Genomic DNA, 1,098,663 nt, shown 5'->3' on the forward strand with positions numbered 1-1,098,663 from the left:
CCCGCGTACGCGAAATCGTGATATTTTCATATTTCGGCTCGGTTCATATACCGCAACGCTCATTGCGTTTCATAAATCACCCAACTTAACGGTTCTTGCAAATGGAGAAGTTTTATCACGCAACGCAGAACTTGCAAGCTCGAGAGAAAATCTCCGTTCTGAAAGTGACGTGAATTTCTGTTTTCTTATTACGTCTGCAATTAGACGCGTTTACTTGATTTCGCAATGACAAGTCTCTGCCGGGGATTCGTTGAAGCGCGGCGTTCTAGGTGCGAATGTGTAGTTTGAATGGGAAATCAGGAGATTAGCGAGCCATTCCTAGAGGGCGGTAGACCGGCGGCGGCAAACAGTTGGCGTTGAAAATAGTTGGCATTCCGCACTTAGTAATTAGTTAACTTGAAGTGTAATTGCCCCGACACGTCGACCCCGCCTCTTTACTTTACTCGCATCGTCGACTCTGCAGTTGGTTTGTCAAGTTGGAAACTCCTTCCGGTTTGTACCCGAAGTTATAACCTGCACCGTGTTACATTCTGCTGCACTGCTGTAGATGTATTATATCTATATTAGGTTGCTCCTTAATAGGGATGTTTTTGAATTTCTATGCTGACAGGGACTTGAACGCTTTTAAATTATTAGAAAAAAAAGTTCCCTGAAAAATTGACCACGCTATGTCAACTCTGAGATAGTCCGCTTTGTAGTCGAAGTATTTTATGGAAATAAAATGGGAAAAAATTTTGTTACTCTTTGAAATTTTACAAGACGTTGACGAATATATCGACAGTAATGGAAAATACGTACTCTAGTAAAAAATTGATCGCTCTACGATCAAGCTCTGATGCATAAAACGATGCGTAAATGAAACCGTTCGTATGTTGATTAACGTTCAAAGTTTAACTTGTATGAAATTTACATTCCGGCAAGTGTAGCTGCGAAATAAATAACTGTAACGTAAAATGTATTGCATTGTATTTTCCAATAATTGTCGGTATATTCGTCAACGACTTACCAAATTTCAAAGATCAAAGAAAGTATTTCTCTAGTCATTTCCATAAGATATACTTCGATCGCAAAGCGGACTGTCTTGGAGTTCACGTAAAGAGCTCATATTTCCGGGTAATTTTTTTTTATATCAATTAACAAGCAATTGAGCCCCTGGGGGTATGAAAATTCAAAAACAACCCTATTAAATATCACCCTAATGTTATAATTTTTCTCTCATGTAAAATCCACCGACCGCCTATAAATTTTCACCACAGTTTCCGTCGCTGATTATTTTCCTTCACCCGCTGACCGATCAACAATCCATTCACGCGTTAATTGCTTTCGCTGTGAAGCCATCTGGACCGCGTTACGTTTGGTATTTGCTGCTGGATTCAACCTGGTTCGAGCGAATGCTGGTTTTGGTTACAGCTAGTTCCGGTTATATCGAACCCGACAGGAACGTAGATACGCCGACTTGGTAAGTGGATTCTGGTCAGGCATTTCATAAAGGAAATACCGTTGTGGTTCTGGAACCCGGCGCGTCCCGCTTAACGAATTCTGCTGCAGCGATCACGTGGATTAAATTTTACGGACGGTGAAGAAAAATTGACAAGCAGATCAAGGCGAGTGCAGGAATTTTGTGGCGAAATCTCCGATTTTCTGTGAAACGTGTGTAATTGACTGATCGTGAGAGCAATTCGCGAAAGAAGGGAAGAAGACCCGAAAACGACGAGGTTAGAAACACTCGACGGCATCTTTGGAGTGGAGATCAACTTTTCATCCCAGACATTCCTGCAAGCTGCTCAACTTCCCCTTAAAGTTTGTCGATTTAATTACGAACCCTATACGGCTGCATAATTTACCGTGTGATTGAAAGTTCTGCAAAAGAAACACAAGTATGCACATGTGACGCTGCACGTGGAACGAGAGTCTCTATTCTTTGGTAAAGGGAGAGTAAATTTCTAATACGAAAAGTTTTAACGATCTCCTAAAAAGTTGGTCAACTCTTCCGAAGCAGGATGAATTCGCGGAGGGGTTGAAAAAATTGGAACGTGTAACGCGAACGGTGATTCGCGTTTTTGAACTTATTTCTCGGCAGCCCCGGAAGTACGATACCTGTACCTAAAGCTTACGGTGCTTTTCGCTGTATGGTGGAAACAGAAACGGAGGAAGGTATTCCATAACTTTCGAGCACGTGCCGAGAGTCTCGCGGTTGTAATTCTGGTCCGGTACTTCGGGCAGCTGGATTATTATACACGCGGTTTCGCATACTTCAAATCCGCCAATTTCATTCGAAGAACATCGAGTTTGGTCTCAAGGATTAAAAAAAAGTAAGCCCGTTTCCATGTTTCCGAATCAATTTCGATCCCGAGACTCGAGGGGTTGTAATTGGAAAACGCTTCGGGCGTTTCGTGGCGAGTGAACCGCATTCTTGAAAATCCTGTCGTGCGAAATTGGAGGAAAAAATCGAAAGACGAAGAAAGTTTCCGGATACAGCTGCCTCGATCACACTCGTCCTGCGTGTGATGAATGTACGAATGTACGAATGCTTACCGCTGGATTCGTAGTTCGTTATATTTCGCTCGTAAAGAGACGCGCGATTGGCGATGCTGGGATGTTCGGGGGTTTACGTTATGACTGGCAGTAAAATTGGTAGGTGGTCGTAGGGCACCCCGGTAATCGTGGGAAAACTTTGGGCATCCAGATAGGACGAGCTATCAGTTGCAAGATGGGAGGATCAGGCTGGAAGTCGTCTACCGTCGACCCTGGTCGAGGGTTTTCCGACTTGCCTGGAATTGCAAGTGGACGAGATATGATCGGCAAACTCAGGCATAACGAGCCGAATCGGAGACTTTTACGCGACGAAAGAGTTTCGCGCTGAGGAGGATTTTTACACATCCGGTTACAATTATATCGGTGAATCGACGATCGGCTGGATGAATTAAGAGAGAAAATATGGTACGTTGTAATTAATGCGAAAATTTTGGAATTGAAAAAATTTTATTCGCCGCATTGGCTGTCACGTAATATTTTAATATATTGTAGGAATGTGAAATTCGTGATTTGATTTGATGTATCTATATAATAACATTTTTTTTCTCGTTTTTTAAATCGAATACATTACGCTGTAAAGATGTTAATTTTAATGCGTCTTTGTGTAAAAAATCTACACACGTACGATGTCTTTATTGATCGGAAATATGAGAAGGTGCAGATTTTTACTTATAGACAATTAATTAACGCGTATACAAACTGCGGCTGGTTTTGCAACATAGACACGTATTATATATATATACATATATATTGCAATTATGTGTGAAAACGTGACGCAGGAAATCAGGTAATAAACTTCGCTGAAACAATTTGACATTTTAATTTGCGTATATTTTAAGTAATTTTACATGAAAGATATTTTTGTTAGGTTATACATTTATTATTATATATTAGCGTTTATAATTGTTATGTTATTGAAAATTTCATTAACATATTTACGGTTAGTTCATTTATATATTTAATGTGCAAGCGAGCCTACAACATTAAAGACGTAATTTTAAACATCAGCTTGCCAGTGCGCGGCGCCCAACTGCAATTTGCAATCTCGATGAAGTTTTGCTCGTTAATCGAGAACGGAGACAAGAAAATATTTTCCTTTTCGCAGTGAGAGAACAAAGTGAATAGTTTTCATCGAAATATCGGTAACACTCGATGTAAAAAAATTGCAACTCGAAGGCTTCAACATTCACTACAAGAATCAATTTCCGTCTTGCATTTTTTTGAAAATTTTCAGCCTCATCGTCGATTACCGATGATCCGGAATTTCGCTACTCGACTTAATCATCGCCTGCAGAATAACGCGCACACAGTAACAAGCAGGATGAAATTTTATGAATAAGAATTTTAAAGATTACAAATTTTTCCTAGGCCACCTCAAATTTTCATTTCAATATCAGATTAATTCTTCTTACCAATCTGCTGAATAGTAGAAAATTTGAAACGGCCAATATGTCATATTTATTAATATAATATTATATTTCTAGCGTTTTAGAAAACGGATCTTTTTCTTTATGTTGTTGTTGTTGTTGTTATTATATGAATAAATTTTCTATTTTAATTTTGTATATAATGTATATATATATATATAATATTCTATTTATTAAGGAATCAGAAAAATTCACGAATAACAGACACAGCACGTTGTTTCTTTTTCTTCATTAAATTATTCTTTCTGTATAATATATATATAAATATAATATATATATATATATATATATATATATATATATATATATAATGATTATTTATAACACGGTGTTTTTCATTTTTATTCACGTTTCCGTTTCTTTTTTATTTCCGTTTCTTTCTCCCTAAGCGCTGGTGTAATATAATCTCATGAGATACATTCAACGATAGATTATATAATATAATATGTAACTACATAGTAAGTTGTCTAAAAACTTTTCTTTTTTTTCTTTTTCATATTAATCTTTATTTTGTCTAACAGTTAATTAGTAATCGGTTAATTTCATGCCAGCAGCGCGGCTTATTCCTCGCGTTCGCCATACGTTTTAATTAATCAATACGTACCACAATTGTCTAAAATTCTTTATTTCTCACTATTTAAATGGTAACATACAATATGCCAAACTCGATAATTTTATCCGACTAAAGGACAACGAATCAATAGACTTTACATCGATACGTGTAAAAGAATAGAACACTTAGAAAATTCGTTGCTCCTTCGGACTACGTTCCTGCATTCATTACAGCGATAAAAACAACGGTTAAAATTCCCGATTATTTTTTATACCACAGCTGAGTGGTAAAATCGATACTTCCTATAATTATGAACGCAGAATTCGTCAACTTGCCCCTTCAAATATTCAAATTTCCCTTAATTATCAACCGCCCGCCGTTAACTCCGAGGACGCTTGACGTAACCGCGATTGAGACTACTAATCAATATTTAATAAATTAAATGCAATATTCCAAAGCGAAGTAAGCGAATACCGTACAACAAGCTGCCTGGTGGCACAAATTCAACTTGAAACACCGACTTTATTTTCTAATAGTTACTTCGATATGTACGTGCAGTGTGAGATGTGTTGGTGTTTTTTTTTTTCTTTTTTTCTTCTTCTTCCCCTTCTATTCTCTCTAATGGTGAAACCGAAACGAACAACTCACGTATTTCTAGTTACTGAATCGCGCGACTGATTGTGAAATTCTGACGATGAGTAACGCGAATTACGTCGTATAATGTCACTACGTATTTGTATATATTACGTATAAAAAGCGCCAAAATTGAGAGCGAAAAAAAAAATTGTAATAAACTATTTATAAGTAAATGAAATGAGAAACCGACAAAACATTCGTTTTTCTTTCTTTCCTCGTTTTTTTCGTTTTTTTTTTTTTTTCTTACTGCGAAAACGGAATAAGGGCACATTTATTGTACACAGAGCGAAACAATGTTCAGAATTGTACTTTTTCTAATATCGTCATGTAATTGTGTGTATATTATATTATGCATATAATTCTATGTAGTATCACTAATTAGTAATTACATTAGGTAACGATTTCTTCGTCTTTTCTCATTTTTTTTTTTTAATTCTTTTTTTTTTATGTTCATTTACCTTCTCACGTTCTCTTTTCGTCCGACCCTTCTTATACGAATCTTAAATTTATACTGAATCTAATTTGTGAACCGAACGCTATACGTGTAGGTGAGAAATAAAATATATAATTTATCTATGTACAGGGAGTTTGTTCGTAATTATTTTTAAAATTTGAATAACACCGCGGGCTGATTTTGACCGAGAAATTTTAAAATATTAAAATTTATTACGGATAGTCCGGAGGACAAACAATATTTTTGTAAATACCTGATTTCACTAACCATTTTTCTACGACACCTTACCTATCTATTTCAACTGATATCACGGGATATCAAACTAGATTTCTCTCGACTAGAACAATGTTGATAAGATTCTAAACAGTTGGAGAAACGAAGTTTGCGTTATTTGTCAAAAGCATCAAATTTCATGTTATACCTTGAGCGTACATGTCGAATTTTCAAAATTCACGTTATGTGGATTTTCACATTATGAGCACCACGTGAATCTGAAAGCTGTTTTGTCTCTCGGTATAATGGTATTTGACTTTGTTTTTTAACAAGCGTTGTATAAGTTATACACGTAAGACGTACAGGGTATATCCATCAATGGTGCCCGTGTTGCACATCGATTAGTAATATTATCGGTACATAATATAAATTTTATAATAACAAGTTACAAAGCCCTGATCGATTCGTACATAATGTAAGAACAATAATATATAATATAACAATTCAGAATAATAACTAATACAAGAGGATCGATGGATTGCGAATGCAATTATAATACATGCCTATGCATATATATGTTTAGGTACATGTTTGCCAAGTATGCTTTTTGATAGTATACGTTGCATATTCGTAGAACGTATTTTTTTTTTTTTTTTAAGCTGAATATCGCTTGTTTTAAGAAATTCAAATTTACTTATTATACACAAATAGTTAGTTATTTTTACGATTAGATTTATCCATTCGAGTTTACGTTTGCTATTAATTATGAACGACAAACTTGGCATATTTAAGTGAGAAAAAGATGGTGGTGAGCTGCAGTCGTTTGGATGAAAATCGATAACAGCTGTGAGAGGAATTATGAGACGTGAGAGCAGGTGAAAAATGGAACGGAGAAATAAATCATCTTATAATACATGGTAATAAAAGTGAAATAAATGGGAGAGGAGTATCTACATCCTTAGCAAAAGAGGGTGCTGATTGGTCCGTGCGAAATGCGCCGTGTTTTGTTTTGTCTTCAATATATTATATATATATATATGTATATGTGTGTGTGTGTATATAATAATTATAAGCGATCCCTTTACACTTATAAACTTTGCTTCAATTTCTTTTATACATATTACAACACACGGCACTAGGTATTTAGTGTGTATATGACAATTTATCCTTTTAGTAACGTTGTGTGCAATTAATTTGATTCCAAAAGCATTAATTTGCATCAATATGAATATAGGTATAATCATATTGTTTGTGGTAGCGGAAAACGTAGACAGAGATAGATATAGGTAGGTGTTATTAGGTATGATCGCTTACCTACGTAATCGCTTAAAACGTAGTTTTTCAATTTATTATAATAGTACTTATATTTGACTCGATAATAATTAATGCGTTGTTATTTTTCCTCTTATTACCCTTCTTCCTATTCCTCAATTCCGTTTTCTTCTTCTTCTTCTTCTTCTTCTTCATATTCTTACTTTTTGGCATTGGCGTACGGTCACTTCGCCGCTGAACTCTGCGGGCCAAGTAATTATACTATTCGGAAATTTTGGACCTGGTGAAAACAGTAGCTTAAACGAGGTTGACTCCCGCCATGAAATCCTCCCGCAGGATGGGAACCACCGTCGCCCCAGCGGCGGCCCTCCTGAAACAGTGGTTTAGAAGAAAAACCTCCTGGTTATTATACATCGGAAACAACACTTGTTACAACATCACGTATCATTACGCTGTACGCGTGGCCAATGACACGTCAGCAATTAAAAGATCACCGTAAAGGACAGTTGTTACATACACTTTTATCTCGACAAAATTCCTCTCTTGCAGGACAGTGTAATATTCATGTACAAAAGCAGAAAAGTTCCAGGAATTTTACGCTCGAACTGCCAACTGCGATGATGCGTATTAAATAAGTGAAAATAGGTTCAACTACAGGATGACAAAAAATGAGAACCCTCGCGTCATTTCAGGTGTAGGTTTCAACTGTCTAGCCGATTTAACCAAACCGCACAATGTCACTACGTATGGTCCGAGAGGAGCCGTAAGAGCATTTTTTGTACTGACAACCCGCGTACTTTTTTTCTCCGATATTTCATTTTCATTTTTTTCGCACCGCGGTAACTGGACACCCTCTCGCATACCGACAGTGAGCCAAGTTGTACCGAAACTAAAAGCGAAGCTCGAACGGACAGCGTCTGGGCTTTGATAATTTGCGGTAACCTCACGTCATCAAAGGCACGCTCGTATAACTAATGATTTATTTCACCAAACAGACCCTCGGAGCTTCGTGCCCTTGAATTTTCACTCGGTGTCACTAAAAAGTTGTCTGAAGTAGTCGAGGAGAAGTTCGCCAACTTTCAAGGCACGAGCTTTTTCACCGGCGACACGTATTTAGCAATGGTAATCGCTTCCAGCGATCGTTGCAAAAAAGGACCGGTTATTTGGTTTTTAAGAAGGATTCGACCGTGTGTGAAGACGGTGAAAGTGCACGGCGTTGTAAAAAATTTTCGTTTTGCCTAAACGAATTAAATAAAAAAATATCCCGAGTAGGACCCACGTCACGAAAGGTCGAAAGGTTGACACACAAAAATCGACGGTTGTATTTTTTCTTTTTTCTTTTACAAAGACCTACGTATCCAAGATTCTTCCGCATACAAAGTTGAGCTCAAGATCATTTCTACATACGTGCGTGAAGATCTCCGTGGTTCTCCACCACCGTGCAGTCCAGGCACAAGGACGTCGAGTTTGCGGGAATGATTAACGTTTCAGCGTGACGCGCACTGTTCGCCATCATCGCTCCGAGCGTGAGTTGGCGACATCCGATGTCACGTCGGCCAATTTCGAATGTGGTGCCGGTGAATATCCGAGAGCGTTGAGGGACACTCAATTGACCATTCTATCGGATAATTCGAATGAGCTACAGGTATGGTCTGAATACGCGAAGCGTAGCTCCAGCGGCGCAAGCTGCGGGTGTAAAATTACACCCAGATATCGTCACCCTTGGAACAAACACGAATGCACGAATCATCGTACCTACGTGCAGTTCGCGTCGGTACTCACTTGTTGAGCCATGAATATTCATGTTTTGTAGGGACTCCGGTTCAGGTCACCAAGGCAATTCCCCGCGGGCAAGTAATTGGTGAGGACCTATTCCACATGTGTCTCCACCCGTGCCAAAGAACCTGCATTACAGAGACGCGGGTGCTGATTGCCCGAAAAATAATTCGCGAGTTTCGCGGGCTTGCACAGCTTTTGTGGGTTCTGATTGAATCGGGATTTCACACCGTTTCAATCCGCACGGCGGCGCTACGGGAGTTGGTAACGATCCAATCGAGATGCTCGCGTCTAGGTGCTAATCTAGCCCGATTAGCGCCGGTAATCGAATTTAAGGATTTTCGAATGATGTAAGAACGGCATTAGGAATCCCACTTTCCGGAATTAACCTTGCGTGTCCCTTCCACCTTGGATTCGCGGCCTTTTGGAAAGGCGGCCGTGCCTCGAAACGCCTGAAAGTTCTGTGCCTTGAGCCGTAAAACCGATTTTATCACCTCGTGAAGAAACGGTCATTTCTCGACACCGGGTCATCAATTTCCTTCGTAGCGGTCAGGCGGGGTCAATGCCAGGGTAAGCCTACAATCAAATCCGCCAATTTCGTAAGGTCTAACTATTCAAGTGCAAATAGCTTTCGATCTGGTAAGGCTGTACGGTCGTCTAGACCGGTTATTGCATCGAAAGACCCCCAGGTCGATCCTTTCGATAGACCGGCAATGGCATCGCGCGTATATTTCTATTTTCATGCACTTAGATATACTTTTGTGCGATTTGAGAGGCTGGAAAGGTTCGCGTCGAAGGCGGTGAATTATTTATTATAGAACTCGGGCGCTCGAAGGACGTTATTTTTACAACATCGGATTCCTAAGCCAGCCGTTTCGATGTATACTTTGATATAGAATTGATTTCAATTAAAAAGTGAATCGTGGGTGCGATGAAACTGCTAGAGCAAAACGGTTCTTCTTTCACCGTTATTGGCAACGATTCAAGTGGAAAAAAAAAATCGTCAACGTGATCATAACTGGCGTCGTAAATGTTCCTCTCGAAGATTTTCCCATGATTCAATCGACTAATATAGTCCAAGATAGTAAACGTCGAGCGTCTACTACTGTTTGACGTCTGTTCTTTTTTCACATCGTCCAAAGTCGAAACTAGAGGGAGAGACGGATGGGCAGCTGCGTATAATCCAATTTTAAAGTTCCCTTGTATTTTCAGATGCTGCAAGCTTCTTACAACCATTGTTCCAATTATTATCATTGGAATTACGGTCTCGCCCTCTGAAATATTAATTATTCAAATCTGTTTCAAACTTCTTACCCAAAGAAGTATCTGCAGAGTGGGTGGTGTAAGGTTGTACCAACACGGATCAATTCTTCGAGAATACTTTACGTGGAATACCTGACACCAGATGTTGCGGGAGGTTGAATAAGAGCTCAAACTTGAAGGAATTATCTGTAGAAAGTTTTCGTGCTTATGCCAAGGTTGTAAGAACTTGAATCTGAATCTGACCCCCTCCCATCTCTGTACATATCCGAATAAATGTCAAACGAACGATTCTCTTGATTTCGGGATGAAATGTTTCGAATTAGAGAGAAACAAAACTTCAACTCACGTATCCAACAACACGAATTTGTAAAGCCTACGAAGTCTGGCTTCATCCCTATCACAAATGCTTTTCAGGAGTTTCGTCAATAACCGATTTCGGTTCTACGGTGAAGGTTTTCACATTTTTCTTTTGGTCTAAAGAATGGAAGAAAAGTGACCCTAAATTTCCACATCGATTGCTGCTACAGGTCACTCGAATTCCCAATATCTGTCCTGAGAAACGTGAGTTCCTCTGCACACTTCGATCACTTTTGAAATTTGTTTTGCACTCTGATAGAAATTTTGTAACAGGATTTGATTTCTTGCTACGAATCTGATCACTTCAATAACCAACCTGTAGCTCACAAAGACGTCGAAACATGTGCAAAAAAGATAAAACCTCCCGGATAGAAAAGGTGATAAAGTGCGGTTGAAAGGGTCATGGAGCAATTTGGAAGGTCTCAGATTGCCGGAGGATCAACGAGGTGCTTGCGTTAATTCTTCGAGTACCTACACGAAAAGCCGAGAGTTTCACATATTGCGGCTATGCGCTTCTTACAAAGGGAATAGACGAGCTAACAATAAGCTGCTTGTACTTTTTTGCGGACCGAGTGTCGAGCTGCCAGGCCACGCCGCGTTAATAAAAGAGCACAGTAGCCGGAACGAGAAGGGAGAATAAAAGGGGAAGGAGGAAGAGTGTGTTGTGTGAGGAAATAAAAGGGCGAAGAAATTCTCCCGGAGTTACTGGCGCCGTCTGTCAGCGTGCGGAAATGAATTATTGCACACAGCTCGGGTCGTCGCCGATGAAGAGGAGCCGGTGTTATTCATTTTATAGACGAAGGCAGGGCGAGAGGTGAGAAGACTCCCTGTTTTGTGCATTTATAGCTCGCTTTACGAGACACCCGGTCATCCATACGTGTTGGATCGGGGAAGGCGATGCCAGGCGGTAACATATCGATGACGCAAATATCTACGCTCATATGTGTAACTCCGATCGTAAAACCACTGGATTAGGTGCAGAAGACTCCGAAACGATCCTCTAAGTTTCGTATTATGTACCCCGTGGAGTTCCGGAAGAGAATTTCTGACATCTGTGATTGGGACTCGTTTCATCGATATTTTACGACTCGCGTCGTGCGGCGAATTCGGGGCGTTAAACTATCCGTAAAGATCGGCGAAGGGCAAAATTACGTGATTCTCGATCACTCCGAATCGCGCACTCAGTACAGCAGAAACATGCTTTTAACGTTAACGCGTACTTTGAACGGGTCGGAAAAATTCTTCCCTTCTTTTCGAAGCGTTACTTTGCCCTGAAAGAGTAGTTTAAAAAATGGAGGGCGGTTTCGACTTCGCTGATAACTTCCACGCGGTGCGTATAAATTAGGACGTAGAAACTGCGAGTTTTGAACTAGCTTCTCGATTCTCTGGGCAGTCTGGCCAAAACTACGGCTGGAAATATCCCGCAACGATTACTGGGCAGCTATTATTGCCATTATCAATGGAAGTTTACGGTCAGTTTCAGCGGCTCAACTGCGAACCGAAATTTCAATTACAAATGGTCGAACAACACCGCCTGAGTTTGCTCGATAAAGGAGATAAATGGGGTATTTAATTGACTCGAAATTCAGCCGCTCTACTTTCTTTTTTTTTGTTCTTGCACTCCTCTCGCATTCGCGGCTACGATTAGGATTTAGGAGATTCCAGTTGACAGATAGCGAACCCCTTTCGCCAATTTATTCTCACCTTCGGGAAAACCAATATCTTGCTTATTGTCGTAGATTTCGCCATTTCGCGTCGCTGTTATTAATCACGTTTCGTCGCCCCAGGCTAGATTCGATCATCAATTTCTACTCCCCATCAGCCCTCACGCAGTCATTTTCCCACAATCACGAATGACTAATTCGAGATGGAATATTCGAAAGATTGCGGCTCGCGCGTCGTTCCGCGTCTGCAAATTACGACTTTACAATAATAAAATCCGCCAAGCTTCCGATCTCGTTAATAATTCATGTGCGCAATAGTTCGGGTGAATTTTTACGTGGAAGGTGAGTTTGAATTTTTTCCTGGAACAGATTTGTTCCGCGGGTAAATTACGGCTGGGACGCTCGGTTGGCGCGGTGCGGATCTTTATTCGTCGATTGACCCCGTGGACAAAAAATGCGAAATACGTGAAACGGAATGATTTCTGCGGCTATATCTACTCCGGCTGTAATCCACGGTCGCAGGTGGAGGAACGGAGAGCAATTTCAATTTGATCTCGGCGCTCTTCGCGCGTGGCTCGGCTCTCGAAGCCTCTTAAGTAGAATCAAGTAGGTACCTACTTGGCTTTACAGCGCCAATTTTACAGGTTTTACAGACTGATAGACCTGCAGTTTTACTACCTCAACGGGATTCACGTTCCCCGGAGGTAATCACTCTGCGTACCCGATCAATGATTGAAAGTTCCCATCGAACCCGATCCGCTTCTTTAGCTCGTTTCAATCGATCAATCCGTCTTCTCGAATTGTTTATATTTTTATTTATTTTTTCATCCCGGCACGGACGGTGATGTACAATGAAAGAATTTTCATTATTTTCCCGAGTCACCGTATTTTCAACGCGGAGCTTCCGGTCTTCTGACATTTCGTTTTATGATAATAAGCAAAAGTCAATTTGCTTCCCTGTCGTTACGGACTTGCAGCGACGGGGTGAGATTGGAGTATATATACATATATAGGTGTATTGTGCATAATTTAAAAAATTATTACCGAGAACAGATGAGAGAAGAACGAGTGTATCGCGTAAGGAAAAAATATGATTCCTCGAGGGTCGTTGAGACGCGGGGGAGACTTTGACGTTCTAAAATCTGCCTCTCTGGTTATTTTGCAATTTATTTGAATCATTTCGTGCTTCATTTATCCGCTCGTTCGCCTTCCACGTTCATTTAGTAGGAATTAACTGCCGCACAGGTGCTTCAATTCCGCAGGGCAACAAAGAGTGGAAGAAAAGTAGACACCAATTAACGTGGGTGGAGATCTCATTCTCTTTGTCTCTCTCCCTCTCTTTCTCGTTAGGTATTTCAAATTTCTCGTTTCGCTAATTAGTGCGCACGTAGATTACAGAAGAGAATTTTTCAACTAGATTAACGTCGTAATTACTCGACAATTTTGACCCTCTCTATTGATTTTATTCTCACCCTTTAAACCGGTTCAACTTCTGTCGCTGGTTTCACTTCGTTTCGGACCCAGCTGGGCTAACGAGCTGAAAAAGTTTCTCGTGTTATTATTATATATACACTACGAGCAGTGTATGCGAGAGTCGAGTTTCGGGCTTGTGTCAGAAAAGCGTAAAAAAATCTGAAAAAAAGAAAACGAATGAAAAAAAAACCGGAATCGCACTCAACTTTGCGGAAAAGTTTGCCAAGTTGTAAAGAAAAAGATGTGCGCGTTCACCGGTAACGGCGCCCCTCGTTTCTGAAGCAGCTTTTATTTGCGAAAAGGAATGTAGGCGACTTGCATAAGTACGGGGCTTCGGGGGCGTGGCGGTTAACTATAATTTAATTAAAATTCTGTCTACTGAGATTACTAATTAAACTTGAGATTGTTTCGTTGAAACCTTTCTTTCCTTATTTTTTATTACACTCACCGTGAATAAGTGGGCACTGCAAGTTTTAAGAACCAAAAAAAAAAAAACAAAAAAAAGAACAAAAGGAATAATCTCGGGTAACAAAACGAAACACGCACCGGAGTGAATTCAACTTTTCAGTACGGCACGTATACATATATAAGTTATAAGTTCTCTTTCTCCCTTTGAATTTCACCTTTTAAACTAGTTCTATGAAATGCTCGTCATGCAGACGACGCAGAGCTTTGCCGTACTTTTGAGAGCATTGCTACCCGTTCCGCGAATCCATTTATTGCTATCGCATTTCTTCTTTCTTTTTGCAATGAACAGATTCGAAACACTTTATACTGCAAGTGACGAACCTTGAAAGTCCGCGTTTTTATTCCTTCGCTCTTTTGTGCCACCGAAAGTTGAAGGGGAGGTTCAAAAATTGTCGAAAAGTTTGCGCGAATCACCGTTTACGACGAACCGCGCGAACTTTCTCTCCGTACAACATTTCCACCAGACTGAATTGTGGATACGTTGAAATTGCGCGAGCGTACGTACAACTTTTAATTAAGTATGCGTAGATCCGAAGCTGGCCGTAATTCGACCTTATACCACGCCGTCTGTTAAAATCTAATAAAAACTTGGAGTTATTCAAAATGAGATGTATCTGTGATTGGGGAACTAACGAAACTTTGACTCACCGTGCGTTAATGTACAGAGTGTGCAAAGATATCGTTGAAAATTTTATTGAATCAATTATTCTTCGCGTTACTTTGAAAGTTGAAAATGCACCGTATAAAATTTAAGAATGTACATAAACGTCGTTACTGAGGAGTCATTCTTGTTCATAATTCCTGTGCAAGAGAAATCAACAAACAAATAAGAAGAAAATCGAGTGGAATTATTACTTTCAATTATTTTCAACATGAAAACTGATTCCGAGCAGTGCGAGCACAGAAAAAGTAAAAACGACTTGGAGTCTGACCACACTGTGTCTTTACTACTTGAGGGCCATGTTCATTGAAAAATTTACGTTGCGTTGGCCCCTAGTTTCCATTGGACTAAACCATAATAACGTAAGAAAAAAAAATGTAACGAATGACAAAAGGTAGATTCCCATTAATGGATTTTCAATCCACTACTTCGAAAAAAAGTAACCCAGTGGTTGAAAATTTTTGGCACTCTTTGTGGACGGTTGGAATACAATTTATTGGGTGTTTGTCGGGCTTTGTGTTAATTGAACGGTAAGCCTTGTTGGATCCGACCGTATTGATCGTTGATAAATCTGCAGGGGAACGGTATGTTCTCGCTCAGTACAGAACAGATACATATTTGTTAAACAATTGATTGGTTTGCCCACGTGTACAGTATTCCACGCATACAGTATTCCACGCATATTACGACTGGGTCCGCAATATTCGTAGCCGCCCGATGATCAGTGCTGGTAGCCAGTCGCTAGCTGGTCCGAATCAGGAACCTAGCATCCTACCTTGGGTTTAAACAAGTCCCGGAAAATTGGTAACGAGGGGGCGAAACGAACTACCCTCGCAATTAAAAGAGTACGCCCTCGGTGAAGAATGCACCCCAATTATAATTGACTAGAGATAATATACGGGTGTCGGGTATTTTCGCAAATTTTTTTCATTCCATTCGATCGGCAAGAATTTCGGCGTCGTTCCGAGGCGGTGATAAATTTTCGACGGAGGAAAGCACTAATTATCGAAAATGCTGGCCTCGCACGCGTCGTCGGCTCATCGTCAGTCGCTCGATGCACGTCGAGTACTGTTGCTGTGGCTTTTGCCGCGGAGTTTGTAGCGGCGTGGTTCCTGCGGCGCGACGCAATTAACATGACGTAATTAATAATTAATCTGCAGCTGGGCGATGCCGCGTTCCTCGGGCTTGCATGGAAGGGAGGGAGAGAGAGAGAGAGAGAGAGAGAGAGAGAGCGAGGTAGAGAGCGGAAGAGAAGGCTGGAAGGTATATTCCGCACGGTGGAAGGTTGCAGGCTGCAGCCGCGCTGCGATATTACAGCTTCGCTTTGCCACTTTGCAGGAGGGCAAAATTATCCGACGAAACGAAACGCGGCTCTGTGCGGTTCGTTCGCGAGGGACTCGAAAGCTTATCGAATTAAATGACGCCCCTGAACTTCCGCCATCGCACAACACTGCACACTGAATATCGCACGCATGCGACAAATAGCTCGACCACTTCCCGCTGGATTGGAAATATTCGGTCAGAGGTCATCGATTGATGGATTGATCGCTGTGCAGGCGCGTGTATACCGTTAAGTTAATTCTCTGGCCGATGCGGTATAGATTAAACGTAGATCGTCAAAGCTGCACCTTCGTTGAGAAGAGCAATCAGCGCGATGACGCGAGTATAGACTTCGTTCTCACGAATTGTCTGGCGATCGAGTAGACGAGAAAAGAAGAAAGGGAAAAACTGACCCGCCTCTGAAAAAAAAATTCACCGCAGCGACGAAACACCAAAAAAATAAAAAAAATAAAAAAAAACAAAACGACCGTATTATAGATAACGCGGAGATCTATCCCCGTCCCGTGAAGAGGAAATGGCTGAGCTTTTTTGGCGCGAAGAAATAAATTCAAACGTTTGTGCGTAGCCTGATCCCTCGGAAAAGTGCTCGTTTGAAATATACGTGTGTTCGCCGTTTTTCTGACTGCACTCATTTGTCGGTTCCTGTTTTGAACCCCGCGTAGCTCTTAAGCTTCTGCAATTTGTCAAAGCTTCATAGGAAATATACCGTTGAAGAGTTTCGCTGGATGCACACATTTTGGAAGAATTTTCTTTCAGTATTTTATTATTCTTTCAGTCGCTTAGCTTCGAGAATAGAAACGAGATGGAGTCCCTGCAGTTGGATCTTCAATTTCCCGGTATATGATTGTTCGGGATATTAATTTCCTATTCCTTTCACAGCGGATGGTACGGAAAGAAGTCTCTGAAAGGTATAACGTCCAGTCCCATTGTCAGGCTAAATATATGTTACATATATATATATATATATATATATATAAAAACATAGAGAAATGATGAATTTAAGTTTGTGTAAGTTTGATAATCCAATCTGAATTTCATAAAAGGAAGGAAAATTGAAGGAAATTATACTAATGCGGATATCTGATTAATCCTTCCATCAACTGGCCGACTGCTTTCGATAACGGTGTATCGTGTGGTTACACACGATTCGATTTCCATCAAATTAAATAAGAGATAAATATCGACCTTGTAAGATGTGAATTTTTGTGACAAGGAAAGCGGAAACGCAGTTTTAAACCGCAAGACGGGGTTCGTCGACGATAGGCGAAATTCTCTTCTGCACACTTGATGCAAATTAAATCGGTCGAGAATGGGTGTGATTTGTGTGGCGACAGTTGAAACGCCGATGCTAGTCCGCAGGGGTCGGAAGTGAGAATGAAAGCCCTTGAGGGAAATTCACGGTCGTGTTTACCGTCTTGGTCGTTTGAAAAATGCTTAAAAGTTTTGTCGGAGCGGGTCGTTCGCCGAGTTTGAATTCTCAAAGTTTCCGAAACGTCGAGGGTTATAGGTGTTTGTTCACGCTTAGCAACGACTTCGTCAGCGCGAGTAAAGCATTCCGTCATTTTATGTGCGCGGCGAGGGAGCAGAAACGAGAAATTCTTCGTGCTGAAAATTCGAAAAAAAATAAGCGTGTATATTACGGTTCAGCGTAAGAGGGAAAAGTGGTGTTTTTTCAATATGGCGAAAATAAAGATGTCACTTTTGGGAAAAACATTTTTTTCGGAGGATGTCGTGTAAGGAATTTAACGGGGAATAACAAATGGCTCCAATTCCCACGGGCTGCTTAGCACCGTCGGCGTTTCCAACATCGAACCTTAGGATACACACTCGATTGAACGCCAAAGGGAAAGATTGATTTATCGGTCACGCGGCTCCGGTAACCATTGGTATTTACAACATTGGCCAATTCCAAGGCGGCTCGATTCAACGGGCACAATAGCAGAAGCCACGCCACGGTTGTACTAAATCGACGAAATTCGAGGCATCGATTTCCTTGAAATTCCCTCGGTATGTCTACTACCGTTTCCCTTCCCTCCCAGCTTCCTCTTCGCGAATGATTTCCTGCTCAGAACTCCTAAACAAATTATTTCACCGATAGATTTGAATATTGGCTCAAATCCATGGCTTTGCAAACGCTCGCGGCACACAATGACGATGAACGATGAATAACCACGTCGTACGTTCACGAAGAATCAAAGATTTATACACTGAGACCGGTAGTTAGAAACAATAGTTTCAGAGTGAGAAGATACTATCAGTTATACAAGCTCCGAAACATGGTGAGAATAAAAGAGTTCGGTCATCAAAAAACGCTTATTTGTTTATTAATTCGTTGCAGTGAATCATGATAATCAATAAACTAAAATCAATCTGAGAAAGCCAGAATCTTTGGTAATACATATCTCGGTGTGAAAAGTGGAGTATCTCATATTAAATAGTTGAACCTCAATATACAGGAGTCTTTACAATTTTTATTATTAAGAGCTTATTCGGAAAATTTGACGTTGTGAGGGGTGATAAGAAATATTGTTAACGGGTAGCAATCGACATAATGAAGTAAGCTCACGATAATATATAGATAAAAAGGTTTCGTTACTGTTAAAAAATTGAGGGCTCGAATACTGATATTATGCCTCCAGAATCCAGTCAGCGGATGGCTTGATTTATAACATCTCCGATGCGCGTTTTTCAATCGAACAAAAGGGTTAACGGAGTCGATGTTGGATTCTGAAATTCAATTTTACATTCCGAATTTTCGTTTGTGTAGACAGAATAATTTATGACCCGAAGCCCTGGATTTTCGGGCTGTATGATAATTAAAAAAATAATCTACTGCCACGTACTGGGATGGAGAACCACGCTCATGGCTGCGAGGAAGAATTAGTGCGTTCACAAATCACTGACTGCAGCTCCGATCATTTATTATTTTAGCCGTAGAATTACTTCGGGCTTTCCTGCGAGCTTCTGGCGCTGATCCAAAGGCAGGTGGTCAAGGGGATCTGCGTCAAAGTCATCGGCTCGTCTCGTCGATGATTTAAGACTTGTCTGAATCCAAGGCCGGCGGCAGATGCCGGAACGTCGTCTCATGTGATGTTTTATTCTCCGTTATTCCGTAGGTACGGAATTGAAACCCTTTCGGGGTGATCGCTGTGTGCGATGCGCCCTCTCCCAGGCTTCAGGTTCTAGACTCATCTCTGGAGAAGCTGTACACTCTTTCATCTTATCTTCATCAAGACGAGCTGCTCTGAGTCAACGCTTATTAGCTTACCCCTTGAAATGTAGAATAAGCGCGCATAAATTGCGATCCTTATTCTATGCAGCTTGCGTCGCTTCGCAGCGAGCACTCGAAGATTCATATCCCGATATTGCAGAGCTCAGACTCAAGCGAATTCAGCCGTTTATTTTATACACTTAGATATCAGGGGATTTGTTTTGTCAAGATTATTTTACAGAAATAGCATCGAATTCATGGGCGCCAAACGTGGCGGGATTTGTGTTCCGAATTTGAAAAGTTGTGAAAACGCCGGATTTCAAATTATTTCGTGGCAAGGCTTGAAGTGAAGAAGTCGAACCTTTACAAAACAACAAAGTTTCGAATGGTCGGAAATCAGAAGGTTCGACATCTACAAGGATCTATGTTGAATAGGAAATAATTATACCTACGTGGTGAAAACTAACAAGTTTTCACGTGGCTCAGGTGAAGGTGAGACCATAAGCTTCCAGCTATCGATTTTCAATGTTTCAATCGGAAGCTGTACGAGAGAAAGAGAAAGACAGCAAAGGAGCTGCAAGCTCAACTTGATAAGTCGGGAAATTCTAACAGGATTCTTTTGAATTACGTACAATTATCCTTTGCAGAAGCTTGCAGAGTTTCAATCAATATCAACGAGGTAAATTTTTGTCTCCTCCTTTTTACTCGTTTCGAAAAAAATAAGAATTCAATCACAAGGAAGGTATCAAAAGTCTACCTCGCCGATTTTCTTCATTCTGTGGTGCATATTGTAGTAATGGAAGAAAATTACCCCCAAAGTTCCAGCCCCCAAATAATCCTTTTTCTCAAGTTAAATTTCACAGCTAATATTTTTCCCGTGAAAGGATGAATTGGTATGCGAATAGAATTCAGGTACAACATTTTTCTTCATACACTGCAACATATCGCAGAACTGTGAAAATCGGTGAGGTAACCTCAGTGCACTTGAAAAAAAAAGAAAAAGAAAAAAATACCATTGCTACGACTATCACAAGAAGTGCTTTGACTTCACTGGACTTCTCGAAGACACCAGGGCAGCTTATAATAATTTTTGTGAAATCGGTATGAACGAACAAGTTTGGTCTCTTTGTACGTCGAATTCTTCAAACCATAACATTGCAGTGAATGCCAGATGGATCGATTATCGTGCTTCAACCCTCCGCGCACAATCCCAGGGGCGTGGATCCGACTCTGCAACAATGGACTGAAATATCGAGGGCGTTGAAGAACACGCGAATCTATCCAGTGATCGATGTGCCTCACCTTGGCTTGACAAATGATAGTTAAGGCTGATAGACACTCGAGGAAAGACGCGAAAACCTCGAGTCAACTGACACTGTTTCTGCTTCACAGGTGCCATAGAACAGGACTCTGCTTCCATAAGGATATTCGACCACAATGGCCACCAGTTTACAATAATACAGACCTGTTCCAAGAGCCTGGGACTTTACGGTGAGGAAACAACAGAATATAACTAGCATCATGTTACCTAGTAGTTTTTTACGATTCAGGGGAACGCGATGATTCTTTGGCGTTCATCACGGTTAGTGCAGAGGAAGCGACCCGAGTAAGATCCTAGCTGAAGATTGTCATCCCCCTGTGAATGGCGTTCGTATTGAGATCAGTAATTTGCGAAACGTGATAAGATAACAGAATGTTCCATACCTTATACTCGTGTATATCGGTCTGCGGAGGAAAAAATTGTACGAGTTCCTCTCGTTGTCAAAGTTAATCGATCGCAAGCCATAACTAACTCGTTTAAATGTTAAAAGCCGTTTATGGCATTGCAGCTGTAGCGGGTGTCAGAAGCACGCGTATCTCCGAGAATTATAGAAATGGTTTCGGGGAGGATTAAAGGCACGCAGGCAGAGCAGCCTGCGCGTAACTCCCGATGCAAACTCGCTTTGTGTGTGTTATACCTGTGGTACAGGGGGACAGGGTGAAATATCCCGGCACACAACCCACGATGTCGAACAACGGGATCCCTCCGCCCACCAACTCTGCGTGTGTGTATTATAAGTGTACATCTCGAACCAACCACGTCCCGAAATGACCGACGTAGTTTACGAGGGTTAACTACGCCCTTCGTGGACAGTTAAATTTCCCTCGAATCCCTCCGACGGGGTAATTCAATCGCGTTTGGTTCCAATTACAACGGTTATTGTACGAGCCTGCAGTCTTCCGATTGTGCTTTGATTTCCCAGAAAGGTTGAGCTTCCGCCAGCTCTTTGTCGCGCGTGTTAAACGCGGTATGATACCGTTACCTTGTTTCAGAACCAACCCGAATGTTCAATACCTTTATTACTGTCTCCAGGGTCTGTGAACGAATTGTACCCGGATGAGATGGTCTCGCTCATTTGTTTCGACATTCGAGGCTTACTCGAGCTTGCGGCTTATTAGCCAGAGAAGCTAAGGTGTGCCCTTCGCCTCCGCGGTCGGTTCGAAGTGCATTTGAGCACTCGGTCGCGAAACCTGAACGTCACATGAATTTCATGACACGGAGTGGCGCATAAGACCCGAGATCCCGAGGGCTCTTGAACCACTTCGGTAACGGTGCTGCAAAGATGAGCCGTTCGGATCGGTCAAGTGCCCGCGGGGACAACAGCCCGTTTACCACCCCGTTTACCGGACATATTTATTCATCTTTGAATGGGAACGCGGCTACCGATAGCTTCCGACTTTACGCTCTGCGAGATCCGGCGACGTGTTGACTAAATTGCGGTTTCGTTCACACGGCCGTCCCTTTTTCGTACCTTTTATCGTCCTTGGGTCGTTCCCGATCTGTCCGAGAGGGTCGTCGAGTATAAGCTCTCCGCGACGAATGTCTGAAGGATTTTTTGTCCAATACATACCCCTAAGACATTTCGGGATAACGCAATGTCTGCGGATTATGGTCAGAGCCCGGTTTCACTCTAGTCGAGATCGGTCGCAGTTGGAAGAAGAATAAACAGCTCGACGAGTCATCGCACGTGAGGGACTTTATCGCCGCGCCACTGAGATTTGATATTGTATGGATGTTCGATTCGTTATCGACGGTTACTCTGACACATCTTTCTTGACTCGTACCAGCATTTTGCAGATTCTTCTTACGGCACTCAAAAGTTGAAAGTTACGTTCAAGTATCTAGGTAGCGAAGCTTCTGGCGTTTGACTGTCGGCAAAAGCTCGATTATACGCGGCCTGTTCGATGTTCTTATCACTCGAGGGTACCTTGTGGAATTATAGAATTGAGGATGGCGCGAAAGCTCGAGATTTTCCGTGAAGCGATTAAGACCGTATTCTCATTCGAGTGGGTTTCTTATATCTAGTGGAAACCATTCGGCGAATCAGCAGCGTAGCGTCTTCTTTGCTGGCTCTGCAAAAGCGCGGATGGTTTACATGGAGCCTGGAGGCTGTAGAAGGCGGTGGATAAAACCGTAGATGAAATTGAAGGAACCGTGGTTTTGATCACCGGACTCAATTCCGTGGAGGCTACCTTTTTTCAGATTAAAGCGACAGGGATGTGCACGGATGGGAAAGAGGGGAAAACGCGAGAAACGAGAGAGTGCAAAAGTGGCAAAGAGAGAGGCGAGGGGGCGGAACATGTTTCCGAACATTGATAGATGGTATAAGGTATGAGCATTGGGAATGGCGTAGGCAGATGGAAAAGAGAAACATTAGGATGCGTAAGATTGATCGGAGAAATGTGTAAGTTGAAATATTAGCCAAAAGTATGATGCGAGATGTGGGCTTTAAGCGAATAATCGCACCCTTATTTTTCACCTTTCAATACACGCGTGCACGTACAATCTGTTTTGGAACTGAGCCTATCAATCTCAAGCATCGAAAGTTCGGGGTGAAGGTTTCTGTCATTCCGGTGGCAGCGGGACTCGAATCAATAACTCGACGAAACGGCGTGCAGAGTGAAAGGAAAAATCTGACTTTTCGTTCGGTTCGTTTCTTTTCCACCAAAGTTTTAATCGTTTTTTCTGCCTCGCTGAAGAGTTTCACAATTTTTCAGCACTTCGGTAGGTATATTATACCGAACGAGTCGAGCGGTGCGTGAGAAAACGAAGAAAGCAGTCAACGTTGAAGATTTCGTCACAGGACAGTCTCGAGGGGTTGCCGTGACTTGGCCAGAAACAAGTTTCGGAATTGGTTTATTTATCATTTCGTAAATATTTCTTGCGAGTAGCACATCGCACCGATCAAATGTAACAGCTTGACTCTCTTGAAGAATTCCGCAATGCTGTCGCGAGAATCAATAGTCGGATATATCCAACGGTATAAAGTTTGGCTGCAGATTTTTCCAATTTTCTCATCCTATCACCTCCCGATAAAATCCACCACATTATCGATGTAGTCACAGCCAGGCGATCATTGTTCGTCCTGACACATATTGCGCTACCCTCCTTCAAGCTATCTTTCGCTTCGACAACACCAATCGAAACTGTGGTCAGGTTTATAAGCCTCTGCTGACATTCTTGTGCACGAGGGGTTTCGCCGTCACGGTTCGAGCAGTCAATTCTCCAAATAGTGCAAAGTTCAAGCGGCCCAAAACTTGTCACTTGGCAACTTGTATCCCCGTCCAAATGCCGCGGTCGTCTTGTAAAGTATACAACAATACGGGTAAAATCGACGGAATTCTCGGACCTTCGAATCTTGTTTCCCAGCCTGCTGCTTGTTTATTGAGACAAGAGACGTTCGAATACAATCGATCAATTCGAAACCCTCGGAAGCGAATGCAAATTTTGATAAAATCATTACGTCCGACACCCAGATCTCAATTCGGTTGCTAATTTTTTTCTCTTGCTTTAAAGACTTTCCTCATTTTCGTCTTTCGAGTTTTCATATTAAAAGCACGAAAGGAACGTTCTGGGGTAACTATCCGTCAGCATTGAGATGCTAGTTTGAAACTAAAAGAAGCTCTTTAATCCGGCGCTTGGTAACGAGTCTTTTCACAGATATGCGAGTGCACCTCATTAACAAATAACGTTAATTAAAAAAGTCTCCATCCCCCTCGTCTCCTTGAGCCTCGCGAAATTCCCTTTGCCCGTATGATATACAAATTTAATGTATAAAACTCGTGCCAGAATAATTCCGAGGAATTGTTTACCCGTACCGAAATACGTTCCGCGTTGAATGAACGAGATTTTCCTCCGGCTTTGATGATTCTCAATACCGCGCGAAGTGACGAATGAGAAGGATGAAAAAAAGGTCGATTGAATTTTCGAAACTAAAGTCCCACGTGCAGGGGAAAAAGCGAAGAACTCTGGGGGAATAATTTCTCCGCTCGGAATGCGAGCTGGAAGGCCAAATTGGAAACGTATATCTTGACCTACGCGCCATCAGGTTTCTGTGAGTATGGCAGCCAATCCTCGCATGACGTCGGGATAAAAGCAAACTCTCGAGTTCACATGACCCCAAGATTTTTGCAGAAAAAGGCCCGGAAACCCCTTCGGTCGCTTCCATTCTTCTCCGAACGTTATATTGATCCTCGCTCTAACAATTAAACCCGCCAGACTCACGGATGTCCACCTAAATCTGAATTTGTCGAGGGATTTTACCGACTGGGGGTGAAAAGAAGGCCGGAATTTTCATTCAAATCGGACGGTTTTCGTCCCCCCCCGTCCATAAATCCTTCCCCGATATACATATATACGTATATATATATAACAGCGGCTCCCTTTGAATTTGTGCCGCAAAACAATGACGCTAAAATCGAATCTGTAATTGTTATTCAAGCTCCGCCGGATGACTGCGTAGAATTTCAGTCCAGGTATGTTTAAATCTATAAGCGGGTCTGGAACCGAGGAGATGTTCCTCTTGTCGAATATGCAGCGCTCACGCTGACGTGACGAGAATTTTCGAGCACCCTGCATATATAATATCCGTGCCGAAATGTAAACGCTGTGGTTTGCGCTCCGGGTCAAAGGGAAGCACAAGCTCTCGTCCTGAATGGTGCTCGAAATGTCAGGGTACCCGAGTGTTGAAGTCGATCATTATTTTCCTCGGCTTTATCGCTGGTCACCGAGGCTGTCAACGAATTAGATCTGCGAAAAAACATCATGCGATTTCGGAGGAGCTCGTCTTCGTTCCTCGCTTTCTCAACAAAGCTAAATAAAAGCTGTTTACGAACAGAACGGTGTCTATTTGGGATTTTCGGAAAAACATCTAAGCTCGAAGAAGAAGAAGAAACCCTCCCTTTTCTTCGGCTTTTATTCGCGGCTTTGCAGGCGACTACGGAGATGACTAGGACCTTGAATCACCCGAGCAAAAACCGAGAGCCGAGGGACGCGAGGACGACACTTGGACGAAGCTGCAAGCTCGTTACCGCCTCGCGTTTTGCAGCCACCGGCTGGGGTGACCGAACCTCGAACTTTGTCATAATTAAGCCTCCCTGCCAACTGGAGTGACGTATTGTTCATACTCCGTCCCCGCAACTGAGACACTACGTACTTCTCACCGCTTTCTACTTCACGCGTCAGGCACGCTATACTTCCAGGCTCCACGCACGCGCAAGGGCTCGCGTTTCAATAATCACGGAAACTACGTACGCGGGCTTATGAATTCTAATTAGCTGCATAGAAATGAAAGATGAAAAACACGTCGGTTTTCGAGGGTTGGTATGAAGCTCACAATCATTGCAGTGCGAGTTGCGTCACTTGAGCTGTGCTACGTTGATCTAACGATTTATAAAGAATCGGGCCGCTGAGTTTGTGACGTTAATGGTAACGATGCATTTTTATAGCAGTACTGACAAGGAAGTTATCCCGTTGTTCGATCTCGCCGATTTGATTCCTTTTATAATGTTTTATAGTAGAATAAAAACTAAGAGACACGTATTTTTTTTTATCCGCCATTAAATGCTTTAAAGGGGTGAAGCCACCCTTCAAAGTAAGGCATGTCAAAAGGCGATTTAACAGTTTTTATGTCGTTATGAGAAAACTTTTCCATTTGGATTGGTTAAAAATTAGTATGTTCTTCCGGGTGAATATTCCGAATTACATTAGAGGGTGGCTTCACCCCTTCAAAGTATTTAATGGCAGATGAAAAGAAAACAAAAAAAAAAAATGCGTGTCTCTTGGTTTTTAGTCTACTATAACATATTATAAAATGAATGAAATCGGCGAGATCGATCTTGGATACCTTCCTTGCGAGTAAGTACACCAATATTTTTTCCAGTCCGCGTTAAAATTGCCAACTTCAGCATCGTCCCAAAGAAGTCTTCCAACACTCGCGTGTCATGGCCAACGACATACCAGGCGGCAAAAAGTGTGGTGGAATAAAGCATTGGTACTCACTGCGCGTGAAGCAGGCCATGTATCGCCGGTGGTATGACTTGGTGCTGGGTATGTGGCGGCAGGATTGACTGTCGCTGGGAAGCCGTGGTGTGAGGAGAGGCCGCTTGGGCCGCCGCCAACTGAAGCTGGGACACTTGGGGCCCAACCGGGGCCTGAGTCCCGGGCTGCAAAGCTCCGGCTGGAAGCTGGAGCGCGGCTTGAATGAGTGGTGCCGGAGGCTGAGGGTGCGTTGGGTGCGCAGGGTGTGCCGCTCCCACAATTGAGGGTGGCGGCGGAAGCGGCTCTTTGTTTTGGGCCGCACGAGCCCGAGCCAGGAGCGACATCACGGTCCGCTTCGTCGGCGACATTGTTGGACGACCTCCAGGTAGTAGCGGTCGCTTCCGGCCCCCTGCCAACACATGGATTCGTACTATAATATACTGGACACGTTGATAGATCACGGTGTACATGCGAGGGGGGTGTTGGGATGTCGTGAAAAGGAGCGCGAACGCTGGTCTATCAACGCTGTTCGAGCGACAAGCATGCCTGCCACGGCTCCATGGGAACGAATCGATGAGGAGTAGTTAAGTGTGGGTGGTTCACCATGGCAGCCGTAACTCGAATTATATTCAAACTGAGAGGGCATGCAGGTGTGTCGTTTGAAGTGCAACCAGCGAAGGACGAGGAGCGCTTCTGCAAAGTGCATCGTGGTTATGGTGGTCACACGGACCTTTTCATACTCCCGGCTTTCACTCGCTCATTAATATTCGTTTCGCATGATAATTCTTGTTGCCATTATTGCAAGCAGTATTGCAAGTATACACTGCTTGTTGGCTGAGTTCTTTACACTTAGCGATCCGAGTTACGAGTTGTAGCAGTTTGCAAGAAGCGAGGAACGAAATGGAGAATTCAGGAAATTTTTAAAGCAGCTAGACGAAACATCGTTTGGAATTCCAGTTCTTTGAAGGAGTCGATTATCCGAGAGAGATGCTGGAAATTTATTCGCACGAGAAACGCGATATGACCGGGAAGATAGTCGCTGCTCTTCAAGTGGTCGTCGAACCGGTTAATTATCGTTTCGTTACAACCCGAAGAACGAATACGTTCCCAAACAAATTTTATTTTCTGACGATTCCCGTAAGCCAGATCGACGTATTCCTCGTCAGATTTTATTTCTGGTTGGTTGTAGGTGAGCGCTTGAGTTTTCAAGACTGAAGTATTTCAGTTTCAAAAATATCTAACTCGAATAGTTGGTGAAATAAAATGAGACGCAAGAAGCAACGACTGACAGGTTCCTATAATAAGCCGCCACTTGTCTCGTTACGGAATGCCGAGTCGTGTTCGGATAACGAACAAGTCCGACGACCGTCTAACCATAGGTTCGAAGGATTTCCTTCCTCGTTTCTTAATCTTCAAGGCATTTCATTCGCTGAACCTTTCATCCGAGAGATTCCGTGAAGCAAAACTGACTTTCTATTATTCACGAGAAATCCACCGATCTGGCTTTTGAGGTCATTCTGTGTTAGAATTTCGTTCCAATTTCACGAAGAGTTTGGAGATTCGTTGAAACTGAAACGTGGCGACGACGGCGATAAACCGAACCCGTTTTCAACTTATTTCAGCATCCGATATAATCGACTCGCGAGTAATTCTCGGGATCAGAACTCGCGTTGGTGTTCACCTAGCGTTGATGTTACGGTCTGAAGAACGGTACCCTGTGTTTTGAGGGTCGCTGGATTCGGCGGCGACGGTGTTGGTCTTGGAGTCGAGTCTTGGCCTTCGATGGACGCCGCCGTGGTCGCAGCGGTTGGAGAATTCGCCGCGTCCGAGCTGAGTTCAGGACTGGAGGGCGCCTCCGCAGCTTGCGAGCCTTCGCGTCCCTGTGTGCTTAGGATCTGCATTTCCCACATTTGTTCCTGCCTGATGTCGTCGTTGTAATCCTAAAACCCAAAGACACACGAAGAGCTTAACAACTATCTTTGTCAGTTTAACCCGATTCTCTCCTTTTCTTCCTCTACTTATTCTTCTTATTCTCAACAGCTTTACCCGCCGAACTGGTGCAGAACCTCACAAACGAGTAGGGAGTTAAGCCGCTTATAGAAAAGAGTTTTTTTTTCTTCTTCTTTTCGACCCTATATTACCGCACCTGTCTCCCGCCGACGCAGAAGACGAACTTCTCTTCTCCTCTCCGATTCTATTTTTCTTTTTGCTTTTGGATCAACATTTTTTCCACCCTACCGCTGTAGACTTTTATGGTGGGCCGAAACTTTACACTGTTAAATCATTGTTGTTACCATGGGCATAAATGAGGTAAGCAAAATTATTGTTTTACCGCAAACTTCGCTTGTGAATTTCGCTGGTCGATTATATTAGAGAATAAAGAGTGAATTTTACCATCGGTGGCTCTTAAGAGATCGAGCAATGGTACGAAATAAATTTTGATACCTCCGAGGCCGGCGAGGGATTCAATCAGTTACAGCGAGCCGTTAATTAATTAATGAATTCTCTTTTACACGGCCGTTCAACCAGGGGTGAAGATGAATTACGTTAATTTCGTTAGCTGATAGTAAAACGAGTGGCAAAAAAGCGGGAGTGCGGCGTATTTCATTATCCCTTATGAATCTTCGTTCAGGAATTCTTACGCATCAGGAACCTCGAGGTCTTTTCCTTTTCACGAAATTAAACGCCTTCACGTCCACAAAAGAGTTCCAGAATTCTTTCCATCTTAAGATCAACGATCTGTAGGAATAGATATCACACGAGCGTTATATCGAGAATGAAATCGGCGAGAGAACCTCGAAGAATACAAAAGCTCGTGAAACAAAAGTCGGATTTTTTCTTTAGTAAAGGTTAAAATACGAGGACCATTTTTTACGTATGAAAGAAAATGAGGTAAAAAAAAAAAAAAAACGAAAAAACAAAAACAAACACACGTACACGTATCGCTGGCGCAGAAAATACTTGGAATCCCCGCATTATCCACGATTCGTAGAATCCGGTACGGAAGCCCAGTTGAGCGAAAAAATCCGTTCGCTTACAGGTAAATCCCTCGATTGGTAAATTTACCCTTTTCAACGGAAGCCCGACTTTCGTTTCTCGTTCGGATAAAAAACATGTTGGCATTGAAAATATATCGTTGAATGCCAGCAGCTGGTATCCGATAGGTCGGAGCTAGTTAGCAAAAGAAAAAATTTCAAATTTGATACCGAGAAATGATTATTAACTCACAATCAATGTATCGCTAATAAGGTATACATATATAAGTATGGGTAAAATTGCCGTTGTAGGAAATTTAACGTTTATTTAAAAAACGAACTTGTACAGTATTAGCCGAGACAAAAAAGTTAAACAAAATTTTTCTCAAACGCAGCTCAAGTAACACAATGAAATTACTTCGTGGTTATTAAACGTATCAAAAATTCGCTTTCAAAATACCGTATCGAAAAAGGTTTAATTTTGTATAATTAGCTAACAGATTGGAGGATTTGGATTTTGGAAGAAAGTTTCTCTCTCTCTCTCTCCCTTGTACTTTCACTTTAGGTCTATTTACTTTTATCTATTTTTATCTCTTTCTCTAGTCATTCTTTTTCATCCTTAATTTTAACGTATGTTAATTTGTCGTTGGTTTCATTGTATTTTATGCCTATGCACACGATTTGATTGCATGCGCTTTTCGTACGCCGCCTCTATCGTAAACACTCACTCACTCTCTCTGCAGTTTTCTCGCCATTCTCCCGCAGACGGTCCTCCGGTCTCCGGGGAGGATGCAGACCGCGCATCAAGAGGGAGGCTGAACAATTTTCAGACAATGAAATCAAGAGCCGTGCCTCCGATAAAGGCTGGGCGGGGTGATCGAACGATGTCGCACAGCCCTGTGGTGATGCGGGGCGAGGGTGGGCCGGGGTATGATTACCGCCATCTCGCCGCGACGCGGACGGGGAAGCCCCGGGGCTTTTGCCGGCACGGATACGATCAGTGATTATAAATCGACCGGATGGCCAAGGTGTTCCTTTCGCAATCGGATCTTAGATATGACGTCGCCGTCGCGGAAGTCTCTAACCTTGCGTTAAACGAGCTGGCGAGCTTTCGTGAAATCGTTTTCGTCGAAGAAATAACAAGTTATTTTCAATAGCTATGCTTCCTGAAATTTTATCATTTCAGTCAGGTCTTGTTCGAGTATATAACCTCGTAATCTGAAATCTTTTCTTATTACCAAGCGGAGAAAAAAATTACTTTAACGAAGTGAGAACATTTTCGTTTGATGATAGAAATGAATTAATTGCCATCTGTCAGCGGGATTTTATACAGAAATAAAATTGTCCGTCAAGAGGAAGCTGAAGATATTATAAGCGTTCTAAAGGAATAATATTTATTTAAAACCAGTCAACATCCGTCAGAGACAAGTGAATATTTTGTGACTTCAACGTATACTACAATGTGAAATTGAATAAGTATTTAATTGACGTCCCGTAAATGCATTTAATTCATGAGATCAAACGAAATTTTCTCATTACAACCCGATAAGATTCTGAAGGATAAGAACCGAAGCTCAGAATCAATTGGAGGTTAAGAAGGTCCGTATACAAGGATTTTGCTCGGCAATTTTTTATTTTGTATCTCATTGGATGATTTTTGTTTTTCGTTTCAGGATCGTCGTTTCAGTTTCATCCTTTGAACTTTCAAAGTATTTCGAGCCGACAGCGATTTCAATTTTGCCAAACCACAACGTCAACCTTACGCTCGATACAAAATACTAAAATTTATTATTCACAAGTGTTTTGACGGAATAGACGATAAGCTATTATACGAAATTGTTTTACACTCGAACTGTAAGCTTGGGTTATTTTACGAGCGTAGGTAATTTTGGTTCAAAGGTACAAATGTATCGTCACACGATATGCCCGCATTAAATACGCGCGCATCAAACTCACTCGTGTAATGCGAGAATTTAACAATGGCACGTCGTTGTTCGCCTGAGCGAAATGTTTGTGCGCCGGCTCCATACCGAAACTTCCCTCGGTTCACCATAGAAACGCGAATTTCGAATAACTTGGCTATTTTAATGGGCCCCAACGCACATTGTACGTACATACATACATCGCGCAGTGCCGAGCGTACTGCGAAGTAAGGGTTAAAAACCGATAACTTAACCGACGAAGAACTAACCCGGCTAGGAATGCAAATTTGAAATTTTTGCAAACCCGCGGCGTGGCTACGATTTTGAAGTTTAGTGTAAAAAGATGCGGATCTTTTTATTACAAATTTACTAATTTTCGAACCTGTAGGAATCGCGACTCGGTCAATGATCATGAAAGCTCAAGAATTTCAAGACTCCGGTTTGAGTCTGGCTGATTTCATTGATTTCAGATCCCTTTCGGTACCCATCGCGCAGCGGGTGGCTCATTAATTCGATATCACCTTTTCAAGCGTCATACAGAAGACGTCAAAGTCAGAAACACACAAGCGATGAGAATAACTTTATACCCCACGTCTGTACGCGACAATTCGGCCAAATGTCAGCTCGCAGGCCGTTACTTTTCACCCGTCAATACAGCGACAGCAAAAGGATCGGCGTATCCTTTCTCGGCCAGGGCTCATTAGTGCTGCGGATGGTATAATCGAACGTGAGGACCAGGAGGAAGTATCGATCCGGTGCTAATTAAACCGAGGAGCTTGCGTCAGTGCGTCTTTCAAAATTCTCGAACAGCTTACTTTTTTGCTTCTCCATTCTTTCAACCACACTGTAACCGTTCCGAATTGCACCCCTAAATTTGCCTCTCCACCTGCTCTGTACGTATAATTGGCTGGATTACCTCACAAGCGAAAATAATGCAAGGAATTGTTGCGTTCCCAGGTGTAGCCCTCTCCAATTTCTGGGTCGCGAAGAAAAGGCGGGAAAGAAAAATTAGGGGGTTGAAACGACGATTCGTACCGCTTAGACTTGCGGGAAAAATCCTTCCGCGGGCTTCCGTCGTACAAGCTCAGCTGGTAATAGCCGCGTCGGGTATAGCGAGAGTTTGAAGCGAGATTATTTTCAGGAGGCGAACCCCCGCCGTCCCGGGACAATTAACTCTCATTTCTCATCTCGAGGCGGCCCACCCCCAACCACTCGACCTCCCGTCGGCCCGAAGGGAGCTAAGCGCTCTTCCAGACTTCCCTGCAAGGCTGCAGAGATCCTGCAGGTTATAACCAGAGCGATCTTTTGGATCTTCTTGATTGCGCTATAATTGAATCTGACTCACTCGCTCTGCTCCTATACATTTATATCTCCTTCGTCACCGACGTTTTTTACGCCGTCGTATCATCTATTCGCACTAGTCTGCAGGTATTCCAGAAACGGCGCATGATTACGACGGATTCATGCATGGGTTACGTGACGGAGGTGTGACGTAATCATTTCGTGTTTTCTGGGTTGTTTTTTTTTCCATACCGAGAGGATGGGGGCGGGTTTTTTCTTTCTCAGCAAATCTCGCCTCGTGATCTCACGATTTTACATTTCAGTGCGAGTTTCAACGAGAGTCTAGAGATTCGCTCGCTTGACAAATAGGTACCTGATAAAATCTTTGCTAAGTCGACTATATTTGTAAACTGGTGCGAGATAAACAGCCTGACAAATTTATATGGTTGAAAAAACAGTCCAAGTTCGGGTAATATTGTTCGTTTCATGTTTTTTTTTTTTTCACAATTCACAATCAACGCCGTACACCAACGTCTCTCTGTAAAACGCGCCTTTGAAAAACGTATACGCTTTTATTTTCAATGTAAATCCATTATCTTTCACGGATAAGGATTATTTATTTGATTTTTTTAAACACACGCAAACTCCCGAACTGCCCAATGGCAGTAACTTGTTAACTTATAACTAACGATCCGCGTTGAGAGCATGGCGGGCAAAAGTTTCATTTTAAAGCTATTTCCAATATAAAATTGAAACATTAGTTATCAAACAACGTGCATTGAAGAATTTTGATATTTCAGAACTCTAAGAAATAATAATATTATCGTTTATTTTCAGCCTCGGGGTTACCATCAAGAATCCAGAACATTCATCCGAACCACAATGTACAAGCATAAATTTAATCGCAATATTTTTCTTGACTCTAAAATGTAAAAGTTCTACAACTTTTCCAAGATTGTTAAAATTCCAAATTTGGTTATTAATGGTTAGACTAATTAAACCGTGAACCGTAAAATAATTCACCGGACATTCGCTCAAGACATAAATTGGTAATGGAAGAACCGACTCGTTTTTTCTACGCCAAGTTTATTTCACTAGGCGAGTTTTGCTACATGGCTGAAGGTTTACTTTTTCATCACGTATACGAAATATTTCAAACAGACGGATGGGCATAATAATTGGTCAATATTGAGGTACCGCGAGGATTTTACAAAAAAATTTTCCCCTATATATTCTATCGCACGTTTCATTTGGCTTGTTTGCAAAACACTGACCAAAAAGGAGACCCGAGGTCACCTCAAGTCGGGTCATTTGCAGTACGAATCCTCGGTTAATTAACGACCGTGCTCTGTGGATAAAACGTTGGCTTAGGACGGCAGGCTGTGTATACGTGTTTGATTTGTCTCTCACAATCAAAATATACTCCGCTTTGAGCTCCAAGCCGAAGTAAGTCCGCAAACATTACATGCGCGATCGATATTCTAACGCTTCGGTGTATTATAATCACCGCTGACAGAGTCTGTCGATTTAAATAAACGGCTTCAATCGGTCGTCGTGGAGTGAGTGCAATAATCAGTAGTCAAAAAACGGTTGTTCAGTTAGGAGAATAATACTCATCAGCCAAAAGTATCGAAGATCGATTTTAAAATGTTGAACTGTAACCGATGAAATACGAGGAAAAAGGAAAATGGAGTATTTTCAGCTGATCGTGAGGTGTTCATCGGATCGAAGCGTACATTGACCCGGCTACGTTGCGTATATTACACGGGAACATACGTATATGTGTATAATCGACGCGTCGCGAACGGCGGCGAGTAATTTTGTGCCTTCGGTATCGGAATGCCGGCAATTTTTTTTTTTTTTTTACTTTTTTTTTATTTTCTGCTGACAATAGTTTTCCTCGAATAAGCGCGAGAGGCCTTTGTTGTGTCGAGGAAAAACTGCAGAGTCGCGTGTCGCGTGGAAAAATTCACCCGAATCGACCTGCCAAACGCAGAATGAGCGAAATGAATCGCGAAACCGTGACTGCATTCGGATTCCTGCAGATATCGGCCTTCGCATGGTGAAAAACGCGGAGATGCGGGGGTGAATTTCAGTGGCAGTAAAAATGAATAAATCGGAATAATAACGGCGCGCATATATTCTTGGCAACTGTTGGAACGAAGCTATAATCGCATGAGACGGCTCGCCGAATCGTCGACGGTGAAAATGTCATCGGCAGTGCCTTTAAATTCTGCGTCGTCATGTCGAAATAACGTGACGCATCCGAGCGAAGTGCCTGATAATTGTAGTTGTGTTCAGGTCAATGAATAACAATTTTTTTTTTCATTCGTAATTATCATCAATGACGCGGACTTGTAGGCGTAAATTTTGCAGCGAGTCTAAAACGCGAATCATTGCTTGAAGTGATTCGATTGTCGATCGAATAATCCGTCATTATCGCAATCTGATCAACGTAACTGACGTGAAGTCTCGCCCGGTGATTGAAATCGAATAATTTCGTAACGGTTTGATAATTCGTTTCTATGTCGCGCGTTCGGAAATATGTGTGACGATATTTGACGGATCATTGGAACTCACGGGTGATTGGAAAATTAATGAAAAACGAACGTATCGGTGGTGCAATTAAGCGATTTCGCGTAGGATATTTTCGCCACTTCCGTACACCGAAAATTCGTTTCAAAAGCATTTGATCGTTGTAACACTGGCACTCGATTCGGTGGCTGTATTCTCCTCACGTATGGGTGTGTACGAGCCTTTTATTTCAACAATTTGAAAAGGGTGTGTGACACAGAGGCAGGAATACACTTCCCTTCCGAAAAACGCGTCGGGTGTTAAAAATTTACGGAAATGTGGAAACACCATGGGTCTCTAGCAACGCGGCACATATTACGAACAAATAAACCGTAACAATGAAATAACGGATTCACGTCTCCCGAAGGGCTGAAAGAATGTGAAATCCATCAATAACTGTGAAAACCACGTATAACGACGCTGCTGGCCACTGACGAAAAAACATGGTTTTTTTTCACAACAATTATTCACGCCGACCGGATGATTCGTGATGAAAAAGTAGTAGCAATTACAGGGATTGGGATAATACCGGAAGGTGGCAATTAATTCCGGCATAATGATAATACATTACCTGCATTCGTTATGTACTACTCTACAGTCGTGTAATATTCATTTCGTTAATTAGAAAATATGCGCCAAGCATCAGCCTTAGAAATTCAATTAAGAGGAAATGTGATTGCAGGTTCTTTCTCGATATACCTTCGTTATGGAACAAACTGGAATTTAATTAAAGTCCTCAAGACCTTCATCAATGTCATAATTGCCGTGGAATTATCATTATTGTGACAATAATGATTACACTCATATCAGCAGCAGCCATTATTCGATATCCAAAATCTTGTCAATGTTTAGACAGATGTATAGCACAGATATAATTATCCCAACGAGTTGAAATCAAAGTCAATTCTTCTCGCAGTTTAATCCTCATATTCGTATAATTTCTACAGCGACAAAGCATGCGATCGTTTGAATCGCAACCGAGGCTCGAGGATATAATGACATTAAATTTCGCATGAAATCCGTGTGAACGCAAAGTCGAGGCTAATGAATTATCCCGTTTCATGCTTACGAAGAATAGAAAAGTGGAGGGAAAAAAAAAAAAATCTCTCTCTCGTCCCGCCGCGGGTGTTTCCCCCAGGAACCCCTTTGGAGTCGTGCGACTTTCAATTGTTTCCCGGTTCTTTGGAAAACATCTGCTGCAGTCCTTTCCCGCGGCGGTATAACAAACTCGATAATTCCCCAACGGTATGCTGGAAAAAAGCGCAGGAAACGAGACGAACTCGGGGAAGCCGGAATTCGCGAATCCCTGTTTCAATCTTAACTTCTCAACCCAGTTGAATGTACACTCTCGACTCGGAAAACACTACAGTTAAGGCTGAGCGTTGAAACATGAACGGATTATAAATTAAAACGCAACCGCGGACGGTGTGCGCAAGTCGATTCAACCCGCTTCACGGGTCATAAGAATCCCCGCGGGGTGTGAAAAATTTAAAAACACGGATTTGTGCACCTGTAACACATTGGAACCGTTGTTGCTTTTGTTGAAACTCAGCCCCGGTTTGTTGCAAATTACGCCCTTACCTTTCAAACTTTCCAAAACAATAGAAATCTTTGTTTCTCAGAGCTTTCAATACCCGCCTTTGTCAAAAACTGACGTATAATTCCAACCTTGAAGAGTTTGCAGTGGGATATGAATACTTTTGGAACTTGACAAGATCGACGGATTCCAGCTCAGGTTGTTCGCTACTTTGTTTAATTGGGATTGAATATTTTTTTAAGGATATCGAGACATTTTTTTTTTCTCTTTTAAGCAGAGTGCATGAAACGAGGTCAAATTTGAGGTCAAGAGTTTAATTATAGTAGGCTGTAATAATTAGTTTCTCAAACATTTTCGTTCAGAAGTGTGCCAATTTAGTTTCGAAAGGTTCCTTCGCAAAGATCGGTATCTGTAGAGTCATTGAGAAGATAATGGAAAAAGTCGTGACACAGTGAAGTTTCTCCGAATCGTCGTAAAAAGTACCTACCAAGTTTGATAACTCGGTAACTACTGTTGGAGTTTCTTAAAATTGCGACTTCTACAGGCAAACTATACATGTATAATACAGTCAAGACAAGAGAGAAAACACGGAAATATAATAAGCGCAAAGAATTCAACGAAGGAACCGAAAACCGTAGAAACGAGGTATGGACTTATGGCGGAATGAAAGTATCCCCATGACTCGTCAATTCGGCGTGAAAATGAAAATCGGAGAGACGATTTCAAAAATTAGTCGGTAATGAACTGGTTGATAACATGTCTCCAATTTCGTCAGTATCGAACGGTTTCGAAAAAGCGTTTTGCGCGAATTCGACAAGTTTTTCAACCAATTACGTGACGCCCAGTTATTCAATTTTTCTTACCCTCAACTTGTGTCTGAGAAATTTATTCTGCTGGCACCGAAACTCGTTCCCAGCGATCCTGGAAGCGTACACAAAATTCAGATGTTGAAAAGAAAATGGTAACATCTGCCAAAATGGGGTATAAAACCGTTTTTCATAAACAACCAAAAATATTTAAGGCCCAATTTGAAGACGCGCAAAGAATGTAAGGAGCAATATTCTAACCTCGAAGAACTTCTGAACTCGTTGGGAACTAATTCAAGTGAATCGTCACGCAGAAGCGATATTATCGTGTGAAAATCACCCTCGTGGGACATCGGCTACTCTTCTGAGCAAACACACACCTTTGAAGACCACTTTGAACTCGACCTGCAGGACGAGCTTTAACCGAGAGGTGAAAAGAGCCAATTGCAGCGGCGAGCAGCGTAGCGGCAGCTTTCCTTGAAAATGATTAAACGGTGAATGTACGCAGATATCACTTACGCATTCCGTCTCAGCATCTTTCCGTTTCAACCCAACCTTTGATATCCATTACAATCCTCGAGCAAACGACGGGCCATAAAGCTCCGACTGTACTTTTACCGCCTTTATACGCGTTATGTCATGCGGGACGGGGTGTACTTACTGGAGCGCATATCGTATTATACCAGGGTAAAAGCGCAGAGTAGGTACTGGTATAAAAGAAGCATCGGAAAGGTATGTCACGTAAGCACTTCGATCCGACTTACGTTATGTCGCAATCATTCGGACGCTAGTATCAAACCTCATAACGATATATAGGCAGCTGGAAAGATTCTATAATAACAAATATTCCTCATTTTTGTGGCGTAAGAGTGAAGAGATCGTGCTTGCAGAGCACGAGTGTAATAAGCTCACTTCAATCCGTATTCACTTGTCTGTGTCTCTGTCGAAAAAAAGTAAAAAAAAAAAAAATATAAATAAAAATGGAGTTAGAAGATTTCTTTTTTCCATTTTACACAAAACCACGATTTAATTAATCCTGCGATGCCTCGTGATGTTACATAATTGCAGGAAATTTGTCTGCACACATCTGCAGGGAAATTAAATCGGAAAAAATTACGACGATAAAGTTCAGATGCACCGGTTGTCAGACGAGAGCTTTTTTCGCGGCGCAGATGCGGGCGGTGAAGTTGAGGCTTCGGGCTGCTGCGTGTGGTGAACTTTGGAACAAATCGCGCTTACCGCGATATCGCGTCCGCAGTTTTCCCAGTTTGACGTTAGAAAAATAAGACCGTGAGTTACGAGTCCTCCGTGCCATGCTAAGAAATCTCCACGGGGGCCTTTAAAGTATAAGTTACCCGAGTAAAAATTTAGCGTCTACATTTGACCTTACCAAGGTTCGTACAAACCTACTTTGATGCAAACTGAACCTAGAAATCCTAAATTGATCTTTTAACTCTTAAAAATTTAAGAACAAACCCTACATTGAAGCTTCAACTCCTAAAAATCAAAGTTCCAAACCGTACTTTGACGCTCTCTGTAGACGATTGAACCTATTCTGACGATATGTTTGACAAGAATGGACCTGTAAACTCCTCTACAGAAATATTATTACAGCGATATTGAAGTGTTCACATTGAATAATTCAAGGGCTATTTCGACATAATTTTGATAAGTTTCAATAACGTTGGAAAGTTAAGTATTGCATTTCAACTGTATTTATTCCACGTACTTACGAATACAAAAACCCCTTTAACCGATTTAATATACAGAAAATACGATTGAACTCACGTGTGAGCCAATTCTCATTTATTGGATCTTAATTTGATTCCATACGTTTTAATCATATTTTTCATATTTAAATCACAATCGATCAGAAACGATGAACTCGCTTTGTCATCGAAGTAGGATTTTGAGCGTTGAAGGAGGGTTTCAAGCAAGCAGATTCAACCCACCTACCTCTCGAGGGTTAAAGAAGGTTCTAAAAAGACCTTGCTTTGAGCCTAAGCTTGGTAAATCAGGAAATTTCGGACATTTTTAGCGCCAAAGTAGGATCTGATATCGCATTGAAATAAAACCTAGTTTACTATCTTCGGACCTTACGTAGGTTTTAAAATAGGCGGTAAATTTCGACTCGAGTAAACGGTGCAAGTAACGAGCGGAATGCTGCAGTCAGCGGGATGCTGCGACGAAGATAAGACGCAACCGTCGAAGTCTGCGGTCCGGAGCTTCGGGTTGTTTCCGCCACGCGAACGGACGGCCCCGATTAAATTAGCCGGGGAATTAAGCTTCGGGGGAACGCGGAGTAATCGACAGCCTTTGATCTTTTCACCTGCGGCAGGCATTTCTCCAGCCAGGCGATTGGATTTACGTGTTTGGGGTGCGTATAATTATCCAAGGCGTAATTCACGGTCCCGTATTCCTCCGCGAGGATATATGTATACGTATGTAATATGTAACGTATACGAAGTGCCTCAAAAGCTATTACAAGTTCGGTGAGCTTTTGAACCGCAAAACCGAGCCGAATCTCTCGCAGATTCCGCTCGGAAGTTTGGGGCGAATCGTTCGTGATCTCTGGTAAACACACGTGCATATATTAGAATCGGAAACACGGTTTGCTCGCCTTATTAAGGTTTCATCTGCACTTTAACCCTTCTCGGCAAGTTGGGGCTGCTTTAATCACAATGGATTTACGGCCTCCCTCTCGAACCACATTTTCATGCTCAAAACACCCCGCCGAAGACAAAAATTACAGGAAATACGGGGCTGGAAGAAAAAGTTATAAAAATATTTTCAGCTATTTATTTATCGTGTTACTTATACATATAATACACGTACTCTCAGAGAATATTCAGGCCGAGTTGTACCGTGTAATTCTTTTCCCAGCGCAATAGCGAATGTAACACAAAATGGAACGGCGAGTGTTTTTCCATTGAAATAAATGTGGGACGTAACAACCCCGTTGGGATAGCGTGTATAAATAATTCCTCCGTTTCGGATTAATATTGTAATTAAAGCGATCCGGCGGTACCTATAGGTGATACAGCGGGGGTTGAAATCTGGGATGAAAATAGAGGGTGTCGAATTTTTTTCAGTCACTTTTTCGCGTCGGATATACACGCGGGGTATATACTCCTTGACTTTTGACGGTACGGGAATAGGAGATAAGATCCCGCGGCAGCCTCGAGTTATCATTGCTTCTATAAACACGGCATCTCGGAAGCGGTCCGGATAGCGATGCGAATTCATTTTCCCGGGTCCCTCGGCACGGGGCTCGTAATTATATGAAACTCGTCGCAGCCTAGCCGGCAGGTTATAATGTTGACAGTGCAAATATGAACCGCTCACCGCTAACTGTAAACCGGTCTTTGTTCCGATTCCTCATTCCGCGAGGGTCTCAACCACCCTCTGCATCCCCTTGCAATTAGTCAGAGGTGAAGACCTACCGGAGAATAAAGGGAAGGGAGACGAGGGTGGAGGAGAATTGGGTAAAAGTACGTACACCCTGCGGAAATGACCGCTGTCAACACCCAGAATGCCATAAACCCACGCCTAAGCCGTCAACGATAGCCTCGCCTGCGGCTAAACCGCGAACAAATTCGCCTTAATTCGCTTCTCGAGTCTGAAATAAACCGGCAATTTGCATACACCTAAACACCCCCAGGTCGAATCTCGGTGTCTCAATTGCTGAAGAAGACCGATACTGGTGGTGGAAAATTAACGAGATTTTGACTGAAAGGGAATAACCAAATAAGAATAACGAAACTGTCACCAGCGAGTTTTTGAATTACACTCGGCCTGTTGTATGCTTACTGAACAAAAAAGAATTTTGCTCTTTAATCCAATTATCTTACGAGTAATCGAACAATATGTCATATTACAACTTTTCATTTGGTTTGAATATTCGTGATGGACTCTTGTTGATTTTTTTTTTTTTTCCCAAAATACTAATCGACGAAAAACATCGAACAAATGTAGCTCTCCAAATATTTTAGAGCTAAAGTATAGATTTATAAGAAAGAAAAGAAAATTAAAAATAAACGTTTCAATGTGTTCCCTTCGAGAGACAATTATACAACGTTCGCAAAATACTGGTTTTCTATGTCAATTTGTTCTTCATTTTATTTAGTTTTTTTATTTTTGTCATTTCGATCGATTTGGTGTACCATTTGAAACAAAAAAGGAAAAGTCATTAAAAAAAATTGGATTCTTATAGATTTAAGCTGTTATTGATGCCCATTTTCTGATACGTAGTTACGAACTGTTGCAAGCTTTCAGGTTACGAATTCAATATGACGGATCTGACGGTAGAAAGAACTCTGTTCCGTACGATTATCGTCACTCGTACTATATTTTGTTACAACCGTCAGGACAATTTGATGTCGGTGTAAGATTATTAAACTGACGTTAAGGATATTTATTTATTTATTGATTTTTTTTTTTTTTGAATAAATGTACAAGTTGACTGTATTTCAAACTGTAGATTCAATGTGACATAAATTGCCGAAAAATGTAAACGTGGTATATATTCTTAACTGTAACGACGCCAAATAGTTTATACTCGTGGCAAATCGATATCCAAATCGTTGTGAAAACTTTTTATCCATCGACCGTAGTAAATGGAATTTTTCTCAGTGCGCGTATGTTAATAATATCGAGTCGCGTTACAGCGGTTCGGTGAACCGGCACGAGGGCTCCGATCGAACGGGGGTAGGTGTTAACTGGCTGAATATCCTGCTCTGTGGAAGTCGAGGGGTGATTCGAAATTGTCGAGGCAAGAACCCGAGATACTTCGTCCTTTATATCGGAACCGAGGTAGGTACGCGGTTTACGGGCGTACGAATTTCCTCCCGGCGTCGTTAAAGTAACGCATAAGGCAAGCCGAGTCAAGTAAAGTCAAGGCAAGTCAAGGCAAGTCAAGGCAACGCCCAGCGAAGGGCAAGGCTTTACGCCGCGCAATCTTCACCCTCGCGACACGGCTACACGTCTGCGAACCAACCCCGCATCGAGTCGTTTCACTCAGGGAGATATCTAGGCGCGTTGGGTTTCAAACGACTCTATAGCGAGAGAGATACGCGCGGTCGGATCTCCGTTTCGGTGGGTACCTACAAGATTTATGTACATATGTATCTGCACCCTTCCGCATCGGCACAATTTGCTGTGCGAAGTTGGAGACACGCGGGAGAATCGCGCCCTCGGCTCCTCGATGTTTCGTCGCAAAATTCAACGCGTTCGAAACACGCGTGTAATCACTCTGTGAATGCTAATTGATACCACGAGAGATTACGATGTACCGTAGGCGAAGAGATTCCGTCATACCGTCGCAAAGGGTGAAATCACCTCTTTTCCATCCAGTAGTCGTCGTAGATGAAAGACGCGTCAAAGCTTTCACGCGTTAAAAGATGGGTAAGGCTAACGCCTCGACCGATACTGTTGTGAAAACAGTCTTGTTTCCGACTTTTAACTACAAACACGTAACACATCGGCAACGAAATCATTTTCGTTTCTCAATTTATTTGTGCCTGTCACTTCTCTCCGCTCAACGAACTCTGTCAGGTATTTTCACAGTAACTTCCAAGAGAATTGCAATACCACGCATACCGTATTTGCAAACCACCATAGTCATCACGTAACAAGTGACGCGTCGTTAAAACAATGATTATACAACAACAACTTCATGGTCTTTAATGACGATGCGAAAGGTATGAAAATCAAATTCACAGTATAATAAACTGGATCAAATATCATCCCCTTCATACTTATCAGCTCGTACGATTCTTTCACCGTTTAACCCGTTGAGGACACATGGGGTCCAACGGACCCCAGACAAATTTCAATGCAATTTTAAATCTACAAAGACCCTTAGGAATTAGATATATAGCACCATCTGTTGTTGTTTGAAGTCTCCACAACAAGTTTTGACACGTTACGAAGGTTTCTTTGGCATTAGTCATCCTGCAGAGACATATTAGTGCGCACGTGTTTTTTTTTTGGGGTTCTGTAGACCCCGTGTGGCCGTACTGTGGCAAAATCTTAAAAAAATTCAATTTTTTTTTTATCGTTGATTGATGTTATATTGTTTCTGTAAACGTAAGTATTTATGCATGAATTGACTTTTTTTTTTCAGCAATAAATAATGGTTATTAATTAAATATATATGTGTGTATATATACAGATGTCTTATAATCTTCGACCTCGAACTATCGCCAGCCGTCTAATGGAATAAAATTAAAGTTTCGCACCGGTTTTAAGTCGATACATAGCGTGAAACACAAATGAGAACTGTTTTTCTGCGTGGGGTGCGCTGGACCCCGTGTGTCCTCAACGTTATTTTTTCGATGTGTGTCCTCAACGGGTTAACGGTCAACTTCGAACCATTTTTATATCCATGTTCGTACATTTTAGAGAACCTTTCAATAAGAGAACATCGCGAATTGAGCACGATAAGATAAAAGTCAAACATAAGTCTACAATAAATTCTTAATCGGAAAAATATAAGCGAGTGCAAACGCAACGAGTCAGATTCGTCACGGCAACGGAAAAGTTGGGAGGTTAATATACCGCAAACATGATGTGAGTTCAATACACGCTCAGTGGACAAACGGTATACGAAATATCGGAAAAACGTCGTACAAAAGCAGCGTTGTGGGTGCGTAGCGATATGTCGGAACGGCGGCCACAAAATTTGACAGTGACAAATACCTCATAAACTAGTGTTCAAAGCGACGCGCGAAACGACCGGTAGGTGTACTGTCCATACTCCATGCAGACGGCCTGTCGTTTATTGCAAATTTAGCAGGTGCGTGAGTGATGTGTACAAATGCCAGCGACAGAATTAATCGTCCAGGTTTTCGGAACCCGGTGCGGTTTTCCCTGATTCCTACGAGGCTGAAGTCAGTAACATCATTGCAATGATTCGTGCTTCGTAAAAGTCGTTGTCTCCTAATTTTAGTAATCTCTGAGATGCGATAAATTATAACGAGGCAAAAGTACTTTTGCATGTTTGTAAAACTTGGCCACTTCAAAGTCATTACAAAATTGCAAAGTAGTGATTCTTTTCCTCCAAAGTCTCGTTACGCTAACGTTACTAACTTCAGCCTCGTCGTTCCTGCGGTAAGAACAATCGGGAACATCCGGTATTCAAGATCAAAGTTCGATTCGGTCGATCTAGAGCCTCGACTCGTTTGTTGTCTGCCTTTCGCGAAATTTTCCTCCCGAATTTAGCAGGTCTTCGCCTAATAGAAGCTTGCGTTGCGCACCTGGAACCAAACTTAGACGCCGCAGATGATAAATAATCATCCTACTTCATATTTTAGCCGGTTCCGTTCCGTTCCGTTCTCCTCCTAAAATGTATATTATACATATTTGTGTATACATCACCCTGCAAGACCAAGCATCAGCCGTGATGCTGACGCGGCATAGAATTTCTCTCTCTCTCTCTCTCTCTCTCTTCTATCCTTCTCCCTTTGTCAAGCGTTTCTAGAAAGAGAGGATCCGCGCACGTGCGTAATGGATTACTGTGCGGAAGTTGCGCAAACCATATGCGAACCGCAAGAATATCCAACTGAAAATTCGGGAGAACCGGAACCAGCTCGAAGGGAAATCAACCCCTGGCTTTTCGGCTCACCGACAGCAGCTGGTACAACGCTTCTCTCCCACTAAAATTTCACCCCCCATTTCCAAAGGCTCGCTAAGATTAGATTTCACTCCGCTTCGCGGTTTTTTTTTATTTTTTTTTTTTTTTTTTTCATTTTTGCCTCATACTCATTTTTGACTCGAAATATTATCGCGATTGCCGAATAAAGGAATTGCCAATCTGCGCAGCAGACATCAAATGCCGTCGAAAGAAATGATAATTTCTGTTAATGTCATACCTCGTGCATAAATACATAATGTATGTCCATACATATATATATATATATATATCTATAAAACGTACAATTGCAGCGAAATACGAATTAGTCCCACGGGATTACGTATCGCGTGCCGGACGCATAGCGAGCTGTGTAAACGTATGTAAATTGAGCCAGAACGGCAACACTCGGCACGGTAGCTGTATAATAAAACATCAGTCTGCATGAGTCCCCAGGTTTAACTGCAGATTAAAAATGAATATTCAAAAAAAGATTTTATTTATCGTCTGCCGGACGTTTTCAGGTACGTCTGCAGGGCACTGTAGGCATTACAGGTATTGCAAGTATTGTATGTTCATGTTTTTTTGTGGGTGTTGGAAGAGTGTCGAAAAAGTCCGCAAAGTTGTTCGTGCGAGTAGAGGGTGCGATATAAAGCATGGTTGAACCCCTCGGCTATTCGAAATTGCGACGGGAGAAGTGTGACCATAATTCCGTAATGCAAGATTCTTCGATAAATTTTTTTGCGATGGTCAATAAATTACGCCGACGTGTACAGAGGGTGTTAGGCGTACCCTGAATGAGAAAATTTCAACCCTTCGGAATTTCATAAATTTTTTCATGTTGATTACACGTTGCGCGATTGAAGGTTTTGTTCCGGCATCGACTCCGGGCGTCACAGAGTCAAATCGAACACCATCAATCGTCGGATGTCCGGCGAATTCGCGACGCGAGTTAGCTGTAGATATTATTTCGCAACGTGGCGATCCCCATGGCGACGCCGTTCGATTTAATTATATGGCTGGAGGTGTGATTTTGTGTGTGTGTGTGTGCGTGTGTGTGTGTGGGATCCGCTGCCATTGCAGCGTTACATTCTTTCCGCAGTTGCGCGATTTCGTGAAAACATGATATTATACCTAGGCTCGTCGGGTTGAAACTTATGGAGTGCCGGTGAACATGGAGGAAATTAATAGGAATATTTTTACGCTTCCGTTTCCGCTACGGTCGTATTTCTTTCGCAAATTGTACCTCGTACACGTCCCACGTGACATCCCTGGTAGTACGTCTAGATTTTTCACATTTCCCGTTACCACCTTGCAGTCCTCCAGGAATTCTTTGCAAAAGCCACAAAGCAGACCCCTCGGGGTCGGGAAAAACCTCCGATATTTCAAGGTTTTCACCTTTTCACGGGATGAGTGTAAAAGGTGTTCGTATTTTGTTGCCCTAATTAGCCCTGAAAGCTGTTTCATCTGTTGTAGGTACGAGTTACGTAGAATCCCTAGAGGGCGGATGGTCAACTTTCCGGGTGAATCGACTCGTGCTTCTAAACTCATTGACGGCAAATCGTGACTCAGATTTAAGGGTTCAGGGGTAACATTTTGTCTCTCGTTTAGGTTGGAGAGGGACTCTCGACGAGACTTTTGAATATCGCGAGAAGCATTCAACGACATTATTGCCGTCGGTAAATCGAGGTGCCTCATCCAGATTTTAAGGAAATTGGTATTCATGCCGTCAATCCCGAAGGGGAAAAAAATATCACGTACCTAATGGATGAGAAATAGCGGGTGGAAAATGCAGCCGAAACGTGGATAAGATCCGAGTGGCTATGAAATTTACGAACCTCCCAAAGTGGTGATTACATACGTCGGCTGAAATACGACGTACGATTGCCTCCCGTATGCTCCTGCAATTTTCGTGTGCAGGTAATATAATAAAACCGGGCTGGTCGTATAATGAAACTGCCGGCTTGGCGGTTTTGAGAAACGACGCGTGGATAACCGGCTCATCGTCGGAGTGCCGGAAGCGGCGGCGGAGAAATTCAAGTATTATCGGGCTAAAACAGGAAGTATAAGAGGCCGAATGGCAATGTAACGTCGGAGAACTCACCGGAACCAAAAATCGGCGAACTTCAGCCAGCGCGTAGGCGATCCTCGCGTGAGCTTCGGCCGGTGTTGCGTACGCCGATATCTCGACGTGGAGGTCCTCCATTAGGTGTGAGAATTTAGCGTCGCCGCTGAGTCTCAGCTCCTCCTCCTGGAATAATACGAACAGGAATCGTGTACACGATACACACACACTACCAAGTTTCATCAAAGTTTCAAGAAACGCCGAGTATAAATGCCCGTGAGCGAAGAAGTTCTTCCCGGTGTAGAATATATATTATACGTGTACACGTACATGCGCATATTGTATATATAAAAGATGGATCCGTTATAAGACGGATTGAAAAGTTGCCGCAGGATGTCCGCGGATATATTGCAAAACTTTGCCGCGCATTGACGGAAGTTGTTTGCGGTGACCGGCTGATATTCGTAAATTTAAAACGCGCTGCACCCGCGTCATTGCATCGGGATTCGCCCCGTATCCCGTGGGAATTTGGCGACCTCTCTACCCTCGCAAAAATACATCTCTCTTCCGGTTTGCGAAATTCTTGCACAGGTTCAGGCTGCACAGCGAGTTTGCACAACGCGTGGAAATCGTGTCGTGTACTGTTACATCTTTCATGCGTTATTCAACGGTACGGAAGACCGTTCCTTAAGGACCGACGGATTTACGACTGTAGTTTAAATGTCTTTTTTCTTGCAGTATGAGAATATATTTTGCCGAGCCCTAAATTCTCGGTTACACGTGCACCGCGACTAGGATTTTCATACGTTATATTCGCACTCGTCGTTGCCGCTGAAACCGACGAGGGAAAGTCGGCAGAATTGGAGTGGAAAAAAATGTCTGGCCGTCCGATTGCTCGAAGAAAAATACGTTCTATGATGCATAAACGGCAACGGCCGACTGCTGGTCAACAAAACTGTTCGTAGAAGTGAGAACGTTTTCCGGGTGAAAGAAATTTATGGAGCAAGGGCTGATCCGAGGGTTTCGAGACCGTTTCGGAGTCAAGTTTTTCTTTCGATATCTCGGGACGTCAAGTTGACGCGACAGTTTTGCGTTACGGATGGCAAGGAGTGGATGCCTCGAATCAGTTAACGACTTGGCAGAGATGCTGTGTGTATGCGGGTAACAGCGTTTTATTCTCCATGGTTTTAGGACCCCTAACGATAAGTTTTGTTTACAACTTTTATCTGAATCTATAAAACCGGACCTTCATCATGAGGTTGTATTTTCTTTCTTTCTGTTTTCTTATACCTATAGTTTTATTTTTTTTTATCCTCCTTACAAACACATCCTCCGCGCGGCTATTTTCGGTCTCTACGCTCAGTCGGTTGGCCTCTAAATCTTCACGTCTGCAGGCCGATTGCTGGGTGCACGTACCTTTTTTCGTACCATTTCGCACGATATTATTACTCATTTGTAAAAATGGGTATCGCGATACAAGGAATGAGGGGGAAGGAGAAAGAAAGAGAGAAAAAGCGCTCGACCAGTCACCGGCGAGGGGTGAATAACAGGGTGACATTTCTCACTCCGTTTATCAAGCGAGCTAACAATTTGCGCGAACGCTTTCCGGCTAATCTTCTTCGCGGGTGAAAAATTTAGAATTCCATTTCGCGAATGTTATTTTCTTCTCGGGTGAAATAGAAGAAAAATAATCTTTCCGCAAATGCACGCCACAGCAGCTGTATAACTTTAGTTGCGAAACTATGATTTGCAATTGTTTTCCCAGTGGAAATCAGGATCATATTGTTCTTCTTATTCTTTATTTCCCACCATGTTTTTCAACCGTAGTCACGCAAATTGCTCGCCACATTTCGCGTAAATCCGTTGAATTGTTAACGCGTTACTGTATTTTTTTTATTTTTTTTTTTTTGTTCCAAAAACGTGTACGAATAACGAGAGAGTGAGCTGATTTAATCCGGTAGAAGTTACGTGTATGTTGCGATGAAAATTCACAACGAGCCGAAATCAGGAATGAGGAAAGCGCGCTCGCCTTTGATTCGCGTTCCGACGAGGAGGGAAAAAGAAAGGAGAAGAAAAAAGTTTGGCGTATTTTCGAGCCGATTCACACCGAACGCGGAGAGAGCGTAACTTCACTTAACGTGTCGTGCACCTTTACAATTACTGCTCGGTATATCCCGAAAATGCATCAGTCCTGCCTTGCGGGGCGTTCAGAGAGGCTGGTCATTTATAAAGCTGACGTGCTTTTGCGGACTGCAGGAGCCGAGCCATCAATTCGGCACGTTTAGCTTGTCGCGAAGCTCGCTGCAGTTATAGTCTCGTTCTTTCGCGATCGATTCGAATCTGCAGCAGCATCGACGCGCGTTTCGATAGTCGTTAAAGCGTCGAACCAGTGCATGCAGCATCCGTGATCTATGGATCCCGGAGGCAGAGTCAGGACTCAAAACGCGATCAATTCCTGTTATCGGTTGGTTCGGAGCGACGTTCATCCATCGTTCGACGTCGACGTTACTTCACCCGTGGCTTTCGGCGTCACCTAAGTCGCTGTTGAGTCGGTACGTTTCTCAGGCCTTCGTTTTATAGACGATCGCGTTCTCGCCTTCAACAATGGTTTAACAATGAGGCATTGTCGTCAGCCTCGCCGGCGACAAAGCGTCAAAGTGACTGTGAAATAAAATTTTCACCTTTGCGCCTAGCGAGTGTTCTGATGGGTTTCCTCGTTTATACGAAACTCCGCGATCCCTTTGTTTAAACTCACCGACTTTGTCGTCAATCCAAACCTGCAATTCACCGCTCATTACGCATTTTCTTCACCACGTGAAAATCGCTTCCCCTGGTCTCCCACCTCTTTCTGGTTTCCCGCAAATCCCAACTATGCAGATCAGCGCGAAAATTCAACGCCCCTTCGGTCGTCCAGAGATATTCGCCCCGGGCGTCGCGACGCCTCGACGCGCGAATCTTCCTAAGCGAAAACCGTTCGGAACTTAAACGTTCGCTAATTTCCACCTAGGATTGTGCATCTAATCGCGTTTTGATTATTAAACCTGTTATACACAAAGCCCGCCGATTATATAATCAGACCTACGACTATTTCCACTTCCCGTCGTTTCGTTTCGAATGAATAATCAATCGTATCAGAGGCCTATTTTCATTCCTGCGCCGATGTTTCGAGTCCAAATTGAGAGTTGTACTGTACTATATCCAACCCGTGATTTGATCAAGGTGAAAATTATTACAAATAATCAAGCGAAGCCCTGAGTTTTAAGAAAACAAGTTCTGAATTACTCGCGTGTTAGTCAAAAACGTCGTAAGCGAGTATTGGTCCAAAAAAAAAGAAAAAAATACATTTTCAATTTCGGAAGAGATTTAAGTGTCAGATCGTACGCTCAAACTGCTCTTATTACAGATCGCAACTGCCAAGAATCCAGCTTCGTTGACAATGCGGCAACGGCACCAATCGCACGATCGTCGCATGGGCTGCATACCTGATAGTTAACTGTGATCCATTCCTCGCGGTAATAACCGTACACGATCCGGACACTATGGGTTTGCCGGCGTGTTAACTGCCACAGACACAGTTAATTCCGCAAGACTGCGTTGCCACAATTGTAAGGTAGCTGCAATCAGCTATACCAGTTGTCCGTTAATTTGCCACAGCTATTGTTATTGATCCTGATTAAGGGAAATTGCAGCTATCGGAGCCTCGTCTCAACAGCTGAACAAACTGTTGATTATATTTTCAAATAGACCGGCACGAAGAGTACGCTGTAGCAATATGCCAATGTGGCTTCTCTCTCTCCCCGATTTCGGTTTACAGTGATTGATCACGTTATATCTCGCTTCAATTGATTCGGATCATTTCCACATTACTCACTGTTGTAATTAAGCAAAGATTTTCGTTCGAAACAAATATCGAAGCTACGTGTGGATATTGAATCGCGTGCGTCGCGTTCTATTCGTAAAGCCCGACAGAAAGAAATACGAAGTCGTGTAATGTTTCTGTATAAAGAGAAAATTATCACGCTTCCAGCTGTAGGAGTGATCGGCTTTCGTTGCAGCTTCCGGACCTCGAGTTTCGCGGTTGAATTCATTTGCGCAAGGGGAAACTAAAGCTAATGGTTACATAAATTAGGCGACACATGCAGCGGCGGCGAGACGACGACCTTTATGGGGGTGTAGAGGACGAGTTTGCTCGTTGCGAAATGACACGATAATCTCGACTTAATCTCCCGACGACGTGAGCCAGCGGGCGCATGGATGCAGCTGGGAAGATTTCGGATAACGGAGAGACGAGCGGTTAAAGTAACGGAGAAAATTGCCGCGCTCCGCACGATCGGCGAGGGAAGTATTTGCCGCGATTACATTTGAATAATCAGAAGCAGGTGAGACGCGATGCGGCGGGGCTTGGAAAAACGATACTAATTAAAGGTAAACCTGGAAGCACGAGTGCGCGAATTATCCTCGCTTAGATAACTGCCGGCGGTTCCTGCTGGATACGGGATGTATCCGGGTTTCATTGCTTACCCGCACCGAAGCCTTAATTCCAAGAGGGAAAATCTCCAGGGATCGTATCGAGTCTTCCTGCGAAATGCGGTGTGATTAACCGTCTGCAGGGTGTGTAATGTACTTGCAGGGTGAATTGTTTGAGGTAATACAGAACAGATTGCTCTAGTCTCACGAGCGCGTAGAAAGCCAGTTAATAAAGAACGAACGTTTCCGGTTTTTACCGATGGATAATTTGTTCGCTCTGCGGACAACGTCTCGCCGTAAAGAAAAGTACAAGCTTTTTGTTTGCTGTAACATATTTCGAATTCCGTATTTATCACACCAAGCTTAAATCTCTGTGACGGAAATTCCCATGGGTCTTTACGACTTCGAGTACCTATTCGGAAAATTTATTAGTCTTTTATGGACTGTGATCCAACGTTTGCGAATGTATATAAAAGAGAATTCGGGGTTCGAATTCCTTTTTGCCGCAGCCAAATGCGGTTTGGCATAATTAATGGTCACAAAAAAAAAAAAAAGTAAAAACACACATTCTGGATAATATACAAACCAGAAATTTTTTCACCGACTCAACGAAATACTGTTGAATCGAAAAAATTTTCACGAACGTTTCATTTTATCCATTAAATGACGATGTTTGGTCGAAATAACAGCACTGGAAGTAGAACATTTTTTCAATGAAATACTAACAATCCACTTTGCTGTGGAGTGAGTAATTTTTTCCATTGAATACAGACACGAATATCGAACGTATTTCAGGAATAATTGTTTGTTTATCGCAGAATTGGAAAAAAAAAATATCCCGCGCAATACTTATACATAATTGAGAGTTATGAGTGAAACTAAATGTGTTAAGAGGTGAAACGAGGTTTTTATACACCCACACCGAGGGAAAGGATTATTTTTATTGTCAAATGCGGCCGACGCAATATTTTGTTAATTCAACAAAATACTTTTGTTGGACAAAATACTTGTGACAACTTATAATATAAATTGAATCAAGCCTTTGAACGATCATGCCGATTATCAATTTATTCAATTTTGTATCAAGAAAATATGTGATTGAAATTATTAAAAATTTAATCCAACGTTCCTTAATCATTTGTTTCACAAATACGAAATTGTCGTATCAAAACAAATTGAGCAAACGGGTATTGAATTTTGCTGTTATAAAAATCTTTTGCATTTACTGAAACATCAGCGTTATTCAAGCGCGCAAAACGTATTCTCCGAATTATTTTATTTATACTTCTGTCGACTCAAAATGTTGATTCACCCGATATTTAATGGTTCAAACCCGAAAACTTATTGTTGCGTGTGTAGAAGTATAAATTCAACATCTGTTAATGGTTCTTGTTACATAAACTCCAAGTAAAACGATATTTAGCTGACTCAATTTTGAAAACACATCAAAACGTTCACTCTGATCAATATTTCAATCGATGGCGACAAGAAAGGGTATAAAAATCTATTTTGTTGTTTCAAGAATTCCTTTCCCTCCGTGTACAGTAACGGGGGAATCTAAAAAATGACCGCGAACGAGAAAGTGAGAAAAAATGCAAAGACTAAGGACCAGGAGGCAATGAATCGGGAGAATCAATTCTCTTCAGACTCGTTACTTCCAGGCTCATTGCCTTCGTAGTGAGACAGCAGCCGACTGAGTAGTCTCTGCTTGATCCCGAATCACTGTTAGATTGGTTATATATGCCGATTTCTAAGGCGGTTTTATTTTCCGGATCGCTTGTTTGAAAGGTTGATACAAAAGACTTGGTGCCATCGGTGGGTGAGGAGAAATAACATATCCCGAGTCTTACGAATGACCATAAACCGGAAATTACGAGAGTGTTTCTGTACGTGTAATATTTTTTATTCCGACCCGAACTCATCGCCTGCAGACCGTATTTACACTCATATGCGAATGGCATTTGCACAGGTGTAATTCGTTAATGTTTTCCCGAGTTTCCCGTGGGAAATTCAAAGTCTTGCAGGCTTATTTTGAATATATGCATGTTCGTACGTTCGGCGTACAGTATTGCAATTATTGTATAACGTTGAATTCGTTAATGAAAGGGGGAATGGAATGGAAATCTGGATTGAAACATCCCTGTCAGTGTCGCATCGCGATGCATATTCCCAATACTATATTTTCATCATCGATGCACCGCGCATCGGCTGTAATCAATCTGAGTGCAACGTATCGTACGCCGTTAAAACTGTTACTATAATCACGTTTTTTGCCTCTCACAAATTTCATTAACAGAGTATAACCGCCATGCCGGACTCGTTCGAATCATAAAATACGTATAACAATCCGCGGTATAATAATGACGTGGTATATTTGTACGAATATGAGGAAAAGGACGTAAAATACAAGCGTGTTCATTATCAGGCCAGCGAAACTTTTCTAGCCTGAATTTTTTCGCGTGCGGGTATAAAAATAACTCAATTTTCAAACACCTCGCGAATTGGATTGAAATAAAAGTGGCTAGAGTAAGCAGATGTTTCGCAAGGCAATTCCGGCTCGGTTGGATGCAGCAAAGTATAAAGACGATGCCAAAGGTGCGGTCTGGTATATCATGCATCTGCTGCAGCGGGTCTTATTCAAGTATTCCTTCGCGATGATGAAATAAACGCGATACGGATAGCGGTGTGCATATTATTCAAGGGAGGCATTAAAAGTGTAGAATATAAAGGAAACGAAGGAGATATATCTGCGTGTAAAACCGGCGTCTTGACGGGGCTCGTCGAGACGAGAAAACGCAGAGAGACGCCTTCGCGGCGGGTTTTTAGTTATTCCAGTGAAACTGGCGGTGCAAGTGGGGAATAAATTTTCTAGGAGAAAATTGTGACTCGATTTGAAATGTATCATATGTACGACTTACACGTATCACGTGGCTTGTCGAACCGCACGCCCGCCTTTTATAATTTTATACAAGCGTTTTCAAATCCTGCAACGGCGCGATCGTTTATAACGACGAATTTCCCTGCATAACTCGCGCTTTGCAGGGTCGATTATTTTTGCTCGGTCAAATATCATCACGTGTTTGCTGAGAAGGGAGTAAATTCACGGCCGGATTCAGGGCGGGGTATATGAAAGGAGGGTGAAAATTGAGCACTGTGCCTACGCCGTTAAGAAATTTGCATGCATAAATTTGGTGAAAAAAATCTACTCCTCTCATAATGGCTATTAATTGCGAAAGCGTAAGGCAAGGCTTCTACGAATTTATTAAAGAACCCCCGGGTCCAAGGTCGTCCGGTGACCCGAGTGCTCGACTCTTCCATCCACGAGCCGAGTATTTAACCCAAAATGAGGTGGGATCAAATTACCGGAATACATATATTTTGGGAAGGTAAGGCTGCAGCGGAGCGTGACTGCGAGGATTTCATCGGAGGAATGAGGAAGCGACTGTGGGAGGAAGAAGTTTATAAGAAATAAAAATTAACAAGGCTGCGGGCAAGAGTATGAGAAATATTTCCCAATTCCTTCGAAGGCCGAACCGCGCTCGGAGCTTTTTCATTACGGGGTTAATTGAAATTTAACGACTTTGATACCTGCAGCGAAATTTTCAAGAGAATTAATACAGCGCTCGCCGGGATTTCCCGATCCCCGAAAATCGCCGACGAATTCGTTTGCGTAACGGCTCTTTCGTTCCGGATTCGGGAGATCTTTAATTATCAATAAATCGGCCTGGACGAGGGTATGAATAATTGTCCGAGACTCGATTGCGAACCCGACTGCCAGCCGGACATTCTTGTTCTGTCGCACAGTTGCGCCCCGTAACTCTTTGAGCTAAACGGTTTTAGCCACAACGTGATTAATATTCGCCCAGCGAGGCTGCTGCTGCTGCTGCTGCTATCAAGGACTTCGCAAAGGGTCTGGTTCAAGGCATACGTATGCGGTACGGTCGAGGGACTGACCGACCTAGGATAATCGGCAAATTCGCATACAAGTCCCGAAATCGCAGGTAAAAAAGTAAGAGAGAGAGAGAGAGAGAGAGCGAGAGAAAGAGAGGGAGAGGGAGATAAGGGGAGAGAGAGGCGGGGAACCGGGCATTGAAGATAACAATGACTTTTTACACGGTGCTAAAAAGATCCCGGTTTTCAAGCGACCCGTTTTAGCGTCACTTCACCTCTCTTTGTTTCACTTTTTAAGCCCTCTTGATGCCCCCCGTGGGTCGGCGGTTCCTTCAAATTTGCAATCGACAATGCCCTCGGAAAATTTCTCACCTTTCACCCCCAAATTCAACCCCGGAGGAAGCGGCAACCGATTCCCGACGGTTGAAAATTGTCTGCGCTAGTTGTTCGCTTTGCTCCGGTTTCTGCACAGCTACCAGATAGGGAATAAATGCTTCTGTGACAATATGCTGCGACACACACACAAACACAAGCGTACAAGAGTGCGTGAGAACGTTGGTCTGTATCACCGGACAATTCGAAATCCCATGACAAATGCAACCCGCCGGTTTCACCGGATTCGCCGGGCAAACAGCATATCTAATTTATAAACCATAGCCACGGACGTAGAGCCTGCCTATCTTTGGGCTGGCTGCTTGTTCGATCGGCGGAGTTTCAGAACAGTGCAAACTTTGATACGTTGTGGTGATGCAGGTCTAAATTAACTAAGTTTAGTTCGATTTCAGAATATTCATTCCACGGAACACGGCGGATATTATATTATAAGTGAGTATGTCTGCCTGCTTCGGACCGTTGGACTTGAAAATTTATTCCAACACGTTTTCAATTTATATGCAGTAGGAAAACAGAGAAATCTTGTCGCATTTCCTCAAAGTTCTGGTTATGCGATAACGGAGACAGGGAAATTCTTCGCTCAGATCACAGCGACATTCATAATCCCGTTCGAAGCTGCGAAAGGCGAATGACGAAATTGAGACAGGTGATAAATTGTTCGGAATGAACGGTTCGATGACTCCGAATGTAAATTATGTTACGTACTAGTGAAATTTTCATTCAGCAGATCCGTGTCAAAGCATGCTTTCTATATTCTTATTTTTCGCGACCCTGAAGATAAAGATTTCCAATTTTTTTTTCTCACATACTCTTCGAGTAGAATTTAACCGTGATTCTAAATTGGTCCAGGTCCGTCAACCTTACCGGTTCGGATCTTCAACGACTCGAGAGTCCGCGGTCTCGGCTGCCTTCAGGCTGGTCTTACGAGTCGCGTTTTAACGAACCGCGAGATAATATCAAAAGCATAAACCGACAGGTGCTGTCCGTCGCAATTGCGTTCGGGTATGAATAATTTATCATCTTGACCGCGTTACGTTTCCACTTTTAGAATTATTTACGATAGTGGGTGCAGCGTTAACTTATCGCGAGCTCAAAATCGCTCTCTTCATTATTCGTAATTTAACCATTATGTATCGTATTGAAACTAAGAAAAAATTACGAACGAACAGTGTCCAACAATTCCGCAGTGTCGATATTTTTCAGCTGCCTGCTTTTCGTCGCTCTTGTAAGTTCGCGATCATGTATTCCGTAAGTGATTTTTGTAAAAAATCCGGGGTGAATGGACGCGAAGATTGCACCGACCAAGAATGGTTAATATTCCCGGGAAACATCGTGGCCTCTGAACCGCGGACTTGGGAAATCAATAAAAGAGTCACGCTTTCTGGTAACGAGTCGAGCCAATAACGAGAGAAGCACCGTAACTTCCGGTTTCCCCCTCCGAACTAAGTGAAAATCTATGAGAAATAAGATCCAGGCTTTGGTATTGAAAGATATAACGCGTGCTTTGTCAACATGAAGTGAGGAAACGGTGAAAAGAATCTGGGATTGGATCAGCTTGCGAAATGACCAGAAAGGCAAATCGTTTGAGAGAGAATTTCAGACTCTGTGTTATGTAGAACTTGTAAAAGCAAACGAAGCCGCTTTGGTTCAGAGCTGGGGAAAGTAAAGGAAAAGAGAAATAAAAAATTTAAGAAAAAAACGAAAAGAAAAACGAACTTGGAATCACCCTTCCGGTGCTTTTTACCCTCAATTTCGACTGACGTCTCGCTGTATTACTTTTGCAATTTCCTCGATGTCACCGCGCGTATCGACAGAGGAATCAATATCAATGGCCGCGTTTCTATTTGATTGCTGGACTCCTCGCACGTGTCGGCCGCAGCCACCGTCTGGGGCTACGGTGATAATGGCGACGAAAAATCTATTAGCCATGACCGAGGTGACCGTGCATTCGGCAAACAACGGAGCTGCGAGAACACAGACGAGGATCGAGGGGCTGATCGCCAACCTGAACCGCAATTCCACCGACGCTTTTCGCCGAATCGATCATGCCATTAACTACTCTTTGACCGCCGTAAGTCCGCAGAATCAATTGGTTTTTACCCCGGAGTCCGTCATGCGCAGCCGGCGATTCGAATGGTCCATTTATATATATAGTGTCCAAAATTTTACTGGTGAATAATTTTGCAGAGTGGTCGGTCAGGAATGAACACTTTTTCGCTTGTTTCGTCAGACGGTAGTCGCATATTTAGGATACATCAAGTTCGTACACTCGAAAGCTCTACGAAGATTTTCGTGAAAATGCAAGAGAAGAAAAGACCGAAATTATAAACTACAGACAAGATTTCGAATTTTCATTTCAAATTACTTTCAAGTAGGTAAGTGAAATTCTAGCAGATATGTTCTACTCAATCCCATGAATTATTCCGTTGCGAAGACTTTTCTCCGTCATTCCACCAGCGATGATATATTATTTTTCGATCATGTTAGTACCGATTTTGATAAGAACATCGCAATTTTCAATTTTCTATCGAAAAAAAAATCGATTCCAGTGAAAAATAGCTTTTACTCGCCAAGGCGAATATATATTCCGTCGTGATATCGAACGAATTGACTGGAATTCTAACCATTTCAAAGATATTTCGAAACGAAAACTCGATTCCTGAGCTACTGTTCACAATTTTGGTATTTTTATCTCTTGAATTTTCAATATGGATGAATTCTCAATGTTCGACCATTTCGTAATGTCGTCAACAACAAGGCATTGAATTTTGGTTTCGGGGAAAAAATATTTCGACGTCAAATTGATTCCAGACTTTCCTCACGACTTTCAGCCAATTTCATATCGCGTTCGAATTCACTGGCACCTTCACGCGTTAAAATTCTCCAGATCGAGGCGAGGATCGATCGCCTCGACGTCAGCAGCAGCGATTTGATTATAAACGAGTGCAGATCGCGGAGCACTTCGGTGGAGTCGATCGCAGCCGACATCCTGGTGAAGGCCAATTCCTGCGTCAGCGACACGGTCGAGTCAATCGGAAGACAATTGGACGAGACGTATTCCTTGATTGAATCAATACTGGCCAGGATTAACTCTGATCAGAACCTGGCAAGGACGCGCGTCGCTGAATACGAGAAGACCGAAATGGCGCTGCGGAACGCGATCGTAACGATTTGGCCGACAATGAGCGAAATCGCGAGGAAAAATTGGAGACAATGTTTGTTGCTTCGGGTGAAATATTTATTTTGGCAGCACGCTGATTGGACGTGCTGCAAATATTTTCCAAAGAGGAAACGACACTTTTGCAACATATCGCACAATTGTATGTATGGTCTACGTTGATTTACATCCGACAATAGTGCCTGATTAAACATTCAGCGCTAATGATAATTCGGTTGAATAATCGTAACGAGTTTATTAATAATAAATTGATTATCCAGAATATGCAATCAGCATTAATCCAATATCGATAACCAATCGTTTGCTTTTATATTATCGAATAGAACCGATGTTTCCAAACGGTGTTTTGCAGGCCAAGGAGCGAATCCTATCCACCATTAAAGAGGAACTTTTAACGATTTGCAAAACGACGCTCTGAATCAGCTGTCGAGTTGCGACATCAATTGAACCGCTTCATAGTTCGCAACAGGGACTGAAGTTGTCTACGATGAAACAAAGGCCTGCGTTTTCAACTCACTGCAATCGATCTCAAGCGTACGTTGAAAAATTTGTAACTCAGTCGATGCAGACGTTGTTAATCCTTCGATGTCACAATTTCATACATACATTATTACGGTAATTAAAGAGATGACTGATGAAAGGGTGAAGATCTTATCCCAATTCTACACGCCAGTGAATAAGCTGTAGGGCAACCGGATTACGATACCACGTTTTTCATATCTACACCCTTCCGCATGTCAAGAAGAAACGCGGGCTGCATGGTTTTTGCACAAAAAGGTCAGGGCGCGTTGTTGGGGATAAAGCGGTTCGTCGAGCTTAACCTTGGATTGATGATGACGATGATGATGATGATGGCGACGGTGGTGTCAGAGATCGCCGGGTCGCACTATGCGCCAAGATTTCGAATTTGGTGTGGTGGTTTGTTTTTTCTTTTGTTCTTTTACAACGCAAAAAGACCTCAATGGACTCGAAGAGCTTACAACAAGCGTCGTTTGTTCGCAGTTTTCAATCGACAAACTCGCCGCGACTACCGAGCATGCAATTTCCTGTGAGAAATTTTGAAATACACGTTCTGTCTCCAGGGGCGAGTTTTCCTAGCCGTTCAAGTAACGCTGCACCATATCTCGGAAGAGGAATTGAATTTGTCGAGAAAGGAGGGTTGGCCGCGAAATGGCAGATACCGTTTGAAACGTCAATTTCGTCGAACTTTTGCGGCGAGACGTATCGTTTCTCAATTTTTATAATCGGTATATGAATTCCTTTCCCATGCAATTTGATTGAACCGAGTTCGCCCGGCTGCTCGCGAAATATGAGAATATACATTTTTCCCGTCAAAGTAAAACAAAATAGTATATGAGGAAAAAAAATACAAAAATATCGAAATTCTAAGAGGTTGTTCCTCACGCATGGATACGCGTGCCTTTTACCGAGGAAAACGATACGAGGGATATGAATGGATGGAAAATAAGGGGCCTTCGAAGACACGAGCACAAAGAAGTACACTTCTCCACTTTGTTGAATTCAATCGAACCCGGGACACTGACCCGTGTATCGATAAAATTTTAGAGAGAAAAAATGACAGTGGAAAAAATTACGCCTGCTGTGAGAGCTTTTTCACCGAAATCCAATTGTTTTCTCGTACGCGTAGAGCGCGAGAACTGTCGAGGGGATTGACCTGGATCCAAAGTTGTGTGAATAACGTTACGTTCAATTTAGTAGATTACGAGCTGCTGCTGCTTGCGGTGTTTCAAATTATAGCTAACTCAAGGGGTTAGATAATTGGATCTTGCTGCTCTCGCACTTCGGAAGGCAATATCGCATATGTTTGCATCGATGCACGAATGATAAACCATCACGCGTTTCTGTGCTTCTCGTGTTATACTTTAAAAGGCGATAAATTTGAGCCAAGGGAACACTTGGCTTGAGAAATTAGTTTCCAACCTCGTCGAGAATTATCGTAGAAAAAAGGAAGAGTGATGGAAAGGGAAGGAAAATATTGTGCGGCAATATTGTCGAGAAAGTTTGTAAGGTTTACCGAAGAAACGATTAGTTTCTACCTACGTACCTAGGAAAGTTCGCGAGAACACGCGAGTGCGATATTTTAATTAAAATCAAGGATCTTAACGACCGTGTTCTATCTATGCCGCGGCAATTCACTAGCGACGTCAAAGTGAATCGTGAATACACCTCGCATAATTATGTAAGCCGACTTCCGTCTCGCTTTTTTTGTCGCTCTGCGCGCGTTTGAAGTTCGAAAAGTTCTGCTGGTGCTTAGATGTAATTTTTCCCGATTGCTCAACTATCCTTTTCCCGGTTCATTGTTGTAATCGTATTTTACATTCTCGAACTTTTTCTTTCCTGCACAGGCCAACTCCAAATGGTCTGAAATATCGTACGCTTCAGATAACTTAAATGGATGATTTTTCGAACAAAGCTGAGCTCAGAGTTACGAGCTTGCGACTTCAGCACAGCTTGATATTGCTAAGACTGGAATATGCTACGATACTCGACATGAGAAAAGCTTTCGCTGGGACGTATTAAGTTTTTGTTTTGCCGTAATCCGACTTTGAAAAGTAACGCGACGGCTGAAATGAAGCCTGAATAATTATACCGGATATTTTCCGTGCAAGTAAGACCTACCGAAAATGATTTCGATCGCCAGTTGACTGACAACGAAGGTAATCCGGAATTTAAGTTGTAATAAGATTACAACTTTTCGCCAAAAAATTCGATATCCAAATGTTTTATTTTTCGAAAAGTGTAATGGTCGTATAATTGACGAACCGTAAAATTACTTACGTCAATTCAAGTTCTCAGTTCTCAGTTTCAGTAAAATGTCGACGTAGTGAAAGAATAATGTCGTTGAATAAAAGTAGTTCGACGGTGAAACGGGCAGGGTAAGTTTTTACGATACGGGATTAATTTTGTTTCCTTTAGTTTCCAAGTAATCGTGAATATATAGGGGAAGGTAGCTTTTCCCCAATTAATCCTCCGCGAACAGGCAGATTGGCGAAAGCTTTTACCTATCGCTAAATTCGCTAGATAACGAGAGCAAAAACAAAAAAACAAAAAAATAAAAAAGAAAGAAAATGCAGGGAAAAAAGATGAAAGAAGATAAAAGAAGAGGGAAAAAGCCAAGTGATCCGAGAGAGATATCTCCCTCCAAAAAGCCCGTCAGTCCAAACATGATGGATGAAAAAAATAAACAAAAAAAAAAAGACACACGTTTGAACGTTAATTCTGCAAGCAGATTTGACTGCACGTGGTAAAGGCTGAAGAAAAATTTGTACAACTCTACGTCAAATGGGCACAATTTAAGACCGGATCGTATGCATGAATAATGAGCGTGTGTACCAAGTATCAGAGATATAAGTCAACGGTGCTCGTTCCGAATATCTCGCTATTTTTCACCCTGCTTTTTCCTCCTCCCACCGATATTCTCCTTCGGGTCTTCCACCACGGTTCGATGATCCGATGATGAGGTGCTAGAGCACAATGCACAAGTTCGTTGCAAGGATTGCACAATGCGGACCTGGAGGCGTTCGCACAATACAAGGGAATCTAAACTGACGTAACGTACAACGTTGCTCGCGACAATAACGCATTATTAGTTCGTCGTCACGGAAACAGGAGCGACTCCTGCTAATTAAATGCCGATTCCATCGGTTGAATTAAAAAGTATCGACCCGGAATGCGAGCGTATTTCCAGCGCCGGCACTTCCGCTTTTCGCATCGAGTGCCGGGTGGGTTACAACCAATGAATGGTGAAATCGACCAACGACGTGTAGCGTGTACATCGCAACCAACCAGTCCCGAGTCCAACCCCGTCAGTCAATTTTCTTGATAAACCGGGAAACTGCCGAACCAAACTTTCTTTACCTCCTCAAAGAATACATTTCCCAAAAAGCCCCGTGATAAATATCCTTTCTTATATACTCCACGGCGTTCATTGGAACGTGGTTTATCCGCAAATTGAATGGTTTCGCTATATCTTTCGGTCCGCGCGATAAAGGACCGGCCACTTTTGAATCCGGAACTCTCGTTCACTCTTAAACTTTTCAAATTTCCCTTGTGAAAACGTTGGAAACGCGGCGCGGCTTCGCCGTGTCGGACCACGTGCCTGGTGGGAAAATTTTTCACAGGCATCAAAGCGAGTTACGAAGTTACCAAAATCACATTACATCCAGGAAAATTTTCCACAATTCATTACGCCCGAGGATCGCGATGCCTGAGTTATCGAGCCAGAGGGTGCAGTAATCCACTCCTCTCTCGTGAATCATGAATTATCGCAAGATCCGTAACGACCGTCGATCAGGATTATCGTTAATTCAGATCAGGCTCTCCTGCACCTTGTGCACGGCTTTACGTGAATACCCCGCACCAACGGAGGAGTGAATTTGCAGGCGCATTATTTAAATTCAGGAACCGTCGTTGTTCGACGCCTTCGAATTGCCGCGCCGGTGGAAGCTTGAAATCAAGCTGAGTGAAAGCATTGATCTAAATCGACGACACCCAGTTCCCGCGCAATTTCACCGACGGTTCGCAACAATCTCGCTTAGTCAGCGATTAACTGCAGTGTGATTCGGTTCCCAGGATTCGCAGACACGAAACAGCGTCTCCGTTGCAGCCAAAGCAATGCGCGTAGTATCGGCGATGCTTGTTCGCAGCGATGTCGCGATACGCCGGAACGATTGCTTCGCCTGGCTACAGCCTGCGGGACATCGGTCGGTTATTTATTAGCTCCGAGGGAAGATGGGCTGTTACCGCAGAGCAGGTACATCTCGCGCCCCGGGAATCGGCCCGTCCGCTTTGTAACTCCCAATCCCAGATTGCTAATTGCAGTTTCTGGCGAACATGTTACGCAGGTTGGTACCGGGGTTGGGTTGTTATGCTAACAATGTTCAAAGGTTCAACGTTCACCAGCGATTCGCTTCTCACCGAATACGTGATTCGATAGTTCAAAGGTTCAATGTTCACCAGCGATTCGCTTCGCACCGAATACGTGTTTCGATAAATTTTTCTTTCACGCCTGACGTACCAATAACGCACACGACGTATCGCGCCGTTTTTCATCGGAGTTAAAAAACTGTACGCAGGTTACGCGGTAATGGATCTGTCAACACGGCCAGAGAAAAATTGGCAGTTATTAAGAAGCTTTGGTTCACGCTAGCTTTCTGCCATTGAGAATATTTAGCAGTAGAAAAAGCTGCTTTTATTGTCATGCGGTCACGTTTTTTGTCTTTTTTTCACGCTCGAACAGAAGCGAAATATAAACCTGCGCGAGTTCCCGCTGACAAATGCAAAGTGTCTAGTCTACTGCTTGGGGATGTACTTTTGAAAATGAATGGCTCTCACCTTTTGTCTGTCCTTCATGGAACCGCGTCCCAAAACAGCCATTTTACACATCGTGTCTTCCTGTAGTCGCTTCAGAGAATTGCCCTTAGGTCCCAGGAGTTTTCCAACGAAGTTGAACTGCAACAGACGTAATCATAAGAATTATGGCGTAACTTGATTTTTTTTTTTTTTTTTTTACTTTTCCTCGTATACTGTACGGCACAATTTCTAGTCATGTAACTGTAAACTAACCCGTTTTCCCTTGAACACAATGCGGCACAGTTATAATTTAAAAACCTCGTTCGCTCACGGGTTCGATTAAAAGTTATGATTGAGCAAGGTAACCGCAATTATTCCCAGATCCGTTCGCCACTTTTCGCTGAATTGATGTCAAGCCCATAAAAGTATAGTTAGCTGACATCAAAACATAGTAGCTTAATTATACTAGAAACAAGCCAGAAGAACAGTTTTTCCGTGATAGTTTTCATCACTATGTAAAATCCCAAAACAAAATCATCATGCAAAGGTCAAATGAAAACTCCGAAACTGATAAGACTTGATAGCCAAACGCAAAGAATCGAGAGAAAAGGGGAATAAAAAAAAAAGCATTCTGAAAACCAAAAAATTTATAATATCTGTTTAAAATAAGCATTATCGTTTATTTAGAAAAAGCAACGAAGAGGTAAAAGTATTGAAGTTCAAATTAAACGGGACATGGCAGTTTTTCATGCTCATCATTTGGTTGTGAAAATATCAAGTTTCGGACAAAACAAAAAACCGATAGACCAACATTTTTCTAAAAACCTGTTTTTCAGTTTCCATAGGTTCGAAAACGTAAAGATTCATTGTAAATTATCTTAAAACGTGGCCAGGGTTTTGCAACGAGACACGCACCGCTGATTAGAGAACTGACCCAGTTCCAAAATTCCGCGTCTTCGCATCCACAGAGCAAATGTAACCCAAGGAGTTAATCATTCCTCTTCAAACAATGTTTCGACACAAAAGTCAAGCTCGTATTAATTAAGGGAGTTTTTCAATTACGATCCTCAGATTTCCCTTAACTCGCATAAACCCTGACACTATAAATTCCTGAAAGATGCACGAGCAGCTTCAATATTTTCCTTAGAATTCTGTTCTGGAAGAGCATACAGTGTACGCAGGTGTAATATAATAATACTCGCGCCCTTCGCGTAACATACGAGTATCTAGTTATACACGTGAGTAAAATCCTGCAGGCAAACTTTCCCAAGAGTAACTTGAGCCACAAATCAGCAGCGGCGCTGCCAAGGCGTTTCTGTATGACACATCGCGTAATGCTTAAAGCACAGTACCTGCCACGGGGCAGCTCTAATTAAACGGATCTGCGCTTCCGTTCCGGTCTCTCGGTGCCCTGCATCTCGGCTTCTAACACTCGTACATGTAGCTGCAATGGCATAACGGCCGGTGCCGCCAGACGGTGGCCTCTGCATCTGAGGTGGAGTAATACGATATACTTAAAGCCCTTTCCGCAGTAGGCATGCCGGCCGTAAAGGTCGGGCGATATAGGCAAGATGGTGCAGACTATCGCGAACTTTGTTTTAATCAAGGTGTAATATTATATTTTCATTGTCCAAGGGGTTCGATCGCCGGAGGTTTCTGCCGACCCTTCCTCCCAAAGTTTGTCCAATTGCCGAAGAGGGTGGAACCAACAACCCGACTCGGTTTACGAGATCACGGTTATCTAAACTCCGCGCCGATTTCGAGGATCCACGTCGAAGTCGTGATTTTGGTTCGACGATTCGGGTAATTAGCCGGGTGTAATAAGCTGGTATTTTCTTAATGTCGAATTAAAACGCTAAAAGTGCGGAATTACGTTGCACAATCAGGATCCTTTGATCGAGCTTAAATTTCATCCCGAGCCGTGGAAATTGGGTCGTTCGCCCACGCGGCGCAATCATTTGCATATTCCGTCTCTGAGGTTAATCGAGCTCGAAGCTTGCGCTGCCCGTTCACGCGACAGTTGATCGACCACGAGCATGAGTTTCGCCGGAATAGATCAAATTAGGCCAAATCCAGTCGCCTGAAAACTTTTCTCCGCAAGACGGGTAGGTTTTCGAACCCTGGGACACAAAATCACGACTTTTTCAGTGATTCCGGCTTCAGATCGAAAAAGACCGCCTTCGGGGAAGGTGAAAAATTGTTTTCTCGCGCAGGGTGTATAACCTTGTTCTGATCGTGATTTTATACACCGTCGCGTTAAATATCCGCGGATAGCGCCAGGCAATCTTCTCCGTCGTAGAAACCCAGCCTAGGATGAAGTGACGTTCAGGCTCATCTTTACGAGAGGAGATTGCATAATGGGCTCGCTAATAAGCAGCTGATACACAGCGGCGGTTCTGCCACGTCAGCTTTTACTCCTGGCTATGCAAATAATCGATGAAAGACGAGGAAAAACTGGCACCCTCGCAGAAGAAGTTATTATTTGTTTTCTTTCTTCTTAAAAAACCGGGCTTTGGTAGGAAGGTACATTTTACTTTTTTTCTCTACGTTTTCAAAGTTGCAGAATTTCTACGGTCTCCATTTTCGCACTTTACTTATTGTAACCGGTTAAACAAAAAATTAACTTCCAGAAATTAACATTTATGGTTAGTTACATGATTTATACATAAATATGTATCAGATTTCACTTCTCACATCACATGCATCGCTCTAATTATATTATCTTCATGAAATATACAGTCAATTATTAACAACACCCCAGCATTTGTCTATTTACTCCTTCAAGTTTTGAGTACGACAAACTATCCGAGTCACCGTCGGCATCTGCCTCGGATGAAATTAAGTCTGTGAATTATTGTTTTCGGTCTGTGACTTAACAACCTGTTCATTTTTGTTTTATGACCACACTACAACGGAAGTCCATCTAAGCCAGGCTATTATGATCGGGCGATTAGGCATGTTAACACCTGCTTTTTCGAATAACCTCAAAGAAACTAATCGTCTTGTTCCAACCTCTCACAGTATAGCGTAGGAGCGACAAGATCGTTCAAATAAAATCATCCCACATGCATAGAATCAAGTAATGCAATCAACCAAATTACCCTGCAAAATAATAAAATTAAAAAACACGAGTATAAATTAGCCAGAGATGTGTATCGGACATCGCCATTGCTTTATTCGGTGATTGACACCTTGAAGAATCCCTCAGCGCACGATTTATGCGAACGAAACTCCCAAATCAGTTTGATATGCCATTGAATTTAACATAACACTCAGTGTTCGATTTTGGTTGGACGAACTGAAATGTTTCGACCGTATCAACAGTTGTGGATATCAGATAACGTTTGCGTCAAATAAACATCGAGTAGGTAACTAGGCCAGAATACACGACCATTTGTTCGTTTATTATACAATATAATATATATTTAAGCATGTATTTATTTGGATCAACATGAATTTCCTCCCGGTTGAATAAACCGTATCGGTTACGCTACTCAATGCAAATTACGCCAACTATTAATGTACGTTGTTATAAATACGACTAGATAAATACCTTTGACGTAATCCGTTATTCAGGACTCGAACGATCGTTTGAATATTAATCAGTTTGTTAGAATGGCAGGTACGTTATAATTTAAAGGGAACCGATTCGGTTCGCACGATGACCGCGGAATGATGCGAGATACAAACGTTGATTATTGAGGGATGCAGCTGTTTGTCGTCTGGGGGATATTCGGTAATAAGTCATGGTCCGTACAACATCTGGTATAACTGTTTCACTACATCTACTACAATTTATTATTCGCGCGTACGAACGGGTGAAAAGAGCTGAGCTATCGGATTCGTCCGCTACACGGTGTAACAAACTGAACAACCTTTCGTTCCTCTTTCAAAGAGGGTAAAACAGATACGCGGTAGGTTGAATTCCGAAGAGTATATATCTCCCTCCGAGACTGATAACGGAATTTGTTTCCTCTCTGCAGCTCGGTCCTTTTTCAACCATCGACCCGCATGAAATCATCTCTGTGAGTTCCGCTCGCCCCAAAGGCCGCACCAATTTCTAGATTTTAGCACCTATCTCTGGGTCGACCATGACTGCGCGACACCAGAAGTAGCTAAACGTGTCTCCGGACGTGACTCGATCAGGATATTTTACCTTCACGGTAAATCGGAGGCAGAGAGTCGCCCGGCTGGGCGAGGTTCCATAGGCAACTAAGTAAAACATGCAGGGTGTGAGAAGGCAGTTCCTGGAGGAAGGCGTTAATGGGTGGAAGGTGTATGGTAGTTGGTACCTATAACGCTGGGCTTTCCAGGAATTCTCAGTGTCGCAGAAGCGTGCCGATAGGTCTCTTTACCGTAAAACTTTACGCTGCATGTATGTACTTTGTCTGGAAATAACGATGGACACGGGCTGCAGTCAGGGCTTATGGCACACATTCGATAAAGTGTAATGCCTGTGAACAGAACGAACCCGTTAAAGAACCCTCGTTAAGCTCTGCTAAATTACTATTCGCCTGTAACGGTCACGGAGTCCAAGTTTTTTGCAAACATCTTTCACATCTCAAATTGTACGAGCCTTCCACTAAGCTCACCCCTTGTTACATCAAATTTTGTTTTCCAAATACACAACAAGGTGAAGTTTGAAGGTGGTTCTCAATTTTGACAGGCTGCACATGCACAAACTTCAAATCTTCTGCGGGTACTTGGCCGAGGGTCGTTAATGAAAACCAGGTGCTCACTTCGCCGAACTGGAGCATAGCTCACGTGCTGTTTATACTACATGGCGTAGGCCGTTACACTGCAAATTATTTTCTCCGCAGTACCGTCTACTCGCTGATACATTCAAGCTCGTTAATCACCTCTCCGTATGCTTCCGCAACAATTAGCCGACGATTTTTACTGGTGGATACTCATCGAGGTCTGCTTGAATCGTTGTTGTATATTTCGTGTTGGACATTCAAACGGAGATAATCCAGGGAGCCTGACACTGTCCGTGAACCAGCATCATGGCCTCGTAAAGGGATCTTCCCAACAGCAACTTCAGAGCGACTGTAATACTAGCAATAATTCACAGCCTCAGCGGTAGTAACAGCACATTTGACATTTAGCCTTTCTAAAGCGGTGGCAAGACTAGTCCACTACAGGATACTCGAAATATATTTAGAGTTTTAGTTTTTCAAGGTTCTTACAATCGTTTATCCGGCCTTGAATCACAAGCGCACTGACCTTGAAGTCGCTTTTAAGAATTTAGTTTAAAATAACAAGAAACTAATCACGTTCTCTGCTAGTATTCAATAAAATCCAAACCGAATGAATGAGAAAAGGAACGTACGTGCATGGAATGACTGGTGCGAATAATGGCGAGTGTAGGAAGTTGAGTTACGACGTACACGAGTATTTTTTCCGTAAGTACTACATTGAAATTGCTTGAAGTGTACAGTACACGTAACAGTTTGAGATGCAGAAATGTGCAGTGTTTCCGGGAGACTTTTAATTGCTTTAACTTCAGGCAGCGTAGTTAGAGTGTAGGACCATAACTAAGCAGCTTCAACCCCTCTCCATGCATGATTAACGGCTCAGAAGTGCAAGAAGACTCGCTGTTGGCACTCGGTAGTTTCGAGGTAAACGCGTTGCTGCATAGCGATTCTTGTTCTTATTCTCGCGTGCCAGTGTATAGCCAGTTCGGAAGTGCATTTCCTTTAACCCTCCAACGCTGGTTTATGGGGTTTAGATCCACCTTCCATCACACCCTGCACATTCTTTCGTCAGGGTGATACCGCACCGCTGCAAACGGCAAGGATAGGGAATGCCATGCTTCGATGAGCACCTTTTCTTGAGATCGCCATAAAAGCCTGGCACTCGAACCCACTGAATTATTCCTCTGGGTTTCCGAATGTCAATTTTCTTGTAAAATCCACGATATTGAACAACGCCAGGAACTCCGAGGATAATCCGCGTATCTTGGTTGGCCGTGAGTTCAAGTTTTCATTCGTCGAATCGTCAAATACAACTTTCACAATTCCATGGTGCACGGGCACTTCTACAAGATACCTGGCATACGGTGGCATGGCTGTGGTGTACATTCGTCTTTGGCGTATTTGGAAACATTCTGATGCGGAAAGGATCTCTGCTGCTTCGAAGAATAGAATTTGCGGTCTGCTTCTTGGAGCGAGAAAAGTGATAACAAAGTGCCGACAGACGGTTACTCAGGAAATTTAAATTCAAACCACCGAAAATTGGGTAAGCAGCAGGCGCGCCTTCAACAAACTGACACAGCCCTCGTTGCTTCTTGTTTCAACTGACGAGACGTACTACATGACGTTCCAATTCACTTTGCCTTCTCGACCGTTAATCTGTAACAACCAACTTCGAGAACCGTAACTGATAGACAACGCTATAGTCATAGATTTGATAATTCGACGATGGTACGGTTTCTAAACCCACAAATTCTCGTCTTTGTACACTTTGAATTGTGATGTATGAAAACGGGGTTCACTCATATTTACCGTTCCCAAACACGACAAGAAGGAAATCAAAATGGCTACGCTGCACTTTGTCAAGCCTCCCTCTCGCTCTCCCACCCTTTAGGAATGGAATCGCGAAAACAAACGAAGAATAAATGGCACCCATGTATTTTGCTTTCGCGCAAACAATGCAATATCTCTACGAAAGTACGGTTGACTCGGAATTCGCTTCGAAAATGACCTCGTGTGCAGCCAGGTCCAGTTATCGCGGGTGCATCGTGACCGAGTGGCACACTTTTGGCGATAATATATCCCGCGATATCCGTAGAAGCAAATGATTTCTCCCTTTACCGTGGCTACGAGGGCGGGGGAGTCGCACGGCGAACGGATCCCCCAGGACTTGTGCCGCCAGAAGCAAACGGAATGGGTTGGTGTATCTGAATTTTGAATGCAAGCGATCCATCCCCGTCGAACCCATATCAGTTGCTTCCTCAAAGGGTCGATATATTCGCGGAGTAACACCGCGGTGCCACCCCTTCCTCCCCCTCAAGCATACATCCTTTTGCTTCTATTGCCTCAGTTGTAGTCCCCCGGAGACTCGGGTAAATTTTCACTCTCGAAATGCATAAGTATCGCACGACGAAGAGGGTTGTTGCCCAATCACAAGCCTCGTCGAAGCCGTCGCTAACCTTACATTGGGATCTGACGATCCTGAAATGAGATAATTTATGCGGCAAGTCGGAATGAGGCTGAAGAATGAGACTCTAATGGAATTGCCTCCAACTCTTGACTCTCAGTACCGATAGGAATGCTGAGTTTTCTACGGCTCGAGTCTGATCAAAGAGAACGAAGGCGAGTGGCCTCTGATCTTCGGCACTCCCGGAATGTGGTATGAACAAAGACTCGCCGTGGTGCGAGTCGATTACGGAGTGATTCAAAAAGTTTTATTTGCCACGGCACGTTTGCCATGCGAAAGTGAAAACGTGAATCGGAATGCATCAAGTTGAGTTCAGCTAAATATCTCGTTACTATCGGCTCCGAGACATCTTAGACACCAACTCTTTGAAATCAGAGGAATTTCTTCAAGTTGACGCGTTTTATTTCTGAAAGGGGAACTAACGGACAACCTGAATCCCTCAGAGCCCGACAATGGAGATACCTATTAAGGATAGTGATAGAACTGTTTGAACACCCGGACATTTGAACAAGCTGCATTCGAGCATTAAACTGTTCCTGATGAACGTAAGAAGTTTTCACTGGACACGGGTGAGATTAACTGTATATTGTATATGTATAAGTGTATCGAGAGAGCGCGAGAGAATGGAATAGAATACACATATATATATAGATCTAATAATGTCCAGGTAGGTTGGACAGCAGGTGGAGCAGATACACGTAGAACGAAGAGTAAAATGCGCAGAGGAAAAAAGAAATGATGATAGAGAAAACAAGTACAATATAAGTAGTAACAAAGAAATTGTCTTATGCATAAAATAAAAATAAAATAAATAGAGAGAGAGAGAAAGAGAGAGAGGGAGGGAGGGAGGGAGAAAGATTCGAATCAGCAAACAACTCGTGCCAAGTTTACCAGAAGTTCCATGACCCTCTGATATTGTTGTGCCGTAACTGAATTGAGCATTTTGAGAAAATTTGATTTATCGACAGTGCGAAGTTAGGCGATTGGATTTATGTGTTCTTCAATCTCTCGAAATTCAATTTAACCGTTCAAAATTTCGTCGCCAAAGTGACGCTCCTCGTCCTGTCGTATCCGGAAACAAGGATGATTCGAGCTCTCTTAATCTTGACGGAACCATGGCCCTCCTCCCTTGAGACCAGCAGCCTTCGACCCCCGTTAGACTCGGCGCGGAGTCTGAGTGTCGCGCTAAGGAACCGCGGCTCTATCGCCACTTAACGAGCCGGATAATGCGTCGCCCTGTTTAACGGAGGCGTCAAACGACCCCGCAAATTCCCTGGGAAATCTAAGTGATATTCGGTTAAGGAGAGACCGTATAAACGGACCAATCTGTCTCGGTACCTTACACGCTTCCGGTGAGAGCCGCCGGCACTCTTTGCCTTCGGTAAATTGCCGCCTCATCGCTGCTTCGAGAAAATCGCAGGTACTGAAATGCAGAGACAGGGAGAAGGTCTGGTTGTCGTGGAGTTGAAAATCGTGCGACTGGAACTAAGTCGGCGATGTGTTTCCTTGCCGATTACACAGAGGTGAATCAACTTTCAACGACCATAAAGACGTGGGCCGAGCATCACGCCGATTTCTAGCTCAGCTCGTTCCTCCTCTACACCATCCATCCGACAGTGGGCATTACTATTCGCCCAATTTTCCTCGCCGTAGTGTTTTCCCGAGACCAGGCGAAGCTATTACCACCGAAGGTCTGACCATGATGCCCGCGAGGTTGGAGAAGACGGATTGATCCATCCCCTCGTTGTCTGGTTCTCTCTCTGTCTCTCTCTCTCGCACTCCCGTTCCGACTATCCGCACTCTCTACCCTTCCGTACCGGTAGTTGCGCTCATTCCTCTCAGTCTACTTCGGGAATGCCTCCCAGACCAAGTTGCTCGACGCCAAGGGGCTGACCCGGCAACTCGCATCTTAATTAACTCATTCTTATTTGTTGCACAGTGCGGGAAGCGACCCACTCCGGCTCTTTACCTCCTGCCATGAGCTGGTTTCATCTCAAAGCCTGACTCCGCGTCCTATCCAACTGGTTTCTTTTTTTTTCTCTTCTTTTGCTTCACTCCACGACCTTAATCAACTACGCTCCCGTTATGACCGCGTTAACAAACAAACTAACAGAGATAATTGAATTCAGAATAACTCAAAGGGAAACCGTGGAACATCGCTCGAGCCATTTTATTGCGACAACTGCATTACGAAACTTTCAAATTATTCAAGAACTTCACTTTTTCAACTTTTTCAACGACCTGCGTCTTTTCTATTCTTTCAGAGTCACGCGTTTCAAGAGTGAAACTTTGACCATCGGCAAACGTGGGGCTTATAATTTACTTACAATTTACTTTCCAATGACAAGAAACAAAGATAATACAAAATTATAATACGAAATTAAGTTCAACCGAACTTCACTTCTCATCCATTCGCGTTCTTGTAGCGCATACTTGTTCTTCAACGTGGGAAAAGATATTCCAAACTCGTAACCTTATACCTAACCATTTACCAGGTTGAAAGTTGGCGCCTTTGGTAAAAGGTCCGGAGTAACGGGTTGTCTTATCCAAAAGTGGTCACAACCTAGTTATCCTCTGTCTTTAGTTCAGCTGGCTTCCGGCGATACCGTTTAGTATGCAAATAATATTAGCAGAACCATGTCGAAAAACCAAGCATGATCTTTAACCTACCGACGTATTATTCAAGAGCTAAAGGGGTGCAGCACTTATTGGAAATTATGTTACTCGACTTCTTTCAGACATCGATACTTCGATAACTTGGCCCCGTTTATGAAGTTCCTGAGTTTACAATTATCGGAAACGGGTCTCCAGAAATTACTTTTAATCGTAAGACAAAAGTTCGTGGTTCTCAAAAATAGCAAAAAGATAACGAACGCTAATTCCATTAACGAGTATAAAACCTACGAAGATTTGAACTCAGCAAAAAACGATTTGAAAGAAAATTGGAAAGGTTCAAAGGTAGTTCATTGAAAGAGAAAAAGATTAACCAAACAATTCGAAAAGGAATTCAAGGGGATCGCAAACGTACCAAGACTCCAATGAACCGTCTTAATAATTCAACTCGTGAGTACGGCGTACTTAACGAATCGATGAAATGTCTTAAAAATCGATCAGTAGTATCCCCGTCGACGTAGAAAACTAAAGCAATATAATAGGTGTACAGCTGCGCTTGTGGTTAGTCGAGCCGGATAATAAGTAGCCTTAGCTCTGCTCATCACGTTGTATACAAATGGCCTACATGCTTATAAGCACGTGAACGCTTATGTCTGCCGAAGCGAAAGAGCCGGCATCGAAATACCGAGCCGTTGACGCCAGTTTATACCGTATCTCTGCTCTCCGCGTTGGAATTGATTGATCGTAGAGAGTGGTTTGCCCGACCGCGTGGTGTAGGATCCGCATATGTTTCGAGAAATAACCCGGAGTAGAATTCATGAGATCCATTTCATTAGAAGATTGCTTTCGGGGAGCGTAGTTTGGTTCGTTTAACACGTGCGCCATTCCTACACCGCTCTTCGACGCTGCGAGGGACCGATTTTCCCTTCCTCAAGTACGCCGGGAGAGTATTCGAAGCAAATTACATAGTTAACGACAGCGGCAGCGATTCGGAGTGATTTTGGTTCGACGAATTCTCGTGTAATAAATATTTACAGATCAAATGAAGCAAATGAAACAGCCAGGCGCGGAACCGCCGTAAGATGAGAATTGGGACGAGGAACGAAACTCACCTTTGGATGATCCCTGACGGGGACTTGAACTCTGACTGAAACTTTAATTGGCTTGTCCCTTGTGATGTCCACCATCCTTCTCTCGCCCCCTTCACCGCCACCGCCGCCCCCGCCGCGAACGCCGCCCCTGCCGCCTCCGTTGGAGTCTGTAACAAAGTGAAAAAGAAATCAATCGATGCTTAATAAATCGAGGAACGGGCGTCGTAGGAGGGCAATCGGAGGTTTCGTATTGCGAAACCTTCGGTGAAGTAACAATTATGAGGATTTACCGATGAAGTTGCCGAGCCAAAGTATCGTTACGAAAATCTGTGAACTTTGGATATCTGCCAAAATCAGTCAACGCTACGCCCATATTTAACCCGACAATAACACGCCTTGGTAGAAGTTTTTCCCCGCGCAATCTTTCAATCAGCACCAATTGTGTAAATATATATACGGTACCTACTTATTATATACGAAGTTACGGAAATTTTCACTTTCTTGAATAACCCCCAGCGGCACAATATTGGGTGAAAGAAACGAACAAATCACGCAACTTTCTTCGAGTCTTGAATATTGAATCGAAAAAGTTTTTAATCGTTAACCTTTCTGCGCAACAACAAAATCCACTCGAGAGATTCATCGCCCCGAGTTTACAAATTCTGCGTATAATTGCAGCAGTCACGGTCGGTTTCCTTGCATGGTATTTCAGTCTTGCCGCTTCAAAAGGGCAAATTCGTTGTAACACGCAAGCCGCAAGCTCCGATCCACGGTCGAGAGTTTTACACGACGGAAAAAGTTTCGCCTCTTCAAGAGGAGGTTGTGCATCTTCGAGAGATCGGCTTAATTAGATATCTAATCAATTTCCAGAGCGGTAAAGCGATTTGAATGAACCAGTATTTCACGGATAATTTATTACCATGTCAAAATGAGCTTTTTTTTGTATTCACAATGACGCACTTCCTATTTTCCGTGCCAGTAGCTACTTGCCTTAAAGGTCTCTCGTGCTCGGTAGAAGCCTATACTTTCTCACCTTTCCTTGACATTTCACGACTCAAGGAGAACAAGATGCGAGTATACTATACGAATATTCGTGAGCTTGCATCAATTCAAGCCCTCTTCCGACGAACTGCATAAGCAGAGCAGGTAGGCGATTTTTTGTGTCCGCAAGCTGCGGTACGCGGTGCAAGGTACTCTCGAGTGAAATGCCAACTTCGCTGAAGATTCATGGCATGTTGAGTACTTTGGAAAAGTTAAAACGGCAAAGTTTCAAACGAGCACGATAAACATGCAGCTCTCCCACCTTCCAGCGCCAGCTTGTATCGAAGCACTTAATATGCATATAACATTCTGCTCTGGTTTAAAACGTATACGAACAAAAGACAATGTTAAATATGAAGTAAAAAATGAGCTTGAGGAAGTAAACAAAACAGAAATATAAAACAGTATATACATGTGTGTGTGTGTGTGTGTGTGTGAAACGTGGAATAAAATAAACGAGATAATAAACCCAGGATATTCTCTGAATTATATTGTCATGCGATGAAAGCAGAGAACTTCTGGTTATTACTCGTGGACGGTCCATATAATAACACGTCGTTATATCACCGTTGAAAAAAATAAATCGCCACCATTTACAACCCTCAGAATTTTTCACGTCTGGAGTTCGTTAAAATACGTCGTTACGAAACTTATTTGCACGTCAGCGTAAAACTTATTGTGCATTGAAATTCCTCGTAATGACGACGGAACCCGAATGAAAATGTTGACGCCTTACATCGGTAGCAAAGTGCAGTATTTTAAATGCGAACAAGAGGAATATCCCTTGCTGTGAAATATGACTCGTAGACATTCACACGAGAATTCTCCCTCGCTCAGGCAGGAAGTGAAGATTGCCCGTGAGTTTCTCAGCCTCCTACGTCTTATCAACGATTTTTCGGCTCTTCCGGCTCGTCAAAAGGACTCGACGTCGGCGCGGACATTTATTGGACAGAATAAGACGAATGCGTTTGGCCACCGGATACGTTGTGCGGAGTGGATATATTTATATGTTAACTATACGTTAACGCGGGGTGATTTATGAGTTTCATGGCGAAGCAGCAACACCCTACTAAATTCGCGCTTGTTGCCCTAGCAGCGGTGAATTATTCGGCGTTGAAGTAGAAAAAGTAAAGTACGGAAAAAGGAGAGAAAGACAAAAAAAAAAAAAATTGAAAAAAATTCTTTTGGATATTTGGTATCTGGAAGCAAAAACTTTATCGCAAAAAATGCTACCCAATCCGCCCGAATGTGCCAAAGAAAAAGACGGCTAACATGCAAAATGGGTTCTGAAATACGCCGGAGGTTTGAATATCAGGATTATGTTTATCCCACTCGGAAAGATCCAATCGTGACTCTCGTTTATAAAACAGAGTTGCCGCGCCTCAGAGCTTCGTTCGTTCGGTTCGGTGCGAGGCGGAACAACGTAAAAGGCTTTCCAGACGTCACCGCTAAAAACCAGAGCGCGCCTCGATCTTAGATCTGATTTAGTGCTTCTGAAATCTAGAATCCAGACCTAGGCACGTAACAGACAAAGACGGAGAGCCTTAGCTGAATCAATGTCACTCGGGAAGATGTTTCGTCCTATTTCTTGCTCCCGCACCACCGACAAACAGAATTACCGGGTCGTGATAGATCCTGCAGCCTTTGAACCGAGGTCAAAGAGCCTTCACAATCAGTCATGGGTCGTTAAAGCTCGAAGATTTGCCTTGTCATGTCATTGAAATCCCAAAATGTATGGAAACGAGATCACGGAGATTACTGAGAAACAGAAATAATAATTGAATCGAGAGTTGGCTTGGTTCCAGAAATAACGGAGTATTTTTAAGTGAAACAAAAAATGAATGAAAATACTGAAATTACTAGACAAGCTCGCGGAGTGGAATAACCGCACAGCGGCCGAATTGTGCTCCAAATCATGACGAGTATAACTGGATCCGTAAATTACTACCGCTTATACCGTTGGTTGAATTCGGAGAGGGAAGACTATGACGATATTTGATCGTTAATTTATGCCGGGTACAACGCGCATTGTTTCCAATAAGTGTCAGTGGCGTGCATCGCCTCTCGATTTCAGCACGTCGCGTCGATCAAAGCATATACGTTGCCCCCCTGTTCGATCCTGATCGAGCCTTTATCCTCGTACGTTCAAATTTTCATTCCCGGCGTATTTACGTGTACAAGTCCGATAGCAAAGAGACGCATTCATTCGTCTCTGGGGAACTAATGAGCGCGTGGACTATTGATGTAGGAATAGATGGAAGTGCGGAGGCAGATGGATGGAAAACGACGAAGAGCTAAGAACGTAACTTTGATTGGAGCGAAGAGAGAGAGAGAGAGAGAGAGAGAGAGAGAGAGAGAGAGAGAGAGAGAAAGAGGGAGAGAGTGACTTTGGAATCAGAACACGTCGATAATGTAGAATATCATGAATTATGCATGAGAGCGTGATACTCTATGGAAATCCCATGTATTTCATGATATTATACATACACTCATACAACCAGAGCGCTGTAGCAGGTCGCGAGTTACAGCCAGAGTTTATACACGGTACAAAATGCCGAAATTTTTTTCTGTATTTCAGGATTAAATTTCCTTATCATTCGAACAGCCAGCTTCCGTGTTTCCGGGTAGACAAAAAAGTTGTCAGGCCTTCGATCAAGGCTGCACGTGCCGGATTTCGTTGCCCATTTTTACCGTGTCATTCCGTTCAAAGAGTTCTCTACACCTGATCCAACGCAAAAGTGAAAAACCGTCAGTGTCAAGAACAGCTCTGCCAATCCGTATTCGCCGGAAACTCTAGACACCGAAGCGATCTCATTTCCTGTCGAGCAAGCGAGGATCCTCCGCGAAATCAACATTCAAAGCCACCACGAATCTACCGGGCTAATAAATTTAGATCTCAAGGAGGCTTTCCGCGCCCAGACTTCGAGCGGTTAAAGTGTTTCGCTTCGGGGTTAATTACCATAAACTCTAGGTCACCGCCCACCTTCTTCCCTACTCGAAACCGCTGCCGCTTTTCCCGCATCCTCCAGCCGCTGGATCCTCCTCGGCTCAAATACCGGGGTGTACATGTCGAGGGTGACGATCGCGCAAATACACCGTATTAGGCTCCACGGGGACGAAGGGATGCGAACTCCGAGACACAGACAGCGTGTCGGATAGTTCTGCAGGAGGAAAGCCTGGCGAGGACCCAACGACGAGAAAACAAACGGGTTCGCGAAGGAACGGGGGTTTAGTTTCGGATTTAGTGTCTGTCGGATAAAAATTGGCGAAACTGCCGAAACGACAGTTGGCAACAAATAATTGTGTTTACTCCGCGAACGAGCAGCTAGCGATATACATTCGTAAAATATCCAGTTGCGCATAGACGACGTCATTTGCGAAAGAAACACCGCCCTTACAGAATACGTAGAACATCTTCCAAATTCAAAAAATTATCGTTTTCAATTATAACGCGGAGACTGCCAACGAGACCATAATTATTTGTTTTCTTAATCCCCTCTGCATTCCGCAAAATGTCAATGTGGGATTTCACACCCCTTCGAATCACAACCCTTTGTATCGTGACAGAACGGTGGGCCTCCTCTTGGATGTGGAATTTTTTTTTAGAAATCCGCATTGTATTTGTCAAAGAGCAAGTTGAATGGGTTACATAAATTCCGGGACCCTCTCCTGCAGGCTCTGCTTTCTATCTCGTGCCTGGGTTGGTGGAACAAGCCGTAATTTTGAGATAACTTAACTGCACGGAGGGTGAAGCACGCGGCGTGTTGTCGGCCTGCGGTTCGACGGATCAAAGCGCCGAACTTTATTGGAAAGATCTGACGTGGTCTTTGGTTGATGCTGACGAGCAGAAGCCGGATTGGAGAAAGATCCGTGTCAAGTTTGTCCGAGAGTCGGAAGCTTACGACCGGAATTAGTGTTTCGGTGCCGGTATCGATGGGCCAGCAAAGTTTGCAAGAGCATTAATCGCGGAACAAGGTATTCCAGTTTTTGAGTATACATTTGCGTTTGCAGCGGATCAGAAGAATCTACGGCGTGCTGCAGCGAATACACACGGGGCTGAGCGAGCTTTTGAGTGTGTATTTTTCCCGCCGGAAGCAGATTTGGAACTGCGAAGAAGAGGTGAGGTACATTATACGATGTTCACGAGAAGTCGCAGGATGTCGCTACGGATAGGCAGGATTGATATTGGATGTTTCAGCGTTGCGCCGAATGTGGCTGAGGACGGGATATCTTAGCTCTGCATCGTATCGCGAATCTGCGCCGTTAGGATCACCTTATCGAAACGCGTGCCCGACGTATAAAATTTTCAATATGCCAAACACCGCTCCGGGTTATCCTCCTCTACTTGGTCCCAGCTCAAACTGAGTTTGACGTTGGTATGATTTGCGAGCTTGAAGATTTATCGTGCCTCAATTTTTCCCTCATGCAGTCCGTCCCTTGTCTAGCCAAAATCACTGGATTACAATCCCCCAAAGAACAAAGCGGCGCATGGATGCCTGTTCGGGAGGATTACGCGTGTGTGTAATACATATAGGTATAAGAGCGCGTGCATGAAGAATACGGGGTAAATAAACCAGGACCATTCGCGATGTTCGTAAGAATTGTGACACGCACAGGTTGTACGTGACAACGGTCCCTGTTCGATCCGGGTCGAGGCTGTAACAAATTCAGGACCTTTTCCGCACGAAACTCTTGAATTTAGTACGAATATACACTTGCACAAGCTACAATAAAGATACATATTGCGTATGGATACCCTACAGGTGTGTATACTTGGGGTGCAACAGCGACAACAAAAGCTCCCCTAAATTGGCGCGACAAGCGTGGGTATAAGCGGAAAAGCACGCAAGCACTCAAAGGTGGGAGTTTGCGTTAACTTAACGACAATAACGTAATAAACATACTACACACTTATGGGTGGTTAGTTGTTTGCTGTGAAAATTTTAGCGCTTCGAAGCACCGAAAGACATTAGTGATCTGCAATGATAAAAGGAATTTTACGATTCCGCGGATAAAGTTTCGAATTTTCCACAATATAAGAATAATTAATTTTCAGGTAGGTCGAAGTTCGTACAAGTTCGATTAGAATTGAAACCAAGCACGGACGCGCGTGTATAAATTATAAACAAGCGTATTAAAGGGGAGTTCCGAAGTACTTAAACCCATGCGTGACTGTTCGAGCCGAGCTCGATCATTAAAAGTTGAAGCCAATTACAGAGAGGTTTTTAACGGTACGAGCGCAGGAGCTCGATTGTTGATGCGACGGTAGAAAACGTGGAAGAACGATGATCGTCGTAACGCCCGGCCAGGATGTACGAGCAGGAATATTACTCGTCGGTTCATATATGGGATGGTGTTGCCCTGGGAACCGTTGTCTGACGCTTCGTAGTTCCTCGCTCACAGCGAAGCCCTTAGCTTTACGCTCTCGAGTTTTGTCGCCCCAGTGAGTACGCCGAGTTTTGCATCGCACCGAGAGGAAAGCTTAGAAACGATACCGTCGTTTTGCACTCAGGAAATCCTCTCTCCGGTGCTCCGTTCTTCCGTCAACTTCTGACTGCTCGACGCTCCCGGAGATGACGCTTAACGCCCGAAGTGGACATCGGTCACATCATGTTCAACGATTATCTTACGAAGACATCGCTCGTAAGAGCACCCTGCACGATGTATTCACACCATTGTGCATTGCAAACAGAGTTTCTATCTTTAGTCGTATCTTGGGAGTGTGGCGATGATTAACCCAAACAGACCGCAACGGGTCTGATACTCGTGTTACATGAAAATTGATGAGTGAGAATCTCTCTAGCAAAATTACTCGGCTTTCACTGGATCCGAGTTGTCTGGTATTCGGTCTGCACAACTGCTCTGACTCTCAATTCTGCTGAAAAGAAACCTCTGCTATTTCATCACAAGATTTGACAAGTTTTTCAGGAGGATTTCCCTCGCTGGATATTTTGTCAAGATTTTCTCGGTTCGGTCAACCGAGACTTCAGCACTACGTGAAGAGTTGAATACGTAGGATACCCAGTCTGTCAGCATTTGTATTTTATTCACTTTTTCAAAATAAAATCATACGGCAGGTTCTCTCGAGAACGTTATACATCTATGAATCGATTTCTCTCTGAGCCACTATCTCCAAACTCGTTATCTCCGTTATTCAATTGTGTGCACATTCTACTCAAACAACATTTTACCCAGAGACAAATACGTGTCGATTGAATAATGCAGTGGTTGACTAATCCGTTCATCCCCTTTCGATTAGTATTTGTCACGAGTTTCGTGTTGCCGTTAGAAATTCATGCCTCCCTCCCATCAGACATTTCGCATCTCTCCCGGTTTCATAATTATCACAAAATCAATTTCTATCGTAACACGAATGCTTCGCTTCGTACAAATGAATAATTTCGATGAAAATGAGCATTTAATTCATAGTTACAAAGATTTGCCAAAATATTCACATCCGGTAGGAAAAATTCTCAATGGAACGAAATTCGTTCATGCTGATTGACGATAAAACCATACACGAGGAACTCGAAGAATCTACACGGAAAAAAGATTCTCGTAAAAAAATCGTGCGCTGATTGCGAGTGAAACACCGAAAGCCTAGAAAGTTAGCAAAGCGGTAAGAAGTGCCAATCATACTGGCCATCGCTATAACCTTCAACGATACAGATACTGGGGCTCATGACGGATTATGGTCTGTAATATCTTCTAACACAGATCTCCAAACACATTTACGTAATCAAATCATAATAGGTTGCTGTAGCACGTGATGTGCGATGATTTGCCAGAGTGAGTAGCTTTCACTGAATTTCATTGGAGGCATTTATTTTTCTCCGCGTAGCCCGAACTAACGCATCAAATACCTCGTTCAAAGAACGAATCGAAACGTCATAAAGTTCAAATGAACGTTTGAAATTTTTTGTGGAATTTACCTTTAAATGAAATTAACGACCAGTCCGTACATACTTGTGTCACATTCAAAGGTGGCACTGGCACTCGTACCAATCGATATTCGATGGAGTGCCAAGGGTGAAAATGTTTTTCATCGCAGAGTGGAGACGTGGGCGTATCGCGTGTTGGCGGCACAATTTTCTTCCACTCGAAAAATCAACCATTGCAAAGTTAGGCCGGCTTGAAACGCCGTGTAGGAACAGAATTTATGGGAAGATAAGTCGGAAAATTCGTGCTCGTTCCTTGCTCGCAAGTATAAGATACAAACCAGACGTCTGCATTTACCTCGAAGTGCTTTCGAATCTCAATTTATTTATTTATTAATTTTTTTCTTGCTGCATCTCTAGCTGTAGCGAATGAAACTATCAGACACGACATGCGTGCAAAGAATCCGAACGATAGCGTTTTTCGTATCAGATATAAGCGGCGCAGCTGCATCGAGTATCCCCGAGATTTATTTCGAAATGGAAAAATCGCGAGTGTTGACTCGACAAGGCGGCAGCTTTTCTGCATCTCGAGGATCGAGGACGCGGGTTGAATTTTCTTTATGCATCTCGAGAATCCGTCGCTGCAAGGAAGTCGAACCAGCTCTGCGACTTAAGTTCGAAGAAAACTGCTGCTGCTAAATACCAACCAGTTACGTAGCCGGGACTTAAGACTGCGTGGAAAGGCTTATCCTGCATTTCTATGCTGCTTGAAGCGAGTCGCGGATTAGGCAAATACTTGAATTTCTCGGTACAATACCGTCGAACCAGAGAACGAGCTAGGAAACATTTTCAGGAGGGTGCAAGGCCTCCGAGATTTGCTGACACGCCTTTGAATCCACCCATTAAGGATTTGCGAGGGTTTCTGTTGCTGTCACGGAATTAACACAGATGAAGGTGAATTCGGAGTACGTACAACGCCGTTGCGTGCGTCGCGAAATTCTACGAGGTTGAAGTTCGTTACGTCAATATAACGAAGCATATTCAAGAAAAAAAAACGTTACTTCGCAACTTCAGGATTATTTGAAATTCAGTAATTCATAATTCAACCAAAACGTACTCATTGTGTCTATAGACTAAACTTTTTCAAAATCAATCCAAAACTGCAAATTAACGAGTTTTGTTTCGATGCTTTATCACGTTAATGTTACCAACTTCAATACTGTGAAATTCTTTGGTTAATTCTATGTCAGGAAAAATGGCGGTAAAAATTGAGACGTCGTACACAACGAGCAATCCGCAATTTATCACTGCTCGCAGCTACCGTCCGTAAGGAGAAATTAGCTCAGACCTGCATTGCGCAGAAGTTTCTGAATTACGTTTTTTTTTCTTATTTATTCCCACACACGTGTCCTTATCATCTCTGAAAAACAGTGCAGAGATGTTAGTAGCCGGGCAAAAAGTAGATACTTAGCAAGAACGAAGGTGTAAACACAAGCCACAAAAGTTTTGCGTATACATTTAGCCAGCCATCCGAGTTTGCAAATCCTTTATATCCGTGCGGAAACTTCGGACATGTGTATACCGCAAACAATTCTCCACTCTGCCAACTTTCGTTTCAGCCTTTGCCGATCCTGTCATATCCTTCAGGGCCCGGCGTCGACCCGTCAACCGTTTTCAAGACGGCCATAGATCCTCGAAGATTATTCACCTGAGTTAGTTTAACCGCTGGGGAGAAGTCTGCGCATTTGACCGAGTCAAGACTAAACTGTGTCTTCCACTTCCGGTGTGGACCACTAACTCACGTCACGAAGCGATGGCGTGCAGCTGTACAGTTTCTCCGATTGCGAAAAGCGGCTTCAAAGTTATTTTTTGACTCAAACTATCGCTGCTCTGGCGTAATTATTGACACCAGATATATCTCGCAATTATCAGAACCAAGTCCCGACGATTTATGCCGAGGCAATTTTCAGATTAGATCGAGCCATGTGGTGACTTCGGATGATCGGTGATAGGCGGACAGGTAAGGCTATAAATGAACGGAATCGTAAGCCTCAGGCTGTAGTCACGGGCTGTCTTACAGGCGAGAAGACTTTATCGAAAGCCTGATGGATGATTCGCTCGGTGCTGCTTGTTTGGCGAACAGTGTAGGCTATAAACTTTCGAGGACTATGATCATCAGTCACCCCACATCACGTACTACGTGAAAATCTAGAACGATGTTGAATTATACATATATGAATAAAACAATTCTCGCTAGGTTGATACCTCAGATCGTGCAGTGATTTAATCAAGTTCACGTGCAAGCATCGCGAGTACTCGAACTAAGGATACGATTGACTTTGAAAAATATCGCATTCCTAATACCGTACGTATCTCAGGTATCGGATGACTTTTACCGCGAAATGAAAGCCTGTGACGGGAAACGATCGTGTTACAAAATTTTGCATCAGCCAATCCCTGCCGACGCGTGGTACTTGTATTTCACGGTTTATGATCTCGGAGGCCCTTATTTTTCGCAAAGAAACCCGGTGGGAAACACTTCTCTCAAATGTAACATTTTCCATTTCATTGGAAATGAAACTGTGCTCGCGAGTTCATAACCAGTTGATCTCGAGGAAGAGACGCGCAATACAATCTTTTATTTGAATAATAATCATCGCGCAGTCGCGTTTTCGGAAAATTATTTAATGATAAAACACCGTGTCAGCGTAACGAGAATCGGACTATTTAGACATACAAGCTTTATGGAAGTTCTCGTGCTGATTAAACGTACCAAGAGGGAAACATCATGGCGGATACGTGTGAGGACCCTTTTAACATCCTGGGGATGATTCCCACGCAACATTTGTAGAAAATTGCACGAAAGTTAGACGGCGGTGACGTGGCAGGGGTACGAGGGCCGGAAATGCGAGGAGTTTCTCCCTGTAATCTCGATCTTATTTTAGTATAATCCAGGATCTTGTCGTAATATCATTGGAGCCTCGAGTGCTCTTCGCTTGCGATATTAAGCACGTCGTTACCAGAGCTTTGGGCCAAAAATTTACGCGTTGTGGAAATTGCGGTGTCAAAATTAACGCCGCTCGAAATCGACGTTCTTCGGTGTTGTTGACGACACCAGGAAATGATGTGTTCCTTTCGGTAAGATAACACTGGACAGCGTTGGATCCGTTACTAAATTACGTCGACCACCGGGTAAATTGAAATTCGACGCTGAAATTCTTTCACGGCGTCACTGTGACTGGACGCGAACACGTATTAACTCTTTGAAATTGAATTTAACCATAGGCTGGTGGTTGGCGCGTCAATTTTCCGTCGAAAAGTCAAATGAGGCTTCGAAAGTTCCCGGCAAATGTTTCGGCCGGCCAAATTTGCCCGCGTTTCAGAGTCCGTACAGGAAAAGTTTTTCTTTACCATTTGAAAACTCGAATTCCGAGTTTTATTTTCCAACGTGACACTGATCGGATTACTTTTGACATGCGAGTATACGGACTATAAACCGCTTTCCAAAAGGTTCCGAACTTTTCTGACCGTTTTCACCGTTCGGGCGTAATCACTTTACGACGCATCGTGTAAACTCCCTCCGATACATCGAGTCAAACAGCTACCTCGAATAGAAACGATCGGATAACTGGTACATGGATAGAAATTCACTCCAACTCTCGCGCGATGAAAATATATCTCGCTTGGGCACTGAAAGGGTTGATCCATGCGGGATGAAATACTTTAACAATCAACCGAAAACATTTCAGTTTGGTTTTCCTCAATTCTTCCTCAGCCCGATTAAGTCCAGATTTTTCAGATCACTTTCTGACAATCAGGTCTAAGCAGCAATGACGCAATCCTTACCGTCATTCAATTGGCGGCTAAGTTTGTTACGACGATTCCGCTGACGATTTGACGTTTCTAGAGCCCATTATCAGAATTACTGGTGTTGCGGATAGTGTCGTCGGGGTGTGACTGAAATATGAATTCTGAACAAGCCACGTCGTCGACTGAATCGATATTAGAGTTCACGAATCTGCAAGCAGCTTCCATAGTTCCATCCCTTCGCATACCTGTATATATATATATATACATATATATGCCTTCGAGTCCCAAAGGCTGAAAAGTTTCACAACGCGTGATATATGCTATGTATATATAGATATTGTGTATACTTGGACCATCTTTTCTGCGAAAGCGAGTTTTGATTAGGGTGAAACCATAAATAGATCGAGAAACTTGAACCAAATCCAAGTCGAACGCGTTGACTCATGCCGCATGAAAATTGCTTTAAGGTAAATTGAAATAAAGACCTGTGACTAATAAATAGGAATTTAATTCTGAAAAGGTCTGAAAATTTGCTTTCGGCGGAATTTTTCGTTTTTTCAGCTGAATGTTAAAAAATAATCGTGACCTAATAACTTGAAAATCAAAAATGAATTTGAGTAATCGAAGTATAATAGTGCGGACGTAACGCGTTGTTTATATGCGGTAAGTCAAGAATAAATAGCGTCGGGGACGATCTGTCTTTTACAAAGTAAACCAACACAATTCTTGGCTGGCGCTTATCTCAGACATCTGTTGGCTCGATTTTCGTCCACCACAGACGGTACAGCGAGCCGCGATTTGTTCCCATTGCTATTTACGTCCCGTCCGTGTAACCCCTTGACCGTGCCGATTCCGGAATTAAAACAAACGGTTTAAAATCGGTGAATAAAATCCGAAGAAACCCGGCCGAAGACTCGAACGCCTCGAGCTTTCGACATAAATCTGCGTATATATACTCGTAAATTCAACTTTGAAGTGTACGTAAATTTCGAAAATCTTACAATAATAGTTTCTCCGAGATGTGGTGCAGTTTGAATTTCACTAGGATTTGTCGCAGCACACAGCGTACCTACCGCGATAAGTTCACAAAACACTGCCGCAGCTGGGCTTCTAAATTTGTGAAAGCCTGTGCGGGGGATTCGTAAACTTCATCCTGAAAAGATGCATTTAATCATCTTCCCATTCCCCAGCTACCGACCTGGATCCACGGCCGTCGTCTTAACCCGGGAAACCTCGAACTGTCGGCACTGCGCCTTTGCCTCGATACGGGAAAAGCTGTCTAGTCACGGAGTGTGTGCTGAGCCTCATGCCGGTGACATACACCGAGGCATGATCACGAAATGGCGCACTTCGTCCCCGACTCTCCGTAACTTCCTTCCCTTCTGCTCACTCTGACAATGAACCGGAACAGCAATAATCCGCAACAATTCTGCGTATTCTCCTTCGCCCGGTAAGCTTGCACGTTACACACGCATCACGAACTAGATTAATAAACTTCTATGCCAGATTAGATAAGTCCATATCATCCCGCGGATTCCGTGTCAAAGTGATTTCAACTTGGTGTATTATAAGTGGATGTTGTTGTTGTTTTTTCGTATCTCTTTTTCTACCGAGCTTGGTTATCAAGTTGAGGGTGAAATAAGCTGCGGACCATATACAGTTTAGGGTGGTTCTTATTTTGGTCATGTCGTAATTTCTTTGCTCTCACCCCCCAAAAGTAATCAACACGTATAGAAGAAAATCTGGCTAAATTTCGACATTTTTCCGATACCTCAAACAAGCCCCGCCAAGCAGACAAATTTTTTTCACGAAAACTGTTGATTATTTTAAAACCGATATATTGTGAATAAATTTCTTATGGATTTTTCGTAGGAAATTTAATGCTCTACAAAAAAGATCTGTGATATAATTTTTGTAATATATATCTATTCTGCATAAAAATGTCTTCATTTTTCGTCAACAACGTGATAAATATTAGATTTACGAAAATGTTATAACACATTTTTCGTAACATATAGTTTCAAAGTAATTAACAATTTCTTAAAAAAATTTCAAACGCATGCATTTTTCCATATAAAAATTCAATTGCTTGGCGAAGCGTGTTAGAATTATCGGAAAAATTTGTGGTTTCAGCCAAACTTTTTTCTATACATGTTCATTACTTTTGGGAGTTGAGCGTCAAGAAATTCCACCATGACCAAAATAAGAACCACCCTAATACAGCTAGACCGATAAATCGTCATCGTTCTCACGCGATCGTGAGATTTAATCATCTCACGGTGTTAAGCATTTTTCTTGGCGTAAGATAAAAATTTTGCAACAGCTGCAGCCTGCCCACGTAGCCGTATATTAGCGAATCAGCTACTCGCACGCATGTATGGTGTAAATAAATGTACGAGATTGATGAGAAGACGCGGTCAGATTAGGAGCCGGGCAGTTTCACTGGCATATCTCTCGTTCTACGTACCTAATACTATTACCGGCAGATCGATACCGTCGGAAAGAGGGTCATTTGTTTCGATAAGCTCCCACGATCTCGAACCACCACCCAAAAAGAACGCCGGGATCAGGATTCATTCGATCGGGCAGATGCACCACGGCCACTCCTGAACTCCGAACTAGACGCACGTAGTTTCGTAATCTGGAATTTCGACGAGGTAACTCGATACTATCTTACCGATTTCCCGCTTCGTTGCAGCTTCATCGAATCTTTATATGATCTTTTGAGTGGATTGAAACTCCGCAGTTGAAAAAGACTTTTATTCTCGTATTTTATGATATATCAGAGCGGCACGCTCGACTTCAGATACGAATTTTCGATAGAATAGAATGAAAGTTGTTCATTTTCAGTTGAATATTGACAAATTGTGTCGCAGAAGAGCGGAAGAATCTAGTCGCTCAATACGGAGAATATAATTGTCTCGATATTTGTTCCGAAATCCAGAAGAATTTTCGAATCTTTAGTCTTTTTGAAATCGGATCGTATTAATATCGAAATCTAGTTCCGGTCGCGAGTAAATCTCCTTGAATTCTCAAAGTTTTGTTTACTCAGGATAGCGGATACATGCGGATAAAATTTAATGGTATAAGTCGTAAAACGTAAAGGAGGGTATCGGCCGCGTTTCTTGAATCAATATTGTTCAAAAATAACATGATATTCGTGTCGGCGAAAAACTCTTGACAAGTGCTAGTCAATCACTCGATCATTCGGTCCAACATCCGTCTGTGCCAGACAGTATAAATATTCTTTCAAACACAATATAAAAACAGAAATTTGTCCCTCGTGTCTTAAAGATATTCGCGCGTGTTAGACTGTGAAGATCAAAGTGAAAAATTTTCAACCACCGTAACACCGGATACGCTGATGAAAAATGAAAAGCAATTTAACTTGCCGTGGAAATACGTAACCAAAATAAAGTTTACTTTGAAAAAGCAAGGAAGAAAAAAATGAAAGAACTCTTTTCTCTGAAACTTTTAGCACGGTCACGAATCGGTGTACGTAGTCTACGTCAAGTTGAGGTTAGTAACGCATTCGTAATGATTCATGCTGAGGAAAAATCGTTACTTCGCAATTTTGGAACTGTTTGAAATTCAGTAAACCGTAATAAAACAATACATACGCATCATTGTTACTAATTTTAACCTCGTTATCCTACCGCATTATTCGGAACAGCTCAGAGGTATTCAATCATCGTGAAAGTTTCTTTTTCTTTGCTCCGAACCCCTGATTCTAGTTAGTCGAGATTCTGGATCAACTTTGACGTTATATACGTGCACGTACGTAATCGCGTGCGTTACCGGATGTCAAGTAATCCCTCTAATGATCACAGGGGAACGTCGACTGCGAACGTACCGTGAATTGTCAACTCAAGTTAAACAATCATGCTCGGCTTCTTTCACGCTTCAAGTGCAATCACGGATTGATTTGAGTGAATCGGATGGCTGAACAAACAGCTGCTTCCCCAGCCTGCAAATCCATTTCGGCATCAACGTTCTTTCCACGATTACGCTTCGCACAATCCTCTTCCAAAATGGCTACGGCAATGATTAACGTCGGAGGTGTAAGATAGGTTGTTACGCGTCAGCCTAACAATGCAGGCTGTTAGTCTAATTAGTCCAACACGTCCATTGCAGTCGAAGCGTCCGGTTACGGCGGCGATTCAATTGGTCATTTGTTAGAGACGGACGTAACATCGCGCAAATCCGACGCAGTGTGCTTGCACGTGATGATTTGGAACAAGTTGAAAACAAAAAAAAATAAATAAAAAAATCTTTCATTCATTCAACAGTCTTGAGGCAGGAAGAAGATCGCGAATCCAATTCGCCTGATTGTTGCTTAATTCGAGTTGGCACGGCTGGCGAGTTCTTGACCGTGAAAACTCAACGCTGCCGGGAAATGATTGGAAGAGGTGCAGCTGTCTAATGATATTGGCGAGCCGTTGATCCTCCCCGAAATTTTTCTTAACAAAGAGCCTTGAATATTTCTCTGGATCAGTGTGGATCACTGTGGTTCACTGTGTCTAATGGGCCCGTCAGACCCGTCAAGATTCGCTATTAGTAAAAAAAGAAATTCGAATACCTCTCGCAAGCTCGAATCGTCGAATCAAGTCACGTCGTGCCAGGTCGATACTGTTGGTATACTCCATCGAATCCGTAAGGAAATAGATGTTCTATACGTCTGGCATGTGGCTGCCGTACGGTAAGGAGATCAAGACGTAGAGAAATAGACATATGTATATATAGATTAGAAGAGAGAGAGAGAGGGGGAAAGGGATAGAAGGAGAGAGAGAGAGAGAGAGGGTGGTCGGATGATGAGATAAATTAAGCGCACATATCCAGACTTCGTATAATACCTTGAATCTCAAGCAGTCGCTTTGAATATCAAAGACCCGGTGCACGTGATTAAATCAATTTTAATTGGTCCGGCTTCTCGCGAAACGGGCACAACGCGCAGCTTTGACGAGGCTACATGCAAACCACGTCCGTGAGATTCGATGCTAAGATTTCTTAACCATGCAGGTAAAAAACCGGTAGGATCCCCCGAAATTTATCTCTAGACAGGTGCACGTTGTGTTTTACGTTTATTCTCACACCTCCATGTGAGACATATGTATGTGTATACATATATTATGTATACATCGTACATGATTTCCATGGAGCACGAGAAGAGAAAAATGGTGAGGGGTCGCAGGTGGCTGTGATCACTTATTGGATGGCTGCCATTTAACTACTTGCCGAAGTGGTGACGGAGGCTTGGAATTTTTACGGCCTGTTAACAAGATGTTGCGGCAATAATAATTATTTTCTCGCTGCTGGAAATTCTGGAATGTTTAATATTGATAGACGGTGTTTAACCAGTTCCACGGGAATCACGCCTCATGAACTCGTCGTCAAGTTAGACCGCAGTTATCACTGTCACAGCTTACTTTGGCCCTTCTCATCGTTTCTTTAAGAACCTATCCAGGCTTCTGGTAATACTTCAAATATACGGTATATTTCTGTTAAGAGCTTATACTCGAGATAAGTCTTATACGATGTCCATTTCACTTTGTCCCGTTGCAATATTGCTCACGGATATATAATGGTAACGGATTACTGTCGAGACCATTATATGAGGCAAAAAGATAGAAGGAGAAACGAATCCAGAGTTCTTCTCAGACAAGTTTGCAGTCTGCATTCAATTATCCGGTGATCGATTCCGTCGTCTTTCACCAAACTGCCAAACTTATTGTCCTCTCATTGAATGATACTTACAGCGTCCTCTGCACACTTTTTCTACATTAAAAACGCTCGTCGAAATTTTTTTCGTATTTCATTTCATTCTCCTTGATTTTAGTCAGACATCGAGAAACGAGACTCACTGCGAATTGGAATATTGGACACTTTCTTATTCCTTCGAATCGATTACACTTGGCTCAGCTTTCGCGTAGGTTTCTATACGTACAAATTACACAGTTGCTTAGCGATTCCCGTCATTCATCGCCACCGTACATGCCTTGGTGTACATATACTGTACTTTTCTTTCTCGTACAAACTGTCAATCATTTATTAACCCTTAGTAGCTCGAATACTATCTCGGGGCGGAGCTTTATCGACACTTGGCTGCTGGTAGATGGGAAGAAGATATTAAGGTACGACGAACTTCTTCGACTTGGATGAGACTACGAGGTCACCCGCCTGCCTCTCTCGGCGTGGGGTCGAGTGATTTTATACCCCTGAGGTCGTTGGATGATTTAACAAACCACGGAATTACGTGTGCCTACGCTGCGTTACGTCACGTTGCGCAATTATGCATATATAGTGCTCGCAGCAGGCGTGTTTTTGCAAATTTCAAATTACTTTCACTTCCTTCACTATTTTTTTTCGTACACGTATACCTTCTCGTGATTTACATAATCGCAACCGCGTGTCTTAAAGCTGCAGTGCAAAAATAACACCGCGATGAGGGCGAAGAAAATTGCCGCTCGTATAAACGTCAAAGATCGAGAGGATGGAAAAAAGAACCTTTCCAGGAAGAACATTCAACGGTGATTCGATTACACCCACCCTCATATCCGATACATTTATACGATATTCAAGCCCCCTCATTCCTCGCTTCGATGACCTCGGTAACACGTCAGACGCTACGAAAGGGGATAGAAAGCCTTCCTGCAGGGTCAGTAACGAACGAATGCGTATTTTTGCGTCGATAAAGGCGTAGGAGGAAAGTAGAAAGGGGAACATGAATAGGGCATGAACACGGATTTCGCGCGGCGAAAAAGCAACGGGCTAGTTTTAATTAGCAGGGTAAAAAAAGAAAAAAAAATAACAGTCAGGGGAGAGACTTAACGGGCTTGTTTTCTCCGAGACGGTTCGTTCGGAACCCGGACGGCGCATGCAGGGTAGAGCTGGCTCGGAAAAATATGGAGGAAAAACTGGCGCGTCCTAATTATATAAAGAACGGAAGAAGCGAGGTGGAAAATTTTATGAAAGTGCCCAACGACGAAGCCCAAGACCAACGCCGCAACGGGCAGCTTCCGCAGCCGCAACCGGCTGGCTTAAAACATTTCGTTTCGTAAATACGTACCTGTATCGCCCGCGAGGCGTTGCCCTTAAATTTGCATTTACATTTCCGCGTTAACCGTTGACTTTTGGGCGAAAAGCGCGGGATGAATTAAAGGTAAGGTAAGGAAGAGGGGGAGGAATAAGGAGGGAAAAGCCGAGCGACGTCGTGCCAAGGAGCAACCCTCTCAGCGGCGTACATCTTTTATACCATCTATCCCATTCCTCCATCTGCATAAAGGGAAAGCTTTCTCTCCCTCCCTTTCTCGTGATAGATCACATTCTCTTTACAGACTTCTTCTCTACACGTGCGACAGCATCCCGCTACCACGGATTGGTACATTCGCATTCCATCCTGCCATTAGCTCACCTCTCCTCTTCTCTTCGCCGGCTGGAAGCATTCCTCCAACCGAGTTTACGTAGGTACCGTAAGAAGTGATATGTTCTGTACAAGATCTTAACTCGCACTCGCACTCGTCTGTTTCCTTTTCACCTTGTATATGTATATACGGAGTGTGTGTATACAGGCTTCACTCTGCGGATCGTCATAATTGATGGAGTTAGCGGAGAGGAAAATCAGATGAACCAAACACGACGGGGTAGATTTACGACTCAAGGTTAATGATATCCTGCCGGTGTATTTATTTTTCATGCAAGGGCTGTGCCGAGGGTACCGAACGAGGCTAATTTCATTTCGCTTTCTTGAACCTGGCTCGCCAAGATACCGCACGCCGAGCTTTCGAATTAGTTTTTCTTGTCTGGTAATCGAGTATGCTGTCAACTTTCCGAATCGAGTCGTTAGAAAATCCGCCGATTCTCTAGCTTGGCTCACAGATTTTCGGGGAAAAAGAAATTATTCCGAATACACAGTCATTCAAGTGACGGACGTAAGTGTCGAGTACGGTCGAAAATGTAATTGGAAACTGCCCTCGTAGGTGCTACAACAAATAGGAGTTTAATATTTGCCTGAGATTGACACGAGTTGAGAAAAGAAGAGGGGTAGAAAAAGCGAATGAGGTGAAATGCGTCCGAAAAAACGTGAATGGCCGATCAGCGCAGTCCCGGCCGTTTGCAACAGACACAAATCGTCCCCGCAGCCTCATCTGTGTTGGACAGCTGCCACTCACATGTCCCATTAACACGCTGTTCTCTCACATCTTTTTTCCTGTTTCACGTGAGTCAGTGCCATTATTTAAATTTGTGTTTGTTAGAAAGTTTGCACGACCTTACCAATCGCTACTCTCACTCTGGCTCTCACCGATCAGCATTTTTTGAAACGGTAGGGTTCCTAATTCATCGATATTGTGCTAAAGCCTCGAAAAATCGTGAAATCTATCCAGAGATGTTATTTAAAATTTAAAAGGCAGTGCCACTTTTTGAAGGATTATTATTACTATGCAATATACATATATATATACAAGTCTCTCAAGCAATGCAAATTGGAACAGCCGGCAATGGATTCATTATGCACGTGACCGGTGTGCTGAATATCCAATTATTGCGATCCTCCGGCGGGTGAAAACTGAGAGCTGCGGTACTCTAAATGTAAAGTTTGACTGCATAATTATATTCTTCAGCGAAGCAGCCATTTTTGTCCTCTAGCCGGAAAACGTGGCTCGAACATCTCAATCCAAGAAAATTATAACAATCGGCGATTTTCGAGTAGAGAATTGCTTCGACATAACGTGACACCGGCAGCACTATGAATAATGTGCTTGGTTTTGGCCAACGAATCAATTCTGCAGAATTAAGGTGCGATCCTGATTCCCTCAATATACGAAGCGACTGATTTTGAACCGCCATGTTGCGGATTCTGGGGCACGAGCGGACGGGGAAAATGTAGCAGCTGGACGGCGATCATTGTCAAAGTACATCCCACCCTCATCTCGAACCCAACCAAAGGTGACCTTGGAGACAAGCCCGGGCTCACTAAGCCACAGCTTCCACCAACAACTAACAGGGATTGACAGTTGTGTCCATTGTTCACTCGGATGTGACTTCAATGTACCGGGTGTGACTTGGACGTGGACTCGGAAAATTTATGCATCGAAAAGTTGGCGCGGACCTTCTGCAATGATTGACGTTGCCATTGAGAGTAATTCACGTTACCGTAAGACATTGATTACGTCGAGCTGGACAATGGCGTTTTTCATTTTGCTGAAATCTTGACGTCCCATGATTTAAACTAGCCTTTTTCCTACTGTAATCTAATCGTCGTCGTGCGGATTAAGCGCAAAAATACAGTTGGTATGCGCGTATAGAATCAGCGATCACCGAATTTCAGTTTTTGCGACAAGATAATGATTCTTGAGCGTTGAAATGGTCGCGTTACGTTTCAATATCACGTTGAAATCAGGTCGGGATACCCGCTGAGCGACTATAGCGTTGGCTATCAAAATAATTATCACACTGCGGGTAGAAGGTCGCCTGGAGGACCAGTTTCGCGTCTAGGAAAGCTCGGTGAAACCTTGCCCGAGGCGACCCCAATCTCACCTACCCGTCCAAACCCGACCTTCAAGGGTTACTCGAAAAAGCCTTTAGCTCGAATTTCGCACCTCACCGGATACGCGGTACTTTGACGACTAGGTAGGTACACAAAAACGGTGCCATTAATTATAAAGATAAAACCTGCAAAGCGCGCCCAGAGCGACACACAACAGGAGAATAAAAGAAAACTAGCGCAGGTTGGCGAGCCGGCGGTGCGGAAAAACCGTGCTGATTTGGCAGTCGAGTAGTTTGCCATGAAGAGTGTGAATAATTGCACCGAGTCGTTGACGACGGGACGTGGAAACGGGAAAAAATAGGAGAAGTGAAAGAGACCGGCGAGGGAGAGAGAAATGCAAAGAAAGAATTCAACTCCGCGGTATAAAATCTCTTCATTGTACTCGCAGTTTACCGGTTTGCCTGCATAGCTTCTGCATGCGGTGCCAGATGACCGAGTCGGAAAAGAAAAAGTCCGCCGTTTCAAAGCCGCGGTAAGTGCTTCCAACGTTGCGAGGAAATCTGTGTATACGGAACGATCCATCAGGCTCTTCCGAATCTTCACGTAGATATGCGTATATTTACACCTTTTGGCTTTTCCAGGCGCAGCTTCTCTCGGAATTCGTGCATGCTGTACCTCCAGGAAACTTTTCTTTACGATCTCCGCACGACCCCCAAAGACTTTGCGACACTCGTATCTTATAATGTACAGGTATGCGTATAAAGCTCGTACTTATCTACCCCGTAGATGCAGATGTGTAAGCTCTCGTAAAAATCGGATGACTTCTTCGAGTCGGGAGTCTCTTTCATTGCCAATATACCGTGCGGAAAGATAATAGTATTATGCATGTATGAGCACAGCTTTACTGACATGAGCTCTGAAATAATTCAATTCCAGCTAAAACGCTAAAGCTGAACCGCGAGGCGATACATTTTTAGGTATATCGCTTTTAAGTCTTGAGAAATCGATCAGGCACAAACGCCTTTCGCTTATATTAGTTAGGGATTCGGTGGAAGGGGTTTCAGACGTGTTTTCGGTCTCTGCGTTTTCACACCCGACCTTCTAATTACCCCCGACTCATCGAGTCGTAGAAATTCACCGTGAAAATCGGTCGAATCTCCAGAAGCGGTAAGGCGATAGCCGCGAGTTTCAATCTTGGTTTCAACCGTACGCGGTTCTCAGTTAGCAAATGTTCTCGCCGCACGAGATCCTGCGGTCTATCCGAGGCAACGAGGGTACATTCGGGGCTTCAAAACTCGGGGAGATCCCGCAGGATTAATTGATGATTCTCGAGAGATGTAAGGAGTTCGCCGAGACCTTTCGTCGCACTGTGAATAGGAGAAACCAAATCGCGATGAAAGCTCTTCGCTCTCTCGTTAATTCTCCTTTTCGCTCTCCTTTTTACCAAGAAAAAGCAATACCCTTGCAACGGAGAACTCGGCGACGTTGAAGTTAGCTAGACCGATTAGTAATCAAATTAAATTTTGCAATTATTAAACATTCAAGACCGTTTCGTCGTTTGTCATTAGTACAAATTTGTAAGTCAAATCCAGCATCCCTAACGTGAAACAAAACGGTTGGAGGAATACAGCAAATGACAATTCCTTGCATACGGATAATGGAAGAAGAATTAAGAAGCTGCAGGAAAATAACGGCGAAAAAACAAGTTGGCAAAGGAAGTCAATTCCCTTTCGTTGTGAATCAAAGCAGCTGAACGAGATTCGGACAAAGCTCTATTTCGGGGGATTTCGGGGTAAAAATTAGTTCGGCAACTTTCACTATTTTCCGGCTTCGTTGACGACTAGCTGCGCTAACCACCCGGGGGCTTCGGGAAGTCGGCGTGATCTCGACGACGAGCTCCAATTTCCTAACGCCAGGCTGGCCGCCGGATTGAGACCCTCACGGATATTGAGCATTCAGAGTCGAGGAGGAGCCGGGACACCTACGTCTAAGGTCTTAAGGTGCTGCCAGTCTTAAAGGCAACGTGTTGCATGCTCCGCTCTCCGACCTTCGATATGCTGCACAGGTTCTCGGCCGATACTCCGAACGTTTGCAGAACCCGTAGAACTGGCGATAAAGAATTCCTGTTCCCTCACGAATAACGAAGGTCGACAATCCCCGCTCCTTTTTCTCTGGCTTCCGGTGTACAAGTTACCGCATCGTTAAATTACACAACGATTCGCTCCAGCGTCGACCTGCCGTTGTATATTTTTTGCTCCAACTTTTTCCCCTCTTTCAATTCTCCCGCTAGTGAAAAAGCATATTTGCCGTGTCACCTACGCGACTGCGAACCGCGTGAGAGCGACTTTCGCGTTTACAAACACAAAGTAAAGCCGGGCAGGAAAAACACACCGAGAAGACGGATTGTTCCGATGTTCGCAGACTTTGTACAAGCTCTGTACGACAAGTTGGTCGGACTTCGAATTCATCTGAAGTCTGGCGATACTTCGGTGAAATTTTTAAAACTTGTTCAACTCGCAGACTAGCCTTTCCGATTTTCGTTCGTTCAGCTGTCGGTTTGACCGGTTGAAGACAAAGCGAACGTATCCCATCGGGAATATTTTCTTATACCGCGGGATCGTACGTAAAAGAAAGGATGCCGTGGAAATAGACGCGCGGAAATCCAAAAAATGGTCCACGTCGGATCCCTTGTCCCGTGTCACATTCATCTTCGACATGGATTGGCCCGAGTCGTCTTCGCGTACGTGTCGAAGGTCCCGAGGAAAAGTACACGCCAATAATATATATCTCAATACGGGGTCTCTGTAAGTGAATGGAACGAACTTGGAACTAACACAGAAGGGACTGGGAGTAACTTTGATCAACGGAACACGCAGTCTTAGGGCATCGAAACTAATTGTTGGATGACCAAGGGTGGTGCTTATAACTTTGGGGTCCGAACCCGTCCTCCCTCCATTCCCGAGGGAAAGTTATTACAACAGTTTCTGCATTACAGCGCATCAAAAGCCCTTCGGTCTTTATGTTTTGCTCTCTCGCTCTTCGATCCACCTCGCTAAAATATTCTCATCCTTCTTTTTTTCGTCACCCTGTACATCGGACCGCAAGGTGTGAGCTGCGTATACCCGAATTGCGTTCTACCTCGTTCGCGAGGAAATTACATTTCTGAAAAGTTAAAAACGCCTCGTGAACATTTATACACATTACATACGCATCCACAATCCATATACAGACGCGGTAAATTCCGTTTCAAAGTTTTTCGCTTGTATATTGTAAATGTTATTTCGCTGATGTTTTCTCGTTGTCTTTTCAGCCGAGAAATTTTCGTTTTTCCACATAATTTGTCAACTCCGCTTCCGCTGCCACGCTGAAAAAAAAAAAAAAAACAAAAAGTCGTCTGACGGTGCCTTTCGCGTTTTTGAACACGTCCACCGAGTCTCTCTAGTCGGTGAAAAATGCCACGACGTAATCCACGACCCTTAGATTCGCATTGCCGGTAAAACAGAAATGTAATCTACAGGATAATGGTTTTACAACTGGCGTACAGGGCGATTGAACCCCGCGAAATTCTCCCTCGAGAGTTGTTCCATAGACGGGTTGCATAGGTATGTCCATAATCGGAAGGACACCCCCTCCCGTCGCATTAATTATAGCAATAATAATTATCCGCGGGAGAAAAAAAATTTCTGCGCGAATTCGTATCTTACACCTACTGTCGCTACTCTGATGAATGTGACATTTTGATGGAGAGCCTGAAACGAAACTCAGACGTAACCCTTATAACGCAACGTAGACGACTCCGCGTATTTTATTCCTGATGGATCGCTCGATTACGGGAGCGATTTTTTTTAGTAATTCCCGAATTCCGCGGTCTTGCGTAATGCGAAGTAACGCGCGCGGTTTTCCGAGCTCGGTTTAATCGAGCACTTGAGCCGTGTGCGATGAAGTTGCCTCGCGATACCGATTTGCGAATAAATGGTCCAAGCGCGAAAAGCGAGCGTACTTTGTTTTTTTATTTTTATTTTTATTTTTATTTTTATTTTTATTGTTATTGTTATTTTTTTTTTCACTCTCACTTTAATTCCCCTCCGTTTTATCCCGCCAAATGAAACGAGCCGAAAGACAGATGCGGATGTAAACGGGCCGCGTCGAGACGCGACACACATAGGTAAATGCCGCGGTAATCGGGGCGAGAAATGCAAGGGTAGTTAATTATAGAAAGCCGGGTAATTTTCGCTTGAGCAATCGCGCGCAATGAGTTTATGACTCCGAAGTACGTACGTCGGCCGTTTTGGCGGACGGCCAAGCTCGGCGTTCTCGGTCAAAAACGGTTGACCGGCCGAATTATATCGAGCACGAGGATCGCGTTTGTGAGAGGTGTTTTTTTTCAGAATTAACCCGCTAAATATTCGCGGTTGATCCCCCGCGACCCCGCAATTATCGGCATTGACGCTGCGGGCGATAGCGCACATCGATCGGAAGCTCGATATTTTTTTCTTTCGTCACGAGCCGTTGAACGAATTTACAAGGACACAAAGGGACGCGAATGTCGAATAAAATATATTCCCCGAAAAAAACACAAAGGGTAAATTCCGCTGTGCCTCCATGTTTACTCGGGCTTTCGATGGGCTTTTCGGGGTTTCCGCACGCAAAATTCATCGCGAATTAGTTGCAACCCTCCCTTTCGTTTGTTCTTGAAATTTTTTTCGACCGATCAATAAAGCCCATCGGCACCGTTCAGGGTTTCAAAATTTTTGTACCAGTGCAGACGTGAGAAAAGTCGTTGACGAGCTGAACGAAAATTTTCAACTGATACCAGGGCGAAATACGAACCATTGAATTTCACACGTGCTTTCAAAGTTTGAATCATTGAAAATCTTTCGGACTCAGGCAGCTAGCTTCGACACGTAAAAAATCAATTAGCGTGTCACGGTTTAGTGAAAACTTGATTAAGGTGAGTGTATTGAAATTCTACACATAAAGATTTTTTCATCACGCGCTCGCAGAATCACGGTACGAATTTCGTGGTGTGAAAATCCGACGCGAGTTGCGATCAGAAAAATAATTGACCTTACATATAAACCAGATAAAATCATTTTCAGTCGTTGATATATTATACAAGATTTATATTTTTAAATAAATACACATTAAAACTTACATATTTGATTTAAATGTGTTTATACTCACGATGAATAAGAATTTATCTACATAACGTGAAATTTTTCTGACTGAATCTTGTATTGATTAAAAACCTTATTCTTCTGGATGTAATCGAAAAACATTTCATTTACTGACAAGACGTCTTGTTATACCCGCTTCTGAATGCATCGAATATTTTCAAATTTGAATTGCAAATGCGTAATACAAACAGCGCAAAAATCCTGGAATAGAAAAAATTATCGACAGGTGGTGTTGGTGTTGGTGTTAAAAAAATTATTTCTACGAGTTTCTACGTTCACGAGTGAAACAACGGCGCCGAGTCACTAAGTAGAAAAAAATTCTTTACAATTCACGAATTATGTAAAATAGTATTACAACTAGCGTGATAATTCAACGAGGCAAATACGATGAAAAGAAATATAAAACTAAAATCCTGTATGAAATAAAACTGCGGAGATAGTAGAGAATTCAGAGGGCGAGCCGAGGCAATTTCGGTGTGCTCTGAGGAGGACCGGGATAAACTAAATTCTGGTCCACATTCGCAATGCAGCCCTGTGCTTCAGCGATTTGCTCAAGTCTGCTTGTATGCGGCTACGTGCACATTGGACGCGTAAATATAGACAAGGTGAGTAAACAGCCGGTTAGAAACAGGTTCGAATCCTACTCGCGCCGAGATAAATCGTTAAACGGACACAAACGGGGAACGAGTGCAAGTGAGGTGAGCATAATCCGCGTTTCTAGCGTAAAGTTTGCACTTGTGCTGGATTTAGAGAGATATCGGATCTCGAACCAGCCAATGAAATGAGCGATACGTGACCGAGGAACCAGGGTGTCTTCCTCGCCCTTCGACGAGGCAAACACATTTCTGCAAGTGCACCATTGGCAGTACCTACTTTACAGTGCAATAGTAAAAAACGACGATGAATTTACGCCACGTAGGTATTTGGAGCAAGTTTTATCGCAGGAAGCACAGATTCTGTCGTTCCGATGCAATGAGCAGAAAGTATTTTCACATCTTCGATGGAGTTCGGAGTATGGTTGTGAGTGAATTTTTTTACAGTTTTGCCAAAATTCAATGTGTGAGAGATGCATTGAAGCGATTTTCCAGTTCCATCGTTTCTGAATAACACTTTATTTTCGTATTGTTTGAAACTGTCGACACGTGTGAACGTCGATTCAAAACCTACGTGAGAGGTTATTTTTCATCATTTTTGTTTCACCACCGTTTCGACGACAGCTACTTTTCGCACTCAATAACTGCAATTACACAGCGAATGTCACTTACACACTTTCGCCAATGAACCAAAAGCACGCTCGACTTTTGAATGAATATATATTTGCGGGGTTTTTTTGTTGGCTGAAACGATCGATTTTTCGCTAATTGCCGCAGGATTTTTCAGGTATAATATTTGTTCGCTTACCACGTCGTTAATAATGCTTCGGTTTAGTTTTCAAGTGCAGTTTCACGTTCGTATAAAAATTCGGGAAAAAATGTATTCGGAATCGTGATAAACTTTCACGAACTCTGAACCACTCGACTCAACTTCACATGCAACACAGCACATTCGCACGTTTAATTCGATTGTGCTCAAGGAATTTTAACGAAAAAAAGGACAATATTATACAAGCTTGAAAATATTAAAAAAACTTTGTTCACGCACGTTAGCCAAATTTTTTCATACATCACGACTTTTCAATATTGTCAGCACGAATGGGTGATCGGTTCGCTAAAGCATGCAAGCGTCGATAGAATCCTAAATTTTCTCACCGCTGAAGTGATAACATAAAGAACCGACGCAGGCACCCTGAGCAGTATCCAACAACGTGAATTCACGAGGATCGTTGTTTTCCCTTCTTTCGCAGCCTTGACTATAATAAAGGTTGAAGAAATTCGGAAGAGAATAAAGAACGGAGGAAAGAAAGATAAAACAAAAGAAAAAAAAAACAGGGAAAACGAAAAAAAACCTTTACGTATCTACCGACGTGACTAAGAGCGTTTGTCATTGGGTCTGTGGCGACAAATTTCTGGCTTCGCAGGGTTAAAACCACAGAGAAAGTAAATTTACTTTAGCAAAGTGCTGCGTGTGTCCGCGTATATGAAATGCAAACGTCGGTTGGAAAAGAATTATCTAATTGCCTGACAACTCCAAATGACGACGGTGCGTTTCACATTTGGAAGCGACTAGTAATAAAAGGTTGAAGGAACAGAGTTGTAAAATCAAAAATCGTCGAAGGGTCTTGATCGAGATTCATATCAACATTTTTCTCTAGTACTGTAAATTCTGGAAGCTTTGACAAACTCATGGTTGATGATCACCGTTCGAACCTCGATCCCTTAAATCATCTAATCCTGCTGAAAAATGGTGCTGTGCAGCCAACAGTGTATTGTGGAGTTTTGTTTTTTAAGATAATGAAAACACTTGGAGCAATTTGAGTTTGAGGGTCTTATTATTTATAGTCTCAAGTACATTTAGAATTTTTTTGTTTACATTAATAACAAAATGGCGGCATCCCCTCCTTGAACAGCAAACATGAACCACGAATTTTTTGGAAACCGTTAGAATTAACATTGGCTCGAGAAAAAAAAATTGGCGTTTCGAGGAATCGCGGGAAGGAGTAAAAACAATGTTCAAAAATGCGATAAGCTTTAGAGCGCACGAGGCGTGACATATCTATCGGCGCGTCGCCGGAATAGCAAAGAAAGGCACAGGTAACGCAAAACTTTTCCTCTACCGATGTCAGGACGGTTATTTACGTAGTTGCCGAACAGTTTGAAGCCAGTAAATCTTTCTAGGTGCTTGCAAGTTCCACCGCTCTCTGATACCACGACCCCGCGAGTGAATTGAATCCGTCGAAGACGCTGGCGTCGCGGCGTCGGCCGTCTCCAAAACTCCCGGGTTTTCGAGAGTGTCATTTTATCTCGTTTCGTTACGTTTTATTTTTACACCCTCCCCCCACTCCTGCTTTTTCGGCCAGCGTGCCTCCCTCGAATCCCTTTCTTTCTCTCCGCAGCTTTCGCCTCGTCTTCATGCACCGTTTCCCTTTATTTGGTCCGTGATAATTTAACAACAGGGTTGCATACGCTTTTGCCGAAACAAAACGAGGACGGAAAGAAGTGCCTGAAATTCTCCGACGATTTCAAGCCCGGATATTTTCTCTCAGTTCCGGCTGGTGGTTCACGTAAAAAAATTCCAAATAATTTCAACCTCTTTTTGCGTCATGGGCTAGCAGCTTTTCAAAAATTGATCCCAGCTGATCCGATCTCAAGACATATTCGGCTAGGATCCTTGATACTTCTTATTGCTCAGAGTCTCGCCAACTTCTCGTCAGTAATCGCATTTCGCAGATGCTGTACAATTATTCTCGTCATTTAAATTAACGCGATATATAATTGTAATATCACATCCTGTTCTCAAGTTTTGAATGTACGTAAGTACATATTACAGCTGCGATACCGTCTTCTCGATGTAATTATAACAGGGTACAAAAGCAATTTTCAGAGGTCGTTAATATCTGTACACCGTTTCCCGTTTCGCGAATGATATAACTTTTTGGGAATGCATAAGACTTTCGTGAGATAAGATTTAAAATTAGGCTGAAGTTAGCAGAGTTATTGTAATGACTAACGTTTCGGAAAAATCGTTATTTCCACAATTGCGGGATTGTCTGAAATCCCGTAAATCAAACTCAGGCAAAACGTATTTATATTACGATAACATAACTACTTCAAAGTCACTATGAATTTACAAAATAGTGATTTCTCCTCCCAATATTTCCTTACGTTAAGATAACATTCTTCCACCGACAATTTTCTATGCAACGCTTGCAAAAGCAAAGTTTGAAAAAATTGAAAACTAAATGGACAATCAATTAGAATGAAAAGGGTGGAAAACGGCTTACCTAGATTTCATTATCACTTCAATTCGTCACGGAATTTCTGAATTCAATAAAGATATAGAAGACAAACAAATTAACCAAACAGGGAAGCATGGCAATTAAAGGTTGCGAACTACAATATATATAGGAATCGAATTCAATTAATAATTTCTGAGATAAACGATCCTCGGAGCCACGATATTCGATCGATCAATGTAATATATCGGCCAGCTCTATGGCGGATAGCAGCATTTATTATTCAGCAAAGTTTTTCGAACTGGTCCGATCCATTCCCAAGAGAAATACATCGGTATTTCTTCGGGTCAATTTTCGTGATCGCCGGAGAGTTGTTATTTACGTTGGTGCGTGTAAGGTTTATATACCTAAGCGTATCTCTAGGTGATATATTTGTATATATTGTTACAAAGGGTGAAATCACCCGTTTTGCCCCCTTTTAATGATCTAGTAGTCATCATAGATAAAAGACGTTTATAATATATTATATATATATATATATATATATATATAAGCGCATATACAGTGTGTTTGTTGTTTGGGAAGAAGTTTTTCTCTTAATTACAGATTCTGGCCGCACAGTTTGCCAACTATCTCTCAGATTCCCGGATTCTTCGGTGATGAAGTACACGGGTACCAGCTTATATAACTTATCCACCTTCCAACCAGCTCACGCCAATTTTTTTATTTTTCTTTTTATTATTTTTTTTTTTTTTATACTTCTTCTGACTTTTCTCAGAAGAACAAACTTTGCTCTCAGTTTTTATACTCTTAGTACCTTGTCCTGGAGTTGCGGAAAAATTTATTGCGACAAGTGCTCGGTGACTCAAAACCCCAATTTCATCCCCTTCTCCCTTGACCTCAGCATCAGTTTTTTCATCAAGTCGGACAGACAGACCTTTTACACCCAAACATCCGCCGCTCTTTCGTCGAACTCGACGAATCAAACTTAAAAATTTCGAATTCTTTGGTGCGTTTGATTCAATTCCGATAAAACGGGTGTCCCAGATTTTCCGCCAAAGTTTTTTGCGCCGATTCGCTGGGACCGAATGCCCGATACGGTGAGGTGCAAAATTGTGTCACAATTTGCAGGAAGGTCGAACGAGAATACAAACATGCACTTGGAACGTAGCTATAACGTTACTTTTGCGCGAATGCACAGGCTTGTGAGATTGCTTTTGGAATTCGCTTGAAAATTGGCTCGCTATAACGGGTCAAGGATTCGAGGGTGGAAGATAATTATTTTTCGAAGCTTACGCGCACGTCCCGATAGTCGCAGATTCGTCGTTAACAAGCCTGAAGAAAGTTTGACAACATTTTCTACATTCGGCTTTTCTATCCGCAGCACGAATCGCGCTTCTGCCATTTTTCGCGTGGCGACGTCGTCACGTACCTACGTCTTGGAATTCGATATTTTTGATTGGCGCATTTCCTCGCTCAGCTGCCGCAGCTTGTCACAGTGAAATGATTGGGATTTAGCCGAGACACGCGCGTGCATGCTGAATTTTCATTATTCACTGACACTTTATTCCCGTGGTTGACGACGTTCAACTGTATTTGCAACAGGTTCTTAACACGGATAATCCCTGCTCTTTTCCGCGAATTTCCTCAATCACATCGCAAGCCCGACGAATCGTTAAAACGCGGATACGCAAGGCGTTGATTTCGACCGGACGAAATCCGAGTTCTGGGACGACTGTGCATGCAAGGAGCTCGAATAGGATTAGCAAGATTTGGCGAGAAAAAGTTCTCCGCCGATAAAAGAAGTGGCTCAATTTTATCCTGCATTAGTATTCCGCAAGCCAGCCACCCTCGAAACTCTCTCCTTAATTCCGTGCAATATTCCTACGAATTCCAATCTTCACCGAACAAACCGAAAGAATTTGCATCACCCGGTTTCATCGGCGAACTTTTTTTCATGATATACCTACCTGGGTACCTCCGACCGTTCCGTGTTCCATCTCTGTCTATTCTCTATTTCTCGCTGAGAAGAATTCATTTCCCCGCAATTTCCTCAGCACTATCCTCTTATATACTCATATACCAACGCTGCAGAGTATTTACGGAATAGAGAAGTTTTCTCGTTTGACATTATATTGGAATACAAAAAGATCGCGGTTGAATTCACCGAGCTGCTGACTTTCAAGCGGTGCGGGGGAGAGAAAAAAAAAAAACACGGTTTCCTTAATAATCTCCCCGTTTCGTTCGCGCTTTTGAAAAAAAGAGTGAAACGTCGTGAAAATATAACGGAGAAAAAAAAAAATCCGTCGAGTGTTTTAACGGGGCTTTGATGTCGGGGAGGTGGTAAAACTTTTTTAATCCGAGTTGAAATTGCGGAATGAAAACCGAGTGATTCGATTTCTCCGTTGTTTTTCAAATACAGAATTTTTCACATTGGAAAATAATTCAATGCTGTCTCCGTCAGGCTTATTTTTCTTCGGGGTTTCCTCCCACGAAACGCGGTCTTATATCTCGCGCTTTTCTTCTCGTTGATTTATTCATATTTTAATTCAATGTGAATTCGATCCTCCTTCGAACTGCAGGCTCGCAACATCTCTCGATGAATTCACCCTCCATTGTACACCGCGTATTGTATTCTAAATGGAGATTAAGCCCCGCACGTTTACGGCCCTGGGAGAATAAAGCCGGAGATCTTCTCGTCGGTATACATTGACAAAAATTACATTGAAATTCCCGAGGAAAATTTGCTCCAATAATTTTTCTTTTTTTTTTCCTCTCCAAATAAATTTGAACAGACGGTTATTATATATTTCCACGTAGTCGACGTTGGCGCATGTTTGTAGAATCGGTTATGCTTGCTTTCTCGTCTCCTCAAGATATGACGGAAAAATATTTTATGCCCGAGCCGTGTCTGCCGAATATAATTCCGCATCCTTCGATATTATCCCCCCCCCCCGCCCCAGATTTCGGTAATTTTTCAATGACAACCGAAGAGATTCTCGCTGAGATAAAACTGTTTTTTTTCTCTACCAACCTTCGCGAAGCGATAAATTAAAATAAACCGAAACTGCCGCCGCCTAACGGAACCAATCAATTACCACGGATACTGACTATTGGAATGTTTTCAAAAGAGTATAATTAGTGATTGCACAACACGCACGCAGACGGACTAAGATAATTGAAATTGAACGTTTTAAAATAAATATCTGAAAAAGTTATTTTTATACCTTCGACATCCAGCTCGATCGATGCTTTACATTTGTTACATGGTTGAGTGTATGAGGTGTGAAATTTTATTCCACGTGCAAAACCAGTCGCAATTTCTGATCCGTTACAGAGACTTGGAGTGTATCGGTAATGCATATAACACCCGGGGCAAGAGTCGTTTGAATAAATCAAATGGTCAACGGTGTATCAAAATTGTAAATCGCGTTGACCGTAACTTTTGTAGATCAAAGGCAAACACATGACGATTGAACTTAATTTTTCACACGGTGAAAGAGAAGAAAAAGTATAATAAAGGAAATTGGTACAAACAAATATAACACGTATATATACATGCAGACAGGTGTGTATAGACTCTCGTATCAAAGAGCTAGCGGGTATTTTATTCCTCGAAATATTGCATGGGCGTCGGTTCGAAATCGAATCGCTATGGGAACAAGGTACATGTATACGCAAAGCTCACGGATACAATGAATAACGAAAAAAGTGAAATGGTGAAAAAGAAGAGAAAGAAAAATTGAAAAAAGAGGGAAAAATAGCGAATCCCGTGTGACAAAGCTCTCAGTGTAGGCGTCGACCGCCTTTTACGGGCTCGCAATTTCTGTTACCAGAGGCATAAGAAGTCCTCATTTATCTGGCGCCGGCATCTCTTCGATTCTGAATACCCACGCCGAGAGATACGCAGAAATAATGTACGGATGAATAGGCGATCGTATTTCGTCTTCGGAGATTGGACGCCTGATGGAGAAATAATCAATTCGAGCTCGGAGAATCTTCAACGCTGATTTTCCTCTGCCTTGGTTCACACTTCAAATAAAATACGATTTCATGAGTTGCTCGAGAGCATATCTTACAAATTTTAATCGATACAAAAAAATTCAACCGATTTACTTTTTCACTGTATAATCGTGCAGTAATACTCGTTAGCAAGCCGAAAACACTTTCGTTTGAGTTTGCACTTTATACTCGATGACTCGATGAAATGAAAACATATTTATAAGTTTGTACTCGTACACCGCTGTTCAGGGACATAAATTCCCATTGTTCAAGTCTCTGGAACCGTAGCGTCATTCAAACTTCAAAAATAACAATTCGTTGATATTACATTCGGCAAATTAAAAAAACGCAGTAGAAATGTCTTCTATAAATTGACAGAAATTGATGAAATTATTTCTGCAGTTCCACCACTTTGAAAACGGAATAGTAAATTCTACCACGACGGCAAAAAAATTGACGAAACACTTTCGAAGGGTGTAGTTAAAGTCTGGAAATTGCGAGTACCCGTTGCAAGCAATTTCCTTGTCGCCGCAAATGGTCATTTCCGGTACATGCGCTTCCAACGGCGCAGTTACAAAACTTTATTTCCAAGTAATTAGAAAGCAGCTAGTACAAAGTTAGCCGGTGGGCTTTACAGCGTGGGCATAGAGTCCCGGTCGATGCGTTACTCGTAAACAGTCTTGGAAACCTAAACAAAAATAGGGCCTGCAGGGATCGAGGGAGGCAGCCTGGGTCCAGATTACATTTTCCATCCTCTCCATTCCGGCGTAACGAGGTTTAGTTGGCTTGAGTGATGCCCAAAAGCTTCTTGCGCATATCCTATTCCATGTAATCAATACGATTACCTATATCTATTATATATTATGTATAAGGATATAAATATATTGTATGTATGTATGTTCGAAGCCATGTAGAACCTTTCGAGCACGTATAGAACGCGCAACCTTGCCTACATGGCGTGTATCCTTTCAGGCGACGCACTGATTGCAAGCTTGTTCGCCACCGAATGAAATTCAGATGAAAGTTCACCAATTTTCCGTACATATCTGCATGCGTAAGCAGCCTCGCGATGAGCTTTGCGAATCTCTCAGCCCTTGCTGAGAAACGTCGGAAAATCCAGCCTGCCGCCTTTGGGTTTGCAGCGATGCGAAAAAAACTCGATAGGAATGATATAGTCTTGACGAGTTTGTAATTAAAAATATCGAGGAAATACCAGGTCGAGAAGGTTGTGGGTTCATTATGACGAGGGAGGAAAAACTTGAACGAGTCAATACCGGAGATTAATATTGATCGCTACATTATGGGTATCTTGCTGCGCGGACTGTACCAAGAAAGATGGAATGATGTCGGAAATAAGGATAAAGGAAGCGCTGAATTAACCTTCAGCTGCTAATGAAAATGCATATAAAACGTATCGACAACGTATCGTGTACAAACTACAGGTATAGGAATTATTAGGAATCGCTGATTGTGAGTTCAACAGATGCGAATTAATAAATCAATCCTGCAAACGCGGAACGATTTGCACTCTCCAGTTGAACTCGAAGCGCGGAAATACTGATTCAACGGCAAAATGCAAGATCCAAATCGAACTGAAACGAAAGGTTTAACGATTGCAAATACAGAATCGACTCCAGAGACGAGCTATTTCGCATTTGGTTGGAGAATTCATCAGGGAAGCGGGGTAAGAAGCAATGAAATAATTACCATAGCTAGGAATTGATTGTGCAGAGCCATTGCGGCCGGAACTGGAATAGAAAAGCGTTATGAAAGTGAAGAAAAAAGAGCACCGCGCTGCTCTGATTCCCTGACCTTTGACCTGCAGACCAAGTTTCGTACATCAATTAAGCATATTAGTTATATTTTCACCAGTAAAAATGGAGATGAAACTTTTTGTTATAACTGGGTTATGCCTCTGGAGAATTTTATAATAACGCGTTATTTCACTACTCCAGCTTACGACCACTCTTTCAAATAACAGCATTTTAATCCCAGATTTTTTCTACATTCATTTTCAACGGTGAATTTACTGAGAGGGATCAACGAACGAGAAAACATCATCAGCTGGGATTATTTATCTCGCCCGGATCAGACCGGCACCCGATCATCCGCGCGTTAAATTTAGACAAAAAACGGCCGCGGTGAAGGGTGCGAGCCATGAAAGAAAGCAGAGCGGAAATTCCTCGATTCCCGCAGGTGAAAGAACGAGGAGCTCAGTAAAGCGTCAAGGGTCGAATCAAGATGAATGTTTCAAACTCGGCGATGGAGATTCGTCCGAGACGTTACTAATGCTCCTTGGACCTGCCTTCGGGGAGTGAGAAGGGCTGGACTAGGTTCGGAGCGGCGACACTAAAGTTGCCCCAGGACTGGGTGTAATAAATCCCTCGAGATATTATGGTGGAAACCCAGATACCCAAATATGAATTCCCCCCCCCCCCCCCCCAAAAAAAAAAAAAAAAAATGAATGCCCAAATATCGGAAGCAGCGGACACTTCTCACCACGATTATTGACGATTTTCTTCCGCGATTGTTTTCACCGCAGTGAAAACACGATAATCGAATGATCGACACGTAAGGATAATTCTGTTGCGTCCGAAATTCAGAAGAGAATTAATAACGAGGCATGATAAACGATCAACGGTTGAGTGAAGTGTTTTTTTTTTTGTTTTGTTTTACTACTTATAAACTAATGAAAAAGATCTGCAAAGCGAACGGAAAATTCTTCACGTCCTCGATGCCAAATCCCAAAAGCTCGAGGATGAAGGCGAAATTCCAATTCCATCCGGCGAAGCTGAAGTCTAGGAATTGGAATTGCGAAGTTGTCTCAGCGGGTCTGACTGACCAAATCTGAGAACAGAGTGGCAGAAAGTTTATTCGAGTGGCCTGCCGGAACAGAATGGGATTCTTATAAGGATGACGCGATGGGGGAAATCGTCTGGCATGCCTCTCGAATCTATCGGAGCGCGATGATAAAGGGTGTGTTTCCTTTTACCGGAGAAGGTACAATTCAGACTTTGATCGGAAACACTTCATTCCACCGGACGTTTGACCTCGAGAGGAGAAATTTTCTCGCCTCCGTCTCCGTTGCTGGACCAGCAGAACCCGTTCGCCTATTGCAAATTGATAAGAAAGGTTGTCGAAGATTCTTTTCCCTATCGCTCTTGCATCGCGGGGCAAAGCCAACCGTTTTCACGGTGCGTAAAAAATATGCACGTACGTGTCTTTTCGAAATATAGCCCAATCAAAAATCCAATACTCGACGTTATAATTAATAGTTACCCTGGAACAAATTTTCCTCGGTCAAAATTACTTCGCCGTAATTCAGCGCAGTTGTTAACAGTTCAGTAGCAAATTTGATGCAGCGCGGTGATCGTATAGCTTTCTCCGGGATGAGCCAAGCGTTCACCGCGGTACCACTTAATTTACGACCATGCAATTTTGCACGTGCGCAATAAACATCCTTCAATGAACTCGTTACACGATTTTGCGGAGATCCTGCGGTAGCATCAATAAATCTTTGTATTTCACGTTTTCCTTTTACGACTGTCACTACCAAAGTTTATGCCAGGCAAGATCATCTTTTTTTTTTTTATTTAATTTTTTTTTCTACTCTTCTAATCAAAACAACAGTCGAGCCTTGAATTCGTAATCTGATTGTATATTCGAAGGCGCTATCCAACGATCTGAAAAGATGACGACTCGGCAGCTGTCGTATTTAATTGTAAAAATTGATTTTCGAATAATGACATCGAAATTGACCAGTCTTTGCAAAGTATTCAATTAAGTCAAAAGGATCAGCCGCTTGATTTTCCGTACGCGATGTTGGTCAGCCATTCCATCATATATAGAATGCCGTCACGAAGGCACTCGTAACTCATTCTACAAAGCAGGGTCAAGTCCGTACAGGAAATAAAAACAGTCGACCGTAAAATAAATCAGTCGTTCGTGTCCAACCTGAATATCGTAGGTTAGAAATAAAAGCACAGCTGAATAAGTAAGATACGATCGGAAAGAAACAGCACCTCGAGTTTCGCGCGGTCTCGCTGGATATAAATGGACATGCAAATAGGAGGCATCTTCTCGGTAAATCGTGAGACATCAGGCGTGGAAACTCGGGTGACAGGATCGCTGCATAAAGCATAGAGATATGGAGTTACACTGGCAAGCACGTGTTTGATCACGATAGCCGCGAGTCAGGCGAAGGGTTGATAAAAACTGTGAAGGGGTTGATGGAATGAATTTTGCGGTACCAATCAAGGGCTGACTATTGACGATTTCACAAACTTGCCTCAGGATGTTGAAACAACGCATTTTACTGTCTTGGACTTATGGCAAAACTAGGATCGACACGAAGTTGTCGGCTTGTGAAAGGGAATCTCAACTCGCGAAGGGTTGAGGATGGAACATCAGCGTCCGCGATTCGCGTCGGGGGAAAATTGGTATTTTATCGATCACAAGCCGGTCGACTCGAATCTCATAATTGATTGCGCGTTGTAATCAAGTCAACAGTGATACGTCATGCGAGACAGGCTGGGGGTAAATCATGACAGAGAAAAAGAGATTCGTCAACGATTCGTGTACCGCGGGGTTGTCCTTAGCAACGCGGTTGTCAGGGTAAACAACAGGAAGCACCGACCGCAGGGAATCCTGGGAGAAAATTCAACCTGATGCTCGGCCCTCGCCGCGGGAAGAACCACATATACATTATTTATTTAACCGTACGTGCAATTTGGTATTCAAATTTTTTACTGATAAACTATCTTCTGTTTCAATATCACATCGACGAAAAAAGCAAACACATCTTACTTCTGAAAGAGAATATCACAGAGTTCAGCTTTACAATCGTCGCTTGCTAATTACGCGAAGCTTTTTACTTTCACGCAGATCGAACAAAGTCATCATCGAAATGGCGATGGCTTTAAAAGACCGAGATGTCGTTGTCACAATTCCCCCATCCTGACTTCCGCCCGAGGGACAAAACGTACTTACGTCGCCTTGGAATTTTTACGATCGACATAAAACATTCTATTTTCGGGGTGAATTTAAATTGCGCATTCCTAATAAATCACGGCACTAATTTCGCAGGAAAATTAGAAACACCGCGTATATATCGCGTCGTAAATCTGATATCATTGATCATCGGCGGTGGTTGTTTCAATAATTTTCACTGATCAACTTCCGGCCCCAAGTCCGAAGCCTTTGCCTCAGGAGGTTCGACGTCCGTGATGAACGGCTTAGTTAGATGAGGGTTAATTATACTGGTGATTACGTTACGCCGGGACAGAATTAATTAATGATTAAATGCTCCCAGTGCTGACCGCGTCAATGCTTCGAATACATACCCGTGGTATATGCACTGTACATACAGGGGGGGAAATATTAGTTGACCGTTTGTGTTTGCAATCAGGATTCCTGGGGAGAGAGAGATGATGTTTAGAGTTCTAATCACTCAATTTCATCGCCGGAATTATTGCAACAGAGTATAACAATGTGATTACCTGTATTAAACGGCTGCGCGTTACATCGGCGATACGATTGCTCCACAAATCTGGCCTCCAGTTTACCTCGTTAAAATTGGCGATCGAACAGAGATTCGATTCGATTTCAAAACAGGAGGCTGGGAAAACGCAGCCGTTGCGTCTCTGCGCGTATTTTGGAAGCCTCGAGCGATGAGGCGGCGGGTTTGGTACAGAAACACTAACCGAGGGGTGGCAAAGATAACAAGAGCAGCGGTGGTGAAAAAGGGGCTTTCGATGCTGCAACCATAGTCGGCGGACTAAAATTAGCCAACCAATTTTGGTGATTCCATCTAGCGGGTACAGGCGAGCCGTTTCGAATCCTGGAAACAGGGAGCAGTCCGCCGCTCGGGGAAAAAGCCGGCATCCCGTTTCCGGTATGAGGGACGTCGCAAACACTCCGGCAGTCCGCCATCGCGACCTGTAACCGAGCGCCATTCGCCGTTCCGAAACTGAGTTTATCTCGTACTGCGGTTTGGATCCAATCACTGCTCTCTGGCTCACGCATCTGCAAATGTCACAAAACCGCAACCGCGAATGCCGACGAGAACGCTGGCGAACCGATTGCGGTGAGCTGGAGACCATTAGCGCAAATAAGTTGGACGGTTTTCGCCCTGCAGCCGCTTTTTGCCTTCCGGTCTATACTCGCGATGTTTATCGCAGCCCCCGTAATACGGAAACTTTTTCAGCTCCGATTTTCTACCTCCGATCACTGCCCAAAGGTAGGACATGTGTCTGGGTGTGCGTGTTAAGTAACAAGCACGTTTCACCGACCAAACGTTTTTCATCTCAAACGAGATACGAAACAAACTTTTGATCAGACGTCGCTTTTAGTTTTTTTTTTGAAAAAATCACGAGAAATTTTATACTCTCAGTCTTAAATCTACATCCTTATGTTACGTGGATGATTTCCGTCTTACTCGAGTACTTAAAGCTGATTGCCTCGAGGCCATTAGCCCAGCCGGTTCCTGACTATTTAGCTTCACGTCGAGAAAGCTTTTATTCTACGTCATTAATCTTCCCGCGGATTAATGCTGTGAACACCATAGGGTCTCCGGAGTTTTCAAGACGCTGCTCGAATCATTATTTACTTGTTTGCCGAGGTGTCTAGTTTTGAGAAAGAACTACACAGAAACCGATCAACTCCATCAGCATCTTTCGATCACGGTTTAAAAGCGACGGTCCGGTTTCACTCGACTTATACTTGACCCTCTTTCGCGCAAAGATTCGATTCCGAAAGGGAGAAGCGGGCAGAAATTCGCGAATAAGCGTCAATTTGATTACAGGTATTTCACAGAACCGGAGCCTCAATACGAAGAATCCCGAAGTTGAGTTGAGACCCAGGCGGATATTGAGCTTAGCTGCTTGAGTATCAGACTGTTCACAGCTGGTGAACAATCACTAATGCTCATAAATATTCTGGTCTTCAGTGCGGAACAAATCGAGTCCCTTTTCATTTAATTTTGCACAGAATTCAGGAAGATATCGTCGTGGAGGATTTTCAGGTGACTGAGACCGAGAGAAATCCGTTGAACCAATTTCCAAGGAACCTCTTTTTCGGAGACTTTCTTATTCCGTCTTGGGAAACGGTGAACAATGCATCGGGTTCCAAAGCCCCGCGTATCGCAGACTTCAAAAACTAATATTTCACTTTTATTTAGCCTCTCCCAAGTTCTCGAGAGCAGGCGCAGACGTGTGTGTCATCATCTTCAAACTTTCTTCGATATTCTCCTAATATTTTTCAAGGAGCTTCTGTTTGTCGTTGGTGCGACAGTGAAAGGCGTGCACACATCCACTATATCTCAGGGATAACGTTATTCTTCATTTTTCGTCTACACTTTCCTGTTCACACTAAATTCGATCACATTCCTATCCCTGCATCCGTATCGCACACATGTACGAAGAATTCGGTTTTTTAGTGAAACTTTTTAAGCTTCGAGCGTAATCTTCGGTCACTAAATGGATTGCAACAGCCCTGACGTAGATATTTTCTAATCGATTGAACCAGCCAGCCATTCAGCTGGTTAAACATCCCGGTTTCGTCGTGCAGGCAGCTGAAGCTCAATTGACAGAAATGTCGATAATATTCAAAGACAACTTTCCCCGCCCCTTCCATTCAGTTGGGAGATAACTCTCCCTCCCTCTTTCTCTCTCTATTTCTCTCTCGCTCGGACACGTTGGGCAAACATCAACGCGAGTATGACACACCTCGAATCTAACCACACGCCTGTTTTTCCTCCCACGCCCAGACAAATATTCGCGGTAATCCCTGTGATGCAGAAATTATGCATTAATTTATTGACACCGAACTGCCAGGCAACTACTCAAAACAAACCGGATCGCCAATATCGTTTTAGGCAGAATGATTCCATCAGTCGCAGCGCTGTTGTAACATCTACAGTACACGTCAGCTCGAATTCAAACACCGCGTCGACTGTGAGGAAATGGGAATAAAATTATCGTTTCATTTTCACCGAGAAATAATTCGCCCAGAGGTGGTGCAAAAACATTGCAGAAAAAATTATTTTTACTTATTTTGCACCAGGGACCGCTGAAAGATCGACGTCTATGGACCTTGATTTCACCCCCAACTTCGTTTCCGGGTATAGCCATGAACTCGCGTCAATCATTTTCAAATTTTCTGGGTCAGAGATTTTACTCGCATCAGTGCGACTGGCCGATTTCACGATGGGGGTGTCGAGCTAAAAGACTCTACGTGTGAAAATAGATACGTGAAGTGCTCACGCTGGTTTGTTGATACATTTTAGGCTACAATTTGTACTCAGTAGTTTCTAAAATTGACAAATATTTTACTACTTATACAAGCGCGATGGATTCTTAATAATCTGATGTTTAATGATTATTTGAATTCAGTGGAAAAATCAATGAAAAAAATATATCAAATGCATAACTCGTGATGTGTTTGCTGCGGATAATTGATGTTAACTAGATTTCACTTTGGTTCTAACTGGTTCTAGATTTTTTTTTTTTTTTTCATAAGTGGCACGCAGGCCTTGCTTACATATACAAAGAGGCACAAGAGCGGATAGTTCTGAATTCTATTGGTTCGTCCCTTTCTAGGGGAGAGACACTTGTCTTCGTTCACACGAAGAGTCTTTGGCCTTCGACTTAACGTTCGCGGCATTGACTCGGATAGCTTACAATTAGCGAAGACTGCGGAGGCTTCTTTCTCTAAACGTCGTAACTTGACAATACATGGTTCGATGCTCTTTCTCAATTTCCTCGTTGCCTATGCCACTCAGGACTTCGAAACCTGAAGCCCTCGGACCCTCCAGGGATAAGCGTGTTTCACCGAAAGCTTCGCGATGGCGTCAGTTTCGGATTGTCTGTCCTTCAACGCTGCTTCGGGAGACGCAGAGGTTTTACCGAGAAAATTTCGTCGAAGAGTTTGTTCCGTAGTTATAACTGTGCGAACGGCGTAGAGACGTCAGCGACAGTTTATCCCTCGGATATTCGAGCCTCAAAGTTTCTCTTGCTAAAGTTCTTGGTGCACTGTAAATTTTCAACCCGCCATCTCTCTGCACGGTGTCAATATTTACCCGCCATCAAGCCGTGGGCAGCTATTAATTAGTTGTTAACTATTGATTATCAGAAAATTTGCAGAGTATAAACTCGCACCTGCTGCTACAGTCATTATTGTACGTGAAGAAAAGCGGGTGAAAAGTTAGAAAATTCCAAAGCAAAAACTTGACGAACAGACATTTCATCAAGTATGCTCTTTGTCACAGGGATTCTCTGATCCACGGACAAACTTCCAAGAGTACGAGCGGGAAGAAAAGATTGTCCGGAAAGTAAAAAGGGTGTCCAATAAATGTGGGGAGAAATTTTTAACGAAGCAGAAAATGAAAACTGGAGATTTATTTCCGAACGGTAGGACAGATTCTGCTGATTGTGAACCGTGTTAAATTTCAAACCAAACTCGTGAAGAGAGTGAGCTTTGTGCTTTTGCGGTGTCACGGAAAATTTTCGGTTGGTCAAGGAATTATCATTCACCTGCAGGGCAACCGCGTACCTATATTTTCGGTATAATCCGGGTTCAAATCCGAATAAATTTATCGCGTACCTTCCTCCTTTTTCCACGGTATGATTAAGGACGACGCAAGCTTAATTCGTAACAATTTATAAGAGAAGTAGCGGTAATCCCTCCTGGTAACAGAAGCTACTAATTACGTGTGCCTGTCGCATATATATTGGATGAGGTTCGGTTGGTGCGGCCACAAAACACATGCTGTGTATGGTAGCGGTGTTTGCTCATTGTTAGGGTGACCACATGTAATGCGAAAGCTGTATTTACCAGATGTCGCAATACAGAGCGTCGTAGCTTTGTGCCGTCATTGGAGGTGCCGGCGATGCTTGCCAACGCGAGTGACTAGTCCTGCACTCTGCGGAGGTGCGCTGTGCAAGCTCGGAGCTTTCGGTGCGACAAACAGACCAAACAGAGCGATTCGCAAGCCTCGGGATTATCATTTGTTAACGAAACTCATACCTGCCGTCCTCGGAAGTCAAACTGTTACATCAAAAGCGGTTGGCGGAGTTCCAGGTGACTCGAGGAACTCGTGGTAAAGTCTACCGCCCCTTTGACTCAAGCCTTCTCCCGGCTCCGCACCACCTCTTGTTGTGTCTCATAAATAAATTATCCTCGCCCACCCACCGATTTCCACGACACACTCGTTCTCCGTGTTTATATCGCAGGGTATTCTCAACTCGGTCTCAGACGGTCGTTTCGCGGGAGAAAAATAATTCTCCTCCTGCTCTCGTATGAATTGAACAGTACGACGGGTCTCATTACCTACCAGTCACTCCAGCCCCGCGAGCAGAACCAGTTCGATGCATGTAATGGAAATATCGAGCCTGATCCATTGATGGATACGTTTTTTATTCAAGGACTGGCACTCGAGCTTCGAAATCTTGAGAATCGAACCACTACAAGAATGTAAATAACGCAATATTGCCTGCTCGTTTTTCAATTCTTGAGAAATGAGCAATCCGTCAAGCTCCCGTCTTGGAGTCGAGATTCTTGAGATATTGGGCAAAATAGGATCACGATGAAAGTCGCCAATTCCATATTACCGAAGACTCTTCTAGCAGATTCGAGCATTCCTAGTTTTCAAAGTTTATCAAGAAATCGCTTAAGAACCAATCGACTGACATACCGTATTCGCAAAGAGTTGGTGAAAGGCCACCTTCGGAAATACAATCTTACCGCACAAGCAGACTCGCTCTAAAGCTCGGACATTGTGAAAATGTCATATAAACTTATTTCTATGTGAAATTAAATACTGCCTGATTACAGATTACCGAGAAATTGCGATCGTTGTTTGAGGAATAATAAGATCGTTTCTTCAACACATCGTATAACCTAATCCAACCAGATCTAATTCGACCCCGTATTGTTTGCGCAAAGATTGAATTCGTGGTATAGATCCACCCCAGCATTTTCCCATGTGTTAAGGAATTTAATTTCCTTCGAGGGTATAATGTCACTGGGGCTTTAGGAAGACTAATGTTTTGAGTAACTGTAAGTCCGTGATTTCGAAACGAAGCGTTATCCAAAGAGTCGTCGCTGCCCTGGGCATTGAACGGCATTGAAAAGCTCTGGAACGAGGCTTGCGAGTCTATTTTACTCTGGGATGAAGAGACTTTGAGACTGGCGTTCTCGCCTTTGATGCCAAACCAGAGAGGTCCGGCCACCCACTTGATCACTTCCGGCTGAGTCTGTACGGACCGGTGGTTTTTTCCCTTTATATATACGAATCTGCGAGAGTCGATATAAAAAAAAACTAATAAAGACGTCCCGCCGACGTATCGAACGTGCTTTTCAATCAAACCAGCGCATCTAGCGCTTCGATTTCGCTATTTTTCACCCTCAAATATACCGAGAGAAAGAGAACGGAAGACAGAGAAACACCTGCTGCTGCCTCCCACACGTACGACTCCCGGCTTTGCCTTATTCTAATTTTATCCCCTCGACTTTTCGTTCAGATCGAACGGACGACGAACGCGACTTTCAATTTAACTCCGCGATTATACGCCGAAATTTCTCCTTTCGCTTTGCTATAGATTCTTCGCACAATAAAGTTTTTCGTTCAGATTATAAGTAACAGCTTGATTTGTCGGTTTTGGACTCGATGCTTAATCCCTGCAGCGATAATTAGGGCAGCTTTTTGCTACGCTGTTGCTCTCCTCTCACTTTCGTTAATGGGAATTCCACTCACCGGCTCGCTCTTTTACCGCAGATAGTAAATTCAGACTCCCTTCTACAGGTTTGTGTGCTCACGGCAAATAAGCAGAGAAAAATTGGATACCCTCAGCCAGCCGAGCCCGCAGCTTTTCGTTTGTATGAAAATATTTGGTGAATGTGTTTTTCGTATCAATTTACGGTGATAAATTTACCCGAAGAACTGTCGAAATACTTGGTTGATCTTCAGGTCGATCCCAGCTCTATATCGCTCGGCATTTCGAGCATACGCGAGTTGATTACGTCCTACACGCATGGCTTCGCGCTGTTAAATTCAGGGTCACAACGAAATTTCGCATTTGAATTCCTCAAAATTCTAAGGTTTCTCGGAGCAGATCTCAATTTTCTCTACACGTGGTACCTGTTTCAGCCCACGGTAATTTGATCAAAAGTCTAGATGCAGACATTTTTTATTCAGCCGTTATTACCGTGAAATACTTTCGGTAAAAAGACTTGGAGTATGCTCCTAAATAACAAATACTTAATATCAATCACACGGTACTCGAGCAGAGAAATTAGCATCAATTAACCGAGTTCAGCAGCGGAATTTTCACAATGGAAAGATAATAATGAGTGAAAACAATTGAACAAATCAAATCTAATAAATGAGTGAAAGCTGGCTGGAGAATCTGAATAAAACTGCCAGAAATGAACCTCGCCTTCTCTCTGCCTCGATTTTTATTTTCTCTCTTCTTTATATTTAGGATAAATTGACTCATTTGCAATTATGAATAAGAGTTCAATCATCCGGAACGTTCGAGGCTCGCGAGAAAAAAAAAAATTGCCTCGTGAAAAATCGATTTTGCGAGAAAAAGGAAATGACAATAATAACGATACCAATTATTTTCCAGAGAGCTTTGAACGTCGGATATAAGCAACGAATCCCGCATCTTCTTCAGACATACGTTCCGTATATCTCGCGGAACAGACCAGCGCATACGTTCACGGTTCCATGTTTAGAGTATCGGATACGGCTTGACACGGAAAATCGATCGATGACGTCAAGAAACCCCGCCGCGAATATATGAAGCGAATATTCGCTGTATGTACCGTGCGTCTTTCTTCCTTTAAACTTTCCTCCCTCAAACAAAACCGTGAGACCCGGCTGTATCTTTCTCTCCGTCCTCCTCGTCCCTCTCCTAAAATCTCACCTCTTCTTTCTTTACAACCCGAAGTCTGGATTCCGTAACTCCTAAGGTTTAGGTAGACGCCTCTCTCAGGCATGGAACGACTCCAAAGAATACATTCGACCCTTCACTCAACAGCCGGATTCTTCTTCGCTAAGGCTTGAAAAGACCCGTGGAATATTTCCCTCCGCGAACTTCCTCTCTGCATGTGCGTATTGATGGAAGACGTGGAAGGGGCGGCGTCTCTTCCTCTTCAAACAAATTCGCAAAATCAGATTTCATAACATTTATTCTCTCTCCCTGCGCGCCACGTTTCTCATTTCCCTCGTGCGCTCACATTTTCCAAATCAACCAAACACTGATTTCGAGATCAACGAAATTGGTATTACACATCATCATGCCAAGAGGATCTTCTTGAACTTGTACACTCGGTGCAAAAATCCTTGACGACGGTTCAGAAAAGCGTGCAGTTTTATTTCCAACGTACAAGTTTCACGGGTCAACGAGAAGGACGATTTTTGCAAAAAGTATCTACGATCCTGAAAACGTGTACCCGAAATGTCAGTTAACTTTTGCCAATTGCTTGTGAATTTTTCCATGCGATTTGATTATGCACTCGGCACTGTTATCGCTGACAATAAGAGACTCACACTCTCCGATATAACCAGATCAAACGTTGACGGTAGCGGCGTGAAATTTTATGTTTATAATACGGGTATAAAACGTGACCGAATTGTCGAGTTCATCTGCTTGCAGCACAAAGTGAGACTGCAGAGTTATCCACGGATACTTTGACAGAATTCAGCGTCCACGATGCGTGCAATCTCATTTGCAGAATGCATATCAGCGGATAGCCCGGACGAATGAGCACAAATTTCAAACGTGTCGAAATTAATCGAAATGCATACCGCGGGCGATAGAGGAACGCAACGAGTCGAGATATGCGATTCGACGTGGTCCGGGATGCTCGCATCGGCGGAAGTGACAACGCTGTTCCCGAATCCCGTAGGACGAGTCGGGTTGTTCCCAGTTAGCCACGGAGAGAGTTCCCTTTGGTGTTGGCTAGTTGGAAACTGGATTACTCCGGTGGTCGGAGTTGAAAATGTATTTTAGGAAAGTTTCTATACAGTCGCATTGCACAATTGAAAAGCACCTGCGGGCCTCGAGCGGCGGGACAGTCGAGCTTTCGAGTCGACTTCTTATATAATCGCGGTCTGAAACTCGAGCGTCCGGCTCCGGTGGTATCGTCTCATTGAATAATTGCTTTCCAAAGAGAAGAAGCCTCGAGTTTTGCACTCGAAAGAAAGAAAGAGGAATTTAAATATTGAAAGGATTATTCGAATTCGCGGTAAAACGTTATGCCTGTAATAAGAAGCACTCGGTTGGAGAGCTTTCACCTCCCGAAGTGGTTCGCCAACAAGTTTTAATTTAGCCGATGGTCGATTACAGGACACCCTTAAATCCTCACTGATTCGTATACGGATAACCGTGCAATCTGTGCGGGTTCTTTGAGCGAAGCTTGAAACGCAATCAAATTGACTGACTGAACGTGCGAAGAAGGAATCAATAAAGCTTAATTATATAAACAATACCGCGGGTATTTCATTTGCGAAAAATATTGCTATTGCTGGCTCAGTTTTGTAGCGAAAGCCTTTTGTTACCTTCACTTCTCTTTAAACTATAAATTTCATTCAAATTACATGCAAATTTTTCTGGACTAGCGAAATAAGACGACTACTAGTTTCGACGAGAGGCGGTTTTTGCAATTTAAATTTAATACTTGAAATATACCTCGTGAATTTAATATCTAGAAAAATAGAATGATGACACGCAGTGCATGGAAATGCATTTGGATTAGTCGATGACTCATCATTTTTAAATCCGATTACACGTCTTTTCTGCTACTTTCGTTCAACGTTTATCTCAATTCCGACATTCTCCGATTAACTGTGAGCAATGATTTTGGAAAACGGACGTAAAGTGTAGAGCTTAAAAACGGATCAAGGCGTTTGTTTGCTCTTCCGGTCTTTGAAAAACAATCCGGCAAAGCCAGTTTTGTGATTTGGTAATTTACGAAGGTGGGTTTCGGGAGATGAGGAGCGGAGATTATACGTGCTGTCGAAAGACGGGCGAGCGATTACGTATAGAAAACAAAAACACACGATTCTCGTCTGGCACGTTTCCGTCGTCTTTTTAGTAAGACGAATTGATGACACGTGTGCAACGGGAGACGCTTTCACTTGTACGAGTCGTTTCGGAAGAGCTTTCGAGGCCTGGCCGGCAATAACAGCCTTACTTTTTCAGTCCCGCGTGGAGGAGCGAACGTGTCGGGCATGTGGGCCGTGGGTAGAAATAGACCTAACCTACTCGAATTTCGATTCAATTTCAACTACGTGCCCCGCTCCAAAATCCACGAATCGTATATTTTTCATTCAAGAGGAGAATTCAAGCAACGCTGCATCAGCGACAGTCTTTATGATCGCGACACGCAAACGCAAAGTGCTGGTTCAAATTGTACGCGATTTACACAAGTGTGTAAAGAGACTCGCTCAAAGAGACGACTGACTGCGGATTTGCTTCAGCGAACGAGCTGCCGCCGCTGCTGTTGCTTGAGAAATAAAATACGGCCAAATTTTATGCAACATATTTTAATTGCGAGCGTATAATAACTCAAAGCTTCATGACTGCAAGGCTCGTGAATGTTAGAGGTGAAATTCTTGTTACCGGGGAAAATTTTACCCTGATTTATAACTCGTTCGGCGAGAAATGTTACACGCAAATGGTAAACGGAATCATCGACCCGGTAGCGTGCAGGTACATATCGAAATTAACGGCGGTGTGCACTCGCCGCCTGTAATTAAGGCCTGCCTTAATTAGCAAGGAAGCTCCTGAAACGCGTGGGTACGAGTCACCCTGTCACATCATCGGCAATGATCCCCATTCCGCGGATTCGGTGTAGATACTCGTAATATTTATGTAAGCTAACAGCTAGAACTGACAACGAGCTTTCAAGTTCGATCAACTTCTTCGGGCGTAGACCCTCTTCAATTATCTCCGCATTTGAATGAGCATTTTCGCACTTATCACTGTCAATTTCAGTCGTTATTTATTCATCTTTTAGCCGCTTGTTATATGCGTATATATATATTATTATATATATATACGCTGCGCACCCTGAGCGTAGAAACACCGACAGAATTTTTCAAATATCTCTCTCGCCGTACGGCAGCGCTGCGACTCTTGGCAACAAAAAAAAAAGCAAAAACAGAAGAAGAAATTCACGCCGAAATCCAGAAATAAAACGTGCCGGCACACGCGGACTTTAGTCAAATCAAGTTCTGGAGACGGTTTCAAGTCAAATTCGTGGTCATGATTTATTCCCGGGCTTCAAGTCGTATACTTTACGCTTCATCTCAGGACAAAAAATCGTCAGGTTTTAAAATGATTTAATAGAAAACGCTGGATTTACATCATAATTAAACTTCTATTCTTCGTAAATCCAATAGCACTGATCTCATTACAGTTTTGAGCTATGAAAAGCTTTCACGAGATAATATATTGACTGCAGTAATTGATCGTCGATTGCAGGGCGTTAACTTGCAGCAAATGAACTGCAAATTTATGACACATGCAAAAATGTCTGAAAACAATAATCGCAATTTAAGTCCTTGAAATTGTAAGGGCCTTGCAAGATTCCCTCAACGGAATAATTAAAATGACATTTGCAAAAGAAGAACGAGAAGAGATACAGATGTTATAAAAGTTAGAAGGACCTGAGACTGACGTGAGGGAATCCAAGTTGAAGAAAAGTAAAAAGGAATACGATAAAAATTCATCATATACAAGGAAAATATTTTTGAGTAAACTTATTACGAGAACGGAGCGTCTCCCTCTCCGAGTATGATTTAAAAGTACCGCGTGTATAAGAGGGTGAATATAGGTATATAATCTAATGGACTGTGCGATCCAATCTCTTCTTCGTAACCACGGCTGATTGAATTTTTCCAGTTAATCGGGGGCAATTTAAAAAGGTCAAGTGTATGCGATTTTAAAGCAGTCGCTTTGTCCGACTGACTGGCACTCGGACAAATCGATCCTAGGACATATCTAGAGGCTAAGAATCGCCCTTAATTCCGACGTTTCATCGTCTGCGTGTGTAATTCCTGACGGAGAAAGATAATTTGTGCGATGATCGCGTAATAACAACGTGTTGCGTACTCCGCTTTCATATTACAACATTCTTTTCCTTTCAATTAATTCTTTTTTCTTATCGATCGCAGCGTATTGAAAATAATCCGATAAAGTTTCTCAATTATCGAGAGGGACGAGGAGGCGGCGACGTCTTCGTTTCGACGGTTTCGACTCAACGAGTGCAGCACAAACCGATAATAAACGAGAGGTGGTTGGAAGGAGGGAGGTATAAGGACGAAGGACCGAGAGGATTGCGGGTCGAGAGTCAAAAGACCCGTCAAGTTCTCCCGGAACCCTTCCGAGAGACTGCCTTAATTTAACTTCTTCTCATCCTTCCTTCGGCGTCCTCCGACCGTCATCGTATACGCTCAATATTAAATTTGGCTTAAAACGAGGATCCCCGCAAACGTCTCACCGTCAACGAACAGACCGGAATTTCCCTTCGACGGATATAATGGAGAGAGTCGAGGACGAGAGGACTTGGCACCGACGCTTTTTCGGTTGAAGATGACACGGGTATTCGCTTGGAATAAATCCAATTGACGTGATTGATATAAAACTACTTAGGTACCTACCGTTTTATCCATCACCCTGGGTTCAATTTTCGCGTCAGCTCCGATTGCCGATAAAATGGTTACCCTGACCTAGTCGTTCCTCGGTCCGGACCGAAACTCACCCCTTTTCTTCACCCTCGCAGCTTGGAGAGCGTTATTTTTTATTTTCTGCTTCTCGCGATAAAACTTGACATTTATTTACACAAGTCCGTTCCAACATCATGACGATTCGCTGCTCTTTACCATTTATCACCAAAGCGTCGTGAGTTTATTTCGAACTGTATTTTCTACCGATTATTCCCCTTTTCTCTCTGATATCTCTGAACAAGGTACGATATCGCTCTCCGTAGTAACGAGTGGAAGAGATGCTTGACTGCAAGAAAAAAACCTGCTCTTTAATCTTAAATTATAACTCTAGTTTAACCCTAATCGGGAAATCCGGCTGTTCTTTGACAGGAATCGACAACCGACTCTCTTCGGGTACATTTAGGTGAGAATAAATCGCAACGGGTTTATGAAACGGGGGCTTGGAAGCTGTGCGAAAGTTGCACGTGTGTGTGTTTAGAGTGCGAGGCGGGTAGATAAAGTAATTTTCCCAGTTTTCATTTGCCTTTCGTTGATTCGGCCGCATTTTAAATCGGAGTTACAGCTAACGAGATGTGTGTATATATTTTTTTTACGCTACCTGAAAGCTTCGTTAGACCGACGGAAGCTCGGCCGGTTTACGCGTTGACCTGAATTAATATTTCACCGGAAACAACAACGCGGCCTTAATAATTTTCAGGACTCTCACCAGGCTCGGTTATATTTGTGCTTCGCGTTGCTTTTTCAGAAATATACTTTTACACTTCGCATCCCTGACACGTCAGTGATTGTTAGAAAAAGCTCTTTCGTGAAAATGTCACCGGCACTGTACAATTTCACTCAAGACAGCTTTTGATGCAGTTTATAACTTATCGGTTTTCGCGGGAATTCAACTTACTTAAGAGAAAAATCAACGAATTAGTTATAATTAAACATCATTCCGGAGATATCGTAACTTCCGTTTGATCCTCCGACTTTCACAGTATAAGGTTAAGAACTTCGAGAGCTGTGATTGAAACTTACTGATTTGCTCAGTGACAATTTGAACAAAGAAATAAATGAACAAAATTTTAGTTGTAGAATCCTAAAGATATTTCGTTGCAGGATTATTCATAAAACTACTTGCTTAATGAATAATTACCGAATGAAATCAGTTTCGCATCGTGGAAAATGCGTCGCGTTAAAACGATCGCGTAACCGGCGATAAAAAAACCGATCGATTTTAAATCAAGTTGGGACAGAAAGTATCCCCGAATTCATTCCATATCGGGTATGAATAACGTTCCGAAACTTCGTTGGAAACTCGGTTACACGTCCATCGATAAATGATTTTCCGGGCTTTGGGTGCTTACAAAGATTTTCCGGGAGGATTCGCGGCAGATGCCCATCAATCACGCCTCACTCCGCAAGCTTCGATGCCTGCAAGCTCAGCTGAGAATTCGGAACGAAGCCGTCCAAATTCTATGTCAATTGGCCCCTGCATGACCGGCGAAATATTTATCGCCTCTGCACAGAGACAGCCGGCGATAAAATCCCGGCCTGCTTCGGAGGAAGCTTTAATCATTGGGCCAATTGAGCCTCGCCTCGGGACGAGACGGGAACGACCGAATTCTCCTGTTATACGCAGGCAAAGTCAACGAGCTTACCGTGCTTCGCGTAAGTCGTGTAGTGCGGATGATGCCCGTGCTGGGTTCCCCCAATTTCCGTTTCCTCCTCGCCGAGGTCCATCTTCATGCGGCTACGGGATACGATCACTGGACAATTCCCTGGGGAGGAACCTGCTGCCGCCTTTCGGGATGCGTGTCTCTGCTTTTAAAGCACACTTCTTTTTCGCCGGCAATTAATTTCGGCGCACACTCAACTCGTTATGCAGCAAAACCACTCCTTGCACTGTGAAAACTCTTTGAAGCTCTCTTTTTCTTTTTATTTTATCTAACCGGTAAAATTCACCGAAGTTTCAAGAAATCCTTGCGGTACTCGACGCTTTGTCATTTAGAATAAAAATTTCAATTCCCGCACGTTTTACATAAGCTTTATATTATTTTATTGTTACTTAGGCTCGATCCATGGGCAACGAATTTTGCTTTCAATTATTTCTTCCATCCACTCGGTTTACAGACGATTTTTTCAAATATTTCTTACGTATAATATCTTTTCCTTCTCTTTCACCGTGTGATTAATTATTATATTTTCAATAAATACTGGATTGTCATCGCGTGCAGCACACGGCGTTAATTATAACGATAGTTACAACCGGCCGGTATTATAGGCAACAGATATTTTATATTATACTTCGATTTATTACATCGATATATTATAACAAGTTGTAAAAATTTTAAGTCTTTATTTTTTTAATATCTCTCCCCTCGCAATGGTGCGATTTTATTTTTTTAATTTTTTATCTTTCTCGGGTGTATTTGGTTTTCTTTTTATCTCCTGTGCGATTGAAAAAATAAAAAAAAAAACACACACACAAACACCCTCCGTTTTATCGGACGCACTTACGGTTATCGGACCGTTGAAAAGTTATTGCGGCGGTGGCGAGAAGAGGGGCGAAGGTGAGAGGGGATGAAAACTTTCTCGTCACAATTGTACAAGCTCGCTGCCGAGAAGCGGATAGTTAAAAAAACGAGACGTTTTTGGTGAACGTGTGTAACGAACGAGCTTGACGGATCAGATACAGAAAAAATGTAGAAATTGTCGCTTGTTTTAAAGAAAAGGAAAACTTTCGTCGTATATTATTGCTCGTTAAATAAATGCCGGCAATGTCAATAACGCAGGTACAGCAGTGGAGGATAAATTTCCGTCAACATGCGTCGCGACGCCTGTACGTCGTCGCAGGCGTCGGAGGGACAGAGCGCTGATTCGGCGCAACGATTTAACGGCGTCGTGTCCGACGTTGAACCAAGAGCGCCGAGCTTTCGGTCGAGACTGAAGCGTCGCGGCGCCCGGCGTCCCCTGCTCGAATCAACGGCGCCACTATCGTCTCTTTGACGACGGTGAACACACGCACACGCAGTCTCGCCGTCAAGGGTGTAACGGCAGGAGGCGTTGATGACCGCAGGTGAGAAGCGGAATTCTCCTCCGATGCGCGAGAGGAATTTCGCTCTTTTTCTCCTCACCCATAATCTGCATTCGCGAATTCCGCGGCTGCCGGCCGAGCTTTATTTTCCACGGACCGTAATTTGTCAGGTATCACAGGCGCGGTTTTCCCCAGGCCGCGCTTCGGAGGTGTTTATTATCGTTCGAAAGCTCGAGCCCTGCTGCAGCCTTGAATTCGTCGTTTTTCTTCCGACGCCTATTACCGTGCAGCAATGTTATTCCCCGATATCCGGTAATTCCGAGCTCTTCAAACATCGTAAATTCTCCGGACCCCTTGCAATGTTCGGGTTATTTCTGACTGTGAAATCGCACTCATTGTCAAACAATAGATCGACGATGAGCAATCCGGATCCCTGATTTTTCCATTTTCAATGGAACTTGCCGTCCAATCGCTTTGTTCACAGATATACGTATAATACCGTCCGGACTGAATTCATAGCCGTTTCTAATTACCCACAGACAATACACCTTCGTTTCGACGATCGGCCAACGCTTCGTTTCAACGTGCTTATGACGTCAGCTCTCAGCGAGAGTGACGTGGACTGTAATTGTTATTGAAAGCCTGCTGCAGCGGGTATCGAAGATTTTTCAACGGGTTTAGATTGAGGAATTATTTCCAATCACCAATCAACGCGCCAAATTGAATCGAGCGACGATTCGAAGCTCGGGATTTCCAATATCACGTTTCGCGAAAATTTCATAAACAATCTGAATACCAGCTTCCTCCTCGTCCTGTAAAACCGTTTCTTCATTCGTTCGCCTTTGAAACTTACGAAAAGCCCGCAAGCTGCCGTATTATCACAGTGCCGAGCATCGCCACCTCCTTACTCGTGCTAAAAGTTGGAAACTTGCAGGACGTGCGGAAATCAAGTCGGTACCTTTTTATTCTACATTCTGCTGTACTCGAACTATTCAGAGTGTCCTTACAGCGACAGTTTAAACCGTTTCAAGCAGTTTTATGTAAACGGCACGCCTCAACGCTCCTTAAAAAATGGAGTTCAGACGTCTTTGCCTATCTTGGTGAAAAATAATGACGAGACAACGCAGACCGATCAAATTGGGCGACGATATTGGTATAAAATTTATAGAAATTGGGTATATATCGCCAAGGATTGGTAAAACATGTCGAGTATACATATTCAAATTTGAGTGTGAAATGAAATCTGACAGAGCGAAACAGGATGGAATCAGATTTGGAATTTTGCTGAGACGACCAATAAGATTGCTGCGGGGAAATTGCAGCGTTGTGAAAATCGGATAAAAAATGATGGAATTCCATTTTCCAACATTTCCGCCCCCTCGGTTTGAACATAAAGCAATTGCGAGGTTTGAACGAATGGCGACATATTTGGAACGAAAAGCTCGGGCTCTTCATTCACGCGCGGTTATAAAATTTATCTTTTTTTGTTATTGGTTTTGGGTTTACAAACGCGACAATGCTATCGGGAATGATTTTGCTTGATCGCGGATGAAAGAGCTGGTACAAAGTACATTGGCCCCGAGGATTTTCCGTAACTGAAAATACCGGGTAGGGGGGAGGGGGGGGCCACTTTATTATAGTCCAAGGCGTTAAAAGGGCGCTAATGAGCGTTAAAATGGAAAGGAAAGTTACGGGAAGGAATTCGTGTCTTCGTCGTCGTTTCGCATTTAATTTTCCTCGTTTTTTCCTCCCCCGCGCGTTCTTGTCCGTAATCGCCTAATGGAGCTGAAAACATCCAGGAACCGCAAGACGGTAATTAACCGATGATTTCTGGCGAAAGTATTCCGCTTGGAACGCATTGTTGCCTGCCGTTTATTGCTACCCGGTTGATAAATATTTATCAAACGAATATAACGAAACTGCGGGGAGATAATTTTGCGGCAGCTTTAAGCTTCCGCGCGAACGCTTTCGTTTGTAACAATGGCAAAAAATAAAAGCTCCGACGCAACGAGCGACCGCGACGCGACGACTCGCTCGTTACTCGCAACACGTAGCCGTAGTCGTATAAAGCGTCCATGCCGCGGTAATACCGCGAGGTATTTCAGCCCTCCGCTATCGTATTTCGAACAATGGAGAGGAGCGAACAACTTGTAAGTCCCTTAATACTGAAAGGCTTTTAAAGTGAGCCGGTGGTGGAAAGTTTTGAATAATCAGCATCGCTGAACTTAACATCTGCGCGAGATTCGTCATATTACGCCGACTGCGACGAAGATTAACTTCCGTCGAATGACGTTTAATTGAATTTCAAATCGACCTCTGTCATCCGCGGGATTTATACGTCGCGAAATTTGACGTTTTTGATATTTCAAACCGCCGTCGAGAATTTCGGAAATTTGCAAACATTTTCCCGCGTTTGTCGTGCTTAGGTATGTCTTATTTTTATGACGCTTGACAAAATCTCGGTGCGAACCGTGTAAATTCGCGAAACGTCAGGTCAACTTCGGAAATCCGATTTTCATGAAACTTCGGACCACATCGTCGAAAACATTGAAATTTTCAATAATTTTAGACACCTGTCGACAAAATGGGTCTGGCATCTACCGCATGCCGTAAACTTACAAAGCGTGATATAAGCTTTGGAAACTTATTATCCGTGAAAAATAAAACAAATTAAAAAAGCACACACACACACACACACATATACACACGTTACACCCGCGGGAGAGGAATAAAAAAGGGATGAAATTCCGCAGGGGCTGATTTAAATCTAAACAACGAATCTTTCCCGTGTTTCGAGGTGGGACAGAAAATATCCCCGAAATACCTCGAGGGAGCTGCATCTTAATCATTACGAGGTTTGTTCTGATTTTCGTTCCGCTTTCATCCCCGTACCCGCGGCTCATTTATAATCCTGATTAGATTCCGCCTCTCATTTCTTTCGCGTACAAAGTCCCTGAGCAGTGACTCGCCGTACCTTATTCCGGATCCCCTCGGTGTTTTTCGCCACATTAATCGGGGAAGCTGGTCGAACCCTGGCCCTTATTTTGACGGGGATTCAGCGCGTGACGCGGGTCAAAGGAGAAAAATGTCACGGTCGGGGGTTTCGAGGGTCGGAAGAAGAAAAGAATACCAAGCCGCAGGCTGCGCCGTGAAAGAAGGCCGAGGGTTCCGAATCAAAAATTAGGGCGAAGAATCGGACCGCCGATGAAATATTTCAGGGCTGACGATCGCGTGTGTAACGAGACCCGGACCCACGAAAGATTTTCGAACCCTCGATAATTTCTGACGAAAGCAAACCTTTTTCCGCGGAGGTGAAAGTCGGAAAATAATCGGCCATCGGCTATCGCGCCTGTTTTCGGCCGTGTTGGATGTCATAATTTCGGTAAACAGCCGAACCGCTCTAACCGCCAAATATCCACACTGCACGCCACCAGTTGAGTGCCATAATCATGGCAGAAGGAGCAATATGACGCGCGACATGAAACGCTATATGAACGTCCGCCTGGGGCAGGGTAGGATAAGAGCCGGGTTATTAAATGCGGCGAAGCTAATGCGCGTCGTTTTACTCCCTCGCCTCTCTCCTCCCCCTCATCCGCCTCCATTTTCACCCTGCACGAGAGATGATCGTCGACCTCAAGGTGCCCTCAAGGTGCGGCGATTGCAGCCGACGGAATGAAACGATCGACGAGTGAACCGCTTTGCAAAATCTCACCCCTGCTTTCCTCGATTTAATTCCCTTCGTTCTTCGCATATAATTATTATAATTATTCTGGTTTCGAGAGGGGCGAACAATTTCGGATTCGAAACGCCGCCGGAATCGGATGTTCTTTACCTTTTTACCAAGGGCTTTGGAAAAAATCTTGGAGGAGTGAATTTTTCAACGCTGCCGTATTTCAAGAGTATTTTTTAATAACGCGCTGGTTTACTATCGACGTTTCAGGTTCAATTCGGGTCTGTTGAATCTCCGGTCTCGCGACTGGATGCAGCTGGAATGAGCCGGGTTCTCTTTTTCCGAGCCGCGGATGACGACTTTCGTAAAAAGCGGCCGTGAGCTACACCGGAAATACGATAATCACTTGCCGCAATTTCCTTAACGCGACGAAATTGCAGCGTAAGCGATTTTTGTCCACCGATTAGCGATGCAAATCCGATCTAATTCACGAATCCGAAATTACCTGCAGGAAAGTCAGTTCCGAGAGTGTAGAAATTTCGCAAAAGACAAAAAAACCGCCGAGCTCCGATCCGAAACCCGCGGCTTAAGTGAATCAAAAAACGCAGACGCAATCCTTTCGCCCTGAGGATAAATTGGCATCGATTCAAATCGTCGCTCCAGACCGCGTCGTGTCCTTCTCCTCTTTAATTCTCTCTCCTTATCCTCTTTGCGAAGGACGGAGCCCTCAGCGGCCGAAAGTAAATCCTGTTTATCGAGGAGTCTGAGCTTTTTCTTCTCCTCTCCTCCCTCCTTTCCTCCACGGCGTCGAGGTCGCTGTTTGAAAAAAATGTATATTCTCTTCTCGAACCTTCTGTCGGATAATATTTTTCCACGCCAAAAAATTCTTACGTCCTACAAGCGTGTACCTTTTCCCCGCAGGAGAATTTCCCGCCTCCATCGGCCGGCTCTGAATTATCTCGCCTTCAGCCTGCCATGCAAGTCCTCTGAGGAATCTTTATCCATCCGTCTGTTCGTTCATACGCGCGGACTCTCAGCGGCGAGAGTTATCCCTAATTTGTAGCGGAAAACTCCGAGACTCCTTGGAGCCTTCTCACTTTTTAACAGGATTTCTCCCCCTTTTTCACCTCATTCAACTTCCTCTCCGACCGTCGTTTGTTCCAGTCGACTTTATTCAAACAACCGGATCCGGACCTTTTTCTTTCCTGCTTAAAAACTAAACCGTTCCCTCAGACTCCCCGTCCTGCAGGATAATCGTACTCGGATTAAATATACCTTAGGGTGAAAAAATTAATCATTGCATCTCGCGCGAGGCTCGGAGCGACGCAAAACCGTTCTCAAATTAATTTCAACCCGGAATTTAATTTCAATAATTTAAATCCTTGGACGATACCAGTTCTCAACCATTATCCGAGCATCTTTAACGATGCTCAGCTTTTAGCCGTTTCACAAAAATTCATCCAGATTTCCACCATAGTTTGTCGTAAATATATAACATTACCGGAGTTTTTTTTATTTTTTAAGCAGTCTTTTCTCTCGTCAGACGATCCTACATTCCATTCATTCCAAACAAATGGCAGGAAAATATGATAAAGCGTGAATTTCCGGAGCATCAAGTCAGAATACGAGGTTACGTCGTAGTTCGGTGGTGGCTGCAACGGAGTCAAAGTGCCTACCCTGCACCTTCGGCCAGAACAAAGCAGTTAGTTTCCCCGAGTACAACGCGGTTGTTACCGACGAGGTTACTTAGCAACAGGAGTTTTCCCTTTTGGTCTTCCCCAACAATTGTCTTCTGCACTGTTGACGACTACGTCGTTAGGCGAGTAGACACAGAAAGAGAAGAATGGCGCAGAGTCAAAGCTTCACTCCGTTTCCAAGCCGGACTTTCAGTCCTGTTCTCGCAATTCACAACATCTGCAGCGGCGAAGAGAACTTTGCCGAGGTTTCTCATTCACTCTGAAATCGGATTGAGCTGCGAGGTTGCGGAACTGCCGGCGGAACGCGGTATTGTGAAATTTTTACACCAGAACCAGGAATGCGGTTCTTACCTAGGAAATTGCCGTCTGACGAATCCTTCCGACGACCGCGGCCTTCCTACTCGAGGATACGTCCATACTTCGTCCCGACGCTTCGCGGTCTTATTTTCTGTCGCTTATTGTTTTCCGCGTCGTTGGATCTTCGGCGCTGCAGACAGTATTCGCGAATTCGCATTCAACGACGACGTCCAGTAGTTCGGAATGTCGAGGCGTGAAGATCTTATCAGCCACGGATGTTCCTCGCGACCTGACGTAATGCTCCCCAGTTTAATCACGACGCTCTCTTTCCCCCATTACAGACTGAAATATGTGACGTTGCTCATAATTGCAGTTTACCCGCAGCTTAAGAGCACTTTAAACAAACTTCCTTGCTGCACGCCGTCCGATATTATTACCGCCTGCAGTTTCTGAGCACACCTTGTAAATGTTTAACGGAACCTGCACGGAGATGCGAAATTTCCGCACTTGAGGTAAAAATGACCAGAGTTAACGAATGATTCTTTCATCGATCGGTAACCCGATTCGACGTCGAATCGGAACGTTGAATTTCTCGAAAATGTTGTCCGGAGCGTTGTAATAATTGTTATTCCACTAATTATTCATCGATTTGAAACCGAGAACGAACCTCTCAAGTTCGCATGTAATTGAAGATTTTACTCCAAGATTCACAAGGTTCTGGTTTCAACAAGCACTCGAGATGTGCGATTAAAGATTTATTCCCGACTCCTCCCGACGGATGAACCGAGCTAAACGCGATTCTCCGGTTTCGACTGTCTGATTGGGGGCTGGAAGTGAAATAAATGCCGGATACGTGTGTCCATCGAACGACTGCGCCTTACAATCGGGGATTTATGATTCCAGCGCGTGACCGATCGGCAACTCCATCGATAATGTCACCCTCTTGTAATTTCGCGAGGGTTAGGCGCGGTGCAAACCGTCTTTGCAGACTCGACCTGGTTATTCATCACCCGAAATGGGGACCGGATACGTGATCTATTTCAAAACGCCATTAATTCCGCCACCTGCAGACCTTCGCACCGAAGTTGGCGCATTAATTAAGACACGAGATGTCGTTAAGCTGCGAATTCGTTAACAATTCTCAAGTTGAGAATTAACGCTTGACGTGAGAAGGACTTCTGGCGTGATCAGGAGTTGTTCCTCGGTTGTGATAACTTGGACGACTATTGTCGTTTCGCATTATCGCTGAAGGAGCGACGAATTTTTGCCGGATGACGGGGTTCGACGCTTTCCGATTGTTTCGACAGAAACGAGAAATGGAAGTTCGGAAAGCGAACGAAAACACGAAGTCGAGTTCCGAGTATAAGTACCGTGAGATTCGGTATTTTTCTACCCTTACAGCTATCCGCGTAGCAAACCTGCCGTGACAAAAACCTCGGACGAAGATATTGGACCCACAGTCAGAAAAACGTCTGACCGCAGTTGCAGGTATGTTGTGATATTCACTGCGCGGCTAATAAATTCTCGGAACCTATTTTTCATCAGAGTATGAAGTTAATACGAGGATCTGCGTGTATTTTATTGCGTGACAGATTTGCATGTTTCGGATTACGGTACGAAAATCGTCGTCTGATCGACTGCGAACAATCTTGTATTTTCTACAGCATGTTCTTCTCGCGCGTCGCAAAGGTGTCGATTAAATTTAACAATCTTGGCACACCGAGATTAGCCTTTGCGTGTGTTTCAGCTCACTAGTGGAGTAATTAATCTCCGAAAGCTGCTGGCTTTGCTCGTCGCTCGTATGACAGACGTGTCACTGTGTCCGCTCCTGATTACACCTAATTCATATATAAAACGTGTCGTGTGGGAGATTTTAAAAATCACAATTTCTCAGTTTGTTGTTGTTTTTCTTTTCTACCGTCTTCAGAAACAAAAAAATAAACGGTATACAAACAAGAGTCAATTGTACTCATTAATTACTTAATATTTTGCTTCATTTGGAATAGAATTTAAAAGTATCGCACTCGCAAGGCGGTCGAATATCCTTAGTCCTTCAAAGCTCTCGTATAAATATTGAGAAATAATACGACTTGAAAAATTTACTTGAAATTGGGTATAAAATGTGGTAAGTAAATTGAGATTAAATCCTTAACGATAATCCTATACATCTAACCTTGAAAAACCCAAAGTAGTAACTCCAGTGATGAATTTCGTAACTTTTAGGGGCAAATTAATCGGATCAAAACGAAACTAGACACCGGAGTTTTCGCTGCCCTTCTAGCCTGGCAAAGAGCAAAAAGAAAAGCCTGGTTCTCGGAGTACTCGTGTGTATCAGGGAGGTATTTAATGTTTAACGGTGAAGTTTCAGTTCCCACTCCAAGCTGAACCAACGCAAGCTCTGCCGACATCCGTTACGGGAATAAATGCGTACGTGTGCACGCGTGTGAGTGGCGGGGGAAAAAGCTGCTGTTCATAAACCAGTTTTAGCACATAATTAGCGAATCCCATTCGGTGCCGGGGAGAGACTTTCGAGATAGGGGATAATTAGAGAGCGGGCAATGACGGTTGCGTGGTTATCGCGTTATTCGCTGGGCGAGGTTCGGATGGAAGGCGATAGATAACGAGGCGGGGGAAACGGAGGGAAAAGGCGGGCCGATTGACGGCATTTTTCAAACTTTCCGAGGACCGCGTCCCCCAGCTTATGCGATGTAAAACAGTCGGTTAAACCCCGGAAGTCGATCGATCAACGCGTCTTTAATCTTCAGGCGAGCGTGCTTTTAGCTTGTATCCGCGGAGTCGCGACGCTGTGCATTTTTTTATACCTAAAACCGATCGCGATACGCGTTGCGAAACTTTTCATAACTAATAGCGCGAGACGCGTTTTGAATTTCGCTCAAAATTAACATCGACAAAGTTTTTACCCCCTTGTCTTTTTTTTTCTACCTTATACCGCACAAAAAATTACGCCTTCCAAAAGGGTATCGACAGCCTGAGTGAAAAATTACTCGAACATCCTGCGGGAAATCACGTTCCTACGAAAGTTGTAAAAAAAAGAAAAAAACAACGCGTAGCAATATGCAAACCCGAATGAACTATGTAAACTTTGCTCGCGCACGTATAATATTCATCATGAGCTGCAGCCTCCTGATCGAATTCTCATGCGAAACATTTTACCATTTTCATGATCACCTGTATATTTTACGAATTTGTCACATGCTTCACGGTTCAGTTGGAATTGTTTTAAATTCTTTTTCATTTCTTTGCTCCCCCTCCCCCCCCCCCCCCCCCCCCCGCCCCATATTAATTATTTTCGTCAACGTAATCTGCACACACGCCATGTTTTACATTCGTTTAGAAACGAGGGCAAAAGTTTACTAAAATATTCACGAATTCGCTATGTTCCAAATTTCATAAATTCAGTTTCATAATTTCAACATAATTAATTTTACACGAACATATCGTTGGTCATCTCGTGATTCGTATTGCGAATACTTTCAGTGATCTCTTTCACGTACGTTTTAAAGAATGAAAAAGCAGAAACGGACTTAGAAAAATGGGTGTCGATTAATCAAACTGTGTGTAATATAAGCACAGGTGAATTATTATTGTAAACTGAATTCGAAACGGTTAAATTTGCCAGGTATCGAATATTTCCATGCGAAATTTCGAACCCACAGTTCAGTCGCATCTAATGTATTTAGTAAGTTTCCAGTCAAATCTTATTCTGCTTATGTAAATTACCCTCGTGCAAAACTTGATTGTAGAAATCTGTTCCGTTTTCTTCTTGCGTGAAAAGTGTAAGCCACGAGATGTGAAAAAAATGCAGCGTGTCTTGAAAGCCCTGATGGATAAATGGGAGGTTTGTGCGGAGTTGAATTAGGTTTTTATAAGCTCGTTTCAAAACTGTCCAAAAGTTGCCCTGCTAATTCTCCCGGAGCCGAAGCTCTCAAGTGCAGAGACGCCGCGTCGCAAAACATTGAAAATATCAGTATCGCCGAGAATTTCCTCGTAGTTGGAAAAATCGGAGGAGTTATTTCACCTCGACAAACAAGCCCGCGGATTTCCGTGCAGAATATGACATTATATAGCCGTTGTATACCTGCGGTACTTTATACACGTACCGGATTATGAGGTAATTGATTTATGTCACCCGGAGTTATACACGCAAGTCACACAAAACTCGCTGCCAAAGCTAAATCTAATTTGTCGTCTGAGAAAGCCTCTATATGCCGACTTTTAACTTCGCGAGTAAATCTTTGCTCGGTAAACCGCGCAAGTTTCCGGACTTTCTTGGTTAATTCTTTATAGCTCAAAGGCAAAAATTCGACCGCAATCAGGTGTACATACACCTCTCCCATAGTCGTTGGCAAACAGAATTACACTCCGTACCGTTTACCCAGAAATTGACGCAATTTTCTTTTCCCCGATTCTCTCAAGCGGCATCTGCGTCATTTCGCACTCTAATACTTATTCGATTCGCACGAACATGCATTATGCACACTCCGTGAACGTTCGCCGGCTTTTTTTCTCCTCTGCCCTCGTAAAACTGACACGATTGATTTTACTCGCTCTCTCCTATTTTCATTTCAATTTCTTTTCGTCATTCTGCAGCGCAGATATTTCGCTAGGGTAGAAAAATTCCCCGGGTGACTCGAAAATTCGCTCAAGGATTACACCGGGCTTCTCTTTCGCTTCGAGGACAAACGATGTGATTCATGTGTCGGGTGGATTTTGGCGTCGGTAATACCGGGTAACAGATGTACTCTCGGGTTGAGTATCACGCGGGTAGAGAGAAGGAAGGAGAAAATGCCCGATACAGCGCCATCAGCTTTGCCAAAATGATAATCATTATTACCTAGTGTAAAGGAAACGCTTCTTTCGTCGGGCGATGTCGCACAATTATATACAACAAAGGCAACGTTTTCATGCTCGCCGAATTTATAAACTCTGGTCGCGTGCCTAGCCGCTGATATTATCCCGGTTCCAGCTGCGGCGAAATCTCGTATTGAAAGAGAATTGCATTTTTCTATTCGCCTATGAAAACGTGACGTGAATTGAAAACGCTTCTAAGCTACGTCGGAACCGGAAAAGAATTGAAAATTAAAAATCCGCGCATTCGCAAATTGTGAAGATTTATCGTGTACGTATTTTTTTGTTTTTTTTACTACCTACGCTTCTTTCCGGTGATCGTGCAGATAGAGCGCACAAATTTTACAATGCTTTAGGTTGAGACTCTCCACTTTGTAAAAGCCGAAGATAACGACCACGATGTGATACGCGAATGACAATTGGAACGCTCTTATTGTTCAGCGGAAGACGGAAATCAGCTTTTAGTACCCTTACTGCGCGCGTATAATAAAATTCGTAACGAGATGGAAGATAAAACAACGAGCATAAAAATCCAAGAATTTCCTTACGTTTCAGCTACTTTAACTATGAGTACGAGAGCACTTTCATCCTGCGGGACTTTCAGCGAAACTTTCATAGTGGGTTCAAAGCGCACGACGCGACGTGGAATGACTTATAGGCTTCCGCTGATCCACGTGTCTTGCTTTTAAAATTACTGAAGTTTTTTGTCGTGTAAAAGAAAAAAGAAATGTGCCGCCTATCTCTGCGAGCTGTGAAACAGTTATTTAAAATCCAGGATTTTTGAAGAAGAATTGATCGCAAAGGTCATAGACGTATTATACCAAGGTTGAGAGATGTGCGTTGAAATTTTCAAGACTTTAAATGGTTCGGTATGTTATATATAACCTTTATGATCGAAAAGAATCGCGGGGATTTTCACTACTCTAAACCTTTTGTACGAAAAAATAGGTTCCGCTAAAACCTCCAAGCACGGAATTGGATTTCTTTATTCCACCACGACTAGCCGGACCAACTAATCAAAAACTTTGCAACCGTTACATCGAACCTCGTCAAGTAATCCCAGTAAAAATAAACCACACCTACATCAATGGTGAAAAGGAGCGGAATTTCCCTTCCGCTCTAGGAAATACACTCTTTATTTTCTTCTACATTCCGCACTCTTGTTTATCGAGAGATCAACATCACCTTCCACCGCGATCCACGCCCTGGGAGATTCTTTAACACACCTTTGCAGGTGAATAGTTCGGACGCAGGTATTCGGCGCTCCGCGAAAGCTGCCGAGAAAGTAAGCAAGGGTGTGTTCCGGTGATGGAACGCCGTTTGATTACGAGTTTCGCGTCGGAGGGTGGTAAAGATTTCGGCGTGAGGGTTGCGGCAGGATCAGGATTCCCGTCGAACGAATATTCCCTGGTGATATAACGGAATACGGCCATCGGGATATCCAATGACCAAATATTTGCGGGTCCACCACGAATTGTTCCGTAGTCCGCGTGGATGTCGACCCTAATTGCGTACCGCGAACTACGTGAGGGTATTTCTTGATCGAGTAACCCTCCCCTCCCGCGAAATATCAGACGCGATATGATGGGCGTCCAGCTACGCGTCACGGCGCCCTTTATTCGATATGCCCGCTTCCACGCCGAACGGATTAAGTCCACCGTTTTATGACCCCCTCCCCCCCGCCCCCTTGCACCCCGTACTTTACGTCGCGCGTATTACGTTACCGGCATGCTAACGCGCCTCGAGGCTGCACTTGGAGAATACGCGAAATGGAGCATATTCCTGGACGAATGGATATGGGCACTGTTTCACTGCAGCATTTTACCGTGGCGGCTGTGGCCGTATTAAATCTAGAAGGTACGATTTTCGATAAACTTTTAGAGCCACTTCGCCTCTCGACATGGCATCGATACTCTACCTACCTGCCGTGTGAATCAATTTATACCTACGTATTTTGTCTCGAAGAGAGCTTTACCACCGCCACCTGGAAGAGTGTTGAGGAGACCGTATTTTTGGAACACCGGCAATTTTCCGGAACTCTCTTAACGAGATTCGAAATCACGAAATCGACCGGAAGCGAATTTTAAGATGAAATAAAAAATTTATGCCGCAGAAACAACGCTCTCAAGGCGGTGAAAACCCGCGGTGTAGAAACGAGCCCGTGGTGACAGTTAATTTTAACGCTTCATTCAAGCGAGCTTGCGTGACTCACATAAAATTGTAATTGTTTTTGGATTTTTATCACTTTTGGTATTACTCGGGGCTGCGGGCAATTGCCAACGCATCGGTATACTTGAATTCGTTCAACTTATGGCGGAAAATGAATTTCAACCAAGGTTCGTTTACGCGCAATTTATGGTAGAACTGATTTAACATTTGTCGTTAATTTCTTCCGGCTTAATGCGTCCGTGTACAAAAAAGTAGGGAGTTATATTTAAGCCTGAACCGAACTCGCGGAATCTCGAGGGCATAAAGGAGCCGTCCTCCATTTCCTAAATCACTCGTTATTGTATATAACCTGCATTCACGTCACAAGCACGGTACCATTAATCAAAATTGACCATCGTCGAGGACAAGGGTGAAGAGGGCTTTGTCAAGCGGCGCTCGTGATGGCTCCGAGAGCGTTGTTTACAGCACACACACAGTCACACACACACACACTCGCAAACACGCTTGCGCGCCTATGCGCGAGCCCTAAAAGCGGGGTAAACAAGCTGTACACACAGTTTTATGTCCCAGCATCCAAACATAACTTGTTCAACAAATCCGGGATGGACCCAAACCCCGAAAAATCGTTGGCGACATCTGGCACGGGGATTAAAAGAGTAGGGCGGCAAAAATTTTCCACCCTTCTCCGTTGCTGGAAGCAAATTATCGCGTTCCTTACGCGAATGCTTTGCTTCGTTCGGGTAGCATCCAAACGGTATCATTAGCCAGCCGGACCTGTAGCTCGTTTCATCTGCAGCGCGGGGGGAGGGGGGAGAAAAGCAGCCCGGTGAAGGAAAAGACTCGTGCGTTTCAGCAATAGCAGCTATAGGTGGTGTGGGAGAGTTTGCTAACGGTAATGAGAACGAACCCGGTTTAATCCGGCCAAGGTTTAATCCGGACTTCAGTAAATTAATCCTTCCGGAATAAAATCACGTCGAAGAAACTTGTACCGTGGTCGGAACGAATCGAGTAGAACGATTTTTTAGGACTTGAAAAGCCCCCCCTCGGTAGGCATTTCGCTGACTGCAGTCTCGTTTCATCAAACCTGGCAAAACCGTGGATCCGTGTCACAAATGATAATGATTGAAACGTAGGGATTCGGTTGGAACTCTAAAAGACAGTTTACGGCTCAATTCACGGCTGAGTTGACGGAGTCAACCCCGTTTTATATCCTTCACCCGAGGGGTGAGGGGAGGTGATCAAATAAATATACATCAATTAGGCCTTCCAGATGCTTCTGCGATTGAAAAAGAGGGCAAGGTTGACTCGTTCCTGCAGCAGTAGAAACTTTTCACGACTTCCATCCAGAACTGTTGCAAGCTTAATGCGCCTTTCTCTGGTCTCGTAAAGTCAGGAGAGAAATTGCCAGGCTCGTCCACCGTGAAGGCGAGTTGTTCCGTAGGCACACTGTCCCTCCAAACTTAGACGCAGTAGGTAAAACCCTCGCCAGTGTTTGCCAGGGACAAGTACTGCACGTGTGCACAATGTACACCTATGTCCACACAGGCACGCTCCACGCACGCACCCTTGACGAGAAAACTTGACCCTCTTAACTTCAGCCACGCGAAATTCTCTCCCTCTCTCTCTCCTCCACTCTGAATCTGAACCGTTTTGTCCCAAGCAGCAAAGCTGCAGGCTTACGTGCAGCTGCGAGCTTCTGCAGTAATCTGATACTCGGCGTGAAATCTTGAATAAACTATCGATCACCCGAATTGTAGGGTGAAGATATTAACTAGCACCTAAAAGCGAGTAAATCCTGCGCCGAGCAAAGAGTGCTTCGAATGAAATGACAATTCGCGATCTCGGAGAGTCGAGGGTGGAAACTTCCCAGGACTGAACGTGTATGACGGTACAAACTAGCTATTGGAAGACTATAGAGACCTATGATAAATGTTTAGCTTGGTTGATGTGAAACGATTTATCCAACGAAGGCGAACAACGACTCGTCGACCTTAAACCTTTGAGAATTATGCGAGGGATCCTGGGGGGATGAAAAGGAGTGAAACCCGAGTCTGATCCAAATGTCGCCCAAAGTCTCGCTAACGATAATTCGTAACGACGTTTTGTTCCTCGTCCCAAACCGTGGCAGCGATGTTTCCTCGCACGAGCGAGCAGACGTACATCTGGCGAGGTTCGCGGCGTCACTGAAAGCCCGGAATCATCCGAAATCCGATGTCCATCGGGGTGTGGACCTCCGATTTCTTCATAATTTGTAAAGTGCGAGAACTCTGCTAAACGGTAAAATAACGAAGGAAGCTGTCAACTTTCACCGTTTCCAAGTTGCTTCGAACGTCATCCGGACCTTTGAATCCCGGATCAACCTCTTCGACTGTACACCCCCAAACAAAAGACGGCGGCCTCTGTCCTTATCAGATATTCGTTACTGCTGGGCATTCCGCGGTTACAAATGCGTCCGTCAACAAATATATCAGGACACAATAGCGGGTCGCGGTCTTCGTGCTGTATAAAATTCCCACGCGCGGACAGACACACGTGCAGAATTATCGCAGAGACCGGTAGGTGATACGTGTAGATTGAACTGATTTTCAAAAATGGCATGGAGTTTTGTGGGAATGTTTTAAAGGGGGATAAAGCTTGGCCGATCTAAAATCATACCTGTTGTTAGGATTTTTTTTTTTTATTCTTAAGAAAATGATAACACTTGGAGCAATTTGAGATTGAGGGCTTTATTAGTTGTAGTTTGAAAAACATTTGGGAATTTTTTCATCAAAATTGATAACAAAATGGCGGCATGGCGCACATAAGTAACGAACGACCACCTTTTCAATCCGGTCGCGCAGATTCCTCGGTCAATTTTTAACCTATCAACTTAAAATTCCGACACAATCTTTGAAACTTGTTTATCGATTCGAGCTTGTTGCTAGATTTTTGAATTTCAATCCCAAAATTCTTTTCTACAAATTTTTGTAACAATTTTTTGGTCGGAAAATGACACTTGTTGTTGATGACTTTTTTTTTATCTATTGCAAGTTGGACAGTGACGTCAGGAGATGCGCCACCGCAAGAGCCCTCGAGTCCGAGAGCCATTCGCTACTTATACGCGCCATGCCGCCATTTTCTTATTAATTGAAATGAAATTTTTTTAAAATATTCTTGAAATTATATATAACAAAGCCCTCAAACTGAAATTACCTTGAGTGTTTTCATTTTCTTTAACCCCCCCCCCCTCACAAGTGAGGCGTCCATACCAACGAGCCGAGATGAAGATACTCACCCCGAGGGCCGAGGGACTCTTTGCGCCTTAAGCCTGCAGCTCCGGTGAGCGAAACCCGTTGCGATAACGGGGGTCACCGTTCACATTCCCATGCATTATTCATTCCGACGCGGCTGAGGAAAAACAATCCATCTGCGTCCGTTTGCCTGATCCCGCTAGCGCTGATGCTCGTCGAGCCCTTAAAAAGTCGGATGAAGCGAGCCTTGGGAAAGAAGTTCCAAGAATCCGCGCTGGAAGTATCCTGTTTTTCGGGAATTAATTCTTATCAAACGGGACGGAAACAGAAATGCCTACATCTGGACTTCGCGTGGGTTGAAATGCCGAAGAAAATTTTCACGAACAAGAGGATAACGTTTCTCTCTCTGCTCATTCATTCTTCCACTCGCATACTTGACGATTCGCGTCTTTCTCTCTCGGTTGAGTGGACCGATTTTGCTGTCACCTGCACGACATCTTCGTCATCTGTCAGCCACTGAAATTAACGCGCCGCAATTTCTTAGACTGCGTAAGAAGAATCAATACGGTTCGACACTACGAAACGTAGGTTTATGCTTTACTCGAAATTTTGATGATTTTCAGTCCCGATGGGTAAATTTATAATTCATCACGTCGATACGAAGTCATAAGCCTTTTTTCAAACAAATATATTTTCATTTCTCATAATACATTTGGATTCCATTGAATTACGTGTATAATCGTAACAAATGTTCGCACGGCAAGCATCGAATTGTACCGGTTTGATCGAATTGCGTGATGAACGCCGATAAACAAATCATCAAATCCTGCGATTAACCTATTACTTTTATTTTCTTCTTTAATTGTAAGACACTGGAAAGCTTGCATGTACTTGACAACTCAGGTCTGAAGCTTGTTCCTGACATAACACGAACAAATCGGGGCTCTGATTTGCAAAAAGTTTACGCCGATAGACGTACGTAACCCAACGATAACAGAATTTGGAACGATACGAGCGTCCCTGACGGCTTTGGAGTTCCCGGCCTGTTATCATCATCATCATCGTTATCTCGACATTATTTTCATTATCTCTCGCGTGCGTGTAATCGGGGAAAAAGTTGGGATAACAGAGGAGAGACGGGAGAGTGCGTAAAATGCGGAGTAAAAACAGTCGTTAACATCGGCTAGAGGTCGGCCGTCCCGTTTTATCCTCTTCCGTGGGGTCGGTCAGAGTCGACGAAGTCTTCTCACGCCCTGTATATCGATATACTCGGTATTTTGAATGAAAATTGATTTTCACGAGCCGCTGCACACATCGATGCGTGATTGATCGAGAGGGAAAAACATGGGATAAAATATACCGACATAAATTTGATCCAGGAGAAGCTGTTGTTCGGCTGTATCTGCAGCATGTGGCCTCCGTGTGTAAATATGCATACGTTTCGAGCCTCGCTACGCGAACCCGAAGCTCGACTTCGACGCCTATCAAACACCTGCCGCCATTGAGATGTCGTCGAAAGCGAAACAAAAAGGTACAATGACCTCTCGATATAATACCGCTTAAAAATTGAAACTCCGTGATAAGATACGCAGAATTATGGCAGGGTGGGATTGACATTAACCCGGATGTAATCTCCGATTTGAATCGACCGTTGCAGGTTCGAATATTAACAGAGGAAAAACATTTTGGCGAGAGAAGGTGGAACGACTTTGAAGGTTTAATCGTAATTTTTGTTTGCTTTTCATTCTCTTATCAAACCGTTTACTTTTTTTCTTCCAACCTCGTTAGTCCCACTTTGTATTAGAACTTTGTGTATTAGGGGATGACCGGGATTACCGTTAGAGTAACCTTGACTGTTAACGAGTGAGATAAAAACAGGGACAAGGGTGGTAGGATAAGGACGTAACTTTGGAAAAGTTTTTACCCGCTTTAATTAAGGGCAGACAAGTTCAGAGGTATCACCCTGCGCCCGAATTAAACTATGACAATATCTCCGACGACGCCGAGATGAAGGAGAGAGAGAAGTAAAAAAAAAAAAAAGAAAAGAAACAAGAGCAGGAACGAAACGTCAGGAATGATAGCTCGCGCTGCCAGAATTGTCGAGCGTCAAATTTATTCCGAGCTCTCCTCTTCTCTCGCTGTATAATATCAATGTATATATTACATATATATATATACACACACCTCAATTCCGAAAGTTCTAATTCGAGTTTAAACGAGCACTGAATAATTAGGGACGGCTTCCAGAGTCGTAAATAACGAACTCAATCCATGCCGTGTCCTCGTCAATTACCTAATTAATTAGCCATCGACGAGATTTAATCCCATATTCAATTACCCGGAATTCGTGTAGCGGCAAACTGATGAAAAACACAACAGGTAGACGGTGTGTACCTATATTACTTTATCAAAGTTTCGACGAGACTCGACGAATCCGCGAAGCCAAATGATCTCCCGCAACAGTTTAAAGGATGAGCTCATCTCCGAACACCTTCTTGTGTGTATAACAATATAATCATATCTGAAGTTTGAACGGGTGTTGAATATAATTAGAAACAACTTCTTGAGCGATGACTCGGTAAATTGATCGGATGTTTTTTCCCCTTCTTCTTCACTCGCTGATTATAAGTACATACATAGTTAGCGCGAAGCTGATGAGAATTGATCGGAATTTAAATTGACGTGTCTTAGAATTAATCCGAAAACTTGATCGGATGAGGAGGAAAATTTTCATCAACCGCTTTCGAGGATCGCCGGTGTGAATGTGAATTATTTTCAACGAGAAGGTTTCCTCCGTTGCAATTGTTGGGTCAAGTCCGAGCTGCAGAACTATCCGCGAAATGCGAACGGAAGCATCCGGACAACTCGGCCGCGAGTTCCATGAAAGTTTTGTAAAATGACCCGGACGCGAAATCGTTACCGATAGAAGGTTCCTTCGCTTCTTTACGGACACGGAGAAGAACTAAAAGGAACTGGTAGATTAGCAGATCGTGTTTTCTATGGACAAGAGAAGAAGAAAAGGGTAAGAGACAAGAATGTACCCCGGGTAATCCAGCGAAGTAGGTTTTCGCGAAGGTGTTCAAGGCACTCCAAAGTAGGTACGGATAGAAGATGCGCTCCGGTCTATTGTTAGCAGGGAGTAGAACCGTCTTTCGTTTGCAATTTTAACGTCACCGTACGTCTGAGATTCTCGCGTCAGTTCGCAGAAAGATTCACTCCGGGAAAACGTTACCGCAATCTTTTATCACGCCACTATCTGATTCGCGATACCTGCTGTGTGTAAAATCGACTTATCTCATTGATTATTCGGAGGTTGGATCCGGAGAATTGGCTTTCAAGAAACCGACGAGGTTCGGTTTGAGAGAATAGATTCTATACCGCAGATCGGACGAAAGAAGCCTCTCTAAATTTTCGAAGATGTAACGGCAAAGATTTTTCCAAAATCCAGCGATGAAAACAACGAGAGATGCACTTGATAAGCCTTCCTTATTTCAAGATTATAAAAAAAGGATAATTAGCGTCGAAGTATGAAACAGTGTTCTGCAGTTTCCGGTACAAGATCGGGAAAATGGCGTGCCAAGCGTGTATATATCGGCTCTTTGACCTTCTCGATACATCGCTCGGTTCACCTTGGTCCAAGATAAGGCCGCTCCGCAGAATATCGAAGCCGCGAGTTTCCACCGACCTAATTCTAAGCTATATTTAACCCTTCCAAGAGGGAGCGAGAGAGAGAGAGAATTGAGCCTATTGCCGCTAACAATGGATTCGGTCAATACGCGAAGATCAGCAATTCGGCGATCAAGGGCTTACTAAAACGTCGGATAATCACATCAACGGAGAGAATACGGGGAGCGCAATTAAGCCGTTGGCGTCAACAACGCTGCAGAATTAACCGTGCGAATTCTGGCGCAGAAGCGCCGGGAAAATCCTCGTTTCATTTTTCAATTCTCCGGATTGGTTTTTATTCAAATTCCGTTTCATGTCGATCCTCGCCGCTGATTATGCGCATAACGATACATGCTCGACGGGATTTTCATTATTTCCTAGGAGAATAATTATTAACTACGGCGGATAATTATTAATCTCGTGACTATGCTGTGAGCTGCTTCCACCCTTAATTTTTCCTCCCCCTCTCCGTATCATGCTTAATTTTTATTCGCAAATAACAGCTTCATTAACCCGCAACCTGCTCACGACGCGCAGCGTAGGTTAATTCCTTTTTAATTCCTCCCAACTAGACCGTGAAAGCACAACTTTTTATAGCCGATAAACAGATGTTGAACGTGCATCGCGATTATCCGTTACGATAATTGCCGAGATAATTCAACCGCCGTTCACGCCGCCGAGTTTCGATCCTGCAAATTTTGGCACTTCCACTCACACTCATCGGTTATACACTTGCGTTGAAGTAATATAAATAAAACGGTCGTTCGGTACTGAATTAAGCCCAAATATACAGACACCGCGGAAACGAGCGCTTAATTCCCGTTACGTTGCATTTGCCCCGTATGCATGGTCGAGCTTTCTCTCGGGGTGGAGGCCGGAGGATCGATAACAACCCCAAACGTTCCGATTTCGTATTCCATGTTGTGCAGCGAAAACCGCGTAGGCGGCGGTTGCGTGCACATACTTACGTGTATTCAAGTTGAACGCTTTCTGGTCGCAAGCTCTCTTCGAATTTCGACTCCATCGGCCGCTCCTTTGCTTCGGCTACTTTTCCCGGTTTTTTTTTTTCATTTTTTAATCACTTTAATGCACCGTTCGTTCTTCTTGGCAATTTTTCATTGTTACTCGACTGTTCCGCGGAGTCCCCATCAATATTCCGCGCAACACCCTACCCGCCTCCATCGCGGTCTTCCACCACCCCGTAATCATCATTGTGTCGACTGTTTCTTCTCGTTAAGGGACGTGTTCACCCTGAAAGACGTTATTTTTTCAACAACCGGGGTGTCTTAATGGAATTTTCTGGTAGTCAGGATCTGCAAGAAACAAGGTCAGCCAGGCCGCGGTTTAAGGGAAAATCTATCGATTGGCGGGGTGACTAAGGCTGAGTACGTGATTTTCTGGGGAGGGGGAAATTCCCTCGTCAAGAAAATAATAATTAGCAAACTTGAGACGCGCAAGTGCAGAGCAACGATTGATCGTGAGGACCGAACATCCGAAAATATATCTCGACATTTGTATACATACGTATACGATCTATAAATCTTTCGGAGTTCTGCAAACGTGTCATGTCACTTTGCAACCGGTTGACGTGATGCCGATACTAACAAGTTCGGCAAATGGGCTACCGCTGCACATTCGACAGCCCCCGTCATACTTTCATCCGTGCAGTGGTGGGATGCATTGCGATTATACTCGACTCTAAAATCGAAGTGCTTCCAATTTGTTTCGCACTGAAAACTGAAACGGTCCCGAGTGACTCACGTGTCGAATCGACGGACATGCGGTCTGCGGTGAAAACGGTCGTTGCTGTGAAACGAGGCCACCGATCATTCCCTGCAGTTTCGAAGGAAAAGGAGTCTCGGAGGACGAGGAAAAACTAATTTACTCGAGGCTAGCTGGCGTTTAACTTGAGGCAACGACTCTGTCGGAGAGAAAATGTTTTTAACCGTAAACCAGTGATGTCTCCCGACCCCCTGTTTTTAGCGGAGCGAATTCTGCAGTAATAGGTGAGACGGAAACGGCGAATGACATTTCGCGAAAACGTGTGTGTGGCTTTATTTCTCCAAACGCTTGAAATGCTGCTGGGCGACAAAAGCGTCGGGCTGTTTGGACAGAGGACAGGTGACAAAGGACCAACGAAGAACGACAGTATATGTATAACAAAAAGCTGAGAGAGCTTACCTTTTGTCCTTTCTCAAGTGACACGTATGCTCAGTGGAGCAAAAAGCCCGCCTTATCACATCGAGCCTTACAGATAAACGCCCAGAGACGTACTACGTGGTACTAAATAAAACAATTTCATCTTGCGGAATTTCTCAAGACCACGTGTATAACATGACCGCTCGGTATTCATCTCGAGGGTGAATTCTGGAACTCTTACGATGTGGAATTCTCGTTGGGATTAGACGAAAAGTGCGGAGAAACTTTCAAGAAGAGTCCCAATTGCCTATGGAAAACTTCAAAAACGCTTGTAACGTCGGACAATCTGCATAAAGAGGATTTGACGAGGGACTGCAATGAACAGAACGACTATGCCTCGGCATTGAGCCGATTGTACGACACGCGAAGGACGGTCGTGGGAGAACGGGCTCGTTTCCGAGGCACGTCTAAGTCATATAATTAGTCGGTAGACAGTTGCAGTGTCACCTGTCCGCATTCACCCGCTGGCTAAGTGTTTTACGGTGCAGGCGTGTTCCGAGTTGGGAAAAACGGACGAACTAATTAAGCGAGTCGAGCAAATTGCGGTGGCTGCGCAACTTTCCTCGAGAGTGTGCATAAGGATGTTCAGTAAACGATAGTCTACGAGCACTTTTGCCGAGTAGCTGGAGGCTATCGGGGCATGCACTACGTGTCCGTTATAACCAGTGTGTCTGTTCAATAATTGATCTCCGTCTGGATAGATTCGAAGCGGCGGTAAAAGCAAGGGAACATATGGAACTCGGGAGGAACGGACGTTCGCTGAAACTCTGCGGGGAGGATCGAACCGACTTCGAGCTTTCTCGTTGCCCGATCCGAAAATATAACCTCGCGTCAAACTCTCCTGCACCGGAACATTTGACCCGGGTAAAAACAGCGCCCGACTATGATTATAGCCACACGTGAAGCAGCGATCCTTGCATGGAGAGGGAGCTTCGAAAGCTCCTGCTCTGTTCGCGTCGAGGAAACCCGCGGTATTTCCATTTTAATCGACAGATTTTTCCGGAAAGCTGTTCGGGAAGTTTTCATTCCAGACTGGAATAACAACCCTGATGCCGTTAGAAGTAAAAGCAGCTCGGCGGCTGGGGTGTATTACGTACGGATAGAGAACTCGGTGTTTGCATAAAAATGAGCATAACCTGGCATCACCGCGACTTTAGGGCTCGGTTCGCGGAAATATAACCTCTTCAGCCGAGAAAAGCTGTTGCTAGAGACTCACGGCTTACTATAAATCAGCCGGGGAGAAAAAAACTCACGGCATATTTTCCTAATAACCTTGGAGAATATACTTCTCGACTTCACTTTATATTCAACGCTCTTTCATCGTTCAAAAAGTTTGCTCATCGGTAGCTCATCTTCATTTTCTTTCACAAAAGCTCGCGGAGTTCAAACGTGTGACAGTTGCCGACTTGTTCACGGTGCGGGAATTGTTCGAATTTGTCAGGACGGAGAAGACATAAAGAGCGGAGAAGAGGACCCGGAGTAAACCCGTTCAATTGCTCGCCGCGATTTGAAAGTTCGTAATTGCTTGGCGGAATGTTCAAAGAGTTCCGTTCACGGTTGTGCCTCTGTACCGAATCAGCGAAGGTGGCGTTGGTCACATTTGAGTGTACGAGGCCAGCTCGTGGCGCCAGATGAACCGCATCGTTGAATTCTCTTTGATTCCGTGGCTGCAAGTGCTTATCGCATCGAGTCAAGCGGACGGTTAAACGTGTTTTAAATTCTTAAAGGTCTGCACTCGGCACTGGGACGGTCCTTCTTCAGCTGACCTTGTCCGTGCGCCAAGAGAATCTCTCCGATTTATAGCCCTGGGACTGTTTTGGGTCCTAGCCAAGTGGATCTGCCCGAAGTATGGACCAGACTAGGACACGGATCGGGTCGAACAGGATTATCGATACCCGGAGGTAACAAATTCTCAGTAATTGAAAGTTGAAACCTCCGAGAGTAAAGTACACCTGGAAAACGGTTCTGATCGGATCTCGCGCGTGCCCGTGGCTTACTTCATGCCGCACCGTCCAATACCGCAGGCTTAAGCGGAGCGGTGATCCTTCGAAAGCCGAGTTCCAGAGCAAGCAACACTCTCGGATGAGTCTCAGAACTTCGTCGAATGGATTCGCGGATTTTCATCGGGGTTGGACGACGTTGATGATCGGTGAAAAAACGGGCGCGGTGACGCGAATGACGCGAATGTCATTCGTAGCAGAGGGAGAGGCACCGCATGTTCACCTGGTGGATGAATTTTACATGGTCTAAGACGGTTACATACCGTGCAGGTCGTTCGTCAGAGGAGGCCTACTCTCGCGGGACGGTCGTGAACGCCGCTGCGACAAGACACGAATGTAATTTTTAAGCTCACCAAGGAGTGAAATTTACAACAGCTGCCGCATGGCGTAACGGAGGAGTGGAGTGGCGAGGGTGGCGTGCCTTTCACGAATCATCATCATCGTCTGGGAGGGGAAAGATGACTGCCTTCCTTCCTCGGTTGCGTCCGGCATCCGTCCTCTCACGTGAACCGTCGGTGTCTCGAATCCGCGGCTCTTTGTTCCCGCGACCCCTGCCGTTCGCGCGGATCAACTTCCGGGTAAATAATTGACGCAATCACGCCGGCGGGCCGTTCTTGCACCGACTCAAGATGAATAGAGAGAAAATACCATCTATTGTTATTTTTCCGCCTTCTCCGTCCTTCGTTTGTTGCCCTTTTTCCGCCGCTCCCATTACTCTCGTCTATCCGATTTCCTCCCCCTCTTCCGCAATCTTCATGAATTCCGGGACGAAAGTAAATTGAGGTTAGCTGTTTCCGGGAGTCGGATAAACTCGTGACGGGCCGATAAATATCTCGATCACTTTTTTTACCTTCAAATTATCGCTCAGCTGTCTTTGGTTTCCCGGTCCGGAGCTCGGCTACTTTATCGATTCTTACGAGCAAGGTAATAAGCGCATTGACGGGCTTGTTGCACTATCACTGGATATCGAAGACCCAAAAGGTGGACGATCCGTTTGTGGGATTATCCCTCGGCAGCTTCGGTAGCATGGATCAAACAAGTACCGTCCTTTGACTCTCGATGATACACGCTGAATAATACAGCCGCAGAGCTTTACACGGGAAGCTTGAAAAATCACTGCCTCCGTCCTCTTCCGCTCTTGAAGCCACCCCTGTTGAATCCGGCTTCTGGATCACGGAGTGATCGCCCATTGACCTCCATATATTCCTACCATGGCTCTCGGACTGATTGTGAGGCTGCTAGTTCAACAGTTCTCTATAGCTGCAGTAGAGAATCAATGGGGCGAATTCTCGTCCACAGCCAAACCACTCTGCACCATCCGACATATGTTGAACAGTTTCCTTCTTTATTTTGGTCTCGCGTATCGACGAGATTCGGTCGTCTTTAAAGCTAGAAAACAGCTCAAAACGCTCTGCTCGGGACTAACAAGTAACACATCCCAGGACCATCTCTCCGATTTGATTTCTTTTGCAGCATGATATATAGTTTTGTAATTTTTTATCAACAAACAGAAACGTTGCAGCGTTGGTTTCGTTCAAATTCATCAAACGCATCAAGAATTCAGTCCATTGGGTGCCCATATTTGGGGGTCGTTTTCACCCACTTAAAGTGTTTAATGGTAAATATTTAGTAGTCTACTATACATATTGCAAAAGAAATGAAATCGGAGAGATCGACCAATGGGATACCTTCCTTGCGAGAGTGAAGTACACGTATACGTACCTTCACCCTGAGCTCTATAAACGTTGTACACATGTCATTCTCGTACTTCCGGCTTATAGAATCATACAACCGAACGTGACGAAAATCCGTGATGCGTGCTGTTTTTCCTCGCGGAGCACGACGTAAGTATATGATAAAAATGTAGAATGCATGAACGAAAAAAAAAAAAACGCGTCGTATCAAGTGATTGAAGAACTCGTCGGATGACCTCGAGAAGCACTATCGAATTGTTCACGTCCACCTTCGGATACCGTGTGACACGACAACCGCTTCTGAAAATGCCTGGATGACTTTCGCAACGACAAATGCCATCTGCACACGACTGACCGAATGACTGGCATTCGTCGAAGGGTTCGTCAGCTACGATTTCTTGGAGGATTTCGTCCCCGTTTCGATGGCATTCTGCTGCTCCGATCTCCCTTCCAGCCGTGGAGGGCGAGTATCCAGGAAGAGCATAGCTTGTTCGAGAACTTGCCAGATATCGTGAACCATCCACCGCAGCGAATTGCACCGAAGTTCCTTACCGGCCGCAACTGGGTCCGTCTGCATACGAGGGATGCTGAATTTTTCATACCGCAACCGTAGATCCTCTAGGAACCGAGAATGTGCAGCAGGTTTCCAGTGGCTACAACATTTAGAAGGACAACCCGCCAGACGCCTTGTTGCTCACCCGCATGGCGAGGATCGATGAAATATTGAACATAATATACGAGCCTTCGTGCAGCGCATGGATATTATCAAACGACGCTAAATTCCTCGGCTGTTTCTTCGTCTACGTGCACCGAGTTATCGTGCACAGTTTTGTCAAATTGGTTGTCAGATTTCAGGCCTGGATGTTTAGGTACAACGCGGATTACGAACGTCGTGGATCTCCAGTCGAGAACGAATCTTCGCAAAGGCAGGGGAACTGAGAAACTTGTTCTCATAGGCGAGGCGGAGAAGAATTCATTCACTTTAATTGCATATTGGAAAGTTGAGTTTTTAAGTACAGCTTCTTGGACCTTGCAGCGTAATTTTTTCACGACTTCACAGAGCTCCCTTTAAGATATATAATTACTCATAACTTTTCAGCACCTGGCGAACGAGGAGTTTTTACATATGAAATTGAAAGTATAACTGAATCAAACAGCACGTTTTATTATACCTATCTGCAATGATTCTAATTCCTCAAACAGTACATTCATTGATCACTTTTTCTCTACTTACACCCTGATCGAATTATCGAACAATTATTGAATCGTAGTGGGACATGGATTTCTAGTCTACGTGGCTTCGGATGCTCCAATTAAGTTTAAAAATCTTGCTTATCGGTTCAATAATCAATGGACAACAACAGGAAATGTTTTCGATCAAAGATCCCAAGTTTGCAGCTTTAACGGGATAAATTTTCGTCCCGACGACGTTCACCGGGGTATAATAAGAGGCCGGTGTATAGCCGGATGAGGTGGTTCGAAAAGATTGAAAATCGAAACGGGCATATCGACGGGGGTGGATGGCGGACGTAACCCCGTACAGGCGTGCAAAAAATCGAGGCCTGCAGGCCTTCCGTAAAAACGGAAACAACTCCGGCGAACCGTGTCCTAAAGCGCTAAGGGTTCCTTTGTCCTCGTAAACAGTCCGAGGGAGTCCGATCCCGTTCACGTATGTACGCAGCATGCACGTACACACATGTGAAATTGTATTTGTATATACAAAGCCGAGTATGAATGTATGCACGAATGCAACGCGGAAGTGTGTACTTACCCTATGCGAGAGAACGGTGAAGGAAGAAGGTGGATGGCGGAGTTCGTTTGGACCCATAAAACGGTAACGGGTTCGAGTCGAGTCGAGTTCAAATCTGCAGGTCGAGGCTTCGAAACATGCCGCGAGGGAAAAATTCACCGCTGATACCCTTGCCGATTGGGTTTAAATATTGATCGGAGAAATCCACGGTGATTAACGAGCGAGCTACCTTCTTTTTCCATTCTAAAAACCGATGTACGGTTGGATCGAGTGTCGGATTTCAGGATCCTCGGGCGATGGGTGCGAGGAACTCTGCAGGGTGCGCCTGCATTCCGTCGTCATGGGTTAGTCAACGCGTATGTATTATGTCGTGAATATTGCAGCAGAGCTTGTCTGGTAACCCGGTGCTTGGCCGAAAGCTCGCAGCGGTCAACGCGATCAAACTTTTAGGGGAGGCTGGCTCGGTTTTCCATTTCCGTGTTTATCTTCCCCGCAGAACGAGAGCTGCCTGCTCCTTTGGGACACCTGCCCAGGTTAGTGGGTCGCACGTTTTTTGTCATCCCTGTGATTGCAAACCCTGAATGTATCACTGTTTTGAAGAATGTCGAAACCATCGGTCTTTTCGCTGAATTTAAGGTTCGCCCTGACACGTAACTTTACGCTGCTCGTACGGTATGGTGAAAGTTGAGGCCGGGTTGAAGATCCGAATTTGAAAAGTTCCCAAAGAGCCTAAATCCGAATTATTTCATCGCGAAACTTGAAGAAGAGAAACCAAACTGTTACCAGACAACAAAGTTTCGAATGGTCGGAAACCCGACGGCTCAAAATTCCGAAATGCAACATTTGGAAAAATAAAGTTTCGGTAGAGTAAAATTCCGAAAGTTGAAATATACTCACACAGCGTGGTTTACGCAACGAGTGGATGTGAAAAATCAGAAAAACCGAAAATCAGAACGACCGGGATTCCGAATAAAAAATATCGAAAATTCAAAACAAAGTGGTGAAATTTCACCAAGCCAGAAAATTCGCAAAGCAGAAAATCTTCGATCATACAGAATTTCGATGTGTCAGAATTTTAAATCCTCTCATTTTCGCAATTCCGGAAATTTGACTTGTCGGAATTATGCCCTTTCGGAACTTTGAACGTCGGGTTTCGGATCATTCGAAACTTTGATGTTTCGTCAAAGTTTCATTTCTTTACTTCAACTTTCGCCACAAAAAAATTTGGAATTTGGCGCTTTCGAAACTTTTCAAATTCGAAATTTCAACCTCGCCCCTGAAAGTTTATTTTCTGAAGAACTTACAGATCGTTGACATTTTACCACAATCAAATATCAAAGTTTTATCGTTATTTTTCTCTGGCGATCGTCGCAAGTAAACTAAAAAAGGCATCAATACAGTTGATGTTTACGCATTCGGTCTGAAAAGTAGAGTATTTTGAAAAATAATCAGAATCTTACTTGACTCGTCAGATTAAAATCATTTCTCTATCCCTCAAAGATTTTCTGTAAAGTCCTGATAGAATGTGAAAATCGGTAACTCTCTGCACTTGAGCGTTAGATCCGGTAACATTGACATGCGAGTATTATTTACGTCAAGCATCGTCAAAGACTTTGATCGATCATCTAACAATAATGCTAAAATTGCGGACAAATTTATAAACATCAATGACCAATACAGGATTTTCGAAGCTATACCCCTACAGATATTCAAGCACTCGAATAGATTACCGGAACATGATCGGACGTTCGAATGAAGCTCGAGGTAACTTTGTGTGTACCCGTTAGAATCGGAAGCTTGACATTTTTACGCTCCCTAGGATTAATTTCCCTGATGTAAAACGGGCTCTTGACGCGGCGTCCTTTTAATTTTATATCTTCCTCGTGCCAGCGAGGAGGAAAATTTTTTCCCAGTACTTCCCTCTCGACGTTGGTTGAGGTAGATGTTATATATTCTATGTACATATAGGATTCCTGAAGAAGGTGAGACGTGACACAAATTCTTCGTTAGACTAAATAAACGCTCTTAATTTAACCGCGAGGTTAATTTTTTCCCGACCAAAATTCACGAATTTTACTAACCACGCCTTGTCTTTGCAATCTTCGGCTCCATCGACGTTCCAACTATCGCGTAAAAATACGCCATCGAATCCCGCCATCCTTACGAACACTCTTCAAATCGTTTTATTCGCGAAAATATCCTGCCAGCTATGAGATATGAGTGATTCCGCGTCTGGTGATCACTCTTTGTCATTTTTTTGTTTCTCAGCTCTTCTCGGAGGAATGGAAAAGGCGGAGGAAACTAGTCGATCCCTGCCAGGAGGGAACATCTTTTAATTCAACAACGCGATGCTCGCCGTTTTTCGCACAATCTCACTCGCAATCAGGGTAATGCGATAAAAATCAAGACCGAACTGATCACGAGTCAGAAACAACCTGCTATAGAATTATTCTCTCCTGCATCCGTGAATCCGTTCATATTACTCGTATTATAATTGTAATATATGTATATTAGAGTGTGCCAAAAAAAGACTTTTATTTTTTTCAAACGCGCACCAAAATTTTTGCAGAGCATCGTAGACTGTATATCTCATTCAAATATGAGCTCTTAATATTGATGTTTAAAGGTGCCTATTTTGTTTTTTCCATTTTCCATTTAAGTAACGAAAAAACTTTGATTTTTTTTTCTCGTTAACGGCTTGACTTATAAACGATCCGAATGCAGATTCTTATAGGAATTTTCACGCTCCACAAACAAAGTACCGAGTTAAAATTTTCCCAACTTTTATCGACTACGAGATATTCGCCTATAAAAATTGAGTCACATGTGCGAATATCTCTGAATCGGTTAGAGTTAGGAAAATTTTATCTCAGTACTTTTTTATAGACCGTGGAATTTCATATGAGAATCTGTATCTAGATAGTTTATATGTCAAGCCGTGTACGTGAAAAAAAAATTCATAAATTTTCCGATTTCCTTTACGTGTAATTTAAATGGAATATGGAAAAAAACAGGAGCGTCACACTGCGTGAAATATAATGTTCGTTAGAGTGAGCTAATTAGGTTCGGTTAATTAGATTACGAGGAAAACCGAAAATTTGTTGGGTTCAATTTTTTATACTCAGCTTTCCCAGATCACCGAAACTTGCGGTCGATTTTCCGCAAAGTGGGCTAAACACACACTCGACGTAAAATGACGGTTGGTCAATGAATAAACAAAAAACAAAAAACTAAATGCAATAATTCGAAGTCGGCGCAAATACGCGAACGACAATTTGAATCTGCAGAAGCTTAGGGAAAATTATTTGGGGCCATAAATTTAATGCTATTTTGCGACGAGAGATGCCGGCAAGCTTGCGTAACTTCGTAAGAGAAACGCCGGTTTTTATCACCGCTGTAAACGCGACAAAGACCTTCGAAATGCCCGGAGAGCCTCTCTGGAAGGCACTTAGCCGGAATAATTATTGTAATTAATTTAAGTCGTCTACAATTTGTGCGATATATGTTCTCGTTGTACAATTTAACGGGCGATGCATATTGCTTGTACCAATTCATTCGTGCAGCTAGATCGAGTAATTAGTCGACGCAACAAGCGCGAAGCTCGGATCCCGCGGCACAGATAACAAATTTTTATTCTTACACGCCTTTTTTTCGTTCCCTCGTATTCGCGATTTCTTCGTCACGCGGGAAACAGCGAAAGAGTTCGGAATTTCGAGGCTCGGCGCGTTTGCGGTTTTGCAGTTTGTCGACGGCCGCGAATCGCGGGGAAAACAGCGGGAAGCCCGAGGCGAGCAATCCTTGCCCCGCAGGGTAATTCCATGTTCCGAGCTTTCGTAGGCGGCGCTGGGCGGTCCGCAACCCCGGATGATACACGTCAGAACCCGCGTCCCGTTTGGCTTCGCATCACTGCGGAAAACCCTGTATTTTACTCCTACACGTGATGCCTGAGTCTTCCTTTCCGCGGCAAGTTAGATAAAGCGGAAGACTCGAAACCGGAGAAGCGACCCAAAAAATTATGCTGGCTCGTTGCTCAGGGTATCGTTCCGCTGGATTGTTGTTCTTTATTTTTTGTTTATGTTTTGTTTTTTTTTTTTTTGTTCTCGTGGTATCTGATATTCATTTCCGTTACCAGTCCAGGTACGAATTTTCTACAATATTCACTGTACGCTCGTACACGTGTAATAGGTATAGAGTCAGAAAGCGAAATTAGGAGAAGCGCTTTCATCCGACGTGAATTATTTGAATTTGGCACCGAATTAGAAACGCAAGTACTGTAACAAAGAGGATTAGTTTAAATTATTTTGTGGTCGACTTTGAATGGCATAGTCTTCGCAGATATTAGAATTATTTATTTCCGAATTAGATTCTGTGATTTATGAATTAAAGGTTTGCTCTAAGATTCGATAAATTCAGTAGGTCCGTTTTTTCATAGTTTTATCAAATTCCAACATGATTTTAATTTATAACGAGCATGGTGTGGTTTTGTCGCGAATAATTCTAGGTTCCCCGAAGACTACTCGTCCCGATAGAACGTGTACCAAATTTCATAAAAATCACGTGCGAATAAGCGTTGAAAATGTAATTCCGAGTAAAACGAGTGCAGCGCTCAATTATGAGCTCCGCTGCAAATTCCAAATCCAGCCGTACAAACAGTCGTTGATTATTTCATACATACCTTCCTGTATGAGCATCGGTCACTCAAAATCGACTTGAAAGTCAAGGGTGGCCGACCCCCTTAATACAGATATTATAATACGTATAATAATTTACCGATCGATCCAGAATGAAATGTCAGGTGTGTTTTATCGGCGTTTACGGCAATTGTGTCGGAGCGTTGTTGGGTAGGTCGTTAAAAGTAGGTAGGGGAAAAAAAAAAATAAAATAAAAAACGAGCTGCGCGTTATATTTCAAGAGCCCTCACATTTTCTATTACGACGAGCGTTATTGGTGATTGAAGCATTTTTGATGCGGGGTATACGACGGGGGGGGGCGGGGGCGGGGGAGTCGCGGATGCCGCGACGTGCAGAAATATCTCATATCCACTCATTTTTCAACATCCTTATGCCGCTACGGCAGTGAAGAGATGGATATATTTCCCCGGAAGAAATAACCCGGGAGGCTCTAGTCCGCAGCTGCTTCCAGCGTTTACTCCTAATCCTCTATTTTATCCGGGAGAAGAGGTATAAGGTATATATCCTTTACAGAGACGTGTGTGTACGTGCAGCTCGCTGTCCCCGTGAAGCCGAGATTGCTGTACGAATTTTCTCAAGAAATATATGTATATATATATATGTATGCGTACCTACGTATGGAAAAGTTTACCCAACTTAATCCCGATGCGAATCCTGATAAAGGATTTGCAAACGTCATCCTCTACCAGGTGCAATTCCGGTAAAATCCCTGTAATCTTCTACGAACAAATCGAAGGCAAGAAATTGAATTTAAAATAAAGAAAAGAGAGATCATTCAAGACGAGATAGGAAAAATGCGGTCCACCAAAACGTGCAGATATAATAACTCAGAGAATTTGACGCACGAGAGGAAGAGAGAGATAAAAAATAAGAGACGAAGAAGAAGATCTTTGCGCAACTCTGACATGTCCTCGGGAATACCGCATGTGGTAACAAATCTCGGTAAGATTTGTTCGAGGTAAGGCGGGGGATATGGATTTAATTTAAAAGTGAAAATGGGATGCCCAAGGATCGGATTTACTGCGGCATCCGGTCCAATTTATAACTAACTACCTTCTAGAAAAGGCGATATGTAGGTGTAAGAAAGAGCGCCGGTTATTTTACGGGAAATTTCACCCTGCGGAACGAAAGGCACGACTGCAGCCTGACGCTTCCATGATTCAGTATCGGCATCGGCGATCAGTCTTTAACCAGCACAGCCTGCCGAATCATTCCCTCTTCCTCGGTCCAATTGCAGATTCGAACTTGAGCAAGATTTTACACTCCCAAGGGCTGCTGCTGCTGCTCTTACCTGCGAAGACACTGAAACTTTGCCACACATTGACGTTTACTGCAGCTGCAGGTGTTGATGCACTAAAAACCTCACGTAAGTACCTACCGAAGGTTTATATTTAATTAAGCTTTCGTGCCCCGTGGATTAGTCGAGAGTTGACTCTGCAGCTGTTAACCGATACCGAGAAACGGGATAAAATTAAACACTACCAATTAACCGACGATACTAATTGGACGGGAGGGAGAATTGTCGAATATTTTTCAATAATAAGCCATGCGTTTTTTCACGGATTGTTCGTGCAACGTATTCCACGCACATGCTGCGATATCGCAGTCATGATTTGTGTTTTACATCCCATCGAACCGCAACGTTTGAGTAATTGTTATTCACGACCGTCATTGGATTGCCTGAAATACTGCGTGTTTTTTTCTCTCTTCGCACATTTTGATTTAATACAGATGAAAAGAAAAAAAAATATACATTGATGTCCGATATACGGTTATTCACTCTGCAATTATCAGAATCAACGGGGTTTTGGCTGGGATTCTCGAAAAAAAGTTTCTCACGAAGTATAGTTGACCGACCAATTTACTGGAATTTAAAATATCATCGACATTTGGTACCGGTGAAATATTATTATCTTTCAAATTTCGCAAAATAAATAATAACTCCGCTTCAGTGTTTGACAGAGTTTGACTGGAACTGGTAGGTGAAAAGACGTTATTTCTGTTCGGTGTTTCGTTGACATTCCATCCCGTTCCAACGAATACACATTTTGCATTGATCTGTCATTCCGAGTCGAATTACGACGAAACCTTTCAACGTAATCGAAACTCGTAATTTCCATGAAGTACATTTCGTGGATCTGGGCGTTCGTTACACCTCTGCAGGTAGAATATGTATCAACATGGCGGACGAGGCGGACACTCATTCGCCGAAGTAATTAGCCAGATAAGCTATGAGAGAAGGGAGACTGCACGTCGCGGCGCAGGCGAAGGTTTGTCATGACGAAACCTGAACCTAGAAGCTAACAATAAGTTTGCAACTTAAACCATCCCCACTCTACTTCTCGACGATAAACCAGAGATAACCGAGACACGATACGCGACATTTTTTTCCAAGCTCTCACTCGTCGTTTACTTTGAACATCGTACTTCACAGGCGAATGAATGCGCGGATGAATTAGCACAACTCTACTCTAGAAACGTTGGTACAGCAGTGTTCATCGATGCTTTGGGCCTCCGGCTAGTTTACTTTTGGTACGAAAAAAGAGTCCGTTCACTTTCACGCCTGGGTGATGATTGAAAAGGGACCAGAAATTTGTATGCCTAAGTTACTCATCCACCGAGTCGGTACGATAATGAGGGATATTTTCCTGAAACGATAGCCGAGAGAAGTGCCGAATGAAAAGAGCAAAACGAAGGGTCAGGAATTTCGAAGTGCCGAAGTGTCTGACAGAGCATTGCCATCTCGATCAGATAAGCGTTGAGAAAACAATGGAGCTTGCGAGACAAGACATTTTTTACGACTATTCTGGGTTGTGATAATAAACGAATAGACGAGTGGGTGGTGTATTTAGTCTTAAACATGTCATTACGTGCTTTTGGGAAGCACGTAAAGTCAAATTTACTTTTCGGGACTTTGAGCTTTCGATCGAGCTTCCGCAATTCCTCTTACTCGCTACTCTAAGGGCATTAGTATCGGGGGTCACGTGCCCAAAAATGGCTTTCTCCGAAGCGGTCCTGCAAGCTTGTTGAAAGTCGCTCGATATCCGAGCCGTCAAATTATCAAGAACCCGGCGGTACTTCGACGAGGTTGGTAGTCACGTGCATAAGTAAGCCCACCTACGCGCAGTTGCCGTGCTACACAAACTCGAAAGCTCTGAGGCACGACTGAGTCTGTTTATCAGTCTGCGGGCAAGATGATTGAGAGCTTTGTAATTTATGCCTGTCGGCACACTCGTTGTCATGTTTTTCATCGACGTGATCAGTTCACTTCTCCGCGGACACTGCGATTCCGCTATACTCGTATATTACTGTGGTTACAGTGTAAATACGCGTGATTTGTGTTACCGAGACATTTGCTGTACAGCTTTGCACTGGATTTATACTGAGATATAATACAAGAAAATCAATTCATGAGCTTGTTTTGTGGAAAATTTTTAGAGCTGACATGGGATTTCGTTGCGAATGTCAAAACCGATCGAAGAATTAATTCTTTTGAGATCGCAAAGAATTATAACTGAATGAGATATAAATTTATTTACGAAACATCGATATTGATCTGGCGAACTTAATCCAATAATACTTGTTTCATGGCATTATCAAAATAACGAAGCGGTCTCCGGTTAAAGATTTACATACATGATTTTCAAAATCTTAAGCGTCGTTGATTGGCCATCGCAATGAAACGATATGATTATGTTAAACATCGCATTGTCCTTTGTCGATGTTTGGTTTTGCATTTAATTCGTGTAACATGAATGACTTTTTAAAAATAATTTCTTTCATTAGCTAAAATATTGTGTAAAATCATTTCGCAAACTTCACATAATGATTCCACTTTGTAGATTTGATTTTGCAATCGCAACCAAACTTTTTCCCACAGACAAACTGAAAAGTATTTTCATTTACGTTGGAAACATTTCTATTAATTTTCGTGGTTGCATTGGTACGATTTTTTTGTCACTTGTACCGACTTATACTGACCCCAAAATTAACTTACGGTAACATAATGTTGATTCTCAAAATTGAATCTTTTTTCGGAGTGTATAATAATATCGTCTCCACGTACGACTCGCAGGGCTATTTTTTTTTCATTTCGTAACCACGTTATTTCAATTAAATCTAAGTGCGTGTGTACGGATGGGCCGGGCACGAGGTATTCCATCGCAGTTCGATTCACCCCTGCAGACTTAAATAAACCTACAGTCTTTGATTTTTATTCAAATTTTAGCACCCTTACATCCCCTTTATCTTAATTTTCCGAATTTCTCCCCTATTACGCAAGTAAACAATAAGAGTCGCAGCTGATTGGTAAGTTTAAAAAAACATTCGCTTCTATATTCACCATATTTTATTCTTTAATAAAAATTCTTAAAAAATCTATCGACACGCATATCATGCATAAAAATAACTCTCGACGTGCTGTAAAAATACCAGCGCTGTATTTCAATTCGACGTAACCAAAAATACCTAAAGGAAAAAAACAAACGCGTACTATCTCAAGCGAAAATAAAAAGTTGCATCTCACGGGCCTCCGCTTTTATCAGCACTCGACGCGTGCTTGAAACACATCGAGAGGATCGAGAGTCAGACGTCGCGGCGTGGCGTCCGTGTTGGGGGGGGAGGCCGAGTATCGGACAGCCGTTGTTGCTCTCGGCATCGGCGTGCGTCGATTGTGGCGCCCCGAGCGGCGGCGTGACAAAGCTCGATTCGTGCCGTTGCGCATCGCGTTCGGCGCTGTCCGCCATTGTGCCGTCCACACAGTTCGTCACCCGAATCACCGCGCCGTGCGTCCCTGGCAATATCGCCGTATTATCGCGTTTAAACTGTCCCGAAAAGCCGACAAAATAAGTAAAATATCTGTAATAATGGCCGACAGATCGAGCAATGGTGAATATAAGTATCAGCGGGAGGACAGCAGCGAGAGCAAGCCGAGGATACCGCTCGAGAAGGAGCGCGAGGAGAAGGACCATCAGGCCGACAAGGCCGGGGAATACGTCAGGGAGCTGCTGCAGGAGAAGTTGGAGCTCGATGGATCCAAGTGGCCCAACGCCCATCGACTCATCGATCAAGGTCAGTCTCGAAACACCCTCTGCGATTTTTACGAACCCTCGGACCTCGCGCCTGCCGGGCATTGTCGAATCGATGTTTTTCGCACGGTTGATACATCCGCCGCTGCCGCCATCTTGTCAGCCGAATGTATGCACGCCTATGTGTGTATGTACACAAATCCTGGCCTTATTCGCGTCACTGCGAGAATTCGTTCATTCGCCCTTTTTGTCCTGTTGTTTGAATCCTCGTCGAGGGTAAGGACGGACCCTGGCTTACCATCGGAGGGATACGTCCCAGGTCCGTTTCGTTCCCTTTAATTATTATTCGCATTTTTAATCCGCGAAGAAGTTTGATGTTAAAAATTTGCTTACAGTTTTTTCTGATCGTCGGTTGATTTCAGGAAAGTTAGTCACTTGACGAAACGTTTGTACAAAATTCATTCCGTATGTTTTTATTGGATAGAATAAACTCTCCGGGGTTTCGTTAGGAGAGTTTATGAAATTATACGGTTTAATTTGTAATCATTGGGGGGTCGATCAATTTCACTCCCTCCTGAAAGTACGACCAAATAATAAAGGATTTGACTGGAAATGCGTCGCGTTGCGTTAAATTTATTGATTTAAACCTCGTGGCGAAGTAATTCATCGACGGACAGACTCCATTTAGTGATATAATACGAAAACGTCGTCTCTGAAGTTGTGCTTTCATCCATGAACAAAAATCTTTCCATCTCTGAAAAATTCGTGCACATTGTGCGTAAAACTTACAGAGATTTATTTATCTTTACTACAAAAAGAATTAATTGCTGTTCCAAATTCTACGATACAAACAATTTTACGTGCTTGCAGGCGCAGTATAAAATATTCAAGAATATATTCTTGTAGCCTCATATATTATAACAGACCTGTTTGTCTATTTCCACGATGCCATCGAGTCAATGAAGTAGTTCAATGATTCAGAGAGTAGATTAATTAATTATCAACGCAGTATAGTCGTAAGTAGAAAATTAATGTTTCTCAGCGATACCATGAAATTGAAAAAACCCCGGAGGCCCTTCGTATAATGTTTACTTATTTATTTATTTATTTATTAAATTTACACACGGGCGAGGCCGACATACAGGTAGAAAAGTACATATCTACCAGCAGACTAGGTAGTTGAAAGAGTCGGAGAAAGAAATATAGAAAAAATAATAATAATAATGTTAAATACATCCGTGTCGTTGTCGGGTGTATTTAATTTCCAATTTCGGAGCTAGCTGCTTAATGATCCAAAAATCGTCACGACCCGTATTATAATACACGGTAATTACATTCACGTAATCGGTAAACGTGACAATTACAGTTACGTGTTATTCTCACAGTTTTTGGCTATTTTGCAAACTGTGCAATGAATTTCAGACAACCCTGAGGGTGCGAACTAATGATTTTCCTAAACATGCATCGTTAAAGTAACGTTTCTAACTTCAACCTCATGAAAATAAAGTTGCATTAGGGTTAAAAATATGCAAATATGCGACTTTGCTCCATACGTTTTTCTTTTTTACACATCTACCCAAAGTTTTATCGTTATCGTTATTATATTAGGTATCTTTTTTCTACCACGATTTTTTCCCATTGAATTCGGTTCAATTTCTACGCCCTACGCGTATACATGTATATACGTATTATGTACAGGGCCAATGTTTTAGTCATGAGTTTGTTTCGCCGAGCACGCAAACGACGAGAAGGAGGAGGAGAGGCGCAACTTCTTCGTGTGATTAAACATTTTTCTTCTCTCTCTTTTGCCATACTTTATAGCTAAGAAAATTTAGTCAAATTAATGCAGCCCGTAAAAAATGGGTGAGACAAAAAAATTTCAATTTCAAAATAGGCCCATCGAAATGCCGCGACTCGTATACTTTTTACAGTAACACACTTCATGCACATACATACAGCTTATTATATAATATTATATCAAATCCATGTCTTGAATCCTAAAAATTTTTATTTCCATCGTTGCAAATAGGTATCGCGTAATAATGAATCAATGAAAAACAAATTTTTTTTTTTTTATTTGTATTCGTAAAATAACGTCAGGTTTGACAAAAACTTGGTAATTGCATCCGTAATCTAGTGATACATAGTAACGGGTAAATTTTTCTCTGCGAATTTCCGTATTTCCTTTCACCTTTGCAGTATAATTCTCTGACTTCCGCCCAATTCGCCAAAGTTCAAGAAGCACGCGAGAATTCAAGAGCCGCCGCTGTGCACACGCTGCCTTTTTTTTAAATATACGAAGCAAGCAAGTCATGGGAAAGCCTTATGCTTAGATATGAGTACATACGCAACACGTAACGTACGTGAATTGTGCTTATACGTCCGAATTATAACGCTGAATTAAGTGTATTTAAAAGGGCTTATACTGCACGAGGACGTCGAGACGAGGCCGGAGAATGACACTGTTTATATGGTAAATTCTGTCGTGTCTTCCTCCTCTTGCCTTCGTTTGCACGAGCAAGCAGAAGAATAAACTCTCTTCTTGCTACTTTTATTATTACACGTATGTATATATATAGTAACACATATACATAAATGTATATACGTATGTAAGGTGTATGTGCATTACTTTTACATAACATTATCACGTACATACACACACACACACACAAACACGCATTATCCCGGCGACGGTTGTGTTATTCTCTGAAATTACGAAACTGAGAGATGAGATGTGGGTGACACGTATTTGTTTTTTCCCCCTTTCTCTTATATACTTATACGGATTAGACTGCGTGAAAAGCGAAAAAATAAAAAAAAATAAAAAATTGAAAAAAAGGAACAATATGTAACGGAAAAATGTGATATCCTTGCGAAAGAATATTCTTTATGTCACAATTTTGAACTCTGGCGGCGGAAATCCGTCCCGCGATGGAACGCCAGAAACAGTATCGTAATATCTTTGGGCTTTTCACTTGTTCGATATCATCCAATAATTGTATTTGTTTATATCTATTTTATATTTATTTTTTTTTCATCCTTTTCGCTCCAATCTAACTGCCCGCACGCAGTCGTGTCGTAAATTTCTATAGCTTCTTATTACCGTGGAGCCAACAGTCATCATCATCATCACCATCACCATCATCATCACCATTATCATCATCGGTACCTGCAAAAAGTTTCCATTATAATCCGCGCGGCGCGGCGCAGCCTCGTTTAGGGGAGGCCGAACCCTTTGATAATTGTTACGAGAATTACTCTTCGCTAATGAAGGAAAACAATTGTTAATGTGTTAATTCTGAAAATACTACCCCACCAACTGTAATAATTCTGGAAATGGCCGCCATAGGAAAATTCAACGGGCTTTTTTACGCCTGACGCTGGACGAGATACACTCTAAGTAACTGGGTTTTGTTATTTTTATTTGTTTCGCTTGTTTTTACTTTCCCTTTTTTTTTTTTCATACAGACCCACACACACACCGGTTACTTTATATTTTCATTTCCAAAATTGGCGACATTGTATCGTTAACGCATTTCGTCTCAATTCTTTCCCAAAAGCTTACTTTGTAACTGGTCCAAGTAATAAAATACTGGAATAGATATTATATCATATATTATGCATTTTTTTTCACTCTTCTACTTCGAGATTCGATACGTATCGAATTAATGCGTGATGTGACAGCAGGTTCAACATTTTACATTCCTTTATATGTATACATATATGTCGATGCTTTTACGATGATCGAAGAGGAAATTATATATTATGATATCAATATTGAATGTGAAACAAAGTGGTGATTTTATGACCCAAATGATTAGCGGAGTGAATTTCTGTCATTTGAATTTCCGGTAGGCTTTGGTGAATATGAATTTATCGGTAGTAAAACAAGTACCTCCTATCAATCAGAGTACATATTTCAATTTGACAACGTTACTCACTTATTGTTGATACGGTCAATTTTACCCATCGATTAATGCTGCACGGGTTGCTAAGATCTCGCAGATTATAGTCAAGATCACGGCCAGCTGATTTTGACTTTTTCGCATCCTCCTTGGAAGTATTTGAATTATTGATTAAAACACGGTTCACCGCGCTTTCGTCGTATATTAAATCGACACATCGAATCGGACGGCTGCGGCATCCTGATAATAATAGTTATATATATATATATAAGCTTTAACGCAACGTGTAAATGTCACATTGAATCTGAGGATTTCACCGCAACCGAGTCCTCGCTGCCCAAAGCTTTTGCACGTAAGCTTGTATAAGCCCAGGTCTAATTGTCAATATGACAAGGGGTGGAGGGGGATGAACCCATGCGGTTTGCTTGCAAATACCACGGACGCAATCTAAGTTTCTTGGAGAAGATCTTGCGAATAATTAACCAACCGATTATTAGGTACACATGAGTTATGAAAATTCACATCATGTCTGTACTCTAGAAATGTGGTTGTATATATATGCATATGGGACTTTCCACGCCAACTCAGTAAACGGTTGACTATGACATTTTTTAATTTCACCAAGGATTTCTTCTACGTTAGTACGGCGCCTGAAAAGTTTTCAAAATTTTTTTCAAATTCTTTGAATCAGTCGTTTTAACCATGTGATGTTTTGAAAACTCGTGTCAAAAATACCCAAATTCATTTTTATGAAACAAGAGAAAAAAACATTTGGTTTCCGAAATGAAACATTTTCATCCAAGATTCAGAGTGAGTCCTCGTTTTTCTATATTATTTTTAAAATCCCTTTTCTATTTTATCAATAGTTTTTTTTTTTTTTTCTGTTTTCATACCTGTTGAAGATCCGTTATGATACATACCGTATCTCCGATTTGATTACTAATTGTTTTTATTTGCTTCTCTGGTTGTAAAATACACTCACAATTTGTTTAAAATTTTTCAAATAGATTTTCAATAGGCATGATAATAAAAAAAATGATAAGGAAAATAAAAAAAATAGATAAAAAAATTAGTTCCCATTCTGAAATCTTGGGTGAAAATGTTTCATCATAGAGTAAAGACAAGTGATTCAAAAAATTTGAAGAAAATTCTTGGAAGCTCTTCAAGGGTCGTAAATTAAAAAATATCGTGATCGACCGTTTACTAAGTTGACGTGGAAAGTCCCATGTATATCTTATAAAGATTGCAGTGATAAATCAATTAGTAAAAAAACCTGTTTTTCATTCCAAATATTCGCACGTTGTGCGTTGGATTTCCCGTACAATAGAAGAGAACCTGAGAACAAATGTTGGTACGACTGTTATTTGATTCGAGTATCGGAACGGGTTCTATGATTATTTTTTTTTTTTTTTTTTTTCTTCTCTCGATGTTCTTTTAAGGAGGATTCTTGTAGATAATTCTGTAAAATCAGTCAGGCGCGAAGAGGGGCGAAAGAGACTCGTTAATCTGGAGTCGAAGACTGTACATTGTGAGTAGACGGGCCAAAAGCGACTATGAATCCCCCCCAAGGGAAAAGGGTTTCTTGATTCGGAGACACGGACGATCAGCGACTCGCGACCTTCTCCTTTGGGGGGCAAACGAAGACGAAGATGTGATCCTGCAATGGTCCGTGCGAACGAAACGTTCCTCCATTCGTCAGGTTTAACGGCAAGGTTATTCATCCCTTCCTTATCCTGATCAAGTAGGTTACACGGGTACTCCAGCCCTACTTTAATACAAACGCAATCGTTATAGGCGGCCAATAATTCGCCCGACGAAATACGCGGCAGCTGAGTTGGACATGCAGGTCTCTTCTTTATGTGATACATGTACATTTGCCTTTGGTGTGCGTACGTGAGAAAAGTAGCAAAGCAACCGAGTATAGAAGACGAATAAGACGAGGAATAAGAATAAGATGAAAAGACGATTGTAGACCATTCCGAGGAAATGGGGAATCGGTTCAACAAAGATACTCGAAAGACCGAGGAATAAAAGACTGCAGGCAGGGTTTTGGACGTATAATCTCTGTACGGGCGTACATATGGATGTATTTATCGATCTGTTTCACTTTTTTTCTTTTTCTTCCTTTTTCCTCCTCCGCCGCTTCTGCTTCTTCTTCTTCTTCTCCTTCTACTTAACAGACCGCTATCTCGTCTCCCGCAATCTGCGATCTTTGCCGGATACGACGCGGTGCAATGTAGATACATCTTGTACCTACACGGCCCTTCCTTTTCCTGTTTACAGAACTTTATCAAGATGTGCAGGAAATTAAATTTTCTCTCCTTCGAACGACTGCAGGTGTATCCATTTCCGCTTCGTGATCTGTTTTTGTTTTTTATTTATTTATTTTTTTAAATCTATACCATCGCTTTTTTACCGCACACGATTTTCACACCGCATTTTCTAACTTCCCGTTCATCGGAGCGGTGTCTTCCTTAATCTTCATCAATTTTCTACCACCAGGCAATTTTATATTCATCGCAGATTTTTCAACGCGTCGTCATGATTGCGATAAAATTGGAATTTTGGAACACCGTTGTAAAAACGGTTCCTCTTTGTTGTTCTGTTCGCGATCTTCTTTCGTCATCTTTTTCTCTTTTCCACTTCCAGTTATTACTGCGTACTCCACTAATTACTGCTTTCAAGTTGAGGTACTTGAGTAGGTACTTACATTCTGCTCTTTCATGTTTGGACGCGTAACGTGTTTCGGAATATGTGATGCGGTTTTATTGAACGCTTTTATACTTCCAGTAAATGACATTAATCGAGTTTAAATCACGCGTATATGTGGTAATCAATTTTACTACCGGTGTAATATACAAACCTACCCTACGCTTGAAGAAGTAGTAGAAAAAAGATGCGTAGAAATTACGTGAAACTAAATAACGGAACATTCGAATTTCTCCCGAAGAAAGTAATCAGGTTAAAAAAATAAAACGGACGTATAAAACGTAGAAGAACGAGAATTACAAGTCGCGTATAAACGAATTTGACCGAGACGATCTATTTTTTTAATCGAAATTGAGGAATAAAATAATATCATAGATTCTGTAATAAGTATAACACTTTCTTTGTGCGAAGCGAATCAATGAATTTTATTTAGCGTATATTTGTGTTGCACTTTGTGGTACATATACATAATATATATATACAAGTTTTTACGAGCAAGGTTTCTTACACTCTAGTACTGTAATAATTATCGAGAAAATGGGTAATTTCACCTCTCAAACCGCTCCAGGCTCGACTCATGTTTCAAAATCCATTTTAATTTTCCGGGGTTGCACGAGTAGTGCTGCATAAATGCATCTACGGCAGTCGCGTATTTATAATGCAAGCGAGCGTATACATATACGTACATGTATATTTACGTATACATATAATAATTATAATTTGCACTTTGATCTACGCTGCATGAATTTCTCGGTTCGCCGACTGCTTCGTGATACGCGCTAGTATATCGTAAGAAAAAGAGCCTAGTACACCTGGAATAACATTTAAGTGGTAAAATGTAGTTTGCGAAATAAAATAAAGTCGTTGCAAGTGCAAAAAGTTGGCCAACAAGTAAATAGAAAAGAGGGAACTGCAGTGTTGTGTAAATTGATAATAGGGTTGGATTACGATGACAATTACGTAAACTTAACCGATCGATAGATTTACACAGAGATTCTCCGCACTTACAGAGAAATTTGGTGATCTGCACTTGCGTAATTCGCAATAATTGCGACGGACGTGCGAAATATATATGTGTGTGTGTATAAATGACGGACAATATTTGTTTATGTAACGATGTACGTGTTTGCATTCGGTAACAAATTAACAATCGTTTCGCTGATGTCACACGATTATGAAGTGTAAATTATCAACTGACGTTGTACCCTTCGCAAAACACTCGCGTAACAGCTACTGTAGGGATGGTGGTTCGGTAACGAAATTATCAAAAGGTATAAGAGGAGAAGCATTGCGTAGACCTATTTTCCTGCGAATTGATAAATATTTCGTACTTGGGTACAAGGATTACGCAATCTGCTTTTGCGACGAAACCTGAGTTTAGACGCGGCATTATATACGCACCGAGAAAGTCTGGTGTGTATGAGCCATTCCGACCCAAATTGACCTAGCTCTGACTTTCACCATCGGCAATTTTTTATTTTAATTCTAAGGATCATATATTTAAAAAAAAAAAAACGTTTTTTACCGAGATGTAAATTTTTTGCCCCAGGGGTTTGATTTTATTCCTCAATAATTTGATAGACTCGATAGATCGGCGCTAAATTTTTTCTCACACATTCTTTGGTTTAGAAACTAAAAGCGACACAAACAATTGAAAAGTCTTGTGAAAAATGTCATTAAATATGAATTTGTATTTTTTCAAATTACAATCAATTCGGGTTTTTTCACTTCTCGTGTTATTTTTCATTATGGCTACTCGTAGTTTATTTATTTATTTTTTTTCTGTTTCTATAGCGACATAGGTAATTATTTTAACAGTGATTGATCAATCTCAACGCCTTATTTTTTAACTGATAAAATTCAGTTAACCGAACGAACAAATTTAACGTTACAATAACTAGAAAATTTAGTATCGACAACTGTGATCACATTGAATAGTTACTCGTAACCACATTTTCTTATATAACTTCAATAATCTTCGAACCGTTATTTCAACGACGCTCATTTTACTAGAATTTTCTAGTAACCATGAGAAATGAAATTTTTCACAGTGTGTGCATTCGGTTCCCGTGTACACTGGTGATAGAACTGTGATAATCTGCATCAGGGGAAATTATGTTTGAGTATAAGGTACACGACGTGTTCATCATTTTCGTATCGTTAGGTCACCTCGTAGTGCACCAAAGGTTGCGTAGTAATCCTACCCTAGCCGACCGAGCAAACTCACTCTTTTTCTTCCCATATTACATAAACAAACGAACGGAAATGTGAGAATAGTTAACAAACCACATATTTTTGTTTCACGATTTTTGGGATGTGAGTATTTTTTCTGACTTTCGCTTTTACAAAAGAGCGATGCACAGTCGAAATTTGAAACCTTTCCGCTCGTTTGTTTATGTAACACAGGACGAAAAAAAAGGTGAGTTTTCTCGGTCGGTAAGGGTAGGAGTACTGCATTACTTTAAACGGGTCCATTCGAATAGTCGTGCAGCCACCTCGGATATCCTCTATTCTCTCAGATATGTGTCACTGCACGTTCAGTAATGTAATATTTTTATTTTATTACATACCGTTATCGTAGCGTGGCTACAAAAATATTACCCACTCGATGCCCCGAGGTATTTACATTTTTTTTTTTTTTTTCCCCATCGATATAACGTACGAGCGCAATTTTTATTTACTTTTTTTTTTGTCTTTCAAACAAAAATTCCTCACGTTTTACGTGAAAATATACAATTATTTTATGTATTTTCAATTTTATTGAGACAATGAGAAAACACGAGTAATACTGTATCATGTAAATTAAACATTTTTATATTGAGCCTGAAGTTGAGCATTTTGTGCTTTTGAATAGCTTGACTTAAATTTCATTTACTGTAAATTACATTATTGTTAAAGATCGATCGGTCGAAATTCCGAGTCGATAAAATAACGTGGAAGCCATATTTTTCTAGAGCGTTATAACCGTCGAGAAATATTGATTATTCAAAGTAACGTTCCAACACTGCGCTTCCATTGAACCAAAGTTAATCAACCATTGGTCTGTTTGAAACGATAATTCAACTGCACGACTTCAGTGATTATGACGTACCTACAGTCCTTTTGAATTTTAACAATACAATCAATTTTTTCTTCAATTAAATTTACTTCTATTCTTTTTTTGTTTTATTAACTGCCGGATCTACATTCATATTATTAATGATTAACGTCGTTGCGTTAATTTTTCTGATTCCGTGTAATCGATAAGCGGGAATCTCGCACTCATGTATATCCATGACACGTTATTACAGACCTCGCTCGCTTATTATACGTTCATGGCAGCGAGTTTCGTACAGTTTAATGCTTTAATGCAGTGCTGGCCCTATTCGGGCCAGTTATCGCCTCTTCGTAGCTATGCTAGGAGGGTGTTCGTTGCACAAGTACGAGTGACGTAAACCGGACCCTTTCGGACTAATTTTCAAGTTTCAGTACTATCAAACCAATATGCATGCTTGAGATGACATTTTGAATCGGAAAAAAAAACCAAACGACATGAAATTGCTGTGCGTAGTGTTTCAAATCTGTCAGCACTTAGCCGATTGTTCTGTGGTATTTTTTGACGAAATTTATCGTCATAAAGTCACAATACGTTATACTTACGTGCATGTGTAAACGTGATTTGTAGCATTATATGGAAAAAATTTTACGGGCAGATTCGGTTTTCGTCACATGCACAGAGACAGTGTTTATTCTGTATATTGTGGAGCAAATTTTAGCAGACGACGGATCGTGCAGTCGATAGCAATTCACTCTGTATAGTATTAAATAAACTGCTGCATAAATTTCTTCAAATCAACACTTACAACCAACTTATCACGTCCTTAAAAATTGATAAGAGAATCAAATTATTGTCCTGGAATTTGTCGGTTAATCGTTTCTGAAACTCTTGGATCAATAGTCCTGGAATCTAAATTCTCAATTGCAGCAGACGCCCTGTAAATTCCTCGTTTGTTACATACGTTACATAAATGTATACGTGTATGGGATTTAACGGCGTATAAACATTGTTCATATTTTATAATTTTCCACATGCTTCTCTATTCTCTATATTGCTAGAATGCCTCGTAGGGTCGGTACGAGCCCGAATATCCCCCGGCAACATTACAAGGGGACGAGTAATTTAGTTTATTTATTATATACCTTGCCTAGTTGCGTGTCTGAGGTAATTGCAACGTCACGCGAATGATGATACTGACAATGAATTCGTCGCCGCACACATCCAACGTAAGTTATTAGTAATAATAACACGAGTTACGTTATTACACATGTAACAGTTGGAGACAATTTAATTGCCGTAAGGAAAAACGATTCGTATAAACGTCACCGCGTCGCTGCGATTACGATATGAAAGTAATAATAATAACAAGAACAAGAGTAATTGCCAGACAACTTTTGAGCAATTTTTCTTCTTCTTTTTCATCTCCTATAATCCTACACTCTTTACGCCTGGGATGTTTCGCGATTCGCGAATTAAAATTGTTTTTTTCTCTTTTCTTCGTCTCTTCATCTTTCTTTCTTTCTTTCTTTTTGTTGCTAAGTTGGCACGTATATACATACACACTAGGCACTCGTGATTACACGTACACAAAATACTAGCCTCCGGCGGTGCTTTTGCCGCAGAAACGGTTGGCGTGTAATAACACAGAGCATAAACGCGAGATGAAATGTGAATTACATTTTACGTTTCGCGTATTATTGTTTTTGTTAGACAAAATTGATAATTGAGGCACGTGTGCGATGACAGTGTGGGGATTGTTGTACATGTAACTCGAGTCGCGTTGTATTAGATGCGTATGGGAGATTACATGGAAAATTAGCAGCCCAAGTACCTCACCTCCCACTTCGATTCTGATCATATTTTAGTATAATGTTCTTACCAACCTAAAAGGGTCTCGGGAATTTCTTTAAATTTTCTCTTCAGCCACTGGTGAAATTTATACAAAATTGAAAAACCAATTACGGAAACGCTATTTTTTTTTTAAATCTCAATAAGTTTACACCGATTTTATGATTCAAAATGTGATTTTTGAACAACATACGATAATCAAATCTCAATATTTACGGTTTTTCCATGTCGGAATTGTTTTTGTTTTTTTATTTTTTATATGCCTCGATCTAAATAAATTGCAGAATCACATTATTTTCATGATTCCATGATCTATTTTGATCCAGGAATATTAAAAAATAAGGTAACAAAAAGAAAACAATTCACGAGATATTTTCGCAGCAGTGCGAACATGATACTGAAAAATGATTGAAATCAAAGAGAATGAGGTACATGAGCTACTAATTTGACGTGGAATGCTCCATATATAGTATAGTGTTATTTGTAAGTTGTAACTAAGTAGACACGTCGTTGGATTCGTGGGGATTATTTGACACCTTGATAAAACGGATAGAAAAAGTGGACGAAAGAAGCATGCATGTATAATTGCATATTTTAATTTCGGTTGTGCAATTGTTGAAATTTCATTATTGTTGATTAATTCCCAGTCGAATATTAAAGTTTCATAGATAAATAAATAAACCAAACGAATTCGTGTAATATAGAACGTTTATCTCGTCTCGTGACGCGCATAATTTTCATTTTGTTTTTCTCCATTCTTTTTTTGGCGAGGCGATTCTTATCGTCGAAGAGAATTGCGCTAGAGATACTCGAGAGAGGTTTGCGAATGGGCTCGTCGTCGTTCTACGCACGCGAAGAAGTGCTGACCGAGTGTCCGTACCCTCCATAATCGTATATCATAGAACAAAGGTACCTGAAAACGGCTTTACGTAATGGAGAAATTCTTTCGCTTAGGACCGTGATGCACGGCCACTCGGTGAAAAAGAAATTTGATTTTGTTTCTAAAACTATTCGTGATACGATGGGATACGAAAATCCATGAAAATATCTGTAAATTTAACAATATTACATTGTTTTTTGTTTGTTTTTTTGACAAATTTTATAATCGAAATTATTTTTACTTGAGAATCCATTAAAAACAACGATTAAACAACGATTAATTCGTTACAATTATATTATACTTTACAACATGAATTCCGTAATTTTACGTAACAACTTTCTCTACGTTCTTATTATCGGTTAAAAAATTAAAAATAAATCAGCAACGGCACTGAAATATAATAAAATTGTAAATAATTGGTCTCTTCCTGTGTTCTGCTTCGTGTGCGTTTATTTATTTATTTTTTTCGGAACGACTTCTGACCGCAATCGCAAAACGATATAAGAGACAATATTTACTGTCCCTCGGTATAAAAGTTGCAGGGTTAAATCTTGAACGCTATTCGAGCTCGACGATAGAAGAGACACGCTTCTCGTTACCTCGGCTGCTTGGAAGTTTTCCTTTTAAATATTTAAAAGTCTCCGTGCCGTTGTTCTTATACTATTCGCCTGATCGTCTAAGATACCGTAATATTGTCGGTTCACAGATTTTCTTGAAAAATTGATCAAAACGCGTGCCTTGCGGGTTTCTCATGATATTCCCATGCATTCCTCGTACATTATTCAATCGTTATTATGTATTTGGTCTATACATATATATACATCTATATATATATGTGTGTGCATAGAGGGAAATTGTTTATTGCATTCGTCGCTGCTGCTTTTATGATACCCACCAGACCTATTATCTATACGCGTATATAATACACCTGTACGTTCGTATGTGCGGGATTATATAGCCGACGATCCGGCTGCGCTTCTCAAGAATTCTCATACACGATCTGCAATCGACATGATGAAAAATACCGTCGCGTTTATACGGTTATTTGGTTTAACTGTAAATGGCGCAAGTGAAATAGCAGAATTAGAAAATAAATTTAACCAAAGGTGGCGTATTAATGTAAATACATAAAAAAATCGACTTTTATAACCGATCGAGCAATTATCTCACTGTTTGTATTGCATTGTACGTTTACACGGTTCGATGAGAAACGTGAAAATTATTCTTTTTCCCTGTGTGAAATGCGCTGATTATGGTTTTTTAGCGTTGAATTATAACTACGAAAATTAAGCAACGTGTAAAGTTGAAATTTATTACCATGCAGAAAAAAGATCTGTTCAAATTTTTGGATACATGAAACTTATATTAGAATACTAACATGTACAGCTTACTAAAATGATAGAAAATTATCTACCCGGTGGAATAATATTCGAATATAAAATCCACACTTTCTTTTCAAATGTCAATTATTAATTCATGCATTTTTCTTTCTAAATTCTATATTTTTGCATTATCGAGAACGTGCGATGACGAATATTCCTACATAGTATTTACGCATTGCAAATCGCTTATCGTCGCCATTTTTCACAAGTATCCGAGAAGTCGAGAAAGTCGCACGAATTGCATTCGAGCAAATACGCTTCCTCACCCTCGTCGTTGTCCCCGTGTTCTTGCCGCTGTCTCTCGGATATTACAACGTACGCGTCGTGTACAAGCAGACAGGCTTGAGGACGATGATACGTCCCTTCAGGAAGTGCGTTAATGCGACGCGGCATCGTTAGCCGATGGATTGATTGATTGATCGATCTATCGACGGGGGTCTAGTGCTAATAATTATTCCTCGATCAACTATGCGAAGCTCGAACTATTATCGTATAGACGAACAGAAATTGAGATTGTCGCTTAATGTAATAACGCGCTTTTACTTACTGCGTTACAATTGTACTTAATTTTTTACACTTCGAAAGTCTAGTTCTGATTACTACCTGTACATCATACACGGGTAAACGAGCTTTTGTATCGTAGCTTCTTCTTCTTTTTCCTCTATTTCTTTTTTTTTTTTCACTTTTCTCAGTTATCATGGAAAATTAGATTCCGAGAGGAGCGCAGAAACTAACTTGGTCGTGCTGCTCTTTGTCATCCGAAACGCGTAAGCTTGGTAGTGAAAATAGGGTAGAAAAAAACGCTTAATTCGATTGAACATAAAAATTCTTTCTACCGTGTTTCGGTATACAATACGAAAAAGAAACAGAGAAAAACAAAACCGTTGGTGAAAAACTTTGCGACACGATTGGCTTGGCATGAAAAGTTCTTCCAAACTATATTTTTCCATGTATACCAGCTGCGTAGTATCAAAACGCGGCAAACACACAAACATAAGTACGGAAATGAGATTAGAAGGAATCCCGCCTATAAGCAAATTATTCGACGAGTAAACTTTACAATTACGTGTTGTATTATCAAATCAAATGAAATACAATAAGCATCTTTTACCTCGATAACTGTAGATAATTATTTTATTGGAGATATCGTAGCATAATTTTTGTTCGGGGAAGCGCAAATTTTATCAAAGAGGTAAAACGGCGAAAAAATCGGATGAAAGGCAAAATCTCGTAAAAAACTCTCAACGAAAGTTCGCATTCGGGACTGGGAGGAAAATAAGTTCTGTCAATCAGGAAATTTAGCCGTAACGTCTTTCTTTTTTTTTTTTCCTCCTCCTTACGAGCTTAATTTTATCACTGTATTATACGGATTTGAGCGAGTATTTTATTACTGCTAACAGTTTTACGACGTGCCAAAAGATGATCGTAATTCTTATAAGGATTGCAATTAGTAATTTATCGCGTGTAAAAGAATTTCTGCCGATAATCGGCCGTATGTTATTTTACTACTGTGAGTTTCGCCCTCCGATGTCTAACTTTCTTAGTACACCCTCTCTGATGTATCGTAGAAAGATAAAATCTTTACATCCCCGTTATTTATGTATACAGGTAAATATATCGATGGTTCTTACATTTGTTCCGATTTTTCATACTAAGCTCACATACACAAGCTAAGTAAGCTTTTATCATCATTTACTTTTGTAACAGTCCCTGTCTTTTTGAACTAAGTCAAACATCGAGACTTAATTCATAATGTTGTCGCAAACTGACCATCTTGAATCCAATAAGCGTCAAGATCTTACAGAAATTTTGAAGAAGACAATTTTTAATTAAAAAAAAAACAAAAAAAAACGTACATTTCGTAACCGAAGATTTTCACTTCATTTCTTTTCCGTTTGTTTCACAGGTCTTGAAAAGTTTTGCTCTTTCTCTCGCAATTCTAGAAATACGTGCCTTTCGTACAGAAAGTTCGATGGATTCTTGCGTCTGTCTCATAGGTTTTCACACTTGACGTGTTCGGTGTTTCATGTTTCCCTCTCTTTCAACTACACGCACAAATCTATTGTACACGGTTGGCAGGCAATCCAATCCGTATCGCTCTTGTAAAGTCGTTTTCTCAAGTTTAGCAATTCATCTAGTTTCCGAGTAAATCAATTCTCTCAATTTCCCTGCAAGGATTCCCTTCTATATTGCACATTGTTTTATATAATTATGCCGGTAATATCTCGAAAGTTATTTCTATTCAATACGTATAACGAATTGCTTTCAAGCCTTGCCGAAGCGTGAAAGAAGAAAAAACGAAACATCAACGTGAACTTTTTTTTTATCAATATATGTTTCCGAGAAGAAGTGAAAAACAATTACAGCGACTTGTCGAATATTTAAAAAAAAAAAAAAGAAATAACTCTCCGTCTCGGTAACCGATATTTTCTTACTAATTTCCGAACCAGTTTCTTCCCCATCTCACTTCATTTTTCCATCTCATTGCGTTCGTGGTTAAGGATGCGGATGAATTTGAATAGCGGTTGCAAGAGATATTCTCCCGTAGATTTTTCTAAAGTGTATAACATCGAAGAAGGATCACGCAGCCTGGCAGGCTGAACGAGAAAAGGAGAAAGGAGACGAGGTATGAAAATCAAAAAAAATAAAAAAATAAAAAAAATGAAAAAAGGGGGGAAAAAGACGGGTCGTGGATAACCCGGTTGTTATTAACTCGTGATGCAAGGAATCAAGCTCGGCCCCTAGGCTTTCGAAAGCTCGAGGGCCTCCATCGATCGGCATCCTCGCCTCGCACAGCAGTCTCTCATGATTATTCGCTTCATTTAAAGCTCGTTAATCATCCGCGGCCAAGTGCCGCGCGTTAATCTGTAAACCAGGCTCGAAAATTATTTGTCCCATTATAGGCTTGTATGACAGGTCGATGTATGTATAGTTATATACAAATATTTATGCAACGTAATATAATGCAGAGGCGCGTCTTGCGTATATCGGTCAATTCAATTCCGATATCCTCACCGCTTTTGCCGATGGAGCAAGCAACTTTTCCGGAAGAAACTCCGCGACGCTGAACCTTCGAAAGTTTGTTGCTAACTGGTTTTACTACGTAATGCTGTGGATATATCGACACTTTTTCGATCAAACTTCGAACTTTATTTATATTGCTAACGATCTCGCGATCTTTCGTTTAACTTTGAATAATACGTGTGATAAATTAGGCGTCGAGTGATGTTGGGTGAGAAAATTAAGGGTTATCCTTCTTGAGGTTAAACTGTTCAACCTATCCTTCTTCCTACGTATATTCAGCGCAAAGGCTTTTCGTGTCCCCTTAACCAAAGCTTATGGCAACGTCTCGTTACAAAGATGACTGATTTATAGGGATTATGTGTCTCTGCGTGTGCGCGCGAATTTACGCCCAAGAGTTCTGTTGCTCGCCTAACTTCAGACGTTGATGTCGGATGGTATCCGATCCTTGATTTTGACAAGAACGCGCCCATAATTATTCTGCACGAAGTCAAGGAGATTAAATTTCCTTTGAAATTCAATACAACGTCGTAATTGTATTGATGTAGACTTCACCGCATGTTACAGAGCTTTTGTGCAAATTAATAGATCAAATTTTGACACGGCTTTGCGATTATAAATCTGGATATTTAATACGTGTATCGTACTTGATTTTTTTTTTTTTTATTTTTTTTATTTTTATTTTTTTTTATTTTGCTTCTAATTATATTAATAGAAAATGATATTTCGACGCTCGCGTTTCGTGGCATTAAATTCCGCATTATTCACGGTTACTTTGTAGCCAGAGAGATTTGTGCAGCGGATAGAAATGACGCGTGTAAGTATGTTTTATTGTTAGTTCAAAGTACCCTGCACGCTACTGTCACGAATTATACCGCACACGCTGCACCCGAGCAGTTGAAAACAGAAACGCGATATCGCGTAGCGAATAATTTTCACTTTGCGTTGCTACCGGTGACAAGTACAAATGTTAATTCAACTAAATCGCACTCTCGTTTAATCCAAACACCCCCTAAGGCTACGCCGCGTATCGCTATTTCGACGCAATTTATCGTTGTTTGGGTTATCTCGACATTTTACGGTCGTTCATCTTGAAATGTGACGCTGAATTATTTGTTTATCGGTATTAAGAGAAGAAAAAAATTGATTGTTACAAGCAAATTGATCGATCGATTCTAATTGATTTCTCAAGCATCCGTATGTACACACCTTACAATTATATTCAAATTTGCTCATCAATTTTATTCAATTTGACGTTTACCGTTCAATAGAAATAAAAAAAGAAAAAGAAAAATGTTTGCCCAGTTATTGAAATAATTTTTTCTCACGTGTCGTGTTACAAGTGTTAACAAACTATTCAAAGATTATCATATTTCCAAAACAGCTGTTTAATATTGCACTTTATTGATTAATGTTATACCTACTTATTGGTAAATTTTTTCTATCTACTCGAAATGGAAATTTACGAAAATCATTTATGATTACACCTTGAATTGTCTAAACTATTCGAGATCGTTTCAAGGCTCGAAGCACATTCGGTTCGCATATCGTAGTAATTTATCCCGTTTAATAGCTCGGTATGTTATGCGAGGAGGTTTTAGTTTGTTCCTTCTTGGAAGGTTCACTTGGTTAAATTAATCGTCAGCGCCGTGGCGGTCAAAAGTGAACGCCAAAGCAGAAGATTTTAACCCATGTTTATCTCGCCAAGTTTCGATTATCGATAATTAACTAAGTACCGGGCTGCTGCAGATGAGAAACCGATCGTCGGATAAACAAGGCGAGGAGCTGACTGGTAGAGTTACTCGGGCGTTAAGATGAAGATGATTAAGACTGAATTTTAAATACCTGAACCGTCATTTCGATGTGTTGAAAAATTTTCGAAGGGTATCCGTAGGTACTGAGATGAAATTCTTTCGTGAAATTAACCCACAACAATAATAATGGTAATAATAATAATAATAATAATAACAATAATAATAATAATAATAATAATAATAATAATAATAATAATAATCGTCTTACGATGGAAAGTTCTTTGAGAAAAGTTCTGGAATTCTATGTAAGGTTATTCCCTGAAAATTCTTATACAACAGCAACAATCTTTCTCAATGATAGGTTTCTTCCGAATATTTATTGGCTCGAAAAACATGTTTGGTAAAAAACGTGAAAAAGATGAATACGTATTATATGCCGACAGGTAAGAAAAAAAGACACAAATACGCGTGTAGAATTTTATGTCACTTCCTTGATTGTTTGTAGAAAAAACATATTCTGAAAAGGTGCGCATATTATATATATGCTGAAATTTCATACCTACGTAATCGATGGACACTGGACACCTTTAACTTATACCTACAATCCTTTTTTAACGAGGACGCGAATTTTTCCTTTCAAAATCGCGAAAGGGTTCCGATTGTCGGGACAACGAAGGGAAAGCGGGTTCAACTACTAAAAAATCATCTAATGTTGTTTTTTCTTCTTTTTTTTTCCATCTTCTCCGTTGCTTTTTGTTGCGCCCGACGCCAGAGAGCCCAGCGGCTTGTTTCCAACTTTAATATGTAGCTACCGTAGGAATATTCTATATTTACCTGTTCAGATGTAAGCTCGAAGAATATAAAGCCGGGGTTTCGAGGAATGATAAATCTATCTAAGGCCGCGACGAGAAAGCACGAAATGCATATTCACGTGGCTACTGATGAAGAAAGCACCGTTTCTCTCTTTTTCTCTCCATCTCGTTTCCCTTTTGATAACCTTTACAGGCATACATATCGCTGTGTCTTGTTCCAAAAGTTCGTTATACGTATTATGTATGTGATGGCAATAAAAATTAGACGCTTTTGGTAATATATGTATAGATTTTGTGTGTGTGTGTGTGTGTGTGTAAATTAGAATTGATAAAAATTTTATGAATCTATTTAATAACGAAATAAATTTCTGGATTCATGGACAATTAGAACGATATTACAAATGACTGGCACTTGTTAGAATTGCTCTGAATATCTACTCCAAACATATTGATCCGTTTTTCATTATCTGTATATACGTAACACACTGTGCCTGACATTATCTCTGAAATTTCACACCGATGTCAAATACCTTAGTACATAATTATAAATCACAAGCTCACGCAGGAAATATTGAATCGATGCGATTTTAGGGTATCCCTTGCGACTATATCAACCACAAATATGTGTAACGACGTGAAATGTACGTATCGGCTCTCGGAAATACAAAATAGTCTTCACCTTCAATTATTACGGGTATAATAAATACGTAACGTGTATTTAAGTAGTTACGCAGGAGTATTTTTTTCAGTACAAGTATATAATTTTTTAAACTATATATACTCTGGCATTGGATCAACAGCTGCGAATTTCGCTGATATACATATAACGCATAATACGTGAAATCGCACACGCACGTGAGAAAAAACCGCATGGCAGACGCCGTTTAAAGCTGAGAGAAAAGTCGCTGGTATTGCGATGCAGGATTATTTTTGTCAGATGGCGGATTTTGACGGCTGCGTGAGAAGAGAGGAGGGAGAGGAGAGGAGACGAGAGGTGGAAAGAGGCATCGAGACGTCGGGCGTCATTAGAACGTCAATTAATAATACTCAGGACGCGAGGGGATATCGTTAATTTCATCCTCATCTCGCACCCTCTAATTCTTTTTTCCCCTGATTCATTTCCCAGCCGAATCGTGTCGGCTCTTGATCCAAGTTCCTGTTACGTTATTCCCTATTTTTTTTTTTTTTCTTTTCTCCCCGATTCTCTTTCTTCGGTCAGTTTACTCTCTCATTCTCTCATCTCGAAACGTTGCAGGCATAACAACAGGAATCATTGTACCAATAATATAAAGCCGAGTTGTTTCGCGTGTATAGTGAAATAATACCTAATACCGTGTTAAAAGTTTCTATGGTAAAAACTTGTTCTGTGGTATAACAAGAAATTGAATTAAATTAAGTTCATTTCATTGTTTTTCGCGGTAACTTTAACACGCGAGGCGTCGGGACGGAAACTTTATTGTTCTTAACGAAGAGATAAAATTGACTTGACGTGACGTCGGCTTTCCACTTGCCCACACATCGTCGCAAGGAATCTATTTTCAAAACTTTAAAGAAAATCTTACCCGCCGCCTCGTTTCTTCGACTTGCTATTTTCCCAGTCTGTTCATCGCGAGAAACGGTTAGATATCACGGAATATCGACCGACGGACAACGTCGCCGACGATTGGACACTTCACAGTATAAATATCTTTGTTATAATTAGTCACATTCAATTTGAGATTTTTTGAATTCCTTTCAAAATTTAACAAGATGTGTAATATAGTTATTTTTACTGTATAATAGTAGATTTAAGTCAAATGTTCAAAATATTTATTATCGTTATAAATTTAAAAGTATTCGAAAGCCACGTGCCATTTGGGGGGGGGGGGGGGGGGGGGGGGGTGATTAAAACACAGTGAAAATAGAACACGTAGAGTTTCTCAACGTTCCCTAACTATGCGTGTGTAACCTCGGCTCTGGGTATCTATCAACTTTAATTTCGGCGATTGATCAGCTTGTTTATACAGTCGTGTCACAGTATTTTCAAATTTCACAAACGTACAACGTATGTCGACGTTGCTCCACCATTTTTTGTTTTTTTTTCTGCACTTGCTTTCGCTCATAAATCATTAATTATATATCGAAATGTTAATTTGGATCGAGAATTCACAGTACAAGGAATAATAATATTTTACAGATATTTTATGCTGCCTACTTCTTTTCGTCGTATAAGTTTATTGTATTCGCAATAGTTGGCGAAACGTTGATGCGTGTTGTAACTTGATGCGCAGGCCAGCTACACTGCAGTTAAAAATCATCAAAACTCAATTTATAACGAAATATTTCTCTGTTGTGGAATTTTGAAACCATAAAAATTCTAATCTTGTTTAAATATGAAAAATAATATCTGCCAAAGCGTCTTATTTCATTATTCTTATCAACTCAATCTACAACAATGAATCTAAATCTTATAATCATTCATTTATTCCGCGAGCTTGAATTTAGATTAGAAATTCTTTTCGACATATATATATATATATATATATACATATATATATATACATAGACTCAGATTCTGTTACTGTATAAGGAGAAAAAAAAGCACCGTATAAGCTGTTGGCTTCAGGCTTGGGTTTTTTTTTTCTTTTTTCTTCTTTCTTTTTCCTGTTTCTACCCATAAAAATCATCCGCGATTGACGGGGAGAGCGATATGTTATCTCAAAACAATGGACGCCTTTTATTACGTATGCCGCAAGTTTCGTCGGATAGCTATTTCGATTTCTATCAACTTCATTCTTAGTGCAGATTATTTTCTTGCTGCAGAGTTCGGACCCGTTTATTGGAAACGGTCCAGCAATAATTGTTTACAGTGGATCTCTTGCTGTCAGCCTGCGTTAAAGAATTCCCTGTTTATTGTTTTTCTCTACTCTATCTCGGTGTCTCCTCGTATTTTCCCTCTTTCTCTCTACACCCACACTGTATATATATATATATATACACCGTGGGTGGGTGTAGAGAGAAAGAGGGAAAATACGAGGAGACACCGAGATAGAGTAGAGAAAATGTACAAAATATAATATATATATATATATATGTACACTATCTACGTTCTTCTCTTCTTATCTCACCCTGTTCTCTTTTTCTCCCTCCCTCTCCCTCCCTCTCCCTCTATATATTTATATGTGTGTACACACGTGTCTATCTTGTTATATCTCCGCGGTTGTACACAAGTACACCTATACTGTATACATATACGTACATATGTATGTATTTACTCGGGGGCGGAACATTCATTTTTATAGAACAGATCCCATGCGTCGGTTCTTTCCCCACCCGCCCATCTTATTATATCCGAAAGCTTAAGTTAGGGTTGTTTTGGCCGATCTCGCGAAGCCCGTATAACCAGTGTGCGGATGAAGATACAGTTATATAGTAACGTGAAAAAATCTCTACCTTTCATTGCTTTTTTCTTCTTTTACAAGCTTCGGCTTTATACACCGTTTTATTTAATTTTTCATTTTTTTTTTCTTTTTTTCCTGCTTCGCGTATTCCTTTCCAAGCACTATAGTAACATCCTGAGGGATTTGTGAAATTTTTTCTTATCTTTCCTCCGACCACTTGCGAATACAAGAAAATGAAGGAAAATCATCTAAATTTAGATGTGGAAACGCGTTATCTGCAACACTGGCTAGATATGTAAACTTAACTTTACTAGCGTTTGCATAACACCGAACTTGCCGACTAAAATGTGATCGACTCTAAGACTACGAGCACAGTATTAACGTATAACTCAATTGCGAATCGGTCTCGTTAATCAATAAACCAATTAGCAAATCGTCGTTGCTACGCCGCTGCCGTTAGGATTATTATAACTGAATATAATCTGCACGTTTATGTATAATATATTTCTACTTAAACAAGCGTCGAAGAGAGGATGAAAATTTATATAGATATATTTTTTATCCCAACTACGAACAGGCGAGAATAAACGGGAAAATAAATTTTCAGCGAATGATCTCGGTCAATGAATAATATAATAGTTGGTAATACTATAACAACAATCTTGTGGTAAAAAATACATATGAGAAAAAAAATAAAAAAATTAGAAGCAGGAGGTTAGAATGAATTGATGATTAGAAAAATGTCTTGTTTGTTTGTTTAATTTACTTATATAACTACTTTTTTATTCCCAGGCATATATTTATGGTAGTCTATATTAATGGGAGATAAATTTATACGTATATGTATTGGAGGGAAACAAACGCGATGTTAGTGTCGCTTACACACGTGCCACTATTTGGCAAGTAATAGTATACCTATATAACAGACTATAGAGCGTTGGGATTTTGGTTAATGGGAACTGGCCTGATTCCTTAGCGACGCGTCGCGACGCCGTCCGTCTCTCACGAATGTCGCCTGTAATATACACAAACCTATATTTGTCGCCGGCTGAGATTCACTGCCTGCATCCATCAAACGAATCCGACCATCCCGATCTCCGCTCACAATTAGTGTCTCGTAAAATCTAAAATCGTATCCCATCCTCTTCCTCCTCCCCCCATTCGTCTAATATTCGTTAGTTACAGACGTTATTGTGCTAGTTTTAAAAACTCTGACCGTAAAATGAAGGAGTTCGGAAGAAGGTAAAAAATAAATAAAATAAAAAATATGTATCAGTGCCGATGTACACGGACATTTTACATTCGTCGAACATCCGGTTTAACATGAAATATCAGCTACGTAAGAGAAAATGAGATCTTACGACGGACAACCTCGGGGGAAAAAAATTAGAGACTGAAATAATGTCTTCTCTCGTTACAAAGCCGCTCGATTTAATAACCGGGATTCCCGCGTTGGGATCGATGACCTCTGAAATTTATTAATCGAAAAATCAGCTGGATTTTGAGCGTAATCTCTCGTTCCAAAGTCGATTGAACACATATAAAGTAGATAGTGAAATTTTTCATAAACTGTGTATTGTTAAAACTCTGAACAGGTAATGAACACAGTTTTTCTTTTCTTTTCTTTTGAAATTTGAACAATATCGAACGATGTTGAGGCTAAACTTGGAATACGAAGAAACGGACTCTGATTTACCTACTTTTCGACTCTATTTCGTTACGCGTATCCTGTGTCGGCGGTGTCTTTTCTTAAAGTTTGATTTACATCCCACGTACGCGACGTCGTTCGTCTTTTTCACGCAGAGAGAGAGATAAAAAAAAAAAAAATGAAGAAATCGCAAGTGAACAAGTTCTAATGGCAATGTAGACATTTAGATGGGAATGATGGCGGTTATCACGCATGTAAGATCGGTGAGTTATGACCGTGGGGTTGTAATATATGAGAGAATGATTTTCGAAAGAAAGGGAAAAAAAGGAAAAAAAAAAAAAAGAAAACCAAGGAAGGAAAGAAGAAGCCAAGATACCAAAGCGTCTCGTCTAGTACAAATTGTCGGTGTCAGGTGTCGTACCCAAGCTTCTGTTTCTTCCAACTTCGATGTCTGAATATTTTTACCACCAATTTTTCATAGGATACGAAAAAGAGATCGCGGTGTCCTCCCAAAGTTCGTTGCGCGTTAAAAGCTTCGGGCTATAGATTAAAGGATTACTTAGCTCCTCTTAACTTGTCCATTTCTGACAGTGGAGAGAATTTTCATCAATAAGATAGAACGGAACAACAATAGTAAATACCTACCTGAAACAATTGGTGAAACGTTGAGAAATGGCGAGATGTTGGGACGATAGTGAAAAAGTATATCGTGTCAGGCTTTGGATGTAAAAATATTTAACTTCGGGGGAAAGTCAAGCTTTTTACGGTTGCGGTAAATTTAAAAATGATGACGGGAACGGGTTCGCAAAGCTCCCTGGCACTCCTCGTCGTCGTCGTCGTCGTCGTCGTCGACGAACGGCGGACGTGAAGTACGGACGCGGTGCTATTTTCAAGTTACTAAAAATATCGGAGACACTCTGCCCCCTGCAGTGTATATGCGAGTGTATTTTTCTTATTCTCTTTTTATTCTTATTCTTATTCTTATTATTATTTCTCTCCTCTTCCTTCCTCTGTATTTTCAATTTTTTCTGTCATCTTTCTTGCGACGTACGAGCAGTATATCGTACACGTATTACGTATTATACTTTATTTATCTTTCGTCAAAAAAATGACTCGCTGCGACGACCAGATAACAGAATATTTGTATATTATGTAAAACGTACGTATTTACGTTGTGCTCATTAATAGTATCGGAAAAAATTTTTCTTCGTCCTTCCTGTAACACATCATCGCAGAGATGATACATTCGATGCTGTGAACAGTTTTGTGATCTCAAAAGAAACGGGGAACATCGTAAAATTCTTCGATTCGCATAATTTTATCATATGTAGGAACTGTACGCGTATTCGAAAGAAAGAAACAGTTTCTAGGCAGGACATTTCTCTGTCTGCGAAAAACTATTTACATGTGACACGCGACTATGTTGTTTACATTGATAATTTGTCCATCCTCAAACATGCTTTATTGCACGTACTTCATTCATCATTTTATACACCGACTCGTTGAACATAAATCTGTCACCAGACGTTTCCTGATTCTTTTTTAAATTGCTGAAATAAAATTTTCACCGTGTACAGTTTCGTTCCATTAATTTGTATAAAACGAAAATAATTCCTGTTCCATTTAATAAGACTGCAACTTGTACAATATCAAAGCTTAACGAAGTAACTTTGATCAGCAATCCCCCTACCAATAAAACGCCATCAGCCATTAGTAGTTTAACGTTCTTTTTAACAGCTTCTTTCTTGGTGTAAGCTTATAATAACCTCCCCCGAATGAATTCGGCGGGAGCACCTTGGGTCGTAAAGATGGTCGTGAAACTTGCGGGAAGGTAAATTTTATGCACTTATTTAACGCGTACATCGGTTTTCGGTCTGGAATATATGGGTTGTTTTTCGTCAGTCACGTTTCAACCGACCTTTTCGTACGTCGCAATCACATCTTTGCCAAAACATTAAACAAAAACTGCGCCCCCGATCTTTGTGGGTCATTATGTATCATTGTACGGCCTTAGTTTGAGGGGATGTTTTGTGCGGCTGCAGGCTGGTGGCTTATTACTTTTATTTTTTTTTTTTTTTTCCACCAACTAGAATGGAATAAAAAATCAATTTGATTTTTGAGATCAATGTTTATTCTCCCAATTTAACGCGGGTACAAAAAAAAAATACATTGAATCTCAACACTCTGTTATATATGTACATGTACATCACAAAACCATGATTTTTACGGTTCAATCGAGTGTCGTTATCTACGAAACACGTGCGCTCATCGCAAATTATTTTCTTTCTACATTTAGTTGAAAATATAAACATCGTTCTCAAGCATCAAATTGATTTTTGCAGTCCTTTTTAGTTTATAAGAAACAAACGATTTTTAAAAAAATCGAAAATTTCAATGTATTTTCGAAATTTCAACGAACCCTCCGGCACGTGTTAATAATATTCGAAATTTTTCATACCCACAGAGGTTTCTTTTTCTATAATATGAACATATTGCTGGGGTGCATTTGAAAAAGTTTCAAAACCACCAAAGTAACGTTCACCCTAGCGTGTACCTAATTTTGCACTATTCGGTATCAGTGCTGTGAGAAAATATTGAAATCCTAATATCCCCTTATTCTTTGAAGCCTGTTATTTTAACACAGCGAGAATGTAGATCGCAAGGTAAACCGTCACGGTTTGAGGAAGATTAAACGAGCCACTGTACGGCTGATATACCTGCACCCAACCCTAACTTTGAGAATTTTCCGAAAGAGAGAAGGATAGAGATTAGAAGGAAATTTTCGTCGTTCTTCACCTTCTGCGAGGAGATAATATTATTATTCTCTCCGTATTATCGGCTTCGACAAGTTTCATTCAAAAGTTTGCTTTCAAGCTTATACCGTCTTATCTCTTCTTTTGCTCACAGGCGCATATAAAGTAGAGCGGAGAGGAGGACGATGATCGTTCCGATGCGACCGCGTATCGAAAGTACAACCCTTTGATAATGATGAAACGACGGTTCTGCAGTCAGAGTGTTTGGTTCAATTTATGGACTGGAAATAATAGTTTGGGATTGGTTGTTTCGTCGGTCTGCAGGTTGCGAAGTATGTAATTCAGGCTAGCCAAACACCTGAAATAACTGAAAAACCTGGAATTTTCAGGGGATTTTTAATTTAGTCGTGGAAAAAATTGGAAATATCAATTTTCTATCATGGAAATTAGAAATGATTTTTTAAGGTAAATAGTTTCCTTTTTTTCGTCGAGAAAACAAAATTTGCTTAAACTGAATTTTTTTTGTACATTATATTTTTCTTTAATTCGAATTGAATTTGAACCGAATGTATAGAATTAATAAGCTAAACGATTTAGGTCTTAGTAACTTACTAGAACTGGGAAAAGGTCGTGGAAAATTATGGAAAATCTATAAATGTCATGGAATTTTATTTTTACAAAAATTTGTGCCCACCCTGGTAATTTCCTTGGTAATTCAACCCACAAGCTTGTACACACCAGTTACGCAGAGGTGCAAGGTATTATTGTACATTTCATGTTATTACCACTCATTGCATTTATAGAGTTGTGACGTGACGCAAAGTACCGGTGATCTCTTCACAGCAAACGGGTTCGCTCGTGAATCATATTTCAAACGCGCGCTTGCAGAGCTTTCATTTCGCGGTTGAAAATTGATGCTAGCAAAATGGTGATTACATTTGTCACTATACGACCGCTATCCATCTTCTACGGCCTGCGTAATATTCAATGAAACGTTCAGAGCAGCGCGGTGAACCAGCTTCTCCGCAAGCTGGCCAGTTGCTTTGCACGGGAGCTTTCTAACTTATATCCTACAGCCTCATCTCATCCACAACCCGGGTTAATATAGGTACCTGCACACACGCCGTGCTCCACAGCTGCGAAGAAGAAGGAGAAGAAGAAAACGACGTTGGCATTATGCAACAATGTTCCTTGGCATCGTTCCCTAGCAACTTTAAAATACCTATTATTATATATTTACGTACACGAATAACGTTACGCGAGTTCGTTACGAAGCTGATACCTTTTTGGATAGCGTTTCGTTGGATCGTTGATCTCTCGTCTTTTTTATTCCAATTCGTTCATTTGCCCCGGTTTCAACAGATTTCAAAGAGCAGTCATCGTATCATTGACTTCTGTTGCGGTGGAACGGATTTCCCGAGAATCGAGTCAGCCAAATTGTAGCTACAACAAACAAACAAACGAACGAGGATCGTTCTACGGTTCGTGGTGTCTGCTAAACTTGTGCCAAGAAAGAGCCAAGGGCTCTTATTCTCAAGGGGAAGAAATCGGACGGACAAGTGCGCGTCTCTTGTCTCGGAAATTCCTGCAGCAGCTGCCGCTTGCTCTAATGTCACAGAGCAAAGACCGAACGACAAGGCGCTGTTGCTGCTGCTGCTACTGCTGCTACTGCATCTAGTTACCCTCGTTCTATTTCAGATTCGAGTTGACCGTGACACTAGACGTTAATCGATCTAACCGGTTATCCGTTCCTTTTGCTTTTTCAGATAGTCGGGCGATCATTGGACTTCAATGATTACTAGTGAATTGTTTGATCGTTACTGTAGGCGTGCATCACGCAGCGTATCTACCGTCTTACCATCGAACGATACTGACAAGTTTATTCCTCACGTAAATATCGTTTGGTTCTTTCGAAACTTCGTCATCACTTCACTGCTTCGTATATTATACCGCAGAATTTACGAAATGTTTCAGAGTTGAGAAAGACGTATAAATCGGAATAATTACGAGGCGAAAATTATCTTCAGTACCACCAACGTGTTTTGACGTAAATGTGGGAACCACCATGAATTGCCTGCGTATTAAGTCGAAGTAAACAGGGACGAAAGTCAAACAACGTATCAAACCCAATTAATTGGGTGGAGTTGGGTCTTTTTCAACTCTGGCATCAACGTGGAGATCATTAGGTACCAGCTACCGAGTGTTATTAAATATGGTCGCGATAAATTGGTATTATTACGCGACTAGTCGGCAGAAAACTTCTTACGGTTCTAAATATAACACCGAACTGGAATAGCTGCGGTATAAGTTCGCAGACCCAACATCGACTTACCGCGTCTGTTTCATTCGCCTGGCAAGAAGCCTCAATGCCTCACCTATCGTATCAGGGCGGCCACTTGACTCGCAGATTTTCTTTACTCCCGTCAATGCGCTCTTCTTTATTCACCTCGGTATTGCGGACGATATGCGTACACATTTTTTCGGTCTTTCGGCACCGCTTTTATCCACCCTCTTCTTTTGGCCCGTTCTCTTCTCTTCTCTCAATTTTCAAGCCGAACACTCTCGTCTTACGGTCTCTAAACGTAAACTCGCAATCAGTCGTTCTTTTTCCTCTTGAGGGGGGATTGAGAAAAGGGCTGCTGCTGCCGCTTCTTCTTCTTCTTCGTCTTCTTCTTCTTCTTCTTCGTCTTCTTCTGCTTGCCACCTCACTACGCCCCCTCTCACATGCCTATATTTTTGCCCGATTGGTCGATGTTCGCGCAGCGGGGGCTCTCCGGCTCACTTTAGAAGGTAAGGTTGTTCACTCTGCTCCGACGTAAGTGTGCCAACAAATAACACCCTTAAGGCTTATGTCTTCGTTGGTATATATACAACGACGGTTATGTTGCATGAAATACCTTTCCCCAAAGTTACGCTTATACGCCATCCTCGGTTATGTACCGAAAATTAATTCAAGATATACGGTATGCCTGTGTTGAGATATGGATTGGAGAGGATATCGATTTCGCGATATTGGATGTTTAAATAACAATCTTCCGAGTACGTTATACCGTGTCCGCCTTTCCTTTCAAACTTTCGGAAATCTGATGAAATATGTATCTCGTTGAAATTTTTCCCCAAGTTTGAAGTATTTTGAAACTTGTGTATCGGACGGCTGGATACGAGAATTCAATTTACGAATCTTTTTTGAACCGCTCACACTTTTTTTGCAACGATCACGCGACGCGATACAGAGAACGAGCAAAGAGAACGATTAGTTGTCTGTACTCGTAATCAACTAATTAACCATCAAAAAACGAAAAACTGAAAACAAAAAAAATGTCTTCTCCGTAAGACGGGGAGCATAAGTGAAGATATCGGCAATTTCTCGAGCGTGGGTGGAGTAATATAACATGTAAGACGGCTGCTAGAATTATACCGTGTAGCATGAAGCTCTGTAGCGGTTTCGTTGCCAGATATAAAAGTCGTTTAACAAACGTTCTGGGAATGATTAAGAGCGCGTTCTCGAATAATTTATACACTGCACATTGGTTGAAATATATACGGTGCGTATTTGAATGACAAACCGTTCTAGTTAAACGTCCGGTAACTAGATTCACCCTAGCCCCGTTTTCTCGTAACGCGCGGGCTGCTGCGGTAACTATTCTTGACTCTGTGTTTAGGATCTTTTAATAGTTAACCTAGATACGAGAAAGCCCGATCTAATTATTACATCCGGAAACATCTGGGTGCTCTCAAGTCCCAGCAACACCAGCAGCCAAACAATTCGGACTCGGTTTCTCCTTCGCAATCGCCCGATGCACTTTCCTCTCGTCCTGCATCCTGCAGATGCGTTGCAATTTATTGCAACCATAAGAGACGATTTAAGAATCGGCACCTGTTCGCCTTACTTTCAAACGAAATCGAGCGTGGAGCGAAAATAAACCCAGAACGAACCTCTCTTTACTATATTTCTCTCCTCGTACGTGCGCCGTTGCGATCTGGACAATGTCCAAATCGATTAACAACACTGATCAATGGACATGGTAATTGTACCGAACAGTTACGGATCGGAGATATCTTTGAAGAGTTCGTTTCTGCCGATATCAAGGATAATTAGTTTGGCCTCGATATTTATCGATGATTTTTTGCGGTTGTCTTTTGATTTTTCAATTCAACTTGCCATTTACTCTACGGAAAGGATCTGTGATCTCTTTACATATACCTTACATCGGCCAGGCGCGTATCAAAGTTTTACAACTCTGGCGCTACCGAGTACTTGCAGTTTACGTATAGCAGAGCAGGGAAAACTGAAAAAAAAACTTGCATGCACTTTTTCACATGATCATTTAGTCTGCGCTCACCGCGATCTAATTTTCCGCATTACGGTACAAGTATTTTCATCTGTTTGTCTCCGGATACTTTTCGTCACGTTCCGTTGCAGTGGCGATATGTTATGATCTTCATGCACAAGTACAATAAGCGTGTCTTGTCAAATTTTGAATAAATTAACGGAATAGTAGAAATTCCGCTTTGTCTGCACAGCCAAGATTGATAGCCATTGTGTTTGATACGTTTGTTCGTTTACACGTAATATTTGCTGGCGCGAGTATGTGTTTATAATAAAATGGGCCGATGCAGGCTGTTGGATGCCGTTGGATGCTCCAACGGTTTTTGACGTACGTGTACACGGTTGTATCCACGCTAAGTTGGAATGCGGTTATGCATCTCGCGAGAGACAAGAACCACGAAACTAGAGTCCCCTCTTGAAAGAGGCGACGGACACGGAATTAATTACGAAGCTCGTACGTCAACTCGTGCATAGAGGAAAGCTCCTGTCAACCGTAAAGACCCGCCGAGTTTATTCGAAATTCCTGCAACACGAACTGCCAGCAGCCCGCGAATCTATGCTAACTTATTATTATTGTTTTTTTATATTTGAAAAAAAAATAAAAAAAATTTTTTTTTCCTTACATCTACACAATATCTACGCGCACGTCGCTGTTCCTGCCTACCAATCCAAATTTCTCGGCACGAATACATCTTTTTTTTTTTTTTATCGAAAATTGAAAACTGATTTTAATCCAGCAAAACCGTTTCATTTTGAAGCGCTCGGCTCGAGAGCTACTCGACAATCGGTTAGGTTTCACCACCGAAAACATTGTCGACGATGCGATACTACAAGTACGGTGAATCCACGGTGAATCGTCCAGACCCGAAGATTTTATCAATCTTGTCGCTTGTTAGATTCTCGTCTTGTTCTCCGACAAACAAGCGCAAGTAGTTTTGCCCGTCCGTATAATCGCGTGACATGGCGGGACAGCGAGCCTGACTACAGCGTTACACCCTGACACCCATACCCGTAAACCACCGTAGAGTTATAAGATGCACAGGGAAAGTGCTGGGCGTTAATCACTTTTGACGAACGTTTCATCAACGTCGGCAACGGTCCTCCGGCGTCTGTATTCCAACAAAGCTAAACGTTGCGCGTAACAAACATTGTCGAAAATTTATCGCAATTTTGCGACAGCTTGGTATTTTCCATGGAGTATCCGCAAGGAAAAAGTAAATATATCGTACAAGCACAGTATATGCATTGTGGGGAGGAGAGCCGAGGAGAGTTTAACACGAAACGTTTAACGTTTTGCCCAAAGGGAAAAAGGAAAAGGGATTACCCTTCGGTGAATATATCCATCCTTCTTTCCCTCCGTAAGTAGGCAGAGTGTTTTCATTACTCGAAATTTGTAATTTAAATTCTAACTCGTCATTGTCCCGCGATGCTCGGATGATCCTTTCCAATTTATTCTCTGACTTTTGCCGGAGTCTTTGTTTCGAGACTCTTTCCCGATCGATGTTTCTACAGCTCCATCCAATTGCCGAAAGGTTAATCACTCTCGAAGCAAGGCACTGGGTTTTTCTTGTTTATATATACGAATTGGACAAAGCGTCGCGTAATTACTTGTAATCGTTAGCCAATTCGTGCAGAAAACGAGAACGAGAAACTTGATACAGCCTGGGAAACAACGTTCTACCCAGGCTTGTTCGTATCTCTACACTACGTACTTTATTGACTGGCATAAAATCGCGCGTCTTCCCAGAAAACCATTGAATACGAACCCCTGGTAATTAGGAGTTCTCTCTACCCCGAATCTCACCTAGAACGAATTACTTACCCGCGCTTCTACTTCTCCTGCTTTAACTAGAGGAGAAGAAGAATCGTCCAATTACCAAAGAGACTTGGTAAATTACTTTGTCTGATCAGCTGGCGATCATTTTTCTTTTATCGCTATTGTTTTACAGCAATATCAGCGAAGGACGAATTTTGACAGGTTTTGTTATTACTCTGAATGCACAATAGATGATTTTTTTCAGGCTCTTTCTCTTTTGAGACAAAAATGTCGAAAGTGTCGAAGCGAATGACGAGTCTATTTTTGATCGAGATTGCCGTTCCGTCTACTAGAGGTATTCGGAACCTCGTGTCAGTTTTTTTTTTTTTTTCCATCGTTTCTTTTTCTTTCATCTCGGAGAAAAATGAACTCCGAGAGAAGACGCGCAGCGTCGAGAAAGCTGTCGCGTTTTTTGAACCAACGAAATTCCTCGCGAGTCTTAAAAATAACTCGTATGCAGTCCCGGTGTGATTCTTATTCGACGTGTCGTTTTAAGAATATTGCCAAAAATTCCACAAGCCACACACCGCATCCCGACAGACTCGTTTTTTAACCATTTTATTTTATCTACCCCGTACAAAGAACGTCGGCCGGCAGTAAATTGGCCCTTTCGACGGGCGCCGAGACGACGTATCTCTTAACTTGACGGTACCGCGTATCTTTGCCTTTTCGGGGGGTTGAATTCAACGATACATTTATGGCAGCACGGTATGGTGAAAAGAGTCTTCAGTTCCACAGGTTGTTCTTCTCCCTATTTCGCGCGGTATCATCCGCGTTATATACAACGCTAATCTTTGTTACCCGAGGCTTTTTAGCCACCGTGAAAGCCCCGGGTCATGAGGGATTACGCGCAGAGCTGGAATAGAGGGAAGATCTGTGTCCTGTGTCGCGGAATATATGACTCGCAGATAGCGCGGTTGCTGCCCTATTCTGTTGAGTTCGGTGAAAAGAAGAGGAGGCGGCGAGAAGAGTAAGCGAGGAGATGGGAGGAGAGGAGAGGAGGAGAGGAGGAGAGGAGGAGATATACACACCCAGGGCCCTCGGACCCTCGTATTTCAAATTCGGGAGCCAATAAAACACTCGAGCAACTATCATTATTCTCGATTTCCAGCTTTCCAGCTTTCCCCGATCTCGTGGCGACCCCAGACACCCGGTAACGCCGATATCTTCCGTGCCCCCTGTGGCCCCGACGTCCACGTCTCGCCGACCTCTGGGAAACGCGAAACGCGGAACATATTTATCAATAATTGAGTAGACAATACAGACCGCGTATATCTCGGCATCACCTTCCTATCGGGCCCATCGACTTCGGATGCCCACCGGAAGTCCGATACTCGCCGCCGTTCGTCGACCGGCGCGCCGGCTCATGAGAATCTATAGTCCGTGTGAAAATCTACCCTGAAATCTCTCGGCGAGCTTGGGGTTGAGGTAGGTTCACCTACAACCTTTCGAGCCAGCCCTTCTTCATGCCGCTGTCTCAACCTTACGACCCAATATCGCACGGTTTGAAGCACTCTGAGAAAAATGATAGCGTTCCAAGTACCTTTCTTATGCGGAATCGGTGGATACATAGATATTTTATAACGATGTTTACAGTACGTCAAGCATATTTGAGCAACTCGTGATGCAGACCAGAAAAAGGTGAAACACTGTGTTCTGTTTCGGATTGAACATTCCGATTGAGTTCGTTGTATAGTATTGATTTTGGCTTTTCGGAGCAGTTATTATTCAGTTACGTGTTGGGCGTAAAAGCGGTTACGCATATCGTTCAATTAGCTGCAAAGCTTTTTATACGGCTGTTAATGGTTTCCCGTAACTACTTTACGATGTATAGTTCGTTTGAATAATTGGCTAATTAATTATTGTATACGTGTGGTATAGCTTTAAGGTTAAATTTGTTTTTTTTTTCTTTCTTCAAACAATTTCCGAAATCTACATAATCTTTTTCTGAATCTTTTCGTAAAAACTAATATCGCATACGGATGCCTTTGGGCGTCGTGAAAAAGTTTGACTCGAGATTTTACATTTATATTATTTTGAACCGTCGTATGCGTGACAAATTGCTTCTTCAGCAGGTACCTGTATAACTATACAAGGAAAACCTCTGAGAGATAACAAGATATGAAATAAAAAAGAGACGAATTGTTTCGGTCTAAACTCGTGTTCGAGAAAAAGGTTCGAAACATCGTTTTGAGGGAAAGAGAAACTTTGTTTTTTTCGGGGATTTTCTTTTGATATGTGTGTGCGTGCGTGTGTCTATATATATATTCATTACATCCGCGAATAAATATATATATATATATATATATATATATATATATATTTACACCTTGTTAGGTACATTTTGTTTAGCGCGAACCTCGAACGAGTTTCGGTATTTTGTTGTCCCATGCCTGAAGAGAATTTTACATCCTACGACATTCGCGCGATCGAGAGGCGTTCGCTGATATGATCAAAAGAATGTTAAACTTTTTCACCCTTATTTAACTTTTTTAACAAAATTTCACTGCTCGAAATTTGATGACTTCGCCGAAATTCTTCGGTTACAGCCTCGCTGAAATTGTGAATTGGCTCGTTTCCTTTCTTTTCTTGCTGCTCCTTCTTTTTCTCTGCAAAACGAGACAATTATAAGTTGACGACGTGCTGGCCGCTCGAATGATTTAATTAAACGGTATAATTCATGATATTGTAACTGAAAAAAGCGATAACGTGAAAGCCTGTCGAATCACGTACGTGAAGCATTCTACTTTTATACTTAACGTCAGAATTTATATCATCGAGAAAAAGTAAAGAAGAAGAACATCAGCTGCTGATAAGATTTATTTCATAAGCCTGACATTTTTCGGTAAGTCGATCAGACGTTTAGAAGTCGGGGCGTTTTTTCTTTCTTCTTCTGCTTCTTCTTATTCCGATCGGGTTATCTCGTTACCCGTAATGATCCCCCGATTTCTGATCGGTTAACAGCATGGCGAGCGGTAAATCGATTAATGAGAATTCCGGAGTCTTTTCACCCATGATGATATAAGTATAATACAAAATAATCGACGCCACGTACGCTCCGTCATGTTCGACGTTGCGTCGTTGAAGGGTCACATTAACGCCGAGTTCAGAAGAAATAGTTGAATCAAAACGTGACGAGGAAAAACTATAAATCGATGTATCGGAGGACGGTGAAAAAGTTTTTCTTCCGCAATTTCGTGCATCGAATTACATGCGATCTTATATCACAATGCGATCTCGACTTTTTCCAACTTTCGATCATGCCGTAAGCTACCTGGCCCTTCTATTTATTTCGAACCGTTTGCCTTGGCCAGCCAAAGTCGAGGATGAGAAGGCGGCGGCGAACGAAACGACGGGATGCGAAGCGGGTGGCGTCGGATGCTTGATAATACGGCAAAGATATATCAGGAACACAATGCTATACCATGGTGTGGCGGGGGAGGAAAGAAGGGGGAAGAGAAGCGAGTCGAATCTTGGCTCGGCCTCACGTTCACTGCAAAACATGAGCCTTTCACAAAGTTTTATCGAGGATGCTACCAACGGGAGCGAACCTCCGTCACCATCACCATCACCACCACCTAGATATCCTGACGTACGTCTGCAGGGGTATCCTCTTCGCTAAAGCGAACCTTTTGTGCCTGATCAACCATTGTCGTGTTGCATGGATAGTATTCGAGGCTGTTGGTTGGTCACTTTTTAGCCTTCCATCCCTGATCCCCCGGCGGAATGTGCCGTGCAGTATCACCGAATACACTCCATACCGATGCCCACTATCCGCCGGTGGGTAAGAATCTCGCGATTCGGTTTTTGATACTCTGAAACGATCCAGGGAAACCTCCTCGCTTCGTACGTAACGTGGTTTTGAATTCCATACTTCTATATTTTCGGTCACGTGAACGTCGTGAGGATTTTTCAATCTTCAAGTCAGTTTCAAAAACGTTACTCAGGCCTCGGCGGGAGTTTATCCTGATCGTATTACGACCGCGCATGATTTTCTTTCTGATCTTCGTGATTTGGATTGAATTTATCGCAGAGATTATAGAAAACCACGCTGCAGGTAATCTCGTTTTCCGGATCACCATTGCCGTCCATGGATTGAAATTACATTCGTGGTGTAACAATTCGATTCGACAATATTTTTCCGGTTGCCGGTGATGGTATATATCACGCATGAAAAGTTGTATTCAGAGTTCGATTACGTGCCTCATACTGCGTGTTTTCGTGAGAAATCTTTTTAATTGCTATTACGGAGGAATTCTGGTGCGAAATGTAGAAAATTAATTAAATTATATATACACACGGTTTCTGGGCACACTGTACGGCGGAGAAAAAGCGAGAAAAGAGAGCGAGAGAGAAGGAGATATTCGGTGTCGTCCGGTTACCCGACTATAAATCTACCTCGAAGGAAACAAACGACCAGCCAAGGTAACAAACTCGAAAGATAAACAGGTAAACCGCACGAACGGGACGCGGGAAAATTGTCGACATTTTATATCTACTAGAGCTGCCTGTAAGGTATTCGTATGGTACACACGTAAGGTAAACCGGATTCGCACCGAGAAAGGTAGCGAACCGTGCAAGAGAATCGCGTATCGATAGCCGGGCACGGATCTCTTGGGAATAAATAATATTTGTTTGCCCCTCTTTGTTCCAGAAATTCAAAAGACACAAGCTATTGGGAAACCGTTGAGAGACCCGAAGTACGTTGACATTTATCGAGAAAAACCGATAAGGGTAGCGGTCAAGGTCCTGGTGCCTGTTCGTGAGCATCCAAAGGTAAGAATATTCTATTAATCCTCTATCGCAATCAGCTCGAATCCCTCATCGCTTTTCCAGCTTTCATTATGTTCCGTGTGCATAGGTATAATGGTAATAAGGTACCTTTAATCGTCCGTTTTACGAGATATGCGCGAATTGACGATTTATAATACCCGAGCCCGAATAATCCTGTACTTGAAGTTTGTCTGTAGGCATGTGTAATTTGTACAATGTTGTATATCGTACGTAAGCATGAAAATCGCAGTCTTCGGAAACAGCGACTTAATTGTCAGTGAAGACTCGCGCTAGCGCTATCGGAATATTTTTCTTTTTTTTTTCTTTTTCTTTTTTTTTCCCCTTGTCTTCTCATCTTCATCTCTGCAGGATTTTTGCCAACTCGGTGACATTCGTCCGCGTTGAAATTAAGGATTAACTCGTCTCGAAGAGTTCGTTAAACGTCTCGTCGGTAACGAGATTGGCTGAGAAGGAAATATTACCCGGGGATTTTTGTATGCTCGTAAGAAAATTGCTACTTTATGCACAGGCAGTAACAAGGTACGCTGAAAAAGTCTTGAATATCACAGTATCCTTTTATTATTTCACATTATTATTATTGTTATTATCGTAACGTCGTTTCGCGTCGTCGAATGGAATGAAAAAATGTTTGTCGAATTGAAGGTGAAATTTTTTATTTTTTTTCTTTCAATTTTTGTGTCCGTTCCGAATGGTTTCAAATCATTGAGCGACGATGGAACTGCGTTAAAAATATTATATCATTCCGTGAACGGGATTGAATCGAAATAAAAAAAAAAAATACCCTTACCAACCGTAAAAAGGTGGAATGATTACAATTCATCGATCGATCGATCTTTTCATATGAATTATTCCTATTCGCACGTAAATTATTGTATTGATCGAATTCTATCCACCTCTGGATTCTCTGCGGTTATTTTCTTCTTTTCTTCTTCTGCCTTCGATCGCTCCAAGCCGTTACTGTACCTCTCGCATGACTGATTCGCTTCGCCCTTGCCGAGCTTTTAGACGTTAATAATATCTTACGGTATACAATATATCTGATTTGACCGATCGACACACGTGTGAAATTGTTGTCTGCTGTTGCCGGGCAACTTTCTGGATACGTGCTCAAAAATTCTTCGCAAAGTTTTACCCCTTTTCATACATGAGCGTTTACCGCTCTTTTTTTCTGCTATAGAGATTACGAGCTTCTTTGTGTATGGAGAAGTTATCAAATTTTTGAGAGATCGTTTTACTTTGTGAAGATATCGAATTGTCGACGATAAATAGACTTTTGTAAAACTACGTCATCGTAATGTTATGATCGAAACACTCGTCATGATTTATTATCTTTGCTACGTTTGATATAATTTTTTTAAAAGTATATAATCTATATCTAATGGCTACCCGAAAGTTTTCATTCGCTATTCTGCTCGTTAGCTGCGATGCAGACTTCGTTCATTTATTTTTGTCTCTTTTGTGTATGAAAGTTGATTCGTCGTTTGGTTTCAATATCTCGTGCAACCGTTATAGTCAAGAATTATTATTAAGTAAATTTCTACACGCAGACGTGGATCGAGACGAGCGGATATTCCCATCCAATTATATTTTTCGTTATGATAATACCTGATACTACAATGGGATGAAAGCTGCAGGAGCTTACAAGTTATATATCGTAAAAATTTCTTGCACCTACGTTTTGAGCAATCGATTTGTTTCAAGCTTGTATTAATATTACGTTATTGAATGTAGTATGTTACTTATAGCGATGTCTTTGTCATTGTGAAAAATCTCTCCCGCTGATATCTATTTTTCTCTCGAGCACAGGTATATATGCACTACTCCGTGTCTAACAAGAGATAAAATTAATTGAGAGAGGGAGAGATAGAAAGTGGGAAGAGAACGAGAACGAACGCAAAAAAAGACGTATTTCACGATTTGCTCAAGTCTGAAATTTATGATACATATAACTACTTCGAAACTCGAACGAATTTCCCTCGACATTCTTATTTCTATAGGGATCTCATTGTTTGTCTTCTTTTTATTATCTTTTCATATTTCTTCTTTACCTGCATACAAACCTGATAAATAGAAAATGCAGACGCTAGATTTGCAAATACTTCATTTTATTCGGCGAATGAGAATATGTATATAAACGGAACGTCTATTCCCTAGGGATACCTGAAAAACACCTGGAGTAGATACTCTGATAAATAAGGTTAGTAAACGCGTTTTCAACTTGCCAACTAATCGCTTCCGCTCTAATTGAAGGCAACCGAAGCTCTTTAATTTAACTGTCACTTTGGCAATATTGCACATCCCGTTTCCAGAATTTTGCACTCTGCAGGTCTCCGTAGATTCGACGGTGGTAATTAGTCGCACGTTATCGTTATCTGGTGTTAGCTGCACACCGTTTGCAGTAGTGCAGAATGGATATCATATGTAGCAAGAGAATTGCGCGTTTCGATTCACTCTAATTGGTGACACTTCAATAGAATCGCATAACTTGTAAAGTTTTACATATTATAGCAATCTACATCCCGCCTGATTTACATGCCTCTATCCTCTCTGACTTCCTTGACTGTCTCTCGTCCCTAGATGTAATGGGCACTGGATCACTGTTACTGGTTGGAGACTTCAATTCACCTCTTTTCCAGGCACACTATCACAACCATAATAACAGCCGGAAGTCCGAACTCTTACTTGAATTTAGTGCATTTAATAACTTTAAACAGTATAACCAAGTACTGAATACTCATGGGCGAACCCTAGACTTAGTATTCTCTACGACGGACTGTACTGTTGAACAAAACAAATATCCTATAGTTAAGCTCGACCATTACCACCCTGCACTAACTATCATGATTGAACATATAACTGAGAGATATCCCAGACCCTTCAAGAAACCTGTTAGTACCTTTAATTTTCATAAATACGATAAGAATAAACTCATTTCAGAACTCAATAAAGTTAACTGGGATATACTTCTTGATTATGAACAGTCTAACGTTAGATGTGACAAATTTTATGAACTATTGAATCAAGCGTTTGGAAAGGCCATACCAAAAGTTAAATCAAATACTTATCGCGTGTCAACCTATCCAACCTGGTTCACAGCTGATATTATAAGTGATTGTAAATTAAAAGAAAAAATTAGGAAAAAAATACGCAAACATCCTCATCAGGAAACACAACATCAGTTCAAAGTACTACGCGCCTCGCTTAAAAATAGAATAAAATCAGCCTTTGATAAATATCAGCAAGAAGCGGAAAATAACTTGATAAAAAAATCCTAAGGGTTTCTGGAATTATATCAGTAGTAAGAAAAAACAAGAACAGTACCCATCAAATTTTAAAATTAATAACAGTGACTGCTCTGACCCACAAAAGATTGCGAATTCTTTTGCTAAATTTTTCAGTAGTGTGTTTAATTGCATGTGTGATGCACCAAATAAGTTTTCAAATAATCTTAACTCAGTGTTACTTAGTATTAATCGCAAATATTTTGTAAAATCTCTTTATTTACTATATACTAAAAATGTAACAATCAGTGACCCTGTTATTGGCCAATAGGCTGTTGGGTCTATATATGAAAAATAAAAAGAAAAAAAAAAAATAACTCACACTGGGTGAAATTCACTCTAGCTCCAAAAAAATGATATCTTGCTTTAACAATGAATTCTAAAGTTATAAAAAAAATATCTACGTATCGTTTAAAGACGTATGAAAAAACTCTCTCAGTTTTCCTAACCAAAATTGATTGTTTAAATATTTTAAAACATCGGCAAAGTTGAGGCAAAACGGAAAAAAAATGTCGCGGAATTTTTTTTTTTTTTACAGAATTGATTTTGAGCGAAAAAAAAAACACGTGAAACTCTATTCCTGAACTCTACGAAGAGTTTGAATGAAAAATCTTTGGGGTTAAATTCACCCAGAGTGACCACACTGAGAAAAATTTCGTTATAGTACCTAGAAAAATTGAGCAAAACAGGTATCGTTGAAAAAACTGTTTGAATATTGTTGGAATTACAAAAAACAAGGTACGCGTAACCATTTTGCGCTATGATCGATCCTCTTTTGGTAATTGCACGCAAAATCAGTTTGTTCGGTTTACTCTACTTTTTTAGTTAAACAAGGATTTAACGTCAATTTATCGTTGCACAAGCGTTAAATTTTCGCAACAGTTGCAAGAAAATATAGTAACAGTGATCGTAATGAGAAAGAATAGTAACGGATACCAGACTTTCCCGTAACAGCTAGAAAATTAATGTTCATTTTGTACCAAGAACTATATTTTTCGATTGTGGTAAAAAATGAAAATAGTTAAGGACTGAGCGGTAACCGGAACTAAAAATTTCTCTCAGTGCAATTAGGGTTAATCGCTGTGAACTGCGCTTCAAATTTTACACTCAATGCTTATTTTTTGTATTGACATTTCACTCGTAGATATAATTAAAAACAGACCATATAAAAAGTACAGTGTTTTTATATACATCAATATCGTTATACATACAAACTTGTAACGTTTAAATTAGACTCAAGCAACGACGAGGAGCAACTGTTCTGATTTTTCATAATATAATACAAAGTTAATTTTCTTGTCAATCCGATCTTTTATATCATTTCATTCATACGTACACAGGGATAGATAGAAATAGAGAAAGGGAAGGAGAAAACGTGTTTTATTCCGCGCCTTCGGATGCATCAGATTCGATCACACGCTTCGCTTCGTCCACTCGTTCGCAATTCACATTATATTATTCGGTTCGTAAATTGAAAATCTCTCCTCTCATATGCATAAATCTACATCGCATTTCACCGCGGAGAGAGACTTGTATGTACCTGCATAACTACCTATATAAATTGTGCTCCGGTGTACGTCGAAATTTTAATTATACCGTCCACCGCGCGTATGACGTTCAAGGTGCTTGTATCGTGCGGGTACAGGGGTCAGTTTAACAAGTATAAAGTACGAAGGTTAAAACGGGAATTCTATAATCTCCTGGATCCCGCTCAACTGTCTTCAATTTGGATATCCACACAGAGAGAAATTTTTAGTTCCGGTTACCGCTCAGTCCTTAACTATTTTCATTGTTTACCACAATCGAAAAATATAGTGAGAGGTAGAAAATTAAAATTACTTTTCTAGCTGTTACCGGAAAGTCTGGTATCCGTTACTATTCATTCTCATTACGATCACTGTTGCTATATTTTCTTTCAACTGTTGCGAAAATTTAACGCTTGTGCAAGAATAAATTGACGTTAAAGCCTTGTTTAACTAAAAAAGCAGAGTAAGCCTCAGAAACTGATTTTGCGTTGCGGTTACCAAAAAAGGATCGACAATAGCGCAAGATGGTTAGGCGTACCTCGTTTTTCGTAATTCCAACAATATTCAAACACCTTTTTCAAGGATATCTGTTTTATTGAATTTTTCTAGTTACTGTAAACAAATGAAATATTTCTAAGTGCATTAATTTTTGGATTTAATATGCTGTTTGGGGGACAGTTTGCACACTTTTCTCTCTTCGATCGATTCTATCGGCGATAGACTTCAGATCTAACGGAACGACGAATACCCTTGATTGATCTCTGAAACGTGAATTTTATTCCCGATCTTATCTTTTCGCGCCACCGAATCCAGAGACGGAGAAGAGTTGATACGTAAGCTCGTATTCCGATCACGTGATCAATCCAATAATTATTTCTACGTGACTCTCTTGCCTCTCTTACTACTCGGCTTATTGTTAGATTGGTTGGTTTGGTGATGATAGTACGGCGTGTGTGTGTGTGTGTGTATTTTTATCTATATCTATATATATCTATATATATTTTATCTATACATATATATATTTATACTCGTACATTGTCTGTCGGTTCGCGTAGCGTTTAGGTAGTAATATACCGGTTTTCTCCCTGATCCCAGACAATCAGTGGGTGCCTATCGATGCCGCTATACTAGACTTTCCACGTATTCGCTCGTGGGAAATGAATCTTTGGTAAATAAAACTAGAGGGAATATAGATAGCAAATAATATGGTTATGATTGTCCCGATAATAACGGAGATATTTCTAATAGTTTTTATCGCCTGTGACCAGTAAAAATGACGTGCATCTTCACTCGTGGATCTGATCAGTGCAGCGAACCATCGCGAACGAAATTTTAGGTAACGTGAAATTGGTTCACCGGGAACTTATCGCGGAATCTAAAAACAACACAATTAGTCTTCATCCGAGGTTGCTGCTCTCACTAATTGCAAGTTACGCCCGAATCGTGAAAGATCTTGGCGTCCGATCTCGAGAAGAAAAAACTTGTTGTACTAGAAATGAAATCGAAAGATGCCAAGCTTTCGTCTCAATCATACTTTGTAGCAGTAGCAGCAGCAGCAACAGCAGCGGCGGCGAATTGCTTGAGGAAAGATTTTGATCCGGTATTATAGTGTCGAATGTTCTCTCGAACAGAGAGCTGTATAAGCGATGATGGATAGCCGGTCAGAAAGCAGCGTATATAGTATATGGTAACAGGTATACATGTGTATAGCAATATGAGAATAAACGAACGAAAGCTTTTCCTAAATTCCTTCAAATACCGCAATCAGCAATAAATCAAAAACGTTTTTGCCGAAGTGGCAAGGGTCTTTATATGTCCGCAGGTATCTGTCTATCTATTTATCCACGTGTGTAGGTATGTCTGTATAAAGATGTGTCGGGTAACAACGCTGAGATAGAACCCTGCAAGCCTTGCGCGATGTAATCTGCCCGATACAGCCGGATATAGCTGGGCGAGCGCGGCGAAGGCAACCCTCTATCTTCTCCTCGAAAATTTATGATTAACGCTATTCTTATCGTTCTCGTCATACTGCGGCGAGTCTACCGTAAGATACAAATTTCATTCCACGTAGCACAACTTGCTGTAATATTGAAAGTCTCCCGTGTTTCAGATTTTATTATACTTACACGCGCCTTGACTAATTTAGCACTGTTTTTATGACATTTTATCGCAACTCGAATCGTGAATAACGAATGATTCGTCGAATCAAGCCCTATATTATCAAACTTCTGAATATTTTTATCAGTATTCTAGGCGCTATTTCCTTGATTTTTATTTTTTTTTTTTTAAATCATCACTTCCATGCTTGTGAATAATAAAAGATCCTGTTTTTTAATAACGTAATATTTTTATTACTGCACAATTAGATTTTATTCTTCGTTAGGTGTGTGTTATAGTCACACATTGGCTGAGTATGATAAAAAATTCTGAAACACCTTTTCATTTCACTCTCGTACTGATCTTGTAACCTCGAGAAGGGGAGAAATAATTAAAGCTATAAAGTATTTATAAAATTTGATTTTACAATCTGCAAGGTACACAAGGTACACGCGTTTGTTAAATTTAACCTGGGCGCGAGGATTGGGAATAATATGTGCGAAGGAATACCGCACTCTGCGGCGTGTATCAAATTCTCTTTTGGAACGGAGGATTCCATTCGAATCGTCGTTGTCTTCGCTCGTCGTACGAGGATGCATGTACACCTGTACGGCTCGGGCATATGTGTATATTTTATACGTTTGTACAGATGGGGAAGTAAGTAAATATTTCAACGGAGCACTCTGCAAAGAGTCGTCGTCGTCTTCTCATCGCGGTTTCTTAGAGCGTCAACTTCTATTTTCACACGGTTTTGCGTAATGGATGCAGGCTGCCTGCCTGCGAATATATACCTATGCATATACGATGGTGAGATTTCCTTTCCCCTTTCTTCACATAGAGATATACCTAAGGAATAACGCTGCGCGGTAATTTAATACACCCATGGTGAAATAAATCCACCTTTGCGAGTTACGCGAAACCGTCGTTTCACTCGAGTCAATTTATTTTCAACCCCCGACGCGTCTCTAGACCTCGATGTAACAATATCGTTATAATAAAGGCCGACTATTTCATCCGCCCCGGGTAATGCTCGAAAGTGGTTTCTCGATGCTCTTCGCGCGTAGCATAAGTCAGGGGGAAGGAAATATTATGGCATCGTCTCGACGGTGCCGAGGAGGTGATGCCGATATCATTGATGTAATATAGAAGCTTCACTCTTGTGGAGAAGTATGTAAAAACGCTTTGGAGACCGTCAAACCTTGCTAATAGCAGATGTGAAAAATTTGTTTACAATTAGCTGAATGGCTATTAAATACTAATTTATTACAGTTCTGGACAGACTTTGTACCGAAATTTCCGTAGAATAAAAAAATCACTCGTATTTAAATGATGGAATTTCCCAAATTCATGTAACAGCATATTTGAAAGAATTCGTACGTTACTGTAAATTTTTCAGTATTGAATTTTAAACGCAGTTTTACAACCAGTGATTTACTAAAAATAAAATTATGACTTTTTAAAAATAATAATAATTATCATTATTATATCCCATTATATATATCAAATTTACACCTTGAGACAAATGATTGATACGCAGTCAATTGAACCGTAAAGGTGATGATAAACATATACTGTAGGGTAAATTAATATTAATGATGCCATAGTCTCGGAAACATCGTTTTCTGGTATTTAGTCCTGAAAATTTTCATTTTCCCAGCTCATTATCGTAACAATAATTCCATCTGTAGGTATCGAAACTTAACGCAGAATTACTCAATTGTATGTCGATTATATGCGTAACCATGCAGTTATTTAAGGTGTTATGCGTACCCAAAAATCTGTTGTGAAATAATGGAATACTATGTATAAAATTACTCGTTATCAATGTTTTACCAGATGACACAGGTGTAGGGGAGACTGAGGCACGATGGACTCCCCAAAACATTCTGGCATTTGCTTTGTATTTGTGCATGTGACGCAAACCGAAACTGCCCGTAAGATTGTTTCCATATAATGCTACAAATCACGTTTACACATGCACGTAAGTATAACGTATTGTGATTTTATGACAATAAATTTCGTCAAAAAATACCACGGAACAATCGGCTAAGTGCTGACAGATTTGAAACACTACGCACAGCAAATTTAGCTGTAATTGAACGATGTATGATATTTATGGAAGAAACACCGTGTCCGTATATTATAAGCATCAGCGTAAAAGTTATGACCGTTATTATAGACGTGTAAACAGATTTGCAGTTGATGTTCTCTTTCCCAAGTGGAAGAAGGGTAAGGATATCATTAAAGCGAATACGTATTAAGACCGTGGTGTAGGTATAATACACATTATGTATGCCTATAAACGTGAGGCACGGGCTATAAAGAAAATAAACCACACTGTAATTAAACCCGTTGGAAACTTGATCGGAACCGCAAAAAGTACCCAAATGCTAAAGAAGAAGAAGAAGAAGAAGAAACGGAAGAAACGGAAGAAACATGACGTGAGCTGTGAATGGTACAGGATGATATATACTCAAACGTTCATTTAGTTTAAAATGAAAATTTAATAACAGAAACGGAGGAATTCATTTTCGCGTCATTATTTGACTTATATATAAATTGTTGGATAATGAAAGACTACACGAATTCCTGCGAAGTATTTAGGTGTACGAATTTAATTGTAAGCTTTATAGATAAATTTCTTGAATATATATACCTGATCCGCGTAGTCGACGCAGAACTGAATACGAACAATGAAACAAGACGCGCCTAATAAGATTTCAAAGACGTTTTATTAAAACGAAGTAATTATAGGTAGAAGGAAAACGGGAAAGGCGAAATAATTGAAACAACTAATGGCGTATTTTACTTCGAGCGGTTTCCTCCGCGTTGGATGGACGAACGAGGGTGAAATCACAGCCCGAGTCGGGTAGTAGTCGTGAATTTACGCCTTTAAATAATCGTGTATATATACGAATATTGTACATATCTACAATGCAGGCTCCGACAGAGAGCCGGTTTTCTTGACAAAAGATCTTGATTACCGCGAAAGATAATTCCGTATCGCTGTCGAGCTGACGGCATTAATTAGCAGGCGAGATGAATTCAATCTTCCTCGAAAATCTTGATTAATTATAACTTTTACTCCGACGACTGTGAGAATCGCCGCTGTAGGTATGCGTGTGTATATGCGTGTGCATTCTAAAGCGGGCACTGCAGGATTCTGCAAACCGTTTCATATCGTTTTAATTATTATACCACGAAATATATGTACGTTGTATAACGTTATAAAATACGTAAGCGTTGTAATCTTGTATCAAAAAGCAGCCATGCCGGTTACCCTCAACCAACCCTCTGTAATATGAATATTTTAATACTAATTCGACTGGATGAAGAATCATTTCACGTCTTTGAAGAAGACGCCGCTGCTTTTACAGCTCTGTCTTAAACTTTGAAGCGCCACAACTTTTCCTTGTCTTCCTTTATAATTAATCATTGTTATACACGTATACGTAGTAGCTTTCTTTCGCGCGAAAATCTCTGATACATATATATATTATATATACCCGATCTCCACGTGATCGAGAACATAAGTCGTACAATTTCAGTGAACCAAGCACCGAATAATTTCACATCGTTATTCTTGACGATCAAAATACAATTTTATCAGAGGAATTACAGAGGAAATTATTGTTAAACTTGTGGTAGAATTTATACAGGTATTATTATGTTAACTCGAATAACGCAGAGACTGCACTCGATTCGTTCTTTTTTTTTTTTTATCACGTTAGCGATGATTATTTCGGATAAATCAATAACCAATTTTTTATATCGCGACTGTGGTAGTTTTTGTGCTTCCGGCTTTTTGAAAAAAAAAAAGAAGAGTGAAAAAAGATACTATCCAATTTAACCAGATCACGAGAATTTACGAGCGTTTGTTCAAAATTCCTCCACTCTAGACTTTTTAACCTATAAATCAACTCTGGTGTACTAAATCGTATTTCAAATAAACGAGTTCGCGTTTTCGAATTACGTTTGAAACTGTGACAAAAATTTCGTATTATTCCTATGCTAAATGGAATTTTGGAACGCCGTTTTATCGATTTTTCTGATTTTTAAATAGTTATTATTAAATTTTAATATCATGTAGCTAGCTCATCGTCATTACCCTTACAATTTCTACACTACGTGCTTATCAACGATGAATATCAACGCAAATCAAATATGTTATCACAAAATTATTGCAAATAACCTACAGTACAGGAGCTCGTTTCAGAGGTCATTGTGAGTGAGTTAACCTCTTTTATGGAAACTTTTACGGATGATCGTGACTTTTTGAAATCGCATACATGTAACAATAATGGCCGAAATAAAACCAGTCTTCTAATATATCGTCTATAATATAAATATTAGCTAATTGATTTGACGAGAAAGCGTAATAATAGATTACCTTTGCATCTGCAGTAATAATTGAAATAACGAGAACTAAAAATTATTCCCAAAATCTAATTCGTGTCTTGTGAACAGAATTAGAACTGCGGTGATCAATTGCTGTCCCGAAAGAACACAGACAATTCTTTGTTTCATCGCCAAAGTGCGGAGCAACGATGAATCACATGTCAAAGATCATTTGTTCGGGAAACATTTTTCCAATAAACGTATATCGCAACCCCGCGTTTACATCCTGACAGGAAAACTGAAGGCGAAAAATACGTCAGCCTCCAACTCGCCCGGTCAGCTTAAGTGAAACAAGCAACGCTGTGGTCAGCCAGTCGTTACCAATTCCTCTTCGCTTTTCCTACCAAGCAACTTGTTCCTGAGTGCAGAATTATTACACAGTCGCTTTTCACGTTTCAAGCATCGACGCAGTCACTCAGATTGCGAATTTCTACACCTTCGTCATTATTCTACATTTTTCGATATAAAATTACTAACGATTCGTTAACTGATGAAAACGAGAGTTATATAACAGCTGTGTGCAGGAGAGTGGAAATGGAATAAGCGACAAAACTGGCAAAAAAAAAAAGAAAAAAAAACTCTAATCGCATTAATAATAATACTGCGCAGAGGCGACTGCAAGAGAGGGACGAAAAAGGAACGGGGAGAATAATTTCCAAAAAAAAACAGAAATCCAAGCCGTGAACAACATAATTAAAAAATTCCAGAACTGACGAACGGACCGACGGATTGCACGCGGATAACCGAGAGACAAAGAAATAAATATGAGAGTGAACCGGAATTTTAATGAAGTTTGCCCCCATCAGTTATACATTTCTCTCTCTCTCTCTCTCGGTTTCGCGTTCACTTCCGCTTGTGCAGCTCGCCTTCCTCCACCCTCCTCACGACTGATCACTTAACCCTGTACTAACTCACTCGCACCCTTCGCGCGCAGTTTCCTCTCTTCTATTCGTATTTCGCCGTATATGCGACCCGTCAAATTTTCCCTATTCTTAAACTCCCTTCATCGCACTCTTCCTCGCATTGATTTTTCTCACTCACAATCAGCGAGCCTCGAATTTTCCACGTCAAATCGAATTGCAGGGATTCGCCTGCGCCGATTTCGTGCTACCGACGCACTCGAGTAATTTATATTATAGTCTGATGGAATTTGTCACCCCTTCGTTTTGTTTCGCGACCGAAAAAAAAAATAAAATAAAATAAAAAAAAAAAAACGAGATTGCTTTTCTCCCATTCGTGGGATTTCGGGGGGACAACGCACTCTGATTTAGTTTCGGAAAAAAGAATATAGAAGAGAGAAAAAAAAATTACATTCGCGTTTGAGGAAAGGTACGGAAATTATTACGAGATCCGATTATAAGCGTACCTATTCCTCGCATCAAGTTGCTCTTGTTGTTTCGGGCGCCGCGCAAAAGGGGTGAAATTCCGAAAGACAGACGAAAAACGAACGAATTGTTGTCCCTTGACTTGTATCACGTATGTTGTAGAATTATACATATGTATAAACGCAGATGAGTAGCGGTTAAATCTGCGTACGGTTGTTGGAAGGAGGAGGATTCCAGGTATGATCAAATGCGAAACCCTAAAGTTGGAACTTTCTAATCTGTAGCTACGAATTTATAGGGAGGATCGTGTTATTAGTTAATCTACCCCGAGTGAGCTTGACTGTAGGGATTTGGGTAAATTTAACTGTGTGTAGAAACTCTCCGAGGGCCGAAAGATCTGTTTAGAGATAATAATATACTCATCGTCGGTCTCTCGTATTACATCTAATGACACGCAAACTCGTGCATCACGTGATTTCATAATATGAGATTGCGAAACATAGAAGGTGATCGAAGAATTTACGTAAAGTTTTTTCGGTAAGGTGCTATGATCAAGTATATAAAAAAATATTTCAAAAATTTAGCATTGAAAAGGTGACGCCGAATATGTTGTAGAACGTAGACCCAAGTTGTAAAAATCTGTACCGCGAGTATATCAACGACGTCGCACCAAATAACACGATACGGGAGATAGAGCGAACGCGCTCTTGTCCAGAGGTTTGTCAACATCGGTTGTCACGTCACGTCCGTACAATATATAATAAAATTATTATTACACGTCGAACGAAAATTCCTTCAGAGATGGGATTTTTAAATTGAGGTCCGTTGCCGCTAATATAAACCCCGAGCAGCGCGAAAAACGCGCCTTCCTGAAAATCAGTCGCGCGTGCCTGTGACTCTTTTTTTTTCCCGAGTTCATATTTTTCTCCTTTTTCTCCGCTCTTAACTTTACATTATGCATTCACTTGCTTGACATTTCATTTTTCATACCCTCTCTCTTCTTTATCCGATATAAAATCGTAAAATGGTAAGAAGATTACACTTACCCCACTGCACTGCACCTTGTACGATATACAACCCCCCCCCCCATTCACCTCCATCTAACATAAAATACATTTTGGGCGACAGTTCGCGGTGCGTTATCCGTTCGTGATAAAACTTTTGGAGATTTATGCAGCTGCTTATAAATTCACCTTGCTTCCCTTTTGTAATGTGTGCTTGTATATTTAAACTTTTCACTGTGCAAATAGATGTTATACACATTAGATTTTTATATATATATATATTTTTTTTTCACCTGTTACGGAATGTTCGTAAAGTTTCAAGAAAAAAAAAACAATTACAGGCTGTAATTTTCGAGGATTCGTATATGAAGATTTTTAAATTGTGGTGCAAAAATTTTTATTCGTTTTTGAGAAATGATTTTTTCAGTTTAATTATATATTAGTTATTTATTAGATATGCAAATACTGTTGCCTGGTAGTTCTTCAGTAATAGTAGTAGTAATATCGAGATTTATTTATTAAAGCTTCTGTGCGTAGGCCGTGGCATTTCAAACAACATTGCGTACTGTTTAGAATATTCAATGAACCCATTGCATTGTTAATTAACGGATTGTTGGGCCGAGTTGTATCGTTGAATAAATGGTGAGTCGAGCTTCCAACCTGCTACCGTCGCAAATGTCCGCGTATAACTCTCTCTATTTCCTTTGTTTCATTCACTCCTGACTAATTTGCTCGTGATCCATTTTCTTTTTCCTTACCCAGCGTGCAATTCTCTCGAGAAAACATGAAACGTCGCTGTACATCTTATTTATAACTTATCCTACTCTTAACTGTATATATAATTATACGGGTCGCAATCGTATCTAAGGATGTAATCTTTTTTCGACTCTCGTAGCTTTTACAGGCAGACTTTGACAACTAATGCGAATGATTATACATATAGAACTTTTTGTTTTGGATTCAATCTCATTTTTTTCGTTAGCCATTTCGTCAATTTGAAAACGCATTTTCTCAGATTTTCCGGATCTTTCCTTTATACGGTCATTCATTTCTGAAATGACAGATATATATATTTTTTTTTTTTTTTAGAGAGAGATAATGTTTAATTTCCAAAAGACGGAGTAACAACTTTTCAATAAAAATTCATAGGGTTAGGGTCGAGTAGCAGCTTGAAGTAAGAGAATAATTTAAAAATAAAAAATGTAGATTATTATAACGTCTGAGATGGGTCAGGGATGAACGATAATCGAGCTGGCATGGAATGCCCTGTATAAATATTCCTGGAATATTTAAATATATGTATATCCTACCGGAGGCAAGCGCCATAGGAGAAAGAAGAGAAACGTAGTCGTATTTTAGCTGAAATCTCTTTTTGATGCATTATTTATTTACCTCACAATGAGGCTTCTCTTCCCTTTCCTCCCTTTGCCATTGCTTCGCTACTCCGTCGTCTTCAACTTTCTTCCACTTCCACGGGGGGGGGGGGATTTCCCTTTGTTTCCTTTTCCCTTCCTTTCTCGTTTCTCCTTTTCCTTTTATCTCTCTCCCCCCCGTTTTACTCGTCCAGCTTTTCCTTTCCTCCTTTCTTCGCCGCTCTCACTGTTGACCCACAAAACAATAAACCCGAGATCTGGAAAAACGCGGCGGACGCGACGTGCGGTAACCGGTTACTGTTTCTTCCTTCCCTGAGGGTAGGTTATACGCGAATGTCAAGAGACCTGAAGGGGGAATAAAAGCTCACGTACACTCTCTCAGAAACTGCTTACCCACCTACGAATTATTTACTTACACTTTCCGCTTTCCTTTGCTCTCATTACCCTTATAATTTCCTTCCTTTCTTTTCTCATATTTGTTTTTACTCAATGTTCGTTATGTTTTGTGCTGCTCGATGTTTCTTCTGCAATTCTGCAATCTTCTGCAAGTTGGATACCTTACAAACACACGACTCGACGTTGTTATATCCGAAATAAGAGAGAGAAATTCGAAGAGTCGGAGGTCTAATTTTTATTTTTCTGTAATAATATTTTATTCCGAAATTGTTTTTAAACTTTATTTGTATATAATACTCAAGTAATATATCGTAGATCTAAAACGTTAATCAGTTTCTTGTGCTTTATTGCAGTTCAACTTTGTCGGGAAATTGCTGGGCCCCAAAGGAAACTCGATGAAACGTCTACAGGAAGAAACAATGTGCAAGATGGCAGTTTTGGGACGCGGCTCAATGAAGGACAGACAAAAGGTAAGCGACTTTTAATTAGCGCGTATAATTATTATACACATTCAAATTTTTTAATATACAATCAAATTCCAATGTCATATCGAAGATGCCATTCTGAAAATTGATCTTGAACAGGTGACGCGTGTTTTTTCCCCTCACTCTTTCGACTTTTCACGATATCGACACAAGTAGCAACCGGATGACAGTTTTATTGGCCCGCGTATAATCCCAGCGTTTTGCGAAGGACTTTTCTTGTACCCGCCACAGCGGTGCGGCTCCTTTGGTGCAGGATACTTAAACCCTGAGAGATGAATTACGAGCTTGAAGGACTTTAATTTCACGGCTACGACTCCGAATGTCGGCAAGAATTGCTCGGGAGAGAGACGGATAACAGTATAATGGGTGGAAAGAGGAGGAGGTGGATAGAAGTAAGGTGTAATATTCCGTGTGTAACCAGAGTCTGACGGAGACGATGGCGCGTAACTTTCGTCACCGAAACTAACGTTTCTGCACTGTCTTGTTTTGGAACTTTGATCACTGCAGCTTGTAGCTCTAGTCTTATATACGGGCATCGTATAACTTCGCAAATTATACCCAAAAGACTCATTTATCCGGAATCGAGGAGGTTGGTGAGTCAAAAATTAATAATTTTTTGCTCGTTTTATCACGAAATGGTCGCACTGCAGTCAGCGAGTTATATCAAATTCAGACATATTCGTGTGCTACGCGAAGATTTTGCCTCAAGTACGAGGAAAAAACAATACCAAAATTATGAATTATATTTGCGATGTGGAAAATTTATTTTACATTACTTTAAAATTGTTGAAAATCTAATAGATTCGTTCGATTTTACACCGTGATGGGTTGTTTTATTGAAAATACTATTCTTTATCGTCCTATTAAGGTATTACCTATTATTCTATCTTTCAAAATTGCAGTAGTATTGATTTTGATTATAAAAAACACCGATATTGAATTTACTATTGACAAAAAAAAGAAATCAGATTCGTCAATTTCTGAAAAATTGTTTTCCTAACAAAACAAGCTCGTAGCGTGAGATTTCAAAGCCATTGGAGGTGAAAGATCGCAATATTTAGACTCTTGTTTATGAATTTGTTGTTAGTTTTTTGCTTTCAATTTGTGAGGAAATCGACACATGGCACAGGAATATATAGATTTCATAAATTCTTAATCTTTGCTCGTCTCGTAACCGAATTAACGAAAAGTTATTGAATTTCTACTCACCAATCCCCTTAAACAAAAGTATTCAAGCAAGGAACTACAGAATGTTGCACGAGGAGGGCACAAAGCATAAAAATAATCTGTGTACACCATTTCGTATGCGGGAATATTTTTCAATCAATTTTTCTTTTGACGACGGTCACGAAAATCTGATCGCGTTGGCAATTCAATTTAAGAACAGAATTAGCAATCATTCTCACCTTCGAAAATTTAAATGTTTTATATTTTCATAAGCTTTCAACCGCGTCTTGAAAATTGATAAAATTAAATTGTCGTTGTTAGATAGGCAATCATTTTTCACTTTCAATTAAACGGATTCTGCACAACGCCATACAAAAGAAACAAACTTGATTTCAATTATTATCAGCTGTGTTTTAAAATACTCATCGTTCAAGATCAACAGCATCACTTTTGTACGAGTGAAATCGATTCTTGCACATTCATGTGCTCATGTTACGTCGGAGTATATTCTCTTACGAAATAATTCACCTGAAACGGTTTGTTTGAATCTGATTCAATATATAAAAAAAAAAAAATGTATGTATATTAATCAACAGGTCTCGAATCAAATATTAAGAACGAAAAAGAAACAAACGAATCGAAGGAAAATAGACAGTGGTTAGGTATTAAAAATGAGCTGGTAATCTATCATATTTCTCTCGATATTTCTCATCTGTTTGAAACGCTCGTAAATCTTATAACTTATATACGTTCCGTACACGTGTGCAAAGTTTATATACATATATATACATTCGTTTCCATTTTTGATGAAACATTTTTCCTAATTCTAATTCCAATGCCCTTTACTTATTGCAGACATTTGAATCTGTCCCTTCAGAGTTCTGACCCTTTTTCAACCGATTTCCAAATACCCGAATATACCCTTCTCTCAATCCGATAACCGAACAACCCAGCCCCAATTTATTTTCCTTTTTTTCATCATTGGCGGATCGAACCACACCCTTATCGCTATCCGGCGAACCTACCCTGAGCCAACGTGTACTGAATACATTGAATCCCGAAAATAATCGCAAAGGAATGGAGAGAAGTTCGAGAAAATGTAGAAACGAAATTTGCAGAGAACCGGTAAAAGTCAGAAAATTCGGCTGAAAGTTTGAAATTTTTTACGGTAGTATTTTTTTCATTTTTGCCTCATGGAGTCTGCGTAGACGTTTTTAAATTCTCGTGTTGTAGTCGAAAAAATCAGCCGTCGCTGTGAAAACATGAAAAAGTCTGTTGAAAAAATTGAGAATTTCGAAAATAAACGTCCTCAACGAAACTCTGCAAACATATCACCAGGAATTATATATATGTATATATATATGTATATATGTATATTAGTTGATGCTCTAAATTTGTAGACTTGTAATTTTACCTTTTCCCTTCAGACGTGCAAATTGTATAATGCTAACGCTCACAGCGAAACGGGGGGAAAAGCAGCGCAATGAGTTTCAGTCCGTCACGGCGAATAATAAAACGTAATAACAGTTCTTTCCCTGAATATTCATGCAATCGTAAGTTTGATCAAGGAATCGATACAGAGTCAGCAATTGTCAAATCAAAGATTGCAAAAATATGAAATTTATGCAAATATATTGGAATAACGAGGGAGAACTGGAATTGAATCGAGTAATATTATAAATGGAAGAGTGAAGATAAAATTAAAGGGTTTGTGAAGTCGACTTTCTGCATTTGCCAATTTATTTGCTTAGGTTCATAATTGCCAATATCGCAGCGATAACATTATAACTTAATATCAGTGAAATCTGTGTGGGTGTGAGTGAAAATATTGTCTTATCGCTTCATGAAAATGAATATCATTTATTTATATTTCACCCGAATAACCTACTATTTTTTTCTTTCTTTCTTCTATTAGCTTTTAGGTTTCTATTTACACGAAACGCTTTAATTTTTGTCACGCAACGAGCGTAATATTTTCAATCTCTATTAGCGATAATTAGTAGGAACAAAGAGTGACTTATTCAGATACCAGAATTTTGTTTTTTATTTTCTTGTTTCATGAAAATTATTATAATTGAATGATTCAACGACAGATGCCGAGCAACGAACCGCGTCATGTCTCCTGATATTTGAAACTCATTTAACATTCTTTGAGTAAGTTTGAATGTAATTTTCTTGATGAATTTACCATTATCAAATTGCGTGATATGAATTTAATTATACTGTTAATACATATGTGTATGTGTATATATATATATATATATATATATATATATATATATATATATATATATATATATTGTTCAGAGGACAGCGACTGAGATTCTCAGAAAACACTTATAAACTTTTGCGCATCATACAAATCTGGCTGTTGAAATGCTAGGTTTTTTATTTATTTTTTTTTATTTTTTTCAAGTTTAATTGAATCACACCCTCTTGTCATCCCGTTGTCACCAAGTTTATCCTGCAAACTTCTCACATATATCCTAGCCCGCAAATCTAACGCGACTCTCTCTTCTCTCTCCATCTCTCCCCTAATATTTGTCTGTAACAAACTTTGAGAATTTAATAAGCCTAGAAACCCAAGAGCGAAGGTTCCCTCCGTGCTTCTCTGCCCATGCGCATGTAAACGTATACTATAGCCATTACATACATATACCATTTCACTCCTTGGAAACGCGTGATGTATAACTATATTACACGGGTCTATGGCAATGTACTTTCCCCTAATATCGGGTAGAACCTATTCGAAAATAATTATCGGAAACTCAAACTCGAAACTCCTAAAACCCTGGCTTCTGACAAGGAAGCACCCTTGTGCCGATCCCTTAATTAATAATTAGTCAAATACACGCGTGCGGTGTGATATAACTTTGTTTTCGAAACAGCGACAAAAATAATCTGCAAAAAAGAACAATACGAAAATTGAGTAAACTTTTCACACAATTATTATTATTGTTATACATTGTCAGAGCCAGACGTCGAGTTTGATGGAAATCCGCGGGGTCCTGACCGTTCAATCACTTACGGGAACCCTTCGTAATTTTTTTTTTTTGTTTTTTCCTGTTTTTGTTTTTCGATTCGTCTCTTTCATTTAGTATTACTAACCTCAATTTAAGGTACGAGCTATCCTACCTCCGGTGAAGGAAAGACCTTTAATATCTCTCTGTCAATATTTGAACTCGAAATACGACTGGAATGAAACAGTTTACTCATAGCAGATATAACGCTACTTGACATAGATCGGCAAAGCTATCTTGAAATCTTTGAAGAATTTGCACATAGCTTTCCGTTTTTATGCGTAACGTTCGTCATCATTTTTCTCAATTAAACAATATGTGTTACGTACGTTACGTTGGCACGTCAATATTTAAATACACGATTACAAATATTTCAGTAAGGTACATAATTATGTTTTATCCTTTCAAATTAGCTTTAAGGAAATTTGCAAGTATTTGCACAGATTTATTGGGCCGGTTTCGATGTTATTAATACGGATATTGAAAAAAAAAAGGTGATTTAAAATTTCAATGGAACTGATTGTAGGTATAGAAATCGCTGCCATTGATTTTTGGAGATAAAATGTCGTGGAATAAATGCATTTTCGATATTAAAAGGCTGTGAAATTCGCAAAAAATTTAATTTTAAGCCTCGAGTTGAATAGATTTCAGAAATTTTTTTTAAAATTCGCGGTAACGATAAAAATTTTAGTACGTATTTACCGTCGTCGGTAGAGGAGTAACATGTTGTAAAAACTGCCTTTCAAATTTTATGTTTCGATAGAATGTACGGAGAGCAATATTCGTCTCGTATTTTCTCCTTGAATCATATACACGCTATGTGTACATAATGCCTAGCTTTGCGTACGGATTATATGGTTTATCGGCTTTCCAACAACTCATATTCGTACGCGCAACGTGTATGTATGTGTAGAAAAGTTATGGGTACGAATAGTGATAAAAACCTATTGTAGCGTAGGGTGTAAATGAAAATACGTTTTCAGAACTCTTTCCCGGGGAAATTTTCATCCCCCAATAAGCATATTTTCGCCGCGGTATATTAAATACAGCATATAATTCCTTTGCAACGTTTTATCTGTGCATTTTTGATCTCGTTGTTTCCCCTTTTTGTTACGTAACCCCACTACCTAATGGTTATTGAACCACGTTTCATTCAAAATTTGAAAAAATCCCCTAGCCCAATAACCGATCAATGTCTACTTCCATTTCGAGGAATTATATAGTATTCATATATGTATTACTAATTTCGGATTATTCTAATATTTACGCTCAATTTCGATTTTTCTTCTATATTTCCTTTCATTTCTCCTAATTTCTTTTTATATGTACAGGTATGTCAACTTTCAGGAACATCAGTTTGATGAATAAATCGATCCTCTCGATGTATATGAATAATATACAGATTCCATATGTGTATACTTCCTTCTGTTTAATTCAAATTCTTAAATATCGCCCAATTATCTACAATACTTGAGGTTTTTTTTTCTAATAGTATATTTTCCTCCTGTTTTAAATGTGATTGCAGTTAGCAAAGGTAGTCTTACAGGAAAATCTCTTTCCCATTTTTTTCCCCACCTTGCACTCTCTTTTTTGTTTTTTTTTTTTTATCTGTTCTGTTACACGTGTTCGTACCGTATTTTAAATTCTTCCCGCGACTTTGTGAAAGGTTTTTGATCAGGGACGTCGGTGGTAACGATTTGCTGCAGCGGGTAGGATGCTGTGTAATAAGATTGATGAAATTTCTCTGCACGCTGTATATGTACCTGTTTGAAAGCGATCCGGAAATTGTCGGAGATGAACCTGTTACCGAGCAAAATATAAATTGTGTAATAAGAGGATGCGAAAATCACGTGGTGTACATAAGAAGGGGTAAATGAAAATCGTTAAACGCGATTCTGACGCTCTGATTATGATATTATCACACCTGTAAAACTTTCTCGCTTTCGCTTTCTTCTTTTGCTTCTTCTTTTAAACTCCTCAATCTTCACGTTGCGTAGGTATATTCTAATCTCTGCGAATCGTTGGTACTCGGTTAATCTACATTTTATCTCCGTCGTGCCCCGTAGCACCGAATTCTAATATTTTACGGTCTTTATCTAACACCCCCACCTTTGACTTTTACTTTATTTCCAGTTTACGAAATTCTTGCGAACTTTGAATTTTCCCTGTTTTATCACCGATGTAACGCCTTTTACCTAATTCAAGGTGTTGAGTAATTTTTACACTGCGTCAATTTCACGCCGTTAACCATTAAAAGAAGCACAAGTATCACAAATCAAGCATGGCACGTGTCGCCAGTAACAGAGATGTCGGATAAAATTTTATTCCTGTTTCTTCTACCATCCGTAAGTGAAATATTAGTATGTTTTTCACGGGTGACTGTGGGCCAAATTTCAGTTCGATTTACAGCCAAGTTTTAGCTGCTCTTGTCTGTTTTCCCATTGCTTTTAGCTGAAAATTCTCCTCTTCCCTTCGAATTTGGCTGCTGGGTGCTTTTAACCGCGCGTATTCGAAATTCACGCTCCTCGCGATGAATCATCCGTGAATTGGAACCGTGCAGAACTATTTGATATACAGAATGTGAATGACAAAAAATAAAACTGAATAAATACAAAGAAGCGGATAAATGAAAATGAGTAGAATTATAGCTTTGGCACCAGTTCAACGATTCCGTAGGAAAAATAAGTGTCGCCACACGCGGGCAGTGACTCATCAGTATTAATTATCGTCTTGCCTACTTCAAAATCTCTATAATTAACTCGGAAGCTATGCTAAAATTTTTACAATTTATTCAACACTGTTTTTAACAATTTTTGGATCCCTAATTATTTCGCAATTTTTCTATTCTTTCAAATTTTGTTGTTTTTTTTCCGACATTTGCCAGTAATTTTGTGTTGATTTTTTCTCGGTACGTTTTTCCCTCCTTTTTTCTGATTCCCAAAATTATTATCCTTGGGCATTTCGATGAGGATGAAGTTACTGTAACGATGCAAGTTTAGAAAAGCTCATTACTTTACCACCTTTAGCAATGTCCGAAATTTAGTGAATTACGATAAAAAATAAATGTACTCTTATTTTAAAAAGACATCTCCTTCAAAGCCATTATAAAATTGCGCAATAATGATTCTTCCCTGATGTTTAGTTACTAATCTCGGCCTCATAAATTTTGCGTCTATGTAGACGGCGTGAATTTTCTAACGTCTATTGTATGTAATATATTGTAGGCGATGATCGTTTCTTAAAATGCCGAATCGTTCTCCTCTCGGGACTTTAAAATTTCTCGAAATCACCAAGCTATGAGAGAATTCGCATAATTACTTCAGAAATTTGGATAAACCATCGTCAAAATTCATTTTAACAAGTTCGACCGATGACTCGTTGATTGATTAATTGATACACGTATACGTAAATAGTGCACCTACTTTGTGGACACTCCTAATTCCCTGATATAATCCTGCACTGTGTAATTACCGCTGCTCCTTGCGAATTCCTCCGAGTTTCCTCAATCTAAACGCAAATTGATCCGTATCTACCTTCAGCCCATTCTATTCCTCTAAAACTCGGTATATTCCGCAGGCTACTCCGTCTTCTAATCTTCCTAAGCTCAAGCCAAGTTCATGCCGCGTCGTGATTACTCTGTAAAGGGAAGTACCAACTCCTTCGATCAACGGAGAGATAAATAAACGTTGGCTACGTTCAAATTCTCTCCAGCTCGATATTCAGAGGGATACCAGAAGCCCTCCAAATTTTCAAACCAAATTTCTCTTCAATCGCAATTCAAACAATCTTTTTCTCTTAGTTGAAGAAAATTCGTCGGAAAAATCATGCTCTTGAAATTAGATATTTGTCAGCGCCATTGACAGAGATTGAATAAAATTTATAGACACGTCTAATAATTTTTGGTTTTCCACAAACAGGAGGAGGAATGTCGCCAATCGCTGGACCCGAAATACGCCCATCTCTCGGACGATCTTCACGTTGAAATTGCGGCTCTCGCACCCCCGGCGGAAGCTCATGCTCGGATCGCCTTCGCCCTGGCCGAAGTCCGGAAGTATCTTATCCCGGACAACAACGACAACATCCGACAGGAACAGATGCGCGAAATGGAGTTAACCATGGCCGACGATCCGTCTGCTGGCGAAGAAAGGCGACCTTCGGCGAGGGGTGGTGGAATCCTGAGACCCAGCAGCCGGCCGACGGTTCCAAGGTCATCCAGGGGTTAGTTCGAATTCTCTCCTATCCGGATATTTTGCGAGTTTGGAAACTGACCGAAACTACATTTCCACGTGTCAGGTGCGGGGGTAAAAATGGAAAGAGATCGGAAAGTTGTAGGGTTGGAGTATCTAATTTTTATAAACGCGAAAATCTACTTTGTATCGAAATATCAAAGACCAAAGTATGGAAAATTAAAATGTAGAATCGTCGGAATGAATAAGAATATAAATATACCGAGGCAAAATATAGAATTTTAAACGATATTTAAATTCTTATATAGTAAAATAGATTCTCCTGACTTTGAATATTCGATATCGTAATCCGTCTTCATTTTCTGTGATATTTCTACATTTTTAGCCCTCGCTCCGCCATTTGCCCTACAGTGTTTCGCGGTATCTTTTTCCAACTAGTTCGTAGCTGTCGTACATTGCATCGATATATCGTGCACTGTGTCTCGACGCTGTATGAAGTGAATTCCGAGATACCGCACGTGTGATCCTTTTTCCTTAAGCACACTCCGAAGGCTTTCAAGTAGCGTCTTCTAATCTTGAATATTACCCGTGAAGTATTCACGATCGTTTTGAGACTGCACGCTCGTCACACACTCTGCTGCTGCTGCTGCTGCTGTTGTTGCTTCCGTTGCTTCTATACTCTAATATCGTACGTGCAGCAAGCTCGTTCCTGAAGGAGTTTACACAAGATGATACGCTTAATACGAAAGTGAAGCATATAATTTTTAAACGATGCAATTTTCATTCGCACGTATTATACGTATATATGTATTATAACGACAGATGAAAAATCAGGGGACATTATTTTTCGTTTCGAAAAGAAGATTGATCGTTCCATAAATCTAAAATAATTTTAACATTTATTCAATCAAATGGTTCAACCGTCGATTAATATTGCAGCAGCCATTCTGCCGCCGCCGTCGAGCCGGGGGCCGATAACGCGTCCAGTGCCGGCGAAGACCAAAGTCTTCTCGATACTGGATCGTGCCAGAGTTGCGATGGACCAGAGTTACGGGTAAATATCGAACATTATCTCGCCTCGATTTCTCCTTACTTCATTTTAATGATAATTATGTTACTCAAAGTATAAGGAAGAACCTCTTCCCGTAGGTACGAGGCGCCCACTCCACCGCCTAGCAGCCGGGTCGCGTCTCATCACGATTACGACTATCATCCGTCTTCTTCATCGAGCAGCCGTTACGCCGATCGCCATTACACCTCGTCCTCCGCGTAAGTTGCTCATTCAAGTATTTTATTACAGTTCGCATTAAATTTTCTCTTCATACACTTTCAGCTTATTGTTAGTGGCTCGATGATTATAACCCGTCTAATTTCGAGAGCTACGAAATACACCCTAAAAGAGAAAATACAGAAAGAAAATTCCGATCAACGGAGATTTTTTTTTTTTTTATCTGATTAACGGAAATGTTTTTGATTTGGATTGTATTTTCGTTCAAACTATCGCCCAATTATCACAGATTTGTTACATATTGTATATGGATGTGAATTCCTTTTTGATCTCAGGGATGATCTGTATCCTTCATCGAGATATACAACGTATGAATACGAGGATGACGCTGTGCCTCATTCATCGCATGATTATTACGAATCATCGGAGTATCCAGGTACGTGAGATTCGCTACAAATATCATTTAACCTGATTTTTTTTTTATTTTTTTTTTTTATTTTTTTATTGCTCCATATTTTCAAACAACCTTTTGACTCAATTAATGGACGCATAGGGAAATTTTTTTTTTTTTTTTTTTTTTTCATTTTATTTTTCAGTCATGTAACACATTAAAACTACCGTCAAATAGTCCAGAGTTTGTACATAAATACTTGTTCTGACGAAATTTCATTTCAAGTATACGATTTTTATATGACGTGATTATGTTTAAAAATGTAAATATTAAATCTTTTGGTAATAAAAGTTTAACTAGATATTCTAAAATCTAGGTGTGATACGCTATCGATAAAATTAAAAAAAAAAAAAAAAATCAACAGAAAACATGAAAAAATAACGAAAGAATCAAATTCTATAATCAAATCTTCAGATTTTAATTGCCATTCGTTGAAATGTGTGACGATATGAAAATAATTGATTGAAATATCATATCGTCGCCGTATTACGTGACGATTCTCGTAAATATATTAACGATTCACGCAATAAGTGTGGCAGAATAAAGAAATATTTGAATTCCTAGTGAAAATATCTGACGGTAATAAAATAAATCTTCAATTCAATAATAAATTCTCCCCGCAATTTACAGAATATACTTAAAAAAATAATCTAATGTTTAAACCAAAAAAAAAAAAAAGAAACAATTGTATGTCAATTCTGTTTCCGAAGGCTTTGCATTATTAGCATGAGGTCGTACGTTCATTTTGTCTTATTTTTAACTATTGACAAATTCAAATTTGTATTCCATCGCTTTTCAATGACGTTATTAGTTTTTAACGGCACAAAAGTTGGCAGAAATGGCTATTCTTCTAATGCTTGAAATTATTTGCTCAAGATTGATTATTGCCGTTCTTACAGCAGAGTAAAGGCTCGTTTGATTTTTACCACATTGCTTTTGACAATACGATGAACTTTTAAGAAATTGCAACATAACTAAAAGGGAATCCAGAATTTAAGAATAACAAAAATAGAAAAATTAGAAATCGTTACAAGTGACTTCAATAAAAATGGCATTCTAAAGTTGTAATATTTGATTCTTTTTACTTTCTTAACAATTTAATATTGAGTATAAAGATTTAAAAAAAAAAAAACGAAAAAACGAAAAAAATACTAAACATCACAGGAATCATCGTCAAAATCGTCAGATAAACTTGATGAATGATGACTGATGAATATAAAATTAATTGCCCAGAAACGTTGGATATTTGAGGCTTAAATCGAATGTTAATAATATAAATTGATTAACTAGTTGTTTCTTAGACAAACAACTTACTCCATCGTAGTTTGTTGTATACTTTCCTCTTAAATATTAATATCGTCGTTGTGTGAAGTAAAAAAATTTCTCCTAATAATGAAAATCCATCACTGAATGACGTTCGCAGAGGAGTCATCGAGCCGCGCGTGGAAATCGTACAAGACCACCACCACATCGAGCTCAAGCTCGCGCTACCGCACTGCTCCGTATTCCCGTCCGTCCAAGTAAAAGTCTTGATAATAATTATTATTTCCCCCTCCTTTATACGATCATTACACGCATACCTGCCTTCCTCCTCCCCACCTTTCCTTAACCGTTACACTGCAAGTGTATAAAGATTACCAACCTTAGCTTTATCATTCTTACGATTGAAAGTAAAAAACATAAAAGAAACTGGGTTTAAAGAACATATGAATGAAACAGCTACGATTAAGAAGGTCAAAATGGCATAAGAAATAAAAATGTTAATTTAAATAACGAACAAGAACGTTAGGACAAAGACGGGCGTATTTTAAAAATACACGAAAAAAAGAAATATAAAACCTACGACATTAGTACGTTTGTATTTAATTAAAACTTTTGATTCGTCGAGAGTGTACGTCTAACAATACAAGCAAGAAATATTTAATAATAAATATTGACGCACGGAGTATTGACAACTACTCTCCCAAAATATCTCGTGAAGTATTGTTCTGAAATAATTCTGTCTCGATTTGTTTTCTGTTGCGTTTTTTTTTCGCAATATACTTTCAGCCCAAAAATAGAATACGTCAGCAAGAGTTTGTTACTCTATAAATATACATATATATATATATATATAAAAAGATATAATGAACAGAAAAAAATCAGGCTTAAACCGGTAACTCGATTCGTGATCATCTCCATAATGTATTGTTTTCCTTAATTATTTTCATATGGACGTTAAAAAGTTAAAAGTAAAGGGAGAAGGGGGGGGGGGGGTGTATTTAATTTCTCTGAAAGTATGTCACCCAATCCTATAATCCTCTCCCGAAATAAGACGACGTGGCTGCGGAAGCTAACTAATGACGATGGGTTAAGGATGAAGAGGATCCAATACATGTGGGGCGTAAAATAAGTAAACACTTAGATAAGAAAGTTAAGGTCCTTTATTTGTAATGATGATGATAATAATAATCGTAATCTTTGTAAGGGTAAGATGATAATTATTGGTCAATATTATAATACCATTTCAACAAATAAAAAAATTTGGTCATTTTTTTAATCGAAAGTGAGCACATAACTTGATATACTAAACTGACAATTGGCTGAAATAAAGAAGGAAAACAAAAGTAATTAAAAATTATCGAACGGTACCCAAGTCAGTCAACAATTGTGTAAACAGTAATTAATAATGAAATGAGCATAGATATATATACAAATAAATTTGCAATTGAAAATAAAAATATATTCAACGCTAATAAGGCTCTTTAGAATTAAATCGAACAATTATTATATTCGATTGTGGGAATAGAAGCTACAGTCAGTAATTAATGTCCGTAATACATATATGTTTAAGTATATAGATACTTTAAATATCTTTAAAAAAAAAAAATATGTTTAAAAAGAAAAATCTGTGTGTTTAACTATCGATGACATCTAATAGTTGCTTTAGTGAAACAAGATGAAAAACAAGAAAACAATGGAACTATTATGAACAAGATTTGTACACGTAAATAACATTTTATCAAACACCTTACATAGGAAAAATTAAATATCCAAATTAAAAAAGAAACAAAAAAAAAAATTGAAATATGAAAAATGAAAAAAGCACACACCCAAACACACACCTACATATTCTACAATGTAATTGTCGATAAAAATAAAAATACGAATAAAATAATAAAACCTGATATTCTGTTTTTGTATAAAAATGTTAATAACGTATTCCGATTAATATTATGATGTTAAACTAAAACGTGTTCATCACCGACTACGATTCTACCCGAATATGGAATTCGAGTCGTAACGCAAAGTATATTTAACAAAAATACAACATCCGCGCGATCGAAAAGTTAAAAACTTAATATATGTCCTTATAGTAATATATTTTCTATACCACGCACGCTCGATTTGCGTGATATTCAAATAGTAAGCAACGCTTTTCGTACTTTTCGACTATCGATAAGAGTTTGTACTTGTTTTTCACAATTTTGCCTTTGATTTCATATAATTAATTTTTTGCGTATAAGGTTTCTCTACAAAAGTGACATAATCTTAATCGGAAGATAAACGAATAGTTGTTGAAGTGTAAATTATATACTTTGATTTTTGTAGTCTTATTCAAGGTAATAATTAACGTTTCTACGTCCTTCATTTTTCTTCTTAATATCTGCTTCTTTATTTTTCGGGTGAGAGATCAAGCAACGATTCAGAGATTAACTCGTCATCTGTCAAAACTGGGTTTTCGTTTTGAAGGACATGTATAAAATCTAATAAGAGAAAATCGTAAATATGGTAAAACGAATTGGTACAGGACTGTATCTCGTTCATGTGTAAAATGAAGACAACGGCGCTGTTTGTTATCTCTCTTCTAATGCTATATTCTCACTTTATTCTTGTCAGGTGTATAGAAGATCCTTGATCGCGTGGGAACGCGTACTTGCCGAAAAAAAAACTTCAAAAGTTTTTGGTCTCTGAGGCGTCGGACCATGAAGTGCCTTAATGTAAGTATACTGCCATGATTTCAGCTCAATGATATCAACCAAGCAATTTATCTAACTACTCGAAAAATTGCTGAATTACATTTTGACTATGCTTCGCTCTGTGTCAAGTTGAAGTGAATAACTGCCAATTTTCTCTTCATCACCTGCACGCGTTGAACCTTTCTTCGTTTCTATCTTTTTGTGGTATCTCTTTACCTTGGTACAATCTGGCAAATTAGATTCAGGGTCACGCGGTGAACATAAATAATTCAACTGTCTTTCCATCTTCTCGTTAACTTATTCAGTATTTGAAGATCAAAATAAATATTAGTCTTGAATTTCAAGAGACTTCCATCCCACAGTAGCACGGATTTGTTCACGCGTTTTTACGGCCTCTCTAAAGCTGGCTTCGTTTTGATCTTTTAGCCAATTCTTGTTAGAAGCTTTTCGAACGATCATGTCACATGCAGCACCGTTGCTGTTTATCTAATTTGTCTAAACTATTAGCCACTTTTTCACATCGATCGCTGTGAATACATTATGAGCTGCTTTTCCGCTGTAGCTGCAGTCACACGAACCTTCTTTTCTCAAATGTTTTATTCCAGCTTATAACTTGTGTGACATTTTTTGTAATTTAAAAGCTTGCTGGTTTGAGTTTATGGTAATTTTTAAATTTTAAGCGTGGCTTGAAACGTTGCTACTGGATTAACAAGCAAGGAAAATCTATGTTTGGACATGGTTTTATTTTAAACTAAAGAAAACTTGGTTTCAACGGTATCATTGAGCAACATGGCAAAGCTATAAGTAACATTGAAGTAATCTACCACTTTTTAATATTCGAGGAGATTATCATTCGATTCCTTGTCATTCTCGTTTACCATTATTTTACAAGACTGATATTTATGAGATAGAATAGTGTATTTCCAGGTCGAAGATTCATGGGGAACCAACACACATGGACACGTCTCGCGCGGACGTGTGATGTTTTACATTATAAGCAAAAACGGTGCAGACGCTACTGCAACGTTAATATATATGTGATGACTTATTTAATGATAATATATTTAAAAAAAAATTAATAAATCGTTGTGACATTATATTTATACGAATATACCAAACATCTCGTTTATTTGTCACCACCTTCACCTCAACGTTCACTGAAGAACATAAAGACCGATACCCCTGGATAAATTTTTGTGAGTAGTTTTCGGCGGGCAAGTGGGCCCAGGTGGGCCTGAGAGCGTAGGTTTCTGCTCTATCGACTCTACTTAACGGGCTCGCACCGACAGCACCGACATTCGTAGCAGCCAAAGTAGTGTCAGCATGAAAGCTTGACATTAAGTCGGTACAAAGTGAGTACGTAAGACTATTAGTCGACTGCGATTTAGAAATGTCGATCAGCTCGATCATCCCCGTGAGAAGACGCGTAACCGCGTCCACCGCCAACCACCCCAACTACCTTCGAGCACCTCCAACCACCGTCAACCACCTCCTCCCACCTCCGACCACCTTAATCCTCCACGACCACTTCGTGCCCGTCCTCCTCTTCCTCGCGCCCCTCGTCATACTCGTCCTCCTCGTCGTCCTCGACCACCGCCGATCACCACCAACCACCACCAAACACCTCCAATGTTGACTGAAGAATATAAAGACAGTTGCCCTAATGGGCTTTGGTGTGACAACCGAAAATCGTCGTGCTCTTGCGCTCCCTGAGATGTTCCAACGATAGAATTGAAAACATATTGCAGAACATCAAAGAGTTACCGATTTCGACATGATGCTGGCTGCATTCACCTTCCGAGTAACACAGTCTTCGCAACGATAAGCCCTAGTAGTCGAGGAAATAAAGCAATGGACTGTCGATTTTTTGAGCAGTAAGACGGATTTTAATGCGGTTTTTTGCATTCGCTTCGTAAGAGCGCCTACAAACTTTGTGAACTAAATTGATTAATTAATTTTTTGAAAATGCTTTATGGCATTAATAATATGCATTTTGCAAGTGCACTTCCAAGAGACACTAAATAAAAAATTTGCAACTCGGTAAATATTAATGGAAATGAGTCCAGTTTTGCTACTCGGGGGTTTTTGTGCACTCATACTGTGCACAAAATAATTGTACATACATATTGTTTGTATACAAATATTTTCAGCTGGTGCTTTTTCGCTCGCCGTTTCTCTCCTGTTGGTCCTACGCTCTTTTCACTGCGTTTTCCGAGTTCCTAAGGGTCCAATTAGTCAGGTAAGGCTCATTCAAGTCGAATCTGGGACCAAAAACTTTTGGCTCCAAAAATGGAAAAAAAGTAAGGCTAATCCCTTTGCATTTTTGGCGAAAATTTTCGCGATTTTGAAAAGTGCCGGAATAAATTCTTTCATGCAGAATTCCGACGTAATTTTGCGACTGAAATCGATTGGGTGCAGTCAGAGTACGCTGCGATCAACGCATCAAAAGTTACAGCCAAAAAACGAGACCTGAGTTTTCGACATTTTTCAGCAGGTACTTTTTGCTTCATAATTTCTCTCCTCTTGATCCCACGCTCTTTTCGCTGCGTTTTCTGAGTTCCTAGGGGTCTAATTAGTCAGATAAGGGTCATTCAAATCGAATCTGAGATCGAAAAATTTCGGCTCCAAAATCGAAGAAAAGTAAGGCTAACCCCTCTGCATTTTTGGCGAAAATTTTCGCGATTTTGAAAAGTGCCGGAATAAATTCTTTCATGCAGAATTCCGACGTAATCTTGCGAGAGAAATCGATTGGGTGCAGTCACAGTACGCTGCGATCAACGCATCAAAAGTTACAGCCAAAAAACGAGACCTGAGTTTTCGACATTTTTCAGCAGGTGCTTTTTGCTTCATAATTTCTCTCCTCTTGATTCCACGCTCTTTTCGCTGCGTTTTCTGAGTTCCTAGGGGTCTAATTAGTCAGATAAGGGTCATTCAAATCGAATCTGAGATCGAAAAATTTCGGCTCCAAAATCGAAGAAAAGTAAGGCTAACCCCTCTGCATTTTTGGCGAAAATTTTCGCGATTTTGAAAAGTGCCGGAATAAATTCTTTCATGCAGAATTCCGACGTAATCTTGCGAGAGAAATCGATTGGGTGCAGTCACAGTACGCTGCGATCAACGCATCAAAAGTGACAGCCAAAAAACAAGACCTGAGTTTTCGACATTTTTCAGCAGGTGCTTTTTGCTTCATAATTTCTCTCCTCTTGATCCCACGCTCTTTTCGCTGCGTTTTTTGAGTTCCTAGGGGTCTAATTAGTCAGATAAGGGTCATTCAAATCGAATCTGAAACCGAAAAATTTCGGCTCCAAAATCGAAGAAAAGTAAGGCTAACCCCTCTGCATTTTTGGCGAAAATTTTCGCGATTTTGAAAAGTGCCGGAATAAATTCTTTCATGCAGAATTCCGACGTAATCTTGCGAGAGAAATCGATTGGGTGCAGTCACAGTACGCTGCGATCAACGCATCAAAAGTTACAGCCAAAAAACGAGACCTGAGTTTTCGACATTTTTCAGCAGGTGCTTTTTGCTTCATAATTTCTCTCCTCTTGATCCCACGCTCTTTTCGCTGCGTTTTCTGAGTTCCTAGGGGTCTAATTAGTCAGATAAGGGTCATTCAAATCGAATCTGAGATCGAAAAATTTCGGCTCCAAAATCGAAGAAAAGTAAGGCTAACCCCTCTGCATTTTTGGCGAAAATTTTCGCGATTTTGAAAAGTGCCGGAATAAATTCTTTCATGCAGAATTCCGACGTAATTTTGCGACTGAAATCGATTGGGTGCAGTCACAGTACGCTGCGATCAACGCATCAAAAGTTACAGCCAAAAAACGAGACCTGAGTTTTCGACATTTTTCAGCAGGTGCTTTTTGCTTCATAATTTCTCTCCTCTTGATCCCACGCTCTTTTCGCTGCGTTTTCTGAGTTCCTAGGGGTCTAATTAGTCAGATAAGGGTCATTCAAATCGAATCTGAGATCGAAAAATTTCGGCTCCAAAATCGAAGAAAAGTAAGGCTAACCCCTCTGCATTTTTGGCGAAAATTTTCGCGATTTTGAAAAGTGCCGGAATAAATTCTTTCATGCAGAATTCCGACGTAATCTTGCGAGAGAAATCGATTGGGTGCAGTCACAGTACGCTGCGATCAACGCATCAAAAGTTACAGCCAAAAAACGAGACCTGAGTTTTCGACATTTTGCAGCAGGTGCTTTTTGCTTCATAATTTCTCTCCTCTTGATCCCACGCTCTTTTCGCTGCGTTTTCTGAGTTCCTAGGGGTCTAATTAGTCAGATAAGGGTCATTCAAATCGAATCTGAGATCGAAAAATTTCGGCTCCAAAATCGAAGAAAAGTAAGGCTAACCCCTCTGCATTTTTGGCGAAAATTTTCGCGATTTTGAAAAGTGCCGGAATAAATTCTTTCATGCAGAATTCCGACGTAATTTTGCGACTGAAATCGATTGGGTGCAGTCACAGTACGCTGCGATCAACGCATCAAAAGTTACAGCCAAAAAACGAGACCTGAGTTTTCGACATTTTTCAGCAGGTGCTTCTTGCTTCATAATTTCTCTCCTCTTGATCCCACGCTCTTTTCGCTGCGTTTTTTGAGTTCCTAGGGGTCTAATTAGTCAGATAAGGGTCATTCAAATCGAATCTAAAACCGAAAAATTTCGGCTCCAAAATCGACGAAAAGTAAGGCTAACCCCTTTGCATTTTTGGCGAAAATTCTCGCGATTTTGAAAAGTGCCGGAATAAATTCTTTCATGCAGAATTCCGACGTAATTTTGCGACTGAAATCGATTGGGTGCAGTCACAGTACGCTGCGATCAACGCATCAAAAGTTACAGCCAAAAAACGAGACCTGAGTTTTCGACATTTTTCAGCAGGTGCTTTTTGCTTCATAATTTCTCTCCTCTTGACCCCACGCTCTTTTCGCTGCGTTTTCTGAGTTCCTAGGGGTCTAATTAGTCAGATAAGGGTCATTCAAATCGAATCTGAGATCGAAAAATTTCGGCTCCAAAATCGAAGAAAAGTAAGGCTAACCCCTCTGCATTTTTGGCGAAAATTTTCGCGATTTTGAAAAGTGCCGGAATAAATTCTTTCATGCAGAATTCCGACGTAATCTTGCGAGAGAAATCGATTGGGTGCAGTCACAGTACGCTGCGATCAACGCATCAAAAGTTACAGCCAAAAAACGAGACCTGAGTTTTCGACATTTTTCAGCAGGTGCTTTTTGCTTCATAATTTCTCTCCTCTTGATTCCACGCTCTTTTCGCTGCGTTTTCTGAGTTCCTAGGGGTCTAATTAGTCAGATAAGGGTCATTCAAATCGAATCTGAGATCGAAAAATTTCGGCTCCAAAATCGAAGAAAAGTAAGGCTAACCCCTCTGCATTTTTGGCGAAAATTTTCGCGATTTTGAAAAGTGCCGGAATAAATTCTTTCATGCAGAATTCCGACGTAATCTTGCGAGAGAAATCGATTGGGTGCAGTCACAGTACGCTGCGATCAACGCATCAAAAGTGACAGCCAAAAAACAAGACCTGAGTTTTCGACATTTTTCAGCAGGTGCTTTTTGCTTCATAATTTCTCTCCTCTTGATCCCACGCTCTTTTCGCTGCGTTTTTTGAGTTCCTAGGGGTCTAATTAGTCAGATAAGGGTCATTCAAATCGAATCTAAAACCGAAAAATTTCGGCTCCAAAATCGACGAAAAGTAAGGCTAACCCCTTTGCATTTTTGGCGAAAATTCTCGCGATTTTGAAAAGTGCCGGAATAAATTCTTTCATGCAGAATTCCGACGTAATTTTGCGACTGAAATCGATTGGGTGCAGTCACAGTACGCTGCGATCAACGCATCAAAAGTTACAGCCAAAAAACGAGACCTGAGTTTTCGACATTTTTCAGCAGGTGCTTTTTGCTTCATAATTTCTCTCCTCTTGACCCCACGCTCTTTTCGCTGCGTTTTCTGAGTTCCTAGGGGTCTAATTAGTCAGATAAGGGTCATTCAAATCGAATCTGAGATCGAAAAATTTCGGCTCCAAAATCGAAGAAAAGTAAGGCTAACCCCTCTGCATTTTTGGCGAAAATTTTCGCGATTTTGAAAAGTGCCGGAATAAATTCTTTCATGCAGAATTCCGACGTAATCTTGCGAGAGAAATCGATTGGGTGCAGTCACAGTACGCTGCGATCAACGCATCAAAAGTTACAGCCAAAAAACGAGACCTGAGTTTTCGACATTTTTCAGCAGGTGCTTTTTGCTTCATAATTTCTCTCCTCTTGATTCCACGCTCTTTTCGCTGCGTTTTCTGAGTTCCTAGGGGTCTAATTAGTCAGATAAGGGTCATTCAAATCGAATCTGAGATCGAAAAATTTCGGCTCCAAAATCGAAGAAAAGTAAGGCTAACCCCTCTGCATTTTTGGCGAAAATTTTCGCGATTTTGAAAAGTGCCGGAATAAATTCTTTCATGCAGAATTCCGACGTAATCTTGCGAGAGAAATCGATTGGGTGCAGTCACAGTACGCTGCGATCAACGCATCAAAAGTGACAGCCAAAAAACAAGACCTGAGTTTTCGACATTTTTCAGCAGGTGCTTTTTGCTTCATAATTTCTCTCCTCTTGATCCCACGCTCTTTTCGCTGCGTTTTTTGAGTTCCTAGGGGTCTAATTAGTCAGATAAGGGTCATTCAAATCGAATCTGAAACCGAAAAATTTCGGCTCCAAAATCGAAGAAAAGTAAGGCTAACCCCTCTGCATTTTTGGCGAAAATTTTCGCGATTTTGAAAAGTGCCGGAATAAATTCTTTCATGCAGAATTCCGACGTAATCTTGCGAGAGAAATCGATTGGGTGCAGTCACAGTACGCTGCGATCAACGCATCAAAAGTTACAGCCAAAAAACGAGACCTGAGTTTTCGACATTTTTCAGCAGGTGCTTTTTGCTTCATAATTTCTCTCCTCTTGATCCCACGCTCTTTTCGCTGCGTTTTCTGAGTTCCTAGGGGTCTAATTAGTCAGATAAGGGTCATTCAAATCGAATCTGAGATCGAAAAATTTCGGCTCCAAAATCGAAGAAAAGTAAGGCTAACCCCTCTGCATTTTTGGCGAAAATTTTCGCGATTTTGAAAAGTGCCGGAATAAATTCTTTCATGCAGAATTCCGACGTAATCTTGCGAGAGAAATCGATTGGGTGCAGTCACAGTACGCTGCGATCAACGCATCAAAAGTTACAGCCAAAAAACGAGACCTGAGTTTTCGACATTTTTCAGCAGGTGCTTTTTGCTTCATAATTTCTCTCCTCTTGATCCCACGCTCTTTTCGCTGCGTTTTCTGAGTTCCTAGGGGTCTAATTAGTCAGATAAGGGTCATTCAAATCGAATCTGAGATCGAAAAATTTCGGCTCCAAAATCGAAGAAAAGTAAGGCTAACCCCTCTGCATTTTTGGCGAAAATTTTCGCGATTTTGAAAAGTGCCGGAATAAATTCTTTCATGCAGAATTCCGACGTAATCTTGCGAGAGAAATCGATTGGGTGCAGTCACAGTACGCTGCGATCAACGCATCAAAAGTTACAGCCAAAAAACGAGACCTGAGTTTTCGACATTTTTCAGCAGGTGCTTCTTGCTTCATAATTTCTCTCCTCTTGATCCCACGCTCTTTTCGCTGCGTTTTTTGAGTTCCTAGGGGTCTAATTAGTCAGATAAGGGTCATTCAAATCGAATCTGAAACCGAAAAATTTCGGCTCCAAAATCGAAGAAAAGTAAGGCTAACCCCTCTGCATTTTTGGCGAAAATTTTCGCGATTTTGAAAAGTGCCGGAATAAATTCTTTCATGCAGAATTCCGACGTAATCTTGCGAGAGAAATCGATTGGGTGCAGTCACAGTACGCTGCGATCACCGCATCAAAAGTTACAGCCAAAAAACGAGACCTGAGTTTTCGACATTTTTCAGCAGGTGCTTTTTGCTTCATAATTTCTCTCCTCTTGATCCCACGCTCTTTTCGCTGCGTTTTCTGAGTTCCTAGGGGTCTAATTAGTCAGATAAGGGTCATTCAAATCGAATCTGAGACCAAAAAATTTCCAATATGTTTTCAATTCTATCGTTGGAACACCTCAGGGAGCGCAAGAGCACGACGATTTTCGGTTGTCACACCAAAGCCCATTAGGGCAACTGTCTTTATATTTTTCGGCCAACGACCTCAAATAGAATCCAAAAAAAAATCGGCATAATATCACAAGTTCTAGAACCGTGAATGATAGTGATAAATATGGAATACCGGAAACCAGAGGTAAATCAACGTTTCCATAACAGTCAAGCAAAGTTAGGATCAAACTAGTCATTGAAGTGAACAGTAAATTTTTCATTTATTATAAAACAATATCGGCAAATACTGAAATTACATTGCTTTCAATTTACGTCGTTTAGGTGATAAATTATACATTATATAATATGATAACTGAAAGTAATTTGGATCTATTTACATGGAAATGAAATAATAATAATAATAATAATACAAAATGAGCATTAATAATAATAATATTAATATTACAAAGTATAAGTGATCGTGTGGATTTGGTACACAACAATATCTAAATCGATTTGCACTAAACGTCTATTTCTTTTTATTGGAAGCATGTAATGATGTGTAGGATGGCTGATCAGTAAAAAAATTCAACAACATGACACATGACAAGATCGATAATTTTTCTTACCCATGTTTTCTGTTCTGTATTTTGCCAAGTCATAGTGCACAAGAGTGAAACTGTTTACTTTCGACTTTCGTAATTTCATGCAACGAAGAATAGGAGTTTGAAAATGAAGTTGTCAGAGCTGCGCGGTAAAAAAAAACATGAAATAAAAATGGAAGATATTGACGTAAATTAATGGTGTAGTCATGATTTTGTGAAAAGTTAATTGTAGAAATGTAAGGGCCCCTCAAGTGAAATTTGTTAATCATCAGCAATAATGTTATATTACTTAGAAACAATATTCTTATTTATTTATCACACACCAATATACAAAAATGAACCGTATTAATATCAGAATATAATATACTACTAAATTCAAATATTCATTTAATAATAGATAATATCCGAGTATCTTACAAAAAGATTAAGAACGATGCTTGATTGCGGGAAAAAAATAACAAAAATAATAAATCATCGACAACATTCTTTACAAGGTTGGCACAGAAATTCTGGTAGAAAATTCGCTCTTCTACACATGGTCTATGTTTATATTTATATTTATATTTATATATACATATATATATATATATATATATATATATATATATATATGTATATATATAATAGGCGGTTATAAATAATTATTCGTCTTTAATTTACGGACCTTAAAGCTAAGGAGTTTTCTAATTATATTAATATAATTAATTATAATTGCGAGTGAAAATAAATGTCAGAGTTTGTTTCACCTATATTTATCCAACTATACGCACCATGCTTGCCCGATGCTTATATATTAGGTATGTATTTATTACAATAATCAGGCTAATCGAGTTTTATAAACTTTTACCGTTATTTAAAGTCTAAATACTGATTGCGACGATTCCGACGGAAAAAAATTAGAATGAAAGACGGATCAATAATTATCCAAAAAATTTCAAGCCGAGAATGTTATAAAGTTACCTCAAACGATCAGAATTCAAATGACAAAATAGCTTCTCTAATTTTATTCAACTGCATTCTCGCTTTTCATTTGTTACATACTTTAATATCTTTTTTCATTTCAATCTAATAATATTATACAAGTCTACCTTATCGCACACATTTGTTTTCGAAGTATTTTGTTCAACATGTTTATAATAATAATTCTGTGTCGGTGAGCACAAACGACTGCGTACGTAAATATGCCGGGCTTAAACATGGCTTCTTGATATTTTAATAAAGTAATCTCAAGTTGTACACTTCTCTCTAATATCATTCCTAATAAAAACATGGAATGTAGGTATATCATTTATTTATTTATTTTATTTTTTATTATTATATATATATATATATATATATATGTATGTATGTATATGTATATGTATATATACATATATATGTGCATATATATGTATATATATGTATATATACATACATATGTGCATATATATGTATGTATATATATAAAATTATCTTATTATAATGTATATATATGATTATATCACAAGAAAGATTCAAATGCTCTGTACACATTTTGGGAACATCAAATGCTCTCAAGTTTTTTAATTATAATTTTTTTTTTTTTCACTAACTTAATATTTAATTTCTAATATTTAGTTACAAAGTTAGATATGTCTTAGGATCTCCTGATCACGTTGTACTTGATACGATTTCATTATATATTTCTCGTTTTCAACTCTCGCGTGTATTCTTAATATCAGTGTTACAAATACAATATTCGTAGTGTATTTATTGTATACACGTTCATACACTTCAAACGAAGACAGAGTTTTTATACGCGATCGTCTCTCACGCCTTGTCTTTAGACTTTTCGTTTATGTTTGTTTTAAATGCTTTCTACAGCAAGTTCGCAAGATTGAGCATGTCAGTTTCATTTTTTTTTTGAATTACATTGATTTTGCGAACTATACCTTTATACAGACAATTGGCACGTTTTAAATGGCAACTAGTTTTTTTTTTTTTTTTTATCTTTCACGTTGGCACAATTCTCCTAGAGAATAATAATAATAGTAAATTAAAATTGGTATTTTCGTAATCAAAATATAAACTGCAGCTAGCATCTAAATTCACGACTGAGAAAGGTTTCAACGAGAAACAGCTTATCGCTTTTTAAACATTTTTTTCTGCTCGTTAATATCCCGCCACCAAGGTCGTCCATTTCAATGTGACTTTTCATCAAATGGATTACGTCATAGACAACCGTTCGTAACTTCTGTTACATAGCCGTAGCCTCGGATGGCTCTTTTCGTATTACGTACTTCCTCATTACAAATTTTCTTTCACTTCCGATTTCGCGAGCTCGATTCGAACTCGAAAAACCCAGAAAATGATCCGATATTCTTTTCGTCCTCCGTTGTAAAGATTGCTCGATACTCGACGACTACATTCTTTGAATTTCTAGATTGAAAACGAAAGATGGAACATTTTTCTTCTACCTTTCCTATAGTCGTATGAACAACTAGCGATACAGATATAGCTCGAGTTTGTGAATGCTTTCCTGCTGGACATGTTGCAGAGCATTCTATAAAGCATTCAATGGATCCATTCGGTACTTACGAGATGTCTGCAGGAGAGAAAGTGAAAAAAGGAGAGAAAAAACTGTGTTTTAGTTACGTAGTTTTTCTTTTCATTACTTGTTTGTTCTTTTGTCAGACCTGCCAACCCCCTTTTTGACCATTGATCGAGTTACCCACTCCTTGTACCCCGTTACATTACGTTGTTTACATTTATTATACGATTGCTGTTACCGACAACAACAAAAAAAAAAAAAACGGTGATATTCAGTATCAGCGTTTCTTTTGTTGTATTATAATATTTTCTACCGTAGAGAATCAACAAGTCTCTCTGTGTGTGTGTTTGTATTGTGAATTACTTTTCTCTCTGATAGTTTTCGCTATTTAGTTGTAGGGCCAGGAGTGTCTGATCGATGTAACCACGTTCGAGGTTGGCGGGTCTTCCGGGCGTCACTTTTTCATGTCGTTCATCAGGGATCCGTCCTTGTTGTTCTTATTACCTTCGTGATTCGGCTGCTGGCTGCTCGTCACGCCGCTTCCGTTTGCCGGGTACATTTTTTCCATATGCTGAAGCGACTCCCCGAGAAAATTCTGCAGGAGTATAAAAAATTGCAACGTGAAACGGTGGCTCTTCTACAAAGTAGCCCAAATTCTATATATATAACGCTAAATCTAACTACTCTAATTCTGAACATCGTTGATGAATGCCATTTTTTTTTTTCCTTACCTGTACCGCGGTGAGAGCTGCGACCATCGCTGGACTTCCAAAGCCGTGCGTTATCAGCGAAAAGTGCGTCAAGTGTCGCTGTATACTCGGGTCTAGGATGTGCGATGGCCGTGTATTGCACAAAGGCGACCTGTCCTGGTTTAGAAGGTCCATCAGCTCTTTGGTGATTTGTCTGTAAAGAAAAGGAGAGAAAAAAGGCGAACGCCTCGGTTAGCCGACATCTGGCGAAACATTTGTTACACGAGTACGCTGCATGTTACCGGTACACGTTTCTCTGACTTACGCGTTATGTTAATGTTAATTTTAGGAAGAGATACATGCCGAGACCGGGGAAAGATTGCGTGATCACAGGCTCCATGCGTTATTCGAGGGGTTCCGCGTTTATTTTTTTTTTCTTTATTTCTTTTTTGTAAATTAATGCATACGCGTGGATAACAAATTGATACAGGGAAAGATGCAAACTAATTTCAAACAACCGTCAGTACGGTACCCCACTATTTTTCATTCACACTTTTGGAAATATAGCAATTATTTTATTCAACCTACGGCTCTGCGGCTAATCAATATGAAGCCGCCACGTTTTACAGCTGGTTATTTTCGGTAAATCATGCGCCGATAACGAGGTATAGAGAATCTCATGCAAGCTGTTAAGACTTCGTTTAGCTGCTTCAAGTTGATTCTGATCACAAAAATGTAATAAAAAAAAAAAAACTACTTTTCAGAGGCAACTACAATTGACTTGGAAATTGTATGTTTTCCGTCACTTACAAGTGCGGTCTTCAGATAATGTTTGAATTGCGAAAGTTGCGTTTTGTGATATAAAAATTGGCTCATTGTCAGAATAATCGGGATTTCACCGCTTCGTTGATGCACAGAAAATTTACAACCATATGTGACATTACTTTTTATTTCCTAAGCCGATTGCGCTAGTTTTTATATTCCTTTGTATCTCTATCACCTAGAGAGGCGACGGACGTTCAGAAGTCAAAATCGCCAATTTCTACTCGTATCATTTATAATCGATGTCAAAAACAAACGGTATATTTTCGAAATTATCGACACCGCTGTATTTCACGGGCCTTTGTTCGTGTACTTACTTCGCGGCATGGAGCCGTTCTTTCCGCCTGTACGAGTCCTGGGGTTCGCAGTGCTGCCGGCTAAGATACTCGGCAATTTGTCTTGCGGGAAATTCAGCCTCGCAGACGTAGCCGAAGTCTCTGGCAAGGTGTATAGCCTCTCCTGAAACAATTTAACAAAAATCCGTTCAGTCCCCACGGTACGTTCCTGCACTGAGCCTATGAATTTAAATCCGTTCGCAAGATCGGCAAACTCTCAGTTTTTCCACCAGGATTCAAGACAATCGTACGATATCAGTTTTATCGGTGAAATACACCAGAGATTACCCGATAACGAGCAACTATCGAACCGTTCGCACCGTATGGGTCATTTATCGGCCCCAGGGCAAAACGTTGCCCCGTTCCGGAAGGCGGTTGAAGAAAATTTGCAATCCTTAATCACTTGGGAGGTAGCGAGGTCAGTGACCCCCTCGGTGCCACGGTATGTAGTCCAGTAAGAGCCGCGGCGTGCCGGATGACTTCATAGGCCGATGTTGGTGGTTCCTTCTCAGCCCGGTTTGTAATTACAAATCTCGACCGTTTCGGAGCCGTTCTTACAAGCCCGCTGGGCTCTATTAACCGTCAACTATCAACGCCACACCCCGTCCCCTTTCCCTTGCCCACATGCCGCACGGACGCGGTTCTCCAACCTATGATCCGTTGGTACGAAACGCGGCGGAGAGCACACGTGCCACGTGCTCTTGCGCGAATTACTGTTTTATTTTTATTTCTTGCCGATTTTCTTTGCCTACCCCGAATACCAGACTAACAATAAACCGATTAAGCCGCGAGAAATTAAACGCCGGAGGTATCGAGAACTTTGGTTTTGTACGGAACTATCTTTTGTAAGGATGTAGTCATAGTCAATTATAAATAGATTTCACAGAACTTGTAGATATTTTTCATTCTCATTGAGTTTAACTCAACGTTCTCTTAATTAACAGGTGAACAAATTTTCTGGTAGCTTTGTTAAATACAACCGAAATTCAGTTGCCTTCGAAAGCATTGCGTAGGTTGAACATGAGAAGGTTGATTTGTCGTTCGAAACCAGAAGCCAATTACGAACTGTTCGGGAATCCCTTGCTGTTGCGGTCTTCGATTATTACCTCGGTCGTCTATGAAGTACGTAACTATATAATACCTACATTTTTTACGACAGAGGAAGCTGAGAGGTGGCTCGTGACTGTAAATTTTCAACTCGTACAACTCATAAGGTGGAAGGAAGGTAAGGAATGATCGAGGGTCTCGTCGATCGGGCTAAATGTCGGTATCAGTAGAGAAAATATAACCCGAGTTTAGAGTTATCAATTATTTCCACCTCAAATACTTCTCAATTAAAGAATAGTCTTCGGAGAATTATCACAGTATTATCAGAGAAAAACAGGAGAAGCGAAAAGAGAGAATGAAAAAAATTTGGAATAAAGAGGCGAAAGAGAGTGGGGCGAATGAGTCGTGATTTATCCATTCAGCGGCGATCACACGCGGTTTTCGGTTATTAATTTAACCTCCAGTGTTTTCCAATCAGACACTCACCTCGGGGAGCAACCAGCGTGATCGGCGCCGCGTCAAGCTGGGTTCTAAGTAATGTTCAATTCGATTAGATTCGAGAAGGGGGGGGGGGGGGGCCGCGGTGGTAGAAGCTTTTTAACGACTGTACTTTATTATGCGGCTTGTAGGTAGGTAGGTAGAGGCGAAGCAGCGAGTACATAACGCATCGCGATATTAGAATCGGCGTATTAATTAAGCCGTTGTTTACAACTTTTATATTCATAGCCAAGTTTATATTATCTATCGGCAATCATCGCATCGTTCACGAATGACATGCAACTCTCGGACAGGCCGCGGTGCAGTAAACGCCAGTTGTACACACTTGTAAGTACACGTCTCGTTCTACCTCCATCTCTCTCACCGTCGTTCGTTCGTTCTACGACTCTCGTAGTCTTGTACACCCGGGGTAGAGTCATGGGCGCGTTTTTCCCCCTCGGCGTACACGTACCGCATGCAACATTGCCAGGCAAGGTAAGGCACCCATGCCACTCTCATACCTACGCGCCGTTTACACCGCAGAGATATATAAATAAGCTACGTGATGCATTTGCCTCTCCACGCAATATCTGTCTATATCTAAACGCGCATATCGCCTGGATCATATTTTTATCGTCCCAACAGCTTTGATACCACCGGTATCCGTATATGTACTAATGTCTACACGAACGATTGCGGATGCGAGGTCAAGGGTCGACGTAGCACGCAACACACGCCTCTTGCACGTTCGCCTCGTGTGCCTGCATGTGACACAGATTTCATGCGATGATAAATCTCGGAGCGAACGGTAATTGCAGTGTGCAATATTCGGCGCAAAATCCGGAAGTGTCATTACTTGCACGTACGAACGTCGGGAAAAAATTGAAAGTTCGATTAAACTTTGAAGCCGTGAAATCGAGAGTGTAACGTACCTACGTTTGCTACCGAAAGGATGATATTTGTATAAGAATTTTAGTTTGCTTGGGGAGAAAACGAAAGTCGACAAATTTGGAGAATAAAAAAAAAAAAAAAAAAAACAACAGCTGCTCACTCTGCACCATTCTTACCGGATTAAGATACATTAGACATGCGCAAACTGTCGAACGGAATTAATTCTAGATGTTAGAATGCGTTTTGCTCGGTTTCACTTGGCTTTTTTTAGTAATTTCTATCCCTATAGCCTGAACAGCGCGCTTTCTTCGCCCAAAAGCATGTACGGTTTACGTTTTTTCACGCAAAATGAGGTTAATGATTTACCGAGAAGGCGTTAAGCCGCGTTTATTTGTCGTGCACGAGACTGACTTATTCATTCGCTATTGAAAACAAGGAATCTACTCACTAACTCCGCCCGAGTAGATTGCCCGGCAACCCAAAACGTTTATATACCTTATACCGAGTGAGATCAGATCGTCCAGCTTAAGCGGCTGTGTTCGGAGAATGGTGCACGATCTTCGATCCTTAACCGCAAATGATCTTCCCATTACGAAGATAATGATCGTACGAAGAGATTTCGGGAATTTCTTCCGCATCCCGAAAGAACGGGGCTGTGTGAACCCCTCTGTATTCCGCTCCCCTCGTCGATCGACCCGTTCCGTTGTGGTTTCTTCAAATATGTACGCGAATGGAAAAAAACAAAAAAAAAAAAAGAAATTTTGGACGGTACAAATAAGGGGAGAGAAATGAATGCGTAAAAAAAGGAACTCGTTGTTTTTCCCTCCTTAATAAAAGAAAAAACACCGTGTATATATGCGAGAACGGATAATTTCCTACGTAAGAATCGATCTCCCCTTGGCGAGGGAGAATGCGTGTGGGTATAAGTATATTATAAGAGAGATATAAGGCACACTGGCGTCCCGGATCGACGCGATACGGAATCAGGGCGGCTCGAGAAAAGATGGACCCACAACTGCGGAGGCAATTTAAATCCGGAACAAACTCGCGGCGTATATATTCGTATGGAAATCGATTGAAAGTCTATAGAGTCCTCCTTTAAATGTGCGCTTTTTCGTTACCACCATTGTCTCAACTCCGCGGCTACTGCACGATTTATATCGCGACGGGATAAAGACTGACGACTTGCCGGCTCAATACACTTCGTATATACAAGACTATGGCTCGCCGCGCGCCGATTTACCTCTGCAAAGTGGCAAATTTATCGTCCCTTCCACGCTCCGCGTGTTGCCGTAAATTCCGAAAAGAAAGAATCGAACGGACGCATATGCCTATGCATATATGTATACGTACAGCCTCGATACACCGAGAAGCGAAGAAAGTTGAAAAAGGTGAAGAAAATTTCTGTTCTCAATTATGCGGAACGGAATCGGCAGATCCGTGATAGCGACACAAGCCGATGCTGTATGTACACAATAACGAGGATTACGTCATCGGTTAATATTGTAAGTTACTATCGTAAGCTCTCTGGATAACCGCGATCGAGAAGAAACAAATCATTGCGAACTATTATTACATGTCTTTTTTCCCTTCCTTTTCAATCTCCTCTCCTACCAATATTCCAGCGCAGTTTCGCGCCGGGCGAATCATTTGCATGTATAATATGCGGCGAGTTGTCAGTGATAATGGTATATCGACACTTGTTGCGTAAACGGGTCCTGCTGGGCTGTACGAAGAAGGCGATAGAAAAGAGTGAACGGTGTGAGTGTGGATACACGAAGAAACTGGAACGTAGCGTGTAACGATAATCTCCTTGCGACGAGCTCATATTTATTACGATGCAGATGGCGATACGCCGGATGAGATTATGAACGTTAACGCGCAAGCCACCTGTCGGGAGGATAAACCTCTCACCCGCGCTTCGGGCTAACCGCAGGTATCATCTCCAGGTTGCGGAAACGGCGCGCGAAATGTTATTAAATTAAAAACATTTTTTTACTCTCGGAATTATTTTTACTGAGATTGTGTTCGTGAAACAGCGTACTCTACGTTGTTAAAAAATCTGTTTCATAGCCTCGTGCATGGAACGTACCTCTGTTTAGAAGGATCTCGCGGTTTACGCGTCTCGTACCAGACTCTCATCTGAACAGTGATAAATACGTAAAATATGCAAAATTATCTCGAGGATATTTTCGGCCGAAAAATGAGCACACAAAACGTAAAAAACGGTACTCGGATGAGGAGGATGAAATTTATTTCACGCAACCGCAAGCGCAAGACAATGAAAAAAGCGCCACACTTCGAAGGAGATGACGCGCCGATTGTGAGCTTCGTGCATTGCGAAAGTGTGGGAACCACTGCGTAAATTCAGGCACTTAACGATCACTCTGTGCATCTCTGTACCGACGCCCACGTCGTGTCCAATACGTCGTAGCATAATCGTCGCTAATGCCTACCTCTACTCAACTCAACTCTAACTCATGCCAAAGGATCCGAGAGCACGTGACGGCCGCCACTGTCTTATATTGTCATGAGGATGGTCGACCGGTTGACGGCATTGCGAGGCTCTGTCAAAGCCACGTTATGCCTTTCAGTGTTGTGTGATTAACCGCTTGGAAAATCAGCACAAGCCTATATTTCCCAACGTCTCCTCCCATTCCATTTGATACCCTTCGTACGGCCCTCACGACTCCGTCTCGAGCATTCGTGAGAAAGTGGTGTTGAGGGCACATTTCGAACGTCAATCGCTGTCTCGAATTCGGCGAGAATTTATCGCGCAAGGAGTATCAGCCGCTGGCCGAGTGACTGTGGAATCGCCCGTGTGAGATAAAAGCCTTGGACAGTACAGTGCTCGACGGTAAAATGCTCGAAACGATCTAATTACCGTTCAAGTCGTCAGATGCTAGCCTCGATATAGTGGACGGCTTGAATGGGCCGGTAATACATGCGTCGAGACGCGATCAGATAGGCGACGAAGAGGTGGGAAGGCTTCCCGGTCCTGGTCCTGTAGTTCTCTTCCCAAGACGGAACCGGGCAAGGAAGGGAGCGCGAAGAAAGAGGAGAGCAGAGGATGAGAAAAGAGAGCGCGACTTGGTCCAGGGCACTAAGCAAGCGCAGTCCAAGACATTCCCACGAGCCTGGCAAGACCACGCCTGAGTCGTCGATCCTCCGTAAGTCGTCCTACACCGATTGCCCGGTGCCAGTTTGAATTACCGAGTGTGCACAGTGCGACGGGTCGATTGACCACGATCACGATCGAGGAGAATTTGATGAATTTTCAAATCGCGTCTCTCGCCGCACGTCACTTTCCATATTGTTCATCAACGGGACGGAGGCATCCCCACGGTTTATACCGTCTCGGAGATTAATTCGAGCTCCGTGGATCCTTGTACGATCTATTTCACGTTTTCCCGGAATTTTTATCGCCAGATGATTATGAAAGATAGATAGCCGTTGATCTTTGGAAGAACACGCTGATGCCATGAGTTCCGGGTACCGGCTTTACAACTGCATACATCGTTCGAGTAACTTCGAGTAATATTGCATCGAGTGCAATAATTGTAGCATCGAAAGTACCGCGATCCATGGTGATAGGTGGAAACCGGTGAAAAAAGAGAAAGGAGGGGATGAAATGAAAGAGATAAGAGTATGAAGAAAGTAGCGAATCTCACCTGTGTTTTATGGAAGGCAACCGATCGTAAATTATAATCAGCGTTCGCACAAACACTCCGCCAATCCTCGCGCTGGTCGTTAAGCCATTAAACCGTTACTAACTAATAGAAGAGCCCGGATAGTTCGCGAATTCTGCACACCGGCTAAAGGTGCACTTCGTCCATTCTTGGCGGCGTGTTATCCAGTCTTACTCATTAACACCTCTTGATCCACGAAGGATCCGCGCTTTGGTGCAAGCAGGAAATCCTGTCTTACAGTTTCATTCGCCCCGGGGCATCGAAATCACTGGGAAATAGAAAGAATCATACTCTCGCCATTTCACTGGATATACAATACATGTATATTGCTCAGAAGTCAGGCGATCGTCGATGTTTGTCGTATAACCGGAATAGTCCGCAAAAGGCAAATCCCAGATCAGCTCTTGCACTGACATGAATGATTGTTTCCAGTACGATCAAAGAGTCACTGAATATTTCACGATCGGCGAAGTTCAGGCGTTTCTTGCCACTTTCTTGAACGCGAGTTTTATGGAATAGCGTCGAATCAATGATTTTTGAAATCAGGACAGCGATCGCGGCTTATTTCCGAATCGACTGAGTGGCTGAGAATCTAGATTCGTTTGGAATCTCTTACGAAGGTACCCGTTGAAATCGACGAACTTACCTTCAACCAGGGAAGTTAGAAGCGTAACGTTGGCCGCCTTCCTTCTGCCAGCCGGAAGATTGAGGCCGATTTTATCCAGCCTTTCCCTCAAGAGTCTGCCGCCATTTTTAGACTTTGCTCTGTAACAACGAAAAGGGAAATTGAAAATACGGTTGGAGGTTGTGGCACGATAGAGCCGCTGGGCAACGCCGCGGTCTGTCTGCTCTCTGACAAGTGATCGGACGAATTGAAAGGAAGGAAAATGCGATAATATAAGCAAGATAAACGGACGGTTGTCACTCTGATAATAATGTTATTAATCATAATAACGATAATAACGGCACGCAGGCGCTATCGCGATCCGTTGAGTGACGTCACGCCCGGTGAACGGTGGAGCAATCTGGTGCGTAACTTCGCCGCGTTTTAAAACGAATTTTCACCTCGTATCGCGGTTCGGGTCGACACAGAGACGTGGTCTTTCAGTCTTTCCAAACGCTCCATCATCCATCACTGCATCGTGCACGCGTTGGTAACGGGTCCTCCCGCGTATCTTAACAACCTATTTCTACTCCACGGCTACTCCGCTCCCTCGCCAGGTTTACGACATCTTTTATCCTCGTCCCGTTGGAAAGTCGGTAATTAATTCATTCGGCTGTCAGTACGTACACGCATGACGTACTCGTCTTTGTTCGATCAATCCTGCAGGGCTAGCCAATGAGAAAACGACCGACCACTGCCCCTCCGATAAGCCACTCGTCAATGAAACCACGCACGATCCCGACTTTCCAACGAACGATTTATAGATGAAAGTGAATGAAAATTAGGTGGAAACTTTTCCTGATTCAATACAGAATCTTAGTCTGATATAAATAACACGTAGACGTATAACGCTGATTAGCAATTGCCATTGAATGATCCAGCGAAACCTGCGTCTGATACACGGGCTTATTTTTGAAAACACACGTATCTCTGGCATGTGACAGCATTTTTCATGCTCATTAATCAACCGGGGAAAGTAGAATAATGCTCGAAAACCAAAGGTTATATCGACGTCAGATATAATTGTTAACTGTACGAGTAATTCGATGACTGTTACGAAAGCTTCGAAGTGATGCAGCTATATTTTCAGGAAGTTGTTGAACTTTGGATGACGGGTAAAAGAAAAACAACCTACGACCGCGACGTCGGAACGAGACGCGTTTGGTGTAAAAGTCAATGAATTCATGCTGAGCAACGACCATTAGCAGCCGGATACAAGCGAGGAGTCGAAAAGAAGGATATTCAAAATTTGAAAGGCCACATCTCATCGTCTTCGGTACGTATATGCTACGAGTAAACAAACAATTCGAAAGTGCAAATCTCGCAAAGCGTCTAAGCGTTTGTACAGCCAGGCGTTCCAAGATACATCTCGATTTGATCGAAGAGAGGAAAGGATAGAACAAGGTTGAAGGGTGCTCGAACGTGACAAGGAGCGTTCTTCACTCATTACGACGTCTTGTCTTGCAAACGATTCTCCGTCTTGGTCCAAGTCGCGTAATTTTCTATCTCCCGTTATCCACTCCTCCTCCTCCTCCTCCTCCTCCTCTGCTCGCTTCAGACGAGTACCACGAACTCTCTGATTACGAGAGCCCTTCGCTACTAGCATTGTTAGTTGTTAACAGGTCCTCTAAATCTTCACAGCATTGCGGCGATCCATTCGTCTCTGTCATATTCCCTGTCCGCTGTGAAACCCACGACTTTGAAAAATAATCAAACAAAATATATAGGTAAAGGAAAAACCCGTGAAACTCGGCAATCGTTCCCCTCCTTTCCACCCTCGACATTCGTCATTAATGAACAGTGAGTATGATCTCAGAGGCTGAACGCCTTCCACGCACGCAGGTGAGAAATTAACATTTTTATCGGCATGACGAGCCGTTGCTGGATCACGTGTGAGAAAATATCCAACGCTGGCATCATAATCGTTACGAGTATATAAACTACCCACTCTAATGCCCAGAAGACACAAGTTCTGGTGGCAGCAGTGAGCAGCACTTGTAATTATCAGTCAGATTGTTATCCGATAAGATGAATTACGAGCCGTAGAAGTTATTTGCGGTACATGGCCAACCATGGCTGCAATGACCGATTGCCAACTGGTTTCATTGACACGTGAACCCGCGGGTAACAACTCGACGCAATAAGTGCCACGGCCGTGCACCGATATTCGGTGTTAGTATTTCTCCGCCGGTGCAGTTATCGATATACATAAGTTTCGAACCCCGGTGGCGTTGCGGCAGGCTGCCCCGACAAGGATGATTTATTCTTTCTTAGCCGCGGAATGATAAAGCCTTGCGCAATGAACGGACGGACGAGCGGGGGCCGCATTTCGCTGCAAGCTAGAAAGATGAATCTCTGATAGAGAGAATAGCGTTCTCAAAGAAAGTCATAATTCACGGTGGAGATGCGCCGAGGAAAATGCGATGGAGGAGAAACCCGGGTACGAGGTATCGGCGCGATGCGAATACGACCTTCGACGACGAAACACTTTTTGCGTATTGCGTTGAAGAGTCTTCGTAAATAATTATATACTCGTACTTCGGTGTATCGGCGGGATAAATGAAGACGCGGCGCCTTGCCTTTTCACACACGCGCGATTCAAGGTACCTTTTTTTATGTAACTATTTATCGATTCTGTCATCACTCTAGATGGTTACGTTGTTATACCGACTACGCGGGAACAAAGTTTATAATAATTTGTGCAACAATTTTCAGGTAAATTGACTACTGTAGTGAGTCGAAACGGGCATTTTGTCCCGATTACAACATGATCCAGGCTCAAGACTTTGATAAAGCGAATGATTGTATAAGTTGTATCACATTTTCTCGTTACTCGCAATTTTAACTAATTTGGACGAATCAAGAATGAAACCTCAAAAAACAGGCAAGAACGTGGATGAATTTTCTTAATATATGTTAATATTATTTGCTTAATAAATATCTGTTTTGTCATTGTCATTGATATATTGCAAACTGTTTATTGATAACAGGTGTAAAAAAATCACATACAAGTAAAGTGTGAAAAAATGAACTTCAGTTTCCTCTAAGGGGTAATCCTTCCGATTCTTGGAGTTGAAAAACTTTTTGTGCTAGAATTAATTCGCAGGACCATTTTCCCGCTAACTCAACCATCAGGAACGCAAAATAGATAACATCAACATCGTAAAAGCAAGAGCTGAGAAAATACGGAGAAACCTTTCGTTTTTTGGTTGTAATATCTTTTAAATCGCTGTTCGCAACGAGTTCAGACTTGGGGCGATCTTTTCTTCCATCTTATTCATTCTTGTATTCTTTAGTCTCCACCCAGGAAACGCATCGTCTAATCTCGATTTCTCAATTCTCAGTTATGACACATTTACCCACCCGATACAAAGGATTCTACGTCCGAGTTAAAAGTCGTGTTGTTTTGACCAATATCCCATTGAATAATATTAAATTCTCAAGATCAGTAAAGGTCTTGGTGTCACGTTAAGTACCTACCTACCGTAAAACATTCCGAAATGAATAATAGCAATAGCAAAAAAAAATAAATAAATGAATGATAAAAAATCTGACATGGCTTCCACTTGTGGCTGTTAATTAGGCAGCATGAGCTAGCAGAGCTCCGTTTTGTAGGTTTTACTTTCTATTTATAAACTCATTCGTAAATGTTTTCAACTGGATATACTAATGGCTGCTGTCCGGTTATTTCGACTCGGAGTTGATTCGTTAATTCGACAATCGTTCAGTTAGAAGATTTGATTTTCAACCGATGAACCAACCAAAGTCATTGCTGCATTTAAACATACCTAACCCACAAAGCAGCTGACAAAGCTAATTCTCATTTTGACAATCGTTTTGATCCTCTCGTTACTTGAAGCAACTTCATTCCACACTTGTAGGTAATTACACTGCGTTGAAATTGAAAATCAAAAATAGCAATTATAACAATTTGCTACTCCGAAAGCTCTTAATACAAGTGTGTTGCAAATATTATTCATTTCACACGACTCGAACAGAAAATTCTCAAATAAACCCACTTTGAATAAAGTAAAAATGAAACGACCGCTGCAAATTGTTTTTAAACTGTTTACGAGTCGCAAAGACCGACAATTTCCACTGATTTTACGGCTCGTTAGCAAACCGATTGCACATTATTACTAGTCTTTGGGTTTTTAGGCTTAAACAATAATTATTTCAAGTCATTCTGAAGATGTGCAGTCGGAACTAGGGGATTTCGTAATAAATTTCTGCCTCATCTCGCGAGTGCGACATAAAATCTAGAAACAAGCAACAGCCGGGAGAAGAGCAGCTGCTTGAAACGACGGTACGAAACGCATGAATGGGATTTACTCTCGAGAGCCACCCGTGAGAATGATGGTCGTGAATGGGAATACCGTGGACGGGAACGCAACGACCGAACGTAGTAAAACCATTTCAAGCCGGTGTTTTCTTACTCATTGTCAGCCTAGCGGGAGTTTTGCCGCTTTTTTCAAACGTCAAAAATCTCTCCCACAGTTTCATCCTTTTTGTCCCGTTGAGTGCCAATGGTCAAATGACTCGAAGCAAAATCCCTGAGGCAATATCGCAAGTTCTTATAATATACATGTATTGGTTGCGTGACGAACCGACGATACGACAGTAAAAATTATGAAACATAGGTGAGAAATACAGTCATCGAAAATTACGCTCGCGGGGAAGTGAAGAGATGTTGGAGCGACATTAACTTACCTCCTCAGAACGCCGCCCAAAAGACTAGCGTTGAGGCACTCCGGGGGTGACAACCGTCTTTGGACTTCTGCCACCGTCACTTTGTACTTGCTGGTGCTACTCAATAGAGAAAGTCGGCCGGGTACCGAGCAGAAGACGTCTGCAGGCTGAGCGTTCCCAGAAAGCATCCCTTTTTCGCCTCTCTCCGACGTCTTCATGCCTGGAATAAACGAGAGGAAAAACGGAGTTAATATCTTACTTTGCTTCAATGGGGCTCAATTTTTCGTGTTCTTTTTGTTTCTTTTTTTTTTGTCCCTTTTTCTGTCTGTCGAGAAATTCAGCTGGAATCGATTCCTCTTTGAGTCTGTTCACAGTTCATAGCTTACTCGCGATCAATATTATTTTATTCTCAAAGCATGCGTAAACTTGTTTCACCTCCTGTAATTAAATTGGCCAAGTTTTTTTTTCGCCATTTTTTACATCGGCAGAATTCGAATTATAGAGAATTTGTACAGAGCAAAAGAAGTAATCGAACAAAACCTAACATCTGGTTGGTTATTGATCGAAACAAGGCACATTCGAAAATTGGACTACTATGTTTCTGGCCTATAATCACCGCTAATAAGAGACTTCCAAACATTTAACGGTATTTAACATTATACAAAATCGAATTCATATTCGGCACACATCTCGTTTCAGTTCGGCCCATTAATATATGGCCGTGATAATCACTCAGATCGAACGACCGGTTTCGCCATAAAATTTCAGTGTTACACTGTAAGCCGCAGATGTAAAGTAAAATTTTAGTGTATCGGCAATTCTGTGACGAAACAAACCCCATTCGTCAAATTTCATTTTGCGTTACGTATGTGTTACATGCACGCCAATTATATAAATTTCTATGCAGGGTTAGTTGGCATGATTGACAGAATTGAAAACTGTCAACTAATTCCGATGTTTCGTTGAAATAGAATCTCAAAAATTAGATGACTCGTGATACGGCCATCGAAGGGTTTAATCAACAGGCAAATTTCTCTTTCTTACTTCTACCTTGGCCAGGCTGCGAAGCACGGCTAACTTAACACACCTGAGATATGAGTATGGGGGAAGAAATAAAACGATCGATCGACACACCGTGCGACCTGATTACTGCAATTACATTGGACAATTAGCGATCTTCTGTGCTCGATGGTTGTTAATAGCTCATCGTTAAGTGCCTGCGCGCGATTAGCCGCGTCCAGGATACATTATAAGTGAACACAGGAGATTCGAATGAGTTTTATTTTACTCTGCAGCGACTGCCGTATAAGCTACGGCCAGCTCCGCTACACAGCAGCCTTTTAATTCTCTAAAATTAAATGATTAGTTTCCGTTGCGTCATTTTTATTCAGGGTTATTAATACCGAACGAGAGGTTGTAAAACGGATAGAACGATAGACTTGTAGCAAGGATAAGTTCGAGAGGATATCGCGATCGCTTAGACGAAATAAATATCATATGCCTACATCTTACGTTCCGTAGATGAAATTACAACCTATGCAGGTATTATATATTCAGTTTGATGAAACGTTAATTTATGGAGCAAATAAATAGGCGTCATGTTTACGCCCGGATTTTCACTAGCAACGTTGATTAGAAATTATTATCACTTACGTACAGGAGCGAATGGAACAAATTAAAAGAGAGAAAAAAAAAAAATTAAAAGAAAAAGAAAAAAAAAAACAGTTTTTAATTTATTTTTCATCGTCTGCAGCCGTTCCAAGGATTTTGCTCGATGTGGATAGCACGAGAAAAAAAGTAACCACGATCGCTTCCTGTGGTTAATCATATTTCGAAGGAGGCAACTGCGCTTTAAATGCGACTTCGTTCGCTTAATTGATCGACGAGTGTTACTCGCGACGTGAATTCTCTCACTAGGTAACTCTCACTCGTCTTATATCATATTTTTTTCTCATATCCCTCGAAAAAAGCTTGAAACTATCCTTTCACGCACGCATGTAACGAAGCAATGATATATAACGTCTGGTAAAGTGGATAAAGAAGAAGAGAGCGAGAAGGGTGACGGTAGGTGAGAGAAAATAAATGTTAATAACTCACCGTGTATAGATGGATTCACGTATACACGTTGTTTTACAACCTTATTAATTGCAGATCATTACTTTATTTTGCAGTTCGCAATTTTATCCAGAAGAGTATATAACATATTCTCAAGCTACTTAATTCGGACACTATTTAATTTCTCCGCTTTTTTTTTCTCTAAAATTAAATTATTACTTTCTTTACCACGTGGTCACACTTGTCATTGCTGTTTTGCAAAACTAACTTTGGTCTGAAAATGTACATAATAGTCCAGGCAGAAAAAAGAATGAATATAATTAATTGGTTAAAAAATAAGAGTATTAATTCGATGAAAGTAATTGTACAGATTGATAAAAAATACCTGGCTTCGCGTGTTTCTTGACATTTGACACGTTGTTTACTACGAAATCGCGAACGGGCATTTATACAATGTATGCACATACTTATATAGTTGTTAGATTTATTCGCGATTTAATCGTCATCTCCTTTCAATAGGGCACCCAACTTGTATCATATAATCGCGGTAACTCCTACAGCTGGTATTAAAAGAGCAGCGAGTCATGATCGATAGATCATCCTTCCTTTTCATCATCTATCAGTAAACGGTAAAGGTAGAAAAGCGTGCCCTCTTCACCGCGCGATGGGATTTACACGTTAAATTGCTCCACGTATACATACTTATAGTTATAGATATATAAATTCTGAAATAGTCCTGCCCTTAAGATTCTCCCGTAAAGGAGTAATCATTTTTCAGAAACGTTTACTGCCATTTATATGTTATAACTCCTGTAGTACAGCTTACGGACAATTAGCCATTACCGTTGGCAAATTGTTTAGGTTAATTAGGCGTGCCAAGGTTTCCTGATTCTTATATGCCGCAGTTTCTTCGTCTCACTCTCCACGCGCTATATAATGCATGTATGAAACGATGGTTCGCAGTATAAACAAACAGGTACGTACCAATTGCAATCGCGATCACGGCACGCTGCGGAACAGAATGCACCAATTACGCTCCTAGAAATGTGCATGAAAATAAGCATAAAATAATGAATAACAATTCACACTTTCATCCTACTGTTGAATGTTTCATTGACAGACGATCCGTTCGCATTTAGTTATTTTTATATTCTTTTTACGTGGCAAATCGTTTCGAACCCGTTCCCTCTACCAATTAATGACCACATAATAAAACTGATCATTGTCCGATCTATGACCCACAGACAGAGAATCGATAATAGATAATTTTTCAGAGAATCGCACAGTGTACGAACCCGTAACAACAGGCCACGGTTCGCATGCACACGCAACTTAAGATGTTTGATGGCTTTATGGAGATCTTTGATGCTAAGTCGTACGAACGCGTGTTGGAAACTTCGGTAGCTGAAAGGATAGAGTAATTATGCTTCGTAATTAAGTAGAAACTCTTGGCAATATCTGTGTAGCTACTTGTGCGAATTGCGGAACTTATTGATCTTCCTTGGCATACGTGCACTTCCAGACTTCCCGCAACTTCCATACGCGGTGGATAAAATGACGCCAGGCAATTTGGATTGTGTAAAAACTTACTAGATAAGTTGAAATTACGAGTGTAGATCACGTTAATTGAGAGCAAAGTCGCTCTTATGCGTTATCAAAATATTTTGCAAATATCAGTTTCGTATGCAGAAAAAAGTCAGCGCGGACTGATTTGCGGAGAAACAAGGAGCTAATAAAACCAGCAACAGCTGTCCGGGATCCTACATTAACTTGGAAATTTACTGTACTGCAGCGGCCATATGATCTTAAGAATCGTATTTTTTATCGGCCATCGTAATTATCGCTATTTACGGTACAAGCGTTTTCGACCATCCAATAAAACGATCGTACGTAACGATTTTGTCAAAATAAATTCATCTTACCGAGCTACCTAAGAAGTTGTAATTATGCTCATTTCCTATGCAGTTATACGAATTGACTATAAAAATGTTACAGCTTCCTAACTCTGTATAGCCGAAGTAAGCTTAAACCATTTTACTGCCTATGATCCATGTTATAACGATTTTCCATCACGGCTCAGATTAAGTTTCTGTATTTAAGAATTGGAACCTTAACTTTAATCGTCTTTTTCGCCTAGGCGGTGATCTTTATTACTCCTCCGTTGAACTCTCAGCTTCTCACGATTTAGCGACGACACGTGCCGTTCGTCAGTCAATAAACTATAATAAACGCGTCCATTTTTTCACGTCTCCCATTTTTTTCTTTCTACTTCTTCTCACACTCGAAGCTAACTAGGCCATGATTTACCATGGGCAAGCAAATAGGCCACACCGTTTATCCAATTATACACCAAATAGATCGAGGCCCGCGAGCGTGTAACCATAAATCATTTTCTATTCCTCCCTCACATGGGGCCGAAACAGTCGGGTAACGGTGTAACCTGAACGATTCACATGTAAACAAGACGTGATGATTGACGTCGGACACAGTTCTGAGCCATCATCACTCCCATTGAATATCTGATTGATCTAATCTTGCGGAGAAATTTCGGATTAGTCTGAATTATTACACCGTATTCATCCAAGATATACTTAAATTATTATACACGCTTCGATTCCATTGATTTTTTTTCTTTTTGCTCGACTTTCTAACCAAACATGTGATTTAGTGATCGAAAAGTAACTCCTCCCAGGGTTCGATCGATTCACTCATTCGCGCGGGAATTAAGTACGGCGAAAGTGTTACTATCAAACGTGTATAGTCGAACTGGAAGGAATTTTCGCTCCGTTTCCACGCCGATGAAGATATGCTACTCAATACACATTGAAATGCGATTCCGTTGTGAACTTGACCTCTTCTTTCATTCAACACTGGACATCTTTTTGGATAGTACTAGAATCATCGTCGAGTGTACGCTGCAGTCGTGAGTTCTCGCCGTTGCTTGCAATACTTTTCAACACTCCTGAAAACACTCAGCGCCGTTTATTCATCGTCTGCACTGCATGCTCAAAACTGCAGTATACCGACTTCGTGAAGAGGCCTGTACTACTTCACATGCAATCGTAGGTAGGTACACGAGTTCCGCAGGACTTTCTGGACAGACATCTCAAACAGACTCACAACGTCTTCGCAGAAGCCTCCAAGGCTCTTGAGAAACTGTCCTCACTCGGATCGACTCAGTTTGCTTAGTTGAAGTGGCTTTGCGTGTTACGAGTCCTCAATATTCCGGGATCGTACCTGCAGTAATGATTTGGTATCTGTAGAATTCGTTGACCATCACTGATCAATTTACCGGGAAATTTACCTTCTGCCGAAAAAGTCGCGTGATTCGATAGAGTACAAACGATGAATTAATTTGGCCATCCGTGTTTAAACGAGCACGCGTAGTAATTTTCAAAACCTCTGATTTGACGGGTGTGTAATTTCAGAAATGAAAGCCAAAAGAAACTACGCATCATCGCTCCATGAATAAGTCGTGTATCTTTGAAGAGAACGCGGATCTCAACCACGAGGCAAAGATCAGTGCCAGTTGACTTTTAATGGTAGTAACTAATAACTTAATAGGCCGTCCACGTCTTGACCAGGATCCGTTATCATCGGGGACACCAGGACACGGACCGTTCCTCGACTGTGGTTCTCACCTGCTCGTGTAAGCGTACATATATATGTGTATGGGCGTATGCACATGCACAACTTGTTGCAAGCCTCGGCTTTGCGTAACCTTTTCCGAACGTGAAACCGTCACGTAAATCGACTCCGGGTAAAGGCGTTATACCACGATCACCCGCAGGGTCTGACTGCATAAACGACACAGGTGCAGGTATGCACGCGATAAAACAACGACCCGCGATTAATAAATCCGGCTCGTGCAGGGTGCAGGTGTAATTAAGTCTTGACGGTCGCTGACAGCCACGAATATCCCGTATAATCCTCGCAGGAGGAAAAAGGTAGAAGTGTTGCGGCCAAGGCGCCGGCAGTTGGTGCACAACGCTGTATAAAACCACGTGTAGGCGACGTGTGTAACCACATAATTTTCATCTTTCACTGCAGTAATCAGTTATTACAGAATCAGCAATACCGCGCTACAACTTCCGCGCATATATTGCAAACTTGTAATCCAGTATCGTCGAGCGGTAGATGTCAGCACAGGATGATGTAATGTTCTTATCGGCGTACGCTCGAATTTGTCGATTCATAAGTTGAGCTTGAAAGCAGGCTCGCTCGTTTGCCCGCAGATATGTGACGATGAGAATGATAAATTGCGTCGCGGTACGTGCGCGAACGATGTTAATTACACTGTTCTAATTAACCGTTCAGGTTAAATAATCAACCAGATGATTATCGCGTTATTTTATTACCGACACTTTGCAGCCCTTTTTAATTAGTCTGCGAGCCCGCGGCCCCCCTGGAAGTTCACCTTCTCCAACGTTCGAATTTATTTATTTTTCAGGCTATACTTCACTGCTATGCATATGTGAGCAGGCAAATTATCCTCTTCGTAATTCAGACTATTATACATGCGCGACCTGAAGTTCGAAGGATCGGTTGAACCCGCTCCGTGGAATTTACTTCAGTTTCTAACGAAACGAGATAACGTTGACTCAATTTCCGACATGCTGATTCTGCTTTCGGTTTCGTATCGTTCCGATAAGTGTTTATGATATACTTACGACATTGTCTGCTGCGCACATATCGCAGCTACCGCGCATAAATCATTGACTTACAAGGTCACCTGAAAAAGTCAGAATTCCCAATGACTTCCACGTAAAGCGCGTACCTGCATTATATGTACAACGCCACGTTCGGACACGCGATTGGATGCCAACTTTCATTGATGCGGTGGTCGGCTTGCTCTTGTTGCCATCCTGCAGTGCTCAGGCTCGTTTCCGTTGGAATGAAAATTACACCGTAGTTCGCTCGGTAGTTTTGCTATTAACCGGCACTTGTAACGCCCACTAGCCACGCCGCATCCCGTCGATGAGCCGAGTTCATTCAGAAGACCATCGTGCCTTATCTTTTCGCCGGGCGTAAATGAAGGTTACAAGCATCTTGTTGAAGTGAAAAAAAAACTCCTTCTATCGCTGTACTTCTTTGAGTCGAAGTTAACAAAAATTTGGTTTTATCACGAAATAACGAGGCGCGATGAGTTCTCATGGAATATCAGGCATGTACCCGGTAAGGAACTTGCGCTGTGCGGAGCGATAACAGTTAATCTCTCGTGGAAGTCGAATGAGAGGCGGAGACACTGTGTCCTGGAAGTCGTGACTAACCTTTTAGCACCTAGGCTGGCTCGTTACCGTGTTATATCCACGACGCCAGGTGACAAATTGTACCTACTAACCGACTGCATATGGTGTAGGTATGTTGGTATACGTATATATGCATATACTTGTGTGTACACTATGACGGGGACAGGTACGCGACACGATCCCAGGTATATCAGGTGCCGAACGGGGAAGCCGTACACGCGACTTGTCCTAGACACCATCTACCAGAAGATGGTGTAGAGATTGAAAATACATACATCACAAGCTAAGCCTTGATCTGTGATTCCTCGAAACCTTGTTACACGCTGTGATTTTTAGAATAAGAAGAGATCGGGTCATCTGAGGTACTTAGTTCCTACAAAATTGAGAATGGATCGATTTTTTATCCAGACTTATCGAAGACTCCTGACCTTGAGAGAATTGTTGAGTTCATTCGGGGCGAATGTGTTGTTAAAATTGAAGAAGGTATCAATCATTTCGTATGTCATTTCGTAAACCAGTCATGACCGTCCACTCTTGCACCGAAGCAAATCAGTTTTACACTAGGAAATACAATTTGCATACTGCACGAGATGATGGGGTTTCGCCTCGATAAGACCAGACACGCGTGATGGAGCAAACACGCGAATGCACAAGTGTTAGTACCAAAGTACACGGCTACGGTAGGAATGAATAATAATTAATGAGAGACGACGAGATGCAAAAGCTACTGAAGTAGCATACGAGTGGAGTTTCCCGCGGTCGCTAAGGTGTCGGTTATACAAGCTTAGTGGGCAGTGAGCACTCGCCACGGGTGTTGGTAATCACACCCGGAATGGTTTGATTTACAGATATTCCTTCGATATTAGACGCTGCACATTCCAACGTGCCGTTTTACATCCTACTTTGTAACCAACTCCTCACTTACCAGCTACAAGTAGGAAGCGCCTGTAGTGCAGGTATAAGCCAGACGAATGGTGATTACCGTGGATTTTAGAAGAAGAAAATAAAGTTGAAAAGGACTGGCTTGACAGATTTTCATGGACGTAAATCGATGTTTGTGTGTATACGAGTAAGCTTCCGTCGATGATCCTCGATTTTTCAACCTTCACGGAGAAACTCCGATAAATCTCCGACCGTCGGATAACGAAGCCATCGCAAATGGGAGTCAGTCTGTATACTCGATAATCTACATTACAGTCCGAGCTCGGCTACCGCAATGCTGCTGGGTTTTCTTAATAACAGTGGTAAGGCCTTTCGGTCGTTTCTCGGTGTTACCGTCATTCCAAGCACGGTGTTGCGCGCAAGGTCGCTCCGGTATCCTCGGAAGGCAGAGTGAAGCTCTGCACAATTAGCACCGCCAACTGCACGCGACTGAGGAGAGAGAAGGAACAATTGCGACTTGCTCTGCCACTGGTACGTTATAAGACGGAGAAAGACCAGACTTGGGACACGCTGCGAAGAGCTTCGGGAAGAAACGAGATCGGAAAAAGGGCCCGACGATTCGAGCCATGCTTATTTCAAGGCAAGAAGTTTTTCTCAGCTGAGGAAAGAGTCCGGTGAGGCATTATAGACTTGTAGTTTTCGGTTTACAGCTAAGTTGCCCACATTTTCGAAATAAAAACTCAAGTAATACTGCAAAACATTTTATCATTGTTTGGATCTATGGTCTCTGAATATTATATACGCATGCAATTAATGTACCCACATGATTGAACCATTTTCCGATAATATCGGAGAAGTTTATGGCAGCATACGCCAAATGTAATTGCAGAAATTTGTGACCGAGAGTTTGCTACGAGCCTGCATTTCGAACTGCATCAACGACACGATATTTGCATCAAGTTAAAAATTAAATTTCATAGGACCGTCAAGAAAGCAGTACGGCGATTCGATCAAGACACACTGTATAACGTAATGTTGGGCTTGGCGTGTCGGTGTGCAAGGCCTGTGTTCTGTCCACGCTTCGTGTCTTAGTCGAACGTGTAATTTAGCACGAAGGAATAAGCTGCAGGTGTGGAGTAATGGTGGAAATAAAAATACGACCGCGGTGTACAAACGAAGAAGGATAAGAAGAAAATAAAGGAGGGTAAAAAGAGTCTAAGATGAATGCGGGAACGGTGGCGTCCGCAGGTTCAACTCGCAAGAATAACTAAGGATAATTGACACTCGTTAAATGAATACACCCATGTCGGTGGTTTTCAATGCTCTCCCGCGGCTGAATCAAGCCTACGCCCGGTCCGATTCCAGCTAAGACAGTGGACAAAGGCCCACAATGGCTTGTTACACTTTGCTCAAAACCATCGGGCAAATGTTATGTAAATAAATTTCATTAGAGCGAGCCACACGGCTATTAAGTGTCGTTGGTCATTATGCGATATTTGGCCGTTGCGCAACGCGTGGTTATGCCTTGGAATAATCTCGATGCCATAGAGGAGCATATACGTACAGGAGAATCAGGAGTGAGGAAAGACCCTCTGCTGCGGTCATACCTTTTCAGAGAACCAAGGTTTCCTAGATAAATAATCGCTACCTCACTCGAGATTCACAATTATTAATAACACGGCCATATAGAGAATAGAATCTAGATTTTAGATCCCCATACATGGTCGGAGTCGGTGAAGATAATCACGTCTCTCTTTTCGGTCCGCGTCGAGGAGCCACCAATTCACAACGGCGACAACTCGTTGTTTATTTTTCAGTACGTGATTTTCACAACCCCGCGTTATCGGTTATGCGATTTGATCGGCTGCTCTGTCAATCGGAATGACAACGGCTCCTGTTACTGCACGCTGCATGGCCGTCAAGTTCGTATAACCGTTCAAGTGATTTGACAATGGACCGGTTTTGCCGCACATATATACATACATATATATATATATATATATATACGTGGGAATACCTGCAGCTATAATCCTACAGTCGCATTGCCGGCGGCGAAAGTCATTACCGGGATAATGAATTGAGGGTGATTAAAACTGCACTGTTAAATTACATTATGAAAATACACAAAGTGATTAAAAATAGTCGATAGTCGATACCCGACAAGTGAAATCGGCAGCGATGACGTTGGCGATGCGATTGTCAATCCAAACGTCGACGTCCTCCGTGTTATTATATTAATTCGCAATACAGTCGCGATCACGCCTCTTGTCTCTGCCAGAGTTTCTCCATTCCGAGACAGTTCGTGAACTGTGACGTAAAATAACAGTAACAATAATACTAGTAGTAATAAAGGTGAGGAAAAAATATATAAATGGATGCGGTTTGAACGTGACAAAACGAATTATTAATCACAGATTCTTCATTGGGATGAAAAGTGGGAGTATCGCCGAGGGATTGGTAGACGATTATTTTTATATATTTGGAGATTGATGAATTACGCGTCAATAATACGGAGAGATATACGGTAACCTGATTTCAATGATTCAAAGAGTCAATGGGACCATGTGAAAATATTCATTTTTTTTCGCTCGTTCAAACGGGAACCGAATTAACATTTAGCCAGCGTACCTAATCTGATATACTAGCCTGCATGCCTAATTAATCACGTCGCTTAGGCTGCTTCGTCAAAATATCACGCCGGCGTTGAATCTGACTCACGAAAGTATATGGTGACAGCGATATATAGAAACAAATTGTAACGTCCGGTCGACTAGCATGGGAAAACACCGAAATGTCTCAACCGATGTTCTCCTCGAGCATTTGATTAGTCCGAGTTTACCGGTTCAGGTGCCAATCAAACGTCAACCTTTCTACATTCAACCTGAATTAAACCCGTGAAACGTAGTTTAATATCGAATCAAATTTCTTTTTTTCTTTTTCACCCCGACGACTTGAGAAAACAGAACCGTCGCCTGCGCGACTTAACGCGCTGACGACGAGGATGAAGAATTTTCAAATTTTAATCTTCGAACAAGTGGTCACGGTGTTGTTTGGGACCTTGATTCTATTTCAACAAAGCCGGAACGAAGTGCGATTTAACGAGTAGTTAACGACTCACTTATTGTTGCTCGATTATCAACGCGAAGAAACCAGCATGACGTTTCTATCCGTATAAGTTTCCCAACCAAACCTTGGTCATATACTAATGCCTTGTATATCTGTATCTAATCATTCACATTCTATTACTTTGCTGTGTACAAAAACAGGGATGAGAATCACTTGCCGTTGAGAAGAGTTTTGGCCCTTCGAAAATAGGATAAATCAAATTTAATCGGGATGATTTTTATACAGGATATTCGCTTCCATTATGTCGACCAGCATTTGATCAATTGCAACGGATGCTTGCGAAGAGTGGCGTTGAATAGGAAGAAAACATGTATTCATTTTTGATTATCCCGAAGAGGTTCATAAATCACGATCCAACCGGCCTACGTCCGAGAAAGGAAGGAGAAAAAAAAAAAATGTAAAACACGTGGTTATGCGGTCAGTCCGAACAGATTTGGCAATGACGAGAAGCAAAAAATGATGATCTCTGAACTTGTGTAAAGTTTTAAAGCTTTGTAAATGACGATGCGCGAAATATGAAACCATATACCGATGATCAATGAGCAAACGATAACATTAGCCTAACGATTTTTCAGTACTAATTGAACTCTGTACACGACTACGACTGTGGATAAGTCTATAGTATTCGCAGAAATTACGCGCAACGGGTCGATGTATTTACCAGATCAGTGATACCGAGTTCAATAAATTACCCGATACTTTTGACGAATATATAAAATGTACGGTGTAGGAACAAGTGCAGTGAAGTGAGGATTAATGATACCCTAGACGGGCGAGTATCGCCAGACTATAACATAGTGGTTTTATTAATTTTAACCCCCGTTCGATTACGCGCAAATATTTCACTTGAGCGGTATTTAACGGTACATTTCATAACCCCGGCATTAACCTCGGTGCAATTTGCAATAAAAATGATCGAAAACAGTTAGCGTCGATCGATTAACGCGAGTCACGGCTATTATAACTAGAAACCATTAAGGATGAAATATTCGGCCAATTCTTAACGCGTCTACGCGTCCGAACGGTTTTCGAAACATGTTTTGACCGACAAATAAATGAGACAGGCTTACGAAATGAGGTGAAACAAGGCAAAAGACGAAACGAACGTTAGAAAATAACTAACATCTCCGTTCTAGTTTCGAATCGGAAACCCATCGGATAAGTTTCAAGTTCCAAGTGTCACAGTTCGCGGCTCTCTAGGATATCCCGACTCACTGCCCAGCTTGGAAGAGCTTCAACCGATGTGCCCCGCGTTCCATTTCGCCGTGGCGGATCTGTCGTTGAAGTTTTATCTCTGTATCATCTATCCGGCTCGTTCACGCTTCGCATGAAACGCTGTCTCAATCTTGTCACATCGGTACACGCGTGTTACGAAATGTTCTAAGAGGCGAAACACGCCGCTTGTAGGCACGCTACACAGCGATCGCATTTGTGAGAAGAGCGGGCCTAAGGCCCAAGATAGAGGTGAGCCTGGGACCGGGTTTCGCGTTTGAAATTTCACGGGACGCGTAATAGGCGGGAACCTTTTCCTCGCAGAGTCGGAGATATCGCGGAGTGAATTGAACATCGTTGATTCCCAACAAATTACAGCAAAAGTATACTCAGTAAATCTTAATCGAGGGTATCCGACGCGAATCAAAGTTCGCCGACGTCGAGAATTTCATTCGGCCCAACTCGCGGAGAGCCTTGCGTATACTCAGAGACACGACCCACGCAGCGAGTCGCGACCCACGCTTGCATTATGGGTATACATACACGACATACATGATATTATATATCTGGGCACACCTGCCCACGCTTTCGGTTCCTCTGAATTGTTTCACCGTTAGAGCTGTCGTTCGCTCGATTTGGCATTAATTAAAAAATGCAAAACAGAGGTTGGATTGCTCGATTTTAACCGCGTTAAACAACATCGAATTAGCATTTTTTTCCACAGGTTAACTTATACACAGGTATACGAGGGTTATTTTCCACGCCGTTGCTGCGAAAGGCTCGACGCGATTCGTCGAGTCCTCCGATCCAGTGATTAAACCGTAGTATCAACGACTTCGGCCGCACGGATGGATGCCATTGCAGAGATTTCATAAACGGTCTGATCTTCTACCCAAACCAGTCGGCAATAATTGCGATAGACCGCCGAAAGCCAATTCCGAACCATTGCCAAGATCGGAACGCATTGCTGTTGAAAAAGGCGAACGCGTGTCACCGATTTGTTTCGTTCACAAAAAATTACCGAACAGTCTACTCGCGGTCGAGGCGTAACGGTATACCTACAAGACCCTAGCAGCTGTTTCACTTTAATTCTCGTTATCGTGATGCCGGACCGTCGTTAACATGTCTACACTCAATGTCCATTAAAAAAACATCGATTAAGCGGGATAGGTTGATTTATTTCCAATCGCAGACAACCGCGCGTGCGTGTGTGTGTGTGGCGGTACGTATATTCGTATTATACGTGTATCGTGTTATATATCGAAACAGTAAGGTTAATTACAATTACTTAATTGACAAAATTATTCAAATCAACCGGAGATAATATGATTGTCCGAGTGGCGGGTACTGTAACCTACGCAGGAACATCGTGACGTGCTTCAACGCTACGATACAAGACTTCACGAAACGTTCTAATGACTGGTAGCGAGCTGAGCCGTAATGAGCATATGTATATGGATTATGATTTATGATAATGTTATATGACACGGTTGTTGGAGAGATGGTAAAAAGATTGATAAATTAATATTCCCCCGATGGTATATAACGTGACGGTGAACCGACACCTCGCGCTCTGCGTGTCGCAAGGTGTTTCATCGGCCCCGCGTGATCCGATCGACCCCGGGTCACCGTTCCAGGATGCACGAGATACGTCTCGTCCTTCGCACCTCGCAATAAAATTGCGACAAAAAAAGTGTTCTCCCCCAACGCGCGGTGCACGAAGGAATTAGGAAAGTTGTAAGATGGGATCGACAAATTTCCGATATCCTGTATCAATTTATCGAATCTCGCACTACGCGGGTTCTTCGCACGCACAATTTTCCGGGCAATCAACGCGCCGGAAGCGGGCCAATCGGCACGTAGAACGCCTTTTCTTTATGACCGGGTGCCCGATTGGTCGGTAGCCGGTGGCCCCGAGCAGCTGGGGTGTGACTTCTCACCCCTTAGGAGCGTAGCCACGGGGGATGACGCCCGAGGGCATGCGGGCATTGGCGTTCCCTAATCCTATTAAGATTTCATTTTAGAAAGGTGTAGCCGCTACGCGATGCACTCGGGTGCGAGAACAGCGCCGGCGACACGCTGAGTCGAAACGCAGAGCTCGCTTTGCGTTTTCCAAATGTCGTTTCTCGCTGATTCGTTACTGCAGTTTATTGTACAGTCGCGAGGCGTACCCACGATTAGAAATATTTTAACGTGTAATTTCACCGAGGGGTTCGCCGATACTTTTCACGGAATATCCAACGTTGGCTAATCGATTGATTTCAAGGTTAACGCACCTCTCGCACAGCTGTTTCGCACGCGAAACGACAGCCGATAAATAAAGACTTACGGTAGATTCTGCCAAGGGACGCACAACCGATTATACATTTTGATCTGACGATCAAGATTATCCCTTTATACCGATGTGGAGATTCCGGCCTGAACCGAATCGAGTCACAGATATTTGCAACGATAATTGAAAAAACTTACCGGACAGGTACTGAAAACTAGCTGAATAAAGTTTGTTCGTTTAATTAACGATCGTTTCGAATCTGAGAACATTCACGAATCAAATGTTCGCTAAAATAGATTTTGATCAATGGTATGACAGAGAAAGAGGACAGAAGGATCTGGAAGGTACGTTAACTTGTTACGCGATCGAATCGCCTTAATGGGAAAGAAATGATTTTCTAGATCACGCATTCGAAAGAAAGACGAAGCCTCAAGTCGGTAGGCCAACTTTGCCTGACGAAGTAACACACATTCGGCACGTGATATCGAGTTCGAAAACAATTTGTTCAGAGACATACACATACATGCGTAAGGTCATATAACAGGCAGATACGTGCATACATGTACGGTTATGACTTGATCGTGATTAAATCTGGGATGAGATTGTGAGTATCATTAAATGGTGATAAAAAGACGATTAACATAATGGGAGGGACTATGTCTGTGCGGGCTCGTTCCAATGATTAATTATTCTTAATGCTGACCACACGTCACTAATCATCAACGACTGAGGTAATTACCGTGCGCAACCGCTGATTGGCTGCAAAAACTCGTCCGATTTCTTCCGCTATTTGTGTAAACTCCCGCGGTACAACATATCGGGTATAATTTCATACGCGGAAGACCGTCTATGTACGGCCGAGATGGCAACCGAGCTGCGTTACATACGTATGTACGCAGCACTTCGCGACCTTGTGAATCATCTGAGAATACTAAGAATATTACCCGCTATACGCATACCTAATCATTCTCAGCCGTGGCGGAAGGAAATAAAGAGAAAAAAAATCTGAATGGTGGGAAATTAATTCGTTTGTGATTTAGACTCCCGGTATTGAATATTATTCGAAACGATACGCAAAGCTTATTTTCAAAATCGAGCTAAACTAATGGCGTGTTCGGTTACGCAAGTCGGTTTCGGCTCGTTGACATAATTACGTAAGTGTGCAAAAGACACTTATGTATACACCTACGTATTATCGCGCCGTTAATTAAGACGCGAGAAAAGTTGATTAATCAAAGTACCGTCGTCGTGTCTGCAGCTGCAATTTCCTAGATACAGAAGCGAATTCCTCGATTTCGATCGGGAGTATTCTACGAAAGGCCACACAGAATGAGTATCTGGAATGGTACTCGGATCAGGTACGCGGGCACTCGTCGTCGTCTTTCCTTGCAATTCCGTATAAGCGAACCCGATCGCTCTGTACATGTATGTATGTACGTATAAACGCGAATCGCTCGTTCACTTAGCGCAAGCGCGCGCGCGCCGCTTTATCCCGGATTATAAGACCGATACAGGAAATATTTACCGAGGGATTAGGAGAATATCGAGTTGCTCCAGAGCGGATTAAATTGGGTACCATCAAGCCGAGCGATACATGCACAATCCAGCCACGCGTGTATCCTACATACAAATGAGCCCGGGACGTCGATACTCGATCAATTCCACCCGGAGGAAGAAAGTTGCAGAACGTTGCAGAACTTGACCGACCGCATCGACTCGATCCATAGACAAACGCTGAGCGCAATTTTTTGGCTAAAAAATGTCCAACTCATTACTGCGGAACCGTACAAAGAGCCGTGCGAAATAGGAATAAAATTTCTTTTTCATCTTTACGCCACTATCCGCTTCCTCATTATGATGATAATTGTTTCTCTATAATGAGTAATGAGTTAGAATGTAGGTAGCTCTCTCTGAAACTCTCAAGTGCAATAAATACATCGAATGAAATTTCGCCCGTCGTAATCCGGGTGGCTTTGACTCTCGACCGAATTATCGACCAATCGGAAATCGACGATCAGTTCTCGTATTAACGAGGTTCCGAATGCGCAGCCGGTGTTCCAACATCTTGGAGGAACGGTTATATTATAAGCATACAATAATTGCGAAACTCGTAGGTGTTAAAGATGGTCGTAAATTATCGTCGTAATTGAAATGTCCACGCCGTATATTACGGAACGCGTGTAAAGTGGCTCGGTGCCGACTGTGAAAGCTCGCTATATGCAAGATTTCTGAGCTGCAGACTATTTCCCGCGGATGAAAAAGTAACTCCAATCATAGTCGGCTATTTGCCGGCCATAATCGTTCCTTCGAAAGAGGATCGATCGAGGAGGAGGGGAAAGTCGAAAAAAATAAATAGAATTAGAAGCTGGTGCAGGCAGGTTAGAAAAGTGGGATAACGAAACCGTGGTTGCATATATACCGTGATAATAATCCGGGCATACGATCGGTCGAGACCTTTTTTGAATACTCATTGAGCCATGCGTGTTACACGAGGCGTCTACCGTGCCGAGAGATCCCCTGATGGATAAGCGGTGGATAAGCGGGGTATAAACGGATGGATAAAGGCACCCGGTACGCGGTTCGCCTGTGTAAAATATACAGGCAAGCAAGTAGGGTCCGAGATAAGATCTGCTACTGTCTCCGGACATTATCATTCGACTTTTGATTCCTCCGTCGTGATTTTCGTCTCACTCTCTCTTTCTCTCGCTCTCTGCTTCTTCAATTTCTGTTTCATTGTGCCCTGATCCCTGCCGCATATTGCCAGGCGGCTGTTTCTTTCTCATTTCTCACAAGCAAGGAGAACGGTAACGGGTGTAGGCGGCGGCCCCATCCCTCGATACGCATGCGCGTGTGCGTATTGCGTACGTTCGAGCGAACGCGGAGAGTGACTTCCGATCGATACGGGATCGAAACTGTGAGCGCAACCGGCGGCCAGGAGTTCTCTGTAGCCCCTGTATGTCTGACCGGCTCTTCGGGTCCATCACACGGCCGCGGAACTACCGTCAAGATTTCACGATTGCGCCGCTTGGCGCAGGACGAGTCTCTCCGTCATTGTGATCCTGCGAAGCCGCGGCGCTCGATTGGCGCTGCCGGTCAGTCCGGCCTTCCGATTCGTCGGATCGGCCGGCGGCCGCGGAACGTCGCGCGAGGAAGGCGATCCGAGGCGAGGCGATTTCGTATACCGTGGTATGACGAAAGAATGAAGATAAAATTAATTGTACCTTGGCTTCCGAGAAGCGTAATGCCTCCCGAAGCCGGCTAGAGCTCGATCACCAAACCCGGGCGTTCGTTCCATCGTTCGTTTGCTACCGGTACCTCACTCGGCGATCTATTTGAACCGATAAGATTTCTCTCCTCTCGTTCATTTGTCAGTCAGCTTGGGTCACAGACGCGCGTATAGCCGATACATCGGCGGCCACAGGATGTAGAAAGCCGCGGCGGTACTGGAAATTAATTGGCATTACCTAATCGAATGTCCCGCGCATTGTTTTCCTATCTACATTTTCATTTCTCGATTTCTTAACTCCCGATCCTCCGAATCGTTGTACAAGTACTCGCGGGGATCTGTCCCATCTTGAGCTCTGATCGTATTTAGCCGTCAAATATCGCTCCAACGATCTGTCGAGCTCGACGCGAGAAATAACGAGTCCCCTACCTGCCCAAGTCTAGCTAGATACGCCCCGGTATCTACATCTACCTTTTGTACCCATATAACGCATGTGCCGAGCGCGTAAAATGAAACGTAGAAAGTCGACCACATATGGCGGTAGATTACCTGCTTATTAGACCACAATGGCAACCGTAACAACGGGCACTCGAAGATCCGAACCACCCCTCGTCCCTGCGGATCGTCTACAATGTACCCCCGCGTTAAATATTAAGCTAATAAGCCAGGCTGCGCGCGCTTTGTGCGTCGTTGGTATTTAGGCAAAGGTTGCTTTTTGGTGTAGGCCAACCAATCGCCTCTCCCCCCCCTTCCTCAAAAACGTATAACGCATTTTAAAAGACCCGCAGGAGCGAACCGGAGACGAGTGAGTCGTTGGCAGGCGCTAACGGTGGCATGGCGGGAAGAACAATATAATAGACTGTTCGGAATACACAATAGTAGAAAGGTACAAATGCTATAGAATTACCAGTATATTGTGAGAGAGGTGCGAAGCGGAGACTGGAAGGAAAAAAGGAACAAGGATAAAGAGAGAGAGAGAGAGAGAGAGAGAGAGAGAGAAGAGAAAAAAAAACGAAATAAGTAAGAGCGAAGCTGACTACGGGGGAAAAGGCGGGGAGAGAGACCCTAAATGCTCCCTTGGCGAGGGATCCGATTTCGTATTGTCATTGTAATTTGTCTGCGGGGCGCAGTTTTGAGGCGGGAACTCTCCTAAGTACTCGTCGTCACGGGGACCCCGACGTGCTTCAACAAACCCATATACAGATGGTTGTTTGTCCGAATGTCACCCGAGGTTATTATATGCCTCATTACGCGACCCGCGCAGGCTACCCTCGACTGTTTTCACGCTCTTTGCCTTCCGATTTCGCGACATTTTCCCAATATTAGTGCTTACTCGAAGATTACCTGATTACGATCATTCGAAATCTAGGTCTGTATTACGAGAAATTGCGCGTTACACCAGGGTACGGGAATATGTCGAGTATGGATGTATTCAAAGGCTGGACACGGTACGTCGGATTCCATATCCGGAGCGAAACATCCGGACAAGCTCGAAATTAGAGCCAATAAAGTTGGGAGCAGAGTCGAGAATGGTAGGTTTTAGAATCGTTTTAAAATCTGACGTCTGTCCGGACCGCATTTGCCAGAGACGTCCAATTTACCGTCGAGGATACGTCCGGCGTCGAAGCATGAGTATGTATCCTGTTCCAAGTCCGCAGCGCGGTGCGCAAGTTTCCTTATGGTCGGTCAGCTCGCGAATAACGATCTGTAACACATCCTTCGGGAGGTAAATGGATAAGTGGATAAGCGTTGCGTAACCCGCTGGACCGCCTGGTGCACCTAACTGCCCTCGGTCTACATGTGACATCAGAGTGAAAATGCCGATCATTTCCGCTAACTATCTCTGCCTATATCGAACCTGTCTCGGATTCTCCTCCGTACTGCGGCTACGTTCAAGTCTGTACAACGAGACTCTTGTCGGGGATCTAGCCGAGACGACGTCCTCCTGCAGTTTTCTCCGATGAAACCCGTCATGGTAACCACGGGTGAAACGCGATCCCCCGGATTATTACTATTTTGGAAATATAAAGTGAACCAGAGATCTGGGACGAGGTTTCGAAGAAATTTTAGGACTATATTTTAGGACTATAGGAAATCAAAGAATTTGTTGTCTACTTACTCTTTAGGATAGGCAGATCGTTCATGAAACCACCGTCGTCGACGTTCGTGTTCTGAAAATGGAAAAAATGGAAGGAATTAGATGCGTGAATATGAAAATTGCGTCGACTTTGAAAACTCACACAGTGCTGAATTACGAAATTCCATTCCAATTCGATGTGAATAATATCGATTTTAATCCAACGAATGAATGTAGCTAATTACGTAGTATCGACCATCGTATCGTACAACAATACGATGAACTCTATTGAAAAGCCTTAAAGAAACATCAAAATTTGGGACATTCAACGCTGTGCGCACAAATGCGTGCAGACTGCAGATTATATTCATGTAAGAGAAATAGCCTGCGGCTTTTTCGTCAGCAAATATCTGGCAGATGGAAGAATTTCGACGGGATGCCTGATCGAAGTTGATTAAAAGTAAATTACAACATATCGTACATAGGTTTTACTCGCGAAAACTTGGGGTGTGCGTGAGTGGTTAAACGTATGTAATAAAATCCGTGAGTATATCCGGTACCGAAAACACTGAACGGCCAGTGGGTCGTTCCAATGAATATCATCAGACAGAGTATAATACGTATCCGAAAATATTTAAATTAAATTCTTCCTGATATTACAATATCATGAAACGTTACTCGAGGTAATAACAATATCCGAGATAGGTCAGAAGACTTCGCCCTCCCACTTCCATTTTTAATATAAAATGCGCCTCTCGACCGTTCGGTCAAAGACTCGATGTATCGGACTTTTCGATAAGGTTATTCCGCCGTGTTATGCACGCGAGATTGAAGGAAAAAAAATTCGAGATTCTTTCCTGGAATATCTTCGCATTTTTTCGCGGATATCTGCGAACGTTTGCCGCACGAGGAGCTCTGACCCTGACGGCTTTGCCATCTCCGTTTTCACGAGCGGCGACTCAACTTGTTACACTTAATTATTTCTGCAAGAGCATCCCGTAACGTGATTAGCTGTCGTCTCGCGTCTCAACGCCTCGGTGGCAAAGTCCGCCTAATTATTATTAATTAACCTATCTCTGGCCAACGAGTATAACGTTGTAGAAATAAACGGGTTCTTCGTTCGATGCTCACGTGTAATATATTACGGTAACACATTTGTAAGCCCGGACGAAGCCACCTGCATCGCGTCAAATCTGTTGTGAACGGCTTTAATGTTTCTGCGTACAATAATAATTATCGACCGGGGCTTCCGTTTTCTTCCATCTCGTCGCCTGTAATCGGACAGTCGAGAAAGTGCATGGAATTTGTTTGTCATTTTTTTTCTCCGTTATAATTTGGACATTCTTATTTTATGCAATATTTTTGCGATGCTGTGAGAAAGGTAATTTTCATTTGATTTTATTTGATTTTATTTTTTGCAAAAAATTATCTCCGAGCTTGGCAATTCTTTCCTATATGTATCTACATTTCGCATCTCGGACCGCGCTTTCGAATTGTTTCGTCTCTGCAGTCGCGCCCGCGAAAAATTCCACCTCGGATTCCGGAACACGGGTCAACTATGCGCAATTATGGAATTACCGAGAAGGGGGAGAAGGAGGAGGAATAAAAAGTTTCTACGTATTCGAGATAGCGGTGAGCTCGCCTCGTTTTGGCGTTGTTCGACTGCCGAGCTTGTATCTTTGCACCTTCGCAGGAATATCAAACGACCTCCACGTATCCCAGTTGTGACGATTTGTTCAAAATAGAAGAAGAAAATTAAGAATATGAAAGAAATGAGGAGCAGCAATCTGAGGAGGTTCAACGTATTTTTTTTAACCGCCGTCACGCACTGCGTACCTCAAATAAAAGCGAATCAAATTATCCACGGTATTTATAACGGAAAGTATATCGAAGCGTACAGAGGAATGTGAACCTTTGTCCAAGAAGACTTGAATTCACTGTCCATCGACCTAACACGAAATCATATAACACGTCTGAACTCGAATTATCACGCTGAGAGGTGACGAGGATTAGAAAGAAGCAGAGAATAAAAAGGTCGAACAAAATAATCTTAGCACCTGTAGCAGGCTTGTTTCATTAGGCGACCGTATAACCAGCTTATATTAACAGCTAACTAAGCCTCTGTAGAACAGGACAGCGACGAAAAAGAGTCCAATCTTACATGTACATATCGTAGCGTATGTGATCCACGTCTACCGTATATTGGACAGAAAATAAAGTTTGAACACCGAGCAAAAATTGATGGACTAATTATTGTTGTCGATTGAAAATTGGCAAACTTTTTTATCAATTATGAAAATTAAAACTTTTCTGGTCTTGTAAACGCGGCACGGCATCTAGGCTGCCGAATACCTTCAAACGCGTTTTATTCGCATCGAAAATCACGCGGGCACGTGTGTTTACTTTTAGTATAAATCTTGCGTAAAGTTAGCTCGGAGCGCAAAAACTGAAACACAAAAATGAAAAAAATAAGCAAAACGAGTGCCGTTAGCGGTGCGGAACTTTGTCCTATTATTTCGCGGTTTATTTGTGAGTTTTTTTCAGTGTAGGTACACACTACAGATGTCTCCTAATAAGCGCGCTTTCGACGATATTGCATAATTCGCAAGCGTGTACATATCTGCGAATTTTACCCCATCACTTCAGAGGTGTGTGATTTCACGCGTTGACTCGAACGCGCGAGTTACAGGTACACGGATTACGCAGGGTATGTATGCACATGTATAGATACGTGTGTACTATACATATGTACGTACATACATACCGCATACGCTCGAAGCGATCACCGCGCACGTGAATAAATACCCCGTGAAACGTATAATTTTCAATAATAATCACGATAATAATCGCGCGCAAATATTTACATATCCCAGGAGAGCCCGGACAGATGAGGAATGATGTCGGAACGGACGCGTGATGTCTTATGGGATACGCGTGTTGCGAAGCAAGAGGTAGGCAGAGATACGTGCAGCATCGTGCTGCTGCATGCCTGCGTGTGGGCCACGTTTGCGGGTATTGCTACACCCGCGGATATATCATATGTAAGGCACCCACACGTCCCTGATTATGAGTTTCTACCGCATTCGCCTTCGAGCATATCGCGCGATTGTGCATCGCCGCGTTATTACTCCGTTCTCTCCTCGGATCCCGACGTTTCGAGTCAACTTATCACGGCAAGGGTGATAAACGAGCGACATTATCCAGCCGTACAGAGGTTATTGTGTGTCTCTGTGGCAATTGAGCCGAGGACCTGCGATATCCAGGATACGATCCTTTCCTAATACGTTATTCCTTATTTTCATTTTTACAACCGTCGTACGGTGTACGAAGGGAAGAGAGAAATAATGGAAGGTGTAAGAGAGTGCATTTATGATGTGGTAGCTGCTCGATCGCCCGATTCACCAGTGACATTAGCTCGAGGTGATCCATGCACCGGCCGGTGGAAGAGCCGGGCGGCCATTTTCTCCAATACGAAGTGTTGTTCATCATAATTTAAAATAGATTAAGAAGTTAATTATTATTCGTGAATGACGCCGCCGAAAATCAGGCCTCGATTGTAATTATGCCGAGCTCGAGTGATGCAGGGGCTTCGGTATACCCCCTTCTCCTAATTGTCTCTCTCCCTCTATTTTCTCTCTCTCTCTCTCTCTCTCTCTCTCTCTCTCTCTCTCTCTCTCTCTCTCTCTCTCGCGCGCATTATTCCGGCGACGACGTTTCGCCGGACCCGAAAATAGGACCCATATAATTTTCGAACTCGTGGTTAGACACCGCGCCTAGAAATAATGCCGATGCCCCGCGTTAGATGTATAATACTGATCCCCTTGCCGGTGTAATTTTCGTCCGTTCGTTCATTCCCTGCGTTCACGTGCGTCTAATTTACCGCGGATGAACGCGACCCGAGAGAGGTATTCACTCTTAACCTCATAATGTTCCACAACGCTCTTTGGCGCACATTGTTCCGTTATGTTGTACAGTGACGAGTATAAAGCGCGAACGTAATTGTCAATGAACAATTGTTTTACCGTAGATAATTGTACAAATTTATTTTTATTTGCTTTGGGAAGGTAACTATTTATAAAAAAAAAAAAGTTTCGAGAACTCCAGAGTTTGAGCATTTTGAACGTTCTAATTATAAAACCATTTCCATTAAAACCATTAAAACCACCTAAAAATAGTGATATCTCAGTTCGCTGTTATTCGAATTTGGTAAGATTCATTTCTTTAACATAGTACGGTCGTTTTGTCATTCGTTTTCACTATCATTGAAGCAAGTCACGTCGATGGAGGTTTTTAAAACATTTTTTTCTCGTTCCCTAGCTTTCGATTTAGACGACCCGGTCAATTTGTACTAACAAATATCACCGTTTACATTTTTTATGATTTTTCATCTACTCCTTCGCCAAATCACGGAACCACGTCACGGGTGTAGAAAACAGCGAAACGTACGACGGCCTGCAACATTGCGAAAGCGGACCAGGCCTGTTCATTTCGGTGTACAAAGATCCGATAACGATTTAAGACCTTAGCTAACGAGATTTATAATATTGCAAAACTGGCTCGCCGTTCGGCGAATGTCCACCTTGAGTATTTGAATTTCCCCTCGCGACTGTAGAGTCACGTATGCTTTGATATTCGCTGGGTGTAACCGAGACGTTGTGGATGTATGTATTTTAAAAAATGCAAAGGCGTTGCAGGAGCGAGCGGAAAGCGCCGAGGCATGAGACTCTTTAACCCTCTGGAATAATAATTGTCACCGATCAAGGTATAATTATATTAATAACTTTTTACGAGGACATCGAGACCGATCGTACAGGGATCGATCGATCGATACATCGATCGACGCAGGACCAGAGATATTGGCAAAAGCCAATTACCAAGCAATGCGGCTTCGACGATCGTACAACGGGACTTTCCCGATGACAGCGTAAGAAACGAGATAAAAAAAAAGTCTACCGAGATCGGATCAAACGAAACTCGCCGAAGGTTTGTGATCGTCGAAATTGCGTCGTCAAAAAGGGCCGAGCTTCTCGTATGCGTGCAGGAATCTTACTTATTTACCGATTCATTTGTTGCTCGCGCGTGGATTATCAACACAAGATTGGACGATCTTACAACTTTCTTAAATTTACCTGACGGACAATTGTCCCGCGCACCTCTTACAGCCGAACGAATAATAATATTAAAATAATATAAATAATAAGAAAATTGTTCGATTACGTACATCATCGCTCACCTGGGGGTCGTCAACGAGGCTTGTGTGTAGTACTAGGTCGGTTTGGTCGAGTCCCGGGGGTGGCAGCAGGGCGTCGGGACGTCTGACGCCGCCGTACTCGACGCCTCGACCTCCGCCTCCGCCGCCACCTCCTCCGCTGCCTCGACCACCATCGTAGGGAAACGAGGCATGCATGTTCGTCTGAAACAATACGAGAAAAATTTACATTTTAATCAAGCTGCTTCGTACTGGCGAGATAAATTATTGCTATTCCTATTCTTCTGATTCATATTTTTTCGGGCTTGCGTTGTACAAATTTTAAATTCGCTCTTTTTTGGACCCGAGGACACGTTATGACACGGTGTTCGTAATCTCACGAGACAACCGGACGGTTGTAATCTGTGGTGATTGGAGAACGAGGTTCCAAAGCTCGCGACGCCACGGTAAGCGTGAGTTAATATGATGATTAAAATGCCAATGATCGGTACGGTTAATCTTCGTCCGTCTTTGCGCCGCGTTGTGTAATATACATAATATGTTGAAAACACAAAATGGAGATCGAAATTCCATGAATCATTTGCCTGCGCGTAATATTTATATAGACTTGTAATAAACTGGTTGCTGCGCAACTTTGATGGGAACAAGGACGACCGATAGATTTACTCGTGTCATCGATATTTCTTTTTGAATACGCGTAGGGAATATACGACTCGCCTCAGTGCCCAGAGCTACTCGTTATACGGCCGAAGCGTGTGCCAACATCGATTAAATCACGTTAACGTCAGTTTGCAGCAAAACTTATTAGGGCGAGCAAATCTTTTCTCATGCGTTATGTACCCACGATCATCGAGTCAAGCGTACGCGTTCAGGTGGAGCTGCGTGTATAATTTCGAAGCGATTTCGTCTTGTGCAATCTTCAATTGGAAGGATATAACAAAGTTGTTAATTTTCGAAACGGCAGGTTGGACGAGATATTTCCATCCACGGACGTATAATGAAGACAACGTGTTATAAACATATACATCACTGAACAGCGGGAGGAAATTTACGACTGGAAAGGAATATGCGTGCAGCGGATATTATCATATCCTACCTACCTACATACCCGTGGTGTTAAACGAGCGAAGAGAATAGTTGGCAATGATTGTAGTAAATATGCCAATCGTCGATGGAATTGATCCTTCTGGTGTTACAGTTCCCAGGCAATTATCGTCCTGGAAGTGGTATAATACAGGTATATCTGGCGTTGCATTGTCGGATTCTACTTTTTATGCATATCAGCGCTTGGTGGAGGTGAAGCGGGCCGGCTGCACGCCAACAGCGGACTATAAAGCGATCACAAGCCGCGTGCAAGCCAATTTGACTGAAGTGCATCAAGCGCCTACCTACCTACCTACCTGCCTGCCTGCCCACGTGTCTTGTCTGTTCTATCCTATGGCGAAGAGTGAATGTGTCACTTGCAAAGCGAATGGAAGACGTATTATGCCCGACGATATATCTGCCCGATGCACCAGCGGAGCTAAGACGCTCGCGCTCCTTCCTAAGTAATCGCAAATCGTCTGTATACCTCTGGCCAGATATAACGAGACAAAAGCCAGCACCGGCTGACTAACGACGATTGATTATCCACGCTGTCTGTTTAACCGTCACTCAATCGCTTATACGCCATTTATTCGCATCTAACTCAAGACCCACGTGTAACCCATCTTATTCAACCGCAGCTTGACCGTCGAATTACCCACGCCAAGGGTATCGATACACAACAAATACTCACGGGGTTGAGGTGAGCTGAGGTGAGGTGAGATGAGGTGGGACGGAATTATTCACCTGTTCTACTGCAGATTTAACACCAGTCCATTTCTGTCCAGATTGCTTACTTTCTGGTTGGATTAGGAAGGTAATCAAATTCATTGATTCATCTCTACGTCATCGCATGACACTTGTTCAACTACTTAGAACCGTATCGCGTATATATAAGTTTTTTGGGTCGATCTAGGAAATCTGTTGGAAATTTGGTGCTACTATACGGTGAACCTCCTTACGGTGACATCTAATATTGTCGATTTGGTTCACTGGCAATCCGGCCTCTGTCGCACGCAGCTCTAAACGCCAATTGAACGATTCTGCGGTTTTAAAAAGCTTAATTTAGGCCAGCCTGCGGACGGTACGAGGATATCATGTAGTATGCAATCGGCCTGTAGACTAGCGGTACCATACGGCAAAGCGAATCCCATCAGCGCCAGGTCATCCAAGATATGACACTGGAGTTTCTATCGTGGAGTATCTTCTCGGACGGTCCGAGAAGGAGGCGGGGGGAGGCGATCGTTGATCGTGGAGAGACCGCTCGCACAGGCAGGCAGACACGCAAGACGCTAAGCGAGGGAATTGTCTGCTCGAGGAAGATGAGCACGGAGACCAGCGAAGGCCGAGCTGACGGGTCAAAGTGCAGCGGCGACGTGTAAGATGATCTGACCTGTTTGCCAGACGGTAAAGACGCGCGAGAATCACTCACTACCGGGTTTCTTGGATGCGGCTGGTGAGGCTTCCAAGTCCATGGGTATAATTAACGACCCGACTCTGCCTTTCGTCCCAACCTTTTGATAATAATTGCTCGGCGAATCGCTGCTTGCCAACGAACTCTACGGGAATCCGATCAACGTACCCGCACTTTATCATTCGACGTGCCCGTTACCGCGTTCGCGCGTTGTGCGTGCACCTATCATCATCGATACAGCGGTCTTGTGCTGTCGGGTGAACTGCAGGAACGGGTAACAGGGAATGCATACTTGAGGAAAGATCACGTGGCTAGGCTCACGCACGGATTGACCGTTTCACTTACGATTAGCCAAGATTCTTTCCCGTGATTCCTGATATAGTCATTAAAGTCGTGTCGGATCATGCACGGTGATCATTCCCGGCGTAGCGTTTAAATGTTAGATCGACAGTGACGGATGGGCGACTAATTTTCCAAACAACCTTACCGTTTTTCGAACCTCATCGGAAGCCGCGCCAACAATCTTTGAATGCGGATACCATCCGGATATTCTCACGTATCGTCGGTACGATGATCGCTCGGAAGCCAGCGTCAACTTTTCGCGTATATCGTTGTGAAAAGAATTTCTCATCGCAGGTCCGCAGACTGACCTGCCGCAGCATTCGGGAGGTGTGAAGATGGTGCTTTTCAGAGAACAATTAGACGCCGACAGTGCGGGGATGCGGTGAGATAATGTTAAGTACTGCGGTGATAGCGTGTCGATTTACACCGAGATCTCTCGTACTCTCGACCGATTAAACGGGGCGGAGGCATAGAGATCGAGTCGGCGGCAGCTCATCGGGCTAAACCGGTGAGACCGACTCCGCAGCTACCGCCTAAGCGAATCATTTACGAAGGATAGAGAACGGCCGCGTATACACGGACACATATCCAGACCTACGCAATCACGAGGAGAAACAAGTTCCGTCAGCAAGAGATCACGTCGCGTCGGCGGTGGCTGTGGCAGTTGCTGTTGCTGCCGTTGCTGCTGCTGCTGCTGCTGCATCTCGTGCCAGGCATACGTCGTCGAAATGTAGAGGTGGGTACCACTCGAGCTGGAGGGACTCCGATACGAGACGAGACAAGACTGAGAAGAGAGACCCAATTCCCACAGTGGAGTACGTCTTACGACGATGACTGGACGATAGGGTTATAATGCAAGCCGGGAATTTCGTACTTTGCACAGGTTTATGTCGGTTTTAGCGGTTATTCCTCATACTACGTGACTTTTAACCTCTGGCGTATCGTATTTCTGGAATTGACCGATGCTCAGCAGGCTGAACTGTCTTTCCAACTGTCCGGAAGTCACGTCATCGCCCGGCAGGATCTTTTCGTCGGAGATTGTATACTTTCAACATGATAATTCGTCCAGAATCCAACAGCTATCGGAATATAATGAATGGATTATTTTTCATTTTCTTGCAGAAACTTGAGAAAATACGCAGTGAACATATCGCAAGTAATTTTCATCTGTGATAAAACGAATGAAAGTATTATCGTTTTTTATTCCTTTTTCTGACATCGTAACACCGATGCTCCGGTGCATGGGAAAAAAAGAATGCTCCTGACGATTCTTCGCAATAGTACCTATTTTTTTTTTTTCTGATTCATTACGAAACTCCACCTCCGGGTCAAGAGCTATAATGTTCATTTTCATCGGTTAATTCCCGTACGCAATCCACCTCGCACGTCGTTGACTTGGGTGAATGGATCCGAGGGTTAAAGTTCAGGCGATACGAGTTGCGTCAGGTTGAATTCGAAGAAATAATAACAACGTTTTCGTTTTCTTTTCTTTTGGTTTGTTATAAAACTCATCTTAAAAACGCGCAGATTTGTTACAGCGATATAATAAAGTTGCGGCGTGCAGCGGAAGCGTAGGAAATACTGAGATAGCGGTGTAATTGAGCTGGTAGGAGGTAAAAGACTTTAACTTGAGCTGAGAAAGTTTTCTAAGAACTAAAACGCAAGCCGTATACGTACAGAATTTTAATCGCATCCCACGACAAGTGGATGGAAGGAAAAGCAGAGATTTGGGCCAAGCTGTGGTCGCGCAGTTGCGACAATGCGAATACGGCAGCTATAAGGTAGGTTTACAGCTGCCGGTTGACCGTTGGCAAATTGTTTGTTCGTCCATGAGTCGACGATGCGACGTCGCCGCTCTTTCATTTCCGCAAAGAAGACAGGTGAAATTTCAACGATGCCTTGTCCAGATAATGCATTCTACTTTATTGCTCGTTGTTACGCTGCCGTTTCCATACTTTTATCAACAAGTCCTCCTCCTCCCCCTCCGCCTCCATCTTCCTCTTCTTCTCGCAGGCAGACATGCCGAGGGCCAGAATGCCGCGGGTGGACGACAAAATTGCCTGCCCGAAACGTCGCGCGTCGCAAGGTTCACAAAGTTCAGATTGATAAGCCAGCTTCGCGCTAGACTTTTTTCACACCGTCGTCCGTACCCTGCACGGATCATCCGAAGAATCTGACCATGGCGAGTTTTTTTCTCTCTGCCCTCTCTTACACACGAGATGATCTCTGACTGCGGTGATCGCGATGTGATTTCCTGGGAATTACGTCTTCGTCAACCGAGGTGAAATGCTCCGAACCGGCGCTGCAGTGTAATGAGCAACTCAATTAACCAGGGAGAGAACTAAGAAAACCCGTGCTTTCGAACGCTCGTCGATCACCGAACGAAAAAATATTCGCGGATCAATGCGTAGTCATTTTTTTGCGTAAATTGAGACCCCCGTTTGAAGTGTTCGGTTCGTGAAAATATTCAGCGTCGTCAAGGTCGAGACCAGGGATAAGAGAAACTCTTGTTCGAACCGAGGTACCATTTTGTCCATACGAAGCTCGTCCGGCTAGAACACATCTGGCGTATCTAGTTAAACGAATAAATATGGTTACACTAACCTCGCGACAGTCGGGCTGAAGTTTGATTAGGTTTTATTCTCCGAGTGGCACTTTCACGCGGTAAAAAAGTACGCGATAGTCTCGTGCTAATGAACGGTACAGATATAAACGACATACACACGAAAGGAGGATCGGATGATCGAGCGAATTATATCGCTCCCGTACATCGCGATGGTTATAAATTGGTACACATGGTGTACGGAGCCGGTATAATACACCGAGCGATACTAATGAGATGAAATGTGATCGCCTTTCTCTTGTTAAACGCGCTCACCTCTGCGGCGGACGGGATGAAGTTGCGTTTATGACCGTTGCAATTTTTTTCCAGTACCTACCTACCGCGAACCAGCAACCATGTTGGCAAAACGAATCGACTTGTAAACACCCGCAGATAGGCACGAGACAGCTGCAGTATAAGTTTTCCTTATCTTGATCGAACTAATTTCATCGATCGCGCCGCAGCTTCCGTCATCCTGAAACTGGTTGTAGATCAGACCGATCATCCGAATGATTTTTACCCGCCCGAGCCAGGCTTGAGTCCGTATCGTTTTTCTCTTACAAACTTGAACGCGATTATCCTGCATCACCGCATCCGTACGAGGAGGCTGCGGAACAATAAGGAAGGAGTTCCTCGTCCTGATGAAATCAGTGATATATTACGTCCATATCCCGCGGCCGGGTTATCTCTGCAAGCGACATCCTGCACGCGAGTAAACGTCTTCATCCCGGGACTTCTTCTTCGGCCTGTACGAACGTACGAAGTGGATATCCGCTATCCGCACGCTACACGCCCGCGAAAAGCAGCTAGACCGACTTTCTACCGTCCATTTAATTCGTTTCTCTGCCCACAACGCGTGAAAAAACGCTAATTCGTGACGCTGACGATGAGCAATCGGTGCGCTCGCCATTGTTGCGTATATAAGGGTACAAATAAAGGATACAAATCGGTCTCGTACGGGTGAAAGAAACCGCGCAAAACCAGCTAAGTCGACCGCAACAGATCGGGAAACGGATCCTGCAAGACTTTGGACCTGAAAAGGATCATCCCTGCAGTTTACAAACGTGGACCGAGCCCGTCCAACTTAACTCCGAAGGGGGTGCGGCACAATAACCCAAAATTCCCCGCTCTAAATACCCTCGTGTAAAAATGCTCCGAGCAATGCGAGGCGTTTGAGCATTGCATGCTTGTGCAGCTCGTTCTAAGAGCGGATCAACTGGGGCGAATGATAGAGGCATGGGGTTCGCTCGGGGATCGCGCTAGCTAGGGGCTGAAAGAGGGATCGACAGATGAATCCGCGGGACAGGGTGCAGGGTAAGCCCGTTTGCTGGGTGGTCCGGAAAGCCACTCAGCTGATTATTAGCATTGTCATCTCGGCTCCGAGCCCCTGGTTCTGGAGTATTTTTTATTCGTCAATGAGTGGAGTGCCGTTTACTGCACGCGGATAACAGTATTTTTCGAACACACATATATGTATATCTGACGTTGCGTTCGAAGGCCGCGGTGGGCGAATTATCAGTCCTCGCATCTGCAGATCGATGAACGGTGATCCGAAGAGGGGAAAAACGGGGCGAAGAACTAATTTTATAGATTGTTAAAGGCCGTACGGACAAGCAGCCGCATCTTCCGTCTCATCGTTGGATGGTTGAGTGCTAACGGATCGGCGTGAGGACCCTTCGGCCTGTCTTGAGTCTTGGGCTCGGTAATTCTTGGCATATTTGCCTCAAAGCTAACCCGCGAGGCATCTGCCTCTAGGGAATGTCGAAGGTCTAACCAGAACTTAATAAGTAAATTACTCTGCACCCTGGCCGACGTGCACCTTGTATAAGCGAAACAAAACTTAAACTCTTGGACTAAGGTAAGTCCGTCGACGGAGGCTTTTCGCTGCACGCGATTACGGCTCGCTTTTATTGGAAATCAAATTAACAACATTCTTCCTTCGATCCAAAGGATCCGATTCAGTGATTAAAACTCGCTTTTGGGTATGGTCGAAAATTTCCCCATCCCCCTACGATAATCGCAGTCCAACCTACGCTCAGCGTTTTCTGCAATTTGCTGCAGGAGGAACAGCCATTAATTCGCTCATACCGACACTGAACGTGAGTATTTATTTTCACCGCAAGCTTTAAACCAACGATTGAATCAGCCGAGGTCATTCGGTTTACCGGTCCAGAAACGGAAATGGCGAAGAAGATGGTTCGGCATCGGAAGGAAGGTAAGACGACGTTGCATAGTTTGTCAACTATATACGCGTTCAACTATTCACAAGACTGAAACGCTCCTGACTTAACCGCCCAAGTTCACGGCGGTTTTCGAAATATTTCGTTTCGAAGGATTCCTCGAAGGCCATCCCAACCTAGCTCACCTGACGCCGTCCTTAGGTCCGCTCGAATTTCGTTGTAAAGTTGCAAAAAAAAAAAAAAAAGAAAGAAAGGGAAATAAAATCAGGGCAGTCCCCATTTTCGCACATCGACCCGAGTACGCGACACCTCCGGCATATTTCGCACAACGCGAAACTGTCCTACGGTGATAATTAGGGTGATTTTTTCTCCTCTCCTATTACTTTCTTTTCTCTCTGTTCTTCTTTTCCAGCATCACTTGTGAAAGCAAAGCGCTGCTCGGGCGAGTCTCTATTATTATCGGGCACAGAGGCCGAGAGAACGACAGAACGAAAACCGTAAAAGGGAGAGAGGAAGAGAGGAAGAGAGACTCGCTGTTCTGCAACACGTGAAAGTTTCAGACCTTCCTTCTCGGGTATTTGGACGGACAATAGGTTAGGTAGAGCGAACCTCACTGCAAAGATTTTTCACTCGGTGGCTCATAACACCTTTTTGATTGTCTCTCTTCCTGTAGCTGGAACCAATTAATGACGATAGGTGCTGGGCGTTGAACGCGACGAGGAGAACACGAAAGACACATGTGTCCCGGTCATTGTATAAAACCCGTTACGGAAACGTACCATCACATTCGATTTCGAGTATTCAATCCTACGAATGTATCCTATCTAATAAAATCATTGTCCCGGCATTGATCTGCAGACATACTGTAGGTAGGTACGTGACTTCGAGCTCTCAAGTATTGCTGAAGGCGGTTTTGCGGTATCATTTCGCCAATTGCAGATATTCCCCCTATCTATTATTTGTACCAAGTTTCGAAGCTTTCCTCTGTCGAGCGGTCGCAACAACTAGTGCCTCTCATCACGAAATATCCTCCAAGCGTCTACGGGATGAAGATTTCCATGCAAATGAACAAGGTGCAATTAAAAGACGCTGAAAAAATTCACGAGCGGGATATTTGACGAATCATGAAATACGATCGTTCGTTTTCTCTCAAGATCAGTAATCGTGTACACAGGATGAAAAACAAATATCGTATTGTAATAAGTGTGAAAAAGTTGACTGAACTCACCGGGAAATAAACTATTGGGTAGGTACGTGGTGTAAAACTTGTCATGCGTATAGAAATTATTATAAGTGTATACCGAAAGATGTACAACCTGCCGACATAAGAATATATTCCTGGAGAAGTACAGAATAGGCGGTGAGTAAGGCTTTGCGAACAACGGTAAACCCGCTACATAGTCGTCACAATAAAATATGGAAATGTGACATTTGGCCCCCTCGAGTATCTTGTGACTCGTGTCTCAGGCCTCCTCCCACCTCGTCACGGGGCGAATCACGTATGCTAATAAATCTCTGGCGCAAGGAGCGTAGGCCAAATAGAGACAAAAATGTGCCTTTTTTTTTATAGAGAACCGAAAGAACCGTGGACGCCTCGTCGCAGAGTTCCTTACAGCCAGGTTTCGTTACATCTCCACGTTCCTTCCGAGATAACCTGACCTTACCTAATCTGACCTAATCTAGCCAGGCCCAGGCCACGTCATTTTCACGGTGCTGTATGAGTTTACATGTACCGAAAAGATACGATTCGTCCAATTTTTACTTTGTAGAGATTGAAGATCATTTATCCTGACCATCGAATCGTTTCACTGGTACCGACCTCGGCGATCGAGATAAGAAAAAAACTGACTTGAAACATGATTGATGCGGCGATTGATGGATTCAACATTTTTGAAAAACATTTTCAACATTTTCGGGAAACGAAAAGCAGAATACAAAATCAACCAGAGTTTTATGAAGCCGTTTAGGACCGCTCTGAGCCCTGTAAATCTAGGAGCGAACGAACCGACAGGTCTGGGTGAAGAAGTGGGTTCAAGAGGTGTGTAAATATCACGACAGGGGTTCAAAGTCACCTTCTCGGGGAGCATCGCGATTGGGATCAATGATGTCACGGTGAAACGTATTGGGTTCGATCTGTCTGATCGATCGATACCATCGGCTATTACCCGCCACTCCTCGACGGGTCGATCGCCTAAGTAGGGATAATGCTCCGTAGATAATGTACGTGGCCATGGCTACACCATTGTAATGAGGTAGCACGCTGTGCACGTGACCGGATCTGAGTACCGAGCCTGGACTTCGTTGGTATACATCGAACGGACGATATAGGTGCCTACCCGGATTGGCAATGATGTAAATTTGTGCTACACCGGCTACGGTTGAACCACAGCGGGTAAAAAAATACCCATTATCCACATGATCGGAAAAATTAGACTTGCAAATAATGGGACGGTAGGATCTATTTGCCTTGGAACAGGTTTCGGCGCATCGGTTCTGGCACCCGTGATGACAGTTGTAAGAAACTGATGGGAAATTGTACTCACCACATGAATGCTCTCGGCGTCCCTCCTGAGGTCGCCGCTTCTTTGGCCAGCCGTAACCGCGGCGGATAGTTGGTTATAGTGGTGCTGATGTAGCGTGTTCAATTGGGCGTACGGATCGCTGACAAGGTAGTCGAGGTGCTGAGGTTGTCCCAGACCGGGGTGCTGAGGACTGGCGGGCGCGTGATGGTGCGAAGGAAAAGGCGGCGGAAAATACGGTGGCTGGAAATCTGAGGCGGTTGGAAGCGAGGCGCCACCGTGGTGCGGCATGCCACCTCCGTTTCCATTTCCTCTGTGACCGTGGTGGTGCGCCCCCGAATACGGTGACGAGTTTCCACCGCCCAGCGAGGATATGCCCCCATGTCCCGTCAAACGGTCCTGAAAGTTGCAAGGAAACATGGACATTAGGTATTTTTACAGTGGAAAATTCGAGGTCTGCAAGTGAATTGAACAAAGCTAGGATTTCAGGATGTATAGTTATAAATCGTCGATGCAACTTGTAACACTGTCAATTATGCCGTCATCCTTCTATCGAGGCTCTGAACGACGTCGAACACAACGGCCGTGAGCAATTTATCAGGATAATAGCTATCCCAGCAAGTGTTGATCCGGTGTGGCACACATCGGGGTTGAAAGTTTAACGTTTTGATACCGAGTTCGTTAGCGGCAGGTGAGGCACGTTTGTTTAGCCGCGAATCGTACGAACGAATACATTGTTAATGCGAACGCGTACCGAAGAATGATTAGTAAAAATATCATGTGATGACCCTTGCGGGAAAAAAAATCCGTCTTTTGATAACGATCTTTTTGATTTCATTCTCGTGCTTTTTTCACACGTGGACATTGAGAGAGCGACGTAGATGACAATGTTCGTATGTAACGTTATATCCTTCATCTTTGTTAAACGACGCGAGGTGTATCCCATAAGAAGACGTACACATAAAACTCTGCAATTATTAATCACGAATCGGATTGTGCTCATTGAAAAATAGTCACGGCCTCATCGCTTGGTACCCGAAGCGGCTGTCGCGTGACAATACCTTCTCGAACCCTGTCAATAGGCAGGTTAGGCTTGTCCTCACTTTCTCGGACACCAATATGCAGGCTTCGAAGTCGACGAAACACTGTGTCAGAAATTCACCGAGAAGACAGCGTTGAGAATATTGTTCGAGAGAGAAAAAAAAGAAGCACCTACATCCATACACAGAGAGAAAGAGCGGCGAAAAGGTGCGACTTATGGACTCGAACACGGTAGCTGCGGAATCACAGCCGAGTCGACGATGAATTTGCAGTCGGAATTGGCCAATCCGATCGCGGGTTAACAGACGCCGTTAGAATAGTAATTATATTATGACAGGTTCCGTACATGCCCGGCGAGCGGAGGAAGAGAATTAATGTTGCCGTGATTGCCAAAGGCCAAATGCGTGCAGGCGGGTGTTTGACAGTGCGTGTATGTAGACGGGGGGCGGAGGTGTGTGTGTGTGTGTGTGCGAAAGAGGCGAAGGAGGCGGCAAGAGCGGATCGTGCGTGTGCACTAACGCAGAGACACGACACGAATCGGCCTACTACTACAGGCACACCTCTGAGCATCGGTTGGGTACATGCGTCGATTGGATCTTTGCGTGTCGATGCTGAACGTACTTGCGTTGCGTAAGTCCGGACACCACGCCGCGTGCGTAAAACTCTATGCAGGACTTGAGGAGTATGAGAAATCAATCACCAAAGCCTGGTTGCCTCTCGCTCCTGTCGACTGACAGATAGTCGGATCACCTCAGAGGTGGAATTTATCCTGTGGCCGACCGGCTCCGATCCGATCTCAACCCGCTGCAGCAGAGCGCGCTACTCTCTCGTTCGAATTTTCATCTATCTATGACTGTCAGAAACGAAACAATCACTCTTCATGATTATCATGCGTGATTCGTGTGGATTGCGCACTTGGCACGTGCGTGCCGTGCCACGCCTCGTTGGACGTCGCGTTATCAGCTGCTCCGAAGTACGGGATTCTTCCAGCTCTTTCCAGTGAATATTCCATGATTTTACCGCAGTCTGAGCTGTCGATGGATTGGGTTCCGAAGGGGTTTGACGATGAGACGCTGGAGTTTAGTTTTCCAATCGAAATCCACTGACTAAAAATTTGCATTTGATGGTGCTTAAGAACAACCCAATGATGTTTGATGAATAATAGAATCAATGGCCTGCCATTAAAAATCAAGAAGTTTGTAGCCCAAAGATTCGTCAATATTTCAACCTGAGAAGCTCGCGCGACGAGTTTAGGCCGGCACAAAATCACACCAGACACCATGAAGTGAAAATTATGCGCAGTTATGCTTGACTGACAAATGTCTATAAAGTTTAACACTCCATTCGGATGTGGTAATCGCAGGGTTCGAGCTGAGAATGCATTATTTATGCACACTAAATGCATATAATTACGGACACCGAGGTCGAGCGCGCACGATATGTATACGTCAGAGTGGAAGGGACACCCTAGGGCATTGAAATCTCGAGGATAGCCCGGGGGTCGGTCGAGCGCTGCCTGGGAGTGAAGTATGAACTATGCAAATATCGATTTACCGTATCAGCTGTAAGGGAGCCATTGCAGCCGACTCTGGTGTGACCCCTAAGACGGTGCACCGATCGTGAGATTGCAGCCTGGCGTAGAGACACACAGAGAATCCTTCCGCTCGAGATAAGACTGTATAAGATGTTATTACGAGTGATGAAGTGATGCAGGAAGGCGGCCGAGTGGCTCGGGGACTCCAGGGCAGGCAGGCAGGCAGGACCCGATATCGAATCATTCATAAATCGCGCGCTTCGGGCCTGCGGCGAGATCGCGGGAACGCGGTGCCCCGGTGATTAGCGAAAAACCAGTGGAATTCCCGTCCGTTCGTTAATTCGCGGGTTTCACGTGTCTCCCCGGAGAAAGTCGGCGAGCGCGGCCGAGTCGAGAGAGGAGGATGAAAGACGAACTACTCGGACAGGAAGAGGCCAGGAACCTGCGAGGAAGAAAAAGACCCCGCCGATCTAAACTGTCGACGAAATCTTTTAATTGGTCTTCAGTCAAGTACCGCTAGTCGAACCGGTCGGCTCCAACCGACGGAATCGTATATATATACACGCCACGGCTCGAACGCTCGATGATTCTGACTGTTTTGAGTCCGATGTGCACCTACCTACATTGTTCCTCGGACAAGTGCGCGTCATTTTTTGAAAGTTATGCCGGTGAGTTCTTGGCTTGGACAGAGAGACGGAGAACTTTTCATATTTCACAGAACGGTGGAATATATTTTACCGTGAGATAACTTTTCGAAGAAATTCTACCTTTATTATTTGAAATTTATTAGTTTTCAAACTTGTGTTCGGAATAGATTAATGAATATTATACTGGCCGCTTGAACGATCTAATGGACGTAAAATCAATCAAAGGATGACGTGAACTCTCGTCTATGCTAAACTTATTCAAATGCCTCGTTATAAAACGATTTTCATTCCTTTTTCAGCACCACACTGGCAGCACTCCGGTCGTAAAACGTAACTGAATTATGTAGATAATTCAAGAACTGATAACGTTACCATTCTAGCTAACAATAAATCATTGCTGTTGTCGTTTGATAAAATCGTTGTTAGCCTGAAGTTATCCACCAATAGCCAGTCACAAGGAAATTTTCGGCATCGTGAGGAAGAATTTGTAGTGCGATCATCAAATGGATTCAATACGTTTGTGATCGCGACGAAGCAATGAGATGAATTCAAATTCATAAAAATATTTCAATTTCTCATTCGTCGTCCGTATGCGACAGAGTTTTGTAACGAATAAAGTGTTTCATATAATTTCGAGAACCGATTGAGTACCGAGTTTGTTTGAATCTCCAATATCTTGCTGTCAGGACCCCCCGGGTCAGGTTTTGAGCTGTCTCCAATCATTTTTCGTCGTTTCTCGTGCAACTTACAAACAAAGCTGACCTGTTTTTCTCGACCGTGCCACGTGGACGTTATGCATACTTGATATGCAGAGTATTATAATATTCAAGCGGTACTGAGAAAAATGATAATTTTACGAGGGCTTCGTACGAGAATATGATTCGCGCCGTGGAATGAATTCCAGAGAATATTACCCGGTTTGAGAATTAATCAACCCGTTACGTAATCCACATCATACATGCGGTGTTGTGTACACACCCAGCGTTGCATTCAAAAGACAAGGGTGCGGCGTCGTGGTGACAACTGTGTTGCAACGTTACAGGTATCAAACTCAAACTTCAAACGCGTAAGCTTGTCAAGATGATCCAAACCCCAAAGTAGCATTCTACGGTACATGATCGGAATTCAAGTGGGTAAATGATTGCAGCAGCATCTCTTTGGAAGATGAAGTCAAAGAAACTAGATAAGTGGACGGTAAAACGACGTATGGGAAACAATTTATACCTCCCTGGAGCGAGATCGCCGATCGGCGAGAAGAAGACAATGGACTTGTCTAAGATAACCGGAGCTTCTAATCTGCGAATCTGACCATCTCGGGTGTTTGTTAGATGGATGTATAGCTGATAAGCTCGCGGAGTACAGAGCACTGCAGGCTGCAGGTATCGAAAGAGACGTCTCGGTCCTGCTTAACCCAGAGGCGATAATGCAGCCGAGCGTGCATTCGAGGCTCTACGAAGCCACTTCATCGACGCCGTGCGTATGCAGGGTACCTTACACCCGGCCATGCGTTAAGCCGTTACTGAACCGTGATAAAATCTGACGACGTTTACGCCGCCGCCACGGACTCCCGACATGCGACAACCCCTGAACGGCTATCCGTCGATTCCATCTTTCGGCGACCCGACTCGAATCCAACGTCGCAAGCCACGCATGCAGGCTTCTTTTAACCCCTTCGTACAGTTCTCATGTGTAAGTTTTAACCTGCAGAGCGAGCTTTATACTGACGTTAAGGTACTTTACGCGTGTCTCGCCGGATAACTCGCGATATCTTATTCCGAGTCTCGCAACTCCCGAGAAGCAAACGATCGCTTTGTCTCCGACTGCCTCGTTTCATGGTTCGCTAATGTCACGACTGAAACGTCTCGGAGAGATACGTGAATCCGGGCATGACTTTTGCCCCATTTTACGGAACCGTGCGCCGTGTAATGCCTAAGGAAATTCGTGCCGAAGTTAATGCTGTTGCGGTTGTTAATTAATCGATAACGAATACCTAGGTCGCGGAGACAACTTCTACAAAAGTTGCGCAAGCATTTCTACAGCATGGAAAAGGCAGACGTAGGGCTTGCGTTCGGTCATGTCGCAATTATTTCGAGAATGATTGTGAATTCTTGATTTCTGATAACCAATTAAATGGAGAGTGGTTTTCAAAAGTACCATCAATATCGAGTGTCCTCGAAAAACAATCACCTCCGGTGTGACTGACTATGCGGTTTTTCCCATTTGTCGAAGAATTACCTTGCACTGTCATTCCTGAACTATTTCTATTTTCCTAATTCTTTCGATTCTATCCGGTCGTAAAGTTTCCGAGAGACGGTTCTGCGTTATTGAAAAATACATGAAAACACGCAGCGCCTGACATAAAAAAATATGTTGACGATATGAAATAATGTCAAAAATTTTGAAAAATACATTTGTTTACTCTGCAGGCGTAGATGGATACGGTTCTTTTCACAAGTTCCTTATCTGATTTTCTTTCTTTTTTTTTTCCCTGCGTCAACCTTTCATAAATTCATTCTGAAACTTTTCATTTCCTTTGACGTGACCACAATGCTCGCGACACCGAATGAACAGTGAAATTTTCACCAGTTACAGAATGCAGTTGACTATATACTTGGAGAGATAGGATTAGATTGCTGGCTATTATGGAATGCGTCGTTCAATTAGCAGGGTGGTTTTCAGCGTTAAGGCGACTAGTGGACTTACGGGTTACATCGTGACAAAATTTTCCGTTTCGAAAGTTTGGAAATCGCTGCTATAGATATATGGACGCACTTTTGCTATTGTGAAATCACGGAATATACTCACGTATACGTAAACCTATATGTATATACAAAGCACTTGAACCGAAAGTAAACGACGACTCGAATCACTGTTTATCCGAAGGTAACGATACATGAATCTGATGAACGGTGCGAGCGGATTACCCAACTTTTTCGTTCTTTTCTGTTTTTTCTAGGTTCTGTATTTTTTCTTCTCCGATATCAGCTCCTCCTCTTTTTTCTCTACAAATATTTTTACACCTGTACGAATAGACACTCCTGCCTTTAAAATACGTAACGGCAATAAATTGTTCGGTTAGATACAGAGAAAGTAAGATACCTCGATAGGTTCCAAGTTCCGAAACTATAGTCTCGTTCTAATGTACTGGTGTTTGTCATAACGATTTTCACTTAATGGCAGGATTCTCATCTATACTCAAGTTTTCAATTTACTACCTATCGAATTACCAAGGTAATAAACTACTCTGATCAAAAATTGCCTTGTAATCTGATGTTTCGTACTTCCTTGAATTCTTGCATATTTTTCCAATTCCACTAAATACGTAATAGCCAGTTTTGCTTTGTTATTTTCTCTCTCAAGTTGATAAAATACGTTACGTGAAAAAACTGTACGAAAATTGAGATCTGAAAAATTATCATCCAGTGAAAAAGAGAACCGACCGTAAATCTCCACTGGTCCTGTACGTATCCGTAATTCTAACAGATGATAAAATACGCCTACGCAAGGAAAAATTGCGAGAAAAAACTGAAAATAAAAGCGACTTCCTCGTCAGGATTTCATCGTTGACTTGACCACAGCTTTTCAGAATGCAACATACTGCATATAATCCTTCGAATAGATCAGCGATTTTATTAGACAGGCCTTAAAGTTTGTTTGGTCGACAATGTCCCTGTATAGCATGGACACAGAGACGACAGCCTCCGCTTCGAGTTCCTTAAGCTATTTACGATTTTCTTCTTCAATCGCGTACAGGTATAAGGTGCTGCACGTACAGGGAGAGGCCGCAGATACTGTCGCTGCCCTACACTAAGACGATAGAATATTGAACATTTTCTTGGAACTCGATTCTCCATTCAAGGTTCAGAGCGCGGTTCGGTTACCCCGTGGGTTACACGGCGTCAATTCCACGCTGACAAGTATCCTAAACGGGGGAAACTGTAAGCTATACCTACTGTAGAAAAACGGACCATGGGGTATTTGGTGTCTGGCGGTTTAATAAGTTTCATACTATTTTTCTTTCATTTTTAATACGAAAAAGCACATACGAATCGAATTTTTTGTTATAATTCATCTGTTTGACATGATACAGAATTGAAGTTACACATCAGAATATTTACCGATTCAAGTATCACATTGAAACACACGGAGAAACGTAACGAGCACGAATAATAGCCCACGAGCTGGTTTTGTACGGCCACCTTTGGAGTTTAGTCTCAAAATAATTGTATTCGTCGTCACAGGAACCATCAAATTACGCTTACAGAGATGACGGATTGTATTGCATCACGACTAGATAATGAATATTTTCAGAAGCTCGAAGCAAGAATGTAACAGTTTCGTGTTATCTGAGAAGTGGAATAAAGAAAATGACTCTGTGAAAGATTCGTGTATAGTTTTGTACCTCAACCTCGATGACGGTGGTCATGTCGACATGAGGGGCGTAACAGAGGGCCAGTTTGTCGGCGATCGGCGCCTCTGACCGCGGCGGAAATACCCCAAGGACCTCCAGTTTGCCGGTTTGAATCGAGGAGGCCTCTCTGGCCACCTCCTCGAAGAACACGACACTCTGATCACCCTCCAACTTTGTCACAAAAACTCTCACCAAACACACTTCGGAGACACGCACATCACAAAATCTTCAATTAACGATTACTATCGCTTGGTTAAAACCCGAAAGCACCATAAAGGACTGAATATTTCTACTCAAAACGGTTCGAGTAACGTCCTCGAAGGAGCTTTTGTTTACGGATAATCCTCCACCTGGTAGATCACTCAAACGCGAGCTTCCAATTATCGCTGTCGACTCCTGTCATCCGTTGCGTTTTCGGCGATTACGTCAGTGCCGTAGCTTGGCAAAATTGAACGTGCATATTTTGGCGACAACAAGAAAGCTTTGTCTCGTGAGAAAACGAGGAGGTATCCAGCATCTGTACGTCGCAGGCCGTAGTAGACTTCCAAATCAGTCTCAGTCCCGAAAAGATCGACTAGAAGAATAATCACGTGCGAAATGTTGCGATATCATGATATAAAGAGAGAAAAAAAATTTGCCGATAAAAAATGCATCGGGTATAAAGCAACCGGAAGACTAGAGACGGAGCGCAGTTTCAGGCGGAAGACAGGCGACGGTCAGAGCCGTATCGTTTATCTCTTTTCGTCGTTCTTTTTTTGTTTTTTTTTTTCTTCTTTTATCCTCCTCTTTTTTGTTCCTCCGAATCCCCGAACCGTCGGCGGCTCGAGGTGTGCGTGCCTCCGTCTTCTACCCTGCAGGGCCGGTTTCGGCGATCGTAACCGATCGAACAGCTGATCGCTCCAGGGTGGTCTCTCTTCGCCCGACTGCGAATGAACCGAGCGCGACCTCGGTCGGCGGATGGAAAACGACAAACGGAGGACGACGGCGACGACGACGACGACGACGACGACGGCGACGTGTTGCCAGGTGCTCTTGCTAGGAGCTACTACTACTGACTATAGAACACCGATGCGCGCCGTTCTCGTACGGTATATGCGGCGTAAACTCGAACGGGCCGAAATCCTGCCCGAGGGTACTCTCCACCACGTGGCCGCCAGCCCCACCACCGACTTTGTCGCCACTTCCAACGACGAGGGGACGCCCCTTCGGCCACGCGATACCCCGTCGGCGCGCGAACCTCCGGACAAACGGGGGTGGGGGAGGAGGAAACTGATGGGGGCAGAAGGAGGGGGGCTCGCAAGTATTTATCCTATGCCCCGATGAATATGGGTTCAAATCTCTACACGCACACGCGGGATTCCTCCTCCGATCTTCGGAATCGTCGATTCGTATTTTTCCTCACATTCTATTCAGCTCAGGAGCTGCGGAAGCTCCCGATGCCGAAAGTCGATCTCTGAGATTCGCCGCAGTGGCACTGTTTTTTTACACCCACGCTTATCAGACGTTTCAAAATTGTTTCTGACTGCTGTAAATCTGTGCGACTATCCGGATAGTCGTCGAAGTTGTATGTGTCCTACAACGACAAACATTTGACACAACTGTTTAGTAGATAGGTACGTCTCGGTTATAGTTGCGGAATCAAATTTTACACAAATTGTAATCGTCGGAAATTTTTGTACCATTTGTAACCTGTTCACTTTCACTTATATGTGTAATCAGTTGTATGGCTGCAAATGTACTTAAGTGGCCAAAAACGGTATATCCAACCTATTTCACGTTGCTTTCGTCACTTCGTTTCAATGTAAACCCCAGCCCCACAAACTGGTGAAGTTTTCGTTGAAATTGGTAAAACCGCACGTTAATTGTTCCATGAAACACTTTCACACTCGCATGAATTGTTATTCTACGACTGTTTGGGTTCCATTATCTTTCCATTGTTCCTTCCGTACAAATTCACACAACAACACCTCCCTCCCATATCAGATTTATCTATAGGAAGATATGCAATGCACGAATCTGTTTTTTTTTTTTCTTTTTTTCTTCTTTTAAGGGACGAAGATCGCTTATGTTCTTGAGTTCGAATTTTCATTCTGCGACTAATCGATGATCTCGATTCTAGACAATAATATGCACGACGACCAGGTCATGGTCCGGCAGAAACGCCGACCAGGACGACTCGATTGCAATTCTTCGAAGGCCTTGTAGTTCCAACAATTCTTTACAATTGTGTCACTGACTCATGCAGTACGCACTTCTTGATTTACATAAACCCAGCTTGTACAGATATACTTGTGAAAAAACAGGACTTTATTACTTTCTCTTCATTCTCTCTATTCTTTTTCCATTCTTCACTACAATTAGCTTATTTCACGATATATCTAAGTATAGGCTAAGTTTTATGCGCGGTACTTCGTTTACAGTAATATTGTAGTCGAATATGAGACCACCTTTTTGTGGAGTAGCATTAAACCCTTATAAATCTTTATACCAACAACGATAGAATATTTCAACAGATTTTCCCGTTCAAAAGTCCGTAGCTTCAGAACTGTTCTTCTAATAAATTCCCCTTTCCGTTTAGCTTCTTCGCGGTGATTCTTTTCCTAAAAAGTTTATCGAAGAATTTTCTCCAATGTGAAAATAGCTGCAGCGGTTTAATAACGCATAACTTGACCGAACATTTTCATCTCAGCTCAGGCTACGCTCACCGGACTTGCGGATTGGGAGGTCAAAGAAGCAATATCGATTTTTTTTTTCCAGGCCCTGTTAGATGTGATACGAATACATGCCCACGTGTGGCGATGAGAGGATCCCGTTACGCGGGGCGAGCGTCATAATTGGAGTAGCTATTCGGAAAAATAAAAATAAAAAAACATCCGTTTCGATTTTATCTTAAGAAACCGTTAGATTATACATCTAGAGGTAAAAAAAAAGAAGATATTTGATTCGAATACATTTTTATTTGCATAGATAATGCGAACCCACTATTATATTTTATAGATATAGAATGTTTATCTAATCAGAGCGCGCGGTTTCTTTTCACACGCCGTCCACTTCGACGTGCTTCTATTCGTCACATCATGAATCAAAATTCCTCATCGATCTTACGTTAGACTTCTAATACAAGGATTCAGATTTGAGGAGACGATAATTATCGGATTCTTCCCTTCTTTCCGATCAATGAACAAAAGCTTTTGCTTATCGGCACTCTGTGGCCAACGACGATGAAAACACCGAAATTCAATATCGATCAGAAAACGAATTCCGAGTACGGAAGTAGACGTAAGATTATACAACGCGTGTTTATTCGATGTAAATTAGGCGCTGATCGTTTCACTCGTAATTCTGGACCGCGGGCTAAGAGCTGCGGGGCTGACTGAACAACGCTTATACTACTGTTAACGTGTCGATTCAGTTCAAGTGTATATTTACAACCGCTATACGCGTGACGCGTTTGCTCATTGTTAACTAGAGGAATGACCTCCCATTGACTGCCGAAATATAACCAGAGCAGTTAGATACGCGAGCCAAATCGAAGCATTGACAAAGACCTCAGTAGTACAAGCCTAGTGTGTAGTCAGCCACAGGCGATGGCGAAATCAAGTGCGCTTCTCGTTTTAAAAGCGCAGCTAACGTTGCACCGCGCTGTTGATCGATAATTCAGGTATCGCCTTCCGCATAATTTTGCGATGAACTTAACGAATCGCTGTAGTAACGCGGTGCTCAAGTATAATTGATTTCTCGGGAATCATCATTCGTCAGAGATCACGAGCAAATATTTTTATGGAAGAACAAAAGTCGGTTTGAATTAAAAAGCGTTTCTCTTGCGCAGTTTCTTTTTCGAAAAAATTTACATTCGGTTAATGTTCTACGAGCAGTTATCGAAAATTTCTTTCACGTGCGATTTGACGCTGCTGGAACTTGGTCAGGATTGATGAATTACCACACATGTAACGCATACATTGAAAATGGGTATTTTTCAATCAACGTTGGATATCTTTCGCAGATGGACTTCAGCTGGTTTTAATTATATTCGAGGAGAGTTGTTTTTGACTTTTGTGTGCACTGCAATAAATCACCGAGACACCGATTCTCCTGCAGACTTTCTACAATCGAGTAATTACAATAACGAAAAGAAGAGAGTAAGTGCGAAGTATCGTTTGCTTTGCGGGCCAGGATCGTCCAGAATTCTTTCCGCGAAATTGTCCAAATAGCGAGAAGTCCTAAAAGCAAAGGTGTTAGAAAATGATAATTAAGAATACAGCGTTGCACCCGCGACGGTTGGGCTAATGGAGCGGGCGTGAATGCATATGCTGACGTGTAAATTTTAGAAATTTATGATTCCGCGGCCGAGAAATCGTTAGGAAAGAAAGGCGACATCGAAGACTTAAGTCTTTACTTTAATTTATTCCCAGATTTGTTTATACGCCGTTCCGGGCTCTCCTTGCTTACACCTCGTCACGCGGTTCGTCACGCAGTGTCTCCGCCGCCTTGGGATCGAACGATTCGAACCAACATCGAGTGATATTACAATACGGCTCGCGCATAATTTTTATACACGGTGAATGTACGTGGGAAAACCGAGGATGCTGCGCGGTGTTAAATAACGTTAATGTAAGCTAACAGACGAGCACACAAAACTCCCCGGATATGTGTTTGGATAAAATATAAGAACAACGGACGAGCTGCTCGCGCTGGGCGTACGTCGCTTGCCCACAAAACGAATGGATTATAAAATTAGTCGGGCGTGCAGCGCGTAGAGCTGGGTGAGCACAGGTGGGCAAACGCACCTTAATTCTTCCGCTCTCCCTCGCGCCTATGCAGCTTCGTGCATTTTCACTTCTGACAAAAATCATTATAGTCACGTGCAAACTGAAAACGGTTGAAATATGCAAATGCGCGGTTCCTACGCCGGGAAATAAATATGCATACGTATACACACGCGCGTACAACTCGCTCGTGTAAATCCACATTTACATACATGGGCGGTCGTAATATATTTTACGCCAATCTCGAGGGCCACGCCTACAACGGAGTCTCTGGTCCACTGTGTGGTTTTGCAACGCGTTCTAAGCTCGCTCTAAGTGGCTGACAACTGCCGGGAAAGAGATTAGAAACGGGAGCAAATCGTCGTCACCGCGCTGCTGATGACCAAATAAACGAAGCGATTTCCCCCCCAGCCTCTCTAAATCGGTTCAATCTACTTGTCAACCCGCAGGCATTTGTGCACCACATTGCAGTCGACACGATCGGTCATCAACTTGTCGGATTCCTGATCCACCCGACGATTGCACTTCATCGAACCAATCGGCAGACACGTAATCGCAAAAGGCGACGGTTCGAGGAGATTCTTCGCAAGACATTCTCATATACTTCAAAACTTTACACTAACCGATTCGAACGGCAAAAATGTCCAATTGCGCGGATTGGCGGGCCACTTTTGAAACGTAGAAGTACACGGCGTTTGGATAATTACGTCCGCGTGTCATTTTTCGATATTGAAAGGTGAACGGAGATCGATAAGATACACGGCCGGTATTTAACTTTTTTTTTTCCAATACCACTAACGACTGTGTAATCTGGCTGGATTGATGTTCGTGAGGAAACTTTGGGCGGATCGATATACGACCGGGCTGCAGCGTTTAGTTTCTGTCCGTTAGCTGGTTGTTTCAAGTTATGAAGGTATAACTCAAAATTCAGACACGGCGATGGGAAAGCCGGATGCCGCGCGATGCAACGTGGAGTTACATTGTACGCATGTGGATGCCTCGCGTATCTTGAGATACAAACGGGAGTAAACGCGCAAGCGTGTCTGAACCTTATAACGCGGTAGGCAGACTGCACGTGTGTGCGGAACGATATTATATTTTGATCCGACGAAACTGGAACGATTAGAAAGTCGAGCTCGAATGACTGTCAAATTTTCTACGTACCATGTAAGCCGCGATTCGCGTCCATTATGCGCGTTATTGCTGGGATTGAATCATCATCCGAAGCGATAATTTGCGTCTATCTAATATAGGTATATCTACTGTGGATGAATTAGCGATGGAATTCGCGCGAGGGATAATCGGAAGGATATCGAAGGATGAGGGCGGGATCGTGCCAGGTGGAGTCCTGACGCGAAACGGACGGCGTGCTGCCGGCTAATTCGATATTCAAATCGAATTTGGTAACGGGTTATAGCCGGCCAAAAATGGTAATCGCTGGTACGAAAATCAAACCTATTATGCCACGCCTTGGATGATTGGCCCGCGGAGCGGTGCGGCCCAGTCATTACCAATCACTGATAGACGTCCGATTTGGAGATGTCAGAGCAATCGATGCCTCGAATCTTAATGAGTAATTAACGGAGTTTCGTTGTATGTAGGTACGAATAAAGACGGATGGCCGTTTCGTGACCAACGAGGATAAATCATTCGTTTCTAATTCGTTCGCGGTCCGTTTTGTGATTCGATGTATCACCCGGTCCGAAGTCCGCCTGAAGGGCGAACGGAGATCTCAATCGTCTCTTGATTGTCTCGTAATTAATACAACCTTAATTACACTCGATTCACTTCGTCTCGTTACGCATATACACATATATGTATACCAAACGCCGCGAAAGGTGAAACGTAATTTCACGAATTCTTTCTTCTTTTTTTCTCTTCCACGGTATTCATAATCGTTATTCGACCGTCTACTTTACCCCATTCGATCTAACTATATGAAGAAAAGCGGTGAAAAAATAAACTAAGCATCATTTTTGGCGCGCGGTATCTAATTTTCGATTCAATATCGTCAATTTTTATCTTCCTTTCCCATGCCGGGATAATAACAACACTTGTGTATTCCTACGCCCGATGCATACGCAATGTTAAACCTATGACAGGGTTATTATATTACAGCCGTGAGAAACTTGCGTTTGCAAATCACTCAGCGCTGGCGAGAGAATTGAAGAGGAGCCAGCTCGCGGTCCTCGGTGAGTTCCTATACACGAAATGGGCACACGCCCATTGAATCGGTCATATACACAACCGCCGATGGTGTTTCGTCAAAGATATAGAGTCCCCCGTGAAGCGTATAAACTACGTGCCATTAAAATCCCTTGTTCGAAAATGTTAGTATTAACATACAAGCCCAACAACGGATCGTCCGCGTGGTCATAACTGAAATGATGCTTCGCAAAGCGCACGATAATTTATAAACGAATTTCGATAAAAATTTATTGTTTTCTAGAGATGACGTTGCACCGTCGATTTACAATATATGAAAAATGGGTTTACAATTCTCCCCCCGTGATAATAATTATCGCGGGCACTTTCCAACCAAAACTGAACTTGTTTGCATCAGCTATTCCGAGATGACACAATTTTCGAAGATCTTGTAGAAAAATGTCGAGAATTATTACGAGTTCCAATCGCGATATCGAAACGACGCGTGGCACAAGAGCGCGGTTCACAACGGGTCAAACGTACGTACGTGCAGCATGTTATACGCTCTTATACGTAACATGATACATCGGTGCAAGGTGGCATCTATGGCAGTACGAATGACGATCTCACAATCGGTATAATGGACGATATCCGGAGAGCATCGTTCTTGAATGAAACGGCGTCATCTTCGGAATGACAAATGTCCGACGGGGCCCAACGCGGTTGACCCCTAAGGCCACGACTGAACCCGACCTACGAGATATCCAAAGGGCCCCATGCACACGTTCCGAACGAGAGGCGAGCTACCGTCTGGCAACTCGACGGTGAGGAAGCTCCTTACGTCCTGAGATTTAAAGGGGGCGTTGCGGAGCGTCGGGCAGCTTCCGTGAAACTTGCCAGCTTGCGGCTGGTTCCCTCAGGGATTATCAACTCCTGAAATTAATCTGCTGTAGTTTTCGAGCTACCGATTAACCGCCTCTTCCTCCGACTGGCTCGCTTTATTAAATACGACGCGTGCTTGGATCGATTTTAGCTAAAGCAGAAAGGTCTCGAAAAATTGATAGTCGAAATTTGTTGATAAATCAATTGGAAAGTCAATGACGCTCATTTTATTTCGGAGAGACGGTTTGAAACTCGTGTTTCCAAAAGTCACCTGCATCACTACTCGATGACGATTCGTGGCAGAGAAACAGCGTGCGTGCGTGTAGTTTCGGGTGTATATATGTATGTGTAATAACAGATGACCGGGGGTTACGGCGACATCGGACCGAATAAATATCACCGTGGTTCTATTTCTTACGAAAATTATTTCGATATGCAAATATACGGCCAGGACAGGTGAGATTTATCGTCTCGCATTACCGGCGGTGTATTAAAAATAGCCGTAGTTCGTCCGCTCCGCTGAGCCGTGTTTCGCTTGACCCGCGAGTGTACAAGCAGAGCGGACCGCGAGCAAAAATCTAGAAGTCGATTTGTCATTTCAACGGAAGTGGTTACAAGCTGTAGGCGCGATGAATCACAATCGTAATTATCCACCGAGACAGCGGTGATCGTTACACGCAAGCCTGGCGTATAAACCTCGTTTAGAAATCAGGTGAAACAAACTAAGTGCGGAGTATCTTCGGAGAGTGTTTGAGAATTGGTTCGATTTATTCCAACTAATTTCATCGTGGAATTACTTACCGTGCGGTGAAAATAAAAATTTACTAACCAATCACTAATAATCGGATTCATTATTCATTTGTTTCTTATTACCGTGAAAGTATCATACAATTCCTATCCCCAGACGAATCAACCACTGACCACTGTGTATAATCTTATGCTAATCCTTCGAGTAATCTGTGTTTATATTAAGATTCGTATAGTAATATTTTATACCCCCGTTCGGAATGATTAATCAATCGAAGCTTTACCGGGATCTCTAAGCAGACCCAACTCACCGAGTTTCTCAAGTTAGTCAAAATATTTTAGAAAAAGTATCCACTGGTTTTGAATCACTCGTCAGTTTTTGGTTCTTCGACAATATTTCAGTTCCGATGTATCAGCCTGTATTTCGTTACGTATCTACGACGTTAATTGGATTTCAAAAACTGAAGCAACAATCGTAAAACAGGGTGATGTTTCTCTAACGATTGAAAAGTGAATATTCCCGGATAAACGGTACCTCCGCTGATTCTCGAAAGCGAGAAGTCGCGGATAAGGACGAAAAGGAATAAGCGAACGACGAAGAGCGGGGGGCGACCTCTCGGACCTGCGGCTAGTTGCCCGGGCTGAAAAGACGCCGGCGTCTGTCAAAAACCTGTTAGGTACGACCTGTTGAGTCGACTCGCGTGACGACGCCCGGAGTCGCAGCTTCCGCTTGACGCCGCTTCTGGAATCCCGGGTTCCCGGCTCTACCCCCTTCGCCTTCGGGGTCGCTTTGTTATTAACATATGGGGGCGAGAGGCGTGGCGGCGAGCAATTATTGAGGAATTCAGTTCAGCGGTGCCGGCTATCGATGCTCGCTCCCGGGGTTAATACGCCCTGAAACTCGACGAGATAGCCGCGGGGAATTTTTCCTACTTTGCATTTAATTTTCTTTTCTTTATTTTTCTTTATTTATTGGTTTTTTGTTTTTTTAACCGAATGAGAAATCGACTCTTCGTAAAATTAACGCAACCTCGATCCCATCAGAAATTTTGGATACGCTGTGAAGGAGTGTTATAAAGACACCGCTGGAGACACTCGTTCATAGATCTTGCGCGTACGAATAGATTGGATTAATATACGTTTCGGAGGATCATCGGGAATTACGTCATGCGGAAATTCCTTAGTAGCGAGATTCTTTTCCTTGTCTGTGAGGCTGATTATTTATGTCATTAATATGCATCGATGCGAGTGTCATTAGTTTTCATCACGCCGATACGTGATTTTTCTACCAAAAAAATAATACTCAAAATAGAAAGACCCAGTCGTTATACCGTCTTTGGTATTATACGGGATTATTTACGCGCGTTATACACGGTTCATCATAATTCCGATACACTCGCCTCGCAGCGGCGATGAATTTTTGCATAAGCAAATCGATAAATAGATATGCATAATAGGGAATCGATGGGATTTCATATATCACTATATCAAACGATTTGAATATTCGTCGTAGAGGTTAATGCAGCGCCGTAGTATTCGGGAAGAAATAAGAATTCCAGTCATAGTTTGAAATTCAAATATACGCTTCCTCAAAGCGCCGCGCATACCTTTCAGGCGGGTGGATAATTTTTACAATTAATAAAACCGACGGTTCAGGAATAGATAATTTTCTTCGCGTGTCGAGCTGCGGCACGTTTTTTTCTTTTATATTTTATTATATTTTATATTTCTCTACTTCAAACTTCCGTTTGTCGGTTATAAAAATTTACATTCGAAGCCGTAACTCTCTCACGAATTACCACGTGAGTTTTTATGATTATGGATTCCGCGGTGAGTCACGCTTTTACAAGTGTCATTCGGTCTATGGTGGAAAAATTGCCAAGATATTCTCGAACTTTATAAGGAATGGAAGAGAATCAGGAGAGCCGGCGACGTATTACCGGAGTAAAAATCAGCCCCGTGAGTCACTGTACCAACGTACGTTTCCACGCACGCGTGATCGATTGAACGGGTAATTTGAGAGACGGCACGAAAGTATAGTAAAGACAGTGTTAGACGGTAAAACATTCAAGACACGATCGCGCGAATGTTTGAAGATGGAGGAGAAGAAGAAAAAGAAGAAGAAACGAAAGAGGGATAGAAAAAAATACCGGGAGAGGCTTGAATGACGCGATGATGATCGTTATCTCTGGCGGCCCGTTCAAATCACAGAAGATCTATGCACCTTTCTCTAGTTGATGCGAAGGCAAAGAAATATGAAAAAAAGTTGAATAAATAAATAACCATTCAACGTATTCCTGAGGGCAGTTATCGACTCGGACGCACGTGGCGCGGTTAACATCGAGACGGAGAAAACAAGATGAAAAGCAATTAAATCCCTGGTCTAGTTTCCTCGTGCGTCAAACTCCGGCGCTAGTACGAATCCTCAGAATCGCGCAGCTTCCTTTCATCCGAGTCTGACACATATTTTATCGGTAAGAGATAAAAAGGACGTCCGATGCACGTGCACCGCCTCGCAGATCGGCTTTGATTCACGTAGGAAGTTAAAAACGTGGATCGATGACGACGGCCCGCGACTCGAGTGACTGATAGGGCTGGAGAGGAGAATGCGCGGCTTCTATTGGCGCGACAAAAATGGCGGCAATTAGATGCGGGGCTAAAAAATAATTGAGATTTCTCCCCGCGAGAAAGTTGCGCGAAGGATGGATAAAATGTGCGCACCTAAAGTATGACAATAATAGAATGGAAGAGAGGAAAAGAAGTGCGGATGATCGGCAGGCGAGCTGAATCGGATCGAAGAACGATTTGAACGTCTGCTTGCTTGCCCGTAACTCCGTACATTCTGCACCTATCGGGTGTATCGCGGATGGCAAAAACTGAACTTGCAGCCAGAGTCGCCGGTGAAGTGGCCAACTTTTAAAACCTGTTTCTTCATCTCGTTGCTCGAATATCGGTGCTCACGCTGCTCCGCCGCCGATTCTACGACTGCTGCTTCGGGATGAGCGAAACACTTTTGCTCTTTTTCGCAAACGGGAGGTCTGCGAATCGTGCCGTTAGCACATATCTATTCGGAGCGACAATCCGCGGCGCCTGTTTCCCTCTTGCAATTAGTAATATCGGAACGCGAGTCAAAATTTATCGACTCACAGGCCCCCCGATCCTTCGTTGAGAAATCGCCGCTCCGGCTCTTCGGCGATCGGCCGAGTTCCTCACGCGCAGATCGAAATCTTTGGTAAACGCGGGACACCGATCCTTATCGATCTAATCCACCGGACTGGAACCTGTCAAACGGAGTTACACGTCGTCACCTCAATAAGTCAGAGCTTGATTAACTCGATTTTAGACTAGTTCTCGATAGTTGGTCACACGCGATTCGTTCGCTACTCTCTCAATTTCTAAATCAATCTCTGATCTGGGGGGACAGAAATTTCACGAATTATAATCTCACCCGCTAATTATTACCTCCAACGCACTTTTCGCCGCAGCCGAGAAACTTAAAAAATCTTCGTAAATCCGAAGGCATATTTTGGTGTATATATTTCGGTGATTTCAATTTCGATTCTCGTCGTCAAATCTACACTTTAGGTTATTTTACACGACCGTCGCAGTGTCGACAAATGATTTCACAGAACTTTGATGCAATTTCTCGTGAATATTGATCGGTAAGAACGTCTAAACTGACGTGAAATACAAAAAGCTCGTCAATGAACGCCATAAATACCGAAGACTTTAATTTTCGCGTGTACAACAATATGCAAAAGTTTCTATAAATCACGACTAATCGAAAACTCAAATTCCCCCTCATTCTGCGTTTCTATAATAAACGAATATGAGTCAGTATTACATTCAGTCTCAAGTTCGCAATATAATTAATTCGTGCTTTCAAACAGTTTATCCCAACCAAGGTTCATTTACTGTTCAAAATCTCATTATCACAGACTTTTCGACCAATCTTCACGTATCAAAATTTCAGGGACATAAATTTTGGCGAGGCTTGCGGCGCAAATCGCAACTGCAAGGGGCGCGCGAGTGTATAGATATAGGCAGAGGCATGCGTTGAGATCGAATAAGTTTCACAAGGAGGAAGAAAGAGGGAGAAAGAGGATAAAGTTTGGTCGGGACGCTGAGGGGGAGCGAGATGAGAATATATAGAGGGAGACGAAGGGAAGAACCGAGGAGAGGATGCGGATGGTGGGAGCGGGAAGTAGCTAAACGACATTCCAGCCGACCGTCCACCGGGCACATCGAGCACCACCCAACGGTAACCAACGCAATGCGACGCAACGCAACGTAACGCAACGCAGCACCCTTGTCGTTTTACACCTGTAGGGGAGAATATTTGCTGGTCAACGATCCTCGTTGTTTCATCTTTCCTTCCGGATTTTTGTTTCAAGTCGTACTGCTGTATACTTGTTCGCTTTCCTCGACACCTTTCGCCCTTGATTGTTGCAGCTATATACACGTACACGCATCCTGTGGGTGCGTCTGCGGTTGCATTTTCAACGGCGTCTCGACTTGTCGCTGTAAGTACGCCGTGAAAGTGCTAAAGCTTGTCTACGAGCTTCATAGACGTCGCTGGCTCGTAAATGGGTCAATGTGGTGTCGTGTAATTTTTTTTTTTTCATCAATTTCGGCCATGAAAGATAAATTTATCCGCAAGTGGAAGTGATCACCGAGTAATTAAAGCTTGGACCACGCTGCGTGGAGGAGGAAAAAATTTGGCCGTTGCTGTGCAGACAAATTGGTGAAGAAAAATTTCTGGAATTCACATAATTGTACAATATCTACCAAAGAAGAAGAAAAATAAAATAAAATAAGTCACAGGCGTCCCTGACTTTATATAAAAGTAATTGGCTATAGATCGTTCAAGTAGTACAATGTCATCATTTCTCAAAACAAAACGTAACGGATATACTGTTTTACAGCACAATATTGAAAAACATAAAGATTTGTCGCAACATTTTAAGAAATTGGCGACAGCTTCGGGATCCGAATAATTTTCAAATAGGTCTTTTTCAAGTCCGAAAATCGTTCCGAAGAGTCGCTATAATTATTGTACACTGAATTGTTAAGGTGTTAACTCTTAGGATTGTTGTTGAGATGTTATTCGTCGAATAAAGATCGCATGTTCCGAAATACGGAACAACAGGGTCCGCTCGATAACTCGAAGGTGCCGCTGGTTACGCATGCCGGAATATCTGCAAGCCGAAGAAGCTGAGGAGGAAAAATAAAGTACAAAGAGAAGCCGGGGAGAGACGGACAGCTTTACGACGCAGACATACGGGACTGAGCCATCGGGACCGCAGTCATTCAAGACGAAGTTTTCTCCTCGATAACGGGGCCCTATATCAGCTGTCTCTCCTCTCGTTTCCTGGGCGGCAGCCCTCCTCGTAACCGCGAGAATCGAATCCCTGGGGAGAAAATTTTGTCCACCTTGGCGGATGGAAAAAGGCGGGTCCGAGTGAAGAATTTTGAATTTAAAAACTCGGGCCCACCGCCGATCGCTCCGGGGCCCGAGGGGCGTCGAGCCTTTGCCGGAACGTCTCGATGTAACGGGACTCGCGGCGTGTGGTTGATCAACGGCCCGCCGCGGTCCACACACGAAGAATTGGAGAGAAGCTGGAGGAGCCCTGGAGACGTGTGGAAACGGGACAAGAGGGGCGGCGGTGGTGGGAGGGGGATGGGGGGGGGAAAGGCCGGCGTTGTGGGTTTTGTTAACCCGGCATCCCGGCGTTATGCAATATTCCGCCGGCGTGCATCGGCGGCCGACGAAGCAAACGTCGGGGGTAAACTTTGCGGGGTGCGAGTCGAAAACCCCGCGAAACGGTGAACAGGTTTCGCGTGAACGGTGAACGGAGAACGGAGAACGATCAACGCGTACCGACACAATAAAGCCAATGAATTAATTACTAACGGTACACACACGTGATTACAGACGTCGTGGTGGCGCGAGATGTATCGAAGTAACATGATCAATAATACATTAGACGTACAGGTATAACATGCAACATGGGATATTATATCCCGTGTGTTACAGCGGCGCGTATATGGTTTAACTTTGAGGTTATTTATTAGGAGGATCGGAGGAGATATCTCTTATTCTGTGTAACGTATACAAGAGATACCAATTTATTATCCAAAGCCTAGCGTTTACGCTAGTATAATAACCATTAGACGTGAATAAAATTCTTTCGTTTCGAGACAAGTTACAACCGATTTATATCGCGTAACATACAACGCATTACAGCGAGAATGGTCGAAATTTACGTTGTACGTATACGGACGTCGTTTATTCGCTGGTATGAATGTGTTTTGTACACTTACGGTTAAACGTTATTGCTGAATTACGTGCAGAGACGGACGCACGACGCGTTGTAGGTACATGTATAATGAAAAGTCTTCTTGCATCGAGTATCGCCCGGAGATTCGCGAGAACTGACGAGCAAATTATCCCGCCTTATAGCAAGAAAAACGTTTCTCTTTCTTTTTCTTATTTCCTCTTTCTTATACACATCTCGTACGATTATCAAGCCGACTCTTGCACAGGTCGTTACAGTCTCTCGTGAGAAGCTGATCGAGGTGCGCATGATCTTTAACGGTTACCAGCAACGGGATAACATGCCAATGATGGAGTAAAAAAGATATACAAAAAAAAAAACCGCCGCAAAAAGAGACGAAAAAAGTCTCGGTATAATGCTTGTATAATATTATCGATATACCTACACGGGTTTCAAATATCGCCATTGTCTGATGAGGAGGACGAATGACGACGACGCTGTGATGAGCTTGATATTCGTATTATTATTATCATTATAGATGTGTACGGAATTTGTAATTGCATCGCGCGTGCGCGATCGGCGAGTCGAAACCAAAGGGTAGACGATAATTATCGAAATAAAAGCGGTGGTGGAAGATATGAGGAGATATAAAAATAGCGACGGTTTTATGATTTGAAAGATTAAGTGCTGAACAACCATGAACTTTTGCTCGCAGGCCGCGATATTCCTCTTCGATATTTATCCTTAAGAATAGCAGGCACAGAGACCTTTCTCATAAATTCAGATGCAATAGATAACAACTTCGGATGCGAGTACAACCCTCGGTCATACATCATACTCGGTCGTACGCCTCACTTGCATACGGAGTGCATGAACTCCGTGCAGCCGCGTTGCATGCACTTTGGTTGCACGTAATGTGCGGTCGCAAGGAGATTTACACGTCGCTCAATATTCCCCGGTAATTGTCCGTTAAAATCATCGCTGGAGGAGGAAATTGTCCTGGATGACAACCGTCGAGCCGAGACTACTCGTCGAGATGATATCGAAAATAATGAACCAATATCTGCGATGGGCGATATTCACTCAACGGAGTCGTAAATTTGCCAGTTGATAATCGAGTTGTAAATCAAGGGAACCTTAAAGAACAAGATGAAATAACAAGTGATCGTTTAAAATTACACACTACGGAAAAGATGAAAGCCGTTGTGAATGTCGCGGCAGACGACAAATGATTTGAACTCGTTCAAGTTTTATTGAATTCTGTCTTATCGTGTAAACACTCGTTGACTCCCAATTCATCGGGTGATTCTCATTGATTTCCAGTAATTTTTCATTCCTCCGGATGATTTTCGCTCATTTACATTGATTTCTAGCAATTTCCCGTGCTGCTATTGAACCCACAAGTCGCTTAAACTCGCCTAGCACGTTGGAAAATTATTGGAAATTGTTTTATTTCCAAGCGAATGGGGATTAATCTCTGATTGCACACGGGCTGATCACCGAATGAATGAACGAGTGCGAATACATGCGACACGTGGTAGCGATTGATCAACGCAACGAGAGTACAGCGGACTTTCTACATATTGGTATCGAATTATTCGGCCGAGTCCGTCGTCGATTGGCAAGGAAAGGTGTGCGATAATACCTACGCACTGACGGAGATCAAGATGAGCGGCAAAACCGCAGACGACGCGCATACAAGGCTGCACGGTATCGGTACATTCGTCCAAAGTTCGAGGCGGAGCTTTTTGACGGTGAAAATGCGCCGGCAGAACCGCAGCTGGATATAATAACGTCGGTGTGTAGGTGAAGTGCCTGGGTAATAACAAGGTATCTTTTGGGTCCTACCGCGGACCCACGGCGAAGCGAAACAATGCCCTCCTTCACGAACGAGTTTACCTTAATAAGGCCTGCGGGCGGGGGGTCGCCTCTCTGCTTATAAAACCTCTCCTTACTTCTATCATTTATAATACCGGTGCATATATATATATGTGTGTGTGTGTGCGTGTATAAATCACATATATAACGCTGATGTCGAAGAACATTGATGTGTTGAGGATTGTAGATAGATCGGGAGATACATCGAGTGCTGCCTGGCAGGCTCAGCATCAGGTTCAATTGCTGCACTCTTCGCGCAAAGATCACTCCACAGCTGTACCCGTTTCCAAGTATTTTTCATCAGAATTACTTTGACGCCGCTTTTGAATTTCAGTGATTTGAGTTGCGAATAATTATGATTGACGATGAGATTCAAAAGCCAGGGTTCATAAGATTCCGATCGACGGAGTTTTCATCGAAGATTCGACATTTTGACCATCACCGTTAGCATCGACGATTCCTGCCAACGAGATAAAAGTCTGACGTGAATATCGCGCGGCTATATAATCCGCTATGCAGGTTCTTACAATAATGTTAAATGCAACGTAGAGCGCATGTTGCGGTATGATTTGTGCACTACTCGGTGTTGTCTATAATATTATATATACATATGAGGGGTGGGGGGCGTGTGCGTTGTGTCGGAACCATACGTTAGTTGGATAAGAGAATTTTCTTTTTTTTTATCGTCAAACACGTGTATACGATCTCCGGAGGTCGATGCGACGGCGCAGCTATACGGATACACGCTTTGATATAGATCGATGTACAGATCGATACAATTCTCGGTACATATCGGAATATATCACAAAAGGTATGCGTGCCGAGCTCGGGGTTCGAGCGACGCCGTGTCGAGGTATTCGTACTCGTACGTGCAGCATGCATGAATATGCGGAGATACCTATGCTTTATCGGAGTATATTGCAAACCGATATTTACGCCGTTGCATCAGGGGATTTTTTATTTCTACGTCGGACACGCGGCCAGCTAATGCCGGACAATGCGGGAAATATGGAACCGGGGTTGACATAAACCAAAAGCGTCGTCTGTATCGGGATCTAACGATCTCTCTGCCTCTCCCTCTCCCTCTCCCTCTCCCCCTCTCTCTCTCTCTCTCTCTCCCCAAGTGTTTACCGCCGCCGCACGCACGCACAAGGATATTGTCCGATCTTAGATTGAGAATGGAGGCCGTTGTCCCCGCCGATCCTACCGATCGCGGATGAATGTCTCCCGACGCGACGTCGCGCTCTCTTCGGCTCTTTCCATCCGCCGACTACGAGCCCTGGACGCCAACCTGACATCCATAACGACGTGTCTTAGGCGCGTTTACACCGGTTCCTGGACGATTGGTTATCGGCGATATCGCGCCCCGGGAAAACCGGATTCTCTATTTGCCTGCGATCGAGTCGGACGTCGCATTCGAATCTCTGGACGTTGGCCTCAAGGGATGAAGAGTGCTTGTACTTCGATATCGGAGACGCCGTGGGGTACGAAATTCTAAGAATTCTCGGAATCGACGGTTTTGTTTCCGATAAACGAGATGATCGATCCTCGCGAAACTCTTACGCAGAGATTCCGAACCGAAACAAGGTTAAGGCAATTGAGATGATCTGGCATGTTTCTTTTCGTGAAATAAATCCATGGCAATCGGGAATTCTGGAAATTTGAAACTACACGTAACTCAAATCGTGTCGATTGCACCCCAATTATCCAGTTCTATTATCAGCGCAAGGGCTCATTGGACCAGCGAAGCTTGTGCACGACGCAGCAGCTGACGGACAAAATAGCACGATGATCATTGTGTAAAACCGAAGATCGATGATCGAGTATACAGTTAGGCAGTGGGATCGGTAGATCGCTGATCGGTCTACATGCTTGTAATCATTCTCGCTAGCGGTAAATCGATGATTTCATAAAGTCACGATCATTCCGCTCTCTCGGACGAACAACAAGAGTGTTTAGATGTATAACATTATTGCTGTTTCAGATCACATAGTTGTGAGTCGAACAAAGGTGAAGAAGAAGCTCGGCAACGAATCTTGATTAAAATAACACAATCGAGTGTTGCCGATTGGGACAAGTTTTTCCCGCGATCACCGACAACTTCGTTATTTTTCCACGTAAAGGGGACCTGATAAAAAGATGTTCGACCCAAATAAAAGCACGATACTCCGTTTCGAAGTGTATTAACGTACGTACATTCGTACGTGCAGTTAGATCGGCCGATTTTTCGATCACGCGATGTTGAAAAACCGTCTCCACCCGACCGTTCACGACGACCTAAAATCTTCGTAGAATTTCCGTGTGTGCAAGATAACACAGATCTGCGACATTATAGTCCCAGGGCGGGCAGCCGTAGGTATATCGGAATCGGTAACGGAGGCCCACGCCCTCACGGACACAGGCGTCCGACGACCGGCAGTCTCATGCATAAATACATGGAAAGCTAAATGTACATAAGTGCCGGGGGGTATAGGCCGACATCTGCAGGTGCCTCGGAGGCTTGCACGAACGCATAAATTTGCCAGCAACCGCGGGTTGGAGAGAATGCAGCAGCGGCAGCGGGACTCGGGAGAAATAAAATTAAAACTAATAAGAAGCGAAAGAGTAGAGGAATATAAATATGGCGGAGCAAAACGAAAAGAGTTTACCTTTTTTTTTTTTTTTTTTTTCTTATACTTTGGGTGGTAACTTCCGGTCGGAGAATTCTTGCAAAAAAAAAAAAAAAAAAGGCACGGCAGCGAAGGGAATGCGAACCCGCAGTCAAAATTCTTCGACGTTTATCTTCGCGTCGAACGAATTTTGTACGTAAACGTACGCAACACATGTTAATGTATACGCACATGAATATTGAGCGTTAGAACGACATGTTTAAATAAATCATCGGCCGTGCGTTGATCTCCGCTCAACGCTGTTTAATTTATGAGCGATTCCTCGTTTTTGTTTCTTCATTTTCCTTTTCTTGTTTTTTTTTTTTTATCTTTTTTTTTTCTTCTTCTTTTATTCTACTCCTCCAAGAGTTGGGTATAGACATAACGTACGCGCCGAGCGAGGTAAACAAATATTTTCTTGACGAATTTCTACAAGCACTAGAGTTCACGACTCTTGTTAAACGAGCAATTTACCGGTTCGTCGTTACCTAGCGCGTTTATACGAGGCGATGATGATAACATCGGGTTTTCGGTTATTGTGCACTTGAGGCCGCTCACCGGGAGGGATTTGAGGAAAGAAAAACCTTCTTTTTTTTCCTCTCCGAATCGGGCATTAAAAAAAAAACAGTTATAATATAACGACTATACGCGCGATGATGCATGATTCATAAAAATTGTACGCGTTATTACACCGCGGCGTATGATTGCATATAATACATAATATAAATGTAGACGTAATATTAATACGTTGAAAAGTAAGATTTGTCGCTTAATCGCGTTGCGTTTTTACACGCGAGCTGTATAATATAAGCGTACAAGCACACGTACACCTATACTCGGCGTGACTGCAGCCATAGAACCGCGGAGAATAGCCGCGGTGTCGAAATACTTTCCCAGAATAAACTTGTTAGAAATTCACCTGAGTTTCGAAAATATATTTTCGTATTTTCCAATATCCCGACACATCGTACATGCGAGGAATATAATTAACCGTCGGTTATCCAGCCTAATGAGTTTTTGATAGTTTTCACCGAGATAAGGGATCAAGCCTGCGCGTACGAACGACGATGTCTACCTGTCAGGTTTCTATACAAAAATTTTCATAAGCTCGCGGAAAGATTCAATGGAAAATTGACGCGTAAATTTCATTTATTTCATTACAACCGACTGCGCGTGTGCGTGAATAGAGGAGGAATTTCATGTGTAAGGGCATGGCAGCCGGCATATGACGTACGTTACGTCGAGTGTATACCTGTAACTTGTTTATAGGTATAGGTATGCCGTACGCCTGCGCATTCATCAGCGCTCACTTTCTACAAGCAACAAAGTAACAATAATAGATGATTTTCACAGAGTCGCTTATTACCGGTTATTACCTGTACATATGGCTTCGGAAATACACGCGCACTACACAGCAACAGTTTCTCTATTGCATTACCTGCACATTTTATTGCATGCAATTAGCCATAAGTTAGGAGCGTTATTTAAATTCTGTTGTAAATACACGTTTCGTCTGCTTGTCTTGCTTGAAACAATTACAACGTACATCGACTCGCAGCTGATTGATTGACAGTTGCAGGAAGAAATCTTATGGTGTTGACTAACCTAGATCGTGTTTTTGAGTCAAATTGGGATTGGAATTCCGTATTCTCTACATTCCGCGAGGTGATACTGTTTTGACACATTTTCTTGTCCTAAATTTTCGTTTTTTTTTTTTTTCACCCGTTTTGTATTCTCCATGTTCGTGTTAATTGTTTTTCAACTCCCCGGTATCCATTACGAGAAAACGTCCGACTCTTGACGGGGAGGGGGGGGGGGGGGGGTTAAAAAGTAATTTAGACCCCACGAAATTTTCTAATTACCATGTAAATTGACCTCGGCGTAAGGCTGTCGCGTTAGAAATCCGTCTTCATAATTTTGCCCGTGAACGATCGTTTCCATACACTGTAAGAGTTCAAAAACCGCGCTGCTACTAGCAGTATAAATCCATAACTCGACTGTATATAATACCGATGAAATACAATTCTATACCACAGGTGAGTAAAAATGTGGGGAAAAATGATTTCGCGCAAAAAGCCAATAGTACGTTTAATGGGTATTGTAATTGTGTATAGTTCTGGCGTTGCGGCTGCAGGCTGCAAGCTGCAAGCAGCAGCAGCGGCAGCGCTTTATGTTCCTTTGCTTGTGGCAAGATGCTGGGGCCTCAGCGTATATTGGCAATAGGAGAATACGAGCGGATTGCAGGAGGGAATAAAATCTAATCGGTATGAGAGTTCGACTTCCGGTTATTTTATGGGGTAAAAACGTCAAGCTCGTAAATATACTTTAAAAGGCACAAGAGCCATGCCATTTGCCCGTATATTATAGACTCACTCATACATTTGTATATTTCAACCTCTGCAAGTGCGCAATATTATACCTATATGGCATATGTATTGTATGTGTATATAAATATATATATAAATATATATAAATAGATATATATAAATATATATATATATATATATTGCGGGCCTAATTTAACGTTCGGTAAATACCCGGTTGCAGTTCCGTGCCCCGAGCTTTTTGCTTTCCACATTGTGTACAGAAACGGTGTGCTATTACGAGAATTATTAGTGTAGCTGTAACAATAATTACAATGCGATGCGTTACGACTGTCGGGGAAAAGGGTAACGAAAAAATGAAAAAAAAAAGACGAAGAAGTAGAAGAAAAACATCAGAAGCTATTCAATAACAGTTGCGGGATTTAAGACCATGCACTAAAATTTTCGCTGAGCGCGAAATCGCCGCGCATAGATCAGCGTCGAGCACCTGCAGTTTTTCGCACTGACACATTTCTAGTTATGTTTACACATAATACATAAATGTATGTATATACATATCGCAAATACGTAAATTCCGGTATAACGTGTATGGACGTAATTAATGACACGCGTCTAGAAGGATTTATCTCAATGCGTAAAATCGGTTTATGACGTATGTAAAAAGCGCAATTTCACAGAGTCTTTGGTCTGGCCGCCGCCTTTATACCAGAAAACCGTTAAGCGCGTCACGTACGTGTAACGTAACTAATTTTAATCCTGACAAGTGTCATGCGCGTTTCCCGGGTCACTTCAATACCACCGTAGACAAGCCTCGCCACTTTTTCTATGGGGATGCAGTCTTCGATAAGTGTGTGTATAATTTGTTTCGACTCTTGTCGACAAGCGTTAGTCATCGTGGCTGGGTGTTTTTCCGTTGATTCGCCAGAAACAAACAGAAATTTATTATTAACTAGAACTCGGTTGATGATTTTTCATCTCGAATCGATTTATAACGGTGAAAAATCTGGTATTGATAAAATCATTCGATTTCACTGATCTGCTATGAGTCATTATTTGTTCAGAAGATAATTCTTCAAAATCCGACAAAGACGATATTTTTTTTTATCACTTTGGTATCATTGAATATTCAATTTTTCATCAAGAAATACAGAAATATTGAATTGGCTACTGAGAGAAAAAGAAAAAAATCTCGATTGGTGATTTTGTAAGAAGCAGTGTTTCCAACTGTCCGTTAAATTGGCCCCGGTTTTGCAATACGAATTCAAATTCTATTGTAAAAATTCATCACTAAACGATCTCGTAAAAGAATAATCAAAAAAGTATAGATATTCAAGCGTACAACCTCCTGAATACGCTTGCAGCGAGGTGTTTCCTTGAAATTGTGTGAATTAATTTTTCCGCAAACAACTGTGCGCATATTCTCGGGTCTTTGACCGCTGGCTGTAGCTGCGCTAGCAATAATCGCAGCAGAAAAAACACCCGGATATATTATATTATCATAATGTGGGTGCATAAAGCCGCGAGATATCCGCTCACTGGCACGTTTATCCAAATTTCAAGAGTCATGGAGCCGCCTAATCTCCGTATAAATAAATAAATAAATAAATAAATAAAGAAATCTATAAATATATAAAGGCATACATGTAAATGTATACGTACATGGATAAGAGGAAGTGCAGCTCGAGGGTGAGAGAAGGCGATGGTATCGTTGAGGCGAACTTTGCGTTGGATTCCGGAGGCAGATACGAACGCGGGGATACGTAAGAGGGGATCCCTTGCAACACCTGATACATGCAATTATTCGTATACGTGCCCGTGATTCGAACACGAAAGGATAACTGCGCGGGATCGCCTACAGGATGAAACAACGCCCCGAGGAGACGTGGCGTGAAAAAGCAGCGCACAGCCATGGATCGTGTCATGCAGTTAGAAAAGCATCGTAGAAAGCGGAAAGTGCACGGTGCAGTTGCTGATTTTAATGCCACGCTCGTACAATCTCGTGGGTGTGACGTCCTGGCGAAACGCCCACTATTCCTATCGATCCGAGCATGTGTTGCCATAATCGCGGAATGCACCGTATAACGACGCGCTTCTGATTGTCGGTCGGAAATGGGAAAGAAATTCTTTGATGTTACTTTTCTGGAAATCTGCAGGAGCGTTATAGCCTTATTTTCTTCAATATTCAATCGGGAACCATTTTTTTATTTTCCCACCAGAATAACCGATGTTCACTAATCGTTGCAGCGGATAAGAGGCTAAACGACTCAACCTTACAATTAGATTCTATTTGCAGGTCGACACTGCCGACGGTGAAATATCAAGCAATCGCCAAAATCACGTCAATTCTTTTACAAAATTCTTGATGCTGAAACGATCTTTCGAAGTACTATAATAAAAAAATTTAGGGGAAGATAAAAATTACGTGTTTCAAATCCGCAGAATCGTTGGAAATACCGTGAAATTATTTCCAACTCCTGTGAACCGTTTTCACAAATTCTAATATTCGGTTTGAACCGAAGACGTGAAATCAGGCGATCTATTACCGCACGGTGTAACTATTTATTTACAGAAATTTTTATGCCCGTAATATGCAGTGTGAACCGGCCCCGATGTAGAAGCGCGAAAAAAAAAAAGAAGAAGAAAACACTGAAAAAATAACGCGAAGGATCATTCAATTAGGAGCAGGGAGAAAAAGGAATCAAGGCACGATTTAGCACCAGCCAAATCGAATACTCCGATCTTTTTTCCCGATTTTCAGCTTCTCTCAGGTTAAGCCGATCCTTCACTTTCCGCTAATTCGTTCGTTCTTCCCTATAATTTGGTACTCTCCTGTGCTTTTTGGCGTTGTTTTTTATACATATACACACGTACATAATTAGAGCTCATGTAACAACGTGGGATAATGCGCGCAAGAATAATCGGACAGAAGCCGAGGCACGCTCCATTTTAATTACCGTAATTAGAGGCGAAGATGCAGGCTTATTACGCGCTCGAAAGTATAAGCATTGTCTTCAATTACCACCGCGATCGTAATAAGGCGGCTCGATTCTCATCGATCGCAAAAATTGAGCGTGTATAACACAGGTCACGGGTGCCAAGCAGGTGTGTGTATATACAATATATATATATATATATATATATACGTACATAACATATAAGGTGGTACGTATAAAATCTTCAGGTAAAATTCATAACGAGGTAAATCGCAAGATAGGCGCAGCGATATGCGGATCAGTTACTTAGCAATGCGATATGATTTGTAGCACGAATACCCGTTAATAGAGACGCGATTAAAAGCTTCGTTACGACGAATGAGTCGGTGGTTTTCCTCCTGCAGGTTTATTGCAGTACACAACATAGTAACATCGTTTATCTATTTCATTACTGACAGGGAATTGAAAATTATTTTATAGATTGAAAAACGATTGAGAAAGTTCACGTGCCCGTTCGACGTTCTCCAATGCATCTGCAGCTTCCCGGGTTTGAACCGGCGTAAGAGTTAGAAAAAAAGAAATAAAAAAAAAAATAGCGAAAAGAAAACCACTCGTCCGATAGAAAAGCTCCGACTTCATTAGCCGTAAATCGTACGTATTAACGACACGTACCTACGGCTCTTTGATATTTGAAACCGACTGAAAGTTTATACATATACTCGGTAGGCAATTAACGTTTGATAAAGAGATATTATTCGTCCTTTAAGATAACGTCGCGTTGATTATTGTTTTATAATATATGTACCTATGATCGATCCTGAATCCTTCGCGCTACGGAATCCAATTCTTTGAACTGAAAGCTTGCCACGGAAATCCATCGATCCAGCGGCCGTCCGACAAATTGTTATACTAAATCCTGCTGCTCTTCCAGCAATTGTTGGCCATTAAACTTTCCTTACTGCACCGGAATGGTTCGTCTGCTATACTTTGCCGAGATTCTATCGAATGCACGAAGAAGAAGGCGTAATTCCCTCTCCGCCCGAACCCGGGATGCATTATCGGTGCACGCCGCATTAGCATTGCATGATCCCGACGATAATATCTCACCGTATTGGTTTCATGCAGGCGCACGCGCAAACCGCATCCCCTCGAATCGCTGCTGATATATTCAGACGGTGAAATTATCGCAACAATTTTCACTCACGTTATTCACACCCGTTCGGCCGACTCTGCGTTGATGGTCGGATTTCGATCCCGAATTTTTCCTTTCGATGAGGCTCGTTTTAAAAATTTTAAGATACGTAAAGAACAGGCTTAAATCATACACTTGATTTTCACAATTGAAAAATGAAATTTCATAATCTCGCAGCGACCGATTTTTTGCACAAACTTTAATGACCGTTATTTATTTCATATTTTTCGTCGACGGTATTGGATTCATGATTAAAAAAATCGATTAAATTGATCCTTGAATAATTTATTTAACATCACATTATTGTTTGGATTGTACCTGTACTTTTCTATCGCTAAGCTTCTCTTGTTCCTTCTTCGGCGTGGTTAAATCGATAATTCAATCAATGGATCGTAATATCGAGCTCAAGAGACGTGGGCTTCTCGTGGGCGTGGTAATATTTGGTACAGAACGCGAAACGGCGTGACATTTACAAGACACGTTTTTACTCGTCGCACATACCCATAATACATAGCGAATATTCGAAGGGAGAGAAGGATCGAACGCGCGATACGTTAAACACTGAATCATCAAATCGGCTGCAGAGATAATCATAATTAAGCAGGGCGACCGGTCGTTGCATAATTTCGGTACTTCGATCTGTGCTTGATACAAGTCGCTCAATTCACACCGAAACATGATAGTTCTTGAATATATTCTATACACTATCCGTTTGTAAAATAACGGAAAATTTGGCTCGATACCAGATGTCGAAAGCTTAATTAGCCGCATGGTAAAAAAAGATGTTTTCAAATATTCGAGCTTATATCACAATCCTCGAATAAATAAATGTGGTAAATCAGTTTTTTTTTTTTCTTTTACTTTCCCTTTGTTTCTTTTACGAATTATACGACCGTATTGAAGAAAAACTGTGTAATTCCTCTTCTTTGAAAGACGCCGATTAATTTCGCCGACTCGCAAAGGTGCACGAGGTATACGTACAACCGCTCGAATAATCCGGCGAATCGTCTCGTGACGAAAGTTAATCTTCCCGGTTCTTTTATGCCGGCATATACATGCATAAACGCGTACACACAGAAGCTGTATTTGCAATTACAGGTATGCACGCGAGTTTACCGGCCTCGCTCATATATCCGCTCGACACGATTGGCTCTGATGCTGTACAATTACAATACGGATTTTAAATTAAAAAATTTCCGACGCTAGTATACGTTATGTGTGATGTAGAAGTCGTTTTGCACTCCACGGATTTAATTCCTCTTTTTGGCGAGACGAGAACTGCAATTCATTATTTACTCGGAACACTTGATTTTGCCGAGCAAAGCGAAGCGCGAGTCGGAGCCGAAGAAGGTAATTGCTCCTTCTGAACGAGCCGCATGCAAGCGTACAATATAAGACGAGATTCTTGTTAATTTGCGGAGAATAAAAGGATACCCGAAATCAGCGTCACCAGCTGCGATGTTTGAAACTGGAAAAAAATTTGAATCAAAATGGAAAAAATAAAAAATAACAAGAGACAGAGAACAATAAAACAGGAATCCCGAAGGCCTCATCCTTCGGATAATTGATAGATCCTCCCGAATCTGCAGAGAGCGAAAGTTGCGCCCGCGTCAAAAACGACGATCCGAACGAGTCGTATAACGAATAATTATACGGCGGTATAAGAATAATTGTTTCGTGCCGGGCGGATGAAATTATTGCTCGTCGATGTCCGAGGTATTTGTATGGATTCGAAGAGCCGAATACCAACGGTGTTTGCAGCCGGATGTTCGCGAATGATTTGCGTCTTGCGCCGAAGCGAATTACGCCTTCTGCAGCCGATGTTACGTCAATACTGCGTCAAGAACAACGGGACGGTAAAATTAATTTCGCGAAGACGCGAAGTGCGCAACAAAGTAGGTGGGTAAGTGCACGTATGTACGTACACGCAGCATCGACTCGCTCGTCCAGAGCCAGCATCTGCATCGTTTCTCCGCGGCAGATCGTGAACGCGGCTATAGACGCGCTTCACTGGGTCAGTTCGAGCGAATCATCGGAGAGGTATGCGCTAACTGCTTGGGCTGGCTCATGATGGCTGCAGCACAAGCCAAGGTGCCATGAGCTTGGACCAACAAGCGGCAATACATCACTTCGTAACACGTACGAATTTCGCACCGCCTGTATCATTATCTAAAACGCCGCGAAATGGTGATTAATCTTGACCCTTTCAATCTCACCTCACAACGTGTACCTATAATATATATTATATTATATTATAATGCGTGAAAGCTACCGCTGCACGGTATACCAAATTTTACAATTCAGCCAAAACCGAAAAAATTAAATTTTTTTTTCGGGAAAGTTACGTCTAAAAATCTACAAGGTGACTTAAATTATGGGAAGAATCGACGCGTGTTTCGTCGTACAGATTACAGGAATTTGTCGGGTTATACCAACGAATTCCGTCATATATTTTATCGCCTACAAGGCAATAGAAACTATGTTAATGACTGTGCAGTTACAAATTCGTCGTTGGTTACATATACATATAATTATACACTTTCACCCGGGCGTATATTTCTGTATCTATAAACTATAACCTAGGCATATATTTCTAACGCAACGACTCTCCACCTCTCGGCATCAAGTTCGAGAAATTGACTTTTAAATTAAACCAAACACCAATAGGATCCAACAACGGCATAAATTTCGTCCTGCCGAACAGTGTCCGCAATCACTCGACGCGTGGATCCAAGTGTGCGATAACTGTACGTACATATGCCTACCCATAAATACATATGTACACGTATACAACCTGCGTGTGTACATAGGAACGCGTGAGCACACGTTTGTGACGTCACACCGCCGATGCAGATAGAAACGTAATGCACGAAGTTCGAGCGCGTGCGTGCCTTGAGAACTTGTGTAAGTCCCGACGCCCATAAGCACCTGCGTACACACTCCTTATTATTACGGTGGTGGGCATAAGCACCTTCCACGGCCCTTGTGCCACCTCCTCTGTGTACCCGCAATTCACACAAACTTGACCTTGCCAGGTTACCGATGACACTGCAACGGTGCACTCGGCCGCAGGATAGAAGAACCGCCCTGCAAGGATAACACCTGATCCTTGCAGTAGCGGCGAACCGACTGATACTTGAATACGTTCGCGATAGCGATATTTCACAGCCGGGTTAGAAATAAAAAAAAAATGAATAAAAAATAAATCACGAAGATTCGGTATTTTGCCAGCTCTTCGCGTTCGTTGGTGCAAATCCGTAGTGTGAGCAGAATTGTAATTAAAAATCATAGCTGCACGCGCTTTTAATCCTATGAAATATTTCTTTTGGGAATTTTATTGGAATTGAACGTATAGGCGCGAAGCTGTTAGAGAATATTGAAAAATATACGTACACGCTATACAAGATGTATCTGTTGAGAAGAATTATTGTGGGATTCTTGATTTGAAAGATGTGCATACTTTAAACCCGGGATTATATTATCACGCGGTGCAATAATTTAGCGTGACATAAGAAGCGTTTGACGTTTTAACGATTTAATAACGTGTGTATAATTCAAGTGTAGACGACGAGATATCGAAGAGATTTTAATGCGAATAAGAATGAATGTGTATATATTTAATAACGTGTATATAATTCAAGTATGGAGGACTATCTCGAAGAGATTTTAATGCGAATTAGAATATATGCGTACGTGCAACGTATTATGCATAAAAATGGGAAAAAAAATAATTAGTAAAGTTGGGAGAGAAAAAACTAACTTAAAAAAAAAAAAATATGTATATAAAGAATTGAGAGAACCTGTTAACCGACGTTAGAACATGTGTGTAAATGAAATGGAAATAAATATAAAATAAAGAAGCGCGATGCCGGCGGATAGTAAACACGTTGCCGTAACGCCCGAAGGTGCTCTGCAGCAGCAGCAGCAGCAGCAGCAGTGAGTCAAACCCCGAGGGTTACTGGGAAACCCTCTGTGTGCCGAGAGAGACGGAGGCGAAAAGATATCGAGTAGAGGGAGAGAACGAGGCGGAGGTAAGAAGAAGGATGTAAAACAAAGAAAAAGGAAAAAAACAAACATACAGAAAGAAAGGAGGAGATAAAAAAGGGAAAGAGAGAGAAAAGAAAAAGACAGAGACGGAGACTCGCGCGCTGCAAGATCAGCTAGCCCAAGGCGAGATGTGTCTCCTCCTCATCTTCTCAAAGCCGCTGCTGAAAGCGAAGGTTCGAAACGGGTTTCCAATATTCTAAGAAGCTTAGAAACAACGATTCAAAAGTCATTGCCACCGCGCGAACGAGTTATCATCGTCGTCATCCTCCTTCCGTGGTCCCATTAAACTGACGTGTATGTACACGTATATACGTACACAGATGTATAACGTATATGTACGTATAGCACACCTGACCATCCACATCCAGCATTGAGAGAATCGGAAGGTCTCGTTTCGAATTTTCATCCTCGCGATACCCCGGAGGCGAAGAGGATCTTCCGCGTCGTAAAGAGCATGGCAGCGGCAGCTGCGTTCAAGATAATATATAAGCATGATCGTATAAAATACATAAGAAAAAAAAAAAAAAAAAAAAAAAAAAAACAAGAATGTCAATGCCCTGCGATAAAAATACCTGAGAGATTTCGTATGAAGATGACGACGCCGTGCGACAGCTCTGCGCGAACATCATCGGCGTAAGGTATACCATACATAGATATATATATATATATATATATACGTACGGTACGCGTACACGATAATACGAGGAGGATATCGCGTGGGAGAAAATACCTGTTTTTTCATCGTTTTCTTCCTATTTTACAACAGGCCGGTAACTCGAAACTGTACATACGTATACACACGTAGGTAGAAACAGAATGCGCCTGTTTACACGAGCGTGGTAACAGGCTTCTTCGAGGTGTGCGCAAGTTCGAAATTACGTAACTTACGTATCCGAGGCCCGCGAACAACCCGCGAATCAGGTTGTTCGCTGGATAATCAAAAGTCATCGTCGAGCTTCCCGCGGACTGGAGGAAGGATAAATGCGGATACGGATTGAAATTTCGTTTCTCAATTTTGTACAGGTATAAGAGACTCGTTGGTCTGGGACTTACGTCATCGGCCTCGGTCTGCAATTCGTCCTCGGTATTGTCGCCCAAAACGAAACCGACGTCGTTGTTGTTGCTGGTCAGGGACGGCAGCTTCCGTGGACTGAGTTCATCCCCGTCGGTGTCCCGCTTCCGTTTTACGTCCCGGGTGTCGTTCAGCCTCGACTCGTGCTCCTCGAGCATGTCGGTGGTGACCATCAGCTCCGACCCGACGCTCGTCGGCGAGGCGACCTCCTCGAGAGAAGAAGCCGTCGTCCCGTTGTCGGCCTCGCCGCCCTCCAGGCTCGACATCCCGAGCCGAAGATTTCCCCGCGGGATTCGAATTTTGGCGGTGTTTCCCGATTTCGGTAGAAGAGGCCCGTTTTTCCCCCCTGGACACTCTGTGTCCGGATGCTCGACGGAGCGACGATCTTACCTTGCGCCGCTCTCGCGATATCGATCGGCCGGTATTTCAGCAAGCATGATCACAATCGGCGAATAGAGAGACGATATCTCATCAGCTCCGTGGAGGTTCGAACGAAAACCGGTAATTAGACGCCTCGTACGGACGCCTTTGAAAGGTCATATTTATTTTTACACCGTGTACAAGGATAAGAAGAACCACGTACACGGAGTAAGATTCTTTCCTCCGGGCTCTCCCTCCCTTCTTCCGGCGTCGATCGCCCCCCCCCCCCCCTCCCCGCCCCACCCCCCCTTCCTTGCCGCTGGGACCAGCCTAGACTCCGCGATTAAAAGAATCCTGATTGTAAGTGCGTGTAGCGGGCAGCCGGCATGGACGACAGTGTGACCGATATCGATGCCGAGCAAACCTGTCTAATCAGTCACGTGTCTACCTGGTGCAGGGGTATATGTATATCGAGGGATATCGGCTACCGTGTGTTCTCCGCGACGGTGCAGCAGATCTGGACCGATTTCACTGCGCCGGTGCCTGAATAGTCTCCGTTGAATATCTCGACGTCATTTTCATGCATCGTACGTGTCGTTTATTATTATTACCGTACGTATTAATAACCACTGTTCACTCTTCTCGTTTTTTCATAGTTTTTTTTATTCTCTCTTTATGCGGATAACGTGCTTTTGACACCGGCTTACCGATCTTCGAAACAACGAGAACGCGACGGAGTATCGCGATTCACAGAAAACACACCAGGAGTAACTTGAAAATTGTCGGCACTTCAAATCGAACGCGAGGTCATCCCGAATTAAGGTACGATCGGAGTTGAAGTTCGAAAGTGATCGGTAGACAGGCGACGGAGATCGTGTCACGATTGTTTGAGAAATCCGTCAATCGTACCGATCGCGATGTTCTATCGTTACAGGCCGAATCAATTTTCACGTTACAGTTTCAAATCGTAAAACGTACCTGAATCCTCGTTACCTTCGTCCATCGCATCGCGGTTGCACGGCCAATAATCCAATGACACATAAATCATCCGTCGACATCGGAATCAATGCTCAGGATTCACACAACAAGAACATCACCTGCTGTACATAGTCCGTAACCGAGATCGATGAATTTCGTTGAGATTGGCGATGAATTTTCGCTAAATCTGACGTCCAGTCACTTTTTGATTCCAGTAATCCGGAAACCATGAGTTGTGCAAAAAAATGGTCCACCGCAAGGCGGCACCGACTGTCAATCCGTAAGCGCGAGACGCGGCGATCAGGTTGAAAACAACACGAAACTGGGGGTGGGCGACTTCCGGGTGCCGGCGGCGCTCGACGAGCACGTGGCGCGATAGGGGGGGTTTCGGAAAACTCCCGGGAAATCCCCCGGGGGGTCGGCGCACGCGTCTTGGCGAGAGACTCGACGTTGCCGATGGCGATGACGATGGCGGCGGTTCTCAGGCGGTGGGTGCGACGGTGACGGTGACGGTCGTCAGGACACGTTCGTGGCGCGGGCGCCCTCGAGAATATGGCTAGAGGCTAAAAGACGCGAAGAAACAAGTGGCGCCGCCCGCGGCAGGAGGGGGGAGCCGATCGGCCGAGGAGCAAGTGGTGGACCTCCCCCCGCGGCACCTGCCGATCCCCCTCTCTCCTCTTTCCCTTCCTCTTCGAATCCCTCCCGACGCCCGCTCTTCCTCTGGACCACGGCTCGAACATCATCACCTGGACGTCGTCTCCTCTCCTCTCCGCTCCTCTCCTCTCCTCTCCTCTCCTCTCATCTCCTCTGCCGCCCCGATTCTCCCGTTTCCTCCTCGTCTCTCGCCCGTCGCTTCCATACGCCCCGTCTTTTTCCTCTCTTCTTGGAGAACATGTCTTTCTCGTTCTGGCTCACGCCGAGTTCTTATAACCAGAGAACGTGTGGTTCACCTACACGAGCGTCTCTCTCTCTCTCTCTCTCTCTCTCGTTGTCGCTGCACGTACAAGCTTCGGTTCTTGGTCATGACGTACACCTGGATTCGTGTGTGTGTGCGCGAGCGCTTGTGCGTGCTCAGGTACCGCCGTGCGGGTTCCCTACCTTGGTGTTTGACTAGACAGCGCCTTGCCGTCTTCTGTCTCATTCTAATTGCCTTTGCTCGGTATCGCGTGTGTCTCTTGTAAGTATGTATATACGCATATACACAGCCTTCGGAGATCACGGTACGTATATACGATTGACTTTATCCATTAATTCACCGTCCTTTTCTGGCTAAGGCTTATATACGGCTTGCGTACACACCTACACAAGCTTGGCAACAGACAGATGTTATTTCTTCTATACCTTTACAGATCCACGGAGCGAACACAATTTCCAATCATTACCATTCTATGCTCAACGTCATTCGCGTATCCCGTCAATGTATCTGATATCGACGATGATGCCCCGGTCGTTATAACTTCGCTTATCTCAAACAAGACGCGTTTCTTCATCTCCTCTATAACCAATCGTCCGCAATTCCACTCTCGTGGATCAATTCACAATCAAAAACTCAATCTTCGATTTCTGACGTTTCTCTTGTTTTTTTCTTTGCCATACTCCCCGACGCACGTCGAACTAAGTGCAGAATGTTTTACGGCCGAAGGTACGTCATCGGTCTCGTACGCTCGAGTTTAGGCAAGTTCGCCATCTCTGTAACGCATGAAACGACCAGATAATCAAACTCTTGGAAGCTCCATCGGGCACAAGGTACACCGGAGTGAAATGGACTCGGTCGAAATTGTTCCGCGTAAAAAGTACGAGACCATTAAAACCCCGAGTGTAGCGAGGTATAGGTGAACGCTTTGCATTCCATAAAAGCCAACGGCGTAAGAATTGTTCTCCCGAGTCCGCGAGGGCCGTTAAATAACGCGGTACTTTGCCATTATCGAGCAAAGTTTCATCCTCCGAAGTGAAGCCTGCTCGTTTGGAAAAGGAGTAGAGCACCGCGTTACGAACTCTGTTTACTCCTATTAAGCGATGCAAATGACCATTGTTGAAGCGAGCGAGCTTATATTTTCAATTAGGAGGTAGGAAGCTACCGTGTACCATCTTGCAATGCGTAAACCCTACACGCACCGGCTTAACTGTTCCCCGGACTCCCTAATATGGGTCGGGTGTTGTTATATGGGTCTCGGAAGCTGGAGCTGGTTTATCATACGCTGCCAACCGCGTGGTTCGAATCAAGGAGGGTAAAGCGATCGCCTCGTAAATAAGAAGATGAAGAGGAAGGGTCCTCCAAACCTCCAAGTTCAAGTATAACTGCGTTCGCGGCGAGCTGGAGACAAAAATTGGAGGAACGGCGTGGATGGCTTGCGATATCTCAGGCAGCTTAATCAATTCAACACCATTCTGTTAACGCGTGAAGTTTCATCCGAATGAGGAGAATTTTCATTGAACCGTCCAACGAACGCGCAACCTTATCTCGTTAGGATCTCTCAGACACTGCACGGCGAGATCGTGGAGCCGAGTGAGAGTAGTCTCGAGCCGAGTATCTTATACCCGTGTTGCAGGGACCAGTCGATAACCGCGTGCCGTTTATAAGAGTTAACAAATTATTCTAAGCTGTAAGAGAGGATAAATCTCGAAGAGGCAAATGCGAGATGCAAATTGGCTCTCCATATTCCGATCGGATTCACTTACTCGGCATCGCCGTTCAGCGATGCGCACTCCGGCAGCGAGGAACTCGACGTGGACGTGAAGGACAAACGGTCCCGAGGACTCGGATAGTGGTCAATAATCCTGAGCAGGAACGGCGATCGAACGAGCATTCGTCTAGCGTGGAATTAGCTGTCATGCTGTTACATTCCTACATTCGTTAACCCAAATACGACCAGTTACGAGCAGAGCTACAACGACTCCGTGGCTACAGCCTGAGCCGAGCGCTTGCACCGAGCAGAGCTTGTTAAGAAAGAATGCGATTCGCGCGTAAAAAGAAAACAGCGCGATATACTCACCTGGAAAAGAAATGTCTCGTGCGCTTGGTTTATTATGTTCCGTTGTACGGGCAGGTACGCTCTGACGTTTCGAATTCGGAACAAATCTCCCGAGAGGGTGAGGCGGCTTATCCTCGTTTCCTTCGTTCTCCTATGCTGAGAAATTTCACTCCCGTAGGATGTAATTTGATAGAAACCGGACCCCGACGCCTTCCAGAGCTATTAATAAACAGTGGCCAGTGTGAATTTGAACAGTAGTGATCATCTAGAGAGACTCTTGATCCACACTAGGACAAGATAATACCGGACCTTGAGCCTCGTGGAAGCCCGAGGCTTTCACCGAAGCCGAATCCCTACGGCATACCGTAGACTTTTCTCTCGTTCTCCTTTCTTCTTTTTCTTTTTTTTTTTCTCCACTCTATTTCATTTTACACTTCTTTTTGTTTCCTCCCTCCCGTGCTCTGATCACCATTGCAGGGCACACCTGCCCTGGTGGATATGGTGTTTTGATCCGAAACTTCACGAGGAAGGAATCGGTGAGATTAACGCACTCCACACGATCCGTGGGTGTGCTAGGCTGCTGCGAACGAACGAAAGTATAAGCAGACACGTGAGATTCGACGCTTTGAGAGTGTTCCAAGGAGGCGCGAAGAGGCGCAGCAGCCTCGACCAGTCGGTCCACGGGAGGTGGATAAAAAGCATTTATCTTCAGGGGACAAGAGGAAGAAGAACGGTTTGAAGAAGAGAAAAAAAAGAAAAGAAAAAGAAAGTATAACACGGAGTAATAAAAAGAGAAAATAAGAGCGAAGAACCGCGGGACGACGGTGGCATGGTCCATTTTTGAGATTAACGGCCCTTTGATAATGCTCGGTTTACAGGGAGCAAAACGCCGCATTGACACTCCCTGGAGAAATCTTTTGGCATATTTTCACATCTATTCTGGGGAGGCGGGCTGCCGGATGCAGATAGCGCCTCCTCAGCGCTATTGAATATATGGGCACAAACCAGCCCCACAATATCCCTGATGGCCCGGGCCATCTAGTCTAGGAATATAGGAATACCGAGGAATACGCGGGAATATTGTTAAGGCTCGGGACGCGATGCGAACCGATAACGTATGCGGCGTCGGAACCTTAGTATACCTCATACTACTGCAGTTTACGAGAAATGCACGCGATTCGCGTTCGTACCTATAATACGCGCGTCTCGTACGCCGGCCCTGGTCATTTAAACCACGGAATGCGGTTGACGTTAGTCAGATGTGATTATCAGGATACTAATGGACGGTGTCGAATGACGTCGGAAGATGACACTGCACAACAGGCGTTAATTAAAATTAGTATTCATTGAATGTATTTTTGGCCGATTCCGACCTATTATCACGACGACCGGGCTATAAAACCATTCGTCAAGATGAATTCTTGATCATCGATTCGCAACGCCAAAAACGCTTGGGCAATAGCTGGTAATAATTATTTCGAAATACATTCATACTTCGTTTTTCGTCTTGACCGCGAAATACCGGTTCGCTTTATTTCACGAGTGAATAAAATTACCGAGATTGGATCTGTCGGACGATCACCGATCGCGAGTTCAATTTGTCATTTCAATGCAGACGTCAGATACGTACAAAATCGGAAAAAATGCGCCTTTGTCAACGTTCGTTATCCGTAGGTCGATCGTGAATCTGGGGGATGGGACGGAAAGCGGGGGGGGGGGGATTTCGTCTTGACGGTAATTCCCGTCAAGAGTCGGCCGGCGTAGAACGGCAGCGGAGCGAAAACGTGAAACATTAGCGTTTTACCAGGCAATTAAGTGTTCCGGTCACGTGGGCAAGCCTCCGACCATTAGCCTTCGATTTTTCTAAGCGATCCGACCAATGAACGCGAGGCGTGGGTGTGGTCTCGTCCAAGTTTGTTATTACTCGAGTCGGATTGCGGTGTACGGTTGATTATACAGCCATGCGCCGTCGACGACAGGCGGCGAAAGACGATCAGGGCACCAGCTTTGCTGCGATATCGAATGCAAAATCGATCGGAGGATGTGACGGAGTAATTTGCAGAGCGCCTCGGTTTGGCCGAGCGATCGTTTCGTACTTACGCCAAAGCGTGTCGTCCAAGCTTTGCTTCGTAGATTTCGTCGAAACCGTACACCAATCCTACCTACTACGCGTTGCGGCATTACGTAATCCGCGAAAATTAACGACCTTAGAAGCGTATGACCACGTCAGTTGGTTAGAGGATTTAGATGAATGCGGGAACTCTGACTTATGTGGCATGTGTCTCTGTTCTCCGACCTGTTGTCTGGAGGAAAGAACGGCGCGGGTTCGCGATTCCTTTGAATTCAAACCACCGCCGACCGTTCACGTATACTTCTAATAAACGTCAATCAACAAGAATTCGCAACGGTGAACCGTAAATTAATTCTTTGGCGAACGTTAGCTGGACCTAAGGTCGTAACATAAAGTGCTGGATAACTATACACGCTTGTATTCATTCGAGTAAGGTCCGTGTGTTCAAACTGCCTTCTATTCCGGAGGAGGAAATCTTTCACACGCCCAACGGGAGGCATTTTATCTATTCAACGGATGGACTGGCTTCAATGGATGTATGTATGCACACACGGTTTTTCCCATACAATTACACACGCGTGTTAAAATCCTTATCCATACTCCCGTGCGGCGCAACGGGTCAACATTTTGAATACAAACATACGAACATACTCGCTCGTATTATTTGTTGGGACATTTGCCTAAACCGGGTTCAGAGAACTTCATCTTCTCAAACCTTCATTTCGAGAATCAAACTGACCCGAAGAACCGGAAACCTTTACATCTTGCTTCGGGCGTATACTCTGTTGATTGATGCTGAGTACCTAGCATAAATATTTTTCAAGCATTGTAGTTACTGAGTATATTGTGACATTAAAGTCACATTGCTACGCCTTAAATTACAGTTTTCGAAATTGCAGGAAAGAAATCTATGTCTCCGATATGTGTTTCGAAATTTTAAAAAGAGCTACATCATGTTTCAACGATTTACGAGTATACAGGCAGCTCGTAAATACAAAGGGTACGAAATACCTATTCTTGAAAACAATTATGACGCAAGTGCGCAAAGTTACTGTAATTTTCACGGAACCAGCTTCTGTTCCGTCGACTCTCAAATCTCACATTTATTTCCGATGCCTGAGAGAGAAAAAAAAATGATGTTACTCCTTAGTTAACCTGTCAGGATATTTGTGGATTCTTTGATGATCATTTCATTGGCGAGGACCAAACGGGTATTTGTTAAATTATCGAAGCACCTACTGTCAAAACCTTTTGATGGCCCAACATATAAAGCGTTTTTTTAACGAACAAATAATTTCAAGCGCTCATACCGGTCGTAACGTGAAAAGAAGCCAGCGATGATTTAAAAAGCGATTGAATGCGGCAGCGCAATGCCGAGATGACGAAAAAAATTAGACATCTGTACGGTAAATGACAGTTTAACGAGTTTGAAGAACAAAGCGTACTTTCCCCGCATTCGAGTTTCTGAGTATCTTATTCATAGATTCCACGATTCTAATGGACGTGAATTGTCCGACTCCTGCACCGATCACCCGGCACAAAAACGAAGATACACGGACGAAGTGTGTACAAACAGTATAAAACGCCGCAGCGTATTGGTGTTAAGTTTACGCAAACACCTACGTGACGTTGTGCTACTTTTACACGCGTGTCAAGTGAGATTTCAATAATTCTCAAGCGTCGCGGCACGGGCACCGAAAATATATCTACCCACGCGGGTACAAGTGCTCGTCAGACTTGAAGGGTGAGTGGAGAAGTACGCGTTACACTGTCTGCCTGCTGCCTGCCGGGGTCAAACGCGTATAGCGTTCAACACGTGGATACACGGCGATGGCACCTGACGTCAGACACGTCAATTACCCGGGTTGCAATTATTCGGATAGAATCAAAGCTCGGCGAGAAGGATCGGTTCGTTCTCACCTGCCACCTCGATCCTCTGCCTTTCACCCCGTCGTCGTCCTTCCATTCTCTCGAACTTGGCGACACGCAGCCACGAAATTTAGGACTCGGCCATTAAGGCTCGCCAAGAGCTGCGGTCGACCCTCTATGGCTCACGAATACCGAATTTAAGACGATAGTGCGGTTTCGGGTTTCCCTTCATCGACGCATGATCGAAATTCAACGTACGCAAATAACGATCTCGCCAATCGTCACGCCTCCTCGACTTTCTTCCTGTACGTAGGTATTCGCCTTTCGATGCGTTCCTTGAGCCGGGTGGATATTTCGTTTCAAAGTATTGTTTGCTGTTGGTTCGATTGAAACCGTTGTCACCGATCTACGCGGACTGCGGCGTACCGTGCGACGCTGTGTTATTCGACATATCCGGTTCCTTATTTTCACCAAATTTCATTTTTCTCGACAAATCATTCAGCTTATAAATTTTCACTGAACAATATAGAGAAACAAGTGGTTCTCAAAAATTGCTTCCAGTAGCCGAGGTTTTCCGAATCTCAATTTCCGGTCCAGGGGCTTTGCAAATGAGGCTGGAATTTCGGCATCCGATCCGACGCGTGCGATCGAACGATTCGCGGATGCGATATTACGCGCAATGTCGAGAGTAATGCGCGACGATGCGTAAATAGAGGCGGGCGAAGAAATAAACTAGGATGCAGCGCGAGTTTCGCCATGCTCCAATTCGCTTTGACATCGAAAGTGAATAGTTTGAGGTAACACAAGTCACCTGCCTTGCACAACTCGCTCGATATTACACCGCGAAGTCTGCTGCCTACGTGAACGCATGTGGTGTTTACACCTGTAGCAAGTCACGCACACACTTCCAACTGTCGGATGTATGTATGTACGCACGTACTTACGTACAGCCGAGGTATAACCACCGCGGTGGACGACGCTTAAACTTGTAACGCAAACAACGAGAACGACAACGACGACGGCGAAAACACTTTCATTTTTATTACGGCAACCTTCATAATTTTATTCTAGGATATAATCACCTCAAGCTTGTAACGCGGTCTCGTGCAACGCGCGAATAATTGCCAAATTTTGCCCGCGTGATTACACTGCGAAACCTTTTCACTCGTGACATTTGAGAAGTGTCGTGAATCTAACGCTTTGACCTATCGACACAGTTTTCGCTCCCAAAACTCTTTGCAAATCCTTCAATTTCACGAACTCGTAATTGAATATCGGTTCGAAGTTCACCTGTTGGGATAAAAAGTCTGAGCGAAAAGTTCCCCTCGATTTTTTCCTGCTTACACAAAATCTAAAACAACAGTTGAAGACCATTGATCGTTTTTATTACTCATTATCATTTTTTCCAATAAAATACGATTTCGGTATTACGCATCGAGGCTTTGGGTCAAGGTTGCGTTGCGCCAAAGGTGGATGCGAGTCTTGGAAAAATACTTGCAACCTCAGTTTTTTTTTTTGTTTTTATTTTATATCGGATGACGAATTCGGTAAGAATTACGGTCATACGCATGCCGTGACATTGCGGGTAAAGAATTTTCTCGCAATTACATATACATTATTTTTCTATCATTCTTTTGAAATCCCGAAGAATTCATTTGCCTGCGAGCGCAGCGCCGTGAATATGTTCAAGATCCGAGTCTAATCACCATCTATGGAAAATCGATACGCGTTCGACAAATTCCTGGTATACTGCTATAGATAATATAGGTATATAGGTGAACACGCGAATCGAACACCGTGAATAAATAATTCTTTCGCCGGCTTGTAAAGTAAGACGCGGTGAATAGTTTAAATAGGACAGAGCAATTATGTACCGCGCACCGTGAAATCGGAAATCTTAATTGCTTACACATCGATTAAGACGTTTCGGCCTGTGTACGGTGGGTAATTAATTGCCCGATATATCGGTAGGCACGAATTTTGATCGAAACGACCGGATGCCAAGACCTACGACACGGCAGGCAGAGCTGCAGACTGAATCTGTGTCAGTCGCATAAACACACACTCGGTCATTTTTTACCTGCAGGCGGTGCAACGCGTTCTTCAAATCAAGTTATCGAATGCGATTTGTTTGGGCGGAAAAAATTTGACATTGCAATTGAAATTTAAAATTACAAGATCCTGAATTGTTTTAGATCTTTTTACCGATCGCTTATATACGGACGTAATAAAATATGCTTCCAACATAAATTTCGTGAAAAACGTAAAGTACGGTTTTAGGGTTCAATATATTCAATCCGAACGGACCGAAGAAAGCTCCAGACTTTGTTTCGACTGCCGTGAAAATAAATTGTATTCTGAAAATCGAAATTAAAAATCCTTCAAAGGTCGCGGTGAGAAATATTGAAATTCGGTTCCTGAAAAAATCTAGGAGAAGGATTTAACAAAAATAATACTAATATTGAGTAGAAAAAAAAAAAAATCAATTGAAAAACAGCGCCGCTTCTCTTACAATTATTTGCGCACTGATCCGAATTTCTTTTACACGCGTTCGGACAGCCGTTTCAGCGTCGTACATTGTTTTTCCTTCTCGTGAATTAAATGAAAAAAATGAGAGAGAGAAATTGTTGAAATTCAGGAAGGACTGAATGAAAATTCGTCATTTCGACAGAGGAATTTCGGATTCTTCCTCTCGCTCGCGACGCCTCCTTCTCGCTCCCTCGGCGTACGTTTGGTCCAGGTACCAGCATCAGGTCAACGCCCCAGTGACCAGCGCACCGTCGGTCCATTCGTCGGTCGGTGTGCCCGAGTCGGTTGGTTCCCCGCGCGTGTGAGCACGGGACTTATTCAGCCTACACGCGTGTCGCCGCTTAGGGCATTCGGTCATCTCGCACGACTCTCACAGACTCGGAACCAGGTGGGTAAGCGAATGCGTGTGGATGGTCCCGGCGACCATTACGAATAACCAAAAATTCTATGCTCGAGTCAGCTGAGAGCCGGGGGCCGCGGGGCCTGCGTGGTGCTTGAATTCGGGGCCCGCTGCTGGGACTCACGGAGAGAAGCGGGAGTGTTGGTGAACAGGTGGATGCTGCGCGTGGTGCCTCCAATTCTCTCGACGACCGATACGCCAAAGAAGTACGAGAAATTCTATAAGGCGAGGTATTACTCAAATTCGTGATCCGATACTCGCCGTCCGAGATAGCTGCCTCGCCATAAACCATCGGTTGCACAGGCCTCTTGTATACGTTCTGGGTTCTCGGTACACAAATCAGTTCTCCTCCTTTCCCTTGGGCCTCGATAACTTTTTCTAATTGACTAATGATTGGTCGGAGGAATGAAACCTAGGAGACGAGGAGGGACTCGCTTCGTTCCGGGCCCGTTTTACCGACCAATTCCACACAGTGAAGAAGCAACTTTGAGGTAATCGAAACTGGGATTGAATCGAGAATCGGGGATCCTCTTTTAATATCTTGACAAGACTTAAAAAATCACTCTTATCATCCGCACGCGCGTGTATCGTACAGTGCGCCGGTATAAAGTATAGCTAAGAATAGCACGTACGTGTATGAAACGTTTGGTAACAGGGTTCGCGTGTGCAAAATGACTGGCAAAAAGAGATCGCGAAATAATTGATCCTTTCTCATTTTCTCCAACTTATTTTGCACGTATTATTATTGTTCTCTTTTTTTTCCTTATTTCTTTTTTCTTTCTTTTCGCAATCAACGATACAGGTGTGTTTCTTTTTTCTAATATATCTCCTTCTTGTTCCAATTACAAGTTCCTTTGTCGATGCTGCGTGGAGTCGCGGACTGTTATGATTGAAAACGACGATACTTTTTGCCTCCGCAAGTTTGAATGTAGGTACGCGTACGTATAGCTAAATGTAAAAAAAAAGAAACGATCAGAGCGCGCGTGTGATTGTACGATGGGTGAGCATGAGAATTAGCGATTCCCGTTAGCGGAAGGCACATCAGCGGTAATACACCACCGGGCGAAGAGGCGGCGCGCAATTTGTGTTAGAATTTTTCCCAAGAGCGAGAGGCGTAAGTGCGAGTAGGTAGGTAAAGTCGGTATGGATGCGCGAGGAGATACCGCAGGATATTTTATTTACACAATTATTATACGCGCGTATACACGCACATGCAGCCCGGTCTTATAATACTTTTCGAGAAGGCAGAATCGTAAAAAAATAATTCCCGGGCTGTTAGAGGTCGTAAATTGCGGCTATACGCGAGCCTCTCGCCGAGACGAGAGGGTACGTGTAACATATAATGATAAAATTAAAAGGAGAAAAACCGCGCGGCGTCGTTTCATTCCGCACGATCGCTCGGGCCCCATTACCGATTTTCCATTTTTCCCCCCCTTCCCCACATTTGTTCCTCTCCCCGATTCCCCGATCTTTTCGCGTCGATTTTCCAGCTCTCCTTACCTCTTTCTCCCCGATCGGCCACGGGGCAATTTTCTCCCGGAGGAACATCGGACGCGACGCCCTTCGAGGATCGGGAAGAAGCGGTGTCATTCGGCGGAGGAGGCCTAGAAGAAGGACGTGCCTCCTTCGATCCGCATTGTCTTAGGCTTGTCTCCAGGTGGTCACGTAGACGGTCAGCATTTACCGGACATTACTGACCGCGGCGGTTCCTCAGCCGCGACGTCGAAGCCCAATAATTACTTCGCCCGTGGTGGAAAAGACGGGTCGCCTCCTCGAGACCCAGACGCGACGCTTCGCAATACGTCGCAAAGGGTTTAATTTCGACCCTGTAAGCCGACCCTTTGTGTCCGAGGTTGGTACGGGATACCGGAACTCCGTGCTTTTCATTTCAAATCATTTCACATTGGACGTAAAATAGGCCGCTGAATTTGATGGCCCCGAAAGCTGACGCGCTCTGTTGTCTGTGGTTTGCGAATTTAAAATGGCTAGTGACAAAATAATTGTGACTAATTGGTACGTGGGATTTTTTTATTCTTAAGGCTACTGCTAGATTCAGAAACGATACTTCGAAACATACCCAAGACGTTGGGCAGTAGTCAGATTGTTATAAAAAAGAATTAAGCTGATGGAACTAGAGTGAAATACATTACAATTAATATGAACGTTTCGTACATTTTTCGGCCATGTCAGATTTCTTGAATCTCTTAGTTTTACGAAATTTGTTTAACTATTCAAAGTTATCCTAGGATTACAACTTTTATTACTTGATTATTGAGAAACGATCATTTACGAGAGTGAACGGCTTGCCGCTAATTAATCGTCGTCGAACATCCAAGAAATCAAGATTAGTACTGGTTTCATTCGAGCAGAAAGCAGCAGTCGAATGAGATTTGCCAGACTGTCAAAGGAGGTAAAAAAAAATTTCAGAAATTTCTAGATTTTAACTGATAATAAACGACTAGTTCAGAACGATAATTTTTCTTCCCGTTAATATTACTCGTGTATAAATTTATGGATGAGTTGCCGTAAGATTGACGCGCTCCGAGATCGGAATAAATAATTATTCTGATTTTGATGTGCGGACGAAATTGAAATGGGTGCGTTAATAATTTAGCGCGGTTCGACGGTCGGCCAGAGTTTGTTACCTGTACGTATAATTCAGTGGTGTGTAATTTTGACGTGATAAAAATCTAGAGATAGCGAAGCGTAATGCAGATGAGATATACGCGCCGAGCCGAGCGGTTAACGTAAGTGAGCAATGTAATTCACTTAGGTCCCGGGACTTTTTAACCGGTGATGAAAATCGGTACTCATTATTTTGCAATTCAAAACTATCACCCGAATGTAAAACTGACCTAAAAATATCGCCTAATTCATACATCTATATTCGGCAAGTTACCGATTAAACCGTGAACGACATTTTGTAACAAGTTTATGCAGACGCGTATCTTAAACACGTAATCGTGACCAATGGTTGATGAATGTTCGACAATAAGAAATATTAATAACAACGCAAGATTCGACTTTTGATTATTATTAAAATTCGTCGGTGCGCAGAGAAATTCGAGACTAGAGATGCCTGTTTATACTATAATTTTTCACCGCACATACTTATTTGTCAGTGTCAGAAGTTTACTCGACGCTCAATCTCGCCTGGGCAACAATTATTTCAATTAGTATTGTTAGCGGTCCAGCTGCCACACCTTCGTCGTTTCCCTTGAATTTCATTCGCCCGTTTTCAGAGGTTCGATTCTCTTCCGCCTATCGATCCGAAATTTCCCCGCTCCGCAAAGTCCGATGAAATCCGTCTTCCGTTCGCAACGATCAGCAGCGTTCATCTCGCGAAATAAATCCCGGGATGCTGTATCTCTTCGCCCTATCTTTCTTCCCGCAGCGCAAACGTTCAGCTGTGTTGAAGGAAAGGCAACTTCGTGTGACACACCTGCCTCACTTCGCGTTCAACGAGGAGCACTCACCTTTAAATTATTCCCTACATCGGAGAGATCTTCCCGATCTTATCCGTCCCGCGTTGAACGGCCTTGTCGATCTTGAACCGATTTGAGATGAGACGAACGAACGAACGATCGATCGATCGATCGATCTCTCGATCAGCCAGAGACGGGTTTCCACGATCTATCGCCGGGTCCAAGGAATTCATCGGGGCTGCGAGTTTGGAGCGGCAACTTGATGTGCGGATTGAAAAAATTTAGAACTTGGATTATTCAACGCGTATAATAATTATTGAGACAATGATCTCGATCTGAAATAGACCGCAATTTTAGATAAGCGATTTTAATAACACGATATGAGCGACTTTCATATTTCGTATGGAGGATATTATTGAGTAGAAAGAGCTGCTTGATTGATTGGAAATTTTCGAATCACGAGCTCGCCGTATTAGGTAGCGTATGACGATTTTGTCTTTTCTTTCTTCTTTCCTTTTTGCGGAAGCTAAAAAAAAAAAAAATTGACTACATTCACGAGGAACATACACTCGTACGATTGCGGCTGACGATGTTTTTCAATTTTCTATATCAGCTGGATATCTGCGAAGTGAATTTTCTTAATATTAATTTTCTATCACCGATTTAGGCGGCGTATTCCTGTGATACTAATCAGAATCTCGTTTGACGGTTTGTAGAGTTACAGCAGCGAGTTGGTATAACGGCCTCATCGTCGAGTGACCCAAGTATTTTATGCAGCCTATATATATATACACATATATATATACATGTATACATACGCTTACACATATACCGCGGACTTGGAGGCTCGCGTGAGTTAAGGATTGTATGATTAATGCATGAGAGATATTTTCGATCGCGTAGTACGAACTGATAGAGGAGGACTTTCTACCGATCTGAGACGTACAAGTTTATATTTGATTGAAGACCCGCCGCCGCCGCCGCCGCCGTGCAGCTCGATCGCCAGCTTTTGAATCGATGATTGATTGGGGAATGTTGAAAGCAGCGCGGCTGAGACGTGATCTTATTCCCTGAATTGATTGAAAAATTGTCAATACTTCCAGGAAATATCTCAATCTTGATTCCGTGCATGCATGCATGCATGATCGATAAAGGAGTGAATCGGGCTTGATTGATTATATTTTAAACTATTTCGCGTTTTATGTATAAAAAGAACGAGCGAAATGTTGAAAGAAAATTTTCTCGCGCGTTGCGATATTTTAATTCCACATGTCTCTTGACGTTTCTCGTTCTCTTTATAATTTTTCGAGGCACACTGACCGTTCCGACCTCATTTTTTTGCTGCTCTTGGTGCAGAGGAGGATTCTGCAGGACGGGACCACCTGACACGCCACAAGTAAGAAATTCACAAGTCATTATCAGTCTTGTTTTTACGCAAGACGAACTCAAGTCCATATGTTAAAGCGAAGCAGCAGGAAACGGCGTGTTTATGTATCTTCTTCTTTTTATAATGGTCCTCTCTTCTCCGACTTCTCCTTAATATTTCTTCATCTTTTTTCACTTCAAGCGCTATTTAAATCCTCCGTTCGTATATAAACGTTGCGTAAGAGCCGAACGAGTGAATAAGCGCGAGCGGCGTACGTGAACATTTCACGAAGTGTAAAATAAAAAAAGGACGAAAAGGAACGGAAGCAAAATTAAGAAACGGCGAGGAAAAAAAAAATCACGTAATACCTGACAAAAATAAATCAAATAACAGCCATTCACCACTCCGGCGGCTTTCAACGATGCGCTCAGCTTCGTTAGCTTCTCGCAACAGCCATTCAATCTCCATTTGCGCCAAACAACGGGCGAACAAATTAACACCAAATAATCACAGCTGATCCTAATCCTCCTCACCAATATCCCAACTCCGTTCCAAGATTCTCCGCTGTAGGTACGCTGCCCGCGTATTAAACGTCAAAGGCATGGGCGAAATCGTTCCAGGAAGCGTTCAAACGCTAATTCAAACGATTTTTCTCTTTCACCCTGCCGTTATAACTCTCTATACGCACGATCGCGGCTGATTACCTTGCACGAGGAGAAAAAAAAGGAGCGAGAGAAGAAGAGGATTGATAAAAAAAAAAAAAAAAAAAGAAGCAGAAAAAAAAATTAGTCTAATGAAAAAATATCATCGGCAGTTTCTCAAAGAGATCAACAGGCAACGCTCATAATTGTAACTATAATATTGAATTCTTTCCCAAGTGATAATCACACCTCAATACATTTGCGGGATAACCAAAGCTGGGAAATGATAGGTTGGGCAGATTTTGGAGAAAGTTGACACAGAACCGCACAAAATCGCTGCGCAAGCTTTTCTTCGACCCGAATCGTAGATTTATAAAAGAGAACAAAAAATAAAAAATAAACACCTGGAGTAAAAATGACTTGACACGGTTAGACAGTGACTCGCATGTCTGTGAGTTGTGATCCGAGCAGAGCTTTCGCGCCTAGGGTAAAAGCTGGACATTAGAAAGCAGTTACTGGGCAGGGCCGTGTCGTGATAATAACCGGGTACGAGGCGATCTGCGGTGACAAGGTAACAACTGCCGGAAAGTCGCGGGATGTTGTAAAAAATGGAAGACGAGAAGAAAAAATAGAAAACAAGGTGAGTGGTCTGGACGTTCAAAATGCTGAGATCACCGCTGCCTACTCTCACTCCGCCTCCCTCTGGGTAATACCTATCATTATTCGGAATAGAGTTCGCTCAAAACGCAGACTGAGAAAAATTTCATCAATTATCACAGTTGGTAGAAAATTTAAATGAAATGGGTATCGTTACTGTAAAGTTTTCAATAATGTTGGAATGAAAATAAAATTTGGTACAAGTAGTAACTATTCGGTGTAATTATACCTGACAGCGCTAGATCTTTTGGTTTTTGCAACATTACGTGTATTTGTTTAAGTAATTTTTTTTCAATCGAATCAGGCCTCAACGTCAATTTCGAAGAGAATAATAACGCGTACTAGATTTTCTGTTTAGACCAGTTACAAAACTAATTTTCATATTGCATACAGGAATATATTTTTGGGTTATGGCAAAAAATTAAAATAGGTAAGGACTGTATAGCGAGGGCAACTAAAAATTTCTCTCGGTGAATCGATAACCTCGAGCCATGATTACGCTTCCCATCCCGGTGCAATTTCGACTTATATTTACATGCGAATCTGGCGATCAAATCTAGCCGAAGAATCTCGGCTGCGGTGCAGAGACTTTCGGAGTATCGAGTATTGGTCTCGAAATAATCGTCTGCGGCTAAGAGCCAAAGCCTATAAATCTTAAATCATCGTTTTGGACGTATCAATCATCTCAACGGATTAACCGACACAGCAAGGGTCCCTGAGAAGCGATTAAACGGAAATCAACACTTATTCACAACCCCGCGATAATACTGAAAACAAAAAATATAACTCAGTAAAAGTTGCACAAAAAATAGACCCAACCATTCCATAGGCTTTTAAACGGTGCATAATGTACTGAAAATTCGAAAACCAGTGTAATACCAATTCATATAATCAATTATTACAAGTTGACGACATTACTTGAAAATTTGTTTAATTTATTTTTAAATTTGACTGAACAGGTTTGATCGCAGTACAGCGAATTCCAGTCATTAATCACCCCGCGTTGTTAAGTTGGTTGAAAATTGATGACATGGGGTATACGGAGTAAGACCGCAACCCTGAAATAACGTGGGTAGGTAATTTCCCAGTGTTTCTCTCCGTGTTAGGTATTCGAGAGCTGCAGCACGAGCACTGAGCAACGGAATGAGAAAAAAATGTGGGCAATTTTCGAATATGTTTAACCGCGCAACTGCAGGTCGCCGGTCGTTTCAATTATATCTTAGCGATCGTTTACTCAGTGCACGCCGGCTCGATTTATTACCGATGATTTATCGCCGCGGTCGGTATATGCGAAATCAATTTCCACGGAGGTTTTTACGACAACAACGACGCATTAAAAGCTGTATGAGTCGCGATTGTAATCGGCTGAAAGTTGCAGATTCTCTCGGTTCACCGAGGATCTTTGCAAAGTGCACGCAGGGCGGCGGATCTTTGCTTACGTAACCGCAATTACACCGGTCAGGTAGAAAGGTAATATACGAAAGTTGGCAACAAATTAGCACGATTTCCTCGACGGTGATTTTCTTCTTTCTCTTCTCGCCTTTGCTTCTTTATTTCTTTCACCGGGCAAAACCTGACCCGTACCGATTTTTCTCTTGGGTATAACGCGCATATCAATCTATATCCACGGCTATTCGGTTTGTTAGTTGAGTCGGTTGAGTCGCGTAAGGGGCAACGGCGTGCACCGAACAAATCAACCTGCGGGCAATTTATAGCCCTTACAATGTGCAAGCTCACCTCGGCGCAACGGTAAGACATTTATACGTACAACACAAGCTCGCAGATGTGCGGCAGACCCGCACCTGTAGCCCCGCGGTCTGCGTTACCCTTATATAAACGCGGTTCGACGTGGCGAAAAAAGGACTTATTGTGCATATTTATTTCCCCCGTGAAATGCGATGTGAAATATTGATAATAAATGTAATTCCAATTCACGTGTACCTCGCGTCGTTTACATCTTGTCTTATACGCGTGCCTCAGGGAATCGTAGGAGAAGTGGGCAGGTATATTACAGGTGAAAAGCAAAAGCGAAGTTCGCGTGGCAAAAGTTTTCGCCAAAACTTTTACCCCAATTATAATAGAACAATATGCAAAGTATAATAATGAAGTATTTATCTGCTGACGAAAGAATTTGTAAGAATTGTAACTTGAAATGTTGCGATGAACGGTGTCGTAATTTGTTGGATTATTCGTGTAACAATCCCCGTCGACTTTGTTAATGAAGATAATAATTACAGTAAAGTAAAATGAGTTCCGGTAAGCCTCAGGCTTAGATCCACACGCATCACAAACTTTCCTTATTATATACCTAGTCGGAAGAACTAATTGAACGTCATTAAAAGAAGCGATGCGTTATGTTCCGAAGCATTAAAAATTTTCCAACGATTTTCTTAATCCCTAATACCGCTTCTGGAATTCCTGCCCATGTTCGATAAGAGCTTCCGCCGGATTTTTACCGTCCGAAGCAGTCACAGAGCGGAGATAAATTCTCCCGTTATTTCGATACGATCTTCTCTTATTGATAGAGGTAGAGAGGACGCGACGAGTTGCAGGACCAGCAGCAGGAGCATCAGGAGCAGGAGCAAAGCGAAGAGGGAGTTGATCGGTCGGTCGGTCGGTTGAGTGGGGAATTTTTAATTAGCCTGGAGCAGTTCGATTAAATTCTGTCGAGTAATTACGACCGGCGTCGAAGCAACGTTACGCAGCAGAACTCGCCTGGCCGGGCGCTTTAAAGAGACAATAAAAAGCGGGAGACGCGGGGAGGAAGAGGGGGTGGTAAAAAAAAAAAAAAAAAAAAAAAAAGATTAAATGGAGCAAAAATGACGGCGATAAAAAATAAAGAGAGAAAAAAGGTGGAAAAGGAAAAATAAAAGAAAACGCCCCGGTTCATTGTGGATGGTGCAGAGCCCCGTGCAGCTTTGTAACAGTAACAGGACTCTCTCCTAATATGGCTTACACCCATTGTAAGCTTTACACCGGCAATTACACGAACCGTGCTGCGGGTGCAGGTTACTTGTATGCAAATTTTTCGGTAACCTCATTCAGAGGTTACACCTACCTTCCAGCCCCAAGAAACGATACCTATGCACATCTAATTAACGGAGAAAGGCGTAGTTATCCGCGAAACGCGGAACGCGATGCGATGCGGTAGGAATGCATCTTTTCAGGGAGGAAAAAAAACAACATATATGTATATATAATATATCATATATATGTATATATATAAATATATATATTTACTCCCCAGGGTTGTGGTTCCCTTGCGGAGTCACGGGTACAGCGGTGTCTGCAAAACGGACGGAAATAAATTCGATGCAGATTAATCGGCGCTAATCTCAAAGATGCTGCTGCTGCTGGTGCTGCTGCTGGTGGTGGTGCAGTTGCCGTGTAATCGAGAGCGCTAGAAGATAAATGATACCGAGATTAATGATAAGCTCACGCTAGTACTCGACCTACCGTTTGCCCCTGCAGCCGAGGAAAATTTATCTTCGGGCTAGCCGTTTCAGGCGTAGTCCTTCCTGCAGCTCTCACGTCTTACGGCTGTTACAGAAACGGTTCAGCCGCAAGTTTGCGCCAGATTCAGATCCCACGAATTTATTTGTGCAACAGGTACTTAGGAAATGGTAGATGCTTCATTCGTTATGTTTATATATTGAAAATAATATGGAATAAACCTGTCATATGAAACTTGAACAAAAACACATGTTGTTAGGTCAAAATAAACTGAATAAGTTATTGCGACATTCTATTTCTATGGATCTTTACGCATATGCACGACTTTTTTCAAAATCTTCGAAGAAAATATATTTAGCATCGTGTCCTACGGGGGCCCAGGAACATAAAAATTAGCATCTTGACCGTTTTTTCCGTCTGTTGTAAAGGAGGTAAAACGACAATATCAAGGTTAAAAATTTGTCGGGCGGTAAGAATGTTGATCTTCATTGCAAACGCTATGAAATTTCCTAAATTTAGGCAGACATTGACTGCGAAGTTTGATGGAGTGTTTGCTTGGATGAAAAACATAAACTAAGACGTAGGTTCTTGCTGACGTACGTCAATTTCAGTACCAAGTGTTTAGACATTTTACTGGTCAATTAACGCCTCTACATTACGAACGCAACCAAACATGTGTAATCTCATACCCACGAATATCCTTACAGTCTCGTTTTTTACACCTGTAGTCAAACAATAACCGAACAAGTATAATCGTGCGTACGAGCCTACGTACGCTTTACACGCTCGACTGACTTGCTATAGCGCTTCTTCGACTTGAAAATAAGATTGGATTGTAAAAATGTAAAATTTTACACACGTCAAATATGCAAATTTATCGAGACTCGGGTTTCGAGTGTTGTTGAATCACGCGCGAGTTGAAGCCGGAGCTTAAAATAATGATAAAACAACGCTTTCCTCGTTCTCTTTTCGACTCTTAATTTCGCGAATTTCAACTTTTCAATCGAAACACACGATTCTTTCGATTGCACGTCTTTTTCCCAGTCAGATCCAAATTTTCGTCGCCGTCAAAAAATTTCTATCCTCAAAATTTGACTCGCAATTGCTCGCTGCGTTGCCCTGGGCCCCGAGCTCTCTTCGTACGCCCCTGCTTCTCGGGTTCACGAGACGCTGAGAGGACCATCTATCGGATCATCCCGATAATTCTCGGTTCAAGTACCCCGCGGGACGTTAGCACCGTCGCACAATTGTTGCCGACATCGGCTTCCCTTCATTACCGACATGCTTACCGACTCACGAGTTACAGGATTCCTTTTTTACCCGTCGCGGTACGCGGTTGAGAGTCGCAGGAACTTCGGGGCGACACCGCAAGCTGCCGGTAGCGCAATTTCAAAATTAGATTAATGCCGACACTTGCGTATTGTCAGTTAACGCGTTCGCGAAATCAGTTTTCCACCGAATCAAATTCGTTTCAGTAATTTCATCCACTCTGAAACGACAGCTGTATTTTTTTCGGTCAACTTTTAATGAGCGGTGAATGACTGACTCAGCACTCTTTCACTGTGATTAAAAAAAAGGGGATCGAAGATGGAAATTTTACGATACAGCGAACAAGATCCGTACATTCGCTTGCCTGTCTCGTGTGAGCTTAATGTCTTTCCCCGAAGTTGTCAAACGAGGTAGTAAGACGTGTTAAAAGAAAGGATTCTTTTTTAGTCCCCGAAGCCATGGTGCGTAATGCGTGATCAAGATCGTGGAGAAATTACGAAAATTCGATGCCAGGGGTGAAATTTGTCCGCATAATCGTTAAATCGTTCATTATTTGTTATGTTAAATTCACGCCCGGCAAATTTCATCGCGTAAATATCGCGCGCATAAGTAAGTTCGGGAGGATAATATTTACTGGGCGTAATGGTGGTGCATAAAACATGTGCAACAAAAATTTCACCGCGTTTATGAAACTTTACATCACGCATTATATACGTCCGAAAGACGATCACCTGAATACATTCGCAAACCCGCGTGTAATAATGGTGCGTATAAGTATATATATAGAGGCACGTATTCACAATACCCGGTAATTTATGAGCATTAAGCATAACAGGGTTAAGAAAAAAAATCTCTCCCTCTCTCTCTCTCTCTCTCTCTCTCTCTCTCTCTCATGAATAAAGTATTTTAGGTCATTTTTGTTTCGCGCTTACGTACGAACCACCATTATTCGCACAAAAGTAAATTAGAACTGTTTGTGCTACATAAGATTCCTTTATAGTTGCTTTTTTTTTTCTTTTATTTGAGTTCGTCGTTCTTCAACCTGCACCTGGCCTCTCATTAAACCGGTACCTTACGGTTATTGCAACGCAATCACTGATTCACACAAGTTTTGCCCAGAGCTTTGATGCTGGCGTTCGGAAAATGAGGAACAAAATTTTAACCATCTTATCATAAGCAGACCTGCGGTATAATCGAAAGGATTCCTCGAATTCTGCTATAACCGCGAGTCAAAATTTCGTCTGCCACTGTTCATATCCCAAGTCCGCGGTAAGTAGGTGCAATATTTTGGGTCAGCTCCTTAATACGAAGATCCTGAAAAGGGGGCCAGGGTGAGTCAAAACAGCGAATGTAACGACGCGTCGCGTTTCACCGCGGTGCCATTTATCAGCTTTCGCTTGTAGAGCTTGTTATTCGGTTATACATATTATAATGTAACGGAATTACCGTCACTAATGACACGCGCCGGTGTACTAATTGCTTCGGCCCACCGGCTGCCACCTCGTCGGCCGAAATAATCTGAATGAAACTCTTTCTTATTCTTATTCCCTTCTTCTGTGCCCCAAAAATCTAGCCCGAGTTCATCCCCGCGGGTTCAACTTCCGCGCACGCATTCTTCCGATGACCTGAGCGAGTACTGCAGGTGTAAACTTCTATAATGCCGTATATTCGAGACGCCAATTCACCTGTCTTCCATACACCCACGCTCGATTTTACGCCTTGCTTGAATTATTACCGTTAAAGGGGGACCGGATCGCGAAGCAAAAGCGTTTCTCTCATTTTCGCGTAGCGAATCGCGGTATTCGACATAACGTGTTGGCTCACCGTTATGGCGTGAATGACGGTCTAGTTAGTATTTAAAATTTCGTTGCCTCAGATTTTACTTAAAAAATAACCATTTATTCTAATGTCAACCGATTTATATTGAATCATTCATATTTCTGAGAAGAGAGAACAGTGCTAAGATTTGTCAGTGACGATAAAATCCAACCACACGACGATCGGTCGAAGAATGATATTTGAATCAGATAATAAAAAAATGATTGAGCGATTCGCATCCTTTGTTAAAAAAAGGTGGAATAATGAACCGGTTGAATAGCGATGGCCGCTAACCTGCATGATTAATCGAGTCCAAAAAAATCATCGGACACGACTCGATTGAATCGGTGAAATTCAATCGATTAATCGGTTATTTCGTACTTTTTGGAAAAGATCGATTTCAAACGAAAATATCGTAAATGTAATCGTACGTAGTCTTAATAGCGGAAAAGTTTCTTGATAATTAACAGTTTCATTCGAAATATTCATTTACTTAGTAAGTAAGAGAATGGTAATAATTGACACTCTAATCACATAAATTGATGTTCCATTGCGTCGTTCGTGAGAGTAATAAACAAAAACCGATTGTGAGGAACAATGTAATCGTGTCCGTTGATTATTCGAGTTTGAATAATAATCAATTCAATTGAAGATCGATTACTTTTGGTCATCCTTAGTTGAGAGCCACGGTGGCTCGTGCTTGGTGGTGACCTATGACCGTGAAGACCGAGGCGAGGCCTGTTCTCGGACACGCGATGCTCTGCAGACCGCCCCGAGGCACGCGCAAGATCCCGAACGACGGTCAGCGATTGGCTGTTCGAACGAGGACCGACTGACGTTGCTCCTAGCTTGCATCACTGGCATTACCGGCGCACACGCGTATAACACGTCCACGCATCCTGAGACGCGGTTTAAGCAGGCGCATGTATATGGGAGCGGCACGCGAGGCATGCAAATTGCGATCCCGAGTAGAAATTAGACATTGGGACCGAAGTCGAGGCGGTTTTCGGGAATCGCGGACCACGCGACCTCGGCCCCAAATCCAATCCACATGCGATTCAACCTGCCGCTCAATTACGAATTTTTATGTTGCTGAATTTTGCACGGTTCTATTAGAAAGTTACATTCTGTCCGGCTGTTTCGTTATAAGATCATAAATCGAAGGTCCAAACTATTGAGTTAGGATTAGTGAGTAATGGACAGGGAAAATAAAATTGAAAATTTCATGATTTGGTATCTAACGTGATCCACAAAATCCACGTGGCACCTGTCATAACCTAAGACTCGGTAAAATAATTGAACTTCTGAAAGAAATTTTGGCGTACAACACGTATACGGGACTCCTACAAGTGACTTGTAGCGCAGGATGAGATCGTTAGCGATTGACTTGAACGAGATCGTCGCGTTTCAGAACCGAAATGCGTTGCAACGCTATGCAAAACCGAGTGAAATCCGACATTTGAGTAACGAGCGACCCAAAATGTTCGTATTCGAATAAATCAAATTGGTTCTGGCAATTGGTAAGGTTGATGTGTGGGAGGGATCGAGATTGTGCGAAGAAGACGCGGATGAAAGCCGGGCGAACGGAGGGAGTGAACCATAAAAGTACCTCAAACGGCGCCGGTCGCTGGAACGGAACCCGGCACTTATATTATAGCTGTTCTCCGGTTCCCTTGGTTGGAGTCCGATTCACCAGAAAGAAAACCTCCACAATTCAAAACCCACAATTAATGTTGAAAATAATAACAGAGTCACCCGCGCAGCCCTGAAAACGCGGGCCTCCCCGTATCCTGGGCCGCAAAAATTGTTATATTAAATGTAGGCCGCCGTGTGCAGCACCACGAAGGGATCACGGATAGAGTCTAGCGGTACGTTACACGGATTGCGATGCGACGGATACCCCGATGTGTGCCGTGGTTTTAGTGGGCGGTCAGGGAGGCGTCGCCCACTAATTATAATTATACTATGGCAGCATTAGCCGTGTTAATTGCCACGTAAGTCTGGTCAAATACTCGCCGCCCCCGAGAGACGAGGGTCTCTTTTATACCCCCTAGCAAGTCGAAAAGTCCGATAGTACGATGCAGGAACTCGTTCCGAGGATCCAAGATAAGGTGCCCGCATCCCTTAGAAATCACAGTGTAAATGGATTCGGAATTACACGCGTTGCAGAGTGGCTTCCGCGTGTATAATCGATGCTTCGGTTAATGAACTCGTTAATTTTTGAACAACGAATCAATCGAGGTTGCATAATCGACCGAATGAAAACGATGTACAAGAAGCGATCGCTTCAAACGGTCGAGTGATATTTCCTGTCCCTAATCGCGACGATCGGGATCAGACGAGGTTTCTTTTCACTCTTCAAATCCTGTAGCTAACCACAGCCATTAGCAGCACGTCGTTCAGCGAATGATGTAACGTAGCGTGGCGACGCGTCAACACGTGATACGTGTAAAGGTGTGTAAGCTGGTACTTGTGACACCCAATTTATGCGTTAAAATCTACAGAGATCCCCGATCGACTCTCAGTTACAGAACAAATTAGTCACGGTGCTGATATCACACACGTGTGAACCTACAGCGGCTACGGCAGCGAGTATGTAAGGATGTACCGAAAAAATGAGAAGGAGATAAAGCAAGGAGAAATTACGTGTGGTTGAAGCTGGTGTTCCTGTACGAGGAACTGCACCTGTTCGTCGATTTAACAACCAGCCATCCGCATGCGCGTATAATACGTGACTTCGACGGTTGATAGATAGTCATTCCGCGATCAGCAACAAGTAGTAGGCACAGTCTAAGGCATGAGCACCGGCGTAGGCACACATCCGATCCGTTAAATGATAACAGTAATTACGCCCATGTGTCACTTGGGCCCAGCTGACAAAAGGGTGGCGCCGTAGGCTTGAGGCGAGCCGGACAGCGATTCGGCATTTATCACTGCTCGGCTTACTTAGAGCGTGTAGCCGAGTAATTCTCTCGGTGTTTTGCCCCTCGGCCCCGAATCCAGGCGGTTTCTTCTAATGCGCTAATAACATAGTAGCGACCCGGTAATTAATAACGAACAGTGGGTCGGACGGACCTGCAACCTCGTGCTTTTTGATATACTTCAAACATCGCGGGCCGTGTGGGTGGAACCTGGTAATTGCAGAGTAAACGCTTCGCTTTCGGTAGGTATAATGTGTGAGGCGTCGTGAGTGTCGGACTTTGGATTAAAGATAACGATCGACACACGAGCTCTTTCCACGTGCGGCGTGGATTTTTATTTCAGGCAACGTTCAACGGAGTCACGAAACGCGCCTGTCTTTCACAACATCACTCGGCATCCGATGATATTCTTTTTATCGCGATTTATCTTCTTCCATTCGCATGGCATGTAATAATTTCATTACGAGAGACTGTCGTTCGACGAGTTTATGTTTCCTGTACCCTCTGCAACTCCCACGAAATATTTTCTCTTCCGCTATTCGGCTTGCAGCAAATTCATTCGTATTATTTAACTTGTAACGAAACCGTTGACAACTCTGTTCCAAAAAATGTAGGTCACGTAGTCGTTGAAATCGATCAGAGTGACCGATCAGTCATATTTTGATACGTATTGGAATTACGCTGCAAAGTTTTTTCTTTATGCAATGTTCAGCGTGAGTTTAAAAATTCCAAATTTTAAGGCTGTTGCCTACCGGAAATTTGCATATCATTTGTCAGAATAGAAAAGAAGAAAAATCGTTGAAACGTTACTCGGGAGTTGAGAATTTGAGAAAACCGGGTGACGATGTCTCTCGTTCTGTTTTTGCGCTCCGCCGATTCGTTTATTTTACTTTTGCCATTTTTTATTTCAATTCCCCCTTTCTCGTCTCTCCTGCATTTCCTCTCCTCCGTGAAATAGCGCAATGGGATAGGCTGTATAACGCGGTCTCCTCGCAGGTTTCAACACAAATAAGATAATCTCCATTATAAACTGAGGAACAGGGTAAGTAAACGGCAAGGAGTTATTTACTCGCTCGGCTGGGAAGGGGAAGAGAGCAAAGGAACAAAGTAATAACCTCGGAATAAGAATGAAAATTAGAATGAGACTTGAAAGGGGGGAACGGGAAGGAAGCCACCATCAGCCTTGCAGACGGTAATGCTCCCCCATCATCAAAGCGCAGGCGTGCCTTCGAGGTCGCCATATTATAATATTATAGTCACGGCACGTCTCCGCGTCTAATTTCACTCGCAAATGTCATATTTTTTTCCCTTCCACTCATTAGGAATCAAGAGTAATTAACATCGCGGTTGAAGCACGTGTAAAACAGAGCGCTTGAAATGCGCGATGGGATGATGCGGTGGAAAAGTGAACAAAAAAGGAAAAAAAAATTTTTTTAAATCTGCATGAAATAATATTTACTTACCCAGGGTGCGCTACAGTCGCTACCGCCTAGAGACTGAAAGGCAGGTACGCATCTGAACGTCATCTCGACGCAGCTGAGAGTCTGTGTCTCGTTATACGATTATTTTTTCAAATAATTCGTTTTTCCTATGTACAAGTTTGCAAAAGCAGCTTGGTTCTCCGGTCACAACTTACCTAGAACAAAACGAAACACCTAGTTAGCGATCGGCTATAATATGCCTTGCGGTATGTTTTATAGGGTTCTTCGCATGTAATTAACACGGAATAATGAAACGGGCGAGCTTGCGATAAGAAACGAAGGAAAAACATTTTCTTGCAATAATATCCTGCATCCTCGATGAGAATCGTATTTCCGCATCGAAGAATTTTATGCAGCACAAGTTTCTCATATTCATCCGAAATTTAACACCATGCAGTCAAGAACTTGGTGGATGAAAAATTTTCAAACCAGTGAAATGCACCTGTAAGAGTCGAAAAAATATAGAAAACCGTGACAGAAGATGACAAAAAGAAACAGGCCTTTTCGAATTTTAACTCGACATACGTAGTTGACTTGTGCTGTAATTGAATCCAAGCCACCGAAGCTAGTTCAATTATTCATACAACCGTCTTTAATTAAACAATCATACAGCCACGCCAGAAGCTGATGGAAGAAATCGCATAACGATGATCGGAGGATCGACTTTCGGAATCAGGGGTCAAAATCCTTCAAAACCCGTACAGAAAGAAAAAGAAACGTGGATAAAAAAAACCAGCAAGTCATTCGGGCAGTAATTTTGTGCAAACTATTCGGTTAATTATGATGTTCAAGCTGTTATTGGCGCGTGCAAAATAGAACCTGACTTAATACGGCGGTGCGAGCAACAATGATCGTGATATGTACGCGTGTGGAACAGTTATACAACAAACAGGCGATTGTAGTAGCCCGTGGAGAATAGGAAAAACAAAAAAATCACGGACGATAATCTACAGCCAAGGTTTATAGCTGTGAGGAATCCCGCGGCGTGATCCGTCGGCTAAGAGTTGGTCGATTGTGTTTCACGCTGGAATATCGGGAGTGCAAAAATTTGATGTAACAGGGTTCACGGTTGCAGAAATGATCAGGTGTTTGAGTAGTAAAAAACTGCAAGACGTTATGCAATGATTCTCAGTTCAACAGGAACGAAATCTCGTCGTCATTGCCGTCATTGATACAGAGGATATTCAAGTTCCAGTTCAAGCTGAGAGAATTTTGAGAAACGGAGTCGGATGATGAAGCCCGGTAAAACGAAGGATTGGAATACTTCAATGAAATTACCTAGTATACATATAACACCTCGGTGAACAGAAAAGGCTTTTCGTAATGAAATCTTGTACCACGCGGTGATAATTGGCACGAGAATTGAATTCATTTAATGACCGTACCTCCGCTGGGCTGCAGAGGCGATTCGACCGGACAGCGAGGAAGACGTTGGTTGCATGCCTGCCGCGTATCTTGGGACCTAAGATGCATTTGCAGTCGGCATAACGACAGCTACCAACGACTATTATCACCTCAGCATCCTCGAGTCAAGCCCTCCGTGAAGCGGTGATCAGAATCTCCCTCCTCCTCCCCCCCTTTCGCCAGACACACAGCTAATGCAATTACAATTAATTTTCTCGGCACATGTCCGCGAGGATCGGGACTTGTACTTGGCCTTTTTTCTTCACTTTCGTTTAATTACGAATGACGCCGAGGATTTTTGTACGCGAAGAAATATCGAACTGTCTCGGTAATTCGGGATCAATTTTTGAAATCGAAAAAAAAAAACAACTGAAGTTTCTTCGCGAGTAAAAAGGATGAATAGTATAAATATAGCAGGGTACAATGAGAGAAATTGTGAGTGGAATAAGACGAGGGAGAGAGGAGAGGAGAGGGGAATGGGATAAATCGTAGAATAAAGGGAGATGCCGGGTTTGATGGTGGGAGATAATTGATTGAGTTCATTTTAGATAAAACGCGGTATAAGAAAAATTTGGTCCGGTTTGAATATAATGACGCAATTGTAGCGATAATCATATATTCAATGGCGTAACGGTCGATTACGGAAGATCACAGTAAGCAGCACCCCCCTAGGAGACGGGGATCCATGGGGGGTTAATAATTCATTATTCTTATCTTCGTCTAGGCGCTCGGTTATAAGCTGCAACACGCATGGTATAATTATTCCTGTAAGTATATCTACGACATCGCACAGATGCCGTTCTGCGTATCAGGTATTGTACGTAATATACCCATACCTACATTCATATACGTGTATGCGCAGAGGCATAGACACGCCCGATCGTATTCACAGATTCGAGATCGAGCGATAAATGAAAGATTAGTGCTCGCGTTGCGGGACGTGATACTCATTCAACTCTCATCAGACCAACTCCGGAGTACCTCGTGCCTTCGATTCTCTACCGAAAGTCCGTTTCTTGGCGAATTTCGTGTGATTTCGCAAGCATGATTCAACTCCACGAGCCAATTCGAAGTGCCCTTTATCACGTTTCATCAAATCACTTCGCAAAAATTTTTATGACAAAAATTTGCTCGATACTGAGATCAATATATTGTGTTATATTATATAAGGAATCGCTTATTACATCTAGACGATCTAATTAAACGTGGCAGAAGATCTGCAAAGCTCTCGTCACTCAATTTAAATTCTAAAATTGTAACCCTTTGAAATTTTGCAAAAACAATAATTTTGGTTGATCGATGGGGGTGCAGTTGTTTTTTTATTTTTTTTTTTTTTTTTATTATTTCTTTACTTCGTAACACTACGATTGCAAAATATTTTTTGAAGTATTGAGACCGGGATACGATTTTGGAGGCATTGGAAGAGTCGAGGGGTTGCGAGAGGAGTCGATAAGACGAAACGAGGGCTGTAAAGCGAGGCGAGTGAATTCTTGTTCGAAGTAATAACAGTGTCCTGGACAGTATCGAGTTGCCGCGGCGGACGAAAGCGTCGTGACGTCGTTTCCCTGAAGCCCAACCGGGACAAAAGATTACGTTTGGAAAATGATACGGTTCTTGTTCACATGCTTAAGCAAAGCCTACAATCTGTGCGCAGTTTGGGTTAATCTAGTACAGGAATCTGAAAAATCCCGAAGGAGGCGGCTTATTACGTAACCCCTCCTCCCCGTCCGCGGAGCGACTCTTTCCTCTCCTCTCCTCTCCTCTCCTCTCCTCGCCACGCCGCCCCGTTAAAGCGGTTATTAGACCGAACTGAACGCATTCTTCTGCCCCCGAATAAAAGGAAGAAGTCGTCGCGGCGGCGCAACCGAAACGCAACATGCGAAGCTGAAGCTCTCGGCGCTCCGCAGCGCGCTCGGATGGGGCCAGGATGAATAATGCATCCGAACGCAGCCATGCCAGAATTCCCGCTTGAATATTCATAGTGTATACTGTGCTCCGAGTTGCGCGCGCTCAGTTCCTATCCCAAGTTACCTTGCACTCGCACACAGACTCCCTACATTCGATCTCTTCGCGTATCACGCGCACTCCGCTCTCTCATCTCGCCTGCATGGCCATCCCATATAATGCGTCATATATGCATATCGCATGCACGCGTGTGTGTGTGTGTGCGTGGAAGCGCGAGCTACCCGCTTGAATATGGAGCACCCGGTGGAATTAGCTGCTCCAATGAGTAATTCAGAATATTCAGTGTACGACATAACCCGTGCGTTATATTACACACAATACGGAGTAAGTTCTGTATATGCGCCATGATCGCGGAATTGCTTTTCGTTTTCAAATTCCGATAATATTTTAGTTTTTTTTTTTTTTTTTTGCTTAAAAAAAAAAAAAAAAACTTTTCTTTCATGATTATAACCGTTCAAATATTTTATTGCGTCTACATTGCGTCTACATGTGCGAGAAACGGTTGATAAGTTATGCTCGTTTTTGCTGGATATTATCATTTGATTGTGACACAGTTGTGCACAATGTGTGTGTGTCGCAGATGTTTACGACGCGATTTATTGCCGGTTATTTACTGAGAGTTTCACCACCTTCCGGCAAAGTGAAATTCACGGCTCATCGAAAATACAAACTGAGCGATGTTCCAAAGTTCTTCAAGTACTGGCGGAAAGTCGTAATTCGCCAAACATTCACTATTCGTATAGGTAGAATGGATTCTTTACCATTCATGTGAACCCACGCATATTTTCGGCAATTTCTCAGAAAATTCGACGAATTGTAAAACATATGAAATAGATGGGTGTGTGTAATATATGCCCGATGGTTCTTCACGACACCTGTTTAGCTGGTCAGACTCGTTGACTCTGACCACTCGATACCTGCGGCTCTTTGGGCCTAGGATTACGACTTTGCCACACGCTCTTTTTTCGACCGTGAGCTCGGGCGTTTAAGAACGAAGAGAAGTACCGATGTAATAAGGACATAAAAATGAGTAGAAAAATAAACAAAACGATTTCAAGGATGATACGGTCTTCCATTTTATTGTCGAATATATATGTCGTGCATGGAACGAAATTCACGCGAGCATGTATACGACTTCTAATGACTCCAATAACAATCGCGTCTCGAAGAGATCAAGGCGCGGTCTCTAATTATTCGCCCTGCTGCAAATGTGAAATTCGTATTTCTTTGCCGAAATCACACCACCGCGGTTCGGATAAAAATCCACGTTCAAAACAGTTGTAACAACGGCGTCGTGACAAAGGGCAATATAACGCGTGTCGAGTTTGAAAAATTCATGGAGCCAAGTCCCTCAGCGATAGTCTACACTGCTCGTATCCCGAGGCTTGATTTATGCGTCACCGATGTTTCATTCTATCGGAGCAACATTCCAATATGATTGCCTTTAATTACTGAAACGATTTGTTACCGGTCGCGTAGCTGGCAGCAGTCAACCGGGGTTGGTCAGCCTGACGCCGCGTGTAATACGCTTCATGTTTCTCCGCAGTCGCCATCGTTATACCACCAGGTACGCTAGGAATGAATGGTCGACGCAATATTATCACCTTCGTACCGAATTCACTGTATGATCTATCACCGCAATTCTCGCGCCGCATGTATATCGTCCCCATGACAGTTGAATCTATCGCTGCAGCCTTCGTGCAAACGTCCCGACGTTTATCCCCAAGCAAACTCGAAATATTGTGACGTCCGTTTTTGTACTTCCAAATGTTAATCTCGTCTGGCCATCTTTGGTAATGCTCGTCGGTCCGTTTGTACGAAGAATCGTTCGAACGATTTGCGGAATTATTCAAGTCAAGATCACAGATTTCTCTCGATTCTCACAATCAGACTCATTTTTCGTCTAACCTGTGAAATCGGGAAATTCCTCGAGCAACGTCTCCGAGCCGGCGTAGCTGCGTTTCGCTAACCGAGCGAGGTAATAATCAGCTGCAATTACGAAGTTTCATCCAAGTCATTTATATACGAGATGATTATAGACGGTATATAGCCGATTCTGAGCGCACACTGCACGATCAATCGGGAACGAAGCACGAAGTCCTGTTCGATTCAGTTCAGGGTATCGAGCCCGATGCGCAACATTCCTGGGCCTATTACCATTACCAAATAATTTCAATGGTGGCCAACATTGAAGCAAAGGAACCTGAAATTAAGTTGATTAGAGGCTACCGTTCGTAAGGATGGCTACTACCGGAATTTGACCAGTTATTATACAGGTAGTTTCTGGTAGCCCTCCGTACGTGTTGGGGCTGTACGTGCGTCCCGGAACCGGGTTCTCAACTTTCGGCCTCCTCGAGTCAAGTCAAGTCCGCGTAAGTCCGCGTGCGAGACACATCGCCGATAGTTTTCACCGACAGACGAATCATCGGGAGCGATTGAACGTCGACGAGAAATGAAAAATAATCGCTACGAAACACCGTCCAGCGATGTTGATATTGAGGAAAAATACCGTATGATGTACGATTGAGACCGCAGTCTGTATGGACCGGTACATGGTTATCTATGTATAGGGGAAACTTCCACATATCCACGTCAGAGGTCTAAAACTCCGTTTGGATTACTACACACGAATCAAGATGGGTGTATAATTGCTCATTTCAAGGCTTTTAAATCACTTGCGAGGTGACTCAATCACTCGAGCGGAGCTTTCGCCGCTGCGGCAAGCCGACGCAAAGCGTATGCCTGGACATCAACGCCGTTTCACGACTGTTGGCAACACGTTAGGAAATATTAACAGGCGGCAACACGGCTGCTTTGACGGCATGTGCAGTGTTCCAGGGAAATGACTTGCCATCACATACTGGTTTACATATAAACTGCAGTGTTTATTATCATCTTATCCACGATACAATGCGTTCCATGTCTACGGAGTTACCGCTGGCTCTTGTCCTCTTGGACTTACAATTAGACTGGTTCTTCCATTCTTTCATGGGCTCTATTCTTACACTCGGGTGATCATACACCACAGTATGCTCAATCTTTGACATATCTTCGATTAATTTAGAATTCTAGATCCACACATACTATACTTTTAACCACCGAAATTGATGCGCGGATAACGCTGTGGCGCAAACTTGCAGCCAGTGTAGAAAGCACTTCGAACCCAACGGTCGAAGACAGAAAATTCACGGTGTGCAAGCCGGAAATTGACTCGTCAGACCACGGACATGATTCATGTGAAGTGAGGCCTACTGCGAGTATTAAGTGGAATATTGTGAAGATTTTTTTACCAGGAGTATAATACAGAAACACCGAGAAAACGAATTATGGACAAGTCTTTCATCTTAATTATAGATAAATTGACTGCTTAACGACTCTGTTATCTCCCTGCAATCAGGAAATCAAGCAACGATAACCAAAATAAGTGCAGAATTCATGAAATCTCTCGAACGAAATTTTTCAAAAAAGTTCAGCACAACATCTACAATACAACAAAATTGCAAGGAGAAAGGATGCTAAAAGAAACCTTTACGGCCATGATTTTTTGGATCCTAAATGAGTTGTTACCGAATGTTTTGGAGTCAAGAAGAAACTGACGGAGATCGAAAAGCTACGTATTTCGTTTTAACGTCATTCAACAAACGTGCACCGTCTGAAGATACGCGGAAAGTCGTCGATGTCAGATATTCGCGGTGTATGCAATATTCGCCACTCTGCAAATGTGGTTTTTACGCGCTATTGACGGATAAAATACACGTGCAACGAATGGTTGTACACAGGTAAAAATAACAAACGCGGTTATAAACGAGGGGCGATAGCCGCGCGGCGTTGCATACGGACACATTACGTAGGGATTCGTGTCTGCACGATATGGTTGCGTACATACAAAATGTGAAAGAACGATTGGCCGAGCGCGCGTTTGTGGCCGAAGTATATTAGCTATTAAAGAGTTAAACGATTTATCACCGCCGTAGTCTGCAGCAGCTCCTCTAGGATAAGAGAGAGAGAGAGAGAGAGAGAGAGAGAGGGTGAGAGAGAAAGAAGCGGAGCAAAAACCGTAGAATTTCTCGCGGTCAAACAATTCAGCCGGATAAATTAATCAAAGTTGGGATTTTAATGATGGGGCTATCGAGATAATTGACACGATTCCGGGGTAGTGAGGGGGGGAGGGGAAAATTTTCATTTAATCGCCCGGACGACTCGTAATATAAAATCACTTTTATTTTTGCTACATTTTATTTATCTTTTTCTCTTTCCGCCCCCCCTATTTCATTCGATCTTACGGCTCACGGCTCGTCGTCCTTTATCCTTGTCACGAGATGGATATTCGCATGCGAGAAACCGCGTGGAACAAGCGAGGCTGCCCGTGTACGAATACCTCCGACAGTTTATAATTCCCCTCGTTTCGTTCGCGGCCTGAAGGAGCAAATTAAAATTCCAAAAAATAGGCACACCAAGTCGCAGCGACCTTCGACGTCAGGATAGATCGAGATTGGTCATCGATGCTTCGCCCGCCGAAATTTCCCGGCAAACACGCGACTATAAGGCATTCGATCCGAAATCTATTCTCCATTGAACGGCCCCGTGACAAACGATCAAGAGCGAGTTTTCCCGAGGTGGTTGAAATGTTTAACGCTGTTTCAAAGGGCTCGACTGTTTCGCTGAAAGGTTAACCAGGGTCTTTCAGGGTTGTCTGGCGGGCCGGTTGGACTGAACGGCTAGTTAGCGCGAAGATTGGCTCCTCTCGGCCTCACCTCGGCTGCGCGGGTTGCTCGACGTAAAAGGGTGGAGGTAAAGTCCTCTCTTCGCTATTGCTATGCCTCGGATTGGCACTCCGCGGAACCAGCAACCGACGATATTGGGACGACGACCGAAACGTTCAGGCAGTAAAATCGACTAAGCTGGCGGTTATTTATTGCTAGTTGTGCTGAACGCAGGTGAGAAAATAAGGCAAGCCTCCGTAGGCTCGTCTCTCGACTCGGAGCGTAGCTCGAACCGCGCCAACGCGTAAGGGGGATAATTTTAGAGGCCAATTCTCGATATTACTTTCCTTCGCTCCTTTTGTTCCTGCGTTACAATCATGTGTCAACTATTAAAACTGTCGTGAAATGAATTTTCAGACGCGATTAGGGAGAAACTTGAAACTTTTTGCTCGTACACATGTTTATACATTCTTATGAATGTCAGGAAAAGTTTTGGCCTGCACGGTAAACGCTTCGGATAAAATTTGCAAAATGTATTCAACGAATACGCACACACACACACACACCTACGCATGCTTAGAAAGCGATAGAAATTTCAATTCCAATTTGACGCTCCGTAAACTAATTTATTTACGCACACATTATACGTATATTATATGCGTGTATATTTAGTTAACTTAATAAGACGAAAGATACATATTTGTCGTAATAGATGCCGAGTAAGCGGGGCTCCGGAAAGTTCTAAGTCAAGCAACAAGTTGCAAAGTTCAAGAGATCCGTTCCGGTGTAAACATGCAACGCCCAACAATCGTTAATCATAGGAAAGCAGCCCGGGCGTTACTAACGAGGTTTGTAACCCCTTTGACGTGTACAATGGTGACAAAATGAAAATAAAACATTCCCTCAACAAATTCTAGTCGCATGAAGAGTTCGCTCTTCAAATATTACTAAATTTACCGGCAGCAAACTATCTTTCAAGATAGTTCTTGAAAAAAAAAAAACACTGAACGCTCCTCGTTGTTTCTCATTTCCTCATCGGCCGGAGTACGTTCGGATTGTTTCACGATGGTTAATAACTTCAAAAGTTTCCACGGCAAAAGCACAGAGGGGTTAAGGAGAGCACCTGATCGAAATTTCATTAGGGTGATATGTCTTCGGTGGATTACCGGGGTCACAAGCGCTCTAGTCGTTATCCGTTACGTCAACGTGACGTACATATAATTCCCCAACAAAAGGGGAAACGGTATTACATCCGACCGGAGTGGGCGTAAGCTGCAGCGTCCATAGGCGGCGAGATATCTTCCCGTTGATTGAAACGTCAGCCCGGAGGAGTTATGTGTCGGTGTGGGTCAGCAAAGCGGAGTTTATGCACCTACCGACGCGTATCCCATCCCCGATATACCCAAGGGCTCTCTCCGTATCTACGTACCCAGGTAGGTCCGGTGGATCCACGAGGTGTATCGGTAACAAGGCGCATCCCGATACTCGGCTGTTGAACTATCACAATATCCGCACAATATCTCGACGAAAGCTGGCACTACCACCACCCTTTACTCTGTGCAGCGTAGGATGCCGTGGGTTATGGTCATGCGGAGGTGCAAGAATGGTGTAATTGGTGATCGTAAAGTTCGGAGAGATGCCAGTACTAACAACAAAATTGTTGCGTCTCTCTGTCAGCCGGATGGCACGTAATATGGAGCTCGACTATCAACGAGGAAGAACGATGTGCCGGATTGGTTTGCCTCACAGCGATGAAGTTGGAAGGGGTGAGGAACGAAGACGTCTCTCTTCCGTGCGACGGTGCGTCGAACGATCGTGTAAAAAGAAACCCCTGGGCACGGGGTCCGAGTGACGAGGAATTGAAAGATTAAGCTTACGGACAAGACGCAAGTGCACGTAAGCTAAAGACGCGCTACGTGCGGCAGTTTTTTTTTTTTAGCCCGAAGGAGCGCGGAACGCGAGCAACTGAGAATGAATATGATTTCATTGTGTCAGGATTTTACGAGTCGTACCCTTAAAGTCTATCATTAAGGCGTCTGCGGTTGCCGGGCTCGCGTTCTCCGGGGCACGTGAGCAGCACGGGCAATAACAAATCACCGCTGATTTATAACCTAATATTAACAATTTATATTCCATTCGTAACTCATAATTTACGCAGTTTCTACATTGCATTCCCCTCCAGGGCCCGCAAGCCCTTTCCACCTTCTCCTCTCCCTCCTCCCCCCCCATCCGCGCTTTCTTCCTTGCCCTCCTTCCCCCCGACCGCATTGGGAAACAAACTTTACCCGGGCTGTTTGCAAACCCGTGCGAGTTTGTCTCGTGATGCTCGGAGTTTAATTACGGACCCCGTACAATTAACTCAACCGGTCTTCCACATTCTCATCGTACGAGTAGTCGGTACGCTCGCATACGAAAATTCGCCTATGAATTTTGAAAAGAGTTTACCATTTGGTGCATCCTGGCGGTGTTGTAGTAGTCTAGGTTCGGCATTCGGCTAAGTTGAATAAACTACAGGTCGTTCACAAATTTTATTCAATCGACGCAGCTTGTCTCTTTACGAAGAACTGTTGATTCGCCAGTCGATATGAACCCGCATTCACTGTTCCATGACGAATGGTAGTAAACGTACTCATACGACCGTCGACACGTGGTTCGATCAGGACTTGTCACAGATTTTTTACTCTTGTTTTTCGTACGAACAGAAGGCTTTCGTTGCAGTCCTTCGACCTTAACTCAAGCGTCCAAGAAGCAGGTTTTCTTCCTCTTCTATTTTATGTTGAATTCGCGTTGCACTTTCGAAAATTTTTCGTAATAGGTAGTACAGTAGTAATTATCACAGTCTCGTTTTGATCACTCGAAGCACACACTGCGTGGTGCGGGGGGAGGAGGGTTGAAGGGGGAGGGGCGGGCGGGGGGTCCTCGAAGGAGGACGAAGAAAAAATACGCGTATAATATTCGAACCGTCGAAAAAGAAGCAAACGAAATAAACGGAGAACTGAAAAACCGGTCGAACTACGCGGTACTGATCGGGTGTTCAGTGGACGATCATTCGGTCCGCAAACATTATGCTAATTTCGAATGCTTGACAGATGACCGCGGGTTGGTTTGCATCCCTCGGGGATACGGCTCGCGATGTCAGCCCGAGATATATCGGGTTACCGGCGCTGGATATTGTTTCCGATATCTCGACCTTCGTGGGTATATAGGATCGCCCTAACCGTCGTACAAGAGGACTGGAGGGTTACTGCGCCCGCGGGGCCTTCTCTACCGGACAAACGGGGCCCCGGACCCAGAGTGGGAGGTCGGGCTGGACGTGGCCTATGGGCCCGACGATTCCCTCACCCCGTCATTGGGCGCCGTGGATCGGTCCGCGCCCAATGGGGCCTTGGGCCCGGCGTTCCATCAGGCCCACGCCGCGCCCTCGGCTGCCGATTGGACCACCGAGCCCAACGATCAAGATCGCGAGTCACGATCCTCCGATAACGCCGCAGAGGGAAGATGCACGCCGGTTGAACTGACCAGATATCGAGAGCCGAACGTGGCCCAGGTCTTAGCCCGGCTTCTTGCCACCTGAAATTTACTTTTCGTTCGCTTCCAGAGTCGTCGGAAGAAACTGGGACTCGATCGTGTGCACAGGTGACAGCTGCGGGGCTCGGAAGGATTTCGACAAGCCTTGATCGCACCGCCAATCATCCGACGATCGATAGAATTAACGGCTGTTACATGGTCGTGAGGAAGAACGAGGCGACAGTTCCTTTGACGGGTAATTTGAGCCGTGCAACTTTACGCCACACACGCCTGCGCGGCGACGAAACCGTGAAAAAACGCTGGCGTACCCCATTTCGCTTTATTATTCCGTATGCGGGTAATTACACCCTATGTCCTCCGGGAGCAATCTCGTATCTCGGCGAACTTCGATTTGCTCTTATTGCTCGTGAAACTGCTAAGTATCAACCAATGAAGCACGTGAACGATAATTACTCTGGCTACGCTGTTTTCCATTCGCCATTACTTCTCTGAGATTCCAGGCAGTTCCGAACGGATTCTTCAATTTCTGATCCGTTTCCAATTGGAAACTGCTTTTTCGGATGTAAATAAAATTGAACACCACTGTTGGCGAGGTCAAGGAACGTTTACGCTCGGGGTGTGTTTTGACGTTTGGAACGGCGTCTACCTGATTTTTGCCCAAAGCAAATCGGAGCCATTGCCCGGCAGTTTATCAATGGCGTCCTGAGTCCCCGCGTCCGGGTCGCCTTGAGGGACAACGAAAACCCGAAACCTTCCGGAACCCCCGTCCAGAGTCTCAGGACCCTTTGGAATTCACTCAAGGATTGCCCTCTGGTTGGTTAGCCGAGCCAATGGACGAGTGAATGAAATTCTTCTGACCGTTTGCCAGCAGCAAGCCACACCTTTCGAGACCATACAGCTCCGCTTTATAGCGCAATTCTGATATACCTTCACCGCTAAATTTAACCTCCAGTAGTCTTTCAACGTCGATAAACCGCGTTACGGTTAGTCGGAAGTGAGTGAGTGAGTATCGATCGGGTCTCCGTAACGTTCCACAAATCGCGTACGCTATAGTTCCACAAATGACGAACTAAATGAGCAACTGTCGTCATCGGATCAATTATAGCGACAATCGCGTAGTGTCAGCTTCTCGAGCCTTGGAGAAAAGTGAGTTAAAAAAATCCGAGATACATTGTAAGCCATGCGTTCCGAAACCGGCCATACTTTTAATGTCAAGTAATTATGCTTTGATAATAATATGTGGTGAAAAATTTCACGCGCGTCGCGTATAAGGACAGGTTCTTTCGGGTAGGAGGACAACCGGCAGCTGAAGCAGTTCCATCGGTCGGTAATCGATCTTTATGCACTGGTGAATTCAGAGAAACTGTTCATTATCCCAACGGAATGCTCCGAGCAATATTCGTCACAGCTAATCGGAACAGCACGAGTCTCGACTGCGTGATCGTGAAGTCTCAGGGCAATCATCTCGTGCACATGGCTCACGCAACCATCGGGGTGTTTTGAAAGTAACCCTCACACTCCGCGGAAAGGCACCGCGATACCTTAAATTCGAGTTGGAGGTGGCGTTGAATGCATATCGTGAGGAACTCTTTTTTTTCACTTTGCAGGACACCTGAATTGAACAAAGTCTTTTCGTGCCAGAGTTTCAAGATTTTACAATTCACCGTGGAATATGATTATTATGTACGACGAAAAAGCTCAACTTTACCGTGACTTGAATCATACGATCCATCATACGACGCTGTATAGGAAACTATCCTTCGTCGCACTGATTTAATTAACATAACAATGGCTTAAACAACTCGTGAATAAGTGTCGTAACTGATATAATATTCGCATGCTCGTGAACAGAAAGACTCTCTCATAGTTTCCTCTTTGCGATTGACTTCAAGTCAACGTTTAGCTGGTATCAGATTCACGTGGTATAACATTGCTGGTTATACCTTGGGGTCGTGCACCGAAGCATGTTGATATTCTCACTTGAATTTTTTTTTTTGACATTCATTTAAGTATCTTTTACAAGATAAGGTCGTAAGAATAATTTTTAATACAAAGGTAGTATGAAATTTTACAAAAAGGCAGAAGCTTTCAAGTTACGATAATCTCGATTTAAAATCCCCAAGGTGCTAAAGGTTAACCACTTCCACACTAGGAACTTTAGTCGAGAATTTAGTCCGGTCGAAGAAGAACGTTAAGATCCTGACGAGGTATATAATTTCCATTAAAGGACTCTTGGACGATTTTCGTGAAATCAACAATCCAATACTGCTGATCAGTACGAGTGATTTTGCGATTTATGGGAAACCGAAAGATGCAGTAGCGGTCTGTCGTAATTCGTTTCCGTGAAATGGATAAAGTTCAAAAGGAAGTTTGCGCGGAGACTGTGGCGGGATTGGAAACAGTGTTAACGGTTCGTGACGCTCGGCATCGAATCCTGGCGAAAGCCGTGAAGCGTGTGCGTGCGGAATACCTCCCCTCACACCAGCGCCAACACGGACACGAGAGAGTGGAAGTAGGTACGGAGCCAGAGATGGACCGCAGACGTCTTGCTCCCGTGACCTGGGGCGTAACCGAAGAGGTATCTTATTGATCTGGTTGCCTGGGGCGTGTCGTCCTGGAAATCTCGCCGCAGGGAGGACCGCGTCGAGTCGGGAACCCTTAAAGCGACGTGGTAGCGAGGGGAGTGCGCCTGCGCGCGTGTCTCTCGCCCGGAGGGTAAGCTTCCAATCACCGGGAGCTAGCGGAGCCCGGTGGTGCCAGAGGGGTTGTCAAATCTTGGGAGGAAAAAAATATTTTCGCGCTTGCGCCCGGGTGCATCCTCGATCTTGGGCCACTTCGGAGCGCCTCCTTCTTGCGATAACAAACCCCCGGCGAAGAGGGAGGTCAGGGCCAGATGCGAGCGGGACGTGGAAGAATTGAATCGAATTAACGGAGAATGGAGAATCACTTGGAACAAAGGGAGACGAGATTTGTTCTCTGCGTCCAGAGTGCAGCCGCGTGGATGTTGTACGTACGACGTGTAACCGACCGGTTAAAGAGCAAGTATCGCAAGACGGCGGGAAGCTCGTGAGGGGTTAACTGTTAAACAAAAGACCCTTGGATTTATCGTTAATCTCGCGGCTACACTGGGTACACAAACGACCCGTTTATGGGCCTTCGTGCAAGCCACGGTCTCTGCTGCCTTGCGTAGTAACGAGTGTACGTGTCGCACGTCTGAAAGAAATTCTGAAACGAAATTGGGAGAAAATGAAAATCATAGTTTTTCATCGCCGCGTTGAATATAAACCGGTCGTATCGATTTTGTTCAACGTTTGACTGCACCATAGATTTTCAAATACGTTGAAATCGACAGAGAAATAATTTTTACGATTTCGAAATTAATGACATTCAGAAGCGTTAAATGATGAGCCTTGCTAGTCAAGAAAACAAAGGAAAAGTATGCATAAACAACGCCATGGTGGAAGGGTGGGCTTTATAACATTTTGCGATTAGCATCTGTTTCTACAAACCTAGTTACAGATAAGCTTTTAACGGTTTCCAGGAATCGTTATGCCGGCTGTAGTTATACGTTCAATTTTGTAGGAACGTTGAGAAGGGAACAAGCAATTCCAAAACGTGATGTAAGTGTACGAGATGGAAAGATATTTGCGAGCGTAGACACAAAACGCAATCTCCTCGAGGGGTTCCACGAAAATTATTTTCCAATACATTCCGACTCACTTTGTTACAGACGTGTAAAAATGAGTAAATGGATAAACGCGTACTGCCTGCAGGAGAATAAACCTGAATAGTTACTTGCACGTACTACGGCTTTATTATCACTGGATGCGAGTACAGATAACTGACCAAACAAGGGGATAAAACGGAGTATAACTGCTCACTGCAATAAAGTCGGTGAACATTTTAACAACGAATGTTTGCTTTAAAATTTACCTATAATTGTAAGAGGTTGAGGTTTATTCTCTCTTGTTACAGGCGCTTACATTTCTCTGCTTTTTATTTGCAACATACTTTCAGATGCCTACAAAAGCGTGGATAATTAATTGCGTTGCCATTGTCCGGCTGTTTAGAAACATGCGATACACTTCGCAGTCACATAATACATAGGCGTGTAGAATGTTTGTTCTGTTCTTTCATTCTTTTTGTTTCTTAGCGCTTATCTAATTAATCTATGGTATTTGCAAATGGCAGGTATGATACATAATGTATAACAGGTAATACAAGGCATGCGGTAAAAGCGGGGTCCGAAAAATATACAAAAGAAAAAAATATTATTCACGCGTTAGCGCAGAAATCAAGATTGTCCAAGGAGATATACGGCCAGCTCTGCGGCCAAGGCACACCCCGCATGTAAAAAACATTCGCGGTGTCCCAAAGCGAACTAAAGGAAAAAAATGTTTCTCATAAAAATTTGCCACGGTTTATTTCAGACACCCTCATCAGGTCGCTGGGCAAAACTTTCGACGTTTCACCGTGAAACGGTTAAAAAGTTTAAATTCAAACTCGTATGTACGGAAGGGCGACTGATTTTCCCGTAAACGACTGTGTCAAGATCTAAAAAAAAAATAGGACTTTTCACCGCTATTTCGAGCTGCAAGAATTATCATCTTGGGAAATGAACGGGGAAAACTTTTATAAATGCAAGAATATTCCCGATCGATACGACGAGAAAAAAGATCGGCGCGCATTAAAGACGGCGATAATAATTCGTCCGGCCGCGATACCGAAGCGTAAATGAGTGGGTAATGATTTTGGCGTACATAGAATCAATGAGGGCTGTTACCATAAATCGAGTAGGTACGTACGCTGGTACCCAGAGTCAGGTACACGTCCCGAGACGAAGTCCCGACGTCGTTCGCCCCGAGGCCGAAGATTATCTCCTGTAATCCCGGCTGCTACCCTGCACATGTACCCTGCCTACCTATCCTGTGCCGCGTGTATCGCGCACGCACCTACCAACCAACACACGTCGGCGAGAATCCGCACTCAGCGAAAATAGCTAATTATAATAATGTGCCCAGATGCTCGTAGGTGTCTGTGACGACGGCGACACGCATACGGCTATCAGACGCGAATACAGAATGTGCGGTGCACGCATGATCCGCAGATCTCTCGCCGAGGCTGGGGAATGTACACCGTGCCTACCTACCTTCGGCGCTTCACCGACCGCGATCCAACGGGGATTGTAAGATTACGATTTATCACATGACGTGTCAAAGCGGATGCCACGGGATGTCGCTTAACTTTATTACTTCAACGAAAATAACCCTCATTCCTGTATAATCACGATGACACGCCAGGCGTCGCGAATCCCGAGACCAACGCGAGCGCGCGGTCTGCGGACTTTGTTTTTCTTTTCTTTTCTTTTTTCTTTTATTACTACAATTATCGATGAGACGATCTCGCTAGGATCGATCGATCGTGATAAAATTTCTGGGTGGGATTCTGTGCAACATTGAAAAGTGGCACCATCCACTAATGTCTGAAAGCATGTTATCGCATCAAATTCCAAATTCATGTCCAAGATTGTATTTTACGAACTTTAGTACACAACTGCTGAAAACCACTGAAGCTCATTTCTACCTCAAAGATGAAAATTCATGTACACGCATTGGATCGGAATGACTGTAATTTTTGAAGAATTCCTACACGTAGGGTGTCACCATTTTTCAAATCATCAGTGGTAAAACAATGCACGAACGCTTTGCTTCAGCGAGTTTGGTACGGAACATTGTTCGCGACTGGTAAAAATAACGACTGTCGAATTGATTCGAGGTTGTCTCATCCCACCGAAAACGGCAGACTCGCAGTCTTCCGGGTGAAATAATAATTGGATCGGTGAAGTTCTTTTGAGCGGCTTGTCGCGCAGATTTAAAACATAACGACTTGGCATGCGGACTTCTTCAATTTGCGTCATCGGGAAATGAGGCGATAAGCCGAAGCATTCTTATTTCATGAAAACGAGGAGAAGGAAAGAAGGATGATAAAGGAACGTCCTAGAGCGAAAATACCGGCGAACCTTCCGATTTGTCGAGCCAATGGCTATTCGCCCGCCGTTTTGCGCCGGGGGCGTGAAACCGACTCACGCCGTATCACCTACAGCTACCCGTGTGCCGGAGCCGATATAGACGGTGCAGGAGACGCCGCGGGCGTCTCGGTGAAAGACGGATATAAGTCTAAAAGCGTATGTATTCGCACACACGGGCAGATTCTGCGGTATTATGTACTGGGCACATCGGCACGGCTGTGTGCTTTGGAAGAACGAGTATGGCACAACGTCGGCAGAATTTTTTATAACACCTTAACGTCAAGTCTCAACTCCACACGTATGCGTAATAATTTTCTATGAACTCCGGTCTCGCATGCAACTGACCAAAACTACAATGGGACAAATTTTCGTCCAAATATATCGGATCGTCCCATGGCAGCGGACTATAACAAAAACCAGATGATTCCAACCGATATCGTATCTCCAGATACCTGCAAGCCCCTGAAAAATAAAACTAGGAACTCTTGTTCTGAAACCAAGTGACGTTCGGTTTTCATAGAAATACGTACACGCTTGTTCGTTGGCGTAGAACGGGGTATCACATCGAAGGTGCATTTACCGATATGAGGATAGAGGCGGAGGGGCGACGGAGAGGAGGAGGACACATTCAGCCCGACACCCTGCGTATAACCAAAGATGGAATTGATCGGAGAATCGGAGGGTTGAGTTCGTCGGAGGGCTGCTGCCGGTGGCGCTTGCGCCCCTGCGGCAACGTCACATCGATTCCTCGAGCAAGGGCCTACAAAATGGCCGCCGGCATTTCGAACCGTTCCTTCCCCGCTGTATCTCTACATAGGTGGTAGGTAGGTAGGTAGGTAGGTAGGTAGGTAGGTAGGTTTTCTCCTATGTGCGGAGCGAGCAGAGAGAGTCTATCTAGGTCTCTTTGTTTGAGATGTATGCGCGAGTAGGGTGGACCCAGAGAGAAGAAGGAGGATGGGATGGGGAGGGATGCTGGAGGACGAAGAAGCGAGACGGAGGTGGAGGTCTGGAAAGACGGGAGCTGAAGGGGTATGAGAAAATCGATTCACCTTAGGAAACCTCCGCGCGAACCTGCACCCGGCCTCCAAACGCGGAAGGAATTCAATTATTTACAGTGGCAGAAGCTCGAGACCCGCGCAAAGCTTTACCTGCAACATCGGGCATCGAGCAGCAGCCCCGGATATATTTCGCCGTTGCAACGCCGGTACCCACACAATTCCCGCGATACCATTCGACGTGAGTCTTTGCCGAATTCGGAAGGTGAAGAGGAAATCTAGGGATGGCAATATCCTGCACACGTATCGCCGAATCTCGGAACAGATTTCACCCCACGTACCTCGGTAATTGCGGCTACCTGACCGTTTCGCCTATCGATGGATCCTCCCGGAGTGAAAACAACGACAAACGAACTTACGAACAAAGTCGGGAGACGGTTCAAATCAAAATGCGTAAAACCTTACTGTTTCGAGAGTCGATGAACCCTCAGCTTCCGAGTGCCTTGCGCCGTAGTCTCGGAGTTTCATCGTGTTGACAAGTGTCTGAAGTTTGATTCGAACGATAGAGCGACGTACAGTTCAACGAGATTCAAGCTGACGCTACGAAGTTACTTGCAGTATAGTTTCGAAGCAGCTAAAAACTGATAAACAGTCCGATCGCCGCTGGGTAAAAACGGATTGCTCGATTACAATTGGCAGTGACGAGCATGAGTAATTTTTGGTAAAATGAGAAAAGGAGAAAAAAGAAACAAGCACTGGTCGATATCTCACAGGTATCAAGAATTACGATTTCATATCACGATGCACTCCAAGCATCAAATAACACCGCGGTGTAATCGACGATAAAGAATGAACCCACCACCCCAACTGCCGCCCCGTTGCAGCGAGTAAAGGGTTACTTAAATTTGAACCAGCGTATAAATGCCCATTAGACATGCCCCCAGCCTGCGTTTAGCAGTGATCAACCCCACGCGTTCATTCCGCGTCTCTCTCTCTCGTTGCACCGCCGCAACAACGGGGCTCTTCGTATCAAATGCAGTACTTCGTTCTGCAGTGACCATGAAATGACGGTTCAATATGCACGCTGTCGCCTTCCTCCCTCGGGGGCAATACAGCCCCGTCTCTCTCGCCCTCCACGGATCCACCTATCTCCACCTCTTCGTTCTCTCTCTCCCTCTTCGTCACGTCTCTTCTATCCGCAAAACTGTACACGGGGAGGCCGCGCGTGAGAACAAGCAGATGTACCTACCGAGAAATGCGCACCGAAATACAGACATCTGCATACGTGGACTGGCGGCGCCACCCCGAATACTCTCTTCGGTACCGGGAAACGGGGCCTGTTGGCCCCCCCGGCCTCAGCTGCGTCGACACCAGGGACGAGAATTGTTTGACCGAACATTTTCGCGAATTTTCAAAAAAATCGATGTTCAAATGATCATGAAATTGAATAGTCAATGAAGAGGCAAAGGGAAAGGAGTAACAGAAAAATTCTGAATTCGATGGGAAAAGTACAGTGTCGATCATTCAGAAATTTCGGGCCAGAGAAAAAAAAATATTATCACGTTTCTTTAAAGCACGAAAATTAATAATATCGATTCAATCAACCCCCGCCGATAGAAAAGAAGAATAAAATACGTTAGACACGATTATATATTTCATCAGCAGTTGAAAATTGAATAAACGTATCGGGGGTAACGAGTTTTACGCGGCAGTTTTCTAATAACAGAAATACCGCTCTATTTTTATAAGCGTAACGTTATAATAACAGTTGGTACGAAAGTTTAATTCGCTACATCTCGTATGCCGGATATAGCAAATATTTTATGGCATCACTGTTCCTTTGATTTTCGTTTTGCATTAGATAATATCGTATTCGAACAGTACAGGTTGTATAAAAACAACTGAATCCAATCCAGCCCCACACTATTTAGAATTTGTTAACTCTCTTTTCTCGCTTTTTCACAGGATTATAATTACGCGTATTAATCGGTTCGAATGAAAAGAAACTTCTTCCCTAACTCGAGTCCGTTAAGTTTCCTTCTACGAAATAAAATGAAGAGTTTCTCTCTTTCCCGGCACTCTAAAACGTGCCTCTTTCACCCGCCATCCTGAAAAGCTAACGACGCCTTAGCGTCGATCTTCCTTCGAGAGAAGGGGGGGCAGGTGGTGAACGATGTGATCTATAAGCGGCCGCCTTTCGATCTCTGGATCGCGGTGTAAAAGTACTGTAGCTATCCATACTCAAAAGGGCCCGCGAGTCGAAAGGATTAGAATCGCTCCGGGTTCTCTTCGGGACGAGGCAGCGGGGCGTAAAAAGCGTGGGCAGGGGTGCTGGGGGAGGAGGGGAGGGGGGGGGGGGGCGACGGAAGAGGGGAGGGTGTCCCCGGGCGATATTCGCGGCAGCACCATCTGTTTTCGGGTAAACAGACGCGATCCAGGTTCCATCCCGGTTCCATTCCCGTTCTCGCCTCGGGACAAAATTTCATTTAGCGGAATAGAGCGTAAACACTTCTCTCGACGAAAAGTGCAGCGCTCGACTTACAAGCGGTATAAAATTTACCTCTAATTTTTCCCACACGTGTACGTCAGGATGTTCCTGAAAAATATGCGAACACTTTCAAGATTTCTCACTGTTTCTCACTCTGAGCAATTTAGTCCTGGCTATCGTATGTGCCTGAAAGAAGAAAGAGCTGTAAAACATGAATTTCAAAATTTGATCTTCTATTAGTTGAGGACAAAAATTTTCTAATAAACTCGTAACGCGAGTTCCGTCGTGATTTAATAGAACATATTTAAATCAACAATACTCTGAACCAACCGAATAATGCATAATTTCACCAATAATTTTAACATCAATATTTTCATTGTTCCGGACTCTGTATTGTACTCCAGCAGGGAAAATGTTTCAAAAATCCAAACGAAAACCCATGGCTACTTTGCATATTTCATCTAATAAAAATCACGTTCCCGAACGAATGTGAATGCGAATTGTACGTACTGCACCAGCATATGTATATTGATTCATAGCGGACGGGGGGCGAGGCTGTCGATATCTGATTTCACGGAACCAGTGGGATGCTCACCGTAAATCGTATGCCGAGATTCTCGAGAGATTCGCTTTGCGAGTGAAGTGAAAAACGTTGAGCAATGCGAATGAAACAAGCTGAAAACAAGTAATATTTAACGAAAACGCAACCGAAAAAAACTCATCTAGTCCAATCCTATTAAAACAAGTAACGCAACACCTGCACATGTAAGTTAAAATTTCATACAAAATGCTCGAGGTTGAAATTATTCAAAAAAGCGTCGTGAGAAATGGAACCTGCTAGCTGTCCATACGCTGTGATAATGTGTTTTCTTTTCCCAATTTTAATCACCTATCGTTGCGGCATCGATCGAGCGTATAATGCAGGACATCGTGTCCGATAATTGCGTCCCGCAGCACGGATAACGATGGAAAACAAGCGATGAATACGAAGCAAATTGGAAGAGGTAAAAAAGTAGGATAAAAAAAAAATTTCCGTAAAATCAAAATCGACGGTTATAATCACAGCGAAAGGTAAAATTACAACGGCGTGAAAACAATTTGGGAACGTCGAGCTGCGTACGAATTTCGTGCAACAAAAAAAAAAAAAAAAAAAATAACACGAGCCTATACCTGGGCGATATAAAATTGTTGCGATAACAGAAGGTTCACTTAACGAGTAAAAAGCGAAACAGTTGCCACAAAAAAAAAAAAAAAGAATCGAATCCAAGAACCGTTGAAATTCCAACGATTGTATATTTCGGTTTTCTACACATTCAACCGTTCCGCATACTTTCCGATCTTTGCGCACCTTTACACCCGCCGATCTCTCCGCCTCCTCGTCAGTTTCCCGCCTTCTCTTTCTATCCGTGATCGAGCTTCTCTCTCGCCGGCGAAGTTCGCGCCAAGATTGATGCGCCCGATGTCAGCGTGATAATTGAATGAGTGCCGTTCGTGTGTCGGCAAGAAGCCGCCCCTGTCCTCGCGAAGACACTCTCCAGGGCCTTTGCGCTTGCCGACGCCGGGACGAGGGGGGCATAGGCTTTCGATTAATTATCGCCCGCATCTCCGCGCACCTGGAACGGAAGAAATCTGCGGTAGACGAACAGGAACCGTCCCGAAGCCCGGCCGGGCATTGTTTCACCTTCATTAGCGCGGTCGCGGGAATCATCGTTGGAATCATTACCGGGAAAACGGATTGCAAGCCCTCCCGTAATTATCGATAATTGGACGCCCCTCGTTCGCCACTCGCCGTTTCGACACATCGCCTCTTAATCCTCCCTTCTTCCGTCGGCAAATTTAGCGCAACAATACACCGCCAAGCACGTCGGATCCTTAATACTTCTCGGCCGTCTCAAAGCTCTTGATTAAACGAGCTTTCAGTATCCCGCTGATGAAAGGCCTCCGAGCCTTCTCTTTCAGGTGTCCACCCAGTGACCCAGAATCTTACGCCCGTACACATCTCGCAAAGCTATCTCCGGAGGAGCTTTTTTTTTTTTTGCTCGACGAATGAAGAGACGCGACGCGCTGCGGACGTTTCTCCCATTATTTCGATAGAGACGAATAGATCGACCGCTGTCCGGGTGGCAGGCGGACGGAGAAGAAGATCGATGGGCGATCCTCGATCGGTAAATAATCAATTGATAATCAATCGGCGAGAGAACCGAGAGGCGGGGGTAAGTCCCCGTTAAAGAGACAAGAGCCGAGAGTGTGGGAATATCACGTGCGCGATGTTGTAGCCGGAGGAATGCTTGGAATGAAACCGCGGCTGGCCGACCGGGGTGGTGGGGCACGCGAGGGCTAACCACCCATTAAGGAGAACCCTAATCTCTAATTATTTAATAAAAATATGTTTACGACGTGGCGCTCCGTACGCCCTCGACGCACCACTTTTATATCCTTTTTCTTTCGCTCGATCTTTTTCTTGCTTTCCAAGAGCCCGGGCCCCGGCCCTCCGCGTGCGGCGAGTGAGTTTAGCGGGTCAAAGGTTGGCAGTACGGGTTAGTCTGACCGTCGGCCTGCATGGACCTACTAATATAGTCGTGCGCCCGGCGCATTCCTCTCGAAATCCTCGACTCCGACTTCCACAACCTCACCGACTAGACAACGGATCCTATTTCAAGTCCGGCTTTCCCTTATTCCAAGTATCGGAAGCTCGCGTTAGATAAACTAGAGCAAAACCTTTTTTCGCTTTTTCGTCCACTTCTCGCCAATGTCTTTATTGCTATCTGGAAGAACCGTTTTTCGGTTTTGTTTTTTTCTTTTCAAGAAATCCACCCTTCTTCGAGCTAATTGTAAGTCATTAAATATCCTCTTCAGGAATGACATGGATTTAGATTTATCGGTAACAGTGCCGAACGTGTGAAACTTGCCCAAGCTTCAAATTTTCAATCAGAATTTTCGTTTGATCAAAATTTTGGCTATCGACTCGTGTGAAAAGTTAACAACTCGTAAAAAGTGAACGATTTTGAAGATTTCGACTTTCACCGCAATCCGGTAAAAGAAAGACTTGCATCGAAATTAAGATTTTTACCTAGGTACAAAGTGCAGGATTGGTGTGACGATCCGAAGCGCATATCATTTATTGTCAACACGAATCCCAATACCGTGAAAAACGGGAATCGATCGTTTTCAGAGGCGGGTTTCGTAAGACGAACCCTACTAAGGAACTCCCTGCTGTCCAAACACGACGAAGTGAAGAAGGTCCACGTACCTCGGGTGTTGACCGGATTGACCAGCGGCGGTCGGCAATATCCACGGCGCAACCTTTGTCCGAATCTGTTTGCGTTCGGGGATTCCCGCGCGAGAATTCACCCCATTCAATTTGCGAAGCATAAGGTAGGTATGTACACGGTGTTTCATCAGAATCAGACTGCCCGTATGAATTTGCAGAGTTTCGCAATTTTGTCAAATTGTGACGGTATGATTTTCACCGGGGGAAAGAAATTGCACCACGAGCCAAAAATGCCTTTGGATTCGTTATAAGTATAATGGACGGATAACACAAGGATTAAACACGGCTGTAAAGTTTTTTGACGCGACATGAAAAGTGACGCGTGTTCGGGATCCTAAAGCAACAATCCGGGGGATTTCAAGTGACCCGGTGAAACGTTCGGAATAGTATTTTACCGAAGGTTGAAAAAAACCTGGACCGCCGAAAGAGCGAAGGTATACAAGCAGCGCAGACACAACGGTCGAGTCTACCTGGCAAAACCATTGATTACCCAAACGCTTCCCACACTATCTGCGGGCCCCGAATAGTTCCGAGTCGAAAACGCAAGAGCGCAACCGAACCACCGAAAAGGTAGTATATAAGTATAAAAGTATAACCTCCCAGCCCGCAGGATCGAAGACCCAAAAGACCTCGCGAGAAACCCCGGAGAAGACTTCGCTGGAAAGAAGACCACTGTAATTTCCATTAGCGAGTTGGTAATTGCTCCGAGAAAACCTAATACCGATATTAAAAAAATTTCAGACACGCACACGACATGAGAAAGTCTTCTCGGTACCCTCGACGGGACACTTCCAACGCTTTCGATCCTCCTTCGGGCTGAGCTGCCTCACTTTTCTCACACGCTTGCATGCCTCCTTTTTTACCCACGAACCCCAAAACTAACAAGACAAATTGATGAACTTGGTGAAAGTGTTGAAACGGATACAACCGAACAAATACCGAACACCAATTACGAAAAGTTTCGTATCTCGACGTGAACGAGAACAAAAAAACCGAAAAAAAAAAATAGATTGATAATTGAATGCAAATGGTCGCTTATAATTCGAATGGGAGGAGAACGAAACGAAGAGCAGCGGGTGAAGGGGTCTGTAATGAAAAGGCCTTATTGCATATGATTATTGAATATCAAAAGAGAAGACATTAGGGACGGTTGAAATAGTTGGCCTTGATTCACCTCTGCCAGGTCCGAACGAATCTCTGTCAGAAGAGGCGCCAGGGCGTTCTGTCGGGGTCAACTAACCTTTTCATTAGCTAACCCCGGCCCTATAAAACCCTAAACATTGACGCAAGGAAGAGTAAGGATCCCTTACAAGACCGAACCTACAAAGTATATAATTATTGGTGTTCCGAGCAGGGGACGCGGGTAGGCTTGTAATTTTGAGTGGCGCCATGGAACAGTTACAAAACCAGACTACGAAGAGACACGCGAATGGGAATTTTCACCCTCGCTTACGTGTCATCCCGTCCAATTTACTCAATTTTCTCATATCTCGATTTTAACCTCGGCTCGAAATTCTCGCGACGATTACACCGATAGAGGTTGGTAGTGTGCGTAAAACGGAAGAAGCTCGACGTCGATTTCACTCCGCAGAATTTACCGACTCCTCTTCTATTTCTTCGAAGTGAGTGGCGAGTGGCGTCCGAAGCACGGCTGAATAACGAACGCATGACAAAACGGTTACATGTTATGGCTACGATCCGCGAAGCGAGGGAGAAGACCTGGCGGCGATACGAGGCGAAGTGGATTATCCACTAGATCCACGCCACGCGGTCTGTCCGCAACGTTGGTAAGGATTCGAATTGAAATCAGATTTGAATTTCAAATCAGAATTACTCTTCAGCACGGATGTATATGTGTATCTCGGTGAGCTTCGTCTGCTCCTGCTTTTCGACGCTATACGCGACAAGACGCACGGTACGGTTGACGCTCGGTTAATTTCTACGTTTCGATTCAGTCCCACGTCGAAGATCGACGGTGAAGCTGAACTGCCCCCTCCGATTAGAGCGAGCGCGAGCTTATAAACCCTTTCGGTTCCTTTTTGCCCGAATTCTTCGTATAAGAGCACACCGTTCTTCTTGGCACAGAAATTGAAGGGGTTTTTTGTAAAAAGTTTAAGCAACTTGCGAAAGTATGGGGGAGGCGGAGGACTCTCATTTACTCGAGATGAGGATCGGCCCCCAACTTTGGCGAAATGGTCGAAAACACCGGGCCTTTTGCGCACTCGAGCCCTAAGGACATGCAACCTGCGTCGTGGCTCTCGCGGCTCTTGCACTCAAGTTGCGCCTCGGACCGACGGACCGACGGACTGACGGACGGACGGACGGACGGACGGACGGAGAATGTCTGCGTGGGCAGGACCTCGGCTCACCATGCTGCACCGGACCCTCGGGTCCTTATGCAAGAAGGCTTGAAGTGGCTTCGCAGCTTACTGGCTCTGTAGGAGCCATATCGCTCAAGGCTTATACAAAACGTCTCTCGATCATACGCACTACTAATTTCCTCGTTCCTCCTTCGGCGTTTCGTGTTTACCAACCACCCGGTACATTTATTCCTCCACATAGCGACTCTCGCACAAGTTGATTGATCTAAGCTCTCCTTCTACTCCGCCAACTTATACTGCCGGAACGTCCCAGCTGCCTTCATCTCTTTGCATCTAAATGATGATGATGACGATGACGACGATGATGATCGCATCTATTCTCATACCGAGGTGCTTCGAATCCAGCGAATAGTTTATTCTAGAGATTCGAATAGTAAGTCCAACAGTCCAAACGATAATACAGATACCGGCAAGTGTCTTGACCTTACGACGTTCAACCAATCATGCAAGAATCTACATTCACTCCAGACAAAGGTTGATCCAGGGTAATGGAAAGACTGAACCATCAAAACACTGGAGTACACAAAAATCGACGTCAAGTTTTATAAATCTGGGGAGCATCCAGAGTTCGAAATGCCGGGAAGTTTCAGGGTGTCATAATTTACGCGTAGTGTTGTTTTTTCATTTCTTACACCACTTTTCCTCCTCTATTGTTCTTTTCCTTTTTATCTAAACTTTCTACGCTGTACCAAGGTTGATTTATGATCGCTAAGAGATTTATACGGCATTCGGCAAGGGAGGGAGGTAATGCCCAACGAAAGAGCAAAGTGGAAGATTAGAGGCGATTATCGTGGATCAGGTGCGCATCGAACGTCCCGTCACGGCCGTAACTCACGAGAGCCGACGCGTGGGTGGTTCCAGACCGAAAAATTGCAACAGCCTGAAACTCGACGTATACATGTATACATATAAGTTCGATACCTTTGTCTCCGAGTCATCTTCGTCGCCTAGCAAACGTGGCCAAGACCGACCGATCGACACACAGTGAAACGGACGCGATAACGAAAGTTTGAAAATTCTCTTTACTCCAAGCTGTTCATGATCATTTTTACGCGAGCAGTTTGTATTCCTCCGCGGTTTACGGAGGCGAAGGCTAATCGATGATACTTCCGAACTAACTACATCGGCTCGGATATACGAATGCCTCCGAAATGCTGATCCACCTCCTCAGAGAAGGCACAGAGCTATACGGCATTCCGCGAGTTTCGGTGGACTATCATTTCGAGGATTAGCATAATGACGGGGATTCATATTATACTTTATGCTTTTGTATTCGTTTGATGGGATGGGGCGAGGGGGAGGGAGGGAAGGGAGGAGCAGCCTCGGCGATTCGACGGTTGGTAGCAAACGCACTGATCGAAATAATGAATAGGATAGTTTCTGGTATTCAAAGATTATTATACGCATCCCGGCGGCAAATTATAGATTTGTGGTTTTGGTGCTTCGTTGTACCAAGAACTTGTGGGCGGGTGCAGGATTGCCGCATACCCGGCTATATACGACCGCCGGTAAATGCGTGTCTCTCTTCTCTCTCGATCCTTCGCTCCTCCAGCTCTCATCCAGCGTAATCAAACACACCGGACCTACGATTTTTGAATTATTAGACATCGTGACGAAATCCGACAACGAGGCGCGAACGTCGGGTCACCCAAATTTCGCTAATGGAGATGTGAAATTACGCCGAGTTTTCGTTCTAATTGCGATTCTTTGATTTTAACTGTGATTAGGGTTCGCGAGAAAGTAGCCATTCCGAGACGCGACGACTCGCCGGCAATTTGGACGGCGATTTTTTGCCGATTAATTGGATGTAACGCAAAAAGCTAAAGGTTTGGCTAACGACAGTTGAGTATGTACCTGAGATTGCCTCAGCTTTACGCCCGGTTGTTACAACGAGCGAATCATGCCAATCTTAGTCGTAGGATGCGGCGTACGAACCGCGAACCGCAGGAGGGATGAAGGAGGGAAAAAGGAAGAGGTTTGAGGTATAAACGTGCTGGTATATCACGCAGGCATACGTAAAAGTAGAGGTAGAAATGACAAAATGAGGCTGCCAAGATCCGAGAAAACGAGTGTTTATGGCGGTTCTGCATCAATTATTATCAAATAAAGAGTCGTTTATAAAGCTTGCTGGTAAATGACACACATTTTTACAACCTCTAATTCCACAGCCGCTGATTCTCATCCCCGAATCAAGGGTATACACGTATAATGATCGGCTAGTTTTTACTTCGTCTTCGCTTACAATAAACACTGGACACCGTCAAAGCGAATCTCTCGTGTCTTTTTTGCGCGCGTGTATGCTTTGACCGCACTGTACGGCAGACACCCCCCAGGATAATGGCAAGCTTGCGTTGTTGTACAAGTAGGTATACGTGTTAATACGCAACGTACACGCAGACGATCTCTTTCCGAGGTAAAGTAAAAATCATTTCAAGCCCCTCGTCAAGGTCCTCGGCAAACGGTCTCCGGTCCTTTTCGTACACACAGGCGCGGGTACAACGTATACGTGGAAACACACAGGCTGGTCTAATTTGACCTTTAATTCCTGGCGAAGGATCCGGCGTCGAAGAGAGCGCATCACCTCTGTCTCTCCTCTCCTCTCCGTCGGATCTCGGCTCACCTGACAGCCAAAGACGAGGGTGGAACTATTAGGAAATTATCGACGGAGGAATCGAATTGGGGAATTATCTGCACGAGATATGGGACATTATTTCCTTGAATGGCGTCTGGGATATATTTTATATAATAGTCCCGGGATGAGGAACGGGACTTTCTTTGAAATTGCACCGAAATCGGGCCGCGAGATTTCAATTCATGTAAGCCTTGCACCGGGTGCAGCTTTTATAATTTGAGCCCATCACGACAGATCCTCGGTTCACCTGCTGCTCCAGAGGCAAAGACGCGCGTCGATCTCTCCGCCTGAGTATAAAGACGACAATAACCACACCGTCCGTCTTGGCAAAACGAGCGAACGTCTCGCTCGTTACTCGGACTCGTGATTACGCCTCGAGAATTATGCGGATAAAATTCCGCAATTTCTGTCAGTCGTAACGACGCGCTATTCTCGACCAACGTCTGGACGGATCTTTATTCCTTACCGTTTTTCACTCTCCTGCTGCGGTTTGTGAGTCGACGCGTATCCGCTAAAGGATTGCAGTTCGAGCGTGAAATATATCGGTGCTCGTTGCGCAGGGGATGCCGCGGAGCTTGCAGGTAGATGCACGCCTTCAAGACCGCTCGGTTTAATAACTCTATTACTACGACTTCCGTTCTTAAATTATCCGCTCAACGCACAAGTACATAATGGGCTTATCTGCGGATGTCTGAGTCACGGTGTGCATTCGAGTAAATTCGCACGGCTATCGGACGCCCTGAGAGCCAAGACCGGAGACAAACTATCGCGCCGCGCTCTCCGCGTTTCATTGACTTCATTTTGCAAGGCACGTTTCGCGTACGCAAACTGTGAGCCATTTTCTCCGTAACCTCGGAAGAGCCGCGCCAGTTTTACTGCTTTGCTTTTATTATACGGCGTGTAGACAGATGCGGATGGAAAAACCGACTCTACTTAACCCCTCAAGGGCTCGTGTTTCTCTAACACGACCTCTGTCTCTCTCTCTCTCTCTTTCTCGGTCTATAATCTATTTTGTTCTATTTTAACCTGATTTATTTTTCACTATTGTGTTAATTTTATTTGTACCTTTATACCGCTCGTTTTATTGATATTTTGTTTTAATCTTTCGATGTATGTCTCATCTATTTATTTCTCGTCTTTCGTTTTGTTATTTCATTCAATTTTATTTTACCACTTTTATGCCTTCATTTCTACTTATTTATATTTTTATTTTATGTTCTTTTTCTTTTTATTTATACATTTTATATGTGTTCCTATTCATTTTTACATTTCTGCATTCTATATCTGTTTATTTTCATCTATCTTCTCGTTTATCTATAGTTCTGTTCTCTTTCCTCCTACTTTCTTAGTTCAGTGCTAATTTTAACTTCGTGCTTCTTTACGATTCACAATCAGCTTATAAATTATTCATCTTTTTCTGTTTTGTCTATGTACCGTTCATATTTCCGGCGGAGGAGACTTGTCCTAGGGCAAATAAACGCTTCTCTCTCTCTCTCTCTCTCTCAGTTGCGCGTAATGTTACTGTTACTATTCTGGTCAGTTTGCAAAAAAGTCGCGGAAAGGCAACGTAATTTATTACGGTACAGAGCTTTTCAGATTCAAGGAAGAAATAATTGTGGGAGTTTCTTCAATCAGAATCTTTAGCATCCACAAATTTTGTTGAATTGATTTTCAAGCTGAGCGTTGCTTATCTAAACCTGGATTACGTTCGTAGAACGATACCCTAAGTGCAACGAATCTCAAGTCTGTTTTTTCTGTAGAATTCTCCGTTTGTTTTCCGACGTGCTTCAGTTTCTGTATCGAATTCCGTAATTACTCGAAAGAGAACAGAAAAAATATCCTACTCTCTTTTCATCGTTATTTCATTACTTCTCAAACCTCGATACGGTAAAGTAAGTACACTGTAGTACTTTTACACAAAATAACAGAAAAAAAAATGGCAAATTCGATGAACCAATTCATAAAATTTCTCAAGTTTAGTACATTAGCGAAAAGAATAGCAATCGACTTGACCTTTCCAAATGATATCAAACACTATGTACATGTCAATGTTTCTTGTCGCACATGTATATAAACATTCCAACTTGACACGAAAGTGACTCTTATTGTAAAAAATGAAAAAAAAAATGAATAAACCACCCAGGTAATTTCTTACTGCACCAATAAATTCGCAACAGAAATCTTATATCATAATCGACGATATCGGGCGTTTCAACATAGGCTAACGGCCATTTTCCGCGCAAACTCGTTCTCCTACAAGCTAGAACCTAAATGGTGCGCTACTTGCAGTATACACAGATAACGATAAACACACCAGTAGTAGTAGACGGCCGTCCGGCGCTCATACCTTGGTATCGTCGATGGAAGAAGAGGCCGGGAAACAAGAATCCGCCAAGGCGAAGATGATCCCGCGAAAGGGGGCGGTTATAGGTATATAACATCACACAGGCACGGTGAACTATCTGATAATCCAGCCGAGACAACCGCTCCTAGAGCACGGTATCCCGGGTGTAAGTACATCGAGTCGCACTTGCAACGTGTTACGTGAAACCCACATCGACGATACAACATCGGCACAAACACACGCGCGCATCGCTTTGCAGCGTAAGGGCTGGCCCGTAGTTACGTGTGCACACACCGGGATGTCGACGAGGTTAGGTGAGGCCCTTACTATCCGTACTCCGTGAGTACATATGTGGCATGTAACCACCCGCGGGTTGTGCGAGTACATGGGCAATGGGCATATACCGGCCGGTCGTAAGCCCCGAAGAGCGAGCCGGGGCCCGTGCAGCACAAGTCCCGGAGTGCCGCGGAGGGCGTAGAAGCGTAAGAGGGGCCTGACACGCGATGCCTCTGCCTCGGGGGTGTAATCTCCTCGGTCGGACGGCGGGGGCGGCGGGTTTGACGGGGTTAGCGGGGGCGGAGGCGGAGGTGAATGTGGGCTCGACCCCTCGCCCCTGCACCCCGGTGCCTCCCCCGCACCCCGGCGACTCCGGACCCCCGCCCTACCGTTCGAGAAGAATCGAGCCCCCCACAACGCCAGGGGGCACTGTGATTACGCGGTGAGTATAGAGCCGACAAAACGAGATGGTCGACCGCGTACCGGTCGATGTATTATCTATGTTCCTGCGAGTCCGTGCTTGCGTCAGAGTGTGCGTTATACACTGTTCTGGGTTAGGTTACCTCCCCCGCGCTTCGACGGGTAGTCCTTACTTTGAAACATGCGCTCCTTCCATATTTTCTCCGAGAAGATCACGTCGGGGAAAATAAGAGGAGAGAGTGAAACCTGAGCCGACTACGTGCCCGTAATATACGTTTGACGTTTGGTCTCACTTTTTCAGGACGCGAGTAAAAATTTGACTCCGTAGAACGACCTAGGTCGCGGAATTTTTACCAATATGCGCAGTTTACTGGTGTGCAGGCACGGGAGGATTGATTCGAATGAAAATCCGACTTCTTCCGGTACTTGCGCGTGCCGTATGGAGTAAAAATTAGCCTGCCTTCCGGCAGCGAGAACCTACTCAAACCAACCTCGCATCACAAAATGAGAAAATAGATGTATCGTTGAAACTTTCAGTCACTCGGCGTATCAAGAATAACTAGGCATATTTTGAACGCTCATAACTCAGCTGTGGCTGTATATTCGAGAGGCTTCGGATCGATAATTGGTGCTCGGTTCAACTTGTTACAAAAGCGTTATTGTGAAACGCTGATGAAACTGCGGAACGTGAATAAGGGAAAAAATTGTTACCAATACGAACCGTCAATAACATTGTCAGTAATAAGCAAGGATCTCGCAAAATACACCTCTCGACTTTTTACCATCGGTATACACAATCGGCAACGTGGGATTCGAAAGTATGCATAGTGCAAAAATAAAAACCGATTCTCAGATTTTCTTCTTCTTTCTCTGGGCTATTGAGACTGTTTTGTCCGTTTACACCCATGCCGTAGTCCAAGCCAGTTCGAGTTCACACTTTTCCCACAAGCAGCTAGTGATTGAAAATACGACGATATTCGACGCACGAGCAAAAAATTTTTAACAAGTCTGCAAATATTCCGGTCAAATTATAAGTGAGAAAAAGACGGCGATGCGATGTCGCCTGAGTTCGGTTTGGGAAAAGGCCGGTCCGCGGCTTCTCGGTGCATGGCTGCGGGTCGAGAAATATGGAAATTAGCAGGTATATAGGAGAGATCGCCTCAGTTCAATAGACCTTCGACCTAAGGTCCGGATAATTTGTTTACAGGTAACACACGCGGCTCCTCGATCTCTGGGTCTCGAGATACGCCGGTCGGAGCAGACGGGGATGCCGCGGGGAAGACTAACCGTCCTCGTCTCGGTCTCCGCGGAGCTTAACACTCGCGCCGTTGGTACGACAGGATAAAAAAATCCTGGACGCGATTTACATACGATTATCAGCCGAACCGGCGGCACGCACACCCACGCCGCTAGCCGAGGATGAGAGGACGAGAGGGCGAGAGGGCGAGAGGAGAGGCGGGGAGGGAGAGCGGCGACGGGGAGAAAGGGCCACGCGGCGATCCGGGTTCTGGGCCTCACGAGTCCCGCGGCTGTCGGGACGTCGATGAGCAGCAGCAGTCGGCGTGGGCCGCTCGGTAGGACGCCGGCACCCTGAAGAAGCCCGCACCCTTGAGGCGAACGGGAGAAAACAATGCCCACCACCTCGCGGTCCCCGAGATACCTCCGACTACACCCCGCTTCTTCGAATGTCTTTATATACCATACCGCACGCTATTTTATATCGTACGTACAGCTTAACACCCTCCCACGCGGATTTCGTGACCCGGGACGAATTGCAACCGTGTCTCGTCTTGGCCTTTTCACGCCGTTGCGTCGAATCTGTCCCAGGAGCTTTCCTATCGGGTACCACGTTCACCTTGGTCAAGCAAAAACGCGTTTACGAACAGTAAGTGTCGAAATAGTAACTACAACTGCAGTCTTGCAATCTTGATTCAAACTTAGCGAGAAAAAATATCCCTTGACGGAGGGATAGCTCACGGAAGAGTGAAAAATTATTCACAGTTCATACTCGAAGCTCGTTTTCAAACGTTTCTAAGATTCAACTCCACCACCAATCCACGCTTGGGAATTTTATTTCCCATCGTGTAGCACCAAGTCCCATAATATGTGAAATCCTATCACGACCCCGCACTATATTTCCTCCGATGATACGACACGGGGCGGAGGCATGAGGGAGGAGATTTTTAGGTCGTGACAGTTTCGGGTGACAAAGTAGGTGATAAAATGAAAGAGTGCTGAGACAGGTCTCCCGAGATGTGCGGCTAACGCGGATAAAAAAACGTCCGATACCCCGCTTCGCTGAGTAGATTGGAAAAAGAGCTTTTTCTGCATTCTTCTCCCTCACCCTCGTATCGATCTACCCCTCAAGACGTCTCGCGTCGTTCGGTTTCTGGCACCGCATGAGTCCGCGTGATCTAGCTGTTGGGGATTTTGCGTTCCACGGGAAAGGTCAAAAGCGCGATTGTTAAAAACGACCAAGCAAACCAGGGTAGAAAGAGGCTGCCTCTCGCCATTGTGCCTTGCGTTGTGAATTATGGAAGACCCTAGACACCCCGGAGCACGAACCGAGTCTGACGCCATGTACGCGCCGCCACCATCTTGTAATTAGAGGATCACGGAGGCATCGGGTTGATGAGCCTCGGGGTACGCGAGTAGCATGAGCGGATCGCTTCCCGCGTGCGGAGGAGGTCCTCGCAAGAGTGCGGCGTGAACCGCGTCGGATGGAAGAGGAGAAAGACGCAGCTTACAGGTGTCGGAAAGCACTTGAAAGCGGAAGGAGGATAAGGAAAGGTGCGAGCTATGCGGGAGAACAAGGCGGTGGCGGCGTTCTCTTCGTAAGCCGGAAAGCCGAAAGCCCTGCGAGACTGGCGGAGTTTGCGCGTCGACGAGACAACCTACGGATAGCTGGAGTTACTCCTCCGCGGAGTAACCGGCGTCAAGACAGGCTGCAGCGGCAACGACGATGGGGGATTCAATCGCAATAAAAGCATCAGGAGCGCGTAATCGCGGTGGGAGAGAGAGGGTCCTGAAGAGCTGGTAGGTCGAGCCACGGCACGGGTTGCGTATCGGGCATCCGCGACGGGCGTGGCCATCTTCCTTGGCTAAGACGGCGATGCCGTCCGGCGAGAAGCCTTTCTTCGAATCCGAGGTGCGGTACCGATCCGCTTCCAATAACGGCGGCCGCGGAGCCTTGATAAAAAACGGAATCGACGTTAATTGCAGCAGCTACAGCGTCTAATATCGACAGGTACCCGTGGTTCGCCCTTATTGGTCTCGAGCTTCTTCGCCCTTCGAACACCCTCGAGTCGCTGCGGGAGAGGAAAAAGAACTCGGAGGCGATCGCCGAGGAACGGTGCACGGAATCTCGGCCGAGTTTATTGCCGCTCGTCGTATAAGACTCATCGACCCGGGCAATGGCGAATTTTTTGCAATTTAGTACGAGTATTTTTCGCGAAGAGGTTTCCGAACGTCTGCACGGCGCGGAATGAAAACTCGGGCACCGCGCCGCGCAAGAACCTGCAGCTTGAACAGTACCTACCTTCCTTCTCGTGAATCAGATATATCTGCAGCACAATATATTACACAAGACGTTCGGCTGCTCGGGCCCCCGGGACATGCGGGTGTATAATCTTTGCCGGTCGAGCCGAGTCAAGAGTTTGGGCCCAATTACAGGGCCAGTACCACCGAACGCCTCCATCCTTCGAAACTTTCAAACATCGAGATCGTCGTACGTGTGCCCCGCTACAGGATATACATAGAAACGCTCGACCGATCCTCCGACGGAGTATGTGCAAGGTCAGAATGATCGTTTGGAGGTCAGAATTTGCGCAGAAACTTTTGCTAATTCGTGGACAACGTCTAAGAACGAGAAGACGGTTTCGACAGCCACGCAAAGACCGACGGCTATTCCTTGGAAAATCGTAAAACTGATTGCGTACGAGCAATTTTTTTTTTTTTTTTTTTGGCTTTTCTCTTTCAGCAATTGCCGCGATACCAACGCAGCGTCCAAGTCTCTCCAGACCCGCACGACAAGAGCAGCACTTCTCGCGTTCAAGCTCACGATCGGTTCAACTGACAGAAACCTTCGTAGATCAACTACCCATCGGTCGCCGAAGGGTAAATTGGCGAACCATAGATGCAGTTGCGCGTTAAACTATGCTGCCCGGTAACTATAGATTCAAAGATCGCTGAAGGCTGTACGGATAGGTAGAGAAGCGGTCATTGTCGGCTCTTGAACACCTGCCAATAGATTTCAGAACGAGACTAGAGCTCGGTGCTTGTAGACGTGGCGGTGCTCCTATTCTCAACGTTTCCCGCATTATTTCCTGGTACAGTGAAGAGTGAGTGATGGCGAAGCTCGAGGTGCATTGGAAGCCAGAAAAATACGAACAATTACGTTGTCGCGGACTGATTGACGATGGCCCTCAGAACTGAAAATGGATCAAGTACCAATGAAAATGATCTCGCAGTTTTCGACAAGCTAATGATTGAAGCCTCGGAAAATTCCAGTACCCCCGAGGAGAGAAAGTGATATGCAGAATTTCGTCTCTGGAGTGGAATCGGAGCCTTCGCCGATCTGTATCGTTCGTAACCTGGGGGATAATCAGTAATGAACAGTCTGAGAAGCTTGCCGATAGACTTGCGCGTGACATTGCTATTGGGGCATTCACTATAGTTGTTGCCATAGCTGGCAACGAGGACGAAAATAGAGACGCAATATTGTTGCTGGAGTAATTACTCCCTCGAAGTACCACCGGTACAACGAAACTTGAGCCGTTGCAAAACAATTGGATAAAACAACGCCGGATGTAATCAATCCAAATTTTACGGATCGAGTATAGTGACACACGAAACGGGCGTTGTCGGGACAAACGGAGGGCGAATCGCGCGTTGCCTGGGAGTTGAAGTCAGCAGCTTGCTCGACCGTCGCTGAAGGCTAGACTTTATACGTAAGAAGGCTGACCGTACTGCCACTTGAATAATTGACTATGCCAATATAAAACACAAACAACAGCGTCCCGGCGTCAGGCGGCACCAGATCACGGACCAGTTCCTCCTCCGCGTACCAGACGGTTCGCTCCGACTCTCTTACTCCTCCTCCACCTCTTCTCTTTCTCCTTCTTCTTCTTCTTCTTCTGGTTCTGGTTTCTCCCTCGGCTCCTCGCGGACCTGCCGGCGCAGTGCAGCTCGTGGCGTGCATACCTTTACCTTGACTTTGCGAAGTCATCCGACGCTTGTTGCATGCATATACACGCAGCGACTCTCAACCCATCGTCCGGATCAGCATGAGCTCGTTTCATCTGACGATGTTCGAGCAAATCCCCTTTTCCAATTCCTCGCGCAAGTTTCTTTCTTCGCTCCATTCTCGTCCCCTTCGCTGTATTCAATCTCGTTGTATCATCACTGGTTGGGTGGATTGAACCCGAGTAAGAAGACACATGGGCTGAAGATGTACAGAATTTGAGTGCCAATGGGTGGTCGTGAGCGATATGGCTGAGGGCGAGGCAGGTAAGGAAGGACTGTAAGGACTCTTCCTGGGCAGTCGAGGCCAGGACTACCCGACCACATAATTAGCCAACATCTATCAGCCCGAAGCTCTCTCCAACCGGGTTCAACTCACCCTCGCGTCGATACTATCGCTGCATCGCGGTGCATAAAGGGTGCAAGCTTACGAGTACTAGGTTTCATGTTCCATTCCATTTTCGTATTTTTGAACGATCGGGGGTTTCAGCTCCGATTACGAGCGTATCGATGGGAGCGAGATACTATTCAATTACAATAAAAGAACTTTCTCCGTGACGATTCACGTATTCGTTAGGTTGGGCTAAAAAGAGATGGAACATTGTTCCTGCACTGGTTTTGAAAACTGTACGATCTGTCGAAAGGTGGGATGAGATATTCACCGCGAGAGATATCAATTAAGTATTAGCATAATATTTCATAAGAAGCGTCTCTTCTTCGGGTACGAAGCCTCCGGGATATATCAGACCCCAAGTTTATCTGAATAAAATAACGATCCAACCGGCTCGATTATCGATCCAAACGATTTCAGCCTCACTTCCGGAAATGGACTGCGCCGGATTCGGCGTTGTGAAAGAACCGAAACGTGTCCAACTTTTCGATAAAGATCCTATCTTCACGTAATTTTTCACCCTGTGAGAAGAATCCAGATAACAACGAGTGATATTGAAACCGATTGTAATCGGCACGTGACTAATTGAGACGACGCGTCGCTTAAATCATCGTCAAACGCGTTCGTCGAACTGCGATGAAGATCGACGCGACGAACGCGTCAAAATGCCGCAAACATACGGACATGGCAAGATTGGTGCATGCGGGGAATGCAGAATGCGGTCGAAACGCATAACGATGCAAATTGGCGGTATAGGAGTATGCGAAATTCCGCACAATACCCGTGCGAAGAATGAAAGAAGCAAGGAGGAAAAATCTCAATAGTTAGCCAAAAAAAAAAATGGAATCCAAAATCTTACTCTTAGCCTCTGGCGTCGCGGGCTGGACTGATCGACAGACTGGTTATACGGGGTTATATGGCGGTTTGAAATCTCTTAGCATACTTTAGCGAGCTAACGGCGAAGGAGCCGAGCGTTCGGTTCGAGACTGGGCAGCAGTCGAAGAATATACGCGGGATCCGCACGCGCGCAGCTGTCTTTTACACAAATTCACATCTCGTGATTGCATTTGGCTCCGGGATAAAAATTTCGTATACCTTCCGCTCTGTACTTATTTTATACTGACCTGATATTACCGGCGTAGAAGCCAACGAGGACTCTGCGCCGGAGTTATTCCGGAGTCACGAATCTGCAGTCGAGCAACAGCAACAACAACAACAAGACCGCGACGCTGCAGCAGCAGCGGAGAATTTACGCGACGAGTAGAAAGAAGAGTCGAGGGACCACCTTTTAACCGTAGGTCTTAGTATCGGAGCTTTTATCCCCGCCGACAATATCGGCTCGCGATCGGCTCGGACACTTGCTCGATTGAATGATCTCACCGGCGTTTTCCAGCAGTTGTTTAATTGGAGCGGATCGAAAAGGGAAGCACGTTTACTCCTTCGACTCTCGAGTGCATCGGCCTAACAATCGGCGGTCGTAAGAGCGCTCGTTTTCTCTTGTACGAAAAGTAAGACCGAAGAGTGCGACGGACTTGCAGGAGGGGCCCACGTGGCGGCGCGTGCCCTGGACTAAAAAAGACCCTCGCGGCAAACTCTGCAGCGCGTCCGGTTCCTTGCCCTGTACCACGGCTCGAGATCAGTTACCCAGGGCGAGTATAATTAACCATCAGTTTTCGGTTTCTCTAGGTGGAAATAATACCCTGTGTCAGGGGAGAGTTAGCTGGATGATTACACGGGGACGAAAAACATCGAGACGCACCCAAACAGGCGTTATAATGAGATACTCACTCCCTGATCTTCGCTATCGTCGAACAACGCGGACCGGCCAGACGACAATATGGCTTAAATCGACCCTTCAAGTACCAGAAATAGGATTCCCCGTACGAGCATGACAGCCTAGTGTCTCGTTCGCTGCACTTGTCTAGCCGAGGAATCAGTCTCTGGATTGACTGATTTCGATGCAATTATCAAGGACCAGCGCCGGATGAACTGCGGTGAGAACGTATTATTGATTTAATTAATGCAGTAATTGCAGGGCTGAATTTTCCCGCTCGTAGCTCAAGGCGACGTTGATAGGAGGTTGATTGAAACGTAGCTCGTAAAAATAATCCAATTTGACCTGGGCCAGTGATTATGGTGTTAATTGCGGATCGTTTTTAACCCCAAAGCTATATTCTGCCCCCCCTAATATAAACACCTGCGGGCCGGTTGTAGTTCGGTCAACATCGTCAGGATGATTTGTTCCTCAGGTCCGATGGGTCGTCACTCAGGAAGCGCTCCCGTATTTTACGACGTCTACGTTCGTTCGAATACCACAAATTTCAGTCATCACACAGCAGTTGGAATGGCACTTTTCACGGTCGCATCGCGAGCCGCCAATCGCGCCATGGAAATCAACCTCGAGCGTTTTTCACCGTCCAACGAGTCTAATGGGACCAACGATGCCCAAAGTGGTATATATCGAGAGCTCTTCACTTACTAAACAAAACAGCGTCGCTTGGCACGTGCCGGTATAAAATCATGATACTGTACCACTGTAGACTTTGGTTTTGTTAGGAGGCACCCGCCCGGGATTTCGAGTATCACTAGACTCGAGTGGTTCGAAACAGTGAGCGAAATAGACAGGGGGGTTCACCTTACACGAGAGGGCGGGAGCTCGGGGTAAACGAAACACAATCTCCACACCCTCGCCGAGCTTTTTCTATGCCGCAATTAATCGGCTGAGAGTTGAACGAATGTTGGGGAACGATTTGTCGATGAATAATTCAACATTTTCTGAAAAACGTTGTACAAGGCACGACACGCATGCGGAAGCGATTTTTCACAAGGAGAAGTCACGCTGTACGACAATAAAAATTTGACACATTCATAGACCAAGTTAAAAAAAAAAGTCACTCAAAATCTTTTCACGACACACCGATAATTTTTCATGTACGAGGTAGATATTGTTTTTAGAACACATGAAAAACCTGTTTTTAATATCTATCTTTGTCTACAAATGCCCATTCGATAAAACGCCGAAACACGGCTTTCTTTGTTTAGCTCCAAGAGTGTGTAAATTTTATTTTATTTATTTTTTTGTCAAAATCAGCCGGCTATATCGCAGCGTGACCTATTCTTGTCGGACAAAACCGAGAATAAGAAGAAAAAAAGCAGCGTTCGAGTGGATATTGTATCGAAACGCGTCGAAGCAGGGATTACGAGAGAGTCCGAGGGAGTTGTCAAACACGCTCATCGGTACTGGGATACCTTCAACTGGCACTTCCGTTTTCCGGAAGGCTCGAGGGGCCGGCGCGCGCTGGAGGCGCCGAGGGCCAAAAATAACCAATAAGCGGCCAATAAAAGCAGAGCGTTAAACGTTCGCTGCTCTACGGTGTAGGTATCGGCGTCCCTCTCGCTCATGAGTAAAAGAGCTACCGGTTAATTACAGGGCTAACCCTGCAACAGGGCCAAGAGCGAAGAGCCGAAAGCGGGACGAGAGCCGTGAGCCAAAGCCCTAATAGATCCGTCTTCCGAATCCTCTTCCACGCGCTGCTGCGGCCGAGGAATTACATCCGTCCCGGGGAACAATTATAAAACATCGTGCGGTGTAGTGAAAAAGATTGCACGTAGTTAAGCTGGGAAGCATGATTCTTTCGGAGCTTCACAGCGCCGCGGTGTATACTTAATTCGATCGTTTCAAACGCTCGGTCCGAGCTACCACACACGCGATTCTCATCGGTTTATCCTGACGTGAAGACGAGTAAAAAATTACCAAATACCCATTTAGCTAATTTCATTTCGTGCCGAATAATCGCTTACGATAGATATTGGAAATTACAGGGCCAATTCCGGGGGCGCCTCCAGCTCGATTATAGGCTTGTTACAATTCTTACAACCCATCGAATCGTGTAAGAAAAATAAATAAACATTTATCGTTTCAAAGCGAATTTGTAACCCTATACAAATATACAATTCAACGCTTCGCGGATTGTAACAAGCTGATTTTGCTCGCGGTACGATTATTGTTGTGGAAATTTCACGTTCAATCGAATCCGATTTATCCTCGTGTAACGAAATCGTCCAAATGAGATTAAAAAAAAAAAAAAAAAAAAAAAGAAGTTTCTGTTCGGCGGTTTTGCTTTTTTTTCATCGTTGTGCACGGATAAGTCCGCGATTAAAATTGTGCGTTTCTCGAAATGCTTCGAAAAAAAAACAACGCCTCTCGTCAGGCGGTTCGTGATGGGACGAAGGATGTTCCGGCACGCGGTTGTCCGTAGCGGAAGTGCCGCGGCCCCTGGAAGCGCGCGATCGTCGAACGGAGGCTCCAGGAGTCATCCGCACACCGCGGGGGTCGTCGCCTCCCGCGGAGTCTCACCCGCGAGGTGTTCCGAGACCACGGAAGCGAGGACCGATCGTTTCACCGATCGAGAATCCCCGAGGGTTAAGGGCTACTTAACCTCTCGCCTACCGCACAAATTCTCCCTCAAGCCCGCTCGGGATTTGTTACATTATTATTTTTTATTTATTTATTACTATCTCCTTTTCATTTTGTCGCCAATTTTCTCCCTCGTATTATTCCTTGTTGGTATCAATCAAACGTGCTTGATGCGTTTCGATTTTTAAACCGGGAGCTCCGTTTTCGAAAGGAAAAGGAAGCGGCAACAACCTTGCGAGCACGATCGATTGGTAATGATATTTTAAACCGCGCGGATTCATTCATTTATATGTTATTATCGTCTTCGTCGATGGCGAGGGGCTTACGAAACGATACGGCCGACCGAAGGAGAGTGAAAAGAAGGCCGGGGAGCAGTGTTAATGAATTGATTAAAAATCAGAATGAATCACTAATACGAGTGGTGAAAACTGGCCACTAAAAACTCATTAGGCGAAAGATACCGGGTTTGATTTATCGTCGATTACCGTAGTCCTTTATATATTATACATATAGCATTATAATGTAGATATATGCATATAGAGAGAGCGAGAGAGAGAAAAACAATTTTGAGAAGTGGACATAAATTTCGAGCGTGGCTAGGAAAGGGTTCGAAAACGTATTAAAAGTGTGATTTATACTATAATTAATTTACCCTCCGCATCATCGCGAGTCTAAACACTGAGTGAACGGCACATTTTTTTTTCTCCAATCCGTGTAACAGGGGGTGAGAAGTCGGAAAAATCGACATTTCCACCAACGAGACTTACCTGCAAGACACATGCGTGAGCATCCGCGTAGGTTTAACCCAGGCATAGACTTGGGGGAAAAACGCGTAAGATACGGTTCGAAAATCGTGACGTCGGTATCAACTCCTGAGATAGTGACCCCGGGAACCCGTAAACGACTTGTTAATTGTATTTTTAGGGGCTTCCTATGAGGATCCCAGCTCCTAATTTACGAACTGGCCCGCTTGGTTTATAGGGCCCCCAATATACCGCCGGTAACCGACACCATACCTCGTTAAATCAAGGAACCAGAATGCCCTTGCCTTGCTGTACGTGTATATGTTACGTACGTGTATATGACGCGGGTACGCAAAGGTATGCATGTGGGTTATACACACAACGACTCACCCGCCGCGCAAGAATTCATCCACGTATGCTCACCTCCATGCCGCGGCATTTCGTACAGGTGCCGAAAGCGTTTCTTTTTTACATTATTCAGGCCGTGAAGATACGAAATTTTATTGCGAGAGAAAAAATGGTGACGAACTTTTCGGCAATGATTTGATACCGGTTGCAAATTCGTCCGGGTAACCGGGTAATGAACGAATAATCAACAAGCTCGGAAATTAAAAGCATTCTACGAACTAATATACACACAGACGAAGTGGTTACAATCGTTTCTGGTTCTCTAACCTTAGGATTACTTTTGTAACTGCAGCGTAGAGTAACGTGAGATGAAAATTCAGAGATCCAATTTATACAAATTGGGTAAAAAAGAGCGATCGCGGATTTGATAAACATTTTGTAAAACTTTGAGAAGACGGTTGCCGGAATGGGCAAGAATCTTGTTACGCGTGGATAAATTTTATCAAAAAATCATCCACGTATAAGAGTAAACGCGTGCGGTATTCAACAATTTCAGCGTATCTCCCCAGAGAGAGCAGAAACTGCAGAGGTCTGGCCGAGGATCGTCTTTGTTATTCGGATCAGGTCGCCTGATAGAAGCGCTGCAGAAGTTACAAAAGCAAAAGAAATAGGTAAAAAAAAAAAAAAGAAGAGGTACAAGGAATAAGAAGAAGCGAAAAGCGAAGGGGGTGGGAGGGAGAGGAAAAAACAGTAGGATGAAATGAAAAAAGAATAATCGAGATAAAAGAGATGGGAGAAAAATAAGTCGAAGAAGAGCATCGTGGAGGAGAAGAAGAGGAACGCGGCTGGCCATATGGACTTATCCGAGAACGGTGCAGCCAGCAGTCCGAAAATAATAAATCTCTGAGCATCGTGCGGGATTATTAAAAGAGTCCCTAGCGCTCGTTCCCCTTCGAAGGAGCGAAGGGAACGAACCTCGAGACAGGAGACGCGAAGGAGAAACAAAACGCATTACCGTTTCTTAATGAAGCTGAGGGTTACGGACGGACAGTCGAGCTAGCGAGCGAAAGAACGACCGTTCAGAACTAATTGGAGGCACAAGATATTAAGGAATGGGTCCTTATGCGCGCGTCCTTTGGGCCCGGGATCCTGCGAGTCCCGGAGGTTGGGCCCCGCGTGACCACCGACCACCGTCTGTCCCGGTGGGTGTGTAGGGGAGGATCGGATGCGTTAACGGCTAGTTTATAGACGTCGGGTAGGCTTTTTTATAAATGTACTTAACAAAATACCCGACCCCTCCCTTGATCACTCTCTTTGCACTCGACCTCGACACTTTATAACTTCCCGCTCGGGTCCGGGAGGGGATCTTGGTACAATCGTCCCGGAAATTAAAAGGGCGGATATCGTTTCGAAGCCTACAGTGAGCGCGTGTAATCAATTCCTTAACCGACGATATCTAGGAGTCGGATGGGGGTCGCAACTTGGAAGGATCAATGTTTCGAATGACCGATGCGAACATAAAATAACGAAAATCAAGATCTTGTTCGATAATCAGGATTTCAAACAGTTCATCTTTCGTTATTTCATGTTCGCATGTTTGAAATTTCGATACATCAGCTTGGATCACTTTAAATGAAATTTGGTCCATTGGTTCGCCTTCATTTGACAGTTGAAATCTTGCTGTGACGATATTGGCTGCTTCAGTGAATTATTTTATCACCCGTGATTATATCATATATGCTGTTTTAAGGAGTTCAAGAAGGGGAAAAGAGCCCGAAACCCTTATTCCCGTGTCACGCTCGTGCGTAAATGCGATTTTCTAGCATATATTTTCACCCGGACGAATATCGATCCCCTCCCAAAATCAACTGGCCCTTCACAGGCAAGCGTATAAATGTATAAATTGAGTTTTAACACCCGTCGAAGTCTGCTTTCATACTGCATAGAATTTTTTTCAAAATCGTAAGGGAAAAAGGGCGGGTTTTCGTGTACATAATAAACATGCTCACTTCTGATCAGGGGCAATATTTAGTGTTGCCCCGTCTGCGCCCGTAACGAATCACCACATTTTCATCTTGATCCTTAATATACAGCGATCTTAAAAAACTATATCGATTTTTCTTCTCCTAATATCCCCTGTAACGACGTTTTTCCTGCAATATTTCGAGAAAAAACGACAAACAATTCAACGAAATTGAACCGTCCAATCAGAATTGCACGATCCTCATTTTTTCTCCATATTTTCCGCTCCTTTCCATTTTCGCTGAATAATAAAAGGCAGCGAAACTTTCACTCGGAAAGGCCTGACTGCATCGGGTTGAGGCTTGTTTGGGGGAGCCGCGCAGTTGGGGTACAGAAATCGTCCCCCAGCCCAGGCGAAGCCTACCCTGCGCCCACTTTAGTGGTCCTGGTGGTCCGGGGTGGCAAAATCAGGTTAGCCAAATTAACCATGAAATAGACTCTCTCCGCCCCAGTGTCTATCTCGTCACTGCGTTTACCCGCGGACTGCCTCGCCAAATGGCGTATATTATTTGCACCGAGCAATGTTTATGTTTCGCAGTATATATTCAACGTTCAACTAAGTTTTGTCTGCTTTATTGTATACCAACGAGCCGTGTTTTACACGTCGTTAATTCATTTATTGCAGGATTCCGCCTCAATATGATGTAAAGTTGAACGGATATATTGTGTTTTGAAAATTTCTTGGGGAATATCAGGTGATCGTCTCTTCGATAAAATCAGCACGAAACGTTACAAGCGGTTGAATATTGTTCCATAATTAGCTGTGAATTCCGGCCGCTTCGGAATCCTTTTTCCTCTTCGGGCTTGCTTGTTTTTTAATTTTATGAAAACAAGAACGCACAAACATCATTATTTATAGGACCCGCGATCCCATTGACAAATAGCTCGACAAGGGCCCACCTTTTTCTCATTAGCGGCACTTTGAACTCTCCGCCCCCGTTATGACAAACTAGATTAATTTCCACCGTAAAAGAAGACCGCCTCTTCCCCCTCCGACTCCACCACCTTCTTTTTCTCCATCCCGATCGTTTCCTCACAAAACTTCACGGGCAACTAAATCCTCGCTGCTGAGGGAAAACGATGGAAAACAAAAGAAAATTCAAACAATCTTCGAGCGGATCTGTAATTCCTCATATAGACGTGCTCGACGAGGAGAGATCAAAGATTTTAAAATACGCATTTCAGTCTCCTTGGTAATTGAAAATTCACGGGTTCGCAGAAATGTGGCGAAAAATCTAAATACCATAATTGAAACGCGACCCTCTTCGATGTACGAAAAAATCGAGGTATGCGACTGTGCGTCGCTTTTCCGATTAAAAGAATATCGAACCGCACCAGGGTTGTGGAATATATGTAACGGTGGTTTTATAACTCACGTCAAACAGGTAATTAGTCGGTCTTCCCCAGCTGTAATGGACCTGCTAAGGTAGAGGCCGTTAACTTATTTAAATGAACCAGTAACCCATGTCCAGCGCGGCAGACACAAGGCAATATAGGAAAACCATTATAAGACATTATTGGGGGATGGGAAGATGAGGGAGGGGAGGAGCTGAGGAGACGAGAAAAGGGAACGGGGCCTTATTTTATTCCACTAATTTTTCCCTCCCCCTCGTATTATTGTTTCGGATTGCGGGAGGACGAATTAATGTTCGAACCAAAAGCTGCCGAGCTGGCGACTTCACGAAGATGTGAAATTAATTAAGAGATTTCATTTTTTGAAAAAGAAGGAAAGAATCGCAGCAAGTAAGCAAGCAGAGAAGAAATTTAGACGTTAACGGCGAAGCGAAAATAAGAAATAAAAAAAGGGACGGTTGACAAAACGCTTTTATCGCCTCTAATGGGCGAAAGTACCACCGAAAGTTGGTCGCGTTTACCTGGAAATCGTCTGTGATGATTTTTTAATGCCCATGCCTGGGACTCACTCTTCGGCTGAGATTATAGTGATCTCAGGTTACGACTTTAGCGTGAGATTAGCATCTTTTTATAATAAAATTTGTGTATTCGTATCATTATCGAATTATGCTACGTAAAAAGATTATAATCTTATAATATCTCGAGTCTTGCTTTTGACTACGAAATACGCCTACGCTAATATTTTGATTTTGTTTTGTACCTTCAGCTCGAATTCCTTTTTTCTTATATGCTCGTTCTTCTCCTCCTCCCTCGTCCTCTCTACTCGCGTTCGGACCGTTTTTTCACCGTTCGCCCCTTTTCCTCGTCCCGTGAAGGCGACGCGCGAGGGATTTTCACGTTGTGCACTTTGCGGCATTGTCCGACGGCCAGTTCCGAGTCCGGGTCTTCAAAACCGTTTATTCTTTTAATTTTCTAGTCGAGTAAGCGAATGTTCGAAGGACCCTTGACTGCCTGGCAAAGCGTGCACTATCCCGTTACGGCATCTCTGCAGTTGGCAATCAAAATTCAAATCACACAATTCGCCTCTCCGCGTTCAGGAGCCTCAACAGAAAATCAATATATACGGATGTCCTCCTCGACGATTCGGCGTTACCGACAAAAAGTAAAAGAACATTATCGCCCTGCATCTCTCGCAATGCACGCGACTCGAATCTGCATAATGTACCGCCTCGTATGGAACTAAGTTACATCTTAGGCGTTTGAAAATATTTTCACAACCATTCTCCCAGTGAAGGTTCAAAAATTCCCGGACAGGGTAATCATATAACAATCAAGGCACGGATCGGGCAGGTGTGCCGTGCTTGCTTCCTACGGTATATGAGCTATATTACAGGTAGAATATACCGCGTGCTTGTGTTATATTATATATAGACACGTGAAACCCGTATTATAACCTAATAGAAATATGTAAAACGGGTGTATTAGCATAATATAATCATAATAACGGTAACGATCTCCGTCAGTTCGCCAATTCTGATGGGAATTTTATACTCGACCAAGTTATTATACGGTAAAAAAAACACATACGCGCAACTACAATATATCGCGTACCTTTATTCTAACATGTCGGGGATACTACTACGGACAGGTGAAAAGTATTATACAAATACTTGTCTTTTATCAATTTTCGCTCTCGGGGATGACGTTTTTTTTTTTTTTCATACTCATTTAAATCTGACCTCAGACCCCCAGGAAACTGGGGCCGAGAAAAAATGTATTTGGACCTCACTCAAGAGGCTTGAAAACCTCAAATTTCCATTTTGTTCTACAGGCTTGATTTTAGTAGAAAAAAAAATTAGATGACCTATGCCAGTCGTGATGAAGTGGATATTTTTTTATATGATTCCTGATTCACCGATTACTTAATTTCGTCTCTAATAACGCTTAATTAAATCCCTTTGAACTCTAAACTATTTCAAACACCATCTAAAATTTGTCAAAATTTTTAGCCGACTTCGTGGAATAGATAAAAGATGTATGTAAGAATTAGTCCTGAAGGATTTAACGTAACATATAACGTAGACTTTAAATATTGTTCAGCCCTCCTTCCGAGTTGTTATAAAATGATATTTCAAGTGAATGAAACGACAAAAAGTTTCAGACAAGAGCCGAGATTAAAAAATCAAACCAAAAGCAATCCCAACCTGATAATACCGGAAGATTACTAATCAGTTTCGAGTTCATTTTATTTGGAATAAAATTGTACCCAGGTTAGAACTTTTCATCTAAGCTGGCCTAGCCTTTGATAAGGCGACAAAAAAACGAAGCGTTATATTCTACGGCGAGTGAGGATAAAAGAAAGATAACTAGCTTGCGAAAATAAGACAAGTACGCAGCTTACACCCTTATACGCGTACGTATTCGCATTAAAGAGAGCAAGTTTTTCGCGCATCCTCAAGACAACGGCTGCAAGCCGTCGACAAGTCTTATACGCGAGCGTTAACAAAGGCAATCTTAAAAAGGAAGCTAGATATTTTTAAAGAAATCTCGGAGGTAAGGCTGCGAGCAAATATTAGTTGAACACTGGACGCAGTACACGCTCATTATTTTTCTTTGTACCGGACAAATGGTTCGCTGCGCAGAGGCTGCAGGTACAAGCTGCATGCATGTGTGTATGTGTAGTGAGTACAAAGTTTTCACGTAGGTATATGCACAGCGAGTACGGAACAAAAGATAATATCGCCTCTCGTTCCCTCTCTCGTTATCTCTGTCCCTCTCTCTCGCTCTCTCTCTCTCACTCTCGAGACTCCGCTGTATAATACTCGAGTCTTAATTACGCAACGGAGAGGGTAAGATAAAGACAAAAATACCAAGCTGACATCTCGTGACTGATCAGGAAGCGCTGCCCGGCTGACGGTTGCGAATAATGAAAAAGAAACGATAATATACATTTTAGAGAAAGGCTCTCGTTTCACCGGATGGCGTCGCGACGCCCCCTATCGCAATTTTACAACTTGTCGGGATTCGTTACCGCAAACGAAGAATGGAACCAGCTCGAAATCCGACAAAAGAAAACTTCACTCACAAGTGTCGGTAGAAATTTAACAAGCTAAAACTTCGGTCGAAGCTTTTCGGTCATGCAAATCCTGCGATAGGCGAAAGAGAAAACAGGGACCAGGAGAAAAAGCATCCCTGGATTGTCAAATTCGAGTAGCGAGTGTATCACGTTAGTCGTTATTAAACGTCGAGTGAGCCTATCACGCCCATGGTATTCACGTCCAACCATGAAACCCATTATGGTCGAAGCTCTGCATTCATTTTGAGCTGAAGAACAGGGTACACACAACCTGTCGCATTGTCACAACGGGGTGAACAACTCTCCCGTCGCACAATGTAAACCTGCCTGTGTCGTTGGAGAGAGAAAGAGAGAAAGGGAGAAAGAGAGAAGGAGAGAAAGAGAGAGCCGCACACGGAGAGCATGTACGAACTCGATCGCATGATGCATAAGTTATTCACTTCGGTAGGTACTCGAGTTTGCGAGGTCTTACCGCACAGACACGAAGGTGTAGGTGACGCCGGTTCGGCGAAGCGCCGAGCTCGCAGAGACCCTCGCCGAGAAACCAAAATGAAATTAAAATGCAATTCGAATCACCCCCATGATTTTCTACGAGGGTTATGGGAGAGGCGGGGACCAGTGTCGGAGTTTCGGGCTCGTTTGACGTTCCCGCTCTCCACGGGTTGCAATTTTCATACTGTCACGCGATTATAGTTACCTAGTGGTAATCCAGAGCTATCATTTATTCTTACTTCACCCTTCCTCTGATACTCGTGCCCACCGCCTCCCCTGCAGCTTGCATTCCCGATCCGCGATGCTGAGTGAAACGGACCACCGACACCCTAAGCCCCTCCCTTCTCTACTATACTTTATGATCGACCCCGACTTTGAAGTGCGATGGGGTTTTTGATGTTCCCACCAACTGTTCTCCGCGCTATGCAAACTAGTGAATCACCTATTAGGTGATACCTAAGCGACAAATTACCTACACGATTTACTACGTCAGCCGATCAAAGGGCGGATATGTATGATGTACCAGGAAATAAATCCTATCGTTTCAATAACAATATGCATGTTCGTAGCTTTTCACGAATTACCCGAGTATAAAAGGATTCAAAAATGGTTTTCCATCAAGCCGTTATCAGTACACCGTAAACCATGGTGGTATTAAAATTAACCAGCATTAGCCATATCTGCGGAACAACTCTAGTGATCGATTCGGAAATTCGGCCAGAGATAGTGTCAAATTGACATCAAATAATACAGAATCCATAAACGTCATGACCGACGTTTTTCTTACGGTGTATCCATTACCCTGTCGGTGAAAACTTCCGCAACCAAGCACCGACGAAAGCACAATCTCGAGGAGGATTCCGAAGAAAGTGACGTCGAGGAAAAGGTACATCGTGGGTCCTTGCAAGGCGAGACTCGACACGCGCGAACATAAAAGAATCCCAAAGAGAGCGGCGTTCGGTATTTGCACACTATCCAATAAAGCATTATGCATCAATGGTCTGACACGTGCCGGCAGCGAGTGCGACGCGGCGTCTTTGGTTGAAACAACAAGGGAAGACCGCCGCAAAATTAATACATGGCAGAGAGCTCGGTGACACTCACATTGTTCAACCGGTGTGCACACAAAGTATCGTGTGAATGCCGTCAGCCAGCTCTCGACGTATTTGATTTTCCTGGGTACGTTACGTATCCGTACGAGAACGAGTACCACTTGACTAACGTCACGTACGTACCGGATCAACTAATACACGAAAGTGTCCGTAACACGGGATCAAATAAGTGGCGACGAGTGGCGCTCGGTTAATATATCAAACCCGGACCACTGCACGGCGGACGTGCTGAATAATTTTTGGTTGCTCGCCCGTTATTTGCCGGAGAATTTTTCCCTGCTTCGAACGGATAATAACTAGCCTCGCACTGTTTGCGTTGCGGCTTTTCCGGACATTGTGCCAACGGTATACCGTCGTTATTTTACGCGCGCGGAAGGGTTCGGGAAAAAGGGAACGGGCTTGATTTTCCCGGCGAAAAGGTTATTCGGGAAAAACTTCGACGCCCCGATCAGAATCAGTTGTGGCTTCCACAATACCGGTTCCCTTTTACCACCTGATCAAGGACTAATCAGGAATTTATTGGAATTTCCTGAAATGATCAGATTCTGGATGGTATTGATTTTTGAAATTATTCCCAGCTAAGAATCGTTCGCTTTAAAATGACCTCCATGGTTTTCCGTTTTGTAACGTAAAATATTAAACTTTGTTCGGAAAGAAGGTGCTTCGGAAAGGGAAACCCGTCTACAATTGCGAGTAAACCGCGATAACCTAACGTCATTTCCGTGCCCTGTTACCGGTGGCTGACCCACTTCCGTTTATTATATGAGATTTCCCGAATAAGGAAGGGAGAATTTATGGGATCAGGAGCGCGTAGTTACACTCAAACCACGCTTCCATTTCATCCTGAAGAAACGATCAAAGTTTTTTTTATTATTTTCCAAGGTAATTTGAGCCGGGCCTCGGAAAGGTACAAGGTATAAGAATACCCATAACGAAAGTTTGAATTAAAAGAAAGTCTACGGTATATACACGTATATATATATATATATATATACGGATCTTAATGTTTATGGTGCGGCTAATTCGTATAGCGGAAGTTTGTAAACTATATTAAACTAAAGTTTTGCAAGCGAACGTTGGCCTGTCCTGGACTCCTTCCTCGCAGCGCTCGCTCAGTACTGTATAATACGGTAAATTCAAGTTAGTTAGAAACTCGGAGACCGGGCGAATCTGGAAACAGTAACGGAGTGATAAACTTAGCTTCCTCCATTCTTCGCGTCCGGATCTACTCGCGCTCGGATCGCAGTTCCGTTCCGTTTCGCAAGCTCGCTTTGCCTCGCCACCCTGCGCCCGTCTCAGTTTCTCAAGTTTAACAAGTTTTAATGATTAATAAACCGTACCAGGCGAATCCCGAAACCGGAACGGGGTCCTGAGTTGAACCCCAAAATTTTCCTATCTGCGCTCTTATCTGCACGTACGAAAATTGTTACAGCCTTTCGCGTTACTGCAGCTACATAACTCTGCAGTAAAACTAGACTTTTCGTAAAGAGGGGAAAAAATATTATTCGGAATAAGACTACCAGCTTTCACGGCGTGGCATCAAAGGAAAAAATTCAAGTTAAACGCGACGGATTTTTTTTTTCAACGATTAATTCCTTCGCGTGTTTGAAGTAATTGTGCGTGACACGAAGCGCGGGTGGCTGGATGTATAAACTGTAGCTAATTTCCGTTGATAATTACTAAAACCAAAGGGAATTAGTTGAGCCTGGTTAGACTCGTATCGCCGCATGTGTTTCGGACCAAGTATACGTTTTACCTCAGCCACTGTTTGTCCCAACAGACATTTCTCTCAGCGTATTTAATACCCCGTACGAAATGACAGACATTAACAAAAACGCGTCTTAATCAACTTGAAAAGTCTCGAGCATCTAGAAATTCGTTATACTTTCACCGACGTTCAATGGAAACCAATTGCGTCCAACGTGTTTCCCAATGAGTCGTATAAAAAAATTGCAGAGACTCGGTGATTGCAGAGTTGCTAATTTACATCGCCATTAATCGGATCTACAGCGATGTTTGACAGGTGAACACGTAATACTGTCGGCCGGTCGAAAATCGCCCGTTACTGGAAGCGCCGAGATGTTTTGGCATTCGTTTTGCCACGGAGCTGTAACAGGAACGCGCCTGCTACGTGCGGATAAACTGGCATTAATTACATTCGAAACCACGCGGTAGCCGGGAGCGCGAAATGACTTCTCTTTACTCATTACCTCTGTGGGGGGGAAAAACTCCCAAGAGTAATTACAGGCATCAAGGTCGATCCTGGTGAGTTCGCCAAAGGTGCCTCACCCGGCCGCGTACCCTCAACGGTGGATAAATGGCAGTATTCGCCGAGGGTAACGCGTTTAGCGAGGTATTAGGCCCGCTACCTTGACATATTAATCGCATAAGCCTCACCTAGAGCCAACCGCTGCAGTTGTCTACGAACAGGTATCTAGTCATGTGCCTGCTGTAATTACTTGTGGTTTTAAATACATTACGCGGTTATATTTTTCACTCCGTGAACAATCGCGTTCGATCGATCAACGACACTTGCATCAATCACGCTCCATCCTGCAACGGATGAAAAAGTGTCAAGGATCCATTCGCGATTTCGCTAAACATTTTTTATCTCCCCTTTACATCGTCGAGATTGAGAAACCGATCGATTTGTCACTGACAACGTTTTTTTATGCCGTATACGGAGAGAAGAGAAAAGAACTCGAGATTCGATTGAACAATTCGGTGAAACGATCGAATTAAATTTTCTTGGTAATAGGAACGGAATTAATTTGTTTTTCGTCGTGTATAATTTATCATTAATACCGTTCGTGAAGTTTTTCGGCCTCACATCAAAAATGCAACAAAAAATGAGATGAGTGTGTAAAGCGTGTTTGGATTAAAAACTTACCTGCCAGGCGTTGGAATCCAAGGCAAGGTACGACATGTTGTTGTTAGCGTCCTCCGTTTTCGATGATTTTTTTATCTTCTCAAAACCGTGAAAAGTAATAATCACTTTATATACTATTCGCGGCACTTGATTACAATTAACAAAAAAAAACTTCTATCGTTCACATCGCGATTCAAACGACAGCCATGTTTTCTTCGACAACGACTTTCGGCTATTTTCCTTGTTTAGATCTGTAACAAGAAATAAAAAAAACATTCCGTCACGAAACCGTCAAGTGCTCGAAAATTCGGTAAAGAAAAATCGTCGGGTTTAAAAACAATCAGAGGGAGATTCTTCACTGTGATATTTTTAGTATTTAAGGAAAAATTCTCCTCAATTGATAACGCAAATTACAGTGCCGACGGGCGGGTGTAATTCCCCCGGGAAGGACGTCAACAATCCCGGCAAAGTTCGTTAGGCAAAGTTAAGGCATGACTCCCAGTGGTGCGATATCTTTTTCTCTCATTTTTAATCAGAAGTATACAAATGTTTACGCGAGTTGTATAACCGAATCAGACGTAGCACGACTTGCAAATAACCGTATTGTCGGCAGAGAGATAAAACTTTCCCCTTTTATTTCGAACGGAGAATTTCTTCGGGAACCCTCGTTAAAAAATTCGATAGTTATTAGAATTTTAATAAAATCAGTGCTCCTTATATATATTTCAACACAGCGACTCACCCTGCACTGCGAACGAACTGACTGACAAAACTAGTCTAACAACGCGAAAGTGAATTCATCGTGAAACTTAACGACAACAAGAAGAGGACCAAGAACGGTAACATCGACGCACAGAGAGAGAGAGAGAGAGTTAAAAAATGGAGAACAAGAGTGAGAGCTGTACTGTGTCAAAGATCGTAGAAGGAGGGTGAAAATTTGACGATCCGTTCGAGAATCGAGTAGGACGCGAATCAATCGTGGCTAATATAATCGGTGTAACGCCTCGGCGCAAACTGCCCCGAGGTGGTGTCCAACCGCTGTCACCGAAATCCACGGACCGCGGCACTGCAGCCGTGGTGGGGCTAGGATTCGGGTATATACTAGCGACTCCGGTATTTGGAATACGGTGAAAACAGGAAGGAAGTGGTTTCGGATTGAGCACTGCACGTGGCGCGTCGCGACGTCGCACTGCGCTCGAGGCGAGAGGCGCCGCGTCGCCCCCGAATCACCCCGCGACGCCTCCGCCGCCGGGGGTGTGGTACCGCCTCCAGCCACCAATACTACCACCACCATCCCTCCGCGGCAAACCCCCGCGATGATAGCGGGACCCGTCGCGGTGCCGACGACGCGCGCATGTCCAATCGATGCCCCCCTTTTCCTCTTCGTCCCATGCCGAAACGGGATGACGGACCGCGACTCTGCCGTGACGAGAAACGAACGTCGGCTTTATTGGCGGTAAAAGTACGTCGCGCGATGCTTATATCGGAGTATTTCGCACCCCGACGCGGATCACGTATCGCGAAAAATATAATATGTCGGTCCTCCGAGTTATGCCGCTAAAACTTCCAGCCGATAGAACAGAGCGTCTGATAGGATTTTTGGGACTTGGAGATTCGGTTTTTATACCCACCGTGAACACGTGCTCGTGAAGGAATCTAAAACTTGGTAAACTTGTTACTTGTCATCGGAGGTGTTTGATCGATATTTTTAAGATTTCAGGAGGAAAAATTTCACCGTCGAGTGGGAAAATACGAAGGCGTTAGAATTCAAATATAAGCCTGAGGTTTTTGCTTACTTGTTGCGTTCCGTTCAATTTGATTACGATTCGTTTTATTTATTTTTTTCTTTTTTTTATCCTTCCATATATCGACATGCAACTTTCTCCAACGCATCTTTTACTTCTGCTGCACACTAAAATGTTATAATCATGATGAAGAAAACCCGTTTGGAAAAAAAAAGTTACTCGTTTACTTGATAAAACTGGTCAAGCTATACCTTTTTTGATCGAAGTAAGATTTGTTTAGTTTGAATCAGCTTGACTTGAATTTAACGAATTCATTCGACTCTATGTATTATTTTTAGATTTTTTTTTCATCAAATAGTTTACACGACGCACTAACCGACAACTAACGACTTCGCTATATTTTATTAACGATTGTATTGTGTAATGTAAATTTTTTTCCTCACCTCAGTCACCTGAACATTTGACGTACAATTAATATATAATATGTTTATGTACCTAGAAAAAACATTTGCGAGCATAACTGAAACACAAATTGTTTAGATGTATGATTAGTAGTGATTTAGCCACTTTAAAGTTACATCGCAATTCAAGTTAGACACGCATTGATCGAAATAAATTTTTTCTCCAAAATGTTCGTGGACCTTGTTCAATAAAAGTTTAAAGATGTTCAAATAGACTTGATATTTTTATTTCATACGGTGATATATTCTCCGATAGACAGTGACCGAGGCAACTCCGTTTCTCGTAAAATTTACATACCAATAACCGTTCAAGATTATAATTTAGTATACGATTATATGCGTATTTAGACACGTATGGCATACACTGAAGTACCTATTTAAATGGCGTAGGTAATTTCAGCGTAATGAGTCTCGCACTTATTCTGCAAAAACAAAAATTTTGCGACCATGTGAGCCGACGTAGATAGTAAATCAAATCTACTCACTATTGCTGCGGCAAAAAATCAGATTGCCGATGTTTTTCTTCTTTTTTCGCAGTTCAAATGTAACATCGTAAGGGTGGAAATTCATGTCAACATTAAAGCGAGACGAGAATGTTATTTGGAACAGATGCAATCGGCATGCTCGAGGCGAACTGATACCGTCAACTAACGAGTATAAAATTCGTTGATATTTGATGAAAAAATAAAAAATTGTATAATAAGTAAACAAATAAATAAATAAAGGGGTCGGTGATTTTTTCAACTCAGTTTAATCTCTAGAGTAAATTGAGCAAACTCAATCTCCCCTGACGGAATAATACATGAAGGTTAAAGAAGCGTTCCGTCAGAGTTTGAGATCTTTGACTACCTTGTATTATACTTTCCCTCGACTTATATTTAGCTACTTCGCGGGAAATATGTACGCTTCAAACTCACAAAGCGTGATATTATAAGAGTGTAAAGTCTGCCTCGCTTCGATCTGTGGAATCGAATTTGCACCCCTACGGTACTGAAAGAAGAAAAAGAAAAAAAAGAAAAAATTGGCCGACGTGTAAAAAAGGGGAGTGAAAAAAAAAAAAATAAAAATCGTATCCAGGCGTGCGGGAAAACAAGATGGTCGTCAGTCTAAAGGCACGTTTCGCTTCAGCGTCGGCCTCTTACAGCCGGTTCTCGTTTAGATAAAGCCAATTCGAAATAGACCGAGCGCCGGGCGACAAGCCCTACAGGGTTATCTGAGTCGTATAAGGGAGACAATGCTCGTATCCATATGCAGTAAAACGAGGAGATGCTTTTACGAAGCACACCGTCATTCGTGGCAAGCGTTTTGTAACTCGGCGCGCGATAACTTTGCCAATTCCGCGAGAGGGTATTATAGGTTAGAAGCTGTAACGACAAGGAGAGAAATAAACGTGAGAGATGTAAAACGAAGAAGGAAAGGAAGAAGAGTATGAAAGGGGGGGGGGGGGGTGGAAGGAAAAATACGAAGACGACGGAGAAGAAGAAGAAGAAGAAAAGGAGGAGCGAAACCAGCACCAATTTCACTCTCCGTAGCCTGGCACTGATCGCTCTCAGCGTCTATCTCCTATTAAATATCGCCGATAATGCATGCCCCGGGGGAATCGACACCGATAACATCTCCCAAGGTTTTTACCCTCCCGTGAAAATCCGACGAGGCAAACTATGTTGCATACTTACCAAGCCTTCCTCGACTTTACTTCGACGATCGTCGATCTCGTAAACAAATTTATGGGACAGAAAAGGCGTCGATCCGAGACATCAAAAGAAAAAAAAAAGGAACACCGCGTAATTTCATACGCGAAAAGTTTCGAGCGGACGTTTTAACGAGTCGTCAAAGTTCTGCTCTGCGGCAATAATACTACTTCCTGTCTCATTTTATAATATTTTGGGCCAGTATAAATATTGATAAATTGTACGGTGGTTGAAAAAATTACTTGATACACAGATTTGGCCAACTTTACTCGTGCATTGATCGCGACGATTATTTACCGCGCTTTCAATTCGACGGTATCTCAAAAGCTTCGCTGATTTTCGGCGGTTGGTCTTATTTTTTCCGATACGTCGTTAAAGACGGTGAAGAAAAAATCTTGATGAAATGTAAATATCCTGGTCAGACGACAAGTTTCAAGATAAAAAAAGCTCACCTCAACTCTGGCCAAAACTTGGTTTTCATCATTTGGATACCGTTCCAAATTTTTGTGACATGGTAATATTGAAAGACCGCAAATCTGAACACGGAAATTTCTATTTTCATGGAACAATGGCTGGAGTTGCGTTGCATTCGGTAAAGAGTCGGGGTAAAATTAATCGCAAGTCGCACGCATGGCGGTGGAGCCATTTTGTGATGGCGAAGAATCGGCGCGGAGGATCGAGGATCTCGTCGTAAATAAGCCAGGCAAGGTATCGCGGCGTGCAGAGAGTGAGATTCTCTCTGTGCAAAGCAAAGGCTAGGGGAGGTCAACCCGTTCATCTACCAGCAACCGTTCGGCTAGAAAGTACGGAACCACGCCTTGGCCGGGTCGTGACTTTGCCTCGGACACCGACTGGGAAAGCAATTCAGTAAATATAAAGACAAACGAGTCGAGCTGCCGGTGCAAAGGGCCTCCTCGACTCCTCGTTAACGTTTTAGTGCGTCGTCCTCGGCATCGGGATGCTCGCTCTTCCTTCCCTTAACGAAGGTGCGAGGAGGAGAAACTTTAAGGCACACACCTCTGGTGAGAAATCGCGTCGATGACCGTATCGATGTAACTTTCATCGCACTGTCATTGGTGCGAATAAAATTGGTGGTGATTTTTGAACGGTGTTTTTTTTTTTTTTCTGTTTTTCGCAACTTTCAGTTCAGGCCGTTCTATTCATCCTAAAAATAATTCAAATTTGGAAAGTTTCGCGAGCGCCAAATTCCGAATTTTTTGGTGAAGAAACTTACAAGTAAAGAAGTATAACTTGGACGAAATATCAAAGTTTAAAATGGTCCGAATCCCGACGCTCAAAGTTTCGGAAGTGCAAAAATGAGGTGCCGAAAAAGCATAACTCCGACAAGTTAAAGTTCTGAAAGTGCGAAAATGAGGAAATTTCAAAATCTGAAACATTGAAATTTCGAATGATCTATTTTACTTTCGGAATTCTGCTCACTCTGATTTTTTACACCCATTCGTTGAGCAAACTACGCTGTGTGAGTATATTTTAATTTTCAAAAGTTTGCTCTATCGTAACTCGAGTTTTGGAAACTTTGAGCCGCCGTGTTTCCGATCCTTCGAAACTTTATTGTTCCTTAAAAGTTTGATTTCTTTACTTCAAGTTTCGCCGGCACATAATACGGAATTAGGCATTTTCAGAAGTTTTCAAATTCGAAACTTCAATCCCGCCGCGAATGGAAACGATGACGAGCGATCGGTGAAAAATAGAATACCTCGAAATTTGCGGAAATTTGCGGAAAAATTTGCTCATCCCACTGGCGCAGCTCTTCTCGTAACTTCTCGAGCATCGTTCGCGAAACGGGGAATAAAAGTTTGAGCGGGTCAGCGGGAAGCGAGAGATAGATCCGCTGCGCGGATTCCCCCATAAGAATAGGATTTCTTCAACAGTTTGATAGAAAGCGCGGTAGAGAAAATGATGACCCGAAGCTCTCGGCGTCGGTGGGGAGCCGAGATCCGCTCATCGTGTGAACAGCCGCGGGACTCTTGAAAGACGTGCAATGATAGAGATTAGAAACGTCCTATTTTGCGAGATTCCGTGTGCACTCGCAACGGATTCGTCCCGGCTTCTAGGAAATCACTACTTAGCCTTTCTGACCGTCGCGTTTTGCCGCGTTTTGCTTCCGCAGCTTGGGTTCGCAACTCGTGAAAATTAAGAGTCCGGTAATCGATCGTCGATCGGCAGCTGGCGGAATAAAGTCTCTCGGCAATCGCTGGGTTATTGAATCAAGCGGTCCGTTTCGGAGACGGAATAAAACCAGTAGAGGTGGAATAAAAAAGGGAAAAATTTCCCGAGTCATCCAATTGCGTTTCGGATCATCCCCGGCGATATGAGACGCGAGTCGAGGGGCGAGTAATCAAACGTCGCCGTACCGACGTGTGTTCTTGTTCGTGTTTTTAATTCCCCGAGAATCTCGCAAGAACGACAGTCGACGATCTTCAATATTGTTTCAAGAAATTTAAATGTAAAAACGACGACGGATGGGGGTTACGGTACGCTCTACGTATATAATACACCAAGTTTAATCCAAGTTTTCCGCTGCACGAAGCTGCGGAGGAAACTTGTGTGTTTCTGACGTCCCGGGCGCGTCTTACAACAACGCTGAAAGGATAGACAATTTACTTTCGCCCCGAAGGAAGATCACGCAATGATACGGTAGCTGCGGCATGGATATACGTATATACACGTAAGGCGTATAGACGCGTTATATTTTCAATACCAACACAGATTCACGGGGGGTGGGAACAACTTTCGAAGAACACTTCTTCAATTCGTGTTACACGGTCACGTAATAACCAGCCAGCCAACGATTGGGGATGAATTTACACGCGTCCTCGACTCGGACGTTTTATCCTTTTGTCAAACGATACCCTCCGCGACCAAAAATAGGAAATAATTGTTTCGATTGATACAACGCACCTTCGGCCGCAGACGCGGCGACGTCCCGACGCCCCGACGACGCCTCGACGCCCTGCAGACGCCGCGATATCCTATAAATATTTGCTCCCTCCTGTCACGAGATGTTTTCATAACCGTTCCGATTCCATCTAACGAGGGGCAACTTTACCGATAAGATGATGATACCGCCGACTGATTCATCAACCTTTGGCCACCTTTTTTTCAACGATAGGTATACACGTATAATTGAATCAAAGTCAACGATGCCTTTTCCTTGCTTCCGGTCTGTCTTGACAGGGTGAAAGGAAATAGGGACACCGTTTTTAAACTAAACAAAAAAAAAAAAAAAAAACTCTGCTCATCCGGCGCGGTTTAACAACTCTGAAAACTTGCGGAACTTTTGTGAGTATATCGCTAAATGTAATGGTCAGGAATATTTCTCCTCGATTCTTGCGATTACTTTCAATCGTAGACCAATTTTTCAGCCGTAATTATTTCGCGTACCCCTCTTGCAATCAGCACAGACTCAATTAACTTATGTATACACGAACACGCGCCATGTACTTTGTTTTATCAAATAGCAAGATTTTCTCGTTTATTTGAATCGGGTAAATAGACGGATTTCTGACGTATCTGCAGGAACAATCCGCAATTTAATCGAAATTAATAAGATCAATTATTCGTATATAATAACAAAAGGACGAAACGCTGAGGGGCGTTCTGTATTCCTCAAAATTAGGATGTATAAATTCCGGAGCGGAGGAAAGTTATCAGACAAACAGAAATCATTCCATAAGATTTTTTCGCCACGTATCTTGACTTGTCAGATGAATACAGAAATTTTTCTCGGAATAATGAGCCATACCAATTTGGATCTAATTTTGATGGAATCGCAACTTTTGTGCCTATGACAATAAACGTAGATAATTATTATTTCTCGCCTAGATAAAAACGTTCCACCGATAATATCCCAACGCATACCTATCGTATAATTTTTCAAACAAACGAAACTTCGATCGACGGCGTCGTGCTGCCGAGGAATATTTGAAAAATAAAACGAAAAACGAAAAAACGAAACAAGCGAAATAAAACTTGAAAAAGTATTAGGAGAAAAAAAAAATAAACGAAAGGGCAGAGAAAAAATTATATATTAAAAAAAAAAAAAAAATGAAAATAATAATAACAATAAAAGAAACGTACAACCAGCGGCTTGTTTCGCGTAGATCAAAGGGAGGCAGTTCTGACGCTAAAGAGAAACCGGTGGAAAAAAGAGGCCCAGACGAGAGATGAGAGAAATGAGAGAAAAAGAGAGGGAGGAAGAGCGAGACAGGAAAAATATCCTCTCCTCGTGTTTTGTACCGTAATGGAAAAGTGATACGTTGTTTACCATTCCATGCCATCACCCTGCATGCCGTAACCGTCATGCATGCTTTATACGCCTACCGAAATACCTCCCAACGTCGAGTTAAGATAAAAAAAAAAAAACAAATAAATAAATAAAGAAAACAAGAGGAAAACGAGAAGCGGAGAAAAAAAAAATCCAAATTGTACCTGCGTAAATTTTGAATCGAGATGCGAAGCTACGTAAATTCCCGTCATCGAATTTCCCTGCTTTCGCAAATTTTCCCATCCACAGGTAGGTATATTTAAATACACCAGGTTTTACCTCGTTTCGATGCTAGCCCGAAGGAATCCAGGAGAAATTATCCGCCGCCGAGGCTGAACTTGCGTAATTTCATCGGGCTTGCAGTTGTTTAACAGGATTTATCCACCACGTGGGATATTGGCCGCAAACTTTAGCCCGCCATGTAAGTTGTAAATTGGCAGTTAAGCTCGTGTCCTAGAGCTAGGCCCAGAGTGGCCCACACGTGCATTCGATCGCCGTTGCGGATTTCGAGACCTCCTCGTCCGCCGACCTGAGACCGTCGACGCGCACCTCGGTGCAGAACGTTGGCACACACACACACACACCTGTGTATCCGTACCTCGGCCCGCACACGCTATCGCGATAACGGTGGAGAGAGACCATCTTACCCTAATTACCTAATTATCCAAAGTAATTACCTCACTACTGCATAATCTCTAACGCCACCCTCCGGGGTACTGACGGATCGCTGGATGTACGCGTGCATGTGTTAACGTACCTACGTATGTGCGTTATCTCCGCATCTGTACCACGTAACACTGCGCGTACGTCCGAGACTTAGAATGCGGAGGATCGGATGCAGTTATTATTGGAATATTTTTTAATATAATTAATTCTAACCTAAACGTCGGACAATTCGATCGGTGAAACCGTTTGAATTCGCTCGAAATCTTACATACATCGCATACGATCTCGTAATATCCCGGGAAAATGTTTCGTTAAATCTGTGTGAAACCTTTCAAATTCTTGACATTGCGTGAAAACTGTGTGTTCTTGCTATATTGAACATCAAGGAAGAAAAAACTTTGAGCATTGTTGTACTCCGTGCGGCAATTGGACCGCGAAAACTTGAAAATCTGTTTTTCATTAACTCTGTGTCAGAATGTACGTTAGACCACGGCAGTCACTTCACCATGCACGAATCGCAACGTCTAATCACTTCTGTTCCATGTCATTAATGAGAGAATAGAGATATTATTTTTTGACCGCGTGAAGCAATTCGAGTAGAAAATCACAGCCGTTGATTGCTAGTCTGCTGTAGAGTATATCTAGCTACTTTGCAAGAAGATACTGACTCGTCTTGCTAATAGTGAAAAGACTTGGTGTAAAGGTGAAATTATCCTACGATTTGGCAGGCCGAGTAAATTGTCTGAGAGAGCCCGTTTCGGTGTCTAATTGGTTTACTACCGCGTGTTTCGAAGAATACATAAGGAAGAAAAAGAGGACAGAAGGAAACCATCAGCTGCCTGTAATTCTTGTATACGAAAATTAGAAATGAATTATAATTTTTCAACGGTTGCACACAAAACTGGAAACAATTCTTTTAATGTGTGGTATTATATGATAGTTCTTCGAAGAAAAAACAAATCAGAAAGCTCCACAAAATTTCATTCCCACGCGGTTACGCGGGAATTCACACTGTTATAATCGCACGTAGCGAAAATTCTAGGCCGTGACTGAAAATGTGCAAAGTACGCGTGTAGCAAAATGAAGTATTCGCCAAGAGTTTTCGAACCTGCCAAAAATAGCCAAGTGTCAGAAATTTGTTATTCTTTTCAGGAATTACTCGCGGAATCGTTTTCAACGATCTTTCGCCGCTTCATATTTTGGGAATCCTCTTTCCACGCTACTCCATCGATAATTGTCTCACGTCTAGTGGTGGTTTCATATCACGCAAGAGGAGGGTCTATATGGGAGAAGCGGATAATCCGAAAGAAGAGAAAAAATCACACAGTGAAGGATAAATAAGGGATCAATACCGGAGTACCGTTGATCCACTTTGATCCCCATTGATTCGAAGGGCCACCTCTTCAAAATCCGTTCGGTTTTCAAAAAGCCTCGAGGCAGTCAGGTGTCTGAGTTTCCCCGGTCCTTTCAGTCCTTGTGGTCTCCTTTGCAGATAGTTTTTTCCCCAAAACGATGCGGTACATTCGGCCGAATTTGTGTGAGAAACGAAGAAAAGTGGAATGAAATAGAAGAGAAAAAATACACACTTACCGCAGACGAAAATCACTCTATCCTAAGCGCGATCGTGAAAGGCTGCAACACAAAACTCGGCTCATTCTTTACTCTTCGATTCTTTCTATACCGGCGATCGAAAATCGATGGAACAAAAAAGGGGAGCGATGAAGAAAAAAGTTGTTGACTTAAGCGCGTGGCGAATTCGGCTTTCTAAACATTTGCTACGACGGATTTTCCCGGATACTTCTCTGTGCAGACACACACACACACACACACACACACACCGAAGCATATTGCACATTATGTGGAAGCGTATACACGAGTGAAATATTGGCCCGAGGATCGATTGTTCGACGAGAAAATCGAACGACAGATACTTGGTAAAGTTTTTTTTTTTTTTTTTTTTTTTCCTTTCACATTTTCAACCTCATTTTTTATTCCCGCGCGGCGTCGCAATTTCGGCCAAGAAATCTCCGGCGTTATTCGATCATCAAAGTTGTTTGGACTTTCGCTTTAAGCATATAATACACCCGACCAAAGTTAGGATAATGCTTCAGGCTAGGAATGGTTGGTATGATGTAAGGAATCGTCCTTACCGCGATACAATGCGAAAGCATACAACAACCCTGCAAGTCGATCAAGGAAGGAGCTGATAGTTGGAAAGTCCCTCTTCCAAAATCCTAATGAATTCGGAGAATCCCGTCACCCGTATACTCTGCATACATACGTACATACGTACATGTGAAAAATAAAAAAAAATAAATAAATAAAGAAGAATCCGTTGTACGTACAAACGACGCGTGTATATGCCACTGGTTATGCCCTTGCACAAATCCATTCGCGGAATCGCCCAGGGCGGGTTAATTTTCTCGAATAAGAGCTGAATTTTTTCATCATATAAAAGACGCTGTCGTGAAATTTATTTTTTCACGTCATGTCGTTCATTTTTGTATTTTTTTTTTTTTTTTTTTTCATTTTTATCGTAACCGTGTGCGTGCCCCTTGTTTTTTTCTTTTTTTTTTCACACGATTATGTACAATATACGAAACCGAGAAGTTGAAACAATGCAGAAATTTGAAAGCGTACGCGCCGTCTGCAGCAGGAACCGCGTTGTAAACTGTATTTGCATAACTGATTTACGTTTTCAGACACGAGTCGTGCCAAATTTCTCACGAAATATCAAAACTCGTGCATTTACGTATACCTGTACGTGTATAATACATATATATATGCGATACATATGTACTCTTTTCATATCTGATCTCTGCATTCTGAATCTGACACATGTACGTATGTACAACGTGTAAAATTCGCCGAAATCTTGCCAAAGGTTCCACGAATATCCTCGAGTCTTTGAAGTTGACGAAAGGAACTTTCCAAGAGGGTGGAGAAAAAAATACTTTTTACCCTGATATGCGAAACGGGCGTATCGATTCCCCAGATTTCTGTACATCGAGACCCTCGTCGCGTATTTCGGAATCCGGGGTAATTCTGCTGGTGCGGTGTCTCGATCGAGAATCGACGAGTAAATCGACTCGGGGACTGTAATATTCCACACGGAGATGACGCGCAAGTGAGGAATAATTTTTAAAAGAAATTGCGAAGCGAGTCTACGCTAACGAGCGTATAAGATGAACCTTGAGTCGCAGCAGGTTGGCGTGAATAAACCCAAGGCCTGGGTCAGCATCAGCAGCAGCAACGGCAGCCGCAGCGGCGACGTAGCGTGTTAATCGAGCATTTGAACGGGCATAAAGCAGCGTAAAACCATGTATTCCTCCCATAAAAATACCACTCTAAGAAAAAAAAACGGCCGCATGACCGCTCTCGGACGTCGGGGATATATTATCTCTGTAATACAGCTCTTAATTCGTTCGTTTCGTGATAAAACATTAGTTTCAAACTTGTCGAGCAGCCCCGGCGGACACCCACAGCGGGAACAAGCTCGGAAATCGGCGTTCAAAATTTATGCCTAAGTACCTAACCATGCGCCGCCGCAAGAAACATGCCTTACGATATTATTGCTATACGCTGCACTATATTACCTTTCCTCGATTCTAAACCTCCGCGTTCCTGCCCTACGCTCGTATCGTTATACCTCTACACGCATCTTCTCGTTTATCGTTTCGATATCGTTTGAATCGCCCGTGCTGCACGCTCCCTTTTGCTGAAAATAATATAACCTTTCCGCGATTTCGTATTACTTGAATCCGTACAGCCGAGAATCCGAACAACGACGGCGAAACCAATGAATACAGAACCGTCAACATCCTTTTTTTCTGGTAATTTCATCGGTTCACTATTGAATTGCGATTTTTTACACGTTTTCTTTACTTTTAAGCGAATTCTTCTGAATTGCCGTTACGTGCATTAAAATTAGAGTGTAAAACACGAAATAAAAATAAAAAAATGATTCAAAATTGTGACCATTGTATGATTTATAGCGAATGAGACATTATTTTTCATGTTTTAGGGCGATAAGAACACTTTGAGTGGATGAAGTCGTTCTGGATATGGATATGAAAAAGTTCTCTGTGAATTGCAAAATTATTCAAGTATGTAGGAAAAATATGATTTTCAAGGGTAGGCACCATCTTCGATTATTTCAACAGGTTAATGGACAAGAAACCAAGTGTACGTTGTATGTAGTTTTTATTCTTCGGATTTCTGGCATTGTTGACACCGCCTAACCGCAAAACAATGAAACGAATATGAGAACCGAAATTTAATTTGCCAAAAAATGGGGACGGGTAAAAATGAAGAAAGATCAAGAAATCCAAGTGCCGATATAATATCGAATTCTTACAGAAGCGGAGACTTAATTTATAGAATTTTGAAACGTTCGAAGTCGAAATATAGAGAAGTAAAAGCATATAAAGGTGAAAACATAGAACGCCGAATTCTAGAACCATCATAATCCCTCTCGATAATATAGAATCCTGTGCAGAGATACTCGATTCAGCCGTTCTACGTTTTCACCTTTCGATATTCCGTCTTTCCGTATTTCTGCTTTCAATATTTTCAATTTTCAACACTTGTACTTTCCACATGTTTAAATTCTACAAATAAGATTTTCACGTCTATTAAAAATTCGATATTCCGGTTCTTCCAAAAATGATTTTGACAAATCGACAAAGACTGGCTTCCCTGCATCGACAAAGAGACAAAGATAATTACCGAAAAGTTTAACAATGCGCAACCGTCGTTGTCCCCGCCTCCCGTGTACGAAATGTGCGTAAAATCGTAGCACGTAGTTCAGGATATACATATTAATCCACACATGTACGCTCTAACAGGATTCTATCCGTATAGTGGTTTTAGTTTATCATCGAGGAGAGGCTCGCGTCTCTCATTAGTTGGTACGACGCCGCAGGCTGTGCGTGAGTTTAATTTGTGGCGAGTGTGCTCGTGCGTGTGCCCGGTGCGTGTGCGGCGTGGGCGGCACGCACGCTACATTCCAAAGTCCGAGAGGTCGAACCCGGGCGCCCATCGTACCCTGCACCATTGCCCGCCAAACTATCAGATAATGTGAAATACGCGCTTGTATATTACGCACTCGACAGAATTTTAATTTAAAGAAACAAAAAATTTTACGCCATTTTTCACGGAATGTACGAAAGCAGCTTGCCGCGGAAAACGAGTTTTTCTTTTTCTTCTTTATTTCTTTTCGCTTATGTCTCCGTCACGTTCCAAGGTACGCGAACTTACATCAATTGACGAACGTTGTTATATTTTTAGCCTGCATGGCAGCCCGGTTGCGATAAAACAGTTCGTGACGAGGCGTCCGCGAGCCGCGACCTGCCACCCTGCAGCATTTTACATACGGGGAGGATCGAGGAGGGCCTGTAAAGACCCCACTGAAAAATTTTCCTCCTATCTCAAACAATGCCAATATGTCGGTTTCGTGGGTCACTGCTCGTTCATGGATCTGGTCTACAGACAAAGACCCGCACACGCACGTGTTACACACGCAGGGCCAAGAAGGGTCTCGGAAATTCGAGGGGCACGCCTATGCGGTGGATACGCAGGGTGAAATTTAGTGGAGAATAGGGCGTATCTCCCCCTCTCCCTCTCTCTCTCTCTCTCCCGACATCGTCCCTCCTTTACTACCGAACTCTTAGCCCAAGGCGAGGTTTACAACCCTCCTTGTGAATCGGGACGTGTGCGCATACATTTTCGAAATTCGCTTCGATCTCGTGTGCAGGGTGTGTGTATAGGTAGGTGGGTATAGGAAGGCGGTAGGTACCCACCACCCTGCACTACGCCGCTTTGGACAAGGCCTACGAGCCGGGTTGGCACAGAAACCGACCCCCTCCCTCCTCTCGGCCCCTTCGCAACTCGCTACTGTAGGTCCCGGATAGCGCCGGATCCCGGTTACAAAGGAGATTAGTAGGTGCAGGGCAACGGTCTATGCGATATCCACCAATCCGTGGCCTTTCGTGCCGTATTGTTGCGAACCAAGACGTCCGTTTGACGCACTCGTCGCTTGTACAACCTTTCGGACAAACTTGATCAAATAATTTATCCCGGTTCGAGATCTTGAGACAAGTTTTCAAAAAAGGGTCAACTACTTGAACGGTTCGTTGTCCATTTTCGGCACAAGGACTATTTCGAAGGACGACATACGCACAAGGCACTCGATTTCGAACAAAAATGTAGAATCGAATTGAGAAACGTGTCAATTTCGTTGTAATTTGTAGACGAATTGTTCCAGCGGCCGGTAATGCCGAAAATTTTTGCTTTTCACACCGTCCGAGTGAACCGAAAGACGCTTCAACGCGAGAGAGCAAAAAGAGGATATGATCGAGAGAGGTGAAGTACGATTAAAGGTTAAGGGGGACGTCGAGGACGCGATGAAACAAATTGAACCAGAATAATATTCACCAGTATTTCATCCTCGTTTTAACCCTTAAACATGGACCGCTCAGCAGGACATCCGGTCCACGCGTCCTCGTGGTCCCTAAACGTCTTCATGAGCGAGTGAGTCGGTTATATCCGAAAGGCGAGAGGGGCGAGGGAGAATAGGCGTCCGGTACACGGTCGGAGATATGCGGTTTTACCAAACGGTTGGCTAATTTATGTGAAGCTTGCGCTAGTCGCGGAGCTTAACCGCACCATCCTGCATCAGCTGGGGGTCCCTCAAGTTTGCGGACCTGCGAAGATCACACGGGACATAAATTGAAAGTAATGGTCAACTCGTTGCTCGACGCGTCTTGTATTGCCAACGCTCGCGCTTTATAATCGCGTGTGCAAAGAATGTTACTCAAACACGCAGGCGAATAATTCCTCGGTACTTCGTGAAGATATCCAGATGCGCCGATGCGTTTCAATTTATATTTTAGTAATTTTTATCCCGTATGGCGATACAGGATAAGCATTGGCTTCGGTCGTTGATGAATTTTCCTAACTTCGATCAACCTCGACATTTTCACATATCTTTTATTCGAAAAAAATAGGTCTTTCGAAAAATGTCGATCTGTTCTTCGCGAAAAACTGTCACGATGGTCTCGGCAATGGCTCGACGAAAAGTGTCAAATTTACACGATTAACTTACGTTCAAATGATGAGCGTGAAATAAATTGCAGTGTCCCATTTTTTTCCAACGTATGCTTCAAACGAAAACGATGAAAATTAGAAGAAGTCGAAATAATCTTGACACATTTTTCTCGACGTTGACAAAAAATATTACCTACACAGATTGTACTGCAAATTTAAGTCCAAGCTTACGAGCTTGCAGGACAATCTTGCGTAAGATATATAATGGAATATGTCCGCAGGTTAATCACGTTGCACAAAATTGAACACATGAACTAAAAAACGAGGAACATGCGAGCCCACGTGCATGATGGGAGAGGATCGAGATGAAATCTCGAAATGGAGAGTGGTAAGGAGAGAGAGATATCCGTCGGTGGTGTGGCGTGAGGTGTTGACGATCCTTCGAGACCGCGGGAGGTAGCCACCACCTACTGCGAGCTAAGAACTCTAAATTACGTGTGGACAAGGCTTTTTATGTCTTTATTGGTTATAGATGACGTACCTTAATTCTCAAAGAAAGTTTCACCGAACATTCCGACTACCAGTTAAACCAACGGTTTTTCAAATCGAGCTTGATCCTCGATTCTTACGGTATATAATGTACGGGAAAAAATTCTTTGTTTTTTGAATTTGTTCCCGAGAATCGAGGGAACGTGATCCCGACACCCTGCTGACGGAGAAAAGCGCTTCGGCGCGGCAGAATTTCGGGGCGAAACGAGGGTTGGTTTGTCTTTCTTGGGAGAGGGAAAACGACGCGACGATAACGCGATATCCTAACGTAGTTGAGTCATTTCCTGGTGACCGCGTAGTGGATCATGCCGGTCCCTGAAGGTCCCACAGGACGATTTTGTCAAAGGATCTCTATTCCGCGAGAAAGTATATTATACTATTTGGCCCGAGGCTAGGCGGGAATTGTGACGGCAGGGGTTCCATACCGCACAGTTTTCGGCTACGAGCGAGTCTTCTCATTTTTCTTGCACTCTCGCTAGCTTTTTTCTTTTCTTCTCACTTCCTCCTCGTTCCTTTTCTATTTCCTCTTCTTCCGGGGTGATCATGAACCTTGCCACTGTGTAGTTATCCTTTATGGTTTCGCTTTTTATAGACCGGTCCGTGTATACTCAACAGAATTGAGTACGGGTTTATACTCGCGCGGGGAAAATAGAAAACTAAATATATCCTACGGTCCGAGTTACATTTGCCGAATTGTAAACGGTTTTACTATACTAATTTTGCCATAAAACGCGCGTTACGATGAGAAAGAAACGGTGAGCATTGTTTCGCTCTCGAATGCAACCTCATCGTTGCAACTGCGCTTGTTATTATCCTACGGAAAATTTTATCACTGTACTTTAGATATTAAGTGCCAGTTATCGTTGCATGAATTAATTTCGAACGACTTTGGTATTTATTTCTCGTGATTCTTTCTCCCGTGAAACTACAGTTCTTCCGAGTGTAGCCATTATTCACGTTTTATAGAAATTCTTCGTCTTTCCGAGCACCGCATAAACCTCGCATCATTTTTGCTCCAACTCCTTTTCTTTTCATTCTCGATATTTCATCTTCATCCTCGAGCACACTTCGTCGAGTTTTATACAATACGGTTTATATCGAGGGTTGAAAATATTCAGGTTTTAGATTTGAAATATTGAAAACGTCAGGCCTTTGAAATGATGGGCAGGCTTGCGCTGCAACGGACAGGAAAACTCCACCTCTAACGATCTGTTCCGCGTGTTCCCGGATATTCGCATATTTTTCATCGCGGTTAAAAATCCATGCGGAGTGAAGAGAGAGACGACGCTGATCGAACCGCACCCAACTGCCCATCATCGGAATACCTTGTTTGTATGTGCAATCGAGTGTGACTCGTGTGACGAATTTCGATGCCGTTGTCCTTAAGCTAAAATTTGGCAAAAAAAAAAAAAAAACTGTCATTTTATACGTACTCGACTTGGGAAAACAGCTTTCGAATATTCTGCACGAGTGTGCAAACAAAATTGCACCTCCCATACAAGAAACAGAATTTTCAAATTATATTTCGACTCGCCTCACTTTTAAAAATTCAAAAAGTGTTATTATTGTACAAAAAAAAAAAAAATAATAAATAAATAATAATTTTGCAAGTGTCAAGTTGTTGCACCGAATTTATCGGTCAGGATACACACCCCCGATATGGGGGTAGAAAAACGAAGAAAAAATTCGTTACAACAACGATCACGTGACACGGCGTAAGATCGAATGTACCTATACAATAGATAAGATGACAAACGTGATGCGGAGGTAAAAACGAAGCGGCCGATTTGGCCCTGAAGGATCTCTCGGCTGTTCGAAAAAATAATAATAACGAGAGGCAAAAACAATGGTTCCAATCACGCTGAGTAACAATGCGAATGGGGAAAGGAGGGAACAAAACGCAATTGCGTCTAAGGGCCCCCCATGACGACGGCGGGTCGCGTTGGCAAGGTTGGTAATTGGACGCGGGAGGCGAGTCCCTACGTGCCAAGTGCCCGACGCCCTTACTTTCTGGATATATACCGTCATTGTTTACACCCCCCGCTTCGAGTCGGGGATGCGGCCGATCTAACGCGGATTTCGCCCGGTTAACCACCTGTGGTTACAAGGCGGAGTTTCGTTTGACTTGATCGGGATCCGCGGGTTTGCTCGACCGCGAAGTGCATCCGAGGATCACCTCGAGACACGTAAGGTTGGTGCATAAGGTAGATACGTGGAGGGCTTGTAAGGTTACCGTGGCGTAGGTATATTCGTTGGAAGAAAAACGGACTTAAAGTCGCCCGATGTAATTTACAATCTCTTAGTCGGCAATAAAGCCGGGGCACTGTCCATAAATTAATCGCATGTTGCTCGCGCCGTTGTGTGGATGTACGTACGTGCACGAGAAGCCTCTACCACCTGCTTACGGAAATCCTCGACTTTGCACGCGTCCGTTATACGGTGTAGATTCGCCTTTGGTAATGCTGAAATATGTACATGTACCCTTACACCGAGTTTATATACGCTCTTAGCGCGCACTTCACGTGCCATTGCGAACGCTCGTAAACGTTCCTTACGTCTGTGTTACCCTCCGCCTTTCTAAAAGACTCACTTTTATTCGCTGATCGCTCGCGTCGTTGGATACTCGATACTATCGACACTCGGTCAAAGTATTTTTTCAATTTTTACAATCAAAATTAAATCCAATCCAACGAGTGTTCCGACGGTACGAACGAAGAGGAAATTGGTCAAATTACCTTACACGTGGAACGAAAATGTTTTTCGATATTTCCTTTCTATCAAAATGTCTGCTGTATCACAGTACGAAAAGTATCGTTACGATTTTCACATCATATTTGGGCAGTGAAATTATTTTGTAAAAATTGCTACACGATTTTTCAATTATTGTATTCCAAGAAATTATTTCTTCAATGTAATTTAGGTTACGTTAAACGCAACTGTGAACCATTTGACAAAAGTTGGGGGCATGAGACTGATGAAAAATATAATCTTCGAGTTACAGAGGCTTCGATTAGTCACAAAATAGGCTCCCAACATCGAAACCTAGGCAAGAGTTTTTGACCCAAAAAATTTGAGAAAAAAGGGAAAGGAACCAAGGCTACGAAATTTTATATACACTGTACTTCTGCGAATTGATTTTTTTCAAAGAGCAAGAATCTTTCTCCGAAAGCCTCGCGCGTGACAAATTTCATATTTACTATTTTTCGCATTTTATTTTTTGTTTTAATTTTCTCAGAGTTAATAAAAGATGTCGCTGAAGATGGAGAAAAACGAAGGAACCTCGCGAAATTGCAACGTATATTACACGTACAGGATTTGCTTCCGTCGAAAGAAAAGTGCCACCTGCATTTTAGTGAGCGGAGGATTCACATGCCTCGTGGAGAACCGAATGTTCTAAAATCCAAAATCTAAGCCACGAATAGAAGCGTGGAGCCTCCGGTCCAGCTAATCTCAGGTATATACTTGAAATTCCAGGCATAACATCACGATCGCAATTCGGCTGGATACGTTTAAGAGCACGCGATCCTGAACGCGGAGCGTAGTACCGAATTGACGCGCTTTCCGACATTCCCGGAGCCCCGGGCACCGTTGACCTTTCAACCTCCGCCTCCGCTTCTCCTTCGTCTCCTTCTTCTGCTCCCTTTCCTTCGTCTCCGCCGTTGCCCCAGAGTCGACGAAAGCGTTGCAATTTCAAAGCGGTCGAAACCCAAAGCGACCCACGTATTTAGACGGTTCTTTTTTACGCAAATTCTCTTGAATTATACGGATACATAGTCGGCCGAATACGTCTTGGGAAAACGAAAATTAGCATTCGGAGATTCTTTTGCAAGCCGAAATTCCCATGTATGTTTTCACACTAGGTAATATAGCCAGAAAACGCGCGGAATTCCCCATTGTGTCAATTGATTTCAATTTATTCATTAATTTTCATCCAAGTTGGAAGAAAAATCAGATTTCATTTCCCACACTCCGCATATAACACGACGCGAAAATATACTATGCGATTAAAACGAATCCCGGCACACCTCGGCCGCAAAAAAAAAATTCTTTCGGCTGTGGTGAACGCAGCGCAAGAGAACAGGGCGAGCGAAATCTCTCTCCGATTCCCTCGGGCGAATTTCGCGACTTTATCCACTCGGAGAATCTTCAACGCCCAAGAGGAGATAGCCGATGGCGTTACCAGCGGCGCGTCTTTTTTACAGTCCAACTATACGACCCTCGGTCATTTTATTTTATTTCATTTCGTTAGCTTTTTTTCATCGCCGGTATGAATTCCGTCTTATTCGCGTAATCGGATCACCATGGAGCACACGAAGAGTTTTCTCCGGTGGTAATCATAATATAATATATATCAAAATAACATAAAAATAACATAATCAAAATAACATCATACGTAACTCGTTCGTTGTGAAAAACATGCTAATTCCGTTTTCGAATATTACCTGTACCGTGGTGATCGATCGCATAGTGGAGGGACGTGTATATATTATATCGACGCCGACACAAGGTTCTTGGTCTTTTGCCTGACGGCGAGTAAAAGACTATTTGTACGGTAATTGAAAAAATATAACGAACAACTGCCGCAATTAAAGAATCAAGGGAAAATCCAATTACAGATTAGATATATGTCTTACAGGTTCATTACTTCCCGGGGAAAGAATAAAGGAAGAGATCTTTTCCCCTCTCTCGTCGACCCTATACAAACCACCACCCACCACTAATTAAAATAAAACATTTTTCTTACCCTGCTCGGCGTGGTTTAAAACTTATTCCCTTCTTTTCTTCTTCCATCGGTCGCGCGCTGGTCACGGACTGAAAAAAATAACAAGTACGATGGAAAAAGAAGAAGAGAAAATTATGGAAAAAAAAAAAAACTGGCGGGGAGCTCAGAATAAGACGAGATAACCAGCTTTGAAGTGGATAGTATATATACGTACGTATATATGGTACCTATGTATAACAAGTACCTAGCTAAACTCTCCCCGTTCAGACATTAAATAAAAATGTCCCCCACAACTCCATTTTATTTTCCTCTCTCTATCTCATTTTTTGTTTTCACCTTCTACCTGTATTTATTTCTTTTTCGTCAACTCTTGTAATTAATTCACAAGTATAAACTTTTTATTTATCCTCATTTTACAGCTTTTATCCCCAGCAAAACTACGTTAACCTCCCTGGTTACAATATTAAGCAAGAAAAAACGTCAAGTGCACCGCGCGGATACTTTAAATTGAGCTTCCCTGACACGGTACGTAACTTTTATGTTGTTTAAAAGACAAATCCAACGCTCGATATTTTCACATATACGTCAGACGTGCAAGTGTCGAAGAATGAATAAGACCGCGATATGAATAAAATGAAAATAAATAAAAATCGGAATCGAAACTATACGTAAATCTTAATTTCACCGTGCCATATGTGGCAACTCGCGTTCACTATTTTTACGCTTTATTACAGTGATTTACTATGGTTACGCGAGGTATAGCTTATACGCGATCGGAGAGGGTCTCACCTTGCCTTCCGGGCAAACTTGTAAAAAATACATGGGGTGCACCAGCATCAGGCTCTCGGCTTGGGGATCTCCTGCCTGCCTGCCTGCCGCCCCAATCTCGGCGCATGAGACGTATTCGATTTCAAAAACATTCACCATTCCGGTCCGTTCGATCCGTATTTATATGTATATGAATACTGTACGTGTCTCTCCCCGGAAATTTTACTTGCAAAGGATCAATTCAAGATTTCGAGAATCAAATATTATATCGACATAAAACATACATTACGGGGAACCAGAACGATTTTATTCCGATTTTGTGTAACGATATATATCTATAAAAGAACATTTCAAGTATTCCCCATCGCTTCTGCAGCTGTATCACGTATGATATTTCTATTTCTTTTCCTATTTCGCGTTCGACTCGACGATCTCGGGATATAATTTTAGTGATGAAATTGATTACCGCAGGAATATATCCTTCAGCTTATGAATAGCAAGTTCGGATTCGGAGTGCTATTCCGTACGATATCTCAAGAGATGTAACAGAATCTTTGGAAAGTTGGAAGACGACGAAGAGAAGGAGGACATACCCCCCTCATGCGGTGTAAGTAGCTACGAGCTAGAATTTGCGATAATTTTGGCAGATAGTGGATGCCTGCACGTATATATGTATACATATATACATATACATAATATAACTAGGCAGTGTAAGGTAGAGTTTGAGCCGGTGTATAATAATCACCGACATCTTGTGAATATTCATGCGCGCGGAGAGCCGAAAATGATCTGTGGTTCTCTAAAGTATTAACATACTTGAATACTATTACTCCGGTGGCTATGTACGGTACGTATACATGCATACATCCATAGATACACCGACGGGTACGTATATATACAATCCCGAGCCTCGGAGGCGCCGCACTGTATTCACGTCTCTAGACGACGGCGTCATCCTCGCACAAACACGCGGATAGGAGCCCTGCCACGGCCGAAGGAATCGGTAACGAACGCGTCATTTTTCACGCAATCAATGAATCCGTTCCTAAGATAACTTATTGAAAACCAAACGAAACAAATATCAGCGCATATATCACGGGGGGATTTTTAATGCCCCGCCTTGCCAGCATGGCATAACGACCATGTTAATCACCACAGAGGCCAGACCGGCCCATCTCCTAATGAGCTCGGTGCAAAGCAAACACGTCTATAGGTATACGGGTACTCGGTCATATGTGCGTGTGCACACACGCCTTTACACGCCGGCATGTACGTACGTATGTGCAGCTCACGCATGTTGCCGCGTATTAATACCTGTACAAACATCTGCGTTTACACCACCAGTGCGATATAGACTCGCTGGCTGTGCCGATACCATCCATGGTCATGCCCTCCTAGCACTGTGGCGAGGATGAAGAGAACTTGGAGCGAAAGGATCGACTCGGAGAGTAATTTTGAATAAGAGAGAAATACACGCGAGATGAGAACACAAGGCGGAATGAGAGAAATATGCTTACGGTATTTACGACTGTGACCTCCTGCACTTGCGACGATCATCAACCCTTTGCATCCTCGACGCCCGTTAGTGTTATATAAACATATAGATTCCCGAGCCGACGCGCGAAACGACGTGACTGTTGGAATTGCCGTTTATGCTGTTGCAGTAAAGACGAGGGAACGCGATAATTGTAAGGAAAAATCGCGGCGCGTTATGGTGGTGCAATTTTGCAACTTACATCTTTCAGGGCCTCGTCAAGCGGTTATTGCTATCCATTTTTTGTAGTTTCCAATGAGGTATTATCGCAGTGGAAAGGCTAGAGTGATAAGAACGTTCCTTAAACGATCTTGAATCCATTGGCGAAACTATATACTAAACTCGCATCAATTTTTTTGAATAGCGACGCCGGCAGTATTGAATGGAATAATAATTAAATTGCGAGTCAATAAAATCAAGATCTATCGATCAACCTCACGTGAGTTCAAAATCTGCGAAACACGCTTGGAATGCTTCAACGAAGCCAATCCAAGTCAGTATATCAAAACTCACGGACTTCCGTGTTGAAAAATGTACCAAGTAGGAAAAACTTTTCCGCATACGACTGCTTCGCGACAAAATCCTGATGGTTGCAGACGTGCTAAGTCTACGCTTGTAGTGCTATAGCCAACGAGGCCTACACCGGAGCATGGATCCACTAAGCAAGGCCCCGAAGTAATTAGCTGGTTATTAACTCGTCGAGTTTGACCGTGGCAGGATGAGATAGGGCATAGGTCGCAAAGCGATACGTCAACCTGTAGGATAGTCGGAAAGTCGAGAATTGACGGAAGTTTAGCATACGTTGACTTACTTGAACCAATTTGTTGGTGGGAGTTAACCACCGTGCATAATATACGTAATAATTATACTCGGCAGGACGAACGAGGCGTGGAGACGAGATGTGTATACCTAGTTTTGAGAAGGACCGGAGGAGACCTTCGGCGACTACGACGAAGATTGATGCTCGCTCAGGAATGAGACTACAAGGACGTCGTTCAGCTTCGAACATCCACGCATGGATTCTACGCTCGCTATGAACATTGTTATACCGAATTCCATGGTGGTTCACACTGTTTGTAACGTCGAATTTAGCCTCTCTTCCTGTTGATCTCCGTCAATCAACACTGAGCGAAGTAAACCGTTACAGGGACACGTAGATTCCAGCGTAACTGTTCAATCCGACGGTGAATATCCGCCACTGTAAACGAAGAGCAGGATCAATTCCGAGCGACTCTGAGCAACGAATGACAATCGTATTTCGTGTGTACCTACGTCTAACACGAATGCAGAGTTAGTCAAGGACTGGGACTGGAAAAAGCAGCAAGCAAGCTTTCGACAGCTGGTTCGAATCTCAGACCCGGGGCCGTCAGCAAGTAGCTCGTCAACGAGGAGCACCCCAGCATTCGAGCGAATAGTGAAACCCCAACTCTTCTCGCCGGATTTTTAGCCTCTGGGCAAAAGTCCGATGGAAAAGTTGCACTCGGGAGTGCTTCGCCCTGTTTTTTGGCCTGGATATAAACCCGTTGTATCTCCGAAAATTTTAAAACCTTTCCAACGGTCGTTCTTTCGCTAGTTACTCTCTTACTCTCTTTCTCCGGCTTCGCAACGCCGATAAATCGAAGGCAAAGAAAGGCGATTCGAAAGTTCAAGAAACGGTCGATGTGGCACGACGTCAACTTCCCTCAAAGTCGAAACTCCGCACTATTATCGTGCAACGCTTAAATATAGGTACATACGTAGGTATAAAGCCATCCGCGCTATTGCTTTGAGACCGCGGTGCAATTTATTCTGTAACTTCGTGATTATAACACAAAGGCTCTGGCAATCGCGTCTGTTTATGAGAGATCCATTACCGGAGTTAAGCTTGATCCTGACTCCGGGAGCCCGGAGTCTGCGCCGATTCTACGGTCTACCCAGGGCTCGGTACTGACTCCGGTGGTGCTTGGGAAAGTCCCGAACGTGCAACAACTTTGGCTTTGCTTGGTGAAGCGAACGCAGCCTCGCGAAAGGACCATGAGCGCACTGAGCAGAGTTTAGTAATCACACGGGTCGCTGCACCACAAAGCAAGACGCGACGGGCTGCGTATATATACGTTTACAAGTCCGTGTGTTGGTACGGGTGAGCAGCAGAAACCACCAGAGGACGAGCGGCAGGCAGCATAAGCGCGATCTTCAAACCCTGTGAGATGTTATTATTACCCTCAGATTCCAAGATCAAGAAACTTGGATTAATAAGATGGAGACCGCGCCTCTCGCGTGGGCCGTCCGACATTCAACGTCGTCTTTCCATTGGTCCTCTTAATCGTGCCTGCAGAACCAAGTTTGTCAGCGTTTCACGAACCCGTGATCTTTTATATTCGCACACTACGCGTAAAGGTGGAGTATGTACTTGAACTTTGCGCAGGTGATTTGCGTGATTGATCACTACTTATGCACCGCTCGATATGCGGACTGCTTTCGCATTCACCGGCTTTGATCTGGCGCAGGGTACAATTGCAATCATCGTGAGACGTCTCGTCACATTTCCGACAGTCGGAAAAAACATCGCCAGCTAGCGTTTCGTATTGGAAAAATTGGTAACGGGTCGATACCGTGAACTAGTAGGTTTTGACTCCCCGTGCCTTGAGACCATTGTACTTTTATAAAACGCATCAAGCCGGGTCGTAACTTGATGATGTCGGTCACAATTGAGACCCTTTGATTTAGACCACAGTCTCAGGTCGACCCTCGTGAAATCCACATTGTATGAATTCACCGTGAAACAATCAGACATTGGCCCCTTTGTAACCGAGCTACAAATGACGTGAGTAAATGTATACTTACATAGGCGCGTGTACGCTGGGACAACTGGATCCTCGGCAGAGAACGTATGAAAACGGTAAGTGGGAAGGACATCCTGACTGATTGTGGTCGCAGCAATCTTGACGTTCAGCGAAAACTTCGCTTGTACCCCTAGAGGTCGTCGTTTCTTTCTCCGTTACACGATACCCTCGTGGCCTTCGGAGCTTCAACAAAATTCAGAGCGTAAGACGGTGAGTATCGATGTTTGGTCGAGGAAGGAGAATCATTTATAAGACATGAACGATTTAAGGGAAAAGAAGGTTTCTCGTGGGTAATTTGATATCCCAGTTACACAGTCCGGCCCGAGTCCACCTGCTGGTATGTTTTGCATAAAGTATACAGGCGTTCCCACCCATGCACACCTCACATCTACAGAGTATGAATGCGGATACGTTGAACGTATAGAGTATTATATCCTTTTGACGGTCTGGTAATGAGTCATTAACATAAATCACAAACAGATACATAACGCTGGCGCTTGGTATTCGAAACAAGGTAATTCAGAGCAAGCGGGCAGGCTGCCAGGGAAGCATGGAGGCAGGCAACAGCTGCCCTGGGCAAAGCTTTGCCTTTGTACCGAGACTCGGCAGAGTCCGATGCAGTGACATTATACGTCGTTATACGAACGTGGTACGTACGCGATCCTGGGTAAGTTTCAACGCATGCAACGTGTACAACGTGACAAGACAAAGCTGACCACTGGACTGAACCCCAGCAAAGAATTCGAGAATTCAAGTAGCAGTTTCGAGTCGCGTATGACCAAAGAAGACGATAAAACTGATGGAAGAAAATTCTAGGTCCGAAGAATCAGGTGCAGGTTGTGGAGTCCGACATTTAGCTGGTTCGTATAGTCCAGCTCGGTGAACCGCCGGTTGCCGGTCCACCCTCGCATCCAACAATCTCTGCCGCGTCGTTCAAAACCTAGAATTTTATACGCAATAGATCTATAGAGTCTAGTCGCTAACGTTTAGCGATAATTCTAGGGTTCCTCGTCGGATGCTGGGACCCTTGGGGAGTTCCTGGGTGACTTATGTCCAGGCCCTCGGGCCCCATACGATGCACTCAACGAAATGATCATTATTATTACGTATAGCAGACCGCAACAGCTGATGACGAATCTATGGGCACATGTATGGGACCATGTTGGGTGAAATGCCCACGTGTCTGAACACCGGAGCCACGGCGCACCTTACACATGGTCGGTTTTATTCCAGGGCGTTCGAAACATCCGACGTTTCGGGATAATCACTGTCATCGACACCCAAAAACACACCTCTCGTTCTCTCCCTCGTTTTCTCGATCTCGGTACCGAGATTCCTGGCATTCGTTGGCTGCCGAAAAGTCAATCGGGGAGGAAGAGGGGACGTTGGAAAAACGCTCATTGCACTCGGAAGGCAGGATTCTATCGTTAATTAGGTGAGCTCGTTAATGCTTCGGCTTTTACAGCCATTTCGGAGTTACGTAATTGGGCAACGAGAGTCTTAGAGGGGAATCGGAGCCTCGGGGTGATCAGACCTCACGAATGACAGTACGTTGAAAAGGTTAATGCCTCCGGTACCGATAATTAACCTGTTACAATAATCGACAACCCAGGGGACGACGGGTACGCAAGTAAGTGGAAATATGTATGAAATAACGAGTCGCGAGTCATCCTCGGTCGTCATTCGACGCGATCATTCATCTCCACTCGATACCGGGCTCGATACCGTCGAAGAGATACGCGTCGGAGCGTGTACCCGGATTTATAAAATTGTAATGAGAGTTGGTATATACCAATCAACAGGCAAACCCTCTGCACGAGTAGCGTCTACTTAGAGTAACCAAGTATTACAGGCGATAGGCACTCCGGCGGGCAGATAATACCCGTAGGTACACGACGTATAATTCCCGTGTATAAGCTACCAGCCTTGAACAACTGCTTGTAATTTCAAATCACTTCGAGGTATGCGGAGCTAATTGGAAATACTAAGTCATTTGGTGTGTACAACTACTTTCCCTAATTGAATCGTCCCGCAGCTTCTCGAGAGCAGCTCGTCCGGAGGTTTTGCTCGGAGCCTAAACGCGGAGCCGCGTTCGTTGGACATCTAATGAAATGACAGCGAGCTATAAATCCCCCTGTGCGCTTGATCGCCGACCTGGCCGTTGACAACGGGGTTTGAGGGTGGCAGGGGTTTGGCGAAGGTGGGACAGGTGCAAGTGACGCCTTTGATCTCCGATGAGATGACGCTTGCGGCCGGCGTTGGCGGGACGAGTAATTATCGAAACATGGAAATTTCGAACGATTGTTACATCGCGCGGTGGTTAAAAGTTAATTGAAAAACAAAAAGAACTATCCCATTGATCAAAGAGGATTCCACGCATTTTTCTACTCCTCCCACCGCACAACCGCTAGTTGCGTATAGACGAGAGGCTGCGGCCATGATGACGTGACGGACAAACCCGGGACGCGGATGAACCCACAAAAAATTCCCAATGGGTTCGGAATCGCGTGCTAGCTGTTGACGACAAATTGAGGGTTAAAATACAGTCGGTAAATAGTCGGACGGACAGAGCGAAGGGTGATTTCTATCTAGGCGGTCAGGGATTATGACCCTAATTTGAACTAGGTATCTCTGTATGTACCGATGCGCGCTAGGGCGAACGAATCAACGAATTAATCTATGCATTGTGTGAGAGACGGATTTATACTTTCGATGTGGATAACAGACCTATATAGTCAAATGGCGGGCTCAAAGAGCCAGGGCTAAGTGACATGTGCCGATTCGTTCGACAATGAGATGAATCGTGAAGCGATGAGCGGAATTTTTCTTTTACAACGATGAGGTGAGCTGCGCGATTTTCTTATCTTTTTTTCTCAAATTGAAGAACATCGTCGGACAAACGACGCGTGTATACGTGCTATAAATCATTCTCACTCTCGTATCTTTTTGGACGCCGATAAATCAAGCCTCGTAGACGTCTTAAACTCCTTTTAATTTTCCTGACGCAGTTTCGGAGCGATTTCAAGCGGTTTCTATACTCCAAAACCCTTCTTTTCGTCTTTCTTTTACCGCTCTCTTCTCTTCTTCTCGCTTTGAGCTCGGAGAGATTCCTAAATTGCCGCGCGATATTTCATCGTTGGAGGAAAATAATTTCATAATTTTGTTTTATGCCCATATACCTCTATATATATATATGTATATATGTGTGTGTATATACACATTCAGAATGCTCCGTCGACCATCACGGACAATTATCCTTGATTGATTGACGTAAGAGATTCCCAAATTCCAGCTGCGTATCCTCCTCGTAAACTCCTTCAACGCTACACTTAATACACGTAAATGTAATACAGTATCCCTGCACATGTGGATAGTTCGAAAATGAAATTTTCTTTCTCTTTCGCATTCTCCCACACCTCAAACCTATTATAGTTCCCGATCTGCGATCGAACCTCTCACATAACTCTACATTTCGGTAAAAAGAAATACGGGTTCGTTATTTTGTCACCCAATAATAGATATGAGATACCGCCTGAAAAATGGTTTATCCCCTAATATCAACTCAAATCATTCTAACAACAATTGACACAGTATATCAAAAATTCGGCGGATAAAAATTCATGCAGTTTCAAAATGCATTAAGTAGATCAAAAAATTCTCTAAAAAAGTTTACTTCATTACATTGCTCAATATGTAAAATAGGTAATTAGTCTATCCAGATGGCTCTCGACTCCAGATTGACAAGAGTTCAACCATAAACAGGATGCAAAAACTCTACGTGTAAAATATGATAATACTGACTGTTTTTAGACACTAGACGCGTCGTATTATGTAACCGCATGCAAACCATTCGTCATAATTCACTAGCGAACGTACATTCATGTCGTAACTGATATCAATAAAATGATGATAAATTAGTACTTGAGGACGGTGAAAGGTGTTGCATACGAGTCGGAGAGTCGTGAACAACCGCATTCGTAACAGGCCGAGTACGCTCTTTACATCTGCACATTCTTTATAACTGTGTAAAACGCGTGTCAAGGCGCGGAGAGACGTGAGAGAAGAGACGAAAAGAGGACCAGATCATACGACTCCGACCTACAACCCTAAACGTTCCAAGTGCTCGGGCAAGAATGTGTAATTAGGGGGCATAAAAATAACCACCGCCTACTCAGGGCACTTGCTGTTGTGTTCCAAGCGGGCACATCGAAATGCCTGGGTCATCGCACCCGCAACTTTGGTTCCCATCAATCTCTTCCGAGGTCTCGTCGGCTTTGGGTGCTTTTTTCCATGGACCGATTATACGAAACACGAAGAACACTTTGTTTTCAACGTTGTAAAAATATAATTGTTGGGTGGGTGGTTAGCCCGTGCTATATAGTTGCGGTTCGTGTAGAAGGCTGCGGGACCCAAAAGAACCTAAAACGAGCCGGAGAAAAGGAGCCGAGGTAGAATGATTCCCGGAATGGAAGAGTTCGCGGCTAGCGCCGCTGCACCGGGGTTCAGGATTTCGTATTCGCGTGAAACCCAGCGTTTCGTTGCTACTGGCTGCTCATTCCCAGTTCCATAGTTCCACGATATTCGTGCACACACTAGCGTGTCGGTACGTGCAAGAGCTGATTGCAGACATGTGGGTAAACACGACCTGATCCAATAACTGGCGAATTAAAGTAGAACTCTTTCCAGCAATAATTCTTTCCAGACGCACTGGGCCCAGCTCCCTAAGGACAACGGCGACGTGTGGCTGTCAATAACAAAGACTCGACGTGGAGACCCTCGGCCCGAGAAGAGGTCTGATCCTGTTAACAGGATCATCCCGGTGCCACTAATATGCCGGTCGTGAGAAAGATCACAAACAGTGGTAAAGAGAATTGCTACGACCTGCAGCGAGGACGAACGTAACGCGAGAAAAGTTTCGCTCTCTCTCTCTCTGTAAAGGTATATAGACGTATAGTGCACTTGAGCTAGTCGACAATCGTTGTAATAATGTTAATTACTGGGATCTCATAAATAAATAGAACAGTTGGCATTTATATTTCCGCGGCATAGTTGTACAAGTGGTTTCAATTACGACTGCACCTAAACCGATTAACCGAAATATGGATTTTGCCGGATCATCAAGACTTTAGACATCAATGTTAATTACAGTTAACGCAATATTATAGAGAAATAAGAATCCCTATGATGGAGAGAATTTCCACAGAAAATTGCACAGGGCATAAGATTGAAAATTTAATGTAGTTAAAGTGGTGATCATTTTGATTTTAACATCCAGTGATGTCGGGAAGATCGCGGGCGAAAGGTTGACGGGAAATCGCAATGGCATACGTATATACTAGAATTCGAAACGGCCCGTCACAATATTTGCATACGGGTATTATTTATGGAGGTTCCCAAGGGAAGGGCTGTTATGTCATGGTTATCCCGGAGGACTCTGGACGATCAAATCGCATTACGTGGCGTTGCCCGATTAGCTATGCGCGTGCAAACTAAATTAACGTTGCCGCATCTTGACGGTTAGCGGTGAGTCAGTAATCGGGATGAGAAACTTATACAATAAGCGGGGTGAAACGGCTCTAAAAGAAATGATCTTCCGTCCACCTTCTCCGTCTTCTTACTTCCATCCTTACAGCAAAGCAAAGGAAGTAATTTCAGTTTCCGAGAAGCTTCAACCGCAACGTCGCGAAACCTTCGTCCACGCTGGTTAGAGCGAGTATTGCCGTCTTTGCCGCTTGACTTAACCTCATTTCCCGGATTTTTCTTACGTCTTTATTCCCTGTCTGCTCCTCCGGCCGCCTACTGTAGGTACGCTTTCTGAAGAACCTCAAATTACAGTAATTCCTCTTGCGTGTAATTTCACCAAGTAAAATCTTTGTTTTCTTTGTTTCCAGAGGGCGAAGGTACCGAATAGACCGTTGTCTATACTACTGCGCTGGTACCTCCAGATCACCATTGCAGGCAATTCGTCAGAGGATTTAAAGCTCTTGTAAAACCCACCCCGTCCTCAATGAGTTGGTGTTTAAATTTCTGCTTTTATGTAATGCAAAATTCAAAATCTCGCTCCAGACATGTGATTTTCGTAAAAACGGAAACCGCCTTCACCCTAGTAAATTTGTAATCCCAATGGCGGATATCTTTCGTGATGGATTCAGACATCTTAAGCCTGACTTACAGATGCGAAGCGATCTACGTAACAATTTTCAACGTTCGTTAGAAAGTCTTCGTAACGAGTTAATTTTTTCTTATTTTTTTGCTACCTCTGCAAAGGCTCATTTGCAGAGGGTCTTTTCACACTCCGTGTAATTCCGGAATCCTGGGAAAGGTGCAGTAACGCCTCCGAGCAAAACCACAAACGACAAATTGTATTTGTTTCTTGGTGAATCTTTTTCCTTACAGCTCGTAAGCGTTATTTTTTGTTTGTTCTTTTCCTCTCTTTCACAGCGAACACCTCAGCCGCACGGTGTTTACGACGTCTTCGAACATTTTCAAATAGCTGTACCAAGAACCGAGAGCTGAACGCTACCGTCATGGAGGCTGAATTTTCATAGAACATCTATAACTCTTCTTCACGGAAGCGAATAATCCTACGGTACGTAGGCAAACAAGACGTCAGTGGTCCTCGTGCTGCTTCGACTTCAACCCTCCTCGTTCGTCCTCCTCACTCACACAACCCTCTTCATTCATGTTCGTAGGGCTTCCTTCCCCTTAACTTGGGAGGCGCTTTCGACGGCAGACTAATGATTTGCAAACATCACCCCTTAGCTTGGCTCGTTTCGCTCATTACGAAGTTTTTGCTGGGCGCGTTAGGCGCAAGCGAGGCGCAGACATCTTGAGGAAGCTTGAGAGGGGTTGGTAGCTTTCGTTCAACTTTTTAGGTTCATTTTATACCCACACCTTGGTCGCTTTACGCGAAATATTACCAAATGCACTGCGTGGCTGTGACCAATTTTCATGCTTCCATCGTTATGACACATGCCAACCATCGTTTTATTTCAATGTTTTCCCCGTCTTTTTCACCATATTCGCATTTACAAACGAAAGAAAACTCACTAATAAATACAAATCACAATCTTGACAGTTAAACCCATCTCGAAAATTGTCATATTCTTACGTAAAGTCCATGGGTAAGCTTCAAGATTGTTTTTTAATTATTTATCATACAAATTAGATCATAATAAACCAGCATGGATATTCTATACTTTAGCGTAACCGCATTGGAGAGAGAAACTACACTTGAAATGTTCTGGAGCTTAAATTTTTATAAAGAAAAAATCTAACTAAGGCGGCATAGAATAAGTAGCTATGTATTCCAGTGGTTAGTCCAAAAGCAAAGATTGCCGTCATTTCTACAGAGAATTTGCGTGACGAGCTTAGCCAAAAAACCGAACCCGCGGAATAATTTTTACTCGCGTATCTGCAGCAAATTATTCATCACATACCAACAATTCATCGATTGTTGCATAGCGAATCATGTACTTTTTTGTGCGTCTTTATTCCACTTAATCAATAACCTCAGCAAAATTTTACGAGTGAATTTCGCAAATTAAAATTGTGTCGGTGCTAACCACGAGGTTGAAGTCAATAAGGCTAATGTAATGGAAAATGTAAGAAAAATATCACTTTTTTTGCTTTTTTTGAATTACTGTAAACGAATTGAATTTCCAAAATATGTTTGTATTTTCCTGAATTATATCAATAGTTTACTAAATTTCCAACAAATCTCAAGTTGCGAAATAACGATACTTCGCAAAAATGAATCGTTAAATTTAGGGTTCTTGGAAAACTCGCAGAATTCACAGTAACCTTAACTGTGCAACCCGTCCGATTGCATCTGAGCGCTGTTAATAACTGTCAGTGATGGTCAGTGATCTCAAGTGTGAAACTATGGTGTTCATTCATTTACATAGATTTGAATCGTCTTAGCAACACCGGGTATGAGAAGAAACAAACCAGTGATGACGGTGTTGTCATCTGTTTAACCATCATTGACAGATGATATTATCAGTAGTCGGTAAAATAGGACATCACTGTAGCGATGCATGCTACACTACCAATAAATCAGGCAGTACGTAAGGTAGCAAATCGTTTTACCAATACGCTATGTTTACTGATTGTGAGTGAAACTATGTTAGTAAAACGCTAAGAGCGGTCTGTCAATTAAATTGCCTGTTATTAGGCACGGTCTGTAACAAATTTGCGTGTCCAGATATTACATTTTTTTTCCCGCACACAAATAACTTAATTGTTCGATAAACGAAACAGCATCAGCGCAACGCACTTTTTTACAGGTACAGGACGCAGTCATGATTAAATTAGAAGAATCTTAAAGCGACTTACCTATCACACCATCGGCAGAATGTCCGCGACCGATGATACCTAAAATTTTCGTAGTTCGAGTTGATTGTACCGTCGAGCTTCTTTCACTCTTCTTGACGTTTGGAATAATTGAAATCTCAATCGACGTCAGACATTTTTTCTAAGCCTCCAAAAACGAAGCATTTACACTGTTTTACTGTAGCAAATGAAAATTACAACAAGTTAAATAACACGCACTTGAAAAAACTTCACATCGCTCAATTAAAAATTGTTAAGATCAAGAGAAACACATGTATTATTTCGCGGTACGCGGTTAAAAGCAAATGATGCATGCAAGCGGCAACGAAATCACGAAAGTAACGTGTTGAGATGTCGGATAAATGCACAGGATCCTGCATCATCGCGATGTTTCTGAGAGTAAGAATATTCGCTGTGTTTACATTGTTTACACTTGAAGCCGTCTAGGGCAACGGAGCGAATCGTCTCTCGCCTGTCGCGACCGTGGCTCGTAAGAGAATAAACATAGCTCCGTCCGAATCCGAAAACCAGAAACTGTTCGTCATATCTTACTGTTTACAAAGTGTTCTTCATGCGAGTACCGCCCTTATTTGATAATTATGATACCGTTGTCTTTGTAGCAATCTAGACCGGTAATCGTTACTCGTATAAGTAACCTCACTCGATTCTTCGTGTGGAGATATGATTAGATATATTGTGTACAAGATGTTTGACGTACTTCTCATACTATTTACCAAGTTATTCGGAAATAATTTCGACCGTCGAACGGGTTCGAAAAAGATTATCGAATAATTAGCATTCTGGTCGTATGATTACGTGATTACATGCGACATGGCGGAGCATTAATCGCGATGCTCGGAAGTCGTCGTGCATTTTGTATTTCGAATGTAAATAAAACGTACGTACAATGCACAGATTCTGAAATTGGCAGTCTTGTGTTTTTGGAGATTGTAGATTATCGAAGTTGCATACTTTAAGATATACGATTGTTCTGAGAGCAGGGCCATACAATACATGAGCAGACAGAGATGACTGATTTTTATTTATAATTTACCGGCTTAGTACTAATAAACGAACTGATCAACAATAAAAGTCCTTTACACAATTCACTGAACGATATTAAATAATAACAATTATTCGTACCGTTGCATTATCCAATGATTAAATTTACAGCGCTTTTTGCGTAGGTGTTGTTTCTATCACGAGCTGGCGAGTGCTGTAGAGATTCCCGATCGTCACTTGTCTTCTGATCATATCCAAATTCGTCAGTCCGTAGTTGTAACTTTCTTTTATTTTCTCTGCGTCCTGGAGCAATTTGTTTTCTCTGAATTCATGACGGATTTTCCTAAGTGCGTACATTCTGAAATACAAGATTAAATACGCGATTATTAAAATCACCTTGTCTGTCGGCAGAGGCGATGCTATGTCACGTGACGATAACAATCGAAAAACCGTACGCGAGAACATTCTATTAATTGTAAGAGTTAAGTCATTTCAAACAAAATTGATTTAGCTCTCGAACAAGGTTTATTTGGCGCGTTGACACTGTAACAAATTTATAAGAATTGTTTTAACAAGTTTCTCAAGCAGTGCCGGATGCACGTGGTTGTCAAGTAGAAAGTCACTCGACCTACTACGTTGCGTAAGCCGAACCATGCGTGCCGACATTGATCGAGGCTCTTAGCGGACGAAAGAGAATGAATATCAAGCCCTACCACCTCTACGTATTTAGATAGATATTTTGTACTTGCCTGTAATTGTATGAATCCCATTTCTTGCTTTCTCTGATCAAATTTCGGTAGAGGTTGACGATCATTTCACGGGCGACAGCCATGATTCCTGGCAGCTAAACAAACCACTCGATAGCCAGTTCTGCCAACATGGTAAGAAATTATACAAAGTCGAAAATTGACACAATGATCTCTGGAAAATTATGCAGACCAAAGACTCTCAATAATAATATATTATCTTAAACGGATATAAAGCCAACAATGCTACACCTGGTGGTAGAGAGAGCTTGAAGACATTGAATGGAAGTTGTAGGTGAAAAACGTAACTCTTCCCACTCTTTCTCTCGATCTAGTGAAAACTCAGGTGTGTACGATGGCAGGCCATCTAGAGGGGCCTTTAAAAAGTAACAACAATTAACCTAACCCTAATTTCACATTGTAAAAGAATTTTTATATTAATTGTGTGAAATATTCACCGTAGTAAATTTCAATTGGAATTTTCTTAGATATTATGTGAGAAGACTGTGAGACGCATACCTGATGCACTCGTTGGTTTATATAATCTAACCTTATTTTAGTTTTAAATACGTACTTGTAAATATTACCGGTGACTCTCGGTGTTGTCTCAGTAATTGATTAAAGATGATTTCTCATACACAGTTGTTAAGGTACTCATTCAGAGAAAATTTCCGAAACCGATTGCTCTATGTGATTATAGAATTGAATGACAGTGGATACACGTGTTCTTTGTAACTTTTTTTTTAGAAAAATTAAACATTTTTTGCCCAAGTATTCATCGCATATTTCGTAGAACGATAAAGTAACATAATTTTTATAATAAACTACAGATACAGCATGCTGAAAACCATACGTCATGCCTGCGTGTGGATATCGCCTGCTAGAAAATACTCCCTTGCATCGAAACTGGTGAAAAAGGGAAAGAAACTTGAACTTCTCGATCAGAAATACCCAATAGACGAATGGACAAATGTGACAAAAAGGATATCCCAATATCCTGGAAAAAACTTACATCTAAAACCTGATCATCCGTTGTCACTCATAAGACAACGGATCGCAGATTATTTTTACAAAGCCTATCCAAATAAAGTGGGCAATCCATTATTCAGTGTCCATGATAATCTGAGACCAATTGTCACGGTCGAACAAAATTTTGACTCGCTGCTTGTACCAAAAGATCATCCCAGTCGAAGTAAAACTGATTGCTATTATGTCAACTCTGAAACTTTACTCAGAGCTCATACAACGGCCCATCAAGCAGAACTAATTTTGATGGGTCTGAACAACTTCTTAATCATCGGTGACGTTTATCGAAGAGATGATATTAACTCGACACATTATCCTGTATTTCATCAAGTGGATGGTGTGAGACTTCGGACACAAGATGAGATATTTCAGAATGTAGAGGACTCTAAAAACTTGAGGATATTTGAGCACAGGGAATCGGACAGTCCTGATAAACAAGGGTGCCATACTTTGGAAGCAACAAAAATTATGGAACATGAATTAAAAACCGTTCTAGTCGGATTAGTAAAGAGTTTCTTCGGTCAAGGTGCATCTAAATTGTAGTAATTTTTTGTCTGCTCCTTCGTACTGGAATAGTTTGAAAATTACCACTTCATCCATATGTTATAACGTGTCATTCATTTTCATAGATGTTGAATATCGATGGGTTGACGAATACTTTCCATTCACTCACCCATCTTGGGAGTTGGAAATTTTGAAGCATGATGAATGGCTAGAGGTCCTAGGATGTGGTATAGTACGGCAAGAAATTTTGCAGAAATCTGGAGCTGCAGATCGTATAGGATGGGCATTTGGTGCTGGCTTGGAACGTCTTGCTATGTTGTTCTACTCTATACCAGACATCAGGCTGTTTTGGAGTGAAGATCCTGGTTTTTTGAACCAATTTAAAGTCGAGGATTACCACTCACGAATTGTATACAAGGTAATGTACAGAAGTTTGATTTAGTCTTGAATGAATTTAAATATTAATCTGTTTCTTCTATTTGTTTGGTTGCTAAGGGTTGAGATATAACTAATAAATGATATTTTTCAGCGAGTCAGTATCTATCCACCATCCTCAAGTGATATAAGTTTCTGGCTGCCAAACGAAACTGAGTTCACGCCAAACGATTTTTTCGAAATAGTCAGGGATATTGGAGGGGATATTATCGAGCAAGTCGCATTGATAGATGATTTTGTTCATCCGAAAAATAACCGCAGGTCACATTGTTATAAAATTACATATAGACACATGGAACGCACTTTGACAAAATTCGAAGTTAATACTATTCACCGGAAAATCGGAAGAGCTGTTCAGGATAAATTCAATGTTGAGATTAGGTAATTTGAAATATTAATAAATCATGTTTACTTACAGAACGCTGTGTTAAAACTGTACCCTGTCAACCATTCTTAGTACTTTGATAAGGATATTAAAGTAATTAATATATTATTTTATTTCGCATAAATTAACTAAAAACAGATTATATAATAACATATGTATGCATGTATACATGTATATTTATAATTAGTTATCAATCTTATTTTAGTCATCGTTTCTGTGTATACTTTTAAATGTCTCTATAACATGATCACAAAAATTTTTCTCAGGAAAAAATATATGTTTATATCTCACGACTCTAATGGTATGCAGAGCAATTAAAATTTAATTTTTGAGTCTAGTATGCGACGTTTAATAAACTATTTGTCTCGTTTGAAGATTAAATTATCAGAAATATAAGCAAAGCAGGCCTATTAGGCAAACCTTGCAATGAATCACAAAGCTTTTTAAAATATACCTATTAACTAATGCAGAATATTTCAAAATCCTCTTGACTGCCTTGATTAATATTCATAGGGCAATGCCAATAACTGTCTGAATTACAACGTTTTTTTGGTCAGGTAACTTATAAAACGGCAGCATAAAAAAATGTGTTAGCATTGTATTATTAGAAAATAAACCACTACAGTTTCAAAGCAGCTTTCAAGTTTTGCTGTTTGCATTCTTCATTCAGAGTATATTGACATACACAAGAGATCTGTCCAACTGGAAAAGTTTTACCTCGTCTGTAGTAAAAGACCATTTATGCTTGGATGTAATAAAAATCTAGTGTTTCCACGGAAATCATTAATTACAGTGTCCCGGTTTGAATGATTGAGACAAGGCCCATAAATTTGTGTCGAGTGAGTTTGCCTAGACCTCGTTTTTAATTTACGTGAGTGCCGTAAAATGCGTTGATGATTAATATATCATGTGTATAATATTTTAGGTAATCAGTAATTTTTTGTGACAATTTATTATTAGATAATTGATCCTTCGGGGTATAGTTTATCTTGATTACGCATATCCTCTGGTCAAATTTTATCACATTAAACTTTAAGTCAACTTTGTATAACTCGGTGGTGAAAACTTTTTTCTCAAAAATTTCAAAATGTACAACGGCATACACGAGACCAACGTTATCACTAGTACTTTCCAAAGGAAATCTGTGGTTTTTATGAATTCGGCATCTGTACAAAAGTAAATTTTTGTCATTATTATAGCACACGTGAAAAGAAATATTGTGCTAGTATTAAGAATTTAGTAAGCATAGTGATGAAATGGGGTGTGATCGCAACTACAATACTAACTACTATATGACAAATATATTTGTGTGCCAAGACATTAGTGTGCAAGACTATTGACAAAATTACAAAAATAACTATTGTCTTTGATGAAAACTGTCAAAATGATTAATTTTTACTTACCGAAATAATCCTTCAACACGACCAAGGATAACAAATATAACCCCAAAGATAAAATTTCGGCAAGAACCATAATTTTGTGCCAGGTTCGAACAGTCAAGGCCACCATGATCAATTCTGTTAATACCAACGCCGAAAAGCTAATAGCCACAATGTGGATGAATTCATCTTCGAACATGATGAGGGCACCATACATTATCACTCCCCCTAAAATTTTATTGAAAAAATAGTCACATACTTAAATCAGTAGCAGCAGTGTACAGCGTGAAAAGGATTATAAACAGTATTTTACCTTGATATATACTGATCAAAATCCACGTAAAGAATGTTTTATAAGACAGACAACGTCCTTTGCTAAGATCTTTATAAAGCTCTGGATAGGTAAGTGCAATTTTTTCGGATACGTCCTTATCCAATACCAATGAAAACACTGGGAACATCGTGTAAATCGTTGCGTAGCTGAAAACAAGACCAAATTGAATGTTTCTCTGCCACCGTAATCAATCAATAATTTTGGGGTATTGATTTTGAATACTTACCCAACCATTAAGAATCCCTGATACAACGCCACAGACGACAAATAAAAAACCGCTGAAAACACAGCCTGCATTGTAGAAATGATCAAGCCACGATGGATGACGAATTGACTCAGAGCAGCAGATCGCTTGTAACTTCGTCTGCCATGAACGAGTAACAATGTAGAGAGATGACTAAATTGAGGAATCGAAAAATCAGCAGCTAAAGATGCCTGACGTCCTTCTAAACCCTCCAAGCCGATGCCTGCAAAAAATGAAAATATCAATTAGTCCAAGCTTGTCATAAGCTAAAAATATATTAACGATTTACAAAGTAACATCCTCACCAGCATCCGCTGCTTGTATCATTGAAACGTCGTTTCCACCGTCACCAACTGCTGCAGTTCTTTTGCCAGTGTGCTGTTGTATGAGCGTAACAACTTCGGCTTTTTGCGTTGGTGAACATCGACAGCAGACGACGGCTGGCGAGCCACATGCCAATTCCAGAAATTCATTCTCATAGTACTGAAGACACACTTCGAGAGAATCTCCGCTGATAACAAGCGCGCAATCTTGCTTTTTCCTAAAAGTATTCAGTTCTAAATGTGCGTCTGTTCTTGTCACAACGGACTTGAATACGTGAAGTCCTTGAGTTCGCGAAACTAGTCGGGAAGACTTTGCTATGCACGTTGCTGTTTCCAATTTATCCCCTGTCAACATCCATATCTGAAAAGTTGAAAGAGTGTGACCCTCCATTTTGTTTCACTCATCACAGTTTAAACAATGTCGTTAGAATTTTTTCTGGCACAATCAGAATGGCAATACACTTGTACCTTGATTCCTGCATTTCTTAGCAGCTCCAAAGTAGGCCTTACTCGATCTTGGAGCTTATCTTCAACGCCTGTTACACACAAAAGTTCCATTTCCCTTTCGAGACTTTCTATAACTGCGGTAACTCTGGAAGCTCTGTCACTGACGCACATTCGTGCTGCATTGTACCTGGAAAACGTTAATGTTCAGAGTGATGCGGACACTCCCTACATGACTGGTCCATAGAATAACGAAAGCCCATGTTTTATATAATTGCAAGTAGATTGGAATTGAATACCTAGCTTCAAAATCGAGATATTGTTCTTCTGTGAGAGTCTTTTTAGCGACAACCAAAGTTCTCAGTCCCTCTCTGGCCATGTTTCCACATTCTTCCTCGAGCCAATCATTGTATTGTACTATTCCCGACATAACAACATCAGCGCCTTTCAAATAAAACACCGTTTCGCCACTGGCTTCCTCTCTGACAATGATACCCATCCTTTTCGTCTCAGATGTGAAAGGAAAAGATTGCAAAATTTGGTAATTCAAAACCTGTCCATTTGGTGCCTTCAACTGCATAGATACTAAGTCACGTTTTACAAGACCCAAACCAACTTCTTCGGTCCATTTCACCAATGCGACTTCATCTGGACTCGAGGCTTGGTAACTCGGTTTTTGCTCCGCCGGATAATAGTGTTGATCAGCTTCCGTTTGGCTGTGAATAAAAAGTGATTCGTTATCACCTCGGCACTTTCAGAACTAGAAACATAACAAAACAATAATGTGTCTATACTCATACCTTTGAATAGATCCTGTATCTCCAGTTTCTACGCTTACTGTATCCAAATTGTTAGTAACAGTTGAATCGTCGTAAACTGGCGTAACATTGTGGCAAAGTGCTAGGGCGTGGACAGCTTCGTAAATTCTTGTGCTTTCAGATCTTCTGACTTTACCACCATAAGACATAGTGGATACTCTTATTGGAGAATTTTCAGAGCTTGGTGTCGAATAGTAAGCTTTCAATACAGAAGTAACTTCGTCGAACGTTTCTTGACCATACGATACTGTTCCCAAATGCAATTTTTTGAAAACCATTATATTTTGTGTTAATGTTCCCGTCTTGTCGCTAAGCAAATACGATATTCTGCCCAGTTCTTCAGGGATCGTTGTCGTTCTGACAACTGTGCCTGCTATTTCTCTATCTCTTTGAATACACCAAGCGTAAAATGTCTTGCCCATGTCCAAGTTTACTCGCAAACTTATAGGGATTATGTATGAGAACAGCAATACGAAACGGAACATGTAGCGGTACCAAGGGCCGTTGAAACCCTTCAAACACATCATTACCAAAGCAAGACCGATCACCGCACAAAATAAGACCTGTGAGTAATTTAAGGCTGATGTAGGTCTTTGTAATATTCCAGGTTACATGATCTCTGAACTCAGTAGAAGAAAAGATTAAATTACCTTGGTTAGCTGATTGATCTCTTGGTCAAGTAAACCGACTTTGGATCTTGGAGCGGAATGATTCATCAATGATCGGGTTTCTTGGCCAGTATAGACAACTATTCCTAACGCAGAACCTGAGGCTATTGCAGTATTTGCCCACAGGGTGTTGTCCACACCAAGGCTTTCTTCACTACTGTATCCATCATACTAGAAAAATATGTAACAAATAACTGAATAAGAAATCACCTTCATCAATCATCTATTAGCTTGAAGCTGAATTTTCTATGAAAACCCATGTAAACATCTCTTTAACATCACATATGTTCCGTTGCCTTTAACATGAGCAAACAAGATTTACAAGCAACAAACTCAGTTTAAGGATTTCACAAAAATTACATAAAGACAATATATGTTTAGTAATACTGCAAATAGTAAATTTTAAAGTAACAGGTAGCTGATTACTGTCAAAGAATTTTTATCCCTTCACTTTCAGGTACCATTAATTAAACAATTTTTTGGATATTTCAATTGTTTCCAACTGCTTCACATACTTACTCTAGTAAAGGTTCCGATAAAGCTATGTATATCTTTCTGTGGCTTTTCGACATAGAGGCTTGCTTTGATATCAAATAACTGAGCATCGTTATCCAATTTTTGAGTAGCAGGAACAGCTAACCGTAACTTCCAGTCTGTTTCTCCGTCCAGTTGATCCGTTCTGACGAAACATGCTCCGGACTTTTCAGTAGTCCGTAACAGCACTAAATCAGCTGGAACTCTCTGGCCTTTTTCAACAATTACCTATTCATACAAGTGAGGCAAGTGTAAATACAATTTAAAAACCCAACGAGATACATATGTAAGATTCTTAGGTTGATGTTACTTTTTTTTGATATCAAGGCTAGACAAAATTGTTAAGTTAGTTAAGAATCTTGTTGATACAACAAAAGGTCTGAAGAGTTGATTGAACGTACAACATCACAGTCTTGCTGACGTCATGACTCACGAGTACTAATGTAAATATTTGGATACTCCAAAAACTCCGAAAACTATGGGTAAACTGAATAAAATTCTTTAATATTAAAATTTCGTATTAAAAGGAGTAGATCATCTATATATCATACTTTATAAATTGTTTCAGATTTTCCATAAACATAGTGGAGTTGCTTTCAAAGAAATATTGTCTAAAGCTGTGATTCACTTGGGTTGCGCCCATAGATAAGCTTATCACGCCATGAATGCCCATACCAGTGAACTTTATTGATTCTTACTAGGCCACGGGCATGAATAAAGTAACAATAAAAACCTATTGCTGTTGAACCAGAATGAAATGAAACTCAATGTGACAAGGCCACTATTTAATTACTACTTTGATTAAAAAAAGAAAACAATTGCTCGTTTGGTCTACCTACCAAGTCACCGACTCGTAATTTTGAACTTGGAACAAGCTCTGGTGTGTCACTTCCTCGAACTATTCTGTAATATTTTTGCGCATTGACTTCCTTGTCCCTTTTATAACGCCTGAAGTCATCAACGGCTTCACGGCAAATTGTCACTGTTAAAACGAAGCCTAAAGGTCCCCAGTATGTGTACAAATATCCGATTCTTATGTCAGGTAAAAACTGAGACATGGCCATTATGAGGAAGTACAGGTTCAAGAAAAATTTGAACTGCTGAAATAGAACCTAGAGAAAAGAAAGATATATTTTCAAAGTATAACGCACAGAAACACTTTTTACCTAAATACTTTATTGTTATTACTTGTTGAAATTGTATTGTGTCAAACCAGTAAAAGAAAGTTTTCTATACCTAAAACCGATAGATTGATAAGATCATTAGGTCAGATCAATAAATAGCCCACTACTACGCGAAAAGAAGTAAGGTATATTGTATCTTGTAGACGTGTATATGTTTCCATAAATCTATAAGACAAACTCTCATGCTGATGCTCTATTGATTTTTTAGTGTTATACTTTGAGCTGAACTTGGACTCACCACCTTCCATTATTAGTCTCAACACTATTGAATTCTGTACTTTCAGAACTTTTAAGGTCATGTGTAAGCTCTTCCCTGATTTCTGATTATTATTCTCCATGCATTGCAGTTTGTATTTTAATATGATTTACAGCAATAAAGAAATTCAATTGCAGAATTATGTTTTCCTACCAAATGCACTTACCATGGTTGATGCAATAATTATTTAAATTTAGATAAGAAAAATTGTTGTGATTTTTTCATGAAAATAGGTTCAAAACCCAAATTATTGGCATATCAGAAATACAGCTGACACATTGATACTACCATAGTATTGTTCAAATTAGAGTATACCGTTAATTACAAATGTGATAAAATATCATCCAAAATATTTACTTTTATCTTCATCAACGAATTTACTTTACTGCATCTGACGTTCTGAAACTATTAATTATAACAGAATATTGACAAACCAATTTTTCATTGCATTGACAAGACCACATAGTGTGAAAGTGTTTACACAAAAACTTACAAGCCAATCAATAATTAGGTAACACATCTATCAGTACAGTTACTATCATATTTAAATTACCTTACATGACAATCTATTGGTAATGGAGAAGGAACTTCTGTGACCTTGAATTTAATATCTCAAGCGACACATGCTTATGACTACGATGTTAGAATTTCAAATAATTAGATATGGCGAATAATTAATACCTCACTAATTATTCACTAACTCACCAGAGGTAGAAATGTGATAACATTGTATTTTTGGTTCCTGATGACATTTGTTGGAAACTTTTCGTACAGCGGTTGCCCAATGTGAATTGTCCTGGCTCGGAGTTCCCTTTCTCTGCAACATCGTCGCCACATCCATGTGCAACATCTGTAACGAAACGTTGCGATCAAGTAAGCGATAACTGCTTAACCATGATAAACGAAAATTTGTAAAACTTTAAGCAATTTAATCTATTGGTTGTACATGCTAGTACTGCAAATGTGAAGATTCAATGCTGTTTCAGTGCTTTTTTGAAAACATATGAAAACAAACAAGCTCGTTTGTTCCAATTGACATTTAAATGAATTTATGCTATCCTCAGGTTATTTATCTTTTTCAGTGTTTGGACAATTGGGCACAATGTTAAGAATGACGTCATGTTCAAGTGTAAAGGCGAAGACTATTTTGTGTTGGAAACGTAAAGAAGCAAGCTTTTTCCACAACGCAATTAAAACGAAGTGAAAGATAAGCTCACAATTAGCAGAAAGACAGAAAATATATTTGCAGGAGATTTCCATTGCGGTAAAAAAAAGAGAAAACTAGTAGAATAAAAAAAAAAAAGACAAAACAAAAAAAAACGCAGTCAGTATGTAAAAATACCAAAAGTCAAGATTTTAATTTTAATAATAAGCACGACACACTTAGGATCGTGAAATAAATTAAGTAACAAATGGACCGCTGACATATACACTGTGGCATTGCTTGCAGCACACTAGTTGATAATTAGATTTCGCAACAACATAAACTGTGTTATTAAATGTGTACAACGAACGTTCGAAACCGAGAGTTAAGCTCATGCGTCGTGCGGCAACAAGGAGGGCTACACATTTCTTTTTTGGGGGAAGTGCAGCTGGTGGCAACTGAATTTTATCACGATCGTTAAACAATTTATTGACGCTTGCATAGGTACGACGTATATGCAGCGACGCAACCGCGATTTTGACGAGACGAATTCGCTCGTTAAATAAACTTAGCGAACTGCCGGATGTAACGAACTGCGGTGGCGTAAAGCGTTCGTCGCGTTCATAGCCAGCCGCTGGGTATACTTGGGTAGCTACGTTCCGCCGATAGAAATCGGTCGAAAAATCGAGGTATACGCAGTTTTCCGGGTTCAGTCGTATAACAGAAGTGCGTCACCTTGTCCACGACCTGTCATTCCTGGGCCTCGATATCAGCGGAATGTCCTCCTTCGAAAGTCTTATTACGTTACTGTGGGTCTCCATTTGGTCGGTGTATCGTTTAGAAAACGGCACTTAACATGACGCGGCTCGCAGTCTTTCAATTATTACCATAGAGTAATAGCCTGAATTAGGACGAGACAAATTCGAATTCACCGTTTAGCGAGATAACAAAAACGCTTCAGCTTCCAATGACATCATCCAGCGAGGCACGCCTCCGTTCAGGACGACAAAAGAAACAAGAACGGCAAGGCTTTCGGTTAAAATTTCCGCGTTTAACACTTGTAGTACAATAGAGGTAAATAAGCACGTCGTGTTGTGTTCTATTTTATGCCGATATACATCATTGTTTTTGTTCAATTTATACGCTATGAAAATGGACGTCTTCCAGGTTTTCACCCCAAAGATATACTAGCGACACCTATGTGAGCGAACATGAATTAACTACGCATCAGACAGAGGTCAATAAGCGATCAATTCGGTCAATCGGAACATGGTCCGTACGATCGGTAATCGAGATTACAGCTCTATTTTTTACACATTATGCTTTTATTGAAATTAATTAAAGGCAAAAATAGCTGAGCAATCCACATGGAATAAAAATCGTCAAATTTATGAATGAAATCTCATTCAATTTTTAAGAAGATATGTAGGAACATGAGCTAGAGTAATGTCAGCCGGTCGGGAAGAATTGTACCATTGATCGAAACCGGTCAATGCAATCATCGAGTATTACCAAACTGAAATAATCATTCAAAGCAGGAATTTCAATGCTTCGCGGACGTATCGCGCCATGCTTGGTAAAAGCGTGAGATGATATTACAATCGCGAATATTTTTGGAAATAACTTTGTATTGATCGCGGGATTCCCGCTATTTCTTGTCGTTCATCGCGTTTAACTGTCGCATTCCCGCTGAAAGTCATAAATGCGGACATGGTTGCGGCGGTAGATAGATAAAACTCTTCAGCATTATTAATTACTTTTCAAGACCAATGGTTTTCTGTGTTCATGAATGGGATCGTTGGCGAAAGAATTTAGAGACGGTTATCTCTGGGCAAATTTCCGCGTCGAGTACTCCGCAGGTAAGTGAGCCTGGGCTGGCTTGGGACAATGAGCTGCGGTGTTAGCGGTCCGGTAACTTCTTTATCGATGGAAGTCGTTCAAACCGCAATCCCACAAGGACACACAAACCCGGATTAGGATAACCGTCTTTCAAATTCTTCGGTCAACGATAAGATTTTCCACGCGATCATCAATTGTACAAAGTTTCCCTGATTGAGAATCATCATTCAGTCAGTTGCTGCTACCTGGCGGCAATACTGAAAACCGTCAAATATCGATTTCACTCATTTCGATATCGAGGCGGGAAATTTGTTCGAACCATTTTTGTGGTGAATAATTCTGGCAATAAATTAATTTGATGCAGATTATGTTTAACTTACCCGCACAAAATGTTTGTGCAGAATCGTGAGCAGGTGTTGAAACGTCGATTTCTTGACGCCAACAACCGAATGCTATCTTCCGAAGGTTGCAAAAGGTAGTCAGTTTCTTCATCCATTTCGAAGTCTCGTTCGTCCGAGCTAAGACGCAATGGCAACTCCTCCAGCCTCATAGCTGAATGTTATATTTATACATGTAGTATTTTAGGACATGAAGTAAGACCGTTGAGAAATTTTTTAGAATATTTCTTTACGTGTAATTAATTCGTGTTAGTTTCGACGATGTCTGACTAGTTTCAATAATTCGGACTCTAGCGTAAAAAGATTATCTCGAAGCACAGCGAAATACGCAAATAATAAATACGTCTACAAAGTTTTGTTTACATGTCAAACAAATATCTTATCATTATTATAGTTACGTATAGTCGAAGGGAGTGATCATTCCTATTCGTTTTTATGTTTTAAAACAAGAATTATATTAGTATTATCCGGTACTGTCGCATATTTAGCATGTTGATTAATATTAGTAAGGTTAAATTTTCACGAGCCACGGTAAATCCTGCCGGTATTTTTTCTTTGGCTTTAACAAGTATCGACAATGGTATTCAAGACGTTTGGTAAATTTTAGGATGTCGTTGAACTAAGTAAAATATGTAAAAAAAACTACGGTACTAAACTAATCCTCAAAATTCACAACATTTGAAAAATAGTCGTATGTTGTCAACCGCCATGTTGAAGACCGTATGACAATAGATGTCACGTGACCTTCCCATCGCGCATGCTCTAAGGCGCCTGTATTTGAAAGACTCGACAACGCGATAACGTTATTTAATTATAGATATTTTACATAAGAAAGACACAACACACATCACTGAAGATATTTTGTTGCAGAAAACAAGTTTCGGATTACGAGTTGCGTTCTGGTAAACACGCCACGTTGAGAGCAATAAATTTTATTGTACGACAAATGTCACGGAAAATTCTTGCATGCGCATATCGTTACATATTCGAGACACATTTCCACACTTCATATCTTGAATACAGACGAAGCCTACAATTATTCTTCACAATGCAGACGGTACTTCACGCACTAGGCTTACATGTAAGTCACAGATTCAGTCAAATTTGATTTGATACCGTTTCCGCAACATATCGACGGTAACTTCTGCCGCCCCATCCCCGGCCTTTCCCCTGGCAAGCAATCTTCGAAATAATTGTTTCGAAACATCTTTTTCCTCTTGCGTCATGAAGTTAACGCTCAACTGAAACCTGTTGCAATGACTGAGAGCTGTCAGGACATCAATCACCGTATCTACATCGTCACCCTCTGGTAAATTCCTCAGGCATGCCTCCATGATCTCTCCCAGAACGCCAAGAGGGACCTCAGGTCGAAATATTTCGATAAAAACGACGGGCCTGAAACACCGTATGAAAAATGTAATTTCAGAGAGTGTTTCAAAACTCGCCGGCTTCGGTAATTGATATTCAAAATCTTAAATGACTCAATTATGTTACTTTATGGTCAATAAATATTCAAATCTCTTCTTGTGATCAGTTATTTTTTTCCACGTCTGTAAGAATTCCTCAGTTGATTTCGGAGCCTGCACATTTTGAATAATTGTGGTATCCTCCGCTTTTTCCTTATTGGTATAAAACGAGTCTGCAGGCTTCTGGGACATCGACTTTGTCAACGTGTAAAAGCAGTGGGGAAGTTGAGTTTTTGAAGTCGTGCATGATGCTACGCTGTTCCACCGAACTCCTAACTTGGGCTGCGTGTCCGAACGCTCCACAGGTTTCAAGTGAGCTGCACTTACCTTGAAAGGATGTAAAATATTATTGAACGACGAAAAAACTGTCACTTGTATTTACCCCAAATATGAAATTATTACAAAATTCTCATCACACCATATCTCTGAATTGATCGTACGTAGGAACTCGCTGTTCGACCGCACGAATTTTCGCATCATTTTGGAGCTTGTATAAAGCGTCGGCTTTTACGGCATCGTGCAACTCAACTTCAAGAGCTTCGTAATCGATAGGTTGTTCCAAAATGCTCATTTTCGCTGAGAAAGTTTTTGACTAGTAATTTGTTGTATATTTATGTTTATTTATACTATATTATTCAAATCTGTGAATCAGCTGATATTTACTGCACTAACTACGTTATATTTTAGTGACAAGTAAAACCGAGGTATCCAGGAAACTGTTTGTTGCCATGGTTACTTACCTGTCCGTCTCCGTACTTTGTAGGAAATATCATTAATTAAATTTGGTTATGTTACCCCTGACCGTTTTGTTTAATATCTTCATAACGCCATGAGGGTTTAAATTTTACTCTAGTGGCTAAAAAAATATTAAAATGTAAAAAAAAGGCATTCCTAAACTTCCACCAACATTTATACTGAAAATTATAGTCGATATGAAGGTGCAGCATGACACAGGCTGGTATTCTTTGAGTAGGTTCGAATTTCCTTTCAAAAATTCGTTGCAAAAAATCAAGAAACTAGCAACAACTATTTCCGAAAAATTAAAAAAAAATTATTCACTTTAGTTAACAAGACCTTGGGAAAAAAGCCCGTCGACAAGCTCGAAGAAGCCAATCAGGAATTGTCCGAAATTTCGTCTGTGTCAACCCTGACTAATGTCTGGCCAACGAATCGTTTATGGCAAAAGAAAAATCGACTGCAAAAACCGCAGAGAGGATATTATCGACTCCCGCCATCATTGCTCAGCTCAAAAGCTGCCGATATTTGGAATACTTTGATGCCTTTGCGGGCAAATTGTTCCTGCTCGTCGGTTTCCGTTGGAGTCGAGTGCTCCAGGTTAATACACAATTCAGATTCTAACTTGATATAAGCCGTGGATGTAAAAAGCAATTTTCTAGATTATTTTCTACTTCTCAAGATCGTCTTTTGGGTCCTCCTTTTCCGTCGTGACCGTCACTTCTTCCCAGAGCTCCGTCCCTTCTCTCAGAGATACAGTCGTTCCACAAAGTCTTGGTAATACTTTGGAACACGCTCACTTGGCTTTTGAATTGTTGATAGCTCGTATGCTTAGGTGAGGATCAATTGCAGCGATACTGTGCAAATATAATAATGAATGTTAATTTACTTTCAGGTTGATGAATATATTGAATGCCGGATCGTCATCGTCGTCTAATCTTTTTTCCGGTTCGGATTTGAAAGTATCACCGGCGCTAAATCAAGGCTCAAAACGAAGTGGAGAATTTATTGTTGGGGATAGTTGTTGCGGAATATCAACGGTCACATGTCTGTCAACTGACTTTAACGGCCATCCTTACGAGCGTTGGCTGACTGAAAAAACAGAGAAAAAATCGCAAAGTTCGTCGAAATTCGAAATAGCTGAGCAGAGAGAAAAATACTTGAGGTTTCATAATGAATTCAAATTATTAATAAATCAATTGCGGATATTAATTAACAAAACTACTTCTGTAGTTTTCAAATTTATGTTAAATTTACGTTATCATCACAGACTCGTTGTCCTTGCTTGACATTTCCAGCTCTGTGAAGAACTTCTTCCCGTCGAAATCATTCACACCGAAAGCCTTGAGAGAGTCTAATTGCGTACTAACCAAAGAGGAACTGAGTTACCTCTTGCAAAACAAGAAATCCATACTGCCGGAATATTTTAAACGTAAAATAGCGTCAATAAATTTTAAAAAGTCCATTGATCTATCAAAGAGAAAAGCTTTGATCTGGGCAACACAAAGTGATTCCAGGTATTATTCTGATCAAGGACTACATCATATCCTGGTGGTATTCAAAATTAGCATTGATCTTCTAGGCTGCAGGGTCGTGGCCTACTTGAATTTGTCGAGTTCATCAAAACGCGGAAAAGGGAGGATCTCGAAAAGGTAGTGAACGAAGTTCATTTATCTGAACAGTCCCTGGAATCAAAAACTGAGCTCGAGCCTTTGAACAAGGAAATCAGTGGTCACCTATTGATTCCCAAGCGACGAGTCACTTTCAGTGATCCAGTAGTAGAAAATTCAACGACCCTTTCAAACTGTTGCCTCTTCAAAAATGAGGATGAAATCTCACCAGTACAAAGCTTTGTAACTGCGAACACCCACGACGTTGATGACCCATGTTTCGGAATTGTCAATTCAAAGATCGATTTGCCTTCAGACTCGTCTGTAACTTCGAAAACGTGCACTGATATTCTCAGTTTAAGTGATTTGGATTTCGAGAGTAACGTACACGAAGAAGAGACTGAAGTCATTGAGTTGGATATTACCCAGTCAAAACTTATGACTAAAAAAGTGTCGGAAGAAGAGGTTGAAATGGTTTCAGTGACGTCCGAGGATGATTTTAACGAACCCACGACCTCTATTCTTACGAATACTTTGACATTTGGGAATTCGATGAAGAAGGCTGTGGAAATGATAGGAAAAAAAAGGCCAAAGCGACTCAAGTTTTTGGTACGGGAAACCTTGGATTTCGGTACCACTCATGTTCCGACACCAGATGAAGAGGAACTAACCAACGGCACACGGGAAGCTGAATTTGATCAATGTTTCAAGCAACAACACGTCGAAAGACATTTGAAACGCAATACGTGGCAGGTGCTGATTCCTGCAACCTCTGATCCCACGGGTAACAAGGATTTCACTTCGAATCACGAAGTGAAAGACAATTTGGTCAGAAAAAAGGTGGCCCAATTAAAGACCAACCAGAAGTCAAAGATCCCGATTAAAACACATCGGCAAAGCTCGACCTTTAGTTGCTCCGGAGAGAAAGAAACTTCCAAAATCGAATTGAACGATCATCCGCTCTCATTGCCAGGGAAAATGGTGACATTTCAGGATGTCTGCCAAACCATAAGCGATCGATCAATCATCTCTGATCGCGCAGAATTAGAACTTTCGTTGTCGCCTGACGATGAGTTTGTCCCCTTATCAGACACGACAGGCAGATTTGAATTGGCATGGAAAGGATGCTGGGAACAGCGAAGTACCACAAACTTTGCACAGAGCGAAGATCAAGTGAGGATTAAATTCGACGAGGAAGAAAGTAATTCCCTAGAATTAAATCCAATTCGTAATCTAAATTCGTACCACACGATAACGGAGAATCAAATCGAATTGGCAAACGATTATGGTATTGGGAACATAAACAAGGGCTTCCAATTCAGATCTACACTGAACAGTCCAAGTCTTACAGCTGCTCCAACTTGTCCAGATAACAGTCGAACGATTCCCTGGATTGCGAAACCCAACGAATATCTTTCAGAGCCGTGTAAGCTGGGGTCAAAATTCAATTATACGGGATTTGAGCCGCGCCCGAAAGAGATAAATTTAACCAACTTTACCGATCTCCAAAAAGGATTAGGCAATCTTTGCAAAGGTATCAGGAACCCTGAAATTTGGAGAACAGACGTTCCAGCCTTATCTCAAAGCAACTGGTACAAGGCGTGCGATTGTGATAACTCTTCGTGGAAAAAAGCGAAAATACAAAATGATTGTTTGATCCGAAAATTGGAGGAGCTTCATTCGAGTCCGGACGCAGACTATGACTCAGATTATTACATTGAATCGGACGTTGAATCTGATTTCGAATTGAAGGAAAATTTATCTAGGATAAAAGGGTCGTTCTCGAATATTAATGCCGATTCTGAAAATCGTATGAATTTAAAAATGAGAAAGAACAGATTCGGAGGTAATTTATTCCTGGACAAAGTTTGGTCGGCAAAAAACATCTTTGTAAGAGGATGTCGATGTCGTAAAAATTCCTGGAGTCCCAGGCACGATTTAGAGCCTAGAAAACGCGATCTCAGGCACAGATCTCTCGGGGATTATGATCAACGATCGAGCCAAAATTTCTACTCGCCTTTAAGAGCCCGGTTAATTATCGACTCGGAAACAGACGATTCGGACTTAACTCCATCGATTCAATCCGATTATACGTACAATTACAAACGCAAGGGTGAAGAACACGTGAACAAAATAAAATGTCGACGATTCGTCAAGTCTCTGAGAAATGCTGGCAGCAGCTTCGAAGTCACTCCGAAAATAGCTGATAGGTGAGTCCTTTGAGAAATCGACTAATTTTTTGGCACGACAGTTACTGCAAATCCATTTTTACGTCTTGCAGACTGTTTTCGTCGACCGAGGCTTTGAACGTTGCTTTCGAAAGGTCCTTCAGTCCGGCAAGCGTGCAAACGGTTCTCTCAACCCGAAGCATAGGCACAACTGTTTCTGCAAGACAGAACAGCTGCTCTATGACGGATGTCTGTACAGACACGTATGACCTCTCTTCGAACGAATCAATCGGGACGATAACTCTAGTCTCTGATTTGTTTTTATCTAACAACGAGAGCGGCTGTCAGACGCTGGAGTCATTTCTAGTTGCTTTAAAATTATTACAATCCACCGACAGAGTGTCTCAGCCAGCTGAACTCCTGGAAACAAAAACTGATACGCAATCAGGATCGAGTCTGAAAATCAAGGATAGCGGGCAACGGAAAATTTCTAATGTTATGGCGAATTTATCAGCTGAAATATGCGATGCAAGTAATAATCTTGGTGAGGCTTTCATTTGCGAATAGTTTCTGGTTACATAGCTTATAAATTCATCTCGATTTTACGGTTGAAATAGTCTCGATGTAATCCTGATATTTTATTCCAGCAAAATTAAGGTTCGCGGAGATAAATACAGCGAATAAACGAGACAATTTGAACGGCACTCAGTACGTTTCATGTCCTCAAAAATTATTCCCACAATCAGGAGGTGTCAGCGAATCGCGCGAATCATTCGAGAGCGGTTCCAAATTGCTTCCATCGCACGACATGCCAACTAAAGAGGAAACGGTTCAAAATTTCGAGAAAAAACAAAGCAGTCTTCCAATCGATTTCAATTCGAATTGTCCAATTTGTAGTTCTCAGAAAAAATCGTCGACAAGGTAGGTGATGACGTCACGGTCGTATGTTTAACTGTAAATATTTCCTCGATCATCTGGCTTCAGGTATGCGGTGCCAACATGTATCGTGATGGGGACTGGCCCTGATCCGAAAGAAAACGAAAAAGATCCGTGGAACCGGGTCATGGAACGCGCCAAGGTTCAGCGCCGGTTCGAAGAATGGAATGCCTCGACATTATCGGAGATGAAGGCATCTCCTCCGAATGTTTACTTGAAATCCTTCCAGAACAAGCAGAGCTCGACTTCGATTGACCGAGCAACAGAAGCCAAAGAGTCTGCGGCTGAAGGGTGTCGGGTGCAATGTAAAAGCAATTCGTCTCAATCCACCTGCACCCTCCAAAATTCTACAGCGATACGTAACAAGGTATGTTTATGATTCATTGGAAACTCTTGCACTGGTCGCATAACTGCACGTGCACCATCGGACATTGTCGACTGCATGTATCACCAGCCGAGTTGCGCAATCTGTTAATCATTTACCGTATCAAGGTGATGTAATTGTAGGGTATATATATATGTATATAATTATATGTGCAGGTACCTGCAGAACGGTTATTCATAGATATTTATAGGTGTGTGCTATATTTCATCCATCGAAGGCCTTGCATTCGTTCTTAACCGTGATTATGAGTGTTAATTTCGATGCCTGCGCGCAATCTTGTTATTCTTTATTCTCGGCTCCCTTCTGTTTTTCAACTCGAAGCTCGGTGCGATTGCTGAAGTCAACACGCTCGTTAATCTCCGGGATTAAGTGAGAATCAACGACGGTAGTATGTAATGTTCGGAGAAAATATCGAGGAAAGCATTGCAAAAAACTGTTGGATTTCCCCTTAATTACAAGCTTGCCGCTTTAATTTTCAAATCGTTTGATTGGCTCTCATTTATCTGTCTATGGTTGCATATCGACTCGAGTCAATCACCGCTATACCGATGTTAAATGCAGCTTTGCCGTTTAGTTTTCACTTCTAACAATAAGTTAAGAAATTTCACCTCCAACAAAGACGCTGCGTCGCGACGCCAGATGCTTGCACGCCTCGTGACGTCACCGACAACCGTACGGCTGAATTGCAAGGAGCCATAAAATTTGTGCCATTCGGTATGTATTCACTTTTGAAAATCCTCACGTCAAGATCTTTGTTTGAAAGCTCCGCCCTCGTTTCTCGGTGATTGTTTTGAAAACTCTGGGAAATTCCTTCGGTGATGAGTGCGATGTGTCCGATGTGATAAATGCTCGCTGCACGCATCAATTTGCGCGCCATTTAATTTCTATATTTAGTTACTACGCTTTCGACGACTGCATCTCGGAATTTTTTATGCTCCAGACTCCTTCTCTCTCGATCCAATATGAATCACCACGCGGCCCACTGTTTTCCTCTGCAGTCTTGCGCTCTACGAACCTTTCGGATTTTCCTTCGCTGAACATACCGAGATCGCGATCGTCGAGAAGAACTCGAAAATCGCTCGCCACCTCGAACATGTCGAATCGTTTGTTGTACATTATCTCTGAAAAAGCCGAGCTGAGGCACCAAATGCCCGTCAAAGTACCAGCCGCGAATTTCTTCACTTGACAACGGAAAGACCAACCGAAATATGTGTTCCTACTAATAATTTTCTAGACAAAATAAAGTTTAAAAATAGTATAAGGTAAACGATGTAGAAGAACCTGTCATTACTGTATAATGTATATTTTTTGAAAGTAATTTGAGTAAACGCATGAACGTTGAACAAGGTGTGCAATGTCTGTTAAACATTCGAAAAATTCGAAGTTGTATTACGTGCGTGTCATTTTATTGTCACACTTCCTACGTCTGAAATAAAAGAAAAAGTCAAGTTCAAAATGCGCTACAAATTTTTTGATGCAACGAGTTGTTCCAGTTTCGTTTAAACTCTTTTATTACACTCACTGTGCCAAATTCAGTCGCCAGTGCATGACTAACGAACTATGTCACGCCACACTGTCGTTCATGTGCAAGTCTTTTCCAAGCACAGAATTCGCTTGAGTAGAAGATTTTTTCATTTCGTTCTGGTGGATCTGTTCCTTGCGTTTCTTTACCAACCTGTCGTGTACCCTCTTCATCTCCAATATTTCCTTCATCTCTTCCTTGTCTGCCTCCTGTAACAACAATATGTATTTCATTTCATTTTTGCGATGTTTGTGTTTTGGTAGATATTATACACAGCGAAAAGAAAATGGCTTACGGATTGGTTCAATCTGAGAACCAGAGCTCTTCGTCCATCGGACATCGGTTGGGAATAGTCCATTAATTTTTTCAGTCTTTCGGTGGGACTCACGCCTCTCTCAACGACCAAAACTATTCTGGCCCACTGCGGGATCGATTAATACAAATTTAATGAAAATACAGTCTAGTATGTAAATTCGTTGGATCAGGACTAAAGACATTAATTAAATAAATCAAAGTGTCAAGTTACGCTGGCGCCTCGTTAACGACGTACGATTATATTATCTAACCCACGAGGATACAGTTACTGGCTAGACGTACATGTGTTTTATGGTTAAATTAGCAGTTAGTCAATATTTAAGATTCGCTTGGGGAATTATATCGCACCAACGAATTACTAACTTAGGCTAATTCGACTATGTCATCAATTGAATCAAGACTGTTTGTCATAATAAATTCACGGAAACACATCTCTCTGGTCGCTCTTAGCAACCGTTTTAAAGCTCGTGTATCCAGTTACATAAAATAACGCATCGAAACGGACAAATCCACCATCGCGTACCTGCCTTTGCCACTCATTCCGGGTCTCAGCGATTTTTTGGTAAGTGTTGCCCATCATGGCGATTAACATGTTGACCAATAAGATCGCTACAATGGCCATGTACACGACGAAAAGACACTGAAATGAAACGAAACTGTTCACGAATCTCAAAGATCACTTGAATATCGTACGTGGGAAGTGAAAGACGATACCTTAGCTTCTGTTTTATGGTGAGTGTTCTCAAAAGCACCGTAATAATCTCCGAAATTGGTCATGCTCATCAAAAACATGGCCATTATACTTTCCATCGGAGAAGGTACAGGATTGTCAGGTTCCGTACCGTTTTTGTTGAAGGAAAGAAAGATTATATAATAAGCTGAAAAACGTCAAGTTTTATTCAGAGTTTTTCTACGACACAGTGTCAAAATTACGCCCAAAAATTCTCAGGCTCTACTGTTCATCAATTTTGATATGGTAGAAGCTTTTCCTGTTAGATTGAATTGCACGAAGAAAGATGCGAATTTGAGCAACAGGTGGTGATATTCAAGCTTTGTTACGTGACAACACCGGCCGCGCGGTCTTTCGCTGACATCATCGCGTGCCTCATAATCAACATTAGGACCAAATGAGTTCTGACCAGAGTCAGGAACAGTGGCATTGTCCCTGCAAATACAGCGTGGGCAAGAAAGTCGACATGTCAACATTAGAGCGTGGGAAGTTGTCAATGTTAAGGACACAAACCAACGTAATTTATTTCACTACGAACAATCCCAGATGCGGTATATAAAAGGAAAAGAGATTGTGAACCCGACTCGACGGCAGACGCGAGTTGATCCGAACGAAAAATCAAGGTGGGATATTCTACCTTGCGAAAATCCCATAACGAAGACCATGTATATCGATACGAATCGCAAAAGGTCACCCATGATCATTCTGTATATCATGACGACGAAGGGACCGACGGTCTTGAAGCCTCTGCAGAAGAACAAGAAGTACGGTGCGAGGGTCAGCATCACGACAACAGCCAGCATGTCTTCAACCTCGTCGGCACAAGTCAGCCTCAAAATTGGAAAAGAGAGCAGAATGGCGCACGCGAATAGGAACATGACCCGGGACGGTGCGGTCATCTGTTAAACAAAAGTTTTCGATCCGACTTCACCATACTTGTGACTCGTAAATCTCGCCAACCGCGATGAAAACAACGTTTCTCTTACGGCCCGCCGTCATTTCTCCAGCGAACTGACCAGGTTTTCTATAAACATATTAAGCCCGAGAAATCTCGCCTCTCGTAGCGCTGCCGCTATGTATAAAATCGCCCCAAGCTCCATCAGAATTTCGGCAACCAGTCGGACCTTCGCAGTACTTCCCGTCACGTCCATCAGTCTGCATTCGGTCGTCAATACGTTCCACCTACGACCGTGCACTCAGATTACTACCTATTTATATTTCTGATTTTGGCAGTATTCGTAATTATGCATTACCAGCTGCCTTCGTTCTCAACGTCCGAAGCTGAGATCGTCCAGTTTAAACCGAAGAAAGTCGTGTTCTCACTCAAAATGCTGTAGACGGCTGTAGACAGGTAGTCAAATCCAGTGGTCACATTTTCGCCAACAGTTGTGAAATTTTCATCCGAACGGGAACTGATCTCGGTCACGGTTGATTCCGTTGATGAAAGTCCTCTGAGCAGCAATGCGACGAGAATCTCTTCCAGTGACGAGGTGATGTTCAATGCTATTTGAGAACTCAGCCAGTTCACTGCGCCCGGTGATATGCTCACTAGCGATGTTATGTTCGAGGCAAGAGATGTCGTCAAATTTTTAGCCAGCTTCGAAATTTCCTCAACCGTTGACAGTGACAGCGGACTCGACGTGGGCGTCGCTTTGGTCACTGGTCCTGGTCTGAGGGTGAAGCTCACCAAGGAAATTAAAAAGTAGAAACAGAACAAGAAGTACTGCCGATAGAACCTGTAAATATCATTCAGTTGAATACATTAGGGTCAGTGTTGCATAGCATTGAATTCTTTCTCTCGTTTGAGAACCGTTCCATTTTTGTCGAATCATGTGGAAATCTTAGGAATGAAGCGATGAGATCAACGTATCGTAAATAACGTCATAGTATCGAGGTGGAGTACACTCGAGACGAGCAGGTAGAGGCTTGTTTACAACATTCCATCGGTTTACCTTGATTTGACAAACGTGTTCCACTTTGCATTTAAAAGATCCACCAGCACGCCGTCCATCAGCTCTAAATGTTCATCTTTGTCCTAAAACCAACGACCAGTGATGAAATTATGTCTGTGCCGTAACGGCATATGTGTCCATTTCAGGCAAACTTACACCAAAGACGACCAAATTTAGCGCAGAATTGTTGCTAATTCTACCAGTGGCAATGTCTATGGTATCGATCAACGATAAAGGATAAGCTGCGCAAGTAATGCTGCCGATTTGCCAATATATCTCCCGTTCGATGTTTAAAATGTGAAAAAACATCTCGATGCGCGCCAATTTTGCAGCCAGAGTCAACGGTGTCAAAAATTGAACGTTTCTGATCGCTAGGGAGGCTCCCACTTCGTAGGCCATATCAAAGGTTGCCTAAACGTACGTACCGAATGTCACATAAGAGATCTCCAGACTCTAAACCAAACCATTCCAATTCGTACCACTCACAAGCTTTTGATAAATGACCAACATGTGTAGAACCGTGTTGCCGTTTGTGTCCTGCTTGTCGGGATCAGCACCACGTGCGAGCATCAAACGATAACATTCTTCCTGGCCCAGGCAGGCGGCAAAACTCAGCGGATACTCTCCCCAGTATACGTAACTGCGATGATAAAAAATGACGGTATAGTACGAGAAGAGCACCGCAAAACGAGTATATCTACCCTTTGTAATTCGTTTCCGGCGCAACGCAAACCCATTCATGCTCCACGCTGTCGGCTCTTGACGCTTTCTGATCCTCGGGGCACATGAAATTTCCAAAACATCTCTCGTGGACGTCTGCTCCACTGTCCAGTAAGAATTTCACCATCGCAGGATCCTCGTTCACGATTGCGATGTGCAGTACGTTTTCACCTGGAATTGTTACCCGAAAGATAAAGAAAATATGATTCTCATTCGAACCTGCGTGCATCGTTGATCTTCTTCGAGCTCCTCAACCCACCATAGTACTCATCGCTGATGTAAATGTCGTTTATCAGCTTTGGATAGAACCTCAACAGACGTTTGGCCAAGTCGGCGTGAATCGCCGTTGCATTTAGCATGCATAGATGCAGAATGGTCTCTCCAACCGCGCCTCTTTCGCTCAAAGACCAACAGACTTCTCTGTACTTGCTTTTATCTAGGAATGAAATTCTACATGACCGAAGGTCCCGGGACCACTTGATGAAACAAAAAATGTATAATAAATGTGCGAACCTATTTTGTCCTCGTCGATCTCCTCGTCGCCAAGGTCTTTGTCGATGTCGTATTCACCCGGATTTTCCATGGCTCTCAGTACTGGTAACTGAAAATTTTTGAGGAGACTTGACGCTGTGATGAGAGTCGGAGCGGACTTTTTACGACACCCCGTATCCTACCATTTTATGTCTAGGTCGTTCCTTGTTCCGCAAGAGTACCAGTTTGCTGATCGGTATCCACTTCCCTCTGCCCTTGTTGTACAAAAAGGGCTCAACTTTGGTCCTCATCGCGTGGTCAAGCTCGGCAAATTGTTTCGTCTGAGCAGCTCTCTTCATCATGTCAACGAGTAGACCTCCGCCTGTATAATTACCGCGCAAATATTGGCGAAAATTGGAGGGTATTCATTACATGTTGGAAGCTAATAAACTGCTTGCAAATCGCCGGCTTACGGTACAGGAATTTCGGTACGTGCGTTGGCAATCGAAAGCGATAGTCGGACGTGCGTTGTTAAGCCGAATCAGAGGAGAGGAATGGGTAGTGGAACTAAATATTGATAATTACAGGCAGCCTGGCCAAAATAATATCTCTAATGGAACGCCGTTCAAATTACGTCACTGCTGCAAGCATTCCGGTATAATATATTATCTTGAGTCTGCAGACACTCGAACTGGTTAGCCGTTAGCACTTCACTTGCCGATTATGCATGAACGCCGACGCGCTTATGGCAGAGACGGATAAAGAGATAGAGGCCGAAAAATTTCAGGAACGCCGGCTTTATTTTCGTACTCTTGCCGCGTATAGCTTCGCTCGTGTATAAATAGCGTAGTCCTAACATAATTTATCATTGCATTGTTACGTATGTTTCGTAAATATGGAAATGAGTTCAGGATTCCGTTACGAGTGCGAGTGTTTTAAACTCGCAGGGTTCGTAATAGTGACAGCCGAAACAAACGTGAATGAATATCGTGTTCACTTCCGAAATTTACCGTAATATTGCCGCCGCATCTTAGTTGACCTCACTTTGCCATTCTCGCATTCATTTCTCACCTTGACTTAATTATTCGCCAAATTTTCCCAAAGATCGTTGACGAAGTATTTTTTCCAAATATCAAAATCGTGCGCTCACCTTTCAAATCTACCAGCTTGTACAGCAAGATTGACGATGTGTCCGTCTGTTTCTTCACGCCACTTGTAACATTGCTCTCGGTGTTTCCCATTTTACGTTATTCTTTTCGTCACAAGCCCGAAACCTCTTGTCATTTACGACCGAGTTACGCGGTAGAGTAAAGGGGCAGCATTCTGAAACTGACCTCACTCTCCTAACAATATTCGTTGCCATGGCACGGCTGGGCTATCGATTATCCAAAGTTATCTTCCAGAACCGTGAAACTACCTGTGAACACCGTTCAATTCTTGTAAGCTCCATTGCCTTTCGCATAAAACATGAAATCTTCGAGAACAATTTTCGACCCTCCACGGTACTCTGGATCTTTTGAGGCACAACCCAAATTTTATCCTCAAATATTTCCGAATCACAGGAACGTGGTACTTGGCTTCCCTCCCTGAAAAAAGTTATTGGTAATGGGAACTCAGGAGCCAAGAAACGACAAAGTCCGGTAATTTGTTGGTAAATAGTAGAGAGTACAAGTCGATTGTATGCCCTGAAAGTCCCAGGAGTTCTGCGGCGTTAGTCTCTTGCAACGGTAAAAAAATTTTATTACTTCCATTTTTCTTACTACTTTCAAGTGTTTAGCAATGATATGAAGATTTCTCGAGTTACTTATACAAATACGGTGTCATTTACGAACTGTAATGTACTTCGAAATTTAAGGTATGGCAGAAAGGAGCGCAAAGGAAGTACGTTATTATTTACGCGAATGAGAGCCTCAAAACTTTGGTGAGGTTTCGGAAGACAAAGAGGGCGGAAAGGAAGTTGAAGAGCATAAGCATTTCGCCGAAATTAATAACGCGAAATAATAGTACGTATAAGATGGGGAAAAAAGTTCTTCACAATTTTTATTTGTATTGCAAACAAATATAACATGCAGTACCCGGTGAATACGAATCAACTGATAACGTACCAGCAGCCTGTTAGTTTGCCACGGAAGTGATGTCACGGAAGTGATCATATAAATAAACCATGACGCAACGAGTCAATTAACGGGTGTTACGCATTCAGGTACGAAAACATGACACCTACTGATGAAAAAATGTTCTCTCGAGGTGAAACCATGGATTTAAACCGCGACCATGTCTCGGTCGTAAACAGTCCGACTGTCGTTAAAAAGACTTGAACGACAACACCGGCAACCAAAGCACGCGATCATTTACGCATAATACATCAGTTGTCAATCAGAAGAATTTGCTTCCTCTGATTCGTCATCGGTGTAATTGATCCGAAGATCGACGCCACAAGATCTTCAATTATACGGAAGACCTGCGACTAAAATCAATCGAGCATTTATACCTGAGAAGATTGACAAGGAAGGTATTCCGGGTCGCCATATCCGATTCGATGTCTTTTTCAATACGTTACAGTAGACTAAAAACTAAGTGATACGTATATTTTTTTTTATCTGCCATTGAACACTCTGTGGTGGTGAGACCACCTTCCAAATTAAGGCATGTCAAGGAGCGATTTGACAGTTTTTTTTTTGTTTTCATTTTTAAATTGAGAAAATTACATTTTTCATTTCTCGTTACGAGATAACGTTTCCAGTTGGATTGATTATAAAATATTATGTTCTTGCGGGTGAAACTATCAAATCGCCTTTTGACATGCGTTACTTTGGAGGGTGGTTTTACCCCATTAAAATGTTTAATCGCAGATAAAAAAAAAAATACGTGCTGCTTAGTTTTAGTCTACTATCTTCGTTATTTAGATAAAATACAGTTCTTCGGTTATTTAAACGTCGCGTAACACGTCGACCGCAACTCTGCCGGTGGTGGTGAGATTATTATTGCGGTATCTTTTACGATCGACTTCTCTTTCAGCGTGAGGCCATGGCGCGCTGAAACACTCTCGAAGCCGATAGACACAAGCGTTGAGAATATACAAAAGGTTCCAAATATTCAAACCGCGTATTGTGACGAACGCGACACGCTCAGGGTACATGAGTAATACTTCTAATGCGTTTGAAGCTGCACGACTACACATGCTGAATGTGATATTACGAAAGTCTTTTGACCTGACGCCTATTTGCAATCTGGACCATAGTCCTTAATTCGGCTGCGCACGCTTCCAAGGATATCGGCTACCTGCAGAGAATGGAAAGCCACGTCACCGCTCCAAAAAGCGTGCAGAATTTAGAGCAGGCCTGTCCATAGATGGTAGCAAAAACTGTATTTTCGAGTTGGCCGCCATACAGAATTTGTCAAAGTTGTCTGTGACGCGGTGGAAAGAGAAAAAAATGTGATTCGCGAGTACGCGTTGATGAGGAAAACATGTTTTTGGAGACACTCTTCGTTCACCAAGTCTGAAAGTCACTAGCCACTTTTGTGCGAGGTACACGTAACCAGAAATACTTGCCATCAATGACTTACGCAGTCGTCCAAGACGTTTGTTGGTACTGTTACTAGAGTCGCTTGTTCGCGGTTACCTGAAAGAATTTACTTACAGTCCACTGAGAGCCGCTGGAGACAATCGCTGGTCTGGCAGACCTGCAGCCATTCATCAGACTTGGCTTAAGAATGAATCGAGACAGGTATACAATTAATTGTTTCGACCTGGTGACTTACTTCACGCTATGCCGTGTCGAGCTTTTGGTGATGAAAGAGTGACGACGAAACCGCGACGAGTGAAGCGGGGCCGAATGTTCCATAATCGTCCCATTAAAATTCTCAGTTGCATTCACGTTACGCAAATATTCTTGCGTCCCGAAAAAGCTTCCATTCGCCACTCGGTCGTTATTCGAACAGCTTTTAAAATTTTCAACGCGATGTAAATAACGATAAAAATACGTCTGTCCTCTCTATTATACCTATCAAGCGATCCTGAGTTTTACGACCAGTTGTGTCTCCTTTTCCTCCTTCAACTATGCCAATCTTTTATTTATTCATTCTTCCTCAAACTCCGCCGTTATTGTAATTGGTCTTCGACCACTCAAACTCTCAGACTGCAGAAGTGATGGAATTGCTTTGTTTTATTCATCACCGAAATCGTAAAACAATACGCTTCTGTGTTACTTACATGTTGTAACGATGAATCGAAGCAGCGCAAGAGTTCATGATTATGATTATCTGCAGGACGTGATAAAAAATATTTCACAAACAAATCACGGCCGCAGGAAAAAGGTGTAAGCTTCGTTTTATTGCACTCATCAACCAGCCTTTGAATTGCGATTTGAAATTCTTACATCTGGATGTCGGTAATAAAAGAAATATTATTTTGTCCTCATTTTTCAAACGTCATGCTACTAAGAATGTTTCATTTAAGTGAAGAAGATAATCAAATATGTGAAAAGGCGAAACCTGAGGGCCCAGGCCATCCTTTTTTCCTTTGACGATATTATTATCTTGAAATTTCAGAATCCTCGATCAAGTTTTACCGGAAAAAAGGTCTTCTAACACCGTGCGGTATGACTTGATAGTCTTATGTCAGTATTGAGGGACATTTCTGGTGTGATATCCAAGCTGCTAACAGCTTGCGGAGGAAACCAAATAAACCGACGACGCTCCGTATCCGTAAACAATATTATGATGTGTGGCTTAGACAGCAGAGCGAGGTGTGCTTTGAAAATAGCTGCAACATAACTGCGCTGGAAAATCTCGCTCTGTAATTTGCGAGTATATAAAAAAATATTGGCCGATATAAATTTTTAGTTTTGTTAAATCAGAGCCGAATCAAGAATACCAAACTGTCTCATAACGAATTAAAAATTATACGTGTTTCACCAGTTTTTTTGCTACAATATCTAGGCAGTCCTGCTGGTTTTCTGTCTTTAACACAAGAATGTGAAAACATACTCACAGACTGATGTATCACATAAATTGATGGAGATATTCTGGAATGAAATTCTTCAAGTCTTAACTTTCGACATCGGGAGCTTCCGAAAGAGCTTGATGAGTAGAAATCACATTCATTCTCGCGCAACGTTCATAAGCTTGAACACGACGTTGCAAACAATCGGTTTTAACGACTCGTTAATTCCTTAACAGATTTTTCGATATCAGTCTTCTTCTAATCAGGTCGTGATGCAAGCTGACCGCTTTATTCTGATCGTGGTAAAACCAGTGCAGCTATTCATAACGTTCGGTATTATGAAAGCACCGAAGCTACGAGGAAGTTATTCAGGCTAATCGGAGGATTGTTCTTACACCGAGTTAAAATTATTATCGGTGAGCCAGACTCACGTGTAATATAAAATATAGAGGTAGGCTTACGTGCCTTGTTGTGTTCACGTTGAAGATCAACTTCGCAATTTATCCACGCCAATACACCACTCCAAAAATATTTCACCCCCGACCCCCGGCAGCGTGATCAATCAGTTCCGAAGTGGAGGATCTACACCGCGAAAAATCATATGATCGATCGTTTTGGTAAATAAAAAAATTATTCGGCTCGTTGCGCCAGGACGAATGTAATAAACTGAAACCAGAATACCAATCAGTGGTATCGTTACCGATGACTCACGTCGTAAGTTTTATTGACGAAAGAAAAAAAAGTCGCGTTCAATAACGGCGATAATTTGCTGACAGAAAGATAAATCGCCCGTGAAATTAACTTACTCTTCCGAATCATCGATTCAACGTGCTGAGTTTATGCATAAATATTAAGACCGAATTCATGCGGTGAAATATTTCAGGCAAATATTCGTACAGTCAATGATTATCGGCACGATTTACCGCGGAAATACTAAATGTCAGTTGATTTACGACAGCCGCTCGTCATATTCGTCTAAAGAACCTCATATTCATCCTAAGATTGTAAAACTTTTTCGCTCTACGCGGTATTTAGGAATAAAAATAAAACACAGAGACGGCTCTTCACTCGGCCCAATATGTAAGCCCTACTTTATTGCCCTGGTATAAACGATCTCACTCAAGTAGTGACGGGTATTTACTGCGAAGAGCTTGAACGTCTCATTCAGACCTGAACACGTCGATGCCTTCGACAGGGGGGGATCTCGCATCGGAAGCTTCGGCATGTTTCGGACATTGAGGGAAATACGAAATCGTGATTTCGGCTGTAGATTATCACCCGTAACGGAATACTCATCGATACGAAGTGTTCTTTCGGGGATTTTTATCGGCAATGTTTATTAACCCTGATTTTTATTTGCCCACGATAAATCGTGGAATTGACTTAACGGTCGGATCTTCAGTCAACGAATATCAAGTGATTTACGATCCGACAATTGTCGTAAGTGTTCCGTCGATACGCAGTTCACAGATTCATTAAAGAAATTGAGTAACGCGATACGAAGACGTTGAGTTAGGCCTGGTCGACTGGTCCGCAGTGTGGCAGTTTAGCTGGGAATAAAAATTCATGACATCGAAACGCTGGGTCTGCGACAGAGAGAATTTGTTTTATACGTTAGTTATGGCCGCGTATCCAATACGAAATGGGCTTTGCTGGCCCTGGGTTCGGGCGTTGCGTCATCCCGAGCACAAGGCCCAAGGCCCTTCGACTATCGGAGATGAAAATCGAGTCCCTCGCTCGCCGACGTTCGCCGCCATACCTGCCTTAGAATATTCCGAAAACAGGTGAGTCTTGACCATCGACATCTCGCCGAATAACCAGAAGCCGAGTATCTCAGCGCGTTTCTTTCATCCTCATAAATCTAACGAATGGAGCGCGGAACGAGAGGTACGGCAGAAATAAATCGCCTTCGAAATTTTGTGTATGCATAGGATGCGAGGAGAAATAATGACCGTTCGCTTTGTGTATTCGGATGGTTGAAAACTTTTCCTCAAGTCCGGATAGGTTCGGTTTATACCTGAGCAGAGGATTGTTGCTATTACTTGCTTTGTTTTTTTCGTTAAAACGAGGAAAAAAATTAGCTGATATATCGCAAGAACGGATAGAGATAATATTTGATAAATCAAACCAAAATATTATCGTTCATTAAGACAAAAAGTGAATACGGATTTTCAGAGGTTCGGACGTCACTTCCAATTCTCGATACAAGCTTGTAGCGCTGAAACAACTTGACTCGCCATCGATGAACGATCTGCGATTATGACGTACTGGTCCACAATTGTCCTTCTTTCGAAATGTCATGTTTCAATCGCATGACCGAAGATGTTTTTCCAGCCACAGGTCTCACTTTCGATAAGGTCGAAGCAATTCGTCACAATTACATACGAACATTTTTTTTCTTTTTTCTTCTTCTTCTTGTCGATGTTTATTATGCCCGTGATAAAATTGGGCAAGAATTAGAAACACAAGCAAAGCGGAAACAAGAAGGAAAAAAAAAAAACAAAAAAACACACAGAGGTGAAACTAATTGTAGAAGTATAAAAGAATAAATAAAAATAGAATAACAATACAGCTGAAGACGCGCATAGAGTAAAGTGAAGTTTGAACGATTACAGCGACGAATTTCGCCAAGCTGATAGAGAAATCAAAAATTTGCGCATTTCTCTAGGTATAACGTATATCTTTTTGACAAAGCTAGTATCGAGTGTTTTACGTCGACGGAATACAGAGCGCAGACATGTGGCAGCCAGAACAACGGGCCGACTTTGCTGTTGCAAGAAAACCGACACTCTTGGGATCCAGAGAGTTGGAACGGCGTGAATACTGCATGCCGAACACATGTGGCCAGGCATTGTCACCGACGTATAGAAATTAGTTCTACAAGCCAGGAACCGAAGTCGCGGCCTCGAGGCATCGTTCACACAATGCGAGTAAGGTCAGGATATTAAATAGTAAAAAAGCTCACACACCTCGTTTTCTCCCAAGCGTCTACGTAGTGGAGGATAATAACGTCGGAGCTTTGAGCTGTCGTAACTCCTAGGAGCGACAGAATTTGAACGGGTTTCGTCCCTCGTTTACATGGAAAAAGCATTTTACGCTTGAATTTTTGAAGAGCTAGTGGTATCCGTCATCCGTGGACGTATTTTTTTTTTTTTACACCTTCTTCCGCTCCCAAGCGATGTTCTTCTTCGCTTTCAGGCTCAACTCCACCGTAACTAACGAATTCAACCGTAATTTATCGGTGATTTGTGGACTGAGAAATTATTTCACGCCACACGTCGAGACTGCGCTACTATTTCGGTTGGTTTAATCATTCGGACCTTCCGCTGCCGAGAATGAGATTCCGATTTTAACCTTTCCAGTTGCGCGAGATTAATCGTCCACTTTATCAATCTTCTTCCAACAATAAAATATTTTCCATTCGAACGTATCATTTTTCGATTCGAATTAATGACTGCATCGAACAATAATATACATGTGTCGCGAGTGCTCAACTTTCTTGAACACTGTGTGCTACTGAATTCTTCGTCCGTTTCATTACAAAGGAGTTTCGCAATTAATTGGGCAATTTTTAAAAATAGCCTCATCGCCGGCGAGCTTTATGAGCGCAGGTCCGCTAAGAACCCAGGAATTAGTCGAGAGGAACAATTAGTTTGATTCCACGATTGACCTCTGAAGAGCATCGTCTAGACGTAGAGAAAAAAATTCCATCCTTATCCACGGTGTTATCGCCATGACAAGGACAGGATATCCGGGATGTGGATTAACGTAAGAAAACTTTGCGGATAAAAGCATCATAATTATTAAATCACCGCAGAATCCACAGCGACCAGATCATTTATAAGGTCACAATATCCGCAGCGGAAACTGCTGGAACCTCGGACCAAGTTTCAACTCCATAAATGTTGAGATAATATAACTTTTGCAAATTTAGATCGAACGTTATTTCCAAAATTTTAGCTCCACCTTGACGAATTGGAGAAATTACCCATCCGTCTGCAGCTTGACGAGCTTTTCCTTGGACATTTAGCCAGGCATCGGAATTCGTCGAGAGTATCTTTGGCGGGTGTGACGGCGTGATGAAGATTGGCAGTATATTATCCGAGTCAAATCTTTTCAAAATCTCTGTTTGCAATCCATTTAAATTCCGGCACTCCTTCCGGGAACATTCCGCGGCGCCAGCTTATCGCGACGGCTTGTCAGCTCGAGAATGATCCCAACATGCCAAATTACGCAGCCACTCGGTAAAAGTGATTCACCCTAATCGAATCATCCCTTGATTGATAGTTTAACGACCCTGTTTCCTGTTTCCATGAGATAATAATTGATACTCTACACACTCTTTTTGCTAGTCAATTTTAATCAAGGAGCCAATTCGAGGCACCTCTTTATCTTTTCCAAGTTTTTCGTGTCTTATCTTAAGTCAACAGACCGTGATGTCAATCACGAAGAAAACGAAACTCTCGGTTCTATATGACAACGTCGCAATTCTATCAGATATCTTTCTCCGTTCCCGGAAATCGATTACAAAACGAGATTATCGGCCCGACTGCACAGATGCAGTTTGCATCGAGTGGTAAGAACAATCAGCGCATTGCCACTTGAGACTTTGAATAACTTCTCGCCAGGTATCTCGGCACAGCAATCGGATATCGAAATTTGATAGCGTGTTTCTACGCAGGTTATTTGTGTCGTCTTTAAGAGCAGATATGTCAGTTTTCTACAAGCGTGCGTCTGATAATGAACCGTTTATTACACACTCTGATTTAATAGATGAATTACAAATGGGCGTGAGATAAATTTTGGCTGACATTTAAGCGGATTAATATGGTAAATGGAAAAATTCGAGACTCTAGGCTCGTGCCGATTCATAAGTGGTCGCACTAATTACTCCGCGTACGAAATGTTTGCAATTTTTTTCACCGGGTAAAAACCAGTCGGCTGCTTACAATAACGACACGTTTGGAATATAAAAGTGATATACATCTTCTGCTCATAGGGTGAAAAAAAAAAAAAAATTTCTACGATTATTTATACCGATTATGACTTTTGTTTTTACTCCGTTTTGTGAGGATTGCCTCACTGAATTATAATTCTCTAGTATTAGTAGTCGGATCTCGATGCGTACTTATAAACTCGTTATCTACGCGAGAGGGTCAAAACCGTTTCGTTTAGAAACTGGTTAGTCCTTCGTTTCACCTGGGAATGAGTAACCATCAAATGATAGCTCGATAAACACATCTTTGAATGATACATATAAAAAAAAAAAAAAACAGTATTTTGACGCTGATCAGTTCTCGTCATCTGCAAACGAAGGTTTTTAATTGCAATTTAACCAAACGAGATCAGCGTATCAGTCAACATTTTTGCCGAAAAATGTGTCTAAATTCGTAGTTTATAAATTTGAATATGACGAGAATGATTATGTGTTTTTTTCAAGAAATCAATTTTCACGCCCACGAAATTTTCGTCAGACAAATAATCAAGCCGGAACCTGAAAACGAACAGGTCATTTCTTTTGAGAATGCCAATCGGGGGTCATCAATGGAATCAAGTAACCGGATTCATCGAGCTTAACGCTTAGTTTATGTCACTGTAAATTGTTTGAATGAATCCGCAAAAATTAAGTGTGAGAAAATATTCGTGGAACCGACAAAATGTGCGGTCACGTGTGGCGAAGTGAATATTTTTTCGTGTTAATTCAATATCTGTCGGTCTAACAAAATATTTGGCTGGACTATTTAAATGAAGTAAACATTTTGTTAGACCAACAGATCTTGAATCTACGCAAATGAATATTCATCTTGCCACCCGTGACCGCACATTCGGTCGATTCAACGACTTTGTTCTCTCGTTGTGAGGCTTCTTAATTTTGTCTCGAAATCGGGAGTAAGAAACGGAGTGATCGAAGGATCGGCGTTCGGTTAAAGGACGGGAAAATTGGAGCTCGCGTGCCTGGCTCGGGTAATTAGGGATAAAGATACAAAGCGCCAGAGGTCGGATCCGCGGAACTCTAAAGTGTAACATTAGCGTTCTTGCGTGCGGCGATAGGTTGTTTTAAACGAGTTGCGGAGTCCACTCATTCGTTGGTTCGGTTAGGATAGCGTAAGCCAAAGTCAAATCGTAATAGCGCGGCGATACGGTGCGGACGCAGTGAGGCGCGCGCTTTCGAGCGGCCAGCAACGATCCTTTCAAACGTCGAAACGTTCGGCTTGCCACAGATAATTCACCAAACTCGAATCCTCGGTGACCAACCTTTTTGCGACATCGATCCGAACCGAAGGGATACTCGTTTTCATGCGTGAAAATCACTTCGAATAGTACATCGATTTTCCAATTGATGTTAATCAATTTCACGACCAATTTTCACTTTCGCCGATCGAACGAATCGAGGTTTTTGCATCGGTGAAGAAGACCTCCGTCACCACGAATCGCAATGTGAGTAATCTTTATCCCGTTTGTCTTGATTGTCTCTCATTTTGTTTTTTTTCATCACTTTGGCGTTTCTCTTTTATCTTTAAAATTAATCTAGTCTTTAACTTAGGCTAAAGTGTTTTATGTTTTCTTTTTTTTTGTTCATTTTTCTATCGTCTTTACTTCTTCGATATAATGGGAATAACAAAACTGTTTATCGATCTTTCGCACGTGTTGCGTATCACTTTTCATTCGAATATCGGCACTGATTACATTATTTTGCACAAAATTCTGGCGCAGAAAACCAGAAGTGACAGCTTGTTGATTAGATCTCGAACTTTCTCGTGTTAGTAATTTATCGGAGAATTGTTATGCAATGTTGATAAACAACAAACGTATTATTGAAATACAGAATGAGCTATAGAATCGATTTGCAAAAGTCACTTTTTTCTGTTTAATATTTGAACTGAGAGAATAACGGAAATTTTAGAATATTTATACTTTCTGTATCCAATGTATCTGGGGTTGGAAAGGTTATATACAATTCATTAACTATGTCGCGTCAATTTTTAGTTTCTTCCGTTCCCGCTGATAACGGTATATTCATAGTGCGGCAATTTTGCTAAATCAGCAACGTAACGTTTGATCACAACCTGTATTTCGTCGGTTAACTTCCGTTCTTTTTATCACGACCATATTTTGTAGGTACAATTTTTACGAAGGCGGTTTCACGTTTCACAAATATCACATTTTTTGCACGATTTATTCCACTTTTTTCCTTTTTGCTACCCCATTTCTCGTCTACATTTACATGACGTTTATCTCGTGCTATTTATCACCGTTATCTTTCGCCTAAATATCCGAAAACCGATAGCAACTTCACGCTTGCTACAACGAAGCAGTATTCTAGAAGCTTGCTTTCGCAGCGTAATTTTGCCGCCGATATGACTGCAGAGCATATCGAGATTGGTTGGCCAAACATCGATGCTTTTAATTAATTTTATTACGAGATAGTCGTACGTTAAATATCTGTTTATAACATTATTATATTCATAATTTACAAAAATGTCTTTGAAAATATAAAAATGGTATGTACAAGAATTACAAGCAAAAGCTTGAATGTCGATGCTTCGCTTCAAATTGCTTGAAATCACTTCAAAATGGTTGAAAATCCAGTCGATTCGATCGATTTCTGCATTTTATGCAGAATACTGTATTCTACCGAATCACTGGAACAGATTTTTTTTCTCGTATCAGCGATCAATTAGATATTGTTATTTGTTGATCATAATCGATATCGATGCAATGTTGAAATATTAAATATTCATCGATGCCAACTTTTTATGAAAACAACTGTTTTGATAAATTTCAAAAAAATAGCTATATTGCGATTGAAACAGCCATCGAAGAGCGAGATCAAATGAATTATCAACTAGATTTTAAACTACTTCAAAGCGATACAAAAGCTTTCGTTCAACTTCCAGTATTTTCTATTTTCATAATTTCCTAAACATCTAATCCGTGGTTTAACAATACGACAGTTCGATAAATTACGGTCAACGGACGACTATCTCGTAACGAAATTGATAAAAATTATCGCCTTTTTCCACAGCCAATCTCCCGAAACCGGTTCGCAGTTTCGCACTATCGCACTATGAATTAGTGAGAGCATAATAAATAACAGAGCCAGCGAGACGAGCTGGCCAGTCCTTCTCCCTTTATTATCACGGCTTGCAAAGTTGGCATTCGAAAGTTATGCGATAAGCCGCGGTGTATCGAGTGTCTCCGTAATGCGGAATGCGCTCTGCGAAAAGACTCGATGCAGTTGTGTAAGCTCCACAATAGGGCACGGAGTGACATTGACATTTCGAAACTGGTAAATTAAATATTGGACAGGTATGAAAAGCAATATCTGTGTCGGGCTGATCGCGGCATCCGGAACGACGGAGTCGACTGTAAGCCTTCCGATCCGACATTTAAAGAGGATCGCGTTAAGGTCAGCGATTCGATTATGAGATCTCAGCTAATGGCTATCTGGAGGTTATATGGAGATCGGCCAGGGAATTAGACTCGATTCGCGGATCGGGGCATAGATTGTATTTTAAGAAGTGGCCGTGTGACCTGAACTCGCGTCCGATGCATGTTCCGATTTGGCGGGTTCTAAGAGACGCTCGTTCAATAACAGCGTCGAAACAGGTAGACAAGTGATAAAAGAGGTGTCGGTTGAATGGATAAATTCGTCGAGGTGTATCGAGAGAGAGCGAAATGCCTCAAGTACGAATAAAATATGAGTGTTAAATTGCGACGTGGCTCAAGAAATTTCCGCAAAGTGAGAAAGTTCGTTCGAAATACTTACTTGAAATTTTACGCGACCTCAACTCGTCGTAACGGGTTTTTGAGTTTGATCTACTCCCCGAGCGCCATGAAATTTCAACGATGACTTTTTACCACTGAAATTGTTCCGTCGGACACGTTTGCTTCTTTCTAAATTTTTGCATCTCCTTCGATTTACTGGAATCAAGATTTTTTTAACAGCCAAAACACGGTAGAATTTTACCTTGGGTGTGGTAATAAATCTTACCTTTACACTGATGGTCAGACGATTCTTAGGATTCGTGAATGGCGATGAAAAAGTTTACGGTGCTCAAGTTGTACGCGAAAAGTGAAACAATGACGCGAGGACTCGCGGAGCTGAGGACCGTATTTTCCAGCAACAAAATCGAATAATTGCAGAGACGAAAAGAAGAAGTTCGGAACCGGTTGATATTTAATTTCATGGCTATTAAATCCAGTAGAAATTTCGCACACGTGCGGATTCGCATAAAATTTTATAGAGACGGCGGCGACAAAGTAATTTGTATTCATGATATTCACCTAACGCCAAAACTCGTCTAGAAACACATATTATCAGGTGCGAAAGGTTCGTCTAACGATATTCCGAATCGGCAAAATGGGAATGGCGAAAATTTTTCTGCAAATATAACAACGGTCGGATCTACGCGTGATGAACGGATAACACACGTGAAAAACACGACTGAATAACAGAATAAAAATAAGCGCATTATAATGAAAGAATGAATCGAGTGACACGTTGTTCGGTTATAAAATGTTTTACGGAACGTGATTGAAATATAGCTCTACCGTAACAAAGGTTACATAGCTGGCCGTTGACAGAAGCACTGAAGTTGAGCAACTGATACATGACGTAACCCCGTCAGAGGAGACGAGCCCTACGAATCCCGGAGCGGTTACAAGTCACAAAAATACTAACAATAAATTTACCACAGGGGAATGTTGTTCCAGGAATAATTTTTACAACCGACAATATACCAATTTACGTAACATAATTGCCTAGTAATAGTAATTCAAATGTAACAAATGACTGGAACGCCAGCAGGCGGGATAAATTAGTATAATACGATGATATAGGTATGTATGTATGCATTTATGTACATAACGCGGCGTGCATTGCTCGTAAATCAAGGCTCTGAATCATCGCGAGAACTGCATGTTATCTTCTCGCGGAGAAATTTCATCTTCTCGTGACTTACCGTCGTTTAAATACCTACGTTACGCGATATCAGATGACGCTAGAACCGAGTCACGAGTGGATATCGATAGTCGTTTATCGTGGTGCATAATAAGGCGTTCTTGACCCATTTATAGACAGATTCATTAACGGCAGGTTTTCATTCGACCGCCTGATCGTTAGCACTAACACTGTGTATAGAAACGTGCGTGGCTAGGCGTCACACGGGGGCTTGAAACTTGATTGAAAAGATATTTGAAACTGCAGCTTGGCTCGTAAATTCCGCGATTAAATTGCGAGCGAGTCGATAGATTTAATCGTCGAATAATAATTAGCAACATACACGAAACCGGAACGTAAGCTCAAGAATGAATCAAACATTTCGGTATCTAAATACACTTTGCCTAATCATCCGAGGAATGATTTCCACCGACGTTGATTACCCACCGTGCGTTATACATATTATTATACACACATATATTACAGCTCAAAAAGAGAGAGAGAGAGAGAGAGAGAGAGAGAAAAAGATACAGATAATCTTCTTAGTTTATTCGGTAAGTGGCGTTTAACATTAAGTAAACAAACGTTCTTGTATATACGACTTGTTGAACCCAGCGTCACATTATTCAGTTCGAAAATAGAGAACTATTTATGCGCGTAGTCAATTTCCGAACACTCCGTGATTTAACACCGGAATAGCTCTCAGCTTGCCGCCAGACGCCAAGCTTTCTGTTGCGAAGGAAAGAAGTAACAGAAAAAAAAAAAGAAAAACAGTAGCGAAAAAAGAAAATGGACTGTGATTACATACTTTATACGCTTTGAGTAATCTACACCCAAAACTTCTACTTGTTTAGCATTAAATTCTACTCGTACATGCAGAACTTTACAACAATAAAATGAACTATCCAATTAAATTTTTTCACATTAGCCTCGATTTGCCAATAAATAGTCTCTGAAACTAAGTATGAACTGTGACCCTTCTGCGATGCAGAGTTGCGGTAAAGATTCGTTTGCACAAGGTTCTTGTTTGGTTCAGATTTTATCTTGTTTTATCATCAGGCGATTGTCTCGGAAATGTAACTGTACTGCATCGGTTACAAAGCAGCGAACGGGATGACGAAAACACTGCAGTTGGTTCGTTGGTCTGGAAATAAGAACCGTGGAGAATAGAATCGGTTCGTCAGCCGCGCAAATACTTACCGCCCGGTAAGCAATTGTAGAAACACCTACGTGTCATCACGTGCTACGTTGTGATAGCAATTTAAGTTGTAGGCAAATCGTTTGTGAAAACGTGCGGACAGATCGGTGAGTCTCGTGACCGACACTGTAGAGGCATCAGGCGTCAACGAATTTGCACACTGGCCAATTCTCGGGGTAAAACGTGAACACGTAAATCAAGAATCCTGCCGATGAGAGCGATTTATCATATGCCAGGAATAGAAGGAGGCAGAGAGAAAGAAAAAGATTTAAATCGACTCCACGCTGGTTTTTTTACGATTCCTCGCGGTTTTGTTTAACGCTCAAGGAATTCCGTAGGAACGCTGAATCGACGGGTGGAAAACACTCGGACATTCCTGAAATATCCGACAATTGCCGTTAATAGCATAAGCACGAGTTTACCTCATCCTTAGTCACCCTGACGCCGATCAATGGATGATATGCAAAAATGCACAGCGGTAATGACTCGTGTAATGACTTGTTCTTCGAGAGAACACGCGCGGTCGGGCATAAATTGCGGATTTAAAGGATTCTTCCGCGATCCTAATTACCGCGTGTCAATCTAGATGTTGCGTCGCAGCATCCCAAACTTTGCGTTTTACGCTGCGGCGTGGTATTTGTATAAAGATGTCGAGGCGTCATTTTAATATTTAATTAGACGCAGCTAAACTGCAAATTATGCATCTACTGCTGCTGCAACGACGAAATATGGCCCGAAAACAGTCGTACTCGAGTAATTGATTTTTATAGCCTTTGTCGTCACTCGCAAAATGGGAGTTTAACTTTATGAAACGTGTAATTGGTGCATCGTTACGCGTCTCCTATACATTGGGGTTAAATAACTGACCTGGTTACAAGAGTAAATTTGTCTTCCCTGTGCCTGGATATATATTAATCCTTATTTTAATTGACCGGGCGTCATTAGATTCAACGAATCCGTCGTCCGTCTGCCCTACTTGCAATTGAATCACGAATTTTCTCTCCTAGATACAGGTATACACATCATTTGGTCGACGAAAGACGAGCTGCGAGAATCATCATGCAAACAAAGTTGCGAGCTTGTTGAGGCTTCTCAGGAACAAAAGCTACGAAATAAATTTATGGACGATTTTCCAGTCCGCTAAGTTTCATCGGAATTATTATAATATGCAATCTGTACATGCAGGCTATCGCAAATTTCAATACGCTTAGTATAACCACTTCCGGAACGAAGCGAGGGTCGCTTCATTATTTTCAATTCAACCTCTGCGCTATGAAAATTCCTGTACTTTAAATTCAATAAAATTGACGTCTCATCGTCTTTTCTCAGCCGAAGATAGTCGAATCTGATCCAATCTTACGAGCGGCGAAATCACAATTGTACTTATCTAGCCGTGGAGCTTAACGACTTTGGTAAACGACCAGGAAATATAACTAAAAATAAAAATTGTTCATCAACAGTGTCTCTTTGATTGAAACGAACGAGAACTGAACGAGAATAGAGAAATAAACTGACCGCACGCTACTTAATTTCAACTTTAGCTAATAATTTGTAGGTCGTTAAATAATTAATACAGATACGTAACGAATTACGAAACCCTGCAGAAATTCAGAAAGCACAGAGTTTAAGTTTGCCGACGAGGCTGGAACCGTTATAGGTCAGACAGAAACGTCCGCAATCAAATTTCTCCGAAACGATGTACAACGACTCGCAAATCGTCAGCTCGAAATTGACGAACCAATGGCTATCAATCGGCTGGCGGAATTCGATGATAACAGTCCGCGGTATGTTTAGACTCGAGGAAGAGGATCCGATAAGTATCCGGAAAACGCTTCTAGCTGTGTCTGCGGAGCATCGTCGAAACGGAGAGCCGAGCGGCGATCGAAACTCAGGAAAATAAGTCATCCTACGAAAGCGTAGGATTGGCAAGTCCACGGCGATCGCCTGCCAAGTCTTCGCTGCTAACAATAAGCCGATATAAGAACGTCGAGTGGGCGAAGATCTGCGAGAAGAAGCCGCATGGGGAACCTGGTTTATTAGCCGATCGCCTCGTAGCACGGTTTCGCTTATTTTAAATACTCCTAGAATCGCGCTATACTTATACTCGTTCGACCGATGATTCAACAAGAAAGATTTTTCTTCGTGCTGTGATCGCCCGACGCTTTTGGCACGATCTCGGAATATTGCAACCTGGTACGGTTGCAGGGTTGATCCGAATTCGATGGCAAAGTTGAACGAGTGAAAAAATGCGATAAAGACAATTTTTTCGAGCTACTCACAGTTAGGCGTACTATTTTCTCATTCTGCTGTGGATCGGTGAAAAATAGTTTGAGTGGAGTTTGATTCGCCAAACATCGATACCTGATTTATCAAATTTATTCTTAGTTTGGAATATTGATAATAGGTGTCGATTTTAGGTCAACCTTCGTTTACTTTGGGAGGAAGAATTCGCAGCGTTAACAAATGTTCAAGTTTCATTATCTCAAGTAGCATTATCTCAGATGAATATCTAGAAAAAAAAATATGAATGTTCAGCTGGTTATCTGCCCAGTGAGCTGTTACAACGGAGCATTGATATTAGGAATTAGGTGGAGAATGGAAACGATTCGAACGACTTTGCGTATCTTCCTGCACAGTCTCTACACGGTTAAAAAAAAAATTTCCCAATATTACAAACTGAAAGAAAAAGTACAAATAACGATTTGAACGTTAAAATTACAAAAATTTATGTCACATTTACTAACAGAAATGTATCAAATAACACAAATACAAAATGGATCTGTTGGGACATTACGTTCGGTTAGATTTTTTTTAACAGTGCACGTAGAATTCAGTACCGCTCAATTCAATGCTGTTCTAAAATTGCAAGGCTGTATTAATGTAATAAAGGAAATTGGGTGATCGGTCACAGCTCGTCGAAGGCACGTGCAGAATGTCCGCAAATAACTCTTTTACGCGATTTTCACGGCTCTCGAGAGAAACTCGGAAGTCGTTTCTGTACTGACCTGAAATACCTCGGGATACATTTTTTCCCCCCTATAACCGACGCACGCATAATAATCTCGGATCGAAATACGTTCTCGAAAGCCGAAACCATGGTCGCCGGAAGATACTAACGCGTTACACGTGCGATACGCCGCTTCGGAATTCATTTATTTTCACTCTGCTACAACGACTTTAGCGTTATACAATTTCAGCACAGCGGGTGAGCTCTCTTTCGCTAAAAACCGTTTTTGCACACAAGCCATGGTATTGAAAAATTCGAGCTAAGTATTTTCTCGATGCCTTCTTCGCGTTGTTGCAGATAGATATCGCATATCGATACTTCTCCTTTTTCTCACCTCAAAACCGTTAGTTGTCCAGTTTGACCGAAAAGAGTACAGATTTTCACATTTCCCAATTATCGCGTCTTAATTCATGACTTGTCTCTAAAGTTTCACTCCCATTCAAAAATGAATCACCGAACCGAGTGACTGAGAGATAACGATCGTTTAAGTGCTCATTGCAATCGAACTAATGGGAATTTTGCTTTGAAATTTTGACCACATATTCTTGAATAGTTATACTAACGATTCGTGCAATAAAAAAAAAAGACGATTTTTCGATCGGTCTAAACTGGTTTCCCCCCTTAATCTTTTCCACGCCGCTACGCATCGCACCTTGAAAATTTACGTATAGTAGTCATACGTATAACAATACCACGTGTACTACATGCTTTGTGTAAATATGTAAACGAAATTCTTACGGGGACTAATATGTTGCACAATATGGGTCACACGGTACATTTGATGCTCTCAGATAAACTGAAACGATTTTAATACACAGCAAGAACTCAAACACCGAGTATTCACTGATAAAAACTGTTTCATCTGTGCCATGCCGCTTGTGTACAACACGATATTAAATATTCGTTTTTTTTACCTCCCTTGTTTGAATCGAGGCGTGAGATTTTTATGGGACACATTACTGAGTTTAACAATTTTTATCAAATTACCGACGTCATCGGAAGCGATTGAACGATTAATTGAAACACTGTATAAATAATAACGATAGGTTCTATGTTTTTAATTTTTTTTACCTGGTTCTCTGACATATCCCGCTTGGTGCAGACCTGAAATTAGTACATCAAGATTATTCGTGTTGAATATTTATGCCCAAGATAGTTAAAAAAAAAAAAAAAAAATACTGATAGTTAGAAAAAATCGTAGTAAATGTTTTTTTTTTTTCTCGTCCCGGTGAATAGATTCTATGAAAATATTTGCACAATTGCAGAATAGTAACCTAGCGGAGTAGCTGTACAACGGAGTGCGTGACACGTAGGACTATTCATAGCGCAAATATGTCACACACCATTTACGCGAAATGACTGTTGTATGTACGTAAATACTCGTAGAGTATATATACGCTTGTTATAATTCAAATTACAAAATTTTTGCCGTGTCTCGGTTCAGCTTTCTGCATATATTTGTGCGTCATTGAAAAGCGCGAACAGCTCGCATCGTTTTATGAATCATATTTCCTCGGCACGTGTTTGTCTTGTGACGACAATTTCCGACAGGAGGGGGATGCTGTGGAAAATCGGGAGTGATTCTATGTTCACATATTTAAAAGCGACCGGGAGCTTTTTGCAATGAAATTTCGTCTACGGAAGATCCGAGAATAAGAGTATAAACATCAGGTTGACGGGTCAAACGGAACGGCGGCATGCACATCTGCCAGACCTTGGACGAGTTCTAAATTCTCTCTGTTGTACAAGTAAAGTTAGGCGGGTGACATAACGCTTGGGAATTAAACCGCGGTGGAGAATTTAAATTTAAGATAAGCGCGCTCGCTCGCCGTTCTGCTTGCAGCAATTGCGGCAATGTGTGTAAGTAATCGGGCGATATTGTTCGCAGGAAATTTGAAACCTCTTGAAGGTGTAAAATATTTATCTCTGTTAAAAATATCCCCAACACGTGAAAAGGCGAGTCAATGTATCGAACGGGAATTTTTAACGTCAAATTTTATTTCCTCAGTTCGGTCGGTGCGTGATTCGATAAAATCGATTTTATTTATTGACCGAGACGATAATGCGAGCGAAAATATTCAGCCGGAATATCAGCTGTTGGAACTGGTTGTAAGCCGGAATTTGCGTGGTGGAATTATGCCGCAGATTGCGCGGAACTGACGTGGCTGTGCGAAAATTTACGCACAATACGTGCATGCTACGAAGATTCGTAATCCATCAATGGACGATGATGCGACCGTTTCGGCGAATGAGCCATGAATGAATAGTCCTCGACTATGAGCGTGAGTCGGTGCAGGATGAAACGGGTCTGCGTAAGCGTGTGTAAAAGATAAAAAAAAAATAAAAAATCCTGATCGTTAAGAGAAATAAGAGACATTACAGGCAGCAAAGGTATATTTGCAGACTTTATTTCTGTGCGTACATATAACTCAGTTTCTAATTCTCGAGAGTTGGGTAATCCCTTGGTTATTTTCACGGAAATTAACCTGCTGATGGCGATCGTTTGTCGGCATAGAAAATAGACAACCCGTGAGATGTGAAAACAGTTTTCCTTGGCTGCAGGGGGAATGGAACGATTCTTTGAGGTCACATATTACCATAGCCACAGAGCGAAGTTAATTTTTCAAGTTTCCGAACTGAGCAGTTTGATCCCGTCTGACCGGGAAGAGATGCATTTTTCACCACGCATAAGCGAAAGCGAAATCTTATAACGTAAACTAACAAAAGTCAAATAAATTCGAAGCCCGCAGGGGATAATTGTTCATATCACGGATGTACGCAGTATTTTTTAACACGCACTTTCACGTCAAAGCGAAAGGCAACGAATTAGATCAGATATATTTACCCTCCCTGATTTGCAGTTTATTTTTACCACCTTACTTTCACATTTTCTTTTTTTCCTTTTCATTTATAAATACAGCTTACAACGATCACATGCACCGCGTTTACTGCAGCTTGTTGAACGCGGTCGGTGGATTCTTGAACAAAGATAACAAAAAAAAAAAAACCACAATCATAAAGAAAGAAGAAACTCGCATAATAAGGTCGTGCAATAAAAATGTGCAAAAATATCTGAAAACGTGCCAAGGTGCACATTTACTTGTCCGTTGGAGGGAAGGAGGGAAGGGAGAGGCTTTTCTACCTTTTTTTCGCAACATCAACGCGAGTCATTTCATCGAGATAATTGAGGCGCACAATCAGTACGAGTCATGCCTAAAAAAATACTCGTGACGTCCTTGCACGTAGTTGTTGTCCGAACGACTCGAAATACCGCGAATTCGTCACTGCAGAGGAGTAAAAATTTTCCCACCGCACCCGATTCGCCGGACGATCTGCAGAGGCACAGAACTTGGCTCGATATTTGGACGTTCTGTAGTTTTACAGCCTTACTCATTTGAAAATACATCCGTGTTCCAGGACGCGAAGCAGGAACAACGACTTTCCGTTGACGATGTTCATCGGGGCGTTCGTCTTGACGCTTTTCTTCAGCTACGCGCAGGGCATTCCCGATTTTTCCGACCTACCGCCAGGGCCGTACTGCGGTGCACAATATCCGGCATTGCGATGCTGCGATGGGCGTAAAGACGTCTGCAGTGCTCCGATTGTCGGGACGTTGTGCTACTGCGACGATTTTTGCGACCGAAATGTAACCTCAGATTGCTGTCCCGATTACTGGTCCCACTGCAAAGGGATGCCTGTAGACATTGGACCACCGAAAAGTGTCAGAGGTAAAGAAATGCCGTTGATTGTTAACGGATTCTCATCATTGATAGGGAACGAATTAAATTTAGTTATTTTAAACACACCTTTTCTAAGCAATAACAAATTGCTTTTCGTTACAGCCAGCTGTTTCTACGAGGGGAAATATTACGGTCACGGACACTCGACGAAGGAGAATTGTAACAAATGGTAGGTTGATCGATTGAAAATGTTTCAACGTGTCCGTAATTTATCTAATTGACTAATTATATGGTATATAAGGGGAGAGGCGGGCAAAATATGCCCACTAAGGGAGGAATAACGTTAGGCCAATTTCGTCGACGCAATTTTTTTTTCGTCGGTCTAAAAATAAATTTCAAGTGTAATCGGCATTTTTTGAAATCCCATTTGATTGTATACGGGGCCCATTTTGTCCGCCTCTTCCCTGTATAGCATCGTGGATAAAGGGAAACACGTGAAATCAATTGATCGCTAATTTTTTATCATCTTAGCAAATGTTCAGCTTTGGGAAGGAAGCCGGAAATGCTTTGCGAGACGAACCGTTGCTTGGTGGAACCCGAGATCATCGATGCTGTGAATTACGAAAGTGATCGGTTGGGATGGCGGGCTGAAAACCACTCCGAATTCTGGGGAAGAACCCTCGCCGAGGGCATGAAGTTGAGACTGGGAACGTTGAACCCCGCGGAATACGTGAGCGTTATTTATTATCGCGATCATTATTTCGCTCCGTTTACAATTTTTCCAGTAAACTTTTCAAGCACGCGGCTGATTGAGAAATGAAGCAAAAATTTCATGCAAATTTCACAGGTGACCAAGATGATCCCGATTCGCGAAGTCTACGACCCCGACAAGCTTCCCAAATACTTCGATTCCAGAAATAAATGGAGGGGCATGATCGGCGGTATCAGAGACCAAGAATGGTGCGGGGCTTCGTGGGCTTTGTCCACCGTCGACGTCGCTTCCGATCGCTACGGCATCATAAGCATGGGACGAGAAGTCGTCGCGCTTTCCGCCCAGCATCTCTTGTCCTGCAACAACCGAGGACAGCAAGGATGCGGAGGCGGCTACCTGGACAGGGCCTGGATTTTCGTTAAGAAAAATGGGTGAGGCTGCCTGAGATCTTCTTTCACTTTTCCGAATCTCTGGCGATGAGAAAAATTTCATCTGTCATGTTACCAAAATATCCTACAGAGAAAAATCCGTATCGTTGTAATAACGGGTTGAACATGGTTGAAAGTACAAGTAAATGTGGCACAAGTATCTGTACTCAGTGTAAATATCATATTGCTACTGCAACGTCGAATATGCTGGTTTAATTTGCCACATTTTTATCATCAAATAAGACCGTGTCATCAATTTTTCATTGTGCCAGTATCGAATTATGAGGAAATATAATACGAGTGACCCTAATCGAAATGAATTAATAATTAACACAGACCAGATTTTCTGGTTATCAAGCTATAAAACTTATTCTAATTTTTAGTAGCAAAAACAATATTTTTCGATTATGGTAAAATGGTACGACGAAAATTATAAATCTTCTGATTAATAACCTGGATTTTAACTTTCGTTGCAGTCTGGTAGACGAAGATTGTTATCCGTGGACGGGCGTCAACGGAAAATGTAAAATCCCAAAAAGAATAACTCTTGACCAAACTCAGTGCCGAAGGCCGCCCGGTTCGACCAGGAAAGAATTGTACAAAATGGGCCCAGCCTATCGTTTGGGAAATGAAACGGACATCATGCATGAGATGAATAAGTCAGGACCGGTGCAAGGTAAATATATCCTGCAGACAAGAGGTCGGGACTGTGCGTGGAAATACTGTGAAATCCAAACGGCCCTGTGAACTCGACTTTAACTATTTTCTTATTTTACAGCTACGATCAAAGTCTACCCCGATCTATTCGTCTACAAATCTGGTATATACAGGCATTCCCCGACGGTAGAAGATTCTCGCACAAGCTATCATTCCGTCAGAATAGTCGGTTGGGGCGAAGAAATCGTTTCGTACGGACCACCGGTAAAATACTGGGTAAGTTTTCGAAAACGGGCAATATTAGATACTCTCCTTTATCTGGTGAAAATTTTAAACCGAATGGTCAGAAGATTTCAGAATCGGTTTTGTCGTTTTTGAGGTGATAAAGCCACACCTTGTGTATCGAAGGTATAAGACTTACCAGTCTGAATTGGTGCGCTTATTGAAGAAATGAAACGCGTGTTGTATTTGAAAATCGGTTCTCTTGAATTTCACGTATGCTTCTTATCGTTTCCTCAGGTCGTGGCCAATTCCTGGGGTAAGCATTGGGGTGAAAACGGATTCTTCAGGATTTTACGAGGAGTGAACGAATGTGAGATCGAAACCTTTGTCTTGGCTGCCTGGCCCAAGGCAATACTGTAGATATACGAACGTATTTTCACGTGTTCACATTTTTCTATCTACACACGATGAATATAAGAATCATACAGACAACGTTCACGAATCACCGCTGTATTTATTAGCACACTATGTATACTAATAACTCGACAGTTTCGATAATAATAACATAATATAATACTAAACATATTGTATGTATACGTGTATAAGATATTTCAAGTGAAGAAAAATAACTCGTATTGATAACGAACTCTTTACTACGTTATACGTATAATATACATACATATATATACACACATAAAATTACACGTAAATGTATATTTTTATGATGACAATATTTTATCAAAATATTATAATGACATACGTACCACTTATGTAAACTCTGCCATATTATTCACTAAGATGCACAAATTATTTAATAAAATATCACATACCTAGGTTATATGTGTTATAACAGTAAGTCTTCGCAACTTTACTATTCTCGATAATTCTAGAAATGAGAAATAACAACATTTGATTTGATAATAAAGTAATATTGCAAGAAAAAAAAAGAACGCCGTTAGTCAATGAAACTGCAACGATTACACAATTATTCCAAAACTCGTACATTCTAATACAGAGGAAACAGGTGGATAAAAGTAGGATCTTTCTTTCTTGTAGAATTCCTTCACCCGGGTTTGATGAGAAACCGGTGGTTCTAATCATCAAATTCAAATAAAATAATACACATGAATGGCGTTCTATGATTAAACAAGATTCGTTGATGAAGAGAATGTAGAATGCAGACGGGGAGCCCTCGCAGCTTAGCCATTTCAAATTTCCCGCTGGACGCTTCTCGTTCGGTACGTCAGGTGAAGCGTGTGGTTCGCGACTTCGCCGAAAGGTGGAGATGCGATTCGACATCGACGGCGTTCGTTACCACAGGTGTGTGTGAGTGTCCACTTTGCGTATCTGAACTCGATTTCCCTACTCAATCAGCGCTGCCATGGCGAAAAACTAGGGAATTTGTTGCGGAACGATCAGCGGCGCATGCGCGGAACACAGGCATGCACGTATGCAATACGCATATGTGTCGTGTAGCGATGAGTAAATAACCTGACGTGCGTAAACTGTTTATGTCGGCCTTCAATTATCACACCCTCGCGTGGTCATGTATGTCAATAATACAAGATACGACCTCGACTGAACAGCATGGAGCTCTGACGGTGAAGGAGGATCAATTTCGCCAGTAAACGAATCGCGCACTCCAGCCGGGCTTAATTAACCACCTCAGAAAATCCAGGTACGTCCAGCGAGCTCGGCGTGCGTAAATATTGCGTACCCGCGATTCGAATCATGCATTCTAACCGCTTCTGTACACGGACCGAACGTCGTCGTTGACAAAGGTAACAAGAAAAACACCGTGGGACGGTGTTTCGTCTTGTCACGCCTCGCACGTTGCCGCAAACACGCGTCGAGTCGTAGGCTTCGATATACTTTCGCCTTTATACCTCTGAGCCCCGGTGAATTTCAAATATCAATCGAATTTATCGTCACGAGTCTCGCTGAGAGGAGCGCGTCACGCATTGTCCAATTGTTTGAAAGCCGGCAGTTCGTTTTGGAAAGTATATTAACGCGCATCGGTAACCTTGTGAGTGAATTTTGCGTTCCGTTATTTATTTCGTTCGCAGTGAAATAGTTAAGTCATTTTTTCGCACTCGGCTTCGTATCTATACCCGACGCGACAACGGAACGAGTAATATGCCGCTGCGAACGAAGCCCATCGATCGCACAGGTAAGATATCTTAATCCAATAACCATTATAATACCTATATCTTTGCAAATACGATTTAGACTAGCAGCCTTTAGGGTTTATGGCGAGGAAAAGGTTTCCTTCCGCTGCATTTCTACCAGCGAATATCCGAGCCTCGTCGTTGTTACGTACCGCGTTGGATCATCCACTTCTCGACTTCTCCAATCGTCCTCTGTCCATTCTAATACATCATATTATACACAACGAGATAAATTGGTCAGCAAACATGTATGTATGCATCTACCTACCTGCTTACGCGCATATTTACAAGCAAACAAACCGACCCTCGCATCCATCGCTCGGTTTTATTCAAGTACCGACGTACTTGCTTACATGCCTACCGCATACATCAACACGTGGGGGTAGTCGGGAACATATTTCGAAGTTATATTCACCCGACCCTGACTAACGGGCTCCATATCCGGGAATACGCCTTCCATGAAATGCTTTCAAATTCAAGCCGTTCTTCGAAGAATTTGGAAAACGAATGCGCACGATTAATCATCTGACTGAAGGTCGGTTCATTGGTGGGTGTAAAGAGATTCAGAGTCTTCGATGTTAAGCTACATATTTGTGTTCGGTTCGTTGGAAGAACTTAAATTTCCGACCTGTAACCAGCTCCGTGTCAACATCGAATGCTCCAAAGCCTAGGCTTATTGTTAGGCTCTTAAGGAGCGTCGATACGAGAGCAAAGAAACGATACCGTTTAGTCAAGCTGTAGGAGGGAAGAATTTAAGAAGAACAAACCTCGACCTTTCCGAAAGTATAATATAATGGCATATCGATAAAACAACCGTCGTATCTGCACATCGACAACTGCAGCATTGGCTCGTTGTTATACCTGTAATAAAATGATCAAGCTCCCTAATTCCGTTTGTTCGTGAACGTTCAAACTTGGCAGAGGTCGTTAAAAATAAAAGGTTCGAAGCGTTTGGGAGGTACGGAAAAACACGGGCCCACGATATCGAATCATCCTGCAGCCGGTAGAGTGGCGACCGAATTCGGGGTGAAAAATTCCGCGAGAATTTCCCCGATTTCTAAAGTCCGTTTTTCAAATCCTGCTTACTGCAAACAAATCAGATGTTGTTATACATCGACCCGCAATTATCAAAAAATGTTACAGTTACGTATGTATACCAAGTAATTAATCGATTTCGAACATAATTAAATGTCGTATGTTCACGCGTCCGCGTCGCAATTATTGAAATTGCGTCTTGCACAACGCGAACTCCTACAATTCTAATCAAAGGATTACAGGTACTTTGTGGGTTGGATATTGATTGCCTCAAAAAATACTATAAATTTAAAAATATATTCTAGAATTAATCGACTTGTTGTAGAGATACAGTTTTCGTTGAGTTACCTGCGGCTTAGTTTAGATGGATGATTATCGAGAATATAGATTTAAAGAAGCGTGTTGGATATTCCCGAAGCTAAAGATCTTTAGTTTCAAGTTTCAGGACGATGGTGCTAGTCTGTACCACCGAGAAGATCGTTTTAGGCGGACGTTAGATTTTCGAAATATTTCAGTTGTGGGCAATAGTCGAAGTGGGAGGAAATTTGGTTTGAGGGCTGGAGACGTAAGTGAGTAAAATGCATGGTATTTTATAGTTCGTGCAAAGTTTAGAGGAACGGCATGAAAGGTGGGAGAAGGATCAGGTAAATTTTTAAAATCAAACAATAAGCGACCCTTTCACGCCCACGCTGTCCATCTTGGTTGCCGTACACATCTGTCGACCAACCGAATGTTCTAAAACGGGAAAAGCACGTGTTGGGGAAATTTTTGTGCCTTGATTTATTGTCTATTTCGAAAGTTATTTGCAGCTGCCGGACAGCGCGATACGGATCGACCTGGCTAGGGTTCGGCTTATCCGTCCTTGGAATTTTACAAAATTGACCTGGCCATGGTCATTACCGGGTTCGACGTGCCCGTACTTATTGTTAGAATTTTACGAACGGTCTAGTCCTAAACTCTAACGGTAGTTTTAGAATGAAACTAATCTGACAAATCTACTCATTTTTACACAAATGCATACGTCGCAACAACGTGAAAGCGATACGATACACACAATATTATGCCTCGTAATAAATACTTGTAAGATATTCAATTAGTCATTTATCCGAACAGTTCTGCTGCTTGATACATGATCGCGATACATGCCGAAGTAAATTTGACAGACATTCGAACCAGAGATATTCCTCTCCATAAAATTTCTCTCAGTTTGATGAAGTTTTCCTGATTTCCTTTCCGTCAATACCCATCGCCGGATCAGCTACCGTTCGGAAGATTCCGCGGCATCCATGCGCGTCTACTAAAAAATTTCAGAATGATCTACACGCCGGATAGTCGGAATCAGTCTACTAAAAAATTTCAGAATGATCTACACGCCGGATAGTCGGAATCTATCGCAGCCGTTTTAGCCCCTGTTCACGCGTACCCTATAGTGCATTCGTACTGGATGCCACGTGAACTCCTACAACGCGAATTAACTAGTTATAGGTGGTTAGGTTTGAAACGAAGTTGATAGCTATCGACAGAATAACGGATATATTGTACAAGTTCACCGATAAAGTTGGATTGAATCGTAGAGTCATGGATACGTCTGTTCTCTTGGTAGGTGCGTGGACAACTGGTTTTTGGAATTAGAGCTTGGGAGAGGCAAGATTGTGGGAGAAGGTGGAAAGAAACCAGAACAAAGCTCGTAAATTGCAGGATGTGGTCGGAAAAATGCAGCTAGGTACTTGGAAGGGAGAGAATAGCAGGAAGGATCGGACGTTGAAGGACCTAGCGAAAGTCAGAGAAAAGAGATGTGTGACAGTAGTGGATTTTGCGACGCAACAGCCCCGATTGCTCGGCTTCTCTGCAAGTGTACCGTATGTTTTACGCTTTCACTATTGCAGCTTGCGTTTTGCGTGCCTAGGAGACGCGGATTAGCCCAGTCGCTATGTACGAAAAGAACATATGAAATGGCAATTTGCCGATACCATTATTTTCTTTTTTAAATCGCTGGCCGAGGATCATTGGTGATCTAAATCCAGAATATCGACAGATTATGCAGTAGCTTTTACGGCCGTTTTGAAGTTACGGTTTGAGGGGGTGCTCAAGTCAATTTCGACGTGTCGTATGTACCTCCGAATATCAAAGTCCACGTATCTCAGCTGCAAAAAAGGGCTTAACAACCCCATTCTATACGCAATTCGAAACAAAAACTTTCCAACACATTTTCGTTTGACGCAGCAATAAAGAAACGAATTTGTATCGCGATTTCGTAGAATCCATGCCATTTCTTTATTTCTGCATCAAATCAAAATGACTTACATTGATTTTATTCGGAATTTTATATAGAATGGAGCTGTTTGGCCCTTTTTTGTGATTCATAAATTCGAAGACACATACGTCAACGTAGAAATCGACCAGGGCACATCCCCTTAAGTCGGAAAATATCGATGGTAGAAAAAAAATTTTAGTAAAAATTTCTAAACAGGCGATTACTTATTTGACAAAAACAAATTTCTCCATACTTTCAAGATGCCGGAAAAAGCTAATGCAAAATCCGTTCTAAATTCTGTATTTGGACCGATGACCACCCCCCAATGGTGCAAAAAAAAAAAAAAAAATTCATGGCATTGAAAAATTACAATTTCAAGTGTACATTCCGACCGGAGACCGACAACAAGAATCGTCTCGACGGTCGGCGGTCTTCCCTCTTTTCGCGACGATACGAAATCGGTCGTCTGCGATTTCCCGGATCAGACGAGACTCCCGAGTTCTACTCATCGCGCAGACATTGCAGACGACGCGACGGTATTTTCGCACGCAGGTCTCCTATTCCTTCCACCTCCTCGTCCGTCGCCCCCCCCCCCCCCCCCTCCCCAAGTTTCGTCCTCGTCGAGAACCTTCCGTCGTCGTCGTCGTCGATTCGCCGTCCTTGTTTCGCGCGTATTGATCCGCCCCGAATCCAGTTTACCTCGTCGGAGGTTCTCGCTCTGGGCAAAGGAGAGAGGGATGGTGGGATTAGGGAAGGGGAGCGAGGGGCAAACCGTAGTGCCGGTTGGACCACGTTGCCAGTCGAGAGAAACTCTTCGTTCGTTCGGCTCCGAAAGTTTCCAAATTGACCGGCTGTCGTTACCCGGCCTCCGCTAGTCGAGTGTTAGATGAATTATTTGGTCTTCCTTGAACCAACCGCACCTCGTTCCAGTCTTGTCGTCATTTGACGAACCTGGTGGTAAGTTTTATCAAAATTTTACATGGATTCGTGTTTCTCTTTTCGTTCTCGATGTTCGAACACGTGGATCATGGATCGTTGTACACGCGGTCGGATAATCAACTTTTCATCCAAATTTGTTCGGACTTGCGCGTGCATTTTTCAGAAATAAAATTCACAATCGATGTTCGGACCGGGAACTTTTCAGATATTGTTTTCGTTTGATTACGGTACATTATACACCATGCGAATTTGATACGCGGCATACCTCTAACAATAAATATTTTATAAGTGAACGTGATGCAAACTAGTCAGTTTACACGGTAATTGGCAAAGATTGCGACAATTGCTACCGACGATGTTAATTGTCACGATAGCGATGTACAGCTTTTGGTTAGCAATCCGTTATTCTTGCAAAGATTATAACCTTCTACTGTAAAAGTGTTCCGCGTACTCGATAAAGATAGTAGACTCGAGTACGTACCGACTTTTTTTTTACTTTTCTTTTACCTTCTTTTTTAACGAGCTAGTAAATTACGACTTGCACACGGGTAGGTTGTTGAACATTACGCTGTGAATGTTGTACAGAACAGCTGAAATAGTACGTTAAACTTTTAATCCGAACTACGTGTCAGGTATGTAATGTGAAAAGCTAAAACTGGAGCAAAGATACCGCGTAATCTTGTATTCTTCATACAGGTACCGTTGTCGAGTGATTCTGTTGCTCAATTTCTTGATTGACGATTGCAGCAACAGCTGCTCGCATCACGTCGGCTTTGATCTCGAATCCTTTGAAATTTTCGATAAACGAATTGACGGAAAACGTGATGATTATCGTGCGGTTATCATAAATTACAATACTCAAACGCTTACTCCGCTCGCCAAACACAATGTTTCTGATTAGAACTCTGTCTCTCCGCCATCGCGTATCTTGATCTGTTATAAAAATCAAACGGAAGAACACGGACGGCGCACGATCATTTTCACGATTTAATTCGAGCCTGAATCACTGTACGCATTGCCGTATGAATCGAGCGACGCTTGTTACATTACGTTGAAAAATTGAATAAACAAAAGGTTGATAAGGAAATCCACGTGCACTGATAGCGGTGCGCGTGAATCGATCGCGAATTCCATCTCGCGTGTAAACATGGAGGCAAAATTAGTTACGATCTAAATTGATGCTATAAAATGCCGCGTTGCTTTATCCGGTGAAAAATAGAACGGTTCGTTGTTCCTAAGCTACGGAAGAAGACGAGAACGAGGAGAAAAAAAAAATGAGAATACGTCGACGCGTGTAGATGTGAACGCAAAATAAAAAAAAAAAAAAAACGGAGAGAGAATATTTGCCAGCTGTTGCTGAGGCGGCGAAAAAGAAGGAATTAAAAAAAAAAAAAAAAAAACAGTTGCAGCCGTGGCAGAGTTTAGAAAGTTGTACGTACGATAAAAATACATGCAAAAATCTAATCTAATATCAATTTCTCAATCAATTTTCGAGATATAAATTGTGGGTATTCTTCTTGATATGGAACCGAAGATTGATATTTCTCAAATGATTTATCATACTTGCAGCAATCCTTTTACAATGAACAATAAAAGTTTTCGATATCTGTATAATCTATCGTCTTTCGCGAGCATATGATTATCAGTCACATTATGGCATTTGCGGTATTCATGATCCAGTTCGCGTAAGAGTTCAGAAAAACCACGAGTTTTTAACATCCTATTCGCACTTTCTTACGCATGTCGCGGGCGATGATTCGGGTTTCTTCCATTCAACGACCTTCTTGCCGTCATTCGTAGCGCGAACTTCACTTCGTAATAGCGTGTAAGATTCGCCAGTCGTATCGCCGAGAAGCAATTGGCACATCCACGTGTTGAACATAAATTGTCAAGTTCGCAAGCCACGTGTATCAGCCTGTAAAATGACGTAATACGATCTCGACTGGCAGATATTATACGACTATCGCTGACCGACGAGTGTTGCGGAAACGCAGCTGAAACATGGATGCAAAATTTAAATTAACTAACGAATTTCGAAGCCGTATAACAAGATTACGATCCAATCAATCGCCGCTGCTTTTCACGACCTCGAATGATGGTCAATATCGAGTCTCGATTCGAATGAATTACCGCTAGATATATGTATAATAAAATATTTGCTCTCAAGATCGTCCGGGTATAATATCCTGGTAGATTGCAAGGCGAATGTTTGATCACGGAGATAAGTAATAGAATAGTCTGCTATAACCGTTGACGAGAGTGGGGGTAAAAAATTAGAAGCGCCAAAATGTAGAATTTTCAAATATGCATAAGTCTAATTCGTAAAATTAGAAAATTGTAGAAAGTCCGAGTACAGAAATTTGAAAATACAGAAAGTCGACAATTATTTAAGGGCAAGACGTAGAACGACAAAATCTAAAAAATGTATACGATTCTACATTTTGGCATTCTACATTATAACCACTTTATACTCGCCTTTCAACGTATGTTAAAAACTATAAATTAAGTTTTGGCTTCTTAAAAAAATTCCAATATCGTGGCCCTTCTAGTTTTTGACCCTCCTACTTTTCACCCCCACCCATTGACGACAAATTACGCAGCAATGAAGCGGGTAACGGAAACTATGATCGTCCAGGCAAAGAACCGACTTCTCGCATCCTACGCACGTCTGGATTCGTTGCACACGTCTGCTCGTTCCTTTTGGCGTATAATCGATGTTATACGACACGTGCGATTTATGGATGCCTGCATCTATGTATTCAGTGGATGTAGATTTTGCTGACGTAATTCCTAGTGTGTACTCTAGTTTGCCAATAGAAAGGAACGAACCGGTGCGGATATTAGGACGGCTTTTTGACGCGTGGGCAGACCGGCCGAGCCCCCAAATCCATAATAGTAGATGAAACAGGTGGAGAGGCTGGAATGCCGGTTATATTTATCGAATAGAGAGCGCCGGATTTTCTTTTATTCTTCTTTTAACTCCTCGTGATTTTCCCGCACTCCGTCGACGGCTTCTTTTAGCTTCCAAATCGTTTTCTTTCTCTTCTACCAAGAATCCAGCTTCGTCTGCAACACTACGTTGCTTTTTTTTTCCCCCTAACGACTTACTGTCCCGTTTCTTTTCTTATCCATTCTTTTTCGTTTTTCCCCTCAAATCTCTCTCGCTCTTTCTCGTCCACTTCGAGATTTTCACACGCCGCAGGTATATTATACACATCCGCGCCTGTTTGGCGCAGTTTTCTAGAAACGAGTGAAAATATCACGCAAAGATTTTCAACCTGGGTGAATCGTTAGTAACGCTAACGTAACGACAAAATAGTTTAAAAAACGTCGTTACCTTGCATTTTTTAAAATTATTCCGAACAAGTCTAGTTTGCAAAATTTATTTGTATTTTGTTGATATTACATCGATGGTTTACTGAAATTCAAACGATTCTAGAGTTGTGTAAGGTAACAACTTTTTTCAAAAACACATATTAGTTACGTTATCCTTACGAATTACGATCCCACGTAGATTTGACGAGGAAAAAACGAACCGCCAGCGACGCGCAGACTGGTATTTTAATCACAAGTACCCCCATTAATTGCTGTATTATATGTACATACGCTTGTCTGCAAGTCATTAACACCTCTGACATACGTTACACTTACGATTAGATGTAAAAGTATGATACTCACGCTCTTTGCTTACAGAGACGAATACATGTTTATACGTCATTTGATTACATACCTTTCACGCGTTAATTGAGAAGTCTGATACAGCCAGAATATGAAAGCAAATACTCAACATCACTTGAAATTAAATATTCTCGAGTCTTACGCGGTTAGGTTTATTCCCTTCTGTATTTACAGTCATCCTCTCGTTAGGAGGTCTCGTAACCCAGTCCTCACAGTCCACAGTTTGGCCAAGTGCTCTATTATTTTTTTATTTTTTTCTCCATCACCTTATCATTTTCCCCATGACTCGGCATCCTATTTTCCTTGTAATTATTGTTATTACAACGTTAAAATGAAAGGGAATGCAGTAAGGATAATAATAATAATTGATCGTAGTAATAAAACTTGATGAAATCACACCGTTCTCCGGGATCACACGACGGTATAATTTCGCTTCAGCTTTCGCCAATGTCATCGACACATGCATATAATATGCGTCGAACTTTCTTCATGTTTCTTCACCTAGATTATATCTTTTTTTTTTTTAATTTATTTATTTTTTTATCATCCGTATCACCGTCGATCGTGCATTGCATGCACCGACACGCGCGTACTCTTTAGATCTCCACAGATAGCCAGCTCGTCGTATCGTGTGTAGGCCATTGAAGGAACCGTCGATGTTTCGATTCTAAGCATCTCGTTGCCAAGCCCATTATAGAGAGTCACTGACCGCATTCACGATAGACGTCGAGGTAGATCGTCGTGTAACCGTGCCAATTGGTCTGCAGTCGATTCTCGTCGCGAGGGCTGCCTCCTCGACTTTGCGACGACGAACAAGGAACGCGCTAATGCTAATGCTAATGCTAATGCTAATGCTGATGCTAATGCCAATGCTGACTCTGCACGCGCCTACAAATTTTCTCCACGTCGGACGAACCTACGCAACATGTGACAACATGTACGGATGCCTTTGATTACGGGAGGAATGCCCCTACAAAGTAGTTATCCTTCGAGATGAGACGCGCCGATCAGACGCGAAGATTTAAGTCGAACCGTACAAAGCGAATGCAAATATTACGTTAAGCAGTTGTGAGAGACAACAATTACGTATATTTATATTAATCATCGTAAGTAATTGCTTGACGTAAGCCTTCTGTTCTCAAAGTGAAAAACGGACGATATTTCCGACACATCGGTATGGTGTAAAAAAAAGACTACAGCACTTTATGGGTAGCACGATCAAAATTAATGTTTTTCACAATTATTGATAAATTTTTACCGATACAGCAGTTGTTCAATTTAAGTGATGAAAACACAAAAAAATTTCAACGTCGGATAACTTTGCCAAAATTATACAGATGCGATAATATTCAATAGGTGCATACATGTACACTAGTCGCTTTTTTCCCGATTTTCCCAGCATTTTACAACGGACAATTTGACTCCTGTTACGCGTTCAATCAAGGACACAGTTCTCTATACATAAGCCAGGTATATATTCGACCAATCGCAAATCCCCGGATATATCTCTCTGTTCGGTCGGATTAAACCAGTTATATTCACAACGAAAAATTACGGAGCGTGACTGCAGCGGTTGCGTAATTTCAAGTCCTGATAGGACCTCTATTAGGTTTCTGTTTGACTGATGAATCACATTAGATTCGACTTCCGCTCGCCTATGGAGATTGCTGAAACGATCAAAATCTGCAGATTAATTTCTTGTCATCTCCAGTTTTCACCGGTCAGACGAATTTACGCAGCGTCAGTGTTCAGAAATAATTGGGCTAATTATTAAGTCGATTACAAAATTGTTGAACAGACTATACGTTATTGGACTTGCTAGTCATTCTTAACAGATCAACAATTGACGACTAAAATGCTTCTTCGCGTTATATTATATGCGTGAAATCGTTAAATTGCCTCGTGGACGTTGTTCCTATCATTCTTAACTTCTTTTTGTAGAACTTTGGATAATTCTGTTGAAAATTTTACATTATTCGACCAGATAAGCAAGTACGTACATGACAATCGCACGTGTATTCACGGTTCATTACTATTTTTTCTTTCAAACGAATTCTAACGATTCTCCTTCTTTCGAGACCCTTTATTATATGCATCCGCTCTGTGCTTTGGTGTAATTTTCGTTTACTTCTTGCCTCCTTTCCATCGCGGAGGAAGATAAATTGGCAACTGAAAGATGGAGGAGGAGAGGCATCTTATTTTTAAATATATCACTAGATCAATTTTACGGGTGATTATGCTGGAGTTAAAGGCTGTCTAATTTCTACAATTTCTTACTAATTGATTTCATTCGCATCAAAAGAAAAATCCAAGAATCCAAGCAGAAATGATGATAATAGTCAACTGTTGATTTTCCATATCTATTGTTCTGTCAATATATATATATATATATATTACACATACATATACCCAGTACAATTATGCGGCGTGTAAGCAAGTGTCTCAGGAAATTTGTGCCCGGTTGTTGGCCGAAGGCCAGTTAGACACTGTTTTATTACGTCATACGAATGGAGGCAGGTCACGTTTATTAAATTCTAAACAAATTGCGCACAAATTGACGTACCGTGGCCGTTCGCTTGAGGGAATACATGTATAATGTATATTACGTGTAATATTTCCTTCGATAGTCTTATCATAATATATTAGTTCCTCTGAGAGACCCTGTCGAATGTAATTTAGTTGAACGCAATTTGCTTATGCCTATATTCATATAGTATAATAAAGTTCCGAGGCCACTTGGCAATCGTACGGGGATTTTCACAATGGATTTTCTTTTTCTAACACAGTGCAGAAGCTTTTCGCCGACATATCGTGCCACTTCGTATCTTCTAATTCGTTTTTCATTCCTCGTTCTTTCTTTTTCGTCATGTTTATATGCGAGGTCGTTGAGAAGCTTTCATATATTTGGGAGAATCAAATCACGTTCGTACTGATATACGCGTTTGTAGATTTTAGACAACTAGGCACGTGAAGGTAATAAAATTTTCCGGCTTGAAACATTCTTACCTTCGAATTATGCATTATACCAATACACATTTTCGTGTTAAGCACTCTAACAATAAGTATTGGCGTACAGCGAAAAGTTCTTTGGGTCTGCTCAAAAACGTTTGTTTCAATAAATTACTCCTTGATCGATAAACCAGAGTACTGACAGCTGATCTCGAAGTCACTAATTTTAAGAAAAAAAAAATCAAAATCGTTGAAACAAATTGCAAAATAAAAAATCGATGTTGAAAGAAATTATACATTGTTTTACAAGCTAGAGCCGCTATTTAATAAATTGAAATTAAACAGACGTAAAAACTTTTTCAAATACTCGATTCTAAGCAGTGATTTAGTGAAATTGGCATTTATATATAATTTCCCATTTTTCTGCAGCAATTAGTTGTAAGCAATCGGCAGAAAATTTTAATTAAAATATAAATCTGTTCTCCGTGTCCCTAATTTTTTTTTTTTTTTTTTTTCATCCATTATTCGCACGAATAAACCGAAAGCTTACGTCGAGCTTCGATGAAGTTTCGTAATTTATAACGATTAAAATAATGCAAATTGGTTTGCGCCAAAGTGGGAGCTTCTTTTCCGCGCAATTTTATCACGTAATCCTTCCGCAGCGCGACCGCGAGTCAACAACTGGTGCCTATAACACGATCCTAAACCGCAAAACTGAAGAACTGCGTCGACAATATTATATATGTAATAATAACCCTGTACATAGACATAATATTTGGACCAGCCAGATTTCAGTATCCGCATTACATAATGTCTATATGCATCATCGTTCAGTCTCAGTCTCAGTGAGAATACAGTAACTCTCATGGTAATATTTAGATTTTAACAAGTGCCGATGTACTAAAAATATTGCTGTAGGTATTTACTCCACTTTGCGCGCATCATACACTCGGAGCGTGTAGGTACTGATGGTTAACCTCTATTTTTCGCACTCCTAGTTTACCTTAGATCATACTATTACACGTACATTGCACGTTAATTTTTATTTGACAGGTAATCTTGCCCACCCATAAAATTATAAATAGAATCTCGTTTTTTTTTTTTTCTTTACATTCCATTTTGGATGGGTTTAAATCACAGGCAGTTTGTACCGGGTAAACGTTTTTTTCATAGCCTGTGCGTAACGCAGGATTTTGTATACAGTTTGCTTTATAAAATTGCTTTACAGAACGAAAGGCGAAAAAAGAAGAATTCAACTTTCAACTCGTACTTACCGGATAGAACCGGTCGGCTAATCAAAACTGATTTAACTTGAGAGAATTAACTCTGTTATTACAATACGTCATTCCTCCAGCTGACTGAACGTGATATTCTTGTTAAAAAAATGTATGATATAAAACTAAATTTTATTTTCGTCGGTAAAAAGAATAGCGGAAAATTTCTCGAGTGCTTAAAATATTATATGTGTATGCGAATAGTTGCGTAATAAGAAGTTACACTTAATGATATGTGTATTACTCACTCGAGTGTCAATTGCTACTACGTACGTAACGATATTACGGATATTGTGGTGAACACAAAAACCCTGCCGAGGTCATGCAGGTTTTCATTATACATCATGTTGTCATTCTATACCTTACAGTAACAGTAATTTTTCATTGGGCATTGAAATTTGCTCGAATGTTTTCAGCAAAAAGTATTGAAAAAATGAATCCTGCTGCTGCGCTTCATTTTTAGTTCGACAGCCAGAAAACGACAAAATTAAGTAAACGCATATCATTAATTTATCACGTTTTATGAAACGCCCGCAAGAGGAAACAGAATTTTTGTCATCCTTTCCTTTTTCCACCGAATCTGCCGATTTGCGGTTCCAACCTCGTTGATTTTTGTTAATTCAATTTTACTTCATAACGTTTCACACTCGTTGCTGTTTTTTTTTTTTCTCTCCGCAATTCAATTTCACGGCAAATATGAGAAATAAAAATTTCCGGGATTTTCAAGGAAACTTATTTCTTTATTTATTCATTTTATAGCAAACTACTTATTTTCGCGGATAGCGAATTCGATACACTTATACACACGCTTAGAAAACACATGGATAATCCGCATACACCGATTACCTATCTGGTATGCAATGAACTATATTGAGAGCCGGTCAAGAGAAGCCATTCGCCTTCACCTTCTTGTGACATTGAGACCAGTTTACAGCTGGGAATTACTTATTACGTCGTAGCTAATAACCACCCAGCATCGCACTGTCCGCAGTGCTAAATAATGATACGTTAAGATAAAATTCTTGGCTACATAATCGGTACGTCTTTTGTTTAACATGAAATATCAGAGCGGCTTTGCGGTTCTTTGACGTAGCATCTCTGCCCGCCTCACATCTTATTTAATAACATTCGTTCAGCGTGAAAGAAGTCTTCTACACTTCTTTTTCACGGACGACTCGTTAAGCCGTATTTTTATGGTATACGTAAAATTTTGAAGCAGTTTATAACTACGGCAAAAATGAGGTAATGAATAATACGTTGCTGCAATATACACTTTATTGTTAGTCATACTTTGGAAAATAAGAAAAACATGTAGATTCACTCACGCGTTGTACTGCGTACGAATTTGATGATTATATTCTGGTAAAGAAATTTTTTCTTTTCTTCCTGTTTACGAAAAATATCATATACCTGAAATTTGATTTATTTTATTAATCGATCGTCATGAATTGATGACGCGTAGTATAAATTATACTCTCAAACGAACACATTATCATCATTTTATGGCAAACAATGATTCGCGGATTTCGACTGCTAGCTTCTGGTATTGTAAAAAAGTTTTCATCTTCGATTCGAATTTTGTGTAACAAATTTTGAAAACTTGAAGAAAAATCCTCCTCGTTTCAAAACTTTATTAAAATTTTGTCAAAATTTCCATCGCTCTTTAAATGAAAGTTCAATTTTAAAGTCTTATTCATTGACTCAGCGTTTCAATTATAATACATACATGAAACTAGACGGAAAATTGCTTGACTTAATGAGTATCAGTTTCTCCATATCTTTAAGAAATCTCAAACTGTTTCGTCACAGATATAAAGCTATCTTATTTCTAGATTAAATCGTTCTTTTTTTTCATACTCAACGCCGCATTCCACGTTACATATATACGCGTGTAACAAACTTGTGTATCTACGCGAAAAGACGTAACTGAGTGATATTATATCTTACGAGTATTATGTTGCAAAAATTAACGTCACGCAACTAAACGCGGCTCTATCTTGGTCCTCGAAGCGTATGAATCCAAGCTTTTTGCACGGATTATTATTTTTTTTTTTTTCAAATAATCGGTTCTATTCGTTCGGTCAGAATCTGCAGTGATCCAACTTCCGGTCGTTCATACGAGTTGGACAAATAACGATAGAATCACAAATTCTGCATATAAATAGTTGGGCTATGTGGGACGGATGAATCTGATGCTACGTCGATTTATTAAATAAATTATTGCATTTTTTCTTTAACGATGACTTATATTTTTCAATTTCTCCACAACCGATAGGCTAACAATAAAATCTTTTTTTTTCCATAAATACGCCGCATGAACCAGAAAAATGAATCCAGCACTTTTGCAGAACCGATGTTGATACAAAAAGATCGATATCTTCCGTCTTCTCCCTTCTTTTTTTTTTCATCTTTTTCAATCTAATTAACGCTATCGAGTCAATCCGTTAATCAAAATCCTGGATTATTATAAATCCAGAGTAGGTATATGTAACATTCGTCAATCATCATTTATGGTAATTATCAAACATTTATACGTTATCACTGTTTTAATACCTTACTTAGCACTTGTCAGTTCAACACACTTCTGTTGATTTAATGCAGCTAAAACGATGTTGAATTTGAAAATACGTATAAGAAAATGTTCTCGTCAATATCAATTTCTGTCGTAAAATTGTACGTATGTTAATTATCGTGGTGTGGTAATTGTGTTTGCTTAAAAAAAAAAAAATTTCATTTTAATAAAAATAGAAATAGAAAAGCTGAACAAAATTCACGCCCGATCGGATCAACAAATCAAACATAAACGAAAATTGTGTACCTATAGATAACACTGCCTTGTATCTAGTTCTCGTGACATTGATGATATAAATCTCGTCGTCAGTGCGGAGAATAATTCCTCCCACCAATCGAATTTGCAGGTCACCTGCGTGTTTTTTTTTTTTTTTCTTTTTTTTTTTATCGTTTCTTTTCTCTTGTCCACCTCCCTCCAACTTAGCGTCATAACGTACATTATATTCGTACGTACGAACCGAGACTCGCGTCACTTGAGATCAAACAGTTGTCTCGTGCCGTTCGTATTCACTTTTCTCAATTAACGTTACGTGGTATACCTAATAACACTGTAATATTGTTTATATTTTTTTTCTTTCGCTCGGCGCAAATGAACTGGTGGCTCACTTACATCATTTATGGTTCTTCCAACCACTTTCTAATATGAGAGAATAACTTGGACAAATCAATTGTCTGCGATCTTGATTTACAATTTTCATAAAAAAAAAAAAAATTGTAAACCGTGTGAATTTTTCCACAGTGTGAAACTATCGAGATATTGCGTTACAAGGTAATTAAAATAAAACTAAAATAAAAAAATTAGTCACGCAATCTTAGTCTGAAAATATTGTGTAAGCTCAATTATTTATTTCCGTATAATATTGTCAAGTAATGTGATGTATTACCGAAAAGATCGTAAAAAGTCGAGGTTGATGCGGAATAACAGCGCGATACCGCGATGTCGTATAATCGTCGCGTGATAAAGAGACCCGGATTCATCATTTTTAGTCTCTTCAGTCGTTCGTCGTCCATGCGAAAGACATTAAATTTTCGCAATATATGTTGAAGCTTCGGCAGCCTTATCGACCCGGCCGCGATTCGCGGACTAATTTTACTCCATTATCATCATTAGCTGCAGTCGCTGATTATTACCTTATTCCTGACAAAAGAAAGTATGCAAATAGCTAATGAAGCAGCATTGCAGACCGTAATCAAAACCGCTTCGCATTACTTTTATAAACCGAATAAATAACCATTCTTTGCAACCAGCACGGTTCTAACTGCGATATGTATACTGATTGGATGATAACGCTGCTTGGGCGAAAACCACAAAATTACATTCAAGACCGGAAATAAGTAGAAACTACGTCGCAAGAATCCTCGCTCATTGTACTAATTAAATTAAACTAAAAAAAAAAACTAATCTATATGCATATTTCCTTACTCGCTGCGGCAACGTGATTACTTTGCAAAAAAAAACAAAACTGCGCAGAGTAACTGTTGCAAGATCTCTGCTTCGAAAAATGAACGATCGTATTATATTGCTTATACTTTACAGGAGGTACGATTTGCCTAAAACCCCCTGAGTAAATCTTCTGGTCAATTGTAGCTAATATTGCAAGGTGGCATATGATTTATGCAAAAATTTCGCGAAATCTGTTTACAACCGTTACATAATCGCTTATTATTCCGTACCACAGGTTGAAGGATTTCTCGTACAAGTCTGTTTTAGATTCATTGAAACTATAACACGTATCGGTGTTAGTACGACGTAAAAGCTTGAAAAGCAAAGGATGAAAATTGCCATTTTGCCAAATGGAATACGGCGATCAATCATGCGAAGTTGTGAATCGAGTTCTTGTTTCTGATAATGCGCGCGTCTCACCGAAACGCGAACAGCCGCGTCGAGAATTATACCGATGTGTTTGTATCGTGATTCCAATGAACAGCACTAATCGTTTTTCATGGTCGTGTTGATTTTGTCAAAATCATTTGGGTCAAGGTCTGCCGATCATTTTGTCCCGTTCGCTTTTACCGTGATGGCTGATCGCGTGCCTGAACACCCGTGACAAAGTTTAGTCACGTGAAAACGAAGAGACAAGCAAATTTATATGCTGCTTATTATTATTGTTGTTATCATTATTATCATTATAATTGTCATTGTTAATATTATTACGTGAAGGTACTCATGTTTGTATGTACACAGATTTGCCGCGTATAACATTCTTAAGATAGCGTGTGTAATGATATATGTATTGTGACGGAGGGAAAATTGTTGTGTATTTGAAAACATTGATAACAGCTGGATACTCACTGGCTATCTAATGAAGTTTGACTGTATATTATATACCGTATTTATTCGCATTAAATCTTGAAAAAAAACTTACGGCTGACCATAAATTTCATAGTCCAATTATAATTTCTTGCACCACGTCTTGATTCTCAGGATAACTCAGACGATTATTGATGGATAAAATATAGTGATGAAGTTATATATGAATGGATTTTGTTATTGAAATCATGACGATTCATCGTTTGTACGATCTGGCTGATTTTTTTAAAGACGTTTTTAATTAGGTAAGCTTAACAGACTCATCAAAGACATGAAGAATATAATAGGCAAAACACTGAACTTGCACTCCTAGTCTTTGTCCAATTCAGATGCGATAGACACGTGAGTCTGTAGCTTCGTTATTGTTTTCTCATGATAAGCTGAAATGGCTATTATCAGCCAGCGATATGTGTGTTATATGTGTGATCGATCAAATATTGTGTAAACGTTGAATATGTATCGCTATGTTATTTTTACGACACTTGTCTGAGAATTTTCTTCTCGGCCTGCATTTCAACAGACTTCCTTATTTGTTTCATTTAGAGTAATCCATTTCCCGTTATGTTTGATCCAACCAGGCGTGAGTTATACCCACAATTTATTGGGCTCGACCGTTTCTTAGTATGCCTCATTCTTCAGGCATCTGTAATTCAGCTTCTCTGATTGTGACGTTTTCTTTGTTTTTCAGAGGAGCTATCGCAGCGAGAAGCAGAAAAGGGAGAACTTGAGCCTGAACCTCCTAGCGTTGAGTCCAAGTCTAAATCTAAACTGAAAGACAACATGGTTTCGTCAGTTTCTACCAACCCAGACTCGGAGGGTCTTAATGACTCTGTACTGGAACTGCAAGACGAGCGTCACCCTCAGTTGACGCTGGCTTCTCTAAACATGATGCGTAAAAATAGACACTTTTGCGACGTTGTCTTACATGTAAGTTGGATCAATTGAACAAACAACTCGACCACCATACATCATTGGAACATTGTTTTTGTCCCATCATTCCTATTTATTATACAACGTCGGTGTTCCAATAATTGGCCAAACCTGGGCGCAGTCTAGCTGATGTATGTCTGAAACAACGTATTACTACTCCATTGATTCTAGGTTCAATCACAGATCTTCCACTTAAAATCACTTTTTTGACAAATATTTAGCAAACCTTCCTCACCGCCAATAATTTGAAGTTGCGGAAACAATTGATACATCTTGTTCATATTATGGCATATTGTCAGTCTAAATTCAAATGCAAACTATTCTCTTCTTTTATATGTCAGCGAAGCCATTTACCAATCTGCCAAATAAAAATGCTGAGAGCCTCAAGTCAGTAAAAGTGTATAGCGGAGGTCAAATCGGTAAACCTATAATCAAATTGTGAGTAGGAAAAATTATGGCTGAAAAAATTTAACGCGATTCAAGAAATTGTACCGGGATTTCTTTTCCTTTCTTAATCAGTTGAACCATTTCTGTATAGCTGATCAAATTAACGTCTTATCAATTTTTTTTACAACATTTTACTTGAATCGAACTAAAGAAAATTGGATTAAGTAAGAAGTCGGGCTCTGCAACGAGCCCGCGGGCAACTCGGACGCAGTTCTGTCGCCAACTAGGTATTTGAAAAAAAGATTTGTTCAAATTTAAAAACACTCGAACTTATGAATATACATTAGCCCGTTGGAGTTAACGCGACTGTGTTTTTGGCTTGGTTTTGGCATTACGATTTGTGGTTGGGTGACACACTAGGGCCGTGTATTGCCCTCTGCAGGTCGGCAGTACCGAAGTTCATGGACACAGAGCTGTATTGGCAGCAGTCTCCCCGCATCTGTTTGAACTCTTCAGTGCTGATAAACAAGGGAACAAGGAACCCAGAGTTACCTACAAATTGAATGGAGGATTCGACAAGGTCGCTCTGCAAAAGCTGGTTGATTATGCCTATACTTCCAGGTGAGCTGACCACTTTTATTCACCCCTTCTTTTCATTTTTGTGCACAATTTTGTTCGACCACCTGAATCTGAATTCTCATGCTGTGTAATTACTTAATCGATAGATACTTTTGGAAAATACTGGTGAGTATGTTACGAGTTCGTTGTTTTCATTTGTCATCCGTATCCTCAACTACTCTCATATATTTAACTATATGAGCTTCACCGCCTTCACCATTTTTACTATACGTAGGGTATTCTCTAGAATTTTTATATCTCACAAACGACTGTAAAGTTACATATTACTGACATTTTTTGAATCTAAAATTTACAGGCTTGAGATACTACCATCGCAGGTGAAATCAGTCTACTTGGCAGCATGGCATTTGAAAATGGAGAGGGTTTCGGCACAATGTGCCGCTCATCTTTTGCATTATCTAACACCAGGTTCATGTCTGGAAGTTCGCGCTCTTCCAGGAATAACCCAGAATGAGGATTTTGCAAAAAAAGTCGATGCTTACATAAGAGACCATGTGAGTAACAACGAATACATTGCTCCAGATGTTAGGATTTTGAAAAATGGCCAAACGGATACGCGTCTATAAACATCCTGTCGACAGCTGCGTGATTTTATTCTACGCCTCTGTCGAAAATGATGTGCCCCAAACTAAATCGGGTTCCAGTTCTAATACATGCCATTGTTACCGAATTTCCAGTTTGAAGCTGTCTGCAGCAGCCCCACTTTGTTGTCGTTGCCCTGCGTGAAAATCGAGGTCTTGCATCAAACTGTTCAGGAAATGTCATTGGTGAATGGAACGAGTCTTTGCCACTTGGTATTGGATTGGGTGAAGCGATCTCTGACAGACTCTACCAGCTTGACCGTGGATCATCTTACGCAAAAAACATACTTGTTGTATCTTGCCCTGGATAATAGCCTGCAAGATTGCACGGATTTACCTTCAGGCGACGTTAGCGATACTGACATTGTTCAAGATTATAAAAAACTTTCACTGAAATCGCAAGCACAATCCAAGGGCCGCAGGAAGGGTCCGTTGCAGCCAGCTAAGCCAAGAGTTCTTATCTACTCGAGAGATATCGGAGAGCGGATCGAGTCAGAATTGGAACCAGACTGGAATCTCATAGGAGCAAGTAAAGTTGGTGGTAAGAAAAAAATTATTTTTACAAAGTGGTAACTGATTAATAGTTATTTTAAGAGATAAATAGACGTTGTTAATATGAAATCCAGCTTGAGCCGCTCAAATTTAATTCATTAAACGTCTAAGCAGGTAATCATTCAAAGCAACTACTTCCTGAATGGTAAGCCTGCTAATTTAACCACGTAGCTTGTAGAGTTTTTCTTTATCCTAGTTATATCGATCATAACTTAAGAATAGAGACTCAACATCAACTAACGTCTTTTTGATTCATTTCTCATGTAAGTTCTGTAAGTTCTTTGAACGTTAATTACATTTCCAGAACATGCTTTCTTGGCCATTGTAACTCTGGATGGAAGACTGACCACACTGTCGGTACAACTTCGACTCAACACACCATCATCGCCATCTCCATTGGCAACTCCAGAAATTGTAGCTTCTAAAAATTGTTTTGCAAACGAGCCCGAGTTGTATTGTGCTCTCCCAACAATGAAGGCAGGAAAATGTGCCGTTGGTTGTGCCAATTTGAATGATACGTTGTTGGTCTGCGGCGGTTACGATAGGGTTGAATGCTTGAAGTCTGTGGATCAGTATTTGCCAGAATCAAACACCTGGCAGGTACTGTCGGGAATGAGGGAAGCCAGAGGTCGATTTGGAATCGCTGTCGTTAACGGAAGAGTTTATGCAATCGGTGGGTCAAATGGTTCTACGGAACTTGCTACTGTCGAAGTTCTCAACCCTGAGGCTGGATGGAAGTGGTCAGCCGTTGCAAATCTTCCTTTGGCTAGGTCAAATTCGGGTGTCTGCGCTTTGGGAAGCCAGATTTATTGCATCGGCGGATGGAATGGTCAGGTGAGCAAAAGATACCTACAAATTCAACTACAACTATTTCTTCTCGATATTCTAAATTTTTTCTCACATCTGTAGGAGCAGCAGTACTATACAAGAAGAACTTTAAAAACTTTAATTCGTTATAGGCTGGTATTAAACAGTGCGACGTCTTCGATCCTGAGACAGGTAAATGGTCAAGCATCGAACCACTGAGAACTGGAAGATACCAGGCAGGAGTATGTGCATATCAAGACCGCGTCTACGCAGTAGGTGGCTGCGATGCGTGGAACTGTTTGAATTCTGTGGAAATTTACAACCCAGAAGAAGATACGTGGTCAGTGGGACCACCTCTCATATCAGCACGTCGTGGCTGCGGTCTCGCTGTCTTCCGCGGTCGACTTTACGCCGTTGGCGGATCTTCTGGGACGCACAGTCTCACGACGACGGAAATATTCGACCCTGAAGAACAAGTCTGGGTACCAGGACCGAATCTGGCTACACCGAGAGCTAATGTAGCTGTCGCAGTTGTCGGAGACAGGTGAAATTTTTATAGTCGACGTAAAACTTTGTTTGCATTGCAAAAATACGCTATCGCGGTTACTCTGAATTTTTATTATGACAGCAAATAGTAAGATTTTTATGTACTTACAGGTTGTACGCAGTATGCGGATTTTCTGGCAAGAATTTCTTGAATTCCATCGAATATTTGGACGCTCACAGCAACGAGTGGACGACGTTCGTACCAAAGTCCGACGGCACAAACACACCCGCAAGCTCGCTGCAGAACAGTTTTTCAGATCCTAGCTTGAATGGTAATGAAAAGAACGTGATGAATATCAGCACGTCGAGCAACGCAAGTGATTCGAGTATGATCAGCCAGAAAAATGGTTCCGTGTATGGTTCCGGAATGGAATCATTGTCCAATTTTCAAAAAAACACCACTACCACAAGTTTTGACACAAATGTAAATGCTACGGATGAGTCTGAGCAAGACTCCGTCAGATCGAGTGATGGCACTGCTGCAACTAATGGTACTTTAAAAAGTTCCGATGCCGTCGTTACTACCGAAGCAAATCCCGAATCTCCGATGATTCCGCATACGACAACAAACGGAACTACAGTAAATACGGGTTCTGCGAGTACTGCTAATGGTATACATGATCGAAAAATCAGCAGGGCTGATCTCGCGTCAAGTAATGGATCTCAAGAATTCTAAATGCATAATGATTGTTGGTTTTTTAAGTCAGATGAATGAAAGTATAATAAAGATAAATGTAACTCTGATTACTCTCATTGCATCTAATATGCGGTGGAAGAGCGAATGATGCGTAGGAGCGAACGTGACAGTTTTCTTCCTTTCTTTTTTAAAAATATTAATATTATTATTATACGTAAGGAGAGTAAAATAAATTGAAGAGAAAAAAAAACAAGAACGAAATAAAAAAAATTTCAACATCATCCGTGCCATACAGTATGTAAAACAATCCTTTGCGTATTTTTATTCGACAAAAATTCCATAATTTTTGCGGAAAACATGAAATAAAATTGGGTCCACAGATTTTGTATATAATATAATACTATCCACCATATAATACTACCAATTATTAATGTTACGTGGGTGATAGGGTTTACAAAGAAACTCTTGTGAGGCAACGTGAATCAGCAGCAATAATTTGTCAGCCTCAAAAATACTATGGAAGTATTTTTAAATTAATAATATACCTGCGTTTGTCTATTTTGTTTTAACGGTACCTATGAATCTGATGTTAAAATACCTGAAAATCACTCCTAATCTTAATCAGCAAAATATTTCATATTATATATTCGTCGTTTGGTAGATACTAGACTACGATATATTTAAAAAAGTATACAAATATATTATATACATATATATATATATATACACACACGTACGACAGACATACATATGAAAGAAAATATATTTTTGAAATAATTAAAACGCGCTAACACGCCGCCATAGAATTAAACAGGTTACAAACTGAATTCTTTTCGACTGTTGTACCAAATTGAACGGTTACTGTTATATCAAGACATTTAAAAAATTGAAAAATGAAAAAAAATATCCTATGCCCTAAGATTATCTATAATAAAGAATAAACTTGAAAAGAAATTATATTTTCTGTTCACTTTGTAACGAGCACTTTTATTACAGCCCCACGTTGGGCGACATTTTGTAACGCGAGAATTTCGAGGGATAAAAAGATAATGTGCTCGGTTACCCTACGGCGCAGTTACTAACCTGAATAATTAGATATAGAGAGATAAGAGAAGGGAAAGATACGATTGTTGGGCGCCAGACGCACATGCGTCAGAAAATAGATAATTAGAGAAAAAGATAAAGGTAAAGGTAAAGGTAAAGGTAATAGATAAAGGTAAGGTCAGGTTCTACGACGGTTTTGCACAGCTTGATTTTTGCACAGCAATTACGATAGATGCGATAATTAACAATATTTACAGCCAGAGAAAAGTTAAGCGAGAGAGTTAACAAATAACGGAACGTTTTCCGAATAAGCGCGAGATATGCGTAGACTCGCGATACTGTGATTCAAGGTAATGCTTAACACGGTTTTATGATAAATAGGCAGAACAGAAAAAGATATACGGTACTTAAATTAAGCATTGATCAAGTAAACCTAAAATATGAGAAGCGATTATAAGACACATGCGAGATACAAAAATTGTAATAGTTATCGCATTACCAGAATTATCAGCGACATAACAGAGGCAGGGAATTATTAATTACAAGGTAGATTCAAGGAAACAGGCCAAGTAGAGAATTATTATAAGATATAGAGAATAACAGATAATACGTAGTCTCTAGTTTGCGGTAAGTGCGAGAGAAAGAGCGATAATATTCGGTACGATGAAAGATAATTTAAGATAAGACAAATAATATTCAAGAGAATTAATATGCAACATACGACAAACCAAAGAGACTACGGACAACTACGATCAGCGATATTAGCGAAGAAAATAATGAAAAAGATGTTAGGCGATACGGCGCAATACTCCAATGTCAAATGAACGACGAGCGGGACCACGCGGCGATGTAAGGTCGCTCACGCGGTACACTCACTAAGATAAATTAATCAAAGGTAATAGGTATAGAAACAGATATGAATTACTCAGAGAAAGTATAGCGAAATAGTAATGCTCAATAACGAAGATAAGAATTGATCATTTAATAGAACACGCTGCTACACAGAGATATTAGACATTTAGATATTCTAGAAGAGAAAGATAATAAAATAAAGCGGTAGTCACTAACAATGTGTAAGTAATAGTCAACCAGTCGCGAAGTTACTTGCAATAAGAAATAGAAAGGGACAAGATAAGAGATAACAGAGAATAAGGTACGAGCCCAGGTGGCTCACGCAGCCAACTGCAAGATAAAGAGAAAGAGAGAGATAAAGATACGATATATATTGCAAGTATTTTCGTGGCTTCACAAAATAGAAAAGGAACCTCACTTACGTAAAAGAAGATGTAACAGGTACTAGAGAAGGCGATACGATAGCGGTACGACGAACTTTGGTAGTGATAACAAGAACACGTCTGCTATTAACGAAAACTGAAGGTAGGATGACGAGACGAGCGATGATCCTGATCCTCGTCCCGCTGCTGTCACGTGATTCTTCCTCAAATTTGCGATATTCTAATTGGACCAGCAGGTCGCGTAGGTCTGGTCTACGGATAGGCGGCGATAATCCCTCGCCGCTTGTTTTTCTTCTTCCTCGACGACAGGTATCGAGGTATCGGGACGTCGGAAGGTGGTCGGAGATGTTTTTCCCTCAGCTGTGCGGTATCGTTGGTGAGAGGGGAGGTCGTACCGCTCATGTGTTGCGATACTGAGGTGTGCGACAATATTACGTCACCGATCTTTTGGGCTTGCGAGCGACTGTACTTCACTCCTTGCTTTACTGGTACTCCCCGTTGTAGCTATTTCGTTGGCGCTGCATCCCGGCCCTCGCTCATCGAAGCCCTCATGCCGGAACGATCTGGTGGTGATGGCCCTCGACCCGGATCCCCACACTATATCCACCAGATCCACGTGGTCAGCATAGTCTAGCCTATTCCACGCCACAGCCCTTCGATAGGACGGTTCATTAAGAGAAAACCGTACTCTATTTGATAGACAACGACTTAGTAGGTGTCATGGTCGGTTCGGCTCCAGGCTGATAAGTATCGTCGACGGGAGGCTTTGTTGTGTTTTTGACGCACAGCCCTGTACGCCGCCTGACGATGCATCCGAGCGGTAGAAGCATTCATTCGTGGTTCGGCCCCTGGCCGATAAGTCTCAAATAGTTGGAGGTGCTGTTTGTGCATCACGCACGACCCTGTTCACAACTTAGATAGGCATCCATCGGGAGTGGTTTCAGCGGTATTCGTTCGTCTGTAGTCGGTGGTGGTCGGTGTTGAGCTGGTACGTGACCCCTGTCAGGCAGTGTCCTGGTATCTTGAAGCGGAGGTCTCGTAGATGGTTCTTGTAGAGCGTTACAAAATTAGAAAATAGAATAAAATTAGCTTAATAAAGAGAGTTTAACTTAAAGATAATTAGTCGTTCGTTTTCGGAGTATTGGCCTCAGACGTGCTTTCGTTATTTTTAGCGATATTTGTACCTAGGGGAGTGCGATAGTTAAACAAAGTGACGGGGTACGAAATACCACGTCACAACTCCCCCCTCCTTACGGAGGACCGAGGAGGTCCTTTGCCATTCGGAAACCACTAGGTTGACTACTTACTTTTGCATGTGACTAGATGATCGTTAGAGACGTTAGAGATAGTTGCGATAGATAGGATGTGATTGAAATTCCGTGCGATACTTGACTTGGCCGCGAGACTTTGGAGTGCGACTTACTGAATCTTGGCGAGAGTATAATTTTTAAAATTCTACTATTGACCGGACCGGTTGTGAGTGAAGGAAGGGATGTGATGAGCTAAATTTTTGCGAGAAGATAGAAAGGTGATTGATTCGATTGCTTGGTTGAAGGGTGCTGTTGCAGAGGAGTTCAGACAATTTATGTGATATAGTGCGATACTGGAATTGAAGTCGACTTCATGTAAGGTGTTATTCTGGATAAAGCGACAAAGAATTTGTAACCGTTATTTTTAAGATAATTGCGACAAAAGGAGTTTCGACCTCAAGTTGTTACTGCGTTAAGTGGCTAGACATTGCGATGATGACGCGGTAGAATTTAGGCGTTTATCTTATCGAGAGCGGGTTTCTCTAGTTTTAATTTCTTTAATTCTGGCGAAGCCATGATGTTAAGTTCGAGTGGGGTTTTATTGTTGGGTGTTATTTTGTAACCAACATTTTCGTGCGCGATTTAATTGATTCTGTACCGGTGGATCTGACAGACTTCAGGAGTGGCTCCCGGGCACATAGTGAATGATTGGCTACGCGTGATAAGGTGGTCCCCTGTTACTATAGTAATGAGGAAGTAACCGCGTCGCGATAATAAGGTTACTTATTTGCGGAACCGAAAAAGAAAAGAAAAAAATTAAAAGAAAATTCCTTGGTTGGCCTAGCGGCGTAAGAGAAAAAAAAAGAACAATCTCGTGGTATTAGCGGTAAAGAAAACGTTTGCGGTATCAGAGAAGAACAAAAAAAAACTTTCTGTGCTAGCCTAGTGGCGTAAACAAAAAAAAGAGAGCAATCTGGCGGTATTAGCGGTAAAAGAGAACGCTTGCGGTATCATGGAGAAGAACAAAAAAAAGAAATTGTAACACTAGCGAGAGAAATCTATGCCATTCAAAAAAAAAATTTTTGCGATATTAGATGAGGAACGAGGTAGTAACTATGATAACTAACCGTTAGAATAAGCGGAAGTCGCGGTAGGGAGTGTCGCTGCCTCGCCGGGTCCAGTAAAAATCTGGCTCCTCTGGTGGCCATCTTGACCGGGCCTAAGCGAGGCGGTAAGGTTGGAAGCTTTAAGGCGGTAACTAGCGATATGGCTTTTGGGCCAAGAAAAGTGCGAGAAAATCCACAATCGAATAGTGCTGCTACTGGTTGCGATAAAATTTCGAAGTTAAGAAACAATAGCGGAATCCTAGCGTTCGCTTGGATCGGATTACAAAAATCTAACGATTCGGGTGACGGAGGGGTTTCCGTAGTTCCCCGTTCGTGCGGCTCCCCCACTGGTTTCACGCACACTGATTCGGGCACGTCACCTTAGTGTATCCGACATTGCCACATCGGAAACAGTATAGACCGGTCGCGGGTTCGGGATAATTCGTATATCGGTGACCGGGTTTTCTACACTGGTAACAGATTAGCGTACGTCTCGGACTTGGCAGAAAAGGGTTGCCAGCGATCTCTGGAGAGTTATTCGCGACGTTTGCGGTATCCGTCTGATTGTGAGCCGTGGTAGCGGTAGGAGTGGTTGGCGCACTGGTGTCGTTTCGACTATTGAATCGCGGTGCCTTACTACGTGGTTGCGCACTTCGACCGTTGGGTCTATTACCCTGTGTGCCACGATTAGGTGTCGATTGAGCAGATTGGGTCGCGTTGGCTAGTCCCGTCTCGGGTTCCGGGTCTTCCTCGAAAAAGTTGAGTGCTACGAAATTATTGCGAGAAGGCCTTGGGTTTCTTTGCCCGCGGTAGGCTAATTCGGGTAGTACCGATCGTTCCGGTGTTGGCGGTGCTTGGTAATTACTTGCAACCCGGAAGCTGATATCTATTCGACTCGCAAGGTCTTCTAATTCATCAAGGTCCTGTAGTTCGTCTCGCCGAATTAAAATTTGTAATCGCGGTAGTAAATTGCGGTATGCGTAATCTAATTGTTCATCTTCCTCCCACGCGGGTCTCAATCTATCGAAATACGCCCTCATGTATGTTAAATAATCGGAAACTGACTCGGATTCACCCTGGGTTCGTCTACGAATTTCCTCCCGCAATGCGAACTGTAACTCGGGATTGACAAACCTACGACGCCACGCGGCTTTAAACTCTGCGAAAGAATGCCACGTTTCACGTTTGTGAATGTCGTCGCGAATGTCAATGAGTGATCGCCCCTCGTCTATACGTGCGAGAAATGCTTCGGCGTCCTCGTTACGCGCTCCTGAAAACTTGAGGTTCCATTTTCTCATAACTTCGTAGGCTGCCAGAGCTGTCGGCCTAGACGGTGGTGCTGAGTTGCTACTCATGCTCGGTCGCGGGAAATTATACTGTTTGTCTTCGAAACCTTGATTGCGGAAGGCAGGTCTCCGCAGCGGCGGTGCGTCGCGATATTCGTAATGTGGGGAATTCCCTGTGCGGTAGTCGAACGGTTGCGGATTCGCCGGGTGATACTCCCGTGGTCTCAAAGGCGGTTGCTGAACGGGCGCCGGTTTAGCCGGTGCGTTATTGCCGGGAAGAAATTCTGGCGGTATATTTCGCGGGCTAATTCGGCTAGGTTGCGGTTCCGGTGGTTGTTTCCGAATCGCGCCGGTTGCTGAAGTACCGGAGTTACTCTTCGAAGGCCGTGTCACGTCACGAATTTCGTCGTCGGTGTAAGACGCGGGGTTAACCGGTTGCGTCTGTATAGGTAACGTCATGTTATCGCTGTCGTCTGTCGGTGTAGTCATGTTAACGTCGTCGAGAGTAGGGAGGTCGTCCATGCCTAGGCCGTATTGTTTACAATAATTTGTCAACCGTTGACGACGGACTGGCAATATACCCGTTATTGACAACGAGCGTCCTTCTAATTCGGTGTTTAACTCGGCGTCGGTCAAGGAGTCTACCCCCACGCCTTGGCGGACGTGTATATTGACATAAGAAATATTTACCAGCGATAGGTGACCCAAAGAAAAAGAAATTTCGATATTGACGGATTATTGAATCGGTTAAGCTATTATTCAAGAGGTATGTCGGTTAATCTGTGCGGTATCCAAATGTTTTTATGTTTGCGATATTTATGGCAGTTAAGCCGTGCGATATTTGAATAATTTCCAGATTTGTGTTATTGATGGCGGTTAAGCCGTGCGATATTTAAATAGTTTTCAGATTTGCGTTACTGATGGCGATTAAGCCGTGCGATATTTAAACAGTTTCGAATTTTCGATATTTTTAATTTAGCGATATCTATGCTGTATTCGGTCACGATATTGAATTATAATATTCAAAACTTGGTTTATATCCAATCTCGGTTGCGGCAATAAATTATTTTAAATTCGCTACCCAATTGTCTGAGTTCCTCGACTTTTATCGATTTTTGGGGTTTTTAGGGTTCGTGTTCGGTCTCTTACTTTTCTCTGGTGCTTTGACGGTATACGATAAAATTTGCTTCCACCTTTGAATAAGATACTCCCTCTTTATTGGTGTGGCCCCACGTTGGGCGACATTTTGTAACACAAGAATTTCGAGGGATAAAAAAGATAATGTGCTCGGTTACCCTACGGCGCAGTTACTAACCTGAATAATTAGATATAGAGAGATAAGAGAAGGGAAAGATACGATTGTTGGGCGCCAGACGCACATGCGTCAGAAAATAGATAATTAGAGAAAAAGATAAAGGTAAAGGTAAAGGTAAAGGTAATAGATAAAGGTAAGGTCAGGTTCTACGACGGTTTTGCACAGCTTGATTTTTGCACAGCAATTACGATAGATGCGATAATTAACAATATTTACAGCCAGAGAAAAGTTAAGCGAGAGAGTTAACAAATAACGGAACGTTTTCCGAATAAGCGCGAGATATGCGTAGACTCGCGATACTGTGATTCAAGGTAATGCTTAACACGGTTTTATGATAAATAGGCAGAACAGAAAAAGATATACGGTACTTAAATTAAGCATTGATCAAGTAAACCTAAAATATGAGAAGCGATTATAAGACACATGCGAGATACAAAAATTGTAATAGTTATCGCATTACCAGAATTATCAGCGACATAACAGAGGCAGGGAATTATTAATTACAAGGTAGATTCAAGGAAACAGGCCAAGTAGAGAATTATTATAAGATATAGAGAATAACAGATAATACGTAGTCTCTAGTTTGCGGTAAGTGCGAGAGAAAGAGCGATAATATTCGGTACGATGAAAGATAATTTAAGATAAGACAAATAATATTCAAGAGAATTAATATGCAACATACGACAAACCAAAGAGACTACGGACAACTACGATCAGCGATATTAGCGAAGAAAATAATGAAAAAGATGTTAGGCGATACGGCGCAATACTCCAATGTCAAATGAACGACGAGCGGGACCACGCGGCGATGTAAGGTCGCTCACGCGGTACACTCACTAAGATAAATTAATCAAAGGTAATAGGTACAGAAACAGATATGAATTACTCAGAGAAAGTATAGCGAAATAGTAATGCTCAATAACGAAGATAAGAATTGATCATTTAATAGAACACGCTGCTACACAGCGATATTAGACATTTAGATATTCTAGAAGGGAAAGATAATAAAATAAAGCGCTAGTCACTAACAATGTGTAAGTAATAGTCAACCAGTCGCGAAGTTACTTGCAATAAGAAATAGAAGGGACAAGATAAGAGATAACAGAGAATAAGGTACGAGCCCAGGTGGCTCACGCAGACCAACTGCAAGATAAAGAGAAAGAGAGAGATAAAGATACGATATATATTGCAAGTATTTTCGTGGCTTCACAAAATAGAAAAGGAACCTCACTTACGTAAAAGAAGATGTAACAGGTACTAGAGAAGGCGATACGATAGCGGTACGACGAACTTTGGTAGTGATAACAAGAACACGTCTGCTATTAACGAAAACTGAAGGTAGGATGACGAGACGAGCGATGATCCTGATCCTCGTCCCGCTGCTGTCACGTGATTCTTCCTCAAATTTGCGATATTCTAATTGGACCAGCAGGTCGCGTAGGTCTGGTCTACGGATAGGCGGCGATAATCCCTCGCCGCTTGTTTTTCTTCTTCCTCGACGACAGGTATCGAGGTATCGGGACGTCGGAAGGTGGTCGGAGATGTTTTTCCCTCAGCTGTGCGGTATCGTTGGTGAGAGGGGAGGTCGTACCGCTCATGTGTTGCGATACTGAGGTGTGCGACAATATTACGTCACCGATCTTTTGGGCTTGCGAGCGACTGTACTTCACTCCTTGCTTTACTGGTACTCCCCGTTGTAGCTATTTCGTTGGCGCTGCATCCCGGCCCTCGCTCATCGAAGCCCTCATGCCGGAACGATCTGGTGGTGATGGCCCTCGACCCGGATCCCCACACTATATCCACCAGATCCACGTGGTCAGCATAGTCTAGCCTATTCCACGCCACAGCCCTTCGATAGGACGGTTCATTAAGAGAAAACCGTACTCTATTTGATAGACAACGACTTAGTAGGTGTCATGGTCGGTTCGGCTCCAGGCTGATAAGTATCGTCGACGGGAGGCTTTGTTGTGTTTTTGACGCACAGCCCTGTACGCCGCCTGACGATGCATCCGAGCGGTAGAAGCATTCATTCGTGGTTCGGCCCCTGGCCGATAAGTCTCAAATAGTTGGAGGTGCTGTTTGTGCATCACGCACGACCCTGTTCACAACTTAGATAGGCATCCATCGGGAGTGGTTTCAGCGGTATTCGTTCGTCTGTAGTCGGTGGTGGTCGGTGTTGAGCTGGTACGTGACCCCTGTCAGGCAGTGTCCTGGTATCTTGAAGCGGAGGTCTCGTAGATGGTTCTTGTAGAGCGTTACAAAATTAGAAAATAGAATAAAATTAGCTTAATAAAGAGAGTTTAACTTAAAGATAATTAGTCGTTCGTTTTCGGAGTATTGGCCTCAGACGTGCTTTCGTTATTTTTGGCGATATTTGTACCTAGGGAAGTGCGATAGTTAAACAAAGTGACGGGGTACGAAATACCACGTCACAACTCATAACCCTCTTCATTCAATATCGGTACAATGGATCTAAGTGAAATTTCTGACAAATAATACTACACATGTTGGTGATAATTATTTATTAAAATTATCAGGTAGTAACGTCTGCTGTAATGCAGGCATCAGTTATTACGTTGCATTCAGGAAGTTTGTTATAAATGATAATCTTACGTAGTGGCAAAAAGATACAACATTGATTTTACAAATTGGAATATCTCAGAACCACCTAATTTCGATTCTCCGTAAACTCTGTCCACGAATGAAATAGGAACTTCTCCTATTTGGTAATTAAATTGCCTTGCTCTGATGATCATTTCCATTTGAAAAACGTAACCCTTGGATACGCAGGATTTAATCAGCTTCTCCAAGACGTCTTTTTTATACAGCCTGAAAAATAATCACATACACAAATTTGTTGTGATAATTTCAGAATCGACTTTGTCTAAAATTTAATTACTCAACCAAACTAAATATGGTATCAATCAATGAAAACTTAGAATGAATTGAACAAATGAATGAAAATGTTGATACCTAAAGCTTCCAGTTAAATCACTTGCGCCAGGTCTGAGTAATAATTGTGTAATAAAGTTAGCGCCCCTGCTGATTAATTTTCTTCTAAAATCCCATCCATAAACACCACCATCTCCAATGTATCTGGTACCGCTGACAATATCCAAGTCTAAATATCTCTGAAGCTCTATCATTTTGGGGATGAATTTTGGCTGAAATCAAACGGAATCTCAATTTACTTTCTGGCATGAATAAACAAAAAATTTGAAAACCATGCTGAAAGTGCGTTGTAGAATTACATGATGAGAGAGATCAGCATCCATTATGACGATGAAATTTCCACTGGCATGTTTGATTCCATGTATATAAGCAGTTCCTAAACCAAGCTTCTTTTCCCGAGGCCTCAAAAGAATTTTATCCTCGCCATAAATCTTCTGAAGTTCTTTGGCTACCTCCAATGTCCCGTCAGGTGAACCATCGTCGATAACGATCACTTCGTAAGCACATTGGCTAGAAGTAATAATGTGAAATCCCATTTGAATTAAGTAATAACAAAATGCACGTGGTGAAATCCGTGACCACAGCAATTCATTCACATTAAACTTGGGTAACTTCAAATGAATGTGTGCACCAGTGAACGAGTACAGTGTTGTAGTTTAGAGGTTAGGTTGAAAATTGCTCACCTTTTCTCCATGTACTTAACAATCAGCCAAATGATAATGGGCAAATTGTCTCTCTCGTTGTAAGTTGGTAAAAGAATAGAATATTTGTCATTTTTTGTGAGCTTTTTGAGTTGCTCATTCGTCGAACCTTCTCCACTCATTCTGTCAGCTGTTTACTGTCAAATGATCACCGTGGCATTGCTACTTCTTAGTTCAATGTGAACTTTGAACGTGGCAGCACCCGGCGGACAGCTAATTGTAAGAACATTCAAGCCGCGTTTCGATGAAGACGTTACCCGAGAAACCTCGTCGATGTCGTTAGTTGTAAACTACAAAGTGGTCGATGTTAACCATAATGTTGATTCGTTCCGAGAGAAAAGAGGTTAACAGGAACGGAGGACAGAAAAACATGAATCGTATGCAAATTTGCGTGACAGAACAAACCATTTTGCACAGTTAAATAGACGGCAACAGGCTACGTAGTCTGACGGCTAGAAGTGTGATGTTGCTGTTGATTAGTTAACAGCCGATATTCGGTATGTACTCGTCGAATTGCACAATTTTACTGGATTTATACTGAAGATGTGAACATTTGTTTTACCCAATCTAGGTAAACCGATCGGGTCCGCTATCGAAAATGGGAAAAACTACTCGAGTGGTGGTGTGCGGAATGAAGGGAGTAGGGAAGACTGCTCTCTTGGAACAACTCATCTATGGAAACGTAACCACAAACACCGTAAGATCATCATATGGATAACAATATTCTTTTTCTGTTAGACCGTTCAAATTTATCAGCCCAACTGCGCTTCGCCTTGTTCATAAAAAGAAATAATTATTGCTTGAAGAATCTCCTCTATTTTTACTTTAGGGTTTGTACTCATTGTCAACAAAGATTTTTCTAAATTAGAATACAACGCTATTCAGTACTTATCTGACTACTATAAAGTAGATGTATATATCCTTATTTATTTGTTATAAATAATGTAAGTACTGTGGCTGTAGCGAATGGTTGAGACAAAACGAGAAAAAAACTAATTTTTATTCCAGGAAATTCATCCTACTATCGAAGATATTTACGTTGCAAATATAGAGACAGATCGAGGTACAAAGGAAAAGGTACGATTTTATGATACAGCTGGATTGGAACCACTACAGACGAATGCAAGTAGCCCACAGTTGGCACGGCACTACCTTGGCTTTGCCGATGGGTATGTGCTTGTATACGATACTGCAAAACCTGAATCTCTAGACGTTTTATTTCCGCTGAAAAAAGACATAGACAAACACAAAGATAAGAAAGAAATCACTATTATCGTTATTGGAAATCGTACAAAACCTGACGTTGAGTTGAATAATTTGGAAAACACTGCTAGCAAAGCAGCCAACTGGTGTACGAGAGAAAAACTGAGGCATTATGAGGTAAACGTATTGGACAGACCAAGTCTGTATGATGCCTTTGTTCATTTATCGTCAAAATTGAATCCACCACCCAACAAAAGCACGTTTCCCCAGCTCAGTATGGGTCGAAAAACTATAAAGGCTGAGGCACCGTGAATTTTTTCTTATAATTCAAACTACTTGGAGCCATTTCAATCTGAATTAGTTTCACTTTTCATAACCCACAGTTATGCATTGACTGCATTCTATGTTCATTCTAATTTTATCTGAAATTTTTTCGGATCTCTTATTTATAGAAGGGCCTCTCAAGCCCTTTCTTACTTCCCAACTGTGAGTAACAAATTATTACCAAACTTGTGCCAGAAACTTGTTCCCAGTTACACTATGCAATTATATCACTAATGTTGAATACTATGTTTATTATGTATTTATGATAAATATTTTATCCCTATACAATTGAGATTTGCGGATTTACACGAATCGTGTTATCTTAGCATTTAAAGAATAGGATAAATCTCACATGGCTGGCTATGTAACTGCAAATATAAGCATCTAACTTTGTGTTTCCTCTCAAGTTGGTACGCTTTATTTTGTTCAAAATCGTAATGTACGAATAATTCTTTGAATTGCACATAGTAACATTATCAACAATAGTTTACGAACTTGAAATTTTACATTCCATTGCAGGATACTTTTATTTGATTCTGACTAATTTTAAATCATGGCTGAAAATGTATCTGGTAGCGTGTCGATTCGAATTATTAATGTACGTGAAACACTCTGGTACTTAATCAATTTATTCAGAAAGTAATAATCTCTCTCAAAAACTTCGTATACATAGTATACAATATAGTAAAAACAAAGAGCATACATATTAATTACACTTATAAATTATGTTTTCATGACACTTGTTCCTTAATACATGTACTTAAAAAAATCTCACACTGATATTAATTTAATGAAATACAATATTATTGTTATTGAATCGTGTCGCATAACGATGTACATAAATTTTGAATACATTATTTATTTCGTACTTGTACTCCGATCTATCATTACTCTATTCGTAATACGATAAAAACACATTATCTTTACCATTAGAGTTATTATTATAACAATAAAACATACACAAAATTGTATTGAAAATAGAATAACATTTTACGTTCGTCAGCACAGTATTGCTTGAACTTTACCATTCGATCGCCTTCTTCAAATTTCTCAACGTTATCGCCGTGCCGAAAACGTAATCCCACAGTCTGCTGCTTATACCGAAACCTGAAATTAACATTACACGATATTATGCAATCTTTGAAGAAAAATCATCGAACGAAATACGGGATCCCGAGCCGCATTTTTTCTCAGACGTTAGAGTCGCGCGGGTCCGTCAAGGGACTCTGTAGAGTTTCGTATCAAATTTCTAGGGGCTCTGAATCGGGAGTAAGGTACCCAACACTCTGTACGAGATCAGCGAACGTGCGCGGTACTTTGTCTCACAAAGGGAGTGTCAAACTTGGGAATCACAGATTTCCATCACTTTTATATATATTGTAGGGCAGGGTCCCCTCAATAAATATATAAAGCGGCAAGACGCCATTCGTTTTTATTATTGAGAAATTTCAACTCAAAGTTCTATATGTAACTTAAGTAGAAGGAACCTTTTTACCGGATGCAGCAATAGTTCCGTGGCGTAGCGGTAACGCTCTTGCTTACTGAGGGACCGAACGGCTGTTCAAGTTCCGTTAGAGTTACTTTTTTTTTTTTTTTATAAATTATTTAATACAAAAATAAATAATTAATAATTAATATTTCTATAAATTATTTTTTTATTTTTAAGTTAGGAAAAAATACAAAAAATGATAAAAATAGGATTTGTAATAATTATAATAACAAAGTAATCAATATTATCAAAAATAAAGTCGCCCAGTAAGCAAGAGCGTTACCGCTACGCCACGGAACTATTGCTGCAACCGGTAAAAAGGTTCCTTCTACTTAAGTTACATATAGAACTTTGAGTTGAAATTTCTCAATAATAAAAACGAATGGCGTCTTGCCGCTTTATATATTTATTGAGGGGACCCTGCCCTACAATATATATAAAAGTGATGGAAATCTGTGATTCCCAAGTTTGACACTCCCCTTGTCAGTAAACGCAATGCGTGTGAGCCTAAATCAACGTGTTACCGGCTTTAAAATAGGCCGAACATGTCTCGGTGGTAAGGGTTGAGCAAATTTTACCATCGATCCAAAGTATTTCGCATTGTCAACCAAGCAGGGATCGATGTTATTATCTGTCGTGGGACTCAAACTTTCGAAGTATCGAATTTTGATCAATATGCGAATACAGTTGTCAACGAAGAACTATAACATTGAATGAATTACCTTCATCGTGATATGAAAAGTGGTGATAGTTGTGATACCTCTTCATCACGTACATATAAGTTTCAGCTTTCGGCGATCCGTAATGCAAGTAGTAGTGCGTCATGTCGTAGCACAAGTAGCCTGGAAGGGTTTCAATACTATTGTAAACAATGTTGGAACCGATCCGTTTTAGTGTATCCTCAGGGCATGATAGACTGACTGCTGACAAGTTATAAATCGCAATTGCGATAGTGGTAAGACTCAAGTGCAACTCTGGTGTTACACTTGAAGTGCACAATGGTGTTGGGGATAAAGTGTTTGGAACGGTGTAGAGACTTATACTAACCGATTGCGACTCCACCTGCTGCGAAGTTCATCATCGCAACGGGAAACACCATCTCGTAAGCAGTGTAAAAGACAACGGCCAACAGCATCGCAGGGACCGGGGGAAATACCAGTCTCTGTTCATCAAACGGCGCCTGACGATACGTATGATGAAAGCACACGAGTTAGACAAATATTTTCATACCCGATGTCATTTTACGCATTTTGGACTATCGAAATGATGTTAAAAACAAACTGTAGACGTTCTGCAATTTCATTCGTCTAATTCGAATTTTGGTAAATCAGTATTGCTGAAGCTGATGATGAGTTTATTACGTGATTGGAATGATATTGATTGAACGTTACCAATGAAAAACTTTTGGTAACACACGTGAACTCACTTTATGGTGGAGCCCATGCAGAAGGAAATGTAGCGTTATGAAAATCTTTGAGTCCGCTGGGGGTTTCATGTGAAACAGCTTTCGATGTAGCGTGTATTCAAGGAAAGTCCACAAGAGGATGCCCCAACTAATGGCAAATGAAATTTGCGGTATGGAATCGACTGCCAAACAGAAAATATTAGGTCTTCAGGAACGTTCCAATTTCAGAACGAACACTCAACACACAAGCATGCTACGCTCGAAAAATCGCCGTGACCTTTGCAGGTTACTCGATTGTTTCATTGGTTTAATTTATTGATGTATGAATTCATCGTGGGTAATTGAACGTGGCTCAATGGGTGGTCGTTATTGTACTGTCGTGATCGACAATTGCAGGAATAAATGCTCGGATCAAAATTCAACATGCACGTTAGATGGCCACCGCACAGCCATGGACCATCTCGACATTGGATAGGCGCCATTGATTGCCACGAAGACGCCACATAAATTTTTGTCAACCGAACTGACGATAAAATATTTAAGATTCTCAGGGAGCTTAACCACCCTGATCGTCTCTTTTGCCATCGTTGAGGACGTAATATACGTGTAAATAATTTGTGGTATTCTTAGGTAATTTGCATGGCGCGTCGTCGTGAAAAAACTTAAGCTTCCGATTGAGATATTGACAAGCGTACCAAAATTTCCTTTGAGATCTATCGAGCAACCCCGATATAGAAGGAAAAAGATTATTGGGATCCAGACAGCGGGTACCATGTACCATGGGGTGACTGTGAGACGTTCGAGGCCGTTTGATGCGAAGAGACGGATGGGCCTGTTTACTGGAAGATTCACCCATTCCCAGTAACGATCCCCTAGAGAGCCGACCTGCGACAACAGTGGAGCATTCCAGTCGACCAATCTCTGGAAAATGAAAACTGTCGTTGGAGAATTTGCAAATTAGCATCACCGTCTTCGACCAATTTATCCGCGAGAGTTTCTTTCGCTTCTCGAATTTGGCTAATTCGTTCAATGGGTTGTCCTCAAATCACCCTCTCTTTGAACCATTAATTGGATGTTCTACATCAATAATTTTTTCGAATTTTTTAATTTCCAATCAATCTAGTTACATGGCACCTTATGTGACAAGAGTTTATAAATGTATGAGAAGTGAACCGGTGTTGGATTCGTGTCGGATTTCGATTTGTTAGTAGTATGTAAAAAGGCGGAATTCGGTCAGAATTGTTACTACTGATACTGTTGTAGATGTGCGCAGGAAACTTCGTCTAGATATTTTTCTGATTAGAGTGAAAAATCGGCAACCTATAAGGTTTCGAAGACCTCCTTAGACAAAAACTGTCTCCGCGCAGCAATGAATATCGATTTCTTTACGGTAAAGGAAAAATTGCTAACCAAGACGGCTAAGCCTTTTTACACGCATAGCCTGACTCTCGTTAATTCGCAACGATCTATACGTGTATTCGTTTTCATAGAGTAATAAGCACAGACATGTCTGTATATTTTTTTATTACAAGATCAATAAGTCGAGTATCACTTATGGATTATTGATTAGTTGTTACACTACTCTGAACTAGAATGTTCCCTTTGCGATACCGAGTTTCTGTATATGTATGGCAAATGGAATCAGGGTAATGCCGGGCCTCCGATTTATCAAAACAGGGAAGAATTAGTCAGGTGTATTCTCCGAGAGGGTGAAAAATGTCACAAGTAATCGGAGAAACGGCGACCCGGTTACACACATCCTGGTTACACGTCAGTGAGTGAAGTGTGCGTTTATCGACGGTCCGTATGCAGTGACCGCTTATCAGAGATAATCGTCCAGATAGAAGAATGACGTGTCTTCAGAGACTGAATTATCCAAATGCCTCACGTGTAAGCACGCACACCTATACCTTCTGGGGTTATATCATTACGGTGACATAAGTTAACGCGTGCCCCAATTAAACAAATATACGTATACGTTTTCACGTGAAATTGGTTCTCGGCGGTATACCGGAGGTATCTGGATGTAATCGCTGATTCCGAAAAAGACACGTCATAGGACGAGTTCTGTGTCAGCGGTACAACCATCCACACCTATGATTAACTGCGCAACTGTTTGACGGTAATGTGCAGTGCCGGTTGTAGCACAACTGGCGCCTCGGGCCGAGGTCATATGGCGCTCCTTTCCAAAAGGACAAATTAGCAGCTTTCTGCTTGAACCATTCATGCGGATATAAATTAATGAACCCGTTTGAGAACTTTTAAGACTTTCCTTCAGCTTCGCGCAGAGCCAACGACTTGGACGTAGACAGTTTTTGTAGCTCCTTTCTTTACACTTTTTTAAAATACTCTTTTCCACTTTTGGATTTTTTCTTTTTCTATTTTGGTCACAGAACGTAGGTCTGAAAAATATTTTTTTGTGCATCTTTCAAATTATTTTTTGTTAAGACAATGACGGTCTAACCAATGGTTTCGAAGATAAGTAGAGCTTAGCGAAATTTCTTTAATCTTTTTAATTAATGACTACCAACTTTTAACTCCCACATATAAAATAACTTGAAGATTGACATTGTCTACCGTCACTCAAAAGTACACTGTTTCCACCAATTGTAATTGTGAATTCGACTACATCTTATTACACTTACTTAATTCAAAAGGTAAATAACACCATAAAACATCCTTATCTCAATTAATCATAAGGTCTTACTATCAACAATATTTAATAGCTCTAAGAGTATTACATCTACAATATTTATGTCCGATTACTTCTAGTACCATTATTTATACTATAAAATCCTTTTTTTGTTATTTTTGACAGTTTTTAAAATAAATCGTTCTGAGGAGGGCCCATATCCGGGTCGAAACGTTAACTAAAAATACGTTTTCTTAATTGACCGATCACCAAGAATCTATAATATATTACATACGAGGTCGAGAATTCTTATTCATCAGTTAGCGAAATTTCACTTTTCGTTGCTTTTTGTCAGCCAATACCTGAACTAAATTAGGAAAATCTAACTAATCGGTAATTTCGTTTTCGATCGAAATGATTCCCTGATCTTCTTTTTTCACTCACTGTATACTTTCAGCGCCGCCTCACCTCCTCTATCTTACTATCTCTATGCGGACCGCACTAACAATAAGCATCGGCGCCACCATGGATTTGTCGCCCAGGCGATCACCCGACCGCGCTTTGTACACGAAAAAAAAATGTAAAGTACGTTTTATTTTTAATTGTCTCGAAGCGTATCTTAACTCGCACTATTGGTTTTGCAACTCTTATTATCGGATTTGTGAATCCTGTCGCAATTGATGTAGATTTAACTCCAAGAAAGTGCTGTCCGTATATTCACCACAGGGGATGTAACATATACGATATTTTACTTTCCGTGTACTTAACGTCACTACCCAAACACCGGCACTTCGTGACATTATCTGATAACTTGGTAAATCCCCCCAAGTTGCGATGTTATTGTAGTGCCTCATAGAATCGTCACTATTTACGTTATGCATGGAATTTCGTGTTTCACAACAATGACAACATTTCATCTGTTAGAAAAGTACTAACATACAGCAAATGTTATATACAATTATAATGTAATACACCCCACACACCATACTTGGACGCAGCGCAATTAAATATATTATAAACACCCTACAACCCTGCGCACGAGTTCGTACTCGTGCAAGGACAATTCCCACTGAAACACAAATCTATATGCACGCCTATCTAGGGAAATAAATCTGAATATAAAATTGTACGCAATAGCCTGGGGAATTCATTAATACGTAACGGTATAAAATTCTTCAAGGATAGAAGGAATAAAGAGCAATCTGTCCTCGATGATAGATTGTATGACAAGAGTGAATGATTGGTGGTCACTTACTTCGATTTCCTGGTACTCCTCTTGATTACTTTGTACGAATTCCTCAAAGAGATGAAAGGCTGCGATGGAATGAGAGTTCGTAACCATCGCTTCATCGACGTTCAAGCCCTTGTATGGTTTCATGATCCTGCTTCCCCCGGGATGTTTTTTTAGAAGGTTCTGAATGTCGTACTTTCGCCCCTTATATTTCACTATGAACTCGTGAGGATTTTCGGTTACATTATCCGCCTGATACACCCTGGTTATTCCATTGTGTGGCGTAACTTTCGGTTCAACACGACTTTCAGATTTTTCAACCATTCTGGTATCCTTTTCCTGGCTTTGATTGTAGACAACTGGAGTTTCACCATGCAGGATGAAACCTTCATCGGTAGAGGCAGCGAATAAATCTCTGCCAGTTAAGAGTGAATCTCGCGATGTCTTGTATTGTGTCTGTGCACACGTACAAGTGAATTTCGCATGATGAATTCTCAAAGACGAGAGCATACTTTTCAAATGTTTTGTGACGAAATGATTCTTTATTCAAAATTGTTGTGGGTGAAATAGCAGTGGAAGATTACAGTTAAATCGAAAGTAACGAAAAACATTATTATAAAATATTCCGTTGACAACTGATACACGTATTCACACACTCTCAACGTCACATGGCTACGGCTGAAACACCTGCGATAGCATTTTGGTTGTCAAACGATTCACGGCACTTAAATACCACTAGAATTTATTTCACCCACAACAAAAAAGCAGCCCGAATAGGTTAATTGCAACTCCGTTGTTGGTTAATCTCTATTTACTGATATTTTACGACGCGAAAATTCAGTGATAGAAGATGGCGCCACCGTTATCTTTTGGGCTCGGCGTTGGGCTGGCGAGCATAGAGGTATTATAACTGGCGAGGCAGAGCCACAGCCGATCATAAATTTCCGTGGGCCCCGTTCGCTTTACACGTAACCCATGCACAACTTGTGTAGTACACTACATATACAGCTTGAGTGGGTTAGCCGCTGTAAGCAGGCCCGATAGTGTCGAGTAATCCATCTTTGACTCTCGATCGATATGAAGAATCGACGCTGAAATATCCAGGTAAGTATTTGAACAAAACATGTGAAACTATTTATAAGTATTATAATTTGCCAGATCGTCGTATTGGCCATATATATGAAATGCATATCAATTTGGAACAACTTGTGAGGATAACGATACGTAATTTGCGTGTATAACTTAAAACTTATCATTGTTTACCTCTGACGAAAATCTTCACCGATATATAATTGAAAAGCGACAATGAGATCCATTGACAAATTATTCTCAAGTACATTATTCGTTATTCTGCTTTCGACTTTAGATATAGAACGTTATTGTCAGACTTGCCGTCAAATGTTTGGGGATACATATTTTAGCTCCAATATTACGAAAACAAAGTTTGAATCGTGAAATATGTTACCTAGTGGAATAAAAACTGGTTAAGGTTACTGCAGTTATAGTTTATAAATCTAATCAGAAAATTTAATTTTATAAATGTTAATAATCAAATCAACATTTGTCAAGTAGTATTCCGAAACGCGATAGAAAAAATTATGTCGGTTGTGATTGAGCCAGGATTGTATGACAGGGTCTTTAAGGCGACTTCACAACTTAGTTGGCATGCTGAAAGTTTTCTGTATAATGTAGAAATAGTCTTGACCTGAAAAGTTTATGTAAAAAGGATCTTGGATATGTAGGTCATCTAAACAACAATATAGTTTGCATGAACGTTTTGACCCTAATTTCGGGTCATCCTCAGGACGGTTTAATTGAATTTTTGCTATGGACAAACAGAAACCTTATTTTTACAACTTGCAGGTAGGCGAAGGTGCAAATAAAACAACTTGAAAAATTAATGATAACTAACCTTGTAAGCGAAACACCATCACAAACGATTCACCTCATTTGAATGGTAAATATATTATGTACAAACATCAACAGAGGGGTAACAATGGACATGCCCGTTATTAACACTTACTTATATACAAATTGAAAGGAAAGGCGAAGAACGAATTTTAATCTAAACATTACCAATCTTTTATGAATCCGGCTTGAAAAGGGTTTTTTTAATTTTCACCCTCCTTCTTTTCCATCTTTCGATCAAACTGAGTTGATCTTTAGTTAAAAAACAAATTAGAAATTATAGTGAAAGTTGAAAGACACATGTGTTCAAAATCATCTATGATTTCCTTCCTTCGCCTATCAGCAAGTTGTCAAAGTAGGGTTTCTGTTTGTCAATAGGAAAAATTCAATTAAACCGTCCTGAGGATGTACCGAAATTAGGGTCGAAACGTTGACGCAAACTATATTGTTGTTTTGATGACCTACGTATCCAAAATCCTTCTTACATTTTCTGTATAATTTCACTGTCGGAAGCTACAATGCTATCGTCAGAAAGTTCAACGGAGGAAAGCGTATTCATTACCAATATAACACTCAGTGTGCTGGGGATGTTGTACAATTCAACATACCAGAGTCGTACTCAAAGTTGAGTGCTACAATGGAAAAGAAGCCGTCTACCGAATTTCAACTACAAGCAATTTTTTTAATCCTCCCAATTATGATATGAAATTAAATAACGCGATAAAACTAAAAAAGTTTAGATTACACAGTTTATTTGCATCTTTATATGTTTTGTCTAAAAAATGTTATGCGCTACGTAATATGACACCAGCGCATAACAGCCGTGCTTCTTCGGAAGCATAATGAAGATTTGTTTTTAAATTTCTAGATGAAGTACCTTCATCTGCAAAAGACTGCTGTGCCAGGTATATACTGAACATGATTGAGATCTGCAGCTTATTCGCTTGATGGCTGGAAGAACGAAAGGCACAAAATGAATTCAGCAAGGGCTCCAAGAAAGCACTGAGTTGAAAATGTACAAAATTGTACGAAGCGAATACTGCAAGACAACTTTGAGGGAGTCTATAATGTGTACGGTAACACCTCAAAAATGGTGCGATGTGAAAAGACTACGACCCTAAAGAGGATACTCTGCAGCATGGAAATGCGACAAAGATGATATGGAGTGAGTGTACGGATCTTAGTGATCATACTGGATGATAGGTAGCCATAGCTCAACATACCGCATAACTGATTTTCTGTATCTCATTTTCTCAAATTACAACTCATACGAGATATTGGAAAGCAATTTTGGAAATAATCGTTTCTTATTTTACAGGACGTATGACAGTGAAGGTTGATTGATGCGTTGGGTACACGCTTGATTTCGAAAGGGCCATCAGCATGACGATAAAAGAAGCAATGCATGTAGCATTGTTTAGTATAATTATTAGACTGATCCTTAAAAAAGTTATTGTTGTATTTGAACCGGCTCAGCACGTCCTAGATCGGTTAAAAAGAAATTTTTAAAAATTGATCCAAAATTTCAGCATTCCGGTTAAATTAAAACGGGTGCCTGTGAGCATAAATTCATTTTGAGTTTCGAATTTGGGCAAGAACCGCTAATAATCACCGATGATGAAAAATCTATGTAAAAAACGAACTATTCACATCAGCTATTTGAACAGTATTTTCATTGTAGCCGGGAAATGAAGAAAAAAGATCAGTGTAAGGCTACGTTATTATGTCAAATAGTGACATATCTCTGTGTAAGCAATTATTACTATGAATCATCAACAAGTTTGTTATTGACTTATTCTTTTGAATCGAACAATCTGTTGCATGCGTTGATTAGATGTGAAGTAGTTTTCTGTTCTGGAACACAATACAGAAATAAAAGCAAAGAAAACTATACATCGTTACAACTGCATCAGTCTTTGATACCAAAGAATTGATGTTCTGCACATGTTCTCGACAAAGAAAATTTCAGAAATTTGGGACCCCGAAGGCACCATAACTGTTTTTGTATATGTGTACGCTCCTGACCGCGGAAGTTCCTACGTTGATTACCAACTCTGCTGTCGACTACAAAAATGTCGGCCACGGTGGTTCACTCGTTACCCATGATTATTTCCTCAAATTGGAGTACTGTCGTATTTCACTGAAGAACGCTTCCTCAGCAACTGTTTGAAATAAAACGTTTCCTTTTGTTCCAATCGAGCTGACGGACGAAGAATATCTCTACCGCAAACTCCGTCCGGGTCGAGAAACATTTCTCACATCATATTTAAGATAGTAACGTTATCGTAAAGTCGTAACGGGTCATGCTGAGGAAGAACCTTAATTTTGCGATTTTAGAATAGTTTGAAATTCAGTAAACTCTAGTAAAACAAGACACACTCATATTTCGAAATTTTAGTTCCTTAATTGCGAAATTAAGAAAATGGTGATTGTTTTCCCAATACTTCGTTACGCCAACGTTACTAACTTCAACCTCGTTTTCTTACTTCATGCGTCATCTACTGCCTTACCGAATGGACCTGCGATATTTCAGTTATAAGTTTGCGGTTAAATTAATGTTATTTTACCAGCTATAATCGTATATAATCCACATATAATAATTATACGTGAATGGCGTCATCATATGGAAGATTAAAGCCCCGCTATTAATTTTACGTTTAAACGCGAGTCTGACAATTTAAAGGTGCATGAGTCACGTGTATTTGTAACATATTTTTGTACGGAATCTTTCGCGGGATGCTAGGTTGAAATTTTACTATTCTGGTTCAACATGGTCTATGTAGAGTACACGATCTGAGTTAAAACTGTGAAAATTTTCCCAGCACGTAAAGTAACGGTGTCAGGCGCGTCAATGAGTCAAATGACTCACAATCAGCATGAGGTGGAGGCCAAATTTTCACAACATACTACGTCACAGCTGTGACGACAGAAGGTGGCGAACAAAATCTAGGAATATTCGTTGTAAAGCAGATTTTAGGCGAGAAAAAAATGACGAGTGAACGAAAAAATTAACGTCACAAACTGATGAGTGATTTTTCGAGTCTTAAGCCTTGCATTCGTCGCTCTACCGAGCAGGGTGATAATTTTACGTTACCTTTCGTTGCAAAATCCTGCGTAACGCGTAACAATACTGAACACGTGTCAAGCAGATCGAGTGCTGAAAAATCTTTCGAAAATTGATTGATTCTGTTAATCAACACGCTCCAAGTCCGCGGACGATTTGTTACATAATAACGCAGGAATGTACGGCGTTCACTTCGCTCGGATTGTGTAAAATTCGGAAATTGTCTCGCCGGCGAGAGCCTACCGTCATGACTGAAGCCCACGTCCATCGAATATGCCTTTTATCAATATCGATATCACGATATCTTTCTTTACACGGAGTCCGGTGTGGTGGGTGTAGATATATGTATTACTTCCATGACTAACTGAGCTCGCTCACGCGCGCGCTTTCGGCACGTAAAGATGCGTACGATTAGCAAGCACGTAATTTAGTAATTGTTATAAATCAGCCTTTAATTAAAGCTTGATACGAAAGTGGTGAAATTTATACGTCCCCGTTCCCTAATTCAAGGCTATAAGCTGCCGGGATCGGGGCTCGCAATCAACCCTGTTTCGACACTTTTCGTTATATCACGAAATTGGAAGAGGATACAATGAATAGTCTTACATGCCTGCCAGTTTTCTCCAAATACGAATGACAGTCTTCACATCGCGAAATTACAGAATTACGCTACTTGTGTGCGCGCAATTTTTACTACGCAGTCAGGGTGGAGCGCCGTTTCACGAGTTTTTACAGTAGCTTAACTGCTAATTAATGTACCAGCGTGGGTGACGATGCGAATAGCGATGTACATTCGAGTGGCGGGAGAGTGAAAGAGATCGATATGGTACATCGTAGGGATAATGTGCCGAGCTGATGAAAAAGCTGTGCTTTCGGATCGAAGATATTCCACGAGTCTAACAACAAAAGAGTACGCATGGTACCTACGCGATTTCTTGTGATCATCTAAATATCAGCGGTGCGAGTGGCAAGGAATAGGTATCTTCTTTTTCCAATCTAAGGTAAGTGGAAATAAATATTTGTATTATCGTCAAACAGTTCTATCGGATTCTATAAAAAGCACTATGTTATGTTCAGACAGGCAACCGGTTGTAGAAGCAGAATTTGATATCGCAAATAACTGATCATGCTGAAGCTACCGCAAGGCAAAATATATACATGCAGCAAAACGTATATCAGCACAAAAAATTTTTTTAATGGACATTATGTATATGAACTCTCCATGGGAACGATTTCTGGTAGTTTTGATACAAACGCTATCAAAATGAATTGCGATCAATTTTAATAATACCGATTTTTTTAGAAAAAAAAACATCGCTAATTGCTTCCTACAACGTCAACAGTCTTCAAGATTTCTTATACGTATTTAGATTTGATTTTCGACCAACTTATATGCCGAGTAGTCGCTAAAAGTTAACCGCTTCAAACAGATTCAAATACATATGAGCGTCAAGTGTTTTCTATAACATTTCAGTCAAAGGAAGATGCCAAAAATACACGGCTACTAAGCAATCCGTGCATTTATTATTGAAACTGTGCCAGATGATAGGTCACGTCACAATGATTGAAAGTGTCAACGGCACCAAATCTGTTACAGCTGTATGTTCGGAGGTATCGGTTTGAACTGAAGGACTGAACAAAATGATCTATGGCTCATTAATTGACTCGATCTGGTGACAGCGACTCATTCAGAGGACACGCGAGTCAGGCTTACAGAATCATTTTCATTCCTAAAGGATAATCGAAAAAACTGATGAGATTCAGCCCTTAAAGTGGAGCACTAAACTTCGATATCCTCGAGCAGCCATTTCTTATTAAATCGATCCATTGGATTTGTTCAAGGTCTCAACGTCATATTCAAATTAGTATGAATTTTATTCGATAAAATACACGGATTGCACACTCTGGCTTCTTCTTCTTTATTCAGTTGCACGATATCCCTATCAATGATGACGTACGGAAAAAGTAAGAAATCGACAAGTCATTGTGAAGGTAGGAGGTATGAACCACGGTTGGAAATTCCTCGCACACCGTCATATGCCAATGTCAGTTGTTTATCAGAGGCATTCATCATTTAGGGCGTTGACTAAACGATCTACTCGCAGTTTAACGCCTGTCTAGGTATTTGTCACTAGCAGTGACTTGTCAGGCTGGCCATGGAGCAGCTTCATAATCCAGCTTATTGTTGGTGATCTGCCATTTCTTAATAATCACGCAATCGTATCTCTAAACTAAGCTGTCTGTAGGTATTTCCGGCGATTCACAATTCTCGATAAATCTTATCTCCGGCTTTAAGAAACTATAACTTGATTAAACTTGAACTGCAACACCACCTCGTCGCTAAACGTGATGTCTTCTCTGTGGAACCGCCTACGTGCAAGCATTTTTAGGTCTAGGTCTGGGTCTAGGCTTAGACTTGGATGACGTAGCTGCTGATGATTATAAATTAATCTCGAGTGCCCGACTTGGCTGTTTATACTCCGAGGGTAAATACCGCTGGAATCAAGGCGTTTGGAAAAGATCCATCGAGTATAAATTGCCGGGCACAGTGCCAAGGCCTATTTAATTATCGGTGGTACCAGAACCACGTTATCTAGGGCAAAAACGCAACCTCGACATTGGTGCGTGATGCACGTTGACTGTAGTGAAACACGATTCACTGTTGAATTCGAAAAAGTGCAAGGTACGAAATACACCGTCCAATTCACATGTCCGATCATTTATTCCAGCACTCTCGATTATCGTAGGATTTTCGTCTCTTCATCTGGAATAACTGGCGTCTTAGCAATATAAATGTACTACATTTGTAAACTAACGGACAACATCGACTTGAAATACTTGTGTTTGGTCCGGTCTCGTTTACAATGATAACACACGAAATCTCACTCGTTATGTAGACGGCGGGGGTGAATTCAACCCTCTTGTTCGATATCCGGTAAGTCGGTGAAACTTGACACCTTTTAAAGAGAAACAGCAAAGCGCGATGGTCGCATAATCCAAACGGCACGTTTAAATTTTGAATCTTTTCATTATCAGTTGTTTCCACCACTTCGACGTACTCCGCTTTTTGCGACTCCACTAACTGCAGAATAGACCGTCAGTAACGACCTTGATCGGAGCACCGCACGAACAGCACTGTGTCTAGACATTCTGATGTACCGTTATTTTATATTTATCTATAAGCAAACTTGTGTCACGGCCAAATTATCCGGTTGCGTAATGCCTCCAAACCGCCGTTCAAAATACCCTGGTATGCAGAATTGAGGTGACTCGAGGTGTGATTACACCTTTCGATGCGACCGACGAGCCTATCGGCTCACTTTCTGTTTCGAATCCAGGCTGCTCAAGACTTGTGATAAAAACGTCAAAACCACAAATAACATTATTTGTTACGCTGGCCTAATCTCCGTGGGAAAGATTTAAAACGTACTTACACCGATACCTCGCCGCTTATATTTATAAATAAATATATTTAGGTACAAAATATATTTTCTACTGATCACGAGTTGGGAACCGGAGTACGCGGACTGTGCAGATGAAGATAATACAGCAGCATGGTTACGTAGCGTAGCTTAATTCCCTCAACTGACTAGGATTATTTGGTAAGCCCACGCAAGGAGGTAAAAAACCGTAGATGCGTGATAAAATGGCACGTCGTATCTTTCAAGTTCGATCCGATAATCATTCAACTGTAAAATTACTATTCAGAACCTTCTTTGAATTTCATGACCAAGTATATATTTACTCTCTTCATCGAAATATATCGGACGGAGTTTGGTGGAACTCATAGTCGCTGAACAATCTGTCAAAGATTTTTCGACCAATGTGTGATACATGGTATACCTTTTTGCTGTCTTTCTAACGTCCGTTGGGTCAGAACTAGTTCTGGTGAGAATAAACAGTAAATAAAAATAAAGAAAAAAATAAAAACGAAGGAAAACTTCGCTACTTGGTATAGCGGGTAGTTTACAAATTTAATTATCAGTCGCACCCAGATATTCCGTGAAAGTGAACAGTCTTTCACGCGATCTGCTACCGCAAGTAATAAAAACTACCACCAGCGTGTATAACCTGCGAAAATCATCTCGACTTGATGGGCTTTATTCGTTTGCTGGATACATATATGTTACATACGTGTATATGACAGGGATAGAGTAATTTTGTTAATATTGATTTTGGCCACAGAATGAACAACGTCGAAGCGTTGCGTGTTCAACTTGCGTTTAGAGCTGTAACATCCTTCCGAGATGAAAAGACCAGATTGTATACTTTTGAACTCTTGGAAATCCGCGTATTTCTTTAATTTCCTTATCTCTCTCTCTCTCTCTGGCAGATGACTAGAGGGGACAATAATTTCGGGCGAAGAAGAGAATCGTCCCGAGGTGGGTAAACTTTGACGTTCGGCAATAAATAAGCTTTTATTTAAATACTTTTATATATCCTTGTATACAATACGTTCTATATTAACCTATTTTACTGTATTAACTATAGGACAACGACAACCCTTAACTTTCAGTTTTTCTTTCACACTTTCGACAAATGTCATGCTAAGCGATTAGGTTTTTCTGTAAAATACTATTGGGCATATTAACTCTATACTTCATGAGCCTTACAATTTTGTCAGCTGTTATTGTTACACTATCGTCAACTATTTCGTATCTACGTATAAATTTAACAGGCCGGCACCATATTGAGTCAAGTGGCAGTTGTTAATTGTAAAAGATGAGGGCTTACGTCAGCGTGAAATAAAGTTTTGAAACCTCTACGATGACGTGCGAAAACTCACTGGTGTAGTTACGAATAAGAACTTGAAAGCCGGTAGGATTCCTGTAACCTTTCTGCAAACCGAGGACGTAAATAGTAAATACTTACGTATGTAGTAACAATAACTATCGCGCTTGTGGCATTTTTAAAAACGGGTGTTACGCTTAAAGCCTACGCAATTGTAATACTATATGTATAACATGGTATTCGAATTACCTTGAACCACGTAATTTTCTTTCCCTGATGTTTTTCTCACTTCGGATCGTTTCAATCACTTTTCATTCAACTTGTGATGCTGGATGGGTTTTTACGGTGATACAAAGTAATATGAACACCCCGAATTGATCGTCTATTAACTTTAATATGTACAACTCCCTCGTGGATCTGTTATTATAATAATTAATTATAATGTAAGACAACGTCATAATTGGCAATCGTTATTATTCGTCTCTCATCGTGTGCTATGCTTCGTTTTCTTTTCTTCTTCTTTTAATATTCGTACTTTCATTCCCTTCGCGTAATAATCATTTTCACGAGTTTCCACACGAGCACCTTACGGCAAAAAGTTTTTGGCGCAATTTCAAATTGTGTTAATTTATCTTGATTCCTACAGCATTTAAATCACGCTTGTTATTGTTTAAACGCTAGCAAAACCAAGTGTCGGCAATTACTGTTATGCGATTGCGAGGTGAAAATTGCAAGAAAAAAAAAATTACACGGACGATCATAATTGATCTTGTTGTAAAAGATACAACTTACGGCCCGATTTGATTACGCTCCGATGAATTCCACACTTCACGCGCAGCTGATATTACACGCACGTGCGGTGTGTCACAAAGTTGCGCAATTTATGTCAGGTATTTGTACACACCCAAATATTATGTGAGCCGTATCGTCGTAAATGAAATAATCCTGCAGATATTACAGCCGCCTATGGCACCGACAATTATACGACAATAAATACTCCGTTTTACGTTATCAAACGCTCGCAAGCCACGATGAGTTAGCGGGTTATCTTTCGAGATGAAAGATCTAAATGAAAAAATGCTTTTCGCTGTTCTTTCTTTATCGATTGCATCGAGATTAACACCGTCGTCCGTCGGCGGTGGGAGAATTTTCACACTATTATGTCTTGGTTGATGATAAAAAGTGAAAGTGAAAAATCGAATGAAAATATGGATTATTGTTTGAACGGTCGCTATTACGCCAGTCGTAAAACAACAACGCTGTCCTTCGATAATAAATATACATCACATATATAAATTAAATATATATGATAATAATTCAAAAAAGCTGGACCAGCCAAGTAACAATGTTAGTAGGTATGTATTACTGTATACTAGCTTAGCTCTCATTATAATTATAGCTAATTAAACGCATGTTACATAAACTACTTTTTTTGAGCCTATATTACCAGAATTACGTATCACTTTGTGAAGTTCCGCTTTTGCAGTATTGTTATACGCATAAAACGTACGACTATTTTGACTATAGTGTAAATAATCTTCCGAGTGTCTCGCTTTCGGCTACAACGGACGTACTACTGGCGTACATCAGAAATACGCATAAATTTTTCTCCTACGTACTTTCGTGAATTGAATTACTCTGCTTGTTACAGTCCCAGAAAAACGCGGCTGGAATAGCGCGCCGTGAATACGAATTAACTTCATTTGCATGTCTGTTTAGAATCCTTGACGGCTAATTGTCTCTCGTTGAAATTTTTCGCGCCTGTATTGATGATAATTTAACATACTTTGATCAATATTCAACTATCAGTCCCGACACCCTAAATACCCCAGGTTCGCTGTAGAAGATCCCGATTTACCATTTCACGTCACATGTTTCCAAGCCTATTTCCTCTAGAGTATAATTGGGGGCTTCGGCATGAATTAAAAAACGCCATTTTAATCGCTTTTTCAAATTCCCTTCACCTGGACTAAATATCCCTTGATCAAGTATGAATAATTTTTCATTAAAAAATAAGAGCCAATTTGCCAGTAGTCAAAAATTTTCTTAATCGATGAAGGTGACGAAAAAAAAAAAAAAAAACGCATGAACTTCAATAATTTTTCGTCCGCGTTTCGCCCTTTTGTTCAACCGGTGTTAAAGAATGAATTTTGACGATCGGAGAAAAAAAATATCGTTACGTGACGCGAGTAGAATTATCCGGAGACTCGAACAATGTTTGTTACATTGAATTCGTCTTAAGCGCTGCGCGAGTATTTTTTAATTTTTTACCAGTTCGTAATGAAGATTGCATAAGACTTCAGAATAGAAGAGCATGTTTCGTCGTGCACCTTGCTAGAATCATGGAGTACTCACACTGTGTATTTGCATAGAATAGGTATTGCTTTTAAGGGATCACAGAAACAAGGAACACAGAACTTCTGCGCGAAGTGCCGATAATTGAGGAAGTGAAATTGCGGAGAGAGTAACATACGATACTTTGAAAATGCACAGTTTTACATTTGCTCTTCGTTCGTGCAAATCATACTTCTAGTTGTGAGTCTGCGATGTCGAGGCAGCCGTAACACTGAGATTAATATCACAAAACTTTGTGGCCATTCGAAAACCACCGTATACTGCTTCAAAATGGTTCGTTCAGCAATAAAAATGTCTCGCATTTGTTGAAATTTTGAATAAAAACCGTCAACGCGACTAGTCAGGATCAGCTTCTTGACGCAGCTGCAAGTTCAAGACCCACAGACCGACTGCTCGATGCTATCTTTGCGGGATTTGGTACAGATAAGATTTTGAGATCGCGACGCGACGCACCTTAAACGTCGACTGGTGTTAAACGGTGCGAGTCGTTCGTTACTGCAAAAATGATCTTCGTTATTCTCAATTTATTCGCCCGGGCTCGATTAGACCTTGTGAGTCAACGTTTAATTGCGCGTCTCTCGAATGTCACGGCTTCAAATCTAGCAGAGTTGTATTCGAGTATTCGCTTTTGTGCACAAAGCATATCCCGACCAAGGTTTCGACAGTCATTGACGTAACGAAACGGCCACTCCTAATCAGCGCTTCAAAGTTTCGAACAACAGATCTTCCCCTGGTCTATATTTTTAGCGCTGATAGAGCCAGGCTCTCTCCTAGTGAACCTCGAATTCCCACGGAATTCTCCTCGGTACGTTGTACGTGTATAATAATAGGGCGGCCGACAATTGGATTATACAGAGCCAACGTTATTGTACTATCGGAAGGAAAAAAAAATCACTCGGCGACCGGTGACCGTCAATGCCGGAAGTGCTACGTTCGTAATCCTGCGCCTACCGCATGCCCAAGTGCTTTGCAGGAACCTTGGCTCTTTTACTGAGTTTAAAGGTCACGCTTATGTACTAAGAATCAGGGGTTACAAAAGGATGAACGGTCATCGCGATAGGTGGAGGTCCCTTCAAAAGTCCATCACTTCCATCTTGAAAGCCTTTCCCTTCATCTGGTTTGCGACCATTCTCGCCGAAGACGGTGCAGTGTTGTTATCGTCGTCGCTGTTGTCGTCCTCGTCTTCCTCTTCCTCAGGGAAATCCTCGAGCCTGTCGTGATACTCGTCCAGCTATCCGTACGATTGAAAAATCGAATTAATCACCCAGACTCTGCGGACGTCTGTTCGTCGTTTGGTAATTAAAATCTGTTGGTCAGAACTCTGTGCTTCGTTCGGTATAACGATTAGTGAAAATTGAGCTAAATTTAATATACGATACTTTATATCGAGACACTCGACGGTCGTTTAACCTAAACGATCGCTGCCAACAGTCTTTAATTGTTACCAAGTTAGTAGCCGGAGGCCTTTGCATGCACGATATACCAATTTTACCGACTATCCGTTATAGTGAAATATTTCTGCTGAGCTGACCCCTTTTGTTTAAATATCTGTTATTTTTAGAATCATTCATTGCGTTACAAACATTTCTCATGCTGCCATAATTTTTTTTAAATCTATAATTGCCGCGATACTGCGATTTATTTTAAGTTGTTTGGTTTACACGTCGTCGTTGAAACGTAAAAACTTGACTTGCCAGCCACCTATTATCTAGTATTGTGTTAACTTGTTCGTCATGCAATTTAGAGTCTGGAGTTAAGGTACCTTCTAGGTCTATATCTGCACTATCCTAATTACTAAAGCTTAACTATACTATAACCATGTTCGATAGGGAAAATAATGTAGCCAAGCAATTTTGGTCGCAGTTACGTGCAGTGATGAATTTATCATTGAACGTACGCAGAAACGACGTGACGTGACCTTTACGTTGATCTTCCACACGCTCAAGATTTAATCATTCCTACTCAATATCAAACAGTCACTATATTCACTTTTGTCTACTACTTTTCGATTCAGCAATGATCAAGGTCAAAGTATGCAACTAATTATCAGTAATAACAATCGCCTGGGTCCCCTAGTTTTTCATCGCAATTCGATTTGAATCGACCGTTCAAGTGACTTGACATACTTTTGACCCGGAGTACGGTCAAAAAACTTCAAAACATTTTTCGAGCCGGTTGTTTCCTCAACAGCAGCATCGTTTAGTGTAACGTGCAGCTTTCTGTATCATTTTTAATGTTTTACTTCGTTCAGTTGAAAACAGCCATGCGCTTATTAGAAACTGTAGGCAATGAGGATGAAAAAAAAGTGATGAAATTTCACCTACATCGCATTTTCCGCCACTGCAGAAAATCAAACCGAAGGATGATTGCGTCTACGATAAAATTTGATTATTTTCAGCTCAATCCAAAGAACGAAGAAATTAATGAGAAACGCGTGTGAAAGTGCGTGAAGCGTCTAATTAGCATTCGCAGCTTTACAACGGGCAAACTCACATATGTAGGTAGCTAGGATCGTTATCGACGTTACCACAGTGGGCTTACCTATAACTGTAGATCAGATATTCAATACGAAGCAAACTGCACAATCGTCGCACCACGAGAAGATATTTAGCTTGGCAAAGGTTGCACCTTTTCAAAAATGCAAAAATTTTGTGAATAATACGGTATTTCATAGTATATTGAAATTCTTCTCGTGGTGCGCGTTCAACTGCATGTCACTTGCCAATAATACAGTGACACGTTAATCTGACTCTTTGTATATTTTTCTTTAACGTGACCTGAAGAGATCACGGTACACACCTTTTGCGTTTATTTTGCACCTAATCTTACAATATCAGTATTAATTTTTCACAGAAACTTGGACTACAGTGAAAATCATTTCATCTGATTCGTAAAATGAACGATTGAGTCAGTGACGGTTTCATTGTGAGCAGATCTCTGACCCTCCGTATTCACGAGGCAAAATTTATTCTTACGATAGTCAAAGGTAAAGGTGAAAAGAAGAAACACTATTGGCAGTCACGGTTTAACTTACGTCAACGTCGCCCATCATCTCCTTCGTTGAGACAGTAGTATCAATACGTCGAATGCTACCCTGGTGAATGTCAACGTCCAGTTTAACGCACTGGAATCTTCTCAGGAAGAATACTATCGGCATTGGCGCTACACCAGCGATCACGATGATCACTGCAATGACGAGGACCCAGCCTGGATAGCTTGTAGGAACGCTGACTCCCTGTTGAGAAACGTGATCGAAGCAAATTAAGCATCCGTCGAACGGTGACCAAAGTCAATACTCACTTTCGTCGCGTCCCAAGCCGAATATTCCGGTTTTTGAATGAACATGCAAACGATGCTGGAAACGAGAATCCCCGCCATGATTAGGGGCGCCAAGAATCTCCACGTCACCTGCCAATACCACCCAGGTCGATACCCTGTCATGTCCTCAATGTCCTTGGTGAACCTGTGAAATAATCGAAGTGCAGTTTTAGTAGGCTGGCGGGGCTTGGAACTGAGAATGAAAGTGTTTGAGGAATACTTTTCGTGTCCGTAGATGTAAATGACCGCAACCATTTCCATCAATCCGACAACGACGAGTCCTATTGTACCGGCAAAGCTGTCAAACATCTTCAACCAGTATTCGCCAGCCCCGGTGGTGAATATCAAACCGACGCAGAAGCAGATTACGCAGACAACCGCTGAAACGATTATTGAGCATGTTGAGGAAGGGACGAAAATACAGGGAATCAAAGAGTAGGAACGGTACAGCTTCGACGAGGTGGAGCTTACCAGTCACTTACCGGTGATGTACTGTTTTTTAACTCTCTTAAAGAGGTCTATATCAAAGATCACGCAGAGCATCCCTTCGAGAATCCCGATCTGCGATCCCAAGCCCAAGGCTAGCAGCATCAAGAAAAAGATACAGGACCAAAATGGCGCACCTGGGAGCTCCACTATCGCTTGAGTGAAAACTATAAACGCCAAACCAGTTCCTTCGGCAGCCTGATGATCGTTGTTCAATAAATTGTGGTTAAGAGAAGCTGCCACGCGGAGAGAATCACGTATGTCACTTTCTACCGAAATGGTTGTGACTTGAGCAGAAACTTTCATGGCATGTAAGAAATTCTACGAAAATTGGAAACATTAACTTCACTCTATCTTGACGATTGGGTGCCACTCGAATCAATAATTAGACGCAATAATATTTTGCTCGTTGATCATCGAAACCGAACCTATTAGTCTCAGACAATATTAACCGCAGTGATAAAGTGCAATATTCTGTAACGCTGCGTGATTCTCTCCACTGTGAATATCCTTTTTTGAGTTTTCAACTCATGCTTATGACTCACCGCGTCGAGCTGTTCTTCAAGACTACAGGTTGTTATGGTGAAATTTTCGGCCGTAGAATTGAAATTGGTTACTATGTCCTCGTATTGTTCATCCGTCGAATTCGACAACAGTAGTCCATTGAATAACAACAGTTCTTTATTGCTGAAACAAAGGTGGCGAAGAAAAAATAATTAATAACGATTTCGGATGCATATTTTTCAATCAGGTACGCCTTTAAGGTTTGAACAATCGACACACCGACAAGATATTAGTCTTAACATTGTTCGTCTCTTCATCTGAATACCGCCGCCGTAGCGGTCTTTAATTGTCGAATGAAATTGGTGTAGCAACATTCCATTTATGATGGCTCCGATACACATCTTACATGCGCGTCGCGAAGGTCAAGTTGAAGGTTTACCGTTTCATAAGTAAAATCCTCCGAGATATTGATCAAACTGTGGAATAGGCTTTCCGCGATAAGCTAGTATCCTCAGTGAAAACTATATCTCAGCGTCTGCTATAATTCGATACGAGTTCAAGGAAATCATTTGATCGGTGGGTGTAGGGGCTCATCTACATAGTATTGAAAATCAAATACGACCTTACCCAGCAATGCACTTATCGACGTTACTCATCGCCTTGAATCCCAGAATCGCAAATATTACAACACTGGCATAGATCGCGGTGAACGCGTTGCAGACGCTAACGAGAATAACGTCACGAACACAATTGTTGTCCGGAGTGTTGTAACTGCCGAATGCTATCAAGGAGCCAAAAGCAAGACCGAAACTGTAGAACACTTGGGTTGCCGCATCCAGCCAAACAGTCGGCTTCAACAGCATTTCCACCTACGAAAAGTTTCAGTGTCGCCTTAACTATCCAGCAACGGATAAACTTTCAGATACGTCAGTGATTTCAAAAAAAACACTTCTTGCACTGACCTTCGGAGTATACATGTGAACCAATCCCGCGCTTGCACCCTTCAGCGTTATCCCTCTGATGAAGAAGATGGTCAGCACTAGGTATGGAAACATCGAAGTGAAGTAAACGACCTGAAAATATCGAGTGCCGTTAGTGTTCCATAATTGGTGTTATTCGTGAAAATAGAATGAACTCCAAGGTTCTTAAGAAACGTCAACAAGGTGTAGAAGTAGTTGAGCTTTACTTTTCCCGACGATTGGATCCCCTTCATCACGATGAAGAAAACGATGATCCAACTGACGAGGAGGCACACAACGATCCACCATTTCAAACCTTGTCCATCTTCAATCGAAGGTGCGGCGTCCAAGGTTGTTCTGTACCAGAAATACGCGGTTTCTGAACTCTTCGCGCATTCTTCGACGGGCTTATCGTTCACCATCGGACACGTTGCCCAAGGCAGCGGTTCCTGAGGAACAAAAAAATGTTGTAGTCTATTTTCCTAACGTGAATCTACGACAGTGAGGTTTGATTTTGAGGAATGAAATTAACGGCGACATAACAATGACGTCACGGTCGTGCCGTACGAGATTGAAGAGTGATAGTTTAAAGCGGCGACACGTTTAATTGGCGAATTTGCGACGAGGTCGTAATTATTTAGCAAATTATAACGATTTGTCGCTGTTAGTCAAGTCACGAAACAGTTGTTGCAGGAACTCCGTGCCAGGATACAAGGTCAAGCTGCTTGATACGAAAGTTTCGTACAAGCTTTCCATAAAGTTTTAAATGAGTTTTAAAGAAGTTTATGTTTAATGGAATGAGGAACGAAGAAATCGATGATTGAAGTGTTACGGCAAGTCAATTATGAATAAAATGAGTAATATGCATGATTCGTGCCCAGATACATTCACTGTAAATTTTATTTTTTACTTACGCCAAATTTAACCGTCACAGCCTGCGCCGAGATAATTGGAACAAAGAGATTGGGTTAATTTGGGTTAAAATCGATCGTTACAAGTCAAGCAAATATTTTTTTATATTTCATTCAATATTTCAATCTAACTCGATATTACACTCTGAATTCTAAGTTATCCTGAACATTCGATGCCTCGTGTGGCAACAGGGAATTGATTAATAGAAGAATAGACGACTCTATGGCCAAATACCCGTAAAATATTTCGTCAACCGAACAACTGATCGACATAAAATATAAAGGATTAGAATCTCGTCAGCTCTAACAGGTTTTAAACGCAACAAAATAGATTTTCAATGACACTTTCATCGTGTTGTTGCTAATATTTCAAACTCAGTTCGGCCAACCCGCAAGATCCTAAACTCTCTTATCGATTCACCCTAATGTTTACGTTTTTCCGGGGTGAATTAAAAGGATCTCGGAACAATGGACCGGAAGAAACTTAATCCAAAAGTTTCCGACCCAACCCAAGAAAAGATTTCCGGAATCCGGATGTCGAACTCTGACCTCCTACACGTTCGCGTGTGTGTCGGCATGATCGCGGCCTTCTATAAACACCAAGGAATGTGTTTGACCTCGATAAAGGGGCCTAAAGGAAAATGACGAACCTGCAAGGAGTTCACGAGGTAGTAGAAACACCAGGCAATGATAACGTTGTAGTAAAGTGCTACGAAGAAGGTGACGATGCAGGAGGCAATACCTATACCTCCGAGCCAAGGATGTATCGTGTTCCAGACTCCCAGGGCTCCTTGTCTCATTTTCTGTCCGACACCTAGTTCTATCAGGAACAAAGGCACTCCCTCGAGGATCAACATCACGAAAAATGGAATGAGAAAGGCCCCTGAAACAAATAGAATAAAACAATTTACACGACGGTATATCGAATTGGAGCGAAATTCTCACAGTCTCTTATACATAGCTTCGGTTCCATTGTTTGCCCAACAATGATCGGTCTCGTTCTATTTTAGGTCTAGTTTGATACACAGACCCAGAATTCATTAATTATAGTACCAAATCAGATTTGTGTCTATTTCGGTAAGAAAAATCAAGGTATATAAGTATAACCTTGACTGTGGTTTGGCTCTGACATTTTTTTCTTTGATCAATCGTGCCCCATTGTTCGAAGCCCTCCCCGGCCTCTTTCCGTTGCACTGTTATCAGCTGACCGATGTGGAACACGCGTCTCTACTGACCCCTTTAGACTGACGCAAATTATTCTCATATGTTTGTGTGCCTGCATACCGAAAAGAGAGAACAAATCGACTACACCTATACGTATAAAAGGTTCGGTAGCGATGAGCGACCGCGTGTAGTCTGCATAGCGAGCGGCTGACCATTGTTATTGGCATTGTTCTACTATTGGTAGAATGAGAATACAAATGAAGGATAAATCGTCAATGCTAGCATATCGATCTTGTACTTCCAAAGTGCTGTGGAATCATGGAGCCATTATACAGACAACCGTAACTTTCTTTCTTCCTTTCGTCGGTTCTGCAATTCATTTTTCCCGCTAGTTTCGAATGGTGTTCATTCAAACCGTATAACCGTATGTAGTATGATGTAGTACAATGTGTAGTACAGTGAGATGTTTCGATTTATAAGAAATTACAAGGCATCGGTTTGCGGCACATTTTTTCAAGAGAGCACATTATGCCCGACCATAACGTAGAGAAGCCTTTCGCATGGAATGTTATTGAATCGTTTGATTTCCGCTAGTTATTCAACTCTCTGTACTCTGCATCACCCAGATTAGAATTCTGGAAGTCATACTTCGAAAAGAGGTTGCCCTCCAAGCCCCTGAGATCTATGCCCTACGACAAGGCAGGCAATCCCTAGACCCAGGCGGGTCTTGACCCGGGTCAATCTCGATCGGACGGGATTCACATTTCAGCCTCTCTAACGTCATTCGCTAATTCGTGTATTATATAAACATCAATTTAACCACTGTCGTACTACAAATTACGCATTTTCTAACCAATTGTATATAGTTTAAAGCTTCTACCGGTACTCGCTAATATCTAGATTTCAAGCCTATAGATTAAGGATATTGAATATTGAAATTTCAAGGAACATGTATTGCGCAGAACTTTATAGTAACTTTTATCATTCGGCTATAATGAATTGTTATTACTTTTATTGCTGATAGGAAAGTAAGTGTGCAATGGTCAAACCGTCAATGAAACATAACAACGTTAATTGTTTCGCAATTTACAAGGCTTCACGATATTTCCTTCACTTATTATAACAATAAATTAAAAACGCGCGTGCTGATCAAAAACATAGTGAAATTGTATCCAGGTTATACTTCAGGCATAAAACGAAGACCGGAACATTACAATCTCTCTGTTTGGTTTTTAAATTTTCGTCCTCTCCGCTAGACAAACATCTTTTGAATCAAATTGATTTGAATCCACTCCGAAGATGCTGCCATAAGTTTTCCAATTTCAAAACTTTCCAAACTATAATTGAATAACATTCTACATTTCAAATGAAAAAAGTAGAAAGGCTGAGATTTTCATCGGAATCATCGAAAACGGGGTAATAATATTCGAACCCTCATATCCCGTCGTTGAATCAATTCTTACAAAGTCCATTCTACACCACAAACCTTCAATAGAAGGTATGCAAGATTCTCGACAACATTATAACAAGATATTTTCAAGTGGAAAAAAATGACATCCACTATGTCCCGCATCGCGGTTGAGTGCTTCGACCGATAAATTAAAAAACGCAACTTCAGAATGTTGTGGATCCTCCGTTCTTCTTCCCTTATCGGTCAATTGCACGGACCGCTCTACAAAAGGTACCAACTCGTGAATGGGTCAGAGGCCGAGAGGCGTGTTTGCACGCGGATAATTTGCTGAAAGCAACGACGTGCGCAATGGGTCGAAGACCACACGATCCAGCGCTGCATCATACGCGCGCGATGACGACGCAACACGGGTCGTCAGAGGTGGAGGCACCCACCCTCAATCCTCAACCCCTAACCAACTCAATTTCCTCCCCCTCCCCCGCCCCTATTCCACCGAGCCTGCAGGCAGCCGGAGTGTCTGGTATTGATCGCATTCTCTCCGTCCCTCTTTCTCGACCCACTCTCTCCCTCTCTCTCCAACGTTTTCCGTCTCGTTCTGCTACCCCGTTTCTCTCGGTCTCCGCCGCCCCCGGCACCGCGTGTTATGAGGTTCCTAAAACGAGCGAAACCGAAACCACGCTTTCCCGAAACCCCGTGGACCTTGGGTCCGTACATAAAATATGGGAGAAAAACAAGGTGACGCGTAAGAAAAGAAGGATCCGCGATCGCAGCATCCCGCTTTCCTCCCCCTTGGCTCTTCACCCTTTCTATCCCAGAATGGACTTTACTATACATGACTATGCTGATTTTATATCTGTTTTATGTACTTTTCTTCCGAAGCGGTTACTCCGATTCTTCGTTTTTCCTTCTTTTATGCACTCGTTCGTGGTACGATAATATTTTTTTCATTCGGCATCGTCCACGGCATCTTTTCGCAAAAGGTGCACCCCCTTTATTTACGCTGTACGACGTACTCAGAGATTAATTGCCTATTTTCGTCGCTTCTAACCGCTCGAGGGACACTGTTCAATTTTTATCGAACAACGCAAGCGGGCCTTTGAAGCGACGCATGAAAATCAAACGGAGGGTGCAGCAGATCCCCCTAATAAGTCGATACAATGTGAATGGAAACATTGTACACAGCTGCTAATAAACTTGATGAACAAGTGACCAATACCGAGCGTTCACCATGTAACCACGAGGTTCCGCCTGCCTCGAAATGCTGCACGCACTCAACATGTTACGGTACCTGGTGATAATCGTTAAATCGCGTGCCTAAAGGTAAAAGGGCATATCCCTACATGTTAGTAGGGATTTATGCTGAAAGGGCGTACAAAAAAATTTTTTTTTGCCAATCGGTTCAAAATCGTCTGAAACGCAAATATCTGTAAAAAAAATTTTTTTGGCATCCTAATGCTAAAAGGGCGTATCTCAAGACATACGCCCTTTCACCTTTTAGAAAAATAATACTTAAAAGTAAAAGGGCGCATAAAGAAAAATTCTCATTTTGATACTAAATGTTGAAAAATAGTTTCACGAAACATGCACTAAAAAAAAATTTTTTTTATACCTAAGAAATTTTTCCTTATGGATAAAAAAATGATAAAAATAATAAAAAAATGATTCTTGGGATTAGAATATGGAAGTTTTTTAACTATAAGAATATAGTTTTCTGACTGTCAAAAAACTAGCCTTATAATAAAACGTGGTATTCTAAGGTTAAGAAAACCAATTTTTTTAAATCAAGAAAACTCGCGTAAAAAATTTAGTATTCTAGGTACAAGTAATTTTTTTTTTTGATTTTAAGCTTAGAATATATCAACCACTTGATTGGCAATAAAAAAAAAAATTATACGCCCTTTTACTTTTGCAAAGGTAAAAGGGCACATAGATTGGGATGCGCCCTTTTACCTTTAGTCACGCGAAATATTCATTCCGACTATTCGTGATACTGTCTCGTATACTGGCATAGAAAATATACGAAATGGAGTACATGAATTGATTGGGTAAGAGTGCTCGATCACATAGAGACCGATCGTTAAGTCTATTCACAAGATAACCCTGTCGACTTACTGGATAAACCATGAAAGGAGACAGAGGTTCGATTATGGTTCACTCCTTGGTTCACCAGATCTTACGATAGATAGAATCCGTATCGCTGCCTCGAGGGGGTTGTTACGAGTTGGCTCGTAAAATAGGAAAGTGCCTTGTACATAACGTCGAAGAGTTATGTAGTCTCGAAATGAGCTGTGCTGAAGAAGAATTACGCCGAAATCGACGATATGCCCGGTTTTGCATATCGCAAATCTTAATCTGTGTTTCTGTCAGTCGTAAAATGGTATTTTTCAATTATTTCTAACATGGCTATTATCTCTGAATCCGTAAACTGACGTCGTTTGTTTTCAAGGTATCAAACGAAATAAACACAATTAATTTTCGCCAATTTTCATCTCCGCGAAAACGTTCGATCACCGTCGAGTGTGTGCAATGGTTTGGATTTCGACAAGACACCAGAGAGATGTGCGTGTCAAGAACGTACAATCGCCCGGGTCACGTGTAGCACTAAACTTATCGATCCGAAAATGTTGGCGTCTTGTGGAATTTTCCAAGCTGCCGCGCGTTCTGTCAATCTTTTCTGGCAAAGAATCCTCCTGATTTTTGCACGTGACTTTCGTCATTCATCATCGCTTCTTTTTAAAAAAAAACCATCGTTAACCGTGAAACGTACGATTGGTCGGTAAAATGAGATACAACGATATTTTTACGCTATTGGAAAAATAGGAGAAGTGAATTGCTAAAAAAGTAAAAAATACGCTCGCAAAATATTTCCTGACTGATCACGCATTGATTTTTCAAATTATTTAACACCCAGTTCTCCAGTGTTTACCTGTATGATAAACAGACAATGGTGCTTTACGGGAGCAAACACCCTGAGACGTATTAATCGAAGACGAGAAGGAAATAGGTTTTTTGCTCTACGTAAGTACCAATATTGACTTCCAGTAACAAATTTCAGTTATACCGACTCGGTTGTCAGGTGTCAAAGCAAATACACATTGCCGGAATGAAAATCGTTAAAATTGCTTTACCCAGATTTACTTGGTGTTAAATTCTACCTGCTTCATAATTGGAGTGTGCAGAGTTGTAAAATTTAAAAATGAAACGCGCTGAAGAATATTCGAGGGATAATTGAAATCCTACAGCTGAGATTCAAGATTCTGAGCTGATTTAGACCTTCGTTTCTATTGGTTATCGAAACTAATCATTGGAAGCTCTTTTTATCTCTCGCTACTGCCATTTTGCAAGAAATTCTGATCACCGATAGAACCAGAGTAAACGCACTCGCGGATCAAATTCCATCTCTGATTGCTTTCCAGGAATGAATTATCCAATTACGGATTCCCGGCAGGTTGCGTCTCCGTGACGCCCAACCGCGAATCAGTCAATGCTCTAAGCCTAATTGACCAACTCATCGGATCAGCAACGCCACTTCCTGTTTCGCGTGGATGTACTCTTATGAATTTCCGGGGATAAAGAAGGCGGAGAGGAGCGAAGACGCCCTACGTCCTTCAACCTTGACCTTATGATCGAGCCCTTTTGTATCAGCCTCGTGTTCCAAACTATCGGCGTAATAGCCAAGAACTCAACGATCAACACTAATATCACGGCTTGTCAAGAGCAGCCACCTTTTTTGAATGTCACCGACTCGGAATGAAAATGTTACAGATCATGTCGCGACGGCTCATGTTATAGTTCGAAAATAAGGTCATCCTTCGTTACCAAAAAATATACTGACGAGCAAACGGCATTTCATCCACTCAAAATTCGCCTTCGGTAGGTCGATTAATCTCTAAAACTGCGCAAACGCGACATTAAACTGGGCCAAAAAATGACCGGGCATTGCTTACACGTCGCTTTCGACACTCTGAGCTCACGAATCCGTTGCCATGGTTTCTTCCATCCACCTTCTTCAAGGTTATCAAACTCGACATCCCCTATACAGTTTAATTGTCCTTCAGTCCCTACATCCTTGAGACGTTCGAAGAACCGTTGTGCCCATTAAAGGCAGCTTATGTATTTACTTGCACAGCAAACAGCGCATCAAGTACATACCTTGGCTCATTTTTGCACGTTCCTTTGTTCTCGATCAGCTTGCACTTCGCTTTAGCTACCGACACGACCCGTTTTACTTTTCGTCGTAGTTACCTCCATCCCACCTTCCGAGGTCCAACCAACGTCCCTAAGAGACGCGTGAAGTTTGCTAGCTCATTGACGACTTGTGAATTAATTATAGCTTGCCTAGAATCGACATCCAACGAAGGAGAAAATAATTTTGAATTACTTAGCGGTCTGTATTCGGGAGTCGGGGTCCCGTGTGCCTAATTTAATCACAAGGCAGGCACCACCTCGGTTATCGACAGTCCAATTAGCCTTCTTCAATTAAACCCTGCTCCCCATAGACCCCTTTTAATATCGTCGGTACGGTGCAACAACGTGTCCCCCCCTCATTAAACTAGGCACACGCACGATACTGACCCTGGCTGGTTTTTGCATACGAATTGTGTTACCACACACGTGATTACGATATTGAACGTGCAACATTCGTCAACTTCCCGGTTGCGTCGCCTAGGGCAGAGAATCTTGCCAACTTGAATATATTTGAAAATCGTAGAACTGCATAGTCGATGAAGCGTGACGAGAGACTTGAGTTTGCAAAATATACGGGTCAGCGATGTTCTCTATTGGATAAAGCTTGAATGTAGCGTGGAAGTAGGCAGCTTGCAACGGGATCAGACTCACCGTACAGTCTGCCGCGGAAATGGTATGATTGCATGTGATTACCTCTAAACTCGACACGCTTATCGTGTGGGTATAAGCCGCGTTTTACTTGTAACGATTACTATTTTGCGTCGGCACGTATTTCCAAAAAATTTCAAAGAAGATTTAACCGACTTCGGAGCCACCGATAACCTTCTACAATGCTTTATCGTGGTTTGAAGTTATGCGCTGCCGTGATCATCGTGGACCAGGTTGAAAACGAAGGACCGAACCTGTGCGAGTTATGACGAAACTGCAAATTTGTGTCGAACACAAATCGATATCTCTATTGCACCGTGTTCCCGTTTCTCTGCCCAGCTTCACCCCCAGATCCATTGATCCAGCATTGCCGCAGCCTGCGTGCATTTCAATGTGGGTTAGAATCGGGGAAGAGAAATGAATCGGCTGCTCGCTTGCCCGCTTGCTTTCTTTGGACGGAAAGTTTATCGAAGTGCAACCTTGATGTGTTTAGTACAAAGTAGCGAGACGATTGCAAAGTTTCAATCGCGTTGGTACGACTGCGATCGTGAAATCATGATACGGGTCTGAGATGCTAAGGTAACAAATGAATTATTCAATAGCAACAGACATTCGTTTTTAAAGATTGTAGGAAGCTAAACTTCAGTACCCTTAACCGGGTTCATTACGCCATTAATTGGATCACGGACCATTCGAATTTACCGCGATAGGGTCTTTAACACTGGAGTTGGTCCTGGCGATAATCGCACTGCTAAAAATTGCTTGAACAGTGAATTTTTTCGGAGCTTACAGTACTTGAGGCATCGTCTACGTAACGCGTAAAGCTATACGTATAAATCTAGACATTGACTATTTTTAGATAAAGATACTATTAACCACTGGCTTTCATTGGCTTCTATCGATAAGCCGCTTTCGCAATAACTTTACATTGTATCGCAGCGCGTGTGTCGTGACGTAAAAACGGAAACGTCAGGAGTCGGAAGTTTGGTCTGGTGATAAATCGAGTATTCGCAACTCACCCCCTCCATTTTGCTGGCAAAGGTAAGGAAATCTCCATATATTTCCGAGACCAACGCTGTACCCGATGATGCTGAGGAAGAATTGCATCTTTCCACTCCATGCTGCCCTGTTTTCTTCCTTGGTCTTCTGACCACCGCCACCCTGACTCCCTCCGACAACTATCGTCACGTTGTGTCCCCCGCCCTGACCAGGCTGGCCACCCTCGCCATTCAGGGGTGCCAGTTCGTGGCCATTTCTAGCTCCCTCGGCCTTTACTACCATTCTTCTTGTTCGGTGTCCGCGTCGCGGTGTCCTCGAGTATTTCCTCTCAGCCGTATCGTTGACGTTTGATCGGTCTTTAGGAGGGGAATTTCCTCGAGATTTTTTTTTCCTTTCAAGCCTTTTTACCACCGGTGTATACGCGATTCACGCGCTTTCAGGGTAAACCAAGTTTGAACAGTACGACTTACAGGTTCGGACTCAACTTGCTGCGGTAGTTATCGTCTGTTTATACTCGATTCGATTCTTGATTGACACATTAATTACAGTGCTGAGAATTGCGGTGCGATACGTCGGAAGTTTGCTCAGTAAACTAATCGCTAATCAAACTCTGAAACCAATCGTGTAACAGTGTTTTCACCTCGCACACATTGATGAGTAGGCGTTTATTTGAATATCACGGCTGTCTATATGCTGCACCAATAAACCTCGAACGTGTACAATTCTAATTTAATCATTCAAAGGATTGTTAAGGCTCCGTTTATCCAGCGTATCACTTCCTGGATCATTCAGAATTCATTCTTTTTATACAGTTTACTTGTCACGTTGCAGCCGTTGACTGCCGTTTCAGCTTCAAAATTTTAACCGGATGAATACTGAGAGTGGTTGTTTCTACGATAACTCAGTGATGTATCTCAATGGTATCGTTGCTATCGTGAATTACGATTAAACGAAACTCGGAAAATCGAATGCCGTGTCAGGTCGGTAATTTTCTCGATATAATTGTTAAAACTGTTACAGATGCGAACGATCAACGTTCCATTTAATTAAACTCTAATGTTTTAAAAAAAACGCCAGGACTTAACGGCTTATACTCGTATACTTTGGATATTGCGTCTTGGGGGTAATAAAATGCGCTATCGATTGCTTGCGTCTCTGGTCTCCCGGTCTTTTCCTCGTCCTCGCGTTCCTTGACCCGCTTTATGAGATCCTGAAATTGTCCGATAGATCGGTGTTGCGGTCGATCAGGACGAGACCACGGTACCGCAAGTCGTCTTCCCGTCGTTGCCGGTCGCTTGGTCCTCTTGAGATCGCGTAAGGTCGAATGCAGAATCAGCAGGGGGCAGGGTAAGATCGAGATTACTTGAACTTGATACTCTTGAGATTGCGCAAATTGGCGTTGTGGTCGAGGTGAGTGCTGGCAGGTCTGGTGGAGGCTGATTTAGGACCCATGTATACCAAAATCCCGGTTGCCGCAGGTCAACTCTCTGAAGCCTTAACCAAGGCCACGCACACTCCAAGCAAAGGGTTGCAACGACGTGTACGCCTCTGTTGCGCGCCGATATTGTACTGAATCGTCGTCCAAACTCCCCTCGTGGCGGTGCCTGGAGCTTATTGGCGTCGTGCGCGGGTCGCAGAGGGGAAAACGACGCCAAGGTGCACAAGGGGAGGCTCCAACGACGCAACGGAACTTCGACGTCGTCCGAGAGGCGCTTGCGCCGTGCGTGACGTCACCGGTGTTGTCCCTTCGCCGCCGAGGGTTGAACCAAAGGGGCGATTATCGTCTCACAATTATTTTTTTATTTTTTCTCTCCCTCTCTTTCCCTTGCGTACAGCCTGTGAAAACACGAGTATCTACTCTTCGAGGTAAGAAACTAGGGGGTAGATTTTTCGGAATAATCGGCGAAATCATTTTTACGAAGCCTATTTGGTTGTAGATTCAACACAGTTCGGTGTTTGTTAAAAATGCGGTATTATGCTTTCTGAATCGCGACCAAACGATGGTAAATTAATTACCGAGCAGCGAGGATTATCGTGGAGTTTCATCAAATTTGGATTGACGTTGTAAACTTTTTACAGTGTAGTTAAAGATTTATCGCCACCCGGAAATGACACGTTTCGACTCGTATTTCTGGGGTAGCGTGTGAGGGAGAGAGCTTTTTCAGTTATAAAATATCCGCCATGGGGGAAAAAGAAAATGTTATCCTCTTCCAAAAACGACGAAATCGTGCGCAACACACTCCGGAATTGAAATACTGTTACGATTTGTCGTGTATGACGAATCCCTCCTAAGATTTGGTTAAATTTTATAAGGTAGAATACATTTCGCACGTGTCTGTATGCAGAATGAAGAAGCCTTAGATTTGCCGCCTACTCTGAGATTTAAAGTTTTAAAAAAAATCGTAAGAAATCCTGCGAATTTATGCTGAGCCTGAGTATTGAATTGACCCATCGCAGAATAATATCTGCGCGAATATAAGAGGGACAGAATTTCCGCAACCTACGGTGGTCCTGATCGTAAAAGATAATATATCGCCACGTACGCGATGAATGCGATATTTCAAGAGGGAAAGAGACAGAGAGAAACGCAAACAAATGATTCAAGAAAGGTAATTTTTCTCTCAGTCAATTCCTCTTTTCTTCTGATCTCATAATATTTGGCCGACACGTCGACCTTCGGAGGACTTACTTTTTTCAATCCTTTTTCATACCATTCACCATCGCTCACACGCATCTGCGACGCGACCCTAACTTAACCAGGGACCTTTTCAACGTGCTTGTGTAGGCCTTGAACCCTAAATTGCGTTCCCTGGCTCCCTGCTTACGGTGTAAAGAATGGCTCGTGTCTTCTTATGCAAATTTTTAAATAACCCCATTACACGCTGACCACTTATCCACCGACGATAAATGAATTGCTAATGAACAAAGGGTACACCGATTATTAGGCGAGAACGTGTTTTTTGTTACATTATTATTTAAACTAGGTGGGAGGGGGAGGCTAAGTACAAAATTAGAAAATAAAAAGTGATTACTCAACTGAAATTTCCATGCTGACATGTAATATGATAAATATCAGAAGAATAGTCACACGAAGAGAATAAAAGAGCATATTTTACTCAAAAGTGCAGGAAAAGAGGGTAACAACAGGTTTTTCTTGTAAAAAATAGTTCGTAAAATGGTGAATTTACTTTACAAACGTTGAAAATCAGTGTCTGCAGAGTAAAATCTGCTACGTTTATAGTGAAGAAATATAGTTGACATGGGCATTTTTAACCAAAAACCTTCAAGTGTGCCTCTTTTACTGTAGTTTTGAGTAAAAATTTGCTATTTTACTTCTTCCGTGTTAACACGAAAAGTAAGCGGCACTTACCGTTTGTCATGCTAATAACAATTTCAGTTTCGATAGCGCTGGTTTCAACGCTGTAATTACAACTTTGACCGTTACGAAAACACTCACAGTGTTAAGCTTCGGGTAAATGGATTTTTGCAAACACCGTTGGTGGGACAAGTTGAACGGTTCCATGTCACGCAAACTTTCATTGTCAGTTCGACGCTGATTAATACGAATTCATTTCGACTGATGTAAGACCCTCAAACCACAAGTAATATGATACGTGGATGTATCTATAGATCCTGTGAATTACGGAAGGAATTTTTTTTTATTGTCAATTGCAGAATGCGAACCTCTGCACACAGCAAACCTCTTATTTCATCGTTGGGATTGCGAAGCCGTCCAAGACCGCGATCCAGTTTTGTACTAACAGGTTAATACCGCCACGATGGACAAGTTGAATAAGTTTTGTAAAAAAAAATAGAGAATTAAAAGGCGTACTCATTTGAGTACGGAGTTTTCAATGCGCTAGAAAATCAATATACACTTACGTTGTATATTTATATAGGCTATGGCTATACATAGAGATGGGCATGCCTAATAAGCGGCGGCGATCCCTCAAAAAATGTCACGAGTTCACGTCTCAAAATACTCCCGACTAAAATGTGGCTAAATTAATTAGAGCGTTTATTATCGAGGCCTCGCATATCCGTCTAACATTTTTCTCCAATCTTCGTCGTAATTTTAAGAAATACTGGCGATACGGAGCAAAAATCTATGCCAATATTATCAACGCAACAACAAATTATATTCAACGTACCGCGAGTGGTCTTAGAATCAATTTCAAACACTTTGTAGACAAATGTTTACGAAAACAGTCGTGTTGGATCACGGTATTATATGCGGCACGATAAATGGCAATTTGAAAGTCATTATACACTCTTTTTTTCCGATAGTTTGAAATTTTTTCATCAATCCACCTGCAAGCCCGAATACTTTGGTGATCAAACCATAGCATTGCTCGAATCTCAATGGTGCATGTAGGGTGTAAATTAATAAGATACCAGAGGACAGGACTTTCATCGTAAACAATTAAGTGCCTAAACAAATCTTTTGTTTTCTCGGGTCTGCAAAGAGGTTTTATTGCATCCTGCAGAACCTTTCTCCTTTTAGTTACGTAGGAGGATGTTATGCTGTGTATCCGAATAAATGAATGAATGAATAAATTAAATAAATATTCAAATTTTCATCCGAAATTATCAGCGCTGTTGCGACGCAGGTCAGGTCTGCGTATTTCCAGTCCAACGGTCATCGCCCATGGCTTTGAGCATCGTTCACAACCGGTAGAATTGCATGTTTTGAAACCGCTAAAGTGTACGATGATATATCTCGAAGGATTTCTCTAAAACGATCGGTCCTTTTTATGAAAATCTGCAAATCCGTTCCATGCGATAGAGGTACAAATTGTGTAATGACGTGTTTGGAAGTGTCAGCACGACCATTCATAACGGCTCAGTTCTGCCCAGAAACCACAAGGCGATTATCACGTGCAATGAAGGTTTTGCGGTTTATTCAATCACGGAATTCCGTCGTAGGCTGTCACTTTCCCACCAAACCAAAGTGCGGCCAGCGGTGAATCAAGGCTGACTTATCGTTAGAGACAGAGCGCAAGCTCGGTGTAATTTTCCATTGGATTCTCGTCGCCGTTGTGAAAGCCCCTTAAACGAAATCCTTCCCATCGATCGGCGCGGTTTGCGTGGGCGGCGGATTCCGGTGACGTTGCCTCGTATTTCTGCTCCGCTGGGGGCGCGTTCGGTATAAAGATGGGGGAGGGAAATGGGGGCGGAAACGGACGAGGGGAGAAACAGAGTGCCGGCGTACCGGCAATATCGGGGTTCCCCTCATTCGACGACGCGTTACGCCAGCTGGTACGGGAGAAGTCAGAAGCCGTTCCGCCTCTACACCTCATCCATGCATCCACACACCTCCCTTTCATTACTAACCTCCACCAGGGTCGAACACACCCCCGTGACGTCATTTCTCAAAGTACGTCGCAGTCACCCCCGTGTTCGCGAATCTGGTTCAGACATCGAGCCTGCGAACCGCAGCAGCGTTCATCGAAATGCTTTCTAAGATATAGGTGAGGATTCACGCATTGTACCCATTGTGCAATACCTGTGCACCGTCACGCTGACATTTTTTTGTAAAAGCTCCGTTTCGCCGGATATGGAACGTACAATCTTTTGGAACAGGCCGTCTACGTTACTCAGCTTCGTTCTTCGCACGGTATTTTCCTCAAGGACCTCACAATCTGTCACCGTACTTCGACTAGACCACCCTGCAAAATTGAACTTTCAATTCTTCAACGTGTTAGTATTAATTCCACTTGTAGCACGGCTTAAACTGTGAAAAAAAGAAGGTGCTATTTGCTGTTGATAGAAAATAATGCCCGCATAAAATCATTTCGTGTTCTGTGATAATATTTGGATAGATTCGCACGGTTACCTGAACTTTGAATACTGAAGTGTTTCAGCATTCTCACTTCCAGTATTTTTTCTCTTCTTTCGAGATGAAACCTTCGCCGAATGAGTTTTATACCGTTCACCTTCCGATACGTAATCATCGATCAATCGCGACTCTGAAACTTCTTGTTAACAGTATACCTAAGGTTGTATCATTTGTCTTAAGTCACCGTGTCGTACCCGATGACCTGAAACCTCCTGTTTCACCTTCTGGAATCGAGCTCAGGTCCGCAACGGTCGACGTTATTAGGTAGCCAGTAAACCGGGGTGAAGATTGCTCCCATTCGATGTGGAGATCAGGGATAAGGAGGCAGGAATGGAGTGCAAGTTGACGGAAAGTGGGTCGAGGATGAAACCGTACAACAAAGCATCGTCAAATCAGCAATCTTTTCCAGCGATCTGTGCAAAGTGACCGAGTGAAACGATTCGAGGAACACACAACGTCCGTTCATCTCAAGAGTGGATATTCCCAGCAAGCAAAGGGCAGGGAGATCAGGCCTGCGCATATTCTTGGCTTCCCGAAAAATACATTCATCATGAAATAATATCGCAAAAGGAACTTTCAAAGCTCTCCTTGGACGAACAACGCCATCAGGTACTTTTGCTTTGACCGCGTCTGTCTTTGAGCAGAGACGAGTCACGGATCCTGACTTTCACCTCATTATCCTTGGGAAGCTCCCACTGTGAAGGGACTTATTCAAGGCAGGTCAAATCCCGGGAAATATTCTCCCTTGGCGTATTCCACGAGACATCTGTTCTCACTTCTTCACGAGCTTTACCTTACTTTTGGCGTACCAAGACTGTCGCAGATCTTGCCAAGAACCGTCCGCCTTGCACGTCTTCACCTCGAGTCTAAGCCCGCATTTTTTCCTACGTACACCAAACTCATAATAGGGCCATGAAACGCAGCTGATAGAATGTACAGAGCGTTTGCGTAAGCATCCAACCGCCCTACGCTGAGTTTTAAACGTCACATCCTCATTCATGGATTCATTAATAATTACACATTGTTTGTCTAATATTCGGGCGCCGTTCACTTTAGCAACAGCCTGTTCTATACGTTCCACACAATTCCGCTGCGAGCCTACTTACGTCAGTGTAATCTCTCCCTAATATCGCAGCAAACGATCACATGCGCAAGAACCACTCGTAATTGATCAGAGCTTTTCGGATCAAACATGCGGTCTTGTAGTCTTGAGCGAACGAGCCGATAGATCGTTGAGAAATAATCGAGATTGCAGAGCTTTCCAATGCACACCGAAGCAGAAGATATACGAGTATTTCCTCGAGCATTTTTCGCATTCTACGCAGAGGAGGAAAAAGACACGAAGGTCACTTTCGTTTCATCCGATTTATTCTCTGGACGAATCGACTCCGTCGTTTCTTAGTCGTCGGTCGCCGTTTGGAAAACAATAAAACTCAACTTGTTGGAGCTGGGATTAATCGTGGAAATTTGTCGTAGTTGCGCCTGACGTTGAATCTCCGTTCAATTACGTCGGGAATTGGTAGCTGAGACACGTTCTCGCAGAAAAGTGGACGGGGTATGAGATTTCATTGTTCAAGAGTTTACGGAAAGATCAGGGATTACGCCACTCACGTAGACGCTTCGGACTTATGGCTATTTAATAACGTCGAGTTCCATATATCCGATGTGTCTGCGATAGGGTGAAACGTATAAAACTGAATTACGATTCAATTGATTCATATAGCGAAGTTTCGGAGTCGTCGAAAACAGGGGATAAATACGATTAAAAAATCGTCTGCCTTTGAAAAATTATTACTTTTCATTTAACTGTCGAAAAACTAGACCATTCTCACTGTCGGACTCACCGTACACGTGGAAAAATGTTTTTCTTTGGACGAAAGCTGATTAAAAATCCACATTCCGTAAACACGTCAAGTGTCCTTGACCTCTCTGTCGTAATTTTTTAAGTCTAAGTAGATAAGTCGAATTAAAATTGTCCGGAACGTTGTTTTCACTTCAGTTTTAAGGATGGTTTCGTTTTAAATTCGTATATTTTATTTTTATCATTTTTTCTGTTGCTGAAGCTTCTCTTCCAATTAGCGTGTTCAAGAACATCTCATGCATAATTATCTTGATGAAAATTAGAAGTGCAAACGGTGGAAAATAATTTCCTTCTACAATAGTTCAACTGCCTGGAGAGATAAATTTTTCACATAACGACTCTCAGAGTAAGGATCGAGGTTACGTCATACAAAGATAATAAAAATACCTTTTTTTGATTTTCTTCGGTCACTTGTAGCGACTGGAATTCATCGCAAATTGAAATGGGCAAACTCAGTACCAATGATCATTTATACTACGAATATTTTATTAAATTATGATTATGTACAAGCGTTTTTTCATACTTCAAATAAGTCATCGACTCTCGTAGCCGAAATTTACGAAGACTTGCAACTAGCTACGTGCAGTTGCGGAACGCCGTTTCACTGAACCCTGCAGTAATCGTCTGAAATACCACAAAGCAGTTGGTTATTCTATTGAATGGGATCCCCAAGATCGACGAGTATGTGGAAGAAAATTATAAATTTATCTTTATACCTGGCGTGTTCGACAAGATCCAGTCCAGGTACGCACCGACACGAGTGTTAACAGCGGGTTTCTTGTCGGCGCAAAGTTCTCCGAAACTGATTATTCCAACGAGAAATAATCTCCCATTGATTTCATTTTGCCAGAGAAGAGGTCCGCCACTGTCAAACTGCGAGGGGTAAATTTTTAATCGATGTGCATTAATATTATAAGTCACCGGATGTTGCGCAGCATTCTTCTTATATTACCTGACAAGCGTCTTTTCCCGGTGTATAAGTGCAGATTTGTTTGTTTGTAACCTGCGGAAACGATTGCTGACAACGATTGATCGACGTGACGTTCACCTTGACTTTTTGTAAGACGTCTGATTTCGCTCCGGCAAACTCGAGCGTGCCCCAGCCTGGAAATACAATATCAGAATTGGGGATGAAATTTCGAAGATATGCGACATAAAATTGTAAGAACAGGAACATACGTGGAATTCGGAATCTTAAACAATTCGACGACGTACCTAAAATTTCAACCTCATTTCCAACGAACGTCGTCGAGGCGTATGCGAAGGGAAGACACGCTGGACCCACATCCATATTAAAAACAATGGGTTCCAGCGTGAATACTAACGAAATGTCATTTGCGTTAGTATCCACGCTATACGATGGATGAAGAAGTATTTTGGCAACGAGGTGAAGTACCGCTGCCGATGTATCGGTACCTGAACATATTGTACATTTTAACGTAACTCATAATTAGATCAGCAACTTAACTTAAGTCAGAAAAAAGCTTTCGTTGTATCGTTAAGCTTGTCAAGGTGTAAATTTTTAGTTCGACTTTTTTCTCCGTGGTTAAAATCTAATCGTGAGTCTCAGCGGTAAAATTGCATGCCCACCAGTAGAAACGTCATGATCCCCAACCAAAACGGCGATTCCATTAGTAGCCATGTTCAGCAAGCAGTGAGCGGCGGATACAACGACAGTTGGGGAGATAATGGTTGCGCCACAGAAGACGAGTCGCTGATTGAGATCGACGATTCCAGACATCATCGGAAACTCGTGGATACCCGTCGTTGTGCCACCAACGATTCTTGACTGTGGCGAGAAAAATGTCTCGTTAAGGATCGAAACCTCGTGTTCAGGTCAAGCTTCTAACTCGAATCGGTGAAATTGACGAAAGGATGTGGAAGTCCATAGAATATTTACCTGCTTCTTCCATCCGCAGTTGCAGGTCGGTGAAGAGGCATTGGGCGTCGCTTCGAGGGTGCAGAGAAACCTGCCTCCGCTGGTTCCCTTAAACGCCGTGAAGACGATGTTCATGTTGTTGCCATTGGATGTGGTGTCGAAGGTTCCGACTCCGCAGTAATTGTGCGCATCGGCCAGCTGAAGGTTACCACTTGGGGAGATGGAAAGTCTGTCTCCAGCGCAGTTGTTGGACTGTGTAGGAACAAGTGTTCGAATGGCTTTGAGTGCATTCTGCGCAGTTTTCGATTCATCCATCCGACCGGATGGAACGGGGCTACGATTTACAGCCCTTACGGGCTCGTCGAGGGAGAAATAATTCAGTTTCTGTACTCACGGCTGGCAGGGAAAAGGTCTGACAACTGATCTTGACCCTCGTTGCGCTCTTCGCGTACCACCGACACGAATGTTGGCCAGTGTAAGACTCGGGGTACCCAGGGCTGTAGACGTAGTACGTTTTCCCGGGTGAAATGACTTGGTAGTAATCACAACCCGCGTCTATGGCCCAGGTCTTCGTCGACCAGCCAACTACGAGAGCTACCAGTGCCAAGTATTCTGTAAAGCGAATCGAGCGACGTTGGTTAGTCTGCGTGACCAACGAAAATATGCTTGAAAATTCAAACCAGCTGTACCGTACGACTCAATCAGTCAATCATAACTGGCAACCGCAACCCGATTGGTAAGATTGAGCAAGGAAAAATCCGCGAGAACTTCTTAAAAATAAGCCCTTCTGTTTCGCGTCTGTGTGAACTTTTTATTGGTCCAAGATAAATGACCAAGCGTCGTTTGTTTCACGTCATGCGTAACTCGAGGCGAAAATTGTCTTTATTTTGCTCATTTATCGACTTCTTTTACGTGCAGGCACGACTTTGCTGGTGTCGCAAATAGGATTTACATGCGAGGACGCGAGTAATTCTCTCCGTCGAACTTACTACCATGATAAGAGAGCGGTTCGTGTTTGTAATCGCAAACACCGATTTCTAACTATTTGTGTAACGTAGACGTGGAGCAAATATATTTAGTGCGTCTGCCTTGCAAAATTGTGCAGTTCTTAACAAAGTCTGGTTGTTGTCAGTTGACTCGAATAACAATAGTTATCTGATCGTACTGTTGTGCGATGTACAGGTGTGGAGTAACGCTCTGTGCCTGCAGGTGTAGGCACGAATACATTTTCATAATTCTTCTCAGTGGCATGTAACGTGTGCTGCGTATACTAATCAAACAAAGTACCGCTCATCGTTGGCATTGGACTGAAGACGTAGTGTAAATGATTATTACAGTTTTTATAGTGCGTATATAGAACTGTAAACGATAACGCTCTGAGGTCAATGAAGATCTAGACCAATCTTCGAGATCAACTCGTTATGCTGGGGCAAAAATTCGTACTGAAATTTTTACAACTTCACATTGAGCAATATTTGATTTGTTATAGTCACTAAAAAACTTTGTTCAAATTGATGTCGTTGTGATAACGGTTTGAGGATTATTGGAATTACAAGAAAATGTAACGCTAGCAGCCATAATCAAAAATAATAGTAATGCGTACTAAATTTTGACTCGCACATTCACAAACTCATTTTCCGTTTGTATTCTGAGCTGTATTTTTCAATGATGGTAAAAAATGTTAACAGTTGAGTACTACTACGTAGTAATTACGACTCGAAAATTCTCTCGGTGCTCGTTCGAATTAGTATGTCAGATAAGAAAATAGCACAGATAAAGCAATGGTGCGTGTATGATTCGCCGGGCGAAATTCTAGTTGTACAACCGATTCTTGGTTCGTCGTAGTTGTAAAAATCAACGCGGTAATGTACTATCCGTGCAACACGATCGAAAGTTCAATTGAATTCACACCTGAGCAATTATCTCATTTTCATACCCCAACACCGCACAACTACCTACAGGGACTCTTTTTTCCTAACAGCTATTTATTTCTGCCACTCCCTCCCTGAGGAAGTAGTAACGTCATCTTCACTTTCGATCCTAAAAGTCCGGCTACGAAACTACCTCTTTTCCTTAGACGGAATCATGGCTTAGACATTTTTGACACGTTGACTTAGACATGTTGGATTAATCATTATTCTGTTTTTCTCATAATATCAGTATCATTTAAGTATTTTGTATTATTAGTACAAATTACTCACTATTTCTCATTTATATCTTCATATCTTTATTTCTAATGCATTTTTATTTTTATTATTATGTTACTTATTTTATATTATTTTTTCTTATTCTCTTATATTTCTTTTCTACTTATTATTCTAAACCTAATTACCGACTTATTTCGAGTTATTCCATAGCTTTGTAATTTGCCTCAGGGTGCTACCAAGGCATAATAAACTGAACAATCAATCAATCAATCAATCAATCATTTGACGTTCGAAAAAATTTTACGTGTACACTTACCGATATTAAGCTGGACTATAAGATTAAACTATCGCCCTCAAACTATCGATATAAAAATGATGCAAAGTTTGTGCAATGTATTATTTTCGACTGTTAATTAAAATCGAAAAATGCAACACAAAAAAGGAACATAACATTCAAGAGACCCGTGGCAGCTTCTCCATTGTCATGCGAAACGTCTATAAAAGATATCGTGAGTGAAAATGATGGACTCGACAGTATTTAACGCGAATAGTGCGAGCATAATCTAGAGAATTAAATTTTACCTATCATTGTATTTCAATGAGATCATACCTAAAACGCATTCTATCTCCGTCATAGAAAATTTTAGCTCAACATAGAACTTCTTAAACAAGTGTGTTTTAAAAAATATTTCTTCGATTGAAGAATACTACACGATTAAGGTATTACTCTAAATTAACGCGAAATTCAAACGACCATATAATTATTTGGACAGATTAAACCAGCTGTCATTAAATTACTCACTTGTCATCGTACAAGATTGTGGCACTTTACGCGACTGTCGCGGTTTTAAATACCGTGGTCGTTCTTATAGCCCAACAGCTGCACACGCCGGTAACTCGCGAACTGAAAGCACTGATAACACTTGTGCATATGAAAGCTCCATGTTTTCATACTAAAGAGACCTCCAAAATACTGCAAATACCGCTTGGATATAAAGAAAATGTTTAGACGCCTAAAAACTAAAGCGTAAAAAAATCTGATGACTCCCCGATGGTCACTGCACGCGATTTATACAGTCAGCTTTCAGGGCGCTGAATCAACATTTGTAGAGGCACGATAGACGAGCGCTTATCTCATGGTGCCACAACAACCAAACCAGCCGGTGTCATTGGCACCTTGGTGAAAACTTTGGATGTTTGTTTGATATTAAGAATATTTACCCGTTTGAAATCAATTTTAGGGAAACACGAAGTCGCAAGTATTGTAAGCTTCGTATTTTTCTCTCGATTTATCGAGAATCTTTAACTTCCACAATTCATCAATTATTGTGTCAACCTTAAATAACGAGTGTAAGACAATTTTCCAGCCAAATTTACGGTTAAGGACAAGGAATGTCACCTTGACGATTAATTATTTTCGAACTCGGTAACTGGGTCATCGAATACGTATAATCATAATTATGAGTTTGCAAACATTTCATGATATTCAAATGCAGTAGCTGCGTTTTCCGAAGTTTGTTTATGCCACTTCAAGCAAATTGTTATGTTACAGAAGTGTGTAACATATTGCGAGGTAAATTCCAAGTTGGAAATGTAATTATCCAGACAGGTTGCCCACAATAACAAGAGCGTGAAGTGCATTGAAAATGATAAACTTCCTCTAATCACGCGAAATTTCAACATTACCGACTCCTTACCGAAAGGTATGTACGTATTTCGATTCTATCCAAACCGTATCCTGTTTGACGACGAATACTTATTAAATTTGCATATTCGGCTGATAAGGAAATTAGGATATCGTGATAATTTTACAACGCGACACAATAAATTATAGTTTATATGCTCACTTACGTATAAGTTATCTTCTCTGAAAATGCGCTATTCGTTAAACAACTAATGAACAGACATCGCATTGACTTTTGAATTTCACGTTTTAACCATAACTCCATGTCATCTCCTCGGATACAAAATATTCCTCAACGATAAGTGCGGAATAACAGCTGCCCATTGTACATTATTTTAAGCATTAATTAGGATAAGAAATTTTGCGCAAATATTTGTGGGTACCCAGCTGGTTTAAACAGCTGGCTAATCATGTAATTAGTAATTACATGATTAGCCAGCCTCATACATCGGGCGGCTCGCAACATTCCAGGTCAAGTTGAAACTAATCAGGATTATTATAGTCCATAGACAACGTTATCTTGACGAACAACGTAACGTACATCGAGAATTACTAAGTACAAAGTAACACTTTGAAAGGCTATAGCATTTCAAACTTGGAAAAATATAAACAGCTTATCTCGTACCAGGAAGTATAACAGAGATAATTACTATGAATAATTCACAATTTATTTCACGATATTGTACATAGTAGATATTTTATTTGCATGACTATCAAACGTTTCGAAACACGTGACTGATAAAATTAAATCAAGTAGGTTAACGTTTCGAGAGTTCAACGGTTTTTTTTTTGTATATTGCGCTGTAGTTGTGATATTATATTGAAATCGAGCTGGCACGGTCCATGAGATATTCGCGGGTCAATTGTAGATACGAAACGACTGAATATAATTGACGAGCATGTTACAGGATATTTTTTTCCGTAACTCCAAATTGATAACAATTACTTGCATGTATCTTGAAAAATGATTATTCTGTGAATCTACACATTAAGCTATCAGAGCATGCCGCTTCTGTAAGCCAATTATATAGTAGGATTGGTAAAAAATAAGAAATCAAGAGGATGCTGTAGTCAGTATTCACCGATAGAGTAAAATTTCACTCTTTTTCATCATTATCGAAGCCTACGCAGCGATGATGTGAAAATACCGCTGTCAACCCAGTTCAACATATAATTCGGAACAAAAATATCCAAAAACTTTTTTGTGCAGTGCGAGATTAAAGCCAGGAAATATATTTCTACAATCAGTGGTCAATCAATCAATGACAAGAGTACATTTCCTGGTCACCTTTTGGCAGCAAAGAAAAAAAAAATTTTTTGGATATTCAGACTCGGTATTGCATATAGAATTGCGCTGACTTGTGACATTTTCACTTCATCGCTGCGTGGACTTTAATAATACTGAAAGATAATGATATTTCACTCGGTCGGTAAAGACTGACTATAGCATCTAGTATTTGAAAAGTTTGCCTTCTAACCATGGTATGTAGATGGTGCCGCCGCCCTGGTGTTTGAAACCTAAAATAACAAACCGAAAGCTAAACTTTCATTGTGGCGACGGATAAAATGCGGTGGTATCATTGGCAGAAGATATTATCCCGAGCCCCTCTATGCGATATTACATTATCTGTGGCCAATGGTAATGGCGCACTCACTAGTCGCTGTAATGTAATCCAGCCTTAAATCCAAGTGAGTTAAATCAAAGAGTTAAATATCGCTGCTCGAGAGCGACGCTGTGTTTAAAGTATTTTTGATCGACAAACGTATCGTCGTAGCCTTTGTTGTGAAGTTTCTGCGTTACAAAGGAAGGCCCAATTACTTTCGAAGAATACATTTTTCCCACTCTGTACGAAAGCTTTTTCCTTCATGATTGTGCCATGTCATATTTCTATGGAGCACCTGTCACAAATTTTGATAACTGCCACGAAAAACGTTCTGGACGAAAGGTACAATTCGGTAATTTTTATTTAGTTGTCATCGGAATGAAACTAGATAAGAATTTAAATACGATTGCTTTATACTGGAAATAACCACATTGTTAATTTTTTTTTTAGAAATATGTTCAGTTTTGTCATGAATTAGATAGAAAACAAGCTTGTTGTATTAGGTTCAGTTAGGTTAGGTATTCGAATTCCGTAATTCTTATGTTCACTCTTTTACGATCTTCCTAAAGACGTTGAGAAGTACAGTTAATGTAGAAAATAGTATTCAGATTAGAAAATTTCAGCCTCATTTCACCTGATTAATTTATGTATTTTATTCTGCATTGCTCTCATAGCATAATAAACACAGATCTTTGGCACCTGATGGCACAGATCTAGAACCAGTTCACAGATCCAGACACCGCCACAAACACGTATCTAGATCCAGACACGCTCCAAAGCTTAAACTCTCACCTAATGACACACAGGATATGAATCCTGAAAATGAAAATGCCTCGACATCAAAAAGTAGGAGTAAGCGCCATCTCCAAAAAGATATACAGCGCCTACTCGAAGAAAATGAAAAATTGGCATCTAGATTGGAATCATCTGCTGGAGATTCCGGTATACAACAAAGTGAGAAGCTTTTTTCACTCTGGTGTTCACCTTATTCTTTCATTACAAACAATCAAAATTTGGCCATTTTCATTTCTCAGGTACGGCTAAGGATCTGAGAGATAAGGAAGCACTGATAATCAAATTACAGAACAAAAATGAAAAGATGCAGATTGCTTGCAAAGATATTAACACAGAGAATATAAAGCTCAAAGAACTTTTAAATCAGCGAGAAACTGATTACAGAAAACTGCATATACATCACGAGGAGTTGACACAGTTCGCTCAAGGGATAGAAGAGGAGAAAAATCATCTCTTGATTGTCACTCAAAAGTTGAAAGCAGACAAATTACAACTCACAGAAGACTTGGGCTTGCTGAAAAATTTAATCTATAAGCTTAATGTGGAAATTGAGAGGTATCAAGACAAGTTGAGGCAAGAGGATCGTAACGGCTTGCAACAAATTGACACTGGCACTGCTTGTGAAGTTGATACAACGAATGATACTAACAAAATGTTAGAATCATGGGGTCGAGTCAATATTCATGCTCTGGGCCCGTTGCTCGATGCTTACCAGGAGAATCTGTCGGAAAAAGATGACCTTATAAAAAAATATGGCAAAGAAATCGAAGAGTTTAGTGGAAGATGTAAAGACATAATTGCCGAAAATGAAATGTTGCACAAAGAAATAAAAGACCTAGTGTCAAAGGTATTGTTGTCACAGTAAGATCATATATTATCTTTATTTTTCATTGACTTTCATCTTACTATTTTACATAACTTTATTACAGCTGAAGAGTAAAACAGAAGAAATCGAAGAACTCACTCGAGACGCAACAGTGGTAAAAGAACAAAATGATCTTCTGACGAAGCAGGTCTCATTGCTTAAGCAGAAGCTAGTGGAGATACACGCTGTATACGAAAAAAAGGTTGAGTCTATGTCGCGCGATAATGAAAAAATACACAATGATTTTCTGGCCTGCAAATCAGAGCTCAGTAATATTCAAGGGAAATACGAAATTCTTAACGAAGGTTACGAGAAATTGAAGCACAATAACGAACGAACGATGCCAGTTTCTGTGCACATGGCAGCAATTGATGAGTGTAAGCATTTATTTGAGGAATTGAAGAGTCAGTATGAGTTGGAAAAACAAAAGCTTCTCAACAAAATAAAATATCTGGAGGAAACTCAACCTGAAAATGAGAGACAGCTGATAATAGTCACTGCAGAAAGGGATCAGCTTAAAACCACAGTCAAGTGTTTGGAAAAAAATTTAAAGTAAGTTGTTATTTTGTTCGATTATTTATTTGATCATGTTCTGGTAGTGTGAGCATCTCGATGGATAATATTCGACGTCAATTCTTAACTGTCACGTATTCTGTAATCATGAATTTTCACCTGTAGACGGACTCAACATAAGTTAGAACATCTGCAGAATTCTATATATTCTATCCAAGTGTCCCGGGACTCGCTAAAGCGGCAATTAAATAAGACAGCTGGATACTGTGAGGAGTTAGCAGCTGAACAGGAGAGATTGGTCAAAGAGAACCGTGAGCTATCAGTTGTGCTGCAAGAAAGAGAAAAAGAAAACGAGAATTATCAGTATCTTGGTGACAGTATCGTCAATCGAATGGGAAATTTAAAAAATCAAATAAAGGTAAGCTCAAGAATCTGAGATCACATTCCAAACCATCCATAAATGTTTTTAGTGTAAAACAACATTTTACTTGATTTATTACGCTCAAATTTTCAGAGTGTACAGGCGGGAGCAAAGGAACAACTGAAGACTGTAGAGAAGCATATAAAAAGTCAGGAAATCGGTGCGGATCAAATGAAAACGGAATATCAGCGCGAATTGGAACGCCTTAAGCAATTACTGAGGCAAAAAGAAGATCTGATCGGTAAACTTCAAAGAGAAAAATACGCGACGCAAGATAATTTGGAGCTCGTCTGGCGTGCTGCTACCAGCGGAGATAAAAAAGTGAAGGATGTGTTAAAGAATACGAAAATATATAATATTTGAAACACAGGGTAAAATTTCGCGGTAGGCGAAATACCAGAATGTGTATTAATCCCATGAAAGGTACATAGAAGTGAATTCTATTAAATTTAGCAGCTTTCAAAGCTATGCAAGTCGCTCGCTCTTAGTCTCGGACTGATATAATCGCCAGTTCAGTTAGCTGCAATGCAAAATGAATGAAATGCACGAACACAGGCTAGTGAGTAGCTTGAATTAGAGTCAGAGATACCGAAACATTGCGGAACAAATTGAGGATCATATCAAATGTTATTTCAAGTTGGGACATCACAAAATATTTACTCTGCGAGGGATTGCAAGCTTGCAGCTTGAAATTAGTGATCTGTAGGTCGGATAATGTGACGTTTCACAAAAAAGAAACTGATTAATTTATACTACCTATTTTAAGCACGTCGCTCAATCACGCAAATAGATATGTATATTGCACCTGGCAAAGCGCAGGTCGCTCAGTGTGAAAAATTTGTACGGAAATCTGTGGAATAGCATACAAATTAACTATTCATCACGACGAAGGTTTGTAAAAAATTGGTCACTGAAATTTTCATTGATAACAATCGTATAACAAACAAACATACGTATCGTATTTAACATGAATCAATTCGAATAAATTGAAATTTGATCTCTAATATTGAAATATGCGCAACGTTTGCCGCCAACAGACGGTTACGTGGGAGTATTTAAGTGATTCTTCTAGTCGTAGTTACACGTATACAATGAAATATCTAGTCATTCCATCATATTTGCAATATTTATATTCATATTTATGATATACAATTTTTAATCACGAGAAAATTTGTTTCTTCGTCAGTTTGTTGACCCAACCTGCAAGTATCAGATAAATAAAAACAGAGCAAAAATCAATTCAAAAATCACCACAGCATAGATTTTGTCGTCAAGATATTTCGCAAGTGATGCCTGGACAGTGTTATCATGCAGCAGATCCTTACTGATTGTAATGTGACAGGAGGCAATCATTTGAAATGGACTTAACATGTCGGATGTATACATACGGTGTCAGCTACCTTATTTTAGTCGTGACATCAACCAATAATAAGTGGTAGCGAAGGTTGTTAAGGCATATTGCCGAGAGGACACAATAATAGTTTTAAAAGCTGAAAGCGCCTTTTATAGCTATGATCTCACACCTTCCGTTGATTTACACAACAAGTAGAGGATTACATTTCAATGATTTTACGTCAGATTACCTGGAAGTTCTCGCGTAGTTTTCGAATATATGAATAAGAAACAGTCGTTCCGTTAGATCTGGAACTCCAATTTCGCATTCAATAGTCGCCAGCGAAATCAGACGGTCGTAAAATCATTTTTATTATAATCGTTATTTTAACACCGAGTTCATTTACATATATACGTACATACGCGTGTACCTACAGCGTTACGCAATAGGAATTCGTCTTGTCATTCGGTACGATAAACATATAGCTACTCTTAATGCATCTACAGATTTACTCATTTTTCTTCCTTCATAATCTCTGAATATATATTCCGCAAGATTCTGTAAATATGGAAAACATCTCACGAAGCTAAAAACTTGACGGATCAGGGTTCAAGTGTACATCCGTCGTGCTCATCGATTCGTTTCGCAATATACCGTGACAAATTTTTAAACTAGTAGAAAACAATCTACCTTTCGAATACATCAGTATCGACGGAATGCCGGGTAGAATATCAGACCCTTGACGTGATCACCTTGATGTTTAAGAACTTCCTTAAAAACTCGTGCGGCGGCCACATTGAAATTTAACATGCACCAATAATGTCATATTTGATTGTAAATTTTGGGTTTCATCGTATTTTCTACGCTATATTGAATCAATGTAACCATATAAGAGCCTGGCAGCTTGCACGAAAGTTTCTGTGCTGTGATATTCGTATGATTCATCTAAAACGAACAGCTGATTATTTTTTCGACGCCATGCTGCTTTTCGTACATCTTGTAACTTCTTCGATAAAATTGTTGAAAACTTTTTTATCGTATAGAGTGGATAAGGGAAATCGTTCTCAGAGTACGATTAGTTTTTGCTATCGAGCTGAATACATGAAAACAATTAAGATTCGCCAAATTGTCACATTCTCATTTCGTGTGCTCTGGGTGAAATTTCTACTCATATTATCAAAAGAAACATCGAGATTCCCTATATTTTCGAACAGCAGCTTTGTATCAGTAAGAAACGATAAATCGCAGCGCGCTATTCTCGCGTGTTGCAATGCTTTGCGTGTTCGTAGCGTTTATAGGTACATTTAATCTTAACAAAACGTTCGGTGTTATTCTATTTACAAAACGCCCGCAGTCTTTTCAAGTATCAAAAATATTTTCATATAATTCTCACTGATGCCTTATAAATTACCCCATGGCGGAAAAAATAAATTTTAATCGTCCCGAGGTTTCGAGAAAGACGAAAATTCTGAATAAGTGAGTGCTCGCTCTTGACGCTCGAAACAGCTTTTATAATATACCAGGGATTGCGAGGATGTCGAGTAGGCACACTATTCATAAAAGTCATTGACGTTTCTGCATTCTCATTGTATATACCTTTGTTAGTATAGTAGGTACATAATATCTAGATGTATACAGAATCTTACGCTAGATCGTATTTCGTCGAGATTAGATTGAGCCGTAACCTTTTAGGAGTACAACAGTACAAATACGTCTAAGCAAACGTATCGACCAAGTAATCGTAATCTTGAAAGAAAAAAAGAAAAACAAAAAAAAGAAGACGATCGCACGAGGCGGGACGAAGTTACGCGGCCGGTAAGTCTCGTATCGAATTTTAAGTTGCGTTAACGCAGCTGGCTACGAGCTTCGTGAAAGTCCGGAAGAGGTCGGATGATCGTCTTTCGACGTGTAGAGCCAAAATGCCGTCTGCTAGGCGCGTCGTCTGTCGAACTGCTGAGGTAACCGGGTCGTATTTCTGACGTAAAACTCGCTGTGATAACTGACAAAGAATTTGCGAATTGAAAAATAGTGCTCGCGGTTCAATTCTGTGTCGGCCAATCCTGGTTGGAGCCAAATAACGGATAACTGTGACCGGATACGTGCGAGTGTTCAACCGGTAGACATTGATTTTTACTCTTTTGGCTTTCCGCCGTCAGATGATCAAGCGACGAAACGTCATCGTGCAGTTCTGACTCTATTTACAACCCGAGTAATCGTCTCTAGAATCTTATTTTCGACGATAACCCTGGACTACTGCCACTGACACGGATAGTCGATAGAGACTCTTCTAGAAATTCTACTTCTTTCAAATGTAATTCATTTCTTTTAGAGAATATATCAGACGTCGTTCTGTGACGACAAATTTGTATGAATAATCAAATTCTGTTCGACTGTTTTTGTTTTTCTTACTCTTGCCGTATCGATACAACAGCAACATCATCATCACTGACCGAAATTGTTTGACATATTTTTTTTTTGTCGTTGGTGTAATCGTGTTTCAGCTGAGTGGAAGATTACGTTGACTCGTACACAACTGAGTAAATTTTAATTTGATCAATACAAAGTCGAGTATTACGAGCGAAAAAGAGTGAAATAAAAGACAGCAGTTCACACAGTAGTAATTATGTCGCTCTAAGCCGCTCCGACGTTAGATAACATCGCCTCGCGTTATATACGCTTATACAGGTTCCCTCACATTACGTAATTTTCGAGTTGCATGCAAGGTGCAGTTCACGGAAGACAAGATATCGCGTATATCCTTGTTCGGACTACGACCGTTCTCTCACCCCTTTCCATTCGAGAAGCTGAAAGTGGAAAAAAACTCCTGTATTAAACCCGTGATTCACCGAGAACGTCACGATCAGGAGTGAATCACGCGATTGAAATTATATCCGCGTCTAACTGCGCGACGCTGACAGTTTTAAAATTCTTTACTATTATTATTATTATTATTATTATTATTATAATCATTATTCATCTTGATTTTTGTTACTCTTGTAATATCTTGTAACGAACTGCACGTTCCGCGAATGACGTCCGCAGAGCCGTTGAGAAGTTTCAAACAACTCCGAGGGTTCGTTAACCTCGTGTAGTAGCAATTGTCAAAAGCCCCGCTGCAATCTATCTCTTTAGGTTAAATACAGATTTGTCCGTTGCGGAAACGGGTCAGTCGGTGCGCAGGTTCGGCAACAAAGCGTTGATTGAACGAATCATTCCGTAGTACGTATCTACGTGGGTGTAACAACGCTAGCTAGAAATAACAACAATAATTCGTATAATCTACAATGAAAAATTCATCGGTTTCGTAATTTCTTTCACAAATCATACGCTTCCGAAAGTCTACCAACAACTTCCGGTTTCGCGTAGAAACTGACAATGAAACGCGGTGTCACTCTATACGAATTATGAGCTACATGGCGCACGGCAGAGAAACAATTGCACAGCGCTATTACGCGTCATTTGTTTATCCGCAGTGCGAGTCGTTGTTGCGAAGAGAAACACGCGGTTCCTACGGAGTTTCGAAAACCTTTAACGAGCTCATTGTCAATCAGCGTACGAGATCCGAAGTTGTAGGTGGACGATCACATCGCTGTACCGCGTAAAGCAAAAGCTGGGATCTAATCAGTCATCAGAGTTACACAGGAAAAATGAATTCGGAATCGAGTGTGTTCTGACGTATATTTCTCGGCGTTGGTACAGAAACGAAGATTATACGTATTATAATTCGATGGAGAGAGAACAGAATAGACAATAATACATCGTCGGAATGGTGTAGAATAATGGGCCGTGGTACCGTTGAGCGTGAGCACCGTACACCTGAGTAAAAAAAAAAAAAAACTTAGGAAAAATAAGAGAGGAAGAGGAAAGGAAGCTGATCGGCGCATCGCATCGCATCGCCCCCGCCTCTGCATCGTCGACGAGCATCGCATCGCATCTCTGGGTTAAGTCGCGCAGCGTAATATCGCGACAGCGAGCGAAGCGCCCCTGGCGGCGTGCCGAGGAACCGGAAGCCGGCGTCGTTGGCCAATAAACAAACGACGAGCGAGGTTCGCGGCGGCTGGCGGTACGAAGGAAGGCAAGCGAGGCGCCTCACGTCGGAATCGCCTGACAAGTCGTCGCGCTGCAGCTGCGGTGCGGGTGGTTGTCAAAGGTGGAGGAAGGAAAGCCGGCGCGTTGCGTCGCAAAGATATCGCGACTTTTTTAACCCCGAGTAACCTCCGAGCCAGCGGTGATAACTGATAAGAATCGCGGAGAGAGATAGAGTGACAGAGAGAGAGGGAGAGTGCGTGTGTGAGTGAAGTGAAGTTACCGAGGAGGGTCGACGCCAAGTTTCGACTGTTTTTCACCCCGCGTGCAGCTCAAAGTCGTACCGACGACTGTCATCGGCGAGTTTCTCGGCTCTGATCTCGCACCTTGAGAGAAGTCAGCAGCCCGGCGGCGCTATGAATGAACAGAGGTTAACGGGACCGTGTGTGATTCTCGGAGATGATCAGTGATTCGGATTTCGACGATCAGACCCGGGATAAATTCGCACCCCGTTTCGCTAGCATTTTACTATCGAGGACGTCGAGGTTCGAAACAATAAAGGGAGGATGGAGTTCGAGCTCGACGGCAGCCTGAAGGAATGGGCCAAGGATAAGCCGCTCAGCATCCTGCAGCTCGATCCAGCTGACAGAGCGGTTCTCAGGATTGCCGGTGAGTGTATCGCCAGTTGGCGTTTTACTTTCTTTCTTCTCTCGGTTTTTAGCCCCAATAATTCGATCGGAAATTTCCAACTTCTCGCAAATTTTATTTACGCGTAAACATCCGGCGAGACGTTGTTTAATTCTCCTTGAGGATAACCTTTGTTTGCTTTACTTGAACCAGCTCCGCCGATGAAGCGCTGCGACAAGTTTTTTTTTTCCCGCCTAACCGGGAATTAAGTTGTGTATGTAAACAGATTTTAACGTCGACGAAATTTGCGAGAATTTCATTCGCTTGAGTATATTTTGGAAACTGACTTTATCATTTCTCTCCTGGATCTGTCTTTAGTGTTTTTATTCCAGCTAGTAACGAAATGTAAACATTCCGAGATCGAGTTTCTTTCATAAACTTTACACCTCACGAGTACCGCGATTGCACAACGAAGACGTGTACGCGCACCTTAGATATTGAAAAAAATTATAATAATCATAGTCAAGCGTACTAAAGATTCTTCGATGAGACTCGGCGTATCGTTGTGATGTCAAAACACGAGCTTGTAGAGCGATGATAAAGAAGAAAAAAAAAAAAAAAACACATCACGACTGCGTAGCTTACAGCGACTTGTGTAACCGATAAAGATAAAAAACACGTTCTTAGCAGAAAAAAAATGAAGAAAAAAACAAACCACGAACGATTTTGATCGGTTTTGCTCTTACCTATGCGGTTTTACGTAAAGATTCTTCCTTGAATAATAACTTAAGAGGATAATTTTGCACGGTGGCAATAACATTGATATATTTATCTGACTTCTCTTGCGTTTCGTAAATATTTCCGCGAAATGTTTAGTCTTAAGTTGCATTTTCTTGAAAATACGAAAATACATTCCACTTTATCGGCTGACATTTGTAGTAGTAAAAAAAATTTCTAACCAGTAACATAGACAAGATTCACGTGTCAGCGCCAGGCAGGCACAGATATACGTATCTATCTGTATATGTACATACCTATATATCTATGTATGGTGGATCCCAAAACAAACCGGTGTCGATGACTGGTGAGTTTTTTTGTCAGAACAATCGTACAGAGAACAAGGCTGGCATGATACGGGTAGAGGATTATAAAAGTGAGGCGGCAATTAATCGATGACAGGAGGCAAGGTCTCCCCCTCTCCCTCTCCCTCCCCCTCCTAGCTCGCATCATAGAGTAAAAATGATCCGTTCCAACTTTCCGAGAGACCCCCTCGTGTGTGACGTCGTCGCGACGTGGCGGCGGCTTCGGTCATTCATAAATCACACTGTAACTTGTTGGCTGTAATAATGTGTAGACCTACAGGTATAGAGTGAAACACAACACGTGGCATCGTCGTCCCTGGCAACCGTCGCAACCTGACAACAACAAGACTCCAACCGTCTCGTTCTTCAGATATTTTGTTATTCAATTTCCATCTTTTATGGTTTTCAACACCGTTTTTATTGGGGTAATTGTTCGAGGATTTTATCATCCCTAGGTGTGGAAATACTAGTTTTATCTAGGTTGCTCAAAATCGGGATACTCGGTGAACGGAATTTTGAAATTCTAAAATTTCACCTAATTGCACTTTGTCCATTCTCAAGATCACACCTCGGTGATTTCACCAAAATTAGTTCCTTTCTGTTAACGGCTTGTAATTTAACGAAGTATCGAAGGGACGTATCTATACTACCGTTATGTTCAGGATACGTACCTAATTTATTCTGAATTCAAACGGCCTGATTTCAATCGATTATATATGCAAAAGTTTCCAGGGTGTTGTTGAAAATTTCAAATGACGAGAATTTTTCATTTCCTCTATATCGGACTACATGTTTTAGATATTCGACCGTTCCTTAAGTAACAAACATTCCTATACTTTGATTTGTTAAATCGTCAATGACGAATCAATAATTCTGATCGATCACGATCAGGCATTCCATAGCGCTGCTTTTATAAGACTCTCTGAACCGCCGCACATTTTTCCATAAGCAATGTAAATCAAAGTCAAAGAGCGAGATTATTACCACCACACAATTACGAAATTACCATGGCGTTTTGTGGCCAAAGAATTTCCAGTTTTGCGGAATTGCTCGAACGGCTATTAATTGTACATTTATCAGGCCACAATACGAAACGGCGATAACTTCGAAACCTGTGGATACTAACTAACAATGTCAGTTCCGCGTTATTTTTTTAATCAGCAATTTTACGTCGTCGAATCCTTTGAAAAGATAATATAACATCCACAATTGTGCTGCGGTGACGTCGTCAGGTAATACAGTCGACAATAAGTGTGCACCAATTGATTCAGCCTCGCAGGGTCGACGTTGCGACGATTGCACGTGTAGGTCAGATCTTTAAACTTTGTTATCAGGCCAATAACGCGTTTCAATCGTACCGCCTGACGTTCGTCGTCGTCTTAGTGCGTCGTGTAATTGATGATTCCTGCCCAAGTAAAGCCACGAGGACATGACGGGAGGTTAACGTATTTATTACGTAGTCTTGCCGTCGTGTAGCAGCAGAAGCCGCAGTTTCGTGATGAATTTATATGACATCTTTACACACACACACGTTTATACTTGACGAGCTTTTTAACATTCTTTGCATACGTGAGAAGCAGAGTTACCAGTAAGTAGGCCTGCTGAAGGCGCAACGGTGTGAACCTTCGGAATTCAGTTCGGCGTAAATTATTATCAAACAGAACGCTTCGACAGACTCTGTACCACTATGTATAAGCATAGAATTCTACTTCTCGGTTATTCCAATCACGCGAATATTCCGTTCATCATTTTTCCTTGCTCGGGTGACGACGACGCCGACTTTGCATTTCGTCTGGGAAAAAATCATTATTGCACAATTTTAGAATGGTTTTTATGGCGTTGGCTTTTCGAGACAAGAGTATCTTTTTTTTTATCTTGGTCTACTCAATTTCGGACATTGCCAAAGGTGCGAAGTAACTATTTTTCCTAAAAAGGCATTTTCACAGTAACGTTGCTAACTTCGTCTTCATTAATTTTACGCGAATCCAGGTATTATTCATTCATACTCCCGTGTTACACGTGTCGCGATTTGAGTGTCACTGGAGTTTTCTTTCTGTGTTCATTTCACAGTCGTATGGTACGCGATGTGTCGGCTTTATTATTTATGGTAGGTGTAGCTGCAGCAGGTTGTAACAACTGTACGCTACGCGGACAGAGACGTATGTAAGATATGTGTGCACATCCTGTTCTGTTTCAGATCGTATTAGGTATAGTACGCGTATTTCTGTTTGGTCTGTTTGTGTGATGATTGAGTACCAGGCTGAAGTTAGTAACGTTGATATATCGAAACGTTGAAACAAAAATTAATATTTTGCACCTTTAGAATACCTAAAGAAGAAGTTGAATTTATAAAATCCGAGTTTTTTAATGCTGTATTATTAACATTTTACTAAATGTCAAGTAATCCTAAAGCTGCAAAACAACTACTTTTTCCAAAGATGCATCATTGCAATAACGTTAAAAAAAAACTTCATCGTTTCATTTGCGGTCGCAATCATCTTCTTTCCAACTTTTCCTTTGGACAATTTTACCTGTACAGTGCAGTTCTTCAATGTAGGTTTTCTTTTTGTTTTTTTCGCTGAAATTGAACACCCGGTTTTTAAAGTGCTTGTGAAGCACCTGCTTATTTCCGGTCTATAATATAACACGCCTACTGTGCATACACGTTATTATTTTACTCGTGGCGTGTTACACGAAGATTAAAATGAGGAATTGGATTACGACCACGATGGTATAAAACGCAACGCATCTCATTTACAGTCTGTTTATTTACGGTGAATTTTTGTGTCGGATCGCTGATTTTGACTATGTTTTTTTATGTTCAATTATTATTACGATGAAAATATTACCATTGTGGATATCCGTAATTTTTAACATTTAACACGATTCGATTAAAATTATATAATTATGACAAGTAAGAGCGTAGAAAAAAATAAATAAACAAACGTTGTTAAAAATTGACGAGAGTGAGTATTTTCCGTTCGTGAAGAATGTTATAATTAAAACACTGCGATAATTTTTAGTTCCGTGCGTGATCAACGAATATAACATTTCTAACACATTTTGACTAATTAATTGTATATATAACGCTATAGTTTAATTATTTCGCGATGTCCCGCAGTGACGAAGAATAAATTTATATGTAGGTATAATAAAGAGACGGAAAGTAAGCAAGTTTTTTTCAAAATAAAGTCAACTTGTAGGTAAAACTTTGTCAACGATTTTTTAAATCTCTCCTGATGTTTAATCCTCCTTCGTCCCGACTGTTATTTTTTGATACACGGTTCTCACTGCGAACCCTTTAGTGCTCGGATGTTATTTTATAGGGAATTATTCATCAAAAAATGTCAAAAAAAAATTCTTGAATATAGAAAAATATATCCATTCGATACTCCAATAGGTTTAAGATCGAAATCTTTTGCTGATTCTTTGATAAAAATTCTTAAAGCTAGACATTTACGGAAGATAGAAATTCCCTCTCAGCACGGGTAAACATTTTCCCCGCCGACAGCGATGTTTCATTTTCACTCGCGTATCGAGAACTTTTTCGAGCTTGCAACGAATCGCCTGCAGCAGGCAGCAGACCTTATGCATCATCATACGGGGGTTGCTCGGGGTTCTAGTAATAGAATCACCCTCGTTGTTCTCTCCGCAACGCGTACAGATAACATCCACCCACCCGTCCGCGATGCTAGACACGCCACGTGGGGCGACGTATACGTAAATCGGGGTGGCAAATGAGCTTACTTGCATGCATAAGCGTACTTGGTAGTCACTTTCACGGCCTTCGAGCTACCCTTGCGTGCATCAGCATCAGAGCAGCAGCGCGAGGAACGTTTTCACCAACCAACCCGTCGTAACGGCTCCTCGCTATTCCGCAGGTCCCTCGATTAAGCACAGACACTCTGCAGAGGGGTGTGGTGCCTACCTCTCGGTCTGTTTTTACTTTTACAGCTGCTCATCCTTCCTCCCCCTCATCCTCCTTCTCCCCCTCCGCTCGGTCCCTTCCTACCATCTCAAGGACTATGCCTGTAATTCACGCGATGCTGAGCGACTCAATCGTCGTTGTTAAGAAGTTTTTTTTTTTTTTCATTTATTATTATTTTTTTAATTATTTAATTATTATTATTATTATTTTACTAGTGCACTTCTTGATTTAAACTGCGCCGCCGCGCCGCTGCACGTAATTCTGAATTAGTAGAGAGAAAGAGAGAGACGAGGAGAAAAGAATTTTGTTACACACGAACGATTAATTGAAATTTTTTGTTTTTATTTTCTTTAATGTTTATTAAAATTTCCACTATCCTCAGGGGCGTAACTAGGCTGAGGCAATCGGGGTAATGTCCCGGGAAAGGTAAAAAATGAAATGGAAATATTTCATTCGGATTCGTAATCGTGATGTTTAGCTGTTTTGTTTTCTTAAGGTCTGGTTATTGTTCGTTGGTTTGCCATCAGACGCCAGCGTATTATTTTAGCCAATTTAACAACTCGTCAGTCAGTGTACTTCTGGTATTTTCCAATTAAAATGCTTATTTCAATTCAATAATTATTGCTGTAGTATTTTAATAGTTATATCGATTGCATGGTAAAAAAAGTGAAATATCTTACTTGGATAAATGGTAATTCTATTTTACAGTGAACAGAATGCATAAATCGAATATCTTATTGTTTTATTGGGAGCAAATTTATGAAGCTTGGGAGGGGAGGCTCCAGAAAAATATCATTCATTATTTATCCAGGGGGGCCCAATTTGCCTTCTTGCCCCGGGACCCCCTAAATGCCTACTTATGCCCTTGACTATCCTATACGTATTACGCAAAGAATAGCTATATCGCTCAACGTTGATATTTGTTAATATTAACCACTGATTTTATTTGTATTGTAATAATTTTATCACCGATGTTTATTATATTCTTTCATGTATATGTGGGTTCGTTTTATTACACCGAGTGAATTAATTAACTAATTCGTCGCAGTATGTTACAGATAAATTAGTCGGCTTTTGTTGTGTGTTATACACGGCATGTATATTTTTAGCAAAAATCGCGATTTGCGTCACGCTCAATTTCGTTCCGCGTCAACTGCACTAATCACGAGATTATAACTACTCGCATCCGTGTTCTCACAATTTTTGCAACTCCGGTCCGGAACGATTTATTTCGAGTCCCCTTTATTAGATGCGTCGCGATAAGGGTTGGCTGCTTTTTCTATTCCAAAAGTCCAAAAGTCCGTCTGTTTAAACGGTGATTTTGATTTAATTTCCCGAATGCTCATTACTTAAGATTTCTAATTAAATTCAAATAAATTTTATAGCGATATTTTGAGTGAAGAGGGAGGGATGCTGGATGCGTGCGTTCGATTATGTCAAAGTTAGTGACGTCATCGTAACGGTTCATGCTGAGGAAAAACCGATATCTCGCGATTTTGAAATTATTGTCTGACATTCGGTAAACCGTAATAAAACAAGACACGTTCGTACATCGAAATCTTAGTTTCTTTTAAATCATCGTAACATTGAGAAAAAAACCACTTTTTCCCCCAATATTTCGTTACGACAACGTTACCAATTTCAACCTCGTTGCGTTCGAGCCGTGAGAAGGAAAATAGCGTCGAGTCGAGTTTGTTGCAACGAACCATTTGCTAATTGAAACTTACGCGTACTTTATGTGTCTGTATACATATGTAAGGCATAACGTGAAAATTAAATTAACCTACCCAAGAATACAGGAACCGCACCGCGGGCGGCGCTTTCAACAATTATTATCATACTATGTACTCTGCTCCTGCAGCTTTCGTGTCTCTCTTCGTTCCCTCGCCATATGCATATACATATAATATATATATATACACACACACACACTACGTACATTAGACACATTGTTCGTACATATACCTTGTAAGCTGTACCTACAGTTTCTTACCTTAGAATAAAGTTTTACTGACAATGAATCCGTAGTACATGTATTTCTTACTCTAGTTTCGGTTTTTTTTTAAATGAAGAATAAATAACCAAATAAAATTGTAAGGTTGCAAATCTGAATTTAATTGAATATATTATATATTATTTTTTATTTTACGTTCGTTCGATCCCTTTTTTATTCTTTTACTCGTGGTTTTCACTCGCGCAACGCAATGTATTATACGAGCTGGTATTGAGCTCAAGGCTCGTGAATTCCAGCAGGCGACAAGGTGGAGAAGAACGGAGAGAAGGAGGAACATTATGGAATATCGATATTATAATTTATAGGTGTACAAGTTGTTTATTGTTTTTTTTTTTGTTTTTTCTTCTTCTATGTGTATTATAGATGTAGTTGATAGAGCTGCGTGATAATTACGAGAGTATCTCAACACTTAATTTGAATATTAGGTTCAAGATTCTACTTCGCAATTTGATGTATGTTGTAACCTATAATATACATAGACTTGTATAACTCGTAAGATTCGTTCCGCAATTGAGACTCTCGCTATTTAGTACCGAAAAGAAGTCGATATCCTTGAAATTAGACATTCAAAAATATACGAAACTACTTGAAACCCTGCATAATATACTCGACTGTAATATACCTTATATTATACTCGTATTATATACCCGCTATTGCTAATAACGCAAAGAAGGTAAAAAAAAAGTGGGTACGATTTGATGTAAAATTCCTTCGCTGACGCGTGTAAAAATAACGAAAAATATAACTCGCGACCCGGTAATTGATTCGATCCCAAAATCATTGCGCATTAATGAAAGGAAATTTCGTTCGGTTTCACCTGACACTTTTCTTCCTGATTCACGAAAGCATTTTATGGTATGCACGGTAAGACGTTATTTTTATAAATCCAAGTTTCAAGAGCGACGAGGAAATTGTAATAACGATGTCATTCTGGGCTTGCTGTCGCATTTTATCTACGCGTCTGCATTTTTAGTCTGAACAAGAAAATTGTTGACTAGCGTCGCTGTTATTGTTATTACGTACATTCAATAGAAGCAAAAACGACGAGAAAAGTAACCAGCTAGGTGACGTAAAATTCCGTGCAAATATATCAGTCATCTGCATTATTGTTCCTTTTTCTTTATTCTCATCCGATGCTGCAGTCAATGACTGACGAAACTGCGAATCCTAACCACAGCTGGCACAAAATTAAACGCCTGCAAAATTCTACTAGTGTTTGGTTTTTCCATTTTCACGCTTGTGCGGTGAATCGCTTTTTATTTTCGCCAACAATATAATCGATCAAATTATTTGCCAATTTTCTCGCTATGCAGCTGTGAATGAATTGCAATTATTTTGCATCTCGGGTCTGAATTGTGTCGTCGTTGTCGGGATTCTTCTCGGGTTCGTTTTCCCCCGGCAACCAACTACCGACTTTTATACAGATACCTTCTTCTCAATGAAATGCGATCCTTTGCCTCATCCCCGACTATCGAATTACGTATATGTATCAACGTACTGTGTGTATATATATATATATGTGTACATGTAACTCGTATTTTTTTCAACTTTCGCTTCAACGCACAAACAAACGAACACGAACGTGTAACGTAAAAATATTTCGAGGAGTGGCCGTGCAATTATTAGATTGACATCTTTTGGGCGAGGAGGGGGGATTTTTGCGATACGACCTAGCTAGCTTCGCTAGGTGATCATAGTCGTTAATCGTGATACACGCGAGGTTAATTAGTGCTTCACCGCTAATCCGACCGCTAGTCATTCCCAGAATATAATCGTTGTCGACCTTCCGTTTCGAGGTCCTGACATTCTGTCCGGATGTCTGCGAATATCGCAACAATCCTCACGGTCTGCATGTACGCCTTTCGAAATTTCTACCACGAAGAGGATGTGAAAGCAATTACTACACATACGTTGCTCAAATTTCTGCGACGGTGGTTACTAATTACTTTTCGCGCGTGCGTGTGTTTTTTTTTTTTTTTTTCTCTACTTCTCTACGAATTTTTATAAGTCGAGGGGAAATTAACGCGAGATTTGAGTGACGCGATAATTTTTTGAGTCGAATTAATTTAAATTAATAAACAGTTCGATTCGTAAATTTTAATTCTTGCTCAACAATGCACTCGAATTCAAGTGAGTTTGAAGAAATTTGACTCAGCTCTTTTGTATTTCCTGTGAATTCAAATTATTTTATCTTTTTTTTTTTCAATTCAACCCAATTTCTTAATCTAATATAATTTTCTTTCATTGCAAACAGATAATTCTGACACCAGTTCAAACTAATTCAAATAAACTTGACTTAATTTTTCTTAATTCAGTTATTTCTGAGTTAATTCTCAATACTTCAGTTAATTCTCATTAAATCAGGCGAATTACTTATATAAATGAGACGTCAATTCAGCGACTTATTTCCTCCTCGTTATAAGTAATGATTTTTGAAATGTGATATACGAATTTTCTACAACGTTACAAGTAATTATAGATTATCATTGATTATAGGTTGTAGGTTGTTTTAAGGGTGAATTAATTAGTTCTAGTAGGTAAGTATGAGATGGTCAACTGTCATTGTCCCCGATTATGGGATTAAGGACTGATAAGTCAATTTCCCGTTTCTCGAGTTTATTTGACTCACGTTATCGGACGGCTATAAATACACACGCCTGAGTTTGGGCAACGTGACGTACATACATACAGGCATACGTAGATATGTAGTACACATAACGTAGATATTTATATATTTATATAAACACACGTGTCTGGGAGTAAGGATTATTTTGTACTCGCACGCGCGAGTTTAACTTACGTACGAGAAAATTGTAAAAAAAAAAAAAAATAGAAAGATGAAGAAACAAAGAACGAACGTGAAATTCCCACGGCAGAAAATAAAAGAGAGAAAAATTTAATAATTTATTATTCCTTTGTATAATATAATGCATAATTCACTCGTAATTAATAAATCGATTGATTAATTAATTAATTCGATCGTTCTATACCGATATTGTGACATCTTGTCGAATATGGAAAATTTTTTTCTTTCGTCTCTTTTGTAGGGTGTGCATTGTAAAGCGAATGTAGCATAGTCGATTGTTATTTTCTGGTAAGTCAACGTGTGTCTGTGGGTTTCGCACTTGTCAATTTTTTTATTTTCTTTTATTTTAGTTGCCTGCAGACCGTGGGAAACGTGCGAGTCGTAAACGTGATATTTGCAATTCAAATTCTCTGAAACAATGTATACGTATATGTACACATGTACAGGACAGCAGTAATCAATACAAGTTGGCCGGAGTCGACTAAATTGAAGAGACAAAGTGTGCATTTTGTGAGAGAAAATTGCAGTTGGAAACGATTAATATGCGATTACTGGTCAATTTGAACAATTCGACGCATTTCGTCGCTAATTTTAAGGATTAGATTTTATTTTAAATTCGTGACAATTTGTCGAACAAGCGGAAGTTGAGAAAGTGACGAAGTCGAAGTGCGATGGTTAGATATAACGTAGGAATGCATGTACCTATGATATAACAACACGTCGCTTTTTTTTTTTTTTTCATCTTTATTTCCAACGATGACGGGATGTTACAAATTACACCGTGTGTAGGCTTTGATCTCTCGACATTTCGTAATCACTGATTAAAACGACCGTGATTACCGGTATAATTGGAGTTTGTTATTTTGATTCGTATCATTGTCTACTTCGTTGTAGGTAGGTATATTTTTAAACGCGATCGTCATCTTCGTCATCACCCTCAACTGCCGTACCGAGTTTCTGTTGTCCGATTTATAAGCGAGAAAACGATTAATAATAACTTCTCTTATTTTATTTATTTATTTTACTTTCTTTTCATGTAACGAAAAAAAGGAATGGTAAGTTAAAAGTAGTCGGTAAAAAGACAATCGTCGTTATAGCGCTGCTTTTAAATTGAAATGCGATTAAATGGTTTCGCATTATTCGTATGATTTAGACGATTAAAAAAAAAAAAAAAAAAAAAAAACACAACAACCTGCGATTGTGTGCACTTAAAAATCAGCGAACGAAACACGCCTGCCAACATCAATGTTACGGCTAAACGGTGTAGCAGCGCTTGTCACAGTATCCGAAGCCGGCCGTAATTAGATGACGTCGGCGTACCTTTTATGCTATGTACCGGAAGGTGCGAGCGTTTTAACTGTACGATTTACGCAGGATGTAAAGGAGGACGACAATTTTATACTCTCGAAATGCCCGAGCTTCAAACGAGGCAGCCGCAAAAATTGTACCTTTACAAAAGCTTGTTAATTATACGCCAGGGTGATCGGAAAAATTGAGAATAGTTAGGAAATGTTGTCTATCGGGAAAAGTCAGGGAATTCTGAATTTTTCGATGGTAAAAGTCGGGGAATTTTATTTGAGAAAAATTGTCACCACCCTGAATATCGCAGGACGTTTTGGCCCAAAAGTCATACAGCTATGTATGTAAATTAACATTTCATTCGAATTGTTATGTTAATATAACGTTCAAAAGAGATAAAAAAAAAAACGAAAAATTTTGTCGCATTTTCTCTGTCTACCTTTTTTGTCCTACGATATTTTGGCTACGCTTTTTGAGCTTCTGAGACTCAAATTAGTCGGAAACGGTGAATTTTTGCCACTTCTCTGCCACAATGTTGGCGTCGTGTTAGCAGAGCAATGTAAAAACCAAATCGTTCGTTAAAAAGAAACAAATTTAAAAATAGAAAAAAACGACCATTCAAATTTGGTTAGGCAACCTAATTAGCACTTTAATAGCACCTAATTATGTCCGTATCTCATGGTCGGCCGGTATTTCTGACATTAGCTGCTCTGCTGCTAATGTGATCACGCACGATCGATTTTTCTCTGTCATATATAAGCCATGCGTCTGCATTGCAAACGACGTTCAATAAGTTTAATTGCAAAGAGTGAGAGGCCGTCGTGTAATTCTTAACGACGGGGTTCGCCATGAATTTATCGCTCGACCAGTCTATGTGATTGGACTTGTTCTTTTGTTACGGCTCCGTCTGTCGGAACCTTCCGGCTTTTTTGAGCATTCGGCCTTTTTCAGCCGTTCAAGTAAACCAACAATAAGTACAAAGTACCTTATACTCGCACAGTGCGAATTTGGTTCCAATTTTAATTGTAGATAATTATGTATTAAAAGTTATTTTATAAGATGTAACCAAATTAAAGATTGGGGGAATCGATTTAGCTGAAATTTCGACTTTATTTAGTGGCTGGAATTGAAAATCGAGACATCCTTTAATTGAGCAATTGAATCGACAGACCGGTTCTGCATTCGCCAATTGATTATTATCTGAATTCCTGATTTTTATATACAATATGTCGAGGATGACGAAATAATGAAGTTGCCGTCCGTCGTTGTCTTCTATTGTTCCGAAGGGCGGCTGTTTTCAAAAAGAGGAACGAAGATTTTATTTAGTAAACAAGCAAGCTCGGAATTGAATTGACGTCTCGATCAAATATTTAAATATTGAATTCTCTTTTAAAGTTTTGTTAATTAAAGTTTTAAATTTTGCTTTGTTAATAAACGGTGGTTCAAAATGCGTTCCACACGCCAAACATGTAATTCGAGAGTCTCATCTGGTCTTTCTCTGACATATATATATATATATATATATATATATATTAGGGTGTTTCAAAAAAAGACGGATTTTTTTTTTTTCTTATGGTGTCCAAAAATTGATAGTATACCTAAAACCAAAAATTTTGGCGCCAATATGAGCTCTTAATGTCAATAGTAAGGTTTGCCTCTATCCATTTCTTTATTTTCCATTCAAATAACAATGGAAATTTTTTTTTTTTCATTTTTGAATTTTTATTACTTTGGAACGGTTCATCGTAACAACAATCTGAAAAAAGAGATTTGTAGGAAATTTCACGCTCTACAAAAAACGTCCGAAGATCAAAGTTCCTCAGATCAACCGTTTCACAGATATCAGCGATCAAAAATAATACTAATCAAAAATTTCAAATATTTTCCAATAAAACTACAAAAAAATATCATTTGCCATATTTATATTATTTTTTACGTAAAATTACTTCGATTCTGTTGACCTGAGACTGTAAACTTTTTTTTTTTTGCTAATTAATTCAGTACTTGACTCACAAAAAGCACTCACAAAAGCATTCGTAACTTCGGAATATATTTTTCGCGAACATTTACAACGTCAAACGGTCAATTTTTCATATCAATATTTCACGGACAACGAATATTTCAAATCAATTCACGGTCTGGGCATTTGTATAAAAAAGTGTGTACAATTAATTGTACATATCGATTCTGAATCTCGTTTCGTATCTTCGATCCGATTTGAAACATGTGTTGTAATCGTGTAATGTGCCTACTAACAGGGGAAAACTATCGAGAAAAAATTTTATTCAATTTATTGACTGGTCCCTAATCTCGAATCGAGATTTTATACAGTCTAATTATGAATGCGAAACTTTCGGTTGGCGCGTGAGGGAAACAGGTGGTCCACTATATACGGTAGCCGAATACTCATCAAGATATCATCGGCATGCTGAAAAATTTTCACGATCGCGTCTCTAATATTTTATTTTCGGCATTAGTCATCGAATATTATATATAAACATCTTGTTGATCGATTGACATTTAAATATACATTATTATGCATAGATATTTTAACGTACGTTGAAGGTATAAATTTTTTCTGTTTCATCAAAATTTTGTATAATATTTTTCCGTCGTTAAATTATAAGAGTATCAAGTATCGAGTCTCGGCGATTATTCAGGAGAACGTCAGAATCGGGGTTTAACCTTACAGATTTTTTTCTCTGACTAATTTTTATAACCGGAGTGTTAAAAATTATTGAACAACGGTTTGCGACACCGTTTCGTAGCGATAGTCGTGTTATACCCGCATGTAAAATAGTTTCATCATCGTCATCGCTATTAATTGCATAATGAGAAACAACGACGTTGTACGTCGTTAATTGGCACGTAAGTAAACCGGAACACGGCTGCAAGCACCGGCGTAATGGAAGATTAATTAGTATCCGGGTCACGTCGTGGGTGCTTTTTCACCGAGATATTTTTTTAATCTTATCGTAGCGAAAGAAACTCGTGCATGGGGTCCAAGATCCGTTGTTTCGGGAACAGCCGATGATTGCGAGCTTAATTCATTGATCGTGTTTGATGTAATTTTTCTCCACGCAAACTTGACGACGTGACTGCTAAACGATACAAATAATTTTTGTAGACCAAACACCTCGTCTCGTTGTTCGCAAATTATTGTTGTTATTGTAACCACGTCAGCGGCTCTTGTTGCTTGATTCGAAACTATTTATAACGTTCCATCGTACCTTTGATTAGAAATCGAGATCGAGCGATTATGCCCGTACATACATACATACATACATATATATATATATATATACATTTCCAAAAGAAAGTGTCATTAATTATTATACCTCGAGTCTTGTTAACGCCTTGAATTATCGTTGCGGAACCTTTGTAATTCAATAAGAAGACAGTTTTATTTAGCGGCGGCTAGCTTTGATTTCGTCATTTCATGTATAGACACACCCTTGCATTATAGGCATGGACACGTATTGGAACGTAATGCGTGATAGAAAAATGTACGTCTACTTATTTAATCCGTGACTGGTTTGTCCAACCTTTCGAAAGTTATTTAGTTTTATTACATCGGTGAACAGGAATTTTGAATCTGGGTTCTCGATGTAAAATCTTGATTTTATTCCAAGTGAGTAATAGAAGAAAAAATCGTTTTATCAGACAAAGTTTGCTTCTTATTTCAACGTTCGAACTTCAAGACTTATTTATCAACGTTAAAATAACAAAATCAAACTATGTTAGTAATAAATGAAGATTTTGGTTATCATTCGAGGTATAGAAGCAAATTTTATTCATGTAAACATTAATTGAAAGAAAAAAATAATTTTTCGATGACCTGTGTTACAATACGTTTCTGAATTTTAACGTATAAGGTAGTTATTTTCTAATCTATCGACCAAATTCCATGATTTCTGTCGTATTGTTATTGATTGTCTTCTAACTACTCTATACGATTTTTCCAGTCGAATGTTTACTGGTTTATAATTGCGATCGGAATATCGATTTTTAATAGACGAGGATGAACCGAAAGACACGTACAAATGTACAAACACATTTCATAATTTATAGATAGAATCGCGTTAGAATTTACGTGATTTTTTTTTGTTCGCAAAGAAATGGAGATATTTGTGGTAAATAATAGATTGAAATTGGATTGATTGAATACGGTTGACTCTTAGCACGGTTAATGATGCGTTTATACGTACTTAGTCAGTCACATATTATTATATTCTCATCAAAATGGATAATTAATTACGTTAACGAAACGCCGCGTCTAGAAGTGTGTCCATTAAGTGTTCCGCCCAATTAATCTTTCGTCTTCAAAAACTACGAACTGTAATGGGCGTACATAAAACACAGGCTTATAACTTTTCAAGTCATGCCCGTTGAGTGAATGGTCAAAAATAACGGTTGAAAAAAAATCATCACATCGCCTTTGGAGAGAATAAACGTTTACAAAAGGACACTGTACCTTACGTAACAATTATATTACATATAGGTATATAATTGATTGGACGATATATGCATGATAAAGAAGTTATAATTATTCACACGAAGTGTTACATATTATATTATATATGTACGTATATACGAGGCTACGGCGGCACGATTATTCTTCACTTTGTTCTTCTTTTCTTCTTCTTCTCCTTCTTCTCCTTCTTCTCCTTCTTCTTTTTATTCTTCCTATTATTATTATTATTGTTGTTGTTATGGTTGTTGTTATTTTAAGTTTAAACGTCAATATCTCACCTGGTGAGGTAAGGCGCTACGCTGTGCGCAATGATGTGTACATATGTACTTCACGTATCTAATATGTACACCTATATGGACATTCGCGTGTAATCATTACATCTTGTGTTATATGTCCTCTGTATATATGCGTAACATATATAGTATACCTTGAAGATTATATATAATTGTTTGCTACCGTATAAACGTTGCCTTTCAACCAGCGACAATATACGTGTAATGTGTGAACGTTGCGTAGAGATATCATCGATATACTTAAATTACGATGTAGTAACTACATATAATTTCCGATAGAAAGTTATTGTTACTCTTTTTCTCAAATTGCTTTTATCGGTTTTCCCTTTTTTTTTTTTTTCTTCCATTTCAGTTTAATATTTGATCTTTTGTTCTGCTCGTTAGATCTTTGCGGTTGGTTTTTGTTCTCAAAGGTCTTTTTTTAAACTCTTGCAATTTGTAATCCGCGTTCAAAAAAAAAAAAAATAAAATCAAATAAAATAAATAAAAAATATTTTCGAGCAATTCAACAACTAATTGTTAGAGTCGCTTGGTTATTTATATAATTATTATTTGTTACATCTGCGAGAAGAAGAAGTAGAGATTATTTCTAACCGTGCATGTAACACCGTTTCAATTTAGGATTACCTACGTACATATTGTACGAGAAGGCGAAGCGTGATTTGCCACAATTATTCAACAAAGTTTTACCCCCTGCAGGGTTAGGAACTTCCCAAACACCGACGCGATGCTACATGCGAATTTAAATTACTCTGCTCCAGTTTCGATTCGATTAATTCGCCTTTCGGCGCGTTTGTATATTATTTATAACCGAATTAGTCGTATACAATAATGATACGCACGCTACTACCGTTCGTGTTGTTGAAAAATTTCTCGGTGAAGGCTAAACGGCGCGATTCTTTATTCTTACGATCCTTCGGAAGGCAACAATATTGTTACAATATTCCTAATGCACGCGGTATATACCTATATACATATATACATGTATAAATATCTAATTGCATCATATATGCAAGATTTAAACTGTGTCTAGGCCATTCATGCATGAACGGTACTCGAGATGAAAATATGCTTGTAAATGTCGCGCGAGTATAATAAATTCATATGATTTGTGATAAAAGTTTCACTCATACACAATTCACTGTTTTTTTATAACAAAAACGCCGGTTTTTTTTATTATTATTATTCTTTTCCGCATCATCGACCGAGTTTTAGGAAAACCTTTTAAAATTATTCATATGTATATATTTTCTGTCTCGCCTCTTTACATAAAATTTTCGCAAATGGGTATTTTTTTTTTTTTTTATATATATATGGTTTACCGGCAGCCATATTCTACCTGCCAAAAATTCTTGTGGATGTGTTATTTTTTTTTTCCTCTTTCTTTTCTTATCTTTCCTTTTACTCGACGTTAGGTTACGCATTTGTTTCTTATCTCAAATTTACGGCACAGCAGCGACAGCAGCCGGTTGGTAATTAGTCAGCTGGTCACGGCTGATTAGGCTTTACGTTTATTAGTAGATTATTATTTGGGCCAACGTCCTCACCGCAATGTTTCAACTTGTCGTTAATTACGTAAAAAGGGGTGAGAACGAAGAGGAGGAAAACTGTTGAAGCGTTTATAATAATATAATATTGGTGCAGCAATCGATGCGAGGGTAAAGCTCTTGAACTTTATTCGCGATTGTACGACGGAGTTTCTCTTTGAAAGTATAATTGTACCTTGCAGTCGCGTACGTACATACTTTGATCGTTGTTTTTTTAAGGGTTTTAAAATAGATGCAGGTAATGAACGCACGCGGCTTATTCAAGCCTTGAAATTCCACGACACAAAAGTCACCTTTATATTACGAGCAGGTATTATACCATCATCCTGTGCTGTATACGATCTGAAACTAAGTTTATCCAGAGTTTGACAATTGTTGATTCGTCAGTATCGTTGCTCTGTAAAATCGTTTGTGAATTAAAAACAAACCTCAAATCGATTTGTAACACAATAAATCTTCACTCGAAGTATAATAATCGAATGTTGAAATTTCGGTAATTGATTTAACGCGACGATGTGAAATCGGATAATAGTTTCAAAACGTGACGTTCATCGCTCTGATTTCATTTCTTTCTTTGGTCTGTCTGATTTGATAATTGGAACACAAATCGAATGTTGAGATTTTCTTATCTTCGAACGAGATGAAAGTAAATATGTCCGGTCGACCTATAATACAATAAATCTAAAAATAATCAGTTGTATCGGTCTCTTTTGATTCTCTGGCAGAGATGGTTGATACGAATATGAAATATATACATATGCATACGACGGTGGTACATGAGGCAAAAAATAATCCGATCGTTTGCGCAAATTGCATAATAGTCGGGTATTCGCACTTTGCCTCAATTAGGCACTTGCGGCGCGAAACGTTCCTCGGCTATCGAGACCATAACGCGTTTGTCTTACGGTAGGTTATTTAAACGTCAACGTGGGTTGTGGTCCATCCCAATCGATTAGGCCTCAACGTTGTTCGTGGTGGCGATAATCCAGTCTGATATTACGAACAATAAGGCCTCGTTCGGCCTCATACGTAGACCTATAGTATAATATTTGTGTTATACCTTGCAAGAGATGACGACGATAATATCTCTGATCCTTGATCCGTGTGTATTTTATGCTTGACTATCGATGTTGCTTGTTACGTTAATTCTTTCTTTCTTTCTTTCTTTCCTTTTTTTCTTTCATTCTTTTTTTCCAGCCAGCTGATCGATTCTGTGTACATTATTTCTTTGGCTTCTATTTTTGAATCGTATTATCGATTACCTGCGGAAGTTTTTCTTCTCCTTGCTTGTCCCCCCCCCCCCCCCCCCCCCCCCCTCCCCCATTCATTTATTATCGAGTCATCTTTTTCACTCTGCATCATCGTGCATATGTACATATATGTGTGTGTTGGTACGGGTGCTAGTACTCGAGAACGAACGATCAATCGTTTGGGCTAAATGATAGGTGATGTATCGATATGTATTAACAATGAGGCATTTGTACACCGCGAATAAATAAATTTCACGTTGACTCGGGGGGCAAGTTCAAGACGCCGACATTCCGGTTTAACTGATTTTTACTACATTGAACATGTCCGGGTGAATAAAGAAGCGGTTATAATGGTAATTGAATTATTATTTCAATACAGAGATTGAAGAAGAGAAAATTTCAAATTAAAGGATATGTATTTTTTTTATTTATTTATTTTTTTTTACTTCGTTTCTTTCTCCGAGGACTCTAGTTCGTCGATGATTATTCGACTTATTTTTATGACTCTTTGTTCGACGATTTGTGATTTATGGTGGTAATTTTAGATTATTAATTTTATATACCTCAACGTTCAAGACACACCTTAATATTTTACATAACATTCACATGTACCGTTTTTGCTCACGTCCTTGTCGACGTTTTATGATATTACCTCAGAGAAAATACACATTTATAGATGTGATCGGGATTAATCACTTTCCATTCGATCGCAAACCCCGTGGACATAGATTTATTTATATCGACCTAAAGATCTGCTCTACAGTTTGTCAGTGTGTGAGTATCTGTATTCAATTAGCTATGCAAAGACAGAGATTTTAGTGCTCGTTATTATTACTTATGTACGCATGGAACGCACGTTAAATAATAATATGTGAGTATATAAATACACGCACAAATGGACCGATGACATTTAGAGATTATCTAGGCTATCGGAGCAACGGAGAGTCGCGGACGTCGAACATGTTGCATGGATTCGTTTTGCATATTATTATACGTACATATTCTAATATTATTCGAAATAAACGTTGTCTCTCATCTCTTAAATATTTCTAATATGTCAAGAAATTATTTTATAATCAATCGAAGAAAAGAACTCGAGAAGACGAAAAAAGCGTACACTGAGAGAAATTTTTAGTTCCGGTTATCGCTCAGTCCTTAACTATTTTCATTTTTTACCACAATCGAAAAATATAGTTCTAGGTAGAAAATAAAAATTAGTTTTCTAGCTGTTACCGGAAAGTCTAGTATCTAATTGTTTAACTAAAAAAGTAATGTAAACCTCACAAACTGATTTTGCGTTGCAATTACCAAAAAAGGATCGAAAATACCTCGTTTTTCGTAATTCCAACGATATTCAAACAGTTTTTTTAACGATACCTGTTTTACTAAATTTTTCTAGTTAAATTTGATCAAATGAAATTTTTCCAAGTGTACAATTCTACAAAGCTGTTTCTGATTAGTTTGGGAAATCGATCGTTCTTCGCGAAAGATTAAACTCGGTCCGTTTGTAAATTGTAATTTATAATAATATACTATAATACCTTTGACGACAATCGATACGTCATGATTACGTTATCCTTTTAACAATTAAACGATTTATTAACGTACAGTGGAAGCACAGGAATCTGGTAATTGATTCATTAAAAATATGACTCGAGATTTCAACGAGCCGGCGTTTTTCTTTCTTCCTTTCTTTTCCTTATTATTTTTACATATCTGATATATTTGTTCAATAGGGATGTAAATTGGGACTGTTTATAAAAGAAAAAAAAAATTCAATTTACATTCCCGTAGCGGCAATTTGTCACTTGTGCTGCATTTATACTCGCCTGTCACGTTTAAACAAGGCGATGGGACGACCGGATGATTGATCGTGAGGTCGGAATTTTTACATATGACGTCATCGTCGGTTAAGTCTAACTCTCCCTATTTTTTTTGTTTTCTTCACAAACATTCGTACAGCTTGTCTATAACACGATACGTAACGTGCGAAATATTTTCAGGCCTCGCTAAAGTTCAGAAAACAAAAAGTGATCTGTAATTTCTTTCGTTTTATACCCGAGAATCGATCTATGATTCGGATAAATAATTCTTTATCCGTCTGAAATATTCACTCGTCGCTAATAATTGTTGCGCAATATTTGTATAATCGCAGACGATATTTGATCGATGCAGTTATTGTTAACAATGATAATAACAACAACAGTTGGAGTTAGAAATGAAATGAATAATGATATTTTTCTTAATTCTATCGTCTATCTGACCTAATATTTCATTTATCTGTCTCCTAATCGGTATGATTAAAGTAAGTAAACCTTTCCAATGAATGCGACTCGAAATCTCCGCAGGTGAATCTTTTGTCGCGTGTAGTGTTTTTGTTTCATTTCTTTCGTTTTATCTCGCAATCAAAAGTGGATAGTGGACTACTTTCTGGTCGATCCACTTGTTTCTCTTATTTCACAGAAAAATACCGAGTGGTCAGATTGAGAATCCGTCGTTCCGCTCCGCGTCTTTATTTCATTCGATACTTCGAGCCGAAAGAAAAACCGCAGGCCACAAAGAAGTGTCTGGGTTTGATTTTCAATTTTTTTTCATTTATTTAATATTACATTTTTCACGTCCTCTCGCTACTCTCGCAACTTGCCGGTACTCGTGAAATTGAAACGAAGGTTCAACAACCACCGAACGACCTTCTGATGTTACCGCAAGACGTTTCATTTCATTCTTTACAACACATACGTATGCGTTCGAATTTCATCGTTATTCATTCATCGTCTTTACCTCAAATCTCTGCAAACGCAAGCGAAAATTTCTTCACCTTTGCGCGAAATGCCAATTATCGCTGTATGTATGATCTGTATTTTTTTTAAGATATTCAGCGATATGATTATTTATGTTACAATTTTGCTGTCACGCTTCTCGTTCAACATATGTACACGCAGCGGATAAATGACAATTTCGAATCATTAATCGACGACAAGGAAACGCTACAAACGATTATGAATTTGAAAGATCATGCCTCCGTACAATTTTTTCACAATACAAAGTCTAATATCCTGTTTTCATTGTTTCGATCTCGTTTTGTTGAATTATCGTTACTACTAGTATTTTTTTTACGCCCATTATTCGTTGACCAATTTTTCGAACGAAACCAACAACTGCTGTACGTATTATCCTTTTTTCGTTTTCTTTTTTTCTCTCTCTCTGTTCTCTTAGCCCCTCGACACATTCGCCTATTAAAACACGCGTACGTGTTTATTATAGGTGCGCGAGTTTGTCGTACGAACGAACCTACGTTATTACACTCGGTAACTAGACTCTGCGGAGAAGTATGTTATAATATACGTCCAGGTTGTATACATACATAGATACATGTTATGCACGTGTAATAGACGACGGGTTACGTATGACATCGCGAAGCGAAAAATTAGGATCGAAACGACCAGCTATTTTCATCTCATCCTAGACCTAGAGACTCGACAACCTTGCGCAGTGTACGGATATTGCTCACGATTCTCATGCGCGTACTTTCATCGTCCTCCTCCACGGAGGCAGCGACATGTAACGGATATTACACAACTTGAATCGCAATAATTTGCGCTGCACGGGCGTCCGTCAAAGAGGATTTACCGTACATATACAATATAATACCGACAATGTAATACGAGAAAGAAGGAAAGAAAGAAAGGAAGGAAAAATTAGCTGCGAAGCCATAAATTATCATCAAACCCGACAAGAAGACGACTTTCATTTGACACAGAAATAAAAAAATGGCACGGATTTTATGAAGTCGCAGTAGGAAATTCGTAGAGTTCTTGCCATTACTTTATTTTTCTGTCAAATGAAAATTAATCGGAGTGTTTTTGTTTAGAACCGTGTATGGATCGAGGCTGCTGATTTCTTTTTCACTTTTGAGATACGTCGACTTTGGTAATTAGGGATGTATACGTCAACGTCGAAATCGACCAGGACACCCCCTATACGTGTAATTATCATGCGAAAATTTAATTGCGTCTATTTTCGCAACGAACAATCTTGCCAAATAGATTGTCAGACTTCGAAAATTTTCGAAACTCGTAAAAGACACCTTGTGATTCTTTCTCTTTTTAAAATTACCTCAAATAATGTGTAAAATTCTCCAAATAAACATAGAGCAGAAAAAAAAAATACACCGAATCTCAAAACTTTCTTATATTATTCACAAAGCAATAATTTTCACGGCCTGATCGAGTCTCGTTATCTAAGAAATACGTGCTCTCGTTCAAAATTATTTTGTTGCTACATTTATTGTTAATTGGAAATATAAAATTTGTCCTGAAGCACGAAATTGAATTTTTCAACTCATCTGCGTTTGTGAAAAAAAAAACGTAATAGTTAAAAAACGTCGAAAATCTAAACGTATTGGGATTTTAAAAATTTCAATCGTTCCCCCGGCACGTGTTAATATTATCTAAAATTATCTAATAATATTATCTGAAGTCGACAAAGAATTTTTTGATTTGTTTTCTCTAATACGAACATATGACTGGGGTGCAGTCGAAAGAATAATTCAAAACTACCAAAATAGTGCGCGTATCGGACTGTGAAAAATTATCGAAATCCTAACGTGCCCCCCCTTACTTTGACAAAACTTTTTCCTATTTCCCCTAAAATTACCCGGCTTCGGCACTGTCGTGAAAAGCCTGTCGGTGATATCGAAGAAATCAACGATCCAGCTTGCATGGATCCTCCCCACGACGAAAAATTGCCGGGTAAAATAAGTGGCAGGCAGGCAGCTATAAACGGAGACAATCTAATATCCATACAATGGGAGTTGATTGAGACGGTTGCGACGCCTTTTTCCATCCATCACGGTCCGGAGAGTCTGCAGCCCGGTTTGCCTGCAGGTGCAGATGCGATCTAGGCGGAGCTCTCGGATCGGTCAGGTTGGCTTTGCTTTCCGAGCAACAGGTGCTCTGCTGCTTCTACGGGTCACGGTTCGATGCCCGCCTCGGCCCTTGTCGTTCCCTTCTGGACGACTCCAACTTTTTCTCTCTCCTTTCCTCTCTATTTTCTCGCTCACTCTCCTATTCCCCTTCTCTATTTTTTTTTCCTTTTCTTTTTCTTTTTCTTTCTTTCTTTCGCTTCCACTTGACTCGGGAAAGAAAATCTCTCGACCTGTCGCTATAATCTATAATTGATCTTTGTTGCTAATAATTATAGATCGATCGATACGCACTGCGGTTAGGATTGCGACGATGTATTTTTTGGCGACAAGACGCGTTGTTTGTACGTTACATGGTCATAGTCAGGAAACATGTCAGGGGTTTTTGCGTCAAGTCAGAAAATTGTTTACGATGTATTTTTTTTTTTTTTTTGTTTCTTCTTGTAAACATGTCCCACAATTTTTTTAATCTTTTGATAAATTAGACAGATGAGAAATTTTTTTTAATTTCGCTGGAAGGTTCTCTTTCAACTTTGAATATTCCTAAATATTACCTTACAAACGATTGTAGGCATCGGATAAATGCGACAGTCTGACCCAAATGACGGTTAGTTTTGTCGTTGAGAAAAAAATTATACTGAAGATACGTATATTTTTTTATCAATTTGCTATAACCAAATTATAATGAGAATTGGTCAGGGAAAATTATACAATTTTTGTCCGATAAACCTGGGAGATTTAGTGGCCGCCGTGATAGTAAATGCGAATTCGATTTTCATTCGTTAAACGGCCCTGGATTGAATTTCGGTGATAAAAAAATCATTGGCTATGATTCATTGATTTTATGCACTTTGATCGATAATTAATTTTATTTTATTATACCCTAAGAGATATCTCATTCATTTTTTACAAAGATGTTGACAATTTATTTCGATTTATCAGAGCTTGATTGATCTTATTACATTATTTCACTACTTTACGATCGCGGTTGTAACTGTGTGGTATACAAATTTTTTCATTATTGAAAACATTGTACGAAGTAATTTCATGAAATCGGTATAAACTCTCTTCACGTCGAATGAAATGAAACGTTGTTCCGAAGTTTCTCGAAAGAATCGTATCTACGGACGGACTGAGAAACATTTTTCTCACTTTTTAAAACTAAATGTGGGAATTCAAAAGATTACACAAACAATAATAAAAACAAAAAACGTGGTCGATTTTATAGTAAAAATTTTTGTTGGGAGAAAATCACTTCATCTTCTAGTTAATTAATAGATGAAGACAAAGAAGAAGGAAATATCGATGAGACAAAATGTGGAGACTTTTCATTTAGATAATCATCCGAGTTATACAGTAATTGCAAACACTGATTGTGAGTTGTGTAATAAAGTTGTAATAATTATTGCTGCTCCCGCGCGTTTCGTTCGTTATAATTTTTTCTTTATCTAATCAGAACCCACACATACACACACAGACAAAGAGAGAGAGAGAGAGAAAGAGTTTCGTTGGATCAGTATTATAGTGATTAAAACTATATAATTAACGTGTATGAAATGTGAACTTTAACTTTGATTATTATTTCCATACCATGTAATTCAAACATTATGACTCTACTACAGCCGTTTATACTATAATTACTCCACAAATTTTACATACATATACTTATGTAACAGTATGAAAATAAACACACTCGCTTATTTATTCAATTACCGAACGATCTGATATTCTTGAAATATATCAATTATCTTCTTCTTCTTCTTCTTTTTTTTTTTTCTTTTTCTTTTACTCTAAGACGAAAATATTCGAAAAAGAATCTCTTCAGCTTCTGTTTCTCCTTCCTTATTTTTATTTATATCTTATCACACTAATCCGCATGCAATGGATCGTCTTTAAGCAATTATTTGAACAGTCAAGGATACGACGAAGGAACTTTACTGACGATACGTAATTATTCGCATGAAGCTAAATCTGCAGTTGCAACATTTAATCGTACTTCGCATCGTACAATACCAGCTGCTGTATATAATTCTATTACATATCCGTTCGACGTTGTCGTTTGAATTTTGAATTTCCTTTATTTCATTCGATCAATTTCTCTTACCACTTGAGCGAAGAGGAAAAGAAATAATTTCCTTTCACGCGCAAAATATCATAGAATCGTGTATTATTGAGAATTTTTCGGTTCAACCCAGCTCTAATTTTCATGCGTTTTTCCTGCGCGTTCGAGGGTGGCTCGTGACTACTTCGAGGGGTTGAAACTCGTCGGCTATTGTAAGGTCAGAGGCCTTCGGATTTATTGATCGTGGAGAGTGTGTCAGAGGGACGTCGTAGACCTGACGCGTTTTTAACTATTTCGAAGGGGCTTTTCGCGCGACGAGTAGATGGACTGCCTTACCGACCGGGATAACGGCGACGACGACGACGGCGACGGGGCGTAGGTAGAGAAAATTACGACAGGGAGGGAGTTATTCGACGTGGTTTCAGGATCAGCCCTCAGATGGCAGGAGCTGCCGCTGTTGAACGCTTTTTGCGGCGTTGGCAAGATTTATTTTAAAAAATTTTTTTATTTATTTTTTTTTCCCCACCCAAATTTCAAACTAGTATGGGAAATAATTTGAAAAATCCGGGATTTCTTCTCAGCCGTTTTTCTGTTTTTCATGTCAAGCGTTGCGAAATTTCTTCATCGATACTGAAAAACGGTTTTTGATTCAGAAGGAAACTAAGAGATATAAGAAATTCAAATTTGATCCTTGGGGTGGTTTGAATATTTCAGAGGTAGAGAAAAATCACTTGAAAATTTACGAGAAATATTATAATCGATGAAAAATTTGGTATCACTGCGGTTGTTTGTGCCTTTCTTTTTCTTTCTTAGCCTCTCATCAAATTATTACTCTGCCAGAAGCCAAAATTTTCCTTCATGCGATGTTACGAATTATAATAAACGTACGGAAGATTGAATTTTTGTTATTATATGTTCCAATTCTTGACCCGAAACTACGTTTTAGTAAGAATTTGGTACTCGAGTTATGCGCTGTATTGTTTATTCATAAATAAAAGAAAGCATCTTTCAATAACAATATTCCTGGTTTTACTTACCTGATTTAAAAATCGCCATTACTCGTATACGTGGTTTCATTTCACTAATGAGTTTCACTGAACGCAGAATTGTGTCATTGTAATTATAATTATTGGTTTGTTTTCACGACGATTATTATCGTGAAACAATTACTACGATATTTTATTACTTTACAAATAACACAAGATACATGAGACTTCATTTTTCACGAGCGCAATTGACAACTTTGTTGCACATAGGCAAAGACTTCTCGAAATAAATATGTATATCATATATGTTTTTTTTTTTAATTCAATCCACTGCACACGAATGCTACAGAATTTATAATTTAAATTAAACCGAAAAATTCTCAATAATCATTTTTATTCGTAATTATTGTTTGTTAAAATAGTTTAGAGATTGTTCTGGGAGTTTGAACGCACGTCGTTTAACTATCGCGTCGCATTTGACTGTGACAAAATGTTCCGTCCTAATGAGGGTCTTATAGGTTCTAATATATATATTTATATATGTGTATATATATATATATATATATAGATTTATGGACCGATTTTAACAAGGAGCAGGCTGAACCGATGCAAAAATGTACCTGCGAACCCCCCGGTTAACGGTATTGAAATTCACAGTTATAATATTATGACGACAAATGAATCAAGTATATAAACATGCACATGCTGTAATTATTGCACTTGTCTCGAAATTGCAGATTACCAATTGGCCATTTCAAATATCATCACAATTTATGTATATAATATGTACACAAAATATACGCGAAGGAAGCGTTGAACGTTTATTTATTCACCTAATATTTACAAAATAATACATACATGACGAAAAATTAATTCGTTTTACAAACAATCGGCGATATGTTATCTGAATCAGAATGTGATTAACTTGAGGAAGAAATTCGTCGGGGAAGGTCAAAGACTGACGGATTGCAAAATTATTTATTTGTCAGTATTTAACCTTCCCCGACGAACTTATTCCTCAAGTTATCCTTCTCCGATCACGAATTCTACATTGTTGTGATTAACGCTTGTTTTAGTCAATGTACGAGTATGACGAAGATGTCTGACATGACAAAATAGCAATGCGAATTGTTTCGTTGCCTATCGTTGAAATATTCATCAGCTCGTATCTACTGCAGTACTACTTGCATACGTACTGCCTATTTACGCTTCAACCGTTGTGTTTCAAGATTATACCTATACCTACTAATTACCGACCGTTTCGCTAATTGCAGAACAATAGGAAACTTAACGGGTCGATATCTGCGATTGGACATTTTTACTGTTCTCGAACTTCATAGCGTGTATCTCGAAACGTTCCTCCTACAATTCATTCGCTTCTGTACTATATTTTCGGTCTTTTCTATTTTGTGTGACTCATTCACCGTCAGCGAGCAGAGTTTATTTACTAAGCGTTGCAATCTGTCAGCAGCAAAGCGATGTTTTGAATCATTTTTATTAAATAATAAAAAAAAAAAAAAATGAATGAACGTTGCGTTTATCTAACGATGAAAAATTAACGAATCGCAAGATTTTAGTTTTTCATTCTCTGACAGTCACGTTTTTTTTCCCCCTCTTTTTCTCTTTTTTTCTTCTCATCTCTAAGTGAGATTGGCGACTGTGTCAAAAAATGCACGCGTCATTTGCACAGTAAAGTACTTTGAACCATGGCAATTAAATGACATTGGTTCGCTGGTAATTGACTTTGATATGATTTCTCTCGCCTCTGGATTTACGCAGCTTATATATACAATTATATTTTTGATTGGTTATTATACGTGCTACGTTTATTATAATAAAAATGATTTCTATTTATAGCAAGAACGCTGTTTGACCGTCGACGGATGTATTAATACGGTGATTCTTGATTCGCTGTCGCGACGCTTCTTTCACCCTGATAATTCTCCCTGCAGTTTTGCGACAGACTCGCTTCTCGCTTCTTTCGCGACTGTAACTATAAAACGATAAATCGCTTTTTCGATTCATTCTTACTTTATCACGATTCAAGACAAATTTGTTACACTTGTAATTTTTTCCTTTGTACATCGATAGCGATCGTTGGCTTCATCGAAAGATTATATTTCCGACGAATTTTTATAGAAAAATCCTGACCCCCCACCCGACCAACAAATAAATAAAATAAATATAAAAAAATGACACATCAATTCAGATTAATAACAACACGATTTCTCTTCTCATGTTTCAGGTGAGTAAATTACATCGTGCCGGTCACCTCGCAACTTTATTTTTATGGTGACGTCGCAGCTGTGAACAGGCAAATTTAGGTAAAATAAATTACGATGCATACTATTACTATATGCATATAACAGTTGAGTAAAAAAATGTCGCAAACTTTAACGTGAGCATGGTGCAATGCAGTCTGTTCCAAATTGAGTCACATTATTATAGCTGCAGCTGCTCTGCGACGAGCTGCTGGGACATTCGATTGAACGGCACTTGAAGGTCGAATTAGTAAATTGAGCTGCCGAAGAATTGTGCACATCGCGAGCTAAATAGCAAATTGGCCGATACTAATTGGCATGACATAAGTTTACCGCAACAGTCGACAAGGTAGCGGTAGCGATAAGCCGCGCAGAGTGTGACGATAAACGTGCAAATTAAAGTTGCAGGAAAATTGGTTGAGATTATGGGGGTTTTAAATACCTCTGGAACAAGTCGATTGAACTTTTACACGAACGCGTTCGTTCAGATTCACCGATCTTTAAATTTGGATCGATAAGTCAAATTTTATATTACATAATATGTAAATATATCATAAACATCGTACTTTATGCAGGAAACGGAGGAAACCAAACAAGGAATGGATTTGATTTTTTAATAAAAAATATGCATTTCCATATTGATACGGGTCTTATGTACTTATCATGGTGTCTCGGTCTGTAGTTACGTCAAAAAGCTCGCTTATGGCTTTTGCCGATTTATATACAGCGCCTATGCAATTTGCAATGTACAGATAATGAGTGGAACTGGTTGAGTGAGGTCAGGTCGAGTCTGATCTCCCGGAACAGTTTATCATTCCATCTTGCTGCGACGGGGTTCAACAAAGAGATCAAACGTTGATTGGACGTGAAGATTGAAAAGGAAAAAAACAAAGAAGAAGAACGAGATTAAGAATTGTCACTTGACAATCGTCTATGATTGGCGCGCGCAAGAGATTAATATGATAATAAGTAGTACTTACAGTTGAGTCTCGTTTCGAACGAAAGGATTATTTGTTATATGACGATGCAGGCGTACGTTATCATCAGAATAAGAGGATTTTGCAAATCCTTGTGTTTTCGGTGCAGGTTTTATCAGAATTGCGAATGTGTATCGCAATATGTTCAGAGATGAGTGAAACGGTTTGTTGTATTACCGATTGAAAAATACCGAACACTTTGATGGAAATAGCTACCTTGTGAAACAAAGTTGCCATTTTTTCAGTTCAGTCGCGTTTTGAATGAATTTTGGATCGGTTGATGGAAATGAGTTTTTCATTGACACGGTAAGACTGAAATGAAACGTGACAATGACGGATGAACAATATCCGTTTTGATACACTCCGTTAAGATAAACCGTGAAATTGGTCATCGGGACATCCGGTCTACCAAATTTACAATTAGGAATAAAATGGTAGAAGAAAGAATAAGATTCGAACAAAGTAAACTGGTCGTATGAAAGCTTGGGACTATCATACCAAAGGTAGAAAAAACTACTAACGTTTATTTTCAACTTATGGATGATCAAAGGAAATCAATCATTTGTGCCGAAAATCAGCCTGTAGAGATTTTCTACCTCTAGTCCCAATTAAGCCTTCATCCTTGTTGTATATAATCATAATCGTCGAGCCTTCGACACCAGTTCCTGACATTTTGTTCTCCGTAAAATCTGCCATTCATCATCGCAACAAAATAAAAACAAGATACGCTCGATTCGATTCTATTAATACCTGTATCAAAGTCTCGATGATTGGCGATATTGTTATTCATCAACGATGCCTAGTCTTGATATTATACTTTTTTGTACAACCGTAGAACTCATCTTTAACCACTGTCATTATTTGAGGACCTCACCGAAATTCCAAAACGAATCTAGCATCACTTTTTTTTTCATTCAATTTGATTGCTGATTAATCAAATACCTAGTCGGATTATACTTTGGTACAAATTTGATAATCAATGGCCAAACTATTCAAATTTTCTCTCTTTGCCGATCATGCGTAATTCGCTCAATTTTCACGCGAAATCGGAAAAAAAATGGAAAGCTATGAAGTTTATTTTTCATGTTTGTTTCATTGTACAACTGTGAAAATTTGCCCAATCGTTCCTTTACAAATTATTGTCTTATTCGACTTTTTCCTATCTTTCTTTTTACTTGTATTCGGTAATTCTTACTGTAAAGAAATTGTTTACATCGTTGTGCATTAGTGCTAATTGCTTGATAAATATTTATTCCAATCTCTGAGAAATATTTCACGAACTAATTCCATTAAAGACTATACCTAAAATCGAAATAATCCTTGTCAATACAATATCACTTCAGGTGATGAACGTGTGCTCGAAAATCTCTGCACTCAGAGTTTTGTTATTCATCTTGCGTCGCTAATGCAAATCAAGTTTTTTGTCTGAATATGCTCCATGGTTTTTTTTTTTTTTTAATTTGTTTTTATTTTTCGTTTTTCTTCCGCACGTTGAACCGTTTCGACATTCTTTGCGCGATGAGATCGTAAGTCGAGGTGAATGAATTTCATCGTTCGAACACGCAGGCTGCAGTAGTATAAATAATGCAGATAAACAAAGTCATGGATCAACTTGACGTTATCTGAAATTCTAAACCGCCAATGAATTGTCAAAACAACATGATCCGCGGTTAAAAATGAACGTGTCGAAACCGTGCAGCCAAGCTTTTTTTACCAGACGCTTTGCGAGGCGAATTTTGGTATTAGTAGGTTATCCGTGACGATAAATAAAGATAATTACACGCGGTTTTCAGGACTCTTTGCTTGTATTTATCGCGATCAAGATTTCGCCTTATTCCATTTGAGGCTGGATGCAGGTAGGTACGCATTTATATTATATACGCAATCCAATAAACCGTCAAGAATTATGCAATTATCTCACCGGCTTTACGCCGCATTGCCAGACTTTAATTGCCGCAAAAAGACGGCAGGCTCGAATGTATTTCGCAATCGAACCTGGCGGTGTTCTTTAATTGTATCTACGGGATTTTTATTAACGTACGTTACATTTTATATACATAAGAAATTATCGCGAATACCGGTTTTCGGGTATTTAATTCCACGCCCTGTATCTCGCGTCTATTTTTTCACCTTCTTTCAATTTATAAATTACGTAACCCGAAAATTTTTGGATTTTTCCACCCCCTCCCCGTCCGTTGTACACTGAGAAAAATTTCATTTATTCAAATTTAATTAGAAAAATTTAGTAAAACAGGTATCGTTAAGAAAAACTGTTTGAATATTGTTGGAATTACGAAAAACGAGGTATTTTCGATCCTTTTTTGGTAATTGCAACGCAAAATCAGTTTGTTCGGTTTACTCTACTTTTTTAGTCAAACAAGGCTTCAACGTCGATTTATCGTTGCACGAGCATTAAATTTTCGCAACAGTTGCAAGAAAATATAGCAACAGTGATGGTAATGAGAGAGAATAGTAACGGATACCAGACTTTTCGGTAACAACTAGAAAACTAATTTTCATTTTCTACCTAGAACTGTATTTTTCGCTCGTGGTAAAAAATGAAAATAGTTGAGAACTGAGCGGTAATTGGAACTAAAAATTTCTCTCAGTGTATAACAGTTTACAACAAAGCGTCCCTCCCCCTATTTGATATTACGCTTACCATTAACGATCCCTTTTTTTCGAAAAAATTTAAAGTTCATTACTGCCAATTACAGCATTTCCTTAAATATTCCTCGAACTTTTTGTCAAGGCAGTCTGTAAATTCTTAATCTTAGAAGTAATTGTACTAATAATCGTATACGTTACAAGTATCAGTCAGGTTTGAAAAAATGTATTGTTTAATGGAAAAATATCGTTATTTAACGACGATGTTAAGCCCCCTCTCACTCCTCGAATGCGTTACGTAATTTGTGGAAGCTCTCTTTTCTTGTTCAAAAATTCTTCAACCCCGCGATGCCTGCGTTAATTGAAGACGATGCGACGGTCGTAGAACCGTAAGTCCAGTGACCGAGATCTTTGCCGCGTGACGTTTTTATTCCGCACGTACATGTACGCAATGATATTTTATTCTTCGAATTCGCTTTACGACCTACGTGATCGCATTACTTTCATTGCCCACGAAGACGAACGTTTATTACACGTATCTAACACTCGGGATCGCATGCGGTGTGTTATACGATAGTTTAAAACTACACGTGTCTCGTTTCGACAATCCCGAACTCATGATCCGAACGACACGAAATTACGGCGTCAAAATTGATCGAGGAAACTTTAACGTCCGTTTATTAAAATCGCATCAATTTTCCCATATTTGACGTAATTCTTTTTCGTCTAGAAGTTTCTTCGATAAGATTCGACGTTTCTTGTGAATTTTGATGAAAAAAAGATCACCGTCGATATTTATTTTCAATTTTTCAAACTAATGCTTTTTATTTCCTGATACCGACCTTGATCAGAGATGACGGTACGGATATATATTTATATATGTATAATATTGAATCTTGATAGAGAAAAAAACCGTAGCTTTTATCTTAAAAATCTGAAGACTTATCGTTACTTATATCTTATGTGGGGTATATGAAAGAATGTTGAAGACCCAATTAGGCAAGGCCAATTTCAAAGTCGTACGGTCTTGTTATCCGCGAATATCTCGAGTGTATAAACGACAAACTTAACAAGGTGACAAGGTTGATACATCCGCGAGGATTCGTTGCTTAATACGCGTATGTTTGTATAACGATGTGTGTACAGGTACGCAGATATAACGCGTGCGATAATTGAATAAAGAATATTGTTTACTCACGCCTTTGTTTACTCATCTACGATTGTGCGTATAATGTTATTATTATTAAATACAATATCACACTATCGCCGCAAATTTAATTACACATTTATTGTACAGTGCGTAAGTGTGCGTATTCAAGCGGAATTTCCTGGTATCTTTGACGGTTTGCTTTTCGAACATAGCCACTGAAATTCTTCTACCCGTGAAAATAATAATAAAAACAGAACGAAAGGTATGAGTTTAAAAAAAAAAAAAAAGAATGAAAAACAAAAAAATAAAGAAAGAAACGAACGTACGCAACATATGCATGATCTTCTATCGGCCACCGGAGACTCGCTTACGCAATTAACAAATCATTGACGACCTTCGTTCTCCCGGTATTCAAATTTGAACGCTCGTGTGTTAGCGATTTTATATGTACTCGTAAACGTGATGTTACGCCTGTGTATATCTATAATGTTTATATATTTATATATGTGTAGCCACGCGAATTCTTAGACTGAATTTTTAATCGACTATTGAAGAAATCCAGTGTGTATATGTATGTGTAATGTACGTCGCTACACCTTTTGGAATACATGAATATCGAAGCTTTGCCTGCATCCTCCACCTTGCCTCGCCTATAATCATTTTTACCGCCTGTCCGTGTCGTCCCACGGAATTCGTGTGATATCAAAACAGCGCCTATAAGTCTCGATCTCGTTGGGTTGTGGAAAATTTTGTCCACCTCCGCTCTGAAAGGTGATGCAATTTTGAAAATGTTAACGATACGTGTTACGTCGTACGGACGCGATTGTGCTGAAATAAGAAAAAATAAAATCAGTGTTTCGTTAACATATCTATTATATACGAAGTGTTACATTAATATAATTGGTTATTAATTAAATAATACGTTACAAGTATTTTCCTTCGCGAGCCTAACTAATCGTCGGTACAATTTTATATCCGTACTTATTCGAATTAATTTATAGCGCGGCTGATGTCGTATTTAATTAAATCGTAAATTAACTAAATGTATTACAGTTGCATAATTGGCATTTATTGTTAATCGTTTTATTTTGGGTTTTTTTTTCTCGTGAATAAGAACATCGATTTACAGCCATAGATGAATTGAGGTCATAAATGTTTTCAACCGAGCGGTTTCGTGTTCCCAGTCACATTCATTGATGAAATCGCAGGATGACTACAACCTGCTGTTGTTACAGCAGCGCGATCATATTCGCCGAAAAAAAAAAAATCTATCGTCGTAATATGTTCAACAAAAAAAGTTGATTCGTATATTTGATCGAATGAAATTATATTGATTATAAAAAATCTTAGATATGTATAAAAAGAAAAAAAAAAAAAAACAAGTTTCGCCGATTATAAATTAGTTACATGATCGTCAGTTTTCCTTTAATCAATTTTTCACTCTCAGTTCCACAGTTTCTTTTTCTCATCGCCATATTCCAATGCTGCGAATCTTTGCCATCACCTTTTTATCCGGTTTTTCCTTATCTCACCTCTTCCTCTCGAAATTACGAAGAGAAGAGAAAGAGATGGAAAGAAACCGGCCAGATTCCCGATCATTCGTCCTCGATTGTCGACGATCCATGAAATGCGTGTATCTGACATGTTACAACCGTAATATTCTATCATCGACAGAGAAAAATATCGTAGAATTGAAATTGACTGATATATAAACTGCTTGCGGTGTCCGTATGAGAATAAGTGTCACGAGGTATACTTTGTATCATTGTTAATTTTGCTGGTCGAAGAGTGACACGCGGACTTGCCGCGATGTCATTATACATTTACGTTTCGTAATTTCGAGGCTCGAACGTACCGGATACAGACCAGGCTAGACAATTCTGACGCGGTTCTTTCCGGACAGATGCGATATAACTGCTTTAATTACATTCAGATGCGACGTAACCGACGGTTGAATTCGTAGGTGAGTATTGTCAAAGTTGAGAGCGAACACTAGCGGCAACGTTCATGTTTTCACGATTTTATGTTCTTAGGACTCGATTTACAAACGCGAATTAAAGTTCAACGTCGACGTTTTATCGCGGAATGAAAAATATCGTAGATTCGAAGTGATGGAAATTTTGATTTTCCCGCTCTTTGTAGACTTTGACATTTGTTTCTTATCTGATTTGCGTTTATCGACGATAAGCCGCAGGTTTTTCGCAAACTCAATGTCGAGATACGATAAAGACTCGGGCACACGATATGCGAATATGATACCTACGTAGGTAAGGTAGTTTTCTGTAAGATTAGATATCGCGTATTTGTGCTATCGTGTTCGCTATCTAATTTACATCGCCTCGCGTGTATTCGTTCGGATGCCCAGCATTGGGTTGGCGGCGAGTACAAAGATACCTGGTGCGGTGAAATTACTGAGAAATCACGGTAGATAATCACTGACCTTGAAATCGAAGTAACTCTACCTCGTACAGCGCTATTCAATTTCTATCCTAATGTAAGATCTGGAGTATCTTTAAATTTTAGTAAAAAAAAACAATTCAACGTTCATTCATTTTCCAGTTCAAGTATTGACGATTCCGCGTTGTTGGAACTTGAATTCGAAACGTGGATTAAAATTGAAATTGGAGTAATGTTGAGAAAGTAAATAAAAATGTTTATCGATCGTATGACTCGGTTGAAAATAACATTCGGTTCATGTTGATATCGTACAATATTTATTTTCGAAACGCATTCCTTGCACAATCTCCAATTCCCATGGTTTAATTTTACAACTGCAAACCGTCCTGCTGTGCTTTCACGAGCGTAACAGTTGACACAACCCAGCGTTGGTTTATTCGTACGACTTTGATTACTCACTGCATCAAATCCCGTAGACACAACACGCTATCGAGGAACTCCACATATTTCGCATCAAACTTGTTAAACGTTAAATTCTCGGTGGTCTCTTGAATCTTGCTTCTCTATTTTACGCGGTAAGTTCAGTCAAATATAGGGGCTGCTGTTGCTTTAGCTTCGTATTTTTTAATGCTTTCTTCTCGGTACGTGTATCAACAAAATGAAAGAAACTCTTAAATATGCTAATGGAAAAATTTCGTATTAGATGTTCTGACAATTGTCCAAATGAAATTTCTTCTTCGTTTCGTTGGCAGTTTATTGTAGATACGATGGAAATTTTTTTGTTATTATTTTTTTTTTTAATATTTTGAGGAAACTGAGATATTTCAAAATGTGAAGTGTGATCCTGACAATTCTCGACCTAACTTGAGCTATTTATTCGCGCGTTTCTGCAACTGTATTTTTTCCTATCACGCGGTCCTAATAAATCGTTCGTTGCTATTTTCTCTCAAGCCAAACTGATTCCGTTTACAAAAAATGAATTTAAAATTGGCAGTAAGAATATTTACCACTACGACTCCAAGGGTTAAGGTTCAAAACTAAATTTTCAATAAATTTTCCTGAAAACTCCTGAAATAAGGCAAGTGTACCAGTTATTAACATTAACGCTTAGACCCAATTATCGACCCGTTCATTTTCTAAAATTACAAATCGACGATAGAAATTGTGAATTTCTCGATCAGACTAAAACCAATTGCCAGAGAGTCGAACACTACAAATTTATCGTTCGGTAACTTTACAACGAAAGTTAAAACGGATACAATCAAAAAAGGGTCCGTAACTGGTACACTTACCTTGGTCCAGGAATCTAAATTCTCGATCGCAGCGGATGGTCCTGTAGGTACACGTGTAAGGTATCGCGTATAACGTGTCCAAGGATGCGAAATGGTGAAAAAATCCCGTTCCTCGATTTCGCGGGATCAGAGAAACGCACGTGCTTCTTCGCAGCACGCGATACTTAGCCAGGTACTTTACTTACTCTCTTGTAACGCAAGTGCGTACGTTACCAACGTCGTCGGCCAAACTCAAACTGGTCTTCTCCTCTCCGTCTCTTTGGCTCGGGGCTAATCGCAAGATCGAGGATCGACGTTGTTGGACCTCGTCGGACCTCGTCGGACCTCGTCGGACGTCGAGGCGGGCGGCAGGCGGCACGTTTTGCGCCAGGAGAAGGTCTCGGCTCGGTGCTAGAGAGGGCGGGCATGATCGAGAAGAGCGGCGACCGAGCCCAAAAGAGATTGCCTTGCACCCGTCTCACTCCTCGTTTATACTCCGTGGCCGAATGGTGGGCGTCGATGCTGGTGTTGGCAGTCGGCGGTGGCGAGGCGACGTAGTCTCCAGACTTGGCAAACCGTCTGCTCGTCTCGCGCCTTTCCTTAACACGATCGAAATACGCGTTTTTTAACGAGCGTCGCTCTCAAATCCCCCATTTTTATTCCCCGTTTACAAATATCTTTGATTCGTCCGAGTTGAGCGGTTCGTCCGTTCTCTCCCTCCCTCTCCCTCCTCCCTCCCCCTCATCGTACCCACTCCATTTTTCATTCCGTCAAATTTTTACATACCCTCTCGCGGATCGATCTCTTCGCCTGTGTTCGTTTCAAGTACTTGTATTCGACGCCTGTCACGCGTTGTAATTAATAATTAATAATTAATAATTAATATTCATTGTGCGCGTGTGCGCGAGTGAGATTATACCTGTATCGATAAACTTTTATTTCTGTATTCGTCGTCGTCGTATCGTGTGAGGAGGAAAAACGATAGGGAAAGAATTAAGAACGAGTGTTTCGATTTAATTATAATCACTGGCAGCGTGACAATCGGTAGTGAAGAAGGATGCAACTGGCCGAAAACCTGCAACGTATATCACGGAGGAGTGGGAATTGAAATAATTTTAACACGGTCGACTGTTACACGGGATCCGGCAAGTGTCAGTTACGTCTCGATCGTCGACCTCGTCCTCTTGTTTAACAATTGGACGAGTGGTTTATTCCTTTTTCCCTTTTCTTCTTTCTTTTTCTTCGTTAATTAATGACCGAGAAGGGAATTGGAAAGCGTCGATACACATCGTCAACAACAGTTGCAGTTACAACGCCAAACGCATGTCGTAGCTGTGTAAGTTTCGCAAAGCGGTTCAAGGTAGCTGCAAATTTCACTCATACCCTCGAAAATCTGACTCATTATCATTACGTCTTGTCCCTGGAATCGGCGGGCGCGATATCTTCGACACAACCGACGACCGACTATCGCAGATATTCGTTACCTTACTAGCGCGGATGTTTTGCCTGTGTGAAACTGTAACTGTGGCACACCTGACTCATTCCCCTTCTTCCTCCATGCATACCACCACAGAGTTCGCCTCCGTAACAACGTGTGTAATCACTTGTACGCCATTGCGATCAGGGTCCACCTGGATCGTCGATCAAGCCGAGTATTATTATTGCTCGTACCTTGGTTCACGTCCATCTGTGTCACCGGTAATAGTAACGATAATAATAATAATGATGACGATGACGATGATGATAACTTGCGTGAAATTTCACGCTAAGATAATGTATGTACCGAAGTGTATTACGCATAGATATTCATGGTTGGTATACCTATCCGTTCGTTACACGCGATCGTATCGTCGCTTTGGAGTTTGAACCTAAATCGGTGATGATGCTCGTGTATTAGTCAATAATATGGTCAGGACTCCCTGAAACACTCAATCGTGGATAAATTGACACACGGGTACGAGCATCGTACGTAGGTGAAATTCTATTACTGTTGCGGGGATCTGTGAGCACACGTTTCGTTTTGGCAATTACAGGTTTTTCTCCCGATTGTTTTACGCGCGAGGAAAATTTGAAAATCGTAAAAATGCTCGGCCGAACGACGATCGGATCGATCGACGATCCTTTTCATCGAAGTACAAATGTTATTGCACCTCGTCGAAAATTTTGTGGAAAAAAATTCTAAGCGTTAGAAACCGGTACCTTGTACTTCACGTGCATGTGTATACATATATACGTATAGTTTGCCTGGTCGGCGCGGCTGGAACCGTTAATTGATAGCTCACCTTGAAAAATAGTGGAGGCATGATTGGCGGTCGCTTACGAGATAGGTGGCGATAAAGAGAAACGAAGTAGCAGAAGAAGAAGAAAAAGGAGAAAATGTTGGTGTGCGTGTGTGTGTGTGAGGTTCGGAAGAGAGAAAAAAAGAGGGAAGGAAAAGACAAGAAAAAAGATATACCGGCTTGTTCGTGAGTTCCGAAGAGAGGCAGAGAGAGAGAGAGAGAGAGAGAGAGAGAGAGAGAGGGGGGGGGGGGGATGAACGGCAAATAGTATAGGTGGAAGAGTGGAAGTGGAATAGAAGAGGATGCTCCGGTCTTTTGCCTATCGGAATCCAGCTGCGGTCTCGTCAGAAAGGAAGATATTTCAGTGAGTTGGCCGCGGCAGAGAGGAGGTGAGATGACAGAGAGAGATTGAGAGAGAGAGAGCGAGACGAACAGCGGGGCGGCGGAGGAAAGCGACAACTTTTATTTTTAATCGCTTTGGCTTTCTATTTTGGCTCCGGTCTTCGCGGAAACCGCAGGGCCACGCTGTTTAGACTCTCTTCGGAGTTGGACGCCTCGTGACCGGCGATGTAAGACATGCATTTTCACCCATCGGTCTTTAATTGCAAATCGAGCGTAAGAAGAAAGACATTGTAAATTTTTACTCGTTTTATCACAAGGAGTATAACCTGATTTATTCAATCAGAACAATATACATATATTTTTTATATACAGGCGTATGCGCATTACAGACGAAAGGTTCTTGGATTTAGACGTGAGAAATTTCTTCACATGAGTCCTTTGGTGTATTATTAATTCAGTCAGATACGCGATGCGATTCGTTCGGTACTGCAATCGATTTAAAAAAGTGAATAAAGAGGGGGGGGGGGGGGGGGGAGGGAAGGAAGAAAGGAAGAGATAACCATTCAAACTTTGAAAGTAGACAATAATTTAACGTAAGGTACTCTACGTGTTTCGTGCACTTGAATGATAATTCGATTATCGTATCGATGATTCGTACCATATTCAAGACGTGTCCGCGTTTCGACGAAACTTTAAGTTGATGAAGGAAACATACGCGTAATATCGAGTGACTTTATCGCTTGTTTACGAAGATTTGTTATCAGCAAGTGTTAAATCTATGGAAGTAAGATCGATCGGAAGGATCATTTCGCGCACTCTGAGATATATATTGCTAATCGCATTAATTTAGACTCGGTTCGTTTTTATTTTTTGTCTTTTCTTTTTTCAAGGTTTAAGTTGCGTGAGGTAAGCGACAAATTTGTGATACCGACGTGAGTGTATGTCAGCAGCTGAGCTTTGAGCTCGGACATTTTACGAGACGTCTGCTAACTCTACGCGATTATCGGATGAAAAACTCTGCTTTTCGATTCGCACGTTCGCGTATCAAGCCGTCAGTCTGGCGAACTTTGTTCATCGACAGTTTGCAGTGTCGGATCGTAGAGGATTATAACCTCCGGATCTGCGGAGGGGATTTGTAATTAGATTTTTAAACATTTTTAAAAAGTTATTCGAAACGAGAATTCGATGGCTATAGTCTCTAGTTTATAATTTTATGGTATTGTTTATTCTTGTAGCTAATTCGTAGCTTACGTAGTTACGAATGTGATTTGAATTTGACGCATCCTCACGAATGATCATCACCTACATCTCGTTACGAAATCAGGAGGAAAAGTATTGTTATTGACTAACACTTGCAACGTCTCCAGCGTGTCTAGGTTTTAGGGAAATCTAGAAAACAGGGAATTGTCAGGGAATTTTATTATTTTATTCCTTACCGGTGTACGATTGTTTGAAATGTAGAAAATTACTCTACGTCAGAAAGTTGAGGGGATTAGTGGGAAAAGGATACAAAGTGACGAAAAATATGGCTTTTGGAGGAGTTTTAAGAATTGATAAATTGATGTCGAGCACTGTGTGAAATTTACGAAATACATAAACAAGTACCAAAAACAGTCAATACTCTCAGATTGATGTTTCTACCCGCATGTTTCGAAATGATGGCTAATCCTAATCTTCCGTTAGTTTCTTAATATTGAATTGTTTATTGATATATTTGGAAATTGAGTTTGAGCAAAATTGAACCGAAAGAAAAATTGGACCATTTTAACTCACGCGACGGAGACGTCCGATGTCTAATTTCTAACTAACTTGCATGAAAAAAGTGACTTTGTTAGCATAGTCAGGTCGAAACCAGTCCTGGAGAATGTCTATTTTCGTCTGGAAAACCGAGAAATGTTAGGGAATTGGATACGTCATTGGCGCTGGACACTCGAGTCCTTCCAATTAATTCAATCCTCTTATTATTATTCGCCGAGCGTCGAACTGTTGCATCGTGATATAATATATGTATAGCCGCGGTATATAAAAGGCGAGGCTGAACTTGAACCGTCAATCTCTCTTTGATACATCGACTTCTTACTTTATATGCACGGCAGAAAATGTTTCCATCGCAAATTGCACGGCAGCTTTTCGTCGTTCCGATGATTACAATTAAATAAACGCTTTTTTTTCTCTTTTTAATATACGCGTCGTAGCCACGTGACGTAAACGCGTCTCGCATATCGAGTGATAGATCTATAGATCGTTTTCTGTACGCACCTTAATCATGTCTCAAATCAGGTGTCAAATTTTTTTTTATCGAGCAACTATCGATGAACTATACATGATTTTATACTTATCGTTTATTGAATCAATATCAGATACGTTAATATGTGAAAGTTTCTTCGATAACACGTATTTATGGACTTGACGGTAGTTTCTATGAAGTCGTTAACGTTTATTGCGAAGAAAAACAATTTTAGAACGACATTCTCGGACTGTAGATTTCCAAAATATGAGTATTTTTAGTTTATTACAATCGACTAAATTTCAGACAATCCCAACGGTGCGAAGTAAAGATTTTTCCAAAAAATGCATCGCTGTAGTAACGTTACTAACTTCAATCGAATACGAATTCTGCCGTGTTAATATTTGCTGTACAGTGTACATGAAATCATCGTTATAAATTTACCGCACGAAATACGCAGGATATTTTAAAATCAAATTTAAAGGTGAATGATCTTCTTTCCTAAGAATAATTTTCTTCCTTCTCTTGCAAGCGTCTCGTTTCGTTTCTACCGTCATGTACCACCATAAGGCACCGTATCTTTGACTTGAATTGTAATATTAGAAGGAACTCGCGATGTTCAGACATTTCGTCACTAGTTTGTCGTTTTCTAATCGCTGTGCACTTTATATTGCGTTGCACATACGCCTGGTCTGTGCTGATTTGCAATTTCATGATAAACTTGTATAATCGTACTTCCGGGAAGCTTGTGTTCACGACATATACGTAAACCCACAGCATGTTATTGTTTATCTAACAGCCAACCTCATGTATGACATGCAAAAAACTTCTATACAAGTCTCAAGAGTTATAAGTGTATGCCTATAAGACCTCTCATCTTGCACACTTTTGTCATCTACGTTGATATTAAAACAATGCATCGCTCTAGTTGGCTCTCTAATCCATGCAGACGTCACCAAAATAGGCAAACACATGATTTTCTTCAAAACGCCCACCAATCCTTACATTACTTTCGGTAAATTAATTGTTCATTCTGCAGTCAGTTCGATTAGTTTTTCTACCCGTTTCTGATTTTCGTAAATGTTATGGCTTTGAGAAACGATAATTAAGTGTTTTGAAAAAAATATTTACTTTTCATTAATGGTGTTCATATATTTTTGTAAGGATTTGGAAATTGGAAAAAGAAAACGGTAAAGGTTCTGTGTGTTCGATCGTTACGTCGCATGTCGTATCGGTTTCTGACTCGATATCACGGCCGAAATTATGCAGTGACTCACTGGCGGAGGGCACTTGAAAAATTTATTACGTACGCACGAATCGATTAATTGGGTACATATACATATATATATATAATCAACTATATCCGCGATTAGATCTGTTGGAGATTAATACAATTCTTAGTTTTAATTGGGCAATTAAGGTGGCGTTAGTTCAATTCCGTATATCGGCGACATCGTAGTATTTTTGTCCACCTTCAATCGAATCCAAGTCATTTCGGATAATAGTAACGATGTAATATCGAAATATCGTTCATGCCGATGAACGTTTAAAAATGAGTGAGTAAAATAAAAAAAAGAAAAATAAAAAACAAAGTAGATCCTCTCGGACCTGATCGGAACACTTTTTTCAAAATTGTACAATTTTTGTAAAATCATGCGAGGAAATTGTATCGACGTGAGTTGGGCGGTGATATTCAATTTCATTGCGAAAGAATTCATTCACACGTCATACGATTCGTTTATACTTTTTTCATCTTTTTATTCTCTCTCTCTCTCTCTCTCTCTTTCTGTCATTCCTTTGCTTATGAATATTACATTACATTCGTATTTCGCATTGGTCATATACGTCGAAGGCGTTAATCAAGATCACGTCATCGAAACGACGTAACAACGCGAATGCTGCTGCCGCTCACGATATTTGGAAAAGTGTTCATTCTCGCCTTCGTCCGATCCTTATTTGGCTAACTTGGTCGCGCTGTACGCGTCCAAGGAAACCGCATCTCTCTCTCTCTCTCTCTCTCTCTCTCTGCTTTCGTACGTAATCTCATATTTTATATACATACATATGCATATACGTATAAAACGGCTAAATGACCTTATACTCGTTATTTTTCGTCGAATTTCACAACCCGATAAATTACGTATCGATCGATCCAAAGATCATTATTATTTTTTTAGCGTAATCTTTTCTGTCAGGATGTGTACGCACCTTTTTATCACCTACGATTATCGCATACTTGGACATTAATTGTCGTGATCGTAGAGCTACGTGACGTATTTATTTATACATTGACAAATCGAAATCGAAACCGATTTAAAACGCTTGTTGTTAGACGTGTCAGAGTTGTCTTGTTTTATAGTTTTCTGAAATCAATTTAATCCCTACATTTTTTCTTTCTTTACAGGCTAATTATCATTCCGTGAAATGTACGATATCTAACTCTTATTTATGTGACAAATCTTCTCTCGCGACATTTATATTGTTGCATACCTATATATACTCGCACATGACTGTTGAATAATACTTATTTATTTGCCTATTATGGAATTGTTATACGGTTTGCATGTAAGCCACAAACACGACGGTTGCAAGCATCGAATAGTCAGCGCAAAAACCGCATAACGGCATGTTTACATAAACTTTGCTAATCGAGGTCTGTATATTGACAATAAGCTCGTCCCTGGAACGTCATCTAAATTTATCCCAACGTTTGATGCAACTTACGTGATAATGTTGACGGTAAAATTGCGAAAACTTGGCTGTCACTTTTGTGTCTAGTCAACGACCCTCCGATTACTTCGTCGTCGGTATTTCATCTTTGCAAGTTCAAGGTCCTCGTAATCGATTCTGATTTTGTGGAATTGGAAAAATTTCAAAACTGAACGATGAACATGTATGTAATTCACATTGTGGCAAAATTTTCAATACCGCACAGGTTGCACGTTATTTCCTATAACTTGACGATAATCGGTAAACCAATAAATTCTGATATCGGATTATGGCAAGTGGTAGTAAATTTTGAATCAACATGTATTTTTTACTTTTATGGTATGCGATTAAGTATGGATTTTGTATAGAATAACAGGCTGGTCACACATCTGAAAACCTGGAATTGTCAGGGGATTTTTATTTCGGTCGTGGAAAATACTGAAAATATCAGTATTCTATCATGGGAATTAGAAACGATATTTTGAGGTGACAAATTTCCTTTTTTCGCCGAGAAGACAAATTGACTCAAACTGACATTTTTTATATTATATTTTTCTTCAATTAGGATTGAATTTGAACCGAATGTAGAGTTAATAAGCCGAACAATTTAAGTTTCAGTCGCTTACTGGAACTGGGAAAATTTCATGGAAAACTGGATCTTGGGTCCTGGAAATGCTGGAAACGTGGAATAATTTTTCCCAAAAAATTTTCTCGGTCACCCTGAATAAATAAATATTAAACCTCGTGGAATCAATTAAATTGTTGGCATAAAAAGTATTCCACTTTTGCTAATTAATCGTTAAACGCGTTTAGAACGTGTAGATACAGATCAAATTGCAGAAAAGTGAATAGAGTAGAATAGAAGAAGAAGAAGAAAAAAAATTGTATAAACAAATGAATATAGATGTTAAACCGAATCGAATACCTGACGCTGCTTTCATTGCAGACCATAATTCGATATTTGATGTGTAATCTATATATATAAAATATGCTACGTATAACGTGGGGGAACTGGATTTAATTGCGTGAGCGTGGTTTATTAAGAGTCGCCCGAAGTTTTCTACATCGAAACACGTAGAATTTCACCCACGTAAAAATCACTGCTTAAATATGTAGGTATACACATGTATATACATATATATATATATATATAAAAACTATATGCAGGCATATCAAACACGTGATTTCGTTCGGTCGCCATTAAAGGAAGTGTCGACGATCGATCGGCGCGAGGAGATCGCGTGTTTGGCAATTACTTAATTTTATTGACGCGTGAAAACTTGAATGAGATTTAAAAGAAAAAAAAAAAAAAAAAAATTAGACAATAACTGCAGTTCTGTAATTTATTGCGTTTGATTTTCAAGGGAGTCAATTCTTTTTTCTTTTCAATTTGTCTTACTCCTAGATTACTTTGCACACTGCAGCGGCAAGCAATGCCATTCCTAAGACAAGGTATATCTAGATTTAGACACGCTAAATGCGGTCTCAATGCAGTAACCCAATTCTTTGATAGACACGATGCGTCCGCGGGATGCTGGCGCTTGAAAAGATCCGCTCTGCGTATAGATATTTTTGTCCTGCCCACGACACTTTTTTTTTTTTTTTTTTCTTTCTTTCTACCTCGCTATCCTCGCGTCGTCGTGACGATTTCTACTGCTAAACAAATAAAAACGATCGGAAATCGCGCCGAGATACCTATTCTTAGATTATGTATCATATGTACATATGTGTATGTACGTACATGGAATGTCCTTGACACGTAGCGAGATTCTCATTCGATTTAAATCCTTCTTCGTTAAAGTTCATTTTTTTTAATTTCACTTTTCCAAGTCCTCACGTCAGGCTTAGCGAAGAGATGAAACTGCGTTTCTTTGGGTAATTTCCGTTCAGTTTTCTTTCGCGCCAAACCGCTTTAATTTACCATCGAAACGGATATATTTTTGTTGTGGGGATAACGCCGCTTAGCAAAAAAAAAAAAAAAAACGAAGAAAAAGAAATCATTTTTGTGTCTGGGTTGAGTGAAGTATTATTTTCTTATTTTTTAATGCATCGAAAAAATGTAAAAAAAAAACAACCCCCCTCAAAGTTTGCTCTTGAATTCTTGAGAGGAAACATGCGTACGTGATTATCATATGTTAAGTGATATTAAACAGGTGAAAATGTTTGCTATTTTTTCGAAAAAGTTTGATTTTGCAGTCAGGCGAATGATAATTAAAAATTGAAGACAATCTATGATTTCAATTATTTGACTGATAAAAAACCGACACAAATATTCCTGTGTATTTTGTTGGTTAACTTTAATTACAACTATGCAAATATACGTTATGTTCAAAAAATGTAGACGAATCTATGACTTTGATTTTCGGCTGATAAAAATCATAGATTTCCTTAATTTTTGACACAGCATTTTCCTGGCTGCAAAGGCAAACTTTCTCGACAAATATTAATTATCTTCTGTTCAGTATCACGAAACCTACAATAATTACGCACACAAATCTCAGGCGCAAGGGGCTTGAAGATCGGCGTAATCAGTGACGGGAACCGATTTATTTTTCAACGACTTACGCCGCTGTATCGTTTTTTGAATTCCGCTTCTTCTTTCAGAGATAATTTTTTGCTGTCCGGTTGTTTGACTCTCATATTCTCGGATCGGTAATTTTGAAGTTACATAAGTATATACTTGGCAATTTTCGTTGCGCGAAATCGTGCGAAACAGATATAATTCGCGCAATAATCATTCGGCGGAGTCCGGCTGATCAGTTCCGGTTGCGGTTGATTTTTTGCAGCTGTATTTATAACTAGATACATGTATAATACACGCTGAGAACACATAGCTCGGATAGTTTGAACGTATAATTTACGTAACATTGCTTCGATAACGGATGAAATTTTCATCTTGAAGACGATCCGTGTATTTACGTACCTTTATACGATATACCTGTCTCTTTAAAGTCTGAATAATTATACCTATGTAATGTACGCGAAAAGCAGCGAAGAAATGTTTCTCCGACGCTCAAGTGTTCTCGAGTTGGAATTGAAATAAGAATGACAAAATTCTTTCAAATTTAGGTGTAGGTATAGGTTTGGTACGTAGACTGAAATAAATTTCGTTTTATTATTGTTATTATTATTATTATTATATGTTTAACCAGAAAAGATAGATGACGAGAGAGAGAGAGAGAGAGTGAGAGAAAGAGAAAGAGAAAAAGAAAGAACAGAATAACAGGTATAAACCAGATTGCCGGTAAATAACGTAACGTAATCAAATATTTATTTGTTTAACAAAGGAATGATGAATCTGCTGAAACTAACAACAGCATACAGCTGCCTCATCAGAGATTGATCATAACGATCTTTGTGAAAATATCTTTGAGGCATAATTTATATATATGTATAATAAATCTTAATAATCTTCTTTATTGTCATAAGTTTTTATTACAAATTTGGGACTTGATGAGATTAATTGAAGAAGAAGAATAATAACAGACGAATAAATCTTTCTTTGATTTTGTATCGTGCAAATTGCGCAGCGAATATTCCGCATTTGCAACAGTCGGAAATAACGATAATTAATGAACACCTCAACATTGATTATTATACTCGTATCTTTGCGCCAGTCGTCATTTGCATCCCGAGGGGCTGAACGCCCTTGAGAAATCTTGTTTACAACTGCCGGATAAATATTTTGTTGTAAATGAAACGAAATTCAGGTTTTACAAATTGAAATCTACCAGTTGGTTTAAGTACGTATGGACGGTATCGCCTGGACCGAAAGTTAGAAAAAGAGGGGGAAAGAAAACATTTGAAAAATCTTGAGGGACGTTACTTGTGCTAATGATATAAGTTAACGCGAATAAAACAACTTTCTTATTCTGTAATTACAGAAATGAATCTTAGAAAATTTGACAGAATGGTTTTATTGTATTAAAATTTTTTATATGACGAAATGTTGCTGTTTTCAATCCGATTGTAATGTTTCTGCGTTCGTTTTACGCGCTTATCGGATACTCCGTGAATTGTTTTAAATTCATTTGAGAAATCTTATATTATAGCGCAGTTGTAACGCGTGCATATAAGTTATTCACTATCGAGGAAAACATTTGTAAAAAATAAATAAAGAAAAACTAAAAACAGTATTCGTCGGTTTTTTGGTCAGTTTCTCGCGAATCTGAAGTCAGATCGCAAAATCCAAAATAGTGGGGGAAAAATTCTAAAAATATTTCAACTTTGCTAAAAATTGGTAAGCGGAGGTGTTTCGGATAATCGACAACGAATCCAATATCAGACTTCTAAAATCTGTGATGGTTGATCCGTAATAGTGGTTCAAATTGAAATAAAAAATTGTAAGATTTTCACGTAACATGTTATGCGAGGGCTTTGAAATCGTCAATCACGAACCTGACCTCGTAGTTCGAAATTCGAATTGAATAATACTCTTTTTTTTTTCTATTCTCTAAACTTGTAACCTGCAGCGCGAGAACGGAAAATTCGTTGAATTAAAAATTCTCTTCGATTATTTCTCGCGTTATTTAAATCGGGCGGGGTCTTAACACCGGCTTAAAGTCGGGCTTGCGGCACGTCTGATGATTCAAGATTGGCGGGGTCCGGACCCGTTATGCAGCCCAAGAATGCCGCTGGTCCGTTGCTTGTCTTACGCGCGCGTTATGCCGGGTCTAGGAGGTGCCCGTCGACGAGGATCAGGACCGGTTCCTCCCCCCCATCATCGTCGTCCCGACGAATCAGTGTAACAGGGACCCGACTCTTTCGAGGCGCTCGGATCGCCTTCGTCCAGCGGATTCTATTTCATCCTCGATCTCGCACAATCCGCATGCCTCGATTTCTCGACGATTTCCATCTTGGACCTTATTCGTCGTTGCGATCCAGTCAACGTTATCGAATTGCGATACCCTATCCCTGTCCCATGGCTGCACATAGAGGAATTCGATTTGGTCAAACGATATACGCGGATACGTATCCGTATCTGTTGCAATGTATACATACATATATATATATATATATATATATATATATATGATTACGATTGTTGTTACGATTAGTAGGATCCTTCGCGCGAAACTTGTAAACTTGCCAAATGTCTTTATGTATAATTCGTTACGCTGAATCCTCTCCGTAAGCAGCTTATAGCGTGATTCGCATAGATCGGTAGCTTCTTACAGGTACACGTGGAACGTAGGTAAAAGAATCGAATCGCGTTGCACGCGTTTTATCAATCAATGTCCGGTATCACTTTTATACTCGTCAACATGTTATATTGTAACATAAGTGCGAAATCGTTGAAGCTTGGATACGACTTCCTTGTCATTGGTTGCGAATAAATTCTGGCACGCGGCGTTGTTACTCACGTTTTATACGCACCTTTTATCCATTGTTATCGACGAAAATTAGTCGGGCTCACATTATTACATACTCTAAATTCTTAAATCGATTATACGTATAATATATGTTTATTCATCAAGCACATCGTTGTCCCGAAGTGATATTTGCCGCGCTTGTTGTTTATGCATTTTTATATTGCCAGTTTACTTGAGGAATCACTCGCCAATTACATCTTTCTTTTTGTCAATTTTACATATTCAAGCGCTTTGCTAAAAATAAAGTGGAATTTCTTGCGTCCTGTACGTACGCGATAAAACTGGCCGCGTAATACGTTGACAATAACCGATTTGTTTTGGTCGCGAGTCGTGATTTTACATATCAATTTATACGACGACGAAGAAAATTAACGATTTTTTTTTTTGCTTGCCTCGGATATTGCGTGAAACGTTGGCGATATTTGCCGAAGGGTTTCTTTTCTTTTTCTCTTAGATCTTTCTCTCCGTAGTTATTATTATTATTGTTATTGTTGTCGGTGTTTTTTTTTTTTTTTTTTCTTTTTCTCTTGTTTCGCCGCTCCGGTTTTAAGACCGGTAATTAGCGACAGCCTATTCATTAACGAAGTTCTGGTTAATTACGTTGAATCGGAGAGCTCAATTCTCGTCTGAAGTTGTTTTTTTTTTTTTTTCTCCTTTCTTTCCTTTTTCTTCTTCTTCTTTTTCATCCCCCCTTTTTTTCCTCTCATCTTCTTTGTTTTTCGTTTTTCCCCCTTTTATTCCGGTCTCTTTTCTTCTTCGTTTGCCTCGAACTTGTAGATGCGTAAGTATATTTTTGCTGCCGCCCGCAAGCTTCCTGCACAAGCCGAAGCTCATATGCCTCCTTATTTTCGTTCTCCCCTTTCGTTCGTTCGTTCGTTCGTTCGTTCACGTCTAGCAATTATTGCTACGCTCCCTCTACCACCTTATACGCGTTTAAACGCTCCCAGCGACATAAGTTATGGTACACCACGTATATATGTACGTGTATATTTAGACGAAGGGGAAATGTAATTGAAAAATTTTCATTCATTCATTAAACCGGCAAGCCGGCCGGTACTTTTTCGAATTTAACGGGTGACGAAAACGCGCGCGCTTCTGCAATTTATTATTTTCAGAACGCGCAATAATATGCACAAAGATTTGCGTTCAACATCCCCGCGTAAAGGCAGATCTTTTGTGACTCTTCGCGGTGTGACGCGAAATGAAATCCGGATAAACTAGGCCAAGGCATTCAACTTCGCATCACACTTTTCATGCCACCCGTGCGTATGTTGTACCGCGGTTTCGTTATATTCAGAGTAACGACACCTCGTCGTCTCCGCAAGCCGAGATTCTTGGACAGGTTCTATTCTTTTATTTTTTTTTTCCTCTCTCTCTCTCTCTCTCCGCAAAAGCATACTTGCAATTTTTCACTCAGTTTATCTTTGGCACGTTGTTTACTAGGGAAATGAAATTCTTTACCACGTTCTAAAAGATTCATATTCTAGAATCTTTATATATGTAAAAAAAAAAATGTTTTTGCCGATTAGTGTTCGAATTTCATCTCAGCGATAGTTTTCTTTTTCTTTTTTTATTTTCCAACTCCTAAATTCAAATCATCCATCTCGCGGATGCGTGCTTCGGTATCTATTTCTTCTACGGAAAATGAAATTTGGGTATCACGGTTCTGAATTCTTGTCAAAGTTTTAACCGAATTTGAAACTCTGTAATCAGTCTTTTTTTTTTTTTTTTCTCAATTTCATTACAAAATTCAACGATAAACGGTGCAGCGGTGTTTGAGAGCCAAAAAATCGCGGTAATACCGTGACTGTTTCAAGTCTCGCCGGTATTTCATACCTGTGTTATATTACGCGTATACTGCAAGCGAGAAGAAACAACGGTACTTGAGAGAAGTCAACGCGAATCTCTGTATATTTCATCTTTGCATCGTCGACCACCCGGTAAGTGGCGAAGGAATAACGCCTCGACACGCTCGACACGCGTGCTTTTATTCACCTGTGTAGGTTATAGGTAGAATACTCGTTTATCCACCTTCCTCTCCGAGCACGTGGCCACTGGTCAACGATGTGCGAATGATAGGGAAATTGCGCCATTCTATTTTTATTTATTTATTCTTTTCCCTCCCGTTTACAAAATTCAAATTAAGCTAGAATATCTATTTACATTATCGTCGTGAGGGAGTTCGATCATCGTGGACTATACTTAGTTCGATGTCGCGAAAGAGGAAAAACTTTCTAAATTTGCGAGAAGCATGTAATTTTATTGCAATCGGCACCATCGAGGTAAAAGTATCGTTAGCTCGAGACACTTTTTTCCCAAACAATTGGGTTCGTTAACCTTTGAAACCAGTCATCGTATATCCTACGTATTAAAGTCAATTTGTGGCACCGTTCCAAAAATACCTGCTCAGGTTATCTCCCACTCGATAAAAAAAAAAAAAAAAAAAAAAAAAAAAACCAAGAGTTGAGGGAAAAAAAAACAAAGATGAAAAAAAATTGGCATGGAATTTTCAGCTTCTTTACATTCCGCGACACGTTTAGTACGATTATTACGCGTCTGCCAAGAATTATCAAATAATTTTCTCCCAGATGACGATGTAGGTACGCAAGTTTATCTTTAACCTACGCTCAACGGAAATAAAAATATGAGCGTATTCTCGTTTTCTGCCGTAACTTCTGCACGTGTCAAATCTCCATTTTCCGCCAAGTCAACGTGCGTAGTTACGCGACTTTTACAGCGGGAATCGTCTTCGTCTCTTACGAACGACGTCGCGGTTAAAATCGATTAGACATCTTCGCAAATTTCAACCGCACCTTCATTATAATTCCTTAGCAAAGTCTCCGGAAAAGGTATACATATATACATGTATGTATGTAAGTAGATACCTACCCTGTATACATTTTACATATGTATATATCGGGAGAGAGAGGGAGGGAGAGATCTATCTATAGATATGCAACAAGCCTCGACGTCGTACATCCGCAGCGAAGTAAGACTCTATCCCTAGCCGTTGTACAAACTTCTAGACGTATACCAGCATAGAAAATAGAATTGTGCAGATTATAATGTGCCCAGGGAACGAGTGTTCAAAGTGCCTGTTCGACGCTCGAAGTGCGAGGCAGAAGTTGCTGTTCACTTTTGGTACACGAATCGTGCTATGGATCGATCCTGTATAATTTTCAACAGATTTAATCACCGGCCGATTTGCTGTTTAATATTTAAATTTTCAAACGAGATCGACTTCGAGCGAACAGCGATTCAATGCTGTTTGTTTTTAATACAGGAATTAGCTAACGTTGTACGAAGACGAATTTTGATTGAGTCACCGAATTACGTGAGGAGAGATCAATTGCTGTTTATGACGATTGAATTTTCTCACGGGTAGGGGTAAAAAACTGGAATTATCGATTGACAGAATGATCGGAATATCGAATTTTTATAGACCTAAAAATCGTATTCGGAAAATTTTTTAAAGTTCATCATTTTTTGCTCCGACCTTTCTATTCTTTTACTTTTTCATACTTCTACTTTCAACATTTTTAAATTTTATAAATTCGGCTTTCGCTTTGAAAATTCGATACTCTGGTCTATCAATTTTTTGATCTTTCTGTACTTTTTATCTCCACTCTTTCTCGCGATATTTCACGCGAACTTTTACCGTGACTAGAAAATATTCCAACGTTAAATCGATCGTACTTGTCGGATAAAAAGCTACAGTCAAGATTGTAACAGTAATCGAGTTTCTTTTATTTATACCTACCCTCAGTTTTAGCTTTAATTTTTTTTTTTTTAGTACTTTATCGTACGATCATTTACCGAGTTTGAAGTTTTTGGTAATCCGATCTTCCTCTTCGTGCACACTGGCAGTTTCCTTTCGGACGAAATTTGAATCCGAAAATCCACTTCACCACACTTCGTTCGTTTTCGACTCCGTTCAATAAAGCGGCACTTTAATTAATAGTCAGAGGTTTTCAATTACCTGACAATGAGCAGTAGATTCTCAGAGTTCAACTTCGATTACATGATCTTCAAGTACGGGCGGACCTTTGCCGTTTAATTTTCAAGATAATACACGAAGAGCTGTTTACACTTGCCTGATGAACTTTTTACCTGGGAACTTAGTTTCGAGAAATACAATTAGACAGATACCGTTTGCATATTACAAGCATAATGTTAATGTGTAATATTGTTGACTGGTTAGATTATTAATATTCCATCTGTTGAATGTTTCAGGAATTTTTATAAATAAGTATAGTTAAAAGGTGAATTTTGAGAACTTTCGCCTCCATCTATTATTCATATTGAATTGCTGAATTCTCTTTACTTCATCGATATCATCGTATATTTAAACAACACTTTAATTATACGCCTTTCATATGTCGTATCGGTAACTTGCAGAATTTCAAATATTACCTGCAGCAGTCGTGTTTAAAAGAAAGAAAAATAAAAACAACATTTTCTCCAGTCGAGTCATAAAAATACATATCGTTACACCGGTACTTGTTTTCTGATGTATAAAAACGACGGTGAAAATTAGAATATTAATTTTCGTTGAACAATTATTCCCGTGATTTAAAAATTGCTGCAAGTATTTTTATCGGTAGTCTCTCAATTTATGTACCGCGACAAAATTTTCCGACAACCGAAAATTATATGTCGAGTTAGTAATAACAATCAATCCAAAGTCCTCTACGCCCATTTCGCATTTTGGGAATGACCGAATCGGCAAATTTCCTACCTGCTACTGTAAGCACTCGTGCAGAAATATCCGTTGACCAACGACTCTGTCAGTCGTATTACTCCTTCGGCTAATTGTCAGTCTCCTTTTTGACGTTGGCAAAATCCTTCCTGGAAAAAACCAAGTCGTACAATTCGCAACACCGAACTTGGGACTGCGTTTAACGCGCGGTCGTAGTTCTCGAGGTCTTGAATGAACTTCTATTCCAGCGTGATTTAGCCTTAGGGTGACTTATTTTTTAACTTTTTTTTCTGAAGGTGATACTCGAAAAATTTATGAGAAATATTGGAGAAAAAGAAATTTGTTGCAAATCTTGGAGAAGGTAGGAAAATATTTACAGGTGGCTGACAATTATTGATATATTGCTTATTTATTTTCATGTCTACACCTTACGGAATTATATATAATATGTTAGTTTATTATTCTCCTATCGTGGTCCAATTAATCATTGTTTATAAAAATCATTTCTTTCGGTAACAGAAACTATTATCCAAATTTCATCGAGATGATTAATCTTTCGGATAAAATGCGAGAACAGCGAACTGCGGAATTGTTAGGCGCTGTTTGATGTTGATTGGTGAAAGATTGATTGTTGATTGGATCGCGATACGAAAAAAATAAATTAATATATAATTATAAGTCCGTCAGGTGTGCACAGCAAAAACAAGAAAAAATAAATAAAAAATGTTTCAACAATCGGTAGCGACTTGTAAATATTTTTCTACCATCTCTTGGTTTTACGACAAAATTTTTTTCAATATTTTTCACATATTTTTCGAGTAGCACCTTAAAAAAGAAAAAGTAAAAAATGAGTTACCGTAATAGGTATACAATATTATACATGTATTGCAGAATGCGGTAATAAAGAGGAATAAAAGTCCAGTCCGTTTCGATTCTTTTCTCATATTTCCTCATGCTTAGTTCATCAGCGTCGCGTGTAAGAAACTGGTTAAGAAAATTATTCCGAAGATATAATACGAGCTGTAGGTCAACGAGTTCCGATTTGTCTAATAATTTTTTTTTATCAAAAATTTATTTCATCTTTATTTCCCCTCCCACCGCCCTTTTAACTTCCGCATAACCGTTATATTACAGCGTATGCGTAATGTATGTACGATGCTCTCCGAAATATCGTACCTCTGGTCCAAGTTTGCCGTTTCTTTAAGAGGAAGCTGGCTGGCTTGTGAGAAAATTTTGAAACGCGCTTGTCGACAAACTGCATTACGCTTGTATGCACGTATAATTTATACTCTCGAAGTCTTGCGGGCACGGTATTTAGACGATTATGCTTAGACTCGTATTTAACGAGGCATACATAGGTAGCTTGCTCTGTACCTACGTAAGTCTGTCAAACGTTGCCGGTATTGGTACAGAATACACGTTAGAAATCTGTGAGACACGTCGCAGACTCCTGAAACCCGTACTTCTTGATTACACAGTCCGTTTATTTTATCGACTGGTATCCGCTAGGTCTAATTCAAAGGCGAAGGGAAACCTTACGCACTGAAATATAGTAATTACGCTACGATTTATCCGCATACCGGTTCACCTATGCCGTTCGTAATAACTCGAATTATCGATTATCGGTATTATTTTTTTTTATATCTCAAAAATGTTACGAATGAGATACGATAACAAATAAATGGATAAGAAAGACTGTCCTTTTACCTAGTTATTCGTCGAATCTGAATTCCAATTTTGCGTATCATACATTTTCTTTTATCATCCCAGAAGACAATTTTATTTTTACATTCATAAATCATTGAACATACAGAGCTGGGGGGACAAAAATTGACTGTCAACTATGAAATCGAATAGAAAAATCGAGGAATTTCAAATCTCATTGTACTCACTAATATTGCTCAATTTTTCAATTATGTGTAATATGCTGTCTATAGATAATAATTAGTTACAACGATAAATATTTTTCACATTGAACAATTGCAGGATAATATTTGAGAGATTAAATTGAGGCTTGAAACGAATAATCCGTAAAGAAAAGGCTTCGAGAATCGGTACAAATTTTATCAAGGTTTTAATATTTGTTTTTATTTTTGCAATCGGATTTATCGACGAAGTTATTGAACCGAAATTCTTCAAAATGAAGCAAACAAATGTTGTGTTTAAAAATAAATATTGATCAATGCACATTCGTTGTAATTAATTATTCATAAATTTATTGAACGTGTTTTTCAATGTCGCAACAAAATTATCCACATTTCACAGTGGATAGAAAATCCATAAAATTTATTTTAATCCACCGATGTGTAATGATTCGGTGTAAAACCCGCATACTTACGTGTGTAGCAAATTTCTCAAAACCTGCAACGCATCCCAGAATTTATTCGCATCGTTCACCGCATGTTCGATACGTCATCGTTTCTCTTGATAAATAACGAATCCACCTCTTTATGTATAATTGAAGAGGAAAATCGCAAAAGGCTGTAATCACGCCTGGCACCAATAATGATTTAAAAAAGTAGAAGAAAAACCGTTTTTTCTTAGCTGTGTAATTATTTTTTTGCTCGTGAAGTCGGAAAGCGGGACTTGCAGTGTTTTTTTAATTTTCCATTTCAATCGTCACCCGTTTCTCGAATCGAATCCAAATATTCATAAACATTTTACACTACGATAAAACAACGTTATCGGTATTACAGTCCGAACCGCAGCGCAGCGATACGAGAAAAACGTGGAAAACTCTGATTTCGCAATCGTGTATATATGTATGTACAAAATATACGATGTATATATATATTCCAATATATAGTGCAAATTTTATTACAGTTAAAACCGCGCCTGTCGGAAAAGAAATCTTCCCATAATACGCACGCTGGAAGAAAACCGCGTGCGCGTGATAAAACCATATCTGCCCCCCTTCTCTCTCTCTCCCTCCCTCCCTCCCTCCCTCCCTCCCTCTCACACTCGCTCACCCACACCCACACACCGTTCGTCCGGGCATTACCATATGGGGGATCCTGTTCCTCGTGTGCCTCAGAGGAGGTTCTGGGTGTTCCGACCACGCGACCTACGGCCAGTCCTCAGCGAGTCCTCGGCGAGCCTCGCTCGAGATCCGCATGCATCGCCTTAGAGACATTATTCACTCGGCACACTCGCTCGACGTTACTTCGCTCGACGCCTAATTCTTCAGTCAGCTGCGGCGAATCGCTCGCGCGAATTTTTCACCCATTCATTCGTTCATTCATTGCCTTTCGGTCGCTTATATTTTATATATATATATATACACATACTTTTTTTTTTTTTGCATCGAGTATCGCTTCCTCGGTTCTTTGATCAAATTTTATTCATATTAGCGGTCGACGTTTTATCCGGTTAAATTTATACGATTGGAGCATTGGAAGGAATTTTTAGTGCGACGATGATATTTAATAATAACGTGTAAATCGAGTGTTGTTCTACCTTTGGATACCGAAGGATTTTACGTTGGGACAGGTCAGTTTTCACCTCTCGTTCGATCGAGACGCACCCTTTTTTTCATCGTCTTTTTAAATTCCGTTCTCGACGTTTATTTGTTTGTTTCTTTGTTTCTTTGTTTCCTTAAGTTTTTATTTCTATTTTGATACAATTTTCAACGACTTTCATTGATCACCTTTGCACATAAACTGCCGTTATTTCATATCTCATTTCAAATGTTTCGATTCTTCATATTTACAGTAATGTCAAATTTCTCGTTAGTCAATTTCACTATTTGCATGTTTCAAATGTGTGTCGCGTTGCAGTTGTTTAAACATTGCACAGCATACTTGAATAAAAATTTGTTTCACCAGGTAAAAGGTATGCGGGTACGCATAATATACTCGAGTACAGGTGTAGTAAGGTTTTAAACGCGGATTCGTTTCCAATTTAGAAATTAGTTTTCGTCACGGTTGAGTTATCTTGTTTTATTACAACTTCAAACTAAGATCAACGCTGTATCGGGAACGACGGTTTTACAGATTACACATTAGACGGACGTGAGGAGAATCGAAATATGCGCTGTGCAGCCTCTGAAACGACAATAAAGAATTTGAATCGTGAAATCGGGGAGAACTTAACGTCGATGTCGTTGGTTGAACTGTCGAATCGCCCCAATTTTTTCCATATTCGCTCCAGGAGAATCATGAGCAATTCCACTTCGCCCCCTGTTCTCATCCAACCACTCGTACATTCATCCTTTCGCTCTGTGTCTCTTATTATTTATATTTCTCCTTTTCGTTCGAACAGTGTCAAGTGAGACGTCGTCGCGTCACAGCTGCTGATCATCGTAAGAAAAATCGCACACGTGCACGCAATCCGAGATAAGATTCGACGGGAGAAGAACGCGCGGGAAATTGTTGTGAAAAAGATTTGGGGAAATATATATATATATATATATGTATATATATATACACACTCATATATTACAGAGGCGTTGAAACGCAACGGTTTGCCGCATCGCCGCCAAGACTTTGTATCGTAATAATACTATAATAACAATAATAACAACAACAAGAATAACATATAAACATTATAACGTAATAATTTCTACCGGAGGTTTTTCCAAGTTGGGCAAAAGTGAAAGAGAAAGAGAGAGAGAGAGAGAGTAGGAAAAGTATATACGAAGAATTGGATACCCTGTTGTTACAGCAAGAAAGATTATACAGTTATCCTCGTGAATTGTTAGAAAAAAGTGCCATAATTACATCGTCAAGTTGGAATATTCAACGGATTATTAATAGAGGAACATATTAATGATATACGTACATATTGATAGGAGAAACAGTAACGCGAAAGAAAACGATCGATAGTAACTAACGAATTAACGCAAAATATAAAAAGAAAAAGAAAATAATCAGAAACTATACACACCTAAACAATTAACAACGAACAACGTGCGACGACCTGTGCAAACTTTTATTCGCCAAAAAACCCCCGTGAAGAAAAGTTTGTAATATTTATCTTTATATGTAATTCTGTTAACTGCCAGCAAAGAGAAAACGATATACGAGGAAAAAGAAGAAAAATAATAATAGTAGGAAAAAAGCCAGACGTAATCTACGACTAATCTGAAGTAGGAAGAAATCGAAAGAATCAAGAAATCTTGTAAACTAAACACACGTCGTTCTGCTAGTATTGCATAAATTTTTAATTACCCCGAAAATTTTGCAGTACCTTGTAATAACCGAAGTGTGATTTACGATTGATGAAATACGAATCGAGTGAAACAAAAGGAAAGGCACAATCTACTTGAGTCAAGGATTTTTTTCAATCATCATCTCCTCAGTTACCACAAAATTTCTTATATTATACGTAGTTGTTAAATTGATATAGAAAAAAAAATAAAATCTTCAATCGTGTAACAGAGAATAATTTGCAATTGTTTAAGGCAGTATTAAAACTAGAGAAGGAAAAAGAAGAAATTAATATATATATATATCTACACATAATTACAACATACTTGGCAACGCTTATTAATCATAATAATAATAACAACAAGAACAATAATAATATAAAGAAAAGTTATAAAAATATATGCGTATAATAAACTGTCCTTCGCCTGTAACGCAACGAATTTTAAAACGGATGGAATAATTTGAAAAAAAAATAAATTAAAATAAAAAAGAAGAAGAATTAAAATTTTTCCAACAAGCGAAACTAAAAGTCGAAATAATCAAAGTGTATTCCGCGTCGACGAATACGGTAAAAATATTCACAATCAAAAGTGTGTAACGAATAAGAAAGAAGAAGTCTTGCTGCAAGTGTGCGCGAATAAATCCCGAGGTTCGAACGATGTTTCGATGATCGTTCGTCCGTTCATTCCAAACGAGAATTCTCATTCGAGCGTGTCGATATCGTGAATTATCCAGTTGACACGAAAGTAATACGAATAGAAGTGAAGCCATGTCGACGCAGGCTTACTACAAGGAACGTCTCGGCTTTGATCCTGCGGACACGATAGCCGAGCATCATCGCGAGCAGCGCTCTCAGCACGGCTACGAGGAATCCTTGTCAAAGTTCAAAGGTCAGAACGGCGCAGCCTCTCCTAATGGATATGGAAAAACTATCGCCAAAGACGAAGAACTGGACCAACAAAGCTCAGCGGCAAACTCGCAGGCTTGCTGGGGTTGTTGGGCCATGTTCATCGAGGCTCACGGTAGGTGTTGCTGGCAGAGAAATACACACGCTGATTTCTTGTCTCATGATCTCTATATGTGTAAACGAGTGGATTTTGGTGCGTTGCTTTGTTAGAATTTTCATTTTTTAACTTTTTTTTTCTCAAATTTTGTTGTTGTTTTCATTCTTCTAATTCTAGTCATACGTTGTAGATCCGATATAAAATGTGTATATCTCAAGTCTCGTTTGATTAGAGATAATAGATGTTGCTTTTCAAATTAATACTTCGCAACGGTTTTCAATAACATACATATATTTAGTATAGAATCTTAGTTTCATTTTTTGATCATCGATTTTTATCGAGCTATTGAACGAGAAAAAAGAAACAACAAACGAAATAACTTGAAATTACTTGACGTTATTTACGACGTTGAAGCACTAAATATACCAGCAGATCTCGGTAACTATTCCGGTATCAAACATATGTCAAAAAGCTATCGATGTTGTACATTAATTCGGCATGGTGTGAAAAAACTCTTTTTTTTTTTCTTTTTCTTTTTTTTTCATTTATATGCATACATATAGCGATGTTTATAACTTCAACTAATGATCTGTTTTTATAACCGACAATGGATTGGAAAAAAAATTGATGCCGAAATTTAAAGATTTTCAAACTGGCTGCGTAATTAATCGATTATAATATTATACATATAAAATACGGAACTCGGACAAGATCCTTAAAAATAAACCTCGAAACAGACATTTGTGTTTTTTGCTCGTGTTTCCTGCTGCGACGGCTGTAATTACAGATTAACAAACTATCATTGCTGTGAGAAGAATAGAAAGAAGTAGTCCGTTAAATAATTAATTTTTTTCAATCTGGCTTGCCGTACAATCCAGAGTATCATTCGTATTACTTGCCACAATTATCGACGAATTAAGCTATTTAGGCAATTGTTATACGTGCCTTTCTTTTCTTTGCTGCTCCACCAATTTCAGAATTGATAACTCGCCGTCTCAACCGCAGTCATTCGTCGCGCCTCTATTCTCGACACAGAGTATCTTTTCAATTGATTCCAGCGATCATTTTACAGATGACAGTTTTTTGTTATTTTTTTTTTTTTCTATTTTTTCTGTCACTCATTTTAATATAATTATTTTTGAATGATAGAATTTTCGAGCCGTTTTCACACGTTGACGCAAGTCAGTTTGAAAAATTTCTAAAACAGTTTTCAACCGAATTTAACGTCAAAATGAACAACTTCGGAAGCTTTCGTACACAGTTTGCATACGCACGAAGAAAACATACATATATACATATAGAGACGGCCATGCGACACGTATCGTCGAGTTAACTCGGCTTTTTTTTTTTTTTTTTTTTATTCTAGTCTCACATATGATTAATGATTGAACCATTTTTATGTATTAACCTGCAGTATTTTTAGCCTATTTAACAAAGCCCGCAGTAAGGCTGCGCTGTTGTGTTTTTATTTTCAGCTTCGTTATCAGTTTTCAAGGATATTCTCAATCGGCTGGAATTTTGTAATATGACTAACGCAGCTTTTGTTGAATGATGCGAATGCAACGACGATACGCTTGTAATCCTGTGCATATGTTATACAGGAATCAAATACCGTATGGATGTTGACTTTGAGACGATGAAATTGAAACTTGAGCAGATTTTCACTTCACGTTTCACTTATCAACGAACATTTCGCCGAATCACTTGACCGTGAAAATCTGCTCATCTGGTCATTAAATATAACGCATGCCGGAAATACCTGGCGTAGAACGGTAAGAGTGTAACAATGTTCGGATTTCTTGCGTGAAATCTCGAACTTTTCGAACGGAGATCCAGGGGACTGGAATCTTTCACCGAATGTTAAACAGAGCCGTCTAACTGGAAAAAATTTATTCAAAGTTAGTTAAATACCGACTTTCTATTACGGCTTCGGAAGCGAAAATTGATGTAATTGTCAATCACAGGTGTTTTATATTTGAACACCCGGTACGAAATCGATATCGCGATATCGTTACTGATAACGAATAAAATACAGCGTGTTTCCGGCTGAAGTTAACGTACGAAATAAAGTACTTATCTATAAGTAGAAATTTTACACAATAAATTATTGAGGAGACCGTTCACGTTCGGTATAAATGACGAATTTTTTTTTTTTTAATTCAAAACGGTGACAATTGTCCGCAATTAGAGGTATCATCGCGTGATAGGATACAAGTATGGGCGTAAATTTGGGCGATTCCATTTACCAAACCTTGTCGGCACTGTGCGGTTGGAGGGATTATTCATATTCATTATTCATCATGACGCATCTATACGTCATCACTTTGATTTCTGTGCGCGATGTTCAGACACAGCGCTGAACGTTCGAGTGCCGCTGATACTGTCATTGCTCGACTGGTTTGTACCAGGGCTGGCAATTTGTAACTTTTTTCAGGTACGGACTTTATTATAGAAGTGGGAACGGAAGGCGCTTGTTTATTTCTTCTATCTCAATTGCATGGTATTTTGATTAACGTTATATCTTTGCACTTTTGAATTATTTCAACCTCATTTACGCACAATTGTTTTCTTTCGTACGAAAAATATCTTGGAAGTCCAATATTTCACTTATTCGTGACGGAGACTCGATATCTAGATATCATTATTAATCCAAGATATGAGTTTTCGACATTTGTAAAACGAAAAGGTGTTCATGTCGCGGTGGAAAAAAGAAATCAATTTTTGATGCAGTGCAAGTAGATGATAATCTTTGAAAGTTTTTAATTCCATTCCATTCTAGCCTTTGCCCATCAATAATGTCCGATCCGTCGATGTGTTTCGCTACCATTCCCAGGTATGGAAACTCCATACTCAGCATACATCAAGTACGGGTTACTCCATACCGACGATGATCTCTACTCGTACCTTCGCGGGTTCATTACGCGTTATTTGACTGGTTAGGTACACCATTTGGAAGGTACTCGTACACGCTTCGATCGAATCACTCTTACGGCGTTGAATGTAACGTCGCTTCTGTAGCCACCGCCTAAACACCATTGCGGGGAAAGTCTCAGGACGAATCCGTGTGACCAGAATTTTAAACCAGCCTTGGCTAGGTCGTTTACGTTTCTTCTTTACAGTTTATATATACATACACACACAGGCGCAACAATCGAGGATCTTGCCGTTGATGCTTTCAGTCTCGTGCGTGGCTTTGGGCCTCGCTGCGATGCCGATGCGGAGACACTTTTCGAACCGTCGCGACGTGACGGAAGGACAACCCTTCCCTCGTTGTCATTTCGTAGTACCTGCATGCGGTGGCGCAATGGCCATAACAATCATAACAACCTAACGACAAGTCTTGGTATACCTACGGCTTGGGTTTTTTTACTTCTTCGAAAAAGCAGGTTCCTCGCTCGACCCTTTGGACACGCACCGGGTTCGTTCATTCGGTCGGTTGGTGGAACCGGAAACGACGTGAAATGTACCCACGTGATATAGGTATGCTACACGCAGTCCGCTTTCTTTCGATCGTTATTTAAACTATGTCTCTGGAGGGTGTTAACAGCGAAGAATTGCATCAGAGGTTGGACGCAAAGAAGAAATAAAAATGCAACGAATCTCTTACGTGCCATCGTCGTAGGGTCGACCGTAATATGTTGATTTTTGTCAACGAGTGAAGCGGATGTATTCGAACCATTGCCGGTGTCTCTTTTTTTTTACGTTTTTTCAAGCTCGAGATAAGAATAACCGACAATCTTTGCTAATTTCACTCCCGCAAGTTCGTCGATTTGTTAACCAGTATGAAATAATCTTGCGTCTGCACTGTTGGCATCGAATTTGGAAGAAACCGGTTGAGTTTCACAGTTGCAGGAAAACCTAGACACTGGATTTACCGTAATGCATTTAGTGCCAATATAACCACTCAACGGACAGATAAATATCAACGGCTTTCGAGTTCAAGGGATTACTTTACCGATGACACATTAAGTGTACAAACCATTTAAATGACAGCGAAGTTGTAAGGAAAATCAGACTAAATATCATACCCGGTCAAAAGGGAATGCAAAGTTTTCACGATCGAGCATTCTCTTGACTCTTTCAAAGTCTTCATTTACCTTGATTGATGATAACGAATGTAATTTATATTTACTTTACGAACCAATCGACCGATGAGTTCGCTCGTGTTAGTGCTGATTCTTTTTCGTCTTCTTCTTCTTATTCTTCTTCTTCTTCGTCTTCTTCTTCTTCTTCTACCGTGCGAGCATAACTTGATATCTTGGCGCTTGTACTTGGCTTTTTCAACTACCGTTTCATCCGGTCGACACAGCATGGCAGTTAATTACGCAGAATGAGTAGCGAGAGTCGATTGTCTAAGAAATTATTAATTGAGTATAACGGAGATTTTTGCGTAACGAATTCGCAAGCTCCACTGTTACATGGCGTACTTGCTTCAGCTGTTGTAACAGTATTATTTATACTATGCGAAAAAGGTATTCGCCTACGAATCGAATGATGTCACCAACGTGTCTCCTTCGAGTTTGGCAAGTACGTTTTTTGTTCACTCGTGTTTTTTTTTGGTTCTTACCTCGTACCGTCATCGTAATCGCAGTTGTCCTCGCACGTTATTACCGTTCCTACTTACCTATGCGACATATCTACTCTACCCTGACATGGCTGACTGTAATTTAGCGCTACGGCGAAGAAGAACATCACGAAGAAAAACCGGGTCAGTCAGCAGCAGCTTGCAAGCGAATTGAAGTTATCTACAACGGAAGCAGGTGTGCCTTCCCTCGATAGCTTCTTTGCTGTTATTTACTCTACGACGATTCATACCTCTATAATAGGGTATTATTTGGGAACTCAAGCCTCTTCGTAGCCTTAAAGGAAAATCCTGTAATCCGCAGGGAGACCTGAATATATTAGAAAATTAATGAAAATTAATGGTCCCTACCGTGCGGTGATTAGCCAAAGTCCTTATTGGTCATCGGCTTCGGTCTTCTGCGAGAATAACACTCAGGCATTTCGACCTTCGTCGTGTCCGCTCATCGGTTACTCACGAAATCACGTTTGGCAACAACATTGTAAATTCTGTTTAACGCACACCTTTATTGCCCATTTTCAAGTCGGTCAAGTGGCAAGATTGGGTTAGGTTGGATTCGGCTCACCTTGGTCACATGTTAACAATTACCAACGTAAGGAGGATCTAGACGAGGTCATCGTAGTATGAAGTAATTAGAATTCCTAGGAATGTTCATCCAAAGTAAAGAGTATTTCTCGCAATGTTGCGTGAAAAGACGGTCGGAGAAAAGATCAACTCATCATGGCCTGGAAAGTTTATAGAAAGTTCGGAGACTTCCAGATTCTTAGACACATCTTGACCGAGGGTGAAAATGATTTTCTTTTCGGAATGTCAAGACCTACACACATACATGTTTATGTATACTTTTTTTCATTCATTTCGGAGGCACCGCGTCAAACGTCCGCCGCTGTTTAGTCTGAATCACATGGCATCGGTTTGAAAAACAAATCGCCCGAGGCACTGGTTAACGGAAGTTACCTCCCGGAGTGTATAAGATTTTAACTCCGCAGGTTCTCAAACCCTCGTTCGTCGTCGTCCTCGTCTAGATTCCACAACGCAAACGTACCGGTTATTGATTACTTTCCCAGTTATTAACCCTACTTTTTTTTTTTTTTTTTTTATTGTGTCCGTTTGAACTCCTAGCTCCAAAATTTACCAAGAAATAATTCCGCAACGTTTAACCCTCTAGCAATTGGTTTTAGTCCGATAGAGAAAATCACAATTTGTGCCCTCGATTTATAAATTTTGGAAAAATCAAAGGGTCAATAATTAGGTACGAACGTGTAAATATGCCTGGTACACTTGACAATTTTTAGATCGTTTCGTTGCATTTTTTAACGCGTGTTATCAACTATAACCGTCGAAGAGTCCGTGCGTGGAAACTGTTCAGCGGTTTGCGCACGTGCTTTTAAAACTCTACACGTTATAATGTACGGTCGAACGGTTTGCGGTTATGGAATATCTGTACCAGCTGTATACGTTGGTAATAACAACGTGTATACACGGCTAGAGATAAAAAGAAATATATGCTGGCCACGTGCCGACGTATAAAACTTAGACTTGCAGCGGTGCGGTGCAATGAATGCGGGCTTTGTACGAACACACGAAAAGCCCGTTATCATTCTTAATATACGATGCGTGTGATATACGCACGTTGTGTTGGACGTGCAGCGTGCGACCTGCGGATATTATACAAGCACGCCCAGGCATACCTTTGAATTACACATTGCGGACCGTGCGACATCCGAGTCCAAGATTAAACGATCGTCGCGCGTTTTCTCTCTCTCTCTCTCTCTCTCTCACCGAGCTATTTTCATTATTCGTCTACGTTTGCATGTATTTAAACATTTCGTTCCTTCAAATATAATAAATACGCCATGTGTACGGTACATTTATGATGTATAGGCTGGTTAATGGACAAAACGTTTTTATTGTAGTGCTTAGGGAAGAATTTTTTCCAATGATTTATATATATATATATGTATATACAGACCCTTCAATTTATCATACAGCGTAATGAGACACGGTTAATTGAGCTAAACGGTAAACAGTCATTATTTCTTGAAATAAACGAATGGAAATTTGTCGTGCTCTGAAATTACTATAAAATTTTTACCATATTTATTTTCATCTCTCGAAGAGACTAGCTCGAGAGATAAATGACTCGTTCGGGTAATCGTTAGATGGTTTCCAGTAATCGTGGGAATTCCAAAGGCAAGGGATTGCTTGTATCGTGAAATTTTAATTATCTCAAATACCTACCAAATATTTTTGTTTTTGTCCATTTCGAATTCATCACTCGACGCGAAACTTTGTATAATCGTATTTCGGACTTGATACTCACAACGAATGCAAGAAACGTTGAATAAAAATAGAATCGCACAACAAATTCGTATCGTACGTATATGTAACTTATATCCGATATTCATTGTTACATCGTTGTTCGATCCGTTAGATATTTTTTGCCGATAACGAGACATGCGATACGTTATCCCCGTGAACGTACCCTCGGGATATACATATAAAACTGGTATTATACAGCCGACGATGTGAGTTTTTTTGCGCTTGAAAATTTCTTGTCTACTGTATACCTGCAAGCAATTACCGCATTAAAAGTATCACGTGTTAAAGATTATTAGAAAGCTGACGGTCATTATTATATTTTTTATACACACACACACACACACACACACATGCACTCAATAGAAGTTATTCGATAGTTACTTATCTCTGTAACAACTCGCCGACAGGAGAGTTTGGGAGTTGGGGTCCATGAACGTGGATGGATATTATTATACAGCTACTTACTTACTTACTTGCTTGCTTACTTACTTCTCATATATCGTACACTTCGAGAGAAATGTTACCGCGTATCAATGCTGCGTGCCTTTCGCGAGTTATTACTACGTTACTTACATACATCACTTCAAAAATAGTATCATAGTATCCACTTGGCTTATCGACCTCGGGCTCGTAAAATTAAACTTTTGAAGTACCTACCAGATTGAAAGATACCATTCAGTATTCGCGTCTCTCTCTCTCTCCTTTTCTCTTTTTCTCTCTTTCGAGGCGTGACGCGTTACACTGTGATTTGAACTATTTTAAGTGCGTTTCCCGTTTTGGTTTCACCGTGTTAATCTACCCTTCTTACCAGTTTACTACAGGCCCTAATGGTAATGCAACGAATATTTGTCGACTGGAGAGGTTGAAGGTGAAATACTTGAAAATGCGGGGAAAATGACGGAGTGTGTTTCAAGGGAAAAATTATCTAAATTCGTACAATTCACCGGCTGTGAGTTAAAAAAGAAAACTTAGGATGGTCTGACATATGTAGGTAAGACTGATGTAACGAATGATCGCATTCGCGTATTTACTGATATTCGTATTCGCAAATATCGTGCGAATATTTTGCAAGTGTGAAAGTCACGATTACTTCATATTTTGCTTGTTAAAAATTATGAAAATAGTATTAAATAAGACAAAAAAATATTAGTTTGATACCGAACTTTTAATATAAAAGTTTGTCTTCACGTTTGAATCACACTCTGAACTCGAAATTAATTTGTTTCTCTTATCAATTTTTGTCGTAAATTAATTAAACAAACGGTCGACTCGGTTCGGATCAGCTCGGCAATTTTCGGAACAACATGCAAACGAAGGTAACGTGTAACGTACGACTTGCATGACGTACCTGTCGGTCAATCGACCGTTAACTTTTAGTCATAGAGAAATGGCGCCAGATTTGAAAATATATATCCGCATCCGCATTCGCAATAGCTTAATGCTTGAAAGTTTACGTTCGTTACGTCACCGGTTAGGTAATCAGGCGATATTTTTTGTACCATTGTATGTATGACACAACCGATTAGGGTGTAATATACGGCTTCGCATGTACGTATGCAACTTGTTGTACGCGAATGAGCAAATTTACGGTAAAATTGAAATGGCCATGTAGAGACGTGCGAAATATTGAGTTACAAAATATTTGCCAAAGGAGATGCGAAGTCTCAACGTGTTACGCCCGCGCCTTTAGAGACCATTTACGGGCTTCTCTCCTTGCACGGTGCGAATCGCAGGATTTCTTTTCGCGTGGGCTTCTTCCCACGTGGATAAACTTTTGGCAGCAGTAACAACACTCGGACGTTTATAGTTTCGTGCCAAACCAAACAGGTTGGTCCAAAAGGTGCTGCTCTCCACTCGAGCACTTTTATTATTATCCTACCTTTAAACTCGACGGGCGAACATTCGTTTCTCCTTATCGTCTTCGACCAAATTTCACGGCATTCAAATGTCACGTCGTGTATAGTACAGGTATCTGGTATATTTATACACGGACGCCGGACGGTTTTTATTCGTTGATGAAGATTTTTTCGCCCTTCTTTTTCCTCAACATTCTGCACGGCAACGGACTGTAAATAAAAAATTTAATCGCGAACCGCTTTTTGGATTTTTATTTCCAACGAGTGAATTTTTTTTCAGTCCGTCCGGTTGTACCTCCCCCCCCCCCCCCCCTCCTCGAAGAACCGTGAAAAAAGAAAGAATGATCAGAAAACATTATACCGGAGTAGTTAAATTCGCGTATTACATTCGTAACGCGACGATTTCCCCCTGAGTAAATAATTTCTTTAAAGAACGGAGAGTAATATCGTTAATTTGTATTTCATTTAAATTCTATTCTCCTTCATTCGACGTATAGTTGAATATAATCCGTACGTCTTCATTTGGACGCTATTAATATACCGTCGAACGGTACTGTTGGAACGATTGAAAAAACAATTGTTCGCTGAAAAATAAAGATGCTTCGTATATTTATGTGCGTATTACCGTGCGGAGTGAATGTTGTTGTTCTCTCCCTCCGTAGATGACCTCCAGGTCAAAGTACTCTCGTCGGCGTGGCTGTTTCAAATGCCGGAAAATGTGCGGCTTCGAGCCTAGGGTGAAGCTTGCCAAGAAAGTGCGAACCGGCAGAAACGCACGCGTCTAGTCTCCTCGTACGCAGCGGCAAGCCGACGTTTCGCCCAGATTTATATGCCTATGCATAATGCTCTCGGTAATCCAAAAATTGAGAACGACGAAACGCGCGACGCGAATTCTACTAATCTTGCACCTCGTCGTCACGCGTTGGAGCCGCGAGTAATGCCGCCGTGCGGAGGAAAATTAACGAGGTTGAAAAGAGAAACATTTTCCCATTTCATATTCGGTCAGCGAATGAAATTTAATGGAACGTAGTCGTGTTCGATTTGTAAGACGACTCTTTTCGATATTCGAATTCGGATGTAACATGGATTGCGATTTGTCCGCCTGCTTCAGATTTATCGATCTACATGGACGGTTGTTGTGTTATACAAGCGTGAGGTTGGATCGTGCGGTCGCAGTTTTATTCAGGACGCGATGGTTGTTATCGTAAATCTCTGTCGATCGACGTCAACCGAGAAAACCGGAACGAAAGGTGGTGTAACTCGGGTACTTACTCGGTGGGTATATCGGAGAGAAAAATGGCAGTGAGGGAGAAAAATGAGAAGCGATGAATGGCGAGGAGAAAAACTAAAACAAGAAGGGAGACGGGGAAAAGAAACGCAACGAGAAATCGTTGGTTGGTATACATATTGTCCCTGGGGAATTTATTAGCGATCGTTCAACGTTGTACAACTTCATTCAAATGCAGACTGACGGACTTCCATTTACGTCAAGCGGTCTTCTTCTCGTGACTGGAAATCTTGTAGTTCGCACATCGCATCGCAGGCTGCCGATGCCCATTTACTCTTCTCTACAAAATATCGTCTCATCGCGTCAACGTGGTGTCCAGTGGTCCTGGAAGTCCTTGAGGTTCTGAAAATGTTCTTGAATTTTTTTTTTTTTTTTTATCGTTTCCTGAAAATCTTCTTTTCTTAAGGATCGCTGCGGAAGATATATTTATTTGTGTTTACTGAGTAATTGTTTTAAAAAAGTGGATTCCCACCTCGAATCGCGTTTTTCGTTTTTCTCTCCTAACAGCTTGTGGTAGAAATAACGTATATTGTATATCTCGTACGTCGCGCCGGTTGCGTACAGTGCCCTCTGCCCTTTGCATTCGTGTATTCTTATTTTTCCTGAATGTCCTTGAATAACCTAAAAATGTCCTGGAAATGAATTGGTTACGGGTTTTTTTTTTTTTTTTTTTTACCGGACACCATGGTGAAAATATTCACGCAAATTTAAACTTTCGACTAATTCACGCGTCTTGTTTTCTTAACCGAGCGATTATCCTAAAAAATTACTTTGATTTTTAGAAGCTGGAAAAATTCGGAGAATTATCGTAATATGAATAAGATGAGAGTAGCTGTAAGAAAGAATGAGAGAGAGGGTAGATGAAAAAATTTTTACAACGTAACAAAAAAGTCCGACGTTAGGCGATGAAAGGCGTGTATATGCAGCGCATCGTGCAGTCTGCAGTTTTTTCTTGTGTTTGAATTTTTCTCAACGTTCGTCATAATCCGTTTGGCGCCACGTGAGAAGAGGAAGCCTTGTTTTAATCACCGGCTTTAATGGACGACGACGTATTCATCGCTGTATCACTTTTTCTTTATACATGTACATAAATCTAGGTGCCTGTCGAACGTTTTGCCATTACGTACAAAGAGCCCCCTATTATACCGTGAAAAGAAGGAAGAAGGGGAAAAGAAGGAAGAAAAAAAATAGAAAAATTCACGAGATCTCCTTTTGCGGTCGATTTTCTCACCATCTTTGTATTTTTATGATCGAAGATATAAGTCGAACGCGTCGCATCTTATACTCGGGGGAAAAAAAGTGTATTAAAGAAAATTATACACCGTGTGGAAGGAAGAAAAAAAAGCACCTCGGCTTTCTTGACGCGGAATTGAAACCCGTCGTATCTCGTTATCCCTTATCGTCGTTGCCCTCTAGACGCCGCATCTTCTTGTAACCTTTGATCCCTTGGAGGAAATTTATGAAGCTGCAGCGGCAGTTAACGGGAGACTGAAATAACTCGGGTTATACGTCAAGTGGAATGATCCGTCCGTCTGTGTCTTTCGACAGATTGTTGAAGAAGCTTTTTTCATCGCTGTCTCGGGGTGAAACGAATGAAATTCTATGTATTCCTTGTTCAGGATGGATCTTTCAACCGATCCATCCATCGTCGTGGACTTATTGTTGGCGTTATTTATTTATTTTAATTTTTTTTGTTTTCTTTTTAAACCGGTAACACCGCATGCTTTGAAAGCACTTTTCGAAACTTCTTAGGCTGCACTCGTAAAGGATCGTCAGCTCCTTCTGTTATCAATCACTTGTATGCAGCTTCGCTAACGAACCCGGTTGAGGAAAACATAGGGATTAGGTAATCTGTGACGCCCGGAGGAGTGAATAAATGAATAATCAGACTGCCGAAGCATTCGAGCATACGGTGACGGTAGACGTTATGTGCGGTTCAACATTTCACGTATAATATCAGGCTGTAAGACTCGCTGGTCAAGGATTGCACAGAGAAAATTTCAAATTGAATATATTAAATCAGAAGCTTATAATTTCACGGCAGTGTAGCGGTAATTGCACTCTACGTACACGTCGGCTTCGATTTACATTTCAACCGACTACAGTCTCCACCTCTCCTCCTCCTCCTCCTCCTCCTTCATTTTTCTGACATACGTTCTAGAAAAGAAGAAAAATAAGATTTTAAAAAAAAAAGAAAAGAAAAGAAAAACCCTGACGCATAACCCGTCCGTTCCGTTATTTTCCGTTTCTTCCTCGAGTACGTGGGACCTGAATAAGAAAACAGAAACAACAAAGAAAAGAAAAGAAACAAAAAAATTAGAGAAAAGATAAGAAAAACGAAAAATAAAAGGAAAGGTAGAAAAAGTTTGCTTTATAATTTTCCACGGTCTCGTTATGTCCAATTGCGAAAGCCCCTTCGGCGAGAAGCAGTGAACTTGAAAAGTCGTTGACATCCAGAATGTTTGTGGCGCCCATACGTCGAGTCAAGTACTCGCTCACACATGCGTAAAGTTGTACTCCTCGACGCTTGGCACATGGCTACGTAGGGTATATATTATCGTTATTTGTCATCCAAGTCCCGTCCACCTCGCTCTCTTCACTCTCTCTCTCTCTCTCTCTCTCTCTCTCTCTCTTCTCTCTCACACACAATCAGCTCTCCTACCACAGTTAAACACCGCGACTGACAATGACCGGAGTAAACCTCGCTGTTGCATATACCGCAAGCCTTAGTCTACGACCCCCGTGCAGGTCGGTTCCCATGATAAACCTTTCTCACTTGCCATCAGCCCCGTATAAGCTGCATGCCGCCATGTCGCTTCGACTCTTCACGGATCGTTATTTTTCATCCATCGTTATTCACCCGACGGCGTTCTGCTAAATTACATGCCTTCTTCTACCCGCGGAATATTTTATCGGCGTGTTGTCATGGTTTGAAAAAAATATTGCTCTTTTCTCATTTTCAAATTTACATAAACTCACTCGCTATGTACGGGGTGGATACCTATGCGGTGGTACGGTTAGTTCATATCTCTTCATCCGTGAAATACTATGTGAATATGCCGTACAACGATATCAACGTCGAGATCTAACGTATCGAGAGTAATCAAATTCGTACAGAGCTTTGACCTACTCTTGCAATTAATCTACATACCTGCAAGTTTTGCATTTTCAGTCTTGTTTCGCTGAGGATCGATGACGTGACAATTCACTTGTACGAGTTCCATGTAAGAAGCTTGAACCATTTAGTCTTGGGAAAAATTTAATTTCGGCTCGAGCGACGAATGGAGCGAGAAAGAACGAAGGACGAGAAGAGAGACGGTCGATGCGAGGGCGTTGACCACTTAACACTTGCTGTCCGCATCTCTTGACGTGTCACGAGGTCACTGGGCGAGTGTTGAACATTACAAAACCCAAAAAAGGTCTGGAATTTCTGGCGGTTGAAACGAAATTTTTAATCGAGAGCAAGAGACGTCGAAAATTGAACATGGCTAAAATTCTGCCTGCTGCTAAATATTTGTCGACGATGAAAATCTTCGGGTTTTTGGACATATCGTAACCGATCGGAATTCGAGTGGTGATCAAGTTTTTTTCAGCTCCACCTTTTGTACTTACGTCAGTCACACGTATAATATTGATGATAGCTTGTCCGGATTTATTTGGCACAGTTTGACGCAGCAGATCGGGTCAAGTTCAATTTATTTCAAACGGATACAGAGCAAAAGTCCCATAACGTTATTATTACGTGACCGTAACGGGAATCGTGGGAGGAAAATGAGAACTGTTCACGCGCTTGTTGCGCTCGATTTAAATTGAATTGCGTAAAACGTGCAATTTCATAGTGATGGTAAAATGTTTCGACGTCACGTACAGTGTTTTGTTACTTTGGATAGGATATATATATCTGTATATGTATATGTATATTTATACATACCGTCCGTTTCGTTCTTCAACTTCTCGAAGAATTTTCGAAATAATTAACGGAGCTGTACTTGCCGCAATTTCGTTATAAAATCTAGTTTTGGTTTCTATTTTTACTTTTTATCAGGCTGCCGATCGACACCAAAGTTACCTAATTTCCGAAGTTCATCAAACGAGAGATAAATACGTGTGATACGACGTGTAAAATCTTATATATTGGAACGTTTGCTTACCCGGAAGAAAATAGACCCAGTTTCGTAAGCGTGCATTTAACGAGGATCGAAAGAAATTATTTCCAAGGAATTGAAGAAAGCGACGCTTGCTGCATCGATTAAAACGTTGTTGTGGATACACTTGCTTACTTACGTAAACAACGAATAACGAAAATTAATTCGGTTCAGCTTTCAAATTTCATCCGTAACGATATCATCGGACTCGTCTTACTTGCCGTCAGCCGCGAAACAAGTGCGGAGTTATTGTAACGCATAACGAAGTAAAAAGACTCGCTTCGCGCATCGCCATCGCGATATATTATTATTTGAATATCAATCAGTCGTCAATAAAAACTATTCGCTTACTCTTTCGACGACGCCGCGTTTAACGAATTATTTTTACGCGGCTCACACACCGACCTCCTGGAATCTCGCGATTGACAACGAGGTAATAATTAATTCCTTTTTCCCGGCAATCGTTGAGGGTGTTTCAACGTACGTATTTTACTCGTTAGATTTTGGCACGAATAAGCAAGGAACAGCATCGGCGTTCTTCGTATGTGAAATGAATGAGCGTTAACGATCATCTCGCCACAAATTTTACACCGGCTCTTTGAAACAGCTCCGATGATAAGTCGTCAGATACGAATCGATCCCACGACTTCGTTCATTCTTTTTCGCACAAGGTAGTCAAGTTTCCGTTCCTGTTGCACTCGCGTTTTGCCGACTCTGGTGAAAACTCACAATCCGCACACACACCTACGAAACAGCTCGAGCACGATTCGCGATATTCTTAGTTGCAGCTCCGCGAGATCTTGAGGAGTATCACCTGTCAGCTATGCAATATCTGCATCCAACATATACACGTATAAGTGTGTGAAATATTTTGCACTCGTCGCGTAACAGTTGCGCTTCCATGTAGTACGGCAGTCGTGTACTTTCAGCTATAATAACTCTTGGGTTTGCACTTGAGCCACCTTAGCTTCGTTCTGGCTATTGGATTACACGTGGGAGTGACGTCATCGCTGGGGTTACAACAAACTACTTGCCTTACGTTGGACGCCGCCTTTACTTGCGTACATTTACCCGACTCGTATACCTACGGCAGATATAATATACGACTCGGGAACAGTTTTGGCCTAGAAAGTGGTATTTATAAGTCGAATTGTTACACCTTGCAGCCATTAACGCGCAGTTCTAATCTACTTGGTTATTATCGCGGTACCTATCGCGTTTTATAACTATGGTTGACGTAGCCGTAAGTCAGACGACTAGCCATGGTGTATGAATGACGGAGGTCAAATAATTGCTCGTTATTATCTCGTTTGCGGACGATAATTGTGTGCATATAATATGTTACAACCATGCGTATGTTGTTATTTATACTTGTTACTGCGTTACATGCGTTACACTCGAATATAGAATTATCCTAGTATATGTATACGTAGGTTTTTAACGAGGTACGTTCACGCGTTGACGTACGTCGCAGTGACAATTGACTAACGGAGTTTTGTGTTTCTTTATGTTCTCAGATGAACGAGACGCCATCCAGAAAAAGACCTTCACGAAATGGGTGAACAAACACTTGAAAAAGGTAATTGAATTTTATAGTATTGCCGTAAATTAACGGACGTTCCCGTTTACAAGATTTTTAAAGATAGGAAATCGAATCGGACCATTCGTTTCGTGCAGTCGTTGATCAGTCCTCCCGGTGCTTGGAAACGGAATGAAATTTAACGAACGAAATTACTCCAGTCATTAAAATCACTCCTGCCCTGATATGGAAGCGAATGGCCCCCGGCACTGAGAATCTTTTTTTGGATTCAGATTCGAAACGACGATGAGTTACCGTCAACTTGTACGTTACAACGTATTGTGCGTACCCACATATCTCGCATAGCAGGAAATCTTGCGTTGCGCAAAACCAGCAGCGGCGGTTTGCCAGCCTTCGACTTCCTAACCTGTCAACGTTGTTCCAACCATCTGTTAACCGAACTACATATTCATGCGTGTGACCATCGGGACGCAGGAGTTGTAAACAAGTGTCTTCGTTAAATGAAAATATCGAGAGAAGAAAACATCGCGTCGGTTCTTTGGTGTTTAAGATACTCACGTGGTCCGTTTTTGGAAACTCTTCGAAGATGTTTGAAATCTAGAAAATTTGAATCCAGCGAGAAATCGTTGACTAGCTATTGTTCAATTTTACGTTCTCGGTCGGATTATTTTTCTCATCACGTCAGCTGACGAGTAATTTGTTTTGCCGGCCTGTTCGGTGAACGTCGTCTTGAATAAGTGGAAAAATACAGTTTCGTACCATGAATGGAAAAGGCTTTCTATTCACTTCGCCTCTGTAAGTTCTTCGAGACTTTGTGTGGATAGAATATGCACATTACAGAGAAAAGGAATAGTTTACGAAGAATGAGAAATGCAAATAATCATTGCAGGTCGTGTTGGTGTACCGACTTCTCTGACGCAAGATAAATTGTAACAATAACTCAGCAACGAGTATCAATGCACAAGTGAAAATACGACACAATTGACTTGCCAGCAGCGTCAGGATCGGATTGGCCAAAAGTGTTGAGGCACGAGTATTACAGTCACTCCGATGCAAATTTTCTCGCCCGCAAAAGCAAAAGCGGTATTGGTTACATAGCGTGGGTCGTGAAAGGTTGCCTCGGGTTGTTCAGGAACTATAACGCGTTTAGGTTTTGTAGTTCAGCTTGTCTTGTCTTGGCTTGGTTTGGCTGGGCTCGATTTAACTCGCGAGACCCGTTTAGTCGCGAGATAAAGAACGGCATGATTTATTTATAAGTCGTCGAGCAAATGATATACATTCGAGAATTATTTTACCGCCGTCCCCATGATTCGTTGTCGCGTTGTCTTGGTTTAGTTGCGTACAGGGAACTTGAATAAACCTGCAACGCTCCAGCTCACCTCTCAATTGTCTCAATTTATTCATAACTACTTCTGTATATGCCCACCTAAGATACACGGTTTCACCTTACAGTTTACAGCTTTACTATCTCGATTCGTAATCTCTTCATCGTTTCAAACCATTCCCAAGGAAACTCCCGAACGTACATGTACGTACCTGGAACACAGCGCGCGTTGCATACAAACGACTTTTCGTTCCTTGTCTTCCTACCGTTACGCTACTGTTATCGATTCAAAACTGTACTCAACTCTTGAACGTTGACGAAAGTGTTCGTGCTGTTTGCAAAACTTTGGAACAACTTGGATAATCCGGAAACTCGATTCAACAAAATAATTGGTAACGCGGTAAAGCTTAGTTAACATTTGAGGCAAGTACGATTACGAAATCTTAAAGACGTTGGACTTCGTTTCTTGTTCACAAAAGAACGCTCGGGATGTTGCGTTTGATTAAACACTTACGTGATCAATTTTTGTTGAGCATATTTTGCGAGAGTTATAAATTATAGCCATTTTTCAAACAGCTGACTTGTTTAACGCGTTCAGAAGGTCGCTCGCCCACTTCAACGAGGATTAACCTCATTGCCTTTTGATCGATCTGTCTTACCCTCCGTCCTGTCGTCTGTGAAATAATTCATACGAGTCACAGCCACGGGGCACGGCAAATTGACCCTTACGCAATAAGAAAGAAGAAGGCAACAACGGGGAGATTCAAATCTGGGATATAATAAATTCCATCGAGAATGAGCGATTAATCGATGTGATGCAGGCTTGCAGCGAGAAATCGATACCAGTGATCTCTGATCCCGCGTTCCATCCGACATTAACGAACGAGTGATTCGACAGAACCCTAGTCCCTGTAACTCTTTCAGCTTTTGGTATCTCGATATTCTGGCAATCCGGTAAAAAGCGGTACAGAGCAGCTTTCCCGGTCGACTTCTTATCGTCTCCGTCATCGCGACCGTCTCTCTCGGTAATTGTGTCGAGGACGCTGAGATTCCCGGAAACCAAAAACCGGATCTCCCGACGGATGTTGCCTTTCCGTTTAGCTCAGCTCTCCCGGAGCTTCTTTGTAATTGCATTTCCAGCCGACGCTTCAATGCTTTTTACACGAGCATCTCGTGTTTACGTGGAATACTGTTCTTTGGATCGGTATAACTGTAACGTTGGCGCCGTGATTGTTAATGGCGCATCTCCGATGATCGTTGAAAAGTTAAGTTTTCGTTTCCGCGTTCGGTAAACGGTATTTTTTTGGAACGAAAGAAATTCTCCGACAGACGAAACAGGCGAGATGTGATCGTGAACTTGAAACACGTTTTCTTTCGCGTTGTTTATGTTCGTATAAATTCAGAGTCGACGAGAAAATTAAAATTTAAAATATTTTCTCATTCCGATCGTCGAACACGATTGTGTCAACGAATGTTTTCACACAATTGTGTATCGTACAGCCGAATACATGTTTTTAGTTTAATCTAACTAGTCACACTCTCGGTACAACTAAAACCTAGCAATCCTTCATTTCTATTAGACAGCCGGAACGTGATACGTCAAGGAGTTTCATTGTTCCGATTGCAATTATACTCCGGCCGTGAAATTTAATCGTAGTTTAATTCTTGAAGGGCCCGCATCGCCCCGGCTTCCCCTATGTGTGTAACTATAAACGAATTTCTGACAACAGTGAAACAGACACTTGCGGGCTATAGTCTATACCGAGAGCATATTCGCTCGTCGTATCGTCCAAAGTTCGAAGCATAATTATTGTTCATAACGCTAGCCCGCGAGAGGAAGAGAGAATGAGAAGAACATGGGCGGTAAAGAAGGTAATCGTTTACCTACGGATTACGCGAAAGTACCGTCACATTGCAGGTAGGTAGAATTTCGCTGCAAGAGGCCTAGAAGCCAATACTTGAGTCCATGTAAGAAGGCTATATAAGAGTCTATGGGCCAGGGAAAGGAGTGGGCGAGAAAATTGAGCAATATTTGTCACCTCAGGGAAACAATTTCCGTAGGTGGCACGAGCCACGCCTAATTCGTCAAGTGGGCGATCCAGCTGCGATCGTGAAAGGTCCTTTTCTTGTTTTCGCGATATTGCGCCGCGGTTACCGCAGTCATTGCAACCAGCTAACTCTAATTGCCAGATCCTTGCACCACAGGTTTGAGTTAAAACCGTGCCTGAAACACCGTTTCGCAATTGGTAACCATCGGTTGAAATCGTAGTTAGCTGTTACGAGTAGACTGATTACCGAATTAGTAACACGTGAGCGCTTTCGGTAATGGTTTTCAACATTTCGAACAATTGTCCTGGCTTCTAGTGATCTTTGCGGAATGACTATAGCGAATCGATTCTACCAGTGTCGGTCGGTTATTTACATCAAACAGAGCCACGATCAAGAGTCACTTTGCTCAGACCGTTTAATCGTTCAACGATGCTTTTGAGACTTGCGTAATATTAGCAGATACAAGGAAATTGGTGCCGATCAAGGATCAGTGAACAGCTATTTGTGCCACAATTCTCAGTCTCTCGTTTTGACAGCGTTTTACCCTAACTTGAGGTATCTTATTGGAAAAAATTGAGATTGTTCATGTTTTTATTTTTGATGTTTCTTTTTGAGGAAGAATAGGACCAAAGCCGGTGTTCGTTGGGACAACCACCCCCCACAGAGATCTTTACGGTATCGGATCGTCGAGGTGGGATTAGTATTTGGTAGATCGTCACTTTTTTTACCCTCATTCATCATTCGCGCGAACCTTTGATGAACGTGACGGATTAAATCCGGTGAGGTTTTGTTACGCAACCGCGGTCGTTACGTTACACGTAACACAGGTACTGTACCATAGGATATGGATGTTCGTTGATGCGAGTTTAATGTACCCGGCGGAAATTTGACCTTGGAACGTAACGCAATACACATACCTATATTCGACGGACGTATCGCGCAGGGTGTCAGGTTAATTCGTATTGTTTCAAGGCACTTGACCGCGTCCGTGTGTCCACCACAGGTTTATTTGCGTCATCCTAGACCAGCGGCTTACGGACCAGCGGTCACTTCATCGTGTTACAATTTATTTACATGCATGCGCGTACGTTATACCACGATTTTATATATTTGCGCCATGGGCATGGGTTTGTATGCTAATCGGTTAGCGAACCGTTTGTGCTGCTGCTGCTGCTGCTGCTGCATTCTCCTCGGAGTTCTCTCTCCATACGCATACACGTCGACGACTCCTTTTACGCTTTGCACTACGATGTTTAAAACATGATTTTCGATTGTTTCTTCATCTCATCTCTTCTCTTATCTTAAATTAATATCCCTTGTTATTCCTCTCGCTGCACCGTGCGCAAAGCTCTACTCGAACGATCGAAGGACCGTTTACGCCTTGCTCACGCTACTTGCAGCAGTGAAAGTTTTATTCGAGCCTTTTACGCCCTGGTCGTACAGTTACATACCTACTCCTCAAATATATACGACGACACTCTTCTTATACCTACCTACTCGCTCCCAGCTTCTATCACGAGGATCTTTTACCGACAGCTTTATTTGGCCACGACAACTTGACGCGCGCGTTGTTCCGATGTACAAACTTCTGCCGCTTCATTACGAAATTATTTAATATATCTTCGCAGGGTTGCCCGTAAGGTTTTGCTCGTTTTTCGCTCAATTTATAAGTCACCGTTCTGCGCCGCCGTTTCGGTCTTCAAAGCATCGAATCGTCTCCTTTGAGGTTTAATGAGAATCCTTGTTGTTTGTGGCAAGGTTCCATTCTTACAACAGTACGTAATGGAGATCGTGCGGGATATGCCGGGAAGTATCGACGTTATGCCGTTTCACTCATTTTACATTAGGAGATGCTGGATTTTCATTCAGACGAATCGTGATCCAAGAGGAGACTTGGCACGATTTTATTTTCTTGAAACATCGCGGACGCTTTGACGTAAATCTTTTACTTTTAAGATCGATTTCGGAAACTAGTGCAAACATGGACAAAACACGCCGGAACGGCGATCAACCGATAATAGGCAAATCGATGACGAGAGATGAGATTAACGGATGCCGCACCCTGGGGTGGTGGTTTCTAATCGCATTAGCCTACTGCGCTAATACACCGTCACATTACGTAACGTTACGTTGTTTCCAAACGAATGAATCATCGGAAAGAATCGACAACGGAGTCCTCCTTTTTCAAGGAAAGTTTAAAGTTGAATCGTTGCAATTCGATCGTTGGAATCGCAGTACCTATTTGCACGCGGAAGACCCTGAAGCAATGTCGAGTCATGCAATTGCAGAAAAGTCAGTCGGCAGGCTGCAAGTAACGTGCAAATTATTATACCCCGCATGCGCCACGTGTATGTGCGAAACGATCTTCGCGGACTTACTTGGGTCGTATTCTGCAGAAATGGGGCATCGATTCAAGGAGAACCAGGTCCTTCCGTGGATCGAGCCGTACGCCGCTAAAAATAACCCCGTTGTGGAAAAAGAAAAGTTAAAAGAGAGTTAAAAAATGCAGAGTTACGGGTATGCCGTGACTCACACCGGTTCCTCCGAACAATGCAGCTGACCCACCCATACGTACCTCTCACTTCATCGATCGCTTTCGATTTTCTTTGCTGTTGTTTTATTTATCGCGAATTCGTGTTTTTGTTTGTTTGTTTGTTTTGTTTTTTTTTTTCCACGCACGCGTTCCGGCATCATACGCAATTTTTATGATACCGATCATTTTTCGACGATTAATTTCATGTTATTGAGTTCAACGTCGTCGCGTTACTTTGAGATTACCAGTTACTTATTCAATCTAGTCAATGAAGTTCGCCGAGATCGCTGCGACAGTTTTTTAGACTGCTTTTACGTAGGTGTACTCTCAAGAAAATACCCGTCGTCCTTTACTTACGTGACGTCTAAATATGGAACTGGAAATACGTGTAAAAAAAAAAATGAAATAAAAGTAAATAAGCGAAAAAGTCTTTTTCTGGTATACCTTGTATCATTCGTCTCACGTTGGCGTGAAAGTAAGAAATGACCGTGTCTAAGATGCAACAGCTCACCTACGTAACGGACTGGCATACACGCGGCCACCGATCGTTTTAACACAATTTTTCAACAAACTTGTTACCGGCAAATCGAAGACCCGCAAAAACAAACAAACGATTATCATCGTGCACGGATTCGATCTTCTCAAGAATAACGTTTTGTCAAGGGACGAGAAATTTTATAGGAAGGTAGAAGAAGGGCGGAAACCTCGCGTTTATTGGATTATAGATTTGATGGATTTTTTTTTTCTTTCTTCTCTCACTCTTCGAGAAAACAATGGACGACGCACGTGCGTGCAGCCGAGAAACTGGTGCCGAATGACTGAGTTATTCCACTCTGTTTACCGACGAGGCCGAACGACGAGACTTTCATTCATAGATTAATAACAGACGAGAACTCGCACACCGCATGACTTGTATACAACGAAAAGCAATACGAAGCCCGATTGACTAACTAGCGCTACTCGTTTTTACTTCGTCGGTTATTTTGTATTCGCTCCAGACACTGCACGAAACGTTCATTAAGCTACGCTGGCACGATATTTCATTCAATCGTCATCTCGGTTGCCAACCACATCGACATCGGCCTCGAATTCTGTGCAGTAATCGAAGCTAATTTTCGTTATTCCGCATCCGGGGTAAAAATATATGAAATGCGAAAAGATCGAAGGTCGCAAAAGTGTCGAATTTTTATAAATGCGTAAACTTAATTTACAGTATTTAAAAATATTGAAAGTAGAAGTATGGAGATGTAATGAAATAGAAAGGTCAAAAGGTGGAATGCCGTCGGAATTCCTCTCGATAATGTAGAATCTTGTACAGATTCACGATTTCGACGTTCTATATTTACAATTTTTGCGTCTATGAATATTCGATGTTCTGGTTCTTCTGTCAATCGACAATAGTTGAGCTTTTTCACACCTACCCGAGTCCGAATCCAAACACGGCGACGAGCAGTTTGAAAGTACATAATACCGCAGTGTGACAATAGCGTAGGAATCCGATTGCCACAAAAGTAGTCTCACCGGTCGTATTATTTCTGGTTTTATTGTCCACTTGGGTTAAACCGACGTACTGTAGGTTTATTCTCCTTCGATCCGTCGATGATCACCTCCTCGTTTGTATAATTTACGGTTGTAACGTTGTGTCGCGGTTTCGTTTCGAAACTTGTCGTCTAAAACTGTTGCAAGGCGAGGCTCCTCGTCCATCTTTGACTCTTTCCATTTTTGGATCTCGAGGCCCACGAGTCGTCCCGTATATTTGAATACGAATGGATCCGTCGTTCCATCGTTTAATTGAAATGTCAAATTAAATTTGTTTACGCGATTGGTCAATCTTGAAGATAACTCACGCAACTATCTACCTACCTCTTCTTTCCTGACTTCGAACGAACAATGTCGCTGGAGTATAATTGTGCTTGTCTTGTAATACAGAACATGCACTGGGATAAAGTTGGCTAGCGAAAAATAACATAAAGAAACATTACGAGCATTGGATCGCACACGAAAGATAAATCTTGCTTCGTGTATTATTTTCATACCAATTAACGTGATACACACATTGTTAGGTATAATTTCGACTTCTTGTTCAGCCATGTCGGGTAATTTTGAACTAGGTAATTCCGATTTTACTTTGTGGACCTCCTCGCTTGTTTTTTTCATTTCCTGCAATGATTGGGTTCATTCTGTTTGTAATAATTATAACGGTTCTTTTTTTTTTCTTTCTTTCTTTCTTTCATTTTGTTTTTCCATCTTGCCACCGTCAGTTTGCGGGTGAATAAACTTCTCGCAATTTAATTCGACTCCCGTATCATTACCGTACTTATACTATATTTCATTATCATCGTTACGTACAGGTAAAATTTGTACCGGACGTGATTCATGAGAACGCATTCGATCGATTATCGAATCTTTCGAATTCATTCACAAGGTCACATACATTTGGAGATAATTTTACTACAAATCAACACAAAATCGACACAGAACGTTTATACGAATTTTATGTATATTGCCGAAAGTGAGGCCACACTGCTTATCGCAACACGTGTTAATCATCGGGTATCGAATATATTCGAAAGCTGTTAACGACGAATTAAAACGCGTTATTCGGAGCTAGGATGGTAAAAACTAACCGTGATCCTCTAAAGCTGGAATGTGTCTGATATAAATATTAGGGTAAAATCGTGTAGAATTAAAATTTTAAAACAGCCAACTTGTTTTCGAGTTTTTCAGTAATCAGAGACCAAATCCCAATACTTTTTTTTTTCCCATCTTTAACACCTAAAACTCTCACATAATTGAACTCACCGCCGCATGCATTACCGGCAAGACGAACGTGCGTGAAAATGATACTTGGCCGAGGACTGAACAAACATTTTGCTTTCCGGTCTCACGGCAGCGGCAGCGTCACGACTGCATTTCTTTTTTTTTTTTTCTTATCGTTTTTCTCTCGTTTTTTCATACCGTTTGCTTTGAGACGACTCAGCCTCCCCCCCTCCCCCTTCACCTCTTCATCTCTTTTATTCTTTACAACCATCATCGTCGCCACGTTTTTCATCTCTACTTCTCTCCTCGTCCTCTTCGCTTCGATAATAGATGAGGATGTAGGTACGGAACACGTGCTTACAAGGTATATCATTTCGTGTTGCACATGATTTTTTTTTCTCGGTTTTTTTTTTTTTTTTTTTTTACAACTCATCACGGACACGCGATACCGAGTACAGTATATACTGTACTGCATATAAGGTATGTGCACTATATTATGTACAGCAAGGTAAGCTATACCGAGACTAAAAGCTATAAGAGGATGTTTGCCGAGGTTAGGTTTAGGTTAACTCTCAACTTACCCGTGTGTATAGATTCCTACGGCGTGCGTCTACCTACGTAGCTTTTTCTCAGAACTCATCTCGTCCGGACCTTTTCCAGCTGTTGCTGCAAGTGCTGATCTAGCAGCCATTGGCTGTGTGCGTTTTTTTTTTTTTTTTTTTTTTTTATTATAGAGAAAGATCCTAATCACAGGATCATTCGAAAATCAAATTCAGCTAGATTCAATGCTGATCTCTCGCGATACGTTAAATTTATCAAAGATAATTGTTTTCTTCGAATTTTTTCGTTCGTATCTAATTTGTCGAGTTTTTTTCCCCATCTTAGGTTTTAAATATAACTTTCACGCTCACGGTTCTTATCATAAGCATACGTGTACGGGGGATTTATCGTAAAAACTTGGAAGTAGTAAAATCGAATAAAACATCCGAAAATCGTATCGAGGAATTTCGTTTATTGGTCTCGATCTCGGCCGGGTCGTCACTTTATATGGTTTTACGACCTTCCTCTTGGCTCTTGCGATGCTTTATTCCGCCGCACAAGTTGACGTTGTGATTATCCGTTATCGACCATCAACTTCTATTGCTGATTAAACCGAAATTTTTCCTCTCACGTCCGGTAAAAAATAAAGACGTCCGTTAATAAGTCACTGCTCGGCTGACAAATATCGTCCAGCAAATGCCGAAAGTTATTGTTAATTTTTCCGCGTGTAGCCCTGGAAGTTATATTTATTCGGCTAACGATGTGGTCGCAATATAAGTTTGGAAAATCTCGGAATGTCAGGGTATTTAAAAGGAGTCATAGAAAATCTGGAATTGTCGGGAGATTTTTAATTTGGTTATGGGAAAAAAATGAAAATATCGGTTTTCTATCGTGGAATATAGAAATGATTTTTTGAAGTAACAAGTTTACTTTTTTTTCGTCGAGGAAAGAAATTGACTTGAACTGACTTTATTGTACATCATATTTTTCTTCGATTCGATTGAAACATGAACCAAATACAGAGTTGACAAGCTGAACGATTTAGTTAACTTACTAGAATTGGGAAAATGTCGGGAAAAACTAGGTTTCGGGTCTTGGAAATGTCATGGAATTTATTTCCCAAAAATTTGTGGCCACCCTGATAGTACCAGTAATAAAACTTCCCTTTTTTTTTTTTTTTCAATGATATTTTGTGCAGAAATTTTTCCAACGATATCACACGTCTTGCGTGAATGAGAAAATAGAGAGTCGCCGACTTACGTATATTTGGTATTTGATCCTGAGCTCGAGTAAGATGGCAGGGAGACAAAGAGACCTGGGAAAACTTTAATTTTAAATCTGGACCGTACGTAGGATAGAATTATCTCGTTAAACAATTATCCCTCAAGTTAGCACCTATCATCCCGTTTCCGGTCTACCATTCTTTACGAGGAGTTGTCGCGATGGATGACGTCATCGCACGTTCGAGGAACGTATTAAGCGGTTCAAAGAATTTCTGTGATCGTCAGATTGCAACGACGTAGAAATTAGCTACCTAATTATGAAACACCGATGACCGATATGCTTTGTGAATGCAACTCACGTTCGAAACCGAGAAGTAAATATCTAATCTCGAACCTTTCTCATTTTTCAAACGCGGGCTTAACACACCGGACCAAATTAATTGCACGAATTTAAACGAGTATTCGGTGTAATTAGATACAGTATATTATATTATCCGCAGAATTTGTGTAGCGGCTTGTTCTCGAAAAATTTCTTCAATTTCGTCATTGTTCGAAACAAGGGAGATACAATTAAGCCAGCAATTAAGCAGATTATTGTTAGTATAAGCTTGTACATAAACTACTTGCGATTTCACGTATGAAAATCATTCTCTGTTTTATTTATTTTTTTTTTATCATCGTTACGTACAAACACAACGGTATTGCACTCTATACGTATACTCACAGTCTTAATATTACATCCGCGTTATTATATGCATGCTTTTGCGCTACGCGAGTGAAAGTTTCCGACCGAAAGAAGGAACGCTCACCTTGTGTCTTGTTATTTTATGCATGGGTCAAGTCTTACATTATCGTCAAGCCACGCGTCTCATCACGGCGACGTGACTGAGTTAATTGCTGCTTTTTTTTTTAATTCACCTTTGCAGCCATAATTAGATTGTAGCTGTTTCCTGGTGCTGATTTTGGCGAAATTTAATTATCTTTCACGTTATGTGTAATCTCGAAGAGTCGAGAGGCGGAGAAATACGATTAACGTTAGAAATTGAGGGGTATTTTTCTTTCGTTATCGTGGGTGCGTCTATTTTTCATTGAAAAAATAATTATCGCTTTTCCTTTCAACTTCCTTTTTTCCTAATCATTATCCCAAAGCGAGAATAAGGATCGAAGAACCGCCGAGAACCGTTTACCGGGAAGGTAAAGGATCGACTCGACTCGAGGGTTGTAATAAATTAAACCTTTCCCGTTGTCCCTAGAGTATCTTAACGATCAGGCTGTCTTATTAGGAGACATTAGCATCGTCGGTGCTTATTAATCTCGATCAGATCTAGGAAGAAAGGACAACAACGGTGTGCGTGCAGCCTGCATGAACCTGCGGCGTTCGTCTTCCATACCCAAACATGGCAAGACAGCTGTATCTAACGGCGGACTCCGCAATATCGCTGTTATATGGGGTGAAGATTGATCATCGATGGATCTCTGCCGATATCTGATCAATTTTATACCTCTTATAGCACGGAGAGGTATAGAAATAGGCGGAAATACTCGTTTCATCGCGTTGAAGGCTCCGAGTTACTTTTATACTGTGAATAGATCTCTCGAAATATTTATTTAGCCAAACGTTTAACTTCGAAGTTGATATGTCGCAATGTGGATATTTATTTTGAACGAAGGATTTTGGCAGGAATCACGAGATATTGATATTCCGGTGTGTAAATATCCGTATTGGTAATTTTTTTTTTTTTTTTATCAATTCTTCTCAGTCGCTAGTTCGCGATCACAAAAATCATTATGCCAGGTTTGAAGATATGTTACGAGTCGTAAGGTATCCTTCTCAGAATACTCTTTGATTTGTGAGCAAAGCTCGCTCTGTCGTACGACTGTTTTTCTTCAATCCTCTTCTTAATTTCAACAACGTTATTTAATTTTAAGGCTAATTTGAAACGTTCCACTAAAAATTAACTCGAGGTATTTCTTTTTTCTTTGTCGTTTCCGCGAATTAATAATTCCTCTTTTATTTTTAGAGGTTACTATTCAACCGATGACTGCGACTCGTCTAGTATAATTAGTGCAAAGAGCTCACAGGTTTCAAAATAACCGTGATGTAGTTTTGTGAAATAATTAATACTCGGAGCTTCAAAGATGACGAATGAATGGACGAATAAATGAATGAACGAAATGGAATGGAGGAAACTTTCACGTTTCCGCATTTTGCGACACACGTCACGGCGTCGTCGGCGTATGCAAATAGCTTACAAGCATCTGTCCGTAATAAATAAAAAAAAGAAAAAAAAAAAAAAAAAAGGAAAGATAGCGGTATAAGGACAAGCGATAAGGACATAAATAAAAAACGATTTTTTTTCCTCTCTTTTAAATAAACAGCGCTACGTCGCCGTTACTGTTATAAACGGTGACACGAATGTTTCAGCTTCTTCGACGATGCTTGCTTGTTACGGTAATGTTTACGTTTCACGTCTGATACATAGAGTTATGCGCAGGTATAGACGGCATTGGTATGTCATCTTGCCGAGTGACTTGACATACCGATCACGTGACGTAATGATCACGCCTATTTGGTACCGTGAGCGCGGTTCGTCGTATTATAGGTTCGTTTTTTCTCTTTTATTTCGAATTCGACAAATTTTTCACGGATTCCATTAATCCTCACAGACATCTTGAGGACGAGGTTGAAGCTGGTGGCCTGAATCAGCAGCCAAACGTTCTAATGTCCATTCGAATAAGGTAGTGAAGTCCGAATGTCAATATCTTGTGAAATACCTTGAACTCCCAATACTTTTGTAAAATTATGAGGATAAAAGTGAACTGTATTTTTTTATTTTCAAAAAATTGAACACCTTTGGCTGTTAACTTAAGAGTAAAAATTGGAGAGAGAGAGAGAGAGAGAAAACGGAAACAATGACGCTGTCGGTGGTGTAAATAATCCGCGTAAGCGTGAAACGCGATTCTAATCGATATCCGACGTCGCGGTGGTTTCTTCTTCTCTTCGGTGCTCATTCTTATGTACCTTATGTAGTACTGAATGAACGCATGTGTTAAGTGAGCTTGCCTCTGTGACCGCAGTGAAAGACAGACGTGTAACATTGGCGCACCTATCCAACTGTTCACAATCCCAGTCATAAACTCGTTAACACATCACCGTTTTCCATCTAACTTTATCATAAAGGCAACTAAGGTCGTCATCGTTGTTACCAACCAACTCGATAAACAGATTTTCAATTATCTTCATCTACCGTAGGTTGCAGAGTAAATGTAGCTAATGCGATTCGGATAATCGGAATTTCCTCACCACCTACGATCATGTTTATCCATCCAGATCGGTACCGTAAATACGATTTGTGAAGGTCGATTTTAATTCGTCTTGTGCTAATTACATAATTCACGTTCAGCTTATGAATTATGCGCTAATTTAATATACATCCAGATCACGCGGGCGTGACGAGCCGATTAGGCGTGTTTCAGTTTCAGTTACAGCTACGTGGGATTGATTCGCGTTTGCATCTGTTCAAAATTATGTACCTTGGGTTTTTTCTTTTTTTCATTTTTTTGTTTTGTTATCAAGACATTGATTAATAGACGATCGACAGGATTGTTATCAATATATTTATTCTCACTGAATTAGATTTTCACGTGCAGATGAAGTAACATAACAGGTCTGTATCGATTATCGTTATAACATTCTCCACATCCGCTCAATTTCGTCACAAGGCCCAACCTATCTCAATTTCGAAACTTCAGACTTAGCGTTTCAACCGGTTTCCACCGACTTCCATGATGCAGCTCTGCGCTCGTTCGCTTGAGAAACCAGCAGAGCCCAGAAGTAGCGGTCTCCTGATTGATTTAAGCTCAATTCTATTTACAGACAAGACATGACATTTGTCAAGACCCAAGGGACTTTAAGCGCTCTCAAGGCACAGACATTTTTACCTCTTTATTACTCACGGCGGAAGGCTGTGGGAGTCTTGTTCAGCCTTCGAGTCACGCCGAACACCTTCACCGATTCGAAAGGCTGTTTAAACGAAGAAAAAAAATTACTCCAATTTTTTGGAACTATGCAAACGGTTCTTTTCGGTTCGGAGAAAGTCGAACGAGGATCGTTCGTTGCGGCTAAACGGTGGAAGCGGACGATAAGTGGTGGTAACTCTTCGAATCTTCCATTCAGGATTGAAAGTGTTCCTGTCCTACACGACGCTCGTCAAACTAGATAATACAATCAGATGTATCATCCGAACGCGAACTTGAATCATGCGTGAAAAGTGAAGGTGTACGATACAAGTTGAAAAGTTATTCCAAACACCACCCAATGAAAGACTATTTCAGAGGTCTCGTTGACGTCTCTGTGCAAACGAAATGAGAGTGATTTTTGTTTTTCTTCTTCTTCTTCTCACATCGAGACAGAACCTATCTCAATTACGTATCGAGTCGAAAGGACCGCGACGTCTTAACTAATACCGCTGCTGACTATGACTATGACGATGATGATGCCGATGCCGGTGATGTTAATAAGCCTGTATTAGTAAATCTCTGAATCAGATTCTCCTTGTCTTTCGAACGATACGATTCCGACTTCCTCGCCCACCTAGGAAACCCGCTGCCCACGCGGATCTCGCGTTATATGCACGGCTAACCTTATTCGGCGAGTTTCTCAGCGCTGTCCTTCGTTCCTGAAACCCGTCTACCGTTCATGTGGGTTGCCAGCAGCCTGCCTGCTTGCTTCGCTACCCAACCGAGATTGCCAACGGTCTGAATTCGCCATTACTTTTCTTTATTCCTTATGTATATGGGTACGTAGCGATGTACGATTGGTGGAAGCTGGAAACTCACGCGTGACTTCCAACGTTCGTGGAACGAGACTGAAATCCGTCCATCCTTTTGGATTTAGGTAGGAGGGAGCCGGGCAAAATGGACCCCTTAAGGGGGGAACAACGTCATTTTTTTCCAGTCTTTGGCCCAGAAGTACGTTCCAAGTGTTATCGACATTTTTTGAAATCCTATTTTACCGTACAGAGGGTCCACCTTGTCTGTATCTCCCCTACATGGTCGGTACGATCGGTGGAAGTTGGCAACTCACGAGCGACTTCCAACGTTCACGGAACGAGACCGAAATCCATTCCTCTTGTATTTCTATCCATCCTTATGTTATACTCACCTATTTTACTTTCGGACTTTTTGCCAACGGAAAAAAGAAACCAAGTAGATAATTTAAGCCGTAGTTTGGAAAGAAATTTCAGGTAGCGTTCATCGATGGTCCACGTATTGAAATAATGTTTGTATCTAGGTGTAACACGATGTCTACATGATAATTGATAAAATGATATTTGTTCATCATTCCATTTTCATTTTATTTTTCACGCTTTCCTCAGCATTGGAAATATGTGAAGGTACGTATTCTACGTGTGTTACTGAAACCGAAGTCTGATATAATCGTTCGAATACTTCCATATTTAATCAACGATTCTTACCATTTCGCCTGATTGTATGAAAAATGTCACGCGATCCAAATTCAATTAAAATCTTTTGCTTCGTTTTTCATTCATTGCGTTCCTCTTTTTTTCCCACATACGATATCGTCACTGTACCACAAAGTTTTACAATAATAATAATAATCGTGTAATGTAACCGTTCAATGGTTTTTTTTTTTTTTTTTTTTTATTTATTGCAACAACAAATAACGCCAACAACCGACAATGAGCGTTCAGAAATTTTCACTTGAAAAGCAGCCGCGGCTGCAAAGCACATTGGATATTTTTTCTTGTTGTTATTTTTTCTCCGTTGGTCCCATTTTTCCCAGCAAGTTTCCGTTTCGTACCAACGAACGTTTATTTCGTTATACCGTCGATTGACTAACGCCTTGCGAGTCTCTTGGTAACCCGGTGATGGTTTTTCCATTTTCAGACTTACACGTGTCTCCACGTGTGCGTCATCGTGAACAATCAACCATGCTGTTCCCCCACTGTAAGTGTGACCCCATGTTTGGTCCTGCTCTACGCTCTTTTTTTCCCTTCTTTTTTCACTGCATTTTCTTGTTTTTATTTACTGGAGTTTTTTTTTTTTTTTTTTTTACTTGTTGCACGTATTTCGTTTTTTGCTCGTTTTAATTTGCGTATCACGTCATGTGTCCTCGTGCTTTATGCTACTCTTTTATAAACGTCGTATTCGAATCTTCAACACGCTGCACTGTGCTGGATTTTTCAACGTTACTTCGTTGAAGTAGCGAAAATTTTGCTGCAATCTGTCTCAACGTCAAAATCTGTACAGAATTCTTTTTGCATGAAAAATTTGTCGGATAGACGCGATGCCGCTTAGTGAGAAACGTATTTTATTCACCCCGGAGTACAATTAGTGTTCCCAATTATTCTTACATTTTTAATTTTTATTCCTAATCCCTGTATTCGTATCTTATATTTGAATTGTTATCGTAATAATGTGTTTTAATTTATACAACACACGACCCTATGTTTATTTTTAGCGATTTTATGCGTAAATGTTTATCGACAAAAGTTTTTTACCGTACACATAGGTATTGATTGTGATGTTACTTACAATATCTTAGTGCCGTTTAATTCAGTTTTTACTTCTTTACACTTATTGCTTGATTTTTTTCCGATTGACTATTTCATGTAGCTCGATCGAAAGAGAGAGAAAAAAAAAATTGATCGATTATTAATTCGTTTCACTTCACTGTTGTTACAGGCAAGCAGACACGTCGGAGATCTGTTCGAGGATCTGCGAGATGGACACAATCTCATTTCCCTCCTGGAGGTACTTTCAGGCGAGCACCTTGTAAGTACATGTCCAGCGATCACGCTTGTTATAAATAATACTTTTATTTAATCACTTTTTGCCCCCCTCCCCCCCCCCACACCGCAAAATATATGTGACGCAAGTATATTTGCCGTTTCTGGAACTTGGGAATGCGGGGAAATAAATTTACACGAACGTTAATGTATTTTCTTAATACTTCTGGGTAAAAGGAGCGGCAAAGTCAAGGACGAGGTAAAAAAAAAAGAAAAAAAAAAGAAAAGAAATCGACGCGCATAACTTTGCTTCTTCCTGCTCGCATGATAGTATACAAAAAAGGTAATAAATTTTTCATAAATATATGCAGGCCATGAGAAGTTCCTAAAATGGCAAAAGATTACCGCCTTAATGTAATATTAATCCTGACAGGCCTTTTTATGGCCGAACAACGCTAGTCGACTGCAGCTAGAAAAACGAGAGTAGATAATTCCTCGAATTAATTGAAAATGTCTAGTCATTGCACCATTCCTTCCGAGAAATCCTTCAGGCCAAGAGAGGGTCAAATTTGGTCAATATTAAAAAGGTCACGGGTCTCCTATTCTCCTGCATGATGCACGATCATTTACGAGTAGCAAATAATTCTCTGCCTTGACTGTACGAATGTAATCAAGTTAATCCTTCGTTGACACCCCGCATTCGCTGTTTCACGATTGAAAATTTTCAATAACTTTTTTCAAACGATTTAATCTTAGATTTTTCGAATTTCAATCTTACAGACATATTAAGGAATGTTGGAAGTATATTCCTGAATTTTTTACCCTTGATAGCGATGTGGGTAAAATTTCCCTTCCCCTAAAAAATCTTGTACTCTTGGAGCAGACTGTAAGGATTGAACCCCTTCAACGTTCGTTGTTGTTTGTTTAGTCCAAGTTAATTACTTTGACAATGCAACCATTTTATGCCGTATTGTGTGGTATTCAATGTTTGAAAGAAAAAAAAAAGGAATTCGCCAGCTTTACTAAAAGCAGCGATATTTGAAATTAATTTTCACTGGGTATTTTTTTACACTCATTGCCACGAGAAGCATACGGTTTGGACGTTCGCCTGGTCACGGGTTAAACTGAACAGTCCGGGTAAAATTGACCCGATGTTTAAAAATCGTGGCCAGAAGTTTCTCAAACAAGGATTAACTGGATTCAACATTGCAACAAGTCTCGTCCGTCGGATTAATCGGAAAGTTTCGTATTAGCGGCACGTTGGAATTATACACACACACACCTTGAATGCTTGCTAGCGGTGCGATTATTATTTTACAGTAAGAATTGTTCACAGCCTGTAGATGTAGTAAGAACAATCTCATGCAGCACTGCATAAACTCTCGATGGTTAGACGTCGGTGTTATTCGAACAACAATTAGCCGTCACAAACCTCCTGATAACCTTTCTCGAAACTACGAGCAGCTGGAAGTTAGAAAACAACAAGGTTTCGTGCCAACCGATGCACGTCAGAGAAATCGCGGTGCTAATGCAGGTTTTATTACGTGTACATGGGAACTGTTCTCTCGCTTACTTGCGTGACAGTGGAATTTCATTTCCGGCATCAAACGTTGCGATTTTTCGCGTTTCTCAATTAATTCTCTTCTCTCGTACAACCAACAATTATACGCGGCATCGTATTTTCGAATGAAATAACATTCGGGAAATGTTATCAATCACTTTGTAAAAGCTCGTCGTGTTTAGCTTTATTTTTGTACGTGTAGTACGGTAAATCTCGACGTAGATAACCACACGAATAACTTATAGTCGTTGTGTAGCGAGTATTTTGCTCGTGTTAACTTCCACCCCGTGAAGCAGAAAGTAACTAATCAAGTTTATACCCACACGAGAGGAATTTAGATACTAATTCTAAGCAGATTGGCTTTGTGCCTAATGAATGTTCCGATGTTGCTTTGTTCGAGAGAGGCTACAACGAGGTCGAACGTTTTGGAATTTCGATGATTAACCAGCGTGGTTAAAAGTTTAAATTAAGGTGATCGACGAAGGTTCGGTGACAGATTCTGCAACATCGATCTGTGAGAAAAATTTTATTTGTCATCAACTGTTTGACCGTTGAACTAATTTTTGCTTTCCAAGTCACGTCGATTCTTCAATAATTGAAACTTGTACCTAACGCGAAGATCGGAAGTTGTCGGTAAATGATGTTAATTTTATTTTCGGTGTACTCACTCCCCAGTCGTCTTTCTATACCTTAAGCCGTAACGTGTTCGCAATCTTCCCGTGATTAGTCAGCAGTAATTACACCATCGCATTCCTTCTCCCGAGTCTTTGTGTTAAGACTGTGAATTGACTTATGACCTTAACACGCTACATTTTGCCCTAGACTTTCCATACGACTATTGGCAGGACTATAAACGCCCACGATCGATGCATGCTCTCTGCACGCTTATCCGTGCGATGTATGTCTGACGGTTAAATTATACCCTGTCGAAATTGGAATGAGTACACGTCTGATTCTGTTATACTATGAGATAGACGGGCCTGTTATTTTAATTACAGAATTAAAGAAATTTAAAAACGTACTTTTTTTTAATCGTTATCTCCTCCATACGGACAGTTGCGTTTTTAATGGTGAATAAGACATGTTTCTTTTTTTTTTTCCTACTTTCAGCCGAGGGAAAGGGGACGGATGCGGTTCCACATGCTTCAAAATGTACAGATGGCCCTCGACTTTCTCCGATACAAAAAGATCAAGCTTGTCAATATCCGAGCGGAGGACATCGTTGATGGAAATCCAAAACTCACGCTGGGACTTATATGGACCATCATCCTCCACTTCCAGGTAAGTTTGCAAGCTTTTTCCCGATTTTCATCATTTTCACCGTGTAATCAACGGCGTGGAAGACAATCTTTCGTATTTTTTTTTACTATGTTTGAGATTATTCAAATTAACCGGGACAGGATTTACGATTAGACCCAATATTTGAGCCGATCAGTAATAACAACAGACCTCGAAAAACAAAAAAAAAAAAAAACACATCCAATGTGTTTTCATTTTCATTTCCATCGACAAAAAGTGGGAAAAACAATCGTTGCTGATCGGATTTAATAACCAGCCACTCATCAAAATTTACTATGAATGTATCGATTCAATTTGAGATATCAAGACGAATTGCGTAATATCGCGATTAGTCTTGCGCGTATCTATAATTATAACAATAACGCTGCAGGTGAAGTCAGATCGATTAACATAAGCCCGCAGGTTTATTATCCCGCGATTTTGAAGAATCTCTCGCTAATCGCAGTCTTATAACGTCATAGATTCCTTCGTCGGTCTAATCGTGACACGCCAGGATTTCGACGCATTGTTCCGATGACTCAGGCAAACTCGTACAGGCAGAAAAGCGAACGAACAATAATTATTGTCGAACGAAGCATTTATTTTAATTTTAGCATCGTTTATTAGTTTACACCATTAATGTTTATTGGCACTGTAGAAGAGAACGAAAAGCGGGAAAAGTAATTGAAACTAATAATGAAAAATTCTTCCAACTATTCCGAAATAATGAAGAAGGAATTTGACGCTGTGCCAAGACTACAGAAGCGGTGGGGTTTGTTGTTTTACAGATTAGCAGACAAGACTACGGTATTAATTGTTTCACATTCCTCGATCAAAACATGCAAATTAATATTTGTGCGGAAAAATTTTAACCAAAGCTTTGCCGCACAAAAATATATATATATACGTACAATGTTCATGTATCCGTACGTAAAAAGAAATAGGGAGAAACGCTCAGGCATTTTACACTTTGGCAAAGAACCGGAAAATGACGAGAATAAGTTAAAAAATCGAAATATTTCTATCTGCCGACGAGATGTAAAAGTTGCAAGTCGTTTGTTTTACGTTTTATTTTTAAATGCCTGTTAACCAGGGAGCGTTAAAACGAATGAAACGATTTGACCGAGTGCATAATAAGAGATGCAGAAACCGAGTTGCACATATATTTAAATGCGTTATAAAGGAGGGCTGTGTTCGTTTTGCGCCCGGTCAGTTTTCAGGTCAATTTCATATCCTCGTCTCACATTTACATTATGTAGCACTTGAAGCGCAGGAAATTTTACTTGCTCGTTGTACCGCAGATGCTACAGCTAGACATGTTACATTTCTCTTCATCGCGACCCTTCGAGTTTGTATTATCAAATAATTCGATCAGTTTGCGGTACATTTGCAAACAGTAGCCGCAGTAAATTTCTTATGAGAGGAAGTCTTATTCGCCCGAATTAATTTACGATTATAGGGTAGACTACTTCGCCCGTTTCTTTTTACTTTATAAGAAAAATGATAAACTTTTGTGTGCTTGTTTAATTAGTCACTGACGATCCGTACGATCGGTGGAGAAATTTTGTTATTAACAATAACTGACCATCGGTATATCGTGTGACTCGGGAAAAAATGTCAATCGTCGAAAATATTTTACGAACACGATTTGCTGTGGTGAAATATATTTATCTTACATTTTTACACTACACATTTCATCTCCATTTTCTTAAATAGCTTGATACATGTCTGATTTTACCTTTCACATGTATATATATATATATATATATATATATATATGTGTGTATATATATACACACATGGTATGATAATGATCACATTGCATTCTGGCCGTTCATGTTCTGCCAATAATAAATTACAGTAACAATAATGAGAATTATAAAAGCTGTATGAGAAAATAAGAAAAAGCTACTCAAGGGCAGATATGGTCAGGGCAAAAACGTTCTTTGCGAAACGAAAAATATTCTTATATGTATCTCTTACTTATGAAAACAATTACGGTACCGATTACGAAAAGATAAAGGAAAGGAATTTCCGTCATCCCTAGATAATGTTTCACTGATAATTGACAACAATTCTCTATCTGTCTATTTCTCTTTTTCCTTTGCGCCCCCAGAGGTGGCGACGAAAGGTAAGTCCCAATAATTACCTCGTAGCGATGCGTGCAAATGGAAACTAAGAAAACAAATGACCGAAGAAACTGAATTGCAGTTTACAACAATTTGAAAAAAAAAAAAAAAAAAAACATTTGAAAAATATCATGATTTATTCATTATACTTACTTGGTTTGATTGTAAATAAATTTTTTTGCTTTGACCATTGAATGCCTGATAAATATGATATCCTGCATTACCGACCGCCAAAACTCTGTCGCTGCCTTATCAAACGAGCGCGCTCGTTTTATATTATCGCTTGCTTGCTTACCAATCGTGGCATGGATGACGCTGCGCGTCTCTCCTTAACCGCAATCGCGTATACCTATACCTATATCTCTATACATCTATATACCTACCTAGATGTAGCCTCTCCCTGTAACCTGTAAACCGAATCCGTTAACTGCGCGCCTCTTACCTACGATAGGTAAACAGGTCTCGTAATCTGATCGATCTCCTCGCAATCGAGTATCATAGATCGGATGGTAACTTTGCAATTCTTTACACAGAATACAATATTACTGATTAGTTTCTTCTCCATTCCCTTTTTAATTTTTTTTTTTTATTTTTTTCACGGGTATATTAAATTTCCTTATCAAGATTTTCGCTTGAAATTTTTAAGAATTGGGTGGGAAAGGGGGCGGGGGTAAAGCAATGCACGTCAATCCGGAGGTTGTGATTCGAGCTCGAGTTAGATCCTTAAGATTCCGTGTCGAGGAGAGGAGCCAGTGTTGAATTTTAAACGACTAGGTAGGTATATGTATTATATAAAACGCGATAGATTCCCTTTATTGGTCAAGGTAGCTGCTTGAATAATAAACACAGTCGCCACGTAATCCTAATGAATAAAACCTCGTCGTCATCATCGTTATCATCATCATTATCATCAGCAACAGCAGCTTCTCAACAAAACCTTTTTTACTTTTATTTTTATTTACTTATCAAACCCTGTGCTGTTCGTCTGGATATCGTAATTCATACACCCAACTATTCGCTTCCGCTTCGTTGATCCATTTCTTCATAATTTATTCAATACGTATCTACCACATTGTATGTTCGGTAGCCGCAGGTACATTTGCGTATCGCGTTGTAAATTTTGCCATTTGTATAGTACCGTAATTAAACGTAGCGTAGTAACGATAAATTACAATATCAGGTATCTATATTTTTATCCATTTTTTTTCGTCATTGTTTTTTTTTTTTTTTTTTTTCCGTTTGTCGAACTTGAAATTCAATACCGTTAACAGAACTTCACAATAACGCACAAGACGTAGGTGTTCATCTGATAACTATTTTTCATTCCGAATCACCCACCTAACTGTAAATTTTTGCTATCGAATTCGTTAATCTTCGTAAATTTATTTGGTGAGTTTGCAACAGTGGTCCTGATGCATGCAAAATCGTAGGTAGAGTTTGTATAATATTTTGTGAGCGTTTTGTTATCTAAAACGTGAAATTTATCGTTACGAATTTAATTCTTAAAGATTAAATGAGCGAACGAATGAATAAATGTCACAAATTTTTTATTAGTGGCTTTACATCTTATACACGTTTTATATGTTTCAACTTATATATGTACGTAAGTTTCACACGCATTACAGTGCAGGACTGTAAATCACAAATTTTGAAAAATATACTTTTCTACGTTACATAAACGAGCCGAATATGCGTTTTACGATTTTATCAGTAGTCAACGTCCTTTTCATTGCTGTTAACAGCAACGGGTAATGAAAATTTCTTATTCTCAAACCCGTATCTGTATAAATATAAATTCATTTCGGTGGACAGTGACTTATTCTATTATAATACCTGTGAGTCCACGTATAGACTTGACAAGTATCGAGTTCCACGTCGCTTCGTATGACCGATAATCTCTCTGGTATACGACAAACCGACCAACGGACATACGGGGCCAACTAAGTGAATTAAATCCGATCGATCATAGATTTTTCAAACCTTTGTCGTTCACCTTTGTGTACAATTCCGAACGTATTCGAGTAAACCTGCAATCCATGCACAATGTACACGCGTACATACCGAGACAGCAGAATGGAATTGAAAAATCGAAAATGCATTCGCTCGCTATATTTTGAAAATTAGAAAATTCATAAGACGCCATGCACGAAGTGAGGCTTGCGACAACGTCAATGGTGCCTATCTAACCTGCTGCACGAGGCGCAAATCCCACGACTACCTGAGACGAGTGGCGATTAGCATTCGATAGTTTCGATTGAACAAAGCTCGTCAACCGCCGAAACGACATCTTACCATTCAACTCGCATCCCGTCCAATTATCTCCATTTGAATTGGCGTCGTGACTTGGTTCGTATCGATGATGATACGTCAACCAGACGTAGAGCTACGCGAGTCCTCCACGTAGGTGCTTCGATTTACCGATCGCCAATATTATACGCATCTTGTCGCGCCATCCACTCCGTTTATCCTACTAAACGAACGTTTGTCGGCCACCCGATGCAAACCAGCTGGCTAAAGGAAGATTGGCGATTCAGGATATTGTACCGTTTATCCGTACTTACAGTAAATCGACCCTCTTTTTTCTTTTTTACTACCGTTTTAACTCCTCATTTTTGACTCATTCGTGTATAGATCCGGCACAGAATCTGGAACAGCTATTAAGCTGCGCTTATATGCCCTGATACGCGCTAACTCAACGTCGTTAAGCATTTCGGTGCAAGCGGAATGACCGCATAACTAACCCGATCATTGATGCGTTGAGATCGTTTTTTTTTCTAATCGATTTCAAACAACGGCTTTAAAAACCGGCACATCGATACAGATGAAAAAAGTTGTTGTAAACGCGTATTCAGATAAGAAGATTAGATCAAATATCGATCCGGAAAGCTCGATGCGATGAAACTGCTCGGCTCAAAATTCACATATTTTAAATAATTGTGTATCACTTGCGAAGTTTTGATCAAAAACTCTGGCAACTCGGTACATCTCCGAAAATTGGACGACGTTCAAATATTAAAATAATCCAATATGGTTACAATAACATTCAGAAAAAATGCTTAGAAAAAAAAAAAAATTATCCTTTTTCATCTGTCGTTTTTTCCGTCGTCTCCTTTCATCACCGTTAATCGCTTTCATCGATCTTTCGGTGTCTCCAAGCTCATAGCTCTGAAGTTTTTCAAAGAAGTCACGTTACATACACGCGTAATGTAGCTGCGTTATACTATACTAGATATTTGTCTAGTTGTAGGACTCGGGCGTAGTAGGTACGGCTATTAACGGCTATTGCCGGTTCTGATGTCACTTGGCAAGTGACGTAATGGTAAAGAATCTTCGCACGTTTGACCTAGGCCTAGTATACCGATCAGCCAATCAACGCACGGCGTCACGCCTTTCAGTGATCCACACAATCCCGCTTTGCGCACCTTTCGAAATTCGGGCTTGTAGTAGTAGAGAATGGATCGGAGATGGATGTAAAACCTCTGAAGAAACGCGGTGGCGTCATCTCGTCTTACGAGGAAATCCAACAGGATTGTAATCGATCGAGGTTTCGACAGTTTCTAGTATCTCGGCCAATTTTTTTATACATCAGTTTCAAGTACGATCCAGTCTGCAAGTTCGGTATAATTATCGAATAAAAAATAAATGAATAAGTGAAAAGAAAATGGAAAATCGAAAAAAAAGACACCGTTTAGAAGAGAAAATCCCCTGCGGTGTACATAAACCGTGGAATTTTCATTCAAAAGTCTCACCGTTATGCCGTGTAACTTAGTCTATGCAAATTACGGCCCAGTAGTCGATTCGCGTGTATATAATAAGTAGGTAATAATAGTAGTAATAAATGCTCGTTTCTCGGTGCTGCGGGAGTAGTAGTAATTATTTATCGCTCCATCCCATCAAAACACGATACCGTCCACGTGGACGAATTTCGTATTATGAAGGAATTTACATCGGCTGTGTATAAAATCGAAGATTAATTTACTCGATCTGTATCGTGATACAAGATCGTTTCGGTTACATCGATATACAGAATTATAGGGTATCATCCATCGCTTCGTCTATCGTAGAAATTGAAGCTGAAATAGAAATAGGTTGTCCCGTAAATTAGGAATTTATTATTTTCTTCCCTAGTTTAGAATGTTTTGCTATTTGCGTTTCATAAAACGACGATAAAATTCAGGTCTAAGCGGCTTCTTTGCAACCGAGACCAGCCTCCGTCCTGTATAAAACGGACGCATGCGGTACAAGATACGTGAACTTGCCTATCGGACCGCAAAATAAACCAAAGGTGGAGACGGATAAATCGGAACGCACCTGTGCCGCAGGTCATCGAACATCCGCGTACCGTCGATCGCGGGTTGTAGATGTATATCGTGTTGCCGGATATGAAATCACCGGCCGTCGGAACGTTTAATCCAGAAGCCATTTCCGTTCGGCCTTATTATTTCCACCGACTAACCGCCGCCTTTAATACTTATACCTTCCGCCGAGCGTAGATCATCGCACGACTCGTTCCTTTTTATTCACGTATTATTTTCACCGTAAAGCATGCGACGTGAATTTTTACGTATAATAAAACCATAGCTTCGATGTCAACGTTTTTGAATTTTCGAAAGTTTTCCCTACCGTCCTTTTCACTTGTAACGTTCTTTGGCTATTATATCGGACGTTCGTCTTCCGACACTCTTACGTTGTACGGACCTAAAAATAGTCCAAGTACCAAAGTTGAGCGAGAGCGTGTACGTGTGTAAATTCGAGAGGAGACAAGAATCTACCGGAAACTACGATCACGGGTGAAAAGCCGCAGTTTCACGACGGACACGCGGATACGAAAGGTTTAAATAGCAAAAGTGAAAACTCGCCGGGTGATTAACGCTTGTATCGATATTTACCGTACATCGACAAGTATCCGGACGGTCGGGTTTGGTGAAAAACTTGCCGAGAAAGTCTCTGAGGCGTTGTTCGATCGCTTTTATAGTCGATAAATAGACAAACGGTTGGCTGCATAGCCACAAATGAACACGCCGTGTGCCGGCATGTCCTTTGCGCAAAATGTTCGCACAAGCGACTCTCTCGCACGATGTAAATTCAGACCCTCGGGCAGACAGACGGACACGTTTTAACTACGGATGCCAGGAAACGAAGGCTGGTCGAAGCACTCGGTGGAACGCCTAGTTTTCATTAACAGAACGACGAGTGCAGGGGAAAAGAATGTCCGTACGTACATTCGTGTAGTCGTGAAAACGGGGAACTGAAAGCGATACGCAACGTTATGCCTAGCTCTACAAATTTCTCGCAATGCCGCAGACGTTAGATTTCTGGATGTGATTTGATTTCTCGTGTCACGTTTCGTTTTTTAAATCAATATGACAGACCCGGAAAACCAGGAATTATCAGAGAATTATGATGGATCTTAGGGAAAAACGTACTTTCTTTGTTTAATGTCGTTTTCAAACTCAAGCGGTGCTTCGTAAATTCAGTTATGTTAACTTTCGGAAATGGTATTGTTCAGTTTCTAATTATTCAGGTGAAACGAAGCAATACTATATGTTTTTTACACCTAAATTTGGATATTCAAGGTGCGGAATTTCTAGGATTCTGCCCAACATTGGTTAACCAAGTTTCGTGGTAAAAAGTTGGGAGATTGTGAATTTTTTGACGGAAAATGTCAGGGAATTTTATGAAGGAAAATTATCGCCGTCGTGATAAAATATCGCGGACAGGAAGTACAAGGATCTCACGATTATGTAATATTATAAGGTAATACCGAAGCTGGTTGAACATTTACGAGCGGATGCAGAGCGAGATTATGACGAGCGTAATGGGATAAAATAGATTTTAGATTAGAATTAGCGTATCAAAAGTATATATACGATACGTATTAACCGAGGTAATTCGCTTTTTTGCCCACTATAGTTTAAAATCGTAATTTTTGTTTTTTATAATTTTCTCGAGATATACTGCATATTAAATAATTACCGAGTATACGAAACAGTGGTAAAATTTTCTGACAAATCGATCGCTGCTATTTTATTTTCTAGAATTATTCTCACATTGCGAGTGAAACGGATATATTGTAAAAAAAAAAACTCAATTTCTGAAAAGTGTTGAAAACATTTCTCAAAAGAACCGTTCAAAAAGCGTTTCTTTACTCAAATGTAAAGGCATTTTGGGTCAATATTTTCATTTTAAAGTAAAAGGATTAAGAAATTATAGTGCTGTCAACGTACGCGTTCAACTCGATATCACGGCTTGATACTCGATGCATTAACCGGAACATATAACTGCACGTTCTTGCTAAAAATAATATGCTGACTATGGTGCTCGGCATTTCTTACGAGACGTGTTTCGTCGCCGAAAATTTTACAATTGAAAATATGACACAAGTGTTTATTCATGTTTTTTTTTTTTCTTTACTCGAAGCGCTATTGACTGGACGATTTCAGTGAAAATTCGTTCTTGTCTAACTATAATGTAACCGCGTACTTCTAATCAACTTTTCAGAGAGTATAATCGAATTACATACCAGAGAACCTTGCAATCGTCAATTTTGATAATTTCAAGTTGCGATCAGACCCATGCTTTATACTTATTTGTACCAACTTGAACGGGAAGGCTGATTTTTTGACACCATTAACAATGAGTCTTAATTTGTTTTTAAAACGCCTCGCGCGATACGTCAACATTCCTACATTCTATTTCAACCCACGTTTACTCGCGCTACGATGTGTCGTAGACTTACTATATTATAGTTATTTCGTAGTTTCTGTCGTAGTTATTGCATCAAGTTTAACAAGCGTGGGTGTTTTCACAACTCGCTCGTAATAATCGTGAGCACAAATATTCTCAGTGAAAAACAGCTGCAGCCTGGTAGTTCTTTATTATACGTAGTATTATGTATAGTCTACCGACCTGCCAGGGGGAAGAAAACATTTTGTCCAAGTCATTAACTCGCTTCTGTACGCCGGCAAATGATCAATTTCTTAAACTAGTCCAACGCGCCTATAACATTATATTCAAGCGCCTAATCGTATTATAATCGGAATTCAAGAAAGTTACTCAAATCCAAAAAAGAAATCGCCTTAAAGTGTGTGGTTTTTTTCACACATATTACTGTACCCACATTTCCCGCATTTCAGGGACGAAAAAGTCCCATAGCTGAGATACTCGGTGCAACTCCGGAAATAATCAGGAGTAAAATAATCCATCGCGAGACTGTTTTCATGCGATACGAGTAACTCTCCTGAATATTGCTACAAAAGAGCGATGCTCCGTCGAAATTTCAAACCTTTCGTTAATTTGTTTATTCATTGTAGGAAGGAAAAAATTTTAAATCTGCTCGGTCGGTAAAGGTAGGAGCATTAAACGGCCTTAATATAGCGTAGAACGTGACCTAAAGATAAAAATTCTACCTATTTGAATCGTTAAAATTTCCTTCACATGTACCGGAATATCTTGCAATTCGATCGTTCGATGTAAAATATTCTAAAATATGGATAAAAATTAATCACGAACTCCAAATAAATTCCTTAATCCATCCATCCGTACGTACGTACGTACAATAAAATAATTAGTTACGCGTGGCGTCGTCACGTCGGCCGTATTTAGCGGTCTGCTTTTGACGTTCGACTCGAAAACGAGTCTGCGTAAGGAAATGGGGGGGGGGGGGGGGAGAAAGACACACGCACGGCTGTATCTCACCTGTGTTTTCTTTGCCCTCCTACTTTGATATCGGAGCGTTGTTGCGTGGGTGGAAGGGGGAGCCTCGGGTTTTATTCTCTCGACAGTCACTCAACAACGGGCGGCGAGCTCGCGCGGTCGGTCGAACGACTCGATATTCCGCTTCAACTCGACGGAAAGCCCGCGACTTGTTTTTTTTTTTTTTTTTTTTTTTTTTCCACCTTCGTTCATCGAGGTCCGCGGATCTTCTTACCTTCGACGCTTACCTCGTTTTACCCGCGAATCGTCTGCAAATAACGTATCTTCTCTCACGGTGATACGCGATTGCGTAATGTGTACGTGACTTTATGTGTGTGCGTGTGTGTGTGTGTGTTTTTTTTTAACAATACACCGTCTTCCGCATACGAGATCTTACGGCCTGGAAGAATTCTCGATTTATAAAGTATTTTACGCACAGTTCAGAGTTGCCGTTTGACAAAGATTAAGAAAATTTCTAATACGGTGACAATGTAATATATGCGTGTATACGTAGTTCGGTTGTGACGCATGTGTAAGGTCGCGTCGAGTGTACGATATGTCAACACAACTGTCAAGTGAAATGTTATTTTCGTCTTTTTTTTTTTTCTTTAAATAACAATCCTAAAATTGCGGTATAAATTAAAATTACAATTTGAACTTTAACGTTACAATTTTGTTCAATAACAACCGCTTGGCTCTGTCTGCATGTGTCTGGTTTTTCTTTCGCTCTGTTTGAAAACGGCGGAGAAACGCACGTGATCGTTTTACCGACATATATTTATAGTTATTCTTCTTCTTTTTGTTTTTCCAATACTATTATCACCTGTCACAATAACCTTTGAAGTTTACGATTATAACGTTTGAAAAAGTATTTCAAGTGTACAACAGTACTGTATATACCTACGTTTCAACCTGATATCGCTGTTAATGATATCGCAACGAATGTTATTTCATATCATATTGCCAAACTTGTTGTCAAATTGGAATCTCAAATACTCGATTATATACACAAAATAAATATAATAAACCGTATAACGTATATAAAAAAAAAAATTAAAAATTATACACCGACGTACAAGTAATAAAAATACTCTCTCTACGTAATAGAATGTCTTGAATAAACGACTGTTCAATAACCGCGCATAGATCAGTCTGTTGCATAATTTATTAAAAAAATAAATAAATAAAAATACATATAAACATTATCAGTGAACGAATATAATAAACGGCAAATCCTACACGAATTGATCATTAAACGAATAATATTGTAGGATTTAAAAGTTGGAAGAAACTTGGCAAAGTTTTCTGTCCAAAATTAAGACTCTGCGTAATACGGCGAAGTAAAAGAAGAAATAAATAAATAAATAAGAAAATAATCGAAATTTTCACGACGAAAGCTGAATGCGAATATTAATGATATTGAAAAATTGCGGGAAATGTCGATGTATCGATTCAGCAAGGGTGGACGACTCTTCGTCCAGGGTACCAGAGAGGACGACGACAGGGACAACGTCGCGGCGTCAAATCCGACCGGCAGCAACGCCGCCGCCGCTGCAGCAGCTGATCTTCAAGCGATTTATACGAAAAGACGACTTTCCACCGAGGTCCTAGGTACATAGCGTAACGGGAACGAGAATACGGAATCTAAACCGCGATATAAACGGAAACGAAAACAAATAAATTAAATAATAAACAAAATTTTACCTCCAAGATTTGTTGAGGGGATCCGTTGCTTTCCGATGACACAAATGAGAAAGAGAGAGAGAATAAGAATAAGAATAAGAATAAGAATAAGAATGAGAAAAGAAATACAAAAATAGGAGGAGGAGGAAGAAAGGAAAAAAATAAAAACTACACAGCACGTTGTTTTAACCAGTTGAAAAATGAGCCTTTGTTCAAAAAATTAGGATACTACTACTGCTACTACTACTAGTAACTAGAGAATAGAAAACTGTTGTAGACCGGATGTTGTACCGTAACAGGTGTAGGAACTATTATAACGCTGCTGATTTAATGCAATGCTTCGCGACACAAGCTAAGATGGTGAATGTTTTTTTTTTTTTTTTTTTATTCTTTCATTTTACACGCAAGTTTGGTATTTGTTGGGTTTTTTCATCTTCTTGTGGGAATTTGAATCGGTTTTGCAATTTTTCTGTCGATCGCGCAACTTATTTTTCTGTTCGGCAATAACGAAATGTTGTTTACAGATTAGTAAACAGCTGATCACTGCACCGTTAGCCTTGATCTTGCCCACGCGTGTCGGCTTTAAATGGTCCTACGTCGTGTCCGTGACGCGTTATGCAAAAATTGTTTGTTACAGTATAATCGTTTATACATTCATTGATTTCTACATCGAATCTTGATGCGATCAGATTATTTATCGATATAATTTTACAGAAATTATTACAAATTTTATCAACGCACCGTGAAATTGATGGTTTGGAAATGATCGAGATACTTTTTCAAGCTCATTGTCAGTTACGAATAGAAACTTTGTAAGCGTATAATTATAATAAACGGAGTTGCCTGAAAGAAAAATTCTTACATAATGACGTTGGAGAAGACGCGGCCGTTATCACAAGAAACGCTTAATAAAACCATCCCGTAATTTTTATTTTTATTTTTATAACTGGCTTTAAACACACTTACTATACTATCGCTATCTGGGATACCTATCCTCACTTGCGTACACCCCTCACACACACACACAAACGCAATCTTATCGCTACGTAACGAAGTGCGTGCACGCGATTCATGCCGCAGGTATTATTCAATTGTTTGATAATTAGCACGCGACTGTCTGCGTGCAATTAACTTATTTCTACAACGGACTATACCTGTACGAAGGCAACGAAATTTATTCGGCGATCGAAATTTTCATACGAAGAATAAAAGAAGAAGCGTTTGTCAAACGTTTTACGTATTAAATTAATTTTGTCGTAATTTGTAATTACGTCCTGCCGAACGTAATCGACTTGAGAATTTTATTACCACCAAATCGGAAAGCAACGGAACTCTCTGACTCGGAATTAACAACTGTCGATGTAAATCGAAGATAAATGATTGAAATAAAATGGAACGCAGGCTCCTCGATCGAGTCAACGAAGACCTCTAAAAGGGGGGAAAACGGAACACGTCGTATCGTCACTCGCATCGTCAGGAAGACGACGACGCTGACGCGCGGCGAGGAGAAAAGCGTTGCCGAGGATTTAACGAGGCGTGCTCAGCCGAAGGCTCTACACGATAATCGCTACACCACGACCGTTGCCATCGGCCAACGCGCACCACCAAAGCCAAAAACCGTTCGGGTAAGACGAGCGTTTCCTGTCACGGGCTAATTTTCCTTAACGATAGGTAAAGTAACCGCAGAAACTCGTGATTCTCTTGTTGTTTTTATTCATTCTTTCAAACCACATTCCCAAATGATTCTGAAATTAATTTGCGAGATTCTGCGAAAGAATCGGTATGATTAGAAGAGCGGTTCTCACTCGACGAAGTGTGAAGAAGTCCGAATTGAAGTTTGAAGAGAACGGTTTCTCGAAGTGGGGGTAAAAAAAAAAAAGGGTCGAAGAAAAAAACAGTTTCGTAATTAAAGAATCGAAACTGCATTCAGAACTTATAATTCGCCTGGATCCGACCGACGTGTGTCGGATTAGAAAAGAATGAAACTGAACAAAGTTGAAAGACGAGTTATTTGAGTGGGTTAAGGAATGTGTCCGACGGGCAGGACGTGTACTCCGAACGACAAAACGCATCCTTCGAGACCGATCCGGTGATGCGTTATGCATCGTGCATCCTGGATCGTCGTGTAAGTCCTTCCCCCATTTCTCTGCCCACACATTTGTCAGTATGCTGTATAAAGTAGACGGCAATACCGTGCAAGTCGCGAATTTTCGCTTCGTCGAGCAGCGAAATTTTTCCTCGCCTAATTAATCCTGCTATATGAAGATTAAAATTAAACGAGCTCCAATTTTCCTCGTCTCCGTCATGTTTCTGCTGCAGCAATGCTGCGTCCTTCGTAATCCTCGACTAGATCAGCCACACACTTACTTACTTTCTATAAATGACCAAGGTGATCTTGCCGACGTGCCTGTACAACACTTTTACAGCCTGGTAGGTGTATCTCCGTGTTACCGTTGCAGGATAATTATGATCGCCAGCCATTGCCGTCACCTTAGCTTACAGAAGCCCGTTTTCGTCGTTCGTTGCACAATTTTCACCCCGTTCTAAGAGACCGTGAACGTTAACTTGAACGATTATTATACGAAAAGCGTAGCGAACTTGGAAGCACAAAAAATTGCTTACTCGTTTTTTTTCACCTTGTAATTGCGTGTAACGAAGTATCGTTTAAACGGGCCGAATAAAGACAGCTAATTGAATACCGAGGTGTGTATTATGTGTAATATTAAAAAAATGTAGTTTCGTGGGCGCCAGTGTAACCTTTCGTTGGGATTTCCATAAGTTGAATCGTGCTCGATGCACGCCTACCTTATTTTACGGCCGATTTCGAGGACGCGAATACAAGGCTCGACAAAATGATTATTATACGTGTCCTGTGCGACAGGAACGTAAATAAACTGACATTGATCGTTGAAACGCGTGCGTATACATGTATATTTTATACACATATATTTTTGCTGCATTAACAGTCGGTGGGCGAATTTAAAGTAGGTATAAGGTGGTAGGTAGGCACATCCCACATACGGTTCCTTACTACAGCCGATGTATATCTATACGATTGTAAAATGTACGATACTCGCCCTGTCACATGCAGCGTGTATGTATCGCCAGAAGAGCCATCTTGAATATTTAACGTTTGGAAAACAGGTTGACCTCGCAAGATTTCAAATCGATTCCGAAATCGCTTCGTAATCTCGCTCGGTTCTTTGTTAATTTTTTATGAAATTCCAACGGGAATGAAATATATCGAGGAAACAAAAATATCGTTTCGTCTATCTTAAAGTTTAACGTAATTTTATGTTCCGTTACTTTGCTGCAAAATTCCTCTCAACTCGACAAAATAACGAGTGTGTCTTTGTATTGTATTAAATACATTAAGTATACGGATTATAAGAATTGGAAATTTTTCGTTATTCAAGTATAACGATATTTATATATGTATGTATATGTATAATGATAATTTAACTATCTCCGCGGAATAATCTCGTGCAAACACATGTAACGCGCCACGTGTGCATGTGTATCGCATTGCAGGCACACACGCGTCATACCTACGATAGGTACGTGTAACGCTTTAATTTTAAGTACGATCGCCGGTCGACGCAACATTGCCATAAGAGTTGAGAAATGACGTCAACGACGTGAGGCAATACCTAGGCCTTCTTGTGCTTCGAGGACGGAATGAAACGCCGTTACAGCTCTTGGCAGGATTCACACTTTCCTCCGTTCCGCGAGTCGCCGATTTCTTTTATTTCAGTTTTTACCTCGCTTCGAATGACGATCGCGAACAGGAATTCAATCAATTTCAATGTCAGCGTCGACATTCGGCAACCGCACTTTGTCACAGATCAATTTTTGCCTGCAGATATTGAGTAAGCGCAGAATCGATTTTCAAATTTTTATCAAAAGAACTTCCAACACCTCTTTGGAGAATATACGTAGTCATTAAATTGCGTGTATAAATAAAATGGTAATTAATATTTCTTTTTCCTTACTCTTGATAATAAAATTTAACGACTGCATATTTCGGACCTAAAGATCGATTCTCCAGAGACGTCAGGTTCGTCATTTCCTCCTAAACCTTCGTCGAGGTCATCTTACAGAGATCGTGGAGAGATTGAACGAGCTTATTTTAATACAACTTTCAGTCATTTACACACGTGTAATATGTATGTACACCCGTCGGTTCTCTATACTGCTGCACCGACTCAATCCGAATGACTTTGCTAACTCGATTCACAGGTTATTCACACCTATTATCCTCCTTCTTTCTCTCTTTCTTCATCCCGGCACGGTGATAAAATCGAGATTTTAGGCCGAGATTCGCGTCCAGAGTGAAGCCTGAGCATTTCTTTTTTTTTAACGGAACTTGTCTATCAACTTATTTTTATTTCTTATTATTTTATTGTACCTAGCTGTTCGAAGGTGTCGGCGATGAAAATTTTATTTTGCTCCAGATACGCGTTTCATACTTTTACGCTTCCTCTTACGATTATTATTACCGTTGTTATTATGATTATACGCTCTTGAAAATTTGCGTCGAGTTTAACGGAGGATCAGCGATCGTTTAATTACCCAGCCGGGGATTGTGTTTTAACATTTTCGAGATAATAGATAATTATTGGCCTGCAATATTTTATCGCAGCGTACAGTCTTGTTGAATGAAAGAGAGAAAGAGAGAGAGAGAGAGAGATAGTAAGCCCTCACCGCTGCAAACGGGTTCAACCTTCGGCTAGATCTAAAAACTTGAGCTATTAATCGTTGATTGAAGAAGGCTTAATAACAGACTTACGATCCACTGGATTCATTATCACTATGAAATTATGTCATAAACGAATACGCTGGCGTAATCCGGGAATTCGAAGCGTCTCTTGGGCGTTCTGTGTGTCAAAAAATTATCCAATTAAAAGAGAGAGAGAAAAAAAAAAGATAAACCGCGAAGTCATTGCTTGAAAGCTAAGCATTTCGGCTGGAGTCTATAGACTCGAATTTAATCAAATCAACATTCCACTTGACGCAGAAAAAAAAAAAACGTTAATGCTAACCAATGAATTTGAATCATGATACCGAGTTAGTCCTCCAGTTTTACGAAGTTCAACGAAATTATAGAAGTTCCGTGCACATATACTTTCGGCATTGAGCGAATCTTACTTATAAATATGATACACTTGAAAAGTTTCAGTCCTGATGCCTTGTGACGTTTCAATTATTTTTTTTTTCTTTTTTTTCTTTTTTTTTTTCTTTGCCTCTTTACTCTTTTGGCGATACTATTGTTACATAAATTTCTTGCATCCAATTTGTGTAACCCGAATCTTACAACTACAATTTTTTCTTTTCTTCCGGCCAGCTGCACTATATTTACCTAAGAAGTGTTTAAAATTTACTCAGTCTTATTATAAACTAGAGAAATGACTCGTGCCCGGCATTGGGAATAAAAAGAACAATCTGCTCGCTCTGCTGCACTTGCAGCGTACACCGATCGGTATCTCGATCCGAAGAGAGCCGATTTGCAGGTGTACGACGACGTGCCTTCAGGGAGGAAATAAGGTGCGCAATGTATATATTAAACGGTAGTTGGAATTGCACGGCAATTGTTGCGGCGAAATTGTCGTGAATCATTCCGGAGATATCGCATACCTGCCAATCGGAGTTCGTTCTTCTTCGACCTCCTTGATCTCATCTTCTTGCCGCGGGATCGGAGCACCGTGAAAATTACGGATTAATTTTATTACAGCGCTCGGCGAGCTTGCCTTGCTGCGGGCTTTCTCCGACTACTCTGCAGGTCTTTTTTCATTTTTATTTTTAAGGATCACGAGTGTCTATCCTTGTGACAGTTTCATCTCTGCATGCGGTATGTCGGTGCAGGTTGTGTCGTAGGGGAAAGTCGGGTAACGTGCCAAGTGCACTCTTGGATTGCCATCGTCACTTTTGCCGAGTCGATATTGCATGCGGAATATCGGAAACGGGATGCTTTCGGGGAGCTTATAGCTGTAAGGAAAATTTGAAGAAAATTGGCAGGAAATTTGCACGTGTCTAGTAAAATCGGGAAATTTCCGGGAATTTGGGGGTGTTTACCTTACCGGTGTACGATTGTTTGAAATGTAGAAAATTACTCTTCGTCAGAAAATTGAGGGGATTAGTGAGAAAAGGATATAAAGTGACGAAAAATATGGCTTTTGGAGGAGTTTTAAGAATTGATAAATTGATGTCGAGCACTATGTGAAATTTACGAAAAACATAAACAAGTACTAAAAACAGTCAATACTCCCAGATTGATGTTTCTACCCGCATGTTTCGAAATGATGGCTAATCCTAATCTTCCGTTAGTTTCTTAATATTGAATTGTTTATTGATATATTTGGAAATTGAGTTTGAGCAAAATTGAACTGAAACGAAAATTGGACTATTTTAACTCACGCGACGGAGACGTCTGATGTCTAATTTCTCACTAACTTGCATGAAAAAAGTGACTTTGTTAGCAAAGTTAGGTGGAAACGAGTCCTGGAGAATGTCTATTTTCGTCTGGAAAACCGGGAAATGTCAGGGGATTTGATGTGTCATCGAAGTCAGACACCCTGACATTGCTCCTTTATAGTCAGGGTCTTTACAAGGCCTGGGATGTTTTTTTTTTTTAATACCTTGGTAGTAATGCAGACGCATGAAGATACAGCAGCAGGAAAGTTTAATTTTATCTTATCGTGTTCCCAAATTTTGTTGAAAAATAAGCCGCGATACGGATTATAGGGTACCTATACGTACATTGTTGAGAGTTAACCGACTTTCCCAAACGTTGTGTTCGATTCCGACCATCAACCGTTACTCTCCTCTATTCTTTATTGTACTTTCTAACTTCCCAGATTATCGACTGCAGAGATTTTCGTTGCGGATGATATCAACCAGCGAACCGAATTGCCATTGCAGACTATGGGATGAATTACTTGAACCGAATCGGAGATAAATGTCGGAGAATAAGAAACTTGGAGAATTAATCGAAGTGACCGTTTTCACCGTTTCGTTGTTGCAGACTTATGTCGTCTCCACTATACGGAGCGATTTTTTTGTCAATTGACATCTCGATTCGATAGAGCTGTCATGATTGTTATCTTTAATTTAAAAATTTCACCGAAATACGAGATTCCCGATACCGATTCTGTCACAACGTCCACAGCCGGCGTTTCCTCGTGTAAATACACAAACACGTACGTACACATGTACATATATATAGCCAGATGACACAATCGGTAAATATAGATGTATCATAATGAAGGTACGGCACACAATGTATATGGGTTATGTAACGTAATTTCCTTTCACGTTACAACGCGGCAGCGGGATGATTTTATTAAATATTGCTTTTTGTTAACGCGCAAAAAGCATCAGCACTGAAATTCAATGACGAGGTGATTAATGAAATGTCGAAAAAAAGTTGCGCCTGATTCGAAAGCCACCGTCGATCAAGCAGCTGCGAAATTAAATATCGAGGGATTCGTCCGTTCATCGATTTACGAAGACGAAGTGAGCCGCGTCTGTTCATCGTTCGAAATACCTTTCGCGAGATGATCTCGAGGGCTCTTAATCAAAGGGCAATTAAAATACGATTGAACCGCATCGCACGCATAGCTTCTCGCGATATCGCATTAAATTCTTCGGCTGCAGTATCACGTCGCTGGCCTTGCGCCAACTACTCCAGAATAGACGATAATCATGCCCCGATTTAGTATACGGTTCTATTTAATGTAAGAGCGATCTTCCTTGGTTCGTTGATCCATCGTTAAAGAAGACGATCCGTTACGATAAAACCGTTTCATCGACATTTTTTTCTCTTTCCTCCTCTATCCTTGTAATAGATCAGTGTATTATCTATCGTTTGGTACGGATGAGTGCACCTATACAGGGCACGTCGTGTCGACTTGTTGGTGGTTCCGTGTATTTTTAACGCTATGAAATTGTTCGTACCGTAGATAATAACTCGTCAAATAACGCGACGTGCTGTTTGTTCAGAATTGATAATATTTTTTTCTCACCTTTTACGTACCAATTATCTACTGCCGAAAAACATCTTGAATTTACCAAAAAAAAAAAAAAAAACAAGAAATCAAACGATGGTATATGTGAGATAATAAAATAATCACTACGTGCGGTTCGCTAAACCTTTTCACGTGTGAAATGGTTGGGAAGTTCTCACCGTACGTTTACTTAGGATTGAATTTTACACTATCACACGATCGTCGTCGGTGAGGCAATTCATGGACAATGTTGAAAATAGGTCCTGCTAAAATTTCTAACGTCAACTTGTAAAACGCGGGGTTTTTCGTCGTCGAATTTTAAAAATTCCGTGCGACGTGTACGCCATATATGAGCAAGTCGGAGCGAAGTGTTTGCTATTCTTGATAATTTAACGTTTCGTACAACGAACGCTCGTAAATCCCGATGAATAAAGAAAACTGTTGAAACAGTTTCATTTTACAATCCTATCGTCTTAAACCTCTGAAAGCTCCGAAACAATAACCGTTCTCATGCAACCGAAAAACCATGAGAAGCATATTTCATCTTTGGACTAATGGCGTTCGAATATTTGTTTTCTTAGATTAGGTTCACTGCGTTTTAGCTGTAAACATACTCGCTATTGTATGCATAAATGCACGAATGCTCCGCAAATCTGATCTGCAGCCACAACGTAAGTTTGGTTTTCGCGAATCGCTGAGATTTACGATGATGCAAAAAGTCTGTTTTATCCGATGAATGCGTGGGTTGAATTGTACAGCTTGTTTCTTTCGACTGCTCTCAGCTTGATTCGTTTACGTACACGCTTACATGTGTGTAATTTCATGAATGCGCCAAGAAATGAATGTAAATAAAACTATAAGTAAGCATTGTTAACAAATGAGTCATTATAATCGAGCTCGTCATCTTTACAAAGGTAGCTTAATTTTACATTTAATTAACTTTTGATTCATTCGCTTTCTCATGCTTTGAAGACAAAAATGCAAAAAAAAAAAAAAAAAGAAACAACAAGAATTTATCTCCCAGAAATTACTTCAGACATACATATATGTATGCATACCTATATTATCGCGGAGCGCTATTGAGTAGTTCAAATTGCGTCATATTTGCGTCAGATCTATGAGAGCATGTATAAAAGTTATGTATAGCACGCCTTTTAAATCCGTGTCTGCAGATATAGAGGAATTTTAGACGGTCGACTTATACATATCCAGTAAAACGGTTCAGGATTCGCGATGAGGTGAAATTAAATAACGATATTCAATTCACGGCGCTACCTTTGACTCTTCCTGCAAAAATGTAATCCTTGCCATGCGCTCGATGAATCACAAGCATCACGAGAATATATATATATATATATATATATACATTCCGCGATGTCGTCGGAGAAGCTCGTCGTCTGATTAGAGAGTCAGCCGCCGTGGTTAATATCGCGGAGGAAAATCGTGAAAGGTTAAACTCGCCATTATCCGCACCGTTAAATCAACATCGGCACTTCCCTCGTCACGAAAGTTACAGAGTTTCTACCACCGGCAATATTTCACCTCATTACAAACGGTTCATCTCCACTCGATTTCCACATTCAATTCATGCTCACCACGTCTAGTTATTTCGCATCTTTTTTTTTCTCTTTTTTCTTTATCTTCTCATTTTCTCGGAGCTCGGTTCAAGAGCACAGTTTTTAGTTGTTCTTACTTGCGGTATAGACGCGTCTGTGTAAAATAACAACGGATCTCTTCGGACAGCATCGCGGACGAGGTAAAATCACCGAAGCCGTGGAGCGGAGAGAAGAAAAAGAAAGTATATAACGAACCGTATAACAGTTCGACACATCGTCACTAATTCACATTGCTCGGCGAACAATTTTTTTTTTTTTTTTTTTTTTTTTTTTTTTGCGGGTGCAACATTTTAGCGCCACTTAGAGACGGAATGTTCTACCTAACTTCTTTGACACGTGCGGCAGAGGTTTTCATTGAATAAGTAGGTAATGTACAAACGTCTGTCGGCCCAACTTCGATATCATTTAAAATATACTAACAATCAGTGTGGGTATATACCTTGAAAAAAATATGAACAGAAACGAAAGTAGGAGAATAATCGTTGCGGATTGTAAAATAATTGACAAAATATATAAAAACAAGTCGTTCCGCATGTTTGACGAAATCGATTAATTGTCACCCACGGCAGGTTTTCCTAATTTTTTTTTCTCTTCCCCGGTTGTTCCAGATATCTGACATCGTCGTTGGCCAGGAACCGAACGTAACAGCACGCGAAGCTCTCCTGAGATGGGCCCGACGTTCTACAGCCCGTTACCCCGGGGTCCGTGTCTCGGACTTCACGGGTTCCTGGCGAGACGGCCTTGCCTTCAGTGCGCTTCTGCATCGCAACAGGCCAGACCTCGTCGATTGGCGAAGTGCCAGGTCAAGCCAGGCCCGCGAACGCCTCGACAGGGTTTTCCACATCGCCGAGCGCGAGTACGGCGTTACCAGGCTTCTCGATCCCGAAGGTAAGGAGGACCTCTCGTCCCGACCTTGAATTTTATCGCAGAGAAAATAAACGAGGATGCAGATTCGTGTCGACGACGGCAACGATAAAACGGAACGAATGCAGCGTGCCTAGTTTCAAAGATTACGGAATAAATCGGACGCGTAAGGTATGGCCAAGGTCGTTTAAAGTATCGGAGAACCGATAAACGCAAGAACGGTGGGATAAGAAAGAAGGAAGAAAAAGACAAGCGTACGCAACTACCGTCCGAATGAATTTAACGCGAGATCTGAGAAACTGGTGAAGATTATACGCGATACTATTCGACTCGCATTGACAAGATCATTTCTTTCTTTCGCAATTGGATGAGTATACTCACAGGCATTTGATTTTGCGTTCGTCTTGTTTGTTTTTCAAATTTTTATACTCTCGCTTATGTATTTTGTGCCACGATCTATGTGCGCTACTTTGAATAGAGGTTTTTTTTATCATACAAAATCACGCGAGAGGCACCTTAACTTCTGACGTGCAAACGTGTGGCTTGAAACCTTAGGGCCACGACGTGCATCGAGCGTTTCGTGATCGGTGTATCACTACTTTATTTCAGTGTAAGATCTCGCCTTGCGATTATACCATTCAGGTATAAACGAACAAACTTTTACTTCTCGCGAGTTTTTCGCTCTTCGATGTGAAACTAACTGTCTTGCTTGATGCCAGTTCTCGTGCCTCTCGCCAGTTTACCCATATGTTTTTCTTTTATAAATATCCCGTTTATTCATGTTTACTGCGTGACGAAGTCGCGTGAGAAGAGCTATTTTATTTTATTATTCTTTCCTTTATCCACATAGTCGATTTGAAGTTAAGAACTTTATTCCTGGTTTAACATCTTTGAATACCAAATTTATTTCTATTCGTTCGAATTGTCTGTCTATTTCATTGATCCGTTGTAACACTGCATACGGTCGTGACCACAACTGGCCTCTGTGGTCAGGAAATGCAAATGGGATCGAGAACTTTACGATCGATGGATGTTGCGTCGTCTTAGAATCGTCAGAGATCGATAGGTCAAGACTATCGTGTCTCGCCTAATGGAGAGAAGGATCTTCTCCTTCTCTTTCTATCTTTTCTCTAATGCCTATCTGCAATGTGAAAAATCAGCATTATCAATCTTTATCATCCAACATCTCCGACACGATTGAGTTATAATAATAGCCACGAGTCATCGGGTAACGATCTCAAAGTGAAAGATGCTTCAGCGACTCACGATCACCAATCTGAAGATAATGTTCAAAGTTTTGTTTTATCTGTACAATTATTGTTTGTCATTTTCACTTCATCCCAAGTAGAACAAACGGGACAAATCAAGGAGTTTTTCAGACTCTCTTCGTTTCTTTGAAATTCTTACTACCAAGCCGAACGAGAACCTTTGAGAAATCTCATTGTTTCAACTCGTTACATTGTTCGCGTATAGTTGAATGCGCGAATAACGTATGTAACTATACTTATATTCAGCTTCAGGTAAGCATATCTTTTAGGAACGTGCGAAATGCGTCCTTTTGCATGTTTCGTTCCGTTGTTTCGGCTACCAGGCTATAAAATGTTTTTCACTTGGGGTTTAATTTTTTTCATTGAATTTTTTTTTTTTCTCTCTCTCCTTTTGTTTAGAACTTCCGGTTCCATTGACAATTTATGCTGTATAATTTACAGACTGTACGACGAAGCCTTTTTTTTTTCTTCTTACCTAATGCTCACAATTACTCACAGGTACTATAATCGACCTGGGAATAATACAGGAGATAGGCATCTCGAACAAAACATTTTTAGCATATCCTAGAAACGAGCGAAATTCAGCCATAGTTTAAACGAAAATATGCTAATGTTCAATCACAATAAATAGCAAACAACGATTCGGTGTTTTTATCGAAACCAGCTCTTTTATATTTCAAACAAGGAAATAAGCTTAACCAGGTCGTCATTACGTGACGCGAATATGTTCTTCTCTTTCTCTTCTTGAGGTACTTGTGCAGTGTCTCTAATCTTGGCCGGTTTAAATTATTCGCGTATTTTTTCGTGGACTCCCCCCCCCCCCCCCCCACCTTGTGAAACAATGGTGATTTACTTTTTCGCAACTCGTAACGAATGCAGGTAGAAATTCGTAGGAGTATGGCGCTTGTACAGCGGTAAGGATGTGGGATGTATACCGTTTTATTTTTCTGTCACGGTACTTGCAGCTGTATCCGGCGCACTCCTGCGACCAAGAACCAGAATTCCTGGCTCTGCAACCAATTGCATTCATTCCTTGCACGAACTCATGTATCTACATAATATATAAGTTGTTACTCGTCGCGCTGACGTCATTGCAATTCAGAAACTTCCGACAACCTTATAATGATATTCCTTTGTCGTCATAATTTTCATTGTTGCGTACAGTAACAGTCTACGGTCTTAGAAATCACGAGGCTAATCGCGATGCCAATTTGTCGAGTTGCCCAACAGTTTTTATATCATTATTTCACAGCCTGCAGGAACCAGAAATGTAATTAATCTCAGAAGTTTTTTTTCTATAACTTCCTGCTAGAAGTTATCTTCTCTTTTTTACGATCACGAACGCTGAGTAAAATGTTTGTTCACTGTTAACAAAAGTATATTTGGATATGGCGAAGCAAATGTTTGATTCGAATATGATTCGTTAATTGTTGACAAATTTTTATCGATCATTACTTTGTTCAACTAAAATTTAATAGTAATAACGTTTTTTAACAACAAATAATAAAAAATCTTTTCTCAGTGAAGGATTAGAATACATTTTGAGTTTATCCAAAGTGGGTGGTCATCGTTATTGCTGGAACTTTTATCGTACCGACGAATCGTGCTTTGTACGAGTCAAATATTGTACATATATACATATGCATATAGAATCAAATAATAGTTTATACTATGAATCGCAACGTTTGCTAGGCTACATGTAATTGATCCGCTCTAGACACTATAAAAGGTTCGAGGCACTAAGGCGTGCACGCCGGAAGTGCACACCGGCTTTAACGATCCGTATCATATTTTACATTCTATATGTATGCGTAAATATACATTGAACGAACCACTTGACTCGTGATTCACGATCAGGCTACGCAATGTTCAGTCGGTGCAGTTGGCCGAAATGACCCGTCTCTCAACCTACCTCACTGTTTCTTCTTATGTAATCTTTAACCTTTTCTTACACGTATATATATAATTTCCTTTCAGACGTTGATACCCCCGAACCGGACGAGAAGTCTCTGATAACGTATATCTCGTCGCTCTACGACGTGTTCCCTGAACCGCCACCGATTCATCCGCTTTACGATGCCGAGGCCCAGCGGCGATCAGCCGAATACAGGGAATTGGCGACATCCCTTCACTTGTGGATTCGCGAAAAAATGGCCCTTATGCAGGAGCGTTCGTTCCCCCCGACGCTTATCGAAATGAAAAAACTTGCCGCCGATAGTGCCAAGTTTAAAAACGAGGAAGTACCACCGAGGTACAGAGATAAACAGAGATTGGCTCACATATTCAGAGATCTTCAGAAGTACTTTGAGGCTGTGGGAGAGGTCGACATGGAACCCGAACTCCATATCGAAGTTATCGAAAAGAATTGGAACAGACTGATGATGCTTCATCAGGAGCGAGACCAAGCTATTATCGACGAAATCAAGCGGTAACGTTGAATTTTATCAATACAGTTTATTTTTTGTGTATCCATTAATGGGTATTTGAATTGGAACATGTTCGTCGATTTCGCTATTTCAGTGCAATTTTCGGTAAAATATTTTTATTAGATGTATTCGCAACAATACGGAATTGTATGAATCTAATTTTAGAGTCGTAAACTTCGAAATTGTAGATTGACAAAGGAAAACATTGATAATTAATATTGTGAGATTCTTATTTGGAAAACTAGTTATTCGGAACTGTTCTTTGCAAATTTGTTTTCGATTCAAATTCTTCAATGTTCTTAGTCTCCCTGCAGATTCTGATATCATACTGTTCAAAAACTTGCACAAAAATGTTATATGGTATAGAAGGAATTTCTATGGTATATATTCTTTGATCGAAAATCTGGTCCTTAAACCATATTTTATTCTTTGGCTGATTTTTACGATATTTTCAGCTTGGAACGCTTGCAACGTCTCGCAGAGAAAGTTCACCGTGAAATGAAATCAACGGATAATCGTTTGGAAGAGCTTGAAAGACGAGTGGACGACGAAGCTCGTCATTTGGATCGACTTCATCCATTGGAAGCCAAACATGCTGTTGACCTGCTGGAACAGGACATACGCAATACGGAGACACAGATTCAAAATATATTCACCGACGTTCACACTCTCACAGAAGGCAGATATAGCCAGGCTCCTGAACTCCATAAAAGGTAAATTAGTGTTTATAATTTTCATGGATACGAATATAATTCTGGCGTACACAAATTATAAGCACACTGTTTTGAAAATCTGGCAAGCTGAAGTCCGTTTATTTTCACACGAAATTTATTGTTACAGGGTACAGAAACTTCACCAACGTTGGGTAGCTTTACGGTCGCTACTCCATAAGCGTTTGGTAGCACCGCTGTCCGTAATTTCATTTCCCGTTGAAGAACGAGTCGTTACTAAGCACCGTACTACCGTTCATGAAACTCGATTGGTTGATACTAATCCACATTTCCGTAATCTACACGACTGTATCGATTGGTGCAAGAATAAATTGAAGCAACTACAAGAAGCTGATTACGGATCCGATCTTCCTAGCGTCCAAAATGAACTAGACATTCACCAGAGGGAACATAAAAACATTGACCAGTTTTATTCAAAAGTAGAAAAATGTCTGCAAGCCAAAAACAATTTCCATGGCGATGAACTCGCCCTTTACAGTCAGCATTTGAGCACTCTTCAGAAACTCTATGCTGAACTTTTGGCCACGTCGAATAAGAGACTCTCAGATTTGGATATTCTACAAGATTTCATACAGTCGGCCACTGGAGAACTTGTATGGTTGAATGCCAAGGAGGAGACAGAAGTAACAAGGGATTGGAGCGACAAGAGTTTGAATGTGCAAAGCATTGAACAATATTACGAAGTAAGTTTGTTATTATCGGTGATCAGTATTTTTTTCACTAAACTGAAAGATAGTTTAAAAGTCTATTAACACTTTATCTACTTTTACAAGCGTACATATGGGTCAGGAATTGAGGTAACAAAATTGACAACTTTTCAGCCAGATTGCAGCCACTTTTCAAACTGGCTACTACACAATTCATTCATGAAAATCAAATTTGACATAATCGTTTCATTTATTTACAGTCCCTGATGAGCGACTTGGAGAAACGTGAGATTCAGTTCTCCGCTGTACAAGATCGAGGAGAGGCTTTAGTTCTGCAACATCACCCTGCAGCTAAAACAATTGAAGCATATATGGCCGCGATGCAGAGCCAATGGGCTTGGCTGCTGCAGTTAACTCTATGCCTTGAGGTGCATCTGCGACACGCAGCCCACAGTCAAACCTTCTTCAAAGAGGTTCAGCAGGCTGAACTATGGATAACGAATCGCGATGAGATCCTGAATACCGTTTATTCGCAGTCAGATTTTTCATTGGACGAAGGAGAACGTCTTTTGAAGGGGATGCAAGAACTTAGGGAAGAGTTGAACAACTACGGAGATCATATACAACGACTAGTCGATCAGTCAAAGGAAATAGTTCCCATGAAGCAGCGCAGGCAGCCAGTTGCAAGACCAATCCAAGTCACTGCTATATGCAGCTACAAACAAGTTAACGTGAGTACAAAACCTAATTGTGTAAAATAAGAACAATGCTGTCAGAGGTATAATAACCATTGGCTTAACTTGTTTCACAGATCTCGTTTGAAAAGGGCGAACAATGCACGTTGTATGATAATTCAGGCCGAGTTAAATGGCGCGTCAAAAATTCCCAAGGTGTTGAGTCACCTGTACCTGGAGTTTGTTTTACGTTACCACCACCTGACAAAGAAGCTCTGGATGCGGCCGAAAGACTGCGTCGTCAGTACGACAGAAGCGTGGCTTTGTGGCAACGGAAACAATTGAGATTACGGCAAAACATGATCTTTGCCACAATAAAGGTCGTTAAGGGTTGGGACTTGCCTCAGTTCCTCGCCATGGGTCAAGACCAGCGCACAGCTATCAGAAAAGCTCTGAACGAAGACGCCGACAAATTGCTTTCAGAAGGTGATCCGGCTGACCCGCAATTGAGGAGATTAAGACGCGAGATGGCCGATGTCAATAGGCTGTTTGACGATTTTGAAAAACGAGCTCGGGCAGAAGAGGAATCAAAGAATGCGGGACGTATATTTAACGATCAAGTTTCTGCTCTACAGCAGGCTCTGGATGAGGCAGAAAGAATCCTTAACTTGCGCATCGCAGCTCTCTTGCCGCGAGATCTGGATAGTCTCGAACATCTTGTTCTAGAACACAAAGACTTTGAACAAAATTTACAACGCCATGCACCGGAGGTTGAACAAGTGCAACAAACATTCCGTGGAATAACACTAAAAACAGCTGCGATGAGGAACAAACTCGACAATGTGATGACCAAATGGAATCATTTGTGGAACCTGAGTAATCTTTACATAGAGCGATTGAAATGTGTTGAAATAGTTTTATCCGGCCTAGAAGAAAATACGGCGGCTATTTCAGAATTTGAAATCAAACTGGCATCTTGCAGCGAATTACCATCTGACGTCAAAGGTCTGCAACACGTACTGGAGAATTTAATGATCTTGCAGAGTGCTATATCACAGCAACAAATACTCATTGACCAGCTGAACGACGACGCTCACAATGCACGAAGGTTGGTCGAAAAATCACGGCCTAATCATCGTGGCCCACACAGTGATATGGATAGGCTTGATGCCGAAGTGAACAGGCTAAACGCAAGATGGACAAATATTTGCGGTCAACTCGTCGATAGACTACGAAGCGCGGAAACGGCGTACGGTCTTGCTCAGCAGTACAATAACTCGTACCAGAATGAAGTCGACTTTGTCGATGAGGGGTATCAAAAATTGGAGAATCTTGCTCCGATCCACAATAAAGCTCACGAGCAGCTTGAAACTACTAAGGTATTTATTAGAAACAAAGTCAGATTGTCGCTTTAAGATGAAAAATGAAGAACTATGCCTTGCGATGTGTATTAAATCAATTCATTGGATTTTGGTTTCAGTTGTCTAAAGTGAAAATAATTTATCTCAGAACTTATGATATTGATCAATAAATTGTCTTGTTTTCAGAATTTGCTGAACAAGATTGTGGACAGAGCTCCGGTAATTGAGGCAGTTAATGTAACCGGTGGTCGCTTGATTCGCGAAGGCAAGGTAAGACGAAATTTTGGCGCATAAAAGTGCCTGGACAGGTAGCTTAAGCTAGTTGAATGATTGTTGTATGAATGGAACCCCAAGATATTGATTTACATTGTATATACTTATCATCATCATTTCATTTATTCACGTACACAAACTTTTCGATGTTCTTTTACACATTTTTTTCAAGCTCTACTCAAGGCAAATTTTCAGAAGGCTACAACAAATCACCATATTTGTACTATACACATGTACAATTACTGTCTATTATTGTGATTGTTATTGTTATTTATGGCGACGAGTATTAATCGTCATTTATAAGTGAAATCACATTTTTGGACCTTCCAAATCCAGTACTCCAAATGACATTTCTTTTGTTGCAATTAACGGCTACTTTAACTATAATTGTTACTTAAATTTTAATGGATTATTTAACTCGTTGAACTAAAATTTTACTAAATTCTTATCTAGTATGTTCTCGAAAAAAAAAAAAGTTCGTTATTTACCATTACTGAGGCAGACATGAGATTTAATCATTCGAAGAGTAAACATTAATGAGTAGCATGGTTGAATGGAGTTAGAAATTGGCATGCTTTATAGGGTGATGGAGATTTCATATTGCTTGCGGGAGCCCTTTTTACTTTTTTCTTGCCAAATTTCTGTCTCAGTCATGTAGCACAATAATGATTGAAGCTCACCAGATAGAATCATCAGTTCAATCAAACGTCTTTTGTATTTTCCTGCATTTCTTCTTGATTTTATGATTTTTCGCCATTATCACCGTTTATCATGTAATTCCGCTGTCATTTTTTCTGACGCGTATCCGTTGCTCTCAACTATAGTTGAGATCTCTTAGCTCATCTTTGTGCCAGTCCAATGTGTAAACCACAATTACCTTGATATGTAATTTCGCCAAGCTATTTTCGAGGATTTCATTTGGCGTCGACACAGACTATTCTTGGCACCTGCTTGCTAAATTGTTTGATTTCTACTTAAAGATGCCAAATAAATATTTCTCCTTTTATACGCAAAAATATACGCTAGCATTGATTGATCTTTTTGCATATTCTTGAGTTTTATTCCATATCCTGCAGCAAATCAAATTGGAAAATCAATTTTTTAATGATGAATTCGTTTTCGACTACAATCCTTTTTATCGTACTTTCGTTTCATTCATACTAATTTACAGATTATATGATTGTGTTAACTTTTTTTTTTAGTATCAAATATATCAAAATTAGTAAAATTCCTACTGTCCCATGTATTTAAGTCTCAAAGCTTCAATCTGTAGGTGATATATTAACACCAACATATTCAATTTTCAAGAATAAGATTGATATAATTTATATAATCCGTTCTTTACGCACACAGCATATTTTTGAATATACGTTCTTCAGTATTCTTATTCTTTATCATTGCTTGATGGAGGCTAACGGTAATGGCCTACCCGATCTAATTCACTAACCCTAACGGACTAACCTAACACTTTAGATATACGCCCAGAGGCTAAGAGCATTCAGGGAGCAGTTGGAAGAGGTTTGCCCATCGTTGGATGCTTCGGTGAAACGACCACGACGAGACTCGGCCACAGTAGACAACGTTGCCCGTGAACTAGACACTCTGAACAGAAGATACACCACTCTTCTCAGCCTTCTTCAGGAACGTGCTCGGAAGCTGGTTCTACTCTTCCCTGAAGATTTGGCGCTACAGGTGAGTTTTCCATTCTCTATTACACTTTCGACACATGTTTTCTATTTGTCGATGACTGAATTGTTACATGGAGACCAATTAGCACATTTTTGAGATTTCATGTGGCAGGGATCTCCTTGGAAATATTTTATATCTTGACAGCTAGTGTGTATGACGAATGTGCCAACTGAACAAAATATCGAGTTGAACATTAGAATTTAAAAGTATACTCCACCCTTTGTTAAATCAACATGGTGATAATATTTTGATCCAACTGCAGAAAATCATAAAGCAGTCCAATCCCACACGGAAATTATTTGTGAAATAAATTGGCTCTTAAAATGTTGAAACTGCAAGTTAAAAATGAGATGAACTCAGTAGGCGAGTTAGATTTTATCACCGGCAGACCTGGGCTGAACTATTTTAGGTATAATTTAACCTATACCGATGTGGAACAAGAGACATTAATAGATTAAATCAGTGAGGCGATTTTCAACTAGCTTAATTTGAAGTTACGTAAGCTATCGTATCATTTGCGATAAAATATTATAAATTTGACGATTCAATGAGGCGAGAAATTTTGCTACCGTCGATATTTTTTTCACACAACTGGTGGAAATGCAACTCTGGTTAGTGCGGCATTTTTAACAGTTTCTTCGATTCTTAATTCTATTCACTTTCACATTACCAGGTAAACGAATTATTATGCTCAAGTATTCATGAATTCAGTATAATACAAACACGTGTATTCACTATAGTGAATGTATAGCTACTATTCCCTAAAACATTAGTGACGTTGTAACATACATTATTGCTTGATGACATCATATGTATTTTTTCTTGTGATGATGTATGCGTATTGAATGGCAAATACTGCTAGGGGCTACGATTTTTTTCTCCTTTAAACTGCGTAAAAAGCTAATTTGAATTATTGCGTTACAAAGACCCTCAGAGGCGGTACTCCAATAAGATTCTAAATTCGATCATGCAATTCAAAAAGGATCTAGTAATTTCATGCACATCGTTTTCCTTCTCACCTGGACATTAATCTTCTATCTATTCCGGTCTTATCTCTATTTTTCCTCTCATCTTTGATTTACAACACTTTTTCGATTAGGTAGAATGATTTCAACCGAATGGAAACTTGATAGGTACGAATAACTTGAAAAATGTAAATAAGATATTTTAATTAAAAAAATCCAGAATCTAATTAAATTTGTTTTTCTACCTTGAATTACGAAATATTTATAAATTAATTGTCATAGAATTTGAATACGTCATAGTTATGCTGGTCCCAAAGGTCACAACTGATCCTGATTGTATGACATCACTTAAATTCGTTGAGAGCAAATTTTTTATACATTTTTTTACGGAGGCTACTTTTCATAATCAAGGAACCAGATAATTTCATCTCGATACTTATGTATTTCGTAGGAAATTTTATCTCTACTGATAATGTGAGCAAAATATTTTTTCACGACAGAACGGTTCTTTCCCTCTCTTAATGACAACGTAACAATTGACAAAACTACAATTTCTTCATTTTTTCCAAACTTGAGTTTTTATCGCATGGTAAGTGAGCTTTTGCGTTGCGGGTAAGCAATGAGGAAGAAGATCAATAAATGCTGGAGGTGTGTAGGTAGGTGGGTGGGGTGGCTGTTCAGCCACGAGACAGTGTAGGTGTCTGAGTGGGCAGTCAAAGTTGGCCTTGCTCAGAACCACTTAATCACATCGGGTTACCATAAATGAACAGAGATACGTGGGTTTTGCAAAATACTGCTTTCTGATGTCACAGCTTGCAATTTATCGAAAGGTATATATATTGTGCCTGTTTGCTGCATAACGTGTTTCTGTATGGTTCCCAATAATCTAAGTGCAGTCATGCTGCTTTCACGAAAATCGCGATGAAAATAAGGAAAAAACTGATGGAACTATAATGAACCTGAATTATTCAGATGTCTGATATTGCGTGGTGGAAAACGAAGTGTACAAACAAGTTTAAGCAAAGAATTTGCATTAAGTAACTCTGTATGTAAACAATTTTGAAATATTTCTTGTGTGTGTTGTATTTGTACCAGAAATCATAGTATTATAATGAAATAAAAATATTTTTCAAGTAGTTTTTTCCAGTGTATCAAAGTAGAGAGAGGGAACTGAAATCAGATAAACGATAAGCTAGATCAGATCGTGCGGTTAACGTTCGAATAGATCAAGTAATCTCCTTTATTCTTCAACATTCTTAAATTTTATTGTATCATGTGTAGTATATGTTTTTCAATGTGGTATTTAATAATTTGTGAATGATACAAATAAAAGTGTGATATCAAAATTTTGTAGATTGCGTACCTATCTTGGAATGCTGTATTGCACCATTTGATAAGCTTGCTTTTATATCAATTCTTGTTACCAGATATCTACCGGTGTAAAATTTCAACCTCAGGCCAATTTCTTCAAATAATTAATTATGGCAGTAATAGTTTATATAAAACAGAATAACAATTAGAAAATTGAAGAGTGCTAATGCTATGAGATGTGTCGGCACAGATACATTTTACAATATTTTTTTTTGAAGAGAAATTATGATAATTCATGGCCTATCTTACTTATGAGTTAATTGAATGAACATGTTTATCGCTATAACCGGTAAAGCGTGATATTATTTCTAAGGATATGACCGCTGGCATCTGGGTGTTGCAAAGAAGAGGTCATGTGTTCATTCAGAAACAGAGAGGGAGTCATAAAATAAAGTTAAGCCTACACTCGGTTTGATCTTGCTTAACTCCACAACTGCCACTCTCCAAGTCAGTGTCACAGCCAACCTTGTGCCGTTCACATCGCTACCAGTTACTGGTCAAACGAATACTCAGTTCCTTAATTCGTGTAATATTACTGAACGAATTTATAAAGAAAACTGAAATATGTCCACTTCCAGAGGAGATTCTTATAACTTAGTGTTGTGTTACAGTATTTAAATGTATGCCTCTTTTGCATATATTACAGAAGTGTCTCAAATATGTGAATAATAAATAGGCTACACAACGTATACAAAATGTGATTTCGATCAGTACGAAACCTGGATACTAAAATAGCAGTGTCTTTAATCGTGGTGTAACTGTCATAATGTGAAGTTTTTAGTTATTGAGGGTAAATTTATTGTAATTAAGCTTGATACTGAATAATTGAGTCGGATACTGCAGACTTGAAATGAAATAAACATGAAGCAGTCCAAGAAACGTATCGTCAAGCAGGTAATGTTAAATAACCTGAACCGGTTATAACGTTGATAAAACCATCGTACAGACTAGGAAAATAAATTTTCAAAGTTCAATTCCATCATGGTGAAAAGGCATTTGTCCTGAAATATTAACTCAACCTCAACGAAAATAAATCAATCCTACAAATAGTTGTCAAGTTGAATAGTGCCAGGTGAATTTTACCTTTAAAGATTCGAATGCAAGGACAAATACAATTTTTTATTATAGTCATGCCTGTCTGATCGTTGATAAAGATAATGCAACGCTATTGTGGTTTGCTAATCATACAAACCACTGAGTCGGAGGACTTGCGCAAAGTATCTTGGATATAATCGCTAAAATGCTAATTAAAATTTCAGTTGCTGTAATAATGTTTAAAATAACGCAAATAATTATTATATTCATGCGAGAGCGTAATTTTTATTGCAATGTCCTAAACTAGATTCTTGACCAGTTATAAGTAATGTAATGATTTCACTCTACAAGGCTTCACGAGTCTGAGAAAATTAACATCAGCGTATGGCATTTAGTTTGCTAGAAATAGTTTTCTCAAATGTTGCAATTGTTGTCGACATTCCAATTATGACGTAATAGTTAGGACCAAGTTCACGGCAGTGGAGCAGGCTGCTTGCTACCTATGATGTCACCGGCTATTCCAAGTACCTGACTGATTTCACTGAATACTTGTCACAGTCGTGTTTACTCTAACTTCAATGCCCGCTACTCTGATGCTCACATAATCATTTAGTAATGATGAATCAAAAAAATCGAATTCAACATTCCCTGTAAACAACTCGATTTGATTTTCATGAAATCATGTAATATGTAACTGTCTGAATAGTGTCCTTACTATTGGTCGTAGCAAAATATTTCACTTTAACCGTAATTCTGTATGTAAGAAAGCGATGCACACAAAAATTTGAAGGCTACTTCTTTAACAAGTTGTCGGTCCTTCGTTGGTCTAAATATAAACTGACAAAGTCAGCCGAAGTCTACCTCCACGTGAGTTGGCTGTCATGAAAGCTATATTATAAATAGATATTGTTTCGTGAATGGCTTCAGGCGTCTCAGTTTTTCATAGCATTTTCAGCAGGAAAGACGTATATTCTTTAGTTTGGTTAACAAAAAGATGTGACAGACGTCTTTCGTTGCATTTTTCCAGCATTGTGTACACCGTGCACTGTGTATTTAATACTAATAAGGTGGTAAACGTTTGTGAAGGTGGATAGTCAAGTTTCATGAAGTTTATTAGTAACTATCGGTGTACAAGTTATAAATTGTGACAAGAATGAAACTGGCACTATAGTTGAGTGTATCAATTATACTAAGTAGGAGATTAAATTTTTCGGAACAACAAACGTTAGCAATGTGGTCATTCTGTGCACGCTATTTGTGAAAATTAGGCATACTTTATGATGCTGAGTTAAAAATTGTCTGATAATAATATTATTAATAGTAACCGAAATTTGAAGAGTGATAATTGACCACGTATATTTCACATTCTTTTTTTTTTTTTAATTTTTTTGCGTATTAAAATGCGTAGAAATCATAGGGCAGTAGTTAAATCGTTAGGATTGTGTTATGAAAAAAATGATAGCGTTGTGAGATGAGTTCGTAATGACCATTATAGCCGATTTCTCAATAAACGTGATATCAAAATCTGTAGGCATTCAGTTTCGTAAACACTGGTTATGCTTCGTAAAATAGAAATCTTGTTTTCATTGTGGTAGAGATGGTCATCTCGCAAAATTAATTCAGTGGTATTTCATTTGTCTAGTGCAGAGATTGATTGCCTACACTTGAATCTGTTGAAAATAAAATTATATTACTAATTAAACAACTAAACTCACTGTTTATTATGTTTATTATGTTACGTGCGTATGTAAAAGTGATTAATATTGAAGTTATTACACACACTCGACTTGATGTAATAAAGCATTATGATCTCTGGCTAAAGAAATGGAAATGTTGAGTTATCATAATTCAGTGAAACAAATGATGCAAATGAAAGTGAACTCTATCGTTATAAATAATTAATTGAATTATTGATTCATTTTGTTTTTATATCAATTACTTCACAGTAAATTTAATTAAGAAGTGTATAGACAAAATGCAAATTCAGCTGTTTCATGTCAGCATGAAATTGATAATGATGACACGATGCACCTGCTTACCAGAGCAAAGTACAGTGACCTATAAGTGATAGGGGGGGGAGAAGTGAAGTTTTCATTTTTCGACGTGTTTAAAATAGAATATACAAACATTAATACAACATAATAATATTAAAAGTTTAACGAAAACAATTCCGTTGAAAAATGCTAACGGTAACATATCTATTATCGTTACTGTTTCAGCGTGTTCTTCAGGAGCAAAGACCATTGAGGACATTCAGGACTGAATTCAACATTTATGAAAGCTCGTCCAGTGAAGAACGATATACCTCGACGACAACACATTACACGCAATCACAGTGAGCATTTAAATTACTGAATATAGCTTTGGAGTATACTCAAAACTTAGTTAAAAAGAGTCAAAATTACAAAAGCATTAATGTAATGATCAAGCAACAATTCAAAATAACTAAATAGTGTGATGATTTTGAAAGCGCTTGACAAAATATGGTATGGCTTAATGTATATGTAAGTAAGTTTTACGTTACATTTTTAAGATTATTGATATTTTATTATAATCGCAGGTACACGACAGAACATCATGAATCAACCGCGGTTACCTCGTCTAACGAAATTCAGCTTAAACCTAGGGAAGCACCGTCGCTTAAACGGCCACATGGCAATCATAGCTTTACGACCAATGGAGATGCGACGAAAATTTCAGATACTGCGACGTCAAAGTCTCAGTGGTCTGGAAGTAGTATGCAATTTAGCGAAATTAGGAGTCTCAAAAGAATACACAGGGCGGAAGAGGGAATCGGTACTGATAACATAATCGAAGCTAGGGGGATCATTCACCCAGCTACTGGTGAAGTTCTCACAGTAGGAGATGCGATAAGTCTTAGAATACTCGATGTTAGGACCGGTAGGATAGCCACATCTCCAGATGGTAAGACTAGTGTGCCTATCGACGAGGCTGCTCGCGTTAATATCATTGACGCCACCCTTGCAAACAGATTGTTAGGTCCTTGTGGCGTCACCGAAGATGGACGCCAAGTTTCACTCCTTGAGGTTATTCAACGGGAACTATTTGACGCAGAACGAGGAGATGACAGAGTAAAGGTAACATATGTTGCAACTTCAGGAGTTAGCGTTGCTGATGCGATGAAACAGGGTTTGTTAGATCCAGAGACTGGCCAATTTATAACTTTAAGCGGTGAACACATTTCCATCGAAGAAGCATACTCCCGAGGTTATTTGATCAGAATTGATACGACAGTTAAAATAAAACGAGGTGCACTCGCATTATCTGATGCAATCTCCCAAGGCTTGGTGGATGACAGATCTAGTCACATCATTGACAGAAACACAGGGAAGGTCTATTTTTTGGATGAGGCAATTGAAAGAGGTTTAATTGACCCGGACATCAAGGAAATCGTCGATACGAAGCATGACACAAAGCTTACAGTATCTGAAGCTATTGCGCAGGGTATACTGAATCCTAAATTGGGAAAATATATGCATGGTATATCACTAGAGAAACTTTCGCTGAACGAAGCCAGGCGAAGACAATTAATTATCAAACCAATGACTTTGAAAGACTGTTGCGATTTGGAAATCATTGACGACAAAGGTAAAATCGCGAGTCCAGCACATCAGAGTAAGTTGGGAATACTCGAAGCTTTATCGAAGGGTGTTTTAGATGCTGACCACATTAAATCTATATCAGATACCAAAGAAAATGATTTGCTCACGTTAGCAGATGCCTTAGCAAAGGGTATTGTTTTGCCAGAGGGCAAATTCAAAGATAGCTCCACGGGCGAAGAATCAACCATTCCAGAAGCAGTTGATCGAGGTTTAATCACATCTGTCGCACAAAAATCTATATTCGACATTGATGGTTTCAAGGATCCTATTTCAGAAGAATTTATTAGCTTAAACACGGCTTTGCTGAAAGGTTTAATCAGCCCAAAGTTTGGTGGCTCCTTCGTTACTGACTTGAAGAGTGGAAAGACAGTTTCAATGGATGAAGCTATGGGTCAAGGTCACGTGCGACCGGAAGTACTAGAAATGTTGAACCGTGGAATAGGAGTTACGGATAAAGGTAAAGAAATTAGCGTGCTAGAAGCAGTATTAATTGGACTGTTGGATCCAAAATCGGGTCAATTATTAGATCCTAGAAGCAAGAAACCAGTGCCTTTAGAAGAAGCAATTAAACGTGGCCTTATCACGCCAGATGGTGCAGCGCTGCTAGCCAGTTTGCTAAATATTACTGTAACCACCCAGACTGTAACCAAGACTGTCAAACGATACGTGACCGTAACAGAAACTGGCGAAACAATAACAAGAGATTATAAAATAACTTATGGAGAAGCGCTGAGCAAAGGTTTACTCAATGAACAGACAGGAGAGTTCAGAGATCCTGACAATGGTAAAGTAGTGACTATCCAAGAAGCCATTAAGGAAGGTCTAGTTAGTGATCCAAAGTTAGACGAGACACCGAGACATTCCCCGAAAAGAACGAGAGATTTTCCAGCTAAACAAATGACGTTTGAAAGTACCGTTACTGCCAACGTAAATACTCCTGTACGACCTCCACGGGGCTTATCACCTACTAAGGCTATTGGTACTACGACAACAATTATCACTAGAGAAATTCATCCACCACTGAAAGAGAGATCACCATCTCCCACTAAAATTTCAGTAGTAACAAAATCAATAACTCCTCAACCAGTCACTGTTAGTACGAGCAGTGTAACAATCACTTCTAGCGCTACATCTACTTCGACAATATCCACAGAGTGGTCTTCTTCTCCTAAAGGAAAGTCCCCTTCACCTGTAAAAGACTGGTCTCCATCGCCAGCTAAAAGTAGATCCCCATCACCAACAAAGATGAAAACTCACATGCCATCTGCCACTACCACTATTACCACAAAACGTAGATCCCCATCTCCCGCAAAGGTAGAAAGGAAGCCCAGCAAGGAAGAAAAGATTATTTCTGCGACATCCCACTCTAAATCTACTTATCCGGAACCTACGGAAGTGGACAAGTTTTCGTCAACGGTAATCAGTACGTCAGTGAAAACACATTCTACAGAATTCATTGAAAATGAACGAGCATCAACAGAAAGAAGAGTATTCGAATTGCCAACAGACGGATGGATGTTGTCTGAAGCTATTGAGCAAAAGCTGTTTGATCCAGTTACAGGTCTCTTTATAATTCCAGGTACAGATAGATTAGTTTCGTTTGAAGAGTGTGTGAAGCTTCAAATTATCAACCCCAGTTCCGGTGTCGTGATAGACCCAAATAATGGTAGGAAGATATCGTTATTGAGAAGTCTTGAGAAGAATATTTTAGACTCTACAGGCCATTATACTCAACCATCCAAAATTCCAATGAAAACAGCTATTGCTAAAAGATTAATAATTTTGGAACAGAGATCCATGGAAGTCGATACAACAACTCACAGATTATTCCAAATAACTAAAGTATCTGGTGGACCAGATAAAGTTGCTGTATCACAGCTTGATGACCCATCAAAAATTACAGAAATCAAAAGTACTGAAGAATTATCGACACTAGAACCTTTACAAGTAGCCCAGGGCATTATTTATGATCCAGCTACTGCTTTGGTAATATTCACAGAGACAGGTAAATCTACGACACTCCTAGGAGCTATTACAGAAGGTGCAATACAACCGGAAGCCATAGTAGTTAAGCACCCACAGACAGGAAAAGATATTCAGATTCAGGAAGCAATTGAAAAGGGTATTGTAAACCCGGTTACAGGTGTATACAAAGATGAAACTGGTAGAAGTATATCAATCGCTGATGCTGCTAAATTTGGTGTGGTAGCCGTGCTAGGCGCGCCCTTGGTTGCTGCAGCAGCAGCTGTAGAAGCTGTCAAGAAAGCCATGGTGGAAGATCCGAAGACGGGTGAAAAGATTCCACGTGAAGTTGCTATTGAGCGTGGTCTGGTGTCACCTGACAAGGTGGTAAGTAGAACAGAAATTGTGACGACTACTGTTGTTGTGACTGATCCAAAAACAGGTAAAGAAATTCCTGTCAACGAAGCGATCGAGAAAGGAATTGTAAGTCCGGAGGAGTTGCAGAGGTTGTCAGCAGTTCCTGATTCAACGGTAAAAGTCAAAATCCTAGATACTACAAGTATTTCATTAGACGATGCAGATGACACAAGACCGTCGCCTGGGGAGAAGACACGAGGTCGTGTAACTACTGAACCGAAGTACAAAGTCACCATTGGTAAAGCAAGATCCTTGTCTCAGAGTCCAGAACGCGAAGCAAGACCTATTTTGCTGCAAAAAATGCGAAAAAAGATTGTGAAACCGAAGGATGCAGCAGAAAGTGGCATTATTGATACTAAGACTGCAGAAATCTTGGAAAAAGCAGTAACGACTGTTGGTCAAAATGGGGAAACTCTCACACTAGCGGAAGCTATAGAATCAAACAAAATCATTCCTGATAGTGGTAAAATTATCGATCCCCAAAGAGGAGATGTTCTTAACATAAAAGAAGCCTTGGAACGTGGTATATTGGATCCTGAAAGTGCTAACGTGCTGGTACCACTAGCAAGAAGCCTGTCACTACCTAGCTTGTATGATCAAGGTCTTCTCGAACCTACAGAAGGTAAGGTCATACATCCCGAAACCGGAGCATACTTAACACTCCATGAAGCAATCATATGTGAAATAGTTGACCCCTTCTCCAAGCTTACACATCTAAGTGGCGAAAAAATCACGTTAGAGACGGCCATTGAAAAAGACATTGTCGATGGAGATCGATCCCTTGTAAAATTGAAAGACGGAAACATAAATCTCGTCGAAGCGGTTGAGAGTCAAGTATTTGAAGTTCGCCACTCAACTAGTCCAACACAAATACCTCCAGCCGGTATGACTTTCCCTGTTGCACTTAAACGTGGTCTTGTTGATCCCAGTACAAAACAAATAAAACATCCTATCACTGGAAAAGTTTTACCAGTTGAGGAGGCAATTAAAGAAAACTTTATAATGGCTCTTCCCTATCCAGCAGCACCTGATAGTACTGACCTATCGAAAGCCTTGGAAGCTGGCCTTATAGACAAGGATAAAGGTGTTTTCACGCATCCGTCAACAGGCACTGCAATTCCAATTGCGGAAGCTGTCGAATCCGGTTTACTTGTGATCAAGCCACAAGTTGAAGGTGAAACTATCACTGCTGTGACTGAAACCATCACTTCGTATCATACAATTACAACTAAAACTATAGAACTCTTACCTGGATATGTACTCTTAAGTGCTACAGAAATACAAGATATAAATAACGGAGAAATTATTCCTATGGAGCAAGCGAAGCAAAGGGGTATCGTGAGGGATGAATCTGAAACTAAAGAACAATTTACAACCAGAGATATAAAAATGACGTTCAGTGATGCAGTAGCGAGAGGTTTGGTTGATATGAATGCGGGAACATACACAGATCCTGGAACTGGTACTATTATGCCTATCGCTAAAGCCATAGAAGTTGGGATCTTGGACACGTCGTCAACAAGTGATACATCAGATTCTCCAAAAAAATCACCAAATTCTAGTTTGACTGTATTAGAAGCAGTCGAAACAATCTATGACGAAGGAACAGGCAAATTCAAGGATCCAAAGACAGAAAAATCGTACAATTTCTCAGAAGCCATAGAAGTCGGACTTATTGAACCAGATTCAGTAGTTTACGACGTAAAAACAGCAGAATCTGTCACAACTAAGGAAGCTGTTGAGCGAGGTCTTCTTGACTCAAAAACTGGAAAAGTAAAAGACAAAGATGGAGGTTCTATTTCTGTAACCGAAGCAGCTAAGTTAGGTCTCTTGGCCATTGTTGCTGCACCAGTTCTTGCAGGAAAAGCTATTGTAGATGCCGTGAAGAGTCATCAAAACGTTGAGAAGAAACTGCCTGTCACCTCAGCAAAAGACATTAGTCCACCCAGAGAAACATATCCTCGTGATACTATTCAGATTGTAACTGCTGGCCCTGCCGATGAATCGGTCGATGGTTCAGTTGAGAGGACGCCATCACACACAGTTGTAGAAGTACAGAAGAAATCACCAGAACGTGAACAACCAGTCATTGAAACGTCACTTGGATTAGCTCTAGAGAATAATCAGATCGACCCAAGAATAACTAGAATCATTATTGGCGACCAAGAACTTCCGTACACTCTTCAAGAGGCTTTAGAACAACGCAGAATTGAACTGAGCGAAAGTATTGAAATAATCAGCAAAACATTAATCAGGCAAGTAGCAGTACGACCAAAGTTCAAAGTTACTGTATCTAAAGATCTGACACCACAATTTCTTGCCGAGCAGGGTGCGTATGATCTCAGTACAGATAAGTTTGTGGACCCTGAAACTGGAGATAAAATTTCATTCAATGAGTTTGTACTTGATCTTGAGTTGCTCGATCCTAATAATGTCTGGGTCAAAGATTTGTCAAGTAAAACAGAAAAGTATGTTACCCTTGGAGAAGCTATCGAACGACCACTGGTCGATAGAAATTTGGGAAATATGGTTGATCCAAAATCGGGAAAGAAAGTACCATTTTTCGAAGCAATTAAACTTGGTTGGATTATAGAGAGAGAACACGTTGTAGAAGAAGAACGCCTGTCTCTGACATTACAGGAGGCAATAGAAGCTGGTGTATGTGATCCGCACAGTGGTGGACTACGAGATCCAAGATCTGGCGAGCCCCTGACACTAGTTGATGCAGTTGAAACTGGATTGATTGATGCAGATTCTATTAGCATACGAAACCCTACGACTGATGAAATATTGCCTTTTGGCGAGGCTGTAGAAAGTGGTATCGTAGATCTGAACAGAGGTGTGATTGTAAACGTTGAAACAAGGACAGAAATTGACATCAAAGTCGCATTCCTGAAAGGTTTTGTTGTTCCTGGGCCGAGAAAACCGATATCTTTAGAAGCAATCGTACACAAGGGCATGTATAACCCACAATCTGGTACTATTAAGGATCCTCTAACCAAACAAGAAATTGATATAGAAGAAGCAGTTCGCAGAGGAATCGTGGATGCTTTTATTACCGAATGTCAAGATACAGCAGCAGGCTCCTTCATGTCCCTTGACGATGCAATCACTATCAAGCTTATTAATCCAAACACAGGTCGCTTACGTGATACTAAAGCCGGAGAACTTGTACCTCTTGACACAGCACTCAACAAAGGTCTCATTATTACTGCACCGTTTGTGCCCACCTTGATCGACGTAATTGTTCAAGAATATTACTCTCCGAAAACGAGTCTTGTTTTAAATCCGATGACCGGTGAGGAATTGACCATTCGACAAGCCTTAGCTATCGGATATATAGATGGAAGATCAATTAAAATTAGGGATGACAGAAATGATACTGTTATTCCTTTACAAGATGCACAGAAGAAGAATCTTGTAGATTTAGAAAAGGGTCTTTTACTATCTCCGTATTCTATGACTCTGGACATAGCTTTTGAAAAGGGGTACATTTTGTCCACAATCAAACCATGGACCTTGCAAGAGGCTCTGGCGCATCAATGTTATGATCCAAAAACAGGAATCTTCACAATTGATGGTAACAAATTCACATTGGAGGAGATGATAATGAAAGGAGTGATTAGCCGCGACAGTTCGTCCATTAAAGATCCACGAACTGGAAATATAATATCTCTCGCTGATGCTATGAAACATGGTCTTATTGACCCGAAAACTGGGACTGCGCTGGATCCTGTTACTGGCATTTCTCTGACACTTACTGATGCTCTAGAAAGAGGCCTGATAGTACCTGCAAAGCGGAAAATATCTCTTCCCGAAGCGGTTTTCAAGGGATTTTATGATCCCGAAACTGGTAAATTCAGTAGTCTTGAATCTCATGAAAAACTTTATACCGATCAAGCTATCAAGAAGGGTGTCATCGATCCTACATCGGCTATTGCTCGTGATCCAAGCGGGTATGTAATCACTTTCAACAAAGCCATTGAACAGCTCATAGTGGATCCCAGAACTGGAACAATAACAAACGACCAGGGGCAAAGCATTGATTTTCATGAGGCTTTTGAACGAGGACTGTTGGTCGAGGCCCGTCGGCCTATGAGCCTTAGTGAAGCAATATCTAAAGGTATCCTGGATGAAGAAAAAGATGCTTTCTTAGACCCTCAAACTGGTGCCCACTTAACTTTAATCCAAGCAATTCAAGAAGATTTAATAGATGCCGAGTCTGTGACAGTGAAGGATGCACGTACTGGTTTCTTGAAGAAAATAACTTTGAATGAAGCAATCCTACGTGGCTGCATTGACCGGATTACTGGTCGAGTCAAGGATTTTACACGAGATAATTTAGAAATATCTTTGAAAGAGGCTTATGAAGCTGGACTAATTATCGATAATAAGGCAGCGGTATCTATACAGCGAGCAATACATCAAGGATTGTACGATGACAAGACTAGAAAAATTACCGATCCGAGTACTGGCAGGGCTATTACTTTGCACGAAGCCATGCGAAAATGTGTTATCAGCCCTACCTTGGCATGCTATTGGGATAAACGAGCAGAGCGGCTATTATCACTTGCAGAAACATGTCGTGCTGGTGTTATCGACAGAAGATCCGGAGTTTTCAGGGAGCCCGGAGCAAATTGTTCTATTTCATTATCTGATGCTCTGCAGGTTGGCTTAATTGTTGACATTGAAAGTACAGGATTTGGATTCTACGAAGCCATTCTTATGGGCATGTATGACATTCCAACTGGTCGATTTGTACATCCATCCAGCGCTAGAAAACTTACCTTAGCCGAAGCTTGTCAGGAAGAACTTATCAATCCCTTAATTTCCGTTGTCAAGAATACCAAGACCAATAAATATATACCTTTGGCTGACGCAATTACCGATGGGCTTATTGACGCGGTTCGTGGTACCTACAATATTCCTGAGATTGGTAAAGTTATGAATCTACAAGAGGCACGTAAAAAGGGTTTTGTTGTGCCTTATAAAAAACCACTCACAGTCGAAGAAGCTGTTAAATGTGGTCTATATCGTGGTGACAGTGGTAAATTCGTTGATCCAGTTGCTAACGAATTTCATGAAATACCACAGGCTCTTGCCATTGGTCTAATTGATCCAGAGACAACTGCTCTCAAAGATGCCACTACTGGTCAAATTAAGTCCTTGCAAGCAGGAATCGAAGATGGTACAATTGACGTATCTAAAGGAAGAGTACTTGATCCTAAAACAAAACGTGCCTACAACATTGATGTTGCACTGGAGCGTGGCTTATTAGTGACCCTTGATAAACCATTGATTCACCAACCAGAACGCAGAACGTCGTTAGAATTGCTGAAGGCATCAATGAAAGACAAAGGCGTTAGAGAATGTACTTTGGAAGAAGCAATCAGATATGAACTACTCAATTCGGATGCTTCTGTCGTTAAAGATCCTAGGACTGGAAGATTCATTAGTGTGACCACGGCAATCAGCGAAAGCGTAATTGATCCCTCCAAAAAGGTGACATTTGAACCTCAAGCTGGAAAAGTACCTTCCCAATGTGTTAAATTTGAGGAGACAGTTGTGTTTTTCAGTGAACCTCTGACATTTGAAACAGCCGTCGAAAAAGGCTATTTGGTTCTTGAAACTGGAAAAATGAAAGATCCCAAGTCCAACGAATCGTTGACATTGAAAGAAGCCGTTACCCTCGGAATTATAGATCCAGATTCAGCATTGATCAAAGATCTGCAGAAGAAAAAATTGGTCAAATTACCCGAAGCCTTCCGTAAAGGAATTATGGATAGCGAGAAAAGCAATGTCTTAGATACCGCGACGTCTAAGCTGCATACATTACCGAAAGCAGTTGAGAGTGGTCTCTTGGCAACACCCAAGCAAGGAATATCATTTATAGAAGCGTTACAATTCGGCCTTTATAACCCCACGACGGGTGGTTTTCACGACCCCTTTGTTATTACCTCTGTACTAGATCGTAAGCGTTTGACACTATCAGAAGCTATAGAATCAGGCTTAGTTGATCCATCGACGACGGTAATTAAAGACCCTGAAACTGGTAGCATAACAAGTCTGCTAGAAGCCATAAATTTAGGCAGGGTAGATCCAATATCAGGCAGGTTTATAGAAGGTCCTGAGAACAAGAGTCTAGACTTGGTCAAAGCATTGGAACGGGGTTACATTCTCGCTGCTGAAGCAAGGGTAAGTCAATTTTTGTACATACATTATATTTTTATTAGCTTGCTAAAAGGTTACGGAATATCGCATTTGCCACTGAAATTTTTGTTTTAATGTATCTCAAAGATGAACAATAGAGTTTATGAATTTATTTCAAATATTATTAGTGGAGCTTGGTGGCATGGTCCTGCATGGGCCTTAAATTAGCTGCCAGGGGATGATTAAATTTTTTCTGTTCAATTATTACAAACATATTAATATTTTTTTTTTATGTAGTTTACACGATCACCTGCATACCAATTTCACGACTACTAGAGAATAAATTAGATAAAAATGTTATTCCTGTTTTGCATACATCTTCATCCCTTGTCAGAATTGATTATAAAAGTCCGCTTACCATGTTTTGTCTCATTTTTACAGTGTGCCCATGTTACACGCCACCCACACCCCCGTGCTTGTTATCATTTAACATGGGGCTAGTAAAAGACCAACTACTCCCACCTGACACTAACAACCGTGTTGTGCTCTGACTGTAGTGTTGCTGGCACGTCGACAGCCATGCAACGCGTTGGCACACATCATAACAAATCCTTCAGCATCGCTTTGATTAAAAGTCATTAATCCACCATCGTTTTGTCGCATCAGCAAAGCTAATTCGATCTTTGTTTAGTTTTTATAATTACATTATTTTAGTCATCTTGCTGTTTTGTAACAAGTGTAAGAGTCAGTATTAATCCAAACGATTCTGACTTTTTGGAACACAGTTACTGGTCAATAAGATGATGTTACCATAAGTTTTATGTAGAATATTTGATCAACAATGTTCTGGATTAAAGTAACCACTAATTTGAAAAATTGACCAAATTTTATTACACGGGCATATGTTATTGTACATCCTGGTAATCCACATTTATGTGTTACTAGTGCATGTTAATCAAACACTGATGAACATTCATGTTCAATGTTTAATTTGTCTGAATCCACGTAATTGTCTTTGTCAATCAAAATCCTCAACATTGTTTACCAAATCTTAGCCTAATCCGTCCTATTGTGCTTTAACATAATTTTGAAACTTCGTAAATGATTATTTTTTACTTGAAAATTCTACACCATTTTTTACTTTTTTCAGGCCATATTTTTGATTCCTACTTTAATATCACTTTACGATTTTTTTCTTTACGGAAAGAACACACATTACATACAATTCCTTCATTGTCACACATTCATTATTGTGCGTTTTAATTTATTTGCTTGATGAAAACTTTGCCAATAGTACGTAAGCCTTTGCTATTTATTTTGCTTATTATTGCATATGAGAAACAGTACGTACAGACATGCAGTTCTCGCAGATAAATTAAAGCTACTTTTCACTATTGTATCTATTTTTATGTTTTAATTGTCTACTGTATGTGTTGTTTTTGCGTGTTCGTGCTTGCATGTGTGAGTTTGCCCTAAGCTTATATTTTATTCATAAATACAATAGTTATTTATTTTCTTAAATCTATAAGCTATTATTTATAAGAGCGTAATATCGTCACTGGTAAGATGCCGATAATTTTATTTTTTATTCTCCCTGTGATCTATTTATATAAGACTTTAGCACTCTGATTTTGTTTTAAAAACTTAGTACAGTTTTTTGAATATCAATTTTAACATTATTGTAGCAAGCGGTTGAAGAAAAGTACAAACTTTGCGATGAGACATTAACGAAACTTCTTCAATGGATATCCGAAGTTGAGGATAAATTAGCCAATCAAGATGTTGTTAAGGAAGATATAGAGGACTTGAGGAATCAAATAAATGTTATGAAGGTCAGTTTTCAGTACAAACAAACTTGCACTTAACATAGAATTTTTATTTTGAATTGACAGAAGTGAAATTTTGTAACCTTTACTTTTGGATACATGTGTGAATTTATTTTGCAGCAAGTAAAAGAAGATTTGGAGTCTCATGTTCGTCCAGTGTCATCATGCGTGGATCAAGTAAGACAAGTTGTTCTTACTGGTAGCGATGTACTATCTAGTGATGAAGTCACCACACTAGAAAAGAGCGGTCGTGCTTTGAAGACTAGGTTCGATAGAGCAGTAGACAGAACTGACAGACTGTTACGCCGTCTCATGGGAGCCAGCGATGAACTTAGCAAATTTAAGTACGTTATTATTCCAACTACATATAATGTATATGCAACCATTTAGATACTTGCTTATTATTAACATTGATCCTTTTTTGTAGGAACGAGATATCAATCTTTTCCACATGGTTGGACAAGGCACGCCGAACACTTGAGGATAAAGAACGATCACTTTCGAACTTGAACAAATTGAGCAGTAGTGCTGATCAGACCCGAGAATTTGTTAGCGATGTTATCGCTCACCAAGCTGATCTAAGATTCATCACAATGGCCGCTCAGAAATTCGTTGATGAAAGTAAAGAATATCTGCAAGTATTAAATGACTTCAGAACCAGTCTACCCCAGCGATTGCCACACAAAGAACCAGTCAGCAGCCAGAGTTCACCTGTGCGAAGTGAAGTCTCAATTGTTACAGCACAGTACAAGGACTTGCTTTCACGAGCTAACGCTCTTTCTGACAGGCTTTCGGGAGTCGGAGGCCGTCAACGTGATTATAGAGATGCGCTTGACAAAGCCAGGCAATGGCTCAAAGAAGTTGAGCCTAGAATACATCAGGTACTTTCAGAACAAGTGGCTGCTGAACCTAAACTAGTGGAAGACCAACTGAGTAAAGCAAAGTCATTAAACAACGAATTCCTGGCCAACGAACGCTTGGTAGACAGTGCGGAGAGCAATTTGAACGCACTGTTGAGATCCCTCGATGGTCAGCTCACACCTAGTGAAGCTAACCAACTTGAGGAACCTGTTCGTGAGCTGGAAGACAAGTATAAACAACTCGGCAATGCTCTGGCTGATAAATGTCAGCAATTGGATACCGCTTTGGTGCAAAGCCAAGGAGTACAAGATGCGCTGGATGGTTTAGTTATTTGGCTCAATAATGCTGAGAGTCAATTCAAGTAAGTAATGTTCACTGTTTTGTTTTGACTACATTTTAGGTTCATGTAACTGATCTCTGTAAAATTGCTTGCATATTTTGGAGTTGCAATTCACAACAATTGAAGAAAGTCTATCTATTGTAAAATATATTTGTGATGCTTTAATTTTGCAGAAACTTACAGAGGCCAGCTAGCCTTCAGAAAGAACGCCTTGAAGAACAACAAAAAGATCAACGTGTACTCCAATCTGATTTAGATAGTCACCGTCCCAGTGTTGACGCTATAACTGCAAGTGCTCATGAGCTACTGATCAACTCAAGTAACGCACGTGTTGCTAAACGTATTGAAAGTAAACTAAAGGATGTCCAAAATAGATTTGAAAAACTCATGGATAAATCTATCCGCCGTGGTGAATTCCTTGATGAGGTTGCTCAGGGTCTGGGTGAATTCAACGCACAGACATCCAAGTTTGATGCATGGTATGCTCATATTATCGAGATGCTGGAGTCAAGAGAATTAAGCAAATTAGGTGTGTCAGAACACGAAAGTAGAATGGCTCAGATAATTGATAAACGTGAAGATCAACGTGGTAACTTCGAAGATCTTATTAAAAATGGAAAGAATTTGGTCAGCAAGAAGGATGTTACTGATGCAGCTCCAATCAGGGATAAGATCAAAGCTCTAGAGTCGCAATGGAAGGAGCTGAACAGTCTCCTTGACGAGAAGCAGCGCCTGAGCAAATCTCGCGCCGAGCAACTTAATGCTTATGAAAAATTACGAGATCAAGTTATTGACTGGTTAACTAATACGGAAAATAAAGTGCAGAGATTACAACCAGTTGCAGTTGATGTTGATAAGCTGAAAAAACAAGCTGAGGAGTTGAAACCTATTCAAAAAGAATACAGGGATTATGGCATTACTATTGACAAAGTTAATGACCTAGGAATATCGTATGATAGCCTGTTGAAAGAACGAGGCGAGAGTCCAACAAGAAGACGTGGAAGCACCAGTCCGACAAAAAGACCTAGCATTACTAGCCCACGTAAGTGTTTTACCAAGTGAAATTCAGATACACATTTCAGATTATGTTTTAAATATATTTGTTACCATTATCCACGAATCTCTTTCTATAATTCGCTATTCACACACTATCTTCTGGTTTTAAAATTGTGTAGCTCCGTTTTAAATTACAGCTTGATACCAATGTATTATCAGATTTACAGACTTATGCCAATTTTGTAACCATCAACTCACACCATCTGCATATTATTGCTGCACTGCATTCATGTCATCGCACATCGTATTTGATTTTGTTTAATATTTTTTTTGTAGTACGTCGTACATCACAAGACCGTCGCTCACCATCCCCTACTAAGTCCTATGCGGTTCAAAGTCCGGTATCTCCAGGTGGTAGCAGTGGCTTCAGCAGCCGTCGATCTAGTCAAGATGGTTTCCACTTGGAGGAACTTTCACCAGTTCAGCAACAGCTTTCTGAAATTAACAACCGTTATAGCCTACTTGGCGTCAGATTGACAGACAGACAGACTGAGCTGGATAATCTTAAGGAAGAGCTCAGGAAACATCTTGATAACCTGAAAACGTTATCCCAATTTTTGGACAAGGTTAGTAGAATTGATCTTGTTTCTTAAACGCTATCGTCTATGTTCTCATTTATTGAAGATTTTATTACTCTTTTGTATTTTAGATACAACGCCAGCTGCCCAAGGAAATCATCCCAGCAACAAAAGAAGAAGCAGATAAGACAGCTAAACAGATCAAATTAGTAATTGAAGAAATGTATGAGAAACAGTCTCTGTTAGACAGTACAAGGACTCAAGTACGTGATCTTGTAAGACGTAAACACAACAGTGAGGGCACAGATAAGCTTAATGATGAACTAGAAGATGTTGCCAGCCGTTGGAAATCTATATCAGACAGATGCAAAGATAGGATCAAATTTTTGGAAGATATCAAAGAATTCCATGACACCTACGAAGGTCTCAATTCCTGGCTGGGCACCAAAGAAAGAATGTTGGGTGCCTTGGGCCCAATTTCATCTGATCCCAGAATGGTTGCAAGTCAAGTACAGCAAGTTCAAGTTCTTCGCGAAGAATTCAGAACACAACAACCTCAACTTGATCACTTGGCTCAAGTAGGAGACAATGTATTGGCTAGAGTAAACCCTGATTCCCCTGATGGTCAAAAGATCAACACAAAGCTGAACAGTGTCTTGCAGCGATGGGCAGATCAGCTTGGGCGACTGGATGAACGTGCCCAGAGCTTGGGTGATGCTGTTGATACAAGCCGCGAATTTGACGCCAGTCTTAATCGACTTCGTGATGCTCTGCAAGGAATTTCTGATAATCTTGACGATCTTCCGCTCGATAAAGATCCTGAAGAACAACTGCGAAAGATTGAAAATCTCGAACGTCAACTAGAAGGTCAAAGGCCACTCTTGGCAGATGTAGAAGCATCAGGCGCTCAATTATGTGAAGTGCTGAGTGACCCTGCTTCGAAATCCGAAATCCAAGGTAAACTGGCAGCTGTTGGAAAATTGTATAACAACCTACAAAAGAAACTAGATCACAGAAAAGCGGAGGTTGAAGGAAACCTACGCGGAGGTAGACAGTTTGAGGCATCTTGCAGCAAAACTCTTGGATGGCTGGCTGACGAACTTGGCAATATGTCGGAGAAACTGTTGGTATCTGCCGATCGAGAGATTCTGCAGCAACAGCTTGATCATCACGAGGTTAGTATCTCTATTTTTAAAACATAATTAGAAAACTAAATCAACAACTTGCATTTAGATAATTATATCACAAACACGAGTTTTCATTCGATTGACATCGAAGTTACATTCGATATAATCTATAATGGTTCATTCAATTTTTTTGCAGCCTGTTTATCGTAATGTAATGAGTAAAGAACACGAGGTAATAATGCTACTGAACAAAGGTCGTGACATGCTATCGCGATCCCAAAAAAGCGAAAACCGCTCCCTCCAAAGAGATCTAGAGAAGATGCACTCGCAATGGGACAGGTTGAAGAAAGACACCGTCGATAGACAAACTAGATTGCAAACATGTGCTGAGCATTGCAAGAAGTACTACCGAGCTCAGGATACGTTCTTGCCATGGCTAAGACAAGCTGAAGATAAACTTGATAGTCTCAAGCCAGCATCCTTCAAGCGTAAGGATATAGAAAAGCAGCTGAAGGAGCTGTCCTCTTTCAGAAACGAGGTGTGGAAACGTTCAGGTGAATTTGAGAATAACAAGACCCTGGGAGAAACGTTTGTTAGTGCCTGTGACATTGACAAAGACGTTGTAAAGAACGAATTGAGTGCGATGAAAACTAGGTGGGACAAATTGAACAATGGTAAGTAGTTTCTGGATAAATTATAATACTGTCGATGATTTTATCACTATTGATTTCTCATGATCAATAACTACTTCAATTAATTTAATCATATTTTGTCTTTCAGATTTGCTTGAAAGAACTCAATCCCTGGAAGACACTGCTCGCCATCTTACCGATTTTAGCGAAAATTTACGCGATCTTCAACATGGACTGCAACGTTGCGAAGATAAACTTGCATCCCACGATGCTCTTGGCGGAGCATCTAAAGATCCTAAACTTCTCGATAGGATTAAGGTAACGGTTTCTTAGCACCATGATAATAGAAAATTACGTTAGCTCGAACAGTCACATTGTTTATCAAACAATCATCTCTAAACTATTCAAATGGAATTATTTATTCTGGTCTGGTTTACTTTAACAAAATCACATTTCCTCAATTTTTCCAGAATTTACGAGAAGAAACAGCAAGCTTGAAAAAACCGTTGCAATCAGTAAGACAGCAAGCCAATGATTTAGTGAATGCCGCCGGTGATCAGGGAGTTGATGCGACGCACTTACAAGACGAAGTTGACAATGTCACGGACCGTATCGACGATTTGCAAGCTAAATTAGACGACAGATGTAGCGAACTCCAGAGTGCAGCTACAGCAGTTGCACAATTTAATGACCAAGTTAAGGGTGTTGTTCAAGATCTATCGGACCTTGAGAAGGAGTTGGAATCTATGAAAGCACCTGGACGAGACATCAAAGTTGTCCGTGGGCAAATAGAGGACGTTGGCAAGCTAATCAATAAGATCAATAAAGCTACTGACGATGTCGCTGATGCTGTAAGCTCTGGGGAAAGATTAGTTGACTCTGGTTTCGCTCCTGATACAGTTGCCACTAGAGATCAAGTTGAAACCTTGAAACGTCAACTTGGCAAGCTTGACGAGCGCGCACGAAACAGGGAAGAGGATTTAAATGCTGCTCTAAGTAAACTCCAAGAATTCTATCATGCACATGCTGATGTCATGGATGACATCAATGATGCCAACGAACAAGTACGCATGCTTAAGCCTGTAGGATCAGAAGTTGAGACTATACGAGCCCAACAAGAAGATTTCAGGAATCTGAAGGCAAATAAAATTGAGCCAATCAGTCATTCGGTTGATAATTGCAATCGACTCGGACAGTCACTTATCCAAAGCGCAGGTCGTGATGTTAACACTGGCAGTATTGAAAAGGATCTGGATAAAATGAATGATAAGTGGAACGATCTAAAAGGCAAGGTGAGTAGAAGAAGTGATCTAATTATTGTATACTTGAAGCCAATATTCTTAGTAACACTGGCCTAATTTCTGTCTGACCGTTGTCTAGTACGAATAACTTTTGCCATGGACAATTTTTATTTTAACATCCGTCAGTAGCATCAAGTAAAATGGAATAACGCTTCCGCCGATTTAAATCCCCATATCACTTGTTTTACACTACTGGAAATCTTCACAATTAGAACAATCTGTGAAATGTTTTACTATCATATCAAATATCTAATGATAATTTTTTCCTCGTTTTTATAGCTTAATGAAAGAGATCGCAAGCTGGACGTGGGTCTTCTGCAATCTGGAAAATTCCAAGAAGCACTGGATGGACTAGAAAAGTGGCTTGCTGATACTGAAGAAATGGTTGCTAATCAGAAACCGCCTTCGTCCGATTACAAGGTTGTTAAAGCACAGCTCCAGGAACAGAAGTTCCTGAAGAAGATGTTGATGGATCGACAGAATTCGATGTCATCACTATTTACGATGGGACAAGAAGTTGCGGGAGGAGCAGATTCTAAAGAGCGCAAAGTTATAGAAAAACAACTAAAAGATCTCATAGGTAGATTCGATAATTTGACTGATGGTGCTGCAGAAAGAATGGATGCCCTGGAACAAGCGATGGCAGTGGCCAAGGAATTCCAAGACAAGTTAATACCCTTAGCTATTTGGTTAGACAAGACCGAGAAGAAGGTAAAGGACATGGAACTAGTACCAACAGATGAAGAAAAGATCCAACAGCGTGTGAAAGAACATGATACGCTACACGATGATATTTTATCAAAGAAACCAGATTTCAGTGAACTGACAGATATTGCAAGTAATCTCATGGGACTTGTCGGTGAGGATGAGGCCGCTACATTAGCAGATAAACTCCAGGATGCTGCGAATAGATACGCTGCATTGGTTGAACGCTCTGAAGCACTAGGCAATCTATTGCAACGCTCTAGACAAGGATTGAGACATCTAGTTCTCACCTATCAGGATCTGCAAGCTTGGATGGAAAGCATGGAGGTTAGACTTTCAAAGTATCGTATATTAGCTGTCCACACAGAGCGACTTCTACAACAAATGGAAGATCTTGCTGATCTCACTGAAGAAGTTTCCACAAGACAGACAGAAGTTGATAGCACAGTGGATTCTGGACTTGAGCTTATGAAACACATCTCTAGTGATGAAGCTCTTCAGTTAAAAGACAAGCTTGATTCTTTACAACGACGATTCAATGATCTGGTGACCCGAGGCTCTGATCTTCTAAAACATGCTCAAGAAGCCTTGCCTCTAGTGCAGCAATTCCATGATAATCATAACCGTCTAATGGATTGGATGCAAGGAGCTGAATCAGCTCTACAATCTGCCGAGCCTCACGAGGAAGAAATTATTCGTTTAGAAATGGAAATATCTGAGTATAGGTTAGTTTTGGATAAGATAAATACAGTTGGACCACAGCTGTGTCAGATTTCCCCTGGAGAAGGTGCAGCAACAATAGAAGGTCTCGTGACTAGAGACAACCGGAGGTTCGATGCTATAGCTGAACAAATTCAGAGGAAGGCTGAAAGGATTCAACTGAGCAAGCAGAGATCCCTTGAAGTGATTGGTGATATCGATGACCTTTTAGACTGGTTTAGAGAAGTTGATGGACAACTACGAGAAGCAGAACCACCAAGTAGTGAGCCTGAAGTCATCAGAGTACAACTCAAAGAACATAAAGCTCTCAACGACGATATTTCCAGCCAAAAAGGTCGAGTCAGAGATGTTATTTCAACAGCTAAGAAAGTTATACGAGAGAATGCCCAGCATGAAGACACTTCGACAATCAGAGATAAAATGGAAGATCTGCGTGAGACTATGGAAATCGTTTCCGGTCTTTCAGCTGATAGGCTGGGTGCCTTGGAACAAGCTTTACCGTTGGCCGAGCATCTTCGAGATGCTCATGCCGGTTTAGTGAGTTGGTTGGAAGAAGCCGAGCAACAAGTAGCAATGTTACCCATGCCAGCGTTACGTCCTGATCTAATTGCCGTACAGCAAGACAAAAATGAACTTCTCATTCAAAGTATCAATGAGCACAAACCTCTTGTAGAAAAATTGAATAAGACTGGCGAAGCTCTTATCAAATTATGCAATGAAGAAGAAGGGGCCAAAGTACAAGAAATTTTGGATAATGATAATGCTCGTTATTCGGCCCTGCGTGCAGAGCTTCGTGGTCGCCAACAGACACTTGAACAAGCATTGCAAGAGTCTTCTCAATTCTCTGACAAACTGGAGGGTATGCTTCGTGCTCTTTCGTCAACTGCTGATCAAGTACACGGCGCTGAACCTGTGAGTGCTCATCCTCCTAGACTACGCGATCAGATGGACGAAAATAACGCCGTGGCAGATGACATTGCTCAAAGGTCTGAAGCCTATGCAGCGGTCAAGAAGGCTGCCAACGATGTCATCAACAAAGCCGGCAACAGAGCTGATCCAGCAGTCAAAGATATCAAACGCAAATTGGAAAAACTCAATCGGCTTTGGTCTGAAGTTCAGAAAGCCACTGAAGATCGTGGTCGAAATTTGGATGAAACACTGGCTATTGCCGAGAAGTTCTGGTCCGAGTTAAATGGAGTAATGGCTACATTGCGCGAACTACAAGATGCTCTTGCTGGACAAGCACCAGCCGCTGTTCAACCTGCAGCAATTCAACAGCAACAAGTGGCCCTTCAAGAAATTCGGCAAGAAATTGATCAGACAAAACCTGACGTCGAACAAGTCAGGGCTTCTGGACAAGAGCTGATGGGTCTTTGTGGAGAGCCTGATAAACCTGAAGTGCGTAAACATATGGAAGATCTGGATCAAGCATGGGACAATGTAACTGCGCTTTATGCACGCCGCGAAGAAAATCTCATTGATGCTATGGAGAAGGCGATGGAATTCCATGAAACACTCCACAATCTTCTAGAATTCTTGGAAGAAGCTGAGGACAAATTCGCTGCTATGGGCACCCTGGGTAGTGACATTGATGAAGTTAAGAAACAGATCAAGCAGCTCGCTGCTTTCAAAGCAGATGTCGACCCGCATATGGTGAAAGTTGAAGCTCTGAATAGGTAAGAATTAGTTTGTTTTTAATTCTGGTCCAAACAACAAAACCTATTGTTACCAATAGTGTGGGTTTCCCCTGAGATCATAGACACGATCACTGAATTATTCCTGTGAATATCAGGTTAGGTAATCTAATGTGATTGATCTAATTTATCTAATGTAAATATTTGTTTTTGGCGTTCCTGAAAACAGAAGTCTCACAAGGCAAGTCAATGTCTTTGTGTTACGTATATCGTTGCTGTAGTTAGAGCATGGCTTAGATTTATATTTAATAAATTTTTCTTCTAGCTTACTACATTTTCATTGCACGGTACATTATTAAACTTTCCTTGCTATATATCAATCCATCACATCTTCGATGGAATTATTCCGCCGCATAGAAAACAAAAAAATTTCAGGACCACTGTGTTTGAGACAAATAAATGTATTGTAACAAATAGAGAATCCCAACTGCGCTGCAGAAACTCTATCAGCTAAATAAGAACCACTTGATTATTTTCTTTGCTATTTGATGTCAACATTATTTCAATTTTTTTTTATTTAGCTTGGTGTTATAATGGTATTAGAATTTACCAGGAATAGAATAATTTTTAAACCGAATTTTTCTTTGCATTAGGCAAGCTGCGGAACTCACTGAAAGAACATCTTCGGAACAAGCAGCTGCTATCAAGGAACCGTTGGGTGCAGTTAATCGTCGATGGGACGGATTACTTCGTGGAGTTGTTGAAAGGCAAAGGCTGTTAGAAAATGCATTGCTGCGACTTGGACAATTCCAGCATGCCCTTGATGAGCTTCTAGTATGGATTGACAAAACTGATAGAACACTGGAAGATCTAAAACCAGTAGCTGGGGACCCTCAAGTGATTGAAGTTGAGCTGGCTAAACTCAAAGTTCTGGTAAATGATATTCAAGCACATCAAACGAGCGTAGACACTCTGAATGATGCAGGAAGACAACTTATCGAAGATGGTAAGGGCACTGCTGAGGCATCCACTACAGCTGAAAAACTTGGAACCCTCAATAGGCGTTGGCGTGACCTGCTACAACGAGCGGCGGATCGACAAAGAGAACTGGAGGATGCTCTTCGAGAGGCTCAGTCCTTCACAGCTGAAATTCAGGACTTGTTGTCATGGTTAGGTGACGTAGATAATATGATCGTAGCATCTAAACCTGTTGGTGGTTTACCAGAAACCGCGTCAGAGCAGCTTGAGCGGTTCATGGAAGTGTACAACGAACTGGAACAAAATCGACCAAAGGTAGAGACAGTTCTTCAACAAGGACAGGAATATTTGAAACGTGCCGGAGCAGCAAGTGCAGGTAGCTTGAATCACAATCTTAAAACCTTGAAACAAAGATGGGACAATGTTACGGCACGTGCGAGTGATAAAAAGATCAAATTGGAAATTGCTCTCAAAGAAGCAACAGAGTTCCATGATGCTTTGCAGGCGTTTGTTGATTGGTTAACAAATGCTGAAAAAACCCTAACCAACTTGAAACCTGTATCCAGAGTTATGGAGACCATTCTTGGCCAGATTGAAGAACACAAAGCGTTCCAAAAGGACGTTGGTGTTCATCGTGAGACCATGTTAAACCTTGACAAAAAAGGAACTCATCTGAAGTATTTCTCCCAAAAACAAGATGTTATCTTGATAAAGAATCTGTTGATCAGTGTGCAGCATAGGTGGGAAAGAGTTGTTTCAAAATCTGCTGAACGTACCAGAGCCTTGGATCATGGTTACAAAGAAGCTAGAGAGTTCCATGATGCATGGTCTAACCTAATGAATTGGTTAGATGAGACTGAAAAGACCTTGGATGAAGTAGCTGCTGATGGTGTGGGTGGAAACGACCCAGAGAAGATCAAATCTCGACTGAATAAACATCGTGAAGTGCAACGTGCTCTCAGCGGTAAACAGGGAGTCTATGATTCTACCATGAAAAATGGTAAAACCCTGAAGGATAAAGCACCCAAGTCCGATGAAGCAGCTTTGAAGGAACTTCTAAATGAGTTGAAAAACAAATGGACCACAGTTTGTGGAAAGAGCGTCGACAGGCAAAGAAAACTTGAAGAAGCATTGTTGTTCTCAGGACAATTTAAAGATGCAATTCAGGCATTGCTTGAATGGCTTAGAAAGGTTGAAAAGCAACTGTCAGAAACAGGTCCGTTACATGGAGACCTTGACACGGTGACAAATCTCTTTGAACAACATAAATCATTTGAAAAAGACTTGGCTTCACGTGCCTCTCAAATGGAATCTGTAATAAGAACTGGTCACGATCTTGAATCTAAGGCGACTCCGGAAGATGCGTCAACAATCAGGTCCCAGCTTACTGAAGTTAATTCTCTTTGGGATACTGTCACTCGCTTATCTTCAAACAAGACTTCTCGTTTAGAGGAAGCTCTTAGGGAAGCTGAACGTCTTCACAAGGCTGTTCACGTTCTTCTTGAATGGCTGAGTGATGCTGAAATGAAACTTCGATTTGCTGGACAATTACCCGAGGATGAACAGGAAAGTAGGAATCAACTAATGGAACATGAGAAATTCCTTCGTGAACTTCAGTTTAAGGAAGTTGAGAAAGATGCCACTCTAGAATTGGCTCATGTTATTCTTGCCAAGGCTCACCCTGATGGTGCAGCAGTAATCAAACACTGGATCACAATCATTCAATCCAGGTGGGAAGAAGTTTCCACATGGGCTCACCAGAGAAACCAGAGGCTCGAGACTCACATGCAAGGCCTACAGGTACATATTGCAATTACAATAAACTTACAACATATTGATTGCATCTGCCAACGGTAACAATATAGTCAGTGAAATTACATTATCATCTTAATGTTTATAGGATCTTGACAACCTTTTGGAGGAGTTGCTTGAGTGGCTCGGCGGATTAGAAAATACATTGAATATCTTGGAAGCTGAACCACTTCCTGATGACCGTGCAACTCTAGAAGAGTTGATCACTGATCATCGTGAGTTCATGGAGAACACGAGTCGAAGGCAAAACGAAGTCGATCGTGTATGCAAAGCTCGTCAGGTCAAAGCTGTTAAAGATGGTCGCAAATTCTCAAGACCCAAATCAACAACACCAAGGTACAATTTTTTCCACATCATTCCCAAATTTTCATCGCACGTTATACTTTCTATTTAGAAATAGTCATGTCTTGTACTTGTGTATTAATTATAATTAAATCTGATGTCATGATTACAATAATTTGATAAATGAGAATAATAATGACCATACTGGATTCAACGTGCATTCAGAACAGTTTCAATAGTTTTTTTTTTTTTTATGATGGTGAATAAGAGCAATGAAATGCTGTTGTTTTGAAAATCTGTTTTGTCAACAGAATGTTAGTTTACTCTACATAATTAAACTACTATATTGAAATTGCTTTTTGCTTGCGTTTTGTGTGCATACTGCACGTATTTTTCTTTTGTCTTTGTTTTGGCACTGGCTTACTTCACCAACATCAGTAAGGACCACTACTATGACTACGAGTATGAGCAACCACCACTACGGAAGCAAAGGTTTGTCGTCAGAAATAATTTTTTGATGAGTTCATCAAATTTTTTTTGATTTATAAAACGACATTCGTAATTTCAGAGTCATGCATCTTTGTGCGCATCAATTATTAGTATAACATGTTTCATATAATAAAATCTGAAATGAAAGATTATTCTAGACATGTTTAGGATTCAAATTATTGATTGAATGAAGACAATTTTTCTTCATGCTTGAATCAGGTTTGAAGATATCATTTCGTTAATTTCATGTCGTTTTGCTACCTTCTAGTTTCAAAGGAAGCCGAGACCTCGCTCAGGGCCCACGGCATGGAAGGTATTACCTCATGTGTTAACTATTACTCTTTTAAACAATATACACCAACACTACCTACAATGTCTTAGCAAACGAAGCTTTAAAAAATTTTATTTATTTGCACCGCTTATGCAGAAGTCTTAACTCGATATCAATTGTTAGATGTTGCACGAACGTACTAACGTCTTGTTAGTTCATATATTTTAATACATTTTAATTAGTTTTATAATTTATTTAACCATTATTCATGCACCGCAAGGATATCAGGAAGAGGATTAGCAAATGTACAAACATGTCATTTGGTTTTTTCTGCTCTTTTTGTTTTTCTTGCGTAACTGATGGTATTTTACTTAAGATTTTATTCAAGTTATATTTGCCTTGTGGTTATATCTACAATATTTCATTACGTTCAGTATCATTTTGATATGATACCTTCGCTGAACACATACACAATTTGAACACTGCCTGACTCAGTGCATCGAGAAACTACTCGTTTATCCAAACAGTTTTTGAGTAGTGTGTTTTGAGTGATGTGACGCATGTTCTTGTTTAGCCGAGCCAGTCCAGGTCGCGAGAGAACCCCGGATCCTTCATTACCACACATTGGTCCACGCTTCCCACCAAAAGGAAGGTATGTCATCGTATCTTACTTTTAGAAACTATTGTACTTTCGTATTATTATGTCCATATAATAGCGATTATTATGTAGTAGCGTAATATTTATTTGGAGTTATGGTTGAGGAACGTGTGTGTGTCTTGTTGAGTTTACGGGCCTTCTTCGGTTTGGGTTTATAACTACTTTGTTTGAACAAAAATTTTTTCACCAAGAAATGCTTAAGATTGATTATAGTAATAAACTTTGTTCTAGTGAAATTCGGAAGTGCAAAACTTATTGCCTAATCATAATAGTTTGTACAAAGTTTGTATTTACAAGTAACTTGCAAATTAGCGAAAGGAAATTTTTAAACTTGTAAATAATGTTACTCTACAAAATGTGATTGAAATCGAGTGATCAGTTTGGAACACATCAATGTGTGAACTATACATCCAATATGTTGTACTCGTTCTCATCAAATCATTTGTAACATTTATGTTTAATCAAATCGGAATACTTTACAAAATGTAGTAAGCATAGGCAGATTTTGAGTCACCTCTTCCTTACTAAAACTTTCCTGCATTTTGTCCTAAATAAGTAGCAAGGCAGCTGAACCAGAGTTCCGAAGTCCAAGAGTTAAGCTTCTCTGGGACAGATGGCGGCATGTATGGATGTTGGCATGGGAGAGACAACGCAGACTGCAAGACAAATATAATTATATTCAGGAACTCGATCGTGTCACCAACTTTAGCTGGGATGATTGGCGCAAGAGGGTAAGTTACCATCCCAATTATCAATACTCTCAAAGTTTGTGTTGAATTGATTAATGCAGAAAGAGCTCTAATCATATTGAATCATTTTACTTTCACAGTTCCTGAAATTCATGAACCACAAAAAATCACGCCTCACAGATCTGTTCAGAAAAATGGACAAAAATAACGATGGACAAATTCCTCGTGAAGACTTCATCCAAGGGATTATGAATACTAGTAAGTGATGTGATTGTGTAGTATCAAACTAAATATGGCATACAATAACAACATTGACCAGTCAGATATGAAATACATCGTTGAGGTTTATTTTATTTTAATACGTATGTATTATTTTTCTAGAATTCGAAACCTCGCGGTTGGAGATGGGAGCTGTAGCAGATCTTTTTGATCGTTTCGGCAAAGGTCTGATCGATTGGAAGGAGTTTATTGCTGCGTTGAGGCCAGACTGGGAGGAACGAAGACCTCCAAATGATACCGATAAAATTCATGACGAAGTCAAACGGCTCGTCATGCTTTGCACTTGTAGACAAAAGTTCAGAGTGTTCCAAGTTGGTGAAGGAAAATATAGGGTATGAACTTCTTTGTACATTCTTTATTCGTTGATATTTAACAATTTTTTAAACTAACAGTTTCGAGCACATCTATTACAAATCACAGAAAACTTAAGTATTCATTGAAATTCCCGTTAGCGAAGAAAATTAATTAGTATTTTATATAATGAATTTTTACAGTTTGGAGACAGCCAAAAATTACGCCTTGTCCGGATTCTTCGTTCTACTGTTATGGTACGAGTCGGAGGTGGTTGGGTAGCGTTGGACGAATTCCTTGTAAAAAATGACCCTTGTCGCGGTGAGTTTTTGTCATATATTTCTGATCAATTTAATTTTTACAATATTTTATCGACCATTTTATTTGAAACTGAATTTATGCTGGTTAGTCATCATATTTTCCGTTTCATTAAGCAATATTATGGAAAATTATTGATCAGCTTCTTTGATAGCAATATAACGTTGAGTTTTTTTTCTATTGTAAAGTCATATTAATTCGATAAATATTGTTTGGAAAATAAAATGCCTGCTAAATTGAAGCTAAAATTGTCTTGCAAAACATATGACCTGCTTTTAATATTTCAACGGCCAAAAAATTAACTCAATTTGTACAAGTTCAGACCGATTTAGCTTGGTACAGCAATATCGTACAACTTCTTGTTTATTTTTGAATTGCTATGTAACAAGAATCTGACATTATATTTACCATCTTATATGCGTCTAAAATTAGATTAAAAGATTTGTATTCATGCATAACGATTTCACCCAGTACCATGATATTTACGAAGAAAAGAAACGTGATTTACTATTCCCGCTCCCCTATCAAGAGGCACGTTAAAATATTTAGTTATGGTTTTAAGACTGTCGTGTTACTTGTTAGTTTTGAAAACCATTTCTCGTGTTTTATTTTAATAAATTAATTATTCCGTATTTTCTGTTATATTTAACATTTCTCATGGTTCATCAGCATTCATTTGCTCCGCTCGAATAAAAACAAAAACATTTTGCTAACTCTTAATTTTAATAATAACATATACTCACTATTTAATGTGAGATCGTAATAATATCTAATTACTATACTTTTGAAACATTTTGAAATGTTTTTGTGCCTGGGCTCTCATAATAATAATATATAACATGATAGTGCGTTTGTGTGTATGATCTCAACTCCTGAGGTAACAACAAGAGTAATTTTTATTAATCACAAATAATCACCAGCTGAATATAAATATGGGGACATAAATGGAGAAAGTGTGTGTTTATTATATTTGCTTTTGCTTAGCTTGTTGCTGAAATTTTGGTTCTTAGTTCTCCTATCTAACTTGGCCAATCACAGTTGATAGAAAATGGTATCAATTACAAAAGAAGATTTGTGTGGTTTATTTTCACTGATTTATAATTCAATTTATATTGCCTAATTCGATTTTTTTTTAACGATTAAAAATAATCAGTAACACTGCCTACAGTTTGAAATTGATCCAGTTATTGAAACTTGTTTATGCTTTGAGACTCTTATTTTGGTTTGAAATCTTAAATTCTGAAAATGCACTTGAGTTACATTAAAGGAATTAGAAGTTCGAGATCCAGAATTGAGAAATTATTATCTTTCTAACGCAATCTTCTTTTGGGAGAAAACTAAATAAAAGCATAAAAAGAATTGTAGTTAATTGTGATATTGTTGATAGACCCCATACTAACATGAACTTTATTGCTTTCTCTCACTCCACCCTCCTTAAACCCAATCGTGCACCTTCCAAAACATAATTATTACTAAATATTAATCATTGATTTAATATCTGATAATTATGGTTGCTTTTTATTCCTCAAATCAACTGCAATGCATGATCTTATATTTTTAATTTCACCGTATGCCGTTCACCGTACTATTTCATCACATTAAATCATTTAGTTTTTTTAATGCCAATACCGGATCCTAACAAACCTGAACAGCACGAGGGCTGGTGCCCACTTGGTAAGAGTGTTGTGCATGTCATTATTTTATTCACAACTGATATGCCAAGCTTTATAGCACAAAAAAGCAATGTTATCCTTTAAGCTGAGCACTAAATTTTGGAAACGAAAGATCTATGATTGATTGATGCAAAAAATATGCACAGTGCTATTGTCTCCAGCACATTTATTAATTTTTTTTTTTTTCAAATCAATTATAACTCCAACTGACAAAGTTGATACAACGATATTGAACTAATACCATATCATGTACATGGATTTACCTCAAACGACCGTGTAAATAAGCAAACTACATCTTATCATCGTTCAGGTTTTAAATTAGTAAATTGCAAATAGATATTATAGCATTGTTGATTAATGGGACCTACCAAACTCCTAAAAGATCTCATAACTCTAATTCTATTTGGTTATTAGCATTAATTGACATATCAGCTGTGAAGTCATAAGTAATTTACGTTGCATGTTCATACAATAATTTAATTGGCATTTAGTAGTTTATTTGTTTTTTCAACAATTACTTGTGTCCGAAGTTTGTGTTTTCCAGAACTTAGGTAATGTTACGTTTAACCGTTTGTCGAGTTATATCTCAAGGCGCGTTGCAACAAATACGTTTATATTCAATTCCTGACGACTGAGAGTATTGCATTGCCAAAAGAGTTATTTCGTTGTAGAATTAGAAGATGTGTTTCCCATTAATAATCTGTAAAACAGATTATCTTCTTCTTTTGTCCATGAAAAAAGTAGTAAAGCACATTTAATTACAGTGTGTAGTGTTGTGGTGACTGCGGATACAGGACATTTTGAATTCATTATCAATTTCCATACAACGGTAGTTGGGAGCAAAAACGTTTTAATGTTCTTCGTACATATTCTAATAGTTTTAAGTTTTCATTTGAGATAATGAAACAAGTTTTGGTATATTCTAGCAGTACAACAATATCAAATATTTTACCTATATTTCATATCAGTGCCCTAGTTTAAATTCATCACATGGTACAGTTTGCGAACTTGAGAATTGTGTTTTATTTTATGTAATATATCTGTTTATTTATTTATTTATCTTCTCCAACCAATATATGTAGCATGGTGTTGGAGTTGGACATGGATTTTATAATAGAGTATTTCAGTTATGTTTGATAGAGTGTTCTTATCATATTGTAACATGAATCTCATCCACAAGATGGTTTGTAAAACGAACTTCACGTTTCAAGATGATAGGTATAATGTAGTAACAATAGCAATACCAGTCCGTATTACAGAATATATAATGTGCAAATTTATTGAAACTATATATAATATAGTAAAATTAGCATAGAATCAAACGTAAATCAAATAACGAAACTGTAATACAAACTGATATATCATTTTTCAATATCCCTAATTATTTATATTGTACTTAAGTTTTTCCTTTATTTTATTCTAAATTTGTTGTTTTCTTTTTTCCTTTTATCAATCCAATACACATACACATACACTACACGCTATCTTCTACGGTTAAACTCTTTTATCTCTCCTCATCTATTCAATTCTTATACCAATTTATTCAATTTGCATGCCTCGGTATTGTAAATTTGTAAAATATCTACTATATTATGCTATACTAACTTTTTTTTCATATTCTATGTTTCTTTTCATTTCGTTTCGTTATTCTGTAAAAATTTTTCCCTTAATTATGTATAATTGAAATTATTTCCTCTCTATATCTGTTCTTTGTAAAAAAAATATTTGGCACTTCCTACAATCCTTGGCATCCCGTAACGCCTTCCTACTAACTGCGTGCACGCAACACACTCTAGCCAAGGGAAGGACGAACATTGAGCTACGGGAACAGTTCATACTGGCAGATGGCGTCAGCCAGACTATGACAGCGTTCAGGTCCAAACCGAGTCCAACCTCGACCCTGCAACGTACGCCAATATCCTCTGCTGGGCCCATAACTAAGGTAATAATGACAGACCCATGAAATATCCTTTCATCACGGTCAAGCATCAGAAATCAAACCTGCTGATCCATTGCCTCTCATTCACATTACTGTAATCGCAACGATATTGACAGTTAAAGACCGAAGAAACCATTTGAAAAAAATTTATTTCCGTGCGCAATAAATTTTTTTCACATGTATATCTACGACCTATAATTTCATTTTAAACTTGGCAAGTATGAAAGCTTGATTTATTTTCAACAAAACAATTATTACACTGAACTGCTAATACTGCAATTAAATTACAGATGAGTAAAAGGTTCTTGCCAAGTTTCAATATGTTATCACACTTTCATGAACGAGTTTTTTTTTTCTCTAATTTAACTGACGTATATCACACCGCATATTCATCGCATTTTCACAATCTCTTCGTTCTCTCTAACTGAGGTACGTGGCCCCAAGAAGTTTCAGCATTTTCTGGTGAGTACATTATTCATGTATTACAAGTTTGCAGGATCACTTTGCATGAGCACGGTTGATAAGTATACGTATATTGGTAGTTGTATGTAGTTGCTTTGTTATGACTTGTCACACTTGGGTATGTCGTGTTTATGATAAACTCAAGAGTTTTTGGGTACTATTGGTAAGGAAAGAATATCGTTGGTATATCATTTTCAGGACAACACTCACCACAGATTGCGTTAAAACCTCAGGAGATGTGATTTCAGCGTGATGATTAAGTTGAATAGGTTTCATTTTTTTTCCACAAATATTGATAAACCGGCACAGATGCACTTTCTTTAATTGTGTGAATGATCAGGTCAAATATTATGGTAGCATCCTCACAGACATTGATTAACATTACACCATCTTCCAAATGCCGTTAATTATACTTGCATTATAATGATTCAAATTCTTTGTACTCAAGACACAAATTCAAGTATAAATATAACACTTCAGGATCTTCATTATTTCTCACACTTGAATGTTCACTGTCGAATTCATTTTATTGACAATAAGTGCCAAATGATTGATAATCGATATCTAATTGATGAGCTTACCGTAACAAGAATAGCATTCTGGAAGTTTGTAATCAGATAGGAAAATAAAAAACAACGTTTAACAATATGCCGTCAGAGAGATACTCTACAAAATAGACACAGCATTGTAAAACTTTTGGTTTATGGTACAGCGGAGGAGTTCATGAACCAGCTGATGCCGATATTTGAGAGTTTGAGGCAAAAGGAGGATCTCCCGTGCTCATACCCTCTTCACATGCACGCACCCTCTTACCACTGGGTAAATAATGAATTCTGTCTTCCATTCTGTCGTCCGTGTGATCATTTATTGTTTTGTTTTTCGTTGCTGTCCGTGTGAGCCTGCGATTTGCATCTACTAAAATAGCGTGAATTATTAGCAAATTTCCTGTTTATTGTGATCCTAAAGAAACCAGGGTAGAATTTATGTGAAATTTTTGCCATGCTCTTGTCAATGAACACATCAAATAATTTTGAACATGATGAAAATTGTTTATCAATTTTGTAACAGATAGAATTTCTTCCAGCCAAACTCATTATTCTCTTTCTGAAAATTATTAGTTGACCAACTGTGAAACTTAATTAAATAGACTGCATCATAGCTTATTAGAATTGTTATTTATTTATCGCAAAAAAAATGTCCAAAAAAATTCTACTGTGGTAATTCTAGGACGAAGCAAACTTGAGAGTAACAACATAAGTTTGGGTTTGTGGTTTTGAGGAAATACTGCGGTATAGTATTATCAACGCTCAATATTATCTGTAATACGCAGATACTTGTGCAATGTATTCTGTTTGATTGTGTAGAATCGAATGTATGTTATGAATCACCATTCCAATCATTTATAGCATTATTTTGATTTATTTTGTTTCCACTATTATTTACCTGGTTTGAGTACTATTTGTTTGAATGCCTCGAAATACTTCCTTCTATTGTGTTCCCGTCCTAAGCAACGGACATACCCATATTGGACTCTTAGCATGGATGGGTAACGATCATAGAATTTCCATGTATTGGTTTTGACATCGACTAGTTCCTTTAGTGGTATATAAATTCGGGCCTGCTCTTATGTTTCCTCTTTTCAAATGAAAATTTCAACGTGCAGTGCAATGGAAAAGTTCAACAGTGGCAAAGAAATTCAATATTATTGACGTTGTAAGATACTGTCAAGGACTTTCAAAGATAAAAACCAATTTCACAGCATGTTTGGAAACATTTATTTCTTGGACATGCTACCATTACAGAACTTGCCCATTGTTTTAGAATGCGACTATAAATTGAGTAGAGAATATTCTTGTTTTTCAAACTTTTTAACTATATCCTGTATTAATGCGTGGATAGTGGCGTTGATCGGAGACACCTCAAATCACCATAAACTACTGTATCTCTCCCAGCTCCTTATGGTAAGTTAGCATGTATTTGGTAGATTCCGATTCTCAGTTTTAATTATGGTAAAAAGTAGTAAACCTTTTTTTTTTCAAGTATTTCATTGACCTATTTTGAATTAAGATCACATAAGTTGATCAGATTGATATCTCAGTAACATCTTCATATTCAATTTTTATAATTTTTTTTAAATCCTAGTTTTATTTCTAAGCAATAAAAAAATGTATATAATACCAGTACTACTACTATGACTGGTACTACTAGTATTACTTGACACGTCATATATTCTCGCTATACCATAAATAAAATTGAGCCTTTTCAAACGTCAAGTAGTACGAGCAGTGGGTATGTACATACAGTTTTAATTAACATTTTTTTCCACTTCTTATTATAATTTTAAATGTCAAAAAGTGGGAAATTATCCAACATGAATATACTTGTTTTAACAATAGTACCTAAGTGACGATTGACGTATACTTCCAAAAATATTATTACTTGGACATATCAATCAATATACATTGAATAAACTGATAGCAAATGATTTTCTCTTCACTGTAGTAACAGTCCCAAATTAAACGCATTTAAAGTATAATACAACTAGTAATGAAAGCATAATAGTACTGAAAACAATTTCTTGACTTCGGAAATATACCTGTATTCATAAACGATCCGTTTTGTTATAGTAAATATGGATTGTGATACACATTAGCTTAAAATTCTATTTCATACTTAATTATGGTTCTAATTTATACAACTGAGTTAGGTGCTCCGTAAGAAAAAAGAGCTTCTTCATAATCGCAAGTTAAAAATAAAGCATTTCAATTGCGAAGTATATAATGTCAATACTTACTTCCAATCAATTACTGCTGTAAATAAATAATAAAATATCATAGTGTAGTAGACTGTCACAGTTAACAAAAATGTGTTAAGAAGAATGAGTAATATTTGAATGATAATTTCGACTAATTTTGTTCTAAATTTCAGTTGTTTTATTTGATTATATATGTACATTTTTATGCTGTAAAAGCTTAACTAATAGCTTCTAATGATGCAAACTAAGTCAAATCATTGAAACATCTGTTAATTACCACGTCTAGGTGAGAGAGCGTAGTGCACGAAGTACACCTATGGGTCAAACACGTGCATCGAGAACTTCGTTGAGCGCCGGAACACCTGACAGTCTTAGCGACAACGAAAGCTCTTTCAGGCCACCAGCACGAAAAACTAGTACACCTTACAGAAGTACTTTAACCCCAGGTAAATGGATTATTCATTTCATGCTTTGAAAAACCGAAATTTTTACATCGCAATTTAAAGTGCCAATTATTGACGAAACATTTTATCAGATGAAGCTTTCAATTTTAATGGAGCGTGTGTGAATGTCTGTATATTTAAATGTTTCACGAAGATATCTATTTTTATGTGACAAATTTTTCATTCCAGGAGGAAGCCGTCCGTCAAGCAGGCCAGCATCTCGACCAGCGAGTCGGCCGAGCAGTCGACCAGTTTCCAGACAAGGTAGCAAGCCTCCAAGCCGCTATGGATCAACTCAATCCTTAGACAGTACTGGTAAGCATAAATTGCATAATACCTTTATTTGCTACCAGAGAAAAAAAGTGTTTGGTAGAGTTTCTGAAATATTTACGAACAACTTGATAGACAGGTGTTACAAATGAGACGTTTTTTTAAAATTTCGCAGATGAAGGTACACCAAGTCGCATTCCACGTAGAACTGTGGGTACCACAGGTAATACGCCAACATCCAGTCGTCACAACAGTATTTCAGGTAGAAGACTAGGGGCTCCAGTTAACGGATCTAGTTCACGTCCACGAACACCTACCGGCCTCATCAGCCCCGCTGGTGGTGCAACCTCCAGGTTTGTAGAGGATTTTCTTCACCAGTACTCATAATTATGAAGTAAAGAAAGCCTGCAACAATTTAAAGAAGACTAACTGTCATTGCATTACCTTTAGTTACTTGTATTAATGACGTAACATGCTAACTGCATTTATTGCATAAGCATTATAAAAAAAATCCCTCTTTACCCTATATATTCAAAAAAATAACAATCTCTTTAACTTAACAAACATTTTTAGAAACATTAATATTATTAATTGACATTAATACAGCAGATACAATGTATGGGTTAAAGACTAAGTTATCTCATGCAATATATGCATTTCTAAGTTGACTTCTGAATTTTGTGCAGTGTGATTTTTCAATATGTATCCTGACCACACCATTTTTCTTTTAATCACTTTTCATTCATTTTATAATTCATTGTTCCGAGATTGAATCTTCAGTAAATTTGATGGCGGTTATACAAGTCAACAAACGGTTGATAAATAACGAATTGACAGGCCTTAACACGCAGCTAATAAAATTTTTAGGTTCGGCTCAATGAATCGAGCATCGAGTATACCAACCCTGTCTGGTGTCGGAACACCAATTAGGTAAAGAACAATGATAAAATATTACCTGATTCTTCACGGATGATTCTATTCATCATGTATTATACACGGGTTCGGGTTGTGTACTATATGTTGCAAAAAAAGTGTATTTGTTAAGCTGAGGGTTGTTATGAAAATGTCGCATTACGAGGCAGTCAATCTACTCTATTGTAGAAAGCAATCGGTCCATAAACATACAGTGTTGGTGGTGGTATTACTCGTTGCATTATAAATTTATATTATGAATTTTTTTTAATTTGCTTTGAACTTGCTTTGTTTTATGAAAACATGAATCTTCATGCATTATTATAATAAATACCAAATGTGCTTCGATCTTGTACACCTGCAATGTACACACTATGCAATGTAAATATTCATCATTAATATAATGGAAAACTAATTTCAATGTGGTGATGGGTTTAGCCGCTCTAGGATCCCGGTTTACGTTGGACCAGAAATAAAATCGCCCCAGTCTACAATCAGCAATATTTCAACTCATTCAACACAAAGCAACCAATCCACTATTTCTACTGATTCCACTGGGTATGCCTGATCGCATGTCTTCCAATGAAATAGATTCTTTTTTCTTGCTGTTTACTATGTTTTTCTTGCTTAGAATATTCACACAGATTTTGCTGAGAGCATTTTGCAGTCTTTTATCTTTGACAAAAATCCTTACATTACAAAATATAAATGTTTACCACTAAACACAAATTAGATTGAACTGACAATCTTTGTAATTTTGATAACATTCTCTGAAATATGCAATCAATCTTGATACTAAATAGAAGTAGAAGGCTGTAAACATAGCCAGATTTCAATGAATACGTTATGCCACATTTTAGCATGACAATGCATGCACAAGTTTTGATGTCATGCTTGTCTGTACTATTTCTTTTGAAAACCAGAGCTTGAAGTGGATTCAACAGATACTTTGCATGCTAAGATTATTGTGACTTGTGTCGTTGAGTGATGATTTGTTTTTTTATATCGGCTTTACCGTCTCTTGTGGAATGATGTCATTTGACTATCTGTATATACAGGATTTTAGATGTTGATTCGTAGAACGCTACTGTATATAAATTACTATAATAGAAACCACCTTTTTCTCAGAATATATAATTAGAGAATGAGTTTCTATGGCTTTGAGCTTACCTTCTGTCAATTAACACTAACAATTTCTTTCCGCAATGCTCAGGAGCAGTTCCATCCGTACAAGTTCGGCAACTAACATCCCCTCGACCGTCAGGCAAACAAATAGGTAAAATTTGGAAATATTGATTAATCAAAGTGATCAATGTACGGCCAACTTATCCCCAATTTCCAAGTAGTGCAGTAAATACTCATTGGTCAGATTATCTTTAGCATTTTTTACATTCATGTATTCATTTGATGTACATATTTTCTACCAATTTCATATTTGGTATGGATTCATACTTTTGCTCTGATGAATTCAGAATACCATTATTGGGTACGATTTTTGGATCCAAACGAAAGGTGGAAACAGGCTTTTGCTGTATGGAAAAAACTATAATGAAATGTATGTCGCTATACTACACTTTGACTTACAAGTCAAGCTTTTTGAATTTTGTTTATAATTTGTATTTGTACATAGTTCACTCGTACTCATTGTTGAACAAAAATAGCAGCAAACTTCGTGACATGTACAAATAAATAATCCAGTACAACATTTTTCGTGTACAAAAAAACTGGAATATTTACAGTATAAAATTCTAACAGATTCCAACATACTTCACTACTTGTGATTGCCATTGTAAACACAGGTGCCATCAGAAATTTCATTGTCGTTAATACTATAAATGATAATTTAGGACACGGACACCATCCAGCGGCTCCAGTACGCCACTTCCGCCAACGTCAAAACTCGCTCGAAAACCATCTGGGGCATCCGATACGTCTGTATCCTCAACTCCAGGAATAAAAAAAGGTGGCAAGGTGCCAACACCGATCGAGCAACGGGCTCCGTTCAGGCTTTAAAAAGCATAATTAACTGCTTGTGCGCTCTTGAAAGAAAAGAAATTTTTTTAACAGATTACTAGAAACTACCGTGTAAAGTATATCCCAGTTTGGTAGGAAGTCTGGATTCTATAAACGAGCAAAAACATTATTATAAACGTTGCAGACCACGAAAAAATATATTTAAAGTCCGTAACATCGGACTTTACATTGTAAAAAATAATTTTGCAAATTTGGTGATCAAAGATCACCATAACTCTTCAATTGCTTGTACTATTTGTCCGCAAAGAATTAGGGAAAAAAAAAAAAAAAAAATTAACAAAGAAATTGAAAACAATGTACTGTTATATGCAAGGTATTCAAAGATAGGCTGATAAAGACAATTATTAGATAGTTATGAAATTATATTGAGGCATAATATCGCGTTAATAAAAAAAAAAATACATGATGATTGCGTGAATTATATTGAAAATATAATTGGGGTAAACGCGCATTTCGTCAATTATTAATACTTAAATCTAATTAATATCGTATCAGCTTTGCAGAATCCTTGTTTAAACTAATCATTCATTATTGAATACAAAGAAAAAGTATGAGTTTATTTAGTCTTGACACCACTCGAGCTTAAAATAGTTATCTCATTATTTATTTAAAAAAAACTGAAAAAAGGTAACTAATAAAATACATGTGATGTGTTCTGAAAGTAATTCCTTTCCATCTAGAATGTCTAAAATAGTTTGTTTTCTTGTGGTTTTTAAACACGATTTAGCTTACTTCACAATGAAAGAATAACACAGAGAAACGAAATTATCGTGACATTACAGTTTGGAATATATTGCCAACCCAGTAGAGTGTTTTTTTTTTATTTTTATTTTTTTTTACGTTCGACTAAAATTAGTTAGCTAGGTAGAGAATAAGGTGTAATTATCTGTAGCGTATGGCGTGAAGTTTCGGTTCGGGGTATTCAACACATAAACATCTAATTTACGGAAACTTCTCTCTACGATACAATGTTTACATTTTATTGCATATTAATTTTAACAAATTAGATAATTAAGTCTGGCGCACTCACGTTCTTCGTCAAAGAGTTAATATTAACAAACTTGATCTAGTTGTCCTAGGTATTCTTTTTACAAATGTAACAATATTCAGTAATAATTCTCCTAATTTTATATTAATATATTCACCGAATATTATTTAATGCCACTATTCTTCTTCTGTCGCAAATAGGTTGTATCTTCTATATTTATATATACTTAGAAGAACGCTGTTAGTTTTTTTTTTTAATTACTATTATTATTTTTGTTTTCTTTTGTCGAAAGATACGTGACTGCTCAAAATTGCATAAAGAAGATGAGAAAAAAAGCAAAAATAAATGGAATTAATTGAATTTATGCAAAAGAGAATTTGGGTGAAAAACTCCTATAAAAATAATGTTACGAAAAAGAGAATTTATTATGTAAATATTGGTTGGTTCTCTTATTCTATCGCGAAATTATTTACAAAAGTTAAATGATGTTAGCAAGTTTCGATGCTAAAAATGGGGAATGAAAAATGAAAAGTATATCAAAATCAAACTTAGCTTTACGTTTACGTTGCACAAATTATACAAATAATTTGTTCTCAACTGCGTTGTGACGCCGCATTCGAACGACATCATAACGCAACATTGGCAAGGATATTGCTAGATTTACGGATTAGATAAGACAAGACGGTTTTGTCTGAAACAGTAAAAAAACGTGCCTGCCTGTGCGGTTTTAGATAAAACCAAAAAAAAAAAGACATTTCCATTTTTTATATAAAAAAATATATAATTAATATAATAGAAGAAACCCTAATATTATTATCTAATATAATTAATGTATTAACAATCATCATTTATATAATATTTTGTTTTGCCTTACTGTAAAATCTGTACCATCGCTAATAACGCTGTGAAAAAAAATATATATTTAAAAATATCTTTCACTGTTTTAAGACGCACTTGATTCAACCTGAAATCCAGTTCCGCTAAGACTGCGCGACAGATGTGACACGTCCGATTGCGAAAGCTTCTGTTTTGTCTACCCGATGAATGATCCACAATTAAAACAAGATTTACGTAAAAATAAAAATACGAAATAAAATAGTCGATAAGAAATTTTGACTGTTGAATGATGTTCTGGTTTCCTTTCACGTAACTATTCTCATTTTGACACTGTTACAAATAATTATATTTTTGTTTTAGTTGCTGGTTTGACAGCTCTAAATGGAAGACTGCTAAGACGAATTTTTTAAAAACACAGACCTGAAAGCTCACTTCACTCTTTGGCTCTCTGGTTACCGAACTTATGGTTATCCGTTCCAACATCTTTCTCACCTCCGCAAACACCAGTTTTTGCTACGTTGAAGCCTTCAGTTTTATGAAAATTGCTAGCGAAGCCGATGCCTCATTAATAATAAAATACCCTACATGCCTGCCGTTTATTAACTAATCGTTACTGCTTCATTATTCATGAAGTATCTGATATCAGCCAAGCAGTAATTTCGAACAATCATTCTGCATTTTCACCACACCTTTATCAAATCTGTCCTCATTGAAACGACAAACATTTTGACCAAATCCCTATCAATCTCGGTTCGAAGTATTTTCGAGAAAGTGCCTGATTTTTTTAATTAATTAGTAAGTTTCAAAAATCGGATATTTCAGAAGTAAAATCGATCGTATTTGCGTGCAGGTTAAACAAACAAATAATTAACTGATCGCCTCAGATAAATTATACGAATGTGGAGTTGTACAAGAAAATTTCCTAAAGCCTATTAGGTTTTTATTTGAGTCGCTAAAACCTAATGCCAGGTAAAAAATGTGGCAAGCAACTATTCATCTCCCTTTAGAAATTGCAGTATACCTTCCACTGTTGGTTGACGTCTACTGATCATGTGTTGGATACCGGAATCATTGTACACTTCTTTCGGCGAGCTGGAAAAAAAATCAGGTGATGAATAACAAAATACGATATTTCTAGTTCATTCATTTTAATAATAAGAGGATGTCGATCCTTTCGCTTGTCCGTCTCCCCCGATTGTTTATTTGTATACTATATGCCATTCAATGTGTCTCGGATACGTAAGAAGCATGACACGGCACTCTTATGTAATCATGCCAGGGTCCTGATAAATGATCCAATTTTTTTCTCGCGCAATTAAGCGGCTGATCGTGAGCACAGAGAGCTAACAATAAGTGCCGCCACTTTGCATGACCGAAATTCGTGGCAACTTAACGATTGTTCGTTTACCTACGGAAGAGAATTTGGATCCGTTTGATTAAGAATCAACTTGAAAGCGTGCGTTTTTATTTATACAAGAAATCGTCGTGCTTCGTATCATGCGACGGTTGATCACGAACCAATTTCCCAAAAAATATATATATACATATATATATATATTAGACCTGTCCTTAAGAAGGGCAAAATCGAATTTTAATGGTCTTACCCCCCAAATTGGTTCGAAATAATTAAAAAAAAATGTCCGAATTTTTAAAAAATTTTCCCTCCATATTTACCCACGTCTAGGAAGTCTTGCTTTTTCCCATAAGAAAAGCATTGGATTTTCGGGATTTTTAATCGTTTTTTTTACCGCTGCCGTAATTATCAGCTAAAAAATCGCATATTCTCAGAAAATGTTGACAGTTATGTTACCTTTTTGTCTAATTTTTTGGAATTCGATACAAGCATTTTATATATATATATATATATATATATATATTCGTTATATTCGTTATATATATTCGTTAGCATTATATATATATTCGTCATAGATTCCGAAAAAAATTTGATGGGAATTTCTTCAATCCCGCGTCATTCGGCGCATAGAGCGATATCGTATATGTATAGAGAATGAACCCGACAAGTCTATGAAACAGTTCAACGTGTGGACAACGAACACTTTTAGAATTCAATTTACCAACGAGATTACAGCCTCTGTTGTACATATCGGTCGTTTAACACCCTGCAACCCCAATACATCAAAGTACTCACTCACGTATTTTTAATTATAAAGAATCTTTCGTACACGCCAACTGGGACGGAAACAAATTTGTACGTGCATTCCAGTTGAGTGAATTAAATTACTTTGACGATGCTTGATTCTCAAGTACATAAATACCTTATACGTGTAGATACGTAACGTCGGTAATTTCAAGATAGCGGAGAGGGGTGAGCGGGATAGAGGGAGGGGGGGGGGGGGGGGTAAAGTTAATCTCATTTTTTTATATTTTATATTGCTCTGCATTCTCGAAAGATGAACGATTTCTTATGTCAATCCTCGAAAAGTAAAAAACATCCTGCAGCTGATTTCGAAGTTCCGATGATCCCGCGTCGGTAAGCTTCATCTCCGGTTTTCGTCCCGCGGGTTGTCGTCAAACCCACAGCAAACGATACGATCTATATTCATCCCTCGTGGTAGTAAACGCGTTGGTCCGTCGTTTGGCTGGTTAGATTCGTTACAAAGCCGCGACCCGAGATAGCCACCCAAAATTTCCACCCCCGAGTAGTTTCGTTGTTTGACTGTTACGGTTCCATTCGTGCTGAAAGCTTTTCTTTTGACAAGTTCTGAATTTTCTCGCGGTCTTCTCCTCGCGAATTAAGAAAACGAATTCAGACTCCGTCAAAGTTAAGTCGTTTCATCGCTACTGTGAGATTGTTACAGAGATCGAGTTGTTTGGTTCCTGTTGGTTTACGTCAAGTTTCTAAGTCGTGAGACAAGTTCAGCAGTGTCCAGTCCTTTTTCTTTGGAAATGAATGGCATTCTTCCCTGTCGATGCAGGTAGATAATAGAATAGGAAAAAAATAAAAATAAAAAAAGATACATGTGACAAATTCATCGCTAGAAAAATCATTCCGATCTAAATAGGATTCTAACGCTGACAATAAGCTCGGAATTAGTAACAATGCGAGAAAGCAAATTGCAGCGGGTTCTATTCTCCATACTTCTTTTCGTGACCCTTCATCTCTTTCTGCAATCCTCATCTCGTCTCTTTGTCCGACTCTTATTGTCGGCGGGTTTTATTTGCCATTTTAGAGGTCACTGGGCGAAAGAAAGAAGGAAAAAGTCGTCAACTGTTATCGGAGACTCGCTTTATGCTACCAAAAGTCGGCTCGAGTTAAGATGGAATTTATTTGAACAAAGCAATTTGGCGGAATTTTGAAGCCGTTCATAATATCACGAGAGGTGAGGTAGATACAAAAAGTGAATACATTTCTCTGGCTTACAATTTCTTCGTACACGAACCAAAATTTTTTCCGAGACTGGTTGAAAGGGACACAGCACGGAAAAACAGACAGTGACGTACTGCAGAGGAGGAACAACAACGGAGATCACGAAGTCGACCAAGAGACGAAAAACAGGAGGTCTGATCAAGGTGATATAAGGATCTGCAAGTGTTTCCAGAACCTTTCCAATTTAAGGTACAAACTTGACTACAGCGTATCATGTAAAAGGGTTGGTGGATTAACGTTATTGTATTTTCATCGTAGAAATGATGGGATGCCTTCGCTCGGCAAGACTCGAACCTCTCAAAGTCAAGTAACACACAATGAAAACTTACATGTACCAGAAATTGTTCGCAATGCGGATTAATCGAACTTCTTTCGATTGATTGTGCGCTATGGGAAGAATGCTGCCAAGCAGAAAATCTCGAGAACGACGTGTAGATGTAACTCACGGTTCAATTGGCAAAGTAACGGTCTTGTAAGACGTATCAGTGCGGAAGAATAATTCTTGAAGTTTTTTGCACCAGAGACAGCAAACTCGTACCGCAAAAAAATTCAATATCATGATTGAATGTTTTTACGTTGAAATTTATATCTACGTTTATCTGCATCTTTACGGAGTTTCACCGCACCTAAAACGTGACTTCTTTCGGCATCACCTTGGGTCAAATTGTAATCTGCCTCTCGAAATTACAGATTATAGCTGTTGAAAATTCGCCTGTATGGAGTTGCGAAAGACTCCGTAACGTCGCGAAAAGATTCTTCTTCACTTATATTACAATCGTGCTCATCGATATGATATTGCAGTACTGTAAGTTATAGTTCAATGTCACATTGTCTTAAGTAGCACGAAGTCCGTAAGTACTTGTCCGCGAGTCTGTCGCCGTATGTCGCAGTAGTTTTTCTGGCCTTCGTCTAAATTCAGTATCGACTTTTTTCTTAGGCTTTGTATCATCGTCATGGATTCAAGTGTGCAGACTCATCCAGACTGGTTCAATTGGGAAAGAAGTACAGAGTAACTTGGAGAGGGGCGTAATACGATGAAACACATCGAGTCGTACTCTCTCATAAATTGGAACTCCTCTCTGGCTGAACTCTGCTTGCGGTTGGGTGCTGACGAAACTCTTTTTCAATGTATAGAACTTTCCAGGTTCATATAAAGAGCTATACCTGTGCCGTCAAAGTTTAGCGAAATAAAGGCCTAACCCCTTTTGAAAGTTTACGCGCGACGATAACAGGAGAATAATTAAGCAAAGCCCTTTCTTCTTGGGGTGGATGACGATTTGTTCGCAACCACAGCAGCTGACAATGAGTCTGGTTTGCATTTGCTACATAGGATACCTTTGTAAGGCAGGTAAAATGAAACAATAAGCAGAAGCGCTTCTGTCACGGAGAGAGAAAATTAAATCCGTCGGTTAAAAATAAAAAAAAAAGTTGACTAAAACTCGTGACGCTGGAGTTCTTTCTGTTCTTTATAGGTGCAGACAGAAAATAAATCCACTTCACAGAGGCAACTGTCATGGAATTTGTTGGTTCGGTTAATCTTTACGGCCAATATACAAGCATGAGCGATCTCGGTTGGAATTACCAGTTCAAACGAGATTTATGAAATAAATCCCAATAAATCAGTCTAACTTTGGATCGCTTGACGAGATCAATGCCGGTTGTCTGTCCATTTCGAATTACATTCGAAATTCAATTATAGAACGCTCCCGAAATGTTTTAACAAAGTCAAAACGAAACCGTGCATCGGGCGATGTAACGATTTTACACCGTCTGCCCTGAATTTCGTAACGCAAAATACACAGTATTTTTGGAAATTTCTCTCCACATACCTACCAAGAACGGAAAAATATACGCTTCCATTATTTCGAGTAATTTCCTTTCTCGTGGTTCAGAACCGTTCCCAATTGTGACACTGTGCAATAATACTGTTTCCAAGCTCGTCGTTGATCGTGTAATGTTTAGATTCATGCTCAGGTTTGGCTATTACTTCCACAGAAGTTGACCTAGCTTTTTTGCAGCATTTAGATTGGAGAAGATTGCGGTAAGCTGGCAAAAGGAGGAAAAAACAGACGGAGAGGGACGGGATGCCACCCTGAAAGCCTAAACTACTCTCAGAAAGTCATACGAAAGTTGGTAATCTGTCTTAGCCGACACCGTTAGCCCTGTAGGATGGTGAATAGAATCACATGACCAAAAAATAAATTCGCGATGTAGAAAAAAAGGGGAATTAGGAGCCGATGCAACGGAGTTGGAGAGTGACAAAAAAGCTCGGCACTGACAGTAAAGTATCGAAGCCTTGCGTTATATCTCGACTCGAAATAAACTGTTCATCCAATTTCATCAACGAAAAACACTCCCGTGACTTTTTCACATTCTTGTTCAATCGGGCTTGGTAAACTCTGTTCTCCGTTCTTCAGTTTCAATTACTGAAATTTCAATACGGTATCGAGAGAAAACCTTTCATGCTGCACAAATATCTGTTGAAGAAAAACGCTAGTATAGATCAGTAGAAAACAGATGTGTTAAATTGGTTTATGGATTCCCCAGAGGGCTGGAACGAGAGGGCTGTTCGTAAAAGGAAGAGGCGGAGAAGGCTCACATACGAGATTTTGTAAAACAGCGAATACAGAGGCGCGGTATTTTGCGAACGACAGACTCAATAACTGTCTGAATTTCTCAGAAAATAGCAACAACTGCAGGATCTATATACTAGTAGATTTATAAAAAGATGCCAAAATCCCTTTGCCCAGAAAGAACAGAGAAGCGGAGATAGAGTTTTCTTATTTGTTTTGTAACGCACGATTCGCAGGAAGATTTGGGGATATTGTTTTCATCTTCTCATATATTGACACTGCAGTGACGTATTGAAATAGAACGAAGGTGATACGTGTACGAAAGCAAAGGTGATAGAAAATTAGGATACAGCATGTAAAGTTGCTTATACTCAGGCTTTATAACAGCTCGGTATCTGAATCGCGAACGTAAGAAATTTAATCAAAAAATCGAAAATTTACTACTCTATCGTAGGGAATAAATAAAAAAAACTGCGACGATGACATGACCATAAGAATATTGAACGTGCGTCGCGTTTATGTAACATAATCATTCAGCCTGTCGGAGAGAAGAAAGATTTATGGAAGAAGAAACTTTGTCGCTGTGATTCAAGCCGTATGTAAGGCACGGTTTAATTCTTGATGTAAACTTCTTCGGCTTCATAGATTCATAACTTTCTCTGTACGAAATTCCTTGGAAACTTTGAACCTAAGAACAATAATTAATGTTTCTGCATTCATTGTTTACAACTTCCTGAAGTGATATGCAGCTTAAGTAGATATTTGTAATTAGTGGCGTAAGCTGCTTTGTAAGTTATATCCAGTTACTGTTGCCAAAGTTGGACACTTCGGGACCAAAGTATATTATCCAGTACAAGCTTGGCGAGCTTATCTTTCAATTTGGTTTCACTATGCGATGTATAATTACTATAAACCAATAGAATTTTTTAATTACCGAATTATCAGTATTATGCTCAATGAAGAGTTCAGCCAAAATTAGCAGCTGCTATTATTTCATGATTGAGTTTTTAGCACCTTCCTAAAATTCCTCCTTTCAGATTCTAAAATTGTTTTTAATTTCAGAGTCCTGCTAATGGTTCGATTGGAGTGGTGAATGAGTTATAGGAAGAACCAAAGTAAGTGCCGTAAAACGATTTCCAGAAGACCGTACTCGACCTTGGAAATTTTTGTGCTGTTAAAAATAAGCTATTGTGAAGTTGCCTTCGTTCAAAAGCTCTACAATCCATGGTAAGCCGACGAAATTATATCTTCGCTTCGAAATCAGTCGTCCGTACATTGGATAGTATTCAGGTAAAGAATAATCAAGAAAAAAAAAAAGAAAAAAACACTTTCCATTCACGTCATTTAGTCAGTTATTAAGGGACTGTTTTTTTCCCAAATTGAGCTGTAATTACATCGGTTTTGTTCAACGGTTATTATTCGAAAAACAATACTACCAGTGTCGTCTACTAATGGCGTATTCAGTATCGTTATTACAACAAAAGACACAGCTTCCTGTACTGCTTGGTTCCAACTGCATATTATATATAAATGACTAAACTGATGTAGCTATTATGAAACCTGGCTTTTAAAATACTCGCTACTGTCTCGAGAGATCTATGGTGATGAAAAATACCGGGGTGAGTTGAAATAAGTTTTATTGTCAACGGCGTTTGATTTACGACTTGGGACAGGAAATTAGGCGTATCCACGCAGTGCGCATGTAACGACCCCATTCTCGGTTTAATGCCACACGAACCATGTAACATTCGTTGCCCTTTCTTAGGACGGACTCATGTTCCTTGTGATGCCGTGTATATCGCAGTGGTGTCGTATGCTAATGCCTCGTATTTCACAATGGCTTTCACGTTATCACTATACGTTAATTCTGTAGAGAAGAAACTAGAGTGCGGAGTTCTGGCCTTGAAGCATACCAGCAATAACCATACCTAATAGACCGGAAAAATGAGTCAACACTTTGCTTAAATATGTGTTTCGTGAGAAAAAAATACCTGCAAGTCTGGGAAACACATTTTGAACAATATTTATATCTGATCTAAATATAGATCGATCGAACTGTTGATGAAACGAAGGGCACAGGGTATAAAAGTAGCGCCTAGACGTCGACAAAGGTTAACTTTCAGTAAACTAGAAGTTCGGACGACGCAACCATTCTCTGAAAAGGATGACGGAGTGCTTGTAAGTTTAAGAAGCCATCGACGCCTGCTGAAGAAAGCAAGTAGGTAAGTACTATTTACCGTCATTGAAGTGTAAACTTGTCCGGAGCAGAACAGTTTTTCATTCGCACGATCACCTCTTCTTATTGGTAAACTTTGAGCAAAGAGGATTGATTACATCTGCAAGCTTTGGCAGAAACGGCTGCGCGAAGGGAAAAAAATATTTTGCTATAATCGGTTTATAAAATCGTGCCTGTGTTTAAAAATAAGAAAGAAATCCATTTGAAGTTCTTTAGGAGTTTGGTCGATCCATCTTCGTGAGTGAACCCCACCGACCAACCTGTAACCTTACTTACGCACTTACGCCATTTGTTAAATCTGAATTATTCAGGTCGAACGTTTACGCTCGATCGGAAAGGTAGAAAGGAATTTGAAAATCTGTTTGGAAATAAAAAAATAAACTGATTTTAGAATGCAGCCACGATCTCTGCGGTATCAGAGTTACACGTGGCTGCTCCTCTTCTGCCGGGATACGTATTCTTCATATCGATATCGCTTAGATTTTTCGCCAAACTGTGGATTTGCATCAATGTTGCGAAAACGCTCACAAATTGAGTATTGACCGAATCGATGCATGCAGGAGTTCAAGTGAGCTTAAACTTGCTTCCCGGTTGACTTACAATTAGTTATGGTAACGTAATCGTGACAACCATGGATTTCGTGTATCCAGGAAGTACCTGCTTCTGCACCCTCAAAGAACCGACTTCTTCGCCCAGAAAAAGCAATCGGCCAAATTGTTTGCACGCTGATCGAATTGTGCAAGAGTTTGTGGTGGTGGGATTCTACCAGCTCAGATTCTTAGGATTGGGTTCATTTTGTTAATTGTCTCGCTACTAGGGTTGGCCACAATTCGTAAACGAAGAGCTTCTTCCCGTCTAAATTTCCTGGACGTGATGGGCATTGATTCGATCGATTGACGATTCAGTGAATGTGTTTTTCACCTTTCCGATAGGGTTTGAATCCCGGCTGCGATGACACACATCGGTGCGAATCGAACAACGAAAAATGCCGACAATAGAGATTTAACGCCCTAATCTTCCAATTTAAAAGGTTATCAGGAACGCTGATTAGGAAAAGAAATTAAGTGAATCAGCTCAAGAAGAAGAAACGATTCATTGCGAAACGTTGCGTTGCTGACGAACAAGCTTTTCCGAACTTAATTATTCCATTTTAGCCGCAAATTTCTCGTATAATCTGAAAATAAAACATTTGTATGCTAATAATCACGACTGAATTCGTAAACAGCAACCAAGTTTCAGTTATCAGTAAAACAAGAGATTAAGAAAAAGTGAATAAGGAGTTACACTCAAATTTCGCCTGCACGTGAAAAACGGGGAACGAGAGAATGGCTGATTTCCCAAGATTAAGTTGAACCAAAATTTGAATATCAAACAGATACGATTGGTAAAAAATAGTAAAACTACTTGTTTTTCTTCAAGTAGAAATAAACTAGTAAAAAAAAAAAAAGAAAGAAAATCTTATATTCAGCGGTATTTACCTGATCGCTCATTCTCTCAAATAAACTTTCGCTCGGCTACCGTCAATTGCTATACTGCTTGCGGGCAATCGCGTTATATTCGCAACGTGGGTACCCCGCTGTTCGAGACCTGATTAAGCGTTGTTTTCTAAACACCGTCAGCGTAAATCAAGTTCGAGCTCGCGATTTCGCGTACTTACTCGATCTTATCTCAAATGCGAAACTGCCCGCACGCCTTCAATTCCTTGTGACTTACAATCAGTTACTGCCAATTCAAGCAACAAAGCAAGACTGGCATGGCAAAGATGACCGAACTATTCGCGAATTTCACGTTTCACAGTTTGCCGTTTCAACAACTCGGCCTTCGCCCAGACGGGATTCGAAAATGAAGTTTGGACTGCCGTAATCAACGAGCGCTATGCCGAGGGACATAACTCGATGGGAAACGGATACTGCCCTAGGATCCTAGGATCGATACCTCTTCCACTGTTACGTCTGTACAGCATTGTACAGGTACATACCCACTCGGAAAACTACATTACGTGTCAATAGCCCCGTTGTTCGAAAAGAAGCTAGGAATTCGACGATGATAAATAAACGGTGTGTAAAGAGCAGAGCTTCTTTACACTTAGGTATAAAAATACCCGCACACAGAGCGTTCCTCGGTCTTGGTTGACGTGTGAAAATAGTTGAGGATGGGTATTTTTCACGATAGGCTTCTGCGGACAGATCCGGAGTCAAATTGAGGCGAAACGAAGGAGAATTTCACAAGCGTCGAAAATTTTTCTGCACAGTGGTAAACGTAGCGCCTGATAATTTCCGTACAGTCTGATAAAAGCACGAGCGGTGAATTTCTACTGTGGTGACCGTCTAGAAATTCGCGGGTAGAGAGATACCTAGAGGCTTTTAATCAGGCCCGGTATTCCCGCATTTCTATGACAGCGGCAAGACGAAGGTAAACTCTTGACGTCAGTTTCAGGTGAAACGGCGACTGGATTCTAAGATAATTTGCGTACCTTACACACGCGGGATTCTCAGCCACGTACAATGGCATCGGCTTTTGCTGATGATTGACGCGAGTTGCCCGTGAAAGAGGCATCGCCTGCGAATCGTTGATCAAACGGGGCCCTGATGATGCTAATTGACAGAATGCCAAACGAACGATGCATGTAGTTTCAATCAGGAGATTCGAGATACAGGGATTTTATCACAAACACGTAGAAGAAGGTAATTTGTGAGCCGCGGTCTAAGTTCAGTCGTTAAATAATCGTAGGTATAACTTATGATGTGTACGGGAAGGCATGGCAGAAATTTAATTTCATATTGACAATGCGGAGAGGGTTACCTCGGGGTATAGTTTGTAATTCAGGGAAAGTTAACACGAATTCCGTGAGGCAGATAAACGTGATACGAATAGCAAAGGCTTTTTATATTATATGGATACCTACTTACTACTTGTTTCTCCAACAATGCCCGGCATGAATATCCCGCGGTTCTCGTTTCAGGCTGGTTAATAAGGAATTTAGTGTTATCCTAACAGAGACCCGAAGGGATCACGATCGGCCTACGTCGAGCCCTTAAGAAACGGGGTTACCAACGTTTTCCCAAAGAGGATCGCGCAGCCTCGATCCTTGTTCTTTTTACGACGAAAACCGTAAAAGTCATCCGTCTAGTCCGAACGGTAAATTAGGCTGAGTTTACAGCTGAGCGTCGCTCTTTTTATACATCACAATTATAAACGTAGGCGGAACTTACTGCTGCAGCTTGTGAATTTCCCATATTAACATTCCACGTGCCGAGCGAGGATTAAAGAGGCTACGATGAATGCTTTTTCACTTGTTTCATTGCGATTTAGTCGCACATTCACGATTCATCAATTTTAACATCATACATCATCATATCGTACATAGTATGTATTAAAGTTCGAAACCAAATTTTGGACGTTCGGAAAGTGACGTCACCCAAAATTTTTTTTCACTTGACGTCATCGATCTATAGTAATCGTCGACGACGAAAATCTGCTGCCGAATTCCTCTGCAGATTTCGAGTACCAGGTTCTCTATCTCCTAGATCCTACGCTCCAGGTCCGCTACCCGGTGAAACTCGACTTTCACGACAAGCGCTCCGTGGTTTTGGCCGTCCAGGTCCTTTACCTTGTGGATTTCGACCTGCAGGACTAGCGCTTCGTAGTTACTGCACTCGAGGTCCGCTACTTGATGAAACCAGACTTCACGGACTAGCGGATTAACATTTATTACCCATTGAACAATCCTCAAGCATCGATGGCGTGAGGTATTTGGTAAATCTCGTATCATCTGGTAAAACACTGACAACGAGTAAGCGAGCGCAGCGAGCGCACGAGCACTAAAACTAGTTACACTAGGCATCTGACCCCGAGCGAGCTTTAGCGAGCGAGGGTTTTAAAGCTAGTTTTCATTAAAATTCAAGGTACAAAAATATCCAAATTATAAACCAGAGCCTAAATATCGACCTTTCGTTTCAAATCACTTTAAAATCATCAAAGTTCACATAGATTCGTTCGTTTTTATTCCAGGATTACTTATTTCGTTGAGAAGAGTATCTACAAATATGCCATTTCACAAGACTGCACTGATATTAATTTTGATTAAAAAATCGTAATAAAAAGCTTACCAAAACTAAAAAAACCACGTTAAATCTGTTTCAGTAAATTTGTTAAAAATTTTTTTTCCCAACAAAATAAGCCATCATGGATGAACTGAATTGAATATCGATTTGATTTTGAACTGTTTTCAATGGATTTGAAATGAAAAAACGACATCCAAGCTCTCATTTATAACTTTGGTACTAAACTTTCTTCGATCTTCAGGAAAATCGTCGTAGCTTCATAATCTATAAACTGTATAAATTCTCACTGTCCAATTATCTCGTAATCAAATCAACGAAAAGGCACTGAAATTTGACTCGTCAACCACCTTAATCGAGCCTTATCGTTAATAATGTTGCTTCAATTTTCTTCGGACATTCGTCGACCAGAAAATCAATATTTTTACTAGAGGTACCAGGTGACGTTGAATGGCTCCGAATAATTGTACGTGCCGTCTGATGATACAGCTGTCCTTACCTTTGCCATTACATTCGCATCGCGACATTGGTATTCATGTCATATCCATAACATCCATTGGAACTATACCGAGTCTACCCAAAGCAGGTAAACTTCGAGAAATTATTCTCCGTTACACAGGATAATTCAAATACCAATCCAATTAGTCGAACTTGACGCACGATTATAAGTGACGAATATGGCAAGCTCACACCTGAACGAACCGACGCGTCTGAAGAGTCCTCGAATATCATCTAAGCGAATAAAACTCCGACATTTCCGTCGTCGTGAGCCCAAAAAGAGACATTCGAGTCTCTGGATCACTGCTTTTTCTCGTGATAAAACCAAGGTCAATATCATCTCGAGATACCGTAATTATGCAACCTGTGGAGTCGGTTCACCGATAATTAGTGCCAGGATTTATATACACAATAATAATCATGATATTATATACATACGGTAAATGCCAAACAAGTTTCTTTTGAACTTCACGATACGGATCACAATTAGTCAGCATTATGAATTTACAAAGATACCATGTAATTATATTATACCCACCTATTACGCGAGCACCGAAAAGCTCGGCTGCAGGGTTGGACCCATTCATTATACAGATAATAAGCCAATCACGACCTTAAAATGTTACTCTAATCGGTTTGGAGAAATACTCTTGCTCAAAATAACAATCAGATTGAACTGTTGTTGATCGTCGCTTTGCAAATTTAAGCTCTTCTCTCCTTCTTATTGAAACCTTATCAAGCGTTCACTGATGTATAAGATATACAATATGGTACATTTCGAGGGTGACGAAGACCAAGGTATCCAATCGCTGAAAGGCAAAATGCTCTGCCGGTTAACACGAGTGAATTCAATACGGATTCAGCAGTGATTTACTTCCCACGAACTGCTTAGAATTTCATTTGTAAATTGTTTGCAGATTACTACTTAATGAATCAGCAAACTCATTTGAAATTCACGTGACAGTCTGACGGACGGAAAGTGTATAATAAATTCGTGAATGTTCCAGAACTCGGCCAGAACACTTGCTTGGGACGTTAAAAGCATTCAAGTTAGTAGGAAATGGCGGGTAGAGCAGCAGAATTTAATTTAACTTCCAATTTCTCTTGCGGCGACTGAAGGACTTCGTAAGATATCAAAATTTTCTGTAGACGTTGTACAGTAGTAGGTATACAGCGAATCGCAGGAGGCAGCCTCAAAACCCTTAAAAGAACAACTCGCAGTCGTATATAAAACAGGCTCTGCTTGTGTTCAGCGGTGGTCGATATAAAAATTTTATGCATCTCGGCCGTTCTTGGAATGAGAATTAGATATCGCATAAAAATACCAAGTTCATATTACCATTCAGATTAGGCTCGTATACATATAAATAATATACGTATATTGTTACGTTACGCCGAATGCTTCGAATAAACCATTGAGCCGAGTTCTGTACAAGTAGAGAAGAGAAAAGAAATTAATGAAAAGCTGAGGGGATTGTAGAAAAAATAAGCAAAAAGTAAATGTACGTCATCAAATTGTATTGTCACTCGAGATCGGAAACCAAACCCTCTTAATGTCGTTTTGCCGGAAATTATGGACCGATAAAAAGTTGAGTAGCTACTCGATATGGTTCGATAGTCGAATCGTTTTCTGTAACGATCTTTATATAATACTTGGAGAGATTTTTACCAGAGCATCCTGGTACAGGTGAATCGAATTTCTCCTGACTTTAAAGCGAGGATAGCCTTGTTTTGAAATTTTCTGTCGACAGATTGAATAAACCTTCCGTTGGTCGTAGTGATGCAAGCTTTCCACGTCCTCGTACGATTTCAAAGCTCTATATCTATAAACGATGAATGAATAATTCAAACAAGTATAATCAGTAAACGTGAGATTATTAGTAGATCGAAATTTCTGTCTGAAATAATATTTGCTACTGTATCATTCGTAAACAGACAATCGATTGTATATTTAAAGTGGTAAAGCAGCAATGCCGAATGAGAAGAAAAATCGACATAGAGACGATTCTGTACAGTGTGATCGATCAAGTATTGGAATAATGAAAAGTAAATGTTATCAATGGATTCCTTTCCAATGATTCCTTTCTTGCTGCACCGCGCATTTATACGATATAAAATAAACCTTTATTTTTCTAGAACGTATATTCATTACACGTAAATGCCGTTTCGCGGTCCTTTTACGGGTGGAAATAATCGGGCCTGAATCAACAGCCGTTAGTTACATCGTTACATGAGTAAGAGTTGATCTCGTTATTCTTGGTCGAGAATTTGCCTCGGGGTGGAGCGTTTACGAAGAAGAACGTCGCGCGGAAACTATGCCTTTAAAAGCGACGCTCAAAGACGGCAGATGCCGGAGACCACCTACTATGGTAAAGGAAATTTAATAGCGAAATAAGATAGAAGTGAAATGGAACCTGAAAATGACGAATGAAACGGAGGGGTGCAAATTTCCCGAGTCACGAAGGTGTCGCCGCATATTATTGATCGATAATTAAAGTACACTAAAAAAATAGGCATCTTCATTTCTACAAGGTATAATATTCTCGGTAAGAATCTGAAAGTTTTGCGGTTTCCGCGCCCTCCTTTTATACCCACGAGAATAATGCGCCATTTGGTAAAAGATTCATTACGGACACCGCCCTGTAGGCTTTTTAGCCATCAATAAAAAACATTGTCGCGTTAAACGCCGCCATCAACTATCCGGGCATCGTACATTGGGGTGGAAAAATTGCCTTCCCAGGTGGTTTTAGTCGGACAGTTTTTAAGGTGCCCCGCTGCTCGAGAAGCAGCTTACGGACGATTTCGTGTACGAAATTACGTCACTGATTAACGATCGCCAAGTTTGGAAATCGATCGGCAGGGTTGAACTGAGTAATTACAGGCGTTACGCGCTCCGTTTCCGGTACGATTGGAATTTAACGCGAACCAGGATCATAGCCGGAGTAAAGGACGTGGCCGAGGGTATATTTCACCGTCGCATCCATCGAGCAAACAGTAAACAGCGGTTGTAATGGCGATAGGTATAAGTATATCCACTCGGCACGCGTCGTGCGAGGAGCTTCGGAGGGAAAGAAGGAAGACGATCTATGAATAGCTTGAGGCTTTTGGAAGAGAAAGAGAGAGGGAGAGAAAAGAAGTAGATGAATAAAGAAAGGGCGGATGGAAGGTGAGGGAATAAACAAACCGGATAGTGAAAACTCAGGGAACGGATAGGCGGTGGCGTTAGGAGTCAGGGGAATAAATGGGTGGTGGAAAAAAGTGGAAGAAAATGGGAAAACAGCGAGAGGCAAAACGCGCACGGAGAAACCGGGTGTCTGGTGTTCTCTTGACGGAAGACGAGAATCTGACTGACATCATGACGCAGAAATGGATTTGCAAATTATACCCACGAGCAAACGTGCGAGAATATATTGTAATTATGCGTGGGTTTTTCGTTGGACCGTCCGAATTACGCTCCGTGTAAAATCCGTATTAAAATATGAAGATTTATACGTAAATACCTTTGTGTGCTGTAAGTTTTTGTTTGGATGATACCGTGCGTAAAAAATTTCAACGTGAATACTCCGAAAACCGCTCTGAAAGAACGAGGTTGGAACGAGTGGTCCGGACTTTTCAATTTTTTAAATCGACAATTTGAAACACGGTTCGATTTTCAACCGCATTAGAAGAAAAGACTCTTTCGTTATGCGGTGTGTTAAATTTTACTCGAATGTATCTCAACGATTTTTTGCCGATAACCGCTTCAACAAAAAATATACGATCTTTCTTAAACTTTTTTCCTACATTCGTGCCATGTGAAAGGCTAACCTATTTCGTCTACGTAAGCTCAGGTATTGAAATGGTCCCGTTTATTGAATAGCCCAACTTTTTTAATCATCGAATATTGTGAGAGTAAAATAGTGAATTCATACTTCTGAAGTTAATTGGTCGAATGACTATAAAAATTCAATTTTAAGAAGTTAAATATTTTTCTTGCAAACAACTTTTCATGGCCGATAATTATCTTCCTGCGATGGATTGAATTGAGCCACACCCTCTGTTACGATATGTGTATGTTTTTGCTTGACCCCGATGTAAATTATAAACAAGTTGCGCAGTTACGGTCTGTAATGTAACTCAACATCGCGAGGGAAAATCACAGTGGAGTTTCCTGCCGATCGAAATCTCCGGGGCCATTTTTCCTGAGGCGGAAAGTTCACGATGCCTGCTATAATTGTCTCATGCAAATATGACGTCGCGTGTTTTTGCAAAGGTCTAGGTTCGTATACCTGTTTACCTCTAAAGTTGAATCTTACGCAGACACGTCGCGCTGATAAGAAAAACCAAGTCGGCACCTTCCTACGAACAAATGTTCGATAAATATATCCACGATGTTACGACGAAGGCAGATAGTACGAAAATATTGAAAGACCTTCGCGTCAGTTAAGATATTCATCAAAGCTGATGCCTTTCCCCGAAAACCTCCGATCTAAACTCGTTGTAACTTTTTGAATTGCCATCCATCCGCGGTCGGATCAAAGGAAGACTCTGCAAATTTGCGTTGAAGAGTTAAAGACTCTGCAATAGCAATCGCAAAACTGGATATTCTAGACAGACAATACTCTCGGTTGCTTATCACCGAATTTTACTTGCGCATTGTACGTACCATGTTTTAGCTGCAGAAAATCACGTCCGTAAATCTCGCACCTCACGAACTCGACTCATTGTCAGGGAAATTAATTACGCTGTTAACTAAAACGCCTCTAGCATATACGTTTAAGCGAAAGTAATCAGGTATACGTTTTTCTCTCGAGCAACAAATATTTTATACAGCCACCCGCGCGTTATGACGAGCGAAAATTTTTCACTTTGACTGATTGTCAGTCAGCGAGGTAAAACTCGTTCGACGTTCTTGTATAAATTGCCAAATTTAATCTATCGATCAATTGTTTCTCCATTAAGCGGTAGAATATTGGAATCGAATTTCGCTGGAAACTTTTTAAACGTTGATTTTTCGACATTTTCGTTTATTACATACCTACGGGGTGCTGAAAGTGTGTAGATAAGGTGTATTAACGATAATGACTGTAAATCATTCCGGCAGGATATTGTTTATGGCGGTTTGTACGGTTTTCAGGAATTTTTCACCATCTGTTCACCCCGCGCCGCGGTTAAACATTTCCGAATAAGCATACCTGCACGATATTTCGCATGGCAACTAAACTTGCTAATATACCGTGCGTTCTGACATTATATCCACACATTATAGTCGAGCGTAAATTTATCAAGAATATTTCGCGTGAACACCTGCTCCCGTTTAGCATCTGCTTTAAAATTTGGAGAAGGGAAATTTTCAGTATTCGAAACGCCTCCGAAATTCGAACGCTTCAATCTCTTTGGCAAAAAGAAATTCTGATCTCCAATTTTCAGCCTGTGACATCATTTTCGCGAATAATAGGTTCTTACATGAGCAGCGATGAAATTGAGATATTTTTTTCAGAGGGTAAAAAAATATCGCGAAGATTGATGAAATGTTGAAAACTTTGCCGCTCGTTCGTTTCTTGGTACAGATCGATCGCTAGGTCCGGGAAAGCTGAATGATGATAAACAATTATCGAAATATTAGACTCGACACATTTTATAAGTAATAATCGGTGCTCAAGGATCGATTGTAAAAAGATTAAACAGCTAAGATCCTAATCATTTTTCAGGCGGGAACCGCTTCGCCTAGGAAAATACGTCAGGTATCCAGTTCTGTTTACGATCCTCTTTACGATTCGTTCAAACTATTATGAGGCTAGAAGAAAATAAACACATCTTCGCGAGCATTCGCATCGATAAAACTTCAGGTATTTTAATCGGGAAACGATGACGCTGCCTACTCACGTCACGCTGCATGTGCTTTCTAACGTCATTTTATGTTCGCGATATTCGCAACGAGGATAAAATCTATCAAATCGACGTTACATTAATGCCAGATGGCAAAAAGTAGATTTATTTTATTACTGGGGTTCAAAACAAGGGTGGAATACCTGTACGGTTGACTTTGAAATTCTATAGAAACGAATTTTCTTCGTACAAGTGTAGAATAAGTGATTAGATTCTCCCCGGCTTTTGTTGTCGCTCTGCATAAGAGGTAATTTCAACCTTCCTCGCGAAATTACCTATACAAGGTTGAATCGCGCATCCTGTCTCTGCCTATAAGGAGAGATCGCTGGTTAATTAAATTCTTATGCATGATCATTTAAATTCAAATTAAACCCTTATAAGCCTCGAATTACGCCGAGGATATGCGGAAACCTGCAGTACAGCTTTTTAAGGCCGGAACTTAAAAGGCTCGGAAGTGAAAAAATTAGATCTCAGAGTCATTCTAAGGATTTGAAATCGGTTCGTTTATCGATCCGTCGACACGGCAAGTTTTTATGATAATATGCATAGCGTGTTCGCCTGAAACGTTACACAGGACATTGTTTTTGCTACGTGAAATTAATTTATTTGTAAACGTGAAATCTTGGGTAGCGAAATGTGGCGGACACTTTTTACGACAGGAATAAATACTTTTCACTCCTGCGGATACTGTGTCTTCGTTCACGGAGCGAGGAATCTTACCCTCGACCCTTTTAAGCAACCCTTTTAGTTCCATTTTCAACCAGCCAGGAATCTTTCCATTCTTAGTCTTGTCCTGGTGGACGTGTACGGGTTGTTTTCAGCCTTCCTCCAGTGCTGAGAATTGTTTCAGCCGCACAAAGATCGTAATCTCTGGTGTTCTGTGGATACTAATGCGGGAAATATCGTAACTTTTCAACATTTTTTCCATTCATAAGCTCTCTTTCAAAAAGAGCCGGATAATCTGTAATTAAAGGAGGGTAGAATGATCGCTTCAGCGATACAGTTTGATGAAAAATTATCCTTTCATTTCTATAATGTATCGTCTTTACGGAAATATTGAAATTTTTTTTAAAGACGTGCGTGACGCACCGTTTTATCGCGGTGGCGTTGAACTTCCGAATTTGAAAAGTTCCGCAAAGCGCCTAATTCCGGATGATTTGGTGTCGAAACTTGAAAGTAAAGAAATCAAACTTTTACAAAACAACAAAGTTTCGATGGTCGGAAAGCCGACGGCTAAAAGTTCCGAAAATTCAAGTTACGATAGAGCAAACTTTCGAAAACTTAAAATATAGTCCTTTACTCATACAGCGTAGTTTACGAAAAATCAGAATAACCGGGATTCTGAGTGTAAAAATATCAAAAATCCAAAACAAAGAAAGTTCAAAGTGGTGAAATTTCACCAAGTCGGAAATTCGCGGAACTGAAGATATTCGATCATTCGGAATTTCGATGCTTCAGGTTTTCAAATTTTCTCATCTTCGCACTTTCGGAACTTTGACTCGTCGAAGTTACGCCCTTTCGGCATTTTGTCTTTTCTGAATTTTGCACTTTCGGAACTATGAGCGTCGGGTTTCGAATCATTCGAAACTTGGATGTTTCTTCAAAATTTTAATTCTTTACTCTAAGCTTCGTCACCGAAAAATTTTGAATTTGGCGTTTTCAGAACTTTTCAAATTCGGAGTTTCAACCCCGCCCACTTTTTTCGAAGGCTAAGTTCGTTCTTTTATGCTCACCGTCCAAGTACACCGCACCTTCAGAATACGGCGTATTTGGGGATGTTTTGGCCTCAATCCTCGTGAGAAATTGAGCCTGCAACCTGATGCGTATCTTCGGATAATAAACACTCCGGGGACGCGTCTACATCGCGTCAGTGCGTATTACAGCATGAAATTCGTCTGCAGAATCGTATTTCGGTAAGCTACGTGCAAGAAAAAATTTGTTCAACTTACCCTACGATGCTGCAATCAAATGTGTGGAAAGAAATGTTTCGTTAATTCGAAGAAAGGTTTCGCTTGATGAGACAAATTGTTGTTGTAACTACTTTCTTATCGAATCGAATTACACTTTTTTTTTATCCAAAAAAATCTTTCTTCCTCCATATTTGATCGCTATATTTGGTAAAGTCAGCAAGTCCTTTCTCTGTGTGTAGAGAATTTGACACCCTTTTCTGATGTGAACATTCCGAATGCTGTGCAGAACTTGCCACGAAGCACGTCTCGACATTGAGACGCTTTAAAATTTTTTAATATAAGATAATATAATCGTAGTTTTTCACACCGAATCTCAGAGTCGAGAATATTTAGGTCAAAACTGCGAACAGTTTACATAAATTTATTTTTTCTTCCATCTCTCATTTTGTACCCAGTCATAGTAAAATCTCGCGCCATCGTCTGACGCCTAAATTGCGAAAATCGAATATTAGAAAAAATTTTAAGAATCTGTTACATAATCGTATTGTATTTTTCGTCAGTATTTTACGTTTTCAACTTTTCAATTTCAGTCCTCATCGGATGTCCAAATTAAACTTAAATAAAGTTAAGCATCGTTATCGCGCGTTATAATCAAAAGCTCGTATAAAATGCCTCCGGTTTTAAACGGATACCTGCGGGTAATTGTTCATTAAAATTATTTCGTGCCGTAAGAGATCACAGAGATCAGTTTACCTTTCAATAAAGATTCATCGTAGTCGTGTTCAAAGAGTTATACTTTTAACGCTTGTACGAAAGAAAAAAAAAATTGATGCTGGGTCAAAAGAGGCTCGAAGATGAAAACAAGATCTTCTTGTAACAAGTTTTCGCAATAATAACAAAATTTTCAATTTATGTATAGAATATAATATATACGATGGACGTGTTTTCAGTGTGGTTTCACAAAATCTTCAACGGAGCTTGTATCCGTATTTCGACACGGGGGCGGGAAGTCTTCACAGATTTCTTAGATTCGATATATATTCTGTGCGTGTTTGCATAAAAAAAAATAAAAACAGAATCGTTATTTTTTACGTCCGTTCATTATATGCCGTCAATTTTTCATCAATATCGAAGTTCGAAAAAGGAATACTGGAAACGTCTCATAATTTCAATGGTGATAAAATAGTTGAACGCTTGAAGCCGATTGTGAAATACATTTTTTTGTTCAGTTACAACATCAAAAGTCCATTTTCCATTGAACGGATAATCCCAAAGCGGAAAAAAAATTACCTTAATTGCTATGGGGGAAGTGTGGATATCCCGGGTGGATTTTCGCGTGGATTTATACCGCAGAAAGTGTTATTAAACAATGTATATTCCGCAATTCAACGGCAAACTGGCTTGGTTTATTATTGATTTCCTCGAACATCGAGGGAACCTGAAAGTAAACATTTGGTAGGTGAAAAATATTGGCCAATTCACCGTTCGGAAATCGTAAGGTTAAATCCGCAAAAATTATACATCCTTTATCTTTGAAACTCAATTTACATACCAAAAAAAAAAAAAAAAACTAAACAATAAAATATTTCGGTTTGAAATTCAATATTATTTACAAATAAAAGTTTAACAACGAATTCGGACAACGTGAAATCGGAACAGACGACCCGAAGCGAAATACTTGCTGAAAAGTTGTCAGGAATTTGGTGTTGAAAATTTATAGTCACCGAGTGGGTAATTGAAGGAAAGTTAGTCCTGTCGGTGTATAAATCACCGGTTCGCGTGTGCCGTGAGGTAAAAAGTTTGAGCATAGTCGTCAAGTTTCGTAAACCTTGGAAGCTACGAGTGAATTTCTGGCGAGGCCGGAATTGCGAAACGTTTCAATGATCATCCGGTGTAATTAGTCGAGCAGCCGGATGAGAAGTATCTTGCAAAATTTCCTCGGCAAAAATTTTCCTCTCCTCTTTTTTTCCCCGCCATTTTTCATCACGTCATCGATTTCCCCCCGCGATATTCGCCCGGAATGTCTAAACACGAGGCGATGAGACGCCGCCGCGCCCACGTTGTTTGACGAAACACGTGATAAGGGAAACGAGTACGATGACAACTCACCAACACGTGTCGTCCTCCATTCCCGCACTCAAGTGCGGTTTAAATATCCACGTAGGCATATATGGGTGAGCGTAAACGTTACGTGACAACCGTGTCAACTTCAAATCTCCTTCCATCCACCAGCACGGCAACAAACGATAAATTTCACCCACCACATATATAACATGTCGGATTGTTGTAGGTCCGCATGTTCTACCTGTAGGTATTGCGGAGAGGCGCGCCATGCGAAACCGAAATAGATCCTCGACAATTCCGACACGTTAAGAGGCTATTGAATTTACCCTCGTTTCGCGTTTCCCCGATCAGGGGGTTAACGAAACTGTTTATAATAAGCACTCGGGTAATCCGCATGATTCACAATGCTTTCGGCTTTTCCTTATAGCTGGACCGAGTTTCTCTTCAGTTTTCTTTTTCAAACAGATTTTACTGCGGCTTATAACGGTTACTTTTTGCACTCTATCGCGGTTTCGTAATTTTTTTTTTTTTATGAAAAAACAATTTCTTGGTTTCTACACGCATGAACTTGTAGCTGTAATTTTACCGAAGAAGCAGCTAGAGCAGAGTAAATATGAAATTTCCAACCATTTCATAGCTTGCCAATGTAAACTATCAAAATGTCGAAAAAAATGTATGCCTAGAAGTATACTAATTTTGTCTGCAGTCTTACTTGTGTTTAGTTTTTTTATTCCATGCCTCAAACCGAATAGAACTGAAATTTTACTAATTTAAACATTTAAAACAAATTTAAATCGACAGTAATAATTTAATTGTCGTTATAAGAATTAGAATTATTGGCATTACGGAATGATTTTCACCGTATAATACACATTTTTGATAGACTGGCTTGGATTATATGCATAGGATAAACAAATTGCAAGTGTTTTTTCGAAAAAAAAAGAAATTAAAATAAAACAAAGTGTAAAGCAAAGCGTAAGACTGTAACGAACGAGGGAAAATAATGTCCATGCATATACAATATAACGAATAAACTATCCGCGGTAAGGTATAAAAGTGTGATGAAGCAATGAGTAAAAGTTAAATTAAAGCTGCTGGGAGTGTATAATATGAAAACAGCGCGAAGTACGAGTCGAGTACCAATATCTTCCGCCCGTTATATTACCATATACCGCGCTGAGAGATTGCATTGTGATTCAGAAAACTAAAATAATTTTAAAAAAATCCACGTCCACAACGGATGAGTAAATAGAGCCGGGGGTATCCGCTACCTATGTAAGAAAACTGAATTAAACCTTGGAAGAAGTTAATAAAAATTCTCACGGGCGAGGGAGGGAGGGAGAAGAGAAGGAGAGGGATGAAGGCTCGCAGGTTACGAGAGTAGCGTCGTCGTCGCCGCCGATGCGCGTTATCAGTGTGAGATTGAACCTGAGGAGGAGAAACGCGTGCAATTCGCCAAGAGCCTCCGACACGTCGACGACGGTAACCCGACGGAGCAAAGCCCGCTTCCAGTTGAACACAGACCGCGGTGTAGGAAACATCTCGTAAGAGTCAGGGGTGGTCGTCGTGTTTTTTTCACCGTTGAGAAAATTGACGGTGAAATTATTCAAATCCCCCGCGAAACTCCGACCAGCTTCCCGTCAAAATTCAAATTCCGATCGACGACTTGACGCGCACTTTCAGCCCGCGCACAACCGACTCGCGAGAGAATTACGCTCGACCCGATCAACCGCAGTCAGTTCCCATACTTTGAACCGCACTCAACGGGGTTAGACTTGTGATCGCGTTGGCAAATTATTGTACAAGACTTTGAACTGGGATCGGGGTGAATTGGGGTTTGAAAATATTGGAGAAAAAATTAAAAAAAAAAAAACAACAACAATTTTCTAAATATATTTCTAATTTTTACCAATCACGACCGACGGTATCTATAAATTATTCTAAATCGAATTTTTAATATGTATAAAGGAATCGAGGAGAAAAGAAGACCGTTGAACAAAACTAAGTGATATTTAAAAAAAAAAAAAAAAAAAATAGCGATAACCGACCAGTGCGGATTGTCGGACTGTTTTCTTTACTGATCAGCTGTGATTTACGCCCCGTATATAAGCACAAGTGTCAGACATTCCCGCCGTTTCGAAGCTGGGAGCTATTCATTACCGATTATCTTATTGTACTCAAGTAAGTTGAACAATACATACGTAGGTTTGATCACTTTCCTTACGCAAAATATTGATGCTTGATACACGATTCACGGAGGTATATAAATAATATTATACATATGTATATTCCTGTATAATTCGCATCCGTACGGACAGGAAAGGAATATTAATTCTGTTTTTATCCTTCCGGGCGATAAACTCGCTTTCAACTTTTAAAGGGTGCGACGTGCATAAGTATTTATGGAATATGTATAGTATATATACACAATATCGCGGGGGTGAATTTCAATAAAACTCGACTTAACACGGGAATGAAACAAGTATATTACAGCGAAACAAAACCAAGCAATTAAAAAATAACTACTGTTGACAAGAACGAGACTTTTTGCTCACTACATAAGATCATTATAGTTATACGAACGGAATAAATAACTTTCAACATTTTTACTTCATCCGATTGTTTTATAAAAATCATAATTTTCCATCGATATTTATTAATTTCTCGATTAAAGCTGCAGCTTTACGTATAAAGTATAAATTTAGAATATCCTCTAAATGTGGATGGTGAAAAATTTGTGAAAAAAAAAAAAGAAAAAACTGCAAGTAAATCGCTTTAATGAAAATAATGCTTTTCAATCAATTATTAATTGTTTCCTCTCTTTCTCTGTTCTATTTTATAGTAATAATATTGTGAAAATTTGCATGTACAGTGACGCATTTATGGAATATCCTCGTACAGATCGATCTTTGTAACCGAAGATACTCAAACAAATCGTTCGGTAGTCCCGATGGGCATCATCCTCAAACTTGTGATCATTTAGTTTGGTGAAACCAGATCAGCAATTGGGGTAGAATCAAGTTATTCGGCTGAGTCATCCGATAAATCGCCGTATTCACTGCCACTGGAATATTTCAAAAACAAATTTTATTCTTGCCTTCATTGTTCGTAAAGTATGCAGTGTACGGGTGATAAAAAGAAAAGCGTTGCCTGGAAATCATCTCGTGATCTGCTCAAATTTGGAAAAGATTAAGCAAGGGGGAAAAAATGGTGGAAGTAGCGGACCGATGGATGAACCAATGTTCTATGAAAATATTCACGAAATAGCAAATCGAGCGCTAAATATCGCAACTTTGGCGTACCTGCAGCGTTCTGTACAAAGCGTGCTGCACCATAGCTGGCGTAATTGAAACTCATAAATTCCAGTCTCAAGGTCGGTTTTAATCTTAATTCAAGTTCGTCACGCGGAAGAGATTCGCGTCACCCGCGGCACACGCGTAGCGGAAAAAAAAAACGACAACAAATCTAACCGTTTTCATTTATGAACAACCATCCACGAAATTCATAACATTTACGATTAACGATGTAATCTCAAATGTAAAATCAACTGTTGTCAAGTGAATTATAATTATCATGTCGCGTCGTTGATTTTCGACGTAACCGCATCGTCTTTTTTTCGGAAACATAATTGTATCTCGTGTTAAGTGTAAATTCTGTTTCGTAAGTTACAAAGCGATGTAAAAAATTGCCAATATTCAACTTTGATTACGATTTTCCGCAATAATTACTCAATGAATCTCAGGTATATTTTATGATCATACGCTTCGGTAAGAAGCTTTGATATATCTATTTACTGAGCTTCCAATTAAAACCATAATATACATCGTAAAAAGAGCAGATATTTTCATCTCGAGGCTGTTCACTTTTTCTGCGTGCAACTTATTCTTTCGCGTAAAAAGGCGCCTTCAAAGGATTCGTTGGATGGATATTCGCAAACTTTTCCCGAGCTTTCCAAGTGAAAACAAGATAAGAGAAGAAATAAAATAAGAATGAAAAATATACCGAGTGCGTTGAAAAAATTCCGCTGCTCCTATTATAATGTCAGGTGAAGCTATTAAGATTGAATCGGTGACGAAAGTTTCGGTCCTGATTTCCATTTCTTGCCGCTTCTGCCTCTCCTTCCTGTTGTTCGCTTTGATCACTTTTTTTCTCCCCGTGTCTTTACGCTTTTTTGGTCAATTACCTCGCCGGCAATCGCATGCCTTTGATCAGGCATTGATTAGGCAAACAATTCCACCAATTGCGCTCAATCGCTCAATCGATTTTGCGGTAAGCCATGAAATATCTCGAGTTCATTGCCGCGCTTGTTATATTATACTCTCGTGAATTGAGTATTTGAATGAAATTTTTTTTCCATTTTTAGGGGTACGTAATGCAGTGCAAGCCAAAATAATGAGGACCTATTTTTTGTTTTTCTTTAAAAAATGATAATTTTATAAAGTTATAGGTGATTGAGTTTCACTGATTTTAATATATACATATAGATACATCTTAACATGGGTGACGTCACAATATTATAGTTTTCAATCTGTTATATTAATGGCAATTTTGATTCAATCGAAAAAATAAAAAATACGTCAAAAATATTTTTTTCCAATCTACAAGAATATAAAATAAATTTTTTTTATTCAAATACTCAATTGTACAAAGCCGATAATTAATTCGGATCTATTTTCATCTGTTCGGGAATGCCTGTTTTAGTAAACGGACAATACGCCATACTAATTTATAAAGTCCATACAGTCTCCGTTGGAAATTACTTCGCGAATTATAAATTGATACCGAGTAAAACAAACAACATTAATAACAATATAACAACAATAATAACAGTAATAAAAGAAAAATAATAATAACGATGAAAAATAGAAGTAAAATTTATTATTTACGTATGTAAATTAATTCGTCGCCTACCCTCCGACTGTATTTTATTCCCCATCCCCTCCCTTTTATTCCAGCCTTCTTTAATTATGTTCTCTAATTTCGAACTACAGTCCGTCACGTTTTCCCCCTTGTTTTGATAATTTGCACAAGTCTAGTCGTTTATTTATTCATCTTTTTATATACCAACAGAGAAGAGACTTGACACTGATCGTTTATTAATCATCGTCACTTTCTTTCGACTCGGGTCGAGTGCGTACTTACTTCGGCTTCAATTTACAGCTGTATCTTCCCTCGTCCGTCGCAGGTGAAAGCTTACCGCGTAACTTAAAGTAATTAATTATTCGCCGGGTGCCTTTATTATATACTGTTCTCTCGATTACACCTGAGATGAGCTCTGATTTATTCATCAAAAAAGCTTTCGGAACGACACCTAGAGGTGAACTTTCAACGAGCCCTTATTCACAGTTCCCACAGCTCTGGAATATGGATTGGAAAATGTTACAGCAGAACGGATTATTGACGAGTAAGCAAGGTATCAACGAAACATGTACGAAAAGTCGGAAAAATCAATAATATGCAACTTTGCAGTGGTTTTGATGGTGTCGAGTTTCAAGATTCAATGTGAGATATTATTTGCTTCACTCTACGGTTTATCCATTGAATTTTACATCGCCGTTGAGTTTCGATTCTTTTAAGCTTTTTTGCACGGAAATTCGGTGAAAAAAAATTTCGATAACGCGTAGCAAACTCCGTGTCTGTCAGTAGTAAACTACAGGTTATACGGCATGAAAATCCGAAGCATGTTAAGCTATCGAATTTCAATGCGGTATATAACCGAGTCTAGGGATTTTCGATATCGTCGTCGTCGCCGTCGTCAGTTTTCAAGAAACGGAAATAGATTTTGGTTTTCTTTCTAGATAGTCCGTTGTACCGAAAGCTGAATTTACGTATCGAGTCTATTTCGTCCGATGTATTCCTTTATCCTTCTCCGCGTGTTGTCCTGGTTCAAATTCATCTTATTCTATATGCTGTCCGTGTATAATGTCGGATATCTCGAAGACGTCAAAGGCTGACGACGGTTGCCGTCAACCATGTTTAAAAATATTTCTACATCACACGGATGTCGAGGGTTGAAAATTTAGTTAAAAACTCGCCCCCGCCTCTCTTTCTCACTACACACACATGCCTGTAAATTTTCGTATTTCTATCTGAAAGTGGTTAAAATTTCGCACGCCTCGTACCTTCCTCCTTTTTATTGGTGGCCAGCTGTTCGCCTATAACCTTCTGTATATTCCTTCGAAGGAACCACCGGGGCACTCTTGGACGATTAACCTCTGTCCCCAGGCCATAAAAATCGAACCCTTTCGCCCTTTTAGGTTTGGCAACGCGCAAACGAGTTGCACCGAGCTGTAGGGTAGTGATAAACTTTTTGAAGATTCCTCGCGGTCGTAAAATCCCACGTTATAGAATATCTGTTGGAATAAACTTCGGCTCTACGGCTTATCAGACTTTCGTTACGGTCTCTTATACTAGCTGATTCTTCGATGTAATAAGTAACAACCTTTGAAAAGGGGATGCGAAGCGTTGGATGAAAATACTTTCAGCCTTTATGTAAGTAACCAGTGAATCTGTGTAATATTTTTATACATGTACCTGACATTGCGCGAGATTCAAAGCTCGTGAAATAAGGTAATAGCAACTTTTTAATTCGAGAAACATCATCTATACCCGCGAAAAGTTTCCGAAAAGTTTCACCGTTACTACCGATGTTCGTGCAGATTTTTAGTTCAACTTTTGATCACTCTTTCTTCCCGCCAACCGGTAAAAGGAAGTAATAATGACCATCATTAATGCGTAAAGTGAACATAAAAAAAAAAGAAAGAAAAAATTGAAGTCTTACATAATTCACGCTGGTCGTAATTGAGGCGAATTTTTTTTCCATCAGACCAACTGTCAGGACGGTCGATTTTAATCCTAAAGTACAAATCTTTGCAGTACGCTGCACCTGCCGTCTTATCGGGAAAATATATTCCCGCGGGACTCGTCGAGGGTCGAGGCTCCGACACTTAAGATGACTTTGTCTCAGCCTTCACAGGGTTTTAGTTAAATTTTGCTAGGAAAATATGACCCAGAAGGTGCGAATATAGCGATAAGGGGATGGAAATAATTGTCTCTGCAAAGCGTGATTAAGGTAGTGAAAAACTGGCGGTGTTGATTATTCCATCAACACTTAGATTCAAGTTTCGGTGTGAAATGTTGACTTTGAAAATCACGGTTGAAACGGAAAATTGATTCCACCTGAGGTTTTTGTACAACTCAAACCGCCGAGAGTTCACATATCGTCTCGAACCCTTCAAAATTTGCATATATTTTCGAAACAATTCAGCAAAGTTAACAGGGAAAATCACTCGTGCAAACAAACCCTCCCTAGTCTGTTGCAGTTTAGAGCCTCACTCGATCCGGCGCGTTCTGGTTTCCTTCAAACAATCTAGCCGGAAATATAGCGGCTGTATAGTTTATCTTGCACCGGGTGAAACGAGCTGTAATTCCACCACCTTAAACGAGTCACTCGAGTCAAAGGCTCCGGCTACGGTCATGAGATGGCATCTATTATGCACGTTTAGCATCGGCTGTTGGCATCTTGCACGCAAATGCAAGTCTCGCATCCACTTGCCATTGCATGTAAATCGTTTAACCTTCGACGTACGAAGGAACTCGCGTATTTTCTCGGTTCTCGAAAATGATTTCTCAATATTCAAGCAATCTTTTTCAACGGTGATCCATTTCCACTCTTATCCCTTCGTTCAAAGCGACGAAAGCTGACGCGGCAAAAAGTTGCTTGCAAATAGATCGAACAACTTTTCAGACAAGTGTGTACTATCTTATGCATGCACATAGAAACTCCCTTCTGATTCATTCAAGCGTTTTATCCCTTGGCGTTAAAACGAAATCCCGTTTCTTATCCATTTCGTTGGTTCACCAAAACACCCAGTTTTTCATCGATCAGCTTAATTGGTTCGCCAAAATTTATCATAAAGCGATTAACTGTTGAAATTCACGAGACTGAAAAATAGAGGATGGATCAGTGGAATAGATACGAAGTTCAGCCCGCATCACGCCGACAATTGCAGCACTCAATTCGGCGGATTAAACGCGTTTCTACCTATACATTATAAGCAGACGTTCAAATCTCGAATTTCGTACAGTTCAAATTTAACCCGCATTGCCACGATCGAACGGGACGAATAAAACGCTGGTTAAAAATTCGTTCATGGATCGAGCAACAATCGAGCAGCTTTCAGTCGCGCTTTTTCTCCGTCAAATCATCACCATTCCTATGGTTTTTCGCCAATTTTTTATCGATGCTAAGACTCATCCCCTGCTTTTGACGAAGTCGTTGATAAGTGTGGAGATTCCGATTCGGGTTTCAGGCTAAAGTTGCGTGTCACAGCTGTATGATATTGGCGGATTTGCAGCGTTCGGTGAGAGGGCGAAAATGCTCAAGGAAACGAGACTGACATATTTGAAGAGAAGTGGGGCAAAGTGTCGTTCTCAAGGGTCTCACTCGTGCCACGTTCGTGCCAACGCGTCTCTGCTTCCAAAGCGCCGAGATGAATTTCATCGGGGCGTAAAAAGCTTTGTCGATAAACTTGATATCGCATTTTTTCCACGAAGATCGTTCTGAGGCGTTTATGAGGAGTAAACATAAGCACTCTAGACGAGAGTAGCACAGATTTATAATATCTTTTATTGAAATCGCATCAGGGAGATGAATCGTCTGATGGAATCAGAGCGATGTCTTTTATTTTGCGCTGAAAGGAACCAGATTTCAAAATTTCCCGAGAGAAAAAAAGAACGTCGATTCAATTTACGTGTGTCCGTGAATCGTGCTTTGTGAAATCCTCTTTTCAATTGTCAATCCAATTTCGATGCATTATTTCAGTGGGACGTCCGCCGCATTTCAAATCAACTCGATCGACTGACTTTATACTCTGCGAACTGTGAACCCAGCAGGGATCAGAACCAGAGGAGGCATCGACGAGAGGTGGTGGCCCGATCCTCGAACTGGGAGTAGAATTCCATGGGGTTATCCGAAGAGAAATTCTACCAGCGCCGTTGATGTATTCAGTACAAATTGAGTCTACAGATTGCGGTAAAGCTAACGCCTAATTTCAGAATCACAGAGAGAGAGAGAGAGAGAGAGAGAGAAAGAGAGAAAGAGGCAGCTCATTTGAATCGTCAATTCGATTATTCAACCTCCGTTATACATACAATACGATGTATAATAAATTGCGCAAGTATTAAAATAACCGAAAATGCCCTGCAGCACGATAAATTATCAAAGTAAATTATCAGCTATTGTAACAACCCCGAATTCGGCTGGTAATCAAGAACTTGGTTCGCCCTCGCTGCGATCAGGATCCAATCACGCAGCGGTAAAAAATCTCCCCTGAATCCAAATCTACGGAATACAACATCGCGAAACAGAGATAAAGAACACCGTGACTTGATTCTTCGAATCGCTGATGCAACCAGTTGAGGGTGAGGCGTGTAATTATAGAGTCGAGCAGGGACGTCAGGAACGTCAGGAACGACATCTAATCAGTTGAGTCGTTGCGCAAGTAATATACCTGTATACTCCATGGCGTTGCACCTACTCAACGAACGTGAGTACAATGCAAGTACGGTACAAACATACTTCGGGTGACATGACAATCATTTTCATGCCACAGCTTTTATCCGCACTCGCGTCAACGTTTCCTGTGCGGTAATTAAACCGAGAGATGTCGAAGTGACTGGAAGCGTACCGGCGATTTAATCACGCACCGTTCCAGAGTCGAAAAACGTTACACCGTCAGCGTTGAATCGCGAAATTATTTCTGAGGAAAACATAACGGATTAATGGAATATACATGAACGGCTGGTAGCGATTATCGAATAGTCAAAAGTTCGTTGTCGAGGCTTTCGAAACGGTACGATCAAAGCGACGACTCAAACAAATAACGAAGAGTGAGTACAATCGTCATCAGTGTCAGTGCCATGCGATCAGTGGTGAAAACCTAGTGAACAGTGTCGATACCGAGACGCGTCACATCCAAGATGACCATGATCAACCCGATGATCGTGCTTCCGGTGGCTGTTATGTACGTGACGTTTTTGGTCAACTCGGCCGTGACGACGGTGAACGAAACGGACTATGAGATGATGTACGACGACGCGACGACAGACGAGTACGACGTCAATGACACCTCGAATTGCACGGACTACTGCGTTTCTGATGCCGAGTACATCGAGCTGATGGAGAACCACATATTTCCGGACGTTAACGATTGGATTCTGATAGCCATGCACAGTGTCGTTTTCGTCGCCGGTCTCGTCGGCAACGCCCTCGTCTGCGTGGCCGTTTACAGGAATCACTCGATGCGCACCGTCACCAACTACTTCATCGTAAACCTCGCGGTTGCCGATCTCCTCGTCATCCTGATATGCCTGCCCCCAACCGTTGTCTGGGACGTCACCGAGACCTGGTTCCTTGGCCTCAGACTCTGCAAGGCCGTTCCCTACTTTCAGGTGAGTGCGCTTATCACGATCATTCCAAGATTTTGTTTAACGGGACATTTTGCAACACTTGTCGCGGTACTCAACGTCCCGCGTAGCTGTTTATACTGGGATTCCTGCCAGCTTAGGGTTGAAATTGCCCGAAACGTGGAATGCGAGTTCAGATCCATGCCTGTTAAGGACCAAAATACTCGTTGTACCATCGGGGCCTTTGGTAGCTGTTAACAAATTGGCCGTTTTCTTACACCCCTATGGTACGTGGAAGTGGCTATGCCAATTCTCGTGTACATGCTTTTATAAATAAACTAATAAGCGAGTGGGAAGGGGGACCTTATACTGTGGGCTAAAAAAAGATGGGAGTAAACGTGGAGAGATTATGACGTCCGTCTCTACCCGCAGGGCTGTATCTCACGGTCGTAGAAAGTGTAACGAATAGGATATCTTTACATCGGTTGTTTGGCATCAATTGCCGCGAATTCATTTGGTCGAACGAATAAATAGGTGAATAAATAATCGAAACTTTTTCGCGGACCTCTTCGTAGCTGGGGAAACCTGGAAATCTACAAGTACACGCTCCGAACTATTACAAGTCGAAATGCATCGGAGTATCAGAAATATGATAATGATTTAGACTCATGATATATACTGTAGATATACTTCTGAACTCGAGTGCGAGGCTGGCTTCCGCAGTAAATCAAATATAGTTGAATAGTTAACTATGTATTATATGTAAGCATACCTATGCTTACTGAAGATTGTTTCATCTCGGTACCTTCCTTGCGAGCAGAAGCGGTATGGAATTTTCTTCCCCGGCAAATTCGTTGGCCTATCGAGTCAAGGCTTAGCCTGCATAACACAAAAGCTCCTCCGCGGAAAGGGCTGCTAAAAATTGAAAAACGATGAATTTTCTTTGTAAATCGCACAAGTTTGCGGAAATTGTTTCGCCCCGAAGCTCGGAGTTCAAATTTCTGAACAACAGGCTTGAAAAGTGGAACGGAATTGTGAAAACGTGACAAAGCGCCAAAACCACCAGTTTCACGCCTATATTCTAGGGTTGACATTCTAGCGGGTGAAATTTCCAGGCGAGAAAAGGTCGCGATAAGTCCTTTGTGATTTGTCGTCGACGTTTTTAAATCGCCATTCGAATACAGAATACACCGGGATTTTCTGTATCCTCTTTTTTCCGCCGGAAGCGCTTTCTGCGAAAGGGAATTCAGTTTTATAAGCCTTTATCCGAGTCGCTTCTCCCCTTCTAAGCTTCTTGACTTTCTTGCTGCAAGCGGAGGATATTTAATTGTCATGGGACAATTCTTCTTATTGTCAGCGATATTGTATACATAGACCGGGAATTCGGGGACCCTCCGGAGTTAAAGTGTTTTCCTCCATCTCGGCCAAGAGTAGATGAGGGGTCGTGATTTTCCCGTTCACCTTCACTGTCCTCTGCTTGTGTAAGGTAAAGTTGGTCTTGTTTTGTAACGACCGAGTGACACTCGGGGAAAACGCTCTATCTTGCGTTGAAAATTGACGTCAAACTCAGGTCGAACCAAATAGCTATACACGTGAATTCTCCCGCACTTAAGCTGTGTCAGTATCCCTGGATAAATGAAACTGTTGAAGTGAATCCGCGCAAAGAATAATTGTGTACGTGCAATATATTGCAGAGCAGATGCACCGAGCTTATAATAGAAGTCAAACTCTTCGAGCTTGCACGCGGAAATCGGAACGGAATGCTATTCTTGATACCGAACTGAATTCAATTCGATGAAACCTAAGAAGCTCGACACTCGTACAAATCAGTAAAGTTTCAAAAGCCACATCGTTTGAAAAGAGTCAGCGAGTGTATTACCGGGGCGTGAATCGGGAATGAAAACCGCGCGACGGAAATGAATCAGCTTTTGTACTCTGAATTCGTACAAATCGCCTCTACCTTGCAATTTGCCCTTCTACGTCAACCTGATCCCGTTAATTTTACCGAGCTTGTTTGAGGTGTAAGCTGTGACTTGACGGCTCTTTCACGAGTAGGACTAGGGGAGAATTTACAAGGTCGGGTATGCATATGAAATGGTTCAGGGTTGACCCAGAGTCATGGGGAGTAACTGATACTGGTTCGTATTGTAGGCGTATAGGGTAATTAGGAAATCCTGGCCCATCGTAACTCAGCAGTTAACACAAGTCACCGCGTTGTACGCGGTGGAATTTATTGCCTCACCTAGCGGTCCGAAAATGTGTAGAAGCTCAACTTTTTGGACATGTTGTGTTTTGACCTGGAAATAACTCCCGATGAGAATACAACAGTTGCGGTGGTAAAAGGTATTTCGAATGAAAGCTGAAGAGAGGATTGAATCAGATCGGACGGGGATAAGAAATGTGAAACGACGGTCAGGTCATCATTTATTGAACCGTGTTACTGCTGCTGGAGCTTGAGTCCTGCTCAATCGTGAAGGTTTTTACCTAGTCCTGTTCAAAGAACCTGCAGCTTACCAGCGTAAGGCGCTTATTTCCAATGTACGGGCTGATTGCTGAGAATAAAGTATTTCATAGTTTGTCTGGTGAAAAGTTAGTACTGATCGACGATAAGGAGTTCGTTTGAACGAACTGGTTGAATTAGTTGGCGGTAGACTTTAATTGACAGTTAAAAATTTGCGTACAAAATCGGGAGGAAGAAGGAAAAAGCTTTTTTAATGAGAATCAAGCTCCCGCCCCGGGTCGCTCGGCTTATCCGTTCGCAAGTAGGTACACTCCCTGAACTTTGTGATTGGAAACTGTTTAAATTTCGATAAAACTTGTCAGAGCTAAAAGTTTAGGTGTTAACACTAATTTACATTTCACGGCTGCACTAATTTTCGAAGATAGCAGTCGATTAATGATTTCGTCTTAATCACGGTCGCCCAGGGTAAAGAATATGTCAGTGTGACGAAGTTTGAAACTCGTTTACTTTTTCGTTACGCCTCTTTTTCCTTCCTAATTCCATTTCTGTGGATTACCCAAATTAAATTCCATCTCGTACCCACGAACAACAGGATATTTAAGCACTCGGTCCGACAAAGTTACTTTTCTCTCTTTTGAATCTTTGGTCCGTTCGTCTCGGTCTTCATTCCTTTTTCAATTCCAGCAGCATTTTATAAAATTTACTCATACGTTTTCACTACTCGATCAATTACTGTCAAAAGTTGTACACGATCGCAAAACAACCGTTAAGTGAAAAAAGTCGTGCCTAAGAGTTTGGAGATTTTTATTGAAAATTTTTTGGCTGCTCTGATATCGATTCACAGTTTTGGCAGCGTCATATGTATACTGTATATACAATATACATGTATGTAACATGCGATATCGTACGGGGTTAGAGAACGCGCTGGATGATTGAACAATTTCGCCGCCTCATTTGCTCCGACGGTAGATTCAAGGTGTGCAGGTGATATTTCATCGAGGGATTCCTTTCTCGTGATGAAAATTTCTATGGTATAACGGGGAGACAGCGCAACTGTAAAGGTTCCCCTCGTGAGATAGAATAAATTACCTGCAAGCAATAGAATGTGAAATATTATCGATTTGTAACGCGTGAGCGATTCGAAATAAAATTTTTTACGTGGTCGAATTTACCGAGTAAACGGCATGCGAGTTACTTCACCGCGAGTGCAGATGCAATGCCAAATAGTCGAATAACTTGCTGCGAGTGCGAAACAGCAGCGATAATAATTATTTTCGATGAACAGTGTAATGTTTGGGAGGTAAAACCGCTCGGCGCAACACGTTATACATACGTTTCTAAAATATCCAGTGAACCGATTGTCACGCAGTAAGCTGTTTTTGAAAATAGCTGCAACGGTAACGCGCTCGTGACTCACTAGTGCAGAATTTGTTTCAACATGTCTTCGGTTCGTATAATAACGGAAAACTCGTGTATTCACGGTAGTTAAAGTGTCATCGACAATTTTGCGACTGGACCGAACGTATCTGATATGCCGCCAAACGTTCTGTGGGTGTGCAATTTTTCACCGATGATACAATTCACCCGTTTACCATTTTTTCATCGTCTTCTTTCTGTTCCTTTTACCCCAGCTCATTCAAATGTCGGATGCGACGTACCGCGACGAAGTTCAATATTTTACGATACGCACCGTCGCTGACAGGTTAATCTTCAATTCTTCCTGAACGTGAGAGAATTTCAATTACATTAACACACTTATGTATCAGCGATCTTGAGCCTTTGAACGTCGTCCTAAGTAACTAACTACGTGTGGATGGGATTTCTCCGTTATTAGGCGAGATGAAAACTTCAAAAATTGACTCTGATACTAAGAAACGTCTGAATTATAACCGCCTTCTGAAGAGGGAAACACAGACTGACGCTGATTTTCTAATCCCAAAGTTTCTCTCTCAAAGGAGAATTAATCGTAAATTAATTATTCGAGGGTCTTCGTTTCGGATTAAACCAGTTCCAATAAGGGCCAAAATCGAAATTGGATGTAACCAGAAATCCCGTAAATTTCTTTGACGTTACATTCTCCAGGGGTTTCATCTCATCAGCCATTACGCCCTGTGCTAATCTAATAATTCGAAAGTTCACCACTGCTGTAGGTCTGAACGTGGGTAATCGATGAAAATAAAGTGACCAAAATACTTGTAACTTCAAACTCAATGATATAATCGTATCGTCTAGACGATACGACGCTGTTGAACTATAACTTTCACTTATCGTTAGTTCGGGCACTTTGTTCTCGGGGGAACTTATGAAGCTATTAATATCGCCGCTGCAATTTTTTTCAGGGTCTAAAATTTCACCTGGCCGAACAAAATGTTCTCTTTGCCTGTAAAGGAGCAACATTGTCACTAAATATTCAATTTTCGAATCGGTAGTCTCGCTTGAAAGACTTCTGCACCTGTAAGAAAGAAGCCATCGCAGAAAAGTTCGGAAACTCGTACGAATGGTAATTCCCGGTCTTACTCTGATATTCTATTTCCCTCGAATTCAATCGATTTTCAATACATAGTATACTGCGTTTATGTACTCGGAATTCCGTTGTATTATAGACGTTTATTTCGAGCCTCGCAATTTTATCCAAGTCGGTAACAATTGCGACGCAGGGGGTTAATAGAAAACACTCAAGAATCCTCAGTTTTCAAAGCCGTTCGAGAAAGAGGAAGAACAATATTCCAATCGCGATTCGTAGGATGTTTTCAATTTCGCAAACTTTGAGCCTCGAACTCTTTGCAAACAACTAGCATCAGTCGTGGAAATCGCTTAGAATCGCGTTAAACTTGACCCGCTGTTTTAACAGATAGTTTTGCGGGTGCGAACAATCTTTACCAATTGCGAATATTAATTCTGCGAAGAAGAAAGGTGTTAAAGAGGATTGGGAGTGACCTTTCCCTCGAAAAAACGCTGAGGTAATAAATATTGCATAATTGCACTTACAATTTATTTAATGAGCAGAGTTGGTGTTTATATTTTTTTCTTTTCAGTACATAAGCTCGCAAGAAAAAGCCATCGAAATCACAAGAAATTGGCACTCTGCGCTAATTGTGATAAACAATGAATTAAATCCCGAGTAGATAATTTATGAATACAGCGCTACTATAATATTCCTAATACTCGTTCAAGTTTGAAGGTAATTTAACATCGGTGCCAATCGCTAATGATGAACTTGCGATCGTACGTCAAACATTCAGGTTGAATCATTAATAATAAATGTAACCGCTTATCACCCGCCATGTGTCTCACATAAGTTCATCGCATTATCCCAGCTGACGTATAAATTCAGATTAGCTTATCAAATCCACCTTCTTCCGCATGATATTTCTAAAAACTGCATAGAATCGGATAAAAAAAAAAAAAAATTAAACGAATTTCGATACATCACATTTTTCATTCCTTCGTAAAAAACTATTCACTGTTTCGATAAGCGATCAGTAACAGTGATCGCTGTAAAATGATGTGCAATAATTAATTTCGAAGTCAAGTTTTGACCTCTGCTGCAGCCTCTCGGTTCGCATAAAACCCAATAGATTTGAGCGATGCAAAGTGTAACAACGTTATAGAGTGCAGAGGACATAATAAAATCTGGTACAACTGCAGTGAGAAGGGAGGGGAGGGGGGGCGGGGGGGGGGGAGAGCATTGTGAGGCATGAGATATATGGTATACATGTATGTACACACACGCGTAAGGATATAGTTCAACTGTGTGAAGTCGGGCTATATCGACACGCGGCAGTGTTCACGATGCAGAATTGAATCGGCCATCGAGTGCCCAACTCATTCAACGAAAGTGGAACACCGTTGATTTCTCCATTATTATACGGTAACCGTTTGCGGTGGCGGAAATAGTTGCCGGTGCTTTCTGAGGCTCGACAACCGTCAATAAAAGAAAATCGAAAGAAAATAAAGAATTTTTTCGCCAAATTAATATCACGAAATCGAATGTCGCTCTCGATCAGCGCCCATCGAGCAGTTAATGAAATCCTTAAGCACGGTTATAATCGACTATAAAAAGCATGTGGAGAAAATTGAACAATCCGAAGGGTAGAATCCGTAAACCCGTGATTTTGGACCTGCCCTTCCTTCTTGCAAAAGACTTTGTTAATTAACGATATTGACGACGGGAAACTGAAGGGTGAACCTTCATCCTGGCCGTAGACGATATCGTTCAGAGTCTATGTAACGCGCCTTCGCCAAAGCCGTTAACTTCTGCGTTAATTACAGCCGCGTATATGACGCGCCGCCCTTCTAGAAACGAACATTTATTATCAGTCATGCTGTATGCGATTGTAATTATATACTAGTTTAACGCTTTCCACCTCCGAATGAGGCGACGTGCGAATATTATAGACTAAAAGGAAATATATAGTTACGGAGTAAATTCAGGGAGTTGTTCATCTCATGAGTCATAATCATGGTAATTACGAATTAGAGATGCTGGCTGCAGCCGCGGATAAGTTACCTAACTTCAGATCAAAGCTCCGAGGCCACTAAGACGCTTTCATAAAAGTTGCAAACTCAATCACTCCTCTTTTTCGAGCTGTCAATCTGCAGAAACTCTCGCTAATAGATCAGCTGAGATAATTATAGGTGTTATCTCACATTTTTCTAGTTTACATCATAATAGTTGGTACGATAAAATCTCATTAATAACTCATCTGCTTTTGCTTCGTGTCTAAAGCTGTACTTTTTCATAATACCACTTGACAGATGGTAGATGTATGTACCTGATGGGTAACGTGATCAACGAATCACTCGAATCACTTGATCGCAGCTGCGTTTGATGCGATGAAATTCGCGAAGTAATTAATGACGCGTGAAGACTGTAAAAACAGAAAATGAGGGCAGACGTTCTACGGGAAAAAATTCTAAAATTGCCTAGAATTCGTGCGCTAAAAATTTTCGAGATGTGCATAAAAATAAGCATCGATAACGCGAGGGGAGCATCGATCGTTTTGAATCTGATCTAGTCAATAATTTTTACTATCACAACCAACCATCGGGACTTAACAATTTTATAAAAAATGATCCAATCTACATTTGCAGCGGAGTATAGATGTACAACACAGAGGTTTTTATGCCGTAACCGAAAACGATGGGCTCACTGGCTGAAGGGTTTAAACACGAGTGTAAACCAAGTGTCAGTTTGCAAAGCGATAAAAAGTTCCTGATATCGGGGAAAGAGCAAACAAATTAGATCTGCACACATACTATCATAGATTATAACGTTAGCTCATGTTGGTTATTATGAGCAAATTTGTTCGAAACAGTGGTTAAAGGTTATCAAAGCACGATGAGAACCAACTTGAATACAACACGTGAATATATTTGCTGTATACTTAAGCAGAGACAGAGGCATGTTCCACGTGCGAACGAAAATAGGCACTTACTATGAATATCAAGGCAAATAAAACGCATTAAATCCTCAACTTTTTCAACCGAAATTTCAATTTATCCATAAGAAAACTTGTAAGTCCGGGTCTTAAAATCTTGCAGAATTTTGCCGACGCACTTGAAATGAGAAGCAGTAACAGGTTGATGAATGCAAAGAACTCCGTTCCGTTTTGCGTATCTTCGGCAGATTCAAGACTCAATCCCCCTTATCTGCTGTCGCCGTGCAACACGCAGCACACGAGTCTTGCGCAACATGTTGCATGTGGCGGGCGGTTTGATCCAGGGTTTGAACGATTACCGGCAGATGGCGGACGCCACTGAATTTCCCGCGATAAAAGTTGAACTACTTGATATAATACACAAGCGGCTTCCCTAACCTGGTTAAAAAAAGGGTGCTCGTCACTTTAATGGCGCATCGGATCGATATTGATCCGGTGGGGTATGGCTATCAAGGCATACCCAGTACATAATTTTTGAGAACGTGAGGCTGTTGGCTGCCACATTTTTAGCACCGGCGCCTCCTAAATCCAATCCAAATTTAACATGTAACGCAGACAACGGTTTAACGACAGCTCAGGGTCTTGGGAAAGGCCGTGATTAGATTACGTCCCAAACTAGACAGTGTCAATGCTTGATATTCATTATCTTGACCTCACTTCTTGCGCATCCACGATTCCAAATGTCACATCTACCAGATACGTTTGTTATACACACCCGACCCCTACATAATAAATATTATGTTGTCAATTATACATGGTTATTACGAAGTCAAAGAGCCAGGAGAAAATTCGTGTACACACACCGAGTGAGGGAACAACCAAATTTATTAACCTTTGGCCGCCGGAATTTGATGAGCTTTGCACCGTAAACGATCGTTGGAAAAATCGCGCAAGGTAATTACAAATCGATTGTTTAAAGATCCTTGCAGTGGCAAAATTTTAGAGTAGGATTGCTAGATAAATATTATACCACATTATGTGTGACACCAAATTAACGTATCAAAAATAATTTTTTGAAAATAGATATTATAACGATTGAATCATCGAGTTTTTCATATGAAATATTTCGTTTCAGATTCGCAACACGGAATCAATTTAATACTCTTTGTAAAATAAAAACTTCTCCTTCGTGTCTTGAATATAATATAACGATTGAAATGAGATTTGAACGCAAAATACCGCAGCATTGTCGAGTCTTTTCATACTCATAAGACATTATTTAGCATGTTTTTGCAATTCCTCACACAATCTGAAAATTCATCCGTAGAGCAACTGAACCGAACTCTCGAATTTCCAAACCTTTTAGAATGAAATTAGCATATATTCAAAATAGAATCGCGATTCGCTTGACTAGGAAGCTCAACTCGGTTGTAATACGAAGGGATCGGGGGGGGGGGTTCTGAAAGCTTGAAGAAAATAATGTTATTCACGTAGATTGAAACCCATAACTATGCCACTTTGGCAAGATCCTGATTCGAAGAATAACAACTGAGTTTGGCTCCATCGACTCGCTATAGATCCTCACAGATTAACATTGACGTGACTGATTGAGAGACTAGTTTCAGGTTGAGCGGAAGTCCAAGACTGTAGCAGGCACAAGGATAAAGTGGCTATTCACTCGGAGAGCTGCTATGCAATAACAACCTCCCTTGTGTCAGTTACACCGCGCATTAACTTATACACAAATAGAGGCCTTGCTTCAATAAACGCCGGCAAATTGTCTCCTTGTTGTAATTCAACTCGATTGTCAAGCCCACTGAACTGCATAATGCATATGTCAAGCGAGTTTAATCACCCGATGCACTCTATAAGGATTCAAGTTTCCCTTTCAGTCGATCCGTCTTAAAGATTCACAAATTTCGTCACTCGATTTTATTTCCTCATACAGAATTCGTACCTTGGCAATTTTTTCATAAGCTGTTCACTTTTTTGCCGCGTCATTGTTTCTCGTTAATCCAGCCACTGTCGAATGGATTCGAGCCAATTTCAAGTTCACGATCACGAAATGAATAAAGAAGCTTGAGATTACGGGTGAAAATAAGAACAAAAATGAAAAATTGAGGCACCGTGAATCGAGTGATTTCTCTTTTGTCAGACATCTACCAGACTGGTATAGATATACGTATAAACACACTTTCCGGCCGTTGAGAAAACGGCTTTCGGAGCAAAGAGAGGACGGATATGTTTTTTTTTTTTATTGAAACGTGGCGTAAAGCCCGTTGCCTCCCCGATTAGAACGATATCTTAAAAGGTGAGGGCGAAGACAAGAACTATTGTCGTTAATAAGAGGGTCGGGCACATCTTTGGATCTTTGGGGTATAATAAATGCTTTGACGTAATAATAATATACCGAAGAGTGAGTCAGACAAGACAAGGGAATGCAGGTCACGGCGTCTTTCTCGGTGCCCTTTAAATTTAAATTAGTGAAAATTCACTGATTTCCAGTTATGAGTATAATACAGTGAATGTACAGTTATGATTCAGTGACCTGTCACCAATTTCCAGTGTATACGTATACACTGATTTTTTCCAGTGATATCCTCATTAATGAACATCAGTAAATATTCACTAAATGAAATTCAGAGAGGACCGAGAAACAACCCATTCGAAATGGAAGACAATTTGCTTACGATCAATGGCCGATGTAGTTGGCGCCTTTCGATACTCTTGTATCTTTTGAAACGAGGCTCAGACTTTTGGGAATTGGTGGAAAAAGGAAAATCCTATTTGAAGCTTGCTTCTCGCAAGTGAACAACCAGATAAGGTACGCAATTAATTGTGCGTAGTATTTTGGACTCTGGAAACTTGACTCTGTACTAAATCAAAGATTGCCTCGGAGCAATGAAACAGCTCATGCGATAGATCCTGGAGTTAATTATTGTACTTGGCTGACTCACTCGGTTGATTGGAAGGGATCGAATGTCTCAGGATGTGAAAGAAAATCCGCTTATCAGTCGATGACTGGAACACACGACAATCAGCTGTGAGAAAAGCCTGGCTAATTCAGTATTTAATTAGTACTTCTTCTGACTTTCGGAATCGGAATCAGTGAAGTGAAGCTCCTCACAATTAGATTTTCTTGATTTCTAGAAAATCTTGTAACGTTAATTTCATTTCACCACGGTGGATGTAATATTGTTTAGGTTATATACGTTCATACGTACATACATACCCGCAAGACTGGAAAAATGAATGGAACTCGCAACTCTCGTAAATTGAACAAGTCTTTATTTGTTTTTCTAGTTATTTCTGTCTGCGGCTAGCCTGAGCTTTTGATTTCGTTGTCATGACGCTGAGTACCAAACACGAGCTTTTTCATTTCTTAGCTTGTATGATTACAGAAACGTTCATTTTAACACGACAAGGTCGTATTTATTTGGTACAAGTTCAGACAGAAGGCTTCATCGCAGAAAAGAACACGAAATTTGAAATTACTTCAGAGCTGAGAACACTGGCTGTGACGTGCAGAATTATCACTCTCAAATTGCAATTACGTGAATTTTTTTTACCGTACAACAAGCCGAACTTGTCGTTTATCAAAGTTTTGTTTGGCTCTCTAAGGGCGCAAATACTATAAATAGACGTTGTATAAATTTTATGATTAATCGATGCGCGCACATGCTTTAAAATTACAAACTTAACGACGGCCAAGTTAAGGTTTAGGTGAAATAAATTGTTACAACATGCGTTATAATATACGCGAGAGCACTATAATAAGTGAACCCGAGATTTCGGAGGAGCCTCGCATAAACTGTTTCGTAATCGCAACGTGTCTTGTGTGTTTTTTCAGTACCGCTTTGTTGAACACTCCAAACTAAATATTTGGAAGTCTTCTTCTATAGCCCGCCTCGCGAAATAATTTCAATTCATTCGAAAATTCTCCTTTTTATTTTTATCCGTGTCTATCTGGTCAGATAATCTGTGTAAACCATACAAATGTGTATTTTTACACCTTAAGATTGGAATTCGAAATTTCGGGAAAGTATATTCTAGTCCCTGTACAGACTAGACACGTCACTCGAAACACAACGAGCTTGATATAAAACATTTCTCGATTTCTTCATCGTTTCATTCATGGTACGATCAAATATTAGAAACACCGAATTTTTTGTATTACGTTTCTGGTAAAACGTCTGGCTAATTATTCGCAGAAATAAAAATACCAGTAGAATAAATCACGAGAAATGACGATATTGCAAAAAATGTGAAAACGCATAAATATAACGGATCCTTGAAATCGCTTCCGAATTTTATGCACACCGTGCGATGAAGACCGATGAACAGAAAATTTATAAGTCCTTCGTGGCATTGAGGTAAAGTGTAATAACCCGCAAGGTTTTAATCGACAAGCGGAAACTGCTCGAGGTGAGGAAGACTGAGGCCTCCGTACTCTGAGGCAGGCTTCCCCAGGTAAACACTTTAGCCAATCAATAAACGACGACGCGGTGTCTAATATCGCTTAAATAAATCACTATCGCAACAACCTGTACAGAGCTACCTGTTGCTCGGTCCCGATACTTGGATCGCTGAGAAGCTCTAAAATAAATTATCAAGGTATCATATTTTGGGTGTGCAGGGGAAGGTTGAGGCAACAAAAAGCGTGATCGGTACCTCAAGAAGCGGAATCTAGAATCCCGGGCCATTTACTGAAACCAGATCAAAGACCGGAGTATTTCTTAACCGCAGACAAATTCCTGCGGCATGTCGATGAACGGCGCCACCCTTAAATTCCATCCCCACTACAATATCAGGAATGCAAATTTTCCGAATTGGTTTCACTAATTAACCTGTGTAGTAACGAGGATATTGGTACCGGGATGTAGGACGACAATATGGCTGAATGAGCCTGCCCAAGACGGAACATTGTGCATTGTGGTTACATACAATGGAGATACGACTGCTAGGCGTGTAACGTGCAAGGTGTTCCAGTCGATTGGGTCGTCGTATCTCAGGAGCTTGCAGGCTTCCATGAAAGCTAATACAAACAGCATAGAAGGGAGATTGTCGAGGAACCCGCGGAGGGTGAACCAACAGATGCGAATTCACCTCATACGTGGATAATCTGGCTCCCTTGTTTCCTCGAACTTTGGAAATTGGAAACGAAATTACGTCACCGAGTGTTTCTTGTTTAGTGCCTTGTACACACACCCGGGGATTTTTTACCGCACGTGAAAGATTCTCTCATTCCGGTCTAATGACTCTGGAATTGAAAATGACTTTTTAAGGTGTAACGAACGATTCTGGTGAAGAGGCACAGTGATTATCGATGTCACATGAGACGCGGTAACGAACCACAATGACTGATCACCAAGAGACCACAGAGACCATTTCGATTCCTCTGATCCCGGATTTTCACGGGCAGCAAAATTCCGCCGCAGTATTTGTTCGCCGAGTTGTTGACCAACATGAATGCCAATAAAGCAGGGAAGCGATACCTGTAATCCTTGCAAAATGGACTCTAGCGTTGCCTGGTGCGCGCTGAATTCGAATTACCTGTTCTCTTGGCGTTTCCATTGACCAAAAACTAGGCAGCATTCTGCTGCCCATGAAAATCTGGGCTAATAGTTCGATCCGCAGAAATTTACCCCGGACGAATCGTTCTCGGAGAGTTTTCTTGGGTCGGTGACGTCAATCCGAAAGTAAGCAAACTTTTGGAACCGACGTAGCGCTGCAGATGGCCTCGAGGTCTCGCTGAGTCGAAACTCAGTGCGGTCTTACCGCGAACCTTTCAGTAGCCCTTAGAGAAGACGCTATCGGTTCAATAGTTTCCAAAGCCTCTTATATGCCCGCAGATCTTTCCCCGAATACCTCAGCAAGCTTGTCCGAACTTTTCGGAGACGAAATGTGGTACCGAGAGCCGCAGAGACGCAGTGTAGATATACTTATAAGAAGGAAGCGTCGTGTCTTCTTATACCGGTGGTCTCAATTTACATGGCACTTGGAAGCTATTCTTCTTCTCTTCACTTATTTTCATGCTTAAATATTGCTGTCGTCTTTGCTTCCTCGCACGTCGATACATCATCGAGTGTCTCTTGTAATACAATTTGACACGAAGACTTTCCTTCTTCGGAATATGCGTCTAATCGATCTCGAGCGATAGTCGATCCGGAAGTTATCGTTTTAAGAAAGTTAGCGCAACAACGATGAAGTGAAGTAAGCGGAAATCTAACGCGAAACTATACATGGGAAGCCACGACGAAGTACGAAAGATCTCAGGTTGAGTGTAACAGAAATGAGTACACGTGGTGTATTTTAAACTCGGTGAGTACATAATTATTCTAGGTGACATTTACTATAGTAGAGCTTCTTCGATATAGTCTCGGTTTGATTAGTCTGCTAGAGCAGACTGGCTACAGATATGTGTTCAGCACGTGCGCTGAATAACTTAATTGGATCAACGATGTATAATAAACATATACTATGGCCGTATTCTCCGAGGAGTTGAAATGTCTCGCGAAAAAAGACGGCAAACGTTTTAATTAAGATTCCAAGTATATCTGTAATGTGTTAAAGTCTCAAACCAAGAGTAACCATTCTCTCAGTAAAAATCAAACGCTGAGTGTTACAGTATGCTCAACGATGAGTAACGAGAAGTCGCGAATACTTTGAAATCGTATCGAAAACCAGGGGATTTTTTAAAGCCACTTTCATTTCTCATCGAGAGAATTTCAGAAAAAGGCGAGCCTGAGATGTGCCCAACCTCTGAACAGTTAAACATAAATTGGCCCTTATGTTTAATGTTCGGCTCTGTGAACGTGTTCCATTTTTTAAATTACCTACCACGAGATCTAACTTAACGGCGAAAGTCCTGCCTTGGCTTGGCTTCAGGTCAAAGCCTGAACCCAAGCCGTCGTAAACTAGCGGTCTAATTTCAGCCAAGCCAAGGAAATGGCCGGTAAAACAATAATTCTTCTTATAACCTGGTTGTTCCCGATCTGGCGCATTGTTCGTTATAATTCGGAATGACCCGCCTTCACTTTGCCCGCTTCCGCTTAGCATATTTCCTATTCGTATTCCGATCAACTCGGCCATATTTGCTCGCTTTAAGTATCGACCGGCTGCCGTGGGTAATTTATGCAATGAGTAATCGATGAACAAGACGATCCATGAAATCGTAAATAAATGTTCTGGATGTAATGAAATTATGTAAGGAGAACAGATTTCGGTATTCGAGGCACTCCTATATTCAATCAAATAAACCAACGGCCTGCAGTGATTTATTCGAAATGACGTTTTCGTATTTGAATTGGTAAACCGGAGGGACCGCATTTTCCTTATCCCTTTTATCCGCTGTGTACTTTAAAGACACAGTTCCCCGATTTCTCGAGAGATTTCCCACCCCAGCACTCTGCCGGCTTTGAAGAAAAACAGACATTTTCGGCATCGGATTTATTTTTGTATTTATTCAATTATTTTATCAACCGCGAACTTATACATACAGATTTTCCCTTCTTAAATGGCTTCCCTTGGATACAAATCCTCCAATATAGCTGCATCAAAATTTCATTTTGTTATTTTAATGAATAAATCACTGACCACCTATCATCGGGAAATGTTAGGATAAACGGTGAACTTGACCTCTGTTACTTCTGCTATAAATAGCCGTGAAATTTGGTTAATCACGAAGTTAATTCAATCAAATTGAACTTCTCGACAGGTTCGTTTTGCAATGGAAATTCATAAAAAATCTGATTTGAACAGAGATCAACTTGGGCCTACTTGTCCACAACCCTATATTATAAAACTCTGATTGTTTTATGTTTTTTTGTTTTTTTTTTCTTTTGAGGCAAAAGTTTTCAAGCTTGGAATTCGAAGCTAAGGTGCTCAGTGGTTTGATTTTTGAAGCAATAACACGCATCGCAGGATAATTATAATTCAATTGGAATATCGCTGTGCTATATGCAGATTTGAGCCTCCTGCCAACTCTGGTAGATCATTGCCCAATTCCAATCCTCAGGCGGCAAATTAAATTACAGGAAATTGATCAGCCTCTAAATTACGGTTCCCCGTAACGATGAAGCCATGCAGTGGAAAATTGACTGAAATTTCAATTACTTTTGATCCGCGAATTTTGTTTGAAGAAAAAATATAACCTTGAAGACGACGTCAGCATCAAGTTATTTCTACACCCTGTAATACCGGGGGCGTTATAAAGACTGTCCGTGATTACGTGATTGTCAAATAACAGAAAAAAGACAAATTACACGCGGTTCGAATGGCAATCCAACCTTGCAGGACGGTAATTCGGAAGCAACGCTTCGCACTTTCAATTTCTTCACAGTATCCCAAATTTCTTCCTGTATAATTTTCCCGATGATCGTACGAAACATGGTTCATTTGCTGTATTCATTCATCGTGAGAATAAAATAGCTGTATAAGGGTATACGAGCCAACGTGTAAACATACGTGATGAGAATACTACGAAAAATTTATGCAATACGGCGATGGATCGGGAGGCGTGTCGGTTCGCGGTTTTCATCCGCTCATGAATATTCGCAAGCGTGTAGTAACCCCGCAATTTTTTCCCGAATAAATAATATGCAATCCCACCAGGAAATAACCATCGACAAATTAAAAGTCGTCAATTTTAAATAAATTAAAAGCGATGCCGATTTCACGTTCGAATGATTTTTACCTACCTCTACTCATTCATTTTCCAATTAGCAAATTTTCCACTGAAGCGTCAACCCGGTGAAAGATCTAAGATATGTACGCGCCAATAAATTCGAGGAAATTTATGAAATTACTTTCCCTGCCTTGAATCGTATCATAATTTTCAGGGATTCGGTTTTCAGCTCCTGGCATTGCCAAATACGAGGACGTACGTCCGATAGAATCGTCTCGTGATTACCGCTTCCGAAATTTTCCATATAAATTTTCAAAAATCCTTCGGATAACTTGCTAATAACTTAAGCAGGAACTAAAACTCACGCTTAATGTTATTAGTCCGGAATATTGCGCGGCAAAAACTATTCTGGGTCCCGATTAAGAATGTTTCAAATTTTCAGCTTCAACTTGGCGATAGTTCAAATCGCGCGGAGCGTGTCACTTGTAACTGCCTGATAATTGTCTCCTGCATGAGCAACAAAGCGAAAATAGCGATTGTAAATAAACTAACACCGTATTATACTGCAAGTTATTTAAATAAAAGCTATGTCATGGTACAAAATAGTATTCGTGCTTTCGAACCATTAATACGATATTTATAAATGTGTATTAGGTGATGCGAGAATGTTGTTTTTCTCAAACACTTTATCTTTGAACCCGTTCTCTAATTATCCCTCAACGTGACCAAACTCTTGGACAGTTAATTCCATCAAGTAATCACGTGTTTATTAACCCGAAATAATCAACTGCCGTTTGTCTTTCTAAAATAAATTTAAAAAATCCTAATCCGTAAATTGAATGAAATAATGTAATTACATAACAAACAGTTTAGAGAGAATCTCTAGGACGATCTATGAGGCCACTAAGATTACCGTTTGCTTTTTTTTTTTTTGCTCCACAGATATTCACGTACAAATATTTCTGGGCTCGATTGTGAGCGAGAAAAGTATTCCGAGTATAATTCTATCCACAAACTTTATAATGCCACGTTGTTTTCTCATGATTGAAGATTTCTTACTTGCAAGAAGAAGAGATTCGTGAAATCTAAGCTGATATTTATTTTATTGGTTCGAAGATGGCGAAACGAGTCTCTTTCGTTTTGCTTTGCTTGAAAAAACATCAGTCAATTTGAAACAAACAGAAAAAAAAACACACACACACAATAAAACAACATAACGGAACGCCATTCGGCTACTTCAACAGAGGAATATTTCAGACCATCGATTCGTCTGGCTAAATATATTTGGTAGATTCAACAGATCTGTTCTTTATGTTTATCTTTCAGCTGTTTTACAAACGGATCAATCAATCGCGATGAGTTTTGAAACACGACTTGTCCTCCTCGCGAATGAAAAAAAAAACATCCCTATACCTTGTCTTCGTTTAGAAGAAGTTGGAGTTGCGAAGTTTTAAGAATGATTTTCGTGAGAATCGGGTGTTGAAACATGAAGATATCATCGAAATTGTGTTATTCATCGATATTTTTTTCATAAAAAATACTCCTGCAATTAAAAATTATTACTGCAGTAAGCACCATAGCATTGCGGGCATCGCGTGCACTTTGCCACGTCGCTGTCAACGACATCGTACATTCTAACTATCTGTGGTGCCGATCAGCTGTGAATATTTAAAGGCAATATTCTGGTGTCTTCGTAGGAGGTCTGACACGTGAACAATTCAGACTCTGCCTGGAGTTAATTATAGTGAGTTATACACTCCATGCTTATAATCTAAAATTAGCTCAGCGAGTAATATTGCATTATGCTCCGTCCAGAGAGAAATTAGCGAATACAGGAATTTTGCCAATTTAACCCCTGCGATGCTGCTGCTGGCATCGCGGAAAATTATGTTCTAGTAAAGCAATTTTTAACGAAGCAACGACTGGCTACCTGCGCTCATAAATTGGTTAAATTTATTTTCCGAAGAATCTGGCAACGTTATTCCAAAGCAAAAATCGCCAAGCGATTCGTAGTGTTGAAAATACTCCGATTGAATATCAAGTAGAACACATTTTGTCGAAAAAGAATTTTATGGTTACGTGAAAATGAACTTTTATCACGCTGCGAATCCGGTTCGCAGGACGAAAAGAAATATAGAAAATCCGTTTAAGCGAAAACGTTCCCTGGGGCACAAAGTTGAAGCGTGATTTTTTTCCTTTTGTCAGATAGTAAAGTCTAATATGTTATCGCAACGCAAATATCTTCGAAACACCCGAAATATTGTTATACCGTTTTGAGGCCTGAAAAAAAGTGGCCGAATCACGTAACTTTGTCATATTTTTTCCTGCGATTTTGTGTATCTGTATCACCAACTATCAAGCGATTGTTTTTACAATTAAATAAGGCAGAGCTTGTATAATTATCTAATAATTGTATACCCGCGTATAAGATTGATTTTCCAGTAATCGCGGATGCTTTAATTAAATTTTTCCTGCATGACCGGGGCAGGTAATTAAATCAGGATCGTCATAGTACGAGGTTCATTTTTCTCCAGTAATCCCAGCTTCGTTCGTGTAGCTTTATTTTTCGCAATTATCGAGACAGCCCAATCAGGATTATGATGGATCAAAGGCGTTATCGAATATGCGTATGTTAAACACGCCGGGGTGAATTCTGACCCATTTTTCATTCGCCGTTGGCGTAATAATAACCGTGAATACTGCAGAATACTCTGCCCAGCAAAGATACTTGCAATTTTTATATTACGAAAAAAGCATAAACAATTCATGAACGCTGTGACATAATTCCAGTTCCAATTTCTAAAAAATGTCTCTGAAAGCGTTCAAACGAGGGGGAAAAACCGCAAAAGATCGTGAATGAGAACTCAGCTGGCAATTCATTCATTAACCTCAGCTATTTGTTCTCTTCCTTCTTTCCGCCTCCATATCTTCATTCCTCCTTATTTCCCCTTTCGCCAATCATGTTTGCAACCCCCGCAGAGCTCAAGACTCAACTGGGGAAAGTAAACGTAAGTTACCACACCGCGTCTAACCAAGCGATAAAACTCTGTAAGGCAATTCCTTTTCAGTCTCATCAACATCGCGGGTTCTTTCTTCTTGCTCCTCGGATGGGAATTTGACCTGACGTGAAACAGACTAACGAAGTCACTTGGGACCCTAAATGAGAATCCTTTTATGTACAAAAATCATGAATCCTGGATCATGAAATATTGCTAATAATTCTAAAAACCATCCGTGATCCCTGCGCTCGAGTTTCGTCGATGAAATGTGTTTGATTGCCACGCACTGATAGCGGGATTCATGAATTTTTTAACGGGTACCTCGAGCTGCATACATTAATCAGAGAAATACATTCTCAACAAAAATTTCAAGCTGAGCATACCTAATTTTCTTAAGGATTAATTGATCCTCACTACGGAACAGCAATGGACACCGTTCGCAGACATTTCACGGTGCTTGATGCAGAAATGAATTACGCATCCTGTTGGCGTAGGCCGTGGCGCACAGAACCGAGCCACGGAAAGCATGACATAAATGATAAATTGGATTCACTAAAGTGACAAAAACGCCTTTACATCCAGTGCCCATTATTCTTCCACTGTCTGTTTGATTGGTTTTTCGGGCTCACTTTTTTGTTTGCTCATCCATTAGTTTATACATACATGCACACACACATGCAACGTATTTATATTTTATATACGTTTCTTCCCTTTAGAGCATGAATATTTGTCGCCAATGATTCGCGATAAAAATTCAATTTAATTTCATTGTCAGTCTATACCGCAGATATTTCAATGTATAATACACGAATTGGTACGATAAATGCCGAGAAATATTACTCATGGCAGCTTTTTACACCTTCGCAATCAGCCAAAAATAAAAGCACTCGGCTTAATTGGCCGGGACATCTAAATCAAAAGTTGGGCAAAGAGAAAGAACCGTTTGAAAAATCTTCAGTAATGACCATTCCGTCAACGATGGGGAGCATGAGTGAAACCACGTCCTTGTAATAGAAATGATTTTAAGCAAATTCGAGTAACCTAAGCAATAAGATATCAATAATTTGAGAAAAGGTTTTGTAAATAGAATATGAAAAATTATTGAACTTTGGAGCTTTTGAGACGATTATTATATTTCTGAGCTTATTTCGATCACCATAGAGATCTCCAGAGACTGCGTAAAAAAATGTACGAACTAATATCTATACAGTGGATAAAAATAGATTTATGTAAGTAAAGTTAAACAGATTCTGGTGAAAAATTACGTGTGACATACAATCCTTACAACTCTACTACAGTGTGATGTTTCTCGAATATTTTTGACATCATTTTCTGAAAATCTGAAAAAGGAGCAAAATAAGTCCAAAATCATTAAAATCGAACAAAAAACACGAAAGTTTAATCATCTAGAAAGTTATAATGATAAAAAAAACTTTTCTCGAGTTTATTAATATCTGAGATTGTGGCACTAACATTTCTTCACAATCATTGCTATCGCATAACATCGATGTTGTTTCATTTCTGTTCACAATCGTTAGCTCAAATAACAATTTTTTTCCCAACTTTTAACCCAACGTCAGAATTTCCGACCGATTAATCCTTACAACGTCGGGCATGGCCATCCTTGCCTGTGTCGATAGGGCCGTAAAAGGACAAATTCATGCTGCGCGAGGTCCCAGACGTGACGTGACGTGCGACGCTAATCAGGATAAATGCTGAATATTTCTAGATTTAGTCTACCGTCCCACGTACCGCAATTCAAGCGAAGACGCAAATGCGGCCCGGGTTTCCAATTATTATACAACTGGGGACCGCTTGCTGTCTCGATCCAGACTTCGTCCTTACTCACGCATGAATTGAAACAGAATTACACCCTGAGGTTTGCGAGGATAACGGATATTACAGATTGGTAAACACCTGTGTCAACCAAATTTCCCGCATTCTCGTTTCCACATATCTCAACCTTTCACAGTTAAATCTTCGGGGCGAAATCTGACCGCGAAATTTTCGTATCAAACATTTGGTTATATCAGACGACGAATTCTACCATCCCTAAATCCTTGGCACACGTCAGATACGATTTTGTATTATTCACGCATCTGTCGACGGCAGTATTTTTCTAACTGTTTACCCTCTTCGCCGAGGCTCGAATTTTTTCAAACCAAACGTCGACTGACTAAAATTGAATATAAATTTTTCATCGGAAAGTGAGGACTTTTCTATTTAATTACCAAAAGATGTGGCGATGGAAAAATGAAGATACTGTCTCCAAAATTGAAATAAATCGCTTAAGCCTTGACGGGAATAATTGTGGAGGTTTGTTACAATTAAACTTTCCTAATCCGCAGACAGTTTACTCTGTATCAGACGGGCATAACAACCGGTTTGTACAGTGTATATTGTATACTCATCGTAACGAAGTAGCCAGATTGGATTCGGCCACTGATTTCTACACGAATTGAAGCTCCAATTTCGCTCTAAACGATGTCACAGATCCGTGGCGTTCAATGGTTCTCATGGGACCAACCTTTCCACCCCAATATTCCGCCACTCAAATTCACATCTGCGTGTGCACAGTGTTTAAAATATCGTATTAGCTCGCCCGTCTACAAGGAAGTTCTCCGTTAGGCCCGGCGGTTAATCCGAAACCAAAGCTCGAATTTAGAGGAGATTTTGTAATCTGCCGTGTTCATCACTTTTCAGCACCGCAATGCGTCCGAAAATAATCAGCCGCCTATTTTTGGACACGTCACACGTTTTTCAAATCGTGATTATTGTGGGGCGAGAAAGTCTCCATTTACTAATGAAACTCTGTACGATTCGTTGAACTATAAAACGAACATTAATAATACGAGAAGAGTTTTCTTTATTTTTCGTATGATAATGGGAAATTCTGAAATTGTAACTAATTCTCACGTGAACCCAATCGTCAAAAATGTAAAAACTTTTGATTATTCGCACGGTCCGAATGTACATATCATGGAAGCTCCGGTACCTATTCGATTAGAAATTCGTTCTTCGAACCACGCGAAGTGAAGACCATGTGTGTTGGTTAAAGGCATGTTATATACCCACGCAACTTTTACGAATTCATCTTTCGGAAGCAAATTGAATTTTCCTGCACGTGACACACGCCGGTTTCTATAAACGCTTCGCGATATTCGATTGACATCGCGGTCTTTTCACAAAAATTCACTCTCTGTTAAGGTTCAAGCTGTATAGGTTTAACCGTTTGACTGCCATTGTAGCATATTTGCTACAATGACGAAACAGTTATTTTTTTAAATATCTTCTTCAATTTCAATTAAAAAATCCTGAAATAATTAGGAAAATAGTAACGCACTCTAAAGAAAGTTTTCATTGAATAATTTCATTTTAGAAACTGTTTATTTAGGCATAAAAATGGAAAAACTGTATTTTTTCAAAGCTTTTAATTGATAAAAATGATTTTTTCCAACGGGAAAGATGCTTGACCGTTAAAGGGTTAAATTCTTTGTTATTCCGCGAGATTAAGATACACATAATACACGCTTACTTAATTTGCTGACAATCAGCCACATGCGGTAATCAAATATGGTGAAAGGGGGGCAATTTTCTTGCAGAAAAATGTATAACTTCACCCAAAAATACAGCCGTTATAAATAATATACTTGTACTCGCTTGAATCAACTGCAAAATATCCGACGCCAATGAATTTGTTCGAAGAAAGAATCTGGTTTTTAGTAAATTTAATATATTCTTTGTCCGTAATGATATTTTTTTTTAAATACTTACTATAGAACAAGAAGATAAATGCTTTGGTTCATCAACTTCCGTATACACAGAAATTTGAGCTTTTGTCGTAATGTATGACGAAGAATTAATACCGAATTGAATACAAATGATTCATATTCCGTTGAAGCAGTTTTCATTAATCTGTTATTATTCTAAATTACTTTTAAATAAAAGAACAGACTTCAGAAATTTTAATCAAAGAAAATGATTCGTAAAATGCGTCGTTCAGTCAAATTTCAGGTCATTTTTCCCTCAGTCCATCCTGCATACTAAGCAAGATTTGTCGCTGGTTTAATCTTTGAAAAAAAAAAAATGGTCTCTCTTTTTACGGCGTGAGCAAGGATCGGTCAAAGCAGAACGCTGCTGCACGGCAGAAGGTCGAGGGGTTTTTGAAAAGTGTTTTTCCTCACATTTTTCCCCACTTAATTCTCTCCAATAAATTTCTCCGTCGACGTGACACGTGCGTTTTGCATGTCACGCTGCAGAAAACGACATTTTTTGACAAGGAGACGTATATTATGGGTCTTTGATCCTGCCTGTCCAAGAATGAAATTTTTTTTCTTTGCGGGCGTTGCAAATTGTATTGGATAATGATACAGCTCCCCTTTGGCATAAACGACAAGACGATGTAGCCTGAATGCATATGAGAGCTGAGTTTATTTCTCAGTTTCATTGAGTTTCCGGCTGAGAGGTGATTCAAGGCCTTCTAACTTTCGACACGTGGCAACATCACAGCTTATCTTTTCTTTCTTTACGCTTATTGCTACTCCCCCCAAAAAGTAAATTGAACGGTTATCATTTTCCACGAATGTACCGATAATCTCGTCTCCAGGGAAAACAGGGATCCTGTTATGATACCGATATTGTCGTCGAACATCGCGACTTCGACGAAATTAATGAAACTGTAACCGATACAAGAATATTTTTACGTAGCTATGACAATAACGTTGGGTGAAACTCGAGGACACATTTTGTACGTACTAAAAGCAATTTCCAACAAACCTTGCCCAGGTATTATTCGTATTTTTCTACCTCTACTCTTGTAATTATTATTATTGAAACATATCCGTCGTCTCGTGTTTTGAAGCGCTGAAAATTTAAGGGGATTCGAAAAGGCAATGGAAGCGAGGCTCGAAAAACGTCTCACGATCAGTGAGCTTCTCTCATTCTGAAGAAAATACAGGATATCTTCTAAGTGTAAAATTCGTTCGTTCATTTCTCGGAAAATTGGCTAACAAAAATGAAGTGACTTAAGAAAAAAAAACAAAAATAAAATACGCAGCGTAAAAACATCCCATGGAAACGATCCCACTCCGATTCGCGAGCAGCCGTAAATCTCGCGTTGCGAAGAGGAAAAAAGAAAACAACATGGATAAAATTTCACCAGGTGGGATAGGTATAATACAGTTGAAACAAGTCGAAATAAACCGTGAATTCGCGAATGTTATACGTATTGCTTACCGTAAATTGCGCCCAAGATACAGCTTCGAGCAATTTCATTTCAACATCGTTGACATTTGTTTGACGACACATTTCGCCTACTGAGATGAAAGGAAAATTCAATCAAAAACAAGACGATCCTGTCATCTGCGAATTGAAAGAAAAAATTTATTCTAAGGTTCGGAAAATGGGTTAAAACTGAAATTTGCTCATGTTCTTTCGCCTAGCTTTGAAGTTCAACAGATCAAACCTATCCTTTGACGAAATTGGTTTCGCAGTTTGAAATGACGCGTCTAATAAGTTTGTGGTAAAAATATATTCAAATTTATCAGCCTGATTTATTTATTATAATTTTATTAAATGGCAGATGTGTATATACATACGTATTCCGGAGCTTTGTTTCACCGGATCTCGCAGATGTTCAATTAATTAAGAATATTACCAGGAAACGGCGAAGTTTCTTGTACATATAAGAGACTTTGGTAGCATCTGGATGAAATTAAAAAACTTGGCACAGTTCTGGCACTCATTCAGCTCAATTGCGATAGTGCCATGAGTTATATAATATCTTCATTGATTTTCCATCTAAAACGCAACGCGATTGCCTGCGACATTTTGTTTTTAAAACAAATGCAGATATTTTCACGAGAATAATAAGTGAGCGCAAATGGGAGAAAATTTTTTTCAAACAATGATAAACTGCTGAATATCATTCGTATACTGACATCAAATTATCGATGAAGGCACTCGGATAAATTACTCGCGGGACTCAAGTCCCAGTTGCTTTGTTGCAGTTAGATTTCAACAGTTCACGATTCGAGCTTCGTTCCCGTTTAAAGAAGACCAATATTATCGAACCTCCGATTGAATTCTACGGCCGCTTGAGGGAACTCAATTTGTCTCAATTTCAACTTTTCACGATGGTCTCGTTTACCCAAGGGTTCCAAATTATTCGCGTCGTAACTTATCAATGAACAAAAGTTTTCCAACTATACATACGTTTATCGACTTTTAGTTTCTGTTCGATCCGGACCATTCTCCATTCTTTTCCTTCTCTTGTACTTGTACGTACACGTGTATTAGACTTTTTCAAATGAGGGCAATATATATATATATATATATATACATATATATATACATGTACAAGGTGTAGACATTAGTTTTTGCCGTAGATACAAAAGAATCGTCCCTACGTATATATAAGACCTTTAGCTCTAGTGTGAATTCCGTGCCTCAGAACACGATGCAGTTACTTTTTCTCATTCATATACTACGTAAAAAAAACATTCCTATTTCCGTCTCTTCGCCGAGTTTTTGCAAAATAATCGCAAGTACGATCTTAAGTGGATATAATTTCGTAAATAATTAATGTATCTTCAAAAATGTTTGTAGCTGTTTTTTTTTTTTTTTTTTACGTCAGAGCGACCAAATAGCAGATATTAGCAGAGTCAGGGTCTCATGTACGTTGTTATTTAAGCTTTTCCAAGGTCTTAAAAACTTTTCACGTTTATTACTGTTGCCATGCTCTCCAAAAAGGGACTTAAAACTCGTGACTGAGCGTCTTTAACTTTTATATCTTACCTCCGGCTTGTAATTATGTCAGTGAACGTAGATTAACTGGTGTGTATATTTACATTTTACAACATAATATTTTTTTACCATCATAACCACCCCTCCCAGCCCATGGTTTACGGAAAGAGCGAAAAGATGACGAAGCTCCGGGCCAATATTTATATGATATGAATGTTGATAACGCGGATGTAAATACGATGCAAGCGCTGGTTAAAATCAACTGAATTAGGTTTAAACCGAAGTTGGCCAATTAGCGTTCAGCGTGATGAGAATTTACTCTTCAATCAGTTCCCTGCTTCGAAGAACATACCGACAGGATCTTACACCTCGTTCACTTCATATAATAATAATAATAATAATATGAGCGTGTGTAATTACTTCTCAAAGGAGCCAAAATGCTCGAAGAAACGTGATCTCTGTCGTTTCGAGGCTTATCGCTGCTGGCATAATTGGCAGTGGGAGAAATTTTTCGTTGCGAAACTAAGGGTGTCATACCACATCCTTCCTCCGCTGTCCTTTGACGTGACGAAATCAATTAATGGTCCTCAAAGAGACGAGTGATACCTAAACGTACCTTAATTTTGCTCGTTAACCAGTACTAGGCGTGCTTTCGCCACCGTGGAACAAGCCTACAATATCGTTACCTCAAGTACTAACCAAATTATTAACTCGCCATGATTTTGCGCTAGGTATTGACCCAGTGCCGAGGATACATACTTACCTGAATTTGTAAGGTGCGCGTGCATCAAAGGCCCTCCAGAGTCCAGATTCCGGTTTTACCCTTTATCAATCGAGTTTAGAAACTCGCAGAGAAAGACAAGGTGAATTGCTCACAAAATTACATGCTAATGAGGAATCTCGCAGCGCGTAGCTTTGCTTTGTCTTATTTATCAACGGCAATAAGAGTAGACGGCTGAAAAAGTGGATGCATTTGGAAATTTATGTCTTGACAACCAATTATCGTTAACAAGACTTGAGAATTAAAACTTCTTTTCGATGCCCTAAAAAGGGCCTTAACCGATTTGCTTCAAATTTTGAGGCAGTATTCTCAGAGTTCTCAGTGGGTCCCATTTGCCCCCTCGATCTGAAGAATCAGTTATTAATCCAAGCTTCTCTCTTTCTTGTTTCAGACGGTCTCAGTTAGCGTGAGCATCCTCACTCTGACTTTCATTTCGATCGATCGTTGGTACGCCATCTGCTTCCCACTGAAGTTCAAATCGACAACGAGCCGAGCCAAGACAGCGATAATAATAATTTGGGTAGTCGCCCTGCTTTTCGGTGAGTAGCTGATCAGAATTATTTCGTTCAAGAAGTAAGAGGGTCGCTAGCCTGAGGTTCCTCTCACTTATGAGGAAAGTATTTACACGGGCGAACGAGGCTGATATTTGTGTTTGATATTTACTGAGGATTTCCATTTCGGTCCAGATCTCCCGGACTTGATGGTGCTTCAAATTGTGCAGCACAAATACAGGGTCGAGACGACATTTTTTACTCAGTGCGCTCCCTCCTGGAGTCACCAGAGCGAAGCAACCTTCATCATCATTAAACTGGTCATCTTGTACACCGCGCCGCTACTCTTCATGAGTATCGCATACTGGCAAATCGTACGCGTTCTCTGGAGGAGCGACATTCCCGGGCACAATTGTGAGTAAACCTATAAACCACGCTGACTGAACTTCCGTTCGTACAAGTAAAGGGAAGAACCGATATCGCGAAGAAGTGAAAGTTGCACAATTATCCGGAGAATCGTGTTCTCATTTTGACTTTAGATAAATTCGGAGTAGCTGGCGTGGAAGTTGTTTCCTTTTCCCCACGTCATAGGTATGATACCCAAGTCAATAGCAGTCCAATAAAATGGTAATGCCTTGGAATTTTTATCTACTGCGCGAGGAAAGGTGACATTGTTCAGATTTGTGAGCGGAGATTGCCTTCAAGAGTAAAAGCAATTTCGCGGGAGATATTCAGTCAAAAATGCGATTCCTTTCGCAGTGTTACCTTCGTTTTTCGAAAGAGATCTGTTCGAACGCTGGATACGCGCTTTGTCTAATACGAAATATATACGTATTGGAGGCGGGGCATCAGATATGCCAAGTATACGACAAAAGATATAACGTATGCGCGAGAATGAAGGGTGCATGTAATCCGGCTTGCAATCTCTGCCCGAGTACTCCAGGAATAATAAACCGAGGCTCAAATACGTGAACGCGTCTATCGGAATATCTGTTTACGAGGTATCGCAAGTCGCACGCCACATGTTCGTGTCGCTGAAGCGTTCTGGGGTCGGAAATCCATGATTTCAAATGATTACTTGCAGGCCAACTATATCATTAATCTAAAGTAGCGGCAATAGAAATATATATATATATGTATAATGAATCATTTGTCATTCGAAGAATGAGAACGAAGTTGAAATTTGGTTGTGAAACAATACGCTGTATTTTTTATTTTTTGTTTTTTTCTTAATCTATAAACGATGTTTTCACTCCTCTTGGAACAGCTATGATGTTATTCTTAATTTGAGTTTCTCTGAACTCTTGCCATTTTCGCAAATCTGGTTGAGAGTCATGTTATATGCATAGCTTGCAAAATCAATAGCCATTTATCTGTTCGTAGCTTTAACAATAATAGATACTGCAAGGTGGAATAAAGCTGGATATTTAGCGATCGAAGGAGATAATAATAGGTACATGAATTCTCCGCACGAAATAGCTGATTCTTGTAGTAATAATATTTCTGCAATACTTAGAGCTAATAATTTTCTTTCGAACCACGCTAAATGTGGATTGTTATGGTTCCAATGGAGCCAAAATTACAACGTTATTGCATGGATAAAGTCCGAACAACGGTTTAATTCAAAGCACTTCAGTTTCTACGCTTAATGTAATTAATGCTTACATATGGGTTGGTAAAATAACCCTTCGCATGTTATCCCTTAGGATTGGATTCGTTGGAAGAATTTACGTTTTGTTCGTTGTTTTCGGTGTATCGATGAGCAACAGATCCACAAACCAAATTAAAAGGATTTTGATTGTAAATTTGTGTGTTGGAATGGTGCGTGAACTTTATTTTTCATGCAAAACGTCGTAAGCTATAAAATTTTAACGACGCCCAGGATTAGCAAAAAAAAAGTACCTCCAAGTATGAATCAACGCTTCAAATATTTCCACATTCTTATTTATGGAAAAGGAAATTCTTTTACACGTAGTTATCGGATGAAATTCTGTTCCAGTATTTTGGTAAATTATGTATAAGCGAAAAGTGATATTTTGTCCACAACAACGCTCTTGTTCGAAAAGATTTCTTTGCTGCCTCGCTCTCTTCCAGGCTATATTTTCTCATCGTACAAGTATTGCGGGTGGAATAGAACGGATGGGTAAATTATCGACATGATTTGGGGAATTCTGCCCAGTATAGGCAGATTCACGTACACACAAGTGATTCAAGCGTGAGGCGCGTACGTGCCAAAGTAATCGAAGGGGAAGTTAACAATCGGGGGAGTAAAGGGAGGCCGTTATCCGGCTGCAGGCACGATATCGCAGATATTATCTACGAGTGGGTATAACCCAACCTAAGCCCCATCCACACCAAAAGTTATAACGTGGTTTATTTCATTTTCAGTTTCGAGCAGAGGGAGTCACGTAATAGCGACCACCAACAACCCCGGTAATCTCGAGGGTCAGTTAAGGTCCAGGCGAAAGGCTGCCAAAATGCTCGTAGCTGTTGTACTGATGTTCGCTGTATGCTACTTTCCAGTTCATCTACTGTCTGTTCTCAGGTATATGTTATTATTGTTATTTTATATGAATACATACCTATGTACACAACATACGTATACGTATAGACCAAGGAAGCCCGTTAAGCGCGAGTTTCAAAATTACTTCATTGTCAAACAGCAAACTACCAAGCAGGCACACGAGGGATTTCTCTTCTACTACACACATTAGGGATGCACGGAACGTACAGTCAGCTCAAAAATGTGATGACGCAAGAATATGGCTAAGCCGAGATTTAAAAAGTCTAATCGAATATCATCGAATTATGTCTCAGAGTTTGAAAAAAGTCCCTGTAATCTTGAAAGACATGTTCAATCATTGAAATCGAATTGTCAACGTCGCGTTGAATTAACGACGCAATTGAAATCACATTGACCTAATATTTCTTTTTTCATCTCGTCTTTTTATCTAAAAAGTGAAATGAATACGTTATACAATGAAAAACGTATCATTGCTAGACAGATTTTTTCTTGGGCTTACAGAAGCTTCTTCTTAAGCTTTGCTTTCCTAGATCGTCTACCAGTGAAATGAGCTATGGTTCATTAAAATCTGACAAGCAATGTCGTTTTTTCGATGAAAAATGATAGAATAATGTATTGTTGTTTCTGTGGATTTGTCAACATAGCCAGGTCTTTAAGTTTTTAGTTATCTACATGTAACCAGATGAGTTCAAATGAGACCATACAAACCTTTGTTTCATCACGTTTTATGTACGACCACTTTTTCGATCTGACTGTACGTCCAGTGCCTTCCTGATTTAATTTCCGCATCCATATGTCGATTTTGGAATTCTGTTAGCTCTGATTCATCGATTCATGTCGTTGAACGGCCGCTAGTCGTCTGTATACGTTAATCTAGAACATGTATAACCCACTTAACACGAATTTAGAAACTCGCCCCATTAGTTTTTAAGGAGCAAACGTGTTCTCGTATATTTATCCAAGCTGAAGCCCTGATAGCGCGGGACTCCGCGCCGTTGTGTCGTGAAATATAGTTTTTATAAAATTTCGCCGTCCGACATTGCGGAAAAATTAATTGAAACTCGAGCCGTTTGTACCAGATTCTACAGAGCTTCGTTCGTGCCACCGCGCAGTAATTGAAAATTCACGAACAAAAGTGTCCAATGGTCTAGGAACCGTTCCGCGAGCTAGAGCGAATGGAAAAAATCATTTCCATTCCTGTTGTACATAAGAGAAAATTCAATAACGCTTGTCTCTCAGACGTTCTACACTGCAATTTGTTCAATGCAGTTTGGTTTAACGTCAGTTTTTATTGCAGGTATACAGTGGAAGTTAAGGCGAACCAGACGACGAAGACTATCAGTTTGCTGGCCCATTGGCTCTGCTACGCAAACAGCGCAGTGAATCCTCTCATCTACAACTTTATGAGCGGTAAGTAAATCACCGAGCGTGGGTAACGATCTCGCCAGCTCAAAGTAACGTTATCGTATTTAATCCTCCTGAAGCATCTTATTTTCGCGTTACAACAAGAAAGACGCGTGTATCGCTTGATTAATGAAGATGTCAAAAATGCAACACGACAAAATTGCATTTTCCCAAAGTTGCCCGTTGAGATCAAAGATTCAGTTCATCACTCATTTGCGACACCCTGCAAGTTCTGGCATCGCACATATGACACATATCTCCTAAGCATATGCCTAGATAGACGTACGAATATCTTTAGCACGTTCATAAGTCTGTGGAATATTCGTGCGCATTGGACGAAAGTTAAATATAATAGGTGTAAGGTTGTATATTAACATACACGCGAAGAGTGTGTGCGGGGCAAATATACCCTGAGACGACAAAATTGATTGAGGTAAAGTTCACTACACTGCACGATGTGCGGCGAGGGTAAAATTATAATCACTTTTCAACCAGTCATTATTCCTATCGCTTTTCTTCCTTTTTATCAACCATCTCGCATTCTCATTTAAAGATCGCCGATCATTGTCTTCCCTCAAAATTCTTCCAGAACATTGAAGAATATATAAGAGAACCCATTTGCACGCGTTCGCGAGCATTTGAATTCGGAATGCCATTACCGGTCGCGAAAATGATGGGTTCAAAGATTAGAGCTAAAAAATGTATAACAAAGATAGATCTCCATTTCTGGTGGAAGAGAATTAGGTACCATGACTGTCTCTGGCAGGTGTATAAAACGATTTTTTTTTTTTACGAACGGATGATCAAGCTGGTAGAATATTTTGGAAAAGTTATTCCATACCAAGAGCATCAAGGTATAATCATAACGCTGTGCAAATCAATGAATTATGAATATTATCGTCCTGAACTTTATTATTCTGCACCCACGGTAAATAATTAATAGCCATAAATGTAATGGTTGTACGTCGGTTCCCTCGGTACAAAGCAAAGAGGGTCAAAGTTTTGTCCCGTTTGCATATTTACGTCCAAACACGAAAATTATTCATGATACGACTACGCACACATTTGCCGTATATAATGGGTTTGAAATGGGATCTCTGTACGGCGTTTTATACCACAATTAATTCCCACATCGTACCCGGACTCCAATTTGCGTTGGGAATGAAAAAGGTGATTAGTAAACTAAAACCCAATTTTTCAATGCATCGTTTTATCCAAGGAGGACTGGCAAACAAATGTTACATATACATCCACTATCAAGAATCACGGTTTATACGTATACATATATTACATTATCGATCAGCCTACGTCCGATTACAATTAGACTCCCGATAATACTCCGTAAGCAATAAATCGTGAATAAATCGACGGTGCTGACAACGATGGATTTCTGATTCGTTTCCAGGTAAGTTCCGGCAGGAGTTTCGTCGCACGTTCCTGGACTGTTCGCCGAACAACGAGAACGGCGGTGTGAGTCGTCGGCCGACGATACCGAGCGGTTATCGGCTTTCGCAAAATCGGCGTGACCTTTGACCCACGCAATCAGTGCGACGCGTCACCTGGGCCAAGCGTTCGTTCGAAAGTCGAATGGAGCCTGAAACTATCGAAGAAAATGCGGGACCAGCAGAGAGGCAGATTTCTTCCAGTCTTGGTACCTGCAGGATAGAGTTTACCTACAGATCGTATACCTGAGCCTGCGCTGCGTCGAGCAGTTTCAAAGAATCTGCCGCAGCGAAGTCGGAGGGAGGAAAAGTAACGATCGTTAAATTCCAACGATCAACTGATCTTTGATCAGTCAAAATCCAAATATATCTTTGAGCTTATCCTCGTGTATTCATTGATTGCTATCAATGTTTGACCACCGGTTGATATGTATAATATTATTATAGGTGTATGAATTTTTAGCCAGATGTTAAAATAGCATTGCTGTAAATGCGTATAATGCAGTGACGAAATTTTGTAATGTGGCTGTGTTTAAAATGTACACCTTTATTTATTTATTTATTTTTTTTTTCATCTCTTCTTATCCAGATTATAATGGATTTTAATACTTGAAAGACTTTGAAACGATATTTATATTTTTTTTCTAAAATACCGAAATGGCGTAACTTTTTTTCAGATGATCTATTACATATATTATCAAATCATAAAGTATCGAATAAAGATGTTAATTCTTAATACAATTTACGGAAACTTTAACAAAGCCCTTGTAATTAGCTTTACGGGCATTCAGTGCGTCAATTGATCAAAACTTAAGACTGTGTGTTGAATTTTACGTGCAGTATGAAATGAACGACTCTTAACTTCATCTACCTGCATAAAATAATTCTCGTCCTTATTATTTTTTCAAATAAAGAAATAAAAAATCAATGTAAGTTTATTATAATTATCGGGCGCACGGTAATAACAGTGATATTGTAATTATAAACATTTTATCGAAATTTATACTGCTGTGATTCTTGATGAAAATCTCGAAACCAAATTGAACAGATGTATACGTACCTGTATTGTAATATGTATGCATGAAATTCCCCTGTATATAATATAGCATAAATCATGATCGACATTTACGATTTTTTAAATTACGAAAGTAAACTTACGAACCTTAGTGCAGAAAATCTGCAAAATCCGTGGAGATGGGGATAAAATAAAAACGGTTGTAACCGATATCGATGAGCTGGATCACCCGTCGTCTATTTTCGTGATTATTGAGAATCGCTCTAAAATCCCCGACTTGTACATATATATTATGAATATTGCACTTACTTGATATAAACATTAAATGTAAACTAATGGTAAAGTCACGAGTACCTATTATACGGTACAACGATACCACACATAAATATAATGCAATTTATAATTTTGTACAAATATTATGGGGAAGTATTACGCTAAGGTATTGAAAGAAAAAGCAAACTATATCGTCGTATATGAATCCTTCGGTGTTACTCGGCTGCTTATAGATTGTAACAATTGTGACTACCGCTTATAGAATTACCTGAAGAGAATAGGGTATGATGTGTAACTATAGTCGAATCTTGATCATGACCCACGTGTGGTGATCGGACGAAATGGATATTCAATTTTTAATTCTACCCCACGTACTGGATAGATCGTAACATTCGAAAGACCGTTAATTCTCCGTTGCTAATAAAATAATTTGTACTGTATGAAAACTTATTGGTATTTGTACTTACCGGGAGGAAAAAAAATTCAATGGAATATTTATTGTAAAACCGTTGCTTCGTGTTGGATAGTAAATTTTGTGCCATTACTACTTGGATAAATTAAATACCTCAGGTAAATCTGACAATTTGGAAAAACTAACAGAATGAATACCAAAATGTACCAATAATATAAAAATAAACCAATTACTTATCGGTAACCAGACTGAAAATTTTTGTTCAACTTTCCCGTAGCAGCGATCGGTTTTCACCAATTTCAGAATTCAATTTTGATCTCTGCGAGTTTTTATCAATATTGTACATCGTAATCTTGGCGGAACAATGACGTGACGCTGGAAAAAGTAATCGATAAGGCAAAAAATTTTCGCCCTGCAAATTTATATTGAAAAATTGCACTGTGATGTTAGGTGAGACAAAATAGTCTCTTCAATTTGATATTCAGACGGTTTTATGAGATCCTAGGATCCCATTCTTTCCCCCCTTGTGATTTATCGCCCTGAGCCACATTACGCACAAGCTTTACTCTATATCACTAGGTTCATAATCACTATTACAAAGATACGACTTTTTCGAAACAATATTTTTCGACTAACCAGATGAGGTCTTACGATATGGATTATACGCAATCCAATTCTATATTAACGATAAATCGATCCCAGAATAAGCTATTCAAAACATTTTATTCGCCACTGATGCGTGTTAATTAAATTCCTAAAATCTGTATGTTATAGGAAAGTTTCGTAAGGAGTTTCGAACGACTTTCTGTTGCCCAGGCGGAGTTGGATCTAGCCGACGGGGAGCTTATAAAATGGCGAGAGGTGGTAGCACTCCGTGTCATCGATCAAATACGAATAATACTCGATCACAGCCAACAAACAACAACAATAACGTTCAACAAAGTACGGAGGTGATACCGTTGAGCGCTGTAACGAATCCTCAAAAAAACGAGAAACGAGACCAACTGTAATTTTCATCTATAAGGAAATCGAAGATCCCTCAAGAGCACCAACTGTGGAGTGTACAGTGAAGAATATGCAAAGCAGAAAATCAGGCTAGGGAACTAATTTAAATTTAATGATTTGATTAAGGTGTGGTGTAGCGTATTTTTAGGGTTTGTCTGCAAAAGGATTGGTCAAGTAATCGGTGAAACGAACTGTGATAACGCTGAATGATAAATTACTTTGAAATAGTATAAACAGCGGGACTGCATCAAATATTCCACCGGTTTGGAAAACAATACAATGCTCACCAAATGACGAGGCGTTGAAGACATAAATGACCTAAAATGCGCAGTTAATAAAATAGTTTTATTTTCTTTCTACTGGTCATTCCAAGTTTTCTATTACTTCCACGCGTGATATTACCACACCACAGTATCGCTGCTGTATTTCACTTCAATTAAACTAAATATCTGTATCGCTTTGTTCGTAAACGTAGCAGTTGCTCATAATTTATAGTTTGTATATTTTATTTATTAACGGAATTTACGCTGATTAAACTATAGGAAAATCCGATTTCGTAACTATTTTATACGCATTACAGAACATTTAATTACGAGCTTAAGTCTAACTTGCAGAGAATTCAAATTGTAATTTAAAAAGCTGTAATATGTTGACATTTAACCGATGAAATCGATTTTTGAAATTCTAATAAAAATCTACGTCTAAAGCCGCCATCTTTCCTAGCATCTCAACGAATTTTCTAGCTCCGGATATTCAGTCCCTAATTTAACACAAAAGTAAATGAATTTTTGTAGCAATTATATACACTCATTGCCGGTGATGTTGGTCAATTTCCAATTTCAGAAAAAATTTCTTCAATTTACGGTAGTTGAGGCTTTGAGACTCTAGTGAATACCGGTTCATCTGAATTTGTATTCGTATACACACCATATTATATGTATATCGATATTCACAAAATTTGTACATTTGTCAATTAAATTTATCGCCTAACCTACACATTCCTAAATACTTAATAAGATGACGACAAATCTTTGCGATAAATATAGTATATTCATAAGTATATTGTCAATTGCGGAATTTAATCAGGTATCTATGCAGATGATTGACGGAGATCGATCAGAAATGAAACTATCTGCGTTGACTGAAGAATATGAAGACGGATACCCTTGGGTAAATTTTTGTGAGCGATTTGTGATGTGAGTGACCGACTGCGACTTAGAAATGTCGATCAGCTCGATCATCCCCGTGAGAAGACGCGTAACCGCGTCCACCGCCAACCGAAAAGTGTTCGTATGGAAAAAAATTCAGAGTAACTGTAATGCATCACGGATGCGCTAATTTTGTACGAGTTGAAATGGATGCTCCGTATATGAGACAGTATTTAACGCAGTGTCCTGATTTAAAGACCTAAAAAGGTGATTGTCGACGATATTTTATTTTATTTTTTTGATAGGGAGAGAAGAACGAAGCTTCTTAAAACTTCGAGTGTATTTTAACAAACATTTGAAAGGTAGTTCTGATTAAACTTGTTATGTTCACAACAAATTATTTCAATTCAGTTTTCGCGTAAGCACAAATTCAGGAGCTATCAATGCGCTAATGAAATTTCTACAATTTCTTATAATTTTCTCTTAATCTTCCTGGTAAAATGTGTCGGTAAAAAAATTATATTAATCCTTACACAATATTTTTAATGTGTTCTAATAGCGAAAACATTTATTAGTCTTCGAGGTTTAACCCGAGGTGGTTGGCGGTTATGCGGTATGCGGGTTATCAAGGTGGACGAGGAGGAGGACAAGGGGGAGGAGGACGAGGAAGACGAGGAGAACGAGGATTTCTGAACGGTGAGTGAATCACTTCTACAATATTTAATGGCGTTTGTAATTACGTTTTATTTGAAATTTTTTAAACTTGTCATGTTGACAGTAAATTATTTCACTTCATTTTTCGCGCAAGCCCAGATTCGATAGCTCTTAACGCGCTGATGAAAGTTCTATTACTTTTTACAATTTTCTCATAATCTTCTTGGTAAAATCTGTCAACAAAAAAATGATATTAACCCTTACATAACATTTTTGATGTGTTCTAATACTTAAAATATTTATTTGTATTCAAGACATAACCCGAGGTGGTTAGCGGTGGTCGTTGGAGGTGGTCGGAGGTGGTTGCGGGTGATCGAGCGTGACGAGGAGAAAGACAAGGAGGAGAAGGACGAGGATTTGTGCATGGTGAGTATAACAATTTTATAATATTTGGTGGCAATGTTGATTATATTTTATCTAAAATTTTTTAAACTTGTCATGCTTACAATAAATTATTTCAAATCATTTTTCGGGCAAGCATAAATTCTGTAGCTGTAAATGCGCTAATAAAATTTATTATTTTATTAATTTATTAATTAATCATATAAATCCTCACACAATATTTTTGACGTGTTCTTGGACTGAGAATATTTATTACTATTCAAGGTATAACCCGAGGTGGTTATCGGTGGTTGTTGGAGGTGGTTGGCGGTGGTTGAAGGTGTTCGGAGGTGTTCGGAGGTGGACGAGGAGGAGAACAAGGTGGACGAGGAGGACGAGGATTTGAGCTCGGTGTATATCATTCTAAAGTATTGAATAGAGTAGGAGTAGGAGTAGGAGTAGGAGTAGGATCAGGAGTAGGAGTAGGAGCCCTACCCTAAACTACCCCCCCCTCTACCCTACCCTACCCACTACTCTACCCTACCCTACCCTACCCTACCCTTCCCGCCCCTGCCATCCTCCTATACTCCTACTTCTACTCCTACTCCTACTCCTGATCCCACTCCTATTCCTACTCCTAATTCTGAATATTAATGTTATGGAATATATAGATTGCGTGTCGAATTGTATCCCATATCGAAAGGAACAATTCTTTTATTGTCATATTATAGCCGATTATAGTAGATAATCTAATATGTTTCCTAGAAGATTATAAAATTTATAGTTTGCATCAAGTATTAATCATAAACGAATCATTTATATCAATGACGTACATGGACTGCATGTACATATATACTTTTTGGTCTCTGCATCATTATTACATCTGACCTATTTTTATTCATGATCTATGTATACATTCTTCTCTCGGGTACCTATACTTTAATTAAATTACTGTTTTGCTACGAATTTTGGAAGATATTTATTTTCATTATTAATTTCTTGTATCACCGACAAGTCGGTAAGTACACTCAGGCCAAGTACTGGCTTGGGCTTATCATTGCGAAGACTGTGTTACTCAGAAGGTGAATGCAGCCAGCATCATGTCGAAATCGGAAACTCTCTGATGTTCTGCGATAAGTTCTCAACTCTACCGTTGGAATATCTCACGGAGCAATTTTCGGTTGTCACATCTAAGCCCATGGGGGCAACTGTCTTTATATTCTTGGTCCAATTGTGAAACTAACCCCTTTGCATTTTTGGCGGAAATTTTTGCGATTTTGAAAAGCGCCGGAATGAATTCTTTCACGCACTATTCCGACGTAATTCTGCGAGAGAAGTCGATTGGGCGCAGTCCCGATACGCTGCGATCAACGCATCAAAAGTTACAGCCAAAAAACGAGAACCTGTGTTTTCGACGTTTTTCAGCAGGTGCTTTTTCGCTCGCCATTTCTCTCCTGTTGGTCCTACGCTCTTTTCGCTGCGTTTTCTGAGTTCCTGAGGGTCCAATTAGTCAGAAAAGGATCATTTAAGTCAAATCTGAGACCATAAATTTTCGGCCCTTAAATCGAAGAAAAAGTAAGGCTAACCCCTTTGCATTTTTGGCGAAAATTTTCGCGATTTTGAAAAGTGCTGGAATAAATTCTTTCACGCACTATTCCGACGTAATTTTGCGAGAGAAGTCGATTGGGCGCAGTCCCAATACGCTGCGATCAACGCATCAAAAGTTACAGCCAAAAAACGAGAACCTGTGTTTTCGACGTTTTTCAGCAGGTGCTTTTTCGCTCGCCATTTCTCTCCTGTTGGTCCTACGCTCTTTTCGCTGCGTTTTCTGAGTTCCTGAGGGTCCAATTAGTCGGGAAAGGGTCATTTAAATCGAATCTGAGACCATAAATTTTTGTCCCTAAAAATGAAGAAAAAGTAAGGCTAACCCCTTTGCATTTTTGGCGAAAATTCTCGCGATTTTGAAACGCGCTGGAACAAATTCTTTCACGCACTATTCCGACGTAATTCTGCGAGAGAAGTCGATTGGGCGCAGTCCCGATACGCTGCGATCAACGCATCAAAAGTTACAGCCAAAAAACGAGAACCTGTGTTTTCGACGTTTTTCAGCAGGTGCTTTTTCGCTCGCCATTTCTCTCCTGTTGGTCCTACGCTCTTTTCGCTGCGTTTTCTGAGTTCCTGAGGGTCCAATTAGTCAGAAAAGGATCATTTAAGTCAAATCTGAGACCATAAATTTTCGGCCCTTAAATCGAAGAAAAAGTAAGGCTAACCCCTTTGCATTTTTGGCGAAAATTTTCGCGATTTTGAAAAGTGCTGGAATAAATTCTTTCACGCACTATTCCGACGTAATTTTGCGAGAGAAGTCGATTGGGCGCAGTCCCAATACGCTGCGATCAACGCATCAAAAGTTACAGCCAAAAAACGAGAACCTGTGTTTTCGACGTTTTTCAGCAGGTGCTTTTTCGCTCGCCATTTCTCTCCTGTTGGTCCTACGCTCTTTTCGCTGCGTTTTCTGAGTTCCTGAGGGTCCAATTAGTCGGGAAAGGGTCATTTAAATCGAATCTGAGACCATAAATTTTTGTCCCTAAAAATGAAGAAAAAGTAAGGCTAACCCCTTTGCATTTTTGGCGAAAATTCTCGCGATTTTGAAACGCGCTGGAACAAATTCTTTCACGCACTATTCCGACGTAATTCTGCGAGAGAAGTCGATTGGGCGCAGTCCCGATACGCTGCGATCAACGCATCAAAAGTTACAGCCAAAAAACGAGAACCTGTGTTTTCGACGTTTTTCAGCAGGTGCTTTTTCGCTCGCCATTTCTCTCCTGTTGGTCCTACGCTCTTTTCGCTGCGTTTTCTGAGTTCCTGAGGGTCCAATTAGTCAGGAAAGGGTCATTTAAATCGAATCTGAGACCATAAATTTTCGGCCCTAAAAATGAAGAAAAAGTAAGGCTAACCCCTTTGCATTTTTGGCGAAAATTTTCGCGATTTTGAAAAGTGCTGGAATAAATTCTTTCACGCAATATTCCGACGTAATTTTGCGAGAGAAGTCGATTAAGCGCAGTCCCGATACGCTGCGATCAACGCATCAAAAGTTACAGCCAAAAAACGAGAACCTGTGTTTTCGACGTTTTTCAGCAGGTGCTTTTTCGCTCGCCATTTCTCTCCTGTTGGTCCTACGCTCTTTTCGCTGCGTTTTCTGAGTTCCTGAGGGTCCAATTAGCCAGAAAAGGATCATTTAAGTCAAATCTGAGACCATAAATTTTCGGCCCTTAAATCGAAGAAAAAGTAAGGCTAACCCCTTTGCATTTTTGGCGAAAATTTTCGCGATTTTGAAAAGTGCTGGAATAAATTCTTTCACGCACTATTCCGACGTAATTTTGCGAGAGAAGTCGATTGGGCGCAGTCCCAATACGCTGCGATCAACACATCAAAAGTTACAGCCAAAAAACGAGAACCTGTGTTTTCGACGTTTTTCAGCAGGTGCTTTTTCGCTCGCCATTTCTCTCCTGTTGGTCCTACGCTCTTTTCGCTGCGTTTTCTGAGTTCCTGAGGGTCCAATTAGTCAGGAAAGGGTCATTTAAATCGAATCTGAGACCATAAATTTTCGGCCCTGAAAATGAAGAAAAAGTAAGGCTAACCCCTTTGCATTTTTGGCGAAAATTTTCGCGATTTTGAAAAGTGCTGGAATAAATTCTTTCACGCAATATTCCGACGTAATTTTGCGAGAGAAGTCGATTAAGCGCAGTCCCGATACGCTGCGATCAACGCATCAAAAGTTACAGCCAAAAAACGAGAACCTGAGTTTTCGACGTTTTTCAGCAGGTGCTTTTTCGCTCGCCATTTCTCTCCTGTTGGTCCTACGCTCTTTTCGCTGCGTTTTCTGAGTTCCTGAGGGTCCAATTAGTCAGAAAAGGATCATTTAAGTCAAATCTGAGACCATAAATTTTCGGCCCTTAAATCGAAGAAAAAGTAAGGCTAACCCCTTTGCATTTTTGGCGAAAATTTTCGCGATTTTGAAAAGTGCTGGAATAAATTCTTTCACGCAATATTCCGACGTAATTTTGCGAGAGAAGTCGATTAAGCGCAGTCCCGATACGCTGCGATCAACGCATCAAAAGTTACAGCCAAAAAACGAGAACCTGAGTTTTCGACGTTTTTCAGCAGGTGCTTTTTCGCTCGCCATTTCTCTCCTGTTGGTCCTACGCTCTTTTCGCTGCGTTTTCTGAGTTCCTGAGGGTCCAATTAGTCAGAAAAGGATCATTTAAGTCAAATCTGAGACCATAAATTTTCGGCCCTTAAATCGAAGAAAAAGTAAGGCTAACCCCTTTGCATTTTTGGCGAAAATTTTCGCGATTTTGAAAAGTGCTGGAATAAATTCTTTCACGCACTATTCCGACGTAATTTTGCGAGAGAAGTCGATTGGGCGCAGTCCCAATACGCTGCGATCAACGCATCAAAAGTTACAGCCAAAAAACGAGAACCTGTGTTTTCGACGTTTTTCAGCAGGTGCTTTTTCGCTCGCCATTTCTCTCCTGTTGGTCCTACGCTCTTTTCGCTGCGTTTTCTGAGTTCCTGAGGGTCCAATTAGTCAGGAAAGGGTCATTTAAATCGAATCTGAGACCATAAATTTTCGGCCCTGAAAATGAAGAAAAAGTAAGGCTAACCCCTTTGCATTTTTGGCGAAAATTTTCGCGATTTTGAAAAGTGCTGGAATAAATTCTTTCACGCAATATTCCGACGTAATTTTGCGAGAGAAGTCGATTAAGCGCAGTCCCGATACGCTGCGATCAACGCATCAAAAGTTACAGCCAAAAAACGAGAACCTGAGTTTTCGACGTTTTTCAGCAGGTGCTTTTTCGCTCGCCATTTCTCTCCTGTTGGTCCTACGCTCTTTTCGCTGCGTTTTCTGAGTTCCTGAGGGTCCAATTAGTCGGGAAAGGGTCATTTAAATCGAATCTGAGACCATAAATTTTCGGCCCTAAAAATGAAGAAAAAGTAAGGCTAACCCCTTTGCATTTTTGGCGAAAATTTTCGCGATTTTGAAAAGTGCTGGAATAAATTCTTTCACGCACTATTCCGACGTAATTCTGCGAGAGAAGTCGATTGGGCGCAGTCCCGATACGCTGCGATCAACGCATCAAAAGTTACAGCCAAAAAACGAGAACCTGTGTTTTCGACGTTTTTCAGCAGGTGCTTTTTCGCTCGCCATTTCTCTCCTGTTGGTCCTACGCTCTTTTCGCTGCGTTTTCTGAGTTCCTGAGGGTCCAATTAGTCAGAAAAGGATCATTTAAGTCAAATCTGAGACCATAAATTTTCGGCCCTTAAATCGAAGAAAAAGTAAGGCTAACCCCTTTGCATTTTTGGCGAAAATTTTCGCGATTTTGAAAAGTGCTGGAATAAATTCTTTCACGCACTATTCCGACGTAATTTTGCGAGAGAAGTCGATTGGGCGCAGTCCCAATACGCTGCGATCAACGCATCAAAAGTTACAGCCAAAAAACGAGAACCTGTGTTTTCGACGTTTTTCAGCAGGTGCTTTTTCGCTCGCCATTTCTCTCCTGTTGGTCCTACGCTCTTTTCGCTGCGTTTTCTGAGTTCCTGAGGGTCCAATTAGTCAGGAAAGGGTCATTTAAATCGAATCTGAGACCATAAATTTTCGGCCCTGAAAATGAAGAAAAAGTAAGGCTAACCCCTTTGCATTTTTGGCGAAAATTTTCGCGATTTTGAAAAGTGCTGGAATAAATTCTTTCACGCAATATTCCGACGTAATTTTGCGAGAGAAGTCGATTAAGCGCAGTCCCGATACGCTGCGATCAACGCATCAAAAGTTACAGCCAAAAAACGAGAACCTGAGTTTTCGACGTTTTTCAGCAGGTGCTTTTTCGCTCGCCATTTCTCTCCTGTTGGTCCTACGCTCTTTTCGCTGCGTTTTCTGAGTTCCTGAGGGTCCAATTAGTCAGAAAAGGATCATTTAAGTCAAATCTGAGACCATAAATTTTCGGCCCTTAAATCGAAGAAAAAGTAAGGCTAACCCCTTTGCATTTTTGGCGAAAATTTTCGCGATTTTGAAAAGTGCTGGAATAAATTCTTTCACGCAATATTCCGACGTAATTTTGCGAGAGAAGTCGATTAAGCGCAGTCCCGATACGCTGCGATCAACGCATCAAAAGTTACAGCCAAAAAACGAGAACCTGAGTTTTCGACGTTTTTCAGCAGGTGCTTTTTCGCTCGCCATTTCTCTCCTGTTGGTCCTACGCTCTTTTCGCTGCGTTTTCTGAGTTCCTGAGGGTCCAATTAGTCAGGAAAGGGTCATTTAAATCGAATCTGAGACCATAAATTTTCGGCCCTGAAAATGAAGAAAAAGTAAGGCTAACCCCTTTGCATTTTTGGCGAAAATTCTCGCGATTTTGAAACGCGCTGGAACAAATTCTTTCACGCACTATTCCGACGTAATTCTGCGAGAGAAGTCGATTGGGCGCAGTCCCGATACGCTGCGATCAACGCATCAAAAGTTACAGCCAAAAAACGAGAACCTGTGTTTTCGACGTTTTTCAGCAGGTGCTTTTTCGCTCGCCATTTCTCTCCTGTTGGTCCTACGCTCTTTTCGCTACGTTTTCTGAGTTCCTGAGGGTCCAATTAGTCAGGAAAGGGTCATTTAAATCGAATCTGAGACCATAAATTTTCGGCCCTAAAAATGAAGAAAAAGTAAAGCTAACCCCTTTGCATTTTTGGCGAAAATTTTCGCGATTTTGAAAAGTGCTGGAATAAATTCTTTCACGCAATATTCCGACGTAATTTTGCGAGAGAAGTCGATTAAGCGCAGTCCCGATACGCTGCGATCAACGCATCAAAAGTTACAGCCAAAAAACGAGAACCTGTGTTTTCGACGTTTTTCAGCAGGTGCTTTTTCGCTCGCCATTTCTCTCCTGTTGGTCCTACGCTCTTTTCGCTGCGTTTTCTGAGTTCCTGAGGGTCCAATTAGTCAGAAAAGGATCATTTAAGTCAAATCTGAGACCATAAATTTTCGGCCCTTAAATCGAAGAAAAAGTAAGGCTAACCCCTTTGCATTTTTGGCGAAAATTTTCGCGATTTTGAAAAGTGCTGGAATAAATTCTTTCACGCACTATTCCGACGTAATTTTGCGAGAGAAGTCGATTGGGCGCAGTCCCAATACGCTGCGATCAACGCATCAAAAGTTACAGCCAAAAAACGAGAACCTGTGTTTTCGACGTTTTTCAGCAGGTGCTTTTTCGCTCGCCATTTCTCTCCTGTTGGTCCTACGCTCTTTTCGCTGCGTTTTCTGAGTTCCTGAGGGTCCAATTAGTCAGGAAAGGGTCATTTAAATCGAATCTGAGACCATAAATTTTCGGCCCTGAAAATGAAGAAAAAGTAAGGCTAACCCCTTTGCATTTTTGGCGAAAATTTTCGCGATTTTGAAAAGTGCTGGAATAAATTCTTTCACGCAATATTCCGACGTAATTCTGCGAGAGAAGTCGATTGGGCGCAGTCCCGATACGCTGCGATCAACGCATCAAAAGTTACAGCCAAAAAACGAGAACCTGTGTTTTCGACGTTTTTCAGCAGGTGCTTTTTCGCTCGCCATTTCTCTCCTGTTGGTCCTACGCTCTTTTCGCTGCGTTTTCTGAGTTCCTGAGGGTCCAATTAGTCAGAAAAGGATCATTTAAGTCAAATCTGAGACCATAAATTTTCGGCCCTTAAATCGAAGAAAAAGTAAGGCTAACCCGGTTGCATTTTTGGCGAAAATTTTCGCGATTTTGAAAAGTGCTGGAATAAATTCTTTCACGCACTATTCCGACGTAATTTTGCGAGAGAAGTCGATTGGGCGCAGTCCCGATACGCTGCGATCAACGCATCAAAAGTTACAGCCAAAAAACGAGAACCTGTGTTTTCGACGTTTTTCAGCAGGTGCTTTTTCGCTCGCCATTTCTCTCGTGTTGGTCCTACGCTCTTTTCGCTGTGTTTTCTGAGTTCCTGAGGGTCCAATTAGTCAGGAAAGGGTCATTTAAATCGAATCTGAGACCATAATTTTTCGGCCCTAAAAATGAAGAAAAAGTAAGGCTAACCCCTTTGCATTTTTGGCGAAAATTTTCGCGATTTTGAAACGTGCCGGAACAAATTCTTTCACACACTATTCCGACGTAATTTTGCGAGAGAAGTCGATTAGGTGCAGTCCCAATACGCTGCAATCAACGCATCAAAAGACAAGTTTGAAAAACTTCAGATGATATATAATTACAATTGCCATTAAATATTATAAAAATGTTACACTCACCGTGTAAAAATAGTAACATAGCTTTTTGTTATAGGTTTACTTGAAAATAGTTGCTTATAATTATTTATTTTGTACTATTATCATATACAAATGGTTAAAAACCGAAAGCAATCAATAATTATTCAGCTAAATATTTTAAGTAACACCTACAAAAGGTCAATAATAAAATCAAATGATGGAGAAAAAATATCTTTCATGTTGGTTCAAAGTGGAAACCGGGTGCTTTAAATGCTGCTACATGAAAGATGGGGAAAAGTAAACATACTTTTTTTTTAAATCAATGAAATACGATAATTTTCAAGCTAAACGTTGATTGTCAGCGATTTTTTTTTACAGAGATATAACTTACGAAGATTTCACAATTTCGAGTGTATTTTAACTCACATTCGGACGGTACAAGAAAAATTTACTTTTCATCAATTTCCGCAAAATGGTGAAGTTATTAACTGGCCATTGAAGCGCCTCACCGCTGGAATCTCGGACTGGCAGGAAAGATGGAGTGCGTAATTATTGTCAGAAATGTAAAAACTAAAATTACTTTGAATTGACATATACTTTTATCATCTATGAACTATAAAACCGAAAAAAACGTCAATTCATTTTCGTTCAGAATTTTCCTAGTAAAAATCATTACTTTTTACGTTTGAGCTCGACGATTAATATGATATCTCGGATTTTCGGGTTCTTTTGTTACATCGATAATATTAAGGTGCTCGAATTAATAATAACTGGGTTTAAAACAATCACTCGCTAACGCTCGCTCGGGGTCGGATGCCTAGTGTCACTGTTTTTTGTGCTCGTGCGCTCGCTTACTCGTTGTCAGTGTTTTACCAGATGATATAGTTATAGAGGAGATTGGGGCACGCTGCTCCCAAAAAAATTCTGATATCTGCTTCACAGTATGCAGAATGAACACTCTCTTTGTGTACGTGACGCAAACCGCATCTTCCCGTAAGATTGTTTCTATATAATGCTACAAATCACGTTTACACATGCACGTAAGTATAACGTATCGTGATTTTATGACAATAAATTTCGTCAAAAAATACCACAGAACAATCGGCCAAGTGCTGACAGATTTGAAACACTACGCACAGCAATTTTAGCTCTAATTGAACGACGTTGTTGTCATGTATTCCTATGTATACAATGCCAACCACTCGCCAATTGCAATTTGTTGATCCTGGTCGTTCGGTTTTTTTTCGAATTCAAAATGTTATCTGAAGCATGCATATTGGTTTGATAGTACAAAACATGACGTTTTCAATAATTAAACTTGTAAACTTGAAAATCAGTCCGGAAGGTCAAAAGGCACCAGGTCAACAACCTGGACAGCCATAGAGCGGTTTGCCTGGATGTCAAAATTCACCAGGTGGAAGACCTGGACAGCCGGAACTACGGAGCCTTGTCCTGGAAGTCGAGTTTCACCAGGTAGTCGGCCTGGAGCGCAGAAACTACGGAGCGCTTGTCTCGTCTTGTCTCGTACAAAGAAATTTAACAAGCAAAATTATGTATCTTACGATACAAAAAATTCGAATTGTTAAATTAAAGAACACAAGACATAAGTATTGCCATAGTATTTATTTTCAGCCTTAACACATTAATAATTAATTTAAATACATTTGTTATTTAAATCATTTTTAGCAGTACAAAATTAACATTTTTTCTGCTAATTACAAAATACGGTGTATATATATATATATATATATATATACCTATATACATACATATATATATATTTTTATAAGATACAAAATATAAATGTAAAACGTAAGAATTGTCGCCTATCATTTCGATAAAACGGCAAGCAAACTAAAAATAAAGATAACTGTCAAATTAATGCAATGATTCTTTTTGTTTTCATTTATCTACTTTTTCACCAGACGTTTACTTACCTCTTTAAACCTAGACATGATTACTTATACTTCTTATACGAGAAATAAATAAGTATTAGTTAACATTTGTGTAAAATTCAACTTGCATAACAAATGTGTTAGTAAGTATATTAAACGAAGAGATGCAGCGTAAGAACGAATAATTCAATCAAGCTGTTAGCTGATAATAAATGCTTATTAAACTCATAAAATCACTTCACTAACAGTATGTATCGTTAATTGCACCGCCTTATACCTCCCTACGAAAGAAATCAATCAAAATATAATACTGAATTTTTCAATAGAATACATACACTCCAACAAGAAATATTTTTCAATGAGCGGTATGAAACAAGATAATTAATATTTAAAAATATTCTATAACCAAACACTTTGACCCAAATCCGGCATTAAATTATGTACATTCACAAAGCTCATCATTTTTTTACAGATTGTAGAAATATATAGTCAGATATAATTGTTGTCAACGATTGATAATTGTAAGGATGTTTTATTACCGTGGAGCAATCATTTGCTTGTTTACCCAAAAGGGTTGTATTTTTTCATGACAGGCGAGTTACGTTATTATTTCCTTGATACATACAAATATCCTAGTGTCTCAAGGCATAAATTCACATTCAACCATCTAACTTCACAAACGTAGAATTCCGGTCTTACTTGCTGTGTTATCTAGAAAACTGATATTTTTTTACAGAACACATGCCAGTTATGATTCTGTCATTCGCATTTGAAGGTATGAAAATTATTGCGTTTGGGAAAAACACTTGTTGGCATGAAGAATGTATTATAGCTCTTTGCATAAATCTAACTTACTACAATTACTACTAATAACAAGATTTCACTGCGTCAATTTGATGATGTTATATTTTAGTTTCTTCCAAATTGGAAATTATTTTTTCATTCAATTTGCTCGTTTTTGGTTTTTTTCAACTCTGCCAATTGAGGAACAAGGTAAGATTATTGCGCTACTTTTTCACGTAGGTACTAAAAATTACTAAATATAAATCGATCGCAATTTATCCTGCAATTCAATTTCTGATAGCATTAGGAAATAAAAATAGGTAAATCTTATAACCATACGACTATCATAACTACATCGATCAATTCGCCAAGAGTTTACATGCATTCATTATTAAAACTGAAACACGAACCTCGTGTTAATAAAACATTTATATGTTTCTACATGATTATAGAAAAGTAATATTTTTACATTTATGCGGCATAATTCTTCTACAAAGACGTTTTAAACAAAAGTCAGTTTAAGTGAAATGAAACGTTTTTATTACACACTTTAAGTGTCCAAAACTGCTTGGACTATTTTACAATTTCGCAATCATCTCTTTTTTAGTCGCTTATACTAACTGCTTATACAGACTGAATAATTACAATACAAATGTTACATTTGTATGTGATATCTATTAATTTATGATTCTATTTATCATAATTTATCTATCTCCTTTTTTCTGATTTTACCTTTTCTGTTTAATTAATAATCGTATGTTATATCAATGGCTACTCAACGGTTAGATAAGCACGGCAAATGGCTAGAACGAGTCACAATCAAAGTTTATATCAAACAAGCCTGTTCGTTTTAAATGATATCTTTGACTTTTAAAAAAAGATATATCAGCTTATGAATTCAAGAAAATTCAAGAAGTTAGTATATCTTATATTGTTGATTTTATAAACTTTAAACATTTGCATATGAATAAAAGTCAATCTTAAATATGTTTTTATTTTACTGAATTGAGGAAATGGGAAAATCGATCTGAAGCAGGTGGAAGACCTAGAAAAATCTTGTGCCAAAACAAAGGAGAGAGTCGCTAACAAAATAAAAACGTGCTGATGTAACACTGGCCCGGCCAGAGAGATAAAGTTAAAGTTATAACTTTGTCGAAAAAGAATTTCATCCCATGAGACTTTTACAATGCAATTAATTATGCACAATGTGAATATAAAATTCAAATTGAAACTGGCAGATAATAACGCCAGATAATTAGTCAAAATGCAGATAATACGAAATTATCCTTTTATTTTGCAAGCGACGAACTAAACTGGTGAAATACGGATACCACCCCAAGTTAGTAATAAACATAACATAACATGTACAGTAGTCGATGGCTGATGCACGATAAATTAGCGATTGCCGCGACATTATTCGCTTTATCGCAATTTTGAAATTCTCCAAAATATTTTCACTTTTTCTGATGATCATCACTCGTTAGTTATATTTACGTGACATTCAATGATGATGACAGTTTCATCAACGTATTCACATCATATTAACTCACTGTTATAGTCAATTGAATATGATACGTGATTAAAAAAAGCTAAGTGTAAATAACTAGGCAGCAGCTTCCTCAACCGCGGGACTTTCCATTACCTTATTTTCTATTTTCGGCAATTCAGGCTCTGTAGTATTAATTATCACTTGTTCAGCGGTTTTGGTAGTTATGACATCATCACTTTCCAAAACATGTTGCTCTTGTTGTTGTAGCTGCTCCGTTTCTTGTTCATTGTCTTGCCGTTGCTCTGTCATTACGACCACATCTAAGCTGACCTTCAACTCTTTTGAAGTTTCCGAGATATTGGTGATTTCAGAATTGGATATTACATCCTTGTCTTCATTGTCGACGGAATTTTCTCTTACTTCAGTGGTCTCATTAACCGCAAACTGATCGGTTAGTACCTGCTTCTCTATCTGAACTCCAGCAAATTGTGCCTGTACGAATTTCCCATCGCCTTCCACCATGTTATTCTTACTTTCCGTATTTGTTCTTTGCACGCCGCCAACTGGAACGGAAATGATTTGTTGTTGTATTGTTCTACCTCTACCTCGACTAGTCATATGTTGCTGATTGTCAGGTGGCGGAAGAATAGGAATTGCAGCCTTTGGTCGTCTCATAGGAACTGCATGCTGTTGTTGTTGAGCAGGGCTGTAATAGGTACAACCCTGTGGCTGAAAGAGTTCTTGGGGCGGCGGCGGCCCTTGTGGCTGAAAACAAAGATATTGGTTTTCGTTATTACTCTGTCGTAATTAGGGTACTAGAAGATAAGTTAATTTCTAAAATTTCGTTGCTCATTGCAGGACATTTCAGAAATTAGCTGCTAATAAAACTACCATTTATCAACCAACCTGAACAGGCGGACTGAAGCCTTGATAACCCTGGAAGTTAGGTTGAAAGGCAGGCCCGTTCGGTCCCTGTACGTAATTAATCATGCTTGGCGGTGCACCCTGAGGTGGTAAGAACTGAGGTGAAGGTACCAAAAATGGAGGTGGAGCAAAACTTGCTGGTTGACCACCTGGAGGCAAGGGAAGGACCGGTTGTCCAGCTAGAGGAGCTGCCGGCGGTGCTACTGGTGGAGCCTGATCAAAGTGACCCGCAGGGTATCCTAAAATCATAGAAAAAACTTTTGTAAGTAACTGTTCATATTTATTTAGTGATTGAAAAGTAGGCAGCTGATGTTTCATCATCTGATCCAAAGTTTCCTCAGATTGGATAACTCATGAAACTCGCCAACACATGCTTTTTCACACATTTCATACACAAAATATTTTACACGAATAAAGCAGAAGCCTTATGGATAAAACATTTTTTAATTACAAAAAAGAAAGCATATATCCCAAAGTGCATAGGAAATCTCAAGACTTGCACTGTGAATTTATGAATAGCGATCACAATCCTTATTTTCAAGTAACAATGCAAAGATGAGGTATACTTCCCATGCTTGTGTGGATAAAAGCCACAAAGCACAAGTCATTGAGAAGATTATAACTGAAAGTAGTACGCTGAAACTTGATCTGTCATTCACTTTGTAAAATAACATTGAAGTCAGCAAAGCTAGTACAATGATGTTGCAAACTAATTAAAAGTGCATTCTCAACATGTAATTGTCAGATGATCTGCAAATCAATGAACAGCATCAAACTAGAGAAATAGTCAAATCGCGCACACGATACTACTGAATCTTTTTTGTCAAATTTACCTTGGGAATCTAGAACGCCTCTTGAATTTCCAGCTAAGAACATGTGAATACAAATGTTAATACTAAAAGTAAAAGTTAATAAATTTCGGTAAAATATACAATTAGCCTACAGCATACACGTCACGTTGACATATTCGAAAAAAAGTGCAGCATGGTCGTGTCAAATAATCGTTGCATCGATCAGGAAATATTTAGATGAGGTTATGTTATAAGATCACAATAAAGCGAATGATTTCGACTGATTAAATACCTTGTGGGTAATAGCCATGTTGACCATGCTGAGGCTGGTAGCCTTGCTGTCCAGGACCCTCTGGAACTGGTGGGCGCTGGCGTAAGCTTGAATACCGTTTAGGTCTGTTACCAGCTGCGTCATGCTGCTGTTGGCGAGCTGATTGCTGCTGTGCTGGCTGCTGCTGTTGCTGTGGTTGCTGGTGCTGTTGTTGCATACGTGGAGGAATCGTACCAGGTCGAACTTGGCCTGGAGATTGGACATACAAATTTTCTGTAAAGATAAAAAATAAGCTGTTAGAAAAGCTTTGCAAGTCAAGATGCTCGTTGATCATATTGTCAGACAAGCATAAAAACTTACTGTTCTGTCTGCTATTCTGTTGAAACGATCCTCCGTCATTGACATTCATCTGTTTCATATCGGTAATTATATGATGATCGTCGATGTGATTATTGTCTGAATTATTTCGCCTATTATCAAGTGGAACTGAGCCAGATCCACGACCTTTAGCTTTATAATCCAATCTGTTGGATCCTGCATTGTTAGTGTTACCACTCGCTTTGAATCCTCGACCTCTGGCTCTACTGGCTGCCAAACTCACACTCTCCTGGACCTGCCTTTTGTTCGAATCACGAGGCGAGGATTTGTGATTCAGTAATTTGTCTGCATCACCACCACCACCGCTTCCATTAGAACTTTGACTATGCGAATTCTGTTTCACTTCCTTCTTCCAAGCTGGATTTGTTGGCTCATTAAGGGTTCGCATTTCGTTTCTATAATAAAACATTGATGTTGAATTGATGAGTATGTTGGGTAAACACTTTGTAAAATAGTTTGCTAGTGGCATTGTATTTTTACTTTTTTTTTTCTCATACTTACATCCCAGAATGATTTGTAGGACTAGTCTTCGAGTTTAGAGACTCATGCTGTGCTTGGAGAGGTGGGAAGTTTCCTGCTTTGGGTTGAGATTTGTTTTTGTTGCTATACCACGCCGAAGCGATAACTGGTTCTTCTGGTGTGGTTGACCTGTCGTCCTGTGAAAAAAACACACCTTCGTTAGAGACTATATACACTTGCTTTGTTGAACTGTAAAAAGATACATCTCAAATTGTTCTAATTCAACGTGGAACTAATCGAGTATTTAAACATCGACTGATACTAACAATAAGTAGCCAGCTGGTACAGTCACCTATTGCGTAATTAATTCAAAACAATATGATCAAAATAGAAATTCTCACCTTATTATTGCCACCACTTAATGCAGGAAACTCTTCTCCACTTCGGTTTGTTTTTCTAACACCACCTCGGCCAACTGAAGGAGGACCACCTGGCTTACCATATGCATCTTCATCCTCCCAGTTTCGCGTGTATTTGTTTGGACCGCGACTATTATTGGAATAAGGATAAGTTAGCAGAGTACCAGAAACTTTTACACAAACTTGATACTGATGAATTAAGAGTAAGCATGGTGAAAAAATTTTGTTCTTGTAGACAGTGATCAGACTTTCGTTTGCTATGCAATCAATATTTTTTATTGTAGTTTTTTTAATTCTTTAAATGTTTTAGCTGCCAATGCTGATAATATCTTGCTGAATAACAAGTTTCTAAGACTTTATAGTGAAATGGTAATTGATGTCTATTTACCCATATCTTCTCCTCCGTCGAGCTCTAGGCGGGCCTTCTTCGTTTCGAATGTCGTAGCCGTAGACAGCTACTAGTTCATCATGGCTCTTGGGTGCTTGTTCATCGTCATTATACCTATCATGATCCCATCGATCCTCCTTGTCTTTCCAGACTTTCTTTTCTTTCGCCTCTCTTTCGTTGGGATTTTCTACTTTTTCTTCGGCTACCTCCTCCGTTGTTCTGTCATCGTGTTCGTAAAACGTACCTCGCTTAGGGATATACTGAGGATTGCGTCTGTCTTCATCGTCATCCAGTTTTCGCTGCGGCTTATCCTCCTCCTGTCCATCTCCACTCTCCCGTAAACCGCCATCCTGCGAGTCTGCCTCAGACCTGCTTTCGCCTGTCTCATATTCCGAGTCACGATGCTCCTCACCCTCTGTAACTTCGTTACTCTATTGGATGAAAAAAAATTTTTAGTCGAAAAAAGAATTTTTTTGTCCCGTAGAAGCTCAAAATTAATTGAAAACCAAAATAGGCCCTACAAATGAATGACCTAATCTAACATATAGAGCAATTACTGTAACATCAAGCCATAAGTGAGGTACAGTTATGTATCTGGGTGAAAGGCAGCCTACCATCCAGCTCCAGTTTTCATTTACAGAAAAATAAGAAGGCCAATGTAACTATGCAATAAGAAATAAGCTACCAATCTGTTTCTAGTACAAACTCACGCTTTACGACGTGTGACCATAGTGACGATTATCAACACGTCGTCAGCGTCTTACAAGCATTAATTGGGGATATGAAAATTGTTTAACTCAATAACTTGAAACAATGATTGAAATTATTTTAAAAATATTCATTCAAATATATAACTCGCATTTAGCAACAGATGGCAATCATTTTTATACATTTTTCCCAGTTGATATGACGATTGCCAGTGGATGTATTGTCCTAGCAGATAAAAACGGAGAAAACTAAATACAAACAGTGGAAAAAGTTGCCATCACATAAAGATATCAATTTCCGCGTTGTCGAATGAACGTGTTTATTTTTCGGCATACAGTAATATATGGTAAGGACGAAAGTTTACATTTTTTACAATTGATTCGACGGCAGAAAATCTGAGATACTAATCTGTAAGTACACGATGCGTAAGTGTACAGTGTCTATATCTATTGGCACGGATATCAAGATGATTCTAAACAGCAGAGAATTCAGGCTAAATATAAGTGACATACGAAGGGCATAACCTGCGAAAACGTTGCGGCAAATTTTTTTGCCGTATAATTGGATCGCACATTACTGAATAGAACTTTATCAGAACCTGGGGTGATACACGCAAATTATAACGAGAAATCTTTGAACTTTCGACCTCATTTCTCCGGTGCGATCAACCTTCATCGACAAACGGTCAAGTCAGACCGTAAATACAACGCCCGTTTACGTTTAGAAATATAGATGTTGAAACAATAGTTGTCAAATGAAACTAACCTGGGTTTCCTTAGTTACATGTAACTCCTCGTACGAATCCGAAAGATCTTCAGATCCTCCAGAAGTATTAGACTTTCTACGACGCCGTGTATCCGACATAATTAGTTCACTGAAGCTACACACGTTCGAGTTTTGCTCGTACTCAATGTTAGACTGTACAGAGACTGACCGATTCGCATTCGTCGCGTTCGTTTTGTTCGTTGTCCCCCTAGCGTCGTCCCGACACACTAAAATCTACTGCCAACATGCAGTCAGTATGATGCAGAGTGGGGGGAGACTGAGTGACCATAGAACCCGCGACGTTCGAAATTATGATATGCGAGACCCCGTTATTTCATCAATGTTCTTATGGACCCCAGATTGAACACATTGGTAAAGAAAAATAGAACACAACATATGTCATTTTGGAAATCAAATGCCTGTTCAGAATCTGAATCAGAGTGATATTTTTTTTTCAATACGAATATCTCGTCACCACTCGTGACGTTTACTGATGGTATACATACATGCAAAGGCTGCTAAAACATGCTCTAAGGCACTGATGCTAGCCTTAAGCTGGATTTTTACGGGCGTCAAATTGACGCGATGACAAATTAACGCGGCAGTGTCACGCCGTCGCATCGGCAGCAAAAAGACGCCCATGAAAATGACTACCAACGCACCGGCAAAATGCCGCAAGTATGAACTACGTAATTGAGTGGGTGTTTGTCAGTTGCGTTTTTATCTAATAATTGAGAAATCGAGGATTGTTAATTGGAAGTGCACTGAGAAAAATTTCACTTGTTAGAGTAACTAGAAAAATTCAGTAAAATAGGTATCGTTAAATGAACTGTTTGAATATTGTTGGAATTACGAAAAACGACGTACACGTAACCATTTTGCGCTATTGTCGATCCTTTTTTGGTAATTGCAACGCAAAATCAGTTTCTGAGGTTTACTCTACTTTTTTGGTTAAATTAAATTTTCGCAACGGTTGCAAGAAAATATAGTAAAAGTGTTCGTAATGAGAAAGAATAGTAACGGATACCAGACTTTCTGGTAACAGCTACAAATTTAATTTTCATTTTGTACCTAGAACTATATTTTTCGATTGTGGTAAAAAATAAAAATAGTTACGGACTGAGCGGTAACCGGAACTAAAAATTTCTCTCAGTGTGTGAACAAACGGAAAAAATGGAGAAGCAAGAAGAAAAAGAAATAAAACGGTAGCAGTTTTTCGAAGTAAGAGAATAGTATCGTTCATTTTCATTATTCCAGAATCGTGAACTCGTGCACATTTAAGATGCCTCTTCATACATTTATTACCGCATAGCCCATACTGAAAATGCTGCGGTGTGTCCAGGGCCTTTCTTTTGGACGATTAACAATAACAAAAATAAAATCAATGATTGATTAATTTGAATGAATTACATGTATTACGATTACAAAATAATGAGAATGAATGAAATTATTTTCTCATATCTCGGACAGCAATTCATAGATATTATAGACAAGCTCTATGGAATGGAGTCCGAATATGCTGCCGGCAACGAATCAAGAGTTACAGTCGAAAAACGAAAGATTTCCTTCGTGATTCCTCTGCTGTTGATCCTACGCTGTTTTTGATGTTTTTACCGCATTCCTAAGGGTCCAATCAGTGGAAAAAAAAGACCTGCAAAACGATTCTGAGACGAAAAGTTTCCGAGCTCTAAAAATCGCAAAACACCAAGGCAGCAGCAACCCCTTTGGATTTTTTCGATGAATCGATAGCGCGCAGTTTGAATACGCTATGACTAACGGTGTTCGGCCCTGCATGCCCGAATGTTTTGTTTTCATATAGTTTTATTGTATAGTTACAGGTAATTTTCAAAGAAAACGCTGGGTCGACAAACGGGAATTCACACATACCTGAAAGGGATGAAAGACTTAGGCCAGGTCGGTTCGATTCTGCTTTATTGGACAGACAATCGCACCACATTCTGCAAGATAATGACCGCCATGCTTTGTTCTGCCGCTGATAGACAGTAACCATGCTTTCTACTAATAATACAGCCGTCGAAGGGTACCACGGAACGCTGGCTTTGTATGCATTTACAACATGCAGGTACTCGCCAAATGTGAGTGCAGACATTGCTGGACAGCGCGTTCAAAGGAGACCGTGAGTCACTTTTATTGCTTTATGGTTTATTGTTAAAACCGGAAATACTTTATTGCCATGATCCTTATGCCATAACATAAAGGTTAACGATACCGTTAGGTTTAAGTTATATATTTCTTGTGGTTAATTGCTTTTTCAATAAATTGCTCATCGCACTTCAGTCTGTTGTAATTACTAGGTATAATCAATTGAAACCTACTCTAATACTCGGCATTATGACTAAACACCTGTACTGTTAATTACGTTTTTGAATAAATTACTGATTTGTTGTTAAATAGCATAGCATAGAAGAAATAATAGGCCCTTAGGACATTCATCCTAGGGAACACGAACAAACGGATCAACAGTTACGATCGGAAAGCGAAAGATTTCCTTCGTAAATCCTCTACTGTTGGTCACACGCTGTTTTCAACGTCTTTCGCATTTCTGAGAGTCCAACTAGTATAGAGTAAAAGAGCTGGAAAACGATTCTGAGAGGAAAAGTTTCCAAGCTATGAAAATCGCAAAAAAGCAAGACTAACCGCTTCAAATTTTTTTCAATTGAAATTTGGCTGTTTTGAAGAAAAAGTTTGATTGATTCTCTGATGCACTAGGTCAACGTAATTGAGAGAGAAAAATCGATTGGACGTAGTAGTTCCAATGCGCTGCGGGAAATGGATCAAAAGTTACAGCCCAAAAACAAATGATTTCCTACGTAATTTTTCTACTGATGATCCCACGCTCTTTTCGCACTTTTTTTTTGTCTTTCTGAGGGTTCCGTTAGTCAGGAAAGTGTCATACGAATCAAATCAAAGACCTGAAATTTTTTGCCCAAAGAACAGTAAGGCCTTTGCATTTTTGACGACTTTGAAAAGTGCTGAACGAAATTATTTGATGCACTATTCCGACGTAATTTTGCCAACGGAATCGAGTACGCCATTAGCTACTTCATCTCGCTGTTTAATTTTTTTATTTTTTTTTTGCACTTCCGATTAACAATCCTATAATTTTAAATTCTTCAAATAAAAATTTCATTCTGATCCATTGCGATCCAACCACGTGGGCTTCTCCGAGCGGGATTTTGCTGTTTCGTCAGTACCCATTCTCATGAGCGAGTTTTTCCGCCGACGTCGAGGCGCTGCGTTAATTCGACGTCCGTGATAATCCAGTTTCATGGGGGAGGAAATTAATTTATTGTCAAACGGTGGTCAAGCGGCGCTCTCTGCGTCGCGCAACTCAAGTCGGTATGTGGTCGCTATGTAAGGGCGACAAGAACTAATGTCTCAAATCACTCTACGTGTACATGTAACCGGTACCCGGACAAATAGAGAGTCGGGTATTGTTATGACTACGAAATGACCACCGATTGAGTCATTTAAATCTTCGTACATCGCTGTATAAACGCCGAGTATACTTCACAACTATGCAAATTCATTCGAGCTAGATTCAGCAATGTTAATCTAACTACATCTCACAACCAGTCGCATCGACGAAGATAATGTTATTTGAATACGTGTATAACGTACGAGCGGGGTACTGTTCTACAGAGTTTGTTCCTACAAAAGGTTGTTTCTGCAGATGCTCATTTCTGCAAACAAATTATTCCAGATCAGTCGTTTCTACAGACTTCGCAGGCCAGTCAATGGGGTTTGTGCAAAGCGTACAAATTGGATTAGAACATTTGTAATTCCGATATAAGTACTTTATTGAAATTATAATTTGTATGTACATATATATACATGTATATATACATACAATATATATATATATATATATATATATTTATGTGTATAATATACAATTTTTATCTATTCTTTTTGCTTATGTGAACCATTTGAAACATGAATAGAGACATATAATAAGTACTGAACAGGTAAGTACTTCGAGACGTAGAGCAGTTAAGTATCTCCCCATTGGGATCCAAAGTATCTTGCATATAACGTGCTACTTCATGAATTTAATTATAAAGTTTGTATTTCACAGTATTCTTTACTCTGTAAGAACCGAAATTAATAAATTAGGGGCCTAATGGCTTGCACGAAATTGTTTGTGCCTTCGTATTCGTATAAGTAACTTAAAACAATATACTAATTATTCCACTTTCGGTAGTCTATTACCTAAACAAGCTGATACATTGGGTCCCATGTGATGTTTCATTTACCCCTACGATCAATTTTGGTCTTTCGAATGTGGAATGTACAAACTATTGGTACATAATTATCGTATAATAAGTGATGAGGATATTGAATTTGTGACATCCTGTATAGGATTGTACATACCCTTATTGACGTAGAAATGGATTTTACGCTTATGATGTACAGGTATATTGTATGTATAGATACATACATGGATAATACGACTATGTAAATTTGTAAGTATGATCGATTTGTATGTTTTTATACTTGGAATCGTCGTTTGATGAAGAATATGAGGTTGAAAATCCATAGTACACTTTCTCACTTCGCTGCCTTATTGTATATATAAGTATTTATATAATAAATATGTGTGTTACTCCGTGTTTGCATTTGAACATCTGTTATTTTTATGAAAATCTGATATGATTATAGTACATTTTGTAGCACCAAAATATTCTTTACAGAGCGGCAGGAATCAATAAAATTTATATAATTCTTCAACAATTGTCTATAGAAAATATATAAAACTTAAACTTTTAAATTCTATCAATTAAAAGCACGCGATCACCACATGGTCGATAGTGAGCTTTCGTCAAGTCACATATGCACGTAAAGTGCTATACTTATTTCCAATCTTTTTTTTAACTCCAATACACATGTAATTCAAGGTAATACATTCATAAATATATTCTGGCTATTTACGTATAATAAAGCGATAAGTTCCTTATGTAACTTAGCACACTTTTTTTAGCAAATTGAAAGTGTCTATGATTATCGTAGTTTCAGTAGTATAAATTAATAGTACTTGCTTAAATCATAATCGTGTTATCGCCGTATTCGCATAAACGATCTGTGAATAAAAAAAAGTTGTGACGTCTTTGAAAATAATATAAAAGTATAGAGTTCGAAACAAATTTGGAGCTTCTGCAGTACGACACTTATTTGAGACGAATAATTTTTAGAACCAATTGTCTCTTCTGGTTACTGATTAGTAGACCGGTAAGTAGATCACACATCTATTGAGTCTTTGTATCTGAAAGAGATTCCTTGCAGATGTACATCAATTGTTAAAAATAAACAAAACGAAATATTGCTAAAGGAACTGACATTTTACTCAACATATGAATTAATATACCATGTCGGTTAAAAACTTACAGCATATACAGTATGCTCTAAGTTTAAAAACAACAGTTCAGTTTCCACTAAGCTAAAGATTAAAAAATAAATTAGAAATACAGTAGGTAATCAAACTTCCTTATTACTTTTGGTTTCACACGCTGTAACGTGGAATTTTAGAACCGCCCGTCACAAGGGCACAAAACTGAAGGAAACCTCCGAAAAACGCGTTCCTGCAGTTACATTTCCTTTTTCTTTTACCGCTATCGCTATCATCCGTTCTATCGCTACTTTGTTCCTACCCTTTAATTACGTTCTTACCTTCTTTTTGCCGATGAGTTAATTTAAAGTAAACTCAGTATCTGCGTGCCCGAGTCACCGGCTAAGCTAAGACTTCTACCTTTTCATTGTATCGTTACGAAGTTGCTCATATTTCCTATCTTCTTGTATCTTAATTATCTTTTCTTGGTTGCATCGTGTGATGCCAGTTTCTGTGAAAATCACGATCCACGGCTCTGAGTTATGTTATGCCGGCGTGTGGCTGCATGGTTTCACCAATTAATTAATTCCGTATCTTTGAGCGACTTCGTAACTACCGTATAAGTATTTCTTTCGTATTTGTGAATTTCTCTGATTATCTGTAAATTTCTATTAGTCTGTTTCTGTAATTTCTACCGTATCTTGAGCTATCTTTACCTTGCTTTCATCTTAATTTTCGGTGCTTGTAGTGCTCGTTATATTTTATTTCTTATATCGCCTGTTACATTTTATTTGCTATTGTGTCTGTTGTATTGTAAATCGAGCTCCTTGGAGAACATCCGAGCGTAGATTAAGCCGCTAAATACTACCGTACTTTTTCTATCGCTTATTGACAGCTCTGTATTGTTTTTTCCTACTATCTTTTTATTTGTATTTCTCTGCAATACCGTTTTTCTTGGTTAATTCAAGTTATGCGTATTATCACTGATTTTATCATAATAAGGTGTATTTAGTGTATTTCTTTATCTTGCAAACCCTTCTCTAAATTTGTCACTCTCTCATAATTTTATATTCTCTAGCAAATTATATTTTAGGATTTCTCTGTGAAGCTTCTCAAATTTCGAACTGTTCTAAATCATTAATTCTATCGTTTATGGATAACCCTCTCGTAAATTGTCTCTCGCACATTACAGTAATTCCTATTTTGTCGTCTGAGCTACCGATTTCGTAAATATTAATTGATGTCAATTTTTCTTATTAGTTAAAATCTATAGTAAAGCCTGTCTTATTCCTTTGTTATTATCTTCCGAGCTGGTGTCACTTTGTTATCTATCGATTTACAACAAAGTTCTCACTCTTGCTTTAAATTAACAGAATAATAATTCGCGTAGTGTCATTCTTTGGAAGTTGGTTAAAATCACTTCGCCCAGTGACATGTGGTCTTAAGTAATTTTTTGCGTTATATAGCTTCTCCCGACCTACGCTCAGTTCTCTCTGTTAAGTATCGTCTCGTTCAAAGCTATCGTTTGGCTCTATTCTATCGACATTTCTGTGAACTATTATTGTCTGATTTATCAACTATTGCTTCCTTTTGTAATCTAACTTGACTGACTAAAAGGTGTAAACCTAATCGACAATATACGAATGATTGACCTGTTAATTTTCCTTGACTTGAGTTTATTCATTTCTTTAATTCTTTAATTATCGTTAGCTGTCTTGGATACCACCACTCTACCAGTTCGTGTGAGTACCTAGGCCTAGCCAGCCGTACAACGGGTGCTCTAGTAATTTATCGTATCGTTTCGTATTGTTGTTTGAAAATTGATGCTCAAGCGTCTGGTGCTCAACGTATATCATTTTGTTACAATTTAGTTAGTTAAAAATAATTGGAGAATCGCGCCAAAGTTCCAACGGTAAGTCCTCATTTGAGAGTAACGGAAATTAGCGTTACAACGCATACAGCACTCGTACTAATCACTTCATCAGAAATATTTTCTTCACCAATTGTCTAATGGAAATGATATTTCGACTAAATCCAACATGAAAGAGTGAAATCATTTGACTAAATTGTCAACGAATTAAGTACAAGTATGACAATAGGTAGAATAAATGTAATCTGCTCAAGCAGTATTCTAGCTTACAACATAGTGCCGGGTTGTTCACGTAAATTTTGCAGTTCTGTTTCTTGAAGTGCAATATATATCAATGCTGCAAAAAATAAACATGTCTATAAAGCTAGGACCGCCACAACAGAATTTCATAAAGAGACCAATTTTATCTTTAGAGCCGTTAGTTCCTACGCAATCTTAAAAATTTTTTGGACGTCATCTTTACGCAAAGCTAAAACCACCACCATTTCCGGCGGAAGTCCTGGAGCCGCAAAATCGACGATGGAGCACTTAAATAGCCTTTAATGAGTCTTTAACGATAAAATTGGTCTCATTATGAAATTCCGTTGTAGCAGCCCTAGCTTTATAGACATAAAATAAACATCTTCATCGTATTTTCTATATTAATTCTTGACTTCTCTTATCATTTCTTTCACGTAATTAATTAAGTACCTGTACCTATTATGTATACCTTGAAAATGAAATCCAAGAATGCATGAATAATATATCATAATTAAGCTTTAAGGAACCACAGCAGTTTTCCATTATACCTGACTCCTGTTCCAATTTTTGTCAGGCATTATAAGGTCGAAGCCTCACGTTCAGGGATGCCAACCAAACCAGCATTTTGCCAATAGTAAGTCGGTGGGCCGCTGGTAAAGCAATACTTCATTTCTAAAGGCTCGTCATCCTTAACGTAGTACATTAGGTAAAAATTGCACATTTCATCCGCGTTAGTAGCACCGATATGCGTCCAAGTAGTACGATTACTTTCCATCGTGCATCTAGCTGCTAATGTATCACCGCGTGTAATTGGTATTTTTTTATGAACTGGGTAAAACATCTGAGGACTCAAAGGATCCCTTTTTCCCAACTCTAACCACTCATTTTCAGGTTTAATTACATAACCCGAGACTACTCTACCGAGACTATGAGTGTGAGTTCTATACGCGATTGGATAAATAGTTTTGTCCTCCTGCAAAGTGCATGCCGATTCCATGTACTCTGTACTTTTCGGAGGTATTTTCCCAGATGTTCCCAACAGCAAAACACCGGCCAATTTCTTGTGCGGTTTGAGAGTGTAGTGTAAAAATATCCCAGAGTCATCGGTACTCCCATCTTTAAACTCATCAATGTGTGAATAATGTACTTGCAATACTAGATACTTGATTGAAGAAGTACCGCCAACTTTGAATCCCACGTCGTCCGGTAGAATCAACTTTGGGGCATCTCTGGCCCATGCGTAAATTATCTAGAATGGAGAAAGAATTTTAAATTTCAATAGACAGCAATTGTTTCTAGGTTTTTGTGCAAGATCTTTAACTTTCCAGCCCATATGTTGACCTTCTCTGGATGTTTATAGTGTCGCTAATTAATTGTATTACAAATAAAATTTCCCTTCGTTCAAAAAGCTTTTTGACTCTTCAAATGACTTTGAAATTCTATCACTTTTCCCTATCTCAGATAACTATTATAGTTTACGATAGATTGAGTTCGTCATATACCTGGGATCCTTCACTGCATGGGCTTGCAGTTTCAGAGCTAGTATCCAAGGCATGAGCCATTTCGCCACAATTCCAGACAGGTTTGCTACTGCCTGGTTGCGAGCATCCGTAAAGTAACATATGATGTGCAGTAGCCATAGTAGCGTTAGGTTCAAATCCAACAATGTAATAATCCTTCGTTGAATCTATTTTGATCGGAGTGCAGAGATACAGTTCGGGCTAAAACAAACAAAAAAATTCATCATAAGCCGGGTAAAAAAAATACACCATACGTCAGATTTGCGTAAAGAGTCAACAACTATTTTCACCATAAAACATAATTGAATTCAAAAAGATGTAGAGTATTAATTGGAACATTGGGGGAAAAAAATGGAATTCTAAATTATAAAAAACCAGTTAAAAAAATACTTGAAGGAATGGTACAGAGAAACATCGTCGCGCGATTACGTGACACGATGCACGAAATTATGTACACTCCAATTAGTATGTCATACTTACAGTGGTGGGCCTGACATTCGGCATGAGCAGGGGATACCTTTCGATATTATAAGAGTGGGAATACGTAACAGCCACTATAAACAATATCTCTAATATGAACAGGTATTTTCCTTTCATTTTAACTAATTGTTGGTACACGGAGGTAATTCTTTCGCCTGTATAACGCACCGCGCGATCTTATTAGCAATACTGAAAACCACGGTCTTCTGAGAACTAGCCACCTGTCAGCTCGACACCTGTCAGGTCGATACCATAGACTTATAAGTCGATACACGGTAGCCACGGTTACCGCAGAGAATAGAAGGCAAAGCGCGAGGCAGAGATGGCTGCTCGGTTTTGGTGCAAGAGGATGATTGATAACATAGATACCGTTAACAGTTTACCGACCGAGCAGAGCTGAATGTGTCGTTTTGTTCTTGTTTTTAATTCTATGCGTTCTTGAACGACCGCATCAACCTACTATTCGTTGTAGCATGTTTGAAAATTTTTAATATCTCGATAATCGTGAAAGTTATTCAGAACCCAATTTTATGATGTTACAGTTACAGTGATCGATGTGGGAAACTTCGCATGTGTACTCCACGATCATTGCCGCTATATTTTGCAGCCGTGACGTCAATACATACTTGATAAGCCTCCCACGCGTCGTGCGCGCGTGGGTGTAATTAATTGGCCTGCTTTTGAAAACGACAAGTTGACGGAAGCTGAGATTTTTGGTAGTAAATTCTGTGAAAATATGCACCATTATTTGCTGAGAAACAAAAGTTTTTTTACTTCCAAAGCTGCAGATATGCTCCATGTATGTATGTATGTACTACATGCTGTAAAAACAATTCAAAACTGCAGTATGTAATTAACAATTGTACACATCATAGAATTCATAAATATATAATCACATTTAATAACTTCATATTGTTTTTTATACGTATACCGTGTACGTTTATCGTTGTGTGATGTATTATGTTATACTTATGGAATTTTGGTATGTACAAATACAAAAATTAGCGTAATATTATTAAATATATTAAATATCTAGCTATTTATAATTATACATTCTTCTATTTGGACGGATCAATAATCACAATAACTATAATATATTACACGTACATTGTATAAATTATTATGAATATCTCATTTCGATTATTGTATGCAAAAATTTGAGCTTACAATTGTAGACAAAATATAGTATATATGAATTTCATCGCACAATCTGCGATGACATGCATGTATTTTATGCAATGCGACGAAGACTGCCTAAATCATATTTTTTATGTAAATATTCGATTTACTTTCATTAGTAAGTACGTTATAAGTGCCGGATTACGAACTTGATAACTAAAATAAATGTATTATATATGAAGCTTAAAGTGTTTGCTGTGCTTTGCCATCGTACTGTAATCCGAATTTGTGATGAAAATTTGTCCTAATATTAATAAATGGTGTTTTGGACCTCAGATCATGCTAATATGAAGCGTTATCTCTTGTTTATGTAAATATCTCTAATTTGATCGGTAAGCCATTCAATGGCTGGTTGTAAACCTTCTCCGTTAACGGCATTCGTCGCTCTAATGTGCCAAGGCTTATCCAAAATTCTTTCAAGGCCCAATCCGGCAACCAACTTTACCGTGGTCAAAGAATCTAGCAAATCCATTTTATTCGCTAAGAAAAGTATAGGAATCTTGCGTCCTGAAAAAAGACCAATCGATCCATCATCACACCAGTGCTAATATTACGTATTTGTACCTATTAATACTCATATTTTTGTTATTCATCATACACCAAGGCCTAATTTTACTTACCAATTATGTCTGGATGTTGTAGAAGCATGTCGAGTTCCTCTTTCGCGACAACCAATCGCAGCTTGTCACTACTGTCTATTAAAAATATAATGCCTTGACAATCTTTGTAGCAATGTTCCCATAACGATCTGTAGCGGTCATGACCGGACATATCGAACGCAGTAAAATGCACATTTTTAACTGAAACAAATCGCAAACAAGAATTTCCTTCAATACAAGAAATGTTATCCTTATTATTTAGTTATATATATATATATCCTTAATTCCGAAAATTAGGTCAAGTATATTTATTTAAATAATGTAGTCAATACGTGCATGTTTATTTGATGTAAACAACCGATCTTGTACACTACAAGTTAATCATTTTAATGGGACGAAGACAAGAAATTTGGGCTTCTGAGTTCGGCGCTATAAGCAAATAACGAAGAAAATATTTTTACCCAAATGCAAACAAGTTACACAAAAGAAAAAGATTATTGCAAAAACTTGCCATAGAAGTAGAAAGTTTGGTAGTGCAATATAGAACGAATGTTAATAACTGAAATCACCTTTTAAAATCGATTACAGTTTTAATGCTATTATTTTATTGTTAGTACTATTTCTAGTTCCTAGATTAACACACAACTAAGATCGCGCTGTAATTCAAAAATAGATCATATTATACGGTTGTACCTCTTCCAAATGATTTCGTGATAAACGGAATTAGTATACTTAATATTTCTTTGAACTTCAACAATCAACTGGATTTTTAAATTATGTGCAACTTTATAATTGTACCTACAAATTGTGCGCGCTTTATAAACGTATATTAATAAGTAATGATAAATGCATCAGGGATCTTGATTACATTATTGCTCGAACTATAATAACACGCAAGTGCAGTGAGATCGAAGTCTATATAGTGATGGTAACCATTATTAAAAAAAAAGCTTCTATGGTGACATCGAGTGACTTGACTTATCTCTACATGTAACTTACATGCGAACTTTTCAACATTGAACCCGACAGTAGGGACAATATCGATACACCGCTCTTCCTCGCGTTTGAAATGATTTATTACCGTCGACTTACCACTGTTATTAAGTCCAACAACTAATACGTTCACTTCTTTTTTCCTTAGGCCGAAAATATTGGCCAACCGATCAAACAACCCCATTTTCCAAGTCCCTTTCCTTTACAAGCTTACGTGTCTATCGAATATCAATAATCAAAGTAGCGCCATAGCACGTCACAACCCTAGCGCTACGTCAAGACATGTGATTAGATTCTGAACTATAATGAGAAAAGAGATATTTTCTCGACTATGAAAAAACTTGCTGGGTTTATTTGTCAATAATAGTAGTTATCCTCGGTTTGTTTCTACATATTCTGAACCATTCAAAATACACGCATGGATGATGCGAATTTCCAGCACAGTGTACTCGAATGATTAATCGAAAATGGTTCTGCTTCTAATTCAATCCTGGGGGAGTTTCGCCGGCTTCGTGCATTCCCCTGATACGTTGACTAAAGATATAGATACAAAAGGTTTCCTTAGAGTTGGTATTTTTGATTTTCGCGGGATTTTTAGCGTTTCGCTTTGTATAAACCACATATAAACAATCGACAATCGACAGTGTATGATAAGTACGGGATCTTCTGTACCGATAGGACCGAGAAACTGGTTAGCCACAGACGCGGGACAATTCAAAAGAGTATAAGGATGATGCAAGATAAAGAGTCAAGCTTCACAATTGAATAGTGACTTTGATGTATTTTACAAGTGATAACGGAAGTGTAGAAAATGAACTTTGTGAGTGATAAACTGAATTATGCAAACTGATCTTTACAAATACTTAAGAGAGAAGTTCTTTCTCTGTTCAAGCCAGAAATACGATTGCCTATTCTTTTTCTAAATCTCCCCCGACGAGGCACAGGTGCATGAGCGGAATTCACGAATTATATCCGCCCAATCAAAAGGTTCGTTTCCATTAAAAATCCTGTTACTGTACGCCCTCAACTGGTTCCTACTTCGCTCCCATTTTGGGGGTAACGAAGTGAGACCCGCGTATAACTCCGCAACTCGGGATAGTTCGGCGTCCAAAAAAGATTTGTGCACACGTGCGTGAGAAGAAGAAGGGTTTTCAAACAAAGGGCAAGCTCTTCGGATGTTTTTCCCTAAATTTCACAACTTTATAAGAAAACCCTACGCACATGTGCAAGCCGTAAAAATTAAATTCTGTTTAAAGCGTTTTCCTTACAATATTTATGCTTTTCCTGCCTTGAAGAGACTTTCTTCTGGCTTATTTCTATCTCGGGTGCCCATGTATCTTATTTTTCCGAACTGTTAATACTACTTCTAATCTCAATGCTGTTTCAAATATTCCCCCCAGTATTTAAAACGGAATCGTCTGCCAACTGTATTTTGCGAAACTGTTAATGGTTGTAAAAATGTCATCCGAAGAAGAGGACGACCAGATTACGGATTTGGAGGCAATTCGCGACAAAATTTTGAGTCAGCCACGCAGTGAGCGAATGCAAGTAAGTGCCTGGGAAGATGACGATGACGGTATTGAAGAGGACCGAAACGCGAGAGGTTAGAAAATGTACTGTTCTCTGAGGATAAATTTTTTTTTGCCATAAACAAATTTACAATTTTTTATGGTAAATTCGATTTAAACTGGAAAAAAATATCCGCATAAATTACCCTCATGAAAGCTCGAAACATCTAAAATCCTGTTGCACAGAACCAGACAGTAAAGCCATCCTAGAAGCAGCTGAAAAAGGTGATTTAGAAATGATCAGACAGCTGGTTATCAGAGATCCTAGTTTAATCCATGCCACAGACCATGATGGTTATACTCCTCTTCACAGAGCCTGCTACGGAAATCACGTAGATGTTGTCGAGGTTTGTAGAAAGAACTGATAAACATCAATCAAAGGTTCTTTAAATATACAGTTCGACAAAATGTTGTCACTTTTACATTTACATTTTACTTTTCAATAGTACTTGCTTGAAACTGGAGCAAAAATTGATGCTAAGACCAATGATGGCTGGGAGCCGCTGCATTCCGCGTGTTGTTGGAATCATGTTGATTGCGCAGCTGTGCTGATAGCTAATGGAGCTGATATAAATGCTAAATCAAAAGGAGATCAAACGCCTCTTCATTTGGCAAGTGCAAGTTCTCACAATTCTCCAGCACTGCAGCTGCTACTTCTGCATTACAATACTAATCCACATTTAGTGAATTCCAGTGGCGATAATGCGGAGCAGATCGCAAGACGTACTGGAAAATATTATCCTTTATTTGAAATGATAGAACCTTGTCTCAATAATATTTGAGATCAATTTAGATTCTATAAGTTTGTTCTTTGGAGATATTGCGACAGCAAAATTTTTACAAAACATTGGAAGTGTATTTTGACATGTTACAAAAATTTTATTAAAAAAATCTAATAAATGTATAACCATGTATGTTGCTTCTCAAATTACATAGCAGACCAGTTCGACAAAAATCTTTCTGTCATACATATATTCCATTCACACTTCACAACTAAAACTGGGATACAGTGACTATAGACCTAAACAGATAATATCAGTATTTACACTCGGGGATTATTATAGCATCATAAAAAAAATATTTTATTCATTCTCTAAGCACGCTAGAACTAACTTGAAAGGAACCTAAAGTGAGGATAAGTTCACGAATTTTGGTGTTCCATTACTCAGGCGGCGTATGCCTTCCCAAATTAAAACTGTAGAATCTTCAGCTGCTGCATATAAATGGTGCTGATCCAAAGCCCATGCTAATGCGATTATAGCACCGTATCCTGTACCACTATTTACAATTTCTCTGACTAATCGTAGGTCCCAGCTGCTCCACAGTCTAAAGAAATGACGAGTCATGTGTTGGATTTACTATTGCTGATAGAATTCCTGGAATATTAGTTGAGAATAGGCCTACCGTATTACTCCGTTATCTAAACCTGTTGCAATGACATTGACTGAAACACCTTCAGGAGCATTGCTGTAGCATAACGCCGTCATTCGCCTTCTGGATACTATCGTACCAACTGGACGTGCGTTTATTGTATAGACGCTCAATTCCGAAGTATTGCTGTTTACAGCATCCTCGTTTATAGTCAAAACATTGAACACAATCGCTATGTCCCCCAATGTTTCGCTAATCGACAGCAAACTAACCGGATAACAGTGCTCCGACTGTATAGATCTGACGTATGACAGGCTGCATTAAAAAAACCATTTTAATTAGACGGATGTGTTACAATAAACTTCCCCTTGGTAAAATGGTTTTCACGAAATAGTGAAGCAGTAAAAAAATTAATAAATAAAGGCTTCGATACTTGCAGGTAATAAGTATCTGACCTATTCAAATCCCAAATAACAACAACACCTTCGTTGTCACTTGACACTGCTATACTGAATGCTCTTGACAATGCAATCGCAGTTACCGCACATCTGTGTGCCAATAAAGATGATGCTGGCGACAAGCTGAACTGTATTTTACCAGTAGTTCCCACTGAATAACTATATACACTAATTCTACCAGATAAATGACCTGCCCAAAGCTGCCCACAGTCGGGAACTGATGCCAAAATAGTTATCTGAAAGAAAATGATGAATATTACTTATTTTCAATCTTCTAAATTTAGTTATTCGTTGGTGAATCATTTTACGAAATCCTCTCACCGGATCTAAACCAGATGATCTCAATAAAGGTCTCGGTGGCTGTTCTTTCTTGGATTTCAGTCTTGCAATTCCATCAGTACCAGTCCATGATGCTAATGCAGCTCCTAGTACTGATGCGCTGCTCAACATATTGGCACCTATTGAACATTGGTTATCAGTATGCACAACGATAGGGTTATATTTTGAAAAATAGTCGAGAAAGCTTGTATGGGCAGACCTTTCTCCTTACTGTAGCCAAGTAATAAAACTGTCAAATTTGGCAGTCCAAAAACATCACCGGTTGAGAGTGGAACTAGGTAGACAAACGGAGACCTGTGTTTATGCTTCCAGCATAGAACAGGCTCATTGCCTGGGGCACCAACGTAGTTGCCCCACTTTATCCCTTTAAGAAAAATTGAAATAACAAAGATGTTGACACAAGAGTAGCTAGAACTTTCGTTTCATTATACCTGTAACTCCTTGTATAACTGGGGGAATACTGGCAGATGGTGAAGATGTCCCGAGATTTTGAATTGCTAAAGGATGTGCAGTTCTGAACAACTGTGCAGGCGTTTGTCCGTAAGTTCGCACCATAGTTTCCCATGCTTGGCGTTCCAAGGGATCTGCTATTTGCTCGACATTGAATCCGTAGTATGTCTGAAATAATGTTTTTTACTCAACTGTAATTGGGTCAAGGTATGTTACAAAAAAAAGACCTGCAAACTTACAGCTGGATGAAAGACGTTAATAGCTTCCACTGCAGGTCGTCCAGTTTGTCGAAATCCGAAAACAAGATCTATCCAAAATGGTAAGACTTCCCTAACAAGCTCAGCTTCCAATGCAGCCCTGTGCGCTAGTATGAAAAGGCGAGCATCACCACCACACCATGGTGGTAGTTCTACATCACCAACTGTGTTACCATTTTGACGTACACCAAAATTGAATCCTACAATGAAAATATTAAACAGGTCGTATGCATATGTTTTCGTTATTCTTAGACGTTTGTAATATAAAAATTACCACATTGAAGAATTGCAAAACATCTAGTAAAAAAAATATGCAGTATAGGTAACAAAACATATACCTTCCGAATTAAGTAGAAACTCGGGCAAATAAAAGAATTCAGGGATAAGTTCTTTCACATCTGTTGTAGAATCGCAGCTTGTTAATCTCCATGTAGTAGCCAGGGCGTGAAAGGTTCGATCAGGAATATCAAAGTTGTTATCTACATCAAAGTATATAATATATCTACCAGTCTTTTCCACGTTGAACTTATATTAGTGAAAATCCTTAATGAATTCATAATAAACTCACCTTGATATGACAGGAACATGCTTGTGAATGGTGGAAGCCGGACCAAAAAATGTAGAACAGTTCCCGAATTGCTGTAGTGTGATCCATAATGAAATGGTTCTTGATTCAGAGCTATGAGATTCAGTCCTTCCATAAGAGCTTGTTTGAGATACTGAAACATAAGTATGGGTTACGTATGATGATGGTTCTCAAGGTTTGATGTTCATATAATTTATGGAAAATATACGCACATTGTAGTTATTGATATAGTATTGTTCGTTTTTTTTATCTTGTACAGCCATCGGTCGTTTGAAATTTCTGAAAAAAATCTTCACGTTAATGTGGCAAACTAATAATTTTCTCCAAGATTCGAATACCTAATAAAAAAATGTGGCTTAGAGCTGGGAAGATATTCTCTTGATTTCCATATTGCATATCGAGTCAATTAGATACTCACCTATAGATTTTCGGATCATCCAAATCAATTTTTTCACTGAAGTAATCCGATAAGACAAAAGGAAATACTGGATACTGCATCAAGTCATTGTAAGATCGGCCAGCAAGTTTATTTAAGCGAGTAATGTATTCCCAGTTGGTTAATACACCACTACGCCACAAAGCTAGTGCCTCTCTCAAATCATCCCCAGGTATTCTCCTTGGCAAATTGCAGGCAGATAATTCTGCTACAAACTCATCTCTTTCCTATATCATTATTATAATTATCATTTCAGCATTTTGTATGGTTTAGCACTTCCATAAGATAACTAACCGAAATTTTTTAAAATTAATACCTTGGAAGAGTTGAATGCCAATAAGTAAGTTCTTCCAGTAACGATGAATATCTCAATTGCTCGCTCTTGTAATTGATATCTCCGTTTGTGTAATTCACGAATATCTTCTAGTCGCCAGGCTGTACCACCTGCCATAGTGAGATCTAAACCACCTAACGCAACCTAAAATATGAATAATAACATGAATCGAGGGTGAAGAAAATTTGTATAAAATATTATGAAAAAATAGAAAAGAAAGAGAATTTATTTTGGAATTTACTTACATCGATGTGCAAAGGTATGTCAGGATTTTCAGGGACAAAATAGAGGCAGCTTTCCCCTATAAGAGCCTCCCCGCGTAATTCTGCCCCAGGTGTAACTACTTTGGCTTGCGCAGTTTTGCGAATTCTTTCTGTTGTGTGTAGTTTTTCGATTAGAGTAGTTGAGTTTACATCTTGGCGATCTGTTGTCAGCAAATAAGCCAGAGGTTCTTCCATTTTGGCTACATTTGAGTGAGAAAATGAACATGGGGATAATTAAACGATAATGTACATAGTTTCATTAAAGTCGACATACCTAGTTTGTCTTGACATTCAGGCATTAGAAATCTTTTATTCATTTTCAAATGACACCTTTGCATTCTTATTCTAATTCTTGCAGGACCTTCTGTGGGGTCCAATTCCCAACTTCTCGGATAATTTTCTGGAAAATGCCAAGGTGCTCTTTCATGCGTTAACCGCTTAGCCAAGTCCCGCCATCTGGCCATTGCTTGGGCTTTCATCGCGCTTGACTGTTTCAATTCGTTGATAAGTATTTTACGTTCTAAATTTTGTTCTTTCACAACAGTCCTTGTCAGAGCCATTGCACCCTCCATCAGTTGCTTTGCCAGCGAATCGAATTTGTTACCAATTCTGTGAAAAAACACCAATTACGGTAAATCAAAAAAAAAAAGAAAACTAAAAAGTTCGAATATTTCCTAGTGGGTATATAAATGCTTCATAAATCCAGTGCAACAATACTTGCCTGTGTATTGCAGACACATTGTTTTCCATCCACAAATCACGGTCTCTCATCAACTCTCGTCTGAGCATAGTTAGCTCTTCATTCCATAAGCCTGGTGTAGCTTGATCGATACTTTTTGTGAGATTCCATATACTCAAAGCTTCTCTAAGCTCAGCGCACACTCTGGCATCAGCACTAGGCATTTCATCACGCCGTTGTAAAAGATCCCACAGAAATACAGTGAATTTATGTTCGATCTGTGGTATAAACAGTGTGCAGTTTAGATTACACGAGTTGAAAAGATGCTTCGATATTTTGATTCGATAGCATTGTTGCTTGCGCAGTTTTAATATCATTTCATGACTACCTGTGGATGTACTTCCAATAGCGAGGTCAAGATTTCTTTGAGGTTTGGTTCCTCCATCAAGGATCTGACAGCATAAACCCTCATGTTATTGCTTTGGTGTGGTCCTAACAACCACACCATAATTCTAGCAGTATTTTTTCTTAAAATTGGTCTAGATGACCAGGTACCCCCCCAAGGATTTTTTCTCTCCTTCGGAGTTGCTAGTCCATGTAAAAGTGTTGCAAACAATCGCCGGGTGAGTTCTGATTCAGTCGCCGATGGTGACTGATCCGCTGTTGTAATGAATTCTACTGCACGAATCAGGATCGCACGAAGACGCTCGCTCAGCTCTCCTTTACCAGCTTCGCGAACAACGGTATTTGAAGTGCCTTGTAAACTGCCGTAACTTGAGGAACGTGATCCGTGGTCACTTTGTTCGCTTGAAGTGGTCAAAACTGAAAAGACAAGCAAGGTAGTTGGGATCTTACACCATTTCATTGCAAGAAACTCGATGTAACAATCATTGGTTATTCTTCGAAATAATAGAAAAAGTATTAGATGTACCTGATGCAAGGTACGATGCAGTACTGCGTAAACGGAAGCCGTGATGAGAGGAAACTCTGGCAGTCAATGTGTCTAATTCTCCATCGAATAGTGCCACCTGCGCATCTCTAGCAACAGATACACATATAGTACCGATGCCACACTCAGATCGTTCTCTCAATTCAACGTGAGTGAGTATTAAATGCAAATCTACAACGGCTTGCATGTGATGAGTGCCAGGTAATTCCAGTAATTTTGTTGCAATAGCAACAAGTAGAACATGAAAATCGTGAAGCAGTGATGTAGAACTGCCTCGATGTGCAGCACTGATCAACGCCCTTATTATCGATTCAGCTAAACCCATTTCCAAAAGCGCTCGCAGTGCATTTGGGTTCTGTTGGAAACACACGAAACACCCGAATTATAAAATTCACAGATATGCTGTTTCAAGTGTATATTAAAATTCATAAAAATCATTTATCTTACCTTAGTGACCATATCGGTAACAAAAGACACCATGGGTCTCGCAATATTTGGGTCGGTACCAGAGGCTTTTAAAATCATAGCTAACAACGGAGGCATTCCTGCTGTTGCTGGACCACATAAAGCTAAGCTTTCTAAAGCCATAACCAGAGACTCACTGCCGGGATACAAGGAGATTTGGTTGGCCAAATGCATGAAGTACTTTTGCTTTATAAACTTGTTAACTTCCTCGTCGCTAGCACGCTCAAGATAAGTCTGAATTAGCTGTTGAACGGCAATCATACATGTGCTTATTGAGAATAAATACGAGATTCCATTAAAAATGAAAATAATGTAAATAGCAGTGTACCTTTAATAGTGCAGTACGAACTCTGGCATCAGGATTGTTAGCTAATACAAGTAACAATTCAGGTTTCAACACGTGTTTCAATACTGAACCAACTTGATTGTCTGGTAGCATCCTCAATGCATCCCGCAGCAGTAGAAGCAATCCTTCACAAACCATTCCTTGACAGGCTCTCCTTTCATCCGTCCATACGAACTGCTTAAACTTTAAACAGAAATTTTTCATGACGAGTCTCATCTGTATTTGTATTCACTGAGAACTTTGGAAATCAAAACCATACGTACAGGAAGTTGAGTAGTAGATCCATCGCTGGCTGCAATTCCAGAGTCTTCACCTGCACTGGGCTGTCTCTGTGGACCATTCGTATGTTCTCTTTTTCTTGATGGTCTACCCTTCTGAATCTGTCAAGGTAAATATTTTCAATAAAACTTGTCAAGCGTGGTGGGATGTATTCTGATTTCGAGACTCTTACTTGAATGTTAGCCAGAGCCTTATTCAACTTGCCAGCATCAACCGTGTTAATGGATTCATCGGATGAACTAACAGTGCAGCTCACTCTCATGGGAGTTTTTTTTTCGTCCAGTGGTGGAAGCAGGAAGTAGATATTGTGTTTTGCGTGTGTTACGTATGTTTCTGAAGCCTGGTGTACCAATACTAAATAGTCTGTGATGGCAATTAAACGCGGTAATTCTGGTGGCGCTCCCATTAATGCTTGCACTAATTCAACGATGGCAGTACCTACTGTTGTATCCAAAGAAGCACCTAGATCTTCATACATGAAGTGTTCCTGCAGATGATGAAATTGCCAGGAATTAAGATTTATATGTTAATGCATGGTGCAGTCAATTTTACATTTTACTGGAGTAAAAAGGGAATCTTACCTTGCATAAAGTTAAAAGTGTGTTGACAATATCAACTCTATTCAATTGCGTGGCATTAAATTCTCTTTGAGAATGCTGATCTCTTAACAAGACCAATAATGCTTGTAGCAGAAAATTTAATGTGTCATATTTAGCCCATGCCCGCCAGGCACTGAGGGCTCCATTGATCAATTCCGGATCTGTTATCACAGCTTCACAATTTTGAAATATCGCATGATTTCCACTTGCAATATCTTTTATCAGAATTGGACTGTCGCACGCCGCATCTAGCATTGCTTTGAGGATATGCTTTCCTGCATGGCAACGTCGTGATTCCAAAACGCGGAGAAGAAGAGAAGGCCCATCTTCTGATCGATATTGATTCAACAGTTCTGAATCACTGCGAGCTAAGTGCAAAACAGTGGACAAGGCCAAAGCCTGTTCTTCCTCTGTAGAATTTAACTCGACCACCTGTAATTAAGTCGACCATTATAAAGTGTCTATTACAAAATCGGCACTATTGCATAAAGACAAGGTTAACAATGGTTATCCTGCCTGGCTTTGTAAGGAAAAAATAACGAACCCTCGCGAATAAGTACAGAAAAATGGGTATTCCCCCAACAAGGCTCGCAGCTGGTATGAGTCCTCTGTATTGCTGACATTCCAGACGAGTCATTACAATTGGTGCTACAGAGAGTGGTGGTTGTTGTGAAACTCTATGCTCTGGTGCTGATATAATTCTGAATCCAGGCTGGCCAGGAAATAGATTACCAACGACAGCTGTGACATGAAAAGAAAAGAGCCATATGAAATATTGTAAATGAGACATTCTGCGTTGCAACAATCTCTGTACAGCTTACCTTCAGAACTGGCAATGGCTTGTGGATACAAATGCACAATGATAGGATTTTGAGCTTCATAGCTCAACAGTAAGTTATCTTGCAATTCTTCCAAATGAGAATTAGTGGCGTCCATAACTGCATCCCAGTTAATTTCTGTGTCAGATATTTTAGTTTCAACTGCATGTCTTAGATACGTACCACCATACGATTTTCTCCTACTTGTATCAAATTTACCTCCCTCTGAAAATGAATTGGAAATTTAAACATGTCCTAGCAAAAATTGATCCGGTACTACAAGTTTGGTTTTGCTTACCAAATTTGAATTCTCTAACACCGTTCAGTGCCCCAGATGCTATCAGTGGTGCAAAATCAGGTTTTGCTGTATTGAGTGTGCATTCGGCTAGACTGGTGTAATTTGGTCCAAGGCTAGCAAAGTACAAAGCTCTGTCTCTAGTGAATACTGGATACCTGAAATGAATGTGTTGAAGATGGTGCAGTCCAATGGTGCCGCCACAAATTTATGTGAATTGCGACTAGATCAATCTGTGCAGTGTACCTGAATATCATCAAATTTCCAAGATACCAAGCTCCGTTTCCGTTTGGTCCAATTTGACCTAGTAAAATGCAAGTTGTTCCAGGTTTTCTAACTAACAAGCCATCGAATGGCAGTTGTGCTCGCACTTCTCTCCACCCATCTATCCACAGCACTACTTCAACTACCGCGCTACGTTTGTTCAATACAGTATCTTTACAGTTCAATGCCAAATGATGCCATCGTCCTGATGGAAACGTGCCTGTTATAGACGTTTCCGAAATGGTACGATTCGTTTTATCGTCAGGTCGGGTTAGCCGCAAAATGAGTTTATCTGTACGAAATGATGTTAATATCATATTATATCAATAAGGCAAAATATATTTGGTAATGCATTCAACATCTTGATGCCGTAGGTAATGTAATCTTGTTGCCTACCAGATCGAAGGTCAAGCCAAGTTTCCAGCACTAATGATTCATAGCCAATTGACATCAGGTGAATAATCGATGTTGGAGTAGGTGGTGAGGTAGATCCTGCCACAACTGTAAATCCGAGGAAAAAACTATTCATTTAGTCTTAAATAATTCCAGCGAGATTTTAGGTAGCACCTATTATCATCAAAGATTCCGTAGGTATTGGATAATTCGTTTCGACCATTTTATGATAATGAGAATCACCTTCTCGACTCCAATTATCTGACAAAATCCCCCAATCTGAAAGACTTTCGCTTCCAGATCCCAGCAGTGGAGATGTAGGTATAACCACACTTCTGTTTATACTTGATGAGCCTCTTTCTACTCTGAGCCACATGGATGCAGAAAAGCCATGTAACCAGACTGACCAAGTTAGTTCACGTCCAACAGGTAAGCATACCGCATGTACAGACCATGGACTACAAATTCCGGAAGACAAGTGTCCTTTCCTGAAATTGCTCACTAAATTCTCAGCTTTCTCTAAATTTTTAGCATCTTCATTGTGAATTTTCGGCATAGCTGTTACTTCTGCAGGTATGGGAAATGCTAAAATAAAATTAGGCTGAGGTCTGGCGGCAAGAACTAATCGAAAGAGAGGTTCGAGTAAGGGCGACAATGGTGGTGATTGGACTTTGAATAGCGATAGATAAGAGATTAGCTCCATAGGAGTAATCGATTGAGTTGCCAATAATGTAAACACTTCGAGTACAGCGTGTTGTAAGTCTGCAATGAAAGAGACAAAGAAATGTGATTCAGTCTTTGAGAATTCATTAAAAAGAAAAAAAAAAACACTCAATGGAAATGTTTGTTTCTACGAAAAAATTTTCATCAAAGAATGAAAATGAATGAAATCTATTGAACTGTAAAAGAGTTATCATTCATCATTAATTAATCCTCTATTTATTGATAAGATGTATTTCGTTACCTTGACATTGTGACGTTCTACTAGTCAGTGATTCTTTGAAGCCGTTAAGTATTCTTGTTATCGCTCCCGAAGCTGCGAGAGCAGCGCAGCTTGAAACGCTTTCTCTGCATGTTATTGCAACCCGTCTCAAACCACCCGTTAGTATCACACCCCTTTCACCTTCCATACCTCTGTTAAAATTAAATTTGATTAACGAATAGTTCCTCGCCTGGTTCAATAGATGAGCTCTTCAAAATACGACTCACTGTTCACTGAAATGGATCAACAAATCCACTGCCAAAGAGCATAGTGCTGGATGTGCTGTGGCATACCCTCTTGCTTCGACAATGGGGCCTAAAGGGTTCGCCTTTTTCGGAGTTGACTGTTGCGGAGTTCTTCCTGGTACTTCAATGTCTGCATCATAGCCATCATCCGCAGTTACGTATTCTCCGGTGCTACTGTCATCTACACCAACATCCGGTAATGGATCGAGTGTCATTGTAGGGAGCTGGAAAAATGTATATCCAACATCCCACTCTGACCAAAGATGCGTGAAATTATCTTTCAAAAACTACAATCTTAATTATTCAGAAATTGGCTTACCCTTGGCCGAATTTGTTGCGGCATTGTCTGTTCCGGGGTGGGTTTCAGCATTGCAACTCTCAGTAACACTTCAACCAGCATTGCTATTCCATGTCCTAATTTGATCCCAGTGTCTATTAATGATCTTCTTAGTTCTTTGATCAAGTCACATCCAGCTATGCCACAACCCATTTCAAATATAATGAGAACGCAAGCATACAAGTAGAAACAAAATTTTCAAGTGCAAACTACACAGAATAAATTTGTTGAAAAATACGCGGATCGGACGGTACGGTTCGTGCGACGTGCGTTCGAGAACTGAACTATATTTTCATTGCAAGGTATTCAATTGTAAAGATTATACATTCATTTTAATCCACAGCTGCAGGCTGTGATATTGATATTGTAAAGATGGTTTTACATCACAGTGTAACGTCGATTCGTCGTTTAAAATAAACTTACCCAATCGAGATGTCAGGCAACACGTTATCAAGGCTTCCATTAATCTGTGTACTGATTTACCAGTTTCTGAAAATAATTACATCAACTTGTTTTACAATCATGACTACGTCGTTCGTGAATTTTAATACAATTATGCGGTGTTATTGTTGCTCCTCGACTCACCTTTTATTTCATCAGATGCAATGCAAACTGCCAGTTTCTTGAATAATTCAATGCACAGTTGAGACCCAGGATGATTTGAAAGCTCCGTTCGAAATAATGGACTGCACAATGCCACTCCCGCTGCAGCCCTCCATACCGCACTGGCTTGATTCAAACTGTTCTTTAAATAAGTAGAATCATGCACACGTACTTTTCCAACAACTCGTGAAGATAAGTCAGTTATTATCAAATTCGACGAATCCTCACAATCAGTCTTGATGTTCGTTTCAGTCTTTTTCGTGGCACAATAAACTTGCGAGTTATTAACTAATTCTAACTTACATACATCAGTCTCATGCGACATACGAATCATCGCTTCTTCAACTTCATCAGCCTTTTCACCATTAATCGACAAAGGATTGACATCATTCGCTCCGACTATCACGTCGCTTTTGTCTTCCATAATGTCATTGGATGTCGTATAGTTTTCCAAAATATCAAGTAAATTCTTCGTTTCTTTATCAAGGAAGTGGAGCAGTGAAACAAGCGCTGGTCTATCTGGATCGTCGACATCCGCAGGATCTTCGCAACTAATTTTCCAAATTTCCATTATGACGGAAACTTCCAAAAGAGCGCATACGTTCCTAGTAAAAGCAGGGTCGAGTAAAATTTTCAGAACTTTATCCAGTCCATTGATTTCTGTGAATCTCTCGCACATAGGTGCATTGACTATCAAACTAGCGATAGCTGATAAGCAGGATTGAATCAGGAACTTCGACATCACATTGTTGTTTTCGGTTTCGTACCATTTCAGAGCCATTTGAAAAGTTGGATAAAATACTTTGAAGAGCAACTCTTGGCGTACAAAAAAGCCCGAGTTTGGCGTAACTTTCAGCAAGTGTGCCATAATGACGTAACACATTTTCGGATCGTCCGGTACCAGAAGTTCGGTGTAAAGTTCCAGGAAATCCCAAGAATAGTTTGTCGGCTTACTGCAAGTGTTGCACACATCCAGTCCTGGGTATGCCCCAAGTTCTTTGAACAGAGTGCGTTCCAGCAGGGCAACAGCTGGCGCATATGTGAGAGAATTCCGTTTCTTCAAGAAAGTAACGATGCTTGATAAAATGGCCTTTGGAGGACAGCAACAACACGTACCAGCGGCAGCCGCAACTTTTAACAGTCTGACTTGCAAGTCTTCCGGAAATAAGTGAGACTCTTTTAACAAAGATGTCAGTGTCATGAACAAAGTTGAAATGCAGCAGCTTCGTTTGGTGATCGAGCCAACGATTCGTTCGATGTATGCAATCCCTAGAATATCGAAGTGGTGATGATTTTCAACTTTATCTACACACGATTTGTGTTTGTTTTTGCGGCACTGTCCCATGTGACACAGTTCCGTCCTGACGCGTTTTAAGGCACTTATCAAGGCACCGACCATGTCAATAACCTTCCGTGCTCTTGTCACGGACCTCTGTTGATCAACACTCGGTAGACCAACGATGGTCAAGATTGTTCTTTCGACAATTTTACCATCTTGGCTTTCGGTAAACAGTTGAAACAATTCCAAAAACCCCTTCAACTTTTCGGTAGTTCCTCGCTGATGAAGCAGGCAGTACAAAAACGTAATGATTCCGTAAGTAGTGGCGAAAATGAATTCCTGAAGAAGCGAGCCCTCCTCAGGCAACATAACTGATACCGGCCTGCTACAAGCATCCTCCAACAACCTCAGGGTCATAGGTAACAAGCCGTTGTGGATAACGGCAGTTGTCGGCTCATCTGCTCTGAGTACGCGCTCAAGTGCTGTGAGCATCAACCTTGCGGCGGCTGCTTTCAAAGAGGCAGATTCGGTGCCGGTTAAATTTGCACCGTCGATCCCGAACTGCAGAGACCAGAGAGTATCCAGAGCAAATTTTAGGACCTGAACAGCGGGCGTTTGTTCAGCGGGAGTATCGTAGTCCCTCAACCCTTGGAGAAGCTGGATGATGAGTAAACTGGTGTCAAAAGGACTGATGAAAGTGTTGAAGATGGCTTCTATGCGCTCGTCGATAAAATATTTAGGGGTTCGTTTGACCGGGCGGGATGGTAGCTGATAAAGGGGAGTGTCCCATTTTTCTTCCTCGTCACTTCTCACGACAGATGTGAAATATTCGAAATCCATTGGATTCAATCGTATCTTCAAAGTCAATGATCTTGCTTGGTCAATTCCATCTGTAAGCATTTCCGATTCACTGCTGATATTCTCGATGGAAGCTTTGGTCTCGGTTTTTTGTTGGGACAACGTCTTCGCCCCCATGCTATGCTTCCTAACTTTCTTCCGTTGCGCATGGCTCTCCGAATTGTTCTTCGTTTTGAAATGTTTCTGTTTTTTGTTTGGTATTATATTCACAGTGTCAACGATGTCGTTGTTGCAGTGGAACTTTATGTAGGGATTCTTCGGTATTGCACCATCACTTTCTTGAAACGCCACTGGGTACAGTGCAACAAGTAACGCAACCAATTCCCTCCCACAAGAAAGTCCTCGTACACCTAGCAGGTGCAACGCAGCTAAACATCGCCACCCTTTACCACGCACTAAGTACTTTCTGAGACCCTTGAGCTCTCCGCCTTCTGTACGAAATGCGCAGAGCATGTGAACGTCGGATAACAATTCGCAGGCGACAAGAGTCGCGACTCCACCTCCGCCTCCTGAACTAAAATTTATTCAAGGAAATTATGTTTTTGTTATAACGACGTGCATCCCTCGATTTTTAAAGTAGACAACAAAGAGTGATTGCAATCCGTATCAAGCTGAGGTCGTGCTCGAAGTTTTATTTGTCGACAATTAATCGCATACGAACATCGTATAAAGTATAATTATAATTTTTTATCATGCATAAATTATGTGTTATTGATTGTGACCCTTGAATAAATGATACCTACATGTGTAACTGTCATGGGATTGAATTACACGAACAAAGATATAACGTTATTGCCATTGAAAATCTAAATAATGTGATATCGCAATGCATAGCGTCGGTCAATTCATTAAACTTCGACTAATTTATCTTTATGCGAATATAAATAACATAAGACTTAATTAGTAAGTTTTATGTATCACTTTTTAATTGCTTGTGTGTAGTTGCAGGGGCGTTAAAAAAATAAATTTCAAAAACTCCACGCATTATATAATTTGTCTGCACAATCTCGAGCAAATAAGTCTCGATAGGCACGAATTTTTTCGATTAATTATTAGTTTATGGCAGAATTCCGCTGAATAATTTACAGTATGAATTTAAGAGAGGAAAGCTTTGAAAAAAAAGGAACAACTGATTAAACAATCGGAGAATTGCTCAGCTTCATAAAACACACTCTGCACGAAATTGTGCAAAAATTATCTATATGTGTGACTTTGCAGAGTTAAAATTAAGGGGAATAAACAGCACTCACAATTCGCAAATATTCCTATAATTGACAAGAGGTTGAATAGACGAAGAACTATGAAAACATAACATATGAACTGAATTGTAAAAGTGTGTGATTCCGCTGCGAAACTTATTATTATTTACACATTGCATTATAAATGAACTACTGATAAGCTGCAGCCACATCGAGAGCATTATCATAAGGCAAGAAAGATTTTAATTACATTTAATTGTGAAGGATGCGCGAGGAATAATAAATGTGATTAATGATGCTATCCACGGTCCGCGTAATCTATGCTGCACGTTTCTATAATAACGACAAGTTACTGTATACGGAACTAGTTTCACACTTTCTATACCTAATTAGCATTTGCATAGAGTATAACGTTATATCCGTTATTCGAAGCACGGTAAACGCGATAGACGAGAAAAATCTGTGATTATAACATGTGCGAAGATCGCGTAAGGTTCGTTGTAAAATATATAATCATTTACACACATATTATGTAGCAAAATACACGATAAAAACTGTTATAAACCGTCCCAACTATACATTCTGATAACACGTATCTATGCACCTATATTATATGTATATGGAAGTTTTCGATTCAGTAATTATACTCCGCGTAAATAATTAATTGCATAATTATTATATAGCATTATGAGAGATATTTGCCGTAGATAGAATTAGTGTTACGCTGTGCCTACATGTGGATGACAATGGACAGAAATTGACGAAGTATTTTCATTCCACAGAACATAATTATTATAATGTTATGCTGCATGCGCGATAAATTTTGTCGGGTCTTTTGCGATTATTAATTTGTAGGCTTATAGTTTTAACGACATCGATTCCTCGCTCACTAATTAAACATGCAACGAATTGACTGATAAGAATTCTTACCAGAAGGAGAGTGCATCTTTGACATCGCGGCCGTCTTTGACTTGGACGAGTAACTCTGCCAAGAATATATCAAGCCACTCAGATTTCTGTAAAGCAAATGTCGAGCCGTTAATCACCTGGGTTATTATTGCCAAAATAACGAATCAGTCTGCCGTCGCGTTTTTGTGTAATAATTATCACACCGCTTGCGGGTGACGTTGTATCAGATTACAATCCGTGCATGCAATTACAGTTGAATTTTCAAATCGATTTACGTTTGTCACAGGAATATAACTACAAACTCGAAACTAGGCACGAAGAGACAAAAATGACGAACAAATTTTGCAACGTACAGAATTCGAAATATGCAAAAAAATTCCTCTGCAACGAAATGTGGCATTTATAAATTATGATTCTGTTTATGAAAAAAAAAGAGAAAGAAATCGAGCAATGTTATTTTAAGTATAGTGATTTTACTCCGTATCGAAATGCGGGGAACACCCTGTATACAATGTCGAAAGTATGTTCATATATGTGAGATGATATTTAAACGGAGATAATATATTGTTGTATAGAAAAAGTGAAATTATCAAGCTTCTCGTTTGACGTAGACGAGAACGTTATGTAATTGATATATATGGAAAACATCTTTAGTACGCGGAGTTGAGATCTTGGTTTGAAAATTCTTATCATTTTTGCGTGTACCCGTTGTGTCAAAGAATGACAAATTAACGTGGAATGTGAATGAACTCCGTTCCGTCGGTAAAATTTGCAGCATTAGATTTTCTTCGTAAATTAATATGGCGAGATCGGTTGAATTTCAACGTGCTCCAAAAATACAGCCCACGAGAAGTTACACGACTCGTAGAACTCGACTAACCCTAAAGAAGCGTGATTGAAAATGCACCTCCGGTGCTTCACTGTATCTGTATATCTACGCGTATATAAACCAGCGACATTTTAACATCAGTATATCGTCTCCAGCCAGGCTAAGCCGTAAGCTTCATCCATATGGATTTAATTTCACGTGTCACCTTAGCATACAAGCAATAAACAAACGGTTGGAGCTAAGAGGGAACGCGTCGCAGTAATTCACCCGCAGTCGATTCGTCACGCGGTCCCTGAATAAAACGTTTACATTCATTTTTAAAGATTATTACACTAGCCCACCCCCACAATTTGGGAAGAAGAAAATTACTCAAAAAAAAAAAAACCCATCAAATTCTAAATTTCAAAGAGTAAACCGTGATATATACGAGAGAAAACGTCTTCAGAGTAATTTTATACCCTGTAAGATTTAATTTTATATACACTCGAGTAACCGGAATTAAAGATATTATTTCGATAGTTAAGTTGAAACCAAACTATTTTTGCCGTCAGTTTTTCTCGTGCTAAAGTAATACCGTCCGAACCCTTATTTCAAGCATGCCGAGGACGGCCATGTCGGTCATTTTGTTCGATAACTTTGAATTCACTTATCCAATATTTTACCTCGTTAAAACCGCACATTCTTTATAAACTGATTCAAGTTTCTGCGCGTCAAGTTTGTATCCACAGGTATAAAATTGTATAATTTTTACCTACTCGAAACCTTGTCGAACAATTGAAAATGAACAGGAAAAAATTATCCGCGGTAATCGCATTGACTAATAATAAACAGTGTATTACAGACTCCTGGGTTTTTCATACCGCGAGAATATTCGCGATAAAAATTGCATCCCACGCGACGGATTTTCACGCCTACCCGCACACTCGGTGTCAATTTCACTGAACGTCTCAAGTTAGTTGCGTAAAAATCGCGTTTCTACGTACAGACATGTCGTCTCACCTCGTAACTCTGGTGTTCGGCGTGTATGAAGTAGTCCCATAAAAGCTGCAGCCTATTGGGCAGCCCAGTCGTCATTGCCACACTCTGGGGCTCTTCTTCAGCGGATATCGTCTCCTTCCTCGAGTGGGGATCAAGTGACGGTCGTCCTCATAAGTGAGAAACTGCGTTACACGAAAGGTCCATCATAGTAGGTAGGCGAACATACGTATATACGAGTATAAATGCAAGCGACACCGATGCACCGATATCACGTTCACCTCGACCGCATCGGTGCAGCTTCGATATCTTTCCTTTCCTTTTTGTATAATGAATTCCCGTCTCGGGCCCGATATCGTCGAATAAAAGCGTCAATATCGGCGTCCCGAATACGTCCAACCCCCCAAGGAACTCCTTTTCGGACTCGCGACTCGGAGGCGGAAACGCGGGTGTCGAAACCCTGACGGTTCTTATTGTTAGCCGGACACGATTCGACGTGTTGTGACCGATTGCCGCACGTATATTGGCTTATATAACGTCCCGGGAACGTGTATATAACAACACGCTACAGGCCGTTGTTCATCAGTGACGAAAAGACACTGCACACTCGATAATATGTACCTAGATATATGGCTGTGGTGTAAAGCCTCACACTTATGCATACATACACCCTGCAAACAGTTTCTCTCCGCTGCAGAAGCGAGAGAAGCCTCTCGAGTGTTTCCAGCCACTAACGGAGAGCAGTAACCCCGCGCCATATTACACTCACCCTGCAGATAAATAACTTTGTACGTATAATAACGTATTGTAATGTAATATAATATATATGAATGAACGCGGACAGATATTGTGCACAACATATATAACACACGCTAATGTTGTTTAACCGCTATCGCGATATTTATGTGAGAGACAAGAACAATGTACACTCGTGAGATTTCAAGCTAATTCTCGGTCAAAGTAAATATCGTCCAAGTAAAAATAAGCCAAAGTATGCTGGGGGTTGAGTAAGCCGGCAAACAGAATTGGAGGCGACCAACGAGACTGAACAAACTTTCATGACACACACAATTCTATTGTAGTTGTACATCCCACGATGTAAATAACGGCTGTCGCACTCCTGAGAAAGTCTGCGACTAAATATTATCGGGAAAACCCGGTATAAAATATATAATTGGGCTCTTCTGGCGAACTTCCGGTGAGCTCAAAACCACCGACATGGAGACGCGACAAGTATAAACGGTATAATCGATAAGACTGAAGTTTGGAACGTTAACCGAGCGAAACATGAGGGAAAAAATGACTATCGCGCGATTTTAGAATAGTTTTAAAGGAGTTGGCTTTTCAAAATAAGACTGTTTTTTGGTTATCATGATTAACTAAATTTTGTACATCGCTGAAGGGCGAAGTAACGATGTGTTTCCTGAACATCCTCGTTAGAATCGGCAGTTCAATGCGTCTTTGTTGTCACAATGAAACACAAAAAAACGGGTTAATTTATGCAACGATATTAATGTTATACGGTCGCAACGTAAAGTAACGTATTTTATGTAAAAATTCCCCAACTCTCGGCGTTGCAGCACGTTATTATTTATCGTCACAGTTTTATCTCTTTATCGGCTCAAGACTTTTCCACCAACGTCACCCTTCGTGTTTACCTTCATGTAGTTACTTATTTACTTGGGTATAACGTGGAAGGATGGTACCCGACACGGCTATAGTGAATAACATGTTGACTTATCGATAATCCTGCGGTGATGCATACCTATGCACACGTACTGTTCACAATTTGCGTTGAAAAATTACCACTCGAAGGATTTGACTAATTGTAAAACGAGTCCATGTATGATCTGCGGTTATATATTTATATATATGATGTATGTATAAATGATTAGTTTCAGGATTTGATAGTAATAAGACGTATTGAAAACGCCAGCCAAGAAGAATTAATTATCTTTAGAATAAAACGCAGTATTGATTGATTATTATCAGTGTTAGAACAATTATTGGTGTGTTGAGAAGTCCGGCGATGATTCTTACTGATCGATTGTTTTCGGAAAAACTGAATGTGTAACATACGTCATGGAGGACAAGGAGGAAAATGATTAGATATTGCGACTCGGTAGGAACGAATATTTAGTATAAAGAGTGTGAATCATTTCTAATCGGCGATAACAAGTTTATGGTATAAAAGCAAAAGCGATTTATCGAACCTCGTTTTGAAAAAAATACTTATTTTTATAATTGACCGTTTATTGTTCACGGAACAGAGATGAATATACGTATGCCGGTTGTTCGTGTGTACGATAATGCATTCGTGAATATTTAACGAATTACGTCGACGCGACAACCAGATTAAGCACAATAAATAATCATTCATCAGCAATACAGCCATATATCAAATAACTGTTCGATCTTTCGGATAGATTTATCGGTAGTTGGAATATGAATCGAATTACTTGTATTAGAAAAAAAAAACTTCAATTTATAAATATAAATAATGCACAATTATTCTCATTATCTGCTTCTCATCGGTTCAATATTGTACATAAGTCACTATACATGTAATCAACCATTTAGCACTCATTAATAAATGTATTTTTATCAGCGTAGGTATAACATTCGCATGGTTGCGCACACAAGATCTTGTATTAAAAGCCGCGTGGTTCAGCTTTCCAGTTGTTAAACATTGCTAGTATCCAGCTGATATGGATCGCGACTAAAGATCGAACGTATACACACGTGACTTGGTAAAAAATTCGAAGAAGAAAATCAACTTCTCTGTATGTCTATATTATTTTGTAAAAATTTACGCCGGTTTTCTAGTCGCAAAATAAAAGTTGCCTTTCGCAACTCGATTTTCACTTTCTTCCTGAAACTTGAAAATTCATAGTGTCCGTCCCGAGTTGACGAATAACGCAAATTTACACATTTTGTAGCACGTGGTTTTAATGATTGATTATCTTCGCTACGCAGATCGAATGGAGTGAGTCCACGTTGATCGCAATAAGATATTGCAATCTAGGGGGAAAAAAAATTGTAAATAGTAAAACTGTTATCTGCATGGGAATGGAAATCTCCCTGATCGCGATTAGATAATATGGTGATCTAGTAGACGGCTTACCGAACTGTCGGGTCAAACAATTGAATAAACATAGTATTTACGGCTGATTATTGTTTATCAGTGCAGATTTGACGTTAAAACGGGTTTAATAACAGGATAATACACTAAATTTGCGTATGTTACGTACAGTTAGATACATTTGGATAACGAATCGTGAAGTCTATACGATCATAAAAGTGGCGACGAGCTCGTTTATTTTTTTATATGTTTTTTTTTTTTATATGTGTGTTCCGTAACCCAGATTTGAAAAAAATGGCGCAACATTCGTATACATATTCATATAAGTGGCGGATGAATTTACGCTATCTCCTTACGCTTGTCGAGTAATTATAAAGACCGGCTGCAGGGAACTCTATTTATATAACAAACACCATAACAGCGCTTACTTATCAAAGAGTCAAAGATTGATTGACAATGTAGAAAACAGTCTTTAGTATATCTGTTGGTGTCGCGTCGCGTCCCGTCCTCGTCCAATCTCGACTTGAATAACTTGGAATTGTTTGCACGAGTATTCGGTTATCGTTGTTTGTCTCTGCGCAAACTACGAGAACACGGCCATCGCGGGGTAAAGTCGTCCACAATTTAACTCTGCGAGAATTATCATGTACAACGATTCCTCGGGAGTTATAATTTGTTACAAACATTACATCGGCGCTTTTAGGATTAGACGCAGGGCGCGGAAATCAAATAATAACACCTGCAATTATATACGAGTCTGTGCCGTTGCTCACCGAGGCCTCAAGATATTTGATACTAATTAAATTTATCCTGCATGATTGTATTTCACCAGCAGGATATACGAGCCGTGTAACCGAAAATATTAGTTAGCGGCACGAGGAGCTTGAACGTAAGAGAATATCGTCACAATTTATTGATGATAACACAGTTTATACTCTTGTATATAACGCCTATGGATAGATTTTAGATGGACTAATTTTTTTCTTACTTCACACTGAATTCTAGCCATTTTTTTTTTTTTTTTTTTTTTTATCATTTATCACCTCTTGCACGGAGTTAGTCTGTAGATTGTGTATAATTGGCAATATGTATGATTGTTGGCTGCAACATTATGTAATGTTTAAATAATATGAAACATTGTGTTATAGATAATCTATGATTTTTTTCAATCAACAAATCAAAGTGCAGAATCGAAGACAAATTGACTTTTCAACAGTTTGCATATTGTATTGCGAACGCAATCAATCATCCGAAGAAGCTATATTAAGATCGATCATCTGTTAAATTCTACATATCAGAACATGTCGGGGAATTTATCGTAGCTGGGTAGTTGACAAATAAGTTACATTATTTTGAAAATAAAATCCGATTGCCCATTTCTGACAAATCTCGAGCCTTTCACGAAGAAAAGATTGATCGATTATACGCTCCATCGACCTACAATACCATAACACAATGCAGGACGGGAAAAGCACGAGAAACCTTAAAATTTCGTCTTCGGTACGCAGTTGTCTGATTTCACAATGATTCATTCGTGCACCAATTTTGTCATGCGGATTACTCTGATATGAATGCATATGATAGAATATTTGAAATTCATTTTCTCGTGTTTATTCGAAAGTTTCTCGATAAAATCGCACAGAATAAACTTTTTTCAATAATTGTTTCAGAAAACCATAGATTAGCAGTAGTTAGTCACAAAACAACGAAGAGAAAGATAATTTGGTGTATGGGAACTGTAGTCAATTTTCAGAAAAATTTGCTTCATTCTAATCAAGTCCAAAAATTGGAACTAAGTAAATCTAAAATTCCGTATGTAAGACTCTTGTGGCCTTGCGCCTTACTTTAAGAACAATTAATACATAACCAAGTCATGTGATAATTACGTATTAGGATTCGAGGAAAACCTTAAACGAAATTGCACAGAAAAAACGAATCTCATTGTGACATATTGGGATGAAGAAAAAAACGAAGCGAACACAGGACTGCAGAAGATTTGTTGAAGGCTTTCAAAAGAGCGATAGATGGATACGATCTCAAAAAGATCCTACAGTTATCGGTGGAAGGGCCACACGTCAATTTCACACTTTTGCGGCTTCTCAAGGAGAGCATCAAATCTGAGAAGAATAATCTGGAACTTCTTGATATCTGTTCATTGTGGTATTCGTGTTGCGTTCCATTCTGTATTCAAAGCTGGGATGCGCAGTACCGGTTGGGAAATTGTTCATTTTCTGAGAGGCTTGTTTAACCTTTTTAAAGGTGTTCATTATCGACAATGTGATTTTATAGGAATTACCAACAGCGTCAATTTCCAATGAAATTCTGCGCAGTTAGATGGCTGGAAAATTCACTTGCTCAAGCGATCTTGCCTTAGATGAAAATATACTTGAACGTTATCAAGATCAAGAAGAAAGCACCGAAATGTACAAGCTTTGAAATAATTAACAGAATTGCAAACGATAAATTTCTACGAGAAAAATTAGCCTTCTTCCGTTTAATCGCTGAAGAAATTGAACCATTCCTTCGTGAGTATCAAACTAATTCATTGGGAGATTAGTGAAGAGTGAAATCTTCAAAACCAATCCCGTTACGAATACCGACTTATCGAAAAAAGAAAACCTGCAGAGAGTACAGGATTTCGACGTAGGGTATGCTATGAAAGAGGCCTTTCGGCGTTGCAAGAATATGACAGACATCGATATTTTGAAATTTCGCAAGGAATGCATAACCTGCCTGCAATACTTTGCTGAGAAAATCTTGGAACGATCGCCCTTGAAGTACCGATTTACGAAGGCGCTGTCATGTCTAGATCCTGCGGTTATTTCGTCTGCTGGTGGTGCGATAACACCTAAAATCGGCTTTGGAATTTCTCGTCAAAAGTAATCGTCGCTCCGGTTACGTGAGAGATAAAGTAGAAAAAGAGTAAGTAAAGGTGTAATGAAGAATTATAACAGAACTGAAGAAAGACTTGATCATTTTTGGATGAGAACGTTGAGAAACGCTGACGGCAAAGATCATTTCAAAAGCTTCATTAAAACATTGCTCAATATATGCATACACGGCAACGCCAACTTAGAAAGAGGCTTTTCGACCAACAAGGAGTATCTCGTAGAAAATCTTCACGAACAATCTCTGGTAGCACATCGTTAGGTTTACAATGTTGTTATCGCGGCTCCCTACATAAAAATCCGACAGACTCCTGTCGGATTCGACACAGATCCGACACAAAATCCGAAGTTATCCTCCAGGCGAGAGATAAGGATAGAAAATGTGAACGGATCCTATTTGGCTCTGTCGTAAATGAACTCGGTTTGCGGCTTGATGACCAAAATTTTATTTCGGAACGTGTCCGATTTCTATTCCCGCGTCCCGGTGAACCTCCCGTACATAAAAAATCCGACAGATCTCTGTCGGATTCGACACAGATCCGCTACAAATATCGGACACAAGTCGGACACAAAATCCTGTCGGATTTTTTTTGTAGGGCTGCTGGGATACACGATGTTCCAATCACTAAAAAACTTATCCATGCTGCAAGAAAGCTCACTCGAGTTATAAGGAAGCTTTGTTGCAAAAAGCTGCAAAGGACAAGGCCCAAAACATAAGAATGAAGAAAAGAAGAAGGTCGCTTAGCAGCAAAGAAGAGAATTATCAGCGAAAAGGTTGAAAATGCTCAAATAGACGAGAAAACGTGCCCATTGAAGTCCGAAAATCAAAATTTTGTGTAGGTAATACCTTGAACTCCCGATACTTTTACAGAATTATGGGGATAAAACTGAACTACACTTTACTAATTCTAAAAAGTTTGGCTGCTAACTCTGGCTGCTAGTTTCAGCTTCGTAAAGAGAGCGGTTTTTATTTTTTCTGTTTTGCTGTTCTTCAATCACGAAAAATCTATGTGTCAGTGACAGACTGCATGATACATTGACTTACGTAAATCAGAATGAGCACATCTGGTGTCTGCGTATAATATTTATCATCATTTTTTTTTTACAAACATACGCCTCTATAAACTAATCTATATGTAGATATTCCAGGATTCCCATTTTCAAACAAATTTCGGTCATTTGCACAGAGATTAAAACGTTATAACACGCTCCGAAATTTTAAGATTATTGTATTTGTAGGCTCACTTTATTATCGCTATTTATGTTATATATATATATATATATAGCGACAGTAAATAAGTGTAAATGAAAATTTTGAAGCAAAGTTGAGGTTTAGAAGATAACATGTTCGATCAGAACAAACGAGAGATTATAACGACAAAAGACCAATAATTGTAAGCATGAAAAGTTCAGCTATTTGAGGATCAGGAAGATCTACGATAATCAGATCTCTTTGAAGTTGCCAACAATTAGGCTTCGATTTTCAAACTCGCGACTTTTTGAATTTGTTCTCGTCTCAAATTCCGGATATTGTTAATTCGAACGAATTCACCTCGATTAACTGCATTTTCACATGCTTTAGACGCGCGAAATATGAAATCAACGAATAGGGTATATATCGAATTGCTTCACCGGTATCAGTATCGAGATTGTGGAGATTTTTTAACCTGGTAACGTTGACGTGTTTTGAACTTCAACCTTCTTACATCTATTTTTTGAAAAAAAAAAACCAAGAACTAGAATGAAATAACTGTTTTTGAGAAGTGGATACAAAATATAAAATTTTCGATACGTCCATTTCGCAATGACAGATCGCGCATTTTCATTACGTACATGAACTTGGCTCGCCAATTGTCGAAAATGTGAATTCGGACTATTTGCATAATTTGCCGTTAATTATCAGTAAATTAGTCGCGCGACTTATTTTTTTGTCGCACTCAATTTTCAAAAAAAAAGCGGATGGCGTTCTGATTTTTCAAGAATTCAGCCCGCCAACTACGAAAATAACGCACAGCAAGCATCATGAGTAATTCTGATTTGGTTGATAATTTGCCGTAAACAAGCCGCAAATTAGTCGTTGAACTTTTGTTTTTGTCGCACTCAATTTTCAAAAAAAAAAGCGGATGGCGTGCTAACTTTTCAACAATTTAGTGTATATATAGGAATGTGATAAGGATTCAAAAGGGTAAACACATCATCTACACATTACATTCCTATGTATACACTGTGCTTGAAGAGACGAAAATTCTTATACATTCATACCAGGCATACGAAAAAACAAATTCGAACTCACTGGTGATGAGAGAAATTAACAACAGAGTCAGGGCGGCTAGGTGGTCCAGTGGAGTAAGGCTCCGGCTGAGCATCTCTAGACGCCAGGTTCCTGGCTCCGTCGTTAATTTTTCGAAATCACCAAATTTTCGAATTGTCAATTTTCAATATTTGCTATCATTTGATCAACGATCGGCACACAGATAGATAGAGAGACCTGTTATTGTATGCAGAGTTGTAAAAATAGTAGTGTGAAAGTAATGCATTACTCATTACTTTGAAAAATGTGTATTGGATAAGTTCTCGATTATAAATTACAAAAGTAATGTGTTATGGATGAGTGTTCCATAATAAATTAAGAAAAGTAACGTGTAATTGATGAATGAACCATTACAAATTACAAATGAAAAAAAAGTAATTCGTAACCGAGAGTATTCCATTACAAAAGGAAAAGTTGCCGTACTCGCATAACGATTTGTGCGAAACAAAATCATGTAAATTAAAAACTTGTCCATATTGCTACCTCGTCATTTCATTTCAGTCACTAAATGTTTTTTCTGGACAGAATTCCGCAATTTTATCGATATGCATAATTGAATTCGAACTGTGCGTGCTCGGACTACACGGTGTTGAGTGTGTGTGTGTATATACATATATATATTAAGTATATCAAATATAATCCAGAATTTGCCGAATATCACATATATATATATATATATATGGGTACGTCCAATTCTTTTCGACCGGAGCCTGCGGGCTTGGGTCAGCGATTCGGCTACTGATTTTTTTCAAGACAGTAGGTTATAAAAAAAACACTAATTACCACGTTCGTTAAAATTGAGTGCGACAAAACAAAAGTTCAACGACTAATTTGCGGCTTATTTACGGAAAATTATCAACCAAATCAGACTTACTCATGATGCTTGCTGTGCGATATTTTCGTAGTTGGCGGGCTGAATTCTTGAAAAATCAGACCGCCATCCGCTTTTTTTTAGAAAATTAAGTGCGACAAAAACAAAAGTTCAACGACTAATTAGCGGCTTATTTACGGAAAATTATTAACCAAATCAGAATTGCCCATGATGCTCGCTGTGCGTTTTTTTAGATGGTAGATGGCGCGCTAAGTTTTTGAAAAGTTAGCACGCCATCCGCTTTTTTTTTGAAAATTGAGTGCGACAAAAAAATAAGTCGCGCGACTAATTTACGGATAATTAACGGCAATAGTCCGAATTCACATTTTCGACAATTGGCGAGCCAAGTTCATGTACGTATTTTCATTCCAGTTATGGAACGACCGTTCCGAAATATCTTAGATGCTAGCACACCTTTCGGAATACGTCCATGAACCGTTACTTCATTATTCATCCGGTTTATGTTTTCGACACTCATCGTCCATCCATGCGGCTAAAAAATATGTATAAGCGCGTGAATCCCACACCAATATTTGATACTCACGCGCAATATTCCCGCTCCAGTTGTCGATCTCGGCGGTTAAAGATGCACTTGCGTCTCCGTATATTTACAATGAATTAGATATTTATACGTCACACTGTGTAATCCGTCAACGGTGTTTGTACGAACCACTCCGCAAGGATATTAAATAATACATTGTTATTCGGCGTCTGTTGAATATTAAGTACTTGGGGAAAAGTCTAAGCAGATGACAGGTCCGAGAGATGGAGAAAAAAATTTGATAAATCGTCGAGACTCTACTCGACATAACCTACAACGACCCGTCACTCGGTCCAAGCTCGAGTGACAGGAGCTAAACTAAATGCTGTTTAGTAAGTACTTGTTAGCGGTTCAGCATTCGTTTGTTCACGAGGATTTGGACTGAGTTTTGGCCCCGTGCTGCCATCTGTTCACCGAGACAAAATCTCCAGAGCCGAATTGGCGATCCCCACACACCGCGAGCACGGTAAACAAAACAAAGGCCCAACACGGTAAAGTACGGTGAAACAAGTAGCTATGGTAGGTGCTCGATGAAGCTCGGCGCCTCGAGTTATCACCGTTGATCAGAGCGAAACAGGGGCGATTCTACTCGGCGAAACGGTGAGCGAAGGCGATAATCGTCGCTATGAATATCCTGGAGAGGTTCAGGGCGCCTTGTGGATGGCGAGGAGGCGCCAAGCAGCTCTCCGTCGACGCTGTGATCCCCCTGATCGCGGTGCCCGTCCTGTCCTTCGCCGCTGCCCAGACGCTGCTCTGCACGATAATAACGTTCGTAACAACGCCGATACTGGTCTACTACCTGCACCATAATTTTCTTCGTTTCTTACTGAGAACGAAGTTCTTCCTCATGTGGAATATAACCAGCGTCGTACTGCTGATGCTGGTTTTCGAAATAACCGTTGTACCGTTGCTAGAAATTCTCCCAGAGGAGAACTGGGTCTTTGTCATTAGTGTCGTTGGCGGCATTGGCTGCGCCTACCAAACCAGAGTCAAGGCTGACTCCGGTAACCAGGATGCCGCCTTATCTCACGTTATCGAACTCGGCGACACTGGTGGTGAGCTCTGCACGACTTGCAGAAGGCGAGCTCCTCCCCTTGCTTATCATTGTCGTATGTGCCAAACTTGCGTACTCAGGAGGGAATATCACTGTAAATGGTAAATTTCATTTCCTAGTTCCGTCCTCGTTTGATCGATCGCTACAGCGGTCTCTGTGCGAGCCCTACGGTAGTTTATTCTAGATTTGGAGTATATCTTAAACTACATGTTTATTGATAAGAGAGCAGGTATTATGTAAAGCAGTTTTTATGACCTATATTTTACAGCTGGCTGTAAACTTAGGTTCGCCACAACACACCTCCAAATTTTATTAAAAAACAAAATCAAAATAAGAACCTTGACCGACAAAATGTTCTACTTACTATGTCGAACAAACGGTTCTTTGCATATTTTGTTTTTTCGTATGTGTAACAGCTACAGAGATAGTTTCAACAAACGTATTATTATTTTTGGTAGCTTGTTTTCTATCAGTGAATAAAATCTAGAACACCACTTGAATTTTACCAATGCTTCAATATATTCAGGCTTTTTTGTACTATTAATAGTTTCCCTTGTTGATTTTAGATAACGAGCTATTTAGTAAGTCCAAGTTGCGCTAGACCATATCTCACTATGCGCGCTACAGTGTTATTCATCAGTTATATTACTTGACATAAAAATCTTACTTTTACGCATGTGTAATGTATATGCTCGCTGGCCTGTTACCGCAGAGGCTGGCGGATCAGCTATCTAATGAATTTTTATTATTCTATCATCTTATCACTTATTTTCAGTAACTAATGCGTAACCTTCTAGGCTGGACTGTTGTGTGGGGGGCAGTAACCTCAGATGGTACATGGGCTGCCTGTTATTCTCAGCCATAGCTTTTATCTATGGTTCTAATCTCACCATGACTAGCGTTTGCCATCCTTTCATTTTCATTGGTACCATACTCCTGCCCGATGATTGCAGTGACGTTTATCACCAACTGGAGTAAGTGAAGAATTACTATTAAGAGTCTATTGACGCAATGAATTATTAAACTTCACACACCCGCAGTGCGACTCAACAGCTATCCCCAATCTTAAGCTCAATTCACTTATGATCCTTGGAAATCGATTTGCTGGAAGATATGTTTGCTTCTTTGTTGAAAACTACAGACCTCGGTCAAGTTTCAATTATACCTTGGCTACAGAAACATAGTTCGCTCCTATTTCTATTACTATTCCTAATCTATACAATCACTCGTTGTTTCAGCATTGCTCTCTGTTTCGTATCAGGGGTCTACAGTCTTTTGGCTGGGTTGGCAGTATTGAGGTGTTTGTTGTATCACTTATGGTTGATTTGGATTGGTACAACAGCGAATGAAAGGCGCCTTGCTTTGGTAGGCGGTGGTGGTTCCTACGGACATGATATGTTGCAAAATTTGGGTCATATATTTTGTTGTAAAGCTTGCTGAGTTTCAAATTTGATATACGAAGGGAGTGGCCTATTTCGCTTGATATAACATCTAGACAATATTATTGTCTGACAAAATTATATTAATTAAGAAGTGGTGAAATTTGTAAATATGTAAGTTTGAATTCTATTCAATTTGTTAAAAATATACTCATCGTAGTTATGTAATTATTGCTTCAAAATTTAGAAACATTGATATTACGGCTAAGACAATGATATTATTGAAGATTTCATATAATTTTGATATTGATAGAAAAAAAGAAAAATATGAAATGAACGAAAATAAAAACTGACCTAATCGCCGACCTTATTTATTGTAGATATCGACAATTACTTTTTAATTGTAGGATCATAATAATTTATTCTTCTCTTTTATAATTTTATGAATGAACTAAAACAGAATCTCATGTAACTTGAGTTGTAAAAACAGTACACTACACGATGTCTTGACTGGGTATTACATTACACCTTACTTACTACTCTCAGAAAAGAAGTTTCTCTTTATATCTGAATGACGATACACACACATATATATATATGTATATATATATTATGTATATACATTATACTTGTATCATGTATATAGATTTAATGTAACTGTGATAAAACGGCCATTTAAACAATAAATAAATATTGTACGAAAAAAGAAAAAAACAAAAAATAGTGAATAGATCAGTAAAGAAAAAACAACGAGTCCATCACGTATTATGATTGTTACAATGATTATTTTTGGCAGTTATTAAAATCAAATCCGTCTTTAGATAAATCTATACATATCGACAAATATTGGAAAAGTAACCGTACATCCACATTCACAGAGAGTAAATACTGGACCGTGGCCAATCAGTAATCATTATGCAATGTACTTTCCTTATCTATCTTTATGTGCTCGTTATTATAATATTTACAGCGTTTCCACTCCGGTACATCGTACGTGAACGATTGCACACGTCGTGGAATTGTTTAAACGTTTATCTGAACTTGACTGAGCTACCGTGACACGTTCCTTTCTTCTCCGTGAGCTTAAAAAGTCTTCGGCCTTGCCGGAGAGTTCGAAATTAACACTGTAGAAGAACGGAAAATTTGGATCACGTTCATTGTCAATCCACTGGCTAATTTCTAAACTTCAAACAGGTTCAATCGTAGGAATCAGTCTTCAATGGCAACTCCTCGTTGCTTGGGATCAAAGTCTGGTATAACTCTTTGAACGAGTTCCCTCCACTTGTCCTTTCGTTTCTCCTTTTCCTTCATGTCCCAGGCAATCGTTGGGTAGTCTTTCCATCTGGCAAAGTATTTCGCCCTTAATCTCTTCCCGTAGTGCTCGCGGGCTAACTGTTCGTCATTGAGCGTCTGAACCTTGCTTTCCACCGTCTTAGCGTTCCACGCTCTGAGGCATTTCTCCTGAAGCCTCATGTCGTGAAAATCTGTAGCCACCTGCATCTTTTTTGCTTCGCTTCTGGTGAAATCTCGCCAGTCCCTAAATACGTACCACAAAATATTCCGGTTGTAAACCGCCGAGGCGAGATCCATTTTCACCGAGATTCGTTCGTGAGTCTCCTTCAACCAGATTCCCAAAGTCCTTCGAAGGAGGGAACCCTGGTAATGGTCATCGGCTATTTTTATGTAGTTGTACTTCGTGTCTATTAGTCTGAAGAACGGCTCCATCATGTACCGTCGCAGAAGGTACTTTCGCCGAAAGTCATCCGCTATCTGATTCAACTGCTTCGTCCGTTCAGCTTCCCGGGCTCTTCGTTGTTCCTGCTCTTCCCGTAATCTTCTCGCCTCCTTTTGCGCCTTAAATTTAACATAATCGTCAGTCAATAATTATTTGTAGCGCAATGATTTCCCGTTTCAGGTGTTTTTACTAGTTTTGAAACAGCATTTTTTACGTCTTCATTAATTTCGGTTTACCTCGAGCTGCAGTCTCTTCCTCTCCTCGTCCTCAGCCCGCCTTTCAGATTCTTCCTTCTTTCGTTTCTCCTCCATTTTTTTTTCTCGTTCTTCCTGTGCTCGCTTCACCCGTTCCCGTCTTGCTTCCGCTCTGGCTTCCATCCGTATTAAAAACTTCGGAGGGCTCGGCAGTCGCGGAGGTTCGACGATTGATTTGTCTCTGCATATGAGGATATCAATTAGAACAGGTATTATTATTTTTCATTTAGGTGCGGTTCGAACAACCGTCAAGTCAGTGGCACCGAAATTGATGTACCTTCAAAATCCGCGCTCCAAATAAAAAGGATGAGAGGTTTTCTCTATTTGAAATACTTTTCCAAAAATTCTAAGAAACAAAGAACATGAACAAATTATGCGGTTCATTACTACTCGACAACAACGTCCTTTATTCCAAGCCTCAATTTCTCAAGTTCAAATCCAGACCCCTAATAGTAATCAGAGAAGTTAGACAAGGCAAATTAACGTAAGAAAAGCGATGTATAGTCTTTGAAAAGTAGACGCTATGATGCCACTACGTGCATGCATAATCTATTCGTAATGGCGAATGTAACTGCTTATATCAAAATTATATTCATGATAATACAAACGTTAGTTTGTCACGAGATGCAGTTAAGTAATTTGAAACTCACTTGCAGCCTTCATCTCTGATCAATTTTATGAGAGTTCTCCTAGTCCGACCTCCAACATGGGCTAAAACTTCCTTGGCAACGTTGACGGTGTCTTGACTGGCGCGTTGGGTTTCTTTCTCGATTTGTTTCAGCTTTAAATCTTCGATTATTCTATTTTGTTCGGCGAGCTTAGCCTTTTGCTCGGCTATTATCCTCCTCTGAGCATTCAAGCGATGTTTTGCCGGTGGATCCACGACCGTTAATGTTTTTGCGGAGTTCTTTTTCACCGAGATCGGATTAATCGGATGATCGGCACTTTGGGTGCGGCGAAGAGTTGCCGAAATATCCGCAGAATTCGTCTTGTTCTGCAATTTGGCAAGTTCCTTTTGCTTCTCGCTGATAGCGTTGACGAACAATTCGATTTTCCGCTCCTTCGACATCTCTTTTCCATCTTTTTTCAGCTGAGCTCGGTTTCTCGCGTTGTCGACGAAGGTCCTCCAGGTGTGAAAAGTATGTTGGAGTCTCTGCGTCGTTATTCTCTCCTGGACCTTGATCCTCAGATCTTGCAACTGCCTTTCCTGAACAACGTTTCGCCTCAGTGCCTTAAACGCGCGTCTCATTAATTCCAATCGGTCCTCCTTGGATTCCGTAATCGGTTTATCCTTGATCGTGACAACAATTGGGCAGTGATAATTGCTTACTTCCAATTTTGCCGATTGCTCCGTTTGCGGCTCAATCCTACCGCTGGATTCGATTTCAGTAACCGTGTCCGACAATATTTCAATTTCTTTCTTTGCTATACCGGTTAATCCAGCCCAAAATTGATCGTCGTTTGAGTTGGCCATAATCTTTCGAGAGCAAATGTACGGCCCTCGGAATTTTGGACGACTTTTTTGAAGGTGTGACTGAAATCTTTTCAGCTCTGACTCCAGCATATTTTCCTCTTGTCTCCGGTACAAGGCTTGCGTCTCTTCATTCAGAATCAGGCTGACAGAAAATTTAAGATTTATTAAATTGCGCTGCAACTTTCGATTGAAGGATTTTTTCCCAAATTATACATTCACATAGTTACATAAATAGATACAATACACGATTATATACCAGTAAAATATAATTAAATAAATGAAAAACACGCGTGCGACTCTTTTATAGTCATAGGGACGCGTTAAATTTTCAATGTGTAACGCAAATGACACAAAAAATGACTTTGATCAGAACATCTCTAACGATTAATTAATCGAATGAATTACCGTTTTGCTTCTTGTAGTATGACATCCTTTGACGGAGACAGGGATAACGGTTCGTGGAATATCTTATGCCTGACATCCATGACTAAGTTCGGGTCTAACATTTTCTTACTAAGAGTAGCCAGCATCCGTTTTTCTGGGGTTTCAAAAATTGGAGTCCTCAACATCTGCTCCATTACGTCCTTTACTTCTTCGAAGTGCACTGTCTTCATCGTCGACATTTAATATTGTACTAATTACGTTATAATTCTTAACCGTGAATCTCAAAGCTGTGAATACGTTCCTTGTCCGATTTGTTGATTGGCCATCGATTAGCCAAAATGGTTTGCTATAACCAGACAACCACCTTGTTTACATGCGCTATCCTGTTGTTAAGGGAGATTCATTTTCAGTCAGGCTGCTCGAATCGACAGGTGTTACTACAGGAAATGCTTACGTGTTGCATCACGTGCGATATAAATCCAAAGAAACAATATTTCTTTCATTTATCACTAGACCTTTTTATCTTTGTTATATTTAACTACGAATACGTCATGAAAGATACCCTCATCTAGATCGGTACTAACATTAATACTTATTTGGTCGTCCTCGAACGCTCTGTAATTACTACTTATTTTAATGTAAGTAGTGTTTTCTGTGACAGCAATTAATAGAGGCTTAGACACAGTCAGTCCAAAGACTTAAAAATTGATATTTGAGTCCGTTTTTTAAATGATTTAACCCTATAGACTGCAGTCACCTCGTTTCAGGCAATCGTTCATTTGCAGAATAACATTAATTGTTCATTTTTTTTAAGACACAAAATTCATTGCCTAAAAATGTTGGCAAATATTTGTTAAAAGATATTCAAAGAGGACTTATCTTTAACGGCGAACTGATACACGCGATATTATTACGTAAACGCACGCTTTCAACTTCGCTCGTAGATAAAGCGATTCAAGCGTTCCCGCTCAAAGCAGTGGTGCTCAATTTCCGATGAGAAAAACCGATAAGGTCGATTGTTGACGAGCTGACCTGCGTATGTGTTGCTTATTCACGTATACACGGGCATTAGCGAACGGTTGTAGGTGGCTGACAGTGGCTCGTCGAACAAAAGTGTACTGCACGTATTTGATAGGAGGTAAAGTTTTCTCACAAAAATACCTGTACGAGCGTTAATAGCGGTCGCAGCGTCCTCTTATCTGTTCGTAAAACATAAGTAATACTCTATCCTTTAATTAACGATGCAACCGCAGGTACGTTAGTTGAAAGTCGATGTTGAATCGCGAGTTTTGCGTTGTGTGTACGATGTTGCACTGCCTCTACTCCATAACGCCGTGAGACCTAGTTTGCATGTATCGTACAGATTTTCTCTGGGATCTCGGTTTTCCATTTACTCGTATCACACAACACCGTGAATCGATACTAATAACGAGGTGATTTACCCCTTGCAGATCACCATACGAGATATTTCCACTCGTAACTAATTATCATACGAAAAATGGATCCTGGGGGCCCTCCTGAGGGGGCCCCTAGTGACCCCCTGGATATACCAGGCATCGACAAAGTCGTCGATGTCACTGAAAATTGGCACTCGGAGCACAATACTTCTCCCCCGATCTCTGATCAACCGAGGAAAGTCAACAACAACAGGCTGCTGTTTCTTACTGTAGGCAATTTTCAATTGTTTCAAGTTTCTAGTGTTGATTCTACCTCTCAGGCTTAAGCAAGTATAAAACTGCAACATTGAATAATTGACTTACGTTTGCAGGTCGAATATGTTGAAGACAACTCAAAAGATTACTCACGAATATTTCCGACGTACGAACAGGTCCCTTTTTCCCCTCAAGCATCATCCCCACTTTCTGATTTTGAGCACCGAGTAAGTCCATTAGATCCGAACATGAGTTCTGCAGCTCGGTATTCGCCTACTCCTGTCCAACTCCCACCATCCCCATTCCATAACTCTGTTGTTGTTCTTCAAGGACCGTCCTCACCTCTGATTTCTACCTCTGATCAAAATGTACGACCGACAATTAATTATGTCACACAATTGGCAGATCAATCTGCCACACAAACTGTTGTCCAGGCTGATACTGCCTCAGATTTTGTTGTCGCAGGCAACGATGAAGGTCTTGATGCGGGAGTTAGCGGTGAATTGATCTTGATGCAAGGTAAAGATCTGTTCTCAGTTGAGCTCATTGTTATCTTCTGCGTTAGGCATAGCATGCGTGTAAAATCTATGGAAAATGAATCACATTGTATTCTCCATGAGATTGTGCATTGATTAATCATTAAAACTTTACACAACTTAATGGGGTTATTGCTTGGGCACTGAAAGCTTCTGGTTATTATTCCTAATTAAAGTTAATCCTTATCGATACACACATTAAATGGTTACTGGCTTTGATGCAGGTGCTGCGCCGGAGCTGGAGAGTTCCACAGCGCCACTGATGTTAACTGGTATACCAAGTGCAGATTTTGCTTTGGCAAGAGATTTTCTTGTCACTCATGAAGAGCAATTGAATGCAATGAGTGGATATAAAAATCAGAACCTAGATATCGAAGAGACGAAAATTGCACACCTTGAAGTCAAAGTTGGAGATGATTCACAGCTAGCAATGCATCCGCAAGAAAGTCCCATTGGTCCAGTTCTTCCTGATTTCAATAAAGATAATGTGTTAAAGACGTCTGCTGACCAAAAAGGAGTGCGAAGATCCAAGAGGCAAATTAGTGACAAAAAAGCATTGTGTAAGTAGATGTCGACGTTCATTGTCAAAGAACAGAATTTATTTAAAGAATTTCTAAACATTTCTGTGATTCTTGGAAACGATGTAGGGTGCAAGAAATGCGATGTTGGTTTTGTTGACGCTGACAATTGTACTCTACACAATGTCCAGACTATTGCGGATCAACCTGTTCCATCAAGAGCTAGAGCAACCTTGCCTGGTTCATACCTTACGATAAATAAGTTACCCGCATCAAGCACTGTACAGGGAGGACCAGTGTATGGAGTTTTTGCCAAACGCAATATACCAAGACGCACTCAATTCGGTCCCATTGAAGGAATTTTATGTACATATGACGGAATAATACCACAGAATACACTGCCTCTCTTGTACCAAACAGATGATGGAGAATTTTTGAAGATAGACGTTTCTGACGAAAGTAATTAACTATTTGTGATTCATATATTATTACTTCAAGCTTCAGTGTAGGCAACCAGAGAGATGATGTTAATCAAATCTTTGATCATTTTTATTTTTCTGGTGAATCGTGTTGTCCTGTATCGTTATATAAACTTTTCATTGTTATGATTCTTTAATTTATTATCAATGTAGATGCGTCAAATTGGATGCGCTTTGTTCGACCTGCGTCAACATATAAAGAACAGAATTTGGTAATCAGTCAACAAGGTGAGGGTATTGTATTTCTTACAGTAAGAAATATCTTGCCAAAAGAAGAGCTGAAAGCAGGACCGAGTATTGAATATGCCAGTTCTAGAAATCTATCAATACTTATACCTGATTCGAAGGATGAAATAGGTATGTACTTACATATTGTTTTCACTCCATTAAATTTTACGAATAACACTTTTACGTGATTAGATTTACGCTGTGCAATATAAAAGTTTAACGATTAAAAATGTATCTTGTTATCCAGAATTAAATAATGAACGGAATCCCTGGCCATGCTTTGAGTGCAATCAACGATTTCTTACATCAGAAAAACTTCAAAAGCATCTTAATGTTCACGATGGTCCAAGAATTGATGTTAAACCTCGAAACAAGTGCAAAAAGATTCATACCAGTTCGAAGTAAGAACTAATTTCAGTTTTCACAACATTTACTATTATGACTCAGAAAATTATTAGTTCTGCATATTTTTCTTGCTCGAAAATTTAGATACGAGTAATCTCACAGAGGTAACTAAGATTACTTTTCCTAGGCTCGGTATATAAATCTTACATGCTAAAGTCGAAAAATTAAACCAAAGTACTATATTTTGCTATATAACAATTATAAACTACAGTATTTTCATATGGAGAAGATAATCGGTACCTGAATATACGATATTAATGACTGGTAAAAATATTTTGTTTCAGAAAACTCTTCAAAATTGTTGATGGTCAAACAGTTCTCTACACGTGTCCATATTGTTCGAAGGTTTTTCCTCGAAGTTACAGTTTGAAACGTCATTTGTTAATACATCCTGGAGCCAAGGCCCCCCGTTACGAGTGTCAAATTTGCAGTGAAAATTTTCTGCACCCTTACAACCGGAGTCGGCATATAAAAATATTCCACAGTGGAAATTCTAATGAAAAAGAAAATAAGAAACAAAATATGTCTGAATGGAAATGCCTCAATTGTAATTTGATATTTGCAAAGGCTGTTCTGCTTGACTTACATACACTAATTCACAATCCCAATAATGTCAAAAATGAACGCCATCCTACCAGCTGCCCGCAGTGTGGCTCTGAATTCGAGAAACAAAATGAGTTAATCAAACATGTCGCTGAACATGGCAGACAACAAGCACAAAATACCACAAAGCAAACTCCTTTGGCACCTTATAAATGCTCCATGTGTTACAAGCGTTTTGCAACCAAAGTGCGCTTACAGCAGCACTCCCTTGTTCACGGTGCTGATGACAAAAAGCCACTGCCGTGTAACGTTTGTCTGAAACGGTTTATGAACAACTCTGCACTGTCGTGTCATCTGAAAACACATAGAGGTGAGGAACTTGAAAGATAACATGAAAAAAATAATGACCTAATCGCTTTCCGGTACTTACATTGCGAATTTACTTTTCAGAAGATAAACAAATTTTTGAATGCCCAATGTGCAGACAATCGTTCGACCAAGTCTTAATGTTGAAAGATCATATTGAAACTCACCGCACTGAAGACGGAATCTTTAACTGCCCTCATTGTCCTAAATCATTCACTAAGTATTCCGTGATTCGAAAACATATCAGAGCCCACCACTGCGAAAGAAAGCACAAATGTCAATTTTGCGCAAAACGTTTCCCCACTCTAGACAAATTGAGAATGCATTTGCTACGTCATTCCGATCATAGGTATGTGCAATGTTTTTGTCCTACATTGAGAGGTGAGGTTTATAGATGCTGTATGTGATTTTTAAAATCGTAAACTATATCGTATTTATATACCACTTGATAATGGATTTACAGAGAATTTCATTGTGCCAATTGCGATAAACAATTCAAAAGAAAAGACAAATTGAAAGAGCACATGACAAGAATGCATAATGCAGAGCGAGAGAGTCAGCAGCAGATGGCTCAAGGACAACAAGCAAAAAAATTTGTTCCCAAGGTATCACAGATTAATTTGACAATATATTCCGAATGTTTTGTGCATTTTAATTAGGTGATTTCTGAAGAAACGAAGAAGCCAAATTATATTTTATCGCAGGTCAATCCAACTGATTATAATCGTTTTGTCTACAAATGCCACCAATGCTTGGTGGGTTTCAAAAGACGGGGTATGCTTGTAAATCATTTGGCTAAAAGACATCCGGATGTCCCTCCAGAATCTGTTCCCGAATTAAACTTACCGATTTTAAGACAAACTAGGGACTATTATTGCCAATACTGTGAGAAGGTATGATTAAATACTCTTATTAAAGTTGTTTCGAGCCACCTATTTAAAATCATTTGCTCAACTATGTTATCTGCCATCATCAGGTGTACAAAAGCAGCAGCAAGCGGAAGGCTCACATTGTAAAAAATCATCCTGGTGCAGCCTTACCGCCAAGTAATCGTCGTAAAGAATCGGATGCACCTGGAGTCCCAAATCCAACGTTCAGTCAAACTGTTGGCAGCATTACTACAACTCCGCAAGGGTGTCAGTGGTGTCATAAGCAATACGCGAGTAAGGTAATTACGTTACTTTGTTCAGTACTTTCCGGAAAGACAGCAAAATTGTTGGCATTGGTATTGTAAAAGAGACTTTGATGGTTTATAAGATTTCTTCACATGTTGACAGGCTAAGCTTCTACAGCATCAACGCAAGAAGCACCCTACCCTGATGGAGCCTGCGTTTCAAGTACCTCGTCCTCGCAACCGTCACACTCAAAGCCAGAATCTTGACTCTACTATAACTGACAATAATTTTCTGATGTCCGATTACATACAAGCGTACGATATAGACACAGATTTCCTGAAACCAAAAGTAATTAAGTTAGTAGAGGGTGTTGATCTGATTGGAAATGGTCTAGACATGGTAGGTCAGCAGTTTTTACGTATGCGCGATATACGTTGAAAATGATGAGTCAATTTAATTTGGGGTCCTAAATGAATAATGAGATATGAATCTCGTGAACGTTGTGCACAGGCAAAAGTTAAATTGTACTTTATGCTGTTGTTGCCAAAAACCAAGGGTGTCGTCGCTGCGAATACCAGTGACGATATTTGACCTGAACTTTGAGAAACAGATTGTTGGCGCGAACACGAAATGTTAGCGCTCACCCTGTGAAAGGGTGGTTTCTTGTTGGATCATTTCTAATGATCAGAATTTCTTCGAGAAGGTTGTCAGAACGGAATCAATAACAGGCAGAACTTTTCTCCGAACAGACTGACGTTCTGTGAAGCATTATTATATGGTATACATGTATGTGTATAGCGAATTTGTTCTTTTGAACTTTATCGCCAGAAGGGGCTTCAAAATTGAAATGAAATGACAATGGATCAGTTATTGAGTGAGAGATATATATATATAGAGAGAGCGAGAGAGAGAAAGCATGAGTGTAAGAAAGAAAAAGAAATTGAGACAAAGAGTTAAACCGAATTATTAATAAATTTCAAGTGCAACTATAATAATGATTTCACACGCACGCCAAAGATTATCGAGTGACAGTCATTGATTGTTGAAAATGCGGCAGTTGTATAATCAAATTGTTACACAGTGATAGTCCATTGTAACACTATAGTGCTAGGGATGGAATTAATATTGACTAGTGTTATTTGTTTCTGTCACAGTTTCATTCTGCAACTCCGTCTATAATTGTAACCAAAATTTTCATCTCTTCGCAATATCTTCGCATTACTTACAAGTCTTTTTTCTTGCTCGTCTTTCTCACAGTTATTTTCACTAATCAAGATTTATATTATCGTTTAACTGCTGCATATGTAATTCTGAAACAAAAAGAATTAATGATAGAAAATTGTCTGTTTTTTTCTTGGCTGCTATTTGAAACATTAAATTCTCAGACGAACTTCGATAGATTATTACACTACAAGTATACAAATGATACCCCATCATAATCTTGTGCTCGAATCAAACATGGTTTCACGTTTTGGGAGGATATGAATCTCTAACTGGACTTGATTTCAGTAACTTAGTTCGCCTGTTGCATCACAAGTTTCTCATCATAAGAATTCATCGAACTTTCAAATATTTACTGTTCTCAATTTAATACTTGGCTTTAGTGAAGAAAAAAAAAAAAGAAAAAGAAAATAGAAAAAGTGAATCACAACTTTTACACACATATATACCTGTATTCATAGATAAATATTGAATCGGAAAACCACTGTGCAGGTATCGTAATAGCTATCGTGTACGCACACCAATGAAATATTATATGAAGGAAGAAATTAAAGTAAAACACATTTTCAGATCAAGATGTAATCCGAAAATTAATGCAATAAATTTCAAAAATTCATTAGTGTAACTTAGGAATCTATTTTTTTCTCATAGTCTCTTTACAGTTCGCAATAAAGAATAAAAAATCAGCACTTCTGATTTTGCCGCAACTAAGTGCAGTTCGCGTAATTAGCGAGGTAATAAGTAATTCGAAAGTATTGTCAGTCCATATTTCACATTTTCCATGTTACATGACTATACGTATAACATAGTTATCTTAATGTGAAGATTTTTTCTAGTATCGTGATCGTACAAACCTTTTCAGCTGCAATGCTTCAATACAGAAGAAAAAAAAAACACAATAGGCAATATTCAGCAGCAAATCTGAATTCTACTTCTCTCACTAATTGCCGTTAAGTTTATACTTCCGTCTAAACGATCGAAAGAAAAATATTCGTCGAAAGAAGGCAATGAAGGAAAATATATATAACTACATTTACAGAATTTGATAGTGTTATAAGATGATCCAAGGAAACATAATACACGTTTACATACTTTGGTTTGATTAACGTGTGCGAATTTGACTGATCTTTACTGTACCCATACCTCGTGATAATTATCCTGTTCGTTTCGGAAAAAACGCAAAAACGCAAAAACCTTGACCAATCAACGAGTGAAATTTAAAACTTGTGACTAATTTCTCCATATCTCCCGTATGTATAGAAATAATAATAATGATGATGATAATAATAATATAAGTGTCCAATAATAATACTTCCTGGTGTCTAGGAATGCAGAAAATATTAAATTACGTATGTAGGAGGCTCCAACCGTAGTTACAAAGAAATGAGAACAATACGGTGCAGGGGATGAAGGCAACAGCATCGAAAAAAAAAAATTATTGATAAAACGGAGAAACAAATAGCTACTCACACTGATATCGAGAATATATACACTGTCATTAACTCTGTAGTTCACTATGCCCAGCGACAATTTCTTATTTCTCATATATTTATTCCTTTCGTATATTAAACGTACGAAGTATGTTTCATGTACGATATTTCCGGATACACGAGTATGATTGTATATTTGTTGACAATACTGAGAACATGGAAAAGCACATTGTAAAAACCATTGAAATAAAGTTATTTAACACTACTGTAATAGCTGTTTGGCTATCATTACGTTATCGAGTCTTATAGATATTTATTTCTAGGTTTCGTAAAATTCCCTGGTGGGAAAAGTGAACCATAATAGTCGTATAAGTTATTCACTAAATTGTCGGAATTTATCTTTATTTTGGCTAATTTTTTTTCACTTTATACGATTAATATTTTAAATATCATTTGGATATTCTAATTATTTTCTCCATTCTTGTGACATCTTACTTAGAGGAGTTCTTTGTCTCCTGTCGTTCGTTAATTTCCTTATCGCAACAAATTTTATTATCCGTATCATCCAAACTAGGTCCACTTGCGTGAGTGTAGCGAAATATCGAACCGTCCTTCAGCTGCAAACCGTGTTGCAAATTTCTATGAGCTCGAGCTATGCGACTGTGTGAAGTACCGCTTCCAAAGACGCCTTCTTCCAATGCAATCATATCGATGAGGCAGGTGAAAATTGTCAAATTTTCATGCGGCACCTTTGAATCAGGAACAGTATTTCAAAATTGACGAGTTTTAATCAATACATTTGATTTTACGATTTTCCGTGGCGTTTAATTAACCACAAAAATGTCGAAAACTGTGATAAATAAATAAATAAATAAATAAAATAAATGTTATGTTGTAGAATATATATCTTATGAAGAAAAATGTCCACGGTACCTCAAAGTAAAGAGACTTCGTATTTATGTTTACATCTTTAGTATCTTCTTTCTGGATTGATTGTTCGTTGAAATTATGACTATTCTCTGCCATTCTGACGCTTTTGAACGTCATTGCAATTTATTCATGCTGTCTGCACTATGTTCACTTTTTTATTCACGTGTTCAAGTTTTTTTTCCCCACCCCGTTTCTCTCAACAACATTGTTTACACCACCGTGAAACGTGAGAGTGTCTCGATATTATCGCGATATGAGAAGGGTTTGAAAAAAATATCAGTATTATATTTTTAATCCCAATCCACTATGTATGGCATACATTTCGTGAAACGTAATTATTTTCATTTAGACGCGTCAAATTGATGATCGAAAATCGCCGTTGTAGGAAATACTTGACAACGAATTTAAATTCGAATAATAATATAACCGGGGCTCATATCTAACCGAACTTTATTATGACACCGTTCTACACGAGATTTACTTTATAATATAGTCGGGATTTTCATACACTTTGGGAAGAAACGTATAATATTCATTGTCAGTACTATAATACATTACTTAAAAATATTTTATAGTTATAAATTGGAAATTGCAGTAGAGAGTTGTTACTTCCTTACATGCAAAATAACTTACGATCGAGTCGATTTGTATCATTGCTACATCGGCAATTTCTGCAGTTATATGGGACCTGTACCTAAGAGATTCTAATTTTTGGCACCGGTCATTTTACTTTTGTGACTATAGCCAGCTGGGTGAGTGTCACGCTTGCAACTTATATAATACCATAAATACTGTGCGGTGGGTAATTTTTTTACTGCTGATATTCTTCAATGCAGTGCCTTTAACAGATCTTTAGCAGATTTTTCAATCTGATTTTCAAAACCGTAGCATGAAGATCTGAAATCACTTGTTTGAATGTAAATCATAGGAGTGGAGAATTAATATCTAAACCCTGCAGAAGTATGTCGCATTGGGGTGGTCCTTATTTAGGGTGTTGGCGAACTTTTTCCATGCCATCCCCCAAATCGATTCTAAATGATTCAAAAGCAATTCTCTAATTTATTCAGATCTTTATTTCAATTCTTTGTATTGTCCCAGTAGGATTTTTTCGCCATAAGAATAACATGGAATTTTATGACCACTCGACACTTTGTTCTTTTCACTAGGGCAATTTTGGCGAGAAAAATCTGAATCAAACGGGGATTTATAATATCGCGGGTATATTCAACTCTTTTAGAGGATATTTTTTCCTTTCTGATTGCTTAATCGCTCAATTATTTCCAGCAAATTTCAGAAAGAAAAAATATCTTCGAAAAGAACTAATTGTACTTGACAAATCCCCGTTTTATCTAAATATTTCCCACGAAAATTTCCGGAAAGAAAAAATGAAGTGTAAAGTGACGATAAAATCCCGTGTTATTCTTACGGCGGAACAAAACCCTCGTGGGACAGCACAAGGAGTAGAGATATAAATATGAAAAATTTAGAGAGTTGTATTTAGATCATTTAGAGTCGGTTTGAGAGGCGGTAAGGAAAAAACTGGTCGACATCCTGAATAAGGACCACCCTAATCTCGCATGTATCCTTTTGGATCAGTCTTGGCTATAAGGCTCTTTAAGGCCGGTCACTTTTTAGAGTCTGTGCATCAAGTCCCCGGGAAGTCAGCTCAAAACTTTTCGCTCGCAATAGCGAGAGGGCCGACGGCGCCGGGTTTGAAGGCCGGCTGGTGATGAGGGGTCGTCGAATTCGAGGGAGTTCCACCGCCCCTCTGCATCTGGGCGGTTTCGTAAAGCGTTTTCTGCATCACGGCGAGGGACACTTTGTTCGCTGAGAAAAAATCCTTCATGGAAATCAGCTCGCCGGACAACCGTCTTGGGGTCTCCGAAGAGTCAGGTTCCCCGGCCGAGCTGTGCATCGAGTCCCTGGCGCCGATTTTCGTCGGCCTTCGTCGGGCGCAGTAGACGGCAGAGACGGAAGATCGCCTCCTGGGAAGACGGGGTGCGGCCATTCCGCCCCCGCCGCATCGCAGCCTCTCTATCACCCAGTTGAGCCCCTGTTTTATCACGATCGAGGTGACGTTGAGCAGCGAGTAAATGCAGCAGCACCCTGTCACCAGGAAGAAGAAGTTCGCCAGCCGGTACCAGTGCACCAACGGATAGTTCGGCTGCTGGGTCGTCACGAAATCGCCGAAGCCGATGGTCGCGAAGCTCACGAAGCAGAAGTACAAAGCCTCGAAGTAACTCCAGCCTTCCAGAGGCGCGTACACCGCCGCTGCGCAACAAGCAATCCCGCACGAGGCCAGCGACAAGTACAGCATCACCCAGTAGACGCTCGGCTTCCAGTGCTCCAGACCCACGTCGTCGTCGTCGTCGTCCAGGATGTCGGGAAGCGAAGCTCTCGCCCGGGTCGAGCCTCGCGATATCCGTCTCGAGGCGAGCGTCGTTTTTCGCAGACGTTTCTTCAGCCGTCGCAAGTGGATGCTGCGCAGCACCCAGGCCAGGAAGGTGATTATCCTCTCCAGGAAGAGGTTGAAGAACAGGATACCACCTGGCAGGGTGATATTTTGAGTAAGAGTGACAAGTTTGCGACCACGGTTTAACGCTGGTTTTCCTTTTTTATCTGGAGACAAGTTTGGAAGACGGTCAGTCAAGTGTCTGCGGATCAGCGGAGCATAAATTTTTTAACTATTACCGTTTCAGTGACTTCGAATATTCTTTACCCTCGTTCGGTTTTAGATGCGGATAATCAAAGAACAAGGCGACATTTTCAGACCAAAAATTGACGGTGAACTTATGGGGGGTGCGATACATATATTCCCCACGTCTTACCGGAACAGCCCAAGAATCCGTAGAGAACAACGGCGACGCGTCCAGCGGTCGTCTGAGGGGCGGTGCTGCCGTATCCTGTAAAGGAGATGGTTAAATATGGGTCAGTCGAGGCGACGAGATAATTTAAAACGCTTATCTCGCCGAGTGGAGTTCTCCGCAATACACGATCGCGCGACATTCTCTTGGTTTCGTTGTGTGCCCGGAAAGCCGCGAAGAATAGAAGCTAAGGAGACGCGGAATGAGCGGGTGTATTTGTGAGCGTGCAATTGCGGGCTGAGGATGGAGGCATATTAGCATCTCGGAATCTACCCTCCTACATTCCCACGCATCGCGGGTCGCCGACCTGACGGACCTTTCTTGCCGTCATTATAAGTCGATTATAAATTATATTCTTCAGCAGGAAACTGAAAATACGCATGCGGCCGGAGGATGAAGATAAAAATTACAGAAAATCCACCAGATGGATTGCCAGGTGGATATAGGCGTGCGTGTGTGTGTGGTAATAATAATTAAATTTCGGATATTCAGTGAAATTAAGTAGGTGAGATTAGGGGGCTTATCAATGATAATATTTCTCGCCTCATCGCAAAACGAAAGGCTTGTAAAGATTTATTTTGAGGAATAATCGTTTGCTTAATGGACAAAATATTATTACTAATTCGCTTGAACTGAAATTTGAGTTTCATGCGTACGATTAATTTCGATTTCTTTCTCTAATTGTCGAACAAAAAAAGTCTGCGGTACATTTAGCAAAGAGTAAAGTATTTGAATATCGTTCGATTAATAAAAAAAAAATGTCATTCGTTCAATTCAGTGGAGCACGCTTTGTGATTTTTACTAAATTATTGAAGAATGACTTTTAACAATCTTTGTGAAACTTCGAATGAACTAAGAACAAGATTAATGACGAAATTTTTAACGCTCTGATTATATTTAATAACAAAGTGATCGTGTGGGAAGACGAAAGTGTTAATTTTTTTAGAAATTCTTACTACGACACTTCTCAAATTTTCAAACCTAATACTTTCACACTTTGTTCAATGATTTTTCAACATTTTGCAAAGTAAAATATTACTCCGATACTGTAATATCCTACATTCGAAAACTCGTTTTAAGCCTACCAATTTAAAGATCAAAAAATTCCACAACCCAATTCTCCCATTCAAGGAGTGGTGATAAATGAGTCGTCAAGAATTAATACATTCTGATTTCTCACCGATCGTCGAGACGATGGTTCCAACGAAGTGAAAACTTCCCGGAAAGTCCCAGCGTCGCCGTTTGTTGATAATGCCGGCTGACGAAGCGTTTCCGTAGGCGGATAGAAGTTCGTGTAACCGGTGAACGGCTTCAGATCCCGGCTGAAGGTGTTGTTTTCGAAAGTTGTGATAGACGCGCCAAAATTCAGCAGCCTGAAGATGACGAGTTGATTCGGTAAACAAAGAAAGAAGATATATAATAGAAATATTATATACATATATGTATGAACCGTTGTAAACACGTTGCAGGTTGATTGGCGTTTTGTTGCTGTAATTCTTCCCATAACATTTCTCAATCCCCGATCCATTACCCCGACGGTTATTTATATACAGGTATAGTACACAAGTGTATATCACGCATGTTGTACTTATTTACATTCGCGTCCAGAAGTATACAGCCCTGCATGATTACGTCAGGGATTTTTATCTCCTCGCAAAGAATCGGAGCAGCTCGATTTACGATGCCAAGTCACTGGCGCCAAGTTTTTCTCACCGCATTTTCGGCAACCGTTTGAACCTTAATCATAATCTATCATGCCTCGTGTGGAATTCATGTCACGTTTCATCGCCGTAAACAAACTCTGAGATCCTTCTGACATACGCGAGTTCGTACGCGATTGAACTAAATCGCATGATTGCAAAATTTCGCTTTGTACCACCGAGTAACCCGAGTATCCGTGAAACAAGAAATCGACGATGAGCTTATGACGTGTGAATAATTATTGAAAGGCGGAAAAATAGTAGATAGTAAGTATAGGACGCGTTTTCGAGAGGAAGTGAGGAGAAGACAAACTTCCATGTGGCGTAAGGGTTACATGTGCAAAATTTCGCAACGTCAAATTTCGCGTGCATTCGAATACGGGGGAGCGAAAAAAACGAGGTAATAAATGTTTCACTCCGATTTTGGGACGCGGTACGAAACGTTTTAGGAAAGTGTCCCACCTGTCGAACTTCGAGGTCAGCTTCCAGCCGTTGAAAAAGAGCGGCACCGGCGAGCATGTAGGCGGCCAGGACGCCGGCTAGCAGGACGAACCTTGCGTTGTCCTCCGCGAGGCCTCCGCACATGCACATCCCCGATGACTCTCATCGCTCTGCCCTGAGCGGACGAATCGCATCCCCTCTCCGCGTTTTTTTCCTCCACGTGCACAACGACGGCCACCGTTGAACCGGAAACGCGCAAACTCCAGATCTCGTCAGCGATGTAAAGACGTTCACCAAGCACCTATCTTCTAGGTGGTATGCGGGGCGAAGAGCTCTCTCTGCGGACAGAGAGAGAGAGAGAGAGAGAGAGAGAGAGAGAGAGAGAGAGAGAGATAGAGATGTTTAGTAGAAATAACAATCGGTTCATCAGTTGAACTAAAATAGATGTAGGTTGAAGGATGGATGTCGAGGGCTTGGATCGTGTTATAGACGCCCACTGTATCAATCGAAACGAGAACGTGTCAGAGATTAATGAAATTCTTCAATCAGATAACTGATCGTTATATTCGACAAATCGGATTCTGCACTTCGCTCAAACCTGGCACGTTGAACGCGGATGTCGTTTATATCGGATAGGCGACATCACGTTTCGCATTGAGATCAAAATATATGGTACATGTTTGTGTATATATATTTGCTTCTACTTTTGACTTTGTAGATTTATCTGCTGATATCCCGAGGATTGCATTCGAAGAATTGGCATACCTGTAAGATTTATTGCCGTTACCATATTCGCAAAGCCGTTTTAGAGATCGTAAGTACGAAAGTGGAGAAGCGTCTCACGTGAAATTTGTTCAAATTCCAGGTCGCGACGAATGCAAAGTAAAATCTAAAAATATGGCGGTATTAAAAGAAACTGCAAATCAACGGATTTGAATTTTTTCAAATCGCAGGTTACCACGCGAAAAAAAAGAATTTGTTCAAACCGGAATGCAATTGTGCTGTTGTAGTCTATGAACCAGCAATATCGATCACAGCTAATCGTGACCCAAATTTGAAAATGTTTCCAATCACATATTAGATGCTCATAATTTTATGATTTTTACGCAAATGCCACCTTCAAGTACTAGAATATACGTACGTAGGTATAATACACATTTGCGGTTCACGATCAATTGGCAGACAGTATTCAGTTTGCGTGGGTGCTGATTAGGTGCACAAGGTATACTCATTGTCAGTATACGCGTACGGATGTATGTACAATGAACCTGCAGAGTCCGTGAGAACGACAAGAACCTTATTATAACGCTGCTGTGTAACCGACGATTAGAGGCTTGGAATACATTATACAGAACGGGTAGCGGATCGTCACAGATCATTATAATGTACTTCTCTGACTCGTTGTACCTGATATTTCACACGTACTTAGCCACGGACTCGTGTTAAATTTTTCTTGACTGCAGATTATTGCGGGACTTGAAGAAGATAGACCGAGGACGGATTTGCAGGATATATAGTTCGCGAAATATTTCCCCATGTGAATGAGGGTGAAAAATAAAACCGTGGATAAAAAAATGTTAATTTATAGACCGTATATGACGAGCCGACCGATGTGCGATGCTTTTGGCGTTGCCAAAAAGGGTGTAGTTTTCTAGGGCAATCTCGGGGGGCTGTCATTGAAAGTCTGGGATCCTTTGAGCCGTTAAAAATAGAAATAGATCTTCGTTTGCGGGCATTGAGCGCGTGTCCTCGTCCGCGAGAGAAGAAGAAGCGAAAAAGAAGCGGAAGAAAAACACGAGTGAATAGAAAAAGAAGAGGAAAAATAAAACGACAGTTTTAGAGCCGCTGGGAAAAGTAAACGTTGGGTTAGATAAAGGAGATAATTAGCCGGTGGAATGAAAAGTGCGACCGAAATGTCACGGCGTTGCAATGCGTCAAAAATAATTCCCCCTCCTTTGCTCGCAGCTCGTGTCTTACGTGCTGTCGCAGCTATTATCGTTTTATTATTTTTCTTTTCATTTTGCTTCTCTTTTTCTTCCAAATTTAACACCAAAAATAGCACAGACGTGTGGCTTGTCTTGAAAGATATAGTCATTTAAGTTACACCGCTGCATCCATCGCTCACATGCACAGATATTACAATACTGTGTTAGATTTTTTTAACTCCCTTATTTTTGATATTTTTAAAGCAAATCAAGAAGGGCATTAAATAAAATAAATATACGCACCAATCTCGGATTATTCTCTTCTTTAAAATTTTTTTTTAAACCGATATCAAAATCGGAACAATTATCCCGAATATACGTGCGAAGAGTATAAGTTGAATCACGCTGTATAAAAGTAATTTCTACGTGACTGCAAAAAAAAAGAGCACAAGCAACTCATCAAAATTGCTTAGCATTCAATTTTTCGTGCACTGACTTGGAAAGCGTTATCCAATTATGCATGGAGAAAGTTCGATCAGCGGTAACCGCGAATTAAAATAATTACAGTAAAACCCACAGGTAAATATGGGTATACAGGTGTATACGTAAATATCACTTTGATAACAATGATTACGAATTTCTCTTTCGATTCCATCACGTACAATGCAAACAATGCAATTGGTTTACTTCTATTGTATTACCGAAAGTTTCTAGATTCGTTTAGAAACATGGATAAAAAGAAGACTCTAACTTTTCTCCGGAACGTTATTTCAATCAATGTCATGCACGCAACGTAGATCCAACAGTTTACTAAAAAAAATCATCCGGCTACGGAGGACGATGATTTGAAACATACCGTTTCAACGTTTATTACCCCTTTGGATTTCCGTCGAAATTACCTTTTCTGCGGTATCAAAGTTTTATCGACTACAATAAGAGTTGATCGCGGTTTCTCCTTCGACGTTTTGTCTATAATACCAGTCTATTACTTTACTGATTGACGACTGAATAATGTTTTCGGATGCACTGCAGAGCGAGGCGTTAAACACCAACATACATATTCCATATAAATGTTCCTAACCCGAAAGCAAAATCCACTCGAGCATTTAGGTTCTTACTGTATGTTTTTTCTTGGGTTTCCAGTGTAAAAAATATCGATATCGCACTTTTCAGGACAAACTTTGATTAAATTTAATATGAATGATCCCATTGTCGGACTATAAATTAGAATTTTTTTTCATCTTCAAATACACGTAACAATGTGTAAACGAAAAAAAATGTCTCAAGCACGAAAAATTCCATGTATTAGTTTGCCCGGTTTATAACTTTCAACAAATTTGATTATACGGGGTTAAATCTGAATTTTTTGAACGGTTTGAAAAAATCGAAGCTGTTAGAGATTTCACATTTCTCGGCCGTAGATTTAGGCAGATTCAGGTGGGAGTATAAGGTGACGGTGAAACAAGCATGACTCACTTCGCGGTTCTTTAATATGCCACATGTGTTAGGTATCGTTGAGTGATTTTAATTTTATTTTCATGTTCTAGTGTACGAGTCGATGACTGTTCAAATAAAAAATAAAAAAAAAAAACCAGGTTCCCGCTTGATTTATCGCATTCATTTCGCCAGATTGCGTTTTAAGGCATGTATGTATCATAATTAGTTGGGATTTCGGGAGGCAAGCGAATACCGCACGGCGGCAAAATCGGTCCATTGCAAAAAAAGAAAAAAGTCCAAATAATCACGTAGGTGTATCCGTCACGTTTGATTATAATGTATATGCAGAAAAATTATACTGCGCGGTTTAATAAAAATATATTTTATTAATATAACAGTCGCATCTAGGCAAGCTAACGGCATTCGTATAATGTGTAATAGAGGTTTATAAATAGAATATTATTACAAAGGATGTAACAACGTCGCGATCGTTACGGCGATAGAATATTATACACGTGGAAATCCTATCTGTATATAGTGCGTATATATTATAAACTACCTTATATGTATATAATATATATATTTATAAATTTATCATTTTGATAATAATAATCTCTGTATAATAATACTATGGAAGGCAATACGGGCACTTACGCGTTAATGAACACGTGACAATTAATTATACCTAGTGATTCTTGTGTATCTTAAAAATATGTATAATATCGAAACTGATTAGGTATCATAGCTCGGCAGATAAAACTGTCTTATTACAACCTAGGATGTGTCTATACTATAATATAACATTGTATAAATATGTACTTTTTGTCTCTCAGGTTAATGTCTCGGCTGAGGAGCTTCCTCTAGCTTTCTCCAAACGACCTGTAACCAAACCAAATATCATTTTTTCATAAGTTTATCAACTGGTTAGCGGAAAATAAAATACGATGTAACGAGATCATTTTAGCGTAATAATTTACCCAGTTTCTCACTCTTACTCCTTAAAATCTTTGCAACCAGTATTAAATGACGAAGCGAATTCTAACGAGTTGCCAAGCGAATGAGAAGTTTAGGAATTTTCTTTTCAAACGAATCTTCAGTTATCCGGGAGTATCAATCGATGACGACGATTCAGCAGTTAGAAATAAAGATCAACTCACATTGCACATTTCTCTGACCAACGCCTTCTCGCCGTCGTGACCACCTTCTCTCTCAAGCTGTTCCCTGACTTCCAAAACTTGAAGAGCTCGAACCACGGCCTCGGGACGACCTCCTAGGGGGGTGCTATCGGCGGGAGAGTTTGGGTTTTCCCAAACTTCACCAGGGGGTGGTTCCCATCCTTGCGCCCTGGCTTGCAGCACACTTTTATCCTCCTCAAGCTGCTTTACTCGCTGTTCGAGGCTTCGAACGTACTGCATAGTTTGGTCTGCAATGAGAAAATGTAAATGTTGGAATTTTTATTTTTGGATTGAAATGTTTCAGTGATAATGGAATAAGTATAGTGTTGATCAACTTGGGTTTTGCTTCTCAAAGAGAGAGAAAAAAAAAGGAAAAGTATCTTAGCTTCCGGTCCGCGGAAATTGTGAAATAGCTCTTTAGCCGGTTTCGTGCATTTTTTCATTTGCATCCTCTGCATGCGTCGAAAGAAGAAGTTATTTTTTGCTCTACTGATCGTGAGTTTGCTTGAGACAATTCCTTGAAATCTGCGTGCGGATTGTCGGACATTATCTGAAGCGGTGGTTACATATCTTATTCGATATATAGAGTGGGAATCCGGGGCCGAGTCAGTCGGTTTCATCACGCTCCATGCAGCTCGTCGGGCAATTAGCTTGGTAATTACGATTTCGTATTATTTAATCGCTGCCTGAAGTTACCAGGTCGGCGAAATCGTCGTCTAGAACTGCGTTACCAAATTCCCGTGTATGTTAACGTTTACCACGTTCAAAAATCCGTGAAAGATACTCGAAACACGCTTCCTGCGTCGCGACACTTTCACTTATTTATAGTGTTGAAATAGAAAATTCCTGTGAAATACAATGAGAAAAACAAGAAGATGAAGACTTGGAAGATAATTAACAAAATTACGTCATTGGTTACCGATTATCTACAGGTTTCCAATAGTCAGTCGCCTAATATTTTTGCTAAATATTCCAGAAACTCTCTCTATACCTATATATAACGAATTGAATCAGACTAACTTTTCGATTTGGAACATTTGCATACTTCAATCGAGTCATTTCACCGGATATAATTTATAAATTCTGATCAATTTTCAATGTATTACTAATTTTAGGGAAGGATAGTTTCATCATGTGTTTTCTGTTGTTAATTAAAAGATATCTGAAGCAAAGTATAAATCGATTGAAAAAGATACTGTCTGCAACTATAAAGTATATTTAAATGTGTACATCAGAAAATAGTGAAATTCGATTGCATAAAAATTTTATAATTACTGTTTGTAACGGAAATGAGAACTCTACGCACATGCATATAATCAGTGGGACTTTTTTCCCATGAAGCCTTGCTATTGTTACACAGAATAAAGTTTGTTCATTGCGAAAAATAGCATTCATGAATGAACCTTTCTCCGATCATCCAGCACGCGTAAAAAGTTGATAGAAAAGTATCCAGCCTAATTTTACTAATTCGTACTGTTCGTACTGTCCAGTAACTACAACTAGTTTGCATTTACTCCTAAAAAATGTGTCGTTGTAGAAATTCGTTATCTGTGGAAACCTGAGTTTTCGATCAATTAGCTCGATAGATCGGAACGTTGGATACATCCTTTGACAGAGTCTTTTAAACTGATCCCCAATTGATCAAAGTTTCGACCTTTACCCGCACCATGCAGGAAATACACTTGATCGTAGATCCAAACGTCGCAGATCGATTCCACATCGTGTGTGTAGGTGCAATAACTAATTGGCAGCGGTGATTAGGAAGGGGAAGAGAGCCAGCGGTTCGGGCATTCGACGTTGTAACATTAAGAAATATTCACCGTTAAAAGTGGAGGTGTGTCTTGACCTCGACGGCACAGTCTCCTCGGCGTTGGTACTGGAGCTGGAACCATCTCCGTCGTCCCTCTGTCCGCCGCCTCTCTCTTCGTCGAGGTAGAGGCAGAGCTCTTTGAGCTCCAGGTTGTCCTTGATGAGCTCCTGCTGCTTGTTGTCGAGCTGCCTGAGCTTGTTTTGGTAGGCCGAAACCTCCTGCCGCATCACGCTAGCCGTGTACCTTCCGAACCTCTGCCATTCCCTCGCCAGCTTTCTACCCTTCTGACGATCGTCGTCCAGGAAGCAGCAGAGGTCCCGGAGCTCCTGGTTGTCGTCGCTCAGACGCTGGTTCGCCTCCTTCAGGGCCCGAAGCTCGTTCAACTGCGAAGAAATCATCACCGATACTTTGAGCTTACAGTTTTATGCCCTACTTCCTGCTCCAGGTAGCTGCTATGCCAATGAATTATGGGCCTGTTACACGGCCCCGTATTACCACCGCTTATTGACCCCGAGAACCTCGTACGCGTGATCCTTCTTCCCTGTGCGATTCGTTTACAAGCTTCATCGCTGGCTTATTTAACTTATTTCCAGACTTGTCTACGTTTCTATCACTGCTGTTTATCCTTTGTTTCTTATTATTTTACAAGAGGCAAATTTAGGATTCTGCATAATTAATTTTGGTACGCATGTGGAGAATAGCCGGTAACTGGGCCTGTGGGGTGCAGCTCGGAATCAGCTTGCAAACTGGTTTAGCGAGAATAAGATAACTGCTTGTATCATCTTATTTGAGGAAATTTTTTTTTATTTAAACACGAAATGTTCGGTTCGATGACCTAATGCTTAACTCAGTCGGTCATTTTCATGTTATTAATGATTCGTAAATCGCAACCCGGATACACTCATTTTTCATTTCGGTCATGTAATAGTTTAATTGATAAAATCAGTAATGAGACTTGAGAGTGGAAAATTCTTCGACGAATCGTCTACTAATTCAGTTCGACTTTCTATTGAACAATGATTACCATGACTTGACTGGAACATGTCATTAAACGGTAGTTATCTTGAATACAATGCGACCATCAAAATATTAGAAATTGAAATTGTTTTCATTTCGAGGTACACTCGATCAAACTTTCGGTAAAAGCAGATATTAGATAATTCGAAAGACGTTTTTGCCATATCCCGCCTTTTATCGCAACAAAATCAAAACTTCACCTTCGCGTATAGTTTCTAATGTACTCTGAACACACACCGCAGGACCTCTGCGTAATTTTTTGAACCGATCCGTTCAAGGTTCGAGGATAGTTTTGGTCAGGCCACGACGATTTATCGTCTCTCAAAAAGCTACTTTATTTCTATGGAATGACGATAGAAGCGTGATCCGATTCGACGTTCGCTGAACACACAGAACCGCGATGGATTTCTGATTGTAAGAATCGTATTATACCCGGCGGCGAGTCGCTTATGCGATATTGACAGATGCGATTAGTGCAAAATGTGTACATGGGTGCGGCGATAAGTGACGCGTAGAAAATTGCCGAATACCGATTACCGGACATCAATCTCTCGAGTGGATCATAAACCGCGTTCCCGTTCAAGCTGGTTGAACGCAAGCCGAGCGAAACGATCGCAAAACGGATTTATCTTGAATAATCGAACAGCACGTGTAATCCTGAAATCACTTAAAACCGACGTTTCGCGAGAGTTCCTTACGACCGAACAATCGGTAGACGATTATACCTGTACGTAAAACGTCAGCGATGAGCCAGTGGTCGTCGTTTGACCAGCTGACCCAGAAGATGGTTGGTAAACAAGACGGCGACGAGGAAGAAGTTTGACGGCGATGCCGAGGCGTGATAAAATTCCACGTGAATGGTGATGGTAGAATATCGGACAGTCTTACCAGACTTTGTATCTGTCGGTTCTGCTCGGTGGCGACCCTCGATATGTCGGACTCCGTCTTCCTGACAAACTTGAGCATCTCCACTGGTCCAAGCCTGAGAAAATCCTCGTCCGTGATTCTCTGTCGTTGAACAACCTGGGTCAAAGGATACTGACTGGCGGGAGGTATCTGACCCTGAGGAACCTTGCCCTGGACGTTGTACCCGTGAAGGGAGTGCTGTTTGGCCGATGTCGAATGATCGGGCGGTACTATCTTCGCGGTGTATTTACCCTGGGCATCTTTCTGCCCCGGGGGTTGTACCCGGTGTATCTGCGCGTGACCCTGGTGGGGATGGAGGCCGTTCACAGCCGAGTTCGGAGGTGGCGGAGGCGCGCCTGTCTGCGAGGATGAACCCGGTGGAAAATGAGGATGATGTTTGAGGATGCCGGTCGTTGGCTGCGGAGGAGGCTGATACCGTGGCGGTACCGTTTCTTGTACTGGCTTGATCATGTGCGCTGCGTGCTGTTGCTGGTTTTGTTGCTGTTGGTGGTGATGCTGCAGCGGCTTGTTCTTATTGGACATCGCGGGCGAATTAGCTCGGGGCAGGGCTGCGTCCCATTTTTCGAATAAACATAAATAAAATAAGATACGAGAGGTGAAAAATCGCCGACTCCTCTCAGCTCAGCTCAGCTCAGAGTCAGTCGCTGCTTTATCCGCGACTCGGTCCCTCCGTAATCTGGGTCAGGTGGTGCTCCGGGTTTCGCGATCCTCAGACGACCGACGACGAGTGAGGAAGCAACAGGCTGCACACACAAACACACGCACCTTTTCGCGCCACGTCGTTCAACACCTTTCACGATCGGTCAGTCAGTGAGTCAGTGAGTCAGTCAGTCAGTCAGTCAGTCAGTCAGTCAGTCGTGTTCCTCGATCGGCATTTCCCTGCACTCCGCGGCTCTCTGCAGTTCCACCAAAGCCTGACAACCGACCATTACTTGGCTCGACGAGGCAGATTGCACACCTTCGTAATCACCGCTACGAACATCTGTTGCACGTTCAGGGACTCAGGTTTACAGGGATAAGAAACCGCACGTCAAACAATCCGAGGCGGACGCAAAGAGCTCGTTGGTTTCCCACCGTCTCCGTATCCGGTTATTCTCGTAATATCGTCGTGACCGATGATCGGTGAGCCCGCACCTTCCTACATGACTCCGATTTCCGTAAGCTCGGGGTGTTCGAAAGTCTCCCTCGGTTGTGAACCGCGCGCTCCGGAATGCGGAAGGTTTTCTTTCCGATCACCGCTAGTAGAGTAGTACACGCTATAGTAAGAATATGGCGTCCGATTTTTCGAGCCTGGAATCCAAACTTGACGGTCTTCGAAAGGTGGTCCAGATTGAAATAAAAGGGCGACGGACCTTTCGATCCCGGGGTTTCCGACCGGTACGAATCGGTTAAACGCGGTATCTCGAAGCGTCGATCTTCAGGACGAATAAACTCGGCGATATCGTGACACACGCAACCGGAGACTGAGCGACTCGACGGATTCTCACGTCAAAATCCACGCACGAAACATGGCGACCCCGGGAGCGTCTGACGTGATTGCGGACGACGCCGCGACGCCTGACGTCACTGCGCGCGGGAATGAGAAGCCGGCCGCTTATTGGTCGTCCAGGATGCAGTGATTTCTGTCGGGCATTCGGGTGGGGGCAGAGAATGTGGGCCCCGAGTGGGGCTGCATTGGGTCAGGTACACGGACAGGTAGGTACACGAATACCACCATCCCCGGAGCGAACCTCGATCTCACGGCATTGTCAGCAGGTCCTTTTTTCATGGAAGGGAACCCGCGGGGTTTTCGCCCTTTTCGGAACCCCCGGTATGTATTCTGACCACGGGATGTTCACCTGACCATCGAGTAATACATCAGGTTCACCGTGGGTTCCTGGGTCCCGTGGGTCCATTGGGACCCGGTTCAGCAGGTGCAACGTCGTAAAACTTATATCGCAGCTATAAGGTACCGGCGTGCCCATGGATAACACGTAATTTTGTACCGCTTGCAACGGCTCGCCGATTTCTTTTTCTTTCTTTTTTCCTATGAAGAAGAAGATGGAGAAAATTGTTTTCCCACGATCGTGAGAAGTTTACAATTATACATATAATAAGCCTGCGGAAAAACAAATTTTAGTTTGTTGGTCGTCGGCGATAGATGAAGACAGTTGTTAAGATAGACTTGGAAATTAAAAATTTTTGGTAAAATAATTCATTGTCAATGGGTCTGAATGAGTTGATCTTTTTTCAAGGTCTGTAATTACCTATGCATAAGCTGCAGAAAAGAAGTCTCTATTGGAGAGTCGTAAGTAATTTCGAAAATATAAATTATCACTAGATAGGTATAAAAAATGGAGTCCAAATTTTTCGAACTAGATATCTATTGTATCACCAGTCCTTATTTTATGGACACATGTGTGAGTAAATTAGTACTTTCTCAATTTGTAACAGATTGAATTACACGATGGTCCTCTTTCAAAATGATTGATTGTTGAACGGATCAGACGATGAATAAACAATCCGTTATGTTCATTCGATCCGGTCGCGCTCCCGCCGTCGTTGCTGGTGCTGCATCAGAAGCGTGGAATAGAAAGTATAATTCGGATCGCACCGCATATTTGGAGCACGTTATACACGTATACGTGAGTATCTATATGCATTGAATACAGACGAAGAGTATTTGTTACGAGGTCATTTTGTATCATTGTTTATCTATAAAAGGCAACTCGATTAACGATCAACATAAAGAAAATGACAAACCGAGTGTGGAGATCGGCCGAAATTTTATTCATCTTCTTTTTCTCCTCTTCGTTTTTTCTATCCGATCTGACGAAACATTGATTTCCCCTAAAGACATCTTAAACCGCGCGTTACGCAGTTTTTGACAATGCTTTAATTCATGCATAAATCTCATGCATTTCAAGTTTTCAATTAATTCCACCGAAGTGTTTCCGTCCTTGCTAATCGTACAAGTTGTATAAAATTACATGATCGAAATTTTACCGACATCTTCGACTCGGATATTTTTAATACACATCAAATATACAAATATTAAACTTTTTCGAGCTTCACCCACGTCGGAAAGTTGGTAATTATCTTAGCGCACGTAAAAAAATTTCATTTGCTACAATAACTAGAAAAATACAGTAAACCAGGTATCGTAAAAAAAACTGTTTGAATATTGTTGGAATTAGAAGAAACGAGGTACACGTAACCATTTTGCGCTATTGTCGATCCTTTTTTGGTAATTGCAACGCAAAATCAGTTTGCGAGGTTTACTCTACTTTTTTAGTTAAACAAGGCTTTAACGTCAATTTATTGTCGCACAAGCGTTAAATATTCGCAACAGTTACAAGAAAATATAGCAACAGTGATCGTAACGAGAAAGAATAGTAACGGATACCAGACTTTCCGGTAACAGCTGGAAAACTAATTTTCATTTTCTACCTAGAACTATATTTTTCGATTGTGGTAAAAAATGAAAATAGTCAAGGACTGAGCGGTAACCGGAACTAAAAATTTCTCTCGGTGTGTACAATATAAACGGTGTAAAAAAACAAACAAACAAACAAATACAAAACTCAAAATAATTGTGTAAAAGGATTGTAAAACGAAGTTGATCTCTGCAACAAGCACGTTGGGCACGTAGGAACAACATCACGGGCAATCTACAGGTATGCGTGTGTGTGTGTGTGTATATATATATATACACACACACACGCATATATATATATAAACATAGGTATAATATGTACGTGTATAAAATTGTTGAAGACTCGTTGCGCATACGTTTTCCTCGAATGAAAAGTGAGCGTGGGGGCAAGATGTGAGAGGTGGGGCGTAGCGGGGCACAAAAAACATCTCTTAGATCCGTTCTCTCGCTACGGTTGGAGGCAAGGAGGCAGCCTCGGTCCACGCAGCCACCGAGAGCGGCATCGAAGTCTCCCTTCTCTCCGTCTCAGTCTTTAGCCCCGCTTCCTCGGGGCCCGCGCCCTTCCATCGGGCCCGTTTTACTACGTACGGTTCTCGGCCCTCGTACCCACGCCGAGCGGAGAGAACCGGGCTCGCAACTCACCGCGTATACACGCACAACAAGAGGCAGGCGCGTAGGTACGATACGTTATACGCACTGCCCAGTCTCTCGAAATGGAACAACGGTATTTGTGAAAGGTCATATAATATGGGCACTTATATATGCGTGTATAGGTGTATGTGCGCGGATCATCGCACACGGCCGTATCTCGACACTGGGACTCCACTTTACGTTCAGCGTGTGTGTTTTATTTAAATATCGCATGGTTTGTCATCCTTGTTGTTTTTGTTTATCCTTGTTATTCTTCTTGTTTTTCACGGTACCGTGCATACAAGTTACTACTTATTATTAAAACATCGTGTACGTACTATACGATATTATTTTATGTAACAAATCAAGTATCGTATAAAAGATTATCCAAGAAATATATATATCGTTGAGTTATAATTTAATTTAAGTTAGGTCGGTTTATATATTATACACTGCGGTATATCATCATTACTATTAGTGTACGTTATCAGGAATCAGCTTTATTATACGTAATCCTCGAGAGCACCGTGAGGGATTATTATGCGATTACTTGGAGCGATGATTACGATGTTATATTATATATTGTAAATTTGATCACTTTTTAGGTTCATCGATGCAGGGAATGTCAAATGGTTTCATCGAAGATAATTAAAAATCAATAAGCATGGTGCAGCAAAGATTATTGCATGTTTTCATTGTCAGATTCAGGATTAGTGCGAGCACTGAGAACCTCAAAATTTGGATTTGGATTGAAAAATCAGTTTAGGAGAGTAATTAATAAATGAAAATACAATTGTACAATATATTCGATTTAAAGAATCGCTACGAAACAATCATATGAAATTAAAAATATTTTACAATACCGTATCCGTGGTGTTAAACTGCAACAATGGGTACAAATTAAAGCGGATGATAATTCTTCATCCGTGCGACGTTTGTGAATTGGATTTTTTTAGTTTACTCGGAATCGTAACTGTTTTGTAAATAAATACGCCGTATTGTGTACTCATTGTTGCAATGAAAAAGACATTTACTTATAAAGCCGTGTCGAATTAGTCTCACTAGTGATTGAGCCGGGACAAACAAACGCGTCGTTGTTTTTTTTTTTCAAGGAAATAAAGAGCGAGCATTCACGTTGCCGAAAAAAGTAAGCGAGGAAAATTTACATCGCGCCGAATGACCGAAGAGTAGGTATGATATGTACCTCCTCACCTGACGGTCGTGATGCGAATACGTAAATAAACCGACGAAAATACACCCGTAAAATACCTACGGTTAAAAATTCACGGAGCGTATTAAACTTACCGGACTCCACGGTCTTATTGCGTACTCTCACGAATATCAAAACGGTACAAATTTCGCGCGACGTACACGTTCTTCCTAGCTCATTATATTCAATACTCTTGTTCGGCAAAAGCGGATGGTTTGAAATTGAAGATAAAAAAAAAAAAAAAATAAATAAAAATAAATAAAAACGACGCTTTGATCGTCCCGCATGTGCATCATCTTCCTCATCTCGCGCGATAAATATCCGAGAATGTACGCTGCTCGTAATTTTGTATTTTAATATTGAGATCAGCATCGTTATCTGTCGATTTTGAAAAAAAAGTAAAATATTTTTCATCCGAGGGAAAATTCGCCCCGTGTCGAACGCTCGCAATCAACAGACAAAAACGACGAAAAAAAATAAAAAAATTGAGCCACACGCATCTCCTCACACACGCGATTTGTCATCGTGTACAAATATATTCCTGACAACGGTGCAACGGGTGATTAAAAAATAACAATAATTATTATTATTACGTATTATTTTTGTGGAAAGAAGGAAGAAAGTTTCCGAAGGGCAACGTCGATAAGATAACAGCGCGTACGTGGTTCGTGTCTTTAGTTTATATAATATATATATATATATATATATATATATATATATATATATATATATATATATATAAGTTTTCCTTCGTTTTCTCTCTGCTTTGCAAGTCTTTAATTCTTTAACTATTATTATTATCATTATTATAATTATCGTTATCGTTATGTTATTGTCATCATCATTTATACGGCGCCGTACTCTTCGCTCGAGGGTGAGTCGTTTCTCGGCGGGGGTCTCGGCGCCCTGTGGTGATGACTGACGGGGGGCGGCCTCCTGGGGTGCGGCGGTGGATGGCTACCGTAAGAGGTATCGTCGCCCTCTTCGCTGCTCGGCGACGGGGATGGTGCTCGGTCGTCTTGTTCTTGAAGAAGTTGTCGAAACTCCTGGATCGACTCGTTCAACGACCAAAGCTGGGAGAGCAGCGAGAGGTCGAGTTGACGCAGGCCGAACTGTGCTCATAAAAAAAAATAAATCTCTCCATCTAATAAAAAAGTTCTGAACAAATGAACGGGTAAAAAAGATTGTAATAACAATAGTATAAAGAAGATTATAATAACAATAGTATTAAAAAAAAAGATTATAATAACAATAGTATACGCATGAAGTTGGCGGCGGGGTGAGATGCCGAAAACAAAACAAAAAGCATCTAGCAAACAAACTTCCTTTGACAGCTGTCATCGGCTGTTTATGACAGTCTTTGACATATATTTTTATAGGTATCTGTTTCTGACACGCAAAAAATAAACATGCAAACGAGAATTATCAAGATGATTCCCGACGGGAATTGTCTTTTTAAATAAAAAAAAAAATTAAATAAACAAACAAACAAACAAACATCAACATTCGTTACTTCGTGAACATGTTTTTTTCATCAGGAGTCTGTGTATCTTTTATAATCCAGGTTTGTGAGCGAACGATCGTTGTTATGCTTTTGATAGTATATTAATTAGCTCGAGACTGTCTTTTTCGATCAATTCTCGGCCTTTACCTCATTCCTTTCATGTACTGATATATGTATGGACGCGGTGTTTGAAAAAATATAAAGCCGAAAAAGAAATATATATTAATAATATATATGTGTGATAAAATTCTGTCGAGATGTACAAACGAACGTGAACGCAATACGGTAGAATACCTAAACGAGACAACGTTACGCTTGCCGATGATATGGAAATCAGTTTTACGGCCGACCATGGACTTTGTGCTTGTAGTTACTTGTTCGTCGTGCATGCCCGCACACGTTAGGAATTCGAGGAATCATTTTAAAAGTCTCTTTATATATAGATTTCGAGTCCGCGACAGTCTGAGCTTATTATACCAACATACGACTGTGTGTGTGTGTTTGAAAAGTAAACTGTTAGAACGATCATCGTAGTTTACACTCGTGACTTGACCATCGTTTTTGAATCATAAACATTTCTACTCTCAACCATTAAGAATTATATCGATTAAAATTTTTATATTAAATTTATTTAATTTGTTTTCAAACGTTCATCCTTGCTGACTATATATATATATATATATATATATGACATATATTTTTTTTTGTGTGATAACCGTTCGACATTTGGGAATACCCGAATGCGAACGAAGGATTTAAATCGGAGCGTAATTCTGAAACCAGGTGCAGAGATAGGCTCCAATGGAACGAACATAGATTCTAATCTACAATCCCCTATAATTCCTGCTGGGTGACAGTTTGCTGACGGCTATCGTGTAACAGAATCCGATTGACTTAATAGAATCGCGAACATCCCTCTCCGCAGCAACTGTTGGGGTTTCATTTGCTGAACGGAATAATTACGTTCGCTATCATTCTTACACCAGCGGTTAATTCGTGCCGGTGAGACTCGCGACGATAAATACTGTTTTCTGGGTAAAAATGATACCGTGCGATATGAATTTGCTTATTGTTAGATTTAAATATAGAATTGTGAAAACGTGGAGGAGGTCAGAGACTCTCTTCTCTTGACGCGGCTCCGCATTTCCTGCGGGAACGTTTAGATTCCGTTGTATATAAAATTGACTGCCAAGAGCGTTTTATACGTATATAAGTTGAAAAGTAAAATCGTGACTCCGTACGCGTTCGGTTCTGTACACACCGGAGCAGACTTCGAACGTATCCCGAGTTTATTTATCGTGGGAATATACCGCGAGACCACGGATACCGTCTTGCGTACCGCAGAGGTGTACGGGTGTATAAACTTGTGGCCGAATGAAAGGAAGAAGAGACGACGAGAGTGAGAGAAAGAGAGAGAAAAATGTATAGAGAAAAAGAGACGCAAGTGAAGCAGCGAGAGGCGCGTCAAGAGTTTGTGGGCATAATATAAGGCGAGGGAGGGTCACGCCTGAGGGAATGTGACGCCGTGGGAGTGGCACTCTCTGCGTTATGTGTTTCTGCTGCGTGTCTGGATTCTCTATTATTTCGACCACCCCCCATGCATGTACCGCGATTTTTCAGCGCTCCTGCCGCGTGACGATCGTCCAATCGATTACAGGATCCTCGACAGAGTGACAAACCTTACCTTGCTGTATGATAAATAAAAGCGATTTTCGTTAACATGGAAGAATAAAGAACACGGGGCTCGTACCATTTCTCTCCTAAGCTTTGCCAGCTGGGTGTCAAGGGTGGTCAGTTGTCGACCCTGTGGCGATGGTCGACCCCCGACTCCTGGGGATGTTCTTGCCCCGCGTTGCGGCCTGCTGGACGACCTCGCGGGTGGCGGTGGCGGCTCGTTTCCGTCTCTGTTGGTGCTCAGGTTGAATCCGCTCAAGCTTCTCGGCAAGGGAGGCAATCCTTGCAGAGTCGACATGGCTATTTTTTCTTTTATGCTGAAAGAAACGATTGGTGGTCTTTATAAACGTGGCGATGATGGATTGAGATTTCCTTATACGTCAGGGTTTGGGTTTTCCTTTTCATCCAGGTTCCACAATTTTCACCGAATCGAAGTAATTAAAATTATTTCAGCACTAAAGCCCCCAAGATATCAGTTAACGTATATTAACTTTCTTTCTTCGATAATTCTTTCATCATACCTTTTCAAAACGCTGAATATTCTGTATTTTGATAGAATTTTTCCTTTCGTTTCGACCAAAGATTTCATAATACAGCGCAAACGCAGAACGGTGTAGAACTTCAAAATTATCTAATTATACATTTAGGTGAAACTTTATTAACTCAAGCTTTCGAGATTGAAAATTAGCGTCGAATTATAAGACGTATACAAACTCTATGGATCAATTTAATCGATCTAAATTCTTCAAATGTAACCTATTACAAAATATCATTGTATAAAACTTTCAATGAAATATTTCTGACTCTCTATTGACAGCCTATTTTTTTCCTAGCATACAATCTCATGATCGTCGATATCTCGGAATCTATATACATACACGTCCTGTTATCGCGTCTCGGATATTCCACGTCGCTGCCAGGTTTGAATTTCATAGTACATACAACAGAAATGAGTGCAGCGAGTCTCTGAAACGTGGGTAGATAAGTATATGCTCCGTTATAATTCATAGGCATGTATATCGGCCGTGTATGTAAAACAATGCGCTAAAATTTACATTCAATTTTCAACCGTGAACGAATTCAACGCCCACTGATGCAGCTGCAGACAGGCGGTTTCATGCGACCTATAAGATCACCTGCTAATATGCATTTGTCGTTCCTTGTCAACAATGAAATTGTACTAGAACAAACGGAAAGGAATGTACGTCTTATTACTGCAGAAGTCTACCTAGCTTGTACTCGTGTATAAAAACCACCATCGCTAGCATAATGCAAGGCTTTGAATATTTTATTTCCATTGTGCGGAAAAGTACATCAATTAGAAGTGTTCAAGTTACCGTTCTGAAGAAAAAAAAAAAAATCGCAGGATCGTTTCAGTTAACTTTTTACATTCAAGTGTTTTCAAACTCTTCAAACACGATTCAGAATTGAAAATAAATTTGAGATTAAAGCAGTATGGAGAAAAAGGCTGGCAAGGAGACGGTTAATTTTTTCTCCTCAAATCTTTTCAGATTTATCTTAAGAAGAAAATAGGTGCCTTTCTGCAACGAGACGTCGCGATATAAAAATCCTTCGATTTACGTAGTAATTCTCGAGACCGCGACAGCGTTTTTCGCCATTCCGAAAGTGGAAATCCGCCGATTCAACTCTTTACCGTTCGTTCGTTCGTTCGTTCAGCAAGGCAATTTGCTTCACCGTCCACGCACGGAACGATTTGCGGTTTGTCATCGAGCATGAATTTGTAGGTATTCACTGTTTTGCACTCGTTTGTGTCATTACTGTTGTTGTTATAAATTCGTTGCGGAACGAGTATCTCCTAACCATCATCAGCCACTGACACAATCCTTGGAGCGGTACATCGTATCTGCAAACCTCATCCGGCTGTTGCGTGGTGTATACATGTCGCATATACTTATATGCGTTCGCATAAAATTCATGCATACAAACATCTCCATCAAAATGAATTACCAGTCTCAGAAAAGGAAGAAGAAAAAAACGGAACGTAAAAAGAAGGAGAAACGCTTCAACCTTGTCGAGCGTTGCATAACGTGACAGTAAATCAGTGACTCATAATCAGTCACCGAGGAAGCTATGTATACATATATACATCAACATCGAGTCTTCAAATCTCAAATCCTCTGAAGCATGCTGATTTTTTCTTCTCGCAATAATATCATAATTAATCCAGTCAATAAAGTCTAAAAAAGTTTTCGGCCGAGAAAAGGTGGCGAAGAGATAATTTTGGTACGTGTTATTTGGTTTCGTGCCCCGATGAAAAATTCAAGATTTCGACCTGGGGGGGGGGGGGGGGGGCGCCATCTTGGATTAAAGGTCTTGGGTTGTTTTTTTCAAAATAGTTCCTCAACGGTCGATCCTACGAAAAAAATGTCCAACACAGATTCGAAGAAGCCTGAATCCCCAAAATTTTTTGTACAAACACTTTTGTGTAAGTCTGATTTGTAACGAGTTATTTTGAAAAAAACAACGTTTAATCCTTTAATCCAAGACGGCGGATCGCCCCGACCCAACACTCCTAGGTCGAAAACTTTGATTTTTCATCGGAGTCCGGAACTAGATAACACACATAAAAATTATCTCCACACCACCTTTTGTCGGACAAAAATGCCCATTGACCGGACTAAATTCCCGGCGATAATAATTGCCGAGAAAATCAACCGTGGCTTGTATAGTCTACCTAGTGAAATCGAAGGCGGTGATCATCATCTCCTCGTCCTCGTCGAAGTAGCCAAGCCCGTTGATCCTATCCTCCGTCGATTCGGTCAGAGCGACCCCTTCGTCGTTGACCTCGTCGCCTGAGAGGGTGATCTTAGTTGACGAATATCTAACCCCAGCCTCGAGCCAGTCCTCGTGTTGAATATTGACTCTATCGTCGAAGGCGACGCGTCTCGATTCGGGCTGATCATCGACGACGACAACGGTGGCGCAGTCGTCGCCGCTTGATATCGTGCTCGAGGAAGACCTCCGTGGTCCTTCAACGACTTCCTCGCGCTTATCGTCGACAGTGGTAACGTTCTTAGCCGCATCCATCTCCGCGGACTCCTTTAAAGCCTCGTCCGCATCCTCCGGCCTCGATTCCTTCGATTCCGAACGCGGTACACGGACCTGCGTATTCTGTGCTTCGAAGACCACCGCGCCATTGACGACCTGTATGTGCCTCTGGTTTTTGAACTTTGGCGCGGCGCTTTTCTCGCTCTCACTGCTGCTGCTGCCGCCGCCGTTCCCGGTTCTCGCAACATGGATAGGCGCGGGTCGTTTCAGAGGCTGCTGAATCGTTCCTCTCGATTTCCCGTCGCCCCTTTCACTCGTCGCAGGCGTTACTGCCTTGCCGCCTCCGAGTCGTTGGAGGTTCTGGTCCCGCGGGTTCGCCGCCCGTTCATCTCGCTGCTGACGATCGTCTTCCGCACTCCTAACCGACGTCGGCGACGTCGCGGACTCGTAAACAACGGTCCTCCCGGCTCGCCATGGCTTCGTATCCGGCGGCGGCGGCGCTTGTCTAGTCGGACACGGAGGCCTCGGTGACCTCTTAAGCGCCTCGGCTACGACCTGACGACTCGGTCTAGGCGGTACGGGGGGTGGATGAGGCCTGGGGGTGGCGGCGAGTTGCATTTCGGGTGGAGTTCCTTGTTCAATTTCCGTTCGAAACAGTCCCAGTTTCTTATTTTGCCTCCTTCTTTGCAAAACTTACGACAACCTTGTTGGCGGTGCATCACCTGCCCCTGCAGGCCGCTTGGAAGACCAGGGGAATTTCATAATCCTGATAAACTACATGACTCTAGTGTGGAGATAATTTCCTCCTCCTCTTTCGAGGCAGGCTTTGCACACCTTACAAGTTCTTACCGGTCACCGTCTCACAGCACACGCGAGTACAAGAAACTACCGACGAACACAGTCTTCATTTCGCTCAATCGTCGATCACCGACAAGTTTATAACAACCTGAACTTCCCCAGGTTTTTAGAAAACCAAGGAAAAAACGCGACTGCGATTACCGAGCCGATTAGATAACCGCGAGATAACGGTTTCTGATGCAGGTGGCCGGGTATCTCCCGAGGCAAAATTATCTGAAAAATGTGGACGAAGTTCGTTTCATAAGATTCCAGAATCGGCGTAGAGTGGAATCCTCCTCTTCTTGCACAATAATCGAGGCACGAAAGACGACGCAAAAATAATGGAAACGAGGTAGAATAATAGAAATGAGGGAAGGAACACTGCAATATTATTACGTTATAAAGCGAGAAAACACGAGCGGCAATTTTTAAGGAAAAAGAGAGGAAGATAATCGCGCCGTTGTTACCGGTTTCTATCACACGACGCACACAACGTCCTTGTAAGTGTTCGGTGCGACGGAGAGACCGCGACTGAGGGATCCGACAACGATCCTCCGAGGTTTTTCAGGGGCGGGGGGGGGGATGGAGAGGAGGCGGGAGGCGAACCACGTGACTCCCGATCGCGGTGTTAGGCGTCAGGTAGCCGCTCTGTGTTTCTCCGTTCCAACGATCGGCGTTCGTTTACTATACCGAGCTTATCCCACCATTTAACGCGGTGATTATGCCATGCTTGCGATTCTGCGGCAGTCAATACGCGATGCGTTACGAGCACCTGCGGCCATATGCAGCGGGTGAAATAGCAGGGATCTTCGAATTGCGCCCGACTGAACGACCGGTAACTTCCCGCGATCGGGGCTCTGGAAATAGGACGTATGGGGGTGAGGGACAGATCGTTAAATGGGCGGATAATCGAGGGGTTAGATTATAGATTTTTCAAACAGCGGAGAATTTAATTCCTCGGATTGTAAAGTACGGAAGGACAAGGTGTGTGTATGGCACCTGTGCGATCGTCGGGATGAATATGAATATATTATGTCAAGCCGAAAAGTAAAAAAGAATCTGTCAAATTCTTAGGGTTATGGATCTTGACTTTTCTCCATACTTCGACTTTATATATTTCGGTATTATATGGTATGGATTTTTATGTTTCTGAAAATTTGGTACTGTGAAACGTCTATTGTGTAGCCATTCTACTCTTTTATCTACACTCAGATATGGGCAGTATAAAAAAAAAAAAAAAATCGCGTGGAATTAAATGACTCAATAAAAAAGTTTACCCAAAGTTTTGGCCGTTGGGTGGCTAAGCAGTCGGTGTTCCGTTTGTATGTGAATTTAAATTGTTTATTAGACTGATTTTGATAACGTTTTACAGAAAAAAAAAATGCACGAAACGAGCAGAATATTCCACTTCAATTAAACCATTATTTAAATTATTTACATAAACTAAGAAGAACGCGATGTGAACAATAAACATTCACTCGTGATCACGATGATCTTTGTGGTTATGGCAGCAACGAATGGAGAGAATGTACAGTAATGTACATAAATGAGTTCCCAGTGGTTCGCTATTATTTTCTTTTTTTTTTAATCCAAACTGAAACAAGCTTTCTTTTTGTAAAAATTTTAAGTGTTTATGACCAACGTGTCGTTTGTTTCTCCTGTTACTTGCGACGCTAAGTCACTGGCACATAAAATCTGCTTAGAAGGGAAACTGGTTCCAGTTTTGATACCAAAAAAAAAAAATACTGAGCCACTGGAAACCCATTAATGAACATTACTGGGTTACATTACGACTTATACAGCAGAAAAAAACAACAATAACAACAACAAAAACGTATAATCATTCGTATTGGGGTATTCGATCTACAGATTTAGTACTTTCATTGCGTTAAGATGTACTTCTGTAAATAAATATACATTTAATTATTCGTTTTTTTTTTTTTTTAACTTAATTCTCAGCATATCTGACGCGACATCAGCGCCGTCTACCGGTGGCTAAACTTCCACATTCGGTATCGCTCTTGCAAGTTATCGAGCTTCTACTGTATGCTCTGTGGGGTTGCATTTGAGGAGAGTAAGGCTGATTCATATATGGTGCATGCACGTGTTTGTGACGGCGGGCTTGTGATGTTACAGACTAGACTGCACAGGAATCGGGCACCGGGGCCGATGGAGTTACGTAAACGTGCAATACCGATCATAACAATCATTCCAAGCGCATACAGCGCTGGTGTTATATGTATGCGTATGTACGATGTAAAAAATATGTACATTACTTTCGTGAGTCTCAATTACCTCGATATTCACGCGCCTATCGCCTTGCTGCGATTTCGAGAGATTATTTAAATATACATGTGACTTGTTGAAACCGCATTTTAAACACATACACGTATAGTTTTTCTAAATGTCTTTTCTGTATGTTCACTTTTCCTTCTGTTCTTCAGTACCTTTTATTGGTATGTACGTCTACTGTGAGCTAAGAGAAAATGTAATGAAAACTCGTCGTGCTTGTGTATTCAATTCAGATTTTTGAACTGATTTTCGATCTTTGTTTCAACAATGATTTATACATCTCGTTTGTTCAGTATTCCGTTAAAATTCCAAGAAAGTAGAGGGGAAAAATTGTTCCGTACTGTTTCAGGCAGAGTTAAAATATAAAAATTGACTATCTGTACTATTATGTTGGTATGCCGCTACTATTGTTTCTAGCAGCAGGCAGTGTGGACCAATTGAATTAGCAATAAACCTTATAGGTTGATAAACTACGATTATCGATCTTTTTTTATCGCGTGAAAGCGCACAGCATTAAGGATTTTTTATTGAACGGTGTAATCGTCTGTATCCTAAAATGATTGGAAATCATTCCGAGAAAGATAGCTATATCGCGTTGTAACGCAAGTTATAACTAGTAAAATAATCCTCAATATTTCATAGCAACATAAAAAAAAAAACCGTCACGTGTCGCACAATTTGCTGATTTTCCTCGACGGAATGATCGTGGAATATTAGTCAATCGCTGGCAATGTAAGGCTAATTTTGCAATTTGCAATGTGAACAAATGCAGACACAAAGAGGTGTCAGTTATCTTATTGTACGTATAATACCCAAGTACTTCGGTTATAAACTGCGGAGCTGATGACTTGACGAGTAAATATCCGGTCAGTGAGCGTATGTATGTATGTATGTATGTATGTATGTATGTATGTATGTGTGTATATATATGTATGCATATAGCATAAAAATACATCTGGAGCAAAAATCGCGTCTGACTCAATGTCGCTTGTGGTCAGATAAGCTGAACTGGAGGTGCAGGCTGACGATGAGTCAAATCGATCCGGTACTGTATTCAGTATTGGACTGATTGAGCCTTCCGGTTTAAGTTCTATTTAATCAAATCGACAAGGTGGATTCACAATTCATTATTTCATCGAAATACATAACGTATGTTTATTATTACAGGCGTGCGATTAATGAAACGCGGTCATCGAAGCTGTTTACATACATATCCACGTGTATTAATTGTGTGCCTTTATATACTGGTAAAGTACAGGCCGGGACGAAAGTTGATTTACAAGTAATTGACCATTTTAAGAATCCGTTCAACGTCATCGCGGAAAGCAAGACTTTAACGTTTTCGATGTCTACGCGTGTATCACTTTTACATTTTTCTCTGCGCGGAGTGAAATTCTATGAACTAGGCATGCACTTCTACTTGCAGGAAAAAGGAGCTTAATATACTTGGAAGCACATAGTTAAATTCTTATCGGTTCGTTGCGAGTTCTGTAAAGCTTAGTTATAATACAGAGTAGACATTTATCGTATATAATTTGTCGATGAGAATCTCGTCATGTGTAATCTAGACGACGTTTTCGAGTCTAACTTTATAACTTTATAACAAGTGGTGATTCAGCAGCATATTCCTCGAGCTATCTAAGATTAAATCTCGGATTTAATTGCAGCGTGGATCAAATGACGCTGCGCATGCGGATATTTTCGTTGCGCATACGACAGATTTCTCTAAAACTAGCACACGAATTGATGAATGTATTGTGTAATTCATAGAAGCGATTGTCGATAAAAGTAGATTTGTACAATTAGTTGCTTGTAATTCGTTTTAATCGAAGGTTCGAAACTTCGGGCAAATAAAAATTCGCGTCTCTGAGAATTATGAAAATATATGATTATTTGAATGAAATACCCATTTGCATTATTGACAACATAGCTGTTTGTGAGTCGGTGCGATTGAAATTTAGCACACAATTCTCGACTAGTATTGAGTAAAAAAAAATTCACAAGATATACTGCAAATTATATTTCTTCAAAAATAAATTGAGTTACCCAACAGTTTAAAGAGTTCACGCTTTGAATAACACAGCAATCACTGCAAGTATTCGACATTTTCAAGGCACAATTTTTAATGCCTTTAGTGTAAAAAAATACATTACATATTATGCGAGAAACGAAACGGCTGCTTGAAAGTTGTGAGAATTAGGTTTGCGAATCGTACCCGCGGCATGTAGTAACGCGAACGAAAGGAAACGAACGGAAATATTGCGAAATAGTTTCCCCCCCCCCCCGCTGCTAATTCTAACTCGCAAAAAATTTCTCACTCCTCTCGGTTAGCGCGAAAGTATAGTATGCCTACAAGTAGGTATAACGGTTAAAAGATGGATTCCTCGTCGATATCGACGATTAATGAATCCAGGGTAATTAGAATACACAAATTACCACGCTAATTCGTTTGATAATTAATTCGCTAATTAGTCTTGAACGATCACGTTATAGAAACGATAAGAACACAATGCATAATACATGTCTGATGTATTTTTGTTATTGTATCCAACTGATTAACTTATAATATTGTAATCGAATTGCATTGTTACTATTTTTGCTGCATAGATATTGATCAGGATGATACAGGTCTGTGATATGGATCACTTGTCACGTGCGCAATGAATGTCGATTCGATTTACACCATTATGAAACGAATGTTACGGTTTCCCTTTCCTAGAACCCTTCAATAATGTAGAGAAAATGAAAGCTTAAAATCTGTGTGAATGATAGAGCGAAAAGCTTGACCAATCGATTCTTACCTATACGATTTGCGGTATTTACTCCTTGAATTTCCACTCCTGGCGACACATGGGGCAGAGGTGACTTGTCTGCTGCGAGTGCAGCCACTTCATGATGCAGTGGATGTGAAAACAATGCGAGCACTGGCCCCACACTTGAACGAAAAAATAATCAGTGAGAAAACTCCGGAATAATGAGAAACAGGCGATCGTTAAAAAATGATTCGCAATGATGTGGCGGCGACTATTGCTGCTCGTGCTTATGCAGTTTACCGTTAAACCGAACGTTTCGCCGTCCTATCCGGAAGTAAGCTAAAATCGTTCCGTAAGCATCGTAACCGAGCTCCGCGCTATACATGTAACATATGTATACATACACAATATGTACGTAGTTCAACTGGAACGAATTTTATGCGGATCGATATTTGCCGCCGTTTACCGCGCAGATGCGAACACGGACCTATGACGACAGGTTTAGGATTGTTTGGTTCTGAATTTGAAATCATCCTGCGGAATCTTGGTTCTAGATTGAATATCGTAAATAATTAGAAGCCAATTTTTTTTATTTCTATACATGTTAGTCTTACGCGAGAGAAAAGGTCATTTGCATACTTTGAAACGTCGATTGCATTGGAATTGTGACAGTCCAATTAGTAATATTCATGTCTCTCGATTATAATTAAAGCCATCGTTATGCGTGCGATTGTTGATTTATTTGAAAATTAGTGTATTAAATTTTTTATTTCTGTTGATTCGGTTGATTGATAATCGTTGTTAACGAATGTATAATTCTGTGACGATGTATGGAATATGTAGCGCGATGATATACCTAGTTAATCATAATGGTTTTAGTGAAGATTTAAACATTCTTTGAGAGCAGACGAATAATTATACATACCTAAAGGGCAATCGTCGCCGGGTATTTTGCAATCTGGGCAGCTGGCATCGAATGGCATTCGGCAAATGCCGCAGTTGTCGTCGTTCGCTATCCAACGCCAAGTAGCAACGCCCGTCCAACCTAAACAATAACAGACAATGTCCAAAACAATGACCGATTTGTTTACGATACGTCAGAAACGCATGGAAATTCAAAATCCGGCGGTAAGGCGAAAAAATTATTCGTCTCAAAATAGCCGACGTTGCCTTCATCGACGGTTAAAGTTCTTGGTTATAGTTATGCGCATGTATAATATTCTATTATTAACCCGGCACAGCGAGATTATCGAATGGTAATACACCTCAACGATAATAAATAAACAGAATAAATTACATGTTGAGGTTATGTTGCGATTTTCGAGTTGAGGGAAATTGCGTACTTACTTTTGATCGTAACTTTCATGTTTTACATCACATTCAAAAAATAACTAGGACTCCACACTATTCCCGTAAATAGATAGGCAAGTTTTTTTTCAATAGACGAGTGAGTAAAAATAACGAATTACATAGCTTGGATGATGTATGAATAACCGCCACGATTTTACGGATCTCGTCGCGACGGCCGTACGAGTCAGCTGACGGATTCTTATTGCTGAATTCAATTTTCTCGCACGAGGGACATACGAGCATTGAATCTGGAAAGGTGCTGCCATCTGCTGGCTCAAACTAGAAGGCGTGCCGAGTGACGTCACGATTCACCGGTAAAGCAGATTCCAATTCCACGGTCATTTGAATAGTTGAAATTGTAGAAATTATTCTTTTACTTCAAATCAAATTTAAGCATGCGTGCTTCTGTGACGTTTAAGTAGAAATGAATCATGATCAATTTCAAGTTGAAAAAAGTTTTAAATTGGTGAAGGAATTTATCGCAAATCAAACTTACAATTAGATTCAAAAATTTGATGTTGGTTAGTTCGGTTCGGAAGAATTTGAAATTGTTACTCACAAAGTCTGAAGTTACGATAAAATTGAAAGGAAATCCTTAGTCGAGTATTCCGTGGCCTCGATTCAGCTAAAGTACCTCATTTTACGTACGTACGTACTTATACAAGTAATGAGAATAACTATAAAAAATTACTATCATTAGTTAGGTAACTGTCTCATCAATTTGAAGCTAGTACACTTGGCCAGAATATCATCATTGTCATCCAGGTCTTGTAACTTTCTGGGAGCGATGCTTTCAATTTTGGTTTTCGTCCTCATTCCGGGTAAAGTCTGATAATTTTTTCCGAATAAGGGTATCGTTGAAGAGAAAGTTTCACTGGTAGAAAAGCTTTCTAGACTGATTGTGAATGTACCAATTAATTCCATAAACTTTTTTTTATTTTCAAGTGGCGACCAGGGGTGCCGGTACATTCAGCGCCGAATTCATCCTCCCTGAAACACCGCCACTGCAGATTAGTTACTTAGAAGAAGGGCTTCCGCTGGATAAAATCGTCAATTTGACTGTAAACGTTGAAAGCGAGGTCGCCTTCTATCTCTTTACCAAGGGGAACACAGATACGGCTCAGATACTGAGAGTCGGAGACGTCAAGAGCGTGGTGGAGTCTTCCTTCGACTCCGAATGGCCAACAAAAGTGATGATTCACGGATGGACCGACAGCATTGACTCCCGGTGGTACATTTCTTATCGGGAAAATTACCTAGCCAGTGGAAACTACAACCTGATCTTCGTCGATTGGTCGTCACCTGCTGGACGAGAGTATTTTACCTCCGCGAAGTTGACCCGACCTGTGAGTTCAGAATGAAATCTGTGCACACATGCAATTAAACAGTCATGGGTGTGACCGTAGAATAACGTTTTTCCACATTATTTCAGGTGGGTGAGCATCTCGGAAAACTTCTGGCCTTCCTTGAGGATCACGGCAATGTTTCCCTCTCGAACGTACATATCCTGGGACATAGTCTTGGCGCCCATGTTGCGGGTGTCGCTGGATCTATGGTGTCAGGACGAGTTGGACGAGTGACAGGTTTGGATCCAGCTCGTCCAGCTTTCGAGGCCCCTTTCCTCATCGATCCCAGAGACCGTCTGGATCCGACGGACGCTGAATTCGTCGACGTAATTCACACCTGCTCCGGCACTTTGGGGTTCGTCTCATCCATTGGTCACGCCGACTTTTATCCCAATGGGGGAACCTTCAATCAGCCCGGATGTCCACCGATAGCTTCTCGTAAGGAGATTGAGCTGACAGAGTCCTTGAGATCCATTTTTACTCTTCGGATACTGCTGTGTATATTGGTGATCGGATTTCTTGCTGTTTAGAATTTTGCAGCCATGCCAGATCACACCAGTACATGTCAGAGTCCATCGTTCGGCCGGAAGGATTCTTGTCCATACGTTGTGAAAGTTGGGGAGAATTCGTTTCGGGACGTTGCAGTGATCAGGGTAAACAAGTGTTCATGGGAGAAATACTGAACATGGAGACACGTGGAAGGTTTTACCTGAGAACCAACTCTCAGCAACCTTTCGGGCAAGGAATCTAGGCAGAGAAATTATAGGCCAGAATAAGTAATTGTTAGTCCCTGTAACAACGATTAATCTTTAATTTCTTAATTTATTCTCCTTATGTATAGGTATAAGTGTTCAGGAATCACGTGTGATTATGATTGAATAATAGTCTCATGTTGAACCCGTTTAAGAAGAAATTATTGTTGGTACAACTGCGTGTTCCCGTTTATGCGTGAAACTTCCACTATTGAATCAATTGTCGTCCAATTCGTCCATGTCCTCACTGGACGGTTTCTCGATCTCACCACCGAAGAGGACTCTGTACTTCCGGCGAACAATGTCCCAGTCAACGACGTTGAGGATTGTTGGCCTTTGTTCAAATGACAACTGACTTGCTGTTTCCCCGTGCATCATACCGAGATCGATGTTATCCTTGTGTAGTGGCATCACGTTTGCCTCCTGAGTATAATTACGTTGGTATTAATAGATTAAATAACAACGATAATGACAATAAAATAAATTTGAATTGCGGAAACGATTCGTAGAAATTGTTGTACAGTATTTTTACAGTTATCATCGACAATATGAATTCGAAACGGAATATGTTTCGTATACCTGATACGGAGTCATCCATCGACCGAAATACCGGCCAAGGAATCTGGGTGCATATCTTCTCGTATTTTGTCTTCGAGCCATTCTCTTCTTAAAAACGCCCCAAAGATAAAAGGACCATGCGCTGACTAAATTCAGAGGTGATGGAGCAGTGCTTGTTCTGTAACGCAAAGATACAAGACCAGAAATCTTTCCCTTTAGCAAAATGGAATCGGTGATTTTTAAAAGAGCTAGATAGTTTTTTATGTTCCAATAACAGTACTGAGAAAATGAATTTGCTTCCCGTGAACATACGAAGAATATCCCACGATTCACATCTCTGTGCTAAAATGATTTACTCACTTTTGCATACTTCGAATGAGTTTACTCAGTCCGTATTTCCACTCAAGATCGCTTTGGGCGGTGATTTTTTGATAGGTGTCACTCATCATGGCGATTAGCAGGTTTATCAGAACGATGACCGTCACCATCATGTAGAGGAGGAAGGATGTCTGTGCAACACAAAGAAGGAGAAACATAGATAAATTGATGAGAAGTATGTAGTTTTTGTGAAACGACACTCGATGAATCGATGAATGACTCAGCGTGCAACGAATTATAAAACGTACCTTGAAGAAATACTTGGTCCATTCGGGCTGGCCTTGGTTAATCGTGAAGGCTTCGCTTTCCTTCTGACCGAAGATGGCGAAGAAAAGGTTCTCGATCATTAACAGCGGACTGGCTTTAACTGGAAGATGAATATTATGCTTTAGTCTGGCTCATGATAGTCGGCATGATCGCAAGACAGGCTATTTTCATTCAACATTCACAATACAAAAATATAAATTTGCGTCAACGACTTTAAAAATAAATTGCAATACTTCTAGGAGTGGTATATACCTAATCTATGGCTATAATTTACTTTTTTTTCTTCTAACAAACTACGCATAGTGGCATATATATATAGTGGTTTAGGTTTACCAGCGATCGCTACTCGCACAAATACATTTTGGTGCAGATCAACTCGTGACTTGCAACTATAGGGATGTTGGGATGTTCTAAGGAGTGTTTCATACATGATGCAGACACACATACAATCCATGTTCAAAGTGTTATTTCTAACTGGGTTTGTTGGTACATGCTGTGATTTTGTTCAAGCAATTCATAATAGTCTATAACAAAACAACACGACGCCGCAGCGTTGTATGTCATTTTGCAAACGTGGTTAGCAACATTCAGAACCATTCGTCAATAGTTGGTTCTCGATTATCCCAATCACAAAACTCCAGAATTACGCATTCATTCGCTACTTTGTAAAAAAAAAAAATCAAAACTAATGATGATTTTTGAAGGGTTTACATTCAAATGATGTGCCTTCATGAATAAACAATATACACATGCTCGATTCAACATGAAATCCTATCTAATTTCGTGGATCTAAATACTGGTCAGGGTTGGTCAGGTGAGTAACTTGGGTATGTTCAGGGCTGGTCCAACATCGTCGGTTCAACTCGCAAGACTTTTTTTTATCATCAAAAAACCGTACCGGGAATTTTTTATGAAAAAGAACAGCCGCGAACGTTGAATCCAACGGTGTGATACTGTTCAAACAACTGGATGTGAGCAGAACGTATGTGCACTATATCAGTCTACGAATGCTTAAGATGAAAGGTGTGACTAACCCACATATTTGATGTTAGACGTCGACGGATGATCACAATAACATTTCCATCAGCCATTAATACTTGGTAAGTTCGGGAAAAGGTGGATTTTTTAAGGGATTACATGGGTCTAGTTATTTATTTGACAAAACTTATGTTAATACGTACGCAATTATGTATATAATGTATGTATTGTACAATGATGGTAATTACGCTAGTTTACTATAAGTTGATTACTTAGATCAATTGGTACAAACATTACATTACAGTTTTTATGTATATATATATATATATTATTCATTTTACACTACGGATATGGCGTGTGGGAATCGGGGTTGTAAGATCTATAAGGAGTGTATTTCTACTACTTCAAAAGCATTTAAATCCTCACCTCACCTCGTAGTGTGATTCTCAAAACTTGTACACTTGCTCAAATGCGTTAGCAACAATGTTCTGGAGTCGTCTTTGCTATTCCTGGGAATTATCTGGCACTTTAAGTCAGTTTGACACTTACGAATAAATTGATTGAAGTATGCGCATTGAGATGAGCGTAGCAAGACAGTCCGAAATAAGGTACCTATGTGAGTTAGTCTTGTCCTGCGATTGATCTGAGGTTGATGACTTTTTGAAGTCTGTAAGATGTTCATCAAGTCTTTATTTCTAGGAAGATGACAAGATGGCGAGAGTAAAAATATTCCTTTCCAAAATGATCTTGCAACCCTTTCCTCCGTCTTAAGTAGCTGATAAGTTATATGATCTCATATTCGAGGCGCCTGATCGGACGTAAATACTTGATCGGTAATCGACGATCTCGTCAAGGCCGCCTGCAGCGGGTCACTGTCCATGGGTTCCTTGATTTCCTCTGAGGGTTTTTCCGCCTCTTCGCCAACGAGTTCTCGGTATTTTCTTCTCACTCCGTCCCAGTCGACGACATTGTCAATTCTAACCGCGTTGCTGAAGGACAATTGACTTCCAAGGGGACTCAGATGCACAACGGACAAAGCGACGCTGTCCTTGTGGGCAACTTGGCCTTTCTTCACCTTCGACAACCATTTTGCTCCCATTTTGGAACGAGCCGACATGCGACCCGTCCGTTGCAGGCCCATCATGTGAACAACTGACGGACGTTTTCGGTTGGCTACTCGATTCTTGCAGAGTTTATAGAGATAAGAAATCCAGGAAGTCAACAAATTCAGGGGAGACGGTGCCGTCGTTGTTCTGAAACAGAGCCATGTTTATTCTGGTCAAGAAATTCAAAGATTGTCAATGAAGAAGACTAAAAAAGAGACGAGTAAGTTGAAAAGTTGTTTATCCGGATTCCGGAGTTGAAGAGAATTCAGGTTCAGAGAACAGTAAAATTAGCGAATCGATGACAGAATATTAGCCGAGAGTGTTAGGCAGAGGCATTATGCGAGTGCTTTTCGAAGAGTAGAATTAAAAGATATAATTGTAAAAGATTGGAATGCGAAAGATGTTCGTAGTTGAGCGGATTTGAATATAATTTAACGCCATATTGAAGCTGAAAAAATTTAGTAGTTGATGTCAAGTATCGGTGAGAAGTTGAGATAGAATTAAGAGTAGGTATATTATAATCGTTGAATGTTAACTAATAATTACGCTGTTCCATCGGCAATCGTAGCTCTCCATTCTAAAGCAATACTTCCTTACCTATGCATGTTTCTGACGAGTTTGCTCAATCCGTACTTCCATTCAATGTCGGACTGAGCTTGAATGCGTTGGTAGGTGTCACTCATCATAGCAATGAGAAGATTAATCAGCACAACAACTGAGACCAGCATATAAATGCCAAAAGCCAACTTGAAGAGGATCGTCGTCCACGGGGGCTGGTGCTTTTCGACTTTGAACTGTTCGTGAGTGGTCTGCCCAAAGATGGCGAAGAATAGTAGCTCAACGGCCAGTATGGGGTGCATCTTGACTGTAAATAGGGGTCAAAATTTTTTGTGAAAATTGGAATGAATTCTGGTTGTGAACGTGCTCATGCACTGCTCTAATCTTATAGGGCAAACTCTACGCTATGTAAACAGAGAGCGGGAATCTAGGGAGAAGATTCAATCTATGGGGGCTAAGACGCTTCAATGGCTAACACAGGTACATGGCTATCAGTGGACGTATGGAGGCACATTCCAAAGTCACTCTGAACGCAGCTATGAAAATCAAAAAACTTACGATGTATACGATTATACATACGTATGTTCGTACAGCAGAACCATGAGAATCATGGTGGTCATGATTTCGGGTGTCACGATGATCGCATGCTCGAGACGGCGAATCAAAATAACATTTTCGTATTCCCGGGACGCAGCGAGATGTTATAAATTGATAACGCGTCATGCGTGAGGACGGATGAGGATAAAAAATATACGTATGACAAAAAACCTATGAGTATAATGTATTTAGCGGGTCATGGCTTGCCACAACTATCGAAAATGCGAACTATAGACTAAGAGCATTGTTCGTCGAAGATGCGGATCGACACGGAAGGTTAACGTAAAACGCAAACCGCAAAATGCAATGAACGCTACACACATGCTTAAAAAAATCAGCCTTCAGGCGTTGCACATTTATTTCGACCAAATACATATCGTTATAATATGTACGTTTTCTCTCGATAATCTCAAATTCTCTGGTATAGTGGTATACATTTCACGATAACACTGTAAGGCAAATGGAGTATGGAATATTTTACATGATATTACATGCACCACAAAGCCCAACACTACGTACCGTTTACCGGCACATGCCTGATCGGACATACATACTTCTTTGGAGGATTTGACGAGAAGACGAAGTGGCAGTCAGTTTTTTCAAGGTCGTCTTCGATGTTGACGTTGAATGTGTAAATTCGCGTAAGTACGTAGACGGAGTAAAAAACAGTTGCCGCAAAATTGGAAAAGAAAACTCTCAGGGCACCCATCGAACGCTCTTCGCACGTAGACCACAAATTTGTAAAATCGATTCCAATGAGCGGTAGAAAAATATTCACCCATGGTCTGTTTTAGAGCGAAGTTGAGCTTTATTATATGGGAGGTGTGGAGGCCGTGGCTGGAACTGTTGAGGCGTTAGAAGCCGTCGGTCGATTTTCGTCCTCGTTCTCATTCTCGTCATCTTTTTCATCCTTCTCGACTTCTTTTTCCGGCTCGTTTCCCGTCAGAGCTAAGTACTTCTTCCTTATCGCGTCCCAGTCGACGACATTCTCAATCCTGGTCGCGTTATTGAATGACAACTGGCTCCCAAGCGGGCTGAGATGAACGACCGACAATGCGACGCTGTCTTTTGGCCTCACCTGACCTTTCTTCACCTTGGCTAACCACTTTGCACCCATTTTAGACCGTGGAGACATTCGTCCAGTCCGACCAAGCCCCATCATGTGGACAAGGGAGGGTCGTTTGCGTTTCGCAGCCCGCTGTCGGCACAGTTTTATGAAGTACACGATCCATGTTGTCAGCAGATTCAGCGGCGACGGTGCCGTAGTTGTTCTGGAAAAATAAATGTCCTCCCATTCGTAAATTGCGCCCAAAAGTACGTTTCACTCGCTAGTGGAGCGCGGCAAAGAGCGACAGGGAAAAAAGGAGAGAGCAAGAGAGAAAGAGAGAAGACACTCAAAGATTACCCGAGATAAAGGTGAAAAGGTATTGCAAGCGTCGCGGGAAAATATGCCGCGCATTATATAGTAGCGCTCTGATCAAGGTTTTGCACCCGATGCAATTGCGCAGCGATTTTAGGTACAAAGAAAGTGCGCGCTAGAGCAGCGAGACGATAAGTATGTATAGAGAGGCAGAGATAAGAGCGACTGCAGAAGTAGGTACTCTTTAATTCGTATACTTAACCCACTCTCGATGTCGAACTAACGGATTGCCATCTCTTACCTGTGCATGTTCCTTATCAGTTTGCTCAGTCCGTATTTCCACTCAATGTCTGACTGGGCCTGAATGCGTTGGTAAGTGTCACTCATCATGGCGATAAGTAGATTAATCAACACCACTACCGAGACCAACATGTAAATCCCAAAGGCCAGCTTGAAGAGGACCGAGGTCCATTCGGGCTGCTTTGTTTCGACCTTGAGCTCCCCGTGAGTGGTCTGACCGAAGACCGCGAAGAAGAGGTACTCGAAGGCTAGTACTGGACTCATCTTTACTGGAATCCGATTCAACGTTGAATTTGTTAGGGGTTACATGGGTGCGCTACGCAACGTGGTCATGCTCATGCTACGGTAATTGCCATGCTTGGGCATTTTTCGTGCGCAGAGCAGCCATTGTCATTAATCAACACCGTTCAACAAGAAGACATCATGAATAAAGTAAACCAACAAATAAACGGAAAACAATAAGAAACACACGAGCGGAGCTGTGACCATTGTTGGCTTTTTGTTGGCCGTTTCGTGTACAGTGTACTGTTATATCATATGCCAAACGTTTCAACGTTTGCTGAAGGTACACGTTGTAATGTAACACACGTGTTGATTGTTTTAATTGCTAATATCATGTGACACGAGGTGATGCGCTGTCAAACTTCAGGCTGCAACATCGTGTGTCAAGTAAATGCGTGTATGTATAACATCGCGGACGACACAGAACACACACGAAGGCATGTTGCGGTTATGGCAAGGCATTCGGTTGTAGGTGGGAAATGGTTGGATTCATGACTCACGATAGACCAACCTGGAATCACGTCAGGTTGGGAAAAAAAAATGATTAAATTCCAGTTTCAACGACTCCGCACATCTCAACCAGACGTATGCAAAGCGGACAAAAAAAATTCCTGTAAAGTGGATACGTTTTTATTGTACTTGGGATCACGATAGCGAGATGGATGTTACATTCAGGCCATGCCATGGATGTCTTCAATATTGTTTATTCTTTACGGAGGCTGCGTTTTGGCAAGAGCTTTGCAGCATGCGAGGATCGAAATGTCAGACACGATTATTGTTCCAGTATAAGATTCATTCAATATGCTTTTTTCATGTACTCAATTTTTCATCGGCAAATGGGTATGAAAATACCGATCATTTTAGATGGCATGCATTGGAATCACAGATCTTCAAAAAAATTTCATAAACACAGCTTGTTTCCAGTCGCAGTAGCCTGAAAATGCATTAAGTAGAAGACGCGGTGTCTGGCATATAACAATTTCGGGCGTGTTGGAAAAATAAAGTATAAAAATGATTTCGATTTACCAAAATGCGTAAAAACACACACACGCACACACAAAAAACATTAACGTCGATACAAAATGCATGAACAACGATTTGCACACGAAAATCTCCGTTTCCGGCTGCAGTGGTCAAACACTCAAAATCAAGTATAAACAAAAAGTACCCGGAAGAGTATCCCGACTTTGGTAGAGCTCACAAAAGGCACCCTGCATTTCACACTGGGGCTATTCGGGAGCTTCCAAGCCGTATCGATACTCTCGGGGTAACGCCGGGCAGTGGCGCAGGCAACAGTCCAAGGTATGTGTCAGGCAATAATGAGCACACGCACACGCACACAGAAAAAAAACCGACAAAATGCAACGCAGACGAGACGACATCGAGGAGGGATTCCGCATTCACGAGTTCATATGTAGAATTCAATCACGAATTCAGCATCGTCAGTCGTCAAAACTTACAATCTTTACTGCTATCGTCACAACACTCATTTTTTTTCTTGTATCGCCCGTAGCGTCTGGGTGGCGCTGACGCCGGCGTGTCCGTCATCCACTCTGTATAATTGGCCAACAAACCTATTACAATCAAGTTTGTTATACCCTTCGGTCCAGGACAATGTTTAACTCGTGTAAACTAAAATCTCAACTGTACAAGCTCGTAATTTTACCAGACTATAAAATTGTTCCCTAGTCACTCGTTAATTTCGACCCTAGATTCTCTCGCTTGTTAGATACCTGTAATACATAGGTATGTATATGTATGTACATATTTACATGATTATTCGCTCCATGACATTGCTGGCAATCATAGCGAGGTGTATGTGAAGGTCAACACGCCTGTTATCGCGTGGGAATATATTACCAAATTCGTTAAAAATGCTGATACCAAAGTCTGTAAGGCTTACGTGGCGAGGAAAATAATTTCTAAATTTTCACCACTTGAGCCTAGCTCAGTGACGTGAGTTCTGCCAGCTTTAATGATCAAATTTTTGCGGTAAGCCTGTTTCACATGTCTTGAAAGAAGTATAGTTGAAAACTGAAACTACTGACTATCAGATTTTGGTAATCGGACGGCTGTACGATAAGCACAAAAGTTATGGAATTTCATAAAAATTTAACGACTGACGGAATCTGTGCAAGTATTTGAATAATCGATAAAAAAAGGTACTGATTTTTGAAATCTTAAGCGGTTGCTTATGCTGGAAAATATCAATTAATTATAGTACCGTTTGTGCATTTATGTCATGTCTCACTTACCATCGGAAAACGCAGCCTTTTTGGAATTCTCGTTAAGAATTTGCTGAAGCGGTTTATTCTCGAAAGCCTGATTCAAGGCGACGAAGTGCATGGAAAATCCAAAGACGAAGATTGCCAAAACGGCGAGAAACCGAGCCAAATCCTTCATCAGGTTACCGATGATGATGGCCCAAGGTCCGAAGAGGTAGTGAAACGACAGGAAATCGAGAATCTGTACGCAGGCGAGCAGGAAGCTGATGGCGAAGAGCTGATTCCGCAGGTATAACAGAGTGGGCCATTCCACTTCCTTAACGATCCTAGCGAGACCGAGCAGGTGAAAAGCCACTCCGAACACTCCGAACAAAAGCACAGCCAGTTTGATCCATCCCAAACCACTTTTGTCACTCGGGTTCGTTAGCTCGAACAGTAAAAGTCCCGAAAGCATAACCAACAAGCACCACTCGTACCAGTAGGGCATCAAGTTACCGCGCACGACTGGATATATGGGCGTTATGCCGACTAGCAACAAAAACACCATCAGATATATGTGGGACGTGAGGTATGACATGAACTTAATGATCGGCACGTTGTTGTACTTGTGTCCCAGTGGCAGTGCAAACACTATCCAAACCGGCGGGCACACGAGGAAGGCTATAAAGAGCAAGATCGTCCTGAAGGCGTTCCACTTCAGGCTTCCCTGCCAGAGTTCCTGAAGGTAACGCTGGACCACTGTGTGCGCGATCACTTCTTTCTGTTCGTTCTCTATAAGCACGTCTAAAAACTCGACGTTTCTTCTGTCCATCGAAGTCAGTATCCTTCCAGCCGAGTCAGCACCGGCTGCCAAGGCTAGCAACTCGGTAGCCATCGATTCGCACTGCTTACCAGCCGCTATCAGATCCTTCGCCCTTTCCTTCTCTTTCTCTGACAATTTCACGTATATGTTTGACAGTTTGGCAGCCGTATCTACGGGCGCTGGAGAAACTAGCACGAACTCTTCTATCGACTTGTTGTTGTTGTTCTTACTGCAGACCATCATGTTGTAGACGAACTAGAAGAGCAAGAAACGGTCATCACGTGCTTTTTCAAGCTTGGCTAGACAAGATACGGCACTGACAAATTAGCTCTAACGATTATTGACTACATTCAGATAGCACATTGTACTAGATTCACAATTCCATTTAGTTCTGTCTGTCAGATCACTCTAGTAAGGATTTATCCGCGCGACAGATTAGTTAAGAATATCGCGTGACGGCAAAACGTTACGGTTGATATTTACTTCTTCAAATATCGACTTCTTCAACGGGCACGTTTCAGATAGTATAAGCGTGATATTCAGCCATACGTTTATCTACATTGTGCTTCTGATGCCAGAATTGATATGTAAAACCCGGTCATATTCCTACGCTAAATTACCAACGTTCATAATGTAGTAAGACGCAGAAATGCTTCGATTTCGTATCCGATTCTACAAACGACGAATTATCCTAAAGGCATCCCGAACAAGATCGAAAGCAAATCGCTATTCGAAATTCAATAACTTCGTCTGAAAATAATTTCATTTGTAGAAACTAAACTTCGAACCTTTTGATCTCGGGGCCTGGTTAAATAAATCTTACAATCAGACCTCCCACAATCCGAACTATAATACTACTTGCAAAAGTCAACCGCGAATACTAATATTAATTCGTATTATCCATTGTCTTTGGCAAGGTAAGCAAATAGCACGAGATCTAGCTGCGCTGTTTTCCAACCTCATGTGATATGGTAAGCTCGTGTCTAGTTTTAAAATATCACGAGACTGATGTATCGCTTCCTAAGAGAAAAACCCTGGCCGCATTTCAGTTTTTAAAACAAGGATTTTCTAAATCCTTTGGAAACACTGATACTCACCCGTCTATCTTCCATAAGCGCATAAGTATCGTGTTCCTTCTCCATCAGATACTTGAGAACGTCATTGTGCCCTTCGGATGCCGCGAACCAAATCGGGGCGCTTCCCAAGTTGGTCTCACTCTTCGGGGATGCACCGCTCTCCACCAGAAGTTTCACGACATCCAGATAGCCAGCTCTGGCTGCGCAGTGTAGCGGTGTCCAGCCGTTTTTGTCGGTTGCATTTATCTCCGCACCCTGACCGAGCAGGACCTCCACCATTTGGTAGTGACCATGGGTGGCGGCGATGTGCAGTCCGGTTTTTCCGTGCCGGTCTGCACTGTGCAAAAGCTCCGCTGACCTGCTGAGCAACAACCCAACGACCGTGATGTGGCCGCCAAAGCAGGCTAGGTGAAGAGGGTTGAATCCGTTCTCCGTTGTGGCAGCTTCGACCTGAAGTCAATCGACGAGCATTCGTTAATTGGTGAAAGAGTTGCGAGCTTTTCCCTGACAGATTGAGGCCTACCTGGACACCGGCGGAGTTGAGGAGGAGCCTGACGACGTTTTCGTTACCGGAATAAGCGGCCAGGTGCAATGGCGTCATGCCAGATTCAGACCCCAACTCTCCAACGAGTGAACCTCCCGTTGGTGGGTCAGACTTTACTGTTCCCGGGACGTGGGTGAGCAGCTCCCTGACCGTGTCTTCGAAATGAAATGACAAGGATTGATGGTATCGCGAACGTTTGAAATAGCATTGATAGTCATTGTGATTATTGGAATAAATAGTGAGGCGCTGTATCACTGCGCTGCCTTGAACAGTGATTAGTATAAGATATTACGAATTTTTAATAATTGAATGAGATTACCACTTCGTAAAGGTTCATTTGAACCGTGTAATGGATAGCGGTGACTTCGTGACGGTCTGACGTGCGCATCGTTTCACGAGGGTGTTAATCGTATTAATCAATGGCATATTAAGGGGAAAGTAATTAACCTAGAAATCCACTAACCAAGTTTTGAAACGTGGGGTATAAAAAAGTTAGGCTATTATCACGGGGGCATGCCATGGGGTGGAGCACGTTAAAGGGAATTTCACGTTGCAGAGACGATGATATTGCGGATAAGATATATATGGAAAACAGTTGGTATAAATATGCACTAATTACAGATTTTAATCTCGTTGCTTCTTTCCTCGGCCGTCAGAGTTTATTTCTACGCTTCAGCTCTGGGAATTTTTCGGGTTTTCGATTCACCATTCTTTGTATGAGCGACAATCTGCTGTATTGAATTAAATCTAATTCATGGCATTTGTAATAAGTATTTTAATTATTTTTATTATAAAGTCCGTCCACCGTTTCGGTTAAAAACCAATAATCGGTGGAAAAGAAAGAATAACACGAAGAATTTCTGAATGGGTTATCCTTAGCTGAGCTTTTTACTGTAGAAAATTTACACCCAGTATTGCGTGCCGTTCGGAGTGTCGTGAGATCATCCGGTCGTAACAAACAATCTCGATTATTTACGTAATTAAGGAAACTTGTAAAATCCAACGAGCCTAATCTTGGATCTCCGAGCATACCGCATTTATTATAGTTTCACAGGTAAAAACTTCGACATTAAAATTTTATCGCCATGACTTTCCACCTAAAAAGTAAATCCCGAATAATGTACATCGCAACGTTAACTCCGTCGCGGTTTATAGACGGGGATAAGTATAGGCATATTGGTATCCAATAGCCATTGGTTATAACGTCAAGCTTGAATTAAAAATACGTATGAATATAACCAAAGTTTCTTTTAATTTGTTATCGTCTCCGCATACCTGACACGCTACCCGGTATAGCCGAGCACACCCACTTCCGGTAAATCATCCTGGCACTCACATTTTTGGCAGACCGCGAAATAGTTAGATTGCGTGCGAGGTGACCTTGACCAAAGCTCGCCTTGCGGTCGAACGAACGTCGAAAGGGCGTCGTCACGCGAAATCAAGTCCGCATGAGTCCCCCTTTGCTCGACTCGGTACAAGATGAGCAGCCGACCCTGAGCGAGAACCGTTTTCTTCGGCCACCTTCCCCCTTGATTTACCCTTGACTAACATCGGCCGAAATTATTAGCCTAAGCTATTCTGGTATATTGGTTAATAGGTCAATCAACCTTCTTTGGCTACTCGCCTCGTTATCTTCTGATCCAGATCTCGAAAGAAACCTTGAATTCATAGCACGACAGTTTACTAAGTGTTTTTTTATGCAGCAGCAGGGGTATTCTTATAGTAAGACAGAATTGGTAGGTTGCATCGATTGCATTTGTCACTCAGGATGCCGATTGTCCGAAATGATCTGGACCTTGTTAATTCCGCGTGAGATGTGGTCTCGAAAATTGGGAGAGCTTATTCGCAATACATTTCGTTTCCGATCGTAAAGCGGAAGAGGTGAAAGAGTAACTGGCACGTTAACACTCGTTGACAGTTGGGAAAATGGAACAGCAAGAATCGCATGTGACAGAACGAGTTAGGGACCAAACAAATTACTATGTCATACGTTAGTCACGAAGTGAATAACAGTGTGCCTTCTCACCCTGCGATCAATTTCGATTTTCCGTTCACCTTTATTTCTCCGTCGTCAAGAATGATTCACGTCTTATCAAGATCCAAGGGTGAAATGAATCAGCAAAAGCGTTGCGAATCTAGACTCGCTATTAAGCAAGTTTGTGTTTTATCAGAAAATCACAATCTACAACTCACCGGCTTGCCCGAAGTACGCGGCCACGTGAAGCGCGGTAACGCCCAGTTTCTTGCTCGAGATTCGTAGAGACTGGGACGACCTCATGACCTCCAGTACCTGCCCGTGTCCATGCTGAGCGGCCAGATGAACCGCCGTAAATCCGGCCCTGTTCTCATCCGCGCAAGACGCACCGGCCCTGACCAAGGCTCTGACAACTTCGGCGTGACCACCTTCGGCAGCAAGCTGGAGCGGCGTAGCCTCGGTGAGCTTGTTTCTTGCGGAAATTACTCCCTGGCGATCAAATTTCATCAGTTCCTCGATCACCCTGACGCTACCCTGCATAGCAGCGATGTGAGCGCACGTGTTCCCGTCCTTAGTACAAGCCATCACGAGACTCGGATGTCTCTGAAGAAACAGCTGCGCCACTTCAGAGTAGTTGTTCATGGCGGCCGCGTGGATCGGTTTCTGGCCTTGGTCATCAGTTGCGTCAATGCTGGCACCGAGGTCCAGGAGCAACTTGCAGACCTCGAGTTGACCGGCGCCAGCGGCAAGGTGCAGGGGGGTCTGCTTCCGAAGGGTCAAGACATCGATGGCAGCGCTGTAGTCCTGCACGAGGAACCTGACCAGATGGGTGTACCCGTTCATCGCAGCGAGATGAAGCGCCGTCCTGCCCACCCTGGACTTCGAGTTTATGAAGGCTTTGCTAGCCAGAAGAGCATCGCAAACCTGGAGGTATCCCCGTTCCGCCGCAAGGTGCAACGCCGACCTACCCTCGTGGTCGAAGACGTCGACTCTCGCGTGGTTGGCCAGAAGGTTGGTGACTAGCTCCATGTGGCCTCGATGTGCTGCTATCAGCAACGGCGTCCAGCCGATGGAGTTCTGCCGGTTCAAGGCCTTCTGAACATCGGTCGTCGACATGTGGGCTATCATCTCAGACATGACCTCGTTGTTCCCTGCCAAGGCACAGTGGTGGAACGCCGTCTCCTGGACCTGCTTCGTCTGGAGAGAAACGTCCGCACCTCCCTCCAGCAGCGCCCGGACCACGGCACGGTCATCGCCCAGGTTCGCCACTTCAGAGGGTTCGATCTGAGCCGCGTAGTGGAGACCACTCGCTCCATCATGCGTCACGCTGTTCACGTAAGCCGTAGCCACCTCAACCCCCTTCCTCTCCTTCACAAACTCGATCAAGTGTCGGGCTACGTCCGCTCGACATCCTCTGCAGGCCAGATGTAGCGGCGTTTCACCGTTCTGCGGGATGAACAGAAGATGCATTCTGCGGTACATCGTGAAAGATGACAGAAGCGAGCGTCGTACGTGACGTACGAAGCGCACTGCGATTCAACGTTAACGTAAATAATTACCCATGACGGAGGTGCGTGTGTTCTGAGTAAAGTACATGACAGTCGTGCAGCACTCGCAACTCAAAATGGTGTAAAGAAAAGGGTGAAAGCAAAGCGATTCGCGTCCAATTTTTTTAAACCGTCTGACGTTTGACTGCGGCCTACTTTTGACTTAAACATGGGGTCTCCTCCATCCTCGAGAAGGAGCAGCATAGTGGCCAGATTCCCATGGCTTGCAGCTACGTGAACGGGAGTCTGTCCGTCGTCAGTGGTTAGGTTTGGTCCTGCACCAGACTTGAGAAGCATCAAGGCACATCGGTCTCCATCAAGTACTCGCGCGGCTATGTGAAGCGGTGTTTCCCGCATTTTTCCACCCCTAACATGGACTTCGGCACCGTAGCCCAACAGCGTTTCTACCACAGATGGCTTGGCACTTTCCACCGCAATGTGCAGAGCGGTGTAGTTGTCGTTCGTCGTCGCGTCAACCTGTGAACAAACGAAGATTTCGACTGGCGATCAATGCGCTCGTGGATAACGGCAAGCAAACCGAAGCGCTCATTTTTTGTGCCACTCCTGAACGGAGTCGATAAATTTTGTAAATTGGTAATGTCATCATTTTGTCCAAACCATCTGTAAGCCGATTCGTGATTATCGGCTGTAGACAGTTATTGGATTCGTGATTTTTATCTGAGGAATGGACATTGTCGGCGATGATCGAGTCGGTTCCGCTTACAGCTGGACGAAACTTTATCAGACGAGGAATCTTGTTGGAGCATTGTTAACGCTTGGTGAACACGCACGTTAATTTCATAACGAAATAACTCCTAAGGTGCTCGCTAACTATGCGCACTCTTTGGTAAGCGAAGTGCCCGTGATCCATTCGCGATTGATTATTCCATCAGTGATTTTTCTCCTTCGCAACACGAAGAGAGAGGAAATGGTGTCTAGGTAAACGTACTAAATGAAAATTCTTACCTTTTCACCTCGTTGAAGAAGCGTGCTGATGATCCCTACGTGGCCATATCTTGCCGCCGTGTGGATCGACCTCGCTCCCCTTTTGTTAGGCATGTGTAGGTAGACCCCTTTTTTAAACAGCATAGTGGCACATTCCGAATGACCGTTGAGCGACGCGATGTGCATCAGCGTCGATCCATCCTTCGTTCTTTCAAAGATGCTGGCCTTGAACTTGTCTGCCAGGAGTTCGATTATAGAGGCATGCCCATTTTCGGCGGCAAGGTGCATGGGGGTTCGGTCCTGATGGTCAGTAATCGCTGCCGAGGCTCGGACACCATAAAAATATTTAACGAGCGTTTCATCGCCCTCCGCGCTTGCGATGTGCAGGGCAGTTTGACCTTCACCCTGGAAAAAGCACGCACAAAAATCACCACCTATAATTAACCGAGACTCAGACCAACCCCTGTACTTCCATTTCTTGTAAATTACGTAATAAATTAACTAGGTCCCTTTGAAACGGTATCAGCGTATCACGTACGCCATAATAACAGGTTTCGTTTTTTCACCGCCAACGTTCAATATAAGTATTTATGAATTACGAAAGTTTAATTAAACGTCAAAAATAATTAATTTCGTAAATATCAAAGTTCTGTACATCAGGAGAAAAGAAATCTCATCTAAGTCACCACACAAAGATTAAATGAAGACCAGTTGACAGTTGTGTAAATTAATGAGAAGCTTACGCGGAATGATGGAATTAGTTTTATCGTGTCTCAGAGGACTGTTAGCAGATGAAAGACAACGGTAACGATAAAGAACACCTGATTAAAATTAGAAGGGAACGCGGTTCCCTCGAAAAAGACGTTCTCTTGGTTTTAAGTGGCAGCCGACTTGTCACCCGAAGCTTTTCGTCGACTGAATGTTGTGCCCGGCCTCGTCGACGACGCATTGCGACAATTAGCCTCATACATTACGCATACAGCCCACCTATGGAGTCCTCCCACCATAGCTTCACTGATTACGTATTCCATGACGCACTTGACCGATGGTGAGAAGTCGTTAATTTTGTTATTATATGTGAGCACATACCCCCGCAATGCCACGGTACGGTGCTTCGTCAACGTCCCCAGTTGTTTCGACATTTCAAAGGGTGCAAACGGATATGTTTTCATTATGTAACGATGTGACAACGAATCAGTTTCGTTCCGCCAAGATGCATTGCCGAAGGTTTGGTTTCAGGGACACGTCAAAACTAACCACTTCCTAGTTGTACACGGTTATACGTTATATGACTATGGCACAAGCCAAATATCTTTCGTACTTATGGTAGAAAACTTCATCTGTTGACCTGCACCCTGATTTAAAGCAGGGTTGATAACGAAATGCGTGACACGAAAGGCTCGTCCGAGATTACGAATTGTTTGAATTTGTTGAATCAATCGAAAAATGATTTTACACTCACGTTTTGGATGTCAACGGATGTTCCATAGTCGACGAGGATGCGGACCATGTCTACGTCTCTTCTCCTGGCGGCCAAATGAAGAGCGGTATCCCCAGCCGGTGTCGTGGCTCGAAGCTGCTCCGCGGCTTGCTGGGCGAGGAGTTCGCGACACATGGATTGATTGCCCGCCTCAACTGCCAATAGTAGCGGAATTTTTCCCCTCTGAAAGAAGATGTTTTTTTTCCATCAATTCGCGTGTCTAGTTAGCGTTTTAAATGGCCGTAGAGCTTCACGGAAATTACGAAATAGTTGGGACTGAAATGCGACTAGCGACCAAAATCAGGCAATGGTAAATTCATTCCGAGTGAACAATGGTAGCAACCTCGTCAGGACACACGGTGTTCTCCAACGTAGTTTTGTTGACGTTTTTCCAATTCTTTCCGACTGCGGCTTGAAGCCGATTCCGATGGATGAAGTCGGTGGTGTGAATGGTCTCCGATTTATCCGATGCACGGTCACCATCTTCGGACGTCTTCGTCGACATAGCTTCATAATGGTGGACGTGAACGTCTCGTTAAGCCCGGAATTTTTAGCGGTAGAAATTTACAGCTACCCTCATCTTGTCGTACCATACAAACACCGCCATTGTATCTCTATTGCGTGAGAACTGATCGGTGTGCTAATTTTTTGTTCCTGCAGTCGGGAGTGACGACGAGTGGGGTTTAATCGAATCGTTTGAACAAACTGCTGTACTGTCAAAATCACAACAGAGCAACAAGACAAAGGAGAAACGTCACGGAAAGACAAGGCTTCCGAGCGATCGAATCGCGACTAACTCGAGTTCGTGGTTTGCAGCTCGGAATCCGCGAATATGATATTCGATCGACTAAAACGCGACTAAAACGCGACGAAAACGCGACATCAACAGCGTTTACATAGCACATTTAAAGCTCACTTCTTCTCCTGATATAGTATTATCTACTTATACGCATACTCGCAATCTGGATTGTCCTCTTAAGATTAGCTCGTTATCGTGACGGGGAATCGATATCCTGAATGCACAATTTGTAGGGGAAATTCCCGAGCATCAACCTCCGTAAAAATTGAGTAAAACTAAAAGAAGAATTATGGAGGCCCGGACCAAGACTCGGTGGGCGTCGGTGCCAGGCTGCGATACCTCAGGGCGGCCCCGTAGGTCACGCGAGGTGCAGGGCCACCCCCGGGGGATGGCAGTCCCGCGATCTGAACACCGTCATCTATCTATCACCAGAAGTTCACCCGGTAGGATCGAACGTTGGACAAAGGAATGCATTAAACTATCCCTTCCTCCTGAAACTTTTCCCTCGTCCAAAACAAGCAGATCTCCAAGTTCCACATACCGAAAAGTTACCATAAACAGTAACTAGCTGCAGGAACCGAGGTGTTATTTTTTTTCAATTGTCACCGTCACTGATTCAATGCTAACGACGCTGACAGCGAGTGACATTGGACATTATGCGTAAATGCTATTGTACACCAAATCTTTGTACTCACCCCATCGGCTTTAAGTCTGATATCTTTTCCTGCCGCGGCAAGAAGTGCTCGAAGAATAGATGTTGCCGTTCCAGTTTGTCTAGACGCCACAAGATGAACGGCGGTCTGTTGTCTGGCCTGTAGACAGCAATGGTTGAATGGAAAAGTTTCGCAATTAAATCAAAAAACAAACGAACAAATAAAAAAAAAACAAGTAGCGATTAGAATCCACGTACCCCGCCTGTAGCGTAAGGGTCGACGCCTTTCTTGCTAAGGAGTAGCTTGACGACATCCTCTCGAGAGAACATGGCGGATATGTGAAGGGCATTGTAGTTGTCCTAAAATTATGGAGAAGTAGTTAATAATCAGATGTAAATGTAAATAGGGTACGTAGTCTGAACCCTGATGGGGAATGAATGTAATCTTATCCAACGGTTACCAGACAAGTAATTATGCAAGAGGTATAAGTTTAGTGTCGAACACGTTTAGTTGGCGATTAGGCGCACGCTTCTAGTTCCGTTTCAATCAACTCGAAATATTGTTTTCAAGGTGGATAACAGGTATCGCCTAAGTTTTCACCTAGTTTCTTAACGATGAAACTTCTGCTGGCCATTTGCCTCTTCGTTTACTTCGTATCGATTTTAATTACTCAACCGAATCACGCGCTATATCTTGAGTGTATGAGGTAGACTTGAAAGAATTCTGGTTTCGCGGTTTAATTATTTTTTCGTGACCTCTGTTCTTGGTCATGTTGAGTTTTGGTGATTAACCAGAGCCAGTAAAACATTTGAAGATACCGTGATAAGTTGTCGTATGTAAATGCCTTTGCAGCGATTTGCAGTATCTGGTTACGGAAAACAAACAGTGGCAAGTGAGGACGAAGAATCTTGAAATAGAAAATATTTTTTCTTTCACGATCGTAATATTCGCGTAATCGTAGCTGTAAGTCGGAGCTAAGGCTCAGCTAAGGTCATAACTCGCGAAGGCAGCCAACATAAGGCCATAGGCGAATACGGGAGTAAATTGCATTTTACCGCGCCCAGTATTAGCTGAAAGTAGCAACCAGCCCTCATTCCAATCACTGTTTATTAGCATGCAATTTGAAAATTATGTCGGGCACGAGGGAGCGGTGCTTAGAGCTCAGCTAAAGATCGATATAAACAAACGCGTAGGTTATACCGATCCCCTTGAATAACTCTTCAGGGTGTACAGTACTTCGGGCTGCATCATTGTTGTACATCATGACACGCCGATTTTACGTAGCTGGAGCTTAGAACTCCCCAATGAACCACGAAAATCGTGGAAAGCTATCGGAGCAAAATTAACATTCATACGGAACTTGCAAGCTCCCTTCTCTCTCCATGCTCAAGACATCGTCTTCGTAGCAGAGAACGCTGCATTATCGACTTTCCGAGAAGAAAGCAAACAATTGTGATGTATAACGTCTGACACGCACGTATAAGTTATTCGTCACGCGGTTCAAGTCCGAAATCTAACAGAGCTTTATGGCCGTGGTGCTGCATGTGTCCAAGGTGTTCCGAACGCTTAGTTTATGTTCAACCAATAAGAATGAGAAAACCAAACAAAGTTGACCAACGTAAGCAAGCTTATCGAGTATCATTTTCTATGGATAAAAATAATCACAAGGCACTGCAGCGGCACGACCATTCGCGAATGATAATACATTGGGTATTGTTCAAGCACCTCACACGGTAGCCACGGTCAAAAATCGAGCACAGAATTAGCAACCCTTGGCTCGTGTCCGATGAAGATCTGTGCGCCAACCAACCGTGGGCACGCCAAGTTTAGATCGCCGTTTTCAAGGCCTTCAAAGTGAGTAAGTGACTGTACAGAGCGGCTCAAAGGGACCGTGTGATTAAAGGGAATGTATGCAAATGTGCGAAATTATACCGATCGCGATTAATCCCTCGTCTGTGCTCTTTAATTTCCAAAATTTTGGTACCTTTATACGTTCCCTAAATGGAGCGTAAAATTACACGCTATATATCAATCCTTGCATTTCACTGACTATTAGTGAAGCTTTGGCACAAAACGAATATTTCACGCCAGGCTTGTATAGCCGTGAGTCTGAAACACACTTCCGAGGGTATATAGGCCAAAATAGAAAAAACTACTCTGAAAGTGGAAAGCGAGCCTCACGCCAATCGGTAATTCTAGATCCGCATAAAGCACATCCGGGAAAAAAAGATCCCGCGGTAGAAAATCGTGAAGGAATAGTCGAGGCCTTTTTTGTCGTGCTGTAACTCTATCGAAGAAGCAAATCATGTAGTCGTGAAACTCCACTTAAGCTGGTTACTTCAATTTCTGGAAAGTGAAAACTTACAAAATAAAAATCAACTCAAGGCCGTCATTCAAATTGATTGCATATTTTGATTTTGCCCGTATTTCGCAGTGCAAAAGTCAATAATAAATAGACGAAGGTACAGACACAGTTCGATGCTGTTAATGAGTTGACTAGAAATCATGTTAGACTTGGGGTTTAGAATAAGGGGTAGTACAAGATTGCGTGAAGTGAGGCCAAGGCCGGGAGGATTAAGTAGGCCGGTCAGTCAGTGGGTCAAAAAAGTGGTGCGATTACGTTCACCGATAAAGAAGCCCACCCCCCGCGATGGGCGTCGATCTCGAACGGCTTGCAAATCTTTTGAGGTCGCATGGCATCGTTTTATAACTTTAGCAGACCTTCACGCCGTGCTGAAATTATTCGCCATTCTTGTAATTGGGGTCCGTTGTTATAAATTCACAACGGACGTGACGCACAAAACGGCCCTGCAGGAATCGCGAGCTTGCGATGTTTGACTTCGTGTAATTAATGCCAACAAAGCTCAGCCACATTTTCTTGAGGGATCTGATTTCCGTGATACTATATTTCTCGAGAAGCCTACTATTCTGAATTCTGCTGATCGTGAGTTGAAAACATCGTGAAAACGATATGAACAAACATTCAAGTTATAAGATGAAACCTGAAAACTCGAAGGAATAGACAGACCGACATCGGCGTTTGAACTCGATTTAACTAAACAAAGTTTCTGATGATACTTACGTTATTTCGACAGCCAACATCGGCGCCAAGGTCTATCATTCTGTCCAGTAATCCTGTTCGATTGTCTTTCACAGCGTACATGAGCGGTGACATGCCGGTCGTCTGAAAGAAAAATTGAAAAGTTCGTACTGTGTTCGATATTCACTGATTTTTTCCAATCAGCTAGATTTTCTGACAGTAAAAGAATGTGTAACCCCATGGAAAAAAAATTCTGTTCGTTGGTGAATGAATTCTGCTCAGTCAATCTATTCCCGATTCGAAGACTAGGTTATTTCGACCGAAACGAATTCTTTTCGACCCTTTCCAAGTCACGGACTTTTGGCACAAGTGGAAAACTTACCGGATCCATGACGCCGGCTAACGGTGTCGGATTTCCTTCTTCGCCAGCACCTTGCGCCGCTTTTTCCAGGGACTTGAGGAGCTGGTCAACCGGGGCCCATTCGCCACGTGCAGCGAGACCCAAAAGTCTTTGGGCCGCTTCCCTGGACGTTGCCCCAGCAGATCCTGGTTTGCTCCCAGGCTGCTGAGGCTCGGCGCTGCTACCCCCATTGCTGCCGGTTGCACTGGCTCCAGCATCATCTTTGCCACCCGCAGGGCTGTCTTCCTTGCTCGAGGGATTCTTCTTATCGTCTCTACTGCCCGAAGGCTTTTTATTCGAGCTGCTCATAGCTTATCTCGATCCTCGAGGGGGCAGGGTCATGTCACAGGGGTGTTCGATCCGAATAAAAAATTCCAAGGAATCATTTCAATCATTTCCTATCGATCAAATGGATCGCTGCGATCCGGCCGGCTTCGCACCCCCGATTTTCATCGTGACGTATTTTAGAAAAGATTCATGTCATCATTCGGCTAGATTTTAACTCGCCTGAAATGTGCACGCGTTGTTTAATCATCAAGCCACGTAACCAGGGATTAAACCTTGGCAAATAACGCGCCGTCCGTTCACCACGTCGATTCCATGAACACTCAGATCACAGAGAAACGTTACCAAGATTAAATCACTTTTTAAAGGTGTTACAGATCACAAAGCACTATAACGAGGGGAAATCGAGAAGATAATATTTAACCAAGTAACAATTTTATTCCATGTAAAAAAAAAATGGACCGAGCCTGTGTTTCTCACAAGGACGGTTTCCGATGTTCAAAAAGCCCGCATAAATCACTCGTCCAACATCAGGCGAGCACCAGAGCTAGGATACGATGCTAGCGTCGCGGGCGTCCTCGCCTTTCTGAAGACGCTCGCACCAGAAGAGGGTGGCTTTAAGCTCGTCATGGCGCCGATCAGCCAATCGCAGTGCTGCCTCTGGGGTTGTGGGCGACCTATGCATGCAGCAAATTTCATCGTACACGGACACAGTCGGCACCGACACCGAGACGTTGGCATAGGATCGTAAGAAGGCGGTGGGGATAAGGGGCGGCGGGCAGGTTGCCGTCAACACGCGACTTCCGGCGCAGGACTAGGAGACCTGCTCGACACGCCACGCGAAGAACGGCGGCCCTCCATCCTCGTCTGGAGCGCGATTCGCCATGTTTTGCATCTCTGTTCGCGCCGCTATTTTTCACCGATGAGTCAAGTTCAAAAACACCCTGCAGTCCTTTCGCCTTCTCAATTCTCACTTGCGTCTAACCAGCGATCCGCAGGTAACTGAGCTTACTCGACTCGGTCTGCAAGTGCCAGGGAACGGTTTTGCACGAATCACTCTTCGATCTGGTAAAACTAATCTGTGTCAATAAAAAGATTTGTCTTTACCTTGCTCTGTTCTTTCGGCCACCACGCGCTACTGGTCTGATGTCAAAAATGATCAGTCTCATCGAAGCCTTGACTGGTTTCATTCAGACCTTGCGTCAACGTCCATTTGCACAAGAGGAACAGAATCACAGAAGTATATCATATGAATATCATCATGACACATGGCGTGGTTAATTTGGTTCTTCTACATCAAAGTTCTGCTGCGTGTCCGACACTATCAGCGTATCACGTGCCTTTTCTGGCTTTTAACTCAGCTTTTAGTTCGGCTTTTATTCGAATGGCTGCGTTGCGGGTCATGACTTAGTGTCGGATGTCTGATAGCGGTCTCACAGCAGAACCGCATTGCGGCTAACTAGACATTGTCCACTTTGAACTGTAAATGTATGTATAATAGGTATAAAATATACTGACAGCGTTTTGGACGTGGATGTCCTTATACATATTTTCTGCTTGACGTTCACAAATGGAACGTATCACTTTGATTCACGGTTTTGGCCCATTTACCTCTTATTGCTGAGCGAATGAGAGTCAAAACGAAGGGGCGCGACTCGCTGATTATTTAACGTGGTTTACATAGTGCACGATGTAACAGTTTGGCATCATGTTGTAAGGGAAGACGAAATTGTAGAAGTAGAGTGGAACTGACATAAGTAGTAGCAGAAGTAGTATTTACTTGTTCAAGCTCGGGTTTGAGCTGTAAAAAAGGGTTACAGTATTGTACACAGTATTGTGCGATAGGTACTTACCATAGCTTAGCGTCTCATCCCGTGCTTTATAATCGGTAATATTTCCAGTTCCAATTCGCACGAAACGCTTCACATAATATTCAGAATTTATACACTGTTTTATTATGAGCGATTAACATAAATGCATTTCGGTGAACTTTATAGTGTTACGTTCCGTGTCAAGAGTTTCTATACCCATCAACTTTTACATATTATTGTCTTCGATAAGTTTTATATTACTGTGATATATGTAGTGAGCTTCTTCGCTGTCGATGTATTAAGGTCATACAGGTAGTTCAAGAAGGTATGGATTGGTTTTTTTTTTTTGGAGTCTGCATCAGTCATGAATCACGCTCTCTCTTCGTTATACGCTGGGCAGTTACTGAGCATATGGTACAAATCGTCACGTCTAACAATACACCAGCTATAATATTTCGAGATATGTATACTATATTTTTTGTCTGTAGTCATGATTCTAGTGCTATAATTATTCAATAATCGAGTCGACGCTGTTACTCTAAGAGTGCTGAGAGGGATTTTTAGGGTTAAATATATATATTAGACGATATTGGACTTTTGAAAGAATTCAGTAACGCGTATTGCTTTGCTTGCAATATAGTTACTGGGAGGGACGCCCAAGTTTCCGTTTTCCCGATAAGCTCGAAATAGTACTTTGTATGGCATGCCTGTAAAGTAGATGTTTTTATGGCAAAGATAATGATTTCAGTACTAAAATCTTTATTTGAGCCTAAAACACTTTACGGGTGCACCACATACCATATTTTTTCCGGCACAGCGTGAAAAGTCACCGTGACGCCAATTGAGATCCAGAAACAGAAATCAGAGCAGACGATGTCGATCGACGTCAGCTTCCGGCGAAAATGGAACCTCTTACATATCGAATCCTGGCTCCTATCCGTTGCTCGAGAAAACAGTGGGCCAGCTGCTCGACGTGGCAGCAGAGAGATTTCCTAACAGAGAAAGCGTTGTATCGGTCCATCAAAACATGCGGATGACATTTTCGGAGGCTCGAAAAAGGGCCGACAAATTTGCCGCAGGGTTGAAAAAGCTGGGCTTGAAGAGGGGTGACAGAGTTGGAATTTGGAGCCCCAATTCCATCGAGTGGAGCGTGGTTTTCTTGGCCATTGTCAGGACTGGATTCAAGGTGGTCGGAATGAACCCTGCGGATCAGCTGAACGAGCTGATATACGGCATCAACAAAGTCGGGACCAGGGCTGTCGTTGCAGCGGATAGTTTCAAGACTCAAAGTCAGTGTCCAACTCTGGAACACATCGTTATAGCCAGTAAAAAGCACGTGAGGTATATACCGGATTATTTCCGTGATCCGTTCCACAGCGACTCCTAATTGCAGGCAAATCAAGGTACAAGTCTCGTCGGCTGAAAGCAACAAGAAACCTTATGTCAAAAACGTCGTATGTCCTCGGGAATCACTTCGGATATACAATGTTGTTCACCGAAATTCTGAGATGGCGTTCTTTTGAAACAGAATCTGACTGTTAGAGTGGATGTGTACGCTGATTTGCCTATAATTCGGAGTCTTTATGGAGCGCATCACGGAAATAACCCATTTACGATGTTTCGTACCTGCATCTGTTTTCCACTATACATATATAAGGTACATTCTACGTTCAGTACCCAATTAGCTTACCTTGAGAGAGAGAAAATTGCCGATTAGACAACGTTTCACTGCGGGAATGAAAATTTTTACGAAATTAGATATAAAGTCTTTATTTTTCGCTTCTGTTTATAAAGTCTTAAGCTGTTCACTGATCTGATGTAACATTGTACGATAGTGCATTATGTCAATTAAAGCTCAGTCACGCTTATCGCGACGCGATTTGACCGTGTGTTATACGGATTTCATCACATTATACCTAAAATTGACATGAATCTCCGTCTCAAACTTAGTAGTATAAGGCCGTTGTCGATAGCAGGTACACTTTTCAAATAACCGGGTATGTGCGATAAATCGAGAGACAGATTTTTAGCTAACGCATTTTAATGTATCTAAAATAGGTTAAACACAAGCGTTGTGACTGGAGGAGCTTATTATTACGATTCAGTAAAATATGTTTGAACTTGTTGCGTGTATGTATAAGAGACGTTACACATCGCCAGAATTCATGGCCACGGAGAAAACCGTTTTTTTTTCCTACGCGTAGCGTAGGAAGTGGTATAGAATTTAAATTCGTAATTAACTTGATTATCTAATTCTTTTATAGCCCTTTCGCTTTCAGCTTACAGCTGCGTTGTTCGGCAGCACCAAGATTGGATCGATATTTATTCAAGGTTAATATCAAATAGGATCCAGTTAACTTCACAGCAGGTTTCGCCTTGATGAGGATCAATGAAAATTCCCAGCCAAAGAGATGGCTGCACGAAAATGCAATAAACTTAAATTAGCGGAAAAGCAGAGTCAATTTTTGCGAAGCAATTTTATTTCATTTTGACAAACAAGCAGTTGATGTAGACTGACTTCATGCACGTGTGTTACACAGGCTTGAAGTAAGCCTTGGGAAACTTCCGGTTGGCGTTTGCCTGCTTCACGGTTCGATGAGCCTTTTTGCAATAAACGGTGTTTCTAATATCCGGCAATATTTCACTAGTTCATATACTTCTCAGGGATTCTCCCTCTAATTTTTATTCCTTATTGGTGCGTAACTAAATGACGTCGTTACAGACATTGGCCTGATTTCTATTTTATCATGCTGCAGGAGCTTTTGCCCAACCCTGATAATCAGTAGATTGAGTCAATCAACTAATATCTAGCGAAAAATGTTGAACTAAACTGACTCGGCGAGCCACGTAGTAAAAGTAAAACCAAAGCCGAGCATAATTTATTACTCATGTCATACATATCGCAGGAAGGGTTGATTTTTTATGCGGGAAAATTTGGGGGTGCATAACTTTATGGCTCAGTGATTCCCAACCTGTATCTCCTGCACAAATCAACGTCAGTCTTTGAGAAAAGAATATCAAGGTCGTGATGCAAATAAAAATTTCCGGCCCGATTCAATTTCCGTGAGGATTAATCAGGCGTGAAAGAAACTTTGCGGTGCGCAGGAAAATGTCTCGGAATTTCTTTCCCTCACCGCTTTTCGCAGCTGTTTAACTCGCTGGGGAAACACTGTTTCAGAGAAATCGATTGGTATCACGATGAGGGGTTGGAATTTAATATTCAGCCTAGTACAATTGTAAAACGCGTGTCTGAATCCGGGCAGTCATGATAGTTTGTATTTTCTGTTCTCATTGCGACGCCATGAACCACGCATAGTTTAATTAATCTAATGGACAAACCGGGCGGCCGAACTTTATCAAGCTCTGTAATCATCGCGGAAGGGTAAATATGCTTCCAAGAATGAAAGTTTGAACAATTATTCGTTCAAATTACACACGCAGATTACATATAGATGTGAAGAATAACACTCGGGATTAACTTTCGTGAGTGGATTTTAATTAATTTTTCCTAAAAAATGTCATCCATCACAGTGGCACCAGGAGATTCGTCGACGTCGAGTCCCTGGCCAGCAGCATTGAAGTGGAAGCCATCGGTGCTGAACAGGGTGAAATCTCTCCCGGGAGCGGCATGGTTATTCAATTCACTTCCGGTACCACTGGACGACCGAAAGCTCCCGAGGTGGCCCACAGATCATACGTAAACAATTCCAGGCAGGTGAGATTGGGGGGTGCTTCATTGGGAGAGGATAATTTTTAGACGCGTTTCGAGGCATTAGCGATATGCTTACTCACCTGGTGACTCGTAACTTTAACTTTCATTGTATACGTTTTTTGCTGAACAACTACGTCGTATAGAAACGGCGGCAACGAAAGAATGAATGGAAATTGCGGTGACGCGTCAAGTTAGGTTTGGCGACTTTTTTGACCTTCTACAAAGTCAGTCGCGACGGTACATCCTGGCAAATTCTGTACCTCGGTTATGATTTTTCAGCATGCATTCGAACGATTTGTAACGCAGCCCGCACATTATAACCAACTCGCAGGCATGGCTGAAAAACTTAAACAAAGAAATAGGTAGGAATCAGGTCAACGTAAATTCTTTTTTCTCACAAGAATTATCGCGGCACAACCAGTTGCAAAAGTGCATCTGCACACGGAAGGCGAAAACTTATTCGCTTCGTGCTTTGATCACAACAGACTGTGTATGCTTCAGTCACGAGCGTAATCTTTCAAGTTTTCTCAGGACTCGGAATTATCACGGTAATTAGCATTGTTCGCTGATAACGATGGTTCTCACCAAGCTTCATTATCGACGTAGAGGCCTATACATACATGACGTGGCCTATTTTGAAAAGTCCTTGACATAGTTCTAGTGAACATCAGCAATGTTTCTTTTCTTCAGAATGTTCAAACGGTGTTTTGTAATTCTGATTGACGGCTCATCGATATTATACCTTGTACTGATTGACCTGGTACACGATTTACATTGTCACTTCGCATAACTGCAAATTACCCGTTAATTTCGCCATTTTAATCTCTTAATGAAAGATGACAGGTGTCAATTTCAAATCAAAACCGGTTTTCAAATTTGAAGAATAAACCCAACCACGGTATAAACGTAAATTTCTCGTCTTATTTCCTTGGCAGGCTGTTCAGAGGCGTATGCTGAGTGACATGCACCATCAGATCTGTCTAGACGTTCCGTATTTCCATGCGTTTGGTCTGAACATGGGACGAGCGACGAGTCGGCAATGTGGAACGACGGTCATGCGTGCTGGATCATTCTGCAATTCTAAGGAATCGGTGAATGCCATTGCCAGAGAGAAATGTACAGTGATATACGGAACTCCTACGATGTGGGTAAGGCGAAAGTAGGAGATTAATTCGGTGCGTAGGGAACGGCAACACATTAACCCGATTGTTTCAGGTGGATTTAGTGAGCACGCAGCAAGAGCTGAAGGCTCCGATTGGCGAGATTTCGATCGGTCTGACCGGCGGCTCTCCAGCATCGCCGGACCTCTTCAGGAGAGCTAGAGAAACTTTCGGGTTTGACTTCATGAAGGTAGGTAAGAGACTTACACATTAGTGTCGTCTCGCCGTTTCGCTGCTCGATCTGGTTTCACGCGGACATAATATGCTTCCGAACGTGAACGAATCCCATTCATGGGAGCTCGGATCAATTCTGTTTCTTCTCGAACTCCAAGCCTCGCGAGCTGAAGGAGTTAAAAGCTCGATCTGTAAAAAGGTCCCGATTCTAATTACCTGCCCCGAACGATCAAAACATTGGGCCCTTATCTCGCCAGCAGCGTGGCACTTACCTCGGAGGTGCACGTGGCCTTACGGCGTCCACTTTGAAGTGGTTATGTGGCAAAAGTAACGCCGTTTAGAGTCGGCAATGAGGAAAGGGGTCGACGTGTGGTAGGGCGAGGCCAATGACTCGGTCATTCATTCCTATCTATGCGAAGATCTTTTGCGGGAAGCGGGATGCATCGGAGTCGAACAACCCGCGGCTGCCTGGTAAGCAAGAGCATCGCATGCGCGTGTGTGTAGAGGCTGCGTAACAGTCCTCCCACACATGGAGCGTCGATGCGGCGAGACCCGTGGGCGATCGATAAATTGATTCTTGAATGCAAATTTTTACCCAAGGTGATTGGTTCCTTACAGGTCAACCGTGTTCGCACATCTGCCCAGCACGTGAGGCGAATGAAGTTGTATAACGATACCGGAAACAGGAGCAGAACTGATCGGAGATGATCGAGTAATTTTCCACGCCCCCACACTGCCCACATACGTTCCAGTCTGAAAAAGCGACTTTCGTTTGCTGGGTTAGCTGTAGGCTTGCTGAAGAATTTAAGACTCGGCAAAAATTGCGTCACTTAAGTATTCGCTCAATGGGAACCTTGTCTTACGCCAACCAAATGGAAACATTTAAATTTCCGGGTCTCTTATCCACGTTACGATGCGAGACTCGCTCTTGATTCTTGATCGTTCTCCGCGGGTTAAAAGACTGAAATTCAAAGGAAGTAAGTGAGGCGGGAAAATTACTTGGTTACTTTGCAACTATGGCCAACTAATGATTCTCCGATACCGCGAATGTGAAGGACGACTTTGCGGACCACTTCTGACCTTGTTAATAAGGTGCGTGCACGCAGTTATCGCTCTATGCATGGCCAATTACGAATGAAAGTTCCAGTCGAATCATTCGTTCGAGACTGAGTTCAAGAGCCATTTAGTGGCCTACACCATGACACTGACCATGTAGGTTAAAATTAGTTAATTGACTCGGAGGTGTGCGAAAGGCGCAGAAGACTGATAATATGAAAAGAGTGAAGATGTAGGAATTGGTCGAGAAGTTGCAGCGACCATCAGACGAGCCTCACAGCCTTGAGATGCTATTTTGGACTTGCTTTCACATCGGTTTGCATTGACTCAAATTGCCGAAGCGCCAGTCTTAAAACGCGGCAATGAAAACATCTGTTGCGTAATCAGCAACCCACAGGCTGGGCACGTGCCGCGGAACTACTTCATCTGTAAATCGCCACACCAATTTTAACGATTCGAAAAATAACATTAACATGGATTTAGATCCCTCTAACCATCGGACTGACGACTTTTCTTCTTCTAATTACAGCTGATATACGGATTGTCCGGGACCACGTTCATGAGCTTGCAGACACTGCTAAACACGCCCGGAGAAATTGTCGACAAGAACGTTGGACACTTATCGAATCACACCGAAGTCCAGGTGAGTAAATTTCTCTTCAAAATGAAACAAACCTCTTTGTAGATTTGAGAATTTGACCAGTTAACAACTGCTCAAACACAAATTTCAACTTGAGCTTGCTAAGCAGCAAGATGGTGACCAATTTCATGTAGGTACCATAGTCGTAGTCACTGCCCACGAGTAAAGATCGCTATCTTTTTGATTTTTAATTCATTAATCTGTGTGGACATATGTTATAATCGTCTGAATTTTGATGCTGATAGCATAGACCACGTTAATTGATCATTCTCAAAACTTGAATTGAAAATTAGAAAGAAAAGAGGAAAGCAGAAACAACCGAATAACGGTTGGAATGCGCGAAATTGGAAAATCGATCTTGGTTAAAATAGTTTGCTGGTACTGATTAGGGGCGGTGAAAACATATTTCCGAAGGTGCGTAGGCAGCGTCTGCAGAGTTTTGATGCATGGGGATTTGGAAAGCCTTTGCGTGGTGCTACAGAGTGATATTTTATTTATGACACGAAGCCGGTGCAAGATCTACGCTTCTTCGGTAAAGCCACATAAGAGAAAGCCAATAGCATGCTCGCATCTACCAATCAAACAATGTACCAAACTGATGACACATATTTTATGCCAAAACGTATTGCTTTGTACGTACCAGCTGCCGCGGCACACTCGTAACATTCTACAGTTTTTATTGACTTTTGGCCTGTGTCAGTCATCGATGTTACCACGTATAATTTGCTACGCACTTTGTGCTCCGGACTGATTTTTGTTCTCCAGTGCATGCTGAGCTGAGCGACGTGTCCGGATGTACCTCATCACTGCGTCTCCGTAACTTACTCGTGCAAACCTGATTGTGTAGAAGTAATACTGATGCTCACTGATATTATAAGATGAATAGTTTTTGTAAATTCTTCTGGGTATAAAAAAGTATATGGAAAATACAAAAAATGAAGCACATTGCGATTGACGTTCATTATGAGATTATAATGCATTTTTAAAACCTTGACGTAAAATACATTTTTAAAATTTATCGCAAAACTTTGCCAAATCGTATCCATATCAATTTTCGACACATTGTTGATAGAGTAGCAGTTGAGGTTGCATTTTGGAAACCAATGTACTTGTACGAAGAAAAATTACAGAAAGATTTGGATAGCGTTTGAACGGCATGTGCTTTACTGCCAACGTGCCTCTGGGATGAGCTGCGGGGAAAAAGAAGTTGATATGTCGCCTGTCTGATGACATCATATACGCGGGATTAAAAAAAATTGCAGTGCTTAGCCCACACCTGGTACTTGGCTGCTGATATGCAACTTTTTTGGATATCTCCAATGGTCATATATCCACTTTACCGCTGGCCAAAACATGGAAATTGAATACTTGGCTTCTTCCTCTTCGCCTCGATTCTTACCCCACTCATTGTTCTAGCTATCAATGGTTACTCTAACAGAATATTCATTATGCGCGTGGATTTGGGGTGAGTGAATATTATTGAAATATACATTGTTTGTCGAAAAGAAGATGTCTGTAATAGTTATTTCCACTTTAGAAAAATAGTCACTAGTGACTTTCCTAACTTCCACATACCGACTTACAATCGAGCCAGCGCCTACTTTCTCGGAATGTTCTTGGGTTACGACGTAGCGACCAAGAAGAGGCAACTTACGAAGGTATTTCAGGCAAAGTTTTCGCATTACAAGCAATTCCAATCCTATTTCGACAGACAACTGATCGTTTAATATCGACACATTTTCCGATTTTCAGGTGAACGTATGGATCAACTGGGCTGCAACCTCCGTTCTTCTCCTATTTTGTATGTGTGCTACTCATTTCAATTACAACAATGCTTTTGCGTACAACCGTGTATTGGAAGTTGTACTCGCACTTACGTTACGTCCGTGTTGGTCGATTGCTATTGCTTGAATCATTTATGCATGTACTCACGGATATGGAGGCAAGTATCCGTTTAATTTTTGTGAATGGAAAGCTGCGCTGAATTACAAAACACTGTAACGTACCTAACTTGAAGGATCCTGATGCAGATGAATGGAACTCTAGTCAGATAATACGGTACATTGGTGAGACGTAAGATTTTATCAACGATATTTCAGGTCCCGTTGACAGCTTTTTGGCCTTGTCGTTCTTTCGGCCGCTCGGTCGGTTGTCATATTCCACTTATTTGGTGATTTCTTCATCCAACATGTGAGGAATTCGGCCGCACGGACTCCTGTCGTGTTTTCGAATTCTTTGATTGTAAGTTTTTTTTCTACATCTTTTGTTCTTCGAACTGCTCATATTAAATTCAATCCATCTCTTTGCAGAGTCATGAGTATTTGATTGATTTGGCGCTTTCAATCGTCACGGTTTTTGTTTTCACCTTATTCCTCGAATCACCATTCGTTGTGTTGGAAAAAATTTTCCTCAATCCCAAATCAGAGACTAACCAAGTCACCCTGGTACGAGGCACGACCAACGGGCTGCGGGTCAAGCAGGCAGGAATTCGAAATGGATCGGCGAAGGAGGACTGATGTTGCGTTCGTCTGTCAACCTTTATATTTTCGAAATTATAATTTCGAGAATTTCTAGTATTGTACAATAGTTCTACACACACTACTTGGACTATATCATAATTATCTGTATCGTATTGTACTTGAATACGCTTACATGTAAAGATTTCTTATACGATTATCGGCAGCAAGGTTCGGTAGCACGCTTGTAGTTGGGCGTCTAAGGCACAGACAGTACGCACTGCTATATCGCTTGGAAAGTTATATCAAGTTTTAGTCATGCTTTCTTTGTAAATTAACAGCCATGAAAAGAAGAGGGGGAGCATAACATACCACGTAAGCTAGAGCACCAAAATGGCGGTGGAACATTGCAATTATAAAAAAATATCACGCCTGAGATGGACATGGTGGTAGTGGAGGAGTGTGTAAGGCCATAGACTATACGCAATTTTAATGAGTACCAATGAGTACAGGAAAAGGAATTGTACTTACAGCACTGGTGGCTCCATCTATTGTAAAATGATCAATAATCAATACTTTCCGGTTGACGGTCACAAATGAAACCTACCACTTAGATTCAAGGTTTTGGCCCATTTACCACTTGGTTTACAAGGTGCATGATCTAACAGTTTGTCATCGTATTGTAATGGAAGAGTTCACGGCTGCCTCCCATATTCCACGCTCGAAGTTGCCAAACTAATTCGCAAGTTTGTTCAGACTGAAGTTGTAACTCTGTTACACAAATCGTGTAATGTCAATAAAATAATAAAAATTGAAGAAGCAGAGCCGAATAAAAACGAGTAATATGTTTTGAATGTCCGGTAGTTTCCCTGGCATGCAAGGATTTTCTCCAGTATCTTATCATTCATTTTTATTTTTAATACGTTTGAGGAACACCGTATAAATAACAATTGGCCAATATATTCTCGACGTGAAACGTGAGTTGGTATAAAAAAGTATCACGTTGTAATTAAAGATTACTAACGTCGAATCCGATTTGTAAGAAAAAATTTTACCAAGAACCGTCTTACGTTTCAACATCGAAAATATCTGCCAACTGCCAAGTAACAAGAAAATATCGTCTACTTAGTTCTCCTTCGACATAAATATACATCAAGCATCAGGATAGCAGGAATCGTAGGAAGTAGGCGAACCAACATTCTTGGTACGGGTATCAGTGTTATCTAACGGCCAGAGTTTATCGCTCGACATTGGTTGCACCTCCACAAAGTTTTTTACTGCCCAGCTCGTTTGATAAGTCCTAGAGACGATACGATACACTCGTCAGTCCAAATAGGGATTTCTGACGCCTCCCCTTCCCTACTTTTATTTCGCATTTTCATGCATCGATGTTGTCATTCTTATTTCTATAGACGAACAGTGCAATACTAGACGGTACGCGATAAGTTTTGATACACCAGGTTGCTTCAACCGTGCAGTTGTCGTATCAGTTTTTGCTCATTTACTGTGAGACTCGAAATAGTTATGATACGATTAAGAGCCAGTATTCCAAAGGCATTTGGTAACACAAGGTTTGACTCCAGGTCAGGCTTCATCTCCGCAGTTTCTTTTGGTAAGCTTAACAAGCCTCTCCGACTTGTATTGTTGGATAAGGCGATCGTGCTATCTATTACAAGCCAAGGTGATGGATCGCCGTCTCGGATTATCAGTTATTTTCATTCCTTTTCAAACGTAGCAGACGCGTGGAAGAAATCACCGAGCAGACGATGTCGATCGACGTCAGCTTCCGGCGAAAATGGAACCTCTTACATATCGAATCCTGGCTCCTATCCGTTGCTCGAGAAAACAGTGGGCCAGCTGCTCGACGTGGCAGCAGAGAGATTTCCTAACAGAGAAAGCGTTGTATCGGTCCATCAAAACATGCGGATGACATTTTCGGAGGCTCGAAAAAGGGCCGACAAATTTGCCGCAGGGTTGAAAAAGCTGGGCTTGAAGAGGGGTGACAGAGTTGGAATTTGGAGCCCCAATTCCATCGAGTGGAGCGTGGCTTTCTTGGCCATTGCCAGGGCTGGATTCAAGGTGGTCGGAATGAACCCTGCGGATCAGCTGAACGAGCTGATATACGGCATCAACAAAGTCGGGACCAGGGCTGTCGTTGCAGCGGATAGTTTCAAGACTCAGAATTATCCGGAAATGCTACTCAGGGCGAAGAGTCAATGTCCAAGTCTGGAACACATCGTTATAGTCGGTGATAAGCACGTCAGGTAGGTATATATTCACGATGCTTCGTACCTACATGTGGTTTCCACTATACATAAGGTCTGTTCGACGATTAACGTCCAATTAGCTTATCTCGAGTGTGATAAAATTGCCGTTCGAATAACATTTTGCTGCAGGAATGGAAATATTTACGAGTTTGAGTATAACGTCTTTATTTGTCGTTTCTGTTTATCAAAATTTTCGGCTGTTCACTGATCTTATGTAACATTGTGTGATAATAAAAGATGTCATCGAAGCCCAGTCGCGCTTATCGCGAAGCGATTTGGCCGTGTGTTATACAGATTTCATCACATTATATCCAAACTTGACATGAATCTCCATCTTAAACTTGGAAGTATTAGGCCGTTGTCGATCTAGCATGTAAACTTTTCAAATAACCTGGCGTGTGCGATGTGTTGAAAGATAGATTCTTAACTGACGCATTTTAATGTGTGTAAAATAGGTTAAACACTAAGCGTTGCGACTTGAGGAGTTTATAATTACGATTCAGCAGAATATGTTTGAATTTGATGAGTATATGTACAATACGCGTTATACTTGAAGGCAGAATTCATAGCGACGAAATTTGTTTTTTTTTTCTCGTCTACGCGTAGTTCAGAAAATCGCACGCAATTTAGATTCGTAGCAGCTTCATTATCTCATTCTTTTATAGCCTTTCGGCTTTTAGCTTACAATTGCGGTGTTCAGCGGCACCAGGTTTTGATCGATATTTATTTAAGGTAAATATCAAATGGGATCCAGTCCACTTCACAGTATATTTGGCGTTAACTAGGATTAATTCCCTGCCAAAGAGATGGCTACACGAAAATGCGTTAAATTTAAATTATCGGAAAAACAGCGTCTATTTTTATCAAGTAATTTTTACTCGTATCGACAAATAAGCAGTTGATGTATACCGACTTAATACCCATATATTAGAGAGGTCAAGGTAGGCGTTGGGCACCTTCCGGTTAGCGTTCACCTGCTTTGCGCTTAGATAAGCTTTTTTGCAATAAACGGTGTTTCTAATATCCGACAATTTTTCAGTACTTCGCGTACTTGTCAGGGATTCTCCCCTAAATTTTATCAAACATCAGGAGCCTTAGCCCAATAATCAGTGGATTGAGTCAATCAACTAATATCTCACGAAAAATGTTGAACGAAACTGAATCGGTGAACCATGTAGTAACAGTAGAACCAAAACCGAGAATAAATGATGACTTACGTCAAACGTATGGGAGGGACGGTTTATCTTTTATGAAAAAGAAATTAGAGGTGCATAACTTTATGGTCCAGTAATTTCCATCCCGTATTCCCTGCGCGACTGACCGTCAGTCTTTGTAAAGAATATCAATGTCATGATGCAAATAAAGTTTTTCGGTTCGATTCAATTCCCGTAACGATTGAGCAGGCGTGAAAGAAACGTTGCGATGCATAGGAAAATGTATTGTAATTTCTTTCCCCTACTACTCGTCGCAGCTGTTTAATTATAAATTAGTTTGGTAGACACTGTTTCAAAGAAATCGATTCGTATCGAGATGAGAGGTTGGATTTTAATATTCAGCCTAGTTACCTCGTGAAATGCGTGTCTGAATTCAGGCAGTCGTGATTGAGTTTTTTTTTCTCTGCTTTCAGTACGTCATTAACCGCGCATAGTTTAATTTATCTAATGGACAAACGGGACGGCCGAAGTTAATCAAGCTCTGTGATCACTGCGGAAGAGTAAATATACTTCAAAGAAAAAAAAGTACGAAAAATTATTCGTTCAAATTATACTCGCAGATTGCATATAGATGTAAAAAATAACACTCGACACTAACGTTCGTGAGTGGATTTTAATTAATTTTTCCTAAAAAATGTCATCCATCACAGTGGCACCAGGAGATTCGTCGACGTCGAGTCCCTGGCCAGCAGCATTGAAGTGGAAGCCATCGGTGCTGAACAGGGTGAAATCTCTCCCGGGAGCGGCATGGTTATTCAATTCACTTCCGGTACCACTGGACGACCGAAAGCTCCCGAGGTGGCCCACAGATCATACGTAAACAATTCCAGGCAGGTGAGATTGGGGGGTGCTTCATTGGGAGAGGATAATTTTTAGACGCGTTTCGAGGCATTAGCGATATGCTTACTCACCTGGTAACTCGTAACTTTGACTTTCATTGCGTCCTTTTTCACCGAACCACTGCATCGTATAGAACTGACGGCAAAGAAAGAATGAATGAAAATTGCGATGACGCGTCAAGCTACGTTTGGCGACCGTTTTGACCTTTTACAAAATCAGTCGTCACGGTACATCGAGGCAAATTCTGCACTTCTGTCATGCATTTAAACGGTCTAACATGCAGATCCGCACATTATAGCTATCGTGCAGGCAGAGTTAAAAAAATTAAACAAAGAAATAAGGACGGATCAGACAAGAGTCCATTTTTTCTTCACACAACAATTATCGCAGTAGAACCAGTTGCAAAAGTAGATCTGCACACGGAAGGTGAAAACTTGGTCGTTTCGTGCTTTTATCGCAACAGCCTGCGCATGCTGACCTCGTAAGAGTAACTTCTCAATGTTTTTCAGAACTCGGAATTATCACGGTAATTATCATTGTGCGCTGATAACGATGGTATCGTTCACCTTTATAATTAACGTAGAGATCTACATACATGACGTAGCGCATTTTCTCCAGCTCGTGATACATTTCTAGTGGACATCGGCAGTGTTTTATTTTTCCGCCAAAATGTGAAAACGATGTTTTGTACCGTCGCCGCGTTGATTGACAGCTCATGGATATTATACCTAGTACTGATTTACATTATTTACATTTTCGTTTCGTACAACTGCAAATTGAGCGATAATTTCGTTGGCCATGTGAATCTCTGATGGAAAGATCACAGGTCCCAAATTCAAGTCAAACCCGGTTTCCAGGTATGAAGAATAAACCTAATCACGGTATCATCGTAAACTTCTCGTTTTATTTCTTGCGTAGGCTGTTGAGAGGTTTAGGCTCAATGACAGGCACCATAAGATCTGTCTGAACGTTCCGTATTTCCATGCGTTTGCTCTGAACATGGGACAAGTGACGAGTCTACAATGTGGAGCGACGGTCATCCTTGCTGGACAATCCTTCAACTCTAAGGAATCGGTGAATGCCATTGCCAGAGAGAAATGTACAGTGATATACGGAACTCCTACGATGTGGGTAAGGCGAAAGTAGGAGAATAATTCGGTGCGTAGGGAACGGCAACGCATTAACCCGATTGTTTCAGGTGGATTTAGTGAGCACGCAGCAAGAGCTGAAGGCTCCAATTGGCGAGATTTCGATCGGTCTGACCGGCGGCTCTCCAGCATCGCCGGACCTCTTCAGGAGAGCTAGAGAAACTTTCGGGTTTGACTTCATGAAGGTAGGTAAGAGACTTACACATTAGTGTCGCCTCGCCGTTTCGCTGCTCGATCTGGTTTCACGTGGACATAATATGCTTCCGAACGTGAACGAATCCCATTCATGGGAGCTCGGATCAATTCTGTTTCTTCTCGAACTCCAAGCCTCGCGAGCTGAAGGAGTTAAAAGGTCGATCTGTAAAAAGGTCCCGATTCTAATTACCTGCCCCGAACGATGAAAGCATCGGGCCCTTATCTCGTCAGCAGCGTGGCACTTACCTCGGAGGTGCACGTGGCCTTACGGCGTCCACTTTGAAGTGGTTATGTGGCAAAAGTAACGCCGGTTAGAGTCGGCAATGAGGAAAGGGGTCGACGTGTGGTAGGGCGAGGCCACTGACTCGGTCATTCATTCCTATCTATGCGAAGATCTTTCGCGGGAAGCGGGATGCATCGGAGTCGAACAACCCGCGGCTGCCTGGTAAGCAAGAGCATCGCATGCGCGTGTGTGTAGAGGCTGCGTAACAGTCCTCCCACACATGGAGCATCGATGCGGTGAGACCCGTGGGCGCTCGATAAATTGATTCATGAATGCAAATTTTTACCCGAGGTGATTGGTTCTTTGCAGGTCAACGGTGTTTGCACATCTACCTAGCAGGTGAGATGGTTAAAGTCAGGATACCGGAAGCATGATCAGAACTGTTCAAAAATGATCAAATAAATATTTATTCCCCAGTCTGGGAAACTGACTTCCGTTTGCTGGGTTAACTGCAGATTTACTGAAATATTATAAGACTTGGCAAAAATTTCGTCACTTAAGTATTCACTCAATGGGAACTTTGTCTGACACCAACCAAACGGAAACATTTAAATTACCGGGTCTCTTCTGCACGTTAAGATGCGATACTCGCTCTTGGTTCTTGTTCGTTCTCCGCGAGTTGAAAGATTGAAATTCAAAGGAAGCCATTGAACCGGGGAAATCATTTGGTTACTTCGGAACCATCGGAAACTGATGATTCTCCGATACCGCGAATGTGAAGGACGACTTCGCGGACCACTTCCGGCTTTGCTAATAAAGTGTATGCACATAGTATCGCTCGATGTATGGCCAATTACGAATGAAAGTAATAGTCGACGAATTCGTTAGAGAGTGAATTCAAGGGCCAGTTAGTGGTCTGCGGCATGACATTGACCATTTAGGTTAAAATTAGTTCAATCGACTCCGAGGTCTACCAAACGCGCAGAAGACTGATAATATGAAAATAGTGAAGATGTAGGAATTGGTAGCGAAGCTGCGGCGACCGCCTAACGAGGCTGGCAGCCTTGAGATGCTATTTTGGACTTGCTTTTACATCGGTTTGCATTGACTCAAATTGCCGAAGCGCCAGTCTTTTTAAAACGCGGCAATGAAAACATTTGTTGCGTAATAAGCAGCCCGCAGGCTGAGCACGTGCCGCGGAACTTCTTCATCTGTAAATCGCCACACCAATTTTAACGATTCGAAAAATAACATTAACACGGATTTAGATCCGTCTAATCGTCGGACTGACGACTTTTCTTCTTCTCTCTAATTACAGTCGATATACGGATTGTCCGAGACCACTTGCATGAACTTCCAGACGCTGCTGAACACGCCCAGAGAAATTGCCGAAACGACCGTTGGATACTTATCGGATCATACCGAAGTCCAGGTGAATATACTGCGCTTCGAATAGAAAAAAAGGAACCTATAGATTTGAGTATTTGACAACTGCTCAAACACACATTTGAACTTGAGCTCGCTAAACAGCAGGACGGTGACGAATTTCGTGTAATCATAGTCATTGACCGTGAGTAAAGATCGCTATTTTTTTGGCTTTTCATTCATAACTCCGTGTGGACGTACGTTGTAATCATCTGAATTTGCATGCTGACAGCATAGACCGCGTTAATTTATCATTCTCAAAACTCGAATTGAAAATTAGAAAGAAAACGGAAAAGCAGAAACGACAGAATAATGATAGGAATGTGCGAAATTGGAAAATCGATCTTGGTTCAAATAGTTTGCTGGTGAATAACCGGTCTTGCAGTGTTTACGTCGTGCACACGTGACCATATGTACCTTGCACCGCAGGTGGTCGACGAGAATGGAGTTCCCGTTCCTTTCGGAACACCCGGAGAACTCTGGACTCGCGGCTATCATACGATGATCGGTTACTGGGGAGACGAGGAGAACACCAGGAAGACCAAGACCGATGACGGCTGGCTGAAAACGGGGGATCAGTTTGTTCTGCGGCCGGATGGCTACGGTCGGATCATCGGCAGGCTCAAGGACATGCTGATCAGGGGCGGTGAAAACATATTTCCGAAGGTGCGTAGCCAGCGTCTGCAGAGTTTTGATGCATGTGGGTTTGGAAAGCCTTTGCGTGGTGCTACGGAGTGATATTTTATTTATGTCGCAAAGCACCCATAATCGATGAACCCGAACGATACCGATACAGTGTGAGCACCGGCAACGCTCGATCGCTGTTTCGAATGCGAACCGCGCCCGATTTGTCGCGCTTCACCAAAGTTCATTTCCGGATTACGAATTGGGAAACAGTTTCGCTTAAGCAATGCTCCAGCGTTGTTCCGTAATTTGCTGACAGACTTTTCCCGATTCGTGCACGATTCTTCGCTGGGATTGAAGATTAAACTCTTGCAGGAGATTGAAGAGTTCCTCGAGACCCATCCGGCAGTCTTGGAGGCCCATGTCTTCGGAGTTCATGACGACCGTCTTGGCGAGGATGTCTGCGCCTGCGTTCGCATGAAGCCGGGTGTTGTCGGCCTGACGCCTCAGGACATCAAGGAATACGGAAGGGGGAGAATAGCGCACTTCAAGATTCCGAGATACGTCCATTTGACCGAGGAATTCCCGAAAACGACCAGCGGAAAAATCAAGAAGCACGTCCTCAGAGAGACCCTGGAAGCAGATGGCATCGTGCCGAAAAAGCCAGATGTCAGCTAAGGGCAAACTTGTCGGCACTCGAAGATCTACTTGTTTTTTTACACACAATTTCTGCTGATTTTCCCGCTACACATATTGTCGCAAGTTTCCATTTCATCGGTATATTTACCTACATGGAACATAATGTACTTGTAAAGTTAAGAATTTTTCTACACTGAGAAAAATTTCATTTGCTGTAGTAACTAGAAAAATTCGGTAAAACAGGTATGGTTAAAAAAACTGTTTGAATATTGTTAGAATTACGAAAAACGAGGTACGCGTAAACATTTTGCGTTATTGTCGATCTTTTTTTGGTAATTGCAGCGCAAAATCAGTTTGTGACTATTACTCTACTTTTTTAGTCGAATAAGGCTTTAACGTCAATTTATTGTTGCACAAGCGCTAAGTTTTCGCAACAGTTACAAGAAAATCTAGTAACAGTGAACGAATGGGAAAGAATAGTAACGGATACTAGACCTTCTGGTAACAGCTAGAAAACTAATTTTCATTTTCTACCTATAACTATATTTTTTGATTGTGGTAAAAAATGAAAATAGTTAAGTACCGAGCGGTAACCGGAACTAAAAATTTCTCTCAGTGTATTATCTGGTGTAAGTGTTTCCATATGTAATGTATATATTTTTTTGTCTATCAAAAAGCAGTAATAAACGGAGCTTGGAACAGGAAAACAGATCTTTTTGTTGACCCGCCGTGAATTCACAACAACGACGATAATCCACCGAAATATTCCATTCGTGAATTATGGAACGTACTGCTGGTATAACTCACGTGCGTGGGTGCGTACGAGTGCGTATCGCATATGCAAGCGACGTAGAGAGCGTGGTATCTTCGGCACGTGATGTCAGAGTCAGAAGTAGGTGCGTGACTAGGTTTCGTAATAGAAAAGCAAGTCAACTTGTGACATTCGAGTCCGAGCTTGATTTTGGTTTTTATCGTTAGATGATGGAAAACTTGCTCGAGTATACAGTAATGAAAATTCACTCGTACGTATAATTGAACTAACAATAAATTATTGAGGAAAAGGCGCGGAAGGTAGTTATTGACTAGCAAGACACATTATTATTGTAATTCTTTTTCTTCAATTTGTAGCATCATGTATTGAACTTGTGGTAATAGTTGAAGGTATCTTTTTTATTTGGTAAATAGAGAATAGAATAAATTTGTCCAACATTATATTATATATATATATAAGTGAAGGAGAGAATTATCATTTTCTTTTTCTCCATGCGTGTTTCTTTGTTATGTTTGTTTTTTTTTTGTTTTTTCTTTCTTTTTTCATCCCTCCTCGTCATCATTGACTTCGATGAAAATCTTAGTTAACTTCAAAACTACAAATATTTCGCTATTATTATAATAGCTCTTCGTCATACAAACTTCAGCTACAACTTTATACGTGTGTTGCATTTTATATTTAATCAATTCTATTTTATTTCTTCGTAATATCCTTCTTAATCGCTAAGACATCGGTTCTTTTCAATTTTTTTTTTTTAAATTTTAAACCTTTAATGTTCTTACGTACTATGTAGTATATGCATATCCATGGCTTTGTACAAAAGATACAAATAATTAACTTAAGTTACCTTTTATTATTCTTTATTTCCGCCTTTTTCATTATCTCTCTCTTTTACTTTTTGACGATGAAAAGGAATCATTTTAATAATCAATCAACCATTATACATATACTATATTTGTGTGCACATACGCTAATATATATGGGAAAACGCTGGGAAATTTATGAAATCATACCGTTAAACGTATAACATATAATCAATTCTCTTTGGCTGATTCGCGCCTCGGAACTCTTGGCGAACTCCCTAATATTGATTATGGAAAATATAGAAAACGATGGAATTTCGCAAAACGGTACAACAACATTTTTCTTTCTCACGATTTTGATGAATACACAACAGATAACGTGAATAAATAAATCAATGACATGATATTCTTGCTAGTTTCACACGGTACACGTGATAATTAATATATACCCATGTATACATATTAATCAGCTGCAGCCACTCAAAATGTTATCGTATTTATACATATAACTTCAGAAAACAAGTTTCCGACGTGAAGTTACACAGCTATTAGTCGAGGGTCATTTCTACACGACGTGTGAACGATGCCGCGATAAGTTTTTTTTTTTTCTTTTCTTTTTCTTCTTTGTTTAATTTATCTTCAAAGGCTACAATTGTACAGGATGGTCAAAATTTTTTTGAAGACACTATAAAAAATTAAAACATTCACATTCACGAAATGGTCAATGATTTTCCATCAAACGAATCTCGTTTATATTCGACAACGGTTTTAGAAACTTGTCCAAGAATAAATCCCATCCGTAGAGCGTTTAAAATCTTTAGAACAAATAAAAAAAAAAAAATTAAAAAAAAAAAAAAACTAAACGTCGTCGACTCGATAGTTTGCGAAATTTTTACACTTTGCGGACACGGGAAATTTAATTCAAACAGTTTCGAAATTAAAAAAGAAAAATCGTACGTAGTCGAGAAATGGCGAGTTACGTTATGTACAGTTAACGAGCTGCAATCACAGAGCTAGGACTTGCATTTCATCTGAGTATATAATAATTACAGTTACATACACGATCGGTATTACGTATCCTGAACATACGCGTAACACGATTTTGCATATCTTCGCATTTCGGCTAATTTGCCACTTTTGTCAACGTAATTCGAATCATCATTTTTACACTGAAATAATTGCTCGATCGTTAATAACAACCTCACCGTTCTGCTCGATTGGCCTATGATCGAATCGCAGGATAAAAGAACAACTCGCAATATCGGCGACGAAGCTGCAGAATTAATCGTTCTTACACCCTTTTTCTAAGTGCAAACAGATCCTTCTTTCCAAGGATCAGTTAATTGGGTATAAAGTGGCAAACATAGCTTTCATCACTAAACAGACGTCGCTTCTAACTGGATCAGGAAATCCCCTGATCCAAAGGGTTATTATTTTTGGTCCAAGTTATTACATAATCTCACCTTGTATACTCAACAGCAACGCAATGTTAATAAGTATACCTATATATATATATCATTATTATCAAACGTAAAACAGCTACATGCAGATTGTTTTTTGTATTACTATCAAATTTCATTTTTTGTTTCACCTCTTCTGCTTCTCGTTATAATAGTAATAATAATAATAATAATAATAAGAACAACAACGATAATATTTCGTTTATCGAGTATATCATAATAAGTGTAGCAGCGTAATTGTTAATAATAATAATAATAATAATAATAATAATAACAATGACAATAATCGTTAATAATTATCTGTAAATATATATAGACAACTATATAATACTGGATTCCCCACCGCTCGTCTCTCACAATTTTTATTTCACATATATTTATCATTGTCACCTCGTCCCAGTTCCATCGATTTTTACATATACACCTGCATCCTTTTTCACCCTTTGCCTGCAGCGTTAATCGAACCGTGTTTTAAAATCACGTACCGAATCCTTCTCTTCCTAGCTTCGCACCACAGGAGAGAAAAACCCTGCATCTTTTAGGCATATTATAATATATAACCATCCGTAAAATGCCAAAAAACGGAGTGAATTTATAAAAAGAAAAACGAATTAAAGAAAAAACAAAACAAAAAAAAAAAAAAGTAAAAAGAAAACTTGACGATAAGGAGAAGTAAAAAAAAAAATCCCAACAGTAAATTGTCACTAGTTTTTAACCTTGCAGGGCGATTCGTGTAGGTAAAAAATAAAATAAAAAAATGTAAAAAAAAAAAAAACAAACGAAAACCAGTGTAATAACAATAAAAGAAAACGAGAAAAAAATTCAAGATCCTTCACACGTGTTCGTACGATGTGTAATAGGTACAGTCGAAAGTCTTAGAGGCTCTTGGTCCTCCTCCAGCCGCAGCAGGCGTCGGGGGCGATACGTCAACCCTCCGATTCGCTCCATGATAGTTCCATCGCTAGTCGTGGAATGTCGCTGCTGGCCGAGGATTCGTCTTCGCTGCTGGACGCCGATGTCTCCTCGGATATCATCGCTTCGCCACCGGCCTCCTGGGGCCTTAGACCGGGGCTCGGTTCCTGGTTAACAACAGCGGTATTAGCGGCGGGATCGCTTCTGGGTCTTCTTCGTGCGGCGGACGGTGTCGATGTGAATCCAGGCGAGGCCCAAGCGTCCTGGGGCCCGTTGTCGCCGATGGAAACGCTCTTCGACCTAGCCCTGAGGACAACGGCTCGCTGAGGATTCGTCGCGCGCAGCGAACTCTGTCGGGAAACGGTGGCGGCTGTGACGGGCGAGGACGAGGACGGCTGCCGGGGCCTTTTGGGCCTTGAGTCGCTGGGACTGATGCCGCGGCTCGACCCGGAGCGCCGCAGCAAACGGGAGGCCATCGCCTCGGGGGACTCCTCGATCTCCAGTGTCCAGGATACCGAGTCGCTCTTCTCCACCATCGACTTTACCATCGGCGAGGCTGGCGGCGAGTCATCGAGCGAATGGGAGAGGCTCGTGTGCTCGGGGCCCAACGATCTCGTCAGACGTTGCGGCGGGGCCGCCAACTGATTCGCCAGCACCGTGACCACCTCGTTGTTCTGACGCAGCCGCCATTGCAGCTCCTCGTTGTGCTGCGAGAGCCGCTTGTTCTGCTTCGATTCCTGGTGGAACGACTCCAGCAGCACCTTGTTCTCGTGCGATAACTGACGCTCGAAAGTTTCCTTCCTCTGGAGCTGCGCGCGCAGGTCTTCGCTCCGCGCCTCCAGTGCTACCACCTTTACCTCGAGCGCCTCCTTCACCTCCACTTCTCGGCGCAGGTTGTCGTTCTCAGCTCGTAGCGCCGCGATCTCCTGGCTCCGCAACTCGAGCACCGTTCGCAGGGAATCCGCCTCCGCTCTCAGCGCTGCTCCCTGATCGTGGACCGCCGATCTTCGCTCCGTCGCAGCCTCTCGTCGCACCAGATCCGCCTCGTGTTCTGTCCGCAGGCGGGCTATCGTCGACTTCAACTCCTTGGTTGAGTTGTTAAGGGTGTCCTGAAGACGGGCTTCGCACTTTTCGCGCTCGTCTTGCAGCGCTGATTCCATCTCCGTAAGTCGCTGAGCGTGCCGGGATTCCACTGGGAAATCGGAAATCACAGAGTTATTAGATCCGTTTTAGCCTGGCAGGAATAAGGGGTGATATTTGAAAGCTTAGAGTTCGTAAGAAATCTTTCGCGATGCGATTAGGGATGTATTGGGAGTTGAGCATTCTCAACCAAAAGTGAGTCTCGCCGACGGTATTAAATACTTTGTGATTGGATAAAAATCTGAAAAAATCAACCACAATGAAGATGATAAGAAAATCAAATTTGAATAATAATAATGTCCAGAAGTTATCAATAAATTGTTTCCTATAAGATTCAATATCTAGAAATTTGGTACGGAATTTACTAATGCATAGTTTAAATTTTGAACAAACTTGAATATCATAAAATGTGAGAGAATTTTACTTTGAAATCATTCATGATCTTCGTCGTCGTTGTAAAATCGTTAGAAGTCTTATGGCACTGTTCCAAAATGCTGCAATTGGTAAATTTACGTTCTGCAATCGACGACGACGTTTTTACATTGCTGACCGCATAAGCCGGCTGTCTTAACTCTATCCATCAAAAATGACAAATCATTACAAACTCGTGAAAAATTGCAATCAATAAATTGTTTGTACTCAATATTGAATCCAATTTCAAATGAAGTAGAAAAAAGTTATTATTACCTGCGTGGTGTCCTGTCTATAATTTTTCAAACTTACGAAGTTAATTATTTTTCGTTAATTTGATGACAAGATACTCAAATTCGACAAAAATCTATGAAACTATATAATCATGAGCTACCATGATTTTCTTAAAAATGGAAAAAAACCAAATACTCAAATTGTATACTCAAAGGCTTAGATGTCAATTTTTTAGTTAAAAATTGAACAGATTAGTTTGATTTCACTCCACGACGGCTTACTTTTAACGGGAAAACTATTTTTCACAAACTCAATATAACAGATTTCAATTTTCGTCAATATCAAATGTAATATTGTTATTTTTTTGGTCATAAAATCAATAACGATCACCAGCTGCCCTTAAATCGCGACGATTGAATTGCCGTCATTATTATCCATAAAATCTAGAGCATCGAAGGTCGAATATTGATGGCCCATATCCACGAGTAAATCGTTATCGCAAACAAGCCTCTACAAACGTATATAATAAAATTACGTTCTCGACGTATTACTTGCTACATAACGTAGTTGCGCTACTATTGTACGTATCTAGTAGTAATCGCGACCGCGTGTTTGACCCGGTAATACATTCCGCATCTTACACCGCGTGTAGAACGACAGGCCGTTGCACATTATAAAGTGCAGTCTAAAAAGTAACCAATTGATCCACTTAACCCGCTGCTTTCTATTCACACCAGCCTTACGATAATTACACTTCGTTAGGATCAATCGTAAAATTATACCCCGTGACATTAATTATATATTATACATATAATACGTTATATAATAAGGAGCGATTAATTATTCCGAGAGAAGATACTGTAAAAAACGAGAATTCCACGTTAATACAATCCGGCCGAGATCACACGCTCGTTAATTATTTAATTAATTATCCTACGGGCAATTAATAAGCGCGCGACGACGCAGCCGAGCAATTCAGGAAGTGACGTAAAAAAATCATTCGTACGTCGTCGAGTCGCAATTCGTACCTGCGCACGCTTCCCATAGCGGTAAACTGACTGTACTTAATACACCAATTCGACGAATGTAGATGTACCTAAGAATTTTGTATTCATACGGCGTACGAGGAGCGACATTTTTACCGATCGCCGAGAGTGGGGTTAAAAAAAAAAAAAAAAACAGATACCGACAAGAAAAACGGTCCCGACTTTTCGATCCGGCCCAAAATTTCATCCAGCTTGAAGTCGTTCATTACTAATTCGACCTAGCGGGGAAATTTATAGTTGGCAGAACTTGGCGAGACTGCCTGCGACCGGATAAACGGAATTACGACAGCGATTTAGCGGCGTAGAGACAAGTTCGCTGACGAGGAAACGGAGACGGGACTTACGCTCAGCTCGTAGATTATCCAGGGCCCGTTTTCCTTCGTCGTGTTGCTCGGTTAACTGTTGTTCAACACGGCGATATCCGGCCCTTAACTCTTCCGCTTCGAGCCGTGCCTCCAGCCATTCAGTCTTCATCCTCTCGCAGTCTTTCTTCAGTCTCGGTGCTGAGAAGCCATCGAGCTGTTGTCGCATGAAAGAGAGAGAAGAAAAAAAAATAAAAATAACAGAGGTAGAATTATTGCCAGACACGAAATTAAAACGCCGTTCGTTTTTTATTTTTCATACACAGAAACCGAATTATTTCACTTCGTTCTGCTGGAGAATGTTTTTTTTTTTTCAAACGATAATTTCAGGGTTAAATTCTAGGGAACTTGGTTTATTTTAGTGCGCGATCAATTCTGTACGTTATAATTGGTACGATTATTTGAAACGAAAATTAGAAAGTCCTGAATTCAGATTTATAACAAACCGTGCGGATAGTAAATTCCACGTGACGGATGGATTGGAAATATTTAAGTGTTTTCAACATTTGAATACAACGCCAGCTGACGATGACGAAAGACGAGTTCATCGATCTGATGATCAAGGTTCTGGGATCTAGACTCACAGAACGCGATCTTACGTCAAGCGTTAATTAATTTATACAAAGTCAAACTATCTACACGTGTACGTTATAAAATTATTTTACAACGAAATGCCGCTTTTGTCAATGAACGTGATTATAACTACCATCGTTCTAAATCTTTGTGCGAGCAATGTCGGTAAAAAGTATAAAAACAGCTACGCAGTGTAATAATTTCAAGCCGACTACACGCGTCTAAAGTGCACGAAATCGGTCCAAATCACAAATGAAAAAGTCTTCGTCCAGTTGAGAGAACAACCGGACAACTGTTTGCGCCTCAGTTTTTTCTTTTATGAAAAAACGAGGAAGAACTTTGAAACGAGCGGGGAAAACTACGCGTCTGCATTTTAATGCGCGATGCTTGTGTTATAATAATTAAGGTCTTGCTCATTACGCTGCGCTAAAAATCTACGACTAACGGCTGTGCGATAATTATAAACAAAGTGTGCGTAAAGAGTTGTCGTGCATGATTCGCACGTTTGTTTCGGTTGCATCTCGTACGCTAGAGATGGCTACGAGTATAATTATAAATAACGCGTTTTATTGCGGATATGAAAATATTGATGCAACCTTGCGTGTTTGTAGTATTACATGGTAAAGTGAGACGGGTGAGTAGACTGCGGATTGTGTATAATTAAAACCATTGTACAAACAAGCATCCGTTCACCTCACAAAAGCTCTCGGTGTGGTAATAGTTTACTTTAGAATCGTTCGATCGGAACGATAACAGAAAAAAAGAACGAAAATAACTCGGCTAAAGACACCCGGAATTATCGTACAACCGGTCCAAAATTCGGAACAGATTTATTTGTTTTTTTTGTTTTTTTTTTTTGTTTCGATTTTTGAAAATAAATGTTTTCTTCTTACTCGTATTTTGAAATGTAGCTGAATCGAAGTGTGGAAAACCCCAACATGTATATTTCCAAGATCACGATATTTATTTCAACCACTTTATTTATACCGGCAAAGTGAAAAAACGGACGTAATATTTCGCTCGATACCGAAATTATTTCATTGCCCAATTTTGCGAAGAAAAAAAAAAACTCGCAGAATAATTCAAAATACAAATATTCGTCAAAATCGAGACATTTTATTTAGGTTTTTCGTAAAGATCGCAAAATTTCGCGCATTTCAATAGTTTTTCAGTGTCAAAATTGCTGAGCTGGCGTCTCGGTCGATAAAGCAGATAATTATCATCAACCCCTAGAAAAGGGTTAAAAAAAAAAAAAAAAAAAATGAAGAGACGACTCACCTGGTGAGCGAGGTACTGCACGATGACTGACAAGGCCTGGACGGAGACCTCGGCTTGTTTAAGGTGGATGTCCTCGTGTGTTGGGTCAGTCTGATGGGCCTGTTCCCGCGTCTCGATGGGCCCCCTAATCGGTGCAGGGGTAGGTTCCTTGGCCCCGCGATCTGCAACGAATGTAACCGGACCCATAACCATCTGCGGTCCGGCTGACAGACCCTTTGCCGTTACGATTTTTCACCTCAATCGTTTCCTATCCTCCAATCTTATGTTTATCAACCATTGAGATTCTTTCTTTATCACACTCTAAGATCGTCGCACAATCGCAGTAGAAAAAACTTCCAGCAGAATAAAATCCTCCGAGACATTTGCTCATTGTAATTTTTCCGCACTGTTTTTATCGGGGAAAACATCACGATCGCGATTTTCATCTTCGTTCAGATACGGCTATTAAAATTTCAATCCCGTTTGTTTAATTTTACAAGCTCGAATATCTGCGCAGTTTTAAAAGTGGCTACGCTGTTAAAAATTCTCTCGGACGGATGTTTATTTTTTCTTCTTCCCCAACCGTTACATTTGCCAATCTTTATTTTGCGCACGCGAAAAAAAGTCTAACTCAAGTGGATAGGATACATATAATACATATGTTCCAACTTATACGTTACAAATATTTTTAAACATCCATCGGTCGAAGTTTCATGCTCATGAAAAAGTTCGCAACTACTGGCTTGGCTGTAATGATATTTAAATTTTCCTTTGCCAATTTTTCACACATGTTCATTAGCATCTTCTCAATCATTCGTATCGATTAATTTGTATCCTCTGCAGAGCAAGTATTCAGCAAAATTGACGAATTTTCAAGATGTTGGTATACTGAAATTACATTGTATGCAAGTGAGACAAATTTTAGAAGTACGAGAAACAATCGGTAGGAAAAAGAAGAAAAATTCGATGCGACGGTTCACCGATTTCTTAATGTTACGTGCAAAAAAAAAAATGATCTTATATTTGTTTGAATTTCGACCAACGTTGATTCCTATTTCTATAAAAAAAAATCCATCAGAGAATTAAAGGTCCGCACGTTAAGCACATTGCACAACACACCTTGACGCACAAATCAACACTTAATAACTCGTCAGTTTTAAAGGTGTGAAAAACCGCTCGATATGTTAGACGAAAATGAATCCGAAATCGTTAAGAATCGTTCGATCCATTGCCTTCGAAGTTTATCACCGAAAAGTCGAACATGACGGAAAACCAGGCGAGCGAGGAATCGACACGGCCAAATTTTCGAAAAAAGCATGATCAATGATCACGATTCCCGGCGAACGCGGGCAGGTCCCCATCCTAATTAGCCGCGGGCCTAATTAGTCAGGATTACTAAACGGGCGGCACTGAACGAGCGACGTCGTAGATTCGTAGGAGAGGGCTGATCGCGGCGGCGGAGACGCGCGCAAAGTCGACGTCGACGACGACTGAATTAGCGCGAGCCGTCGCTTCATCGTCGAGTTCTAAGTGGTCGCCGCCTCCTCGCGGCCCCCCTTAAAATCCGTCGGTGGAGGGGCCCCGGGATCGACGAAGGGGGCGAAAGACGTCGCGGTTCGACCGCCGCCCCCCGATCATCGGGGCTGACCGGAGGCGGCGGAAAGATGGCGGGCTATTTAAAAATAGACGCGCGGTGCTCCGAATAAATTTATACTTATTTATTTATATAATCTACGAGGATTATACTTTCGGTGTCTGTATGTATAACGATACCCACTGCCTTCAACAACCCAGGATCGCGACTCTGGGCACAATAGCTGTTGTACAACTTCGGTGATCGTCAAATAAAAAAAAAAAAAGATAGCGGATACTTTGACGAAATACAGTTTTTATTTGTTAATCGACTGGCGAGTCGTCTGCAGATGTAGGTATTTATATATTTATGCTTTTTTCGTATACTGTTATACGAGAACGTTGTTTTCTGTGTGTAATCGATGTTTAGTTTGCTTGTCCGGCCTTTTTTTTTTTTTTTTCTTCGTTTCTATATTCATTTTATTAACGACAGTCTCTTTTATGCCCGTCTATAATTCTCCCTGCAAACTAAAATATACCCCTTTCGTTATACGCGGCGTTGTTGAATTATATACATAATGTATAGATATACTTGTATACTTGTATTTTATATCAAAGAAATATTAGTTGCTGCTACTTACGAAACAAAGTTCGTACAGCATATATAGATGACCCAAATTGATCATCTATTAGTTCGCATTAGAGAAACAGGATTTATTTTTACACGCGCGATTAATTGTGCCTCGCATAAAATATGAGATGGATCTTTTTTTTTTTTTAGGTTTTTCACATAGGTGAATAGGGAAAATACGGATTCAAAAACACGATGAATTATTTGACGAGACACTTTGTTTTTTGTATCAAGGGGAAAAGTCTTATTGACAATGAAACTTATTTCAGTTCATTGGTTATTGGCAATTTATCGTAGGTGTATAGATAAAAAGGTTTCTCTGAGATAAAATATAATTGCTGTTCTGATTATAATATTTTTAGAGTTTTAATTTTGGTAAAAAAAAAAAATTGATATTACCTATTATTATGCGACAATGCTGTACTACATTCATTATTTTCGGCAAAATTCTAAACTCTGAGAGTTTAAATCGAGCAACTTCTCAACGTAGAGTTTCGAGTTTAAAAAATACTGATCTATATATATATATATATAAGGATACCTGTAAGTAGATTAGAAATTGTTTCAACACAGAAAAGTAATAAAAATGTATTTAAACACTATTAGGGTTGAGTGGGAAATTCGGTGAAACTTTCCCATGTAGAATTTCCATAATTGTACCGTGTAAAATACAATGCGAACCCGTATATTGTAATTAGTATTACATGGAGTCGAGAGCCGAAACGCGAAAGTACCGGTGTACAAGAATTGTTAATTCGAATCGTTGGAAAACCCGAGGCCGAAGAGAAAAAGATAGATCGTAGAAAAAGTGAGATTGAGAGAGAGAGAGAGAGAGAGAGAGAGAGCGTATAACAAGTGTTCATGAATTTATGTGTGTACACAGAACTTCGCGTTATCTTCGCTCTTGAATTAGAACACACTCATCAGCCACTCCGATGAGCTCCAGACTGTAAAGAACGGCTCCAAGTTTTAATTAGGAATAAAGATCAGGCGGTGAATGGATAGTTAACGAAAATATGCACGCGATGTAAATCAAGGAGAACGAAAATAAACAGAGGTTCCATTAATTGTGAATGAATAGAAAGAATTGAATTTTTTGATTCGCTTCCTCGCAACGGAAAACAGAAATAGACAAACAGAGAATGAATTTCTTGACACAGCTATAAGACGAGTTGGGAGTATTATTATTATTATTACTATTATTATTATTATTTCTGTCAGAATCTGGTCCATCCTGTGCCAAATCGTCTATTGTATAGGATGTAGACGCGCATATGTTGAGTGATGAAATGAAGTCTTACGAAAGAGAGAGGTATATATCTATTGGAATATTCACATATAGAAATGAATACTATACATGTGTCTATACTTTTGACCTCTGATCGATGTAACTTTCGTCGGGTGAACAGATGGCCGTTTTTGTTCGAAACCGGACCTCAGGCGATATAATATTATTATATCAGGTGTCGATGTAGCGAGAGCAATAATTTTGAAAAAGGAAAGCGGAAATGGTAATTTGTAAAAATGTTTAGATGATATATCGGAGCAATAAATATCAATCACGTATATTTACGGTTTGTATGGGGCGTTCCGGATCCATTTATTATCACATTATAAGGCCTCAGCTTTTTGAAATAAGTGTTAAAAAAAAAAAAAAAGTATCATTTTATAAGAGAAGTTGTTCCTTTTAAAAGTTCAGAAATAATAATTCACGATATAACTTGTGCCAAATAAATTTTCGACAATACTCCTTCAGCGTAAATGTAGTGAAAAAGAACTTGGCACGATGTTTTTGCCAAAGGGGATAAGCCAAAATTTTATCTAGAAATAGATTTCATTCAATTTTCTAACTTCTTTGATAAATTACGTTTGTCAATTTGATACGTCACGACATTGCTTCCGGCCACAAGCATCTCCGTGGAAAGGAAAAAAGACTTCGAAATTCAAACACATGACCTAAATTGGCGAATCTGTACAGTTCGAACTTACTTCCTAGAAACTCGGCTTTCCTTCTAGATCGAGTCGAGAAGCGAATACGTATCTTATAAATTTCGTAAGTAGCAGCCTAATGCGAATGACCGATCGATTTGCGCGCAAAATTGCCAGTCATTAACGTATTTCATACATAGATGATTTTCCACACGATGCGGCAGTAATTCGCACACATCCAGACTTTTCGATACTCAACTCGGACTCTCGTATAACACGGTGAAAGCCACGACTTTCTTCCTCGAGCCGAGAAGCAGCGGATATTTTTCCATGGCTTTGCTTTCTGGATTTGCTGGAGGCTCTTTGATCACCTGGATGGATAGCGGAAGAGGGGATTCCCGGTACCAGAAGTGCACAGCGGGCTTCCCATAAAACGGACTTCCCTGCGGTAAAGATTAGAAACCTCAAACGGCGCTCAGCGATGCTCCCGTAATTAGTGGATTTTTTTTCGATTTGTTTTTTGACCTTTTTTCCCACGCGAAAAATTTTAGATCCAAGGTATTCCGTAATCGTTCTTTCCGAACCGAAGTACTCGTAAGACTTGAAGTGAATATTTTGAAAATTTTGGCTTTTCGTCGGATAAATATTAGAACGTAATTTTAGTAGAGAAGTTTAAGTTCTTCGGGGAATAATTACTATTTTAGGTCGACTTCTTGAAGGGATGGCATTTCGAGTGTTGAGTCAGTATATTCTAGATATGCCGCCACTTTCGGTGTGGATAGATCACACATCGAGCAACCGAACGTGAGATTTTGTATGCATGAGGCACTTGCAGCGTTCAAATATTTTTTTTAAATCTTGGCCCTTGACCAGCGCCAGTTCCTAAAGTTTATTCTAGAGATATTACGTCCAGCTTCTCTAGTAAATGAGGAATTTTATTATAGACGAGGAGGCTAGGATCGCTTGAGAAAACCGGTTTAAATCTGCTTTGAAATTTCAGCTGGTATACATATATAATGTCCCGTTCGAAAAATTAGAAAATTGAAAAATTGACAGGTTGAAATCAGCTTCCGCCGACTTTTGTGTTTCATTTCGTGTTTACACGTGGCTGTCGAGTGACCGTTTCGAAGTGAAAAACGAGGTGACAAGGTCTGATACAGTGTCGCGGACTCGTTTCTGGATTCAAAGATGCACCGGGCATGTTAATTTCACGCGTCTTTGGATGAAGAAATACGCGCTGCTTTAGGACGGTCGAATATCAATCAGGGTAAAATTGTTTCGAATCCAAAACTATAAGTTAGCGATATGCCGACGAAGCAACGAAGCAAGAACATATACCGTCGACGTGTCCGTCAAATTAATCTGTATACAAAATTTGACACACTGTTGAAAAAATATGCACTTCATTTTGACACGATTTGTAATTTCTTTTTTTTTTTATACTCAATTTCGCGTAAATCAATTATAAAAATAACTTGCGCGCTCGATTTGACTGGTAAAGAATTTCGACACATCTACGATTTTGATCAAATTCAGCATATTCGTACAAATATATTAATTATATCGTTAAATCGTTCGAATTAATTAGAGAGCGTGGACACGCGTTATTCTCGTATAGAGTTATAAACCAGAGATTCGTCTGCGCAGGGATCGCTGTTCGTGGTGTAGATTTAATTGGAATGTAGTGTTGAATAAATAATTGACCTTTTGACCGCTTATTACAGGACTGATGCGAGATGAGAAGATTATGTTTACGATGACGATGACGCGTTTTTGTCAAGCGGTGAATGAAAATGAGTAGAAAAAAAGAATTGATCAACAACGCGTCTTACACAGAATATCTTGCGAGAAGTAATTCTTGACCGGTTTGCAGGCGCCTTATGGTGAGACGAAAAGTACGTATTCACTTATAATTGGAATTGTCAATTCCAACACAGACCCTTTGTCGTTTTGTTAGAAGAGCGTAACATCTTTCATTTGAACAATTGATCACGGCGAAGAGGGAACAGCATATATATATACATATATATACACATGTCAAAACAATTTCTACTGCGTATTACATAGCACCATGGTGATTTTTTTTTTTTTTTTATATCTCTCATTCTCTCTCTCATCCTTGTCTTTCTCTACCTCCTTCTTTTTGCTTTGCAATAAGAAGCCGACAATGAGTGCCACACGTCTATCTCGACGAATAATAATTGAACGAATTGTTACTCTCATCCAGTGCCGAGATGATGCGTATCATTGTCGAAGCGACGACAAATCCCCGCCGGCAGACAACTGATAAACCGGAAGGGAGTGTCGATCCGTTGTATTGGAGGCAGATATACAATATGCTATACTTTACAATTAGCAAACATGGCGGCTACTCGCCAATTTATCGTCTAGCGCAATTAACGATTCACGACTTTTTGTTTTTTTTATTTTTTTTTTTATTTTTCTTTTGTCCATTCTTTTTACAGATTCGTATCACGCGGCGATATGCAGACGCTTCGGTTTATTTCAACATCGAAGTTTAATCGGACCAATAAATTACACGCCCCAAACTCAACGATTTTTTTAGGAAATAATTTGATGGTTTTACACGATCTGTAGGTTTTTATTTCGATCTTTCTCAACGACTGATACATTTCATTTTCACGTACCGTAAAAAATTTAATTTTTAATCACGTACTTTTCAATTTGCTGAAGTAGTTGTATTTGTGAAAGCTTGCAGAAGTTATAATCTACAAAATTATACTCTCTTATAACCCGGCAGGGGTAAAAAGTGAATTTTGCAATTTTAAAAGTAATTACGCTACTGCACCAATAGTGAAAAAAATTTCAATCAATTTTTAATCTACCATATGGGATTCGAAAATACTGAAAAATTGACCGCTGATTCCAGAAAAAATCACAGATCAGTCAGAAATTTTTATAAAAATCGACAACTGGGTCACAAATATAATCTCTAGACCATAGACGGTTTAGAAAATAAATTGGTATCAATTTGTACAGGTGTCATTAGATTAAAGCGATTTCGTGTTCGTTTTTTATTATTATGTAGATAGTCGGATACATTAAATTTCTCCACCCATATAGTATCGTGATCAAGCAATAAAAATTATGAACTTTCAGAGACCATATGTTAAAGTGAATGAGAAAATGTGACGATCCGATTCAAACATTTCTCATCAGTCACAGTGAAAAAATAGGTTTCTTCTTTCTTCTTGGAAAGTTAGGTGTTCAATTGGTTCGACTAAATCTCATTGTTTGATTAACAATGGGAGAAGCCAGTCCATTTTTTGTCTAGCATAACCAAAAGTGTAATAAATATTTCGTATTATAGTGACCGAATGATGACTAGATTAATTCATTTATTTAACAAACAAATTTGAAATGAGTTTACCGACCCGTCGAAATAATTTTATAATCTAAAGCTCCATTTAATAATCAGAAATATTCAGGAGGGCAACTGTTCCTACAATTGTCACGTAAAATCTAACGACTGCCCATAAACCGCGCTGTGAATTTCTCGAGTTGTTAAACAATAAATATAATAACTCAAGGTATGAGAGCAAAACCCATAATACAGAGTGTCGGTAAAACAGAACGGCCATGCCTATTTTCTCATTGCACTTCCTGTCCTCAATTTCATTCATACTGAAATATTTCGCCGAGCCAATGAGCACGCGGGTTGTTAAACGGCGCCGGAAATATGGTTTTGAGTTTCTGACCGTATACGCGTATCTGACAATCGTACTCGGTACTCGCGGCTACCGAGGCGAATGGAAAATATTTTTATAATTATTTCAAGTCACTTACACACCACCAGCCTGCTCCAGGCTCACGCGTTATGATATTACGGAACAATTTGCGCGTTCGTTGACTCTGCTCCGGTTCTTCTGAAAGAGGGGGAAGCCACGTAGTGAGTTATAAGCCTGCGAGTACGTGGTCGAGAACGGTATAATTTTGATCCCGGTTTAACCCTGATTTTTCAGTGTTTTTTGATTTTTCAAAAAAATTTTGACGCTAATTAATACCGTTTTTTTAATTTTCATAATTTTTCCATCGACATGGTACTCAATCGATACGCCAGACTGCGAGTGACGCGACGATCGCCGTGGAATTAAACTTGATTAAAGCTTTCGTCGTAAAAATGCGTGAAAAGCTTTGGAGCGGGGCACGATATAAGGCAGAAAATTCGCAGGCAGTGGCTTGTTCTATTTCGAATATGGAGATATAGACGCCGCAGGGGGTCGTAATTCTGTATTAATATACCACGTCGTCGATTCGGTATATTCGTGGAAGCAATCGAGGCCCTGTTTCCCATAGACGATCGTTGCCTAGCCTCCCGGTAGTTCCAGTGCCAAGAGAAACATTTTAGACCCTGTTATCCACGAACTGACGTAATTCAACGGTTTATACCGTACGACGACGACGATGTGCGCAGGACGTATAAGAGCGGCGTTACACAGTTGGATCGCTTGTAAACTGTGTACTCGTATTTGTGCGTCCGAGATAGGAGAAACGAGCGAGGAAAACTTATCTCGTTGATTTACTTCTCAAACATTGTTACACGGATAGGGTAAAGTCTAATCGGTGCCTAAATCGTTCCGCCCGCGTCACGGCTAAAAAATGATGAGACGGAGTTTAGAATTTGCACTTATCATTTCCTCGAAAATTTGTTGAACGACTTTTTTCCCCGGTTTTCGAGGACTTTCGTTTACCAATAAATCACGCAATATATTATCAGATACCAAAGTCTTTTAGTTCGAGTCACGCGACGATTTTGATTTATTGTTTAAAATTCTGATTCGCGTCATTCTTGCAATTCGCCGTGAAACGGAGGGTAAAAACATGTGTTTCTCTGACAGAAACAGCACTTAAGAACCAGGATGCACTTTTATTGTCAGATCAGACAGGCTGTTGCGCTATTTTGACACATCAAATTCCGGCACTGCTGCCGTTGCAGTTCACCGTCATGTTATTTGTGTCGTTACGCATATAGTTTTGTGATCAGTCTCAGAGCCGGCTTTGAGTGTGTAGGATGAAAATGAGCAAAAGTCTCAAGACGAAAGTTACGTTCTCCGGAAGTTGTAATTCCCGATTTCCTAACCGATCATGCCGACCGAAAAATGCTAACGGTTTTCTATCCGGCTCCTCAGAGACTCGGGAAAAATCACGTGTAAATATTTTCGTCGGTCGTAACTATAGAAATTGTCTCACGCCTCGTTAAAGGAGATTTGTTAATTTTAACGAAAAAAACTGCGTCGGGTGATTTCTCGATATTTAAGTACTTTACGAACGAAGGATGTTTAAAGTCGCTAAAATTCTACGTCTATTGTTTCCTCCTTGTATTTTTGAAAAAACTCTGTAAAAAGATGTTGCTTCATTCACATTCAACTCTATCCACTTCGGCTTGATAATCGTTGTTTCATCACTTTTTTGAGAGATCCTAAACTCAACTGCTTCAAACATTATTCCTGGATACTCGGAACATCGAATTACGTGACGAAACAATAGAGTTAAAATTGTCGAGAGGAGCGAAACGGGTGAATTCTGAATAGCAGATTAGATTCTGAATAGAAATTTTATCAAACGATCCAGACGATTTTTTAATTTTCTTTAACGATCATCCAAATCGTCCGAATCTCATGAAAAAAAGAATTCACAATATTAAAATTGTCAATAGGAGTGAAACAGACGATTTCTGAATGGCAAAGAAAATTTTCAATTCAAACTCTGTCAAACGATTCAGACGATATTTCATTTTCTTTAACGATCATCCAAATCGTCCAAAGTTTTAAGCAGAGTGCGAATGAAGGGAATGAATCAAGGTAAATCGGAGGAAGGAAAGGAGGGCTGAAGGCCTGAGACGTTGTCTAGACGTTTGAAGTTTGCAGGACTGACTCACCCTTAGGCGGAGAGACGCTCTGATTTTTCGGGACGACGTTGGACGTCGATCTCCGCGGTACGGCGGGCTTTCGTGCTGCTGAGGGACTCTTTTCTGCAAAGAGAATGTGCTGAGTGAATGACAGCATGCTACAAACTGAAGTCTGCTTGACACTTGCGGACCGCCCGAGTCTCTTTCTCACACCAACGAGCCTTGCGCGTACACAATTTGTCACACACACACAGTTGCGGTTGGCGGGATTACGAGAAACGTGCATTTTATGACGGTGGTGGGAGTGCGCGGGAAGAAAAAGAGAAGAAAAAAAAAAAGAAAGAAAGAAAAAAAAATGTAGGAAGGTACACGATCTGTACGCAATTACACGTCCGTCGCTTTTGACTTGTCGTCGAGGACGCGTTCGCACATCGTGTCTCACACGAATGCGCTACTTGCACGGAATACGAAACAGTTGGGACGTTTGACACGCGCACTGAGAAAAAGATAATTCTTTTTTTACAGTTATTAGATAATTCCAGAAAAAGGGGTATCGTTACGATAACGGGTCAAATATTTTTTTTTTGGAATCAACAGAAAATTTGCGACAAGTAACTATGTGTTCGGTCTCATTATATAGTTTTTAGTGCTACATTGTCTGGCTGTTGTAATATTAAATTTGTTTGTTTGATCTACTGTAATTTTCAATTAAACAGAACATTACAAACATAAATTTATTGTTGCACCAACATCAAGTTATCCCAATAGTTATAAGAAAGCGTAGTACGAGTGTCCGTAATGAAGATGAATAGTAACGCGTACTAGAATTTCCGGTTACATCTACGAAACTAGATTCTTATCATTAGCTAGAATTATATTCTACGGTAATGGTTAAAAATTGAATAGTAACAACAACTTAAAGTTTCTCTCGGTGCTGGCAGATATATTTTTTTTCCATTATTCATTGCCTGGAAATTACAATTAATTTGCGAATTTTATGTTTCACGTTGTTAAATAGAGTAGTTGGAATCCTTGCACGTATAAAGAACATGCAAATCTTATTTTATAATGTTAATTTCACCCGTAATACCCCGTTGCTCGAATTTATAATTTACATACAAATGGCCAAACAATTGCGGCGTAAACTGTACCTGAGAGATAAAAATCTTTGACTCGCATTTCTTCTTTCAGATGTATCCGGATCGTATTTGGTTATGGACTTGAGGTGCAAAGACCTCGCGCACTTTCTTTTTCTCCATCAATATATACCTTCCGGCTAATGGCTAATGGCACTCTAAACTCTAATCTCTAAACTCTGGAGTTGGCTGCACGAGTTAATAGCTTCGATATTTGCATTTAGTTGAAAATCCAACGGTGGGCGGTTTTATTCTGTTTTCTGTTTATTACTTCGCGTCGGCGAGAATCTTCGAAGAAGAAAGAGTCAAAATTAAAAACCGGAAAGGAGGAAATCGCGCAAGATTTGTGAGCGGCTGCGATAACAATTTTTTTTTTAATTTCCGTTCTCCGCGAACGTCACAAACATAATTTTCTCTGAATAACTATTAACTCATTACCGAATCAACCAATTCGTCTACCGAAAGTCAAACGATTAAGATACAACATAAATTTTTTTTCATTTCTATCTTATTCGTTCGCAACTTTACTGACAACTGACCAGCTGTCGTAAAAGAAATTGATTAACGATTAACGAACGTAAAAAATTGCGGTTGACGTCAATTAGTTACGAATATTTTTTTTCACAATCACAAAACAGAATTTCATTTCATCGCGAACTTTTGTTCGATCATCACGCACAGATTGACGGGTAATGTAATTGAATTTGCGAGTGTCGGTATATAAAATTCTTAATCAACTGTCGATCCCAAAATTTGTAGAACTAAAAAGTACCCGTATTTCGGTAATAACAGACAACCGAAGCTGGAATAAAGTTAGTATAAATCGGAACTTGTAAGGATAACGGCTGTAACGAGAATGAAGAATAAAATCGCGCTGTCTGTAGAGTGAGCGAAAGAATCGGAAGGACGAGAGAGAAAAAAGGAAGAATTTAAGGTAAAAAGAAACCGCGGAACAAGGTTACTCGGACACAGCGTTGAAGCTATCGGAGCAATCGATCAGTCATCGGCATGTTCTTTTTGCATAGCGATGAAGCAGGCTGAATTCTGAACCGATTCTAGGCAAACCACTTAATTATATCGAAGAAAGGAGAAGAAAACACACACTTGCATTCGAAGGTAACTGATCCAGGCGTGCTAGGGTCCAGTAATTACGGGTGCGAAGGTGCAATCCACCAGGGTCAGAAAGATGATCCAAGGTCTGCATGAAGACGACGAACGATTGATCGACAAATGGGAGATTTGGATGTATCGATTTCCCACACGGTTTTTCCTTCACTTCCGGTGCACGATCATCCCGAGCCCGGAAACTCGACGCGACAAACGCACCGCGCAACGAAAGACCGAGGACTACAGTGTAAATACCGGAGGCAGCATCTCAGTGACATGTGTGAGTGAAGGAAGTCCAAAGCGGCGGCGGTGTCTGCACGAAGCTCAGCACCACGTCTATCCGGCAACAGGGACTCGAGACAACTCGAAAGAACTCGAGAGGCAGCTTCTAGTGCGGCCGCAAAGTATCTAACCGGAACCACGCAGCGGTGCTCTCGGCCTCCCCGCCATTCCGCCCCCGCCGCCAGCGCTCCAAAAAACTAGAAACGCGCCGCGTTTTCACGGTCCTGATATACGCAATGTATCCTCGGGGGTTTTCCGCAGGCCGGGCATTTAGGTTTTACGTATACACTGAGAAAAATTTCATTTGCTGTAGTGACTAGAAAAATTCAGTAAAACAGGCGTCGTTAAAAAAACTGTTTGAATATTGTTGGTATTAGGAAAAACAAGGTAGGCGTAACCATTTTGCGCTATCGTCGATCCTTTTTTCGTTATTGCAACGCAAAATCAGTTTCTGAGGTTTACTCTACGGTTTTAGTTGAATAAGGCTTTAACGTCAATTTATTCTTGCACAAGCGTTAAATTTTCGCAACGTTTGCAAGAAAATATAGCAACAGTGATCGTAATGAGAAAGAAGTGACGGATACTAGACTTTCTGGTAACAGCTAGAAAACTAATTTTCATCTTGTACCTAGAACTGTGTTTTTCGATTGTTGTAAAAAATGAAAATAGTCAAGGACCGAGCGGAAGCCGGGAATAAAAATTTCTCTCATTGTACATATAACGCGTACACACGTACGGGGAATTTCATGCGAACCCGACCAAAGTCTGACCCCCATCTTTTCCGATTTGGTGTTAAAAATTTTCTACAATTGTCCCAACTGAGAAACAGTATCGACCTTGAATTTTTTCAAATATTTTATTCAACTTCTCAATTATTTGTAAATATTGACAGTGATTTTGATAAGGACTATTTTCAAAGATCTCAAATAATTCTCAGAATCTGTGTTTTCTGTTCCAAACATTTCAAGACCAAACAATTCAAAGTCAGACGTTGGTTCGATTCGCATGAGATTCCCCACATATAGTCTGTATAAACGATACCTACGATGTGCGTTAATTAGAAGTAATTAGCTGGATTATTGAACAGCCTGTAGATAAATTACTGCACTTTGCGAACGAAGGGTAAAAAGCTCACGACCTTGACTAACGGTGGAGTGAGATTTTGGAAGTTTTGTCTCTGCTGCATGAATAACGTGCGCTCCGAGGCTCGCATTTTGGGTCAGGCTGACCATAAATTAAGTTTGAGGACGCCACTCGACCCTCGAATGGGAATGGGTATGAAGTATGAAACCAGGTTTTTCTCACACTGCGTATCGGGCAAGGATCTCTGGATGGAGTTTTTTCTCGAGCGCACATTTCTTCTTTTTGTCGACCTGATTATATTGTTTAAACGCGGTAGAATGGTACTTTTACGTCACTTTTGACTCGAATCTCAACCATGTCGAAGTTCTTTATAATATCGTAACGAAATTTTTGAAATGGTTAATAATCTTGGAAGTTTTTTTTTAATTACTTACACGAACGAGAATGTCTTCATGCTTTACTTTATTTCTATGATACACTTATTTGAAGTTTACTGCATTTCGGAGCCGTTTCAAACTTCTGGATTACTGATATTTTTTGAGAATGTTTCGTTACGTCAACGTAATTACGAACTTCAACATCTTAAATCTCAGATTTCTTGAATTCCCTCAATCAAGTCTGTTCATAAATTTCAGTCACTTTTTTCGAAAATTCCAAACGCAAATGATCGCATGACAAGAAAATTCAGCTGAAATCAACCGACAACAAATATCAAATAACACAAACTCGGTTTTTTCACAAAACAACGCGACAGCCAATTAAATTTAAGTGTACTTACTAAAGTTTTTCAGACTGCATGTCAGAGATGCGAAACAATCAGATACGAGTGTACGTAGGTAAAATGAGCGAGCGACAGTCAAGAGTGAATTAAGAATTGCCTAAGAAAACCCGGAAATGTGTACCAACTGCACGGAGAGATTTAATCTGGATTCGAAACGCGGCTGTTGCTGCAAGTAATTAATTTCGTTCTAGCTTTCTTTCGCAGGATGCGATCCGTGTATCATGGTGTGCCAAGACAATGCCACGTGTAGCCCCGATAGATCCGAACAATAAGACACCGTGGATCTCTTTGCCTCACACTTTACTGTGATATCGCAAAAGAAGGTACAATAAGTACCGTCAGTATTTTATACTTTCTGATTTCATTCTGCGGATATAACCGACTACTAAGGAAATTGCGACACGCTTTTTAACACCGTGAAAAATTCTGCATACGCCTTTGAAATTTCGACTAGAATCGTAGGCTGCGTTTGTCTATCGGTATTTTTTTTTTTTTTTTTCACACAACGTTGGAAATAATTATCTCGCCACTTGACACTTATGAACTGTATACAATTCAGCCGATTTCATCTCTCGGAAACAATTAGAATACGCTATTGTAATGATGAAAAATTTGATCTGCTTATAGCCGCTGGACCATACTTTCAATTTTACATTCAGATTACACTAAACCCAGAGAACTTGCAGATATGAGAAATTAAATTCTGTGCAACGTTTGCCACATCCCGTTTATTGAATTATTATTATTCCGGATATTCTTTGATTCGTGATTAAAGAAAGTGACGTTAATCTCAAACAAATTGTATGACAAATTCGTGGCAAATTTACGTATTGGAACGAGTATTTTTCTGTATACGGTGTACCTTTTCACTCACTTTCTTAAAAAGTAAAATGATTGATCGTACTTGAATTTCTATTTTTGCGGAGCACGTGGTAATAAATTATTATGTGACGATTATCTAAAATCCAGTTTTTTTAGTATTTGAACAAGATATTTTAGGTCAAAAGATGCAGCGAAAGTGAAGCATGACGAGAAACACGTTTAGATACTTTATACCAGCAGTGCTTTCGCGTGATATAAGATTCGAAATAAATTTCACCCAATATCAACGTTACGTAGAAAATATCAGAAACCTGCTCTCTCACTTTCCTCACGCTAAAATATTTCATCGAAATCACTTATCTCTGACAACCTACGTTCTAAAATATTAATAAAATTTATGATTTGTAATGGTAAAAATATGTAGAATCTATTTAATGGCATTTAGAGATTTAATATTGATTTGTAGAACGGATTGCTGTCATTACATGTGTCTAATAAGAACGAAAGCAACATAAATTCTGATTGACACGGTGTGACAAGTTGAAAGAAGACTCAACTTCACAAAATTAAGTGAAATAAATCGGTGTCTATAATTCTCGATTTTTATTTTTCGGAAAAATAATTTATTCCCGCACATTTTCTCCCTCCATATATCTAAAATCCAGCCACCGGATCGGAATGATGATTGGCGGGTATTCAATCATACTGAAACTCACCAGAGACGATTAGAAAAAGTGAGATAAAAAACTGCTCCGGTTATTTTTCCACCATATACTTTACGTGTCTTGTATACATGTGTGTATATATATATATATATATATCATTCTATGCTCAGAGGAATCTTCAGAAAAAGTATAGAAGATGAGAAGATGAAACAAAAAAAAAATCTCGTAGAAAGAAATCGTTGAGATCAAAGAATTCGTGTGTCATCGTGACAGAAAAAAATAAAAATAATCCACCGTGACAGACTTAAATTTGTTGACCAATTTTTCTACTATACTTCTCAGCCTTGATCATACATACTGTCATAGAAATTGGAACTTCTAAAGGACTGATCATCTCACTTCAGAGAATCTTTTCACATTGCGATTTTCGCAAAAAAGTGTTTAAGCATAAGCCGTTATCTATTTTTTTTTTATTTTTTTTATTTTGCATGCAAAGTCAAACCGGTTTTTCATCCAAAACTGCGTCATCGTAAGACATCGCCGGAACGTACGAAGATAATCAAAGTCTTCGAGATTCCTCAACGTTATGAAAAAAGGTTCCCTCGTCACTGCGTCGTGTCCCTAAATGTCCCGTAAGTCGAACAGCTATTATAACCCTCCTCGTCTACGGTACGTCGTGAAAAAGTGTGATTATCTCCAAGGCAGGTCCATAGTTTTCTTCCGAGTCTGATATACGAGCACCAACAAAATACACCCGGAGGCTGTTCGTCCGTCGCGCAAGTAGCGGCATGGTTGCAGCTTTCGCTCGCAGCTGGTAGCAATTTGTTACAAGATTAAGCGACAACGCATGCACCTTTAGGGTTGGGCAGTTGAGCATTATACCTACTCTCGGCCAACTAAGCGTTATACACCCATACGGCCGTTTAGAGAGAGCATAATCGGGCGTGACATATCGCGACGCTTAAGCTTCCGAACGATGCGATGGTCGAGGCGTCATTTGCTGACTTGGTCACTCACCTAGATTTACTCGAGATACGTCGAGCGAATTTTTCTTTGCCTCAGACCCGCTGATCCGTGATTGCTGTTGCTGCTGTTGCTGTTGTTGTTGTTGCTGCTGCTGCTGCTGCTGATGCTGTTGGCTCGTTCTTCCGTTTACCGGTCTTCGCGGAGGTGTTCCAACGGTCGGTGACCTCTCTAAAATAAACAGAGAAACGGAGTACAGACAAAGAAAGGAAAATAGGGGGGAGGAGGGGGGGGGGGGGGGAGGTGGTTCAGTTCGTTAGAGCCAATTAGTCTCTTGCCAATCGTCACCGTGCTGCCTCTCTTGACGCATGGCAGCATTGTGTCATGTTATAAGGTGTCAAGTGGCAAGAGCTAGATAGACTGTACCAAGAGATACGAACTCTCGTCCTCGATCCTATTGCTACTCCGTTTTCAAAGGTGCGGATGAAAGCCTTGAGGAGAGAGTATTTCAATTTTTACATGCACTTGTTCGTGATCCGATTTGCATTTTCATTGATAAATTCAAGATTTATCGTGGGTGATGTGGAAGTGGGGGAAAGTAGGATGGATAAGAAGAGAAGAGAAAAGAAAATTACGTCATCTAACGTTGCTTTGGTTTATCGTTAACTCGACTATACCGGCCTACACTAATTTCGACATTTAACGACATGCAGGCAGGCCCAAAAGAAAATATTAATTATGTATACGCGATGTTCGTCTCTCCTGAGATTACACTGTGTAACTCTTAAGGAGCTTAACAGTTTCGTGCTGTCAAAGCATATCTTCCGCTTCGGCTAAACACCGTGTAGATTATGTTATAACCGCTTCAGAATATTGACGAAGGATTAAGGATTACGCTTATAAAAGCACGCGTTCAACGTGTTAGAAGAATATTTGAACAGAACGCTATTATTAGATCCGTTCCGTTTTTTAATCCCTCTTAATTTCCCTTCGTGGTTTGCAGATGAGATTTTTAATCGCGATCAGAAGTAGATTTCATCCATATTTATTGAAGTTCGACTTCTATCGAACTGAATTTAGAGTTGGAATTAAATTTAGGTAACAGAGAAATTTCAATCATATTTTTCTTGGACATTTGATGCTGTCGCACAATCGATTCTCATGATTCTTGTTTCGTTGCATATTTTCTTTTACCGAGTGATTTCTTCGAAATGATATTGATTTCAAATTACATTCTGAATTCCTTCGAAAATTACGCGTTAAATCGTTAGAAAATAATATCGATAAGCTAAATAGCTTCGTAGCCGTAACGGAATGGATGCAAAGGTGATGGAATTTTGAATACAAGTCTACGTACACAGCAAAAGAAAGAAAAATTCCATAACTTATGTACGAACGGGTATTAGCCGCTATAACATTTGCTCACAATGAATCGATTTGTCACGGTTTACAGTAGCTACGGTCAAAATATGAACACGATTGACGGGTGTAACAAAGAAATGCTTTGAAAGAAGAAAACGGCCAGTACCTACACGTGCCTTCTCTTTATGCATTGTACTGAGAACCTTTAAAACTCTTTATATATGGTACAGAAACGAAAGCATATCGTTGAAAGCGATACGGAATAAGGAACAGCCTTTATTGAGAAATACAAGACGATTTTTGAATCACCAATTCCATAAAAAGAATGGAAAAAATCGTTGAGACTTCAACCTCGACGGTATGAAAAAGAAATATCAAGAAAACCGAATCCGATTTATGGTAATTTCCATCAGTTTTGCCTTGCGGCATTTTGAAAATTCTATATTTAGGTTTTCTGTAATACTTTTAATTTTATGAACCCCGTATCCCTCTCTTTGAAAATTCGAAATTTCTAATCTTTCCACATTTTCACCTTCACCCAGGGAAAATTCTTTCAAAATTACCAACCAGGATTTTGGACAAGGTGGAATGGAAGTTGTGAAATACGTCAGGAATGTCGGTCAGGTATAACAGGCGGCATACCGAGAGTGTATAGCTTACGGGAATGTGATGGTATCGGCCGAGCCGAGGTTTGCTGATTATTATTAGCATTGTTATTGTTGTTGTTGGCAACGTTTGCCGCTGCGGCGGCGGCGACGGCGGCGTTGATATTGTTGTTAACGTTCCCGGATGAAACCGCGTTGTTAACAATCGTCAATGAGGAGGGTGGCGGCTGGTGTTGTCGAGGAGACGAAATCCGTGGCGTTGACTGTGCCGATCCCTCGCTGCCCCCGGGACTGCCCAATCTTTTCTTCGCCGACCCTACGGAACAAAGTCATTAATGTAAATGTGCACGGATACAAACGACGCGCGGCGTGTTTAACTCGTAAATCCTAATCAGTAGGTCTATGGGTATGATTTTGTCGGCTGGGGCCTTTTCTCCCGCAGCGAGTATATTTTTGACCTCTTATCAGCTCGCCTCATCTCTTTATTGTACGTGTATATCCGTATGGCCTGCAGTGCTGTCTTCGGTCACTGGAATATCTTGTTACCACTGAGGTAACAAGACTCGCGTACGTACGTTTGTGGTTCTTCGAAACCGTTAAAAACCACCTTCAGGGAAACATGTAAATTCGTTGGACTCGTTCTTGGAATACATTTCAACCAATTTCGCAAAACCTAATCCGTGACAATCGAGTTATGATCTGAACGTGGACCACATTCAGGTACCAGTCCGACTCTACGTCGTCCCATTACGATACCATTTGCTCACAACTTGACACCATTAGTCTCGGATTCCTCGATTAACCACAAACGGGGTTCTCACTCTACAGTTTCTGAACTATCGAATTCTGGGATCAGGTTTTTCACAACGTTGTTATTTAATCAGAGGCATGTGTATCACGTTCTGATAGAACGAGGTGGCGTGAAGACGAGTCAAGTTCAGGAATATTACCTCAAACTTATGAAAATAACTTTTGAACATCGAGACAAATGCCAATTCAAGAATGCAGAAAAATGTCCAAATCGTTGACTCAAGCATCTTTCGGTCTCTCCTTTTGTTCGAGACAGTCCAGTGCTGGAATCGAAAGTATGTAAGTTGAAGAAGGGAGCGAACGTTCCCCGTTTCGCGAGTACAAAGGCCTTAAGGCTCAAATTGCGTATCAGAACGCGACCCACATTTCCGGCGAGTGGTATTCAACCTGTTGTCGACCCACCGCCCCTTTTCAGTCCCCTTCTCTCTTGGTCTGAGAACCTGAACAGAACGTACCGAAGGAAAAAAGGATTCGAAAGGAGCCGAGCAACGCACGTGCGGACTGCAGGCACAAAGGCATTCACGGGTCGAACAATTATCTCCTAGAATCGTAAATCAGCCCGTATACCCGCGCCTATGAATCGATTATCGTGAAATATATTATATGCTTCATCAAAATTTTATCAGTTTCTGATACACGGCCTCTTTTTATAAAAAGCCGGAGGCCATAACCATTGTTTAATGTGACCAATCAACGATCGACTCGCAAGTTCGCCTGGATTTTTTCTCGTGCTAATTTGACGCATTGTAAAATTTTTCATAAGATAATCAACACGTAACCAAGTCTGTCCCCGACTTTTTTAATCATTGGTCGAAAGTCAAGACGGCTGTTGCACTTGTCCTCTCTGTACAATAAATTTCGAGGGAATCGTGCAGCTCGAGGTGATGAAGTTTGTCAAACAAGTGGAGCACGCATCGAGCAGTGGAAAAAGAGGAGAAAACCGGGGCCCTGATTTTGCCACACGCATCGCTTCTTGAAGAAAGGAACGGTCTAAATCGGTGAGGAGGAATATGGGTCATGAAATGACGCACAGATGATGCACCGTCGGTGTAGAACTGACACTAGACGGTATTTTTAGATTCACGTTCACCGATTACTCTACTCCCGAGCCATACAGGTTCTAACCCGTTAGCCAAACCTCGGCTCCAGAAATCCGTTCACCGGTAATCTATCGGTCATCTACACGTTCGCCATTGGCGAGATGCTACACCAGGATCATCGATAATTTTTTGGATGATCAATGGTAAGACGGACTTCACGAAGACTCGAAGCCAAACCCAAAGCCAATGTAATCCTCGTGAGTTTTCATGGAGACTTCAAGACTCGGCATAAATTGGAAGTACCTAGAAGAAGAATCTTGCAAAGCTTGCGACCAAAGGAGAGACCGTTAAGAATCCACTCAGTCGGTTTCAGCAGTATTTCCATAACGACCCGACGCTGATGTTCAAGTTTTGAGGAAATGATCGAAAGAGGCAAAACGTTCGCGGAGCAAGGCACTTCCGAATCTAGATCACCGGCAACGTTCGCCTGGAAGCCAGCTGAGCAAAGCGTTAGAGGATGAACAGCTGCAGCGTTGTGTGTACTTATTCCGTACGCTTAAATATACACGCCGATGCCGGTAACTCACGGGTTGAAACGGGCTGAAACCTTTTTCCGAAATGGGTCAGGTATAAGTTTATGCTCGGCTAGGCGTCGCGAAAACTGGTTTTCTTGCCTGCAACTTTGCGACGAAACTTCCTTGGACCTGAACGTAGAGCGCATTGCGGGAAAGTATTTGCGAGAATGACCCTCCCCCTCACTCTCTGCCGAAGAGTTTATGATGCAGAAACGCGTAAAGTCGTTCGTTCGCTGTACGTTATAAACACGGTACGGAAAATAAGGAACGCGCCAAGTAAAATAGAAGAAGAGGGTTAAACACGGTCGTCAAAACGAAGCGAAGCGGCTGAAACCAGGTCTGCGGCGTCATCGTCGTTGCGCAAAAAGCGCAGAAACTAGGCATCGCGTACAACTGGTAAGCAAGAAACTCGGACCGTCTAGGAAAGCGATGGAAGTACGATTCTGTGGTCACGTGACCGGAAACCTTGGTCGGGAGAGCTGAGGAAGGAGAGCGTTATTACAAAGCCCGTCACACGCAGGTACGTGATCATCGATCCTGCGGGTGGTGCTGAATGCGCCTAAGCAAGATGTACCTCTCTTGAAAGTTCCGAGTCGCATCTTTGCCGAGTCTCTGACAAAGTCGGCTCTTGGGATGCCCGAAGACTTGTCCTTCGATCCTTGCTGCCCCATTTTCAGTCAGGATAATCTCTCGATTACGATCAAGGGTCACCCGAAGTCCATGGTCAGGTCGAGTCCTTCTTCTACCACGGTGTGTTCTAGTTCCCTGCTCCTTCAGGACTGACGAGAAACGCTCATCCGGTTAACCGTGTCTGACGTCATTCTCTTTGCATACGCTTATCACAGAAATAAGGTCTCGGGTCGTTTCTCCGAAGGACTGGAGACGGCTTTTAATATTCAACTTCGGGAGCTTTGACACACTATATATGTACGTATATACAGACGTACTCTTAGCTACGAAAAAATAATCCTTCGGCAAGGGGGAACCGAGGTCTAAACCTGTTTTTACGGGTGGCTAGGTCACATCCTGCACTCTGGACTTTCGTATCATACACGCCGCGCACATGATCCGCGACTGCGAAACGTGCTCCCGGTTTTCGATACTGGACGAAATCGCACTGAGAAATTGTACTCGTTCAGGTAACCTCTACATCGTCTTTCATACAATCCGTCATCGAAGGCACTCAATTATTATATTAATTAATTCGCGATTAGCCAAGGAGTAGCCAACGCTCAACGTCGGATGAAAACGTCCTTATCCCCAAGGGATGGCCCGAGCGGCAAAGGATCCTGGCCGTGACCTTGGGCCGGGAATCGCACCCCGTGCCCTTATCCTCGACTCCTTGAAGCCCGATCGCGTTGTTCGGTTACGTAAGGCCGACGATGGACTGAGCGAGCAGTACCGATGGTCGATGGCCTTGGGGGGCCCACGTGGTCACCCGGTGCACCTGTTCCCGAGAAGGAGTAGGAGGAGAAGGAGGAAGGAGGAAGGAGGAAGGAGGGAGGGAGGGAGGAACGGCGGTGCCGGAAATAAACCGGCGTGGCGTTGACCCGCGTCGTCGGAGAAAAGACGGCGAACAAAGTGCGGGAAAAGATCGTACGTCAGTGGGCCTCGAGATCGGGACGAGATGAGGAACTGGAGTAAAAAGAGGAGGAGTAAGAGGAGAAGGAGGAGGACGTCCGCGCCGGCGACGTCCCGACGACCCGTCGGCGGTCAAACGCGGCACTCTCGTTGCGCATACTCGCGTCGCCGGCATCCACGCCGTGCCGAGCTTCGTCGGGGACTGTCGCAAGTTCGCTCTCCCGACGTCCTCTTGGTTCTCCGGACACGCCGACGCCGACGCCGGCCGCCACGAGAGAGCGCCCCCGACACTGGCGTCGGAACCCGGGGGATACCGAACCCCGTTAATGCCACGCCGGCTCCACTGACGTAGGATCGATACCGACACCCTTACCCGTGACTCACCCTCGCTTCACGACCCACCCCAACCGAGCATTCTCTTCCTCGAACGTTACGCCGGGCGCACTGCGACGCGGACACACCCTGTAGGGTGGAATTTTGGTAAGGTGATTTTATCAATTATTCACCATATTGTTCTACAAAATTACGAATCAACGGTATAACTTGTGAATTTCTCGGTTAGACTAAAACCAGTTGCTTGAGGGTTGGACGATGCAAATTTATTTTTTGCTTGTTTTGGAACCAAGGATCAAACAGATGCAAGCAAAAAAGGTCAATAATTCGGACAGGGTCGATAACTGGTACACTTACTTTACGGACTACTGTAAAGTACGATTTTGGTGTCAATTTAACATGAAATTTTGGCACTGATCGCATAAATTATACTAATGCAGTAGTTCACGCCGAACAATTTTAATACCTGTACATTTTTGACAGTGATCATTGAGTACGAGAAAAACGTAACATCGTTTATTCAAAGTTTTTGACCTTTCTTTCTCCCTTGTTTTCACGATCGATTACAAAATTCCGCGTCTATTACCGGGTTTCCAGTTATATCACCACTCTTACAGTCGCCGTTTTGAGCCCCCTGGTCAAATGAAAAGGACACACGTGACCAGGGCCCCTCGTTTTTAGACTGACTAATTATGGGTGACTGCATTCGTTTAAAGGACTGGCATATGCACATTGTCGATATTCGTTTCCCCGAGGGAAAGAGATGCCAATTATGTAAGCAGTGATGCTCTTCAGGGTTTATTTTGAATTTATTTACAATAATTTATACGAGTATGGAGATGAAATATTGAAAGCTTGCTATTCCTGCAACTTTATCTGGCTGAAGAAAATCGTGTCAAATATTAAGAGGCATTCAATTATCTATCGAAACAACGAAGTGACGATATTGTACATTTTGTGCGACATTTGTTCATCCATTAAGGTAGAAAACAAGGTTAATGGTGAAAAGATCACGCTCGACATATCAAGTCTACAGTTCTTCAAACATGTGGATCGTCGTCTTTTTTTACGTCCGCTAATTGCTACATTAGCGAGCAGGAAATTGCAGTGTCCATAACAGTGTATGATTTCAATCGCACAGATTTGGTGTGAACTAGTCAGAGTCCATGTGTTTGTTCCATCGTTGGGGACCAGTGGTAATTCAAGAACGTGACGCAACTCCACAGCGATCGATGTTACAGTCCGATATAAACTCCGAGAGAAACGCGTTTGGAATAATTCTCCGTTCAATGTCTCTATTCGCTTTTCTTCGGACGGACATAACCCATCGAATAGACGCGTGTAACGATCCTCCACACCGCGCACTCAAAGCCCGGAGAGGATTGCTAAGGAAGGAGAAAAATTCCCAGAGACCTGGATAACAACCGCGCATGTATTGAACGGCTCCGGCTTTGTTGCCGAGGAAAAATACCTGGCAGAGACGAGGATGACCCAATGGACCTTGACCTTCGATTGCAGGCACTTATTGCCGGTGCACTCTTGGCAAATGCATCTCTCTTTCGAATGCTTCAAAGCGACCTGCGCTGCTCTTTGTCCCGTGACCTCAAAAAGTCTGGCGAAGACGTTCTGTCGAATATGCGGTCGATGTACAGTGGAATCGTTTTCAGACCCTTCGATAATTCATCGCAGAGGAATGGCTGATCAGGTTATTCGATTCGATATGTATCGTCAGAGGTGAACGAAGCCGTTGGACTCGAATCTGATAAAGAGAAAATTTCCAAACGCAACATGGAAAATTTATTGTACCGATTTTTTGTACCGCAATCTATCAACCTTCCTTATTCAATCCTGCCTCGTTGCGAAACGTTCAACGCTGAGATGCTCGCCAGCATTAAATCGGCACGTTATTTGCAGCTCGCTGCATTCTTGGAACGTGTATAACTACAGAGTGAAGCGCCACTACAAGACCGAGTAACGGTTAAATTGCATGTAAAGGAAGAGAGTGAGTTTTTCTGCACCGACACCTCGACGAGATCCAGCAACAGTAGCAACGCGATTCCAAAGATCAGTGACAAACGCTACGAGGTCGCGGCTTAAAGCTTGTGAAACATAGCTCGACACAGCCTTGATGACAAAGTCTGGAAGACCTTGCGGTCTGCGCGATCTTTGAGCTGTCTGGAAGTCGCAAACACAGTCGCACGAGTTCGAGTGTTCTTTAATCTCCTCACGTAGCGCCAAGCATCAGCATCAGCAGCAGCAGCAGCAGCAGCAGCAACGGCGGCGCTGACGTGGTAAATTAATTCTTATTAATTCATCTCCGCCTCGGTTTCACGGTGACCATTTTATCCGGGGCGTCACCGGATCGTCTCGAGGACGACGGAGTTATACCAATCTCGATTTGAATTTTAAAACGAACGGATGTGCTGCACCGGGAACCCGTGGACTGTGTCGTAACGATTTCACGGTCCAACGTTTCGCCGGCGCCATATTTTTATCCAGCATCGCAAGATCACCGTTTGCACCCCCGTCTAATCGCGAAAACTACGCTCGTCAAATTCGTCACTGCACTGAGGAAAATTTCATTTGTTACAGTAACTAGACAAATTCAGTAAAAAGGTATCGTTAAAAAAACTGTTTGAATATTGTTGGAATTACGAAAAACGAGGTACGCGTAACAATTTTGCGCTATCGTCGATCCTTTTTTGGTGATTGCAACGAAAAATCAGTTTGTGAGGTTTACTCTACTTTTTTAGTTAAACAAGGCGTTAACGTCAATTTATTCTTGCACAAGCATAAATTTTCGCAACAGTTGCAAGAAAATATGGTAAAAGTGATCGTAATGAGAAAGAATAGTAACGGATACTACACTTTCTATTAACAGCTACAAAACTAATTTTCATTTTGTACCTAGAAGCATATTTTTCGATTGTGGTAAAAAATGAAAATAGTTAAGGACTGAGCAGTAACCGGCACTAAAAATTTCTCTCAGTGTGAATACAGTTGAACTGACGATGAACGATGGAATGGAAGTGTACTTTTTACCTATTCTCGATACATGCACAACGAAATTTGGAAAGTCATTGTATCCGACAATTCTTGACTATAAAATCCATAGACACGACAATGACGGGCAACTGTATAATTAATACCCGTGTAACGGTGACAGTTTCTTTCTTTGTTTTTTTTTTCTGTCTCAAGTCTTGAATTCAAATGGAAAGTATATTTTCAGCAAACTAATTGCAATAAATTGCTTGAAGAATGCATTTCTGAAACGGGCATTGTGAGAGACCCGTTTACCAGATTACGAATGTACTCTGATTCATTCCTTTATTAAATTTCGTCCCAAGTTCAAAGCACTTACTGTCTAATAATAAGACGGTGAGTGCTCAATGCTAAGAATACGAAGCTGCATGACAATGAGCCCTGTTTTAGTGCATATTGGAGCAAATGGGTACAAGTATAAAATTGCTCACAAGTGTAGCAATAAAGCACTGAATATTGTTCAACATTCTATGCATGAATTTTTAAAAATTTCATAACGTAGACGAGGTTTTGCATTTGTTGACTTTAAATCTCTTCGTGTCTTGATAGAACTTTTATCACTTGTCACAGGACTTTGAATCAAGAAATGAATTCAATTAACTTTGTGTTACCATGTCAACTTCCATTTAACTAGTCTTGAAGAAATCTTTCAACGCAGTACTTTTCTGTATAAAATCATTGAATTGAAAGCCTCGATTCAATGAAACATCGACTGTACAAAGTGAAGAAAGAATTCACAATTGTAACAATTGTAACTCGGAAAATACTTCAAACATTTTAAACTCATCGGCGTTTAAATCCAAAATATTTCTCAGTGTAGTAAGAGCTTGAAATCTGGGTTTGAAACGAGTTTGCAGTCTATCGGAAGTAGAAAAGGAAGAAAAAAGTTACAGCCTCGTTCTAAGTATAACATGAAATTATGCAGAGTCGTATGATCATATTCGTACAAATACATTATACCATGGTATATTATACATATATATATATACGTGCATAAAGCCTCTGCAATCTATGACGCAGGATGCTACGGGACATGTCTATAGATAGTTTATTGTCGTTTAAACCGTGAGCAAATTTTCCCACCTCAGCTTCTTCTCGCCCGAGCTAACTATTACGGTCGATACGAAGTCTAAACAACCGGGGAGCGAGCGCTACGCCCTTTTATAACCTGCTAGCAGCAGCTGGTTTCCATCGTCGCAAAAATCTAGCAAAAAAGCGTGCTAATAATGGCCGCAGGAAGGGCGCTTGTATAGCCTGACTTCTGCAGGCTTCGGCTACTCGATGAATAATATAATGCACATGCATGTAACCGCGGATGGATTTTTCCTCCATCTTTCTCTTCTTCTCTAATGCTTAACCCCTACCGGCCACCTAAGGGTGTAGATCACCTCAGGGCGTTTTTCCTTTAATTAAATGATTTGAAAATGATTGAATTCTTAATTTCTCTTACATTTGTTTTAGTATACTTAAATTTGAGTTTTGTAGTAATGTTGTTTCATTCGTTTTTACTACCATCGATGTAAATAACATTGCTGGAGATTTTTATAATGTTTATTTTCTTCTCGTAACTTTTGATTCAGACTGTACGTCCCATTAACCTGTCTCGTTACAGTTTTTTTCAATATATATTCTTTTCACTAAAAAAAAAAAACGAACATAAAAAAATCGCGGTGATAGATCATTTTCGCGATTTACGTAATGAATTTGATTTTACGCTGCGTAAAATAAATAACGATTGACCGACCGTGACTTCCAGAATCATTCGCTCGACCTCCGCCTTTTGAATTCACGTAATTAGAATTAATGTCACCGTCTATTAAGCCTTTGCTGAAAGACCGCCGATCTGAAATCAAGGCTGCTGCTTTGTTTGCTCGCGCTTACTGAATAATTCATCGAGAAAAAAGTCGAAGTGAAGGAAGAGAGAAAATAAAAATAAAAAATAGATCACGTTGATCGATACGAAATTATTATCAGCGATTTTAATCGAGCTTATACGTCTTGCGAGATTTAATCTCGTACAAGTTTTTTCCTTTGGTACATTATGTTTTTTGTTTTATTTTTTTCGCTTATCAATCCAATTCAGCGATCACATTCGCGTTGTGGTGTAACTAATGTAACTAATATCGTTAGCAATGACTATAGCTGAATAATTGTTGGGATTGAATACGGCTAATTAGGCCAACAAATAGAGCAAAATTGCGTTCGAGGGATAATTCGAGAACGGAATGCGTCCGCAACACAGTCGCCACACACACACATAGACAGTATCGAGTATTTCCGAACCATGAATGCACGATACTTTATACACTTGTAAACGCGTGCAGGTATTGAACGCTTCGCTATTTATATACGCGTCTCGTCTCAGAAATCCTTTGGATGAGAAAAAGGACAAAAAAAAAATTACGATGCTTCAAAATACGTAGGATGATTAATAAGTTTAGATGTAACCGAGTAAACATTTATTCCGTCGTCGAAATGATATATCGAAGTGGTGCAATGATTTAGTTTCCATAAATTTGAGAAAACCTGGGAGGATTAAGAAATGAAACCGACTTCTTTTATTTCCCTTATGAAAAATAAAGTGGCTTAAAGTTTTACTAATTCGGAAAATTTGGATCATAAAGTTGAAGACGGGAAATATTTTACTTGAAACAAATTGATCTCGATGATGTGTTTGAAGGAAAGAATTTCAGAATATATTTAATTGTAAGCTGAAGAAATTTCAGCCGAGAATAAAAGCTGAGCTTTGACTTGGGCTTCCAACTTGAGACCTGGATTGCTCAGCTGGTTGAGTTTATTTGCGAAACGGCGAAGCAAAAAGCATTAACAGTAACAAATATAGACGAGCTATCCCGACCGAAGAATTGTGCCGGAATCTAACACTCGGCGGGAAGACGAAAGTCTGGGGACGTCGTCGATGAAAAATAAAAGCGAATTTAAGGGGTCAAAAATCGAAAGAATGCCTTTAACCGTCGGTTCAGCCGCGAAGCGACGACTTTCCACCGACATTGTAGAAGACAAGCTTTAGAAAGAAGTCTAAACCGCAACGAATTTTAACGATGATTAACGAGCCGAGTGATCTTTGAGGCGAGTGATTATATTTTTTATTCACTCTACCTTGACAAGCTGACAAGGGACGAGAAAACCATTGAATAATAATTTCTGGATAAGGCAACTTCATCTTATCGTTAAATTCAAGTTTCGAGATAGAATAATTATTGAGACAACGATTATTACGATACGTATGATTTATATTCTCGAAAAATTGTGAAATTTATAAAAGGTGCGTGATGTGTAATACATGTGTAACGTGTGGTAACTAATTTCAATAGAAAAAGAAACGAAATATATTCGTACATGATCCGCAATGGTGATCTTTAAGCTCTTATACAAATAAAAATAACAGATAAATAAACATTGAAGCTATTTGCACAGCAAAGCGCGATACTTTAGAATTCGGAAAAATTTACTGACTCAACTGCGCACCGATTTGATCCACGATTGGAAATCCATCCTCGAAAGCATGAACAACGACGCGTGTAAACCGACCTCGTTTCCGTGCAAGAATCGATAGTATTTCCGGTCACTAATCAAGTAAACTCAATCGACACGTGTGTTAGTTTTATAAACAAATATCCCCGTCGTCGCAAAGGAACCAACGAAATAAACGATTTGTACGATAAATTAGAACAGAGTAATCCCGTTACTTACGATAAAATTAAAATGCGTGTTGTAAAGTTTTCCGAATCTTCATCGTACGTTTTAATCTGTATTCGTTTATAACACAATCAATTGTTCTAGTTTTAGTAGTAAATATTTATGACTCACTGGGAGCACTGCTGATGTCACTCATCGAACTGTGCACCGAGCTTTGCGCGGTCTCCTGAGTAGGCGATGTCACATCCTGACGTCCTCTGGTTCTCCTGCTGGATGCAAAGACAGAAAAAAGGAAGCGTCATTGACCATCAACCGCTTCGTAAAGCTCATGGTACTCTAGTATTTAACGTCAATCCCCGTCCCCATGAGATCCGGAATCCCATTCCCCCCGTAACAAGGAATCAATACGAACCTCTTGCTCTTCGTGGAGTCTCCGGGCGATCGTCGATTCGTTGTCGAGGGTGGCGGACCCAGACTTTGCAACACCCTTGACTTGACCTCCTTCCTCGGCGGTCGTGACCTTTGCTCATTCTTCCCGGCTTCTATCTTGCTCATAACAGCGTCCCACCGTCCACCCTTCCTCGGCGTCCTTTGTGGGCGTCGTGCTTCCTTTTCGGACTCGTCTTTCGGTCCGGACTCGATCATAGCCTTGATTTTCGAGACGACGTTCCGCTTGGGCATCTTGTACTTCTTCAACGGGACCGGGTCCGACTTGTTCAACGCCTTCGCCGGCGGAGTCGGACTTTGAACCTCGATCACAGTCACGTCCAAGGTTCCAACCGACGTGTTCGAGTCCACCGATGAGTTCAAATTGCTCGCTGGTACCTGAAAAGAATATTAAAATAGTGTCAGACGGTGGTGCCGATCTTTCAGATTCTGGAAGAAACTGTCTACCATTGTCTGAAATAAGTAAAATCGAAAGAATCCGCGATTTAACCGGACAATCGGCAACTGATCCAACAACATGTATTCGTTCCTCACCTGTAGGTTATCCGTGACGATCGGCTGTTGCAGCTGTTGCTGCTGATTGTCGATCAAATGAGGGGACGGCTGGCTCTTTTGCGACTCTGTGTCAGCGGTGTCGGGGGTCTGACCTTCGCTGTGGGGTTCCTCGTGTTGTTGATCGTCCTGCCTGCGATCGAGATCGGAATAAATGCCACTGGAGTCCATTTCCTCGCCTGTGAAGCTGGGGCAGCGTCTCCCACCAGGGGCGCAGAAGAGCGTACCATCGATGACCTGAGCCCTGCGATCACCGCGGACGATCTCCTCGTGGGCGTCGGCGTCGCTCTCCGTGAAGAAGTCCGAATCGGTCATAGGATCGGTTCGGGGGGCTGGAAGATTCGGCGGCGGTGCGACAGGCGCCGGATCGGCCCCGCGGCTGGCTGGCCTGGAGTTTTCTCCGTCGCCCTGATAGCCGGCCTCCAGACTAGTGATGCTGGTCACGGAGGTGATGAAGCTGACCGGAACGGTCCGCGTTGGTTCAGCGGGCTTCGGATCGAGCGGAAGGTCTTCGGGTGACGGTGTCCGCTCGCTTGACCCTTCGGTGGGTTCACCGTCGACGGAGGTGGGGAGATCCGATGGTCTGGATGCGGACGCCCTCGTCATCGCGATCCTGGATCCCCCGGAGCCGGTCAAGTTCTCGCAAGACGGAGTCCTCGAACACTCCAAGGCCATGCTGAACTCCGCCATTTGATCCGGCGTCAGTATGCCCAAGCTCTCGTCGTGCTCGAAGGAGTTCTGCTTGTTCAGCATCAGGTAGTGAGGAGCCGGCGTCGCTTTCGAGGGTGGCGGTGCCGCCGGTGGCGTCAATTCGTCCTCCTCTTCGGGAACGTTCAGGTCCAGAAGACTGTACGGACCGGAAGTCGGATCCGGAGTGGATTTCTTCGGCTTGGAGGCGATGGGTTCGGGATTCAAAGGCTCGCTGAAGGTGTCGGTGACCTGCAGAGTCCGGTCGGCGAGGCAGCTGTCGCCGATCTCATCGATCAGGGTGATCTTCGAGTTGTAAAAGTCGAAGTTTCTCGCCGAATCGTCAGCCGGTTTAGTGGACTCCTCGAGTTTCGACCGATTCGTCGTCTCGCTGGACACGGTGTAATCGACTAGGCAGGTGTCGTTGACGTACTTGATCTGATTCAGGCGCAATGAGTCGTAAAAAATGCTCGGAAACTCGGCCGATTCCTTCCTCATCAAGCTTCCGCTTACGATACTGGCGCGAGCGGGGATTCCCGGCTCGATGAAGTACGTGTCGTTTAGTTCGTTGTCGTTTTTCACTTTGTCGTCAAGTGTCGTAGGGAATAAAGTCGTTCCCGGTATATTTCGCCCGTTAATTTCTCCGCCGGGTATCGATATGGTCCGTGAGAAAGCGTCGATGTTCTCGGTGACGTCGATCAAAAACGTGCCATTCGGGGCCTTTTGTTCCTTGGTAAACTCGGCCTGGCCATGACCAGCCTTATTCCCGATCAAGAAGGTGTCGTTCATGTCCTCGCGGGACAGAATTCCACCGTTCTGTTTCGCGGCGTCGGGACTAAGGCCTGCGATCACGCCGGGTTTGTCGAAGGTCAGGTTCTTCGAGTCGGCCCCTTCTTCGTTGGGCTGGTCAATTTTCCCGCAATTATACGTGAGTCGTTTCGTGAACGGTACCTCGACGACGGGTGATTTGTCGGCGTAGAAATTGGGCAAAGTCGTTTGCTCCGAAATGGCGGAGTTGCCGTTCACCGTCGGTTTCACGTTTATGAACGATTCGTTGAGCGTAAATATAGCCCCGGTTGGTTTCGGCAACGGTTTGCTCAAATTTACCGTCACGTCGTTCACCTTGTACACCGCCTGACGCAGAAGAGCATTCTCGACCTTGTTAATCAGGTGGGTAATGTTCCTTACGCCCGTAGAAGACTTTGGCATCCATTTGTCTTCGGCATCTGCGTTGGACGGTACAGAGGAGGCTTCGTTAATCTTTGGCAGGGATTTTCTCCCCTCGTTCCCCGTCGGCGAGGCTCCATTCTTCTTCAAAAGACCCGCGTCTGTAACTGACTGAGCCTTCTGCTCCGGCGACTTTGAGGATTCGACTTCCTGCGGCGTTGTTTTTGGCTTCGCAACGGTTCCGGTCACGTTCAGGTTCGTCGATTTTGTTCCCGGCGAGACGGTAGCTTCGTTCGTCGAGGGGATCGACGGCTTCGTAAACATAGTAGGCAGGACCAGACGATTGCCGGGTGGGATTTTCGTTTTCGTCGTCGGCGACGGAGTTTTACATTTTCCAGCCTCCTCGCAGTCGACATTGTCCATCGGTGAAAGCCCGAAGGTGTCGTCGAAGGCTTTAGTACCTAAAACGAAATCGTCAAGCAAATTCAGTCCGACTGGTGCGTTGCGTAAAGGTTCGAACGTAACCACACCTCAATATTTTCCAAAAAAACACGAACGCCAAGAACTCGTCTACCGTACCTGTATTCGGCTGAACAAATGGCGTCGAAGTGACACGACCCTTGTCTGCGAGGTAGAGGCTCTCCATAAGTGATTTCACCGATCCCCGCTGTCCGGCATTCTGTGGTGTTACAGGAATTTCGAATCCTGCAACCTTGTGCTGGGCGACTACCCTGGGCTTCGGAAGAAACGAGGGCCGGATGGAACCCGGCATCGGTATCCTGCTCTCCCCCGCGTTCTGCAATAAAAACATCATGCGGAGATATTTAGTCGAATGTGAGAGAAAGCCGACACGGTTGATACTCTATACACATAGACTCCATGGTCTACAGTCGTCAGCTTTATTGTTGAAATATTGTATAAATGTCATCTGGTCTGGAATTAACCCCAAGTTTATCCGTCTCTTATACGAATCATATCCACGAACGCGTCACCAAAAAATCCTTCCCAGCTGATGCATCCGACAAAGCTTCGCCTTTACGCCCACCCGGACTTTCTTCGGTGGAGTATTTGCGAGCGACGTAAGCCGTTGTAGTGCATGATTCAATCAGCGTTCTGTATCTCGGTTCGCGGTACGTAGGAACCTCCGAAAGATAGTGAGTGCGTTCGTTGCCCTTGGCCCATCTCCAAATAATACGGACCGCTGTATCCGCGGGCCTAAAGCTCCCCTCGAGGATGTGCACCATCCGTGAATCACAAGTGCCCGACTCTTGGCATCATCCTCCACCTCCTCCTCCTCCTCCTTCTCCTCTTACGCGACACTCCGTTAATCTAATCTTAGCCAAAAGCACGAGACGTTCGCCACGTCACGTGCCGTACCGTCATTTCTTCATCTCGAAGACAATGCGCCGGAATCTGCAGCAGGTACTAAGTATAGCAGGTGTAGACTTTGTGGTATCAGAAAAGAAACGTCGAATAAGTCACTCTGATCAATCCAACATATCAGGGGTGGGTTTAAAACCCCGTCAGCTGCAATCGTGGAAATTATACCCTGTTCTAGTGTCAAAGTGAGTCGGTATTATGGGGCGTGTATGACGCGCGAGAATTGCATCGAATTAGCCGTTATTCTGCTCGCGAAAAAACATATATACGCAGAAATAGTTCTTTCAAGGGGGTTTATATTTACGACCGTAGTGCACTTGGATCTTTATACCGCGTTCTGCATATTTCGAATCGCAATCACGTGTCAGGGTTTAAATCAACCGCTTGCACACTGCGAGACAGATTGAAATATGAAATACGAGAGGTTGAACGAGCTTGCGGAATGTTGTCTTGCGAATTAGAGGATCTCGCGATTTCAACTTTGAAATGAACAGTGAGCTACAAAGTTTCCGCTCTTATCCGGCTTGTTGAATCCAACTGTTAGAGGAATTTAATTTGGCTCGAGATCAGGGAACTTTGACCAAGTTTACAACCGTCAGCTCACAATTACCAGGATTCAAATTATATAGGTCAGACGAAACGATGTCTAGCTTTTCTGAGATTTGTTTTCATTTTTTTTTTTTCAATACTTTATAGAGGAACAATAAAACTGATGGTTCTATTGGCGTAGTTCTGCTATATCAGACACTGAAATCAATTTATGGTTTCTCTGATAGAATAGTAATGTATATTACAATTTCTCGAAGCATTATAGCTTGAATTGTAGGTTGAGACGGATCCAACAAGCCGTCATTGACCCATTTCTTATTTGGAAAAGGAACTCCCGACTCCAGACTCCACTCGTCAGACTGTTCCATTTGCGAATCTAATATCTCACGCGATCGGCTTATCGAAAATGGGTCAACCTTCTCTACGATAGTTAGACATGAATGTTGTATTCATTTTAGGTTTTAACCATATTTTTCTACGGAAACTTTAATCCTGATGGACAGGAAATTTGACAACAATATAAGCCGCGCGGATTAATTTCGAAGTAATTTGCTACGGTACAACATTACCCGTCATGGAGTGAAATTACGACGCAGCCTGAGCATTTATCGATTTTGGGGTGGCTGGCTATAACGGCGAGTCGACGTACCTACTTATTATTGTGTACGTAAAGTAAACGAGGTTGCGTGCATCCCTCGACACGCGTTGTATGCCAATCTGTCATTGTGTTGTGTACGATTCGTCAGTCACAATTATATATAGAAGAGTACGTACGCAGCGAGCGATATTGCGATTGTAATTTAAACGTAAATTCCTCGAGTCTGAATTTCGCGACAGACGATTTCATCGCGTTGTTTACCCTTCGTCGTCTCCGGAATTGCGTTTGAACGTTGAACCGCCCCCGTTTGCAGAGCAAACCAGAGATCCGTTGTACGCAACGATCAGGAAACACTTGTTACTATAACGAGGAATAAAAATCCTCGGGGTTTACTACGGTGAAAGATATCGGTGGGTAAGAATTACCGCGCTGATTGCAAGCCCCTTGAACTTCGATTTCCGAATACACCGATGAATGCAGCGGTATCTTATAAAGTGCCGCTGTAACGTATCGATTCCCGATATTCGAACGAACCGTCGCAGAAAGTCTCTGCAGCGAAAAGCCGGGAGAATTTTATTCGCCCGTTGAACAATAAGCTGTCGCAGGCTTTCTACGTCTCGAATCATAGGAATTATTTCATACGGAATGTATAACGCGAGTGGTGAAGAGGCAAAAGTCCCTTTCGAACGGTCGATGACGTAGAACATTGAATAGCGACTTTCTTTGTCACCTGAGCCACTTTTCTCCATCGACTGCTTACTATTACCGTACGCTCGTTTGAAATTGCAATATTTTAACTCTGGATAAAAGAAATATTATTTACAGAACTTACCAAATTCGGAAGGGAAAAAACATCGTCCGAAAGAGGCCGACTTGACAAAGAAAATCGTACGTTTATGTGCTACATACGCATAGATGTATTCGTATATCGTAGCCATGTGAAATGCAGATGTGACGATGAAAATTAATCCGACCCTTTCAACTTGACGTTACACCAGCATGGAATTAGAGCCGTGCAATAAATGTCAGAGTCTGTTGCGCGGCGGTCTGGAATGGAAGTTTGCATCCTCGAAGAGAAATTACGCGTGTAATATCTTCTTCTGTTTAGGCGCGCGATCGCTTAATAGACTGGGTTTTATTACAACCGCGGAGAAATATTAGGTCAGACTGGAGATAACAACACGAGCCGACGTGCTACCACGACTATTTCTATCCATTCCTATTTTTCCCGCGGTCTCTTTTCCATCCACTATTTTTATTTGCTCTCCTATTTTTCAAGAGACTACACGAGACTGCATCTCTTGGCGCGTTTCTTACGACATCAGGGAGCCTGGAATCGGGATCGATCCAAATCGTTCAAATCCAAGTTTGAATTAGTTCTTCGTCACTGTTATTGCAACTAATTATAAGAAAGAGAGAGAGAGAGAGAGGAAATTAGTGAGCTGAATTTTCGGCACCATGACCTTCGTTACGATGAATAACACAGGCGAGAAGCTGAGATCATTACCAGACTGAGTAACGGAGTATGTGCAGCGATGACGAGCATGTGTAACAGCGTAAAGCAGCTCTACGGTGCTGTATTTTATTAGGCTTGAATTTGCGCTAATTTATCCCGCCCACCTGACCGACAATCGTCGCCCAGCAAACTCACTATACAGTTGAGCGATTTCACGCCTCGAACAATTGCAAACTTGCACAGGGAAACGGTCGAGCGGCAAAATTACCGGCTGTGGCAGAAAAGCTGGTTTTGAAAACAGAAAAAACACGGCGGAATCGGATTTAATTAGGGTGGAATATCGACGCGGAAACTTCAGCGATGATTTGAGCTCTTCGCGTCAATGAACCGTCGCATGGTGATGAGCGACGATATATGCTGTCACGACATAGATCGATAATGAACAAAGCTGGCTCAATCAATAAAGCTATTTGCCAATTCAACGAAACTCCTCCGTCAGCACGACACAATTATGCGGTCTCGACCAATGGACAAACCGCTTTTGTCCGTTGTACGAGCTGGGTGACTGCACGAATGTTGTAAAATTGATCGAAACCCGGATGAAAGCTTTTTTTTTTCCTAAACGTGCAGAGATTATAATTATACGGCTCTTCGACGTCATTCGGTCGTCGAACTCTCAATTTCATGCCCGATTCATGGCTAATGATGCGATAAGAGTGAAAAAAGGAAACGCACTTTAATTTGTCGAAGACCGATTACTCTGCTCTGCTTAATATTCGTCAGAATCACGCATCTATCGTTTGTTTCAATGATTGTGAGTTCAGATTGTTCGTCACACTTTGCAAGGAATCAGAGATACCTATGCCAGTAAATTTCACTGGATCTTAAATTCAAGGATAAAATTAAGTACTTTAATACGCGGCTGTGTACAACTAAAGTTACTCTTAACTCAAACAAAAAGATATGAAAAACCTTTCACTCTCTTCTTGCCGCTCATCGCCGGAGGTAAATCTCGAAAAGAATGGTAAGGAGCAAAAAAAAAAAAAAAGAAGGGATTTCTCATTTTCCAGAGTGGTACGCGTGTATCCGGCGACCTTGAGCCTATAGCTACCAGAATATTGCCGCTTCGCTCCGAGTCGTTAATTGCACCGAAAGCAGGAAAGCACTCGGTGCGACTTTGCCCGCTTCCGCTAAAAGCTCTACGGCAGCATCAAGTGTTGTAGACCCAAGTGCGAGTCGAGCCACAGACCTGAGACCTAGAAATTACCCGTGGCACGTACGCACGTGCGTACTGTTGAGCATTCGTCGGTTGAAAGGTGGATTTTCCACATGGGATTATGTCCACTGCATGTGCACTCCGTGTTTTACGTTCGTTTGACACCAGCTTGTGACTCTTCACGGTTCCCTGACTCTTGACGCATGTGCGTGTGCATCCTGCATACTTCCACTCACTACTTTTCCAGTCAGTCCAAGCGTAAACACTGGATTCGAGATAAGAGTATCTCGGCTCGGTTAGACTTGTCGTACTTGCAGTACTGGATAGAAAATAATTGTAGATAAAAGAAAGTGCCTCGCAGGGAAATTTGCTCAATCTACACGTTACGCAAGTCTCTGCACAGCTCAACGGTCAATCGATAAAACCATGATCAGGTAGACGTTTTTGACACCAAATCCCGGGGGGTCGAAAGACTTCGAAAATCTCATGTCTTGACCTCAACTTCCCGAACAGACTTTTCTGCAATGATAATATGTTTGCCGTACGTTTCAACGGAGGCAATTAACTAGCGAAAAAATATTATTGTTGGAATCGAATCGTTGCATCGATACACAGCGGTCAATTCATTGCGTAATTCCAATTTACCGTGGAGGTCAGCTGTCAGGAAATTGCTAAACCAACACGCGCGCATCCATCTTCCTTCTTTTTTATTTTGCTACACACGGAAGATTCAGAAGTAGTATCGCAAAGCTTCAGGTCATGTCTGTCTTATTTTTTATCTATACGTTTTAAAAGAATTTTTTATTCGTATATATTACGACGGTATGAGGTCTGAATTGGAGGGAATGCACTCTGCCTCTCGTCAGGGACGCCCCGGATGCTGCGTCTGTATTACATCCGCGTTTTCGTCCGGCAGAGACGCACTTAGGAGACGCATTTTATGGTAAGTACTTTACTTTATGTCGGTAGAGGTGCGAAGGATCACGAGAACCATAATCGGTATCCATCGTTTCTTTTTCCGGTCACGTACAGTTTGATAATTCAATTTTTTCGTAGCACGAAGACGAAACTTCGAGTATCATCGAACCGATCACACTCAAATCATGAAGATATTTGACGAAGGCGGTAATCTCAAGTGTAAATAATGCACGTACGTAGGAAATATAACGTATTTCCGAGAACATTGTTGTCACTTTCAGTTGAAAAAGTACGCGTCCAATTGACCAAAAGTTGTCGTACCTCAGTTATACAACTTTCTCTACAATAGCCAAAGAGCCTGATCTCATGGGTTTCTCTTCGAACGAAATTTCTCACTGATTCAAGGACAGAAGAAAATGAGTCCACGATGTAACACTACACCTATAATTCGTGAGCGTATGTACCGGCACACACCGCGGGCACCTAGACAATGGTTGGTAATACACCTTAAAGCGCACAGTGTGCGGATGATCGAAATAGGACAGCAAACGAACCGTGCATCTAGGCAACCTTCAACGGGGAACTTGCCACCTGACGTCATCAAACCCGAACAGACAATAGAACCAAGAGTTTTTAGTATCGGAGCAAAGGGAGAAGCGAAGAAGGACGAGGCCTACCGAGCAACAAACCAGTCAGCCAACCGACCACCAGGCGCGGATTCACGGCTCGGTGAACCCATAGCCCACCTCGAAACACCAACAACTCCAACACCATGTTCCAGGTGGGATAAAACGCTTCGCCATGACGCTGAATCGATGATAAATACGCTGATCGTTCCCTCTCCCCCACATCGAACGAACGAATTATCGATACTCCGTTGGTACAGGAATGAAGGAAAGTATAAACGTCGTTATTGACGAGACGGTAAAATTCAGGGTAACGAACGTTCCATTTATTCTCCATTAAATGACTCTTTTCACTTATCGAATGGTGATTTCTCCATGAGAAAATTAATGGTCCGCGAACCTTAGGCACTAGTTTTTCATGTTTGGTATTCCTCTGCTACGCAGCACCGAGCCGTTAGAAACGGATGAGCTTTTGGCGCATGAGACATTGACGTATCGGACGAAACCGAGAGGAATTTAAGGAACACTTTGGTGCTGGGGATGGGACAGCCGCGTAGGGTATCTGAAACGGTTCATTGTTGATGGTGGGGGCGTATCATCGATCCACTTATTCCGAGGACGGGTCTAAAACGCTTCGCGTTGCAGAAACTACGGGAGTTGATGGTGCGGGTGGAAATGTAGCCGGGAATTGAAATGAGAACGAACGAAAAATTCGAAAATTTTACCGTCTCATGCTTTACGGTCGCTGCGTCATGCGCGACGAGCGTAATTTGATCACAGAAGTTGAATTCTTTCCCGATGTATGGTTTTGGAGGAAATTTAATTCGGCCCGCTCCGTGACCCTTGGACCGAGGCTTGGTACCCTGGTTTTAAGTAGGTAACTCTAGAGCGTACGAAGTGTCATTGTACTGCAGTGGGTACCGGATTGATGGCCAGCCGAGGAAGCCTTTCTCCTAATCTAATAAACTGCAAATCGCAGAATGGTGTGCAGAGTCGACAGGCATATTGTTATTATAAAGCGTCGAGACTGACCGTAAACTGACAATGAGAGAGAGAAAAGGAAGGGAAAAAAACCGAGGAATGGTATGTACAAGGAATTCAGTATACCGATCGAGCACGGAATAAAATCATTAAAAGAAACTACGGACCGACGAAGCATCGAGCGGCAGTTCCACTTCTTGTATCACAAAAAAATTTCAAGAAATCGAAAATTGATCGATTCACGGTAATCGAAATAAGCCGTACGCTGGACGTACGAAAAATAATGATCATAATCATAACAATAATCATAATCAATACAGCGCGCGAAATGTTGAGCTCATAGCCAGAGGGAGCCGGTTCGGCAGCTGTCTACGTCATCGCGACTAATAGTTCTACTTTCGGATTTCGTTAAAATTCGCATCTTCATCGTAGCGTGCTAATTTTTTCAAAATTTCGATTTCAGACATAATGACACGCTGAGTATGCAATTACTGTTTAATTAAAGGAGGATGTGATACCTCTGAAAAAATTCACTAGAATCGTGAATTTGTTATAGCTGTAGAAAGAATTGGAAAACAATTTAACGAAGAGAAAACTGTGTACAAGAAAGTCACCGATCGTGTTGAGATTTGATCCGATTTGAATAACGAGTGATTTATTGGTCATTGACGAAAAATGTAAGTTACTCGAAAATTGTTGGATAAAATTGATACATCCGTTGCTTTGTGTACCTGAACACTATTTCTGGGTTAACGCAGCAGAGGTCCTCTTTGCAAACGAGCAGAAGACTGTGGTTGAATCGTGGAAACGTTGAGCCGGCGAAATCGGTTTTCCGAGATTTTGTTTTCAGATAAGAAAACGAGTCATAACACGTGCGTGACACTGGGTCGATACGAATTCCAGTCGACCAGGCGCCTTATGCTCGAATGACACGAAACGCACGCCGGACGGATACTGATCTTGAGGCCACGGGCTGCAGAATTTTGGGAGAGCTTGAATCCTTCCCAGCGGCTTGACAGACACGAATGACAACGCCAGGCGTTCCGGTCCAGAAATTCATGAAAGAACCAACGAGCCAAGGAAGATTCTTGTCTCTGTGTAACGCAATAACGCTGCGCCATTCCTTTGTCGTAACATTTTCGCTGACATTTTTGTTCACGGGTCTTGAATCGCGAGCGAATGACGATCATAAATTTTCAGGAAGAAAGAATAAACGAAATCATAAAACGAAGAGAGAAATGAGACGGATGTAATAAGGCCGCAAGTGTTGGTGACGTTTTTGAATTTCACAAAGTGAAATTGGAATTCAGAAAAAATTTGTCCCCATGTAGCAAGCAGTCTCCTGTCTTTCGCAATAAGAAAATTTTCTCAGCATTTTTCTGTCGGCTTTGCCTACCTCGGAAAAAGAAACTGCTAGAGAATTGATGAAAGGTTCGAATATTGGCTGGAACGAGGTATTGATCAATGTTCGAAGTCTTCCAGCAGTCAAAGGAAGGAAAACGACAGGGAAAAATAGATTACACCGTGATTTGAAATTGAATTTTGAGATTTTTCGATTTTTCTCACCGATATTCGAACTCCGGGTTTAAAAGTATCTTATCCAAGAAACGGTCAACGGTATATTTCATAGGACTTTCGGTTCTTGACCTCGCTTAACCGATGATCAAAAATGATCCATGGACGGTGATCTTGAGTGACCAGGAAACGTCTGATCCTCCGATTGCGTATACGTTCAACATATAAGAAGAGTTGTTGCGCGGTTAAGAATCGGCGGATGAATAACCGGTGGATTGAACGTGAAAGCACACAATCAACGATGTCGTCGATGCGGCACGAAGGCCATAAATGCGATTCTTTCCATGGAAAAATTTATCAATCGCGATCTGTAATCGTGAGGCGTCGATCTCTCACGTAAACTACATGTCACACATACACATCGACGGAGACGCGTTACGTCTATCTCTGCATCACCTAGCATCGGTGATCGTTACGTCAGCTTATATACTTCGTGACCCATTCGAATATCTTTGAATACATCGCGGAGCTGCGGAGAAGAATAAGCCAGCCGTTGCTTGCACGCTTCGTAAATTCGAGATATCGTGTACCTGTAATCCCTCGGCGAAAATTGCCTCGAATCTCCTCATACCGGAAACACAAGTCGAGAACAATTCATTTCGCGGCCCAGAAAATCCAGGAATCGGAGAAAAAAGATTGGAGCGAAACGGAAGTGTAACCGAATATCAGATTCGTACGATAGTTAAGGTGAGGAAATTACGAGTACGGAATTTTTTTCGGTCTCTGAAAGAAGAAGGAAAATGATGTCAAATTTTAAGGAGGTTCGACAGCGTAAAATCGTAAACTTTTTGTTAATTTTTTTTTTTTTTTATATGTATGAAATAATCATACGTTGATTACTGAGTTACGAAGATCTCTTCGAAAATACAAAAGTAGAAAATAAATTTATACACCTGAATGATGAATAAATGCTGAGATATCGATGTTTTGCTGCAAGTTGCTTTAAAATTATGAAAAATCCAATAAGTTAATTCGATTTCACTCTACGGTGGCTGATTTTACGATTTTTAACCATTTCGAATCGATTTGAAATAAAACATCGATATCGAAGCTAGTATTTATGATTACAGTGTTTTTTGTTATGGTATTTTCGCAGAGAGAAATTTTTGTAGCCGACGAACATAACCATTTGACGAATACTCTATTCACGATTATCTCATAATAAAATTAATAAAAAGTATACATTTTTGGGAGGTCAGAGTGAGAAAAATTTCATTTCTTACTCTACTTTTTTAATTAAATAACGCTTTAACGTCAATTTATTCTTGCACAAGCATTAAATTTTCTCAACAGTTGCAAGAAAATCTAGTAACAGTGATCGTAATGAGAAAGAATAGTAACGGATACTAGAAAACTAATTTTCATTTTCTACCTAGAACTATATTTTTCGATTGTGGTAAAAAATGAGAATATTCAAGGACCGAGCGGTAACCGGAACTAAAAATTTCTCTCAGTGCAATCTCCTCAAGCGCGAAAACAGTCGCGGTGAACCCTTTTTCGGTAAATTGTACCGACAATGAGAACCTCTGGTTCGAACCGATGCGGGATGAATGCGCGTTGAACTCTTGGCCTTTATATATATGTACATGTATGCGGAGGTACGCTAACCCCCAGAGACTCGGATCCTAGGCGAAAGAAATCCTCCGCAGGGCGTTATACCCTGCAGGCTGATTCACCAATTGCCCTATAAAAGCGACCCTCCACCAGGATTGCAAACAGCTTCCTGGGCGAAGAAAGAAGAGTTTGCATCATGCGTAGTGCATCGATTATGCGTCAATGGTTACGTATCTTACACATGTATTAGGGTGGGTTTTTCTTAAACTATTTTTTTTTTTCTTACGTACCCTTCGAAAAGTGAGTTTTTCTAAAATTCTAAAAGGTGCGTCATCTGGTTTTAATTTTTCAAACACTCTAACCGAAATATCTCGAAAATTATACAAGGTGGGAAACTTTTTTTGGTTTCATTTTGTAGATAATCAAATACTACTGTACACTTGAGTGTTCAACTTGTATTCGATATGAACGTTTAAAGTTGAGTACGTTGAATAAACGAATGAAGATGCTTATTACCTTGGAAATTTTTATCTCACTCGTGTTCTAACCCGATACAAATAAACTCACGCGGTAGTCATGACACTTTTTAAAGAACATTTGATTATCTACAAAATGAAACCAACAACAGCTTTCTAATATGTATAAATTGTCGAGATATTTCGGTTAGAGTGTTTGAAAAATTCAAACCGTATGAGGCACCTTTCAGAATTTTGCTACCGAGTTCCGATTTCACGAGGCTTCGTTTCAGGCTAAAAACCAACTTTTCAAGGATACGTATAAACAAAAAATAGTTAAAAAAAACTACCCTAATATATATAATATGTAACTTCGGCACGCATGCTCCAGTTCCGACTTCGATAAGATGGGACACAACTTTCTCTTGTATTCGTTCAAGAAATGAGGAAATAGAAAATTAGCCTAATGTGCGGAAATAAAATTGCCATGCGTGTATCCTACGCAACTCGTTTTTTCCATCCGTTCACGCAACGCGTGTAAATCTCTGTGTAAACGTTTCGTACTTTGATAGTAAACGCGTACCGCAGGTGTAAAGTGATGAAATCGGTCGAGTCGGGTTCGATGCAGGTGCGTATTGATCGGATATAAGTTAGTCGATGCGTTGTACAGTCCTGGAACTATCGCACATACATAGATATAGGTGTATTAAACAATCTGCAATTTAATTCGCGAGAACTCGAACCACGCGATATTCACATATAATATATACCTTATACCTATTCATGTTTCAATTCGCACTTCACCCTGCATATTATATGTTCTGACCGTTTCACAGCGATAAGTGATATCCACATTTCGTCATAATCATTCCTAGAATGCATGATCGAAGACAATTTTAACTCCGGGTTCATTAGAGTTGAGTTTCCAGAAAACTGAAGATCCTCAAGTATGTTCTAACTACTTTATTAAACAATTGGACCCTGATTAAAGCAGGGAAAAAATGAGCCTGAAATAACTGGTTTCATCAAATTTCGAATTCGTTTCAATCCGACGTAATTTGAGGAAACAAAATTTAATTTGATTTCAAGCAATATATATAATTATTTTTTAATTTTATCATGATCGAAAATCGTGAGGAAAAATTGGAAAAATGTATTTATTCGATCAAACGACTTCTCGGTATGCTAGGCTTTTATGGTTAACCTTCGCCGACTCGCAAAGCTTCCGACACAAGTACGTAAAAGCGACCTAAACGATCCAAACTATGCGCGTAGGTGTCTAGTTTTTACTGGCTGGTTTTTATAGACCGCGTTTCGATCGCAACAAGTTCGACTCGTTGGAAACGGTATTTGCGTCGCATCAGGGCAAGTTGTACAAGTTTTTTCCTGATGGGTGCGAGTAGTGACTTTCATTCATTCATCATTCGTGTATAGCGAATAAGATGGGCATATTTTACAATACACGCGCTGTCATTATTCGCGGATCAACTGCAGAGTTGTTATTTATTAACACCTATAAGCGACGATGAAACGGTTCTCGTAACAAAAGCCGGTGGAATTTCAATGTGATATCGACAAAAAAATGTCTGCCTAAAGGAAGGAAAAAAAATTTGGAAAAATTAGCACACGCGCTGCTGGTCTGGCAAAAATTCTTTCCTTCATTTTGATAATGTAACCAAAATGGTGGTATCGTGTCTCTTAAAAAATTCATATTCAAAACGGGTTTGAAGACAGATTATAGGCATAATTTTCTGATTGAACGCTTTCTAGAATTGAACATATTTGTCACGGATCTGACTAACGACCGAGGAATATAAGAGAAAACATAAATTTCCGTCGTAAAACATGGTGCAGAGATTAGGAACAGCGTTCCAATCATTATCACACGATAATTACATTGATTATACAAACAAAGTGTTGTAAGAAAAATCAAACGACATTCTTACGTATATCCACTGACTTCATACACTCTCGTCTATATAATTACCGTGAAGATAATGATATACTATGATATTTTTCCCAGAAATATATTTATAAGATAAAAGCAATCGTTTAAAAGCAATTTATTACGCCTTCCAGGATATAATTCTGACACAGAAACGCTCGATGGATATAACAACTCGGCGCATCAACGCCGACACTCGCGCATTTGATACAATGAATTATTCAAGCTCAAACGTACATTGACATTGCGGTATTAATTCCGCATTTCGCCTCAATTCGAATAGGCAGGTACTCGAGGCTGCTAAACATCTATTAATCATACCTCGAGCGCTCTCGTATTTATTACAATTTTGCACCGGAGGTATGCATGCAACGATATGTACGTGTATAGATCCCGTCTTTTACCTGCCTTTTTCTATTCCCTGCAAGAGACGTCACGCGAATTTGCATTTGCCATTTTACAGACACCCGGTTATTCAGTCAACATTTATTAAACAACGTGGCTTTTATTTTCATTTTATGCACTTCGAAAAATTGGCTTCTAATAATTTTGTTAAATTAACCATCAAATTTCTGTTTTCCATCCGATTCCTGATTCTATTTCAAGATTTTTACCAGACAACGCGAGTCGCACGTCGAGTAAACATATTTTAGAGACAAGTGTTCCGCAAAAAGTAGTTTAGAGCTTTAGCCAAAAGCTTTTCACATAGTAAATAGAAAGTAATTGTAATCATTCATCGAAAGATAAAATTGATTGATTATCTACTTTGTGCTGCAGAATTTTCGGAAACTGTCCAAAAGTGTAAAAATGGTGTACGTTACTAAAAATTGGTATTTTCGTTTAAAATCGCGCGTCAACACCTGAGTTTGACCGTCGAATGTGTGTCACGTTAGTTTTAGACGTAATAGTCTCGCCTAGAACTAGCCTAGCCTAACTTTGAGCCCTGCAAACGTGTGTGAAATTCGTTATGCGGACAGAGAGCTCCTCCAGTTCGAAGTTACGTAAGAGAGCGAGAGGAAAGAGAGAGAAACAAGCCGGAGATAGAGAACGAGCTGCAGGGGATGAGATCTCTCTCTGCGGCAAGAACGTAATCTGCCGGGGTAACGCATCGAAGGAAGGCATGTGCGATTCGCTGCAACGAAAGTGCAACGCAGGTGTGCAGAATGACACAAGCAAACGACACCCGCCTCAAGCCACGAGGCATTTCCCGACTCCAAATCGGGTCAAGTAGGTCGCTTAGTTAGCCTCGACTAAAATTAAGCTTTCCCTTCCTTCCCGTACACACATTATATCAGAGACGCGGATTCCTGCGGAGCTTTTCCGGAAGACGAAGCTTGGAGGAACCTTGAACCGTCAAAGATTAAAACGCGGTCCAACTTCATCGCGGGTAAATAAACGAACGGTTTTTCGCGATGCGTGTAAATCGAAGGAATTTGAGAAATAACGCGATCGCTTGATGGGAAAACAGAACTGCTATTCCGATTGCGATACTTGTCCATGAAACAAAAATGCAGTTTTTTTAAAGTTGAATGTTTTAAGCTTGTAGAAATTCGTTTAAAATCCGATTCGAATTGAGAAGAAAAATTTAGGAATAATGAGAAATATTTAGGTTTGTAGGTTATTTTTTACAAGGTGTTAAAATAATATTCTGTGTCACGACACGCGTTTATTTCATTTCCGGGGGTTGAGGTCAGGATTGAGGATCGATATAAGTGATTATAATCGCGTTAAGTCGACTTCGCGTATAAACGAAAGTGAAGAAAATTCTCGGCGGCTCTGTCTAATGTCCGTTAATTAATTAATTTTGGCGAAAAGTTAAGTTCAACGAAGCGCCATCGATCCTGACTCGAAGGTCTCTGTTTAAAGCTGGCGCTATATTGCTCGATAATTGAGATTTAGTGTGTAATATTTTCGGGTCAAATCTGAGTCACGATATTTAGGGCGAAAATACGTGAGGCGGTGTCGTCGGTAATATGGAACCGTGAAACAAAAACGGCAAAGAAAAAAAAAAAAAAAAAGAAACAGCAAAAATGACTCGGTTTGACCTCCCTCTTTTATAACGAGGTTTTCGCCGACGTATCGCGTGGTTAGAAAACGCCACGCAATGCTAGCCCAAAGGCACGTGACCCCGGTTACAAAGCAGAAACTGTCAAGTTACAGACCCGGTTGGTCCTGACATCATTTTAGCAGACGACAGTTTAGCAGCCGAGGACTGAGACTAGTTAGCTACGCGGTATATCAGATTGCCCGACTTGCTGGAGAAAACGCGGCCCATGAACAAAGTCGCGTTTATATCTTTTTTTCTTTCGTCTCTTTACTGAAAATTGTCAACAGCGCGGATAAAAAATGAAACTGAAAATAGATTGATAATTTTCTTTGACAAAATGATCTACTATATAATATATAACTAAATAGAAGAATTACTTTCGAGAAGTAAAATATCGAGAGGCTTAAATTCGAATGAATAATTAACCACTCAAATTAAATCAAGCAATAAATTGTTCTTTTCAATGCCTGAGATATCGCGTCGTATGCAAATTTTTTCTTTTGTTCCTAATCGCGTAGAAAATTACGGTATTGTCATTTAACCGTGTAAACCAGTGCGAACAATGTAACTACACAGTGTATTCGCATCGTAAAGACGATGTTATTTATACATTTATTTCACGTTTTCACTACTCGTTTTTTTTCTCAACTTTTTTTTTTTTCCTCCAGCTTTCCGCGCGTTATCAACGCGAAGCGACGATGAAAGCGGGTCTTATCGCGCCGAATGACACAGGTGAACAACGGGACTGGATTACCTACACAAGCCGCGTCTAACATACATAATATTAATATACATGTAACACATGCGTAAAGCAACGGGGACCCGCAGAATTTTTCTCTCACCCACGTTGATAAATCTTATAAATTTTTACCGTTTTTTTAAGATGTTAATTTTTTTTTCTCATCTCGCCAATTGGCGTTTCACCGGTATAAAATGAAAAGATTCGATTTTCCGCGGTGCTATAATGCTATACGTTTATAATCCATAACGGAATTGTGTGGTAGTAATAATATAGTAACGATTATGATAACGATGCCTGTAATAAGCACGTCAGATGTAAACGGACGCAGGGAATTTAACAGACAACCGTTTTTACAGGTTGCAGCAACCGCCCATTTCACATAATGCGCCTCTTATACACGTTCGTTTCTGCATTTCTACACGCATTACACAGACGCAGATGTAGGCACGAGTAAAAAACTTCACGTTTCATTCGCCAGAATTAAGCTCGCTATAGCTGTCGTTATGATAAAACGAAACGAGAGTACGTTTATAAATTATGATACATATACAGGGCTCCGGTCTTTTGAGTGGTGTTTGTTTATTTAAGATTTTATTAGAGCCAAATTTTAATAGCTCAAAATCGTGGGTGAGTGGATTCGTATTAGAGGGGCATACCTAGCCCTAAAATTAAATCCAGACGATAGCGCACATCAAGTGGTTGTACATTAAAATTAATAAAGTAATTGAACGAAAGTTGAGTAGTTTGCGAGTGTGTGTGTGAGTGTAAGGTGCATTCTCAAGTGTTCGAATCATGCTTAACGACCGTATAATGCAATGAATATCTATGACGAAGGTACATCCGTGGATTGGAATCATAGAGCTGTGCAGTTTTCAGAGAAATTATATCCGAAGACGCGAGCTTTGAATTTCGCGTTTGAACATGTTTTTTTTTTTTTCTTCCTCCTTTAAATATCTCGACTCAATGAGGGCAAATTACTTCCATTTCCTACCACCGAGGTAATTTTCTCTCTTCGGCCATTACGGCTAATCCAGTTAAGTATATGCGCGGTACAGAAAAATACGAGGGAAAAATATGACGGAGATTGAGTAAGGAAAAAATTTATAAGCAGTTATTCTACACCGTGATGAATCGCTGATCTAAGTCCAGAAAACATACCTTGAAATACTTTTACGCCCACTCAACGAACCAACGCAATGTTTGACAATGATTCTAATTGCAAGCGGCGTATCGTGTTTACATGTATGTAGAACGTAGTTCTATAAATGTGTGTAAGTATACACTTATGTAATTACATCTAAACTCAGCTAGGGATCCCAACATCTAAACACGATTTTCTACTACTCGCCATTTTATTGTTAATTCAGTCTGTAATTCATTTCACCGACGAGTCTATTTTCGTTCGACTATTTCAGTTACAACGGTTTAAAGAAATATCGTACTTAAAATATGAATCAATTGTACTTATAGCGAATAATAGTTACGCGTATTTTGGAAAATTGTATTTGAACATTTTCAAGAGAATAGAAAATTCTGCGAAAGAAATTTAATTCCCATTGATTCGAGGAGATAAGAAGTTAATCGAAAAACGAACATCTCCCCGAACAATCTTGAATCAAGAATCCAAGCCCTACGTCTCATTCGGTACTCTGCACAGGGCGATGTTAGAAAAGAAGGGAGAGCCCAAAGTAAAACACACCCTTTCACCCTCAAACTCTTGCGAGTCGGCGAATACAGAGGATGCGGATAAAATAACCCGGTGTATACCTATAAAAATGGATTTTCCCTAATTCTCTCACCAGGCGAATACAAAATTTCAACTAAACAAATATTCAAATTACGGCATTTGTGAACGAGAAACGTTAATTATCCGGCATAAATGTGACATCGATAATAAGAGAGAAAGAATAAAAACGTATCACGAGAATTGAAATCCTCGAGAGGCTATTCGAATTCTAAAACAAGTGAAAATTTTCAAATTATCACGTCCATTTTATTCCGACCATGCGCGAAGCAAGTACGACAACCTCGTCGATTACATATTCAACGACATTTGTGAATTAAATTTTACCACCACCACCACCACGTATGTAGAATGATACTCCGTAAACTTTTATCAAAATACATAATAAAACAGTTCACGTAAGCCTAATTGGACAGCCTTAGATAATGATAATAAAAGTGGTAGAAAAAAAAAAAAAAAAATCACCAAACACAATCTACTTCTTCGGTAATCGAAGGCGTAGCACCCATGCAGCCCCAAGAGTACCAAAGTACCGTTTCACCCGAATGAAAAAAGGTTTTGTAAAATGAAACGAGACAAAATACGTTCGTCCCTGTTGTTTGATACATACTTACGGAGGCCTTGTTTAAAATTGTTGAAATAAAAGAAACGAACAAACAAGAAGCATAAAAAGTCGATAGCGCAAAAAGTTGGCACAAATTCGTGTGAAAAAACAACAAACAAACAAACAAAGGTAATCCTCACCTTGGCCATCTTCGAGGCGATCACTCTCGGCGGTCGGAGGGCCAAACCGGTCCCTGCATTTCCATTCCCTTCGTTTTCGCGGGGCCTTTTTGAGGACCGAGCTTTCGGACCGGCTCCCGCTGCGTTTTCCTTGTCGGCTCCCTCTCGCGGTTTTCCTGGGCTTTTCCTCGAGGGTGGATTTTTCCCCCCGTTAATCGGAGGCAGCGCGAGACTTCCGGGTGCTCTGATCGTCTTCGGATGGCTGATTTCTGCGGCGGAATTCACCGCCGCCACCGCCGCCGGGGGCCGTTTCGATACCGTGATGGTTCCGTTAAGCGCAGCTCTCTGCCCCGTCCTCGGCAAGGTCCGACCTCGTACTGCCGCCATGGCGCCGACCCTCCTCGCGACGCCGCCTCCACCTCCACCCCCGCCGACGACGACGACGCCGCCTCCATCGCCGCTGCCCTCGTTGATCAATACTCCAGCGACGCCAGCACCGGGAACGCTGCGCGAGCCCATCTGCAAACACCAGCGATATCACTGCTTTGTTGTGTGTAACGCGTTAGCAAGCTAGGATCGGCAACGCGGAACTGGGAGCTAATATTTACAGCATTTTGTACAATTGGTTTGGCCTTTTTTTTTCATGATTTTTCGAAGGGAATCGGCCTGGGTCGAAGATTGGACGGACCGAAGGATGGAGGCTGAAAGTAAAGGATTTTTGAAGAGGCGATGATATGGTTTTTTCAAATCTGAAACGGAGAAAGGCGGAAAGGATCGGATGTCAGACAAAACTAAATGTATAATGTCAAAATACAGAATCGTCAGATTTATTGGAATGTGGATTGAGATGTGAAGAATGATCGGAAAATAGAAAGGTCAAGATACCGAATTGTCAAAAAAACCATAACAGCTAATTCACACTGTTTCAAAATGTCAGACACATAGGCAAAACGTAGATGGGTAGAAATGTGGAAGGTTAAAATATCATCTCCTGAAAATTCATTGGCAAGCAATTTTAGGAAGTATAATTAAATGGTCTTAGCAATGTTTTATAAATCCTGTAAATATCGATTAATTACCGTTAAATACAATTTTTCAAAGAAAAATCAAATTCGTCTTATCCTCAGAATAAACATTTTTGTATAGGTACTTTGCGAAAATATAATTCACAGCAACAGTTTGTCAATGTACCTGTAAAAACAAAGTCGAAGACTTTCCAATGGTAAATCAGTTTTTTTTTCGTACATACTGGATACACGTTTTGTGCAAAATAACGGTATTACCGGAATCACAATATTTTTTTTTCTTTACTTCCGGACGGAAATCATACCGCACCGAAAGCTTTCCCTTTTTCCGAACTACGGAACGAATAAAGTTACGACCCACAATCAGTTTTGCATGAGTTTTTCGCACTGTGAGCATTTCGATCGAGGTCACGATCAATGTTTGACTTTGCGATAGGTGTGCACGCGTTATAAGTTTTCATAAAAATCACTCTCTTCACCGGACTAACGCAAAGAATTTTTCAAACATGTGTCTCAGTCGCGATAACGAGAAAATTGCATCAGAAATTTTGTTGGCGATTCGACATATTTAACTTTTCGATTGATGATTTGGGTAAAAATTCAAATTTCACTGAACCAATTGCATCGATGAGAGTAAAAATTACTCGACACGGAAAAACGGCTAGAAACTCGTTGCCTTTGTGAACTTAGGTCGGTGTAATGTTTATCCAGTTGGTGCGCAATTGAGTAACGTATATTCCTTTGAATTCCGTATAATAATCACATTTCAATGGTATATGTATAACCGTAAATATTCAACTGTTGATCGCATTACAGCGTTGCGGTGTTAAGCCGGGAAATAATTGATCAGGAAATCTACTAACACGGCGCTTGCAATGTGCACGAGATAAATCAATCGTCATCGTCGATAAATCGAGAGGCATTTGAAATGAAGCGTCGGAATCTTTCAATCGCATGCATTATCATCCAAAGGTAAATTATTCCTATATCGAATAATGAGGAATAATTAGCTGCGTCGAAAAACATGCCGGTATTAAAGTAGCTGATAAACGTCTAAAATGATCAAGACAACTTTGATGTTCCGGGAATTTTACAAACGAGTATTGGTTTAACTTTTTATACGGACTAAATCGCATGCTGACGTAAGTTTAGTAATATAATTCACCGGATTGTCACGCGCACATAAAATACAGTAGCTCTATAACTACGTGTGTAAAAAAATAACTCGAGGTAAAGTTAAGCGATGGAATATAGTATTAACTGATTTCCCTCGTTTCAATCGATTCATTCATTACTTTTTTCGTGCAGTATCGAGCTATTTGAATCAAGACTTTGTTAATTAGATTAATGTCAAATCGAGAACGATCTCATTGATTTGAGTGATTAGCGGGGAAAAAAAGAACTCGTTTTTTATCGACAAAGCTCAAAATGAACGACTGAAGGAATAAAATCTTCACCTACGTCCATTTCTTTCCTTATTTTTCCTCCGAAGGCTAAAAGTAAACGGTCGTTACTGATCGACGACGCCATAACTCATATCGCCTCACTGCCTGCACGGCTCGTCACCTGCAAACGAACTGCTCTTAGTCCGCAGGAGCTAGGCGCAAGCGTATGTGAGCAGGGTAGGTATATCAGAGAAATTGTCGCATTTTTTAAGATTCAACATTATTCAACCCTTAGATATTTCATTCGTAATGCACGAGTTTTATTCCTTTTTTATTTTTCATTTAAACTTTGACGAAATTCAGGCATTGGTAGAACTTACTGAAATTCACGCGAGACGCGTTAAATATTTTGAGCGAAACGAGCGCGTGGCCGTTGAAAAATTTTGGAAATGTAGTCGAAAATTTATATACATTTCCAATATCAGAATTCTTTTAAGATGGAAACAACAAAGCGGATACAAGAATATGATTTCTGATATCAGATATTCGAGGAACTTTGTAGCTAACAAATCAAAAGATGCAACAACATCGGGTGAAAAATTTAGAATCGTGAGCTCTTGTCGGGTTTCGGAATTTTTTCAACTTTTTCACACTCAAAATTCGTGGGTCAGAATATTACTTAATTAATATTACCAGTTGTCAAAAGTTGGTAAAAGGTATTAAGTAGCTTGAAAATTGCTGCATACTTAAATGATCCGAAATGTTTTTAAATTCACAGGAGGATCTCCAAATTAAAGTACCGCTTAAAACTTATCGCATATGCACACCGATAAACCTGCTCAAAAAAAAAAAAAGAAAAAGAAAAATTGAGTATATCATGATTGTTCGTTTAATTAAACGAGTTAATAAGCGCAAAACTCGAACATCTATAATTCTGTGGCTACGACTAAGCGACTTGGGCAAAAAAGAATATGTCCATTCTACTTCCTGTAGTACAATTCATACTTGCAAAACGAAAGAGTGTAATTACTCGTGTAAGGATGTTATAGTTAATCGCGAAATCTCGCACAAGACGAAACGCGTTATATAATTAACTCGAATACACATTTTGCGTGGGACTCCTTACCCACTTTTATCGTAATACGAAGGTATGACGTAGGTCGTAGGTACTTCCGTACCCGCAAGTTTGAGTAAACCTATTTCATTGTACTGTACTGCAGGTCCGAAAAAGGCAGCGCAACCGTCGGATTGTTGCGTGCGCGTGGAGTAATACAAAGAGAAAAGAGGTCCCGGAAGGATGATATCACATTTCGGGGTAAGAGCTACGCCCTAGGACTCAGGGACGGTTTTAGAGGTTTCAGAAAGTAAAACATGGATTAAAGAGCACAATTCCAGGAGGAGCGTGATTAATCCGAAACCTCTGCACGCGCGCTTGATGACACACGAAAGTGGCAATGTAAGTGCTCAAGAAATGTGTCGCCATATACAGTTCAAAGTAAAAAGTGAAGGATAACGAATTGCAATTGTGTTTGTGTAAAATTAAAGCGAACTGTTCAACGCTTATGCCAAATATTTTGAAGCGTCAAGACAGAAAGGTGTAAGATGAAAGTGAAAATTATGTTAAAAGCTCGAGGAATCCGACAAACATCCTTTAAAATCGCGTCCTTTTTCTCGTCTGCAATCGTGCAACTAAATTCGTACCCTTCCCAAAGAAAATTTCATTATCTGGTCAGTGAAAACAGCGAATCTAGTTTCGTTCGAGAAAATCGAGGATAATTGGGATTGCTTCAAGTTGTACGATTGCCGATGGAAAATGAGATGCGGAAACGAAAGGATTTATGTATGCCGAAGTGACTCTTCGTACTTGGGTAATACTTTGACAGCGAATCGCGGTACCTAGTTTCGATTATTAGTTGTTTTTCAGGGGGGGGGGAAACGAGCCTGCAGACAGGCCGCAGACTGCGCGGTCTCTTCCCAACGGCTCCAGTAATCCGGTTTGTAATTTCCGCCCATTTCCCTCGCCTGACGTGCGAGGCAATTTCAATCGACCCCCACGTAACACCGAATCCATCGATTACGCCGCGCTGGACCGCAAGGAAATTAAAGAGATAAAAATAAAGAGAAACGAAGTTGATAAAACGCTCGCGTCAAACGTCGCAAATGCAAACACCGCGGGAAGTGAAAATGCTGCTAATTTTTGCTAAAACTTCCTCAAACATTTTCTTATAAACATCAACTAGAGGTTAATATGTCGAGTAGAAAATAAAAATTACTACGATGTATTTCATAGCTATATTCTGTCAAAGTACCTTGAATCCCTTTGATGTTGGTGTATCTTATTACAAATATCACGGTGATTTATCTCGTCCCTCGAAACAATGATATATACAGCAATATTATATACAAAGCTTATAGAAGTTTCGTCAAAAAAAAAAAACAACCCCAGACTATTCTAAAAAGCCGAAATTTTTTCAGCAGTTCATATTGCAAGGGTACAAGTAATAGTATATTGTGCAACTAGTGCACGAGTTACACGTCATTTGATCCATTCTTTCTAACGGAAAAAAATAATTGAGACTAATGCACGAGAAAAAAATTTAGTTGGCGAGGACACTAAAACAAAACCCCTAACTGCCGGCGGTGATAGCTTGAGTACAATGAAGTTCTGGCTATTTGCAGCATTGCCAACATCGTTCAATTGTATTATGGAATCAGGGCCTGAGAATCGGTATTTTTATGGTGCATACATGGCCGTGAATCATGGTATTTTCATGGTATAAATCATACTAGGAAAGAAGAACAAGATAATGAGTGAAGATTATTCATAACTTTTTGTCTTCAGACACATATTTATTTGAATAAAAAATCGAAGAATGTTCTTCATAACAGCTCTTTGAAGGAGAAAAAAATTAATCAACGAATAAAGTTGTGTATGTATCGTATGCAGCTTGAAATGAAATGCTGTACGTTAATTCTTCTGAATAAAAAGGTCATGAAAAAATCACCCAATCCACCAAGAGAAAAAAAAGCTAAATATTAATTCTCAACAACAAAACTGCGGTACAAATTATGGAATAAATTGTGAAATCGTCAAATTATGGTACATCTACGGGGTATGGTATACGTACATTAATATATGGTACGATTCCTTTATTATGGTACGTGTTGGCAACACTGAATATTTGTGAAAGACATTCACGATACGTGTTGTAGAGGGCGGCACTGTTGGAGGCTATTCGCCCTATTAGCGGGTAATAATAGTTTTTGTTCTCTAGTGGAAAAATGGTTCGTTATTTCCCAACATGCTCGTAATTGATTTAGAAGTGGCGTTTTTTCTTCATAATTTCACCAGGAGGCAAAAATCGGCTATTTCTACGTTTGAAGTTTGGAAAAAGCTTATCCGATCTTTCAGGCTGAACTTAAAAACCAATCGATCAATTATTAAAAACAATTACCTCAGCTCGTCGCAGGTAAGGTTGAAAATTCCCTCTCATGGCAGAGCTTGCCAAGTTCGAGTCATCATCGAAGTGGCGAAAAGTAAAGCGCGGAGCTTTCATTCGTCGGCGTTTGAACAAACGACGGCGGTGTAAGTGGAGGCACTACACGAGCTTTCGCCACGTAAACACAAGCGATGCATATGGATAAGCAAACCGCGATGCACTGTCACGTAAGAAACGGGTTTTGCGATTTACGCTGCGTACTACGTCGTCTTACGAGAATCGCACGCCTGGGCAACGAGTAAAAACGGGAATGGAAGAAGGTGGAGTTCGCGACACTGAACCCGGCCGGGTGAATATCGGAATATCCGAATGGTGAAAATCGACACCGAGGTGTACGAGTGAAAATAAAAGAAGCGGTGTCACACGTGGCCGCGGCGGGCGCGATTCTTACCTCATTCGAAAGGAATGATATTTAGGTATATGCGTAGATAGAAAGGGAAGCGGGCACGCGACATCGGCGATCTCTTTTCCTCGCGTGTCTTCCTCCGTTGGTAAGAGCGAGACGGAAAGCGGCCGCTTCTCCGTGACTCTGAAGGCCTTGATCGCCGGCTTCGGTTTTACTCACGGCCTCCGATCGTTACGAGTACACACCTATCAGATAAGAAAGCGACTGAACTCGGCGTGTCGAAGGCCTCCGTAGTCGATCCGCGTCGTCAAGTTCGTACGGCGAAGTCGCTCCGCCGGTAACGTAGCTGCGAAAACTCTGGAGGTTAGGTTACGTTAGGCGGTCGCCAGTTTCTCTCTTCTATCTTCCAACGTGGCTGCGAGATTCTGACGAGACTCTTGCTTCGATGCGGCGTGGCGTTTATCACGTTTACGCTCAAGCGTAAATGTAAAAACTTCTCACTTGCCGCGCATCCGCCATCGCCGGTTATTATTTCCTCTGTCGCATTATCGAGACCTTGCTGACGTCCGTTTCTGCCAACTTATGATGAGCTTTTTGCTCCTCTGAAAAACTCGCTAACTTCCAGAGATCGATATTCCGGCGCAAAAAATCCCGGGACAAGTCACGAGATACTCGGAAAAACATCGCGGTCGAACAGTTCGGTTCTCCAACGGAAATCGTTCGACTTGGTGCTGCAAACTCATCGAATTATACTCCAATTATGCGCTGATGTTGACTCTGCATTTTTTCGGTCTCGCGGTGTCTTCTTCAGCCGATTATACACGCGGTCGAAATATTTCCTATGTAGAAAAATTTCTATAACCACGGGTGTTTTTTGTTTTTGTTTTCAATACTCTGTGGAGAGAAATTGACAAAAATCTCACGTGCTGTTAGAAGAAATTTTTTAAATCGATCTAATACTTTTCATTCGTTAGATTCTTTGATCGTGAAATTCTTCTGATCAAATTTTTTTTCATGATCCGTGTAACACTGATGTAAATGAATTCAAAATCTCGTGCGAAATATCAACGAATTTTCTCCGCGGGGTTTCAATTCATTGCAGAATCTTCGTGGAAAAATTTTGGCGCATCGCGACGTTTCTCAAAAATTTTCGTACAAAGTTTACACGATATAAAGTTTTCTGACGAGGAGAAATGTAGTCCGACTCTAACACTTCCTGCAGCTAGGATTACAGTCGGTGAATGAAAACCGAGCCCGCGGGTCTCGCCTGCATATCCTGCGATCGTGCATCGCGTCTTCCGAGTCAGAGCGTCGGATTTCCCCGCGCTGCTCCCGATGCACTGGAGTTTCTGGTTGCGGATGATGTTGGAGGGAGGCTACGACTCCAGTCGGTCCTCTTTCTCTTTCTCTCCGTCTCTGAGTCACGTGGGGAATTGAGCTAATTTAGATCGTACTTAGCGACGAAATTATCTTCACATACATATCTGTACGCGATGTTGTACACACTTGACGGAAATACACGCAATGTCGGTCTAAGCCCTACTCCACGTACCTAATATACCGGTCTTCAAGTAACTCGCATTTAAGTGAATGAATTTCGTCTAGTTCGGCTGTAACAGCAGCATCGTACACTGAGAGAAATTTTTAGTTCCGTTTACCGATCAGTCTTTAACTATTTTCATTTTTTACCACAGTCGAAAAATGTATTTCTAGGTAGAAAATGAAAATTAGTTTTCTAGCTGTCACCGGAAAGTCTAGTATCTGTCACTATTCTTTCTCATTACGATCACTGTTGCTATATTTTCTTGTAACTGTTGCGAAGATTTAATGCTTGTGCAACAATAAATTGACGTTAAAGCCTTGTTTAGCTAAAAAAGTAGAGTAAACCGAATAAACTGATTTTGCGTTGCAATTACCAAAAAAGGATCGTCAATAACGCAAAATGGTTACGTGTACCTCGTTTTTCGTCATTCCAACAATATTCAAACAGTTTTTTTTAACGATAACTGGTTTATTGAATTTTTCTAGTTACTGCAACAAATGAAATTTTTCTTAGTGTAATATTACTATACGTTTGTAAATTTCATTTCAGTGAATTTATGCTATGAGAATACAAATATTCAAAGAATTGTTTCAACAATGAGCGTAATGACGCAGAAAAGCAACCAAGATGTCACGAGAATCCAAAAATATGTCACACAAAAATCTTTGAAGCAGGTTCAAAGGAGGTTTTAAAGACGTACAAAAGGCGTGGTTTTTTCGACGATATCTTTGCATTTTTTCGAAAGTAATACAAAATAAAAATTCAAAAATATCAATCGATGTAGAGACGAAAATTTTCCACACAATTGAATCATTCTTATTATAGATACGTGGTAAGTAAAGCGAAGACTTATAAATGTCTACAATAAATATTAAATGAAGATAATTTTTTCGCTAACCCGGCACGTGTTTGCCGAAGTGATAAACACTCGACGGCAACCGACAAACTGCGAGGTTTCAGTACAAGGAAAGTGGATAAATAGCTGTGAAATATCTCGGGGTATCTCGTATGGACCTAATCGACTTTTATTGGTTGTCGCGGAACGAATTGATCAGCTGCAGCGATCGTATGACGCCTGATCGTCGGACGATAAAATATTTCCAATTGATAACCCTTCGTGCCTGATAGCAAAAACGAGGCTTATCAACATTCCAGCATGTTCGATTCGTATAATTAAATATACGTTCCCATGCTGTTCGTCCTCTCCATCTCAAAACATTTTTTTTAAATAAATGAAATTTATGTCCCTCCATGGCCTGTCGTATTTAAAATTCCTGTACAATATGAGGAAAAGAATATGGTTCCGAAAAATTTAACGCTCTTCTTTGACTTTTGTCCGAGATTTTTATATTCGCGTATTTCGTATCGACACGATAATTATTATATACTGCAGTAAAAATTTGAGACACAGAATTCTTGAGGTACAAGTTCAAGTTCGGTTCTCGCATTTACAAGTTTTGGAAATTTCGACATTACTTTTTAGACTCGAAACGCATTGTGACTACGAGCGAAATATATTTATCTCAATTAATATGAATGTAGGAAATTGATTAATTAATCTCTCTCACAATCAGTTCGTGTGATTGAACGGGCTGAAATTGGGTTACGCAGAAGAAAAAAAATTGCAGAGCAATATGCGATAGCAAAAACGTCCGAATGGAAGAAAAAAAAAAAAAAAAAATTTTCAACGATACCTTCAAGCTTAATGATTTTAAGACGGTTACTTAATTTATATGAGCCTAGTCAACGCTGGCCCAACTCGCTTATAGTTCAGGTTGCCAAATCTCAAGATCTCGCGTTCAGGCTTGCGGATTGCGCAAGAGGCTGTGATTTTTAATTGATAGTTCAGTTTAAGACGCCGGGTTTGCAAGGCCTGCGGAATTATCTATGACGTAAGATCGGTGTTCGCCACGAGAATCAACGCCGGTAGGTAAGCAGCTATTTGTATGCACAAGTATTACACATATGCATACGTTGTAAACGCATATTCTGACAGTCCTGAAACAAATCAGCGTTACTACAATCTCTGCTTCGAAACGTCACACAATTATGCAGCGCGCGATGTTTTCCTCCCGCAATAAAGGAATGACAGATTTAAAAATAATACAAGCAAAATAGCGTGAAAGAGAGAAAACGTAAAAAACAAAAACAAAACAAAAAAAAAAAAAAAACAACGACCAACGAACTAAAAGGTAAAATAAAAAGTACAAACACGTCCGACGAACGCCTAGACATGAAATATCATTCGGCATACATTTATACACATATTATACTTTTAATTGACCGATCATACTGCTATTTGAGTCATACCTGATAATTGAAAGTGATTCGGTATTACTTCCTTAGCTCTGCGCAAGCTTACAATCGTAAATTTGTACAGTTATGTTACGATTCGAGGACGCCATACCTGAGTGACGAAAAGAACTAAAAAATAAAATTAAATTAAATACTCGAATGGGAAAAAGTATCGGCATTAATATGCATGTAGGCTCGGAAACGATGTCGAAGGCGAGAGTGTCGATTGATTTCGGACTGTGTATTTTATCATAAATCGGTCAAGCCATATGGCACTCGGACGTATTTTTGCACAGGCCGTATGATAATAAAAAAAAAAAAAAAAAAGTCAAGAAAAGAATTCCTCCGACTTTTTCACGGCTTCCATTTCGATGAATACGTTGCTCTTCATTTTCTCACCAAAGATGTAAGTCGCACACAACTTTTTATTTCTCTTTTATTACAAACCTTTTTGTTACGCGACTAAATCTACATGGTAATAAATGAAACCTTTTTTATCTAGTTTCCGATTTGAAATATCTTTTTCTACCAAGTGCTGAAATATAAACTAATTTTTGTTGTACTTCAGCTTGCCTTACTGGCATATTTAAGGCATTTGCAGTTTCTCTAACAATAAATTTCACGATCAATATAAAACGTGGATATTTTGAACGATAAAAATGTATGGAATTTCGGAAATTCGGAGAGTGATTCACGAGTTGTCATTCACTTTCGAAACTTCCAGATTTTGAGAAGAACAGTTTACGTTTATTATACAATTCCGTAATTCGGTATAAGCCAGATAATTCTGAGGTGAATATATTACACACAATTTCTAGAAACACAGTTAAACATACATTTCCGTGTAAAAATATTCAACAGCGGATGAAAATGTGATTTGATGAATGTAAAAACACTCGTAAAAATTTTACCAATCAATAAGTAACGGACCAACATTGTAAACTGTACGTATCATAAGCCACTCGAAGCCAGGAATAATTTTGCACAGAGAAAAAAAAAAAAAAAAACGTCTTATGGAAGAAAATTGCAATTCGATCATTACACAGACTATAGCGAGAACCGTTTCGGACCTTCAAACCCGTACTTCGAACCTGACAAAACTGCTTTTCAGGTACAAGAAGCCACTCGAAAGGTCAACGAGATATCCGTTGACAGCTTTCTACATTTCGCTGTCAAGCACGTCATTTTCGACCTGAAAACGGTCGCGGCATCATAAAAGCGGCAGCGCACGGAAGCCTGTCTTCGACTGATATTTCACTTGCAATTAATCCTGCAGCTTGATGCACTAGCGATGACCACTGAGCTAGAAATAATCGATGCATCGGTTAATCGTGTCCGAAAAAATGATCGAACGCGACTCGATTGAATCGGTAAAAATTAATCGATTATTTGGTTTTTTTTTTTTTTTTTTTAAACGCTGCATTTGAAACCAAATTTTGGTAAATTTCAGTACGTAGTCTTAATAGCGGAGAAGTGTTTGCGATAATTTATAATTTCATTTAAAATATATTTCAATTTCCGGTAAAAATATTCATTTATTTTTCACTTATTGTATCAAATAGGTACTTGGTAAGTAAAAGAATGATAATAATTGATACTTTAATCACATGAATTGATATTGTATCGCGTCATTCATAGGAGTAGAAAACAAGAATCGATTGTGAAGAAAAATAATCGAGTCGGTCGATTAATCGAGCTGGAAAAATAATCGATTTAATCGAAAATCGATTGGTTTTGATCATTCTTACAATGCAATTGCGAGTACACATCGGGTTTTTACAAGTGTTAACATCGCTGTTTTGACCTGAAACTGCACGCAGCGCAACCGATACGCAGTTTGCGTGAAGATAAGGCTTCTGTGTGAAATTCACACGTACAATATGCATGTGTGAGATATCGATAGATTATGCATTCGCAACGTGGCAACTCGGCTTCGAGGGTCTCGTGTACCTACACAACAGGTCACCCGCTGTTTATCGATTTCAAATAATTACGGTTAAGCACTCGACCCTCAATTACGACTGGCTCGTGTAGCACAGCGTGTGTAATGGAGAGAAATAATTGAAACGGTAAATTATGATCTCAGCAGGAGCTCTGCCGCAGAGACTTCGATAAAATATTATCGAACTTTAGCCTTTTGACAGTCTCGTTCAGTCACGTTAACCGATTAAAAAGCCGTTTCAAACCAAGTTATCGACAAGACAACACGGGTATATAAATGTAATACCGCCAATTTGAGCGAAAAAAATTACCCGATTACCGCAGCAATGAACATTTTCAAGCTGAGTTGGAAAAAATTTTGAAATATGATACGATGGTTGGTACGAGGGTGAAAATATTTTCACACCTCAGGCGGACAAACTTGTAAGTTGGGGGTTGAGATTTTTGAAAACTATCCGTTAGAAAGGAACGGCCTGTATACAGGTTCGAAGTAGAGAATAAACACTCCTGACACACTTCAGTCAATCACTCGTTGATCGGAAATGAAAATTTCTATAAATCTCACTGTCAATCGCACTTGATCTTCACGCACGAGTTCTCCGCGATGTTTAACGAAAAATGAAAGATATCGAAGTAGAAATTGTGGCTATATATTATTATTATTATTACTATTATTACATACAATACTTTTGTTTCGACGAATGCAGGTGAAATCGTCACGATCGTTTTTCTATTCCATGTAGGTATAATAAATAATTTCACGCCTACGAGATAACGGAATGTAGACGAATTTGATTATCTCTCGTACGAAAAAACGCGGGCGATTTAAAATGTGCGGTGAAAAAAATTGAACGAACAAATAACGTTGCACAACGGCAATGGCTTACCAATTTCCTTTTTTTCCGGTGATTTTCCATGGGCTCGAAGCACCGGTCTGCACCGAGCCTGGACAACGATCGAGCCGGATTTAAACACTGCAGTAATGCACAAACGGTATTGCAAACGCGAAAGATGAGCCACGAGCACCTGTTTCCGTGCCGGCTAAACTGAAACTGAGCGGCTCCCCGAGTGCGGTATATTGGTACCTCTAACCACGGTGCGGGAGTAGGGAAGAAGAAATCGCGTGTAGAAAACAAACTCCAAAGCTAATAGAAGCCGAGAGGAGGATGGAAGCGCGAAGAGCCCGGAGAGCGATAGGCGCGCTTAAAGGTCATCATCGCAGGCGGTTTCTGGCTCTTAAATCGCGTCGGTAAATACGGGTAAATAATATCGCGAATTTAAAAACGGCCAATCATCGCCCGGAACGGGGGGGAGACCGGCAATAACAGCGGCCAACATCATCCGCATAATAAGGTGTGTTTGGGCCGGTTAATAATAAGGATTAATAACGTATCACGATGAAATCAAGCTCATTGTTACGGCCGATATGTAATCCATCACGTTGTATTCTATTGTAGTTTCTTTTATTGGCCAATCGGTTTTTCTTTCTTTTCTTTCTCGTACTTATCCGCCCGTTCGTTTATAGTCGATTCCTGAGCGACGTATATGTTGTGATAGATGTATGTACGGGCGGCATGTATCGTAAACAATATGGCGTATTGTTCACCGACTGTATCGATCGTTTGATCGATTTCATTGATCGCGGCTCGTTACGAGCTCGACTGACATTTGCAGGTGGCAAAAAATTCATATCGGACGCACTTGATCCGTGTCTGCAGACCTGCACGCCTTGACTATAAACACTCCCGTAAAAAAAGTACCTACTTTTGTACTCGGAGAGGACAAAAAGTAATTGACACGTAATATCACTGTCAGAAAAATGTAACTAAACATAATGACCCGGCTGGTCCACTTTACATTTGTATTGTTTGTTACATTTCTTTTAGTGAATATGAAACACATTTTAGTAATATCAACATTTAAATTGTTACATTAACATTTAATTTCTCCATTTTTATTTGTTTTTTTTTTCAATTAGTAATACATTGAAAAATGGTTAAATCAATCCGTGTAACTATTCATAGCTGTTACTGTAACACATTTTCTATGTTATGGGAAAACTGTGGCCAATTGATAAAAATGGAAATAGACTAATGAAGATACTATGTTTAGTAGATTTTCCACAGAGAAGCGATTGCGTTAAGAAAATGTTTTAGAAATCAACTCTGTCATTTGTATGAATAATAGATTGACCAGCGATAAATGTCAAAGCGAGAAATTCACCGCGAAGGTCAATCGATTGCAACGCTGTGTTATCTTTGCTTCTCAAATATGCATGACAGCAACTTGTGGCAAAGTCCTCCGACTAAGAATTTGGAAATCCAGAAATTTCGAGATATTTTCTCAGAGGTTGATCCTATGATTTTTTAAAAGCCTTTTTCCATTCTTCGGGGTGCAATTAGTCTGCAAAGGGTCATTCAAATCGATCGTGAGACGAAAAGTCGACGGTTATGAAGAACTGATTATACGCGTTTTATTCTTCATTGTCACGCTGATATCAAATGTGTACAGCGAACGCTATGATTTCATGTGTTAGTATTTCGGAACGGTAAAAAAATCAGATCCTGCAAGTGTCTGAATAATTATTCGATATGAATAAACGATACGGTACTTGATTGGTTTCGCCGATGTGTATTGAAAAATAATCAACCGACTTCGCAAACATTGTGACATTCAAAATTCCAGATATTTATTGCATATCTCTTCGTGAGATTACTCTCGATAATTGTGAACAAACAGCGTTTGAGATCCGATATTGAACCAAAACGTGAATTGCATTCCAAGAAACGAGGAACGGAGAGTGTGCGAATATATTCAAGCTAATTTCCGCGCAAGCTGCGGCGCCGTGGTAAAAGACAAAAATACACCATCAACTCCGTTGGTAAGATAGGTATAATACAAACTACACTCGTACTATGCGAGAAGCAGCTGCTGCGTACTTGGAACGAAAGTGCGAAATACACACAACCACATGTGTGCTCGCAATTAGGCAAATACTGTCGTTTTACTAGGTATACGGGATGCCGACTAATGTGATTATCATGCTGCGATGATGAAAGTGAAGAAAAATATCGTTTTTTTTTTTTTTTTTTATTTGGGTACTATTTTTTGATCCTCTGCAATTGTAATATGGATGGAATTTTCGTATTTTATATAAATATACAGCGGCTGGGCCGACGCATTGCGTTTACTATGAATGTGATTTTTTGTTTTTCAAATTTCGTTCTGTACAGAAATTGACCAAACGAAAAAAAAAAAAAAAAAATCCAGGGCACAAAATCAATTCTTACACCTTTGGAAAAGATCGTCGCGACAAATCTTTTATTTTCAATTATCGTGCAAGACTGTCTTCATATTAGTGGAAACAGAATTAACAATTGCACAATTGCTTGCTCTGAGAATATTTTCGACTAATTTGTTTGTGCATTTCTTGGAAAGGCAGGATTTAAAAAATTTGGTGCCTACGTGCCAAACGGATAATACAGCGCAAGCATCGAAGTGTGTTGGATAAGCTTTAAATCTGCAGTACCGACCGTGGCAGTTGACGGTAATTCAGAATCCGGCACTATTAATGTTTTGTTCTTCGCATCGGTAAAACGTGACGATAGGCAACTAAACATACTGCCGTGTCTCTTTGCGAAAAACCCCTGAAATATAGCATGTTGACAGGGCAACGTCGGTGAACGTAAGGATACATCTGACTGGAATGAAAAATGTCAAAAATACATACGTATGACGTGATATTTTATTATGTTGAACAAGAAGAAAAACAGGAAAATGCATAGTAAACACAAAGAGACACGGTTACAATATTTACGACGCAATTACAATAATCGCGAAACGGCATGGAATGAACAATGGCGGGTTTTTTTTTATGCCTCAGAGTAAATAAGCAGCATTTATTATTAACTACTTTAATTCTTACACTTGTACTCCCTTTCTTGAATTCATATATTTTTATACTTAACTTTGTAAATACCTCAAATTTATGTATGTATATATATATATATATGTGTGTATATATATATATTATCTATAATTTGTAATATTTGACTAATTAATATTTAAGCACACGACTTGTTGTTTTCGTTTCCATTTTTCAACAACAGAGAAGCACATTTTGGCATTTTTCATATAGATCATAAGTCATTTTATTTTTTTAATTTTTTTTTTTTCTGAGCACGACCGGCGCCGACGTTTTCAAGACTGCATATGATTGTAATATCGCAAAAACACGTTTCGTTTACTGTTCGTCGTTGCTTTTGGAATACTAATTCTGAAGTCTGTTGAGGTTAGATACCACCGAATTATTGTATTCGAGATTGAAAAATTAAGTGTTTACATTTTGCAAAAAATTTGGTAGCAAAAGATCACAGCTAGGCACTTCGGCAGCATCAAATTTTGTCATCTCTGTGACAAAAGTGGCACTCTTTATTATCGGTATTTGTAATATATATAGGTATATAATATTTATATTGTCATGCAGCAAATGAGTTGAAATGAGAAAGTAGAAGACAAAAAAAAAAAAAATAGAAAATTTAAAAAAATATCATCAATGCGACCATCAGAACGACGCATCAGCTGAATACAAAGATAATGATTACAATAATTAGCGTAAAGAGAATATTGTATATAAATTCAACTATAACTTTATATTTGTTGTTATTGTAAATGTAAATTTAATGTAAACGTACGTGATATTGAACGGCTAAGGTATACGTTAAAAAGCTATTATATCAGTTATTAAAATGCGCGTCAAACCCTTAATATAGTTGTATTATACTCAATAATATTACATGTACGTAACAAGCTATTTGAAAACTGATAAACGGAAAAAGATTATGAAATTGTGCGGTTTACCATGAAAGGTAATAGTTTATCAGGCGCAGTTGAGACCTAAATTATTTCAATTATTGGTCAACATGAGATCGGCGCCCAATTTGTTGCATTGAAATATCAGTTTGCTTTTCATTACTTGATTTCTAACTTCAAAGATTAGTCGAGTCAGAGCGGTAAGCCTCACGTTACATTACCGGGGCTGCAAGTGGCTTAAAACTTCAATAAACGCCGACCGACTTTCAAATTTATTTTAGAATATTCACGATTGAAACACATTGTACTTTTTTGTTTAGTTTTGATCGTAGTACGTCTGACGTCTCATATTCATTTCCTTTTTGTCAATATTCGCGACATATCTCGAGGTTCAAAACGATCCGCAACCCCGTCGTCCAAGTTAATTAACTTAAATTTATTCTGCAGTCCAGTTTTCTGAGGAGAAGGTATTGTCTGGCTTATATACCGGTTCGAAAATGGGTAACGTTAGGCTTCTTGGCTTCCCGTTATTTCGTGCAAACACACATAGGTATACAGACGCAAACAAAATGAGGAAGTAATTTACAAGTACAGCAAACAAACGCACAGATTCATTACAACGAGGTATCCTTTGTTCCAATCAAAATTTCACGTGTCTATTAATCGCCCGGTGTTCCGTATCACTATGCGCAATATCGTTTTACCTACTTTTACTCATCTTGTCAATTTTTTCTTTCCAATTCTTTTTATCACAACGACCGCACGTACACACAGAACCATAAAACGAACAAACATCCAACACATACACACAGCTATTACAGTACTTGGCTCAATTAGGGGCGAGTTCTGCAGTTTACGATCCTCGAACTATATACATCGCTATCTGCACGTACGTGTATGGATGTACTGTATATATATATATATATATTCAAGTATACATATAATCTATGTCGCGTTCCGCATCGCTGTATATAGAATAAAATATCATAATTCATAAGACACAAATTGCATTAAAAAATATCATTCCTTATTCTATTATAATATAGTTTTTACATAAGGTGCATAATTTACCTTACCGTATACCGTAACCTAATGCAGTAATATTAATAGTAATAATTGTAAGTATCTCCTCCGATGCTGTACACTCCTTTTTCTTTCTTTCTTTCTTTTTGTTTTTTTTTTTTTTTTTTTTTTTTTTTTTGTAGATGGCAAATTACTTAGGAATAATAATAATAATATCTGTATATCGTTTTTTTTCGATATTGATAACAGTAATAATGAAAATAATTCTTATTCGGTACGTACTTTCATTCGTTTTTACTAGGACCATTTAGATTTTACTCTTTACTTTCTTTGTTCAATGTATTCTTTAGCGAATAAAGCGTTTAAATGACACACCAAAATGAGAAATCCTTACGAAGCACAAATGTATACCATTGTTCACATGATCTGTAAGCAATATGGCTAGACGAAATGATGCAACCGTACTAAAATATTAACCGGATAAAAATTTCTGAATAGCTAAATTTTTACACCACTTGATAACAACAACACTTTCCTTATATGGCAAATTTTGACCCGTGCATAATTAACGTAATCTTTATCGTATTAGGCAGAGTTTATGGTTATTACATAGAGACAATTTTTATCGATGCAAACTATACGTTATTTCACTTATTTATTATTGTTCATATCTTGTCTTTTCTCTAAATGTTTTATACACATATGAATGTTGTCAGGGTAGAATCAAGATTGTTTAAAAAAAGAATCAACCCTCGCCTAAATTAATCGCGTTATAATTTTTGCAGTTGTATTCAAATCACATCTTGACATGATCGAAAGTGTAATTTTGATCTGTTGAATAGCCGTGTACAGTTGTGCGTAACTTACAAACTAGTAGAAATTACTCACAACTGAATAGTCATAAGAACATTCAGATGTGCATAACATCATGGAATACGGATCAAAGTACCTATGGTGTTTAAAAGGATTGACAAACACTGATAAAAAATTAATAAATTTCATCGTGGCGAATTATTTACCTTGTAGCGAGGGAAGGGTTTTAGTTGAATGGTTAATTAGAAAGTCAGAATAATCGATCATTGTTTCAATTTTCATAGTCAGTTACATAAATCTTACGAGTGAGTGAGTGAGTGAGTGAGTGAGTAGCACTATGGTGAAGACCTCTGACCACAACAGATGAGATATTGAAGAGACAAAGCTTTCAAACGTAGATATCAAAAACAGAGTATAGTGCTTACGAGGCACAAAAGGTGCAGCAAATCTCTGTCAGCAAATTGTCTGCATAAAAACTCTGTGCAAAGATGCCAAGCAAATCAGTATTGATCAATATACTATTTATTTACAAGAATCGGTTGATTGTTTAGCGCGGAATCAATCAAGTTCGCAGGAGCTGTCTTCTACTGTATATTAAATGCAATGAAGTTGTGATTTTTTTTCTTGTAGTACGAAACAGATATAAAAACGTAAAATGAACGTAGTCAGCTTGAGAAGAATAGATAAAAAGTATTTATTGAAGTAATGTGCACAAAAATACGAAAACGCGGCATTATTCCGGACAGTAATAAAATAAGTATTCATAAATAATCTTGGACCAGAAACTTAAATGGATTTGAAAAGAAAAAAAAAAATCCCCAGGTTACCCAAGCTCATAAATTTTCAAAACAGTAATATTTCTATAATGGACAAAATAAATTGTACTACGTCATGTTTACTCTTTTCTTTTACACCCTGATACAAATTTGACCAGCGAATTTCAATCGGTGTATACAGTTGGGATCATTTTTAACGTGTATGAAATGTATAGATATAGAAGTGTGAATGATTATCTATCCACTGTAGTTAATACCCTCTCTATATACAATTGACGATGAACAAATTTTGCGACGGTAAAACGCCCTTTGACAAATGCCAAATACGCATTTTAAATTCATTTATTTCTTCTATTTACTTTTATTATTATTATTGTTATTGTTGTTATTATTATTTTTATTATCATCATTGTTTCTCTTTTTATATATCTTATGCATTATCATATATACTATATAATTCAATAAAAACGTAAAGTTAATTTCAATTACTCATTGGCGCGTCATTGATCTGTGTTTTCTTCTTTTTTTCTACTTCCGTTAAACCACGTACTCATTGAAGGATCATCATTAGTTTCTCTCTATCGCTTGGGGGTATTTGGAAAATAAATTTCTAAGGATGACGGAAGTCTCGGCGGCATTTCTCTGACCGCATACGCATGCGATTGCTTCATCGAACGCGCGCGAACGACAAGTTTCCAATAACGTCTACGACACGGAACTTATCGCGTTGTGGGGTGAACCCATTTGGGTTAAAACTTTATCTAGCCACTGGAGAGGGCCGTGAAGATGCGCTTCAATCCAGCACGGAGTCGAGGTGACATCTTGGCGATGGTATTCAGCGCCCCAACCCTTGACGAAAGACATCCTAAAAATAAGAATTCAAGTTGAGATTGTGAGCTCGACTGGAATTATTGAAAGTGGGGTTTTCTCTGCTACTAATAAAGACAAAATAGGTAGAACAGGTCTTCTCGGCCCACCTAATAGTGCACATTTTGGTCAACTCATAGACGGCCTCAAATCCGTGATTAACGCTCTGCGAGAGTAGCTGCGCGAACTCCTGATTGTTGAATATCTTCAACGAGCATCCTGGTGGTATTTTGCATACGGTGCTGGGATGAAATCCGTGATGGTGATTACAATTCCTGGACTGTACAAAAATGGCCGAATCGGATAGACACTCGGCGTACACCTCACCGCCGACGTAGTAGAGGTGAACCCCCTTTCCTATGTGCCTCCTGGTGTTCTCTATGGTCGAATTTCTGTTTACATTCGACAACTGCCCAAGGCAAAACCGATCCGAATTGTTACTGGGATTGGTGAATCCGTCGACGATAACGGAGTGCGACTGGCAGTGGAAGACCTCCCCGACTCTGCAGTTCAGCTCGTAGTAGGCTATCGATGCCCAATAGGGTGGCTCCTGGTACGAAACGGGTGCTACCTCGGCGGAGCCACCCGTATCCATCGCCGTGGCGTCAGGAGGCGGCGACTGTCCGTGTTGCGAGCCGTCTTCCGGAGGGGAATAAGCCGGCGGTGGTGTTTCCGGCAGGCCGTTACTACCGTAAGGGCTCTGCGGGTTCGGCGATGTCGTGCTGCCCGGACTGGGCACCGAGCCGACGGAGGAGAGCGGGGACGTCGGGTTCACGCCGACGCCTGTCCCCGAGTTGAAGCCGCTCGACGAGTAGGAGACGTTGTGCGGCATTGTCGGCTCCGGAAGCTGCTGGAAGGGAAGGAGCGAGTGGCCCGGGGCAAACTCGGAGTGTCGGGGGACCAGAACGGGCGGGAGAACCGGACTCTCGACGCGTTTGTAGTGGTACGGGTTGATGCAGACCTCCTTCTGCTTCGCCGAGAAGGGGTACTGGCAGAGCTCGAGGGGCTTGAGCTCGTGGTGCGACTGAAGATCCGGCCACCGCCACACGCGACAGTAGATTACGTGCGGCAGACCCTTCCGGTGCGAGACTTGGAGCCGACCGTCCAGGCTCCGAGGTATCGTCACACACTTGCTCGGCGTCCCAGGGCAGCTCAGAGCTCGCTCGAGTTCCTCGATCGCGCCCTTTCGTTTCTTCAGTTTCTTCACAAGCGAGTCGACCGCCTTCTCGGCCCACTTTTCCTCCTCGTCGCCCTGCTTCCATCCCAGCAGTTTCTTTACCGCCGGACTCGTGAACGAGAACAAACTGTTCAGGGACGACATCGGACCCGAACTCGACGAACCCTCCTCGTCGTCCATCGCGATTTATTACTGGCTCAGAATATTTTCAAAACGGTCGTCGATTCCGGGGTTTGAATTCTGTTCGCGAGTATTAAGACCTCCTCCGTCTCCACCTTCCACCTGAAAACGAAACGGAATTTTTATTTTTTTTTTGTTCAATTCGATTGCTGGTGCATTGTTCGTTGGTATAAAAATTCTTTAGAGAAATTAACAGAATTTTTTCATCTTTCCTCCATAATCCGCCACGATACCAGTTTTAGAGATATCGAAGTTGGACATAAATCACCGCGGTTAGATTTTATATGTTTAGTTTAAGCGTCACGAAACAAATAAATTTTGTTTACATCAGTCACATATTCGGTTGAAAGATAATTTCTCAACTCTAATATGTGTTCATCTATAATCACCGTCTGTTCATAAAATACTACAATTCAATTCATTGGTTGACACGATCTTGCAAAAATATTTGAACTACGGAAAAACAATAGCCAGCTGATGGGGATTGCAGGGTTCAAATTAGTTACGGGTCAGTCAGGTGGAAGAAGGGTCGTCGAGCGTTCTCAGGTAATGAAACCCTGCGGAACAGGTTGAACGAATGCCTGAATTTCAAAGTTTCTGCGAACACTCGATACCTCGATGGTTATTCATTGTGTCTCCAGCGCATTATGTTGGCAAGCCGTTAATTAAGATTCTCGTAACTCCGAAGACCTGGCAATTTTTTCAAATATCTACCGTTCGATTCGTTCACAGATGATAGTAATAATAATAATAATAATAGTCTATGAGTGTTCTATTGTCTCATATTATATGAGTGTTTTTTGGTGACGCAGTTGAGTAAACATCTGCAGGCGATCGTGATTAATCGTTTGGCTAACCGTCAGCATTTTTTTTACAAATAAATACATATATTCATATAAATATATTTGCGTGATATGTGTAATATTTACATTGCAAACCGAACACCCGAAAAAGATTGTAGAATGTGCAGCACATATTTACCAAAAGTTGTCCGCAATTTAGTGGCGATCCGTAGAGTTGAAGAAACTGGTTTTGAAGGATTTGAGATAAAAATTTTACAACGGCTTTTTAACGTGATTATATACCCAAAGAGAAAAGTAGCCTATAACTAAACAATTATATAGTCGGCGGTAAGAATAATAGATTTTTTTCTTTCCCCGACGCGGTGATAAACTTTTGATCCACCTGTGATCTATTTTTATTCTTTACACCAAATTAGAATTATATACATTATATGTTTTATACGTTCCAATTGAAGTACGTAATTTCGTGGAGGTTCAAAGTATGGATCTTCGCTCTGCGCGCCGTTTGCGAACTCCGCGTAGCACCGCGCGGTCTGCAGAATCCACTATATTTTATACACAGAATTTAATGAAACAGGGTTTAATGCAAAGCGTTGGATAGATACGCGTGCGCCTTTCCGCGCGTGTTCGTGTTACGTGTAATATGCGTAAGAGGAACGTATGTACGTACATATGTACATGAATAGAGTAACTGACGTGGCGCGGTAGTAAAAAAAACGGCGCGAAATTACACGCGCAGTGTGTTAGAGGAGCGTATAATAAGAGAGTAGAGTAGAGTATAAGGTTGGCGGGCAAGGGGCGGGCGTAGCAACGTGCTCGTTCACCCTTCCTATCAGTTGCCGTTTTTCCGCTTACAGTGAGTCATTGCACTTGCCGAGCACTTCAACGAAATCAAATGACGATGATAAATGGGCAATAATAAGAATATATTGATAAAACATAATACGAGAAAAGAAAAAGAAATTAACAAACGCATGCGTATATGTACAAACGTATAAATACATGTACACGTACGTCATTCATTACGTTCGGTCATTCAGAGTTTCGGCCGTGCCGTTACGTGGAACACGACTGTTCACCTTCGACGCATCATATTGCTTTGCAACTTTCCAACAAATTGTACTGAAATGAAAAATTTTCGCAAAACTGCGCCAGACGACTCACGCCTGCAAGAATTTTTTCTCTCTCACCCACCTGGTATTATTATTACACGCGGACAGGATGTTGCGACTATAATAATTCGACCGATCGTTCGAAATATAGAGCAAAAGAAATCCCAAACTCTGTATATCTACGAACGGCGATTCGTCAATGGATACCTGTAGGAATTTCGATACAGAGCGCGTCGCACGGTTGCAAATGCAATCTTCTTTGAATGAAACAAAAAAATAAAAAAAAAAATAAAAAAAAACCAAAACAAAAACGCGAAAGTGATAGAAACGACTCGCTCGTCGCCCCCGTAACTTTACGCCATAGAGCTATGGGGTCTGAACCCTATTGCGTGTAATACAACGCGGCTTAAATGAGACTTGAAAACGAACTCCCGCTGCTTTCGTATACGAATTAACACGTGTTCGTCGATCAGTTTTTCCTTCCTTCCTTCTCCATTGCTGCACCACCACGGTACATATATGTATATGCATACGTGTGTAAGTGTCTATGCATATATATATATATTTTATATATATATATATATAATCACTACCCGGGGCAAGTGGCAGAGCAGAGCAGAGCGGCACTACAGTTCCGAGAATATTTCTTTCAATCGAATTTCTTTATTTATTCTATTATTATTGCGATCGCCGCCCTACCCTCACCCCTCTTTGATCCGTCGCGCGAGTCTCTTTTTCTCTTTCTCTCCCTCTCTCGCTGTTCTGTAAATTATACATACTTATACATGTAATGTACATATAATAGTGGCAGACTGTTGCGAACGATAAAGAAATTTAATTTTACGTATTATAAAAAAACCAATTACACGGATGTTGTGTACGTTTGATAAATCGCGGTAACGAGTTGTTCGCGTGTATACTTCGGTACGTGTGTGAAAATTGAAAAGTAAACAATAAAATTATCGAATCACAGAAAAAGAAACTGTTTCTTAATTGGTTAATCAATTAATTATTCCATACCTAATCTGTACCGCGTGCAGGGTGAAATCGTGGGTCAAGACGGTCAGATCTCGGAGGTAAAAGATTTGGTCAGCGAGAATAAATAAACATGAAAAAGCGTAACCCACAAATTGAAAAAACAAGTGACAGGCTTTAAAATTCATATTGGAATTATCCGATTCGAGGGACGTGGATATTTGTTCTTAGCATTCGAAAATCGGTAATTAGTTTCGAGATGTATACCAATGTAATTTGCATCGTTTCATTGTTCAGATACATATTATATACGTTGCAGGGTGAAAGTGATAGCACTTAGAAACTTGTTGGGACGAAAAATTGAAATAAATTTACACTTCGACGGAGAAAGAAAAAAAAAAAAGATAAAAAAAAAAACAACAACAACGACAACCCTGTGGAATATTCTACGTAAGAGAATGAATGTATGAATGAATCGAGTTGTGTGGCAATTCGTGACATGTAACATTTACTCACGTTCTCTCTGCGAATGCGAGTTGCTGGTTTTTCTCCTTCGACGATTAAGTTGGCGAAAGGACGGGGTTCCGAGAAGCACCTCGAGTAAAGATACGTCACTGTCAATTGCAACGAGTCAGAGTGCGTGCGGCGAGCGTTTGTTGTTTGTTGGCGGTTACTCGTAGCGTAAATCTCCCAACGTTCTCCTCAGGATCCGACGATCCCCTGCTTTAAGGGCGATTGAAAATAAAAAGAAGAAGAATGTAAGAAGAAGCGAATAGTGAGAAAAATTGCAAAAGTAAACGCAAAGTTAAGTAAGTTGCGGCGAAGGTAAAGTAATATTGAAATGAGAAGAATCAAACAAAAAAATAGAAAAAAGAAGGATGCGAAACAAAACAATGCCGGGGAATAAAATCACTCACTTCGTGGATATGCGTGTATTTCGTAACGAGGATCGACGCAGGCTCGATAATCCCCCGGAATCGATCTAAACTCTCGTGCGGATCGAGCGAGGCAGGTAGGCGATACGATGCGCCTCGGCTATCGGCGGAATTCGCTCCCCGTCCGTCAGACTGGCCGATATTGTGTGAAATCAGTCGCCGCTGCCCCACGCCAATGTGGGCATGCATGCAGTGGACGGCGCTAGGCTCTCTCGGTCGAAGGAACGAACCGACTACTCCTCGCGAGGCTAGCAGGCTCGCGAGGGGCACAAGCACAAGATTAACCCGCGGTATCGAGCAAGACGACGGTCGTAATTGCTGGCCGAGTTCGGCGAGACTGGTGCGCGCTGTGGAGTACTGGCCGACACGCACGATTAAACACCCGCGTTGCTGAAACGGAAGTTCGGGAAACGATTCACATTTTTGAGCACGTTATTTGTCACTAATGTTTACACACCACCGTCCATGATGTCGCATAGCATTATGGCGGCCGTGTTTACGGGCGACGCGCGTCACTGCCTCGACTGCCTGCTGATGCTGCCGCCGCCGCTGCTCGAAGGCTCAAACAGGCAGAGCCATAGCCCGAGCTACCGGCGCCCCCGGTGACCGAGAACAGAGGCGATCCCAACCACTAACCCAACGGTCGACGACACGCGCGCACCGCCGACGCACGTCACTCGACAATCGCGTGTGCGCCGCGCTCGCACCAATTCTCATTACAACGCGATCGAATCCCCCCTTTTCACATCTCATTCGGCTCCTCTCTGGCTAATCGAATATCCGCACGGGTTGCGCTTGCTTCAGACCCTCCCCGCAAACCGCATTCAGCTACTGCAGCTACTGCAGTAGCTGCAGCAGCTAGTCGTTCGCGGATCTCGACGATGTCTGGCGACTCCGTTGTGAAACGGGAAACTGATTGACTGGTTCGATTGATTTATGTAGGCATTCTCTGGGTGTTCAACGTCGCTGATAATTACGAGGTTGACGAAAAAACTTAGTCTGTTATCCCAGGGGCATATTTTCGTGACCATTGATCGGCAGGTAAGTGGGCCTGAGGCGTTGAGAAGCCGTGTTTATAACGATACGGTAGCTTCTTTATCGGCGGGAGGCGTTCAACACGCAATCCCATCATCGCACGAATACCCCATTAGGGTAACCGTCTTTGATAGCCTTCGGTCAAGGACTGATATTTTGTGTCGAAGAGGAAATTGCCATGCTCGCAAAACGTTTCCGCACGTTTTAGGCATGCAAGAAACCACTGTTTTATCTCGGTCGGGCTGACCTTGTTTTGTAAATTCATCGACGGCGTTTCAGGATTCATCCAATTGGTAGGGCATGTATGTAAAGATGATGATAAGGTATTCAGGGCCTTATCGCTCGCCTTGCTGCACTAACGGAGTCCCCCGAAACTCCGAAATGGGACGTCATACCGTAAGATCAACTCTGCAAAGAGAACGCAATTTCTGCATTTATTTTTGGCAATTGCATGCTATTTTTGCCTATGCTATATTTTGACAACACAATGCAACGTATTTACAAGATCAGAGGCATAATAAGAACAAATATGTGTATACAATATTTTAATTATCAATAGATATAGATAATGTTGTTATATATGCATGTAGTATGTTTACATTATGTATTTATATTTATTATCTTTATTGGAATAAATAATAAGCGGTTGTACTTTACTTTTCAGCACAATTCAAGATAAAGTATCGTAATCAATATTTGCCTAAAAAAAAAAAAAAATGGCTACGTACGACGATGAATATGATGGCTTTTCCTGTTGAAGTTTCATGTTAAAATTTGGAAAGATCACGTTTCACATATTATTAGTGTCTGGTATTTACACCTGATTCCTCGATTATCTTGAAACACGACACTTTGTCTCTCCCCTCGCAACATGTATTCAGGTGATGGAGGAATCGGATGTTAATGCCAAATGTAGCGTATGCGTCACAGAACTTGCCTTCATGGGCTAGTAAATTAAAATTTTTTTCTTATTTTTATTATTAGATACATTATGAACTATTTCATAGTATATTTTCCGTTTTTCACATAATTAGTATTTATTTATTTTTTCCTTTTCTCTTTCCTGTAATATCCTTACTCATCATTTGGTTAGTCGTCACCCGATAGATTGCTTGTACGCATACCCATCAACATATAAAAAGTCTACCACTTGCAAGTTTACGTGGAGAAGACGAAAAATTATGCAACGAGGTTGAAAAGAATAATAAAATAAATACAGGAATACTTGAAAGAGATAAGTAAAATTACAATTTATAGACAGCATGGTACCATCTTGGGGTACATAATTTATACACGGAAATATGTAAACTTTGGAACGAATTTAGCAATATAGTAAATAAAACTATTCGTAGTAAAGTACAATGCGACAATATTTATTATTCCTTTTAGCTCAATTATTTACTGATACAAAAAACTTGCCCAATTTCAGACATTGGGAAATTCGTAATTCGTATTTGCAGATTTTTCTGAAAAATCGAGAAAAGGTATTTGACCGATTTGACTAGCAAATCGCATCACAATACAATATAATAGACAAAACAGCAAAGGCAAGCACTCGCTGGAGTCGAAAACCTCATTCACCCAATTGTACGTAGAATACGATAAAAATTGTAAAATTAACGTATCATTAACTAAATGTAAAGCCGTCTTCATCGTAATGAAGGAACACAGCGATGATAGAATGTTATATTGTATTACGTTGTTATCTTCTAAGGCGGGTACAGCTGGTAAATTCTTATAGATATTGTTGGCTGTTCCATTCCCCTGTCTTTTTCAATGTATTGCTACAAGTCCGGATTCAAGAAGCTTTTGTATTTTTGCCGCAATGTCAGGATTTTTCAGATGGCTGCAAAGGATTAAAGAAAGAATTACTAAAATGAACTAAATTATCACAGAATTACGCATGAGAATTTTGTACTATGGTATACCTTCAGTAAGGTGTATAGCTGTCATCGAAAGAAGCGTGATTCTACACTACATTCATCTTTTCTGAACCAGATTAATTGAGATCATTAACTATGGGTTATGCAAATAACAATAAACTTACTCTTGGAGTGCTTTTGGATCGCTCTGCATTTGCTCAAGAATCAAACGCATCGCAGGATCTCTGAGGATGTTCTGAACCTCCGGGTCAGCCATGGCTCTCTTTCTGACTTCCTCGGGATTGGAGCTAACAGCGACGGTACAGGACCGGTAGCCATCAAGCGCTTCGCTATTGGATGGGTCTATTTCTAATGCTTTCTGATAAGCGGACAGAGCTTTTCCTTGCTGCTGCATTCCTTGGAGGATTTTACCCTTTCTTATCCATCCCTTGATGAATTTTGGGTCAATTTCTACGCACTTCTCACAGTCTTTTAGCCCCAAGTCAAAAGCTACAAGTTTAGTATAACAGGCTGCTCTGTTACTGTAATATTTTGGCTCATCAGGGTTTCTCAAAATGGCTTCTGAGTAGTGTTTTACTGCTCCGACGTAATCTCCGTCCTTAAACTTTTGGTTGCCAAGTTCTTTTTCTTCCTCAGCTTTGATCGGGTCAATATAAGCTTTTCTCTCCTGCTCCTTAATTTTCTTATCGATATCGGACAGGAGGGTTTTAATCTCGGGTGTTCTGTGCTCGGACATAGATTTTTCGTAATAAACTTTAGCCTGTTTCCAATTCTCTAATTTCTTATAGGCATTCCCAATTCGAGTGAACGCCTTCGCTATAAGTTTAAAATCCGCCCTATTTTCCCGACCAACTTCAATGGCCTGTTCGCATTGTTCTATACATTTTTGGTACTCTTTTTGCTCAAAGTAAACTGCTGCGACATTGTTTCGATACGTAATATCCGTAGGGTCAAGCTCGATGGCTTTATTATAATGTTCCAAGGCGGCCTCGAAGTTTTTCTTCTTATATGCTTCGTTTCCCAACTCTTTTTCTCGTTTGGCCGCCTTCTTCTCTTCAGGAAGATTCTCATCCTCTTTTTTCTCGGGTTTTGCTTCCTGTGTAGGCTGCGAAGTCTCTCTCGTAGGCTTTGGAGGGTCGACATCCATAGGCTCGTCCATGTCTCCAGGATTCAGTCCAAGAAGTACGCTCAAGGTCGTAAGTACTCGATTATCTTGCAACCTAGCGCCTAGAACCCTGGGGTTACTTCTGAGCTCCTGGATCAGTTTGACATACTCGGGGTCATCGAGGTACGCTCTAGTCCTTGGATCGCTGCGCAATTTTACGAAAATATCTGGGGCGTTGAAGGGATTTGCGTCACTCCTCTGCGCCTGCACTTCGGACAAGCCCTCCCTCAACTGCTGATTATCAGGGTCTAATTTGAGACCCTCTTCGTAAGCCTTTATCGATTCGTCCAATCTACCGAGGTACGCGAGGGCGCTACCCTTTCTGGAGTAGCCCTTAACCCAGTCAGGCTTTAGCTCTACTGTTTTCGCAGCATCCTCTAGCGCCTGCTCGTACTTTTCAGCTTTGGCATAAGCAGCCGATCTGTTGCTATACAATACGTGGTTGCTACCGTCCAAGGCGATTGCCTCAGTGTAATACTTGACCGCTTCATCATATTTACCTTCTTGCAGCGCGGCGTTGCCTTTGTCTTTCAGTGCTGACACCTAGAGCGATAATCAAACATTGCAGAGGTTATTGTCAGGAGTGAAAAAAATACAAAATGTTGTTCAAAACTGACGTAGGAGTAGCATTTTTACCACGGTAATGGTCATGCTATCACCGTTTTATCAAATAACAGTCGCAAAAATACGGGAAAACGGAGAGCTTTTGGATAAATTTATTCGCAGCGACAACGTGAATGACTATTTAGCCGATCGACAAAGGAACGGATAAACAAATTGCGGAATAAACAAAACGTTTGTAACAATGGAATGATTGCAAAGCCGCGTGAGCTTCAACGGTCGACGACGTAGCCCGAACGCGTGCATCGTGAGGACGGAGAGCGTAGTTATATATCTTGTGCGTCGGAGAAATTACGGCGAAAAATGAAGAGGTATCCTTGAAAACATTTACGAATGATCGGATTGTGCAATTTTGGGAAATTAATTACGCTCGTAATTATTTACTTTACCTTTTCCATTACGCCGGTGACTTCCGTGCGCTTAAGGTTCGCTCGCGTCGATCAAAACTGTCTGACTCTTTCCCTGTGTGCCGCTTCGAATGCTTCGACGATTTAGGCAGAAAGCTCTGGAAGTATTCTTGTTTGGCATACGAGGGACCGCCGCTGGCGCCGTGCGCCCATCGAACGAACCAGAACATGCGCAAAATAGCGATGATTTAGCACATCCTTGAGTAGAGCACTCGGTAGCCATTATGGCCGGGTTACCATCGTTCACGCGATCCTCGGTGGAGCAGTCTTACCGACCGCAAATAACAGTACCGACTGATGTCCCTGACGCGCGTGATTTAAAAAAGTTTCATTGCAGTTCTCTCATTCTCATGCCAATTCTGAAAAATAAACAGACTATGATTAAAAAAGGTTTATTCTATCATTTCGAACAGATTTTCATATCTAATCTCTAAGATGTCTTAAAATGATTGTATACGTCCAAAAAAAAAAAAAAAAAAATTCTCGCGTTCAGGAGAGAAATAATCAGATTGGAATGTGTTGTTGTTATTCGTTAATGATTTCTGATGTACGGTTTACCGTTTGACTTGTCACGAAATGTTACGTCAGGTCAAAAATAAAATATGAACTAAACGTATTAATCCCTCTCACCGTTCAGGCAGTGCTGTGCCATCTGAATTTGTAACTAGATTTATTCAGCTCGTATGTCAGGTCACGATTGACTGTAAATCAATCGCTACCTTTCTTTCGTGGCTGTATATTTTCCGAGGTACCATGGTGTGTATCACAGTTTTCCCGTACAAATTATATATACAGTTTGCCTCTGTCTAATAATTGTGAGAACAATTTAAGACGTGGAGGAATTACAGATAATAGAGTGGGGGTAAAAATCGAGAGAAATATCAGAAAATGGAAGAGTCACAACAGCGAATTTTGAAAAATATCAACATTTATTTCGTAGAGTTTCAAATCTAGAAGTGTCACGATTCCATGTATTGGTTTCCCATACTTTAAACCTTTTCACGTTTTGACTTTACTATATTTCAACTTTCTACTGGTTAAAATTCTGTGAAACAAATTTTCAGCTTCTTACAAATTCGGTATTGCGACCTTTCTATTTTCTAGTCCGTCTACATTTTAGCCCCACCTCTGTCTTCATACCGATACACCTAAAGGAAAAACTCACAAGAATTTCCAGAAACATCCTGTACGCAATGACAGAAGTAACGTTCACTGATGGCATCCCTACAAAATTCTTGTACTCATTCCGATGACACAACGCTGGACTTCAATGTTGTCAAAAAGTGTTTGTCATCGGGTCAATTGCGCAACTTTCATGTATCCATATTTCATGTCTACCGATAAATTACTCTAGCATATTCAGGTATATCAGCTTTCGACCCTCCAACGGTTCATGCTAATTTCGTACAAACACGAAGGCCCGTTTATTTTCGCGCATTACAGAGCTATAATTATAATTGACCGGATGTTATTCCGTACCGCGGTGAGAAAGTATATTGTAATTCTTTAGCGTTAAGCTCGTCGTATTTATTAACGTCGAGAACGGCTCTGTGCATATAATTTCGGCAGATGCCTCATGTATGCACCGACACACTCGTCTTTCACGGCGTTATCGCGCGTCATACGCGAAAGTGAAAATAGTTTACCGGAGTCACATGAAGAGTTACAATAAATATATTACAGATGCGAGGAGAAATTCACGGAAACGTGGAACCGTCTAACGCATTTCGTCATCGAAAACTCCAACGTGTTGTGCGGTTTTTCCGCTTTGTTATTGTATTAAAAGTTACGTATGTTATGAAAGGCAAGCAGAATGCATCTGCTGACCGTAAGCGCCTCACGCCGAAAACAAAAGCACCTCCATTTTTGGAAATGATGTAATAAATTCCCGTCTCTCGATTTACGCGAAATCACTCGCCGGTTTTATACTCGCTCTATACCTTATACCCAATTCAAACTATTTCCTCATGCACCTACTTCGTGGGTAGGTCTGTACTATAATACGTTACATATACGTGACAAGCATAACATGCGACGTCGCCGGCTTCTATTATCGGTAAAAATTCCTGATCACTCGATTATCGCCCTGAAGCACGTCAGCTTAATTCCCCACTGACCGAATTGCTCCACATAGCAATGGCGCGCTAACAGCCGAATAGTCTGCATCGGAGATATTATACCAGAACCGCAATCCGTGGTCCCTCGATATTTTGCGGTCAAATAGGAGGGGATAAATTTTAAACAGAAATTTACTTCGTCAGTCGCCGTATTCGTAGGATGTTATGCATGCGTTAATCGATCAGCTGATCGCGATATCCGCGATCTAGGCCCTCTCTCGACCCAATGATTTCTCCTTTTACGGCCGGTATACGCATAAGAACTTTTTGTCAGCCGCCTGTATCGTTGAAACTGGTTTTACACGTATACCGTACTGTCCAACTCATCGTCAGTTCTAGATGCGGCATTTTCAACGCGCCTGCGTTGGAATTCCCAGGGGCTACTGGGGAATCCCAGTCCCACCGAATGGAACCTCGAACCGTGTACAACGAACGCGCTGGCTGCGATTCTAGAGAGCCTCGCGAAGCGAAAAGCCGCAGCCGCAAGCTCGTGATCGAGAACTGCGGAAAGAAAGGTGTATAAATTACAAAGGCTGTATAATAAAGGTACGCGTCTTCGATCTCTCCTGCGGTAAATCTGCTTCGAATTATACGCGTATCATCTACTCGCAGGCGGCAGGGTTCATTGCCAGAAGCTTCTTTCTCCATTTATTTTTATACCTTTCGTTGTTGTGCGGGCAAGGTAATTGAACGCTGCACTGCGGATGTTGTCGAGATCTGAAGTTGATAAGAAGAAAGTTTCGTATCATATTGACGAGTGCGATTAATTATACATCATCCACTGTTTCCTCATAGGCCGTAAAGACCCGTCGTTACAAGCGTTAAAAATTATATTACCCAGTTAACGCGAGACGTTGAAGGCATAAAACTTACAGCATCAATAATTCTAATTATTCATGAGTTTCTCGGAACGGTTTTGCCGTGTTCGCTCGCATTATTCGTGTTGCGTAATACGCGAAAGGTCGTACGACCGCAATGTCGATACAAATGCACCATCAGCGGGCTTTACTTTTGACATTCTTTTTGAAATTGCCTCACATCCAGTCATCCATATTCCCATGTACGTAGCTCAACCAGGATCTCGATACTTGCCAAATTTTCGCATCAAGTTCCGGTGGGCTTGTTGTCGGAGCATCGTTGTCATACCGGTTTCACGAACAGTACCTAATGCAAGTCAGTATCCGAATAATTTCATTAGACGAAATTCCAGATTTTGATAAAAATCCGGGATCAGACGATGACGCAGAGGTCTGGAGTTCGGACCTCATGCGTAACGTCAAGTTAAACTCGGTCTACTGCACGCGTAGGCATTTGGAGCAAATAAAACGGTGGCAGGTATTTATAGGCAACGAAAAACCGTGTGCTTGTACAACCGTACGGATATAAATACAATAAGCACGTAGAGATAAAGCGTGCAGGGGAAAGACGTTCTTCCCAGACGTCGAGATGCACACGCATCCTCCAAGGCACGCTGGGACTTCGGCCAAATATACATACCGGGGACTTGTAGGTACGGCACCTTATCCACGTGACTAATCCGGCAAAGCCTAAAGTAGAGAATGAGGAGTAGAGCAAACTTCCCCAAAAAAGAGCAAACAGTGATAAAAGACCGCTGGCGAACGTCTGCGACGTGTCTCTATGAGATGGAAATATATATACCCCTCGCACTGCCTTCGCGAATATACCCTGATGTGTGCTGCGGCGCTAAGTTGATCCGGCGAATACCAGTTTTCGGTTCATCTATGCCAGAACAATCTGAGACAACTTTTATTCCCATCCATATGGATAAACGCTTCGTGGAAATCGCTTAGTGTGCAGAGAGAGAAACAGAGGCAGACTTGTTGGATCCGAAAAAAATTGACAGCTGAAAGTGATCCACAAATTAAGTTACCGGTTTGTGGGGGGGACACCTCCGAAGTAACGTTACCTTTCGAAAATGAGAAATTTTAATTTTTCTGACAACGTTTCATTACTGATGTTATTTGAATTTGAAAATAAAACTTGCGTCGAAAACGTAACGTTACTTTAGGGGGTCGGATTAAAATCTAGGGTTGTCTAAATAAGTTGAAAAGTGGTGACATAGTTTATGGACGGCTCCTTAACTGGGATCACTTAAGCGTTATCGAACTTTCCAGTCTTGGTTCCGGGAATGAATTAATGAAGAACTCGTTAAGTGGATACTATCGAAGAATGATTTAAACGGACCAGTATGAGATAACTTTGACAAGTTGGGAAAACACGGATGCCGTCACGTTTCACCCTGATTGTTTTCTGACAGACGTAATATACTTTCGGAATGTTAACAAAAATAAAGAACCGTAATGCGAATTAAGGTTCAATCTTTGTGAAAGGCATTTAGTGTTGCTTTGATGACTATTTCTAGGGTCTCCGATTTATTGTTTTCAACAAAAAACCGTCCTTCGTTTCTGTATGACTTTAATTCACTGCCGATGATTAACAAACTAACACGAGTTTCAAAGAGACGGAAGTTTAGATTTTTTTTAATTGACTCTCCAAAACTAAGCCCCTCCAAGAATCATTATTAAAGTACGACTGAATTTACATTTTCCCCATTTGTCAAAGTCAATTCCTGGGCGTAACCCTCTTTCAGACTTTACGTTGGGAATTCCCGAATATCCGCACACAGCGTTCAACGAAGTACCTTCGAAAGTGATTAAAAAAAAATACCGGACATACCCCTTTCATCGTTTACTACTTAGCGGCGTTTATCTACTAGGAATAACGCGTAAGTTCGGTTACATCGGGAACACCCAATTCTTCCTGAGAACGGCACGAAGGTTGTCAGTATATATGTTTTCTAAGTGATTCACCAAACTTTCTGCGGGCTCTCTTTGAGAAGAGAGCAAAAGAGGAAAATGTATTCAAAGCGAATGTGCATATAAAAGAAGGATACACAGTTAAGTTTGCAGAATCACGTCCGCGGTTTGATGAAGAACAGCATTTTCAGACCACAACCTCACGGTTGATTCCGAATAGCAACAACGCGAATCATTTCTGATTTATTCTGACTGGCATCGAGTCATCGTATGGTTCGACCTCGACAATCGGGCACGTTGGAATTCGCTTAGAAAACCTAAATCTGCAGTCTCAACAAGTTATTGCGTACGTGACGATACTTTGCTAGAGACCGTTTCACCGTTGGAAAGTAGATGATTTTCTCTTCCGGCCAGGCGATGAGTAACGCGCATCGTCCATCGTTTCAACGCACGTTTTAAGGATTTGATTCATGAAGCTGTTTCACCGCATCTCTACGCTCAAACGACAGCGTGTCTAATAAATTTATACGTTATAAATTATCTCTTCAACGTACAGAAGGAAAGAAAAGTGACAACGTCAGCTTGTCTCTTGGTTTATAATCGTTGGTTTATTTTTTATATTAAAATGTATAAACGCTAATTTTATCACGAGAATGACATTGACATTATCCTGTCACTTACTCGCGATTCGCAACGACGGCACGTTTACACATGCAGTTTTAACAAGGAATGACGATATTTACACACGCGGGGTATTTTTTTTTTTTCTTCTTCGTTGGGCTATTTCTTCACCACTGTTACAGTCTAATTTGCGATTCTGGTATAATTAAGAAAATTATTAATACATAAGTCGACGTGAGAAGTCGTCCCATTCACAGTCTCCGTCATGTACATCCATACGTACATAACACAACATATACCTATGTTCAAATATACACGTATACGTAACATGTAAATATAAATATAAAATATTTTTTAAGTATGTATATATATATACATATACACATGAAAATTTTTGACTAATTGTAACCAGTGTACATGTTCATACAGCTCATATACCTATCTATAATATATACATCAACACGTCCAATATACAATATCGGTGAGAATCGGGCATCGCTGCACGTTCCTCGGATCATCCATCGTTTCCCTATTTTTTTTTCTTTTTTTTTCTTTACCTCACCCCAAGAATCAATACTCCGTGGTTATACCGGAAAACGTTTCTTCATCCGTCATCTCGAACCTGAAGGTTACAAGTCACGCTGGTGCGTCGTACATGCAGCAAATTGTGACATCCAGCTCCCGTTTTCTTTATCCTTTAGCACAGGACGCGATTCGCTTGGTCGGATAAACTTCGGTTGTTCCATTGAATCGCCCGTTCGTTTATTTACTCTTGATCATCGGCTTCGTCGGTTTGGGTATGTTCGACGGAAAATGGATGAAACGCGAATTGAAATTTCACGTCTCGCCTAGGCACGTAATCCCACACTCTGCCAGAGTTGGGGAATTTTTGCAAGCTTGTCGTTGTTCTTGAAATCCGCGGTGCGCGAACTCGTCGCACCGAGTCTCCTTCCGAGTTCCTTTGCCAACTGCGTGTCCCATGCGGCTGCGATTTCGTACGCGGTAACACCTCCGTAGGTCAGGGCGTCCAGCTGGGGATTACACTCTTGCAACAGTAAGCTGGTGACACCTTTTCTCCGGCATTCGATGGCCAGGTGAAGAGCTGTCCTTCCTCCCAGCCTCTCCTTAGCCTCGAGATCCGCACCGACGCTGATCAGCAATCGTACGACTTCCGTATTTCCTGCGACGACTGCAGCGTGGAGGCAGGTTTCTCCTGTAAATAAGAAAAAGAGGAACGTTCAACGCTGTGCTAAACTTCTTTCGATTCAGGATCGACTGTGGTTCGAAGTTGGAATTATATGGATTTCTAAATTTCACCATCGTAATGGTGAAATTTCACGATTGCTGAAATGTTACACGTGTAACGTATAAATAAGTAAGATTTAACGCGAATGAAACTGTTCTCGGTTTATGGTATCCGAGATAAGATTTCTCGGAGACGGATGGCGCCGCGGGATTCTGCTTTATTATTACAAACAAAAGCCAATGTTTAAAAAACGTTACAAACGGTTAATCCCTATGATCATTGCACACACGTAGAGTCCAGAAACGGTGTGGACATGCGGTTCAGCGTTTATATCATCATCGGTGTACCTACTTTTCTTTTCCAAGAAATAAGAATGATAAGTAAACCAAATGAAAACTGAACGACAGTTATCGCAATTGTGAAGATCGGTGCACTTCCGAGAAGTGATGGTGATTCTTATTCGGTCGAGAAAAGCCTTTCCTGACTGACTCACGAGTGACATCTTTTTCCCCCACCTTTTTTTTTTTTTTTTCAATTTCTGTGACCTTTGGATTCCGGACTTTTTGGTTGTTTTATTTGGATCGTTTCTTCGCGGGATAAACTCCATGTAGGTATACACCATACGTACAACGATACCACGAGAAAAACTCATCGCATTCGCGTATTTCTTTTCAACCGCAAACCGAAGTGCTCACGTCACTCAACTATTTCGAAACAATCGCACGGGTTTGTTGAATCATCTTCTTTTACAACACGAACTGCAGGGTCATAGTCCCCAAAAATGCGTCGGTTCGAAACGTGCGACACGTATGCAAAGAAGTTGATTAGAAGAGAAAAAATGCCGCTGCGTCACGCGGACACGTACAGAATATCAGCAAAACCACGTCACTAGTCACGCTTACACGCGTGCATGTGCAATTAAATTCTTACTCCTCGAATGGTTGTGCGATATTGTTTTTCTTCTATCTATACGGGCGTTAACAATTCTCGTCTATGAGACAGCGGTAAGTCGACATCGCCCATTCCATGCACATGACAAACACAAATTACGTAGCTCCGCTTCCGAAGCTTGAGGAAAACCGCGATCATAATACCGTCCAGTCGGTATCGTGCAGCGGTGCACACAACGATTAGGCATCCATGATAAGTAGGCAGTAACGAATTCGTACAACAGAACAAAGTCGCGCGGGGTTTCTCTCCAAGAGTTACTTCACAGCCAATCATTCTCTATTTTGTATCTCGATCGTTGCATAACCGAAAAGCGAGGGCCGTGTTTGGTCGTTTTTCGAAAGTGGGCCGCCCCGAGGACGAGGCCTTCCGTTCGCGTATTTGCACCGAGTTGGCAGAGGCGAGCGTGTAGCGTTTCTATTGTTGGATGGATCGCGAAAAACAATGTCAGGTGAAGGACGCGAGCGTCGAATTGTCCGTACGCCTCTGTGCGATGTGTAAATTGCAATTGGCGAATCAGGAATTAGAGTCACCGCGGGTATTTCTCGGTTGGCAAATCCTTCCGCGGCGCCTTGACCGAACGAGAATAGGGCCGGTGATTATCTGGGTCGCCAATTTGCACCTACCTCTTGAATAGAAACAATATTTATCGCCAATCACGCTTCGCCTAATACCCGTATGAAAAAGTACCATTATTTTTAAACAACAGAACGCGGGAGACGCCGAGGTAAATCCGTTCGAACGTGTTTGAAAAGCCAGGAATTGAGAGGTGGCCAAGTCACATGCCTGAGCAGGATATAGATAGAACTAGGAAGCTGCCGTGAGTCAGCTCCGTGGTATAAGCTCCAACGGGATGCCGCGAGTTGAACTATCCTTGTCCCGATCAAAGCCTGCGGGCTAAACTTAACCGGCTCGCGATGAGTTTGCCACCAACAGCGGCGTAGCTGCCCTACATAAAATTTCATTTTTAAACAACCGTTTTATCATACCGAGACGGTTGTCTTTCGTATTTTAAACCGTCGACAGATATTTCGGAAAAGTCGTGTCTCCACCTGGGATTAGAAATAGGCTTTTCACAACACGGGACGACGATCGATGCGGGATTGCAAAATCCTCCCGGGAAACTCCAAGCTGCCTTGAGATCGATCCTCCGTTCCCGTTATCAGGCCGCGGAACGTTTTTTTTTTTTTTTTTTTTCAATTTTATTTGCAAATCGTTACAGGGATCCCCCAAGTTTGTCGCCACTGTGGGGTTTCCCGAGTCGAGAACGCAGCGGTGCGCAAATAGCCTGGCAGGTATTCCTGAATGTCAAACACATCTGCTTCTGCTTCGACTTGAGGTCAGAATTAAACGAGGGGGGGGGGGGGGGGGGGGGGGGGGGGGGCGGGGAGAGATATTGGTGATGCAACAAATCCCGGAGAAGAGGATGGCCGATTAAATTCCTAACCGGATACGCTTCCTGCCTTTTACAGGTGCAACAATCGGTCGGCGAAGCGAGAAAAAGAGACCGACGCCGATGCCGGAGCAAATCTGCGATCAACACAATTACCGATTTCGTTTTGACGGAATAAATCAGACACGACGGTCACGCCGCTTCATCGCGGTTCCGCGATTCGCGTCGTCCAAGTGCCCGCGTATCAAAGTGCCAAGACATTGCGATTTGCAAAAATTTATCAGCTGTTCCCTCACGGGATTTGACGGAATCGAGAAAAGAATAGCGACGCTCCGGTTTACTGACCTTCGTAATTCCGCTGCTCGAGGTCCTGAGGGATCGCTGGCGCCTGTCTTCCGGGTGTCAGGTACATCCTTTCGCAGGACGATATCGGCTCGGTCAGCGCCCTGGCGCAGGCCAAATCCCCGGATGCTGCGGCGAGATGGAGCGCCGTGTTTCCGTCTGAATTTCTGAGGCTCGGATCGGCTCCCGCCAAAATTAGTCGCCTCACTATGCTCGGCTGGTGGGTGTAAACAGCGAGGTGCAACGGCGCCTGGCGCTTGCTGTTCAAGCAGTCGAAGAGCGAGGGATGAGGCGACATTCTTATCAGGCTCATTGCGACCTCGTGGAAACCCTGGACGATGGCGATGTGTAGCTGTCTGTTGAAAAAAATTATTTTCATTTACTTAAGGCTCTTTGTTCGATGCCGAGCGAGACGACGTTTCTGATATGGATTTGAAGGATCGTTTGCTTTTAACGTCATCAATCATCGATGATAACACACGGCGCAAGGCGGGCTGTGGTTAACTGGATGTTTGATAACTGTGTTAGCTATTTTTACCACACCCGTAGTTCACTGATCTGGCCTCGGAGATGACGGCGAAGGATGATAGAGCTAATCTTAAATGCCGAACTATAGGATCTATAATCAGCGAGTCAAGTATTGGAATTCAGATATCGAACCACCGGTTGATACAGAGATCTGTGGATGGTATTTTTGACCGCCGCCACTTGGGTTATGACCAATTTGTTCGTTATTAACACATCGAGGGTTGACGAATTACTCATGGGTTTGACCAGGAATCCTTTTTGATCATTTCCTTCTTTATTTTTTCAAATACTCGTAGTCGTGAAAATGTTTATTTTACTCGGAACTGCGGTCATTTGTCAAGAGATATTGAAAGTTGAGGCAAAAAAGTTTCTCAACCAGGACATTGGTTGCATATTAGCGTTCAAAAAAGCTTACCGCTACCTAATCTGTGGTTTTCGATTGACGTGGGTTGAAAATTTGCCACCGCAATTATACATTTCTGACTATTAATTAATCCGGCATGCGACGTTGGCGTGTATAAGGAAAGGGAAATGAATACACTATACAATTGTGCAATTTAGCTATCAGTAATGCTTTCCTGGAAATGCAATGGACAAATTGAGCTTAAATTTTCCCTTTTGTCGTTCAAAAATGTTCAATCTTGGATCCCGAACGTTAAACACGCCTCGAAAAATGACCAATATACCCGATCTTCGTACTAAATTCGTGAGTAGATTCCAGCCCGCGGATACATCATGCCTCAGCTATTTCGAGACGACCTTCGAAACTGAGAAACAACTTTGAATCGAATATTTCCGTCCAAAATTACGGTCACTATACGCTCGGGTCCCATGCGGAAGAATGGAATCCGCTACGCTGGCTGAAGATCGTTTTATAAATGATCCATTACGATGGTATCCTCGTTTCAAGAACAAACTACAAATCACTCGAGGAATTCCGGGATCATAAAGTAGCATGCGCATCTGTTTCCTCTACCAGGTTGAAAAGCATTATGGGAATGAAATTTTCAACACCGAGAAAGGCCAACGTATCGAACAAACAACTGTTCGAAAAACAAAAGGAATGTCTCAAGGTGATCGGACGATCCGCTTCGAAGTGATCCTTATGAGATCATTACCGTAGGTAGTAATGTTTTTCATGACTCACACGACGCGCATAACGATCACTAAGCATGTAGGCAGTGGTAGACTTTTTGTACACAACGCAGTCTTAGCACGTCCAAAATATATAATATCGTAACAGGCAAATAGCTCGTTAAGAAATGATCAAAGTCAAACAGAAAAAAAAGAAAAAGAAAAGAGGACAAGCAAGGATTCGAATGATCGATTCGGTCTTTTGACGATGACGAATCAGCGGGAGTTAGAGTACCAATCGATTAAGACTTACGTGTCGCCATCCTCGTCCTGCGAGTAGTAGAGCTTCCAAAGCTGCTGGGCTTGTTCAAGGTAGGAGTCTTCGTCAACCGGCGAAGAATGATGCGAAAATCTGCGACCGGTAACTGGGGCCAATTCGTCGGTTGGTTCGGCCTGAACCTTTCCTCTGAGGTGGTTTATCGTCACGTGTGTCAAGGTGAGTTGGCTCAGAGTATCGCTCAGACCAGCCTCGACGATCCCGCTGTCGACTCTCATATCTACGTCGGGCTGGATCTTCCAGGACGAGACGTCGGAGTGTTCCCGATCGGCGTGGAGCCTGAGATCGGCAGGTTGTTCCTGCTCCGATTGCAGGACGGTGATGTTCTGGCCCGACAAGAACCCCGAATCGATCTGGACCCCGGGGTCATCTGAAAAGTTTTTCTTCGATTGGTTCGTCATCCGTGATTGCAGCATCGTCTGGCTGTTTCTGAACCTCGGCGAGGCAGTGGTGCGGATTAAATGCGTATACCGGTAACGATAAGTTAACGCGACTAACGACGACGTTTGCGGCCGCGAGATATGTCAATGACGCACTTCAACTTTGATGTACGTATAACGTACCGTAAATTACGATTATAATTCCGAACTGTCAGCTAAGCGGCACTTTCCAACTGTTTTCTGACGTTTCTTTTTTTTTTTTTTTTTTTTATTTACAGCAATTGCGATACCGTTCACTGTGTAACAGCTGTTGTTTAACCAGATCTGGCTTTTCGGCAATTAGTTTAATTGTATATAATTACCGCGCAATTAGTCGCAGAGCTCTGACAGGCGGTGTTCACTTTCACGATTGCAGAAGGCAACTGTAGTTTGCCGTTTTCGGAATAACTCGGAGCTCGAATTTCCCCATTTCGCAACGTGTCCGCACTAAGTGTACGCGTTATCTCCTTATCGTCCGACCGTTTGCGCGAGTCACACAATCAGTTGCGGAACTTTTGATGTTCGGTATGTTTGCACGGTTTAGTGCTTGTCAATTTCCTCTATTAGCACCGAACCACGGTTTGCGAAAGCCGCTTGGTGCACGATTCAGCGAGTCCGTGAAAACGCTGATAACGAAGTGGCTTTTCAAACCGACTCCGCTTCCTCGATTCGTTCCAACGCAACTGACGTTTGAAAACGTACTGACCGAAGTTGTAAACACGAGCGAGGAACTCGCCTCGAGCGTTTCTCCCCTCTAGGCAGCTGCCAAATGAAACGGGAAAACCATTCCTGAGTGCCAAGTCGGTATAATCCTCGACTTTCAAGGCTCGTCGATGTACGTACATACATTCACATCGACATGCGACATGCTTGACATGCGACATGCTTGTCCTGCTGTGTCTGTGTCCCTCCCGGTGTGTTAGCTCCGTATGTTACGTCACACGCTGCACTCCAATTGACACGCGGACGTGAGACAGATGTTATTTTCCCACGGCTTTTCTTTCGGGAAATCTGCACGGTAGAAACGCGTCAAGCTCACCTTACGTCTCGCGCTCTCTTCCGAGACCTCATCGAGCTCGTTAGTGTTAGCCGGATTGGTGCGTAGAAACGACCCCGATTGAAATGGATTTAAATACGTGTACGAAGGTCGTTAAAACTTGATTACACTGTGTTGAACGCGTGGAGATTCATAATCAATGTATACCTAGATAAATATCTGCGTTCGTAAAAGAGGAAAGAATTCCTTCGGTTTGTATCGCGTTTATAAGCGCAAGCTGTTCACAATCAGCTTTCACCATCGGATAACATTCAAAAATTTCTAAACACCAAGCGGTTAACTTCAAGCGAATTAACGATTGCGCCACCCGATATGGGTGTCAGTGCCCAATTAAGGTGCAGCGGAAAACTCTCTCTCTCGCACTGCCACTTTTCAATAGTCTATTTTAAAAATACCCAGCCATTGTTTATGGCCGGAGTTTTGCACGAATAGCTGTGCACTTAACAGTGGGGACGTAATGACGAACGCAGATAATTCGGGTGCTAAACGATGAGTGAAAAGCTTACGTAGATCTCACCGCTTTGTACCAAGTCTCGTGATCAAAGTTTATTCAACATTCAAAGTCCGTTCAAGATACGCAAATGCTTGCTGCAAATACCGGTACAGAAGATGATCGACGTTATAATTAAAAAACTTTTTTCTTCACAGTTCGCAGGAAAATTAAAACGCCGAGAAGCTCGGTTCTTCGAGGTGAGAAATATGATTCAAGATATTTCTACACTGCAGATATACTTGCAGGGTTATTCCGTTTGCTAAGCTAATCTTTGTCCTGCTGTCAAAACACAACTATGAAGAATTTTCCACACCCAGACAATGATTCGAGATCATTGCAGCGATACTTTGGTATCCTGTGAATTGAAACTGCTACAACGGGTACCGCTGTATGACATAAAGCTGATAACCAATACATATTATAATTTTCCGCATGATTAACCGCTGCAACATGGAGCGATATTTCCGACGATGTAAAAGATACGTGCTTCGTGTCTGTAATGTATTTTGAGAGTGAATTGTAGTGATCCGTCTAGTCCTAGTCATCCGACTGGACTTCTTTATTCTCAACAATTTGCAAATAGGATGAGTACCATGATCTTCAGGGGTAATGAGGGCTACGCGATTTCTCCAAATTGAATTCCCCCCCCCCCCCCCCCCCCCCCTCTTCGTTCTCAGATAAACAATTCACGCCGAGGTCTTGGGTCTATAATCTCGGAAATACCGGGCGAGAATAATACCTGGGCAAACACAGTACCCGCCTATCTATATCGTTATATTGTACAAGGCAAAAGATACGACCGGTGCGGACATGCCGCTGCAGTATAAGTTGACGTTATATCGTACCTAAATGCTTATCTCCACACCGTTGGACAAGGCGGCTGGTTCGTTACTAGTGAGCTAAATACACTGGTAGAACAAATTGAACGAAAACAAAGTTTCAAAATAACCATGTTAAATTGAAGACGACAGGCTTAGAGCTTAACCGCGATTGTAAGATGATTGGATGGAAGGCTGTGAGTCTTGCGTTATTCCGGGATATACCTGTATAATGACCGGGGAAAAATTTCGCAAGTTATACGCCATCTTCTTGGCAAGGGTACAGCGAACAGCCATCGTCAACCTTGTTTTTATTCTCCCGGTATACAACTCGAGCTTTTTACACACTTGATTAGCCATTTTATTTGAGGCAAGTGCATTCTTTTCATTCCTCCTCGGGGGACTTCTCAAACGATTGCTTCAAATTTTCAGCTACCTGGCAATATATACTCATTCCTTGTCCGCTGTATTATGCAACCCGCAGGGCTTTAGCTATAACTACGACGGCTTGCGAACCGATTTTGATTTTTGCGCTATGAGAATATCGATGCGAATGATTGCTCTGATCAACCGAAGTTAATTGAACACAGCCCATATTCGTGCGAAGGACACGTGCTAAATGGGAAAGTTTTGTTCGTGCAATTTACACGTGAAAACTTCACACTTACGTATTGCCCGGCGGGACTTACGTAACGTGAATAACCGATGATAGTTCGATGGTCATTCGCGAACCACGGCTCCGTTTATTTGCATTCATTGATCGGATTGAGGAAATAATTGAGGGCCTGATCTACCCGATAAACAAATTTTCTGCGAAGTTACTGCAGGGCGATAGAAATCCGAAAACCCAAATAACGAGCTTAAAAATAGTTTCACGCGTTTGGGACTCAGCTATACTACGTAGATAGATTTTCACGTGCCCGAAACTAGTATACGCTCCGCTCATAAATAGTTTCGCTCGTGTGATACTAGCAGCTCGTAAATTACGCGGACAGAGATGAATATCCTGTATAACTCAACGCATCGGTGTCAAGAACTTGTATGAATTTGTCAGTTGTAATTCATTAACGATTAATTATATTTCACTCTGATGCGTGCGCGCACAAATATTCGTATGTTGCAACGACGTTTTTGGAGAAACGTCTGATTTTCTCATCCTTGATCGATGCACGTACTGACTCATTGAATTTCACGTAAATCAATATCTTGAATCGAATCGAAAGTCTGTCACGTACGTTCGTGTAATAGTGCAGCGTAATGCTTCTGTTCCTCGTGACGCATTCAATCAAACCTCACAATCAGCGGTAAACCACGCGGAAAATCCATACAGCAATGGTGGGTTAATTTTATGATCCGCGGGACGGCGAAGCAAGCTGGCCACGTTGACTCCATGAGAAAATCATTTTGTTGCGCAGTGATGATTGACGAAAACGTAAAGGAGCCGGAAACGCGGTTGAAAAAGATCCAGACAAAGCTTTGCGTATGACAGCACGTGAGAATGATGGCTAAAGAATTGCCTTGAGTAATTGAAAAATACGTTTGTTAACTAGGCAACGTTATAAAAGTGGAAGTACATTATACAATAGTTAAGTAAGCTCGGCACTCTATATAAACAGCGGTGTATTTACAATTGGATACGTTAAGTACCCACGAGTGTAAGATATTCTCTAACATCCTCGAAAATACGACATAACGATGAGTCTTCGCAAGCCAACAATGCCTGGGAATAGGTATAACAGACTTCGTTAGTCAGTTTTTGACTCAGGGTCTAATCAAACCTCGTTCGAAATAAGAACAACTCGTTTCGTCGGTCGAGGCCAGGTTGGGAATAAACAGAGGTAGCTGAATAAGCATCCTTGTCATCCTTGAAGAATATTGAATCCTTTATGATTATATAGTAGCAATAATACAGGTAAAAACTACAAGTCTTTGAATCGTGGGTATTTTCTTTTTTAAAAAGAATTACGTTGATTCTCCGAATTCGAAGGTCGTATCGCTTCGTCAAACAGCGATGGATCTCGTCAAGTTCATGTCAAAAAGGATCGAAGCACTAACGGCGATGATGTATGCTCAACAGGTACGTAGCCTCGAACTCAGTTCTGTGAAACCCGGAAAAACCACCCCGAATTATGCTGTCGTAATTTTACGACGAAAGTATCATCGCAATGCGTAAGTCGAAACAAATGCGTACGTGTCGACTCGCGACGATGACGATTCTTACTTTTAACGTCAGATAAGGCGCGACATTATTGTATTCTTTTTCTGTTGACTCTTTATCTGTTGCACCGATCAGGCAGAATGATATAACACAAGTGCTAATCGAGTAAAAGGAAAAAAAAAAAAAGAAAACAACAATGAGCTAGGACAAGATAAAGACCCGTCAGTATTTTCCGCGACTAATTGTTATCGCAATTTTTTATTCATCGATTTATACACGAACGTGAAACATCAGTGCGGAAATCCCAAGGTATAAAATTAATATCTCGGCCACGATAAGCGAGGTGACGCGTTGTAAGGCTGGTATTGGATGTAATCCAAACGGGTAAAAACTGTACAATTTTCCCAACATTATCACGAGATAAGGATACTGGGAAACTTGTAAACTGTAATGTTTATCTATACAGACTTCCGCTCAATACCGGCAACCGCCATTTATTCAAGTATATTTTTTCCTCGGATGCTTTTCTTATTTCCTCAACAAACTTTTCGCGATCGGATAATAAACGGTGCATTACAGTGTCTTCCTCTTCATAATCACCCTACGCGAAACAGCGGTCTGGCCTTTTCTTGGGTCTTATATAGGTCCGCGTATTCAAGCTTGCAGGCGCCGAGCCGAGCCGGTTGGGGAATTCCAACCGCTTTGTATACGTCTACCGCAGACTTTTAAGACTGTAGATCGATCTACTCCAGACTGTATTTGAGAGTAGAGAGATAGATTCATCGATTGGCGGCGCATTTCATTGCCTGAATAACTGAACCATTCGATGTATGCTCGCAACGCAGTTGACATAATATACGTTACACGTGGAATTTTTTAGCCGTTTTTGTATGAAGTAGAAAAAAAAAAAAAAAAGACATGTCTTTACAGTTGTGGTCCAACAAGTTTGACCGGAAAATCCAGTTCCATTTTCCCTAGGCATCTGCAGGCTCTTCGCGTTTAATGCAACGAGAATCTGTGACTTCAACTCGTCTCACGCATACCATTAATTATCTGTCAATTGGTGAGAAGCCTGCAGGTAGTGTACAGAAATTTTTACAATCCCGATTCAAAGTGTTCTCCACTTTTTGTCTTCTTCGTGACTTCGCTTTTTACTTTCTCAACGTTTTCCTAGCATCGAGCATATATTCAGTTGTGTCCGCGTCCTCGACCCCGTTCAGAAGTTAATTTTACCGTATATTTTTTTTTTTGTCTTAAACTATCACACTCGAGTACAACTTTTATCATATAGCAAGCATTTCTTTAACTGTATAAAACGTTTCTGACTGTGGGTACTTTCGGGCTATAAAATGTACGCGACTGGCGCCTAAAGCGATTCGAGTTTTTATAACCGCTTCTCGATGTAAGAATTTTCAAATATAGACGCGGAGGAACAGGCAGATAAGGAGATTCTCATATCTCCAACCCGAATGATTACTAATGACTACTGTTTACCCGTATAATTAACACGTTTCGAGATACTGGTTTCAGCAGATAGATTCATTGGTTGTACTGGAGGGCGTGGTCCACTATGTGTTTTTTGATC

General features: G+C 41.0%; 37 protein-coding genes, 7 long non-coding RNA genes and 1 other non-coding gene across 141 annotated transcripts; 19 read left to right on the forward strand and 26 right to left on the reverse strand.

Annotated features, from left to right (window-relative positions):
• Nucleotides 1-5,526: 5,526 nt before the first annotated feature.
• LOC124214320 (KH domain-containing, RNA-binding, signal transduction-associated protein 2-like) lies at nt 5,527-130,372 on the reverse strand. Of its 5 annotated transcripts, none has more exons than XM_069134476.1 (7): nt 129,103-130,372; nt 75,523-75,668; nt 64,679-64,795; nt 47,434-47,580; nt 28,319-28,544; nt 26,626-27,013; nt 5,527-7,460 (listed from the first exon to the last, which is right to left on the reverse strand). In XM_069134476.1, the coding sequence occupies exons 1-7, from the start codon at nt 129,188-129,190 to the stop codon at nt 7,388-7,390; spliced, it is 1,185 nt and encodes a 394-aa protein (XP_068990577.1). In that variant the 5' UTR covers nt 129,191-130,372; the 3' UTR covers nt 5,527-7,387. The 5 variants fall into 5 exon arrangements, with proteins under 5 accessions (XP_068990577.1, XP_046472531.1, XP_046472534.1 ...); XM_046616575.2 differs by having other exon boundaries at nt 28,286-28,544; XM_046616578.2 differs by having other exon boundaries at nt 5,527-7,486; nt 28,286-28,544.
• A 36,763-nt stretch (nt 130,373-167,135) lies between these two features.
• LOC124214120 (KH domain-containing, RNA-binding, signal transduction-associated protein 2-like) lies at nt 167,136-236,521 on the forward strand. 8 transcript variants are annotated; one of them, XR_011176613.1, is made up of 9 exons: nt 167,137-167,480; nt 205,367-205,487; nt 221,256-221,376; nt 229,496-229,796; nt 230,705-230,819; nt 230,900-231,034; nt 231,329-231,429; nt 235,324-235,424; nt 236,320-236,521. XR_011176613.1 is itself a non-coding variant. In XM_069134299.1 (8 exons), the coding sequence occupies exons 1-8, from the start codon at nt 167,276-167,278 to the stop codon at nt 232,966-232,968; spliced, it is 1,200 nt and encodes a 399-aa protein (XP_068990400.1). In that variant the 5' UTR covers nt 167,136-167,275; the 3' UTR covers nt 232,969-234,543. The 8 variants fall into 8 exon arrangements, 6 of the variants coding, with proteins under 6 accessions (XP_068990400.1, XP_068990401.1, XP_068990403.1 ...); XR_011176614.1 differs by having other exon boundaries at nt 236,331-236,521; XM_069134299.1 differs by lacking the exons at nt 235,324-235,424; nt 236,320-236,521 and adding an exon at nt 232,868-234,543 and having other exon boundaries at nt 167,136-167,480.
• On the reverse strand, nt 195,219-196,195 carry LOC124214121 (uncharacterized). The gene is made up of 2 exons (XR_006882081.2): nt 195,849-196,195; nt 195,219-195,777 (listed from the first exon to the last, which is right to left on the reverse strand). It is a non-coding gene; the product is annotated as an uncharacterized lncRNA (long non-coding RNA).
• A 9,445-nt stretch (nt 236,522-245,966) lies between the features above and the next one.
• Nucleotides 245,967-451,811, reverse strand: TfAP-2 (transcription factor AP-2). 9 transcript variants are annotated; one of them, XM_069134837.1, is made up of 13 exons: nt 451,217-451,811; nt 442,881-443,062; nt 437,777-437,844; nt 416,607-416,836; nt 362,069-362,241; nt 295,356-295,730; nt 285,204-285,395; nt 280,025-280,076; nt 259,905-260,103; nt 255,177-255,295; nt 248,409-248,550; nt 247,312-247,483; nt 245,967-247,175 (listed from the first exon to the last, which is right to left on the reverse strand). In XM_069134837.1, exons 5-13 carry the CDS (start codon nt 362,129-362,131, stop codon nt 247,035-247,037), a joined length of 1,455 nt encoding a protein of 484 aa, XP_068990938.1. In that variant the 5' UTR covers nt 362,132-362,241; nt 416,607-416,836; nt 437,777-437,844; nt 442,881-443,062; nt 451,217-451,811; the 3' UTR covers nt 245,967-247,034. The 9 variants fall into 9 exon arrangements, with proteins under 9 accessions (XP_068990938.1, XP_046475002.1, XP_068990940.1 ...); XM_046619046.2 differs by lacking the exon at nt 362,069-362,241 and having other exon boundaries at nt 451,217-451,810; XM_069134839.1 differs by lacking the exons at nt 437,777-437,844; nt 442,881-443,062; nt 451,217-451,811 and adding an exon at nt 417,491-417,727.
• On the forward strand, nt 256,905-258,156 carry LOC124215544 (uncharacterized). The gene is made up of 2 exons (XR_006882387.2): nt 256,905-257,797; nt 257,910-258,156. It is a non-coding gene; the product is annotated as an uncharacterized lncRNA (long non-coding RNA).
• A 425-nt stretch (nt 451,812-452,236) lies between the features above and the next one.
• On the reverse strand, nt 452,237-453,551 carry bcn92 (LYR motif-containing protein bcn92). The gene is made up of 4 exons (XM_046619057.2): nt 453,536-453,551; nt 453,214-453,338; nt 452,965-453,085; nt 452,237-452,573 (listed from the first exon to the last, which is right to left on the reverse strand). The coding sequence occupies exons 3-4, from the start codon at nt 453,045-453,047 to the stop codon at nt 452,381-452,383; spliced, it is 276 nt and encodes a 91-aa protein (XP_046475013.1). The 5' UTR covers nt 453,048-453,085; nt 453,214-453,338; nt 453,536-453,551; the 3' UTR covers nt 452,237-452,380.
• PheRS-m (Phenylalanyl-tRNA synthetase, mitochondrial) lies at nt 453,095-456,376 on the forward strand. Of its 4 annotated transcripts, none has more exons than XM_046619049.2 (4): nt 453,095-453,347; nt 453,792-454,513; nt 454,617-454,909; nt 455,021-456,376. In XM_046619049.2, exons 1-4 carry the CDS (start codon nt 453,244-453,246, stop codon nt 455,309-455,311), a joined length of 1,410 nt encoding a protein of 469 aa, XP_046475005.1. In that variant the 5' UTR covers nt 453,095-453,243; the 3' UTR covers nt 455,312-456,376. The 4 variants fall into 4 exon arrangements, with proteins under 4 accessions (XP_046475005.1, XP_046475008.1, XP_046475006.1 ...); XM_046619052.2 differs by having other exon boundaries at nt 453,099-453,307; XM_046619050.2 differs by lacking the exon at nt 453,095-453,347 and adding an exon at nt 453,357-453,611.
• LOC124215536 (probable phospholipid-transporting ATPase IIB) lies at nt 455,406-465,569 on the reverse strand. 3 transcript variants are annotated; one of them, XM_046619039.2, is made up of 13 exons: nt 464,859-465,569; nt 462,201-462,345; nt 460,895-461,167; nt 460,041-460,283; nt 459,504-459,692; nt 458,836-459,416; nt 458,335-458,751; nt 458,060-458,225; nt 457,574-457,952; nt 457,251-457,491; nt 457,004-457,170; nt 456,715-456,918; nt 455,406-456,477 (listed from the first exon to the last, which is right to left on the reverse strand). In XM_046619039.2, exons 1-13 carry the CDS (start codon nt 465,026-465,028, stop codon nt 456,344-456,346), a joined length of 3,309 nt encoding a protein of 1,102 aa, XP_046474995.1. In that variant the 5' UTR covers nt 465,029-465,569; the 3' UTR covers nt 455,406-456,343. The 3 variants fall into 3 exon arrangements, with proteins under 3 accessions (XP_046474995.1, XP_046474996.1, XP_046474997.1); XM_046619040.2 differs by lacking the exon at nt 464,859-465,569 and adding an exon at nt 463,375-463,825; XM_046619041.2 differs by lacking the exon at nt 464,859-465,569 and adding an exon at nt 463,010-463,229.
• Nucleotides 462,235-462,867, forward strand: LOC124215543 (uncharacterized). Its single transcript, XR_006882386.2, has 2 exons — nt 462,235-462,368; nt 462,578-462,867. It is a non-coding gene; the product is annotated as an uncharacterized lncRNA (long non-coding RNA).
• Nucleotides 465,570-465,970: 401 nt separating the features above from the next.
• Nucleotides 465,971-466,534, reverse strand: LOC124215540 (coiled-coil domain-containing protein 103). The gene is made up of 2 exons (XM_046619054.2): nt 466,371-466,534; nt 465,971-466,271 (listed from the first exon to the last, which is right to left on the reverse strand). Exons 1-2 carry the CDS (start codon nt 466,532-466,534, stop codon nt 465,971-465,973), a joined length of 465 nt encoding a protein of 154 aa, XP_046475010.2.
• Nucleotides 466,535-466,630: 96 nt separating this feature from the next.
• On the reverse strand, nt 466,631-483,952 carry nan (transient receptor potential cation channel subfamily V member nanchung). 8 transcript variants are annotated; one of them, XM_069134835.1, is made up of 17 exons: nt 483,293-483,952; nt 479,037-479,303; nt 478,090-478,268; nt 477,929-478,016; nt 477,675-477,851; nt 477,397-477,586; nt 477,182-477,335; nt 476,852-477,106; nt 476,696-476,778; nt 475,997-476,479; nt 475,760-475,925; nt 475,381-475,642; nt 474,728-474,891; nt 474,537-474,653; nt 473,994-474,119; nt 473,852-473,907; nt 466,631-466,669 (listed from the first exon to the last, which is right to left on the reverse strand). In XM_069134835.1, exons 2-17 carry the CDS (start codon nt 479,125-479,127, stop codon nt 466,666-466,668), a joined length of 2,595 nt encoding a protein of 864 aa, XP_068990936.1. In that variant the 5' UTR covers nt 479,128-479,303; nt 483,293-483,952; the 3' UTR covers nt 466,631-466,665. The 8 variants fall into 8 exon arrangements, 7 of the variants coding, with proteins under 7 accessions (XP_068990936.1, XP_068990934.1, XP_068990933.1 ...); XM_069134833.1 differs by lacking the exon at nt 466,631-466,669 and having other exon boundaries at nt 473,473-473,907; nt 483,293-483,413; nt 483,638-483,952; XM_069134832.1 differs by lacking the exon at nt 466,631-466,669 and having other exon boundaries at nt 473,473-473,907; nt 483,293-483,497; nt 483,638-483,952.
• A 4,989-nt stretch (nt 483,953-488,941) lies between these two features.
• LOC124213535 (uncharacterized peptidase C1-like protein F26E4.3) lies at nt 488,942-503,598 on the forward strand. The gene is made up of 8 exons (XM_046614912.2): nt 488,942-489,269; nt 500,397-500,707; nt 500,822-500,888; nt 501,191-501,389; nt 501,507-501,802; nt 502,276-502,475; nt 502,578-502,732; nt 502,976-503,598. Coding segments are annotated over exons 1-8 (1,353 nt in total). The 5' UTR covers nt 488,942-489,267; the 3' UTR covers nt 503,099-503,598.
• A 574-nt stretch (nt 503,599-504,172) lies between these two features.
• On the forward strand, nt 504,173-527,226 carry LOC124213533 (influenza virus NS1A-binding protein-like). 5 transcript variants are annotated; one of them, XM_046614910.2, is made up of 8 exons: nt 504,173-504,356; nt 522,546-522,784; nt 523,617-523,795; nt 524,109-524,307; nt 524,491-524,935; nt 525,251-525,780; nt 525,906-526,297; nt 526,411-527,226. In XM_046614910.2, the coding sequence occupies exons 2-8, from the start codon at nt 522,638-522,640 to the stop codon at nt 526,973-526,975; spliced, it is 2,457 nt and encodes an 818-aa protein (XP_046470866.1). In that variant the 5' UTR covers nt 504,173-504,356; nt 522,546-522,637; the 3' UTR covers nt 526,976-527,226. The 5 variants fall into 5 exon arrangements, with proteins under 5 accessions (XP_046470866.1, XP_046470863.1, XP_046470864.1 ...); XM_046614907.2 differs by lacking the exon at nt 504,173-504,356 and adding an exon at nt 504,380-504,848; XM_046614908.2 differs by lacking the exon at nt 504,173-504,356 and adding an exon at nt 508,916-509,092.
• Nucleotides 527,227-527,294: 68 nt separating this feature from the next.
• Dpm1 (Dolichyl-phosphate mannosyltransferase subunit 1) lies at nt 527,295-538,016 on the reverse strand. Its single transcript, XM_046614888.2, has 4 exons — nt 537,808-538,016; nt 537,424-537,634; nt 537,146-537,336; nt 527,295-537,001 (listed from the first exon to the last, which is right to left on the reverse strand). Exons 1-4 carry the CDS (start codon nt 537,945-537,947, stop codon nt 536,782-536,784), a joined length of 762 nt encoding a protein of 253 aa, XP_046470844.1. The 5' UTR covers nt 537,948-538,016; the 3' UTR covers nt 527,295-536,781.
• Nucleotides 538,017-538,097: 81 nt separating this feature from the next.
• Nucleotides 538,098-540,220, forward strand: kappaB-Ras (NFKB inhibitor interacting Ras like 1). Its single transcript, XM_046614889.2, has 3 exons — nt 538,098-538,322; nt 538,397-538,522; nt 538,834-540,220. Exons 2-3 carry the CDS (start codon nt 538,424-538,426, stop codon nt 539,338-539,340), a joined length of 606 nt encoding a protein of 201 aa, XP_046470845.1. The 5' UTR covers nt 538,098-538,322; nt 538,397-538,423; the 3' UTR covers nt 539,341-540,220.
• Fa2h (Fatty acid 2-hydroxylase) lies at nt 539,471-558,292 on the reverse strand. Of its 6 annotated transcripts, XM_046614881.2 has the most exons (8): nt 553,415-553,686; nt 551,112-551,183; nt 546,134-546,565; nt 542,942-543,167; nt 542,268-542,428; nt 541,889-542,021; nt 541,564-541,683; nt 539,471-540,459 (listed from the first exon to the last, which is right to left on the reverse strand). In XM_046614881.2, exons 1-8 carry the CDS (start codon nt 553,463-553,465, stop codon nt 540,374-540,376), a joined length of 1,281 nt encoding a protein of 426 aa, XP_046470837.1. In that variant the 5' UTR covers nt 553,466-553,686; the 3' UTR covers nt 539,471-540,373. The 6 variants fall into 6 exon arrangements, with proteins under 6 accessions (XP_046470837.1, XP_068990732.1, XP_068990731.1 ...); XM_069134631.1 differs by lacking the exons at nt 551,112-551,183; nt 553,415-553,686 and adding an exon at nt 558,168-558,292; XM_069134630.1 differs by lacking the exons at nt 551,112-551,183; nt 553,415-553,686 and adding an exon at nt 558,168-558,283 and having other exon boundaries at nt 546,134-546,524.
• LOC124213525 (sodium- and chloride-dependent transporter XTRP3) lies at nt 555,481-574,339 on the reverse strand. Of its 3 annotated transcripts, XM_046614877.2 has the most exons (13): nt 572,776-574,339; nt 564,996-565,228; nt 564,349-564,369; nt 563,662-563,883; nt 563,438-563,548; nt 563,103-563,344; nt 562,517-562,658; nt 561,968-562,169; nt 561,706-561,865; nt 561,468-561,630; nt 561,202-561,402; nt 560,661-560,714; nt 559,257-559,398 (listed from the first exon to the last, which is right to left on the reverse strand). In XM_046614877.2, the coding sequence occupies exons 1-12, from the start codon at nt 573,035-573,037 to the stop codon at nt 560,709-560,711; spliced, it is 1,965 nt and encodes a 654-aa protein (XP_046470833.1). In that variant the 5' UTR covers nt 573,038-574,339; the 3' UTR covers nt 559,257-559,398; nt 560,661-560,708. The 3 variants fall into 3 exon arrangements, with proteins under 3 accessions (XP_046470831.1, XP_046470832.1, XP_046470833.1); XM_046614875.2 differs by lacking the exon at nt 560,661-560,714 and having other exon boundaries at nt 555,481-559,398; nt 572,776-574,338; XM_046614876.2 differs by lacking the exons at nt 560,661-560,714; nt 564,349-564,369 and having other exon boundaries at nt 555,481-559,398.
• A 6,581-nt stretch (nt 574,340-580,920) lies between these two features.
• Nucleotides 580,921-585,519, reverse strand: LOC124213990 (venom serine protease 34). The gene is made up of 8 exons (XM_046615895.2): nt 585,284-585,519; nt 582,729-582,946; nt 582,356-582,586; nt 582,046-582,244; nt 581,671-581,871; nt 581,408-581,559; nt 581,172-581,328; nt 580,921-581,079 (listed from the first exon to the last, which is right to left on the reverse strand). Exons 1-8 carry the CDS (start codon nt 585,288-585,290, stop codon nt 581,057-581,059), a joined length of 1,188 nt encoding a protein of 395 aa, XP_046471851.1. The 5' UTR covers nt 585,291-585,519; the 3' UTR covers nt 580,921-581,056.
• Nucleotides 585,520-587,837: 2,318 nt separating this feature from the next.
• On the forward strand, nt 587,838-592,143 carry LOC124213988 (Centrosomal protein 89kDa). 2 transcript variants are annotated; one of them, XM_046615886.2, is made up of 6 exons: nt 587,838-587,854; nt 588,444-588,723; nt 588,804-589,411; nt 589,494-589,981; nt 590,108-590,360; nt 590,457-592,143. In XM_046615886.2, exons 2-6 carry the CDS (start codon nt 588,579-588,581, stop codon nt 590,724-590,726), a joined length of 1,764 nt encoding a protein of 587 aa, XP_046471842.1. In that variant the 5' UTR covers nt 587,838-587,854; nt 588,444-588,578; the 3' UTR covers nt 590,727-592,143. The 2 variants fall into 2 exon arrangements, with proteins under 2 accessions (XP_046471842.1, XP_046471840.1); XM_046615884.2 differs by lacking the exon at nt 587,838-587,854 and adding an exon at nt 587,865-588,111.
• Nucleotides 592,144-595,667: 3,524 nt separating this feature from the next.
• Nucleotides 595,668-768,856, forward strand: shot (dystonin-like protein short stop). 25 transcript variants are annotated; one of them, XM_069134150.1, is made up of 45 exons: nt 654,615-654,794; nt 655,566-655,605; nt 655,748-657,342; nt 673,167-673,228; nt 688,997-689,014; nt 689,529-689,588; nt 690,327-690,416; nt 693,042-693,212; nt 714,944-715,223; nt 718,445-718,895; nt 719,349-719,606; nt 719,734-720,307; nt 720,532-721,002; nt 721,083-722,324; nt 722,493-722,576; nt 724,053-724,271; nt 729,859-729,974; nt 730,200-739,836; nt 741,477-741,623; nt 741,738-741,961; nt 742,045-742,839; nt 742,992-743,860; nt 744,151-744,440; nt 744,524-745,567; nt 745,716-746,193; nt 746,300-746,469; nt 746,622-747,443; nt 747,732-750,553; nt 750,741-750,752; nt 751,165-753,289; nt 753,390-753,637; nt 754,022-754,075; nt 754,341-754,385; nt 754,918-754,995; nt 755,558-755,732; nt 755,831-755,948; nt 756,072-756,301; nt 756,464-756,581; nt 760,048-760,193; nt 763,694-763,853; nt 764,040-764,165; nt 764,296-764,473; nt 764,988-765,050; nt 766,246-766,308; nt 766,880-768,856. In XM_069134150.1, exons 3-45 carry the CDS (start codon nt 657,222-657,224, stop codon nt 767,043-767,045), a joined length of 25,620 nt encoding a protein of 8,539 aa, XP_068990251.1. In that variant the 5' UTR covers nt 654,615-654,794; nt 655,566-655,605; nt 655,748-657,221; the 3' UTR covers nt 767,046-768,856. The 25 variants fall into 25 exon arrangements, with proteins under 25 accessions (XP_068990248.1, XP_046471804.1, XP_046471815.1 ...); XM_069134148.1 differs by lacking the exon at nt 764,988-765,050 and adding an exon at nt 765,471-765,590; XM_069134146.1 differs by lacking the exon at nt 688,997-689,014 and adding an exon at nt 765,471-765,590.
• On the reverse strand, nt 667,608-669,590 carry LOC124213991 (uncharacterized). 2 transcript variants are annotated; one of them, XR_006882034.2, is made up of 2 exons: nt 667,977-669,590; nt 667,608-667,846 (listed from the first exon to the last, which is right to left on the reverse strand). It is a non-coding gene; the product is annotated as an uncharacterized lncRNA (long non-coding RNA). The 2 variants fall into 2 exon arrangements; XR_006882035.2 differs by having other exon boundaries at nt 667,608-667,857.
• A 7,813-nt stretch (nt 768,857-776,669) lies between the features above and the next one.
• Nucleotides 776,670-838,160, forward strand: LOC124213989 (orexin receptor type 2). Of its 4 annotated transcripts, XM_046615891.1 has the most exons (8): nt 792,930-793,670; nt 800,314-801,037; nt 801,104-801,941; nt 829,280-829,427; nt 829,575-829,793; nt 831,768-831,924; nt 833,201-833,313; nt 837,224-838,160. In XM_046615891.1, exons 3-8 carry the CDS (start codon nt 801,471-801,473, stop codon nt 837,457-837,459), a joined length of 1,344 nt encoding a protein of 447 aa, XP_046471847.1. In that variant the 5' UTR covers nt 792,930-793,670; nt 800,314-801,037; nt 801,104-801,470; the 3' UTR covers nt 837,460-838,160. The 4 variants fall into 4 exon arrangements, with proteins under 4 accessions (XP_046471845.1, XP_046471847.1, XP_046471843.1 ...); XM_046615889.2 differs by lacking the exon at nt 792,930-793,670 and adding an exon at nt 776,670-777,074 and having other exon boundaries at nt 800,314-801,941; XM_046615887.1 differs by having other exon boundaries at nt 800,314-801,941.
• LOC124215765 (U11 spliceosomal RNA) lies at nt 810,185-810,321 on the forward strand. The gene has a single exon (XR_006882442.1). It is a non-coding gene; the product is annotated as a U11 spliceosomal RNA (small nuclear RNA).
• Nucleotides 838,161-839,096: 936 nt separating the features above from the next.
• Nucleotides 839,097-840,580, forward strand: LOC124213870 (uncharacterized). Its single transcript, XR_006882007.2, has 3 exons — nt 839,097-839,298; nt 839,571-839,682; nt 839,923-840,580. It is a non-coding gene; the product is annotated as an uncharacterized lncRNA (long non-coding RNA).
• Nucleotides 840,581-851,089: 10,509 nt separating this feature from the next.
• btz (CASC3 exon junction complex subunit) lies at nt 851,090-857,321 on the reverse strand. Of its 2 annotated transcripts, XM_046616387.1 has the most exons (9): nt 857,159-857,321; nt 855,686-856,116; nt 855,280-855,427; nt 854,921-855,075; nt 854,402-854,814; nt 854,063-854,314; nt 853,813-853,845; nt 852,962-853,218; nt 851,090-852,820 (listed from the first exon to the last, which is right to left on the reverse strand). In XM_046616387.1, exons 1-9 carry the CDS (start codon nt 857,255-857,257, stop codon nt 852,170-852,172), a joined length of 2,439 nt encoding a protein of 812 aa, XP_046472343.1. In that variant the 5' UTR covers nt 857,258-857,321; the 3' UTR covers nt 851,090-852,169. The 2 variants fall into 2 exon arrangements, with proteins under 2 accessions (XP_046472343.1, XP_046472344.1); XM_046616388.1 differs by lacking the exon at nt 853,813-853,845.
• Nucleotides 857,322-861,654: 4,333 nt separating this feature from the next.
• Nucleotides 861,655-866,859, reverse strand: Phm (Peptidylglycine-alpha-hydroxylating monooxygenase). Its single transcript, XM_046618405.1, has 3 exons — nt 866,616-866,859; nt 866,118-866,336; nt 861,655-865,864 (listed from the first exon to the last, which is right to left on the reverse strand). The coding sequence occupies exons 1-3, from the start codon at nt 866,730-866,732 to the stop codon at nt 865,193-865,195; spliced, it is 1,008 nt and encodes a 335-aa protein (XP_046474361.1). The 5' UTR covers nt 866,733-866,859; the 3' UTR covers nt 861,655-865,192.
• A 512-nt stretch (nt 866,860-867,371) lies between these two features.
• On the reverse strand, nt 867,372-869,617 carry Arl6 (ADP ribosylation factor-like 6). Of its 2 annotated transcripts, none has more exons than XM_046618410.2 (3): nt 869,486-869,617; nt 868,415-868,594; nt 867,372-868,301 (listed from the first exon to the last, which is right to left on the reverse strand). In XM_046618410.2, exons 1-3 carry the CDS (start codon nt 869,568-869,570, stop codon nt 868,090-868,092), a joined length of 477 nt encoding a protein of 158 aa, XP_046474366.1. In that variant the 5' UTR covers nt 869,571-869,617; the 3' UTR covers nt 867,372-868,089. The 2 variants fall into 2 exon arrangements, with proteins under 2 accessions (XP_046474366.1, XP_046474365.1); XM_046618409.2 differs by having other exon boundaries at nt 869,393-869,605.
• An 824-nt stretch (nt 869,618-870,441) lies between these two features.
• Nucleotides 870,442-871,868, forward strand: LOC124215255 (ankyrin repeat domain-containing protein 49). Its single transcript, XM_046618408.1, has 3 exons — nt 870,442-870,989; nt 871,141-871,301; nt 871,401-871,868. The coding sequence occupies exons 1-3, from the start codon at nt 870,833-870,835 to the stop codon at nt 871,734-871,736; spliced, it is 654 nt and encodes a 217-aa protein (XP_046474364.1). The 5' UTR covers nt 870,442-870,832; the 3' UTR covers nt 871,737-871,868.
• mv (lysosomal-trafficking regulator mauve) lies at nt 871,809-898,720 on the reverse strand. Of its 4 annotated transcripts, none has more exons than XM_046618395.2 (36): nt 898,448-898,720; nt 888,776-888,936; nt 886,969-887,054; nt 882,685-885,353; nt 882,523-882,588; nt 882,082-882,236; nt 881,745-881,986; nt 881,500-881,669; nt 880,779-881,297; nt 880,539-880,643; nt 880,125-880,434; nt 879,882-880,036; nt 879,587-879,808; nt 879,310-879,506; nt 878,748-879,197; nt 878,339-878,653; nt 878,151-878,267; nt 877,870-878,070; nt 877,524-877,784; nt 877,059-877,431; nt 876,516-876,949; nt 876,170-876,405; nt 875,723-876,057; nt 875,431-875,648; nt 875,168-875,329; nt 874,834-875,078; nt 874,628-874,694; nt 874,398-874,548; nt 874,168-874,308; nt 873,812-874,029; nt 873,554-873,740; nt 873,322-873,486; nt 873,105-873,241; nt 872,781-873,019; nt 872,359-872,640; nt 871,809-872,280 (listed from the first exon to the last, which is right to left on the reverse strand). In XM_046618395.2, the coding sequence occupies exons 2-36, from the start codon at nt 888,848-888,850 to the stop codon at nt 872,079-872,081; spliced, it is 10,107 nt and encodes a 3,368-aa protein (XP_046474351.1). In that variant the 5' UTR covers nt 888,851-888,936; nt 898,448-898,720; the 3' UTR covers nt 871,809-872,078. The 4 variants fall into 4 exon arrangements, with proteins under 4 accessions (XP_046474351.1, XP_046474348.1, XP_046474352.1 ...); XM_046618392.2 differs by having other exon boundaries at nt 872,763-873,019; XM_046618396.2 differs by lacking the exon at nt 880,779-881,297 and having other exon boundaries at nt 872,763-873,019.
• Nucleotides 898,721-898,728: 8 nt separating this feature from the next.
• Nucleotides 898,729-901,197, forward strand: GABPI (zinc finger DHHC-type palmitoyltransferase GABPI). Its single transcript, XM_046618406.2, has 3 exons — nt 898,729-899,599; nt 900,296-900,472; nt 900,737-901,197. Exons 1-3 carry the CDS (start codon nt 899,070-899,072, stop codon nt 900,936-900,938), a joined length of 909 nt encoding a protein of 302 aa, XP_046474362.1. The 5' UTR covers nt 898,729-899,069; the 3' UTR covers nt 900,939-901,197.
• A 345-nt stretch (nt 901,198-901,542) lies between these two features.
• On the reverse strand, nt 901,543-905,161 carry LOC124215250 (coiled-coil domain-containing protein 191). Of its 2 annotated transcripts, XM_069134566.1 has the most exons (5): nt 904,746-905,161; nt 904,197-904,482; nt 903,517-904,097; nt 902,849-903,047; nt 901,543-902,731 (listed from the first exon to the last, which is right to left on the reverse strand). In XM_069134566.1, the coding sequence occupies exons 1-5, from the start codon at nt 904,961-904,963 to the stop codon at nt 902,087-902,089; spliced, it is 1,929 nt and encodes a 642-aa protein (XP_068990667.1). In that variant the 5' UTR covers nt 904,964-905,161; the 3' UTR covers nt 901,543-902,086. The 2 variants fall into 2 exon arrangements, with proteins under 2 accessions (XP_068990667.1, XP_046474359.1); XM_046618403.2 differs by having other exon boundaries at nt 903,517-904,482.
• A 635-nt stretch (nt 905,162-905,796) lies between these two features.
• On the forward strand, nt 905,797-912,260 carry LOC124215249 (PR domain zinc finger protein 10). Of its 6 annotated transcripts, none has more exons than XM_046618398.2 (13): nt 905,797-905,862; nt 906,176-906,390; nt 906,493-906,895; nt 907,137-907,472; nt 907,560-907,889; nt 908,063-908,266; nt 908,385-908,538; nt 908,827-909,455; nt 909,536-909,800; nt 909,915-910,056; nt 910,135-910,344; nt 910,428-910,619; nt 910,729-912,260. In XM_046618398.2, the coding sequence occupies exons 2-13, from the start codon at nt 906,223-906,225 to the stop codon at nt 911,002-911,004; spliced, it is 3,309 nt and encodes a 1,102-aa protein (XP_046474354.1). In that variant the 5' UTR covers nt 905,797-905,862; nt 906,176-906,222; the 3' UTR covers nt 911,005-912,260. The 6 variants fall into 6 exon arrangements, with proteins under 6 accessions (XP_046474354.1, XP_068990665.1, XP_068990666.1 ...); XM_069134564.1 differs by having other exon boundaries at nt 910,156-910,344; XM_046618399.2 differs by having other exon boundaries at nt 905,851-905,925.
• A 368-nt stretch (nt 912,261-912,628) lies between these two features.
• Nucleotides 912,629-919,484, reverse strand: LOC124215252 (potassium channel subfamily K member 13-like). Of its 2 annotated transcripts, XM_046618404.2 has the most exons (4): nt 919,174-919,481; nt 918,192-918,384; nt 916,976-917,050; nt 912,629-916,694 (listed from the first exon to the last, which is right to left on the reverse strand). In XM_046618404.2, exons 1-4 carry the CDS (start codon nt 919,300-919,302, stop codon nt 915,814-915,816), a joined length of 1,278 nt encoding a protein of 425 aa, XP_046474360.1. In that variant the 5' UTR covers nt 919,303-919,481; the 3' UTR covers nt 912,629-915,813. The 2 variants fall into 2 exon arrangements, with proteins under 2 accessions (XP_046474360.1, XP_068990668.1); XM_069134567.1 differs by lacking the exon at nt 916,976-917,050 and having other exon boundaries at nt 919,174-919,484.
• A 3,396-nt stretch (nt 919,485-922,880) lies between these two features.
• On the reverse strand, nt 922,881-929,014 carry Ccdc85 (coiled-coil domain-containing protein 85). Its single transcript, XM_046616741.2, has 4 exons — nt 927,405-929,014; nt 925,510-925,882; nt 923,672-923,937; nt 922,881-923,393 (listed from the first exon to the last, which is right to left on the reverse strand). The coding sequence occupies exons 1-4, from the start codon at nt 927,963-927,965 to the stop codon at nt 923,349-923,351; spliced, it is 1,245 nt and encodes a 414-aa protein (XP_046472697.1). The 5' UTR covers nt 927,966-929,014; the 3' UTR covers nt 922,881-923,348.
• A 2,809-nt stretch (nt 929,015-931,823) lies between these two features.
• Nucleotides 931,824-946,322, reverse strand: LOC124214105 (anaphase-promoting complex subunit 11-like). 5 transcript variants are annotated; one of them, XM_069134571.1, is made up of 4 exons: nt 945,068-945,142; nt 944,816-944,949; nt 935,953-936,193; nt 931,824-933,810 (listed from the first exon to the last, which is right to left on the reverse strand). In XM_069134571.1, exons 3-4 carry the CDS (start codon nt 936,172-936,174, stop codon nt 933,544-933,546), a joined length of 489 nt encoding a protein of 162 aa, XP_068990672.1. In that variant the 5' UTR covers nt 936,175-936,193; nt 944,816-944,949; nt 945,068-945,142; the 3' UTR covers nt 931,824-933,543. The 5 variants fall into 5 exon arrangements, with proteins under 5 accessions (XP_068990672.1, XP_068990671.1, XP_046472067.1 ...); XM_046616113.2 differs by lacking the exons at nt 931,824-933,810; nt 945,068-945,142 and adding exons at nt 945,693-945,812; nt 946,115-946,322 and having other exon boundaries at nt 936,055-936,193; XM_069134570.1 differs by lacking the exon at nt 945,068-945,142 and having other exon boundaries at nt 944,816-945,045.
• A 507-nt stretch (nt 946,323-946,829) lies between these two features.
• Nucleotides 946,830-948,727, forward strand: LOC124214481 (pancreatic lipase-related protein 2-like). The gene is made up of 5 exons (XM_046616764.1): nt 946,830-946,938; nt 947,063-947,463; nt 947,550-947,901; nt 947,994-948,201; nt 948,305-948,727. Exons 1-5 carry the CDS (start codon nt 946,905-946,907, stop codon nt 948,339-948,341), a joined length of 1,032 nt encoding a protein of 343 aa, XP_046472720.1. The 5' UTR covers nt 946,830-946,904; the 3' UTR covers nt 948,342-948,727.
• On the reverse strand, nt 947,953-970,531 carry nompC (no mechanoreceptor potential C). Of its 3 annotated transcripts, XM_046616763.2 has the most exons (15): nt 970,068-970,531; nt 969,728-969,829; nt 966,903-967,004; nt 966,688-966,804; nt 965,176-965,376; nt 963,735-964,118; nt 962,925-963,245; nt 961,440-962,667; nt 959,226-959,401; nt 958,724-959,152; nt 956,855-957,881; nt 949,400-949,518; nt 949,134-949,282; nt 948,795-948,951; nt 947,953-948,638 (listed from the first exon to the last, which is right to left on the reverse strand). In XM_046616763.2, exons 1-15 carry the CDS (start codon nt 970,392-970,394, stop codon nt 948,432-948,434), a joined length of 5,046 nt encoding a protein of 1,681 aa, XP_046472719.1. In that variant the 5' UTR covers nt 970,395-970,531; the 3' UTR covers nt 947,953-948,431. The 3 variants fall into 3 exon arrangements, with proteins under 3 accessions (XP_046472719.1, XP_046472717.1, XP_046472718.1); XM_046616761.2 differs by lacking the exons at nt 947,953-948,638; nt 948,795-948,951; nt 949,134-949,282; nt 949,400-949,518 and adding exons at nt 953,218-953,928; nt 954,319-954,586; nt 956,060-956,173; XM_046616762.2 differs by lacking the exons at nt 947,953-948,638; nt 948,795-948,951; nt 949,134-949,282; nt 949,400-949,518 and adding exons at nt 953,218-953,928; nt 954,319-954,586.
• A 2,677-nt stretch (nt 970,532-973,208) lies between these two features.
• On the forward strand, nt 973,209-977,703 carry LOC138190635 (medium-chain acyl-CoA ligase ACSF2, mitochondrial-like). Its single transcript, XM_069134401.1, has 4 exons — nt 973,209-973,522; nt 975,713-975,932; nt 976,829-977,041; nt 977,109-977,703. The coding sequence occupies exons 1-4, from the start codon at nt 973,209-973,211 to the stop codon at nt 977,265-977,267; spliced, it is 906 nt and encodes a 301-aa protein (XP_068990502.1). The 3' UTR covers nt 977,268-977,703.
• A 3,586-nt stretch (nt 977,704-981,289) lies between these two features.
• On the reverse strand, nt 981,290-981,671 carry LOC138190700 (uncharacterized). The gene is made up of 2 exons (XR_011176755.1): nt 981,576-981,671; nt 981,290-981,459 (listed from the first exon to the last, which is right to left on the reverse strand). It is a non-coding gene; the product is annotated as an uncharacterized lncRNA (long non-coding RNA).
• Nucleotides 981,672-982,683: 1,012 nt separating this feature from the next.
• On the forward strand, nt 982,684-991,126 carry LOC124215334 (Acyl-CoA synthetase family member 2). 2 transcript variants are annotated; one of them, XM_046618603.2, is made up of 8 exons: nt 982,684-982,991; nt 983,115-983,643; nt 985,511-985,694; nt 986,619-986,831; nt 986,899-987,033; nt 988,585-988,698; nt 989,121-989,357; nt 989,691-991,126. In XM_046618603.2, exons 1-8 carry the CDS (start codon nt 982,904-982,906, stop codon nt 989,991-989,993), a joined length of 1,803 nt encoding a protein of 600 aa, XP_046474559.1. In that variant the 5' UTR covers nt 982,684-982,903; the 3' UTR covers nt 989,994-991,126. The 2 variants fall into 2 exon arrangements, with proteins under 2 accessions (XP_046474559.1, XP_046474560.1); XM_046618604.2 differs by having other exon boundaries at nt 983,118-983,643.
• A 334-nt stretch (nt 991,127-991,460) lies between these two features.
• toc (toucan) lies at nt 991,461-1,063,301 on the reverse strand. 6 transcript variants are annotated; one of them, XM_046618597.2, is made up of 13 exons: nt 1,058,829-1,058,849; nt 1,055,997-1,057,803; nt 1,050,153-1,050,650; nt 1,032,202-1,032,418; nt 1,029,751-1,032,083; nt 1,029,182-1,029,594; nt 1,028,941-1,029,035; nt 1,017,787-1,018,047; nt 1,015,819-1,015,995; nt 1,008,956-1,009,048; nt 998,946-999,148; nt 997,077-997,251; nt 991,461-995,093 (listed from the first exon to the last, which is right to left on the reverse strand). In XM_046618597.2, exons 2-13 carry the CDS (start codon nt 1,056,096-1,056,098, stop codon nt 993,916-993,918), a joined length of 5,745 nt encoding a protein of 1,914 aa, XP_046474553.1. In that variant the 5' UTR covers nt 1,056,099-1,057,803; nt 1,058,829-1,058,849; the 3' UTR covers nt 991,461-993,915. The 6 variants fall into 6 exon arrangements, with proteins under 6 accessions (XP_046474553.1, XP_046474552.1, XP_046474554.1 ...); XM_046618596.2 differs by having other exon boundaries at nt 1,028,941-1,029,038; XM_046618598.2 differs by having other exon boundaries at nt 998,946-999,106; nt 1,028,941-1,029,038; nt 1,058,829-1,058,848.
• A 3,502-nt stretch (nt 1,063,302-1,066,803) lies between these two features.
• Mad (Mothers against dpp) lies at nt 1,066,804-1,076,521 on the reverse strand. 2 transcript variants are annotated; one of them, XM_046617750.2, is made up of 4 exons: nt 1,075,622-1,076,521; nt 1,075,221-1,075,424; nt 1,070,568-1,071,916; nt 1,066,804-1,070,455 (listed from the first exon to the last, which is right to left on the reverse strand). In XM_046617750.2, the coding sequence occupies exons 3-4, from the start codon at nt 1,071,812-1,071,814 to the stop codon at nt 1,070,296-1,070,298; spliced, it is 1,407 nt and encodes a 468-aa protein (XP_046473706.1). In that variant the 5' UTR covers nt 1,071,815-1,071,916; nt 1,075,221-1,075,424; nt 1,075,622-1,076,521; the 3' UTR covers nt 1,066,804-1,070,295. The 2 variants fall into 2 exon arrangements, with proteins under 2 accessions (XP_046473706.1, XP_046473705.1); XM_046617749.2 differs by having other exon boundaries at nt 1,075,221-1,075,427.
• Nucleotides 1,076,274-1,078,135, forward strand: LOC124214961 (uncharacterized). Its single transcript, XR_006882240.2, has 2 exons — nt 1,076,274-1,076,680; nt 1,076,954-1,078,135. It is a non-coding gene; the product is annotated as an uncharacterized lncRNA (long non-coding RNA).
• Nucleotides 1,078,027-1,080,888, reverse strand: Stip1 (Stress-induced phosphoprotein 1). Its single transcript, XM_046617748.2, has 3 exons — nt 1,080,733-1,080,888; nt 1,078,722-1,080,265; nt 1,078,027-1,078,520 (listed from the first exon to the last, which is right to left on the reverse strand). Exons 1-3 carry the CDS (start codon nt 1,080,739-1,080,741, stop codon nt 1,078,448-1,078,450), a joined length of 1,626 nt encoding a protein of 541 aa, XP_046473704.1. The 5' UTR covers nt 1,080,742-1,080,888; the 3' UTR covers nt 1,078,027-1,078,447.
• Nucleotides 1,080,889-1,086,330: 5,442 nt separating this feature from the next.
• cact (NF-kappa-B inhibitor cactus) lies at nt 1,086,331-1,093,307 on the reverse strand. Its single transcript, XM_046617756.2, has 3 exons — nt 1,092,110-1,093,307; nt 1,090,198-1,090,550; nt 1,086,331-1,087,478 (listed from the first exon to the last, which is right to left on the reverse strand). Exons 1-3 carry the CDS (start codon nt 1,092,547-1,092,549, stop codon nt 1,087,114-1,087,116), a joined length of 1,158 nt encoding a protein of 385 aa, XP_046473712.2. The 5' UTR covers nt 1,092,550-1,093,307; the 3' UTR covers nt 1,086,331-1,087,113.
• Nucleotides 1,093,308-1,098,663: the final 5,356 nt, after the last annotated feature.

This window comes from Neodiprion pinetum, chromosome 3, assembly GCF_021155775.2.
Source record: "Neodiprion pinetum isolate iyNeoPine1 chromosome 3, iyNeoPine1.2, whole genome shotgun sequence".
Taxonomy (NCBI): Eukaryota; Metazoa; Arthropoda; class Insecta; order Hymenoptera; family Diprionidae; genus Neodiprion; species Neodiprion pinetum.

Excerpts from the sequence above, each read along its gene's own strand:
- LOC124215249 (XM_046618398.2), top strand. The coding sequence starts at position 906,223 with ATGGATCCTGGGGGCCCTCCTGAGGGGGCCCCTAGTGACCCCCTGGAT. Across the intron at positions 907,473-907,559 it reads TAGTGACAAAAAAGCATTGT|GGTGCAAGAAATGCGATGTT; the intron begins GTAAGTAGATGT and ends GAAACGATGTAG. Across the intron at positions 910,345-910,427 it reads ATTGCCAATACTGTGAGAAG|GTGTACAAAAGCAGCAGCAA; the intron begins GTATGATTAAAT and ends TGCCATCATCAG.
- LOC124215255 (XM_046618408.1), top strand. The coding sequence starts at position 870,833 with ATGGTTGTAAAAATGTCATCCGAAGAAGAGGACGACCAGATTACGGAT. Across the intron at positions 870,990-871,140 it reads AGAGGACCGAAACGCGAGAG|AACCAGACAGTAAAGCCATC; the intron begins GTTAGAAAATGT and ends CCTGTTGCACAG. Across the intron at positions 871,302-871,400 it reads ATCACGTAGATGTTGTCGAG|TACTTGCTTGAAACTGGAGC; the intron begins GTTTGTAGAAAG and ends ACTTTTCAATAG.
- nompC (XM_046616761.2), bottom strand. The coding sequence starts at position 970,394 with ATGAGCAGCTCGAATAAAAAGCCTTCGGGCAGTAGAGACGATAAGAAG. Across the intron at positions 959,153-959,225 it reads TCAACTCCGCCGGTGTCCAG|GTCGAAGCTGCCACAACGGA; the intron begins GTAGGCCTCAAT and ends GATTGACTTCAG. Across the intron at positions 956,174-956,854 it reads AAAGGCTGCGTTTTCCGATG|GTTTGTTGGCCAATTATACA; the intron begins GTAAGTGAGACA and ends TGATTGTAATAG.
- cact (XM_046617756.2), bottom strand. The coding sequence starts at position 1,092,549 with ATGCTGCAATCACGGATGACGAACCAATCGAAGAAAAACTTTTCAGAT. Across the intron at positions 1,090,551-1,092,109 it reads CAGGACGAGGATGGCGACAC|ACAGCTACACATCGCCATCG; the intron begins GTAAGTCTTAAT and ends TTTTTTCAACAG. Across the intron at positions 1,087,479-1,090,197 it reads CGAGCAGCGGAATTACGAAG|GAGAAACCTGCCTCCACGCT; the intron begins GTCAGTAAACCG and ends TCTTATTTACAG.
- Dpm1 (XM_046614888.2), bottom strand. The coding sequence starts at position 537,947 with ATGAGTGGAGAAGGTTCGACGAATGAGCAACTCAAAAAGCTCACAAAA. Across the intron at positions 537,337-537,423 it reads ATGCTGATCTCTCTCATCAT|CCAAAATTCATCCCCAAAAT; the intron begins GTAATTCTACAA and ends GTTTGATTTCAG. Across the intron at positions 537,002-537,145 it reads GATTTAACTGGAAGCTTTAG|GCTGTATAAAAAAGACGTCT; the intron begins GTATCAACATTT and ends ATTATTTTTCAG.
- LOC124213525 (XM_046614875.2), bottom strand. The coding sequence starts at position 573,037 with ATGGTAGTAAAGGCCGAGGGAGCTAGAAATGGCCACGAACTGGCACCC. Across the intron at positions 563,884-564,348 it reads CTGTGACGGTTAAATTTGGC|GAACCGCTGCCTTGGGCAAC; the intron begins GTAAGTAAAAAA and ends TTTGTTCCTCAG. Across the intron at positions 561,866-561,967 it reads TAAAAAACAGTACATCACCG|CGGTTGTCTGCGTAATCTGC; the intron begins GTAAGTGACTGG and ends TAATCGTTTCAG.
- Arl6 (XM_046618409.2), bottom strand. The coding sequence starts at position 869,570 with ATGGGGTTGTTTGATCGGTTGGCCAATATTTTCGGCCTAAGGAAAAAA. Across the intron at positions 868,595-869,392 it reads CAATGTTGAAAAGTTCGCAT|TTAAAAATGTGCATTTTACT; the intron begins GTAAGTTACATG and ends GATTTGTTTCAG. Across the intron at positions 868,302-868,414 it reads ACAACATCCAGACATAATTG|GACGCAAGATTCCTATACTT; the intron begins GTAAGTAAAATT and ends GTCTTTTTTCAG.
- LOC124213989 (XM_046615889.2), top strand. The coding sequence starts at position 801,471 with ATGACCATGATCAACCCGATGATCGTGCTTCCGGTGGCTGTTATGTAC. Across the intron at positions 801,942-829,279 it reads AGGCCGTTCCCTACTTTCAG|ACGGTCTCAGTTAGCGTGAG; the intron begins GTGAGTGCGCTT and ends TTCTTGTTTCAG. Across the intron at positions 829,428-829,574 it reads GGTAGTCGCCCTGCTTTTCG|ATCTCCCGGACTTGATGGTG; the intron begins GTGAGTAGCTGA and ends ATTTCGGTCCAG.
- LOC124214320 (XM_046616575.2), bottom strand. The coding sequence starts at position 129,190 with ATGAAGATGGACCTCGGCGAGGAGGAAACGGAAATTGGGGGAACCCAG. Across the intron at positions 64,796-75,522 it reads CCGTCAGGGATCATCCAAAG|TTCAACTTCGTTGGAAAACT; the intron begins GTGAGTTTCGTT and ends CGTCTGTTGCAG. Across the intron at positions 28,545-47,433 it reads TTCGCCGATTTTTGGTTCCG|GATTACAACGACGACATCAG; the intron begins GTGAGTTCTCCG and ends TTTGGGTTTTAG.
- PheRS-m (XM_046619049.2), top strand. The coding sequence starts at position 453,244 with ATGGAAGTTGTAGGTGAAAAACGTAACTCTTCCCACTCTTTCTCTCGA. Across the intron at positions 453,348-453,791 it reads TCTAGAGGGGCCTTTAAAAA|ATACAGCATGCTGAAAACCA; the intron begins GTAACAACAATT and ends AATAAACTACAG. Across the intron at positions 454,910-455,020 it reads ACTCACGAATTGTATACAAG|CGAGTCAGTATCTATCCACC; the intron begins GTAATGTACAGA and ends GATATTTTTCAG.
- Mad (XM_046617750.2), bottom strand. The coding sequence starts at position 1,071,814 with ATGGACGACGAGGAGGGTTCGTCGAGTTCGGGTCCGATGTCGTCCCTG. Across the intron at positions 1,070,456-1,070,567 it reads ACCAAAATGTGCACTATTAG|GATGTCTTTCGTCAAGGGTT; the intron begins GTGGGCCGAGAA and ends TCTTATTTTTAG.
- nan (XM_069134833.1), bottom strand. The coding sequence starts at position 479,127 with ATGGGAAACACCGAGAGCAATGTTACAAGTGGCGTGAAGAAACAGACG. Across the intron at positions 477,852-477,928 it reads GATCGACGAGGACAAAATAG|ATAAAAGCAAGTACAGAGAA; the intron begins GTTCGCACATTT and ends TTTCATTCCTAG. Across the intron at positions 474,892-475,380 it reads CGTTATGGGATTTTCGCAAG|CTTATTATATAATCTTTCTT; the intron begins GTAGAATATCCC and ends GACGTTTTTCAG.
- Ccdc85 (XM_046616741.2), bottom strand. The coding sequence starts at position 927,965 with ATGTCCAATAAGAACAAGCCGCTGCAGCATCACCACCAACAGCAACAA. Across the intron at positions 925,883-927,404 it reads ACCGACAGATACAAAGTCTG|TTGAACGAGCTTCGGGCCCT; the intron begins GTAAGACTGTCC and ends ATTTCTTCGCAG. Across the intron at positions 923,938-925,509 it reads ACACACCTCCACTTTTAACG|ACCAAACTATGCAGTACGTT; the intron begins GTGAATATTTCT and ends TTCTCATTGCAG.
- bcn92 (XM_046619057.2), bottom strand. The coding sequence starts at position 453,047 with ATGGCTGTCGCCCGTGAAATGATCGTCAACCTCTACCGAAATTTGATC. Across the intron at positions 452,574-452,964 it reads TGGGATTCATACAATTACAG|AATGTACGCACTTAGGAAAA; the intron begins GCAAGTACAAAA and ends CTTGTATTTCAG.
- Phm (XM_046618405.1), bottom strand. The coding sequence starts at position 866,732 with ATGAAAGGAAAATACCTGTTCATATTAGAGATATTGTTTATAGTGGCT. Across the intron at positions 866,337-866,615 it reads CGAATGTCAGGCCCACCACT|CCCGAACTGTATCTCTGCAC; the intron begins GTAAGTATGACA and ends TGTTTGTTTTAG. Across the intron at positions 865,865-866,117 it reads CATGCAGTGAAGGATCCCAG|ATAATTTACGCATGGGCCAG; the intron begins GTATATGACGAA and ends TCTCCATTCTAG.
- LOC124214481 (XM_046616764.1), top strand. The coding sequence starts at position 946,905 with ATGCTTTCAATTTTGGTTTTCGTCCTCATTCCGG. Across the intron at positions 947,464-947,549 it reads CCGCGAAGTTGACCCGACCT|GTGGGTGAGCATCTCGGAAA; the intron begins GTGAGTTCAGAA and ends ACATTATTTCAG. Across the intron at positions 947,902-947,993 it reads ATGTCCACCGATAGCTTCTC|AATTTTGCAGCCATGCCAGA; the intron begins GTAAGGAGATTG and ends CTTGCTGTTTAG.
- shot (XM_069134147.1), top strand. The coding sequence starts at position 596,289 with ATGGAGTTCGAGCTCGACGGCAGCCTGAAGGAATGGGCCAAGGATAAG. Across the intron at positions 693,213-714,943 it reads CCATCATCCTCCACTTCCAG|ATATCTGACATCGTCGTTGG; the intron begins GTAAGTTTGCAA and ends CGGTTGTTCCAG. Across the intron at positions 741,624-741,737 it reads ATCAAATAAATGTTATGAAG|CAAGTAAAAGAAGATTTGGA; the intron begins GTCAGTTTTCAG and ends TTTATTTTGCAG.
- mv (XM_046618392.2), bottom strand. The coding sequence starts at position 888,850 with ATGACGACTGGGCTGCCCAATAGGCTGCAGCTTTTATGGGACTACTTC. Across the intron at positions 882,237-882,522 it reads TTGCCTGACATCTCGATTGG|CTGGATGTGACTTGATCAAA; the intron begins GTAAGTTTATTT and ends GTTGTGGCATAG. Across the intron at positions 881,670-881,744 it reads TTGATCCATTTCAGTGAACA|AGGTATGGAAGGTGAAAGGG; the intron begins GTGAGTCGTATT and ends TAATTTTAACAG.
- LOC124214120 (XM_069134299.1), top strand. The coding sequence starts at position 167,276 with ATGGCCGACAGATCGAGCAATGGTGAATATAAGTATCAGCGGGAGGAC. Across the intron at positions 205,488-221,255 it reads CCTGTTCGTGAGCATCCAAA|GCAGTTCAACTTTGTCGGGA; the intron begins GGTAAGAATATT and ends TTGTGCTTTATT. Across the intron at positions 221,377-229,495 it reads CAATGAAGGACAGACAAAAG|GAGGAGGAATGTCGCCAATC; the intron begins GTAAGCGACTTT and ends TTCCACAAACAG.
- LOC124213990 (XM_046615895.2), bottom strand. Across the intron at positions 582,587-582,728 it reads AGACCTTTTCCCTGCCAGCC|TCCAACAACTGCGCTGGAGA; the intron begins GTGAGTACAGAA and ends GTTCCTACACAG. Across the intron at positions 582,245-582,355 it reads ACTGCGGATGGAAGAAGCAG|TCAAGAATCGTTGGTGGCAC; the intron begins GTAAATATTCTA and ends TTCTCGCCACAG.
- btz (XM_046616387.1), bottom strand. The coding sequence starts at position 857,257 with ATGTCGGATACACGGCGTCGTAGAAAGTCTAATACTTCTGGAGGATCT. Across the intron at positions 856,117-857,158 it reads ATGTAACTAAGGAAACCCAG|AGTAACGAAGTTACAGAGGG; the intron begins GTTAGTTTCATT and ends TTCATCCAATAG. Across the intron at positions 854,815-854,920 it reads CCTACAAATCATTCTGGGAT|AAACGAAATGCGAACCCTTA; the intron begins GTAAGTATGAGA and ends GTTTTATTATAG.
- kappaB-Ras (XM_046614889.2), top strand. The coding sequence starts at position 538,424 with ATGGGAAAAACTACTCGAGTGGTGGTGTGCGGAATGAAGGGAGTAGGG. Across the intron at positions 538,523-538,833 it reads GAAACGTAACCACAAACACC|GAAATTCATCCTACTATCGA; the intron begins GTAAGATCATCA and ends TTTTTATTCCAG.
- Stip1 (XM_046617748.2), bottom strand. Across the intron at positions 1,078,521-1,078,721 it reads GATCCAAAAGCACTCCAAGA|CCATCTGAAAAATCCTGACA; the intron begins GTAAGTTTATTG and ends AATCCTTTGCAG.
- LOC124215536 (XM_046619039.2), bottom strand. The coding sequence starts at position 465,028 with ATGAGGCTGGAGGAGTTGCCATTGCGTCTTAGCTCGGACGAACGAGAC. Across the intron at positions 458,226-458,334 it reads TATCTCGATTTTGAAGCTAG|GTACAATGCAGCACGAATGT; the intron begins GTATTCAATTCC and ends AACGTTTTCCAG. Across the intron at positions 456,478-456,714 it reads CGTGTTGAAGGATTATTTCG|ATGCCGAATTCATAAAAACC; the intron begins GTAAGTAAAAAT and ends ACTTTTGTACAG.
- toc (XM_046618596.2), bottom strand. The coding sequence starts at position 1,056,098 with ATGAAAGCTCCGCGCTTTACTTTTCGCCACTTCGATGATGACTCGAAC. Across the intron at positions 1,029,595-1,029,750 it reads TCGTCACGGATAACCTACAG|GTACCAGCGAGCAATTTGAA; the intron begins GTGAGGAACGAA and ends TATTCTTTTCAG. Across the intron at positions 999,149-1,008,955 it reads GAGCGTCTCTCCGCCTAAGG|CCGGACCGCAGATGGTTATG; the intron begins GTGAGTCAGTCC and ends AGGGTCTGTCAG.
- LOC124213533 (XM_046614907.2), top strand. The coding sequence starts at position 504,815 with ATGCCGCTGCGAACGAAGCCCATCGATCGCACAG. Across the intron at positions 522,785-523,616 it reads TTTGCGACGTTGTCTTACAT|GTCGGCAGTACCGAAGTTCA; the intron begins GTAAGTTGGATC and ends TGCCCTCTGCAG. Across the intron at positions 524,936-525,250 it reads AGGAGCAAGTAAAGTTGGTG|AACATGCTTTCTTGGCCATT; the intron begins GTAAGAAAAAAA and ends TTACATTTCCAG.
- Fa2h (XM_046614881.2), bottom strand. The coding sequence starts at position 553,465 with ATGCTTGCACGTAGGCGGTTCCACAGAGAAGACATCACGTTTAGCGAC. Across the intron at positions 546,566-551,111 it reads GCAGGATTTTGCAACGAAAG|ACACAATACAAGACATCGCG; the intron begins GTAACGTAAAAT and ends ACGTGTGCACAG. Across the intron at positions 542,022-542,267 it reads TGCATGGGCTCCACCATAAA|GCGCCGTTTGATGAACAGAG; the intron begins GTGAGTTCACGT and ends ACGTATCGTCAG.
- LOC124213535 (XM_046614912.2), top strand. Across the intron at positions 500,708-500,821 it reads ACCACCGAAAAGTGTCAGAG|CCAGCTGTTTCTACGAGGGG; the intron begins GTAAAGAAATGC and ends TTTTCGTTACAG. Across the intron at positions 502,733-502,975 it reads GACCACCGGTAAAATACTGG|GTCGTGGCCAATTCCTGGGG; the intron begins GTAAGTTTTCGA and ends TCGTTTCCTCAG.
- LOC124213988 (XM_046615884.2), top strand. The coding sequence starts at position 588,043 with ATGTCATATTTCTATGGAGCACCTGTCACAAATTTTGATAACTGCCAC. Across the intron at positions 588,112-588,443 it reads AAAAACGTTCTGGACGAAAG|CATAATAAACACAGATCTTT; the intron begins GTACAATTCGGT and ends TTGCTCTCATAG. Across the intron at positions 589,412-589,493 it reads TAAAAGACCTAGTGTCAAAG|CTGAAGAGTAAAACAGAAGA; the intron begins GTATTGTTGTCA and ends ACTTTATTACAG.
- GABPI (XM_046618406.2), top strand. The coding sequence starts at position 899,070 with ATGAATATCCTGGAGAGGTTCAGGGCGCCTTGTGGATGGCGAGGAGGC. Across the intron at positions 899,600-900,295 it reads AGGGAATATCACTGTAAATG|GCTGGACTGTTGTGTGGGGG; the intron begins GTAAATTTCATT and ends GTAACCTTCTAG. Across the intron at positions 900,473-900,736 it reads GACGTTTATCACCAACTGGA|CATTGCTCTCTGTTTCGTAT; the intron begins GTAAGTGAAGAA and ends TCGTTGTTTCAG.
- TfAP-2 (XM_046619043.2), bottom strand. The coding sequence starts at position 334,142 with ATGTCGAGCCTGGAGGGCGGCGAGGCCGACAACGGGACGACGGCTTCT. Across the intron at positions 285,396-295,355 it reads ACGCCGAGAGCATTCATGTG|ACGAACATGCATGCCTCGTT; the intron begins GTGAGTACAATT and ends GTATTGTTTCAG. Across the intron at positions 248,551-255,176 it reads TCTAACTTCCCTGGTTGAAG|GAGAGGCTATACACCTTGCC; the intron begins GTAAGTTCGTCG and ends AAATTGTTTCAG.
- LOC124214105 (XM_046616111.2), bottom strand. The coding sequence starts at position 939,503 with ATGCAACTCGCCGCCACCCCCAGGCCTCATCCACCCCCCGTACCGCCT. Across the intron at positions 936,194-938,571 it reads ACCGCCTTCGATTTCACTAG|CATAAAAGAAAAAATAGCCA; the intron begins GTAGACTATACA and ends CGTTTCTTTCAG. Across the intron at positions 933,811-935,952 it reads CAAAGCTTAGGAGAGAAATG|TTCGGCCTGCGTCAACTCGA; the intron begins GTACGAGCCCCG and ends TTATGAGCACAG.
- LOC124215252 (XM_046618404.2), bottom strand. The coding sequence starts at position 919,302 with ATGTGCATGTGCGGAGGCCTCGCGGAGGACAACGCAAGGTTCGTCCTG. Across the intron at positions 918,385-919,173 it reads CTGACCTCGAAGTTCGACAG|GCTGCTGAATTTTGGCGCGT; the intron begins GTGGGACACTTT and ends CGTCATCTTCAG. Across the intron at positions 916,695-916,975 it reads CGGATTCTTGGGCTGTTCCG|GTGGTATCCTGTTCTTCAAC; the intron begins GTAAGACGTGGG and ends TCACCCTGCCAG.
- LOC138190635 (XM_069134401.1), top strand. The coding sequence starts at position 973,209 with ATGCGGATGACATTTTCGGAGGCTCGAAAAAGGGCCGACAAATTTGCC. Across the intron at positions 975,933-976,828 it reads CTTCATTGGGAGAGGATAAT|GCTGTTCAGAGGCGTATGCT; the intron begins TTTTAGACGCGT and ends TTTCCTTGGCAG. Across the intron at positions 977,042-977,108 it reads ACGGAACTCCTACGATGTGG|GTGGATTTAGTGAGCACGCA; the intron begins GTAAGGCGAAAG and ends CGATTGTTTCAG.
- LOC124215250 (XM_046618403.2), bottom strand. The coding sequence starts at position 904,963 with ATGTCGACGATGAAGACAGTGCACTTCGAAGAAGTAAAGGACGTAATG. Across the intron at positions 903,048-903,516 it reads ATCAGAGATGAAGGCTGCAA|AGACAAATCAATCGTCGAAC; the intron begins GTGAGTTTCAAA and ends CCTCATATGCAG. Across the intron at positions 902,732-902,848 it reads GGAAGAGACTGCAGCTCGAG|GCGCAAAAGGAGGCGAGAAG; the intron begins GTAAACCGAAAT and ends GTTAAATTTAAG.
- LOC124215540 (XM_046619054.2), bottom strand. The coding sequence starts at position 466,534 with ATGTCCCAGAAGCCTGCAGACTCGTTTTATACCAATAAGGAAAAAGCG. Across the intron at positions 466,272-466,370 it reads GAATATTTATTGACCATAAA|GCCCGTCGTTTTTATCGAAA; the intron begins GTAACATAATTG and ends ACGGTGTTTCAG.
- LOC124215334 (XM_046618603.2), top strand. The coding sequence starts at position 982,904 with ATGATACGATTAAGAGCCAGTATTCCAAAGGCATTTGGTAACACAAGG. Across the intron at positions 983,644-985,510 it reads GTCGGTGATAAGCACGTCAG|TGGCACCAGGAGATTCGTCG; the intron begins GTAGGTATATAT and ends CATCCATCACAG. Across the intron at positions 986,832-986,898 it reads ACGGAACTCCTACGATGTGG|GTGGATTTAGTGAGCACGCA; the intron begins GTAAGGCGAAAG and ends CGATTGTTTCAG.